Source organism: Aegilops tauschii, chromosome 1 (assembly GCF_002575655.3).
Source record: "Aegilops tauschii subsp. strangulata cultivar AL8/78 chromosome 1, Aet v6.0, whole genome shotgun sequence".
Lineage (NCBI taxonomy): Eukaryota > Viridiplantae > Streptophyta > Magnoliopsida > Poales > Poaceae > Aegilops > Aegilops tauschii.
The window spans coordinates 252,517,560-253,670,992 of record NC_053035.3 but is presented as its reverse complement, the minus strand read 5'-3'; the positions used below and the strand labels follow the sequence as shown (position 1 = coordinate 253,670,992).

The following is a 1,153,433-nucleotide window of genomic DNA, read 5'->3' as shown; positions in this document are numbered from 1 at the left end:
ATATCTATATCTATAACCCTATATATATATATAATATTTTATATTTTTTATATAGTGTGCGGATAACTTTAACTTTGAAAGATGGTCGTTGGATGAGGCCAATCCGATGGTGCAGAGCTGGCAAATTTAAGCACTACTGGCCGTTGGATATCATCTAGATTCCACCAGATTTTGCCACATGTACAATCTAGAAGACTCTATGGTTGAACTTAAGCATAATGCACAAACCTCAAAACACAAGAACTTCTTCCTTGTTCTAGAATCTTCCGTATCAGAATTGCCCAAATGTTTTTTCTACATGATTTGCCATTATTTGTTTTTACTTTATGCCTTACAACGCGCAATTCCATGAATCTTAAAATAGATTGGCTTTCTTATAAAAACTAGATGATTTCGAATGAAATAAACTATAAGAATTAAACGAACATCTACATCATGCATATATGACTCAAAGCTTACATGCTATAATGTGGTATTTATTCATAATTTGGTTGCCAAATCTCATGCGTGCAATGCACGTGTACCTTACTAGTCTAAATGGTGTTTGTGTGTGTTGTGCTTGTTAAACACATTCTACATAGTATATCATACATGGTCTAGATTCCAAACATCTAGCTAGAGCATACATGTACTATGATTTGAATTCAACATAAAATCTATACATATATTTGAATTTGAGATCGTATGTACATGTAGTTCGTATTTATATAGGAATTTACTTCTCCTATATTCATGTCATGTGTTGTGAAGATAACATTTAGATGGTTGTATAACTAACCCGAGTACAATCCCATTCAAACAGGGAAAATGTACTCAAATTTAGTCCATATGCTAGACAACACACATTGTTTTTTTATTGTTGAGGGAAGTGCAAATTGTTTTGGTACTGTACACGTTATGTTTGTTGTCCTGATATTTTTAGTTTTTTTGTTGTATTTGAATGCATTTCTAGTAATATAGTAAAACGGGACATAGCTCTCTCTAGTGATAAGGTGCGAATTGTTTTTTTTTGGTACACGTTAAGCTTGTTCTCCCGAAATTTCAAGCTAGTGTCTCTGTCTATCATGCTGTGAAACTCCCGCCTCTTCAACCTGCGCCTTGTTACCCCGAAATATTTAAGATATATCTTTGTCTCGTTGTGCTCCGACAACTCCCTCCATCTCAACCCGCGCCTTGCTATTCCAAAATTACAACGCGCGTGAAAACTCCCACCTCCTGTGAAATCCCGACACGCAAAATGCCCGTGATACCCCTGAACCGAAAGTACCGCCTAGCTCAAATCGATGGGGTTAATTTCGTAACTTACCCCACATTTTGGACAAGCGCGTCCCTAAGCCATGGTTCCCCACTCCCATCCCGTCGGCCCACCCATTCGTACACCAAGGCCGCGAAAACCCGCGAAGCCGCACACCCTCCTCCGTCCGCCACCTAGCCGGAGCCTCTTCCCCGACGACACCGTCCACAGCAACACCTCGACGTCCCTCATCCACCGTACCGGATGAGGATCCGTTGTCGATCTCGTCGTCCCGCCGGTTCAGCCACTCCGTCCTCCACCTCCAAGGAGCTGCCCCGATGTTCCCCTCGTCTTTCGCGCCACCTCCATTCGCACACCGCCGTCTTCACCTGCACCACCGGAAGAGCATCATCATCACCGTATCCTCGGATGAAGCTGAGGCCTAATCGGCGCCACCAAAGAGGTTGTACACTAATCGCCGCATTTTCTTCTTGATTCGATCTCACGGTGCTGCCGGCGCTTGGTCCCGAGCCTCCACGGCGCGGCCCCATCCATGGCGGCATCACCGGCACTTCCTCCATGGCGTCGCTCCCTCGGAAGCGATATCCACGTCAGTAGGAGCTGCTGCTGCTTTAGCTCTCGCTCGCGCTGCCACTCTGCTCTTGCTCTCGGTCCCCTGCTTGGTCTGCTCTTGCTATTGCTCTTGCTCTTGCTCGCGCTGCTGCTCTCGCTCTTGCTCTCGCTCTTGCTCTTGCTTGCGATGCTGCTCCGATTTAGCTACACTTCAGTCGACTGAATCGACTTTTGGGTCAGTTGATTTTCACGGGGGGGCTCGCCGGAGTTAAGGAAGAACCAGCCGCAGCGGGGAGGGGGGCTCGCCGGAGAGGTACCCCACTATCTATCTTAGGGTTCAGGGTGGGGGCACTGCTCGCCGGCAGTGGTGGGGCAGTGGCGATGGGATCGCCGGAGAAAAAGCTCGGCACGGGCGGGCCTAGAGGGATGGCCGGGGCGGCGGCGGACCGGCAGTCGGGAGTGGTTTTGGGGCGGGTGGGGCGGCGCACCGCCGGCCGCGGGCGGCGGCTGGTGGCTCAGGGTAGCCTCACCTGATGCTGCTACACGACCAGCTGCCCCGGCTCTCGCATGCGCTGATGCTGCTGCTGCTACTGCTTTTCTGCTACTAGCTAGTGCGTTCAGTTTCGACAACAAAATTCAGTTGCGATAGTAAAATTCAGTTTTGACAGCAAAATTCAGTTTCGATAGTTAAATTCAGTTTTGACAGTTAAGTTCAGAGATGAGCGGCTGATGTATTTTACTTCTAGCAGTTTGTGGTTATGTATTTTACGTCATCTATTGGAGATGCTATTACAATTCACTCAGTTTAACATTGTCTCTCTTGTCCTGCTTCATCCTCGGCATCGTACAACTCACCGGAGCTGCTCCAACGACGAAACCCTCCATCATAGCGGAGTAGTACCCCGGGCTCCATCTCCAGACGCCTAAGATCTTCTTCCCCTCCTCCGACAGCCAAGTCAGCCGGATCATCCTTACCGACCAACCCAATCACGCTGAGATCAACATGGCTTCGCCAAAGAGGTTGTACACTTGTTGCATCTCTTTTTTACTCTACATGTTATATATATTGTCCACTAAGCACACGCAGTAACGTGAAATACGGTTAGTTTCTCCTACTATATGACAAGCAGTGAGGTACCAGGCAACTTCTCGATGGGCATTTCTCGATGGGACTGGGAGTTGAGCTAGTAGGGCAGTGGCTTGGGTCCAAAGTAATAGAAGTATCACACAAACATTTTTTGAGTGTAGGCTTTTCCTTGCTCAAGCCTGCCTAATAGAATCGCCAGTGCTTGAAAGGAAAAGTGAAGGAAAAACATAGGAATTGGAAAGTTTCCTATGGTACTACTATTCATGAATTTGGTTCAAAGGAATGGAGCACAGGAAAACTGTAGGATTTGTTCCTTTCGTGTCTCCTTGAAAGAAAAACCATAGGAATTTTAATTTCCACTTGTCCTCCTTTTCGAATTCCTATTCATGAAGGACAAGACTAAGAGATAGTAGCATAATAGCATTATAATCGTACATTTTCTTGTGGTTTGACTTAATCTCACCTTGCTTCTTTGCATCCTGTGATCTTCCAATTCTTGTGAATCAAACACCCAGATAGGCATAAATCCTGTGTTTTTAAATTCTCTATTTTGCACGTGCATTCCTATCCTATTCCTATCTATTTCCTATCCCTGCATTGTTAGAATCCTCAAATTCAAACAAGCCCTTACACAATTACTTCTGTTACAGATATGTGCCAAAGAAAACCTTGTGTGGTTTGTCCTGCTCCTGCTGTGCTGTGTTCCACCCCAGCTCAGCTGCTCCAACGATGGAAGGGTTCACCACAGCAAGGATCCGCTCTCCAGACTGTCTTTCGCTGCCTCTGATCTTCTTCCCCGCCGCCGGCAGCCCGACAACTGCATTACCATCATCAACTGAGCAGATAACCTTGAGGACTACATGGGTCCACAAGAGAGGTCACACTCTTTCGTGTCTGCTTACGTTATGCATCGCTTAATATGATGACATGCTACTTTATCATTGTGTTCACCTATTAGACTCCGAGTCAGGTCCAAACTAATGTTGAAACTTGAGTTTTTAAATGGTTGTGGGGTATATATTGGGGCAGCAATCTGTACGATCTATCTACTATCTGATTAATCTCGGGTGTCTACTATGAGTTTCATGTTGGGTGCAAACAAACATTAAAGGAGCCATTATCTGTATTTTTTAACTAAAGCTATTATTTGCCTGCTATCATTGGTTTTGGGTCTATCCACAGTTTGCTACCATCACTCTGGATTTGTGCATGCACTCCTTACATAATCTCACTATGTTTTATTCCTATGCATGTCAGTTATTGTACACAATGGAACTGAACATGTAGAGCAAAAGAGACGAGCCTTGCATGGCAATAAAATTTCATGCAGACGTCCCTCCATGGTGGGCGCAAAGGCAGCCCCCCTCCACCCATTTCGTATCGTAATCAAGAGGAAGATAACTGTTCTGAGGGGGATTCAGAAGGAGAAGACCACTCCTATTTACCCCCTGAGGTCTACGCTCTAACTTGGCATGCTGATGTTGGTAATATCATGCATATGGTGCATTGCATTGCTTACTGGATACATCAAATATGTCATCTGCTTAGTTTAGACATGCTTTGTGTCAATGCCATCTGTTTAGTTTCTTTATCGTATATGTGAATCATGCAATGCCATCTTGTTTAGCCATGCATCATATATGTGAATTTTGCAATGCTGCCCTGGTTAGCCAGTCATCTTATATGTGAATTATATCATGCCACATTTTTATTACGTGTTACATTTGTCAACAATTTTAGTACATTCAATTACTCTTCCTGTGCATCAGCCATTCGGCACGGTCATGGAAAAATCTGAAGTGGAAACAAGGTCTTCAGAGCAGATAATGCTATCTAACGAAGCGCATGTCTTGCTGGTTACGGATAGCTCCTCAGAGGAGGATCCAGAGACAGATGACCAGTCCTATTTCCCCCCGAGGTGCATGCTCTATCTTGGCAGGGTTATGTTGCTCATATCGTGCGTATGGTTATCTTGCATTGCTATGTCATTTGCTTAGTTTAGACATGCCTTGTGTGAATGCCACCTATTTAGTGTCTAATTACCATATATGTGAATTATGCAATGCCATCTTGTTGCAAGACATTATATATGTGAATTATGCAATGTTATCTTGTTGCAAGGCATTATATATGTGAATTATGCAATGCCATGTTGTTTAGCCAAGCGTCATATATGTGAATTATATCATGCCATCCTTTTTTTGTATTTCTTGTTGCATTTGTCAACAATGTTTGTATATTCAACTGCTCTTCCTGTGCATCAGCCATTTGAGTTGGTGATGGAGAAATCTGGAGTGAAAACAAGGTCTTCACAGCAGACAATGCTACCTACTGAAGCAGATATCTTGCTGGTTACAGATAGCTCTTCGGAGGAGGAGTCAGGGGCAAATGACCAGTCCTATTATCCCCCTGAGGTGTATGCTCAAACTTGGCAGGGTTATATTACTCATATCATGCATATGTTGTATGGCAATGCTTAGTTTTTACATCATATGCACAATATTGAATGCCATCTCCTTAGTTGACACATCATATATGCGATTGCCCTCTGCTCACTTGCTTAGTATATAAATCATATATTTGAATTATATCATGCCAAGATGTTTACATAGACAGCATGCATTTGAATTATGGCATGCCAACCCATTTTCTAAAGACATAATATAGTTATATCATCTGATCTTGTTTACATAGTCATCATATTTTGAATTATGTCATTCTATCCTGTTTAGTTAGCCATCATAGATTTGAAATTGTGTCATGCTATCCTGTTTAATTAGCCATCATATATGTGAAATTATGTCCTGCTATTCTGTTTGGTTAGACAACATAAATGTGAATTATTTCATGCCCTGTTTTCTTCCCTACTATCCATTGCACATTTCTATCTTACAATGTCTGTACATTCAATTACTTTTCTTGTTTATCAGCCATTTCAATTGGAGGGGGTGATGGCAGTATCTGTGGGAGTAAAAACACGGTCTTCAGAAAAGATTGTGCTACCTGTCGATGCAAATAGAACCACGGTTGTACTTTCCCAAGAACCAGCCCCACCACACATATCTCAGACTCACGCGGATTGTACCCCTACCCAGTTGGACAGAGAACCAGCTACACCCCTTCTAACCCCAACCCCAGCAGATAGTAACCCAGTTCCAGTTGACACAGCACCGTCTCCACCACAGAGCACCCAAACACGAGCTGTTAGTAAGGCAACTGCAGTGCCCAAAGCACGAGGACCACCACTCCAAACCCCAAGTCAACTCTTAAAGCAGAAGAAGAATTGTTCTTAGGTCAGGTTCCGTAGCTATGGTTCATACTACTTTGCTCTTGCATCACTGTATTTACTCATACCAACTAATTTCAAATTGAAGGATGCAATTGAAACTCCAATGGCGCAACAGGTATGTTTTAAACCTGTTTCTTTAACGTGTTTGCTGTTGTAACTTGCTCTATGTTGATTTTAGTTTCAATTGAATAAACAGTTATGTTCTCATGCCATGCACATTACAAGTGTTGTTATTGCTGTGTAGTTTCCCACACTTATATTCTGTCTATGCTGCTTTGTCTTAAATAGATATGATTCAAACTGTATCTATCTTGATTTGCCAACATAAACGAGAATGATATAGACCATATAGTGACCATACTACATAGATATATGTTTGTTTCATGCCGTTATTCTGTCCACCTTACTACTGAGCTGCTTTACCAAAATGAGTTTCATATGCTACATTTGTAAACCTGTGATGTGTTTGTTTGCTTCTTTTTTAGAACGCGGATAAAACATTGGAGAAGAGTACCCCGTTATGCAATGGTAAAGGAAGTAATGCAGATAAGGTTCAAGATAGTGAGACATCCCTGTTGGTTTCCAAGAAAGCTGATAAAAACTATATTGAATACACTGAGACAACCCCAAAGTCCTGTCTTGATGTAGTGTTCGAGTTACTGGCTACTACTGGTGGCACCAGCTCTTCGAACTCGCTGCCTGAATCAGTTCAGTTTCTTGAGTCTCAACTTCGAGATGAAAGACATCGATCAGATGTTATGTGACAGGAAGCTGAAGGACTGAGGAAGTCCCTACAGAATTCAGATGCATACTTTCTGGTGCAACGGCAAGTGCTGGAGGATTTAAGCGCCAAACAAGAGAAAGTTAATAAGCTTGCTAAGCATCTTGCCAGCATTATGGGTACCCAGGATATTGTTTCTTGAGCTCATCTGAAGTGGTTTCAGTTCTGGACTTGTTTTGCTGCGGCGTTTATTTTGCACCGATCGCCAACTTTGACAACCAGTGTATATGATATGCTGCTTTGTTCCCTATATTTGCACTGGTGGCGAACTTTGATGCCCAGTGGATGTAATATGTGTAATAGCCATGATAGCCTAGCGTAAGTTGCTTGCTTATTTATTTCCTTGTTGTCTTGTTTATTTGTTTGCTTGTAGTCAGTGCAGTTCTTTTTTCCGCGGTTTGCTAATGGCCGCAATAACCTATTTTTTAAAACTAGGCCACAATAACCATGGGCTACATATTTACTGTAGTTACCATGGGCCTCTTATGGGTCATAGAAACAATGGTCCTTCTTAGGGCCGTAGAAAGAATGGGCCTTCTATGGGCTGTAGCATCAATGGGCCTTCTACGGGCCGTAGAATCAATGGGCCTTCTACGTGCCGTATGATCGATAGGCCAAACATGGGCCAATAACAGACCGCATTATGGGCCGTAAACGGGCTAGATTTGGAATCGTCCGTTCATGGGCCGACAATAACAGGCCATCATTAATCGGCCGTATTTGATGATGTTATGAAAACGGCCCAACGGAGTAACGGGCCGTAAACGGGCCGATTGTAACTGCAGACTGAATTTGGCCCACAGGCAGAAAAGGCCAATGATGGGCCGTAAGTAACCGAATGCTGGAAATGAGCCCAAAAATAAATGGGCCCTGAGAAGGCCAAAAGATAACATGGGTTGGAAATGGCCCAATGGAATAATGGGCCGTTAATGGGTATAAAGGGGTACACTGTTCATTGCGGGCCAGATTCACCATGGGCCGTTAATGGGCCAAGAGTTACAAATGGACTGGTATGGGCGGAAAGACATCATGGGCCGAAAGTTACAATGGGCTGAAATCATATTGGAAGGCCCAAATGAAGCTACTGGGCTTAATTCAGATAGGCCGTAACGGGCCATGAGTTAGCGGGTCGTAAATGGGCTATATACAAACAGGCCGTTAAGAAGCTTTCTGCGGGCCGACCCGTTACCTTTTGACCAAGTCAAACGAGCCAGCCGTTTCACCGGAATAGGCCTCTGTTGGGTCGTGCCACGTGTCGACATATCATAGGCGCCTCTTGTACAATGAATGGATGACATCTTTCCCAACGGTGAGCTAACACGTGTTTCCTCCGGCCAATGAGAATTTTACACGTGGAAAATCCTCATTGGTCCGGGCTATTAGCGGGTTATCGGATCCAAAACCGGACTCGATAGCTTAACGGCTTCCCGTTACGATGGATGCCACGTGTCGGCCACCCTTGACAAAAGCACTTCCATCACGCGTGATTTGTTGTCATGGAAGTGGACACTTCCGTGATGATAATTTTGGTAATGTCATGGAACACTTCTACGACAGCACAGGTATGACTATCTTGATTCTGTCATAAATTTGTCATGGATGTACATGCATGACAGAAAACGTGACCTACTGTGACAAAAACGTATCATCACGGAAGTGTTATTTTTTAGTGGAGTCAACATAAAAGGGATTCAAATATTTGAATTCGAGATGATGATACATGCAATTCATACTCGATCCAAAATTGATCTATCAAACATGCATACTCATATGAATTCACGCGCATCTATGTTATTTAATATGTAGATATTACTGATCCATACATTTTAGTAGAACATAATTTGGTTTAAATTTTTTGAATTCAACCTTATGATTTTGAGATCATTGTATTTTTAAATCATATTATATACATATAAAGGAGCAGAATTCTTTGTTGTGCTTTTGAAAGTATATATAAAAAAATGATGTATATAGAATTTTATTCCAATCAAAAATGGATCCTGCCCAAACAAAAATAGAATACAAACTGGATTCGAATTGAGTTGGCACGGTAAACGTGCACTCTTATTCTGCAAAAATTTGAATGAAGTAGGGAAAGTCGCAGTAACCGCCCGAAACCAAAATCTACGAGATGGAAATTACTGCCTATCCCTGACACGCAAAGCCTATCGGCTCAATTTCTATAGGTTTTGCTAGGGGTAGGTTTGTAATTTCACTCAAACGTGACATAACCGCCTCTCACTCGGATTCATACACGGTGGGCGCCAAAACACAGTGTCTCCTCGGCCGTAATCGACTCCCTGATTCATACACGGTGGGCGTCAAAAACAAACTCTCATCGGCAAATATTTCGTGTATGTGAGATTACCGTCCTATCCCCAACCGACCAATATTGCTGTGATGTAGGAAATTCTAAACAGGGGCTAAGTTTTTAAATTTCCTGGCATTTGAGACAAGCGCGCCCTGAAGACATGGTTCCCCCCTTCCTCTCTCCCTCCATTTCCCCATTCATACTCCGTGGGCGCCAAAACACCCTCTCCACCCCAGCCTCCTCCGTCCGCCACCCCATCCACCGCCGTCCTCCTCCACCATGCCGTAGCTGATACTCGACGCCGTCGTCCATTACAAGAGATCGACCTCTCTCATCCACGGCTTCGAACCAGGATCCTTGCATCCCGTCCTCTCGCTTCATCCCCGCCGTCGTCCACCTTGCCGGCGCCGCTCCTACGACCGTCTCGTCCACCGCGCCCTGCCGCCACTGTCTACCCTCCTAGATTTGCTTCCACGCCACCGAGAGCCATCGCTACTGCAACACTGTCAAATTCTCAGCAGATGCATACACGGCGCCGCACCAGAGGCGGTACTCTTTCGTGTCTGCTCAACTTATTTATCGGAGCAAGAAAATAGATCGCCACTGCTTTACTCTGATTTCTTGTCCATCACTTACTTGTTAGTTGAAAGCAAACATTGGTTGCGAAGTTGCCTTTGTCCGGTTTGCACCTTTAGATCTGCCATGGCACGCTCAGCACTATACTCGCAATGCTTATGGTTTTCCCCTTTTATATTCCACACTAGTTAAGTGACGGTAGACTAAATTTCAAAATTGGGCCAGTCGATTTTTGAGACCTCGCCGGAGTTCGCCGGTGTGAAGGAAGGGGCTCGGGTGGGGACGGTGGTTGTGGGGGCGGTGGTGGGGCCTCGCCGAACAAAGAAAACTCAACACGGGTGGGGGCGGTGGTGGGGGGTGGGGGTGGCGGAGGAACACAGGCGGTGGGGGTGGTTCAGGGGTGGGCGGGGGGGGGGGGGGGTCGGGGACGGTGGTTCGTCCGGCGGCCCGTGCAGTGTTTTGTATGGGAAGAATCAGAGACGAGGAAGAAGAAGGGTTAGGAGACGTAGGTTCTCCATCCAACCGCCTGAAATGGTCGACTGACCCAAATGACAAAAGTGACACGACTTGCATGTAGACATGCCTTTATATTCAGTACCATCATCGTACCTGCTTAGCACTGCTCCTGAATCCATCAAGCTAAACAACGTGCCACTCATAATTCCAAACTTGTTGATCAACTACAAATCTGATATGATGTTGATATTACTAAAACAGATAACGTTTAATTGGTCAGCTAATGTTCCTACTTTACTTTCGAAAAGCACGTGCACCACATATAGAGAGACAGCAGGGAGTTGCATTCTTAATGTGCTCTGGTTCATCATGTGTGGGCACCGCGCAACGAACATTTTATTATCCAAAATCTGCTTGCTCTTCTTTAGCATGTTCCTCTTATATTCTTCTTTAATAAGTACTCTCTCCGTTCCTAAATACAAGTCTTTGTATAGATTCCACCATGGACTAAAAATGGAGCAAAATGAGTGAATCTACATTCCAAAATGTATCTTTATACATCTATATTTGATTCATAGTGGAAATCTCTATAAAGACTTATATTTTGGAATGGAGGGAGTATGATAGTAGTACAGTATGTTCCTTGTAGTGAAGATGAGCAGGGACATTTGCAGTGTAGAGGTCTATACGGTCGGTTGTGATGGACACTTTGAACTCTTCAGGCCTCTTTGATTCGTAGGATTTTGTAAACATAGGAATAGATTTGTAGTAGCCTGCCCACTTGAATCCTATAAGATTAGCAAGGAAATGCGGGGAGCTGTGTCACCTTTGAGAGTTACACTGATATTAACAGTACCGCACCTTCAGTTGAAGAGAGCTGGTATCTGAAGCCTTTCTAGCCGTACCAGCAATACTAGCACATATATTCCAGCATCCACTTTGCTAATTTTACTCCTGATGCTTACGGTTTTCCCATTATATCTACACTATGATCTATGTAGCTGCTATGTGTCGCACTAGCAGCAGTCCACTCTTGAAGCTAAACAACACACCAATCATAAGTCCAAAACTTACTTCTTCAAATACGAATTGTGATATGATACTGATATTAGTTAACAGACACACATTTAATTGGTCAGGTAATGCTCCCACTTGATTTTCCAAATGCATGTGGCCACATATAGAGAGACTGCATGGAATTGCATTTCTTTGGGCGCTGTGATTCATCATGAGTGGGCAACCAACATTGTATGCAATGAAGCGGAACCTCAAGAATATGCTTCATCTTCTGTTCTTTAGCATGTTCCTCTTTTGTTATTCTATATTTAGTACGTACAGTATGTTCCTTGTCCGGAAGGGGAGCAGGGACATCTGCAGTCAACAGCTGATAGAGCTAGCATGTATGTGATCGATAGTCTTTCAATTAGTAGCGGCAATACAACATCGTATTTTCCAGCCAGTTCCACTTTCACGATTTATATATCGTGGTTATGGTGTACCCCTTTTATGTACACTACGATCTGCCTAGTTGCGGTGTGCTCTTGTTATCATGGTTTGGCAATAAACTCTCTATAGAGTATATTATGAACCTATCATCTGCCAACTATCCTTACTTCTGGAACCTATTTTTTTATGTACTTGTGCCAGATTATATTAATGCACACACCATATTACAACACACATGAGCTCTCTCATCAGAATCCAGTGATAGCACACAAGGGTTTACAGGGGCGCCCCTATATTAGAATATCCTCTGCATTACAAAGATAATCTCACTACTATTTATGTTTTCATGGTTCTCAGATATTATACATAATTACAGTGAATATCAGAATCCGCGCATCAGAAGAATATTGTGGAACACTGCAACAACTTACAAAATTGGCACCAAGGCATTGAGTGCCATTCTGGATGCAATCACACTCATATGCTCCCCACCTGTAGATTCTTGTTCAGAATATGATCCTAATGACTATTCTAACCTCGATGAGTCAAAGGCAGATGGCCTGTCCTGTTCACCCATCAAGGTGCATGTTCTAATTTGGCAAGGTTTTATTGGTTGCGCGTATCTTGCATATGTTGTCTTGCATTTCTTCTACTTTGTTGCACCGCCATCTGCTTAGTTTACTCATCATATATGTCAAGATGCCATGCCCATCCATTATCAATACATATTCCATCTGTCATCATACCATGTTTTTTCACTCAAATGTTGTTGCATCAGACATCAAAAAGGAAGAGGGTGATTGGCGAACCTGAAGGAGCACCAGCAAAGTCCTTGAAAAACATGGTGGTTCCGGAGAAATCAGACAGCACCCCACTTATATTAGCTATACAACTTGTGACACAAAACATAGGACCGGCTCCAGCAGACTGTACCCATACTTCACTGGCCACACCACTAGCCCCCCCCCCACACAGGACCTGCACTCCAGCAAAAGGTATGCCGATTTCAGTTGCCATAGCACCAGCCATACCACAGAAAAATCCCACTCCAGCAAAAAGTACAGCAAGTCCACCAGCCGAAGACCTATCCCAACTACAGAGACGGTGAATTCCTGCAGATTGGAACCCCATTCCATTAATTCCCAGTTTTAAAGACAATGATTTCAATGTTGTTAGGGACTACGTGCATATATTCCCATCATGGGAAGATTATAGTGAAGACAAATACCATTGTCACATCTTCTTGTCCCACTTATATGTAAGTGCTATTATTCATGGTGATTATTTTCCTGTTTTCTGCTGATTGAACACATCAATGATTTACATTACATTATTGTAAGTAGGCGAGGGTCAATCTAGATAGTCATGACGAGCAAAGCTTGCTTGCGCTTTTCAAGGAAGCATTGCAGCAGTATTAGTGTTACCTGAGGAAATCACACTTTGATCGCAAGTCTATAAACGAATTTCTGGTGAAGTCTCCTGTGCTACATTTAGAAGACATTGAATGGAAAAACCTTGTTATGCACTGGTCTCGTTCCTAGGATGAGGTACTGTCTAGGATATCACATGACAATTTGAACTTCTACTTTTTTGCATCTGCCTTACGGATCTTTTTTGCAGGAAATCAGCTCGAAGAAGAATTCCGGTTTGAAAAGAACAACAGGATATCTCAAATATGCTGCCCGCTGCTTTGCTCTTGTTAGTACATGTTGTCCTGTATTACTATACTTGCATTCATACCTGGTTCATTATGTGACAGCAGTATTCATGATAGCTTGCTTATCAATTGTTTGCTACAAATTATCTGATCTGTATGAATGGTTACATTAGTGTAGAATATATCCAATGCCAATGAATTTTTTTAGCTCTGCACTGTTCTTGTAAGTACCTGCTCTCCTTTATAAGTGTACTTATATCAATAGGTAGTTATTCATGTACCATCACTCTGCAGCTTATTCTCCTTTGCCCTCCATTTTCTATGCATCCGATCTATATTTACTCTTACCAAAAGGTTGGATAACACCGATGGTCCTGAAGAAGTTTTGCTCTGCATTGCTCTTGGTTGTACCTTTTGCCTGTATCGTTGTACTTACATTTATACCTACTTGGTTATGTAGCATCACTCTTCATCTTATCTTGAATATTCTCCATTTTTTCTTATATTATCACATCTATATTTACTCTTAACAGAATGTAGAATAAAGGCAATGCTTATGAAGAAGATTCTGTGGTAAACTTCTTGAACTGCCCCCCCCCCATCGGCATGGACAAGGGCTTTATAGAGCTTGTCTTCACCAATAATGTAAGTTTGTCCTTCTCAATCCTTCAAGCTTTGTTGTGTATATTTGGTTAGGCATGACTGCAACAGCTATTGATTTTTGGTGTTTGCATCAAATTGCATGTTTAAAGTTTATTATATAGTTCATAAACAAAAGTTTGTCCTTCTCAATTTAAGTTTTCAGTTGTACAACCAAGTTCCTTCTCCATACCATGTAATTAAACTATAAAGAGCAAGTGATCTTCTTTTGCACTGCATGTATGCTTCTGTTCTTGATCCGTAATCCAGTGGTGTGGTGAACCTACCCACTACAGCACAATGTCATATTCTGCAATGTCTTAAGTATGAACAATGTCATATCATTCTACTATTATTTAAACTGTCTCTTTTGCCAATCTGAAATGGGATAAATTGACAGAACAGTAACCATTGATACTTATGAGTTGTTGATCTGTAATCCAGTGGTGTCGTGAAGCTGCCAACTCCTTCACAATGTCATTTCCTGCCATGTCTTAACCTAAACAATACCATATTGTGTTAATGCTATTTTAAACTGTGTCACTTTATTCGTCAATAAGAAATGTGAGAATTGTCAGCACTGATACTTATATGTGCAAAACCTGTCATCTATCTGCTTGTTTATCTTTCAGAGTGAGGAGGATATATGTGTCAAACAAGCGCAGTCTCATCAGCCTGCTCAGCTGCTTGCGCTGCAGCTCCCGAGCAGGGCTAACCTTTCTTGAACTCCATCGAAGTGATGTCAGTTTTGTATATTATTTTGTCGGCGTGTTTATTTGCACTGGTGGTGATCTTTGATGCCCAGTGTATGTAATCTGCTGTCTGCTTGTGCTTTATTTTCATAGTGGTGAACTTTGATGCCCAGTGGATGTAGTATGCTCTAATTTCTTTATTGTATAGTCTAGGTTTTTTCTTATTCACGATGCTGTAGTTATTTTGCTGTATATATATATCTTGTCTTCGCAGTAAACCGTCCAAACCGTAAAATTACGGTACATAATCGGGTCGTCATGCAAATCACTACATAATCAGTGCGTTAACAGGCCTAAATGTAAACTGGCCCACTAGTAGATTTGGGCCTCTAATAGGCCGAGTAAACCGCCGACCCTATTTTCACAAGAAAACTCAATGGGCTTTTAGGAGGCTGAAAAGTAGGTTGGGCCTGAAACGTGCCGAATAGCTCACGGGCCGGCGGCAGGCTGAAATAGACCCCGGCCCATGATTGTGCCAATCACATCACGGGTCGTTAACATGCCAAAATTGTCTTGGTCCTTGTTTGGCCCAATCAGATTATCGACTATGAGCAGGCCGGAAGCAAACCGGGCCATAGTTAGGCCTATCTATATGACGGACTTTTAACATGCCGAAATAAATATAGGGACGAAATGTTAAATAGTCCTTTAACAGGCCGAAACTAATATCAGGCCGAATTACTAAATGGGCCTTTAGCAAGTGGGCCCAAAAGCATAGCGTCTAGTTGACGGGCCAAATCTGATATGGGCCATAATTTAGCCCAAAGCCTCTTAAAGGGCCGGATCTGATCTGGGCCGTAATTTGGCCCAGAAAGTGGTAGGCTTTTGACGGGCCGGATCTCATATGGGCCTTTAATGGGTCCAGAACGTGGTAGGCTATTAATTGACCGGATCAAATATGGGCCGGCATTTGGCCCAAAACATGGCAGCCTGTTAACGGGTCAGCCCATTAGTGTCCTCAAAATCTTGTGGGCCTTTAGCTGGGCCCGCCCATTATGGTCGGCGAAATCTCGTGGGCCTTTAGCTAGGCCAGACCATTATGGTCGGCGAAATCTCGTGGGCCTTTAGCTAGGCCGGCCCATTATGGTACACAAAATCCTGTGGGCCTTTAGTTGGGCCGACCCATTTAATCTTTATGGGCCACTTTTGGGTCAGTCCACGTGTCAACATATCATAGGCGCATCTCACCCATTGGATGAGTGACACCTATGCCAACGCGGAGCTGACACGTGGTTCCGTCGGCCAATGAAAATTTTACACATGGAAAATCGTCATTGGACGTGGCTGTTAGCGGGTTATCGGATCCAAAACCGGGCCCGATAGCTTAACGACGACCCATTACGGTGGATGCCACGTGTCGGTCACCCTTGACGAAAGCACTTCCATGACGCGACATTTATCGTCATGGAAGTGAACACTTTCGTGATGATAATTTTGGTAATGTCATGGAACACTTCTACGGCGGCACAGGTATGACTATCTTGATTCTGTCATAAAATCATCATGGATGTACATGCATGACAGAAAACGTGACCTACTGTGACAAACACGTATCATCACGGAAGTATTTTTTTTGTAGTGATGGTCCCCGCGCACGAGTTGGAGTCTTGTCGCGCCTGCGTAAATTTGTGTTTATCTGACCTTTTTCCTATGCGAACTGACAGGTTACCCACAAGGAACATGGTCAATTTAACTAGTCAACATGGTGCCATGCAGACTATTTGCCCTGTCAATAGAGTGCAATCCGATGCTAAACGGTGAGCAAGTGACCGTATAATCACCGCAAAACGTATATATTGACCGTAATGAGCGTATTCTGAAGTCCGGTGACCGTATTACGCTTTTCTCTCTGTACGCCCTCCAAAACTACATCTCTACACATTCTCGCATGTCACATCTAACAACTATGCAATACAACACTACTACTACACTCTAACACAATAAACCATATGTGTTTTTTGTTTTACTAGATATCATATTGTTACTTAATTATTCAGTTTGCATACATTAAAATTGCCTTTGAAATGTATGGCGAATATCATCTACCGCGCGGGAAAAATCCCGCCCTTTCCTGTTTAATCGGGTTTGTATCGATGGATCGTGCGAAATAGCAAAACTATAGTACTATAGTACTATATAGTACATGTAACAGTTCACTGGGCCGCCGTGTCGTGTACTCCTCCGTCGTAAGAGTCGAGCGCTCGCTTTTATAAATGTTCTAGTCCCTTTCGCCGACATGTGGGACATCAAGCTATGGGGTCCACGTGCCATACCGAAATACAGTGCAGAGCAGCAGGGGTGAAGCACCCCAGTCCTGGCACCAGCGTAGTAATGAGCAATGATGCGTCAAATCACAAAGTTGCACCTTTCCCGCAGTTAAGTTGCAGGGACGAAGTAATAATGCTAAAAAAGAAGTTGGAGGGACGAAGCAACCATCATTTCACTCGTTGCTGAATCCGCTTCTCCAACATCTTCTTCAAGTTAACCACGTGTTGCTTCTATCGTTGTTCTGCCTCATGTGGGACGCGAATCGGCTTGGTAAAGCACTGACACATGGGACCGCATGTTAGCAAACCACCAGGCCAACGTCCTCTAAAAATAAGAAACCTCCCCCGCCATCCGTGCGTCAAAATCACCTCCTTTTTACTAATCTTGAATCTATAATTTTGTATATGAATATAATTGATATTTGTATAGATAGCACACAGGAGCAAAACCAAGTGGTATAGTTAAGCGCATCCACAATGTGTAGCCAAATGTGAAAATAGCTTTTGGCATCGATAGGAACCATTGTGGACGGTGCTGCCAAAGCCAAAAAGATGGAACTGAAGCTCCCTGATTGATTGATGGAAGGAATAGAAAATTGCAACGTCTCTCCTCTTTCTCCCGTGCTTGGACACATGTACAGTATAGAGCACAGAGTCTACTCCCCTGTCCCATCTATCGCGAATCACAAAGTAGTGAGGCGTCAAATCACAAAGCAACCATCATTTCACTCTTTGCTGACTCCGCTTCTCCATCGTCTTCTTCGAGAAACCACCACACCGCACTAAGCTGGACGGACGACGCTATTGTGTACTAGTAGTACTAGTACATTTACGCGTCCTTTGGTTCAACAGACTTCCTGGATGCAAATAAGGCGGTTGTCTCGGCTTGCAGGCGGCACTTGCGAATGACTTACCGTTGTCTCCCTCAATGGTGTTCTCCGTCGAACGCACTTCGCCAAACCACAACGTTTGAGATATCGTCGATGTCACCGCCATGGGGAAGGAATTCAAATAGTTAATACCTCCATTTTTTGTACACAAGGCCAGTATATCAAAATTACAATTTGCAAAATGCCACTAACACTAATCAAGGCAAAATTGATGGGGTTTGCCTCGTACTAGCAACCAAGGACATTAACATACCCTTGCATGCATGCGGAAGTGAGAAGGTTGGTTTGCATGGCGCTGCATTAATCAAGCGATGAGGAGTGAGATGGTTAGCTCTTTGGGCTTTGAAGAAAAAAATATGCATTAATTAACACGTCAAACGAGGATTTGTATCGATTAATCCCGCGAAGGAAAACCCTGCCTTTCTTTTTTAACACTAGTACTCCTAGTACGTGCGTACTTGTATCCTGTTTGGGTCTAGGCCTTGCATTGCCATACTTCGCCACACATTTTTGCCAAGCTTGCCTAAACTTTTCCAAATGAAAAGGAGGTACACTTGCGCACGGCTGTCGCGGTCGCACCGCACCGTCACATAGTCGCTCCTGCGCGCCGTGGCCGCACCGCACCCTCATACAGTCGCTCCTGCACGCCGCAAACCCAACCAAGGGAACGCACCCTCATTGACACGTGCTACAGCATGTGAACAAACCAAACTCATCCATCCTACCATTGACACATAATTTTCGTTCATACAGTATGTTTATCCAACCGCATGTTGGGGAGGATCCGTACGGCCCGTGCGGTGGTCTGTTGGGGAAGAAGAAGAGGTGAGGAAGAAGGGTTAGGAGATGTAGGATATTCATCCAACCGCCTGAAATGGTAGACTGACCCAAATGATGAAAGTCAGGCGACTTGCATAACAATATATGTTTTTACACAACAAAAGATCTCTAAACACAACAACATAAATAAAAAATATCACTGCTCGCGGAACAAGACGACCTCATCATCTTTGGCTGCTGGCGCGAACCAGCCGTAGCTGCGGACGTGTGTCTCCGCACCGTGGTTGTCCTCGGCCTCCAGCTACTCATTCACGCGGAGCGTGCGGGCGCTCTGCACGGATGAGAGCACCGCCCGGTTCAAGTCCAGGACGTCCGGTTCCGCCTGCAGGAGGGCCTCGATGGCAGCGATATCCGCACGGTCCATGTCGAGTTGAGCCTGCGCCGCCCGGTTCAAGTCAAGGACAAACGGTTCCGCCTGTAGGAGGGCCTCGATGGCAGCGACATCCATGCGCTCCATGTCGAGTTGAGCCTCCGCCGCCCGGTTCAAGTCCAGGACGTCCGGTTCTGCCTACAGGAGGGCCTCGATGGCAGCGGCATCTGCGCGCTCCACGTCAAGTTGAGCCTCCGCCGCCCAGTTCACATCCACGACATCCGGTTCTGCCTACAGGAGAGCCTCGATGGCAGCAGCATGCGCGCACTCCACGTCGAGTTGAGCCTCTGCCTCCCGGTCCTCCTGCACCATGGGGGACCCAGACGCCGACACGAAGTCGACGTCCATCGTCTCATACCCATCGGGGGCCTTCTGCGCCGCGACCTCCGCCATGAACATTGGATCGGCTTCCTCCTCCTCGTAGCTTGGCTCCAGAGAACTCGGGGATTGGCCCGCCGCAAAGCGAGCTTGGGAACGGAGGTGTGTGGTGCCGACCGCCGCCGTGATTTCTGTGCGACGCTCCGGCGTCAACATCTTGTAGTACGTGATCTTGCGGCACACCATGGCTTTCCGGTGAACTAGCGGGTGCTTGATGCGGGCTAGGGGATGGAAAGGTGGGGGAATGGGCTAGAGAGGAGGTGTGGTTTTGGGGCAGTGGCTAGCGTAGGCCAAGCAGCGAAGGTTCTGGTGTGAATAGTGGTTCCGGTGACGACCGACCAATCGGTTTTGACTGTACATCGCTCTTGTCGCGTTCGCATTGCACCCCGGCACGCTGGACCCTCCATGTCGCTCACCGAATGGAACACGCTTCGTCTTGCATTTTCGCTCGCTTGTGGGACCGCAGTTGAGAGCAAACCGACGTCCCTCCCCCCCCCCCGCCCCCCGCGTCATTTATACTACCACTCCCTCCGTTTTATGCAGAGTAAATAAAAACAGAGGGAGTATACTACGGATGACGATCCCCTGACGTGGCCGAACCCATTGAGTAACTGACATGCGGGGCCTAGCAAGCATGGGGTCCGCCAGTAAGTGACCGAAAGGGAGGGTAAGGCAGGGATACCTATGTCAGAGGATCCACTTCCACTACTACTCCCTCCTTCCATCTACTATACAGGGCCTAATGCGTTTTTCGAGGCTAACTTTGACCAAATATTAGAGTAATGATATATGGCATGCAACTTACACAAAGCATACGGTCAAATTCGTATGTGAAAGGAGCTTCCAGTGATATAATTTTCACATTATACATCTCATGTACTATTAATCTTGTCAATAGTCAACGGCAGTTTTGAAAAACGCATTAGAGCATGGTTAATAATATAGCCAGCCGATGGCTATAAGGAACTGCCATGTCATGTATATCCATCATCTATATGCACTCATACAATAGTGTGCGCTATAAGGTTGGCTATTTCCCGCAAAAATATATACATAAGGTTGGCTATTGTATTAGTACTTTTTTCCATCTCCTCTCTATCTCTTTCTTCATATTTATTGTATTTACCTAGGAATGCGTATATAGCTAGGCTCTTGCATGAGAGCTCACTCCCCTTACTTTTTCACATCTCTCTCCTCCACATAGGCAAAAGTGCCATGTAAGTTGGCTCTTAGAATGGCTATTAGGTTGGGTCTAAGCATTTAATATTTGCATCAGCAAGGTATATGATTGGAAGAGAGTTGCATGCATACTATTTTTTTCTTGATCTATGTGTTATAGCCAGGCTGTAGAATAAGAGCCCGCTTCACTCTATCTCCTCTCTTCTCACTCCTCCAAGTAGGATTTTAATGACATGACAAGTCTTACAGCCTGCTGACTAGCCCTTATTAGACTTGCTCTTAGGCCCTATATAAATGGAAGGAGGGAGTACTATGAGCACTGCATACTCTACTACAGATGTTATCAGTACTCAACTAGTACTATTGGACATGGAGCTTAAAAAAGTTACTATTGGACTGGCTATACGTGGCGAAATCATGGTAGGAAGAGTGTAACATCCGAAATTTTCAATTTGGAATGTTATACATAGGTCATTCATGCATATCATATTTTATTGCATTTAGTTTTGTGATCCTCCAAATTCTAAGCAACTCAAGGACCTACGGATAGAGTTGGGGATATCACGTTTTTTATATTTGAATTTATCAAATATCAGAACAAGGACCACTTTGGTTTTAATTATTTTTCTCTTTGAAAATATTTCATATTAAAAATATAAGAGAGGAGATAATATGACTTCTCCAAAATGAAGGGAATATTGGAGGAAAATATTAAAATCAAATAAATATTTTTTTGCTATTTTATTTGAATTAGGAAAAATATGCATTTTTCAAAATTGCATTAGAGGCCCAAATAAATGTTCACTTTGTCCGAAATATTATTAGAGGACCGTGAAAATTTATTTCAGGATTTTTGGACTCCGTTTAGTATTTCTTTTATTTGTTTTTCCGCGTCAGGATTTAAAAAAAAGGTCAACCGACCTAACGGGCCGTAACCGACCCGGACTCCAGCCGGGGGCAGGCTTTATAAGCCGGCCACCCCGAGGCCCTAGCCCACCAAGCCGCCAGCCCGTGCCCCCGAACCATAACCCTAGCGCCGCCGCCTCGAAAACCGTGCCGCCGCCGCCTCCCCGTCGCGCCACCGCCGGAGCTGCCGCCCACCCGCCGGAATCGCCACCGCCACTCGCCAGAGGTAGAAACCACCGCCGCCGCCGTCTCGGTTTTTTCAGAAAAACAGATCGGTTTTTTTAGTAAACCCTAGATTCGTTTTTTTTTCGTTCGGCTTTTTTCAGTTTAGTTATTTAGCGGACGTTCGTTCGTACGTTCGTTTTAACGAACGTTGTTTGTCAGTTAGCCGCAGACAGCGAACGTTCGTTCGTTAGCCTGTTCGTCTCGTTTTATTTTTCCAGGGTTTTTAAATGATTATTTTTATCGCGATTTCTGCCCTAATCTTCGATCTAGTATATCTTTTTGCTCGTTTATCCAAATCAGGTGAAACGAGCGCCTAGATATTTTTCTTGAAACCCTCTTTCTGTTTAACCAACTTGAACAAGATTTTGGTGCTGTAAAATTTGATTTTAGTCCAGATTAGTAAACAGATCTTGTTTCTTTCGTAGTTTGAGTTTCGTCGCTCCGTTTGATTTGATTCTTTTTGGAAATCAAATCTTTTCAGTTGAGATTTCATATTCGATCTTCTTATTTGTGTTTTACCCGTGCACCTTTGTTTGAGTGCTTATGTATGCTATTGTTTGTTTGCGATAGAGTTCCCGGAGTGCGAAGCGTGCTACTACGAGTCACTAGGTTTTGCGGATCGTCAGCAAGGCAAGTAACACATTGATCATACCCCTTTATTACCGAGTTTTTATGCATTATATTCAACCCTCAACATTGCCTGAGTAGGATCTCTTAATATGTGGGTCTGGGAAGTAGATGATGAGGTAGAACCTATTACCTGTTTTATTATCAAACCCTTGGGAGTTACTTCTACGTTATGCTTATATTGCCATGCTATACTCGTAGACGTGGTTTGGGTTTGAGAGTATCCATGACAGATGTGAGTTTGTTAATTAATGGTTCAACTTAAGGTGGCAACTTTAATACACATCTGGGTGGATTGCTTGTGGGCACCTGGAGAATCCAGTGTTGTCCTAGGATATCCCGGAGTACTCGTGTGATCATCCTAAGGTCCGCCACCCAGGCTCAAAGGGATCATAAGATTATTCATGTTAGCAACTTCCGTGTGCAGCCACAAGCTATTATGGGCTCTAGCATAGTTGAGTATGTTGTATGACCTCTCTTAGTGGTGGGCTAACAGATGTAGAGGGAAAGTAGGTGTAACTGTCCACCCAGAGTAAAGAGTTAATGCTTCTGAAAGACTGTGTCTCGGTCATCCGTTTCTCAAACACCATGTAGTGCGAGAAATCCAACGGAGGAGATCGAGTCTTGTGGGGAAAAGTGCGCAAACCACTGCAGAGTGTACAAACTAATCATGGTTAGCCGTGTCCCCAGTTATGGACATCTTGAGTATCTGGTACTTGAATTATTGATTTGATCTCATCACTCTAATTTAATTTGTTGGGTTGCTAATTACTTTTAATTGGGATTGAGTTGGAGGAACCTTCTCAATGTTGTTCAACTACCATGACAGTTAAATAAAATATATTCCTTTGTTGTAGGGAAAAAATGGCTTTTCGCAAAAACATATTAACCGTAGAGCCTCCACCAGCCATATATATGCATGTAGTGATAGCTTTTATCATGTTCATTGTTCTATTGTGTTACTATGCCAGCATATTCCATGTGCTGACCCGTTTTCGGGATGCAACGTATCATGTTGCAGACTTTTCAGACAAAGAGTAAGGTGCGCTAGGTCGTTGTCGTGCACTCAGCTATGGCGTTGGAGTTGATGGACTCACTTTATCTTCCAAGCCTTCCGCTGTTATCTTATTTAGATGGCCTTAAGCCATATTTATTGTAATAAGTTCTCTTTGGAGACTATCGATGTAATAAGTGTGTGATTGCTACTCTGTTATAAATCCTTCGAGTACTGTGTGTGTCAGCATTACCAATCCAGGGATGACACTTATGCACAGAGACTTGACCGTCTGAGGTCGGGTCGCTACAAAGAGCATGCGCGAGAACAAGCACATTCACGTGGTTGAAAACAAATTGGAAACCATCTCTGTTTGAATACAAATCTAGGAGTACGTACGAATCTAACAATATCGATTGGGCGTTGTTGAATGTTGATACTTTTTTCTGTAAGTTTGATCAAAGTAGAGATACTTTGACTACACATAAAACTTATATGTAAACTAGAAAGGATCGGAGGGAGTATATTGTATGTTCAAAAGCGAAACGAACATTGAATACCCTTTATATATGATCTAGGCCCACATGCGAATGATACTCGGTGGAATGTTCAAATGAGGCATGCGGGAGGATGGACTCGACCGGAGGGCGGCATGATCGATGGAGAAGAGGGTTGGGGAGGAATGAGAAATAAGCAACACCACATGATATACTTGAACGGCTCAAATAAACAATAAGTTGTCTCGTTTTCCCTTCTATCTTGGTCAAGGAGTAAGACACTCCCTCTGTTTTTATTTACTCTGCATATTAGTTTTGACTGAAGTCGAACTTCATAAAATGTGACCAAATTTCTAGAAAACTAGCAAGATGCCCGTGCGTTGCACGGAACATCAAGATCTTGTGGGAGAAAAGGATGAACGAGGGAAGGCCTTATCTGCAAATGTGGCGAGGAGTGCGGGTAAATTGTCATAGTTTCCTTCCTATCCGTTAGATATAGATCGGACGGCCTATATTGCAGGATGGCAGGCACACCATCATCACCAACTCTGCTTTTTATCTACACTGGCAAGATGTCTGTGCGTTGCACGGAACATCAAGATGCATTTGTATGAGTATTTTATCTTGTGGGAGAAAAGGATGAATGAGGGAAGGCCTTATTTGCAAATGTGGAGAGGGGTGTGGGTATCTTTTTGCAGAATTGCCATAGTTTCCTTCCTATCCGTCAAATATAAATCGGATGGACTCTTATAAAAAACAGAGTTGGTGATGATGGTGTGCCTGCCATCCTGCAATATAGGCCGTCGGATTTATATCTGACGGATAGGAAGGAAACTATGGCAATTTTGCAAAAAGGTACCCACACACCTCTCCACATTTGCAAATAAGGCCTTCCCTCGTTCATCTTTTTCTCTCACAAGATAAACTAGTCATACAAATGCATCTTGATGTTACGTGCAACGCACGGGCATCTTGCTAGTAACAATAGAAATATGAACATTTACAATAGCAAATTTATATGATGTGAAAGTATATTCAATAATGAATCTAATGGTATTGATTTGTTATTGTATATGTTATTATTTCTGGCTATAAACTTTGTCAAAGTTTACAAAGTTTGACTTTGAGCAAATCTAAAATGCGGAGTAAATAAAAACAGAGGGAGTACGCAGGGACTACTATAGTTACTACTGCCGGAACATGGTAAGTTGGACCCCTAAATGCGGGCATGGACCGGGCACACCTCAATTATTATTTCAAACAGTCAGACACCTACATTTAGCACACCATCCGGCTACTTAATCAAGTGTTATGCTTCACTAAATGAAAAGGAAAAGGGTGGTACCGTACCCAAAACCACCACACTTGGGACTAGGGTAACAACTTGGTACTATACCACATTTGAACCAGAGCACAAAAACTACCTGTTCTACGCCTAATGCGCAGCGCGGTGCACTAACGCTGGAATATGGCCAGGAAAACAAGGAAATAGACATGTGGGGCACACCTGTCGGGACGACGTGGCGCAGACTAGTCCAATGGAGGAGCTGGCCCATGATCTCCTCGCCACCGGCAACCGTTCATGTAGTCCATGGGGGCCAGCAACGTGGCGCAGCTCCAGCACTACCTCTGGACACGGCGACCACGGTGAGTGACACGCTCATCGTCGCTAGACACGGTCGGTTTCAGTGTGCCGAGGGTGGCGTTAGCGCTGTGGCACGACCAGCAGATCAACACCCGGCTCGTCGAGGATGCACGGGGCGCCGAAGTGCGCACGCGCCGCGATGCGTCCGCGGAGTGGTGTAGCACGGCCAACTGCATCCCCAGGACCTGAGACCATGCCGGGTCGTCTTGCTTTTTCAATGACATGTGGGGTTGCATGTGAGCAAAGGGCATCTCCAACGTTGCCACGACCGCAGCTGACTACCCTGGCACACCAAAAACCCTCATCCCTCGCGCCGTCGCGCGGTTCGTTCCGAGCCGGCGCCAGCTGCCCGCATTCATTCTGTCCATCCGTATGCCATCGTTAAGAGGCTCAGTGCCCAAGGAACCAACTCCAGCGACTTAATGATGCACCCGAACGCTTGGCCTCACCGGAATGCGCTACTTAAAGCGGCAACGCCCAGCTAACCTCCACACCATAGCGCATCGTCTTGCTACCTGCCACCACATCCGCCATGACCACGAGCGCGAATGCTCTATGGGGGAGCTTGTCTTCGGGGATGAAGCTTGAGGTCGCCGCCCTCACTCAAGTCACCGCTCGCGATGCAATAGCGGCGTAGCCGGACGCGGATGCGACCGCATAAGCCGTGGCCACGCTGGCGGCCGATGACGGAAGCACCGTCAGCCACGCGTCCTACTTGCCGCCGTCCAACGTCCGGCACCACCGAGGTCGGGGACTCCTCCGAGGATGAGTAGGGCATGGGAGGCGGCAGGGCATGGTGTGCCAACTGGCCGGTCCGTCTCCCGTGTTCTACTCTTCCTCGCCGGAGACCGCACCTTCACTTCATGGGTCTTGAACCCCGCCCCCGTACAAGGAGATCGCAGATGGAGGACATCGGTCGCCGCCGTAGAATAGGCTTAGGGTCAGGTTTCTTTTATTTTTCTGTCCTATAAAAGTTCGAAATGTAATGAAAATCTGCCATGTTTGCATTAATCTCATCCGGTGTATATGAACTTTCACAACAATATAGTATATTGTAGGAGTACTTGCAAGATGCCCCCGCTTTGCACGGAACATCAAGATCTTGTGGGTGAAAAGGATGAATGAGGGAAGGCCTTATCTACAAATGTGGAGAGGAGTGTAGGCAAATTGTCATAGTTTCCTTCCTATCCGTTAGATATAGATCAGACGGCCTATATTGCAGGATGGCAGGCACACCATCATTACCAACTCAGCTTTTTATTGAACCGAGACAAAGCTAACATGTGAAGTAAATAAACACATAGGGTCTACATACACAATTTATCTTAGGCACTCCAATAGTACGTTAACTACACATTCACACATTTCACATCTTTCTACATCTACGAGAACCTACGAAAGGGTTAACGTAAATTGCCTCTCTCTCCTCCCTAATTTTCATGGTGGTGGGCCCCTCCCTCCCCCCAATCTACAATCAACAGCTCACATGTTCCACATTACGTTAATTATGTAACTAGGATTACGTAGGTGTAGCATTACTCATCCTAAAAAACCCAACTAAGCCAACCTCCCAGCATATCGCGCGGGAAAAGACCTGGCCTCGCCGTTTTAGTTGGGATTACCGGATTACTAGTAGTAGTATCAATGGATCGCGCGAAGCACCAAGTTTTTTTAGGGGGCGAAGCACCTAGTTTAAAAGGAAAAAAGGTGGCACACTCACATCACCCCTGTCACGGTCGCATTGCACCCCACACACGTTCGGTCCTGCACACGGCTCACGCAAACGGAACGCACTTCGGCTTGCCTCTTCACTGACATGTGGGACTGCACTTGGAGAAACCGACCATGCGCCAAACTCCCCCCGCCCACCACGCGAAATCCCCCCCCCCAAATCCGAAATTCAACCGCCCTTCGGCCAACTAGCCAATAATATTCCCCAAACCCCCCTCCCCCCGTCCCCCACCACTCCATTCGCTCCGCCAAAGCTGCCCTCCGTGCCGCACCGATACGTCGGTGCCGTGGTTCATCGAGGGGACGCACAGCGATCCTCTAGCTCCCAAAGTATGCTCTCCTAGACTGCCGTGCTCTAGCCGCGCCGCCACCGCTGGCGACGTTCTTGTGGAGGTGCACAGCGGTCAGCGCCGCTACCACTGGCGACGTTCGTGTGGAGACGCACGGCGGTCAGCTTCTCCCACGATACGCGCATTCTAGACTGAGGCCCTGTGCATGTCGGTGTAGGGCTGAATGTTAGCTGATAGATGTTGTTAATCTCACTATTTTCCGAAGTAGCTTACAGTCAATATGCTCTGCTTAAGAAGCTTCCTTGCCCTATTCTGCACTCAATCTTCTTAGCTGAGATGGCATGCCAAGCCTGATTAGTTGCTAAAATATCCTGCCATATATTTATTGTGACGTAGATTGCCATGCTCTAGTAGCCAATCTGTTAGATGAAATAGCTCTACACCATTTTAGACTCGATCTTTGTTGCTGCGATGGCCTTCGATAGTTCGATGGTTGTGTGCTCGACCTCATTGACTGCTGAAACAGCCTGCCATAATTTAGCACTCAAATCTGTTTGCTGAACTAGCTTTAAATATATTTCCTTACTTAGATCTGCTCGTCCAAATATCTTGCCATAGGTTTAGACATCGACCTAGGTATTTTTTTCTAGACTTCATAAAAAAGCATATATGTTTTTCTTGTAATATCTAGTAGAAGAACTAATTTGTATGTCTAACAGATGGACATGACTTGGATAACTTCTGCTCGAAGATTCTCCGCTGCATATGTCGAGGTGGTTGAAAACTTCATGAACTTTATGAGAGCTGAGTATGGTGGTCCAAAATCAGATGTGCTCTACCCGTGTAGCAGTTGTACGAATTCAGTTACAAGACCCCAGTCAACTGTGCAAAATCATATACGCTTGTATGGGATGTCGGTCACATATACTAGGTGGGTTCATCATGGTGAAGCTGTGAACGTCAATGTTACTGACTACGTGGAAGCAGCAGATCACAATCTTGATCTGCCTGATGCTCAGGTGGAAGAGGAGGAGGTGGTGGTGGTTGTCTGCGTCCTGGGAACGGGGGTGCCCAGACTTTCCTGCCTGCGGCCCAGGGCGTGGCTCATCCAGCGGCCTCGTACGGCCCATCTTCATCAACAACCACTCAAGACCCTCGCGAGGCGGACGACGCAAGACCTCCTCAGGGGCCGCCCCCTAGGCTGGCTCTCGAGGAGCGGAGATATCTATGCAAGGGGTACCTCGCGAGGTTCGCATGACATGAGCCATGACGACCAAGGCCAGGCGGGCGCCAGCGGGCGCAGAGTATTCATTGCCTCTTTGGTGCTAAAGGGGCAAGCGGAGGCGAGGAGTCCCGAGGCATCATGCAAAGGTTTCCATATTGGTGCATTGAGACCAAGACTAGCTGGACGGCAGGACAGAGGTCAACACGGAGCCCACGACGGGGTCACCACCAGAGTCTTTGGCAGGCGAAGACCACCTTTTGTCAGGATAACTTGTACTAGTTGTCCCCCTTCAAACTGGCCATTGTGGGATCCCTTCCCGCCTAATATTTGGGAAGAGGACCCGGGCCTCTATATATAGGACTAGCCACCACCATGGGAGGCATCTCATCTTGGACTGGATCCATTCCACCAAGGCCACCACACAAGCTCACCGAACTCAAGAACACCTCCCCTCAGGAGGCTGTTCTTCCCTTGTACTTGTTCATCCTCAGCCTGCAAGGCAATCCACTAGACCACACTGGAGTAGGGTACTACACCGCAATGGTGGCCCGAACCAGTATAAACCCCTGTGTCTCTTGTTCTTTGTGTTCGTCGAGTTAAGCCTTGAGATCGTTGCAAGAGCGAGCTAGAGAGAGAGAGAGAGAGAGATCTTCGTGCGCACCCCAGTGTTCGAACCTCAAGGGTTTGCCGGAACCCAGAATCCGACATTTGGCGTGCCAGGTAGGGGTGCACTGAAGCCTTTCTTCTGTCGATCCATGCTCCGCTGCTCCACCAGATCCATGGCGGACGCTTGCCGGGCCTGTACCAAGCGTCGGGCCACCCTCGCCGCTCGCGTCACTCAGACAACGCCCGTCGGCGGAACTCCCCGCCGTTCTCCATCACCCGCTGCCAACGCCGCCACCGGCCCGGCAGGGAACGAGTAGCAAGCTTCATCGCTACATCCTTCTGTGCGGCGGGGCGGACGCACCGCCACCCCGTCACTGACTCTGACCGGCTCATCGTCCCATGCCCGTCGCGCGCCCACGGACACGCGGGCTGTGTTGCTCATAGCGCGTGAGCTCCTGCGCTACCATCCGGTCGACGACCTCTACAACGACTGGCTCGACCGCATCACCGAGCTCGTCAGCGTCGCTGGGGGCTCTCCTGCACCCTCCCTTTCGTTACCTCGACCACCTCTAGCAGTGGGCGGCGTCGCCCACGGAGCGCATCCACCACCTCCGCATCAAGACGCTGCCCTCGCACCAAGACGCACGGCCCCGCGGCGTGACCCTCCACGCCGGGCACCCGCGCACGAAGAAGGAAGCTGCCAAGAAGTCCCTCGGCCGCAAGAAAACGTTCCTTCGCTCCCGGCACCACAGGGAAAAGATCGTGCACCGCCTACCGCGGTGGCGCGTGGACATCAAGACCAGGCTCCGCCTCCGCGACGGGCTACAGTGACCACAGCAGGTTGCCGCGCCTTCACTCCCGGGCTGCGCAATGTCGTCTGGCCCGGCAAGTTCAAGACGGACCTGCCTCCGCGCTACGACAGCACCCCCGACCCTGCTGAGTTCTTGCAGCTTTACGAGCTAAGCATCGAGGTAGCCCGCGGCGACGAAAAGGTTAAGGCGAACTGGTTTCCCATGGCCCTCAAAGATGGCGCGCGCTCGTGGCTCCTGAATCTGCCCGCGGGATCGATCCCCTCCTGGGGCGAGATGCGCGAGCGTTTCGTCGCCAACATCCAGGGCACTCGTGACCGCCCGCCGGCCACGGGTGACTTGCGACGCATCAAGCAGTCGCCAGGGGAAGCTCTACAAAAGTACATCCAGCGCTTCAATAGCGTTCACCTCAAGATCCCCAAGGTGACGGACGAAGCCATCATCTCTGCGTTCTCCGATGGCGTCTGCGACATCAAGATGAAGGAGGAGCTCTCCATCCACGAGGAGTTATGCTTGGCCCTGGAGATGTTCAACATGGCGACCAAGTGCGCAAGAGCTGAGGAAGGGCGCCTTTCCCTCCTCGAGCTCCCAGCTGCCGACCAGGAGGACAAGAAGGCCAAGGTCAAGGACGTTAAGCGCAAGGGGGCTGTCGTGCTTGCAGCGGAGCCAGAAACGAAGCGCGGCCGCGACCACCCCGAGTCATCCAAGGCCAACCGCCCGTTCTGCGTCGTCCACAACGTTCACAACCACAACACCAGTGACTGCCAGGAGCTCAGGGCCATCCGCGATGGGTGCTTCGGTCGACGCCCCAAGCGCAACGACCGGGGCTTCGGCCGAGGAGGAGGACGAAGTGGGGAACGCTGGGACGACCGCGACCCCCGCCAGGAGTGGCCCGACCGGCCTCGTGATGACCGCTGGCAGGACCAGCCTTGCGAGGGCGCCTGGAGAGACCAGCCTCGTGAGGATCACCCTCAGGGCAACGCCGAACTTCCTCCGCTGCCACCACCGCCAAGGAGGAACGACGACCATCATCAGGACGAGGGGACTGGGGGCTTCCAAGAGTCTCGCGCCATCGCCTGCATCTTGGGTGGCACTCAAGCCCCAGCCTTGCAGTGCATCTTCAAGCAGTTTGCCCGTGAGGTGAACGCTGCCCTTCCCAGGCTCGAGGCCACGCGCCCGCTCAGGTGGTCCAAGTGCGCCATCACCTTCAGCGCATCAGACCAGCTCAAGTGCGCGGCAACAGCCGGCGCCCTCCCGATGCTCTACTCACCCGTCATCAGCAACGTCCAAGTCACCAAGACCCTCATCGACGGAGGCGCAGGGCTCAATGTCCTGTCCGTCGAGATGTTCGACAGCCTTCAAGTGCCATACGATCAGCTGCAACCTACCAAGCCCTTCTCAGGAGTGACTGATGGCTCTACCACCCCGATAGGGCAGGTCCGCTTCCCTGTCACCTTCGGCTAGCGTGATAACTACCGCACCGAGTTCATCGACTTCGACGTCACCCACACCCGCCTGCCGTACAACGCCATCCTTGGGTATCCAGCCTTGGCCAAGTTCATGGCAGTAACCCACCACGGTTACAACGTCCTCAAGATGCCAGGGAGCGGCGGAATCATCATGGTTCCGTGTGAAGAAAGAGATGTTGTGTTCTCCCTCGAGCGCGCCTACCAAGCTGCAGCAGTCGAAGACCCCGACAACGAAGGCATCATGTACCCTCCTGAGGCCATCCCCAAGAAGAAGAAGCAGCTAATCCACCTAGCGCCTCAGGGAAGTGGTGTCTCCAGTGGCACCACCTCAGGATCTGCGCCCGCAGTCGGGGCGCCTCCCTCCCTCGCATAGGAAGGCGCGCCCGGCGCCGTCCTCAGGCTGGGCTCGGGGGCTCTATTCTGGAGGGCCTCAGACCTAGCCAATGTCACGAGGGAGGCGCTCGGGCACCACGTGGAGGCGTGCTTCGCTAGACGTTTCCCTCAAGGAGGCACAAGGCGTGGAGCGCCTAGTGCTCGGTAGTTCATCACCAAGGCGATCCAGGAGCTTCAAGAAGCAAGGACCATACGCGGCGACCGCCGCCCACCACCCAGCGCAGCCCCCCATCCTGGTGAGGACGGCGGGCTACGCGTCTGCGTCGACATTCTAGGGCTCAACAGGGCCGCATCTCAGGGACATTTCTGGCCTTCGTGTGTTGGACGGTGCGAGGGTCCACCTCACAGCTATGTTCGCATTCCATTCGGCTTGCCGAACGTGGCCATCACCTTCCAGCGCCACCTGCGGAGAATCCTGGCGGCTCAGGAGGCTAGACACCACGCCGTCCTGGAGGAGATCACGATGGTTCTCCAGGAGCCACCTGGGCCCGCGGAGCCCCTTGAGGCTCAGGACCCTGGCGGCTCGTGAGGAGCAACTCTTCACATGCATCTTCAGCTACTCCAACATCACTCCGGCTATGGTATCAGGTGACTCTTTCCAGCTCATTCAGTTGGGGGCGCCTCTCGGGCAGCATTATCCCCAAGTCACACGGGTCTGCCCCTGCGACGTGTATCCTTTTGCATCTTTAGCTTACTCTACTGGGAGCGGCCCTCGTGCTGCATCTTCCCCAGGCCGCTAGGGTCCGTCCCAGTGGCATGTATCATTCTTGCATCTATCTGAGCTAACCTGCCTCTTTGCTTGAGTTGTCTTATGATTGTCACCTGCTTATCCGGTACTTCGATACAGCACCCGCGACCGCCCTCGTTACCACGGGAGCCGCGCGCCGGTTGTCTTTCTTTAGGATTCCTCGCATGAGTAGGCTAGGCACCGCGTCTGTGCTCGGGTCCGTCCCTGCAGCGTAAATAAACCCAACGAGTGAGCTCTATCTGGCGGGCCGGCCCCGTTCACGTCACCTCCTGGGGTCGTTGGTGTTTGGCCTTCTCATGTGACCGCCTCAGGAAATTCATCCGGCGCAGGTTGCCTAACCATCTCGCATGACCACTGAAGCCATCAAGAACGAAGACCAGGCGCAACCCGCCTTGAGGTAGGGCCTCGTGAGTCCCGTGCTGGCTCACGGGTGCCCAGACACACCTAGTCTAGCCCTGTCGTGCAAGCCACGTGTCAGGGCAGGGCTGTACACGCCCCGGGGGCTCCACTCAGAGGGAGCCCTCACCCATGCACCAGTGGAAGCACCATGCTCCGCACTGGCATTCGACATGGTCGAGGAGCGGCTATGCCCATGCAAGTGCGGAAGCGCTACGCTCCGCGCTGGTGATAAACAACTCAGGGGCGGCCCCACGGCCGTACCAACCTCAGGGAGCCACCCGGCTCAGTGTCCAGCCTCACCGCAACGTTTTCCCCTCGGGAGAGTTGCGCGAGGGGGCTGGGCACGGGGGCTGCGCTCAGGCCTCACCTAGCGTATGCCGCCCTGCCAGGTCCCTCGGACCTGGTCGCCGCGCACCACTCCCGAGCAGGACCTCGACGAGGACAGGTATGAAGGTATGTTTGAGCGTCAAGGGGGACTCCTGAGCATCGCGACTCAGGAGCCTAACTGGCCACGTAGCCCCTCACCCCTTGGTCCCGTTCGGGCGATCCGGACGGCCCAACGGCGGCTGAGGTATGCACGGGGTCAGGCCCTGCCGACGTAGAACCCTAAGGCCTATTATTGCATCGCTTTTCCCGCAGGCCGTTTGCACGTCAAGGGGGACTCTTGAGCATCGCGACTCAGGAGCCTAACTGGCCACGTAGCCCCTCACCCCTTGATCCCGTCCTGGTGATCCGGATGGCCCAACGGCAGCTGAGGTATGTGATAACCCACAAGTATAGGGGATCGCAACAGTTTTCGAGGGTAGAGTATTCAACCCAAATTTATTGATTCGACACAAGGGGAGCCAAAGAATATTCTCAAGTATTTGCAGTTGAGTTGTCAATTCAACCACACCTAGATAACTTAGTATCTGCAGCAAAGTATTTAGTAGCAAAGTAGTATGGAAGTAACCGTAACAGTAGCAAAAGTAATATTTTTGGGTTTTGTAGTGATTGTAACAGTAGCAACGGAAAAGTAAATAAGCGGAGAACAATATGTGAAAAGCTCGTAGGCATTGGATCGGTGATGGAGAATTATGCCGGATGCGGTTCATCATGTAACAATCATAACATAGGGTGACACAGAACTAGCTCCAATTCATCAATGTAATGTAGGCATGTATTCTGATATAGTCATACGTGCTCATGGAAAAGAACTTGCATGACATCTTTTGTCCTACCCTCCCGTGGCAGCGGGGTCCTAGCGGAAACTAAGGGATATTAAGGCCTCCTTTTAATAGAGTACCGGAACAAAGCATTAACACATAGTGAATACATGAACTCCTCAAACTACGGTCATCACCGGGAGTGGTCCCGATTATTGTCACTTCGGGGTTGCCGGATCATAACACATAGTAGGTGACTATAGACTTGCAAGATAGGATCAAGAACTCACATATATTCATGAAAACATAATAGGTCCAGATCTGAAATCATGGCACTCGGGCCCTAGTGACAAGCATTAAGCATAGCAAAGTCATAGCAACATCAATCTTAGAACATAGTGGATACTAGGGATCAAACCCTAACAAAACTAACTCGATTACATGATAAATCTCATCCAACCCATCACCGTCCAGCAAGCCTACGATGGAATTACTCACGCACGGCGGTGAGCATCATGAAATTGGTGATGGAGGATGGTTGATGATGACGATGGCGACGGCGACGGATTCCCCTCTCCGGAGCCCCAAACGGACTCCAGATCAGCCCTCCCGAGAGGTTTTAGGGCTTGGCAGCGGCTCCGTATCGTAAAACGCGATGAATCCTTCTCTCTGATTTTTTTCTCCCCGAACACGAATATATGGAGTTGGAGTTGAGGTCGGTGGAGCGTCAGGGGGCTCATGAGGCAGGGGCGCGCACAGGGGGGGCAGGCACGCCCCCACCCTCGTGGACAGGTGGAGGCCCCCTGACATGGATTCTTCTTCCAGTATTTTTAATATTTTCCAAAAATATGTTCCGTGGAGTTTCAGGTCATTCCGAGAACTTTTGTTTCTGCACATAAATAACACCATGGCAATTCTGCTGAAAACAGCGTCAGTCCAGGTTAGTTCCATTCAAATCATGCAAGTTAGAGTCCAAACAAGGGCAAAAGTGTTTGGAAATGTAGATACGACAGAGACGTATCAACTCCCCCAAGCTTAAACCTTTGCTTGTCCTCAAGCAATTCAGTTGACAAACTGAAAGTGATAAAGAAAAACTTTTACAAACTCTGTTTGCTCTTGTTGTTGTAAATATGTAAAGCTAGCATTCAAGTTTTCAGCAAAGATTATAACTAACCACATTCACAATAACACTTAGGTCTCATGTTTACTCATGTCAATGACATAATCAACTAGCGAGCAATAATAATAAATCTCGAATGACAACACTTTCTCAAAACAATCATAACATGATATAACAAGATGGTATCTCGCTAGCCCTTTCTGAGACCGCAAAACATAAATGCAGAGCACCTTTAAAGATCAAGGACCGACTAGACATTGTAATTCATGGTAAAAGAGATCCAGTCATAGTCATACCCAATATAAATTAATAGTAATGGATGCAAATGACAGCAGTGCTCTCCAGCTAGTGCTTTTTAATAACAGGGTGATGACTCAACATGAAAGTAAATAGATAGGCCCTTCGCAGAGGGAAGCAGGGATTTGTAGAGGTGCCAGAGCTCGATTTTAAAGCAGAGATAAATAATATTTTGAGCGGCATACTTTCATTGTCAACATAACAACCAAGAGATGGCGATATCTTCCATGCTACACACATTATAGGCGGTTCCCAAACAGAATGGTAAAGTTTATACTCCCCCTCCACCAACAAGCATCAATCCATGGCTTGCTCGAAACAACGAGTGCCTCCAACTAGCAACAAGTCCAGGGGAGTTTTGTTTGCAATTATTTTGATTTAGTTTGCATAAAGCATGGGACTGGGCATCCCGGTGACCAGCCATTTTCTCATGAGTGAGGAGCAGAGTCCACTCCTCTTGAGAATAACCCGCCTAGCATGGAAGATAAGGACAGCCCTAGTTGATACATGAGCTATTCAAGCATACAAAACAGAATTTCATTTGAAGGTTTAGAGTTTGGCACATACAAATTTACTTGGAACGGCAGGTAGATACCGCATATAGGAAGGTATAGTGGACTCGTATGGAATAACTTTGGGGTAAGGGATTGGATGCACAAGCAGTATTCCCGCTTAGTACAAGTGAAGGCTAGCAAAAGACTGGGAAGCGACCAACTAGAGAGCGACAACAGTCATGGACATGCATTAAAGTTAATAAACATTGAGTGCAAGCATGAGTAGGATATAATCCACCATGAACATAAATATCGTGAAGGCTATGTTGATTTGTTTCAACTACATGCGTGAACATGTGCCAAGTCGAGTCACTTAAATCATTCAAAGGAGGATACCACCCCACTATACCACATCACAACCATTTTAATAGCATGTTGGCACGCAAGGTAAACCATTATAACTCATAGCTAATCAAGCATGGCACGAGCAACTATGATCTCTAATTGTCATTGCAAACATGTTTATTCATAGTAAGCTGAATCAGGAATGATGAACTAATCATATTTACAAAAACAAGAGAGGTCGAGTTCATACTAGCTTCTCTCATCTCAGTTAGTCCATCATATATCGTCATAATTGCCTTTCACTTGCACGACCGAACGAAGTGAATAATAATAGTGCACGTGCATTGGACTAAGCTGGAATCTGCGAGCATTCAATAAATAGGAGAAGACAAGGCAATATGGGCTCTTGGTTAAATCAACAACAATGCATATAAGAGCCACTTCAACAGTTTCATTATGGTCTTCTCCTATCGAACCCAAAAGAAAAGAAAAGAAATAAAACTATTTACACGGGAAAGCTCCCAACAAGCAAAAGAAGAACGGGAAATCTTTTTGTTTTTTTTAATTATTACTACTACAGCAAGAAAAGTAAACTAACTAAAAGCTACTGCTAATTTTTTTGGTTTTTCTTAAGGTTTTCAAACACACAAGAAAGCAGCGTAAAAAGAAAATAAACTAGCATGGATATTACAGTGAAAAACTATGAGCACCGACATCTAGCAATGAGTGTGTGAACATAAATGTAATGTCGGTGGGAAATACGTACTCCCCCAAGCTTCGGCTTTTGGCCTAAGTTGGTTTATTGCCACGGATGGCCTGGCAGATATCCATAGTTGTAACTGGGGTCGTACTGAGATGCAGCGGCTATTGCATCATGGGCTGCAGCTTGGAGGCGAGCTGCCCTCGTCCTCCTTTCGTACTCATTTGCCTCCTCCCTGGTTATAAAATGTCCCCCCTTTGCCTGAAAGTCAAAGAGAGTAGGGGCAGGGAGAACAATATTGACGGCGTGACGCCTGTCAAAGATTAGTCGGTACTGGAGAGGTGGTTCATTCCTCTCGACAACCTAATGGTGAACCATAGCATTAATGTCTAGATAAGTAGGAGGCAATTCAATATCATCATCACGTATGGTTACATCAAGAAAATCAGCTAAGTGGGTTGCATAAATTCCACCAAAGAAATCTCCATTAAATCTATTATGATGCAACCTACGTGCAACAATGGCTCCCAAATTATAAGATTTATCTCCTTACACAGCACTTCTAAGAATACTGAGGTCAGGGACACACATGTGACATGCTTCATCTTTACCATTTATGCACCTACCTATGAAGAGAGCAAAATAATGTATAGCAGGAAAATGAATGCTCCCTATGGCAGCTTGTGCTATGTCTCTAGATTCCCCCACAGTTTCCTAGCAAGGAAATCTCTAAATTCATATTTGCGAGGTTCACTAGCACAACCCCATTGTGGAAGTTTGCAAGCAGTAGTAAAATCCTCTAAGTCCATAGTATAAGATTTCTCATAAAGATCAAACAGGACAGTTTGAGAATTGCATGAAGATGAAAATTCAAACCTCCTCACAAAGGAACTAGTGAGATAGTGGTACTGACGGCATTTTTCTGCCTCGAAGCTCACAAGATCGGCGTTACGCAAATATGCGTTAAATTCGTCCTTAATTACTGCTCGATCCATGAAGTCCTCTGAAGGCCATTCACAAGGCCGCACTGGAGCGTTCCTTGGTGGCTCATCATCAGCATCACGCATTACAAGCATGGGTCCTTGTTTCCTTGAAGAACCACCTTGGTACATTTTCCTAAGCATATTTCTTCCTCTGAAAAAATTCTGAAATTTTTAGTAACTTCAAATAAAAGTGAACCAAGCTCAATAAAATTGATAGCAACTACTCCTACAAGTGCCTAAAGCCTATATCATGCATCAGAACTACTTGGAACCATATAAATTTGACATGTAAGCTCAAGAACATGGTCACCTAGGCAGCACAAATTTGCAATGAATAAAGCACTAGAACAAAAACTAATTGGACCAATGGAGGAGTCACATACCAAGGAACAATCCCCCCAAGTAGTTTTGTGAGAGGTGCTTTCAGCAAGGAGATCGAAAATCGCAGCAAAATGAGCTAGAACTCGTGCTTGAGCTGGATGGTGATTTTTATGGGAGGAAGAAGAAGTGTGTGGGTGCAGGAATAAGTGGAGGGGAGCCACCGTGGGCCCACGAGGCAGGGGCGCGCCCTGTAGAGGTGGGCGCGCCCTGGACCCTCGTGGCCAGGTGCTTGCTCCCCCTGTTGTGTTCTCGGTGCCAGATATTCTCAAATATTCCAGAAAAAATCATATTTCAATTTCGAGGCATTTGGAGAACTTTTATTTTCGGGGTATTTTTATATTGCACGGATAATTCAGAAAACAGACAGAAAAATACTATTTTTGCTTTATTTCAACTAAATAACAGAAAGTAGAGAGAGGGTACAGAAGGTTGTGCCTTATAATTTCATCCATCTCATGCTCATCAAAAGGAATCCACTAACAAGGTTGATCAAGTCTTGTTAACAAACTCATTCCGAATAACATGGAACCGGAGAAATTTCGAATAGCACTATGTTACCTCAACGGAAATATGCACATCCCCAATAATAAGAATATCATATCTCTTTTTGACAGTAGGAAGAGGAAATTCAAAACCTCCAAAAATAATTGATGGAATTTTTCGAGTAGAATTGATACTATGAACTTGAGGTTGTTTCCTCGAAAAGTGTACCGTATGCTCATTACCATTAACATGAAAAGTGACATTGCCTTTGATGCAATCAATAACAGCCCCTTCGGTATTCAAAAAGGGTCTTCCAAGAATAATAGACATACTATCGTCCTCGGGAATATCAAGAATAACAAAGTCCGTTAAAATAGTAACATTTGCAACCACAACAGGCACATTCTCACAAATACCGACAGGTATAGCAGTTGATTTATCGGCCATTTGCAAAGATATTACAGTAGGTGTCAACTTATTCAAATCAAGTCTACGATATAAAGAGAGAGGCATAACACTAACACCGGCTCCAGGATCACATAAAGCAGTTCTAACATAGTTTCCTTTAATGGAGCATGGTATAGTTGGTACTCCTGGATCTCCAAGTTTCTTTGGTATTCCACCCTTAAAAGTCTAATTAGCCAGCATGGTGGAAATTCCAGCTTCCGGTATCTTTCTTTTATTAGTAACAATTTCTTTCATATACTTAGCATAAGGATTCATTTTGAGAATATCAGTTAATCGCATACGCAAAAAGATAGGTCTAATCATTTCAGCAAAGCGCTCAAAATCCTCATCATCCTTTTTCTTTTATGGTTTGGGAGGAAAAGGCATGGGCTTCTGAACCCATGGTTCTCTTTCTTTACCATGTTTCCTAGCAACAAAGTCTCTCTTATCATAACGTTGATTCTTTGATTGTGGGTTATCAAGATCAACAGCAGGTTCAATTTCTATATCATTATCATTACTAGGTTGAGCATCATCATTAACATTTTCACTAGTTTCATGTTCATTTCCAGATTGTGTTTCAGCATCACAAATAGAAATATCATTGGGATTCTCAGGTGGTTCAGCAATAGGTTCACTAGAAGCATGCAAAGTCCTATCATTTTTCTTTTTCTTCCTTTTAGAAGGACTAGGTGCATCTATATTATTTCTCTGAGAATCTTGCTCAATTCTTTTAGGATGGCCTTTAGGATACAAAGGTTCCTGAGTCATCTTACCAGTTCTAGTAGCCACTCTAACAGCATAGTCATTATTCTTATTGTTCATTTCATTGAGCAAATCATTCTGAGCTTTAAGTACTTGTTCTACTTGAGTGGTAACCATAGAAGCATGTTTACTAATGATTTTAAGTTCACCTTTAACTCTAGACATATAATCACCCAAGTATTCAAGCGTATCGGAATTATATTTCAATTGTCTACCAATATAAGCATTCAAGTTTTCTTGTTTAACAATAAAATTGTCAAACTCATCTAAGCATTGTCTAGCAGACTTATAACGAGGAATATCACCTTCATCAAATCTATAGAGGGAATTTACCTTTACTACCTGTGTCGGGTTATCAAGACCATGAGTTTCTTCAATAGGTGAGGGATTAAGATCATATGTTTCTTCAACAGGCGGTAAATTAAGACCATGTATTTCTTCAATAGGAGGTAAATTCTTAACATCTTCAGCTTTTATACCTTTTTCTTTCATAGATTTCTTTACCTCTTGCATATCTTCAGGACTGAGAAATAGAACACCCCTCTTCTTCGGAGTTGGTTTAGGAATAGGTTCAGGAATTGGCTCAGGAGCTGGCTCAGGAAGTGTCCAATTATTTTCATTAGTCAACATATTATTCAATAGAATTTCAGCTTCATCCGGTGTTCTTTCCCTAAAAACAGAACCAGCACAACTATCCAGGTAATCTCTGGAAGCATCGGTTGGTCCATTATAAAAGATATCAAGTATTTCATTTTTCTTGAGAGGATGATCAGGCAAAGCATTATGTAACTGGAGAAGCCTCCGCCAAGCTTGTGGGAGACTCTTTTCTTCAATTTGCACAAAATTATATATATCCCTTAAAGCAGCTTGTTTCTTATGAGCAGGGAAATATTTAGCAGAGAAGTAATAAATCATATCCTGGGGACTACGCACACAACCAGGATCAAGAGAGTTGAACCATATTTTAGCATCACCCTTTAATGAGAACGGAAATATTTTAAGGATATAAAAGTAGCGAGTTCTCTCATCATTAGTGAACAGGGTGGCTATATCATTTAATTTATAAGATGTGCCACAACAGTTTCACATTCATAGCCATAAAAAGGATCAGATTCAACCAAAGTAATTATATCAGGATCAACAGAGAATTCATAATCCTTATCAGTAACACAGATAGGTGAAGTAGCAAAAGCAGGGTCCGGTTTCATTCTAGCATTAAGAGATTGCTGCTTCCATTTAGCTAATAACTTCTTAAGATCATATCTATCATTGCAAGCTAAAATAGCTCTAGCAGCTTGTGACACCCAAAATTTTTGTTTGGTTTTATCAAATTCTTTATTTGATTTGAAGGAGGTTATTTCAAATTTTTTTTTAAAAGGACTCTCCTTCTCAAAAAATTTCTTTTATGACAAGTATTTTGTTTGGGTTCATCCAAGACTTGATCTTTGGTCTTGGAGGTTTTTTTTTCATCTTGTGTTGACTCAACACAACTGTTTTTCATTGGGAAAGTTTTTGAAAATGTTTCCTTTATAAATAGCCCTATGGCTTATGGGGTAATCCTTCTCCTTTCAAAAATTTATCTCTTACCATAACCTAAGTTGAAAACCCCTCCCAAAAGTCATCTTCCCACTTTGTGTCAAGTCAAACTTCCAATCCAGCAAGTTTAACTTCCCCATGATTTTATCTCCATTTATTTTTAATCAAAAATCTTTTCTGTCTTCTATTTTGGCCCTTGGAGATTTACAAAGGAACCACTAGTTTTCCTTTGAGTTTTGCCTCCAAACAAGTTTCCCTGGCTAGTCCTTAGAACCCTCAACCAAGATCCATGAAGATCCACTGGTCTCCAGTTCAAGATTTTCAAAATGTGCTTGCTGCAAGTTTGGGCCATATTTGCAAAATTTGGTGAAATTCATTTGTTTTGTCCTCCTAAAAATCTGAGAAAATTCAGGCAGCCTCTAGATGCATCAAGAGGTCACCTCACCAAGTCCCAGCTCCAGAAAAATTTTCCTCGTGCCCAAATCATATCATCGAACACCTGGCGTACACTGTTACTGTCGAAGTTCAGAGTTCAGAAAATAGTTTCAGTAGCCGATGTCGTTTTCTTCAGAGACTCTCGTCGATCTCGCTAGTAACTGCAGTGGCACCTTGCGCCCTGTTCCTCCTTCTTATCCACCACGCTGCACAGTCGCCTGGATGCTTGCGGGCGTCGGCGGCAAGCTGGCCGAGGTGCATCGCCCCGTGCGAGGCAGCAGCAGCGCCCGCTGCGGCTGCTAGAGAGGCGCAGCGAGGGACGGTGCCGTCCAGCACCGCCCAAGCCACCAGAGGCCACCGCGTGGCCGTCCCCTCCTCTGTGCACGCTGCAGAGCTGTCGTCGTGAACTGGGAGGCATGGAGCGCGCTCCCTGCCGCCGTCGTACCCGTACGGCCGTTCGGTCGAGGGCCGGAGTATTACCCAAGTCCGACCGAGGTTTTTACCAAGAAACGGCGCCAGTGGACCACCACGATGATGCCAAATCACCTAAACCTCCTGCCCAACCTCTGCCTCGCCGTAATTGCTCGCCGGCATTATCCCGTTCACGGCCACCTCCTCGGATCGTCTATAAAAGGAGGTCCCGAGCTCGAACTCAAACACGCACCATCCCTCCACCCCACAAGAACCACGCCAAGCCACTGGGAAGGCCTCGAGGAGGTCTTCTTCCCCAACTCCGGCCGCCTCGACCCGCTTCGGGATCCGGCAAGATTCGCTCCAGTGCGTGCACCCCCGCCTCTCAACACATGCCAGTAGCCTCCTATTGCATCCACCTCTCTAACCCGCGCCCTAATTTGAAGTTTGCAGCACCCACCGGAGAGTTTCATCCTCGCCCGAACCACCGTCCGCCGGAGATAAGGTCGTCGTCGACGTGGTGCTCGCCGACGGCCAAGTCCACCACCCACCGACGCGGAAGGACACCCTGAACCTGTAGGTACCCTCCGATCCCCCTACCTCGCCGTGGATCAACGCCGGCGACCACCGCAGCCTTCGGGCGCCGGCGAGCTCTGTTCGAGTTTGAACCTGACGGGTGGGACCCCCCGTCAGCCTCTCTTTCTTTTCCTCGAACCATTTTTCTAAAGGCGCCTTCGGGCAAAGTGTGTTTTCCTTCTGGGCTGGCGTATTTCGTACCGAAGCGTTTTCTATTTTTTCAAACAAGCCCCTGGATCTTTTCTGTTTCATCACAGATTAGTCCTTGGACTAAAACCCTTATATCTTTTAAACAAAAGATGCTTTTTGATTGATTCTTTTTTTGTCAGTCTTATATTTTTGTCTAGTTTTTTATAGTATTTATTTGGAAAAAATTTGGAATAATTTTTATACACACAACGGTATTCACGTTAGTATATGGTTTCTTTATACCGTAGATACCGGAGGAGGTGACGGAGCCGCGAACTTCACCGAGCTAGACTCCGACTTCTCCGAACCGGGCAAGCATGTTTGAACCTTTGATATGATGAGTGTTTTGCATGTTTGCTTGAATAGTTTGTGCATGGCATATGGGCATCGGTGAGTGTTACGTTGCATGCAAGGCAACTACCCGTGTGCTTCGAAGTTTGATGTGATCTTTTGATGGGAGATGACCTGATCATGTGGTGACATGAGAGGTAGTAAGATGTTATTGTTGTAGCATGCCAGTCTTATGCCAACCGTTAAACTCCGACGTTAACGTGGACCGAGCCACGTTACCGTTCGTTCCCTTTTTTTGTGCTGCCACATGTTTTCTGCAAAGAATACGGCTTAGTAAGTTGCAAACCTCTTTCCTTGTACACACCAAACAGAGGGGCCGGGATGAGGGTTCCATGGCCCTGGATTAAAGCCAGTCATCCGGTCAGGGGGCATGGGTGTTTCCGGTTGGGACCGAGAGGGGGGCACCCCTTAGAGCGCGCGATATAAATTTGATCCCATGCTATGCGAGGTTGTAGCCTCCCCGTCTCAAGGTTTTTCTTGAACGTTGCCTAGGGTGATTCCTGGAAACGGAATGTGGAATGGGTGTGTACTGGTTAGATGTGTTTCTCCTAAAATACCGTAAACGGAACTAGTCCTTGTGGCTACCGAAATCCGTTGGCTGTGGTTAAAAGTACAAACTCTGCAGAGTCAAAACCTTCCGAGAAATTGTGTCCATGGTCAAGGACCTTGGTCAACATATCCATATCCATATCCATATCCACGTCAGTCCCTGTGTCAGTCTCAGTAAAAATCCCCGGTGAACAAGCTTGAGTGGTAACCCAGATTGAATGTTATTCCTGTGGATGGACTAACCATTTTATTATTTCACACCTGAGTATTTCCTTGAGATGATTTAAATTCATGAGCTACTGGAATATCGAGTTATGAAATATAAGCCCTTTATGTGATGTCTCTCAGACGTCCGACTGTGGCACTCTTGTTATTTACTTTTGATATAAGCCCTTTATGTGATGTCGCTCAGACGTTCGACTGTGGCACTCTTGTTATTTACTTGTGATATAAGCCCTTTATGTGATGTCGCTCAGACGTCCGACTGTGGCACGCACTGTCGTTTATATTCCAATATAAGCCCTTTATGTGGTGTCGCCCTGACGCCCGACTGCGGCATTGTTAATTTATTTGTACCCTTTCGAGGCGTCATTTCAGACACCCGATTGGCCTTCAGTATTACATTGGGATTTCGGGAGGACTACCGCCCGACTTCCTTTTTATTTCCCATGCAGTGCAAAATTTTATTATCTGAGTGCGCATTATTAATCTGCTCATGTGCATCATGTCTGCATTTGTTATATCTTATGTCCAAACTGTCTTGCGAGTACTTTCATAGTACTCACCTGGCTTGTTGATTTGGCCAGATGTTGACGAAGGCGATCTCATGGATGATGAGTTCGATAGCGAGTCCGACGCCTAGAGGAGTCCCAGTCAGTCCCGTGCGATCCTGGAATTGGTCACTTGTATTATATACGCTTCCGCTACCCACAATAAAAGTCCTCGAGCCTCACTCGGACGCTCGATGAGCTGTAAGATTTAGGAGTCCTGTCACCCACTTCACTGTGACATATCCACCACCACTTTTATTACGAGTCAGTAGTTATGCCACCATACCCCTTGTGTCATATCCGCCTTTATGTATAATATCGGCGTGCTTGTAATAAATTGTTGAGCAGCCTCCGCTCAACCTTGTATTATATTTAGTACTCCTGGATATTTCTGTAATCAAGAATTTGTCTACCAGTAAGAAGGATTCTTCTCTACTGGTCCGTTAAAGGGATCGGTTTCTCAATAAATGTTTTATTGGAAAACCGGTCGTGACGAACTTGGTATCAGAGCCAGGCTGACTGTAGGAAGCCACTAGGTGCAATCGCTAATCGGTTATTAGCGTTTTTAGTGTTTTTTCAGCATTTTGCAAATGTAGCTATTTTCTATTGGTCATCATAAATTTATGATTTGACTATTCGGAATTTTTGCCTACTTTTGTAGATGGCTGGCAACAACTGCGAGTCACGGGTGTTCGCCAATGTGGCTGAGGGGTTTGTCAAGCTTCTCGTCTCCATTACCAAGCTCACGATCGGGCCATCGACTCGTCTAGAGTTCACACTTTACCAGCACAAGCTCAGCGACGACGTGTCTATGCACCAGGCCATGGTGCAATTCAAGGGAGGACGTTCTGCGTCTCGCCACTTCCGTTTTGTGGGAAGGGCCATGCCTACGGAGAGGCATGCCATGCAGATGGCCGCCCGTGAGGCGATAGCTCGTCTTCGGGATGTTCTTCCTACGATGAAGACTCGTCGCTACCGCTACCTCCCATGCCATGTGCCATATACTTGTCACTATTCATTCGCTTGCCATAGGGGAGAGAGAGATGAAGCTATCGAGATGCTTGTTGAATATCTCAAAGCTCTTGAGGCGGCTTTCGACAACCTCGTGGACGACCTTGTGGTTGCCCGTATGGACTCAGTTCAGGGCTGTTCCGCCAACAGGAGGGAGCTTCTCCACATGGCACCGCCACTGACTTTCGTCTCGTCCTCAGCATCCTATGCACCTGCCATTTTAGCCACTGCTCGCCGTCTGCCTACCACTGAGGAGTTTGACCAAGTCATTGCTCCTACTCCAAGTAGAGCTGCACCACCGGCCGCACCCGCACCAGCTCCTCAACGCAGTACTTCACGCCTGGAGCCTATTAATGAGGAGGAGGTTGAGTCTCCTGCACCACTAGGTCTTACCCTCGGTAGGCCGAGGGAAGTTTTCACCATCTCCGACTGAGTGCGCCTAGCAGCCGTGCGATGTGCCAGCATGTATGATATGTTTATATGTACATAGGTTTGGTGAGAAGTAGTTTGTGTGCGCATCATGTAGGAACTCGGAGAAGTGCACTAGCCTAAATAACATGTCAGGATTGTGTACGCACATCCTGAGTGATGTATTGTATAATTACGACTCGCGTATAACATATGTACTGAGCAGTCCTTCTCCTTGCACAATCGAGTATTTTTCTTGAAAAATCTTGGGGTCTTTTAATTTTCGCCTTTGCAAAATTATTCCTTGTGCCACAGAGTTCTTCTCATGAGTTTTGCAAAAAAAATACCCCAGAGTGGAAAATGCCTCGTCCCTGGACTCGTTCCATGCCAAATCCACCGGAAGAAGTTTATGGAACCCAGACAAGCAACAACTTCACACTGGGGCAGTCTAGTCAGCAGGGCAGTGAAGCAGCATTTTCTCAAGTATGCCGCCTTTTCAAGCAAAGCCAGCAGCAGCATCAAGAAATGATGAATCAGGTTATCAATATGGGAAATCACCGCGAACCATACCAGCCGCATTCCAAGTTGTCTGAACTACAAAAGACACGTCCTCCAACGTTCGCTCACACTGACAGGCCGCTTGAGGCCGATGATTGGCTTCGTGACATCGAAAGGAAATTAATTATTGCACAATGCTTAGACCGTGAGAAGGTGCTTTATGCACCTCACTACCTCACTGGAGCAGCAGCAGCATGGTAGGAAAATTTTCTACACATGCACCCCAGTGAACATAACATCACCTAGGAAGAGTTTAAGGAAGGTTTTCGTGGGGCGCACATTCCCAGGAGCATTATAAAGATCAAGAAAAGGGAGTTTGATGACCTCAAGCAGAGAGGCATGATAGTGACTGAGTACAATAGTCAGTTTACTCAATTGTCTCGTTATGCCTACGATGAGCATATGACTGAGAATAAAAGGATGGAAAGATTTTTGGACGGTCTGGCGCCAGCACTTAAATGCCAACTGGTCGTACACACCTTTCTAGATTTCAAACCACTGGTTGACAAGGCTATTACATTTGAGAATGAGCGCCGCAGCCTGGAGGATATTCGCAAGCGCAAAAGGGACAAGACGACTCATGCTCGCAACAACCGGAGCAAGACTGATTTTCAGAGAAATGGAGCAAGCAGATCCACGACCAGCGTCCCAAGCCCAATCAAACACTTTCATGCAAGGGACAAGGACTTTATGTATCGCCCAGGTGTTACTTGCTATGCTTGCGGAGAGGAAGGACACTATGCCAAACAGTGCCCAAAGCCAAGGAACTCGGCCCCCAAGCCGAACAATGGTGGAAATAATCCAGCCCCCAGGCGTAACAACTTCAACCCCAACAACAATCACAAGAAGGGTCACTTGAACCATGTGACCAAGGAGGAAGCACAGAATGCTCCAGATATCGTGCTCGGTACGTTCCCTGTCAACACAATACCTGCCACGGTTTTGTTTGATTCTGGAGCTTCTCACTCGTTCATTTCGAAGAGTTTTGTTTTGCAACATGGTTTTCCGATACTTCCTTTGGAAAAGTCTATGATCATCAACTCCCCCGGGAATAAGCAGATCACTCAGAGTTACTGCCAAGGTGTGATTATTGAGTTTGAAAGACTAAAGTTTCAGGCGAATCTCATCGTGTTGGAAAATAAAGGACTGGATGTTATCCTAGGAATGGACTGGTTAACCACCAACAAGGGATTTATCGACTACTTCAATCGGACTATAATCCTCACTCACCATCACGGCAAGACAATAAAAGTTGCAGCTCAAGATAGACCAAAGTCACGGCAACCAAAGTTGAACAAGGTGGACATTTCAGAATTAAGAAAAGTTCCAGTGGTGTGTGAGTTTCCTGACGTATTTCCCGAAGAACTACCAGGCATGCCACTAGACCGGGAAATAGAGTTCAGCATTGAACTAGCACCTGGCACCACCCCCATTTACAAGAAACCTTATAGAATGGCACCCTCCTAGTTGGTAGATTTAAAGAAGCAAATAAAGGAATTACTGGACAAAGGATTTATACGAGCCAGCTCCTCACCTTGGGGTTCACCAGTATTATTTGCCAAGAAAAAGGATGGGACACTGAGGTTGTGTATAGACTATCGAGCACTCAACATGGTCACCATCAAAAATAAATATCCGATGCCACAGATAAATGATTTATTTGACCAGCTCGCACAAGCCAAGGTGTTCTCAAAAATTGATTTAAGATCGGGGTATCATCAATTAAAGGTACGGACAGAAGATATCCCTAAGACAGCATTCACCTCCAGATACGGATTATATGAGTTCACAGTAAAGCCGTTTGGACTGACGAACGCCCCCGCATATTTCGTCCACCTCATGAACAAAGTGTTTATGAAATTTATGGAAAAATTTGTTGTGGTGTTCATTGATGATATTCTGGTATACTCAAAGACACCAGAAGAACATGCTGAACATCTCAGAATTGTATTGGCAGAATTAAGGAAACATCAATTGTACGCCAAATTTAGCAAATGTGAATTTTGGTTAAGACAGGTTAGTTTTCTAGGCCATGTATTGACCCAAGAGGGTGTTACCGTAGACCCAGAAAAAGTCAAGGCCGTACTTGGCTGGAAACCACCAACCAACATAACAGATGTACGAAGTTTCCTAGGAATGGCTGGATATTACCGAAGGTTTATTGAGGGATTATCCACCGTGGCAAAACCAATGACACAGTTACTCAAGAAGGATAAGAAATTTGTATGGACTGAAGCGTGCGAGAAAAGCTTCCAAGAACTCAAAAGGAAATTAACAACAGCACCAGTTTTGGTTGTGCCGGACATACACAAAAGTTTTGAAGTGTATTGTGACGCATCCCGGAAGGGCCTCGGGTGCGTATTGATGCAGGACGGCAAAGTTGTCGCATATGCTTCCAGGCAACTACGGAAGCATGAAGAAAATTATCCTACTCATGACTTGGAGCTAGCAGCAGTCATCCATGCACTCAAAGAGTGGAGGCACTTTTTGCTGGGAAATTGTTGTGAAATATATACGGATCATAAAAGCCTTAAATATATTTTCACGCAACCAGAGCTCAATTTACGAAAACGACGCTGGATGGAATTAGTCAAGGACTATGATGTCGGCATTCACTACCATCCAGGGAAAGCAAATGTAGTGGCAGATGCTCTTAGTCGGAACCCCAGCTCGGGCAACGACAGTCCACAGAACTTGAGGCCTGAAATTCAGCAGGAGTTCGCCAAACTCAACATGGTGATAGTCGCCGAGGGCAATGTATCAAATCTGGAGATACAGCCCACCCTAATGGAACAAATTAAGAAGGCTCAGCATGGACATCCCAGCATCGAAGGTATAAAGAGAAAAATGAGCCTTGGCAAGGCTTCAGAGTTCGTCGTAGACAATGAGGGAGTATTATGGTACGGGGACAGACTTTGCGTACCAAACATTGAGGACCTCAAACAGCAAATCCTAACCGAAGGCCACACCACCCCATATTCAATCCACCCTGGAGGAACAAAAATGTATAAGGACATTCAGGAAAGATTTTGGTGGCACGGTATGAAAAGGGATATAGCCACATTCATTGCTTGTTGTGATTCATGTCAGCGCATTAAAGCCGAGCACCAAAAACCAGCAGGGCTGCTACAGCCAAACAGGATACCTGAGTGGAAATGGGACAAAATTGGAATGGATTTTACCGTCGGACTACCTCGATCACAACGCGGAAATGATGCCATATGGGTCATCACAGATAGGCTAACCAAGGTAGCACATTTCATTCCCGTGAAGACGACCTACTCCACTCAGAAGCTTGCTAAGCTTTATCTCTCCCATATAGTTTGTCTGCATGGAGTCCCAAAGACCATAATATCCGACGGGGGCACTCAATTCGTCTCTAGATTTTGGGATCAGTTACAACAAGCTCTGGGGACGCAACTAGCATTCAGTACAGCGTACCACCCCCATACTGATGGACAAACTGAACGCGTGAACCAAATCCTAGAAGACATGCTGAGAGCCTGTGTTCTCACCTATGGAACCAGTTGGGAGGAAAGCTTGCCATATGCCGAGTTCGCATACAACAACAGTTACCAAACCAGCCTACAAATGGCACCTTTTGAAGCATTGTATGGACGGAGATGTCGTACCCCATTAAACTGGTCAGAAATAGGTGACAGTCGTATCTTCGGCCCAGACATGCTCAAGGAAGCCGAGGAGAAAGTTAAACAAATCAGGGACCGACTTAAGACAGCTCAAAGCCGACAAAAGAGCTATTACGATCGAAAACATCGTAAGGTCAGCTTTGAACCCGGTGAATATGTATACCTACGAGTGTCTCCTATGAGGGGCCTGGAACTGTTCAAAATTAAAGGAAAGCTAGCCCCAAGATTTGTTGGACCCTTCTGTGTAGTTGCACGAAGAGGCACAGTAGCCTACCAGCTAGACCTACCCAAAGAGCTGTCAGACATCCACGACGTGTTCCACGTTTCACAGTTGAGGAGATGTGTAAGCAACCCGGAAAAGCATGTATCTCATGAGAGCATTGACATGCAACCAGACCTCACCTACAGAGAGCGGCCAATAAAAATATTAGAAGAGTCTGAAAGGAGGACCCGTCAGAAAACAATTAAATTTTTCAAGGTTCAGTGGAGCAATCACACCGAGGATAAAGCAACATGGGAAAGAGAGGCAGGCAGAATAGCCACACCTATTTGAGGATCAGCTGAAATCTCGGGGACGAGATTTTTCCTAAGGGGGTAGGTGTTGTGACACCCAAAATTTTTGTTTGGTTTTATCAAATTCTTTATTTGATTTGAAGGAGGTTATTTAAAATTTTCTTTAAAAGGACTCTCCTGCTCAAAAAATTTCTTTTATGACAAGTATTTTTTTTGGGTTCATCCAAGACTTGATCTTTGGTCTTGGAGTTTTTTTTATCTTGTGTTGACTCAACACAACTGTTTTTCATTGGGAAAGTTTTTGAAAATCTTTTCTTTATAAATAGCCCTATGGCTTATGGGGTAATCCTTCTCCTTTCAAAAATTTATCTCTTGCCATAACCTAAGTTGAAAACCCCTCCCAAAAGTCATCTTCCCACTTTGTGTCAAGTCAAACTTCCAATCCAGCAAGTTTAACTTCCCCATGATTTTATCTCCATTTATTTTTAATCAAAAATCTTTTCTGTCTTCTATTTTGGCCCTTGGAGATTTACAAAGGAACCACTAGTTTTCCTTTGAGTTTTGCCTCCAAACAAGTTTCCCTGGCTAGTCAGTGGTAGGCAGACGGCGAGCAGTGGCCAAAATGGCCGGTGCATAAGAGGCTGAAGACGAGACGAATGTCAGAGGCGGTGCCGTGTGGAGAAGCTCCTTCCTGCTGGCAGGACCGCCCCGGACTAAGTCCATGCGGGCAGCCACAAGATCGTCCACGAGGTTGTCGAAAGATTCTTCCAGAGCCTTGAGGTACTCCACAACCATCCCGATGGCTTCATCTCGCTCTCCCCTATGGCAGGCGAATGCATAGTGACATGTATAAGGCACATGGCATGGGAGGTAGCGGTAGCGACGAGTCTTCATCATAGGAAGGATGTCCCGAAGGCGAGCTATCGCCTCACGGGCAGCCATCTGCATGGCATGCCTCTCCGTAGGCATGGCCCTTCCCACAAAATGGAAGTGGCGAGACGCAGAACGTCCTCCCTTGAATTGCACCACGGCCTGGTGCATAGACACGTCGTCGCTGAGCTTGTGCTGGAAAAGCGTGAACTCCGGACGAGTCGCTGGCCTGATTGCGAGCTTGGTGATGGAGACGAGGAGTTTGACAAACCCCTCGGGCACGTTCGTGAATACCCGAGTCTCGCAATTGCTGCCAGCCATCTACAAAAGTAGGCAAAAATTCTGAGTAGTCAAGTCATAAATTTATGATGACCAACAGAAAATAGCTACAATGGCAAAATGCTGAAAAAGCACAAAAGACGCTAATAACCGATTAGCGATCGCACCTAGTGGCTTCCTACAGTTAGCCTGGCTCTGATACCAAGCTTGTCATGACCGGTTTTTCAATAAAAATATTTATTGAGAGACCAATCCCTTTTACGGACCAGTAAAGAAGAATTTCTTTTCACTGGTAGACAATATCTTGGTCACAGAAGAAAATACCAGGAGTACTGAATATAATACAAGGTTGAGCGGAGACTGCCCAACAATTTATTACAAGCGCGCCGATAAAACATAACGGCGGATAGGGTGGCATAACTACTAACTTACGATAGGAGGGTGGTGGAAATATCACCGCGATGTGGGTGATATGACTCCTGAAAACTAACAACTCTTCGAGCGTCGGAGTGAGGCTCGAGGAGACTTATTGCGGGTGGCGGAAGCGTATATAATACAAGTGACCAATATCCAGGATCGCACGGGACTGACTGGGATTCCTCTAGGCGTCGGACTCACTATCAAACTCTTCATCCATGAGATCGCCTTTGTCAACATCTGGCCAAATCAACAAGCCAGGTGAGTACTATGAAAGTACTCGCAAGACAGTTCGGACATAAGATATAACAAATGTAAACATGATGCATATGAACAGATTAATAAGTGCACTCAGACATAGAAATAATAATGCATGGGAAATAAAAGAGAACTCGGGCGGTAGTCCTCCCAAAATCCCAAAATAAATACTGGGTGCCAAACGAGGGTCTGAATGACTCCTCGAGAGGAAAATGCAAGTATAACAATGCCGCAGTCGGGCGTCAGGGCGACACCACATAAAGGGCTTATATTGAAAGTAAATGACAAGCATGCCACAGTCGGACGTCTGAGCGACATCACATAAAGGGCTTATATCGAAAGTAAATGATAAACATGCCACAGTCGGACGTCTGAGCGACATCACATAAAGGGCTTATATTGAAAGTAAACGATAAACATGCCACAGTCGGACGTCTGAGCGACATCACATAAAGGGCTTATATTGAAAGTAAACGATAAACATGCCACAGTCGGACGTCTGAGCGACATCACATAAAGGGCTTATATCCACAACTTAGTATCTCATGAATTTAAAACATAACAGGAGAATAATCGGGTATGAGATAAACAACAGGGTTAGTCCATCCACAGGAATAACGTTCAACCAAGTTTTACTGCTCAAGCTTATTTACCGGGAAAGAGTATACCATGAGGATTCGACACAGACATGGATATACTGATCACGTTACTTGACCATGGATACGATGACTCGGAAGGATTTGACTCTGCAGAGTTTGTACTTTAACCACAGCCAACGGATTTCAGTAGTCACGGGGACTAGTTCCGTTTACGGTGTTTTGGAAGAAACACATCTAACCAGTACACACCCATTCAACATTCCGAAGCCAGGAATCACCCTCGGCAACGTTCAAGAAAAACCTTGAGACGGGGAGGCTACAACCTCGCGTAGCATGGGATCAAATTTATATACGCGCGCTCTAAGGGGTGCCCCCCTCTCGGTCCCAACCGGAAACACCCATGCCCCCTGACTGGATGACTGGCTTTAATCCAGGGCCATGGAACCCTCATCCCAGCCCCTCTGTTTGGTGTGTACACGGAAAGAGGTTACCAACTTACTAAACCGCATTCTGGCAGAAAACATGTGGTAGCACGGAAGGGGAAAGAACGATAACGTGACTCCGTCCACGTTAACGTCGGAATTTATCGGATGACGTAAGGCTGGCATGCCACAACAGTACCACCTTACTGCCCTTCATGTCACCACATGACTAGGCCATCTCTCCTCAGAGATCATAGCAACTCGGAACACACGGGTAGTTGCCTTACATGCAACGAGATACTTACCGATGCTCTTATGCCATGCACAACCATTCAAGCAAACATGCAAAACACCTATCATATCAAAGGTTCAAACATGCTTGCCTGGTTCGGAGAAGTCGGAGTCTAGCTCGGCGAAGTTCGTGGCTCCGTCACCTCTTCCGGAACCTACGGTATAGCGAAAATGCATACTAACGTGAAAACCAACGCGTGCATAAAAGTTGTATCAAAAAATTTCCAAATAAATCCTGTAAAAAACTAGACAAAAATATAACACTGTCAGAAAAAAGAATCACTAAAAAATCACTTTTTATTAAACAGTTATAAGGGTTTTAGTCCAGGGACTAATCTGTAATGAAACAGAAAAGAAACAGGGACTTAACTGAGAAAACAGAAAACAGTTCGAATAGAAACGCGCCAGCCCATAGGGAAAACGTACTTTGCCCGAAGGCGCCAACAGAAAACGATTCGCGGGGAAAGAAAGAGAGGCTGACGTGGGGGGTCCACATGTCAGGTTTGAAAACCTCGCCGGCGCCCGAAGGCTGCGGTGGTCGCCGGCGTCGAACCACGGCGAGTCAGGGAGATCGGAGTGTACCAAGAGGTTCAGTGCGTCCTTCCGCGTCGGTGGGTGGTGGACTTGGTCGTCGGAGAGCACCACGTCGACGGCGACACTTTCTCCGGCGGACGGCGGCTCGGGCGATGGTGGGGAACTCCGGTGGTGTGCTGCAAACTCCGAATTGAACCGCGGGTCAGACGGAGGGATGCACTAGAGAGCTACTGGCAAGAGCTGGAGGTTAGGGATGCACGCACGGGAGCGAATCGGGTTGGATCCCGTGGCGGGTCGCGGCGGCCGGAGTTGAGGAAGGAGACTCCCTCGGGGCTCTTCCAGTGGCTAGGCGGGGTCTTGGTGGAGTGCAGAGGTGGTGTGGGTACTAGCTGGAGCTCGGGGCCTCTATTTATAGGCGATTCGAGAGGGTGGCCGTGAACGGAAAATCTCTGGCGAGCGATTACGGCGAGGCAGTGGCTTGGCAGAGGGTTTAGGTGGCCAGGCAGCATCAGTGGGAGTTACTGGTCCCGTTCCACTGCTAAACTCGGTCGGGCATGGCGTAATGGCGCCGGTCTTCGTCGGGGTCGCCGTACTGGCACGGCGGCGGCAGAGAGCGTGCTCCGCGCCTAGCGGTTCACGACGAGGGTGGCAGCACGCACGGGGGAGTGGAAAACCACGCGGCGGCCTCCGGTGGCTTGGGCGGCGCTGGACGGCGCCGTCTGCGCTGCGCCTCTCTCTGGCGGCCGCAAAGCCGCCGCTGGCGTCGGTCACGGGGCGGCGCACCTCCTCCTGCTCGTCGCCGACGCCCGCAAGCATCCAGGCGCTCGTGCGGTGCAGAGGACAAGGGGGAGGGGACAGGAAACAGGCGACGCCGGGGCACTGGTGAGGTCGACAACAGACACTGAAGAAACGACAGTGGTTCGGACACTGTTAACTGAATTTGACTGAACCTTATAGAAACAGTGTCCAGCAGGTGTTCGACGAAATGATATGGTATGAAGAAAAATTTTCCTGGAGCTGGGACTTGGTGAGGTGACCTCTCAATGCACCCAGAGGCTGCCTGATTTTTCTCAGATTTTTAGGAGAAGGATTTGAATGAATTTCATCAAATTTGGCAAATCTGGTCCAAAACTTGCAGCAGGTGTAGTTTGAAAAATTTGAACTGAAGACCAGTGGATCTTCATGGATCTTGGTTGAGGATTCAAAGGAATAGTAAGGGAAATTGGTTTGGGGGCAAAAATCAAAACAGAAAGGGTAGCTCCTTTGTAAATCTCCAAGAGCTAGAATAGAAGGCAGAAATTGTTTTTGATGAGAAATAAATGGAAAATAAATCTATGGAGAGGTTCAACTTGCTATAGTTGAGGTACATCATGATCCAAAGGTGGGGAAAGGTTTATGGAAGAGTATTTGCACATAGGTCATGGCAAGAGAGATTTGTTGAAAGTGGAAAAAGATCATTCCAAAAGCTATAGGGCTTTTCAAAGGAATTTTCAAAAGACATTTTTCCAAGAGAGAAGTATTTTGGTTTGAGTCCAAATAAAAAGAAAGAACCTCCAAGACCAAAATCAAGTCTTGGGTGAATCCAAATAAAACTCTTGCCATAAAGAAAATATTTTGAGAGGGAGGGTTCTTTTGAAGGAAAATTTAAATCACCTCCCTCAAGTCAAATAAAAATTTTGAAAAATCCAAATAAAATTTTGGGTGTCACAACACCTACCCCCTTAGGAAAAATCTCGTCCTCGAGATTTCAGCTGATCCTCGAATAGATATGGATACTCTGCTTGGAGAAAATCTTCCTTTTCCCATGTAGCCTCATCCTCAGTGTGGTTGCTCCACTGAACTTTGAAAAAATTTGTTGTTTTCTGACGGGTCCTCCTTTCAGACTCTTCCAAAATCTTTACTGGCCGCTCTCTGTAGGTGAGACCTGGTTGCACATCAATGCTCTCATGAGATACATGCTTCTCCGGGTTGTTCACACATTTTCTCAATTGTGAGACGTGGAACACGTCATGTACGTCTGACAGCTCCTTGGGTAGGTCTAGTTTGTAGGCCACCGTGCCTCTTCGTGCAACTATGCAGAATGGTCCAATAAACCTTGGGGCTAGCTTCCCCTTAATTTTGAACCGTTGCAGACCCCTCATAGGAGACACTCGGAGATATACGAAATCACCGGGTTCAAAGCTGACCTCACGATGTTTTTGATCGTAATAGCTCTTTTGTCGGCTTTGTGCTGTCTTGAGTCTGTCCCTGATTTGTTTAACTTTCTCCTCGGCCTCCTTGAGCATGTCTGGGCCGAAGATACGACTGTCACCTGTTTCTGACCAATTTAGTGGGGTACGACACCTCCGTCCGTACAATGCTTCAAAGGGTGCCATTTGTAAGCTGGCTTGGTAACTGTTGTTGTACACAAACTTGGCATACGGCAAACTTTCTTCCCAACTGGATCCATAGGTGAGTACACAGGCTCTCAGCATGTCCTCTAGGATTTGGTTCACATGTTCCGTTTGTCCATCGGTCTGAGGGTGGTACGCTGTACTGAAAGCTAGTTGCGTGCCCAGAGCTTGTTGCAGGTGATCCCAAAATTTGGAGACAAATTGTGTGCCTCGGTCGGATATTATAGTCTTTGGGACTCCATGCAGACAGACTATACGGGAGAGATAAAGCTTGGCTAGCCTTTGAGTGGAGTAAGTTGTCTTCACGGGGATGAAATGGGAAACCTTGGTTAGTCGGTCTGTGATGACCCATATGGCGTCATTTCCGCGTTGTGATCGAGGTAGTCCGACGATGAAGTCCATTCCTATCTCATCCCATTTCCACTCCGGTATCTTGTTTGGCTGGAGTAGCCCTGCTGGCTTTTGATGCTCGGCCTTGATGCGCTGACATGAATCGCAACAAGCAATAAATGCGGATATATCCCTTTTCATACCGTGCCACCAAAATCTTTCCTGAATGTCTTTGTACATTTTGGTTCCTCCAGGGTGGATCGAGTATGGAGCGGTGTGGCTTTCGGTTAGGATTTGTTGCTTGAGTCCCTCAATGTTAGGTACGCAAAGTCTGTCTCTGTACCATAATATTCCTTCACTGTCTGTGACGAACTCTGAAGCCTTACCAAAGTTCATTTTTTTCTTTATTCCTTCGATGCTGGGATGTCCCTGCTGAGCCTTCTTAATTTGTTCCACTAGGGTGGGTTGTATCTCTAGATTTGATACGGTGCCCTCAGAGACTAACACCATGTTGAGCCTAGCGAACTCTTGCTGAAACTCAGGCCTCAAGTTTTGTGGACCGTCGTTGTCTGGGCTGGGGTTCCGACTAAGGGCATCAGCCACTACATTTTCTTTCCCTGGATGGTAGTGAATGCCGACATCATAGTCCTTGACCAATTCCAACCAGCGTCATTGGCATAAATTTAGCTCCGGTTGTGTGAAAATATATTTAAGGCTCTTATGGTCCGTATATATTTCACAATGATTCCCCAACAGAAAATGCCTCCACTCCTTGAGTGCATGGATGACTGCTGCTAGCTCCAAGTCATGTGTTGGGTAATTTTCCTCATGTTTCCGCAGCTGCCTGGAGGCATACGCGACAACTTTGCCATCCTGCATTAGTACACATCCGAGGCCCTTTCGGGACGCGTCACAATATACTTCAAAACTCTTGTGTATATCTGGCACAGTTAGGACCGATGCGGTTGTTAGTTTCTTCTTGAGTTCCTGGAAGCTTTTCTCGCATGCTTCCGTCCATACAAATTTCTTGTCTTTCTTGAGCAACTGTGTTATTGGTTTTGCCACAGTGGAGAATCCTTCAATAAATCTTCTGTAATATCCGGCCATTCCCAGGAAACTCCGCACATCTGTCACGTTGGCGGGTGGCTTCCAGTCAAGTATGGCTTTGACTTTTTCTGGGTCTACGGCCACGCCTTCTTGGTTTAATATATGGCCTAGGAAACCAACTTGCCTTAGCCAAAAATTCACACTTGCTAAATTTGGCGTACAACTGATGTTTCCTTAATTCTCCCAAAACAATTCTGAGATGCTCAGCATGCTCTTCTGGTGTCCTTGAGTAAACCAGAATATCGTCAATGAACACCACAACAAATTTGTCCATGAATTTCATGAGCACTTTGTTCATGAGGTGGACGAAATATGCGGGGGCGTTTGTTAGTCCGAAAGGCATCACTGTGAACTCATATAATCCGTATCTGGAGGTAAATGTTGTCTTAGGGATATCTTCTGTCCGTACTTTCAATTGATGATATCCCGATCTCAAATCAATTTTTGAGAACACTTTGGCTTGTGCGAGCTGGTCAAACAAATCATTTATCCGTGGCATTGGATATTTGTTTTTGATGGTGACCATATTGAGAGCTCGATAGTCTATACATAGTCTCAGTGTCCCATCCTTTTTCTTGGCGAATAATACTGGCGAACCCCAAGGTGAGGAGCTGGCTCGAATAAAACCTTTGTCCAGTAATTCCTTTATCTGTTTCTTCAATTCTACCAATTCTGAGGGTGCCATTCTATAAGGTTTCTTATAGATGGGAGCGGTGCCAGGTGCTAGTTCAATGCTGAATTCTATCTCTCGGTCTGGTGGCGTGCCTGGTAGTTCTTCAGGAAATACGTCAGGAAACTCGCATACCACTGGAACTTTTCTCAGTTCTGAAATGTCCACTTTGTTCAATTTTGGTTGCTGTGACCGTGGTCTTTCTTGAGCTGTAACCTTAATTGTCTTGCCGTGATGATGAGTGAGAATCACGGTCCGATTGAAACAGTCAATAAATCCTTTGTTGGTGGTTAACCAGTCCATCCCTAGGATGACATCCAGTCCTTTGTTTTCCAACACGATAAGATTAGCTTGAAACTGTAGTCCTTCGAACTCAATGATCACTCCTTGGCAGTAACTCTGAGCGGTCTGCTTATTTCTGGGGGACTTGATGATCATAGATTTTTCCAAGGGAAGTATCGGAAAACCATGTTGCAAAACAAAACTCTTCGAAACGAACGAATGGGAAGCTCCAGAATCAAACAAAACCGTGGCAGGTACTGTGTTGACAGGGAACGTACCGAGCACGATGTCTGGGGCATTCTGCGCTTCTTCTCTGGTCACATGGTTCAGGTGACCCTTCCTGTGGTTGTTGTTGGGATTGAAATTGTAGCGCTTGGGGGCTGGATTATTCCCACCATTGTTCGGCTTGGGGGCCGAGTTCCTTGGCTTTGGGCACTGTTTAGCATAGTGCCCTTCTTCACCACAAGCATAGCATGTGACCACTGGATGGTATGTGAAGTCCTTGTCCCTGGAATGAAACTGTCTGGTTGGCCTTACAGCAGTAGTTGTGGATTTCCTTGCTTCAGTCCTCTGAACATCCGTCTTGCTTCGGTTGTTGCGAGCAAGGGTCGTCTTATCCCTCTTTCGCTTACGGATATCTTCCAGACTACGGTGCTCATTCTCCAAGGTGATGGCCTTGTCAACCAGAGTTTTAAAATCCGGGAAAGTGTGTACAACCAGTTGGCATCTTAGTGCCGGTGCCAGACCGTCCAAGAATTTTTCCATCCTCTTGTTCTCTGTCATGTGCTCGTCGTAGGCATAACGAGATAGCTGGGTAAACTGACCGTTGTATTCGGTCACTGACATGCCTCTTTGCTTGAGGTCATCAAATTCTCTCTTCTTGATTTTTATGATGCTCCGGGGGATGTGTGCCCCACGGAAGCCTTCCTTGAACTCTCCCCAGGTGATGTTGTGTTCACTGGGATGCATGTGTAGGAAGTTTTCCCACCATGCTGCAGCTGCTCCAGTAAGGTAGTGTGGTGCATAAAGCACCTTCTCATTATCTGAGCACTGAGCAATAATCAGCTTTCTCTCGATGTCACGAAGCCAGTCATCGACTTCCAGCGGCCTATCAGTGTGAGCAAGTGTTGGAGGGCGAGTCTTCTGTAACTCAGATAACTTGGAGTGGGGTTGGTACGGCTCACGGTGATTTCCCATATTGATGACGTGATTCATCATCTCTTGGTGCTGTTGCTGGCTTTGTTCGAAGAGACGGCATACTTGAGACAGGGCTGCTTCACTGTCCTGTTGACTGGACTGTCCCTGAGTGAAGTTGTTGCTAGTCTGTGTCCCATAAACTTCTTCTGGCTGATTGGGCATGGAACGAGTCCACGGACGAGACATTTTTCCAGTCTGGGGTATTATTTTGCAAAACTCATGAGAAGAATTGTGTGGCACAAGGAAAATCTTGCAAAGGTAAAAATTTAAAAGACCTCGAGATTTTTCAAGAAAGCATAAACGATTTCGCACGGAGAAGAACTGCTTAACACAAATTTTACACGCGAAAAGCAAACACATGATACAGCACTCAGGATGTGCGTACACATTCCTGACATGTTATTTAGACTATCACACTCCTCCGGAAAGCAGCGAACACACTACTACAAACTAGCGTACAGATATAACACATCATGCAAGCAGACATAACGCGCGGCTACTCGGCGCTCTCAGTCGGAGATGGTGACGATGTCCTTTCCCTTGCCGAGGGCAAGACTCAGCGGTGCAGGAGATTCAACCTCCACCTCCTCTCTAGCCGGCTCCTGGCGCGTAGCACTGCGCTGCGGTGATGGCGCGGGAGCGACAGGTGGTAGTGCGGGTGCGGCAGGCGGTGCAGCTCTGACTGGAGTAGGAGCGATGACTCGGTCGAACTCCTCAGTGGTAGGCAGACGGCGAGCAGTGGCCAAAATGGCCGGTGCATAAGAGGCTAAAGATGAGACGAATGTCAGAGGCGGTGCTGTGTGGAGAAGCTCCTTCCTGCTGGCAGGACCGCCCCGGACTAAGTCCATGCGGGCAGCCACAAGATCGTCCACGAGGTTGTCGAAAGATTCTTCCAGAGCCTTGAGGTACTCCACAACCATCTCGATGGCTTCATCTCGCTCTCCCCTATGGCAGGCGAATGCATAGTGACATGTATAAGGCACATGGCATGGGAGGTAGCGGTAGCGACGAGTCTTCATCATAGGAAGGATGTCCCGAAGGCGAGCTATCGCCTCACGGGCAGCCATCTGCATGGCATGCCTCTCCGTAGGCATGGCCCTTCCCACAAAATGGAAGTGGCGAGACGCAGAAGGTCCTCCCTTGAATTGCACCACGGCCTGGTGCATAGACACGTCATCGCTGAGCTTGTGCTGGAAAAGCGTGAACTCCGGACGAGTCGCTGGCCCGATTGCGAGCTTGGTGATGGAGACGAGGAGTTTGACAAACCCCTCGGGCACGTTCGTGAATACCCGAGTCTCGCAATTGCTGCCAGCCATCTACAAAAGTAGGCAAAAATTCTGAGTAGTCAAGTCATAAATTTCTGATGACCAACAGAAAATAGCTACAATTGCAAAATGCTGAAAAAGCACAAAAGACGCTAATAACCGATTAGCGATCCCACCTAGTGGCTTCCTACAGTCAGCCTGGCTCTGATACCAAGCTTGTCACGACCGGTTTTTCAATAAAAATATTTATTGAGAGACCAATCCCTTTTACGGACCAGTAAAGAAGAATTTCTTTTCACTGGTAGACAATATCTTGGTCACAGAAGAAAAATACCAGGAGTACTGAATATAATACAAGGTTGAGCGGAGACTGCCCAACAATTTATTACAAGCGCGCCGATAAAACATAACGGCGGATAGGGTGGCATAACTACTAACTTACGATAGGAGGGTGGTGGAAATATCACCGCGATGTGGGTGATATGACTCCTGAAAACTAACAACTCTTCGAGCGTCGGAGTGAGGCTCGAGGAGACTTATTGCGGGTGGCGGAAGCGTATATAATACAAGTGACCAATATCCAGGATCGCACGGGACTGACTGGGATTCCTCTAGGCGTCGGACTCACTATCAAACTCTTCATCCATGAGATCGCCTTCGTCAACATCTGGCCAAATCAACAAGCCAGGTGAGTACTATGAAAGTACTCGCAAGACAGTTCGGACATAAGATATAACAAATGTAAACATGATGCATATGAACAGATTAATAAGTGCAGTCAGACATAGAAATAATAATGCATGGGAAATAAAAGAGAAGTCGGGCGGTAGTCCTCCCAAAATAAATACTGGGTGCCAAACGAGGGTCTGAATGACTCCTCGAGAGGAAAATGCAAGTATAACAATGCCGCAGTCGGGCGTCAGGGCGACACCACATAAAGGGCTTATATTGAATGTAAATGACAAGCATGCCACAGTCGGACGTCTGAGCGACATCACATAAAGGGCTTATATCGAAAGTAAATGATAAACATGCCACAGTCGGACGTCTGAGCGACATCACATAAAGGGCTTATATTGAAAGTAAACGATAAACATGCCACAGTCGGACGTCTGAGCGACATCACATAAAGGGCTTATATTGAAAGTAAACGATAAACATGCCACAGTCGGATGTCTGAGCGACATCACATAAAGGGCTTATATCCACAACTTAGTATCTCATGAATTTAAAACATAACAGGAGAATAATCGGGTATGAGATAAACAATAGGGTTAGTCCATCCACAGGAATAACGTTCAACCAAGTTTTACTGCTCAAGCTTATTTACCGGGAAAGAGTATACCATGAGGATTCGACACAGACATGGACATACTGATCACGTTACTTGACCATGGATATGAGGACTCGGAAGGATTTGACTCTGCAGAGTTTGTACTTTAACCACAGCCAACGGATTTCAGTAGTCACGGGGACTAGTTCCGTTTACGGTGTTTTGGAAGAAACACATCTAACCAGTACACACCCATTCAACATTCCGAAGCCAGGAATCACCCTCGGCAACGTTCAAGAAAAACCTTGAGACGGGGAGGCTACAACCTCGCGTAGCATGGGATCAAATTTATATATGCGCGCTCTAAGGGGTGCCCCCCTCTCGGTCCCAACCGAAAACACCCATGCCCCCTGACCGGATGACTGGCTTTAATCCAGGGCCATGGAACCCTCATCCCGGCCCCTCTGTTTGGTGTGTACACGGAAAGAGGTTACCAACTTACTAAACCGCATTCTGGCAGAAAACATGTGGTAGCACGGAAGGGGAAAGAACGATAACGTGACTCCGTCCACGTTAACGTCGGAATTTATCGGATGACGTAAGGCTGGCATGCCACAATAGTACCACCTTACTGCCCTTCATGTCACCACATGACTAGGCCATCTCTCCACAGAGATCATAGCAACTCGGAACACACGGGTAGTTGCCTTACATGCAACGAGATACTTACCGATGCTCTTATGCCATGCACAACCATTCAAGCAAACATGCAAAACACCTATCATATCAAAGGTTCAAACATGCTTGCCTGGTTCGGAGAAGTCGGAGTCTAGCTCGGCGAAGTTCGCGGCTCCGTCACCTCTTCCGGAACCTACGGTATAGCGAAAATGCATACTAACATGAAAACCAACGCGTGCATAAAAGTTGTCTCAAAAATTTTCCAAATAAATCCTGTAAAAAACTAGACAAAAATATAAGACTGTCAGAAAAAGAATCACTCAAAAATCACTTTTTATTAAAAAGTTATAAGGGTTTTAGTCCAGGGACTAATATGTAATGAAACAGAAAAGAAACAGGGACTTAACTGAGAAAACAGAAAACGGTTCGAATAGAAACGCGCCAGCCCACAGGGAAAACGTACTTTGCCCGAAGGCGCCAACAGAAAACGATTCGCGGGGAAAGAAAGAGAGGCTGACGTGGGGGGTCCACATGTCAGGTTTGAAAACCTCGCCGGCGCCCGAAGGCTGCGGTGGTCGCCGGCGTCGAACCACGGTGAGTCAGGGAGATCGGAGTGTACCAAGAGGTTCAGTGCGTCCTTCCGCGTCGGTGGGTGGTGGACTTGGTCGTGGGAGAGCACCACGTCGACGGCGACACTTTCTCCGGCGGACGGCGGCTCGGGCGATGGTGGGGAACTCCGGTGGTGTGCTGCAAACTCCGAATTGAAGCGCGGGTCAGAAGGAGGGATGCACTAGAGAGCTACTGGCAAGAGCTGGGGGTTAGGGATACACGCACGGGAGCGAATTGGGCTGGATCCCGTGGCGGGTCGCGGCGGCCGGAGTTGAGGAAGGAGACTCCCTCGGGGCTCTTCCAGTGGCTAGGCGGGGTCTTGGTGGAGTGCCGAGATGGTGTGGGTACTAGCTGGAGCTCGGGGCCTCTATTTATAGGCGATTCGAGAGGGTGGCCGTGAACGGAAAATCTCCGGCGAGCGATTACGGCGAGGCAGTGGCTTGGCAGAGGGTTTAGGTGGCCAGGCAGCATCAGTGGGAGTTACTGGTCCCGTTCCACTGCTAAACTCGGTCGGGCATGGCGTAATGGCGCCGGTCTTCGTCGGGGTCGCCGTACTGGCACGGCGGCGGCAGAGAGCGCGCTCCGCGCCTAGCGGTTCATGACGAGGGTGGCAGCGTGCACGGGGGAGTGGAAGACCACGCGGCGGCCTCCGGTGGCTTGGGCGGCGCTGGACGGCGCCGTCTGCACTGCGCCTCTCTCTAGCGGCCGCAAAGCCGCCGCTGGCGTCGGTCACGGGGCGGCGCACCTCCTTCTGCTCGTCGCCGACGCCCGCAAGCATCCAGGTGCTCGTGCGGTGCAGAGGACAAGGGGGAGGGGACAGGAAACATAGAAACAGTGTCCAGCAGGTGTTCGACGAAATGATATGGTATGAAGAAAAATTATCCTGGAGCTCGGACTTGGTGAGGTGACCTCTCAATGCACCCAGAGGCTGCCTGATTTTTCTCAGATTTTTAGGAGAAGGATTTGAATGAATTTCATCAAATTTGGCAAATCTGGTCCAAACTTGTAGCAGGTGTAGTTTGAAAATTTTGAACTGAAGACCAGTGGATCTTCATGGATCTTGGTTGAGGATTCAAAGTACTAGTAAGGGAAATTGGTTTGGGGGCAAAAATCAAAACAGAAAGGGTAGCTCCTTTGTAAATCTCCAAGAGCTAGAATAGAAGGCAGAAATTGTTTTTGATGAGAAATAAATGGAAAATAAATCTATGGAGAGGTTCAACTTGCTGTAGTTGAGGTACATCATGATCCAAAGGTGGGGAAAGGTTTATGGAAGAGGATTTGCACATAGGTCATGGCAAGAGAGATTTGTTGAAAGTGGAAAAAGATCATTCCAAAAGCTATAGGGCTTTTCAAAGGAATTTTCAAAAGACATTTTTCCAAGAGAGAAGTATTTTGGTTTGAGTCCAAATAAAAAGAAAGAACCTCCAAGACCAAAATCAAGTCTTGGGCGAATCCAAATAAAACTCTTGCCATAAAGAAAATATTTTGAGAGGGAGGGTTCTTTTGAAGGAAAATTTAAATCACCTCCCTCAAGTCAAATAAATTTTTTGAAAAATCCAAATAAAATTTTCGGTGTCACAGTCGTTTTCTTCAGAGACTCTCGTTGATCTCGCCAGTAACTACAGTGGCACCTTGCGCCCTGTTCCTCCTTATCCACCGCGCCGCACGGTTGCCTGGATGCTTGCGGGCGTCGGCGGCAAGCTGGCCGAGGTGCATCGCCCCGTGCGCGGCGGCAGCAGCGCCCGCTGCGGCTGCCAGAGAGGCGCAGCGAGGGACGGCGCCGTCCAGCACCGCCCAAGCCACCAGAGGCCACCGCATGGCCGTCGCCTCCCCTGTGCACGCTGTAGAGCCGTCGTCGTGAACTAGGAGGCACGGAGCGCGCTCCCTGCCACCGTCGTGCCCGTACGGCCGTTCTGTCGAGGGCCGGAGTATTACCCAAGTCCGACCGAGGTTTTTACCAAGAAACGGCGCTAGTGGACCACCACGATGATGCCAAATCACCTAAACCTCCTGCCCTACCTCTGCCTCGGCATAATTGCTCACCGGCATTATCCCGTTCACGGCCACCTCCTCGGATCGTCTATAAAAGGAGGTCCCGAGCTCGAACTCGAACACGCACCATCCCTCCACCCCACAAGAACCACATCAAGCCACTGGGAAGGCCTCGAGGAGGTCTTCTTCCCCAACTCCGGCCGCCTCGACCCGCTTCGGGATCCGGCAAGATTCGCTCCAGTGCGTGCACCCCCGCCTCTCAACACATGCCAGTAGCCTCCTAGTGCATCCACCTCTCTAACCCGCGCCCTAATTTGAAGTTTGCAGCACCCACCGGAGAGTTTCATCCTCGCCCGAACCACCGTCCGCCGGAGATAAGGTCGCTGTCGACGTGGTGCTCGCCGACGGCCAAGTCCACCACCCACCGACGCGGAAGGACACCCTGAACCCGTAGGTACCCTCCGATCCCCCTACCTCGCCGTGGATCAACGCCGGCGACCACCGCAGCCTTCGGGCGCCGGCGAGCTCTGTTCGAGTTTGAACCTGACGGGTGGGACCCCCCGTCAGCCTCTCTTTCTTTTCCTCAAACCTTTTTCTAAAGGCGCCTTCGGGCAAACTGTGTTTTCCTTCTGGGCTGGCGTATTTTGTACCGAAGCGTTTTCTGTTTTTTCAAACAAGCCCCTGGATCTTTTTTGTTTCATCACAGATTAGTCCTTGGACTAAAACCCTTATATCTTTTAAACAAAAGATGCTTTTTGATTGATTCTTTTTTTGTCAGTCTTATATTTTTGTCTAGTTTTTTATAGTATTTATTTGGAAAAAATTTGGAATAAGTTTTATACACGCAACGGTATTCACGTTAGTATACGGTTTCTTTATACCGTAGATACCGGAGGAGGTGACGGAGCCGCGAACTTTGCCGAGCTAGACTCCGACTTCTCCGAACCAGGCAAGCATGTTTGAACCTTTGACATGACGAGTGTTTTGCATGTTTGCTTGAATAGTTTGTGCATGGCATATGGGCATCGGTGAGTGTTACGTTGCATGCAAGGCAACTACCCGTGTGCTTTTAAGTTTGATGTGATCTTTTGATGGGAGATGACCTGATCATGTGGTGACATGAGAGGTAGTAAGATGGTATTGTTGTAGCATGCCAGTCTTATGCCAACCGTTAAACTCCGACGTTAACGTGGACCGAGCCACGTTACCGTTCGTTCCCTTTTTTTTGTGCTGCCACATGTTTTCTGCAAAGAATACGGCTTAGTAAGTTGCAAACCTCTTTCCTTGTACACACCAAACAGAGGGGCCGAGATGAGGGTTCCATGGCCCTGGATTAAAGCCAGTCATCCGGTCAGGGGGCATGGGTGTTTCCGGTTGGGACCGAGAGGGGGGCACCCCTTAGAGCGCGCGATATAAATTTGATCCCATGCTACGCGAGGTTGTAGCCTCCCCGTCTCAAGGTTTTTCTTGAAAGTTGCCTAGGGTGATTCCTGGCAACGGAATGTGGAATGGGTGTGTACTGGTTAGATGTGTTTCTCCTAAAATACCGTAAACGGAACTAGTCCTTGTGGCTACCGAAATCCGTTGGCTGTGGTTAAAAGTACAAACTCTGCAGAGTCAAAACCTTTCGAGAAATTGTGTCCATGGTCAAGGACCTTGGTCAGCATATCCATATCCATATCCACGTCAGTCCCTGTGTCAGTCTCAGTAAAAATCCCCGGTGAACAAGCTTGAGTGGTAACCCAGATTGAATGTTATTCCTGTGGATGGACTAAGCATTTTATTATTTCACACCTGAGTATTTCCTTGAGATGATTTAAATTCATGAGCTACTGGAATATCGAGTTATGAAATATAAGCCCTTTATGTGATGTCGCTCAGACGTCCGACCGTGGCACTCTTGTTATTTACTTTTGATATAAGCCCTTTATGTGATGTCGCTCAGACGTCCGACTGTGGCACTCTTGTTATTTACTTTTGATATAAGCCCTTTATGTGATGTCGCTCAGATGTCCGACTGTGGCACTCTTGTTATTTACTTGTGATATAAGCCCTTTATGTGATGTCGCTCAGACGTCCGACTGTGGCACGCACTGCCGTTTATATTCCAATATAAGCCCTTTATGTGGTGTCGCCCTGACGCCCGACTGCGGCATTGTTAATTTATTTGTACCCTTTCGAGGCGTCATTTCAGACATCCGATTGGCCTTCAGTATTACATTGGGATTTCGAGAGGACTACCGCCCGACTTCCTTTTTATTTCCCATGCAGTGCAAAATTTTATTATCTGAGTGTGCATTATTAATCTGCTCATGTGCATCATGTCTGCATTTGTTATATCTTATGTCCAAACTGTCTTGCGAGTACTTTCATAGTACTCACCTGGCTTGTTGATTTGGCCAGATGTTGACGAAGGCGATCTCATGGATGATGAGTTCGATAGCGAGTCCGACGCTTAGAGGAGTCCCAGTCAGTCCCGTGCGATCCTGGAATTGGTCACTTGTATTATATACACTTCCGCTACCCACAATAAAAGTCCTCAAGCCTCACTCCGACGCTTGATGAGCTGTAAGATTTAGGAGTCCTGTCACCCACTTCACTGTGACATATCCACCACCACTTTTATTACGAGTCAGTAGTTATGCCACCATACCCCTTGTGTCATATCCGCCTTTATGTATAATATCGGCGTGCTTGTAATAAATTGTTGAGCAGCCTCCGCTCAACCTTGTATTATATTTAGTACTCCTGGATATTTCTGTAATCAAGAATTTGTCTACCAGTAAGAAGGATTCTTCTCTACTGGTCCGTTAAAGGGATCGGTTTCTCAATAAATGTTTTATTGGAAAACCGGTCGTGACACAGCTTCTTCATCCATATCATAGCCCTCGGGAACAACAGGCAATTCATATTTGTTAGGGGGAGAGTCTTCATCATCACTATCATCAATATTATCAGTTTCCATAATTTCATTCTCTCTATCCCTAGCAAGTTGTTCATCAAGAAATTCACCAAGTGGCACAGTAGTATCAAGCATAGAAGTAGTTTCATCATAAGTATCATGCATAGCAGAAGTGGCATCATCAATAACATGCGACATATCAGAATTAATAGCAGAAGCAGGTTTAGGTATCGCAAGCTTACTCAAAACAGAAGGTGAATCAAGTGCAGAGCTAGATGGCAGTTCCTTACCTCCCCTCGTAGTTGAGGGACAAATTGTTGTTTTCGCGACTTTCAAGTTCTTCATAGTGACTAGCAGATATAAATCCCAAGTGACTCAAAGAATAGAGCTATGCTCCCCGGCAACGGCACCAGAAAATAGTCTTGATAACCCACAAGTATAGGGGATCGCAACAGTTTTCGAGGGTAGAGTATTCAGCCCAAATTTATTGATTCGACACAAGGGGAGCCAAAGAATATTCTTGAGTATTTGCAGTTGAGTTGTCAATTCAACCACACCTGGATAACTTAGTATCTGCAGCAAAGTATTTAGTAGCAAAGTAGTATGGAAGTAACCGTAACAGTAGCAAAAGTAACATTTTTGGGTTTTGTAGTGATTGTAACAGTAGCAATGGAAAAGTAAATAAGCGCTCGTACGCATTGGATCGGTGATGGAGAATTATGCCGGATGCGGTTCATCATGTAACAATCATAACATAGGGTGACACAGAACTAGCTCCAATTCATCAATGTAATGTAGGCATGTATTCCGAATATAGTCATACGTGCTTATGGAAAAGAACTTGCATGACATCTTTTGTCCTACCCTCCCGTGGCAGCGGGGTCCTAGCGGAAACTAAGGGATATTAAGGCCTCCTTTTAATACAGTGCCGGAACAAAGCATTAACACATAGTGAATACATGAACTCCTCAAACTACGGTCATCACCGGGAGTGGTCCTGATTATTGTCACTTCGGGGTTGCCGGATCATAACACATAGTAGGTGACTATAGACTTGCAAGATAGGATCAAGAACTCACATATATTCATGAAAACATAATAGGTTCAGATCTGAAATCATGGCACTCGGGCCCTAGTGACAAGCATTAAGCATAGCAAAGTCATAGCAACATCAATCTCAGAACATAGTGGATACTAGGGATCAAACCCTAACAAAACTAATTCGATTACATGATAAATCTCATCCAACCCATCACCGTCCAGCAAGCCTACGATGGAATTACTCACACATGGCGGTGAGCATCATGAAATTGGTGATGGAGGATGGTTGATGATGACGATGACGATGGCGATGGCGACGGATTCCCCTCTCCGGAGCCCCGAACGGACTCCAGATCAGCCCTCCCAAGAGGTTTTAGGGCTTGGCGGCGGCTCCGTATCATAAAATGCGATGAATCCTTCTCTTTGATTTTTTTCTCCCCGAACACGAATATATGGAGTTGGAGTTGAGGTCGGTGGAGCGTCAGGGGGCCCATGAGGCAGGGGGCGCGCCCAGGGGGCAGGCGCGCCCCCACCCTCGTGGATAGGTGGAGGCCCCCTGACGTGGATTCTTCTTCCAGTATTTTTAATATTTTCCAAAAATATGTTCCGTGGAGTTTCAGGTCATTCCGAGAACTTTTATTTCTGCACATAAATAACACCATGGCAATTCTGCTGAAAACAGCATCAGTCCGGGTTAGTTCCATTCAAATCATGCAAGTTAGAGTCCAAAACAAGGGCAAAAGTGTTTGGAAAAGTAGATACGACGGAGACGTATCAGTATGCGCGGGGTCGGGCCCTGCCGACGTAGAACATCAAGCAAATGGGAAAGAAATTGTGGAACCTAAATAAATTATTACACAGCATATTGTCCTCCAAACATCAAGCAGAGTTTTAACGCCTCCACGAGGCACGTCTCATGTCACAGGGAAGTTTGCAGGAAAATAAAACGAGAAGGAGCGACGTCCTTCACCAGCAAGCCTTGTCTTCAGCCTTGGGTGCCGTCGTCAGGGAGTGCCTTCACGTTGGCAGCGTCACCGTCAGCCGCATCGTTGGCCTTGGTCACGGGATTGGCGGCGCCGTCGGTTGGAGGTGCAGCCTCGACGGCGAGGAACTTCTTCAGCAGGGCCTCCACCTGGCCCTCCACGGCTGCGGCAGCAGCTGCACAGTGCTCCTCCTCCATGGGCTTGAGCAGCTCGCCGAGATCAATGCCGGGGTTGCGAAGATGTAGATGGTTGAAGACGCACGTCAGAGCTGAAGGAGAAAGCACGCGGGCCTCCCCTCCGCCATGGGGCCGATCCCGTCGACGACACCCTTGAGCGCCATGACAAGATAAGGAAGCAACTAGGCGGGGCCTTCGTCGTCTGTCACCAGCGGCTTCTCCAAGCCCTTCTCGTAGAGTGCCCCAGCGCCTCGCGGGATCTCTCCTCAAGGGACTTGAAGGCCGTGCAGCCAGAACCTTCGCCTTAGCTTCCAGCTAGGTTTTCTCTGCCTCCACCTTCCGCTCTAGCTACTCCAGACGGTCGCGCTCTGCGGCCTGCGCCCTCGCCAACTGCTCCAACTAAGCGTCGCGGCCGGTGATGGCGTCCTCTTGGGCCTTCATCTTCTCCTCCTCCGCCTTGCGACTACGAGCCTCGGTCGCGCGCTCGTTGCGCATTGTCTCCAGCTCGGCCTCCATCGACCGGCAGCGCTCCTTGGCGGCTTCAGCGTCCTTCAGCGCCATCTTGCGGGCGGCTGTGGCTTGGTCGGTGAGGGAGTCCTGGACTAAGGGGTCCTCGGGCGTCTGGCCTATTATCCATGGGCCGGACTGATGGGCTGTGAAGACACGAAGGCCGAAGACTGTACCCGTGTCCGGATAGGACTCTCCTTGGCGTGGAAGGCAAGCTTGGCGATCAACTATGAAGATTCCTTTCTATTTAACCGGCTCTATGTAACCCTAGATCTCTCCGGTGTCCATATAAACCGGAGAGCTTAGTCCGGAGGGGAGATATTCATTACTATAGTCATACAGGCTAGACTTCTAGGGTTTTAGCCATTACGATCTCGTGGTAGATCAACTCTTGTAATACTCATATTCATCAAGATCAATCAAGCAGGAAGTAGGGTATTACCTCATAAGAGAGGGCCCGAACCTGGGTAAACATCGTGTCCCTTGTCTCATGTTACCATCGACCTTAGACGCACAGTTCGGGACCCCCTACCCGAGATCCGCCGGTTTTGACACCAACATATTGGTGCTTTCATTTAGAGTTCCACTGTGCCATCCTTAATAGGTCTGATGGCTCCTTCTATCATCCATAGTGACACTGTCCAAGGGGAAACCTTCCTTCCCGGACAGATCTTCGTGTTCGGTGGCTTCGTACGACGGGCCAACTCGCTTGGCCATCTGGAGCAGATCAATAGCTACGCCCCTGGCCATCAGGTCAGATTCGGAAGCTTGAACTACGTCGCGGACATCAGTGGAGACTTGATCTTCGACGGATTTGAGACCGCGGCGATCGCTCCCCCTCGCTCCGGTGAACATGACTTAAATATGTCATCAGACCACATTCAGGAGATGGTTCCTGTAACTACTATGGCATTAGATCTGGAGCAGATCGCGCCATCCGAGACCACAGAGTCCGCGGCGTTGGAGCCGCACACAAACTCAACACCTTGCAATATCTGTGTTAACGAAACTCCAGACTCGTTTCCGGCTATAAGCTCCGAACCACGTACGCCTGCGGACACCGAGCTTGATCGGTTGTCAATTTTCGAGTTCAGCACCGCAGACATCTTCCAACACTCGCCCTTGGGCAATGTGCTAAACTCATTAAAGAACATGTCCTTGGCGGGGGACTCACAGCCGAACTATGTCCGGTTCGAACTAGGGGCTGATGATGGAGAATTTTGCTTCCCACCCGCCACCCACTTCATAGCCACTGTCGAGGACTTAACCGACGTGCTTGATTATGGCTCCGAAGACATCGATGGAATGGACGACGATGCCGACAAGGAGCAAGGCCAAGACCCACCATTCACTGGACGTTGGACGGACACCTCTTCGTATGATGTGTACATGGTTGATACACCTAAAGAAGCTAACGACGATGATAAAGAAGATCCAGTTGAGAATAAACCTCCTGAGACACAGTCCAAGCGCCAGCGTACTCGGCGCCGTTCTAAGTTACGTCGCTCAAAAGACAACAACACTGGCACCAAAAAAAATAATACTCCGGACGACGCTGAAAACAATGAAGACCCTGTTGGAGTAACATCCGAACAGGAGGAACAAGAAAACGGACAAGCCAGCCCAGATGAACAGGCCATGCCCAACGACTCGGAGGACGGTAGTTATCGTCCACTCACCGAGGATGAGGAGAGCCTTGGCAACGAGGATTTCATCATGCCTGAGGCACCCCTCGAGCAGGAGCGCTTCAAGCGCCAGCTAATAGCCACTGCAAGAAGCCTGAAGAAGAAGCAGCAGCAGCTTCAAGCTGATCAAGACCTACTCATTGACAGATGGACTGATGTCCTGGCAGCCAAAGAATACGGCCTCAAGCGCCTAGCCAAGAGCTACCCGAAACGCAGATTGCTACCTCAGTTCGATGAGGAGGCTCCGGAGCCCATACCTCCCTCGCGCAAAGCGGAACGACCACCCCGCGGTCGGGATAAAGCGGCAACTCAGGCCGAACAGCAGCCCGCCCCACCGCCACGTAAAAACATAGACAAAACAGCTCGGGATTATACATACGACCTTCGGCAGGACTTAGACAGTAGCGCAGGACACACCAGATCAATCTACGGATCGCGAGGACGTTAATCGACGCGCGACGATGGCTACCTATTCGGACGTGGCAAACCTAGTCACGCCCAGGCCGATAACCGCAGACGGACTCCGTCGGAGTTACGTCGCGACGTGGCCCGATATAGAGGCGCCGCACACCCTCTTTGCTTCACTGATGAAGTAATGGATCATGAATTCCCTGAAGGGTTCAAACACGTCAATATTGAATCATATGACGGAACAACCGATCCTGCGGTATGGATCGAGGATTTTATTCTCCACATCCATATGGCCCGTGGGGACGACCTCCACGCCATCAAATACCTCCCACTAAAGCTAAAAGGGCCAGGTCGGCACTGGTTAAACAGCCTTCCTGAAAATTCTATCGACAGCTGGGAGGACTTGGAAGAAGCCTTCCTTGACAACTTCCAAGGCACATATGTCCGGCCACCAGACGCCGATGAGTTAAGTCACATAGTTCAACAACCTGGAGAGTGAGCCAGAAAATTCTGGACTAGGTTCCTAACCAAAAAGAACCAGATCGTCGACTGTCCGAATGCCGAAGCCCTAGCGGCCTTTAAGCATAGCATCCATAACGAATGGCTCGCCCGCCACCTCGGCCAAGAAAAGCCGAAGTCTATGGCAGCCCTCATGGCACTCATGACCCGCTCTTGCGCGGGTGAGGATAGTTGGCTGGCTTGCAGTAAAAACATAGCCAACGAGGCAGGCCCCTCCGAGGCCAAAAACAGCACCGGCAAGCTCCGGCGTAACAGACACAAACGCCGAAACAATGGCGATAACACTGATGACACTACAGTTAACGCCGGATTCAGTGGCTCCAAGTCCGGCCAGCGGAAGAAGCCGTATAAAAGGAACAGTGAGGGACCATCCAGCTTGGACCGCATACTCGATCGTCCGTGCTAGATACATGGCACCCCAGACAAACAAGCCAATCATACCACAAGAGATTGTTGGGTTTTTAAACAGGCCGGCAAGTTAAACGCCGAGAACAAGGAGAAGGGATCACAAAGTGAGGACGATGACGAAGAGCCCCGGCAGCTGAACACTGGGAGGCAGAAGAAGTTCCCCCTCAAGTCAAAACGGTGAACATGATATATGCCACACACATCCCCAAAAGGGAGCGCAAGCGCGCACTCAGGGACGTCTATGCGGTAGAGCTAGTCGCCCCAAAATTCAATCCATGGTCATCATTCCCGATCACCACTGATCGTCGAGACCATCCAACTAGTATCCGTCATGGCAGTTCGGCCGCACTGGTCCTTGACCCAATCATCGACGGATTTCACCTGACACGTGTCCTAATGGACGGCGGTAGCAGCCTCAACCTGCTCTATCAGGATATAGTGCGCAAAATGGGCATTAATCCCTCACGAATCAAGCCCACAAAGACTACCTTTAAAGGAGTCATACCAGGCATAGAGGCCCGTTGTACGGGCCCAATCACATTGGAGGTTGTCTTCGGTTCCCCGGACAACTTCCGAAGCGAAGAGCTAATCTTCGATATCGTCCCCTTCCGCAGTGGCTACCATGCACTGCTCGGATGAACCGCGTTTGCTAGATTCAACGCGGTGCCACACTATGCTTATCTCAAGCTCAAGATGCCCGGTCCACGCGGCGTCATAACAGTCAATGAAAACACGGAACGCTCCCTCCGTACAGAAGAGCACACCGCCGCCCTAGCAGCAGAGGTACAGAGCGGCCTTCTCAAGCAGAACCATAATCCGGCTGCCGAGCCCCTGGACATCATTAAGAGGGTCCAGACTATGCTGCAACAGGACAGCTCGGCTCGTCAAGAGCTCGATTAGCAATTTGGCCTCCGTCCCAGTCCCGATGAGGTAGTGGCATTCGTACCACGTGTACATAATTACGCACTCAAAATTCCATGGGCATCGACGGAGGCACAACTAGCTTGTGATCCACAGTTCGGCTAGAACGATCCCGGACTCACATATACCCTCACTATTTCCTTTTTCAGGTTTCTTTTATACAGGCCTCCTTTGACGGCCTGATTACTGGTCCTGTCAAAGGATAAGTACACCAGAATGGCACGGAGCACAGGCCTACAGGGGAAGCTCTAGAGGTCAATTCAACGATTACTCTACCTGTTTTCAGGACCCACACGCAGCTCGCCTTTGGTTGTGGCATGTTAAATAGCCGGTTGCTTATCGCACTAATTGTATCAATGCGCTTTGACGCATTAATCCAATTATAATGGAAATAGTTCATGGCCCAAGTTCAAGGGCCCCAGATATTACCTCTGCTCTCTTTCTGTTTTCCTTTTCCCATTGATTACTTATCTTCTAGCACCCGTACACTTTGGTACGTTTCATATTTGCCAGGGGCTCCCCATCGCCCCATAATACGGCAACAAAGTCCGAACACTTCTTGTAGATAAGTTCGGCACCCCGAATTTAGCATTATATGCATTGGCTCTGAATCATGTCTTTGGTCAATAGTTGGGTTGCCCGGCTTCTGTGCTTACTACCTTACGTTCCGCTACATCGGCTAGGGTAGTAAAGGGAGAACTACTGCGATTGTGCCCTGGTTTAGCCGGATGAGCACCTCAGTAGAGAAAGCCGAAAACTGGCTGTCATGATGCAGCGAGAGCCGGTCAGCTGTTCGGAGGTTGCAAATCATTGGAGATTTCTCCCGCATTATGCGAAGGATCGGTACTTCCCGATCAAGGCGCCTATAGCACCCTGGTTCGATACTAGGGGCTGCGCCAACATTTTTACTTGTCAAACTCCTATGGCTAAGTGAGGGCGTTAACGCCGCATAGTCTGATTGCCTGGTTCGTTGCGCTAAACAACTCCTTCAAGGACCATATAATCGGATCAAGATTGTTTAGATTCCATCCCGATCACCTCCGTACTACCTACGAGAGGGCAGAAGCCGACGACTGGCCAACCCTCAGATTTCATACAACACGACCGCACAGGAGGTAAAATTTTCAAAACATAAATTATATTACATAACAACTCGGTCTCATTATACAGGGCAGGGCCAATGCGAACACATTCATTCAAATATGATGTCTTGCGAACACTGTGTCGCTACAATGCGGGACCCCTCCAGCACATCCCCAAAATACCGCTCCAGTGTGCGGTACTCCTTGCCTTCGGGCGGCCCTTCGGTCACGAGCTTGAGGGCGTCCATCTTCGCACACCACACCTTCACTCACGCGAAAGCCATCCGCGCGCCCTCGATGCAGGCTGATCACTTGACGATGTCTAGCCGAGGACAAGCCTCCACCACCCGCTTCACGAGGCCGAAATAACTGTTGGGTATAGCTTCGGCTGGCCACAGCCGGATTATTAAATCCTTCATGGCCAGTTCAGCCACCCTGTGCTACTCGACTAGCTGTTTTAGCTGATCGGTAAAGCGCACCAGATGTTCTGGCGCAGCATACTCCAACCAGAACAGCTTCTCCGTGGAGCTCCCTTCTTTGGCTCGGAAGAACTCCGCAGCATCGGACACGCTGCATGGTAGATCCGCAAAGGCCCCTGGGGAACTCCGAATCCGGGTTAGTAAAAGGTACTTCCTCTCCGCATACTTGCTTTGCATGTTAAATGCCTTACCCGCCGCGATCTTCTTGGCCTCCTGGATCTCCTGGAGGGTGTCCTGGGCCTCATTCCGTGCGGCCTCCGCGCTCTAACGAGCCTTGGCGAGTTCGGTCTCTTGAACTGATGCATCGGGCTCCAAGGTCTCGCACTTCTTCACCGTGTCTTGGAGCTCCTGCTGGACCTCGCTGACCCGGGCCTTGAGCTTCTTACGGGCGACTTGCTGCTGGACAGCCTTCCCTTCGGCTTCGGCCAGGGCCTTTTTCAGAGCCTCGACCTCGGTCGGCGCTCCTACACATATTATGACACTCTCGTCAATACACACCACTTATTCTTCTCCTGGAGCTGAATCCTCACCTCGCCGAGCTTGTTCTCGGCCCGCTCAAGCCTCTTCTTTAGTTTAGAGACTTCGGCAGCATGCGAGGTCGCGGCCAACAGCGACGCCTATTCATACATATTAAGTTAGTCTCCTACAACAAGGGATTGATCCTCCGTCCGGTCTTTCTTTCTGAACACCGGACAGTGTCTCAGGGGCTACTGTCTGCATGGGGTGGTTCTCTTTTTACGTTGCTTACCTCAAAACCTGTCAACAGGTTGTTGTAGGCTTCGTTTAGTCCACTCTTGGCGGACTGAACTTTCTCGATCACTGTACCCATAAGGATACGGTGCTCGTCCACAATGGAGGCGCCTTGTAGTGCCTCCATCAGGTTATCCGGTGCCCCTGGTTGGACAGGGGCCACTGGTGGAATTGGCGTACCCCCCTCCTTCGAAGGAGGTTGCTCGCCGGATTCTGGAGCGGTACGGGTCTCCGGAATCGTATTCGGCTGAGGGCTGAACTGAATACGGCCCTCCTCGTCAGTCTCCAGGGGGATCTGCTCCCCCATGTGTCCGGCAGTGGAGGTCTTGCCTTGTGGCGCCTCCTGGACAGCGTCCTGGGCCCCTCCTTGGCTTGGAGCGGTCCTCCAAGACAGCACTTTGATGTCATCCTTGGGCTCGGGGGAGTGAGCGGTCGGCGGTGATGCACTGGCCATTTCCTCTGGATCCAATTAACCTCCAGATGAGGATCGCTAGATGCTGTCGTGGGCCGGACTGCAATAACACAATTAACCATGTCAAAATGATAAAGAGGAGAGGCCGGATGTACGGGTATGTATGAGTCATAGTACTTACGATGCGGCCCGGGACTTAGTGAGGGGGCGTCGCTCCGGACTGCTATCAACATCCCATGCAGCGTTAACCTGAAGGGTGCCCTTCCCCTTCTTGGGCGTTCCCACCTCCAGATTCATGGAGGCCGCCCTCTTCTTCTTTCCCTCCTCGGGGGGAGGGTTGTTCTCCTCCTCCTCCACCTCCTCCTCCTCGTCGTCATCTTCCTCAGGGACGGAGGAATGGGTCTCTTCGTCTTTGGACGTGGCCCTTGCGGCAGGGGCCTCTTTTGGCCCCCTTGGCCTTCTTCTCTGGCGCCTTATAGGGCGCAGGCACCAGCATCTTTGCTAAACACGGTATGACTGGTTCTTCGGGCAGCGGAGCCGGACACTGGATCCGCTTCGCCCTCTCCATCCAGTCCTGAAGAAGCAATGATAATAAAAGCTCAGATATCATCCTTGAAACAAGCAAGTAGGGGATGCGTCAAAAGTAACATACCTCGTTGGCGAGGTGGTTAATGTCGTGCCCACTGTCCAAATCTGTGGCCGGCGGTTTCTCATTGCCCTTAAAGAGCAACTTCCAGGCATCTTCGTGAGTGGTTCCGAAGAGCCTCTTCAGGGTTTGGTGCTTCTTCGGATTGAATTCCCATAAAGGGCGGCTTCGGCTCTGGCACAGGAGAATCCGGCGAACTAGCATCACCTGGATTACATCGACAAGTTTGACATTCTTGTCCACCATGCTTTGAACGCGCGTCTGCAGCACTATCAGTTCATCTAGCGAACACCAGTTCGGACTCTTCTCGACCCAGGAGGTGAGTCGCATGGGAGCGCCGGAGTTGAATTCGGCAGCTGCGGCCCAAGTGGCGCCGCGGGGTTTTGTGATGTAGAACCACTATTTCTGTCACTCCTTTACTGTATCCACAAAAGTGCCTTTTGGCCAGGAAACGTTGGCCAGCTTGCTCACCATGGCGCCCCCGCACTCCGCGTGCTGGCCGTCCACTACCTTCGGCTTCACATTGAAGACCTTAAGCCATAGCCCGAAGTGGGGTTGGATGCGAAGGAAGGCCTCACACACGACGATGAACGCCGAGATGTTGAGGAAGGAGTTCGGGGCCAGATCATGGAAATCTAGCCCGTAATAATACATCAATCCGCAGACGAAAGGGTGAAGTGGAAACCCTAGTCCACGAACGAAGTGAGGGAGGAAAACTACCCTCTCAGTAGGCTTCGGGGTAGGGACGACTTGCCCCTGGGCTGGAAGACGGTGGGCGATTTCCTTTGCCAAATACCCGGCCGCTCGAAGCTCGGTGATGTCTTTCTCCTTGACGGAGGAGACCATCCACTTGCCTTGACCTCCGGATCTGGACATGGTCGGATGCTTTCCGGAGATAGAGAAAGATGAAAACTTGGGCGCTGGAGCTCGAGGATGGAAGGGCAGAGAGAGAGAGAGGAGGCATGGGTGAAGAAAGGGAATCCTTATCCCCTTATAAAGGCCATGAATATCAAGCACCTCCCCGCTTGCCTTGAAACTCGCCTATTCCCAAGGGTCGTGTAAACGGCACGGTTGGGTTACCCATACCCGCATTGATGAGAATCCCGCGATAAGGGGACACGATCTCTGCTTAGACAAGACGTGCCAGTAGCAACTGCATCTCGAGACGTGGGACGGCAGACGAAAAACGGTTCGGAATAATGACTGGGCAGACGTGATGTCATGTTACACAAAAAAGTTGTCATCGGATTGGACTCATGGAATATTATACTCTTTGCGGTTGTGTGTACAAGTCCGGATACAATCGTTGCGTCCGAAGACTATCCTCGAGTTCGGAAGGGGGAACCCGCCTTGCAATGCCGAAGACAATCTGCGCGCCAGACTCCTCGTCATTGAAGCCAGGTTCAGGGGCTACTGAGGGAGTCCTGGACTAAGGGATCCTCGGGCGTCCGGCCTGTTATCCATGGGCCGGAGTGATGGGCTGCGAAGACACGAAGGCCGAAGACTGTACCCGTGTCCGGAGAGGACTCTCCTAGGCGTGGAAGGCAAGCTTGGCGATCAACTATGAAGATTCCTTTCTATTTAACCGGCTCTATGTAACCCAAGATCTCCCCGGTGTCTAAATAAACCGGAGAGCTTAGTCCGGAGGGGAGATATTCATTACCATAGTCATACAGGCTAGACTTCTAGGGTTTTAGCCATTACAATCTCGTGGTAGATCAACTCTTGTAATACTCATATTCATCAAGATCAATCAAGCAGGAAGTAGGGTATTACCTCCATAGAGAGGGCCCAAACCTTGGTAAACATCATGTCCCCTGTCTCCTATTAGCATCGACCTTAGACGCATAGTTCGGGACCCCTACCCGAGATCCGCCGGTTTTGACACCGACAGTCCGCGGCTCGCTTATCCTCCTCGGAAGCTGCCACGGCCTGGCCCAACGCCGCCCTGACAGACGCATCGGATTGCAGCCAAATTGAGATCAGCTCCTGGCGCCCTGCCACCAGGCGACGGTCGGCGCCTTGAAGGTCGCCCTGAAGCCGCGTCAGCATGGAAAGGACCTCCTCGAGGGCGTTGGGCGAAGCGGAAGGATCGCGAGCCAGCGGTGCGACCGAAAGAAGAGGCTGCGTCATGGCCAAGGCCTGCAAGCTTATGACGGCAGGAAGAGAAACAGGGAGCTTCTGAGCCTCGGTAACACCCACGGGCGAGCTGGACACGGGCGCCCCTGGAGCTGGCTTGGCCGAGGAGGCCTCCTTCTCCTGGCCTCAGGTCCGCTGGGCCTCGCGAGGACGACCGAGCAGGGGAAGTAGGGGCGCCTTCACCGCCCTTCTGCGCTGGAGGGGGTGCGGCCAGGCCAGCCTGCTGGGCTCTCGTGGATGCGGCCGCCCCCTCTCTCTTCTTCTTCGCCGACAGAGTCAGCCTGGCAGGGTAACAAGAAGAGAACATCAGGAAGCAGCAACAGAAGCAGGAGCAAGGACAAAGTCAGGATGAGGCACTTACTGGTCCACGGTGGCGTAGTCCCGCGGCCTCTTCAGGAGCATGGAGCCTAGGGGCCTCACAGCATGGGGCGCCGGCACGCGAGCCCAAGGAGCAGATGAGGCCACTGCAGCCGGCCCGGCGGTGTCACCAGGCAGCGTTAGGGCAGGAGCATCACCCCGGGAGACCAGCGCCGACCTGCTCTTCATCAGGACCGCCGCCGGAGACTTCTTCGAGGGGGTGACCTGGGACCTTCTGGTGACCCCAGCAGGGGGCAGGACCTCCCTCACCGGGCAGTCGCCGGCGTCTTCGTCATCTGGCAGGGCGCGAAGGAGATCGACCTTGCGCAGAGGGAGGTCTCCCCGGTCCACTCCGGGGTCGCCTCCGAGTCCTGCCCCTCCTCCCCGTCAGATTCATCGGAGGACACAACCACTGGAGCCGTCACCACCGGGGCCTCGGAGGGCGCCGGCAGCACGAGCCCACACCCATCAAAGACAGGCATAGCGGCGGCAACCTTCGCTCCATCGGAGCGGCGGTACAAGGGAACGAAGGTGTCCGGAGGATACCCCTGGTCATCCCCGACCAGGAGGCGAAGAGCCATGCCCAGTTCCTCGTCAGACAAGGCTTACGGACCAAAATGGAGGTCGTCATTCTCGTACCCGAGCTTCCACAAGGGGCGCGAGCGCGCCTAGAGCGGAGCCACGCGTTCAGGAACTCCTTGACGATCATGGCCCCCGCCAGCTTCGCCGCATTTGGGTCGTCAGGCTTCAGGTCGGCAGTCATCTTCTCCGGCACACGCTCCACCCGAGGGTCGGCGAGCTTCGCGCGGAACCATCCGTCTTGAGGCGTGGGCACCTCCGTCGGCAACACTAGTCGTGGGTGGGCGCACTTGGCGTCCATCAGGACCCACTTGCTCCTGAAGCTCTCGGCCTTCTTCCCGGCCTTCGAGATCACGTTGGTCTTGTTGGCCGCAACGAAGTTGGCGCACCCCAAGCAATGTCCTTCCTTGTTCCAGAGGTAGAAGAAGTGGCGCAACAGCGCCACGGACGGCATCACCCCAACGTATGCCTCACAATAGAAGGCGAAGATCGACAGGAGAAGGACGGAGTTGGGATGAAGATGGAGGGCATGCAGCTTGTAATGGCAGAGGACGGAGTAGAAGAAATCGGAGAAAGGGGGAACCAGCCTCGCGACAACGCTTCTCATAAAGAAGGGATAGAAGGTGTTGCCTGAGGCCTCCGGCTCGGTAGAGCCAGCTCGGAGCGCGGTCTTTCTCTTCTCATCGCTGCCCTCCGCCGTCATCAGGAGCGTGGCGGTGAGGTTCTTCTCTGAGATGCTAGGCGCGTCCAGAGCCGGCTCGTACCAGGAGGGCGGAGAGGAGGCCTTTGCCTTGCTGGGTGCCATCGATGGCGGGCTCGGAGGAGGATTGGTGCGGATCTGGAGGCTTCGGTAGCGAGGAGCAAGAAAGGAGATCTGGAGCAAGACGAAGAGGAGCAATTAAGGCAACACGGCGCGCGCCAGCCTTTTTGTCAGTCGGGCGGTTGCCGAGGCAGCGTGGGAAGCGTAGGCGCCCACGTCCTGTCCATTGCCATGCGTCAATCAAGGCCGCGGGCTATTGGGGCCCGCGGCGCTCCGCACTTGCCCCTTGGCTTCACCCCGAAGGCAAGTCCGACCACGCCATGGGCCCGGGGGCTACTGCCGGCGTCCTGGGAACGGGGGTACCCAGACTTGCCTGCCTGTGGCCCAGGGCGTGGCTCATCCGGCGGCCTGGTACAACCCATCTTCATCAACAACCACTCAAGACCCTCGCAAGGGGCCAAGCCTCGCGAGGCGGACGACGCAAGACCTCCTCAGGGGCCGCCCCCTAGGCTGGCTCCCGAGTAGCGGAGATATCTATGCAAGGGGTACCTCGCGAGGTTTGCATGACGTGAGCCATGACGACCAAGGCCAGGCGCGCGCCAGCGGGCGCAGAGTACTCGTTGCCTCTTTGGTGCTAAAGGGGCAAGCGCAGGCGAGGAGTCCCGAGGCATCAGGCAAAGTTTTCCATATTGGTGCAACGAGACCAAGACGAGCAGGACGGCAGGAAGGAGTTCACCACGGAGCCCACGACGGTGTCACTACCAGAGTCTTTGGCAGGCGGAGACCACCTTTTGTCAGGATAACTTGTACTAGTTGTCCCCCTTGAAACTGGTCGTTGTGGGATCCCTTCCCGCCTAATATTTGGGAAGAGGACCCAGGCCTCTATATATAGGACTAGCCACCACCGTGGGAGGCATCTCATCTTGGAATGGATCCATTCCACCAAGGTCACCACACAAGCTCACCAAGCTCAAGAACACCTCTCCTTAGGAGGCTGTTCTTCCCTTGTACTTGTTCATCCTCAGCCTACGAGGCAATCCACCACACCACACTGGAGTAGGGTATTACACCGCAACGGTGGCCCGAACCAGTATAAACCCCTATGTCTCTTGTTCTTTGGGTTCGTCGAGTTAAGCCTTGAGATCGTTGCGAGAGCGAGCTAGAGAGAGATCTTCGTGCGCACCCCAGTGTTCGAACCTCAAGGGTTTGCCGGAACCCAGAATCTGAATGTGGTGGCGGAGCCAGTGAGTTTGACCAACATTGAAACAATGCTATGAAATGCTCGTGCGTTTCATGAACTTTCACCTGCAGAAGAAAAACGGTGGGCCCGCATGTTGGAATAATGCAACGTGGCTGTCACCCGAGGAAATAAGTTGTTAGTATTCTCAGCTATGGTCACCTTTCTTCAGGTGAAGACATCTGAGCAGATGACCAACAAATCATTCGATGTGATGTTGGCTGCTTTCCGCAAATCTTTCCCAGATGCGTCTGAGCTGCCACACACCTACAGTAAAATGAAGAATTTCCTTCGTGCAGTTGGAATTGGATATGATATGATGCGTGTTTGTAAGAATAATTGTGTTCTGTTCCGAAAGGATTATGCCAACTTAAGTGAATGCACGAAATGAAAATCATCAAGATGGAAAGATGGCGATGCTGTGAAGAGGATTCCTCATAATGTTCTGAGACATTTTCCAATTATACCAAGATTGCAGAGGTTGTTTCATGATGTTGAAACAAGAGAGGATGTATTGTGGCATTCTAGGAACAGGAGTACAGAGATCAGAATGTAATGAGCCATCCATCTCATGGTAGTGAGTGGAAAAGCTTCACTCAAAAACACAAAAAGTTTCACTATAACAAAAAGACACATCCGTGACATTTTGGGCCGAACGATTTTTTTCTGTCATGCTTATGACACTTCTATGATGATAATTATGACAAAACCCGGTATCATCATAGATGTGGTGGGCTCCTACTTCTATGACAAAAAATCATGACAGAAAATGGGATTTTCGTCCTGGGCGGGCCGGAGACGCAGCTGCATGACATTCTTTGGGCCGCCCATGACGGAAAAAACCATGGTAGAAGCAAGGGCGAGGAAAATATCAGGGAGTTCCTGGTTACAGTGGGTGGTCGGGGGGCGAGCGATGCGCGTTTCTCTCGTACACGTACGCATGTGGCTACGAGGCGTTGGACTCTAACTGAACCCGAGTGAGGCGTTCGCCTACTGAACCCGAGCGATTGCACTACAGGCTACGCATTACTGAACTCGAGCGATCGATAGATGGCAGTTAACTGAACCCGATCGACTGATTCCTTTGCCACACTGCTGCTAACTGAAGCCGATCGATACTGCCTCTGGATGAACAGTGAGCGTTCTTGGGGGGGGGGGGGTAGATGAATAGTTCCCGGTGGGGGTGGGATGAACAGGACCCCGTGGTAGTAGAGGCCGTTGTCGCTGGATGAACAGGACCCCGATCGAGCCGGTTGGGGGTGGATGAACATGACCCCGTGGAGGGCTGGATGAACAGGCCCCCGTGGAGGGGTAGATGAACAGGCCCCCGTGGAGTGCTAGTTGAACAGTAGCCGGTGGAGGGCTGGATGAACAGTAGCCCATGGAGGGGTGGTTGAACAGGACCCCGTGGAGAGGGCTGGACTAACAGTAGCCGGTGGAGGAGCGGTGGAGGCTGGATGAATAGGAGACCGTGGATGAACAGTCGCAGGTGGAGGCTGGAGGAGGTCGAAGGTGGATGAACAGTAGCCCGTGGAGGCTAGAGGAGGTCGACGGTGGAGATGAACAGTATCCCGTGGAGTCCAGACCCCTCCCGATGAATAGGACCCCTGTTTCGATCGTAGTGCTCCAACACAAGTCCGTTTCCTCCGTTTTGCGGTACGCCACACCCCTCCCGATCAACAGGACCCCGTTTCGACCATAGGAGGTCCAAGAGAAGTCCGTCTCCCCCATTTTGCGGTACGCCAGACCCCTCCCGATGAATTTCGACCGTGGTCGGTTGCTACCTCTTGAGCACTGCGTTGGTTTTCCCTTGAAGAGGAAAGGGTGATGCAGTAAAGTAGCGTAAGTATTACCCTCGGTTTTTGAGAACCAAGGTATCAATCCAGTAGGAGACCACGCTCAAGTCCCACGCACCTACACAGACAAATAAGAACCTCGCAACCAACGCAATAAAGGGGTTGTCAATCCCTTCACGGTCACTTACGAGAATGAGATCTGATAGAGATGATAAGATAATATTTTTGGTATTTTTATGATAAAGAGAAAATAAAGATTGCAAAGTAAAATAAATGGCGATAGAGATAGCTTGTTGATGGGAGATTAATATGATGGAAAACAGACCCGGGGGCCATAGGTTTCACTAGTGGCTTCTCTCAAGAGCATAAGTACTATGGTGGGCAAACGAATTACTGTCGAGCAATTGATAGAATTGAGCATAGTTATGAGCATATCTAGGTATGATCATGTATATAGGCATCACGTCCGTGACAAGTAGACCGACTCCTGCCTGCATCTATTACTATTACTCCACACATCGACCGCTATCCAGCATGCATCTAGAGTATTAAGTTCATAAGAACGGAGTAACGCTTTAAGCAAGATGACATGATGTAGAGGGATAAACTCATGCAATATGATATAAACCCCATCTTTTTATCCTTGATGGAACAATACAATACGTGTCGTTTCCCCTGCTGTCACTGGGATTGAGCACCGCAAGATTGAACCCAAAGCTAAGCACTTCTCCCATTGCAAGAAAGATCAATCTAGTAGGCCAAACCAAACTGATAATTCGAAGAGACTTGCAAAGATAACCAATCATACATAAAAGAATTCAGAGGAGATTCAAATATTGTTCATAGATAAAATTGATCATAAACCCACAATTCATCGGATCTCGACAAACACACCGCAAAAGAAGACTACATCGAATAGATCTCCAAGAAGATCGAGGAGAACTTTGTATTGAGATTCAAAGAGAGAGAAGAAGCCATCTTGCTAATAACTAAGGACCCGAAGGTCTGAGGTAAACTACTCACACATCATCGGAGAGGCTATGGTGTTGATGTAGATGCCCTCCGTGATCGATGCCCCCCGGCGGAGCGCCGGAAAAGGCCCCAAGATGGGATCTCACAGGTACAGATAGTAGCGGCGGTGGAAATAGGGTTTTGGCTCCGTATCTGATGTCTCCAGGGTATATGAGTATATATAGGCGATAGAGGTCGGTCAGGAGAGCTACGAGGGGCCCACAAGGGTGGGGGCGCGCCCAGGGGGGCAGGCGCGCCTCCCTGCCTCGTGACCTCCTCGTTCGTTTCTTGACGTCCACTCCAAGTCCTCTGGATCACGTTTGTTCCAAAAGTCACGTCCCGAAGGTTTCATTCCGTTTGGACTCCGTTTGATATTCCTTTCCTTCGAAACACTGAAATAGGCAAAAAAAAACAGCAATTTGGGCTGGGCCTCCGGTTAATAGGTTAGTCCCAAAAATAATATAAAAGTATATAATAAAGCCCATTAAACATCCAAAACAGAATATATAATAGCATGGAACAATCAAAAATTATAGATACGTTGGAGACGTATCAAGCATCCCCAAGCTTAATTCCTGCTCGTCCTCGAGTAGGTAAATGATAAAAACAGAATTTTTGATGTGGAATGCTACTTAGCATAATTTTCAATGTAATTCTCTTATTTGTGGTATGAATATTCAGATCCAAAAGATTCAAGATAAAAGTTTAATATTGACATAAAAATAATAACACTTCAAGCATACGAACAAAGCAATCATGTCTTCTCAAAATAACATGGCCAAAGAAAGTTATCCCTACAAAATCATATAGTCTGGCTATGCTCTATCTTCACCACACAAGATATTTAAGTCATGCACAACCCAGATGACAAGCCAAGCAATTGTTTCATACTTTTGGTGTTCTCAAACTTTTTCAGTCTTCACGCAATACATGAGTGTGAGCCATGGATATAACACTATAGGTGGAATAGAATGGTGGTTGTGGAGAAGACAAAAAGGAGAAGATAGTCTCACATCAACTAGGCGTATCAACGGGCTATGGAGATGCCCATTAATAGATATCAATGTGAGTGAGTAGGGATTGCTATGCAACAGATGCACTAGATCTATAAGTGTATGAAAGCTCAATAATGGAAACTAAGTGGGTGTGCATCCAACTTGCTTGCTCACGAAGACCTAGGGCAATTTGAGGAAGCCCATCATTGGAATATACAAGCCAAGTTCTATAATGAAAAATTCCCACCAGTATATGAAAGTGATATCATAAGAGACTCTCTATCATGAAGATCATGGTGCTACTTTGAAGCACAAGTGTGGAAAAAAGGATAGTAGCATTGTCCCTTCTCTCTTTTCTCTCATTTTTTTGTTGTTGGGCCTTCTCTCTTTTTTTTCTCCCCCTTTTTTTCGTCCGGAGTCTCATCCCGACTTGTGGGGGAATCATAGTCTCCATCATCCTTTCCTCACTTGGGACAATGCTCTAATAGTGATGATCATCACACTTTTATTTACTTACAACTCAAGTATTACAACTCGATACTTAGAACAAAATATGACTCTATATGAATGCCTCCGGAGGTGTACCGGGATATGCAATGAATCAAGAGTGACATGTATGCAGATAATAAACGGTGGCTTTGCCACAAATACGATGTCAACTACATGATCACGCAAAGCAATATGACAATGATGGAGCATGTCATAGTAAACGGAATGGTGGTAAGTTGCATGGCAATATATCTCAGAATGGCTATGGAAATGCCATGATAGGTAGGTATGGTGGCTGTTTTGAGGAAGGTGTATGGTGGGTGTATGATACCGGCGAAAAGTGCGCGGTATTAGAGAGGCTAGCAATGGTGGAAGGATGAGAGTGCGTATAATCCATAGACTCAACATTAGTCATAAAGAACTCATATACTTGTTGCAAAAATCTATTAGTTATCAAAACAAAGTATTACACGCATGCTCCTAGGGGGATAGATTGGTAGGAAAAGACCATCGCTCGTCCCCGACCGCCACTCATAAGGAAGACAATCAATAAATAAATTATGTTCCGACTTCATCACATAACGGTTCACCATACGTGCATGCTACGGGAATCACAAACTTTAACACAAGTATTCCTCAAATTCATAACCACTCAACTAGCATGACTCTAATACCACCATCTTCATATCACAAAACAATTATCAAGCATCAAACTTTTCTTAGTATTCAACGCACTTATAAGAAAAAAATTTACTAATCCTGGATGCCTATCATATTAGGACTAATTTCACAATTAAAGCAAATTACCATGCTGTTTTGTAGGACTCTCAAAATAATATAAGTGAAGCATGAGAGATCAATAATTTCTATAAAACAAACCACCGCCGTGCTCTAAAAGATATAAGTGAAGCACTAGAGCAAAAACTATATAGCTCAAAAGATATAAGTGAAGCACATAGAGTATTCTAATAAATTCCGAAGCATGTGTGTCTCTCTCAAAAGTGTATTCAGCGAGGATGATTGTGGTAAAATAAAAAAGCAAAGACTCAAATCATACAAGACGCTCCAAGCAAAACACATATCATGTGGTGAATAAAAATATAGCATCAAGTAAAGTTACCGATGGACGAAGACGAAAGAGGGGATGTGAAAGTGTGTTATATCGACTAGAGGGGGGTGAATAGGCGATTTTTATGAATTCTTCACTAAGGAATTTCAGGGTGAGGAAATTCCTAGTGGAAAAGTACTCAGATGTAAACATAACAGAATATAGGCATGGTCATCATGATGAAATGAATACAAGCACAGAGTACAGAAAGCGTAAACACAGGATAAAACCGGATGAAGACAAACAGACTGAAGAAATTGAACTGAGGAAATTGAGAAAGTCTTCAGTCAAAGTCCTCAAACAGATATGAACAAGCACACAACAACTGTAATGAGGAAAAGAAAGAGTTGAGGAAATAGAACCAGTAGGCTTGGTGAAGACAATGATTTGGTAGACCAGTTCCAACTGTTGTGACAGTTGGACGTCTGGTTGGAGCGGCTAGGTATTTAAACCTGAAAACACACAGTCGTCACCGTATTCTCCTTGAGCTAAGGTAACACAAACCTCGCCCAATCACTCGTGGTAAGTCTTCAGGTGACTTCCAAACCTTCACAAACTCGGTCACTCGACGATTCACAATTTCCTCTTGGATGCTCAGACCATGACGCCTAACCGTCTGGAAGATGCACAGTCTTTAAAGGTAACAAGCGTCGGATCCACGCAGGATCTATCTCTTCAGTGATGCTCAATCACTTTGGGTTTGTAGGTGTTTGGGTTTGGGTTTCCTCACTTGATGACTTTTTCTCAAAGTCCTCGGAGGATGGGATGCTCTCAAATGACAAGTGTCAGTTTCTCTCGGAGCAGCCAACCAGCTAGTGGTTGTAGGGGGCGGCTATTTATAGCCTAGGGAGCAGCCCGACATGATAAGACATAAATTCCCTTCAATGATATGACCGTTAGGTGGGTAGATATTTTGGGACAGCTGGCGCGTAGAACAGCAACGGTCGGACATTTGAGGCTCAAATTCCTCAGGGCTATCATGTTCCTCACTGTGTAGGCAATCCACACTAGCGAATTCCTAACTCCTCAGTCAGAACAAATTCCTCAGTGACCAGAAGAACTTCGTCTCTGTCACTGAAGAATATGACTGAACTGTATGAGATTTCCAATGGCTTCACTCGAAGGGATTGGTAGGTGTAGGATTTTGAGTTGAGCATCACATGGAAATTTTTCCTTAGTATTTCCTCGACCCCCTTTAACAGTACGGTGTTTCCTATGACTCAAGAAAGAGAAAAAGAAACTACGAAAACAAAAGTCTTCACGCTTCATGTTCCTCAAATGAATACCAAGTCTTCAAGGTCACACCAATTTCTTCACTTTCAAAGTCTTCAGAAAGTCTTCAGAAATCCAAAGTCTTCAGTCGAAGAACTTCATTTTTAGGGGTCGACTTTCACTATAAATATCAAACTCCTCATAGACTTATAGACATGTGTACACTCACAAACGCATTAGTCCCTTAACCTATAAGTCTTCAATACACCAAAATCACTAAGGGGCACTAGATGAACTTACAATCTCCCCTTTTTGGTGATTGATGACAATATAGGTTAAGTTTTCAACGGGGATAAACATATGAAGTGTAAATACTGATATTGAGGAATTTGATTGCAAGATATAGAAGAACTCCCCCTGAAGATGTGCATAGTGAGGAATTTGCTTTTGAAGCAATGCACACTTGAAGAGTAGAATCATGGAGATCTCCCCCTATATCTTGCAATTCATACACGCATTTGACATATAATATGAAGAATTTGAAATGCATGATGAAATATGGTGGCTGATGTAATTCAGCATGCGTGCATTAACATATATGAGGAATAAGAATGCAGAAGAACACGTCAGAAGTATCAGACCACCATCGGGTTTAAGTTTACAACTCGATCCAACAAAGTCATGAAAAGAACGAGAGTTGTAACTTAGCAAAAAACGCCCATATAAGATAGACCCGCTTGAAGACTAACTCAAATTTCTCCCCCTTTGTCATCGAATGACCAAAAGGATCGAAAAATGAGGACTAACGCCCCTGAAGAATATCATGTTGATGGAGGAGCGCCAGTGTTGTTGGGGTCGGTTGTTGTAGTAGGGCCTGTCGCAGTGTCGTCCAAGTCTTCATGCTCGTCGGTTTCGCGTGATGAAGAATATGAGCTGGCCACCAAGGAAGGAACCTTGACCTTCTTGTATTTCTTCGGAGGAGGTGCAGACCAGTCAAAGTCCTCCTTGAGACCCATTTGCTTTAGATCTTCTTCACCATATAAATGAGATAAGATAGCCCAGGTGCGACCGAAGACTTCATGGAGGTAGTAATGGTTTTTCTTCACTGCATTATGTGTAGCAGTCATGTTGTGAAGAATAGAACTAAATTGATGCTTAACCCATTTGTGGTTTCGATCCACCTTCTGGTGAAGACTAAGAAGCAGCTCACGATCAATCATCACCCTGGGAGCTGTGGCTTGAGGATTTGGCTTGGATGCATTGGCAGCAGAATCATGAGTGGCAGAGTCATCATTGGTGGAATAAGATGCAGCTTTGCGAAACTGACCATCCAAAGGACGAACGCCTTCATCAATAACAGCGGGTGCCTTGCCCTTTTCATCAGCTGAGGAATATGTCCGCTTGAGGACTTCAATCGGGGGCAAGTAGCTGAGGTGATTATGAAAATCAGCCCTGTAGTTGAGTGAAGACCTTGTTCTGAGGAATCTCATAATCCAAGGAGCATAAGGCTTCAACTCAAACGGAGAGAGTGCAACATTGGCTAGAGTCCTCATGAAGAAATCATGATAATTAACAGGAATGCCATGCATGATGTTGAATAGTAGATTCTTCATGATGCCAACGACTTCTTCATCAGACGAGTCGTGACCTTTGATAGGACTCATTGTCTTTGTCAGAATGCGATAGACCGTTCTTGGCACATACAACAATTCCTTCACGAGGAATTTGGTCCTTGGGGCTTGACCGGGCTTCAGAGGCTTCATTAGCACATGCATATAGTGGGCAGTGAATTCAGGTTCCTGGTACAGGCAACGAGCACCTTCAAGGGGAGGACTGATTGGCAGGGCATGAAGTAATTCAGAGGCCGGTGCTTTGTAATGAGTGTTTTCGGTCATCCAGTCCAAGACCCAAGAGTTCATATCATCAGCATCTCCTGTGATGTGCAGCGTTGCGTAGAATTGAAGAATAAGTTCTTCATTCCAATCAACAATGTCAGAGCAAAAGTTGAGGAGGCATGCGTCATGAAGCACACTAAGGACAGGTGAGAAACATGGTAGTGATTCCATGTCCACGTGAGGAATATGCTCGTGGTCGAAGACTTATCCTTGTTGAAGAGCAGTGAAGAGTAGAAATTAGCCTCGCTGGCAGTCCAGAAGCGCTTCCTTCTAAGACGAGCAGAGTCATAAGGATTATAATCAATGAAGAACACGTGCTCGCCGAAGAAGTCATCAACCTTGATTTTCTGCTTCTTCGAGAAGGGATCCTTTGGCTTGGGCTGAGTATCGGTCAATTGCATCACCACCTCAGGAATCGCAATCTCAGGATCCACGGGCTGAGGAATTTCAGGTTCTTCTTCAGTGGCAGCCTGGGTCTTCAATTCTTCATTAACAATTTCTTCAGCACTAGTGGATGGAAACTCTTCATGGACAGACGGAGTGGCATGAGGTTCTTCATATCCCATTTGAACTTCAGTGTTGACAGGGGACTGGGGAATTTGTTGCAGAGGTGTGAACAGAGGAGAGTTGGGGTGCTGACTTTCCCAAAAGTCATCATTTAACACTGGTGTTGTACATCCACTGTCCACATCTTCATCTTCACTCTTTTCTTCAACGTCGGCCTCTTCAGCAGTGAACTGAGGCATGGGCGATGAGACTATTGGGGTTGAAGGGATTGCATCCGCTTCAATTTCTTCATCCAACTGCTCTGAAGAAGCAGCAGAAGGAATGTCATCATCAGATTCACTTGGAATCACATATTCTTCATCAAAAGGAACAAGGTCCTTTGATGGCATGGATGAAACAGGAATAGCATCAACTGGATTTGCAAAAGAGCTGGTCAATCGCTTCATCTTCTTCGGAGCTGAAGAATCTGATGAAGTTGATGTCTTCCTTTTCTTCACCATTGCATGCTCTGCAGCCTTCGTCTTCTTCACATCTGATGCAGATGGAAGGATCGGAGTTGGTGTAGGCGCAGGAGGAGCAGAGGAATTTGGTTCAATTACTTCAGGCACAACTGATGCAGTTGCCCTAACTTCTTCAGTTTCTTCAGGCGCAACACTAGTGGATGCCCTGGCAATTTCTTCAGCGGCTGGAATGCAGTCATCAGCCCTGGTACTCTGAGTTTCTTCAGCAGCCTGATTGTCATCAGCGGTGCTGGCATTTTCTTCAGTCGGCTGAGCAGATGCCTCAGCCTGAGGATTTTCTTGTTGCGTTGGGCTGCAACATTGGAAGTGAACTTTTCAGTCAAATTCACAAACCTGACTTTGGCTCCAAGCCAGTCAGCATAGTATACGTCAAATTCATCACTGAGTTTCTTGATCTCAGATTGAATATTGACCAGTTTATCAGTTGTCATAGAGACAACGTGTTTCTTCAGGAAGCGCTCGTTCTTGTACTGCGCTTTCTTGATTTGCCTGGCCTTTTCAAATTTCCATTTTTCTTCTTGAATGAAGGCAGTCAGCATATGACTTTGGCCAGGAGTCAGCTTGAAATCAGGCATAGGAGTGTTGGGGTCCTTGTGCCAGAGATCAATGTAATCAAGGATCAACTTTGGATCCAAAAGTAGAGGCACATTTGTGCCTTTGACTCTAGCGGCCTTGAGTTGCATGTCTCTGATGATTTTGACAAGTTCTTCATCATCAGCTTCATCTTCATCAGACGGCACTCGAAAGGCGACCTGCTTCTTGTGAGGACTCGGGCGAGAGCCTCGTCCAGTAGTGGCCTTTTTCTTTAGCAGAGAGGGGTCAGTTGATGAATTTGGTGCAGCTGAGGAACTAGCAGAAGCTCCTGAGGCAATAGAGATGCCTGTTGTCCTTTGGCACATGGAGAGATGCACAGGTGCTGAGGATTTGGTCGGAGCAGCTGAGGACTTTGGCGGAGGAGCTGGGGACTTTGGAGGAGCTGGAGCAGCTTGAGGAGTTGGCCATGAGGGCTTTGAAGAATCTGGCCGTGAGGGCATTGCTGAGGAACTTGGCCGTGAGGGCATTGAGGGTGAAGCACTTGGCTTATGAGCAGGCCTCTTAGTCATGGCCTTCTTTGGCTTGCTTGCAGAGGCCTCAGCAGTGGTAGCAGCAGCAGCAAAGTCTTCATTAAATTTCCTCACTGCTTCCTTAGCCATTTTGGCTAGCTTGGCCTGGCGCTTGGCCCATTCATCAGGATAATCCTCACCACGCTTGAGGCTGGTAGGATCAGCTTCTTGGCCAAGTGCCAACGGAGGTCTTGGGCATGGAGGATTTAGAGCGAATTTCTTCATATACTTGGGAGTAACATATCTGTACTCCCTCCATTCCCTTGCCCATCTCCTCTCTATCCTTTGAATGCGCACCTTGCGCTGATTTTTGTCCTACTTGCCAAACTTGGCCTCATCAGGAGTGCAATAGTCCTTGTATATGTCATCAGGGATCTCAAAAGCAGTATTGACCTCAGGCCTCTTTCCTCCCTTCTGTGGCTTCTTACCGTCAGCCATCTTCTTCAGATGAGGAATATGAACAACTGAATTTTCTGAAGATGTGTGCAACTTTTCTTCGAGGAATGCTGCAAATGAGTTAAGTTGATGAGAACCTAGTGATTCAGCAACGGACATGTGTACCTATGAACAGAGTATAGTTGCGAGGAATTTGGAGAGGTCATATGCGTTCTCAGAGGTTTTTCAAAAAGAACAAGTTTGGGGAATTTGACCAGATGAGTCTTAAAGAATTTCACTAAACGTACTTTGTCTTAGGTTCCAGAGTTGTACAGATCAAAAATCCACACAATTGAGGAATCTTGAAGAAAAATGTTGCTTAGAGAAACAGATCAAGAACAGATGACATGTGAGGTGTTTTAGTGTGTGAGGATTTGAAGAAAAAACACCTTTGAAGATTTTGTAGAAATCATTTGAATCAAAGAGGGTAGTAAAAGTAACTTTTAATTACCCTGGACGAAGAACACGACAAACTGGGAAGTGTAGAAGTGAAGTTCATCAGTTCAGATCTTCCACGCCCTAACTTGACTGAGGAAGACAGCTACGGCGGCGGCGGAGTGAAGAAATCCGCAGCCGGCGCGAGTACGACGGCGACGAGGTTGAGGCAGTGAAGCTCTTCCTCACCAGCGACGATGAAGTAGCGGCAGCGCTAGGGTTTGAGAAGCTCGAGCGGGAGAGAGAGATCGAGCGGAGTAAAAGTGAAGTGAGGAAGGGGAGGGGTATATATAGCCGCGGTGAAAAATTGTTCGCCCGAAGAAATTGGATGAACGTGCCCCTGACCCTTCTCATTTGCTTGACATGTGTCACCCACGTACTGAGAGGTGGCGATCATGTGAGATTGTGGGTGAATAGATAAGTATTATCGTGGGATGTGGAACGGTTTGAGCGGCAAAGCCGAAAATTTAGATAAGATAAGTTAAAAATTCCGTTCGCAAATTCTTCAGCTGACAAGGACACAGTGAAGATTTTGAACGAGTTTCAAATAGAATGCACATGAATAATTTGTGAATAGATTGGGTTGAGTTTAGCATAGAGGGGGAAGGGTCCGATCACATTCACTTAGCCGAAAAAGCAACTTGAAGAAATAGCAATAAGTGAATGTTGTAGAGGACATAAACTCACATATATATATATATAGCCAATGAAGAAAAACAACAGAAATAGTGAAGACAATGCAAAGTTGAAGAATTTGAACAACTGAGGAATTTCAAAAATGAATAAAAACTCAAATTGAAGATTTTTGGTGGTGGCGTGACCCACCGTATAAGAATGATGATTTCAGACACCGCGTACAATTGTCGTAGGGCTCTGAGAATCAAATTCTTCGTTAATTTCTTCACACTTAGAGTGTTAGTCTTCATTGATTGAAGACAAATGTTTCTTCGTGTGTTGCACATCTAAGTCATCAATTTGCATAAGTGTTAGGATGAGTGTCCTTTTCAAAGAACATTCGAAGATTCTAAGATATTTAGCTCGCACCGCAACTTGCTAAATCTCTTCTCATCCAAGGGCTTAGTGAAGATATCGGCTAGTTGTTCTTCAGTCTTTACATGCTCAATAGAAAATGTCGCCCTTCAACACATGATCACGAAGAAAATGATGACGAATCTGAATGTGCTTTGTCTTCGAGTGTTGAACTGGGTTACGAGCAATCTTGATGGCACTCTCATTGTCATAGTAGAGAGGCACATTCTTCACGTTGACGCCGTAGTCCTTGAGAGTTTGCTTCATCCACAGCAACTGAGCATAGCAAGAACCAGCAGCAATGTACTCAGCTTCAGCAGTAGACAGTGATATGCAGTTCTATTTCTTCGAGGACGAACAGACCAAAGATCGTCCGAGGAAATGGCATGTGCCAGATGTTGACTTGCGGTCCACACGATCACCAGCATAGTCAGAGTCTGAATATCCAATGAGATCAAAAACCGAGCCCTTGGGGTACCATAATCCAAGTGTTGGTGTGTGAGCTAGATATCGAAGAATATGCTTCACAGCCTTATGGTGTGATTCCTTCGGTGTAGCTTCAAATCGGGCACACATGCAAACACTAAGCATAATATCTGGCCTAGATGCACATAGGTACAATAAAGAACCAATCATGGAGCGGTATACCTTTTGAGAGAAGTCAATACCATTTTCATCAGTGCATAGATGGCCATTTGTGGGCATAGGAATTTTGACGCCTTTGCAATCTTGCATGCCGAATTTCCTCAGTACATCCTTGAGGTATTTCTCCTGAGATATGAATATGCAATTGCGTTGTTGACGAATTTGAAGACCTAAGAAGAATTTCAATTCTCCCATCATAGACATTTGATATTCTTCACTCATCATATAGGCAAATTCATCACTGTAACGTTGGTCAGTACAGCCAAAGATAATATCATCAACATATATTTGGCACACAAACAATTCACCATCATAAGATTTAGTGAAAAGACTTGGGTCAAGTGAACCAGGTTTGAAGCCTTTCTTCATGAGGAATTCCTTCAAAGTATCATACCACGCCCGAGGGGCCTGCTTGAGGCCATACAGGGCCTTATTGAGTCTGAAGACTTTGTCAGGATGCTTTGGATCTTCAAAACCTGGGGGTTGAGCAACATATACTTCTTCCTCAAGCTTACCATTGAGGAATGCACTTTTCACATCCATTTGATATAAAGTGATATCATGATGGTTAGCATAAGCAAGTAATATGCGAATAGCCTCATGTCTAGCAACAGGTGCAAAAGTTTCATCGAAATCAATTCCTTCAACCTGTATGTAGCCTTGAGCTACAAGTCGTGCCTTATTCCTCACCACAAGGCCATTTTCATCTTGCTTGTTGCGGTAGATCCACTTTGTGCCAATGATATTGTGCTTGCGAGGATCTGGACGTTTGACCAGTTCCTAGACGTTGTTGAGCTCGAACTCATGTAATTCTTCTTGCATAGCTTGAATCCACTCAGGCTCCAGAAATGCTTCATCTACCTTAGTGGGCTATGTGATAGAGACGAAAGCAAAGTGCCCACAAAAGTTAGACAAATGAGAAGCTCTTGAGCGTGTGAGAGGACCTGGAATGTTGATGTCGCTGATGATTTTCTCAATTTGCACTTTGTTTGCAACGCGAGGATGAGCTGGTTGTCATCGAGGAATTTGATCAGTATTTTCTTCAGCACTATTTTCTTCAGCACCATTTTCTTCAGGTGCATCAGCTCGACGTTCTTCACGATCTAGAATGAATTCTTCAGCAGATTCTTTGGTTGGAATGACATCCTCAGTAGCCTTGAACTTGATAGTTTCCTCAGGTGACTGTTCATCTATCACAGAAGGTAGGTGCTCTCTTTGTGAGCCATTAGTTTCATCGAACCGCACATCTACAGTTTCAACAACTTTGTGATGAACGTTGTTGAAGACTCTGTAGGTGTGCGAGTCCTTTCCATAACCAAGCATAAAACCTTCATGTGCTTTCGGTGCAATTTTTGAGTTGTGATGAGGATCTCTAATCCAACATTTAGCACCGAAGACTTTGAAATAACTCACATTGGGTTTCTTGTCAGTGAGCAGTTCATAAGCAGTCTTCTTGAAGAATTTGTGAAGATATACCCTGTTGATGATGTGGCAAGCAGTATCAATTGCCTCAATCCAGAAATGACGAGGCGTCTTGTATTCATCAAGCATAGTGCGAGCCATCTCAACAAGAGTCCTGTTCTTGCGCTCCACAATGTCATTCTGCTGAGGAGTATAAGGAGCAGATAACTCATGAGTAATACCAAGTTCATCAAGATAGTCATCAAGACCAGAGTTCTTGAACTCAGTTCCATTGTCACTTCTGATGTGCTTGATCTTCACATCAATGTTGGTTGAAGCCCTCGAGGAAAATCGTTTGAATACTTCCTGCACTTCATGTTTGTAAGTGACAATATGCACCCATGTGTAATGAGAGTAATCATCAACAATAACAAAGCCATATTGAGATGCATCATTTGTAACTGCAGAATAATGGTTAGGGCCAAAGAGATCCATATGAAGCAATTCAAATGGTTGAGTGGTAGTCATGATTGTCTTCGCTGGATGTTTGGCCTTGGTCATCTTTCCAGCTTCACAGGCTCCGCATAAGTGATCCTTGAGGAATTTGACATTCTCAATGCTAATGACATGCTTCTTCTTCGCGAGCGTGTGCAGATTCCTCATGCTAGCATGACCAAGTCATCGATGCCATAGCCAGCCTTCTGAATCTTTTGCAAGTAGGCATACGGCTGGTTGTGGTCCTGTAGAGAAATCAACAATATACAAGTCTCCTCTCCTAGAGCCTTCGAAGACTTTGGAATGGTCAGCTTCCATGATCACAACACAACGATACTTGCCAAAGACAACGACCATATCAAGATCACAAAGCATTGAGACAGACAAGAGGTTGTATCCTAAGGACTCGACAAGCATGACTTTGTCCATGTGTCGATCCTTTGATATCGCAACCTTACCTAGACCCAATACCTGACTTTTGGCTTTGTCAGCGAAGATGATATGCTTCAGATGCGATGGAGATAAGGGAGCATCCATCAAAAGATTCTTGTCACCAATCATGTGATTTGTACATCCACTATCGAGGACCCACTCATTGGCTTTGGGTTGATCATCCGGCAGATGAATTAGTGCAACTTACGAACTCATGTACTTCATCAGTGAAGAATATGACATCACAATTCATCAGATCAATTTCATCAAGTAATAGAACAGATAAAGCAATATGAGGACGTGAGAAATGAAAGTTCATTTCTTCATGATTAGCCTGCGTCCTTTCAGGCATTTTCAGGTCTCCAGCAAATTCTTCAGACGTTTAAGCACGTCTAGAGACCTGACCCTGCATAAGAGATTAGTTCTTTTTCTTCACCACCCACATCTGAAGGGGTGGCAAAGAGTTCATCACTCTGCGAGCTCCATAAGAGAAACGTGGCATAGAAGCCAGTCCACTTCGTTTCACATAAGAGGAGTTAGGATAAGCATATGAATAAGCAGAGAAATTCTTCGAGGACTTATGAACATAATGATTAGAAGAATAATGCTCATATGCATAGCCCTTAGCCCTTCCCTGTGAAACAGAGGTGTTAGCACGATGATGTTCATATGAGGACTTGGATCCTTTTGAGGAATTTGATCCACGTGAGGAATTTGGTCCATATGAAGAATTTGATCTGGGGTTCCTATTCTTCACAGGTGGTGTCATGAGGACATTCACCTGAAGACTTTCAAGGCACCTTTTGGGAACCCAGATTTTCTTCATAGGGGAACCGTTCCTGCAGTTAGTGCCAACATATCTAGCAAATAATTCACCATTCTGATTTTTGAACAGTTTATAGTTGGAGTCAAATGACTCATGAGAAGAACAAGGAGATTCACATGTAAAGCCAGATAAATTGGATGGATCAACTGGAGGTCCCTTTGCAGCAACCCATGAGGTTTTGGGGTACTGCTCAGGCTTCCAATATGTACCATCATCATTGAGTTTCCTCTCAAAGGCAATACCCTCTTTCCTAGGGTTCCTGTTGAGGATCTGCTTTTTAAGCACACCACAAAGAGTCTGATGCCCTTTGAGGCTTTTGTACATGCATGTCATGTATAATTCCTTCAGCCCTGCATCATCAGTGATACTAGCAATGTCCTTAGGTGAGGAATTAGTGATAGCAGAGACAGGTGAAGAATTTGTAGCATAAGAAGCATTTGAACATTCAGGTGAAGAATTAGCAGATTCACATTCAATGCACTTCAAACATGGAGGAACAAGTTCTTCCTGAGTAGCGCTGATTTGTTGAGCAAGTAATGAATCGCGCTCCTTCTGAAGATCTTCATAACTCACTCTTAGCTTTTCAAGATCTTGCTTTCTGTGAAGAAATTCATAAGAAAGCTTCTCATGATCAGATAAGAGAGTGTTATGATGACCTTGAAGGTTATCAAACTTAGACTGAAGAGTCTGAAGACTTTCAGCCAAAGCTTTCGGCTGATCCATTTCTTCACCCAACATATCATCGCTCTTATTTAGCATGTATTGAACTTTTTCCAAAGCTCTTTGTTGTTTAGTGGCAAGGGAAGCAAGTTTGACATAACTGGGTCCAAATTCATCACCAGATTCATCATCACTAGACTCGGATAGGTAGCATTCAGTTACCTTAGCACCATTTGCCATAAGGCATGGTGTAGGAGATGATGATTCTGGTTCGAATGTCATCACTTTGAGAGATTCCTTGAAGTCCTCAAACCAAGGATCATGACGGGTTCGATGACCTTCATAGACCTCAGAGAGACGGTCCCAGATAAGCTTTGCATGATCGAGATGCATGATGTTCCTGAACTGATTTTGAGATAGACACAAGCAGATGACGTCCTTCGCCGTGAGGTTGAGAAGAGTGTACTTGCGAATGTCATCAGCTTCCGCCATCTTGCACAGATCGGTAAGACCAATCTCAGTGACGGTCCACAGCTCATTGTTCATCGCCATGAGGCGCTTCTTCATCATGGCCTTCCACTTGGGATACTCGTGACCGTCAAAGATGGGGCATCACACGGTCTTCATTCATGTGGTCGACATAACTAAAAATCCAGGCATTTAAACCAAAATCACACAAAACAAGGGAGTACCTTGCTCTGATACCAATTAAAAGTGCGTTATATCGACTAGAGGGGGGTTAATAGGTGATTTTTATGAATTCTTCACTGAGGAATTTCAGGGTGAGGAAATTCCTAAGCGAAGAACTACTTGCAGCGAAAAAGTACTCAGATGTAAACATAATAAAATATAGGCATGGTCATCATGATGAAATGAAGACAAGCACAGAGTACAGAAAGCGTAAACACGGGATAAAATAGGATGAAGACAAACGGACTAAAGAAATTGAACTGGGGAAATTGAGAAAGTCTTCAGTCCAAATCCTCAAACAAATATGAACAAGCACACAACAATTGTACTGAGGAAATGAAAGAGTTGAGGAAATAGAACCAGTAGGCTTGGTGAAGACAATGATTTGGTAGACCAGTTCCAACAGTTGTGACAGTTGGACGTCTGGTTGGAGCGGCTAGGTATTTAAACCTGAGGACACACAGTCCCGGACACACAGTCCTCATCGTATTCTCCATGAGCTAAGGTCACACAGACCTCGCCCAATCACTCGTGGTAAGTCTTCAGGTGACTTCCAAACCTTCACAAACTCGGTCACTCGGCGATCCCCAATTTCCTCTTGGATGCTCAGACCATGACGCCTAACCGTCTGGAAGATGCACAGTCTTCAAAGGTAACAAGCGTCGGATCCACGCAGGATCAATATCTTCAGTGATGCTCAATCACTTTGGGTTTGTAGGTGTTTGGGTTTGGGTTTCCTCACTTGATGATTTTCGCTCAAAGTCCTCGGAGGATGGGATGCTCTCAAATGACAAGTGTCAGTTTCTCTCGGAGCAGCCAACCAGCTAGTGGTTGTAGAGGGCGGCTATTTATAGCCTAGGGAGCAGCCCGACATGATAAGACATAAATGCCCTTCAATGATATGACCGTTAGGTGGGTAGATATTTTGGGACAGTTGGCGCGTAGCACAGCAACGGTCGGATATTTGAGGCTCAAATTCCTCAGGGCTATCATGTTCCTCACTGTGTAGGTAATCTGCACTAGCGAATTCCTAACTCCTCAGTCAGAACAAATGACTCAGCGACCAGAATAACTTCGTCTCTGTCACTGAAGAATATGACTGAACTGTATGAGATTTCCAATGGCTTCACTCGAAGGGATTGGTAGGTGTTGGATTTTGAGTTGAGCATCACATGGAAATTTTTCCTTAGTATATCCCCGACCCCCTTTAACAGTACGGTGTTTCCTATGACTCAAGAAAGAGAAAAAGAAACTACAAAAACAAAAGTCTTCACGCTTTATGTTCCTCAAATGAATACCAAGTCTTCAACGTCACACCAATTTCTTCACTTTCAAAGTCTTCAGAAATCCAAAGTCTTCAGTCGAAGAACTTCATTTTTAGGGGTCGACTTTCACTGTAAATATCAAACTCCTCATAGACTTATAGACTTGTGTACACTCACAAACGCATTAGTCCCTTAACCTATAAGTCTTCAATACACCAAAATCACTAAGGGGCACTGGATGCACTTACAGGATGCCTTCTGGGGCATCCCCAAGCTTAGGCTTTTGGTTGTCCTTGGATATTACCTTGGGGTGCCTTGGGTATCCCCAATATTAGGCTCTTGCCAATCCTTGTTCCATAATCCATCAAATCTTTACCCAAAACTTGAAAACTTCACAACACAAAACTTAACAGAAAATCCCGTGAGCTCCGTTAGCGAAAGAAAACAAAACACCACTTCAAGGTACTCTATTGAACTCATTCTTTATTTATATTGGTGTTAAACCCACTGTATTACAACTTCTCTATGGTTTATAAACTCTTTTACTAGCCATAGATTCATCAAAATAAGCAAACAACACACGAAAAACAGAATCTGTCAAAAACAGAACAGTCTGTAGTAATCTGTATCTAACGCAAACTTCTGTAATTCCGAAAATTCTGAAAAAATAGGAAATCCTAAATAATTTGTTTATTGATCTACTTCAATTGGAATCAGTATTTTATCACGTTCTGGTGATTTTAAACAATTATTTTCATGAGCAGAAAGTTTCTGACTTTTTCAGCAAGATCAAATAACTATTATCCAAGAAGATCCTATAGGTTTCACTTGGCACAAACACTAATTAAAACACTAAAACAAATCTAACCAGAGGCTAGATCAAAGATTTATTCCTAAACAGGAGCAAAAAGCAAAAAACAAAAATAAAATTGGGTTGCCTCCCAACAAGCGCTATCGTTTAACGCCCTTAGCTAGGCATAAAAACAAGGATAGATCTAGGTATTGCCATCTTTGGTAGGCAATCCATAAGTGGCTCTCATAATAGATTCATAAGGCAATTTTATTTTCTTTCTAGGAAAGTGTTCCGTGCCTTTCCTTAATGGAAATTGGAATCTAATATTCCCTTCCTTCATATAAATAATTGCACCAATCGTTCTAAGGAAAGGTCTACCAAGAATAATAGGACATGAAGGATTGCAATCTATATCAAGAACAATAAAATCTACGGGCACATAATTCCTATTTGCAAAAATAAGAACGTCATTAATTCTTCCCATAGGTTTCTTGATAGTGGAATCCGCAAGATGCAAGTTTAAAGAACAATCATCAAATTCACGGAAACCGAGCAAATCACACAAAGTTTTTGGAATCGTGGAAACACTAGCACCCAAATCACACAAAGCATAGCATCCATGATCTTTAATTTTAATTTTAATAGTAGGTTCCCACTCATCATAAAGTTTTCTAGGAATAGAAACTTCTAACTCAAGCTTTTCTCCATAAGATTGCATTAAAGCATCAACGATATGTTTGGTAAAAACTTTATTTTGACTACAAGCATGAGGAGAATTTAGCATAGATTGCAACAAGGAAATACAATCTATTAAATAGCAATTGTCATAATTAAATTCCTTGAAATCCAAAATAGTGGGTTCAATGCTATCTAAAGTTTTGACCTCTTTAATCCACTTTTACCAATTTTTGCATCAAGATCTAAAAACTCCGAATTATTGGGACGCCTTTTAACTAAAGTTGACTCATCTCCAGTCCCATCATTATAAATATTCATATTGCAAAACAAAGATTTAATAGGAGATACATCAATCACTTTTAGATCTTCATCATTATTATCATGAAAACTAGAAGAACACGCTTTCACAAAGCAATCTTTCTTAGCACGCATCCTAGCGGTTCTTTCTTTGCACTCATCAATGGAAATTCTCATGGCTTTGAGGGACTCATTGATATCATGCTTAGGTGGAAAAGATCTAAGTTTGAAAGAATCAACATCAAGAGAAATTCTATCCACGTTCCTAGCCAACTCATCAACCTTAAGCAATTTTTCTTCAAGCAAAGCATTGAAATTCTTTTGTGAATTCATAAACTCTTTAACGCTAGTCTCAAAATGAGAGGGCAACTTATTAAAATTTCCATAAGAATTGTTCTAGGAATTACCATAATTATTAGAGGGATTACTGGGGAAAGGCCTAGGATTAAAGTTTCCTCTATACGCGTTTACCAAAATTATTTCTACTAAAAAAATTCACATCCATAGATTCATTATTATTCCCAATCAAAGTGGACAAAGGCATATCATTAGGATCATAAGAAACACTCTTATTAGCAAACAATTTCATAAGTTCATCCATCTTTCCACTCAAAACATTAATTTCTTCAATCGCATGAACCTTTTTACTAGTAGATCTTTCGGTGTGCCATTGAGAATAATTAACCATAATATTATCTAGGAGTTTAGTAGCTTCTCCTAAAGTGATTTCCATGAAAGTGCCTCCCGCGGTCGAATCTAAAAGATTTCTAGAAGCAAAATTCAATCCGGCATAAAATTTTTGTATAATCATCCATAAATTCAAACCATGAGTAGGGCAATTATGTATCATTAATTTCATTCTCTCCCAAGCTTGTGCAACATGTTCATGATCAAGTTGCTTAAAATTCATGATATCGTTTCTAAGAGAGATGATCTTAGTGGGAGGAAAATACTTAGAGATAAACGCATCTTTGCAGTTATTCCAAGAATCAATACTATTTTTAGGCAAAGGCGAAAACCAAGTTTTAGCATGATCTCTAAGCAAAAACGAAAATAGCTTCAATTTGACAATATCATTATCCACATCTTTCTTTTTTTGTATATCACACAAATCAACAAAGTTGTTTAGATGTGTAGCGGCATCTTCACTAGGAAGGCCAGAGAATTGATCTTTCATGACAAGATTCAACAAGGCAGCATTAATCTCACAAGATTCAACATCAGTAATAGGAGCAATCGGAGTGCTAAGAAAATTATTGTTGTTGGTATTGGAAAAGTCACACAATTTAGTATTATCTTGAGCCATCGTGAGAAGCAAGCAATCCAACACACAAGCACACAAGAAGCAAGCAAAAAAGGGCAAACTGAAAGAGAGGGCGAATGGAAAGAGAGGGCGAATAAAACGGCAAGGGTGAAGTGGGGGAGAGGAAAACGAGAGGCAAATGGCAAATAATGTAATACGAGGGATAAGAGTTTGTGATGGGTACTTGGTATGTCTTGACTTGTGCGTAGACTCCCCGGCAACGGCGCCAGAAATCCTTCTTGCTACCTCTTGAGCACTGCGTTGGTTTTCCCTTGAAGAGGAAAGGTGATGCAGTAAAGTAGCGTAAGTATTTCCCTTAGTTTTTGAGAACCAAGGCATCAATCCAGTAGGAGACCACGCTCAAGTCCCATGCACCTACACAAACAAATAAGAACCTCGCAACCAACGCGATAAAGGGGTTGTCAATCCCTTCACGGTCACTTACGAGAATGAGATCTGATAGAGATGATAAGATAATATTTTTGGTATTTTTATGATAAAGAGAAAATAAAGATTGCAAAGTAAAATAAACGGCGATAGAAATAACTTGTTGACGGGAGATTAATATGATGGAAAATAGACCCGGGGGCCATAAGTTTCACTAGTGGCTTCTCTCAAGAGCATAAGTATTACGGTGGGTAAACAAATTACTGTCGAGTAATTGATAGAATTGAGCATAGTTATGAGAATACCTAGGTATGATCATGTATATAGGCATCACGTCCGTGACAAGTAGACCGACTCCTGCCTGCATCTACTACTATTACTTCACACATCGACCGCTATCCAGCATGCATCTAGAGTATTAAGTTCATAAGAACGGAGTAACGCTTTAAGCAAGATGACATGATGTAGAGGGATAAACTCATGCAATATGATATAAACCCCATCTTTTTATCCTCGATGGCAACAATACAATACGTGTCGTTTCCCCTGCTGTTACTGGGATCGAGCACCGCAAGATTGAACCCAAAGCTAAGCACTTCTCCCATTGCAAGAAAGATCAATCTAGTAGGCCAAACCAAACTGATAATTCGAAGAGACTTGCAAAGATAACCAATCATACATAAAAGAATTCAGAGGAGATTCAAATATTGTTCATAGATAAACTTGATCATAAACCCACAATTCATCGGATCTCGACAAACACGCCGCAAAAGAAGATTACATCGAATAGATCTCCAAGAAGATCGCGGAGAACTTTGCATTGAGATCCAAAGAGAGAGAAGAAGCCATCTTGCTAATAACTAAGGACCTGAAGGTCTGAGGTAAACTACCCACACATCATCGGAGAGGCTATGGTGTTGATGTAGAAGCCCTCCGTGATCGATGCCCCCTCCGGCGGAGCGCCGAAAAAGGCCCCAAGATGGGATCTCACGGGTACAGAGAGTTGCGGCGGTGGAAATAGGGTTTTGGCTCCGTATCTGATGTTTCCAGGGTATATGAGTATATATAGGCGAAAGAGGTCGGTCAGGAGAGCTACGAGGGGCTCGTGAGGGTGGGGGGCGCGCCCAGGGGGGCAGGCGCGCCTCCCTCCCTCGTGGCCTCCTCATTAGTTTCTTGACGTCCACTCCAAGTCCTCTGGATCACGTTTGTTCCAAAAATCACGTTCCCGAAGGTTTCATTCCGTTTGGACTCCGTTTGATATCCCTTTCCTTCGAAACACTGAAATAGGCAAAAAAACAGCAATTTGGGCTGGGCCTCCAGTTAATTGGTTAGTCCCAAAAATAATATAAAATTATATAATAAAGCCCATTAAACATCCAAAACAGAATATATAATAGCATGGAACAATAAAAAATTATAGATACGTTGGAGACGTATCATCGGTCGAACACAAGGTCGTTTCCTCCGTTCTGAGGTATGCCGGGCCTCGTTTCGATCGGCTATCCCGTCCAAGACGGTTTGCTCTCGATGAACACGACGTATTCCGTTGCCTGCCGATGAACACGACGTTGTCTCTCCGTTCCGACCCAGCGGGTTTGCTGCCCGATGAACAGGACGCCGTTGCTGCCGTCCGTTGCCTCTCCATGTACACAAGCCCTGGCCGTCCGTATATATATATATATATATATATGCGCGTGTACGTGCTCGAGACCCTGCCCGTATGTACGTACGTGGCCGTACTTTTTGCCCTGTGGTTGTACGTACGTGTACAGGACTTAGACGGGACTGCGTGAACTGCTATGTCGGGTGCTCTACAACGACACGTGTTGCTACTTACTCGGCCACGGTTCATACTTGCAAAGAAACCGACCGACCAGTATGTACATATACGTTAGCCACCATAATGACAACGCTACGTACGCTTCGACCAGGTGGGTCCCGACTGTCAGGCACTTCCTTGCGTGCGAAGATGTAGCTGGTGGGTCCCAGCAGTTAGGGGGAAACATTTTTTACGCGAAATACGGTGGCCCGTCCGGTGGGTCCCTGCTGTCAGGTGGAGGAATCATTATTTTGCGAGTAATAAGGAGGAACTTCCTTGCTGCGGCCGTGGACCCAGCTGTCAGCCTCTCCACGTACAGTACTCTTCCGATGGAAGTTGTTCCTTAACCACCTTGACCACGCCGCGCCGAGAGCACCAAGGCGGTGGACGAGGGCGAAGCCTAGGAAGGGGACCATGAGGAGCCGGGGAAGACGTGACAGTGGAAGCCCACGTGGAGAGGAGTACGAGGGTTCACTGGTTCGGTTGCGGTGTGAGGCTGTCGTCACCGCAGAATAACAGGGGGTGTGGGTGAGTAGAGGGATGGCCTGGCCAGCGGTGGGAGTAGTAGGGGTGGTGAGGCCTCCGCGGCATCATAGCCGGCCACGGAAGGCAGGAGCCCGCGGCACGACCGGCGCTGGTTTGGGCGGATGGAGCAAGAAGACCAGAGGTTAAAGAAGCACTACGGCCGTTGGATGGACATCATACGGTCACTGGAGCTAGAACCGTTCATATTGACTAAGTTGACAAAGCCCTCCGTCCGTGTCAACTTAGTAGGCCCACAGTCAGCCTCCCATATGGTGGGTCCCAGCTAGCAGGGGGAGTATCCATTTTTTGTGCATAATAAGGAAGCACTTCCTTGTGTGCGAAGATATAGCCGGTGGGTCCGAGCTGTCAGCGGCGGGAACGTTTTTTTCGCGAAATACAGAGGCCCTTCCGGTGGGTCCCAGATGTCAGGTGGAGGAATCATTCATTATTTTGCACGTAATAAGAAGGCATTTCCTTGTGTGCGGCCGTGGACCCAGCTGTCAGCCTCTCCACGTATAGCCCACTTTCGATGGATGTCGTTCGTTGACCATGTTGACCACGCCGCGCCGAGAGCACCAGGGCAGTGGACGATGGCGAGGCCTACGAAGGGAACGACACGGAGCCGGGGAAGACACGGCAGTGGCTGCCCATGCGGTGGGGAGTACGAGGGTTGACTGGTTCGGCTGCCGTCGCCAGAAAATAACAGGAGGTGTGGGTGAGTAGAGGGATAGCCAGGGCAGGGATGCGAGTATGGTGGGGTCGTGAGGCCTGCCCGGCAGCACAACCGGCCACGAGAGGCGGGAGTAGGCGGTTCCGTCGGCGCTGGTTTGGGCGGCTGGAGCAGGAAGATCAGAGACTGAAGAAGCACGATTGTCGTTAGATTGACATCTAACGATCTGACGCTGGTAGAGTCGATTGTTGACTAAGTTACTTTTTTTGAGAAACCTTGTGTATGCATGAACTTAGTAGGCCCACAAGTCAGCCTCCAAATATGTGGCAGACAACATAGAGCCCATTTGCTATTTTTTTTAATAATTTGCAGCCCATTTGCTAATTCTGAAGTAATTTATTACAGCCCATTTTCTGCCCAGGACCACGGTCAAAAAGTTCGACCTTATTTTGCATACTTCGGTGGAGTACGAACTGTTGTAATCCCTGTAACGCCCACGATGCGGCTATATCTCTCACGTGTCGAGGCACGACTTAGAGGCATAACCGCATAGTGGTTTTGTCGCAAGAAGGGTCATCTTGACACAATCCCATGTAATGAACAAGAATGGGATAAAGAGTTGGCTTACAATCGCCACTTCACACAATACATAAATATATCTCATACATCATCCAAAATACAAACATGTAGACCGACTACGGTCAAAATCCAGATGAAAATAAGATAACCCCAAATGCTAGATCCCCGATCGTCCCAACTGGGCTCCACTACTGATCATCGGGAAAAGACACATAGTAACGACCACGTTCCTCGTCGAACTCCCACTTGAGATCGACGCCATCATCTGCACTGGCATCGTCGGCACCTGCAACTGTTTTGGTAGAATCTGTGAGTCACGAGGACTCAGCAATCTCACACCCGCAAGATCAAGACTATTTAAGCTTATAGGAAAGGAAGGTGTAATAAGGTGGAGCTGCAGCGGCAATAAGCATATATGGTGGCTAACATACGCAAGAGAGAGCGAGAAGAGAAACAACGGAGCGGTCGTCATCTAGCAATGACCAAGAAGTGATCCTGAACTCCTACTTACGTCAAACATAACTCAGACCGTGTTCACTTCCCGGGCTCCGCCGAGAAGAGACCATCACGGCTACACACGCAGTTGATGTATTTTAATTGGATCAAGTGACAAGTTCTCTACAACCGGACATTAACAAATTCCCATCTGCCTCATAACCGCGGGCACGGCTTTCGAAAGATAATACCCTGCAGGGGTGTCCCAACTTAGCCCATCATAAGCTCTCACGGTCAACGAAGGATAAACCTTCTCCCGGAAAGACCCGATCAGTCTCGGAGTCCCGGTTTACAAGACATTTCGACAATGGTAAAACAAGACCAGCAAAGCCGCCCGAATGTGCCGACAAATCCCGATAGGAGCTGCACATATCTCGTTCTCAGGGCACACCGGATAAGCGAAGCGTACAGGTACCAACATAACCCAAGTTGCCAAGGGACGGTCCCGCACGGTGCTCTAGTTTGGACCAGCACTCAGAGGAACACTGGCCCGGGGGTTAAAATAAGATGACCCTCGGGCTCGCGAAAACCCGGGGGGAAAAGGCTTAGGCGGCAAATGGTAAAACCAAAGTTGGGCCTTGCTGAAGGAGTTTTATTCAAGGCGAACTGTCAAGGGGGTCCCATAAATCACCCGACCGCGTAAGGAACGCAAACTCAAGGAACATAATCCCGATATAACAGTAACTAGGGCGGCAAGAGTGGAACAAAACACCAGGCATAAGGCCGAGCCTTCCACCCTTTACCAAAAATATATAGATGCATTAATTAAATAAGAGATATTGTGATATCCCAACATATCCATGTTCCGACATGGAACAAACTTCAACTTCACCTGCAACTAGCAATGCTATAAGAGGGGCTGAGCAAAAGCGGTAACATAGCCAAACAACGGTTTGCTAGGAAAGGATGGTTAGAGGCTGACATGGCAAAATGGGAGACATGATATAGCAAGTGATAGGTAGCGTAGCATGGCAATAGAGCGAACAACTAGCAAAGCAAAGATAGAAGTGATTTCGAGGGGTGGTCATCTTGTCTGCAAGGTTCTCAGAGTTGTCGAAAGCTTGATCCTCGTAAACGTACTCAACAGGTTCGTCGTTCACGAACTCGTCTCCTGGCTCTACCCAAGACAAGAACACAAACAAACGGAACCACAATCAACCACGAGAAAAGCACAAGCAACATGATGCAAAACATGTATGATATGCGAGATATGATATGCGATGCATATGCGTGCTCCGGAAGGAAAATGATGAACATGGCAGTAACTTGGCAAACCAAGCATGCCACTGGAAAGATGAGATGATTTTGGTCGAAATCGATATAAAGATCACCGGAAACGGATGCACGGTTTGCAAATGGCAAGCAAAACAAGAATGACGCGAATCTGCGATTAACAGCATGATAGCACTTAAAATGCAACAAGTAACAAAGCTACAACACTCCAACATAGCAACAAAGCATATGACAGTAATCTACAGGAGATGCTTGACAAAAGATGAACACTGAGCTACGGCTAGTTCACAACATATCAAGCTCAAACAAGCATGGCAAAAGTGCAAAAGATAACAGGTTCACAGACTTGGTGAAAAACTGGACATGGCAGAAAACAGCATCAGGTAGCAAATTTCAGAGCACGAAAACAACATGCTACAGGAACTTAACATGGCAAAACAAGGTATGGTAGTGTTCTACTAAATGCATATGACAAAAGTCCCTTACTGACCATAAGCCAAAAAGGACCAGAAGATATGATGGCAAGCATGTAAACATAGCAAGTTTCGTTATCAGGTTTCAGACTTGGCAGAAAACAGAGTATGGCAGAAATAATAATATGTAGGCCTTTTTGTGAGCTTGATGCACTCACTACAGAGCAACGCACTACAAACCAAGTACACCTACAGCAAGATGGCATGTTTATGAAGCTATCCATGGCAAGAACAAAAGCATAGCATCTATGGATCAACTACAATAAGCTTGGCAAAAATGAATATCATGTTAAGAATCTGCCAGAAATATTTTATAGCAAAAATAGAGTCAAGATTGAGTCATGCTATGGTACTCCATAATTGCAAATAAGGACAGGAATGGATTAATTACAACAATAGCTACAAAACATCCTTAGTGAACATCTCCAAAATATGCATGGATCTCTCTGTAGCACCAAGTTTACATGGCAACAAAATAACAGCAGACAAGGACTTGCAGAAATTACTGTCCCTGAAATCAGAAACATTACGGGGCCTAGTTTGCATGCTTGTTCTAGTCACCACAGAGATCACAAAAATACATGGCATACACCACTGGAAAGATGCAATGGCATACAACAAAACACATGTAGAGCTCATGCCCATAAGATGCACAGATTAAATGATACAAAAATGACAAATCTCCAAGTTCTGATAAGAACCAGCAGATAACAGCAACTAGCCCTCTTCCAACAGCGATTTGGGCATCAAGATGACCCCTAATGAGCATGGTGCAATTGAACAAAATGTAGAGCATCACGAGACGAACAATTTGACATATTACACACACAAATCTAAGCTACATGCAAGGAGTTATGTAGCTGTGAACAGAGGCATATGCTGTAGGAAAATCAGGACTTAGAGAAAATTAGAGGGCGCTCGGGGGAAAAGTCAACCGTACGGGCTCCGGATCTGGATCGAGCCTGGCGAGCTCGTGCTCGCCCTCGTCAGCGGCGATGGAGGGAAGGCGAGGCGGCGGCCAGAGGAGAGGGGGAGGGAGGCCGGAGGGGCGCGGTCGGCGGAGAGGAGGCCGGTCGCCGGCGAGCGGTGGCGCGGCGCCGGCGGGAAGGCGGTCGGCGGCGGTGAGCCGCGGCGGGGCGGCGCGGCGCCGGCGCGGAGGCGGAGGTCGGGCGGCTCGGGCGCGAGGAGGAGGGCGGCGGCGGGCGCGCGGGCCGCGCGGGCCAGCTGCTGGCCGGACGGGCCGCGGCGTACGGCGCGGGCGACGGCGACACGTGGCGGCGGCGGACTCGCGGGAATTTCGTCCGGTGCCGGGCGGACGTGTCCGGCGCGCGGAGGGACGAAGCTAGGGTTTGGACCGAGAATGGTATTTCGGGATGCCCACATATTTATAGGTAGAGGGAGCTAGGACGCTCCAAATAAGGTGCGGTTTTCGCCCACACGATCATGATCGAACGACCTAGAGCATGGAAGCAAGTTTGGTGGGTTTTGGGCTGGTTTTTGTGGGGGGTTTTGCTGGACACTCAAATGGACTTTGCGAATGTCCGGTTAACCGTTGGAGTACCAAACGACCTCCAAATGGAACGAAACTTGACCGGTAGTCTCCGGGTGGTATAATAAGGCCACTTGACAAGCCTCGGTCCATTCCGAGAAAGTTTGACACCCGCACACGACAGAAAACAAGAGGGGTGCACCGGAGGAGATAGGAGCGCCGGATTGCAAAACGGACAACGGGGAAAATGCTCGAATGCATGAGACGAACACGTATGCAAATGCAATGTGCATGATGACATGATATGAAATGCATGACATGAACAAAATGCAAAACGAAAAACAAAACCCGACCACGGAGGGAATATCATAACACAGCCGAAAGTGGCAAGAGTCGGAGTTACAAATATGGCAAGTTACATGCGGGGTGTTACAATCCCGAAATGATAAACATTTTTTAAGAACTTATTGATTGGCCAAAAAAATCGTTTTGTTTTTGTAAGCAAGCAAGACGTGGGACAATTGAGTTTGTTTAAGGGAAAACCAGTGGTAAAAAAATCAGCGCTGGGAGGGAAAACAAAAAAAATAAGGATGTAATGAAAAGGGAACTTTATGTATTTTCAATATAATGATACGTGTATATGAACAAGTAAAACTATAGGTAGAGATTAGAAAACAGAAATAGGACATGGCGTTTCAATAGGAAAATAGAACTGGGCTGTGTGTTTGATTCAGTAAAAAAACTGCCTGCGGATATTGTAAGACAAAATATAACTAACGCTGGTGGGCTAGAGGCCAGTAGATACTTGCTGGATCTTATTGCCCCATTATCGTCATGGGTTGGGCCTGTTAAAAACAAAACCAAGCCTGGGCAGTTTACAGCCCAGTTGAAACTTGCTCGACCTGAAAAAACAATATACCTGCTCAATAAACGAGAGAATTCTGCAAGTATAGACTGATAACTGGGATCCAGCAGGTATAATGTTCTTTCATCGTGATAATAAGTTCACGCACTTGTTTCGAAAAATTTGGAGAACTGGGAATTCGAACGGCAGGTGCTTATGCTACCCATCAAATAAAAATCAGGTGCCTGAAAAATCGTTTCGAAACAAATGATTCAATTTATATCCATGTCGACCCTCGGCATGATGGTTGGAAGCAAATACCAAGTTCATACCGAAAGATCGTTAACAACAATACCAACTAGCGGACGACAAGGTAGTATAAGTACCAATACTAAACTAACTTATAATCTTTTTAGTCCTGGGCCTAGTGTTCGTCTGGTAGAAAATCTTGCAGAGGACCAGCTCCCGCTCCTTCTCTTGCTCCATATCCCGGAGGTAGTACTGGTGCATCACCCAGTTGGTCCTCTGCTGGTCGAAGCTCTTGTTGGTGTGCAGCAGCAGGACCTTTTTGCTGCCCGTCTGCCGGCCGTTAACCATAACCGACAAGGTATGCCGGTCTTGTGCCACATCGCGTGAATGCCGCACTCCGACTGTATCTTGCGACGCGTACACGTTCCCCTTCCGAACGCCCTGGAATTGCGCTGGAAGAAATACTTACTTAGGTCACTCAGTGTGATACCTGCAGTATTGTTGAATACAAGTTTTAGTGTACGTAGTTGGCATTTTCATAACATCTTTGGCATGTTGCAGTCACTTGTTTCACTATTTATTAACTGTCAAATTGTAATTGCTTCACTAGGTCTACGCGTAAAAAGAAAAATAAAGCTATAAACAAAGAAATATGTTTGTGCAAGTAGACGGCCGATCGGCGTCTTACCTAGAAGTTTCTTAGGATGGGTGTAGCATATGCAGTGCTCGCTGCCGATGGTTGGTATGAACCAATCGATGAGTGGGTGAGATCTTGCGCTGTCAGCACTCACTTTGGCCTCAAGGTGCTCGATCAGCTCATGATCCGTGGGATCGAACTTGACGCCAGCCGGCAGCACCAGCCAATCCTTCTTGGAGTTGCATCGGTTAATTCTAATTATATGGTACTCAATATATGATCAATTGACTGTTTTAAGTGAATGATGAAAGATTTCGACAGATAAGTGGTAGTACTCCAAATCTAAAGTCCACAATACCCGAACACGCTGCCGGGGTTCTTGTGTCACCTCATGCGCAGCGTGTTGTCACGTCAATTCAATGCGAGGACATGATGAATAATTTGACCCACGTATACTAGTACTGCTACTATAGTACTTACTAGTCGTATTTAATGTCACATTTTAACCACAGGTTTAACTAACAAAATGTCAATTCATGTCACCAAAAATTATTTCACTGGAAACTATGTTCAAATACGAATAAAACGATATAATTTTTTATGACATGCATTAACATTTAGTTAGTGAAATTTCTGGTCAAAATTTGACATCAATTATGAAGGGGACCAATAAACCAGGAGGGAGGTAGTTGTACGAGTAGCGCAATATACGGTATAAAGGACTAGTATAAATTTAAAAATGAAGTATAAGAAGTTACAAGGCTGTGCGACAGACCTTGTAGGCTACATGAGTAATACAAAATATAGAGCATGATTGGTTTGCTGCCAACATTTGGCTAGCCAAATGCTGACATTGCCAAATATTGGCAATACCAACACTTGCCAACTATTGGCAACTTTCTATGAGATGGCAAGACGATTCGGTAACCAACCAAGTAGTAGCCAATATTTGACACAATGCCAAACATCGGCATGCCAATTTTTGACATCAAACCAATTATGCTCATAATTCTCATTAGACAACGCTTTCACCAACAAGTAACAGTTACTCTCACCCTCTTATAGGGGGCCGATCTGTTTCCGACGAAGACTGCCCGAACCCACCTCCGCCCATTACACGCTGCACCCGCACCTGCCCCTCCCGCCGACGCGCCTCACACCCCCCCACCTCCTGCCGCGCGCCTCCACCTTCTACCGCAGCCGCCGCCTCCACCTTTCGCCGCGGCTGACGCCCCCACCGCCCGCCGTGGCTGCCGCCCCCACCTCTCGCCGTAGCCGCCGCCCCAACCACCTGCCGGCCTCCTTCCGTCCCATCCGGCCGCCCTCCGTCCCGCGCCACCTTCTTTCCTTCCTAGGGCGCTGGTCCGGATGCCAGTCGTCGCTCCCGGATCCCGGCGGCCTCCCGGCTCCCACCTCGCCTTGCCCCTGCTCCTCAACTCCGGCGTCCTCCCTCCATCCTGCACCGCCCCTGGCCACCCTCCACTTCGCACCACCTCGCCACTAGCCTACCCTCCGTGCACTGCCCCTGTCCATCCTCGCGCCACCGCGGCTTCCAGGCCGTTCACCGCCGACACCACAATACGTTCACCGTTGACACACGAGGCCGTTCAACCACGCAATGGTGTGGTCTGGCCTTTCCCCTTCCTCTTTTTATGTAGCATTTTCTGAAAATATCACACTTTCAACTGAAAATAAAAAATGAGTCATGCAAGTTCAGATATAACTGCTTCAGGAGTTCAAAAATCTGAACAAACGAAAGCTCAAAACAAAGACAAAGAAATGTTTCCTTCATAAGTTAGTTTTTTCTTTGGTTAATTTCTTGTTATGGACAGTACAGTGTAAATTTTTGTGTAAAAGTTTAAACCACAAAATCTGAAAAAAGTCCATGCCTGTTGTTCAGGTATAAGCCACAAAAAAAAGTTCAGAAAATGTCGTACGAGCTATTCTATTTTCAGACATAAGTTCAGGTATATTATTTTTGAATCAGAATGATTCCAGAGTTTTGATTCAGAACTTGAACTATTGTAAAGATTGTAAATTGAACTTTTTGTTCTTCTAAGTATTGGCACTACAAAATACAGACACACTCAGTTCAATTAATTATTTTAGTTCCGTTCAATTTCTTGTTTTAGTTCAGGTCAATTATTGTTTTAAGATTCAGGTCGGTTCAATTCTTGTTTTAAGCTTCAGTTCAGTCCAAGCTTCGGCAAATGACGGCCGCGCCAAATCTGTAGTGGCAACAGGAGGGTCAAGTCGCTGTGGTTGGAGGACGGGGCCCTGCTGCAGCTCCGCATTAGATACAAGCGCCGCATTGAGCGGCTGCCCTCTACTGTGACAAACGAATAGCTACTGTGAACATCTGAAAATATGTAGATCTGAATTGCAATCAATACGAAAAGGTGTGTTCAACTCATTCTGAAACTTTTATATATAAAAAGCTCATCCTGAAACTAGAGATTTGTCTAGAGCCTTGAACATGTAGCCCATTCAAACGAAACTGCAAAAACTGTCCGAACATGCACTGTATTATAAAAGAATTGTTCATCAATGGATTCTGATAAATTCACTATTTTGCTTTCAGTGAGAAGTAACTCTACTAGGCGCAAGAACAAGAGACTAACTTGCATGAGTACTCTTTTGTTTCAGCCAATACTTCTTACTCTGAATTCTAAAAGAAAATCCCAGATTTCAATGATAAAACTTGACCGGAGGTGAAGCGGCGATCAAATAGAATATAAACAAGCTTTTGATTTTGTATGGGGACTGGCCGATTGCAGTTCACTGAGACGTTCGATGTGGACAGGGGAGGTGATTTTTCTCTCTCCAAATGATGATGTACTGATGTTTTGCTTTACTTAGCGCAAGTTCGTGACACATAGCTCAAGGGAAACTGTATTTCCCTGTTGTTTTCATTTTACTATCGTTGGCTTGTGTTTCTTAAAAAATGTTAGAAAGTTCGAGGATTATTGCTGAGAAATTTTTTAATGTATTCTATTTTTATGAGTTAGCATGTATTCTGGTGTTTTTGGGGGTCGGTAAGTTCACCGATCAAAATCTAAAAAGTTCATACTCAAGAGGCGAGTAAGTTTGATGGATTGTCTAAATTTTCTTTACTGGGAAAAAATCGGGAGTTAAAAAGAAACCATGTAGAAGTTTTTTTGATTTTTTCTCAACCGCTACTGTACTTTGCTGTTCGGCCAGTTCTTGTGTTAGTGATTCAAAATTAGCGCCCAAAGTAGGGCAAACCATGATGCATGGTGGAACAGGTTATGCTTTTGCTTTTCAATTATTTTTCCATGTCGACGATTCCACGTGTGCACCTTTGGGTTGTAGGTAGATGGGCTTAGTGGTGAGTGCCAACCTAAACATAGTTCTTGTGATGAAAAATGCCCTGCAATAGCATAAGATCCATTTCATCATAGCATTGGTGCTAGATACTTTTACACATAATTCATACTAAACTGTAAGTTATCTCTGAAGCACTCTGTGTAGGAAATTATCTCGTGAGTTGTGTGTAGCGTTTGTGCCTGGTGGGTGTTCATATAAATCCCTAGGTGGCCACTATTGGCAGTTTTGTGTGTTTCAAATTCTTTTCTAAACAAATTATTAGTATGACAAAGGAATTTTCTTCTTCTTATTTTGCTGCACAACCATGGAAGTTTAGAATACATTAGCACTCTGTGCGTCCAACAGAGGTGATTTTTTGTGCTCGATTAATGCAAGCCTTTTTTGTGCTACTTAGTAGTTTATGTAAATGCTAGTGAGATGAATAGCTATAGAAGTGGTTTGTGCTGATAATACAGGGCTCATATTTTTCTTAACGGATACTTATGCAGAACGCTCGAGCTACAGCAGCTCCCAGGCCGTTCACCGTCGGCACCATAGTCCGTTCACCGCCGACACCATAGGCCGTTCACCGACGCAACGATGAGGCCTGGCCATCGTCACCCACGACCGCGCACTCGCATCTCTCCAGCTTCAAGTAGTGTCCTCCTCTAGCTGCAGGACGCGTTCTCCTCCAGCTGCAGGACAATGCTATGGTGCACATTCAAGGCAGCAAGCACACCACAGGTCGCAGCGCCGCCGTCGACCACATGTGCGCATGCGTGCGATTGATGCGTGTGTGCCTTAGGTATGCATCTCAATGCCTCCGCCCTTCCTCTTTTCATGTAGCATATTCTGAAAATGTTGTTGCGTTGCCAGGTCTCCAATTAGTTCAACTACAAATAATTACATCCGTTCGACTACATATATTACACTAGTTCAACTGTGTGGGTTGCACCAATTGACCTAAGTTTTTACATATGTTATCACTTCAGAAAAACTGTAGATTTTGGTGATGCAAGCTTAGTTATTTTTTCTATTTCCTATAAGTACAAGTGATCAATTGCTATAAGTTGGCGGGTTGTTTACTCAGGCAGTTAAAAAAGTGGTCATTGTTGTCTTTTTTTAAAGATGTTCGAGTGATTCTTGTAAAAAATGCTGCCTATATTAAGACAAGAACTCCTTCCTCCATGGGCTGTCTCAGTTCAACTGGTTAAGCGTCTCAGTCCAACTATATTGACTATGCCCAGAACAGTAAAAACAGTACATTTTTTATACATGGTTAATATACATGGTTGGCAAGATGACTATAGTTTTTATAGCAAAAAACAGTACATTTTTTCAAGAAAAGTTTCTGTTTGAACTTCTCCGATTAATATAGATGAACTCGATTATCTTTTTAATATGCACTCACATGAGCTCGTTTGGATTTGTATGTATATTTGTAACACAATCAGTTGAGATCTCGAGAGACCGTAAGTTCAGTCAGCCTTGGCATCACGAGCGGGTTCAGTTCGATCTCGCACAGTGGGCAGGTCCCCGATGGTGTGTGCGTCAGGTCTACTCGCACGAGTGGACGTCAGATCACGCAAGTGGGCAGGTCCCCAATGGTAAGAACTAAGAACTTGTTCTATTCCTGCTGCTATCAAGCTGTTTGTTGATATGCTTACAAGAAATGAAATATCCTTTTTGATGTTTCTTTGTTGCCAAATAAAAAGCTAATATTTATGGACATGTGCAGTATAAACATTTGTTATGGAGTAGTACACATTTTAAAACTTTTATATAATTGCAAAAAAAAGGTATTCTCATTCCCAAAAACCTACAAAAAAACATCAACTTATATTGATAGTTTTGGTTCTAGTCCTTATGGCCTGGTTCTAGTAACTGTGTTGCCTGCGCGTTTTAGTTTTTTGTTATCTCTCCTGGATGCTTTTGAAGAGCTTCAATTGTTTTTAGTTCATCTTTTGAATTCTTTTCAGTACATCTACTTGTACCTAAGCAGGGGAAAGCTAGAAGAGAGGGGGTAGACATGGCGTCGGAGATGGTGCTCAGGAGGATCCATTCCATCTGCTGTCTCGCCGGCGACCACCGAGCGCAGCTGTTCGGCAGCAGGGAGGGGATCCATCATTCTGCAGCAACGCATATGAGCAAGCCGGTGCGGGCAGCGCAAGCAAGGTTTGCCCTTTACTTTACCCCCGAATTTCTCCTAGTAATGGACAGATGAGGTATCTCTTTGTGTCGCGGTAGTACGCACTGTTGATGGTGGCCTTCCTTTGTGGCACTACTACTTTGCCACCTAGAGTAGTACTGCTACTACTTATCATGTTGCTAAAACCTAGCAAAAGTACATGTATTTGATTAATGGTTCTGTAGGAAGAAAAATTTCACCAATATATAATCTCTAGGTTTAGTAAAGCTTTTTGTTTAGTAGCTGATACTGCTCAAGTTTATTTCTTGTTGTACATATGATGTCCAATTTCTTCTTTCAATTCGGTTCAATTTATAAATTTCATTCAGTTAAAAATTCTTATTGTAGTTGGAGTTCAGTTTCTTTTTTGAGTTCATTTCAGGCATGTGTTTGAACTTGCAACCTCACTGCCTTAAGCTACGATCTCAAATAGAATTGTACTAAATGCAGGTACTAGGTGGTGGCATTGCTTCACTTCTCTTGTTACATTCTCTTCGCCCAAATTCAGAGGATCAAGAAAATAAAATATCATTGTTTTGACATGCACTACTCAAAAGAAGGCATTTTTGTTGAAAAATTGTTTTGCTTGACATGTACTTGCCAACAATTATGTATAATAAATCATGGCATTGTGTGTAGAAAAAGATATATTGTGTGTTATGTTGTTGTATTGAGTTGCTATCTATTGCTAATTGTATGATGTTGCTATTGCTCTCCGTGTCATGTTATGCAAGTTGACACCGAGTACACGTTGGATGATATACTTATACAGTAAATAGCTAAAAACTGATTTCTTCCTGTTTTTATTTTTCGCCCTTGCCTGTTTGATGTTATGCCCACGTGAAAAACATTTGGAAGTTTAGCGAGGGAAAATACTTGTTAGATTCATTTAAAAAGTGTCGTATAGTTCAACTTTTATATATAATAAATTCATAATGAAATGTGGGAACAATTCAATATGTGTGTGTGTTAAAAACATAACAGTACATAGAAATTTGGTACGTACTCGTCGAAAAAAATCGCATCAGTTCGAGAGGCACGGAAAAGAAAATTTGGTGCCAATAAAGTTCGAGGGAAAAAACAACTTTAAAAGAAAACGTGAGAAGTTCACAAATTAATTCTGTGACATTGACGTCCAAGTTCTACAACTGATCCGTACAAACAAAAACGGTGGTCCGTTCTACAAAAGAAAAATGGTTTAAATAAAAATATTGATCAGTACAAGTTAAAACGGTGGTCCGTTCGGAATAAAAGAAATGACAGAAATTCAAAATGTAAAAGTTCAAGCAAAAGGAAACCCCATGCAATTCAAATGGTAAAAGTACAAGTCATAAAATAAGAGAAGTCTAGAACATCGTTGTAAAAAATGTTTAGTTCAAAATGAAAGAATAAAAAATATTTTCTTTTTGAAAAAAATTATCATTCAGTTCGATGATATAAACCATGCAAGTACAGGGCTGACGATACAATAACATTCAGTTCAACAATATAAACCATGCAAGTTCAGGGTTAGGATACAGTAAACCATTGAAAATTTACGAGAAAAATATTACCCAAAAAACAGAGCAAAGTCTAGTTAGTGAGAACACGCTTAGTACAAACCCATGCAAGCATCATTACAAGTACCTTTTTTGGAACCATTTAAAATTACTCTAAGAAAATAGCTCAGTACAAACATACACATATATCAGTACGACTACTCTGTTTTTCAGACGAGAAAACAGCAGGATCCGTCATGCCGTATTCAAGATTACTCTTAAACGGTTCCGAAGTAGAGAAAACGTCCAACGTGACTAAGTTTCGCATTTTCGATAGCTATCCAACGGTATATTATCTGCCCCATTTCGACAAACTTTTTAAAAAAACCGCGTTCAAAACCAATTTTAACCATATCTGAATTCGTATTTAAACCGTAAGGAATTAGAAAAAAATTATATACGCAAAAGTTGCGTATTTTCCATAGCTTTCCAACCCGTATCATTTGCGTCAATCCGACAAACCGTTTGCAAAAAACAGTGAAAAAATGTTTCACCTAGAATTTCACCGTTTTTCAAATTACTTTTAAATCATATAGAATTTGAAAAAAATAGTAGATATATGGAAGATGTGTATTTTCACAAGCTTTCCAAGGCCATCTCATTTGCTCAATTCCGACAAACCGTTTAAAAATTAAGTCCAAAATACGATTCGCGTTTTCGGTTTTGAAAAAAAAAGTTTTTTCAAAGCTGCTGTTAAATCATAATTTTTTGCGAAAAAAAATTATAAGATTGTAATGTGGATGTCAAGAGCTTTCCAACGATATATTACACGCCCCGTTTCGAAAAAAAATTGCAAAAAAATTTGAACTAAAGAAGACAATTTTTAACAGCAACAGAAAGCATCAGTTCAACCGCTCGAATTTCGTCAGTTCAACCGCTTGAATTCATCAGTTCAAGTAGGGTAACAGAATAATATTCTGTTACGCGTAACAGAATAGCCTAGATGTGTGTATATATATCAGTACGTTTGTAGAACCTGAGTTAGACAGCCTGAACTTCCGTCTGTAGGAACCCGACCTTCGGGCTATCTTCGCAACCGTGTCTCTCCGCGCGAATTATCCGGGTCAGTTGTGTTCTATATGATGTAAGTGTAATCTAGAAACTATTTTTAGCAACTAAATGCCCGTTTTAAATAGGAATCTCGCTCGTTGGCAGATTTTGCTCTCGGGTCGTGATGAACTTGCGTCTTTTGCAATTTTACTGACTGAGTTGTTCGACCTGAACTTCCCCCTGTGCTAGGTTGAACTTCCGCCAACATTGCCCAAATGGGGCTTGCCATATACCGTTGAAAAGCTATGGACACGAGTATCATGACCCAAGTTAAAATTTTGGCAAAATGTAAGCGGTTTAAGAGCAGTTTTGGAAACCATTTTTTCTTCAAACAAAAAACGTGAATCGTATTTTCAATCGCATCTCTGAACCGTTTATCGGAATGAGGCAAATAATATGGCATTGGAAAGCTGCTGCAAAACCGCTTCTTCCACATTTTAAAAGTTTTCTCTAATTCCCTATGGTTAAAGAGTAATTTGAAAAATCATAAAATTTCGCAAACCGAACAACCGAGTTCGTATTTTCGATGCCGTTTCTAAACAGTTAATCCAATTGAGACAAATAATATGGGTTTGGAAAGTTTATGAAAATGCCTTACTTTTTCATGTTGAAAGTCTTTTCTAATTTTGAATGGTTTAAGAGTAATTTAGAAAACGGCACAAGTTACACCGAGTTCGTATTTTTGAGCTATTTTTTTACCGTACCTCCGAATGCAACAAATGATATGTTGTTGGAAAGCTTGAGGACATGCAAAACTTTTTGGTATATATTGTTTCTCCCAATTACTTACGGTTTTAAGTCAATTTTGAAAATGCCTAAAAACATATTTTCGCCGTAATTTCTACAAACTTTATCGGAATGGGGCAAATAATATACCGCTGAAAAACTACGGAAAATGCGAAAGTTTTTCATGTTGATGGTTTTCTCTGATTCCCAGTCGATTTCAAGTAATTTCGAAAACGGCGAGATCATTCGTTCTGCCTTTATCGCGAAACAGATTCTTTGAAAATGCACCGCGTGAAGAACTTGAACTTCTCGCCATGTCTAATTGAACTTCACTCTGTTTTTTCATGTGCTTTTTTTGCTCGTAGCTCTCCATCTATTCACCGGAATTTAGCAAGTGATATACCAATGGAAAGCTGCTGTAAACACACAACTTCCCCGTGTTGATCATTTTCTCATGCTCGCGACAATTTTAAAAGTTTTTCATCTGAAATTCATTCAGTGTAGTTGGTGAACTTCCTGCTGTTTTCACGTTGAACTTCTGTGACATATTTTCGTTTGTAATTTTCTCATCCATTTCGTGAGTGTTACACAAATGATATTCTTTTTGTACAAACCTTTCTCACAATATTTTTTTAACTTTCTCCGACCAAGGACTTGAACTTACACAAATGATATTCCTGCCATTCTGAAGTAAATTAGAAAATGACGAGATCATGATTTCTGCCTTCATCGCGAATGGAAATGCACTACGTGAAGTAGTTCAACTTCTTGGGCATCTCTGTTTGAACTTCACTCTGTTTTTGACGTGCTGTTTTTTGCACTACGTGAAGTAGTTGAACTTCTGGGGCCTGTCTGTTTGAACTTCACTCTGTTTCACTTTATTGTATTTTCTTATATGAAATACACACCATGTAGTACATGAACTTCCGGTTGTTATCACTTCGAACTTCTCTCCGGTTCGGGAGAATTATTTTAAAACACAAAAAACAACAAATTTTTTATGTATTTTGGACATCTAAATACACGGTGAACCTCTCTCACAAGAATTTTTTGAACTTTTCCTCGCCGAGGACTTAAACTTCTAGCAACCATTTTTTTCGTTTATGAGTTGTTTTTAAAAGTGCAAAAAATGGCGTTGTGTTTTTTATTTTTTGAACACGTAAATCCTAGGTTTTAATAAACTCTGAACTTCTTTGTTATTTCAATTTGAACTTCACCTTTTTATTTTTTTCGTAAAGAATTGTATTCAATTTTTATACAGAAAACATCAAACATGGAAAAACAAGGTGAACCTCTCTCACAAGAATTTTTGAACTTGTCCGGACAGTGCACTTGAAATTCTTTCAACAAACCTTTTAAGCTTTTATTTTTCCATAGTTTTATTTTCACATGAAATGCGTTGCTTGCAGTACTTGAACTTCTCGTTGTTTTCACTATGAACTTCTTTCAATAGGTAAGGATTTTTTGAATACATCAAACCGTGTTTTAAATGGTATACATGAAAATCTTAAACCACTCATCGAAATGTGGCACATAATATACCCGGTGGAAAGCTTATAAATCGCAGCAAGTTTTTCATGTAGACATGGGTTACAAATTCGTTGTCGTTTGAGAGCGGTTTTTAAAATGGCAAAACAACGTTGTTTTTTGCTTTTTAAAACAACATGTAAATGAACGACATACGTCTCGTAAATATAATTTTTGAACCATGCAAGGTGGAGCACATGAACTTCTTTCAACAAACCTTTTAGGCTTTTAGTTTTGTATTCTTTTATTCTCTTCTGAAACGAAGTAGTTGAACTTCTCGCTATTTTCACCTTGAACTTCTGTATGTATTTTTGTTCAACCTCTCTCACAAGAATTTTTGAACTTTCTCGGGTAGAGCACTTGAACTTCTAGCAACAAATTTTTTAGCATTTTCTTTTTCATTCCTTTTTAATACAAAATTCACACCGTGTAGTACGTGAACTTCTAGCTCTTATCAATTTGAACTTCTCTCTGCTTCTCTTTAGTAACGTAAAAAATCCGAGTTTTTTATAGACATTGAACCGCTCTAACTTTTTTATTTGAACTTCTTTGTGTGTGTTTTTAGAAATGTGAAAATTAGAGTTTTGTTAGAAACATCGAACTTCTTCGTTACTTTGAATTGAACTTGTTGGTCTTATTCTTCAGTAACCGGAAAAATTTGAGTTTTTAAATGAATATCAAACTGCTCTGCTTTTAAAAATTGAACTTCTTTGTTATTTTTGAATTGAACTTATTGGTCTTATTCTTCAGTAACCGGAAAAATTTGAGTTTTCAAAGAAATATCAAACTGCTCAATTTTTTTAATTTGAACTTCTTGGTTTTATTTCTTTTACTAACGGAATAATTTCTAGGTTTGTAATAAACATCGAACCGCTCATCTATTTTTAATTTGAATTTCTTGATTTATTCATTAGTAGTGAAGAAAATCCTAGCTTCGCAACAAACATCGAACCTTTTAAAAAAAATTGAACTCCCCAAGGTTTCATCTATGAACTTCTTGGTTCTCATCCTCTTAACTCCAATTTTTTTTTGCAATCTCATGGGTTTATATTGTGTTGAAATATCTTTTATTCTTCTAGACTTACATCTATCGAGCAATAGAACTGTTTGAAAAATAATTGTACCTACCTTACTCATGGATGAAACTAATCTCTTTTGATTCGGAAAGGTGTGTAACACATAGCACGAATAGAGGCAATTCTTCTAATTATTTTAATTTGAGACAAACACAAATAGCTTCCACATATTACTTCTATTTATATTTTTTGGAATAGAGAAACAAAAACTAAATTTTACAATGAGAAGTTAATTATTATTATTTTTGCAGTGTGAAAAGTAGCATTTTTTAGTGAACTTTAGTGTTGTTTTATTTTCTGCCTTTTTAATACCAATTGGACTATGCAAGTTTCGCATGGTGAACTTCTGTCTTTTCATTTTTCAATAAACACAACGAATTGCTACACACAACATTTTAATATAAATACCCGAACAGTTGCTCATAGTCAGTTTTTTGGCTCAGACACTAACTTTCTTGCAGCCACATGTACGACTGAACTTCAGACAAGAAGTTGTTTAGAAACACTACATAAGTGGACATAGTACAACAGCACGGAAACAAGATTTCTGCTACCGGAGCAAATTCAAAGCAGCTGTGATCTAAACTTTTGTGTTCTAACTTAGTTGGGTTCACAACATGAACTTCATAAAAATCTATACAACATACATCACAGCACATAAGCAGCACACACAGTGCACGCATAAACGCGGGCATGCACGCACACAATAGTGCTTAGCATGTTCCCCATGCCACACTTAGGGCGCACTCATAGGGCGTTGATGACTGGCCGCAGAGGTCGCGAGGACACAGGGCAGCTGCGGCGGCAGACGGGAGGTCGCACACTATGCAGTGCCTTCATGGACAAGTTAGAAGCACTAGGGCAAGCGCTTAAGGACTCCGATGACCACACCTGTAGCAAAGAGGTAGAAGTTCAGTTTTAGGTACAAGTTTAAATTTCAGATTTTTCAAAGGCACTTGCATGAACATGCTGATGGCAAAAGCAAGCATATAGCAGGAGACTATAACCCGTAAAAACAAAAGCTAATACATGTTCAATAGTAGCCTGGAAGCACACACATACAACCATAATTAAACTTGGCATAGAGCTATAGTAGGACTTCACGATGGCCGATGTATAGCCATAGTAGAACTTGGCGTATAGCCATGGTTGAACTCTCGCCATCAGTGTATAGCATATCATTAAGGCTACAAAATAGAACATGAATCAGCTAGAAAAGAAGAGCACAACATCTGAACCTTCCATGGCCATGGGATACGAGCATTACCACACAATAGAAAATAGTACAATACCACTTACCTATTACAATTTTTTCAGTCTGGTAGTAACTAGCTCAAACGAATTTCAGGTCAATCTTTTTGGTTCAGGTTCAATTGACCACTTCTGAAAATGTCCAGGCTCTAAAATCCAACTCCGCAATTTTTCCAGTCTGGTAGTACTAGCTCGACCAAATAGTGCAATCCCGATCTTCTTAAGAATATGATGACCATTTTGAGGAGAGTGCGGTGTTGCATTTTTGTGTCATTATATTTTTGCAACTCAAGTAGACTTGTCCCTATTTGGTTGAGCCTGTACTATTTGGTCTCTTTGAATGACCTGAACTTCCGAACAAGAATACAGAAAAAATATATGCTATTTAAGCATATAGCAGGAGACTATAACTACTTGCTTCGGTTGAGCCCGTACTATTTAGGCATATAACAAGCATATAGCAGGAGACTACAGCAGCTCTTCTTCCGATGTTCAAATATGACGAGCTGAACTTTTTCACAACAGTAACTAGCTCAACCGAAGCAACTTATGATGACCTGAACTTCTAAAGAAGAATACACCAAAATGCAGAGTTTGATTTTTAGAGACGCAAGTTCTTCCAAATTGCATTAATCAAACACTAGCACCATATCAGACTCCACACACCCCTGCAGTTCAATCAGTCGAGGTAGCTAAGTTAAGTTAACAGAAGTTTTTACCTCACCAAGACATCCATGTGCAGGAGCATGTCGCAGAAAGCATGCCTGCCCAGGCTGGGGCCATTGCCGTAGGACAGTATAGTGGTGGGCGACACTGCTGGTTGACCCAGTGCAGGGAAGGTTTGGCCGGTCTACCCACGCTCACCGCCGCCCTAGCCTAATTGTTAAAACTGCATCCAAAATGAGCAGCTATATAGGAAATAAGCGCTACCTCACTCCAACCTTTAGACGAATAAAGAGAAATCTGAATGTTTTGTTTGTTAAACCTTCAGATCCATATAATAACAAACATGTACTGACCGCATGCTTTTTTCAAACAGAGCATATTGTATTTCTTTTAGGACACAAAGCATGAATGATTAGTGAATAAGCAATATAAAAGAGGAATTTTGCTAATTGCATATACGTCCATATCTGTATCATATAGAGATCAAAGATAGAGAGATGCTGCTTTTTCCCTTATATGATGGTTTGGTTCTCTTTTATCAGTACAACTAGAGTTCCTACTAGACATTAGCGCAAACACATTACTGACAGCCAAAGCATAAAATTGCTAGCATGTTATGGTCGCGCCCTGATTCGTGATGCATGGGAAGGGGAAGCAGTGGGGCGCCTGAGCTCCACCAGCCACGCACGGGGTGTCACAGGGGTGTCCACGACGGATTTAGGAGCTACAACATCAGTAGAAACCGAACTGTAGAGTGCAGAGGAGCCGACCTTCACTCCAGCGCTGAGGAGGTCACGAGCGTGATGGACGAGGCCGATGGATGACTGAAACTGTAAAGACTAAAGAGGCATCTTTAACAAAAATGTTGAGCAGACCTCCAACTTTTGTCCCTACAGTTTCTTCGGTTCTTCACCTTCCACTCATCCCTTTGCAAGCAACAAGCTACACCACCGTTTCCCTTGCTGGCTGCTGTAACAACATTCATTGTTAGTCTATTCATGGTCACTACAAGCAAAGATCACACCAGATATTCCCAATAGAAACATAAGTTTTATCCAAAGAAAAAAAGATTATTCTTTGCATTAATGAAGTTCATTTTTTTCACTTCTACTAAAACGTACAGAGTCTAAAAGATAGAACACATTCATCTCCGCAGTCCTCACGAGTAAAGTAAAAACAGGGTATGTACAAATGTTCATCCCAAATGAACACCGGTCATGAAATTTTCTGCACCATAAACATTGCAAAGCTCATTTCTTTTAACTGTTAAGAACTGATGATTTTGTTTTGTCAATGAACTCTTCTAACATATGTACTAGAACTTCTAAAAACTCAACATTATTTTGTAATGGATATAATGAACTCCTTAATTTCAGACATGAAAATTATAGAATTTTGTTTATAGGCAATCAAACTGACGTACAGAGGAGACGAGAAGGTTGACGAACAGAGACGACGTCGTTGCAGCCGAAGCCGGTGTAGGCGGTTGGCCTCGTCGAGACGACATCATTGCAGCCGAAGACGGTGTAGGCAGTTGGCCTCGTCGGCGACGCGCTGGAGGATGGGACTGTCGTCGCCTATAGTAGGAGATGAGGCCCGTGGAGGCACAGGCTGAGGAGGATCTTGCTCCATTTGGCGGTGGCCTGCCTCCCCTTTTGATGAGGGCGAATCTCTCAACCTGCTACTTTTCTTCAGTCTGGCTTGCTACTTCTTCATAGTACGACCTGCTATGGAGATCTCAACGCTGAGGAGGTAGCCAGCCTCGAACACAACTGCTGCGTCAGGATGGCCTCGATGCAGATAGACCGATGACACCAGGATGAAAAAAAGAAGGAGAGATAGATGCCCGCACAGACTGCTCGCACACTGTTTTGCACTCGCCCTGTTTGAACGTCTTCAGCTGATGGAATCGACCTTCCTGACGCTGCAGGGCTGGACTGGGCACCCTTGCGCCGGAAGTTGGGGCGCTGGAAATTGGGTGTGATAGACGACGCCGGAGTTAGGGGCGGCGGCGGCGCCAGAGGTTGGGCCAGGGATGGTGGCGCAGGGAGTTTGGGGCGGGCAAGGGGACGCCGGAGGTTGCGGCGGGAGAGATCTGGCGCCGGATGTTAGGGCGGCAGCGGCTGGCGCCGGATGTTGGCATGAACCACATGGCCGCATGTCGGGTTTGCAAAAGCCATCCATTGCATGGAAGCTTGATGCCTTTCACACACTAAAGATTATCTGGCAACAAGCTGTGTCGACGAATCTCTAGATATGGTGATTGATAAAACTCATGGTATGATGTGTAAACACAGTTCCCGCTGGCGAATGGAAGTTGCATAGCACGGTAATCATCGCCGGTGATATGATCGACGATTGGTTGGATGATCGGATAATTGAGCCCGAGGAACATGGAGTGGTTGTCGAGGCTGTAAACATGCCTCTAGTTGAATATGCCGGGCCCAACGGAGCTGGGATCTTTTTCGAACACGAAGCAACCATAGTCATCAATGTCACGAATGCCCCAGGCATTGTACTACATGTGGTATGATGTAATGGTTTGGTCAATTTGGTACGTGCAAATGAGTATCAAATGACCGCCGTCATCTGAACGAGCGATAAACCACCACCCATCGGCTGGTATGATATGAAGGCCAGCGCATGTGCGTCTGCTGCAACAATTCAAATTGGAGACCAAAAGGACAAAAATAAACAATCATGTTCAGAGTATGTGTGGAATTAAGATTATTATAACAGTGACACATATCATAGACAGAGAATTGCAATGCCGTGGTCATAATCATACACCAAGTTAAAAAATAAGCCAATGGCTTTCATATTCTAGCAATATATCATGGTTCAAATACCATGTAACAATGAGAGGAAAACAGCTATGACAGGGCCTACTCATATTCTACCATAGCACTTACTACTATTCTCATATCAACTCTAAGTAATAACATGCGTTGTTATAAAAATCTTGGAAATGAGAGTAACATATAGCAATCATGAGGTTATACTCATAATATCTATTCTAACAATCATTAGATGCCAATTGTTCTCATATCAACTCTAACAATAACATGTGTGGTCATAAAAATCTAAGAAATGAGAGGAACATATAGCAATGATGTGGTTATAGACATACTATCTATTCTAAATTTGTAACAATGAACAGGCAGTCGTATTCATAAGGTAAAGATGAGATGAGATAGAACAATTACACGACGATAGATTCCACCAGTATAGGCAGCCAATCTGTGCGTCGACCGCGTAAACGATGCCATCGTGCACTATAGCATCAGACAGAAATGTTGGCTGAAGAGGATTGACGATGAGCCATAACCATGTATGGCTACCGGATTCCAGACAGACTAATCCCATGTTGAACAAGGCAATGAGCTTGTAATCCATGTAGTTTTCTGATGGTGTGGGCACTTCGCAGATTACAACCTTCAGCAAACAGAGGTCGAGACAAAAGCTCGATGTGTCTCGTGCGTAGTAGGCAGGAGTATCCGGTGGGCCGCGAGGCTCGATGGCGGAGGTATCCAACGATGGAAGGGTGATCTCTCGCTGGGTCTAGATATCCACGAGACACCACGGACTACCGGATTGGTGGATGAGGACGATCCAGTTGGTCTTCATGCCCGCCCAGTAGTGGCCGCGCATGAAGGACAGGTGGACGGGTAGTGGTATCATGTCGAGGGGCACCACGGCAACCTCCGTAGGATCGTCAAGTCTATGTATGGGCCACCTGTGAGGATCGTGCATCAGCAAGCAGGGTGTCTTGAAAAGAGCCGGCCGGTTGCAGACGAGTAGATGGTACAAAGACACCGAGTATGCGGCCAGATGGACGGTGCTAAGCAGGTCCATACGATTACAGATCTGCTCCAAGAGAACATCGGGGAGGGAATTCCAATCGCGGCTCTGCGTGTCAGTCGGTTCTGCCATAGGGTTTTTCAGGGCGCTGAGTGATTGGGGTTTTCGGTGCCTGCGAGCCAGTAGGGAAGTGGATTCGGGCGGGCGAGCGAAGAAGATGGCGTGTGTGGCCGAGCAGTGAGCGGGGGGATATGGTACGCGCGAGCTAACAAGGAAGACGGCGTGGGCGGGTGAGCAGTGAGCGGGGGGAAATGGTGTGCGGCCGACGATGGGGAAGAGAGGAGGAAGAAGAGTGAAAGACGGGGAAGAAAGTGCATTAAATCTTAATTCTACTAGTACTACTACCAGGATATACCATCCTTCGGAGCATAAATAGTTACACCGATGACATGTGGGTCTACCTCAAGAGGGCCCATATGTCAGTTAATGGAGGAGAGAGGTGCGTAGGCGTATTTGCGTAAGCGTGCTCCACTGGCAAACATGATGGCAGTACTAGGTAAGGCTGATTTAGTAATACCAACACGCTGGTTCAGCTTATTAATTAAGTGTCCCATCTGCTGCAGCGTGTATTGTGACTTCACTGTGAAGACTAGTTGAATAGTTTTCTCTGACCGAGATGTGGAATAATGGATCGCAAAGACTTCCTATCTACAGTATCCCTTTGCCTGTACGCTCATCATGTCCAACAAGATGAAACATTGGCTAAGGCACCCGGCGCCAATAATGTAGGAGTACTAGTACTACCTCCTTTCCGGTTTATAGGGCTCAATTCAAAAATCTCATCAACCAAAGTAGATGATGAGTGGTGGAATAATTTTTGTAGTTTGCAAAAACACTCAATTAATGCACTCATTTTCCTCAAAAAATTATGTTTAGCAATGCATTAATTTTCTTTCAAACTTTGACCATCTACTCCCTCCATCCAGGTGAATAAGTTATCTTTGGTTGTGCACCGTGACCAAGTAGGAAAAAATAAGAGAACTTAATGTTTATTTGCTACTCCCTCCATTCCTAAATATAGTCTTTTTAGACATCCAAATGGAATACAACATACAGATGTATGTAGACATATTTTAGAGTGTAGATTCACTCATTTTGCTCCGTACGTAGTCACTTGTTGAAATCTCTAGAAAGACAAATGCTCCATATTTGGGAACAGAGGGAGGCTTTTACTCCGTATTTGGGAACAGAGGGAGTATCACCATGTTGAGGGAACAGAGGAAGCTTGAAATATGAACATGTCAATGGGAGGGAGTAAAAGCCTCATGCAGGCATGCATGCAACATGCAACACTCACACGTACACATGGACGCACGCAACACTCACGCACCCATGCGGCACACAGCACACGACGCAACACACATGCTCACGCTCAAGTGCTCAACCTACTCCCTACGTTCGTGAAAGACTGTACATTTAGAGATTTACACATTGACCTGGGAATAATTAACGTCCAAAAGTAACAGACTTATGTGTGCATGCGACCATTGAGAGAAGAATATTAAATGAAGGTTGTTGCATGCTGTAATTAAGGATAGACATGTAGCCTATAGCTAGAGCACAAGTTGGTGCATTAGTCAATCAATATCGATTTAGATTAAGGGCTTCTTTGATTCAAAGGATTCTCAAAGGAATTTTGGAGGATTCTAATCCTTAGGAATTTTTTTATCTTGGTTGTTTGATTCGTGGGATTGTAAACCATAGGAATTTTTCCATAGGATTCATTTGCACTAGATATCATAGGAAACATCCCATCCACTGAAACTGTTGGGGAACGTAGTAATTTCAAAAAAAATTCCTACGCACACGCAAGATCATGGTGATGCATAGCAACGAGAGGGGAGAGTGTTGTCCACGTACCCTCGTAGATCGACAGCGGAAGCGTTATCACAACGCGGTTGATGTAGTCGTACGTCTTCACAATCCGACCGATCAAGTACCGAACGCACGGCACCTCCGAGTTCTACACACGTTCAGCTCGATGACGTCCCTCGAACTCCGATCCAGCCGAGTGTTGCGGGAGAGTTTCGTCAGCACGACGGCGTGGTGACGATGATGATGTTCCACCGACGCAGGGCTTCGCCTAAGCTCCGCAACGGTATTGTCGAGGTGTAATTTGGTTGGGGGGGGGGCACCGTACATGGCTAAGAGATCTCAAGGATCAATTGTTGTGTCTATGGGGTGCCCCCTGCCCCCGTATATAAAGGAGCAAGGAGGAGGCAGCCGGCCAAGGGAAGAGGCGCGCCAAAGGGGGGAGTCCTACTCCCACCGGGAGTAGGACTCCTCCTTTCCTTGTGGGAGTAGGAGAAGGGAAGGGGGAAGGAGAAAGAAGGAAGGGGGTGCCCCCCCCCCTCCCTAGTCCAATTCGGACTAGCCCATGGGGAGGGGTGCGGCCACCCTTTGGGGTCTTTCTCTCCTTTCCCGTATGGCCCATTAAGGCCCAATACGAATTCCCGTAACTCTCCGGTACTCCGAAAAATACCCGAATCACTCGGAACCTTTCCGAAGTCCGAATATAGTCGTCCAATATATCGATCTTTACGTCTCGGCCATTTCGAGACTCCTCGTCATGTCCCCGATCTCATCCGGGACTCCGAACTCCTTCGGTACATCAAAACTCAATAAAACTGTCATCGTAACGTTAAGCGTGCGGACCCTTCGGGTTCGAGAACTATGTAGACATGACCGAGACACCTCTCCGGTCAATAACCAATAGCGGGACCTGGATGCCCATATTGGCTCCCACATATTCTACGAAGATCTTTATCGGTCAGACCGCATAACAACATACGTTGTTCCCTTTGTCATTGGTATGTTACTTGCCTGAGATTCGATCGTCGGTATCTCGATACCTAGTTCAATCTCGTTACCGGCAAGTCTCTTTACTCGTTCCATAATACATCATCCCGTAACTAACTCATTAGTCACAATGCTTGCAAGGCTTATAGTGATGTGCATTACCGAGTGGGCCCAGAGATACCTCTCCGACAATCGGAGTGACAAATCCTAATCTCGAAATACGCCAACCCAACAAGTACCTTTGGAGACACCTGTAGAGCACCTTTATAATCACCCAGTTACGTTGTGACGTTTGGTAGCACACAAAGTGTTCCTCCGGTAAACGGGAGTTGCATAATCTCATAGTCATAGGAACATGTATAAGTCATGAAGAAAGCAATAGCAACATACTAAACGATCGGGTGCTAAGCTAACGTAATGGGTCATGTCAATCACGTCATTCTCCTAATGAGGTGATCCCGTTAATCAAATGACAACTCATGTCTATGGCTAGGAAACATAACCATCTTTGATTAACGAGCTAGTCAAGTAGAGGCATACTAGTGACACTCTATTTGTCTATGTATTCACACATGTATTATGTTTCCAGTTAATACAATTCTAGCATGAATAATAAACATTTATCATGATATAAGGAAATATATAATACTTTATTATTGCCTCTAGGGCATATTTCCTTCACAAACCTCTTTGAAAGAATCCTGCATTTTTCTATGCACAATCAAACACTCGTACAATCCTGTAGGATTCAAGACGACATTCCACTCTAATCCCATGTTTTCCCTATTTCCACGTTTTGGAAATCCTACGAATCAAAGAGGCCCTAAAGGCTAAATGCATTGGAAGTGTAGATGTACACTCTTTGTTTTTTAGCCGATGTACACTATTTGTTGGAAGACCGTGGGAGTACACGTGCATGCACTCACATACACAGCCAGGGTGGTTCGCGTGCAAGGGTAGGACTCCTGTCGCGCCTGCGTAAAGTTTTGTTTAACTGATTTCTTTGCTCTGCCAACTGACAGGTGAGACCCAGAAACCAGGTGACAATTTAACCATTCAACAAAGTGCCGAGTCGACTATGTGGTCGGTCAGTAGGGTGCAATACGGTGCTCTACGATGAGCTAGTGATCGTATAATCACCGCAAAACTATATATAGTGACCGTAAAGAGCGTATTGTTACATACGTTGACCGCCAGTTTATTTTTCTCGTTTCAAATTAAGCCATATTAACCGGAAAGGGCGCAGTATAGACTAGTACTACTACTTCTTTGATGTGTCCCGTCAAATCGCCGAACGAGGAGAAGCTTGCTTACTACGCCTCTCCCTCGCCCATGCGCGCGGTGGCTCGCAGGACGAGGAGAGGGTTTTGACTACAGCGCCCTCTCCCTCTCCGTCTCGCTCGCCCTCGCCCTCGCCCTCGCGGTGGATGTGCAGCAGTTCAATCGGTGTCAGATTGCCAGAAGCATATTGTACTATAGTATCATCATTGTTGGACCTTCCGAAGAGGCGAAGAGCTAAGTGCAAGGTTCACACGAGTACGAACTGTTGAACCTCCCGAAGAGGTAAAGAGCCAAGCGCAAGGTTTTATAGGAGTTGTCGTCCTAGTAGGAGTATACTACTCCCTCCGTTCCTAAATATTTGTCTTTTTGAGATTTCAAATGGACTACCACATACGGATGTATATAGACATATTTTAGAGTGTAAATTCACTCATTTTGTTCTGTATGTAGTCACTTATTGAAATCTCTAAAAAGAAAAATACTTAGGAAGGGAGGGAGTAAAACTATAGCGAATGATGCTACTGTATGATGCCGCCACGTCACCTATATCCAAAGCTGTGCCACCTTTTTTTCTCAAAGAGCGTGTTGGAGCCCGTGCAATAACCACACAAGTTGCTGATAATCCCAATGGTGGAAGTGATAAGTATGGAGTGTCGAACCCACAAGGAGCTAAAGGTAAGATCAATATTCTCTCAAGTCCTATCTACCACTGATACGACTCTACGTACACCGAACGTTTGCTTCCAACTAGAAACGAGAAATAAAACTACGTTGTGGGTATGAAGAGGATAACTCATGATATCGGAGAGCTAAAACATAAAAGTAGGTGCTGCTATCATAAAGTTATAATATATTACTAAATATTATAAATAGCGAGTGTGGAATAATGATGGGTCGGTGTGCGGAATTATCCTAGGCAATTGTCAACAAGACCGGTAGTCGTCATTGCAATTTCATATGAGGGAGAGGCATAAGCTAACATACTTTCTCTTCTTGAATCATATGCACTTATGATTGGAACTCTAGCAAGCATCCGCAACTACTAAAGATCATTAAGGTAAAACCCAACCATAGCATTAACATATCAAGTCCCCTTATCCTATACGCAACAACCCCCTTACTCGGGTTTACGCTTCTGTCGCTCAAGCAACCCACTATATGCGAATCATGAACGTATTGCAACACCCTACAGCGGGAATCCTTCACGCTTGCGCGACACGGAGGGCACAATAGTACAGCACCAAAATAAAAACATACAATCATACCAATCCAGATCATCAATCAATCCATAGACAAAGGAAATCTACTCAAAACATCATAGGATGGTAACACATCATTGGATCATAATATGTGGCATAAAGCACCATGTTCAAGTAGGGATTACAGCGGGGTGCGGGAGAGTGAACCGCGTAAAATAGATTAGGATGGTGATGATGATGGTGATGTTGATGAAGACGATCACCGCGGCGATGATTCCCCTCCCGATGGCACTCCGGCGCCACCGAGAGAGAGGAGGAGAAGTTCTCCCCCTTATGCTTCCTCCTCCATGGCCTCCCCCCTGGATGGGGAGAGGTTCTCCCTCTGGTCCTTGGCCTTCATGGCGATGATGGACCCTCCGGGATCCTCCTCCATGGCCTCCGGTGATGATGGCCCCCTCCGGCAGGGTGCCAGAGAGGGCCTAGATTGATTTCTCGCAGCTACATAGGCTTGCGGCGGCGGAACTTCCGATCTAGGTTATTTTCTGGAGGTTTCTGTATTTATAGGCGAGGATGGCGTCGAGAACAAGTCAAGGGGCCCCACAGGGAGTCCACGAGCCAGGGGGAGCGCCCCAGGGGGGTGGGTGCGCCCTCCACCCTCGTGGGGCCCACGGGACTCCCCTCTGGTAACTCTTCGTTCCAGTATTTTTTATATTTTCCAGAAAAATTCTCCGTTGATTTTCATCGCATTCTGAGAACTTTTATTTCTGCACAAACACAACACCACGGTAGTTCTGCTGAAAACAGCGTTATTCCGGGTTAGTTCTAATCAAATCATACCAAAATCATATAAAACTATTGTAAACATGGCATGAATACTTCATAAATTATCGATGCGTTGGAGACGTATCAGCATCCCCAAGCTTAATTCATGCTCGTCCTCGAGTAGGTAAATGATAAAAGAAATAATTTATGAAGTGTGAATGCTAGCAAGTGCATAAGTTTGATCAATGATAGTTCCAATCACTTTTTCTAGCATCATTATATATCATAACAGTAGTTCAACTCATGAAACTTCTCATGATCAAGTAACAAGCTATTCACATGTTAAAGTATAGATCATAAACTTTCTTGAAAACTAACAAACCGTGCTCTTAGTCATCAAACAACTGCAATTCATCTTATTTTCGGGTAGGGTCTATGTAAGAGCTTTGATTCAGCAAACTCCACATACTCAATTATCATTTAATCTTTCACAATTGCTAACACTCATGTGATATTTATGGGTTCAAAGTTTTAGTCGGGCACAGAGAAAGATAGGGGCTTATAGTTTTGCCTCCCAACCTTTTACTTCAAGGGTAATGTCAACAATAATAATTTATGAAAACCTACATCCAAGTGGATATATATATCCGGATCGCTCCAACACAAAGTGTGTGCCAAAGGAAAAAGTGTAAAAAGGAAGGTGATGATCACCATGACTCTTGTATAAGGGTAGAAGATAAAAGTAAAAGATAGGCCCTTCGCAGAGGAAAGCAGAGGTTGTCATGCGCTTTTATGGTTGGATGCACAAAATCTTAATGCAAAAGAACGTCACTTTATATTGCCGCTTGTGATAAAGACCTTTATTATGCAGTCCGTCGCTTTTATTTCTTCCCTATCACAAGTTCGTATAAAGCTTATTTTCTTCGTACTAATAGATCATACATAGTTAAGGAGCAATTTTTTATTGCATGCACCGATGACAACCTACTTGAAGGATCTTACTCAATCCATAGGTAGGTATGGTGGACTCTCATGGCAAAACTGTTTTAAGAGATGTTTGGAAGCACAAGTAGTATTTCTACTTGATGCAAAAAATTTGGCTAGCATGAGAGGGAAAGACAAGCTCAACATGTTGGATGATCCAAGACAATATAATGTTTCGGATATAGGAAAACATAACCCATTAAGTTGTCTTCCTTGTCCAACATCAACCTTTTAGCATGTCATATTTAATGAGTGCTCACAATTACAAAATATGTCCAAGATAGTATATTTATATGTGAAATCTCTCTTCCTTGAATATTCTTTCATGAATTGTTGAAGTGACCAATTCTGCGTTTGCTAACTTTCAGTAAGTTTACTACCTATACTTATTTTGTGTGAAGTCATTACTCCCCAAGGTATAAGCATATGAAACATATATAAATTCAGATTTATGATATTCAATTCATTCAACCATTTACTCATAGGATATACGTGAAGCACATGAGTAAATGACAAACTACTCCAAAAGATATAAGTGAAGAACACTGAGTAGTCAAATAATTAACTAGACATGGGAGGATTCTTTTTAATTCAAGATTTCAGATCAAATGATTTTATTCAAACAGCAAGTAAAATTGAAAATACGCTCAAAGCAAAACACATATCATGTGACGAATAAAAATATAGCTCCGAGTAAGGTATACCGATAGTTTTGAAGACGAAAGAAGGGATGCCTTCTGGGGCATCCCCAAGCTTAGGCGCTTGAGTCTTCCTTGAATATTACCTTGGGGTGCCTTGGGCATCCCTAAGCTTAGGGTCTTTCCACTCCTTATTCTCCTCATATCGATATCTCACCCAAAGCTTGAAAACTTCAATCACACAAAACTTAACGGAACGTTCGTGAGATAGGTTAGTATGATAAAGAGTAAACCATTCACTTTGGTACTATCAAAGACAAGGTTCATAATTGTTCTCACACAATTCCTACTGTACCATACCATTTCTACAATTTATATTGAGAAATATAAGCCATAGAAACTACAAAACAAGCAAACTATGCAATGAAAACATAATCTGTCAGAAACAGAACAGTCTGTAATGATCTTAACAGCAAGCATACTTGTGCTACTCCAAAAATTATGAAATAAATTGGTGGAAGTAAGGAATTTGTCTATTAATCTTCTTCAAAAAGAATCAACGCAAAAGCACTTTTCTGTAAAAAAAATGACAGCTAATCTCGTGAGCGCAAAGTTTCTGTTTTTTACAGCAAGATCACATTAAATTTCACCCAAGTCTTTCCAAAGGTCTTACTTGGCACTTTATTGAAACAAAAGCTATAAAACATGATTACTACAGTAGCTTAATCATGTAAACACACAAAAACATTAAGGGTAAATATTAGGTTGTCTCCCAACAAGCGCTTTTTTTTAATGCCTTTTAGCTAGGCATGATGATTTCAATGATGCTCACATAAAAGAAAAGAATTGAAACATAAAGAGAGAATCATGAAGAATATGACTATCATATTTGAATATAACCCTCTTCCTATGCCTAGGGATTTTGTGAGCACATAATTTATAGGAACAAGAATCAAGTAGCATAGGAAGGCAAAACAAGTATAACTTCAAAACTTTAAGCACATAGAGAGAAAACTTGATATTATTGCAACTCCTACAAGCATATATTCCTCCCTCATAATAATTTTCAGTAGCATCATGAATGAATTCTAAAATATAAACATCACATAAAGCATTCTTTTCATGATCTACAAGCATAGAAATTTTTCTACTCTCCACATAAGCAAAATTCTTCTCATTCAAAATAGTGGGATCACTAATTCCTAAAGCTGACACTCTTCCAAACCCGCTTTAGATGATAGTATTATTCATACTCCAAAAGATATAAGTGAAGTTCATGGAGCATTCTACAATTAATATAGACTAACCGATATCCAAGCTCAAAATATATAAGTGAAACACACGAAGCATTCTATAAAACCATACTCAAAAGATTTAAGTGAAGCACAAAGAGCATTCTATAAGGTCATACTCAAAAGATATAAGTGAAGCACATGAATAATTCTATAAATAAATGAAGGTACATCTCATACTAGCATGGTTCTTAAATAAAAAAGAAAAACACAAAGGACACAAATCATGTGAACAAAACAAAAACCGAGGTATACCGATAATTGTTGAAGAAGAAAGATGGGATGCCAACCGGGGCATCCCCAAGCTTAGATGCTTGAGTGTCCTTGGAATATTTACTTGGGGTGCCTTGGGCATCCCCAAGCTTGAACTCTTGCCTCCCTTTATTCTTCTCATATTGATAGCTCATCGATCTTCGAACACTTCATCCACACAAAACTTTAACAAAAACTTTGTGAGATCCGTTAGTATAATAAAGCAAATCACTACCTTTAGGTACTGTTGCAAACTTATCCCGATTTCATATTAGAACTATATCTACTGTATTCCAACTTCACCATGGTTTATACCCCCCGATACTACCCATAGATTCATCAAAATAAGCGAACAACACATAGAAAACAGAATCTGTCAAAAACAGGACAGTCTGTAGTAATCTAGAAGTTTAGTAAACTTCTGTAACTCCAAATAATTCTAAAAAAATATGAAAATTTAAAATTTTTGTACACACGTAATGTGCAAAAACTTTCAGACCCATTTGACTTTCCAGTAAAAAATTCAAATTCACGCACTACAGCCAAAGTTTCTGTTTTTTTGACTACACATAGTAAACAAGCAATCTAATCATCCTAAAACCGAAGCTTGGCACATTATTTTTATAATACAATGGATATATACAAGGGGACAATTATTTTCAGAGAAGCTTCCATGAATTTTTTTACATTGTTTCCATGAGCATGAACACAAGTGCTCAAGGTCGACCCTCACTTCTTCAATGCATAATCTTCCAATCACTTGTCTTATTGAAAAACTTTTTAGGCATGAAAGGCAAGTTTTTTTTTTAATGTTTTTGTATGTTTCACCCACAACTAAACAGAAACAAAAAGTAAAAACAAAATCTACTTAGTGAAGAAAGCAAACAAGCACACACGAGAATATCAACCCCACACTATTGCTCCCCGGCAACGGCACCAGAAAAGAGCTTGATAATCCCCAAGTGCAGGGAATCATCGTAGCAATTCCCAATGGTGGAAGTGATAAGTATGGAGTGTCGAACCCACAAGGAGCTAAAGGTAAGATCAATATTCTCTCAAGTCCTATCTGCCACTGATACGACTCTACGTACACCGAACGTTTGCTTCCAACTAGAAACGAGAAATAAAACTATGTTGTGGGTATGAAGAGGATAACTTTGCATGATATCGGGGAGCTAAAACATAAAAGTAGGTGTTGTTATCATAAAGTTAGAATATATTACTAAATATTATAAATAGCAAGTGTGGAATAATGATGGGTCGGTGTGCGGAATTATCCTAGGCAATTGTTAACAAGACCGGTGGTCGTCATTGCAATTTCATATGAGGGAGAGGCATAAGCTAACATACTTTCTCTTCTTGGATCATATGCACTTATGATTGGAACTCTAGCAAGCATCTGCAACTACTAAAGATCATTAAGGTAAAACCCAACCATAGCATTAACATATCAAGTCCCCTTTATCTCATACGCAACAACCCCTTACTCGGGTTTACGCTTTTGTCACTCAAGCAACCCACTATAAGCGAATCATGAACGTATTGCAACACCCTACAACAGGAATCCCTCACGCTTGCGCGACACGGGGCACAATAGGACAACACCAATATAAAACATACAACTCATACCAATCTAGATCATCAATCAACCCATAGACAAAGGAAATCTACTCAAAACATCATAGGATGGCAACACATCATTGGATCATAATATGTGGCATAAAGCACCATGTTCAAGTAGGGATTACAGCGGGGTGCAGGAGAGTGGACCGCGTAAAATAGATGAGGATGGTGATGATGATGGTGATGTTGATGAAGACGATCACCACGGCGATGGTTCCCCTCCCGATGGCACTCCGGCGCCACCGAGAGAGAGGAGAAGTTCCCCCCTTGTGCTTCCTCCTCCATAGCCTCCCCCCTGGATGGGGAGAGGTTCTCCCTCTGGTCCTTGATCTTCATGGCGATGATGGCTCCTCTGGGATCCTCCTCCATGGCCTCCGGTGATGATGGCCCCCTCCGGCAGGGTGCCAGAGAGGGCCTAGATTGATTTCTCGTGGCTATAGAGGCTTGCGGTGGCGGAACTTCCGATCTAGGTTATTTTCTGGAGGTTTCTGTATTTATAGGAGAGGATGGCGTCGATAACAAGTCAGGAGGCCCCACAGGGAGTCCACGAGGTAGGGGGCATGCCCCAGGGGGTTGGGCGCGCCCTCCACCCTCGTGGGGCCCACGGGACTCCCCTCTTGTAACTCTTCGTTCCAGTATTTTTTATATTTTGCAGAAAAATTCTTCGTTGATTTTCATCGCATTCTGAGAACTTTTATTTCTGCGCAAAAACAACACCACGGTAGTTCTGCTGAAACAGCATCAGTCCGGATTAGTTCTAATCAAATCATACCAAAATCATATAAAACTATTGTAAACATGGCATGAATACTTCATAAATTATAGATACGTTGGACACGTATCAGTTGCACGTACACATAACACATTTACTAGTAATAAATTCTAAAGGACAAATGCCAGTATGCCACACAAGTTCATCTCCAATTCATGTGATAAATGTGTGCACGACTAGTCTACATATATTCATAGTGCTACTGTTCACAATTTACCATACTCCACTTACATGTTATAGGTGGGCTAACATGTCCTCCTCCAGGTTCTAGTCCCAGGTGTTCTTCATGGATGGCACGATCCATAGCAGTGGGCAACGGGAATCATTGTCGTAGCTTTTTAGTTCGGTTCTACACGATGGAGATTCATCCAAGCTGAAGCGGCATAAATCAGGGATAGCGTGTCCCAGCATGTCGTTCGTCCAGCGGTGCGCACTGAAGACACAACCATGCTTCATGAATGGCAGGCCTTCGGTGTTGTGCACGGAAGGTGGCATCCGCTTCACAATGGGGTACCTATCCCCAATGAAAAGCGAGTACTCTCCAAGAGTGTTCCTCGGCTCCCACGTAGCATCACGGGGGTCGAACTCGGCGCCGTTCATCTGGTACACGCGGCATCTCAGATCTGGACACATGGTGACGTACATAGTCAAGGTCCATGCATAATAATGTTGTGCTCAAATATGGCGGTCAGTAATACTATGCAGCAAATAGTACTACTCCGGTATAGAGGAAGTAAAATAACCGGCTTATTAGACTAGTCACAATGGGGAGTAACTTAGTGTAGTAACATGCATATGTTACTACCTCCACAGTGGGTAGCAACATATGTGTTGTGCCATGCATCACTTCATTTATTAGGTTGTAGACTCATCTTTTCTTGATATGTGTGATGTTACAGTAACTAGCTATGTTACCACATGCCTCTTTCTTCATTAATTACATGACACATCATCTATTTTGTCAAGATAAGTGTGATGTTACCACCTATGTTACTTCCACTGTGGGTAGTCTTATATATAGCCACTCTTGGCTACATGGATGAGATAGTAAGACATGGAAAAACAAAAATGGTGGCAGCTAGTGGGTTCAAGTCTTCAAGGGCCTAGCTAGCTATATGCGTCCTCCAAGGTAAAAAGTACTCCTACTAGTACTAGTAAGTAGTACAACAATGAAAGAGAAGGCGAGAGGGTTAAAAAATATAATACTAAATGGAATACCTGGGTAGATGGTGACGGTCCGATCGTGGTAGATTGTGTGACCATGTTGCACATCAGTGGTACCATGGGTAACGACTGCTAAGATAGTTGATCCCAATATGCCAAACTCAGCTACAAGGTTCCAGGTTAGACAGAATCGCGGATGCAAATGCACATCCAGGATCGGTGATCTTATATTAATCGGGGGATGACTGGTCCCTGCAAAATAATGGAGTACCGTTAGGGATGCAAATGATGGTTTATGCATTCCGTTTGTAATCTCACGTACCGTAGGATGGCAACCAGATGAAACAAGTCCCCTGGCTTGTCACCGCGAAGATGCTGCCTAGATGGCACACGGCGTCTTCGAACGTGTAGGGGTAGAAATCTGCCGTGGCCAACATGCGCCAGCCTCTGCCGTTACTGCCTCTTGCATTGATGGCAATCCTTATGTCGAACACCGCGATGAGATAGTAATCGTCGTAGCCGCGTCGCTTTGTCGGCGGGTCCGCAATTGCTATCTTCTTCAATCTCATGTAGGCATCATCATACGTATTCAAGCCCAGCCAGTCTGGAAGGCCGATCCCAATGGTGGAGAAGGGGTCTACGGGAACGGCCGCACTGCTGTGGATGTTGTGCAAAATGATGGTGGTATCCGGCCGGAGGTATGCAAGCCAATCTTCGTTGGCACCGACCCAGACTATATATAAGACGGTGGGCAGCGGAGAAATTACGGGATGGAAATGGAATAACTAAGTACTACATGATCAAACTACATGACTGACCTGCTCATCGGACAAAATCTGACTACCTCTCAACGTCGGCAACTCTAGCGGAGTCAACGTGCAACCATGGCCAGGGAGCGGTGGACTATTCGAAGGATTGTCCCATAGAAGAACCTTCTCCTCGAGGACGCATGGAAGACCAACAAGCATGGCCTTTTCCCAAGCCTGTTTAAGCACCGTCTTGAAAAATTTGGTGCAGGAAGCACTGAGTCTTGTGCCGGTGAGGACGTCGGGGCGGCGTGCGGTTTCTCCCAGAGGATCGTCATCCAAGGTTTCCCAGCCCCGACGAGGAGGAGAACCGCCTGGCAAATCCATGGGAGCAGCGACAAACTGCCTTCTCTTCGGGGGAGGGGAACTGGCGAGGAGGAGATAAGAGCGTAGTAACTGCAGCGCCTCGTCCCTTCCAACTGTAGCTCCTCGATCGTTCCTTAGCGAAGGGGTGAGGCTATTATTTACTATGTACTCGTACTGTAGGAGTACTAGTAGTACTACTTTCTCAACTAGTAGTGCGATGTACTGTACTTCTAGTATAGTGCACCAGTTTTGAACTCATGAATCTCAGGGCCAAGGATCTACAGTTGGAAGTGGAGGGTAGTACTGTTCTATAGAACCATCGTTGTACTATCAATGCAGGGAAAGTACACCTGCATAGTGGGTACTCTCGGTGCTCTATTCAAGCGCGTAGCTGGCCTACTCAGCCGCTCCTCTCACGCACACACTAGCAGCCTGTTTATCAGCGACGGTTACTGCGGGGGCAGAACATTTGAGTTATTTGATACAGCGAGACTAGGCTTTTCGCTTCCATTTGTGGAGGTATAATGGATCTCGTCGAACTTTGTTAGTAGTTCCTTCTTTATGAATGAGATGTGGCAAAGCTTTTGCCCCCTTTTCAAAAAAATCATGTCAAGAGGAATTTCTTTTATAGAGCCGATAATGGAGTGAAGTCCATGTGTGCAATGCCACAAGCTACAGAGTAGTAGAGTAGTAGCACTTTACATACAGAGCCATATTGCACAGTTCCCAATGTCGTGCCAGGCTTTTCCAGCTCCTCGGGCTTAATTGGGAGGCGCTAGTTTATATATGCTACTAGATGATGAGGAAGCTGCAAGCGAGGTGCGGCTAGGGCGAGCACTCGAGCCACGAAATGATGGGAAGGAAAACCCGTTCACGTGGCTGGGCTATCTAGTGCACCCAGATTGTGGTGCGACACGTCCATTCGACTTCACAATTCAAACTACCCGTGTACAATATTGGCTCGCAGCGAAGTTACTATTTAAAAAAAGGCCGCCGTGCGTTCGACCGGGATCGAACCCACAAAACGAGGTATACACTCCCGCGACCAGTAGTAGTACTCGTTGGAGTACAACGCAACCTAGAATCACCTTTTGTCGCTAGTAGTACATTGTTCCTTACAAGAAACCACTAATAATGCCAAGAAACTACTACCACTTGCATACGTGGCAGCGTTAAGATAAGACTACCTTATCAACCATTGTACTCCCTCCATCTAGGTGTATAAGTCACTTTACGAAAACCAAATAACCCCAAAACACTTAGGCACGGTTCATTAACTCCCACCTCGTTTCTTGTTTCTTGACATATCAACCAATAAGAGATGTGGGCGTGCATGTTTTCAATGACTCGAGACTACCAAACACGACATGCAGTGGTTAGTTTATTGCATGCAATGCTATTAATTAGCAAATAAACATTAAGTTCTCTTGTTTTTCCCTCCTTCTTGGTCACGGTGCACAAACAAAGATGACTTATTCACCTGGATGGAGGGAGTACATGCCCTTACCAACCAACCCTACCAAGAAACGACTACTCTACAAAGTGTTGTTATAGGCACGTTTCAACCCATGTTGCCCCTTAAGTCAACGCCTTCTATTCAACCGACAAGTTAGGCGTTATTACTTGTGGGACCTACATGTCAGTCTGCATAAAAATCCCCGAGTGACCAACTACGTACCTCCGGCCCGTCCACCTAGTCATCCTCGACCATGAGATGCAGCTACCGCCGCCGGCAGAAGGTGAGGTCAAAACCACCGGTGGTGCGGAGCCCATCTTGCGGCAGCCCGGATGCCAGCTCCGTCCGGCGCTCGCGGCCGCTAGCTAGCCAAGATAGCTCCGTCCAGCTGCTTGTCTGCAAGGTTTGTTAGCTAGGTTGGCACGGCGGTGCGGCGGCTTGCTTGCGCGCGCCGCGCTAAGGCCAGCCATCTGGCTCGAGCGAAGGCCAGCGCGGCGGCTTGCTCGCGCATGAGTCACGCTCGGGCCAACCTGCCAACCCATGCGGAGGCCAGCGCGGCGTCCAGCCCGTCCGGTGGAGCGGCAGCCAAATCTCTCATCACCGGTGCCACCGACGAACACGCATCAGTACTGTTTGAAGTAATGTTCAGGAAAAATAATGATTTGAGGGGGAATAACAGGATAGAAGGTCAAATGTGGGTCCCTCGTGTCAACGGTCAAACAAAATGTGTTGGTTTAAGCTGCCTCGTCAGCACGGACGTGTGGGCCAACCCTGTCATAAACGGGTTTAAACGAGCCTAATCGGCACTAGGTAGTAGTTTTTGGCGTGGATTAAGAAATTTTGGGTATGTTTTCGCTCTTTTTTGTACAATAGTTTCTTCCTAGGGCTGGTTGAAAGTGGTAGTTTTTGTTAAATACTCTACATATTGTAAGTAGGAGTGAAAGTTAAGCTTTGGAAGCCAATAAGCAAGGCTAGTTACATAGTGCCTAGGTGTACGTGATTGAAAGTAAATATCAACCATGAGTGACTAATATCTTGATGGAAAACTCGAAACTATGGAAATACTAGCATTTTTTTGCATGGTTCGAAATACTAGCGATGTTCACGTGCGTTGCAACGAATCATAATTAGAATAATACTTATTCACAAACTTGATACAAAACACTCTAATTTTGATATATATCACTAGAGATATATTATGTTTCAATCAGAAAATATTCCTTGGGCTGTTTTGGTGAGGTGAGGGAGGGGTGTGGTTGGTTTGAAGATACTAATTATGGGTTTTTCTGCAAATTGGTAGAGAAGTGGGATGTTGGTGAGAAAAGGCAACAACTTACCTCACACTTGTTAGATGAAGATATAATGGTCAGAAAAGACGGATGGCAGACACACCATCATCACCAACTTAGTCTTTTGTAGGAGTAATAGCTAGCAAGATGTCCGTGCATTGCACGGAACATCAAGATGCATTTTTTTTATAAAACACTTGTTGTGATTGACCCATGCGGGAGTAATCCTTGGCTAAAAACTAATGATATCTCGAGAAAGAGGAGATAAGGTGAAGTGGTGTGGGGCGTGATGGTGATTGGTGGTCGGGCTGAGCGGAGGCATGGGGATGGACGACGCCGGCAGCGGCCACCAGGCCAGTTTGTTCCAAAGGCTTCCTTTTTTAATTGCTCAACAATGAGGTTGTTGGAGATAAGGATGAACGAGGGAAGGCCTTGTCTGCAAATGTGGATAGAGGTGCGGGTATCTTTTAGTTTAATATCCATCCGTCAGATATATTGCAAGATGGCACGCATACCATCATCACCGACTTGGTTTTTTTATAAGAGAAGAAATATAAGTATAGAGATACAAACGTATTATCGATACTTGTTTCCGTAAACTAGGATCTACATTCTATTCAATGGCTCAGCATGTGGGGCCTTAGCACAATGACTTCTCGACTGTGTAGAACAAAGGTCTTCCCGTCGCCGATAAGGAGGAGGTGACGGCGGCGCGCTTTCGGCTTGCTCTAGTCCTAGTAGTCATAGTAGGTGGTCTACTCACGTGTAGATTTTTTTTCACATCTCGTGTTCGCCGTACTGCCACGACTGTTGATGAATAGACGTTAAGTTATTCATGGGGAAAACCTTGTTGAGCGTGTTTGCAAGAGAGAGACAATGTACGTGTGTGATATGTCTAGAGACTGAGGCAATGATAAGAGATTCTTTGTGTCTATGTGTGTGGAGGATAGAGAGAGACATGTTGATCAATTGCAGGTACAGTGGGGTTTCTACGCCCAAACTACGGATTTCATGTTCTCCACAGGGACTAGGAGACGACAACTATGCTCGACTAAAGCTAGGTGACAGAATACAGATGATGATTGCAAGGAAATATAAACCTAAACAAACCAAGATTGACAACAAAGAAAATGAAAAAAAAACAGCTGAGGGAGATAAAGATTTGAACTCGCTTTCTTTTTGGTATTTCAGATTACTACTGACAGCATAAACTAAAACAAGAGGGAAGTAACATGACAAGGACACATATATAACTATCATACATTTAACAGAGGGAAGAAACAATAATATGACAGGGACAGAAATATATCACAACACGAACATATATATTTATATCATAGGTACAAAGCTAACACGGATACCACAGATTGAACACTAGACACCAACAGGAATATAAAGCACAGGTACTAGGCTCACATCACACTAGCCAATTCACGCTGACAAATATCAGTACAACAATAATAGACACAAGGATTCAGACACTAGAAACTGAATATTGTATAGTTTTACACAAGTACATTGAAATTATAGCAGACCATAAAACACACGAAGGCACCAATAATGTGTGCAGAACAGTACACCATATTCATAATACTGATTTTAGAAATTCGTGAGAAGTAAAGAGAGAAAAGGGGAACAGCAACAGTTGGGGTCCTAGAAGAATACAGCAGCAAGAGGGGTTCAGAGCAGAGCTTCAGCGAGTGAGGAGCAGCAAGGGGGCGCTGGAGAGGAGCAGCAGCAGGTTGGAAATTAGAGTTGTAGCAGCAGCAGGGGCGTCAGGGAGAGAGAAGCAGCAGGTTGAGGCAACAGCAGCAAGGGGATGCAAGGAGAAAGAGCAGCAGGAACATTGAGAGAAGAAGAAGAAGAGCAACAGCAGGGTTAGGAGAAGAAGAGGAAGTGGAGACGAGGGGAGGGGCAGCGGAGAGGGAGAGAGCAGCAGCAGGTAGCGCGGGGAACCAGACGCCCGTCTGGTCGGGCGCGCCAGGCACGGCGACAAAGTGGAGCGCCCAAGGTGATGGCGGCGAAGACGGAGTGGTGGCTGGATGATGTGGTGCTGGTGAGTGAAGGTGCTGGTGGCGCGGGTGATGGTGGAGCAGCGAGGTCGCGGAGGCGCGCCGCCACAATGGCCTGGCCGCAGCGGCGGCCGGAGGTGGGAGAAGAAGTGGTGAGGGGGAGAGAGATGGAGATGCCAGGCTCGATGGGGATCGGCTGCCGCTAGGGATTTTGACCCCTCCTCTGATCTGCCACTTTGCAATTTTGGCCCTTCTCCTTTTCTTCTTTCTTCACAAGAAGATCCCTTTTTTTCTTTAACTTGTCCCCTGGATTCTTCTTTTCTTCATGCTCAGCTCCTTGACTCCATCACTTGATCACTTGTAGTAGAAGAATTTGGTGCCTTGTCGCACTTAAGTTCCCCCAGACTTAAATCTTTACTTGTCCTCAAGTAAAGGCATATGACGAGCAAGATAGTGAATAGTGAGCTGACTAGAGAATGCCAAGTGAAGTAGATCTCCAAACAATGCATGCTTTGGACTTAGCTAGTGAAAATCAATGGTTAAGAGTGCTACAGAGCAATAGGATACTAGTAGACTCAATTATTTTAAACCTTTACGATGATAAAAGTGGATCAACAAGTTCAAATGCTGCTTGTGCCAAAAGGTTCCTAAAGAGAGCATGATCCCGAAAACAAAAAGAGCTTAAACTTGTGATCAGATCACTTATTACCAGGAACACAACATTGTGACTGAACCACTTGTTGAATTTGAAGGAAGCAATGATAATATTTCATCGGTCTCACCAAAGGAACATACCACCGATCCCGAGAACATGGTATACACCTGGCTCGACCAATTGTTAGTTTTTTTTTGTTTGTCTCCCCAAAGGAACATACCACCGATCCCGAGAACATGGTATACACCTGGTTCGACAATTACATTTTTTTAAATATAATTAACTCCTATCCGATGCAACCAGATTTCACAAGCCACTGATCCAGGGAACATGACATGCTACTGTTAGGTAGATCAGATAATTATTTATTCATTATAAGATATAATTTTTTTGAACAAAAACAAGAATCATCACTCAACCATGTCTGGTTCACATGCTACCGATCCAGGGAACATAGCATGCTAGTCCATAGTGGTAAAGTGATTGCTCTGAATGGGAACACACTTGGCACAAATACATCATCTGAACATAGTGATCTAGGTGTATCAAGGTAAATGCAGAAAATGATTAAGTTTACTAGTGCACTAGGGATTTGAGCACTCAAAACTAATAGTTCTCACTAATTTCAGCAAAGCAATCATTGTATAGATCACTAGTTTACAAGGCATTCAGAAATCAGTTCACATATTCACATGAAGCACCATATGTCAAAGGTAAAATTCAGTGGGACAACATTTAAGAAATGGCTCAAGCAACCCAAATATCAAATGATTTCAGCATGTATCAATGGATGATATATTAAGATTGGGGTCATGAAACAGCTCACCGGGCTTTGATGTAGCACTCGCTCGACACTCTCTAAACTGCAGCTCTTCTCCTTTTGCTTCCACAAGCACGCTCCAGCTTCTCTCTTCCATATGTGTGCTCCTTGCTTCTCCTCGTCACCATGCCTTGAATCCACCGGGGTCCCAAGGGATGTCACCTCGAACCTGGTCAGCATGTAGTAAACAGTGCAGTAGCAAAAACCTGAAAGAACACTCCACAAAAGAGACAATGCAAGCGGTAGGGATAATACCCTCCAAGTCATCAATCGAGTATCCAATTACATAAGCATAGCTATAAAGCACATGTTCAGGATGGTAGAAATTAGCAAGGCCAACACTAACATGAGAATGATATTTATCATTAAGCTCAAGACTACCATGGGAATGATATGTTTCATTAAGCAAAGGACTAGCATAAGGAGAATAAGTGTCATCATAAAGGAGAGAAATGCCAATAACAGGGTATGTATGATCATGTCCAAGCAAACAGTTTTTCAAGTCTAGCTTAATTGATGGTATCATGCAATGCAAGTTAGAAGCAAAGAAATAATAAGGGAGCATGTCATCAAGAGGATTGGGTAAACCTGACACATCATGCTCATGTATGACAATAGGCCAATGAATCTCAGGTTCTTCATCTTCATCTACAGCAGCTTCTTGTACTTCTTCAGGATTAGTAGATGATGAGTCTTCAACATGATCACTTGGGAATTGCAGCTCTGGATCATCTTGTTCCTTGTCTTCAAGTATTTCTTCTTGGATCTGAAGTGTCTCTTCCACTGGACTCTCGCTATCTTGCTCAGCTGAATGTGACGGTGTTGAAACCTCACACACCTCTAGGGATATCCCAGCAACACTCAACTCAAGGAGGGACGAGATAGTACTGCCAGCGTTGATGTTCTTCTCAATCTTCCTTACTTCTTCCACTAGCTCTTTGCCACTCTTGATCTTCTTCATTTCCTCTAGTATCACCTTCCTAATAGGATCATCTTCCGCACTCCAAGTGAACTCGAGACTAAGCAATGTGAGCTTGTCTATGTCATCGAACTCATCTTGTGTGGGCACTTGCACATGAGATTGCACAACAGGTGCTGGAGTTGTTGGTTGACCAAATGGAGGACCATTTAACTCCATTGGACACATCTCCTGGTGCTGCGGTATATGAGTAGGAGGTGAATAAAACTGTTGTGGTGCATGGTTGTGGCTCTCCTCATTGTACCTAATTCCCTGCAATGGATAACTAGAGGCAAACGATGAGATCTCAGGGCTGTTGTTCCTATATGACATATTCTGGTTTTCAGGCCACCCATATGAGTAATTGTTTTGGTATGAGCTAGGCTGTGGGGCGAAGCTCATGCCATAATTATCGGGAGGGTGAGAGTAACCACGCTGACATTCAGCGGGTGAATGGCCCTGAAATCCACAAATATGGCATGTAGGAGCAACATAAGGATGACCTCTAGAATAAGGATCATAAGAGCTAGGCCTATCCTCAAAAACTACTTCTCGCTGCCGAGCTAAATCATCTAATCGATGGGAAATCTTACTTATCAGTTCTTGAATACTTTCCGTGCTATTTGTAGTGTTGCTCGCATAAGCATGATGATCTGAATAGTAAGCCATATCTGAGAAGATGCAATAACCTGCAGAATGACCAAGCAAAGAAAGAGAAAATAACTTGAACAAGGGTTAGGGGTTAGAGATATATCACATATATATAACACAAAGGGAAAAACAAGAAAAACCTAGTCTATAGCCTAACACGGTCGCACGACGCTAGTCCCCGGCAACGGCGCCAAAATGATCAATTGTAGGTACAGTGGGGTTTTTACGCCCAAACTACGGATGTTGTGTTCTCCACAGGGACTAGGCGACGACAACTATGCTCGACTAAAGCTAGGTGACAGAATACAGATGATGATTGCAAGGAAATATAAACCTAAACAAACCAAGATTGACGACAAAGAAAATGAAAAAAAACAGCAGAGGGAGATAAAGATTTGAACTCGCTTTCTTTTTGGTATTTCAGATTACTACTGACAGCATAAACTAAAACAAGAGGGAAGTAACATGACAAGGACACATATATAACTATCATACATTTAACAGAGGGAAGAAACAATAATATGACAGGGACAGAAATATATCACAACACGAACATATATATTTATATCACAGGTACAAAGCTAACACGGATACCACAAATTGAACACTAGACACCAACAGGAATATAAAGCACAGGTACCAGGCTCACATCACACTAGCCAATTCACGCGGACAAATATCAGTACAACAATAATAGACACAAGAATTCACACACTAGAAACTGAATATTGTATAGTTTAACACAAGTACATTGAAATTATAGCAGACCATAAAACACACGAAGGCACCAATAATGTGTGCAGAACAGTACACCATATTCATAATACTGATTTTAGAAATTCGTGAGAAGTAAAGAGAGAAAAGGGGTACAGCAATAGTTGGGATCCTAGAAGAATACAGCAGCAAGAGGGGTTCAGAGCAGAGCTTCAGCGAGTGAGGAGCAGCAAGGGGGCGCTGGAGAGGAGCAGCAGTAGGTTGGAAATTAGAGTTGTAGCAGCAGCAGGGGCGTCAGGGAGAGAGAAGCAGCAGGTTGAGGCAACCGCAGCAAGGGGGTGCAAGGAGAAGGAGCAGCAGGAGCGTTGAGAGAAGAAGAAGAAGAGCAACAGCAGGGTTAGGAGAAGAAGAAGAGAAGCAGAGGAAGTGGAGACGAGGGGAGGAGCAGCGGAGAGGGAGAGAGCAGCAGCAGGTGGCGCGGGGAACCAGACGCCCGTCTGGTCGGGCGCGCCAGGCGCGGCGACGAAGTGGAGCGCCCAAGGTGATGGCGGCGAAGACGGAGTGGTGGCTGGATGATGTGGTGCTGGTGAGTGAAGGTGCTGGTGGCGCGGGTGATGGTGGAGCAGCGAGGTCGCGGAGGCGCGCCGCCACGATGGCCTGGCCGCAGCGGCGGCCGGAGGTGGGAGAAGAAGTGGTGAGGGGGAGAGAGATGGAGATGCCAGGCTCGATGGGGATCGGCTGCTGCTAGGGATTTTGACCCCTCCTCTGATCTGCCACTTTGCAATTTTGTCCCTTCTCGTTTTCTTCTTTCTTCACAAGAAGATCCCTTTTTTTTTCTTTAACTTGTCCCCTGGATTCTTCTTTTCTTCATGCTCAGCTCCTTGACTCCATCACTTGATCACTTGTAGTAGAAGAATTTGGTGCCTTGTCGCACTTTTCTGCAAAATAAACAAATGACTAGTCAACAATCCTTTTATATGATTATCATTCAAATATTCAGTATTTCATAGCAAGAATTAACGTCAGAACTCAACAAATGGTATATTTGTATGCCAAAATTATATATATGAAATGTGCTTATCACATGTGCGTGGGACTTTGTGTTGTGTAACGTGGAGACACATGGACATAATCAGAAAGTGAGAGTGTGAGATACACACGCGGACATGGGAAGAGACGTGTGAGTTAGTGTTGGGAAACATAGTATTTCAAAAAAATTCCTACGATCACGCAAGATCTATCTAGGAAAGCATAGCAACGAGCGGGGAGAATGTGTCCACGTACCCTCATAGACCGAAAGCGTAAGCGTTTAGTAACGCAGTTGATGTAGTCGAACGTTTTCGCGATCCAACCGATCCAAGTACCGAACGCACGGCACCTCCGTGATCTGCACACGTTCAGCTCGGTGACTTCCCTCGTACTCTTGATCCAGCTGAGGTGGAGGGAGAGTTTCGTCAGCACGACGGCGTGTTCACAGCAATGATGAAGTTACCGACGTAGGGCTTCGCCTAAGCACTACGACAGTATGACCGAGGTGGAAATATGTGAAGGGGGCACCGCACACGGCTAAGAATCAACTTCTGTGTCTATGGGGTGCCACCTCCCCCGTATATAAAGGAGGGGAGGAGGGGGCCGGCCGGCCCTCATGGTGCCCCCCCCAAGGGGGGATTCCTACTCCTACTAGGAGTAGGTTTCCCCCCTTTCCTAGTCCTAATAGGAGGGGGAAGGAAGGGGAAGAGGAGAGTAAGGAAAGGGGGGCCGATCCCCTTCCCAATTCGGATTGGGGTTGGGGGGCGCGCCCCCATCTCTTGCCCGCCTCCTCTCTCTGCCACTAAAGCCCATGTAGGCCCGTTAAGCCCTTGGGGGGTTCCGGTAACCCCCCGTTACTCCGGTATATGCCCGAACTTATCCGAAACCATTCCGGTGTCCAAACATAACCTTCCAATATATCAATCTTCATGTCTCGACCATTTTGAGACTCCTCGTCATGTCCGTAGTCACATCCGGGACTCCGAACTACGTTCGGTACATCAAAACACATAAACTCGTAATACCGATCGTCATCGAACGTTAAGCGTGCGGACCCTACGTGTTCGAGAACTATGTAGACATGACCGAGACCCATCTCCGGCCAATAACCAATAGCGGAACCTGGATGCTCATATTGGTTCCTACATATTCTACGAAGATCTTTATCGGCCAAACCGCATAACAACATACGTTGTTCCCTTTGTCATTGGTATGTTACTTGCCCGAGATTCGATCGTCGGTATCATCATACCTAGTTCAATCTCGTTACCGGCAAGTCTCTTTACTTGTTCCGTAATGCATCATCCCATAACTAACTCATTAGTCACATTGCTTGCAAGGCTTATAGTGATGTGCATTACCGAGAGGGCCCAGAGATACCTCTGCGACAATCGGAGTGACAAATGCTAATCTTGATCTATGCCAACTCAACAAACACCATCGGAAACACCTGTAGAGCATCTTTATAATCACCCAGTTACGTTCTGACGTTTGATAGCACACTAAGTGTTCCTCCGGTATTCGGGAGTTGCATAATCTCATAGTCATAGGAACATGTATAAGTTATGAAGAAAGCAATAGCAATAAACTAAACGATCATAGTGCTAAGCTAACGGATGGGTCAAGTCAATCACATCATTCTCTAATGATGTGATCCCGTTCATCAAATGACAACTCATGTCTATGGCTAGGAAACTTAACCATCTTTGATAAACGAACTAGTCAAGTAGAGGCATACTAGTGACACTCTGTTTGTCTAGGTATTCACACATGTACTAAGTTTCCGGTTAATAAAATTCTAGCATGAATAATAAACATTTATCATGATATAAGGAAATATAAATAACAACTTTATTATTGCCTCTAGGGCATATTTCCTTCAGTCTCCCACTTGCACTAGAGTCAATAATCTAGTTCACATCGCCATGTGATTTAACATCAATAGTTCACATCTTTATGTGATTATCACCCAAAGTTCACGTCGCCATGTGACCAATACTCAAAAGGTTTACTAGAGTCAATAATCTAGTTCACATTGCTATGTGATTAACACCCAAGAGTAATAAGGTATGATCATGTTTTGCTTGTGAGAGAAATTTTAGTCTACGGGCTGCAACATTCAGGTCCGTAAGTATTTTGCAAATTTCTATGTCTACAATACTCTGCACGGAGCTAATCTAGCTAATTGCACCCACTTTCAATATGTATCTAGATCGAGACTTAGAGTCACCCAGATCGGTGTCAAAGCTTGCATCGACGTAACTCTTTACGACGAACTCTTTGTCACCTACATAACCAAGAAACATTTCCTTATTCCACTAAGGATAATTTTGACTGCTGTCCAGTGATCCACTCCTGGATCACTATTGTACCCTCTTGCCAAACTCATGGTGAGGTACACAATAGGTCTGGTACACAGCATAGCATACTTTATAGAACCTATGACTGAGGCATAGGGAATGACTTTTCATTCTCTTTCTATTTTCTGCTGTGGTTGGGTTTTGAGTCTTTACTGAACTTCACACCTTGCAACACAGGCAAGAACTCCTTCTTTGACTGTTCCATTTTGAACTACTTCAAAAACTTGTCAAGGTATGTACTCATTGAAAAAACTTATCAAGCGTCTTGATCTATATCTATAGATCTTGATGCTCAATATGTAAGGAACTTTACCGAGGTCTTTCTTTGAAAAACTCCTTTCAAAAACTCCTTTATGCTTTCCAGAAAATTCTACATCATTTCCGATCAACAATATGTCATTCACATATACTTATCAGAAAGGCTGTAGTGCTCCCACTCACTTTCTTGTAAATACAGGCTTCACCGCAAGTCTGTATAAAACTATATGCTTTGATCAACTTATCAAAGCGTATATTCCAACTCCGAGATGCTTGCACCAGTCCATAGATGGATCGCTGGAGCTTGCACACTTTGTTAGCATCTTTAGGATTGACAAAACCTTCTGGTTGCATCATATACAACTCTTCTTTAATAAATCCATTAAGGAATGTAGTTTTGATATCCATTTGCCAGATTTCATAAAATGCGGCAACTGCTAACATGATTCGGACAGACTTTTAAGCATCGATACGAATGAGAAAATCTCATCGTAGTCAACACCTTGAATTTGTCGAAAACCTTTTGCGACAATTCGAGCTTTGTAGATAGTAACACTACTATTAGCGTCCGTCTTCCTCTTGAAGATCCATTTATTCTGAATGGCTCACCGATCATCGGGCAAGTCAGTCAAAGTCCATACTTTGTTCTCATACATGGATCCCATCTCAGATTTCATGGCCTTAAGCCATTTCGCGGAATCTGGGCTCATCATCGCTTCCTCATAGTTCGTAGGTTCGTCATGGTCTAGTAACATGACTTCTAGAACAGGATTACCGTACCACTCTGGTGCGGAACTATTATGACCGGCCTGGCTTATGGCCGTAGAAGGCCTACCGGGCAATCTTAGCCCACAAGTTATCTTAGGATTAATTCGTATGCAAGTTATCTAGGTTATAAATATATGCTGTAAGACTCTTTTTCAGATTAAGCAATAAGAATATTATTATCCCTATTGCCCGGCTCCCAGAGGAGCCGGAACCCTAGCCGCCGCCGCCATCTTCCTCCGACGCGACGGCGCCCAGCCGCCAGCGCGCCCGATCATCGCCCCGTCCCGCTCCATCCTTCCCCTGCAACCTCCGGAGCAGGTCCGGTAGGACCCCTGGTTCTACCAATTTGGTATCCAGAGACTCCGTTGCAATCATGTCATCATCATCATCCACGCCGACGTTGCCCGGCGGCACCACCGCCCCGATGACCACCGCTCTGATGGCCCCCGCCCCGATGGCCACCGTCCCGATGACCTCGGCCGGGGCCCCCGTGCTGCCGGACTAGGCCACCACCACGGGCTCCACGCCGCCGACCCTAGTCACCTCTGCGCCGCCACCAGCCGCCGTCTTCACGCCGGAATAGATGACCAGCACGCTGTAGCAGCTCGTGACGGCCGTCCAAGGTCTCCACATGAACCAGCTCCATCAGTCCATGACAGGCGCGTACGGGCCTCCGCCGGCTGCGCTGATCCCCGCCTACAGCCAACCAGCACCGTGACCGTTCCCGAGCGCACACGCAGGTGGCGGCCTCCCACTGTTGCCGTTCTAGGTGGGGACCTCCAGCGGGCCACCACCAGCCGCCGCGGGCCTGTGGCCGCTGCCGCCGCCGCCATCGACGATGCCTCTCTGGCACCTGCAGCCGCTGCCGACCCCGTCACCCACCGCCCCGGTCTAGCCCCCGCCGCTGCCGCTGCACCCACCGGCGCCGCCCCTGCCCAGCTCGGGGGCACCCTCGCCGACCGGCCTCCCGATCCATCAGGTCCGGTTCCCGCCCTCCCCGTCGCCACTTCCAGCATGGGCGGCTGGGTCTTCGCCCTCGCCAGTCTACACCACGGCTCCAGAGCAGCCGACCCCATCTCTGCAGTTCGGCGGGCCGTCCGGCTCCGCGGGTCCCTACCCGGAGTACCCCTACTAGGCGCCACCCGCCTCGCTGCTCCGCACCTCCGAGCCAGCTCGACACGGCGTTCCGACCCAGGCACCACCGCGGTTCGCCAAGATCGACTTCACCAAATATGACGGCACGGAGGACCCCCTCAACTGGCTCAACCAGTGCGATGATAATCCCCAAGTGCAAGGAATCATCGTAGCAATTTCCAAAGGTGGAAGTGATAAGTATGGAGTGTCGAACCCACAAGGAGCTAAAGGTAAGATCAATATTCTCTCAAGCCCTATCTGCCACTGATACGACTCTACGTACACCGAACGTTTGCTTCCAACTAGCAACGAGAAATAAAACTACGTTGTGGGTATGAAGAGGATAACTTTGCATGATATCGGAGAGCTAACATATAAAAGTAGGTGCTGTTATCATAAAGTTAGAATATATTACTAAATATTATAAATAGCGAGTGTGGAATAATGGTGGATCGGTGTGCGGAATTGTCCTAGGCAATTGTTAACAAGACCGATAGTCGTCATTGCAATTTCATATGAGGGGGAGGCATAAGCTAACATACTTTCTCTACTTGGATCATATGCACTTATGATTGGAACTCTAGCAAGCATCCGCAACTACTAAAGATCATTAAGGTAAAACCCAACCATAGCATTAAAGCATCAAGTCCTCTTTATTCCCATACGCAACAACCCCCTTACTCGGGTTTGTGTTTCAGTCACTCACCAACCCACTATAAGCGAATCATGAACGTATTGCAACACCCTACAGCTAGAATCCCTCACGCTTGCGCGACATGGAGGGCACCATAGGACAGCACCAAAATAAAGCATACAACTCGTACCAATCTAGATCATCAATCAACCCAAGGACAAAAGATATCTACTCAAAACATCATAGGATGGCAACACATCATTGTATCATAATATGTGGCATAAAGCACCATGTTCAAGTAGGGATTACAGCGGGGTGCGGGAGAGTGGACCGCGTAAAAGAGATGAGGATGGTGATGATGGTGGTGATGTTGATGAAGACGATCACCGCGGCGATGATTCCCCTCCCGATGGCACTCCGGCGCCACCGGAAGAGAGGAGGAGAGGTTCTCCCCCTTGTGCTTCCTCCTCCATGGCCTGCCCCCTAGATGGGGAAAGGTTCTCCCTCTGGTCCTTGGCCTCCATGACGATGGTGGCCTCTCCGGGATACTCCTCCATGGCCACCGGTGATGATGGCCCCCTCCGGCAGGGTGCCGGAGAGGGCCTAGATTGATTTCTCGTGGCTATAGAGGCTTGCGGCGGTGGAACTTCCGATCTAGGTTTCTTTCTGGAAGTTTGGGTATATATAGAAGAGTTTTGCGTTGATTTCACGTCAGGGGGGTCTCCGGGCTGTCCTCGAGGCAGGGGGCGCGCCCCCACCCTCGTGGGCAGCCCGTGACTCTTCTGGCCTACTTCTGGTACTCCGTGGGCTTCTTCTGGTCCAAAAATGATCTCCGTCAAGTTGCACGTCAATTGGACTCCGTTTGGTTTTCCTTTTCTGCGATACTCTAAAACAAGGAGAAAACAGAAACTGGCACTGGGCTCTAGGTTAATAGGTTAATCCCGAAAATCATATAAAAGTGTATAATAAAGCCCATTAAACATCCAAGATAGGTAATATAACAACATGAATACTTCATAAATTATAGATACGTTGGAGACGTATCAGCATCCCCAAGCTTAATTCCTGCTCGTCCTCGAGTAGGTAAATGATAAAAGAAATAATTTATGAAGTGTGAATGCTAGCAAGTGCTTAAGTTTGATCAATGATAATTCCAATCACCTTTTCTAGCATCATTATATGTCATAACAATAGCTCATCTCATAAAACTTTTCATGATCAAGTAACAAGCTATTCACATGTCAAAGTATAGATCATAAACTTTCTTGAAACTAACAAACTATATTCTCAGTCATCAAACAATTGCAATTCATTTTATTTTCAGGAAGGGTCTATGTCAGAGCTTTGATTTAGCAAACTCCACATACTCAACTATCATTTAATCTTTCACAATTGCTAACACTCACACGATATTTATGGGTTCAAAGTTTTAATCAGACACAGAGAAAGATAGGGGCTTATAGATTCGCCTCCCAACCGTTTACCTCAAGGGTAATGTCAACACTAATAGTTCATGATGCCTTACATCCAATTGGATATATATATATATATATATATATATATATATATATATATATATATATATCAGAATCTTTCCAACACAATGTGCTTGCCAAAGGATAAAATGTAAAAAGGAAAGGTGAAAAATCACCATGACTCTTGCATAAGGGTAAGAGATAAAAGTAAAAGATAGGCCCTTCGCAGAGGGAAGCGGAGGTTGCCATGCGCTTTCAAGGTTGGATGCACAAAATCTTAATGCGAAAGAACGTCACTTTATATTGCCACTTGTGAGATGGACCTTTATTATGCAGTCCGTCGCTTTTATTTCTTCCACATCACAAGATCGTATAAAGCTTATTTCCTCCACACTAATCAATCATACATATTTAGAGAGCAATTTTTATTGCTTGCACCGATGACAACTTACTTGAAGGATCTTACTCAATCCATAGGTAGGTATGATGGACTCTCATGGCAAAACCGGGTTTAAGGGTATTTGGAAGCACTAGTAGTATCTCTACTTAGTGCGAAGAATTTGGCTAGCATGAGGGGGAAAGGCAAGCTCAACGTGTTGGGCGATCCATGACAATATACTTTATTTCAGATATAAGAAAACATAACCCATTACGTTGTCTTCCTTGTCCAACATCAACCTTTTAGCATGTCATATTTTAATGAGTGCTCACAATTACAAAAGATGTCCAAGATAGTATATTTATATGTGAAATCGCTCTTCCTTCAATATTCTTTCATGAATTGTTCAAGTGACCAATTCTACGTTTGCTAACTTACAATAAGTTTACTACCTATACTTATTATGTGTGAAGTCATTACTCCCCATGTTATAAGCATATGAAACATATATAAATTTAGGTTTATGACATTTAATTTATTCAACCATTTACTCATAGGATATACATGAAGCACATGAGTAAATGACAAACTACTCCAAAAGATATGAGTGAAGAACACTGAGTAGTCAAATAATTAACTAGCCATGGGAGGATCCTTTTTCATTCAATATTTCAGATCCAATGATTTTATTCAAACAACAAGTAAAATTGAAAATATGCTCCAAGCAAAACACATATCATGTGACGAATAAAAATATAGCTCCGAGTAAGGTATACCGATAGTTTTGAAGACGAAAGAGGGGATGCCTTCCGGGGCATCCCCAAGCTTAGGCGCTTGAGTCTTCCTTGAATATTACCTTGGGGTGCCTTGGGAATCCCCAAGCTTAGGGTCTTTCCACTCCTTATTCTCCTCATATCGATATCTCACCCAAAGCTTGAAAACTTCAATCACACAAAACTTAACAAAACTTCGTGAGATAGGTTAGTATGATAAAGAGTAAACCATTCACTTTGTTTCTGTCAAGGAAAAGTTTCATAATTGTTCTCACACAATTCCTACTGTAACATATTATTTCTACAATTTATATTGAGAAATATAAGTCATAGAAATTAGAAAACAAGCAAACTATGCAATGAAAACAGAATCTGTCAGAAACAGAACAGTCTGTAATGATCTGAACAATAACCATACTTCTGCTACTCCAAAAATTATGAAATAAATTGGTAGACGTGAGGAATTTGTATATTAACCTTCTGAAAAAATAATAAACTCAAAATCACTCTTATGTAAAAAATGACATCTATTCTCCTGAGCGCAAAGTTTCTGTTTTTTACAGAAACATCACATTAACTTTCACCCAAGTCTTCCCAATGGTCTTACTTGGCACTTTATTGAAACAAAAGCTATAAAACATGATTAATACAGTAGATTAATCATGTAAACACTCAAAAACAGTAAGGGTAAGTATTGGGTTGTCTCCCAACAAGCGCTTTTTTTTAATGCCTTTTAGCTAGGCATGATGATTTCAATGATGCTCACATAAAAGATAGGAATTGAAGCACAAGGAGAGCATCTTGAAGAATATGACTAGCACATTTAAATATAACCCACTTCCTATGACTAGGGATTTTGTGAGCACACAATTTATAAGAACAACAATCAACTAGCATAGGAAGGCAAAACAAGTATAACTTCAAAACTTTAAGCACATAGAGAGGAAACTTGATATTATTGCAACTCCTACAAGCATGTATTCCTCCCTCATAATAATTTTCAGTAGCATCATGGATAGCAACTTTGTTCTCAAACTCAATTGGAACCTCTTCCGAAATAGTGGAATCATTACTAGCTAAAGTTGACACTCTTCCAAATCCATTTTCATAAATATCACACTAAGATTCAACACCCTCTAAAATAGTGGGATCACTAATTCCTAAAGTTGACACTCTTCCAAACCACTTTAAATGATAGTATTATTCATACTACAAAAGATATAAGTGTAGTTCATGGAGCATTCTTTAATTAATATAGACTAACCAATATCCAAGCTCAAAATATATAAGTGAAGCACACGAAGCATTCTATAAAACCATACTCAAATGATTTAAGTGAAGCACAAAGAGAGATTCTATAAGATCATACTTAAAAGATGTAAGTGAAGCACATGAAGTATTCTATAAATTGATGAAGGGACATCTCACACTAGCATGGTTCTTAAAGAAAAAGAAAAACACAAAGGACACAAATCATGTGAACAAAACAAAAACCGAGGTATACCGATAATTGTTGAAGAAGAAAGATGGGATGCCAACCGGGGCATCCCCAAGCTTAGATGCTTGAGTATCCTTGGAATATTTACTTGGGGTGCCTTGGGCATCCCCAAGCTTGAACTCTTGCCTTTCTTTATTCTTCTCATATTGATAGCTCCTCGATCTTCGAACACTTCATCCACACAGAACTTAAACAAAAACTTGTGAGATCCGTTAGTATAACAAAGCAAATCACTACTATAAGTACTGTTGCAAACCAATTCATATTTTGTTTTTGCATTATGGCTACTGTAATATAACTTTTCCATGGCTTAATCCACTGATAGAAATTGATAGTTTCATCAAAACAGGCAAGCAATGCATCAAAAATAGAATCTGTCTTAAACAGGACAGTCTGTAGTAATCTGGAAGTTTAGCAAACTTCTGTAACTCCTAAAATTATGAAATAAATATGAAAATTTGAACAATTTGTACAGAAGTAATGTGCAAAAAGTTTCGGACCCATTTGACCTTCCAGTAAAAAAAATGTAAATTCATGCACTACAGCCAAAGTTCCTGTTTTTGTTCTGCACATACTAAACAAGCAATCTAATCATCCTAAAACCAAAGCTTGGCACATTATTTTTATAATACAATGAATATATACAAGGGGATAATTATTTACAGAGAAACTTCCATGAAAACATCTACATTGTTTCCGTGAGCATGAACACAAGTGCTCAAGGTCGACCCTCACTTCTTCAATGCATAACTTTCCAATCACTTCTCTTTTGAAAAACTTTTTAGGCATGAAAGGCAAGTAATTTTTTTGTATTGTCATTCTTTTAATTTTTTTTTATGTTTCACCCACAACTAAACAGAAACAAAAAGGAAGAACAAAATCTACTTAGTGAAGAAAGCAAACAAGCACACACGAGAATATCAACCCCACACTATTACTCCCCGACAACAGCGCAGAAAAGAGCTTGATAATCCCCAAGTGCAAGGAATCATCGTAGCAATTTCGAAAGGTGGAAGTGATAAGTATGGAGTGTCGAACCCACAAGGAGCTAAAGGTAAGATCAATATTCTCTCAAGCCCTACCTGCCACTGAAACGACTTTACGTACACCGAACGTTTGCTTCCAACTAGCAACGAGAAATAAAACTACGTTGTGGGTATGAAGAGGATAACTTTGCATGATATCGGAGAGCTAAAATATAAAAGTAGGTGCTGTTATCATAAAGTTAGAATATATTACCAAATATTATAAATAGCGAGTGTGGAATAATGGTGGATCGGTGTGCGAAGTTATCCTAGGCAATTTTTAACAAGACCGATAGTCGTCATTGCAATTTCATATGAGGGAGAGGCATAAGCTAACATACTTTCTCTACTTGGATCATATGCACTTATGATTGGAACTCTAGCAAGCATCCGCAACTACTAAAGATCATTAAGGTAAAACCCAACCATAGCATTAAAGCATCAAGTCCTCTTTATTCCCATATGCAACAACCCCCTTACTCGGGTTTGTGTTTCAGTCACTCACCAACCCACTATAAGCGAATCATGAACGTATTGCAACACCCTACAGCTGGAATCCCTCACGCTTGCGCGACACGGAGGGCACCATAGGACAGCTCCAAAATAAAACATACAACTCGTACCAATCTAGATCATCAATCAACCCAAGGACAAAAGATATCTACTCAAAACATCATAGGATGGCAACACATCATTGGATCTGTAACGCCCACGATGCGGCTATATCTCCCACGTGTCGAGGCACGACTTAGAGGCATAACCGCATTGTAGGTATTGTCGCAAGAAGGGTCATCTTCACACAATCCCATGTAATGAACAAGAATGGGATAACGAGAGTTGGCTTACAATCGCCACTTCACACAATACATAAATTAATTCATACATCATCCAAAATCAACACATAGACCGTCTACGGTCAAGTCCAAATGAAAAATAAGATAACCCCAAATACTAGATCCCCGATCGTCCCAACTGGGCTCCGCTACTGATCATCAGGAAACGAAACATAGTAACGACCACGTTCCTCGTTGAACTCCCACTTGAGCTCGGTTGCGTCACCTGCACTGGTATCGTCGGCACCTGCAACTGTTTTGGTAGAATCTGTGAGTCATGAGGACTCAGCAATCTCACACCCGCAAGATCAAGACTATTTAAGCTTAATAGGAAAGGATGGGGTAATGAGGTGGAGCTGCAGCAAGCACTAAGCATATGGTGGCTAACATACGCAAGTAAGAGCGAGAAGAGAAGCAACGCAATGGTCGCGAAGCTAGAAATGATCAAGAAGTGATCCTGAAACTACTTACGTTCATGCATAACTCAAACCGTGTTCACTTCCCGGACTCCGCCAAAAAGAGACCATCACGGCTACACACACGGTTGATGTATTTTAATTAAGTCAAGTGACAAGTTCTCTACAACCGGACATTAACAAATTCCCATCTGCCTCATAACCGCGGGCACGGCTTTCGAAAGATAATACCGTGCAGGGGTGTCCCAACTTAGCCCATTATAAGCTCTCACGGTCAACGAAGGATAAACCTTCTCCCGGGAAGACCCGATCAGTCTCGGAATCCCGGTTTACAAGACATTTCGACAATGGTAAAACAAGACCAGCAAAGCCGCCCGAATGTGCCGACAAATCCCGATAGGAGCTGCACATATCTCGTTCTCAGGGCACACCGGATGGGCAAGACGTCGGGTTGGCATAGACCCTGGTTGCCCAGGGGGCGGCGGACATCGCCCAGTTTGGGCTAGCACTCGAAGGAGCACTGGTCCGGGGGTTTAAATAAAGATGACCCTCGGGCTCGCGAAAACCCAAAGGAAAAAGGCTTAGGTAGGCAAATGTAAAACCAAGGTTGGGCCTTGCTGGAGGAGTTTTATTCAAGGCAAACTGTTAAGGGGGTCCCATAAATCACCCAACCGTGTAAGGAACGCAAAATCAAGGAACATAACACCGGTATGACGGAAACTAGGGCGGCAAGAGTGGAACAAAACACCAGGCATAAGGCCGAGCCTTCCACCCTTTACCAAATATATAGATGCGTTAATTAAATAAGAGATAATGTGATATCCCAAAATATCCATGTTCCAACATGGAACCAACTTCAACTTCACCTGCAACTAGCAACGCTATAAGAAGGGCTGAGCAAAAGCGGTAACTTAGCCAAATAACGGTTTGCTAGGAAAGGATGGTTAGAGGATTGACATGGCAATATGGGAGGCATGATATAGCAAGTGGTAGGTAGCGCAGCATAGCAATAGAACGAACAACTAGCAAAGCAAAGATAGAAGTGATTTCGAGGGTACGGTCATCTTGCCTGCAAGGTTCTCAGAGTTGTCGAAAGCTTGATCCTCGTAAGCGTACTCAATAGGTTCCTCGTTCACGAACTCGTCTCCCGGATCTACCCACAGCAATAACACAAGCAATGGAACCACAATCAATCACGGGAAATGCACAAGCAACATGATGCAATACATGCATGATATGCGAGATGTGATATGCGATGCATATGCGTGCTCCAGAAGAAAAAGGATGAACAAGGCATCAACTTGGCAAACCAAGTATGCCACTGGAAAGATGAGATGATTTCGGTCGAAATCGATATAAAGATCACTGGAAACGGATGCACGGTTTGCAAAAGGCGAGCAAAACAAGAATGACACGATTCTGCGATTAACAGCATGATAGCACTTAGAATACATCAAGTAACTATGCTACAGCACCTCAACATAGCAACAAATAATATGGCAGTGATCTACAGGAGATGCTTGACAAAAGATGAACACTGAGCTACGGCTAGATCACAATATAACAGGTTCAAACAAGCATGGCAAAAGTGCAAAAGATATCAGCTTCACAGACTTGGTGAAAATACTTAACATGGCTAAAACAACATCAGGTAACAATGTTCAGAGCAAGCAAAACACATGCTACAGGAACTTATCATAGCAAAACAAGGCATGGAATGAATCTACTAAAAGCATAGCACAAAAGTCCCTTACTGACCATGAGCCAAAAAGGATCAGAAGATATGATGACACCCATGTAAACATAGCAAGTTTCGATAACAGATTTCAGACTTAGCAGAAAACAGAGCATGGCATTAACAGAATTATGAAGGCATCTTTGTGAGCTCGATTCACTCATCACAAAGCAATGCATGACAAAACAAGCATACCTACAGCAATATGGCATGTTCATGAAGCTAACGATAGCAAGAGCAAGTTCATAGCATGTATGGATGAACTACAACAAACTTGGCAAAATGGAATATCATGTTAACATTCTGCCAGGAACATTTTATAGAAAAAGTAGAGCAAGATTGAGACATGCTAAGGCACTCCATAATTGCAAACAGGGGCATGAATGGATAGAGCCCAACTATATCTACAAAACATCCTTACTGAACATACTCAAAATAAGCATGGATCTCACTGGAGACACAAGGGTACATGGCATCAAAATAACAGCAGCAAAAGACTGCAAAAAATTTGAAGTCCCTGGAAACAGAAACATCACGAAGCCTAGTTTGCATGCTTGTGCTAGTCACCACATAGATCACAAAAATACATGGCATATACCTCTGTAAAGATGGCATCGCATAGATTGAAACACCTGTAGAGCTCATGCCCATAAGATGCACACATCAAATGCAACAAAAATAACAAAACATCAAGTTCTGATAAGTAACAGCAGTAAACATCATATAGCACTCTTGCACCAGAGATTTGGGAATCAAGATGAACTCAAACGAGCATGGCACAATGGAACAAAATGAAGAGCATCTCGTGATGAACATTTCGATATATCAAACGCATGAAAGGGAGCAGTATGCAATGAGATATGCCATGATGAACAAAGCAACATAAAGTGATATTTTCGGGACTTGGAGGATTTTCGGGGGTCAACCTCCTCAGATCTAGGATTCGCACGCGAACCGAGGCGGGGCCGGAGCTCTCGCCGGAGCTGGAGGAGGGAGGTCGCCGGAGGGACGGGGACGCCGGATCCGGGTGGCGCCGGCCCGGATCTGGTGGCGCGCGGCGGCGGCGGCGACCCGCGAGACGGCGCGGCGGCGGGGTCGGGGCGGAGGCGGCGGGGAGGCGTCGGGGCGTGGGGCGGCGACCCGGGCTGGGAGGTCCCCGCGCGGGCTCGCGGGCCGGCGGTGGAGGGACGCGGCGGCGTGCCACGTGGCGGAGTGCGATTGGCGCGGGGCGGCGGTGTGATCTGTCCGGCCGGACCGGACACGTCCGGCTGCGGAGAGGGGAAAGGGTTAGGGTTGATCTGCGCGAAAATTCCGGGAGGATCACTTATTTATAGGTAGAGGGAGCTAGGAGACTCCAAATGGAGTGCGGTTTTCGCCCACACGATCGTGATCGAATGACCGAGAGCATGGAGGGGGCTTAGATGGGTTATTGGGCTGTTTGGAGGTGTTTGGCTGCAACACACAAAAGGCCTTTGCGGTTACCCGGTTAACCGTTGGAGCATCAAACGACCTCCAAATGGAACGAAACTTGACAGGTGGTCTACCGGTGGTGTACCAAGGCCACTTGGCAAACCTCGGTCCATTCCGAGAGCGTTTAACACCCGCTCACGAAAAGAGACAAGAGGGGTGCGCCGGTGCATGTGGGAGTGTCGGATTGCAAAACGGACAACGGGGAAAATGCTCGGATGCATGAGACGAACACGTATGCAAATGAGATGCACATGATGACATGATATGAGATGCATGACATGAAAAAAATGCAAAACGAAAAACAAAACCCGACCACGAAGGGAATATCATAACACATAGCCGAAAATGGCAAGAGTTGGAGTTACAAATATGGAAAGTTACATCCGGGGTGTTACAGGATCATGATATGTGGCATAAAGCACCATGTTCAAGTAGGGATTACAGCGGGGTGCGGGAGAGTGGACCGCGTAAAAGAGATGAGGATGGTGATGATGGTGGTGATGTTGATGAAGACGATCACCGCGGCGATGATTCCCCTCCCGATGGCACTCCGGCGCCACCGAGAGAGAGGAGGAGAAGTTCTCCCCCTTGTGCTTCCTCCTCCATGGCCTCCCCCCTGGATGGGGAGAGGTTCTCCCTCTGGTCCTTGGCCTTCATGGCGATGGTGGCCTCTCCGGGATACTCCTCCATGGCCATCGGTGATGATGGCCCCCTCTGGGTGACGGAGAGGGCCTAGATTGATTTCTCATGGCTACAGAGGCTTGCGGCGGTGGAACTTCCGATCTAGGTTTCTTTCTGGAAGTTTGGGTATATATAGAAGAGTTTTGCGTTGATTTCATGTCAGGGGGTCTCCGGGCTGTCCACGAGGCAGGGGGCGCCCCCCAGGGGGTGGGAGCGCCCCCCACCCTCGTGGGCATCCCGGGACTCTTCTGGCCTACTTCTGGTACTCCGTGGGCTTCTTCTGGTCCAAAAATGATCTCCGTCAAGTTGCACGTCAATTGGACTCCATTTGGTTTTCCTTTTCTGCGATACTCTAAAACAAGGAGAAAACAGAAACTAGCACTGGGCTCTAGGTTAATAGGTTAGTCCCAAAAATCATATAGAAGTGTATAATAAAGCCCATTAAACATCCAAGATAGGTAATATAACAACATGAATACTTCATAAATTATATATATACGTTGGAGACGTATCATGCGACCAATTCTTTCGCGGGCAGCGCACCCTCGCCTCGGAGCGTACCTGGCTCGCCTCTTACCACCTCCGCGGTGCGACACAGACGTGGTATTACGCTCTCGAGCAGGACGAGGGCGCCACGCCCCCTTGGGAGCGCTTCCGCGAGCTCTGCCTCCTTCGCTTTGGACCTCCGGCTCGCGGGAGCCGCCTGGCGGAGCTCGGCCGCCTTCCCTTCACCTCTACGGTGCAGGACTTCGCCGACCGCTTCCAGGCCCTGGCATGCCATGCGTCGGGCATGACGGCACAGCAGCGAGCCGACCTCTTTGTCGGCGGGCTTCCGGATCACATTCGCGTGGACGTGGAGCTTCACGGCCCTCAGGATCTCCAGACGGCCATGTACTATGCCCGCGCCTTCGAGGCTCGCGCCCAGGCCATGCAGCCGGCCACCCCAGCCCGAGGAGGCCGCCAGGCCGCCCGACCATTCCCTGCGCCGGCCCGGCCACCTCCGGCCGCACCGGCGACTACTACCCCAGCCACGACGCGACCTTTCCGTCGTCTCTCTTCGGCGTAGCAGATGGAGCAGCGCTGCCAGGGCCTCTGCTTTAACTGTGATCAGCCCTATACGCCAAGCCATGTCTGCCCGCACCTCTTCTACTTGGAGACGGTCGACTTCACCGAGGAGGACGCCCTGGCCGACGGGGCCGATGCACTACCACCCCCAGCGGCGGCTGAGGGCGCACCCGCGACTGCCCCGGCGACGTCCCTCGTGGTCTCTCTCCACGCGCTCGCCGGCATCCGCGACGAGCGGACCATGCTCTTGCCGGTGATGATCCACGGCGAGCGCTTGCTGGCCTTGGTGCATACAGGCTCCACCCATAACTTCCTGCCCGAGGCTACCATGCGTCGCTTAGCGCTACAGCCGGCAAGCGGGGAGCAACTTCGGGTCACGGTGGCCAACGACGATCACCTCAGGTGTCATGGCCTCGCACGGGACGTTCCCATCACCATCGGCGATGAACACTTCTCCATCACCTGTGCGAGCATCGACTTGGGCTGCTTCAACTTCATCCTTGGCGTTGACTTCCTGCGGACTTTGGGTCCCATACTTTGGGACTTCGACGCGCTGACCATGACCTTCTGGAGGCTAGGCCGCCGCATCTGGTGGAACGGCGTTGGGTGCACCGCACCGGTGACACCGCAACTTCAGCTAGCCTCAGCTACCTCTGAGGCCGAGGACCCACTATTGGAGCACCTTCTGCAGCAGCACGACGACCTCTTCACTGAGCCGCAGGGCCTTCCGCCCGCCCGGGCATATGGTCACTGTATCCATCTCCTGCCGGGCTCTGAACTGGTGGCGGTGCGTCCTTACCACTATCCGCAGCTGCAGAAGGACGAGTTGGAGCGGCCACTTCGAGTTCTTGGTGATGCCCTTTGGCCTCTCCAATGCCCCGGCAACCTTCCAGGCTCTGATGAACGACGTCCTCCGGCCCTACTTACGTCGGTTTGTGCTCGTTTTCTTTGATGATATTCTTATCTACATCGCCTCGTGGGCAGAGCACCTCCAGCACGTCGCCATCGTCTTGAACGAGCTTCGGGCACACCATCTTCATCTTAAGCGCTCGAAGTGCTCGTTCGGGACACCTTCGGTCGCCTACCTCGGCCACGTCATCTCGGCCGACAGGATTGCTATGGATGCCGACAAGGTGGCGACCATCGCAGCCTGGCCAACGCCACACTCCCCGCGGGCTCTTCGCGGTTTTCTCGGCCTCGCGGGCTACTACCGGAAGTTTATCCGAGAGTTTGGCCTCATCGCAGCGCCCCTCACGCGTTTGTTGCACTGTGACGCCTTTGCATGGGACTACGAGGCGACGGCGGCATTCGAGGCCCTCAAGGGGGCCCTCACGACGGGCCCCATTCTTCAGATGCCGGACTTTGACTGCCTGTTCGTGGTGGACTGTGACGCCTCGGGCGCCAGGTTCGGCGCCGTGCTTCATCAGGGTGATGTCCCTCTCGCCTTCTTCAGCAGGCCTTTCGCTCCGCGCCATCTTAAGCTCGCGCCGTACGAGCGGGAGCTCATTGGCTTGGTGCAGGCAATGCGCCACTAGCGGCCCTATCTGTGGGGCCGGTCCTTCCGGATTCGCACGGACCACTACAGTCTCAAGTTCTTGCTGGACCAGAGGCTCTCGACCTGCCGCAGCACCAGTGGATCAGCAAGCTCTTCGGCTTCGACTTCTCAGTCGAGTATCGCTCGGGTCGTCTTAATACCGTGGTCGACGCCTTGTCGCGCCGCGACGCCGATCCCGACCCCGACCCCACCACCGTCGACTCCACGGGGGTGGTACTGTGCATCCGCTCTGGGCCGACCTTCAGCCTCTTCACCGACATTCGCCGAGCTACAGCAACCACGCTGACGCCCTCCTCCTTCAGCAACAGCTGGCGGCGGGAGAATTGGAGGAGCCGTGGCACTTCACCGACGGCCTGCTCCTCCATGGGCGCCGGGTCTTCGTACCGACGCATGATGATCTCCGCCACCAGGTGCTGCTGCTCGCCCACTCGGCAGGCCATGAGGGTGTGCAGAAAACTCTCCATCGTCTCCGCGCCGACTTCTACATCCCTGGGGATCGGGCCCTGGTCCGTGACTGGGTTCGGTCTTGTGAGACATGCCAGCGCAACAAGATGGAGACACTACGGACGGCTGGTCTGCTCCAGCCCTTGGAGGTGCCGTCTCAGGTCTGGGCGGATATCTCCATGGACTTCATCGAGGGCCTCCCCAAGGTGGGCGGCAAATCGGTCATTCTCACGGTGGTTGACCGCTTCTCCAAGTATGCTCACTTCATCGCGCTCGGTCATCCCTACACTGCTGCCTCCATGGCCCGCGCCTTCTTCGACGGGATCGTTCGTCTCCATGGGTTTCCCTCTTCGATCGTCAGTGATCGGGACCCGGTGTTCAGCGGTCATGTTTGGCGCGATCTCTTCCGGTTGGCGGGCATGAAACTCCTCCTGAGCACAACATTCCATCCTCAGACGAACGATCAGTCCGAGGTCGTCAACAAGGTGATTGCCATGTATTTGCGTTGTGTCACAGGTGATCGTCCTCGCGCTTGGGTCGATTGGCTCTCCTGGGCGGAGTACTGCTACAACACCTCCTACCACTCCGCCCTGCGCGCCACTCCTTTTGAGGTGGTCTATGGCCGGCCGCCACCGCCCATCCTTCCGGTGGATCCTACGACGGCTCGGACGGAGGTGGCCGATGAGCTTCTGCGGCACCGTGACGACATGTTGGCCGAAGTTCGGCAACGCCTTCTTTAGGCCCAGCAGCTGGCCAAACACTACTATGACGGCCACCATCGCGAGGCGGAGTACGCGGTGGGTGATTGGGTGTGGCTGCGTCTTCTTCACCGCTCTACGCAGTCACTGGACCCACGCGCGAAGCGCAAGCTGGGCCCTTGTTACGCGGGGCCCTTTGCTGTTTTGGAGCGCATCGGGAAGGTGGTGTACTGCCTTCCGCTTCCTACCGGAGCCCACATCCATGACGTCTTCCATGTGGGGCTGCTGAAGCCTTACCGTGGGGAGCCACCTGCGGCCACTCCAGCGCTCCCTCCGACCTTTGATGGACGCATCCTTCCGGGACCGGAGAAGGTCTTGAAGGCCCAGCTCCGTCGCGGGGTGTGGTACGTGCTGATTCAGTGGGCTGGACTTTCGGAGGACGAGGCCACTTGGGAGTAGCGTGATGAGTTCCGCCAACACTATCCATACTTTCAGCTCGAGGACAAGCTGTTTGCGCAGGCGGGGAGAGATGTTATGACCGGCCTGGCTTATTGCCGTAGAAGGCCCACCGGGCAATCTTAGCCCACAAGTTATCTTAGGATTAATTCGTATGCAAGTTATCTAGGTTATAAATATATGCTATAAGACTCTTTTTCAGATTAAGCAATAAGAATATTATTATCCCTATTGCCCGGCTCCCAGAGGAGCCGGAACCCTAGCTGCCTCTAACCCTAGCCGTCGCCGCCATCTTCCTCTGACGCGACGGCGCCCAGCCGCCGGCGCGCCCGATCATCGCCCCATCCCACTCCATCCTTCCCCTACAACCTTTGGAGCAGGTCCGGTAGGACCCCTGGTTCTACCAGGAACGTACTCTGGTTAACCTACGAGGTTCGGTAGTAACTTGATCTGAAGTTTCATGATCATCATCATTAACTTTCTCACTAATTGGTGTAGGCATCACTGGAACTGATTTCTCTGATGAACTACTTTCCAATTCGGGAGAAGGTACAATTACCTCATCAAGTTCTACTTTCCTCCCACTCACTTCTTTCAAGAGAAACTCCTTCTCTAGAAAGGATCCACTCTTAGCAACAAAGATCTTGCCTTCGGATCTGTGATAGAAGGTGTACCCAACAGTTTCTTTTTGGGTATCCTATGAAGACACACTTCCCCCATTTGGGTTTGAGCTTATCAGGCTGAAAATTTTTCACATACGCATGGCAACCCCAAACTTTAAGAAACAACAACTTAGGTTTCTTGCTAAACCACAGTTCATACAGTGTCGTCTCAACGGATTTAGATGGCTCCCTATTTAACATGAATGCAGCTATCTCTAATGCATAATACCAAAACGATAGTGGTAAATCGGTAAGAGACATCATAGATCGCACCATATCCAATAAAGTACGGTTATGATGTTCGGAGACACCATTACGCTGTGGTGTTCCCAGTGGCGTGAGTTGCGAAACTATTCCACATTTTTTTAAATGAAGCCCAAACTCGTAACTCAAATATTCACCTCCACGATCAGATCGTAGAAACTTTATTTTCTTGTTACGATGATTTTCCACTTCACTCTGAAATTCTTTGAACTTTTCAAATGTTTCAGACTTATGTTTCATCAAGTGGATATACCCATATCTGCTCAAATCATTTGTGAAGGTCAGAAAATAACGATACCCGCCGCGAGCTTCAACACTCATCGGACAACATACATTAGTATGTATTATTTTCGACAAGTTAGTTGCTCGCTCCATTGTTCCGGAGAACGGAGTCTTAGTCATCTTGCCCATGGGGCATGGTTTGCAAGCATCAAGTGATTCATAATCAAGTGATTCCAAAAGCCCATCAGCATGGAGTATCTTCATGCGCTTTACACCAATATGACCTAAATGGCATTGCCACAAATAAGTTGCACTATCATCATTAACTTTTCATCTTTTGGCTTCAATATAGTGAATATGTGTATCACTACGATCGGGATTCAATAAACCATTTACATTGAGTGTATGACCATAGAAGGTTTTATTCATGTAAATAGAACAACAATTATTCTTTTATAAATGAATAACCATATTGCAATAAACATGATTCAATCATATTCATGCTCAATGCAAACACCAAATAACATTTATTTTAGGTTCAACACTAATCTCGAAGGTAAAGGGAGTGTGCGATGGTGATCTTATCAACCTTGGAATCATTTCCAACACACGTCGTCACCTTGCCCTTAACTAGTCTCTATTTATTTTGCAACTCCTGTTTCGAGTTACTACTCTTAGCAACTGAACCAGTATCAAATACCGAGGGGTTGCTATAAACACTAGTAAAGTACACATCAATAACATGTATATCAAATATACCTTTGTTCACTTTTGCCATCCTTCTTATCCGCCAAGTATCTAGGGTAGTTCCACTTCCGGTGACCATTTCCTTTGCAGTAGAAGCACCCAGTTCCAGGCTTGGGTCTAGCTTTGGGCTTCTTCACGGGAGCAGCAACTTGCTTGCTATTATTCTTGAAGTTCCCTTTCTTTCTCTTGCCCTTTTAGTTGAAACTAGTGGTCTTGTCAACCATCAACATTTGATGCTTTTCTTGATTTCTACCTTCGTTGATTTCAGCATCATGAAGAGCTCGGGAATCGTTTTCGTCATCCCTTGCATATTATAGTTCATCACGAAGTTCCAGTAACTTGGCGATAGTGACTAGAGAACTCTGTCAATCACTATCTTATCTGGAAGATTAACTCCCACTTGATTCAAGCGATTGTAGTACTCAGACATTCTGAGCACATGCTCACTGGTTGAGCTATTCTCCTCCATCTTGTAGGCAAAGTACTGTTAGAGGTCTCATACCTCTTGACACGGGCATGAGTCTGAAATACTAATTTCAACTCTTGGAACATCTTATATGCTCCGTGGCATTAAAAAAAGTTTTTGAAGTCCCGGTTCTAAGCCGTAAAGCATGGTGCACTAAACTATCAAGTAGTTATCATACCGAGCTTGCCAAACGTTCATAACGTCTGCTTCTGCTCCTGCAATAGGTCTGTCACCTAGCGGTGCATCAAGGGCACAATTCTTCTGTGCAGCAATGAGGATAATCCTCAGATCACGGACCTAGTCTGCATCATTGCTACTATCATCTTTCAACATAGTTTTTCTCTAGGAACATATCAAAAATAAAACGGGGAGCTACATCGCGAGCTATTAATCTACAACATAGTTATGCAAATACTACCAGGACTAAGTTCATGATAAATTCAAGTTCAATTAATCATATTACTTATGAACTCCCATTTAGATAGACATCCCTCTAATCATCTAAGTCGTCACGTGATCCATATCAACTAAACCATGTCCGATCATCACGTGAGATGGAGTAGTTTCCAATGGTGAACATCACTATGTTGATCATATCTACTATATGATTGACGCTCGACCTTTCAGTCTCAGTGTTCCGAGGCCATATCTGCATATGCTAGGGTCGTCAAGTTTAACCCGAGTATTCTGCATGTGCAAAACTGGCTTGCACCCATTGTATGTGAACTTAGAGCTTATCACACCCGATCATCACGTGGTGTCTCGGCACGACGAACTGTCGCAACGGTGCATACTCAGGGAGAACACTTGTACCTTGAAATTTAGTGAGGGATCATCTTATAATGCTACCGCCGTACTAAGCAAAATAATATGCATAAAGGATAAACATCACATGCAATCAATATAAGTGATATGATATGGCCATCATCATCTTGTGCCTTTGATCTCCATCTCCAAAGCACCGTCATGATCACCATTGTCACCGGCTTCACACCTTGATCTCCATCGAAGCATCGTTGCTGTCTCGCCAACTATTGCTTCTACGACTATCGCTACCGCTTAGTGATAAAGTAAAGCGATTACATGGCGATTGCATTTCATACAATAAAGCGACAACCATATGGCTCCTGCCAGTTGCCGATAACTATTACAAAACATGATCATCTCATACAACAAAATAAATATATCATCACGTCTTGACCATATCACATCACAGAAAGCCCTGCAAAAACAAGTTAGACGTCCTGCACTTTGTTGTTGCAAGTTTTATGTGGCTGCTACGATCTTCTAGCAAGAACCGTTCTTACCTACACATCAAAACCACAATGATTTTTTGTCTATTTTGTTGTTTTAACTGTCAACAAGGACCGGGCGTAGTCACACTCGATTCAACTAAAGTTGGAGAAACAGACACCCACTAGCCACCTGTGTGCGAAGCACGTCGGTAGCACCAGTCTCACATAAGCGTAGCGTAATGTCGGTCTGAGCCGCTTCATCCAACAATACCGCTGAATCAAAGTATGACATGCTGGTAAGCAGTATGACTATTATCGCCCACAACTCTTTGTGTTCTACTCGTGCATATAACATCTACGCATAGACCTGGCTCGGATGCCGCTGTTGGGGAATGTAGTATTTCAAAAAAATTCCTACGATCACGCAAGATCTATCTAGGAGAGCATAGCAACGAGCGGGGAGAGTGTGTCCACGTACCCTCGTAGACCGAAAGCAGAAGCGTTTAGTAACGCGGTTGATGTAGTTGAACGTTTTCATGATCCAACCGATCCAAGTACCGAACGCACGGCACCTCCGCGATCTGCACACGTTCAGCTCGGTGATGTCCGTCGTACTCTTGATCCAGCTAAGGCCGAGGGAGAGTTTCGTCAGCACGACGGTGTGTTGACGGTGACCATGAAGTTACCGACGCAGGGCTTCGCCTAAGCACTACGACAATATGACCAAGGTGGAAATATGTGGAGGGGGGCACCGCACACGGCTAAGAATCAACTTGTGTGTCTATGGGGTGCCCCCTCCCCTGTATATAAAGGAGGGAAGGAGGGGGCCGGCCGACCCTCATGGTGCACCCCCAAGGGGGGATTCCTACTCCTACTTGGCATAGGTTTCCCCCCTTTGCAAGTCCTAATAGGAGGGGGAAGGAAGGGGAAGAGGAGAGGAAGGAAAGGGGGGACGGCCCCCTTCCCAATTCGGATTGGGCTTGGGGGGCACGCCCCCACCTCTTGGCCGCCTCCTCTCTCTCCCACTAAAGCCCATGTAAGCCCATTAAGCCCCCGGGGGGTTTCGGTAACCCCTTGGTACTCCGGTATATGCCCGAACTTATCCGAAACCATTCCGGTGTCCAAACATAACCTTCCAACATATCAATCTTCATGTCTCAACCATTTCGAGACTCCTCGTCATGTTCGTGATCACATCTGGGACTCTGAACTACCTTCGGTACATCAAAACACATAAACTCATAGTACCGATCGTCATCGAACGTTAAGTGTGCGGACCCTACGGGTTCAAGAACTATGTAGACATGACCGAGACTCATCTCCGGACAATAAACAATAGCGGTACCTGGATGCTCATATCGGTTCCTACATATTCTACGAAGATCTTTCTCGGTCAAACCGCATAACAACATACGTTGTTCCCTTTGTCATCGGTATGTTACTTGCCCGAGATTCGATCGTCGGTATCATCATACCTAGTTCAATCTCGTTACCGGCAAGTCTCTTTACTCGCTCCGTAGTGCATCATCCTATAACTAACTCATTAGTCAGATTGCTTGCAAGGCTTATAGTGATGTGCATTACCGAGAGGGCCCAGAGATACCTCTCCGACAATCGGAGTGACAAATCCTAATCTCGATCTATGCCAACTCAACATACACCATCGGAGACACCTGTAGAGCATCTTTATAATCACCCAGTTACGTTGTGACGTTTGATAGCACACTAAGTGTTCCTCCGGTATTCGGGAGTTGCATAATCTCATAGTCATAGGAACATGTATAAGTTATGAAGAAAGCAATAGCAATAAACTAAACGATCATGGTGCTAAGCTAACGGATGGGTCAAGTCAATCACATAATTATCTAATGATGTGATCCCGTTCATCAAATGACAACTCATGTCTATGTCTAGGAAACTTAACCATCTTTGATAAACGAGCTAGTCAAGTAGAGGCATACTAGTGACACCGTGTTTGTTTATGTATTCACATATGTACTAAGTTTCCGGTTAATACAATTCTAGCATGAATAATAAACATTTATCATGAGATAAGGAAATATAAATAACAACTTTATTATTGCCTCTAGGGCATATTTCCTTCAGTTAGAGAGATGGATAATTTTGGTGTGCATCTGAGCTAGAGAGAGGGGGGATATATACATACCTAGAGCTAGAGAGAATATGCAAGGGTGTGTGTCTTAAAAGAAGGATCCAGATAGATGGGTGTTTGTGTGTGTCTGTGTTTGTTTGTGCGCGTGTTTGTGTGCGAGAGGGAGTGTTTGTATGTGGAGTAGAGAGACCACTAATGATTTAAACCTAGTATAAGGGAAGGGGGAATGGTGTGACATGTGTGTCAAAGAGAGACAAAGGCATGTGTAGTAGCAGGATAGCATGGGTGCGGGTAGGGAGCAGACTATTTGGAAGAGACATCAAGTTTGTGTGGGAGAGGGGTGTGAGAGTGAGCGAGAGAGAGAGAGAGAGAGAGAGAGAGCTAGCGACGGAGAGAGAGAGAGTGAGTGAGAGGAAGAGAGGGGAAGAGAGGGGTCGTTTGTGTCCATAAGTGGCGTATAGATAGGGAGATAATGTTGATGTTGTTCGAAATTGGCCTATGTATGAAGACGCAAGGGAAGCGAGTCATCGTGCGTGTGATAAGGACTTCATGAGAGATCTAGAATTGATGGTGTAGAGAACAACGTGCGAGATTGAGAACGATGATACATTATGGAGCTATGGAAAGAGTCACGACATATATGTATACAGGGAAGGAGCTGGGGCGGGTCCGCATCTGGGAGAGATAGAAAGAGGAGAGTGGTGCACAAGGAGACAAAGTGTGCTTGTTTGCAGTGGGGGTGGTGTGTGAGGTGAGTGTGCGAGAACCACATAACTAGGGAGATAGACGTTTGGGGGCGACGTTTTGTGTTTATGGGAAAGATACACTCTACATAGTGCGTGTGCTTGGGAAAGAGAGATGCTGGGAGACCTAGAGAGTGGGGGAAGAGATGTGTGCATGCCCGAGAGACAAAGTGATAGAGTCCTATATTGGGGTCCAGACTTTAGAAGAGAGGGGGGGTGTTAATGTGCTCATGTGTTCGTGTCTGGGGGAGTGAACAACTTGTGTGTGTGTGTGGGGGGGGGGGTGGGGGGGTTGGCTTCAGATGAAGTGTGAGGTGTCTATATTTGAGGGACTTTAGCATAATTAAGATATATATGGTCAATAGTGTGTGCACTCATGGTTGATCAATTTGTTTCACAGTTTGGACTATGAGATAATGATACTTTTGAACATGCGTGATATACCTTGATGTACCAGAATTACAAACCTAATATTGGAATTTTGGAATTCTACTCCATCATTAGCTTTTGTAATTCATTTAAACGGAGGTACATTTTGTAAGCCAGGATTTCGTGATTTCAAGTTCATATATCAAACCTAGAGATATACAAATACGGGCATGTTCAAACTTTATAATCATCCACTTTATTCATACACATACACATTTTTGCTTTTGTCATCATATTTAGGATAAACACATTTGGAATTTCATTTGAATTGGACAGTATGATGGTATTTGCTTGTACTAGCTCAATGATCCATATTTGAATTGAATGGACAATCTAAGTTTCGAGTTGGAGACATTTATTTTCAAAACTTGCACTTTTTTTTTGCGTGCAAAACAAATAAATTCTCGGCGATGATATCATAGTCGGCCGTACAAGAGCAGAACACTTATAATTTCAGGCGCCAAAAGCTTTCAAACTTCCCGCTCGCATCAAAATATCTCACGCCCGAAAGTTTATCCCTGCGATATTCCTGTTTTACCCCTGCCACATGAACGGAAAAGGGCTGCTTTGGTAACTCCATTGTTTTCCCCTCTTTGCCCCCAACATTCATCCCCAGAGCCCCTCCCCTCCCCTTCCCCTCCCCGACCCCCCAACCACGGCAAGCCGCCGAATCTAGTCCTCCACCACAGCGGTGGACATCACACCCCGCCGGATCTACCTTTCGCATGTCGGAACCCCCAACTGCCAACTCACCACTTCACCGGAGCCGCTTCAGTGACTGGCTTGTCCACCGCTCCAGATCTCCTTGACCGCCATCATGGTCCACCGCACCGAATCTGCTTAACCGACACCCTCGTCCACCACAGTGTAGGCCCTTCACTGACTCCCTCATCCGCCCCATCGCTGGCCCTTCATACAAGCCCTCGTCCGCCGCAACAGATCCGCCTCACCGAAAGCACTGTACACCACGCCCGCCGAAGCCTTCGTCCACTGCACCGGACCCTCTCCACGGACACCATATTCAACTCCACCAGCCCTGCTTTACTGATGCCGCCGCCTTATCAGGTTATTTCGATTTGTACTCCTTCGATTTTCCTCTTCTCTATCGTGCAACTGTTCACTTACCACAGATGAGCTTTCTTGTATGTCGACAGGCACCGCAACCGTAGCACCAGAGCTGCTTCAACGACGGCGACGACCGGCCCAAACTCAACTGCAACACGAGCACCATCGACGATCCTTAGCTATCAAGTATGACAACGATACCCATACGCCGCCGAGAATCAGATACTATTATCCAACGGCCGGCGCCTACGTTCACTTTCTTAGCATAAGTACCGCACCTTTGAATTTCTTCAGGGCATCATTCAATTTTTCATGAGACACGTTATTCTGCTTGCACCTGTAGGGCCATACTTCTGGTAGTGAACATGTTACATGTGCTAAATTACATACCAGTGCACATATAGTTAATATGCTTTAGTTTTGTCCTATGTATTACTGTACTTACTAGATATCACTGCCTACTATTTTACTTCTTGCATGCTATATTTATGATAATGGTGTTGTTCTGATGCCACCTGTTGGTTCCATCAGACTGCTTCATGTTCTCTATGCTTAATTACACATCAACAAACTAGCATGTGGCTGCTTTTTGTTCGTTTTACCCTACATTTTGTGATGCTAGCTATTACATCACTGCTCCGAGCCTCTGTTCATTACTTTTTTGTGTGTTCTTGATCTTCCCAAGTTGCATGACTAATTTGATGCTTCTATTAATTATGGACTGCCAACCCCATCAAGCAAAATATTTGTTCTTTTGGGGCTGGCACCTCGAACAAGCATAAAAATAGAGTGAAGCAGATATATTGTCATGTAAGCACACACCCTTCTTTCATTAGTTTAGATGAACCATTGATGATCAATTCAAACCAGCGCATGCGATTAAATTAATTTTACCTAAATAGAGGGTGCAGAATAAACTACAACAACTAGATTTGCAACCACGGGATGCTGACGATATCTTCAAAGAACATTGCAACAGCAGCGAGGCTTCACACCAACATGGGGTAAGCCAGTGTGTTTTAGTACATGTGAAATGTAATGCGTCTGGGCTGCTTTCTTGGCTTGTGCCCTCAACCTGTAATCCTACAGAATTACAAATACTTCAGTTGTCTTCTTTGCTGTATTGCTTGATTCGAATGCTTGTTTGTTACTTGTTAGGCTATACCTGAGTTGGCCAATATGTCAGCAGTGCCTGCTGTACTATCGTAAAGAAATGCATGCCTAGTTCATTTGAGTCCTTAACTTTTCTTCTGAACTTCATCACAAGACTGTCTTCATAGTTTATATGAGGCCACACTGTTAAGTGCTTTCTCAGATTATTTCAACTTCTTAGATGCCTTGGCAACTTAAATATAGCGGTGGTACACTCCCTTTCAACTAGGGATGTCAACTGGGTCCCGTTTAATCCCGATTAAAGTCCACTAGTGGTATGATAGTTCAATTTTTTTTTGTTTTTTGAGTAAAATGAACTAGGGAGCTAGCAAAAACTAACTAGGTGGGAGTGGCGGATGTCGTTTATTTGGCACTTACATCCCTAGTTTCATCTTACCATTTTAATTTCTTTTCGGCTGATGCTGCTTCAAACCATTTAAATATAGCTTGCCATGCTCGGCAATAATTCATATGTCGTTTACCATCTAAGCTTACTGCCTAGATCATGCGATAACTATCGCTTACTTATGTCCAGTGGAAACCTTTCAGGATGCCGTTCACACTAGGACACAATGTACAACCCCAGAATCTATTTGTGGAAGTAGTGCGCCATCCATGTTACCAGATGGTAGCACTCCAAAGGGAACACCGCCAGAGAGCAGTCTGAGCACAGATATTATAGTTCTTGAGGCTCTACTAGAGGCAGAAGGAGATGGTGTGGCTGCCATGAATGAGGTAATCTTGATCTTGAGGCTGGAAATTATGCAATTAGCTGCATGCATTATGAAAGCAACCCAAGAATTGGAGGAAGTAAGAATGTTGGATTTGAAGACGGAGGAGGTCCTGCTGTTTCTGCTATCTGAAGCCTAGGGTAATCCCAGTTCTTCTTTAGATACCAGTTGAAATTTTCATTAGATTATTGTACTTGCATGTTGTGTCATGTCTCTGAATGGATTATGTTGTAAGAGCCCCTATGTTGTCCATGTGTTGTAATGATCCGGATTTTTTAGGCGAGGTAATCCTCAGTACTTGTATGATTGACATAAGGTGAACTGTTTTTCGTGTCAGCATATTGTATTGGATGAAATAACTGTTTGACCCAAAGTGTATCCAACCTACTGAATTCAAAGATCACGACATTTCTAAATCATAATCATATATAAAGGTGGAATAAATCTTTGTTGTGGTTTTGAAGAAATAAACTAAAAAAACATAGAATTATCTGTGGATATTCGTAATCGAATACAAATTGGATTTGAATTTAGTTGCCAGGGGCTAGGGCAAACATGAATGCTAATTCTCCCAAGTTTTGAACGAAGCGACCAAAAACCCACTATCATTTTTGGGCTGCCTGAAGCAAGTGTTTGCGAGATGGAAATTACTGCCTACCCCTGACACTTGACATCCTTATCGACCGGATTTACACTGCTATCGATAGGGGTAGACTAGTAACTTCAATCAGACGTGACACGACCGCCTCTGAGCCCATTCAGACACGGTGGGCACCAAACGTGGGCGGCAAAACACATTTGATTCAGGCTCGTCCGAAAGACATGTGTCTCTCCCTCCATTTCCCCATTCATACACGGTGGGCGGCAAAACAAACTCTCCTCATCCGAAATCGATGTAGGCAAATATTTTAAATAGGGGCAGATGTGTAACTTCCCTCAGACATGACACAACCGCCCTACCTGCCAGCCCTGTTCATACACCGTGGGCGCCTACCGTGGGCGGAAAACACTCTCTCCTCGCCGGAAATCGCTACCGGCAAAGATTTGGTAGATGCGAGATTACCGTCCTATCGCCAACCGACGTAATGTCCGAAATTTTAAACAGGGGATAAGTTTGTAACTTCCCCACATTTCAGACAAGCGCGTCCCAAAGTTTGAGATCCCCCCCTCCATTTCCTAATTGATACACCGTCGGTGCCACAACAACCTCCCCACTACGGACAGCCTCCTCCGTCCGCCACCCCATCCTCCACCTTGCCGGAGCCGCTACCCCTACCCCATCGTCCACTGCAAGAGATAGATGTCTCTCATCCACGGTGCCGGACCAGGATCCTTTCATCGCGTCCTCTTGCTTCATCGGCGCCATCGTCCACCTTGCCGTTGCCTTTCGTACGACCGCCTCGTCCACGGCAACATGATTTATCCCCCGACCCGGCAGTCTGCCGTCTAAAGTCTTCTTCCCCGCCGCTGACAGCCATCGCACCCGCAACACCCTCAACGTATTAGCAGGGGCCTACACGGCGTCGCAAGAGAGGTGGTACTCTTCCATATGTGCTTAAGTTACTGATCTCACCCGGAAAATAGATCGTAAATTTTTTACTGTACTTTTCTTGTCCGTACCAAATCGTAGTGGTTAGTTGAAAGCAAACATTGGTTGCGAAGTAGCTTTTTCCGGTTTGCACCTTCATATCCGCCATGGCACGGTCACTATACTCGTAAAGCTTATGGTTTCCCCCTTTATATTCACTACGATCATCGTAGGTGCTTCGTGTCGTGCTAGCACTACTCCTCAAGACCTCAACCCATCAAGCGAAACAACATGCCACTCATAATTCCAAAGCTTAGGTGTTGGAAATACGAATCTGATATGATGCTCATATCACTAAAACAGAGAACGTTTAATTGGTCACCTAATGTTCCGATATTCGTCTCGAAAAGCATATGCGCCACCCACTAGTCCAGCTAGTTCCACTTTCCTGATTTTACTCTTGATGCTTAGGGTTTTCCCCTTTTATCTACTCTACTATGATCTGCGTAGGTGCTTTCTGTCGTACTACCATTACTCCACCCATCAAGCTAAACAACACAACACTCAAAATTCCGAAGCTTACTTGTTCAAATATGATTGTGATATGATACTGATATTAGTTAACAGACACATTTAATTGGTTAGCTAAAGGTCCCACTTGAGTTTCCAAATGCATGTCGCGACATATAGAGAGACAGCAGAATTGCATTTCTTTGTCACTTGTTGACTGTACTTTCTTGTCCATACCAAATCTTAGTTGTTATTTCAAAGCAAACATTGGTTGCTAACTACCCTTTGCGCGGTTTGCAGCTTCAGATCTGCCATCCCACTGCCATGGTCAACACTATACTCATCATGCTTACGGTTTCCCCATTTTATGATGAGCACGATCAGCCTATGTGGTTCGTGTCGTCATAGCACTGCTCCACCCATCGAGCTAAACAAGCTTGGTTGTACAAATTCAAATATGATATTATGCTGATATTAGTAAAAATGAGAGATGTTAAATTGGTCAGCTAAATGTTCCTACTTTAGTTTCGAAATGCATGTGAGCCACATATGGAGAGACCGGAAGGAATAGTATTTCTCTATGCGCTCTGGTTCATCATGGGTGGGCAACCGACATTGTATAGAAAGACTTGTAATATCTTCAATTTGCTTGCTCTTCTTCTCTTCTTTAAGATGATCCTCTTCTCTTCTTTATTAAGTATGTTCCTTGTTGGGAAAAGTAGCAGAGACATTTGCGGTCGACTGGTCAGGTCGAGTTGTTCTCCCTTAGTATATTTTGAATTTGTTAGGTCAGATCGACTTGTCCTTCTTTACTATATGTTGAAGCTGTCATCTGTGAAGTATCATCACTTCTGGAGCGCTCATATTTTGAGTAGTAGGCCACATTATATTAATGCACACATCAAATATAGCATGCATGGCATCTCTTAGAAGAATTGCAGAGATAGCACAAAGGGGTTTACAGGGAGGCAATATTGGATTAGAATCACTTCTACATTACAAAGATAATCTCACTTGTTTTTATGTTTTCATGCATGTCGGGTATTGAACGTTATCAAAATGAATATGAGAATGGGCGCACGAGAGGAATATTGCGGAACAATCCACTGGCTAACAAACTTGGCATGCTGGAGGATGGCCTATCTTATTCACCCATCAAGGTGCTTGCACTAACTTGGCAAGATTGTATTGGTCGCACATATTTTGCATCTGACCTCTTGCATTACTTCTACTTTGTTACACCATATGCTTACTTTAAGCATCATATATGAGTATATGCCATGCCTATCCATTTTCTGTACCTATTCCATGTGTCGTCATACTATGTTTTTCCAGTCAAATATTGTTCTTTCGTAATAGATGTCCAAAAGGAAGAGGGTGAGTGCAGATCCTCAAGGAGTACAAACTAGGTATTTGGAAAAGGTAGTGATACCTGTTAAATCAGATAGATCAGCAACCATAGAAAACACAGGCCCAACTGTACCACACTTTACCCCTACTCCACTAGCCAAACCCCTATTAGAACTGCTGAGAGCCCAGCGTCAGGTACTGTCTATGATATCAATTCAAAATTTGAATTCCTAAATTTCTGCATGTGCCTTACCTTCTCTCTTGTATGAAAACTAATATCAGACGAATCTCCTTGCTCAAAGGATCATAGGATCTCACAACAATACTGGGCTCTGCATTGCTCTTGTCAGTACCTCCTGCCCTTTGTTAGCATACTCACACTCATTGTTGTTTGATTATGTAGCATCACTCTAAATGTTTGCTTCTTTATCCTCCCTTTGCTTGAAATTATAAGATCTACATTTACTCTTAGATAAATGTAGAATTAACACAATGGTTATGAAGTTTTGGATTGCTCATGTAAGTACCTGTTGTCATGTACTCCCTCTGTATCAAATTAATTTTTGATCAATTGGATGTATTTAGAACTTAATAGTGGTAGATACATCCATTTGAGCGACAAGTAATAACGGACGGTGGTGGTATTACTGTACTTGCATCGCGAGATAGTTGATTGTCTAGCATTACTCTGCATCTTATCTGCCCTGCCCTCCACTTTCTCCAAATTATCATATCTACATTTACTCTTACCAAAATGTTGAATAAAGCCAATGCCACTTCACACGTTGATGTCTGCATTCCTCTTGTCAGTACCTTTTGCCTTGTAATGATGTACTTAATTAATTGCTATTTGATTATGTATCATCAGTCTGCACCTGAGCTTCATTATCCTTTGTTTCTTCCAATACGATTTGATATATATTTACTCTTTGCAAAATGTAGAATAGTGATACGTCTCCGTCGTATCTACTTTTCCAAACACATTTGCCCTTGTTTTGGACTCTAACTTGCATGATTTGAATGGAACTAACCCGGACTGACGCTGTTTTCAGCAGAATTGCCATGGTGTTATTTATGTGCAGAAACAAAAGTTCTCGGAATGACCTGAAACTTCACGGAGATTATTTTTGGAAATATTAAAAAATACTGGCGAAAGAATCAAGGCCAGGGCACCCACAGCCTTTCCACGAGGGTGGGGGCGCGCCCCCTACCTCGTGGCCCCCCTGGAGCTCCACCGACCTCAACTCCAACTCCATATATTCGTGTTCGGGGAGAAAAAAATTAGAGAGAAGGATTCATCGCGTTTTACGATATGGAGCCGCCGCCAAGCCCTAATCTCTCTCGGGAGGGCTGATCTGGAGTCCGTTCGGGGCTCCAGAGAGGGGAATCCCTCGCCATCGTCATCATCAACCATCCTCCATCACCAATTTCATGATGCTCACCGCCGTGCGTGAGTAATTCCATCGTAGGCTTGCTGGACGGTGATGGGTTGGATGAGATTTATCATGTAATCGAGTTAGTTTTGTTAGGGTTTGATCCCTAGTATCCACTATGTTCTGAGATTGATGTTGCTATGACTTTGCTATGCTTAATGCTTGTCACTAGGGCCCGAGTGCCATGATTTCAGACCTGAACCTATTATGTTTTAATGAATATATGTGAGTCCTTGATCCTATCTTGCAAGTCTATAGTCACCTACTGTGTGTTATGATCCGGCAACCCCGAAGTGACAATAATTGGGACCACTCCCGGTGATGACCATAGTTTGAGGAGTTCATGTATTCACTATGTGTTAATGCTTTGGTCCGGTACTCTATTAAAAGGAGGCCTTAATATCCCTTAGTTTCCGCTAGGACCCCGCTGCCACGGGAGGGTAGGACAAAATATGTCATGCAAGTTCTTTTCCATAAGCACGTATGACTATATTTGGAATACATGCCTACATTACATTGATGAATTGGAGCTAGTTCTGTGTCACCCTATGTTATGATTGTTGCATGGTGAACCGCATCCGGCATAATTCTCCATCACCGATCCAATGCCTACGAGCTTTCCACATACTGTTCTTCGCTTATTTATTTTTCCGTTGCTACTATTACAATCACTACAAAACCCAAAAATATTACTTTTGCTACCGTTACTGTTACTTCCATACTACTTTGCTACTAAATACTTTGCTGCAGATACTAAGTTATCCAGGTGTGGTTGAATTGACAACTCAACTTCTAATACTTGAGAATATTCTTTGGCTCCCCTTGTGTCGAATCAACAAATTTGGGTTGAATACTCTACCCTCAAAAACTGTTTCGATCCCCTATACTTGTGGGTTATCAAGACTATTTTCTGGCGCTGTTGCCGGGGACCATAGCTCTATTCTTTGAGTCACTTGGGATTTATATCTGCTGGTCACTATGAAGAACTTGAAAGACGCGAAAACAAAAATTTATCCCTCAACTACGAGGGGAGGTAAGGAACTGCCATCTAGCTCTGCACTTGATTCAGCTTCTGTTTTGAGTAAGCTTGCGACACCTAAATCTGCTTCTGCTATTCATTCTGATATGTCACATGTTATTGATGATGCCACTTCTGCTATGCATGATACTTATGGTGAAACTACTTCTATGCTTGATACTACTATGCCACTTGGTGAATTTCTTGATGAACAACTTGTTAGGGCTAGAGAGAATGAAATTATTGAAACTGATAATATTGATGAAAGTGATGATGAAGACTCTCCCAATAAATATGAATTACCTGTTGTGCCTGAGGGCTGTGTTATGGATGAAGAAACTACTAGAGACTTTCTTGCTTGCAATGATAGAAGTGATCTTAAGAAATTATTAGCTAAGCTGAAACAAAAAACTCTGAATGCTAGAATGAAATATGATCCTGCTTATGCTACTTCACCTATCTTTGTTACTGATAAGGATTATGAATTCTCTATTGATCCTAATGTAATTACTTTGGTTGAATCTGATCCTTTCTATGGCTATGAATCTGAAACTGTTGTGGCACATCTTACTAAATTAAATGATATAGCCACCCTGTTCACTAATGATGAGAAATCTCGCTACTATTATATCCTTAAAATATTTCTGTTCTCATTAAAGGGTGATGCTAAGATATGGTTTAATTCTCTTGATCCTGGTTGTGTGCATAGTCCCCAGGACATGATTTATTACTTCTCTGCTAAATATTTCCCCGCTCATAAGAAACAAGCTGCTTTAAGGGAAATATATAATTTTGTGCAAATTGAAGAAGAGAGTCTCCCACAAGCTTGGGGGAGGCTTCTCCCATTACTTAATGCTTTGCCTGGTCATCCTCTCAAGAAAAATGAAATACTTGATATCTTTTATAATGGACTAACCGATGCTTCCAGAGACCACCTGGATAGTTGTGCTGGTTCTATTTTCAGGGAAAGAACACCAGATGAAGCTGAAATTCTATTGAATAATATGTTGACAAATGAAGATAATTGGAAACTTCCTGAACCAACTCCTAAGCCAACTCTGAAGAAAAGGGGTGTTCTATTTCTCAGTCCTGAAGATATGCAAGAGGCAAAGAAATCTATGAAAGAAAAGGGTATTAAAGCTGAAGATGTTAAGAATTTACCACCTATTGAAGAAATACATGGTCTTAATTTAACGCCTGTTGAAGAAATACATGGTCTTAATTCATTACCCATTGAAGAAACTCACGGTCTTGATAACCGACACAGGTAGTAAAGGTAAATTCTCTCTATAGATATGACAAAGCTGAAATCCCTCCTACTAAGTTTGCTAGCCAATGTTTGGATGAGTTTGATAACTTTATGGTTAAACAAGAAAACTTTAATGCTTATTTTGGTAGACAATTCAAACAAAATGCTTATATGACTGAACACTTGGGTGATTATATGTCTAGAGTTAAAGGTGAACTTAAACTCATTAGTAATAGTAAACATGCTTCTATGGTCACCACTCAAGTAGAACAAGTACTTAAAGCTCAAAATGATTTGCTCAATGAACTGAATAATAAGAATAATGACTATGCTGTTAGAGTGGCTACTAGAACTGGTAAGATGACTCAGGAACCTTTGTATCCTGAAGGCCATCCTAAGAGAATTGAGCAAGATTCTCAGAGAAATAATGTAGATGCGCCTAGTCCTTCTAAAAAGAAGAAAAAAATGATAGGACTTTGCATGCTTCTAGTGAACCTGTTGTTGACACACATGAGAATCCAACTGATATTTCTATTTCTGATGCTGAAACACAATCTGGTGAGGAACATGAACCTAGTGATAATGCTAATGATGATGTTCATGTTGATGCTCAACCTAGCAATGATAATGATGTAGAAATTGAACTTGCTGTTGATCTTGATAACCCACAATCAAAGAATCAACATTATGATAAGAGAGACTTTGTTGCTAGGAAACATGGTAAAGAAAGAGAACCATGGGTTCATAAACACATGCCTTTTCCTCCCAAACCATCCAAGAAAAAGGATGATAAGGATTTTGAGCGCTTTGCTGAAATGATTAGACCGATCTTCTTGCGTATGCGTTTGACTGATATGATCAAAGTGAATCCTTATGCTAAGTATACGAAAGAAATTGTTACTAATAAAAGAAAGATACCGGAAGCTGAAATTTCCACCATGCTTGCTAATTATACTTTTAAGGGTGGAATACCAAAGAAACTAGGAGATCCAGGAGTACTGCTTTATGTGATCTTGGAGCCGGTGTTAGTGTTATGCCTCTCTCTTTATATCGTAGACTTGATTTGAATAAGTTGACACCTACTGAAATATCTTTGCAAATGGCTGATAAATCAACTGCTATACCTGTCGGTATTTGTGAGGATGTGCCTGTTGTGGTTGCAAACGTTACTATTTTAACGGACTTTTTTATTCTTGATATTCCCGAGGATGATTGTATGTCTATTATTCTTGGAAGACCCTTTTTGAATACTGCAGGGGCTGTTATTGATTGCAACAAAGGCAATGTCACTTTTCATGTTAATGGCAATGAGCATACGGTACACTTTCCGAGGAAACAACCTCAAGTTCACAGTATCAACTCTATTGGAAAAATTCCATCTATTATTTTTGGAGGTTTTGAATTTCCTCTTCCTACTGTCAAAGAGAGATATGATATTCTTATTATTGGGGATGTGCATATCCCCGTTGAGGTAACATAGTGCTATTCAAAATTTCTCCGGTTTCATGTTATTCGAAATGAGTTTGTTAACAAGACCTGATCAACCTTGTTAGTGGATTCCTTTTGATGAGCATGAGATGGATGAAATTAGAAAGCAAAACCTTCTGTACCCTCCTTTACTATCTATTATTTAGAATGAATAAAGTAAAAATAGTATATATTTTTTTCTGCTTTCTGAATTATTCGTGCAATAAAAATACCCCGAAAATAAAAGTTCTCCAAATGCCCTGCCAATTTAATATGATTGTTTCTGAAATATTTGAGAACATTTGGCACTGAGAACACAGCAGGGGGAGCATGCACCTGGGCACGAGGGTCCAGGGCGCGCCCACCCCCTGGGCGCGCCCCCTACCTCGTGGGCCCATGGTGGCTCCCCTCCACTTATTCCTACACCCACACACTTCTTCTTCCTCCCCAAAAAAATCACCAACCAACTCAAGCACGAGTTCTAGCTCATTTTGGTGCGATTTTTGATCTCCTTGCTCAAAGCACCTCTCACAAAACTGCTTTGGGGGATTGTTCCTTGGTATGTGACTCCTCCATTGGTCCAATTAGTTTTTGTTCTAGTGCTTTATTCATTGCAAATTTGTGCTGCCTAGGTGACCATGTTCTTGAGCTTGCATGTCAAATTTATATGGTTCCAAGTAGTTCTAATGCATGATATAGGTTCTAGGAACTTGTGGGAGTAGTTGCTATCAATTTTGTTGAGTTTGGTTCATTTTTATTTTGAAGTTACTAAAAATTTTAGAAATTTTTCAGAGGAGGAAATATGTTTAGGAAAACGTACCAAGGTGGTTCTTCAAGGAAGCAAGGACCCAGGCTTTCAATGCGCGATGCTGACGATGAACCACCAAGGGACGCTCCAGTGCGGGCTTGTGAATGGCCTTCCGAGAACTTCATGGATCAAGCAGGAATTAAGGAAGAATTTAACGTATATGTGCATAACACCGATCTTGTGAGCTTGAGGCAGAAACGTGCCGTCAGTACCACTATCTCACTAGTTCCTTTGTGAGGAGGTTTGAATTTTCATCTTCACGCAATTCTCAAACTGTCCTGTTTGATCTTTATGAAAATTCTTATACTATGGACTTAGAGGATTTTACCACTGCTTGCAAACTTCTACAATGGGGTAGTGCTAGTGAACCTCGCAAATCTGAATTTAGAGATTTTCTTGCTAGTATAACTGTGGGGGAATCTAGAGACATAGCACAAGCTACCATAGGGAGCATTCATTTTCCTGCAATACATTATTTTGCTCTCTTCATAGGTAGGTGCATAAATGGTAAGGATGAAGCATGTCACATGTGTGTTCCTGACCTCAGTGTTCTCAGGAGTGCTGTGTTAGGGGATAAACATTATAATTTGGGAGCCATTGTTGCATGTAGGTTGCATAATAATAGATTTAATGGAGATTTCTTTGGTGGAATTTATGCAACCCGTTTAGCTAATTTTCTTGGTGTAACTGTACGTGAGGATGTATTGAGTTGCCTCCTACTTATTTAGATTACGAGGCTATGGTTCGTCATCATTTTGTTGAGAGGAACGATCAGTTCCTCCAGTACCGACTAATCTTCGACAGACGACGCACCTACCGCGTCGCTCTCCCCGCTTCTACTTTCTTTGACTTTCAGGCAAAGGGGAGATATTTCATAACCAGAGAGGAGGCGACCGAGTACGAGAGGAGGGCTGGGATAGCTCGCCTCTAAGCTGCAGCCCACAATGCAATGACTGCTGCATCTCAGTACGACCCCAACTACAACTTTGGATATCCGCCAGGCCATCCATGGCAATAGATCAACTTAGGCCAAAAGCCTAAGCTTGGGGGAGTACGTATTTCCCACCGACATTACATTTACATTCACGCACTCATTGCTAAATGCCGGTGCTCATACTTTTTCACTATAATATCCATGCTAGATTATTTTCCTTTTTATGCTTTCTTCTCGTGTGTTTGAAAAACCTTAAGAAAACCAAAAAAATTAGTAATAGCTTTTAGCTAGTTTATTTTCTTGCTATAGTAGTAATAATTAAAGAAAACCCAAAAAGATTTCCCGTTCTTCTTTTGCTTGTTGGGAGCTTTCCCGTGTAAATAGTTTCATTTCTTTTCTTTTCTTTGGGGGTCGATAGGAGAAGACCATGATGAAATTGTTGAAGTGGCTCTTATATGCATTATCGTTGATTTAACCAAGAGCCCATGTTGCCTTGTCTTCTCCTATTTATTGAATGCTCGCAGATTCCAGCTTAGTCCAATGCACGTGCACTATTATTATTATTCACATCGTTCGGTCGTGCAAGTGAAAGGCAATAATGACGATATATGATGGACTGATTGAGATGAGAGAAGCTCGTATGAACTCGACCTCTCTTGTTTTTGTAAATATGATTAGTTCGTCGTTCCTGATTCAGCCTATTATGAATGAACATGTTTGCAATAACAATTAGAGATTATAGTTGCTTATGCCATGCTTAATTAGCTAGGAGTTTATAATGGTTTACCTTGCGTGCCAACATGCTATTAAGATGGTTGTGATGTGGTATGATGGGGTGGTATCCTCCTTTGAATGATTTAAGTGACTCGACTCGGCACATGTTCACACATGTAGTTGAAACAAATCAACATAGCCTTCATGATATTTATGTTCATGGTGGATTATATCCTACTCATGCTTGCACTCAATGTTTATTAATTTTAATGCATGTTCATGACTGTTGTCGCTCTCTAGTTGGTCGCTTCCCAGTCTTTTGCTAGCCTTCACTTGTACTAAGCGGGAATACTGCTTGTGCATCCAATCCCTTAAACCCCAAAGTTATTCCATATGAGTCCACTATACCTTCCTATATGCGGTATCTACCTGCCGTTCCAAGTAAATTTGTATGTGCCAAACTCTAAACCTTCAAATGAAATTCTATTTTGTATGCTCGAATAGCTCATGTATCAACTAGGGCTGTCTGTATCTTCCATGCTAGGCGGGTTATTCTCAAGAGGAGTGGACTCCGCTCCTCACCCACGAGAAAATGGCTGGTCACCGGGATGCCCAGTCCCATGATTTATGCAAATCAAATCAAAATAATTGCAAACAAAACTCCCCCTGGGACTGTTGTTAGTTGGAAGCACTCGTTGTTTCGAGCAAGCCATGGATTGATGCTTGTTGGTGGAGGGAGAGTATAAATTTTACCATTCTGTTTGGGAACCGCCTATAATGTGTATAGCATGGAAGATATCGCCATCTCTTGGTTGTTATGTTGACAATGAAAGTATGCCGCTCAAAATATTATTTATCTCTGCTTTAAAACCGAGCTCTGGCACCTCTACAAATCCCTGCTTCCCTCTGCGAAGGGCCTATCTATTTACTTTTATGTTGAGTCATCACCCTCTTATTAAAAAGCACCAGCTGGAGAGCACTGCTGTCATTTGCATCCATTACTATTAATTTATATTGGGTATGACTGGATCTCTTTTACCATGAATTACAATGTTTAGTCAGTCCTTGATCTTTAAAGGTGCTCTGCATTTATGTTTTGCGGTCTCAGAAAGGGCTAGCGAGATACCATCTTGTTATATCATATCATGATTGTTTTGAGAAAGTGTTGTCATCCGAGATTTATTATTATTGCTCGCTAGTTGATTATGCCACTGATATGAGTAAACATGAGACCTAAATGTTATTGTGAATATGGTTAGTCATAATCTTTGCTGAAAACTTGAATGCTGGCTTTACATATTTACAACAACAAGAGCAAACAGAGTTTGTAAAAGTTTTTCTTTATCACTTTCAGTTTATCAACTGAATTACTTGAGGACAAGCAAAGGTTTAAGCTTGGGGAAGTTGATACGTCTCCGTCGTATCTACTTTTCCAAACACTTTTGCCCTTGTTTTGGACTCTAACTTGCATGATTTGAATGGAACTAACTCGGACTGACGCTGTTTTCAGCAGAATTGCCATGGTATTATTTATGTGTAGAAACAAAAGTTCTCGGAATGACCTGAAACTTGACGGAGATTATTTTTGGAAATAATAAAAAATACTGGCGAAAGAATCAAGGCCAGGAGGCCCACACCCTTTCCACGAGGGTGGGGGGAGTGCCTGCCCCCTGGGCGCGCCCCCTGCCTCGTGGGCCCCCTGGATGTCCACCGACCTCAACTCCAACTCCATATATTCGTGTTCGGGGAGAAAAAAAATTCAGAGAGAAGGATTCATCGCGTTTTACGATACGGAGCCATCGCCAAGCCCTAATCTCTCTTGGGAGGGCTAATCTGGAGTCCGTTCGGGGCTCCAGAGAGGGGAATCCGTCGCCATCGTCATCATCAACCATCCTCCATCACCAATTTCATGATGCTCACCGCCGTGCGTGAGTAATTCCATCGTAGGCTTGCTGGACGGTGATGGGTTGGATGAGATTTATCATGTAATCGAGTTAGTTTTGTTAGGGTTTGATCCCTAGTATCCACTATGTTCTAAGATTGATGTTGCTATGACTTTGCTATGCTTAATGCTTGTCACTAGGGCCCGAGTGCCATGATTTCAGATCTGGACCTATTATGTTTTCATGAATATATGTGAGTTCTTGATCCTATCTTGCAAGTCTATAGTCACCTACTATGTGTTATGATCCGGCAACCCCGAAGTGACAATAATCGGGACCACTCCCGGTGATGACCATAGTTTGAGGAGTTCATGTATTCACTATGTGTTAATGCTTTGGTCCGGTACTCTATTAAAAGGAGGCCTTAATATCCCTTAGTTTCCGCTAGGACCCCACTGCCACGGGAGGGTAGGACAAAAGATGTCATGCAAGTTCTTTTCCATAAGCACGTATGACTATATTTGGAATACATGCCTACATTACATTGATGAATTGGAGCTAGTTCCGTGTCACCCTATGTTATGATTGTTACATGATGAACTGCATCCGGCATAATTCTCCATCACCGATGCAATGCCTACGAGCTTTCCACATACTGTTCTTCGCTTATTTACTTTTCCGTTGCTACTGTTACAATCACTACAAAACCCAAAAATATTACTTTTGCTACCATTACCGTTAGTTCCATACTACTTTGCTACTAAATACTTTGCTGCAGATACTAAGTTATCCAGGTGTGGTTGAATTGACAACTCAACTGCTAATACTTGAGAATATTCTTTGGCTCACCTTGTGTCGAATCAACAAATTTGGGTTGAATACTCTACCCTCGAAAACTGTTGCAATCCCCTATACTTGTGAGTTATCAAATGGCAACGCTTATAAAGAATTTTCTTTGGGGAATTTATTGAATTATCCTTCCAACAACATGGAGAAGGGCCTTGTCCAGCCCGTGTTAACATGTAATGTAAGTTCATCCTTCTCAAGGTTTCAAACTTTGTTCTAGTATAGATTTGGATAGGCATCATTTCCTCCACTGTTGTTTACTTTGCTGTTTACATCTGATTGGATGTTTGCAATAACTACAAGTTTTAAATTGTAGTTGTAAAAACATGTTCCTTATGCAGAACAGATCCATTTATTTGCTTATATAATTGTGAAACCTGTTACGTGTCTCCTTGTTTCTCTTTGAGAGTCGTATCTCTTATGCCAGGCAGAACTTTAGGGAAGATAGTGAGCCAAACCATCTTGAGGACAGCGAGATGACCCCAAAGTCTTGTCTTGATGAAGACAGTGAGTTGAAGCTACTCACCAGCAGGTGTGAGACAACCTCTGTGCGGTTGCCGCCTCAATCAGTTCGACTTCTTCAGTCTCAACTTAAAGCAGAAAGGCTTGCTTCAGCTCAGCTCTGACTTGAAGTCAAAGATGCAATGAATATGTCAGAGGACTGCCTTGCGCACTATGGTGTCTTATACCTAGGTATGGAGCATCTATCTTTGACACAACTGAGGTCTCATCAGCTTGTTCGGCTGCTTGCGGGGCCCGTCCTGGCCAGGCCTAGTGCTTTCTGAAGTGCTCTCAGTTTTGTATATTCTTTTGTCGGTGCATTTATATGCACTGGTGGCGACCTTTGATGCCAAGTATATGTAATCTGCGGTCACGTTGCACTTTATTATCACCGGTAGCGAACTTTGATTCCCAGTGAATGTAATATGCCGTAATTTCTTTATTGTATAGTCTAGGTTTATTCTTTGGTCGGTATGCTGCAATTTAGGCCGGAAGGTTCAGTGGATCTCAGTTTTGTCGGTCTTTAGGCCAGCCCGTTACTCATATGGGCCAAAACATGGGCCTATAATCATCTTGGGTTAGTAGCAGGTCTAATCCTATAGTAGTTTCCCGCCTTTAACAACCCGAGTAAAGTTCTGGTCAGCTGGGCCAGAGAATACCATAGGCTTTTAACAGTCTAAAACCTAGATTGGGCTAGCGTTGAGTCGAAAAATTCACGGGCCAATACAGGTCGAAACTGCCTAAGGCCCATGTTGGGCCCAAATAGGACGAGCAGTTAATAGGCCAAAATATATCTCGGGCCTGTTTGGCCCAATAAAATTATGGGCTTTAAGCAGGCCGGTATCCACGCGGGCCATAGGGCCAAAAGTGTCATGGTCCATTATCAGATGGGTTGTAAGCAGGCCGGATTCAACGCGGGCTATAATTAGGCCCAACTGTTACACGGGCCATTAACATGCCGATAGGCCAGTTGGGCTGAAATTTATCCACGAAGACTACGTGCCGTTAAGAGGACTAAAGTTACTTCGGACAAGAAATAGCCCAGTTTCTGCATGGGCCGTTAAATGGCCTAAAGTTAAATAGGGACGACAACGTCCCAGATGCACCACGGGCTGCTAACAGGCCGAAACTATTATCGGGCCGAACTGGTAAACGAGTATTTAATAGGCTGAAATACAAACCTGTCTTAGAATGGGCCCAAAAGAATAGTGACCTCTTAACGGGCATGGTCCGATATGGGCCGTAATTTGGCCCAAAACACGGCAGGCTGTGAACGGGCCTGATCTGGTATGGGCCTCAATTTGACCCAAAACATGGTAGGCTGTTAACGGGCCAGCCCACTAGTGTCTGAAAAAACATGGTGGGCCTTTACCTACGCCAGCCTTTTCACTAGAATGCGCCTCTATTGGGCCGTGCCACGTGTCGACGTATCATACGCGCCTCCTGTCCAATGAGTGGATGACATCTGTCCCAACGGTGAGCCAACACGTGTTTCCTCCGGCCAATGAGAATTTTACACGTGGAAAATCCCCATTGGTCCAGGCTGTTAACGGGTTATCAGATCCAAAACCAGACAGGATAGCTTAACGGCAACCCGTTACGGTCGATGCCATGTGTCGGTCACCCTTGACGAAAGCACTTCTATGACGCGCGATTTATCGCCATGGAAGTGGACACTTCCGTGATGATAATTTTGTTAATGTCATGGAACACTTCTACGACAGCAGAGGTATCACTATCTTGATTCTGTCATAAAATCATCATGGATGTACATGCATGACAAAAAACGTGACCTACTGTGACAAACACGTATCATCACGGAAGTGTATTTTTTGTAGTGTTTGCTGCTGACCCGAGAAACATTAGACTTGGCTTAGCTTCAGATGGATTTAACCCATTTGGCCACCAGAGCGCCCCATATAGCATGTGGCCAGTGCTTGTTATCCCTTACAACATGCCTCCAAATGTCTGCACCAAAGAATCAAACTACATGATGGCCTTGCTCATCCCAGGTCCAAAAAGTCCTGGAAAGGATTTTGATTTATTCATGGAGCCTCTTGTGGAGGAACTTCAACAACTATGGAGGGGTGTTCTCACTCAAGACCTATATAGCAGGCCACCAGCTGATTTCTTTCCGCGTGCTATTATAATTTGGTGCATCCATGATTATCCGGCTTTGGGCACTTTGTCAGGGCGAACGACACATGGTTACAATGCATGTGTTCGCTGTGACAGGAATCCGTTGTCATACGCAATACTGAGCAAGATCTGTTACATTGGACATCACCGTTTCCTTGCCAAGGACAAGCCACATCCTACAAAATACCAAAGACATGTGTTCAATGGAAAGCATGAAAACCGTGATGTGCCAAAGAGGCTCACCGCCGATGAGTTGCAAGTGGAATTAGAGAAGGTCAGGCATATTACACCAGGAAACCATCCTGGTAATGGTAGATGGAAAAGGAAGCATGGCAGGGCAGAAGAGAGATTATTGTTTACCCGCAGGTCCACTTTGTGGGACTTGGAGTATTGGAAAGATCTGGATCTGCGTCATAATCTTGATGTGATGCACATCGAGAAAAATATATGTGACAGCATTATCGGCACACTTCTTAATATTGAAGGCAAGACGAAAGATACCTTAAAATCTAGGATTGATTTGACACACCTGGGTATCAGACAAGATTTGCAGGTGCAAGATGAAGGTAAACCACGGGATATGGCACCAGCTGTGTACGTCTTGGACAAGGTAAAAAGAAAAGAATTCTGCAAGGTCCTGTCACGTGTGAGATTCCCACATGGATTTGCTTCCAACCCTGAAAGGAGAGTCAGTGAAGATGGAAAGAAGGTACAAGGGTTGAAAACTCATGACTTCCACGTCCTACTTCAAAGGGTTTTACCTGTTATCCTTAGAGGATTGGGCCGCCCTGACTTATACAGAGCAGTTGCAGAGTTGGGACAATTCTTCAGGGAACTCTGTAGTAGAAATATCTGGGTAGATGCTTTGGAGCGTCTTAGAGACAAGATACCGACTATCCTATGCGACCTTGAGAAGATATATCACCCATCCTTCTTTGATGTGATGGTGCATTTGGCTGTTCATCTACCTGATGAGGCACTACTTAGACGTCCAGTACAGTATGGCTGGATGTACCCAATTGAAAGGCGGCTAGGCACTTTCAAGGGCTATGTTAGGAACAGATCTAGACCCAAGGGTTCCATTGCAGAGGCCTACATTGCTATAGAAGTGTTGCCATTTTGCTCAAAATACATTGAAAAGGCTGGTCAACTTAGCAAAGAGGTGGGTGAAGACAATCCCGGGCTCAATGTTTTCGATTATTCTGTTCGAGTTACAGGGAAGAGTCGACAAGAGGACAAGCCTAAAGATTTGGACAAAATGGTTTGGTTTATGTTGAATAACTGTCCTGAGATACTACCTTATATCAAGTAAGTGCTAAGTACTGCAGCTTATACATCATAATCTACTAAACTTGCATCACATTCTTATATATTTAGATGTTTGATGCGATCAATATGTTGTGCAACATCTACAAAAAAGAGTTACTGCCGCAAAATCCAAGAAACATTGACAAACTGGTTATGGCAGGATTTGCAAAATGGTTCAAGAGCCATGTAAGCTTTTGAATTGCACTATCATTTTTTTAATATATTGAGTACATAAGATGATCAGCTTGTCTATTTTCTAACCATAGATTAAGAAGTTGCGGGAGGATGCGTTGGCAGTTGATGATGCCCTTTACGCACTAGCAATGGGTCCTGATACTCGGCTAAGACATTATTAATCTTGCATTGTTGGAGATGTGCGCTACAACACCCTTGCACGTGAAGAAGGTAGGAAGACAAAAAATAGTGCCGTCATGAGCACAGATACGTACGACAGAGAGACAACTGAAATGTATGCTAACATAACAGACATTGTTCAGTTGTAGTATATCTCCAGTTTCGAGGATCATCGGTGTGTGGTTCTGTTGTGCTGTCATTGGTATAACCTATTTTCCAGGATCGCAAAACCCAGAGCTGATGATTATTTCAAATCCATCAATGTCAAGGCGGCATACCAGACCAACGAGCCTTTTATTTTGGCAAATCAAGCAACAAAAATAATTTTCTTGGAAGACACATTTGCACGTAGTGATGACTGGAGAGTATTGCAAAGGTTTGAGCAGAGGAATTCGCTTAATAAGGTTGCACAATTATATGTCTCCAACGTATCTAATTTTTTTGATTCTTCCATGCTATTATATTATCTGTTTTGGATGTTTAATGGGCTTTAATATACCTTTTTATATTAAATTTGGGACTAACCTATTAACCGAAGGCCCAGTGCAAATTGCTGTTTTTTTTGCCTATTTCAGTGTTTCACAGAAAAGGAATATCAAACGGAATGAAACCTTCGCGACGATCGTTTTTGGAACAAACGCAATCCAGGAGACTTGAAGTGGGCGTCAAGGAAGCAACAAGGCGGCCATGAGGCAGGGAGGCGCGCCCAGGGGGGTAGGCGCGCCCCCCACCCTCGTGGGCCCCTCGTAGCTCTACCGACCTATTTCTTTTGCCTATATATACTCGTATACCCTGAAAACATCCAGGGGAGCCACAAAACACTTTTTCCACCGCCGCAACCTTCTGTACCCATAAGATCCCATCTTGGGGCCTTTTCCGGCGCTCCGCCGGAGGGGGAATCGATCACGCAGGGCTTCTACATCAACACCATAGCCTCTCCGATGATGTGTGAGTAGTTTACCATAGACCTTCGGGTCCATAGTTATTCGCTAGATGGCTTTTTCTCTCTCTTTGGATCTCAATACAAATTTCTCCTCGATTCTCTTGGAGATCTATTCGATGTAATACTTTTTGCGGTGTGTTTGTCGAGATCCGATGAATTGCGGGTTTATGATCAAGATTATCTATGAACAATATTTGGTTCTTCTCTGAATTCTTATATGCATGATTTGATATCTTTGCAAGTCTCTTCGAATTATCAGTTTGGTTTGGCCTACTAGATTGATCTGTCTTGCAATGGGAGAAGTGCTTAGCTTTGGGTTCAATCTTGCGGTGTCCTTTCCTAGTGACAGCAGGGGCAGCAAGGCACGTATTGTATTATTTCCATCGAGGATAAAAAGATGGGGTTTATATCATATTGCTTGAGTTTATCCCTCTACATCATGTCATCTTGCCTAATGCATTACTCTGTTCTTATGAACTTAATACTCTAGATGCATGCTGGATAGCGGTCGATGTGTGCAGTAATAGTAGTGGATGCAGAATCGTTTCGGTCTACTTGTCACAGACGTGATGCCTATATACATGATCATGCCTAGATATTCTCATAACTATGATCTTTTCTATCAATTGCTCGACAGTAATTTGTTCACCCACCATAGAATTTGCTATCTTGAGAGAAGCCACTAGTGAAACCTATGGCCCCCGGGTCTATTTTCCATCATATTAATCTCCCGTCAACTAGCTATTTCTATCACCGTTTATTTTGCAATCTTTACTCTTCAATCTATACAACAAAAATACCAAAAATATTTATCTTATTATCTCTATCTGATCTCACTTTTGCAAGTGGCCGTGAAGGGATTGACACCCCCTTTATCGCGTTGGTTGCAAGGTTCTTAATTGTTTGTGCAGGTACTAGGGATTTGCGTGTAGTATCCTACTGGATTGATACCTTGGTTCTCAAAAACTAAGGGAAATACTTATGCTACTTTGCTGCATCACCCTTTCCTCTTCAAGGGAAAACCAACGCATGCTCAAGAGGTAGCAAGAAGGATTTCTGGCGCCGTTGCTGGGGAGATTTACGCCAAGTCAAGTCAAGATTTGATCTCCCGTCAACTTGCCAATTTTTGGCGCCGTTGCCGGGGAGATCTACGCACAAGTCAAGACATACCAAGTACCCATCACAAACTCTTATCCCTCGCATTACATTATTTGCCATTTGCCTCTCGTTTTCCTCTCCCCCACTTCACCCTTGCCGTTTTATTCGCCCTCTTCCGTTCGCTTCTTTTTGCTTGCTTCTTCTTTGCTTGCGTGTTGGATTGATTTCTTGTCAAGATGGCTCAAGACAATACTAAATTGTGTGACTTTTCCAATACCAACAACAACAATTTTATTAGTACTCCGATTGCTCCTATTACCGATGCTGAATCTTGTGAAATTAATGTTGCTTTGTTGAATCTTGTCATGAAAGATCAATTTTCTGGCCTTCCTAGTGAAGATGCCACTACCCATCTAAACAAATTCGTTGATTTGTGCGATATGCAAAAGAAGAAAGATGTGGACAATGATATAGTTAAATTGAAGCTATTTCTGTTTCGCTTAGAGATCGTGCTAAAACTTGGTTCTCTTCTTTGCCTAAAAATAATATTGATTCATGGAATAAGTGCAAAGATGCTTTTATATCTAAGTATTTTCCTCCCGCTAAAATCATCTCTCTTAGAAACAATATTATTAATTTTAGGCAACTTGATCATGAGCATATTGCACAAGCTTGGGAGAGGATGAAATTAATGATACATAATTTCCCTACACATGGTTTGAATTTATGGATGATTATACAAGAAATTTATGCCGGAATGAATTTTGCTTCTAGAAATCTTTTAGATTAGGCCGCGGGAGGCACTTTTATGGAAATCACTTTAGGAGAAGCTACTAAACTCCTAGATAACATTATGGTTAATTATTCTCAATGGCACACCGAAAGATCTACTAGTAAAAAGGTTCATGCAATTGAAGAGATTAATGTTTTGAGTGGAAAGATTGATGAACTTATGAAATTATTTGCTAATAAGAGTGTTTCTTCTGATCCCAATGACATGCCTTTGTCCACTTTGATTGATAATAATAATGAATCTATGGATGTGAATTTTGTTGGTAGGAATAATTTGGTAACAACGCGTGTAGAGGAAATTTTAATTCTAGGCCGTTCCCTAGTAATTCGTCTAATAATTATGGTAATTCCTACAACAACTCTTATGGAAATTTTAATAAGATGCCCTCTGATTTTGAGACTAGTGTTAAAGAATTTATGAATTCGCAAAAGAATTTCAATGCTTTGCTTGAAGAAAAATTGCTTAAGGTTGATGAGTTGGCTAGGAACGTGGATAGTATTTCCACGATTCCTAAAACTTTGTGTGATGTGTTAGGTTTCCATGAATTTGATGATTGTTCTTTAAACTTGCACCTTGCGGATTCCATCATTAAGAAACCTATGGGAAGGATTAATAATGTTTTTATTGTTGCAAATAGGAATTATGTGCCCGTAGATTTCATTGTTCTTGATATAGATTGCAATCCGACATGTCCTATTATTCTTGGTAGACCTTTCCTTAGAACGATTGGTGCAGTTATTGATATGAACGAAGGAAATATTAGATTCCAATTTCCATTAAGGAAAGGCATGGAACACTTTCTTAGGAAGAAAAAATTACCTTATGAATCTATTATGAGAGCCACTTATGGATTGCCTACCAAAGAATGCAATACATAGATGTATTCTTGATTTTATGCCTAGCTAGGGGCGTTAAACGATAGCGCTTGTTGGGAGGCAACCCAATTTTAATTTTGTTCCTTGCTTTTTGTTCCGGTTTAGTAATAAATATTTCATCTAGCCTCTGGTTAGATTTGGTTTTATGTTTTAATTAGTGTTTGTGCCAAGTAAAACCTATAGGATCTTCTTGGGTGATAATTATTTGATCTTGCTGAAAAAGTCAGAAACTTTCTGCTCACAAAAAAAATTGTTAAAAATCACCAGAACGTGATAAAATACTGATTCCTATTGCAGTATATCAATAAACAAATTATTTAGGTAGTACTATTTTTGCAGAAGTTTTTGAGTTACAGTAGTTTGCGTTTGATACAGATTACTACAGAGTGTTCTGTTTTTGACAGATTCTGTTTTTCGTGTGTTGTTTGCTTATTTTGATGAATCTATGGCTAGTATCGGGGGGTATGAACCATATAGAAGTTGGAATACAGTAGGTTTAACACCAATATAAACAAATAATGAGTTCATTACAGTACCTTAAAGTGGTGGTTTGTTTTATTTCGCTAACGAAGCTCATGAGATTTTCTGTTGAGTTTTGTGTTGTGAAGTTTTCAAGTTTTTGGGTAAAGATTTGATTGATTTTGGAACAAGGAGTGGAAAGAGCCTAAGCTTGGGGATGACCAAGGAACCCCAAGGTAAAATTCAAGGACAACCAAAAGCCTAAGCTTGGGGATACCCCGGAAGGCATCCCCTCTTCCGTCTTCGTCTATCGGTAACTTTACTCGATGCTATATTTTTATTCACCACATGACATGTGTTTTGCTTGGAGCGTCTTGTATGATTTGAGTATTTGCTTTTTAGTTTACCACAATCATCCTTTCTGGACACACCTGTTGGAGAGACACACATGAATCGTAATTTATTAGAATATTCTATGTGTTTTACTTATATCTTTTGAGCTAGATAATTTTGCTCTAGTGCTTCACTTATACCTTTATAGAGCACGGTGGTGGTTTTATTTTGTAGAAATTATTGATCTCTCATGCTTCACTTATATTATTTTGAGAGTCTTTTAGAACAGCATGGTAGTTTGCTTTGGCTATAAATTTAGTCCTAATATGATAGACATCCAAGATGGGTATAATAAAAACTTTCATATAGAGTGCATTAAATACTATGATAAATTTGATACTTGATAATGGTTTTGAGATATAAAGGTGGTAATGTTAGAGTCATGCTAGTTGGGTAATTGTGAAATTGAGAAATACTTGTGTTATGGTTGGCAAGTCCCGTAGCATGCACGTATGGTGAACGTTGTGTGACAAATTTGAAGCATGGGGTGTTCTTTGATTGCTTTCCTTATGAGTGGCGGTCGGGGACGAGCGATGGTCTTTTCCTACCAATCTATCCTCCTAGGGGCATGCCTACTAGTACTTTGCTTCGAGGCCTAATAAACTTTTGCAATAAGTATATGAGTTCTTTATGACTAATGTGAGTCCATGGATTATACGCACTCTTACCTTTCCGCAATTTGCTAGCCTCTACGGTACCGTGCATTTCCTTTTCTCACCTTGAGAGTTGGTGCAAACTTCGCCGGTGCATCCAAACCCTGTGATATGATACGCTCTATCACACATAATCGTCCTTACATCTTCCTCAAAACAGCCACCATAACTACATATTATGGCATTTCCATAGCCATTCCGAGATATATTGCCATGCAATTTACCACCATTCCATTTATTATGACACACTCCATCATTGTCATATTGCTTTGCATGATCATGTAGTTGATATCGTATTTGTGGCAAAGCCACCTTTATAATTCTTTCATACATGTCACTCTTGATTCATTGTATATCTCGGTACACTGCCGGAGGCATTCACATAGAGTCATATTTTGTTCTAAGTATCGAGTTGTAATTCTTGAGTTGTAAGTACATAGAAGTGTGATGATTTTCATTATTAGAGCATTATCCCATATGAGGAAAGGACGATGGAGACTATGAATCCCCCACAAGTCAGGATGAGACTCCGGACTACAAAAAAGGCCAAAGAAGCCCAACTAAAAAAAGAGGCCAAAGAATCCCAAATGAAAAGAAAAAAATGAGAGAAAAAGAGAGAAGGGACAATGTTACTATCCTTTTTCCACACTTGTGCTTCGAAATAGCACGATGATCTTCATGATAGAGAGTTTCTTATTTTGTCACTTTCATATACTAGTTGGAATTTCTCATTATAGAACTTGGCTTGTATATTCCAATGATGGGCTTCCTCAAAATGCCCTAGGTCTTCGTGAGCAAGCAAGTTGGATGCACACCCACTTATTTTCTTTTGATGAGCTTTCATACACTTATAGCTCTAGTGCATCCGTTGCATGGCAATCCCTACTCCTCGCATTGACATCAATTGATGGGCATCTCCATAGCCCGTGGATTAGCCGTGTCAATGTGAGACTTTCTCATTTTTTGTCTTCTCACATAACCCCTATCATCTTACTCTACTCCACCCATAGTGCTATATCCATGGCTTGCGCTCATGTATTGCCTGAGGGTTGAAAAGGCTGAAGTGCATTAAAAAGTATGAACCAATTGCTCGGCTTGTCATCGGGGTTGTGCATGATGGGAGCATTTTGTGTGACGAAAATGAAGCATGGCCAGACTATATGATTTTGTAGGGATAAGCTTTATTTGGCTATGTTATTTTGATAAGACATAATTGCTTGGTTAGTATCCTTGAAGTATTATTATTTTTATGTCAATACTAAACTTTTATCTTGAATCTTTTGGATATGAACATTCATGCCACAATAAATAGAATTACATTAAAAATTATATTAGGTAGCATTCCACATCAAAAATTCTGTTTTTAGCATTTACCTACTCGAGGACGAGCAGGAATTAAGCTTGGGGATGCTTGATATGTCTCCAATGTATCTATAATTTTTTATTGTTCCATGCTATTATATTATCTATTTTGGATGTTTCATGGGCTTTAATATACCTTTTTATATGGACTAACCTATTAACCGAAGGCCCAGTGCAAATTGCTGTTTTTTTTGCCTATTTTAGTGTTTCACAGAAAAGGAATATCAAACAGTATCCAAACGGAATGAAACCTTCGCGAGGATCGTTTTTGGAACAAACGCAATCTAGGAGACTTGGAGTGGACGTCAAGGAAGCAACGAGGCAGCCACGTGGCAGGGAGGCACGCCCAGGGGCGGTAGGCACGCCCCCACCCTCGTGGTCCCCTCGTAGCTCCACCGACCTATTTCTTTTGCCTATATATACTCTTATACCCTGAAAACATCCAGGGGAGCCACAAAATACTTTTTCCACCGCCGCAACCTTCTGTACCTGTAAGATCCCATCTTGGGGCCTTTTTCGGTGCTCCACCGGAGGGGGAATCGATCATGGAGGGCTTCTACATCAACACCATAGCCTCTCCGATGATCTGTGAGTAGTTTACCACAGACCTTCGGGTCCATAGTTATTAGCTAGATGGCTTCTTCTCTCTCTTTGGATCTCAATACAAAGTTCTCCTCGATTCTCTTGGAGATCTATTTGATGTAATACTTTTTGCGGTGTGTTTGTCGAGATCCGATGAATTGTGGTTTTATGATCAAGATTATCTATGAACAATATTTGGTTCTTCTCTGAATTCTTATATGCATGATTTGATATCTTTGCAAGTCTCTTTGAATTATCAGTTTGGTTTGGCCTACTAGATTGATCTTTCTTGCAATGCGAGAAGTGCTTAGCTTTGGGTTCAATCTTGCGGTGTCCTTTCCCAGTGACAGCAGGGGCAGCAAGGCACGTACTGTATTGTTGCCATCGAGGATAAAAAGATGGGGTTTATATCATATTGCTTGAGTTTATCCCTCTACATCATGTCATCTTGCCTAATGCGTTACTCTGTTCTTATGAACTTAATACTCTAGATGCATGCTGGATAGCGGTCGATGTGTGGAGTAATAGTAGTAGATGCAAAATCGTTTCGGTCTACTTGTCATGGACGTGATGCCTATAAACATGATCATTCCTAGATATTCTCATAACTATGCGCTTTTCTATCAATTGCTCGACAGTAATTTGTTCACCCACCGTAGAATTTTCTATCTTGAGAGAAGCCACTAGTGAAACCTATGCCCCCCGGGTCTATATATTTTCCATCATATTAATCTCCCGTCAACTAGCTATTTCTATCTCCGTTTATTTTGCAATCTTTACTCTTTAGTCTATACAACAAAAATACCAAAAATATTTATCTTATTATCTCTATCAGATGTCACTTTTGCAAGTGGCCGTGAAGGGATTGACAACCCCTTTATCGCGTTGGTTGCAAGGTTCTTAATTGTTTGTGCAGGTACTAGGGATTTGCGTGTAGTTTCCTACTGGATTGATACCTTGGTTCTGAAAAACTGAGGGAAATACTTACGCTACTTTGCTGCATCACCCTTTCCTCTTCAAGGGAAAACCAACGCATGCTCAAGAGGTAGCACATAACAAGATGATGCTTACACTACTCCTGATGTACAATATTCCACAAATGTTCCTAATATCTTTGAGAACCATCACATCAATGACGCTGGCGAAAAGATTGCCTGTCCTGCCATGGACATACAAGAGTTGATCTAGAAGAAGCCAATGTTCGAGGACATTGAGGATGAAGAAGAAGTTGACACTGTGGGGAATTACTGTCGGTGTACAAAAGTAGGTGTCCTTTTGGTACCCCTTTACTTGTGCGCGAGCAGTCGCAGCCGCCCCTACGGCCACGCTCGGCGGGGCAGAGGAAACAAGGACACAAGTCCACCAGAGCAGCGCTCCAACCAGGGGCGCAGAGGACGAGGCAACAAGATGGGCTTACCCCGGCAAGACCCTTGCCGGGGCGGCCTACGCAGCCCCGGCAAGAGCCTTGCCGGGGCAACTTGCCCAACACCAACGAGGCCGCCACCCTCGAGCCTGGAAGTTCCGACGCCATGAACTACATTGGAACCAAGGCTCGGGATGCGCCTCCATGGTGGCATGCAGATCTTTGTGAAGACAAAGGGCCTGCGAGGCCTAGATGGGAACCAGAAGACAAGACATCAACGGGGATCCTTGCCGAGGATGCCCGCGAGGCCCCAGCAAGGCTCCTGCCGAAGATACCCATGAGGCCGCGGCAAGACTCTTTGCCGAGGGCGCCCGCAAGGCCTGGCAAGACTCTTGCCAGGAATATCAGCAAGACCGTGGCGAGGCCTTGCCGCCCCGTCGCCGCCTCTGCTCAGTGGCCGACCCACCAACTAAGCAGGTACCCACGTGGCAGTACGTGGCTCCTAAGACAACTAGTCAAGCACCTATGTGGTGGCATGCAGATCTTCGTGAAGACCCTGCCACCACACCAGCTCAGCAGCCTGCCAGCCTACATGACGCTGCATGCCTCGTTGGCCTGGACGCGTGTCGGAGCAAGGCGAAGCGGCGACGAACGGGATGGGCTTCATTACCGTCCCCAATAAAGCAAGAGGACACCTAAGTAGCGCATTTAATGCGTTTTATCCTGTGATGTCAGGTGATAAGCTTGTACGCTGTACAACTTTCCACCTCCTGTGTGCCACTGTGGCAGCCCCTTTGACTATAAAAGGAGGCCCGTGGCGTACTGAGAGAGGATTCAGACTTTTTGGACCCTGCACGCTTTGTAGCTAGTCAAAGAACACAAGATAAACACAAACCAGCAGGAGTAGGGTATTACGCATCACTTGCGGCCCGAACCTGGATAATCCCCTCGCGTTGATCTTCTAATCCCGCTCTTTCCACAGCCCTGCGCCCGCCAACCGTAGCAGAAGGGATTCTTCGTGATCTCATAGGTGTCATTTCCACCGACATCTTTGGCACGCCGGGTAGGGGGCACAAGCTGTGAAAATCTGGTTTTGAAGCCGACGCATCGACTTCTTCATGGGGATGGCTCGAGAGGAGAAGGCGACGTCGGTCAGCTGCCCTCTGGTGCCGTCCGCAGCCGCAACAGCTATCCGTGTGGCCATGAAAAGCTAAGTCACGCAAAATTTTGTTTAATTTCATTTATATAAGCATGTCTTCCTCGAAAGATCTCATTCCTTGTATGGGAAACCTGCACGCAATGGGACCCTTCCGCTATTGGCAATGCCCTTGCTCTGTTTCGAGCCCGCTCAACAGTTCAAGCGGCCGCGCTGAGAACGGCAAGGTGGCCTACCCGCTATTAGCAACGCCCTTATCTCTGTCTCGAGTCTGCTCGATAGTTCAAGTGGCCATGCTGAGAACGGCAAGGTGGTTTGCCCGGCAGCAAGCGCCCCCCCGGCAGGGTGCTAAGGATCCGTCCTCAAAGCACCATGGCATGGGTTTATGTACCGGCAGCCTTATCCAACCAAGCGTAGGGTGCAAACATACAAAGAAAGATCTAATAGGAAGATAGCATGCTTGATCTTAAAGTACTGCAAAGTTATGTTACATCAAGTAATCGCTGCGGTTCTAACTTAAGATAAAATTGTGTTGGTCTTGAACTCGCAGCAGCAGCGAGAAACGGGGTGCCTAGTCCCGGCGCTGACCCTCCACCCTCTGGACTCCGTCGACGCAGTCGATGATTGGCTTGATACGCTCCTTGAGCGCCGCGAGGTCCGCTTCCTCCGACAAGCTCTCCAACGCGTCGACGAAGATGATGGTCGGGTTCCAGAACGCCACCTTGGTGAGCACCTTGGCCAGGGCACCCCAGCGGAGCCTCCGGGCCTTGTTGGCCAGATAAGTTGCCCGGTTGGAGCGGAGCTGTTCCAGGGCGTCGATGATGCACTCGAAGAACAAGGTCAGCCTGCCGTTGGTGCTTGTGTTCCTGTCCTCGGAGAGCCTGACGTCCGGCATGCCCATGACAACTAGCTGGGCGGTGAGCTTCCCTGCGACGTCAATGAGGCGGCCGATCCAGAGGTTCACCCCCTTTGCGTACTCCTCGTACTCGGCGGCACTGTCCCTCCGCAGTCGTTTCTCCTCCTCCAGGTCCTTGTTCAGGGTCTCCTCGCGAGCCCCGGCCTCCGAAAGCTTCCCCTCCAAGCCTTCCAGCTTTAGCTTTAGGTCATTGATGGAGTCGTTGGCCTTGGAGAGTAGCTCGGCCTTGCCGAGGACTGTGGCCTGCACGTCCGCCAAAGCGCCGTTGGCCGTGTCCTTCTCCTCCGTCAGCTCCAAGACCTCTTTATTTAGCCCATCCAGCTCCACCTCCAGCTCCTACACCTTGCCGGCATGGGCTAGAGTTTGAGCATCGAGTGCCTCTTTGTGCCTCTGCTCCAGCTCCTGGATACGCTGCGTGACGAGCTTCTCGACCTCCGCATCCTTGCCGCGGAGCGTGGCGCTGAACGCCTCCTCACGGGCAGCAAGCTCCTCCTCCTGGGAGTTCAGCAGAGCCTGGTGCTATTGCCGAGCGGCATCGTCCTTGGCGGCCTGCTCCTTCTCCACCTCCTGGGCCTTCGCGACGTCAGCCCACTTCAGGATGAGCTCCCGTTGGCACTCGGCCAGCTCGTCCTGGGCAGCCTTCAGTCCTTCCTGAGCCTCGAGTAACCAGGCCTGCGTCTGGGCGATGCGCTCCTCAAGATCCGCCTCCGCCTTGTCCACTGCCGCCAACCTGGATTTCGCCTTGTCCAGGCGGGCACGGTGGAGCGCCTAGAGTTTCTGAAAGTTGGCACCCATGGCCTGGAGAAGTTGCTCCTCTTGGGAACCGCCATCGCCGGGGCTCGGTTCGTCGACAACCTGTAGCCCGGCGGTGGCGAGCGCCTCGTCATCGAACACCTCCCCCTCGTCCGGTGCCCTGGTGCCCGCCGTCCCTGGGAGGTGGACAAACAGGCGGTCACCCACCTTCAAGTACCTGCCCAGGGCGGGGGCCGGAGGGGAGGAAGGTTGGTCATTGGCTACCGACTCCTCGGTGGCATCCCTGCCGGCCTCCCCAGCAGCGCCCTCGCCGGCCCCTTCGATAGTATCCCTGCCGGCCTCCTCGGCAGCGGCCTTGCCGGCCTCCCCAGTAGGCCCCTTGGCGGCCTCCTAAGCGGCGGTCTTGGCGGCCTCCTCGGCAGCAATCTTGTCGGCCTCGGCCTCGGCGTCCTTGGTGACCACCTAGATGACGGTGTCAATATCCTCCCGGTCCGCCGAGGAGGGGTCTAGATACGAAGAAGGGGAATGAGACGGGGCCAAGATCAAGGTTCATAAAGAAGAAGAAAGAACAGGGACGGGAAGCAAACAACTTACCCGCACCGGGCTGGGAAGAAGTGGCGCCCTCCCCGCCAGCATTCGTTGCTGATGCGGAACCACCGGCACCCAAGCTCGCCTCCTCCCCTCCATATGCGTAGGCTCGGTGGTGGATGTCCTTGCCGGAAATGCTCCTCTGGGCAGCGTAGTCGAGGGGGAGGCGTGTTGGGAGTGGCCCTCGGCGGCTCCTCCTGCTGCCGTTCTCCTCCTGCAAACCCGGCAAGGTCAACACAAGAATTCACACCCCCAATGCTCATCAGTGAAGGAGCGAGTGATGAACTCACGCTAGGGGCTGCGTCGGGGCTGCGTCGGGGGCTGCTGTCCGGGCTGCTCTCCACCAACACCGGCGTACGCGAAGTACCCGCCGGGGGCTTGTCGCCCATCGAGGCATTGGCCCTCTTCGCCACCCTCTAGGCCAGCGTCTTCGTGTCCCTGTGAAGATAACATCAAATCAAAGGAGGCTAACATAGGCGTAAGGTTAGGAGATGATGGGGGGCAAAATACTTACTCGTCCTCCACCTTCTCCTCAACTGGCTTCCTCTTCCTCTTCGGGCTAAAAGATCCGAGGTTGAATTCGGCCTCCAGGGTGCTGTCCGAGGGAGGGAGAGAAGGAGATGGGGTCCGGCGCCGCCTGGACATAAGCCTTCTGTGCAGCAATGAGGACAATCCTCAGTTCACGGACCCAGTCTGCATAATTGCTACTATCAACCTTCAACTAAATTTTCTCTAGGAACATATCTTAAACAGTAGATCTAAAGCGTAAGCTATGACATAATTTGCAAAGACCTTTTGACTATGTTCATGATAATTAAGTTCATCTGATTATTTAATGAACTCCCACTCAGATAGACATCCCTCTAGTCATCTAAGTGATACATGATCCGAGTCAAACTAGGCCGTGTCCGATCATCACGTGAGACGGACTAGTCATCATCGGTGAACATCTCCATGTTGATCGCATCTACTATACGACTCATGTTCGACCTTTCGATCTCTTGTGTTCCGAGGCCATGTCTGTACATGCTAGGCTCGTCAAGTCAACCTAAGTGTTTCGCATGTGTTCCGAGGCCATGTCTGTACATGCTAGGCTCGTCAACACCCGTTGTATTCGAACGTTAGAATCTATCACACCTGATCATCATGTGGTGCTTCGAAACAACGAACCTTCGCAACGGTGCACAGTTAGGGGGAACACGTCTCTTGAAATTTTAGTGAGGGATCATCTTATTTATGCTACCGTCATTCTAAGCAAATAAGATGTAAACATGATAAACATCACATGCAAATCATAAAGTGACGTGATATGGCCAATATCATCTTGCGCCTTAGATCTCCATCTTCGAGGCGCGGCATGATCACCTTCGTCACCGGCATGACACCATGATCTCCATCATCATGATCTCCATCATCGTGTCTTCATGAAGTTGTCTCGCCAACTATTACTTCTACTACTATGGCTAACAGTTAGCAATAAAGTAAAGTAATTACATGGCGTTTTCATTGACACGCAGGTCATACAATAAATTAAGACAACTCCTATGGCTCCTGCCGGTTGTCATACTCATCGACATGCAAGTCGTGATTCCTATTACAAGAACATGATCAATCTCATACATCACATATATCATTCATCACATCCTTTTGACATTATCACATCACATAACATACCCTGCAAAAACAAGTTAGACGTCCTCTAATTGTTGTTGCAAGTTTTTTACGTGGCTTGTATAGGTTTCTAGCAAGAACGTTTCTTACCTACGTAAAACCACAACGTGATATGCCAATTTCTATTTACCCTTCATAAGGACCCTTTTCATCGAATCCGTTCCGACTAAAGTGGGAGAGACAGACACCCGCTAGCCACCTTATGCAACTAGTGCATGTCAGTCGGTGGAACCGTCTCACGTAAGCGTACGTGTAAGGTCGGTCCGGGCCACTTCATCCCACAATGCCGCCGAAACAAGATAAGACTTGTAGCGGCAAGAAGAATTGGCAACATCTACGCCCACAACTGCTTTGTGTTCTACTCGTGCATAGAAACTACGCATAGACCTAGCTCATGATGCCACTGTTGGGGAACGTAGCAGAAATTCAAAATTTTCTACGCATCACCAAGATCAATCTATGGAGTAATCTAGCAACGAGGGGAAGGGGAGTGCATCTACATACCCTTGTAGATCGCGATGCGGAAGCGTTGCAAGAACGCGGATGAGGGAGTCGTACTCGTAGCGATTCAGATCGCGGTTGATTCCGATCTAAGCACCGAAGAACGGTGCCTCCGTGTTCAACACACGTGCAGCCCGGTGACGTCTCCCACGCCTTGATCCAGCAAGGAGAGAGGGAGAGGTTGGGGAAGACTCCATCCAGCAGCAGCATGACGGCGTGGTGGTGATGGAGGAGCGTGGCAATCCCGCAGGGCTTCGCCAAGCACCGCGGGAGAGGAGGAGGAGGGAGAGGGGTAGGGCTGCGCCGAAAGAGAGACGTTCTCATGTGTATGGCAGCCCCAAAACCCCAATATATATAGGGGAGGGGGAGGGCTGCGCCCCCATCTAGGGTTCCCCCCCCAAGGGGTGCGGCCAGCCCTAGATGTGGCTTGGGGGGCGGCCAAAGGGGGGAAAGAAGGGGGGCGCTCCACTAGATGGGCCTTAGGCCCATCTGTGCCTAGGGTTTCCCCCTTCCCCCTTTCCTGCGCCCTGGGCCTCTTGTGGGGGGCGCACCAGCCCACCTGGGGCTGGTCCCCTCCCACACTTGGCCCATGCAGCCCTCTGGGGCCGGTGGCCCCACTTGGTGGACCCCCGGGACCCTCCCGGTGGTCCCGGTACATTACCGATATCACCCGAAACTTTTCCGGTGACCAAAACAGGACTTCCCATATATAAATATTTACCTCCGGACCATTCCGAAACTCCTCGTGACGTCCGGGATCTCATCCGGTACTCCGAACAACATTCGGTAACCACGTACAAACTTTCCCTATAACCCTAGCGTCATTGAACCTTAAGTGTGTAGACCCTACGGGTTCGGGAACCATGCAGACATGACCGAGACATTCTCCGGTCAATAACCAACAGCGGGATCTAGATACCCATGTTGGCTCCCACATGTTCCACGATGATCTCATCGGATGAACCACGATGTCGGGGATTCAATCAATCCCGTATACAATTCCCTTTGTCTATCGGTATGTTACTTGCCCGAGATTCGATCGTCGGTATCCCTATACCTTGTTCAATCTCGTTACCGGCAAGTCTCTTTACTCGTTCCGTAACTCACATCATCCGGTGATCAACTCCTTGGTCACATTGTGCACATTATGATGATGTCCTACCGAGTGGGCCCAGAGATACCTCTCCGTTTACACGGAGTGACAAATCCCAGTCTCGATTCGTGCCAACCCAACAGACACTTTCGGAGATACCTGTAGTGCACCTTTATAGCCACCCAGTTACGTTGTGACGTTTGGTACACCCAAAGCATTCCTACGGTATCCGGGAGTTGCACAATCTCATGGTCTAAGGAACTAATACTTGACATTAGAAAAGCTCTCAGCAAACGAACTACACGATCTTGTGCTAGGCTTAGGATTGGGTCTCGTCCATCACATCATTCTCCTAATGATGTGATCCCGTTATCAACGACATCCAATGTCCATGGTCAGGAAACCGTAACCATCTATTGATCAACGAGCTAGTCAACTAGAGGCTTACTAGGGACATGGTGTTGTCTATGTATCCACACATGTATCTGAGTTTCCTATCAATACAATTCTAGCATGGATAATAAACGATTATCATGAACAAGGAAATATAATAATAACCAATTTATTATTGCCTCTAGGGCATATTTCCAACACGATGTAGTCCAGCTCTGCCTTGGTGGTGTCGCAGATGAGCAGCAGCTCGTCGCGGACATAGTTCTCCGACAAGGTGTCGAAAAACTCCTGCACCTTCTCGGCTGGTAGCTCGGCCCAGGCTGGGTCGAGGCCGTGCGCGTTGAAGTCTGGCATCATGGCGATGATAGCGGACTGGCGAGAGTTGTTGCTCAGCGGGACCACTCCCGCCGACAACCTGAACCGAGGCCCCTTGATGGCCTTGTCGGCCTTCACAGCCTTGCCGGTCCTCTCAGCCCTGCCGCCACCGTCCACATTGAGCTGAAAGAGCCTCTGGCAGAAATGGGCTTGCCCATCACCGTGAAGTTGTGCTTCAGGCCAGGGTGGAGCCTCATGATGTCGGTCGCGTTCCTGAAATCCCAGGTCGGCCTCCCCTTGTTGTGCAGCGGGGCGATTCGGCGACGGATGAAATCGGCCCCAATCATCTCAAGGGTGAGCCCGACCATGGTGAGGTGATGGATCCTAGTGGTGGCAACCGTGAGTTTCTTGTCGTTGGCGTCGAGGTCGCTCCAGTCCCTGCGGCGGGTTGGCGGGCTCTGACGAACTCGGCAGAACTCCTACCGATCCTTCTCCTCGATCCAGCACCACCGGCTCTGCCACTCCTCCCACCTCTCCTTCTGTGCGCCCTCCGGGTACGTGCCCTTCTCTTGGGTCCTTGGGATCCAGGTGATGCACCCAGAAATGGCGTCCCCAGGCTGGATGCGAGGATAGAAGTAGTGGCGGAAGAGCGCCGTGCTGGGGAGCACTCTGGCAAAGCCCTCACAGAGATGGGTGAAGAAGGCCATGCACACCGCGGCATTCGGCGTAAAGTCGAGGAGGTGAAAGCCGTAGGTGTGCATGATGTCGTTGAAGAAATCAGAGAAAGGGGGCAGAGCCCGCAAGAAAAGTAGTCGACGAAGAAAGGGTACCGGTTTGGGCCGGCCTTGGCGAAATCGGCGGGGACGATGCACGTGGTGGGGTGCCCCATCGTCGCCCTCCCCCACAGGGGCCTGAAGTAGTCCTTGAGGTGGACTGCATCGACTATCGAAGGGAAGTAGGCGTGCTGCATCCGAAGCGCCGCCAGCTCACTCTCCAGCGCCTCCCTCTCCCTGGCGACCTTGGCCGCTCCTTTGCCCTTGCTGGTTTTGGGTGCCATAGCGGCTGGGAGAGGGCGAAGAATCGAGAGCAATGGGGGCGCGGCGGCAGCGAGCAAAGGCGAGAGCTTCGAATCTTTCGCCCGAGGAAGAAGAGGGGAACGACGGTTCCGAGATTGGAAAAGGTGCAGAGGGTAAATGAGGAGCGCGCCTGTGGTTTTTCATTTTTGTGGGGAAGGCGCAGGCCGCCTCTTTACCATTTACCACGATGTGACGCACGCGTGCGGCTACCACCCCACGCACGACCCCCACGTCACGCATTCAACGCGGATCATGGGGAAGTGCAACTGGCGAGAGAAATTACCACAGTAAAACTCCGCCATGCGTGCCCACGCACCATTATTGGCCTGGCCCAACAACGCTTTGCGCTCATGTGTGGCCCAAGCCCGGGGCTCCTATCGGTGTACAAAACTAGGGGTGCTTTTGGTAACCCTTTACTTGTGCGCAAGCAGTCGCAGCCGCCCCTACGACCACGCTTGGCGGGGCAGAGGAAACAAGGACACAAGGCCACCAGAGCAGCGCTCCAACCAGGGGCGCAGAGGACGAGGCAACAAGATGGGCTTCCTCCGGCAAGACCCTTACCAGAGCGGCCTACGCAGCCCCGGCAAGAGCCTTGCCAGTGCAACTTGCCCAACACCAACGAGGCCGCCACCCTCGAGCCTGGAAGTTTCGACGCCATCAACCACATTGGAACCAAGGCTTGGGAGGCGCCTCCATGGTGGCATGCAGATCTTTGTGAAGACAACGGGCCTGCGAGGCCTAGATGGGAACCAAAAGACAAGACAAAAGCGGGCCACCTTGCCGAGGATGCCCACGAGGCCCCGACAAGGCTCCTGCTGAAGATACCCATGAGGCCTTGGCAAGACTCTTTGCCGAGGGCGCCCGCAAGGCCCCGACAAGACTCTTGCCGGGAATATCAGCAAGACCGTGGCAAGGCCTTCACGCCCCGTCGCCACCCCAGCTCAGTGGCCAACCCACCAACTAAGCAGGTACCCACGTGGCAGTACGTGGCTCCTAAGCCAACTAGTCAAGCACCTACGTGGTGGCATGCAGATCTTCGTGAAGACCCTGCCACCAGACCAGCTCAGCAGCCTGCCAGCCTACATGCCGCTGCATGCCTCGTTGGCCTGGACGCGTGTCGGAACAAGGCGAAGCGGCGACGGACGGGATGGGCTTTGTTACCGTACCCAATAAAGCAAGAGGACACCTAAGTAGCGCATTTAATGCGTTTTGTCCTGTGATGTCAAGCGATAAGCTTGTACGCTGTACAACTTTCCACCTGTGTGCCATTGTGGCAGCCCCTTTGACTCTAAAAGGAGGCCCGCGGCGTACTGAGAGAGGATTCATACTTTTTGGACCCTGCATGCTTTGTAGCTAGTCCAAGAACACCAGATAAACACAAACCAGCAAGAGTAGGGTATTACGCATCACTTGCGGCCCAAACCTAGATAATCCCCTCACGTTGATATTCTAATCCCGCTCTTTCCACAGCCCCGCGCCTGCCAACCGTAGCAGAAGGGATTCTTCGTGATCCCATAGGTGTCGTTTCCACCGACAATTACGATTCAGACCGATACACATGGCAAAGATGTTGACGCTGCTGCTGCGGATGATGATTAGATTGCTTTTGTCGTATTTGCCTGTCAGAAGACGTTTTTTAATCTACTATGTGAAATTGTGTTTGCTATGACAACTGAAACCTGATGAACGTGTTGTTTAGTATTTTGCTGTGAGAACATCACTTGTTATGTATGTTGATCTGTGTTTGGTGATTGGATGACGACTAAAACATGATGGCATTGTTGTTTAGTTGTACTCATATTTGGCTGCGAAACTTGAATTTGATAACATAGTTTGTTGTTGGCCTGCAATTTGCTGGACGTCTTCGAATGGGAACAAAGCTGACCCGACAGGGCATCTGCTAATTTATTTATTTATTACCAAAAGGGCCTCTGCTATTTGTTTATTTATGAGCAAAAGGGGATACCCCCCGATTTCCGTTAATAGAAATCATTAGATGTTCACAACACTACGCCTAGCCTGCTACACAGGTTTCATTCATTACTAGTTTCAGCAAAGTGCTCATGTCATAGCCACTAAATACATCACGAGTGCTACATACACTGCAAATAAAGAGACAATCATCCTACAGAGATCATCGATTTTGCCCATTATCTTCACAAGCTCTTTCATCTCCTCATTGCTGTCAAGGCCGTTCAACAGCTGTTGCTTGGCCATGATCAGAGGAACTGCATCTTTAACCTTCTGCTCTGCATCTTCCTCTTTTGTCGTTCCTTCAATTACTTGTACAACACCCCAACCTGCTGGTATTGGGATTCCTCGGCTAACCAAATAATCAGCGTAGTTGCATTCCCCCACATCAGCAACTTCCCAGCAATACAAATCACATGAATCTTCCCTTTTCTGCATGAATCAAATGGGAAGATCATCAACTAAATTTTAAAAAAATCAGCAACTGAAAGCAGCAGAACAACACTTAAACATATTATTACCCCATGATTCGGGCATTTGTAGAAGACTCGGCCAGGGTTGAGGATTGTGGTTGAGACACGACGGATGAATCTGCGTGATTTGCAGCAGTGGCACCACACCAACGACAGCGGGTTGCGATGAGCAACCGGCTGCGGTGCGTGTGCTGGCGGCGGTGTGATGAGACCTACAGGCGATGGTACGGGTGGCGACTTGGCGCATATCTAGTTGTTGCCTGCTAAAGAGCACGTGGACGAGCAGCCAGCGGACATTGTTGTTGTGGCCAGAGCTTCTGATGCTAGGCAGAGTAAGTAGAGAAGAGGAGAAGCGAACGTTGGATATGTCAGTTTCATTGCTTGCAGAGTAGCGTAGCACCATATATAGTCATAGTCTAGGTTTGGATTCGAACCAGCTACAGGAGCACGTCTCTTTTTTCTCTAAAACTCAACAACGTCTCTTTACATGTACACTAGCTTGTTCTGTACGCCTTCTCAAGTCTTTGATTTTCTTTCTCTTTTTTTTTGCGAGGAACGAAGGAGGACAAAATTGAGAGTTCCTGGGACTCGAACCCAAGACCTCTCGGTTGAAAACCAAGGGTGCTAGTCACTTATGTGGCGAACGTTCCCTGGGAGGAGGACGGCAGACGAACGCATTTTCCTCGCAGTTTTAGTTGTGACGCAAGATCGAATGGTCACAGTTTCGGGAATGTTATCAGGCGAACGAGCCCAGTTTTTCTTTTCTTCCTATATATAAAAAAGTATGCTACTTGGTGTCAGCTTAGTCAACAAATGATTGTGCCAACCTTGACCGTTGGATTCACATTCAACGTCTGTCGTGTTTCTTCAATCTCTTCTTCCTCCAGCCGCCAAAGCCAAACCAGCGCCGGCGGGACCGCCTGCTCCCGCCTCCCACGACTGGATGTGCTGCCGCGCACGCATCATGGCCACATCGCACCCTAAAACTCTGCGCATCTTCCCCGGCTCCTGTTCGTTCCTGTCCGAAGCCTCACAATCGTCCTCTGCATTGGTTCGCTCGCCGCGGTGCCGCCCTCCGGTGTTGTCAACAAGGTCAACAACCGAGAGGAATAAGGAGATGACTATACATGGTGAGGATGACAGTAGGTACCCAGCAGCGCGCGCTGTAATTTTGTTTTTTCAGGACGGAGAAGGGTATAAACTGGGTTGTTCGGGGGCTGTTGCCCGTCTAGCCCAGGCTTTTATTTCATATGTTTAGCACATGACCAGCCCAGTTTGTTTCTTTCCTTTCTGAAAATGGCTAGCCCAGCTATTTTGTTTTTTGCAGAATAACCAATGTAGCCCTACTTGCTTTTCTACGCCCTGCTGGGCCAAAAATCTTTCAAGACGAGGAGGGATGCATTTTGCCCAGAAAATGGGCTATAAGTAATAAGAAATGGGTTATAAGTAATATTAAATGGGCTATAAAATGAAAAAATACAGCAAACAGGCAATTAGTTCCAAAATACTTTTTTTCTTTCGGACTTTGATATTTTAAATTTCATTGTTTTTGTGCGGGTAAAATTTCATTGGATTTAAATTAAGGTATGTTTAGTTTTTAAATTAATTTGAACCTGGCTAGAAATTTCAGGCTGTATGCTGTTTGGGAAACATTTGGAGGCTGACTCGTGGGTCTACTAGGTTGACGTGTACGAAAGGCTTTGTCAACTTAGTCCACAAACGATTCTAGTAGCAGTGACCGTTGGATGTTAATCCAACGGCCGTGCCGCTTCTTCAATATCTGATCTTCTTGCTCCAGCCGCCCAAACCAGCGCCGGTGGGACTGCCTGCTCCCACCTCCCGTGGCCGGCTGTGCTGCCGCATAGGCCGCACCGCCCCACCCTACTCCATTGCTCGCCAGGCCATTCCTCTACTCACCCACACCTCATGTTATTTTCCAGCGACGGCAGCCGGACCAGTAAACCCTCATACTCCCCACCGCGTGGGCAACCACTACAGAGTCTTCCCCGGTTTTGTGTCGTTCCCTTCCTAGGCCTTGCCGTCGTCCACCGCCCTGGTGCTCTCGGCGCATCGTGGTCAACATGGTCAACGAACGACATCCATCGGACGTGGACTGTACGTGGAGAGGCTGACAGCTGGGTCCATGGCCGCACACAAGGAAATGCCTCCTTATTACGTGCAAAATAATGATTCCTCCACCTGACATCTGGGACCCACCGGAAGGGCCTCTGTATTTCGTGAAAAAAATGTTCCCCCCGCTGACAGGTCGGACCCACCAGCTATATCTTCGCACGCAAGGAAGTGCCTCCTTATTACGCAAAAAACGAATAGTCCCCCTGCTAGCTGGGACCCACCATAGTGGGAGGCTGACTTGTGGGCCTACTAAGTTGACTGGGATGGAGGGCTTTGTCAACTTAGTCAATATGAACGATTCTAGCTCCAGTGACCGTACGATGTCCATCCAACGGCCGTAGTGCTTCTTCAACCTCTGGACTTCTTGCTCCAGCCGCCCAAAGCAGCGACGGTTGTGCCACATGCTCCTGCCTCGTGTGGCCGGTTGTGCTGCCGCAGAGGCTTCACCGCCCCCTACTACTCCCACTGCTAGCCAGGCCATCCACTCACCCACACCCCCTGTTATTTTGCGGCGACGGCAGCCTCACACCGCAGCCGAACCAGTGAACCCTCGTACTCCTCTCCGCGTGGGCTTCCACTGTCGCGGTTTCCCCGGCTCCGCGCTGTTCCCTTCCTAGGCCTCGCCGTCGTCCACCGCCCTGGTGCTCTCGGCGCGGCGTGGTCAACGTGGTCAAGGAATGACTTCCATCGGAAGAGTACTGTACATGGAGAGGCTGACAACTGGGTCCACGGCCGCAGCAAGGAAGTGCCTCCTTATTACGTGGAAAATAATGATTTCTCCACCTGTAGCAGGGACCCACCAGACGGGCCACCGTATTTTGCGAAAAAATGATTCGCCCCCTGATTGCTAGGGCCCACTAGCTACATCTTCGCACGCAAGGAAGTGCATCCATATTACGGGAAAAAAATGATTCGCCCCCTGATTGCTGGAACCCACCAGCTACATCTTTGCATGCAAGGAAGTGCGTGACAGTCGGGACCCACCTGGTCGAAGTGTACGTAGCGTTGTCATTCTGGTCGCGAACGTGTACGTACATACGATCAGTCTGTCTGCAGGCTGCAGCGGTGAACCATGGCCATGTAAGGAAGGGCATGTGTCGTAGTATAGGCGCGCACGCATCATAGTAGAGGCGCGCATGTAGCACGTACACGTACGTACAACCAGGGTCATACGGGCGGGGTCTCAAACGCCTACTCGCGCATACGTACGGCCAGGTCTCATGTACAAGGCTGGGTCGGAACGGAGAAACTGCGTCGTCGTTGTGTTCATGGTTAGGCAACAGAATGCGCCGTGTTCATCGGGAGGCAATGGAATACGTCATGTTCATCGGGAGCCAACCGGCTTGGACAGAACAGCCGATCGAAACGAGGCATGGCATACCGCAGAAAGGAGGAAACAACCATGTGTTCGACGGGCCATGGTCGAAACAGGATCCTGTTCATCGAGAGGGGTCTGGCGTACCGCAAAACGGAGGAAACGGACTTCTCTTCGACCTCCTACGGTCAAAACGGGGTCCTGTTGATCGGGAGGGGTGTGGCGTACCGCAAAACGAAGGAAACGGACTTGTGTTGGAGCGCTACGGTCGAAATGGGGGTCATGTTCATCGGGAGGGGTGTGGCGTACCGCAAAACAGGGCTCCACAGGATACTGTTCATCTCCACCGTTGACATCCTCCAGCCTCCACAGGCTACTGTTCATCCACCATCGACCTCCTCCAGCCTCCACCAGCGACTGTTCATCCATGGGCTCCTGTTCATCCAGCCTCCACCGCTCCTCCACCGGCTACTATTCAACCAGCCCTCTCCACGGGGTCATATTCAACCACCCCTCCACGGGCTACTGTTCATCCAACCCTCCACCAGCTACTGTTCAACCAGCCCTCCACGGGTTTCTGTTCATCTAGCCCTCCACGGGGTCCTGTTCATCCACCCCCAACCAGCTCGATCGATCGGGGTCCTGTTCATCCAGCGCCAATGGCCTCTACTACCACGGGGTCCTGTTCATCCAACCCCCCACCGGGACCTGTTCATCCGAACCCCCCCAACAACGCTCACTGTTCATCCAGAGGCAGCATCGATCGGCTTCAGTTAGTAGCAGTAACGAAGGAATTTCTTGATCGGATTCAGTTAACAGCCATCGATCGATCGCCTGGGTTCAGTAACGCATAGCCTGCAGTGCAATCGCTCAGGTTCAGTAGGCGAACGCCTCGCTCGGGTTCAGTTAGAGCCCAACGCCTCGTACCCATGCGCGTACGTGTACGAGAGAAACACGCATCCCTCGGCCCCCGACCACCCACCGTAACTGGGAACTCCCCGATATTTTCCTCGCCCTCGCTTCTACCATGGTTTTTTCCGTCATGGACGGCCCAAAGAATGTCATGCCGCTGCATCTCCGGCCCTCCCAGGACGAAAAGCCCATTTTCTGTCATGGTTTTTTTCATAGAAGCAGGAGCCCACCACATCTATGATGATACTGGGTTTTGTCACAATTATCGTCATAAAAGTGTCATAAGCATGACAGAAAAAATTTCGTTTAGCCCAAAATGTCATGGATGTGTCTTTTTTTTGTAGTGACTCTACGACTCAAAGTATTTATTCAGAAGGCTCCGAAGAGTCATACATAGTAAGAATTACAATCATGGGTCACATGACCCAACATCCAGAGCATACAGGAAACGAAAGCATAAACATGTCTGGGAACAGACATCTACAAATGAAAAAGGCTGAGAAGCCTGACTATCTACAAGACCCTCCCAAGGGTACAAGATTGTAGCTGAGGTAACAAGCTAAACGTCGAAGTGTGACACCCAAGTTTTTATTTGGGTTTTTCAAAAGATTTCTATTTGACTTGAGGGGAGTGATTTAAATTTTTCCCTTTAAAAGAACTCTCCCTCTCATATATTTTTTTCTTATGGCAAAAGTTTTGTTTGGATTCACCCAAGATCTGCCTTTGGTCTTGGAAGTTCTTACTTTTAATTTGGACTCAAGACAAAATGTTTTTCATTTGGGAAAATAACTCCTGAAAATCTTTTTAAATTTTGCACTATGGCTTTTGGAAAGTCCTTTGCCACTTTCAACTATTCCTTCTTGCCATGGCATTAGTGCAAATCTTCTCCCCAAATCCTTCCTTCACCTTTGGATCTTGTTTTACACCTAATCCAGCAAGTTGAACCTCCCCATATGATTATTTCCATTCAAATTATATTCAAACAAATTTCTGTCTTCTATTCTACCACTTGGAGTTTTACAAAGGAACTCCATCTTCTGTTTTGACTTTTGCCACCAAACTTCTTTCCCCTCCTAGTCCTTTGAACCCACAACCTAGAACCATGAAGATCCACTGGTCTGCAGTTCAAAAATTTCAAACTACACCTGCTGCAAGTTTGGACCAGATTTGGCAAATTTGGTGAAATTCATTCAAAACCTTCCCCAAAAATTCCACGTAAATTCAGGCAGCCCCTGGGTGCTTTGAGTGATCATCTCACCAAGTTACAGCTCCAGAAAAATTTATCTCATAGCCAAAACCTTCTGTCGAACACCTGCAGTGCATGGTCATTGTCAAGTTCAGAAGTTTCAGAGAATCAGTTCAGTGCTCACTGTCGTTTTCTTCAGAGATGGATATCGATCTCGCCAGTGCCACCGCGTCGCCTTGCTCCTTGTCCTCGCCCCCTTGTTCCTGCACCGCACGAGTGCCTGGCACCTTGCGGGCGTCGGCGACGAGCAGCAGAAGGTGCGCCGCCCCGTGACCGACGCCGGCGGCGGCTTTGCGGGCGCCAGCGGGAGACACGGCGCCGACGACGCCACCCAGCGCCGCCCAAACCACCGGAGCTCGCCGCGTGGCCTTCCACTCCCCCGAACGCGCTGCCGCTCTCGTCATGAACCGCAGGGTGCGGAGCGCGCTCTCTGCCGCCATTGAGCCTGTGCGGTCACCTCACCGTGGACCGACGCCATTACGCCAAGACCGACCCCGTTTAGCTGCAAATCGAGTCCAGTAACATCCACTGATGCTGCCCGACCGCTCAAACCCCCTGCCAACCCACTGCTCCGCCGTAATCGCTCGCCGGAGATTCACCGTTCACGGCCACCCCGTCGATCTGCCTATAAATAGGGGCCCCGAGCTTCAACTCGAGCACCCACCATCCCTGCACTCCCCCTAGAGCACGCCTAGCCTCTGGAAGAGCCCCGAGGAGGTCTCCTTCCTCGGCTCCGGCCGCCGCGACCCGCCACGGGATCCAGCCCGATTCGCCCCCGTGTGTGCTCCTCCGCCTCCATTCTCTTGCCAGTAGCTTCACCATGCATCTCTCTTTCTGACCCGCACTTCAATTTGAAGCTTGTAGCCCTCCACCGGAGTTCCCCATCCTCACCCGAGCCGCCGCCCGCCGGAGAAAGTGTCGCCGTCGACGTGGTGCCCCCCGTTGGACGAGTCCACCACCCACCGACGCGGAAGAGGACGCTGAAGCTCTTGGTACCCTCCGTTTCTCCTAACTCGCCGTGGTTCGACGCCGGCGTCCACCGCAGTCTTCGGGCGCCGGCGAGCTTTTCAAACCTGACATGTGGACCCCGCATGTCATCCTCTGTTCTTTTATTCGCGAACCGTTTTCTCTTGGCGCCTTCGGGCAAAATACGTCTCCTCCTTTGCGCTTGCGCATTCCCAGTTGAAGCGTTTTCTGTTTTCTCAGTTAAAACCCTCGAACTTTTCTGTTTCATCACAGATAAGTCCCTGGACAGAAACCTTTATAACTTTTTAATAAAAGGGTATTTTTGAGTGATTCTTTTTCTGACAATCTTCAAATTTTGTCTAGTTTTTTATGGGATTTATTTGAAAAATATTTGGAAAAGTTTCGGTGTATGTGTTGGTTTTCACGATAGTACCCGTTTCGTGATTTGCCGTAGGTTCCGGGAGGGGTGACGGAGCCGCGAACTTCGCCGAGCTAGACTCTGACTTCTCCGAACCAGGCAAGCTTGTTTGAACATTTGATATGGCAGATGTTTTGCATGTTCACGTGAGAGTTTGTGTGTGGCATATGAGTGTTGGTAAAAACCTCGTTGCTTGTCCGGCAACGACCCGGTTGTCCCAAAGTTGCGATGACCTCTGTTGAGAGGTGGCCTAATCATGTGGTGACATGAAGGGCAGCAAGGTGGTACTGTTGTAGCATGCTAGCCTTGCGTCATCCGACTTTCTTTGACGTTAACGTGGTTGGAGCCACGTTATCGATCTTTTCCCGCATGTTCCAAAGTTGCGATGATCTCTGATGAGAGAAAGCCTAATCATGTGGTGACATGAAGGGCAGCAAGGTGGTACTGTTGTAGCATGCCAGCCTTGCGTCATCCGACTTTTCCGACGTTAACATGGTTGGAGCCGTGTTACCGTCCCTTCCCCTTTCCGTGCTACCACATGTCTCATTGCCAGGATGCGGTTTAGTAAGTTGGTAACCTCTTTCCGTGTACACACCAAACAGAGAGGCCGGGATGATGGTACCTTGGCCCAGGATTAAAGCCACTCATCCGGTCAGGGGGCATGGGTGTTTCCGGTTGGGACCGAGAGGGGGGGCACCCCCTTAGAGCGCGCGTATATAAATTTGATCCCATGCTACGCGAGGTTGTAGCCTCCCCGTCTCAAGGTTTTTCTTGAACGTCGCCGAGGGTGATCCCTGGCTTCGGATGGTTGAATTGGGTCTGTACTGGTTAGACGTGCTTCCAAAACACCGTAGACGGAACTAGTCCCCGTGACTACTGAAATCCGTTGGCTGTGGTTAAGTACAAACTCTGCAGAGTCAATTCTTTCCAAATCATCGTATCCATGATCAGTAGTGTAAACATTATATCCATATCTATCCGTGTGAAATTTTTTTCCCCGGTGAACAAGCTCAAGTGGTAAAATTTCAGATTTATTGTTATTCCAGTGGATGGACTAACTTTATTTTGTGTCTCATGCTTGTGATAATTTATGCCTCCGAACCGTTGTAATAATGAGATGTGATATAAGCCCTTTAGGTGACGTCGCGCAGACGTCCGACTGCGGCATGCACTGTCTTTACTTTCGATATAAGCCCTTTATGTGATGTCGCTCAGACGTCCGACTGCGGCATGCACTGTCTTTACTTTCGATATAAGCCCTTTATGTGATGTCGCTCAGACGTCCGACTGCAGCATGCACAGTCTTTACTTTATGTTATAAGCCCTTTATGTGGTGTCGCCCCGACGCCCGACTGTGGCATTATTATTCTGCATTTACCTCTCGAGGAGTCTTTCAGACACTCGTTTGGCACCCGCATTATTATTTCGCATTTTCCGCTCGAGGAGTCTTTCAGACACTCGTTTGGCACCAGTATTACTATTCTGCAGTTTCCGCTCGAGGTGTCATTCAGACCCTCGCTTGGCACCCAGTATTTAATTTCTCTATGTCTGATCGCACTGATTAACTTGTTCATATGTTTCATGTTTGCATTTGTTATATCTTATGTCCGAACTGTCTTGCGAGTACTTTCATAGTACTCACCTGGCTTGTTGATTTGGCCAGATGTTGACGAATGTGATCTCTTGGATGAAGAGTTTGATAGCGCGTCCGACGCCTAGAGGAGTCCCAGTCAGTCCTGCGCGATCCTGGATATTGGTCACTTATGTTGTCTACGCTTCCGCCACCCGCAATAAGTCTTCTCGAGCCTCACTCCGACGCTCGATGAGTTGTAGTGTTCTGGAATTATATCACTCGCTTTGCGATGATATTTCCACCACCATTATTATCGTGGGTTAGAAGTTTGCCACCCTACCCGCCGTAATGTTTTATCGGCGTGCCTGTAATAAATTGTTGGGCAGTCTCTGCTCAACCTTGTATTATATTTAGTACTCCTGGTATTTTTCTTCTGTGACCAAGATTATTGTCTACCAGTGAGAAGGAATTCTTCTTCGCTGGCCCGTAAAAGGGATTGGTCTCTCAATAATTATTTTATTGAAAAACCGGTCGTGACAAGCTTGGTATCAGAGCCAGGCTGACTGTAGGAAGCCACTAGGTGCGATCGCTAATCGGTTATTAGCGTCTTTTGTGCTTTTTCAGCATTTTGCAATTGTAGCTATTTTCTGTTGGTCATCATAAAATTTATGACATGACTACTCAGAATTTTTGCCTACTTTTGTAGATGGCTGGCAGCAGCTGTGAGAATCGAGTGTTCACCAACGTGCCCGAGGGGTTTGTCAAGCTCCTCGTCTCCATCACCAAGCTCGCGATCGGGCCAGCAGCTCGCCCGGAGTTCACACTCTATCAGCACAAGCTCAGTGACGACGTGTCTATGCACCAGGCCGTGGTGCAGTTCAAGGGAGGACGTTCTGCTGCTCGTCACTTCCGTTTTACGGGAAGGGCCATGCCTACGGAGAGGCATGCCATGCAGATGGCTGCCCGTGAGGCGATAGCTCGCCTTCGGGACATCCTTCCTACGATGAAGACTCGTCGCTACCGCTACCTCCCATGCCATGTGCCTTACACCAGCCACTATGCGTTCGCCTGCCATCGGGGAGAGCGAGATGAAGCCATCGAGATGGTTGTGGAGTATCTCAAGGCGCTGGAGGAGTCTTTCGACAACCTCGTAGATGATCTTGTGGCTGCCCGCATGGACTTAGTCCGGGGCGGTCCTGCCAGCAGGAAGGAGCTTCTCCACACAGCACCGCCTCTGACATTCATCTCGTCTTCAGCCTCATATGCACCGGCCGTTTTTGCCACTGCTCGCCGTCTGCCTACCACTGAGGAGTTCGACCGAGTCATCGCTCCTACTCCAGTCAGAGCCGCTCTGCCTGCCGCACGCGCTCTTCCACCAGTCGCCCCCGCACCATCACCGCCGCGCAGCGTCACACGCCAGGAGCCAGCTAGAGAGGAGGAGGTTGATTCTCCTGGACCGCTGAGTCTTGCCATCGGCAAGGGGAAGGAGATCTTCACCATCTTCGACTGAGAGCACCAAGTAGCCGCGTGTTATGCCTGCTTGTATGATGTGTTGTTTTTATCTGTACGCTAGTTTGTGTTGGTGTGTTTGCTGCCTTCCGGAGTAGAACGCTAGTTTTTAAATAACATGTCAGGATTGTGTACGCGCATCCTGAGTGCTGTATCTTGTGTTTGCTTCCGCATGTAAGATTTGTGTTAAGCACTGCTTCTCCATGAAAATCATTTGTGTTTCTTTGAAAACCTTGAAGCCTTTTTTTTATTGCCTTTGCAAGAGTTTTCCTGCGCTACACAGTTTTTCTCATGGGTTTTGCAAGTGATACCCCAGACTGGAAAAAATGTCTCGCCCATGGACTCGCTCCATGCCCAATCAGCCAGAAGAGGTTTACGGGACACAGACCAGCAACAATTTCACTCAGGGTCAGTCCAGCCAACAGGACAGCGAAGCGGCGCTATCTCAAGTATGCCGTCTCTTCGAGCAAAGCCAGCAACAGCACCAAGAGATGATGAACCATGTCATCAACATGGGAAACCACCGTGAACCCTATCAACCACATTCCAAGTTATCTGAGTTACAGAAGACTCGCCCCTCAACTTTTGCTCACACCGACAGGCCACTGGAAGCCGACGATTGGCTTCGTGAGATTGAAAGGAAACTGATTATCGCTCAGTGCTCAGATCATGAGAAGGTGCTTTATGCACCACACTACCTTACTGGAGCAGCCGCAGCATGGTGGGAAAACTTCCTACACATGCATCCCAGGGAACACAACATCACCTGGGAAGAATTCAAGGAAGGCTTCCGTGGGGCACACATTCCCAGGAGCATCCTAAAGATCAAGAAGAGAGAGTTTGATGACCTGAAGCAAAGAGGCATGTCCGTCACAGAATACAACGGCCAGTTTACCCAACTGTCTCGTTATGCCTACGACGAGCACATGACAGAAAACAAGAAGATGGAAAAATTCCTGGACGGCCTGGCACCAGCATTAAGATGCCAACTGATTGTACACACCTTTCCGGATTTTTAGACGCTGGTGGACAAGGCCTTCACCCTGGAGAATGAGCGCCGTAGTCTGGAAGATATCCGCAAGCGGAAGAGGGACAAGACGACTCTTGCCCGCAGCAACCGAGGCAAGACTGAGGTCCCAAGGACAGACACAAGGAGATCCACGACTACTGAGCCAAGACCCGTCGGACAATTTCATGCCAGAGACAAGGAGTTCACATACCGTCCAGGGGTCACCTGCTATGCTTGTGGTCAACAAGGGCATTATGCTAAACAGTGCCCGAAGCCAAGAGACACGGCACCCAAGCCGAACAATGGTGGGAACAATCCAGCCCCCAAGCGCAATAACTTCAACCCCAGCAACAACCACAGGAAGGGTCACCTGAACCACGTGACCAGGGAAGAAGCGCAGAATGCCCCAGACATCGTGCTCGGTACGTTCCCTGTCAACACAGTACCTGCCACGGTTTTGTTTGATTCTGGAGCTTCCCATTCGTTTGTTTCGAAGAGTTTTGTTTCACAACACGGTTTTCCGATACTTCCCTTGGAAAAATCTATGATCATCAAGTCCCCCGAAAATAAGCAAATTTCTCAGGGTTACTGCCAAGGAGTGGTCATTGAGTTCGAAGGACTGCAATTCCCCGCGAATCTCATCGTGTTGGAAAGTAAAGGACTGGATGTCATTTTAGGAATGGACTGGTTAACCACCAACAAAGGATTCATCGACTGTTTCAATCGGACAGTGATTCTCACTCACCATCACGGCAAGACAATAAGAGTTTCCGCTCAAGAAAGGCCGCGATCGCAGAAACCAAAACTGAACAAAATGGACCTTTGCAGAACTGAGAAAAGTTCCAGTGGTATGCGAGTTTCTTGATGTGTTCACAGAAGAACTACCAGGCATGCCACCAGACCGAGAGATCGAATTCAGCATCGAACTAGCACCTGGCACCGCTCCCATTTATAAGAAGCCGTATAGAATGGCACCCTCAGAATTGGTGGAGTTGAAGAAGCAGATAAAGGAATTGTTAGACAAAGGATTTATTCGAGCCATCTCCTCACCTTGGGGTTCGCCAGTGTTATTCGCCAAGAAGAAGGATGGGACTTTAAGGCTGTGCATAGACTATCGAGCCCTCAATATGGTCACCATCAAAAACAAATATCCGATGCCACGAATAAATGATTTGTTTGACCAGCTCGCACAGGCCAAGGTATTCTCAAAAATTGATTTGAGATCGGGATATCACCAACTGAAGGTACGGACGGAAAATATCCCCAAGACAGCTTTCACTTCCAGATATGGGTTATACGAGTTTACAGTAATGCCTTTTGGACTAACGAACGCCCCCGCATATTTCGTCCACCTCATGAACAAGGTGTTCATGAAATTCATGGACAAATTTGTGGTAGTGTTCATTGACGACATTCTGGTTTACTCAAGGACACCAGAAGAACATGCTGAGCACCTCAGAATTGTTTTGGGAGAATTGAGGAAACATCAGTTGTACGCCAAATTTAGCAAATGCGAATTTTGGCTAAGGCAAGTTGGTTTCTTGGGCCATATATTGAACCAAGAAGGCGTGGCCGTAGACCCAGAAAAAGTCAAGGCCATACTAGACTGGAAGCCACCCGCGAATGTTACAGATGTGCGGAGTTTCCTAGGAATGGCCGGATATTACAGGAGATTTATTGAAGGATTCTCCACTGTGGCAAAACCTATAACACAGTTACTCAAGAAGGACAAGAAATTTGTATGGACAGAAGCATGCGAGCAGAGCTTCCAAGAACTCAAGAAGAAGCTAACAACCGCACCAGTCTTAACTGTGCCAGACATACACAAGAGCTTTGAGGTGTATTGTGACGCGTCCCGAAAAGGTCTCGAATGTGTACTAATGCAGGATGGCAAAGTTGTCGCATATGCCTCCAGGCAACTGCGAAAACATGAGGAAAATTACCCAACACATGACCTGGAGCTAGCAGCAGTTATACATGCACTCAAGGAGTGGAGGCACTTTCTGTTGGGAAATCGCTGTGAAATATATACGGACCATAGAGCCTCAAATATATTTTCACACAGCCAGAGCTGAATTTACGCCAACGACGCTGGTTGGAACTGGTCAAGGACTATGACGTCGGTATTCACTACCACCCAGGGAAAGCAAATGTAGTGGCCGATGCCCTTAGTCGAAACCCCAGCCCAGACAGTGACGGTCAGCAAGGTTTGAGGCCTGAGTTTCAGCGAGAGTTCACTCGGCTCAACATGATGTTAGTCTCTGAGGGCACCATATCGAACCTGGAGATACAACCCACCCTAGTGGAACAAATCAAGAAGGCTCAACAGGGACATCCCAGTATCGAAGGCATAAAGAAGAAAATGAACCTTAGCAAGACTTCAGAATTCGTCACGGACAGTGAAGGGACATTATGGTACCGAGACAGACTTTGCGTACCTAACATTGAGGAACTCAAGCATCAGATCTTGACGGAGAGCCACACCGCTCCATACTCGATCCACCCTGGAGGAACCAAAATGTACAAGGACATCCAGGAAAGATTTTGGTGGCACGGTATGAAAAGAGATATAGCCACATTCATCGCTTGTTGCGATTCATGTCAGCGCATCAAGGCTGAGCACCAAAAGCCAGCAGGGCTACTTCAACCTAACAGGATACCGGAGTGGAAAGGGGATGAAATCGGAATGGACTTCATTGTCGGACTACCCCGATCACAGCGTGGAAATGACGCCATCTGGGTCATCACATACCGACTAACCAAGGTTGCTCACTTCATTCCCGTGAAGACTACCTACTCCACACAAAGACTGGCAAAACTCTATCTCTCCTGCATAGTCTGCTTGCATGGTGTCCCAAAGACTATAATATCAGACCGAGGCACCCAATTCGTCTCCAAATTTTGGGATCACCTACAACAAGCGCTGGGCACACAACTAGCTTTCAGTACAGCATACCACCCTCAGACCGATGGACAGATGGAACGTGTGAACCAGATCCTAGAAGATATGCTAAGAGCCTGTGTGCTCACCTATGGATCCAGTTGGGAAGAGAGTTTGCCATATGCCGAATTTGCTTACAACAACAGCTACCAAGCCAGTTTGCAAATGGCACCCTTTGAAGCGTTGTACGGACGAAGGTGTCGTACCCCATTGAATTGGTCAGAAACAGGTGACAGCCGTATCTTCGGCCCAGACATGCTCAAAGAGGCCGAGGAGAAAGTTAAACAAATCAGGGACAGACTCAAGACAGCACAGAGCCGCCAAAAGAGCTACTATGATCAGAAGCACCGTGAGGTCAGCTTTGAACCTGGCAATTCCGTATACCTCCGAGTATCTCCTATGAGGGGTCTGCAACGGTTCAAAATAAAGGGGAAGTTATCCCCAAGGTTATTGGACCATTTTGTGTAAAGGCACGAAGAGGCACGGTGGCCTACCAACTAGACCTCCCCAAGGAGCTGTCAGACGTCCATGATGTGTTCCACGTCTCACAGTTCAGAAAATGTGTGAGCAATCCAGAAAAACATGTACCTCATGAGGACATTGATATGCAACTAGATCTCACCTACAGAGAAAGGCTAGTAAAGAATTTAGAAGAGTCCGAACGGAGGACCCGTCAGAAAACGACAAAGTTTTTCAAGGTTCAGTGGAGCAACCACACTGAGGATGAAGCTACATGGGAAAGGGAAGATTTCCTCCGAGCAGAGCACCCATATCTATTTGAGGATCAGCAGAAATCTCGAGGACGAGATTTTTCCCTGGGGGGGTAGGTGTTGTGACACCCAAGTTTTTATTTGGGTTTTTCAAAAGATTTCTATTTGACTTGAGGGGAGTGATTTAAAATTTTCCCTTTAAAAGAACTCTCCCTCTCATATATTTTTCCTTATGGCAAAAGTTTTGTTTGGATTCACCCAAGATCTGCCTTTGGTCTTGGAAGTTCTTACTTTTCATTTGGACTCAAGACAAAATGTTTTTCATTTGGGAAAATAACTCCTGAAAATCTTTTTAAATTTTGCACTATGGCTTTTGGAAAGTCCTTTGCCACTTTCAACTATTCCTTCTTGCCATGGCATTAGTGCAAATCTTCTCCCCAAATCCTTCCTTCACCTTTGGATCTTGTTTTACACCTAATCCAGCAAGTTGAACCTCCCCATATGATTATTTCCATTCAAATTATATTCAAACAAATTTCTGTCTTCTATTCTACCACTTGGAGTTTTACAAAGGAACTCCATCTTCTGTTTTGACTTTTGCCACCAAACTTCTTTCCCCTCCTAGTCCTTTGAACCCTCAACCTAGAACCATGAAGATCCACTGGTCTTCAGTTCAAAAATTTCAAACTACACCTGCTGCAAGTTTGGACCAGATTTGGCAAATTTGGTGAAATTCATTCAAAACCTTCCCCAAAAATTCCAAGTAAATTCAGGCAGCCCCTGGGTGCTTTGAGTGATCATCTCACCAAGTTACAGCTCCAGAAAAATTTATCTCATAGCCAAAACCTTCTGTCGAACACCTGCAGTGCATGGTCATTGTCAAGTTCAGAAGTTTCAGAGAATCAGTTCAGTGCTCACTGTCGTTTTCTTCAGAGATGGACATCGATCTCGCCAGTGCCACCGCGTCGCCTCGCTCCTCGTCCTCGCCCCCATGTTCCTGCACCGCACGAGTGCCTGGCGCCTTGCGGACATCGGCGAGGAGCAGCAGAAGGTGCGCCGCCCCGTGACCGACGCCGGCGGCGGCTTTGCGGGCGCCAGCGGGAGACACGGCGCCGACGACGCCACCCAGCGCCGCCCAAACCACCGGAGCTCGCCGCGTGGCCTTCCACTCCCCCGAACGCGCTGCCGCTCTCGTTGTGAACCGCAGGGCGCGGAGCGTGCTCTCTGCCGCCGTTGAGCCCGTGCGGTCACCTCACCGTGGACCGACGCCATCACGCCAAGACCGACCCCGTTTAGCTGCAAATCGAGTCCAGTAACATCCACTGATGCTGCCCGACCACTCAAACCCCCTGCCAACCCACTGCTCCGCCGTAATCGCTCGCCGGAGATTCACCGTTCACGGCCACCCCGTCGATCTGCTTATAAATAGGGGCCCCGAGCTTCAACTCGAGCACCCACCATCCCTGCACTCCCCCTAGAGCACGCCTAGCCTCTGGAAGAGCCCCGAGGAGGTCTCCTTCCTCGGCTCCGGCCGCCGCGACCCGCCACGGGATCCAGCCCGATTCGCCCCCGTGTGTGCTCCTCCGCTTCCATTCTCTTGCCAGTAGCTTCACCATGCATCCCTCTTTCTGACCCGCACTTCAATTTGAAGCTTGCAGCCCTCCACCGGAGTTCCCCATCCTCACCCGAGCCGCCGCCCGCCGGAGAAAGTGTCGCCATCGATGTGGTGCCCCCCGTTGGACGAGTCCACCACCCACCGACGCGGAAGAGGACGCTGAAGCTCTTGTTACCCTCCGTTTCTCCTAACTCGCCGTGGTTCGACGCCGGCGTCCACCGCAGTCTTCGGGCGCCGGCGAGCTTTTCAAACCTGACATGTGGACCCCGCATGTTAGCCTCTGTTCTTTTATTCGCGAACCATTTTCTGTTGGCGCCTTTGGGCAAAATACATCTCCTCCTTTGCGCTTGCGCATTCCCAGCCGAAGCATTTTCCGTTTTGTCAGTTAAAAACCTGGAACTTTTCTGTTTCATTACAGATAAGTCCCTGGACAGAAACCTTTATAACTTTTTAATAAAAGTGTATTTTTGAGTGATTCTTTTTCTGACAATCTTCAAATTTTGTCTAGTTTTTTATGGGATTTATTTAAAAATATTTGGAAAAGTTTCTGTGTATGTGTTGGTTTTCACGATATTACCCGTTTCGTGATTTGCCGTAGGTTCCGGGAGGGGTGACGGAGCCGCGAACTTCGCCGAGCTAGACTCCGACTTCTCCGAACCAGGCAAGCTTGTTTGAACATTTGATATGGCAGATGTTTTGCGTGTTCACGTGAGAGTTTGTGTGTGGCATATGAGTGTTGGTAAAAACCTCGTTGCTTGTCCGGCAACGACCTGGTTGTCCCAAAGTTGCCATGACCTCTGTTGAGAGGTGGCCTAATCATGTGGTGACATGAAGGGCAGCAAGGTGGTACTGTTGTAGCATGCCAGCCTTACGTCATCCGACTTTCTTCGACGTTAACGTGGTTGGAGCCACGTTATCGATCTTTTTCCACATGTTCCAAAGTTGTGATGATCTATGATGAGAGAAAGCCTAATCATGTGGTGACATGAAGGGCAGCAAGGTGGTACTGTTGTAGCATGCCAGCCTTGCGTCATCCGACTTTTCCGACGTTAACATGGTTGGAGCCGTGTTACCGTCCCTTCCCCTTTCCGTGCTACCACATGTCTCATTGCCAGGATGCGGTTTAGTAAGTTGGTAACCTCTTTCCGTGTACACACCAAACAGAGAGGCCGGGATGATGGTACCTTGGCCCAGGATTAAAGCCAGTCATCCGGTCAGGGGGCATGGGTGTTTCCGGTTGGGACCGAGAGGGGGGGGGGCACCCCCTTAGACCGCGCGTATATAAATTTGATCCCATGCTACGCGAGGTTGTAGCCTCCCCGTCTCAAGGTTTTTCTTGAACGTCGCCGAGGGTGATCCCTGGCTTCGGATGGTTGAATTGGGTGTGTACTGGTTAGACGTGTTTCTTCCAAAACATCATAGACGGAACTAGTCCCCGTGACTACTGAAATCCGTTGGCTGTGGTTAAGTACAAACTCTGCAGAGTCAATTCTTTCCAAATCATCGTATCCATGATCAGTAGTGTAAACATTATATCCATATCTATCCGTGTGAAAAACTTGTCCCCGGTGAACAAGCTCAAGTGGTAAAATTTCAGATTTATTGTTATTCCAGTGGACGGACTAACTTTATTTTGTGTCTCATGCTTGTGATAATTTATGCCTCCGAACCGTTGTAATAATGAGATGTGATATAAGCCCTTTAGGTGATGTCGCGCAGACGTCCGACTGCGGCATGCACTGTCTTTACTTTCGATATAAGCCCTTTATGTGATGTCGCTCAGACATCCAACTGCGGCATGCACTATCTTTACTTTCGATATAAGCCCTTTATGTGATGTCGCTCAGACGTCCGACTGCGGCATGCACAGTCTTTACTTTCTGTTATAAGCCCTTTATGTGGTGTCGCCCCGACGCCCGACTGTGGCATTATTATTCTGCATTTACCTCTCGAGGAGTCTTTCAGACACTCGTTTGGCACCCGCATTATTATTTCGCATTTTCCGCTCGAGGAGTCTTTCAGACACTCGTTTGGCACCAGTATTACTATTTTGCAGTTTCCGCTCGAGGCGTCATTCAGACCCTCGCTTGGCACCCAGTATTTAATTTCTCTATGTCTGATCGCACTGATTAACTTGTTCATATGTTTCATGTTTGCATTTGTTATATCTTATGTCCGAACTGTCTTGCGAGTACTTTCATAGTACTCACCTGGCTTGTTGATTTGACCAGATGTTGATGAAGGTGATCTCTTGGATGAAGAGTTTGATAGCGCGTCCGACGCCTAGAGGAGTCCCAATCAGTCCTGCGCGATCCCGGATATTGGTCACTTATGTTGTCTACGCTTCCGCCACCCGCAATAAGTCTTCTCGAGCCTCACTCCGACGCTCGATGAGTTGTAGTGTTCTGGAATTATATCACTCGCTTTGCGATGATATTTCCACCACCATTATTATCGTGGGTTAGAAGTTTGCCACCCTACCCGCCGTAATGTTTTATCGGCATGCCTGTAATAAATTGTTGGGCAGTCTCTGCTCAACCTTGTATTATATTTAGTACTCCTGGTATTTTTCTTCTGTGACCAAGATTATTGTCTACCAGTGAGAAGGAATTCTTCTTCGCTGGTCCGTAAAAGGGATTGGTCTCTCAATAATTATTTTATTGAAAAACCGGCCGTGACACGAAGTCCACGCGGAACTACTAGTGAGACTGAAGTCTCTCTACAAAAACATAAATTAAGCAAACGTGAGTACAAATGTACCCAGCAAGACTTACATCAGAACTAGCTACATATGCATCAGTATCAACAAAGGGGTGGTGGAGTTTAACTGCAGCAAGCCAGCTTTGACTCAGTGGCTACCCTTTACTACGACTGCTGGTAACTCTTTTGAGGTGGCGCACACGAGTCCACATATTCACCATATCAATACACCACTATGGATCCGCTCTCGTATACCTACGAGAAGGCCATCCATAGCACTCACGCTTATCTTGTGCATTTTAGAGTATCCAGTTCCACTTGTCTATGAACTACATAAGCAACCCAGTAGTCCATTACCCCAGACGCAGCTATTCGAATAGATCATGTTAACCCTGCAGGGATGTACTTCTTCACACACGCTCCCGCCACTTACCGCCATGTACACGTGATGTATCTCGGCAACCTTCAAGTGGGAGCCTGGCGAGGGTGTCGGCCACGACCTGACTAACCACGCAAGACTCTAGTCCAAGTTTATCGCCTATTCAGGTTCCATCCGCAAGGGAGTCCTGCCGAGGTTTCCATCACGGCCCTAAACGATCTGAGCAGGGTTCCCAAGCCCACCATCTGGGTGCCACTTGGTACACCGTGCCACTACACCTAGTCTGTCCCAAGCCCATGTACCGGGTGCCACTTGGTAGACTACTAGCACTATACCTACAAACAACAGAAACTAGTTGCAACTCCTGTACAGAGATCAAGGCGATTAATAAGTCGAGAGGGGCACTTAAGCATTCCAATGCGTGGTAGTAACTGTCTTGGATCACAGACACATAACTCAGTTCCTAAGGACGGTCCCAATGAGACAACCCAGCATGTACTCCTACATGGCCTCTCATCGCTACCTTTACCAAATCGTGTTCACACACTTAGCTCTCAACAGTAGGACATGTTCACCACATTCTAATTCATCCCCGATGAATCAGACCTGACACAACTCTAAGCAATAGCAGGCATGACAAGCAAGCATGACTGAGTAGGAACATCATGGCTCAATCCACTCCTACTCATGCTAGTGGGTTTCAACTATTTACTGTGGCAAAGATAGGTCATGCAGAGGAAAGGGGTTCAGCTACCGTAGCATGTAACAGTTGAATCATTGTTGTCCTAATGCAGTAAAAGAGAGCAAGACCGAGAGAGTGGGATTGTATCGGAATGCTCAATGGGGGTTTGCTTGCCTGGCACTTCTGAAGATAGTATAATTCTTCATCGGTGTCATCGATCACAACGCCGGAATAACGTCCACTGAGAGGGAACAACACCGGCAAACAAAGAAGGAACACAATCAATGCAATGCAACAATATGATGCATGATCATGACATAGCAATATGCTGTGATTTGGGCTAATGCAGCTAGCAACAATTTAAATGCAGTTGGTTTGAATACAAGATTCAAATTCAAACTCCATATGTGATTATTCAAATGCCATATATTTATTTGACCTGGTCAGTAGGCATAAGTTGCTCAAACATGCATGGAAATGCCATAAACGGGTTCTTTGGATTTTTCTGATAATTTTTCATATATAAATTTTTCAGTTGGAGTTACGGTTGAGTTTCTATGGATTTTTGAAGTTTAAATCATTTTCTGGATTTTCCTGGTTTTTCAGAAATAAAACAAATCCAGAAAATAACTTACTACGTCAGCATGATGTCACTCTGATGTCAGCCGTCAACGGAGGCAGTCCTGGTCAAACCCGACCAGTGGGTCCCGCGGGTCAGTGTATTAACTAATTAACAGAGACTGTTAGCGCTAATTAGCAATTTAACTTAATTAAACTAGAGGCCGAGCCCGCATGTCAGTGACTTAGAGGGGAGTCAAACCTAGCCAACCGGGGTCAAACTCGCCGGAATTGACCCGCGGCTCGTCGCCGGTGAGGCGAGAGACGGTGGATGCGTTCGGGATTCGTCCTCCGGTGTCACGACCGGTTTTTCAATAAAATAATTATTGAGAGACCAATCCCTTTTACGGACCAGCGAGGAAGAATTCCTTCTCACTGGTAGACAATATCTTGGTCACAGAAGAAAAATACCAGGAGTACTAAATATAATACAGGGTTGAGCAGAGACTACCCAACAATTTATTACATGCACGCCGCTAAAACAATACGGCGGATAGGGTGGCAACTACTAACTCACGATAATAACGGTGGTGGAAATATCACCGTGAAGCGAGTGATATGATTCCAGAAGACTACAGCTCTTCGAGCGTCGGAGTGAGGCTCGAGGAGACTTATTGCGTGTGGCGGAAGCGTATACAATACAAGTGACAAATATCCGGGATCGCGCAGGACTGACTGGGACTCCTCTAGGCATCGGACGCGCTATCAAACTCTTCATCCAAGAGATCGCCTTCGTCAACATTTGGCCAAATCAACAAGCCAGGTGAGTACTATGAAAGTACTTGCAAGATAGTTCGGACATAAGATATAACAAATGTAAACATGAAGCACATGAACAAGTTAACCGGTGCGATCAGACATAGAGGTAATAAATACTGGGTGCCAAGCGAGGGTCTGAATGACGCCTCGAGCGGAAAATGCGGAATAATAATGCCACAGTCGGGCGTCGGGGCGACACCACATAAAGGGCTTATAACAGAAAATAAATACAGTGCATGCCACAGTCGGACGTCTGAGCGACATCACAAAAAGGGCTCATATTTAAAGTAAGGAACAAGAACACGCCACAGTCGGACGTCTGTGCGACGTCACATAAAGGGATTATATCACAACTCAATAATACAACAGTTCGGGAACATAAATTATCACAAGCATGAGACAAAAATAAAGTTAGTCCATCCACAGGAATAACAATAAATCTGGATTTATCACCTGAGATTGTTCACCGGGGACAAGTTTCTTCCACGCGGATAGATATGGATAAAATGTTTTCATTACTTGGTCATGGATACGATGATTTGGAAAGAATTGACTCTGCAGAGTTTGTACTTAACCACAGCCAATGGATTTCAGTAGTCACGGGGACTAGTTCCGTCTACGGTGTTTTGGAAGAAACACGTCTAACCAGTACACACCCAATTCAACCATCCGAAGCCAGGGATCACCCTCGTCAACGTTCAAGAAAAACCTTGAGACGGGGAGGCTACAACCTCGCGTAGCATGGGATCAAATTTCTATACGCGCGCTCTAAGGGGGTGCCCCCCCTCTCGGTCCCAACCGGAAACACCCATGCCCCCTGACCGGATGACTGGCTTTAATCCTGGGCCAAGGTACCATCATCCCGGCCTCTTTGTTTGGTGTGTACACGGAAAGAGGTTACCAACTTACTAAACCGCATCCTGGCAATGAGACATGTGGTAGCACGGAATGGGGAAAGAACGATAACGTGGCTCTAACCACATTAACGTCGGAGAAAGTCGGATGACGCAAGGCTGGTATGCTACAACAATACCACCTTGCTGCCCTTCATGTCACCACATGATTAGGCCACCTCTCATCAGAGGTCATCGCAACTTTGGAACATGCGGGAAAAGAATGATAACGTGGCTCCAACCACGTTAATGAAGAAAGTCGGATGACGCAAGGCTGGTATGCTACAACAGTACCACCTTGCTGCCCTTCATGTCACCACATGATTAGGCCACCTCTCATCAGAGGTCATCGCAACTTTGGAACAACCGGGTCGTTGCCTTACAAGCAACGAGGTATTTACCGACACTCATATGCCACGCACAAACTTTCACGCAAACATGCAAAACACCTGTCATATCAAATGTTCAAAACATGCTTGCCTGGTTCGGAGAAGTCGGAGTCTAGCTCGGCGAAGTTCGCGGCTCCGTCACCTCTTTCGGAACCTACGGCAATCACGAAACGGGTACTAACGTGAAAACCAAAGGGTGCACAGAAACTTTTCCAAATATTTTTCAAATAAATCCCATAAAACACTAGACAAAATTTGAGGATTGTCAGAAAAAGAATCACTCAAAAATTCCTTTTTATTAAAAAGTTATAAAGGTTTCTGTCCAGGGACTTATTTGTAATGAAACAGAAAAGTTCCAGGGTTTTAACTGAGAAAACAGAAAACGGTTCGATTGGGAATGCGCAAGCGCAAAGGAGAAAACGTATTTGCCCGAAGGCGTCAACAGAAAACGGTTCGAGGTGGAATAAAACAGAGGCTGACACGCGGGGTCCACATGTCAGGTTTGAAAAACTCGCCGGCGCCCGAAGACTGTGGTGGACGCCGGCGTCGAACCACGACGAGTTAGGAGAAACGGAGGGTACCAAGAGCTTCAGCGTCCTCTTCCGCGTCGGTGGGTGGTGGACTCGTCCAACGGGGAGCACCACGTTGACGGCGACACTTTCTCCGGCGGACGGCGGCTCGGGTGAGGATGGGGAACTCCGGTGGAGGACTGCAAGCTTCAAATTGAAGTGCGGGTCAGAAAGAGGGATGCATGGTGAAGCTACTGGTAAGAGAATGGAGGCGGAGGAGCACACACGGGGGCGAATCAGGCTGGATCCCGTGGCGGGTCGCGGCGGCCGGAGTCGAGGAAGGAAACCTCCTCGGGGCTCTTCCAGTGGCTAGGCGTGCTCTAGGGGGAGTGCAGGGCTGGTGGGTGCTCGAGTTGAAGCTCGGGGCCTCTATTTATAGGCGGATCGACGGGGTGGCCGTGAACGGAGAATCTCCGGTGAGCGATTACGGCGGAGCAGTGGATTGGCAGGGGGTTTGAGCGGCCAGGCAGCATCAGTGGAGGTTACTGGAGTCGTTTTACAGCTAAACGGAGATGGTCTTGGCGTAATGGCGTCGGTCCACGGTGTGGTGACCACACGGGCTCGATGGCGGCAGAGAGCGTGCTTCGCGCCCTGCGGTTCACGATGAGGGTGGTCAGCGCGTTCGGGGGAGTGGAAGGTCACGCGGCGAGCTCCGGTGGTTTGGGCGGCGCTGGGTGGCGTCGTCGGCGCCGTGTCTCCCGCTGGCGTCCGCAAAGCCGCCTCCGGCGTCGGTCACGGGGCGGCGCACCTTCTGCTGCTCGTCGCCGACGCCCGCAAGGCGCCAGGCGTTCGTGCGGTGCAGGAACAAGGGGGAGGGGACGAGGAGCAAGGCGACGCAGAGGCACTGGCGAGATCGACGTCCTTCTCTGAAGAAAACGATAGCAGGCCACTGACTGAATCTCTGAACTTTCTGAACTTGACATGACCATGCACTGCAGGTGTTCGACAGAGAGATTTTGCAATGAGATGAATTTTTCTGGAGCTGTAACTTGGTGAGATGACCACTCAATGCACCCAGAGGCTGCGTGATTTTACTTGGAATTTTTGGAGAAGGTTTTGAATGAATTTGACCAAATTTGACAAATCTGGTCCAAACTTGCAGTAAGTGTAGTTTGAAAATTTTGAACTGAAGACCAGTGGATCTTCATTGATCTTGGTTGAGGGTTCAAAGGACTAGGGAGGAGAGTTGGTTTGGGGGAAAAAATTAAAACAGAAAATTGAGTTCCTTTGTAAATCTCCAAGTAGCAGGATAGAAGACAGAAATTTGTTTGAATAAGATTCAAATGGAAATGATCACACGGGGAGGTCCAACTTGCTGGATTTGATGCAGATCATGATCCAAAGGTGAGGGAAGGGTTAGGAGAGAGGATTTGCACTAAGGCCATGGCAAGAAGGAATTGTTGAAAGTGGCAAAGGAGTTTTCCAAAAGCCATAGTGCATTTCCAAAAAGATTTTTAAAAGTTGTTTTCCCCAAAAGAAAAACATTTGGTCTTGAGTCCAAATGAAAAGCAAGAACCTCCAAGACCAAAGACAGATCTTGGGTGAATCCAAATAAAACTTTTGCCATAAAAAAATATTTGAGAGGGAGAGTTCTCTTAAAGGAAAAATTTTAATCACTCCCCTCAAGTCAAATAAAGATCTTTTGAAAAATCCAAATAAAAACTTGGGTGTCACAACACCTACCCCCTTAGGAAAAATCTCGTCCTCAAGATTTCTGCTGCTCCTCAAATAGATATGGATACTCTGCTCAGAGGAAATCTTCCCTTTCCCATGTGGCTTCATCCTCAGTGTGGTTGCTCCACTGAACCCTGAAAAATCTTGTCGTTTTCTGACGGGTCCTCCGTTCAGACTCTTCTAAAATCTTTACTGGCCTTTCTCTGTAGGTGAGATCTGGTTGTATATCAATGTCCTCATGAGGTACATGTTTCTCCGGGTTACTTACGCATTTCCTCAACTGCGAGACGTGGAATACGTCATGGACGTCTGACAGCTCCTTGGGTAGGTCTAGTTGGTAGGCCACCGTGCCTCTTCGTGCCTTTACACAGAATGGTCCAATAAATCTTGGGGCTAGCTTCCCCTTAATTTTGAACCATTGCAGACCCCTCATAGGAGATACTCGAAGGTATACAGAATCACCAGGTTCAAAGCTAACCTCACGATGCTTCTGATCATAGTAGCTCTTTTGTCGGCTCTGTGCTGTCTTGAGTCTGTCCCTGATTTGTTTAACTTTCTCCTCGGCCTCTTTAAGCATGTCTGGGCCGAAGATACGGCTGTCACCTGTTTCTGACCAATTCAGAGGGGTACGACACCTTCGTCCGTACAACGCTTCAAAGGGTGCCATTTGCAAGCTGGCTTGGTAACTGTTGTTGTAAGCAAATTCGGCATACGGCAAACTCTCTTCCCAACTGGATCCATAGGTGAGCACACAGGCTCGTAGCATATCCTCTAGGATTTGGTTTACACGTTCTGTTTGTCCATCAGTCTGAGGGTGGTATGCTGTACTGAAAGCTAGTTGCGTGCCCAGAGCTTGTTGTAGGTGATCCCAAAATTTGGAGACGAATTGGGTGCCTCGGTCTGATATTATAGTCTTTGGGACTCCGTGCAAGCAAACTATACGGGAGAGATAAAGTTTTGCCAGTCTTTGTGTGGAGTAGGTAGTCTTCACGGGAATGAAATGAGCAACCTTGGTTAGTCGGTCTGTGATGACCCATATGGCGTCATTTCCGTGTTGTGATCGGGGTAATCCGACAATGAAGTCCATTCCTATTTCATCCCATTTCCACTCCGGTATCCTGTTAGGCTGGAGTAGCCCTGCTGGCTTTTGGTGCTCGGTCTTGATGCGCTGACATGAATCGCAACAAGCAATGAATGTGGCTATATCTCTTTTCATACCGTGCCACCAAAATCTTTCCTGGATGTCCTTGTACATTTTGGTTCCTCCAGGATGGATCGAGTATGGGGCGGTGTGGCTTTCCGTCAAGATCTGTTGCTTGAGTTCCTCAATGTTAGGTACGCAAAGTCTGTCTCGGTACCATAATGTTCCTTCACTGTCTGTGACGAACTTTGAAGTCTTACTAAGATTCATTTTCTTCTTTATGCCTTCGATGCTGGGATGTCCCTGTTGAGCCTTCTTAATTTGTTCCACCAAGGTGGGTTGTATCTCCAGGTTCGATACGGTGCCCTCAGAGACTAACATCATGTTGAGCCTAGCGAACTCTCATTGAAACATAGGCCTCAAATTTTGCTGACCGTCACTGTCCGGGCTGGGGTTTCGACTAAGGGCATCGGCCACTACATTTGCTTTCCCTGGGTGGTAGTGAATACCGACGTCATAGTCCTTGACTAGTTCCAACCAGCGTCGTTGGCGTAAATTCAGCTCTGCCTGTGTGAAAATATATTTGAGGCTCTTATGGTCCATATATATTTCACAGCGATTTCCCAACAGAAAGTGCCTCCACTCCTTGAGTGCATGTATAACTGCTGCTAGCTCCAAGTCATGTGTTGGGTAATTTTCCTCATGTTTTCGCAGCTGCCTGGAGGCATATGCGACAACTTTGCCATCCTGCATTAGCACACATCCGAGACCTTTTCGGGACGCGTCACAATACACTTCAAAGCTCTTGTGTATGTCTGGCACAGTTAAGACCGGTGCGGTTGTCAGCTTCTTCTTGAGTTCTTGGAAGCTCTGCTCACATGCTTCCGTCCATACGAATTTCTTGTCCTTCTTGAGTAACTGTGTCATAGGTTTTGCCACAGTGGAGAATCCTTCAATAAATCTCCTGTAATATCCGGCCATTCCTAGGAAACTCCGCACATCTGTAACATTGGCGGGTGGCTTCCAGTCTAGTATGGCCTTGACTTTTTCTGGGTCTATGGCCACGCCTTCTTGGTTCAATATATGGCTCAAGAAACCAACTTGTCTTAGCCAAAATTCGCATTTGCTAAATTTGGCGTACAACTGATGTTTTCTCAATTCTCGCAAAACAATCCTGAGGTGCTCAGCATGCTCCTCTGGTGTTCTTGAGTAAACCAGAATATCGTCAATGAATACCACCACAAATTTGTCCATGTATTTCATGAACACTTTGTTCATGAGGTGGACGAAATATGCGGGGGCGTTTGTTAGTCCAAAAGGCATCACTGTAAACTCGTATAACCCATATCTGGAAGTGAATGCTGTCTTGGGGATATCTTCTGTCCGTACCTTCAGTTGATGGTATCCCGATCTCAAATCAATCTTTGAAAATACCTTGGCTTGTGCGAGCTGGTCAAACAAATCATTTATCCGTGGCATCGGATATTTGTTTTTGATGGTGACCATATTGAGGGCTCGATAGTCTATACACAGTCTCAGTGTCCCATCCTTCTTCTTGGCGAACAACACTGGCGAACCCCATGGTGAGGAGCTGGCTCGAATAAATCCTTTGTCCAACAACTCCTTTATCTGCTTCTTCAACTACACCAATTCTGAGGGTGCCATTCTATACGGCTTCTTATAGATGGGAGCGGTGCCAGGTGCTAGTTCAATGCTGAATTCTATCTCTCGGTCTGGTGGCATGCCTGGTAGTTCTTCAGGGAACACATCAGGAAACTCGCATACCACTGGAACTTTTCTCAGTTCTGCAATGTCCGTTTTGTTCAGTTTTGGTTGCTGTGATCGTGGCCTTTCTTGGGCGGAAACTCTTATCGTCTTGCCGTGACGGTGGGTGAGAATCACTGTCCGATTGAAACAGTCGATGAATCCTTTGTTGGTGGTCAACCAGTCCATCCCTAAAATGACATCCAGTCCTTTACTTTCCAACACGATGAGATTCGCGTGGAATTGTAGTCCTTCGAACTCAATGACCACTCCTTGGCAGTAACCCTGAGCGATTTGCTTATTCCCGGGGGACTTGATGATCATAGATTTTTCCAAGGGAAGTATTGGAAAACCATGTTGCGAAACAAAACTCTTCGAAACGAACGAATGGGAAGCTCCAGAATCAAACAAAACCGTGGCAGGTACTGTGTTGACAGGGAACGTACTGAGCACGATGTTTGGGGCATTCTGCGCTTCTTCCCTGGTCACATGGTTCAGGTGACCCTTCCTGTGGTTGTTGCTGGGGTTGAAGTTGTTGCGCTTGGGGGCTGGATTGTTTCCACCATTGTTCGGCTTGGGTGCCGAGTCTCTTGGCTTCGGGCACTGTTTAGCATAATGCCCTTGTTAACCACAAGCATAGCAGGTGACCCCTGGACGGTATGTGTACTCCTTATCCCTGGCATGAAATTGTCCGACGGGCCTTGGCTCAGTAGTCGTGGATCTCCTTGTGTCTGTCCTCGGGACCTCAGTCTTGCCTCGGTTGCTGCGAGCAAGAGTCGTCTTGTCCCTCTTTCGCTTGCGGATATCTTCCAGACTACGGCGCTCATTCTCCAGGGTGATGGCCTTGTCCACCAGCGTCTTAAAATCCGGAAAGGTGTGCACGATCAGTTGGCATCTTAACGCTGGTGCCAGGCCGTCCAGGAATTTTTCCATCTTCTTGCTTTCTGTCATGTGCTCGTCGTAGGCATAACGAGACAGTTGGGTAAACTGGCCGTTGTATTCTGTGACGGACATGCCTCTTTGCTTCAGGTCATCAAACTCTCTCTTCTTGATCTTTAGGATGCTCCTGGGGATGTGTGCCCCACGGAAGCCTTCCTTGAATCCTTCCCAGGTGATGTTGTGTTCCCTGGGATGCATGTGTAGGAAGTTTTCCCACCATGCTGCGGCTGCTCCAGTAAGGTAGTGTGGTGCATAAAGCACCTTCTCATGATCTGAGCACTGAGCAATAATCAGTTTCCTTTCAATCTCACGAAGCCAATCATCGGCTTCCAGCGGTCTATCGGTGTGAGCAAAAGTTGAGGGGCGAGTCTTCTGTAACTCAGATAACTTGGAATGTGGTTGATAGGGTTCACGGTGGTTTCCCATATTGATGACATGATTCATCATTTCTTGGTGCTGTTGCTGGCTTTGCTCGAAGAGACGACATACTTGAGACAGTGCTGCTTCGCTGTCTTGTTGGCTGGACTGACCCTGAGTGAAATTGTTGCTGGTCTGTGTCCCGTAAACCTCTTCTGGCTGATTGGGCATAGAGCGAGTCCATGGGTGAGACATTTTTCCAGTCTGGGGTATTATTTGCAAAACCCATGAGAAAACTGTGTAGCACAAGAAAAATCTTGCAAAGGCAACAATTAAAGAGGCTTCAAGGTTTTCAAAGAAACACAAATGATTTTTCACGGAGAAGAAGTGCTTAACATAAATCTTACATGCGAAAAGCAAACACATTACTCAGGATGCGTGTACACATCCTGACATGTTATTATAAAACTAGCGTACTACTCCGGAAGGCAGCAAACACACCAATACAAACTAGCGTACAGATAAAACAACACATCATACAAGCAGGTATAACACGCGGCTACTCGGTGCTCTCAGTCGGAGATGGTGAAGATCTCCTTCCCCTTGCCGATGGCAAGGCTCAGCGGTCCAGGAGAATCAACTTCCTCCTCCTCTCTAGCTGGCTCCTGGCGCGTGACGCTGCGCTGCAGTGATGGTGCGGGGGCGACTGGTGGTAGAGCGTGTGCGGCTGGCGGTGCGGCTCTGACTGGAGTAGGGGCGATGACTCGGTCGAACTCCTCAGTGGTAGGCAGACGGCGAGCAGTGGCCAAAACGGCCGGTGCATACGAGGCTGAAGACGAGACGAATGTCAGAGGCGGCGCCGTGTGGAGAAGCTCCTTCCTGCTGGCAGGACCGCCCCGGACTAAGTCCATGCGGGCAGCCACAAGATCATCTACGAGGTTGTCGAAAGACTCCTCTAGAGCCTTGAGATACTCCACAACCATCTCGATGGCTTCATCTCGTTCTCCCCGATGGTAGGCGAACGCATAGTGGCTGGTGTATGGCACATGGCATGGGAGGTAGCGGTAGCGACGAGTCTTCATCGTAGGAAGGATGTCCCGAAGGCGAGCTATCGCCTCACGGGCAGCCATCTGCATGGCATGCCTCTCCGTAGGCATGGCCCTTCCCACAAAACAGAAGTGTCGTGCAGCAGAATGTCCTCCCTTGAACTGCACCACAGCTTGGTGCATAGACACGTCGTCACTGAGCTTGTGCTGATAGAGTGTGAACTCCGGGCGAGCTGCTGGCCCGATCGCGAGCTTGGTGATGGAGACGAGGAGTTTGACAAACCCCTCGGGCACGTTGGTGAACACTCGATTCTCACAGCTGCTGCCAGCCATCTACAAAAGTAGGCAAAAATTCTGAGTAGTCATGTCATAAATTTATGATGACCAACAGAAAATAGCTACAATTGCAAAAAAATGCTGAAAAAGCACAAAAACGCTAATAACCGATTAGCGCTCGCACCTAGTGGCTTCCTACAGTCAGCCTGGCTCTGATACCAAGCTTGTCACGACCGGTTTTTCAATAAAATAATTATTGAGAGACCAATCCCTTTTACGGACCAGCGAGGAAGAATTCCTTCTCACTGGTAGACAATATCTTGGTCACAGAAGAAAAATACCAGGAGTACTAAATATAATACAAGGTTGAGCAGAGACTGCCCAACAATTTATTACATGCACGCCGCTAAAACAATACGGCGGATAGGGTGGCAACTACTAACTCACGATAATAACGGTGGTGGAAATATCACCGCGAAGCGAGTGATATGATTCCAGAAGACTACAACTCTTCGAGCGTCGGAGTGAGGCTCGAGGAGACTTATTGCGGGTGGCGGAAGCGTATACAATACAAGTGACCAATATCCGGGATCGCGCAGGACTGACTGGGACTCCTCTAGGCATCGGACGCGCTATCAAACTCTTCATCCAAGAAATCGCCTTCGTCAACATCGGGCCAAATCAACAAGCCAGGTGAGTACTATGAAAGTACTCGCAAGACAGCTCGGACATAAGATATAACAAATGTAAACACGAAGCACATGAACAAGTTAACCGGTGAGATCAGACATAGAGGTAATAAATACTGGGTGCCAAGCGAGGGTCTGAATGACGCCTCGAGCGGAAAATGCGGAATAATAATGCCACAGTCGGGCGTCGGGGCGACACCACATAAAGGGCTTATAACAGAAAATAAATACAGTGCATGCCACAGTCGGACGTCTGAGCGACATCACAAAAAGGGCTCATATTTAAAGTAAGGAACAAGAACACGCCACAGTCAGACGTCTGCGCGACGTCACATAAAGGGCTCATATCACAACTCAATAATACAACAGTTCGGGAACATAAATTATCACAAGCATGAGACAAAAATAAAGTTAGTCCATCCACAGGAATAACAATAAATCTGGATTTATCACCTGAGATTGTTCACCGGGGACAAGTTTCTTCCACGCGGATAGATATGGATAAAATGTTTTCATTACTTGGTCATGGATACGATGATTTGGAAAGAATTGACTCTGCAGAGTTTGTACTTAACCACAGCCAACGGATTTCAGTAGTCACGGGGACTAGTTCCGTCTACGGTGTTTTGGAAGAAACACGTCTAACCAGTACACACCCAATTCAACCATCCGAAGCCAGGGATCACCCTCGGCAACGTTCAAGAAAAACCTTGAGACGGGGAGGCTACAACCTCGCGTAGCATGGGATCAAATTTCTATACGCGCGCTCTAAGGGGGTGCCCCCCCTCTCGGTCCCAACCGGAAACACCCATGCCCCCTGACCGGATGACTGGCTTTAATCCTGGGCCAAGGTACCATCATCCCGGCCTCTCTGTTTGGTGTGTACACGGAAAGAGGTTACCAACTTACTAAACCGCATCCTGGCAATGAGACATGTGGTAGCACGGAATGGGGAAAGAACGATAACGTGGCTCTAACCACATTAACGTCGGAGAAAGTCGGATGACGCAAGGCTGGTATGCTACAACAGTACCACCTTGCTGCCCTTCATGTCACCACATGATTAGGCCACCTCTCATCAGAGGTCATCGCAACTTTGGAACATGCGGGAAAAGAATGATAAAGTGGCTCCAACCACGTTAACGTCGAAGAAAGTCGGATGACGCAAGGCTGGTATGCTACAACAGTACCACCTTGCTGCCCTTCATGTCACCACATGATTAGGCCACCTCTCATCAGAGGTCATCGCAACTTTGGAACAACCGGGTCGTTGCCTTACAAGCAACGAGGTATTTACCGACACTCATATGCCACGCACAAACTTTCACGCAAACATGCAAAACACCTGTCATATCAAATGTTCAAAACATGCTTGCCTGGTTCGGAGAAGTCGGAGTCTAGCTCGGCGAAGTTCGCGGCTCCGTCACCTCTTTCGGAACCTACGGCAATCACGAAACGGGTACTAACGTGAAAACCAAAGGGTGCACAGAAACTTTTCCAAATATTTTTCAAATAAATCCCATAAAAAACTAGACAAAAGTTGAGGATTGTCAGAAAAAGAATCACTCAAAAATTCCTTTTTATTAAAAAGTTATAAAGGTTTCTGTCCAGGGACTTATCTGTAATGAAACAGAAAAGTTCCAGGGTTTTAACTGAGAAAACAGAAAACGGTTCGATTGGGAATGCGCAAGCGCAAAGGAGAAAACGTATTTGCCCGAAGGCGTCAACAGAAAACGGTTCGAGGTGGAATAAAACAGAGGCTGACACGCGGGGTCCACATGTCAGGTTTGAAAAGCTCGCCGGCGCCCGAAGACTGCGGTGGACGCCGGCGTCGAACCACAACGAGTTAGGAGAAACGGAGGGTACCAAGAGCTTCAGCGTCCTCTTCCGCGTCGGTGGGTGGTGGACTCGTCCAACGGGGAGCACCACGTCGACGGCGACACTTTCTCCGGCGGACGGCGGCTCGGGTGAGGATGGGGAACTCCGGTGGAGGACTGCAAGCTTCAAATTGAAGTGCGGGTCAGAAAGAGGGATGCATGGTGAAGCTACTGGTAAGAGAATGGAGGCGGAGGAGCACACACGGGGGCGAATCGGGCTGGATCCCGTGGCTGGTCGCGGCGGCCGGAGTCGAGGAAGGAGACCTCCTCGGGGCTCTTCCAGTGGCTAGGCGTGCTCTAGGGGGAGTGCAGGGCTGGTGGGTGCTCGAGTTGAAGCTCGGGGCCTCTATTTATAGGCGGATCGACGGGGTGGCCGTGAACGGAGAATCTCCGGCGAGCGATTACGGCGGAGCAGTGGATTGGCAGGGGGTTTGAGCGGCCAGGCAGCATCAGTGGAGGTTACTGGAGTCGTTTTACAGCTAAACGGAGATGGTCTTGGCGTAATGGCGTCGGTCCACGGTGTGGTGACCGCACGGGCTCGACGGCGGCAGAGAGCGTGCTCCGCGCCCTGCGGTTCACGACAAGGGTGGTCAGCGCGTTCGGGGGAGTGGAAGGCCACGCGGCGAGCTCCGGTGGTGTTGGCGGCGCTGGGTGGCGTCGTCGGCGCCATGTCTCCCGCTGGCGTCCGCAAAGCCGCCGCCGGCGTCGGTCACGGGGCGGCGCACCTTCTGCTGCTCGTCGCCGACGCCCGCAAGGCGCCAGGTGTTCGTGCGGTGCAGGAACAAGGGGGAGGGGACGAGGAGCAAGGCGACGCAGAGGCACTGGCGAGATCGACGTCCTTCTCTGAAGAAAACGACAGCAGGCCACTGACTGAATCTCTGAACTTTCTAAACTTGAGATGACCATGCACTGCAGGTGTTCGACAGAGAGATTTTGCAATGAGATGAATTTTTCTGGAGCTGTAACTTGGTGAGATGACCACTCAATGCACCCAGAGGCTGCCTGATTTTACTTGGAATTTTTGGAGAAGGTTTTGAATGAATTTCACCAAATTTGACAAATCTGGTCCAAACTTGCAGTAAGTGTAGTTTGAAAATTTTGAACTGAAGACCAGTGGATCTTCATGGATCTTGGTTGAGGGTTCAAAGGACTAGGGAGGAGAGTTGGTTTGGGGGCAAAAATCAAAACAGAAAATGGAGTTCCTTTGTAAATCTCCATGTAGCAGGATAGAAGACAGAAATTTGTTTGAATAAGATTCAAATGGAAATGATCACATGGGGAGGTCCAACTTGCTGGATTTGATGCAGATCATGATCCAAAGGTGAGGGAAGGGTTAGGAGAGAGGATTTGCACTAAGGCCATGGCAAGAAGGAATTGTTGAATGTGGCAAAGGAGTTTTCCAAAAGCCATAGTGCATTTCCAAAAAGATTTTTAAAAGTTGTTTTCCCCAAAAGAAAAACATTTGGTCTTGAGTCCAAATGAAAAGCAAGAACCTCCAAGACCAAAGACAGATCTTGGGTGAATCCAAATAAAACTTTTGCCATAAAAAAATATTTGAGAGGGAGAGTTCTCTTAAAGGAAAAATTTAAATCACTCCCCTCAAGTCAAATAAAGATCTTTTGAAAAATCCAAATAAAAACTTGGGTGTCACATCCGGTGTCCAAAACGACGGCCAAGGCCATCTATGAAACGAGGAGACTTGTCCGCATTGAACTGTGCGAGCGGGAGGGGATGGGGTGGAGCGAGCTCATCAGACTCGAACTCGTGGCGGCGGCCAGCGTTTGGGTGAGTTCGGAATTGACGCGGCATGGCACGGAAAGAGCCAAGGGTGGGTGCGTTCGACTCCTGGGGGTGCACTGAGTGCAGTGGTGAGCTCATACATGTGGTTGCACGGCCGTAGCCACGACGGAGACATGGCCGGCGGTGAGGTGCTCTCGGCTCCGGTGCAAACGGCGGCTACATGACACAATCGATGCGGGGAGGACGGGGGTTAGGGAAGGAGCTCACAGCGGTTGCTACAGGGTCCACGGCGAGCTCGGGGAGGAGCTGGTGACGATGGGAGGTCGCGAGTGATCTCGGTGGCCGAACGAAGAGGGCGGCAGTGGTGGCGGCGTTGCAGCACGTCCGGGGCCTCGTGGCTCCTCGAGGAGGTCGGGGACGTCGAGACGAAGCGCTCAGGCACAGCGAGGGATCGAGGGGGAGGCGTGGACGCGGTGGCAGCGAACGGTGGCGGCAGTGGCACTCGGGCACGAGGTGGGGAGAGACGAGGAGGAGGGAAGAGAGGACGGGAGTGAGCGGGTTGGGTTTGGGGACGTGCATGGCGACGTCCTGGGGGTCGAGACACAGGCAAGCAGGGTGGAGGTGGGCGAGCGCATGCTCGTGCGCATCGGCCACATGCGCATTGTCGTCCTGGCGCGTTGGAGAAGATGACTGGCAGGGCCAGTGAGCTGGGCCGGCACAGTGCCAGGCCTGGTATGTGGCCCAGGTACTGTTCTCTCTCTTCTGTCTGTTTTCTCTTTTGTTTCTGTTTTCTAATATTTCAATATGTTTTGGGCTTTTAAACCAAACCAATTTTTATGCTTCTGAAAATTATTGTGGGAGCTAAATGGATTATTCCAAGGACCCACAAAATGTTTTCAGAATTATTGGAGCTATAATTTGATTTCTAGAAATTATAACCCAACTCAAGTACAATATGATTTAAATTCAAATGCCCAAAATAATTCCTTAAAATGTCATAAATTTTTGTTGGGCTCAAAACCTCTGCCAAAATATAACAAACATTATTTCAGGCCATTTGGAATCATTGAATGCATTTTCATGGGTTTTGCCCTTTATTTAATATTTTTTGAGGCTTGAAAATTCCTCAATTCAAATTTCAGTACTTTAGACATGATGCATGAATGCTCCTTGATGCAACTAACATAAGCATTATTCTAGGGTTGTGACAACTCACCCCCACTAAACAAGAATCTCGTCCCGAGATTCAAGAGGTGAGGTAAGAAAACAAAGGGGACACAAAACTTCACAATCTTCATGATCCAACTGCCCTTCTCGGAGATGTTGATTCATCACGTCATATTGATCTTGGCGTCTTTGCCTTCGAGAACTTCATCCAACACGATGACGACAGAAAGAAACTCTACTGGAAACGAGCTTCTTGAGATCGGGCAACTCAAGATCAACTCGTGGAGTGAGACGTAAGAACACCTGTTGAGTTGAGACTTAAAACACACATCAAAGGGATGGAAACATAACAGATGATGAAGGTTTAGTTTGGTAAGCAACAATTCCACGCTTGGTTAAGATCACGAAGGGGTTTTCGAAGTAGCGAGGAGTTAATTTCCCTTAATACCATAACGGGGCACCTTAGGGAAGGTAACTTGTAGAATTATTCCCTTAAGTGGTAAAAAGAATTACTTTTGATCCATAGATCATTGAAACTCTTCATACCAGCCTGAGGCAATTCACAATTGGTCGTTTGAAGGAATTCAAAAGAATGGCATACTCAGTTTGGAAAGGAAACTAGTGTTATAAGACAACTCGGCAAACTGAAGGCACATTCCAATTGATACCGAGGATATAACCTAGTGTCTGAGCGTGCTCTCAAGAACTTGAGCAATTCCATATTCATCAGGGTCTTACCAACATCCGTGCCGAGGATCTTGGCAACACATCATACTACCATGATGAATAGTGATGGACGATGCAGATGCCAAGGACGACAGGACTTTCTCAGATTTCACCTTAGCGTTGCGAAGGAAACGAAATCTGATCAACTGAGAGACATTTAACACTCCGCTTCTAATGTTCTCCTTGATGTACCAGCTTAACCCAATACCATTCGGTATCTGGAACCTCAAGTAAAGGTCTGACTTCAGGAGCTCAAGGAACCCATAAGGAACAACTTCTAGAACAAGTCATATGGAATCCTCATAGAGAAGATGGACAAATTTCTCATTCAAGATACTACAATAATAGATCTTCTGGCTAGGTGTGTCGGCCAAAACATCAACCTTTTCAGAACCTACATCATAGATCTTGGAAAAGTTCCAACCATCATATCTGCTTGAGATTCAGATCTGGTTGGTAACCGGATAGTTCAGACAGCATGTCTGGAAACAAAAGTGTGCAACACAAACCAACGAGAGATGACGTTGCGAGATTCTCGGGAAATGAACTATGGTAGCAAGCTCCAAAACATTAGCTGGGTTCCAAGATACATGTGAACACATTTTACAAGACAAGCGTGAGCACAAAGAATCCTTACCACAAAACACTACCGAGTTCTGGTTGGGAACCATCATCGAGGATAACGAAGTCCTTGCATAAGGCATGCTCTTAAGAAGGACTTCTTCTCCTTGAACAACTCAGTCAGTGGCTTGGTGTGCTAGGGAATACATATGGAATGGAGGTAATTAATCTACCAAACCATAGAATACATTCGCACATGCATAACTGACTTGGGATGTTTCCAAAGGAAGCAAAAACAAGATTTCTCAAATTCACGATGACAACTTCTATGACATTTAGGGCCGAAGCGAAAAAAAATTCTGTCATACTTATGACACTTCTATGACGATAATTGTGACAATACCCGGTATCATCATAGATGTGGTGGGCTCCTACTTCTATGACAAAAAATCATAACAGAAATGGGTTTTTCGTCCAGGGCGGGCCGGAGACGCATCTGCATGACATTCTTTGGGCCGTCCATGATGGAGAAAACCGTGTTAGAAGCGAGGGCGAGAAAAATATCGGGGGAGTTCCCGGTTACGGTGGGTGGTCGGGGACCGATCGATGCGCATTTCTCTCGTACGTACGCGCGTGTGTGCGAGGCATTGCGCTCTAACTGAACCTGAGCGAGGCGTTGGGCTCTAACTGAACCTGAGAGATTGCATTGTAGGCTACGCGTTATTGAACCCGAGCGATCGATTGATCCCTTGCTGTTAACTAAACCCAAGTGATTCCTTCGCTACTGCTGCTAACTGAAGCCGATCGAACACTGCTGCCTCCTTCCCTTGATGAACAGTGAGTGTTGTTGGGGGGGTTTGGATGAATAGCTCCCAGTGGGTGTTGGATGACCTGGAACCCGTGGTAGTAGAGTCCGTTGCCGCTGGATGAACAGTACCCCGATCGATCGAGGCAGTGGATGAATGCTACCTCTTTAGCACTGCATTGGTTTTCCCTTGAAGAGGAAAGGGTGATGCAGCAAAGTAGCGTAAGTATTTCCCTCCGTTTTTGAGAACCAAGGTATCAATCCAGTAGGAGGTTACACACAAGGCCTTGTACCTACACAAACAAATAAGAACCTTGCAACCAATGCGATAAAGGGGTTGTCAATCCCTTCACGGCCACTTACAAAAGTGAGAACTGATAGAGATAATAAGATAAATATTTTTGGTATTTTTGTTGTATAGATTGAAAGTAAAGATTGCGAAATAAAATAGATTGGAAACTTATATGATGGAAGATAGACCCGGGGGCCATAGGTTTCACTGGTGGCTTCTCTCAAGATAGCATATTCTATGGTGGGTGAACAAATTACTGTCGAGCAATTGATAGAAAAGCGCATAGTTATGAGAATATCTAGGCATGAGCATGTATATAGGCATCACGTCCGTGACAAGTAGACCGAAACGATTCTGCATATACTACTATTACTCCACACATCTACCGCTATCCAGCATGTATCTAGAGTATTAAGTTCATAAGAACAGAGTAACACATTAGGCAAGATGACATGATGTAGAGGGATAAACTCAAGCAATATGATATAAACCCCATCTTTTTATCCTCGACGGCAACAATACAATACGTGCCTTGCTTCCCCTGCTGTCACTGGGAAAGGATACCGCAAGATTGAACCCAAAGCTAAGCACTTCTCCCATTGCAAGAAAGATCAATCTAGTAGGCCAAACCAAACTGTTAATTCGAAGAGACTTGCAAAGATATGAAATCATGCATATAAGAATTCAGAGAAGAACCAAATATTGTTCACAAATCATCTTGATCATAAACCCACAATTCATCGGATTTCGACAAACACACCGCAAAAAGTATTACAGCGAATAGATCTCCAAGAGAATCAAGGAGAACTTTGTATTGAGATCCAAAGAGAGAGAAGAAGTCATCTAGCTAATAACTATGGACCAGAAGGTCTGTGGTAAACTACTCACACATCATCGGAGAGGCTATGGTGTTGATGTAGAAGCCCTCCATGATCGATTCCCCCTCCGGCGGAGCACCGGAAAAGGCCCCAAGATGGGATCTCACGGGTACAGAAGGTTGCGGCGGTGGAAATAGGGTTTTGTGGTGCTCCTGGATGTTTTTGGAGTATATGAGTATATATAGGCGAAAGAAGTCGGTCAGGGGAGCCACGAGGGTGGGGGGCGCGCCTACCCCTGGGCGCGCCTCCCTGCCTCATGGCCGCCTCGTTGCTTCCTTGACGTCCACTCCAAGTCTCCTGGATTGCGTTTGTTCCAAAATTAACTCTCGCGAGGTTTCATTCCGTTTGGACTCCGTTTGATATTCCTTTTCTGCGAAACACTGAAATAGGCAAAAAACAGCAATTTGCACTGGGCCTCCGGTTAGTAGGTTAGTCCCAAAAATAATATAAAAATGCATAATAAAGCCCATTAAACATCCAAAATAGATAATATAATAGCATGGAACAATAAAAAATTGTAGATACGTTGGAGACGTATCAAGCATCCCCAAGCTTAATTCCTGCTCGTCCGAGTAGGTAAATGATAAAACAGAATTTTTGATGTGGAATGCTACCTAGCATAATTCTCAATGTAATTTTCTTTATTGCGACATGAATGTTCAGATCCGAAAGATTCAAGATAAAAGTTTAATATTGACATAAAAATAATAATACTTCAAGCATACTAACAAAGCAATCATGTCTTCTCAAAATAACATGGCCAAAGAAAGTTATCCCTGCAAAATCATATAGTCTAGCTATGCTCTATCTTCATCACACAAAATATTTAAATCATGCACAACCCCGATGACAAGCCAAGCAATTGTTTCATACTTTTGATGTTCTCAAACTTTTTCAATCTTCACGCAATACATGAGCGTGAGCCATGGACATAGCACTATATGTCGAATAGAAGGGTGGTTGTGGAGAAGACAAAAAGAAGAAGATAGTCTCACGTCAACTAGGCATATCAACGGGCTATGGAGATGCCCATAAATAGATATCAATGTGAGTGAGTAGGGATTGCCATGCAACGGATGCACTAGAGCTATAAGTGTATGAAATCTCAACAAAAGAAACTAAGTGGGTGTGCATCCAACTCGCTTGCTCACGAAGACCTAGGGCAATTTGAGGAAGCCCATCATTGGAATATACAAGCCAAGTTCTGTAATGTAAAATTCCCACTAGTATATGAAAGTGATATCATAGGAGACTCTCTATCACGAAGATCATGGTGCTACTTTGAAGCACAAGTGTGGTAAAAGGATAGTAACATTGTCCCTTCTCTCTTTTTCTCTCATTTTTTTGTTTGGGCCTTTCTCTCTTTTTTTATGGCCTCTTTTCCTTTTTTTTATTTTTTTAGTCCGGAGTCTCATCCCGACTTGTGGGGGAATCATAGTCTCCATCATCCTTTCATCACTGGGACAATGCTCTAATAATGATGATCATCACACTTTTATTTACTTACAACTCAAAAATTACAACTCAATACTTAGAACAAAATATGACTCTATGTGAATGCCTCCGGTGGTGTACCGGGATATGCAATGAATCAAGAGTGACATGTATGAAATCATGAATGGTGGCTTTGCCACAAATACGATGTCAACTACATGATCATGCAAAGCAATATGACAATGATGAAGCGTGTCATAATAAACGGAACGGTGGTAAGTTGCATGGCAATATATCCCGGAATGGCTATGGAAATGCCATAATAGGTATGTATGGTGGCTGTTTTGAGGAAGGTATATGGTGGGTGTATGATACCAGCGAAAGGTGCGCGGTATTAGAGAGGCTAGCAATGGTGGAAGGGTGAGAGTGCGTATAATCCGTGGACTCAACATTAGTAATAAAGAACTCACATACTTATTGCAAAAATCTATTAGTTATCGAAATGAAGTACTATGCACATGCTCCTAGGGGGATATATTGGTAGGAAAAGACCATCGCTGGTCCCCGACCGCCACTCATAAGGAAGACAATCAACAAATAAATCATGCTCCGACTTCATCACATAACGGTTCACCATACGTGCATGCTACGGGAATCACAAACTTTAGAACAAGTATTTCTCAAATCCACAACTACTCAACTAGCATGACTCTAATATCACCATCTTCATATCTCAAAACAATTATCAAGTATCAAACTTCTCATAATATTCAATGCACTTTATATGATAGTTTTTATTATACCTACCTTGGATGCTCATCACTTTAGGACCAAGATTTTTAACCAAAGAAAATTACCATGCTGTTCCAAAGGACTCTCAAAATAATATAAGTGAAGCATGAGAGATCAATAATTTCTATAAAATAAAACCACCACCGTGCTCTAAAAGATATAAGCGAAGCACTAGAGCAAAATTATCTAGCTCAAAAGACATAAGTGAAGCACATAGAGTATTCTAATAAATTCCAATTCATGTGTGTCTCTCCAAAAGGTGTGTCCAGCACGGATGATTGTGGTAAACTAAAAAGCAAAGACTCAAATCATACAAGACGCTCCAAGCAAAACACATATCATGTGGTTAATAAAAATATAGCCTCAAGTAAAGTTACCGATAGACGAAGACGAAAGAGGGGATGCCTTCCGGGGCATCCCCAAGCTTAGGATTTTGGTTATCCTTGAATTTTACCTTGGGGTGCCTTGGGAATCCCCAAGCTTAGGCTCTTGCCACTCTTCGTTCCATAATCCATCAAATCTTTACCCAGAAACTTGAAAACTTCACAACACAAAACTCAACAGAAAATCTCATGAGCTCCGTTAGCGAAATAAAACAAACCACCACTTTAAGGTACTGTAATGAACTCATTCTTTATTTATGTTGGTGTTAAACCTACTGTATTCCAACTTCTCTATGGTTCATACCCCCCGATACTAGCCATAGATTCATCAAAATAAGAAAACAACACACGACAAACAGAATCTGTCAAAAACAGAACAGTCTGTAGTAATCTGTATCAAACGCAAACTTCTGTAACTCAAAAAAATCTACCAAAATAGGAGGACCTAGATAATTTTATTATTGATCTACTGCAATTGGAATCCGTATTGTATATCTTTCTGGTGATTTTTAACAATTGTTTTCGTGAGCAGGAAGTTTCTGACTTTTTCAGCAAGATCAAACAATTACTATCCAAGAAGATCCTATAGGTTTTACTTGCCACAAACACTAATTAAAACATAAAAACACATCTAACCAGAGGCTAGATGAAATATTTATTACTAAACAGGCACAAAAAGCAAAAAATAAAATTGGGTTGCCTCCCAACAAGCGCTATTGTTTAACGCCCCTAGCTAGGCATTGATAATTTTAATGATGCTCACATCAAAGACAACAATTAAAGCACAAAGAGAGCATCATTGAACACGTGATAAACACATCTAAGTCTAACATACTTCCTATGCATAGGCATTTTATAAGCAAACGAATTATCATAGCAAGCAAAAATTAGCATATGCAAGGAAGAAGAAAGAGACGATGGCAATCTCAACATGACGAGAGGTAATTTAGTAAGATAAAAATTTCTACAACCATATTTTCCTCTCTCATAATAATTACATGTAGGATCATAGGCAAATTCAACAAAATAGCTATCACATAACATATTCTCAACACGATTCACATGCATGCGAAGTTGACACTCTTCCAAAATAGTGGGATTATCATTAACTAAAGTCATGACCTCTCCAAACCCACTTTTATAAAAAATACCATAAGATTGAACATTCTCCAAATATGTGGGATCTAAAGTTGACACTCGTCCAAACCCACTTTCAATATTATTGCAAACACTATTATCAATCTCATATTCATCATGGGGCTTAAATAAATTTTCAAGATCATAAGAAGAAGCACCCCAATCATGATCATTGCAACAAGTAGTAGACGTAGCAAAACTAGCATCCCCAAGCTTAGGGTTTTGCATATTATTAGCACAATTGACATCAAGAGAATTTATAGTAAAATCATTGCAATCGTGCTTTTTATCGAAGGAACTATCAAGTATGGGTGCAATAGAAACGATCTCATGTTTAACATAAGGAACTATAGCAAATTCATCTTCATAAATATTGGCATCATGGCCACAAGAATAGCAAGCATCATGTTCATCAAGGGATATTTCAATCAAATTATCGGAATCATAATTATATATAGATTCATGCATATCATTATTTTCTTCAAAAGCAATGGTCATTATTTCAATAAATTCTTTGACATAGACATTATGAGCATAGTTTTCATAGCAATATTTAAGTATGTCAAAATTTTCAAATTCGTAGAGAGTAATATCATACTTTTCAATCAAAGAAGCAACTGCATAAGCACCCTTAAAAGCAACAAATTCTTCAATTTGTTCGATATCGTAGTAACTATAAACACCCTTTGCATAAGAAGATAGGATTTCATTATCACTAAACTCACATAGGTAGGGAAAGTGTTTTTTAGGGTTCTTAGAGCAACAAGTAAAATCATAAATTTCACAAAGATTCCAAGCATAACACAGCAATCTGTTTCTTTGATCCCATAAGAGTTTCCCTTTTCAGACAAACGGTGACGCACAAAATGAGCATGCTGATCTAAAGATATCCCATCAACTAGGATAGTTGGGGTTTCAGCATGAGCGCATAAGGATCGAAGATGATCCAAGTAGAACACTTTAAGTTGATCCATATCAATAGGTTTTTAGCAAGCAAATATGCAAGCAAATAGAAGGCACATGGAAACATAAACAAAAAGACATACAGGAAGAAGGCGAAGAAAAGGCAAAGGTTTTTGAAAATCGTTTTAGAAGTGGGGGAGGGGAAAACGAGAGGAAAATGGCAAATAATGTAATGCGAGGGATAAGAGTTTGTGATGGGTACTTGGTATGTCTTGACTTGTAAGCCTCCCCGACAACAGCGCTAGAAATCCTTCTTGCTACCTCTCGAGCACTGCGTTTGTTTTCCCTTGAAGAGGAAAGGGTGATGCAGCAAAGTAGCGTAAGTATTTCCCTCCGTTTTTGAAAACCAAGGTATCAATCCAGTAGGAGGTTACACGCAAGGCCTTGTACCTACACAAACAAATAAGAACCTTGCAACCAACGCGATAAAGGGGTTGTCAATCCCTTCACGGCCACTTGCAAAAGTGAGATCTGATAGAGATAATAAGATAAATATTTTTGGTATTTTTGTTGTATAGATTGAAAGTAAAGATTGCGAAATAAAATAGATTGGAAACTTATATGTTGGAAGATAGACCCGGGGGCCATAGGTTTCACTGGTGGCTTCTCTCAAGATAGCATATTCTACGGTGGGTGAACAAATTACTGTCGAGCAATTGATAGAAAAGTGCATAGTTATGAGAATATCTAGGCATGATCATGTATATAGGCATCACGTCCGTGACAAGTAGACCGAAACGATTCTGCATCTACTACTATTACTCCACACGTCGACCGCTATCCAGCATGCATCTAGAGTATTAAGTACATAAGAACAGAGTAACGCATTATGCAAGATGACATGATGTAGAGGGATTAACTCAAGCAATATGATATAAACCCCATCTTTTTATCCTCGATGGCATCAATACAATACATGTCGTTTCCCTTTCTGTCACTGGGACCGAGCAACTCAAGATTGAACCCAAATCTAAGCACTTCTCCCATTGCAAGAAAGATCAATCTAGTAGGCCAAACCAAACTGATAATTCGAAGGGACTTGCAAAGATAATTAATCATGCATAAAAGAATTCAGAGAAGAATCAAATATTGTTCAGAGATAATCTTGATCATAAACCCACAATTCATCGGATCTCGGCAAACACATGCAAAAAGAATTACATCAAATAGATCTCCAAGAGAATCAAGGAGAACTTTGTATTGAGATCCAAAGAGAGAGAAGAAGCCATCTAGCTAATAACTATGGACCCAAAGGTCTGAGATAAACTACTCACACATCATCGGAGAGGCTATGGTGTTGATGTAGAAGCCCTCCGTGATCGATTCCCCCTCCGGCGGAGCACCGAAAAAGGGCCCAAGATGGGATCTCACGGGTACAGAAGGTTGTGGCGGTGGAAATAGGGTTTCGTGGTGCTCCTGGATGTTTTTGGGGTATATGATTATATATAGGCGAAAGAAGTCGGTCAGGGGAGCCACGAGGGTGGGGGCGCGCCTACCCCCCTGGGCGTGCCTCCCTGCCTCGTGGCCGCCTCGTTGCTTCCTTGACGTCCACTCCAAGTCTCCTGGATTGTGTTTGTTCCAAAAATAACTCTCCCGAAGGTTTCATTCCATTTGGACTCCGTTTGATATTCCTTCTATGCGAAACACTGAAATAGCAAAAATAGCAATTTGCACTGGGCCTCCGGTTAGTAGGTTAGTCCGAAAAATAATATAAAAATGCTTAATAAAGCCCATTAAATGTCCAAAACAGATAATATAATAGCATGGAACAATAAAAAATTATAGATACGTTGGAGACGTATCAATGAACAAGACCCCGTGGAGGGCTGGATGAACATGACCCCGTGGAGGGCTGGTTGAACAGTAGCCGGTGGAGAGCTGGTTGAACAGTAGCCGGTGGAGGGCTGGATGAATAGTAGGCCATGGAGGGGTGGTTGAACAGGACCCCCGTGGAGAGGGCTTGTTGAATAGTAGCCGGTGGAGGATGGATGAACAGGAGCCCGTGGATGAACAGTCATAGGTGGAGGCTGGAGGAGGTCGACGGTGGATGAACAGTAGCCCGTGGAGGCTGCAGGAGGTCGATGGTGGAGATGAACAGTATCCCGTGGAGTCCCGTTTTGCGGTACGCCACACCCCTCCCGATGAACAGGACCCCCGTTTCGACCATAGCACTCCAACACAAGTCCGTTTCCTCCGTTTTGTGGTACGCCACACCCCTCCCGATCAACAGGACCCCGTTTCGACAGTAGGGGATCCGTTTCCTCCGTTTTGCGGTAGGCCAGACCCCTCCCGATGAACAGGATCCCGTTTCCACCATGGCCGGTCGAACACAAGGCCGTTTCCTCCGTTCTGCGGTATGCCAGGCCTCGTTTCCATCAGCTGTTCCGTCCAAGCCGGTTGGCTCCCGATGAATAGCACGCGTTCCGTTGCCTCCCGATGAACACGACGCATTCAGTTGCCTCCCCATGAACATGACGACGACGCAGTTTCTTCGTTCCGACCCAGCCATAGCCCTGGCCGTACGTATGCGCGAGTAGGCGTTTGAGACCCTGCCCGTATGTACGTACGTGGCCGTATTTACTTTCTTGCACCCTGGCCGCTATACGTACGTGTACATGCTACGTGCGCGCCTCTACTACCACACGTGCGCGCCTCTACTACCACACGTGCGCGCCTCTACATCAACCAGTATGTATGTACACATTCGCGACCAGAATGACAACGCTACGTACACTTCGACCGGGTGGGTCCCGACTGTCAGGCACTTCCTTGCGTGCGAAGATGTAGCTGGTGGATCCCAGCAGTCAGGGAGGCGAATCATTTTTTTGCCCATAATATGGACGCACTTTCTTGCGTGCGAAGATGTAGCTGGTGGGTCCCAGCAGTCAGGGGGAAACATTTTTTTCGTGAAATATGGTGGCCCGTCCGGTGGGTCCCCGCTGTCAGGTGGAGGAATCATTATTTTCCTCGTAATAAGGAGGCACTTCCTTGCTGCGGCCGTGGACCCAGCTGTCAGCCTCTCCACGTACAGTACTCTTCCTATGGAAGTCGTTCCTTGACCACATTGACCACGCCGCGCCAAGAGCACCAGGGCGGTGGACGATGGCAAGGCCTAGGAAGGGGACGACGCAGAGCCGGGGAAGACGCGGCAGTGGATGCCGACGCGGAGAGGAGTACGAGGGTTCACTGGTTCGGCTGCGGTGTGAGGCTGCCGTCACCGCAGGGTCTGGCTAGTAGTGGGAGTAGTAGGGGGCGGTGAGGCCTCCGCAGCAGCACAGCCGGCCACGGGAGGCAGGAGCAGGCGGCACGACCGGCGCTGCTTTGGGCGGCTGGAGTGAGAAGACCAGAGGTTGAAGAAGCACTACGGCCATTAGATGGACATCGTACGGTCACTGGAGCTAGAATCGTTCACATTGACTAAGTTGACAAAGCCCTCCGTCCCCGTCATCTTAGTAGGCCCACAAGTCAGCCTCCCACAATGGTGGGTCCCAGCTAGCAGGGGGAGTATTCATTTTTTTGTGCGTAACAAGGAGGCACTTCCTTATGTGCGAAGACATAGATGGTGGATCCGAGTTGACAGCAGGGGGGACATTTTTTTCAAGAAATGCAGAGGCCCTTCCGGTGGGTCCCAGCTGTCAGGTGGAGGAATCATTATTTTGCGCGTAATAAGGAGGCATTTCCTTGTGTGGACCCCTACCGTCAACCTCTTCCGATGGCTGTTGTTTGTTGACCATGTTGACCTCGCCGCGCCGAGAGCACAAACGCGGTGGACGAGGGCGTGGCCCAGGAAGGGAACGACCCAGAGCCGGCGACGCCACCGCAGCGGATGCCCACGCTGAGGGGTATACGAGCACTGACTGGTCGGCTGCGGGCTGAGGCTGACATCGCCGGAAAATAACAGGATGTGCGGGTGTGTAGAGGGATGGCCTGGCGGCAGCACAGCCAGGGAGCAGGCAGTCCCGCCGGCGCTGGTTTGGGTGGCTGGAGCAGGAAGATCAGAGAATGAAGAAGCACGGCGGCCGTTGGATGGACATCCAACAATCACTGCTTTGTGTCGACTAAGTTGACAAAGCCTTGTGTACGCGTCAAAAAAATATTAGGACAGCGTCATCGTCAACCTAGTAGGCCCAGAAGTCAGCCTCCAAATCTGTGGAAAACAACATACAACCCATTGGCCATTATTTTCAATAATTTACAGCCCATTTGCTAATTCTTAAGGATATTTGAAGCTCATATTCTTTTTATTAGCACTACAGACCATATATTCTGGGCATTGCTAAAAAATTCAACGAAATTTTTCATATTTTGGTGGGGTCCGAACTCTTTTAATCACGAAATTTCGAGTCGCGTTAAAAATAATTTTAAAAAACTTATATCAAAATAAAATTCAAAAAATAATTCTCCGCAAAAAATGAATGAAATTTAAAATCTTAACTAGCAAGATGCCCGTGCGTTGCACGGAACATGAAGATGCATTTGTATGAGTAGTTTATCTTGTGGGAGAAAATATGATCTTTTAATGCAATTGCCAGTTGGCTTTGGTTTTTATAAGAGTAGAGAGTAGAGAAATCCAGAAAAAAATGATATTTTAATGTAATTGCCGGTTGGCTTTGGTTTAAAAATTTACAGCCCATTTCTTACAACTTATAGCCCATTTTCTGGGGAAGCCCAGTTCTTACTACTTTACATTCCTCCCTCCTCGTCTTGAAAGATTTGCTTCCCAGCAGGGCTGAGAAAAGCAAGTAGGTCTCGGTTTTGGTGTTCTCCAAAAAAAAGAACTGGGCTAGCCATTTTCAAAAAGAAAAAAGATATTAACTGGGCTCATCATGTGCTTAAATAAAAGAGTAAGCGTGGGCTAGACGGGCCACAGCCCCCGCACAACACGCAGTTGAGCTCCATCTCTGAAACTAAAAAAACAACTGGGCGATCTGCTGGGTCCCTGGTGTTATCCGCTTGTTGTGTAATTTTAACAAATCCGCCGCCGTGCCGGCCTATGCATCACCGGTGTGAGATGAGACGTCGATGACTTGTCCTGCCGACATGCCGCCGTTGGTGGACTCCACGTCCCCCTTGCTAAAGTCGACCGCGTCCTCGTCCTCATCCTCCTCGTCGGCGCCGCCCTCAAGGTTGTAGTACTCGTAGTAGTGGCTGCGCTAGTTCTCGCGTTGGTAGTCCACCGCCGATTCCTCGACGGACAGACTCTTCTCTACCTCGACCTCGGCCACGCGCAACTCCTCCTCCCGGTGCTCCTCGATCTCCGCCGCCTTCTGCATCTCCAGCTCCTGCTCGGCGACCTCAGCAGGTGGTCCATGGCCACCGCCGCCTTTTCAGACGTGGGTTGCATGCTGGAGTCCGAGGTGGCCTGGAATATCTTGGCGTGTGCATCCTCGATCTTGGCGTGGATGGCCTCGACTCGGGCCAGGGCGACATCGGCAGCACGGACGGTAGCTCGAGCGCTCTCGGCGTTTGCACCCGCCATCGCAGCAGCAGCTGCAGCCGTCTCGGCTACTGCGGCTGCCCTGTCGGCTGTCGCAGACGCCCTCTCGGCGGAAGTGACCGCGCTCAATGCAGATGCGGTGGCACTCTTGGCGTAGGCGGTGGCGCTCTCGGCGCAGGCAGCGACGCTCGGGGGTGGGGATACGGCCATCGTACGGGCCTTCACGAAGCGTTTCCACGACGTCATCTTTGCAAGAAGGAGGTGCGGGAATGGGGATTGGGATTCGTGGATTCGGTGGTTGCCAGCACTGGAGCAGACGAGCCGACGAAGCTTAAGGAGGGAGACTTAAATAGACCCAGATATTTTCATCGCAAACGGTTCCTAGAAAACAACTGTGTGTGATGTTGCACATATTTTTTTATTAGCTGTGAAAGACGAATTTGGAGTAAAATGGCAACGGATGGTGTTTTAAATGAACGAGAAATTTTGTAGTACTAATACAACTATCATGTCAAATTTTGGAAAATTTCAGGGGTCATTTGACCTTTTAAGACATTTAAGTGATTTTCTAGCAGCGAGGAATTAGGAGGAAGTATTTTTTTGGCTTGTAATAACGTGGCACCTGCTTGCATAATGCAATGACCCTGGTGGGTCCCTACAATCAGCCTCTCCACGTACATTCATCTCCTGATTCCTCTTGGTTGTTGACCATGTTGACAACGCCAGACGGAGGCAGGCACAGCGAGCGAACCAAGGAGGAGAACGACGGCGAGGCCTCGGACGGGAAGGAACAACAACCATGGAAGATGCGGTAGTGTAGTGGCAGGTGGAGGGGAGTACGAGGGTAACAACATGCAACTCAAGCTTACAAACGGTACAAAAAGCCCAAGGATTAATTGTTCATCAAATTTTTAGACAAAACCCAGATTGAACATGGCAGTAACAACTAACCCAACCACTCTTTTTCGCGGTCACAAACAAATGGATCGGTCTGATCCATAAAATCAACATCATGTGCATAACAATTTATTGCACGATGACTACAACTTTTTGTAAATAGAAGCCGAGCATGTTTAGAAGCCCATTTGTCCACCTGAAACTTCTTTTTTTGCTCTTCAACGTGTCCGTCCGTGAGAAATCTCTTGCAGTAAACTTAAGCCTTAGGGACAATAGTAACCTCGCATTCAACAGGAAGAATGTGACAAAGCTTCTGTTTGCCTGGTTGGATGCATATCCTTCCATCGTTATTGTCCTCAAACGAATGTCATGAGAACTAAGAAAATCCTGGTTCTTATTACGCCACCGATTGGTTATACGTTTTTGTCCAAGTACTTCCAGTACCTAAGTAGACATGAAGAATTGAAAACAGTTAAGGTCTGAAAAAGAGTATGTCGAAAGAGCAACAACTGAATGGTTAATTCTAGTACAATTTATACAGTCTTTCAATGTGCATGAAATCATCATCTCCATATATAAATTCTCCAGAGACCGAAAGCATCGCAGCAAGCCAATAATTATGTTCAGATCATAACTATACATTCCGATATATAAGATCTTGACAGAATCCAACAACATTGATAGGCTATCCATGGACGAACTCTTCATTGAGCATATAACATAATATTAGTACACAAAGTGTACTCCAAGATGATATAAAACTTATGCGCACAAATGAAAAATGCAGCTTATGATTACAAATGTGTAAATGATAATATACGGTGCCTGAAAAAGTGAGGAGCCAAACACCAACTTCTTGTGATCATTAAACGGATCACGAATTACAACCAAGGTCTCCAGTTTGGGCGCAGAGACGACAGTTATTTCTGAAGGTTTATAACAATTATCAAGGAGCAACCTTTCAAGTGAAGGGGCATCTTCGATGATGAGCTGTTGTCCTTCAAAACAAATTCCAATGCTTTTAAGGTGAGGCGACTTTATTTGGAGACAACTGATAGGGATTTCTATTCCCAAAACAATCAGCAAGTGCTCCAGGGCAGGGCAACTCGAGTGGATGATGCTGTGCAGTGAGGCCTCCGACAGATAAACCACCACAAGCGAAAGTCTTTTTAGCAGTGGGAGTCGAAGCATTTGTACCATATCATCTGGTAGATGGCACCGGGCGAAGGTGGCGGTGTGGAGAGAGGAGGAAAACCGCGATATGGACAACGGTGGTGTGGGCACGAATTCTTGGTATGTTCGTGGTATGAAACTTTCGTGGTAATGGTAGAACTCAAACTGCTGGAGTTTTCCCAATTCAGGGGATGACAGCCAAGCGTCCACCGTGCCGGGTATGGACAATAGGTAGCGTGTCGGGATGCAGAGGCGTTGAACGGGGCCCTGCTGGTGAGAGCAGACGATGGCTCTAAGGAGATCAAATTCAGGAAGGACAGATATCGGACGACAGTTGAGATTGAGGGGCGCGGTGCGCCATAGAGGGCGCCACCGAGTTGAGAGGACTTGTGTGTGGCAACAATCCTTGGTGGAGAGAAGCGAGATGATCTCCTCAAGGATGACGTCCGGGAGATCGCTGATGTGGTCCACCGGAGATTCTATCGGTTCCTCAGATCCGGGTGGGGGGGGGGGCTCGTCGCTTCTCCCCGCGATGCCGGGTGCGGGATCTACAACTGGCGTTGCCGCTGGCAGGAGCCTCGTCTTCTTGGCGCTGGGGCCAGCCGACTCCATTTTCCTTGTGGGCGTCACGCCGAGCTCACGGGTTTGAGCAGAGTAGCCAGAGATGAGCCTAGTGGCAGTGCGAGTGGGGAAGAAGGAGGGCTGGGGTTTTCTGTAGGAGTGGAAGAACACGAGCAGGCGTTTTCTGTACGAGTGAGGAAGAAGGTGAGCGGTTTTTTTTGAAGAGTGAGGAAGATGGGGAGCGGGGGGAATTGGGGCGAGACGGAAGCGTAAGTGGAAGCGAGGAGGATTGAGGGTTTTCCTGGGATCGCCCCCTCTTCACTAAATATGGGCTTCTCCTCGCAAAACAACAAATGGGCTTTAAGATGGATAGGCTTTTGTATCCGCCCAGTCGGCTGCCCGTGTTTTGTACTGGAGGGCCTTGTGCTAGAGGCAGCCCGAGACACTCTCCAGCTTATTGCCCATTCGAAAGAAAAAAAGAGACGCCTCCAGCTTATGGCTACTCATTGGTAACCTTTTTCAACTTGGCATCCACCAAATTAGAGGATGCGGTACTGGATGTAGACACTCACACTGGTCGCGTAGCGCGGCAAAGTGAGGTGTCAAATAACAGGCCTACAATATACTTACTAGATTGTGAAGGTTCACAGGCTAGTGAACATTTACATTAAACTAAGCTTCAGAAGATACGGTATGCATACTAACATTCAGAAGAACAAAATTTCAGCATGTTTATGCATCTCAATGATTCACCATACTATAACCAATACAAAGCTGTGAGAAGGTGTGGAAATAAAGAAAATCGGTTGATGCTTCTCTGAGCAAAGGGCCTCCCTGCGCATGCATTAATTTCCTTAATTTCCTGGGCATGCTTGTTTCTTCTCAATGTTGCGAGCACTTTGAGCATGTTGGCAACTCCACAGCTAGCTAGCTGCCTCATCTTGCAATTGATGCTGACACATTTGCAGCAAATACATGAGGCAATAGAGATGACTCAACATGAGTCCATATTGTGAAGTTCCCCTGAAATTATCTTCATTGTCCTGAATCTGAAAAGATAGGGAAACAATAGCTATACTTAAACGGTGTTGCAAAATAGTAGCACATATCAATAGCTCGGCATCATAAATCATGATCATCTGGAAGAAGGGGATACTAACCTGCCTGAGGAAGATTATATATAATTTCACAAGTCCTTGGTTGATTTCCACCTTTGGCTGCACTACTTGTTTGCTACTCCACACATGATAGGATCGTTCCGCACTGCAATCAGCAAGTCATCGTACGAATAAGCTTATTTCATCTTGCGGTGGTGATTGTACCTAGTTACGAATGTAGGAATACCTGGAGCACCATTAGGTTAGCTGACAGCACGTAGATGCAGCCATACAAGTTTTGTGCGGTGCTACCAAAATTGAGGTTTGTATCCCTTCCCGTTATGAGAATTCTTCTTGAAGTTGGTAGAATGTGACAGCTTGTTCTTTGCATCAAACTTGCCTTTCCCCTGAGATTTGTTCTTGTTGTTTTGGGGCTGGTTGGGCTGGAAGTTCTTCTCGTGTACCATGTGGGCACTAGAAGCTCCCTCAGCGACCCAAGCACGTGTGTCTTTTTCTCTCTCCTTCTCTTCAAAATGAAGTGTGCTAATGATATCCGAAACGGAAAACTCATGTCTCTTGTTTTTCAGAGAAGTAGCAAAATCGTTCCACGAAGGTGGAAGCTTGGTGATGATGGTCCCATCAATAAATTTGTCCGGCAACACACACTTGAAGTACTCAAGTTCCTTAGCGAGTGACTGTATCTCATGAGTCTGCTGAACAACAGAGCGCTCATTAGTCATCTTGTAGTCACCGAATTGCTCCATGACGTAGAACTCGTTGCCAGCGCCAGAGGCCCCAAACGTGGCCTCGAGCGCAGCCCACATGTCTTTGCCGCTGTCAAACGACATATATGAATCCATAATGGAATCGTCAAGAACACTCAGCAGGGCGGCTTTGAAGAGGGTATCCATGTTCTCAAAAGCTTCCTGCTGTGTAGGATTAAGATCGCCCTCAGGCTTACCCTTAGTGGCGTCATAGCAGTACATGATCTGAAACCAATATACTGCTCTTGTGCGCCACCTTTTATATTGCACCCCCTTAAAAGTTGGCGGCTTCAAAATCGCAGCAAAACCACTCGGAGTAAATTGCCTATAATCAGGTTTTTGGATTGGATTGTTGAATATATGAGCAATTTACTATGAGATGTAATCCGAATCAATAGTAAATAGATCATGATGACAATTGCAAAGATCAAAGTAATGATGCAGACTAAACCAGGAGGACAGAATCACATACTGTACAGCGGGAGCAGAACCGCTGTGGTTCATGTTGTCACTCATGTCGTTGATGAAGAGGTTACCGAGGTCGGGGAAGAAGACTGCCGTTGAGGATGATGTCGCTGGCAGTAGTCACAGGAGTGTGCTCCCCAAAAACCTGATCGCCCCTCTCCTATACAGGATCACGAATGGCGGGGTTCGGAGGACTGCCGTCCCTTCTCGCGGTGCACACCGGAAGGAGGGATGGAGAAGAATTGTGTGGCGGCACTAAGATCTGGAATGGTGCGAAACCATATGATATAGCGGCAGCTAGGGTAGAGCCTGTCAGGTCGGTCATGCGAGTAAGACCAAGTACTGTATAATAGTAGGCCTTTGGCCCAAACCCCATGTCCAAGTCAAAAATAGCCCCACTATCCAAAAGAATCAGAAATGGCTGAGTAATTAAGGCGTCCATTAATTATTAATTAATGACTTAATAAATTTTCCGACTGACACCACACTTAGAGCATGGTTAATAGTAATAGCCAACATCCGGCTATATGAAGTTGACACATCATCTAGAACCAACCTAATACGTAGCCTGCTTACAATAGTTAGTCCCTTTAGTATAATACTGTATCATTAATAATGGCCCCACCTTTTGTCTCACAAACTATGTGTAGTCTGAAGTGCCGGTCGTGCAACGGGCGGTGCCCTCGGTCGGCGCGCCGCTTCAATGGCGGAAGTAGTGAGAGGTCCCGTCGCCCTGACTTGCCATCAATGTGGAGCAGCGGGCTCAGCTGGCGCCGGGCGGGAAGGTTTTGATTTTTGATTCAGTTGATGTGCTGCTACCGTCCAATATTCGCGTGTGGTTGTTTCTAGAATAAACAAGGAGGTAGTCCTACTTATGTTACTCCCACTATGGCTGGCCTTGCGCTTGGCTCTTCGCCTCTTCCGGAAGTCGAACAATAATGGTGGTACTACAGTAGTACTTTTGGCAATCTAACACCAAATGAACTGCTGCACATCCACCGCTTGTAAGCAAAAGTTTATCCTCATGCTGAGAGCCACCGCGCACGCGTTGGCGAGGGAGAAGGCGTAATAAGCAAGCTTCTCGTCGTTCTCCGAGTTGACAGGACACATCAATGTTATTTAGTAGTACGTACTCTCTCCAAAAAAGGGCTGACCATGTCATGGCTACCATCCCGTGCTCCGTATTTGAGTACATGCACTATTCACGTGCCATCGAGGAGAAAAATATTGCGTATAGGAGTAGGTGCCATCGAAGTGCCTGACTCAGTTACGCACTGCTTATCTGATTATCTCCATTTTCTTGCATGACACGTGCACCTTGATGCTAGATGTCTCGCGTGTTGGCAAAAGGATGAAAAAATCTCACGTAAAAAGATAGTGGAAGAACATAGATTCCCAACGACTGAGAAGGAGCAAGGAACCTTGCAGTGGAGCGTCTACAAGGAACCTTGCGCGTTTTTGTGACAGCCTGATTTTTGGCCCTTTCTTTTTCTTTTGTTTTTTTGAGGTTTCTGCTTGAGTTTTCTTTTTCCGTGGCTTTGTGGTCTGGAAACTAAAGAAGATGCCCTCTTCTTTGTTTCTAGAGTGGCTTGTCATTCCCAAACCCTTCCCTAGACCCTGTCATTTTCATCCTAGCCCAAATTCCAATATTCCTTTCATTAGGAATATTCCTTTTCTATTAAAGGAATAGCTCAAATTGCCCTAGGTTGTGAAGCAACCTTTATTTCCATCACTCCTAAAATTCCCAAATAATTCTCATAAATTGTTTGGGTCATATCTTTCTCAAATATGGCAAATATTTCAATTGTCATGTTTATCATCATGCTCAAATAATTCATTCCCTATTCTGCCCTAAATGGCACATTGTGAAACAAGTGCTATTTTCCTTTTCCTAATTGACCTCAAACTCCTTGGACACCTTTTCCTGTCCATATCATTGCCACAAGCCAAAATGAAACCTCATTTGCCTAGTAATTATTTAATTATGATTTTCCAAAGTTTCTATCCAGAAAGAAGCTTTGTGAAGGAGGTGCAAGCTAGGCATATCCAAATGAGTTGCCATTTTGCATGATCCCTCGTATCATCATATCATAGCCCTCCACCAAAGTAGAGCTCATGTCATGCCTCCATGAGAGCTCATCTTCAATTCTTTGATTCTGTCCAAAATTTAGTTTGTGAAGCAAGTATATTTTATGTTGCTCCATTATGGCTGCCAATTTTTCTAGGCCTTCTATTATCCATATAACCTACCTTCACACATTTTGGGCATGGTTCATCAAGCCATTATTCCTCTAGAATTTTTGCAAGTTTCTGTCCAGAGGAGATGTTTGTGAAGCAACTACCAGTTTGGTTTGGCCAATTGGTATGAGACTTTTTGAGCATCTTCAAGGACCAAATGACTCTGCCTTGCCCAATTTGAGCTCAATTTGACACTCCATGTGAGTGCACCTTCCTGATCAAGTTTCTAGACCATTTTGGTCAGTTGCAAAGCAACTACATTAAATTTTGATCCAAATCTTCTCAAAGTTATCAGGATGAAAGTCCTTCTTACCCTAAACCTCCCAGACAACTCCATTTCTCCCAATCACCTTCCTGTTGATCACCAGTGCTCACCCAAGTTTATTGCAGTAAACTTCAGAGGGTGATTACCATTTAACCATAGCAGTTTTCACCGAACTACCACCGTAGTCGAGACCTACCCTGGAAGGACTTACCACTAGACAACACGCTCCAGCTCATTTCCCCCGCTCCATGCCAGTGCACGCGGTGACCATGACAATGGCGTGCCTGTGCACGCGCTCTGTGTGCTGTGGCGTGTCCAGAGCACCGTTTGTGCTTTGGCACCGCCTCACTCTCGTTGTCTTACAACTCGTGAGCATGTCCAGTGGCTACATCTCGTTGTCGCCGTTCCCCTGGACCCCTCTACCCCTCCGTCTGCTTGCTCACCAACGCAAACCGCCGCGTGCCCACGGACGCACAGTGGCGTTTTGGCCCGGTTCGTCGCCGTCGCCTTCCTCCCCGTGCTCCATGGCTTCCTCTTCCCCGTGGGCTCCTCCCTGTGCCTCTCTGTCGCCTTTCATCGAGCCCATGCGTGAGCACACGCGTCCGCGGCGCCGGCCACGCGTCCGAGGCGACGACAGCTCGGCCTCCTCGCCCGAGGCTATATAAGCCCACCCCGAGGCCTCTCGACCTCACCATCGCCTTTGCCTCACTCCACTACGCCTCCGCAGCCACTTGCACGAGCTCGAGAGGCTCTCCTCGCCTCTGTTGACCGCCATGGCCGCCGCGGCCATTCGCCTAAATTGGCTCAATGCCGGGTCCTCCTCTCCCTCATTCCACCACCAGCAGTTCACCCGAAGCCCGACGCACCTTCCCCCGCACTCAACTCGTCGCCGGAGGCGCCCGTGCCCTCGCTCCCAAGAACGGCCGCCGCCCTTGTCTTCTGTCACCGCGGGGCGCCGCCGCTCTGTAGCCCTCCCCAACACCCACGGATGGGCTGGACGGCTGCGCCGCCCCTCCCCGAGCTCGCCGGCGCCCTCACTCCGGCGGGAGGTGGTCGGAGTTGGCCAGGCCGGTGCCGGCCTCGCTACTGCCTCGCCCCTCCTCTGTACTGCGGGCGCGCATAGGGGAGAAGAAGGAGAAGGCCAGGAGGAGACAGAAGAGGCCGCAGGCCTCGCGCGTCAGCCTTTCAGCCGTTAACCCCGCCCCTGCTGACTGGATTAAGTGGAGGCATAAACCCATGAGTGCGTTTTCGCTTCAGAATGCGTCTTTTCCTTCTCCTTCAGCCAAAGTACGCTTCCCTTATCTGAAAGCGTATTCTATATCTGTTTCAGCAAGGTATGCGTTTTCCCTAAAGCGAAGGCGTATTCTTTAAAGTACGCTTTCTGTTTTTCTGTCCAGGCCCAATTTGTTAAGATTTTTCTTACAGATTGGTCCCTGGCAGAAAAACAAATGTATCTTTTTAACCGTAGCTCCAAATCAGGTGATTCCAAAGCCCACGTCTTTGGTTCGTCGAGCCCTTCTGATGGAACCATTTTCACATGTTTTGACATTCTGAAAATGACCATTTTGCCCCTGCCCTTATTCAGCCCACTCCGAGAGAGTACGTTTTCTGGCGATTCTTTCCGCGAGCTTCTCGCACTTTCTCCGGTGTATTCTTCCACCCCAGGCAAGCCACACCCTCCATTTGCATGATTGTAATGCAGTGACATGGTTTCTTTGTTTAAACTTTTTTTAAATATTGTTCTAGCTACTTGTGATTTGTTCATGGCATTTCTCGGAGTATTGTTTTGATCTTCCTATTGCCATGATATTGCTTGGAGTTCTAGGACTTATATTTTGATGATTATGTGGATGTCATCTGCCTTTGGATTCTTAGTGGCTATTATGATTATTTCCATGATGGTATCTGTTATTATATCTTGGAGTATTACTTTGGATATCATTCTGCCTTTGGATTATTAGTGGTTAGTATGATTATTTTCATGATGCTAGTTGATGTTCTGTTGCTTGGAGTATTATTTTCGGAGATGATGTTTACATGGGGATCTTATCCGAATAGCTTTATTCTTGTTATTGGAGTAGTAGGATTATTGCTTTCGGATTCATCATGATAGTAGTGTTATGTTGTACTCGGAGTATTTTGGTATGATGATATTATGTTCAGATTATTTGTTGGATATTGCTATGGCTTGGATTATAGGTTGATAGATGATATCGGAGTATCAGTCATTACAGTTATATTTTTGGGATAAATTCCGTCATTAAGTTGGTCAGGTGCCACCGAACCAGGCTTTCTCCAGTGCAACCACATTTGCCTTTATGGGAAGGCCCTAATGCGATGCTATTGCCGTGCCTCTCGCTGGTGCCTCCAATGAGGCAGGGTTATGGGCGCGCTACCCTGATCAGGTAGGCGAACATAAGCCTTGTGTGCCCGTAGTTGGATTTTGCGCGTGTGTGTCCCTGTGTGGGACAATTTATGTTTTGGCCACGACGGTGGTCGTTGTGTCTTTGGTAGACATGGTGCCACCCAGGACTAGCCCAGTGGGGAGTGAGTCAGAGTGGCCAGGAGAGTGTCATGGCAGTAGATCGGTTTTGTCGGAACGCCGTTAGTCCACCCGAATGGGAGTGCGAGGCCATGGGTTCCGTGGTGTGGGTAAAGTGCGCTACCTCTGCAGAGTGTGTTTATTTAATCTATCGATAGCCACATCCTCGGTCATGGGCATGGGTTCGTACTAGGTTACACCGTTCGATCAACACTCACATGACGGAATAACTTATAGTGATTCATATGTTGATATTTTGAGCAGTACAGATTGGCAGGATGTTGATGATGATGTTGGAGACCAAGTGTTGGTCATGGTAGTGATCGCCGAAAAGATCACAGTTTGAGACCAAGTGTTGGTCATGGTAGTGATCGCCGGAAAGATCACCGTTTGGTTTTGATCACGACGTGATCGAGATGGTATATTGCTTGGCCGGTTAGCCAAGAGAGATATGGTTATGGAGATCTGAGATGGTGATTTATCAGTATTGTATCAGTTTCATACCATGCTTAGTAGTTGCTCATCATGGTAGTTGTTAATTAATTAACCTGTTAATGCTATGTTATTGTCTTGCCTTGATGTTTATGGTTGTTGTGAGCTTGCAAGTACATTCAATGTACTTACCTGGCGTGTCATGCCAGATTGCAGATGATGCCATGATTGCTTGCTTGCTTGTCGAGGTTTCCGTCCGTGCGAGCTAGATCGTGTCCCAGCCAGAGTTCCTGCGGAGTGGAGATTCACCACCTTCGTCGTTGTTCCGCTGCTAGAAGTATTCCGCTGCTATAGTTGTTTCGCTGCTAACATAGAGCAAGTGTAGTATCGCAGGCGTAGTGTCGCCGTGCTGATGTGCTTCTTTGTAACATCAGACCCTTGTATTATTATTCTTGTAATGAGAGCTGATTTCTTCTATGCTAAGCAGTGCCGTATTCCAGAGACTTCTCCTCGGTCTCTGGGCTGGAATACGGGGCTGTTCCGGTTTCTCTGAGCTGGGGTGCCACAGGCTTGGTATCAGAATAGGTCTGGCTGTAGGATGCACTAGCCCGCGCGAACGTTAGAAAGCGGTAGTATAGACCCAGTTGGTTTGTTGCACTTGATTGTTTTGTCGCATAACATGCATATAGATTATTATTTTGTCACTAATAGTTAATCTTGTGAGTGTAGGTGGCATCGTTTTCGATCCACCCCATGCACCCTCCTTCTTAGCATGTCTGCTCTTTGGTGTTCGCACTACTAGGAAAAGGGCTATAGCTAATATGGACATTAATGGCGCACCACACATGTGGTGCGCCGCTGCTATATAGTTGTGGCGCACCATGTGTAGGTACGCCATTAGTGTCCATATCACTAATGGCGCACCACACCCACGGTGCGCCACTACTAACAATTTTTTTTTGCAAAACTAGTAATGGCGCACTAGGGCATAGTGCGCCATTACTAGTTTTAACTAGTAATGGCGCACCACACACTCTGTGCGCCACTACTAACAATTTTTTTTACTTTTTTTCAAAACTAGTAATGGCGCACCAGGGTATAGTGCGCCATTACTAGTTCAAACTAGTAATGGCGCACCACAACCACGGTGCGCCACTACTAACAATTTTTTTCTTCCGCAAAACTAGTAATGGCGCACCACGTAGCAGGTGCGCCATTAGTAACCCTAGTTACTAATGGCGCATTGTTAGGTGGTGCGCCATTAATAACTTTCTTTGCACCCCCCGCCCCCCGTGGATCGCCTTTTCAGTTTTAGAAAAAAAATGATGGAAATGTCAGAAAAATAAAAGAAAATAAGTTTCCCATGTGATATGTGGTCTAGTTGTTGGGAAAATATATCAAATATGAATTTCGACTTTATTTGCAAAATCTCTGTGGAATTTAGTAAAATGGGCATAACTTTTGCACACGAACTCGGATTAAAAAGTTTTTTATATGAAAAATCATCTACTCGAAAAGCTACATCCGAATTCAACCAGGGGAACCCCGTTGAAGGTTTTCAGAATCCCCAAAAACCTAACAGAACGAAAGATACGGGGCTTTTAAGATCTAGAGGGGGAAAAATGAAAAAGTTTCAAACTTACTAGTGGCGCACCATTTGCTAGGTGCGCCACTAGTAGCAGAAAAAATTGGTTTCGAATTTTTTTCAAAATATGATACGTAATATGACCGGAAAGTTTGAAATATTTTTTCAAAATTTCATCACACTCATGAACATGAGCAAAGTCATAGACATTAACAAGGTTTAATAGGATTAATATGATAGATATATCAACAAGTGCCTGTTAAGTGAGCTGGTGTTGGGGTTGGATAGAACTGTGAAGTTAAGCGTGCTTGGGCTGGAGTAGTGTGAGGATGGTTGACCTTCCGGGAAGTTTGACCACGGAGTGCGATTTGACTTGAGATTAAGCATATTGACCCGAGATTAAGCCATACCAACCCGAGATTAAGAAAAAACGAAAAAAAATTGATTTTTTTTTGAAAAAAAATTTTCTGAAAAAAATTTGAAAAAAAATATTAGTAATGGCGCACCACATATCTGGTGCGCCATTACTAATAATTTTTTTTCAATTTTTTTCAGAAAATATTTTTTCAAAAAAAAATTCAAGTACTAATGGCGCACCCCTGGTGCGCCATTAGTATACCAGATAGTAGTGGCACACCACATAGTGCGCCATTATTATGTCCAACGGTGCGCCATTACTATCTGACTTAGTAATGGCGCACCTAGTGGTGTGATGATAGTGGCGCACCTATAGTGCGCCATTAATGGCCAAAATAGGTGCGCCACTAACAGACCTTTTCCTAGTAGTATCGGTGTCATCTCTGTCCCAGCAGAGTGATGCCCTGGTACCCAGATTTCCAGACACCATTTGCAGGAGTTATGCTCAGGTATCGCATATATTTTCCCGCCACCCACCCATATTATTTCGGTGATAGACTTGTTTCTATCCCGAATCATGCCATCCCTCTCATCCCTCTGGCAACCCTTACTGATCTTGGTTATCAGAAAAGGGCAATGCCAGTGAGCCTTGTTTTTCCACCGCTACCCTATCCAGTCATTCTATTCTTTGGACGTGTACGAATCCCTTTCGTACGTTTGATGATGATGTGGTCATGACTTTTGTGTCTCGCTACTTGATCGTCAAGTCCGTCCTCACCTGTGTATCCATCCAGATCCAGCCATTGTTCAGCCAGTGCTTGGTGTAGCTTCGGTTACGCCAACTCCTTCCACACATGGGTATAATTTTCGTGCACACCACCACAGCATCGGGGTTCTCCCTCAGGGGCAGAAGTAAGATGAAGCATCGGGGCTGCAGGAGTAGCAGGAAGTGAGACCCACTCGGCAGGAGTACTGAGAGGGTTCACGACTGGAATGACTGTGCTACTCGGGGGAGTAACCGGCGAAATAGGGGAGCTAGAGCTAACTGGGACATAAGGGGTAAATCCCAGTGAGGAGGGAGTAGTGGTGGATCTAGTAGTGACCAAGGTAGCGGCTAAAGCAGTACGGGCACGAGTCAGCTCTTGAGCCAGCTCGTGGATCATCAGATAGCTAGCAGTGATATAGTGAGCAAGATGGCTAGCAACACTATCAGACTCCGGGTTAACGAGAGGAAAACGGACACGGCCGTTGTCGTGCAGAGATGGGTAGTAATAGAATCCTGGGTGATGCTGCATTTGAACCTCGGTATAACGAAGCTCGACAAGGACATCGAATGCGGCAAACTTGACAGCCTGAGAAGCGATGGAGGCGTAATCGCTCCGAGAAGTGCAAGTGTAGGAGCCGGAATCAGAACTGGTGCGCAGAGTAACCATTGCGTGATACTCATACACTGAGTCTGCTAGACGCTCCCGATACACACGGTAGACTGGTTCGTCTCTGTGAGGGTACAGCCGACGCCACACGTTGCGGAGAAGGTGCGGTGACATGTACGGCATCAACTGCAATTGCCACGGATACGGCACCGGAGCCATCTACACTCACAACCATTAACAGGTTAGCATAAAAATAACAATCAAATGACTACAATGCAACAACCAGCTATAATTGCTACCGACACTCATATTTACTCGTGTCTAGCGTCCAGTTAGCACGTCGTAGTCTAGCGTGGCCTACAGTCAGCGCGGCTCTGGTACCAACCGTTGTGGCACCCCGGCTCAGAGCGACCGGTTTACCCTGCATTGCCAGCCCAGAGATCATGTCTTCTGGCAACACACAACATATTGGTACAGAAAGCAACCGCTTTATTGATGCTAGCGGAACAGAGTTCATATTACAACAGTGGTCGAGGCCAAGCGGCACACTCGGTGCGGCGGAACAATATGTACATTATTTAGTGAACATAAAGGGGCCTCGACTCGAACAACTACGTGGCAGCGGAATAACGTCGTAGCGGAAGCTCCATATCACAGGGACACTGATGTGGACACGATCTAGACTCGAACAGCGCTCCTTTCCAATGAGAGTTTCCTAAAATCTGGCATGACACGCCAGGTCAGTACATTGAATGTACTTGCAAGCTCACAACAAGCATAATCATAATGACAGACAATATCATGATATTTAACCAATTATTAATAATGCAACATTATATGTCAACATGCTGTGATCAGGCCCGAACGTCCCTCAGGACAGCTTACCAACTGTGATCATCTCTGGACCACAAACACACAACCATAGTGGTCTTTCTCAAGAACAACTCGTGATCCTTACGGCGATCACAACCACGACCATCATTTGGTCCCAAATACCTCGATGGCCTTTCTGCCATCCATTGACAATGCAAAGTTCATAGCTTAGTGTGCAATTTTTATTAAACGTTGACTCATGGTGGGACCTAGTACGAGGTGTCCATGACCGTGGACTCGGCTATCGATAGATTATACACTCTGCAGAGGTAGCACACTGTACCCACACCACGGAACCCATGGCCTCGCATTCCCATTCGGGTGGACCAACGGCATTCCGACAAAACCCCTCCATTGCCACAACACTCTCCCGGTCACTCTGACCCAAATCCCCAACGGGCTGGTCCTGGGTGGCCCCGTGTCTACCAAAGACACCCCGACCACCATCGTGGTCAAAACACTCCCACTCGGGGACTCGGTACCATAATCTCATCAACGAGCAGACAAGATTATGTGTGCTTACCGGGCCAGGGCAAGCACGACATAATCTTCCCTAGATGGAGGCATCGACCAGAGGCCGTGTCAATGGACCGAATCAAGGCCTCCCACAAGGCAAATGTGGTTGCACTGGAAAGAAACTCGATTCAACGGCACCATGACCCAGTCAACGGTATATTCAAGTTGAATTATATTCAGGATAAATCTTTAAACTAAAAATGACAAGTGTCATAGCATGCCATGAAATGCAAAACAACACATGCATCACATATTGATAAAAATGACCGACGTCATCCATATGCACACCAAGCATGAACGTCAACAACTCATATTACTCTACTTGCTCAAAATGACTCACAACTTAACCAAAATATTTTGCAACAAGTTTTATTAATTTCCTACGCAAGAAAGTAACTCCGATAAATCTTTCATATGCTTGATAAAAAATTATTATCAACAACTCTTAATTTTTTATCACTAAGTTGGGTTCAAACATTCTGTAAGACCAGTAATATGATTAAACAAGTATTTAACAGAATACTTTCTAACAAATTTTTATCAATTTAAGTATGCAAACACAAAGCTTTACATAATTACTAACATGCATAACAAAATAATTTCTAACATCACCTCAAATAAATTTTAACTTGCTTTACTAGTCTCAACTATTCTGTAAATCAAGCCTAACAACTGACCAATACTTAACAGAATATAAATAATTCAATAATTATTTACATGCATGGGTTTATCATTTCATTTAAGTGAGAAAATCACAAATATTGAAATGGCATCATCAAAATGTTGCTGTGGCTTGGCTTAGTACACATGAGGTTCACAAGCCTCCTGGTGATCCTCAAGACAAGCCTCACCTTATGAAAATAATTTTAAACACAAAAGAGAATATCAAGAACACTTCTGAAATTCACCAGAAATTCTAAACAGCTCAGAAAAAATCTTATCTTTGGTGAGCTGTTAGATTTCCTTTCAAAGAACACAATGCAAAAAGAATCATCTCATTTGGACTTATGGTTAAAAAGTTAAAATTGTTTGAAGCTCTCTGGAATATAAATGATTTTGAATAAAAAGAAACAGTTGGGGGGGGGGGGGTGACGTCGAAGGCGTAAAGCCCAGGGGCGCCACCACTCGTACCGCTTCGCGCGCGTACTGAGTGGCTGACTAGCGGGAGAGGGAGAGAGAAACAGAGACGGCCGCGGCTTCGCCGGAGCTCTCGTCGGCGACGAGGGCTCTTTGGCCAAAACGAGAGGGAGGGATGGCAAGAGGAGGTCAAGGCGCACCTGCCCGTACCCGTAGCGTGGCTAGGGGTGGTCGGACGGCGTCGGAATCTAGCTCGCGAGCGGAGGCAGAACGAGGAGGTCGTCGGAGTTGAGGAAGACGGCGAGCAGAGGCCGCTCCAGAGGCTCCAAGCGGGCGAGACGGCCTCATCGGAGAGAGGCGGAGGCCCTGGAGAGGTCGCCCAGGCCTGGGAGGGGCTGGAGCTACCGCGGCGACCAGAGGGGATCGCCGGCGAGCTCGAGCTCGGGGACGGTGGCCCGCGGCCTGCCCCGGCCGGGCTACGGCTTCCTACTCGACCGTGGAGTGTGTGTGAGTGCTGGATGGTGCTCGAGGAGGCTGGGGGTGGCTCTATTTATAGGCGAGCGGCGAGGGTGCTTCGGGCTCCGCCGGTGGACACCTGTCCACTGCGCCCGGCGACGAGCGGCGTCAGTGAGAGGGGGAGAAGGCGATAGAGGTCATGCGACCACTGTGGGCGAGCGGAGACGAGCACAGGATCAAGGGGGGTGACGACGAGCAAAGTGCGCCCGCACTGTTGGGCTGGCCGGACCTTGCCCGTGCTTGCTACGGCGAGCTCCGGCGTCGGCGAGTGCCAGGGTGGAGTTAATGGTGTCGAGACGATGATGGTGGTGAGCTTTGGCTAGGTTTGGCAGGCAGGGGAAGCGAGCACGCGCGAACAGAGCGCTCGGCGGTTCCTAGAGCGCGTCGACACGCATGCTTGGCATCGTCGACACGCGTGGTCGCTGCGTGAACTCTCTCCTCCGGCCAGCCTTCGTCCAAAAATCATGTCTGGCATGTTGTTTGTGGTAGTTTAGAGTGTTACCACGATTTGGTTTGGATCCAGGTGCAGTAGAGAAGATTTTACAAGTCTGGTAAGTTTCTGGACAATAACTTTGTGATGTTACTGTGGTCAAATGGCTGGGAGTTTGGGGCTGTGCTTTGGAGGCTAATAATAAGTTACTAAGGTAAAGATGCACAAGAAAGTTCAGGTCAAATGGAGCAAGTCAAATGGTAGTTGCTGTAGAAACCACAATTTCTGTCCAGAACAGAAAAGATTTTCTGTAGCAAAAATATTCCAAAAAGTGATGAAATATTTTTGCTCAGGGAGGTGCCCTAGGGTCTCTAGAATATTTGTGAATTATCTCAGAATTTTCTGAGCCATAAAAATTAGGGTTGCTTTCAAGCAAACAGATCTGGCTTAGGGTTTTTGAGAGAAATTGAATATTTTCATTTAAGAAAAATATTCCAAAGGTTATTTTGTGGTGGATCAGAAGTGAAGTGATGGTTTGGGAGAGAAGTGGACACTTGGGTGAAAGCCAAGGATGCCCAAGTGCTTAAGTCCAAATGAAAAGACTCAGAAACTCCAAGTTTGAAAAACTTTCTAATGAAATTTCAAGCAAATAAGAAAGGGCAAAAACCAGGCTGTCACAAACCTCCCCCACTTAGAATGAATCTCGTCCTCGAGATTCGGTTTCTTGGGAAAACCACTCTGGATACTGACTCTTAAGGAACTCTTCCTGCTACCAAGTTGCTTCTGACTCGGTGTGATGCTCCCACGGAACTTTGAAATTTTTTCTGAGTTTGCTGCGAGTGACCCTTTCCACTTGATCCAAAATTTTGGACGGTCTTTCTTCATAAGTTAAGTCCTTTGCCAATTCTATCTCAGCCATTGCAGTCCTTTTCTCAGGCGGGGATATGCATCGTCTCAATTGCGAAACATGGAACACATTGTGTATTTCTGACAACTCCGGGGGTAGTTCCAGTTGGTATGCAACTGTACCCACTCGAGACATAATTGGGAATGGACCAATGAATCTGGGTGCCAGCTTTCCGTGAATCTGAAATCGCTTAACTCCTTTCATAGGAGTGACTCGGAGGTACACATGTTCTCCGGGTTCAAAACTAACCTGCCGGTGCTTTGCATCATAATAACTCTTCTGACGGGATTTGGCCAATTGCAGTCGGTCCCTGATTTCCCTGACTTGTTTCTCGGCTTCCATCATGAGATCGGTTCCGAAGATATGGCTATCTCCAGCTTGAGACCAATTTAGAGGAGTGCGGCACTTACGACCATATAGAGCTTCATAGGGTGACATGTTTAGACTGGTCTGGAAACTGTTGTTATACGAGAACTCGGCGTATGGCAAGCAATCTTCCCAGTTCGCCCCGTTGGCTAGCACACAGGCTCGCAACATATCTTCGAGTATTTGATTTACTCGCTCTGTCTGATCGTCCGTCTGGGGGTGATAAGCAGTACTATATTTTAGTGCTATCCCCAAGCCTTGATGGAGGCGGGACCAGAAAGCGGAGGTAAACAAAGAACCTTGGTCGGAAGTGATAGCCCGGGGTACTCCATGCAGGCTGATGATTCTGGATACATACAGTTGCGCCAGTTCATTTGCTCTGTATCTGGTGCTGACCGGGATGAAATGAGCAACCTTGGTTAGGGTGTCCACTATAACCCAGATTGCGTCTTTGCCTCGCTGAGTCCTAGGCAATCCGGTGATGAAGTCCATGCAAATATCATCCCATTTCCATTGTGAAACTTTCAGTGGTTGGAGAAGTCCGGCTGGCTTCTGATGCTCTGCTTTCACCTTGTTGCATATGTCGCAACAAGCTACAAAATAGGCAATGTATTTCTTCATCCCATTCCACCAGAATATTTGTTTAAGGTCTTCATACATTTTCGTACTTCCCGAATGAATGGAATACGAGGATTCGTGTGCTTCTGACAAGATTTTCCTCTTCAAGTCCGGTGGATTTGGTACACAAATTCGTCCACGGAATCGGAGGGTACCGAAGTTGTCCTTGTAGAAATCTGGGGGCTGCCTTGCATGTTTTTGTAGCTTGGCGTCATCTGGCTGGGCCTTGCGGATTTCCATCTCAAGTGTGGGGGTAACTCCCAAAATATTAGTGAGGCCAGCATCCACGATGACCAAGTTGAACTGAGCGATCTCCTCCTGAAGTCCGGTAGGCAATGATTTTAACATGACATTTAAGCTGACGGGCTTTCGACTGAGCGCATCGGCAATGACGTTGGCCTTGCCTAGATGGTAATTTATTCCAAGGTCATAATCCTTGACCAACTCTAACCATCTTCGCTGACGGAGATTTAAATCTGGCTGAGTGAAGATGTACTTGAGGCTTTTGTGGTCGGTAAAAATTTGGCACCTTTTTCCAATGAGATAGTGTCTCCAAATTTTTAATGCATGAACCACCGCAGCCAATTCCAAATCATGAGTAGGATACTTTCCCTCATGTGGTCGTAGTTGTCGTGATGCATAGGCTACCACCTTGCCGTCTTGCATCAATACACAACCAATACCTTGTCTAGACGCATCACAGTACACATCGAAGCTGCGATAAATGTCTGGAAGAGTCAATACGGGTGCGGTTGTCAGACGCGTCTTTAGCTCATAAAAACTCTTCTCACAGTCCTTGGTCCACTCAAACTTTGTATCCTTTTTGAGCAGCTCCGTCATAGGTTTAGCAATTTTGGAAAACCCTTCAATGAAACGACGATAGTATCCAGCTAATCCAAGGAAACTCCGTATCTGTGTTACAGTCGTGGGCGGTACCCAATCGAGCACATCCTTTACTTTGCTCGGGTCCACGGCTATGCCTTCGGCGGATAGTACATGCCCGAGAAACCCAACTTGCTTGAGCCAAAATTCGCACTTACTGAACTTGGCGTATAGCTGATGGTTGCGGAGCCGTTGTAGCACTGCCCGGAGGTGATCCTTATGCTCTTCTTCACTCTTGGAGTAAATGAGGATGTCGTCGATAAAGACTACCACAAATTTGTCGAGGAAGTCCATGAACACCTTGTTCATCATATGCATGAAGAAGGCAGGGGCATTGGTGAGACCAAAGGACATCACAGTATATTTGTAAAGACCGTATCGTGTAGTGAATGCAGTCTTAGGAATATCTTCCCTTTTAATCTTGAGCTGATGATATCCGGTCCGTAAATTGATTTTTGAGAATACTTTAGCCCCACTGAGCTGATCGAATAGATCATCAATCCTTGGCATTGGGTATTTATTTTTGATGGTGACCTCATTCAGCTGGCGATAATCTATGCACATACGGAGACTGCCATCCTTTTTACCCACGAAGATTGCAGGTGACCCCCACGGTGAAGAGCTGGGACGAATATAACCTTTCCGGAGTAATTCATCAAGCTGTTTCTTTAGTTCCACTAATTCTGATGAGGGCATCCGGTAATACTTCTTGTATAATGGTGCGGTTCCGGGCACAAGATCTATGGCAAATTCCAGTTCCCGATCTGGTGGCATGCCTGGTAGTTCTTCTGGAAACACATCAGGGTACTCACTGACCACAGGAATAAATTCCAATTTGACCACAGCAGTGCACACTAGTTCTGGCTTGGGTATATGCTTGCGAGCATAGAATTTGGTGAGCTGCCCATTCAGACTGGTTAAATTGACTTCTCGGGTTGCGCAGTTTATACAAACTTGATATTTGGTCAGCCAATTCATTCCCAATATAATATCCAACTATTCAGACTCAATGATTATCAGAGATGTTGGAAAGTGGACCCCGTTGATATTGATCTCCAGATCGCGGCAGACTAGATTGCTCTTGATTATAGATCCCGGGGTTTGTACCAGCATATTTTTGCCCAAAATTGTGCAAGGAAAATTGTTTTGGGCGGCAAAACTCCGAGAAATAAAAGAATGGGAAGCCCGAGAGTCAAATAAAATTACTTCAGGTATGTCATTAACAGAAAACATACCAATAACGACTTCTGGCTTCTCTTGGGATTCATTGGCAGAGATATGATTCACGTGCCCAGTGAAGTTTTGCTGGGTTGTTGTCGTTAACAGCCTGCTTAGCGCATTCACTCTGTGGTTCTTGGGGCACTGTTTGGCATAATGTCCGGGCCGCCCGCAAGTGAAACAAGAATTATTGCGCTGCCGCTTCTCATGCATTGGATTGGCCACAACATTCTTGACTTGAGTGGTGGTCTTGTTAACATTCTGCTACCAATTTGGCCGGTATTCCACCTGAGTCTGCTGCCAGGTACGAGCCTTTTGCATAGGTTGCCCATCCTTCTTTGGCTCAAACTTGCGCTTGTTGTCGTTAACAGGCCTATTATCTAATATAAGTTTGTGTTCCCGTTCAGCGATGAATGCCTTGTCTACCAGAGTTTGGAAATCCGTGAAATCAAACATACTGAGAGCACACCGAAGTTGCGGATTTAAACCTCCAAGAAATCTGTCCATCTTCCTTTCTTCGGTGGCCACGTCATACAAAGAGTAACAGGCTAGATGATTGAATTTTTGCAGATACTCAGCCACAGATTGATTTCCTTGGACAAGCGTGAGAAATTCACACTGCTTGGCCTTCAGAACTCCAGTAGGAATGTGATATTTGCGGAACTTATCCTTGAATTTTTCCCAGGTGACTTCCTCATCAATCGACCACATGGCTTTTGTATTTTCCCACCATATGGCAGCTGCGCCTTCAAGGTAATGGGTTGCAAATAGGACTTTATCATTTCCTTCAGTACGGGCGATCTCAAGCTTTTTCTCCATGGTGCGCAACCAATCGTCTGCATCCAATGGGTCAACAACCTGACTGAAATTGGGTGGATTGGTCCTCTGAAAATCTGACAGCTTTGAGTGATGACCATTCTGATTTCCATTTTGTCCAACTATAGCTTGCACACTTCTCAATATTTCAATCAGATCATTGTTCCTTTTTTCTTCAAACATACGCAGAACTTGCTCGGTGGATGGAGGATCAGGCGGAGGAGGTGGTGGCTAAACGTACGGCTCGGGAGAATATCCTGCCTGTCGTGCGGAACGACGAATAGGAGTTCCCTCACGAACGTTGCTACTACCGCCTCCCCGCGTCATCCTATTGAGTATTTTTCCCAAGACAACGAAATCGAGATGAGGGACATCCAAGAATAAAATTGGGGAAAATCCAGCAACAATTCTCGAAAAAACAAAAGAGCGAAGAGAATACGGTGATTAAAGTCCCATCATAATTATACATAGACTCATACATGAAAATTAAACAACATGACTGGTTCCACTACTCTCATACATGAAGCATCATGACTCGTACAACTACATTCGTACACCATCTAGACGACTGCGAATACTCAAAGACACTACTGCTCTGCTGGTGCTGCGGTGTCCTCCCCTGAAGCGGTCTCAGATCCCGAACTGACCTGGTTAACGGAAACCTTCGTGTTAAAGGTAACACGACGACGCTGCCTCGAGGGCTCTCCCTCAGGGGTAGGGGTAAGATGAAGCATCGGGGCTGCAGGAGTAGCAGGAAGTGAGACCCACTCGGCAGGAGTACTGAGAGTGTTCACGGCTGGAACGACTGTGCTACTCGGGGGAGTAACCGGCGAAATAGGGGAGCTAGAGCTAACTGGGACATAAGGGGTAAATCCCAGTGAGGAGGGAGTAGTGGTGGATCTAGTAGTGACCAAGGTAGCGGCTAAAGCAGTACGGGCACGAGTCAGCTCTTGAGCCAGCTCGTGGATCATCAAATAGCTAGCAGTGATATAGCGAGCAAGATGGCTAGCAACACTATCAGACTCCGGGTTAACGAGAGGAAAACGGACACGACCGTTGTCGTGCAGAGATGGGTAGTAATAGAATCCTGGGTGATGCTGCATTTGAACCTCGGTATAACGAAGCTCGACAAGGACATCAAATGCGTCAAACTAGACAGCCTGAGAAGCGGTGGAGGCGTAACCGCTCCGAGAAGTGCGAGTGTAGGAGGCGGAATCGGAACTGGTGCACAGAGTAACCACTGCGTAATACTAATACACTGAGTCTGCTAGACGCTCCCGGTACACACGGTAGACTGGTTCGTCTCTGTGAGGGTACAACCGACGCCACACGTTGCGGAGAAGGTGCGGTGACGTGTATGGCATCAACTGCAACTGGCACGGATAGGGCACCGGATCCATCTACACTCACAACCATTAACAGGTTAGCATAAAAATAACAATCAAATGACTACAATGCAACAACCAGCTATAACTGCTACCGAGACTCATATTTACTCGTGGCTAGTGTCCAGTTAACACGTCGTAGTCTAGCGTGGCCTACAGTCAGCGTGGCTCTGGTACCAACCATTGTGGCACCCCGGCTCAGAGCGACCGGTTTACCCTGCATTGCCAGCCCAGAGATCATGCCTTCTGGCAACACACATCATATTGGTACAGAAAACAACCGCTTTATTGATGCTAGCGGAACAGAGTTCATATTACAACAGTGGTCGAGGCCAAGCGGCACACTCGATGCGGCGGAACAATATGTACATTATTTAGTGAACATAAAGGGGCCTCGACTCGAACAACTACGTGGCAGTGGAATAACGTCGTAGCGGAAGCTCCATATCACAGGGACACTGATGTGGACACGATCTAGACTCGAACAGCGCTCCTTTCCAACGAGACTTTCCTGAAATCTGGCATGACACGCCAGGTCAGTACATTGAATGTACTTGCAAGCTCACAACAAGCATAATCATAATGACAAACAATATCATGATATTTAACCAATTATTAATAATGCAACATTATATGTCAACATGCTGTGATCAAGCCCGAACGTCCCTCAAGACAGCTTACCAACTGTGATCATCTCTGGACCACAAACACACCACCATAGTGGTCTTTCTCAAGAACAACTCGTGATCCTTACGGCGATCACAGCCACGACCATCATTTGGTCCCAAATACCTCGATGGCCTTTCTGCCATCCATTGACAATGCAAAGTTCATAGCTTAGTGTGCAATTTTTATTAAACGTTGACTCATGGTGGGACCTAGTACGAGGTGTCCGTGACCGTGGACTCGGCTATCGATAGATTATAAACTCTGCAGAGGTAGCACACTGTACCCACACCATGGAACCCATGGCCTCGCATTCCCATTCGGGTGGACCAACGACATTCCGACAAAACCCCTCCATTGCCACAGCACTCTCCCGGCCACTCCGACCCAAATCCCCAACGGGCTGGTCCTGGGTGGCCCCGTGTCTACCAAAGACACCCCGACCACCATCGTGGTCAAAACACTCCCACTCGGGGACTCGGTACCATAATCTCATCAACGAGCACACAAGATTATGTGTGCTTACCGGGCCAGGGCAAGCACGACATAATCTTCCCTAGATAGAGGAAGTGACCAGAGGTCGTGTCAATGGACCGAATCAAGGCCTCCCACAAGGCAAATGTGGTTGCACTGGAAAGAAACTCGATTCAGCGGCACCATGACCCAGTCAACGGTATATTCAAGTTGAATTATATTCAGGATAAATCTTTAAACTAAAAATGACCGGTGTCATAGCATGCCATGAAATGCAAAACAGCACATGCATCACATATTGATAAAAATGACCGACGTCATCCATATGCACACCAAGCATGAATGTCAACAACTCATATTACTCTACTTGCTCAAAATGACTCACAACTTAACCAAAATATTTTGCAACAAGTTTTATTAATTTCCTACGCAAGAAAGTAACTCCGATAAATCTTTCATATGCTGGATCAAAAAAAATCATTATCAACAACTCTTAATTTTTTTATCACTAAGTTGGGTTCAAACATTTTGTAAGACCAGTAATATGATTAAACAAGTATTTAACAGAATACTTTCTAACAAATTTTTATCAATTTAAGAATGCAAACACAAATCTTTACATAATTACTAACATGCATAACAAAATAATTTCTAACATCACCTCAAATAAATTTTAACTTGCTTTACTAGTCTCAACTATTCTGTAAATCAAGCATAACAACTGACCGATACTTAACAGAATATAAATAATTCAATAATTATTTATATGCATGGGTTAATCATTTCATTTAAGTGAGAAAATCACAAATATTGAAATGGCATCATCAAAATGTTGCTGTGGCTTGCCTTAGTGCAGATGAGGTTCACAAGCCTCCTGGTGATCCTCAAGACAAGCCTCACCTTATGAAAATAATTTTAAACACAAAAGAGAATATCAAGAACACTTCTGAAATTCACCAGAAATTCTAAACAGCTCAGAAAAAATCTTATCTTTGGTGAGCTGTTAGATTTCCTTTCAAAGAACACAATGCAAAAAAGAATCATCTCATTTGGACTTATGGTTAAAAAGTTAAAATTGTTTGAAGCTCTCTGGAATATAAATGATTTTGAATAAAAAGAAACAGTTGGGGGGGGGGTGACGTCGAAGGCGTAAAGCCCAGGGGCGCCACCACTCGTACCGCTTCGCGCGCGTTCTGAGTGGCTGACTAGCGGGCCCCGCTAGTCAGGTGGGGGAAGAGGGAGAGAGAAACAGAGACGGCCGCGGCTTCGCCGGAGCTCTCGTCGGCGACGAGGGCTCTTTGGCCAAAACGAGAGGGAGGGATGGCAAGAGGAGGTCAAGGCGCACCTGCCCGTACCCGTAGCGTGGCTAGGGGTGGTCGGACGGCGTCGGAATCTAGCTCGCGAGCGGAGGCAGAACGAGGAGGTTGTCGGAGTTGAGGAACACGGTGAGCAGAGGCCGCTCCAGAGGCTCCAAGCGGGCGAGACGGCCTCACCGGAGAGAGGCGGAGGCCCTGGAGAGGTCGCCCAGGCCTGGGAGGGGCTGGAGCTGCCACGGCGACCAGAGGGGATCGCCGGCGAGCTCGAGCTCGGGGACAGCGGCCCGAGGCCTGCCCGGCCGGGCTACGGCTTCCTACTCGACCGTGGAGTGTGTGTGAGTGCTGGATGGTGCTTGAGGAGGCTGGGGGTGGCTCTATTTATAGGCGAGCGGCGAGGGTGCTTCGGGCTCCGCCGATGGACACCTGTCCACGGCGCCCGGCGACGAGCGGCGTCAGTGAGAGGGGGAGAAGGCGACGGAGGTCACGCGGCCACTGTGGGCGAGCGGAGACGAGCACAGGATCAAGGGGGGTGACGACGAGCACAGTGCTCCCGCACTGTTGGGCTGGCCGGACCTTGCCCGTGCTTGCTGCGGCGAGCTCCGACGTCGGCGAGTGCCAGGGTGGAGTTAATGGTGTCGAGACGATGATGGTGGCGAGCTTTGGCTAGGTTTGGCAGGCAGGGGAAGCGAGCACGCGCGAACAGAGCGCTCGGCGGTTCCCATAGTGCGTCGACACGCATGCCTGGCATCGTGGATACGCGTGGTCACCGCGTGAACTCTCTCCTCCGGCCAGCCTTCGTCCAAAAATCATGTCTGGCATGTTGTTCGTGGTAGTTTAGAGTGTTACCATGATTTGGTTTGGATCCAGGTGCAGTAGAGAAGATTTTACAAGTCTGGTAAGTTTCTGGACAGTAACTTTGTGATGTTACTATGGTCAAATGGCTGGGAGTTTGGGGCTGTGCTTTGGAGGCTAGTAATAAGTTACTAAGTTAAAGATGCACAAGAAAGTTCAGGTCAAATGGAGCAAGTAAAATGGTAGTTGCTGTAGAAACCACCATTTCTGTCCAGAACAAAAAAGATTTTCTGTAGCAAAAATATTCCAAAAAGTGATGAAATATTTTTGCTCAGGGAGGTGCCCTAGGGTCTCTAGAATATTTGTGAATTATCTCAGACATTTCTGAGCCATAAAAATTAGGGTTGCTTTGAAGCAAACAGACCTGGTTTAGGGTTTTTGAGAGAAAATGAAAATTTTTCATTTAAGAAAAATATTCCAAAGGTTATTTTGTGGTGGATCAGAAGTGAAGTGATGGTTTGGTAGAGAAGTGAACACTTGGGTGAAAGCCAAGGATGCCCAAGTGCTTAAGTCCAAATGAAAAGACTCAGAAACTCCAAGTTTGAAAAACTTCCAAATGAAATTTCCAGCAAATAAGAAAGGGCAAAAACCAGGCTGTCACAGATACCCGAGTTGGAAACGGTTTCCTTATGTCAGTATCTTCATACTTGTTCCCTGAGCAACCAAATCTCGAGGACGAGATTTCTTAAGGGGGTATGGTTTGTGACAGCCTGATTTTTGGCCCTTTCTTTTTCTTTTGTTTTTCTGAGGTTTTTGCTTGAGTTTTCTTTTTCTGTGGCTTTGTGGTCTGGAAACTGAAGAAGATGCCCTCTTCTTTGTTTCCAGAGTGGCTTGTCATTCCCAAACCCTTCCCTAGACCCTGTCATTTTCATCCTAGCCCAAATCCCAATATTCTTTTCATTAGGAATATTCCTTTTCTATTAAAGGAATACCTTTATTTCCATCACTCCTAAAATTCCCAAATAATTCTCATAAATTTTTTGGGTCATATCTTTCTCAAATATGGCAAGATATTTCAATTGTCATGTTTATCATCATGCTCAAATAATTCATTCCCTATTCTGCCCTAAATGGCACATTGTGAAGCAAGTGCTATTTTCCTTTTCCCAATTGACCTCAAACTCCTTGGACACCTTTTACTGTCCATATCATTGCCACATGCCAAAATGCAACCTCATTTGCCTAGTAATTATTTAATTATGATTTTCCAAAGTTTCTATCCAGAAAGAAGCATTGTGAACGAGGTGCAAGCTAGGCATATCCAAATGAGTTGCCATTTTGCATGATCCCTCATATCATCATATCATAGCCCTCCACCAAAGTAGAGCTCATGTCATGCCTCCATGAGAGCTCATCTTCAATTCTTTGATTCTATCCAAAATTTCAGTTTGTGAAGGAAATATATTTTATCTTTCTCCATTATGGCCGCTAATTTTTCTAGGCCTTCTATTATCCATATAACCTACCTCCACCCATTTTGGGCATGGTTCATCAAGCCATTATTCCTCTAGAATTTTGACAAGTTTCTGTCCAGAGGAGATGTTTGTGAAGCAAGTACCAGTTTGGCTTGGCCAATTGGTATGAGACTTTTTGAGCATCTTCATAGGACCAAATGACTCTGCCTTGCCCAATTTGAGCTCAATTTGACGCTCCATGTCAGTGCACCTTCCTGATCAAGTTTCTGGACCATTTTGGTCAGTTGCAAAGCAACTACATTAAATTTTGATCCAAATCTTCTCAAAGTTACCAGGATGAAAGTCCTTCTTACCCTAAACCTCCCAGACAACTCCATTTCTCCCAATCACCTTCCTGTTGATCACCAGTGCTCACCCAAGTTTATTGCAGTAAACTTCAGAGGGTGATTACAATTTAACCATAGCAGTTTTCACCGAACTACCACCGTAGTTGAGACCTACCCTGGAAGGACTTACCACTAGACAACACGCTCCAACTCATTTCCCCCGCTACATGCCAGTGCATGCGATGACCACGACAATGGCGTGCCTATGCACGCGCTCTGTGCGCTGTGGCGTGTCCAGAGCACCGTTTGTGCTTTGGCACCGCTCCCTCTCGTCGTCTTACAGCTCATGAGCATGTCCAGTGGCTGCATCTCGTCGTCGCCGTTCCTCTGGACCCCTCTGCCCCTCCGTCCGCTTGCTCACCGACGCAAACCGCCGCGTGCCCACGGACGCACAGTGGCGTTTTGGCTCGGTTCGTCGCCGTCTCCTTCCTCCCTGTGCTCCCTGGCCTCCTCTTCCCCGTGGGCTCGTCCCTGTGCCTCTCCGTCGCCTTCTGTCGAGCCCATGCGTGAGCACACGAGTCTGCAGCGCCGGCCACGCGTCCGTGGCGATGACAGCTCGACCTCCTCGCCCGCGGCTATATAAGCCCACCCCGAGGCCTCTCGACCTCACCATCGCCTTTGCCTCACTCCACTACCCCTCCCCAGCCACTCGCACGAGCTCGAGAGGCTCTCCTCGCCTCTGTTGACCGCCATGGCCGCCGCGGCCCTTCGCCTAAATTGGCTCAATGCTGAGCCCTCCTCTTCCTCATTCCACCACAAGCAGTTCACCCGAAGCCCGGCGCACCTTCCCCCACCCTCAACTCGTCGCCGGAGGCGCCCGTGCCCTCGCTCCCAAGAACGGACGCCGCCCCTGTCTTCTGTCACCGCGGGGCGCCGCCACTCTGTAGCCTTCCCAATGCCCAGGGACAGGCTGGACGGCCGCGCCACCCCTCCCCGAGCTCGCTGGTGCCCTCACTTCGACGGGAGGTGGTCGGAGTTGGCCGGGCCGGCGCCGGCCTCGCTGCTGCCTCGCCCCTCCTCTGTATTGCGGGCGCGCGTCGGGGGAGAAGAAGGAGAAGGCCAGGAGGAGAGAGAAGAGGCCACAGGCCCCGCGCGTTAGCCCCTCAGCCGTTAACACCACCCCTGCTGACTGGATTAAGTGGAGGCGTAAACCCATGAGTGCGTTTTCGCTTTCAGAAAGCGTCTTTTCCTTCTCCTTCAACCAAAGTACGCTACCCTTATCTGAAAGCGTATTCTATGTCTGTTTCAGCAAGGTATGCGTTTTCCCTAAAGCGAAGGCGTATTCTTTAAAGTATGCTTTCTATTTTTCTGTCCAGGCCCAATTTGTTAAGATTTTTCTTACAGATAGGTCCCTGGCAGAAAAACAAGTGTATCTTTTTAACCGTAGCTCCAAATCAGGTGATTCCAAAGCCCACGTCTTTGTTTTGTCGAGCCCGTTCTGATGGATCCAATTTCACCATGTTTGACATTCTGAAAATGACCATTTTTCCCCTGCCCTTATTCAGCCCACTCCGAGAGAGTACGTTTTCCGGTGATTCTTTCCGTGAGCTTCTCACACTTTCTCCCGGTGTATTCTTCCACCCCAGGCAAGCCACGCCCTCCATTTGCATGATTGCAATGCAGTGACATGGTTTATTTATTTAAACTTGTTTAAAATATTGTTCTAGCTACTTGTGATTTGTTCATGGCATTTCTCGGAGTATTGTTTTGATCTTGCTATTGCCATGATATTGCTTGGAGTTCTAGGACTTATATTTTGATGATTATGTGGATGTCATGTGCTTATGGATTCTTAGTGGCTATTATGATTATTTCCATGATGGTATCTATTATTATATTTTGGAGTATTACTTTGGATATCGTGCTGCCTTTGGATTATTAGTGGTTAGTATGATTATTTTCATGATGCTAGTTGATGTTCTGTTGCTTGGAGTATTATTTTCGGAGATGATGTTTACATGTGGATCTTAGCCGAATAGCTTTATTCTTGTTATTGGAGTAGTAGGATTATTGCTTTCGGATTCATCATGATAGTAGCGTTATGTTGTCCTCGGAGTATTTTGGAATGATGATATTATGTTCAGATTATTTGTTGGATATTGCTATGGCTTGGATTATAGGTTGATAGATGATATCGGAGTATCAGTCATTACATTTATATTTTTGGGGATAAATTCCATCATTAAGTTGGTCAGGTGCCACCGAACCGGGCTTTCTCTAGTGCAACCACATTTGCCTTTATGGGAAGGCCCTAATGCGATGCTATTGCCGTGCCTCTCGCCGGTGCCTCCAACGAGGGAAGGTTATGGGCGCGCTACCATGATCAGGTAGGCGGACATAAGCCTTGTGTGCCCGTAGTTGGATTTTGTGTGCGTGTGTCCCTGTGTGGGACAGTTTATGTTTTGGCCACGATGGTGGTTGTTGTGTCTTTGGTAGACAAGGGGCCACCCAGGACTAGCCCAGTGGGGAGTAAGTCAGAGTGGCCGGGAGAGTGTCATGGCAGTAGATCGGTTTTGTCGGAACGCCGTTGGTCCACCCGAATGGGAGTGCGAGGCCATGGGTTCCGTGGTGTGGGTAAAGTGTGCTACCTCTGCAGAGTGTGTTTATTTAATCTATCGATAGCCGTGTCCTTTGTCATGGGCATGGGTTCATACTAGGTCACACCGTTCGATCAACACTCACATGACGGAATGACTTATAGGTGATTTATATGTTGATATTTTGAGCAGTACATATTGGCAGGATATTGATGATGATGTTGGAGACCAAGTGTTGGTCATGGTAGTGATCGCTGAAAAGATCACAGTTTGAGACCAAGTGTTGGTCATGGTAGTGATCGCCGGAAAGATCACCGTTTGGTTTTGATCACGAGGTGATCGAGATTGTATATTGCTTGGCCGGTTAGCCAAGAGAGATATGGTTATGGAGATCTGACATGGTGATTTATCAGTATTGTATCAGTTTCATACCATGCTTAGTAGTTGCTTCATCATGGTAGTTGTTAATTAATTAACCAGTTAATGCTATGTTATTGTCTTGCCTTGATGTTTATGGTTATTGTGAGCTTGCAAGTACATTCATTGTACTGAGCTGGCATGTCATGCCAGATTGCAGATGATGCCATGATTGCTTGCTTGCTTGTCGAGGTTGCCGTCCGTGTGAGCTAGATCGTGTCCCAGCCAGAGTCCTTGCGGAGTGGAGATTCACCACCTTCGTCGTTGTTCCGCTGCTAGAAGTATTCCGCTGCTACGAGTTGTTTTGCTACTAACATAGAGCAAGTGTAGTATCACAGGCGTAGTGTCGCCGTGCTGATGTGCTTCTTTGTAACATCAGACCCTTGTATTATTATTCTTGTAATAAGAGCTGATTTGTTCTATGCTAAGCAGTGCTGTATTCCAGAGACTTCTCCTCGATCTCTAGGCTGGAATACGGGGCGTTCCGGTTTCTCTGAGCCGGGGTACCACAGTTTCCCCCTGTTTTTTACCGCCTGCCCGCCTATAAACAAATAAAAGAACATGAACTATTCGCTAACCACTAGAGACGATACATCAGGATGCTAAGTTGAAGATATTTTATTAGTTTATATTGATAACCACGCAAGAAGCCACGCATGTACAGGACGCATGCAGCCACGCATGTACACATGCCAAAGCAGTAACTCATGCCGATCCAACTCATGTAGAAACGCGCACAGCATGGAGCACACAACGCACGTACACAACAGATGCATGCACACACACTCGGCCGCAGAATGCACGTCAATAACACATGCATGCGCACACACTCGGCTGCATGGAGGCATGCGCCATCTGCAGTGACGTCCGGTTCGTCGTGCTACGGCGAAGCTCGCACACAACAGCGCCTACACATCTCTTACAGCACGTCCTTGCCGTCGTTGCTCAACGACTAGCCGGAGATGAAGACGACCGCAGCCTCGGCCTTAGAGCTAGCACCGATGGAAAAGCACGCCCGCTGCACACACACGAGCACGTACGGAGTGCCCACAACATGGTGCGTCCCCAGTCGCCTCTACTCCTTCTGCGCACGTTGTCTATGAAGGCGGCTGCATGCCTAATGATAATTTGGGTGAGATCTTCTAGGACTCAGATGATGATGAGGAGGGTGTCTCCAACAGCGTTGCTCGGCTCGCACCTCTTGCATCACAGTGGTCGAGCTTGGAGTCATTCATCTGGTACACGTGGCATCTCAGATCTGGACACAAGGTGACGTGCGCCGTCAAGGGGGTCAGGGCGGACGCGACCTCTCACTGCATCCGCCATTTGAAGCGGCGCGCAGGCCTAGGGCGCCGCCCGCTGCACTCCCAGCTGTACCAGCCTCCTCGTCGCTTTCAAAAACCTACATTTACTAGTATGTATACACGTGCAAGGCATGTCTTAATATAACAGAGTGATTTTGGTAAAAGGGAAAATAAGTAATATATGTGCTAATAGATTCAAAGAAAAAGAAGTTATAGTGATGTATAAATGCCGATATTAGTTCAGTATTGTAAAAGCGGGAAGTAGTATTCATGCCATAAAACTGTACGTTCATTTAAAAAGAACTGCACGTTGCTTCACTTTTTCCACGTGTTCTTTTATTTTTTGAGAAATATCCACATAATCCTACTAAACCATCTCGACTGGGCTCAATCAAACCATCTGGTGGTCATGTGGCAACACAGCCCATTAGAGCTAGTTATGAGCTAGTTATGCGTGTTTAACAGAGGGATTTGATGGAGGCGAGGAGGCGTGTTCAGCCGGGCGTGCAGCGGACGGCGCAGTACTATTCGATTTGAAAGGCACTACTAGTATACTATAAAAACAAAGAAGAGTAGTAGAGATAGAGATAAGAGTAGAGACTAGGGAGGAGCACCATCTACTGCTTCGTGGGCTACTCCCGCGCTCCATTCGGCGGCCGCAAGGTTCCTTACAACCACTCCCTCCTGCGCTCCATTCGGCGGGTGCTGTTGAAATTTGGGGAGCGCACTCTCATGACTGCTGGCAGCGACGACTTCTTCCCCGACCTCGGCAACCTCTTCCTCAACGACATGGGCGACAACCTCAACGCCAACGTGCTGCTCCCGTTGCATCGTATGTGTTTCTTTCCTTCCTGTTCGAAATCATGGTAGAATTCATGTTTCTAGTCTGTGTCCTAGATTCGATCTGTTCATCTACTATGCTAGTCCAGATGATTAGTGTAATCTCTGTTATAGCCGTCATGATTTATTTTGTGCTTATTCAGACTAAATCTCGTAGTAACTTGGTCATATATTCAACTGGCGCACCGTCCCCTACAGCCTCTCCGTTTCATGGACGGCCTGGTCGATGCCTCCAAGGAGCCCTTCGTCTACTGCTATGAGTGCTCGATGCCCTTTTGGGGCTCGCCAGCGGACCTTATGCATCGCCTCATGCAGGCATCCGGCTATCACTACTGGCCCGCGGCGAAGAACATCAAGTACGAGACGTGCTACCCGTTCACCGTGCCGGAGTCGCTAGAGGATCACCGCCGCCTGCTAGTCTCGGAGGATGACGGCAGCGTCTTCCTCTTGATCATGGGCACCGGCGAGGCTCGCGCAGGCCACCGCCCCGTCTCTGTAGTGTGTGTCAGGGGCGACATCGCTGACGCTGACACTGACACGAGGCCGATGTACGGGTGCGTGCTCACTATTACTACCCCTCGGAGGTACGTGGGCGGTGCACTAGCTATGTCAAGCTGACTAGGACTGTGCCGAGCTGGGACCTTCCCGCCGATGTGTACATGGAAGACGCATGGCATGATTTGACCCCCAACAATGTGCATGGGGACTCCAAGGAGGTTCACCTGGATATATGCATTACCAAGTTAAATGTTGATCATTAGTCTTCGCTCAATGTAATCCGCTGTCTAAGCATGTGTAGACTTCCATGCATGATCTTGGTCTATTGGAGTATCGCGCATGAATAAAAGTGTATCCATTTATGGTTTAGACTAGAATCTTCCATGTATGAATTTTTTACTACAGTACTGGTGAAAGACTTATGACGAACCATTTCTTACATCTCCTCTGCCCCCTTCCAAGTCATCCTTATTTAATCCCTCCATCTAGGTGTATAAGAGCATGGTTAATACTTAATAGTATAGCCAACTGTTGACTATAAGAAAGTCCCATTCATCTGTAGCCAACATGTATAACAATCGATACTCAAAAACTATTTCTTAAAGATCATTTCTTGCAAAGCACAATAAGTGTTATTTCTTCACAAGTTTTGGATGCAGGTTGAACAGTTGAATGCTTTTGTTTGCAAAAGATACTTTTTTATCTATTTCACCCAGATGTTTGTCACCTCTAGAGATGAAATAATATTCAAAGAACAGTTTTGCTATGTCTCAGTCGACTGAGACTTCATTATGTCTCAGTCGATGATATAGTCCTTTGATTTTGCATGGAGATTAGTACAAAAAATTTATTTTCAGTTTTTTATTTTTCTTCTTATACTATATCATTTGACTGAGACTTGGACTGAGACCTAACCACACCCTTCGAAGAAACCTATCGATACCCGTTACACATGAGATGACCCCCACATCCTTTGTCAAAATAAACAACTCCCCGATCAATGCATTTCACTGTTCCATGCAACGCACGGGCACCTTACTATAGATTAGTACGACCAAAAATTGAACTAACATTATATATAGTATGATAAATGCTGATGCATGTCACCTAAAATTATATCATTGAAAACTATGTTCAAATACTAATCCAACGATATAGTTTTTGTTGATATGCACTAACATTTTGTCAGTTAAATCTTCAGTCAAATTCAATGTGGGACTAATAAACCACGACCGATGTAGTACTAGTGTAGAGGGCGGCACTGCACGCGAGTCTCGCGACACTAAAGCCGTCATATCACAAAACCCAACCACTAATAAGTGGCCTGGTAAAATAAACGGACAAGCAAACATCACATCCCTCCGTCTTGATTATTCTAGAACACAGGTGAGGTAGCAGCGGTGTACTGTTCATGCGGATCTTACTGATATTGGCCGTTGGATTTAGAAGATCAACAGTTATGATTGATGTTCTTAGTCCTACTTAAAATTGGTACACTATATAGTATATATATAGTAGTATAGATATAGATATAGATATAGAAACCCGCGTGGAATGCGAGAAACCAACTCCGGCCACACACGTCCGTTCAGGAGCAGGACGTCGGCCAAGCTCCTCCTTCCACCATTTTGTCCACTCTTTCGGAGGCATTCGACGAGCAGGAAGAGCAGTTCTCCGGCATAAAAGCCGTCTGGGTGGCCCGCCGAGCCCGACAGCTCGCTTCTCCACCTACCTAGCCTAGCCCATCGGAGGTAGTTGCCGCACTAAGCCAGTGCGTGGTTGCGCAGCTGGCCTCTCCAATACAGCTCGAGGAAGAGTGCCGACTTGCTCCACGCCGGCTTGTTGGGGAGCACGGAGGCACGGGCATCGTCGCTGCCCTCGACGCCGCCACGTCGTACAGCGCCTCCAGTGTTTGCGACTGCACCATCCGCGTTGACGCGCGCGTAGCCACGACATGCAGGCAGAGAAAGAAGCTGCCACAGATGTCGACGAGGTGATGCGGCTATGCGGATGTGGACGAGGTGACGGGCAACACGTCCCCGCCCGCCGCCATCATCAAGGAAAATTAGAACACGGGAGGCTGCCGCCGATTGTATCCCATGAAGGCCACCACCGAGGCGACGTCGGCGAATACAGCTGGTGGCTTGCTCGATTCTTCTTCTGCCGGATGCTGGAGGAGGACAAAGAGATCGGGCGGCGACCATTTAGATTAGGTATTTTAATTCTACCAGGCTGGTTGTAATGGGGGTATTATAGGTAATATCATGCATGCCAACTACTCCCTCCGTTTCTAAATATAGGAGTATTATAAGAGCATGGTTAATAGTATAACCAGCTAATGGCTACATGACACTGCCACATCATCTATAGCCAACCTTGTAGCCTTCAAGTATAATACTTCCTCCGTCTAGGTGTCAACTTACAAAAACCAAATAATCCCAAAGTACTTAGGCGCGGTGCATTAACTTCTACCTCGTTTCTTGTTTCTTGACATATCAACCAAAGAGATGTGGGTATGCATGCTTTTAATGTCTTGAGACTAGCAAACACGAAACACGTCAGCCCAGTGTAGTTACATCATATTATATGTGGCAAACCCACGCTATCACCATATTTCTTGGCCTCCGTGCGACACCTAGCTCTAGTAATCCACCAGCCCGTATCGCTTCTCGCTCCTCGTCTCTCTCAAAGTGCGGCAGGCTGGCGTTTTTGCCGTCTATTGAGGTTGGTTAACTCATCACATGTCAGCGACATGCCAAGAGCATTCTAAAATTTTTACTGTACTCTATTGTTATGCCAAGAAGAGGAAGCGCTTTGACGGACGGACCAAACGAGAGAGGCGTGCCGTGCCGTGAGTGGGTCCAGTTTCTCATTTTGAACTTGTTTGGTGTAGTAGTAACACTTGGTTTTCACTATTGATAAGATTTTATATACTCCCTTCGTCTAGTGAATAAGTCATCTTAGATTGTGCACCGTGACCAAGGAAGAGGGGAAAACGAGAGAAATTAATAATTATTTGCTAATTAATAGCATTGCATGCAATGAACTAACCATTGCATGTCATGTTTGGTAGTCTAAGTCATTGAAAACATGCACGCCCCACATCTCTTATTGGTGGATATGTCAAGAAACAGGAAACATGGTGGGAGTTAATGCACCGCACCTAAGTATTTTGGGATTATTTGGTTTTCATAAGGTGACTTATACACCTAGACTGAGGGAGTAGGGCCTAATGTATTCTTCGAGGATGCCTTTGACTATTGATAAGATTTTATATAATTTGAAAATTATATCATTCGAAGATCCTTTCACGTTCCGTTTTCAAAAAGAAAAAAGATCCTTTCACGTACGAATTTGACTATATGCTTTGAGCAACTTGCATGTCCTATACTGCTCCTATTTGGATTCTCTAACTTAGCTAGAGGTTAGACTAACTCATGACTAACCCTGAACTAACTGTAGCCAAAGAGGTGTTTCAGTGACAGGGTTAGATTGACAATAAATGCACTTGATGGACAAAGAAAACTGATTTTTCAGTGGGCCCAAGGAGGTACTTACTGTGGGAAAGGTGAATTGATGGTTGCTTCGCCCGAGCAATTTATTACTCTGGGAATATGGGAGTACCAACGGATTCAAGGAATAGAGAAATGATGGTTGCTTCGTCCGAGCAACTTACTGTGGCGAAGGTGGGGCTCTGTGATTTGACTGCTCACTAGTCATTACTAATGCAGCACAACGACTAGGGTGAATCTTTCCCTGCAGTTGTGCACTCAATATTGCTGCACGACAGGTGGAGCCGGATGAAGGATGTCCCACATGTCGGCGAAACGAAGTTGAATTGTTTCTGGCATTGCTATCAATCCTTCAGCATTTGTTTATATGTACACATAATTTTAATGAAATTGTATTGTGATGATATGAAGGTTTCAACTTTGGTTCCCGCAGGAGAAAAAAAGGTTTCAACTTAGGATTCATGTGTCCTCTTGCCTCAAGATTATCTCGTTACAACATTCCATCAAATACTAATGAAACTACTCCCTCCATTTTTGTATATAAGGCCACTATCAAAATTACAATTTGCAACTATACAAGGCCACTAACACCAATTGAGATAAAATTGATGAAGTTTGCCTCGGACTAGCAACCAAGGACATTAATACCCCATGCATGCATGCGGGGGTGAGAAGGTTGGTTTGAATGCACCGAATTAATCAACCAACGAGGAGTGAGAGAGCTGCCTTGTTGTGCGTTGGAGAGAAAAATACACATTAATTAACACGTCAAGCGAGGAGAAAAGACTAGTTTGCAACATTGGCTTAAGTGGCCATTAAGTTCTACCTTGGTACCTATAATATTGGTTTGTGGCCTTGTATACAAAAATGGAGGGAGTACCATGGCTGCTAATGCATCTCAATGGTTTGCAGATCAGCGCCAATATTCACATCACAACTGAAGACAAAGTTGTGAGAAGGTGTACAAATAAAGAACAATATATAATTATTCGATGTTGTTCGTAGGCATGGGTCCATTTCATGGGCACAGTGTTCATTGCTTGGCACCTAGTTTCACCCAGTGTTGTAGCCAAAAAGGGGCTGTACGGAGGACACCACAATCCGATCATTTTGTACAGCTCCACTAAAATCGAGCTGACCATCCCTGTTTGCAAAGATACCCAGTAAGTGTGATTACAATAATAGTGGAACTAGATGATGAAAGATAACACACACAAATAGAAGCCGATCACCTCTGCGATCTCTCTTTAGGACTAACTACTTGTTGCAGAAGATTAGGCAGGAGTTGGATGAGGAGGATAGCAAAACCAATCTCCCTTTCTGCAGTCCCACAGAAATGTAAAAACGTTGCCCGTGTGACATTTTGGCAGAACTGCACAAAACACTCTTAAGAAAAAAAGTGATTTGTGCAGTTCACCAAAAGGTCGCAATAGCAACGAGGTGAAATGGCTAGCCCTGTTTGCAAAAAAGAGGTAGAAAGGAAACAATTACTGGCGAATAACACGAGTTCAAGACACATACGCCGACAAAAAGATGCATATTCCATGTAATAAGGGAAAGATAGCACCATGGTAGTTTATCAAAAATGGTTTGAGGACGAGATTGCAAGATGGAAAGTACGCCAGCCGAGATACGTTTTAAGCAAACAACTAAAGAAGATCCACATGGAGCAACGTGGGAAGATGGGCAGTGGAGCAAGGCCGGAGGAAGCTGTACCTGAGGGTCGTCGAGATGTTACTAGGAGGGCGCCGACGGCCGGGATCTGCCCATACTGCGGCAGCGAGCAAGTGGCGAAGGCCCTACCGCGCCTGAGCTTGGTCAGAGAGAACGGCGGGTACCACAGATCGGGACATGCTGCCTCAACGCCGTCAAACGGAGAAACGATGCACATCCTCCCTTTCCGCCGGCCGAATCACTGACCAACGGTGAGAGAGAGAGGCCACCGCCGCCTTGTGTGAGATGGTGTGACGAGACAAACCCCGGCAGGCAGGCTCCGTTGTATATAGTGGAGCGTATTTTTCCATTTTCCCCACGGCAATCGTTTTATATTCTGTACTACGCGCCATTGAGGAGGAATATATAACTTTATTTAATAAAAACGCGTCAAGTCGAACTTTGTTCCATCTAGGCGTGGTACCCGACCCTCTTTCGAGTAAACAACAGCTACACGCGTCAAATTATCATGTGGGCTGCCTTTTCGTACAGAACGAACTCCACCGTGTACCCGCGCGGGTGTGGCCGGTAACGAGACGTGAGTACGTGCGTCCTGCGTGCACCTCTTCTTTAGGTGCAGGTACGTATATGGGTGGGTGTGAGAGAGATGGTTTGTGCGAAACCGAGGCAATGTGTCGATGATATCTCAAACAAAAAATCGTAACATATGCAATGTGTGTGAAACATAGTCATGGATATATCATATATAGAGGGAGTGATCCACGAGAAGAGAGTGGAGGGATCATCGGCGTGAGATATCGATAGAATAAAAAACATGGATGAAGTGTGTGGCTGCGCGATTGATAAAGAGTACCATCGAATTTGTGTTTGCCCACGTCAAAGATACATGGAGGCTGGCCTACTGGAATTTGAGAGGGCAGAGGTGCAGTTTTTCTCTATGGCATGGATACCTACCTACAATGTTCGACTATCGGTGGGGGGAGGGGGCAGAGACCTAACTATAGTGAGGTAGATCGACTAGTATATGTGTGGAGAAGGAGAGAGACCTAGCTATGTATAGAGGGAGATCGATCGGCATCCATGGATATGTGTAGCAGAGGAATAAGGTTGGGAGAAAGATAAAGGTAGAGTGTCGGAGGGTTGGTGGTGGAGTGGCGTCTCACAAATGGTGGGAGAGGCCTGCTAGACAAACGGAGGGTACACGTGCAATATCAATAAGAGAGGGCGGGGATGTCTGTCTGTCTATGCACGTGCGTGTGACAGACGGGTCGGGAGGTATGCAAGGATTATGAGGGGATACGATATGGTTGTGGTAAGCATACGTAACTACGTAGGAAGATCAACTGTCGTGTGTCCGAGAAAGGGAGAGACATAACTAGTGAGGTAAGTCTATCGGTGCGTGGGGAAAAGAATTATAGTCAACCTAGCTATATGTAGGGAGATCAGTACGTATACATGCATGCATGTGTTAGAAGCAAATATGGTCCGGCGAGACAGACATGGGGAGAGGGGTGCGGCTAGGAGGTGGTGCGAGAGGCCTACTATGTCGAGGGGAGGAGTGTGCGACTATGAGATCGATGAAAAGAGGGGCGGGAGTGTGCACCTGCGTGGAACCGTATTGGACATAGGGGGCATGGACGGTGAGAAGAGAAGAGGGGAAGTATGTGTTTGTGGTAGGCACACTTGGCTAGAGAGGTATATCGACCAGTGTGTGCCGGAAAGAAGGAGCCGGGGGGCCTACACACACCGCGGGTGAACGACCTAAAGAGAAATAACGAACGTGCGCGATGGAGGGGACGCTGACGGAGGGTGAGAGGGGGGCGGGCGTGTGCATGCACGATTGAAAATTAGCGCTAGCTAGCTACAAAGAGAAGAGGATCGTGAAGGTGTTAAAGACGAACATAGATCATAATTCATTATAAAAAAGTGGATACGGATACTTGAACAAGATATCATAATGTAGAACATTGATTATAATTTGGGCTAATGTGTGGCTTTTGCAGCTCAGGGCTAAATACTTGTCATAATGTAGGGGGCGGGGCACTATACTTTGTGTGATAAACATAGTGTACGTATGGAACATGGTTTAGATTATGAATATATAGTTAGTACATCAAATGTACTATTATTTGGAATCAACATCTAGGGTATTCAAAAAATTGAATTCGAGTTCATATAGTACACATAGTTCATATCTATTTCTATAGTAATCATGTAGTGTGTTGTTAAGGTAATACACGAATGATGGTTGAAGTTGGCAACAATCATGATTGTAGATTCTTATTGAAATAGGGAAATGAATTCAAATTCAGTTCGAATTGCAGCGGTAGTATAGACATTTGGAATGCACTAAAATGTTGGCATGAGTAGGTTACATGCATTATACAGCCAGCGAAAAAATTTAATTGGACATAACATGGATCCATACTCCCTCCTTCCATCTATAGAGGGCCTAATGCGTTTTTAAGACCGCCTTTGACTATTGACAAGATTAATAGTACATGACATGCACAATGTGAAAATTATATCATTGAAAGCTCCTTTCACACACGAATTTAACGATTTGCTTTGTGTAAGTTGCATGTCATATATTATTGCTCTAATATTTGGTTGGTCAAATTTAGCCTCAAAAAACGCATTAGGCCCTATATAGATGGAAGGAGGGAGTAGCTTTGAATACCATTTGTATAGTAAAACAGGACAAGACTCTCTCTTTGTGTTGAGGGAAGTGCGAATTGATTTGGTACGTACAAGTACAATATTACACGTTAGGCTTGTCCCTAAAATTCAACCCGCGCCTTGTTATATCCCAAAAATTCAGATATCGTGCTCCCAAAACTAGCGCCTTCACAACCCGCGCCTTGCTATCATGAAATTACAACGCACGCGAAAACTCCCTCCAGCTGCCAAATCCCGACACGCGAAATCCCCCTTCTAACCCTGAGCCGAAAGGGCCGCTAGTTCAAATCGGTGGGGGTACTTTTGTAACACACCCTACATTTTGGACAAGCGCGTCCGTAAGTCATGGTTCCCCCTCCCATCGCCTCCTTTTCGCCATTCGAAATCTGGCCGCCATAACCTCTCCGCTCCAGCCGTGAAACCCCACCCTCCTCTGTCCGCCACCACAACGCTGCCTAGCCGGAGCCTCTTCCCCGACGACGTCGTCCACCGCAACAGCTCGACGCCCCTCATCTGCCTCCCCGGATGAGGATCCTTCGTCCATCCCGTTTCCCCGCCGGTTCAGCCGCCCCGTCCTCCACCTCCAAGGAGCTGCTCCGACGATCGCCTCGTCTATCGCAGCTTCTCCATCCCCACAACGTCGCCTTAACCTGCTCCACTGGAACCACATCATCCTCACCGACTCCTCGGACGAAGCCAAGGCCTACTCAGCACCAGCAAAGAGGTTGTACACTCATCGCATCGCACCTTCTCCTTAACTCGACCTCCCGGCGCCGACGGTGCTCCATCCCGCACCCCCATGGAGCGGGTACCTCAAAGCCGGCGCCGCGGGCGACATATCCACGACGGCTCTCCCCAGTGCGAGGCACCTTCGGTGGTGGCGTCCATACCAGCCGGATCTGCTGCTGCTCCGACTGTCGCTCGGTCGCTCGCACTACTGCTGCTCCGGCACTCGCTCGCTCCCTCACCCAGCTACTGCTGCTCCGGCTCTCGCTCGCTCGCTCGCGCTGCTGTCTGCTGCCTGGGCTCTCACTCGCTCGCTCGTGCTGCTGCTATGGCTCTCACTCGCTCGTGTTGCTGCTGCTGCTCCGGCTCTCGCTCACTCGCTCGCACTGTTGCTCTCCCCCTCGCTCGTTCTGCTGCTCTGCTCCGATTTAGCTACACTTCAGTCGACTGAATCGACTTTTGGGTCAGTCGATTTTCAAGGGGTGGTGGGTCTCGCCAGAGTTAAGGAAGAACCACCCGCGGCGAGGAGGGGGGCTCGCCGGAGAGGTACCCCACTATCTATCTTAGGGTTCTGGGTGGGGTGCTGCTCGCCGGTGGTGGGGGTGCGGTGGTGGGGCGGTGGCGTGGGGATCGCCAGAGAAAAAGCTTGGCGCGCGGGGGGGGGGGGGGGCTAGAGGGCTGGCCGGGGCGGCGGCGGACCGAAAGTGGGGAGTTGTTTCGGGGCGGCGAGGCGGCAGCAGACCGGCGGTGGGGAGTTGTTTCGGGGCGGCGAGGCGGCGGCGGACCGGCGGTGGGGAGTTGTTTCGGGGTGGCGAGGCAGCACGGGGTTCGGCCAGTGGTGGCTGGCGGCTCAGGAGGGTGTGGGTTGAAGATGAACTACAGGCCCTCCCTAAACTATCCCATGTGACGTGCCTCTCTACTACCATTGCGTTCAGTTTCGACAGTAACATTCAGATTTCATAGTAAATTTGAGTTTCGACAGTTAAGTTCAGATTCTACAGTTTTTACCTCATCTGTTGTAGTGAGGTGGTTTTTGGTGATGTAAATTTTACATCTATCACTTTTTGGTAATGCATTTTACATCATCTATTGGAGATGCTATTAGAATCCCACTTGAGATTAACGATGTTTGTCTTGTGCTGTTTCAGCCTTGACGTCTTACGGCTCACCGGAGCTGCTCCAAGGACGGAACGATCCATCACAATAGAGCAGTGCCTTGGACGCCGTCTACAGGTTCCTCAGATCTTCCTCCACACCTTCGACAGCCACCTCTGCCTCAACTTCTTCAGCGACCAACCAATGATGCTGAGGACGACACGGCTACGGCAAAGAGGTTGTACACTTGTAGCATCACTTATTACTCTACATTCATGTCGATCCATTAGGGCTATTGTGGTTCAACGGAAAAACATAGCAATAGGAAATTTTCCTATAGCACTCTACTATTCAATTATTCATGCATTTTGTTGAAAGGAATGTAGCAAAACATCCACCTGGACCTACTTTTCAAAATCCTATGCATGAAAGCAAGACCAAGTGCATTAGTGGCAGAATAACATTCTAACTGTACACGCTTTCATATGGTTTCACTTTATTTTGGACATGTTTCTTTGCATTCCTCTGCTCCTCCTTTTCCTGTGAACCAAACACCCAAGTTGACAGAAATCCTGTGTTCACAAATGCTCTGTTTCCCATGTGCATTCCTATCCTATTCTGGTGTTTTTCCTCCTATCCCTACGTTTTTAGAATCATGCAAGCCAAATGTGCCCTTACAGAATTACTTCAGTTACAGGTAGGTGTCGAAGAAAACTTTGTGTGGTTTGTCCTGCTCCTGCCGCGACGTCGTCCACCTCACCTGAGCTGCTCCATTGATAGAAGCATCCACCAAACTAGACATCACGACTCCTGACCGTCTTTCGCCACCTCAGATCTCCTTCCCTGCCACCGGTACCCACCGCAACAGCATCACCATCGTCAACTCAGCAGATGAACCTGAGGAGTACACGGGTCCACAAGAGAGGTCGCACACTTTTGTGTTTGCTTATGTTATGTATTGCTTAATATTACCTGCTACTTTATTGTCCTGTTCACCTCTTAGACTCCAAGTCAGGTCCAAATTGATGTTCAAACTTGAGTTCTAAATTAGTTGTGGGGCACATATCGAGGTAGCAATGAATAGTATCTCTGTCTAATATCTGGTTCACCTAGGGTATGCATATGTTGTTCATCTTGGGTGGGAAACAAATAGTAAAGCAATCATCATCTGTTTTTTATTAAATTAAAGCAATCATCAGCCTGCTATCATTTTTTTTGGATCCATCCACTGGTTGTTACCATTACTCTAGATTCCTGCATGCTCTCCTTACATAATCTCACTATATTTTTTTCTATGCATGTTAGATATTGTACACAATCATGCTGAACATGTAGAGAAAAAGAGAAGAGTTTTGCACGGCAATACAATGTCATGCAGACATCGCTCCATGGTGGGTTCAATGGCAAACCCTCCCCCCTCTCCAGATTGTAATCCAGAGGAAGATATCTGTTCTGAGGCGGATTTAGACGCAACTGACCACTCCTATTTACCCCCAAGGTGTTTGCTCTAACTTGGCATGATGATGTTAGTCATATCATGCATATGTTGCCTTGCAGTGCCTACTTTCGACATCATATATGTCATCTGCTTAGTTTAGACATGTTCTGTAATGCCACCTGCTTAGTTTCAATATCATATATTGGAATTATGCAGTCTCATGTCTTTTACCCAGCCATAATATATGTCAAATGTGCAATGCCATCCTGGTTAACCAGGCATCATATATTTGAATGATATCTAGCCCATACTTTTCTTCATTAAATTTCCATTTGTCGACAATGTTTGTATATTAAACTACTCTTCCCGTGAATCAGCCATTTGAGTGGGTGATGGAAAAATCTGGAGTGAAAACAAGGCCTTCAGAGCAGACAATGCTACCTATCGAAGCAGATCTCTTGCTGGGTCCCGATAGCTCCTCGGAGATGGATTCAGAGACAGATGACCAGTCCTATTCCCCCACCAAGGTGTATGCTCTAACTTGGCACGGTTCTACTGCTCATATCATGCATATGGTGTCTTGCATTGCATAGTTTAGACATCATATACACAATATTCAACACCATGTTCTTAGTTCAGACATCATATATGCGAATGCCCTCCGCTTAGCATATAAATCACATATGTGAATTAAATCATGCGATCCTGGTTACTTAGATAACATGTATGTGAATTATGTCATGCGATACTGTTTAGTTAGTCATCATATCTTTGAATTATGTTCTGCTATGCTATCCAGTTTAGATAGACATCATATATGTGAAATTATGTCATGCTATCCGTTTTAGTTAAACAATATACATGTTAATTATTTAATGCCCTCTTTTTTGCACACTATCTATTGCATCTGTCTCTCATACAATGTCTGTACATTCAATTATGTTTCCTGTTTATCAGCCATTTGAATTGAAGCGGGTGATGGCAGTATCTAGCGGAGTAAAAACACGGTCTTCAAATAAAATAGTGCTACCTCTTGGTGGGGATAGCACTCCGGTTGTACATGCACGAGAACCAGACCTACCACACATAACCCAGACTCTCGCAGATTTTACCCCTACTGCGATGGACAGAGAACCAGCTTCACCCAATCTAACCCCAACCCCAGCAGATAGTAACCCAGTTCCTGTTGACATAGCACCATCTCCACCATAGAGGTCCCAAACAAGAGCAGTTTGTAAGGAAGCTCCAGTGCCCAAAGCGCCAGTACTACCACGGTGAACCCCAACTCCACTAGTTAGTACACCTATTCCCGTGGAGAAAGCACAACCAGCCATTCATAGTTTAGCATCTATCGGATTTGATGTTGTTAAATCCTATGTGCGTATCTTCCCATCATGGAAATATTATACTGAAGATGAAGGAAAATGCCGGTTGCAGGTGTTTGTCCAGGAGTTATGTATAAGTAATGTTATTCATGGCAATTACTTTTCTTTGTCCCATGCATTCTACCTCCATGATGGTTATAATACAGCAAATTGAAGGACCGATTTGGAAACTCAGGATGAGGTAACCTGTGCTAATACCTCTGCTATCTTCAAGAATGCTTGGTGGCAGTATCGGAATTACCTGAAGAAAACGTACTTCACTAGCAAAGAAACTCATCAAATTCCCTAATGTTCTCCTCAGACACATTTACTAGACAATGACTGGGAACACCTTGTTCTTTACTGGTCCCGAACGAAGAATGTGGTAAGGTCTATGAGCTCATTTTATTTGAAGTACTATATGCTTACGTCTTACTGTACTCTGTTTATGTAGAACAAGTGCTTAAACCTGAAGAACAACGGTTCTCATTTAAGATTCCATTGCTATCGTGCATACTGCTTGCTCTTATATCACTGTATTTACTCATACAAACTTGTTTTTAAATTGAACTATCCAATGGAAACTCCAATGTCACAACAGGTATGTTTACGCATGTTTCTTTAACAGGTTTGCTCTTATAAATAGCTCTATTGATTTCAATTTCAATTGTGTATATAGTTGACTTCTCATATCATGCACATTACTAGCATCATAACAAGCCCAATAGTGTTGTTGTACATGTAGACCCGTGGTACCCATCTGAAATCTTAATGTGCCATTTAGTTTCCCACGCTTTGTATTATTTCAGTGCTACTTTCTCTTGAACTGATATAATTTGAACCGTGTCTCTATTTTGATTTGGCAAGACAATGCAGTGACCATAGGATATAGATATATGTTTGTTTGATGCTTTTATAATGTACTACTTGGCAATAGAAGACTTGGTAGTTTAATCTTGTCCACCTTACTAACGAACTGGTTCACCGAAATAAGTTTCATATACTAGTACATGCTAAACCTGTTATGTGTCTGCTTGTTTCTTCTTTTAGAATGCTGACAGAATATTGGGGATGAGTGCCTTATTAAGAAATGATAAAGGAAGTAATGCAGATAAGGTTCAGGATCGTGAGACATCCTTGTTGGTCTCCAACAAAGCTGATAAAACAACTAAGGAAAACTATCTTGAAGACAGTGAGGCAACCCCAGAGTCCTGTCTTGGTTTACTATCCGAGTTACTGGCCACTACCGCTTGCACAAGTTATTCAAACTCACTGTCTGAATCAGTTCGGTTTCTTGAGTCTCAACTACAAGCTGAAAGACATCGATCAGTTGTGCTGCGACAAGAAGCGGAAGGACTGCAGAAGTCCCTGGAGCATTCAGATGCATACTTTCTGGTGCAACAGCAAGCGTTGGAGGATTTTAGCTCCAAACAGGACAAAGCTAATAAGCTTGCTAAGCTTATTGCCAGCATGGTGGATACCCAGGATAACGTTTCTTGAGCTCTTCTGAAGTTGTTTCAGTTATGGACTTATTTTGCTGCTGCGTTTATTTGTACCGGTGGCCAATTTTGACGGCCAGTGTATGTAATATGCTGCTTTGTTCCCTATATTTGCACTGGTGGCGAACTTTGATGCCCAGTGGATGTAATATGTGTAATAGCTGTAATAGGCTAGCGTTAGTTGATTGCTTATTTATTTCCTTATTGTCTTGTTTAGTTGTTTGCTTGTAGTCACTGCAGTTCTTTTTCCGCGTTTTTTTAGCGGCCACAATAACCTAGTTTTGGTAACTAGGCCACAATAATCATGGCAACGCACGGACTGTTGTAACCATGGGCCTCCTGCAGGCCGTCGGATCCGTGGGCCTTCTACGAGTCGTAGGATCCATGGGCCTTTTACGGCCGTAGGATCCATGGACTTTCTACGGGCCGTATGATCCATGGGCCTTGTATGGGCCGTAGGATCCATGGGCCTTCTAAGGGGCGTTTAATGATTTCGCCAGCCATGGGCCGTACTATTCGTGGACCATAATGGGCCGTTAATAGGCCGTATTTGATAACGCTATGAAAACAGCCCAACGGGCTAACGGGCCACAAACGGGCCGAATGTAACCACGAGCTATATTTGGCCCATAGATGGAACATGCCAGTGATGGACCATATCTAACCGAATTCTAGAAATGAGCCCAAGAATAAATGGGCCCTTAGAAGGCCGAAAGTTAACACGGGCTGGAAACGGCCGACGGAATAATGGGCCGTTAATGGGTATAAAGCGATACATTGTTCATTATGGGCCAGTTTCATCTGGGGCCTTTAATGGGCCGAGAGTTACGAAGGGCCTCATATGGGCCGAAAGACATCATGGGCCATACATGGGCCGGAAGTTACAATGGGCTGGAATCATATTTGACGGCCCAGATGAAGCTATTGGGCTTAATTCCGATAGGCTGTAACGGGCCGGTAGTAAGCGGGTCGTAAATGGGCTATATACGAACAGGCCGTTAACATGATTTCCGTGGGCCAGCCCGTTACCTTTTGACCAAGTCAAACGGGCCGGCCTTTTCACCAGAATGGACCACGTGTCGACGTATCATAGGCTCCTCCTGTCCAATGAGTGGATGTCATCTGTCCGAACGTTGAGCCGACACGTGTTTCCTCCGGCCAATGAGAATTTTACACGTGGAAAATTCCCATTGGTCCGGGCTATTAACGAGTGTGGCACCCCGACTCAGAGAAACTGGAACGCCCCGTATTCCAGCCCATATATCGAGGAGAAGTCTCTGGAATATGGCACTGCTTAGCATAGAACAAATCAGCTCTTATTACAAGAATAATAATACAAGGGTCTGATGTTACAAAGAAGCACATCAGCACGGCGACACTACGCCGGCGATACTACACTTGCTCTATGTTAGCAGCGAAATAACTCGTAGCAGCGGAATACTTCTAGCAGTGGAACAACGACGAAGGTGGTGAATCTCCACTCCGCAGGGACTCTGGCTGGGACACGATCTAGCTCGCACGGACGGCAACCTCGACAAGCAAGCAAGCAATCATGGCATCATCTGCAATCTGGCATGACACGCCAGGTCAGTACATTGAATGTACTTGCAAGCTCACAACAACCATAAACATCAAGGCAAGACAATAACATAGCATTAACAGGTTAATTAATTAACAACTACCATGTTGAAGCAACTACTAAGCATGGTATGAAACTAATACAATACTGATAAATCACCATCTCAGATCTCCATAACCATATCTCTCTTGGCTAACCGGCCAAGCAATATACCATCTCGATCGCCTCGTGATCAAAACCAAACGGTGATCTTTCCAGCGATCACTACCATGACCAACACTTGGTCTCAAACTGTGATCTTTTCGGCGATCACTACCATGACCAACACTTGGTCTCCAACATCATCGTCAACATCCTGCCAATCTGTACTGCTCAAAATATCAACATATAAATCACCTATAAGTCATTCCGTCATGTGAGTGTTAATCGAACGGTGTGACCTAGTATGAACCCATGCCCATGACCGAGGACGCGGCTATCGATAGATTAAATAAACACACTCTGCAGAGGTAGCGCACTTTACCCACACCACGGAACCCATGGCCTCGCACTCCCATTCGGGTGGACCAACGACATTCTGACAAAACTGATCTACTGCCATGACACTCTCTCGGCCACTCCGACTCACTCCCCACTGGCCTAGTCCTGGGTGGCCCCGTGTCTACCAAAGACACAACGACCACCGTCGTGGCCAAAACATAAACTATCCCACACAGGGACACACGCGCGCAAAATCCAACTATGGGCACACAAGGCTTATGTCCGCCTACCTGATCAGGGTAGCGCGCCTATAACCTTCCCTCATTGGAGGCACCGGCGAGAGGCACATCAATAGCATCGCATTAGGGCCTTCCCATAAAGGCAAATGTGGTGGCACTGGAGAAAAGCCCGGTTCGGTGGCACCTGACCAACTTAATGACGGAATTTATCCCCAAAAATATAACTGTGATAACTGATACTCCGATATCATCTATCAACCTATAATCCAAGCCATAGCAATATCCAACAAATAATCTAAACATAATATCATCATACCAAAATACTCCGAGGACAACATAACACTACTATCATGATGAATCCAAAAGCAATAATCCTACTACTCCAATAACAAGAATAAAGCTATTAAGATCCACATGTAAACATCATCTCCAAAAATAATACTCCAAGCAATAGAACATCAACTAGCATCATGAAAATAATCATACTAACCACTAGTAATCCAAAGGCAGCATGATATCCAAAGTAATACTCCAAAATATAATAACAGATACCATCATGGAAATAATCATAATAGCCACTAAGAATCCAAAGGCACATGACATCCACACAATCATCAAAATATAAGTCCTAGAACTCCAAGCAATATCATGGCAATAGCAAGATCAAAACAATACTCTGAGAAATGCCATGAACAAATCACAAGTAGCTAGAACAATATTTAAAAAAGTTTAAATAAAGAAACCATGTCACTGCATTGCAATCATGCAAATGGAGGGCGTGGCTTGCCTGGGGTGGAAGAATACACCGGGAGAAAGTGCGAGAAGCTCGCGGAAAGAACCGCCGGAAAACGTACTCTCTCGGAGTGGGCTGAATAAGGGCAGGGGCAAAATGGTCATTTTCAGAATGTCAAAACATGGTGAAAATGGTTCCATCTGAACGGGCTTGATGAAATGAAGATGTGGGCTTTGGAATCACCTGATTTGGAGCTACGGTTAAAAAGATACACTTGTTTTTCTGCGAGGGACCTATCTGTAAGAAAAATCTTAACAAATTGGGCCTGAACAGAAAAACACAAAGCGTACTTTAAAGAATATGCCTTCGCTTTAGGGAAAACGCATACCTTGCTGAAACAGACATAGAATATGCTTTCAGATAAGGGAAGCGTACTTTGGCTGAAGGAGAAGGAAAAGATGCTTTCTGAAAGCGAAAACGCACTCATGGGTTTATGCCTCCACTTAATCCAGTCAGCAGGGGCGGGGTTAACGGCTGAGGGGCTGACGCGCGGGGCTCGCGGCCTCTTCTCTCTCCTCCTGGCCTTCTCCTTCTTCTCCGCCGACGCGCGCCCGCAGTACAGAGGAGGGGCGAGGCAGCAGCGAGGCCGGCGCCGGCCCGGCCAACTCCGACCACCTCCTGCCGGAGTGAGGGCACCGGCGAGCTCGGGGAGGGGCGGCGCGGCCGTCCAGCCCGTACGTGGGTGTTGGGGAGGGCTACAGAGCGGCGGCGCCCCACGGTGACAGAAGACAGGGGCGGCGACCGTTCTTGGAAGCGAGGGCATGGGCGCCTCCGGCGACGAGTTGAGGGCGGGGGAAGGTGCGCCGGGCGTCGGGTGAACTACTGGTGGTGGAATGAGGGAGAGGAGGGCTCGGCATTGAGCCAATTTAGGCGAATGGCCGCAGCGGCCATGGCGGTCAACAGAGGCGAGGAGAGCCTCTCGAGCTCGTGCGAGTGGCTGGGGAGGGGTCACTAGTAGAAAACCGGGCTTTGGTCACAGGGCAATATCCACATTAGTCCTGGTTCAGTCACGAACCGGGACTAATGCGAGCATTGGTCCCGGTTCGTGCGGCCAGGGACCTGCCGGGTCTCGTGGGGGCATTGGTCCCGGTTCGTCCGGCCCCTTTGGTCCCGGTTGGTGGGACAAACCGGGACCAATGGGCCACGCTCTTGGCCCACCACCCTTTAGTCCCGGTTCATACCACAAACCGGGACTAAAGGGCTGGTCCTAGTTGCGGCCAGTGTTTAGTCCCACCTCGCCAACCGAAGGGCGCTCACACCAGTTTATAAGCCCGTCCCTCTCTACCTTGTTGAGCTCCTCTCAATGCGAAAATCGATGCCCTTATACAGGGAATTTGACCTAAATTCACAATAAATTTCTTTGAATTTCATAGAAATTTATTATGAATTTAGGTTGAATTTTCTCTATAGGCGCATCTATGTTCATTTTTTAGTAAATAAAATAAATAAACCTTAATAAAATAAATAAAAATAAATAAACCTTAATAAATAAAACTATAGTAACTAAAATAAATAAACCGTAATAAATTAAATAAAAATAGCAGCAGTAAAATAGATAAAAATAGCAGCAGTAAAATAAATAAAAACAAAATAATTAAAGTAAAATACATAAGTAATTAGAAATAAAATAAATAAGTTTTTTGTTGTAAGTAGAAAGAAAACAAAACAAATAAAGCAAAAGAGAAAACAAAAAACAGAGAAAAAAAATTATGCCACCTACTTGGCCACCACGGCCTGAATACGACTTGAAACCCATCCATGGGCCAGGATTCAGGCCCGCAGAAGGCCCAGTAGGCCCCACAGGCAAAGAGAACGGTTAGGCCCAAAAGCCTGTAGTTGAGAGGAGCTCGAGAGGGTGGGCGCAGCAGCGCTTATAAACCACTCTCGAGCCCTCTCAACTAGCGAGGTGGGACTAAACTTTTGACGCGGGGCAGCACAAGGCCTTTGGTCCCGGTTGGTGCCACCAACCGGGACTAAAGGGGGCATTGGTCCCGGTTCGTGGCACCAACCGGGACCAAAGGCCTTTAGTCCCGGTTGGTGCCACGAACCAGGACCAATGAGTTCCCTATATATACCCCGTCGCCACAGGAGAGCACTCCACAGTGCTCTGTTTTTTCTGGCCGGCGAGGGGAGGGCATTTGGGTGCTCTAGCTCACCTCCTATGCACATGAGGTGTTCGATGAAATGTCTGAGCCACACTAGTTAATCTTTCTCCTCTCGAAACTCGACCTCCGAGCTCCATTTTCCCCGAGATTTGTCTAGGTTTAGCGGTCTGTCACGTCCCGTCCCCGTCTTCACCGCCGTCGATCGCCCGCGCCGATCTCGTCGCCAGCACCACCGTGGTGAGCCTCTTGTTCTTATCTTCTTTCTGAAAGGAAAAAAATTCTTACTTTAGATAGATACTTGTCTAATTTTGTTACTTTTATTATTCCTTCTTATTACATAGTGCGATGGTTTTGGTATCCGCCCCCGTCGGCCCTCGTCCTGTCTATGATTCGGATGTGGGATATATTATCTTTTTATAACTATTTGGTTCATTTATTGTTTATGACAAATATGCCGACCAACATGACATAGATTTTATTTATCTAGGAGGTGGTTGAACCGGAAATTCTAACCGACCCTATTGTCGAGAGGTTAAATTTAGTTGAAGAAGAAAACAATTACTTGAAGGAAAAAATAAAAAAAATTGAGGAGGAGAAGATGATATTGGAGTTGCATGTTGCGGATGTCGATGATCACAAGATCAAGATGGATGCAATGCGCTTGAAGATTAGAAAGATTAGAAAATATGCCATTCATACCGAGGCTTGGTATCATTATGCCGTTGGATCAATTGTTACCTTGGTTGCGATTATGATCGCATTTGTTTTCGCATTGAAATGTTTTACATAGTTTCAGTGTATGGTTTAATTAATTAGATGCTCTGGAGAGCTATATATATGTTGTTAGATGAGAACTATGTATGTACTTTGGTTTTAATGTGATGATGAACTTCTATTAATTTGGTCACTTAATTATCTATTCATGATGTTCTGTAATGGTTTTTGACACACTTAATTATATATAATGCATGCAGATGAACCGGCAATGGATGTACGGTGACAGAAACACCTCCGAGTACATTAAGGGCGTGCATGATTTTCTCGAAGTGGCTGAGGCAAACAAGCAGAATGGTTTTATGTGTTGTCCATGCCCTATATGTGGGAATACGAAGTCTTACTCTGACCGGAAAATCCTTCACACCAACCTGCTTTACAAGGGTTTCATGCCACACTATAATGTTTGGACGAGGCACGGAGAAATAGGGGTTATGATGGAAGACGGCGAAGAAGAAGAGGACGATGACAACTATGTGCCCCCTGAATACGGTGATGCTGCAACGGGGGAAGCTGCTGAAGATCAAGAGGAACCAGACGATGTGCCCAATGATGCTGCAAGGGGGGAAGCTGCTGAAGATCAAGAGGAACCAGTGCCCGATGATGATGATCTCCGCCGGGTCATTGTCGATGCAAGGACGCAATGCGAAAGTCAAAAGGAGAAGCTGAAGTTCGATCGCATGTTAGAGGATCACAAAAAAGGGTTGTACCCCAATTGCAAAGATGGCAACACAAAGCTCGGTACCGTACTGGAATTGCTGCAGTGGAAGGCAGAGAATGCTGTGCCTGACAAAGGATTTGAGAAGCTATTGAAAATATTGAAGAAGAAGCTTCCAAAGGATAACGAATTGCCCGACAGTACATACGCAGCAAAGAAGGTCGTATGCCCTCTAGGATTGGAGGTGCAGAAGATACATGCATGCCCTAATGACTGCATCCTCTACCGCGGTGCGTACAAGGATCTGAACGCATGCCTGGTATGCGGTGCAGTGCAGTATAAGATCAGACGAGAATGACCCTGGTGATGTTGATGGCCAGCCCCCCAGGAAGAGGGTTCCTGCGAAGGTGATGTGGTATGCTCCTATAATACCAAGGTTGAAACGTCTGTTCAGAAACGAAGAGCATGCCAAGTTGATGCGATGGCACAGTGAGGACCGTAAGAAAGACGGGAAGTTGAGAGCACCCGCTGACGGGTCGCAGTGGAGAAAAATTGAGAGAAAGTACTGGGCTGAGTTTGCAGCTGACCCAAGGAACGTATGGTTTGGTTTAAGCGTGGATGGCATTAATCCTTTCGGGGAGCAGAGCAGCAATCACAACACCTGGCCCGTGACTCTATGTATGTATAACCTTCCTCCTTGGATGTGCATGAAGTGGAAGTTCATTATGATGCCAGTTCTCATCCAAGGCCCTAAGCAACCCGGCAACGACATTGATGTGTACCTAAGGCCATTAGTTGAAAAACTTTTACAGCTCTGGAATGGAAATGGTGTACGTACGTGGGATGAGCACAAACATGAGGAATTTAACCTGCACGCGTTGCTGTTTGTAACCATCAACGATTGGCCCGCTCTGAGTAACCTTTCAGGACAGACAAACAAGGGATACCACGCATGCACGCACCGTTTTGATGACACTGAAAGTATAAACCTGCACAAATGCAGGAAGAATGTGTACATGGGCCATCGTCGATTTCTTCCGACCAACCATCAATGTCGAAAGAAAGGCAAGCATTTCAAAGGCGAGGCAGATCACCGGAAGAAGCCCGCCATGCGTACCGGTGATCACGTACTTGCTATGGTCAATGATTTACACGTAATCTTTGGAAAGGGTCCCGGTGGACTAGCTGTTCCGAATGACGCTGAGGGACACGCACCCATGTGGAAGAAGAAATCTATATTTTGGGACCTACCCTACTGGAAAGAGCTAGAGGTCCGCTCTTCAATCGACGTGATGCACGTGACGAAGAACCTTTGCGTGAACCTGCTAGGCTTCTTGGGCGTGTATGGGAAGACAAAAGATACACCAGAGGCACGGGAGGACCTGCAACGTTTGCACGAAAAAGACGGCATGCCTCCGAAGCAGTATGAAGGTCCTGCCAGCTACGCTCTTACGAAAGAAGAGAAAGAAATCTTCTTTGAATGCCTGCTCAGTATGAAGGTCCCGACTAGCTTCTCGTCGAATATAAAGGGAATAATAAATATGCCAGAGAAAAGTTCCAGAAACCTAAAGTCTCATGACTGCCACGTGATTATGACGGAACTGCTTCCGGTTGCATTGAGGGGGCTTCTACCGGAAAACGTCCGATTAGCCATTGTGAAGCTATGTGCATTCCTCAATGCAATCTCTCAGAAGGTGATCGATCCAGAAATCATACCAAGGCTAAGGAGTGATGTGGCGCAATGTCTTGTCAGTTTCGAGCTGGTGTTCCCACCATCCTTCTTCAATATCATGACGCACGTCCTAGTTCATCTAGTCGACGAGATTGTCATTCTGGGGCCCGTATTTCTACACAATATGTTCCCCTTTGAGAGGTTCATGGGAGTCCTAAAGAAATATGTCCGTAACCGCGCTAGGCCAGAAGGAAGCATCTCCATGGGCCATCAAACAGAGGATGTCATTGGGTTTTGTGTTGACTTCATTCCTGGCCTTAAGAAGATAGGTCTCCCTAAATCGCGGTATGAGGGGAGACTGACTGGAAAAGGCACGCTTGGAGGGGACTCAATTATATGCAGGGACGGATATTCTTGGTCTCAAGCACACTACACAGTTCTACAGAACTCTACCTTGGTGACCCCGTATGTCGATGAACACAAGAACAGCCTGCGCTCCAAACACCCGGAGCAGTGTGACGACTGGATTACATGTGAACACATCAGGACTTTCAGCAGTTGGTTGAAAACACGTCTCAGAGGTGACACCACTGTTTGTGATGAGTTGTACTCGTTGTCCAAGGGACCATCTTCGACTGTATTGACTTACAAAGGATACGAGATAAATGGGAATACATTTTACACGATCGCCCAAGATCAAAAGAGCACCAACCAAAACAGCGGTGTCCGCTTTGATGCAGCAACCGAGAGGGGAAAGGACACATATTATGGTTACATAATGGACATATGGGAACTTGACTACGGACATGATTTTATGGTCCCTTTGTTGAAGTGCAAATGGGTCAATCTGTCAGGAGGCAGGGTACAGGTAGACCCACAGTATGGAATGACAACAGTGGATCTGAACAATCTTGGGTACACTGGCGAACCGTTCGTCCTAGCCAATGATGTGGCATAGGTTATCTATGTGAAGGACATGTCTACCAGACCGAGAAAAAGAAAAGATAAGGAAGCGAATACATCATATGATGAGCCAAAGCGCCACATAGTTCTTTCAGGAAAAAGGGATATTGTGGGAGTGGAGGGCAAGACAGACATGTCTGAAGATTATGAAAAGTTTCATGAAATTCCTCCCTTCAAAGTCAAGGCTGACCCAAGCATCCTGATAAACGATGAAGATTATCCATGGTTACGGCGCAATAAGCAAATCACACAAGCGAAGAAAAAGTGAAGACTTTCTCCCGCAACTATTATGATGATACCATGCCAACTTTGTAACAGACGAGTATGTTACCATTGTCCTTTTTGTACACGAAGTGCATCTAGTTTTTGCCGTAACCCTCTCAACTTTCTTGCACATGCTATGTGGATGAAATGATGATACCATGCCATCTTTCAACCTTTTCAGAGTTCATTTGAAATGCTTTTCAATTTTAGGGTCTTATAGCTCAAAATAATTAGTAAATGCATGAAAAATAACAGGCCAAAAATTAAAAATTATGCCACCTACTGGGCCACCACGGCCTGAATACGATTAGAAACCCATCCATGGGCCAGGATTCAGGCCCGCAGAAGGCCCAGTAGGCCCACATGCATGTACAGAGAGGCTAGGCCCGTAAGCCTGCTTTAGAGAGGAGCTCGACAGCTCAGGCGCACCGCACCTTATAAAAAGGTGCGGCTCTCTCTCAGCTAGCGAGGTGGGACTAAACTCCCACCACCACGCCGCTGTGCAAGGCCATTGGTCCCGGTTGGCGGCACGAACCGGGACCAATTCCACCCTTTGGTCCCGGTTGGTGCCACGAACCGGTACTAATGAGGCTGTGGCCCCACGAGCACCTTTAGTACCGGTTCGTGGCACAAACCGGTAGTAGAGTTTCTTACTAAGCAGTTTTTTAGTCCCACCTCGCTAGCTGAGAGGCACTAGGAGCGGTTTATATGCCCTGAGTGCAGAGACGATGAAGAAGAGGCGCAATGCTCACCTTCACGTTGCTTAGCTTCAAGCCTTGAGGAATAAGGTAGACTGCATGGACCTATGTGCAGTGCAGTCTACACTATTCCGAAAGGCTTGAAGCTAATCAACGAGCATTGCGCCTCTTTTTTATTTTTAATAACTTATTACAACTCCGGACTTCTTGTGTTACGACAAAATAAAATAAACTTTAATAAAAAAAGAATTATCATAAAGAACTTTTTTTGATAGAAACTTTAATAGCAAAAAGAATTATCATAAAGTAAAATAAATAAGTAATTAGAAACAAAACAAAATAAATAAAGCAAAAAAGAAAACAAAAAAACTAAACAGCAAAAAGAATTTTCATAAAGAACTTTTTTTGATAGAAACTTTAATAGCAAAAAGAATTATCATAAAGTAAAATAAATAAATAATTAGAAACAAAATAAAATAAATAAGTTTTTGTTGTAAGTAGAAAGAAAACAAAATAAATAAAGCAAAAAAGAAAACAAAAAAACTAAATACAGCAAAAAAAATTGTTGGGGCCCTGCCCGCTGGGACTTCCAACCCTCAGGTTTGCAAATACAGGCCCAGAAGGGCTAGAAGGCTCAACGGGCAGCGCGCCAAAGTTAGGCCCAGAAGCCTGCTATAGAGAGGAGTTCGAGACAGCAGCCGCGCCGCGGCTTTTAAACTGGTGCGGGCGCCCCTCGGCTAGCGAGGTGGGACTAAACTTTTGGCCGCGATGCAGGCAGCAAGAGGCCTTTGGTCCCGGTTGGTGCCACCAACCGGGACTAAAGGGCTGCATTGGTACCGGTTCGTGGCACCAACCGGGACCAATGCCCCCCTTTAGTCCCGGTTGGTTCCACCAACCGGGACCAAAGGCCGCCGCTTCCCGCCCTTTGGGCTGCTGAAAAGAGGGCTTTGGTCCCGGTTGTTGGCACCAACCGGGACTAATGCCTACCTTTAGTCCCGGTTGGTGCCACGAACCGGGACTAAAGGCTTTGCTATATAAGCAAACACTTAGGAAATTTTTCAGAGTTCATCTGCAGTTTGCCCTGACGACGCCGACGCCGCCAGGCTGCCCCGACGCCGCCCGCCGCCCCCGCCGTCGCCGTTGCCCGTGCCCGTCGTCGCCGTCGCCGTTGCCCGCGCCCTCGCCGTCAGCCGCGCCCCTGCCCCGACGCGCGCCGCCCCGGCCCGTCCCCGTCGTCGCCGTCGCCCTGCCCCGCCCTTCGCCGCCGTCGCCCCCTACCCCGAGCGCGCACCCACTGCCCCGTCGCCATCCTCGCCGCAGACCCCGTGGTCCTCCTCACCTTGGTCCGGCCGGCGCCCTTTTTTCATATATATGCTTATTTTTTCATATATATGCTTGTTTTTTCATATATATGATGATATGTTCATGTATGAGTATATGTATGTATGTATGTATGTTCTCTGTGTATATATATGTTCATGTATATATGCAAAAGATAGATTTTTAGAAAAGTTAGGATTTTTTTCTGTTCATAGATTTTTTTGGTGATATTAATTATTGTAGAATATGCAAATGTTTGTATATTCATATGAACAATGCATTAGGCAAAACCTTTACTTTTTTCGAAATTTTCTATTTGAACATTTTTTTATGAATGAGAGGAAAAAGGAAAATAAGAAGAGGAAGAAAGGAGAAGAAGAGGAGAGGAAGAAGAGGAGAAAGAAATAAGAAGAGGAAAAAAGAAGAAAAAGAAGAGGAGAAGAAGAAAGGAATAGAAGAGAAGAAGAAAAAATAGAATTTTTTCTATTTTTTCTTCTTCTCTCCTCTATTCCTTTCTTCTTCTCCTCTTTTTTTCTTCTTTGTTTTCTTCGATCTTCTCCTCTATTCCTTTTCTTCTTCTCCTATTTTTATTTCTTCTTCGTTTTCTTATGTTTTATCACGTCTGTCGTCGTCGATATACCCCTCGCCCGATAACTTCAACACGAGGGGGGTCGATATACCCCCTCCCCGATAATATTATTTTTCCAGGTACGTATGTCGTCGTTGTCGATATAACCCCCTCACGATAACTTCAACACGTGGGGGGGGGTCGATATACCCCCTCCCCGATAAAATTATTTTCCCATGTATGTATGTCGTCGTTGTCGATATATATAACTCCCTCCCAGATAACTTCGACATGATGGACGGTCGATATTTATACCCCCTCTCGACCGTGATAACTCATACCATGGGCGCACCCCCCAGCCCTCTCGCTCGACCAAAACTCTCGAGGACACCCAAACCCTAGAAAAAAACAATGTTGGTCTCCTACCCCCTCCCGCCGCGCCCCTACCCTTGAAGCGTTGCCGAGGCCACCCCAAACCCGGAATAAGCTAGGTCTACGTTTGCACTAATATATCCACCTGCTGTCATGTTTGTGTAATAATTGCCATGTTGTAATATTTGTAAAAACAATGGAGCACGGACGAGACGAGCAAGCAGAAGAGGTGTTGGGGGACATAATCTTAGCCGGAGGTGATATATTGTCGTATCTTAACGACAATGATGGTCTGGAAGAACAGGGTGAAGAAGCAGGCTACGGTGATCGAAGAGTGGAGGAGGAAAGACATGATTATGATGGCTCCGGTGACCCAATGCTGGTGCAAGAAGGAGCCCGTGGTGACGGCTCCGGTGACCGAACAGAGTCCGGCCAGGTAAATATATTAGTTAAGCCTGTGCTGACTAGCTAATTGATGCATTCATTGTTTTGGTATGTACACATATTAATTAACACTCGTCTTTCTTATTTTTTCTAGCCCTCCGGATCGAGCACAACTGCGGTAAAGAGACGAGGCCGAAGAGAAAGTTGCGCTCGGATGAAAGGTTTGAGATCACAGCAATCGCGCGCGACGACCAACCGATTGAACCCATCCAGACAAAGGATGCATTTGGTGCTCAGTGCGGGGTTCTAGTTAGGGACAAGATCCCGATCAGCATCCAGCAATGGTATAAGCCTAAGAAGGAAGACCCTGAGGTGTCTTATGTCAATGATATGCAGAAAGATGATCTTTGGACTGAGCTGAAGGCAAATTTCACCCTACCACCAGAGGAGGATCCGGAGAAGCCAGTTAAAGAGCAATTAATCAAGTCTCATGCTCTTAAGAAGATGGCAGACCTATTCAGGAGGTGGAAGAATGAGCTGAAAACGTTTGTCGACAAAGAAGAGACACCAGAATTCATCGGCCGGTATGAGAAGATCAGAGATCACTGGCCCGCATTTGTGGCCCACAAGACATCGGAAAAGAGTAAGAAGATGTCAGTGACAAACAAGAAGAATGCTGCGAAGAAGAAGCTTCACCATCGCACGGGGTCAGGTGGCTACCTCAAAGCCCGACCTAAGTGGGCCAAGGCTGAGAATGATCTGCTTGAAAAAGGGATCGAACCACAGACAATGAACTGGACAGACCGTTGCCGGACTTGGTTCTTCGGGGCTGGCGGAACCTTGGATCCTGTATCAGGGAGGTGCGTTTGGACGAACGAGCTTTTGAGAATACCAGTCAAGAAGATTCAGCAATATATCGATGCAGCGCAGGAAGGGACGTTCGTTCCAAACAGAGAGAACGACGAGCTCACAATGGCCCCCGGGAATCCTGAGCACCCTGGATGGACACGAGGCACGCCAGGCTCCGTTCCGTGGAAGGCTGGTTTTCCGGACGCGAGCGGTTACAAAAGCCAGGAGAGGAGGAAAAAAGTGGAGCATATCCAAATTCAGAAGCTGCACGAAAGGGTTCAAGCGCTAGAGGAACGAGACGGCAATCGACATGCCGAAACTACCCCCGAAGCTACACCGCCATCTCAGCGGAGAAGCAGCGTGGCTTCCACCGAGCTGCTTCAGCTGGAGCATGTCTTGAAGGCTCCTGCTAGCTACCCCGTGGATGCTATCACGGAGTCTCAACATTGCCACCTTATGGCGGAATGGCAGAACTTGAAAGTCAAGGTGGTTGTTGGCTCTGTTTTACCTCCTGAACCCGGCGCAACCTACCACTGCCGGCCGATTCCAGAAGGATATGCTAGGGTGATGGTGGATGAAATAATGGAGGGATTTGAGGACCTCCAGGTTGACCACTCTACCGGTGAAGGGGAGACTCGGCTGGGTTCTGCTCTGAAGACTCCATGCCTATGGTGGAAGGAGCTCATCAAGCTTCCGAACTGGACGGCTCCGGCGAGTAAGGGCACTCTGCCTCCTCCTCCGCCTCCTCCTCCGGTGAGTGATCAGGGCACTCAGCCTCCTTCTCCGGCGCGTGGCGGCACTCCGCCTCCTCCTCCAGCGAGTGATCAGGGCACTCAGCCTCCTTCTCCGGCGCGTGGCGGCACTCCGCCTGCGCCGGCGCGCCAGATCAGCCAGCCTCCTCCTTCTCCGCCTTGTCAGCAAGGGCAGAAGAGACACGCCGCCGCTCCGGCTGCTCTGGCGCGTCGTAGTCCTTCTCCTCCGCCTCGTAAGCAAGGAAAGAAGACAGCCGCAGCCGCTCCGTCTGCTCTTCCAGCGTCTAGCAGTACAGCTGCCAGAGGCGGGAGGCAATATAGATTCGGTCCTTCTCTGAAGACTCCAGAGAAGTTACAATACGAGAGGACCGAGGAGGAAACCAGGAAGATCGTGCGAGCCGAAGTGACAAACTTCTTTGAAGGGGTGAAAGCAAAGAAACATCCACCTCCGGAGGAGAAGGTAGATCTGGTGAAACCAAAGCGCACTCTGGCTGCCCTGACAAAACCACCAAAGTCTCCGCCTAGAGGCAACTATGAGCGCATTCTTGCAAAGACATATGCCGAAGCGGAGCGATCGGGAAGTACTGTCAGTGATCAAAGGTTAAAAGAACGACGAGCTGGGAAAAAAATTGCCCAGCTCGGCGAACAAGCGAACCAATCGTGCCCCCCGCTCAAGGTGTCAAAAGACATCGTCGCTAATGATCCGAGGATGGTGGCCGGTTATAGCAATCTTGGAGATTACCTACCCGACGATGTACATTATGAAATCATGGAGGTCGACGAACACAAATACCATTACGGGAAGCCTCTCGTCAAAGATGAAAGATCTCTAACAACGAGGATGCGAAGACTACATGATTGGTACATGAAAACCTGTAGAGAGTCTGATGGGATGAATACTTTGACGCTGAGAGTTAAACCGGAGCATGACCTCGTTGGAATTGATCTGCTGAATGTTCCATTTGAGGATTTCTTCCAGTTTTACAATCAGAAGGCCCTCGATAAAACAACGATCACTTGCTACTGTCTGTAAGTAGTACTACTTCTATCATTAAGTCTCTCTATATAGGTCAGCTCTTTCATTGCATGTATTTATAATTATCCTCACTATATTATGGATATTGAAGATCGCCGAATTGAAGAAAAGACAAATCGGTGATATTGGGTTCATTAACACAAATCTCATAGATGCATATACGGTTGAAAAACATGCCAAAGAAGCCGAGGCCAACTTGCTACGATCGTTGGTATTAAATCAAAACAAAGATATAATACTCTTTCCTTACAACTTCAAGTGAGTGTTACTGTCTTGTGCATATTCGGTTTCCCTTATTAGTCCAGGTTATGGTAATGTAATTGATGACTTATGCATGCATGCGCAGCTTCCACTATATTCTCCTAGAGATTAAGCTTGAGCAGGGAGTAGTAACCGTCTTAGACTCGAGACGAAAAGATTCCCAGGACTATGCGAACATGACTCAAATGCTCGAGAAGTAAGTTAAATCGATCATTATCCACCATATCAGCAACTTTGTTCATTTCCTGATATCAAGTAATTATTTTCTTTGTCTGGCAGGGTTTGGAGAAAATTCACCACAAAATCTCCGGGACTGCCGAAGAAGCTGCAATTTAAACACCCGAAAGTAAGTACTATAGTAGCATGTTCCGCGCATCTCCTAGTGATTCAAGCGCTAGTTTCATCAATACCATTTAGCATGCTTGCTTATCAGTTTGATTGACCTCTATTTCTTGTAAAGTGGTTGTGGCAGGAAGCCGGGAATAATTAATGTGGATACTACGTTTGCGAGTCTATCCGCTACACGACCTGTGAGCGGGGCTACTCTGACGAACAATATGAAGTGCGTAAGCAATAATATTCACAATTTTATTTTATTACCATCATTTCTGTTGAGTTTCATTTATTCATATATATATGTATTGACCCCCTTCTTCAAATTAGATGTTTCGGAAGCGGGATGAACTCCTAGCACCAGATCATATGCGAGCAATTCAAGAGGAATTGGCGGCATTCTTCCTTGACCACGTGATCGCTGAAAACGGAGAATACTATGTGGACCCTGTGTTCTTACAATTTAATTAGGAGATTGTATTGTAAGAGATAATTATTGTATATATGTAGCCGGTAGTGTCGGATAGATATACGAGAACTTGTTGTTCGACCAATCTCTCGGAGAAGGAGAGGTGGTCGATATCACTTCTCTCTGTATGCATATGTTCATGACGATCTTCTGTTTCCTTCATTTGATTACTAGCTAGCGTGTCTAGTCCTCTCCATACGTATATAGTACGTAGCGTCGACCAAGCACGGAGACAAGAGAGGACACTTCTCTCTATTAATTAGCTAGCTAACACAATATATGAAACACCTAAATTAACCCCCCAACCCCCCCCCCTTTAAAAAAACAAAAACCCCAGCCCCTGAAATGCTGACGCGTGGATGCCTATTGGTCCCGGTTGGTGACACCAACCGGGACAAAACGCCCTGCCTATTGGTCCCGGTTGGTGGCACCAACCGGGACCAAAGGCCCCCCTGCCTGGGCTGGCAGCAGCGGCCACGTGGAGGACCTTCTGTTCCGGTTCGTGTAAGAACCAGGACTAAAGGGTTAGGGCTTTAGTAACGACCCTTTAGTCCCGGTTCGAAAACGGGGACAAAAGGCCCTTAGAAATCGGGGTAAAAGCCCCATTTCCTACTAGTGGTTAGTGGAGTGAGGCAAAGGCGATGGTGAGGTCAAGAGGCCTCGTGGTGGGCTTATATAGCCGCGGGCGAGGAGGCCGAGCTATTGTCGCTGCGGACGCGTGGCCGTCGCCGCGGACGTGTGTGCTCATGCATGGGCTCGACGGAAGGCGACGGAGAGGCACATGGAGGAGCCTACGGGGAAGAGGAGGCCAGGGAGCACAGGGAGGAAGGCGACGGCGACGAACCGAGCCAAAACGCCACTGTGCATCCGTGGGCACGCGGCGGTTTGCGTCGGTGAGCAAGCAGACGGAGGGGCAGAGGGGTCCAGGGGAACGGCGACGACGAGATGCAGCCACTGGACATGCTCACGAGTTGTAAGACGACGAGAGGGAGCGGTGCCAAAGCACAAACGGTGCTTTGGACACGCCACAGTGCACAGAGCGCGTGCACAGGCATGCCATTGTTGTGGTCACCGCGTGCACTGGCATGTAGCGGGGGAAATGAGCTGGAGCGTGTTGTCTAGTGGTAAGTCCTTCCAGGGTAGGTCTCAACTACGGTGGTAGTTCGGTGAAAACTGCTATGGTTAAATGGTAATCACCCTCTAAAGTTTACTGCAGTAAACTTGGGTGAGCACTGTGATCAACAGGAGGGTGATTGGGAGAAATGGAATTGTTTGGGAGGTTTAGAGTATGAAGAACTTTCATCCTGGTAACTTTGAGAAGATTTGGATCAAGATTTAATGTAGTTGCTTTGACACTGACCAAAATGGTCCAGAAACTTGATCAGGAAGGTGCACTCACATGGAGGGTCAAACTGAGCTCAAATTGGGCAAGGCAGAGTCATTTGGTCGTATGAAGATGCTCAAAAAGCCTCATACCAATTGGCCAACCCAAACTGGTACTTGCTTCACAAACATCTCCTCTGGACAGAAACTTGCAAAAATTCTAGAGGAATAATGGCTTGATGAACCATGCCCAAAATGGGTGGAGGTAGGTTATATGGATAATAGAAGGCCTAGACAAATTGGCAGCCATAATGGAGCAAGATAAAATATACTTGCTTCACAAACTTAAATTTTGGATAGAATCAAAGAATTGAAGATGAGCTCTCATGGAGGCATGACATGACCTCTACTTTGGTGGAGGGCTATGATATGATGATATGAGGGATCATGCAAAATGGAAACTCATTTGGATATGCCTATCTTGCACCTCCTTCACAAAGCTTCTTTCTGGATAGAAACTTTGGAAAATCATAATTAAATAATTACTATGCAAATGAGGTTGCATTTTGGCATGTGGCAATGATATGGACAGGAAAAGGTGTCCAAGGAGTTTGAGGTCAATTGGGAAAAGGAAAATAGCACTTGCTTCACAATGTGCCATTTAGGGCAGAATAGGGAATGGATTATTTGAGCATGATGATAAACGTGACAAATGAAATATTTTGCCATATTTGAGAAAGATATGACCCAAGCAATTTATGAGAATTATTTGGGAATTTTAGGAGTGATGGAAATAAAGGTTGCTTCACAACCTAGGGCAATCTGAGCTATTCCTTTAATGGAAAAGGAATATTCCCAATGAAAAGAATATTGGGATTTGGGCTAGGATGAACATGACAGGGTCTAGGGAAGGGTTTGGGAATGACAAGCCACTCTAGAAACAAAGAAGAGGGTACCTTCTTCAGTTTCCAGACCACAAAGCCACGGAAAAAGAAAACTCAAGCAAAAACCTCAGAAAAACAAAAGAAAAAGAAAGGGCCAAAAATCAGGCTGTCACAAACCGTACCCCCTTAAAGAAATCTCGTCCTCGAGATTTGGTTGCTCAGGGAACAAGTATGAAGATACTGACTTAAGAAAACCGTTTCCAACTCGGGTATCCTTTTTCTTATTTTTGTTCCCACTAAATTTTTATCTGATTGGCTCGGGGGTGGTTTGCTTTAATATATCCATATGCTTATACAGGCTCCAATTTATTTTTAGATCTGCGGACTTAGCTGACTGTGATTGATTCTCACGACTGAAATATATGTCGGTCTCACAAATCCAAGAGTGATTTCCGCTGGGTGTGTCATCCGGCACTGACAATCTTTCATGAATTGGTGATCAGATTTTTCTAGTGGACACCCAAGCTCTAACTCCTTGCATTGGGTTTCTCCACTAAATGCAAGTCCTTCGGGTTCCAAACAGTGAGTTGGTCATATCCGCTTTCCTGACAGATTCTGGCTTATCGCGGAAGTTTCTGAATCATCTTAACTGGTTCCACTGTCTTGAGTATCGGATCCGTACCAAATATTTGATTGTCGCCTGTCGTGGCTAGCATAAGAGTTTGACCTATATGATAATATCTGCAGACTTGACTGATGATGGTTCTGCACCACACGGGTCTTGCAACAATTTTTCATACCTGCATCACTGGTCTTGCTCCTTCATTATTGTTTTCTTGGAATGGATCCTTGGCTGAAAGAGCTGGGTCATATTGCTTTTTCGTATCACCATAGGTACTGTCGGTGCCATTTTTCGGCAATCGTAGCTTATCCTCATTTTTCTGACAGGGTGCCCCATTAAATGGCAGGATCAACACCCCTCAAGTTCTGACCGCAGGAAAATGATCATCTGAACCTTTGCAAGAAATCGGCAAATAAATCAGTAGCCACCAGAACGGTCCTTACAACTCAGATCTGGGACATTACTGAAATAACTCAACCATGGCTCAGAATGGCCGAAAAGTAGCTCAGAACATGAGACCGGGTTGATAAGAAGAAGGTGGCAGCTCCCTAAAATAGCCAAAAAGCAGCTATAGGGCTACTGTCACAAAAAGAAACTCAACAGCTGTACGAGACGGCCGAAAAGCAGCTCAGAACTCGTGACAGTCGTTGAAGAGAGAAATAAAAATCGGCATCCACCCCGGATAGCTAAAAACAGCTTAGATCACAGGCGTGGTGCCGTCATTGGAGAAAAAGGGGACAAGGGCTCATCAGGATCATTTTCCAGGTTCACAAGTACTTGTATTGAGCTCATTGATGTCGTCAATCCTCATAATCCTTTGTCACACTGCGGTGTATACTGGCTTTCTTCTCTTAACCATCCTCATGTGGTTGTCAGATCCTCATCTGAGTGACTTGTAAGATCTTGGTGGTATGCTCACCGCATATATATGAGAATCTGATTCCCGAGATAGACATGTATTCTGATTGATTCTTGCTTTTGACCAAAACGTTGCAGATCTGATTCTTGGAATTCACTGCCATATGCTGTCAATTCACAGCGTACTACCTTGTACCAATGTCTTACTGAGGAAGATTTGCTGGCTTGTGCTCGAAACTTTCATCGGACAGCTAGCTGAAGAAGACTGGGTATCATGCTTCAGAAGCTTACCCCCTTAAAGACCTTGCTGGGGAAAGACTCAGTACCTTATGTCGGAAGCTTTTGCAGTTGCTTACTGAAGAAGATAGATGAATCTTGCCTTGGAAGTTTCTCGGGTATCTTGCGAGGGATGATTGGGTTGCTTACACCAGAAGCTTCTTATTGTGATATGCGGACTGATTTCCACATATATAACCATCTTAATATTTTGTTATTGATTTCTTGTATGAAACGGGGTTTTGCAGGATTATCCTCCTTTCCGAGTACATGCCATGTTTTTGCTTGCTTCCAGGTACATCAGGTTCCAAAATCATCCTCAACGAAAAATTAAACTTGTATCTGAGCCATACCTTTGATAATATTATGTCAACCTTGCACACAATTTATCTTCTTGCTGATTTGATCATTTCTGCTATGAGGAGTGCACGCTGAGGGAGACTTGACACTCAGTAACATGATCAGATATCCCCCAATCTGAATGCAGTCGGCTGAGAATTCCATACTGTTGTGAGGAGTGCACGTTAATGCAAACTTTATACTGACATTCCATCCAGGATTTCTTTTGTATTCAGACGAGCTATTTCCAATTTCACTTCAGTCTGCTGACAATTCCATTTTGTTTAGCTGAGTTTCCAAATATATGCATTTCTTGCTAACTCTTCGGGTCCAGTGCCGGCTGACGAGCAACTTTAATAGGGGAAAATTTGTAACACTGAAGGCCCAAAGAAAGAAACAAAAGAAACGACTAAAACAAAAGCACACAAGCATACTACTAATATAATTAATCAAGCAATCATCACATATTACTGCTACTCACACCATAATATGCATGCACACCTAAGCATACAAATCACGCGGAAACTCCGGTATTCCGGTCTAATATGCTGTGGCGGTGTGCACGAAAATTATATCCATGTGTGGAAGGAGTTGGCGTAACCGAAGCTACACCAAGCACTGGCTGAATAGTGGCTGGATCTGGATGGATACACAGGTGAGGACACACTTGACGATCAAGTAGCGAGACACAAAAGTCACGACCACATCATCATCAAACGTACGAAAGGGATTCGTACACATCCAAAGAATAGAATGACTGGGTAGGGTAGCGGTGGAAAAACAAGGCTCGCTGGCATTGCCCTTTTCTGATAACCAGGATCAGTAAGGGTTGCCAGAGGGACGAGATGGATGGCATGATTCGGGATAGAAACAAGTCTATCACCGAAATAATATGGGTGGATGGCGGAAAAATATACGCGATACCTGAGCATAACTCCTGCAAATGGTGTGTGGAACTCTGGGTACCAGGGCATCACTCTGCTGGGACAGAGATGACGCTGAACACAATAGAGCAGACATGCCAAGAAGGAGGGTGCAGGCGGTGGACCGAAAACGATGCCACCTACACTCACAAGATCAACCGTTAGTGACAAAATAATAATCTATATGCATGCTATACGACAAACAAATGCAACAATCAAGTGCAACAAACCAACTGGGGTCTATACTACCGCTTACCAACGTTCGCGTGGGCTAGGGCATCCTACAGCCAGACATGCTCTGATACCAAGCTAGTGGCACCCAGGCTCAGAGAAACCGGAACGCCCCGTATTCCATCCCAGAGATCAAGGAGAAGTCTCTGGAATACGACACTGCTTAGCATAGAACAAATCAGCTCTTATTACAAGAATAATAATACAAGGGTCTGATGTTACAAAGAAGCACATCAGCACGACGACACTACGCCTGCGATACTACACTTGCTCTATGTTAGCAGCGAAACAACTCATAGCAGCGGAACAATGACGAAGGTGGTGAATCTCCACTCCGCAGGGACTCTGGCTGGGACGCGATCTAGCTCGCACGGACGGCAACCTCGACAAGCAAGCAAGCAATCATGGCATCATCTACAATCTGGCATGACACGCCAGGTCAGTACATTGAATGTACTTGCAAGCTCACCACAACCATAAACATCAAGGCAAGACAATAACATAGCATTAACAGGTTAATTAATTAACAACTACCATGATGAAGCAACTACTAAGCATGGTATGAAACTGATACAATACTGATAAATCACCATCTCAGATCTCCATAACCATATCTCTCTTGGCTAACCGGCCAAGCAATATACCATCTTGATCGCCTCGTGATCAAAACCAAACGGTGATCTTTCCGGCGATCACTACCATGACCAACACTTGGTCTCAAATTGTGATCTTTTCGGCGATCACTACCATGACCAACACTTGGTCTCCAACATCATCATCAACATCCTGCCAATCTGTACTTCTCAAAATATCAACATATAAATCACCTATAAGTCATTCCGTCATGTGAGTGTTGATCGAACGGTGTGACCTAGTACGAAACCATGCCCATGATCGAGGACGCGGCTATCGATAGATTAAATAAACACACTCTATAGAGGTAGCGCACTTTACCCACACCACGGAACCCATGGCCTCGCACTCCCATTCGGGTGGACCAACGGCGTTCCGACAAAACCGATCTACTGCCATGACACTCTCCCAGCCACTCTGACTCAGTCCCGACTAGGCTAGTCCTGGGTGGCCCAGTGTCTACCAAAGACACAACGACCACCGTCTTGGCCAAAACATAAACTGTCCCACACAGGGACACACGCGCGCAAAATCCAACTACGGGCACACAAGGCTTATGTCCGCCTACCTGATCAGGGTAGCGTGCCCATAACCTTCCCTCGTTGGAGGCACCAGCGAGAGGCACGACAATAGCATCGCATTAGGGCCTTCCCATAAAGGCAAATGTGGTTGCACTGGAGAAAGCCCGGTTCGGTGGCACCTGACCAACTTAATGACGGAATTTATCCCCAAAAATATAACTGTGATGACTGATACTCCGATATCATCTATCAACCTATAATCCAAGCCATAGCAATATCGAACAAATAATCTGAACATAATATCATCATACCAAAATACTCCGAGGACAACATAACACTACTCTCATGATGAATCCGAAAGCAATAATCCTACTACTCCAATAACAAGAATAAAGATATTCGGCTAAGATCCACATGTAAACATCATCTCCGAAAATAATACTCCAAGCAATAGAACATCAACTAGCATCATGAAAATAATCATACTAACCACTAATAATCTGAAGGCAGCATGATATATAATAACAGATACCATCATGGAAATAATCATAATAGCCACTAAGAATCCAAAGGCACATGACATCCACATAATCATCAAAATATAAGTCCTAGAACTCCAAGCAATATCATGGCAATAGCAACATCAAAACAATACTCTGAGAAATGCCATGAACAAATCACAAGTAGCTAGAACAATATTTTAAACAAGTCTAAATAAAGAAACCATGTCACTGCATTGCAATCATGCAAATGGAGGGCGTGGCTTGCCTAGGGTGGAAGAATACACCGGGAGAAAGTGCGAGAAGCTCGAGGAAAGAATCGCCGGAAAACGTACTCTCTCGGAGTGGGCTGAATAAGGGCAGGGGCAAAATGGTCATTTTCAGAATGTCAAAACATGGTGAAAATTGTTGCATCAGAACGGGCTCGACGAAACGAAGACGTGGGCTTTGGAATCACCTGATTTGGAGCTACGGTTAAAAAGATACACTTGTTTTCTGCCAGGGACCTATCTGTAAGAAAAATCTTAACAAATTGGGCCTGGACAGAAAACAGAAAGCGTACTTTAAAGAATACGCCTTCTCTTTAGGGAAAACACATACCTTGCTGAAACAGATATAGAATACGCTTTCAGATAAGGGAAGCGTACTTTGGCTGAAGGAGAAGGAAAAGACGCTTTCTGAAAGCGAAAACGCACTCATGGGTTTACGCATCCACTTAATCCAATCAGCAGGGGCGGGGTTAACGGCTGAGGGGCTGACGCGCGGGGCTCGCGGCCTCTTCTCTGTCCTCCTGGCCTTCTCCTTCTTCTCTGCCGGCGCGCGCCCGCAGTACAGAGGAGTGGCGAGGCAGCAGCGAGGCCGGCGCCGGCCCGGCCAACTCAGACCACCTCCCGCCGGAGTGAGGGCACCGGCGAGCTCGGGGAGGGGCGGCGCGGCCGTCCAACCCGTCCGTGGGCGTTGGGGAGGGCTACAGAGCGGCAGCGCCCCGCGGTGACAGAAGACAGGGGCGGCGGCCGTTCTTGGGAGTGAGGGCACGGGCGCCTCCGGCGACGAGTTGAGGGCGGGGGAAGGTGCGCCGGGCTTCGGGTGAACTGCTAGTGGTGGAATGAGGGAGAGGAGGGCTTGGCATTGAGCCAATTTAGGCGAATGGCCGCGGCGGCCATGGCGGTCAACAGAGGCGAGGAGAGCCTCTCGAGCTCGTGCGAGAGGCTGGGGAGGGGTAGTGGAGTGAGGCAAAGGCGATGGTGAGGTCGAGAGGCCTCGGGGTGGTCTTATATAGCCGCGGGCGAGGAGGCCGAGCTGTCGTTGCCGCGGACGCATGGCCGGTGCTGCGGACGCGTGTGCTCACGCATGGGCTCGACGGAAGGCATCAGAGAAGCACAGGGAGGAGCCCACGGGGAAGAGGAGGCCAGGGAGCACGAGGAGGAAGGCGACGACGACGAACCGAGCCAAAACGCCACTGTGCGTCCATGGGCACACGGCGGTTTGCGTCGGTGAGCAAGCGGACGGATGGGCAGAGGGGTCCAGGGGAACGGCGATGATGAGATGCAGCCACTGGACATGCTCACGAGCTGTAAGACGACGAGAGGGAGCGGTGCCAAAGCACAAACGGTGCTCTGGACACGCCACAGCGCACAGAGCGCGTGCATAGGCACGCCATTGTCGTGGTCACCGCGTGCACTGGCATGTAGCGGGGGAAATGAGCTGGAGCATGTTGTCTAGTGGTAAGTCCTTCCAGGATAGGTCTCAACTGCGGTGGTAGTTCACTGAAAACTGCTATGGTTAAATGGTAATCACGCTCTGAAGTTTACTGCAGTAAACTTGGGTGAGCACTGGTGATCAATAGGTAGATGATTGGGAGAAATGGAATTGTCTGGTAGGTTTATAGTAAGAAGGACTTATATCCTGGTAACTTTGAGAAGATTTGGATCAAGATTTAATGTAGTTGCCTTGCAACTGACCAAAATGGTCTAGAAACTTGATCAGGAAGGTGCACTCACATGGAGTGTCAAATTGAGCTCAAATTGGGCAAGGCAGAGTCATTCGGTCCTATGAAGATGCTCAAAAAGTCTCATACCAATTGGCCAACCCAAATTGGTACTTGCTTCACAAACATCTCCTCTGGACAGAAACTTGCAAAAATTCTAGAGGAATAATGGCTTGATGAACCATGCCCAAAATGGGTGGAGGTAGTTTATATGGATAATAGAAGGCCTAGAAAAATTGGCATCCATAATGGAGCAAGATAAAATATACTTGCTTCACAAACTGAAATTTTGGACAGAATCAAAGAATTGAAGATGAGCACTCATGGAGGCATGACATGAGCTCTACTTTGGTGGAGGGCTATGATATGATGATATGAGGGATCATGCAAAATGGAAACACATTTGGATATGCCTATCTTGCACCTCCTTCACAAAGCTTCTTTCTGGATAGAAACTTTGGAAAATCATAATTAAATAATTACTAGGCAAATGAGGTTGCATTTTGGCATGTGGCAATGATATGGACAGGAAAAGGTGTCCAAGGAGTTTGAGGTCAATTGGGAAAAGGAAAATAGCACTTGCTTCACAATGTGCCATTTAGGGCAGAATAGGGAATGGATTATTTGAGCATGATGATAAACATGACAAATGGAATATTTTGCCATATTTGAGAAAGATATGACCCAAACAATTTATGAGAATTATTTGGGAATCTTAGGAGTGATGAAAATAAAGGTTGCTTCACAACCTAGGGCAATTTGAGCTATTCCTTTAATAGAAAAGGAATATTCCCAATGAAAAGAATATTGGGATTTGGGCTAGGATGAAAATGACAGGGTCTAGGGAAGGGGTTGGGAGTGTCAAGCCACTCTAGAAACAAAGAAGAGGGCATCTTCTTCAGTTTCCAGACCACAAAGCCACGGAAAAATAAAACTCAAGCAAAAACCTCAGAAAAACAAAAGAAAAAGAAAGGGCCAAAACGGGTTATCGGATCCAAAACCGTACCCGATAGCTTAATGGCGTCCCGTTACGGTGGATGCCACGTGTCGGTCACCCTTGACGAAAGCACTTCTATGACACGCGATTTATTATCATGGAAGTGGACACTTCTATGATGATAATTTTGGTAATGTCATGGAACACTTCTACACAGCACAGGTAAGACTATCTTGATTCTGTCAGAAATTTGTCATGGATGTACACGCATCACAAAAAACGTGACCTATTGTGACAAACACGTATCATCATGGAAGTGTCTTTTTTTGTAGTGACGTGAACTTGGAGAAAGTCACTACTTATACCAAAGATATACCTCATGGGTTGGCACGAATATAATGCTTACAAAGTTTCCAACACTAGATGGATGTTCAACATGAATCATGGAGAAGATAAAATGTTGTTGATGGGCTCAACAACAATCATCAAGATTTCCATGAAGATGGAATTCCACAACTATGTGAACAAGGTAATAGTATTGGTCGGACCAACGGAATATAATGATGTGTGCTCGAGGAAAAGACCACGGGTAAGACAACGTTATGAAAATCGTTGGTCTTGGTTTTGATTTGACGATAGCCCACACTCAAATCAAAGTTGGACAAGACAATAGATCCAACAACTGATCACGAGGATCAATCGATGTAAATATCATGTTTCTTCAACACACACACACACAAAAGATATCCCTTTAAATGAAACAAGTTAGCCAAAGCTTTTATCTTCCAAGTCTCCAAGTTGTTGTTTAGCTTAACCAACTAGCTCTGGGGTATCCATTACAGATCCTTGTAGAAGGGGTGGTTTAGGGGAAAAGCAACTTGATCACAAGCACAACATAATGGTCACGAAACAACCTGATAATACTTCCAAGAAGATATTCAGAAAATGATGAACCACCGATATGTTACTAAGCTCGAGAACAATCTTGCTTTTCAGGGCAAGACGATATGAGCAAAAGAGCAAGGGATTGACAAAATCCTAACCCATTGATCAAAGAGTGCACTGGGAAATATGGACTGGGTACGTAGCACGATCAATCTCAGAATGATGATTCAGTAACCAGCACGCTAAGAATGAAATTATTGTCAGTTAACTACCAAGCAACGAGGTTGCTAGGGGTATTGATTTCAGACATCATGATTCACTTGTTAGTATTCCGTTTGCAATAGCACAGGAAACGAGTAATGAACGGTGATGGCGAGAGGTATCACTGCATCAAGAATTCATAAGAGGTAGTGCAATTCTCATGACATACTTGATATAAAGAAGGTAATACTCCATGGTAGAACAGAACAAAAGCCGGATTGGCATTTCGATCTGCGGAATACAACTGCTGTGACCCAATCCAAGAAATGGATGAGGTGCTGGAGTTTGTTTCTCCTCGTCATTTCGGAATAGAATGGCTTGACGGACCACAAGAATAATAGTCACCGATGAACACGAATGTACAACTACTCCTGACTATCAATTGATAGACGATGGTCGGAAAACAACTAAAGAGGGACAACTCAAAGGGACATATATCTTTTTGAGTTGTGGATGCATAGATTAGTGTATCGAAAAAGCTCAACATATTTCTTCCGGATAACCCATGCAGAAAGGATGGATTGGCAGATTCACAACATAGAATGGAGAACTCATCGAGAGTACTTTTATTGTGATCTTTTTGTTCAAAGAACTTCTGCCAAGAATGCTTCATGGAATTTGGAAGAATGATTTCACACATCATGATTCACTTGTTTGTATTCCATTTGCAATAACATGGGAACCGAGGAATGAATAGTGATGGCGAGAGGTATCACCGCATGAAGAATTCATAAGAGGTAGTGCAATTTTCAATTTCCATGGTAGAACAGAACAGAAGCCGGATTGGCATTTAGATCTACGCAATTCTCGAGAATGATGGCCAGAATCATCACACTGGGAACACAAAACAGGGCTAGATTACTAGGGGGTTTTCTATGATCTCCTAGTTTCCTGATAGTTTCACAAATATGTCGGGCCAACAGAGTACCTCAACGCAGCGATTAGTTTGGTTAATCTGGCCTAATAGGACTTGGGAAACAGGGAGGAAAGATTTGCAAATGTGTCAGATTATTTAGAAACCTAGGACAACTCGGACAGCATAACAGTTGTAAATGCTCAAAAGATTTTGAGACATCCTACAAAATGGTGGCATAACAACTGAACAACATCATATCAAGGTTCCAAAACCAACTATGAACATACGGAAGTAGTAGGAAGCGAACTGAGGCATGAATCCATCAATCCTATAAGTCTACGGATTAGTAACACGTGAACCTGATAGAAAGATGAGAAGCCTAGTTTCTTAACCCCGCAGAAAAGATGAGGGTGACTCAGATCAGACGGACACAAGGTAAAGGAGTGAAATGAGCCATACGTTCCCTTCCACAATCAATTACCTTATGTAACTAAAGCATTTCTAGACTTGACTTCGACCCGTTTGGCTTGGTAATCCTACAGGCAGTCAGGCTCTGATACCAAAGCTGTCAGGACCCCGATCCTAAGTCACACCGATCTAGCATGTAACACATCATATCACTTTGCGGCCTCACGCACGGTATCCCCACGGGTGCCACCTTACCTGGCCCGGGACCGTTTGCGCCTTTTGGCTCACGTATATGATAGTGTGACTAACATCCATATGACAGAGAACCTGGGCCAACATGATTAGTCGTAAACCCAAGGTGGCACTAACTTACAGGAACAGGCATACATGACCCAGTAATGCATGTGTCGGCCATCAATGTATGAACCCAAGTCGTAGCAAGCTACAAGGACTTAAAGGAAAAACGTGTGACATTTCCCCAAAGGGACAGACACAGGAGCAAAGAAGGACACATGATGATCATCCCATGTGTTCCGGAGTAGTAGCAAGCTACCATGGCTCACTGGAAGCACTAGGAGACATTTCCCCATAAGAGAGGCTACCAAGAATAAAAAACTAGATTGTCGGATCCCACACATACCAAGCATTTCAAAATCATACACACAATATGCTCGATATGTGCAAATACAACATGGCATCACAACAAAACTCTACGACTCAATGTATTTATTCAAAGGCTCCGAAGAGTCATACATAGTAAGAATTACAATCATGGGTCACATGACCCAACATCCAGAGCATACAGGCAACAGAAGCATCAGTACTGCAGGTTGCTGCTAACGCGACACTACGATTAGAGACCCTTTGATGAAATTGTGTGCGATGCCATAATCGCAAACGGTGGTGTAAAATAACTGTCAAAAAGGGTGCAAAATGTTTGCGATGGAGGATGCATCAAACACGGTTTAGATTTTAGTTGCATGTGCGATGCAGGGCATACGGTTCAGCTTAATTAATTGTTTGCGATGAGGAGGAACAAAAGAAACGGGCATCCAGATGAAGGTGTGTGCGATATACAGCATACGGTTCACTCGGATGAACTGTTTGTGATTAGGCACCACAAAAGAAACGGGCAGCCAGATGAAGTTGTGTGCGATATACGACATGCGGTTCACTCGGTGAACTGTTTGCGTTGAGACAAGAGAACAGAAACGGTTCAATATAACAAGAAGTGTGTGATACGCGGCAAACAGGTCTGTAATCAGAAATGTGTGCGAAGACTGATAATAACACAGACTATTGCTTCTAATAAGACGTATGTGATATGCTCTGTCTACACAACATCTATTGGCCATTGGGGGATGGGCGGTCATCCGGATATGGCATAAGCATGCGAATAGGCATCCTATCCGCAAGGACTAGCTATTCCACCAGTAGCTCATGTAAGAAAATTCTCAAGTTAAGTGTGCTCAGGCTGGAGCAACCATTAGATGGGTGACTGGATGGGAAGTTGTGTTGATGTTAAATTAACTGATAGGATGGGTCATATAAGTCAAATTAAATGACTGATACGACCCATCCCATGAGTTAATTTAACCTCAAGGTCCTTGTTTTTTATTTTATTTATTTTTTAACACATGTTAAAGAAGGTCTACCGCATTACTTTTTGACAATGTGCGATACGTGGCATACAGTTGATCCATCCGACCTGTTTGTGATGGAATAGGCCTTGTGTGTTGTGGGCAAACGCTTGCTAGTATTCAACCGTTTGGGATTGATGAATTCATCACCGACAGGTTCCCTAGTGTGGTCCGTGTTCATCTGATCATCATCTACTTCTTATGCTAGCTCGATGTTCGTTCTATGCTAAGTTTCCATTAATTGATGGCGTTTTATGAACACACCACCATTTCCCGCCATTTCCTCACCTGTTTCCCACCTCCCAGCGATATTGCGCATAGGGGCGCGCGACACACGGAGGCGACACGCGCAGCCTGTAGCACATCCACCTTATCCAAGCATGCCAACCCACCAAAGCGCCGCCTCTGCCATCAACCTCGTCGACAAGGAAAACAAGCAGGCGCCACGGCCCGTCGAGGCCGAGGCGCTCCCCGACAATGCGATGGACGACGCCGTGATGCGCGTCATCACCAGGGTTGAGCAGACCTTTGGAGCATTGCTCTTGAGCACCGTGGATCAAGATAGGCATGTCAGCACCGACAGGCTGCAGCTCACCGCACAACATGATCGATGGTGCGCCGCAGAGCAAGCTAGGCGCGTCCGCGCTGATAGGCTGCGGCTCGCCGCATAGCGAGACCGTTGGAGTGCCGCAGAGCGTGAGGCACGGCGCGCCGCACAGCAAGAGCGGATCCATCAGCGCTTGCCTGCTGTCGGCATGGCGCCGCAGCTGGCTACACGTCCCGTCAGTACCCCCATTCCTCGCCAGGAGTGGGCAGAGGCCCTCAGCGCCGTACTTGCACCAGAGGCCGGCCGTGCCGTACTTGGACCGGACACCCACCGCGCCGTTCGTGTGGGTGCCACCGTTCGCCTTGTCCGCGGCCCGCTGGATGCCAACGCGCTGGTTCATAGCCTCGATCGCCTCCTTGGCCCAGGTGTCCACCTGGGCGCAGTAGAGGAACATGGCCGTCGCATCCTCGAGTTGCTGATCTCCGATGAAATAGCCAATTGGAGCTCGAGATCACGCTCCAGATGTACCGCGAGCGTGTCGACCGATTGGACGAACGCCTGCACGAGTTCAGGCAGAGCCAAGAGCTACCGTAGACAAGGGCTGCTGGTCATGGTCTCATGGAGGCGTTTTATTTTGAAAAGTCGTTTCGACGTGGATAGCTATGTATTCACAACAATCATAGTATTGCTCTGTTTATTGCTCTGTTTCAATGTGTGTACTCTGTTTTCCCTTCTTATATGTTCTGTTTCAATGTGTGTATATACGCTTTCCATTCTGTATATGTGGATGATAACAGCTAGATTCAAATTAGTATACAAAAACAGATAGAAAATGTAATTCATAATATATATATATAAAAATTGTTCATTAGTTCATCACAATATATATATATATATATATATAAAATCATCACATATACGTGATGATACTTAACTATTAGGTACAATGCATAAAATTGAAAACGAACAATACTAAAACTAATAATCCCTCCTCAGGCCAGTATTCCGGCAGACCCTCTCCTGCAGCTCCCTGGTGCACGGCATCTTCCTAGTGCGGAGGCAGTACTCCGCCTCCTCCGCCTCGCAGCGCTGGATGTACCGATCTGCCTCTTGTTGGCGGACGTGCGCGACCGATCTTGCCATTTCATTGGGCGCCCACCAGAGCTCCTCGTCGGTGGCACGTTGGAGCTTATTGGCCCACCTCCACGCAGCGACGAGGCGCCCAGTGCCTATGTCCTTCCTCGCGAAGTACCTGTCTTTGTACACCTCCTCGGCACGACGACGCGCCCACCCCCAAAGCTCCGCCGCCTCCTTTTTCTAGGCCACATCACGGGCTTCACAGGCCGCCTGGTACCTGGCGTCCTCCTCCACCGTCTCCTTCTTGAACGCAAGTTGCCTGGCTTTCTTAGCCGGCGGCAGCGACTTCGACAGACAAAGATTGTACTGGCCCCAAAACCAATGCAAAGTTGGGGCGTCCTGCGCAACCTCGTCAGGCGGCCCGTAGGGGTCCTCGTCGCTGCTAATCGAGTTAGCATCCTTGGGGGGTGGCGACTCCTCATCGGTGCGTAGGCAGACCGGCGGCACCATGGCAGAGATTTCAGAGAGAGAGAGAGAGGGCGAGCGAGGGGAGGATGTATATGAGAATAAAGGCGGGACGATGTGAGCAAGGTAGTATTTATTGGCGGCCGGAATCTAGATCGACGGGGACAGTACACACGTCGGTTGCTGGAATTTATGAGTACTGTAGTTTGATTTACACACGATTCCCGAAACAAAATCCGTGTGTGTGCATAATAGCCAAAATCCGTGTGTGAACATAATAGCTGACGCTTTCCAATGCAGAACTGTGTCTGATTAATGATCCCCGCCACGCACCTACCAAACCTCGAGCCGCGAGATAGAGTGCCAATCGTGTGGGGGCCGGTTGTCTTGCCAGATCTTTACAATTTTGTTTTTGAACACTAGATATTTACATCGTCTGATGATTTTTTAACTCGCACACAAGTACCGAAAAATATGATTTTTCAAACCGTTATGGTTAGGTGTTGCATGTAGATGTAGTTCAAATTTTAATTACGGCCATTAAATGGTTAGAAAATCACTTAAATGACCCCTGAAATTTTCCAAATTTTCACATGACAGTTGTATAGTTGCGCGTTAAACATAGAAAAAAATTTGAACGCCGTAAGAAGAAGCTATCTCCCGTTCGTCATCAAACATGCATTGTTCCCTCTCGGAACCACGAACCTTCTAGTGAGTTGCTCCGGTTTGTGAGGGGTGTGTCTCCAAACTTTCGTCAAACAGGCCAATTTTTTTACCACATCATCTTAGTGGCATGACATTAAATCAAGCAAGGTTTCATGTTTTTCTGATCATTTTTTTGGGAATTAAAATGCCATGGCAATCCATGCATGTGCCCATGCCTTGAGACCAATATGTTTGAATATTCCTTCTAATTTACTGCACATGGAATTAACTCGCACACAAGTACACAAAAATATGATTTTTCAAACTGTTATGTTTAGGCGTTGCATGTAGATGTAGTTTAAAGTTGAATTACGGTCATTAACTGGCTAGAAAATCACTTAAATGTCTTTAAACGGTCAAATGACCTCTGAAATTTTCAAAAATTTCACATGACAGTTGTATTAGTGCACGTTAGACGTAGAAAAAATTGAAGGCTGTAAGAGGAAGCTATCTCCCATTCGTCATCAAACATGCTTTGTTCCCTCTCGGAACCACAAACCTTCTAGTGAGTTGCTTTGGTTTTGTGAGGGGTGTGTGTCCAAAATTTCGTCAAACAGGCCAATTTTTTTACCACATCATCTTGGTGGCATGACATTAAATCAACCAAGGTTTCATGTTTTTCTGATCATTTTTTAATTTTTTGGAATTAAAATGCCATGGCACTCCATGCATACGTCTACATGTGTCCATGTCGTGAAACCAATATGTTTGAAAAATCCTTCTAATTAACTGCACATAGAATTAACTCGCACACAAGTACACAAAAATATGATTTTTCAAACCGTTTTGGTTAGGCGTTGCATGTAGATGTAGTTCAAATTGGAATTGCGGTCATTAAATGGTTAGAAAATCACGTAAATGTCTTTAAAATGTCAAATGACCCCTGAAATTTTCCAAATTTTCACTTGACAGTTGTATTAGTGCATGTTAGGCGTAGAAAAAAATTTGAAGGCCGTAAGAGGAAGCTATCTTCCGTTCGTCATCAAACTTGCATTGTTCCCTCTCGGAACCACGAGCCTTCTAGTGAGTTGCTCCGGTTTGTGAGGGGTGTGTGTCCAAACTTCCATCAAACATGCCAATTTGTTTACCAAATCATCTTTTGGTGGCATGACATTACATCAACCAAGGTTTCATGTGTTTTTGATTTTATTTATTTTTTGGAATTAAAATGCCATGCCACTTCATGCTTAATTGTGTCATAACCGTTAGACCAATATGTTTGAAAATTCCTTCCAATGTACTGCACATGGAATTAAATCGCACACAAGTACACGAAAAATGAGTTTTCAAACCGTTATGGTTAGCTGTTGCATGTACATGTAGTTCAAATTTCAATTACAGTCATTAAATGGCTAGAAAATCACTTAAATGTCTTAAAAGGTCAAATGACCCCTGAAATTTTCCAAAATTTGACATGACAGTTGTATTAGTACTACAAAATTTCTCATTCATTTAAAACACCATCCGTTGCCACTTTACTCCAAATTTGTCTTTCACAGCTAATAAAAAATATCTACAACATCACACATAGTTGTTTTCTAGGAACCGTTTGCGATGAAAATATCTGGGTCTATTTAAGTCTCCCTCCTTAAGCTTCGCCGGCTCGTCTACTCTAGTGGCGGCAACCCCCGAATCCATTAATCCCGATCCCCATTCCCGCACCCCCTTCTTGCAAAGATGACACCATGGAAACGCTTCGTGAAGGCCCGTACGATGGCCGCCTCCCCCCCGAGCGCGGCCGCCTGCGCCGAGAGCGTGGCCGCCTACGCCGAGAGTGCCGCCGCATGCGCATTGAGCTCGGCCGCTTCCGCCAAGAGGGTGTCTGCAGCAGCCGACAGGGCAGCTGCAACAGCCGAGACGGCTCCAGCTGCTACTGCGATGGAGGTTGCAAACGCCGAGAGCATTCGAGCTGCCGTCCGTGCCGCCGATGTCGCCCTGGCCTGGGTCGAGGCCATCCATGCCAAGATCGAGGATGCACACACCAAGATATTCTAGGCCACCTCAGACTCCATCATGCAACCCACGTCTGAAAAGGCGGCAGTGGCCATGGAGCACCTGCTTCCTCATGAGGTCGCCGAGCGGGAGCTGGAGATGCAGGAGGCAGCGGAGATCGAGGAGCGCCTGGAGGAGGAGTTGTGCGTGGCCGAGGTCGAGGTAGAGAAGAGACTATCCGTAGAGGAATCGGCGGTGGAGTACCAACGCGAGCTCTAGCGCAGCCACTACTACGAGTACTGCAACCTTGAGGGTGGCGCCGAGGACGAGGACGCGGTCGACTTCAGCAGGGGGGACACAGAGTCCACCAACAGCGGCATGTCGCCAGGACAAGTCATTGACGTCTCATCTCACACCGGCGATGCATATGCCGGCGCGGCGGCGGATTTGTTAAAATTATGCGTACTTAAGCTTTGTTTTTAATGATGGTCTTTTGTTAGAGCAATGTTTAGGTCAACTAGCTCTGTTTAATTACTAAAATTGCTCGATTCAGTAAGTGTGGTTTTGTCTGCTGTACCCTCTTTTGTGTGCCCAAATTAGCAAGCGATGTTAAATTATACAATGACGTACCCGGGGAAATTTCCACCAAAATTTGAATTATCAAACTCATCCCATGCGCGTAAAGGAGAAGAATCATTTGCGATGCACACAATCGTTCGAAGTGAATGGTCCGGCAGCACCGCGCACAAAGTTTCTCTCCACATTTCCAAAATTTTGGCCTACTGCCAAAATATATACCCCCGCCCCCTTCCCCACCCCCTTTTCTCCCCGACCACAACTCACGTTTCCCTTGTTTCCTCCTTCATTCCTTCCTTGCTAAGCTATAGCCGCTTCCTCTCTCTCGTCGTCTCGCATCCTACCGCCAGGGTCGCCATGGTCTTCTTCAAAGACCTCTCCAGCGGTTCCTCCTCCTCCGATGACTCCTTCACCACCCGGGTATGCCTCTCTTCTCTCTCTCGGGCTATGGCTTGGAATGAAGGATTTTTACTTGGCGGTCGATTTGAGTCATTTCTTCCTCTTGTAGCTCCCTAGGACCATCAGTGGCAACGAATGGAGCGGGGTGGCTGAAGATCTATCTGCTCGTTGTCACCATCAATCTCCATGCATGAAGCTAGTTGCGTTTGATTCTGTGGACAGTGGGAGGAAGTTTCTGGCATGTGCAGAGAAGGTTAGACCCTCTTTCGTTGTTACAAATCATTTGTTAGATGTGATTCACACATTGTCACAGTTTCACAGTTTGTACCTAGTATCTCAAATTGTTGCCGTCTCATCAGCGGTGCCATTAGAAAATTATTTGGCACCGCTTCAGCAGTTTGTGCAGCCAACTTTGGTCCACACATCCGAGCAGCCAAGCAGTAGAATACTAAATCTTTAGGGCACGAAGGAACTGGGCATCGGAGCAACTACGTGCTCCGGAGTCCGGGTCCCTGATTTTTTTCCGCTGCATCAGCTCGCCAGTGCAGGGCAACGGTGCGAGATGTAGCAACAGTTGTCTCTACCCTAGTTTTGGCATACATAGTGGATGACCTTAGTGCTATTTGTTCTATGTTACTAAATTTGTGCATGTACACACCTGTTAGTATCAATTTGCTGTCATCCAAACACTGTCGCTATGCTATTGCAGTTATATTTACCTTCCTCATAAAATGTTCAATTTGTTATTTATTGTACATGAGTAAGAACTTGTAGCGTCGTTGTAGTTAATTATAGCTTCTGATGTTCTAGAATTTGGTTGTTGTCTCAGTACCAATTATTTCATTTGCACATTGATCTTTTTAGAAGATATGCCATAATTAACTGTTTCTTCAGTTTTTCAAAATAAGCATTGGTGATTTTCTATGTTGCTATAAACCCATTTCCCCTACAATTGTTTCTGATCTAGTTTTAAATATTATAGGATGAACAGAAGTGTTCTTACTTGGAGTGGGTTGATCAAGAGTGGCCTCAGTCTTTGAAGATGTGCCTAGCGAAGCTCTGGAGCATGTATGAGGAAGAGAACAGACGTAGGCTTAGAGAAACTGTTGTCAACGATGAAGAATATTTGAAGATGCGGGATAAAAAGTTGAAGGTGGAGAATGAGCTCAGATTTTTTTTAAATCAGACTTTGCTAAGATGGTGTTGGCGAAGGAGGAGGCACTTTCCCAGTTGGCCCGTGCAAAGCAGGTTCTTACTGAACTGAAAGGAGAGGTGGATAAGACGAGCATGGATGATCTAGATTAGGGAAATGAATATATTGTTCTTATGAAGTTCAAATAGCTATATGTTCTACCGTGTTGTTCTCATGTAGCTACCATACTGTGATGTTATAATATATTTATGTCCCTGATATGAAATTGGCAAACAGTTGTTCGATATGAAATGTGAATTTTCGTAGTAATGGAGTTATTAATTGTAAACTAATAAACCTGCTAAATGTGTCATGGACCTATGCAAACGGTTCTAGCTGTAAAAGCGCTTGTGATGGATAGCCCAATGCCACATAGTTTTCTTCATCATATCGTGTGTGATATAGTTGATAAAAGCAAACAATTAACCAAGGCAGACTGTGTGTGATAGTTACACCTTTCACACACGAGCCTACAAATAAAACTGTGCGGGTTGTACGTACGAACGGAAACGTTTTCCCTGGATTGACTGTGTGGGGTGTACATAAGAACATAAACGTATTCCTTGGATTGACTGTGTGTGATACACATACGAATGGAAATGTTTTTCTGGGATTCACCATGTGGGATGTACATACCTACGGAAATGATTGGGTTTTGATGCCTCACCCGATCGCACACGGCCCCAGCCTGTGTCCCAAGAGGGCCTATCCCCGACGATTTCTGGGTCATGTGGGAAGGACCCCCCTATCGCCCACAAACACTTGGCGACGGTTCCAAATGCCATCGTGGAAAGGGGTTAAAAACTGTTTGTTTAGCACCGACGCGCACCAGTGCATAAACATGGCTGGGTACAGACATCTCCAAATGAAAAAGGACTATCTACAAGACCCTCCCAAGGGTACAATATCGTAGCTGAGGTAACAAGCTAAACATCGAAGTCCATGCGAAAGTACTAGTGAGACTGAAGTCTCTCTACAAAAACATAAATTAATCAAACGTGAGTACAAATGTACCCAGCAAGACTTACATCAGAACTATCTACATATGCATCAGTATCAACAAAGGGGTGGTGGAGTTTAACTGCAGCAAGCCAGCTTTGACTCAATGGCTACCCTGTACTACGACTGCTGGTAACTCTTTTGAGGTGGCGCACACGAGTCCACATATTCACCATATCGATACACCACTATGGATACGCTCTCGTCTACCTACGAGAAGGCCATCCATAGCACTCACGCTTATCTTGCACATTTTAGAGTATCCACTTCCACTTGTCTATGAAATGCATAAGCAACCCAGTAGTCCATTACCCCGGACACGGCTATTCGAATAGATCATGTTAACCCTGTAGGGGTGTGCTTCTTCACACACGCTCCTGCCACTTACCGCCATGTACACGTCATGTATCTCGGCAACCTTCAAGCGGAAGCCTGGCGAGGGTGTCGGCCACGACCTGACTAAGCACGCAAGAATCTAGTCCAAGTTTATCGCCTATTCGGGTTCCATCCGCAAGGGAGTCCAGCCGAGGTTTCCATCACGACCCCAAACGATGTGAGTAGGGTTCCCAAGCCCACCATCCGGGTGCCACTTGGTACACCGTGCCACTGCACCTAGTCTACCCCAAGCCCACCTGTACCAGGTGCCACTTGGTAGACTACTAGCACTACCTACAAACAACAGAAACTAGTTGCAACTCCTGGACAGAGATCGAGGCGGTTAATAAGTCGAGAGGGGTACTTAAGCATTCCAATGCATGGTAGTAACAGTCTTGGATCACAGACATAGAACTCAGCTCCTGAGGACGGTCGCAATGAGACAACCCAGCATGTACTCCTACATGGCCTCTCATCGCTACCTTTACCAAATCGTGTTCACACACTTAGCTCTCAACAGTAGGACATGTTCACCACATTCCAATTCATCCTCGATGAGTCAGACCTAACACAACTCTAAGCAATAGTAGGCATGACAAGCAATCATGACTGAGTAGGAACATCATGGCTCAAACAACTCCTACTCATGCTAGTGAGTTTCAACTATTTCCTGTGGCAAAGATAGGTCATGCAGAGGAAAGGGGTTCAGTTACCGCAGCATGTAACAGTTGAATTTTTGTTGTCCTAATGCAGTAAAAGAGAGCAAGAGTGAGAGAGTGGGATTGTATCGGAATGCTCAATGGGGGTTTGCTTGCCTGGAACTTCTGAAGATAGTATAACTCTTCATTGGTGTCATCGATCACAATGCCGGAATAACGTCCATTGAGAGGGAACAACACCGACAAACAGAGAAGGAACACAATCAATGCAATGCAACAATATGATGCATGATCATGACAGGGCAATATGCTGTTATTTGGGCTAATGCAGCTAGCAACAATTTAAATGCAGTTGGTTTGAATACAAGATTCAAATTCAAACTCCATATGTGATTATTCAAATGCCATTTAATTGATTTGACCTGATGAGCAGGCATAAGTTTCTCAAACATGCATGGAAATGCCATAAACGGGTTCTTTGGATTTTTCTGATACTTTTTCACATATAAATTATTTCAGTTGGAGTTACCGTTGAGTTTCTATGAATTTTTGAAGTTCAAATCATTTTCTAGATTTTCCTGGATTTTTAGAAATAAAACAAATCCAGAAAATAACTTACTGCGTTAGCATGACGTCACTGTATGTCAGCGGTCAACGGAGGCGTTCCAGGTCAAACCTGACCAGTGGGTCCCACGTGTCAGTGTCTTAACTAATTAACAGAGACTGTTAGCACTAATTAGCAATTTAACTTAATTAAACTAGAGGCCGGGCCCGCACGTCAGTGACTCAGAGGGGAGTCAAACCCAGCCAACCGGGGTCAAACTCGCCGGAGTTGACCCGCGGCTCGTCGCCGGCGAGCCGAGAGACGGCGGATGCGTTCGGGATTCGTCCTCCGACGTCCAAAACGACGGCCAAGGCCATCTATGAAACGAGGAGACTCTTCCGCGTTGAACTGTCCGAGCGGGAGGGGCTAGGGTGGAGCACTTGCTGGACTCGAGCTCGTGGCGGTGACCGACACTTGGGTGAGCTCGGAATCGATGCGCCATTGCACAGAAAGATCCAAGGGTGGGTGCATTCGACTCCTAGGGGTGCACTGATTGCAATGGTGAGCTCGTATGTGTGTTTGCACGGCCATAGCCACGACGACGACATGGCTGGCGGTGAGGTGCTCTCGGCTCTGGTGAAAACGGCGGCTACACTACACAATCGATGCGGGGATGAGGGGGGTTAGGGCAGGAGCTCACATCGGTTGCTACGGGGGCCTCGGCGAGCTCGGGGAGGGGTTGGTGACGACGGGAGGTCTCCGGCGATCTCGGTGGCCGAACAAAGAGGGCAGCGGTGGTGGCGGCGTTGCAGCGCGTCCAGGGCCTCGTGGCTCATTGAAGAGGTTGGGGATGTTGAGACGGAGCTCTCAGGCACGGCGAGGGATCGAGGGGGAGGCAGTGGATGCGGTGGCGGCGAACGGTGGCGGCGGTGGCGCTCGGGCACGAGGTGGGGAGCGACAAGGAGGAGGGAAGAGAGGACGGGAGTGAGCGGGTTGGGTTCGGGGATGTGTGTGGCGATGTCCTAGGGGTCGAGACACATGCAGGCAGGGTGGAGGTGGCCGGGTGCGTGCTCACGCGCGTCGGCCACGCCCGCGTTGTCCTCTTGGCACGGTGGAGAAGATGACTGGCAGGGCCAATGGGCTGGGCCGGCACAGTGCCAGGCCAGGTAAGTGGCCCAGGTACTGTTCTCTCTCTTCTCTTTGTTTTCTCTTTTGTTTCTGATTTATAATATTTCAATATGTTTTGAATTTTGCTTTCAAGCCAAACCAATTTTTATGCTTCTGAAAATTATTGTGGGAGCTAAATGGATTATTCCAAGGACCGAGAAAATGTTTTCAGAATTATTGGAGCTATAATTTGATTTATAGAAATTATAACCCCAACCCAAGTACAATATGATTTAAATTCAAATGCCCAAAATAATTCCTTAAAATGTTCATAAATTTTGGTTGGGCTCAAAACCTATGCAAAAATATAACAAACATTATTTAAGGCCATTTGGAATCATTGAATGCATTTTTAGGGGTTTTTCCCTTTATTTAATATATTCTTAGGCTTGAAAATTCCTCAATTCAAATTTTAGAACTTCAGACATGATGCATGAATGCTCCTTGATGCAACTAACATAAGCATTATTCTAGGGCTGTGACAATTGTTCCTTACAAGAAACCACTAATAATGCCAAGAAACCACTAAGGCTAGTCATAGTGGGAGTAACTTAGCTAGTAACATAGCGCACTCCAAGAAAATTTTGCTTATGTGGCAAGTAGTTAATGAGAAGCAGTAACATAATATGTTACTGTAACATAGCGCTTCCCAATACAAGATGAGTCTACAAGCTAATAAATGAAGCCATCTATGACACTAGTACAATGTTAGTTTGCACTATGAAGGTAGTAACTTTTACTAGGGTCATATGCATGACACTAGTGTAAGTTACTCCCCACTATGACCAGCCTAATAATGCCAAGAAACTACTACCACTTGCATACGTGGCAGACTTAAGATAAGACTACCTTATCAACCATTGTACATGCCCTTACCAACCAGCCCTACCAAGAAACGACTACTCTACAAAGTGCCGTTATAGGCACGTTTCAACCCATGTCGCCCCTTAAGTCAACGCCTTCTATTCGACCGGCAAGTTAGGCGTTATGACTTGTGGGACATACATGTCAGTCTGGACAAAAATCTCCGAGTGACGTCCTACCTTTGGCCCATCCACCTAGTCATCCTTGGCCATGGGATCCAGCTACCACCGCCGGCAGAAGGCGAGGTCAAAATCGCCGGCGGTGCGGAGCCCAGATGCTAGCTCCGTCCGGCGCTCCCAGCCGCTAGCTAGCCAAGATAGCACACACCCTGCTGGATGCATCCCGCTGCTTGTCTACAAGGTTTGATAGCTAGGTTGGCACGGCGGTGCTGCGGCTTGCTCGCGCGCGCCGCGCTAAGGCCAGCCATCTGGCGAGAGCGAAGGCCAGCGCGGCGGCTTGCTCGCGCGTGAGTCACGCTTGGACCAGCCAGCCAAACCGTGCTGAGGCCAGCGCGGCGTCCGGCCCGTCCGACGGAGCAGCGGCCAACTCGCTCATCACCGGTGCCACCGACGAACACGCATCAGTACTTTTTGAAGTAATGTTCAGGAAAAATAAGGATTTGAGGAGGAATAACAGGATAGAAGGTCAGATGTGGGTCCCTCGTGTCAACGGTCAAACATAATGTGTTGGTTTAAGCTGCCTTGTCAGCACGGACGTGTGGGCCAACCCTATCATAAATGGGTTTAAACGTGCCTAATCGGTACTAGGTAGTAGTTTTTTGGCCCGGATTAAGAAATTTTGGGTGTATTTTTGCTATTTTTTGTACAATAGTTTCTTCCCAGGGCTAGTTGAAAGTGGTAGTTTTTTGCTAAGTACTCTACATACTATAAGTAGGAGTGAAACTTTAGCTTTGGAAGCCAATAAGCAAGGCTAGTTACATAGTGCCTATGTGTACGTGATTGAAACTAAATATCAACCATGAGTGACTAATATCTTGATGGAAAACTCGAAACTATGGAAATACTAGCATTTTTGCATGGTTGGAAATACTAGCAATGTTCACGTGCGTTGCAACGGATCATAATTAGAATAATACTTATTCACAAACTGGATAGAAAACACTCTAATTTTGATATACATATATCACTAGAGATGTATTATGTTTCAATCAGAATATATTCCTTGGGCTGTTTTGGTGAGGTGAGAGAGGGATGTGGTTGGTTTTAAGATACTAATTATGGGTTTTTCTACAAATTGGTAGAGAAGTGGGATGTTGGTGAGAAAAGACAACAACTTACCTCACAGTCGTTAGATGTAGATCTAATGGTCATAAATGACGGATGGCAGACACACCATAATCACCAACTACGTCTTCTGTAGGACTACTAGCAAGATGTCCGTGCATTGTACAAAACATCAAGATGCATTTTTTTTATAAAACACCTATTGTGATTGACCCATGCGGGAGTAATCCCATGTGTAAAAACTAATGATATCTCGAGAAAGAGGAGATAACACTGGTACAGCGACGTGCTATACAAACGGTTTTTAACCCCTTTCTGCGACGACATTTGGATCCGTCGCCAAGTGAGTGTGCGCGATAGGGGGTCCTTCCCACACGACCTAGAAACCGTCGGGGATAGGCGCTCCTGGGACACCAAATGTGCTCGTGTGCGATCGGGCGAGGCATCGAAACCCAATCATTTCTGTAGATATGTACATCCCACACGGTGCATCCCAGAAAAACATTTCCGTAGGTATGTATATCACACATAGTTCTTTGTGTGGAAATGTTTGCACAAGGTGGCCCAACACAAACAGTTCGCTGCTGGAAGCCATGTGTGATTGTTAATTGATAGAACACACCTACTTTCTAGAAACTGTGCGGGTTGTTTGAGTTCATCGCCCACAGTGCTGTCTGAGTAACCGTCTGCAATAGAAAACCCAAATAAGCAAGGTAATTAGCCTATTATTGATAATCCATGTATTAATCAAATTTATAATTCTTATAAAACACACCAGATATTTCATATCCGTATAACAGCAACCAGGATTTCATAATTGAATTACATCAGATAGCTTCGGCACTCAGTTATGCCATTACACGACAGCACCAAGTTTCACATGCAGCATCAAAAACCTTTGGAAAGTAGCATCATACACGGTAAATAGACAGATGAATCTCATCTGGGAAACCACAGCGGAAAATATTGAGCCTTCAGTGATGTTGAATGTGCTTGCAACTTTAGGCCAGTGGCTATGGATAATTGCCCGCCCAACCTTCGTCCTCTTCAGCAAGACTTCAATATTGTACCATGGGTGTTGAATGAATACCTTCCTCGCCTCTTGACCATGCAGGTGGTTTGAGAGGCAATCATCGGTGAACTGCTTTGAAAAGTACTGAAAACAAAGATATGCATAAATAGCTATTATAAATTTTGAAATGGCACAAGGGGTAAAAACAAGGTAAAAGAGTTAGTACCATCCTATAGTTGACTGATGTCTTGTTCATTGTGAAAATAAAGAACTTGCTGTTATTCGTCGCAAGTTTCTTCATCCTAACAATCTTTCTGAGTTTCTTGGCATGACTAATATTCATGGACATCTCATTTCCCCATATAGAAAATGGGTCGAAGGTCTAGGCCTCTGATAGCAGGACCTACATGTGCAAGCTAAAATTGTAAGAAACCTAAATATTAGAATGATTCCGGCAACTGCACAATAATGTGCTATTAGCCAAAGGACCATGCTTGAACAAACCTCGATGGTAAACCGCAGTGTCTCCCATTGTTTCCCTGCAACACACATAAGGAAAATCTTGATCAGGTTAACTGAGAGCTGCCATACTATCAGTAGAATATGTATTGAGTATAGCTAAATTTGATTGGTGTCACATGCATAACAATACAAAATTGTACCCACACCAAATGAAATCAAATTGCAGAACCGAACAAAATAGTTAAATGGACAGCAGACCAAATGAACCAAAATAGTTACTCAGCACGACATTGCTGAATAGAAACATGTACTAGAAGATAAGATAGTTACCAAAACAAAGAATGCTTGAGAACAATACTACGAAATGTAGCAATTGTTGGACCAAAGTGTTAACTGAACATTACATTTCAGAGGACCGAAATGTTAGCTGAACATCAGATTGCATATTAACATTACAGAGGACAAATCACTAGAAGGCACTGGCGGTGGCCTCAAGAAAACAACACAAACTGTATTCTAAAGTAGACAACCGCGTGGCAGTGTCGACGGTGGCCTCGAAGACGAGGTTCTCCTCCAAGATCTGGCGGTCGGCACGCATGGCAGCCATAGCGACCTCGTGCGTGCGTGCGGCCACATGCTACTGAGCTCCACATTATACTGTGTGCAGAATGGCTGCGGGCGGCGGTTAAGTGGAAGAGGAGGACAATGATTTTGGTGGAAGGTGTCACGCGGTCGGTTGGGGCATGTGGGACAGGAAAGGAGGAGGATGGTGTGGAAGGGGTGTGGATTACCTGACCATATCGACGAGGCCGCATAGCAAGAAGGGTCGGCGGCGAGGAGGCGGCGCTGCAAGAAGAAGGGCCGCCGGCGAGGAGGCTGAGCTGCCAGTAAGCAGCAGTGAAGGTTTGAACTTGGAAAGCAAGGAGGCCAGTGGAAATGTGGCTTTTGGTGGGAGGGAGGGGGTGGGGAGATAGATATTTCCGTGGTGGCAAAAAAATTGGCTCGGTGCCGCGAGAAACTGGCGCGCAAGTGTGATTCAAGCGGGGGCAATGGACTGTAGACGACGAAGCTTCCCGCGTAAGCTAGACAAGACGGTGCGCCAAGATATTTTATATCGCATCCCACACGATTCTTTCTAGTAAACTGTTTGTGGTATACCTGATTTTTTCATTATGTTTTGAAAGACAAAATGGTGTTACAGAGGGAAAGGATGGCCTTTGAATTACTAGAACATTTACGTACAGTGAACATGCAACTAGTACATGAGTTTCGTGTTTAAATTTGGAATTATTCTGGGTTCGTTTGGCATTTTTATGCATTAATTGAGTTTCTGGGCATTTAATGTGCATAATTCAAATTTTAACTACAAGCACATGCTCCAATGCACCAAGTTTGTTGAAAAACCACATGTGTGTCTTTGGGTGAATTTATAGGTCCGATGGAAGAAATCGGAATGAAATTCAAACATGTGGGCGTCGTGGCTCGGCCGGAAAGATTGAGAAACTTGGTTTTTAATTCCTATAAATCCAAAACACGCCTGAAAATCATGAAACTTGGCATGGTGTCATGACATGGCACCAACATGCTGTGGTAAATTTTTTGGCCGAATTGGGACAAGCTTTGGTGTAAGCTTCTTGCAAACCGGAGCTTCCCTCAAGAATGCTCGTGGTTCCGAGAGGGAATGTGTCACCTCCGTGTGCGAAACGACATACGTTGTACACTGCCTTCTCCCGCCTTAACTTTTTTACATGGGCAGATTAGACCAAATCAAAGTACCGTGCTAAAATTTCAGAATTATTCCGGGTTCATTTGGCCTTTTTATACATTAATTGAGTTTCTGCGCATTTAATGTGCATAATTCAAATTTGAACTACAAGCATGTGGCACCCCGATCCGCATGGAGCAGGGGGCCTTCGCACGTCAGCCCAGGATAACACCTGACGCACGACAGGTCCATGATACAGCATTCAAGGTACAAGAATATTCATCAAATACATGTGTATATGATTACATCATTGATGAATACAATGATGTGGCATAGACCTAAGGCTATTTAAATGGCAGCGGAAGTCGATTTAAATGGCGGCGGAAGTCTTGGTTTGGCAGCATATCGACTCTGGCTGGGCTCCACAACTCACAGGACTGGTAAGATTACGGCCTAGCACGATGGAACAAGCGAACAATTCGGGCACGACCTACAAAACTGGCATGACACGCCAGGTCAGTACATTGAATGTACTTGCAAGACAACCAAATACATAGCATCCAAACAAACAGAAGACAAAGCAAGAACCAAGCATATGCATCAGTCTACTTCAACACAACTTCTAAGCATGGCATGATATTAACTACAATCATAAATCAAACTAAGCATGAACAACATCATAGCATCTACTAGCATGGCATATCAAATTTACTTCTAACATAACAACAGCAAAGCATAGCATATCAAAACATGGCAAGGCATCATGAAACTATACTTAAAATAAACTACCAGTTACCTCCCTTGAAGACATGTTGTATTAACCTTATGCAACAATCACTTTGCCACGGCTCCTCGGAGCACACTCATGACTTACCGAGACCTCATCTCGGGGTCGTATCAACACATCATCGCGACTTCTCACAATTTTCCCATAGTCCAAGCCATCACATGATTTATCATGTCTTAGTTATCACACAAGTTAATAACAGATTTATCCTCCATTTCGACCGAGACCCGATAGTGTGACCTACTACGAACTTGTGCCCATGACCGAGGACGCGGCTATCGATAGATTGAATACACTCTGCAGAGGTAGCACACTTTACCCACACTACGGAACCCCTGCCTCGCACTCCCATACGTGCGGCCCACGACGTTCTGACAAAACCGAGCTACTGCCATGACACTCTCCCGGCCACTCCAACCAACACCCCCTTGGGGTTCAGTCCTGGGTGGCCCCGTGTCTACCAAAGACACCAACGGCCACCGTCATGGCAAAACGGTCCCAAACAGGGACAAGGTACCATAAAAACAAAAACGAGCACACAAGGTTATGTCCGCCTACCTGATCAGGGTAGCGCATGCCCATAACCTTCCCTCACGGGAGGCACCGGCGAGAGGCATGACAATAGACCCATCTAGGACCTCCCCATAAGGTAAATGTGGTTGCACTGGAGAAAGCTCGATTTGGGTGGCACTATGATATCCCAGTGGTGACGGAGGAGGTTTGTTATTAAGTCATATTATTAACTTATCCATCATCAATCATCATGCGAGCATTATTAACATGAATGCAACAACTAACAGGCAACTTACCAATGCAGTAACAAAACATCAAGCATTTCAAAAGAATAATGATAGCATGCAAAACATGGCAATACCAAGTACTAGCAAACTTATCAGTGCAACAAAATTATCATCACACCGATACTACTAACATGAAACTAAACTAGACAGAGGCATGATATTATTAGTAACAACATCAAACTAGCATGGCAACTTATTTAATGAAAACTCAAGCATGCACGGCAGATAACAAAATTATTTAGCACGACTGAAATAATAGCAGACGAAACAGACAGGAAACTACGGCAACTAAACACACACATGAGGTGCAAGCAAAGTCAACATGCAAGTTCGGGGCTCATGATAAGCGGTTGGCTTGCCTAGGGTCGACAAATACTTCGGGAAGAAGTATGAAACGATCGCGGAAAGAGTTGCCGGAAATAGTTCTCTCTCAGAGGGGGCTCTTTACGGGCAAGGGCAAAGTGGTCATTTTCACCATGTGGAAACATTATGAAAATGATACCAACGGAAAGAGCTCAACGAACAGAGAATGTGAGCGTTGGAATCACCTTAATCAGAGTTACGGTTGCAAAGTTGTGGCCGTTCGTTCGTTAGGCAGAAAAACAATAGAAAACTGTCCATGTCTCACCTTAACGGGTGAACGCTCACAAACTAGCTGGTTTGGCGGGCGGGCTGGGCTGAATTTGTATTTCCAGGGATACTATTTCGCGCAGGGAAAGCACCTTCCTAACCGCAGCCGCAGGAGAGTCCGTTTCTGTGAAAAGGAAAGCGTACTTTGGGGGTTACGCTTTCACTTATACCGGTCAACAGAGAGGCCAGGTCAGCGCTGAGTGGCTGACTCACGGGACCCACTGCGTCTTCTCTCCCTCACGCCTCGTTCTTCTTCTCCATCGCTACGCAAAGGCAGAGGGGGCCGCGGCTGCCGGCGCAGCCGACGACTGGTGGCACGGGAGGGTCGGGCAACGCGCGCAGGAGCTCCGCCACTCCACACCATGCCCTTGGGTGGACTCGGAGGGGCTCGGGGCGGCCTGCAGCGTCACCTCCAATGGAAGGCCGCTGCGGCTGAACCACTTCGGCGGGGAGGCACGCTGGCCGGCTCCTCCGCCAGAGATGAGGGCGGCGGTGGCTAAGCAGGATCTAGGGGGAAGTGGACGCCGAAACAAGGGAGGGGTACGGGCACGGGCAAGAATTGGCCGAGGAGGATCGGCGGCGGCTATGGCGACAGTGGTGGTTAGAGAGGAGCTCCTGGGACGAGAGGAGGGCTTGGGGAGGGGTTGTGGACTGCGAGGGGCTCGAGGACGCTACTTATAGCAGCGGGGGAGAGCTCTAGAGGGAGGGGCTAGGTGACACGCGACACAGCTACGTGTCCATGCGCCGACGACGCGCACGCGCGACCAAGGGTCAGGGGGAGTGGCGGGAAGGCGATGAGGGGGACGCGGACGAGTTCTAGGGGGGTCACGGAGACGAGGGACGCTCGCGGACGAGAGGGGTAAACTGATAGGAGCGAGGAAACGACAGCGCACACGGGAGCTCACTGTGTTCGGCGACGGCGACGGCTCAACGAGGAAGCAAAAGAAGGGGGAATGAGCTCCAGGGGAAGGCGACGACGCGGGGAGGCGGTTGGGCACTCTCGGACGAACCAAGTCCGGCCGGAGCGGTGCTGCTATAGCCAACAGTGGCGAGACCACCGTTTTGGGACGACTACACTCGTGGTCACCACGGACAAGGCGCACTCTGGCCTGCTACGCCGTACCAAACCATGTCAGCGGAGAAGTCCTTCGAAGGCTCATTAAAGATGAGGTGAAGGAACGGGCAGAAGTGTAGGGAGCAGAGGGACACGAGCTCGACAAGTTTGCTGTTGCAAACTTTGCCATGTTCTAGAGAGTAAACCAGAGAGGTTAAGTGGCAAACATGATGTCTAGGAGGTTTAGGGTAGCAAGGATTACGGTCCTGGGAATTATGAGGCCATTTGGACAAGTATTTAGCATAGTTGAAGTGCAACTACCAAATCTGGTCCAAAAAACAAATGAGGAAGAAGCACTCACTTGGAGTGTTGGATTGGGCTAAAATTCAGCAAACCTCTATGATTTGGTCCTATTCAGATGCTGCAAAAAGATCATACCAAATGGAGCAGCAAAATTGTTACTTGTTTCACAAGCATCACATCTGACCAGAAACTTTGGAAAAATCCAGGAAAATATTGGCCACATGAAATGAGCCAAAATTTGTGGGAGATAGGTTATATGGATAGGAGAAGGCTTGGAAATATTTTCATCCATAATGGAGCAAGATAAAATATACTTGCTTCACAAACTGAAAATATGGACAGAAAACAAGAATTGCTCCTGTGCTCTCATAGATCAATGAAATGAGCTGAATTTGTGTTGAGGCTAATGATTTGTAATACTTGAGAAGATGGAAAAGTTTCATCCTATTTGGAAACTCTATGAAGGTACTTCCTTCACCAAGTTGCATTCTGGTCAGAAACTTTGAAAAATTGCACAGGGAGCTAGGATGAATGGATTCAGCTCATCTTTGGTATCCACAGGTGATTTATCAATGTTAGTCACCCTGCCAAATTTCAGCTCAATAGGGATTAGGAATAAGGCACTTCCTTTGCAAAATTTCAGAGAAGGCAGAAACTTGCATTGGATCATGTGCCAAATTTCTGATCTGTGGAACATGAGACAAGAATGTAACTAGTGATTATATAGCAAGGACAAGCTCCACAATTTATGTGGGAATTTTCTCTGCTATAAAAATAGCAGTTCCTTTGGAAAATGGCAGAAATGCAATATTGGCTTAAAATAAGAAAAGGCAATTTTACTTATTTAATTATGGCCAATATATTTGCCAGAGCTTGTATTAGGCATAAATATCAACTCCACCAATTCACATGAATTTAGGAGATGACTAGCTATGCCTTTGGATTTTATTCCTCAGAAAGGCAAGAAAAGGAATAAATCATAATTCAAAAATATTGCATGGGACTTGGCAATATTTTTGCATATTCAAGGTTTACAAGGATAGGAGGGTCTCTGGGAACAGATGGGATGATCAACGACTCAAGGAAAATGATAGCTCCTTTGTAATCACAAAGGCCATATTCAGATTCCAAAAATTTGGAATTAGGGTTTGAGAGGGTTTGAGCTGATGCAAATGAGGTCTTGCCCACTGACAAAGACATGAGCAAGGTTTTGGAAAGGTTGGAAATGACAAGAAATCTCAGAGTCATCCAACAATCTAAGGAGAACGATTTTGAAAATGAGTGCCAGGAGAGAATAATAGCACAAAAATTGATAACCCAATTTTAGGGCTGTTACAACTCTTCCCCTCTTAAAAAGAATCGCGTCCTCGAGATTCCTAGGGTTACAACACACTTGCAAAGATAACTACTCCGGGGAAAAACCTCTATGTTAATTTTTAACCCTTTGGTCAGATTCAAACAAGTTGGGGGCACCGATAATTGGTACACCCGGGGAAGATAAGGGCAAAACAGGGTTATATCCACGGCTAGGGGCACTCAAGATCAAACTCTCGAAAAATCTGCTAGGTGCACCCCAGTGAATAGTGGATTCACCTGCTGATCCTCGTCATGAATGATCGGGTTCGGAACAACGCGCGGCTAGGTGCGGTGGCTCGAGGTGTGGAAGAAGATGGTGCACGGGGTGGTCCTCTGCCACGCTTGATCCTTTGTCACTTTGCGCCGGCGGAGTAATCGCATGCTGCGGTGGTGGCGACTTGCCTTCGTCACACAAGGCAAAGGCGAGGGTGGTGGTGGGCTCGATATGCAGGTGAGGTGGCTGCGCCAGCTCAAGAATCGCACGGGGTACGAAAAATTTTTGTGGATAGCTCCATGAAATGTAGGTGTAGAGGTAGAATCGGAGTTGAAATCTGTATCGGGGAGTTGTACTGGATTGAGTGAAATAAAGCTGGCAGCATTTCTCCGGAAACGAAATTGGAGCTAACGAAAAAGAATTAGGGACGAGAAATGGCCAGATGGAAATGCCTCTTCGAGGCTCTGGGTTTGGAAAATCTGGCACATGGGGTGTGCACAAATTGAGAGGGATATGCGACTTTGCATTCCCCCGAGTACTGTCCTAAATGTACTCGTGGGTGAACCGGGTATGCATGCAGTGTGCAATGCAGTCTAAACTAACAACACACAGATGCAATAAGCATGCAATGAAAAACACATCAGACAAATAGTACTAAGGTGTTTTAATGCTCGCGGGTATATGTAATCCTGGCATACATATACCTACACCAGCGCGCATTTTATTAAAGACTCGGGACGAGTCAATGTTGTTTTTTGTGTATGTGATCTACAGATTAAGATCTTGTTAGAAACACATTGCCAACACTGTCAAACATCTCTGTTTGATAGAGAGACAAACAAAAACAAGCACAAAAATCAAAAGCAAGAAAGCATACATAAACACATCACGGGTTACAAACAGTGCAAGCATACAACAAAGCACGAACGCTCTACGCGCTAAACGAAACTACTCACTCCGGGATACATAGTTCTGTCCTCATATCGGGGATGAACAGACTGACTGACCTACACGCAGAATCACCTCACTGCGTGATAGAGGTCATGCAGAGGACTAGCCTTGCTGGGGCTCTCCCGGAGGATGAAGACTGAGCCAATCTCCATCTTCATCATCAGACACTACTATGGGTTGGGGTTTGACTGCTAGGGGTGTGGCTGAAATTGATATAAGCAAATGCTGCTGGTGGATTCGGTAAAGAGCCTTGTCGAGGGTGACGATGTTTGGTCTAGGCCACAACACAGGCTGAGAGGGTAGTGCTGGTTCGGATGGCATGGGGTGAATGACTTGAGATGCGAATTTATGAGCCTCATGATAAGCTTCCTTGACAACTCGTACCGCATCATTGTCCAGGGTTCTAAATTCGGGAAGTATCTTGGAAATCATCATCCCCTGGGCAGTGATATATTGCACCAGGTGAGTGATTGCGGGGTCATCTCCTTGGATAGTGGGAGAAGGCTGAATTCCTACTTCTGCCACAATGGGGAAAAAGCAAAACTCTCGCCTTTGTGCTACCTGCGGAAATTTGGTTCGGAGGTATAGGATGGCCTCCAGAGCAGCGGCCTGAATAGCCAAATCAGTAGTGGGCATGGCTCTGCCCTGAAAAACCAAAGGCTGGCCATCTACTGCGGGACATGGGCCGATGTGCACTCGTGCATCATAGCGATGAAGGTGAGGAACGGGCGTCGACTGGAACACCAGGTAATCGGGGCTAGCATTATAGCCCAAGGGTTTGGTGAGCATCTCAGCAAGCAGGGGTGGAAAGCCAGGGTGGTTGACGGCAAAGGTGCTGGTGTAAAACTTGGGAGCTTTGAGGGCGTTAGCCATGGCTGGGGTGTTGCTAGCTAGGCTTCTCTGCAAGGACATGGCTGACTGAGGGGTGAGCGATACGGCTAGCGGAAAGGGGGCTTTTATAGGCGGCTATGCGGGACATGCCCGCACGGTGTGGCCCCTTTCCCTTAATGGCGAAGGGTAAGCGGTGCGGCCGACAAGAAAGGATATGGTTGCTATTCATTCCACGGATAACTAGGCGGGGACAGCGGGGTGAGGACGTGTCGGTCCCGACTGCGCCACCTGTTGATTAACAGTGGCCATGTTGGATGCCAGGGATGGGTCAAATCCCTTAGGGTCATTACGGGTTGATGGTAGCGGTGATCTAATGCTAGGATAACCTATGCCAGCCTAGCTGCTCTAATAGAATCTCCTGTGGCACCGCGATCCGCATGGAGCAGGGGGCCTTCGCACGTCAGCCCAGGATAACACCTGACGCACGACAGGTCCATGGTACAGCATTCCAGGTACAAGAATATTCATCAAATACATGTGTATATGATTACATCATTGATGAATACAATGATCTGGCATAGCCCTAAGGCTATTTAAATGGCAGCAGAAGTCTATTTAAATGGCGGCGGAAGTCTTGGTTTGGCAGCATATCGTCTCTGGCTGGGCTCCACAACTCACAGGACTGGCAAGATTATGGCCTAGCACAACGGAACAAGCGAACAATTCGGGCACGATCTACAAAACTGGCATGACACGCCAGGTCAGTACATTGAATGTACTTGCAAGACAACCAAATACATAGCATCCAAACAAACAGAAGACAAAGCAAGAACCAAGCATATGCAACAGTCTACTTCAACACAACTTCTAAGCATGGCATGATATTAACTAGAATCATAAATCAAACTAAGCATGAACAACATCATAGCATCTACTAGCATGACATATCAAATTTACTTCTAACATAACAACAGCAAATCATAGCATATCAAAACATGGCATGACATCATGAAACTATGCTTAAAATAAACTACCAGTTACCTCCCTTGAAGACATGTTGTATTAACCTTATGCAACAATCACTTACTCTGCCACGGCTCCTCGGAGCACACTCATGACTTACCGAGACCTCGTCTCGGGGTCGTATCAACACATCATCATGACTTCTCACGATTTTTCCCATAGTCCAAGTCATCACATGATTTGTCACGTCTTAGTTATCACACAAGTTATTAACAGAATTATCCTCCATTTCGACCGAGACCCGATAGTGTGACCTACTACGAACTTGTGCCCATGACCGAGGATGCGGCTATCGATAGATTGAATACACTCTGTAGAGGTAGCACACTTTAATTACCCACACTACGGAACCCCTGCCTCGCACTCCCATACGTGCGGACCACGGCGTTCCGACAAAACCGAGCTACTGCCATGACACTCTCCCGGCCACTCCAACAAACACCCCCTTGGGGTTTAGTCCAGGGTGGCCCCGTGTCTACCAAAGACACCAACGGCCACCGTTGTGGCAAAACGGTCCCAAACAGGGACAAGGTACCATAAAAACAAAAATGAGCACACAAGGTTATGTCCGCCTACCTGATCAGGGTAGCGCGTGCCCATAACCTTCCCTCGCGGGAGGCACCAGCGAGAGGCATGACAATAGACCCATCTAGGACCTCCCCATAAGGTAAATGTGGTTGCACTGGAGAAAGGTCGATTTGGGTGGCACTATGATATCCTAGTGATCACGGAGGAGGTTTGTTTTTAAGTCATATTATTAACTTCTCCATCATCAATCATCATGCAAGCATTACTAACATGAATGCAACAACTAACAGGCAACATACCGATGCAGTAACAAAACATCAAGCATTTCAAAAGAACAATGATAGCATGCGAAACATGGCAATACCAAGTACTAGCAAACTTATCAGTGCAACAGAATTATCATAACATCAATACTACTAACATGAAACTAAACTAGTCAGAGGCATGATATTATTAGTAACAACATCAAACTAGCATGGCAACTTATTTAATGAAAACTCAAGCATGCAAGGCATATAACAAAATTATTTAGCCCGACTGAAATAACAGCAAACGAAACAGACAGGAAACTACGGCAACAAAACACACACACGAGGTGCAAGCAAAGTCAACATGCAAGTTCGGGGCTCATGATAAGAGGTTGGCTTGCCTGGGGTCGACAAATACTTCGGGAAGAAGTGTGAAACGACCGCGGAAAGAGTTGCCAGAAAACGTTCTCTCTCGGAGGGGGCTGTTTACGGGCAAGGGCAAAGTGGTCATTTTCACCGTGTGAAAACATTATGAAAATAGTACCAACGGAAAGAGCTCGACAAACAGAGAACATGAGCGTTGGAATCACCTCAACCGGAGTTATGGTTGCAAAGTTGTGGCCGTTCGTTCGTTAGGCAAAAAAACAATAGAAAGCTGTCCATGTCTCACCTTAACGGGTGAACACTCACAAACTAGCTGGTTTGGCCGACGGGCTGGGCTGAAGGCGTATTTCCAGGGATACGCTTCCGCAAAGGGAAAGCACCTTCCTGACCGTGGCCGCAGGAGAGTCCATTTCTGGGAAAGGAAAGCGTACTTTGGGGGTTACGCTTTCACTTATACCGGTCAATAGAGAGGCCAGGTCAGCGCTGAGTGGCTGACTCACGGGACCCATTGCTATGCAGAGGCAGAGGGGGCCGCGGCTGCCAGAGCAGCCCAGGACTGGTGGCACGGGAGGGTCGGGCGACGCGCGCAGGAGCTCCGCCACTCCATGCCGTGCCCTTGGGTGGACTCGAAGGGGCTCGGGGCGGTCTGCAGTGTCACCTCCAGTGGAAGGCCGCGGCGGCCGAAGCACTTCGGCGGGGATGCGCGCTGGCCGGCTCCTCCGCCAGAGATGAGGGCGGCGGTGGCTACGCAGGATCCAGGGGGAAGTGGATGCCGAAACAAGGGAGGGGGAGGGGCACGGGCAAGAATTGGCCGAGGGGATCGGCGGTGGCTATGGCGATGGTGGTGGTCAGAGAGGAGCTCCGGGGATGAGAGGAGGGCTTGGGGAGGGGCTGTGGACTGCGAGGGGCCTGAGGATGCTACTTATAGCCGCGGGGGAGAGCTCTAGAGGGAGGGGGCGAGGTGACACGCGGCGCGGCTACGTGTCCGTGCGCTGGCGACGCGTACGAGCGGCCAAGGATCACAGGGAGCGGTGGGAAGGCGACGAGGGGGACGCGGACGAGTGCCAGGGGGGTCACGGAGACGAGGGACGCTCGCGGACGAGAGGGGGAAATGGACAGGAGCGAGGAAACGACGGCGCACGCGGGAGCTCACCGTGTTCAGCGGCGGCGACGGCTCAACGAGGAAGCAAACGAAGGGGGAATGAGCTCCAGGGGGAAGGCGGCGACGCGGGGAGGCGGCTGGGCACTCTTGGACGAACCAAGTCCGGTCGGAGCGGTGCTGCTGTAGCCAACAGTGGCGAGACCACCGTTTTGGGACGGCTACACTCGTGGTCACCATGGACAAGGCGCGCTCTGGCCTTCTACGCCGTGCCAAACCATGTCAGCGGAGAAGTCCTTCCAAGGCTCATTAAAGATGAGGTGATGGAACGGGCAGAAGTGTAGGGAGCAGAGCGACACGAGCTCGACAAGTATGCTGTTGCAAACTTGGCCATGTTCTAATGACTAAACCAAAGAGGTTAAGTGGCAAACTTGATGTCTAGGAGGTTTAGGGTAGCAAGGACTACGGTCCTAGGAATTATGAGGGCATTTGGATAAGTATTTAGCATAGTTGAAGTGCAACTGCCAAATCTGGTCCAAAAAACAAATGAGGAAGAAGCACTCACTAGGAGTGTTGGATTGGGCTAAAATTTGGCAAATCTCCATGATTTGGTCATATTCAGATGCTGCAAAAAGATCATACCAAATGGAGTTGCCAAATTGGTACTTGTTTCACAAGCATCACATCTGACCAGAAACTTTGGAAAAATCTAGGAAAATATTGGCGACATGAAATGAGCCAAAATTTGTGGGAGATAGGTTATATGGATAGGAGAAGGCTTGGAAATATTTTCAGCCATAATGGAGCAAGATAAAATATAATTGCTTCACAAACTGAAAATTTGGACAGAAAACAAGAATTGCTCCTGTGCTCTCATAGATCAATGAAATGAGCTGAATTTGGGTTGAGGCTAATGATTTGGAATACTTGAGAAGATGACAAAGTTTCATCCAATTTGGAAACTCTATGAAGGTACTTCCTTCACCAAGTTACATTCTGGTCAGAAACTTTGAAAAATTGCACACGGAGCTAGGATGAATGGATTCAACTCATCTTTGGTATCCATGGGTGATTTATCAATGTTAATCACCTGCCAAATTGTAGCTCAATAGGGACTAGGAATAAGGCGCTTCCTTTGCAAAATTTCAGAGACGGCAGAAACTTGCATGGGATCATGTGCCAAATTTTTGATCTGTGGAACATGAGACAAGAATGTAACTAGTGATTATATAGCAAGGACAAGCTCCATAATTTATGTGAGAATTTTCTCTGCTGTAAAAATAGTAGTTCCTTTGGAAAATGGCAGAAATGCAATATTGGCTTAAAATAAGAAAAGGCAATATATTTGCCAGAGCTTGGATTAGCAATAAATATCAACTCCACCAATTCACATGAATTTAGGAGATGACTAGCTATGCCTTTGGATTTTATTCCTCAGAAAGGCAAGGAATAAATCATAATTCAAAAATATTGCATGGGACTTGGCAATATTTTTGCATTTTCAAGGTTTACAAGGATAGGAGGGTCTCTAGGAACAGATGGTATGATCAACAGCTCAAGGAAAATTATAGCTCCTTTGTAATCACAAAGGCCATATTCAGATTCCAAAAATTTGGAATTAGGATTTGAGAGGGTTTGAGCTGATGCAAATGAGGTCTTGCCCACTGATAAAGACATGAGCAAGGTTTTGGAAAGGTTGGAAATGACAAGAAATCTCAGAGCCATCCAACAATCTAAGGAGAACGATTTTGAAAATGAGTGCCAGGAGAGAATAACAACACAAAAATTGATAACCCAATTTTGGGGCTGTTACAAAGCACATGCTCCAGTGCACCAAAGTTGGTTGAAAAATCACATGTGTGTCTTTGTGTGAATTTATAGGTCCCATGCAAGAAATGGGAATGAAATTCAAACATCTGGGCATCGTGGCTCGGCCGGAAAGATTGAGAAACTTGGTTTTTTAATTCCTGTAAATCCAAAAACATGCCTGAAAATCATGAAACTTGGCATGGTGTCATGACATGGCACCAACATGCTGCGGTAATTTTTTTGGCCGAATTGGGACAAGCTTTGGTGTAAGTTTCTTGCAAACCGGAGCTTCCCTCAAGAAGGCTCGTGGAGCCGAGAGGGAACGTGTCAACTCCGTGTGAGAAATGGCATACGTACACTACCTTCTTCTGCCTTAATTTTTTTACACAGGCAGACTAGACCAAATAGAAGTTATGCGCTAAATTTTGGAATTATTCTGGGTTCGTTTGGCCTTTTTTATACATTAATTGAGTTTTTGTGCATTTAATGTGCATAATTCAAATTTCAACTACAAGCACATGTTCTAGTGCACCAAAGTTGGTTGAAGAATCACATGTGTGTCTTTGGGTGAATTTATAGGTCCCATGCAAGAAATGGGAATGAAATTCAAACATCTAGGCTTCTGGCTCGGCCGAAAAGATTGAGAAACTTGGTTTTTTAATTCTTGTAAATCCAAAACACTCCTGAAAATCATGAAACTTGGCATGGTGTCATGACATGGCACCAACTTGCTGCGGTAAATTTTTTGGCCGAATTGGGACAAGCTTTGGTGTAAGCTTCTTGCAAACTGGAGCTTCCCTCCAGAAGGCTCGTGGTTCCGAGAGGGAACGTGTCACCTCCGTGTGCGAAACGACATACGTCGTACACTGCCTTCTCCCGCCTTAATTTTTTACATGGGCAGATTAGACCAAATCGAAGTACCGTGCTAAAATTTCGAATTATTCCAGGTTCATTTGGCCTTTTTATACATTAATTGAGTTTCTGCGCATTTAATGTGCATAATTCAAATTTGAACTACAAGCACATGCTCCAGTGCACCAAAGTTGGTTGAAAAATCACATGTGTGTATTTGGGTGAATTTATAGGTCCCATGCAAGAAATGGGAATGAAATTCAAAACTCTGGGCATCGTGGCTCGGCCGGAAAGATTGAGAAACTTGGTTTTTTAATTCCTGTAAATCCGAAACACGCCTGAAAATCATGAAACTTGGCATGGTGTCATGACATGGCACCAACATGCTGCGGTAATTTTTTTGGCCGAATTGGGACAAGCTTTGGTGTAAGCTTCTTGCAAACCGGAGCTTCCCTCAAGAAGGCTCGTGGATCTGAGAGGGAACGTGTCAACTCCGTGTGAGAAACGACGTACGTACACTGCCTTCTCCCGCCTTAATTTTTTTACACATGCAGATTAGACCAAATAGAAGTATCGTGCTAAATTTTGGAATTATTCCGGGTTCGTTTGGCCTTTTTATACATTAATTGAGTTTCTATGCATTTAATGTGCATAATTCAAATTTGAACTACAAGTACATGCTCTGGTGCACCAAAGTTGGAAAAATCACATGTGTGTCTTTGGGTGAATTTATAGGTTCCATGCAAGAAATGGGAATGGAATTCAAACATCTGGGCGTCGTGGCTCGGCCGGAAAGATTGAGAAACTTGGTTTTTTAATTCTTGTAAATCCAAAACACGCCTGAAAATCATGAAACTTGGCATGGTGTCATGACATGGCACCACCATGTTGCGGTAATTTTTTTGGCCGAATTGGGACAAGCTTTGGTGTAAGCGTCTTGCAAACCAGACCTTCCCTCAAGAAGGCTCGTGGTTCCGAGAGGGAACGTGACACCCTCATGTGCGAAACGACATACGTACACTGCCTTCTCCCGCCTTAATTTTTCTACACAGGCAAATTAGACCATATAGATGTATCGTGCTAAATTTTGGAATTATTCCGGGTTCGTTTGGCCTTTTTTATACATTAATTTATTTTCTGTGCATTTAATGTGCATAATTCAAATTTGAACTACAAGCACATGCTCCAGTGCACCAAAGTTGGTTGAAAAATCACATGTGTGGCCTTGGGTGAATGTCTAGGTCCCATGCAAGAAATGGGAATGAAATTCAAACATTTGGGCATCGTGGCTCGGCCAGAAAGATTGAGAAACTTCGTTTTTTAATTCCTGTAAATCCAAAACACGCCTAAAAATCATGAAACTTGGCATGGTGTCATGACATGGCACCAACATGTTGTGGTAATTTTTCTGTCCGATTTGCGAAGGCGCACACATTAACAATCAACAAAGTCATTTTGGAGCAAGTGTTGTCACGTTACAAATCGGAAACACAAGTATTATTGGAACCGTGGGCGTTCTACTTACCAATTATGTGCCGCCATGCGTTCGCTTTTCTATTGGCTAGGAGGTGTCGTGCGGGGTAGCTATTTGAGTACGGGAGGCGTGCGATCAGACCCCTGCGCGTGCTCATCGGGAGGAGAGCCCTTTGACCTCTACCCACCGCGCACCTCCCTCCCAACGTCTCCATTAATGGTGCCCGAGCCCCTGTTCTACAGCGTGGCTATATGTCTCACTGGACTCATATTTAAGAGAGAAAAATGAAAATCTGAAAAGAAAGTTTTGCACGGACTGGATAATAATTGTCTTACATATTTAGGAACGTAATTAAAATCCCCACAAAAAAAGGAACATAATTAAAAAAAGCCACATGCGACAACCCCCGAAATACACAAGGGCAAAAGAAGAAGGAAGAGAACGATCTGGCTCGCTGATCTCTACTTTCTTGATGCGTTGCTGCAGGCCACGGGAACTTGTCTCCGCAGCGAGCGACGATGAGCTCTTTCTTGTCCTCAAGATGTTGCTTGAGAGCATCCACGGATTCCCCCACCAGCCTTCTGCCCTCGATGCGCAACATGGCATTCTCGTCCATAAGTTTATTGATGATGACGCCGATCCTCTTCAATGAGGCAGTGGTCTCCTCCTGCTGCTCCGCACTTCCGACGATCTTCGCCCTCATTTAGTTGCCGGATGATGCCGGTAGCCTGTTCAAAAGAGGCTTTCATGTCTTCCTGCAACCTCGCCAAGCCAGAGATCTAATCCATCTGGCTATGGACGATCGCATGCATGTGCCTGTCAGAGTCCTCGCCTGCCCGTGAGACATTTTCCCAGGCCACCGCGGCGCGGGAGGACATCTCTGCTGCATTCGCGGCGCGGTGGGACATCTCTTTTGCTTCCGTGGTTCGGCCAGACCAGTCTGCTGCATCAACGGCGCGGCGGGACCTTCGTGCTGCTTCAGCTGCGCGGCGGGACCTATGTGCTGCTACGGCCGCGCAGGGGGACATGCCGGTTGCATTCGCGGTGAGGCGGGACATCTCTCGTGCTTCCGCTTACATGCTCGCACCTCCCTGGTGGCAATCTCTTGACCCAGAACTCACGCTGGCCATGGCTGACGCAAGGGAATGATTATGAATGACTTATTTGTTTTTGTGGATGAGGAGTTGAGCAGGAATGTGCAGTCATCTTGGAGTAGTAGTATTTATAACCGAGTACTAATACGCTCCTAAGTGGGAAATCGTTTAGGTTTTGATCGGTGTGAACAGGTTTGCAATTTGGAATGTGATGGGACGCAGGCTCAAAATTTACTGACGGTTATAAGTGCGGCACTATTCCCGGAAGGCATAACGTGGGCATGTACGCCTTCTCGGCCATGTGCGTGGCGTTTGCACCATAGGGTGCACCGCAATAGGCAATGTCAGCACACGTCTTGTTCCAACAACCGTGCGCGCTTGTTATTACCATCGCGCATGCTTCTTTTAATTAGAATGTGTGTGCTCATCTAGCACACACACGTTGATCTATCTAACTGTTTCAGTTTGTTGTGGCTAATCGCAAACAGTTCATCCGTGTGAAGTGTATGCCATCAATCACAGACACTTTGATTTGGCTGACCTGTTTATGTTCTGTTGCCTAATCACAAACAGTTAATCCTTCTGAAGCTTATGCCCTCAATCGCACACACCTTTATCTAGCTTCCCGTTTCTATTGTTCCTCCTCATCACAAACAGTTCATCCGAGTGAACCATATGCTATATATTGCACACGCCTTCATCTGGCTGCCCGTTTCTTTTGTTCCGCCTCATCGCAAACAGTTCATTGAACTGAACCATATGCCCTGCATCAGACACGCAACTAAAATCTGAACGGTGTTTGATGGCTCCGCCATCGCAAAGGTTTTGCACCTTTTTCGACGGTTATTTTACACCACCGTTTGCGATTATTACATCACACACAGTTCCATTGAAGGGTCTCTGATCGTAGTGTCGCGTTAGCAGCGTCCTGCAGTAGTGTAAGGTGAAGAGGAGTGGGGCGTGGTGGTGATTGCTGGTCAGCCAGAGCGGAGGCTTGGGGATGGACGACGCCGGTAGCGACCACCATGCCAGTTTGTTCCAAAGGATTCCTTTTTTAATTGCCCAAGAATGAGGTTGTTGGAGATAAGGATGAACGAGGGAAGGCCTTGTCTGCAAATGTGGAGAGAGGTGCAGGTATCTTTTAGTTTAATTTCTATCCATCAGATATAGATCGGACGGTCTATATTGCAAGATGGCACGCGTACCATCATCACCAACTCGGTTTTTTATAAGAGAAGAAATATAAGTATGGAGATACAAACGTATTATCGATACTTGTTTCCGTAAACTTGGATCTACATTCTATTCGCCGACTCAGCATGTGGGGCCTTAGCTTTTGGCTTGCTCTAGCCCTAGTAGTAATACTAGGTGGTCTACGCACATGTAGATTTATTCTTTTTCACGTCTCGTGTTCGCCGTACTGCCACGACTGTTGATGAATAGATGGTAAGTTATTCATGGGAAAACCTTTGTTGAGCATGTGTGCGAGAGAGAGACAGTGTGCGTGTGTGATATGTGTAGAGACTGAGGCAATGATAAGAGATTCTTTGTGTCTCTGTGTGTGGAGGATAGAGTGAGACATGTACATGGGGCTTTGTGTTGTGTAACGTGGAGACACATAGACATAATCAGAGGGTGAGTGTGTGAGATACACATGCAGACATGGGGTGAGATGGAGAATTTTGCGGTGCATCTGAGATAGAGAGAGGGGGGGTATATACATACCAAGAGATGGAGAGAATATGCAAGGATGTGTGTGTCTTAAAAGAAGGATCCAGATAGATGGGTGTTTGTGCGTGTATGTGTGTGTTTGTGCGCGTCTTTGTGTGTGAGAGGGGGTGTGTATGTGGAGTAGAGAGACCACTAATGATATAAACCTAGTATATGGAAGGGGGAATGGTGTGACATGTGTGTCAAAGAGAGACAAAGGCATGTGTAGTAGCGGGATAGCATTGGTGCAGGCGGGGAGCAGACTATTTGGAAGAGACATCCAGTGTGTGTGGGAGAGGGGTGTGAGAGCGAGAGAGAGAGCTAGCGACAGAGAGAGAGAGAGAGGGGAGGAGAGGGGGAGAGAGGGGTCGTTTGTGTGCAGAAGAGGCGTATAGATAGGGAGACAATGTTGATGTTGTCCAAAAGTGGCCTATGTACGGAGACGCAAGGGAAGCGAGTCATCGTGTGTGTGATAGGGACTTCATGAGAGATCTAGAATAGATGGTGTAGACAACAACATGCGAGATTGAGAATGATGATACATTAGGGAGCTATGGAAAGAGTCACGGAATATATGTATACAGGGAAGGAGCTGGGGCAGGTCCGCATGTCGGAGAGATAGAAAGAGGAGAGTGGTGCACAAGGAGACAAAGTGTGCTTGTTTGTAGTGGGGGTGGTGTGTGAGGTGAGTGTGCAAGAACCACATAACTAGGGAGATAGACGTTTTGGGGCGACGTTTTGTGTGTATGCAAAAGACACACTCTACATAGTGCGCTTGGGAATGAGAGATGCCGGGAGACCTAGAGAGTGGGGGAAGAGATGTGTGCATGCCCGAGAGACAAAGTGATAGAGACCTATATTGGGGTTTGGACTTTAGAAGAGAGGGGGTATTAATGTGCTCGTGTGTTCGTGTCCGGGGGAGAGAACGACTTGTGTGTGTGTGGGGGGGGGGGGGACGGGGCGGGGGGTTTGGCTTCAGATAAAGAGTGAGGTGTCTATATTTGAGGGACTTTAGCATAATTGAGATATACATGGTCAATAGTGTGTGCACTCAAGGTTGATCAATTTGTTTCACAGTTTGGACTATGAGATAACGATACTTTTGAACATGCGTGATATACCTTGAAGTACCAGAATTAAAAACCTAAGATTGGAATTTTGGAATTCGACTCCATCATTAGCTTTTGTAATTCATTTAAACGGAGGTACATTTTTTAAGTCGGGATTTCGTGATTTCAAATTCATATATCAAACCTAGAGATATACACATACGGGCATGTTCAAACTTTATAATCATCCAGTTTATTCGTACACAGACACATTTTTGCTTTTGTCATCATATTTAGGATAAACACATTTGGAATTTCATTTGAATTGGATCGTATGATGGTATTTGCTTGTACTAGCTCAATGATCCATATTTGAATTGATTGGATAATCTAAGTTTCGAGTTGGAGGCATTGATTTTCAAAACTTGCACTTTTTTTGCATGCAAAACAAATAAATTCTCGGCCATGATATCATAGTTGGCCGTACAAGAGCAGAACACTTAATTTTAGGCGCCAAAAGCTTTCGAACTTCCTGCTCACATCGAAATATCTCGCGCCCAAAAGGTTAGCCCTGTGATGTTCCTGTTTTACCCCTGCCACATGAACAAAAAAGGGCTGCTTTGGTAACTTCATTGTTTTCCCCTCTTTGCCCCCAACATTCATCCCCAAAGCCCCTCCCCTTCCCCTCCCCGACCCCCAACCACGCCAAGCCGCCAAATCTAGTCCTCCACTGCAGCGGAGGAGCTCACACCCTGTCGGATCTACCTTCCACACCTTGGAACCCCCAACTGCCAACTCACCACTTCAACGGAGCCGCTTCCGCGACTGGCTTGTCCACCGCTCCAGATCTCCTTGACCGCCATCATGGTCCACCACACCGGATCTTCTTAACCAGCACCCTTGTCCACCACAGTGTAGGCCCTTCACTGATTCCCTCGTCCACCCCATCGCTTGCCCTTCATACAAGCCCTCATCCGCCGCAACAGATCTGCCTCACCAAAAGCACTGTACACCGCGCCCGCCGGCGCCTTCGTCCACTACAACGGACCCGCTCCACGGACGCCATATTCAACTCCACCGGCCCTGCTTTACTGACGCTGTAGCCTGATCAGGTTATTTCAATTTGTACTCCTTCGGTTTTTCTCTTCTTTATCGTGGAACTGTTCACTTATCACAGATGAGCTTTCTTGTATGTCGACAGGCGCCGCAACCGAAGCACCGGAGCCGCTTCAGCAACGGCGACAGCCGGCCCAAACTCAACCGCAACATGAGCACCATCGACGATCCTTAGCTATCAAGTATGACAACGATATCAATACGCCGCCGAGACTCAAGTACTATTATCCAACGGCCGGTGCCTACGTTCACTTTGTTAGCATAAGCCGCACCTTTGAATTTCTTCAGGGCATCATTCAATTTTGCATGAGACGTGTTATTTTGCTTGCACCTATAGGGCCATACTTCTGGCAGTGAACATGTCACATGTGCTAAATTACAAACTAGTGCACATATAGTTACAATGCTTTAGTTTTGTCCTAAGTATTACTATACTTCCTAGATATCAGTGCCTACTATTTTACTTCTTGCATGCTATATTTATGTTAATGGTGTTGTTCTGATGCCACCTGTTGGTTCCATCAGACTGCTTCATGTTCTCTATGCTTAATTACACATCAGCAAACTAGCATGTGGTTCCACTGCTTTTTGTTTGTTTTACCGTACATTTTTTTATGCTTGCTATTACATCACTGCTCCGAGCCTCTGTTCAGTACTTTTTTATGCGTTCTTGATCTTCCCAAGTTGCATGACTAATTTAATGCCTCTATTAATTATGGAGCTGCCAACCCCATGAAGCAAAATATTTTTTCTTTTGGGGCTGGCACCTCGAACAAGCATAAAAAGAGAGTGAAGCACATATATTCTCTTGTACGCACACACCCTTCTTTCATTAGTTTAGATGAACCATTGATGATCAATTCGACCAATGCATGCGATTAAAATTAATTTTACCTAAATAGAGGGTGCAGAATAAACTACCACAACTATATTTGCAACCACGGGATGCTGACGATATCTTCAAAGAACATTGCAACAGCAGCGAGGCTTCACAGCAACATATGGTAAGCCAGTTTGTTTTAGTACATGTGAAATGTAATGTGTGTGGGCTGCTTTCTTGGCTTGTGCCATCAACCTATAATCCTACAGAATTACAAATAGTTTAGTTGTCTACTTTGCTGTATTGCTTGATTCGAATGCTTGTTTGTTACTTGTTAGGCTATACTTGAGTTGGCTTGTGCCTGCTGTACTATCGTAAAGAAATGCATGCCTAGTTCATTTGAGTCCTTAATTTTTCCTATGAACTTCATCACAAGACTGTCTTCGTAGTTTATATGAGGCCACACTGTTAAGTACTTCCTCAGATTATTTCAACTTCTTAGATGCCTTGGCAACTTAAATATAGCGGTGGTACACTCCCTTTCAACTAGGGATGTCAACTGGGTCCCGTTTAATCCTGATTAAAGTCCACTATTGGTATGATAGTTCAAAAGAGTTTTTGTTTTTTGAGGAAAATGAACTAGGGAGCTAGCAAAAACTAGCTAGATGGGATTGGCGGATGTCGTTTATTTGCCACTTACATCCCTAGTTTCATCTTACCATTTTAATTTCTTTTCGGCTGATGCTGCTTCGAACCATTTAAATATAGCTTGCCATGCTCGGCAGGAATTCGTATGTCGTTTTCCATGTATGCTTACTGCCTGGATCATGCAATAACTATCTCTTACTTATGTCCAGCGGAAACCTTTTAGGATGCCGTTCACACTAGGACACAATGTACAACCCCAGAATCTATTTGTGGAAGGAGTGCGCCATCCATGTTACCACATGGTAGCAGTTCAGAAGCAACACTGCCGGAGAGCAGTTTGAGCACAGATATTATAGTTCTTGAGGCTCTACTAGAGGCAGAAACAGATGGTGTGGTTGCCATGAATGAGGTAATCTTGATCTTGAGGCTAGAAATTATGCAATTAGCTGCACGCATTATGCAAGCAACCAAAGAATTGGAGGATGTAAGAATGTTGCATTTGAAGACGGAGGAGGTCCTGCTGTTTCTGCTATCTGAAGCCCAGCGTAATCCCAATTCTTCTTTAGATACCAGTTGAAATTGTCATTAGATTATTATACTTGCATGTTGTGTCATTTCTCTGAATGGATTATGTTGTAATACCCCCTGTGTTGTCCATCTGTTGTAATGATCCGATTTTTTTAGGCGAGGTAATCCTCAGTACTTGTATGATTGACATAAGGTGAACTGTTTTTCGTGTGAGCATATTGTATTGGATGAAATAACTATTTGACTCAAAGTGTATCTGTGGCACCCCGGCTCAGAGAAACCGGAACGCCCCGTATTCCAGCCCGAAGATCGAGGAGAAGTCTTCTGGAATACGGCACTTCTTAGCATAGAACAAACCAGCTCTCTATTGCAATCTATATGGGTACAAGGGGATTACATCGGCACGGCGACACTACGCCTGCCACGGTTACTCCATGCAAGCAGCAGAACAACACGATGCAGCGGAATGACTACTGGTAGCGGAAAAGAGACGACGGTGGTGAACTCCACTCCGCAGGGACTCTGGCTGGAATGCTTATCTTAGCACGCAAACAAGGGATCCACGACAAACAAGCAATTATATCCGGCATGTCCTGCAAACTGGCATGACACGCCAGGTCAGTACATTGAATGTACTTGCAAGCTCACATCAACCAAAGCAATCAAGACAAACAATGGCATGGCAATTATAGGTTAACAAGGATTAACATGATACTATCAGATCAATCATAGCATGAACAAGATGATACCGCTAGAACAGTACGAGCATGGCATAAACATATGAACATGATGAGACTAGCATCCAACATGATGAACTATCATGCACCTACTTACTCTATTCGGGTTACATCGTAACCACCACATGTATCACTTACCATCACAGACATCACACGATCATCTCAGGATCCAATCAAGCTTGGTATTAACAATACCGTAGTAATCATACATGACCACAAGGAGCTTGACCTTTACCCATGACTCTCGCATAACATCACAAATATCCAACAAGTTGGTATTCACGAAACCACAGTGATCCTCTCGCGATCACATAAATATCAACCAACTTCTTTCATCGTCGAACCAGGGTTTTTATTAAGCACATCATTATTATTACTGTTGACCCATAGTGTGACCGACATGAACTGGGCCCATATCCACGGGCGCGGCTATCGATAGATTAACACACACACACACACACACTTCAGAGGTAGCGCACTGTACCCACACAACGAAACCCATGGCCTCGCACTCCCATTCGGGTGGACCAACGGCATTCCGACAAATCCATCTATTGCCATGGCACTCTCCCGGCCACTCCGACCAACACCCCTTTTGGGTTCAGTCCTGGATGGCCCATGCCTACCAAAGGTCTTACGGCCACCGTCGTGGCAAAAACGGTCCCAAACGGGGACAAAGCGTGCAAACAACTCGGGCTCACAAGGCTTATGCCGTCCTACCTGGCCAAGGAAGCGCCTGCGCATAACCTTCCCTACATTGGAGGCACCGTCGAGAGGCATGACAATAGACCCGTTAGGGCCTTTCCCATACATAAGGCAAATGTGGTTGCACTGGTCAGCTCGATCTGGTGGCACCATGACTCAGCCAACAGTTGTTCAAGTTCAATTTAATCCGGTTAAACTTGAATGCAATATGCTAAGCCATGATAAAAATAACATGATGCAACTACAATGCATGAACTTGATATCAACATGAGCATGGGGGTGCAACATAATCAACGAGCATAACAACAACATTTAATCATTTAACCAGATGAGCATGGCATACAAACGAGCATGAATATCACAACTAAACACTACTCATAGCATGACATGAACACTAGCATCAATAGTAAATATCATGCAAACGATAAAACTACCATGCAAATATTTAACCAACTCGGCGCAAAATAACATGCATAACTATGGTATTCGGAACAGACGATAGTCATGCACCGAAGACCATCACCAACATGTATTATTACCAAGCATGGCCAATATTAAAGTACTACTAGCATGAAGAACATAATAACAGAGTGCAAGAAAAACAAAGCATGATGGTAAACACCGATCCATAAGCATAACCGAAATACCGACAATAGCAGCAAAGCAAACAAACAATTATTTAAGATTCAATTTGAAAACCAATGCTTCTGCATGGCTATCATGCAAATGGTGGTTGTGGCTTGCCTGGGTATGGAGAAGTCTCCGGGAAAAAGTGCGGAATGACCGCAGAAGGAATCGCCGGAAAGATTCACTCTCGGAGGGGGCTGATTGGGGAAAGGGCAAAATGGTCATTTTCAGAATGTTGAAACATAGTGAAAATGATGGGAACAGAATGGGCTCGAATAGACGAAGACATGAGCATTGGATTCACCTCGATCGGAGTTATGGATAAAAAGTTGTGAAGGGTTGAAGTCCAGGGACCAATCTGTAAAAATATTTCTACAAACAGGCCCCTGAGTGGATAAGGCAGAAACAGTTTTGAGAACATACGCATTCCAGAGGGGAAAGCGCATTCCTCACCTAAGCCGCAAGGAAATACGCTTTCGGAAAGAGAAAACGCATTCTCGTGAATGCGCTTCCACTTATCCACGTTAGCGTGGGCGGGGTCAACGCGGGGCCGGCTCCTGGCTCGCTTACAGGTGGGTCCCGCGGTGCTCTCTCTCTCCTCCCGCTGGTCTCCTTCTTCCTCTCGATAGAAGCATGGGAGAGGCAAGGCCGCGCGGCGCCGGCGATGGCCCGGGCAGCTCCGGCCGTCCCCGATGGAGCTGGGACCACCAGCGGGCGCGGAACGGAGTGCTGCTCCCTCTTGGAGCAGCAGGCGCTGGGAAGGCCTGGAGTGAAGGCGGCTCGCGGAGGCCGAGGGCAACGGCGGCGGCCAATCTTGGGACACGCGGCCATGAGAGTTCCGGCGCCGAACCGAGGGGTTGGGGAGATTCGCCGGGGTCTGGGTGGACTACCAGAGGTGGAAGGAGGGATGGGGAGGGCTCGACTTGAGTCAATTTAGGCCGAGGCCAATGCGGGCACGGCGGCCATGGGCAGAACCAGAGAGCTCCTCGAGCTCGGGCTAGAGGTGGGGAGGGCCTAGAGGAGTGCGGGGAGGCTGCTGGTGAGCTCAGAGTGCTCGGGGAAGGCCTTAAATAGGCGGGGCGAGGCGGTTCGATGAGCACGGCCGCGGTGACGCGTGTGCCGTCGCGCTAGCGCGAGCAGAGGCATGGGGAGGGCTCGGGAAGGCGATGAGGGAGAAGGAGACGAGCAGCAGAGCGTCACGGAGACAAGGCAGAGCTCGGGGACAAGGGAGGAAGAAGCCACTACGCCATTAATGCCTTGTCGGCACTGTGCGCTCGTGGATGCGCGACGTCTAGCTCCGGCGAGGAGGCTTGGAGAGGGGGCAAGAGGTCGAGGGAGACGTGGGAGGGAGGGGGAGTCAGGTCGGCACGCTCGGACGCGAGAAAACCGTCGAGGCAGAGCTGGCCGGCGCGTCCCGACGCCCAGAGCGCGGCCAACGCTGCCAGAGCGCGTGTACAGACCCGCAAACGACGCGGTCACCACTGCACCCGGCAAGGCGGGGCGCAAGAGGCAGGGAAACATTGTCTAGTGTTTAGTCCTTACATACTAGAGGCCGAGGGAGGTGATGGATCATGCATAAGTGCCAAGGAGAGATGTGAGTGGTCGCCTGAAGTTTGATGTATCAGTTTTGGCCGAGTACTGTTGATCAACAGGAACTTGATTGAGTCAAATGGAGTTGTCTGGGATGATTAGGATAGGAAGGACTACGGTCCTGGAAAGTTTTAGGGGAAATGGACCAAAATAAATCATAGTTGCTTCACAACTGAATATTTGGTCCAGACTCAAGATCATGATGGTGCACTCAAATGGAGAAGCCAATTGAGCTGAAATTTGGCAGGCCAGGATGATTTGGGTATATGAGAGTGCTGCAAAAATTTCATGCCATTTGGCCAAACCAAAATGGTACTTCCTTCATACAGCACTTCTGTTGACAGAATCTTAGGAAATTCCTAAGGTAAAATGGCTAAACCAAATATGCCCAAATTTGGTGGAGATAGGTTATATGGCTAGGAGAAGGTATAGAAACATTTACAGCCATAATGGAGCAAGATAAAATATACTTGCTTCACAAAACTGAAATTTTGGACAGAATCAAAGAATTGAAGATGTGCTCATATGGAGGCATTACATGAGCTCAAATTTGGTGGAGGGCTATGATTTGATGATATTGAGGACCATGCAAAATTGCAACTCATTTGGATATGCCTGGCTTATACGTCCTTCACAAAATTTCTTTCTGGACAGAAACTTTGGAAAATCATAATTAAATGACTACTAGGCAAATGAGGTTGCATTTTGGCATGTGGGAATGATATGGACATGAAAAGGTGTCCAAGGAGTTTGGGGTCAATTGGGCAAAGGTAGATGGCACTTGCTTCACAATCTGCCATCGATGTCAGAATAGGAAATGCATTATTTGAGCATGATGATAAACATGGCAAATGAAATATTTTGCCATATTTGAGGAAGATATGACCCAAGCAATTTATGAGAATTATTTGGGATTTTTAGGAGTGATGGAAATATAGGTTGCTTCACAACCTGGGGCAATTAGGGTTATTCCTTTAATAGAAAAGGAATATTCCCAATAAAAAGAATATTGGGATTTGGGCTAGGATGAAAATGGAAAGGTCTAGGGAAGGATTTTAGGTTGACAAGCCACTCTGGAAGCAAAGAAGAGGTCATCTTCTTCAGTTTCCAGACCACAAAGCCACGGAGAAAGAAAACTCAAGCAAAAATCTCAGAATAACAAAAGAAAAAGAAAGGGCCAAAAATCAGGGTGTGACAGTATCCAACTTACTGAATTCAAAGATCATGACATTTCTAAATCATAATCATATATAAAGGTGGAATGAATCTTTGTCGTGGTTTTAAAGAAATAAATAACAAAATGTAGAATTATCTATGGATATTCGTAATCGACTACAAATTGGATTTGAATTTAGTTGCCAGGGCCCAGGGTAAACGTGAATGCTAATTCTCCCAAGTTTTGAATGAAGCGGCTAAACACCCACAATCATTTATGGGCTGCCGGAAGCAAGTGTCTACCCCTAACACTTGACATCCTAATCGACCGGATTTACACTTCTGTCGATAGGGGTAGACTAGTAACTTCAATCAGACGTGACAAGACCTCCTCTGAGCCCATTCAGACATGGTGGGCGCCAAACGTGGGTGGCAAAGCACATTTGCTTCAAGCTCGTCCGAAAGACATGTGTCTCTCCCTCCATTTCCCCATTCATACACGGTGGGCGGCAAAACAAACTCTCCTCGTCAGAAATCGATGTACGCAAATATTTTAAATAGGGGTAGATGTGTAACTTCCCTCAGACGTGACACAACCGCCATACCTGTCAGCCCCATTCATACACCGTGGGCACCAACCATGGGCGGCAAAACACCCTCTCCTCGCCCTAAATCTCTACCGCCAAATATTTGGGAGATGCGAGATTACCATCCTATCCCCAACCGACGTGATGTCCAAAATTTTAAACGGGGTATAAGTTCGTAACTTTCCCACATTTCAGACAAGCGCATCCCGAAGTTTGAGACCGCCTCCCCCTGCATTTCCCCATTCATACATCATCAGGGCCACAACAACCTCCCCACTGTGGCTAGCCTCCTCCGTCCGCCACCCCATCCTCCACCTTGCCGAAGCCGCTACCCCTACCCCGTCGTCCACTTCAAGAGATGGACGTCTCTCATCCACGGCACCGGACCAAGATCCTTTCATCGCGTCCTCTCACTTCATCGGCGCCGTCGTCCACCTTGCCCTTGCCGCTCCTACGACCGTCTCATCCACGGCAATCCCCTGACCCGTCCGTCTGCCGCAAAAGTCTTCTTCGGCGCCGCCGATAGCCATCACACCCGTAGCACCCTCAACGTATCAGCAAGGGCCTACACGGCGTCGCAAGAGAGGTGGTACTCTTTCATATATGCTTAAGTTATTGATCTCACCTAGAAAATAGATCAGAAATTGTTTACAGTACTTTTCTTGTCCGTACCAAATCGTAGTGGCTAGTTGAAAGAAAACATTGGTTGCGAAGTAGCTTTGTCCGGTTTGCACCTTTAGATCCGCCATGGCACGGTCACTATACTCATAAAGCTTATGGTTCCCCCCTTTATATTTACTACCATCATCATAGGTGCTTCATGTCGTGCTAGCACTATTACTCAAGACCTCAACCCATCAAGCGAAACAACATGCCACTCATAATTCCAAAGCTTAGTTGTTGAAATACGACTCTGATATGATGCTCATATTACTAAAACAGAAAACGTTTAATTGGTCACCTAATGTTCCTATATTCGTTTCAAAAAGCATGTGCGCCACCCACTGGTCCAGCTAGTTCCACTTTCCTGTTTTTACTCTTGATACTTAGGGTTTTCCCCTTTTATCTACTCTACTATGATCTGCGTAGGTGCTTTCTGTCGTACTAGCATTACTCCACCCATCAAGCTAAACAACACAACACTCAAAATTCCAAATCTTAGTTGTTCAAATATGATTGTGATATGATACTGATATTTGTTAACAGACCCATTTAATTGGTTAGCTAAAGGTCCCACTTGAGTTTCCAAATGCATGTCGCGACATATAGACAGATAGCAGAATTGCATTTCTTTGTCACTTGTTGACTGTGCTATCTTGTCCATACAAAATCTTAGTTGTTATTTCAAAGCAAACATTGGTTGCTAACTACCTTTGCGTGGTTTGCAGCTTTAGATCTGCCATCCCACTGCCACGGTCAACATTATACTCATCATGCTTACGGTTTCCCCATTTTATGATGACCACGATCAGCCTACGTGGTTCATGTCATAATAGCACTGCTCCACCCATCGAGCTAAACAAGCTTAGGTGTACAAATTTGAATCTGATATTATACTGATATTAGTAAAACTGAGACATGTTTAATTGGTTAGCTAAATGTTCCTACTTTAGTTTCGAAATGCATGTGAGCCACATATGGAGAGACCAGAAGGAATAGTATTTCTCTGTGCGCTCTGGTTCATCATGGTTGGGCAACAGACATTGTATAGAAAGACTTGTAATATCTTCAATCTGCTTGCTCTTGTACTCTTCTTTAAGATGATCCTCTTCTCTTCTTTAATAAGTATGTTCCTTGTTGCAAAGAGTAGCAGAGACATTTGTGGTCGACTGGTCAGGTCGAGTTGTTCTCCCTTAGTACATTTTGAATCTGTCAGGTTAGGTTGCCTTGTTCCTATTTACTATATGTTGAAGCTGTCATCTGCGAAGTATCATCACTTCTGGAGCTCTCGTATTTTGAGTAGTAGGCCACATTATATTAATGCACACACCAAATTACAACATGCATGTCATCTCTCAGAAGAATTGCTGAGATATCACAAAAGGGTTTACAGGGAAGAAGTATTGGATTATAATTACTTCTGCATTACAAAGATAATCTCGCTTGTTTTTATGTTTTCATGCATGTCAGGTATTGAACATTATCAAAATGAATATGAGAATGGGCGCACGAGAGGAATATTGCGAACAATCCACTGGCTAACAAACTTGGCATGGTGGAGGATGGCCTATCTTATTCACCCATCAAGGTGCTTGCTCTAACTTGGCAAGGTTGTATTGGTCGCACATATTTTGCATATGACCTCTTGCATTACTTCTACTTTGTTACACCACCATGTGCTTAGTTTAAGCATCATATATGAGTGTATGCCATACCTATCCATTTTCTGTACCTATTCCATGTATCGTCATACTATGTTTTTCTAGTGAAATGTTGTTCTTTCGTAATAGATGTCCAAAAGGAAGAGGGTGAGTGTAGATCCACAAGGAGTACAAATTAGGTATTTGGAAACGGTAGTGATACCTGTTAAATCAGATAGATCAGCAGCCACAGAAAACACAGGCCCAACTGTACCACACTTTACCCCTACTCCACTGGCCAAACCCCTATTAGAATTGCTGAGAGCCCAGCGTCAGGTACTGTCTATGATGTCAATTCAAAATTTGAACTCCTAAATTTCTGCATGTGCCTTACCTTCTCTCCTGTATGAAAACTAATTTCAGATGAATCTCCTTGCTCAAAGGATCATAGGATCTCACAACAATACTGGGCACTGCATTGCTCTTGTCAGTACCTCTTGCCCTTTGTCAACATACTTACACTCATTGCTGTTTGATTATGTAGCATCACTGTAAATGTTTGCTTCTTTATCCTTCCTTTGCTTGAAATTATAAGATCTATATTTACTCTTAGATAAACGTAGAATTAACACAATGGTTATGAAGTTTTGGATTGCTCATGTAAGTACCTATTGTCATGTACTCCCTCTGTATCGAATCAATTGTTGATCAATTGGATGTATTTAGAACTTAATAGTGCTAGATACATCCATTTGAGCGACAAGTAATAACGGACGGTGGTGGTATTACTGTACTTGCATCGCGAGATAGTTGATTGTCTAGTATTACTCTGCATCTTATCTGCCCTGCCCTCCACTTTCTCCAAATTATCATATCTACATTTACTCTTACCAAAATGTTGAATAAGGCCAATGCCACTGCACACGTTGATGTCTGCATTCCTCTTGTTAGTACCTTTTGCCTTGTAACATTGTACTTAATTAATTGGTATTTGATTATGTATCATCAGTCTGCACCTAAGCTTCATTATCCTCTGTTTCATCCAATATTATTTGATCTATACTTACTCTTTGCAAAATGTAGAATAATGGCAACACTTATAAATAAGTTTGCTTGGGGAATTTATTGAATTATCCTTCCATCAACATGGAGAAGGGCTTTGTCCATCCCGTGTTAACATGTAATATAATTTCATCCTTCTCAAGCCTTCAAACTTTGCTAGTATAGATTTGGATAGGCATCATTTCCTCCACTGTTGTTTACTTTGCTGTTTACATCGGATTGGATGTTTGAAACAACTACCAGTTTTAAATTATAGTTGCAAAAACATGTTCCTTATGCATAATAGATCCATTTATTTGCTTATATAATTGTGAAACCTGTTACATGGCTCCTTGTTTCTCTTTCAGAGTCGTATCTCTTATGCCAGGCAGAACTTTAGGGAAGATAGTGAGCCAAACCATCTTGAAGAGAGCGAGATGACCTGAAGGTCCTGTCTTGATGAAGGCAGTGAGTTGAAGCTACTCACCAGCAGCTGTGAGACAACCTCTATGCAGTCGCTGCCTCAATCAGTTCAACTTCTTCAGTCTCAACTTAAAGCGGAAAGGCTTGCTTCAGCTCAGCTCCGGCTTGATGTCAATGATGCAATGAAGATCTCAGAGGACTGCCTTGCGCACTATGTTTCTATAAAGCTAGGGATGGAGCATCTAACATTTACACGGCTGACATCTCGTCAGCTTGTTCGGCTGCTTGCAGAGCCCGTCCTTGCCAGGCCTAATGCCTTCTGAAGCCCTCTCGGTTTTGTATATTCTTTTGTCGGCGTGTTTATATGCACTGGTGGCGACCTTTGATGCCCAGTGTATGTAATCCGCGGTCACATTGCGCTTTATTATCACCAGTAGTGAACTTTGATTTCCAGTGGATGTAATATGCCATAATTTATTTATTGTATAGTCTAGGTTTACTCTTGGTCGGTATGCTGTAATTTAGGCCGGAAGGTTCAGTGGATCTCAGTGTTGTCGGTCTTCAGGCCGGCCCGTTACTCATATGGGCCAAAACGTGGGCCTATAATCATCTTGGGCCATTAGTAGGTCTAAACCTATAGTAGGTTTTCGCATTTAACAAGCCGAGTAAAGTTCTAGCCAGCTGGGCCAGAGAATACCATGGGCTTTTAACAGGCTAAAACCTAGATTGGGCTAGCCTTGAGCCAAAAAATTCATGGGACAATACATGCCGAAACTGCCTAAGGCCCATGTTTGTCCCAAATAGGACGAGCCGTTAACAGGCCAAAATATATCTCAGGCCTGTTTGGCCCAATAATATTATGGGCTTTAAGCAGGCCGGTATCCACGCGGGCCATAGGCCCAAAAGTGTCACGGGCCATTATCAGGTGGGCTGTAAGCAGGCTGGATTCAACGTGGGCTGTAATTAGGCCCAACTGTTACATGGGCCATTAACAGGCCGATAGGCCAGTTGGGCTGAAATTTATGCACGAAGACTACGGGCCGTTAAGAGACCTAAAGTTACTTCGGACAAGAAATAGCCGAGTTTCTGCATGGGCCGTTAAATGGCCTAAAGTTAAACCAGGCCGACAACATCCCAGATGCACCACGGGTCACCAACAGGCCAAAACTATTATCGGGCCAAACTGGTAAACGGGCGTCTAACAGGCTGAAATACATACCTAGCATAGAATGTGCCCAAAAGAACAGTGGCCTGTTAACGGGCCTGATCTGATATGGGCCGTAATTTGGCCCAAAACACGGCAGGCTATGAACGGGCCTGATCTGATATGGGCCTCAATTTGACCCAAAGCATGGCAGGCTGTTAACAGGCTAGCCCACTAGTGTCTGAAAAAACATGGTGGGCCTTTAGCTGGGCCGGCCTTTTTACCTAAAATGGGCCACTGTTGGGCTGTGCCACATGTCGACATATCATAGCCATCTTCCGTCCATTATAGGAATGACATCTGTCCCAACGATGAGCTGACACGTGCATTATCCGACAAATGAGAATTTTACACGTGGAAAATCCCCATTGGTCGGGGCTGTTAACGGGTTATCAGATGCCACGTGTCGGTCACCCTTGAGGAAAGCACTTCTATGAAGCGTGATTTATTGTCATGGAAGTGGACACTTCCATCTTGGTAATTTTGGTAATGTCATGGAACACTTATTCGACAGCATAGGTATGACTATCTTGATACTGTCATAAAATCATCATGGATGTACATGCATGACAGAAAACATGACCTACTGTGACAAACACGTATCATCACGGAAGTGTATTTTTTGTAGTGTATGCAGAAGTTGTGGCAGTTTAGGCGTTATTGCATCCTCTGTTTTCTTTGTTGTGTTCCTGAAAGCCTCAAGTGGTAGTATGGCTCTCTAGAGCAGTGGTACCGCTTGGAAGCGGCAGTACCGTGGCCATGTGCCGCGCATAGTACCGCTTCTTCTAGGGATGCATTTTCTCATGTCGGGTTTCGTGGTAGTAGAGCGGTAGTACCTCTTATAAGCAGTAAGCGATACTACCTCTCCCCATGGCTGGTACTACCTCTACGGGTGGTACTACCTCTCCTCCCAAGCGGTACTACCTCTTCGGGCGGTACTACCTCTCCCTAGAGCGGAACTACCTCTCTGGCAGAACTATAGCTTGTGTTTTTCTCTCTCGTTGGGCTGTTTTGACCATGCTAAGCGGTAGTACCACTCCACCGCTTGTGCACGACCTGAGTGCGTAACGGTTGGATTTGGTGGTCTTATAAAAGGGGCTCTTCTTCCCCCTTGAACCTTATCTCTTTTGCTCGTGTTCTTCCCCCATTGTTGACCTTCTTCGAGCTTGCTTTCTCTCAACCCCTTTATGGATTCTTGCTAGTTTTGGGGGAAAAGTGAGAGGAGATCTAGATCCACATTTCCACCAATCACTTTCTCCTCTATCTGAGGGGAACCCCTTGGATCTAGATCTTGGAGTTCTTGGTGTTCTCCTTCTTGTTCCTCCTCTCTTTTTCCTCCATAGCTTTCATTACTTTGGTGGGATTTGAGAGTGAGGACTTGGGCACTCCGTGTGCCCTTTCCATTGCATTAGTTGCATCGGTTTGAGTTCTCCACGGTGATATGTGGAAGTTACAAGTTGTGAAGCTTATTACTCTTGGGTGCTTGGTACCTTAGAGCTTGTTCCTCTTGGGAGCTTGGGCTCCCTAGACGGTTGCTGGTGTTCAGAGCTCAATCATTGTGGTGTAAAGCTCCGGGCAAGCATCGGGGTCTCCAATTAGGTTGTGGAGCTCGCCCTGAGCAATTTGACGGGTACTAGTGACTGCCCCCAAGGGTTGCCAAAGTGTACGGGTTCTGTGACCGCCCCCAAGGGTTGCCATTTGTATGGGTTCGGTGATCGCCCTCAAGGGTCCCTTAGTGGAATCACGGCATCTTGCATTGTGCGAGGGCGTGAGGACATTACGGTGGCCCTAGTGGCTTCTTGGGGAGCATTGTGCCTCCACACCGCTCCAAACGGAGATTAGCATCCGCAAGGGTGTGAACTTCAGGATAAATCATCGTCTCCGCGTGCCTCGGTCATCTCTTACCCGAGCCCTTTACTTATGGACTTTACTTTGTGACAGCCATGCTGTTTCATGTTATATATCTTGCTATCACATAGTTGTTTATCTTTGTTAGCATAAGTTGTTGGTGCACACACGTGAGCCTAGTTGTTGTAGGTTTTGTGCTTGACAAATTAACCTCTAGGTTTATTCCGCATTTGTTCAAGCCTGAACTGTAATTATTTTAAAGCGCCTATTCACCCCCACTAGGCGACATCCTCAATCTTTCAATTGGTATCAGATCCTTGTCTCTCTTTGTTAGGATTAACTGCCTAGAGAGTAAATATGTCAATTAGGGGATTATGATTCTCTGACATTCTTAGTTTTGATTGCACAAATTTTGATGTTTGGGTTATTCGCATGCTTAATATCCTTAGGGTCATGAACCCAAATTTGGAGCAAAATGTAGATATGGGTTTTTCTCCTCAAAAGGATCCCCAAAGATTATCTTTAGAGGATGAGAAAAACTCTCATCTCAATGCTCAAGCTTCTAATGTGGTTTTCGATGCTTTGAGCAATGTAGTTATTTTTCAACACATGTCGTTTCGGGATGCTCATGAGTTGTGGAGAAAGCTTCAAGATAAATATGGCGTGTCCAAGTTTTGTGGGGATGATTGCTCTCCCTACACCTCCGGCCGTGTTATCTTCTCAACTTCTTCTACTTCACCTACATGTGGTTGGCCACAAGGTAATGACAAAGTGAGTAGTGTTGTTCACTGCAATGATGATAGTGGGCTTATTGTTGATAATCCTTCATCACTTTCTTATTGCAATTCTTCATCTTTGGACTTTACAACTTCGAGCACTCCAAATGTCTCACATGCTTGTGTTGATAGTCCTTGCATATCATGTAGAAATTGCTTGACTAAATCTCATGGTGATATGCTTTCTATATCTTGTTGCCATCATAAAAATGCATCTATTTCCTTGAATTGTTGCGCTAGCAATGTAGAGGAAACACAACACCCCATGGAACAAGATGTGGTCTTGAATGGTGCTTCAAGGGATCCTACATCATCATCTATTGCATTTTGCCTTATGGTGTCGGTGCCACAAACCATGGGTCCATTGCCCAGACTGTGCACAGGCATGGGAGCAAGATTACAGCACCAAGACCAGAGCAGAACACAACAGATCAGTTCTTTGAAGGGCCAACACTCAACTCAAGAGAACCAAGACTAACCAGGAGAGCAAGGTACCACTAAGGAAGAAACCACCCTTCCCGGGCAGGTGAACCTGGCAAGGACGTGGTTGATACGTCCATTTTGCATCATGTTTTCCTACTGTTATTTATGATGTTTTTATGCATAATAATGCTTTTTGGAGTAATTCTAATGCCTTTTATCTCATAATATGCAAGGTACACACAAAGAGGGAGGATTCCGGTAGCTCGAAATCTAGATCCGGAAAAGCTAGGTCAGGCCACCTATTCTGCACAACTCCAAACAAGCTGAAACTTCACGGAGATTTTTTATGGAATATATGAGGAATATTGGAGCCAATAAGTACCAGAGGGGCCCCACCAGGTGGGCACAACCCACCTAGGCGCGCCAGGGAGCCCAAGCGCGCCCAGGTGGGTTGTGCTCACGCAGGGCCACCTCCGGTGCCCATCTTCTGGTATATAAGTCAATTTGACCTTGAAAAAATAAGGGGAGGACTTTGGGGATGGAGCGCCGCCATCTCGAGGAGGAACTTGGGCAGGTGCACTTTTTCTCTCTAGTGGAGCGATTCTGCCGGGGGAACTTCCCTCCCGGAGGGGGAAATCATCGTCATCATCATCACCAACAACTCTCCCATCTTGGGGAGGGCAATCTCCATCAACATCTTCAACAACACCATCTCATCTCAAACCCTAGTTCATCTCTTGTGTTCAATCTTGTTACCAGAACTATAGATTGGTTCTTGTGGGTGACTAGTAGTGTTGATTACATCTTGTAGTTGATTACTATATGGTTTATTTGGTGGAAGATTATATGTTCAGATCCATTATGCTATTTAATACCCCTTTGATCTTGATCATGTTTATTACTTGTGAGTAGTTACTTTTGTTCTTGAGGTCATGGGAGAAATCATGTTGCAAGTAATCATCACTACTAGGGAAAACCCTAGTAGTAGCACGGGTTTTGAGGCTATCAGCAGCGCGGATGGCCGCGCTAATACTACGGCGCTAGAGCTAACTGTTAGTATACCCGCGCTACTACTATTGACTATATCAGCAGTGCTTTTCGGGAACGCTCTACTATTAATTAGCTGTAGCGCTTTCCTATCCCCCGCGTTATTGTTGTGTCTTTCATCATTTTCCCCCTACTTCCTACCATGTTTCTGTTTCAATAAATTGCAATTTCCAGATACTAGGTACTACTAGATATCAATTTCATAAAGCATTATAGGTACTAGGTAGTACTAGATAACAATTTCATACATAGTCAACATGCATACTGAAGCAGTACTAGGTGGTCTTACAGCCACACATGTATAGCAGTTCTACTAGGTATATGTAGTCATACAGCCACACACACACATGTAGTTCTAGATGATATCGACGACGATCATCATCCTCAAGCCTGGGCGGTGGGTGTTCCTAATAGTAATTAGGATGGCCTGTCCAACACGAAGATTCTTGCCAACGAGGAATCTCTTCCACCCAACCGAGCTTAAGTGTGTGCGACCATCCGTGTCCATGCGGTAAGTACAGGTGGTGACGGAGCCCCTCGCGGTAAGGCATAGTCCAGCTGAGCCTTCTTCATCAGGCTCGATACCACAACTCACAGATAGGCTCTTTGGCAATTTCTGAATAAGAAGAACATATCAATTAATAAATAGCCTCGCACATACTCTTGCAAATATATTTCTATTAAGTATAGATTTCTACACTATCAAAAGACACGGTACTGCACATTTGTACTAAGCATGAATTATACTAATAAGTATATATGTATTATCTACACTATGAATAGTTCCTTGGATTCTACACTAATAAGCATGTGATCGGACTCTACACTAAAGCATATCATCGACTAGATTCCACACAGCATATCATTGGACTCTACACTAAGCATATCATCGGATAATTTGCATTTGTAAGTATAACAATAAAGCATATATATATCATCAAATTACTATAGTTAGTATAACATACCATATCATGCCGATCGACCATGGAACTTGTCAGGCGGGTCACGAATGGCACCCCGAAAAAGTCATCACATGGCGGAATTTTGTCCCATAGGTTGCACACCTCCTCCTCTCTTAGCCTCATTCTTTGAGCTACGATGGCTTCATGAAGTGGGTCCTCATCATCTTCATCATCTTCCACCAAGTTGACATAAATGATAGCCAGCTTGGGTCTTTCTGCTCTGAGGAGAAGCTGATCAACTCACCACCAGTAAGACTCGTGCAGGCAAGGAAACGGGCCCATCCATCTCGTCCAATTTGCAACATATTGTGTCCTTTCTCGACCTCCATAGTGTAGGGGCCCCCAGGAGCCTCAAAGTCTGCAGTGTCTCATATCAGCTTGTTGAATTTCAACCTCACATTGCATGGGACGATCTGTGTACAAAAAGCAAAATGACACAATGCATTAATGCCGACACTAAAAACAAAATAGTTGTTACATTTCATAAAATTTCTTACCGCCGCATGACGAAAACTCGGCTGGAAGTAGATGCCGAACAGCTTGCCAGTTGCAAGGCTGCTGGCGCACCTTGACTTGCACAGTCGACATGGTGGTGGTGGTGGTCGCGCCATTTTCCTAAAGCAATATGAGCAAAGATGAACGATCCACTTCACAGGAAAGGAAAACAAGAACTTAGCATGGGATGATCATCAAGCTCAACATGCAAACCAACATAGCAAACTAGCATCGACTATTCTAAACCCTAGAAACTATCCTATATCAAAGTGTTATATATGACCAAAGGCTTATATCAACTAAAAACTATCAACTATGTCTAAATTTTTATTAATCAGTTAGTCATATCACCTAAAAACTATCAACTATCATCTCTCTCTGTCTCTCTCTCTAAATGTTGCATATCAACTAGCCTACTAAATCAACTAAATCAAAATGTTCTAAATCAACTGAATCAACTAGTCTACTAAATCAAGTAAATCATATCAACTAAATCAAAATGTTGCATAGGAACTAGCCTACTAAATCAAGATGTAGCGGGGAGGAGGGGTTGTGGATGGAGGAGGGAGGAGGGAGAAGGAGGGGCGAATGGAGAAGGGAGGAGGAAGGGGGACAGAGGAGGAAGGCGGAGCGAGGAGGGTCGGCCGGCGGTGAACGAAGGAGTGGAGGGAGGACGGAGGAGGAGGGGGCGGGGAGGAGGGCGGCCGGCGAAGAGGGGTAGGCAACGGCGGACGACGGGGGAGGACCGGCGCAAGGGGATTGAGGGGGGAGATCGAGTGAGTGTGAGTGTGAGTGGAGAGAGGAGAGTGAGGGGTGGCCGGTTGGGGAAGATAGAATGGCTTAGCAGTAGCACGCTATAGAGGAACCCACTACTGCTAAAAGACCTAGCAGTAGCGCCTTCCAGCCAAAGCGCGCTACTGCTATGTGTAAACATGTAAAAATATACATAAAAAATACATTGATCATCAATGATCTTTTTGTGTACAATCTGAATTGTGAATATGAGTCCTCACCGGTTTAGAAACAGGAGAAGACTCATATTGCGGCCACAAATTCTACACATAGAGTTCGATGAAGACCAAGTGGTTGTGATAGTTTGAGAAGTAACATATTTAAGGTGGTAAAAACCCTGTTCGTGGAGCGAGGTGGGACTAAATTTTGTAGTAAACTTAGCAGTACCAGTTATAGTGAGAATGCGCTACTGCTATGATCTGTAGCAGTAGCGCTCTTTGTATTAAGGCACTTATAGCAGTAGTGCGGCTTATGATAGGCGCGCTACTGCTACATCTATGTCAGTAGCGCGTTTCGTCGGCATGCGCTACTGGTACGTAGCAGTAGCGCCTTGTTTTAAAGCGTGCTGCTGGTAAGATTCTATGTATAGGCCGTTCACTAGTAGTGCATGTGAACTTGATATGTGTTCGATATTTTGATAGTATGTATGTTGTGATTCCCTTAGTGGTGTCATGTGAACGTCGACTACATGACACTTCATCATATTTGGGCCTAAGGGAAAGCATTGTGGAGTAGTTATTAGATGATGGGTTGCGAGAGTGACAGAAGCTTACACCCTAGTTTATGCACTATTCCGTAAGGGGCCGATTGGATCCAAAAGTTTAATGCTATGGTTAGGATTTATCTTCATACTTTTATTGTAGTTGCGGATGCTTGCGAGGGGGTTAATCATAATTATGAGGTTTGTTCAAGTAAGAACAACACCTAAGCACCGGTCCAACCACATATCAAATTATCTAAGTAGCGAACACGAATCGAATCAACATGATGAAAGTGACTAGATGAAATTCCCGTGTACCCTCAAGAACGCTTTGCTTACTATAAGAGACCGTTTTGGCATGTCCTTTGACTAAAAAGGATTGGGCTACCTTGATGCAATTTTGTTACTATTACCATTACTTGCTCGTTACAAAATATCTTCCTATCAAACTACTCTGTTACTTACAATTTCAGCACTTGCAGACACTACCTTGCTGAAAACCACTTGTCATTTCCTTCTGCTCCTCATTGGGTTCGACACTCTTACTTATCGGAAAGAGCTAAAATTGATCCCCTATACTTGTGGGTCATCAAGGCTATTTTTTGGCGCTGTTGCCGGGGAGTGAGGCGCCTTTGGTATGTGGAAATTGGTAAGGAAACATTTATATAGTGTTCAGAAATTTATTGTCACTTGTTACTATGGAAAACAATCCTTTGAGGGGTTTGTTTGGGGTATCTTGACCTAGACCGGAACCACAATCAGCTACCCTCAACCTACTGCACCTATTGAAAATATTGAATTTGAAATTGCTTCGGGTATGATAGAACAACTGCTAGTTAATCCTTATGCAGGAGATGGAACCGAACATCCTGATATGCACTTGATATATGTGGAACAAATTTGTGGATTGTTTAAGCTTGCAGGTTTACCCGGAGATGATGTTAAGAAGAAGGTTTTCCCTTTATCTTTGAAGGCAAAAGCATTGGCATGGTATAGGCTATGCAATGATACTATGTCGCGAAAAACCACGACCACCTATGGGACCAGAGGGCCCCTTGCTGGTTCAGCAGGGGGACGTCGCGTTGCACAAAGAGCACACGAGCGTGGGGCAGCACGGCAGAGATCACGCATGCAATTTTACCTAGGTTCGGGCCGCCGTGAGGCGTACAACCCTACTCCTTCTTTGGTGGATTGAAGGTGGAAGAGTGGTGGTGGAGCGTAGTACACTTGCCCGGTAAGGGCGGCAGTGGCTATGTGCGTATGGGCGTGTGTGTTATCCAACCTTCTAGCCCTTTCTACGGTTGCATGGGCCTCCTTTTATAGATTCAGGGGCTACCACAATGACAAAGTAGTCATTATGCACTAATAAGATAGCAAAAAGTTCTATCATACCTAACTCTGCAGGCTGACAGGGTGCATTAAATGCATCGCTTAACATCAGGTCATCGGTTGCCCGGCAAGCCTTGCCGAGCTATTTTTCCAGCTTCACACCTGCTCGCTTGACACGTCGCAGGACGGGTGTCGTTCTTGGGCATCTTCTGTAGAGAAAGGCTACCATGTGGCGAATGGCTGCCACTTGGTCACTTTGCGGCTTGACACCACACTGATTGACGACGCGGGTCATGGTGGAGTAGTTGGGTGAGGTTGTTTTAGCCTCATGAGTCCTGGCAAGCCCTGCCGGGACGTTTTGGGCGTTTTCTTCCGGGGGTGGCCCCGCCCTTGCTGAGCTCGCTTGCCCGGCAAGGGGGGATTTTCTCCTGGTGGCATCTTGCCTTTTTGGCTTGATCTTGGTCCTCTTGGTTTGTATGTTGGTCCTTCGAAGCTCTTGGTCTCTTGGACTCTTGCTTGGGTTGGTGTTGCGATCTTGGTCCCGTGCCTGTGCACAGTCTGGGCAATAGACCCAGGGTTTGTTGCACCGATAGAAGCCCCCGGGCCTGCCCCGAACGTGCTGCCGAGCGTCGTTGGGGTATGACCTAATAAGTGCACAGGCGGGGGCGCTGAAGAGGCTGGCCTCTTGAGGTTTTGTTTGCTTCTTTATTAATCTTGAGTCCAGGCCTATTTCCGGTTTCCCTGCGTGTCGTGTAAAGCCAATGGTGGTGGGGCCGCCCTTGTCATGGCCCATGAATGACTTCAACGCACGGGGCAGAAACTGCCAATTCACTCTTTCCACCATGCCCTTATCCCGAGCCATGTACGCCGCATGCATTGCGCGGGGTAGGTAACGGAGGCGCATGGCGCGGGAGAGTATTAAGGCGAGGGCCCGACCTGCTTGAATTGGTGGAGGAGGATGGTGGCCGCCCATTGAGGGAGTGGCTCCCCTTTCTAGCCTGCCTATAAAAGGAGGGGCGAAGGGATGGCAAAGTCATTCATCCTTGGGCTCCCCCATCCTTTGTTCTCTGCTTCCTGCTAGTTATGTCGGAGAGAAAAGCTTAGGGCGAGGCCCCGAGCTCCATTCCAAGGCTCATATCGCCGAATGTTGGTGCCTGGGGAGTGAGCCTGGTCCATGCTGTGAGGAATTCCTTGGCGTCTTCGGGGCTCACCCGGGAGGCAGGGCTGGAGACCATTGGTAATCCCAGCACTGCCCCTCCCGGAGTTCTTGGGGCTGATGGCGATGAGAGGTGCACCTTCCTGCCCGCCGAGGTGGGGAGTGGTGCGCCCCGAGCCCCCTGGCCGCCTTGGCTGCTCGCTGTCTCCCCGAAGAAGGTGCCGGACCGCGAGGCCGGCACTCCATAGGGATGGTGTTGATGAATATGAAGCCAGGGGAGAAGGAGAAGACGGGAGGCAGGCCGTCCAGTTGGAGTACAATAGCATCGATGCGTTCATCTCATACTGGCGGGCTGCTGCCCGTCTGTCTGGCTCTTCCCCCCTTTCCCCGGCGTCGTCATCACCATTTTCCCAGCTGCCGGGGAAAGGCTTTCCCCTCTGGTGCTTCCGCTTCCTCCAGTGGTCTTCCAGCCGGGCCGCGACGTCCTCGTGTGCTGGGGCTTGTGCTGGAGTCTTCCGACTAGTCCTGGAAGTGGTGACTAGGGGGCTCCTGTGGTGCTCCTTCCGCCCTCCTCCTTCGCAACCTTGCCACTCCCGATCTTGTCAGGCTGTGTTTGGCAGGCCCTGACAGGATCGGGGTGGTGTTGTGCCGGTGCGCATCCCGCCCTCTTCTCTTCCCACCGCACGACCTGGGACAAGAGGGACATGGAGAGGAGTTTACGGAGCACTTATCTTTTTTCCATCTTAAATTTGTAGGCATTTGCCAAATTTTAATTCAAATAATGTAATATCTTGAGTCCATGTTTGTGCTCTGTAATACTTGTACTTGCATTATCAGCATATTAATGAAAAAGATGAACCTTGCTGGGAACCCATGCATGTATATGTCCATGTAGAGGTCGGATGCCTCCATAGTGTAAATAAAGGAGTTTTTCCCAGCAGGTTACCCTGTTGGCACACTTTTGTTCGCCGGAGAACTGTGTCTACCAGGCCAAAAATAAAGGGACCAGCCCCCTGCCAACTTCCTTTTACCAAAGGCCACTGCGACCATCCTGACCAAAGCAACGTTCGAGTCAAGGATGGGAGCACCTAAGTCTCAAAAGAGTGGCGGGGTTTTTTCATGCACAAGTTATAGCTTTACAGAACACTAGTGGACAATAGGTAGAACTTATCTGTTTGGTTTGCTGGAGATCGCAATGTTGGTCCATCTTCCCAACTCCTTGTAGAGGCCAAGTTCACGGCAGGAACTTGCAGCTTCATGCAGATGGAAGTGATGCAAGATGCGATCCTATCTATATGCATATCAAATGCTCATGAAATGCTTATCCAATGCTCTTGGAATGCTCATGCATGCATGCAACTTGGTCGGGGGCCCCTAGCACATTGTTTATTTCTCTGCTGCCCAGGGTCATCACCTGGCTTTGTACAAGGGGTTACTTGCAACTGAGGCAAGGCCTGTACAAAAGGGTGGCTGCCTGGCAGGGCCCGACGGCCGCGCCTTACGGGTAGAACTTGCGGAGATACTCAATATTCCATGAGTTTTGCAATTGGATGCCATCTCCGGTCTCCAGACGAACTACGCCAGGTCTGGTGACTCGTACTACCCGGTAAGGGCCTTCCCACTTTGGCGTCAACTTGTTTGTACCCTTTGCGGACTGAACGCGCCTAAGGACAAGGTTGCCTTCCTCAAAACACCGGGCATGAACCCCACGGCTATGATAGCGACGCAGGGCCTGCTGATAGCGTGCAGCACGCGTAGCAGCCCGGAGACAGTTCTCCTCGAGTAGCACAACGTCGTCACGCCGGTGCTGACCTTTCGCTACTTCATCATATGCAAGCACTTGAGGTGAGCCGTAAATGAGTTCCGTGGGGATAACTGCTTCTGCTCCGTAGAACAGGGAGAAGGGAGTCAGCCCGGTAGCTCGATTTGGTGTCGTTCTGAGGGACCAGAGAACTACCGGCAGCTCATCGATCCACCGCCTGTCGTGCTTCCGTAGCGTATCAAAGGTTCTTGTCTTGAGTCATTGCAGCACTTCAGCGTTCGCCCTCTCAGCTTGCCCATTGCTCCTGGGATGTGCAACAGAGGCAAATGAGATCTTGCATCCGAGGGCATGAACATATTGCATGAAGGCGCGGCTCATGAACTGGGTTCCGTTGTCGGTAATAATCCTTATCAGAACTCCAAAACGGCATACCAATTCTTTCAAGAATTTCATAACTGACTGAGCAGTCACCTTTCTCAAGGCAGTCACTTTCGGCCACTTTGTAGACTTGTCGATGGCAACGAACAAGAATTCAAAGCCCCCGATTGCTCGGGGGAAAGGGTGGAGGATATCGAGCCCCCAGACCAAAAATGGGCATGATAAAGGGATTGTCTGAAGAGCTTGGGCAGGTAGGTGGATATTCTTGGAATGGAACCGGCAGGCTTCACACTTGGTGACTAGCTCGACCGCTTCTTGGAGGGCTGTGGGACAATAGAGTCCTTGCTGGAATGCTTTCCCAACCAGTGCCCTTGATCCAATGTGGGAGCCGGACATGCCTGTGTGTATCTCAGCCAGCAATTCCTTTCCTTCTTCCCGGCAGACACTCTTCAATTTCACACTGTTGGGCCTCCTTCTGTACTGAGTGTCATCGACAAACTGATACATACTGGCCCTCCGGGCCACTCTTTCAGCTTCGTCTTGGTCCCGGGGAAGCTCTCCGGTTTGGAGGAGGTGGACTATGTGCCTTGCCCAAGTTGGAGTCTGGGGCTCAGCAACGAGGACTAGCAGCACCTCCTCAGCTGCGGGGGCACGTTCCTTGTTCGCGGGGTCCATGGGCCCGGCTGGAGGGTGTGGTCCGGCAGGTGGCAAGGAGTTGTGTAACGCCCACGATGCGGCTATATCTCCCACGTGTCGAGGCACGACTTAGAGGCATAACCGTATTGTGGTTTTGTCGCAAGAAGGGTCATCTTCACACAATCCCATGTAATGAACAAGAATGGGATAACGAGAGTTGGCTTACAATCGCCAGTTCACACAATACATGAATTATATCAGACATCATCCAAAATCCACACATAGACCGACTACGGTCAAAATCCAAATGAAAATAAGATAAGCCCAAATGCTAGATCCCCGATCGTCCCAACTGGGCTCCACTACTGATCATCAGGAAAAGAAACATAGTAACGACCACGTTCCTCATCGAACTCCCACTTGAGCTCGGTTGCGTCATCTGCACTGGCATCGTCGGCACCTTCAACTGTTTTGGTAGAATCTATGAGTCATGAGGACTCAGCAATCTCACACCCGCGAGATCAAGACTATTTAAGCTTATAGGAAAGGATGGTGTAAAGGTGGAGCTGCAGCAGGCACTAAGCATATATAGTGGCTAACATACGTAAATGAGAGCGAGAAGAGAGGCAACGCAACAGTCGTGAAGCTAGAAATGATCAAGAAGTGATCCTGAAACTACTTACGTTCAAGCATAACTCAAACCGTGTTCACTTCCCGGACTCCGCCGAGAAGAGACCATCACGGCTACACACACGGTTGATGTATTTTAATTAAGTCAAGTGACAAGTTCTCTACAACCGGACATTAACAAATTCCCATCTGCCTCATAACCGCGGGCACGGCTTTCGAAAGACAATACCCTGCAGGGGTGTCCCAACTTAGCCCATTATAAGCTCTCACGGTCAACGAAGGATAAACCTTCTCCCAGGAAGACCCGATCAATCTCGGAATCCCGGTTTACAAGACATTTCGACAATGGTAAAACAAGACAAGCAAAGCCGCCCGAATGTGCCGACAAATCCTGATAGGAGCTGCACATATCTCATTCTCAAGGCACACCGGATAAGCGAAGCGTACAGGTACCAACATAACCCAAGTTGCCAAGGGACGGTCCCGCACGGTGCTCTAGTTTGGACCAGCACTCAGAGGAACACTGGCCCGGGGGTTTAAATAAAGATGACCCTCGGGCTCGCGAAAACCCGGGGGAAAAAGGCTTAGGTGGCAAATGGTAAAACCAAGGTTGGGCCTTGCTGGAGGAGTTTTATTCAAGGCGAACTGTCAAGGGGGTCCCATAAATCACCCAACCGCGTAAGGAACGCAAACTCAAGGAACATAATACCGGTATGACGGAAACTAGGGCGGCAAGAGTGGAACAAAACACCAGGCATAAGGCCGAGCCTTCCACCCTTTACCAAATATATAGATGCATTAATTAAATAAGAGATATTGTGATATTCCAAAATATCCATGTTTCAACATGGAACCAACTTCAACTTCACCTGCAACTAACAACGCTATAAGAAGGGCTGAGCAAAAGCGGTAACTTAGCCAAACAACGGTTTGCTAGGAAAGGATGGTTAGAGGCTTGACATGGCAAATATGGGAGGCATGATATAGCAAGTGGTAGGTAGCACAGCATGGCAATAGAGCGAATAACTAGCAAAGCAAAGATAGAAGTGATTTCAATGGTATGGTCATCTTGCCTGCAAGGTTCTCAAAGTAGTCAAAAGCTTGATCCTCGTAAGTGTACTCAATAGGTTCCTCGTTCATGAACTCGTCTCCTGGCTCTACCCAAAACAAGAACACAAGCAACGGAACCACAATCAATCACGGGAAATGCACAAGCAACATGATGCAAAACATGTATGATATGCGAGATGTGGTATGCGATGCATATGCGTGCTCCGGAAGAAAAATGATGAATAAGGCAGTAACCTCGCAAACCAAGGATGCCACTGGAAAGATGAGATGATTTTGGTCGAAATCGATATAAAGATCACCGGAAACGGATGCACGGTTTGCAAATGGCAAGCAAAACAAGAATGACACGATTCTGCGATTAACAGCATGATAGCACTTAGAATACATCAAGTAACTATGCTACCGCACTCCAACATAGCAACAAGGCACATGGCAGTAATCTACAGGAGATGACTAACAAAAGATGGACAGTGAGCTACGGCTAGATCACAACATAAAAGGTCCAAACAAGCATGGCAAAAGTGCAAAATATATCAGGTTCACAGACTTGGTGAAATTACTGGACATGGCATAAACAACATCAGGTAGCAATGTTCAGAGCAATCAATCAACATGCTACAGAACTTAACATAGCAAAACAAGGCATGGCATGAATCTACTAAATGCATATGATAAAAGTCCCTTACTGTCCATGAGCGAAAAAGTACCAGAAGATATGATGGCAACCATGTAAACATAGGAACTTTCGTTAACAGGTTTCAGACTTAGCAGAAAACCGAGCATGGCAGAAACAGTATTATGAAGGCATCTATGTGAGCTTGATGCACTCACCACAAAGCAATGCATGACAAAACAAGCATATCTACAGCAAGATGGCATGTTTATGAAGCTATCCATGGCAAGAGCAAATACATAGCATGAATGGGTCAACTACAACAACCTTTGCAAAATTGAATAACACGTAAACAATCTGCCAGAAATATTTTATAGCAAAAGTAGAGCAAGATTGAGACATTCTATAGCACTCCATAATTGAAAATAGGGGCATGGATGGATATAGCACAACTATATCTACAAAACATCCTTACTGAACATCACAAAAAGAAGAATGGATCTCTCTGTAGACAAATGGATACATAGCAACAAAATAACAACAATCACAGAGATCACAAACATCACGAAGCCTAGTTTGCATGCTTGTGCTAGTCACCACAGAGATCACAAAAATACACGGCATACACCTCTGTAAAGATGGCATGGCATACATCAAAACACATGTAGAGCTCATGCCCATAAGATGCACAGCTTAAATGCAACAAAAATAACAAATCCTCATGTTCTGATAAGTAACATCAGTTAACAGCATATAGCACTCTTGCACCAGAGATTTGGGCATCAAGATGGACTCAAATGAACATGGCACAATAGAAAAAAATGAAGAGCATCTCGAAACAAACATTTCGATATATTACATGCACGAAACGGAGCTATATGCGGAGAGATATGATGCGATGAACAGGGGCATATATCGTAAAAATCACAAGACTTGGAATATTTTCGGGGGGAGAAGTCAACCTTCGGGTTGACACGATCGGGATCTGGATCGGGGCGCGGCCGAGGTCGAGCTGTCGGAGTCCCTCGCCGGAGAAGAAGGGGCGACGACCGAAGAGGAGGGAGAGGAGCCGGCGGGGAGGAGGAAGACGACGAGGCGCGACGAGGAGGAGCGGAGCGCCGCGGGCGGAGGAGGGCGGCGGCGCCGGCGGGAGGCGGGGCGACGAGGCGGCGGCGAGGCGCAGGCGGAGGGTGGCGGCGCCGGGCGGGCGAGCGCGCGGGGCTCGGGCGCGGGGGCCGGCTGCGGGCTCGCCGGGCCGTGGGCGTACGGGCGGCGGGGAGGCTGACGGGGCGCACAGCGGTTGGCCGGGCGCGGCGGCGGGGATGCGTCCGGCCGGCGGCGGACGTGTCCGGCGGCGCGGGGGCGATTTTGCTAGGGTTAGTGTGGTTTTTGCCCGAGATTTTGGAGGGAGAGGTGTATTGATAGGTAGAGGGAGCTAGGAGACTCCAAATGGAGTGCGGTTTTCCCCCACACGATCGTGATCGAACGACCTAGAGCATGGAAGAGACTTAGAGGCGTTTTGGGCTGTTTGGAGGAGGGTTTTGCTGCAACACACAAAAGGACTTTGCGGTTACCCGGTTAACCGTTGGAGCGTCAAACGACCTCCAAATGGCACGAAACATGACAGGTGGTCTACCGGTGGTATACCAAGGCCACTTGACAAGACTCGGTCCAATCCGAGAAGGTTCAACACCTGCTCATGAAAAGAAACAAGAGGGGGGTGCGCCGGAGGAGGTGGGAGTGTCGGATTGCAAAACGGACAACGGGGAAAATGCTCGGATGCATGAGACGAACACGTATGCAAATGAGATGCACATGATGACATGATATGAGATACATGACATGAAAAAAATGCAAAACGAAAAACAAAACCCAACCACGGAGGGAATATCATAACACATAGCCGAAAATGGCAAGAGTTGGAGTTACAAATATGGAAAATTACATCCGGGGTGTTACAAGTTGTTGCCGGCAGGGTCTCTGCCAGGAGCGGATGGCTCTACCGGGAGAGGCTTACTGGAATCCAATTTTCTCCTTTTCCGGGCCATTGTTGTTGGGGATACGGAGGGCTAAGTAAGATGGAGAACAAAAGTCCCTAGTTCCACAGGAAGCTTCTGCGTAGCACACTTTGACAGATGGTCAGCTATGTTGTTTTCCGCATGGGGTACGTGCTCTGTTTGCATTCCGTCAAAGCGCTCCTCCAATCTCCTCACTTCCTCGACGTATGCCTCCATCAATGGGCTTTGGTAGTCCTTGTCGACTTGTCTCACCACAAGATGTGAATCTCCTCGAATGACCAACTTCTTAATTCCCAATTCTGCGGCAATCCTGAGCCCGACAAGGAGCCCTTCATACTGTGTTGTATTATTGGTTGCCTCTTCCCAAGCAAAATGCATCTGGACGACGTACTTCAAGTGCTCCCCGGAGGGGGTGACAAGAAGCACGCCAGCTCCTGCACCTTCCAGGGAAAAGGCACCATCGAAATACATAATCCATTCTTGGGGTGATTCCTTGTCGGGGATAACTGTCTCTGGCACTTACTCATCAGGGGATGGCGTCCATTCCGCAATAAACTCTGCCAATGCCCTGCTCTAGATTGTTGATGTGCTCTCAAATTTCAAACCAAACCTGGATAACTCCAAAGCCCACTCCACTATTCTCCCGATAGACACAGGGTTTCGGAGTATCCTTTGCAACGGGAAACAAGTGATAACCGTGATCTCATGGGCTTGGAAGTAGTGGCGCAGTTTCCTTGAGGCGATGATGCGACCAAAGATCAACTTTTGCATGCCAGAGTACCTCGATCTAGCCCCCTGTAATAAGGAGCCAACGAAGTACACTGGGCGCGGCACCACTTTCTTCCTTGCTGCATCCTTGGGGTTACTCTCGCTGCCATGCTCACTTCTATCATGATTTTTATCTGATTCTGCCAGTACTTGCTCACTTTCTGCTTCATCCACTATCCGCTGCACTACCAAGGCTGCACTAACCACTTGGTTGGATGCCGCTAAGTATAGCAGCTATGGTTCTTGTGGCTTGGGAGCAACCAAGGTGGGCACAGAGGACAAGTAGGCCTTCAACTCTCGCAAAGCCGAATCTGCCTCTGGAATCCACTTCATGGGCCCTGCCTTCTTAAAAAATTTGAATAACGGCAGGGCGCGCTCGGCAGACATGGAGAATGAATCTGGTTAGCACGGCAACACACCCTGTCAGACGCCTCACATCCTTAATTGTCCTTGGTGCTTGGGTCTGCTCGATAGCTTTAATCTTGTCGGGGTTGGCTTCAATCCCCCGATGGGACACAAAGAACCCAAGCAGTTTGCTGGAGGTAACGCCAAACACACACTTCTCCGAGTTGAGCTTCAAGTTGATCTTGCGTAGATTAGCAAATGTCTCCTCCAGATCCTGAATAAGGGTGGATCTATCCTTGGTCTTGACCACAACATCATCCATATAATCTTCGATGTTTCGGTGCAGCTATGGCTCGAAACCAATCTGGACTGCCCTTGCAAAAGTGGACCAGGCACTCTTTAATCCGAATGGCATGCGGACAAAATAGTACGTACCACATGGAGTGATGAACAATGTCTTCTCTTCATCTTCCTTGGACATGAAGATTTGGTGATACCAAGAATATGCGTTCAGAAAGGAGAGCAAATCACAGCCCGAAGTGGAATCCACAATCTGATCGATACACAGCAAGGGGAACGGATCCTTCGTGCCAGCTTTGTTGATCTGTGAAATCTATGCAAAGCCTCCACTTCCCATTAGCCTTACGGACTACCACTGGATTTGCCAAACACGTGGGGTGTAGCACTCCTCTTACCAAAACAGCTGCTTCAATTTTCTTGATCTCTTCCGCAATAAACTGCTGCCTCTCCAAGGCCTGCTTCCGAACTTTCTGCTTGGCGGATCGGGCGTGTAGGCAGACAGCAAGGTGGTGCTCGATTACCTCCCTGGGAACACTAGGGGTATCAGACGGTTGCCAAGCAAACACATCGATATTCGCCTGTAGGAAGGAAACGAGCGCGCTTTCCTATTTGTCAACAAGGGTGGTGCTGATAGTGAAAGTACCATCAACGCCAGCCAGCCCTACCGGGACCTTCTTCACTTGGGGTGAAGTGACCTTGGATTTCATGCTGTTGGAACTCTCCGGCAAGTCGTCAACAGGCGCAGCACACTCCGAAGAGACACGCTTCCCAGACGCCTTGCCAGCGTCCCTGCTACCCTTCTTCTTTCCTCTGTCCTCCTTGGCGGGAACTACTGCTACTACTGCCTCTGTCGTGACTGCGTCCCGGTACATCTTGTACACGCAAATGATAGCGTCCTTCTCGTCTGATGGGATGGTATGACTCCCACAGGCCTAGGCATCTTCAAGGTGTTGTAGGCATAGTGGGATGCCGCCATGAATTTAGCTAGGGCTGGGCGTCGAATGATCCCATTGTATGGCAGGGGGAGGTCAACCACATCAAACACAATCTTCTCGGTCCGGTAGTTCAGCTCTCCCCCAAACGTCACCGGCAGCGTGATCTTTCCCTTAGGATAGCTCCTACCAAGATTAACTCCTTGAACGTGCAGGTAACCTTTAACTCTTCCTTTGCTATATGAAGTTTGCTGATAACTGCCGGGGAGATCAGGTTCAACCCGGCCCCGCTGTCCACCAACATTTTTGTGATCTTGAGGTTGCGAATTGTTGGAGAGACCAACAACGGCAAACATCCTATCGCAGTGGTACGGTCATGATGATCCTCTTCGTCAAAAATGATGGGCGTGCGTGATCATTTGAGTGGTTTCCGGGCCCCTGGCGCTGGTTCCACGGCATTGACTTCTCGTGCCTATCGCTTGAGCTGGCGGTGAGAGGTGTGCAAAGATGCACCCCCGTCAATGCATAGGGCGTAAGTGGCCTTCTGAAACTCCTGCTCACTGGTTTCCTCTCCATCCCCTCCATAACTCTCATTATCACAGGCTTCCTTCTCTCAAACTCTGGCGGGCTTTCCTTTGCTCCTGAGGGGGTTGCCGGGGCGATTTACTTCACCGCCTCGGCCCTTACTGCCAGCAACATTCTGACCCTTTTCCTTGTCACGCTTCTCATACTCTGCTCTCTGTCTCTTGGCGAGCTGCTGAACCTGATAGCACTCTTGAAGGTCGTGGCCTTTGGTTCGATGAATCTTACAATACGGCCCAACACCTTTCCCAGCTTTCTCGATGGCCGCGGCCTCCTGGCACTCAGTGCTCATGGCAGCTTCCTTGCCGGGGACCTCAGCCTTAGCTTTCTTGCCGGTACTAAGTGCACCCGATCCTTGAATAGTCATCATTGCCTTATCCTTCTGCTTCTTATGGCGCTTCTTGCTCTTCTTCTGACTAGTAGATTCATCATCGCCCTCTGAATCGATGTTGGTGCAATCTTCTTCACCGGGCAGCTTTCTTTCCTCCTCCATTCGAGCACACTTATGAACCAAGGCGTAAAGCCCCTTTACAGTCTTGGGGAACCGCACGTTCATCTTGGAATGGATTCGGCGGTTGTGCACATTGGACTGGAAGGCAGCTATCACAGTTGCCGGGTGGATATTTGGGATGTTCCTATGGACCTTACTGAATCCCTGTAAATACTTACGGAGGGTCTCTCCTTCCTTCTATTGGAGAAGCTGGAAGTCACTGGGTCGGCCTGGCTCTTGATGACCGCTGGTGAAAGCACCAATGAACTCATGGCACAGGTCGGCCCACGACAAAATGGAGTTCTCCGGCAGGTGCATCAACCAAGACCTCACATTGGACTTGAGGGCCAAAGGGAAGTAGTTGGCAAACACCTTCTCATCTCTTCCCCCGGCAGCCTGAACAGCGATGGTGTAGATGCTTAGAAACTCTGCCGGGTTCAACCTCACATCGTACTTCTCGGGTATCTCTGTCTTGAACGTGCGAACGGACGGCCAACGGACTTGCCACAGCTCACGAGTAAAGGCAGGGCACCCAACCTCGAAAGGTAGGCACCCGCCAATACCGAGCGCAGGCTCGTCGACGTCGGAGCCATCGCGCCCATTGGTCTGGCGGTGGTCGTCGCGGCGTCTCCCGAAGGCGACGCACGCGTCTCCCCTTCTCCTATCCTCCGGGGTTCGCGCCAGCCTGGACGTGCTCGAGGGTCAGAAGAGGCCAGCGAGATGTAGTCAGGTTCTTGATTCTGCTGTGCTCGCGGTGGCTGCCGTGGCGGGGATTGCACCGTGGGGGTGGCCCCTTCCATACGGCCAGCAGCACGAGCCATTTTCGTCGCTTGGGGAGGCCGGGGCGGACCAGCTCGCTGCGAGCCCCCAGCCTCGGCGAAACTGAGCAGACTTTGGATGGTGGTACGCCATTCGTCCATCTACTCGGCTGCTGGCGGGAACCTCAGCAGCAGCTGATCCCGCGCCATGGCTTACGTGGTTGTGCTTGGCATGGGTGATGATGAAGTAGATCGCACCATCACTCGGCTCCTGACGGTGCCAGCGCCGGCAGCACCGCACCCCGGCTGTTGTGGAGCGGCCACCTGGATGGCGGGGTGGTGTGGCGAAGGCGCTCGAGGGCCAGCGGCTCCATCAGGCGTAGCGACTTGGTTGACCCGTCCTGGAGGAGGCGCACGTGTTGCGGTCACTCCCGTGGTGGGGGCGGCTGAAGGGCGGCGATTTACCCGGGAACGAGCGCCGTTGCTGCGGTTGTGGTCGTCGGCGAGAGGAGGGGCGCAGACGGAGTAACCCCTCACCCGTACCTTGTGGAGCATGGCCGTCGGGGTGCTGTAGATGTTGTTCTCCTCTGACGCCTCCTACTCCTGTTTCGGCCGCGGGGGAAGTGGTGACGGTGCCGCCTGCTCCGACCATGTCCCCAGCAGCGTCGACGTCCTCGCGTGCTTCCGCGTCCCTTACAGCATCAGAGGCCGCGAGCGGCAGAGCCTCTGAGGTGGATGGATGAGTCGAAACATCGGATTTCTTCTTGGGCGCCATGGTCGACGGCGCCGTCAAAGGTGAAGATGGTGATGAAGATGACGCGCTTCACACGCCTTCAGGTTCGCGCAAGCGATCCTCCTACCTAGCGCGCCAAAGATGTCACGGGAAACCACGGCCACCTATATATATGGGACTAGAGGGCTCCTTGCTGGTTTGGCAGGGGGACGTCGCGTTGCACAAAGAGCAGACGAGCATGGGGCAGCACGACAGAGATCACGCAGGCAATTTTACCCAGGTTCGGGCCACCGTGAGGCGTAAAACCCTACTCCTGCTTTGGTGGATTTATGGTGGAAGAGCGGTGGTGGAGCGTAGTACACTTGCCCGGCAAGGGCGGCAGTGGCGACGCGCGTATGGGCATGTGCGTAGCCAACCTTCTAACCCTTTCTATGGTTGCCATGGGCCTCCTTTTCTCTACTCCTAATGTGTCAGTTGGTAGTCTCCGTTCCGGGTTTATTTTCGTCCCACCATTTTCGTCCGGTTTTTTTGTCCTCTCCCCCACCCCACCCCACGCAGGCCAAAAAAACCCCACACCTGGCAGAAAAACGCTCCATCGATCCTATCCTTCATTGCCGACTCCTCTCGATCCCATCTTTACTCCAATACGATCAGCCGCGAGATCCGAGACGATCCGCCGCTGCCGAGGACCGATTGGAGCCGCCGCCGGCGCTGGCCAGCCTCCCCACCGATGTGCGCACCGGGTCGCCGCTCCCGCTCCCGCAGCCGAGCATAGCAGCAGCGGCGGAGCCCCAGCCGCCACCACTGTAACGCCCACGATGCGGCTATATCTCCCACGTGTCGAGGCACGACTTAGAGGCATAACCACATAGTGGTTTTGTCGCAAGAAGGGTCATCTTCACACAATCCCATGTAATGAATAAGACTGGGATAAAGAGTTGGCTTACAATCGCCACTTCACACAATACATAAATATCATTCATACATCATCCAAAATACAATCATATAGACCGAGTACAGTCAAAATCCAGATGAAAATAAGACAACCCCAAATGCTAGATCCCCGATCGTCCCAACTGGGCTCCACTACTGATCATCAGGAAAAGACACATAGTAACGGCCACGTTCCTCGTCGAACTCCCACTTGAGGTCGACGCCATCATCTGCACTGGCATCGTCGGCACCTGCAACTGGTGTTGGAAGTATCTGTGAGTCACGGGGACTCAGCAATCTCACACCCGCGAGATCAAGACTATTTAAGCTTATAGGACAAGGAGGTGCAAAGAGGTGGAGCTGCAGCGACAAAAGCATATATGGTGGCTAACTTGCGTAAATGAGAGCGGGAAGAGAAGCAAAGGAACGGACATCATCTAGCAATGACCAAGAAGAGGTCCTGAACGCCTACTTACGTCATACATAACACAGACCGTGTTCACTTCCCGGACTCCGCCGAGAAGAGACCATCACGGCTACACACGCACTTGGTGTGTTTTAATTGGGTCAAGTGACAAGTTATCTACAACCGGACATTAACAAATTCCCATCTGCCTCATAACCGCGGGCACGGCTTTCGAAAGATAATACCCTGCAGGGGTGTCCCAACTTAGCCCATCATAAGCTCTCACGGTCAACGAAGGATAAACCTTCTTCCGGAAAGACCCGATCAGTCTCGGAATCCCGGTTTACAAGACATCTCGACAATGGTAAAACAAGACCAGCAAAGCCTCCCGAGTGTGCCGACAAATCCCGATAGGAGCTGCACATATCTTGTTCTCAGGGCACACCGGATTGTCCAAGCTTCCGATAGGCCAGACCAAAGTTGCCCCTGGTGGCCACCGGCGACTGACAGTTTGGACCAATACTCAGAGGAGCACTGGCCCGGGGGTTTAAATAAAGATGACCCTCGGGCTCTAGAAAACCCGGGGGAAAAAGGTATAGGTCGCAAATGGTAAAACCAAGGTTGGGCCTTGCTGGAGGAGTTTTATTCAAGGCGAACTGTCAAGGGGGTCCCATAAATCACCCGACCGTGTAAGGAACGCAAACTCAAGGAACATAATCCCGGTATAACAGTATCTAGGGCGGCAAGAGTGGAACAAAACACCAGGCATAAGGCCGAGCCTTCCACCCTTTACCAAAATATATAGATGCATTAATTAAATAAGAGATATTGTGATATCCCAACATATCCATGTTCCGACATGGAACAAACTTCAACTTCACCTGCAACTAGCAACGCTATAAGAGGGGCTGAGCAAAAGCGGTAACATAGCCAAACAACGGTTTGCTAGGAAAGGATGGTTAGGGACTGACAAGGCTGAAATAGGAGACATGATATAGCAAGTGATAGGTAGCGAGCATGGCAATAGAGCGAACAACTAGCATAGCAAAGATAGAAGTGATTTCGAGCGGTGGTCATCTTGCCTGCAAGATTCTCAGAGTTGTCGAAAGCTTGATCCTCGTAAGCGTACTCGACAGGTTCCTCGTTCACGAACTCGTCTCCCGGCTCTACCCAAGACAAGAACACAAACAAACGGAACCACAATCAACAACGAGAAATGCACAAGCAACATGATGCAAGACATGTATGATATGCAAGATATGATATGCGATGCGTATGCGTGCTCCGGAAGGAAAATGATGAACATGGCAGTAACTTGGCAAACCAAGCATGCCACTGGAAAGATGAGATGATTTCGGTCGAAATCGATATAAAGATCACCGGAATCGGATGCACGGTTTGCAAATGGCAAGCAAAACAAGAATGACACTAATCTGCGATAAACAGCAAGATAGCACTTAAAATGCAACAAGTAGCAATGCTACAGCACCCCAACATAGAAACAAAGCACATGGCAGTAATCTACAGGAGATGCTTGACAAAAGATGAACACTGAGCTACGGCTAGTTCACAACCTATCAAGCTCAAACAAGCATGGCAAAAGTGCAAAAGATTACAGGTTCACAGACTTGGTGAAAAACTGGACATGGCAGAAATCAGCATCATGTAGCAATGTTCAGAGCATGAAATCAACATGCTACAAGACCTTAACATAGCAAAACAAGGCATGGTAGTGTTCTACTAAAAGCACATGACAAAAGTCCCTTAGTGACAATAAGCCAAAAAGGACCAGAAGATATGATGGCAAGCATGTAAACATAGCAAGTTTCGTTATCAGGTTTCAGACTTAGCAGAAAACAGAGCATGGCAGAAATATTAATATGTAGGCCTCTTTGTGAGCTTGATGCACTCACTACAGAGCAATTCATGACAAACCAAGCATAGCTACAGCAAGATGGCATGTTTATGAAGCTATCCATGGCAAGAACAATTGCATATCATGTATGGATAAACTACAATAAGCTTGGCAAAAATGCATGTCATGTTAAGAATCTGTCAGAAATATTTTATAGCAAAAGTAGAGCACGATTGAGTCATGCTATGGTACTCTAAAATTTCAAACAATTGCAGGAATGCATCCATCACAACTATATCTACAAAACATCCTTACTGAACATCTCCAAAATATGCATGGATCTCTCTGTAGCATCAAGTTTACATGGCAACAAAATTACAGCAGACAAGGACTTGCAGAAATCACCAAGTCTCTGAAATCAGAAATATTACGGGGCCTACTTTGCATGCTTGTTCTAGTCACCACAGAGATCACAAAAATACATGGACTATACCACTGGAAAGATGGCATGGCATACTTCAAAACACATGTAGAGCTCATGCTCAAAAGATGCACAGATTAAATGATACAAAAATGACAAATCTCCAAGTTCTGATAAGAACCAGAGATTAACAACAACTAGCCCTCTTCCAACGAAGATTTGGGCATCAAGATGACCTCTAATGAAAATGGTGCAATTGAACAAAATGAAGAGCATTACGAGCCGAACAATTTGACATATTACATGCGCGAATCGGAGCTACATGCACGAAGTTATCACATCTCGAACAGGAGCACATGCTGATGGAATTTTATGACTTAGGAAAAAAATCGAAGGCTAGGAAAGTCAACGGGGACGGGAGATGTACCAGATCCCGATCGGGCCGGCTCCTCGAGCTCGGCTCGCTCGCCGGTCGGGAGGGAAGAGGAGGCGGGCGCCGGCGGAGGAGAGGGTCGCCGGAGGTGGGGGTCGCCGGAGGGGCGGCGGTGAGGGACGCCGGAGGCGCGGGCCTCGGGCAGCGGGGCACGGCGCCGGGGGCGGAGATGGCGGCGGGGCACGGCCGTCGGCGGCGGGGATGGCGGCGGGGCACGGCCGTCGGTGGCGGCGCGCCGGCGCGCGTGACGAGGCGCTCGGGCCAGCGGCGGCGGCGGGCGAGCCCCGCGGGCCGGTTGCGGGCCGCGCGGGTCGGCGGCGGCGGCGGAGAGAGAGGCGGGTGAGGTGGCGCGCGCCGATTGGCTGCGGCCGGTGCGTCCGGCCGGCGGCGGACGTGTCCGGCGCGCCGCGAGGAAAGGGTTAGGGTTTCGTCTGCAAATGCGTTTTTCGGGATGCCCACTCATTTATAGGTAGAGGGAGCTAGGAGACTCCAAATGAGGTGCGGTTTTCGCCCACACGATCGTGATCGAACGACCTAGAGCATGGAAGAGAGTTTGGTGGGCTTTGGGCTGGTTTTGGAGGGGGTTTTTGCTGGACACTCAAATGGACATAGCGGAGGCCCGGTTAATCGTTGGAGTACCAAACGACCTCCGAATGGAACGAAACTTGACCGGTAGTCTTCGGGTGGTATATTAAGGCCACATGACAAGCCTCGGTCCATTTCGGGAAAGTTTGACACACGCACACGAAAGAAAACTAGAGGGGTGCACCGGAGGAGATAGGAGCGCCGGATTGGAAAACGGACAACGGGGAAAATGCTCGGATGCATGAGACGAACACGTATGCGAATGCAATGCACATGATGACATGATATGAAAATGCATGACATGACAAAATACAAAACGAAAGACAAAACCCAACAACGGAGGGAAAAACATATCACATAGCCGGAAATGGCAAGAGTCGGAGTTACAAATATGGCAAGTTACATGCGGGGTGTTACAACCACGTTCCTCCTGCTCTCCGGCAAGTCCGCCCAGGACCAGCAGCTCCTCGCCTCCGCTGCCGGCGAGCTCTCTCTGGCGGAGGAGGGCGGGGGCGAGCTCGCCGTCTCCCTCGCGCTCGACGCCAGCGGGGACGCGGGCTACGATGTGGCCGCCTACATGGGCGCGCTCCAGGCGCGGCGCTTCGGGAGGTGGATGCGTTGGTCGCCGCGGATGGCATCCACGCACGACCTCGTGATACAGTGAGTGCAAGACTTTGTTCTTTTGAGTCTCGCTCCATCAGAAAAAGTAATAAACGATGAATTTCCTCTTGAAATCGCTCAAATTGGGCTTACTCTTTGCTTCCCCTCTGTCTATAGGAACTTTGCCAAACTTCCGGTGGGCGTCGTGTGCGCCACATACATGCAGTTCAAAGGCAGAGGTGCGTCAAATATGTATGCCAATTGGTGCTTGTTTTTGTTGTCCCTTTTAGTGTGTATCTCTGATGATTTTTCAATCTCGGTGATCAATGTCTGTCACTTTGGTGGGGAGATGAATTGTGTTGTTCTGTTTGTTGTATGTTCAGTTGATGATTCGCTTGACATTCCACAAGGTACAGTATGTGTGATCCAACCACACATCGCATAGTTGAATTCCAAAGCAATTAGCTTGATTACCTGCAGTCCATCTAATTCTCATCTAATGTTGATTAGTTTAAGCGAGTCAACACATAGGACAGAAAGACCCTTTTATAGTTTTCTCAATGGGAGTGTACCGTGTGTGGGGGAATATCTCTGTTCCTTTGTATGGTTGTTTAACAATTTGTGAAATGCTTGTAGTATGATAATCTAGATAGTGGGGATATGTTACAGAAAGTGTTGTGCCTGGCCTCACATGTACATGAGTTTGTTTATCATTAAGTGCTCTCTTTCCCACTAAATTTCACATCTGCCATCTGAAAAAAACAAATCCACATTTACCTGATTTCAAGTTCTTATGGACCTTATGGTAAAGTATTTAAGTAATTTTAGTCGGATCAAAAGGCTCCAAGATTCTTTGTCTATCATTTCCTATTCAAAACTGACAACATAACTTTGTGAAGCCTTTCAGTTTGTCTTTGTTTCAGTTACTTTACCATTCGGTCTTGATGCCTGAACTATGTGAACATTGTCAACTTAGTAAAATGGTATGAACTTGTGTGCCATACACATAGCAGGTCGAAAAACTACCATTGTATTTGCATATACTGCTTGTGACACAATTTTCTGAAAACATGTTGGTGGTCATTGGTCAACAAAAGTTTTCAGCATTCGGCACGGTGTTAATATTCTTGAATTTATTGTGCTTCTAGAATCATAGATTTCCGAATAATTAGATGGTCAACTCTGCAATATAATATTCCCATAGTATTGAAATATTCTGTTCTGCAAATAGTCCTTTAGCAAATGGCGCTTACACTTAATATGGGATACTCTAAATCCATAAGAGCAGGCTATATCTGATATTTTCTCCATATAGAGTCGGCAGCGACTTGATTTATATTTCCGCTACTTGTCAATATGATGGCCCGTTGTAAATAAATGAGGCATGGCCATCACTTATACTTGGGAACTACTTTTCAGTGATAGCTGTATTGACTAAGGTACTATTTTTTCTTTCTTAAAGATTGCTTTCTTTAGTGGTGTGTGTTTTACTTTACAGTTTTGGTAAGATTCCGTTGGCAACACACTTTTTTTCTTGACAGGGAACTACGGCGGGCTTATACCTACTGAACTATATTCGAAACTATCAGAGTGTATAGCAGATTAGAGGAGATTACAGTAGCCTTAAAGGTAAAATGATCTGAACATTTTTTTCCACAATACACAGGTAGTACATAGTAATATCCCTCTTAATAATTCCTATATAAAAGTATGATCTAAACATTTTGTTGAGTTGTTTTTGCACCAGATTGTTGGCCATTAACGGTTATCCATGGCACTAAAACTACTTGATCTCAATACATTCACCTCACAACACTTGTTGGCGAAAACATGTGCTATAGCACCAAAGTAGTTGAGGTCAAATTAATGAGGTGATAGCTAAACTCCTTAAACTGGATATATTTGTGTTTTGTTTGCTTCAAGTATATAGACATATATTCCTTGATCAAAACTCATTGACACTGCTACCACTAATTTGCTTCAGGTCATCGACTTGAAGATTGATAAATATGGTTCTGTTATTATGCAGGAGTTGTGTGATCTGAGGAGAAACTATTCTCTTGCAAATCGGATAATTGTTGTAGGAATTAAAAGGCACACGATTGTACTATTGTTCTGGGATTTCGTTTCTTACGTTCCTCGACCCTAATGTCTACATGAGGTGTGAGTTCAACGGATACAGGAAATCACATTAGTAATAGAATGGTAGGAAGAATCGCGGTGATTCATACAAAAATTCACTTAATTTATCATATAACGAATCATATAATTTATCAGCTACCTCAACGGCTCACACTTTTGCAAGTCTTCATATTTTAGAAAATACAACTGAATTTGATAATTGGATCAAATGCAGTTATATGTCTTGTACTTGCTTTGGTTGAATCTGAAATTTTGTCAGAAACATAACGAACCACTTAGATATATAAAGCATTGATCTGTGCAGAACTGAGATATGTTGTGTTTTTACAATTCTTACGTTGCCTGATTGAATTTTCTTATCCCACATTTTTTTTCAGATGCCGCACCAAAGAAAATGCTCTCAGCCTTGGACGATCCATTCACTCGATTCTTGAAACCATTACCTTTCTAAAGCAAGACTAGCTAGCACCCAAGGTGCCCTGGCAGGTGTACGTTTATCCATTGGCTACCCGTTGGAGCATCACTTGCGGTGCTCTTTGTAATGTCACTTGGTGGGTTTTGTAGAAATGACTGTCTAGAGACGTTTTATCTTGATAATTGACAACATAAGAGTGCAAAATATTTGACAGCAGATTGCTTATGGTAAGACCTAGCTATTATCAATAATTTTAGTCCATTAAATGCGGTCTTAGTGAAAGGGTGTTCTTTTATCATGGTTGAAGGTTGCATGACTTCTGCTAGGTGTTTTGATACTTTTCGGTCTCTACTTTAATGTTGCGTACCTAATTTTTTAGTCGCCAGCAATCTTGCACTGATTCTTGCTAGGTGTCATCAAGGAAACTCAATAGATGGCTATTTCAGTGGAGATTATACCAGAGATGTTGTTTTGAAGTAAGCTCCTGCACACCATTCTTTTGTAGTTCTTTCAGAAGTAATGTTTCATTCTTTTACTTGAGACTAGAGTGGTTGATGCTCATTCACCTTAATTTAATACAGAGTATATGCCAGGAGAGAAAGATATACTTGAAACCCGATGAGGTCAATGATGTGGAGATTTTACCAGAGATGTTGTTTTCAAGTAAGATTTTGTGTGAGATTATACCGATCGCACCAGCACGCCACATTGTTGCAACACGGCAAAGGCAGCGAGGTAATTTTTCTTTTCGCACCGATGTAATTTTCCTTTTCTTTTAGCCCACTCCCAGGTCTCTTCCGTTCATATTCTAATCACGCATGGTGAGCGGCGGTTTCGACAGCGACTGGCTGGCTGCTGCTGGCTTATACATGTGGAAGGCAGTTGTTCACGGCAGACCAGTGAGCGGCGGCGGGTGGGCGCGACCACATGGTGGTTGGAAGGTAGGCTTCGCGGCGTTCAGCCTCGGCCACCATCGTACCACGATCTCGGCCCACCCGGAAAGTTGGATGAAGAGGTGGTGGACGGTGAGGACCAATCATTATAGCTGCTACTCCATTACATCCGCTCCTCGAAAAGCTCCCTGAGCCCGACCAACAATGGGATCTTCCTCTGAGGTTCACGCTACTCCTTGTCCAGACTGATCCCGGAGAGGAGAACAAGCCTCCGAGCACGTGCTCGTCAACTCCATGCCGGCCGCTCCAAGCGCCCCTGCTTCGTGTCTTCAAGGCAGGCGCCGAGATAGCCTTTGCAGCGAGCTGTGGTGTGTGGACTCTGCGGCGAGATGGGATCCAGAATCCTCTTCCGTGGTGAGATAACCCTGCCACCACTCATATGCCATTGCATATAAGTGAATCTGTTTTATAGAAATCAATCTTGCACGTTGGTTAGCTCCGTAATTTCTTTTATTCCGTAGCAGACTGAGTTGCTCACAACCTATTTGCTGGAACGCCAACGAGGAGTCATTTTTCCATCTCCACAAATATTCTTGGTCTCTTCAAATTAATTGCTTCTTAAGCCAACTACCATTTTTCAAGATTAGTTCGTTTATATAATATTTATTTTTGTACCAGTGTTGATCAAGTAGGTTATTATTGTGAGGAATCAACAGTAGGATGCACATGTATTTGTTTCTTGCCACTGGTTGCAAAAGCCTAAAAATGATATGTTTTATTCACCTCTTAACAGTAATACGAGTATTTTGTTTATTTCCTACTCCCTTTTAGTGTTTACTAATTAGTCACTCTTAAAGGTGAATGCATGTGTATAATAGGTGTGTCATGGCTGCATTTTGCGGCCCCTAACTACTGGAAAGTAATCTCCTTTGGATGATTTGTATTTTTTTCTGGAATTTGTACTTAGATAGCACATCCAAGTAAGGAAGGAGATTGAGGTTGGCACCTCCTGAAGGCATGGATGCTCTTCACCGAGAGAGGGAAGGGCATCTTTTTCTTGGGTTGCAGTTTCCACCTTGTTGTTGGGCGAGGTGAGTCATGATTTCTCTCCTCCCGCGTCATTTTTTAGAGAGAATGAACTATAATTTCCGTTTTGTGCTCATGAATTGCATACTTGGAGGTTTATTCGATTTAGAGATATCACACACACACACACACGCACGCACGCACGCGCACACGCACACACGCACCCACACACGCATGCGCACGCACGCACACACACACACTTATGATCTATAAGAGAAGCTGCGATTTTGGCAATAGATGCGCGACAAAGTAGTGGTTGGTGTTGGGTTTAATCAATTATCAAATGTTTTGCCAATAACAGAAAATTACCTTCCTTGTAAATTTATAGTCCTTCTGTTTCATGGTCCAGCTGATTCGTTGTTTGTCAGAGCTCTTGTGGATAATCAGACATGGGGTGCATGGCAAAATTAGGACAGACTGAAGGCAGCAAATTCCGCGTTGGTCGTGCACTTTGAGGAGAAGACATTGTCTTTGTATAAGTGCCCCTACAATCATCTCTTTACAGCAGAGATAAGGCCTTCAGGTAATTTGTGATGATCTTTTTAGCATTCTTAATTGATGACATTTCTGAAGGGAGATGATCCTCAGCATTTCATAGTTATTTTTTGTACTGTTGTAATCTCAAATTTCACATTCAAACTTAACTTGTTATCAAATAATTTTGGAACAAAATTTTACTTTTACCTGCCCTCCACAGAACCAAAGGTTCACGAGGACTTTTGTTGCTCTAATGCTTCTTCGATGACCATCTCGTCGTTCGCCCTTGCAGATAGATATGGCCGCATAAATCGCACCGATGGATCCAGTCCTTCGCTAGGTACAACCTACCCTGCACCAGCCTCAAGCACGTGAGACATTGTTACCTTGTGTTCTAACTGGTTACCACAATCAAATCCATTTTTGCCCAGTTAAATTAGTTAGCTCATTTTGTTGATAACCGAGTTGCATTGGTAATATATACTGAACTGTCTTTGGCATTCTGTTTTGCAATATATTCTAATTGTCAGGATTTTTGCTACATTTTTGGTGTAGATTTTAGGGACATTAATGTAGTGCTAATGCCTTCCATGCAGGTTATTCAGTCAACGCATATTCTGTCTTTTGGCATGTGTATGCTTGCTGTTGTGCTCATGTTGTAATCGTGACCTGTAATCAGTCCATGATCCTTGTGTGATCAGAAGTTGGGCATAACTGAATTGTTACTGAGAAGATGTGAATATTAACTTAGGGATCGGAGCTGAAGCTCTAGCCGATAGCACAGATACGAAGTATGTGCTCTGTCTTATGTTTGCAAGTATATTGATGTAACTTCACATCTTGAATGGAGTCACTCCTATGTGTACTGCCGCTGTAATTACACAACATGAATTTTCCGTTTTTGTGATCAGAAATTTTGCCAAGAAACTTGTTGGATTAACTACGATTTTGTCCTATTTACTACTAGCGTTTATTCTTATCTCTCAACATATTCTTGCCCCTATCTAGGACAGTCGGAAGAAGAGAGCTTCGACTGGGAAACAGCGTGTTGAAGCAATACCTCTTGTTGAACCACCCAAAACCAAAGAAGCCTCTTAGATTGCGAGAGGCTTGTTGTGTTTAGTAAGAAACTTGGCGTAAAATATCCAAAATATCAGGAACACTATGTATTGGGCAGACCTGAAATACTAATATAAGTGTATCCAATTTTTCCTACGATTCCCTTCCTCGCCCATGGACGTGGACCACGTCTTTGGCTTTGCAAGTCCAAGGCTCCAAGCTAGGCGTTATTTTTCATAAAGTTTCTATCGATTTCTAATCAAAATATTTCTATTAGCGTAACCCTACCTGGCGACCTCCATCAACCGGAGGTATTCCTGGAGTCAAGGCAAGCATGTTGACCAATTGACGTAAATGTGCAATGTAAATTTACCTCGGCGCTTTGTTTTTGAATGTGATGGCGTTGTCTGATACGTCTCCTTCGCACCATAAATTTACGTAGGATTAGATTAATGTTAAAAGGCCCGTAGCAACGCACGGGCATTGTACTAGTGTAGATTAAGGGGCTACCACAATGGCAAAGTACTCACTATGCACTGATAAGATAGAAAACAGTGCTATCATACCTAACTCCACAGGCTGACAGGGTGCATTAAATGCACCACTTAATGCCACGTCATTGGTTGCCCGGCAAGCCTTGCCGGGCTATTTTGCCTGCTTCACACCTGCTCGCTTGACACATCGCAGGACAGGTGTCGTTCTTGGGCATCTTCTGTAGAGAAAGGATGCCATGTGGCGAATGGCCGCCACTTAGTCACTTTGCGGCTTGACACCGCACTGATTGACAACGCGGGTCATGGTGGAGTAGTTGGGTGAGGTGGTTTTGCCCTCGTGAGTCCCGGCAAGCCCTGCCGGGACATTTTGGGCGTTTTCTTGCGGGGGCAGCCCCGCCCTTGCTGGCTCGCTAGCCCGGCAAGGGGGGCGTTTATCCTGGTCGCATCTTGCCTCTTTGGCTTTATCTTGGTCCTCTTGGTTTGCATGTTGGTCCTTCAAAGCTCTTGGTCTCTTGCACTATAGCTTGGGTTGGTGTTGCAATCTTGTTCCCGTGCATGTGCACAGTCTGGGCAACAGACCCAGGGTTTGTTGCACCGACATATTGGATCTTGGAGTTTGAATCGATTGAAATTGGAATATCACCAAAAAAATATCCTATGCATCTAGTTCATCGTGATCGGAATTATATATGTAATTTTTGGCCTCCTGAAGGAGAAAGCATCGCTCTAGCTTGGTGGAGGCTTAAGTCAATCTAATATTGATGCCCCAATCATGATCTCTCAAGAGAAATTATTATTCAGAATTTTTATGCTCGGCTTTCTCGTGATGATCAATCCATGCTCTATACTTCTTGTACTGGTTCTTTTATGAAGAAGACTATTGAATTCCGGTCGGATCTTTTGTAAAGAATTAAACGCAACTCTGAAGATTGGGAACTCGACGAAGGTAAAGAGTCAGGTATTAAGCTTAAGTAAGATTGTGTTAAATCTTTTATGAATACCGATGCTTTTCAAAAGTTTAGCCCTAAATATGGACTTGACTCTGAGATAGTAGCCTTAGTTTGTCAATCATTTGCTACTCATGTTAATATCCTACTCCAGCCTTGTGGTGGATTGGCCTCGAGGGGCTGTGGATGAACTAGTACAGTGGTAGAACATCCCCAGGAGGTGAGGTGTTCTTGAGCTCGATGAGCTGGTGAGCTGGTCAGGGTGGAATGGATCAGATCCCCTCTATGGTGGTGGCTAGGTCCTATTTATAGTGTCCTTGGTCCTCTTCCCAAATATAGGCGGGAAGGGATCCCACAACGACAAAATTCAAAGGGAGACAACTAGTACAAGTTATCCTGAGAAAAGTGGTCTTCGCCTGCAAAAGCCTCTGGTGGTGACGCCGCGGTGGGCTCCGCGATGACCTCCGTCCTGCCATCCTGGCGGTCTTGCTCTTGTTGCACCGATATGGAAACCTTTGCTTGATTCCTTGGGACCCCGCGCCTGTGCTTTTCCTCCTTAGCACCGAAGAGGAAACTGGTACACTGCGCTTGCTGGCGCTCGTCGGGCCTTGGTCGTCATGGCTCACGTCATGTGAACCTCGCGAGGTGTACCCAGCATAGATATCTCCGCTCCTCGTGAGCCAGCATGGTGATGCCGCCCCCAGGGAGGTCTTGGTGTCCTCCGCCTCGCGAGGGTCTTGAGTCGTTGTTGCTGAAGCTGGGCTGTGCCAGGCCATCGATTGAGCCATGCTGTGGGCCACAGGTAGGTAAGTCTGGGTACCCCCGGTCCCAAGACACTAACACTAGCCCCCGGGCCCAAGGCGCGCTCGAGCTTGGCTTCGAGGCAAAGCCAAAGGGCATGTGCGGAGCACCGCAGGCCCTAACCGCCTGCGGCCTTGGTCGACACGTGGTGATTGATTGGACGTGGGTGCCTCCGCTTCCCCACGCCGCCTCGGCAACCGTTCGACTTGACGAGACTTCACTGCATGCAAGGAAAACCATCATTGTGTGGGATCATGGAGGCCGGCGGTTGGCCTCCCTCAGCTATAAATGAAGAGAGGTGCGGAGCCCCCTTGCTCATCTCCATCTTCTTACCGCATGCTTCTTCTTCCTCCTCTCTGCCTCGCCGCCTTGCTGTAGTCCTTATGGCACCGACGAGGAAGTTCTCTGCTGCCGAGAAGCGGAAGGCCCCCAAGGAGGGACCTGACTCGCCACCTCCCAAGAGAGGGTGAGGCCGCCCCCGCAAGCACGCCGCGACCCCTGCGGTGGCTCCTCGAGGGTGCGGGCGCGCCTTGGCCGGCCGTATCGGTGTTTCTTCTAGTGGCGGGTGCCGCCAAGGGCGAGGAAGCCCCTGCGACGAGGGAGTACATGCCATGGTCGCCAGGCCTCCTCGGCCGCGCTTCCTCTCGGCCGAGGTGCTCCCGGAGTTCATCGTGTGGTCGGAGAGGCCAACCGGCACCTGGCTCCCGCTTCCCCGCTTCTTCGCAGGCGAGCTGCCGGTCGCGGGGCTTGACGGCCTCTGGCTGCAGGCTGATGGCTGTTGCAGTAAGGCCTCGTGGGCTGGGTCGAAGTTTCCACCGCCGGAAACGTGTCCCTGGCCCGCGGCTGGCAGGCGTTTGCCCGCGCGAGCGGCCTGAGCGGGAGGTGCACCCTCCACTTCAAGTTCGACAGCGTTACGACCCTCTTCGTGAGGGTGTTTGGGGAGGACGGGCGTCGCACAGGGTGCTACCCCGAAGACGACGGCGGCGACGATGAGCTTGGCCTTGACGACAGCTGCGACGATGTCAAGGGTGAGCTTGCCCTTGGCGACGGCCGTAGCTCGTTCAGCGGTGGTGGCTCCTCCAATGAGAGCACGAGCAGCGGCGGCTACAACCAGCCGCCATGTCGCCGGGCTCGCTTCGAGGAGTGTGGCGGATCATCTCGTTGCCGCACTCCGGTGAAGCGGGTGGAAGGCTCGGGCTGAGCCCGGAGGCCTTCAGAGCCCGGCCTCGGGAGCTGAAGTGGTCGCGCGGGCCACTTTTGTTTAGCCTTTCCTTTTCCCTGCATTTTGAAAAAAGTAGAGGGCCCTGCTGGGGCGTATAATGAACCAGGGTACTTATGCCATTATGCTATGCTTATTGTTCTGATGTATGCTGTTATGTTCATGTCGGGGTAGGTGCGGTGGGATAACTTAGCTTGATACACTCGTGGTAGTCTCGCGCCTCGTGATGGCGCGCCCTCCATCATCTCGTGAGGCCCCCTTGTTGCTGGCTTAGGAGACATCATTAGCTGCGGAATTGTTGGAAAATTTTGTTGGGTGTCCTGTTCTTCCTTGCGCGAGTCCTCAGGCGTGGGCTAGTCCTGTCTTAGTGCATCGCATCACGGTACGCGGGGGGGCACGGACTTAAGAAGATGTGCAAATCATAAGCTCGTTCGAGGGTGTCTCGTGAGGATAGAAAAAGCCATGGCCCTGGGGGACATGGCTGTGGCGAAGTATGTTCGCACCACGGGGCGGGCCCGACGTGCACGCACACACCTGCCTAGCCCCCGTGCGCGAGACGCGCGAGAAGGGTGACGGGCAACTGCTGCCCCTCCTGGGCCGAGACCAATGGCCAAGAGAACAGATGAGGGGGGAAATCCAACTTGGCAATCCAAAATGCAAGAAGTCCAAATTCCATTAAAAGAAAGGGGGGCAACCAACTACAGAAAGCAAGCACACGAACAGCTGTGTCCGGCACCTAGACTAGTCTTCTCACCAGCGGAGCTAAGTGCTGCCACTAGGACGTGGGAGGGAGCCCCCGAGGCCCGAGGGCGGCTCTCTGGAGACTCCGGGGCGTGTACAGCCCCACTCATTATTACGTGAGGGTGTCACGAGCGGATACCTTCATTGGCACTGGGCCTTGCTTCATGGGTAGAACTTCCGGAGGTGCTGCATGTTCCAGGCGTTCTGGATGGGGATCCCGTCCTGCATCTCCAGGCGCGCGGCGCCAGGCCTGGAGATGCGGGCAATCCTAAATGGGCCCTCCCACATGGGTGTGAGCTTATGCAGCCCTTCCCTGGAGAGCACCCGCCTCAAGACGAGATCAGCCACCTCAAGCGTCCTGGAGCGGACGCTGCGGCAGTGGTACCGCCACAGCGCCTGCTGGTACCTTGCTGCCCGGAGAGATGCTTGAGAGCGGCGTTCCTCCCCCAGCACGAGATCCGTCCCCCGCGTGGCGTCCTAGCGTGCCTCATCGAATGCCAAGACCCACGTGGAGCGATGCTTGACCTCGTGAGGGAGAACCGCTTCGGCTCCGTAGACGAGGAAGAACGGGGTCTCGCCCGTCGGCTTGGTGGCGGTAGTGCGGATGGACCACAGCACGGACTGGAGCTCATCAAGCCAGCCCCTACCGCAGGCCTCGAGCTTCTTCTTGAAGGTTCTTGTCTTGAGGCCTCTCCGGACCTCTGCGTTGGCGCGCTCAGCTTGGCCGTTGCTTCTGGGGTGTGCCACTGAGGCGTAGCATATCTGCGTTCCAAGGTTAGCACAATGCGTTTGGAAGAGGTTGCTAGTGAACTGCGAGCCGTTGTTAGTTATGATACGGTTAGGGACCCCGAAGCAGCTCAAGAGGCCATTGATGAACTTCACTGCCGAGCCGGCCGGGATAGTACGGACGGCTTCCACCTCCGCCCACTTGGTGAACTTGTCGATGGCGACGTAGAGGTAGCGGTAGCCCCCGGGCGCCCATGGGAATGGTCCCAAGATGTCCAGCCCCAGACCGCGACTGTCCATGTGAGAGGAATGGTCTGGAGACCCTGAGCAGGCTGGTGGATTTGCTTGGCATGGAACTGGCAGGCTTCATAGGATCTCACCAGCTCGGTCGCGTCATTGAGCGCCGTGGGCCAGTAGAACCCGTTGCGGAATGCCTTGCCCACCAAGGTGCGTGATGATGAGTGATGCCCATAGTCTCCGCCGTGTATGTCGGCTAACAGCTCGTACCCCTGTTCCCTGGAGATGGATCGCAAGGAAACATCGTTTGGTCGTTTTCGGTAGAGCTCACCGTCCTGAATGCAGTAGGCTGTGGCCTACCGGGCCATGCACTCCAGGTCTTCCTCCTTCTCCGGCAAGGTTCCCTGAAGCAGGTATGCCTTGAATTCTTTGTTCCAACACCCCTCCTGAGGCTCAAGCACGAGGAGAAGGCGTGCTCCCGAGGTCGGGCTGCAGGCGGGGGCTCCCGAGGTCGGTGCTGGGGGGAGCTCCTCATGGGGCAGTGTTGGCTCCACAGCCAGAGGGGCTGCCGAAGGCTTGAAGAGCCGCTCCTCGAAGACGTCGGGCCCCTGAGGATGGCGCTTGGATGCTCTCTTGGCGATATCGTCGGCTTCCTTGTCCGTGCCGTGAGGCACATGCTGCAGCTCCAGGCCCAAGAATTGCTTGTCAATTTTGTGTACCTCCGCCAGGTATTCCTCCATGTGTTCATCCTTCGGCTCGTACACCTTGTTGGAGAAATTGACAAGGAGGTGAGGTTCTCCCTTGATGGTGAGGGGCTTCACGCCCAACGCGGCCGCGGCCTTGAGGCCGGCAATCAAGCGTTCGTACTCCGCGATGTTGTTGGAGACCTTTTCGCCGTGTTGGAAGCAGAGCTGCACGGCGTAGTAGAGCTTGTCCCGAGTGGGCGAAATGAGCACGGGTCTAGCCCCCGCACCTTGTCGTGCGAAGGCGCCGTCGAAGTACATGACCCAGCAGTCTGGTGCCTCACTCCCCGGCGAGAGAGATCGATCTTTGCCCGCTTCTGACCCTGGAGCGTCGGTCCATTCCGCCACGAAGTCGGCGAGTGCAGCACCCTTGACGACCTTGGTGGTGCTGAACTCCAGCTAAAATTCCTGCAATTCGATGTTCCACTCGGTGACCCTACCTGCAACATTGGGGCTTCGGAGCACCCTCTCTAGTGGGTAAGCCGAGACGACCTTGATGGGGTGGCGTTGGAAGTAGTGGTGCAGCTTGCGCGAGGCGATGAGGAGCGCGAGCAAGAGCTTCTGTGGCATGGGGTAGCGCGCCCGCGTCCCGCAGTATCGTGCTGACGAAGTACACTGGGTGCTCGACGAGGGCGGAAGTGTTGGTGGAGTCCGAAACCTCCTGAGGCTGGGGGACCTCAGGAGCTTGGTCGCCTATTGGGGCAACTGCGGCATCGTGAGCGCCGTCTTGTAGAACCTGGTCATCTGTTGGTGCCGCCGAGGCTTCAGGGATGCCATCTTAGGGCTGCATCATCTCGACCGAGCACGCGGCGTCGTGTAGTAGGCCCTTGGTCTGGCGCTCCTCCCGGACGGCCACCAGCACTGTGCTGGCCGAGTGAGGCATAGCGGCCAGGTAAAGCACCAGGGGCTCGAGAGGACGCGACGCCACCATCACCGACGGGCTGGTGAGATATCTCTTGAGGCCTTGGACTACTGCGTCAGCCTCCGGAGTCCACTCGAACGGGCCCTTCTTTTTCATCAGCTTGAAGAACGGGAGGGCACGCTCCCCTAACTTGGAGATGAAGCGCCCCAGGGAGGTCACCCAGCCCACCAGCTTTTGCATCTCCTTGAGTGTCTGTGGCGGACTCATCCTTTCTATTGCCTCGACCTTCTCTGGGTTTGCCTCGATTCCCCTATGTGACACCAGAAAGCCCAACAACTTGCCGGAGGGGATGCCAAACACACATTTCTCCGGGTTGAGCCACAGGTCCACCTTGCGCGGACTAGCGAACATCCCTTCCAGGTCCTTGATGAGGGTGCTTGCCTCCCGAGACTTCACCACTATGTCGTCGACATTGGCCTCAGCGTTCCTCCTGAGCTATTGGCCTAGAGCGATGTGCATCAGTCGCTGGATGGTTGCTCCGGCATTACACAGCCCAAAAGCCATGCAGGTGTAGCAGTACACCCCGCAGGGGGTCAGGAAGGCCGTCTTCTAGACATCCTGCACCGCCATCTTGATTTGGTGATACCCTGAGAATGCGTCCAAAAAGCACAGCAGGTCACACTCGGCGGTGCAGTCGACGGTCTGGTCGATGCATGGTAGCGGGAAGGGGTCTTGAGGGCAAGCCTTGTTGAGGTTGGTGAAATCGACGTACATGTCTTCCTTCCCGCCTTTCTTGGGATGATGACCGGGTTTGCCAACCATTCTGGGTACCGCACTTCCCAAATGACACAAGCATCTTGCAGCTTGCGGGTTTCCTGGGCGATGAACAACTGCTTCTCTGTGGACTGCCGTCGCGCCCTCTGCTTCATTGGGCACACATTGGGACACAACCTCAGGTGATGCTCGATCACCCCTCTTGGGACTCCAACCAGGTCCTTGGGCTCCCATGCGAACACCTCCTTGTTCGCGCGCAAGAAATCGACCAGTGCCTTTTCTAGGTCTGGGGCGAGGTTGGTGAAAGTGGCTCCTGATGCCCCATTCTTGTCAACCGGCACCTGCTTTGTCTCTGCCCAATCTTGAGAGAACAACTGCTTCTTTTTTGCTGGCGCAGCCCCCGGGACCTCAGGGGCCCCTCCCGCTTCTGGCAACATGGCAGCCGCGGCCCTAAAGGCGAGTTTGAGAGCCGCTAGCGCCCCCTTGGTGTCTCCGGCCATGGTGAGGACGCCGCTGCTTCCAGGCATCTTCATGAGGTTGTAGACAGGGTGAGTTGCCGCCATGAACTTGGCCAAGGCTGGGTACCTGAGGATGGCATTGTACGGCAGACCGATGCGGGCGATGTCGAAGTCAATGAGATCGGTGCGGTAGTTGTTGCGGGTGCCAAAAGTGAAGGGGAGGCGGATCTGCCCCAGCGGGCTGGTGGAGCCGTCGACAACCCCGGAGAACGGCTTGGTGGGGCGGAGCTGGGCATATGACATGTGAAGCAAGCCGAAAGCTTCCACAGAGAGCACATTGAAGCCGGCCCCGCCGTCGCTGAGGGTCTTGGTAACCGCTACGTTGCAGATGGTGGGGGTGCAGAGCATGGGGAGCGCGCCTACGCCCGCGGTGGTTGCAGGATGGTCCCTTGAGTCAAAGGTGAGGTCGGCCTCGGGTGCCGCCCATCCCGGAGGAGCTCCCTGCTGCACGTATGCGGCACTCGCTTGGCGAAAGAACTGCTTGACATGGCGGTCCGAGGGAGGCACGTGTGAACCACCCAGGAGTGCTGCGACGGCGTGAGGCACTGGTGCTGCAAAGCGCGCGATGAGGAGGCCGCGCAACTCTTCCCAGGAGGGCCACCAAAGATCCTGGCAGGTTGAGAAGCCAGGCACGCAGCACGCCCGCGAGGGCCATGGGAAGCCTATTTTCCATGACCTTGTCGTCATCGCTTGCCGCCCAGACAGCCTCCTCATATGCCTGGAGGAAGCCTGTCAGGGCCGTGGCACCGTCGTATCGGGTTGGCAGGTCCGGCCTGAACTTGGGTGGCCACTGCACTCGTCGTAAGGGAAGGGTGAAGGCCCGGAGGCCCACGGCGCCTCCGTGCGCGCCCGTCGATCCATCTGGAGGGGCGACGCCCGCCATGAGAGCCGAATGAAGAGATGAAGCGGACGCAGAGACGGAGCGGGCGGAGAGGCAGAGGGGGCGGAGAGCTGGAGCGGGCGGAGAGGCCGAGCTTCGACGCACCCCTACCTCGCGCGCAAAATGTCGGATTCGGGGTTCTGCAGACCCTTTAGAGGTTCGAACTCTGGGGTGCATGCGAAGAACTCATCCTCCTCAGTCTGTCCGCTCAACGATTCTAAGGCCTAGCTCAACGAACCCAACGAACAAGGGACACATCAGTTTATCCTGGTTCGGGCCACCTTGCGGTGTAATACCCTACTCCAGCCTTGTGGTGGATTGGCCTCGAGGGGCTATGGATGAACTAGTACAGTGGTAGAACAGCCTCGGGAGGTGAGGTGTTCTTGAGCTCGATGAGCTGGTGAGCTGGTCAGGGTGGAATGAATCTAATCCCCTCTATGGTGGTGGCTAGGTCCTATTTATAGTGGCCTTGGTCCTCTTCCCAAATATAGGCGAGAAGAGATCCCACAACGGCCAAATTCGAAGGGAGACAACTAGTACAAGTTATCCTAACAACAGTGGTCTTCGCCTGCAAAAGCCTCTGGTGGTGACGCCACGGTGGGCTCCGTGATGACCTCGGCCGTGTCGTCCTGGCAGTCTTGATCTTGTTGCACCGATATGGAAACATTTGCTTGATTCCTCGGGACCCCACGCCTATGCTTTGCCTCCTTAGCACCGAAGAGGAAACTGGTACACCGCGCCCGCTGGCGCCCGCCTGTCCTTAGTCGTCATGGCTCACGTCATGTTAACCTCGCGAGGTGTACCCTGCATAGATATCTCCGCTCCTCGGGAGCCAGCCTGGTGAGGCCGCCCCCCAGTGAGGTCTTGGTGTTGTCCGCCTTGCGAGGGTCTTGGGTCGTTGTTGCTGAAGATGGGCCGTACCAGGCCATCGATGGAGCCACGCTATGGGCCGCAGGCAGGCAAGTCTAGGTACCCCCGTTCCCAGGACACCGACAGTCCTCCTCCACCTAAAGGTGATTCTGTGTTTGAATTAAAACAATTGCTAGACACTTTGAAGTATGCTTATGTTTATGCGAAGAAGATATATCCTATTATTATTAGTGCTAACCTTTCAGAACATGAAGAAGAAAGATTATTGAAAGTTCTAAGGAAGCACCGAGCTGCTATTGGATATACGCTTGATGATTTAAAGGGCATTAGTACCACTCTATGTCAGCACAAGATTAATATGGAACCTGATGCTAAACCCGTTGTTTATCACCAATGTCGGTTAAGTTCGAACATGAAGGAAGTGGTAAGAACGGAAATACTAAAACTTCTGGAAGTAGATATAATCTATCATCTAGCTGATAGTAGATGGGTAAGTCATGTTCATTGTGTCCCTAAGAAAGGAGGTATTACTGTTGTTCCTAATGATAAGAATGAACTTATTCCACAAAGAATTGTCACAGGCTATAGAATGTTAATTGATTTTAGAAAATTAAACAAAGCAACTATAAAAGATCATTATCCTCTGCCATTTATTGATCAAATGCTTGAAAGATTATCTAAGCACACACATTTTTCTTTCCTTGATGGATACTCAGGTTTTTCTCAAATACATGTTTCTCAACCTGATCAAGAAAAGACCACTTTTACTTGTCCCTTTGGAACTTATGCCTATAGACGTATGCCTTTTGGTTTATGCAATGCACCTACTACCTTTCAAACATGCATGACTGCTATATTCTCTGACTTATGTGAAAAGATTGTTGAGGTTTTCATGGATGAATTTTCCGTTTATGGGAAGTCTTTTGGTGATTGTTTAAGCAATCTTGATCGAGTTTTGCAGAGATGTGAACAGACAAATCTTGTCTTGAATTGGGAGAAGTGCCACTTTATGGTTAATAAAGGTACTGTCTTGGGTTATAAAATTTCTGAAAGAGGTATTGATGTGGACAATGCAAAGGTTGATGCAATTGAGAAAATGCCATGTCCTAAAGATATCAAAGGTATTCATAGTTTCCTAGGTCATGTTGGTTTTTATAGGAGATTTGTCAAATAATTTTCTAAAATCTCTACGCCTCTTAGAAATCATTTGCAAAAGGACATTCCTTTTGTTTTTGATGATGATTGTTTAGAAGCCTTCGAAACACTCAAGAAAGCCTTAATTTCTGCACCTATTGTTCAACCACCTGATTGGAACTTGCCTTTTGAAATTATGTGTGATGCTAGTGATTATGCTGTTGGTGATGTTCTAGGACAAAGATTTGATAAGAAACTAAATGTTATTCATTATGCTAGTAAAACTCTAGACAGTGCTCAAACAAATTATGCTACTACTAAAAAAGAATTTCTAGCAGCGGTGTTAGCTTGTGATAAATTTAGATCTTACATTGTTGATTCAAAAGTAATTGTTCACACCAATCATGCTGCTATTAAATATCATATGGAAAAGAAAAATGCTGAACCTAGACTTATTTGATGGGTTCTCTTGCTACAAGAATTTGATTTACATATCACTGATAAAAAAGGAGCAGAGAACCCTGTAGCTGATTGTAGCGCCAAAGATGCGATTCTATCCCAATCACATGATGAACTCATGATTGGGGCACAACCGCATTTCGAGCGCATAGCAAGGTGGATATCATTACAATATACCATGTACTTAATAGATGAGAATACAAGATAAAGGCTTACACTCGCCATAAGCTACAACATGAATACAATAGTTCATCAATACATAGCAATCATCATCCAAAACAGCAGTATCCGACTATGAACGAAATCAAATGAAAAAGAAGAACGACATCCACCCTGCTAATCCCAGGCTCCCCAACCCGGAACCTATCCCTTGATCGAAGAAGAAGAAAAACTCCAAAAGCAAGCAAGCATCGCTCTCATGTCAAAGCTTCGCATAACCTGCACCTGCAACTGTTGTTGTAGTAATCAGTGAGCCACGAGTACTTAGCAATCCCATTACCATGGGTATCAAGGCTAGCAAAGCTTAAAGGGTATGGAAGGGGTAAAGTGGTGAGGTTGTAGCAAGAGACTAAGCATTGTATGGTGGCTAACTTATGAGTACAAGAGTAAGATGAGAAACTACGCAACGGTCGTGAACTAGTAATGATGAAGAAGTGATCCTGAACTACTTACGTTCAAACATAACCCAACCGTGTTCTCTTCTCGAACGTACCCGAAAAGAGACAGTCATGGCTACGCACGCGGTTGGTGTATTTTAATTGAGTTTAGTTCAAGTCCACTACAACCGGATATTAACAAATTCCCATCTACCACATAACCACGGGCATGACTCTCAAAACTTTATACCCTGCAGGGGTGTCCGAACTTAGCCCATGACAAGCTCACGATCCGCGGAGACAATGCTCCATTGCGGGACCCTCCGATCAGACTCGGAATCCCGGGGCACAAGACATTTCGACAATGGTAAAACAAAACCAGCAAGACCTCCCGATGCATCGACCTAGCCTGATAGGAGTCACATGTATCTCGTTCTCAGGGTACACCGGATGGGCAAGACGTTAAGTTGGCTGAGACCCTGGTTGCCCTGGGGGCGCCGGACATCGACCGGTTTGGACCAACACTCATGAGGAGCATTAGCCCGGGGGTTGATTAAGAGAACTCGGGGCCGGCAGGTCCCTATGCAAGTTTTAGTTGTTATTAGGCAAATGGTAAAACCAATGTTGGGCCTTGCTAGAAGAGTTTTATTCAAAGTGAACTGTCAAGATGGGCCCATAAACCCTCACCGTGTTAGGGCGACAAGAGTGGAACAAAACACCAGGCACACGGCCTAGCCTTCCATCCTTTACCAAGTATATAGATGCATTAATTAAATAAAAGATATTGTGTTATCCCAAGATATCCATGATATTCATGTCCCAACATGGAACAACCTGCAACTAGCAACGCTATAAGAGGGGCTGAGCAAAGCGGTAACATAGCCAAACAACGGTTTGCTAGGTAGGGTAAAAAGGTTAGAGGCTATCATGGCAATTTGGGAGGCTTGAGAAACAAGTGGTAGGTAGCTTGACATAGCGATACCATCGAGGCAACTAGCATAGCAAAGATAGTAGTGAGATCCAAGATGATGGTCATCTTGCCTGAAATCCCGCTAGGAAGAAGAACGAATCCATGAAGAAGACGAACCAACGTAGTCGAACGGATCCTCACAATCGCAACGTAACTGGAACTATCAAGGAGAACCACAACCGGAAAGAAGCTAACGACATAGTAAACAAACAAGCATAAACATGGCACGATGCACAATCAAGTATGATGCATGTCTGGTTTAATGAGGCATGACATGGCAAAGTGCAACAAACAATACTACAAATTAAGTGGAGGTCAATATGCAATGAGTTGCATATTGACGAAACACCACATTCAAATATTTAGTTCACTCTCGTTTATGTACCCAACAGTATAAAATGTTGTTAAACATGGCAAGAGGTGAATCATATGTAAACTACACATTTAAGCAAGTTTAAATGAGGCCGGAAACATCAAACAATTATTCCGGAAAATCCCCATATGCATATTTCAAATTTGGTACTGTTCTGCCCTAAACCAAATTTTAGATTTGTTAAACATGCAAAGTATTGCCACCATTTAAACTATGCATTTTTCTACCCCATTTACATATAAAGATTATCAAATTCAGAGCTACGATTGTTTAGTTATTAAATAAATCATTTAGCATGCCATTTGAGCAAATTAAATGCAAACAAAATCTTAAAAATTTTAAACATAGATGAAAGTGGGATATTATGAAACTAGATGAAAATCTAAGCATTTTACATGTTTAAGACATTTTAATCCAATCCACGGTTGTGGAGCTATTAAATGCATGAACATGAGGGGCTTTTCTGTAAATATGTAAACTCTGCATAAATAGCTAAATTCGCAGGACCAAAAAAACCTAAACACGCCGAAACTGAAGCACACGGCTGGCGCAGGAAACAATAGTGCGCAGGGGGCACGGGATAGCGTGCGAGTGCTCACCAAAGGGGCCTTGGACCAGATCTGGTGCTGGGCTGGATGGAGGCACCGGATGGAGTCAACAGGGGCGGCGCTTGTCCTATCGCACGAAGCAGAGGAAGCGAGCGGGCGAAGCAGGGGACGGCGTCCAGCGATGGGGTTGACTGCTACCTCCGGCTCAAAGCAAGGACTGCAGGGGTCAACGAACGCAAGAAGCAGAGGCAGGACGTGAGGCGAGGACGAAGCAGGGCTTGCCGGCGGCGCGGCCGGATGCGGAGGTTCGCCTGCTGCGTGCGGGAGGCAGGAGGCGCGCGGTCAACACAGGGCGGCGTACGTTGCAGAGGAAGCAGGGAGCCATCGACGTCGTCTCCCTCACGGATGCTGGCGCGCGGCGGTGCAAACCTCGTCGGGCGCAGAGGACGGAGCTGGATCGAGGCAGAAGAAGGCCCAGGGCGGCCATGGCGCTGGTTCACTGTGACAAAAGAAACGAGACGAGGCGAATGGTCAGGGAAGAGCAGCGTGAGGAGGAAAGGAAAGAGAAGGTGGAGAGGGACGGCGCCGTGACCTGGACATCTCGCCGGCTCTGTATGAACAAGAAGACGGAGATCGGCCAGCTCGGAGAGGTCCGGCGGGGCAGCGCGTGGAGGAGGGCACGGGCATGGCTGAAGCCCCGGTGGCGACTCCGGCGAGGTAGGGGATGGCCGGAGGTTGGGGATGGACTGGTCCATCCGTTTCCCAGTCGGATCAGGCGAAGGCTTGAGGTCCAGGAGCCATGGCATCAGCGGGAGCTCCTGGGGTCATCCATGGCAGAGAGGGAGAGAGGTTAGAGAGGAAGAAACGCGGCAGGGTGAGAGAGAGGAGTACAGAGAGGATCGGAGGGACCTGGTCGGGGAGGTGGCCGAGAACGATGTCGAGCGCGGGAGGCCGACGCTGGGTTACTGTGGGAGCTCCTGGGCAGGGGCTCGAACGGATGCGAGCAGGGGATCGACCGAGGCGCGGCCAGTCGGGGAAGGAGGAGGCTGGCGCTCGGTGGTTGGCTGGGCGAGGGGATGGAGGAAGATTGGGCGAGGGGTTCCCGATGGAGAAGGTGGCGGTGCTAGGGTAGGATCCCTAGAAATTAGGTGCTTTGTCTAGATTAGGTTAGGGGGTCTATATATATCCATGTTAAACTGATCCTTCAAAATAAACACAATAACAAACTTGACAGGTTGTGCTCCGGGTTAAAAATTCTCGTAAGCCGACACCTGATCATCCTTTATTCGAATTGTCATTTCCTTCTTCTAGAAAATCCGAGTCAATAGGCCAGCTTCATACTTGCTAACGTTTGGTTTCTCACAAAGAAATATTGTGAAGAATAATTCATTTGACATAGCTTCCAATGCTTAAAAATATTAATCTTTGAAATACTCATCTGATCTTCAACCGCCTTGAAGATGTAAAACTTGCCGGTTTATCCAAAATTGCCGGCTTGTAAATATTGATGGCACTGGGTTATAATTGTTGCTAATCATCAAGCTTCAAAATATACCTACCTTATGTGCATATCACTTGTAGCCCCAAGTCTTAATACGGGAGCGTGGTAACAGCTTAAGACTTGCTTCAATATAAATGTCACAACCTTGAAGAAATCCAGGTTGTTCCTCTTAGTCACTAGTCATAAACTGAATATTCCACATATGTAGCCCCCAAGTGCGGGGTTGTCATGCTTGCAGCAACCTGGGACTTGTAATTGCCTTATGGTCATAAAAACTTCAACCAGTGTAGCCCCCAAGGGTCGGGTCATTATGCAATAATGAGCAGGGACTTTGTAGATATGATCATGTAGACTTGAGCAGCAACATGTAGCCCCCAAGGGCTGGCTCAACAAGACAATACTGAGATGGGACTTTATATATACTTTATTGAAAATAACATCATATGATGTAAACCCCACCATGAGGCTCGAACCAACGTCCAGAAGGTTAAGAGCTTTGTACTCTACCAACTGAGCAATGAAACCTTCAAAATAATGGATTAAGGCTTGTGTACCTTGAATTTTTGACACGAGCAATTGGTAGCCCCCAAGTGCCGGCTCATCATAATGTGATGAGTCGGGTCTTCAATAAAGCAAGTAAAAATGGCCTTAAATTAGCCCCCAAGTGTCATGGTGCATGCTTGCAGCGACATGTGACTTCCATATTTGATATAATCTTAATATGAATAATGTAGCCCCCAAGTGCTGGGTCGTAAGCCTGTAGTGACTCGGGACTATTCCTTCCATTGCAGAATAAATCATATCCATTAATAAAGTAATAGCCATTGCGCTGAAGCGACTTTGAAAACCACAGTCCTAATATTGGTTATTAACAACCATAATAAAAATCCAGCCATGTTGGCTATTCAGGATTTGAATAATATAATCCGGTTTGAAAACCAGTTCCTGCAAACAAACAAATCCCAAGTGCCCTGTGATATTTGTGCACACTGCCAGCTTATTATACCAGCACAATAAGGGTGATAACCCAAAAGATTGAGCGTACAAAGCTTTGTGCAATTTGACATATACCGCCAGCTTAATACGTTATATGCAGCAAGGGGTAATATCCCAAAACTTGGAGCATAACGCTTCCAAGTATATAAGATCATCATACACTGGCGACTTATAGTCCAAAGCCAGGCCGAGTTAATAAACATCGGGTAGTTTCATGTATGAACCATAAGGCATCACAACCCTCATCATTTTTAACCATGTATTAATATGTCACAGGAGAGGAACCTCAAAAAAAGTTCAAATCAAATAACAAAAAATCAAGGCTTTCATATGCGGCCAGGCCTAAAAATTCAAATGCTTTCAAGGGCCGCACAACCACTGAGTTAAACCTTCATACAAACCTTATAAGCCGGACCTCACATAACCAATCGTCGTTTTAACTTTGACAAGTTAAGGGTCTGTATAAGATTGACTTGTCCAAAGTACGGCGGGTCGTTCCAGGTTTACCTAGGCGGAGTGGCAAACTGAAAAAGGTAGGATAACCTGGGTTTTTAGGTGAATACACCTGGCTTCCAAGCATGGCTTTTAAGCCTATTACAGGGGTCATAAAAACTCTTGGCCGTTGAACAAAGAGCCCCCAAGTAACATTATATTCCAGGCATACCGGATCAACAAGGGTAATCATAGCTATGCTCGATGAGCAGGAAGCCCCCAAGTGATATATTTCTGAGCCGTGCTCATCGGGTACCTATGTTTGAGTTGTGCTGAGCAACAAACTCTCTTTGGTCCCTGTAACTCGGGCATCAAGCCTCCAAGTGATTTGTAATAAGGCGTGTAAGCCGGAGCAAGAGGGTAAGCACAGCTATGCTCATTGAGCAGGAAGCCCCCAAGTGACCAATAAGGTAAGACAATAAGGCAGGATACCGATGTTTTAACCGCGCATCATGGCAGCAAGCTCTCTTTGGCAACCTTTAATTTTTCTGAGAACTCGAACTTGCGAGGGATGGATTATTTTTGAACCGGATATTGAGAGCTTCAAAGCTTTATGGGAGAGAGATGTCTCTTGAGCCGGATTTTAAACCGGAATCTTCATTTTTGAGCCGGAAATTTTCTGACGGCCTTTAAATTTTCATCAACATGGAAGCAGCCTCTGGGACCGGGTTATCTTCCCCTTCAACGTCTTGGGGTTCTTGAATTCACTGAAACTTTACTGAGCCATGTCCATGTAGCCCCCGAGTCTTAAGACGACTCGAGGAGTTGTCTTGAGATTCTCCATATTTAACCGTGATATAAACCGGTATGAGTCATTCAACAGCTCAGTGATATAATAGTACCTATTGCACTAGAGAACTTATCCTGGATTGGAGAACTTGCAGGCCAGAGTAATTGCTCTTTTAAAGAAAGCAATATATAATATAAAAATATACTGGATGGATTTCACCTGATATGTCAGGCCAGTAATTATCCACCGCGGAGTTGATGATCAACATGGTGAAGCAAAAATCAATCACAGCCGAGTCGGCCACGGGAGCAAATAGATGAACCGGCCGTGGCGTTGTAAGCCAGCGCGGACAGGCGAGTCAATCGTAGGCGCATTCCCAGTGAGTCGATGTAGATCAAGTTGTACACGTGGGAGCTTGCGCACACTCGTTCAACAACAAGCGGGTGCGGACGCCAGTGCACGATGATGCTAACACACACTCCACAGGCATAGGACGACACCACCTTTAAATGAATCATTTGTCCTGCACAAAATATATCACGGACCAAAGTAATTGTTCTTTGACAAAAACAATATGTGTCAAGAAAATAAAATTAGATGAAATTCACCTGACATGTTTTAACATGTAATAACTTTTTAATACAACCGGTGGAGGCGGCTCACGGACGGTGGCTTGAAGCAAATGCAACCGACGGAGGCGACTCAGTACCGCACCGATGGGTCAATAGAACAGCTCTAAGGCAGACGACTTATCCAAACTCCGGCTTATCCATGGCAGAGTAAGGTGGCTCGAGGAAGCCCCAGGCGTGGCCGACCAAAACAACTCAATGGGGGTGTGACGATAGAGGTAACCCGGGGCGGCGATTCAGCAGTAGTAGAGGCCAAGAAGTCCCATGGCAGAAGCAGGGCCAGGGCAACCCAGAAGTGGTCGCAGCGGCGGCTCAACGCGAGAGCCTGCAGCGGCATGCGGTGCAAAGGCAAAGGCAGCGGGGCGGCTCGTTCCGCAGCTGTCGAAACCCAGCGAGGCAGCTGCAGCGACTTGGCAAGGTCAGAGGGCAGGCGTCCTGCTCAACGGTGCATTCCCACGAGGAAGACGTCTTAATGGAAGTGGCCGGTGGCTCACACGAGGCGACTCGGATGGTCGATGAGGTGAGACAGCAGTGGAGTTGAAGCAGCGGCTCAACAGAACAAGTGCGGCCGGGCACTGAAACAACTGAACGCGACCGAGCGCGGGGCAATTGGGCTCAAGGCCGGGTGATGCAGATGCCATGCAATATTGCTTTCTTTATTCTGATTCTTGTGGCTGACTTGACCACCATAGTAGCATAGTATTTTCCTTGGATCTTTTGTCCGATTCCAACAGCAGTTGTGAAACTGCAGGAGTCCATCATGGCTACCGCTGCGGACCGTCGCATGTCCAATGCTAGCACGGCCCGGGCGGCGCCATCTCCGTGGTCACTGAACGGCCGGCTTAACAAGGGACCGTGGAATCGGAGGTGACTGCTCTAGGCGGCTCTTGGCGGAGGGGGCGGGCCACGCGGGCCGCTTGGAGGCAAGGTGAACCACGGAGAGGTCGGTGGCTCAACACGACGGGGTCACAAGGCAGGACAGGTGACTCAACATGCACAGACGGCAGCAGGAAGCGTCCGTCGGCGCGAGGGACGGCGGCGGCGCATGCGAGCTAAGGCGGCCAGAGACCCGAGGCCGCACCCACGGCTACGTCCTGTCGGCGGCGACGGAGGCCCACTGGCCGACAGGTCGGCTCGATGCGGGGGCAGCCCAAAGGAGGCCAGCGGAGGCGACTCGGTGATTTGACATGACAGGCTGGCTCACAAGTGGAGGCGGCTCAAAAGTGGTGCTGGACGAAGAGGCAAGTCCGAAGAGGCGCTGGCTCGCGGGCAGCAGTTGCCGTTGGCCGCGGCTCGACACAAGTCCACGCGGGGCGGCTCTCCGGCGGTGGCTCGGTAGGCAGTGCGGGGCGGCTCTCCGACAGCGACTCGGACAGTCGTAGAGGCAGGGGCAGCCGCGGTCGGAGAAGACCGACCCGCCATGGGAGGGGGTGCAGCTTCGTAACGGAGTAACACGGAAGTGGAGCAACGAGGCGGCAGCGGCTCAATGCGGCAGAGGAGGCGGCAGCAGAGGGTAGCCTAAGGTCGCAGGAGTGACGCGGCTTGACGGACTGTAGCAAAGTAACAGAGGGACGGTCCGGCGACTCAGCAGGGGCCGTGGCGGCTTGAACCAATTGCAGCAGTAGTGGGTCGACTCGGAGGCGGCCGGCGGACTGTGGCCGCGCGCGCGACCACAACGGCAGAGTTTCTGTTCTGCCGGGTTGAGGCGACCGCAGTCATCATCGAGTAGGAGCTGTGGCAGCTTTACAGCGAGGTAAGCCGGCGAGGCGGCTCAGATCGCGGTCACGGCATCAGCGGCTCACTACGGGACCACAGGCCACAACAACAGACGGTGGCTCGACGGAGACCGGCAGCTCAACAGCTCGGCGGTGGCTTGACAGAGACCGGCGGCTCAACAACAGTGTGGCAGGGCCGTGTTCAAGATTCCTGGCGATTCAAGAAACGGCGTGTTCAAGGCAGGTTGCTGCAGCAGCGGAGGAGCGCCAACGGCTTAGGCGCAGCGAGGGGAGCCATGGGAGGCCAGAGCAGCGGAAGCCGCGGCCGTGGGGGCGGCAATTTGGAGCGGCTCAGTTGGGATGGCAGATCAAGGCGAATTTGCGACGGCGGGTCAGATGCAACGGGGCGGTTTGGAGGCCAGGCCGGTCATCTTGGACGGCAGCGACTTAGGTGTCGGGCGTCGCGTGGTCGAAGTTTGCGGCAAGGTTGTTGAAGTTGGCGATGGCGAGCATGGTCAGCAGGGGGCGGCTTGATGACGCACGAGGCTGCGGCGACTCTGCCTTAAGGGAGAACACTCGACGGCCAGGGCGACTCATAGTGGCGAAGGCATCAGGCGACTCAGGCGTGAACGACAAGTGATGCTATGGCAGCTACTTGGCAATGGCCGTGGTTCGGATGCCGTAGGCAACACAACATCGTCTCAACGCAGAACCTCAGCAGTAAAGGGGGGATGGCGCGATGAATCAGTGAGACGAAACCGAGTCCTCCTCCGGGTTGTTGTCTTCTCCTTTTTCTTGGTTCCCTTGATCCCGATTTGCAAGTAGTGTACCATGACTAGGCCAGGTCAAGCCCTCGGTTCCTTATGCTTCAATTTGTCTTGCTGTAGATCGGATTGGACCTATGATTTCTTTTTTCCATCAGTGGATATATGTAGGTAGACTCTATGGCGACTTGGCAGCCAGTACCGATTGGATCAAAATTGTCGAGATCGTCCATGGTGTTTTTACAATAATATTTTCTTGGTCACAACTGACGAGGTTTAGAGTTGATGCAAATCCTTTTGTGCTAAATCCTTCTTGAGTTGAAAAATTGCGAACTTCTCAATCCCAGGGAGAGATCCCTCCAAGAACTCATCAATACCGTGCGTGGCCCCACGGTGGGCGCCAACTGTCGTGGATTTGTCACGGCAGATGTCCTAGTGTGAGGACTTAGTCGTGAGGCCAACACATCTATGTGGTAGCTTGAGAGGGGTTGATCGGGATGAGAGATGCGAGGCGGATCAACCCTACATGCTGTTTGTGGCTAGGGTTTAGACAGCTTCGGGCCCCGGGAAACATCATCCGGTAACAACCCTACATGCTGTTTGTGGCTAGGTCTCATTATCATCACGAGGGAGTTGCCGTATCTCCGTCTCTCCTAGCTGTGTCTAGCCTTAAAGATTATTTTCTGTCCCTCTTGGGGTGCCCTGCCCCTCCTTATATAAGTTGAAGGGGCGGGTTACATGTAGAGTCCTAGTCGGATTAAGACTTAAACTATTCTGACTTCTCATCACGGGCTTCTCTCCATGGGCTTCTTAACGTATCGGGCTTATTAACCCCAGGCGACTCTGTCTGCCGGGTTATAACTGTCTGTCAGGTCGTAACCATCTGCCGGCTTACCACTGTCTGCCAGGTTGTAACCATCTGCCGGCTTGCCACTGTCTGCCAGGTCGTAACCATCTGCCGGGTCACCACTATGTGCCGGCTTACCACTGTCTGCCGGCTTACCATCTGCCAGGTCACCAATGAAACACCAAGTCCCAGCCGGGTCATATCTCCGGCCGGGTCATACTGCGGGGTATATCCCCGATAACTTTGAAACCATTCCGGTTAGAACGAGAGGCAAGACTTGATAAGATGAAAGGAACTTGAATGAGAACACAACACTCCGGTTAAATGGATATGCAAGGAAAAGAAAAGAACATGATCTTGGCAAAACGAGATGATGGGATGGAGAGAGCAACGTCACAATGCCTTCGGGACAAATGAAAGAGTGGAATTAAGAGAACAGAGCAGAGAAGAACAACTTCTACCACAATTGAATTTGAAAGAGCCTCCTTAAAAAGAAGGATAGAACGGAGTTGTTGGGAAATCAACAACGAAAGCACAAGCTTGTTGTGGGCTTATGGAAAACATCTCAAAATTATGAGACAACCGGCCACTAAAGGAGAACAATTGATTGGTTGAGATCACGAAAAGATGAAAAACTTCTTTCGCCGAGAGGATAGGAGAAAACTTGGATCATTGATAGACACCACAATTAGCAACATTCCTTAGGGAAGGCTTTAAGTGAAATCTATACCAAGATAACTCCAACAAAGAAATTGATGGATTTAAAATATCTCATTCTTGCTAACTTGTGAATCATGAAGCACGAACGGAAATTATCAAGAATGACATAACACCACCTCAAAAGATAAGGTAGAAAGAATTGCACTTTGGAATGCAAGATGAAGAATGCTTGAACTCCTCCAACAGGAATCTTGAAGAACACTTCGAGAATGAATTAAATCCTTAACGAACCACCATGTTGAGCCTTTGTGAGAACACCGGTAACAAAAGAATGATCAAACGAAAGGAAAGAGAAGTTGAAGACACAAGGTGAAGCTTTGCAATGATTTAGATGGAGCTTCGTGATGAGACATCGAAGAAAACTTGGAACTCCGGAAAAGAAAGGTGAGCAACTTGAATCAAGAATTGATATCATGAGCGAACTCTGGAAGAAAAGAATTTAATCATCTCGAGGAAACAAGATTAAGAATTATATGATGCTTAACCCTTCATCAACTTAACTTGATGACAAGCGACGGATAGGCATGCTACTTATTCTTGTTGCAAGGATTGAGGAGAGATATAGCACGAACTTTGGAAAATCTTGAATGACTCACCGACAGGATTTTGGGTAGAACGAAAGAATTGATACGATAACAAAGGAAAAGGAATCTTGAATGAACCACCGTAAGAATTGAAAACAAATGAAGAAAAGTGAATGAATCACCGGGAAGAATAAGAAAAAGAACGAAGATGCTTGAGTGAATTCAGATACAAGAGAACAAAGAGATCATGAACTGATTAGAGGATATTTGAACGATGCACTGGTAAGATTTGGAGAACGAGAGCCGAAAGCTGAGAATGAATAATTCTGAGATGATGGGCTCCGGAGAATCAAACTGAAAAGACTCCTGAATTGCTCCAGATGGGTGAAAAGAATTCTCACAATCGAAAACAATCATGAGAATGGCATGAAGCTAGAACCATGAATCTTCAATAGAATGGACCAAGATTTAGAGGAAATACCTCTTCGGTCTTCAATGCTGACAATGACGATGAGAAACACCACGAAGAATTATAGAGACACTTCGACAAAGAAGAATAGAAAGGTTGAACCAATGATGAAAATAATTTGAAAGTGATCTTGGAGAAGGCAATTGACTAATGCGAATTCATTCTTACGTCAAACTTTGAAAAGAATTTGCGAGTAGCTCCGGAAAAATAGAAGAGTCAGGTAAGATCCTGGGAAAAGAGCTGTGGGTTAGGGCCCACTCAAAGATACACCATTGAACAATTTTTTAAAAGAGAGATTGCACCAGTTGAATTAAATGGCTTGAATGAGGTAACAACCTCGAAATAACTTGAACGGATTGAGAATGGAAACGCGAATCTTCCGAGATATCTTCAACACTCCGGATATGAACTGGGAGAGGTGAATAAATAAGAGAGCCTTGCATAAGAAATTCACATGGGAAAATATGTGAAACAAAAGGAAGAGGTATGATCAACACCGAAGCTTGAAATTAATCCATCGGAGAAGAAAACGAGTGAAGAATGACAAACTTGAAGCTCCCTTAGCATCTTCATAAGAAACACCAGGTAAAAACATTAAAGGAAAAGAATGAAGAGACTTCACTCAATAAAATGGATACTTGATTAAGGATTCTGGCTCCATGAAGAAAAAGGGTGGGAGGGTGGGAAAATATAGACAACTAGGGACGAATGGAATGAACACCATTGAGAAGAACTAAGTATTGATCTTGCAAATGTTGAAGGGATTGGATTAACTTGAAGGGAAGACTCCGGTTGAGAAGAATTGACATGACAATCTCGATGATCAATAAGGATTAGTACTCCCATAGAAATATGAGAACACCGCTTAGGAAAAGGTATGGAATCAACACTTGATATTGAAGCAACTCGAATACCACAACTTAAAAAAAAACAAAGGATCGGCTTACGGAATAAGCCGGAAACAAATACATAAACCCTCATGCATTTGTTGGAAGGATATCCTAGGCAACTGCTTGAATTCCCACCTAAGAACTCCTGAAAGTTTCTGGTTATGCAATCTGGTGTTGGGGATATAGGGAGGCACAAATATCTCACACAACTTAGAAGCCCTACGCTCCAATTGTATCCATCCTTCAACACATAACCAAGAAAACCTCGGAAATCGTGTACCTCAGACCTTCGAAAACATCTGATATACTAGATGTGGCAATACATCCGATCGCTCTCCCCAGTACTGGGTGTCGTCAAACTACTCTCACCACAAAGAGTATAGAAGCTTTTTCGATGTCGGCGACCTCGGGTATTCTGGAACTGAAACGATAAGCACTGTGACAAAAACACCTTGGATGGTAGTTTTACTGTTATGTTATTGCATGGTATTTATTGTTGATGCTAGTGGTCATGTCATGCTATGAGTAGTGTGCGAGTTGTGATATTCATGCTCGTTAGTTTGCATGCTCATCTGGATAAATGGTTAAATGTTGTTGCTATGCTCGTTGATTGTGATGCACCCCCATGCTTATGTTTGATATCATGTTCATGCAATGTAGTTGCATCATGTTTTTTTTGTCATGGCTCAGCATATTGCATTCAAGTTTAACCGGATTAAATTGAACTTGAACAACTGTTGGCTGAGTCATGGTGCCACCATATCAAGCTGACCAGTGCAACCACGGTTACCTTGTGGGAAGGTCCTAGCTGGGTCTATTTTCATGCCTCTCGCCGGTGCCTCCAACGAGGGAAGGTTATGCGCGGGCGCTACCCTGATCAGGTAGGACAGCATAAGCCTTGTGTGCCCATTGTTGAGTATGGATCCTTGTCCCCGTTTGTGACCATTTTTCCACGACGGTGGTCGTTGGTGCCTTTGGTAGGCACGGGGCCACCCAGGACTTAGCCCAAAGGGGAGTTGGTCGGAGTGGCTGGGAGAGTGTCATGGCAGTAGGACGGTTTTGTCGGAACACTTTGGTCCAGCCGAATGGGAGTGCGAGGCCAGGGTTCCGTGGTGTGGGTACAGTGTGCTAACCTCTGCAGAGTGTGTGTGTTAAATCTATCGATAGCCGCGTCCTTGGATATGGGCCCAGTTCGTGTCGGTCACACTATGGGTCAACAGTAATAATAATAATGTGCTTAATAACAACTCTAGTTTGATGATGAAAGAAGTTGGTTGATATTTATGTGATCGAGCGAGGATCACTGTGGTATCATGAATACCAACTTGTTGGATATTTGTGATGTTATGCGAGAGTCAAGGGTAAAGGTCAAGCTCCTTGTGGTCATAAATGATTACAACGGTATTGTTAATACCAAGCTTGATTGGATCCTGAGATGATCGTGTGATGTCCGTGATGGTAAGTAATGCACGTGATGGTTATGATGTAACCCGAGCAGAGTAAGTTGGTGCATGATAGTTTCATCATGTTGCTTGCTAGTATTATCATGTTCATATGTTCATGCCATGCTCGTATTGCTCTAGCTGTATCATGTTGTACATGCCATGTTGTTCTGATAGTATCGTGTTCATCGTTGCTTAATAATCTGTAACTGCCATGCTAATTGTTTGTCTTGATTGCTTTGGTTGAAAGAGCTGGTTTGTTCTATGCTAAGAACTGTCGTATTCCAGAAGACTTCTCCTCGATCTCTGGGCTGGAATACGGGGCCTTTTGGTTTCTCTGAGCCGGGGTGCCACATTTATGCTTTATACTTCGATAGTGTGATGAATTGTTACTTATTCATGAGAAGTCTATGATAAAAGTTCTATGATAAAAGTTTTATGTTAATGTTTGCTTCTGTTATAATAATTCACACGATGCTTCTATGTCTGCATTTTGTTTTTATCGACACCTCTCCCTCTAAGCATGTGGACATGTTTTTCGATTTCGGTTTTCGCTTGAGGACAATCGATGTCTAAGCTTGGGGGAGTTGATACGTCCATTTTGCACATATAAGTATGAGTGCTGAAAATTCTTCACATTTCTTACTGACGAATAAAGTGACACCGTTTAAAATAGCATTAACTCAATATGGTATTGTTCAGGTCAAGACATGGCAGGAAATGACATTGTGAAGGAGTTGGTAGCTTCACGACACCACTGGATTACAGATCAAGAACTCATAAGTATCAATGGTTAGTGTGCTGTCAATTTATCCCTTTTCAGATTGGCAAATAAAGAGACGGTTTAAATAATAGTAGAATGATATGACATTGTTCATAGTTAAGACATTGCAGAATATGACATTGTGCTGTAGTGGGTAGGTTCACGACACCACTGGATTACGGATCAAGAACAGAAGCATACATGCAGTGCAAAAGAAGATCACTTGCTCTGTATAGTTTAATTTACATGGTATGAAGAAGGAACTTGGTTGTACAACTGAAAACTTAAACTGAGAAGGACAAACTTTTGTTTATGAACTACATAATAAACTTTAAACATGCAATTTGATGCAAACACCAAAAATAAACAGCTGTTGCAGTCATGCCTAACCAAATAAACACAACAAAGTTTGAAGGCTTGAGAACGACAAACTTACATTATTGGTGAAGACATGCTCTATAAAGCCCTTGTCCATGCTGATGGGGGGCAATTCAAGAAGTTTACCACAGAATATTCTTCATAAGCATTGCCTTTATTCTACATTTTGTTAAGAGTAAACATAGATGTGATAATATAAGAAAAAATGGAGAATATTTAAGATAAGATGAAGAGTGATGCTACATAACCAAGTAGCTATAAATGTAAGTACAGCGATATAGGCAAAAGGTACAGCCAAGAGCAATGCAGAGCTAAACTTCTTTAGTACCATCGGTGTTATCCAACCTTATGGTAAGAGTAAATATAGATCTGATGTGTAGAAAATGGAGGGCAAAGGAAAATAAGCTGCAGAGTGATGGTACATGTACAACTAGCTATCAATATAAGTACACTGATAAAGGACAGCAGGTACTTACAAGAACAATGCAGAGCTAAAAAAATTCATTGACATTGGATATATTCTACACTAATGTAACCATTCATACAGATCAGATAATTTGGAGCGAACAATTGATAAGCAAGCTGTCACATAATGAACTAGGTATGTATGCAAGTACAGTGATACAGGACAACAGGTACTAACAAGAGCAAAGCAGCGGGCAGTATATTTGTGATATCCTATCGTCTTTTTCAAACCGGAATTCTTCTTCGAGCAGATTTCCTGCAAAAAAGATCCGTAAGGCACATGCGGAAAAGTAGAAGTTCAAATTGTCATGTGATATCATAGACAGTACCTCATCCTGGGAACGAGACCAGTGCATAACAAGGTTTTTCCATTCAATGTCTTCTAAATTTAGCATAGGAGACTTCACCAGAAATTCGTTTATAGACTTGCCATCAAAGTGTGATTTCCTCAGGTAACATCGATACTGCTGCAATGCTTCCTTGAAAAGCGCAAGCAAGCTTTGCTCGTCATGACTATCCAGATTGACCCTCGCCTACTTACAACAATGTAATGTAAATCATTGATGTGTTCAATCAGTAGAAAACAGGAAAATAATCACCATGAATAATAGCACTTACACGTAAGTGGGACATGAAGATGTGAAAATGGTGTTTGTCTTCACTATAATTTTCGCATGATGGGAATATATGCACGTAGTCCCTAATAACATTGAAAGCATTGTCTTTTAAACTGGGAATAACTGGAATGGGGTTCCAATCTGCAGGAATTGTCCATCTCTGCAGTTGGGATAGGTCTTCGGCCGGTGGACTTGCTGTACTTTTTGCTGGAGTGGGATTTTTCTGTGGTACGGCTGGTGCTATGGCAACTGAAATCGGCATACCTTTTGCTGCAGTGCAGGTCCTATGTCGTGGGGCTAGTGGTGTGGCCAGTGAAGTATGGGTACAGTCTACTGGAGTCGGTCCTACGTTTTGTGTCACTGGTTGTAGAGCCAATATAAGTGGGGTGCTGTCTGATTTCTCCGGCACCACCACGTTTTTCAAGGACTTTGCTAGTGCTCCTTTAGGTTCAGCAATCGCCCTCTTCCTTTCTGATGTCTGATGCACAAGAACAACATTTGAGTGAAAAAACATGGTATGATGATGGATGGAATATGTATTGATAATGGATGGGCATGGCATCTTGACATATATGATGAGTAAACTAAGCAAATGGCGGTGCTACAAAGTAGAAGAAATGCAAGACAACTTATGCAAGATACGCACAATCAATAAAACCTTGCCAAATTAGAACAGGCACCATGATGGGTGAACAGGACAGACCATCTGCCTTTGACTCCTCGAGGTCAGAATAGTCATTAGGATCATATTCTGAACAAGAATCTACAGGTGGGGAGCGTATGAGTTTCATTGCATCCGGAATGGCACTCAATGCCTTGGTGCCAATTTTGTAAGTCGTTGGAGTGTTCCACAATATTCTTCTGATGCGCGGATTCTGATATTCACTGTGGTTACGTATAATATCTGAGAAGCATGAAAACATAAATAGTAGTGAGATTATCTTTGTAATGGAGAGGATATTCTAATATAGGGGTGCCCCTGTAAACCCTTGTGTGCTATCACTGGATTCTGATGAGAGAGCCCATGTGTGCTGTAATATGGTGCGTGCATTAATATAATCTGGCACAAGTACACAAAAATTAGGCTCCAGATGTAAGGATAGTTGGCAGATTATAGGTTCATAATATAATGTATAGAGAGTTTACTGCCAAACCATGATAACAAGAGCACAGAACAACTAGGCAGATCGTAGTTTACATAAAAGGGGTACACGATAACCAGGATATATAAATCGGGAAAGTGGAACTGGCTGGAAATTACGGTGTTGTATTGCCGCTACTAATTGAAAGCCTATCGATCACGTACAGGCCAGCTCTATCAGCTGTTGACTGCAGTTGTCCCTGCTCCCCTTCCTAACAAGGAACATACTGTACGTACTAAATACAGAATAACAAAAGAGTAACATGTTAAAGAACAGAAGAGGAAGCATATTCTTGAGGTTCCGCTTCATTGTATACAGTGTTGGTTGCCCACTCATGATGAATCACAGCACCCAAAGAAATGCAATTCCATGCTGTCTCTCTATATGTGGCCACATGCATTTGGAAAATCAAGTGGGAGCATTACTTGACCAATTAAATGTGTGTCTATTAACTAATATCAGTATCATACCACAATTCGTATTTCAAGAAGTAAGCTTTGGACTTATAATTGGTGTGTTGTTCAGCTTCAAGAGTGGACTGCTGCTAGTGCGACACAAAGCAGCTACACAGATCATAGTGTAGATATAACAGGAAAACCGTAAGCATCACAAGTAAAATCAGCAAAGTGGAACTTGCTGGAATATATGTGCTAGTATTGCGGGTACGGCTAGAAAGGCTTCGGATACCAGCTCTCTTCCACTGAAGGTGCGGTAGTGTTAATATCCGTGTAACTCTCAAAGGCGACACAGCTCCCCGCATTTCCTTGCTAATCTTATAGGATTCAAGTGGGCATGCCGCTACAATTCCTATTCCTATGTTTACAAAATCCTACGAATCAAAGAGGCCCGAAGAGTTCAAAGTGTCCATCACAACCGACCGTATAGACCTCTACACTGCAAATGTCCTTGCTCATCTTCACTACAAGGAACATACTGTACTACTATCATACTCCCTCTGTTCCAAAATATAAGTCTTTGTAGAGATTTCCACTATGGATCACATACAGATGTATACAGATACATTTTAGAGTGTAGATTCACTCATTTTGCTCCATATGTAGTTCATGGTGGAATCTATACAAAGACTTGTATTTACGAACGGAGAGAGTACTTATTAAAGAAGAACGGAAGAGGAACATGCTAAAGAAGAGCAAGCAGATTTTGGATAATAAAATGTTCGTTGCGCAGTGCCCACACATGATGAACCAGAGCGCATTAAGAATGCAACTCCCTGCTGTCTCTCTATATGTGGTGTACGTGCTTTTCGAATGTAAAGTAGGAATATTAGCTGACCAATTAAACGTTATCTGTTTTAGTAATATCAACATTATATCAGATTCGTATTTGAGCAACAAGTTTGGAATTATGAGTGGCACGTTGTTTAGCTTGATGGATTCAGGAGCAGTGCTAAGCAGGTACGATGATGGTACTAAATATAAAGGCATGACTGCATGCAAGTCGCGTGACTTGTCATTTGGGTCAGTCGACCATTTCAGGCGGTTGGATGAAGATCCTACGTCTCCGAACCCTTCTTCTTCCTCATCTCTGATTCTTCCCATACAGAACACCGCACGGGCCACCGACCGAACCACCGGCCCCAACCGCCTGTGTTCCTCCACCACCACCACCCCCCAGCCCCGCCCCCACCTGCGTCGAGTTTTCTTCATTCGGCGAGGCCCCACCACCGCCCTCCACAACCACCGTCCCCACCCTAGCCCCTTCCTTCGCACCGGTGAGCTCCGGCGAGCTCTCAAAAATCGACTGGCCCAATTTTGAAATTTAGTCTATTGTCATTTAACTAGTGTGGAATATAAAAGGGGAAAACCATAAGCATTGCGAGTATAGTGTTGAGCGTGCCATGGCGGATCTGAAGGTGCAAACCGGACAAAGGCAACTTCGCAACCAATGTTTGCTTTCAACTAACAAGTAAGTGATGGACAAGAAATCAGAGTAAAGCAGTGGCGATCTATTTTTCTTGCTGCGATAAATAAGTGGAGGAGATAAGAAAGAGTATCGCCTCTGGTGCGGCGCCGTGTATGCATCTGCTCAGAATTTGACGATGCTGCGGTAGTGATGGCTGTCGGCGGCGTGAAAACAGATCTAGGAGGGTAGACAGTGGCGGCGGGGCGCGGTGGACAAAACGGTCGTGGGAGCGGCGACGGCAAGGTGGACGACGGCGGGGATGAAGCGAGAGGACGGGATGCAAGGATCCCGATTTGAAGCCGTGGATGAGAGAGGTCGATCTCTTGTAATGGCCGACGGCATCGGGGTATCAGCTCTGGCATGGTGGAGGAGGACGGCGGTGGATGGGGTGGCGGACGGAGGAGGCTGGGGTGGAGAGGGTGTTTTGGCGCCCACGGAGTACGAATGGGGAAATGGAGGGAGAGAGGAAAGGGGGAACCATGTCTTCAGGCGTGCTTGTCTCAAATGCGATGAAATTGACAAACTTAGCCCCCGTTTAAAATTTCCTACATCACATCAATATTAGTCGGTTGGGGATAGGACGGTAATCTCGCATAAACCGAATATTTGCTGATGAGAGTTTGTTTTTGGCGCCCACCGTGTATGAATCGGGGAGGGAGTCGATTTCGGCCGAGGAGACACTGTGTTTTGGCGCCCACCGTGTATGAATCCAGGTGAGAGGCAGTTATGTCACGTTTGAGTGAAATTACAAACCTACCCCTATCGAAACCTATAGAAATCAAGCCGATAGGCTTTGCGTGGCAGGGATAGGCAGTAATTTCCATCTCGCTGATTTTGGTTTCGGGCGGTTACTGCCACTTTCCCCGCTTCGTTCAAATTTTTGCAGAGCAAGAGTGCATGTTTACCGTGCCAACTCAATTCGAATCCAGTTTGTATTCTATTTTTTTCGGGCAGGATCCATTTTCGATTGGAATAAAATTCTATATACATCATTTTATATATATATATACTTTCAAAAGCACAACAAATAATTTTGCTCCTTTATATGTATAATATGATTTACAAATACAATGATCTCAAAAGGTTGAATTCAAAAAATTTAAACCAAATTATGTTCTACTAAAATGTATGGATCAGTAATATGTACATATTAAATAACATAGATGCGCATGAATTCATATGAGTATGCATGTTTGATAGATCAAGTTTGGTTCGAGTATGAATTACATGTATCATCATCTCGAATTCAAATATTTGAATCCCTTTTATGTTGACTCCTTTCACGCCCATGTCTCTCGCATGCATGCTCCTTCATGCAGCTATCACTCTCTTTTCTCCAGCTCACCCGCACGCTCACTTCATGTTTCTCCTATCTTCAAAAACATGGTCTCTTGACGTCTCCCTTGAGAAGTTTCACACTCTCCCTATCGTTATACATTACACGGATTTCATTATCTCTCATGTCTCTACCGTTCTCTGGTATCATGATACGTCTCCAACGTATCTATAATTTTTGATTGCTCCATGCTATATTATCTACTGTTTTGGACATTATTGGGCTTTATTATTCACTTTTATATTATTTTTGGGACTAACCTATTAACCGGAGGCCCAGCCCAGAATTGCTGTTTTTTGCCTATTTCAGGGTTTCGCAGAAAGGGAATATCAAACCGAGTCCAAACGGAATGAAACCTTTGGGAACGTGATTTTTAGGAAGATTATGATCCGGGAGACTTGGACCCTACGTCAAGAAACAAAAGAGGAGGCCACGAGGTAGGGGGCGTGCCCACCCCCCAGGGCACGCCCTCCACCCTCGTGGGCCCCCTGTTGCTCCACCGACGTACTCCTTCCTCCTATATATACCTACGTACCCCCAAACGATCAGATACGGAGCCAAAACCCTAATTCCACCGCCGCAACCTTCTGTACCCATGAGGTCCCATCTTGGGGCCAGTTTCGGAGCTCCGCCGGAGGGGGCATCCATCACGGAGGGCTTCTACATCAACACCATAGCCTCTCCGATGAAGTGTGAGTAGTTTACCTCAGACCTTCGGGTCCATAGTTAGTAGCTAGATGGCTTCTTCTCTCTTTTTGGATCTCAATACAATGCTCTCCCCCTCTCTCGTGGAGATCTATTCGATGTAATCTTCTTTTTGCGGTGTGTTTGTTGAGACCGATGAATTGTGGGTTTATGATCAAGATTATCTATGAACAATATTTGAATCTTCTCTGAATTCTTTTATGTATGATTGGTTATCTTTGCAAGTCTCTTCGAATTATCAGTTTGGTTTGGCCTACTAGATTGATCTTTCTTGCATTGGGAGAAGTGCTTAGCTTTGGGTTCAATCTTGCGGTGTCCTTTCCCAGTGACAGTAGGGGCAGCAAGGCACATATTGTATTGTTGCCATCGAGGATAACAAGATGGGTTTTTTTTATCATATTGCATCAATTTATCCCTCTACATCATGTCATCTTGCTTAAGGCGTTACTCTGTTTTCATGAACTTAATACTCTAGATGCATGCTGGATAGCGGTCGATGAGTGGAGTAATAGTAGTAGATGCAGGCAGGAGTCGGTCTACTTGTCTCGGACGTGATGCCTATATGCATGATCATACCTAGATATTCTCATAACTATGCTCAATTCTGTCAATTGCTCAATAGTAATTCGTTCGCCCACCGTAAAATACTTATGCTCTTGAGAGAAGCCACTAGTGAAACCTATGGCCCCTGGGTCTATCTTCATCATATTAATCTTCCAACACTTAGTTATTTCCTTTGCTTTTATTTTACTTGGCATCTTTATCGCAAAAATACCAAAAATATTATCCTATCATATCTATCAGATCTCACTCTCGTAAGAGACCGTGAAGGGATTGACAACCCCTTATCGCGTTGGTTGCGAGGATTTATTTGTATTGTGCAGGTATGAGGGACTCGCGCGTAGCCTCCTATTGGATTGATACCTTGGTTCTCAAAAACTAAGGGAAATACTTACGCTACTTTGCTGCATCACCCTTTCCTCTTCAAGGGAAAACCAACGCAGTGCTCAAGAGGTAGCAAGACGGATTTCTGGCGCCGTTGCCGGGGAGGTCTACGCAAAAGTCAACATACCAAGTACCCATCACAATCCCTTATCTCCCGCATTACATTATTTGCCATTTGCCTCTCGTTTTCCTCTCCCCCACTTCACCCTTGCCGTTTTATTCGCCCTCTCTTTTCCTTTTGCCTTTTTCTCATTTGCTTGCCGTTATGGCTAGTCTTCTATCTTCTCCGTTGTCTCCCGAGAATGAAGTTCTTAATTTTAAGCAAAGGGAGGGAGAAAATCTAAAAGACGCTTGGTATAGAATTTGCAATGCTCAAAATAGATATACCAGGAAGCAATCTACTTCCGTTCTTCTCCGCAATTTTTATGTAGGTGCTAGTCCTTGGTATAGATATATCCTTGATACCATTACCGGAGGGAATTTCTTGGGTAGCCATACTTTTGATTCTTATAATGCAATGATAGATTTGTTTGGCTCACCCCCTCTTTTGGTTAATGGAACTATGTTAACTTTGGAGCATATAATGCAAAGACTTCAAATTATTGAAAATAAAGTTGCTACCGTAGAGTTAGAGTAAAATCTGGATAAAAAGATCCACAACCAAATTACCCAATATGGATCTAAGGTAGGAGTCACTTTGAAAAATATTAAGGAGAAGGAAGCCATAGTTAATGAGAGAATAAATCAAGATTCCACTAGAATCGATAAACTTGAGGGTATCATTACCAATTTGGGAACCGCTTTTTCTTCCGTAAAGAATACTCCAAGTCCTCCAACTAAAATTGCCAAGCTTATGTATGTTCCTAAAAATAAGGGTGAATCCTCTAGTAAGGAAACTGCGGATCTTAAATCTATAAGTATTCATCCCAATCTTTTTGCTATCATTAAAGAACCATTTGCTACGAATGAATTTTTCGATCTTGTGCCTAAAAGTTTGATAATTACTAAAAATAAAGAAATTTCTAAGGAAGATAGATGTCTCAGTGAAGAATTGCCTACCAAAGATGGCAATAACTAAGATTTATCCTTGCTTTTATGCCTAGCTAGGGGCGTTAAACGATAGCGCTTGTTGGGAGGCAACCCAATTTTATTTTAGTTTTTTTTGCTTTTGCTTCTGTTTAGGAATAAATCTTTGATCTAGCCTCTGGTTATATGTGTTTTTATGTTTTAATTAGTGTTTGTGCCAAGTTAAACCTATAGGATCTTCTTGGATGATAGTTATTTAATCTTGCAGAAATTTCCAGAAACTTTCTGTTCATGAAAAAAATTGTTAAAAATCACCAGAACGTGATAAAATACTGATTCCAATTGCTGCTGATCAATAAACAAATTGTCTAGGTCTTCCTATTTTGGCTGAGTTTTTGGAGTTCCAGAAGTTTGCGTTAGTTACAGATTACTACAGACTGTTCTGTTTTTGACAGATTCTGTTTTTCGTGTGTTGTTTGCTTATTTTGATGAATCTATGGCTAATAGAAGAATTTAGAAACCATAGAGAAGTTGGAATACATTAGGTTTAACACCAATATAAATAAATAATGAGTTAATTAAAGTACCTTGAAGTGGTCTTTTTTTTCGCTAACGGAGCTCACGAGATTTCTGTTTAGTTTTGTGTTGTGAAGTTTTCAAGTTTTGGGTGAAAGATTTTGATGGATTATGGAACAAGGAGTGGCAAGAGCCTAAGCTTGGGGATGCCCATGGCACCCCCAAGATAATCTAAGGACACCAAAAAGCCAAAGCTTGGGGATGCCCCGGAAGGCATCCCCTCTTTCGTCTACTTCCATCGGTAACTTTACTTGGAGCTATATTGTTATTCACCACATGATATGTGTTTTGCTTGGAGCGTCTTGTATGATTTGATTCTTTGCTTTTTAGTTTACCACAATCATCCTTGCTGTACACACCTTTTTAGATAGCCATACATGATTTGGATATTATTAGAATACTCTTTGTGCTTCACTTATATCTTTTGAGTTATATAGTTTTTCTCTAGTACTTCACTTATATCTTTTAGAGCACGGTGGTGGATTTGTTTTATAGAAACTATTGATCTCTCATGCTTCACTTATATTATTTTGAGAGTCTTAAATAGCATGGTAATTTGCTTAAATAATCCTAATATTCTAAGTATTCAAGAATAGTAAAAACTTTCTTATGAGTGTGTTGAATACTAAGAGAAGTTTGATGCTTGATGATTGTTTTGAGATATGGAGGTAATAATATCAAAGTCGTGCTAGTTGAGTAGTTGTGAATTTGAGAAATGCTTGTGTTTAAGTTTGCAAGTCCAATAGCATGCACGTATGGTAAACGTTAGGTAAAAAATTTGAAACATGAGGTGTTCTTTGATTGTCCTCCATATGAGTGGCGGTCGGGGATGAGCGATGGTCTTTTTCTACCAATCTATCCCCCTAGGAGCATGCGCGTAGTGCTTGGTTTTTGATGACTTGTGGATTTCTGCAATAAGTATGTGAGTTCTTTATGACTAATATTGAGTCCATGGATTATACGCACTCTCACCCTTCCATCATTGCTAGCCTTTTCGGTACCGTGCATTGCCCTTTTCTCACATTGAGAGTTGGTGCAAACTTCGCCGGTGCATCCAAACCCCGTGATATGATACGCTCTTTCACACATAAACCTCCTTATATCTTCCTCAAAACATCCACCATACCTACCTATTATGGCATTTCCATAGCCATTCCCAGATATATTGCCATGCAACTTTCCACCATTCCGTTTATCATGACACATTCATCATTGTCATATAGCTAGCATGATCATGTAGTTGACATAGTATTTGTGGCAAAGCCACCGTTCATAATTCTTTCATACATGTCACTCTTGGTTCATTGCATATCCCGGTATACCACCGGAGGCATTCATATAGAGTCATACTTTGTTCTAGTATTGATTTGTAATCATGTTGTAAATAAATAGAAGTGTGATGATCATCATTTTCTAGAGCATTGTCCCAAGTGAGGAATAAAAAAAAGAAAAAAAAGAGAGAAAGGCCATAAAAAAGAGAAGGCCCAAAAAAATGAGAGAAAAAGAGAGAAGGGACAATGCTACTATCCTTTGCCACACTTGTGCTTCAAAGTAGCACCATAATCTTCATGATAGGGAGTCTCTTGTTTTGTCACTTTCATATACTAGTGGGAATTTTTCATTATAGAACTTGGCTTGTATATTCCAACAATGGCCCTCCTCAAGTGCCCTAGGTCTTCGTGAGCAAGCAAGTTGGATGCACACCCGCTTAGTTTCTTTTGTTGAGCTTTCATACATTTATAGCTCTAGTGCATCCGTTGCATGGCAATCCCTACTCCTTGCATTAACATCAATCAATGGGCATCTCCATAGCTCATTGATTAGCCTCGTTGATGTGAGACTTTCTCCTTTTTTGTCCTCTCCACATAACCCCCTGTCACGACCGGTTTTTCAATAAAATATTTATTGAGAGACCAATCCATTTTACGGACCAGTAAAGAAGAATTCCTTCTCACTGGTTGACAATATCTTGGTCACAGAAGAAAAATACCAGGAGTACTGAATATAATACAAAGTTGAGCGGAGACTGCTCAACAATTTATTACATGCACACCATTAAGACATAATGGCGGATAGGGTGGCATAACTACTAGCTCACGATAGGAGTGGTGGTGGAAATATCACCGCGATGTGGGTGATAAGACTCTTGAAAAAAACTAACAACTCTTCGAGCGTCGGAGTGAGGCTCGAGGAGACTTATTGCGGGTGGCGGAAGCGTATATAATACAAGTGACCAATATCCAGGATCGCACGGGACTGACTGGGATTCCTCCAGGCGTCGGACTCACTATCAAACTCTTCATCCAAGAGATCGCCTTCGTCAACATCTGGCCAAATCAACAAGCCAGGTGAGTACTATGAAAGTACTCGCAAGACAGTTCGGACATAAGATATAACAAATGTAACATGATGCATATGAACAGATTAACAAGTACGCTCAGACATAGAGATAATAATGCATGGGAAATAAAAGAGAAGTCGGGCGGTAGTCCTCCCGAAATCCCAAAATAAATACTGGGTGCCAAACGAGGGTCTGAATGACTCCTCGAGAGGAAAATGCAGGAACAATAATGCCGCAGTCGGGCGTCGGGGCGACACCACATAAAGGGCTTACAATAGAAAATAAAAGGCAGTACGTGCCACAGTCGGACGTCTGAGCGACATCATATAAAGGGCTTATATTGAAAGTAAAAGACAAATATGGCACAGTCGGACGTCTGAGCGACATCACATAAAGGGCTTATATTGAAAGTAAAAGACAAACATGCCACAGTCGGACGTCTAAGCGACATCACATAAAGGGCTTATATCGAAAGTAAATAACAAACATGCCACAGTCGGACGTCTGAGCGACATCACATAAAGGGCTTCATAACTTAATATCTTAGTAGCTCAAGAATTTAAATCATAACAAAGGTATAATCAAGCATGAGATAAATAACAGGGGTTAGTCCATCCTTAGGAAAAATGTTTAACCAAGTTTACCACTCAAGTTTGGTTACCGGGGATAATACCACGAGGACTTGACGTAGATATGGATACACTGATCACGATACTTGACCATGGATACGATGACTCAGAAGGATTTGACTCTACAGAGTTTGTACTCTAACCACAGCCAACGGATTTCAGTAGTCACGGGGACTAGTTCCGTTTACGGTGTTTTGGAAGAAACACATCTAACCAGTACACACCCATTCAACATTCCGAAGCCTGGAATCACCCTAGGTAACGTTCAAGAAAAACCTTGAGACAGGGAGGCTACAACCTCGCGTAGCATGGGATCGAATTTCTATATGCGCGCTCTAAGGGGTGCCCCCCTCTCGGTCCCAACCGGAAACACCCATGCCCCCTGACCGGATGACTGGCTTTAATCCAGGGTCATGGAACCCTCATCCCGGCCCCTCTGTTTGGTGTGTACACGGAAAGAGGTTACCAACTTACTAAACCGCATTCTGGCAGAAAACATGTGGTAGCACGGAAGGGGGAAGAACGATAACGTGACTCCGTCCACGTTAACGTCGGAATTTATCGGATGACATAAGGCTGGCATGCTACAACAGTACCACCTTACTGCCCTTCATGTCACCACATGACTAGGCCATCTCTCATCAGAGATCACAGTAACTTTGGAACACACGGGTAGTTGCCTCACATGCAACGAGATACTCACCGATACTCATATGCCATGCACAACCTTTCACGCAAACATGCAAAACACCTATCATATCAAAGGTTCAAACATGCTTGCCTGGTTCGGAGAAGTCGGAGTCTAGCTTGGCGAAGTTCGCGGCTCCGTCACCTCTCCCGGAACCTACGGTATAGCGAAAATGCATACTAACGTGAAAACCAACGCGTGTATAAAAGTTGTCCCAAAAAAATTTCAAATAAATCCCATAAAAAACTAGACAAAATTATAAGACTGTCAGAAAAAGAATCACTCAAAATCACTTTTTATTAAAAAGTTATAAGGGTTTCTGTCCAGGGACTCATCTGTAATGAAACAGAAAAGTTCCAGGGGCTTAACTGAGAAAACAGAAAACGGTTCGAATAGAAACGCGCCAGCCCACAGAGAAAACGTACTCTGCCTGAAGGCGCCAACAGAAAACGCTTCGGGGGTGAAAGAAGAGAGGCTGACGTGGGGGGTCCACATGTCAGGTTTGAAAAACCTCGCCGGCGCCCGAAGGCTGCGGTGGTCGCCGGCGTCGAACCACGGCGAGTCAGGGAGATCGGAGTGTACCAAGAGTATCAGCGTGTCCTTCCGCGTCGGTGGGTGGTGGACTTGGGCGTCGGGGAGCACCACGTCGACGGCGACACATTCTCCGGCGGACGGCGGCTCGGGCGATGGTGGAGAACTCCGGTGGTGTGCTGCAAAGGGAGCGAATCGAGCTGGATCCCGTGGCGGGTCGCGGCGGCCGGAGTTGAGGAAGGAGACTCCCCCGGGGCTCTTCCAGTGGCTAGGCGGGGTCTTGGTGGAGTGCAGAGGTGGTGTGGGTACTAGCTGGAGCTCGGGGCCTCTATTTATAGGCGGCTCGAGGGGGTGGCCGTGAACGGAGAATCTCCGGCGAGCAATTACGGCGAGGCAGTGGATTGGCAGGGGGTTTAGGTGGCCAGGCAGCATCAGTGGGAGTTACTGGCCCCGTTCCACTGCTAAACTCGGTCGGGCATGGCGTAATGGCGCCGGTCTTCGTCGGGGTCGCCGTACTGGCACGGCGGCGGCTGAGAGCGCGCTCCCCGCCTAGCAGTTCACGACGAGGGTGGCAGCGCGCATGGGGGAGTGGAAGACCACGCGGCGGCCTCCGGTGGCTTGCGCGGCGCTAGACGGCGCCGTCTACGCTGCGCCTCTCTCTGGCGGCCGCAAAGCCGCCGCTGGCGTCGGTCACGGGGCGGCGCACCTCCTGCTGCTCGTCGCCGACGTCCGCAACCTTCCAAGCGCTCGTGCGGTGCAGAGGACAAGGGGGAGGGGACAGGAAACACGGCGACGCCGGGGCACTGGTGAGATTGGCAACGGACAGTGAAGAAACGACAGTGGTTCAGACACTGTTAACTGAATTTGACTGAACAAGACATTGACAGTGCTCTGAAGGTGTTCGATGAAATGATATGGTGTGAAGAAAATTTTTCCTAGAGCTGGGACTTGGTGAGGTGACCTCTCAATGCACCCAGAGGCTGCCTGATTTTTCTCAGAATTTTTGGAGAAGGATTTGAATGAATTTTATCAAATTTGGCAAATCTGGTCCAAACTTGCAGCAAGGATAGTTTGAAAAATTTGAACTGGAGACCAGTGGATCTTCATTGATCTCGGTTGAGGGTTCAAAGGACTATCTAGGGAAGTTGGTTTGGAGGCAAAAATCAAAACAGAAAGAGTAGCTCCTTTGAAAAACTCCAAGAGCTAGAATAGAAGGCAGAAATTGCTTTTGATAAGATATAAATAGAAATAAATATATGGAGAGGTCCAACTTGCTGTAGTTGAGGTACATCATGATCCAAAGGTGGGGAAAGGCTTATGGAAGAGGATTTTCACTAAGGTGATGGCAAGAGAGATTTGTTGAAAGTGGAAAAGGATCATTCCAAAAGCCATAGGGCATTTTTAAAGAAATTTTCAAAAGACATTTTTCCAAGAGATAAGTATTTTGGTTTGAGTCCAAATAAAAAGAAAGAATCTCCAAGACCAAAATCAAGTCTTGGGTGAAACCAAATAAAACTCTTGCCATAAAGAAAATATTTTGAAAGGGAGGGTTCTTTTGAAGAAAATTTTTAAATCACCTCCCTCAAGTCAAATAAATTTTTTGAAAAGGCCAAGTAAAATTTTGGGTGTCACAACACCTACCCCCTTAGGAAAAATCTCGTCCTCGAGATTTCAGTTGATCCTCGAATAGATATGGATACTCTGCCTGGAGAAAATCTTCCCTTTCCCAAGTAGCTTCATCCTCAGTGTGGTTGCTCCACTGAACTTTGAAAATTATTGTTGTTTTCTGACGGGTCCTCCTTTCAGACTCTTCCAAAATCTTTACTGGCCTCTCTCTGTAGGTGAGGTCTGGTTGTATATCAATGCTTTCATGAGGTACATGCTTCTCCGGGTTACTTACACATTTTCTCAATTGTGAGACATGCAACACGTCATGGACGTCTGACAGCTCCTTGGGTAAGTCTAGTTTGTAGGCCACTGTGCCTCTTCATGCCTCTATACAGAATGGTCCGATAAATCTCGGGGCTAGCTTCCCCTTAATTTTGAACCGTTGCAAGCCCCTCATAGGAAACACTCGTAGGTATACGGAATCACCGGGTTCAAAGCTGACCTCACGATGTTTTTGATCGTAGTAGCTCTTTTGTCGGCTTTGTGCTGTCTTGAGTCTGTCCCTGATCTGCTTAACTTTCTCCTCGGCCTCTTTAAGTATGTCTGGGCCGAAGATACGGCTGTCACCTGTTTCTGACCAATTCAGTGGGGTACGACACCTCCGTCCGTACAATGCTTCAAAGGGTGCCATTTGTAAGCTGGCTTGGTAACTGTTGTTGTAAGCAAACTCGGCACACGGCAAACTTTCTTCCCAACTGGATCCATAGGTGAGTACACATGCTCTCAGCATGTCCTCTAGGATTTGGTTCACACGTTCCGTTTGTCCATCAGTTTGAGGGTGGTACGCTGTACTGAAAGCTAGTTGCGTGCCCAGAGCTTGTTGCAGGTGATCCCAAAATTTGGAGACAAATTGGGTGCCTCGGTCGGATATTATAGTTTTTGGGACTCCATGCAAACAAATTATACGGGAGAGATAAAGCTTGGCCAGCCTTTGTGTGGAGTAGGTAGTCTTCACGGGAATGAAATGAGCAACCTTGGTTAGTCGGTCTGTGATGACCCATATGGCGTCATTTCCGCGTTGTGATCGAGGTAGTCCGACGATGAAGTCCATTCCTATTTCATTCCATTTCCACTCCGGTATCCTGTTTGGCTGGAGTAGCCCTGCTGGCTTTTGATGCTCGGCCTTGATGCGCTGACATGAATCGCAACAAGCAATAAATGTGGCTATATCCCTTTTCATACCGTGCCACCAAAATCTTTCCTGAATGTCTTTGTACATTTTGGTTCCTCCAGGATGGATCGAATATGGAGCGGTGTGGCTTTCGGTTAGGATTTGTTGCTTGAGTTCCTCAATGTTAGGTACGCAAAGTCTGTCTCCGTACCATAATATTCCTTCAGTGTCTGTGACGAACTCTGAAGTCTTACCAAAGTTCATTTTCTTCTTTATTCCTTCGATGCTGGGATGTCCCTATTGAGCCTCCTTAATTTGTTCCACTAGGGTGGGTTGTATCTCCAGATTTGATACGGTGCCCTCAGAGACTAACACCATGTTGAGCCTAGCGAACTCTTGCTGAAACTCAGGCCTCAAGTTTTGCGGACCGTCGTTGTCTGGGCTGGGGTTTCGACTAAGGGCATCAGCCACTACATTTGCTTTCCCTGGATAGTAGTGAATGCCGACATCATAGTCCTTGACCAATTCCAACCAGCGTCGTTGGCGTAAATTTAGCTCCGGTTGTGTGAAAATATATTTAAGGCTCTTATGGTCCGTATATATTTCACAACGATTTCCCAACAGAAAGTGCCTCCACTCCTTGAGTGCATGGATGACCGCTGCTAGCTCCAAGTCATGTGTTGGATAGTTTTCCTCATGCTTCCGTAGCTGCCTGGAAGCATATGCGACAACTTTGCCATCCTGGATCAGCACACATCCGAGGCCCTTTCGGGACGCGTCACAATATACTTCAAAACTCTTGTGTATGTCTGGCACGGTTAAGACCGGTGCGGTTGTTAGCTTCTTCTTAAGCTCTTGGAAGCTTCTCTCGCATGCTTCCGTCCATACAAACTTCTTGTCTTTCTTGAGCAACTGGGTCATTGGTTTTGCCACAGTGGAGAATCCTTCAATAAATCTTCTGTAATATCCGGCCATTCCCAGGAAACTCCGCACATCAGTAACGTTGGCGGGTGGCTTCAAGTCAAGTATGGCTTTGACTTTTTCTGGGTCTACGGCCACGCCTTCTTGGTTCAATATATGGCCTAGGAAACCAACTTGCCTTAGCCAAAATTCACACTTGCTAAATTTGGCGTACAACTGATGTTTCCTTAATTCTCCCAAGACAATTCTGAGATGCTCAGCATGCTCTTCTGGTGTCCTTGAATATACCAGAATATCGTCGATGAACACCACAACAAACTTGTCCATGAATTTCATGAACACTTTGTTCATGAGGTGGACGAAATATGCGGGGGCGTTCGTTAGTCCAAAAGGCATCACTGTGAACTCATATAATCCGTATCTGGAGGTAAATGCTGTCTTAGGGATATCTTCTGTCCGTACTTTCAATTGATGGTATCCCGATCTCAAATCAATTTTTGAGAAAACCTTGGCTTGTGCGAGCTGGTCAAACAAATCATTTATCCGTGGCATCGGATATTTGTTCTTGATGGTGACCATATTGAGAGCTCGATAGTCTATACACAGTCTCAGTGTCCCATCCTTTTTCTTAGCGAATAATACAGGCGAACCCCATGGTGAGGAGCTGGCTCGAATAAATCCTTTGTCCAATAGTTCCTTTATCTGCTTCTTCAACTCCACCAATTCCGAGGGTGCCATTCTATAAGGTTTCTTATAGATGGGAGCGGTGCCAGGTGCTAGTTCAATGCTGAACTCTATCTCTCAGTCTGGTGGCATGCCCGGTAGTTCTTCAGGAAATACGTCAGGAAACTCGCATACCACTGGAACTTTTCTCAGTTCTGAAATGTCCACTTTGTTCAGCTTTGGTTGCCGTGACCGTGGCCTTTCTTGAGCTGTAACCTTTATTGTCTTGCCGTGATGGTGAGTGAGTATCACGGTCCAATTGAAACAGTCAATGAATCCTTTGTTGGTGGTCAACCAGTCCATCCCTAAAATGACATCCAGTCCTTTATTTTCTAACACGATGAGATTTTCTTGGAATTTTAGTCCTTTGAACTCAATGATCACTCCTTGGCAGTAACTCTGAGCGATCTGCTTATTTCCGGGGGACTTGATGATCATAGATTTTTCCAAGGGAAGCATCGGAAAACCATGTTGCAAAACAAAATTCTTCGAAACGAACGAATGGGAAGCTCCAGAATCAAACAAAACCGTGGCAGGTACTGTGTTGACAGGGAACGTACCGAGCACGATGTCTGGGGCATTCTGCGCTTCTTCCCTGGTCACATGGTTCAGGTGACCCTTCCTATGGTTGTTGTTGGGATTGAAATTGTTGCGCTTGGGGGCTGGATTGTTTCCACCATTGTTTGGCTTGGGGGCCGAGTTCCTTGGTTTTGGGCACTGTTTAGCATAGTGCCCTTCTTCACCACAAGCATAGCATGTGACCCCTGGACGGTACGTGAATTCCTTGTCCCTGGCATGAAACTGTCTGACTGGCCTTAGATCAGTAGTCGTGGATTTCCTTGCTCCTGTCCTTGGAACCTCAGTCTTGCTTCGGTTGTTGCGAGCAAGAGTCGTCTTGTCCCTCTTTCGCTTACGGATATCTTCCAGACTACGGCGCTCATTCTCCAAGGTAATGGCCTTGTCAACCAGAGTCTTAAAATCTGGGAAAGTGTGTACAACTAGTTGGCATCTTAGTGCCGGTGCCAGGCCGTCCAGGAATTTTTCCATCTTCTTGTTCTCTGTCATGTGGTCGTCGTAGGCTTAACGAGATAGCTGGGAAAACTGACCGTTGTATTCTGTCACTGACCTGCCTCTTTGCTTGAGGTCGTCAAATTCTCTCTTCTTGATTTTTATGATGCTCCTGGGGATGTGTGCCCCACGAAAGCCTTCCTTGAATTCTTCCCAGGTGATGTTGTGTTCACTGGGATGCATGTGTAGGAAGTTTTCCCACCATGCTGCAGCTGCTCCAGTAAGGTAGTGTGGTGCATAAAGCACCTTCTCATGGTCTGAGCACTGAGCGATAATCAGCTTTCTCTCGATGTCACGAAGCCAATCATCGGCTTCCAGCGGCCTATCGGTGTGAGCAAACGTTGAAGGGCGAGTCTTCTGTAATTCAGACAACTTGGAATGTGGTTGATAGGGTTCACGGTGGTTTCCCATATTGATGACGTGATTCATCATCTCTTGGTGCTGTTGCTGGCTTTGTTCGAAGAGACGGCATACTTGAGACAGGGCTGCTTCGCTGTCCTGTTGACTGGACTGTCCCTGAGTGAAGTTGTTGCTAGTCTGTGTCCCATAAACTTCTTCTGGCTGATTGGGCATGGAACGAGTCCACGGACGAGACATTTTTCCAGTCTGGGGTATTATTTTGCAAAATTATATGAGAAGGACTGTGTGGCACAAGGAAAATCTTGCAAAGGCAAAAAATTTAAAAGACCTCAAGATTTTTCAAGAAAACATAAACGATTTCGCACGGAGAAGAACTGCTTAACACCAATCTTACACGCGAAAAGCAAACACACGATACAGCACTCAGGATGTGCGTACACAATCCTGACATGTTATCTAGACTAGCACACTCCTCCGGAATGCAGCGAACACACTAATGCAAACTAGCGTACAGATAAAACACAACATACAAGCAGACATAATGCGCGGCTACTCAGCGCTCTCAGTCGGAGATGGTGACGATGTCCTTTCCCTTGCCGAGGGCAAGACTCAGCGGTGCAGGAGATTCAACCTCCACCTCCTCTCTAGCAGGCTCCTGGCGCGTAACACTGTGCTGCGGTGATGGCGCGGGTGCGGCAGGCGGCAGTGCGGGTGTGGCAGGCGGTGCAGCTCTGACTGGAGTAGGAGCGATGACTCTGTCGAACTCCTCAGTGGTAGGCAGACGGCGAGCAGTGGCCAAAATGGCCGGTGCATAAGAGGTTGAAGACGAGACGAATGTCAGAGGCGGTGCCGTGTGGAGAAGCTCCTTCCTGCAGGCAGGACCGCCCCGAACTAAGTCCATCCGGGCAGCCACAAGATCGTCCATGAGGTTGTCGAAAGACTCCTCCAGAGCCTTGAGATACTCCACAACCATCTCGATGGCTTCATCTCGCTCTCCCCGATGGCAGGCGAATGCATAGTGACAAGTATATGGCACATGGCATGGGAGGTAGCGGTAGCGACGAGTCTTCATCATAGGAAGGATGTCCCGAAGGCGAGCTATCGCCTCCCGGGCAGCCATCTGCATGGCATGCCTCTCCGTAGGCATGGCCCTTCCCACAAAACGGAAGTGGCGAGATGCAGAACATCCTCCCTTGAATTGCACCACGGCTTGGTGCATAGACACGTCGTCGCTGAGCTTGTGCTGGTAAAGCGTGAACTCCGGACGAGTCGCTGGCCCGATCGCGAGCTTGGTGATGGAGACGAGGAGTTTGACAAACCCCTCGGGCACGTTCGTGAACACTCGAGTCTCGCAGTTGCTGCCAGCCATCTACAAAAGTAGGCAAAAATTCTGAGTAGTCATGTCATAAATTTATGATGACCAACAGAAAATAGCTACAATTGCAAAATGCTGAAAAAGCACAAAAGACGCTAATAACCGATTAGCGATCGCACCTAGTGGCTTCCTACAGTCAGCCTGGCTCTGATACCAAGCTTGTCACGACCGGTTTTTCAATAAAATATTTATTGAGAGACCAATCCATTTTACGGACCAGTAAAGAAGAATTCCTTCTCACTGGTAGACAATATCTTGGTCACAGAAGAAAAATACCAGGAGTACTGAATATAATACAAAGTTGAGCGGAGACTGCTCAACAATTTATTACATGCACACCATTAAGACATAATGGCGGATAGGGTGGCATAACTACTAGCTCACGATAGGAGTGGTGCTGGAAATATCACCGCGATGTGGGTGATAAGACTCCTGAAAAAAACTAACAACTCTTCGAGCGTCGGAGTGAGGCTCGAGGAGACTTATTGCGGGTGGCGGAAGCGTATATAATACAAGTGACCAATATCCAGGATCGCACAGGACTGACTGGGATTCCTCTAGGCGTCGGACTCACTATCAAACTCTTCATCCAAGAGATCGCCTTCGTCAACATCTGGCCAAATCAACAAGCCAGGTGAGTACTATGAAAGTACTCGCAAGACAGTTCGGACATAAGATATAACAAATGTAACATGATGCATATGAACAGATTAACAAGTACGCTCAGACATAGAGATAATAATGCACGGGAAATAAAAGAGAAGTCGGGCGGTAGTCCTCCCGAAATCCCAAAATAAATACTGGGTGCCAAACGAGGGTCTGAATGACTCCTCGAGAGGAAAATGCAGGAACAATAATGCCGCAGTTGGGCGTCGGGGCGACACCACATAAAGGGCTTATAATAGAAAATAAAAGGCAGTACGTGCCACAGTCGGATGTCTGAGCGACATCACATAAAGGGCTTATATTGAAAGTAAAAGACAAACATGCCACAGTCGGACGTCTGAGCGACATCACATAAAGGGCTTATATTGAAAGTAAAAGACAAACATGCCACAGTCGGACGTCTGAGCGACATCACATAAAGGGCTTATATTGAAAGTAAAAGACAAACATGCCACAGTCGGACGTCTGAGCGACATCACATAAAGGGCTTATATTGAAAGTAAAAGACAAACATGCCACAGTCGGACGTCTGAGCGACATCACATAAAGGGCTTATATCAAAAGTAAATAACAAACATGCCACAGTCGGACGTCTGAGCGACATCACATAAAGGGCTTCATAACTTAATATCGTAGTAGCTCAAGAATTTAAATCATAACAAAGGTATAATCAAGCATGAGATAAATAACAGGGGTTAGTCCATCCTTAGGAAAAATGTTTAACCAAGTTTACCACTCAAGTTTGGTTACCGGGGATAATACCACGAGGACTTGACTTAGATATGGATACACTGATCACGATACTTGACCATGGATACGATGACTCGGAAGGATTTGACTCTGCAGAGTTTGTACTTTAACCACAGCCAACGGATTTCAGTAGTCACGGGGACTAGTTCCGTTTACGGTATTTTGGAAGAAACACATGTAACCAGTACACACCCATTCAACATTCCGAAGCCAGGAATCACCCTTGGCAACGTTCAAGAAAAACCTTGAGACAGGGAGGCTACAACCTCGCGTAGCATGGGATCGAATTTCTATATGCGCGCTCTAAGGGGTGCCCCCCTCTCGGTCCCAACCGGAAACACCCATGCCCCCTGACCGGATGACTGGCTTTAATCTAGGGCCATGGAACCCTCATCCCGGCCCCTCTGTTTGGTGTGTACACGGAAAGTGGTTACCAACTTACTAAACCGCATTCTGGCAGAAAACATGTGGTAGCATGGAAGGGGGAAGAACGATAACGTCACTCCGTCCACGTTAACGTCGGAATTTATCGGATGACGTAAGGCTGGCATGGTACAACAGTACCACCTTACTGCCCTTCATGTCACCACATGACTAGGCCATCTCTCATCAGAGATCACAGTAACTTTGGAACACACGGGTAGTTGCCTCACATGCAACGAGATACTCACCGATACTCATATGCCATGCACAACCTTTCACGCAAACATGCAAAACACCTATCATATCAAAGGTTCAAACATGCTTGCCTGGTTCGCAGAAGTCGGAGTCTAGCTCGGCGAAGTTTGCGGCTCCGTCACCTCTCCCGGAACCTACGGTATAGCGAAAATGCATACTAACGTGAAAACCAATGCGTGCATAAAAGTTTTTCCAAATTTCTTTTCAAATAAATCCCATAAAAAACTAGACAAAATTATAAGACTTTCAGAAAAAGAATCACTCAAAAATCACTTTTTATTAAAAAGTTATAAGGGTTTCTGTCCAGGGACTCATCTGTAATGAAACAGAAAAGTTCCAGGGGCTTAACTGAGAAAACAGAAAACGGTTCGGATAGAAACACGCCAGCCCACAGAGAAAACCTACTCTGCCCGAAGGCGCCAACAGAAAACGCTTCGGGGGTGAAAGAAGAGAGGCTGACGTGGGGGGTCCACATGTCAGGTTTGAAAAACCTCGCCGGCGCCCGAAGGCTGCGGTGGTCGCCGGCATCGAACCATGGCGAGTGAGGGAGATTGGAGTGTACCAAGAGTATCAGCGTGTCCTTCCGCATCGGTGGGTGGTGGACTTGGGCGTCGGGGAGCACCACGTCGACGGCGACACTTTCTCCGGCGGACGGCGGCTCGGGCGATGGTGGAGAACTCCGGTGGTGTGCTGCAAAAGGAGCGAATCGAGCTGGATCCCGTGGTGGGTCGCGACGGCCGGAGTTGAGGAAGGAGACTCCCCCGGGGCTCTTCAAGTGGCTAGGTGGGGTCTTGGTGGAGTGCAGAGGTGGTGTGGGTACTAGCTGGAGCTCGGGGCCTCTATTTATAGGCGGCTCGAGGGGGTGGCCGTGAACGGAGAATCTCCAGCGAGCAATTACGGTGAGGCAGTGGATTGGCAGGGGTTTAGGTGGCCAGGCAGCATCAGTGGGAGTTACTGGTCCCGTTCCACTGCTAAACTCGGTCGGGCATGGCGTAATGGCGCCGGTCTTCGTCGGGGTCGTCGTACTGGCACGGCGGCGGCAGAGAGCACGCTCCGCGCCTAGCGGTTCACGACGAGGGTGGCAGCGCGCATGGGGGAGTGGAAGACCACGCGGCGGCCTCCGGTGGCTTGGGCGGCGCTGGACGGTGCCGTCTGCGCTGCGCCTCTCTCTGGCGGCCGCAAAGCCGCCGCAGGCGTCGGTCACGGGGCGGCGCACCTCCTGCTGCTCGTCGCCGACGTCCGCAACCTTCCAGGCGCTCGTGCGGTGCAGAGGACAAGGGGGAGGGGACAGGAAACACGGCGACGCCGGGGCATTGGTGAGATTGGCAATGGACACTGAAGAAACGACAGTGGTTTAGACACTGTTAACTGAATTTGACTGAACAAGACATTGACAGTGCTCTGAAGGTGTTCGATGAAATGATATGGTGTGAAGAAATTTTTTCCTGGAGCTGGGACTTGGTGAGGTGACCTCTCAATGCACCCAGAGGCTGCCTGATTTTTCTCAGAATTTTTGGAGAAGGATTTGAATGAATTTTATCAAATTTGGCAAATCTGGTCGAAACTTGCAGCAAGTATAGTTTGAAAAATTTGAACTGGAGACCAGTGGATCTTCATTGATCTAGGTTGAGGGTTCAAAGGACTATCTAGGGAAGTTGGTTTGGAGGCAAAAATCAAAATAGAAAGAGTAGCTCCGTTGAAAAACTCCAAGAGCTAGAATAGAAGGCAGAAATTGCTTTTGATAAGATATAAATAGAAATAAATATATGGAGGGGTCCAACTTGCTGTAGTTGAGGTACATCATGATCCAAAGGTGGGGAAAGGCTTATGGAAGAGGATTTTCACTAAGGTCATGGCAAGAGAGATTTGTTGAAAGTGGAAAAGGATCATTCCAAAAGCCATAGGGCATTTTTAAAGAAATTTTCAAAAGACATTTTTCCAAGAGAGAAGTATTTTGGTTTGAGTCCAAATAAAAAGAAAGAATCTCCAAGACCAAAATCAAGTCTTGGGTGAAACCAAATAAAACTCTTGCCATAAAGAAAATATTTTGAAAGGGAGGGTTCTTTTGAAGAAAAATTTTAAATCACCTCCCTCAAGTCAAATAATTTTTTTGAAAAGGCCAAGTAAAATTTTGGGTGTCACACCCCCATCATCATATTCTATTCCACACATAGTGCTATGTCCATGGCTCGCGCTCATATATTGCTTGGCTTGAGATTTCTAAAGTATGAAACAATTGCTTGGCTTGTCATCGGGGTTGTGCATGATGAGAGCATTCTTGTGTGATGAAAATGGAGCAAGACTAAACTATATGATTTTGTAGGGATGAACTTTCTTTGGCCATGTTATTTTGAGAAGACATAATTGCTTAGTTAGTATGCTTGAAGTATTATTATTTTTATGTCAATATGAACTTTTATCTTGAATCTTTCGAATCTGAATATTCATACCACAATTAAGAAGAATCACATTGAAATTATGCCAAGTAGCAATCCACATAAAAAATTATCTTTTTTATCATTTACCTACTCGAGGACGAGCAGGAATTAACGTTGGGGATGCTTGATACGTCTCCAATGTATCTATAATTTTTGATTGCTCCATGCTATATTATCTACTGTTTTGGACATTATTGGGCTTTATTATTCACTTTTATATTATTTTTGGGACTAACCTATTAACCGGAGGCCCAGCCCAAAATTGCTGTTTTTTGCCTATTTCAGAGTTTCGCAGAAAAGGAATATCAAATGGAGTCCAAACGGAATGAAACCTTCGGGAATGTGATTTTTAGGAAGATTATGATCCGGGAGACTTGGACCCTACGTCAAGAAACAAAAGAGGAGGCAACGAGGTAGGGGGGCGTGCCCACCCCCCCAAGGCGCGTCCTCCACCCTCGTGGGCCCCCTGTTGCTCCACCGACGTACTCTTTCCTCCTATATATACCTACGTACCACCAAACGATCAGATACGGAGCCAAAATCCTAATTCCACCGCCGCAACCTTCTGTACCCATGAGATCCCATCTTGGGGCCTGTTCCGGAGCTCCGCCGGAGGGGGCATCCATCCGATGAAGTCTGAGTAGTTTACCTCAGACTTTCGGGTCCATAGTTAGTAGCTAGATGGCTTGTTCTCTCTTTTTGGATCTCAATACAATGTTCTCTCCCTCTCTCTTGGAGATCTATTCGATGTAATCTTCTTTTTGCGGTGTGTTTGTTGAGATCGATGAATTGTGGATTTATGATCAAGATTATCTATGAACAATATTTGAATCTTCTCTGAATTCTTTTATGTATGATTGGTTATCTTTGCAAGTCTCTTCGAATTATCAGTTTGGTTTGGCCTACTAGATTGATCGTTCTTGCAATGGGAGAAGTGCTTAGCTTTGGGTTCAATCTCGCGGTGTCCTTTCCCAGTGACAGTTGGGGCAGCAAGGCACGTATTGTATTGTTGCCATCGAGGATAACAAGATGGGGTTTTTATCATATTGCATGAATTTATCCCTCTACATCATGTCATCTTGCTTAAGGCGTTACTCTGTTTTCATGAACTTAATACTCTAGATGCATGCTGGATAGTGGTCGATGAGTGGAGTAATAGTAGTAGATGCAGGCAGGAGTCGGTCTACTTGTCTCGGACGTGATGCCTATATACATGATCATACCTAGATATTCTCATAACTATGCTAAATTCTATCAATTGCTCAACAGTAATTCGTTCACCCACCGTAAAATACTTATGCTCTTGAGAGAAGCCACTAGTGAAACCTATGGCCCCCGGGTCTATCTTCATCATATTAATCTTCCAACACTTAGTTATTTCCTTTGATTTTTTACTTTGCTTTTATTTTACTTTGCATCTTTATTACAAAAATACCAAAAATATTATCCTATCATATCTGTCAGATCTCACTCTCGTAAGTGACCGTGAAGGGATTGAAACCCCTTATCGTGTTGGTTGCGAGAATTTATTTGTATTGTGCAGGTACGAGGGACTCGCACGTAGCCTCTTACTGGATTGATACCTTGGTTCTCAAAAACTGAGGGAAATACTTACGCTACTTTGCTGCATCAACCTTTCCTCTTCAAGGGAAAACCAACGCAGTGCTCAAGAGGTAGCATATCACTAGGTACCTAAGATTTCTTTTTCACCGCCACACACACAGTGTCACTCGTCTTTCACTTTGTCTTTCTCTCTATGGGGTTCTCTCACACACCCTATATGTCTCTAGGTATGACTCATACCACTAAAATTACTCTCTCCTGCAGACACAACATTTGTTGCGGTCTCCTTTCCGTCTCCATCCCAGTTATAAAACTGAAATTATTCATTTGTTTACCGATCAGACAAACTCCCCCTCACACACACACACACACAACTCCTGCTTCCACTCCCCTTCCTGACTACCGTCTCTCTCTCACACAAAACTCTCGCTTTCGCACCCCCGAGTCGTATTTCTCTCACAAACATTTATCGACTAGCCTCTAGATAGGTTTAGACACCCGCACACTCGTGCTTCCACTATCGCATACATGTCTCTCTCGCGCTCCTTGTATCTATGTAGAATTTTCTTCCCTTCTTGAGACACGCCCTCTCGACCGTGCACACACACACTATCGCCTCATTTTAAGCTGATACCTCTCGCACACACTCTCTTTGTGTCTTTTTCACACATGCACTCCATCCTCCTCCTCTCTCCCTCTCTCTCACACACACATGGGTGATGTCTACTACGCAAATTTCTTCTTGTAGACGTTGTTGGGCCTCCAAGTGCAGAGGTTTGTAGGATAGTAGCAAATTTCCCTCAAGTGGATGACCTAAGGTTTATCAATCTGTGGGAGGCGTAGGATGAAGATGGTCTCTCGCAAACAACCCTGCAACCAAATAACAAAGAGTCTCTTGTGTCCCCAACACGCCCAATACAATGGTAAATTGTATAGGTGCACTAGTTCAGCGAAGAGATGGTGATACAAGTGCAATATGGATGGTAGATATAGGTTTTTGTAATCTGAAAATATAAAAACAGCAAGGTAACTATTGATAAAAGCGAGCACAAACGGTATTGCAATGCGTTGAAACAAGGCCTAAGGTTCATACTTTCACTAGTGCAAGTTCTCTCGACAATAATAACATAATTGGATCATATAACTATCCCTCAACATGCAACAAAGAGTCACTCCAAAGTGACTAATAGCGGAGAACAAACAAAGAGATTATTGTAGGGTACGAAACCACCTCAAAGTTATTCTTTTTGATCGATCTATTCTAGAGTTCGTACTAGAATAACACCTTAAGACACAAATCAACCAAAACCCGATTGTCACCTAGATACTCCAATGTCACCTCAAGTATCCGTGGGTATGATTATACGATATGCATCACACAATCTCAGATTCATCTATTCAACCAACACATAGAACTTCAAAGAGTGCCCCAAAGTTTCTACCGGAGAGTCAAGATGAAAACGTGTGCCAACCCCTATGCATAAGTTCACAAGCTCAACCCGCAAGTTGACCACCAAAACATACATCAAGTAGATCACGTGAATATCCCATTGTAGATAAGCACATGGAAGACATACATCAAGTGTTCTCAAATCCTTAAAGACTCAATCCGATAAGATAACTTCAAAGGGAAAACTCAATCCATTACAAGAGATGAGGGGGAGAAACATCATAAGATCCAACTATAATAGCAAAGCTCGCGATACATCGAGATCGTGCCGAATCAAGAACACGAGAGAGAGAGAGAGATCAAACACATACCTACTGTTACATACCCTCAGCCTCGAGGGTGAACTACTCCCTCCTTGTCATGGAGAGCGCCGGGATGATGAAGATGGCCACCGGTGAGGGATCCCCGCTCCCGCAGGGTGCCGTAACAGGGTCCCAATTGGTTTTTGGTGGCTATAGAGGCTTGCAGCGGCGGAACTCCTGATCTAGGTTATTTTCTGGGAGTTTCTGTATTTATAGGAATTTTTGGTGTAGGTCTCACGTCGGGGGGGTCTCCGAGTTGTCCACGAGATAGGGCAGTGCACCCAAGGGGGTAGGGCGCGCCCCCACCCTCGTGGACGGCCCGGGACTCTTCTGGCCCAAGTCTTTCACTCCGGGGGCTTCTTTTGGTCCATAAAAAATCATCAACAATTGGCACATCAATTGGACTCCGTTTGGTATTCCTTTTCTGTAAAACTAAAAAACAAGGAAAAAACTGGCACTGGGCTCTAGGTTAATAGGTTAGTCCCGAAAATCATATAAAATAGCATATAAATGCATATAAAACATCCAAGATGGATAATATAATAACTTGGAACAATCAAAAATTATAGATACGTTGGAGACGTATCAATGGGCTTTTTGCAACAACTAGCAAGATGCCCATGCGTTGCACGGAACATCAAGATGCATTTGTATGAGTAGTTTATCTTGTGGGAGAAAAGGATGAATGAGGGAAAGCCTTATTTGCAAATGTGGAGAGGGGTCTGGGTATCTTTTTGCAAAATTGCCATAGTTTCCTTCCTAGCCGCCAGATATAAATTGGACGGCCTATATTGCAAGACGGCAGGCACACCATCATCACCAACTCTGTTTTTTATCTCCACTCTTATAAAAAGCATAGTCGGTGATGATGTTGTGCCTGTCATCCTGCAATATAGGCCATCAGATCTATATCTAACGGATAGGAAGGAAACTATGGAAATTTACCCGCACTCCTCTCCACATTTGCAGATAAGGCCTTCCCTCGTTCATCCTTTTCTCCCACAAGCTCTTGATGTTCCGTGCAACGCACGGGCATCTTGCTAGTAAGAGTAGAAATTAGACATATACCACTTCTCGAATCTTGAAACCAACAACATTCCTCCCTATCTCATGAAAACCGGCAAAGGAATATATTTTGAGTGAAACATAACATATTTTTAGTGATATACGTATTTCAAAACTCGACTCTTTTTTCTATCAAATTGGTGAATATATATTAATCAACTTTGATCGTGTGGCAACGCATCGTTCCACAATGTAGTCCCTATAGATTTTTTAAGAAGTCAAACTTTGCAAACTTTGACCAAGTTTGTAGAGAAAAATATTTATACTTACAATAGAAAAAATATATAATGCGAAACTACATCATATGATGAATCTAGTGATATGTGTTTCGCACTCTAGATGTAAATATTTTTCTCCACAAACTTGGTCAAAGTTTGTGAGGTTCGGCTTTTCAAAAAATCTATAGGCACTACATTATGGAACAGAGGGAGTAGTTATTACCACTGTATAATTTTTTGGACACCAGAAAAATGGTGGAATACATATACGTAGAGAAGAGGCGCACGCACACAGTCGGTCTCTCGTTGTCTCGCACACATGAGAGTTATGTAAAGGCAGCGTTAACAAATAAACCCTAAAACCCTAGGTGCACGATTGCTGCATGCACGGGCACGGACTACGTGGTGGAGCGCACCTTTGTAGGAATAGTCAGCTCGCGTGATAATTTGATCCGTTGGAGTTGATGCTCGGGGCCATAGGTGAACGACCTGGAGGCGGTGGCTCGCCAGTTGCCACAGATCGAGTAGCCACGCTTAAAATGTCATTATTTAGCAGGGTAAGAGTTCTGATATTCAATGGCGCGTTAGGGCATCAGTAGTGTGTAGATGCCACACCGCCTCTAAGGTGGGCCCTCCACCCCTACCTCTAACTATAATTAAAAGAAACGCAATGTATAGCTATGGCATGAAGCCTCTAAGATGGAGCCAATATATAACATAAAATATTTAATCTCTCCATCCTTCTCACCCAAATCTGAACAAATATATGGGCTACAGGGATTGTAAGTAAGGTCAGGGGATTATTTTATGCAAAGAAATGGCTTAGAGGCAGCCTCTTGTGTTAGAGGCGATGTTAGAGAATTTTCCTTAGAGGCTTGGTCCAGCAGTGTATAGCGACAACCTCTAAGGGCTTAGAGGCAGGTATAGAGGCAGCAGAATGATACATTGTGGATGCTCTTATAAGTACTAAGTAGTTTTTAGAATGATTGGTATGGAGCGAAAATGGAATTCATAACTACTACCTCCTTGGCATATGGTTGTATGGGTTTATGTTGCGAGATGTTGAACCTGGTAGTTCTAGGGCAAATACTATGGTTTAGATGTTGGTTTTCAGTAATAAAAATCAGAAGGGGGAAACCCTTCTTTGATAAAAAAACTACTACCTCTGTTCCAGTTTACTAGTCCCCATCGTAGTTTGGGTCAAAGTATGTCCATGACTTTTACTTGTAAAATGTGAATGGAAAACGAAATTTTTTTATACCCAAACAAAAAAGGACTGGAGGGAGTGATTGCTCTGACACGGACGCGACCTCTCATAGCGCAGGCATTGAACTGGCGCGCCGGCCAAGAGGGCCCCACTCGCTACAGGCCCGGCTGAACACGACTCCTCGCCGCATGCAACCGGCTTCAAACTGCCCCGCTTGCCTCCATTGAATCCGCGCGTGTGCCGGCAACACGTCCTTCCACAAGCTGGCCGGCATTTTAGAACACAAAACATGACCAAAATATAATTAATTACGCATGGTCTTGAGTTGTTGTGCTCGTAGTGGTAGCAGGAACTAGAGGTTTTTCTTTATTTATAAATCTCCTCACATTTTTTTTGGCTTTGAAGTGAATCATGGTTGTGGACATTATGTATGAATGTGCAGATATGTGTGAACATGAGTTTGATGTGGAAGTTGAACTTGGAATGTCAGGCTTGTGCGTGAACTATACCATGTCCAATGCTTCGTCTATTATTGTTTGGAAAGTAATTGCTGTTATTACATGACCCGAAAAAAATTATTTTGTGCCACATCAGTAGATGCACGGACATCACAACAAGCATGCTGACTGGATAAACATTTGAACCTGGCTATTATGAAGGAAATTTTGTATTGACAATAGTTTTAGATAGCAGGAGACGCCTAGCACTACCAAAAAAATACACTTCCATGATGCTACGTGTTTGTCACAGTAGGTCACGTTTTCTGTCATGCATGTACATCCATGACAAATTTATGACAGAATCAATATAGTCATACCTGTGCTGTCGTAGAAGTGTTCCATGACATTACCAAAATTATCATTAGGAAGTGTCCACTTCCATGACGATAAATCGCGCGTCACAGAAGTGCTTTCATCAAGGGTGACCGACACGTGGCATCCACCGTAACGAAACGTCGTTAAGCTATCGGGTTCGGTTTTGGATCCGATAACCCGTTAACAACCCCGACCAATGGGGATTTTCCACATGTAAAATCATCATTGGCTGGAGGAAACACGTGTCGGCTCACCGTTGGGACAGATGTCATCCACTCATTGGACCCAAAGCGCCTATGATACGCCGACACGTGGCACGGCCCAACAGAGGCCCATTCGTGTGAAAAGGCCGGCTCGTTTGACTTGGTCAAAAGGTGGCGGGCCGGCCCACGGCAAGCCTGTTAACGGCCTGTTCGCATATAGCCCATTTACAGCCCGCTATCCCAGGGCCCGTTTATGGCCTATCCGAATTAGGCCCAGTAGCGTCATCTGGGCCGTCCAATATAATTCCAGCCCGTATTAACTTCTGGCCCATGTATGGCCCATGACGTCTTTCGGCCCATATGAGGCCCTTAGTAACCCTCCGCCCCTTAACAGCCCGTGGTAAAACTGGCCCGTAAGGAACAGTGTATCACTTTATACCCATTAACGAGCCATTATTCCGTTGGGCCGTTTCCAGCCCATGATATCTTTCGGCCTTCTCAGGGCCCATTTATTCTTGGGCTCATTTCGAGCATTCGGTTACTTACGGCCTGTTACTGTCATTTTTTGCTTGTGGACCAAATTCAGCCCGTGGTTACAGTCGGCCCGTTTGCGCCCCGTTAATACATTGGGCCGTTTTCATGTCGAAAAAAACCCGTTGGGCTGTTTTCATAGAGTTATCAAATACGGCCAATAAACGGCCCGTTATTGTCCACGAATAGTACGACCCATGATTGGCTAAATGATGATACGCCCCGTAGAAGGCCCATGGATCCTACGGCCCGTAAAAGGCCCATGGATCGTACGGCCCGTAGAAGACCCATGGATACTACGGCCCGTATAGAAGGCAATGGATCCTACAGCCCGCAGAAGGCCCATGGATCATACGGCCCGCAGGAGGTGAGGGAGTCCTGGATTAGGGGGTCCTCGGACAGCCGGACTATATACTTTAGCCGGACTGTTGGACTATGAAGATACAAGATTGAAGACTTCGTCCCATGTCCGGATGGGACTCTCCTTGGCGTGGAAGGCAAGCTTGGCAATACGAATATGAAGATCTCCTCCCTTGTAACCGACTCTGTGTAACCCTAGCCCCCTCCGGTGTCTATATAAACCGGAGGGCTTAGTCCGTAGGACGAAGACAACAATCATACCATAGGCTAGCTTCTAGGGTTTAGCCTCTACGATCTCGTGGTAGATCAACTCTTCTAATACTCATATCATCAAGATCAATCATGCAGGAAGTAGGGTATTACCTCCATCGAGAGGGCCCGAACCTGGGTAAACATCGTGTCCCCCGCCTCCTGTTACCATACGCCTTAGACGCACAGTTCGGGACGGCCTACCCGAGATCCGCCGGTTTTGACACCGACATTGGTGCTTTCATTGAGAGTTCCATTGTGTCGTTGCGATAAAGGCTTGATGGCTCCGTCGATCATCGACAATGATGCGATTCAGGGTGAGGTTTTCCTCCCCGGATAGATCTTCATATTCGCCGGCTTCATACTGCGGGCCAACTCGCTTGGCCATCTGGAGCAGATCGAGAGCTACGCCTCTGGCCATCAGATCAGGTTTGGAAACATGAACTATACTGCCGACATCCGCGGAGACTTGATCTTCGACGGATTCGAGCCCACGTCAGGTGCGCCGCACAGTCACGACGAGCATGACTTAGCTCTACCGTCGGACAGTGTTCGGGAGATCACACCTGCAACTACTCCGGCCCTCAATCCGGAACCGATTGCGCCGTCCGAGGACGGGTGGACGGACCACGCCACGAAGGCCGCACACTCAGCGGCGATAGAACCGAGTGCCGACTTCACTTCCTATGAGACCCGTGTTGCCGGACACTTGGATTCGTCCCTGGCCACAGGCTCCGAGCCGCCTGCGTCCGTGCCTATCGAATCCGATTTGGCACCGATCATGGAGTTTACCTCCGCGGATATCTTTCAGCACTCGCCCTTTGGCGACGTGCTAAACTCGTTGAGGTCTCTCTCCTTGTCAGGAGACCATTGGCCGAACTATGTCCGGCTAGAATGGGATGCGGACGACGAAGAACTTCGCTCCCCACCCACCACCCACTTAGTAGCCACTGTCGATGATTTAACCGACATGCTCGATTTCGGCTCCGAAGACATCGACGGTATGGACGACGATGCAGGAGACGAACAGGAACCACTACCCACAGGGCGCTGGACTGCCACCTCATCATATGATATATTCATGGTGGACACCCCCAAAGAAGGCGATGGCGATAAGACATCGGAGGATAATACCTCCAAAAAGCAATCCAAGCACCGACGTCAGCGGCGCCATTCTAAGTCCCACCATAGCAAAAGCAGCGATACCGGCACAAGAGACAATAACGCTCCGGACAGTGCCGAAGACGACGACAATCCCCTCCAGCCAGACGTCGAGCAGGAGGATGAACAAGCTAGCCCTCCGGAACAGACAACAGACGGAGAATCGGAGGATGACAATTACATGCCTCTCTCCGAAGACGAGGTGAGCCTCGGTGACGAAGAACTTATCGTTCCTGAGCATCCCGTCGAGCGGAGCGCTTCAAGCGCCGGCTTATAGCCACAGCAAACAGCCTGAAGAAAAAGCAACAACAGCTTCGAGCTGATCAAGATCTGCTAGCGGATAGATGGACTAAAGTCCTTGCAGCCAAGGAATACGAACTCGAGCGCCCAACCAAGAGTTACCCAAAGCACAGGTTGCTACCCCAACTTGAGGACGAAGCATTACAACCTACATTACCAGCGTATGATGCGGCTGATCGGCCACTGATGAGGACATGTACCTAGGGTAGGGTCACAGGCCTGACCTAAATACCCTCCCCAAGGACATCACCCTAGAACCAGAAGCATTCGAAGAAGAATCATCATCCACTCGACCATGAAGCATTCTACTCGACAGACTTAAAGTCACTTGACCATGGAGACTATCACTCGACCGGCAGAAGATCTAAAGCCACTCCGTACTGCAACGGTCGGTCATTACGTCGTAGCTTTAATGGTCATTATGTCTCTTTATTACTAGCATTACCAGTAATGCCATGTCTTAATGTACCTTAAACCCTGTGTAATTGAGGGCCGGAGGGGTCTAGCAAACTATATAAGCCACCCCCCTCCTTAGTGACAAGGGTTTGCACCCCCTGTAACACACACGCATATAATCCAGTCGTCCGCCTCCGGGCTCCGAGACGTAGGGCTGTTACTTCCTCCGAGAAGGGCCTGAACTCGTAAAACTCATGCGTACAGCTTCTCCATAGCTAGGATCTTGCCTCTACATCCCTACCCCCCTATTCTACTGTCAGACTTAGAACCACGACAGTTGGCGCCCACCTTGGGGCAGGTATTTTAGCGACTTGTTGGAGAAGTTGCAATTTTTCCGATCCCCATCAGCATTGTTTCAGGCGGAGGATTGGCCGAGGGCCGTGAGATCCGTTTCGGCACGCTCGTGTTCATCGCCGACGACTCCGCTTGGCTCCAAGAAGCTCCACGCGATGTCGAGCCGCTCCCCGTCTGCGGGGCAACGCATTTTCGCGTGTGCGTCCGCGGCGTCCTCCTGCGGCAGCCGTCGACCCAGTATCGGTCGGCTCCGGTGGCGTCTTCACTCCCTGCTGCCCGCCGGCACGAGCATTCCGGTCGGTCGAGGCTCCAGCAATGGGTGAGGCACGCGGTGGCTCGCCAGTCGGCCACCCCCCAAGTCGCGGCAGTCGAGCCCGACGAAACTCTCTATGGCCTCTTCGACCTGTCGACTCGCTCCATTGAGACCGCATCCGAGTGCGACAGCAGTGACCCCGCGGCGGAAGTCCTGATGGTCAACGGACCGCGCAGTCCTCCTGGCTTCCCCCAGGACGACGGTGGTGATGGCGGAGGCGATCCGTCGCGCGCCCACGAGGAGTACCGCCCCGAGCCCCTCTCTTTGCAGCAGAGGGAAGAGCTTCGCCGCCGTAACATGGATGCACTTCACACTCCTATCGTTGGAGAAACCCCCGAGGCCCGGGCCTTGGAGGAGGTGCGCCTGGCCAACTTTGCTGAGCGCACTCGACCGGAGAATCTCCAGCACGCACTCGACGAGCGTGCTCGGCAGCGAGTTCCTGAATCCAGTCGACGACATTTTCCCGCTTCCAACCCAGGTATATCGAACTCCAATCCAGAATCTCATAGCTGCTGCCCGAATAGCAGAGTCAATTCAGCCTTCCCAGCGGAGGCTGGTAGGGGTTTGATGCAGATCCAGGCTTTGCTCCGGGCGGCGGGGGAGCAGAACACAGCAGTGTCACAGTCTCGGAATAGGATCCATAGCAGATTCGTGGTAGCAGACACAGTCCAGTCGGCTCACAGTCCAAGATCGCCCTTGAGGCGTGAGGGACGTGAAGACCGGCGAGATCAGTACATGAACCGTGAGCAGTATGATGACCGCCTTGACCACGAGGATCGTCGTCGAGTGCCCACGCCTCCCCCAAGGAGTGGGTCATACGTGCCTCGGCAGCACGATGACATACGTCCTCACAGTGGTGGGTGAAGGGTTCCAGTCGACCCCCGAGAGCCAGGCTTTGATGCGAGATCTATTCTCGTTCAATGTCTGGTTGACAGGAATAGAGCGCACAGAGAAGGCCACGACAGAGATTACCCAACTGGCAGCAGAGTGCATGTTTCAGGTCCCGATTGTTTCAGCAGAGCCATCAGGGCTGCAGTGATTCCTCCCAACTTCAGGTTGGCGACTGGAGTCAGCAAGTTCACTGGTGAGTCCAAGCCTGACACTTGGCTTAAGGACTACCAAGTGGCTATTCAGATTGGTGGCGGCAACGATGAAGTGGCCATGAAGCACCTTCCTTTGATGTTGGAAGGCTCGGCCATGGCGTGGTTGAATCAGTTAGCACCGGGCAGCATATATAGTTGGGAGGAACTCGCCCGAGTGTTTGTTAGGACCTTTGAAGGTACATGCAAACGGCCGGCAAGGTTAACAGAGTTGCAGTCCGGTGTGCAGAAACCGAATGAAACCTTGAGAGACTATATCCAGAGATGGATCACGTTGCACCACACGGTGGAGAATGTGTCTGATCACCAAGCAGTTTGTGCCTTCAAGGAAGGCGTCAAGTATCGAGAATTGAATCTGAAGTTCGGTCGGACCGGAGATATGTCTCTGAGTCGAATGATGGAAATTGCCACCAAGTATGCTAATGGTGAAGAGGAGGATCAGCTCCGGAGTGGCAAGCACAAAACGGTCGCACACGAAACCGGGGGAGGAAACTCCAGTCGGAAGCAGAAGTGCAACGCCGAGCCAGCTCCTCCCGAAGAAGCCTTAGCCATGACTCAAGGAAAGTTCAAGGGGAAGCCCAAAGGTCCATGGAACCCCAAAAAAGTAAAAGATCAAGATGGAAATGATGTGTTGGATTTACCATGCCACATTCACACTAAAAAAGATGAGGAGGGTAATCTCATTTACCCGAAACATACCACTCGACAATGTCGGCTCCTAATCCAGCAATTCCGAGAGAAACAGCCCAAAGAGAAGGAGAAAGAATCAGACAAGGTTGAGGATAAGGAAGAGGACGATGATGGTTACCCCCACGTCAATTCAACTCTGATGATTTTTGCTGATGTTGAGAGCAAAAGTCGACTGAAAGTCATCAACAGAGAAGTGAACATGGTTGCTCCGGCGACGCCCAGTTATTTGAAGTGGTCCCAGACTACCATTACATTCGACCAGTCTGATCACCCGACACACATAGCCACCCCTGGGACGCAAGCGTTGGTGGTCGACCCAGTCGTCGAAGGCACTCGGTTGACTAAGGTTCTGATGGATGGTGGCAGTGGCCTTAATATACTATATGCGGAGACCTTGAAGGGAATGGGCATTCCGATGTCCAGACTCAGTGAAAGCAATACGAGTTTCCATGGAGTTATTCCTGGCAAGAGGGCTGAGTCACTCGGCCAGATCGCCCTCGATGTGGTTTTCGGTGATTCCAACAATTGCCGCAAAGAAAAGTTGACGTTTGAATCATCGATTTCCAGAGTGCTTATCATGCTATTCTGGGCAGGCCGGCTTATGCACATTTCATGGCTCGACCATGTTATGTTTACCTCAAATTGAAGATGCCTGGCCCTAAAGGAGTGATCACTATCACTGGTAATCGGAAGAAGGCAGAAGAGTGCTTCCAGAAGGGCTCAAAGATCGCCGATGCGCAAATGGCAGTAGTGAAATTGCAGGAGTATCAAAAAAATGCAGATCCGAGTGATTTGTTGCGAGCTAAGAAGCCTGCCACGGATTCAGCATTTCAGTCGTCTGGTGAAACGAAGCCGATTCATATTCACCCGACCGATCCCAATGCTGCTCCGACTCACATTTCGACAACACTCGACTCCAAATAGGAAGAAGCGCTCATCCAGTTCCTCCGTGAGAACTGGGACATCTTTTCATGGAAACCTTCTGACATGCTGGGTGTTCCCAGGGGGCTGGCTGAGCACCGTTTGCGAGTCGACCCAAAAGTGAAACCAGTCAAAGAACATCTTCGACGGTCCGCCGTGCAGAAGAGAAAAGCAATCGGTGAAGAAGTGGCTCGGCTCCTAGCAGCTGAGTTTATCCGAGAGATTTACCACTCCGAGTGGTTAGCCAATGTTGTCATGGTCCCCAAGAAGGACGACTCACTCCGCATGTGCATTGAGTTCAAGCATATCAATCGGGCCTGCCCGAAATATCACTTTCCTCTCCCCTGCATCGATCAAATAGTCGACTCGACTGCAGGGTGTGAGCGCTTGTCATTTTTGGACGCTTATTCCGGGTATCATCAGATCCGACTGTATGCACCCGATGAAATAAAAACAGCTTTCATCACTCCATTTGGGTGCTTCTGTTATGTCACCATGCCGTTCGGCCTGAAGAATGCTGGAGCCACATTCATGAGGATGATTCAGAAGTGTTTACTCACTCAAATCAGTCGGAATGTGGAAGCATACATGGATGACATTGTGGTCAAGTCACGTAAAGGTTCCGACCTGTTGGCTGACCTTGCTGAAACTTTTGGCAACCTCAAAAGGTATGATATCAAGCTTAACCCATCAAAGTGCACATTCGGAGTTCCTGGCGGAAAATTACTCGGTTTCCTCGTTTTTCAGAACGGGGGATCGACGCTAACCTAGAGAAAGTTGGTGCCATTCTCCGAATGAAACGCCCTGTGCGTGTGCACGATGTCCAGAAGCTTACAGGTTGTTTGACCGCCTTAAGTCGATTCATTTCTCGCCTCGGTGAAAAGGCATTGCCTCTTTACCGACTGATGAAGAAATCTGATAAGTTCGAGTGGACTCCTGAAGCTGATGCAGCATTTGCAGGGCTCAAAGCCCTGCTTTCCACCCAGCCGGTGCTTGCTGCCCCAATCAGCAAAGAGCCTTTACTGCTTTACATTGCAGCCATTGGACAAGTCGTCAGTACAGTACTTATGGTCGAGCGGGAAGAAGAAGGAAAAGTCTATAAAGTTCACCGCCCAGTATATTATGTTTCTGAAGTTTTGACTCCATCAAAGCAAAGATATCCACATTATCAGAAGCTTGTTATGGGATTTAATATGACCACGAAGAAGGTTGCACATTAGTTCTCTGACCACTTCATTATAGTTGTCAGCGACGCTCCATTATCAGATATTCTGAACAACAGAGATGCAACTGGTCGAGTGGCAAAGTGGGCGATTGAACTCCTTCCCTTGGATATTAAGTTTGAGGCAAAGAAAGCTATCAAGTCCCTAGCAGATTTCCTCGCCGAGTGGATCGAATAGCAACTGCCGACTCAAGTCCACTCGGAGCACTGGACCATGTTCTTTGATGGTTCCAAGATGCTGAATGGTTCCGGTGCTGGGGAGGTACTGGTATCCCCCCGAGGAGACAAGCTCAGATATGTTCTCTAGATTCACTTTGATTCCTCCAATAACGAAGCGAAATATGAAGCACTCTTATATGGGTTACGTATGGCCATCTCACTCGGCGTCCGTCACCTCATGGTCTACGGAGACTCAGATTTGGTAGTTAATCAAGTGATGAAGGCGTGGGACGTCAGAAGCCCAGCTATGACTGGTTACTGCAATGCGGTGAGGAAGTTGGAAAATAAATTTGAGGGGTTAGAGCTCCATCATATACCCCGACTGAAAAACCAAGCAGCCGATGATTCGGCAAAGATAGGTTCCAAGAGGGAAGCCATTCCCAACAACGTGTTTTTGGAACACATTCATACACCTTCAGTTCAAGAAGATCCTTTCACTAAAGAGCCCCCGCAGCCTAAGAGTGCCAACGATCCGACTGAAGTCGAAGTCCCAGCCGTGGTCGACCTGATCATGGAGGTTTTGGTCATCACTCCTGAATGGACAGTGCCATACATTGCCTATTTAGGAAATAACTCCTAGAGGATGAAGAAGAGGCTCGACAGACCGTCCGTCGATCCAAAGCCTTTACTGTGATAAGACGACAACTGTTCAGGGAAAGCGTAACCGGAGTCAGCCAGAAATGCATAACACCTGAAGAAGGTCGAGTGATCCTCAAGGACATCCACTCGGGGACCTGTGGTCACCATGCGTCCTCTCGGACCATTGTGGCCAAAGCATACCGAGCCGGATTTTATTGGCCACGAGCAAATGAAATGGCAAAAGATATAGTCGACAAATGTGAAGGTTGCCAGTTTTACTCCAATATGTCCCACAAGCCTGTGTCAGCCCTGAAGACTATTTCACTCGTCTGGCCCTTTGCTGTTTGGGGATTGGATATGGTTGGACCCCTGAGGACTGGTAGGAGTGGCTTCACTCATGTGCTTGTAGCAGTCGACAAGTTTACCAAATGGATTGAAGCCAAGCCTATCAAGAATCTTGAAGCCGGTACTGCCGTCAGCTTCATCAGAGAATTGGCATTCAGATATGGAGTTCCACACAACATCATCACTGACAACGGGTCAAACCTCGATTCTGATGAGTTCAGAGCCTCCTGTGCTTCCCAAGGCACACGAGTTGACTATGCTTCAGTCGCTCACCCCCAGTCGAATGGACAAGCAAAAAGAGCAAATGGCTTGATTCTCAAAGGACTGAAACCCCGACTGATGCGTGATCTCAAGCATGCAGCAGGCGCCTGGGTCGATGAGCTTCCATCAGTTCTTTGGGGATTGAGGACAACTCCCAATCAATCGACTCGCCGAACTCCATTCTTCTTGGTTTATGGAGCTGAAGCTGTTCTACCGAGTGAGTTGATTCACAATGCACCTAGAGTCGAGCTCTTCTCTGAAGATGAAGCAGAACAGGCCCGGCAGGACGCAGTTGATCTCCTAGAGGAGGAAAGAGAGATGGCCTTAATCCGGTCGACCATTTATCAGCAAAACTTGCGTCGATTCCACGCCAGAAATGTGAGGGGCCGAGCCTTTCAAGAGGGAGACTTGGTTCTTCGAGTGGATCAGCAGAAACCACACAAGCTCGCCCCTGCTTGGGAAGGTCCCTTCATTGTCACCAGAGTTCTCCACAATGGAGCATACCATCTTTACAATGTCGAGCATCAAAAAGACGAGCCACGGGCTTGGAACGTGGAGCTGCTCCGCCCCTTTTATACTTAAGTACTCATTCGGATGAGATGTAATAAGGAATACCTTTGTAGTTTGTTCAATCAAACACAAGACCTTTATAGTCTTCCTAAATGGTTGTTGTTACTTTTGTTTGTGTCTGAAATCCCCCAGTGGGTGACTTTACCGCGAATCTGTTTCGCCTAAAGTTTGAAAAATCCTACCGAGTGGTGAGCAAGCCTGTCACTTGGGGGCTTAGCTGCAGTCCAGTACTCGCCTAAGTTTGGAAAATCCTACTGAGTGGTGAGCAAGCCTCTCACTCGGGGGCTTAGCTGCAGTCCAGTACTCGCCTAAGTTTGAAAAATCCTACCGAGTGGTGAGCAAGCCTCTCACTCGGGGGCTTAGCTGCAGTCCAGTACTCGCCTAAGTTTGAAAAATCCTACCGAGTGGTGAGCAAGCCTCTCACTCGGGGGCTTAGCCACGAATCCGTTTCGCCTAATTTGGTAAAATCCTACCGAGTGGTGAGCAAGCCTCTCACTCAGGGGCTTAGCTGCAGTCCAGTACTCGCGTAAGTTTGAAAAATCCTACCGAGTGGTGAGCAAGCCTCTCACTCGGGGGCTTAGCTACAGTCCAATACTCGCCTAAGTTTGAAAAGTCCTACCGTGTGGTGAGCAACCCTCCCACTCGGGGGCTTAGGTGCAGTCTAGTACTCGCCTAAGTTTGAAAAATCCTACCGAGTGGTGAGCAACCCTCCCACTCGGGGGCTTAGCTGCAGTCCAGTACTCGCCTAAGTTTGAAAAATCCTACCGAGTGGTGAGCAACCCTCCCACTCGGGCGCTTAGCTGCAGTCCAGTACTCGCCTAAGTTTGAAAAATCCTACCGAGTGATGAGCAACCCTCCCACTCGGGGGCTTAGCTGCAGTCCAGTACTCGCCTAAGTTTGAAAAATCCTACCGAGTGGTGAGCAACCCTCCCACTCGGGGGCTTAGCTGCAGTCAAGTACTCGCCTAAGTTCAAAAAATCCTACCGAGTGGTGAGCAACCCTCCCACTCGGGGGCTTAGCTGCAGTCCAGTAATCGCCTAAGTTTGAAAAATCCTACCGAGTGGTGAGCAACCCTCCCGTCGGGGGCTTAGCTGCAGTCCAGTACTTGCCTAGGTTTGAAAAATCCTACCGAGTGGTGAGCAACCCTCCCACTCGGGGGCTTAGCTGCAGCCTAGTACTCGCCTAAGTTCAAAGTCCACCCCTATCCGCAAGGACGACGAGGTACAGGTCGACTGTAACCTTCTCCTTCGGAGCTGCGCCACAAGTACAATGTGCGCTCCATCCCTATCCGCAAGGACGACGAGGTACAGGTCGACTGTAACCTTCTCCTTCGGAGCTGCGCCACAAGTACAATGTGCGCTCCATCCCTATCCGCAAGGACGACGAGGTGCAGGTCGACTGCAACCTTCTCCTTCGGAGCTGCGCCACAAGTACAATGTGCGCTCCATCCCTATCCGCAAGGACGATGAGGTACAGGTCGACTGTAACCTTTTCCTTCGGAGCTGCGCCACAAGTACAATGTGCGCTCCCTCCCTATCCGCAAGGACGACGAGGTGCAGGTCGACTGCGACCTTCTCCTTCGGAGCTGCGCCACAAGTACAACGTGTGCCCCATCCTCATCTGCAAGGACGGCGTGGTGCAGGTCGACTGCAACCTTCTCCTCGGAGTAGCGCCATAAGTACAATAGCTGCATCTCAAGTACAAAGATTATTCCAATTGAAGAGCAAATTCCACTCGAAGGCAAACACAAGCATATTCATACCAAGTTCAGATAAATCCCAAAGTTTCGGACGAGGATCAAAAGTATTCGAGCATCAAGCCCTAAGATGTTTAACGATTACACAATCACTCGGCATTCCGAGGCAAATAAAGGTGGAGCATAATGTTTCTCGGTCACGAGTCAGGAGAAGGACTGGCTGGGTCGCAGAAACTGTCGAGGTCTATGATGTCTGCAATGTGAGTGACGGCGTCAAGGAAAGTGTCCATGAAGGATTGGAAGGTGTGCCTCTTTGTGTTAGCAACCTTGAGCTCCGCCAGCTTGTCTTCTTTGACGTCTTTGCAGTGCACTCGGACCAAGGACAATGCGACATCAGCGCCACAACGAGCAGATGACTTCTTCCACTCTTGCACTCGGTCAGGTATTTGATTCAGTCGAGCCATCAGAGACTCGAGGTCTTGAGACAGTTCCGCCTGAGGCCAGAGTTCTGTATCAACCCGAGTCATCGCTGCTTTCAGGCGAGCAAGATAAGCAATCGCCTTGTCCATGCGAGATTCCAACTGCAACACATTCATCGCAACATCATCCTAGACTGGACAGTTTATGGGATCGAGACCCGTCTCGACCCGCCTAGTTTCCGCTTCAAAGTCTTGGCAAAGCTCTACACAGTTGAGTAAATGGTGAGTCGACGATATAATCAAGCTTGACAGTCGACCGAAATAAGTCAGTCAATCATTAGTACCTTCAAGTTTTAGGACCAGCTTTGCAGCAAGCTGGCCCAGATAAGACTCCAACTCGCCCTTCTTGGCCTTGAGGCCCCCAAGCTCGTCAGTCAGCCTCTCCTTGTCTTTCTTCAGTCGCTCGACCTCCCGATTGGCGTCAGAAACAACAGTCTTCAGTTTGGTGTTCTCCTCTTCTAACTTGCCGACTGAAGCAAGCTTCTTGTCAGCAAGCGCCGTTTTCTCTCGCGCTTCCTTCTGTGCAGCAGCAAGATCCAGATCCTTCTTCTCCAAAGCATGCTTCATTTTCTCTAAAGAAATAACATTCTTCAGACGGGCTTGGAGTTGACGGTTTTCACTACATACATCTGCTTGAGTGTAGTCACTCGGTTCGAAAAATGGAAAGGAAAAGTGCCAGCAGTGAGATAGACAGTTGACGATTGGTTACCTCCCATGGGAGCTACTTCATCACGAGCAGCCTTGAGATTCTTCTTGGCTAATTCTAGATCAAGGTTGAGGCTGATTTGCTGCTTGTTCATTGTAGAAAGCTGAGCCCCAAGATCACAAGATTTCTGCAGTCTAAGCCATATCAGTTGACTGAGATAAAAAGACATCACAGTGATATCTACTCTAAGACTACCACCGAATCAAACATTCAACAGCAGTCTCGGGGACTACACCCAGTGGGTGCACTTAGCGTGCCCCCACTGGTTTGAATAAACACTCGACATGGTCTGCCCAGCGCGAGAGTAAAAAAAAGCAGTTCTCAGACCATAGTCGACTGCCCGCAGTCAACCATGGTCTCGAGGACTACACCAAGTGGGTGCACTTAGCATGCCCCCACTGATTCCGGTTCCACTCGACCTGGCCCGCCCAGGCCGAGTGAGAAATTTCAGATTCTCAGACCACAGTCGACTACCCACAGTCAACTATGGTCTCGGGGACTACACCCAGTGGGTGCACTCAGCGTGCCCCCACTCGTTCAAAGACTCAATCGACTCAATCCAAGTCGACTCAAATAGAATTGTGCAACTTTAAAACAGTCACACCCCAGTGGGTGATCGGATGAGAAATAAGATTAGTCGGAAATCAACTAACCTGGACATTGGTCTGCAGAGCAGCGCCGGCGTTGAAGGCCACCTGACTGGCCTCGTGCACCACTTTCATCTGCCCATCACAAGATTCAACTGAAGAAGAGCTTCCTTGGCGGCACTCGGTGGGTCGTCTGGAGTTTGATACGCAGTGAAAAGTGATGATGGCAGAGCAGTCGAAACAGCCGCTGGGTCTGACGCGTGGAGTTGTAATGGAGCAACAGGGGTCTGAGCAGCTGATCCTGATGGGCAATCAGTCAACAGCGGGATAGTGAAAGTGACATTGGTGCGAGCCGGATCTGTCGATCGCTTGACCGTCGTCCCAGGCATCAGTGTCGACTGAGGAACCTGAACCTCAGGCGCTTTCTCGCTCAGTCCCTTGTCCCTCCTCCTCCTTTCCCTCAGGGGCACTTCTTCTTCATCGTCCGGGAGCACAAACAATCCAGTCGTCCAAATAAATTCGAGTCAGGCAGACTTACTGGCTTTGGAGGTAGCTGCGTCGTCGGATTCCTCGTCGTCTGGGGTCTTGTCGATATCCATATCAGTCGCAGCCAAGGCAGGGCTGTAAAGGTTTATCATCCACTCGGTCAGTACAATAGAATCGGTCAGAACAAGAAAATACGGGGAGAACATTTACCCAGAAGCAACAGGAACGTTGATCTTGATTCTAGGCAAGGTCTTCCGAGTCTTCTGCACTACAACCTTGGACTGCTTTGGAGATTTTTCAGTTGGTGCCGGAGAGGATGTCCGAGGACGCTTTGACGACTGCCCGGTCTGAACGGTCGCCTTGTCACGGGCGCTCGCCGGGTCATGAGTAAGTTTGGATCGCCTTTCCCTACGGGGAGGAGAGTCGATCTCTTCTTCGTCACTCGGGTCGTCACTCTCCTTGTCCCCCTCTCCGCCGGAGTGCCACTCACCGCTTTCACCTTCGCTTGCCTCCCCCTCCGGGTCCTGCTCCTACTCTCCGTTGGGCATCGAATACATTTCAGTAAAGGCCTAGAAGAAAACAAGCAAGACAAAGTCAGTCGGTGAAGCATAAACAGTTACATGTTAAATCAAGATGACACTCGGTGATTCAGAATCGTACCTTGTCTGGTTCGTAGGATTGGTCGAGTGGAGGGATTCTCCTGGCTCCTCTGGGGTTATCCTTGTTGCCAGTGATAGACTTCAACCATTTCTCCACCGTATCCTCGTCGAATTCTTCTGGGTGCACCCGAGTGGAATCGTCAAAGCCCGAGTACATCCACATCGGGTGATCGCGGGCTTGAAGTGGCTGAATGCGTCGTCTAAGGAAGACTTCCAGCAGATCCATTCCAGTTACACCCTCACGGATGAGATAGATCACTCGCTCAACCAGCACTTTCACCTCCGCTTTCTCCCCTGGATTCACTTTCAAGGCGGAGGGCTTCTCTACATGAGCCATAGAAAAAGGAGGAAGTCCGGTCGACTGACCTGGAGTCGGCTGGTGTTTGCAGTAAAACCAGGTCGACTGCCATCCTCGTACTGACTCAGGAAGAGTTATGGCTGGGAAAGAACTTTTACCCCTCATCTGAATCCCAAGAGCCCCACACATCTGGATCACCCGAGTCCTCTCGTCACTCGGGTTAGCCTTTTTGACCGACTGGGAGCGACACGTGAAAATGTGCTTGAAGAGACCACAGTGTGGTCAACAACCCAAGAAGTTTTCGCATAGAGACACAAAAGCAGCAAAATATATGATGGTGTTGGGGGAAAAGTGATGAAGTTGTGCTCCAAAGAAATTCAAGAAATCCCGGAAAAAAGGATGCGGAGGCAGAGAAAATCCACGGTCGATGTGAGTGGCAAGGAGGACGCACTCACCCTCCCGTGGGCGAGGTTCGGTCTCATCCTCCGGGAGCCGCGCCGACCCATGAGGAATCAGCCCCTCCTCCGCCAGATCATCGAGGTCATCCTAACTGATCGTCGACCGGATCCAGTCGCCCTGGATCCAGCCGCGCGGCAAACCGGACCGTGACGAGGATCCGCCCCGGTTGGACTTTCTTCCCTTCACCTTCGCCGTCGCCTTCTTCACGCGCTCCAGAGCCACCGTCTTTTTTTCCCCATCATCACGGACGAAGATCGAGCGGGACGGTGGCGCTGGAGGAGGAGCAGGCGCAGTGGGGAAATCTGAGAAGAGAGAAGAAGAATGAGGACGCACTGTTCAAAAACCCCGGTCCGACGCCTTATATGGGGTTGCTTCCGAGTGACTGACCTGTAGGCCCGGGCAATCTTATCAAATCCCGCAACAGTCGCGCGTGCGATACGTGGCAAAAAAGGCGGCGCGGGAATCGAGGCGGCCTTGCCTTATTCAGCCCGATTACTGCGGCCTCCTCCGCCCCGCGCGCTTCCCGAAATTCGAATCCCGCGAGATCCGCGGGCAACAGAACAACGTGTCAGATGGAAGATCTCCTGCACATTAGCACTCGGACCTCTTCCAGCAAAAGTTCACTCGACAAAACCAGGAATGGATCAAGGCGACTAAAAAAGAAGTTGGTGTCACCACCTCGGTTCGTTGATCCAAAACAAGACACACCCGAAGCGTGAAAAATGAGTCGGAAGTATTTTCAACTCCTTCTCCACTCAAACCCTGATCCATTCGGGGACTAATGATGAGGACATGTACCTAGGGTAGGGTCATAGGCCTGACCTAAATACCCTCCCCAAGGACATCACCCTAGAACCAGAAGCATTCGAAGAAGAATCATCATCCACTCGACCATGAAGCATTCTACTCGACAAACTTACAGTCACTCGACCATGGAGACTATCACTCGACCGGCAGAAGATCTAAAGCCACTCCGTACTGCAACGGTCGGTCATTACGTTGTAGCTTTAATGGTCATTATGTCTCTTTATTACTAGCGTTACCAGTAACGCCTTGTCTTAATGTACCTTAAACCCTGTGTAATTGAGGGCCGGAGGGGTCTAGCAAACTCTATATAAGCCACCCCCCTCCTCAGTGACAAGGGTTCGCACCCCCTGTAACACACACGCGTATAATCCAGTCGACCGCCTCCGGGCTCCGAGACGTAGGGCTGTTACTTCCTCCGAGAAGGGCCTGAACTCGTAAAACTCGTGCGTACAGCTTCTCCATAGCTAGGATCTTGCCTCTACATCCCTACCCCCCTATTCTACTGTCAGACTTAGAACCACGACAGCCACCTCGTGGCCGACATAGAGGGGCATATCAGCCCGAAGTCCAGCCCGCACCCCGTCACCAGACAAACAAAAACACCAAGGCTCGGGGCAACACGCGAGACCTGCGAGACGTATTGGAAAACCAAGCAGGACATACAAGATTGATCTATGGATCACGGGGTCGCGCCCCAACGCGTGACGATGATCGTCACGCCGGATACACTAAAAGCAAATCCGGCCAGGCCGAATACAGCAGACAAGACTCGTATGAACTACGTCGTGACATAGCCCAGCACAGAGGCGCCGCACACCCCCTATCCTTCACTGATGAAGTAATGGATCATGAATTCCCAGAAGGATTCAAACCCGTGAACATTGAGTCATACGGTGGCACAACAGACCCCGCGGTATGGATCGAGGATTTCCTCCTCCACATCCACATGGCCCGCGGTGATGATCTAGATGCCATCATGTACCTCCCACTAAAACTCAAAGGACCAGCTCGGCATTGGCTGAATAGCCAGCCAGCAAACTCCATTGGCAGTTGGGAGAATTTGGAGGATGCATTCCTTGACAACTTCCAGGGCACTTATGTGCGACCACCAGATGCTGATGACTTGAGCCACATAACCCAACAGCCTAGGGAATCTGCCAGGAAATTCTGGACTAGGTTCCTAACTAAAAAGAACCAAATCGTCGACTGTCCGGATGCCGAGGCCTTAGCGGCATTTAAACATAACATCCGGAACGAGTGGCTCGCCCGACACCTCGGCCAAGAGAAGCCGAAGTCCATGGTAGCCCTCACGACACTCATGACCCGCTTTTGCGCGGGCGAGGACAGCTGGCTGGCTTGCAGCAACAACACATCAAAGAATCCTGGCACTTCAGACGCCAAAGATTCTAACGGCAGACCACATCACAACAGACACAAGCGCCGTAACAACGGCGATAATGCCAAAGACACGTCAGTCAACGCCGGATTTAGTGGCTCTAAATCCGGTCAGCGAAAAAAGCCGTTCAAAAGAAGCAATCCAGGCCCGTCCAGTTTGGACCGCATAAATGATCGCTCGTGTCAAATTCATGGCACCCCCGATAAGCCAGCCAATCACACCAACAGAGAATGCTGGGTGTTCAAGCAGGCCGACAAGTTGAATGCCGAAAACAAGGACAAGGGGCTGCATAGCGACGAGGAGGAGGAGCCTCGGCCGCCGAACACAGGAGGACAGAAGAGGTTCCCTCCACAAGTGAAAACGGTGAACATGATATACGCAACCCACATTCCCAAGAGGGAACGGAAGCGTGCACTAAGGGACATTTATGCGATGGAGCCAGTCGCCCAAAGTTCAACCCATGGTCCTCTTGTCCAATCACCTTCGATCGCAGGGACCACCCCACTAGTATCCGTCATGGTGGATCTGCCGCATTGGTCCTTGACCCCATCATTGACGGATTTCACCTCACTCGAGTCCTTATGGATGGTGGCAGCAGCCTGAACCTGCTCTATCAGGATACAGTGCGCAAAATGGGCATAGACCCCTCGAGGATCAAACCCATCAAAACCACCTTTAAAGGTGTAATCCCAGGTGTAGAGGCCTGTTGCACGGGCTCAATCACACTGGAAGTGGTCTTCGGGTCTCCGGACAACTTTCGAAGCGAGGAGTTAATCTTCGATATCGTCCCCTTTCGCTGCGGCTATCACGCACTGCTCGGACGAACCGCATTTGCTAGATTCAATGTGGTACCGCATTATGCATACCTCAAACTTAAAATGCCAGGACCACGTGGGGTTATAACAGTTAATGGAAACACAGAGCGCTCGCTCCACACGGAGGAGCACACTGCGGCCCTCGCAGCAGAAGCGCAAAGCAGCCTTATTAGGCAAACCGCCAATTCGGCAAAAAGACCCCGGACACCTTCAAGCGAGTTCGGAGTACCCCGCAGGAGGATCGGCAGGCACGTTTTGGGCTCGACTAGAAATTCAGCCTCCGTCCTAGTCCCAGTCAAGTGGCGAAATTTGCGCCGCGTACATAACTACGCATTCAAGATACCATGGGCATAGGCGGAGGCACCACTACGACATGTCCCACAATGCGGCTCAACCGCCCCAGGGGCTGTATAACTTTATCATTTTCTCTCTTTCAGGACCTTACTCTTTGGAAGCCCTTCCCGGCAGTCTAATTGTTGGACTCATCGTGGTAAGGAAATACCAAGTAAGCAAGACGGTCTGACGTACAAGGGAATCCCCAGGTGGTCTCTGATAACGATCAAAATACCTGTTATACGTACCCGTACGCAGCCTGCCCTTGGATAGGACATGTCAAATGGTCCTATTTTTTACTTATTGCACTACTTGTATCCGTACGCTTTGACGTATTATTTAATAACAATGCATAGCGTTAGCCTATTATTGCATTCCCCTTTCTTTTTCTTTCTTTTCCTTGTCTGCTTATTTACGACAAATTGCACCCGTACATTCTGGTACGACCAGTGCGCCAGGGGCTTCAGTATAACCCATAACATGGCGTGAGAAGGCCGAACACTTTCGACAGTGCGGAACCCCGAACTTATAGAATTATATGCATCAGCTCCGAATCATGTCTTGGGTCAATAGTTGGGTTTGCCCGGCTCCCATGTTTTGGTACCTTACGTTCCGCAATATCGGCAAAGGTAGCACTGGGAGAACTACTGCGATTGTGTCCCGGTTCTTCCGGACGAGCACCTCAGTAGAGAAAGCCGAAAACTGACTCTTATGATGAGGCGAGAGCTGGTCGCTGTTCGAGAGGTCGAAAGTCCTTAAAGACTTTTTCCGCTTCGGGCGAGGACTCGGCCTTGCCCGACTTAGGCGTATATAGCACCCCAAATTCGGCCTTCCGAATACTAGGGGCTTCGCCAAAATTTAAAATTGTAGACTTCTATGGCTAAGTGAGAGTGATAAAGCTTTATAGTCCGATTGCCTGGTTCGTTGTGCTAAGCACCTCCTTCGAAGGACCCAAAATTGGGATAAAGAGTGCTCAGGTTTATCCCGGACACCTCAGTACTAGTTACATGGGGGCAGAAGCCGACGACTGGCCAACTCTCAGATTTTATAAACGGCCGCACAGAAGGTAATATTTTAAATTAACAAGCATTGCATAGCGCAAATGAACTCGTTTCATATTACATGAACACATGAGTACATTCATTCAAATATCACATCCTTAGCACATTCCTCCGCCACAAGGCGATCACCCTTCAGGACACTGTCATAATACTTTTCAGGGTGGCGATGCTCCTTGCCCTCCGGCGGCCCCTCCTTCACCAGCTTTTCGGCTTCCAACTTCCCCAGTGCACCTTCGCCCGGGCAAAAGCCCTGCGCGCACCCTCGATGCAGACGGACCGCTTTATGACTTCAAACCATGGGCAGGCATTGACAAGCCGCCTCACCAGACCGAAGTAGCTATCAGGCAGGGGCTCGCCAGGCCACATCCGGACTATAAGACCCTTCATGGCCGGTTCGACCGCCTTGTGAAGCTCGACCAGTTGCTTCAGCTGGTCGCTCAAGGGCATTGGGTGTTCGGTCCCAGTATACTGAGACCAGAACAACTCCTCCGTCGAGCTCCCCTCCTCAGCCCGGTAGAACTCCGCGGCATCCGACACACTGTGGGGTAGATCTGCGAACGCTCCTGGAGAGCTCCGAACTCGGGTAAGTAAAAAGAAAGTTTCCTTCACATGCTTGCTTTGCATAATGAATGCCTTACCCGCCGCTATCTTATTAACCGCCTCAATTTCCCGAAGGGCCTTTTGGGCTTTGTCCTTGGCATGTTGTGCGCTTTCGAGGGCCTTCGCAAGCTCGGACCCTTGCGTCTTAGAGTCAAGCTCCAAGGACTCGTGTTTCTTGACGAGAGCCTGGAGCTCTTGCTGCACCTCGCCTACTCGGGCTTCTTGCTTCTCTCGCTCGATGCGCTCATTGGCCGCTTTGTCTTCAGCCTCGGATAGCGCCTTCTGCAGGGCCGCCACTTCGGTCGTCGCCCCTAGCAAAATTCATGATGATCCTATTATTCTAAAACCAAAATTTTCTTTATAATATATAGACGGGGTATCACTTACCTTTGTTCTCTTCGAGCCGCCTTTTGGTAAGGCCGAGCTCTTCCTTGGACCGCTCAAGGTCCCGCTTCAGTGCGGCGACCTCCGCAGTACGTGATGCAGCGGCCAGCAGTGAAGCCTGCATATGCACATAGACATATTCCGATTAGACTCCTGCAGTTATTATTTGAACCTCTATTGGGCCTTTCTTCGCAAACGCCAAACAGAGCATCAGGGGCTACTGTCTATGCGGTAACATTCTCTTATAATCTAGTTACTTACCTCAAAGCCTGTTAGGAGGCTGGCACAGGCTTCGGTCAGTCCGCTCTTGGCGGACTGAACCTTCTTGACTACCACACTCATAATAGTGCGGTGCTCTTCGTCAATGGAAGCGCCTCGAAGCACTTCCAGCAAGTTGTCCGATGCCTCTGGATGAACAGAGGCCATCGGCATAGACGGCTTGCCCCCCTTAGTGAGGGGTTGCCTAACAGAATCTGGAAACACTGGAGGTTCCGGCGCCGTATTCGGCTTGGGGCTAGACTTGCTGCCCCCGGTGTTAGGGCCCAGAGGAATCTTGCCCCTCGTGCGCCCGGTGCCTGGAATGTCGCCTTGAGGCGCCTCCGGAACTGTCTCCCCTTGGTTCAGTCCCCTTTGAGACAACACCTCGGCGTCATCCGTAGGGCGGGGGGAGGAGGCGGTCAGCAGTGAATCGCTGTTCATATCCGACGGGCCCAAAGAATCATCCGACGAAGATACGTCGATGTGGGCTTGGGACGGGCTTCATAATCATGCGCGGCGTGATAAGAAACAGTACAATAAGACATACCAAGAATTATTATGGTATCCAGATACTCACAACTTCGCCAGGGGCTTGTCCCTGGGTAACCACTCCTCGTCGCTAAAAGCGGCCGTCGTGGAGCAGTCCGGGAGGAGGGTCCTTCCCTTCTTGGACCCTTCGGCCTCCCCTGATGGGGCGGCCTTCCTTTTCTTGTCCCCCCGGCTGGGGGGGAGAACTTTCGTCTTTCTCCTCCTCATTTTCGTGGGAGGAGTGCGCCTCGGTGCTTTCGGACGATGAGTCTGATATAACCTTGCGCCGGAGACTCTTCCTGGTCCCCGTGGCCTTCTTCTTGGCCTTCTTTGCCGGCACCTCATAAGGCGCCGGAACCAGCATCTCCGTTAGGAGAGCATCTGCTGGATCTTCGGGCAGGGGGGCTGGACAATCGATCTGCTCCGCTGTCGCTACCCAGTCCTGTTAAATGGCGTGGAGGCTTAGATCCCGCGCGTTGTTAAATTGGGGAAAATGAACATCTTATGAGATATAAAAGACTTACCGGATTGGCAGGGCGCTTTGCGCTGAGTCCGCGGTCCTCGGTAAGGGGAGGAGGTACCTCGGCGCCCTTGAACAGCACCTTCCAGACGTCCTTGTGCGTTGTGTCGAAGAGCTCTCGCAGCGTCGGGTGCTCGGCCGGGTCGAACTCCCACAAATTGAATGCCCGTCCTTGACACGGGAGGATTCGGTGGAAGAGCATGACTTGGACCACGTTGACGAGCTTGATTTTCTTGCTCATCATGTTTTTGATGCAGGTCACCTAGTTGGTGTCGCGCGGCTCGGTGATGTAGAACCACCCCGACTGCCACCCCTTTATGGTCTCCACATAGGAGCCTTCGAGCCAGGTGACGTTGGGCATTTTTCCCACCATGGCGCCTCCGCACTCCGCTTGCTGGCCGACCACCACCTTCGGTTTAACGTTGAAGGTCTTCAGCCACAGACCGAAGTGGGGCTTGATGTGGAGGAAGGCCTCGCACACGACGATAAACGCCGAGATGTCGAGGATGAAATTGGGGGCCAAATCGTGAAAATCCAGCCCGTAGTAGAACATGAGCCTGCGGACAAACGGGTGGAAGGGAAATCCCAGTCCGTGGACGAAGTGGGTAAGAAATACCACCCTCTCATGGGGTTCTGGAGTAGGGATGATCTGCCCCGCATCTGGCAGCCGGTGTGCGATATCCGCGGCCAGATATCCGGCTCCCTGTAGCTTTGTGACGTCCTCTTCCGTAACGGAGGGGACCATCCACTTGCCTCCCGCTCCGGACATGCTTGTAGTGGTTTGAGGAGAAAATGCGAACTTGGGTGCTGGAGCTCGAGTGCGCAAGAATGGATGAGCAAGGAGGAAGAGGGCGTGGGTGAAAGAGATGAATCCTTGTCCCTTTATAAGGGCGGAAGAAACTATACGCCTCCACACCTGCCTGGTAAATTCGCTTATTCCCCAAGCGCCGTAATTGATGGCGCGGTTGGGTTACCCACACCTGTATTGATGAGAATCCCGTGATAAGGGGACACGACCTCTGCTTCGACAAGACATGCCAAGAGAACCGCCTCAAAATATGTGCAGTAACTGGTTGAGAAAAACGGTTCGAATAATGACCGGGCTATGGTGTGATGTCATGCTGTGGGATGTGTCAGCAGATTAGATTTGTGGAAATATTATTCTCTCTACGGTGGTATGTGGAATTTGTTTTGCCGAGCCGGACACTATCATTGTGTTCAAAATCTTCCATGGAGTATTCGGAGGAGGAACCCGCCTTGCAATGTCGAAGACAATCTGCGCGCCAGACTCATCGTCATTGAAGCCTGGTTCAGGGGCTACAGAGGGATTCCTGGATTAGGGGGTCCTCGGACAGCCAGACTATATACTTTAGCCGGACTATTGGACTATGAAGATACAAGATTGAAGACTTCGTCCCGTGTCCGGATGGGACTCTCCTTGGCGTGGAAGGCAAGCTTGGCAATACGGATATGTAGATCTCCTCCCTTGTAACCGACTATGTGTAACCCTAGCCCCCTCCGGTGTCTATATAAACCGGAGGGCTTAGTCCATAGGATGAAGACAACAATCATACCATAGGCTAGCTTCTAGGGTTTAGCCTCTATGATCTCGTGGTAGATCAACTCTTGTAATACTCATATCATCAAGATCAATCAAGCAGGAAGTAGGGTATTACCTCCATCGAGAGGGCCCGAACCTGGGTAAACATCGTGTCCCCCGCCTCATGTTACCATCCGCCTTAGACACACAGTTCGGGACCCCCTACCTGAGATCCGCCGGTTTTGACACCGACAGGAGGCCCATGGTTACAAGAGTCCGTGTGTTGCCATGATTATTTTGGCCTAGTTTCCAAAAATAGGTTATTGTGGCCACTAGAAAAACACAGAAAAAGAACTGCAGTGACTACAAGCAAACATCTAAACAAGACAATAAGGAAATAAATAAGCAAGCAATTAACGCTAGCCTATTACCGCTATTACACATATTACATCCACTGGGCATCAAAGTTCGCCACCAGTGCAAATATAGGGAACAAAGCAGCAAATTACATACACTGGCCGTCAAAATTGGCCACCAGTGCAAATAAACGCGACAACAAAACAAGAGCATAACTGAAACAACTTCATAAGAGCTCAAGAAACATGGTATCCACCATGCTGGCAATAAGCTTAGCAAGCTTATTAGCTTTGTCCTGTTTGGCGCTAAAATCCTCCAACGCTTGCTGTTGCACCAGAAAGTATGCATCTGAATGCTCCAGGGACTTCCGCAGTCCTTCCGCTTCTTGTCGCAGCACAGCTGATTGATGTCTTTCAGCATGTAGTTGAGACTCAAGAAACCGAACTGATTTAGACAGTGAGTTGAATAGCTTGTGCAAGCGGTAGTGGCCAGTAACTCCAACACTAAACCAAGATAGGACTTTGGGGTTGTCTCACTGTCTTCGAGATAGTGTTCCTTAGCTGTTTTATCAGCTTTGTTGGAGACCAACAAGGATGTGTCACTATCCTGAACCTTATCTGCATTACTTCCTTTACCGTTGCTTAATAAGGCACTCTTCCCCAATATTCTGTCAGCATTCTAAAAGAAGAAACAAGCAGACACATAGCAGTTTAGCATGTACTAGTATATGAAACTCATTTTGGAGAACCAGTTCATTAGTAAGGTGGACAAGATTAAACTACCAAGGCTTCTATTGCCAAGTACTAGTACATAATAAAAGCATCAAACAAACATATGTCTATGTCCCTTGGTCACTGCATTGTATTGCCAAATCAAAATAGAGACACGGTTCAAATCATATCAGTTCAAGACAAAGCAGCAGTGAAAGAATACAAAGCGTGGGAAACTACACGGCACAACAAGATTTCAGATGGGTACCACGGGTCTACATGTAGAACAACACTATTGGCTCTATTGTGATGCTAGTAATGTGCATGATGTGAGAAGTCAACTGTATACACAATTGAAATTGAAATCAACAGAGCTATTGATAAGAGCAAGCCTGTTAAAGAAACATGCGTGAACATACCTGCTGTGCCATTGAAGTTTCGATTGGGTCCTTCAATTTAAAAATAAGTTTGTATGAGTAAATACAGTGATACAAGAGCAAAGCAGTATGCACGATAGCAATCATAGTTAAAAAAGGCGCGCCTAAGCGAGCACTTAAGCGCGCCTAGGCTCTAGGCGTTGGCGAAACGCATTGCGCATAACTATGCTTAATATGTGCATAACTGCGCATAAGCATGCGCTTTGGTCAGTAAAGCGCAAGGCGGTGGCAAAACACACAATTAATGCCTAGCGCTTTTTTGAACTATGATAGCAAAGGAATCTTAAATTAGAACAGTTGTTCTTCAGGTTTAGGCACTTGTTCTACATGAACAGAGTACAGTAAGACGCAAGAATATAGTACTTAAAATATAAAATGAGCTCATAGACCTTACCACATTCTTGGTTCGGGACCAGTACAGAACAAGGTGTTCCCAGTCATCGTCCAGTAAATGTGTCTCAGGAGAACGTAAGGGGATTTGATGAGTTTCTTTGCTGGTGAAGTACGTTTTCTTCAGCTAATTCCGATACTGCCACCAAGCATTATTGAAGATAGCAGAGGTATTAGCACAGGTTACCTCATCCTAAATTTCCAAATCGGTCCTTCTCTATAGAGAAAAATGGGAAAATTTGTTGTATTATAACCATCATAGAGGTAGGATGTATGGGACAAAGCAAAGTAATTGCCATGAATAACATTACTTACACATAACTCCTGGACAAACACCTGCAACTGGCATTTTCCTTCATCTTCAGTATAATATTTCCAAGATGGAAGATACGCACATATGATTTAACAACATCAAATGCGATAGATGCTAAACTACGACTAGCTGGTTGTGCTTCCTCCACAGGAATAAGCGTACTAACTGGTGGAGTTGGGGTTCACCGTGGTAGTACTGGCCCTTTGGGCAATGGAGTTGCCTTACTAATTGCTCTTGTTTGGGAGCTCTGTGGTGGAGATGGTGCTGTGTCAACAGGAACTGGGTTACTATCTGGTGGGGTTGGGGTTAGATTGGGTGAAGCTGGTTCTCTGTCCATCGCAGTAGGAGTACAATCTGCGAGAGTTTGGGTTATGTGTGGTAGGGCAGGTTCTCGTGCATGTACAACCAGGGTGCTATCTCCACCAAGAGGTAGCACTGTTTTATTTGAAGACCGTGTTTTTAGTCCGCTAGATGCTGGCATCACCCGCTCCAATTCAAATGGCTGATAAACAGGAAACATAGTTGAATGTATAGACATTGTATGAGAGACAGATGCAATAGATAGTGTGGAAAAAAGAGGGCATGAAATAGTTGACATGTATATTGTTTAACTAAAACGGATAGCATGACATAATTTCACATATATGATGTCTATCTAAACTAGATAGCATAGCATAACATAATTCAAAGATATGATGAATAACTAAATAGGATCGCATGACATAATTCACCTACATGTTATCTAAGTAATCAGGATCGCATCATTTAATTCACATATGTGATTTATATGCTAAACAGAGGGCATTAGATATGATGTCTGAACTAAGAACATGGTGTTGAATATTGTGTATATGATGTCTAATCTATGCAATGCAAGACACCATATGCATGATATGAGCAGTATAACTGTGCCAAGTTAGAGCATACACCTCGGTGGGGGAATAGGACCGATCGTATGTCTCTGAATCCATCTCTGAGGAGCTATCGGGACCCAATAAGAGATCTGCTTCGACAGGTAGCACTGTCTGCGCTGAAGGCCTTCGTTGGAGCAGCCCCGGTGAGCCGTAAGACGTCAAGGCTGAAGCAGCACAAGATAGACATCGTCAATCTCAAGTGGCATTCTAATAGCATCTCCAATAGATGATGTAAAATAGATGCAAAATTTACATCACCAAAAACCACCTGACTACAATAGATGAGGTAAAAACTATTGACTCTGAACTTAAGTGTCGAAACTGAAATTTACTTTGGAATCTGAATGTTATTGTCGAAACTGAACGCAATGGTAGCAGAGAGGCACTTGACATGTAGTTTAGGGAGGGCCTGCAGTTCATCTTCAACCTGCACCCCCCTGAGCCACCAGGCACCACCGGCCGAACCGCCGGCCCCAGCACCGCCTCGCCGCCCCGAAACAACTACCCACTGCCGGTCCGCCGCCGCCCCGGCCAACCCTATAGGCCCCGCCCCCACCCTAAACCCTAAGATAGATAGTGGGGTACCTCTCCGGCGAGCCCCCATCCCCGCTGCGGGTGGTTCTTCCTTAACTTCGGCGAGCCCCCCACCCCCTGAAAATCGACTGACCCAAAAGTCGATTCAGTCGACTGAAGTGTAGCTAAATCAGAGCAGAGCAGCAGCACGAGCAAGGGGGAGAGCAGCAGCAGCAGCGCGAGCGAGCGAGAGCCGGAGCAGCAGCAGCTGGGCGAGCGAGTGATCGAGCGAGAGCCGGAGCAGCAGCAGCAGCGCGAGCGAGCGATCGACAGCCGGAGCACCAGCAGCAGATCCGGCTGGTATGGCCGCCGCCGCCGAAGGGGCTCGCACTGGGGGAGAGCCGTCGTGGAGATGTCGCCCGCGGCGCCGGCTTCAAGGAAGCCGCTCCATGGGGGTGCGAGATGGAGCTCCGTCGGCGCCTGGAGGTCGAGCTAAGGAGAAGGTGCGATGCGATGAGTGTACAACCTCTTTGGTGGCGCTGAGTAGGCCTCGGCTTCGTCCGAGGAGTCAGTGAGGATGCTGCAGTTCTGGCGGAGCAGGTTAAGGCGGCGTTGTGGGGATGGAGCAGCCGCGATAGACGAGGCGATCATTGGAGCAGCTCCTTGGAGGTGGAGGACGGGGCGGCTGAACCGACGGGACGACGAGATGGACGACAGATCCTCATCCGGGGAGGTGGACGAGGGACGTCGAGCTGTTGCAGTGGACGGCGTCGTCGGGGAAGAGGCTCCAGCTGGGCAGCGGTGAGGTGGCGGACGGAGGAGGGTGGGGTTTTGCGGCTGGAGCGGAGAGGTTATGGCGGCCTGGGATTTCGAATGGCAAAATGGAGGCGATGGGAGGGGGTGAACCATGACTTAGGGACGCGCTTGTCCAAAATGTAGGGTGTGTTACAAAAGTACCCCGCACCTATTTGAACTAGCGGCCCTTTTGGCTCAGGGTTAGAAGGGGGATTTCGCGTGTCGGGATTTGGCAGCTGGAGGGAGTTTTCGCGTGCGTTGTAATTTCGGGATAGCAAGGCGCGGGTTGTGAAGGCGCCAGTTTTGGGAGCACGATATCTGAATTTTCGGGATATAACAAGGCGCGGGTTGAATTTTAGGGACAAGCCTAACGTGTAATATTGTACTTGTACGTACCAAATCAATTCGCACTTCCCTCAACCAAAAAGAAAACAAAAAAATAAAACTATTCACACCACACAAAGAGAGTGTCTTGCCCCGTTTTACAATAAAAATGCTATTTAAAGCTACTCATACCAACAATTTAGTGCAATTAAATACTATTCGGTAGTATGAATCCATGTTATGTCCAATTAAATTTTTTCGCTTGCTGTATAATGCATGTAACCTACTCATACCAACATTTTAGTGCATTCCAAATGTCTATACTTGTCGGGACCCCAATTCTAAGTCACACCGATCTAGCATGTAACACCTCATATCACTTTGCAGCCTCACGCACGGTACTCCCACGGGTGTCGCCTTACCATGGCCCGGGACCGTTTGCGCCTTTTGGCTCACGTATATGACAATGTCGCTAGCATCCATATGACAGAGAACCCGGGCCGACATGGCTAGTCGTGAACCCAAAGCGGCACTAACGTATGGGGACAGGCATACATGAATCAACATTGAACGTGTCGGTCAGCAGCGTGTGAATCCGGGCTGTGGCACTGGGCTAACAGGACTCCGGGAACCCGGGCTGTAGCAGGCTAGGCAGGACTCCGGATGTCACCGCGTGACATTTCCCCGAAGGGACAGACACAGGAACGATGTGAAACACATGCCGGCCAGTCAAGTGTCCAGAGCAGTAGTGCTGGGCTAGCAGGACTCCGGTGAACCGGGCTGTAGCGGACTACTATGGCTCAAGGAGGCACTAGACTACATTTCCCCATAAGAGAGGCTGCCAAGGATAAACCACTAGATTGTCGGATCCCACACATAGCAATACACGTTACACGTACGCATAACATGCAAGTATGTGCTGTACAACATGGCATCACAACATAACGCGAACTCATATAGATAAAAGGCCCAGAAGAGCCACATAGCATTAAGTACAAACAGGGGTCACATGACCCATCATTCAGAGCATACAAGCAACGGAAGCATTACATGTCTGAGTACAGACAACCACAAAAGAAAAAGGCTGAGAAGCCTGACTATCTACAAGACCCTCCCAAGGGTGCAAGATCGTAGCTGAGGTACAAGCTACTCGTCGAAGTCCAAGCGGAGCTACTAGTAAGACCGAAGTCTCCGCTGCAAAAACATAAATAAAGCAACATGAGTACAAAGGTACTCAGCAAGACTTACATCAGATCCTATCTTACATGCATTTGTATCAAGAAGGTAGTGTGGGGTTTAGTTGCAGCAAGCCAGCTTTGACTCAGTGGCTATCATGTTCTATGACTACGAGAAACTTCTTTGAGGTAAGAAGGCGCACACGAGTCCACTAATCACCACCTCAATACACCACTATGGATTCATTCCCGTCTCACTACGAGAAGCCATCCATAGCACTCACACTTATCTTGAGCATTTTAAAGTATCCACTTCAAGTTGTCTATGTACCACGTAAGCATCCAAGAAGTCCATAACCGAGGACACGGCTATTCGAATAGATCATGATAACCCTGCAGGGGTGTACTGCGTCACACACGCTCTCGCCACTTACCGCCATGTACACGTCACGTACCTCGGCAACCTTCAAGCGGAAGCCTGGCGAGGGTGTCGGCCACGACCTGACTAACCACGCAAGACTCTAGTCCAGGTTTATCGCCTATTCGGGTTCCATCCGCAAGGAGATCCGGCCGGGGTGTCGCTCACGGCCCCAAACGATGTGTGCAGGGTTCCCGAGCCCACCATCCGGGTGCCACTCGGTACACCGGGCCACGTGTGCCTAGTCTGTCCCAAGCCCACCCTGCCGGGTGCCACTCGGTAGAAAAATAGCACTACCTACAAACACCAGAAACTGGTTGCAACTCCTGGACAGAGACCAAGTTGGTTAATAAGTCGAGAGGGGTCGAGTTACCGGAACCCAATGTGTGGTAGTAGCTGGTCATTGGACAACATACACAGAACTCAGTGCTTAAGGACGGTTCCAATGAGACAACCCACCATGTACTCCTACATGGCCTCTCACCGCTACCTTTACCAAATCGTGTTCACACGCTTAACTCTCGGCACCAGAACATATCGTAACACTCCAATTCATTCCCAATGAACCAGACCTGACACAACTCTAAGCAATAGCAAGCAAGGCATGGTAGGAACACAACATGGCTCAAACAACTCCTACACATGCTAGTGGGTTTCAACTATTTACTGTGGCAATGACAGGTCATGCAGAGGAATGGGTTCAACTACCGCAGCATAAAGTAGCAGTTGAATCGTTGTTGTCCTAATGCAGTAAAAGAGAGCAAGAGCGAGAGAGTAGGTTTGTATCGGAATGAACAAGGGGGTTTGCTTGCCTGGTAGATCAACAGGGTGGCACTGCTCCTCAGACAGGTACTCTGGAACACTCTCCGGAGCAGGACCTATCGAGAAGGAACGGTGTCGACAATCAAAACACAATCATATGCAACAATATGATGCATGAACATGGCATGAATATGTGATGTATTTTGAGCCAATGCATTTAGCACTCAACTTGGAAGAGATCCATTTGAACCAAGGGTTCAAATGCAACTCTAATTTTAAGTCCTTATATATGCCATTTATATGTTTTCACTTATGCAGTAGGTATAAGTTGGTTTGTCATGCATGAAACTAGTACAGATGGATAGATTGCATTTTTCTGATAATTTTTCATATATAAATTATTTAAATCTGAGCTACGGTTGAATTTCTATGAATTTTAGAAGTTTTACTAATTTTCTGGAATTTCCTGATTTAATTTAAATCCAGAAAAAGGGTTTATTGCGTCAGCACTGCGTCATCATGACGTCAGCGGGTTAGCGGCGCTGACCAAGTCAAATCTGACGTGTGGGGTCCACACGTCAGTGACACACGTTTTAAACGGAGGGTTTAATTTGTTCTAATTATAGGATTAGGCGCAGGGGCCACTGTCAGTGTCACAGGGGGGTAATTAGTGCGGTTTGACCCGGGTTGACCGGCGGTTAGTCGCCGGCGAGGCCGAGCGCGGCGGAGCTCGTCGGGTTCGTCGCTCCGGCGACCATTTGGGCCGCGGAGGCCACCTACGCGAAGCCCAGGCTCGCGCGCATCCAGTGGGACACGCGGAAGACCGTGGGGTGGTCGGAGCTCGCCGGAGGGAAGCTCGCGGCGGCGGCCGGAGTACGGCCAAGGGCGGGCGCAGCGCTGCGGTGCACGGGGGCGGCGGCTGAGAGCACCGGGGCATAGCCCGGGCTCGTCTGCATCCAGCGGAGGCGACGGGAGGACGCAGGGTGGCCGGAGCTCGCCGGAGCAAAGCTCGCGGCGGCGGCCGGAGCTCGGGCTCGAGCGGTTGCGGCTACAGAGCACGGGGAGGCAGGAGAGGAGGAGGAACCGACGCGGGGCTCACAGCGGATCGGCGGGCGTCGTCGGAGAGCTCGGGGACGCACTGGAGACGGTGGGGCCGCGAAGACGATCTCCGGCGGCCGGAGTTGAGGGCGACGGCGATGGAGGCGCTCCAGGGCGTTCCGGCTTGCGTAGCTCAGCGGAGGGGTTCACCGCGAGGAGGCGGAGCTCTGGGACACGACGGAGGTGCGAGGGGATGGCGGGGAGCGCGGGGCAGCGAACGGCGGCGACCGGCGCATTCGGGCGTCGCGGGAGAGAGCGGGAGAGAGGCGCAGGAGAGAGGGAGTGAGGCCTGGAGGGTCGTGGCGTCGTCCAGGCGACCAAGGCGTCGAGGGAGGGGAGGGCAGGCAGGCAGCTGCCGTGGCGCGCATGCGCGCGGCATGCGGCGACCACGCGCCATGTCCCTCTGGCGCGAGGAGGGGGACGGCTGGCGCTGGCCAGTCAGCTGGGCTGGCCTGCTGGGCCGGGCCAGGCCGCACAGTGCCGGGCCGCAGGTAAGCTCCCTTTTCCTATTTCTTTTTCTTTTCTAATTTTCTGACATTTGTTTGGTTTAATAAAAATACTAAACCATTTTATTTACTTATGCCAATTTTTATAGGGGCTAGTGGTATTATTCCAGAACTCCTCAACAAATGGCATAATTTTTGGACAATATTTTATATATATAACAATATATATCCAAAGCAAATAATTACTGCCTTAATTCCAAATGCCCAACAGAAATATTTATGATCTCCTAAAAATATTGGTTTGGTTTTTATCTCTGTCCAATATTTTCAGAGAGCAACATGAACATTTTCTTGGACCCTTTTGGAGCAATTTTTATTTGGGTCATTTCCGGAAATGATTCTGAGGGTTTCACAGATCCCCACTTCAATTTAAAATGAAATTTAAACATGATGCACACATGACTAGCTAGTCTAGGTCATACCAGAACTAGGGACGTGACAACTCGCCCCCACTTGCAAGAATCTCGTCCCGAGATTCAGGGGTCGATGGAAAGAAGGTGGGGTACTCCAGTCGAAGACGATCTTCTCGCTCCCAAGTAGCTTCTCTCTCGGAATGATGAGACCACTGAACCTTGAGAAACTTGATGTTCTGACGTCGGGTGACACGCTCTGCTTGATCAAGAATGCGAATAGGGTACTCTCGGTATGTGAGGTTATCTTGGAGATCAAGCGTTTCGTGGTCCACTCCGCGGATGGGATCCGAGAAGCAACGCCTGAGTTGAGAGACGTGGAAGGCATCATGGACTCGAGAAAGATGTGGGGGTAGTTCCAACTGGTAGGCAACCTCTCCTCGTTTAGCGAGAATGCGAAAAGGACCAATGTAACGAGGAGCCAACTTGCCCTTGATACCGAATCGATGGGTACCCTTTAGAGGAGTAACCCGAAGGTAAGCCTTGTCGCCAACTTCATAAGCCACTTCCTTATGACGACGGTCATACTGGCTCTTTTGACGAGACTGGGCTGTTTTCAAATTCTCACGAATGATGCGAACTTGCTCTTCTGCTTCCTGGATCATGTCCGGTCCAAAGAATTGTCTTTCACCGGTTTCTGACCAGTTCAAAGGTGTTCGACATCTTCGTCCATACAGAATCTCGAAAGGAGCTTTCTTAAGACTGGATTGATAGCTATTGTTATAAGCAAACTCGGCGAAAGGTAGGCATTTCTCCCAATCCATACCGAATGAGATAACGCAAGCTCTAAGCATGTCTTCGAGAATTTGGTTGACCCTTTCTACCTGACCACTTGATTGAGGGTGGAAAGCGGTACTGAAGGAAAGATGGGTGCCCATGGCAGTTTGGAAACTCTCCCAGAAATGAGAAGTGAAGAGACTACCACGGTCTGAATTGATCTCTAGTGGAACACCATGAAGTGACACTATTCGGGAAATATATAAGTCAGCGAGCTGACTAGCAGTGATACTCTCTCGAACAGGTAGGAAGTGAGCCACTTTGGAAAGACGATCAATGACTACGAAGATAGCGTTATTCCCTTTCTTGGTCCTGGGAAAGCCGGTGATGAAGTCCATACCAACTTTATCCCATTTCCACTCAGGAATGGCTAAAGGTTGAAGGGTGCCAGCAGGTCTTTGATGCTCTGCCTTAACGCGACGACAAACGTCACAGTTAGCAATGAACTCAGCAATTTCTCTCTTCATCCTAGTCCACCAGAACCTCTGGCGTAGGTCCTGATACATCTTAGTACTACCGGGATGAATCGTGAGAGGAGATTCATGCGCCTCCTTAAGGATCAATTTCCGAAGATGTTGCTTCTTGGGAACCACCAGACGATTCTCAAAGAGAACAGCACCTCGATCATCTATAGAGAAACTACCAGCAATACAATTGGCAATGTTTCTCTTGATCCGGGTAATCCCCGTATCATGCTTCTGGGCTTCTATGATATGATCCACAAGGGTAGGCTTCGCCACCAAGGTAGAAAGGAATCCTTGAGGAGCAATGTGAAGGTTAAGCTTACAGAATTCCTCATGGAGAAGTGGTTGGCCCTGCTGCAACATAAGATTGTTGCAATAGGACTTACGACTTAGCGCATCAGCCATGACATTGCCCTTGCCTGGGGTGTAGGTAATCCCTAAGTCGTAATCTGAGATCAACTCCAACCAACGTCTTTGCCTAAGGTTCAAATCTGGTTGGGTGAAAATATACTTGAGACTCTGGTGATCGGTGTAAATCTCGCAACGTTTACCAAGAAGGTAATGTCGCCATGTCTTAAGAGCGTAGACTACGGCTGCGAGCTCTAGATCATGTGTAGGATAATTCTCCTCATGTGGATGCAACTGTCGAGATGCATAGGCAATCACATGACGATCCTGCATAAGAATGCAGCCTAGTCCCTGTCGCGAGGCGTCGCAGTAGATGACAAATTCTTTAGTGAAATCCGGTGGCACCAGTATGGGAGCAGAAGTCAGGCGTCTTTTCAGTTCCTGAAAACTGTATTCACACTGTGGGGTCCACTCAAACTTTTTATCTTTCTTGAGAAGTTCCGTGAGGGGTTTGGCTACTTTGGAGAAGTTTTCAACGAAGCGGCGACAATAACTGGCTAGACCAAGGAAACTCCTAACTTGTTTAACTGTTTCAGGTGGAGTCCAATCAAGAACGGCCTGAACTCTCTCAGGATTGACAGCAATGCCCTTACCAGAGATCACGTGGCCTAGGTAGGTCACTTCTGGCAACCAAAATTCGCACTTGGAGAACTTGGCATAAAGGCGGTGCTCTCTGAGTTTTTCTAACACAAGTCTAAGATGTTCGGCATGCTCTTCCTCGTTCTTCGAGTAGATAAGGATATCATCGAGGTAAACCACGACGAACTTATCTAAGTACTCCATGAAGATCGAGTTCATCAAGTGGGAGAAGGTAGCTGGAGCATTGGTCAGACCAAAAGACATGACGGTGTACTCGTACTGGCCATAACAAGTGACAAAAGCCGTCTTAGGAATGTCCCCGTTTCTAATCTTGATTTGGTGGTAGCCTAACCTCAAATCCATCTTGGAAAAGACTGAGGATCCAGCGAGTTGATCATACAGGTCGTTGATCCTGGGGAGCGGATACTTGTTCTTTATCGTGATCAAATTAACGGGACGATAATCTACAACCATCCGGTCCGTACCATCCTTCTTCTTGACGAAGAGGACGGGGCAAGCCCAGGGAGAAGAGCTAGGACGGATGAAACCCTTTTGCAAGGACTCATCAAGTTGCTTCTTAAGCTCAGCTAGTTCTAAAGGTGCCATCTTGTAAGGTCTCCTAGAAATTGGGGCGGTTCCTGGGATAAGATCTATGACGAACTCTACATCCCTGTCAGGTGGAATACCTGGCAGTTCTTCTGGAAAGACATCCGGAAAGTCACGGACTACCGGGATATCTTCAAGGTCTGGAAGAGGACTGGCATTAAGAGAATAGAGTTGGCGCTCTGCAACTCTGGTGGAGACAGTGACTAACTTGCCAGATGGGTGTCTGAGTTGAACAGACCTGGTGTAACAATCAATCTTGGCATGATGAGCTGTCATCCAGTCCATACCCAAGATGATGTTAATATCTGTAGACTTGAGGGCTATAAGTGAGGCAAGAAATACAAGTCTGTCAACAAGGATTTCATTACCATGGCTTATTCTGGTAGTTTGCCATCTAGACCCTGGGGTTTGGATTTCAAGTGGAGTTGGCATATCACAAAACGACATGTCGTGCAAACGGGCATAGCCTTCAGAGATGAAGGAGTGAGATGCTCCAGTATCGAATAGAACCGAAGCTGGATGGCAATTGACAAGGAGTGTACCAAGAACGACATCCGGATCATCATGAGCGTCTTTAGCTGAGGCGTGATGCACACGTCCACGCTCAGTGGGAGCTGACTTGACATTGATCATCTTGCGTGATGGCTTACCACTGCCAACAGACTTCTCAGACAGGGGTGGGGCATAGTTAGTTTGAGAGCAGTCACGTGCATAGTGTCCTGGTTTCCCGCATGTGAAGCAAGTCCCTGAAGTTGGATGTGGACCTGCATTGACAAGCGGTCTACCAATAGGCCTAGGTGGAGCATACTGCTGAACTGGGTGAGGCGGCACATAAGATAGCCTCGGTGCATATCCAGGTGGAAGAGCGGAGTTCGGAACCCAAATCCGACGCTTATGAGAACTAGAACCAGAGGAAGAAACCAAATCACGGGTGTGCTTACGGGACTCCTCGTAGGTGAGCTGAGTTGTCTCCGCATTAATGGCCTTGTTCACAAGAGCCTGGAAAGTATTGCAATGGTGCAAGTGGAGATCACGACGCAACTTGGGGTTGAGACCCTTCCGGAACCTAGCCTGCTTCTTAGCGTCCGTGGACACTTCTTCTGTAGCATAGCGGGCGAGGTTCTCAAACTCTCTACTGTAAGTATCAACAGCCATCTTACCCTGGGTGAGACTACAGAACTCTTCTCTCTTGCGGTCAATGAGAGCCTGAGGAATGTGATGCTCGCGAAAAGCCGCAGTGAAAACTCTCCAGGTCGGTATCTGGCTAGCTGGAAGCATAGCCTCATAGTTCTGCCACCAGAGACTAGCAGGACCTTCCAGGTGATATGCAGCATAAGTGACCTTGTCACCTTCAGCTACGTTCGCAGAACGCAGCTTGAGTGTGATACTACGGAGCCAGTCATCTGCATCGAGTGGTTCAATGGAATGATGGAAGGTAGGTGGTTTCAAACCAATGAAATCATAGATGGTCGCTGACTCTTTGCACTGGGGTGCGGTGTTCTCCTCGATACGTGCTAACAAGCGGTTAGACTCATTCTTGTTCCTCTCCATCTCTAACATAAACTCTGCCAACGAAGGCTGGTCGGAAGGATCCTCCTCATCCCTACCACCTCCGTGGTTCAGGCAACGAGCAACAGAACTTCGGTTAACTGACGACATCCTGAGAAGCGGAACCAAGGACGAGGTCAACAACAACTATAGGATGCAACATGTAGCATAAGAAAATTTAGTATCTCTCAAACTCCTAGGACAAATCTGGCAGCATAACGGCAGTAAAATGCTCAAAATGAGACATTCTGCAAAGGACGGGGTAGCACCATACTCAACATCGTCACTCAAGGTTCTGAGATATTACTAAACAGGCTACCCTGGGGGTACTCAAACTGGGATATGACTCTGATCAACCAACCCTAAGAGACTACGGAGTAGTAACACGTGATCCTGATAGACGGAAGAGAAAGTCTAGTTCCTTAACCCCGTAGGAAAGATAGGATGACTCAGATCAGAAGGCATGAGGTAAAGGAGTAAAAAGAGCCTTACGTTCCCTTCCACAATCAATTCCCTTACATAACTAAAGAATTCCTAGACTCAACTTCGACCAGGTTGGCTTGGAAATCCTACAGGCAACCTGGCTCTGATACCAAAGCTGTCGGGACCCCAATTCTAAGTCACACCGATCTAGCATGTAACACCTCATATCACTTTGCAGCCTCACGCACGGTACTCCCACGGGTGTCGCCTTACCATGGCCCGGGACCGTTTGCGCCTTTTGGCTCACGTATATGACAATGTCGCTAGCATCCATATGACAGAGAACCCGGGCCGACATGGCTAGTCGTGAACCCAAAGCGGCACTAACGTATGGGGACAGGCATACATGAATCAACATTGAACGTGTCGGTCAGCAGCGTGTGAATCCGGGCTGTGGCACTGGGCTAACAGGACTCCGGGAACCCGGGCTGTAGCAGGCTAGGCAGGACTCCGGATGTCACCGCGTGACATTTCCCCGAAGGGACAGACACAGGAACGATGTGAAACACATGCCGGCCAGTCAAGTGTCCAGAGCAGTAGTGCTGGGCTAGCAGGACTCCGGTGAACCGGGCTGTAGCGGACTACTATGGCTCAAGGAGGCACTAGACTACATTTCCCCATAAGAGAGGCTGCCAAGGATAAACCACTAGATTGTCGGATCCCACACATAGCAATACACGTTACACGTACGCATAACATGCAAGTATGTGCTGTACAACATGGCATCACAACATAACGCGAACTCATATAGATAAAAGGCCCAGAAGAGCCACATAGCATTAAGTACAAACAGGGGTCACATGACCCATCATTCAGAGCATACAAGCAACGGAAGCATTACATGTCTGAGTACAGACAACCACAAAAGAAAAAGGCTGAGAAGCCTGACTATCTACAAGACCCTCCCAAGGGTGCAAGATCGTAGCTGAGGTACAAGCTACTCGTCGAAGTCCAAGCGGAGCTACTAGTAAGACCGAAGTCTCCGCTGCAAAAACATAAATAAAGCAACATGAGTACAAAGGTACTCAGCAAGACTTACATCAGATCCTATCTTACATGCATTTGTATCAAGAAGGTAGTGTGGGGTTTAGTTGCAGCAAGCCAGCTTTGACTCAGTGGCTATCCTGTTCTATGACTACGATAAACTTCTTTGAGGTAAGAAGGCGCACACGAGTCCACTAATCACCACCTCAATACACCACTATGGATTCATTCCCGTCTCACTACGAGAAGCCATCCATAGCACTCACACTTATCTTGAGCATTTTAAAGTATCCACTTCAAGTTGTCTATGTACCACGTAAGCATCCAAGAAGTCCATAACCGAGGACACGGCTATTCGAATAGATCATGATAACCCTGCAGGGGTGTACTGCGTCACACACGCTCTCGCCACTTACCGCCATGTACACGTCACGTACCTCGGCAACCTTCAAGCGGAAGCCTGGCGAGGGTGTCGGCCACGACCTGACTAACCACGCAAGACTCTAGTCCAGGTTTATCGCCTATTCGGGTTCCATCCGCAAGGAGATCCGGCCGGGGTGTCGCTCACGGCCCCAAACGATGTGTGCAGGGTTCCCGAGCCCACCATCCGGGTGCCACTCGGTACACCGGGCCACGTGTGCCTAGTCTGTCCCAAGCCCACCCTGCCGGGTGCCACTCGGTAGAAAAATAGCACTACCTACAAACACCAGAAACTGGTTGCAACTCCTGGACAGAGACCAAGTTGGTTAATAAGTCGAGAGGGGTCGAGTTACCGGAACCCAATGTGTGGTAGTAGCTGGTCATTGGACAACATACACAGAACTCAGTGCTTAAGGACGGTTCCAATGAGACAACCCACCATGTACTCCTACATGGCCTCTCACCGCTACCTTTACCAAATCGTGTTCACACGCTTAACTCTTGGCACCAGAACATATCGTAACACTCCAATTCATTCCCAATGAACCAGACCTGACACAACTCTAAGCAATAGCAAGCAAGGCATGGTAGGAACACAACATGGCTCAAACAACTCCTACACATGCTAGTGGGTTTCAACTATTTACTGTGGCAATGACAGGTCATGCAGAGGAATGGGTTCAACTACCGCAGCATAAAGTAGCAGTTGAATCGTTGTTGTCCTAATGCAGTAAAAGAGAGCAAGAGCGAGAGAGTAGGTTTGTATCGGAATGAACAAGGGGGTTTGCTTGCCTGGTAGATCAACAGGGTGGCACTGCTCCTCAGACAGGTACTCTGGAACACTCTCCGGAGCAGGACCTATCGAGAAGGAACGGTGTCGACAATCAAAACACAATCATATGCAACAATATGATGCATGAACATGGCATGAATATGTGATGTATTTTGAGCCAATGCATTTAGCACTCAACTTGGAAGAGATCCATTTGAACCAAGGGTTCAAATGCAACTCTAATTTTAAGTCCTTATATATGCCATTTATATGTTTTCACTTATGCAGTAGGTATAAGTTGGTTTGTCATGCATGAAACTAGTACAGATGGATAGATTGCATTTTTCTGATAATTTTTCATATATAAATTATTTAAATCTGAGCTACGGTTGAATTTCTATGAATTTTAGAAGTTTTACTAATTTTCTGGAATTTCCTGATTTAATTTAAATCCAGAAAAAGGGTTTATTGCGTCAGCACTGCGTCATCATGACGTCAGCGGGTTAGCGGCGCTGACCAAGTCAAATCTGACGTGTGGGGTCCACACGTCAGTGACACGTTTTAAACGGAGGGTTTAATTTGTTCTAATTATAGGATTAGGCGCAGGGGCCACTGTCAGTGTCACAGGGGGGGTAATTAGTGCGGTTTGACCCGGGTTGACCGGCGGTTAGTCGCCGGCGAGGCCGAGCGCGGCGGAGCTCGTCGGGTTCGTCGCTCCGGCGACCATTTGGGCCGCGGAGGCCACCTACGCGAAGCCCAGGCTCGCGCGCATCCAGTGGGACACGCGGAAGACCGTGGGGTGGTCGGAGCTCGCCGGAGGGAAGCTCGCGGCGGCGGCCGAAGTACGGCCAAGGGCGGGCGCAGCGCTGCGGTGCACGGGGGCGGCGGCTGAGAGCACCGGGGCATAGCCCGGGCTCGTCTGCATCCAGCGGAGGCGACGGGAGGACGCAGGGTGGCCGGAGCTCGCCGGAGCAAAGCTCGCGGCGGCGGCCGGAGCTCGGGCTCGAGCGGTTGCGGCTACAGAGCACGGGGAGGCAGGAGAGGAGGAGGAACCGACGCGGGGCTCACAGCGGATCGGCGGGCGTCGTCGGAGAGCTCGGGGACGCACTGGAGACGGTGGGGCCGCGAAGACGATCTCCGGCGGCCGGAGTTGAGGGCGACGGCGATGGAGGCGCTCCAGGGCGTTCCGGCTTGCGTGGCTCAGCGGAGGGGTTCAGCGCGAGGAGGCGGAGCTCTGGGACACGACGGAGGTGCGAGGGGATGGCGGGGAGCGCGGGGCAGCGAACGGCGGCGACCGGCGCGTTCGGGCGTCGCGGGAGAGAGCGGGAGAGAGGCGCAGGAGAGAGGGAGTGAGGCCTGGAGGGTCGTGGCGTCGTCCAGGCGACCAAGGCGTCGAGGGAGGGGAGGGCAGGCAGGCAGCTGCCGTGGCGCGCATGCGCGCGGCATGCGGCGACCACGCGCCATGTCCCTCTGGCGCGAGGAGGGGGACGGCTGGCGCTGGCCAGTCAGCTGGGCTGGCCTGCTGGGCCGGGCCAGGCCGCACAGTGCCGGGCCGCAGGTAAGCTCCCTTTTCCTATTTCTTTTTCTTTTCTAATTTTCTGACATTTGTTTGGTTTAATAAAAATACTAAACCATTTTATTTACTTATGCCAATTTTTATAGGGGCTAGTGGTATTATTCCAGAACTCCTCAACAAATGGCATAATTTTTGGACAATATTTTATATATATAACAATATATATCCAAAGCAAATAATTACTGCCTTAATTCCAAATGCCCAACAGAAATATTTATGATCTCCTAAAAATATTGGTTTGGTTTTTATCTCTGTCCAATATTTTCAGAGAGCAACATGAACATTTTCTTGGACCCTTTTGGAGCAATTTTTATTTGGGTCATTTCCGGAAATGATTCTGAGGGTTTCACAGATCCCCACTTCAATTTAAAATGAAATTTAAACATGATGCACACATGACTAGCTAGTCTAGGTCATACCAGAACTAGGGACGTGACAACTCGCCCCCACTTGCAAGAATCTCGTCCCGAGATTCAGGGGTCGATGGAAAGAAGGTGGGGTACTCCAGTCGAAGACGATCTTCTCGCTCCCAAGTAGCTTCTCTCTCGGAATGATGAGACCACTGAACCTTGAGAAACTTGATGTTCTGACGTCGGGTGACACGCTCTGCTTGATCAAGAATGCGAATAGGGTACTCTCGGTATGTGAGGTTATCTTGGAGATCAAGCGTTTCGTGGTCCACTCTGCGGATGGGATCCGAGAAGCAACGCCTGAGTTGAGAGACGTGGAAGGCATCATGGACTCGAGAAAGATGTGGGGGTAGTTCCAACTGGTAGGCAACCTCTCCTCGTTTAGCGAGAATGCGAAAAGGACCAATGTAACGAGGAGCCAACTTGCCCTTGATACCGAATCGATGGGTACCCTTTAGAGGAGTAACCCGAAGGTAAGCCTTGTCGCCAACTTCATAAGCCACTTCCTTATGACGACGGTCATACTGGCTCTTTTGACGAGACTGGGCTGTTTTCAAATTCTCACGAATGATGCGAACTTGCTCTTCTGCTTCCTGGATCATGTCCGGTCCAAAGAATTGTCTTTCACCGGTTTCTGACCAGTTCAAAGGTGTTCGACATCTTCGTCCATACAGAATCTCGAAAGGAGCTTTCTTAAGACTGGATTGATAGCTATTGTTATAAGCAAACTCGGCGAAAGGTAGGCATTTCTCCCAATCCATACCGAATGAGATAACGCAAGCTCTAAGCATGTCTTCGAGAATTTGGTTGACCCTTTCTACCTGACCACTTGATTGAGGGTGGAAAGCGGTACTGAAGGAAAGATGGGTGCCCATGGCAGTTTGGAAACTCTCCCAGAAATGAGAAGTGAAGAGACTACCACGGTCTGAATTGATCTCTAGTGGAACACCATGAAGTGACACTATTCGGGAAATATATAAGTCAGCGAGCTGACTAGCAGTGATACTCTCTCGAACAGGTAGGAAGTGAGCCACTTTGGAAAGACGATCAATGACTACGAAGATAGCGTTATTCCCTTTCTTGGTCCTGGGAAAGCCGGTGATGAAGTCCATACCAACTTTATCCCATTTCCACTCAGGAATGGCTAAAGGTTGAAGGGTGCCAGCAGGTCTTTGATGCTCTGCCTTAACGCGATGACAAACGTCACAGTTAGCAATGAACTCAGCAATTTCTCTCTTCATCCTAGTCCACCAGAACCTCTGGCGTAGGTCCTGATACATCTTAGTACTACCGGGATGAATCGTGAGAGGAGATTCATGCGCCTCCTTAAGGATCAATTTCCGAAGATGTTGCTTCTTGGGAACCACCAGACGATTCTCAAAGAGAACAGCACCTCGATCATCTATAGAGAAACTACCAGCAATACCATTGGCAATGTTTCTCTTGATCCGGGTAATCCCCGGATCATGCTTCTAGGCTTCTATGATATGATCCACAAGGGTAGGCTTCGCCACCAAGGTAGAAAGGAATCCTTGAGGAGCAATGTGAAGGTTAAGCTTACAGAATTCCTCATGGAGAAGTGGTTGGCCCTGCTGCAACATAAGATTGTTGCAATAGGACTTACGACTTAGCGCATCAGCCATGACATTGCCCTTGCCTGGGGTGTAGGTAATCCCTAAGTCGTAATCTGAGATCAACTCCAACCAACGTCTTTGCCTAAGGTTCAAATCTGGTTGGGTGAAAATATACTTGAGACTCTGGTGATCGGTGTAAATCTCGCAACGTTTACCAAGAAGGTAATGTCGCCATGTCTTAAGAGCGTAGACTACGGCTGCGAGCTCTAGATCATGTGTAGGATAATTCTCCTCATGTGGATGCAACTGTCGAGATGCATAGGCAATCACATGACGATCCTGCATAAGAATGCAGCCTAGTCCCTGTCGCGAGGCGTCGCAGTAGATGACAAAGTCTTTAGTGAAATCCGGTGGCACCAGTATGGGAGCAGAAGTCAGGCGTCTTTTCAGTTCCTAAAAACTGTATTCACACTGTGGGGTCCACTCAAACTTTTTATCTTTCTTGAGAAGTTCCGTGAGGGGTTTGGCTACTTTGGAGAAGTTTTCAACGAAGCGGCGACAATAACTGGCTAGACCAAGGAAACTCCTAACTTGTTTAACTGTTTCAGGTGGAGTCCAATCAAGAACGGCCTGAACTCTCTCAGGATTGACAGCAATGCCCTTACCAGAGATCACGTGGCCTAGGTAGGTCACTTCTGGCAACCAAAATTCGCACTTGGAGAACTTGGCATAAAGGCGGTGCTCTCTGAGTTTTTCTAACACAAGTCTAAGATGTTCGGCATGCTCTTCCTCGTTCTTCGAGTAGATAAGGATATCATCGAGGTAAACCACGACGAACTTATCTAAGTACTCCATGAAGATCGAGTTCATCAAGCGGGAGAAGGTAGCTGGAGCATTGGTCAGACCAAAAGACATGACGGTGTACTCGTACTGGCCATAACGAGTGACAAAAGCCGTCTTAGGAATGTCCCCGTTTCTAATCTTGATTTGGTGGTAGCCTAACCTCAAATCCATCTTGGAAAAGACTGAGGATCCAGCGAGTTGATCATACAGGTCGTTGATCCTGGGGAGCGGATACTTGTTCTTTATCGTGATCAAATTAACGGGACGATAATCTACAACCATCCGGTCCGTACCATCCTTCTTCTTGACGAAGAGGACGGGGCAAGCCCAGGGAGAAGAGCTAGGACGGATGAAACCCTTTTGCAAGGACTCATCAAGTTGCTTCTTAAGCTCAGCTAGTTCTAAAGGTGCCATCTTGTAAGGTCTCCTAGAAATTGGGGCGGTTCCTGGGATAAGATCTATGACGAACTCTACATCCCTGTCAGGTGGAATACCTGGCAGTTCTTCTGGAAAGACATCCGGAAAGTCACGGACTACCGGGATATCTTCAAGGTCTGGAAGAGGACTGGCATTAAGAGAATAGAGTTGGCGCTCTGCAACTCTGGTGGAGACAGTGACTAACTTGCCAGATGGGTGTGTGAGTTGAACAGACCTGGTGTAACAATCAATCTTGGCATGATGAGCTGTCATCCAGTCCATACCCAAGATGATGTTAATATCTGTAGACTTGAGGGCTATAAGTGAGGCAAGAAATACAAGTCTGTCAACAAGGATTTCATTACCATGGCTTATTCTGGTAGTTTGCCATCTAGACCCTGGGGTTTGGATTTCAAGTGGAGTTGGCATATCACAAAACGACATGTCGTGCAAACGGGCATAGCCTTCAGAGATGAAGGAGTGAGATGCTCCAGTATCGAGTAGAACCGAAGCTGGATGGCAATTGACAAGGAGTGTACCAAGAACGACATCCGGATCATCATGAGCGTCTTTAGCTGAGGCGTGATGCACACGTCCACGCTCAGTGGGAGCTGACTTGACATTGATCATCTTGCGTGATGGCTTACCACTGCCAACAGACTTCTCAGACAGGGGTGGGGCATAGTTAGTTTGAGAGCAGTCACGTGCATAGTGTCCTGGCTTCCCGCATGTGAAGCAAGTCCCTGAAGTTGGATGTGGACCTGCATTGACAAGCGGTCTACCAATAGGCCTGGGTGGAGTATACTGCTGAACTGGGTGAGGCGGCACATAAGATAGCCTCGGTGCATATCCAGGTGGAAGAGCGGAGTTCGGAACCCAAATCCGACGCTTATGAGAACTAGAACCAGAGGAAGAAACCAAATCACGGGTGTGCTTACGGGACTCCTCGTAGGTGAGCTGAGCTGTCTCCGCATTAATGGCCTTGTTCACAAGAGCCTGGAAAGTATTGCAATGGTGCAAGTGGAGATCACGACGCAACTTGGGGTTGAGACCCTTCCGGAACCTAGCCTGCTTCTTAGCGTCCGTGGACACTTCTTCTGTAGCATAGCGGGCGAGGTTCTCAAACTCTCTACTGTAAGTATCAACAGCCATCTTACCCTGGGTGAGACTACAGAACTCTTCTCTCTTGCAGTCAATGAGAGCCTGAGGAATGTGATGCTCGCGAAAAGCCGCAGTGAAAACTCTCCAGGTCGGTATCTGGCTAGCTGGAAGCATAGCCTCATAGTTCTGCCACCAGAGACTAGCAGGACCTTCCAGGTGATATGCAGCATAAGTGACCTTGTCACCTTCAGCTACGTTCGCAGAACGCAGCTTGAGTGTGATACTACGGAGCCAGTCATCTGCATCGAGTGGTTCAATGGAATGATGGAAGGTAGGTGGTTTCAAACCAATGAAATCATAGATGGTCGCTGACTCTTTGCACTGGGGTGCGGTGTTCTCCTCGATACGTGCTAACAAGCGGTTAGACTCATTCTTGTTCCTCTCCATCTCTAACATAAACTCTGCCAACGAAGGCTGGTCGGAAGGATCCTCCTCATCCCTACCACCTCCGTGGTTCAGGCAACGAGCAACAGAACTTCGGTTAACTGACGACATCCTGAGAAGCGGAACCAAGGACGAGGTCAACAACAACTATAGGATGCAACATGTAGCATAAGAAAATTTAGTATCTCTCAAACTCCTAGGACAAATCTGGCAGCATAACGGCAGTAAAATGCTCAAAATGAGACATTCTGCAAAGGACGGGGTAGCACCATACTCAACATCGTCACTCAAGGTTCTGAGATATTACTAAACAGGCTACCCTGGGGGTACTCAAACTGGGATATGACTCTGATCAACCAACCCTAAGAGACTACGGAGTAGTAACACGTGATCCTGATAGACGGAAGAGAAAGTCTAGTTCCTTAACCCCGTAGGAAAGATAGGATGACTCAGATCAGAAGGCATGAGGTAAAGGAGTAAAAAGAGCCTTACGTTCCCTTCCACAATCAATTCCCTTACATAACTAAAGAATTCCTAGACTCAACTTCGACCAGGTTGGCTTGGAAATCCTACAGGCAACCTGGCTCTGATACCAAAGCTGTCGGGACCCCAATTCTAAGTCACACCGATCTAGCATGTAACACCTCATATCACTTTGCAGCCTCACGCACGGTACTCCCACGGGTGTCGCCTTACCATGGCCCGGGACCGTTTGCGCCTTTTGGCTCACGTATATGACAATGTCGCTAGCATCCATATGACAGAGAACCCGGGCCGACATGGCTAGTCGTGAACCCAAAGCGGCACTAACGTATGGGGACAGGCATACATGAATCAACATTGAACGTGTCGGTCAACAGCGTGTGAATCCGGGCTGTGGCACTGGGCTAACAGGACTCCGGGAATCCGGGCTGTAGCAGGCTAGGCAGGACTCCGGATGTCACCGCGTGACATTTCCCCGAAGGGACAGACACAGGAACGATGTGAAACACATGCCGGCCAGTCAAGTGTCCAGAGCAGTAGTGCTGGGCTAGCAGGACTCCGGTGAACCGGGCTGTAGCGGACTACTATGGCTCAAGGAGGCACTAGACTACATTTCCCCATAAGAGAGGCTGCCAAGGATAAACCACTAGATTGTCGGATCCCACACATAGCAATACACGTTACACGTACGCATAACATGCAAGTATGTGTTGTACAACATGGCATCACAACATAACGCGAACTCATATAGATAAAAGGCCCAGAAGAGCCACATAGCATTAAGTACAAACAGGGGTCACATGACCCATCATTCAGAGCATACAAGCAACGGAAGCATTACATGTCTGAGTACAGACAACCACAAAAGAAAAAGGCTGAGAAGCCTGACTATCTACAAGACCCTCCCAAGGGTGCAAGATCGTAGCTGAGGTACAAGCTACTCGTCGAAGTCCAAGCGGAGCTACTAGTAAGACCGAAGTCTCCGCTGCAAAAACATAAATAAAGCAACATGAGTACAAAGGTACTCAGCAAGACTTACATCAGATCCTATCTTACATGCATTTGTATCAAGAAGGTAGTGTGGGGTTTAGTTGCAGCAAGCCAGCTTTGACTCAGTGGCTATCCTGTTCTATGACTACGAGAAACTTCTTTGAGGTAAGAAGGCGCACACGAGTCCACTAATCACCACCTCAATACACCACTATGGATTCATTCGCGTCTCACTACGAGAAGCCATCCATAGCACTCACACTTATCTTGAGCATTTTAAAGTATCCACTTCAAGTTGTCTATGTACCACGTAAGCATCCAAGAAGTCCATAACCGAGGACACGGCTATTCGAATAGATCATGATAACCCTGCAGGGGTGTACTGCGTCACACACGCTCTCGCCACTTACCGCCATGTACACGTCACGTACCTCGGCAACCTTCAAGCGGAAGCCTGGCGAGGGTGTCGGCCACGACCTGACTAACCACGCAAGACTCTAGTCCAGGTTTATCGCCTATTCGGGTTCCATCCGCAAGGAGATCCGGCCGGGGTGTCGCTCACGGCCCCAAACGATGTGTGCAGGGTTCCCGAGCCCACCATCCGGGTGCCACTCGGTACACCGGGCCACGTGTGCCTAGTCTGTCCCAAGCCCACCCTGCCGGGTGCCACTCGGTAGAAAAATAGCACTACCTACAAACACCAGAAACTGGTTGCAACTCCTGGACAGAGACCAAGTTGGTTAATAAGTCGAGAGGGGTCGAGTTACCGGAACCCAATGTGTGGTAGTAGCTGGTCATTGGACAACATACACAGAACTCAGTGCTTAAGGACGGTTCCAATGAGACAACCCACCATGTACTCCTACATGGCCTCTCACCGCTACCTTTACCAAATCGTGTTCACACGCTTAACTCTCGGCACCAGAACATATCGTAACACTCCAATTCATTCCCAATGAACCAGACCTGACACAACTCTAAGCAATAGCAAGCAAGGCATGGTAGGAACACAACATGGCTCAAACAACTCCTACACATGCTAGTGGGTTTCAACTATTTACTGTGGCAATGACAGGTCATGCAGAGGAATGGGTTCAACTACCGCAGCATAAAGTAGCAGTTGAATCGTTGTTGTCCTAATGCAGTAAAAGAGAGCAAGAGCGAGAGAGTAGGTTTGTATCGGAATGAACAAGGGGGTTTGCTTGCCTGGTAGATCAACAGGGTGGCACTGCTCCTCAGACAGGTACTCTGGAACACTCTCCGGAGTAGGACCTATCGAGAAGGAACGGTGTCGACAATCAAAACACAATCATATGCAACAATATGATGCATGAACATGGCATGAATATGTGATGTATTTTGAGCCAATGCATTTAGCACTCAACTTGGAAGAGATCCATTTGAACCAAGGGTTCAAATGCAACTCTAATTTTAAGTCCTTATATATGCCATTTATATGTTTTCACTTATGCAGTAGGTATAAGTTGGTTTGTCATGCATGAAACTAGTACAGATGGATAGATTGCATTTTTCTGATAATTTTTCATATATAAATTATTTAAATCTGAGCTACGGTTGAATTTCTATGAATTTTAGAAGTTTTACTAATTTTCTGGAATTTCCTGATTTAATTTAAATCCAGAAAAAGGGTTTATTGCGTCAGCACTGCGTCATCATGACGTCAGCGGGTTAGCGGCGCTGACCAAGTCAAATCTGACGTGTGGGGTCCACACGTCAGTGACACGTTTTAAACGGAGGGTTTAATTTGTTCTAATTATAGGATTAGGCGCAGGGGCCACTGTCAGTGTCACAGGGGGGGTAATTAGTGCGGTTTGACCCGGGTTGACCGGCGGTTAGTCGCCGGCGAGGCCGAGCGCGGCGGAGCTCGTCGGGTTCGTCGCTCCGGCGACCATTTGGGCCGCGGAGGCCACCTACGCGAAGCCCAGGCTCGCGCGCATCCAGTGGGACACGCGGAAGACCGTGGGGTGGTCGGAGCTCGCCGGAGGGAAGCTCGCGGCGGCGGCCGGAGTACGGCCAAGGGCGGGCGCAGCGCTGCGGTGCACGGGGGCGGCGGCTGAGAGCACCGGGGCATAGCCCGGGCTCGTCTGCATCCAGCGGAGGCGACGGGAGGACGCAGGGTGGCCGGAGCTCGCCGGAGCAAAGCTCGCGGCGGCGGCCGGAGCTCGGGCTCGAGCGGTTGCGGCTACAGAGCACGGGGAGGCAGGAGAGGAGGAGGAACCGACGCGGGGCTCACAGCGGATCGGCGGGCGTCGTCGGAGAGCTCGGGGACGCACTGGAGACGGTGGGGCCGCGAAGACGATCTCCGGCGGCCGGAGTTGAGGGCGACGGCGATGGAGGCGCTCCAGGGCGTTCCGGCTTGCGTGGCTCAGCGGAGGGGTTCACCGCGAGGAGGCGGAGCTCTGGGACACGACGGAGGTGCGAGGGGATGGCGGGGAGCGCGGGGCAGCGAACGGCGGCGACCGGCGCATTCGGGCGTCGCGGGAGAGAGCGGGAGAGAGGCGCGGGAGAGAGGGAGTGAGGCCTGGAGGGTCGTGGCGTCGTCCAGGCGACCAAGGCGTCGAGGGAGGGGAGGGCAGGCAGGCAGCTGCCGTGGCGCGCATGCGCGCGGCATGCGGCGACCACGCGCCATGTCCCTCTGGCGCGAGGAGGGGGACGGCTGGCGCTGGCCAGTCAGCTGGGCTGGCCTGCTGGGCCGGGCCAGGCCGCACAGTGCCGGGCCGCAGGTAAGCTCCCTTTTCCTATTTCTTTTTCTTTTCTAATTTTCTGACATTTGTTTGGTTTAATAAAAATACTAAACCATTTTATTTACTTATGCCAATTTTTATAGGGGCTAGTGGTATTATTCCAGAACTCCTCAACAAATGGCATAATTTTTGGACAATATTTTATATATATAACAATATATATCCAAAGCAAATAATTACTGCCTTAATTCCAAATGCCCAACAGAAATATTTATGATCTCCTAAAAATATTGGTTTGGTTTTTATCTCTGTCCAATATTTTCAGAGAGCAACATGAACATTTTCTTGGACCCTTTTGGAGCAATTTTTATTTGGGTCATTTCCGGAAATGATTCTGAGGGTTTCACAGATCCCCACTTCAATTTAAAATGAAATTTAAACATGATGCACACATGACTAGCTAGCCTAGGTCATACCAGAACTAGGGACGTGACAACTCGCCCCCACTTGCAAGAATCTCGTCCCGAGATTCAGGGGTCGATGGAAAGAAGGTGGGGTACTCCAGTCGAAGACGATCTTCTCGCTCCCAAGTAGCTTCTCTCTCGGAATGATGAGACCACTGAACCTTGAGAAACTTGATGTTCTGACGTCGGGTGACACGCTCTGCTTGATCAAGAATGCGAATAGGGTACTCTCGGTATGTGAGGTTATCTTGGAGATCAAGCGTTTCGTGGTCCACTCCGCGGATGGGATCCGAGAAGCAACGCCTGAGTTGAGAGACGTGGAAGGCATCATGGACTCGAGAAAGATGTGGGGGTAGTTCCAACTGGTAGGCAACCTCTCCTCGTTTAGCGAGAATGCGAAAAGGACCAATGTAACGAGGAGCCAACTTGCCCTTGATACCGAATCGATGGGTACCCTTTAGAGGAGTAACCCGAAGGTAAGCCTTGTCGCCAACTTCATAAGCCACTTCCTTATGACGACGGTCATACTGGCTCTTTTGACGAGACTGGGCTGTTTTCAAATTCTCACGAATGATGCGAACTTGCTCTTCTGCTTCCTGGATCATGTCCGGTCCAAAGAATTGTCTTTCACCGGTTTCTGACCAGTTCAAAGGTGTTCGACATCTTCGTCCATACAGAATCTCGAAAGGAGCTTTCTTAAGACTGGATTGATAGCTATTGTTATAAGCAAACTCGGCGAAAGGTAGGCATTTCTCCCAATCCATACCGAATGAGATAACGCAAGCTCTAAGCATGTCTTCGAGAATTTGGTTGACCCTTTCTACCTGACCACTTGATTGAGGGTGGAAAGCGGTACTGAAGGAAAGATGGGTGCCCATGGCAGTTTGGAAACTCTCCCAGAAATGAGAAGTGAAGAGACTACCACGGTCTGAATTGATCTCTAGTGGAACACCATGAAGTGACACTATTCGGGAAATATATAAGTCAGCGAGCTGACTAGCAGTGATACTCTCTCGAACAGGTAGGAAGTGAGCCACTTTGGAAAGACGATCAATGACTACGAAGATAGCGTTATTCCCTTTCTTGGTCCTGGGAAAGCCGGTGATGAAGTCCATACCAACTTTATCCCATTTCCACTCAGGAATGGCTAAAGGTTGAAGGGTGCCAGCAGGTCTTTGATGCTCTGCCTTAACGCGACGACAAACGTCACAGTTAGCAATGAACTCAACAATTTCTCTCTTCATCCTAGTCCACCAGAACCTCTGGCGTAGGTCCTGATACATCTTAGTACTACCGGGATGAATCGTGAGAGGAGATTCATGCGCCTCCTTAAGGATCAATTTCCGAAGATGTTGCTTCTTGGGAACCACCAGACGATTCTCAAAGAGAACAGCACCTCGATCATCTATAGAGAAACTACCAGCAATACCATTGGCAATGTTTCTCTTGATCCGGGTAATCCCCGTATCATGCTTCTGGGCTTCTATGATATGATCCACAAGGGTAGGCTTCGCCACCAAGGTAGAAAGGAATCCTTGAGGAGCAATGTGAAGGTTAAGCTTACCGAATTCCTCATGGAGAAGTGGTTGGCCCTGCTGCAACATAAGATTGTTGCAATAGGACTTACGACTTAGCGCATCAGCCATGACATTGCCCTTGCCTGGGGTGTAGGTAATCCCTAAGTCGTAATCTGAGATCAACTCCAACCAACGTCTTTGCCTAAGGTTCAAATCTGGTTGGGTGAAAATATACTTGAGACTCTGGTGATCGGTGTAAATCTCGCAACGTTTACCAAGAAGGTAATGTCGCCATGTCTTAAGAGCGTAGACTACGGCTGCGAGCTCTAGATCATGTGTAGGATAATTCTCCTCATGTGGATGCAACTGTCGAGATGCATAGGCAATCACATGACGATCCTGCATAAGAATGCAGCCTAGTCCCTGTCGCGAGGCGTCGCAGTAGATGACAAAGTCTTTAGTGAAATCCGGTGGCACCAGTATGGGAGCAGAAGTCAGGCGTCTTTTCAGTTCCTGAAAACTGTATTCACACTGTGGGGTCCACTCAAACTTTTTATCTTTCTTGAGAAGTTCCGTGAGGGGTTTGGCTACTTTGGAGAAGTTTTCAACGAAGCGGCGACAATAACTGGCTAGACCAAGGAAACTCCTAACTTGTTTAACTGTTTCAGGTGGAGTCCAATCAAGAACGGCCTGAACTCTCTCAGGATTGACAGCAATGCCCTTACCAGAGATCACGTGGCCTAGGTAGGTCACTTCTGGCAACCAAAATTCGCACTTGGAGAACTTGGCATAAAGGCGGTGCTCTCTGAGTTTTTCTAACACAAGTCTAAGATGTTCGGCATGCTCTTCCTCGTTCTTCGAGTAGATAAGGATATCATCGAGGTAAACCACGACGAACTTATCTAAGTACTCCATGAAGATCGAGTTCATCAAGCGGGAGAAGGTAGCTGGAGCATTGGTCAGACCAAAAGACATGACGGTGTACTCGTACTGGCCATAACGAGTGACAAAAGCCGTCTTAGGAATGTCCCCGTTTCTAATCTTGATTTGGTGGTAGCCTAACCTCAAATCCATCTTGGAAAAGACTGAGGATCCAGCGAGTTGATCATACAGGTCGTTGATCCTGGGGAGCGGATACTTGTTCTTTATCGTGATCAAATTAACGGGACGATAATCTACAACCATCCGGTCCGTACCATCCTTCTTCTTGACGAAGAGGACGGGGCAAGCCCAGGGAGAAGAGCTAGGATGGATGAAACCCTTTTGCAAGGACTCATCAAGTTGCTTCTTAAGCTCAGCTAGTTCTAAAGGTGCCATCTTGTAAGGTCTCCTAGAAATTGGGGCGGTTCCTGGGATAAGATCTATGACGAACTCTACATCCCTGTCAGGTGGAATACCTGGCAGTTCTTCTGGAAAGACATCTGGAAAGTCACGGACTACCGGGATATCTTCAAGGTCTGGAAGAGGACTGGCATTAAGAGAATAGAGTTGGCGCTCTGCAACTCTGGTGGAGACAGTGACTAACTTGCCAGATGGGTGTGTGAGTTGAACAGACCTGGTGTAACAATCAATCTTGGCATGATGAGCTGTCATCCAGTCCATACCCAAGATGATGTTAATATCTGTAGACTTGAGGGCTATAAGTGAGGCAAGAAATACAAGTCTGTCAACAAGGATTTCATTACCATGGCTTATTCTGGTAGTTTGCCATCTAGACCCTGGGGTTTGGATTTCAAGTGGAGTTGGCATATCACAAAACGACATGTCGTGCAAACGGGCATAGCCTTCAGAGATGAAGGAGTGAGATGCTCCAGTATCGAATAGAACCGAAGCTGGATGGCAATTGACAAGGAGTGTACCAAGAACGACATCCGGATCATCATGAGCGTCTTTAGCTGAGGCGTGATGCACACGTCCACGCTCAGTGGGAGCTGACTTGACATTGATCATCTTGCGTGATGGCTTACCACTGCCAACAGACTTCTCAGACAGGGGTGGGGCATAGTTAGTTTGAGAGCAGTCACGTGCATAGTGTCCTGGTTTCCCGCATGTGAAGCAAGTCCCTGAAGTTGGATGTGGACCTGCATTGACAAGCGGTCTACCAATAGGCCTAGGTGGAGCATACTGCTGAACTGGGTGAGGCGGCACATAAGATAGCCTCGGTGCATATCCAGGTGGAAGAGCGGAGTTCGGAACCCAAATCCGACGCTTATGAGAACTAGAACCAGAGGAAGAAACCAAATCACGGGTGTGCTTACGGGACTCCTCGTAGGTGAGCTGAGTTGTCTCCGCATTAATGGCCTTGTTCACAAGAGCCTGGAAAGTATTGCAATGGTGCAAGTGGAGATCACGACGCAACTTGGGGTTGAGACCCTTCCGGAACCTAGCCTGCTTCTTAGCGTCCGTGGACACTTCTTCTGTAGCATAGCGGGCGAGGTTCTCAAACTCTCTACTGTAAGTATCAACAGCCATCTTACCCTGGGTGAGACTACAGAACTCTTCTCTCTTGCGGTCAATGAGAGCCTGAGGAATGTGATGCTCGCGAAAAGCCGCAGTGAAAACTCTCCAGGTCGGTATCTGGCTAGCTGGAAGCATAGCCTCATAGTTCTGCCACCAGAGACTAGCAGGACCTTCCAGGTGATATGCAGCATAAGTGACCTTGTCACCTTCAGCTACGTTCGCAGAACGCAGCTTGAGTGTGATACTACGGAGCCAGTCATCTGCATCGAGTGGTTCAATGGAATGATGGAAGGTAGGTGGTTTCAAACCAATGAAATCATAGATGGTCGCTGACTCTTTGCACTGGGGTGCGGTGTTCTCCTCGATACGTGCTAACAAGCGGTTAGACTCATTCTTGTTCCTCTCCATCTCTAACATAAACTCTGCCAACGAAGGCTGGTCGGAAGGATCCTCCTCATCCCTACCACCTCCGTGGTTCAGGCAACGAGCAACAGAACTTCGGTTAACTGACGACATCCTGAGAAGCGGAACCAAGGACGAGGTCAACAACAACTATAGGATGCAACATGTAGCATAAGAAAATTTAGTATCTCTCAAACTCCTAGGACAAATCTGGCAGCATAACGGCAGTAAAATGCTCAAAATGAGACATTCTGCAAAGGACGGGGTAGCACCATACTCAACATCGTCACTCAAGGTTCTGAGATATTACTAAACAGGCTACCCTGGGGGTACTCAAACTGGGATATGACTCTGATCAACCAACCCTAAGAGACTACGGAGTAGTAACACGTGATCCTGATAGACGGAAGAGAAAGTCTAGTTCCTTAACCCCGTAGGAAAGATAGGATGACTCAGATCAGAAGGCATGAGGTAAAGGAGTAAAAAGAGCCTTACGTTCCCTTCCACAATCAATTCCCTTACATAACTAAAGAATTCCTAGACTCAACTTCGACCAGGTTGGCTTGGAAATCCTACAGGCAACCTGGCTCTGATACCAAAGCTGTCGGGACCCCAATTCTAAGTCACACCGATCTAGCATGTAACACCTCATATCACTTTGCAGCCTCACGCACGGTACTCCCACGGGTGTCGCCTTACCATGGCCCGGGACCGTTTGCGCCTTTTGGCTCACGTATATGACAATGTCGCTAGCATCCATATGACAGAGAACCCGGGCCGACATGGCTAGTCGTGAACCCAAAGCGGCACTAACGTATGGGGACAGGCATACATGAATCAACATTGAACGTGTCGGTCAGCAGCGTGTGAATCCGGGCTGTGGCACTGGGCTAACAGGACTCCGGGAACCCGGGCTGTAGCAGGCTAGGCAGGACTCCGGATGTCACCGCGTGACATTTCCCCGAAGGGACAGACACAGGAACGATGTGAAACACATGCCGGCCAGTCAAGTGTCCAGAGCAGTAGTGCTGGGCTAGCAGGACTCCGGTGAACCGGGCTGTAGCGGACTACTATGGCTCAAGGAGGCACTAGACTACATTTCCCCATAAGAGAGGCTGCCAAGGATAAACCACTAGATTGTCGGATCCCACACATAGCAATACACGTTACACGTACGCATAACATGCAAGTATGTGCTGTACAACATGGCATCACAACATAACGCGAACTCATATAGATAAAAGGCCCAGAAGAGCCACATAGCATTAAGTACAAACAGGGGTCACATGACCCATCATTCAGAGCATACAAGCAACGGAAGCATTACATGTCTGAGTACAGACAACCACAAAAGAAAAAGGCTGAGAAGCCTGACTATCTACAAGACCCTCCCAAGGGTGCAAGATCGTAGCTGAGGTACAAGCTACTCGTCGAAGTCCAAGCGGAGCTACTAGTAAGACCGAAGTCTCCGCTGCAAAAACATAAATAAAGCAACATGAGTACAAAGGTACTCAGCAAGACTTACATCAGATCCTATCTTACATGCATTTGTATCAAGAAGGTAGTGTGGGGTTTAGTTGCAGCAAGCCAGCTTTGACTCAGTGGCTATCCTGTTCTATGACTACGAGAAACTTCTTTGAGGTAAGAAGGCGCACACGAGTCCACTAATCACCACCTCAATACACCACTATGGATTCATTCCCGTCTCACTACGAGAAGCCATCCATAGCACTCACACTTATCTTGAGCATTTTAAAGTATCCACTTCAAGTTGTCTATGTACCACGTAAGCATCCAAGAAGTCCATAACCGAGGACACGGCTATTCGAATAGATCATGATAACCCTGCAGGGGTGTACTGCGTCACACACGCTCTCGCCACTTACCGCCATGTACACGTCACGTACCTCGGCAACCTTCAAGCGGAAGCCTGGCGAGGGTGTCGGCCACGACCTGACTAACCACGCAAGACTCTAGTCCAGGTTTATCGCCTATTCGGGTTCCATCCGCAAGGAGATCCGGCCGGGGTGTCGCTCACGGCCCCAAACGATGTGTGCAGGGTTCCCGAGCCCACCATCCGGGTGCCACTCGGTACACCGGGCCACGTGTGCCTAGTCTGTCCCAAGCCCACCCTGCCGGGTGCCACTCGGTAGAAAAATAGCACTACCTACAAACACCAGAAACTGGTTGCAACTCCTGGACAGAGACCAAGTTGGTTAATAAGTCGAGAGGGGTCGAGTTACCGGAACCCAATGTGTGGTAGTAGCTGGTCATTGGACAACATACACAGAACTCAGTGCTTAAGGACGGTTCCAATGAGACAACCCACCATGTACTCCTACATGGCCTCTCACCGCTACCTTTACCAAATCGTGTTCACACGCTTAACTCTCGGCACCAGAACATATCGTAACACTCCAATTCATTCCCAATGAACCAGACCTGACACAACTCTAAGCAATAGCAAGCAAGGCATGGTAGGAACACAACATGGCTCAAACAACTCCTACACATGCTAGTGGGTTTCAACTATTTACTGTGGCAATGACAGGTCATGCAGAGGAATGGGTTCAACTACCGCAGCATAAAGTAGCAGTTGAATCGTTGTTGTCCTAATGCAGTAAAAGAGAGCAAGAGCGAGAGAGTAGGTTTGTATCGGAATGAACAAGGGGGTTTGCTTGCCTGGTAGATCAATAGGGTGGCACTGCTCCTCAGACAGGTACTCTGGAACACTCTCCGGAGCAGGACCTATCGAGAAGGAACGGTGTCGACAATCAAAACACAATCATATGCAACAATATGATGCATGAACATGGCATGAATATGTGATGTATTTTGAGCCAATGCATTTAGCAGTCAACTTGGAAGAGATCCATTTGAACCAAGGGTTCAAATGCAACTCTAATTTTAAGTCCTTATATATGCCATTTATATGTTTTCACTTATGCAGTAGGTATAAGTTGGTTTGTCATGCATGAAACTAGTACAGATGGATAGATTGCATTTTTCTGATAATTTTTCATATATAAATTATTTAAATCTGAGCTACGGTTGAATTTCTATGAATTTTAGAAGTTTTACTAATTTTCTGGAATTTCCTGATTTAATTTAAATCCAGAAAAAGGGTTTATTGCGTCAGCACTGCGTCATCATGACGTCAGCGGGTTAGCGGCGCTGACCAAGTCAAATCTGACGTGTGGGGTCCACACGTCAGTGACACACGTTTTAAACGGAGGGTTTAATTTGTTCTAATTATAGGATTAGGCGCAGGGGCCACTGTCAGTGTCACAGGGGGGGTAATTAGTGCGGTTTGACCCGGGTTGACCGGCGGTTAGTCGCCGGCGAGGCCGAGCGCGGCGGAGCTCGTCGGGTTCGTCGCTCCGGCGACCATTTGGGCCGCGGAGGCCACCTACGCGAAGCCCAGGCTCGCGCGCATCCAGTGGGACACGCGGAAGACCGTGGGGTGGTCGGAGCTCGCCGGAGGGAAGCTCGCGGCGGCGGCCGGAGTACGGCCAAGGGCGGGCGCAGCGCTGCGGTGCACGGGGGCGGCGGCTGAGAGCACCGGGGCATAGCCCGGGCTCGTCTGCATCCAGCGGAGGCGACGGGAGGACGCAGGGTGGCCGGAGCTCGCCGGAGCAAAGCTCGCGGCGGCGGCCGGAGCTCGGGCTCGAGCGGTTGCGGCTACAGAGCACGGGGAGGCAGGAGAGGAGGAGGAACCGACGCGGGGCTCACAGCGGATCGGCGGGCGTCGTCGGAGAGCTCGGGGACGCACTGGAGACGGTGGGGCCGCGAAGACGATCTCCGGCGGCCGGAGTTGAGGGCGACGGCGATGGAGGCGCTCCAGGGCGTTCCGGCTTGCGTGGCTCAGCGGAGGGGTTCAGCGCGAGGAGGCGGAGCTCTGGGACACGACGGAGGTGCGAGGGGATGGCGGGGAGCGCGGGGCAGCGAACGGCGGCGACCGGCGCGTTCGGGCGTCGCGGGAGAGAGCGGGAGAGAGGCGCGGGAGAGAGGGAGTGAGGCCTGGAGGGTCGTGGCGTCGTCCAGGCGACCAAGGCGTCGAGGGAGGGGAGGGCAGGCAGGCAGCTGCCGTGGCGCGCATGCGCGCGGCATGCGGCGACCACGCGCCATGTCCCTCTGGCGCGAGGAGGGGGACGGCTGGCGCTGGCCAGTCAGCTGGGCTGGCCTGCTGGGCCGGGCCAGGCCGCACAGTGCCGGGCCGCAGGTAAGCTCCCTTTTCCTATTTCTTTTTCTTTTCTAATTTTCTGACATTTGTTTGGTTTAATAAAAATACTAAACCATTTTATTTACTTATGCCAATTTTTATAGGGGCTAGTGGTATTATTCCAGAACTCCTCAACAAATGGCATAATTTTTGGACAATATTTTATATATATAACAATATATATCCAAAGCAAATAATTACTGCCTTAATTCCAAATGCCCAACAGAAATATTTATGATCTCCTAAAAATATTGGTTTGGTTTTTATCTCTGTCCAATATTTTCAGAGAGCAACATGAACATTTTCTTGGACCCTTTTGGAGCAATTTTTATTTGGGTCATTTCCGGAAATGATTCTGAGGGTTTCACAGATCCCCACTTCAATTTAAAATGAAATTTAAACATGATGCACACATGACTAGCTAGTCTAGGTCATACCAGAACTAGGGACGTGACAACTCGCCCCCACTTGCAAGAATCTCGTCCCGAGATTCAGGGGTCGATGGAAAGAAGGTGGGGTACTCCAGTCGAAGACGATCTTCTCGCTCCCAAGTAGCTTCTCTCTCGGAATGATGAGACCACTGAACCTTGAGAAACTTGATGTTCTGACGTCGGGTGACACGCTCTGCTTGATCAAGAATGCGAATAGGGTACTCTCGGTATGTGAGGTTATCTTGGAGATCAAGCGTTTCGTGGTCCACTCCGCGGATGGGATCCGAGAAGCAACGCCTGAGTTGAGAGACGTGGAAGGCATCATGGACTCGAGAAAGATGTGGGGGTAGTTCCAACTGGTAGGCAACCTCTCCTCGTTTAGCGAGAATGCGAAAAGGACCAATGTAACGAGGAGCCAACTTGCCCTTGATACCGAATCGATGGGTACCCTTTAGAGGAGTAACCCGAAGGTAAGCCTTGTCGCCAACTTCATAAGCCACTTCCTTATGACGACGGTCATACTGGCTCTTTTGACGAGACTGGGCTGTTTTCAAATTCTCACGAATGATGCGAACTTGCTCTTCTGCTTCCTGGATCATGTCCGGTCCAAAGAATTGTCTTTCACCGGTTTCTGACCAGTTCAAAGGTGTTCGACATCTTCGTCCATACAGAATCTCGAAAGGAGCTTTCTTAAGACTGGATTGATAGCTATTGTTATAAGCAAACTCGGCGAAAGGTAGGCATTTCTCCCAATCCATACCGAATGAGATAACGCAAGCTCTAAGCATGTCTTCGAGAATTTGGTTGACCCTTTCTACCTGACCACTTGATTGAGGGTGGAAAGCGGTACTGAAGGAAAGATGGGTGCCCATGGCAGTTTGGAAACTCTCCCAGAAATGAGAAGTGAAGAGACTACCACGGTCTGAATTGATCTCTAGTGGAACACCATGAAGTGACACTATTCGGGAAATATATAAGTCAGCGAGCTGACTAGCAGTGATACTCTCTCGAACAGGTAGGAAGTGAGCCACTTTGGAAAGACGATCAATGACTACGAAGATAGCGTTATTCCCTTTCTTGGTCTTGGGAAAGCCGGTGATGAAGTCCATACCAACTTTATCCCATTTCCACTCAGGAATGGCTAAAGGTTGAAGGGTGCCAGCAGGTCTTTGATGCTCTGCCTTAACGCGATGACAAACGTCACAGTTAGCAATGAACTCAGCAATTTCTCTCTTCATCCTAGTCCACCAGAACCTCTGGCGTAGGTCCTGATACATCTTAGTACTACCGGGATGAATCGTGAGAGGAGATTCATGCGCCTCCTTAAGGATCATTTCCGAAGATGTTGCTTCTTGGGAACCACCAGACGATTCTCAAAGAGAACAGCACCTCGATCATCTATAGAGAAACTACCAGCAATACCATTGGCAATGTTTCTCTTGATCCGGGTAATCCCCGTATCATGCTTCTGGGCTTCTATGATATGATCCACAAGGGTAGGCTTCGCCACCAAGGTAGAAAGGAATCCTTGAGGAGCAATGTGAAGGTTAAGCTTACAGAATTCCTCATGGAGAAGTGGTTGGCCCTGCTGCAACATAAGATTGTTGCAATAGGACTTACGACTTAGCGCATCAGCCATGACATTGCCCTTGCCTGGGGTGTAGGTAATCCCTAAGTCGTAATCTGAGATCAACTCCAACCAACGTCTTTGCCTAAGGTTCAAATCTGGTTTTGTGAAAATATACTTGAGACTCTGGTGATCGGTGTAAATCTCGCAACGTTTACCAAGAAGGTAATGTCGCCATGTCTTAAGAGCGTAGACTACGGCTGCGAGCTCTAGATCATGTGTAGGATAATTCTCCTCATGTGGATGCAACTGTCGAGATGCATAGGCAATCACATGACGATCCTGCATAAGAATGCAGCCTAGTCCCTGTCGCGAGGCGTCGCAGTAGATGACAAAGTCTTTAGTGAAATCCGGTGGCACCAGTATGGGAGCAGAAGTCAGGCGTCTTTTCAGTTCCTAAAAACTGTATTCACACTGTGGGGTCCACTCAAACTTTTTATCTTTCTTGAGAAGTTCCGTGAGGGGTTTGGCTACTTTGGAGAAGTTTTCAACGAAGCGGCGACAATAACTGGCTAGACCAAGGAAACTCCTAACTTGTTTAACTGTTTCAGGTGGAGTCCAATCAAGAACGGCCTGAACTCTCTCAGGATTGACAGCAATGCCCTTACCAGAGATCACGTGGCCTAGGTAGGTCACTTCTGGCAACCAAAATTCGCACTTGGAGAACTTGGCATAAAGGCGGTGCTCTCTGAGTTTTTCTAACACAAGTCTAAGATGTTCGGCATGCTCTTCCTCGTTCTTCGAGTAGATAAGGATATCATCGAGGTAAACCACGACGAACTTATCTAAGTACTCCATGAAGATCGAGTTCATCAAGCGGGAGAAGGTAGCTGGAGCATTGGTCAGACCAAAAGACATGACGGTGTACTCGTACTGGCCATAACGAGTGACAAAAGCCGTCTTAGGAATGTCCCCGTTTCTAATCTTGATTTGGTGGTAGCCTAACCTCAAATCCATCTTGGAAAAGACTGAGGATCCAGCGAGTTGATCATACAGGTCGTTGATCCTGGGGAGCGGATACTTGTTCTTTATCGTGATCAAATTAACGGGACGATAATCTACAACCATCCGGTCCGTACCATCCTTCTTCTTGACGAAGAGGACGGGGCAAGCCCAGGGAGAAGAGCTAGGACGGATGAAACCCTTTTGCAAGGACTCATCAAGTTGCTTCTTAAGCTCAGCTAGTTCTAAAGGTGCCATCTTGTAAGGTCTCCTAGAAATTGGGGCGGTTCCTGGGATAAGATCTATGACGAACTCTACATCCCTGTCAGGTGGAATACCTGGCAGTTCTTCTGGAAAGACATCCGGAAAGTCACGGACTACCGGGATATCTTCAAGGTCTGGAAGAGGACTGGCATTAAGAGAATAGAGTTGGCGCTCTGCAACTCTGGTGGAGACAGTGACTAACTTGCCAGATGGGTGTGTGAGTTGAACAGACCTGGTGTAACAATCAATCTTGGCATGATGAGCTGTCATCCAGTCCATACCCAAGATGATGTTAATATCTGTAGACTTGAGGGCTATAAGTGAGGCAAGAAATACAAGTCTGTCAACAAGGATTTCATTACCATGGCTTATTCTGGTAGATTGCCATCTAGACCCTGGGGTTTGGATTTCAAGTGGAGTTGGCATATCACAAAACGACATGTCGTGCAAACGGGCATAGCCTTCAGAGATGAAGGAGTGAGATGCTCCAGTATCGAATAGAACCGAAGCTGGATGGCAATTGACAAGGAGTGTACCAAGAACGACATCCGGATCATCATGAGCGTCTTTAGCTGAGGCGTGATGCACACGTCCACGCTCAGTGGGAGCTGACTTGACATTGATCATCTTGCGTGATGGCTTACCACTGCCAACAGACTTCTCAGACAGGGGTGGGGCATAGTTAGTTTGAGAGCAGTCACGTGCATAGTGTCCTGGCTTCCCGCATGTGAAGCAAGTCCCTGAAGTTGGATGTGGACCTGCATTGACAAGCGGTCTACCAATAGGCCTGGGTGGAGCATACTGCTGAACTGGGTGAGGCGGCACATAAGATAGCCTCGGTGCATATCCAGGTGGAAGAGCGGAGTTCGGAACCCAAATCCGACGCTTATGAGAACTAGAACCAGAGGAAGAAACCAAATCACGGGTGTGCTTACGGGACTCCTCGTAGGTGAGCTGAGCTGTCTCCGCATTAATGGCCTTGTTCACAAGAGCCTGGAAAGTATTGCAATGGTGCAAGTGGAGATCACGACGCAACTTGGGGTTGAGACCCTTCCGGAACCTAGCCTGCTTCTTAGCGTCCGTGGACACTTCTTCTGTAGCATAGCGGGCGAGGTTCTCAAACTCTCTACTGTAAGTATCAACAGCCATCTTACCCTGGGTGAGACTACAGAACTCTTCTCTCTTGCGGTCAATGACAGCCTGAGGAATGTGATGCTCGCGAAAAGCCGCAGTGAAAACTCTCCAGGTCGGTATCTGGCTAGCTGGAAGCATAGCCTCATAGTTCTGCCACCAGAGACTAGCAGGACCTTCCAGGTGATATGCAGCATAAGTGACCTTGTCACCTTCAGCTACGTTCGCAGAACGCAGCTTGAGTGTGATACTACGGAGCCAGTCATCTGCATCGAGTGGTTCAATGGAATGATGGAAGGTAGGTGGTTTCAAACCAATGAAATCATAGATGGTCGCTGACTCTTTGCACTGGGGTGCGGTGTTCTCCTCGATACGTGCTAACAAGCGGTTAGACTCATTCTTGTTCCTCTCCATCTCTAACATAAACTCTGCCAACGAAGGCTGGTCGGAAGGATCCTCCTCATCCCTACCACCTCCGTGGTTCAGGCAACGAGCAACAGAACTTCGGTTAACTGACGACATCCTGAGAAGCGGAACCAAGGACGAGGTCAACAACAACTATAGGATGCAACATGTAGCATAAGAAAATTTAGTATCTCTCAAACTCCTAGGACAAATCTGGCAGCATAACGGCAGTAAAATGCTCAAAATGAGACATTCTGCAAAGGACGGGGTAGCACCATACTCAACATCGTCACTCAAGGTTCTGAGATATTACTAAACAGGCTACCCTGGGGGTACTCAAACTGGGATATGACTCTGATCAACCAACCCTAAGAGACTACGGAGTAGTAACACGTGATCCTGATAGACGGAAGAGAAAGTCTAGTTCCTTAACCCCGTAGGAAAGATAGGATGACTCAGATCAGAAGGCATGAGGTAAAGGAGTAAAAAGAGCCTTACGTTCCCTTCCACAATCAATTCCCTTAAATAACTAAAGAATTCCTAGACTCAACTTCGACCAGGTTGGCTTGGAAATCCTACAGGCAACCTGGCTCTGATACCAAAGCTGTCGGGACCCCAATTCTAAGTCACACCGATCTAGCATGTAACACCTCATATCACTTTGCAGCCTCACGCACGGTACTCCCACGGGTGTTGCCTTACCATGGCCCGGGACCGTTTGCGCCTTTTGGCTCACGTATATGACAATGTCGCTAGCATCCATATGACAGAGAACCCGGGCCGACATGGCTAGTCGTGAACCCAAAGCGGCACTAACGTATGGGGACAGGCATACATGAATCAACATTGAACGTGTCGGTCAGCAGCGTGTGAATCCGGGCTGTGGCACTGGGCTAACAGGACTCCGGGAACCCGGGCTGTAGCAGGCTAGGCAGGACTCCGGATGTCACCGCGTGACATTTCCCCGAAGGGACAGACACAGGAACGATGTGAAACACATGCCGGCCAGTCAAGTGTCCAGAGCAGTAGTGCTGGGCTAGCAGGACTCCGGTGAACCGGGCTGTAGCGGACTACTATGGCTCAAGGAGGCACTAGACTACATTTCCCCATAAGAGAGGCTGCCAAGGATAAACCACTAGATTGTCGGATCCCACACATAGCAATACACGTTACACGTACGCATAACATACAAGTATGTGTTGTACAACATGGCATCACAACATAACGCGAACTCATATAGATAAAAGGCCCAGAAGAGCCACATAGCATTAAGTACAAACAGGGGTCACATGACCCATCATTCAGAGCATACAAGCAACGGAAGCATTACATGTCTGAGTACAGACAACCACAAAAGAAAAAGGCTGAGAAGCCTGACTATCTACAAGACCCTCCCAAGGGTGCAAGATCGTAGCTGAGGTACAAGCTACTCGTCGAAGTCCAAGCGGAGCTACTAGTAAGACCGAAGTCTCCGCTGCAAAAACATAAATAAAGCAACATGAGTACAAAGGTACTCAGCAAGACTTACATCAGATCCTATCTTACATGCATTTGTATCAAGAAGGTAGTGTGGGGTTTAGTTGCAGCAAGCCAGCTTTGACTCAGTGGCTATCCTGTTCTATGACTACGAGAAACTTCTTTGAGGTAAGAAGGCGCACACGAGTCCACTAATCACCACCTCAATACACCACTATGGATTCATTCCCGTCTCACTACGAGAAGCCATCCATAGCACTCACACTTATCTTGAGCATTTTAAAGTATCCACTTCAAGTTGTCTATGTACCACGTAAGCATCCAAGAAGTCCATAACCGAGGACACGGCTATTCGAATAGATCATGATAACCCTGCAGGGGTGTACTGCGTCACACACGCTCTCGCCACTTACCGCCATGTACACGTCACGTACCTCGGCAACCTTCAAGCGGAAGCCTGGCGAGGGTGTCGGCCACGACCTGACTAACCACGCAAGACTCTAGTCCAGGTTTATCGCCTATTCGGGTTCCATCCGCAAGGAGATCCGGCCGGGGTGTCGCTCACGGCCCCAAACGATGTGTGCAGGGTTCCCGAGCCCACCATCCGGGTGCCACTCGGTACACCGGGCCACGTGTGCCTAGTCTGTCCCAAGCCCACCCTGCCGGGTGCCACTCGGTAGAAAAATAGCACTACCTACAAACACCAGAAACTGGTTGCAACTCCTGGACAGAGACCAAGTTGGTTAATAAGTCGAGAGGGGTCGAGTTACCGGAACCCAATGTGTGGTAGTAGCTGGTCATTGGACAAGAACTCAGTGCTTAAGGACGGTTCCAATGAGACAACCCACCATGTACTCCTACATGGCCTCTCACCGCTACCTTTACCAAATCGTGTTCACACGCTTAACTCTCGGCACCAGAACATATCGTAACACTCCAATTCATTCCCAATGAACCAGACCTGACACAACTCTAAGCAATAGCAAGCAAGGCATGGTAGGAACACAACATGGCTCAAACAACTCCTACACATGCTAGTGGGTTTCAACTATTTACTGTGGCAATGACAGGTCATGCAGAGGAATGGGTTCAACTACCGCAGCATAAAGTAGCAGTTGAATCGTTGTTGTCCTAATGCAGTAAAAGAGAGCAAGAGCGAGAGAGTAGGTTTGTATCGGAATGAACAAGGGGGTTTGCTTGCCTGGTAGATCAACAGGGTGGCACTGCTCCTCAGACAGGTACTCTGGAACACTCTCCGGAGCAGGACCTATCGAGAAGGAACGGTGTCGACAATCAAAACACAATCATATGCAACAATATGATGCATGAACATGGCATGAATATGTGATGTATTTTGAGCCAATGCATTTAGCAGTCAACTTGGAAGAGATCCATTTGAACCAAGGGTTCAAATGCAACTCTAATTTTAAGTCCTTATATATGCCATTTATATGTTTTCACTTATGCAGTAGGTATAAGTTGGTTTGTCATGCATGAAACTAGTACAGATGGATAGATTGCATTTTTCTGATAATTTTTCATATATAAATTATTTAAATCTGAGCTACGGTTGAATTTCTATGAATTTTAGAAGTTTTACTAATTTTCTGGAATTTCCTGATTTAATTTAAATCCAGAAAAAGGGTTTATTGCGTCAGCACTGCGTCATCATGACGTCAGCGGGTTAGCGGCGCTGACCAAGTCAAATCTGACGTGTGGGGTCCACACGTCAGTGACACACGTTTTAAACGGAGGGTTTAATTTGTTCTAATTATAGGATTAGGCGCAGGGGCCACTGTCAGTGTCACAGGGGGGTAATTAGTGCGGTTTGACCCGGGTTGACCGGCGGTTAGTCGCCGGCGAGGCCGAGCGCGGCGGAGCTCGTCGGGTTCGTCGCTCCGGCGACCATTTGGGCCGCGGAGGCCACCTACGCGAAGCCCAGGCTCGCGCGCATCCAGTGGGACACGCGGAAGACCGTGGGGTGGTCGGAGCTCGCCGGAGGGAAGCTCGCGGCGGCGGCCGGAGTACGGCCAAGGGCGGGCGCAGCGCTGCGGTCCACGGGGGCGGCGGCTGAGAGCACCGGGGCATAGCCCGGGCTCGTCTGCATCCAGCGGAGGCGACGGGAGGACGCAGGGTGGCCGGAGCTCGCCGGAGCAAAGCTCGCGGCGGCGGCCGGAGCTCGGGCTCGAGCGGTTGCGGCTACAGAGCACGGGGAGGCAGGAGAGGAGGAGGAACCGACGCGGGGCTCACAGCGGATCGGCGGGCGTCGTCGGAGAGCTCGGGGACGCACTGGAGACGGTGGGGCCGCGAAGACGATCTCCGGCGGCCGGAGTTGAGGGCGACGGCGATGGAGGCGCTCCAGGGCGTTCCGGCTTGCGTGGCTCAGCGGAGGGGTTCAGCGCGAGGAGGCGGAGCTCTGGGACACGACGGAGGTGCGAGGGGATGGCGGGGAGCGCGGGGCAGCGAACGGCGGCGACCGGCGCGTTCGGGCGTCGCGGGAGAGAGCGGGAGAGAGGCGCAGGAGAGAGGGAGTGAGGCCTGGAGGGTCGTGGCGTCGTCCAGGCGACCAAGGCGTCGAGGGAGGGGAGGGCAGGCAGGCAGCTGCCGTGGCGCGCATGCGCGCGGCATGCGGCGACCACGCGCCATGTCCCTCTGGCGCGAGGAGGGGGACGGCTGGCGCTGGCCAGTCAGCTGGGCTGGCCTGCTGGGCCGGGCCAGGCCGCACAGTGCCGGGCCGCAGGTAAGCTCCCTTTTCCTATTTCTTTTTCTTTTCTAATTTTCTGACATTTGTTTGGTTTAATAAAAATACTAAACCATTTTATTTACTTATGCCAATTTTTATAGGGGCTAGTGGTATTATTCCAGAACTCCTCAACAAATGGCATAATTTTTGGACAATATTTTATATATATAACAATATATATCCAAAGCAAATAATTACTGCCTTAATTCCAAATGCCCAACAGAAATATTTATGATCTCCTAAAAATATTGGTTTGGTTTTTATCTCTGTCCAATATTTTCAGAGAGCAACATGAACATTTTCTTGGACCCTTTTGGAGCAATTTTTATTTGGGTCATTTCCGGAAATGATTCTGAGGGTTTCACAGATCCCCACTTCAATTTAAAATGAAATTTAAACATGATGCACACATGACTAGCTAGTCTAGGTCATACCAGAACTAGGGACGTGACAATACTACCGCTGCAATTCGAACTGAATTTGAATTCGTTTCTCTATTTCAATAAAAAATCTACAATCACGATTGTTGCCAACTTCAACCATCATTCGTGTATTACCTTAATAACACACCACATGATTACTATTGAGATAGATATGAACTATGTGTACTACATGAACTCGAATTCTATTTTTTGAATACACTTGATGTTGATTCCAAATAATAGTACATTTGATGTACTAACTATATATTCATAATCTAAACCATGTTCCATACGTGTACACCGTGTTTATCACACATAGTATAGTGCCCCGCCCCCTACATTATGACAAGTATTTAGACCTGAGCTGCAAAAGCCACACCCCAATTATGATCAATGTTCTATATGTTATACGTAGTACTAGCAAGATGCCCATGCGTTCCACAGAACAACAACATGATCAAGGGGAGGCCTAATTTGCAAATATGGAGAGGGGTGTGGGTATCTTTTTTCCAAATTGCCATAGTTTCCTTCCTATCCGTCAGATATAAATCGGACGACCTATATTGCAGGATGGCACCATCATCAACAACTCCGTTTTTTTATAAGAGTAGAGATAAAATATATTATATGTAGTATAACATGTTCATAACCACACCATGTGTATCACCGTTATATATATTCACACATGCGTCGGTTTAAAACACTATGATAAATTCTTCAAATATCCGAATTCGCTTTTTATAATGAAGTATGATCTCTATTCGTCTTTTACACCCACACAATCCTCTTATCTTTGTAGCTAGCTAGCGCTAACTTTCTCTCGTGCATGCAGACGCCCGCATCCCTCTAACTCGCCCTCAACATTCTCTAGATCCATCGCGCAAATTCGTCTTTCACTTTAGGTCGTTCACCCACGGTGTGTGTAGGCCCCCCATCTCCTTTACCGCACACATCGATCGATATGCCTCTCTAGCCAGGTGTGCCTAGCACGAAACACAAGCTTCCCCTCTTCTCTTATCACCATCCATGCCTCACTCCCACCACTCTTTTCATCGATTTCGTACTCGCACACTTCTCCCCTCGATATAGTATGACTCTCGCCCCACCTCCTAGATGCATCCCTCTCTCTCTATCCTTCTCCCCGTGCCTCATTTGCTTCTAACACACACATGCATGTATACCGATCGATCTCCCAACATATACCTAGGTCGACTTTAACTATTCCCCCCATCGATCGACGTACCTCACAAGTTATGTCTCTCCTTTCTCTGACAAAGGATGATTGATCTTCCTATGTAGTTATGTCTGCTTACCACATCCATATCGCCCCCGATCATTCGTGCATGCCTCCTGACCCGTCTCTCACACGCACGTGCACAGACGGGCAGCCATCCCCTCTCTTATTGATATTTGCAGGCGTGCCCTCCGGTTGTCTAGCAAGCCTATCCCACCATTTGTTAGAAGCAACTCCACTACCACCCCCTCCAACACTCTATCTCTGTGTCTCTCCCAACCTTATTCCTCTCCTACACATATGCATGGATGACGACCGATCTCCCTTAATACATGAGGTAGATCGATCTCCCTTAATACATGAGGTAGGCCTCTCTCCTCCTCCACACATATACCAGCCATTGTACCTCTATAGTTAATTAGGCCTCCCTCCCCCCCCACCACACACCGATAGTCGAGCGCTGTAGGTAGGTATCCATGCCATAGAGACAAACTGCACATGCCCCCTCTCACGTTCCAGTAGGCCAGCCACTCTATATCTTTGACGTGGGCACACACAAATTCGATGGCACCCTTTATCGATCGCGCGCGTGCACACACACACATCATCCCTCTCTTCGATTCTATGGACACCTCAAGCCGATGATACCTCCACTCTTTTCTCGTGGATCACCCCCTCTATATATATGATATATCCAGGACTCTATTTCACACACATTTCATATGTTACATTTTTTGATTGACCCCACCCTCCCCCCCCCAAAAAAAGCTCTCACGAACCCACACACTATATCTCTCTACGTTTGTATCTCTCTCACACAACCCCACGTAGGTGGTGTATGTATACAAGAAGAGAATAGGTGCACGTACTCACTCTTCGTGCCCAGCCACACCCGCGCGGGTACACGGTGGAGCTCATTTCTGTACGAAATGGCAGCCATGTGCTAATTTGAACGCGTGTAGCGGTTGTTTACCTACGGAGGTCGTGTACCACGCGTGCACGAAACAAAGTTCGACTTGATGCGTTGGCGCGTTATTTTTAAATAAAGTTATATTGCTCAATGGCACGTACACAAAATATAAAACGATTTTTATGGAGAAAAAGGTAGTCCGCTCCACTATATACAATGGAGCCTGCCTGCCTGGTTTGTCTCTCTTCAGAGTATCTCACACAAGGCTGCGGTGGCCTCTCTCTCTCACCGTTGGTCACTAATCCGTCCGCATCCCGTCCGCCGGCGGAAAGGGAGGACGTGCATCGCTTCTCCATTCGACGGCGCCGAGGCAGCACGTCCCGATCCGCGGCACACGCCGTTCTCTCTAACCAAGCTCCGGCGTGGTAGGGACTATGCCACCTGCTCGCTGCTGCAGTATGGGCAGATTCCACCCGCCGCCGCTCACCTAGTTACATCCCGACGACCTCCAGGTATCCCCTCCGGCCTTGCTCCACTGCCCGTCTTCCCTCGTCGCTGCATGTGGATCTTCCATAGTTCTTTTCCCAAAATGTAGCTCGTCTGGCGTACTTTCCATATTGCAATCTCGTCCTCACACCATTTTAGACAAACACAACCGTGTTGTTATCTTCCCTTAGGACAAGGAATATGCTTCTTTTTTGTCGTCGCATGTGTCATCAACTATTATTGGCCAGTAATTGTTTCCTTTCTACCTCTTTTTTGCAAACAGGGCTATCCATTTCACCTCGTAGCTATTGCGACCTTTTGGTGAACTACACAAATCACTTTTTTCTTAAGAGTATTTTGTGCAGTTCTGCCAAAATGTCACACGGCCAACGTCTCTACATTTCATTGCGACTGCACAAAGGGAGATTGGTTTTGCTCTATCCTCCTCATCCAACTCCGAGCCTAATCTTCTCCAACTAGTTAGTCTTTAGAGAGATTGCAAAGGTGACCGGCTTCTATTTGTGTGTTTATTGTTTCATCAGCAGTCCTCTATTATCGTAATCACACTTAATATCTTTGGAACAAGGATGCTCAGCTCTATTTTAGTGGAACTGCACAAAATGATCGGAATGTTGCATGCTCCAGACAGCTACTTTTTTTCCCAACATGCCTTGTTGATTTAGACAGAGCTGGGGGGACGTTGCTGCCAATGAAAGCATGGATCAATTTTAATTTAACACCTTCTCACAACTTTGTCTTAAGTTGTGATGTAAATATTAGCTCTGATTAGCAAGGAAGTTAGTTTTTTATTGTTTCTGAAAGAGCATCGATGGCAAGACACACGAAACAAAAGCTGAAAGATCACACCATTGTATAATTTCATGTCGCTGGAAAATTATTTGCATAATACATCAATTATGTAAACAAATACTGGAAGCTTGATAGCATTGCCAGAAGCCTCTTCGGCATCCGGATCCATGTGCCATGCACAAAATTATACTCCTTCGTTCCTAAATATTTGTATTTTTACAAATTTCAAATGGGCATATTTTAGAGTGTAGATTCACTCATTTTGCTTCGTATGTGTACTCCCTCCATTCCTAAACATTTGTCTTTCTAGAGATTTCAACAAGTGACTACATACGGAGCCAAATGAGTGAATCTACACTCTAAAATATGTCTATATACATCCGTATGTAGTAGTCCATTTGGATCTCTAAAGGGACAAATATTTGAGTAGTCACTCGTTGAAATCTCTAGAAAGACAAATACTCCGGAGTATGTTTAAGAACTGAGGGGTAGTGCACAGCCGCATGGGAGACTCAGACCGGTCGTTGCGTCATAAGCCCCACCTTTCCCACTGTAAGTTGCTCGGAAGAAGCAGCCATCAATACGCTCTTCTTTGAATCCGCTCATACTACTCCATCCGTCACTGTTTATAGAGCGCGCTTCAGAAAAAGAGAAAATCTCTGGGACCAAGGTGACTACCGGTCGGCCTGAAAAATAGCATTGGTAGTTATAGCACGGCGTCTATTACTAGAGGAAATAATGCGTACACACATGCATGCAGTGCTTCCACCCCGGGTAGACACATGCATGCACGTACTCCACTCCGTAGTACTACATCGAGAAAAAATTGCGGTTACCACACCCTAATTAATAGAGCATTAAACCAAACGCGTCTAAAGTCTCTCTGGTGGTGGAAATGCATTGAGGGAAATACATCATAATGAAGCGCGCCCTGTAAACTGTGACGGAGGGAGGAGTAGTATGAAGGTGCAAAACCAAGTATGCGTATGGCCAGTCGGTCAACGCACCTCGTCTTGGCATATCACTGACATGTGGGACCGGAGTGTGAGCAAACTGATCTCAATTGACGGCAAAATGGCCAACCCACCGTTCCTTGAGAGAGACGAGGAGCGAGAACACACAGACGGGCTCGCACGGAGGCCAAGATATATTCGAGCATGGTTGATCGATATCAACATTACATGTTGGGCTGCCATTTTCCGCCCTTCTCCGGAATAAATGTGTACTTTATCAACGATTAAGAAAAAATAAGAGTATAGAGGCTCCACCATGCGGTTATAGTAGTAGTACTACTCGTACTACTAAACCTTGCGCTTGGCTCTTCGCCTCTTCGTGAAGTCGAACAATGATGGTACTCCGCATGTTCGGTACTACAGTGTATGCCTCTGGCAATCTGACACTGAATGAACTGATGCATGTCCACCGCTTGTGCGAGGTACGTTGCATTAGTCAAAAGGCGTAAGCGAGCTTCACCTTGTCCTGCAAGCTTCTCCTCGTTTTGCGAGTTGACGGGACACACCAACTAGTGCTAGTCCATACTCCCTCCTTTCCGGTTAATATGGCTTAATCTTTTTGCGGGTAAATGAGAGAGCTTTATTCATATATAAGCATTCTTAGGACGATCAACCAAGACACTGGTCACTAGGAAGCGAGGTACCCCTCAAAAAAACAAGTAGGAAGCGAGGTGTTTCATCAAGCCAGCTCTCGGCCACATTCAAAGTGCAGCAAGCACGGTTCGCACAAAGATGCGTCGCAAGGTTTGCTGACCTGTTTACATGCTGAATAACAAAAAAGAGAGGAAATATTACCGAGTGCTCCTATTTGTAACAGGATATGAGCCAGAATTAAGCGAGAATTGTGGCGAGTGTTCCATGCAAGCAACTTCCATTATCACATGCGAGAACCCTCGAAGAGAACCAAATGTGTTGAAGATTGCTTTATCGCATTTTAAAAATATAATAAGAGTGCAGACGCTCCTCCATCCAGTTCCTAGTACTAGTATAGTACTTCTATAGACTATAGTAGTAGTACTAGTAAACTTTGCGCTTGGCTGTTCGCCTCTTCGGGAAGTGCAACAATAATAGTACTAGTACAGTGTATGCTTCTGGCAATCTGACACCGAATTAACTGTTGCACGTCCACCACATGAGCGAAGGACAGCTTGCATTAGTCAAAAGTTTCTCCTTGTCTTGCGAGCCACCGCGCGCAAGCTTCTCCCGTCCTGCAAGCTTGTCCTCGTTCGGCAAGTTGACAGGACACAGCAAAGTAATGCTAGTCCATACTGCCTCCTCTCCGGTTAATATGGCTTAATTTCAAACGAGATAAATACACTGTCTCTGTCACTGTATATTTGTAAAAATACTGTCATGGACTTCATAATACGCTCATTGCGCTCAATATATACATTTTCCGGTGTTTATACGGTCACTAGCTCACCCTGGCTGAGTATGTGTGTGCATGCACGTGTAGGTTGAGCACTTGAGCGTGACCGTGTGTGTTCCGTCGTGCTCGGACATGCATGCATTAGGGCGTCGCGCGCGTTTTTGCGTCCATGTGTACATGTGACTGTTGCATACACGTAGGGGGAGTACGTTTAGGGGCCACTAAAAGAGCAGTCAAATCACACAGTAAGTTAGTCGGAAGAAGCAACCATCATTTCACTCTTCAATGACACGTACGCAATATAAAATGGTTGATATGGAGAGAAAAAGAAAACCACTATATATATACTAGCAGGAGCCTAAGCTACAAGCCTGCTTGCTTGGGTTGCTCACTTCACAAGCATCGAACGACGGTGGCCACACCGCTGGTCACATATCCGGCCTGATCCCGCAGCTGGGGGAAGGGAACAATGTTCTGCGTAGACGCGCTGCCTCGACATCGGTGAGGGAGAAAATCCACAGTTGGTGCGTCCCAATCGGGGGTCACCGCGGTATGGGCCGATGCCGCGTCCCAACCGCCCTTCTAGCTACAGCCCGATGTCCCAGGTAGTCCATCTTCCTTTTGGAGCTGGCCTGCTCCACTGCCGCAGCTCCCCATGTAGCTCCATCTCCATGTCGATCTTTCTCTACTTCTACCGGCTTCTACTTGTGATGAGTTTATGTCTCATGAAATTGTGCCAGTACTAGTATTCTAATGACACTTCTTAAATATCTTTGCCATCAGGGATGCTCAGCTCGGTTTTAGTGGAACTGCACAAAAGCATCGTATGATCCGAGGGTGGCAGCCGTCTTTCCTTTGACAGGTTCTACCTGGCCAGGAAATTAAATCCTGTTTAGGGTTTAGGGTTTGAGTCATAGTGACCCCATCAGTAGTTTTTCTTTCGTACACGCTCTCACAACTTTTGTCTTTAGTTGTGAAGTAAATATTGGCTATGATCTGTGAATCATTGAGATGCATCAGCATGCGTGTTAGTTTTCCTTTGTATTTGATGGAATGTTGTAAAGGGGCAACCTTGGAGTAGGAATGAAAATAGAGTGGAAAGTTTCCGTTTTTCCGAAGAAAAATTGGAAACGGAGAGAAACCAACGTTTCGTTTAGTTGGATCGCGCCATCGAGCAAAACCAATGTTTAAATCACGTCTGTCGCGTTCGTGTCTCACCCTCCTCCACGGCTCGACCCCACACGGTCACTCGGCATGCCACTCACCGCAAACCGAGTATACGATAACTTCCCCGCCTGCTTGTCAATGGATCGCGCCATGGAGTACTAGTACTGCTGGAAGAGATTGACGAGTTGGGAAGGACAGCTAGCTATAGCACAGACTCCCAAGAACTTTTTACATGCATGTTGTGGCCGGATATTGCGACCTTTGAACGCAGAGCAGTCGCGTGCACCAAGAAGCGGCGCGGGCGACGCTCTCTCGGCCGGCGTGCCGCTTCAATGCCGGCGCCAGTGAATGCGGCACTGACCGATTCAGGCGGGAAGCACGCGCGGGTGATGAAGAGGGTTCGGGTTGGTCAGGAGCGGCCGTGGCAGTGGTCCGGACGCCCGCAAACAAGAGATGTTGTACGTTAATATTGCCGCGTATATAATTAACAACGTAAATAATGTGCCAGTTGGACAAATATGATTAGAGATGGAATTTTACGTAAACACGGATATGCATGTCTATGTCTATGTGTGTGTGCGCGATGACTCTCACGACCTGGAAGCGGTGGCGTGTTTTTGATCGAGTTTTCTTTCTTGGTACGTTAAAAAATTGTCCGCCAGTTTTCGTTTCTTTTTTCCGGGAACGCGCGTATTCTATTTAAAACCACTGCTATGGCGAGATTGTTTTACTCCATTATAGCCTCTTGTTTGATAGAGTTTCTCGTGTCTCGCTTTCTCACCCTCTCCATATCAAAACAAGATGACAGTGTCTACACTATCTCTCTCCTCACCGGTGGTCACAGATCCGACCGAATCCCGTCCGCTGCAGGAGGTGAGGAGGTGCAGCATTTACGTTGTAGCCGTCGGCGATGGAGGAAGCCGATGCACACCGTCCTCTCGGAGCCGGCGCTGGTGCGGACGCAGGTCCTCCGCGCCCTTGTTCGCTGCCGTCGTGTGGGCAGATCCCGCCTGCCCGCCTAAGCGACATCTCGCCCACCTGAGGTATAACTTCTTGTACTGGTCCAGCTCCCCAGGTTGCTGCATGCGGGTTTTCTTCTATGCGACTACTCCCCAGCTCCCCATGTATAGTAGCTAGGGTTCGTCGGCTGGTCCAACATCACCTACTATTATATAGGAAATGGCATCGAAAAGTTGTCCTGATATATGCCTCGGTGGAGGTATACATTTTGTTCTGACAAAAAGTACATGGTGGTTGTGCGGTCATTGTCCATATGCTCCTATTGCTGCTGCTAATCTAATACTATCACTGGTTAAATGAAGAAATGCTTCTTTTTCTCGGGTATCCTGGTTTAGTTCCCATCAAGATAATCATGATGCTTCTGTTTGTTGGTGTACTTTTCATAATTCTTATTGACAATTGAGATGTCGTTGTTAATCTTGTAAAATAAAGTAACAACACTATATCCCTTTTTATATTTTTGGAAACAGCGATGCGTATCTCCATACCCAGGGATGTCTTCCACATTTTTAGTGGAACTGCACAAAATTGGATGGCCATTGTTGTTCCGCCTCACTGTCCTCTGCCACGTGGTTCTTCCTTCCTCGAGCTTGACTACTGAGAAGAAACAGACCACAGTGAGGATTTGTCGAACATCATAGGTTCCTCACCCAAACTTGATGCCAAATGGATGATGCATCACCACGATGACCTATCGATGCTCATGGTTGCGCCTCATGGTTGCGTCGGCTGGTGAAGCTGATCGGTTTTCAATGAAAAACAAGTTGTCTTCCATCAGTGCTCTTTGCTTGTTACCCACAAAGATGATATCCTTCGTCAGTTCACCTTGGTTGCGTTGGAGACGCAGTCGTCTTTCACGTTGGTGCAATTTTATCACACAATTGGCTATGAACCAAATGTTTCCTCGAAGAAGGGTCGACGTTGGTACTAAGAGCATAAGTTTTGTATTGAATTCTAAGCCTTCTCACAACTTTGTCTCCAGCTCCCCTGTAATTTTATTTGTCCAGCTATTAACTTTGATTAAAAAATGGTGTGGACTAAAAACCCGGATGGATGTAGTAGCCCTCCATTTTTATTTACTCTGCATATTACATACTCTCAAACCTTTCAGATAATTGAAATTAAAATTCTTTATTTGTACACACTCTCAGACGTTTCTGATAATTTGGCGCATGTGTGGTAGTTCACTTAAGGGAGGGTAGTGTACCACACGTGAAGGACAGGAAGTGCGACCAGGACGCGTGGATCGTTAGTTCATCGGAAGTACTCCCTCCGTTCCTAAATATTTGTCTTTCAAGTGGTTTGCAATGGACTACCACCTACGGATGTATATAGACATTTTTTACAGTGTAGATTCACTCATTTTGCTCCGTATGTAGTCATTTGTTGAAATCTCTAGAAAGACAAATATTTAGGAACAGAGGGAGTAGTAGTTTTCTTCATTGGTACGTTAAATAAAGAGTTTCGTTTCGTACTTACACAATTTAAAATGATTGTTATGGAGAGAATAAGAAAACCACTCCACTATATATTAGTCATATACACGAGTACTATATGGACGCAGCTTCATTGACTTTAGTGCACCTGCCTTTGGGTTTATGACAGGTGGGCCCAAAATGTGGCTGGCCCACCTCTCATACAGCCAAAAGCAGGTGCAGTTAAGGCACCGGAGCTCAGTCCGTACTACAGTATATATATAAGCTGGAGCCTCAGCGCTTGTTCGCTAGGGTTTGCACTCTCCACACTCTCGCCACACTACATATATATATACACATGCTGGAGGCTCAGCGTTCCTTTGCTAGGGTTTGCTATATTCACTGTCTCCCACCCTCTTCACCAGATCTAAACAAGACTGCGTTGTGGCCTCTATCTCTCGCACCCCCTCACAGACAGCTGGGGAAGGAGGCGTCCGGATCACGTTGCACCGGGAAGGGGAGGAGGTGCAGCGTTCACTCTACCGCCTTCGGCGAGGGAGGCAATCCACTGTCAGCTACGCTTTTCTCTTTCACCCAGCGCCTGTGCGGGAGGGCCACCGACCCCTTCTTCCATGCTGCCGTACGTAGTGTGGGCAGATCCGACCTCCCGCCGCACGCCTTGCCACATCCCGATGACCCTAAGGTATAAGTTTCTTTGAAACCGTCATTGGTCTAGCTGCATGCTGATCTTTTTCGATTCTGTAGCCGAATCTAGGTCTTGGTTCAAAGAGGAAAGAAGGGTGCGGTGGGGTGGAGCATGAATCTAGGACGTGGTTCAATGACGACAGGACGGAGGGAAAGTAGTATAGACTAGCTATCCAGCCGCTTTCTTGGTCGAAAAGGGAAAAAGGGGGTAACAAGTACACACATCTGTAAGGAACTCAACTCTTTGTTGAAAAGGGAAAGAAACTGGGGGTCGGGTAGTTTGCAGGACTAGATTTGCTGCCCTCACATCGAAAAAGTTTCAAAGAGAACAAATATGGGACCAACGCAGATATGCTACTTGGCTACATACTCTGCATCACCCATTTATACGTGTGGACGCACATGGTGCTGGCATGTCCCATGTCCCATCCACATGATCGTGCAGTGTGTTTTGAGATGTTGTGCTACTTGTATTGGTACTGTTTTAACTAAATGTTGAATTGAAGCTATTGTATTTTAAGCAATGCCACTCTCAGAATTAACTACTGAACTATTTTAAGAGAATTTCTCTGTTAATATGAATCAATGCAACCGTTTTAGAAATGCTACTGTCCTATACTTTGTTTTCCATCAACTTAAGGTAGATGCTTCTTTTTGCGGCCGCATGTTTCATCCTCCTTATTGGTAGTAATTGTTTCCTTTTTTGCCGCTGTTAAATCAGGGATATCTATTTAACTTGTTGCTATAGCAAACTTAAATGTCTCACCGGCGACTTTACTTGATTTCAGAGTAACTGCACAAAACGAGATTGGATTTCCTATTCGTGTTGGCAGACTCGTACGTGATCTTGTGTGCGTCATGACAGGTTGGTACTTGCCTTCATCCACATGATCGTGCAGTGTGTTTTGAGATGTTGTGCTACTTGTATTGGTACTGTTTTAAATAAATGTTGAATTGAAGCTATCGTATTGCTGTCTTTTCCCATTAAGTAGCGAACAAAAATGGGACCAACCCAGACATTATGCTTGTTGCTTTGTTACAACAAACTCTGCATCACCCCCTTTATAAGTAGATAAAAGCACATGTTGTTGTTGCGCCCACTCTCCCCTAGAACTGTTTATGCTTTTTGTTAATCTAATGCCGCTGGTAAAATTAAGCAATGCCACTCTCAGAATTAACTACTGAATCTTATTTCAAAACTGCAACACTTGTTAGGGATTGGCGGGATTACCATTTTTGTGGCCGCATGCTTCATCCTCCTTTATTGGCTAGTAATTGATTCCTTTTTTGCCTCTGTTAAAACAGGGATATCTATTCAACTTGTTGCTATTGCAACATTTTGCTTCGCTTAATTTTGGTGGAACTGCACAAAATGATACCGGATTTCCATATATGTGTTGAGATCTCTTTTAGATCCACCTCAGGCGTTGTTTCAAATCTTGGTCTTGAAAGGTCAATACCAACTTTTCTCAGAATTAACTACTAAATCTTAGTTCAAAACTGCAACACTTGTTAGGGATCGGCGGGAGTACCATTTCTGTTAGGGATCGGCCGGAGTACATGTTTAAGAAATGTATTGTTCAGATAATGTCTCTGTTATTATATATCAGTTACAGTGTTTTACAAATGGTACTATCCTGCTTTGTAGTTCTTTCTACATGTTTAACCAAGGTATTGTTAAGATAATGTCTTTGTTAAAATGAATCAGTTGCATTTTTTTAGGACTGATACTTTTCTGCTTTGTCGTTCTTTATACATGTTGAAACAAGGCATTGTTAAGATAATGTCTCAGTTAATATGAATGAATCACACTGATTGAGAATTGCTACTCTCCTGCTTTGTTTCCCATTAAGATAAGGTAGATCAGTAGATGTTTTTCTTCTGGGAGTACAAGTCATCAACCGTTATTTCTCAGTAATTGTTTCCCTTATACCTTTTGTTGCTTACAGGGATATCAAAATTAAAGCTCGGTTTTATTCCGACTTTGATTTTAGTTGAACTGCACAAAAGGAGCCAATGTGTCTAAGGAAAACTGCTGCATTAGTGGGTCCAGTTGGTCTTACCACTTTGCAGAAAGAAGCAGTCACTGTTTGCGCTAAATTACACAAGGAATGATTGAGAAGCTTTACAGAGTATTAGTAGATGCTGGTGACATGACTAGTCCGTAGACATGGCTGATTTACTTGTGGTTCGGAGGAACACTAGGCAAACAAGTACCAAGAAGCCAGGACAGGACTCCAAGTCTGTCAATGTGACTCTAAGGAACAATGATGGGGCATCTGGGTATGGTAATCTATTTACCGTACTTTCAGTTTGTTAGTCCACCGATTGGTGGGTTGACACTGGGGCCAATATTCATGTGTGTGCTGATGTGTCTTTGTTTTCTGGCAGCATATAAATACGAAATCCACAGGGATGCTCAGATTGATTTTTGTGGAACTGCACAAAATGTTCAGATGGTTCGTGTCCTCCATAATAATACTTCATCATGCACAATACATCGAATGGTTCTCTAATCATTCGTCTCACCTTGAGCTACCGGACTATCAGATGACAAACTGATGACAAACCCTGCCCATTCCACAATCATAGGCATTACATATTTTAAATGGGAAAAGCTTGTCAAAGTTGACATTAGTTTAATATATTGGAATTGGAAAACCTTGTCAATTTTTGCTGATTGATGTTAGCTAGAAGACATGCATTTGATATTTTTGAGTGGGACGCCCTTTGCTGTGAGCAACATCGATCGTTTCTTCCTATTCCTATCTTCAGTTCAGAAGTAAATATTTACTCTACTGAGATGCATAGCACATGAATGTTGACTTATGTAAGATATTTTAAGAGTTTGTTCTGAATATTGTCTACGTAATGCCAGGCCTTGTGTTTGATTGCAATGTCGAGCTTGGAATGTTGTGGCATGCGGCATCACGAGCTGTTCACCGTGCCTCCTGAGAATAATGCTTCGCATTGTTTTGCATGTCAATCTAATGCCAGTGATTTGCTTGTTAGGAAGATCATCCACTTCTATTGTTTCCGTGCTTAAGAAGTTCATCGTCTTATCTTTCAATCATAGCCTATACGACAAGTTGGGTAGGTTAGTCGTGAAACCATATGATCTTCCGACCAACTCATCATCTTAGACTGTGATTGGATTGTTGTTTTCCAACCAAAACCGCTTGTAAAACTGACGTTTGTAAATAAAAGCAGATGGTCTCGGGCGAAGTGCTTGGTTGTTTGATTTCGACTAGTAAAATATACACTGGTCTCTCAAATTACACGTGTAACCCACCGGTTTTACTTACAGACCTCGGGCCCTCGGTTTCATTACGCCTGTATTTTACGCGTTGTTTCCGATGACAAGTAAATTACAGTTGTATCTTAATACAGTTGTGAAATAAACCAGAGCTCCCAAGCGCGGCCTAACGGTTTCATGCCGTCTTAGTCTCTCGAAGGTGCTCATAGGTGTCCGATGATCCTGGCTTCCTGAATGAGCAGCGGGCGCTGTATCAGACCATCCGTAGGGCCCGCGAGGCCCTCTCAGTCGTCCTTCGAGTTGTTGCGCTCGCCGTGGCGCCGAGCATTGTTAACATGGTCAATGAACATGAGGATTCGGGAGATGACTTTATTTTGACTGGTTGACAGTAGGGACCCACTAGGGCCATAGCCATACGTACGCAAGTGCCTCCTTATTATGTACAACTATATATTTTTTGCTTCCTCCTGGTTTCCTGACATCACGGTCCCACACCATTGTCAACCTATGTAGTCAATAAACGAGAGAATTGCGCAAGGTGCGGCCGACAGCTGGGACCAAGCAGCTCGAGCAGTATTTGTGTTTTTGAGGCGTGAGCACTGCAAAGTTTTTCTTGGCGATGTTTTCGTTGTTGTTTAGAGGAGAGCAGGGTATTAACTGGGCGGGCTGTGGCCCGTCTAGCCCAGGACAGATATCTAGCCCAGATATTAATTTTTTTCAAGATGAAAATGGCTAGCCCAGCTATACATTTTTTTGAGGAATACCCAGGCAAGGTCAACTTGTTATTCTCCGCCCCGCTGGGCTACAAATCTTTCCTAGGAGGGATGCATTAGGCTTAACAGGAAAATGGGCTTTAAAAATAATAAATGGGATGCAATTATAAAAACTGGGCAGTAACTATAAAAAATGCACCAAGCATGGAATTAGTTTATAAAATATTATTTATCGATTTTGAAAATCTTAATTTTTAATTGTTGCGCGCGCAATGTTTCGTTAGATTTTTGCGTAATACAAATTTATATTTAATCTGACTAGAAATTTCGGGATAAAAATATTTCGGATCCCATCAAAATGTGGATAATTTTATTGAATTCTGTCTTGAACGGTTGGTCAAAATTATTAATCATTGTCCTAGCTTGAAAATGGGCTGTACTTTTAACAAATTGTAAATGGGCTATAGTAAATTCCATTAGAATTCAAAAATGGGCTATACATTCTTACAAATTGCAAATGGGCTATAAGTTCTCTCCCACACACTTGTGGGCCTACTAAGTTGACGCGTCCCCTAAAAAAAGAAGTTGACGCGTATGCAAGGCTTTGTCAACTTATTATAGTCAACACACGGTTCTAGCAGCAGTGGCCGTTGGATGTCCATCCAACGGATGCCGTGCTTCTTCTTCAATCTCGGATATTCTAGCTCCACCCGCCCAAAAAATGATTCCTCCCCCTGACATCTGGGGCGCACCATTTCGGAAGCTGACCTATGGGCCTACTAAGTTGACGCGTACCAAGGGCTTTGTCAACTTAGTCAATATAAACGATTCTAGCTGCAGTGACCGTACGATGTCCATCCAACGGCCGTAGTGCTTCTTCAACCTCTGGTCTTCTTGCTCCACCTGCCCAAAGGAGCGTCGGTCGTGCCGCGTGCTCCTGCCTCCCGTGGCCGGCTGTGATGCCGCGGAGGCCTCACCGCCCCTACTAATCCCACCGCTGGCCAGGCCATCCCTCTACTCACCCACACCCCCTGTTATTCCGCGGCGACGGCAGCCTCACACCGCAGCCGAACCAGTGAACGCTTGTACTCCTCTCTGCGCGGGCTTCCACTGCCGCGTCTTCCCCGGCTCCGCGTCGTCCCCTTCCTAGGCCTCACCGTCGTCCACCGCCCTGGTGCTCTCGGCGCGGTGTGGTCAACGTGGGCAAGGAACGGCTTCCATCGGACGTGGACTGTATGTGGACAGGCTGATAGCTGGGTCCACGACGGCAGCAAGGAAGTGGCTCCTTATTACGCGGAAAATAATGATTCCTCCACCTGTCAGCAAGGACCCACCGGACGGGCCACCGTATTTCGTGAAAAAAACATTTGCCCCTGACGGCTGGGACACACCGGACGGGCCACCGTATTGCGCGAAAAAATGTTCCCCCCGCTGTCAGCTCGGACCCACCGGCAGTGCCTCCTTATTACGCACAAAAAATGAATAATCCCCCTACTGGTTGGGACCCACCTTGGTGGGAGACTAACTTGTGGGCCTACTAAGTTGACGGGGATGGAGTGCTTTGTCAACTTAGTCAATATGAACGATTCTAGCTCCAGTGACCGTACGATGTCCATCCAACAGCCATAGTGCTTCTTCAATCTCTGGTCTTGTTGCTCCAGCCGCCCAAAGCAGTGCCGGTCATGCCGAATGCTCCTACCTCCCGTGGCCGGCTGTGCTGCCGCGGAGGCCTCACCGCGCCCTACTATTCCCACCGCTGGCCAGGCCCCGCAGCAACGGCAGTCTCACACCGCAGCCGAACTAGTGAACCCTCGTACTCCTCTCTGCGCGGGCTTCCACTACCACGTCTTCCCCGGCTCCGCGTCGTCCCCTTCCTAGGCCTCGCCGTCGTCCACCGCCCTGGTGCTCTCAGTGCGGAGTGGTCAACATGGTCAAGGAACGACTTCCATCGGAAGAGTACTGTCGTGGAGAGGCTGACAGCTGGGTCCACGACCGCAGCAAGGAAGTGCCTCCTTATTACACGCAAAATAATTATTCCTCCACCTGACAATGGGGACCCACTGGACGGGCCACCGTATTTTGTGAAAAAAACATTTCCCCTTGACTGCTGGGATCCACCAGCTACATCTTCGCACGCAAGGAAGTGCCTGACAGTCGGGACCCACCTGGTCGAAGCGTACGTAGCGTTGTCATTCTGGTCGCGAACGTGTACGTACATACTGGTCGATGTAGAGGCGCGCACATGTCGTAGTAGAGGCGTGCACGTAGCATGTACACGTACGTACAACGGCCAGGGTGCAAGAAAGTAAATACGGCCACGTACGTACATACGGGCAGGGTCTCGAACGCCTACTCGCGCGTACGTACGGCCAGGGCTCGTGTACATGGCTGGGTCGGAACGGAGAAACAGCGTCGTCGTCGTGTTCATGGGGAGCCAACCTGCTGGGTCGGAACGGAATGCGTCGTCGTGTTCATCGGGAGGGCTTGGATGGAACAGCCGATGGAAACGAGGCCTGGCGTACCACGGAACAGAGGAAACGGCCTTGTGTTCGACCGGCCACGTTCAAAACGGGATCCTGTTCATCGGGAGGAGTCTGGCGTACCGCAAAACGGAGGAAACGGACCTGCTATGGTCGAAAGGGGGTCCTATTGATCGGGAGGGGTGTGGCGTACCGCAAAACGGAGGAAACAGACTTGTGTTGGAGCGCTATGGTCGAAACAGGGGTCCTGTTCATCGGGAGGGGTGTGGCGTACCACAAAACGGGACTCCACGGGATACTGTTCATCTCCATCGTCGACCCCCTCCAGCCTCCACGGGCTACTGTTCATCCACCGTCGACCTCCTCTAGCCTCCACCTGCGACTGTTCATCCACGGGCTCCTGTTCATCCACGGGCTCCTGTTCATCCAGCCTCCACCGCGCGCTACTCCACCGGCTACTGTTCAACCAGCCCTCTCCACAGGCTCCTGTTCAACCACCCCTCCACGAGCTACTGTTCATCCAGCCCTCCACTATCTACTGTTCATCCTACCCTCCACAGGGTGGTCCTGTTCATCCTGCCCTCCACGGGGTCCTGCTCATCCAGCCCCAACCGGCTCGAATGATCGGGGTCCTATTCATCCACCCCCACCGAGAACTGTTCATCCAAACCCCCCAGCAACGCTCACTGTTCATCCAGAGGCAACGCCACGGGGTCCTGTTCACCCACCCCCACCGGGAACTGTTCATCCAAACCCCCTAGCAACGCTCACTATTCATCTAGAGGCAGCATCGATCGGCTCCAGTTAGCAGTAGTAGCGAAGGAATCGCTCGATCGGGTTCAGTTAACAGCCATCAATCGATCGCTCGGGTTCAGTAATGCGTAGCCTGCAGTGCAATCGCTCGGGTTCAGTTAGAGCCCAACGCCTCGCTCGGGTTCAGTTAGAGCCCAACGCCTCGCACACACGCGTGTACGTACGAGAGAAATGTGCATCACTCGGCCCCCGACCACCCACCGTAACCGGGGACTCCCCTATATTTTCCGCGCCCTCGCTTCTACCATGGTTTTTTCCATCATGGATGGCCCAAAGAATGTCATGCAGCTGCGTCTCCGGCCCGCCCAGGACAAAAAGCCCATTTTCTGTCATATTTTTTGTCATAGAAGTAGGACCCCACCACATCTATGATGATACCGTGTTTTGTCACAATTATTGTCATAGAAGTGTCATAAGTATGACAGAAAAGATTTTCGTTCAGCCAAAAATGTCACGGATGTGTCTTTTTTTTGTAGTGTAGCCTCCTCTGCCTCTGCTAGTTATTTCTGGCTTCTTCCATCTCTTCTTTGCCTTGGGTGAAGAGGGCATCTGATTGCTCTTTTCGCTTCTTCAGGAACTCAGCTACATTCTCAAGGGCTGCTGCACGCTTTCTTTCAGCCTTTACTAGAGCCACGAGGACACAACCATCATCTAGGAATTTGCACCTTGTGTCTAATCCAGCATCATTAGGGAACTGGCACCTTGTGTGCAATCCAGCCTCATTTTGGAAACATGATCTCGAGGTTGACCATACTTCCCTCCTCGCAGGAACTGCATCCTGACACGAAGTTACTTCTTTTTTAGATCAATACTCAGAGCAACCCAGATCCATTTAGTAGAAGTCAGATAAACATGACTCGCAGAAGTGAATTCAAAAGGAAAAATATAAAAACAGACTACAAGGTGAGAACACCCACTTCCTACATCAAGCTAAAAACGAAAGCATTAGGACGATTAAGACTCTTCTTATTACACATCAAAGAACACGAGGATAAGAGAAACAGAAACTACAACATATACACATCGAAGAACACGAGGCTAAATGAAAGTAATTGAAAGGGTGTTACTTACCAAAGCTCGTTTTACAGGTTCGGTCCAGCTCCTCTTTAACTTTCCACGCTCCTTCAAGATGTCGCCAATATCCCGTGTTTGGTCTTCATTGCTCCTCTGCATGTTTGCACTCATGGTTTTAAAATCTCAGCATGGCAAGAAAAATATACTACTAGTAATACTCACGCATCTTGTGGGCAACATTAAAGCACTCGTCTGCCATGTTAGACCATCTCCAACAGAAGCGCAATGCGCGGCGCTTTTAAAAAGCGTTCACAATGTTGAGATCGAGAAGTAGAGATAGAGAATAGAGACTAGAGAGTAGAGGATAGTTCTCAGCATAGATATAGCATAGATAGATAAAAAAATAGATAGTTCAACTACTCCTCGTCGTCTGACTCCTCCTCGGTGATGTCCTCCTCCGACGTCTCAATGTAGGTGTGAAGATACCGATCGTCGCGAGATTCCCAGGGCGACGCTGCTCCTAGCCTCATGTTGAATTGAGCGTCCGCTTTTCGCGTACGCTTGTCCTCGAGATTGGCGGCTCGCTCCGCCCTCCTCTTCTCCCTCTCCGCCCTCCTTTGCGCGTAGAACTCGCGCTCGTTGCTGATGTCCTGCGGGAAGCGTTGGCGCCACAGCGCCATGGCTTCCTCGTCCGTCTCGGTGATGCCGAGACAGTGCTCCCGCCTCCGGTTGTCACGACGATCCTCGTCGGTGATAAGCAGCGGAAGAGGCACGAGCTCCTGCGCCCGCTCCCGCGTCGGCACGTTGGGGAAGTTCAATGTTCTATGAGGCCACCGGAGGCTCCACGCCACCGCGTCTTACGCGCGGGCGGCCTCGTTGGCGGTGTCAAAATTGCCGAGGCTGAGGCGCATCCCACTGAACCGGATCTCGGCGGAGAAGCCGCCGGAGGGGCACGCGCGGACACCGTGGTATCCCCAAGTTTCCCGGTGACACGGCGGCATGGTGGCGCGGCGGTGGCGAGGCGAGAAAGAGCGGGAAGAGAGCGGTGGCAAGGCATAGAGCAGGGAGAGGGCGGTGGCAAGGCACCGAACGGTGGGAGGGCGTTTGATTTTATAAAGCGCGCCGGACGCCGCGCGCCAAAACTAGAGCGCGCCCGGCCAATTTTTCCCGCGCGCGCGATCCTTTTCCGACGTCCCTACTATCTCTACTCTCTTCTCTACTGTTATATTTATTTTATATTTAATATTTATCTCTACTTCTCTACTCTCTACTCTTTTTTTCTTTTAAAAAACTGAGTTGGTGATGATGGTGTGCCTGCCATCCTGCAATATAGGCCGTCCGATTTATATCCGACGGATAGGAAGGAAACTATGGAAATTTTGCAGAAAGATACCCACACCCCTCTCTAGATTTGCAAATAAGGCCTTCCCTCGTTCATCCATTTCTCCCACAAGATAAACTACTCATACAAATGCATCTTGATGCGTGCAATGAATGGGCATCTTGCTAGTTCTAAAAAACTTTTCATCATTTGCCACACTACTGGTTGCAGATGAAGAACCTGCAAGCACCGCGCGATACAGGAGCGACGCACAATTACAACCTCATATTCTGTTCGACAATAGAGGCTATAACCAATTACTTTTAGGGGAACAATAGCAACCAGGAAATTTGAAGGGTAGGTATGAACAAAATTGGAACTGCACATGTACTGCTAAGTGATTCAATACACACATTACCAATCGAGGAGGAGAACGATGGTCGCAGCAGCCTCTGTGCATCATGGATGGCAACATGAGTCAGTTCATTTTCCATGACGGTGGTGCTTCTGCACTTGGCATTGGCTTCCGGGAAGCAGATCCAAGACCGTGGAAGACGGTGTCGGGGAAGAGGCTCCGTGTACGACGATGATGGTGGACCGGCTCCAGTGCGGCGTACGAGGTCGTCGATGAGGCAGATCATCCTGCTTCCAAATGGCCCAACATTCTCTAGTGCAGTGTGGTCGCCGTCTTCAATCTCCTCGATGCCCTCTTTGAAGATTGAGGTGTTGTGCATGCTGGGGTGCAGAGAAGCACAAGCGAGAGTGGTCTCCATATAACCTTGGATGGGGATGAATTGTGTGCTCGGGGGAGGGTGTGTGTGTGTGCGGTATGTGTGTGTGTGTGTGTGTGTGTCTGATATTGAGAGAAATAAAACCTATGGAGAGAAATGTATGTGTATGTGACGAAAAGCTACATGCTAAATAGGATTTTCACAAAGAGATTGTGCGTGCGAGATAGAGAGCGATGTGCGGGCCTTGAGGTGGGTAGGGGCCGGGTGAGCGTGTCAAAATGTGTGCGCTGATGCATGTGTTACATGCGATAGTGCGAGGGACGGACGAATCGAGAGAGATGGTTGTTGTGTTATGGATGCTCCCCCCATCTCTCTCTCTCTCTCACACACGCGCAAGTAAAATAGAAGACCGTTCTCTGATGTATACACAACGTATCGGCATCTGTCTATGTCTCACTCATGCATGATCGTTTGCACATTCACACCTCTCTATGTCTCTATCACACGCACGTCGTCTCCACATTGCCATTCCGCCACAACACACAAATGGACACATACACACGTTCTCTCTCAGTCACACACAAAATCAGTATTAAAAAAACTAGGGCGCACCAAAAACGTCCAAATCCAAATAAACACAAACTGGAGCTAAATTCAAATATATGGAAATATTGTAGCGTCAAGAACTTTTCCAGGAAAAAAAGTTGAGTAATATTTGGGGATTGTTTTCACACACACAAAAAGGTTCGGTGGATGTCCTTCGAGCGCGACACGGTGACGCACCATTCGATCGACCGCGCGGCCGCGGTTCATGCACTTGCACAGGATTCCGTATCGTGGCTGTGGTAACTAATATAAGCGCTGCCTTAGTCTAATGTTTAGTACGGTTTTCTTTTAAGTTTGACCAACCCTATATAAAACTAAACTAAGCTCCCGTATACGCACTCATCAATATGCCGCCGCCGCCGTTGCGCATGCCGGCGCCCGCCTGCTCCAGCCAACAATTTCTCGCTCATCACCGTCGTGTCGCCGCCATCCTTGTGCCAAGAAGCCGAAGGCTCGCCCGCTCACGTCGTCTGCAGTCCCTCCTCGCGATGTCGTCGCGCTGCCAAGCACGCGAGCAGCTGGTGGAGCCGCGTCTATGCACGCAGCGTACGAGGAGGAGGATGAGTGCGTGCTCTAGCATGCCGGCGAGGAGGAACTAGCGTGTCATTGTTGTCTCTGCCCGCGCGGAGGAGGCACGCATGGTGGCTGTCGCGGCGGAAGCTGGTCGCGCCCGCGCCGAGCCCGCAAACCGGGTGCGGACGCGGAATCTACCTTTGAGACCTTGAATGCCACGTGGCTCCTGCAATCGGAAGGAGCAATTTGGGTTGGTTGACTCTTGTGAGCCATTGGATGCAACATGGATGGCAAGAAGGGCGTCTTCAACCTCCGAAACTGATGCACTGTTCATCTTCTCAGCCCGCCACACGCCTAACCGCCTGCCGCCACCGCCCCTCCCTCCCTTGAACCGCCTGCCACCGCCATGCTCCCCCACTCCCGTCATCCGTTTAACCCCGGGCACGATCCATTTTTTCCGGCGAACTGCATTCCACACCCAACACTCATAAGATAGATCATGGGCACCCTGCCACCCAATATAGATACTGGGGTAGCTTCTCTGCCGTCTTCTTCCTTCGCTCCGTCGAACTTCTTTCACAAATCGACTGACCCAAATTATACTACTAGTACGAACATATTAAGTACAGTAGGAACACGAAGATACGAGCAGTAGTACCAACTGCAAGAAGAACAGTAGTAAGACATAACACTAGTACTACTGTATGTAGTAAAGAGTTCAAATAACGAGAAAGAACATAAAGTTCAAATAACGAGAAAGAACATAAACATAGTTCTGCTGAGGGCTCAGCACAACACACCCCTGAAATAGAACTAAGCAACTAGTCCACTTGACACTGCAGTAGAACCAGCATGAGCGACGGCACTGCCACCTTACTCGGAGTCCGAGTCCGAGTCCACGTCCACGTCCTCGACTTCGTCCTCGTCCCTCTTCCTCTTCGCTGACGCTTCTTTGCTTGAACCGGACACTGGGCTCTGGTTCTTCATCCAACCCTTGTAGATATTTAAACAAAGGTAGGCATCCATTGCCGCGTAGAGGATGTGATCTTCATCTAATGTCTTCGACTCCCATGCATGATGAAACTCGTGGTGAGGTTTCTTCAGTTTAGCGTACGCAGGATCAATCATGGCTGCTGCCAGGGTCAGCATTGAAGGTTGAGAGGAGGACACCAGGCTTGCCTTCTGGAGATCGAAGGGCTGGCCTACAACGAGGCCTATCCGACCCAGCACATCCCTGTCGTTTCTAAAGACTACAGTAACGAATTTCACTCTTTCGTCCTTGAGGAAGTTCTTAAAATCCTGGCACTCAACGTCGGCATGGCATATGTGGTAGACGAAGCACACGTTATGTACGCAAACCTGGATCATGGCGGGCTTCTTCTTCTCTGCCTCCTTTAGAATCTTCTCTCTTTCCAGGACTGTGGTGTACTCAACATCTAGCCCAGTGACCCACTCATCCTTTGAACTATTGAACATGCGTAGGAAGCGAGCAAGGCATGCTTTCACCGTCGCGGATCCACGTGTGTAGATGACGATGAACTCATCGCCGGTGATGGCTCTAACATGGTACTCAGCGGCGACCATGGAGATTTGGGAGGCCATGGATTTTGGAGGAGGGTTAGGAGAAGTTGAACTGGTTTAATGTGAAAGGACAGAACGACGGGGAGCGAACTGTTGTAAGGTAGTAGTAGAAGACGGGGACGAGTAGGGCGTGCAAACGGCGTGGGGTTGTTGGCTTGCCCGGTTGATAAACGGATGCAACCTGCAAGCCCCCAAAGAGTTCTCGAGTACTATGCGGGAACCACTAGATGTCATGTCTACTAGACACATATCGTAGGCCTGATGGTATAGCTTCTGCCTGTTCACACGCCATGCCGGCGCATGGATGTAACTTCACTTAATTTAGTCAACCGTCGCGCCTCCCACGACCTTCGCCTCCTTCGCGCGGTTGCGCCCTTTGAGACTTCGACCGGCTATAAATGAGCAATTTTTTTGCCTTGGCCGCATGCATCGTACTCCCTCTGGTCCTTTTTACTTTCGTCAACCGTTTGCAAAGTGCTTTTTTTTACCAGTGAAAACAGCAGGAGAGCCTCCTACTGTTGTTTTTTCTTCTTTATTTATTTAAATGTTAACCAATGGTTAACATTTATAGAAAAAATCTGTTTTACATGGCTTTAATAAGAACACAGCAGACACTAAACTAGCCTATGTAAAACAAATATTACAAAGACAAAGAGTTGCTAAAGCCTTCTAGAAAGGTTAATTTTTGAGGGTTGATCCTGTAACCCAAGATCACAAAATCTTCCTTGAGTTTCCTCAGCCACTCAACATGCGTGGCCGCCTCTCCATCAAATATCACTTTGTTACGTTGCTTCCAAATATTCCAGGAGGTCAATATGGTTTTCTCTTTGAACAACGGTCCCTGCCATCTTGCCTTAGCTCTTTCGTACTTGTGTTGCATGTCCGGATGATTATCCCAATCGATGCCCACAACATCCCAACACTTTGCAGCAAAAGGACACTCATAAAATAGATGTGAATTTGTTTCAAGTACCTCCATGTTGCACATTGGGCAGTTGTGATCTTCTCCAATATTAAAATGCCTTCTCAGCAGCAAATCCCTTGTGTTGACCCTATCATGCAACATCAACCACGCAAAAACTTTATGTCTCATGATACATTTTGTTTTCCAGACCGAGGTGATGCATTGTGGATCCAATATATTCCTGAACATGAAGTTGTAAAACTTCTTTGGCTTAAAATCAGTATCACCCCAGCAAAGAATCCATTCATCAGTCCCCATAGCTTCCAAGTTGACTCTTTCCATGATCTCTTGTAAATCATCCAGCTCTGCTGTGGCTTCCATTGAAAAAGGAAGCATGAAGTTGTCTTCGTGCTCATTAAAGTTGTAGTACTGCGCCAATGAGATGTCTTCATTGTTAGCAAACGAAAACAGATGTTCATGGGAGTCCATCAATGGTCTTTCGTTGATCCAAACATCTTTCCAAAGCAGGATCGTATCCCCCGCGGCCGGTATATAGGAGGTAATGCCACAATATATATCCATCAGAGAGAAAACATCACACCACCAAAAAGAACCACAAGGTGGTTTTGCATGGGGAGGTGTATCATCATAGTGGGCATTCCAAACTAGCATTACCCAAGGGACATCCTATTTGTGGATAAATTTATGAAGGTACTTGAGCAGTAGAGCATTGTTTTGGATTTCTAGGTTTAAGATCCCAGGACCCCCTTTTTCTTTGGGCGACAAACCATATCCCAAGCAGCCAAGGAGTGGGTTTTAGCGTCTCTGTCCACTTCTTTTCTCCATAGACAGTGCCTTCTTGCTCTATCAAAGATCTAAATCAAGTTGAGTGGAAGTTTTAGAACACACACAGCAAAAGATAACAATGATGAGAGCGCAGAGTTAATCAGTTGTACTCGTTCTCCGTAAGATAACCAGATAGCGGTTCCTGTCAACCTTCTCTCAATTTTGTTGACCAGAGGCATTAACTCTCTAACAGTGGGTCTTATTGTACCAAGCGGCAAACCTAGATAGGTGAATGGCATCTCCCCAACTTGACACCCAATAGCATTAGCTAGATCCAAAGTTTTCTGAGCATTCACATTAATTGGCATTAATTAAGACTTAGCGTAGTTAATTTTGAAACCAGTTGCCCGGGCATAGGAATCAAGAATCGCTTTAATTGTCTGCAGTTCATAATGATTTGCTGGGAGTATGATTAATGTGTCATCGGCATATTGCACCACTGGGTAGTCTTCTGAAGCAGGTTGATTAATTGGAAGTGAGATCAAACCATCCAACCATGCTTTATTAATAAAGACTGCAATAAATCTGCCGCGAGCACAAATAATAAGGGGGATATTGGGTCACCCTGTCTCACACCGCGCTTACACTTGAATTTTGTGCCAGGTATACTGTTTAGTAGAATTGATGAAGATCCTGACTACAACAACATTTTAATCCACATACACCACCTGTCGTCAACACCCTTGCACTCAAGCATTTTCAAAATGAAAGAATGTTCCATTGTGTCGAAGGCCTTCTCGAAATCTAGTTTTAGGATTACAATTTCCTTGCCCGATTGCTTACATTGATGCAAATATTCGAAGGCCCAACCGAGACAGTCTTGAATTGTCCTAGTTTTAATGAATCCATACTGATTTCGATGCACCACCTTTAGAATCTAGCGTTGAAGCCTTTCAGAGAGAATCTTTGTTATAACTTTAAGCACACAATTTAAGAAAGAGATTGGTCTATAATCATTGACCGATTCAGGTGCCAGCTTCTTTGGTATTAGTGTGATTAAAGATGTGTTCAAACATTTCAAATTGATTGTCCCCTTCCAGAAGTCCTCACACAGAGCATAAAATCCACTTTAATTATATCCCAACATACCTTAAGAAAAAGCCATTGAAACCGTCAGGTCCTGGTGCACGGTCAACCGGAATGATTTTGATCACATTGTCAATTTCCTCTTTTGTAAATGGAATTGAAAGTTCTTCCAGACCTTGACATTTACGAATTAAGTTGGCGAGCTCAAAATCATAGACAAGCTGCGATGACACCCCCATTATCTTCTTAAAGCAATCATAAAATGCTGCTGCCTTTTCATCATGATTTTCTACCAAGCGGCCATCAGATAACACTAGATTTGTGATGGCATTCCTCCGCAATCTTTCAGTTGCACGTGCTTGAAAATATTTAGTATTTTCTTCACCTTGAATAGCCCACCGAAACGTGCAACGTTTTTTCCAATACTCACTTTGATATTTGAGGAAACGTAATAGATGTGCTTTTAATTTTTTTTCTAAAATTGGCTTCAGGAATGGACAACTGCCTCAAATCTTCAAGGTTGTCCAATTGGAGCAGAATTCTATTACAATTTTTAACTTAGAGATTGATTGACTCCATTTTTTAAGGCATACCTAAGCCTCTTTAATTTTGTAGAGATTCTTGTAGCACTGGAGGAAGCCTTAATGGGAGCATGCCAAGATGATTTCACAACCTCCAAAAATCCAGGGTGGGAGGGACAAAAGTTTTCAAACCTGAAAAGCTTAGATCTTGGGATCAAAGTTTCCACAGTAAGAATACAAGGCACATGATCCGAGATTGGACGGGCAAGAGGTTTTGCAATTGTATTGGGGAATTTTAAGATCCATTCTGGAGAAGAAAAAAACCAGTCTAATTGCTCAATTAAAGGAGTTTCTTGCATGTTACTCCAAGTGTACCTCCTTCCTTTGATTGGAATTTCAAGCAATCCAAGATGACTGGTAATCTCATTAAATTTGATCACATCATCCACATTTCCACCTGGAAGGTTTCTGTTTTCCAAAGAGCGCATGAAGTTGAAGTCACCCATGAAAAGCCAAAGATCTTCAGTTTCTATGTTTAAACTATACATCCAGTCAGTGAACATTGCCCTCTCAGGTCCCTCACATGGCCCATAAATGTTAGAGAGGAACCAACTTTCATTTGTTTGAACCGAGGTCATTTTGATAGTTATTGCAAATGGAAATTGATGAATTATTTGGCCCACAAATTGGCTGCTACACCAAATAATAACTAAACCACCTAAAGCACCATCAGATGGAATAAACTCAAATTTATCAAATCTCCTCGGGCAACATTTTCTAATAAAGGACTGATCAAACTCAAGCTTCTTAGTTTCCTGTAAGCATACAATCGAGCAGTTGGACTCATCAATCTTATTGCGAAGTGCATCACACTTAGTACTAGCATTTAAACCTTGAATATTCTAGCACAAAATATTCCACATAACAGTTGCCATTAAGTTTTGCAACAAGCTAGATAAAGCAAATAAATAAGTTCAGGAGACTTCTAATAAATTCCACAACTCAGCAGAAATAAACAGTGAAATAAAAGGCCTAGGCCTCATCCTTCTCCTTTCCCTTGAGAGGCGCAAGAAGCTTCTCATTGGTGAGCTCCTCCTGTGGGATGGCACACTGAGTTGTTCCCAAATATTGCAGAGTTTCAATTGTATTTGGAGGAGGGACTTGATTGGAGGCCGAAGTATGCTCAGTGTTCTTGCTTTGCTGCAGCTCCAAGATGTCTGGAGTCTTCCTTGGTTTGACATGTGAGGGTTTGTGTTTAGCATCTGCCAGAGAAGGTGGCCTAAAGCCCTGGTACCTAGTTGCGCGCACACTGCACCTGACTTCAGATACATCCAGCGGCGTAATCATTCTGCGCTTTCTCTTATTAGTAGCCGCATCCATCTCCATCATCTCAGGCTGTGAGTCAAGAAGTGGAAAATTGATTTCCAGACTGTTATCCTCCACAATCATTCGGTCTGCACCCACTAGCTGACAAGCTCTGTTCATTTGTGCATCCACAAAGTCACACCAGATGGACCAAGTCTCTTGAGGAAAGCAAATGACATTGGTGCCCGGAGCAAAAGGTGAAAATGGGAAGTACGAGAAGCAGGCCCCGCCCACAAGATCCACTAGCATACTCTGTAAACCTTCAGCAAACTTATACCAAGCAATAGTCTCGTTTTCTTTGTCAGAAACCCAACAGAGTCGAGGGGGGTGAAGACAGTGCAATAAAAGCATATCATGAAAGAAAGCCAATTCCCCTCTTCTTCAGGAACTTCCACAACCACCTCATGGGCATTCATCCGCTGAAAAGAAAGATCTCCTGTAGGGCTACCCTGAACAAATCCGTCTGCCACATCTTCGACCATTGCAACATGTTCATTCCAAACTCGTAGCCCATCATCAAAACCAGAATCAGCAGTTTGAATCCCATCCATCATAGAGGGACCATCATAACCAGTGTAATTCCTGTAACTAAATCCTTGATACAGTGGAGGAACTGGAGGAAGCACCGGCCATTCGCCCCAGCCCTGCTGCGGTGGAGGGGGGTGGAGCGGCCTCCCAGGCATTGGCAGCGTCCTGGAGCTGGCAAACTTGCGCATCATGCTGCTGCTGCAGCATTGCATTCAGAAAAGGGAGATGCTCCGGATGTGGGGAGGCACCCAAAGGCGGCGCCTCCTCATCACCCACAAGGCCCAGACTAGGATTCCTGCCGTTGAGCACATAAACTGGGACAGTCCAAGATGTGCCTAGTCCACTGATATCAATAAATCTCTTAACCACCAAGCTAAAAGGCACCAGAGCAAGTTCATTAATCAGAACACGAACCAGCACACGAGACTTTCGGTGACCAGGGCGGTGCCAATACATACATCTACCAAAACATGACACTGCCTTAATGATGTAATGCTCTGTTTGATAGTTCAGAGGAAAACCAAGCAACATGACCCATGCATCTCTTTCGATGACTGGCCTATGCATGTTTGGACCTTCATCATGGCGCAGCAAATAAAAGTTGGAGGGCTCATCTAAAGGTTGCTCCCCTCTACTGATCATCGTATCTCTAACAACACTATCATTGAAACGAATCAGACCCACGCAGAAAGGATAGATCTCACCCTCAATAGTAGGCGCACCATGATCATCTCGAAGAACTCTTCAGACCTCTGCAAGAACAGCTTCCCGTTGCAGATCTCCAGGGGGTGGCACCACCATCACAAGCACATGTTGCAAGTGATCCAGAGGCGGGTCATCAACTATCACCATGTTGCGCTGCAGCCTGCCCTCCTGACCCTGCTGGATGTCCATCTCCCTCGGCACAAACTGATAGGGCGGCACTGGCAGATTCGCCATTGGAGGCGCTAGGTTTGGAGTGGAGGAAAGCTCGAGGTTAGGGGTGGTGGTGAGCTCAGGAGCGCAAGGTGACAGGCGGAACAGAGCAGAAACCGTGGCCTCGGGAATCTGGAGGGCGGAGATAGGTTGGTAAGGAGGCGAAACGTCCGGGGTATTCTCGGTACAACTGACAAAAGATTTTGCCAAATCCCTCCCATTTCGCTTGGCAATCCAAATTTGCTTCTTATCCCTTGTTAGTTGGGCCAGATTTGTCGGCGTTCTGGGAATGGGGGTCCCCAGACTTGCTTGCCTGCGCCCACGGCGTGGCTATGCGAGCAGGCCTGTGCGGCCCATCTTCATCAACAAAGCATTCAAGACCCTCTCGAGGGGCCAAGCCTTGTGAGGCGGACGATGCAAGACCTCCTCAGGAGCGGCCTCACCAGGCTGCCTCGCGAGGAGCGAAGATATCAAGGTGGGGCAAACCTCGCGAGGCTCTCGTGACGTGAGCCATGACGATCGGCACCAGGCGGGCGCCAGCGCACGCAGCGTCCTTGTTTCCTCTTTGGTGCTAAGGAAGCGAGCGCAGGCGCGGAGTACCGAGGCATCAGGCAAAGGTTTCCATATCAGTGCAATGAGACCGAAGACCAGCAGGACGGCAAGACGGAGGTCACCATGGAGCCCAAGACGACGTCACCACCAGAGCCTTTTGCAGGCGAAGACCACTTTTGTCAGGATAGCTTGTACTGGTTGTGCCCTTTCAAATTAGCCCGCCATTGTTGGCTCCCTTCCCGCTCAATATTTGGGGAGGGGACCAGGGCCTATATAAGTAGAACTAGCCACCACAGTAGAGGCATCTGATTCAGAGGTAACTCACCCACACAAGTTAGTCGAGCACAAGAACACCTCAACCTCAGGAGGTTGTTCTTCCCCTTATACTGTTCATCATCAGCCCAAGAGGCAATCCACCACCACACACTGGAGTAGGGTATTACACCACAACGGTGGCCCAAACCAGTATAAATCTCGTGTCTTTCTGTGTTGCGAGTTCATCAAGTTCGTCTGCGAGATCTTAGCAAGCTAGGGCGTAGATCGGTAGGAGGGAAAGAACTTCGCGCGCACCCCAGAGTTCGAACCTTAAGGGTTTTGCCGGAACCCCACATCCGACATTTGGCGCACTAGGTAGGGGTGCGCCGGAGCCTCTTCCCCGCCGATCGATCCACCGACGCCCCGCGCCCCGATGTCCAGCAATCCGAGGCCAGACTCCAACCGTTGGGCAGCTTGGCCAGCACGAGCGGTGTCACCTGCCCATGAAGACCTCGACCCCGCGCTCCAGGCGGCGCGAGCGCCGCCCAACGCTGCAGGGCGCGGGCGGCGCGGCCAGGCGTCGTCCACCCTCACTCCATGGCAAGTGCGAGCCGCTGCAAGGGCAGCAAGCCACGCCGCTGCAACAGCGCCACACACACGGCGGGAGCAGGCGAACATGCGGGCAGCGCTCACTGTGGCGCGAGAGCTGCTGCGATGCCGGCTGAGGGAAAGTGGCCGGGATGCACTGCTGGAACGTGTCGCTGAGCTGCTCGATGCGGCAGCTTCGGGAGCGCCACCCTTCTGCTATCAGCTTCCTCCCCAGGACACTACGGGGTCTCACGGCGGGCCTCGCCGCAACCACACGCCGTCAGGAGTGCCTGGGGGCTTTGTCAACACCAGCACGGCCGGCGGCGCTGGGGGCTCCACCGCCCCTATGCCGCCCGCGACAAGCATGGGCACAAGCATCCCCTCCCATGGTCCCAGTGGGATGCCGCGCTACCATCCTAAGGACGCCGCGCTGGGCCAGGCAACATGGAGTGTGGGGCACTACGGTGAGGTGTTTGGGGTAACGGCCCCGGAATCCTACGTGCCCCGCATGATGGACCAGGAGTACGCACCAGAGGACGACCCCGGCTTGTTCCTCGGAGAAGATTGGGAAGAAGGGATGCCAGAAGTTGAAACCTTCCAGGAAACGACGGAGAACCGCGACGACCGCGCCAGCAACAACACCTACATGGTACCACTAATCTCTCAGGAGCAGGCTTACACTAACCATGGGCTGCAAGTGAATCAGGTCACGGTGCCGTTCGACGACCCCGACATGGCAGCATCCCTCCCGCCGGGGGAAGCACCGTAGGGGCCATGCGGAGGGAGCCAAGAGCAAGGCCGCTCCCCACGTCGCGCGAAGCCAAGCAACGCCCGGAGGTAGGCCCTCTGCCGGGGAGGTGCTGGCGAGCCTTCCCCCGGCAGAGGACCCGTGGTCGCCGAGGGCACCGCTGGCGTCCCCTTTCCCCCCTTTGTGTCGTCCAGGTTGCCGGTCGGCTCAAAGGTGGTCGAGGGTGGCTCAAGGCGGGGCCCTCGCCTAGCGATATGAGGCAAAGCCGGTTCCTGTGAAGAAGGCCCAGTGCCTGTAAAGCTCGCCGCCCGTGACACTCTCACGTAATAATGAGTGGGGCTGTACACGCCCCGGAGTCTTAGGGGTGCCGGCCTCAGGCCCTGGGGCTCCCTCCCACGCCTAGTGGCAGCACTTAGCTCCGCGCTGGTGAGAAGACTTGAAGACCCAAAGACTAGACTAGGCGTCGGACGCGGCCATTTGCTTTGGATCACTTCTTCTGTAGCCTTGCTTTTTGGATTTGGATTTAAGTTGAAGTCAAGCTTTTGTTTATGCGTGCGGGGAGGGGGGGTGTATTTTCTCGTTCAAGCGATTTCTCGCCATGTGGTTCTTGCCTTGTTCTGGAGCTCACGCTCGCCGCCTCCCCCTCGCGGGCCCCACACGAGCGGGGTTGGGCACAGCGCGCGCGCCACGCGGGCCGATTGGCGGAGGAACCTCGCGAGGCCCTCTCAAGCGGGTCAGCAGACCCTTCCGGAGCCCCGTGGCGTCTCTCGACCTCACAACCCGATCCAGGGCACACTCCAGCTAAGGTAAGCCGCAGCGGCAAAACTTCCGCCGGACTCATGACCGACCAAAACGCACCCTCGGTTCGGCATAAAGGAGTAGAAATCGTGATTTGCTTACATGAGGGGCTTCCCCTCCCAAAATGCTCTCACAATCTTTAGCCGCCATGCTCGAGTCTTTGAGTACAGGATGAAACGACAAGAGAACACGAGATCAGCCAGACATGTCGCTCGCTACATCGCCCTCGGATGCGTCACTAGCATCGTCGTTGTCTTCGCCGTCACCGTCGCCTCCTTCGGCGATGCCTTCGCCGCCTTCGGCGACACTTCCGTCGTCGTCATCAACCACGTCACCTTCGTCCGCGACAACCACCACCGCGTCGTCATCGGAGGCGAAGGCTCTGACCAGCGCATCCACGTTGTCCTCCACCCACCGCGCCAGGTCGCCTCGGACGGCCTGTGGCACGGGGGCAATGGCGGCATCGAAGTCGAAGTCGGGAAAGGTGTTCCGGAGATGGCTGAAGATGCGGGAGAACGCGCGCCCGAGCAGGTCCCGACTCCTCTCTTCCACGAGCTGGCGGGCCCTGTCTGACCGGGCTTCCAGGCGCGTCACCACGTAGGTGAAGAAGGTCAGGTGGCTGGCATAGTCATTCGAGTGGGGGGGTGCATTCTCGTCGCAGATGAAGCCCAGGGCGGTGTTAGCCCTGTTCCGGAGGTCCTGAAGCATGGGGGCGTGCTCGCGCTCCAGCGTATGCCGTTGAAGCACTTCCTCCCTGTTCTGCCGCCCGACGGCCTCGGCATCATCAACCCGTTTCTAAAGCAAAAGAAGCTCGGCGCGGGCGGAGGCCAAGTCCGCTTGTGCCGTGACCAAGGCAGCAGCCGCGGCCTCCCCACGTCTCTCCGCCTCGTCTAACCTGGGCCTGAGAGCGGCGGTCCTGGCCGCCACCTAAGTTCCTGCAAGCTTCAGCTTCAGGTCGTACCAATCTTCATGATCCGCGCGAACCCGGGCCACATGGCGATCGACTTCCTCCTGGACCTTGGCCTCACGAGCCCCGACGGCATCCTCTGCTTGAGCAACTTGACGCTCCCTCGTCTCCAGTTGCTCGAGCTCAAGGCTGCGTTCCACGGCTTCCAGAGCCAGCGCCTCCTCACGCTTCCGGACCTCCTCTTCCTCAGCAGGCGTCCCCCTCAGCGACGCAAGGGCGGCTCTGCGCGCCTCCACCTGCTGCTCGAGGGACGCACTCCAGGCCTGGAGCTCCCATGCACGCTTCTCCACAGCCTCGCGAGCCTCCTCCAAGGCTCGGGAGCAAGCTTTGGAGGAAACCTTGAGGGCCGCCTCGGCCTTCGCATTGTCAAGATCGCGCTGGTAGCAGCCCAGGTTAACGGCCACCCCAAGCTTACGCCACTCCTCCGCCAGCTGGAGACCTTCCGCCTCAAGACGCAAGTCGACACCCGCGAGTTCTTCACCAAGACGGCTCATCGCGCCCATCGCCTCCTGGAAGAGCTCATGGCGAACGACGCTTCGCCCGCGCTCGGACTCGAACGCACGGCTCACCTCATCCTCCACCCCGGGGACTGCAGGCGGGACATCAAGCGACGCACAACCTCTCGGCAGGGGGCTGGGGGCTGGAGCCGCCCCAGGCGCCAGCCAGTCCTTGCAGGGGGCCCTAGCCAGTCGGGGCCCGCCGCTTGAGGAGGAGCTGAAGGCCTAGCCTAACCAGCTGCTGTCCATAACTAGAGGACGAGATCGGGGAACGCCCGCCAGGCCCCAAGCCACATCGTGCAGGAAGGGCAACGAGGTCGCAGACTCGAGGCTCCATGAAGGCGAGCGCACCCCCTCGGCCGGCCCGGCTCCGGGCGCGGCATGCAGGCTCGGGGCGCACAAGGCCAACGCGGGTGCCGAGGAAGGCGAGGATTGCTTCACGAGGGACCCAACGGTCCTGGAAGAAGGGGTCCTGAAGAGCTAGTGTCAGGAAGGAAAGCAGCAATCAAAAAATCGCAAGGTGCAGTACTTACTCGTCGACAGCGAAGTACTTTCGCCACTTCAACGGCCTGAAGATGCTGTTGTCGCTCGGGGATCATTTCCTCTTGCGGAGCTCCTCGAAGTCCACGCAAAGCCGGCCGAAGCGCTGGACATGGCGGCCAGTGCGAGGCGGGGCCGAAGAAGAGCTTGGAGGGACAACTTCAGGGGTGCCCAGCTGCGGTGAACAGTCGGGCGCCGTCTCGCCACGACCTCCCGAGGCTTCCGGGGTTTTGACCTCGGGAACCGCATGCTGCGTCGCCTCGGTAACCAACGCCCCAGGGGAGGGATCGCGAGCTCCCAAGGATGACGCCCCAGGATCATCACGCGGCATGTGCTCCTCAGCGCTTGGGCCACCGGTCTCCGTCGGAGCTCGCCCTCCTGCACCCTCACTTGGGGCGAGCTCTGCACCGGCGGGGTTCTCGCAGGGGACCACCAGGCCGATCGGGCGCAACCCCCACTCATCAAAGGAGGGCATGCTCGCGGCAAATTCGGCTTTGTTCTCACAGCAGTACAGCAGATAGCTCTTCCTGGGCATGTCGTCCGGCAAAGGGACGCCCGCCAGGACCGTAAGCACCATTTGCCGCGTCATAAGAGGAAGCCCCTCCTCCTGAAACCTCATATGGTCCTGACTGCTGAGCAAGGCCCACATCGGGCAGGAATGGCGCCGAAGCGGAGCGACTCGGCACTTGACGAACTCCTTCACCACCATAGGCGCTATCACGCCGCGGTCCTTCAACCTCCTTAGCCTGAGCCAGATGGGGGCGAGACGGGGGATCGCTAGCCTCTGGTCACCCCAACTGAAGTTAGGAACAGCGGGGCCTGGTGGAGGACGGAGCAGAGGGGTGAGCACGCCAGCGTCAACAAACACCCATCGTGTCCGAAACTCGCTCATGGATGGAGGAAGCTCAAAGTCGATCCCCGCGCCCGCTGTCGCGGCCACGGCTTGGAAGCTCACACACCCCGAGCTCTGCCGAGGGTGAGTCAGATGTAATGAGAAGAAATGGCAAAGGAGGGCCACAGAAGGGGCGATGCCAACCATGGCTTCGCACACAAAGGCGAAGACGGCGCGAAGAGTCACGGATTGAGGGTCAGATGCAACATGTGGATCCGATAATGCTCGAGCAACGCGTTGAAGAAGGTGGAGAAGGGGGGAATCAGGCCAGCCCAAAGGGCATCTATGAAGATTGGGACCTCAGTGGCTGCCCGAGCAATGCGGGAACGAGACGCGGGCCAAGCCACCGTCTCACCCCACTCGTTGAAACTGGAAGCGAGCATGGAGCGCACCTGGTCCATAGCCTCGTCGTTGAGCACCCGGGGACGCCCGAGCGCAGGCTCGAAGGACGGAGGTGCACTTGGCAAAGACAGAGGTTTCTTCCCCTTGTCAGCCTGTTTTGGCGCCATGGCGATGAAGCAGGTGGAGCGCATGTCGGATTGGAAGGGAGGAGCAGAGTCTTGAGGAAGCAGAGAGATTGGGGGAGCCACGCGTGGGCGAAGGAAGAATAACTGTGTAGGATGCGGGGCCGCATAGCCAGGCGGATTCAAAGGCAGCATGGGGAAGCGGAGACGCCCACATCCAATCAACCACCACGCATCGACCAAGGCCGCAAGCTTTTGGGGCCCGCGGTGCTCCGTACTTGACCTTTGGCTTCACCTCAAAGCCAAGCGCGAGCGCACCTTGGGCCCGGGGGCTAATGGCCGCGTTCTGGGAACGGGGGTCCCCAGACTTGCCTGCCTACGGCCCACGACGTGGCTATGCGAGCAGGCCTGTGCGGCCCATCTTCATCAACAAAGCATTCAAGACCCTCGCGAGGGGCCAAGCCTCGCGAGGTGGACGACGCAAGACCTCCTCAGGAGTGGCCTCACCAGGCTGGCTCGCGAGGAGCGGAGATATCAAGGCGGGGCAAACCTCGCGAGGCTCTCGTGCTGTGAGACTTGACGATCGGCCCCAGGCGGGCGCTAGGCGGGCGCCAGTGCGCGCAGCGTCCTTGTTTCCTCTTTGGTGCTAAGGAAGCGAGCGCAGGCGCGGAGTACCGAGGCATCAGGCAAAGGTTTCCATATCAGTGCAACGAGACCGAAGACCAGCACGACGGCAAGACGGAGGTCACCATGGAGCCCAAGACGGCGTCACCACCAGAGCCTTTTGCAGGCGAAGACCACTTTTGCCAGGTTAGCTTGTACTGGCTATCCCCTTTCAAATTAGCCCGCCGTTGTTGGCTCCCTTCCCGCTCAATATTTGGGGAGAGGACCAGGGCCTATATAAGCAGAACTAGACACCACAGTAGAGGCATCTGATTCAGAGGCATCTCACCCACACAAGTTAGTCGAGCACAAGAATAGCTCAACCTCAGGAGGTTGTTCTTCCCCTTGTACTGTTCATCATCAGCCCAAGAGGCAATCCACCACCACACATTGGAGTAGGCTATTACACCACAACGGTGGCCCAAACCAGTATAAATCTCGTGTCTTTCTGTGTTGCGAGTTCATCAAGTTCGTCCGTGAGATCTTAGCAAGCTAGGGAGTAGATCGGTAGGAGGGAAAGAACTTCGCGCGCACCCCAGAGTTTGAACCTTAAGGGTTTTGCCGGAACCCCACATCTGACAAGATTCCTAGATTTTCTGCGCCAAATATTTTTTTCCTAATGAAAATCGGAGATCCAACAGAACGGCCTTCTCCGAAATCCCGGCTTTCCTTACCCAAGCCACAAGTTTCAAAGAACGTGTACGTGCCAGGCAGTCCCACTGGACGTGCCCTTTCACACCACAAATGTAACAATATCTATTGCCAACAGAGCACGAGGAAGAACGATGGCCCTTGGTCCGGCATTTTGTGCGCCATGATAAATTTTCCATGTGTGATGCCTCAGCATTTTCCTTAGAGGGCTGATTATTAAACATATTCGTATCAATACAATGCTTGGCTAAATGACCTCATCTCCCACATAACATACAAATATGAAGCTTGTTATATATATATAAACTCTTTAGTAGGTAGAGAAGAGATGTCAAGTACCGATTGAACGATTTCATTGGAATAACCAGCTTGCCATAAATCCAGAATTTCCTCAAGCTTTGCTTCTGTGATTAGATTCCAAGATAAAGTTGTAAAAGTGCCTCCAGAGAAATGTTTGCCAATAACTTGCAGATCCTCTTGATTGATAGTCGCTTGAAGGCTGCCAAAAACCAGCTTATCTGAGAAGTCGTTCGACACTAGAGCTGCATTGGAATAGTGATTTTGTCTCAAATCATGATTTTCCAAACCCTGATCATGCATAGAAACCCTGTTGTCATCAGTATTAACGAGATTGAATTTGGCCAATTCAGCTCTAGATGAATCATCTCCTTGTGCATTCTTACGTAAAAACCCTAAAGGACTTCTGATAGCCATAAGCGATCGAGCAGAAACCTCCGGAATCACTTCATCAAGATGCCAATCAGATCCATTCCAAGAATAATCCACAGATAATTTGAACAAGCGGAAATGACAGACAAAATTTGGCCAGACACGATCCTTCAAACCATAAATGAAATGACCAACACGATTGGAGGCCACCGAAAACCGAAAGGATCGATCACCCAATTGTTTGACGTTGAAACCCTTGGCCGAACCTCCAATACAACATTGTAAAACCACTCCAACAACCTCTTCATAAAGAGGGAAGGAGGCCGAAGAGAAACAAACCACCAAGAAAAATTCCTTGGTTCCCGAAGAACTCTCAAAATGCACTATAGATCTAAACTTGTCACGTACCTTCTGTGGGCAAAATCCCAATGAATGAGACTGGCCATTGGATCTCACAATGGAAAATCTAGATGGAGGGGGAAGGTGTGAGTCACCATGGGTGGTGGGGAGGAGGTGGGAGCAGCCATGGGGGAGGAGGGAGGAGGTGGGAGTCACCATGGCTCTCCTCTAGTGGGCACCACTTTGTATTACCTTTTTTCCGTTTACAAAGTGTTTGACCAAATTTATACTAAAAATATCAATATGTACAATACTGATTATAATGAGTATAAGAACTACGTTTCATAATGAGTATAAAAATATTGATTTGACATTGTGAATGTTGACACATTTTTCTATAAATTTGGTCAAAGTACTCAACTAATGTTGTCGTTCTTCACAAAAAATGTGTTTACCGATGCATTATCGCATTGCACGCATGCATGAACACTAGTTATCGCATTGCATGCATTCATGAACACTAGTTACTACTACCTCCCTTCTACTTTAAAGGGCTCGATTAAAAATTTCACCTACTCTTACCAAGACAAGATAGAGGCGGTGGAATAGTTTTTGTAGTATGCAAAAGTACTCAACTAATGCTGTCGTTCTTCACAAAAAAATGTGTTTACCAATGCATTACCGCATTGCATGCATGCATGAACACTAGTTACTCTAACCCCACTCGCTTCTTTAATTCTTTGCCACATCAGCATGTTTGCTATTCCCATGTGCATGATACCAGCTAAGGTACCACCATTATGGCCAGCCTTAATCATCGCATGCAATAATTTAGTGCACCTTGAAATATGAACATGTGTGGGGCGTGTATGTTTTTAATAAATTGAGATTATACCTAGCCCGGCGTGCAAGATGACTTATTATGCACCGTTCCCCATACCTGCAGGAAGCCCGTTTGTCTCCAAATATTTTTCTCTCCATGTGTAAAAACAATATGCCTGCTTGACTCTCCTTCTCCCTCCGGCGGTCCCACCACTCCACCCCGCGTGGAAGAAATCTGCATGCATGACTCTCCACCCCCCCAAAAAATCTGCATGCATGACTCTCCACCCCCCAAGGATAAGTTGAACTGGTGTAGGGGATGTTTGGTTCCCAACCACAGTTTGCCAAGCCAAAATTTGGTAGCCACAATTTAGTTGGCATGTGTTTGATTTTTGCCACACTTTCGCTTGCCACACTTTATTGCCCCTATGGCCCACTTGTCATAGAGACAATTTTTTGACAACTTTTGCTAAAGTTTGGCGTCCAATTTCTCAGCCACACTTGTGTGGCTTGCCATACTTGTGTGGCTAGCCACACTTTGGCTTGGCCACACTAGTCTCCAACCAAACAGTAATGTGACAGGACGGGACGACTGGGAGCGAATTGTTGTAAGGTAGAAGACGGGGACGACCGGATGAGTAGGGCGTGCGAACGGTGTGGGGTTGTTGGCTTGCATGGTGGATAAACGGCTGCATGCCCCCAAAGAGTTCTCGAGTACTATGCGGGACCCAATAGATGTCATGTCTTCTAGACCCATATCGTAGGCCTGACGGTATAGCTTCTGCGCGTTCGCATGCCATGCCGACGCGTGGATGTAACTTCACTTAATTCTGTCAACCGTCACGCCTCCCACGACCTTCGCCTCCCTCGCGCGGTATCGCCATTTGAGACTTTGGACGGCTATAAATGAGCAATTTTTTTCCTATTCCGCATGCATGATACTCCCTCTAGTCCTTTTTATTCTGCGTAAGATTTGTTTCAAGTCAAAGTTTGCAAAGTTTTTGACCAAATTTCTACTAAAAATATCAATATCTACAATACCAAATATATATTTTATGAAACTATGTTTTATAATGAGTATAAAAATATTGATTTGACATTGTGAATGTTGATACATTTTTCTATAAGTTTGGTCAAAGTAGAGGTACATTGACTTCAGACAAAACTTATATGCAGAATGCAGACTAGTTCCTCCGTCCAGGTGCGTGCCATGTCCCATCTAGTCATCACAAAAAGGTTAGCTATTAGAGTACTACTACCTCCCTTCTAGTTTAAAGGGCTCGATTCAAAATTTTCACCTACTCTTACCAAGACAAGATAGAGGCGGTGGAATAGTTTTTGTAGTGGTTTCTAGAGTCTGGACTCCATCTTCTGGAACCTTCGCCGCCACCGGTAAGAATGCAAGGAGATGAACCAGAAAGGAAATGAGGCTGGAATGAGTAGTTCCGTATTTTATACAGTGGCAAAGTTGGGTAAATATCTGCTATACCTCCGGTGGCAAGGCCATGTCTCTATGCACACACATCTCATCCGATGGTTCCAAGTAGATCGAACAGCTCACGTTGTCAAGAGGCAGACACACCATCACCACCAACTGAGATTTTTATAGGAGTATAAATAAAATAAATAAAAATATAGAGTAGAAAATAGAGATGAGAGTCGAGATAGAGAGTAGAGATAGAGAGTAGCACTGCAAAAAAAATACACTTCCGTGATGATACGTGTTTGTCACAGTAGGTCACGTTTTCTGTCATGCATGTACATCCATGACAATTTAATGACAGAATCAAGATAGTCATACCTGTGCTGTCATAGAAGTGTTCCATGACATTACCAAAATTATCATCACGGAAGTGTCCACTTCCATGACGATAAATCACGCGTCATAGAAGTGCTTTCGTCAAGGGTGACCGACACGTGGCATCCACCGTAACGGAACACCGTTAAGCTATCGGTTCTAGTTTTGGATCCGATAACCCATTAACAGCCCTGACCAATGGGGATTTTCCATGTGTAAAATCATCATTGGCTGGAGGAAACACGTGTCGGCTCACCGTTGGGACAGATGTCATCCACTGATTGGACCCGAAGCGCCTATGATACGTCGACACGTGGCACGGCCCAACAGAGGCCCATTCCTATGAAAAGGCCGGCCCGTTTGACTTGGTCAAAAGGTGGCGGGCCGGCCCACGGCAAGCTTGTTAACGGCATGTTTGCATATTGCCCATTTATAGCCCGCTAACCCAGGGCTAGTTTACGGCCTATCCGAATTAGGCCCGGTATCGTCATCTGGGCCGTCCAATATAATTCCATCCTGTTTTAACTTCCGGCCCATGTATGGCCCATGACGTCTTTCGGCCCATATGAGTCCCTTAGTAACTCTCAGTCCATTAACGGCCCGTGGTAAAGCTGGCCCGTAATGAACAGTGTATCACTTTATACCCATTAACGACACGCGGTGAAACTGGCCCGTAATGAATAGTGTATCTGTTTATACCCATTAACGGTCCATTATTCCGTTGGGCCGTTTACAGCCCATGTTATCTTTCGGCCTTCTCAGGGCCCATTTATTCTTGGGCTCATTTCCAGCATTCGTTTACTTATGGCCCGTTACTGTCATTTTCTGCTTGTGGGCCAAATTCAGCCCGTGGTTACAGTCGGCCCGTTAATACGTTGGGCCGTTTTCATAGCGTCATCAAATACGACCGATTAACGACGACCCGTTATGGCCGGCTCATGAACGGACGATTTCAACTCTAGCCCATTTACGGCCATAATGTGGTCTGTTATTGGCCCATGTTAGGCCAACCGATCATACGGCCCGTAGAAGGCCCATTTATGATACGGCCCGTAGAAGGCCCATTGTGTCTACGGCCCGCATAAGGCCCATTGTTTCTACGCCGCAGAAGGCCCATTGTTTCTACGGCCCTTAGAAGGCGCATTGTTTCTACGGCCCGTAGGAGGCCCATGTTAACTACAGTAAATATGTAGCCCATGGTTATTGTGGCCTAGTTTTAAAAAATAGGTTATTGCGGCCACTAGCAAACCACGGAAAAAGAACTGCACTGACTACAAGAAAACAAATAAACAAGACAATAAGGAAATAAATAAGCAAGCAACTTACACTAGGCTATCACGGCTATTACACATATTACATCCACTAGGCATCAAAGTTCGCCACCAGTGCAAATATAGGGAACAAAGCAGCATATAAACACCGCAGCAAAACAAGACCAGAGCTGAAACCACTTCAGAAGAGCTCAAGAAACAATATCCTGGGTACCCATAATGCTGGCAAGATGCTTAGCAAGCTTATTAACTTTCTCTTGTTTGGCGCTTAAATCCTCCAGCACTTGCTGTTGCACCAGAAAGTATGCATCTGAATTCTGTAGGGACTTCCTCAGTCCTTCGGCTTCCTGTCGCATAACATCTGATCGATGTCTTTCAACTTGAAGTTGAGACTTAAGAAGCCGAACTGATTCAGGCAGCGAGTTCGTAGAGCTGGTGCCAGCAGTAGTAGCCAGTAACTCGAACACTACATCAAGACAGGACTTTGGGGTTGTCTCAGTGTCTTCAATATAGTTTTTATCAGCTTTCTTGGAGACCAACAGGGATGTCTCACTATCTTGAACCTTATCTGCATTACTTCCTTTACCATTGCATAACAGGGTACTCTTCTCCAATATTTTATCCGCGTTCTAAAAGAGAAACAAACAAACACATCACAGGTTTACAATGTAGTATATGAAACTCATTTTGGTAAACCAGTTCAGTAGTAAGGTGGACAGGATAACCGCATGAAACAAACATATATCTATGTAGTATGGTCACTGTATGGTCTATATCATTCTAGTTTATGTTGCCAAATCAAGATAGATACAGTTCGAATCATATCTATTTAAGACAAAGCAACATAGACAGAATATAAGTGTGGGAAACTACACAGCAATAACAACACTTGTAATGTGCATGGCATGAGAACATAACTGTTTATTCAATTGAAACTGAAATCAACATAGAGCAAGTTACAACAGCAAACACGTTAAAGAAACAGGTTTAAAACATACCTGTTGCGCCATTGGAGTTTCAATTGCATCCTTCAAATTTGAAATTAGTTGGTATGAGTAAGTACAGTGATGCAAGAGCAAAGTAGTATGAACCATAGCTACGGAACCTGACCCGAGAAAAATTCTTCTTCTGCTTTAAGCGTTGACTTGGGGTTCGGAGTGGTGGTCCTCGTGCTTTGGGCACTACAGTTTCCTTACTAACTGCTCGTGTTTGGGTGCTCTGTGGTGGAGATGATGCTATGTCAACGGGAACTGGGTTACTATCTGCTGGGGTTGGGGTTTGAAGGGGTGTAGCTGGTTCTCTGTCCAATTGTATGGATACAATCTGCGTGAGTCTGGGTTATGTGTGTTGGGGCTGGTTCTTGGGCAAGTACAACCGTGGTTCTATCTCCATCGACAGGTAGCACGATATTTTCTGAAGACCGTGTTTTTACTCCCACAGATACTGCCATCACCCCCTCCAATTGAAATGGCTGATAAACAAGAAAAGTAATTGAATGTACAGACATTGTAAGATAGGGTGCAATGGATAGTAGGGAAGAAAACAGGGCATGCAATAATTCACATTTATGTTGTCTAACAAAACAGAATAGCAGGACATAATTTCACATATATGATGGCTAATTAAACAGGATAGCATGACACAATTTCACATGTATGATGGCTAACTAAACAGGATAGAATGACATACTTCAAAATATGATGACTATGTAAACAGGATGACATGATATAACTATACGATGTGTCTATTAAAGTGGTTGACATGGCATAAATCACAAACATGCCATCGATGGAAACATGATGGCATGATAAAATTCATGGATAGAATGACATAATTCAAAATATGATGACTATGTGAACAGGATGAGATGATATAACTATATTATGTCTTTAGAAAATGGGTTGGCATGCCATAATTCAGATACATGCTGTCTATGTAAACATCATGGCATGGTATAATTCAAATATATGATTTATATACTAAGGAAGTGAGCAGAGGGCAATCGCATATATGATGTGTCAACTAAGGAGATGGCATTCAATATCGTGTATATGATGTAAGAACTAAGCAGTGCAATACAACATATGCATGATATGAGTAATATAACCCTGCCAAGTTTGAGCATACACCTCAGGGGGATAATATGACTGGTCATCTGCCTCTGAATCCTCCTCTGAAGAGCTATCTGTAACCAGCATGATATCTTCTTCAGCAGGTAGCATTGTCTGCCCTGAAGACCTTGTTTTCACTCCAGATTTCTCCATCACCAATTCAAATGGCTAATGCACAGGAAGAGCAGTTGAATATACAAACATTGTCGACAAAAGCAATGAGAAGTACAAAAAAAGGACGGCATGATATAATTCACATATATGACGCTTGGCTAAACAGCATGGCATTGCATAATTCACATATATAATGCCTTGCAACAAGATAGCATTGCATAATTCACATATATAATGTCTTGCAACAAGATGGCATTGCATAATTCACATATATGGCAATTAGACACTAAACAGGTGGCATTCACACAAATCATGTCTAAACTAAGCAAATGACATAGCAATGCAAGATACCATACGCACGATATGAGCAACATAACCCTGCCAAGTTAGAGCATGCACCTCGGGGGGAAATAGGACTGGTCATCTGTCTCTGAATCCTCCTCTGAGGAGCTATCTGTAACAAGCAAGACATGCGCTTCATCAGATAGCATTGTCTGCTCTGAAGACCTTGTTTCCACTCCAGATATTTCCATGACCGTGCCGAATGGCTGATGCACAGGAAGAGTAATTGAATGTACTAAAATTGTTGACAAATTTAACACGTAATAAAAAAATGATGTCATGATCATATAAGATGACTAGCTAACCACGGTGGCATTGCCAAATTCACATATATGATGCCTGGCTAAACAAGATGGCATTGCATGATTCACATATACAATAAAGAAACTAAACAGATGGCATTGACACAAAGCATGTCTAAACTAAGCAGATGCCATCTTTGATGTATATAGTAAGGCACCATATGCATGATATTACCGACATCAGCATGCCAAGTTAGAGCGAAGACCTCATGGGGTAAATAGGAGTGGTCTTCTGCTTCTGAATCCCCCTCAGAACAGTTATCTTCCTCTTGATTACGATCCGAAATGGTTGGAGGGGGGCTGCCATTGCGCCCACCATGGAGCGACGTCTGCATGAAATTTTATTGCCACGCAAGGCTCGTCTCTTTTGCTCTACATGTTCAGTTCCATTGTGTACAATAACTGACATGCATAGGAATAAAACATAGTGAGATTATGTAAGGAGTGCATGTACAAATCTAGAGTGATGGTAGCAAACTGTAGATATACCCAAAACCAATGATAGCAGGCAGATAATATCTTTAGTTAAAAAAATATAGATAATGGCTCCTTTAATGTTTGTTTGCACCCAACATGAAACTCATAGTAGACACCCGAGATTAACCAGATAGTAGACAGATAGTACTAATTGCTGCCCCAATATGTACCCCACAACCATTTAAAAACTCATGTTTCAGCATAAGTTTGGACCTGACTCAGAGTCTAATAGGTGAACACGACGATAAGTAGCATGTCATCATATTAAGCGATGCATAACGTTAGCAGACACGGAAGAGTGCGACCTCTCTTGCGGACCCGTGTAGTCCTCAAGGTCATCTGCTCAGTTGATGATGGTAATGCAGTTGTCGTGGCTGCCGGCGGCGGGGAAGAGGATCTAAGGCGGCGAAAGACAGTCTGCAGAGCGGATCCCTGCTGTGGTGAACCCTTCCATCGTTGGAGCAGCTGGGCTGGGGTGGAACACAGCACCGCAGGAGCAGGACAAACCACACAAGGTTTTCTTTGACACATATCTGTAACAGAAGTAATTGTGTAAGGGCTTGTTTCAATTTGAGGATTCTAACAATGCAGGGATACGAAATAGACAGGAATAGGATAGGAATGCACATGCAAAATAGAGAATTTAAAAACACAGGATTTCTGCCAATCTGGGTGTTTGGTTCACAAGAATTGGAAGATCACAGGATGCAAAGAAGCATGGTGAGATTAAGTCAAACCACAAGAAAATGTACGGTTATAATGCTATTATGCTACTGTCTCTTAGTCTTGTGCTTCATGAATAGGAATTTCAAAAGGAGGACAAGTGGAAATTAAAATTCCTACAGTTTTTCTTTCAAGGAGACACTAAAGGAACAAATCCTACAGTTTTCCTTTGCTCCATTCCTTTGCACCAAATTCATAAGTAGTACCATACGAAACTTTCCAATTCCTATGTTTTTCATTCACTTTTCCTTTCAAGCACTGGCGATTCTAGTAGGCAGGCTTGAGCAAGGAAAATCCTAAACTAAGAAAATGTTTTTGTGCTACTTCTATTACTTTGGACCCAGGCCAATGCCCTACTAGATCAACTCCCAGGGCCATCGACAAATGCACAGCTCAAACACGCAGAGATAAATAATGATGGCGTTCAAGAGAGTCCATCACGGATAGCCAAGTTGCCTAGTACCTCACTGCTTGTCATATAGTAGGATAAAATAATCGTATTTCCCGTTACTCCGTGTGCTCAGTGGACAATATATATATAACATGTAGAGTAAAAAAGATATGCAACAAGTGTACAACCTCTTTGGCGAAGCCATGTCGATCTTAGTGTGATTGGGTTGGCCGGTGAGGATGCTCTGGCTGACTTGGCTGTCGGAGGAGGGGAAGAAGATCTTAGGCGTCTGGAGATGGAGCCCGAGGTACTGCTCCGCTGTGATGGAGGGTTTCGTCGTTGGAGCAGCTCCAGTGAGTTGTACGACGCCGAGGCAGAAGCAGGACAAGAGAGACAACGTTAACCTGAGTGGAATTCTAATAGCATCTCCAATAGATGACGTAAAATACATAACCACAAAGTGCTAGATGTAAAATACATCAGCCGCTCATCTCTGAACTTAACTGTCGAAACTGAATTTAACTATCGAAACTGAACTTGACTGTCGAAACTGAATTTTGCTATTGAAACTGAATTTTACTGTCGAAACTGAACGCACTAGAGGCGAGGCTACATGTTAGTCGACTGACTTTTTCATCTCTGGTCAGTTGATTTTGCAGCCATTGGATACGAAATCAAGGGCCTGAGGTTCATCTTCAACCTCCACCCCCTGAGCCGCCAGCCACCACCGGCCAAACAGCCGCCCGCGGCCGGCGGTGCGCCGCCCCGCCTGCCTCGAAAACAATCCCCACCGCCAGTCTGCTGCCGCCCCGGCCATCCCTCTAGCCCCCCCCCCCCATGCCGAGATTTTTCTCTGGCGATCCCCACGCCACTGCCACACCACCGTCGGCGACAACCGGCCCCACCCTGAACGCTAAGATAGATAGTGGGGTACCTCTCGGTGAACCCCCCGCCCTGCCGCGGCTGTTCTTCCTTAACTCCGGCGAGCCCCCCACCCCCTGAAAATCGACTGACCCAAAAGTCGATTCAGTCGACTAAAGTGTAGCTAAATCGGAGCAGCATCGCAAGCAAGAGCAAGAGCGAGAGCAGCAGCGCGAGCAAGAGCAAGAGCAAGAGCAGACAAGGCAGGGGACCAAGAGCAAGACCAAAGCAGCAGCGCGAGCGAGAGCTAAAGCAGCAGCAGCTCCTACGGATGTGGACGTCGCAGCCGAGGGAGCGACGCCATGGAGGAAGTGGCCGGCGACGTCGCCGTGGATGGAGTGCGCCGTGTCGGCTCGGGACCGAGCGCCGGCTGTACCGTGAGATCGAATCAAGAAGAAAATGTGGCGATTAGTGTACAACCTCTTTGGTGGCGCCGATTAGGCCGCAACTTCATCCGAGGAAACGGTTATGATGATGCTCTTCCGGTGGTGCAGGTGAAGACGATGGTGTGGGAATGGAGGTGACGCGAAAGACGAGGGGAACGTCGGGGCAGCTCCTTGGAGGTGGAGGACGGGGTGGCTGAACCGGTGGGACGACCAGATCGACGACGGATCCTCATCCGGTACGATGGATGAGGTACGTCGAGGTGTTGCTGTGGACGACGTCGTCGGGGAAGAGGCTCTGGCTGGGTGGCAGACGGAGGAGGGTGTGGGGCTTTGCAGGTTTTCCCGGCCTCGGTGTACGAATGGGTGGGCGGATGGGATGGTAGTGGGGAACCATGTCTTAGGAACGCGCTTGTATGAAATGTGGGGTAAGTTATGAAAGTACCCCCACCAATTTGAGGCAGTTCTTTCGGTTCAGGGGTATCACGGGCATTTCGCGTGTCGGGATTTCACAGGAGGTGGGAGTTTTCGAGCGCGTGGTAATTTTGGAATAGCAAGGCGCGGGTTGAGATGGAGGGAGTTGTCGGAGCACAACGAGACAAAGATTTATCTTAAATATTATGGGGTAACAAGGCGCGGGTTGTAGAGGCGGGAGTTTCGCAACACGATAGACAGAGACGCTAGCTTGAAATTTCGGCATAACAAGGCACGGCTTGAAATTTCGGGAGAACAAGCTTAACGTGTGCAAAAAAACACAATTTAGACTAGTATGATATACTACGTACAATGTGTTTAACACGCACAACACACACAGACACTATTTAGACTAGTGAGGTACATGTGCATTGCACGCATGAGATTTGGCAACCAAATTATGAATAAATACCACACTATAGCATGTAAGCTTTGAGTCATATATGCATGATGTAGATGTTCATTTAATTTTTATAGTTCATTTCATTCAAAATCATCTAGTTTTTATAAGAAAGCTAATCTATTTTAAGATTCATTGAATTGTGCGTTGTAAGGCATAAAGTAAAAACAAATCATGTAGAAAAACATTTGGGAAATTATGATATGGAAGATTCTAGAACAAAGAAGAAGTGCTTGTGTTTTGAGGTTTGTGCATTATGCTTAAGTTCAACCATAGAGTTTCTAGATTGTACATGTGGCAAAATCTGGTGGAATCTAGATGATATCTAACGGCCAGTAGTGCTTAAATTTGCCAGCTCTGCACCATCGGATTGGCCTCATCCAACGACCATCTTTCAAAGTTAAAGTTATCCACACACTATATAAAAAATATATAATATTATATATATAGGGTTATAGATATAGATATGTGATGCGAAAGCCACCCATCATCTCCAATTAGAATAGTGTGTCCATGCACGGATGCAATGTGGCCAAACGATGTCTGCCATCGGTATCTCAAATTCAAACCAGTCTGACCTTGTTCAATGTGTACACATTACCACATGCTCGTTTCCAAACCACACCGCGCAGATCTCCGTTATATTCATGCATGCATGGGTTTCAAACATCATGATCTCTTATTCAAATATTTGAATTCAACTTTACATTGATTATGACCTCACCTAGTCTTTTACACCCACACATTGGTCTTCTCTTTATAATTGTACCACTAACTTTTTCTCGTGCATGCATGCACACACACTACCAGTCGGCATTATCCATCGCACACATGCAATCTTTTTCTTCAGGTCGGTCTCCCATGAAGGCGCACACACACACATCCCCTCTCCATCATATCGGGCATTCTCTATCTCTCACGTGCATGCGCAACGATCGATGTTCATCTATGCGTGTGTGTATATAGCTAGATCTTTCATTGTTTTCCGCACAAACTGATCAATCTATATATCTAGTGAGGTCTCACCCTCTTTCCCACGTCCACATCGATCAATCTATACCTCTCCATATAGGATTACATATATAGCTAATACACCCACATTAATTATATATCCAACGCCCCCTCTCATCATCCATGCCTTCCACTTCATCTCTCAGACGCGCGCACAATGGCGAAGACAGGGGCAGCAAGGGCCCTGCCCCCCCTAACATCACTATATATCGAGGCTAATATGAATGTGATCGTTAGACAATTGCTGGTAAAAATGGTTTAAGTTGATGAATTGGACCTCCTCGTAAAGGATTAGCAATGCTTGGCCCCCTAGCTCATGGGACATTTTTCATGGCTCCGCCACTGCGCGCAACAGCGCAAGTTCTCGCCCCCTCTCTCTAAATATCAATCTCACAGTTGTGCACTCCTTCATAGTCTCCCTCCACTCGGCCCCTCGCACGACCTTCTAGCCCCCCACCGGATTTTCCACATCTACAATCTAGCAGACTCCATGGTTGAACTTAAGCATAATGCACAAATCTCAAAACAAAAGTGGTTCTCCTTTGTTCTAGAATCTTCCGTATCATAACTGCCCAAACTTTTTTTCTAGTTGAATTGCCATTATTTGTTTTTACTTTATGCTTTACAACGCACAATTCAATGAATCATAAAATAGATTTAGGGCTTCTTTGATTCAAAGGATTCTCAAAGGAATTTTGGAGGATTCTAATCCATAGGAATTTTTCCTATCTTGGTTGTTTGATTCGTAGGATTGTAAACCATAGGAATTTTTGCATATGATTCATTTGCACTAGATATCATAGGAAACATTCCATCCACTAAAACCTCTTTGAAAGAATTCTGCATTTTTTCTATGCACAATCAAACACTCGTACAATCCTGTAGGATTCAAGACGACATTCCACTCTAATCCCATGTTCTTCCTATTCCCGCATTTTGGAAATCCTACGAATCAAAGAGGCCCTAGGTTTTTTATAAAAACTAATTGATTTTGAATGAGATGAACTATAAGAATTAAATGAAGGTCTACATCAGGCATATATGACTCAGGGGTTACATGCTATAGTGTGGTGTTTATTCATAATTTGGTTGCAAAATCTGACGCGTGCAATGCACGTGTACCTTACTAGTACTTCGAGTATGTGCAAAACACAATGGCACGCTACATAGTGTCTCTCTTACAGTTCATGAAGCCACGTGGCACATGTGGAGGCGTTGTCGCGACATCCTTGTGTGGATTGATCACAGTGACGTGCTGCTGGTTCTAGAAGAATGTACTCGTCCTCCCTGAGCCACAATGGCGGTACATGCACGAAGTGAATATGTGCATGCACGCCACGCACACACTCATTTCCTCGCATGCACATGCGGGTACACGGGCAGACGCAATTTTGTATCAAGATCCACCACATGTGATAATTTGACGCGTGTAAAGTCCTTCACTTCATTGATGGTCAATTAATACAGCGCATGCAAATTGAGTGGACGTGAGGGCAGAAGAAAGACATTACTACTCCACTGCGCGCATGCGAGTAGTTAAATCATGGGTTGCTAGTAGTACTTCCATTGGTCTCCTTCGTATTTTGTGCCAATTTTTGACAGTAACATAGAGGGTGCTTGGATACGTTTTAGTCCCATGACTAAAAGTAGTGGGACTAAAACTTGCTAGCCTCATCCTTGCTTGGATCCAAATACTAAAGAGACAAAAATCAAGTTAATGAGCATTTATTATCCTCCAAACCCTCCAATCCAGAACTTGCCTGTGTTAAAGGAGAGGAGTTAAATGAGGAGAGAGAGGACTAATCCTCATTTTAGTAGGGGTACCCCTGACTAGTTTTAGCCCCTCTTTAATTAATCAGGAGTGCTTGGAAATTTAGCCTCCTAAAGAGACTATTTTTAGTCAGACTAAAATAAGTCCCTTGGATCCAAGCACCCTCATAATATTTACGCATCTGAGCAGTGTACGTAGTCTACTTGAAATTTATGTTCCACTAAACTCATCGAGAGCCGTTTCGGGCCTCGAAACCAAAACCCATCAATTTATCTTTACCTTGTTCCCATCACATTCGAAAGTACTAGTGCTACAATTAAGTGCAAGCCTGCTCACACCTACTAGTACGTACCAAACCTGAACGTGTTCCTACTATGCAGGTATTTCTACTAGTGCTAGTACTTAGGTTATAAAAAGGGGAACTACCTAACCGAAAATTACTCTACCTTTCCTCCTCATAAGTGCTCCTTCTTCGTCCGTCCTTGCCATGTCCGGTGCGCAGAGCTCTAGGTCAAGAACTACTCATAACAAGGGAGCGGCAACCAAGGCTGCGGAAAAAAAAGAGAGGGCTCGCCGCCACGCAGAGACCTCGAAAGATCTCTCACGGGCTGGCGATGGCTCCCAGGAGCGCCCTAGCCGCGGAGGCGAACATGTCGAGCTGGCGGCGCTGGAGTCATTATCCCTCGACTGCATGCCCGATCAACTCAATAAGCACCTCAATAAGCAGAAGCACTTCATCCACGGCTTGGTGGAGGTGCTGAAGGAGAGCCTCGACGACATGCCCGCCGAGCTCAATAAGCAGGGGGAGTTGATAGCCGGCTTGGTGATGCTGCCGAAAAAGAGCATTGCCTCAGAGAAGAAGGCGACCGGCGAAATCCTGCAACTCCAGGAGGACAAGGCAAAGCTCTGCCACGAGCTCGACCTGCTGAAGGTGAAGAACGCCGGCTGGAAGAAGCTGCATGAGAGTAGTAGTTCCTCGATGAAGATGCCGCAGGCCCTCGTCATGGAACAGAAGGAGGAGTTGGCGAAGCTCCGCATCGAGCACCCGGCTGCTATCAAGGTACGTAATGCGGTCGTGGAACAGATGATGAAGGCTCGCGTCGAGAAATCCCGCGTCATGGACATAATGAAGAAGATGGCGAAGGAGACGCGCAAAGAGATGGAGGTCGTGGAGGCGATGAAGAAGCAGTTACGACTCCGCGGCGAATTAGATCATTTGGGGTGATAATCTTCCTTCTTCTTTTGCTCCTGTGTTTCTTCTTTTGCTTTGGGTGTTTCACCGCACATGTCATGTTCTCTGCGAGGCATGAATAGAACAATGCTAACAATGAGATGACTAGCAAATTACTACCTCCGTCCTGGTTTATTGGTCCCCATTGTATATTGTGTCAAATATTGACTATAGATTGAACTAACAAAACGTTCGTGCATGTTACCAAAAATTATATCATTGAAAACTATATTGAAATACGAATCCAACGCTATAATTTTTGTTGACATGCATTAACATTTTGTTAGCTAAATATTTGGTCAAAATTTGGCACGAACTACAAAGGTGACCTATAAACTAGGATGGAGGTAGTAGATCATTTTTTATCGCCATATGGCACTGGGCTGCCGTGTTTCGTGCTCCTCCGCCGTAGTACTACTCCAGTTGAAAACTTGAGTATACCGCACGGTACTTTGCTCCTCCTCAGGTCGTTGGCACATTTATACGAGCAGTCAAATCACAAGTCCCCGTCTTCCAGCAGTAATGAGTCGTCAAATCACAAAGGCCCTCGCCTCTCGTGAAAAGGACCAAGCTAGACTGCCCCGCCCTCTAGACTTTTAAAAGATGTATACATTTGTATAGTAGTAGTATCGATGGATTGCGCCATGGAGCAGAACTAACAAGATGAAATTAAAGAAAAAATGTGGTACATATAGAGAGCGCTCGTCGCCAAATTATGCATATACTATATGACACTACCCACTATGAAGGTACTAGTAACATAGACTAGTAACTAGTTATGTTACTATCCACTATGACCAGCCAAAGTCGAGGCGCGGATACCAACGAGGGCCTGGTTGTGTCTATACTTGGACAACTCACCCGACTGCATGCGCACCAGGCAGATGAAGCTCGTGTCGTGTTGGTGCCATGTGCGGCCTGCACATTAACCACCTCGCGCCTCCATCTTAACCTCCGCGTTTTAAACTTCTCAATCCCAAGGCCAAGGTGCAACGTGAAACCTATGATAGAGCAAATCGGATGGTTGAAAACACTACAATTCGTAGCTATAGATGCGTGTGTGAGAGAGGATGAGTGCGTGCGTGCACCTCTTCTCAGAGTACAAGTGTATGTGGGTGGCATCGACCTAGGGAGCGGTCATGGTGCGTGCGAGAAGTCCCGAGAGATAGGTATAATGCGTCTGAAAAAAATACTAGTCTATAGCTCGCCACGAGGCTATTCCTGTCGAACGCCAAGCGTAAGATATGTATCTGACGGTGCCAGTTTTTGCACGTACACATCAATAGAAAAAGAACTAGTACCATGGCATATGCTACACCACGGCCGAGAAAACGTGCCGACATTACGCCATCCGGGAATAGTGCCGCACTTCAAAACTAGAACCGTCAATAAATTTTGAGCGTGTCTCGTCACATTCCAAATTACTACAACTACCACGCTATATTTAATTGCAAACCTGTTTACACCGATCACAACCTAAATGGTTTCCCACTTAGGAGCGTATTAATAGTACTCGGTTATAAATACTACTATGCTAAGATGACCGCACATTCCTCCTCAACTCCTCATCCACAAAAAACAATCAAGTCAATCAAGCCATGGCCAGCGTGAGTTCTGGGTCGAGAGATTTCCACCAGGGAGAGGTGAGCATGGAAGAGGAAGCACAAGAGATGTCCCGCCTCACCGCGAAAGCAGCCGACATGTCCAGCCGCGGAGCAGTAGCAGCATAGAGGTCCCGCCGCGCCGTCAAAGCAGCACAGAGGTCCCGCCGCGCCGTTGATGTAGCAGACTGGTCCGACCACGCCGCGGAAGCAGCAGAGATTCCCGCCGCGCTGCCGAAGCAGCACGGAGGTCCCGCCGCGCCGCGGCGGCCTGGGAAAATTTTTCGCGGGTAGGCGAGGACTCTTACAGGCGCATGCATGCGATGGTCCATAGCCAGATGGATCAGATCTCCGGCTGGGCGTGGTTGCAGGACGAGGCTACCGGTGTCATCCGGCAACTAGGGGAGGGCAATGCGAAGCTCCGGGGCGAGTCTGACCTGTTGAGGGCGAAGATCGCTGGAAAGGCGAAGCTGGAGGAGGAGACCGCTGCCTTGTTGCAGATGACGGGCGTCATCATCAAGAAACATATGGACAAGAATGCCATGCTCCGCATCGAGCGCAACAGGCTGGTGGAGGAATCCATGGATGCTACCAAGGAGCATATTAAGGACATGAAACTGATGAAAGAGATCATCGCCCGCCGCGAGAACTAGTCTCCGCGACCTGCAGCGCATAAAGAAAGTAGAGATCAACAAGCCAGATCGTTGTATGCGTCTTCCTTCTTCTTTTGCCCTTGTGTATTTCGGGCGTAGCCGCATGTGGCTTTTTTAATTATCTTCCTAATTATGTAAGACATGTGGCTTCCTTATATATATTCATCAGTCTTGCTATAAGTCGCAGTAGATGCTATATAGGTCCGTCGGATCTTACATCAAGATCCGTGCAAAATTTTCTTTTCAGATTTTCTTTTTTCCCTCTTAAATCTCAGTCGAGTGAGACATTGCCACACCATTAAACAGAGGCTCGGGCGCCATTAATGGAGACCTTGGGAGAGAGGTGGACGGCAGATGAAGGTCAAAGGGCTCTCCTCCCGATAAGCACGCGCAGGGGTCTGATCGCACGCCTCCCGTACTCAAATACCTACCCTGCACGATGCCTCCTAGCTAATAAAAAAAGGGGACGCGTGGCGGCACGTAAATGATAAATAGAACGCCCACGGTCTCAATAATAGTTGTGTTTCCGATTGTAACATGACATCACTTGTTCCAAAATGACTTTGTTGATTGTTAATGTGTGCACCTTCGCAAATCGGACAGCAAAATTACCACAACATGTTGGTGCCATGTCATGACACCAAGCCAAGTTTCATGATTTTCATGCGTGTTTCGGATTTACAGGAATTAAAAAACCAAGATTCTCAATGTTTCCAGCCGAGCCATGACGCCCAGATGTTTGAATTTCATTCCCATTTCTGGCATGGGACCTAGAAATTTACCCGAGGACACACATGTGATTTTTCAACCAGCTTTGGTGCACTAGAGCATGTGCTTGTATTTAAAATTTGAATTATGCACACAAAGCTGACACGTTCCCTCTCAGAACCACGAGCCTTCTTGAGCGAAGCGCCGGTTTGCAAGAAACTTATACCAAAACTTGTTCCTATTCTGCAATTTTTTTACCACAGCATGGTAGTACCATGACATGACACCATGCCAAGTTTCATGATTTTTAGGCGTGTTTTGGATTTACAAGAATTTTAAGACCAAGCTTCTCAATGTTCTCGGCCGAACCACGATGCCCAGATGTTTGAATTTCATTCCCATTTCTTGCATGGGACCTATAAATTCACCCAAGGACACACATGTGATTTTTCAATCAACTTTGGTGCATGGGAGCATGTGCTTGTAGTTCAAATTTGAATTATGCACATTAAATGACCAGAAACTCAATTAATGTATAAAAAAGGCCAAACAAACCCGGAATAATTCCAAAATTTAACAGGGCACTCATATAGTTCTATGTTGCCTCTGTAAAGAAAATCTGGGGGGAGGCAGCGTATATTGTTTCGCACACAAAGGTATAAAGAAATAAAGAATTTAGCATACCTATTTAATTCTTGGGTTCTTATTATTTATGCCACTAGTTGTGTATCACTACTCAGTTTTGCCATTAGAAGTTACAACTAGTCAAAAAATGCCATCGATCAGTGAGATGCCTACTCAAAAATGCAATTAGATATCTAAAAAATGCCATCGTTAAGTTAGATGTTTGCTCAAAAATGCCATTAGACATTGTTATTTTCACGTCAAACCCGTTGACCATGTTACATGACAAAAATAAGCCGATTCTCACAATGATAAGTTAATGGTGTCCATCACAACACACCCCTCAAATAAAACTAAGCACCCTGGAATTCTTTGACAAAACTAAGCACCCTGAAATTCTTTGACAACTAAACTGCTGGCTATATGATGTTGGCCATATATATTGTGCATATATAATGTGAAGAAACGAGTGGTAGTACTATACCAATTAGAAGATTAAATGTACGAAATATAATGAGAAGAAACATAACATAGTTCTGCTGGGGGCTCAGCACAACACACCCCTCAAATTAAACTAAGCACACCTGGAATTATACTATGCAACTAATCCGGCAGACAATGCGTTAGAACCACCATGAGCAACAACACTGCCACCTTACTCGGAGTCCTTGTCCACGTCCTCGACTTCGTCCTTCTCCCTCTTCCTCTTGGCTGATACTTCTTTGCTTGAACCGCACACTTGGCTCTTGCTCTTCATCCAACCCTTGTAGATATTGAAACAAAGGTAGCCATGCATTGCAGCGTAGTGGATGTGGTCTATATCTAGTACATTCCACTGCCATGCATGACGATGAAACGTGTATGGAGGTTTCTCTAGTTTACCGTACGAAGGATGAACCATGGCTCCTACCAGGGTCAGCATTGAAGGCTACAGTAACGAATTTGACTAGGCCGCCCTTGAGGAAGTTCTTAAATTCCTCGCACTCAACGTCGGCATGGCATATGTGGTAAACCAAGCATAAGTCATGCACGCAAACCTGGATCACTGCGGGCTTCTTCTTCTCTTCCTCCTTTAGATCCTTCTCTTGTCCCAGGACTGTGGTGTACTCAACATCTATGTAGCGACCCACATATCATTTGAGTTTTCGATCATGCGACTGAAGCGAGCAAGGAATCCTTTCACCGTCGCGGAAGAACGGGTGTAGATGACGTCAAACTCATCGCCTGTGATGGTTCTAACCTTGTACTCACCACCGATCATGGAGATTTGGGACGCCATGAATTTGGGAGGACGGTTAGGATTAGTGGAACTGCTGTAATGTGAAAGGATGGGACGACTAGGAGCGAACTGCCGTAATGTGAAAGGATGGGACGACTAGGAGCGAACTGCCGTAATGTTAAAGGACGTCCGGGGACGAGTAGGAGCGAACTGCCAGCGGTTTTTCGATTGTAAAAATGCTAAGTGGGGCATGCGAACGGCAGGGTAGTGGCTTGCCTGCTGGATAAATGGATTCATGCACAGTGCTATGGGGGCCCAATTTGATGCCATGTCTACTCGACGCCCAATTAAATGGCTTTCGATGTCATGTCAAGCGTCGAAAAAATTACAGGTGATACGAAGCTTTCCATTCTCCCATGGTACGGGCTTCCGAGAGCCCTTGGATCTGAGATCATGTCAAGCGTCGGGAAAATTACAGGTGATACGAAGCTTTCCATTCTCCCATGACACGGGCTTCCGAGAGCCCTTGGATCTGAGATCGAACGGTTGCATAGCGTGATTCTAGACCTATGGGTGAATATCCTATCCTGAAGGGTTATTCTGCAAATTTTGAGCAACTTAGCAGGCGACCGTTCGATCTCAGATCCAAGGGCTGCCAGTAGCCCGTATCATGGTCGTGCCGCCTACCACGAACGTCGCCTCGCTCGCGCGGTCGCGCCCTTGGAGATTTAACACGGTGCGTTAGTCTATCTGATGTTGGCATGTCATACATAGTCATCACTTAGTCACTCGTACTACAACAAGGTTAGCTATAAGGTTGGCTATAAGAGTATATTTTTACTTCTCTCTATCTCTTTCTTCGTAGTATTTATTGCATTTTGCCAAGGAGTGACTTCTTTCAATGAAATGGTGCTTAAATGAGGTGCTAAGGGCATTAAATGGCCTAGCAATCAAGTCCCCAATGCATAGGTGCTTAGTTTTTTGTTGCTAAGTTTGCTTCATTTAATTAACTATAGACTCTAAATTGTCTTTTCACCTAGGTACAGGCGCTTAGCACCATTTCTTCCTTGGGTCACCAAACTAGTCTCTCTCTTCTTAATTAACTTGCGACATCAGACTTTTTTTCTTGTCCTGCTAAATTTCCCATTAAGATAAGTTGCTTCTTTTTGTTAGAGATACAACTGTCCTGGTCCGCTGTCGGTGTCAAAACCGGCGGATCTCGGGTAGGGGGTCCCGAACAGTGTGTCTAAGGCGCATGGTAACAGGAGGCGGGGGACACGATGTTTACCCAGGTTCAGGCCCTCTCGATGGAGGTAATAGCCTACTTCCTGCTTGATTGATCTTGATGATATGAGTATTACAAGAGTTGATCTACCACGAGATCGTAGAGGCTAAACCCTAGAAGCTAGCCTATGGTATGATTGTTGTTGTCCTACGGACTAAACCCTCCGGTTTATATAGACACCGGAGGGGGCTAGGGTTCCACAGAGTCGGTTACAAGGGAGGAGATCTACATATCCGTACTGCCAAGCTTGCCTTCCACGCCAAGGAGAGTCCCATCCGGACACGGGACGAAGTCTTCAATCTTGTATCTTCATAGTCCAACAGTCCGGCTAAAGTATATATTCCAGCTATCCGAGGACCCCCTAATCCAGGACTCCCTCAGTAGCCCCTGAACCAGGCTTCAATGACGATGAGTCCGGCGCGCAGATTGTCTTCGGCATTGCAAGGCGGGTTCCTCCACCAAATACCCCATAGAAGATTTCGAACACAAGGATAGTGTTCGGCTCTGCAAAACAAATTCCACATACCACCGTAGAGAGAATAATATTTCCACAAATCTAATCCGCTGACACATTCTGCAGCATGCCATCACACTATGGCCCGGTCATTATTCGAACCATTTTTCTCAACCAGCCACTTCACATATTGTGAGGCGGTTTTCTTGGCACGTCTTGTCGAAGCAGAGATCGTGTCCCCTTATCACGGGATTCTCATCAATACGGGTGTGGGTAACCCAACCACGCCATCAATTACTGCGCTTGGGGAATAAGCGGTTTTACCAGGCAAGTGGGGAGGCGCAGAATCCCTGCTGCCTTTATAAGGGGGTAAGGGCTCCCTTTCGCACCCACGCTTTCTTCTTTCCTGATCTATTCCCCTCCGCCCAAGCTCCAGCGCCCGAGCGTTCATCTTCTCTGCCCACAAAAGCCTTCCGGAAATGTCCGGATCCGGAGCAGGAGGCAAATGGATGGCTTCTACTATCCAGGAGAAGGATATAAAAAAGCTTCGGGAGGCCGGGTATCTGGCCAAGAGAATCAGCCATCGTCTTCCGACGGCGGGACAGATCGTCCCCATTCCGAAACCCCACGAGAGGGTTGTATTCCTCCCTCAGTTTGTCCGCGGGCTAGGGTTTCCCCTCCACCCGTTTGTTCGTGGCATCATTTATTATTATGGGATGAATCTTCACGATCTTTCCCCCAATTCCTTCCTCAACATCTCGTCATTCATCGTCGTGAGCGAGGCTTTTCTCCGCATCTCGCCACATTTCGGCTTATGGCTGAAGATTTTTAATGTGAAGCCCAAGGTAGTGGGCGGTGAGCACGCCGAGTGCAGGGGTGCTATGGTGAGCAAGATGCCCAGCGTCATATGGCCAATAGGCACCTTTAACGATTCGATCAAGGAGTGGCAACAGCAGTGGTTTTACATCACCGAGCCGCGCGGCACGGAATGGGCCGCTACTCCCGCGTTTCGATCAGGTGCCCCCCTGCGGCTTACATCCTGGGTCAAGAAGGGCCTGAACTGGTCCTCGTCCAACGAATTGTCTGTGCTCCAGATGCGCGTTAAAGATATGGGAGACAAGAACACTGAACTTGTCAATGTGGCCCAGGTGATGTTAGTTCGCCGGATCCTGCCTTGTCAACACCGGGCTTGCAATCTATGGGAATTCGATCCGGCCAAGCACCAAACCTTGCGAGAGCTTTTTGGCTCCTCGCACAAGGATATCTGGAAGGTGCTTTTCAAGTCCAGCAAATCATGGCTGGACTCCGCCGAGGACCGCGGGTACCAACTGTCCCGCCCTGCAAGTTCGGTAAGTCATCAAACTTTTTATCCGCGCAACCCAAAGGAAGCGCTCAACATGTTTTATACAAATCTCCCAGGGCTGGATGAAGAAGGCGGAGCGGATCCATTGTCCGGCCCCGCTGCCCGAAGAACCGGCCGTCCCACTTCTGACGAAGATGCTGGTCTCGGCGCCTTACAAGGTGTCGAAGAAGACGGTCGAGAAGGAGGCCAAAAAGACCCGGGGCGGCCTTCGTCGCCGCGGCACTTCGGACACAATATCCTAAGGCTCTGATGCCCGTTCCGCCTCTAAAGAGGACGAGGAGGAGGAGGAACATGAATCCCCTGTGGGGGGAAGAAAGAAGAGGACGGCCTCCGTACACTTGGAGGCCGAGCCGCCCAAAAGGGAAAAGGCTCCTCTTCCGGAGAAGTCCACTGCCGCCGCCGACAGCGGCCCGGCATGGAATCCCAGTGCCCAGCCCCTGGTGAACTCGTAAGTATATCAAATCTGAGTACGTTTATGCGTCCAGACTCATCATGGTATAGTATTTTAACCTAAGCCATATTGTTTGTAGTCCGGCGAGGTCCCGTACCAAACAATCCTCATCAGAGGATTCGCTGAGCTCGGATGCTATGGAGAGCGGGACACCCCCAAAGGCCCCTTCCTCCAAGCAGGTGCATAGCACCAAGGCTTCGTCCTTGAAGGACCCCGGCCAAGGAGGAGAGGAAAAGACCGTGAAGGCGGCGCCTGGAAGTCAAAATTCAGGGGCCGAACACATGGGGGAGAAAATTCCCACGGGAGCTGCGGGGGCCATCTAGAATTCGGCTCCCAGCCAGGTGCAGTTCCGGAGACCAATACGGCTCCAGAATCCGGAAGGTGGCCTCTCCCTGCTGGAGGGGGCATACCGGCAAACTCTGTCCATCCAGAGGTGTCGGATGCTTTGTTGGTGGCGCTGAAGAGGGCCTCCATCGTCGATGGACGTCGTGCCCTTATGGGTGCGGTGATTGAGAAGATTCAGTCTGCTGAGAGCGGACTGAATGGAGCCTGTATCAGCCTTATAAAAGGTTTTGAGGTATGTTTTTTGAAGAGTGTCATAGTATGGATAGTAGCCCCTGATACACTGTTCGGTGAAAGAAGAAACCGGACAGAGGATCAAATATATGTTCGCAGGAAGACTCATTGAATGACATTTATTTCTCTTCTGTTATAAGCAGGCGTCTGTAGCGGCTGCTGCCTCCCATACTGCGGAAATCTCCGGACTGAATCAAAGTCTGGAGCGGGCCAAAGAAGAACTTGGCCAGTTGAAAATGTAGTTGGGAGATAAACAGGGTATGCGCAAGTCTTGTTCGCGTTTAGTGTGATCAAATTTCCAGTGTTATACAATATGTTCCCTGATTTTCTCTAGGGATGATGACCAAAGTCGAGGCTCTTAAGAAGGCTGTGGCCAAGGCCGAGGAAAAGGCAGCCGCAGAGCGGGTTCTTCGTGAGAAGCACGAGACCAGGGTTATTGAAGCTGAGCGGGAGCTTCAAGAGGACGGGAAGAAATGCGAGACCTTGGAGCAGAGTTTAACGGAGAAAGAATCCGAACTCACCAAGGCTCATCAGGCCACGAGCGATGCCCGAGGGAAACCCGAAGCGCCCTGTAGGAGGTCCAAGAGGCGAGGAAGATCACGGCGGGTAAGGCTTTTGCCATGTAAAGCAAGTATTTGAGCAGAAAATTATTTTGCTAAGTTTGAATTCGGATGTCTCTAGGGGTATTTGCGGAGCTGCCCCGCAGCATATCGGATGCCGCCCAATTCTACCGAGCCGAAGGAAGGGATACTGCGCGTAAGCTCTTCTAGTCGCAGTATTTGGCACCGACTTATCCGATGCCCTTTGCCGATCAACTGAAACACCTGACCGAACTGCAGAAGGCGGCGGAACTAGCCATGAAGGATTTGATTATCCAACTATGGCCTGTTGAGCCGATCCCAACTAGCTACTTCTGGCTCGTGAAGTGGCTTGTGAGTGCCTGTCCTCGACTTGACGTCATCAAGCGGTCGGTCTGTATAGAGGGTGCACGAATGGCCTTCGCCAGTGCAAAGGTGCACTGGGGGAAGATGGATGCTGAAAAGCTGATGACCGAAGGACCGCCGGAGGGGAAGGAGCACCGCAAGACCGAGTTATATTATGAGAGTGTCCTGAAAGGATCCTACCTTGCCGCAGAGCTATGCACCAAGGACTTTATATTTCCATGAATGAAAATCATGTTGTCCTTTGTAATGTTTAAACAAGGTCAATTATATTATTTACTGCATGTTATATAAAAGTTTACCCTCCTGTGCGGCCGTTTTATATGTTAAACCTGAGAGTTGGCCAGTCATCGGCTTCTGCCCCCATGTAAGAAGTACAGGGGTGTTCGGGATAAACCTGAGCACTCTTTATCCTAGTTTTGGGTCATTCGAAGGAGGTGCTCACCACAACGAACCAGGCAATCGGACTATAGGGCTTTATCACTCTCACGTAGCCATAGGAGCTTTAGTATGGTGGGCGCAGCCCCTGGTGTTCGGAATACCGTACTAGGGGCTCTATAAGCACCTGATCGGAGAAAAAACCGATCCATCGCACGCTGCATTGGTTATGGCATTATGCGGGAGAAATCCTTAAAGATTTTATGACCTCTCGAACAGCTGACCAGCTCTCACCGTATCATGACAGTCAGTTTTCGGCTTTCTCTACTGAGGTGCTCGTCCGGAAGAACCGGGACACAATCGCAGTAGTTCTCCCAGTGCTACCTTAGCCGATATAGCGGAACGTAAGGTACCAAAACATGGGAGCCGGGCAAACCCAACTATTGACCCAAGACATGATTCGGAGCTGATGCATATAATGTTATGCGTTCGGGGTGCCGAACTTCCACGAAGGTGTTCAGACTTTATTGCCGTGTTATGGGTAAAGCGAAGCCCCTGGCATATTTTAAGGCATATCGCTGTGTACGGATGCCACTTTGACAAAATAATTTCAATAAGAAATAACAGCAGGTAAGCGTCATATAAATCCACATGTTGTATTTGAATAGTACGTCTATGCGTATGAGTACAGGTAATGTGATAAAAAAGGAATATGATTTGCGAAACCTGCTGAGACCAGGGGGGAAGAAGCTGAGTGCAGATCCGTAATATAGCCGGATGGTCATTGCGGGGAATGTCTAAGGATTCCCTTGCGCGTTCGAGCTGCCTCCGCATCGCCCGTCCTAGTCAGCACAAAGGTGAACCTGCGAAGGAAATGTAAGAAATGTTTGCGTGCCGGAGAGCGGTTTAGCCGCTGAGTGCGGCCTGTCCTGGCCTACGCCGGAGTGTTTATTTGAGCTTTGGACGAGCCGGGCTATCCTTCCATGAAGTAGTTTGGAGTCCCTTGACAGTGTCCGGGAGCTTGGACGTCGACTCGAGGTTCGGCTGCAAGCTGCTGCTAGTTGCTTCTGCTGTTGAGGCAGTGGTGTACTTGTTGGTACCGAGGGAAGGTTCGGCCATGCCATTAACCGTGATGACGTCGCGTGGACCGGGCATCTTGAGCTTACGGTAGGCATAATGTGGCACCGCGTTGAATCGAGCGAACGCGGTTCGTCTGAGTAGTGCCTGATAATCACTGCGGAAAGGGACGATTTCGAAGATTAACTCTTCGGTACTGTAATTTTCTGGTGATCCGAAGACTACCTCAAGGGTAATGGAGCCTGTACAGCTGGCTTCCGCACCTGGTATAATGCCTCTGAAAGTGGCTGTAGTGGGTTTCATCACCGAATGATCGATGCCCATCTTGCGCACTGTGTCCTGGTAAAGAAGATTTAGGCTGCTGCCTCCGTCCATAAGGACTCGTGTGAGGTGGAACCCGTTGATTATTGGGTCAAGGACTAGTGCGGCTGGATTGCCCGGATTAGCGTTAGCCGGACGATCCATGCGGTTGAAGGTGACCGGCCCTAGTTTATATTATGGCACGACTAGTTCCATCAAGTCGGCATCCCTAAGGGTGTATATCCGGTCCGAGTTGGGAATTTGGGTGGTGTTTACCACATTCACCGATTGAATATGTGGGGGAAATTTCTTTTGCCCTCCTGTGTTCGGTGATCTGGGCTCTTCATCGCCATCATCGCTTTGAGACCCCCCTTCTTCGTTTTTGGCGCCTCCCCTGCCGGCTTGTTTGAAGACCCAACATTCTCTGTTGGTATGGGTGGCTGGCGTTCTTGGGGTGCCATGAATTTGGCATTGGCGATCGAGTATGCGGTCCAAACTGGATGGACCCGAATTGTTATTTTTGAGTAGCGCTTTCTGCTGACCGGACGTTGAGCCCCTGAACCCAGCATTAACTGCCGTGTCTTCGGCATTTTCACCATATTTGCGACGCTTGTGTTTGTTGCGTCGTGGTTTGCCGTTGCTATCCCTGGCCTCTAATGAGCCAGGTTTGCTTGTTGTGTTGTTACTACGAGCCAACCAGCTATCTTCGCCCGCACAAAAGTGGGTCATAAGTGTTGTGAGGGCTGCCATGGATTTTGGCTTCTCTTGACCGAGGTGCCGGGCGAGCCACTCGTCGAATGTTATGCTTAAATGCCGCTAAGGCCTCTGCATCCGGACAGTCAACAATTTGGTTCTTCTTAGTTAGGAACCGGGTCCAGAATTTCCTGGCCGATTCCCCTGGCTGCTGAGTTGTATGACTTCAGCATCCGGCGGTCGCACATAAGTGCCCTGGAAATTGTCCAGGAATGCATCTGCCAGGTTCTCCCAACTTCCAATAGAGTTTGCTGGCAAGCTATTCAGCCAATGCCGAGCCGGTCCTTTGAGTTTTAGCGGGAGGTACTTGATGGCATGTAAATCGTCCCTACGGGCCATGTGAATGTGGAGGAAGAAATATTCTATCCATACCGCGGGGTCTGTGGTACCGTCATATGATTCAATGTTCACGGGTTTAAACCCTTCTAGGAATTCATGATCCATTACTTCATCGGTGAAGCATAGGGGGTGTGCGGCGCCTCTGTGCCGGGATCACGCAGTTCATACGAGTCTTGTCTGCTATATTCAGCCCGGCCGGACATGCTTTTAGTATATCCGGCGTGACGGTCATCGTCCCGCATTGGGGCGCGCCCCCGAGATCCATAGATCGATTTTGCATGTTTTGCTTTGTTTTCCAATACGTCTCGCAGGTCCTACGTGTTGCCCCGGGCCTTGGTATTTTTTTTTGAATGGCGGCGGGGTGCGGGCTAGACTTCGGGCTGATATGCCTCTCTGTCTCGGCCACGAGGTGGCCGATCCGCCGCATCATACGCTGATGATGTAGGTTTCAATGCTTCCTCCTCGAGTTGGGGTAGCAACCTGCGCTTTGGGTAACTCTTGGTTGGGCGCTCGAGTTCGTATTCCTCGGCCGCCAGGACTTCAGTCCATCTATCCGCTACCAGATCTTGGTCAGCTCGAAGCTGTTGTTGCTTTTTCTTCAGGCTATTTGTTGTGGCTATAAGCCGGCGCTTGAGCGCTCCTGCTCGACGGGATCCTCAGGCACGATAAATTCTTCGTCGCCGAGGCTCACCTCGTTTTCGGAGAGGGGCATGTAATTGTCATCCTTTGATTCTCCGTCTGCTGCCTGTTCCGGAGGGCTAGCTTGTTCATCCTTCCGCTCGAGGTCTGGCTGGAGGGGATTATCGTTGTCTTCGGCACTATCCAGGGCGTTATTGTCTCTTGTGCCGGTATCGCTACTTTTGCTGTGGCGAGACTTAGAGCGGCGCCGCTGACGTCGGTGCTTGGATTGCTTCTTGGAGGGATTACCTCCGTTCTCTTATCGCCATCCCCTTCTATGGGGGTGTCCACCATGTATATATCATATGATGAGGTGGCAGTCCAGCGCCTTGTGGGCGGTGGTTCTTGTTCGTCTCCTGCATCGTCGTCCATACCGTCGATGTCTTCGGAGCCGAAGTCGAGCATGTCGGTTAAATCGTCAATAGTGGCTACTAAGTGGGTGGTGGGTGGGGAGCGAATTTCTTCATCGTCTGCATCCCATTCTAGCCGGACATAGTTCGGCCAAGGGTCTCCTGACAGGGAGAGTGACCTTAACGAGTTTAGCACGTCGCCAAAGGGCGAGTGTTGGAAGATATCCGCGGAGGTAAACATCATGATCGGTGCCCAATCGGATTCTATAGGCACGGACGCAGGCGGCTCGGATCCCATGGCCGGGGACGAATCCAATGGTTCGGCAACACGGGTCTCGTGGGAGGTGAAGTCAGTATTCGGCTCTATCGCCGCTGAGTGTGCGGCCTCCGTGGTGGGGTCTATCCACCCGTCCTCAGATGGCGCAATTTGTTCCGGATTGAGGGCCGGAGTAGTTGCAGGTGTGATCTCTCGAACACTGCCCGACGGTAGAGTTAAGTCATGCTCGTCGTGATTGTGCGGCGCACCTGACATGGGCTCGAATCCGTCGAAGATCAAGTCTTCGCGGATGTCGGCAGTATAGTTCAAGTTTCCAAACCTGACCTGATGGCCAGGGGCTTCGCTCTCGATCTGCTCCAGATGGCCAAGCGAGTTGGCCCGCAGTACGAAGCCGCCGAATACGAAGATCTGTCCGGGGAGGAAAACCTCACCCTGGATCGCATCGTTGCCGATGATCGAAGAAGCCATCAAGCCTTACGGTGACGGCAGAATGGAACTCTATATGAAAGCAGCAATGTCGGTGTCAAAACCGGCGGATCTCGGGTAGGGGGTCCCGAACTGTGCGTCTAAGGCGGATGGTAATAGGAGGCGGAGGACACGATGTTTACCCAGGTTTGGGCCCTCTCGATGGAGGTAATACCCTACTTCCTGCTTGGTAGATCTTGATGATATGAGTATTACAAGAGTTGATCTACCACGAGATCGTAGAGGCTAAACCCTAGAAGCTAGCCTATGGTATGATTGTTGTTGTCCTACGGACTAAACCCTCTGGTTTATATAGACACCGGAGGGGGCTAGGGTTACACAGAGTCGGTTACAAGGGAGGAGATCTACATATCCGTACTGCCAAGCTTGCCTTCCACGCCAAGGAGAGTCCCATCCGGACACGGGACAGAGTCTTCAATCTTGTATCTTCATAGTCCAACAGTCCGGCTAAAGTATATAGTCCGGCTATCCGAGGACCCCCTAATCCAGGACTCCCTCATCCGCCTACTCTCCCGTGCCCAAATACCGACTCTGTAGCAGCTGTTAATGTAATGTTGCTGGTAAAATGAAGCAATGGCACCATTAAAGTAATGTCGTATTTAACGGTTGTCACAGTTAATCCTAATGCCCACACTAATATCTAGCAATGCTGCTAGAAATTGCTACTGTCCTTGTACGATTGCCATTCTGATAAGGAACATGCTTTTTTCATTTGATGCATGTTTCATCACTTGTTAGTCACCCTCCTTTCCATCTTTTTTGTGCAAACAGAGATATACATTTCACGCTTGATCTTAGTTGAACTGCACAAATGACATCCAAATTATAGTTGAACATTCCAGGAGCTTCACGAGCAACCTTGATGTTACTCAATTTTATTGCAACTAATGAAGAAGAAGCTCTGTGGGTTTCATTTTCTGATGGAAACGGAACCGGGGCTGGAGCCCTTTTATAAAAAAAAAAGAAGAAGCTGCTAGCTCATGGGACATTGCGTCATTTTAGGTGAACTGCACCAAAAGGTCCCATGAATTGAATCATCCATGTTGGTGACTGGTGTCATCCCTTCTACGATGGCGTTGACTGCAGATATGGTTCCCATCACGAGGTATGTTCCTTTTTGGTCTGACCATTTGCCAAAGATCCTGCATGTTGATCCTGCTCTTGTGCTACTGTCTTGGCACTGCCATGATAAAGCAGTAATGTTATTATTTTGCACCTTAATCGAGTGGCACTATTAATTTGAGGCAATGTTTTGGCACCGCTAGTGCCACTGTTTTTTTATATATTGAAAGAGGGTGTTCCCTCTGATTTCATTAAAGAAACCCAACCATAGAGAACCATTATCCAACAACATCTTTGTGTAAATGGGCAGTTATGCAACTACTACTAGAAAGGACTGAGTACTAGCAGGAGACAAGTTCGCCACATAAGCTAGGCAGGTAGGGGGACGCAGCACCAGCTCGACCAAGTTTGGATTACAACCCAAATGCTACCACAGAAACATCAAGGCGAAGATAGGGACTGAAAGAGCTAGCTTCATCATCCCAGTCTAAGCACCCCCGGCCTTCATCCTTGCGACGCACGGTACACCTCGTTTGCCACCTGCTCGACCCTAGTGTCACTGATAAAATGAAGTAATAATACAGTTCAAATAGAGCGAGTGTCCTCTCTATCATTTCATTTCCAATGTAGATAAAGAAAGTGCTTCTCTTTGTTAATGTATGTTTCATCAACTAGTCCCATTGTTAATGTTTAAGCGTTTCTGCAAACTGGGGTGCTTAATTTTAGTTGATCTGCACAAAAATAGAGATTTGAATGTCTCAAAGCGCCTCCTTGTACTACCGCTGTACACTGATGTTCATCACTGGCAGAAGGTGTATCGGGGAGACTTGGGACGATTTCCAGTATGAGGCGTGGCGTACCGTATGAGGCGTCGCAGGGCCCATCTCACCCTCGCAGCATGGCATACTATGATACTATCGCCATATTTTCTTCTATTTATGTTGCGTGTTTAATCAACTAGTGCCACTATAATGTAATCACACTTTTTCATTATCTGTGCAAACAGGGTTATTTAGCTGCATTTTGGTGGAACTGCACAAATGTACGGATGGAACCGGCATATATGCAGAGTGCGAGGTGTGCCAAGTAAAAATTACCGACACCAACCATGCTCCATGCATGCATTGGCATCCACCACCACCAGTGGGATGTGTGGCGCTCTCTGTGGACGGATCTTTCTCGGCCGCAAATCCTCTAACCAAATACTAGTAGCTTATATTGGCAGTTTTCTAGGGAGTACTCTTTTCTGAAAGAAGCACCAATCTATTTTTCTTTATTTGTACACAGTGTCACAACTTTGACCCAAAGGTCCAGAGATATGTAAGGGTGATTGGCGTAGTACTCGGAGACTGATTGTAAGCATGATTTTCATTACCTGTCACACTGATTGTAAGCATGAGCAGGTGGAAGATTAGGTTAGTGCGAAGCTTACCTTAAACCCTACCGCCGCTGTTGAAACGAGGCGAGCGTCGAGGGTACCGTGGAGAACGGCGGGGAAGCGACATCGCGCCATCCGGCCTCCTCTTGCGGTGGGAGAACGAATACTCCTGTGTCTCCGGCTGGCTCTGCACCCTCACGAACGGCACACCGTACTCGATCGATTCGTTATCCTCTGGGTGCTCGACCTTCGACCTGTACGCCCACCACCTCCGCCCGACTTTCGCCTCGGGCGAATCTGTCTGCTCCATCGCCCAGAGGAGATACTCTATGAACTCGAAGGACTGCGGCGTGACTGCCGCCAAGGAGTACATGTACATCGCCGCCCTCATCGCCGCCGTCTCGCTCTTTCGCATACATTCCCACATGGCCCTCACCGTCCTCGAAATCTCCCACTCATTGTCAAACCAAGTAAGGATCTCCTTCAACCTGGCTAACTTTGCCAGGTCGCCGCCGGCGATCTACCTTATTCGCTGCTGCATCCTCTCCATAAATGTCCTTCTGAGTGGTCCGGTGCTAGCTTTGGAAGATGGGAGGAGAGACGGTGGTCTTGCAATATAAAAGAGGGAGAGGCGAGACGGTGGTTTTGGAATGGAAATGATGGAGAGGAGAGGAGGTGGCTTTGCAATGGAGAAGAGGGAGAGGCGAGACGGTGGTTTTTGAATGGAGATGATTGGGAGGAGAGGAGGTGGTTTTGCAATGGAGAAGAGGGAGAGGCGAGACGGTGGTTTTTGAATGGAGATTATGGAGAGGAGAGGAGGTGGTTTTGCAATGGAGAAGAGGGAGAGGAGCGTGCGGTAGCGATTTAGGATTGGACGAGAGGGCCGACGCGCTGTGACTGGATCAAAATCAAAATCAATTTACCCTTCAATTAAGAAAGCGATCCCACATTAACTAGTCTCCCTTTTATTCTGGGTCATAATTGACCATGATTTTCACAAATAAAATATATGTTATACATTGCAAAAATAATATAATTTGAAAGTACATTCAGATACGAACCAAAAGATACAATTTTTGGTGACATGCATTCACATTTTGCTTGTCAAATACAGTACGTGGTCAAACTTTGACCCAAAATACGCAAAACAAAAAAATACTTCCAAGACCAGCGCCGCTCTTCCGCTCTTCTCCTCTTAAACCACCGTCGCTCCTCTCCTGTTCCAATCTAAATCCAGCGCCGCTCCTCTCCTCTTCCATTTCAAAACCACCGCCCCTCCTCTCTTGTTCCAATCCAAAACCAGCGTCGCTCCTCTCCCGTTCTAATCCAAAACCAGCGCTGCTCCTCTCCTCTTCCACTCAAAAACCACCACTGGTGAGTGAAGGTGCTGTGGAGAAGTAGATCGATGGTGGAGTACAACCGATACGTGAGGATCGCAGACGGCGACCCTGTGAAGCTAGCTAGGATGTTGGAGATACAGTCTTGGTTTGACAACAAGGACCAACTAGCGGCGACAGCAACATCCATGACCAAATATCTGCAACAGAGCGAAAAGGCGGCGATACTCTCGGAGGGAGTCGTGCGGGAGTACATAGAGCTGCTCCTCTGGGCCATGGAGCAAACAGATTCACCGAATCCGATCGTGAGGGAGCGCTGGCGGGAGTATCAATCCCAGATGGAGCATCCACTAGAGATTGAAGTATCGAGCATCTACAAGGTGCCGTTTGTGAGGGTGTCGTGCCTGAGCGAGCCGGCGGAGTCTTTGTCGAATAGGAGGGACTGCCCCCCCCCTCGGCCCAATAGTCGGGCAGGTTGTGAATTGTCAGGAGGAGCTTAGGGTTGTCAGTATTTGCAGGTTGTGAATTGTGTTTTGTGTTGTGTATTTTGAGAGTACTTTCAGATATGAATGTCTTTTGAATTCCAGATTTGCAGTATTGAGCATATTAAGTATTTTATGAATTCAAGAGATCTATTTTTAGCACTTAAAAAAATGTAGTTTCATAGGAGTATAAAAGTGCAGACAATGTGATTCTCAGATAAGAAACTGCAAGTTCAGTTTCAGATAAGAAACTGCAACTTTCAGAGGCGGAGCATCTATATTAACACGACCTTTTAAAATAGTGTTAACATCATGTTGGATGTTTTATTCATGGTCAAAACTGGAACTACCAGCCAGTTAACATCATGCTGGTCAACATTCATGCATAGCACATATTCATATGATGCACAGTCAAAAAGATATGCTATTTTCAAAATGCCCACACAATGTTGAGTGTGCGAAAAACAGAGAAAATGAGGGACGAAGGTTTGGCAAGTGTTGGACGTGGTGTGCGTAGATGACAATTGGGACCCACATGTCAATAAAGGCAGAGGCAAATTTTTTGGAGATATTTTCTCTGCACAGGTGGAATCGAACCCGGGCGGAACAACTGTCGGGTAGTGTCACTCGGCCACTAGGCTAGTTCAGTTGTTTCGTTACTAATAAGGCACTTCCTCAGGTGGTCGGATCTCCTCCTGCGCCTTTGTGTGCTCGCCGCGACGCTGCTGTCTGCCGTTGTGAACATGCTGAACAAACGATAGGAATCTGGAGAGGACTGTACGTGGAGAGGCGGACAGCCGGGACCCACCAGGTCTATGGCCGTACGCAAGCAAGTGCCTCATCGAAAAAATACTTCCTCCAAATGCTATACTAACATTGGGGCCCACGGGTTTGTCAACATAGTTACATTTTTTTAGGTGCTTCAACGTAGTTACTATAGGAGATAAATTCACAATGAAGCCGGGGAGCTGGCAGGTATCATTTATTATCACTGGGGCAGCAAGTATCAGTTGGGTTTTGAGCTTCCCCGTCTAGGCTTTCTTTTTTAACATGCGCTGCCCACGACCTCGGATGGGAGGTCCATAGGCCTGTTTGTATTTTCTTGAGGGCCGTCATGTATCGACCGGCCTATGGACCTCCCATCCGAGGTTTTATTTTCCTGAAACATCGGCAGCCCAATTTATGTGTTTTTGAAGAAAACACAGAGGTCTGTTCTATTTTTCTATATAAGAATAGGAACACCTGGTCCAACTTATGTTTCCCTTCTAACTATATTATATATATTTAAATTATTTTATATGTTATTATATATTATTGTTATTGTCATCATATATTTAACATATACTTACATATGTAAGAAATCAATATCCCACACTTATTAACTTATAAAAATAATTTCTTAACAATAAAATCCTCGATTTTCTTGGCAACGAAAATCCTGGTGATTGTGTACAAAAGCTTGGTAAGATTTAAGGACCAATCTAATAATACATCACTTATTATTTAAATAAATAAATAAATATATATGTATATATATATATAATAAAATGCTCAGCCCCTGTTTATTTTTGGATAACATTGTTGCGCCCACCCCAGCATTACAATTAGAATCAGCCCAGCAAAATCGTATATTTCGAGGAAGTGCAAATGGCATGTAATTTTTTAGGAAAAACATAAATGGGCCGCATGGACGCTACATTATTTGTTCACCCAGCCCAGCTAATGGACTGTAATTCAAAAAAACGATCAAATTGACTGTAAATTCTACCCCGCAAAAAAAAGATTGTAAATTCTGAAAAAATGGGATGAATATGTGCCACATTTTTGGAGGCTGAAATGTGGGCCAATAGGTCGAAGCCAATGCAAGTCATTGTCAACTTAGTCAACAAATGATTCTAACATCGTTAGACCTTGGATTTACATCCAACGACCGGCATCCATCTTTAATCTCTCGTCTTCTTCCTCCAGCGCCGCTGGGGCCACCTGCTCCCGCCTCCTGCTGCTAGCAGCTCTGCTTAGCACGCTTAGCTGTGAAGCGCTACTCCACCATTGGCCAGGCCATCCCTCCATCCCTCCACCCCTCCTGTTCTTCTCCACCGACTGCCGAACCACACCGCACCAAAACCACTTAACCCTCATACACCTCTCCGTCTGCGACTCTACTCCCGCGTCTTCCCATCTCCGGCTCGTTGCTGTCCGGGGCCTTGCCGTCATCCACCACCTTGGATGCACTCAACGCGGAGTGGTCAACGAACAACACCATCGGAAGTAGACTATGCGTGGAGAGGCTGACAGCTGGGTCCATGGCCGCACGCAAGGAAATGCCTCCTTATTACGTGCAAAATAATGAGTCCTCCACCTGATAGCTGGGACCCATCGGAAGGGCCTCTGTATTTTGTGAAAAAAATGTTCCCACCACTGACAGGTCGGACCCACCAGCTATATCTTCGCACGCAAGGAAGTGCCTCCTTATTACGCACAAAAAAATGAATACCCCCTGCTAGCTGGGACCCACAATAGTGGGAGGCTAACTTGTGGGCCAGCTAAGTTGACGGGGACGGAGGGCTTTGTCAACTTAGTTAATATGAACGATTCTAGCTCTAGTGACCATACGATGTCCATCCAACGGCCGTATTGCTTCTTCAACCTCTGGTCTTCTTGCTCCAGCCGCCCAAACCAGCGCCGGTCGTGCCTCGTGCACCTGCGTCCCGTGGCCGGCTGCGATGCCGCGAAGGCCTCACCGCCCTCTACTACTCCCACCACTGGCCAGGCCATCCCTCTACTCACCCACACCCCCTGTTATTCTGCGGCGGACGGCAACCTCACACCGCAGCGAACCAGTGAACCCTCATACTCCTCTACGCGTGGGCATCCACTGCCGCGTCTTCCCCGGCTCTGCGTCGTCCCCTTTTTAGGCCTCATCATCGTCCACCGCCCTGGTGCTCTCGGCGCGTCGTGGTCAATGTGGTCAAGGAACGACTTCCATCGGAAGAGTACTGTACGTGGAGAGGCTGACAGCTGGGTCCACGGCGCCCACAAGGAAGTGCCTCCTTATTACGCGCAAAATAATGATTCCTCCACCTGACATCAGGGACCCACCGGACGGGCCACCGTATTTCGCAAAAAAACATTTCCCCCTGACTGCTGGGACCCACCAGCTACATCTTCGCACGCAAGGAAGTGCGTCCGGGCAAAAAAAATGATTCGCCCCCTAACTGCTGGGACCCACCAGCTACATCTTCAGACACAAGGAAGTGCGTGACAGTCGGGACCCACCTGGACGAAGCGTACGTAGCGTTGTCATTCTGGTTGCGAGCGTGTACATACATACCGGTCGATGTAGAGGTGCGCACGTAGCACGTACACGTACGTACAGCGGCCAGTGTGCAAGAAAGAAAATACGGCCACGTATGTACATACGGGCGGGGTCTCGAACGCCTACTCGCGCATACGTACGGCCAGGACTCGTGTACATGGCTGGGTCAGAACGGAGAAACTGCGTCGTCGTCGTGTTCAGGGGGAGGCAACAGAATGCGTCGTGTTCATCGGGAGGCAACGGAACGCGTGGGAGCCAACCGGCTTGGACGGAACAGCCGATGGAAATGATGCCCGGCGTACCGCAGAACGGAGGAAACGGCCTTGTGTTCGACCGGACACGTTCGAAACGGGATCCTGTTCATCGGGAGGGGTATGGCATACCACAAAACGGAGGAAACGGACCTCCTACGGTCGAAACGGGGGTCCTGTTGATCGGGAGGGCTGTGGCATATCGCAAAACGGAGGAAACAGACTTATGTTGGAGCGCTACGGTCGAAACGGGGGTCCTGTTAATCGGGAGGGGCGTGGCGTACCGCAAAACGAGACTCCACAGGATACTGTTCATCACCACCGTCGACCCTCTCCAGCCTCCACGGGCTACTGTTCATCCACTGTCGACCTCCTCCAGCCTCCACCTGCGACTGTTCATCCACGGGCTCCTGTTCATCGAGCCTCCACCGCGCGCTACTCCACCGGCTACTGTTCAACCAGCCCTTTCCACGGGCTCCTGTTCAACCACCCCTCCACGGGCTCCTGTTCATCCACCCCTCCACGGGCTACTGTTCATCCAGCCCTCCACGGGGTGGTCCTGTTCATCCAGCCCTCCACGAGGTCATGTTCATCCAGCCCCAACCAGCTCGATCGATCGGGGTCCTGTTCATCCAGAGGCAACATCACAGGGTCCTGTTCATCCACCCCATCAAGAAATGTTCATCCAAACCCCCCAGCAATGCTCACTGTTCATCCAGAGGCAGCATCGATCGGCTTCAGTTAGCAGCAGTAGCGAAGGAATCGCTCGATCGGGTTCAGTTAACAGCCATCGATCGATCGCTCGGGTTCAGTAACGCGTAGCCTGTAGTGCAATCGCTCGGGTTCAGTTAGAGCCCAACGTCTGGCACCCACGCGTGTGCATGTACGAGAGAAACGCGCGTCGCTCGGCCCCGACCACCCACCGTAACCGGGAACACCCCGATATTTTCCTCGCCCTTGCTTCTACCACGGTTTTTTCCGTCATGGACGGCCCCAAGAATGTCCTGCAGCTGCGCCTCCGGCCCGCCCAGGATGAAAAGCCCATTTTCAGTCATGATTTTTTGTCATAGAAGTAGGAGCCCACCACCTGTATGATGATACCGGGTTTTGTCACAATTATCGTCATAGAAGTTTCATAAGTATGAAAGAATTTTTTTTCGTTCGGCCTAAAATGTCACGGATGTGTCTTTTTTTGTAGTGTAGAGATTAGTCAATATTCTCTTTAGGCTACTCATAGTAGAAAGTATCAGATACTTGTATCATGTGCATGATACTAGTGTATGATATGGGACTACCTTTATAGTGCCATGTACTCCTATGACACAAAGTAGCATAGTATTTAACATGATACGGTATCTACCTATGTTACTCTAGTAGCGAGGGATACTAGGAGTAGTAGCTAGGGATCGAGTGTGCGAGATGAACCGGAGAAATTTAATGCAGAGGGATGAAATGCAAAAAAGACGGAGGGATGTGATGGTTGCTTGTCTGTTTATTTTACCAAGCCACTTATTACTGGGAGTGGTTGGGTTTTGTGATATGATGGCTTTACTGTTGGATTCGTATTTGAACATAGTTTTCAATGATATAATTATTTGTGACATGCATGAACATTTTGTTAGTTCAATCTATGGTCAAAATTTGACACGAAATACAATGGGGACCAATAAACCAGGACGAAGGCAGTACCATCTAGTAAGATACCACATTACCACCACTATGGCCAACCTTAATCATCGCATTTAATAATTTAGTACACCTTGAAATTTGAACGCCTGCTTGACTTTCCTTCTCCCTCTAGCAGTCCCACCACTCACCCCGCGTGGAAAAAATCTGCATGCATGACTCTCCTCCCCCCGCGCTCGTCCAATCCGTTGTGACCAGCAATATTTCCACCCCTTCCCTCCCCCGTAATTTACTCCAACAAATATGCCCACGTAGCTGTTACGTCAATCACGCAACACATCTTACGCGACGCTGCTCCAGTTACTTAACTGCAGGTGCATTGGGTCACTGACAAATGGGCCCAACAGGGGTCTGGCCCACATGTCAGTGACGCAACTGGACCTGCAGTTAAGTCAGTGCAGCTCAGTCCACATCTTACGTAGGTGTGCCATTGCTCGCTATAAATACTGCGCCTCCCACGACATTCGGAACAACACTCACGTTGATCGCTATCTCCTCCCCCTCCCTCTCATGTTGACCACCATGGCATCGCCCCTCCCAAGCCCCAGACGCCCCTCACTGCACCGCGCGGACGGTCACGCATCACCGTTCCATTCCTCGCCGCCACTAGTCGAGGAGGACGCGTCGGTGTTCCACTCCTCGCTGCGACGCATCGAGGTGGACGCGTCGGTGTTCCCAATCTTGCCAGCACGCACGTTGCAGGACGCGTCGGCTCCCTGCTACGAGGAGAACGCCGCGCCGCCTGCCGAGCCCCCCAGCCTTGAGGAGCTTTGGAAAGAAATGGATGTCACCTTGTGGGAGGCTTTGCCTCTGGTAGAGTGCGCAAAATAGAGGCGGAGAAGAAGGCCGAGGAAGAGAAGCGTGCCGCGGGACAAGCTGCCTAGCAGGCCTATGTCGCGTCCGAGAGAGTCAGCCAATTGGCTCTTTGGCAGAAGGCTCGTGCGAGGGCCGTGAGGGTGGCAGAGGACGCCCATGCCAAAGCCCTGAGTGCACTCGGGCCCAAGCGCCTCATCTACGCATGGCGGTACATGGACCGGGTGCACGCTTCCAGCAAGGAGGAGTACCTATTGGCGCCGGATCACCACACCGGTGAGATCGCGCTCGCCCGCCGGCAAGCCGCCAATCAGCACCTCGCGAGTTGCGAGGCTGAGGAAGAGGCGTTGTGTCGGCGCGCTGGGAAACGGCCGCGCACCAGGGCACTCGTGGCGCGCCGCAAGCGCTCCTATGAGCGACGTGGCTTTTAGTAGGAGTATAATTTAGTTTCGTAAGGCGATCTCATTAGTTTTGGGACACAAATGATAAATCCCGAACGTTCAGGAATTATTAGCGTCCTTAATTAAGTATGTAAAAGGGAAAGTTTGGAAACCTTGTGTATCCGTACGCATTGTGTAAGTACGTGCATATAGCACAAACTTTACTATATACTATCGCACTACATGTCTCTCTTTATATATGCTGGCAGACTGTGCTACTCCCTCCGTCCAGGTGAATAAGTCATCTTTGGTTGTGCACCATGACCAAGAAGGAGGGAAGACTTATACACCTTGACAGAGGGAGTACTACTATTACTTATGTACGTGCAAATGCATGTTTTAACATTACGATGCAGTTTTTGTAAAAGTAGAAAAACAACACTAGTCAAGCTTGTGAAACGATTCAATGCAAAACAAATGTAAAAATGCTTGTTTGATTCTTTACTTTTAGCTTCCTTCTCTATGGTTATTTCTCTGTCATACTTTGTATGGAGTATCTCACTTCTCGGAAAGGCATGCAAATTCCCAAACCGCTTCCTACACCCTGTGTCGAATTTTTGGCCTAACAGGTTGTGCTGTGCAATTGGAATTCCAACTTGAGTACTACTACTAGTACGAGTACCAGGGGCCAGTTCTTTTAGGCTTCTAGATTAGTAATCCCATAACTACTACCTCCGTCCTGGTTTATTGGTTCCCATTGTAATCTGTGTCAAATTTTGATCATAAATTTAACTAACGAAATGTTAGTCATGTCACATGCACTAACATTTTATCACTTAAATCTTTGGTAAAAATTTAGCACAAATTACAATGGTGACGAATAAACCAGGACGGAGGTATTAGTAGTAGTTTAGAAGCCCAAATAAATTAGTGAGGCGCCTTAATGTTACTCTCCACTGTGACTAGTCTTATGGGAAAAGTTGGGGAAGTGACTAGTCTTAGAGCAAGTATAATAAGTCCTACTCAGCAGGCTACAAGACATGCCATGTCATAAAAATCCTACATGGAAGAGAGAGAAGTGAGGATAGTGAGCAGAGCCGGCTCTTCACTAGTCGCTCACCTATACGCACATTACGAGGAGCAATAGCTGGCTTGCAGCCCAGGCTGTTGTCTGTAAACCAGCCCTTTGCCATTCCTCCCAATCCCAGCATGCAAAATTAATACTTAAATCCAACCCAACAGCCAACCTATAGCTGTCCTATTATATGGTGTTGGCTGTATGAAGACTATAGATGACACGAACTTGACTATAGAGCCGGCTGTTGCCTCTCCTATTAACCATGGTACTAAAAGAACTGGCCCTAGGAGTAGTAGCTAGGGATACTAGGAGTAGTAGCTAGGGATCGAGTGTGCGAGATGAACTAGAGAAAGTAAACGCAGAGAGATGAAATGCGAAAAAGACGGAGGGATGTGATGGTTGCTTGTCCGTTTATTTTACCAGGCCACTTATTACTGGGAGTGGTTGGGTTTTGTGATATGACGGCTTCACTGCCGCGCCACGAGCGGGTTGAGACTCCCGTGCAGCGCCGCCCTCTACACTAGTAGTACATCGGTCGTGGTTTATCCCCCATTGAATTTGACTGAATATTTAACTGACAAAATGTTAGTGCATGTCAACAAAAACAAATATCGTTGGATTCGTATTTGAACATAGTTTTCAATGATATAATTTTAGGTGACATGCATCAGCATTTATCGTACTATATATAATGTTAGTTCAATTTTTGGTCGTACTAATCTATAGTAAGGTGCCCGTGCGTTGCACAGAAGAGTGAAATGCATTGATCGGGGAGTTGTTTATTTTGATAAAGGATGTTGGGTCATCTCATGTGTAACGGGTATCGATAGGTTTCTTCGGATATTATTTCATCTCTAGAGCTCACAAACATCCGGGTGAAATAGATAAAAAGTATCTTTTGCAAACAAAAGTGTTTAACTGGTCAACCTGCATCCAAAACTTGTGAAGAAATAACAGTTATTGTGCTTTGCAAGAAATGATCTTCAAGAATTAGTTTTTGAGTATCCATTGTTATACATGTTGGCTACAGATGACATGGCACTTTCTTATAGTCAATAGTTGGCTATACTATTTAATTATTAACCATTCCCTTATACACCTAGACGGAGGGATTAAATCAGGATGACTTGGAAGGGGGCAGAGGAGATGTAAGAAATGGTTCATCATAAGTCTTTCACTAGTACTATAGTAAAAATTCATACATGGAAGATTCTAGACTAAACCACAAATGGATACGCTTTTATCCATGCGCGATACTCCAATAGAGCAAGATCATGCATGGAAGTCTCCACATGCTTAGACAACGGATTACATTGAGCGAAAACTAATGATCAACATTTAACTTTGTAATGCAGATGTCCAGGTGAACCTCCTTGGAGTCCCCGTGCACATTGTTGGGGGTCAAATCATACCATGCGTCTTCCATGTCCACATCGGCGGGAAGGTCCCAGCTCAGCAGAGTCCAAGTCAACTTGACGTCGCCAGTGTCGTCATCCATGTACCTCCGAGGGGTAGTAATAGTGAGTACGCACCCGTACATCGGCGTCGTGTCAGTGTCAGCGTCAGTGGCGTCGCCCCTGACACACACTACAGAGACGGGGTGGCGGCCTGCGCGGGCCTCGCCGGTGCCCACGATCAAGAGGAAGACGCTGCCTTCCTCCTCCGAGACTAGCAGGCGGCGGTGATCCTCCAGCGACTCCAGCACGGTGAACGGGTAGCACGTCTCGTACTTGATGTTCTCCGCCAAGGGCCAGTAGTGATCGCCGCACGCCTGCATGAGGTGATGCACGATGTCCGCCGGCGAGCCCCAAAATGACATCGGGCACTCATAGCAGTAGACGAAGGGCGCCTTGGAGGCATCGACCAGGCCATCCATGAAACGGGAGTCACTGTGGGGGACGTTCTGCCAGTTGAATATATGAGCAAGTTACTACGAGATTTAGTCCGAATAAGCAAAAAATAAATCATGACGGCTATAACAGAGATTAAACTAATCATGTGGACTAGCATATTAGATGAACAGATCGAATCTAGGACACAGACTAGAAAGATGAATTCGACCATGATTTCGAACAGGAAGGACAGAAACACATACGGTGCAACGGGAGCCGCACCGTTGGCGTTGAGGTTGTCGCCCATGTCGTCGATGAAGAGGTTGTCGAGGTCGGGGAAGAAGTCGTCATTGCCAGCAGTCGCGAGAGTGCGCTCCCCTAATTTCAACAGCGCCCGCCGAATGGAGCGCAGGAGGGAGTGGCTGTAGGGGACATTGCGGCCGCTGAATGGAGCACAGGAGTAGCCCACGAAGCAGTAGATGGTGCTCCTCCCTAGTCTCTATTCTAATCTCTATCTCTACTACTCTTCTTTATTTTTTATAATATACTAGTTGTAGTTGTCAAATCGAATAGTATTGCACCGTCCGCTGCACGCCCGGCTGAACACGCCTCCTCACCTCCATCAAACCCCTCTGTTAAACCCGCATGCAAACCGAGAATAATAGAGTCACGTCCAATCCATTTGAGTTAATTGCGTGTATGATTCCCTCTCTATAAAAAGTTAATTGCATCCTTAATCTTGTATTCTATGTACTATGTGGGTTCCACTGTCAGTATAGTGTACATGACTTGCAGGCTGGCTACAGATTCATACAGAAAGTTAAAAAGAAACAAATCCATCCTTAATCTTGTATTCTAAGTACTCTGTGGGTTCCACTGCCAGTACAGTAGCGATAGAAGTATATATTAAAAAAATATAAAAAGCTAAAATTTAGGACAGAATTCGAACTCAGGTCATCGCGCTGCGAGCATCCGGCCCGGACCAGTACACTAGGTGTTGGTTGCGGAGAATGCAAGAGATAAACCTTTATAACAATGAGCCCGTCCGTTGCAATGGATCCAAAGTAGAATAATACATATTCACAAATTTGAAAGAAAACAGTTTACTTTTGATATACATATCACTAAAAATATCTTATGCTTCACTCCAAATATATTCTTTGGGCTGTTTTGATGAAGGGAGGAATGTGGTTGGTTTCAATATACTAAGGGGTTTTGTGTAAACTGGAGCAGAGAAGTGGGAATTGTTTTAAAAGGCCACAACTTACATCACAGCCGTTAGATGCAGATCTAATGGTTAGAAATGGCGCATGGCAAACACACCATCATCACCAACTGAGTCTTTTATAGGAGTAGGAGTAGAGAAAAAACCGAGTTGGTGATGATGGTGTGCCTGCCATCTTATAATATAGACTATCCGATCTATATCTGACGGATAGAAACCAAACTATGACAATTTCACAAAAGATACCCGCACCTCTCTCCACATTACAGATAAGGCCTTGCCACGTTCATCCTTATCTCCCACAACCTCATTGCTGAGCAATTGAAAAAGGAAGTCTCTGGAACAATCTAGCATGGTGGCCGCTGTCGGCGCCGTAATTCCAAACACCACGTAGACACGGTCTTTGACCATTTTACAACTATGTTAGTATCATTGTTAGTGGTCAGCCGGTGCAAGTTATAGCCCCGGGTGTTTTAACCTTTTTTTAGTAATGATATCTGGCGATTGTTCGCCACGAGCTCAATCCTGGCAAATCCCACGTAACCGTCAGATTTCCATCCGACGGTGGCCTGTTTTTAAGCCATAGTAACTGCGTCGCGGGCGTCTCGGGCGTAACCGTCAGATACACATACTGTAACTGCGTCGCGGGCGTTTGCAACTGCCATGTCTCCCAGCGAACGTTTGCTGGGGATTGGAGTTAGCACCGATGGCGGTTCGTAGTCGTTCCACGCTCGGGCATTGAACTTTGTAACTATTTTTAAATTAGAATATACTACTCCTCCAGTCCTACTCCACTACTACTCTACTCAAGCAAGTTAGGGCATAGTTGTAGGTACTGTAGGGAGTACCAGTACTGTGATCACTCAAGCAAGTTGTCTGGCATCGATATGACCCTATGCTGCTGGTTTGTGTCTCGTAAGTCAAGCGGCATGCTATAGTCATCATCACCTGTCCACTTCCCGCAACACATATTCGCTTCTCCATCTTTGTCCGCACATAATCTCGTCCAATCTTCCATCCCCACTAAGGCGCCTCCCCCCCTCATCCGAAACCCAAGCACTAACAATGGCAGAACCGAGCAGCGTCCGCCAAAGATTGGCTGGAATTCGCTCCCCACAAAGGTAATCAAGCTCATTGTTTCGCGTGTGGACAATCTCAGTACCATGCCGCTCGCCGCGTGCTCGTCGGGGCTGTACCGCTTACTCAGAGCCCTCAGGCCGGAGCCTTTTAAGCCAGCTCCTTGCTTGCTGATGCCGCCTGATCTTTAGAAACGGCGTGTCACGCAGCATAACGATCCTAGGGTGGCGAGCATCAACCCCCTTGACCGCGATCGGATCCCTGTCACCCTCATCTACATTGACGGTATGTACTGGGTCGGCATGAACACGTCTTGGATGGTGCTCGTCGACGGTCGCGGCAGCTGGATGCTCATGGAGGCCTACACCCGGCGAGTGATACCCCTTCCTTCGATTAACATTGCACTGCTTTGGCACTGCGGCCCAGAATACTCGGAATCTTACAGTAGCCAACATGATACCAAGTTTGATTTGCTCAAGGTTGTAATCTACCAAGTGCCCACAAGATCTGCGAATTATAAAGACTTCAGGCTAATTGCGTTCTTCAACCGCGGTCTCGCCTATCTGATAGGTCACTGCGGTAACTGGATAAATCTGCACGTCCATCGCAGGATCATACATCCTCCATGGTTCTCTGATGCCTTTGAACACAAGGGCTTCATTTACGCTGTCGACTCCTTCTATGGCTAGACGTATTGCTGGCCTACTCCAGTCATCGCTACAAATGGCTGTTACAGCAGTATGTTGCTTTCCTATGATATCATGATGGCTTGCTTATATTACTGTCAACATTTACTGAAAAAATATTCATGCTCATAACATGCTGTTCTTAAGATTGACTACATTAAGAGCCCTTTTTTATTTGACTCCAACTTGATATGATGGTGTAGGCCGCCTGGTGTCCCTACCCTTCCTAATCCCAGAACCTTTCAAAGAAAAGCGGCATGGCAGTTGCAGGTGGTTCCTGGCTCGATCAGACGACGGCGAACGATTAATGATCGTTCGCACGTACCGGACGTGTTGTTTCGCGGAATACAATCACAGTCACTGCAAGGTCTTTGAGTAGGATCCCAACTTCTCTGGGCCTTCAGGAATTTTTGACTGGAGGCTGGTAAGTAGCCTTGGTACATGCTCTCTTTTTCTCGGACTGAATTATCCGATTAACCAGGAGATAACCGATGGCAAGGATCATGATGGCAGCACGGTTTCGTTCATCAGGCAAAACTGTGTGTACACAGCGTACAATGCGTCTCTGCATGCACCATACCCTGATATGTGCCGCCACGCTCTGCAACCCAAAGTAGGAGAGAGGGTCGCAAGTATTAGACTTCGACCTGCTGGCTGGAGTTTCCCCCATCCGGCACCCATCTGGTTCAAGCCGTCAGCCAATCTCCACAGCTTAATAAATAGTAACGTCTAACTGAGCCAGTTAGTTAGATGCGTACACTTGGTGTAGTAGGATCTTTATTTAGTTTGATGCATACACTTGTTATTTTTTGGTAGCCCTTTTGTAATGATGGCTGATGTTTGGTTTGGAAGAGAGAGCTGCGTCTTTACTCTTCTGGCCTGCTTACTGCTTCTGTTGCACCCCCAGCCCTGGTTGCTGCTGCTGCTGTTTTCAATGTACAATCAGTAGTATTCGTCTGTTGGTTGAATAAATGTGTTGTTAGAACGACAAACACAATGTTTTGGAAGTCGTTGCATGGTTCGATCCTTTAGTGCCCCGTACCGTACGTAGCGCATACTATTTTTGGTACGGAACACATTTTCTACTTGTTGATAACATGCAGCCCACTGATGAAGGCCCAATAGAGGAGCCCATAATTATCTGGAAGGGAGGCTCTCACATGAATCCGGCCCAGGTACATGCTCATGGTCCCCTAAACATAAATAAGTAAATAAATAAATAAATAAAGTTAAATGCTCATGCACCAGTTCTTTAAATTCACGATTTAATAGGAGGATATTATTTCCTATGATAGTGTCGTTACATTCAATCGATATTATTCTTTGGCAAAGATAGCGACCAGTTTTCTTTCTCACACCATTTTCTTCCTGCAACCAGGAGACCCATGCAAATCGTAGTCAACATCGTAAATAGTTCCGGTCCATTTTTATTTTTCAATAAGAATGTCCAACCCAGCCCAGCACATTGGCGACATCACTTTATCCTTCGCCTTGGTGCGCTCGCCGCGGCGCCGCCGTCCGGCCCTATCAACATAGTGAATCGGGAGAGGACTGTTGTTGTGAGTATGATAGTGCGGACCCACCAGGTCCACTCCCGAACACAAGCAAGCGCCTCTTTTACTACTCAGATGCACCCCTCATTTTTTACTCTAATCCACCCTAGTGATATCTGGGACCCATATCATTTTCAACGTATAGTCAATTAATGACAGAATTGCACAACTTTTTTTGAGTAGTAATTCAGAGGAGCAGGCTATAAACTAGGTTGTGTGGTCTCTGTGGCCCGTCTAACAACATGTCGAGCCCAATAGTTTTTTCTGTGGGAAAATAGGTAGCCCAGTATTTCTTTTTGAAGAATACCCAAGCTAGGCCTATTTGTTTTCTCCGAGTTACTGGGCTGCAAATCTTTCAAGACGAGGAGGGATGCATTCCGGCCTGGCCAAAGAGTATGTTCAGTGTCTGTTAAAAGTAATATCAAAGGGGTTGAAAATTCCAAAAAAAATATAGCAAATGGGAAATTAGTTTCCTTTTTTGTTTTTGTTCTTCACTGATATTTTATATTTCATTGGATTTAACATGACATAGTACTAATTTATTTTTAAATTTGTTTCAGTATGGCTACTAATTTTTGGATTAAGAATATTTTGTTCCCCAGCAAAAATTTGCAAATTTTCAAAATTTCGCACATATTTAGTTCAATTTTTAAACCTGGTTCTGACCAGAAAATGGGCAGCACTTCTAAAAATGGAAAATGGGCTGTAATAAATTCCATATGAATTAGAAAATGAGTAAAAATATAAAAATAATAGCAAATGGGCTGTACACGCCACAGATTTCGAGGCTGACTTGTTTACGCAAGGCTTTGTCAGTCAATACACGAATCTAGTAGCAGTGACCGTTGGATGTCCATCCAACGGCCGTCGTGCTTCTTCAATCTCCGATCTTCCTACTCTAGCCTCCTAAACTAGCGCCGGCGGGATAGCCTGCTCCCACCTCTTGTGGCCTGCTGTGAAGCCGCGCAGGCTTCACCGGCCCACCCTACTCCCTCCGTGTGCGTGGCGGCACGCAATCAACCGCCTCCTTATTACGCAAAAAAATGATTCCTCCCACTGACATCTGGGGCGCACCAGTTGGGAGGCTGACCTGTGGGCCTACTAAGTTGACGCGTACGTAGGGCTTGTCAAGTTAGTCAACAAATGATTCTAGCAGCAGTGACCGTGGGATTTGAATCGAACAGTCCTATCGCTTCTTCAATCGCTGTTCTTCTTGCACCAGCCGCCCAAACCAGCGCCGACGAGACCGCCTGCTCCTGCCTCCCGTGGCCAGCTGTGCTTCCGCGGGAGCCTCACCGCCCCTACTACTCCCACCGCTGGCCAGGCCCTGTGGCGATGGCAGCCGAACACCACAGCCGAACCAGTGAACCCTCGTACTCCTCTCTGCGTGGGCATCCATTGCCGCGTCTTCCCCGGCTCCGCGTCGTCCCCTTCCTAGGCATCGCCGTCTTCCACCGACCTGGTGCTCTCGGCGTGGCGTGGCCAACGTGATCAAGGAACGACTTCCATCGGAAGAGTACTGTACGTGGAGAGGCTGACAGCTGGGTCCACGGCCGCAGCAAGGAAGTGCCTCCTTATTACGCGGAAAATAATGATTCCTCCACCTGACATCAGGGACCCACCGGACGGGCCACCGTATTTCGCGAAAAAACATTTCCCCCCGACTGTTGGGACCCACCAGCTACATCTTCGCACGCAAGGAAGTGCATCCATATTACGAGAAAAAAATGATTCACCCCCTGACTGCTGGGACCCACCAGATACATCTTCGCACGCAAGGAAGTGCCTGACAGTCGGGACCCACCTGGTCGAAGCGTACGTAGCGTTGTCATTCTGGTCGCGAATGTGTACGTACATACTGGTCGATCGGTCTGTCAGCAGGCTGCAGCGATGAACCGTGGCCGTGCAGGGAAGGGCACGTGTGGTAGTAGAGGCGCGCATGAGTGGTAGTAGAGGCGCGCACGTACCATGTACATGTACGTAAAGCGGCCAGGGTGCAAGAAAGTAAATACGGCCACGTACGTACATACGGGCGGGGTCTCGAACGCCTACTCACGTATACGTACATCCAGGGCTCGTGTACATGGCTGTGGCTGGGTTGGAACGGAGAAACTGCATCGTCTCGTGTTCACGGGGAGGCAACGGATTGCGTCGTGTTCATCGGGAGGCAACGGAACGCGTTCTGTTCATCGGGAGCCAACCGGCTTGGACGGAACAGGCGATGGAAACGAGGCCTGGCATACCGCAGAACGGAGGAAACGGCCTTGTGTTCGACCGGCCACGATGGAAACGGGATCCTGTTCATTGGTAGGGGTATGGTGTATCGCAAAATGGAGGAAACGGACCTCATACGGTCGAAACGGGGTGCTGTTGATTGGGAGGGGTGTCGCGTACCGCAAAACAGAGGAAACGGACTTGTGTTGGAGCGCTACGGTCGAAACGGGGGGTCCTGTTCATCGGGAGGGGTGTGGCGTACCGCAAAACGAGACTCCACGGGATACTGTTCATCTCCACCGTCGACCTCCTCCAGCCTCCACAGGCTACTGTTCATCCACCGTTGACCTCCTCCAGGCTCCACCTATGACTGTTCATCCACGGGCTCCTGTTCATCCAGCCTCCACCGCGCGCTCCTCCACCGGCTACTATTCAACCAGCCCTCTCCACGGGGGTCCTGTTGAACCACCCCTCCACGGGCTACTATTCATCCAGCCCTCCATCGGCTACTGTTCAACCAGCCCTCCACGGGGTCCTATTCATCCAGCCCTCCACGTGGTCCTGTTCATCCACCGGCTCGATTGATCGGGGTACTGTTCATCCAGCGGCAACGGCCTCTACTACCACGGTTTCCTATTCATCCAACCCCCACCGGGAACTGTTCATCCAACCCCCCAACAACGCTCACTGTTCATCCAGAGGCAGCATCGATCGGCTTCAGTTAGCAGCAGTAGCGAAGGAATCACTCGGCTTCAGTTAACAGCAAGGGATCGATCGATCGCTTGGATTCAGTAATGCGTAGCCTGCAGTGCAATCGCTCGGGTTCAGTTAGAGCCCAACGCCTCGCTCGGGTTCAGTTAGAGTGCAACGCCTCGCACACACGCGCGTACGTACGAGAGAAATTCACATCGCTCGGCCCCCGACCACCCCCGTAGCCGAGAACTCCCCCGATATTTTCCTCGCCGTCGCTTCTACGACGGTTTTTTCTGTCATGGACGGCCCAAAGAATGTCATGCAGCTGCGTCTCCGGCCCTCCCAGGACGAAAAACCCATTTTCTGTCATGATCTTTTGTCATAGAAGTAGGACCCCACCACATCTATGATGATACCGGGTTTTGTCACAATTATCGTCATATAAGTGTCATAACTATGATAGATTGTTTTTCATTCGGCCCTAAATGTCACGGATGTGTCTTTTTTTTGTAGTGGTAGTTACTTTTGTTCATGAGGTCACGAGAGAAATCATGTTGCAAGTAATCATGTGAACTTGATATGTGTTCGATATTTTGATAGTATGTATGTTGTGATTCCCTTAGTGGTGTCATGTGAACGTCGACTACATGACACTTCCCCATATTTGGTCCTAAGGGAATGCATTGTGGAGTAGTTATTAGATGATGGGTTACGAGAGTGACAGAAGTTTAAACCCTATTATGCGCTATTACGTAAGGGACCGATTGGATCCAAAAGTTTAATGCTATGGTTAGGATTTATCGTTAATACTTTTCTCGTAGTTGCGGATGCTAGCGAGGGGGTTAATCATAAGTAGGAGGTTTGTTCAAGTAAGAACATCACCTAAGCACCGGTCCACCCACATATCAAATTATCAAAGTAGCGAACATGAATCGAATCAACATGATGAAAAGTGACTAAATGATGTTCCCGCGTACCCTCAAGAACGCTTTGCTTACTATAAGAGACCGTTTTGGCCTATCCTTTGCCTCAAAAGGATTGGGCTACCTTGGTGCAATTTTGTTACTATTACCATTACTTGCTCTTTACAAAAATCTTGTAGTCAAACTACTCTGTTACTTACAATTTCAGCACTTGCAGACATTACCTTGCTGAAAATCACTTGTCATTTCCTTCTGCTCCTCGTTGGGTTCGACACTCTTACTTCTCGAAAAGAGCTACAATTGATCCCCTATACTTGTGGGTGTAGGATCGAAAGTATGTCTAGAGGGGGGTGATTAGACTACTTGACCAAATAAAAATCTAGCCTTTTCCCAATTTTAACTCATGGCAGATTTTATCAACTTATCATAAGTCAAGCAATCAACCTAAGAGTGTAGCAGCGGAATGTAAATCATTGCATATGAAGGTAAAGGGGAGGTGTTTGGAGGGAGCAAACGCAATGTAGACACAAAGATTTTTGCATGGTTCTAATAGGTGGTGCTATCGTACATCCACGTTGATGGAGACTTCAACCCACGAAGGGTAATGGTTGCGCGAGTCCACGTAGGGCTCCACCCACGAAAGGTCCACGAAGAAGCAACCTTGTCTATCCCGCCATGGCCATCACCCACAAAGGACTTGCCTCACTTGGGTAGTTCTTCACGAAGTAGGCGATCTCCTTGCCCTTACAAACTCCTTGGTTCAACTCCACAATCTTGACGGAGGCTCCCAAGTGACACTAACCAATCTAGGAGACACCACTCTCCAAAAGGTAATAGATGGTGTGTTGATGATGAACTCCTTGCTCTTGTGCTTCAAATGATAGTCTCGCCAACACTCAACTCTCTCTCACAGATTTGGATATGGTGGAAATATGATTTGAGTGGAAAGCAACTTGGGGAAGGCTAGAGATCAAGATTCTTGTGGTTGGATTGGAATATCTTGGTCTCAACACATGAGTAGGTGGTTCTCTCTCAGAAAATGAATGCTAGAAGTGTAGGCATGTTCTGATGGCTCTCTCCATGAATGGAGGATGGGTGGAGGGGTATATATAGCCTCCACACAAAATCTAACCGTTACACACAATTTACCAAACTCGGTGGGACCGAATACTCAAATTCGGTCAGACCGATTTAGTTCAAAATGTGAACGTTAGGATTTTCGGTGGGACCGACATGTCAACTCGGTGGTACCGATTTCATTAGGGTTAGGGCATAACATAATCTCGGTGAGACCGATCACATGAACTCGGTGAGACCGATTTCTGTAATAGGCAAACAAAGAGTTGGTCAGGCAAACTCGGTGGGACCGATCGCTCATTTCGGTTAGACCAAAACGTTACGAAAAGGAAACAGAGAGTTTGCATTGCAAACTCGGCGGGTCCGATCGCTCATCTCGGCTAGACCGAAATGTTACAAAGGGAAACAGAGAGTTTGCAATCCCATCTTGGTGAGACCGAGATCCCTATCAGTGAGACTGAACTGATTAGGATTTCTGGCTATGGCTATGTCAAATGAACTCAGTGGCGCCGGATAGATAAAATCGGTGGGGTCGAGTTTGACTTTTGGTTTCGGACATATGTGGATATGAGAAAGTGGTTGAGGGCTTTTGGGGCATATCACTAAGCATTTTGAGCAAGCAAGCCATTAAGCAACACCTCATCCCCTTTTAATAGTATTGGCTTTTCTTATGGACTCAATGTGATCTTGGATCACTAAAACGAAAATGTAGATTCTTGAGCTTGAGCCAATATTTGTCCTTAGCATTTTGAGGGGTCCACATCTCTAGTCCATGCCATGCCAAAGATTGAACTTTCTGAAATGATCATCTTGAAAGAGTATTAGTTCAATGAGCTATATGTGGTTAATAATTACCAAAACCACCAAGGGATAAGTTGCACTTTCAATCTCCCCCTTTTTGGTAATTGACGACAACATATAAATCAGAGCTTCGACAAATGGTAATAAGAATGAAATATATCGTTGCTTTGAGAAGTATGTGATAAGCAAGAGCTCCCCCTAAATTTGTGCATTATTCAAAATTTGCTTTGAATGCAAATGCACAATCGATTAGGATCATGGGTTACTCTTCCATGTCACATACATATTGGTGGGGCACTCAAAATGATAGAATATGAAATGCACTCATCACCAAGGCAAAGTGAATGATCATACATGAGAGATAAATAATATCACCATCCAAGCACAAGCATTAAAGTATGATATGATCAAACACATGACCATACAAGTATTTCACACACACAACCATAAAGTATCATCCAGGCAAGCAAACAAATAAGTATCAAACAAGTAGCAAAGGAGATAGCAAAAATAAGCAAATATCTCTCTCCCTCGAACCCTATAATCTATACACTTTCTCCCCCTTTGGCAACAAGTTACCAAAAAGCTTGAAAATGCATAGTGCTATGCGGCTCTCTAGGCTTGATCTTCGGGAGGTGGCGTGGAGAGGACTCCTAGGACGAATGCATCTGTTGAGGTTGTTGGAGCTGGTGGAGTTGCAATCGGAGGGGAAACTGAAGCTGTGGATGCAGGTGCTGACGTAGTAGCTCTTGTGTCTATCACAGGCACTGCTGCAGATCTCTGTGCCCTAGGCACTCTCTGAAGAGCGTCAGTGGTAGCTTTCCCTTTCCTTTCTTCAGCTTCTTCCTGGAGCTACTCAACAGCTGTTTGCATTTCTGTCACCTTCAAGTCAAGATCATAGAACTTCGTCTCAACAATCCTCTCAAGACTCTCTTGATTCTGAGTCAGGGTGGCCAATCCTTTGTCAATCCTCAAAGTGGCTTGAATAAGATATCCAAGTTGATCTTTCTTTGAATTGAGGAAAACTTGTGAAGCCTCTTCAGCACTTGGCATCTTTGCTGCCTTCTCAGCTTTTGCTTTCTCCCTCTTCTCTTGAGCCTCTACTGATGTGGGATCGTCAGCATCCATGACAACTGTATTGTAACTCCCAAGATGCGGCTATATCTCCCACGTGTCGAGGCAGAACTTAGAGGCATAACTGCATTCTGGTATTGTCGCAAGAAGGGTCATCTTCACACAATCCCATGTAAAAGAACAAGGAAGTAAATAGTTGGCTTACAATCGCCATGTCACACAATGATCAAATAATTCATATGTTAATCAGAGTACACACAAGTCCGACTATGGATGGATCCAAATGAAAAGAAGACAACCCCAAATGCCAGATCCCGACCTCCTCCCTACTGGGCACCACTACTGACATCCGGCAAGGAAACATAGTAACGGACAAGGTCTTCGTCGAACTCCCACTTGAGCTAGATTGCATCACCTGCACTAGTATCATCGGCACCTGCAACTGTTTTGGTAGTATCTGTGAGTCACGAGGACTCAGCAATCTCAAAACCCGCGAGATCAAGACTATTTAAGCTTATAGGTAGGATGTGGTTATGAGGTGGAGTTGCAGCAACCACAAAGCAAATATGGTGGCTAACATACGAGTACAAGAGTAAGAAGAGAAACTACGCAACGGTCGTAAACTAGAAGTGATCAAGAAGTGATCCTGAACTACTTACGTTCAAGCTTAACCCCACCGTGTTCTCTTCTCGAACCTCGTCGAAAAGAGACCCTCACGGTTACACACGCGTTTGGTGTATTTTAATTAAGTCAAGTGTCAAGTTCTCTACAACCGGATATCAACAAATTCCCATCTGCCACATAACCGCGAGCACGGCTCTCGAAAGTTTAAATCCTGCAGGGGTGTCCCAACTTATCCCATGACAAGCTCACGATCCGCGGAGACAATCCTCCATCGCGGGACCGTCCGATCAAGCTCGGAATCCCGGTGCACAAGATATTTCGACAATGGTAAAACTAGTCCAGCAAGACCTCCTGACGTGCCGACACCCTGATAGTAGCCGTGCGTATCTCGTCTCAGGCCACAATTGGATTGTCCAATCTTCCGGTAGGCCAATCCAGAGTTGCCCCTGGCGGCCACCGGCAGTTGACAGGTTTGGACCAACACTCATGAGGAGCACTGGCCCGCAGGGGGGGGGGGTTGATTAAGTCCACGGGGTCCGGAAAGTCCCGATGCAAGTTTTCATTGTTATTAGGCAAATTGTAAAACCAATGTTGGGCCTTGCTGGAGGAGTTTTATTCAAAGCAAACTATCAAGAGGGGCCCATAAACCCTCACCATGTTAGGGACGCAAAATCAAGGAACGTAACACCGGTATGACGGAAACTAGGGCGGCAAGAGTGGAACAAAACACCAAGCAAAAGGCCAAGCCTTCCACCCTTTACCAAGTATATAGGTGCATTAATTAAATAAGAGACATTGTGATATCCCGACATATCCATGTTCTGACATGGAACAACCTACAAGGCACCTGCAACTAGCAACGCTATAAGAGGGGCTGAGCAAAAGCGGTAACATAGCCAAACAATGGTCTACTAGGAAGGCGGGTTAGAGGCTTGACAAGGCAATATGGGAGGCATGATAAATAAGTGATAGGTAGCGCGACATAGCGATAGAACGAACAACTAGCAAGCAAAGATAGAAGTGATATCGAGGGTAATGATCATCTTGCCTGCAAAGTTCTTAGAGTTGTCAAAAGCTTGCTCCTCGTCAACGTACTCGACAGGATCCTCGTTCATGAACTCGTCTCACGGCTTTACCCAAAGCAAGAACACAAGCAACGGAATAACAATCAATCATGGTGCAAAGCATAAGCAACATGATGCAAGACATGCCATGTGATGCAAGGTATGATGTGCAATTCATATGGGTACTCCGGAAGGGAAAAGATGATCATGGCATCGACTTGGCAAACCAAGCATGCCACTGGAAAGGTTGGGATATTTTTGTCAAAATCGATATAAAGATCAGCGGAAACGGGTGCACGGTTTGCAAATGACGAGCAAAACAAGAACAATGCAAAACTGCGCTTAATAGCACCATAGCACTTATGATGCATCATGCAAATATTCTACAACACTCCAACAAAAAAAACACATGACAGTGCAGTACATGTGATGCTCTAAAAATCATGAGCATTGAGCTCCTGCTAGAACTCAATAGAACAAGTCTAAAACAACATGGCAAAAATGCAAATGACAACCAGTTTACACACTTGGCAGTTTTTCATTGATCTTGACAGAAACAACATCAGGTAGCAATGTTTAGGGCTAGCAAACTACATGCCAAAGGAACATATTATGGCAAACGAAGGCATGGCATGCTAGTACTAAAGGCAATGAACAAAACTCCCTTAATGAACTTGAGCCAAAGATGCATAGAAAAGATGGTAGCATCAATGCAAACATGGCAACTGATATGAACAGGTTTCAGCCTTGAGAGGAAAAACATACATGGCAGAAACAGATTCATGAATGAAAGTTTGCAAGGTTGTTTGACTCACCACAAAGCATTTCATGGCATAAAAAGACAAATTAGCAAGTTATGATAGTTCCCAGCAAATAACATAATTTAGCACATTTGCAACGAAGATTAGGGCATCAACATGGACAATAACATGCATGCAAATGACACTAGCATGTAGAGCATCACGAGATAAACATTTCAGTATATCGTGCACGTGAAACGGAGCTACGAGCACAGAGTTATGACATGGAAAAGGGGCACATGTGAGATAGATATTCGGGGACTTAGACAAAAAAATAACCTCCAGACCTAGGGTTTTGCACGCGAACCGAGGTCCGCCGGAGATGGGCGTGGTGGTGGCTAGAGATGAGGGAGAGGTCCGCCCAGGTCGGGGACGGGGCGCTTCAGCGCGGATCCGGCCGGATCCGGCGCACCGGCGAGGTGTGGAGGCGGCGGCGCGGCCGGGCGGCGGCACGGCCGGGCGGCGACGAGCGATGGCGGACGATAGAGCAGCGGGTCGCCGGCGGACGCGCGGGGTGGCGTGCAGCAGCGGGTGGCCCTGGCTGGCGGAGTGGGTGGAGGAGAGAGGCGCGGGCGGCGGACGGCAAGCGGCGGCGCAATGCGGGCCGGGAGGGCCTGGCTCGGGCCCGCGCGGGCCGGCGGCAGATGTGGGCGGCGCGGACACGTGGCATCTTCCGGTTCGCTGGGGCGCGGCGGCTGGAGGCGTCCGGCGGCGCGGGGAGCGGATAGGCTAGGGTTTTATTTGGATTTTTGGGGGAGTGGGTCTATTTATAGGTAGAGGGATCTAGGAGAGTCCAAATGAGGTGCGGTTTTCGCCCACACGATCGTGATCCAACGATGGATAGCATGGAGGGGGTTTAGATGGGCTAGTGGGCTGTTTTGGGGGGGGGGTGTTGGGCTGCAAAGAAAGAGGGGTTTTGGCGGTTACACGGTTAACCGTTTGGGCATCAAACGACCTGCAAATGGAACGAAATTTAACAGACGGCCTACTGGTGGTGTACCAAGTGTCGTGGAATTGTCACGGCAGATGTCCTCGTGCAAGGACTTAGTCGTGGAGCCATCGCAACTAGAAAGCTTGAAGGCGTTAAATGGGACAAAGGACACGAGGATTATACTGGTTCAGCCCCTTACGGTGAAGGTAAAAGCCTACTCCAGTTGAGGTTGGATTACTTAGGGTTTCGATCACCAGGGAGCTAAAACCACCCTGCCTGGTTATCGATCTGATGCTACTTGTCCTGAACCGCCGCCGGGTCGTCCCTTTATATAGAGAGGTTAACGCCCAGCGGCTCTCAGAGTCCCGGCCGGCTTATAACAGTGTCCGGCTCGGACTCTTTAACTATTCTTGCCTTACACTATAAGTCATGCCATAACGGCGGTTTATCACTACGGGCCTTAAGCCGCCTCCGGGCCTTAAGCCCATTACTGAACCGCCATCCTCAAGCTTGATACTGGGCTTCACGTGATGATCATTATGACATAACCCGACCCCTCCTGGGCGGGTGACTCTAGTAGTTATATCCTCAACATTAGGCCCTAGATTGATTTGAACTGGTTCATGTCAATCTTCGATACCTTTAAGAGAAAATCTTCCGGCTTCTGTTTGTGCGAAGGTTATAACCCGCCGTGACGTCATCTTCTGGATTCTTGGTAACCCGCCATGACGTCATCTTCCATTAAATTCATTTTTTATTCCATCATATCCCAACGGATCTTAACTTAATGACCGTCCCGAGAATCGAGGCGTTTCTCCGGCTGGATAATCATGTCTTCAGCCTCCTCGTTTCTCGCGCCCATTTATCAGCCGTCCCTTATAAATAGGCCCGGCCCATAAGCCTTCGTCACTCTTCTCGATCCATCGTCTTCCTCCTCTGACGCCCCAGAGCCCGAGCTCCGCCGCCGCCGCCGCGCCCCTCGCCTTCCTCTGCCTCGGCCGCTGCATCACCCTGAGCCGGTCCAGAGAAACGGCGGCGACCTCCGCTGCTCATCGGCACCAGTAAGTCTTTGCTACCCCGTACAGTAGATTCGCATTAGGGTTCCGTGTTTCTTCCCTGTGTTCTTCATAGTTCATCGCGATTCCTTCACAGTTCTTCCAATACGGTCCCCTTTTGATCCGAAAACGACACAGAATTCCTGCGGTAGTAGTTTCTCACCCATTTTCAATGTTAGCAGATCCCTTTGCTTGCAAAAAGTCCTCATTTAGAACTTATGAACTTCTCTGTACCAGTTTTTAGGTCTAGAAATTTTTCTTTTCTTGACAATCGTTTGATCCAAAATAATAATTGCAATCTGTGAAACTTGTTTGTGCAACACTTAGGCAGAAAACTGCATCTGTTAGCCATGGTGGCTCATAACGCCGGCTTAAAAGAGGCCATGCTTTGTGAAGTTTCCGGATCATTCATAACATAGTTAAATAGCTTAACTTGCTCATAATATCCACGGCGGCTTAAATAACCTGACACAGTTAGCCATATATCATTAGGCCCCTTCATAAACCGCCATCTTGAATACTGTACTGAAATCTTCCTCCGGCTTAAATTTGAACCGGAAATTTTCTTTTGTCATAGGTTTCCATCTTTCACAATGCCGCCCAAGGCTCCCAAGGCGCCCATTATGTGCAACTGGGTGAGATCTAACGTTACTGATAACACCTTAGATGACTTCGTGAAAACGGGTTACCTGCCTAAGAAGGAGGTCACGTCCTATCGTGCTCCTGACCCGTCCGAAGAGAGACCTCAACCAAAAGACGGAGAGGTTGTTATATTTGCTGATCACATGAGCCGGGGTTTTGCACCTCCTGGCTCAAAATTCTTCAGAGATGTTCTGCACTTTTTCGATCTGCGACCTCAAGACATTGGACCCAATTCCATGTCGAACATTTGTAACTTCCAAGTGTTCTGTGAGGTGTACCTTGGAGAAGAGCCCAGCTTGCTACTGTTTAGGGAGTTATTTTATCTGAACCGCCAGAATGAATGTGCCAACGGGCCTAGCTTGGAACTCGGTGGAATCTCAATCCAATGACGGAGAGATTGTCTCTTCCCTAATGTTGAGCCGCCAAGCCACCCGAAGGACTGGAACCAGACATGGTTCTACTGCCAAGATACTTCTCCGGCTGATGAGAACCCTCTGCCCGGCTTTCGCGCCCTGTGTCTGGAGTCAAATCATCCCCTGCCAGACATATTATCTCAACCTGAACGTCAATCACTTATTTCCACCATCAAAAAAATCAAAGCTCTTCTAGGAAACGGCCTAAACGGCGTTGATCTGGTCCGTGTCTGGATTGCTTGGCGGGTGATTCCTTCAAGCCGCCGCCCCGGCTTAATGTGTGATTACACGGGCCAGAAAGATGATCCTCTTCGGCACAGCCCCGACGACTTACCTGAGGACGTCATTGACAATATGACCAAGTCACTTCTGAACGAGAGCCTGGCAGATTGCGGGAGGACAGGCTTAAGCCTCTTCTGCAAGGCTAACCCGGCCCCGGCGGTAAGCTATTGACCTGAACACCTCACTTTCCATTTTAACAATTTTCGTCTTAAATTCAAGAAACCTTTGTTGTATTTTACAGGCTAATGATAAATTCTGGAAGGTCAGGTATGACCATGAAGCTGCTAAGAAAGCCAGGAAGGTTAAAAAAGCCGCCAGGAGAGCCGCTCCCCGCAAGAAGGGGAGTAAGCCTAGCGCCTCGGACCTGCTTCACCTGGAAGACACATCCGAGTCAGAGGTAGCCCTTGATTCTTTAGGCTCCTTTTTTAACCATCGTATTGACACTGATTATCAGCAGGAGGATACCGGAGCGAGTAACCCGGTGATTGAAGAGGTAACTATACTTTCCTCCGACTCAGAGCCCTTGCCAAGACTGAAATTCCGAAGAGTAACCCGGAAAGTAAGGTTTTCACGTCCTTTAGCTTATCAAGATCCTCAATTTCTTTTGAAGCGACAGATTCATGAGAGTCGGAGGCAAGGATGCAGACCTCTCCTCTGGCTTACCCGAAGCATCAAGGAAGCGCCGGACCGAGGTTTTCTCCGACTTATATCCTTTTCATCCTTTGGCGGGCGTCACTCGTCAACCACTCAATTCTTCTGATTCAAACTATCAGGGAACTTCACCTTCCTCCGGCGACTCCATGCAGTCTAGCTTGCCGGCCTTCAAAACCGCACCCGGGTAATGATAATCAGCTTCTTTTGTGCTTATCTTACTCATGTTTTTGCACTAACCCTTTGACTTTCAGTGTACAAGTAAAGCCCAGCAAGAGGGCGAAGAAAAGTAAGCCGGCCGAAGAGCCGGTCCTGACTGAACCTGATGCCTCTGCCCCTGAGCCGCCATCTGCACCAGCTCCGGAAACCACCACTGCCCCATCTGATGAGCAAGTTATGGAGGGTTATGATAACCCGGAGATCCCCAGCCCAGCTCATCCAGATGACCCGGACGTGGTGATTACCCGGACCGAATTTGTTGAACCGGGAAGACCCATCGTGCTGGCTAGGTGCTCTGCCAAGGAGGAACTTCTGGAACGCCACAGAGCCAGGCTGGACATCACTGACTATGCCAAGCTGAGCATTGGAGATATTGTCGCTGGCTATATTGGTCAAGTGCACAACAGCCGGGACCTGGAAATTGACATGGTGAAGCAAATACAGCAAAAGTCTGAGGTACGACGCTCTTGCTTACTCCATAGTCATCCTTACCATGCCAGCCCCCAAGTCTATTACTTATGATGAAATATGTTCTAGACTTAATACTGGCTTAGTAATCACTGCAAGAAAACACCGGCTTATCTGGTACCACTCAAGGGCCGGCTTAAACAGCATAGTTGACCCAGTTCTTTCCTTACTTTAATCAAGTAGTTGAGCAACTTTACACATTAGCCCCCAACTGCCAAGTACCTTTGCCTGCAAAGTGCTTGGGACTTATTTTCATGAACCGACACTGTAAATAGAGCTTTTCAGCATACATTAGCCCCCAAGTGCCAAGTGTCTTTGCTTGCAAAGTGCTTGGGACTTAATGTTGCATTATAATTACCCGGACTGTAACCCGGAATTTGTACAGGCCGCCTGTAAGAAATTTGAGTCGGAGATCTCTGATCTAAAGAACCGCCTGAAGACTCAGGAAAGTGAAACCCGAAAGGCCAACTCCAAATTCGAAGTCAGCATATCTGCACAAGAGAAACTGAAGAAAAAATTTGAAGCAGAAAGAAAAGCCTGGGCGGATGAGAAAACTGCCTTGCTTAGCCGGGCCGAACGAGCGGAAGCCGCTCTTACTGAAAGAACCGCCGAACTTTCCGGCTTAAAACGCCATGTATCTCAGATGGTCTCTGCAATCTTCGGTAAGTTACTCTGTAAGTTTCTAACTAATTTACATCGCTCATTTCCCATAAGTATCACCATTGCCATCAGCTCACCTGACTTTGTCATGCAGGCCCCAGGAGCGCCAATCTTAATCAAAATGTGCTGACCAAATTGAAGGCGGTTTATACTTTGGTAGAGCAACTTTACACCGGGTCACAGCGTGCCTTAGCCGTTGTGGCTCTGTCAAGTGAGGTTCCCACTCACCTGGCAGATGTACTCAAGCAGCTTGCCGTACTTCCTCAACGCTTTCAAGAGTTGAGACGGGCTTCTGCAAGAGCCGGAGCTATAGCCGCTCTGAGCCGGGCCAAGGCGTTTCTACCGGAGCTAGACCCGGCCGACATCGCTCTTGGATACCCCAGTTTGAAGGAAGACGACACCCCCTTTGACCAGAAAGACTTCGCCGCCTGCGTGAAGAGCGTGCGCCCGGTGGCCACCTTGATTGGTAATGATACAGACCTTACCAAGTATCAACTGGGCTATGACGCGGAGAATCAGAGGATCCCAACACCACGCTATGAAGCAGTCAGCCTGATTCCTCCGACTCGTAAGCATACCTTCGCCCCTGAAGTTGACCCGGCCGGGTTAATCGATGATGAGGCTCAATTTGAAGCCTTGAGTGGCATTGACTGGAAATCATCAACCTTCCAGGTCATGGACACAGCTGGAGGAGCGGAGAGGGATGACCCGGAAACCTCAGGCCAACAACACCCTTGATCTCGCAGGCGGCTCATATGATGTCTTAAAAAACGATGCCTCACCTTTCAGACTCGGGGAGTCATGTAATAGAGTAGGATGAACACTTAATTTTGTCGTGCCATCGTGCACGTGTGTAGTGTTTAACTCCATTTAAACCGCTCCTTTATATTCTTCTGGGTTATGTTTGATCCTCTACTTTCCTTAAGTTTAAATAGCTGTCTTTAATTGCCCTGCATAGAAAACAAGTCATAGTCTCTAGGCGGCTTACCGCACGGAGAGTCATATAACCCGGAATATGAATCAAAGTCATAATAAACCAGCTCTCAATTATATCTTCAGGATACCATAATAGCATACCTGCGAGCCTTCGAATACGCTTCCGGTTTATGTAACCCAAATAATGAAGGTTGAGAACTCCGGCTCACCAGCACTTATAACACTTATTATGTGTCATCGACATTATTAATCAAGGTTAAGCCGGTGGAATGAGAACCACCCTTGAATGCTTTTGATATGATCAAAAGAACTTGTTTGCAACAAAAAGATGTCAAAATTTTGGAGGCTTCTGATTCGAATATGACCAGAGAACCGTCCCAAAGGGGTTAAGCTAAGATTCGAATACGATCATATAACCCCTAGTGGCTTTGGCGTTGCCGATCAAGAGGGTACCGACAGCTATGTTCTCTTTTGTTCGAATACGACCTATGTTTGAACAGGAAGCCCCCAAATGACCTAGAGAGTTGTTTAACGACGCTGATTCGAATACGATCCACGTTGGTTCCCAAAGGGGGTTAATCTATGATTCCAATATGATCAAGAAAAAACTCCCCAATGAGCTCGGTAATATGCCAATCAAGTGGGTATCGACAGCTATGTTCTCTTTGGTTCAAATACGACCTATGTTTGAACAGGAAGCCCCCAAGTGATCATGTTTTTAACGGCTAGATTCGAATACGATCATAAGCCGGATCAACCTCCAAGTGACCATGTAATATTACAATGAAAATAACAATGATACATTTACCTTTGGAGGAAAAAAGGACAGAGGTCCTGCTTTATTATTTATCACAATATATACATGACTATAGAAATATGTACATTATGAGAGCCGGTGGCTCAAGTGTAATACGGCCGAAGCTGAGCTATGTTCCACGGCCGGCGGGTCTCCTCCTCCGACTTACGTGAATCTTTGTGCTCCCGAACATCGATAAGGTAGTATGACCCGTTGTGCAAGTTCTTGCTGACCACAAAGGGCCCGTCCCAAGGCGGGGATAACTTGTGTGCGTCCGTTTGATCCTGGATGAGCCGGAGCACCAGATCACCTTCCTGAAAGACCCTGGACTTAACCCGGCGGCTATGATAGCAGCGCAGGTCTTGTTGGTAAATCACCGAGCGAGCTGCTGCTATGTCACGTTGTTCCTCCAACAAGTCAAGAGCATCTTGACGCGCCTGCTCATTATCCGCCTCGACATAAGCCGCCACTCGAGGCGAGTCATGACGGATGTCGCTAGGGAGGACCGCTTCCGCTCCATAAACCATGAAAAAAGGCGTGTAACCCGTAGACCTGTTAGGAGTAGTATTGATGCTCCATAACACGGAGGGTAACTCCTCCACCCAACAACCTGGCGTTCATTGCAAAGGGACCAAAAGCCGGGGCTTGATGCCCTTCAAGATTTCCTGATTGGCTCTCTCTACTTGACCATTGGATTGAGGGTGAGCCATTGATGAAACATCAAGCCGAACATGCTCTCGTTGACAAAACTCCTCCATGGCGCCTTTAGACAGATTGGTACCATTGTCAGTTATAATGCTGTGTGGAAAACCAAAGCGAAATATCACCTTTTTCATGAACTGAACCGCCGTGGCTGCGTCACACTTACTAATGGGCTCTGCCTCCACCCACTTTGTGAACTTGTCAACCGCCACCAAGAGGTGGGTCTTCTTATCTTTGGACCTTCTGAAAGGCCCAACCATATCAAGCCCCCAGACTGCAAACGGCCAAGTGATTGGAATCATCCTCAACTCTTGAGCCAGCACGTGAGCACGTCTTGAGAACTTCTGACAACCGTCACATTTACTGACTAAGTCCTTCGCGTCAGCATGAGCCGTCAGCCAATAAAAACCATGACGAAAAGCCTTGGCCACAAGGGATTTTGAACCGGCATGATGGCCACAATCCCCCTCGTGAATCTCACGTAAAATTGCTTGACCTTCCTCAGAGGAAACACAACGCTGAAAAGTTCCAGTGACACTGCGATGATGCAACTCACCATTGATAATTATCATTGACTTAGACCGCCGGGTTATTTGTCTGGCCAAAGTTTCATCCTCAGGCAATTCTCCCCGGGTCATGTAAGCCAAGTATGGCACTGTCCAATCTGGGATAACGTGGAGAGCCGCTATCAACTGTGCTTCTGGGTCAGGAACAGCCAAGTCTTCCTCCATAGGTAACTTGACAGAAGGGATATGCAGAATATCCAAGAAAGTATTAGGCGGCACCGGCTTTCGCTGAGAGCCCAGCCGGCTTAAAGCATCAGCCGCCTCGTTCTTTCTGTGATCGATGTGCTCTACTTGGTAACCCTGAAAGTGTCCAGCAATGGCATCAACTTCGCGGCGATAAGCCGCCATAAGGGGATCCTTGGAATCCCACTTGCCTGATACTTGTTGGGCCACTAAATCTGAGTCGCCAAAGCACCTTACCCGGCTTAAGCTCATCTCCTTAGCCATCCGAAGACCATGGAGCAAGGCCTCGTACTCAGCTGCATTGTTAGTATAGGGAAACATCAACCGTAGTACATAACGAAACTTGTCACCTCGAGGGGAAGCTAACACAACTCCAGCCCCCGAGCCCTCCAATTGCCTGGACCCGTCAAAGTGAATAGTCCAGTATGTATTATCCGGTTTCTCTTCAGGCACCTGCAGCTCTGTCCAATCGTTGATGAAATCCACCAATGCTTGAGATTTGATAGCAGTGCGTGGCACATATTTTAGACCATGAGGCCCAAGCTCTATAGCCCACTTAGCAACTCTTCCTGTGGCTTCTCTATTTTGGATGATATCTCCTAGGGGAGCAGAACTGACCACAGTGATAGGATGGCCCTGGAAATAATGCTTAAGCTTCCGGCTTGCCATGAACACCCCATAAACAAGCTTCTGCCAATGTGTATACCGTTGTTTGGACTCAATGAGTACTTCGCTGACGTGGTAAACCGGCCGCTGAACCGGATGCTCCTTACCTGCTTCCTTTCGCTCCACCACCACAGCTACACTAACGGCTCGTGTGTTAGCGGCGACATACAGCAATAAAGGCTCCTTGTTGACAGGAGCAGCAAGGACTGGCGGCTCAGCTAGTTGTTTTTTCAAATCCTCAAAAGCAGCATTAGCAGCATCATTCCAGAAAAGTCATCTGTTTTCCTCATCATCTGGTATAGTGGCATGGCCTTTTCACCCAACCGGCTTATGAACCGACTCAAAGCAGCGATGTGACCCGCCAGACGCTGGACGTCATTTATGCACGCCGGCTTAGCCAGGGAGGTGATTGCCTTGATCTTCTCCGGGTTAGCCTCAATGCCTCTGTGAGAAACCAGAAAACCCAAGAGCTTGCCTGCAGGAACACCGAAGACACACTTGGCCGGGTTAAGCATCATCTTGTAGACCCGGAGATTATCAAAGGTCTCTCTCAGATCATCTATCAAGGTCTCCTTCTGTCTGGATTTGACCACGATATCATCCACATAGGCATGAACGTTGCGCCCAATCTGATTATGAAGACAATTCTGCACGCAACGCTGGTAAGTCACCTGTGCACTCTTGAGCCCAAAAGGCATAGACACATAACAGAAGGATCCAAAAGGAGTAATGAATGCTGTCTTCTCTTGGTCCTTAACAGCCATTTTGATCTGATGGTAACCAGAATACGCATCCAAAAAACTCAAACGCTCACAACCCGCCGTAGCATCAATAATTTGATCAATACGAGGGAGAGCAAAAGGATCAGCCGGACAAGCCTTGTTTAAATCCGTATAATCCACGCACATACGCCAGGTGCCATTCTTCTTGAGCACGAGCACCGGGTTAGCTAACCATTATGGATGAAAGACTTCAACGATAAACCCGGCCGCCAAGAGCCGGGCTACTTCCTCACCGATGGCTTTCCGCCTCTCCTCATTAAACCGCCGGAGGAATTGTCTGACTGGCTTAAATTTCGGGTCAATATTGAGAGTGTGCTCAGCGAGTTCTCTTGGTACACCGGCATGTCAGAAGGTTTCCATGCAAAGATGTCCCTATTCTCACGGATGAACTCGATGAGCGCGCCTTCCTATTTCGGACCTAGATTGGCATTGATGCTGAACTGCTGAGATGAGTCACCTAGAACAAAGTCAACAAGTTTAGTCTCATCAGCTGACTTAAATGTCATTACCGGCTCATGCTCCGTGGTTGGCTTTTTCAAAGACGTCATATCTGCCGGGTCAACATTATCCTTGTAAAACTTCAACTCCTCTGTTGCACAGACAGATTCAGCGTAAGCAGCGTCACCTTCCTCACACTCCAAGGCTATATTTCGGCTGCCATGAACCGTAATGGTCCCATTGTGACCCGGCATCTTGAGCTGCAAATACACGTAACACGGCCGTGCCATGAACTTGGCGTAAGCCGGCCGCCCAAATAAAGCATGGTACGGGCTTCTTATTTTGATGACCTCAAAGGTTAGTTTTTCCGCCCTGTAGTTGTACTCATCTCCGAAGGCTACTTTTAGCTCGATCTTACCGACTGGATACGCCGACTTACCGGGCACCACCCCATGGAAAACAGTGTTGGACTGGATGAGGTTTTTATCAGTTAATCCCATACGACGGAAGGTCTCATAATAGAGGATGTTGATGCTGCTGCCTCCGTCCATGAGCACTTTAGTGAATTTATACCCCCCAACCTGAGGAGCCACCATAAGGCCAGGTGACCAGGATAATCAACCCGGGGAGGATGATCTTCCCTACTCCATACAATAGGCTGCTCAGACCATCTTAAATAGCGTGGAACCGCCGGCTCAGCAGCATTTACAGCCCTCTTATAAAGCTTCTGGTCTCGCTTGCACAGACTGGTAGTGAACACATGATACTGTCCCCCATTGAGCTGCTTTGGATTGGTCTGGTATCCCCCCTGCTGCTGCTGTTGATTACCCTGGCCAGATTGCTGATTAAAACTCCCTTGAAAATTCTGAGAATTGGAATTTGAGCCGCCGCCCGGGCCATGAAAGCCGCCGGCGCCTGAGCCGCCGCCCTGCCCATTGTTGCCATTAAAAGTGTTGTAATTTTTGAAGGCTTTCATGATTGCGCAGTGTTTCCATAGATGAGTGGCCGGCTTCTCCATAGAGCCATGCCTTCGACAGGGTTCATTCAACAACTGCTCAAGCATCGGGCCTGACCGGCCGGCTCGGGGAGGTGGTCTTCCCTTGCGACGGTGGTTGTTACCCTGCGCATTGGCGTTGGCCACAAACTCCATACTGCCATCAGCCTTACGTTTGTTACCACCCTGGTTCGCCAGGTTATGCTGAGGGCCCTTGCCATTGCTGTTCTTTTTTCCCTTCCATGTCCTTTCATCATCCGACGCAGGATCCTTGGTACTATCGGAATCGGCGTACTTGACCAGAGCCGCCATCAGCGTACCCATATCATTGCAATCGCGCTTGAGCCGCCCGAGCTTCATCTTCAGGGGCGCAAAACGACAATTTTGCTCCAACATTAAAACTTCAGAGCCGGCATCCATCTTATCAGACGAATGTATTATCTCTTTGACCCGGCGAACCCAATGGGTTGTAGACTCACCCTCCTGTTGCCTGCAGTTAGTCAAATCCACAATTGACATAGACTGCCTACATGTATCTTTGAAATTTTGGATGAACCGGGCATTTAGCTCTGCCCATGACCCGATAGAATTAGGTGGCAGTCCTTTCAACCAAGTGCGGGCTGTCCCATCCAACATCATGGTGAAGTAGTTGGCCATTGCCGCTTCGCTGACCTCTAGCAACTCCATTGCCATCTCGTAGCTTCGATCCACGCTCCGGGTTGTAAGTCAGCCGTATAATTAGGTACCTTCCTAGGTCCTTTGAAATCCTTGGGCAGACGTTCATTACGGAGAGCCGGCACCAGACAAGGGACACCTCCGGTCCTTGTAGGCATACCCGCCTCGATAGAAGCCGTCGGATAAACCGGGAGGGGCTGGTAAGCCGTCAACTGAGGTGCCTGCTCTGCCTCTTGTCGTGCTCTGTCTTGGTCTACAGCGTTAAAGGCTCCATTATGAGCCGGGCCGTGGCCAGCCGGCAAGTCGCGGCGTCGGACGTTGCTTGAGCCAGTCGCTGAGACCATGTGTCTGCTATAACTTGGGCTCTGGCCTGGACGAGGGGTTGAATGAATCATGTCCCGACTATATGAATATGCCTCCTGTTGCGCCAGAGCCGTCTGAAGAAGTTCTCTGACCCGGCGGGTTTCGACCGCCGTTGGAGAGTCGCCCTCGATTGGGGGAGCAGCCACTCGCGCCGCTGCGGCGACCATGTTTTCCAACGGGTTGGCATAATGACCCGGTGGTATTGGCACGTACTGAGGCGGGGTGGTGTTCACACGGGGAGGCCCCATCACTTGCGGCTGAACTGGCGTTCCAGCCTCGGGCGCCGTGATCTCCGGCGGGTTACTGGGCCCTGTACTAGGCGTGTTGAAGAGGTTCCGAGGATCGTAAACCGGAGGGAGTCGAGATTGAGCCTTCTGATGCCTCCTCATGATCTCATTGGATGCGTTCTGATCCATCGTGAGCCGGAAAGACTGCGCCTGAATCAGCTGAGTCTGGGCGTCGAGAGCCGCCCGCTCTGCAGCCATCCTGATCCCTTCCGCTGCCAGATCTTTCTTGGCTCTTGCTATATCCAGTTTTAACTGTGCCACCTCCGCATCATGTTGAGCCTGATCCGCTGGGACGATCGTAGCAGTTAACAGGGCCGTCATCTTATCTGTGAGATCCATTAGCACCTGAGCCGGCGAGTGCGCAGGGCCCCCTGCCCCAGCGGCGGGGTTTTGAACAGGTTGTGCGCCGGCCATGAAGACTCCAACCGGGCTGGGCGGCTCAAATGGGTCCGGAATACTATCACCATCGGAACAACCCCTGAGCCTGCCATCTTGAAGTTGGTATAACGAGTCGGTCTCATCTGTAGACGACTCGCCGTCAGAGTGAGCGGCCGTCTCATCGGCAGATCCAGATCCTTCAGAGTGTCCTCCATGGACGCATCCCACGAAAGCACGCTTCAAGGCCGGCAGAGTCTGGGCAGGTCTCGCACGTTGAGCTGTCCTGATGAGGTCGGCGCAGAGGTCCGGCTCGGGGCCCGGCTTGCCAATCTTGCCAATGAAATCGTGGATTCCGCCGAAGGGGACCCGGTACCCGTACTCGATTGAGCCGGCATCGGGGCCCCAGTTTGCATCGTCGATGTAGAGCTTGCCGCGACGACTCTTGGTCATCCGGCCCACAGTGTATCCCTTGAGCCCTTCGAAGCTGCCCTTCAAGAACTCAAATCCACCGTGCGCTAGCCCCACGGTGGGCGCCAACTGTCGTGGAATTGTCACCGCAGATGTCCTCGTGCAAGGACTTAGTCGTGGAGCCATCGCAACTAGAAAGCTTGAAGGGGTTAAATGGGACAAAGGACACGAGGATTATACTGGTTCGGCCCCTTACGGTGAAGGTAAAAGCCTACTCCAGTTGAGGTTGGATTACTTAGGGTTTCGATCACCATGGAGCTAAAACCACCCTACCTGGTGATCGATCTGATGCTACTTGTCCTGAACCGCCGCCGGGTCGTCCCTTTATATAGAGAGGTTAACACCCAGCGGCTCTCAAAGTCCCGGCCGGCTTATAACAGTGTCTGGCTCGGACTCTTTAACTATTCTTGCCTTACACTATAAGTCATGCCATAACGGCTGTTTATCACTACGGGCCTTAAGCCGCCTCCGGGCCTTAAGCCCATTACTGAACCGCCATCCTCAAGCTTGATACTGGGCTTCACGTGATGATCATTATGACGTAACCCGGACCCTCCTTGGCGGGTGACTCTAGTAGTTATATCCTTAACACCAAGGCCACTCGAAAAATCTCGCCCCATTTGAAGAACGCTTTTCTCCCGCTCACGAAACGAGATCTGAGAGGTGCAACGGGTGCATGTGTGAGTGTTGGATTCCGAAACGGACAACGGGGAAAAAGACCGGATGCATGAGATGAACACGAATGCAAATGAGATGCACATGATGACATGAGATGAAATGCATGACATGAATAAAATACAAAACAAGAACAAAACCCAACCTAGGAGGATATAACATATAACATAGCCAGAAATGGCAGAAACAGATTCATGATAGCAAATTTGCAACCTTGTTCCACTCACCACACAACATTTCATGGCATAACAAAGCAATTAACAGTAATAAGACACATTTATGAAGCTAAACATGGCTATAGCATGGTCATAGGGTACATGTATCACTAGCAAAACACATGGCAAAAATGCACTTCCTGTTAATAGACTGACAGCAACAATATTTAGCAAAAGCAAAGCATGGTACCCCATAATTACTAACAAAGGCATGAATGGGTAGATCGTAACCATATCTTCAAAATACTCTTAATGAACATCATCAAAATATGCATAGATTAACTTGTGGCAACAAGTCAACATAGCAACCTAATGTATCAGGAAAAGACTTAGCAGAAAACTTTAGCTGAAATCAGCAACATCAAGTGACCTACTTTGCATGCTTGTGCTAGTCACCACAGGACACATAAAAATACAAGGCTTGCACCACTGTAAACATGGCATGAATATCATCCTAAAACATGTAGACATGATGCTCAAAGGACAAACACACAAAATGCTATGAAAAAGACAAATCAGCATGTTATGATAGTTCCTAACAGATAACATCATTTAGCACTTTGGCAACAAAGATTAGGGCATTAACATGGACAGTAACATGCATGGAAATGACACTTGTATGTAGAGTAACAAGATAAACATTTCGGTATATCGTGCACACGAAACGGAGCTACGAGCACGGAGTTATGACATGGCAAAGGGGCACACATGAGGTTGATATTCGGGGACTCAGACGAAAAAATAACCTCCCGATCTAGGGTTTTGCACGCGAACTGAGGTCGACCGGAGATGGGCATGGTGGTGGCCGGAGATGGGGAGAGGGCCGCCCGGGTCGGGTACGGGGCGCTCCGGCGCGGATCCAGCCGGATCCGGCGCACCGGCGAGGTGTGGAGGCGGCGGCGCGGCCGGGCAGCGGAGCAGCGGGTCGCCGGCGGGCGCGCGGGATGGCGTGCACGAGCGGGCGGCATTGGCTGGCGGCGCGGGTGGCGGAGAGAGGCGTGGGCGGCGGAAGGCAAGCGGCGGCGTGACACGGGCCGGCAGGGCCTGGCTCGGGCCTGCGCGGGCCGGCTGCAGAGGTGGGCGGCGCGGACATGTGGCATCTTCCGGTTCGCTGGGGCGCGGCGGCTGGACACGTCCGGCGGTGCGGGGAGCGGAGTGGCTAGGGTTTGATCCGGATTTTCGGGGGAGAGGGTCTATTTATAGGTAGAGGGAGCTAGGAGAGTCCAAATGAGGTGCAGTTTTCGCCCACACGATCGTGATCCAACGATGGATAGCATCGAGGGGGTTTAGATGGGCTAGTGGGCTGTTTTAGGGGGTGTTGGGCTGCAAAGAAAGAGGGGTTTTGGCGGTTACACGGTTAACCGTTGGGGCATCAAACGACCTCCAAATGGAACGGGATTTGACAGACGGCCTATCGGTGGTGTACCAAGGCCACTCGACAAATCTCGGCCCATTCGGAGAACGTTTCTCTCCCGCTCGCGAAACGAGATCTAAGAGGTGCAACGGGTGCATGTGTGAGTGTCGGATTTCGAAACGGACAACGGGGAAAATGACCGGATGCATGAGATGAACACGAATGCAAATGAGATGCACATGATGACATGAGATAAAATGCATGACATGAACAAAATGGAAAACGAGAACAAAACCCATCCTAGGAGGATAGAACATATAACATAGCCGGAAATGGCAGAAATAGATTCATGATAGCAAATTTGCAAGCTTGTTCCACTCACCACAAAGCATTTCATGGCATAGCAAAGCAACTAACAGTAATAAGACACATTTACGAAGCTAAACATGGCTATAGCATGGTCATAGGGTACATGTATCACTAGCAAAACACATGGCAAAAATGCACTTCCTGTTAACAGACTGATAGCAACAATATTTAGCAAAAGGAAAGCATGGTACCCCATAATTACTAACAAAGGCATGAATGGGAAGATCATAACCATATCTTCAAAACACTCTTAATGAACTTCATCAAAATATGCATAGATTAACTTGTGGCAACAAGTCAACATAGCAACCTAATGTATTAGGAAAAGACTTAGCAGAAAAACTTAGCGGAAATCAGCAACATCAAGTGACCTACTTTGCATGCTTGTGCTAGTCACCACGGGGCACATAAAAAATACAAGGCTTGCACCACTCTAAGATAGCATGAGGATGCTCCTAAAACATGTAGACATGATGCTCAAAGGACAAACACACAAAATGCTATGAAAAAGACAAATCAGCAAGTTATGATAGTTCCTAGCAGATAACATCATTTAGCATGGACAGATATTAGGGCATCAACATGGACAGAAACATGCATGCAAATGACACTAGCATGTAGAGCATCATGAGATGAACATTTCGGTATATCGTGCACGCGAAACGGAGCTACAATCATGGAGTTATTACATGGCAAAGGGGCACACATGAGATAGATGTTCGGGGACTTAGACGAAAAAATAACCTCCGGATCTAGGGTTTTGCACGCGACCGAGGTCGACCGGAGATGGGCGTGGTGGTGGACGGAGATGGGGAGAGGGCCACCGGGGTCGGGGACGGGGTGCTCCGGCGCGGATCCAGCCGGATCCGGCGCACCGGCGAGGTGTGGAGGCGGCGGCGCGGCCGGGCAGCGGAGCAGCGGGTCACCGGCGGGCGCGCGGGGTGGCGTGCACGAGCGGGCGGCGTTGGCTGGCGGCGCGGGTGGCGGAGAGAGGCGTGGGCGGCGGACGGCAAGCGGTGGCGCGACACGGGCCGGGAGGGCCTGGCTCGGTCCCGCGCGGGCCAGCTGCAGAGGTGGGCGGCGCGGACACGTGGCATCTTCCGGTTCGCTAGGGCGCGGCGGCTGGACGCGTCCGGCGGCGCGGGCAGCGGAGTGGCTAGGGTTTGATCCGGATTTTCGGGGGAGAGGGTCTATTTATAGGTAGAGGGAGCTAGGAGAGTCCAAATGAGGTGCAGTTTTCGCCCACACGATCGTGATCCAACGACGGATAGAATGGAAGGGGTTTAGATGGGCTAGTGGGCTGTTTTGGGGGGTGTTGGGCTGCAAAGAAAGAGCGGTTTTGGCGGTTACACGGTTAACTGTTGGGGCATCAAACGACCTCCAAATGGAACGAGATTTGAAAGACGGCCTATCGTTGCTGTACCAAGGCCACTCGACAAATCTCGGCCCATTCGGAGAACGTTCCTCTCCCGCTCGTGAAACGAGATCTGAGAGGTGCAACGGGTGCATGTGTGAGTGTCGGATTTCGAAACGGACAACGGGGAAAATGACCGGATGCATGAGATGAACACGAATACAAATGAGATGCACATGATGACATGAGATGAAATGCATGACCTGAACAAAATAAAAAACGAGAACAGAACCCATCCTAGGAGGATATAACATATAACATAGCCGGAAATGGCAGAAATAGATTCATGATAGCAACTTCGCAAGCTTGTTCCACTCACCACAAAGCATTTCATGGCATAGCAAAGAAACTAACAGTAATAAGACACATTTATGAACCTAAACATGGCTATAGCATGGTCATAGGGTACATGTATCACTAGCAAAACACATGGCAAAAATGCACTTCCTGTTAACAGACTGATAGCAACAATATTTAGCAAAAGGAAAGCATGGTACCCCATAAATACTAACAAAGGCATGAATGGGTAGATCATAACCATATATTCAAAACACTCTTAATGAACTTCATCAAAATATGCATAGATTAACTTGTGGCAACAAGTCAACATAGCAACCTAATGTATCAGGAAAAGACTTAGCAGAAAAACTTAGCTGAAATCAGCAACATCAAGTGACCTACTTTGCATGCTTGTGCTAGTCACCACAGGGAACATAAAAATACAAGGCTTGCACCACTCTAAAGATGGCATGAGGTTGCTCCTAAAACATGTAGACATCACGCTCAAAGGACAAACACACAAAATGCTATGAAAAAGACAAATCAGCAAGTTATGATAGTTCCCAGCAGATAACATCATTTAGCACTTTTGCAGCGAAGATTAGGGCATCAACATGGACAGAAACATGCATGAAAATGACACTAGCATGTACAACATCATGAGATGAACATTTAGGTATATGGTGCACGCGAAACGGAGCTATGATCACGGCGTTATTACATGGCAAAGGGGCACACATGAGATAGATATTCGAGGACTTAGACGAAAAAATAACCTCCGGATCTAGTGTTTTGCACGCGAACCGAGGTCGGCCTGAGATGGGCGTCGTCGTGGCCGGAGATGCGGGAGAGAGCCTCCGGGGTCGGGGACGGGGCGCTCCGGCACGAATCCAGCCGGATCGGGCGCACCGGCGAGGTGTGGAGGTGGCAGCGCAGCCGGGCGGCGACGAGCGACCGCGGGCGGCGGAGCAGCGGGTCGCCGACGGGCGTGCGGGGTGGCGTGCAGCGGCTGGCGGCGCGGGTGGCGGAGAGAGGCGTGGGCGGCGGACGGCAAGCGGTAGCGCGATGCGGTCCGGGAGGGCCTGGCTCGGGCCCGTGCGGGCCGACTGCAGAGGTGGGCGGCGCGGACACGTGGCATCTTCCGGTTCGCTGGGCGCGGCGGCTGGACGCGTCTGGCGGCGCGGGGGAGCAGAATTGCTAGGGTTTGATTTGGATTTTCGGGGGAGAGGGTCTATTTATAGGTAGAGGGAGCTAGGAGAGTCCAAATGAGGTGCGGTTTTCGCCCACACGATCGTTATCCAATGACGGATAGCATGGAGGGGGTTTAGATGGGCTAGTGGGCTGTTTTGGGGGGGTGTTGGGCTGCAAAGAGAGAGGGGTTTTGGCGGTTACACGGTTAACTTTTGGGGCATCAAACGACCTCCAAATGGAACGAAATTTGACAAACAGCCTACCGGTGGTGTACCAAGGCCACTCGAAAAATCTCGGTCCATTCGAAGAACGTTTTTCTCCCGCTCATGAAACGAGATCTGAGAGGTGCAACGAGTGCATGTGTGAGTGTCGGATTCCGAAACGGACAACGGGGAAAAAGACCGAATGCATGAGATGAACACGAATGCAAATGAGATGCACATGATGACATGAGATGAAATGCATGACATGAACAAAATGGAAAATGAGAACAAAACCCAACCTAGGAGGATATAACATATGACATAGCCGGAAATGGCAGAAACAGATTCATGATAGCAACTTTGCAAGGTTGTTCCACTCACCACAAAGCTTTTCATGGCATAACAAAGCAACTAACAGTAATAAGACACATTTATGAAGCTAAACATGGCTATAGCATGGTCATAGGGTACATGTATCACTAGCAAAACACATGGCAAAAATGCACTTCCTGTTAACAGACTGACGGGCAACAATATTTAGCAAAAGGAAAGCATGGTACCCCATAATTACTAACAAAGGCATGAATGGGTAGATCATAACCATATATTCAAAACACTCTTAATGAACTCCATCAAAATATGCATAGATTAACAAGCCAACATAGCAACCTAATGTATCAGGAAAAGACTTAGCACAAAAACTTTGCTGAAATTAGCAACATCAAGTGACCTATTTGCATGCTTGTGCTAGTCACCACACGACACATAAAAATACAAGGCTTGCACCACAGTAAAGATGGCATTAAGATGATCCTAAAACATGTAGACATGATGCTCAAAGGACAAACACACAAAATGCTATGAAAAAGACAAATCAGCATGTTATGATACTTCCTAACAGATAACATCATTTAGCACTTTTGCAACAAAGATTAGGGCATTAACATGGAAAGTAACATGCATGCAAATGACACTAGCATGTAGAGCATCACGAGATGAACATTTCGGTATATCGTGCACGCGAAACGGATGTACGCGCACGGAGTTATGACATGGCAAAGGGGCACACATGAGATAGATATTCGGGGACTTAAACAAAGAAAAGCTCTGGATCTAGGGTTTTGCACGTGAACCGTGGTTGGCCGGAGATGGGCGTGGTGGTGGCCGGAGATGCGGGAGACGGCCGCCAGGGTCGGGGACGGTGCGCTCCGACGCGGATTCGGCTGGATCTGGCGCACCGGCGAGGTGTGGAGGCGGCGTTGTGGCCGGGCGGCGACGAGCGACGGAGGGCAGCGGAGCAGCGGGTCAACGGCGGGCCGGCGTGTAGCATCGTGCGGCTCTGGCGGGCGGCTCGGGTGGCGAAGAGAGGCGCTGGCGGCGAACCGCAAGCGGCAGCGCGACGCGGGCCGGGAGGGCCTGGCTCAGGCCCACGCAGGCCGGCGGCGGAGGTGGGCGGCGTGGACACGTGGCGGCTTCCGGATCGCTGGGGCGCGGCGGCTGGACGCGTCCGGCCGTCGGCGGACATGTCCGGCGGCGCGGGGAGCGGAGTGGCTAGGGTTTGATCCGGATTTTCGGGGGAGAGGGTCTATTTATAGGTAGAGGGAGCTAGGAGAGTCCAAATGAGGTGCGGTTTTCGCCCACACGATCGCAATCTAATGACGGATAGCATGGAGGGGGTTTAGATGGGCTAGTGGGCTGTTTTGGAGGGGTGTTGGGCTGCAAAGAGAGAGGGGTCTCGGCGGTTAACCGTTGGGGCATTGAACGACCTCTAAATGGAACGAAATTTGACAGGCGGCCTACCGATGGTGTACGAAGGCTACTCGACAAATCTTGGCCCATTCCGAGAAAAAATTTCTCCCGCTCATGATACGAGATCTGAGAGGTGCAACAGGTGCTTGTGTGAGTGTCGGATTTCGAAATGGACAACGGGGAAAAAGATCGGATGCATGAGATGAACACGAATGCAAATGAGATGCACATGATGACATGAGATGAAAATGCATGACATGAACGAAATGCAAAATGAGAACAAAACCCAACCACGGAGGATATAACATATAACATAGCCCGAAATGGCAAGAGTTGGAGTTACAATTATGGAATGTTACACCCGGGACGTTACATGTATTGTCCTCAAAGTTAGGCCTCAAGGGAAGGTGTTCTTTATCCAACAAGTATGTACCTGTGCCCATCTTGGAGTTGATGAACATCTGGATGTGTGGAGCTTACCCACATGATCTCTTCTGGTTTGTAGTTGTCCTCTTGATTGTCTCAACAATCAAACTCATTACCTTAAACTTCTGGGGCACATCAAACAACTGAAGCAAATTGATGGAGTGGCCTCTGATCATCCTGTGTTCTCCTGATTTGGACAACAAGGTGTGCCTCAAGATGGTTTTAATTGTGGACAGTCCAGACAACAAATAATATACAGAGCCTAGCTTATGTTTCTCCAAGGCTTTGTCAGGAATTTCCCTGTACATGTTGGCCATGGAGTTGTGGTCTTTCTTTCTCTTGGCATAGACATCTATGTCATCCTCAAGCTCTGCAGGGGCATTGATCAGGTTGGCCCACTCAGCAACTGTTGATTGGTACCTTGTACCTTCAGACATCCATACAATCCTTCCATCTGGATAGAAATGAGCTCTAGAATAGAATTGCATAATGAGCTCATCATTCCACTTGGTCAGTTTCTGACCCACAAAAGTGTCTACTCCATTGAGTCTGAAACTTTCATGCACTCCTGGGAAGTGGACTTCATTGTTGTCGATGTATTTCCAATTACCCACTTCATGTCACACACTATGGGCTTCTTATCCAACAGAATTATCTCATAGAAGTCCTGTTTCTCCTTGGTGTGAAATCTATAGTCCATAGCAGTGCTTCTCCTCACAGCATAAGGGTCTGATTGTCTCCACAATCTGAGACCTGCATCCTTTCTGACTTTCATGTTTTCTGCCACTGGATGATTCTCATCATGGTCAGGGATCTTCGGTTTTAGCTTCCCGAGCACTTGGGATTCATCATCTTCATCTTCTATTTCAGGCACTGGGTCCTTGTTCTTCTCAGCAGCTGGTATATTTCTTGTGCTCCTCTTTGGTGTAGTAGCTTTGGGGCAGTCTTGGGCTTTGAAGGAGCAGCCCTAGACTTGATGGCATCCCCCATCAGCTTCTGTGCTTTAGGTGCTGGTGCAGCATCCTCTTCTTCCTCTTTTATTGAATCATCATTGTGGGCTTGCCAATAACTTTGGCCATAGTTTTCTTGACCCTTTCCTTCCTCTTCTTTCCCTCACCGGAAGCCTCTCCTTCAGTTGATTTGGAGGTTTGAAGAGTTGAGGCTCTGGCCTTGGACATGGGCACTCTCTTTCCAGGAGCTTTCTTGTGCATACCAGGCTTTGTTGAAGCAGATGTGCCAAATTCCTTCTTGACAACCTTCTTCTTGGAGATGACCTCCTCCTCAGCAGCAACATAGTCTTCATCCTCTGAATCAGAATTTCTCTTTCCCCTCTGCCTAGTAGTAGCCTTAGGCAGGTTCCTAGGAGTACTTCTGCTGCCTTCATGATAACTACTAGAGGGACTAGTGCCCTCACTCAGATTTACCTGCTCCTCAGACTTGTTCTGGCTATCACTCTGATCTGACATGTCTGACTCTGCAAACTAAAAGCTGACCCTATGAATACTTATAGATGAGATATAGTGGATGAGCATCACAAAGTGCAGAGATTTTGCAAGACAAATGAGTAAAAAAACTTAGTTTCAGTTTTCCATGGAAAGCATTTCGGAGTCTAAACTAGTGGAATCGGTCAGACCGATACACAGTTCGGTGACTCCGAGATTGCTAAGGTTTCACTGAGAGTTGAATGCTAAGGTTTCACTGAGAGATGAACTCGGTCACACCGATTTGCAAGTTTCGGCCAGACCGAAAGTTAGTACTGCAATGGCCTAAGCAAAATTGGTGAGACCAATTTCCACAACTCGGTCGGTCCGAGATGACTTTGGCGAAAACCTAACTACTCCCTCCGTTCCTAAATATAAGTCCTTTTAGAGATTCCACTACAAACTACATACAAATGTATATAGACATATTTTAGATTGTAGGTTCACTCATTTTGCTCCGTATGTAGTCTATAGTGGAATTTCTAGAAAGACTTATATTTAGGAACGGAGGAAGTAAATTTTAAAATCAAAACTAATCTAAAGGAAGTTTTTGCTGGATAGGATAATCTCATAGGTGGTAAGAAACATGGCATTGACTTTGTGTTAAGAATCGGAGGTAAGGATTGCACAAAGCATTGAACTCATACCCTAACTTGGCGATGAGCTCGCTACAGCGACAACAGCGGTGAAGATTTTTGTTGAGGGCAATGGAGACCAGCGGTGGGAGGTCGCTGGTGATGAGAGGACAATCCGGAGACCCGACTCGGTAGAGCAGGACACGCGCGGGCGAAAATGTTTCAGAGAAATTTCCAAAATTTGACCCGTCGTTATATATATCCTGACCTCGTCGGTGTGACCGAGTGGAACAACTCGATGGCACCGAGATGTAGATTCGAAAGCGGTTACTGCAACTCAGTGTGACCGAACGGTTCTAATCGGTTGCACTAAGATTGAAAACCTAGATCAACTCAGTGAACTCGGTATGACCGAAAAAAATGAATCGGTGACCGAAATGCATAGAGAGGTTTTGGAGGTTTAAGTCTATGACGAATCGGTGACTCCGAGTGCTCCTCACCCAGAGGGTTCAAATCTGACTTCATCAAACTTTGTGATGTAGCATGAATAGAGTTTGAGATGAGAAAATCATAGATAGCTAGAGGAAGTTCTTAGGCATTCTTGTCCATCCATTTGGCAAAAGAAGAAGAGCCAAACAATCAAAGCAACAAATGGATGTCCTCGAATGGGAAAGATATGCAATCAACATGCTCACACAATAAAATTGCAAAATAAATATGTGGCAAAGCATGCACAAACAATCTAGCATCTATCAAGCAATTGGCGATGACTAGGTCATCTATATATGAGTATATTGACTTAGGAATCAAATAAGAACATTTGATCATAGGTCATACTCATCGTTTAAGCGCAAGTGGGGTTACCACTTTTACATAAAGCATTGTGGTGTTCACATCATTAGAGTTGGTTTAGCTCAATTCTTAGAGTGAAGCTCCCCCTAGATGTGATATCCCCCTAAGAGGGATGAACTAACCTTGGTTTTTGTCGATGATGACTTCATGTAGATGTTGAAGATGTGGATGCTCAATGTTGATGTAGATCATTTGGATCAATCCATTGGAGTGAGTTGCACTTTCGATACCTACACGGGTTAGTCCCACAAGGAACAAACAAGGATATCCATAGACATAGAGTGAAGTACACACAAGATGATGTCCATGAAAGCATTACGTTACCTTGTCCCTTGTCTTACCAACAAGAGGGTTTGTGACTGCTTAAACTAGTGCAAGATGTGGAAGTTGTTTGCACTTGTTTCCGCCAAAATGATATGAGTGAAGTATGTTGGCAGAGTCACCCTCGAGAACTCTCTAGTTCTTCTTCTTTGGGATCCACATCAACTTGATGGGAATCCTTGAAGTTGTAGTCATACTTGATGAAGTAGAACTTGCTGTAGTCTTGGGAACCCACTTGACCAAGGCCTTGGGAGCTTCTTCAAATGCATCAATCTCCTCTTGAAGCTTGTCCTTGCCTTTTTGCTTTTGGTCTTGTGGTGGAAGATCATCTTGAGCTTGTGTTCCCTTGAAAGAGGTAGGATCATACTTCTCTTGTTGAGGAACAAACTTCGTCTTGGGGTATTGATCTTCTTCCCACTCAACTCCATTGGCATTGAACTTTCGTTCAAAACCAACACCTTGATTCTTCTGGTGCCTTCCTTGCTTGCGTACAATTTCCTCAAATTGCTTACTTCCGGCAAGGCTCTTGTAAACACCTTTCTCTATAATTCCCTTCAATAAGCTATTTTTCTTGCTCAAGTGTAACTTGGCTAAGAGAATCATTAGTGGAATCAACAGAAGTACTAGAAGTAACAACATTGGATTTAACATGATTATTGTTACTACTAGAAGAAGAATCTTTGTTTCTCTTGGTACTAGATTTTACTTGTGGCATGTAAGTAGACAAGAGTAGATGCTTGGGAATGTAAGAAGAACTTTTCTTACGAAGATCATCATTGATTGCTTTTAAGAACCCATGCTCTTGCTCTAGATTGAGTTTTTCAGAGCGTAGCTTCTCATGAGTCTTTAAAAGCTCTCGATAATCTTCCAAGGTAGTTTCATGAGCTAACTTAAGAGTTTTTAGTTCTTTAGTTGGATGCTCAATCTCCTTCTTATCATCGTCATTCGTTTTATCTTGATTAGCACGATTAATAGCAAGTTAATCATAGTTTTAATCACTAGAGTTGTCAACATGTAAATCATCATCACCTAGCAACTCATCTTCATCACTATTGAAATCAACATACTCGGGTGTGATACCTTTGGGCCTTTAGCCATGAAGCATCTTCCAATTCCTTCATTTGGTGATTCAAATATGTCATAGGAGTTGGTTGAGACAAGTGCTAGACCGGCAACACCTTCATCTTGAGTATATTCTGAGTCAGAGTGATAGCTTCTCTCGGAGTGATGGTCGGAGTCGGAGCCAGATACCCATTCACCAACGTGAGCTTGGTGTCTTCTTTTTGTGTAGCTCCTTGACGACTTGTCCTTCCTTTCCGAATCTTTGCTTCTGCGAGAGTTTCTTCGTTCATAAAGATCATCTCTACTTCTTCTCTCTCTTGGAGGTGATTCTTCTCTTCTACTTCTCCTTTTAGGTGAGTCTTCTCTTCTTTTGTAGGGAGACGTACACTCATTGGAGTAGTGTTCGGGTCTTCCACAATTGTAGCCATTACGCTCACAACTAGAAGATCTTTTATCATTGTAGGACCTTGACTTGGAACTTCTTTCCTTGCTTCTACTCTTGTAGAACTTGTTGAAGTTCTTCACCATTAGGCTCAATTCCTCATTGAAGGCTTGTTTCTCACTTGATGATGTAGGAGCGTCACATGAGGCTTTGTAAGCACCACTTGACTTGTTGTGAAGCTCTTCTTTATCCTCGAGTGACATCTCATGAGCAACAATTCTACCAATGACTTTGGTTGGCTTGAGATCTTTGTAGTTGGGCATCATTTGGATCAATGTGCACACAGTATCATATTTTCCATCCAAGGCTCTTAGGATCTTCTTGATGATGAATCTGTCGGTCATCTCTTCACTTCCTAAGCCGGCAATCTCATTTTGTGATGAGAGCAAGCCTAGAGTACATTTCAGCGACACCTTCACCATCCTTCATTTTGAACTTGTCAAGCTGACTTTGAAGCACATCCAATTTGGAGTCTTGTAAGCCAATACACACAATAGCCCAAACGGCGGGGTTATGTCCAAGAATATGCATTTTCATCTTATGCTTCCAACTAGCAAAATTAGTACCATTAAAGTAAGGACCTCTACGGTGATAATTTCGCTCGCTAGACGCCATACTCTCATTGGTTGTGAAACCAAGGCTATGATCACCAAAGTTATGGAAATCAAGGCAAATGGAGACCAAAGCTCTGATACCACTTGTAGGATCGAAAGTATGTCTAGAGGGGGTGATTAGGCAACTTGACTAAGTAAAAATCTAGCCTTTTCCAAATTTTAAGTCCTGGCAGATTTTATCAACTCATCATAAGTAAAGCAATCAACCTACACATGCAAATCTAAGAGTATAGCAGCGGAATGTAAATCATTGCATATGAAGGTAAAGGGGAGGAGTTTGGAGGGAGCAAACGCAATGTAAACACGGAGATTTTTGGCATGGTTCCGATAGGTGGTGCTATCGTACATCCACGTTGATGGAGGCTGGGTAATGGTTGCGCGAGTCCATGGAGGGCTCCACCCACGAAGGGTCCACGAAGAAGAAACCTTGTCTATCCCACCATGGCCATCACCCACGAAGGACTTGCCTCACTTGGGTAGATCTTCACGAAGTACGCGATCTCCATGCCCTTGCAAACTCCTTGGTTCATCTCCACAATCTTGACCGAGGCTCCCAAGTGACACCTAACCAATCTAGGAGACACCACTCTCCAAAAGGTAATAGATGGTGTGTTGATGACGAACTCCTTGCTCTTGTGCTTCAAATGATAGTCTCCCCAACACTCAACTCTCTCTCACACAGATTTAGATATGGTGGAAAGATGATTTGAGTGGAAAGCAACTTGGGGAAGGCTAGAGATCAAGATTCTTGTGGTTGGATTGGAATATCTTGGTCTCAACACATGAGTAGGTGGTTCTCTCTAATAAATGAATGCTGGAAGTGTAAGCACGTTCTGATGGCTCTCTCCATGAATGGAGGATGGGTGGAGGGGTATATATAGCCTCCACACAAAATGTAACCATTACACACAATTTACCAAACTCGGTGTGACCGAATACTCAAACTCGGTCAGACAGATTTAGTTCAAAATGTGAACGTTAGGATTTTCGGTGGGACCTACATGTCAACTCGGTGGGACCGATTTCATTAGGGTTAGGGCATAACATAATCTCGGTGAGACCGATCACACGAACTCGGTGAGACCGATTTCTGTAATAGGCAAACAGAGAGTTGGTCAGGCCAACTCGGTGGGACCGATCGCTCATTTCGGTTAGACCGAAATGTTACGAAAAGGAAATAGAGAGTTTGCATTGCGAACTCGGTGGGACCTATCACTCATCTCGGTTAGACCGAAACATTACGAAGGGAATTAGAGAGTTTGCAATCCCATCTTGGTGAGATCGAGATCCCTATCAGTGAGACCGAACTGATTAGGGTTTCTGGCTATGGCTATGTCAAATGAACTCGGTGGCGCCGGATAGATCAAATTGGTGGGGCTGAGTTTGACTTTTGGTTTGGGACATATGTGGATATGAGAAAGTGGTTGAGGGCTTTTGGAGCATATCACTAAGCATTTTGAGCAAGCAAGCCATTAAGCAACACCTCATCCCCTTTTAATAGTATTGGCTTTTCCTATGGACTGAACGTGATCTTGGATCACTAAAATGAAAACGTAGAGTCTTGAGCTTGAGCCAATATGTGTCCTTTGCAATTTGAGGGGTCCACATCTCTAGTCCATGCCATGCCAAACATTGAACCTTCGGAAATGATCATTTTGAAAGAGTATTAGTTCAATGAGCTATATGTTGTTAATAATTACCAAAACCACCCAGGGATTAGTTGCACTTTCAGTGGGTCATCAGGGGTCGCCCCCGGAAGCAAGCCTCCAGGTCATCACGACAGGCCTACTGGGACTCACGGGGGCGGACGCTACTGCAAGATGGTCCAAACGCGACACTACGATAAGAGACCCTTCAACGAAACTGTGTGTGATGCCATAATCGCAATTGGTGGTGTAAAAAACCGTAAAAAGGTGCAAAACGTTTGCGATGACGGATGCATCAAACACGGTTCTGATTTTAATTGTGTGTGTGATGCAAGGCATATGGTTTAGTTCAATGAACTGTTTGCGATGAGGCGGAACAAAAGAAATGGGCAACCTGATGAAGGCGTGTGCGATATACAGCATACGGTTCACGCGAATGAACTGTTTCTGATGAGGAGGAACAAAAGAAACAGGCAGCCAGATGAAGGTGTGTGCGATATACAGCATACGATTCACTAGGATGAACTGTGTGTGATTAGGCAACACAATGGAAACGGTTCAACTGAACAAGATGTGTGTGATAGTCGGCAAACAGGTCCATAATCAGAAATGTGTGCGAAGACCAATAATAACGGAGACGATTGCTGCTAACAAGCCATGTGATTTGCTCTGTCTACAGAAGAATAACATGTATGTATATATATAACTGAAATAAACATCCAATTACATAAGTGACTATATAGATCATTCGCACACACCTCAATAAACAATCGCACGCATTCTAAAGAAGAATAACGGAGACGATTGCTGCTAACAAGCCATGTGATTTGCTCTGTCTACAGAAGAATAACATGTATGTATATATATAACTGAAATAAACATCCAATTACATAAGTGACTATATAGATCATTCGCACACACCTCAATAAACAATCGCACGCATTCTAAAGTAGGAGAAACAATCGTCTAGTCATCTACTTCTTGTGATGCTCCCACCACTGCTATGTGGCTCAATCCCTTGTCTGGGACAGGAAGAAGACATTTCCTCATGTCAACGATCCGCCTGTACATCTTGTCGGGGAAATACCCCGTGGCGTAACCTGGCCGGACTTGGCGACTCACTAATGACCTGCCCTGACTGGACGACTCACTAAGTGACCCGCCCGAGCCTGGCGACTCATGGGTGACCCAACGAGCGGGTCAGAGGAACGACAAGACCCGGTGGCCCAGAAGGCGGTTCATGGAAGGCCGGCTCATGTTATGGTGGGCTGGTTTATGAGGAAAGCACGACGAATATTCTCCTACAAAGGAAGCAGGACTAGGACTCCACATGTAATAGAGTAATCCTAATCCAACTAGGACTAGTCATGTAAACCGCCCCTTCAACATATATAAGGAGGGAAGAGCTCCCCAAGAGGGAGAGGGAAGAAGAAACAATCTTTAGGCTAGACATAACTAGGAGAGCCGGTTTACGGCGACTCCCTCATGATGATAATGAGACCTAGCTACAAACAGCATGTAGGGTTATTACCGGATGATGTTTCCCGGGGCCCGAAGCTGTCTAAATCCTTGTCTTGTGTGTTGATCCGCCACGAGTCTCTCATCCCGATCAACCCCTCTCAAGCTACCACATAGATGCGTTGGCCTCACCACTAAGTCCTCACACTAGGACATCTGCCGTGACAATTCCACGACAATTGGCGCCCACCATGGGGCTTGCGCACGATGGTGTTGAGTTCTTGAAGGGAATTCTTCATGGATCGAGAAGATCACGTTTTGGTTAAAAAAAGCCGGCACAATCGATAACCCGTCGTTCGAAAACCTTTGGAAGAGTGACAATTGCATCGTCCTCTGTGAGCTAGCAGTATGAAGTTGGAATTCAAGAAGAGCTTGAGTTGTGGTGTTTATGTGCGTCTACAGCAGCTGTTCCACGATCTGTCGAGCCGCTGATTTATCGAGTTGCAGAGATGACGCCGGGACCAAGGAGGACCAATTCCCAATGAATAAACCAGCGAACTCGCCGAGTTGACAAGACCGGCAGGCAGTCTAATCCGAAACTAGATCAATTTCAGGGGCGCTGCTAGAAGTACGGACCGACAGGATTCTCCATCATGTGAAAATTTCCAAGGCAGCAGTCATTTGTTTGTCGAGGTGGCCGCTGTCGAACCGTGAGCCACTACCTTCAAATTGCAGCTAGCAAAATCAAGTCCCGTGATGGACTTGTACATCAACTACCGAAATCAAGTCAGCTTCCATGAAAAGCTGTAATAAACAAACGAGACTACAAAATCCATATTGGAACGATTCACAGGCAGTATAGATTATTGATACAAGATCAATACGATCAAAATCTCAACGCCCGAGGTCTACAATTGGAATATATATATTGGCCGACGGCCACCGGAAAAATGACATAGGTAACGCCATTAGTACGGCTACAAATTCTACTAAGATCAGATCAAGCGATGGATTTTACATGGTCGGACGGAGGGTCAAACTAGTTACAACCGAAACATGGACGGGGGTTGGATTCAGAGACAGCGGTTGTGGCCTCGTTCCGAGCCGCCCTCGCGTTGAGTCGCCAGCTTCCACCACCAGGCTTCCGCAGCCGAGCCACCTCTGCCAGTCATTGCTCCGTTTTCTAAACCGCTATTTTCACCGGCCTCCGAGCCGCCCTCACATCGTCTTCAAACCGGCCCTGCGTTGCCAAGAAGCTGCTTGGCGCCGCCCTTGCATCGAGCCACCTCCATACTCAAGTCACCCTGGCTCTGCGGCACCGTCTCCGCTGCCAGGTCGCCTCGGCTCGTCCCCAACCTCCAATTCGGCAAGTCTGGGCCACCATGAGCTGAGTCGGGCTGGGACCTGGTTTTTGCTTCGTGCCACTTCCATTCACTGACATGCCGTAGCTTGCCTCCTCTGATCGCGCGCCTGGCCCCGTCCCCGCCTTGAATTGTTCCACTGAGCTGCACCTCCCTGTCTCCTTTGTTCTAGTGAGCCGCTGCCGGCCTCCGAGCCACCCCGCGACCCGGCCTCAAAGCGATACTGGAGTATGGATGGCTCAGGGCAGTATTTTCCGTATATTTCTATAAAGGACAAGTGGCTTCGAGGATAAGTCAATTTTTTCCAAGCGTGAAGATCCAAGCGAGTGCAAGGTGCTAGCAGAGCTAGTACCAATTGATGAACGGACAAATATGCATATAAACGTTGCACGTCAAAGCATTTGCAACCGGAACAGAGAGAAAGAAAAGCTCTGTAGACTCGCCGAGCAGAAACAATGAGGTGCTATTTTTCTAGCTCTTGTTTGGTATAATTATATATCATTATAATGATTTATTCGAGGTGTGCTATTATGTACGCAGGTTGATTAACTCAGGGCCGAAGTATGATCTGGTCCTTGCGCGTTGGAGGCCATGTTTACATCCGTGCCAAGTGACGCTGTGCAACGGAGACGTGCAGGCCGACGCCCTCATATTTTCAGGCTACATCAGTGCCGCGGCCGTCTCCCGCGACCGCACTGGCTTACAACGCCGCAGACGTCTCTCGCGACCGCGCCGTCTTCAAACATTGCGGTTGACTTCTACATCTATATCAACATGTGCAATTGAGTCGGCGTCTGTGCCTACGGCCGGTTTACCCACGTCCGTGTCGTTTCCAACGCTGTGGCTGACTCTCTCATCCGCATCGACTCATAATGTCGCGGCCGACTCCCCGTCCGCGCCGGCTTACAGCGCCGTGGCCGACTCAACTGTCCGTACCTGCGGCCGACTCGCCCGCGTCTGTGCTGTCTCTGACTCGGAAAAATCATAGTATGTTATTAGCCTCCGCCTGCACCGGAAATTCAATGGATAGGCGTGCAAGTCACCACCACTGTGGTGTGTTTAAATTCAACAACCAGCTAGGATGAACTGCTGGCCAGATTACTGACACAAATCATACAGGATCATTTATAACCCGCCATGGACGACCCCAACCTTCCGTGGACTCACATCGCGTTATCAACGCTAAGGGTATACAATTAGTGTTGCGAAGATCATCAACTCGCCACTTTGCCTCCATCTTCAACATATTACAGTGTTTTGCTGTTCAGCTATATGCAGGTTTACTTCATGGTCAAATATGGAGAATCTCAAGACAACTCCTCGAGTCGTCTTAAGACTCGGGGGCTACAATGACGTGACTCGGCAGAATTGGCCGGTTTCAGTGAATTCAAGAACTCTGGGTCATTGGAGGGAAGATAACCCGGTCCCAGAGACTATTGCTATATTTATGAAAATTTAAAGGCTGTCAGACAATCTCCGGCTCAAAATGAAGAATTCCTGTTCAAAGTCCGGTTCAAGGGAAATATGTCTTCCACAAAGTTTTGAAGCTCTCAATATCTGGTTTAAAATTCTGGGTCAAAAAGAATAATAAATCTTCATCAACAATTATGGTCACTTGGGGGCTCTGGTCGTATCCGAACCATAGCTTATACCCTCTTGATTGGCGTAAGTCCACCAGGATAATCACTTGGGGGCTCTGGTCGTATCCGAACCATAGCTTATACCCTCTTGATTGGCGTAAGGCCACCAGATAATCACTTGGGTGCTCTGGTCATATCCGAACCATAGCTTATACCCTCTTGATTGGCGTAAGGCCACCAGGATAATCACATGGGGGCTCTGGTCGTATCCGAACCATAGCTTATACCCTCTTGATTGGCGTAAGGCCACCAGGATGATCACTTGGGGGCTTTGGTCGTATCCGAGCCAAAGCTTATACCCTCTTGATCCGCGTAAGGCCACCAGTGTGATCACTTGGGGGCTTTGGTCGTATCCGAACCATAGCTTAAACCCTCTTGATCGGCGCAATGCCACAATTATGACTACATGGGGGCTTTTTTGATCATATTAGAATCAGAGCTGTTTTTCATCCCTCTTGGTCCGACTCATAGCCTTGTTTTTTTGCATGACTTTATTCATTGTCTTTTATTGACTTTTCCTTTCTTGGATTCATATGTTTAAAGATGAGTTGGGTCTAGCAGCCTTGTCTCTCCCTTTTGAAGATATCTGGAGTTTATTAACCCAGCCCGGCTTTCTTATGTCAAGTTGCCGGTTTATGATGATTATCTGTTTAGAATTCCGGTTCTAAGCATTGGGAGGATCCCTCTTACTGCATTGGTTGATAAACCGGCAGTGCAAAACAAATGAAGTCGTGCTTGGCGATCTCAATATTTGGGGTATAACCCTTACTGCATCACAGAGGATAAGTCAGCAGTATTAAAACAGATATCACAAGTATGCTATCATATTTGAGTAAGTATTTGGTTTTTTCAAAACACCCTGGTTATGGACTTCTATGGTCACCAGCGGACTTATACTGGGCATCATGATCCGGCCTGCGGTAAACCGCCAGAGCACATATGATTTGTTTGTGTGCAGGAACTGGTTTTCAAACCGGGTTATTCAAATCTTTAATAGCCAACATGGCTGGATTTTTATTATGGTTATTAGTAACCAATATTATGATTGAGGTTTTCAAAGTCGCTTCAGCGCAATGGCTATTATTTTGTCAATGGATATGATTTATTCTACAATGAAAGGAATAGTCCCGAGTCGCTACAGGCTTACGACCCGGCACTTGGGGGCTACATTATTCAAATTGAGATTACATCAAATATACAAGTCCCATGTCGCTGCTAGCATGCACCATGGCACTTGGGGGATAATGCAAAGTTATTTTTTGCTCACTTTATTGAAGACCTGACTCATCACATTGTAATGAGCCGGCCCTTGGGGGCTGCCAATTGCTCCTGCCATAAATTCAAGGTACACAAGTTTTAATCCATTATATTGAAGGATCCATTGCTCAGTTGGTAGAGCACAAGGCTCTTAACCTTGTGGACGTGGGTTCAAGCCCTATGGTGGGAGTTACATCATATGATGTTCTTTTCACTGAAGTTCTAGCTCCGTATTATCTTACTAAGCCGGCCGTTGGGGGCTACACATTGTTGTTCAAATTTATATGATCATATCTACAAAAGTCCCTGCTCATTATTGCATAATAACCCGGCCCTTGGGGACTACACTGGTTGAAGTTTTTATGAGTATAAGGCAATTACAAGTCCCAGGTTGCTGCAAGCATAACAACCCGGCACTTGGGGGCTACATATGTGGAATATTCAGTTTTGACTAAGTGACTCAGATGAACAATCTGGATTTCTTCAAGGTTGCAACATTTATATTGAAACAAGTCTTAAGCTATCACTATGTTCTCCTCTTAAGACTTGGGGGCTACAGGTAATATGCATATAAAGGAGGAACATTTTCAAATTCTCAATTTTGGGAAAATCGGGAAGATTAATTGTGTGACGCGGTGTTGGAAACAATCATGACCCGGTGTCTATAACAGTCATATCCCGGAATCATCAATATTTAGAAACCAGGAAATTTGGATAAACTGGCAAGTTTTACATCTTCAAGACGGCTGAAGATCAGATGAGTATTTCAAAGACCAATATTTTTGTTAAGCATTGGGAGCTGAGCCAAATGAATTATTCTTCACAATATTTCTGTGAGAAACCAACGTCAGCAAGTTGAGTATGAAGCTGGTCTATTTGACCCGGATTTTCTAGAAGGAAATGACAAGGACTTAAGGAAAATCAGGTGTCGGCTTACAAGAATATTTAGCCCAGAGGACAACCTGCCAAATTTGTTCTTGTGTTTATGTTGCAGATCAGTTTAACATGGATAAATCCAAATTAAACTGGGGGCTAATGTCAGGGATATACCACGTGGCGTAACCCGGCCGGAAGTATAACCCGGCCGGACTTGGCGACTCACTATTGACCTGCCCTGACTGGACGACTCACTAAGTGACCCGCCCGAGCCTGGCGACTCATGGGTGACCCGGCGAGCGGGTCAGAGGAACGACAAGACCCGGTGGCCCAGAAGGCGGTTCATGGAAGGCCGGCTCATGTTATGGTGGGCCGGTTTATGAGGAAAGCACAAGGAATATTCTCCTACAAAGGAAGCAGGACTAGGACTCCACTTGTAATAGAGTAATCCTAATCCAACTAGGACTAGTCATGTAAACCGCCCCTTCAACATATATAAGGAGGGGAAGGGCTCCCCAAGAGGGAGAGGGAAAAAGAACTAGGAGATCCAATTTACGGCGACTCCCTCATGATGATAATGGGACCTAGCCACAAACAGCATGTAGGGTTATTACCGGATGATGTTTCCCGGGGCTCGAAGCTGTCTAAATCCTTGTCTTGTGTGTTGATCCGCCTCGCATCTCTCATCCCGATCAACCCCTCTCAAGCTACCCCATAGATGCGTTGGCCTCATGACTAAGTCCTCACACTAGGACATCTGCCGTGACAATTCCATGACACATCTCGTAGCTTGTGTACGCGTCCTTGGCCGTGTACTTGACGTGTTCTTCATCTAGTCTCCCATGCCAAACACTGTGCCAGGCGTTCTTGTCCTTCTTGCTCTCTTCCTTCATCTTCGTGTAGTAGGGTCGATGATGGCTAAGGCAAGGTCAACCAGGGAGTTCAATTTGTTGTTGTCGCTCCCCCAGACCTTGTAGAGGTGCTGGATGTTGACAAGATTCGGGCATTTCAAGCCCGAAACCGTGAGCGCTTTTAGGTCGTTGGTGGTGTCCACCGTAGCGAAACTGTAGTTGGAGCTGTTGATAAACTTGGAGAAATGCTCGCAAAGCCTTGTGGCTAGGTGGTAGTGGTAGACGAGGACGTCATGTCGCACGCACAACTGGTCGACGACAACCTTTTGATCATGCCCGGCACGACCCATGGTGTACTCGAGGTCGAAGCCGACCACTTGGTACTTGTCCTCGGCAAGCAACTGCTCAATAGTTCGGATGGAGCTCTCCACCGAGACCGGATCGTTCGTGTACACCACCGAGAGAGCCTTCCCCCTCACGTGGGTGCCACGACGTGTTGCGTGGTGAACTGCCCGCCGTTGTCGTCGTCGGCCGCTGGGAGCGCCATTGGAACCACGGGGAGCGCCATTGGAACCGCTGTATGTCCTCTCTGTATGCGTCCTCATGGGTGTGCTTACTGTGTCGTGTGAGATGAGAAATGAAGGTAAATGGCCACAGGAATAAAAGGGGGCCGGGCGGCATGGATTCTCGGCGCGTCCGCATGGCAGTTTTTGCAGCGGGTAACTGCATTATCGCGCCGTGCCCAGCGCAACCGCATGCACACGAACGTGCTTGATCATGCGCTGGCCCCAAAAACTGGCAGCGAGCATGGAGGGACGAGGGCAGAGCACCCGGAGGGACGCGAGAGCAGAGTGCGCACGGCGGGACGCGAGCAGAGCGTGCCGCGGCCGCCTCAATCGCAAGCAACCACATGCATAGAGCCGTTGAACATGCAGGAAATGGTCGCCCACAAGCCGGCGGACAGTTGCGTCGCTGCGTAGAGAGCGGCCGTGTGCTACTACCTCCGTCTTGGTCTATAATCCCCTTTATATTCGGTGCCATACTTTGCCATTAAATTTAACCAACAAAATGTTAATGCATGTTATAAAAATTATGTAATTGGAAACTATGTTCAAATAAGAATCCAACTATATAATCTTTGGCGACATGCATTTGTATTTTATTAGTTAAATCCTACTTATAAACCAGGACGGGGTATAGTAGGTAATTGAACCGCAAACGTTTTTTTGTATTAACCGTATGTGTACGTGGCCTTTCGTCCTCCTCTCGCACGTCTTGTCACCCCGCTACCGCAGATGGCTTACAACACAAGCTTGCGCAGCGCGCGGGGGTGTTCTTTTGGCCAAACGGTGGCGCCAATGGATCGTCGGTGAGCCCGTTCCAACGCAACCTCCCAGGTTCCCGCGCGAGCTTCCTGCCGAACTCGATGAAATCCCCCAAAATTCCAATGCTTACCGGCCTGCTATATAAACCCTCACGGCCGGCGAGTCCTGAGTCGCATTTTCCCCTCCCTCCCTGTAGCTTATCTCGTCTGCTTCTCCCACAATCGCCAATGGCACCGGTCCGTCATCATCGCTCAGCCACTCCGCTATCATCAGAGGACAGCTCCAGCTGGGAGGCTACACCGCGGTGGCGGCACAGTCCCCGGTGTTGTGTAGTGCGTGTGGCGTCCCTGTTGGGTGTGCGCGGAACACCCAACACACGCTCCGCCGCCGCTGCTCGGCGGCAGCTATTGCCGGCCGCCGTTGCCGCCACACCACCGTCAAAAGCTAGGCCCATAGCTCGCTGCACCGCCGCGGCCCAAAGACGGGAGGTGGCCGTCATGGCCGCCACACCACTACCGGCCACCGTGTCCATCACCCGCTCCGCCACCACAGCCCGAAGGCGGGAGGTGGTGGTCGTGGCCGTCACCCCATCGTCGGCCGCCGTGGCCGCCAGCCCACCGTTGACCACCGTGGTCATCACCCGCTCTGCCACTCCCACCAGAAGGCGGGAGGCGGAGGCGGATGCCCGCATGTGCGTCAGCGACCTTGCGTGCTACACCGAATTCCTGCGGGAGGAGGAGGAGCGCCCCGTCAAGCATGCAAAGAGCCTTACCGCCGCCGTGGCCGCGGCACACGCCACCTCAGAGGCGAGGAATCTGGAGATCCATGACGAGAACCACTGCTTCGAGAGGGGTCGTCTGGAGCGGCAGAGGGTGTTTGAGGTGAGTGGCGCTGAAGCTGCGGCAGCGGCAGGCACCGTATTGCGGTTGCCCAACTTGTCGGTAGGCTCCTCCTCCTCTGCCTCTTACTGAGCGCCCTCGGCAGAGGAGAGGTAGCTGGAAGTTGCACAAAGCCCCTCCGTAGTATAGTAGTAGTATTTAGGGGCTATTTTGTTCAGTTCATCTGACTATAGATGTGGTGGAACTGTACAACGTACTTAAAATTAGCTAGTATATATAGTTGAACGAGCTATTTCAGTACATGGTTGGCAACAATTGGGGAAAAGTTTGGTCAGTTCAGCTGTCGAGTTGAAATTGTTGTATAAATTAAGAATGACTACTTAATCTATGAATGAAATCTATGCTTAACTACTGAATTTTAGTTACAAAAATTAGATACTGTTAGTGATTTTTAGCTTCATATTTTGACAAATCGTAGTGTTACAAGGTTGACAAATGGCAATGTTAATAGATCAACAAATGTCAATCTTTCCAGTTTGACAAATGGCAACATACCCAAATTGTTTGTAAGTGGTTGCACACGGGTCATCCAAAAGAACCGTTTGCGTTGAAGAGCTGCACAAATCCTGCTCTCACTTTGCATATGGGTGTTCTATCTAAAACGTTTGCGATCATGTGCGGCACAAATCCCGCTTGGCACACTTTCCCTTGGCTTCCTAGAGAAACTGTTGGTTTGCATACGGATGTTCTAACTAAAACATTTACGATGAGGGTTTTATATTTGAAAACCATTAACATTTTTTTCAAAAGAAAATCATTTGATAAGTCTGTACATTAAGAGAGAAAAACACAAGTTCGCTCAAACCATACCTTTCATTCAGGAATACTGGGAATTTATATTCATATGATCGAGATACAGTATTAAACCCAAGAAAAAAACTATTTCCAGCGGCGGCGGAGGCGGCGTGCCGCGCCGTCGTTGTCGTTGTCATACTTTGGGACGCCGTTGTTGAAGTCTTCAATGCAGCACATAATGTTCTCCACTTGTAAATCAAACAACATGTCATCGCGCGATCGATGGGCGGGCCTAGCGTTCGACGGCAGCGTCCCATGCCACTGAGGGGGGTGCGTGCACGGGCACGGGCGCGGCGGGTGTAGCCAAACGCACGGGGACCGGCACCGCAGTGGGTGGAGGGGCGTGCATGGGCACGGGAGCGGGCACGGGCGCTGGCGCTGGCATGTACACGAGCTTGCGCGGGTCCGCGGAGACCTCGCTGACGCCCGCGGCTTCCAGCTCTGCGACAGTGCTCAGCGACCAGCCCATCAATGCTACGGGGATGGTCGCTGGCGCGGGCGCGGGGATGGGAGCTGGGACAGTAGCGGGGGCAGCAACCGCCGTGGCCAGCTCATTCTAGGCCATGTCCATGATGCCCCATTCCTCCTTATTTTCTATCTCCTCCGGCTCGAAGTCGACTTCACCAAACTTGAAGACTAGTGGCAGATGATCCTTCTACGCCATGGCGTTGGTGGAGGTTTGTGGGAGGGAGGGGAATGGGAGGTGAACAGTAAGGCCGCCCGTATTAAGCAGCGGCTCGGGTGCCATTAATGGAGAGGAAGGCGGGCGGCCATGGAAGTCAAAGGGCTCGCTTCCTTGTGAGCTTGCGTAGCATACAACTCGCACGCTTCCCGGTGAGCCTGCACATTGGAGGCCAGCTTGCACGCCTCTCGGTCAGCCTGCACACCGGACAGCGCTCGCACACCTCCCGTTCAGATAAGGTCAAGCAGCTGGCTGCGCGGCACCTCCTATAGCCATTAAAACGAAGACACGTGGCTTCACATGAATGGTTAACAGAACGCACACGATTTGAATAATACAAATCTTTGAGATATTAAGTGGCAGTTATTTTGTCAAAATGCCGTTGATGGCTGTTATTTGAGTGCGCCGTCTCTCAAAATGGACACGAAAAATACCACGGCATGTCGGGTGCCATTCCATGATAACATGCCAAGTTTCATGAATTTCAGATGATATTTGGATTTACTCAAATTTAAAAACAAAGTATCTCAACGTTTTGCCGGCAATCAACGGTGCCCTGGTGTTTGAAATTCATTCCCATTTCCCGCATTGGACCTAAGCATGCACCCAAGGACAAAGAGTTGATTTTTCAACCAATTTATATGCACTGGAGCACGTGCATGTAGTTCAAATTTGAATTATGCATATAAATGCATTGAAAACTCAGTTAATGCATAAAAATGTCCAAACGAACCCCGAAAAATCACAAAATTGACACAACACTCCCGTTGTTCTATGTTGACACAAGAAAGTTTTTGAAAGAAATAAGAGGCAATGGATATAGTTTCGTCCCCAAATGTGGGACGTTCCCTATCGAAACCATCATGCTTGTAGGCAGAAGCACTGGTTTGTGAGAAGCATATACCCAAATCTGCCCCAAATGGGACAAAATTTTTACCACGGCATGTTGATGCCGCTCCATGATAGCATGACAAGTTTCATGAATTTCAGACGAGTTTTGGATTTACTATAATTTAAAAACAAGGTAACTCAATGTTTGCGGCCGAGTGACGGTGGCAGGGTGTTTGACATTCATTCCCATTTCTTGCATGGGACCTAAGCATGCAACCAAGGACACATATTTGAATTTTCAACCAATTTATATGCATTAGAGTATGTGCATGTAGTTCAACTTTGAATTATGCACATAAATGCATTAAAAACTCAATTAATGCATAAAAATGTCCAAACGAACCCCAAAAATCAAAAAAATTGACACAACATTCCTATTGTTCTATGTTGATAATACGAAAAAATTGAAATCGAGAAGAGGCAATGGATATCGTTTCGTCCAGAAGGTGAAACGTTCCCTACCGAAACCACCAGGCTTGTTGTGAGAAGCATATACCCAAACCTGCCCCAAATGGGACAAAAATTTTACCACAACATGTTGATATCGCTCCATGATAGCATGCCAAGTTTCATGAATTTCAGATGAGTTTTGGATTTACTAGAATTTAAAAAAAGGTATCTCAATGTTTGCGCCCGAGTGACGGTAGCTGGGTGTTTGACATTCATTCCCATTTCTTGCATGGGACCTAAGCATGCGACCAAGGACACAGATTTGAATCTTCAACCAATTTATATGCATTAGAGCATGTGCATGTAGTTCAAATTTGAATTATGCACATAAATGCATTGAAAACAAAATTAATGCATAAAAATGTCCAATCAAACCCCGAAAAATCCCAAAAATTGACACAACACTCCTGTTGTTCTATGTTGACACTAGGAAAAAAATTGAAATCGAGAAGAGGCAATGGATATCGTTTCGTCTACAAAGGTGAAACGTTCCCTACCGAAACCATCAGGCTTGTTGTGAGAAGCTCTGGTTTGTGAGAAGCATATCCCCAAACCTGCCCCAAATGGGACAAAAAATTACCACGGCATGTTGATGCCGCTCCATTATAGCATGCCAAGTTTCATGAATTTCAGACGAACTTTGGATTTACTAGAATTTAAAAACCAGGTATCTCAATGTTTGCGGCCGAGTGACGGTGGCAGGGTGTTTGAAATTCATTCCCATTTCTTGCATGGGACCTAAGCATGCAACCAAGAATACATATTTGAATTTTCAACCAATTTATATCCATTAGAGTATGTGCATGTAGTTAAAATTTGAATTATGCACATGAATGCATTGAAAACTCAGTTAATGCATAAAAATGTAAAACCAAACCCCGAAAAATCAAAAAAATTGACACAACACTCCTGTTGTTCAACGTTGACATGAGAAAAAAAATTGAAAGCAATAAGAGGCAATGGATATTGTTTCGTCCCCAAAGGTGGGACTTTCCCAACCGAAACCATCATGCTGGTTGTGAGAAGCTCTGGTTTGTGAGAAGCATATCCCCAAACCTGCCCCAAATGGGACAAAAAATTACCACGGCATGTTGATGCCGCTCCATGATAGCATACCAAGTTTCATGAATTTCAGACGAGTTTTGGATTTAATAGAATTTAAGAACCAGGTATCTCAATATTTGCAGCTGAGTGACGGTGGCAGGGTGTTTGAAATTCATTCCCATTTCTTGCATGGGACCAAAACATGCACCAAGAACACATGTTTGAATTTTCACCCAATTTATATGCATTAGAGCATGTGCATGTAGTTCAAATTTGAATTATGCACGTGAATGCATTGAAAACTCAGTTAATGCATAAAAATGTCCAAACGAACCCAAAAATCACAAAAATTGAGACAACACTCCTGTTGTTCTACGTCGACATGAGAATTTTTTTAAAGAAATAATAGGAATGGATATCGTTTCGTCCCCAAAGGTGGGACGTTCCCTACCGAAACCATCATGCTTGCTGTCGGAAGCTCTGGTTTGTGAGAACCATATACCCAAACCTGCCCCAAATGCGACAAATTTTTTACCACGGCATGTTGATGCCGCTCCATGATAGCATGCCAACTTTCATGAATTTCAGACGAGCTTTGGATTTACTAGAATTTAAAAACCAGGTATCTCAATGTTTGCGGTCGAGTGATAGTGGCAAGGTGTTTGACATTCATTCCCATTTCTTGCATGGGACCTAAGCATGCAACCAAGGACACAGATTTGAATTTTCAACCAATTTTTATGCATTAGAACATGTGCATGTAGTCCAAATTTGAATTATGCACATAAATGCATTGAAAACTCAATTAATGCATAAAAATGTCCAAACAAACCCCAAAAAATCCAAAAAATTGACACAACACTCCTGTTGTTCTATGCTGACACTAGGAAAATAATTGAAATTGAGAATAGGCAATGGATATCGTTTCGTTCGGAAAGGTGAAACGTTGCCTACCGAAACCATCAGGCTTGTTGTGAGAAGCTCTGGTTTGTGAGAAGCATATCCCCAAACCTGCCCCAAATGGCACAGAAAATTAACCACGGCATGTTGATGCCGCTCCATGACAGCATGCCAAGTTTCATGAATTTCAGACGAGCTTTGGATTTACTAGAATTTAATGTGTAAAATGTCAAACGAACCCTGAATAATTGCAATTCTTTTACGACACACATATAGTTGCATGTTCACTGTAGATAAAAGGTCTAGCAATTGAAACACCGTCCATTGCCGCTGTGACCCCATTATGTAATTCAAATGAAGATGAAAAATCAAGTAGATCCCACGCAGTTTATTATCACCAACCGTGTGAGATGCAACACAAGGTATCATGGAGCACCGTTAGTGTATAGTACGCCTATGGCTTATGCGAGAAGGTGCGTCGACTACAGTCCATAGCCGGTGTCTCAAGCACACTAGCTCACTCCCCAAATATCATTTCACTGGTCAATCATCGCTGGTGAAAGATGGGCACGTGGACCCGCGTCATGAGGGCAACTTCGGTGGCCCACTCCGGCGAGAGCGCGACCGCAGCCGCCTTGTGCGTGCTAACAAGGTGCATGAGTTCGGCCGCAAACTATGACCGGGCGTCCAAGGCAGCCCAAACGGCCGCTATCGCTTCTCAGGTGGCGGCAGCAACATCTGCCTCGGGGATAGTAACTGGCGAGAGCACCACAACAGTTGTCCGTTTTGCGGCGGCGGCCTTAGCCCTCATGGAGGCTGCCCACGACCATGTCGAGGCCGCCTACGCCCAGCTCATTGCGGTCACCGCAAAAATCAAAGGAAGCTTCTCCAACAATGGTCGGCAGCCCACGGCCGAAGAGTTGGCAATCGCCGAGGGCGTTCGAGCAGCCGTCCGTTCCTCTGACGCATACCTTGCGACAACGGAGCCCGTCCAAGCCCAGATCGCGACCGCCCACGCCCAGCTCATGGCGGCCTTTTCCAAAGAGATGGCGGACACGTATGGCGAGATGCTTGCCGGGTATGGTGCGATGGATGCCATGGAGCCCCTTCCCCAGGAGACCGTCGGGCGCGAGCTCGACATGGAGGCGGCGGCGGAGATCGACGAGCACCAGCCATAGTAGTACTCTTTGTTTTGTTTAATTAAGAGCGGCGGTCATTAATTTGTTAGAGTAATGTTTAGGTCAGCTAGCTTTGTTTAATTGCTGAACTTGCTCGATTAAGAAGTGTGGGTGTGCTGTAGTCTCCGTTGTGTACCCAAATTATGCAATGACGTGGATGACCACTGTAACCACGGAAATTCGAACCAAACTTTTTGACGTTCAAACTCATCACACATGGGTTAACCTATCTGAATCATTTGTGATGTTCACATATCGTACATAGTTCTGAATAAGGGACCGTGTCTGATGACACTTTGCGCGTCAGTTTTTTCGCTGAAGCGATTCCAAATTTTCAGCTGCCGCGGAAATATCTACCTCCCCGCCCCCCTACCAAAAGCCACATTTCCCCTATTTCCGCCTTCCTTTCCAAGTTGAAACCTTCACTCCTTGCTTGCAGCGCCGCCTCCTCGCCGGCGACCCTCCTTCACGCTGCTCGGCGTCGTCTATCCAGGCAGGTAATCCACACCCGACCCCCATCCTTCTCCTCCTTCCACATCCCACATGCCCCGACCGTCGACGCGACACCTTCCACCCAAATAACTGACCCCTCCAGCAAATAAACGTCGCCCTAAGCCATGGTGCACGCAGTATAGCCAGGATCTCAAGGAGCATTTGGCAGCGGAGAAGCAAATCGCGGCCGCACGCGCGGATGAGGTCGCGATGGCTGCCATTCGTGCCGACCCCCGGATTTTGGAGGAGCACCTTTCCATTTGCTAGCTACGCGCAGTTAAGCATGCTCGGTTTACCCGTTGCTTGTGTTGCTCCTGCCTTTCCTTCACAAATTGTAGTGAATTGTGCTATCTAATTTTACCATGCAACCCGTTGCTCTAGTGTATATGTTCTATATGTCGTGCAGTGTGGTGCTCACTTATTAACTGTTTTGTTAATTAGTTGTCGTCTTCAGTTACCTATTTGGTTCAATTCTACAAATGTGATGTTCAATTTTCCAGGCTGCAATTTTGTATTGTCTTCCATGTGAGAAATAAATCGAATTTATCTTTACAAAATACATGAGAAATGAATACAATTGCTATATTTCCAAGTTGTCGAGCATGCTTGGTTTGGTTATACATTGTGCAATGTGGTGCTCAGTTAATGTCTGGTTCATTTGTGTAGTGGTGTTTAGTTAACTGTTTGGTTCAATTCTGCAATGCAATGTTCAATAATTGTGGGTGCATTCTCTTATTGTATACCATGTGAGGAATAAATTGAATTTGGCTGTAGTAAATACATGAGAAACAAATAAAATTTCTATATTTCCAAGTTGTTAAGCATGCTTCGTTTGGTTAACTGTCTGATCTTCTATTAGGAGTATGTTATATTGTGCAATGTGGTGCTTAGTTAATGTTTGGTTCATTTGTTGTGGTGTTTAGTCAAATGTTTTTTTCATTTCTGTGCCCCTGGTTCCTTAGTTCTACTCATTCATCCCCATGATCTTAACTTTTGCTCACTTTTCCCCACTCCCTTGGCTGAAACCCTCAGAACTGGTCACGGCAGACGCTGCCGTCGGGTCAATGGCTTGACTGTTAACTCTGACGAGTGGGGCAGCGTAGGGCCGAGTCCACATTTTGATCGTTACGTGCTAACCAGTGGGGCCTCGAAATTGACACTCACTTACTACTGTAGGATGCTGCTAACGTGACACTACGATCAGAGACCCTTCGACGAAACTGTGTGCGATGCCATAATCGCAAACGGTGGTGTAAAAAACCATCAAAAAGGTGCAAAACGTTTGCGATGGCGGAGCCATCAAACACGGTTCATATTTTAGTTGCGTGTGCGATGCAGGGCATACGGTTCAGTTCAATTAACTGTTTGCGATGAGGAGGAACAAAAGAAACGGGCAGCCAGATGGCGGTGTGTGTGCGATATACAGCATATGGTTTACTCGGATGAACTGTTTGTGATTAGGCAACACAAAAGAAACAATCAGCCAGATCAAGGTGTGCGCGATATATGGCATGCGGTTCACTCGGATGAACTGTTTGCGTTGAGACATGAGAACAGAAACGGTTCAACTTAACAAGATGTGTGTGATACGCGGCAAACAGGTCTGTAATCAGAAATGTGTGTGAATACCGATAATAACACAAACGATTGCTGCTAATAAGACGTGTGTGTTGTGCGATGGGATTGCATACAGAACAACAACATATATATATACACACACTTATAAGGACATGCTTGCATAACCAAATTAAACATCCACTTACATAGGTGGCTACTACAACCATGGCATTTGCACACACCAAAGTAAACTATTACATGCATAATTTCATAGGTGGCTACTACACACATGACATTTCCACACACCAATAAAGTAAACTATATATTACATGCATGATTAACTAGCATAAACAATCATCTGATCCTCATCTACTTCTTGTGACGCTTATTTGCTTGTAGCTCGATCCGGGCTCGTCGATTTGGGTAACGAGGCACTTCCTCATGTCAACGATCCGCCTGTGCATCTCGTAGCATGTGTACACGCTCTTGGCTGCGAACCTGAGGTGAGGTACATCAAGTTGCCGCATCCAGGCCCTGTGCCAGGATAGGGGGCTTATTTTCTGGGCATACTGCTTCATCTTTTCGTAGTAGGGGTCGATGATGGCCGAGGTGAGTTCGAACAAGGAGTCCTTCTTCGTGCTGCCCCAGACCCTGTAGTGGTCACAAATTTCGACAAGGTTCTTGCAGGCGAAGCCCGTAACACTGTGCGCATTTACATCGTCTTTGGTTTCCACCATGGCGAACTTGTAGTCAATGCTATTGAAAAACCTGTTGAAACAGTCGCAAGGCTTTGTGGCCATGCAGTAGTGGTAAATGAGGACATGATGACGCACGCACAACTGGGCGACGGCAACCTTCTGATCTATGCCAGGACGACCGGCGGTGTACTGGAGGTCGATGCCGACCACCTTGTACTTGTCTCCAGCAACCAACTGCTCAACGCTATTAATGTAGTCATCCACCACGGCCGGGTCGATGGTGTACACCACCGAGAGATCCGTCTCCCTCGCGTGGGTCTCCACTCTATGCTCGCCGAACTCCATTGGAGCGCCGCTGGACATCCCCTCTCTATGTGTCGTCGTGGATGTGCTTGTTGTGTTGTGGGGCGCGATCGAAAGGTTGAAGAGACTAAGGTTATAATGGCCGCGAGAATTAAAGGGGAAGCCGGACGGCCAGGAATATCGGCAGGCCCTGATGGCAGTTCTAATTTGCAGCGTGTAACTCCATCGTGCCACACATAACTGCATCACATGTGCGCGGCGCAACCGCATGCATATGGGCCCACGACATGATCATGTGCACGCCCAACCGCTGGCAAAGCGCGCGCGGAGGGACGCAAGCAGAGCGCTCCGCGGTCGCCTCAACGGCATATAGCAGTTGAACGTGCAAGGAAAAGATGTCCACAAGCCGAGCGCGCCGACGAACGCGAGCAGAGCACGCCAACGGACGCGACAGAGCGCGCCGCGGCGCCTAACAGCGAGCACAGCATGCTGCAGCGCCTAACGGCGAGCAGAGCTTGCCGAGGGACGCGAGCAGAGGACGGCAAAGGGATACGTGGCAAATAAGATGAACTGTGCGAGCGATGTCGGAGACATCAAGCACGAATCAGATTAGAGTTGCATGTGCGATACGTGGCATACAGTTGATCCATCCGAGCTGTTTGTGATGGAATAAGCCCTGTGTGTTGCGGGCAAACGCTTGCTGGTATATAACCTTAAATTTAACAAAAAAACTGTTAATGCATGTTACAAAAATTGTATAGTTGTAACTATGTTCAAATAGGACTCAAACGATATAATCTTTGGGGACATGCATTCGTATTTTATTAGTTAGATCCTACTTATAAACCAGGACGGGGGTATAGTAGGTAATTAAATCGCAAACGTTTTTTTATTAACTGTATGTGTACGTGTCCTCTCGTCCTCCTCTCGCACGTCTTGTCATCCCGCTGCCGCAGACGGCTTACAGCACAAGCTTGCGCAACGTGCGGGGGCGTTCTTTTGGCCAAACGGTGGCGCCAATGAATCGTCGGTCAGCCTGTTCCCGCGCAAGCTTCCCGTTCGACTTGGTGAAATCCCCCAAAATCCCAATGCTTACCGGTCTGCTATAAAAACCCTCACGGCCGGCGAGTCCTCCGTCGCATTTTCCCCTCCCTCCATGTAGCTTATCTCGTCTGCTTCTCCCACAGTCGCCAATGGCACCAGTCCGTCGTCGTCGCTCAGCCACTCCGCCGTCATTAGAGGACAGCTCCAGCTGGCAGGCTACACCGCGGCGGCGGCGCAGACCCCGGCGTAGTGTAGTGCATGTGGCGTCCCTGTTGGGTGTGCGCGGAACACCCACCACACACTCCGCCGCCACTGCCCGTCGGCAGCTGTTGCCGGCCGCCGTTGCCGCCACTCCACCATTGAAAGCCAGGGCCATCTCCCGCTCCGCCACCGCGGCCCGAAGGCGGGTGGTGGCTGTCGTGGCCACCACCCCACTGCCGGCCACCGTGGCCATCACTCGCTCCGCTACCACGGCTCGAAGGCGGGAGGTCGTGGTCATGGCCGCCAGCCCACCGTCGACCATCGGGATTATCACCCGCTCCGCCGCTGCGGCCCAAAGGCGGGAGGTGGAGGCCCGTACGTGCGTCAGCGACCTTGCGTGCTACATCGAGTTCTTGCAGGAGGAGGAGGAGCACCATTTTGAGCATGCAAAGAGCCTTACCGCAGCCGTCGCCGCAGTACACATCGACGCAGAGGCGAGGAATCAGGAGATCTACAAGCAGTCCGGCCGCTTCGAGAGGGATCGTCTGGAGCGGCAATGGGCGTTCGAGCTGGCGAGCGTCGCTGAACGTGCAGCAGCGGCAGGCACCGTAGTGCATTTGTCCAGCTCCTGGGTAGCCTCCTCCTCCTCCTCTGCCTCTTACTGAGCGGGTGAGCGTGCTCGGTAGAGGAGAGACTGCCGGAAGTAGCACAAAGCCCCTGCATAGTAGTAGTAGTATTTAGGGGGTATTTTGTTCAGTTCATGTGACTATAGATGTGTGGTCGAACTATACAACATACTTAAAATTAGCTAGTAGATATAGTTGAACTAGCTATTTTAGTACGTGGTTGGCAACAATTGGGGAGAAGTTTGCTCGGTTCAGGTGTCGAGTTGAACTGTTTGTATAAATTAAGAACGACTGCTTAATCTATGAATGAAATCTATGCTTAATTACTGAATTTTAGTTGCAAAAATTAGATAATGCTAATGATTTCTAGCTGCATATTTTGACAAATCACAGTGTTACAAGGATTGACAAATGGCAACGTTAACAGATCAACAAATGTATATCTTTCCAATTTGAAAAATGGCAACATACCCAATATGACAGATGCAAATCTTACCAAATTGTTTGTACGTGGTTGCACACGGGTCATCCAAAACAACCGTTTGCGTTGAAGGGACGCACAAATCCTACGCTGCTCTCACTTTGCATACGGGTGTTCTATCTAAAACGTTTGCGATCAAGAGCTGCACAAATCCTGCTCGGCACATTTTCCCTTGGCTTCCTGGGGAAGCTGTCGGTTTGCATACGGGTGTTCTAACTAAAACTTTTGCGATGAGTGTTTTATTTTTATAAACCGAATTAAACTGGGGAAACTGAATTAAAGCTGGGGAAGCTGACAATTTTTTTACCACGGCATGTTGATGCCGCTCCATGATAGCATGCCAAGTTTCATGAATTTCACACGAGTTTTGGATTTACTAGAATTTAAAAACCAGGTATCTCAATGTTTGCGGCCGAGTGACGGTGGCAGGGTGTTTGAAATTCATTCCCATTTCTTGCATTGGACCTAAGCATGCACCCAAGGACACATATTTGATTTTTCAACCAGTTTATACACACTGGAAAATAAGCATGTAGTTCAAATTTGAATTATGCACATAAAATGCCTGGAAAACCCAGTTAAGGTATAAAAATGTCCAAACGAACCCTGAAAAATTCCAAAATTGAACACAATACTCTTGTTGTTCTATGTTGACACTCGAATTTTTTTGAAAGCAATAAGAGGCAACGGATATCGTTTCGTCCCCAAAGGTGGCACGTTCCCTACCGAAACCATCACGCTTGTTGTGAGAAGCTCTGGTTTGTGAGAAGCTTATAACCAAACCTACCCCAAATGAGACAAAAAATTTACCACAGCATGTTGACGCCGCTCCATAAACGCATGCCAAGTTTCATGAATTTCAGACGAGTTTTGGATTTACTAGAATTTAAAAACTAGGTAGCTCAATGTTTGCGGCCAAGTGACGGTGATAGGGTGTTTGAAATTCATTCCCATTTCTTGCATGGGACCTAAGCAAGCAAACAAGGACACATATTTGATTTTTCAACTAGTTTATATGCACTGGACAATGTGCATGTAGTTCAAATTTGAAGTATGCACATAAAATGCCTAGAAAACCCAGTTAATGTATAAAAATGTCCAAACGAACCCCAAAAATTCCAAAATTGAACACAACACTCCTGTTGTTCTATGTTGACACTCTAAATTTTTTGAAAGCAATAAGAGGCAACATATCGTTTTGACCCCAAAGGTGGCACGTTCCCTATCGAAACCACCACGCTTGTTCTGAGAAGCTCTGGTTTGTGAGAAGCTTATACCCAAACCTGCCCCAAATGGGACAAAAATTTACCACGGCATGTTGATGCCGCTCCATGATAGCATCCAAGTTTCATGAATTTCAGACGAGTTTTGGATTTACTAGAATTTAAAAACCAGGCATCTCAATGTTTGCGGCAGAGTGACGGTGGCAGGGTGTTTGAAATTCATTCCCATTTCTTGCATGGGACCTAAGCATGCAACCAAGGACACATATTTTAGTTTTCAACAAGTTTATATGCACTGGAGAATGTGCATGTAGTTCAAATTTGAAGTATGCACATAAAATGCCTGGAAAACCCAGTTAATGTATAAAAATATCCAAACAAACCCCGAAAAATTCCAAAATTGAACACAACACTCCTGTTGTTCTATGTGACACTCTGAAAATTTTGAAAGCAATAAGAGGCAACGTATCGTTTTGTCCCCAAAGGTGGCACGCTCCCTACCGAAACCATCACGCTTGTTGTGAGAAGCTCTGGTTTGTGAGAAGCTTATACCCAGACCTGCCCCAAATGGGACAAAAAAATTACCATGGCATGTTGATGCCGCTCCATGGTAGCATGCCAAGTTTCATGAATTTCGGACGAGTTTTGGATTTACTACAATTTAAAAACTAGGTATCTCAATGTTTGCGGCCTAGTGACGGTGACAGGTTGTTTGAAATTCATCCCATTTCTTGCATGGGACATAAGCAAGCGACCAAGGACACATATTTGATTTTTCAACCAGTTTATATGCACTTGAGAATGTGCATGTAGTTCAAATTTGAATTATGCGCATAATATGCCTGGAAACCCAGTTAATGTATAAAAATGTCCAAACGAACCCCCAAAAATTCCAAAATCAAACACAACACTCCTGTTATTCTATGTTGACACTCTAAAATTTTTGAAAGCAATAAGAGGTAATGGATATCGTTTCGTCCCCAACGGTGGCATGTTCCCTACCAAAACCATCATGCTTGTTGTGAGAAGCTCTGGTGTGTGAGAAGCTTATACCTAAACCTGCCCCAAATGGGACAAAAATTTTACCACAGCATGTTGATGCCGCTCCATGATAGCATGCCAAGTTTCATGAATTTCAAACGAGTTTTGGATTTACTAGAATTTAAAAACGAGGTATCTCAATGTTTGCGGCCGAGTGACGGTGGCAGGGTGTGTGAGATTCATTCCCATTTCTTGCATGGGACCTAAGCATGCAACCAAGGACACATATTTGATTTTTCAACCAGTTTATATGCACTGGAGCATGTGCATGTAGTTCAAATTTGAATTGTGCGCATAAAATGCCTGGAAAACCCAGTTAATGTATACAAATATCCAAATGAACCCCGAAAAATTCCAAAATTGAACACAACACTCCTGTTGTCCTATGTTGACACTCGAAAAGTTTTGAAAGCAATAAGAGGCAACAGATATCGTTTCGTCCCCAAAGGTGGCACGTTCCCTACCGAACCCATCACGCTTGTTGTGAGAAGCTCTGGTTTGTGAGAAGCTTATACCCAAACCTGCCCCAAATGGGAAAATTTTCTTACCAAGGCATGTTGATGCCGCTCCATGATAGCATGCCAACATTCCTGAATTTCAAACGGCTTTTGGGTTTACTAGAATTTAAAAACTAGGTATCTCAATGTTTCCGGCCAAGTGATGGTGGCAGGGTGTGTGACATTCATTCCCATTTCTTGCATGTGACCTAAGCATGCAACCAAGGACACATATTTGATTTTTTAACCTGTTCACATGCACTGGAGCATGTGCATGTTGTTGAAATTAAAATTATGCACCTAAAGTGCCTACAAAAGCAAGTTAATATATAAAAACATCCAAACGAACCCTGAATAATTCCAATTTTTTGACGACACACCTATAGTTGCATGTTCACTTCAGATAAAAATTCTAACAATTCAAACACCATCCTTTGTAGCTGTGACCCCATTACGTAATTCAAATCAAGACGATAAATCAAGTAGATCGCACACAGCTTATTATCACCAACCGTGTGAGATGCAACACAAAATATCTTGGAGCACCGTCGATGTATAGTACGCCTATGGCTTACGAGAGAAGGTGCGTCGGCTGCTGTACACAGCCTCCTCATCGGCGACCCTCCTTCACATATCGTACACAATTCTGAATAAGGGACCATGTCTGATGACACTTTGCGCGCCAGTTTTTTCGCTGAAGCGATTCCAAATTTTCGGCTTCCGCGGAAATATCTACCTCCCCGCCCCCTCCCCCTTACCAAAAGACACATTTCCCCTGTTCCCACCTTCCTTTCCAAGTTGAAACCTTCACTCCTTTCTGGCGGCGCCGCCTCCTCGCCGGGGACCCTCCTTCACGCTGCTCGGCCTCGCCTATCCAAGCAGGTAATCCACACGCGACCCCCATCCTATTCCTCCTTCCACATCCCACATGCCCCGATCACCGACGCGAGCGCGGCACCTTCCACCCAAATCACCGACCCCTCCACCAAATAAGTGCCGCCCTAAACCTTGGTACATGCAGTATAGCCAGGATCTCAAGGAGCATTTGGCAGTAGAGAAGCAAATCGCGGCCGCACGCGCGGATGAGGTCGCGATGGCTGCCATTCGTGCCGACCCCCAGATCTTGAAGGAGCACCTTTCCATTTGCTAGCTACACCGGTTAAGCATGCTCGATTTACTCGTTGCGTGTGCTGCTCCTGCCTTTCCTTCACAAATTTTAGTGAATTGTGCTATCTAATTTTACATGCAATCTGTTGCGCTAGTGTATATGTTCTATATGTCGTGCAGTGTGGTGCTCACTTATTAACCGTTTTGTTAATTAGTTGTCGTCTTCAATTAACTGTTTGGTTCAATTCTGCAAATGTGATGTTCAATTCTTCAGGCTGCAATTTTGTATTGTCTTCTATGTGAGAAATAAATTAAATTTATCTTTACAAAATACATGAGAAACAAATACAATTGCTATATTTCCAAGTTGTCAAGCATACTTGGTTTGGTTATACGTTGTGCAATGTGGTGCTCAGTTAAAGTTTGGTTCATTTGTGTTGTGGTGTTTTGTTAACTGTTTGGTTCAATTCTGCAATGCAATGTTCAATAGTTGTGGGTCCATTCTTTTATATTGTATACCATGTGAGGAATAAATTGAATTTTTAGCTATACTGTATGTATTTCCGCATTTGAGTGCTCGCCGGTAGCACACGACCTCATTTTGCCGAGTGTGTGTGCCTGGAGGGCATATCCCCTATGGTTTCTGGGTCGTGTGGGAAGGACCCCCCCTATCGCCCACACTCACTTGGCGACTGTTCCAAATGCCTTCGTGGAAAGGGGTTAAAACCGTTTGTTTAGCAGCTCGTTGTACTAGTGATTGTAGGTTCCCCTCATTGTAACCTGATTCAGATCGAGTCACTTCCGCACCGCCGCCGTGCCGCCTCTGCCGCCGTCGTGCCGCCTCCGCCGCTATCGTGCCGCCTCCGCCGCATCTACCCTCTCTCCCCATCTAGGATTAGGAATCCATGTCGGGGGAGCACCCCGTCCGGTCCATCGACCGTGGAGATGATTGGGTCGAATTAGAGGTGGATAATTCATGGATTGCACCTGGGTAAGCATCGTTTTGCTCTCAAATTGATTAGTAGATCCATAAATTAGGCTGTATTTAACCACTGTTAGCGTGAATCAGTACAATTTGTCTGAAAATTTTCGGCCTAACTGCGCCCTTTACTTATTTCAATCGAATTGGGTTGATCCTGCACTTGCGTTTCGGTTGGCGGTTAGAATGGAAACTAGCGAGCTGCGTGGAACTAAACCGTGCCTGATTTCTAGGTTTTTCTATCCTAAAGTGGTAGAAATCAGTGTTTCGTTCAGAGATTTCCGCGAGGCACTCTGTTGTGAGTATCCGTGGAGCCCTGCCGATGCTGTTGAACTGAGATATTTCGACAGTACCGAGCAGAGATTTGTCCCATTAACTTGTGATGAGCATCTGGGATTGCTATTTAGTTTCAATGCTGACAGTTGTTTCGGTAAAATCCATATCGGTGTGCTTCAAGCACGCAAACAATGTATCCCGAAGGGAAAGGGTGTTCAGACATCATCTGTCTCTGCTAATAGCGAGCGTCCTCGCACTCATTGTAGGTCAAGACCAAGTAAACCTAGTGGTTCTGAAAGCCACAACATGTCGGCTGCCGGTAATTCTGCCACTTCTCCTCTCCCTTCTGCACCTGATGTAGAAGTAGATGTAGAGGCTGACGAGGAAGTGCCTCGACATGATTATGAGGATGAGATTCTATTCCCTGAACTAGTAGATACAGTTAGTCAACAGGCAGTGGAAGATGAATATGCAAAGGAGCCTAGCAGTCGTGCTAGATTTGATGACACTGACGATGAAGAGAGGGAGGAGAACATCGACTCCTTAGTTTTACAAGAATATGATCGTGAGGACATGCCAACAATTGAGTGGAACAGGGAGAAAATCCTGAGCTTACTCCAGGAACCGTATTCGAATCTATGGTGGACTGTCGTAATGCAGTGACTACATATTGCATTCTCACTGAAAACTCCTATGAGGTTGATAGGAGTGAGCCAAGAAGATTCACTGTTCGTTGCACATATGATAGGTGTAGGTGGAGGTTGCATGCATAAGCTATGCTAAAGAGCAAATTGATTCAGGTATTACAACTGAATCTTTTTATCAGATGATTTATCCATTTTATATTTAGATCATGTGTACTGTTTCTTAATTGTATTTCTCCATCATTTTTCATTTTGTATCGGATAAAAAGCAACCCACACGGGCACACTTGCCCACCTGGAGGGGGAGGGGGAAGGACAAATCTAAGCTTGCAAAGGTTAGGTTGGTGGCAGATGCAATCTTGGATTGGGTGAGGGAAACACCAACAATTGGTCCAACAACACTCCATGGGAAGCTATTTGAGAAGTACAAGATTAATATATCTTACATGAAGATTTTCTATGCTAAGGAAAGGGCTCTTGATAAGATTAATGGTCCATGGAATGAGAGTTTTCAGTTGCTTTACACCTTCAAAGCTGAAGTGGAGACGGCTAGTCCAGGGAGTGTTGTAGAGATTGACAAGCATACAGTTAAGTACAAAATAAAAGGGAAGGCACTGGAGAAGGAGTGCTTTAGGAGGGCTTTTGTTTGTTTCAAGGCTTGCTGGCAGGGGTTTCTGAATGGTTGTAGGCCCTATTTGGTTGTCGATGCAACTGCTTTGAATGGAAGATGGAGAGGCCAGCTAGCAGCAGCTTCTAAAGTTGATGGACACAACTAGCTATTCCCAGTTGCATTTGGTTTGTTGGAGGTAGGGTCCGAGGAGAGATGGGTCTGGTTTCTGCAGCAGTTGCGCAACATTATAGGCACACCCTCAGGTTTAGTTATACGCACAGATGCTAGCAAGGCTTTAGAAACTGCAGTAGAAGTTGTATTCCCTGGAGTGGAATATAGGGAATGTATGCGACACCTAGCACAGAATTTTAAAAAGAAATTCTGAGGCAAAGTTTATGATGAGAACCTATGGCCAGCATCATACACATGCAGCTTGAGGAAGCATGAGCACCATTTGAGAGTGTTGTATGCTCACAATCTTTTGGTGAAGGAGTACATGGATGAAAATCATGGAAAGTTGTGGTCAATAAGCAAATTCAATGAAATCTGCAAAGTAGACTATGTGACCAATAACCTCGCCGAGTGTTTCAATGCAAAGTTCAAGTCAGTGAAAGGGATTTTGTTGTGGCAAGCATTTGATAAGATCAAGCAGATGATCATGATAAAGATGGCTCTTTGTAAAAGAATTGTAGAAACACAATTTGTATGCCATCTTATGCTCCCATCTCTGATTAAGGCATTGCATGCCAAGGCAAGAGGACTAAGGATGAAACGCATTCGACCGTCGACATACGAGGCTGAGGTGACATACACAGATAGTATAAATAGGGATGGAGATATCCAGTGAACCTTGCAACTAATGAATGCAGTTGTAGGCAATGGCAGATCCGCGGGAAGCCGTGCATACATGCCCAACATCTCATGACCGTTATTGGAGGTGAAGATGGTGAAGTTGACCAGTATTGCTCTGAATATTTCTCTATTGCCCAATTTAGGGCTGCTTATGCTAAAAATGTGCATGCACTCTTGGGAAAAGACCAATGGAACATAGTAGACCCAGGTTTCAAACTCTGTTCTCCTGTACTGACTAGACCACTAGGAAGACCAAGGAAAAACATGATAAGAGCTGGTGAAGAGGGCCGCATAAAAAAACAATGTAAGTGCAAAAGATGTGGTATCCTAGGGCATATTGCTAGGCGTTGTACCAATCCAGTTGATGCATCATTTGGAGAAGAGGAACAATAGGCAGCAGCAAATGCAGAGGAGAATGCACCAAAAACTGTTGAAACATGTCATGGGCTGCCCATGTTAAACAACAAAACCTAGGCCATGGACCTGGTGGGCCCAGGACTGTCCGCCTCTCGACGAACAGTTGTCTCCCGATTCCTCTTGTTTTGCTGACCATGTTGGTAACAACAAACGGTGGCTCCGCGGCTACAGCACAAAGGCGGAGGATGACGTCGAGACCTCGGATGTAGCGACCCGACCCGAATGGATCAAGTCTCTGTGCTTAACTGTCATCCCTGGATCGGTATGCTGACACACACAGTACTCGAGGATTTATAACAGAGGTAAATCACATGTATAAAGTAACGTAAATACCATTACCTCAATCCAAATAGCGGAAGTAACAAGGTTGTGGATTCCCATCAACACCAACGGCAAAGTTGAGTGTAGAAATCGTAACCCTAACGTATCTCTTACTCGTCGTAAGATATCCTACAACATGAAACGTTGCAGCCCGAAAGCGGGTCAGTACATTGAATGTACTGGCAAATTCACACCATAGAGAAATGATGAACAAAGGATATCACTACATGCATATATGGCTGGTGGAAAGCTCTATGGTTATAATGTTTTTGCGAAAAGCCAATTTTTCCCTACTTCAAAGGAATAAATTTTATTTAACTATCATGGTGGTTGTGAAACATTGAGAAGGTACCTCCAACTCAATCCCAATTAAGTGTCATCATTAACCCAGCAAAATTAATTAAAAGTATCACGGTGATGAGATTCAAATGATAATCCAGGTACTAGATACTCAAGTTGTCCATAACCGGGGACACGGCTAATCATGATCAGTTTGTACACTCTGCAGAGGTTTGTGCACTTTTCCCCACAAGACTCGATCGCCTCCGCTTGATTCTCGCACTGCATGATGTTTGAGAAACGGATGACCGAGACACGGTCTTTCAGAAACAGTCACTCTCTACTCTGGATGGACCGGTACACCTACTTTCCCCTACATCTGCTAGTCCACCTCTTCAAGAGATCCTGTAACCTACTCAGCTATGCTAGAGCCCATAATAGCTTGCGGCTGCACACGGAAGTTTCTAGCATGAATAATCTTATGATCCCTTTGAGCCTGGGTGGCGGACCTTATACATACAGACAACACTGGGTTCTCCAGGTGCCTCAATCCACCCAGATGTGAGTTTTAGTTGCCACCTTAAGTTGAACCATTAATAACATCTCACATCTGTCATGAATATCACTCAAACCCAAATCCTCGTCTACGAGCATAGCATGGCAATAATAAAAGCAACGTAGAAGTAACTCCCCAGGGTTTGATAAAGTAAAACAGGTAATAGGTACTACCTCAACTACTTCCCAGTTCCCACAGTTTAATTAGATCCTAATCATGCAAGTGTTTGAGGGAAACAGATCTAATGCAATAAAAACTGGGTATGAACGGGGTATGATCAAAGTGTGAACTTGCCTGCAATGTTGATGAAGATGATTCGCACTCAAAACTCTTGATAAATCTACTCGTCACACTCCGGTCAATCTATCGAGAGCAAGCAATAGTAACCACACATAAGCAATCACTCAAAAGATCAGCAAGAACGAAAAAGACGATTCGGGAAACATCAAAACCAAGCAAATAACTCTTGCAACATAAAACAATTTCTAACAGTACCAAAATTATGTGAATTTGGCCTTATCAGAAAGTTTAGGTCAAGAGCTTCACTTTGCAAAAAGAATCAACTCAAACGGAGTTACGGAACTTAAGTTATGAACAAAAGAAGTTTGAATACAAATCTTTTTGAATTCAAATTTTAAAACTTTCAAAAACATGTTTAAGTTGTTTAACTGGATAGAGGAGATCATAACGAAGACGTGGGCGTTGGTTTCGTTGGATTTGGACAAACGGGTGAAAAGTTATGATCGTTTGAAAACCAGGGGCTCATCTGTAAGTAAAAACATCACAAACGGGTCCCTGGCAGAAAACTAAAATAAAAGGAAAAGTCTAAATAGCGAACGCTCGCTAACTAGTTCTAAACAGAGAACGTCCACTAATTAACCTATCTAAATATAAAACCGGCTTTTAAAAGAAAAACCGCAGAAAACCAATAAAAATAACAATAAACCGGACCGGGGGGTTATAACGGGTCGGCGGTTCGGCTGAGAAAAACCGGCAGCGGCTCCGGTGAGGCAGCAGACTCCGGCGAGGCGGGGCAGTGGCGACGGCGAGCTCCGGCGCGGCGGGGTGGTGCGGCAGGCGGCGCGGTGGCGAGGAGCGGCGCGGGGTGGAGCAGCTGCGGCGGCGCGGCAGCGGCAGAAGTGCGGCGGCGCGGCAGATCTCGCCGGCGGCGGCGGCTATGCGGGAGCGGCGGCGGCGGGGCAGAGAGAGAGAGGGGGGGCCCGGGGCGGCGCTATTTAAGGGGGGAAGGGGCGGCGCGGTGGCGTGGAGGAGGGGGCGACGGGCGCCGTGGGGGCGGCGGACTCCGGCGAGTCCCGCTGGGGCACGCGAGAGGAAGGCGGCGGCGCGCTGGCAGGGCTGGGTCGTGGCCTGTTGGGCCGGCCCAGTTCGGAGGGGAGGATTTTTTTATAACATTTCTCAGACAAAGAAATATAATAAAAACGAAATAAATAAAAATATTATATAGGCATATAATATATCAAAATTTTCAGAAAAAGATTTCCTACAACGTGAACATTTTTGTAAATTCAAATAAAATCCACACAAATTTTAATAAATCAAACAGTGCTGCTGCCTTATCAAAATCCAATAAAAATCATTTTAAAAATACCAAAATGATTTAAAATTTATTTTTCTCCAATTTTCTGATGTAGGGAATCATTTTACCCTAATTTCTGTATATTTTATTTTTGGAGAAAAATAATTTGAATAAAACTCAAATAACTCCAATATTGGAAAATAACTTCAATGGGACTTTGAATAAATCCTTTGAAACTCCCAACTCATATTTCATTTGTTTTGAAGAAGTCATTTTATCTTCTCTCGTGAAAATCATTGAGTTGCATAAAGTTTCAAAATTGGAAAATATTCTCAAATGAAATTCAAATATTTTCAACACCCCTTTTCATTTAAATATATGGAAGAAGTCATGTCATCTTCTCTCCAGGGTTTTGTGATGAAAAGAATTTGAATTCATGGATATCATAAAAGAAAAATGAAAGTTTTGGGAAAGTCCTTTTATTCCCTCTCATTTAACTTTCAAAAGATTTCGAATTCCACTCACTTTCAGTCAATCAATCAAACAATCAATCCAATCTATCTGTTTATTATAACATTCCAAAATTTAGAATTTTGGGATGTTACAAACCTACCACCCTTAAAATGAATCTCGTCCTCGAGATTCGGAGAGGCTAGCAAGAAAATGGTTAGGGTTTAGGGGTCTTCTCAAAATCCATCGATCATCACCGGGGTCTGGGGTGCTACCACCCTTAGAACCATTGTTACTGTTCCATCAAAACTCATATACACCATCCATCTTTGAGAGTGTCAGTCTTCTCAGATTCTCGGAAAAATTCCTTCTCTGGCTCTTTGGGTAGCGACATAACCTTTTCCTCAATTTTGTGTCCATTCCATCTTGGTAAGGTTATTTCGAGACTGGGTCTTCACAGCTGACGGGTCTGGCGCCAAAACTAAACAACTACCGATATCTCATGGTGGTCAACAATTTACGGTTTCTCCTGCAGGAAAATGGGTCTGGGTTGATCCTCACCGTATAACCTACGATTGGCAACAACTGCCGTGTACAAGGGGGAAAATACTTACACCATTCTAAGGTTCAAACAAGGTTTGGTCGTCGTCTCTCTACTATAGGTAAGTCACTCAGATTTACCATCCCGTATAGCAAAGCGAATAATAAGAGTAAGTCGGTATGGTGATCAATCCATCCCGCACCCAAATCATTACCTTGTATATGGTTTAGCGAATCTCGCATTCTAACACTCGGTCATCCTCGCAAGCATTGCAGAATTTCTCTTGTCGACGAACCAAGTTCGGATAAATCCATGGATTCTGCAAGCCAAACAGACATCTATCGTTCCTTCACAACTCTCAGGTTTTGCGTAACTCCTATAAGATCGTCTGTCGATAAAATCATAACTTCTTCCAGGGTCTTCCCTTCAACAAGAGTGTGCTTGCTTCTTGGCAGGTCCTGGGGCCTGCGGGTTATGGCCCATCTCATCACTTGTAGTTCCTTGAACTTATCATCGAGCAACTGATCATTAATCCAACATCCAACTTCCTGGTATCCTTAAATCCATCCAATTGTACTGTCTTCCTTCCTTCTATTCGCACCACTAGGACATGATAACTCAGACTCATCATGGAATTTCCATTGGTACATATTTCCAACATCATACCTCCTTTATATCCAATAGTAATTCATCTCTTCATCCTCGGGGGATATCCCACATACCGAGATAAAAAAACTTATACTTATGAAGTCCATACTCCACTTCGTGGAACATCATTATCCTTTCCAGGGTCAAGCGTCCTTACAGGGAAATATTGGCCATCTCTGCATGGCACTTCTTCAACTGGGAAACGTGAAACACATCATGAACTCATGACAGTCCTTCGGGTGACTCCAACTTGTTGGCCACTTCTCCCATACGCTCCAAAACTCGGTATGGTCCTACAAATCTCGGGGCTAACTTTCCCTTAACTCCAAATAGTTTACCTCCTCGCAGAGGGAACACACGAAGACATGCTCCGTCTCCAATTTCATAGACTACCTTCTTTACATCCAATAATACTCCATGCCCTCATATTCTTGGGGTATCCAACATATCAAGATAAAACTCATACTTATTTTGTTCGAAATCCACTTCGTGGAATATCATTACCTTTTCCAAGGGTAAAGTTTCCTCACAGGGTACTACCACCCTTAAAATGCACAATCTTCCATAGACCATATTTCTCATATCCTCGAAAATGGTCAAAATCTTTCTTCATAGAGTAACAACTCATAGAATCCAAATCAATACCAATGATGCTAACTTTATTGATTCTCCAATTATTACAATCTCCTGCATTCCATTACATGCCTCAATCCGACACCTCACTAATAAAAGAAATGTCCATACTACTACTACTATATTTCTCGTTGCAATCAACTATTTGTCACAAGTCTCCGTCTCCTTGGGGCATTCTCTGGCAAAGTGCCCTGCTTCATCACAACGGAAACATATTACTTCTAACATATCTCGAGGTTTCCTTGTGATTATATAGCCTCCTGGGGTCCTCATCTTCCCTTTTGGGCAATCACTGAAGTAGTGTCCTGAATTTTTGCACCTGAAACATGTGATATGACTCAAGTCTCTCTTTGTAGAAATTGGGTTGTTCCTGGGATCCAATCTATTTCTCTTCCTGGACTTTTCCGTTCCAATCAGGGCTTCTATTTCCTGTGGGTCATACTCTACTTCCTCTGTCGGGAGTTCTACTAAATCCCCATTCAGACAATTTTGGGAGATGTGTCCTTCTTCTCCACATGAATAGCATGACTTGGTGCAGTGTTTAATTGGTTCTTCTTTGGGTGTGTCCTCCACCTCTTCCTTCATCACAGATTCCTCTAAAATTTCCATGAGGGCTCTTTTCATTGCTTCTTTCTTCGGCTGGATAGTCCTTTGTACCATGGGGTAGATGTGACACTGAGCAGGGTAGTGGGTAGTCCCTTCACACAAGAAACAAGTGATCTGCCGAGTTGGGCATTCTTCAGCTGGGTGACTTCCTTCACAATTAGGGCATTCATCCTTGTGTTCCTTATGGTTGTGTCCTATTTCTCCACAAGGCTTGTATGCACAAGGTTTCTTCATATCCTTTCCATAAGGCTTCAATTTCTGGGACACAAGACGAGATCTTTGTAGAGTCCACTTAAATTCTTTCCAAGTGGTTACTCCTTGCCATCCATTGATGGTTTGGTACATCCTCCACCAAGTAGCAGCACCTCTTTCAAAACATTGAAGAGCATGCCGGGTCATATCCTTTCCGACTATAGGGTTATTCTTCATGTGATCCTCCATGTTCTGAATCCATCGGTTTGTCTCCAATTGACTCATCGGTCCAGAAAATACAAGCTCATCTCCATTCATCCTCTGTTGGGTCCATGGGTTTGGGGTGAGATAAGAGAGGTAGAGAGGGATACACACAATGCAAACAATAGTTTTTGAAAAGAAAGATTTTATTGTGGCTGTCGGAAAAACAACAAACAAATGACAGCTCACAAACATCGCATCTAACGTAGGTATAGCAGGGGTTTGGTCTTCTAAAGGTCAATAAGTCTTCAATGTCATCAAACTCTCCAAGTCTTGTTCATGCCTCCAATGGCTTCCTCCGATCATGCTTGTCCTTCTCAAGTTCTTTTGCCAAATAATCTCTGTTGACGCGAAGTCTCTCATTACGTCCTTTAATATTTCTGGAGTTGCGCTCCAACTTCTGGGTCTCAACATCCTTGACATGAACCCTGATCCTACTGTCCTTCAGTTCCTGACGAGTCTCCGTTATCTCGAGGTTTTGCTTTCCCAGCTTGGCTACTTTCAGTTTCTGGGTTCTGAGTCCTTCACGAAATGCTTACTTGTCGAATACTGCTTCCTCAAGGTTCATCTTAACTTCCTGATGTAATACTCCCGATCCTGGTGATACACCGGTCTAAAATTAAAACTTCATCTTGCTGAGAGGTGATCCATCAACTTTCTACCATCCAATCCTTCCATGCTTCTGCATGCTTAACTCCGCACGGTGACAATATCATAAGCGGGTGATAACCTCATGGGTATCCGTGTTTCTGCTCTTGTCATTTCCGTGAGCTATCTCTCCATAGTTGACATCTCCTGTCTTTGGGTTTTCCTTCAAAACTTTGGATTCTTATGCTCCATGTTCCGGTCTTTCTCCGATACACCTTGATCTCGGGTATTGATGGCTTCCATAGTCTGCCATGTTCCATAAGGGTAACCTTCCTAGGTCATACACATCTGGCAATTCTTCAGAGCCTTCAAATTCTCCCAGTCTTCAGAGTCCTTAACCGTTGTAGTTTCCATTATCATAATGCACGGTAAAAATCCTCTTCATTCCGAATAATCTTAGTTGTCCGATATCTTGTACTTCTTGGAGTGGTCTCATCAGTCGAATCTTCGTGTGGTCAAAAGGGGAAAAGGATATGGTCTCACTAAAGGGAATATTTGAATAAGCTCAGAAGAGAAGAGAGGTAAAAGATCTTTTTGAAAAGGAAAGTTTTAGAGAAAATCCTTCCTATGGGCTTGCCAGTTTCTAGGGTCACGTCCTACAGTCAACATGTGCTCTGATACCATCTTGTAGCGACCCGACCCGAATGGATCAAGTCTTTGTGCTTAAGTGTCATCCCTGGATCGGTATGCTGACACACACAATACTCGAGGATTTATAACAGAGGTAAATCACATGTATAAAGTAACGTAAATACCATTACCTCAATCCAAATAGCGGAAGTAACAAGGTTGTGGATTCCCATCAACACCAACGGCAAAGTTGAGTGTAGAAATCGTAACCCTAACGTATCTCTTACTCGTCGTAAGATATCCTGCAACATGAAACGTTGCAGCCCGAAAGCGGGTCAGTACATTCAATGTACTGGCAAATTCACACCATAGAGAAATGATGAACAAAGGCTATCACTACATGCATATATGGCTGGTGGAAAGCTCTATGGTTATAATGTTTTTGTGAAAAGCCAATTTTTCCCTACTTCAAAGGAATAAATTTTATTTAACTATCATGGTGGTTGTGAAACATTGAGAAGGTACCTCCAACTCAATCCCAATTAAGTGTCATCATTAACCCAGCAAAATTAATTAAAAGTATCACGGTGATGAGATTCAAATGATAATCCAGGTACTAGATACTCAAGTTGTCCATAACCGGGGACACGGCTAATCATGATCAGTTTGTACACTCTGCAGAGGTTTGTGCACTTTTCCCCACAAGACTCGATCGCCTCCGCTTGATTCTCGCACTGCATGATGTTTGAGAAACGGATGACCGAGACACGGTCTTTCAGAAACAGTCACTCTCTACTCTGGATGGACCGGTACACCTACTTTCCCCTACATCTGCTAGTCCACCTCTTCAAGAGATCCTGTAACCTACTCAGCTATGCTAGAGCCCATAATAGCTTGCGGCTGCACACGGAAGTTTCTAGCATGAATAATCTTATGATCCCTTTGAGCCTGGGTGGCGGACCTTATACATACAGACAACACTGGGTTCTCCAGGTGCCTCAATCCACCCAGATGTGAGTTTTAGTTGCCACCTTAAGTTGAACCATTAATAACATCTCACATCTGTCATGAATATCACTCAAACCCAAATCCTCGTCTACGAGCATAGCATGGCAATAATAAAAGCAACGTAGAAGTAACTCCCCAGGGTTTGATAAAGTAAAACAGGTAATAGGTACTACCTCAACTACTTCCCAGTTCCCACAATTTAATTAGATCCTAATCATGCAAGTGTTTGAGGGAAACAGATCTAATGCAATAAAAACTGGGTATGAACGGGGTATGATCAAAGTGTGAACTTGCCTACAATGTTGATGAAGATGATTCGCACTCAAAACTCTTGATAAATCTACTCGTCACACTCCGGTCAATCTATCGAGAGCAAGCAATAGTAACCACACATAAGCAATCACTCAAAAGATCAGCAAGAACGAAAAAGACGATTCGGGAAACATCAAAACCAAGCAAATAACTCTTGCAACATAAAACAATTTCTAACAGTACCAAAATTATGTGAATTTGGCCTTATCAGAAAGTTTAGGTCGAGAGCTTCACTTTGCAAAAAGAATCAACTCAAACGGAGTTACGGAACTTAAGTTATGAACAAAAGAAGTTTGAATACAAATCTTTTTGAATTCAAATTTTAAAACTTTCAAAAACATGTTTAAGTTGTTTAACTGGATAGAGGAGATCATAACGAAGACGTGGGCGTTGGTTTCGTTGGATTTGGACAAACGGGTGAAAAGTTATGATCGTTTGAAAACCAGGGGCTCATCTGTAAGTAAAAACATCACAAACGGGTCCCTGGCAGAAAACTAAAATAAAAGGAAAAGTCTAAATAGCGAACGCTCGCTAACTAGTTCTAAACAGAGAACGTCCACTAATTAACCTATCTAAATATAAAACCGGCTTTTAAAAGAAAAACCGCAGAAAACCTAAAAAAATAACAATAAACCGGACCGGGGGGTTATACCGGGTCGGCGGTTCGGCTGAGAAAAACCGGCAGCGGCTCCGGCGAGGCGGCGGACTCCGGCGAGGCGGGGCAGTGGCGACGGCGAGCTCCGGCGCGGCGGGGTGGTGCGGCAGGCGGCGCGGTGGCGAGGAGCGGCGCGGGGTGGAGCAGCTGCGGCGGCGCGGCAGCGGCAGAAGTGCGGCGGCGCGGCAGATCTCGCCGGCGGCGGCGGCTATGCGGGAGCGGCGGCGGCGGGGCAGAGAGAGAGAGAGGGGGCCCGGGGCGGCGCTATTTAAGGGGGGGACGGGGCGGCGCGGTGGCGTGGAGGAGGGGGCGACGGGCGCCGTGGGGGCGGCGAACTCCGGCGAGTCCCGCTGGGGCACGCGAGAGGAAGGCGGCGGCGCGCTGGCTGGGCTGGGCCGTGGCCTGTTGGGCCGGCCCAGTTCGGAGGGGAGGATTTTTTTTAACATTTCTCAGACAAAGAAATATAATAAAAACGAAATAAATAAAAATATTATATAGGCATATAATATATCAAAATTTTCAGAAAAAGATTTCCTACAGCGTGAACATTTTTGTAAATTCAAATAAAATCCACACAAATTTTAATAAATCAAACAGTGCTGCTGCCTTATCAAAATCCAATAAAAATCATTTTAAAAATACCAAAATGATTTAAAATTTATTTTTCTCCAATTTTCTGATGTAGGGAATCATTTTACCCTAATTTCTGTATATTTTATTTTTGGAGAAAAATAATTTGAATAAAACTCAAATAACTCCAATATTGGAAAATAACTTCAATGGGACTTTGAATAAATCCTTTGAAACTCCCAACTCATATTTCATTTGTTTTGAAGAAGTCATTTTATCTTCTCTCGTGAAAATCATTGAGTTGCATAAAGTTTCAAAATTGGAAAATATTCTCAAATGAAATTCAAATATTTTCAACACCCCTTTTCATTTAAATATATGGAAGAAGTCATGTCATCTTCTCTCCAGGGTTTTGTGATGAAAAGAATTTGAATTCATGGAGATCATAAAAGAAAAATGAAAGTTTTGGGAAAGTCCTTTTATTCCCTCTCATTTAACTTTCAAAAGATTTCGAATTCCACTCACTTTCAGTCAATCAATCAAACAATCAATCCAATCTATCTGTTTATTATAACATTCCAAAATTTAGAATTTTGGGATGTTACATCGGACCGAACGAACCAGAGCGGGGGAAGACGCAGGCGGAGGGGAGTACGAGGGTTTACTTGTTCGGGTGCAGGGTGGGCCGGTGGAGCTGCCACCGCCGGACAATGTGTGGTAGTAGAGGGATGGCCTGGCCAATGCCACAGGCTATGATGGCCAGCCGCTGTATAGGAAGAGGACGAAAGATTGAACAAAATAAAGAAATACAAATGGATAGGTGGTTGGTCCCATATGTCTGTGTACTAGACCTGCTGGGTCCACCTGAGGAGGGGAATATGTTGGGAGGAAGGAGATTCAAAGCACGGCAGCAGAGTGAACTTGTTTTTTTAATGGACAAGTGAACTAGTTACATACATAAGCAAATAGCCACTAAAAAAAGCAAACAGATTAATGGGTTCTAATATTTCGGACAAAACCGATAATTACGACACATAGGCTAATGCATGAAACACTCAGATGATAAAGGTGCTTATAAACAGATAAAGTACAACATCTAGACCTTCTTGGCACGCTTGATCATGATGCTGTGGCTGTCCGTGTACTCTTCTGTTACGGGAAGCAGAAACGCCCTCATGTCCAAGATCTGCATGTACATGTCATAGCATGCGTATGCGTCCTTTGCCGCGTAGGTTATGTAGGCTAGATTCAGAGGTACCTCCCACGTGTTTAGGTCCTTGGTATCGTTGTCTTCTTTCATGTTGGCGTATCAGGGGTCGATGATGGTCTCGGCGTGGTCAACCACGGAGTCCTTCTCCTGCCCGTTGTTGATGATCTTGTATTGCTTCTGGATGTCGACAAGCTTGTTGCACCAGATGGCCGAATCGTCTCGTTCTTCCTTCTCTCCACCGTAGCAAAGGTGCAGTCGGCGCTGCCGATGAAACGGGCGAATGCTCCAGAACCTCTGATGGCCCTACAGAAGTGGTAGATGAGAACCTTGTCCTGCACACATACCTGGGCGACGGCGATCCGCTGGTCCCTGTTAGGAGACGAATGGATGGGCACAAGGTCTAGTCCTGCAACCTTGTGCTTTCTCGTCCTGTAGGTACTGCTTGAACTCGGCGAGGCAGAGCTTCACCGAGTCCGGATCGTTGGTGTACATCACATTCAACTTGGTGCAGCCATAGGACTGAACGGCGAACTCAAAGGGGAACTCCTTGCTGAAGTCCATATCAAGCAGGCTCACCCCTAGGATCGCCATTGGAGTCTCTTCAAGTGAACGAGTGGGTAGGCAGCGGCAGCAGTTCGTTTTTCAGCTCTTGGGGAACTGGATTCAACAGTAAACTAAGTGTGTACAGGGGACAACAGTTACTACCCCTCCCTCGTCCGATGCACACTCGGCAGAAGATGCACCGTCGGCGCATTCAAACGCCTCCATTAAGAAACCTACTCCGGCCACACGTCGGTTCACTAGCTGGTCTGTATTGGTACTGTAATAATAGGAGTTAGTGGTCACTTTACTTCAATTTAATTAGCTTTAATAGAAATTTATACTTAAAACAAGCAATGCATTGGCTCGTTCTATCAGTGCCACAGGATCAACATGCACAACAATTAGAATTATTATTCTCAGGACGCACACGATGAGCACATTTGTCGCACTTTCACACAGATAATACTACCAAGTTTGAACTGTTTGTTATGGTTGTTGTCCTCTGCATCATCATGCCGTGTTTCCCAGCTTGCAAGATTCAGAACCAACAAATAAGATCCAAATAATAAGTACAACAAAGATGCCTACACATCTCATTGATTCCCAGCTTGCAAAATTCAGAACCAACAAATAAGATCCAAATAATAAGTACAACAAAGATACCTACACATCTCATTGATTCCCAGCTTGCAAGATTCAGAACCAACAAATAAGATTCAAATAATAAGTACAACAAAGATGCATACACATCTCATTGATTCCCAGCTTGCAAGATTCAGAACAAACCCATTAGAGCCTTTTGATAAAGTGAATATCGGATTAAATCCATCTTGGCTAGCCGTATCATACAACTGAAGAACTTGGCGAATGCTCTTGACCGTCACCACATCTGTAGTTGAGTATTCCTTTTTGCAAAGCACAAACAAGAAGAGCATCATTTCACTTTAATAGAGGCACTCCTTAAACTCAACTTGCAGCTCCACTCGGATGAGGCCTGCCTGGAGTTCCATGATTCAATTCATGCGCCTTTTCTGCAGTTTTCACCTGAAATGAAGCAAAGATTGCATCATTCAGCTAGCAAGAAGTACTTGCTCTCGTGAGGTGGCAGATTCTTCTTTAGTAGTTGCACTAAAATTGAGGAACATTAAGGTTGGTTGTTCGGCTCATGTAAGGTGCAACTATAATTTCCTTATCCTTTTGTGCAGTTCCACTAAAATAAAGTGCCATTGTGGTGACAGTGACGACTCATCTTGCAAAGGCTAATAAAATGTTGCACGAGATTACCAGCAGAACTTGACGGAGATTTTGGAAACTCCAATCAACATTTTGTGCAGTTCCACCAAAATTGAGAGATGTTGCCCACGTGACATTTTAGTTGAACTGCACAAGACACTCATTCCAAAAAAAGTGTTTTGTGCAGTTCACCAAAAGGTCACAATAGCAACAAGGTGAAATGGATATCCCTATCTGCAAAAAAGATAGAAAGTAAACAGTTGCTAGTCAATAAGAATATATGAAACATACACAAAATGAAAAGTGGACGCATCAGCACAATGTACCTACAAGGAGGCATAAAGTGGTGATGCCGAGTTTGTTCATGCTATGTGAGGGCAGCAAATCTAATCCTCGAGACCTTTTACTATGTGAGGGCAGCAAACCTAATCCTGTAGACCTTTTACTATGTGAGGGCAGCAAATCTAATCCTGGAGACCTTTTACTATGTGAGGGCAGCAAATCTAATCCTAGAGACCTTTTACTATGTGAGGGCAGCAAATCTAATCCTGAGACCTTTTACTATGTGAGGGCAGCAATTCTAATCCTGGAGACCTTTTACTATGTGAGGGCAAAAAATCTAATCCTGGACATACTCTGTTGACTTGTCCACCAGCCGCCACTTTCTATCCTTTTTTCGACCAATAATAGATCTGTTCCTTATCCAGTTTGTACTGCGTTTTCCCATTATTTCCCTTTTCAACCAAGAGACCGGTTGGGTATCCGGTCTCTACTAATTTCACCATATTATTTCCTCTTTGAATCAAGTCCTAGATTCATGCTACAACTTTCCCCCCTTTCTTCGTTGTTTGAACAAAGTCCTAGATTCGAATGCATGAACTAGCTTTACCTCTAATAATACTAAAAATTTAGGTGGCTTTCGAAGAGCTGATGGGAGTAGAAGAAGATGCACATGCAGACACGTGGGGAGCTGGGGCAGTATAGCAAGGCCGCTTTCGAAGAACTTATACCTGAGGGTCGTCGGGGTGTCGGCGGCGGCAGGTCGGATCTGCGCACAATACGGCAGGAGGAAGAAGGGTCGGAGGACCTCCCTAGCCAGCGCTATGTCAGAGAGAACGGCACGGGCAGAGGATCGGGCCCCTCCAGCAGCTGTGGGTTTCCTCCCTCGCTGGCGATGACCGCGGGAACGATGCACCTAGTCCTATACACACACCAGCAGAAGGGATCCAGACGGATCTGTGACCAGCGGTGAGCAGAGAGAAAATGTTGCTACCGTTGTCTTGTTTATTTCTGGAGGGGATGAGAGAATGAAGAGAGCAACCCTAGTAAAGCAAGCGCTCATGCCCCTGCATACATATATAGTGGAGTGATTATCTTTTTCTCTCCACAACAAGCATTTCAATTTGTGTACGTGGCATTAAAGAAAACAAACTCTCTATTTAAGGTGACTAACTGTACTACTCCTACTTATTACTAGTAGTAGTAGTATTGTTCACTTGTGCTCCCCGACCCTCCATTCATTGAACAACCCCACGGGTGAATAAACATACAGTACTACTACCTCCGCCCTGGTTTATAGGTCACCTTTGTAGTTCGTGCCAAATTTTGACCAAATATTTAGCTAACAAAATGTTAATGCATGTCAACAAAAATTATATCGTTGGATTCATATTTCAATATAGTTTTCAATGATATAATTTTTGGTAACATGCACGAACATTTTGTTAGTTCAATCTATAGTCAAATTTGACACAATATACAATGGGAACCAATAGACCAGAATGGAGGTAGTAGTATTTATATAGAACGAACAAGCTCGAACTATTTTCGCGTAGTTAAAAGTTGAGGGCGGGGGTTTTCTCGGGCAGTACGCGCGGCAGTTTTCACGTAGGCGGTTTGACAGGGAGGCGAGGAGGGTGAGGGAGTAGCGGATTCAACTTACTTACTGCTGGAAAGGTCGGGCTGTGCGATTTGACGGTGCGTTACTGCTGGAAAGACTTGGGATATGACTACTCAGTATAGTCATGAATTACTGGCGGTATGACCGGGGTGATGCCCCCCTTCCGTTCCACACTGTAATCTGGTGCATGACACATATTATGTCGACCCGGATGCTGCTGGCTGTCCCACATGTCGGCGAAGTAGTACGTAGTAGTAAGAAGGAGCAAAGAATCATGCAGTATAAGTCTTTCTAGAGATTCCAACAAGTGACTAGACTACATCGTGTAAAGTACTCCCTCCCTTCCGGTTTATAGGGCTCAAATCTCAAATCTCATCAACCAAGGCATTTTGCGATTGGAGGAATGTATCTCGTACTTTACAAAACTACCCTAATAAAACTCATGCATTAATTGCGTAGTTCTCTTGTTTTCCTCTCTGCCTTGGTCGCGGTGCACAATATTGAGCACTATCCACCAAATCACAGCGAGGTGCTACAGTCGAAACTCACCGGTCACCCCGGTGTGGCCGTCATGACCCGTCATATCACAAAACCCACACCTTTACCAGCAGTGGTAAAGTGGCCTCGAAGTTGGACTGGACAAAGCAACCATCATTTCACTGGAACGCTCGTTGAAGCCCTTTCTCCCCTTTCTTGAAGAAAACCTCACTCAAGGCTACTCACTTCTGCCATTTTTCTTCTGTACCGACGAAGGAAAGGTGGGCGAATCAGTGATGCTGCTATATTTTCATTCCAAGAATCTTCTTTTTGCGAAGCACCGACCGATTCTCACAGCCTATTCTTTTCCCGTTTTCATTGCGGTTGTGGTTTCCTTTCGATTGCCTTTTGTTTGTCAGTTCATTTATGGATCCTGGAGCACTAGGAAAAGAGTTGCCGACGGACAACCCACTAGAGACAGCGATCTCCAGGAAGCGAGCACCGACCAACGAGTTGACCATGTTGGCGGGGCAACCCATGGAGACGAAGAACTCCAAGAAACAAGCACTGGCCAAAGATTTGACGACGTTGTGATACGTCTCCAACGTATCTATAATTTTTTATTGTTCCATGCTATTATATTATCAACCTTGGATGTTTTATATGCATTTATATGCTATTTTATATGATTTTTGGGACTAACCTATGAACCTATAGCCCAGTGCAAGTTTCGGTTTTTTCCTTGTTTTTGAGTATCGCGGGAAAGGAAAACCAAACGGAGTCCAATTGAGCTGAAATTTGACGGAGATCATTTTTGGACCAGAAGAAGCCCACGGAGTACTGGAAGTGGGCCAGAAGAGTCCCGAGGCCACCACAAGGGTGGGGGCGTGCCCTACCCCCCTGGGCGCGCCCCCCTGCCTCGTGGCTGCCTCGGGGACACCCCTGACTTGTTCCCGACTCCAACACCTCTTATATAACCCCAAACTTCCAGAAAGAAACCTAGATCGGGAGTTCCGCCGCCGCAAGCCTCTATAGCCATCAAAAACCAATCGGGACCCTGTTCCGGCACCCTGCCGGAGGGGGGACCCTCACCGGTGGCCATCTTCATCATCCCGGGGCTCTCCATGACAAGGAGGGAGTAGTTCACCCTCGGGGCTGAGGGTATGTACCAATAGCTATGTGTTTGATCTCTCTCTCTCGTGTTCTTGAGGTGATACGATCGTGATGTATCGTGAGCTTTGCTATTATAGTTGGATCTTATGATGTTTCTCCCCCTCTAGTCTCTTGTAATGGATTGAGTTTTCCCTTTGAAGCTCTTGTCGGATTGAGTCTTTAAGGATTTGACAACATTTGATGTATGTCTTGCCATGCGTATCTGTGGTGACAATGGGATATCATGTGATCCACTTGATGTATGTTTTGGTGATCAACTTGCGGGTTCCGCCCATGAACCTATGCATAGGGGTTGGCACACGTTTTCGTCTTGACTCTCCGGTAGAAACTTTGGGGCACTCTTTGAAGTTCTTTGTGTTGGTTGAATAGATGAATCTAAGATTGTGTGTTGCATATCTTATAATCATACCCACGGATACTTGAGGTGACATTGGAGTATCTAGGTGACATTAGGGTTTTGGTTGATTTGTGTCTTAAGGTGTTATTCTAGTACGAACTCTTGAATAGATCGATACAAAAGAATAAATTTGAGGTGGTTGCGTACCCTACCATAATGTCTTCGTTTGTTCTCCTCTAGTGGTGACTTTGGATTGACTCTTTGTTGTATGTTGAGGGATAGTTATATGATCCAGTTATGTTATTATTGTTGAGAGAACTTGCACTAGTGAAAGTATGAACCCTAGGCCTTGTTTCCTAGCATTGCAATACCGTTTACACTCACTTTTATCATTAGTCACCTTGCTGTTTTTATATTTTCATATTACAAAAACCTATATCTACCATCCATATTGCACTTGTATCACCATCTCTTCGCCGAACTAGTGCACCTATACAATTTACCATTGTATCGGGTGTGTTGGGGACACAAGAGACTCTTTGCTATTTGGTTGCAGGGTTGTTTGAGGGAGACCATCTTCATCCTACGCTTCCCACGGATTGATAAACCTTAGGTCATCCACTTGAGGGAAATTTGCTACTGTCCTACAAACCTCTGCACTTGGAGGCCCAACAACGTCTACAAGAATAAGGTTGTGTAGTAGACATCAAGCTATTTTCTGGCGTCGTTGCCGGGGAGGTGAGTGCTTGAAGGTATATCTGCCGTTAGGCAAGTGCCCTCTTTGCCGTCAGCCAGCCTTTGCCGTCCGCCTTTTTGCCTCTTTGCCGTCTGCTAGCGGACGGCAAAGAGGTGGGCCGTTAAGATTTTTTCAAACGAGCGGGGGGTGGGGGCCACCACACTCTTTGCCGTATGCTGGCGGACGGCAAAGAGGCGGTTGATGGCAAAGAGCTTCTTTGCCGTCAGCCTTTTCTTTGCCGTCCGCTTACGTGTAGCTGATGGCAAAGAGCTTCTTTGCCGTCAGCTAGCAGACGGCAAAGAGCTGGCAGATGGCAAATTAGCTGATTCCAGTAGTGCCATAAGTTGTTTGCTCACAAAATCCCAATGCATAGGAAGTGTGTTAGACTTAAATGTGCTAGTCATATTCTTCATGATGCTCTCTTTATGTTTCAATTCTTATCTTTTTTGTGAGCATCATTGAAATCATCATGCCTAGCTAGGGGCGTTAAATGATAGCACTTGTTGGGAGGCAACCCAATTTTATTTTAGTTCTTTGCTTTTTTGCTTCTATTTAGTATTAAATAATCCATGTAGATTCTGTTTAGATGTGGTTTTTTGTTTTAATTAGTGTTTGTGCCAAGTAAGACCTATAGGATCTTCTTGGATGATAGTTATTTGATCTTGCTGAGAATTCTAGAAACTTTCTGTTCACGAAAACAATTGTTGAAAATCACCAGAACGTGATAAAATACTGATTCCATTTGCAGCAGATCAATAAACAAATTATCTAGGTCGTACTATTTTGGTAGAAGTTTTGGAGTCCCAAAAGTATACGTTTGATACAGATTACTACAGACTGTTCTGTTTTTGACAGATTCTGTTTTCTATGTGTTGTTTGCTTATTTTAATGAACCTATGGCTAGTAAAAGAGTTTATAAACCATAGAGAAGTTGGAATACAGTAGGTTTAACACCAATACAAATAAAGAATGAGTTCATTACAGTACCTTTATGTGGTGTTTTGTTTTCTTTCGCTAACGGAGCTCATGAGTTTTCTGTTAAGTTTTGTGTTGTGAAGTTTTCAAGTTTTGGGTAAAGATTTGATGGACTATGGAATAAGGAGTGGCAAGAGTCTAAGCTTGGGGATGCCCCGAATGGCATCCCCTCTTTCGTCTTCGTTCATCGGTAACTTTACTTGGAGCTATATTTTTATTCACCACATGATATGTGTTTTGCTTGGAGTGTCATTTTGTTTTCTTTTGTTTTTCTTGCTGTTTGAATAAAATACCAAGATCTGAAATTCTTAAATGTTAGAGAGTCTTCACATTGTTGCATAATTATTCGACTACTCATTGATTTTCACTTATATCTTTCGGAGTAGTTTGTTGTTGCTCTAGTGCTTCACTTATATCTTTTAGAGCTCGGCGGTGGATTTATTTTGTAGAAATAGATGAACTCTCATGCTTCACTTATTTTATTTTGAGAGTCCTAAACAACATGGTAATTTTCTTTGGTTATGAAACTAGTCCTAATATGATGGGCATCCAAGAGGGATATAATAAAAACTTTCATATAAAGTGCATTGAATACTATGAGAAGTTTGATTCTTTATGATTGTTTTGAGATATGAAGATGGTGATATTAGAGTCATGCTAGTTGAGTAGTTGTTTTTTTGACAGAAAGACTATAAGGGAACCCCCTACAGTATGATTGGTGCAACAACCCCAAATTGCAAGTACCATGCCTTGAACCTGGGTGGGTGGGAAGGCATCAGCCCCTTCCCACCACTAGGCTATGCCTTAGTATGTTAGTTGAGTAGTTGTGAAATTGAGAAATACTTGTGTTGAAGTTTGCAAGTCTTGTAGCATGCACGTATGGTAAACGTTATGTAACAAATTTGAAACATGAGGTGTTCTTTGATTGTCTTCCTTATGAGTGGCGGTCGGGGATGAGCGATGGTCTTTTCCTACCAATCTATCCCCCTAGGAGCATGCGTGTAGTTCTTGGTTTTTGATGACTTGTAGATTTTTGCAATAAGTATGTGAGTTCTTTATGACTAATGTTGAGTCCATGGATTATACGCACTCTCAACCTTCCACCATTGCTAGCCTCTTCGGTACCGTGCATTTCCCTTTCTCACCTTGAGAGTTGGTGCAAACTTCGCTGGTGCATCCAAGCCCCGTGATATGATACGCTCTATCACACATAAACCTCCTTATATCTTCCTCAAAACAGCCACCATACCTACCTATTATGGCATTTCCATAGCCATTCCAATATATATTGCCATGCAACTTTCCACCGTTCCGTTTATTATGGCACGCATCATCGTCATATTGCCTTGCATGATCATGTAGTTGACATCGTATTTGTGGCAAAGCCACCATGCATAATTTTCATACATGTCACTCTTGATTCATTGCCCATCCCAGTACACCGCCGGAGGCTCTCATATAGTCATATTTTGTTCTAGTATCGAGTTGTAATCATTGAGTTGTAAATAAATAGAAGTGTGATGATCATCATTAATAGAGCATTGTCCCAAAAAAAGAGAGAAAGGCCCAAAAAAGGGAGGGCCCAAAAACAAAAAGAGGAAATAAAAAGGGACAATGCTACTATCCTTTTTTCCCACACTTGTGCTTCAAAGTAGCACCATGATCTTCATGATAGAGAGTCTCTTGTTTTGTCACTTTCATATACTAGTGGGAATTTTTTCATTATAGAACATGGCTTGTATATTCCAACGATGGGCTTCCTCAAATGCCCTAGGTCTTCGTGAGCAAGCAAGTTGGATGCACACCCACTTAGTTTCTTTTGTTGAGCTTTCATACATTTATAGCTCTAGTGCATCTGTTGCATGGCAATCCCTACTCCTTGCATTGACATCAATTGACGGGCATCTCCCTAGCCCATTGATTAGCCGCGTTAATGTGAGACTTTCTCCTTTTTTGTCTTCTCCACACAACCCCCATTATCATATTCTATTCCACCCATAGTGCTATATCCATGGCTCACGCTCATGTATTGCGTGAAGGTTGAAAAAGTTTGAGATTACTAAAGTATGAAACAATTGCTTGGCTTGTCATCGGGGTTGTGCATGATGAGAGCATTCTTGTGTGACGAAAATGGAGCATGACCAAACTATATGATTTTGTAGGGATGAACTTTCTTTGGCCATGCTATTTTGAGCATACATGATTGCTTAGCTAGTATGCTTGAAGTATTATTGCTTTTATGTCAATATTAAAATTTTGTCTTGAATCTTATGGATCTGAATATTATTGCCACAATAAAGAAGATTACATTGATAAATATGTTAGGTAGCATTCCACATCAAAAATTCTATTTTTATCATTTACCTACTCGGGGACGAGCAGGAATTAAGCTTGGGGATGCTTGATACGTCTCCAACATATCTATAATTTTTGATTGTTCCATGCTATTATATTATCAACCTTGGATGTTTTATACGCATTTATATGCTATTTTATATGATTTTTGGGACTAACCTATTAACCTAGAGCCCAGTGCCAGTTTCTGTTTTTTCCTTGTTTTTGAGTATCGCGGGAAAGGAAAACCAAACGGAGTCCAATTGAGCTGAAATTTGACGGAGATCATTTTTGTACCAGAAGAAGCCCATGGAGTACCGGAAGTGGGCCAGAAGAGTCCCGAGGCCACCACAAGGGTGGGGGGCACGCCCCCTGCCTCGTGGCTGCCACGGGGACCCCCTGACTTGTTCCTAACTCCAACACCTCTTATATAACCCATAACTTCCAGAAAGAAACCTAGATCGGGAGTTCCGCCGCCGCAAGCCTCTGTAGCCACCAAAAACCAATCGGGACCCTGTTCGGCACCCTGCCGGAGGGGGGGAACCCTCACCGGTGGCCATCTTCATCATCCCGGCGCTCTCCATGACGAGGAGGGAGTAGTTCACCCTCGGGGCCGAGGGTATGTACCAGTAGCTATGTGTTTGATCTCTCTCTCTCGTGTTCTTGAGGTGATACGATCTTGATGTATCGCGAGCTTTGCTATTATAGTTGGATCTCTCCCCCTCTACTCTCTTGTAATGGATTGAGTTTTCCCTTTGAAGTTATCTTGTCGGATTGAGTCTTTAAGGATTTGAGAACACTTGATGTATGTCTTGTCGTGCGTATCTGTGGTGACAATGGTATATCACGTGATCCACTTGATGTATGTCTTGGTGATCAACTTGCGGGTTCCGCCCATGAACCTATGCATAGGGGTTGGCACACGTTTTCGTCTTGACTCTCCGGTAGAAACTTTGGGGCACTCTTTGAAGTTCTTTGTGTTGGTTGAATAGATGAATCTGGGATTGTGTGATGCATATCGTATAATCATACCCATGGATACTTGAGGTGACATTGGAGTATCTAGGTGACATTAGGGTTTTGGTTGATTTGTGTCTTAAGGTGTTATTCTAGTATGAACTCTTGAATAGATCGATCCGAAAGAATAACTTTGAGGTGGTTTCGTACCCTACCATAATCTCTTCTTTTGTTCTCCGCTATTAGTGACTTTGGAGTGACTCTTTGTTGCATGTCGAGGGATAGTTATACGATCCCGTTATGTTATTATTGTTGAGAGAACTTGCACTAGTGAATGTATGAACCCTGGGCCTTGTTTCCTAGCATTGCAATACCGTTTACGCTCACTTTTATCATTAGTCACCTTGCTGTTTTTATATTTTCATATTACAAAAACCTACATCTACCATCCATATGCACTTGTATCACCATCTCTTCGCCGAACTAGTGCACCTATACCATTTACCATTGTATCGGGTGTGTTGGGGACACAAGAGACTCTTTGCTATTTGGTTGCAGGGTTGTTTGAGAGAGACCATCTTCATCCTATGCCTCCCATGGATTGATAAACCTTAGGTCATCCACTTGAGGGAAATTTGCTACTGTCCTACAAACTTCTGCACTTGGAGGCCCAACAACGTCTACAAGAAGAAGGTTGTGTAGTAGACATCACGTTGGCGGACGAACTCCTCAAAGAAAGTTGGAAGAACAGCAAGGGCCCCACCGTGCCTACCACAGAAACTCTGATGGCCACCTATGCGAGGCTCAAGGCCGAGTTTGAGGAGATAGTCGCCGTTGAGAAGCAGTATTCCCCTGGCAAGGTGATGGCCCCCATCGAGGACGAGGAGATGGCCCCCGAAGGGATGGGATCCCCCGGTGAGCTGCACAAGGTAAAAAATAATGGCTTATTACCATAGTTGTGGTTTTTTGATTATTTGCAATGTGCTTGCTAATATGTTAGGGTTGTGCAGGTGCCGATGGAGGTCCTTGATGATTCCGATGCCGTGGCCCGTCCTGCGGACAACGCCCCAGAGATCGTTTTCGATGTCGCGGTCAGTCCTGTAGGCATCGCCTCGGAGATCGATTCCGATGCCGCTGTCCATCCTGTGGACATCGCCCCAAAGATCGATTCCGATGTCACGGTCAGTCCTTTGGACATCGCCCAGCGATCGATTCCCATGCCGCTGTCCGTGCTGTGGTCATTGCCCGAGAGATCGATGGCAAGAAATAGTTGGTCGCGCTAATCCTTTAGGGTAGTTTGCATTGCCCTGTGTTTAATTACCAGAACGATGCGTGTTATCAAACCATCTTAGGGATAGTGCACTGTCTTGTGTGGGCGGTACTTGCTACTTTTGTTTGATGGTGAATCATGGGAACCCTCTCCGAGTTATGGAAACAGATGTATCCTCACCGGCTTTTGATGTAATATATGGCATGCTTAGATGTAAGTTTGAACTGTTTATCATTTCAACAGGGCTTATTTGATGATTCTTGGTGTTAGTAGGCTAGCTACTGTGCGAGCTATAGTACTTGCAAAACACTCACCGAAGTGAAATGTTGGGGCTGATGAGCTCGTGGTACGCTTATACTGATCCGTCGTCGATCGGCCAACAGCCCAAACTCCTAAAATTGTAGGCTTAGCGATCGATCAGACAATAGTCGACACGGATACATTCATGCCTCATTTGGTTCATAGGGTAGGAAAATCGTAGCAAAAGTGCAGAGATGTACAACACAAAATCATAGCAGTACAGAGACATCCCTCCGTTCCAAAATAGATGAGTCAACTTTGTACTGCTAACTTTTAAACGGAGGGAGTACAAATCCTAGGCGGGCTAGTTTGGCCTAGTGGGTTTTAGTGATATGACGTGGTACAGTGTCGTCCAGTCTTCGCGTGTGGTAGCAGTACTGCGGGTAGAGTAAGTTTTCGTGAAGAAGAGGAATTCAACGAAATCATGATGGTTCCTTCGTCCGACTAACTTACAGTGGGAACGGTTGAGCCTGCGCTACGACCGGGGTGGGCCAGGATAATTTTGTGCATGGCAGGTGGACCAGGATGGTCGACGTCCCACATTTTGGCGAATGGAAGTATTCTTTCCGATATAGTGGACGAACAACGAGTATTCATTGTTTATTTTTGATGAAACCTATTTTCTCCACTGTTACAACGAAGGAGTGTGAAACACGGCAGCCCAGTGAACTTGGCATGTGCACCACTCCCTCCTTCCTCATGTAATACTACCATAGTGTTGACTATAAGGTTGGCTATGAGGTTACAACTTTTTCTCACTTTCTCTCTATCTATTTCCTATCAAATGTTTTTACCTTTCTTGTTTTAGACACAATTGTTTTTATGCCTCTTTTTTTAGAATTAGTTTTTTTATACCTAGGAGCACGTGTAGAGACGGGCTCCTGCAGATCCCACTCCTTGACTTTGTCAATGCCTCTCTCTCCTCCACATAAGCGGGCTTAGGGCATGTACAATGGTTTTATTGTAGGGATGCCACATAGGATAAATGATGATGTGGAGGAAAGAGAAATCATAAGAAAAGGCTTGTCTTCTCTTATTTAAGAGAAGACAAGAGATGATCTCTTAGCACAATATGTTTCACCATGTTTTTAGGAATAACTAGTTATTGAAGATAAGGCTCAGAGATGATCCATTGTACACATGTTTTTTTGTCATCTCTAAATTACATGCAAGACTTATGATAAAACTATCTTATCAACCATTGTACATGCCCTTTATAGCCCAGAATTTTACTGGTACTACTTGCTATGAATGCTGGCAGCTAGCGTCTGAGGGGCGAGCACGCGCGGGGAGGTGGTGGGGTGGGGGAGCGGTTCTGGTGGGCCAGGGCGGTAAGAAGCGGGCTTGGAAGCGGTGCGGACTCCCGCATGGCCCACCTCACATTATCACCACATATTTCTTGGAGTCCGTGCACGGCGGGCGGGCGATCTCTTCTCCCTCCCCCGTCTCTCTCCTCTCAGCCGACGCCCGCCGAGCGATTAGATTTTGGCTATCGACGGTTTATTCAATTGCAGTCCCACATGTCAGTGAAAATGCAAGACAACGCGTGTCACCTCTGGTGAGCGGCGTGCAAGCCGGACTGTCGGGGGTGCGACGTGAACGCGACACGAACGAGTTGTAAGTGTGCCACCTTTTCGTTTTGAACTTGCAAAGCTTAACATTTTCGTGCGGTCGATTGATAGAAATCCAGAACAAAATGACGAGGGCGGTGCTTTCCCGCGCGTTAGGCGGGCTAGTTTGAGTGATATGACATGCTATAGTGCCATCCACTTGCTCCATTTTTATGTAAGAAAGAGTCTACACTCTTACATGGGAGGAGTGCGAAACACAACGGATCTGATTTTGATCGAGGGATAATTGTTCCCTACGAAATAATGGAGCACTGTTAGCGAGCATGATAGTTAGGGCATCTCCAGCGCTGGCCCTCAAATTTACACCGGCATCTGTCCGAGGACACTGATGGATGCCATCCAATGCTGCCCACATACCTTTAGACAACTATATGAACTAACCGGACGAAATTCGTGCAAACAAAGCAAATTTCAATTTGACCAGATGAAATTCATTACATTTCAAGAACTTTTCCTATAAACTGGACGAAATTCATTACATATTTCGCACAAACCGTACTAAAACCTACTGTAAACCTAATCTAAAAGATCGCTAGGCCACGACCACCATGTCCGGACATGAATCCAAGAAAGCCGGCCATTGCCTTTGCCTCCTCCTTATCCGCCTGGATAACCTCCTCCTCCGGAGCACAAGGTTATGAAGATTTCTGCCTCCACGTCGCCGTCAAGCGGCTAATCGGCCGCCAATTTTTATCCCACCAAGCTTGGCGTCGACTGAGTGGAGGAGCGGTGGCCTTCCTGGGACCAGAGCGGTGGCGACCTACCGTGTACTACTCTTCCTCGCTGCCGGCTGCACCCGCGCACGCGCGCCGGCGTCGTGGTCGTGGCGGCGGAGGGTGGCCAGGTGGGAGCCGGCGATCTCCTTCATCTGCTCCTGTGAGAGTACGTCCAAGAGAGCTTTGGAGCGCGCCCGGAGCGGAGCCACCGATGCCCTTTGTCTGCTCCTGCGACAGTATGTCCAAGAGAGCTTTGGAGTGCCCGGAGGCCATGGTTGGAGTGGTGCCAACAGAAGGAAGGGACCGGAGGAGAATGAGTGTGGGTCTTTGGCTATGGCTAGGAGCTGGGGCTCAAGTTAATATAGCGGGCGAATGGCAATGAGCCGCGGCAGACGGATGGACGGCTGGCACCGGAGTAGGTTCGTCGGCAGCGGCGTCATTAATGTTGGCTGCGGACGGAAGGATGGCCGTGGTGTCATTAACGCGGAGCAGTCTCTTGCACCGAGATGCCGCGCGGGTGGCACTCTCTCGGCCGTCGCGCTGCTGCAATGCCGGCGCCAGTGAGAGGTCGCGTCGGGCGTGAATGCGGACGCTGCTTCAGTGACTTGACCGCAGGTGCGTTGTCTCACTGACATGTGGGCCCAACAGGCATCTGGCCCGCATGTCAGTGACAAACCAACTGCACCTGCAGATAAGGCCGGTGAATGCGGCATTGACGTTGTGGAGAGACGGTGATCGTTTCAGGCGGGAAGCGCGCGCTAGCGATGGAAGGTGTTTCGGTAGGCCAGGGCGGTCAGACGCTGGCGTGGTGGTAAAATGTGAACTCATGGATGACGAGCCTTTGAAGTGTATGCGGCACGTATTGGCAACCAGGCGTCCATGCAACCGCTCTTGTCGCCAGCTAGCCTTCGACGACCACCATTAGACACCACACAACCATGCATAACTTACGAATAATGGACGAATCGATCAGACACACACTCGTGTGCAGTGGCACTATGATCGGTTGCTCACGATAGTACATACTCTGCACCATAGTACCCTCTCTAGCTAGGCTGTTTTATAGATTGTCGTTGTGATGGACGATATACATGAGCAAGGCGCCGAGTCACGAGTATCACCGTTGGTGTTGAGCCAGGTGAATACATGCTCGGTGTTCGCGGAGGCCTCCAGCAAACGTCTAAACAGTAATGTCACATACGCATAATTTTGGTTTTTATTTCTTTCTCTACTGATAGGTAGGCCCGCATAGATAGATAGATAAAGAATAGGGGCTGATGAGGCGCATGCGGAATATTTGACTAGTCAACCAGACAAATATGGAGCTATACGCTGAGCCAGTGACCGTATAATCACCATATCTCATATACAATGATCAAATTGAGCTATCAAGACAAGTTCAATGACTGCCAATGCATTTTACTCGGTAATAAATGACCAGGACTGAAGGGGAATCCAAATTTCCTTCGTCTTCTATCCTTGAGCTCTTGACAAATCAATGCACTTTACGGTTGTCCGGCCACTCCACCCCAGAGCTGTCACCAAGCGTCGTTCATGCCACCGCACCGCACACTAACCGGTAAGGAAGCGATGGCATCCCGCCGCGCCGAGTTCCTCGCCGCCCACGATCACACACAGAATGGTAGGGAAGCGGTGGCATCCCGCCGTGCCGAGTTCATCGCCGCTCGTGACCTCACACCTATGTGGGCGGAATTTGAAGCTGCCAAGGCCGAATGGGCGGTAGAGCAAGAGGCGGCCAAAGCCGCACAGAGGGAGCGGAAAAGTCAGAAAGCACTCAAGAAAAGAGAGGCCCGCCACCACAAGAAAGAAGAGGACGCACGCGCTGCTGCGGAGAGGTCGGCGGAGATCCAAGCACGGTGGGGTGTCGCCGACAAAGCCGGGAAGAAGAACGACGGCGTCTAGCCAGCATGTGAGAAGTAGTAGTACTCGTAGTTAGTGTGTGTGTCTGTGTCACCCGTACGTTTGTTTAATTAATTACGAGCATGTACCAGTACTACTAGTTACTACTGTAGTTTTTAGAGCAAATTACCAGTACATTAGCCTAGACTCAATGGAAAAAATCCTATCCTATGCATCAAATGGCATCTCTTTCTCTATAGGAATTGAGATGCATGTCATCTCACTTCCTATGATTTTCATATTCCTATAAAATTACTATCCTATGAAGCAAAGGAGGGCTCTGCTGGAGTAACTACTGTAGCTAGCAGTACTGCTGGTACAGTAGTTTTCTTCAAGAAGCGGAATTCAACGAAGTCATGATGGTTCCTTCGTCCGAGCAACTTCACAGTGGGTAAGGTTCGGCCTGTGATTTGACGGCTCATTAGTAATTACTGCGGCACGACGACCGGGGTGACTCTCCTTTGGAGTTCTGCGGGCATGGCAAGTGGACAAGTATGGTCAACGTCCCACATGTCGGCGAGCGGAAGTATTCTTTCTGATATCGAGGAGCAAGGAAACCACGTGGTATAGTATCACTGGTAATTTATATTTATTTTTTATTTCTGATGAATGCTGGATGTCCCACAAGTTAGCGAAAGGAGTGGGACATGAACAGCGTGGTAGAGCGTCTCCACTTCTGGGTCGGAGACCACACATAGTAGTACTACTGTACTAGTGGTATGAACGATACAAAGTGCGACCCGAAGAGAAAGACATGTCTAGTTGGAAGGTCTTGGGGCATACACGTAAACATATATAAAACCTAATATGTGCCTCCAATTAATATAGTAGTAGTAGAGTACTTAGTCACGTACTCCATAATATCACCGGGCATTGCACGTACAACATTTAGTGGTAGTAAGAGACAAATGCCTATATGCCACACATGTTCATACTATTTGTGCCTTTCTACTTCACTTACTGTGCTGCATTACACAGGTTCGCACATCCACTCCTGGGTACATGTCCGTCTCGTAGTTCCAGTCCCACGTGTTCTTCATATAGATGGAACGATCCTTGCATGACATGTGCACCTTGGTGCTAGATGTGTCGCGTGTTGGCAAAAGGATGAACAAAGCTCACGTAAAAAATAGAGTGGAAGAACATAGATTCCCGACGACCGAGAAGGACCAAGGAACCTCGTGGTGGAGCGTCTGCACTCATAATATTTTATATTATTCAGCGATATAAAATCAACCAATCATCTCCACAGTGGACTGGAATAGTACGAAACACGGCAACCCAGTGTAGTTACATCATACTAGTACATGGCAAACCCACGCTATGACCATATTTCTTGGCTTCCATGCAACACCTATCTCTAGTAATCCAGCAGCCCGTATCGCTTCTCCCTCCTCGTCTCTCTCAAAGTGCGGCGGGCTGGCGTTTTTGCCGTCTATTGAGGTCGGTTAACTCATCACATGTTAGCGACATGCCAAGATCATTCTAAAAAAATTCCTTTCACGTTCTGTTTTCAAAAAGAAAAAAAATCCTTTCACGTACGAATTTGACTGTATGCTTTGAGCAACTTGCATGTCCTATGGACATCCTCGACACAGAGCAGTCGCATGCACCGTGAAGCGGCGCTCTCTCGGCTGTCGTGTCGCTTCAAAGCCGGTGCCAGTGAGAGGTCGCCTCCGCTCTGGCCGGGCATTAATGCGGCACTGACGCTCCAGGGCGACGCTGACCGTTTCATGCAGGAAGCGCGCGCTGGCAAGGGAGTATAGGTTTTGAACCGTTTCAGGTGTAGTACTGGTAGTTTGCAAAACTACTCAATTATTGCACTCAGTTTCCTAAGAAATTGTGGTAAAAACGTTACTCCACAGCCCACTTCCCTTCCCCTTCCTCTTCCACCGCCCGCGCACGTCCGCGGGAAGCGACCGGTCAACCCTTATATAGGAGTGCTAGCACAACTAAAATTTCCAGATTAAAGCGCCGCTCCGGCGGGAGTATGGCGTATGGTGTTACCTTCGGCCGGGCCATGGCTACCGGGCGACGGCGACCAGAGAAGAGGCGGCGGGTGGGGAATCAATGTAGCTACTGTTTGGGTTCGCCGTCCGGCTTAAATTAATGCGCAGCATCATGTGTACCCACGGGTGCACAAATTGTAACATACATGTCTTCTTAAGTGGGCGTCACGTAACTGGTGTGTGTGTGTGTGTGAGATTCTGAGAGACAGAGTGCATGTGTGCGACTCTACTCTTCGGACATCTACTCAACCTTTTGCATCGGGATATAAGTATAATGGTATTTCTTTAGCTAGTGATTTACGTGGCCATGTTAACGTGGTTGTGTAAAAAAATGTCACTTCCTGCTCGTGATTTGCGTTATATAATTACAAGCAAGATGCTCGTGCATTGCACGGAACATCAATATGCATTTTTTTACAAAACACCTGTTGTGATTTACCCATGCAGGAGTTAGCCCATGTGTAAAAACTAATGATATTTCGAGAATTTTATCGGAAAACTGGTATCTCGAGAATGTCATCGAAAAAATGAAAGATGAGAGATAAGGTGAGGAGGAGTGGAGCGTGGTGGTGGCTGATGGTCGGAATGGGCGCAGGCATGGGGATGGACGGCGCTGGTAGGCGGCAGCGGCCACCATGCTAAATTGTTCCAGAGACTTTCTTTTTTAATTGCTCAGCAATGAGGTTGTGGGAGATAAGGATGTGGAGAGAGGTGCGGGTATCTTTTGTAAAATTATCATCGTTATCTTTCTATCCATCAGATATAGATCAGACGGTCTATATTACAAGATGGTAGGCACACCATCATCGCCAACTCGGTTTTTTATAAGGGTACAGATGATAAGTTTGCTAACTACTAAAGTAAAGTGGAATTTGTCCATGTTATACAAGTAAATTAAGGTGATTGTTTATCATACGGGTAAGGGCAGATGAAGGGTGGTAGGAACAAATGCTCCACCTAGAGCATGTGTGTGTGAGATGGAGCCTCAGTGTGTGTGTGAGAGAGAGAGAGAGAGATGGAGTCTTAGTGTGTGTGTGTGCGTGTGTGTGTGTGTGATGGAGTCTTAGTGTGTGTGTGTGTGGGTGGATGGGTGGGTGGGTGCGTGCGTGCGTGCGTGTGTGTGTGTGTGTGTGTGTTTGTGTGTGTGTGTGTGGGTGTGTGTGTGTCGCGGGGTCCTCGGTGGCGGATGTAATTTAAGTGTGCATGGCTTCATCATAGAGAGGTGATGTGTATGGCAGAGGCCACCAACGATGGGGTGAGAGAGATAAAATGCCCGTAGAGAGGGAAGAGAAGGTGTCTGCACATGAGAGTAGTCGACATCGAGAGAACGTGTTTGTTCGAGGGACACCGAGGAAGACTACTATATATCGATGGTGCATGTACGCGAGAATTAAACGAAGGGATGGTCTTATTAGTTTCGGGGATATAGGGGAAGAGTGAGAGGGGGGTAGCTAGAAGGAGATTGTTAAGTGTGAGTGTGTGTTTTACCCATCCAGGCGGAAGTTATGTGCACACAAGAAGAGAACGATTTGATGTGGCGTTAGGGTTGAGGGTAATTAACTACGTATGGAGACATAGAGACCTTGAACGTGCATGTGTGACACGTATACATGTATACGTGGGATGTGTGTGTGTGTGCGCGCGCATGATCGAGATAAAAGAAAGAAGACATAAGTCATAAGATCAACTACATGGGAGAGACGGATCAGTATGACAATATGCATGCATGTAAGAATGCAGGGAAGAAGGCCCGACAATTGAGCATGTGTTTTTGTCTTTAAGAGATAGTGGCGTGGGCTGGAGCATGCATCTATGGCGAGCAGAGGGAGTGAGGCACAACGATTGTGCAAAAGGGATCAACATATAAATGAAAGAAGGTTGATGGAGAAACAGATAAATAAAAAGATAAAGATGCTAGCTAGTGTGCGTTAGAGATAGGAGTCGAGTGGATCAGAGGGCTGAGTTATGTGTGTGGGTGTGAGAGAGATGAAGAAAGGGTGCATGTGACTCACATACAAACAAATATCGGAGAGAAATGAGATCCCGAGAGACGGAGTTTTGTGTCTGCGAGAGAGAAAGATATTTCACAACGAGAGTGATAGCTAGAGAGACATATGAGGGAACGCAAGATATCTCTAGGGAGAGAGAGTGTGTGTGAGCGACATACAAGAGAACAGTGGAGAAATATGAGACCCTGGGAGACAGAGTTTGTGTTTGTGAGTAAGAAAGAGATATTTAAGAGGAAGAGTCATAGGTTCTCATACCTAAGGAGAGAAAGACATCTCTGCATGAGGGGTATGCGAGTGGCACACAGGGGAATAGTAGAGAGAAATGAGACCCCGGGAGACAATGTTTTGTGTTTGTGAGAGAGAAGGAGATTCCACATGGAGAATCATAGTCAGAGACACATAGCAGGGAGCGAGATATACTTAGAGAGAGATAGACTGATGAAGGTCGAGGGAGAGAGTACCGTCAGTGTGTTACGAAGATAAAAGATCATTGTCGACATACAGGTAGCACGAGAGATACCCAAGAGACGATGAACGCGTATAGGTCTAGAGACATAGTCCTATATAAGCATGAGTGATAGTTATATGAGATGAATATCTGGATTAAATGGGATTCAAATATTTAAACTGGAGATCACGACATCGATAATATGATAACGTAAATTGGTGTATCAAACATGCATATTCATTTGAATTTGGGGACACGTGTAATGTTATATAGTTTATGAATATTGGTGATCCATAGATTCTTTAATTAGAAACAATGCATGGCTTATATGCAATTAATGTCTAAACGGGATTACACTATATGTTGCGTGTGTGAAACACATTATACATGTTTGAGAAGTAAAAAATCCACATGAAACACACATTAATTGGAGACAGTTAGCGAGGAATGCATACATTGTATTTCAACATAAAGTGGTTTCAAGTATTTGAAAATCCAAGTTGATGGATACAACCTTATGAATCTGAGATCATGCCATTTGTAAACCATATTTATGTATAAAGGGTGTTGTGCTTTTGAAAGTATATATAAAAAATGATGTATATAGAATTTTATTCCAATAAAAAATGGATCCCGCCCGGAAAAAATAGAATACAAACAGGATTCGAATTGAGCTGGCACGGTAAACGTGCACTCTGCAAAATTTGAACGAAGCGGGGAAAGTCGCAGCAACCGCCCTAAACCAAAATCTGCGAGATGGAAATTACTACTGCCTATCCCTGCCACACAAAGCCTATCTGCTCGATTTCTATAGGTTTCGATAGGGGTAGGTTTGTAATTTCACTCAAACATGACATAACCGCATCTCACCCGGATTCATACACGGTGGGCGTCAAAACACAGTGTGTCCTCGGCCGAAATCGACTCCCTCCCCGATTCATACACGGTGGGCGCCAAAAACAAACTCTCGTCGGCAAATATTCGTGTATGCGAGATTACCGTCCTATCCCCAATCGACTAATATTGCTGTGATGTAGGAAATTTGAAACGGGGGCTAAGTTTGTAAATTTCCTCGCATTTGAGACAAGCGCGCCCTGAAGACATGGTTCCCCCTTCCTCTCTACCTCCATTTCCCCATTCGTACTCTGTGGGCGCCAAAACACCCACTCCACCCCAGCCTCCTCTGTCCGCCACCCCATCCACCACCGTCCTCCTCCACCATGCCGGAGTTGATACCCCGCCGCCGCCGTCCATTACGAGAGATCGGCCTCTCTCATCCACGGCTTCGGACTGGGATCCTTGCATCCCATCCTCTCGCTTCATCCCCACCGCCGTCCACCTTGCCGGTGCCGCTCCTACGACCATCTCGTCCACCGCGCCCCGCCGCCACCGTCTACCCTCCTAGATCTGCTTCCGCGCCACCGACAGCCATCGCTACCGTAGCACCGTCAAATTCTCAGCAGATGCATACACGGCGCCGCACCAGAGGAGGTACTCTTTCGTATCTACTCAACTTATTTATCGCAGCAACAAAATAGATCGCCACTTCTTTACTCTGATTTCTTGTCCATTACTTACTTGCTAGTTGAAAGCAAACATTGGTTGCGAAGTTGCCTTTGTCCGGTTTGCACCTTGAGATCCGCCATGGCACACTCAACACTATACTCCCAATGCTTATGGTTTTCCCCTTTTATATTCCACACTAGTTAAATCACAGTAGACTAAATTTCAAAATTGGGTCAGTCAATTTTCCAGAGCTCGCCGGAGTTCGCCGGTGCGAACGAAGGGGCTCGGGTGGGGACGGTGGTTGTGGGGGGGGGGCGGTGGTGGCGCCTCGCCGAATGAAGAAAACTCGACGCGGGTGGGGGCGGGGGTGGGGGTGGTGGAGGAACATAGGCGGTGGGAGCCGGTGGTCCGACCGGCGGCCCGTGCGGTGTTCTGTATGGGAAGAATCAGAGACTAGGAAGAAGAAGTATTGAGGATATAGACCTTAGAGTCAGCCGCCAGAAGGGGCCGGGTTACTCATAATGGTCATCGCCAGAAGCCCGGCGACAAGCTTGAAGACGGTGGGCCAAAGATGGGCTTAAGACCCGGATATGGCTTAAGGCCCGTAGTTACAACCATCATTATGGTAGAACTTGTAGTGTAAGGAAAGAATAGTTGAGAGTCCGAGCCGGACACTCTTATGAGCTGGCCGGGACTCTGAGAGCTGCTGGGCGTCAGCCTCCCTATACAAAGGGATGACCCGGCAGCAGTTTAGGGACAAGAAAAGATCTCATCGAGAGCCGGGCATAGCAGTTAAGCTCCCTGGTCATCGAAACCCTAATCAATACCACCTCAACTAGACGTAGGCTTTTACCTTCACCGTAAGGGGCCGAACCAGTATAAACCCTCGTGTTCCTTGCCCCGTTAACCCCTTCAAGCTTCCTAGCGGTGATGGCTCCACGACTAAGTCCTAGCTTGAGGACATCTGCCGTGACAATTCCACGACAGTTGGCGCCCACCGTGGGGCCACCGCACGGTGGATTTGAGTTCTTGAAGGGCGGCTTCGAAGGGCTCAAGGGATACGCTGTGGGCCGGATGACCAAGAGTCGTCGCGGCAAGCTCTACATCGACGATGCAAACTGGGGCCCCGACGCCTGCTCAATTGAGTACGGGTACCGGGTCCCCTTCGGCGGAATTCATGTTTTCATTGGCAAGATTGGTGAGCCGGGCCCTGAGCCGGATCTCTGCGCCAATCTCATCGATACGGCTCAGCGTGCACGACCCGCCCGAGCCCTGCCTGCCTGTGACACCCAAGTTTTTATTGGATTTTTCAAAAGGTTTTATTTGACTTGAAGGGAGTGATTTAAAATTTTTCTTCAAGAGAACTCTCCCTCTCATATATTTTCTTTATGGCAAAAATTTTATTTGGATTCACCAAAGATCTGCCTTTGACCTTGGAGGTTCTTGCTTTCTTTTGGACTCAAGACAAAATGGTTTTTCATTTGGGAAAATAACTTTTGTAAATCTTTTGGATTATGCACTATGGCTTTTGAAAAGTCTTTTGCCACTTTCAACAATTCGTCTTTGCCATGGCCCAAGTGCAAATGATCTATCCTAACTCATCCCTCACCTTTGGATCATGATTTGCATCAAATCCAGCAAGTTGAACCTCCCCATGTATTTATTTCCATTCAAATTTCATTCAAATATTTTCTGCCTTCTATTCTACCTCTTGGAGTTTTGCAAAGGAACTCCATTTTCTGTTTGGACTTTTACCACCAAACTTCTTTCCCCTCCTAGTCCTTTGAACCCTCAACCTAGAACCATGAAGATCGACTGGTCTCCAGTTCAAAATTTTCAAACTACATCAGCTGCAAGTTTGGACCAGATTTGCCAAATTTGGTGAAATTCATTCAAAACTTTCTCCAAAAATTCCAGGTAAATTCATGCAGCCCCTGGGTGCTTTGAGTGATCATCTCACCAAGTTACAGCTCCAGCAAAATTCATCTCTTTACCAAAACCTACTGTCGAACACCTGCAGTGCATGGTCATGTCAAATTCAGATAAATTCAGAGATTCAGTTCAGTGGCTACCGTCGTTTTCTTCAGAGCATGACATCGATATCGCCAGTGCCACCGCGTCGCCTTGCTCCTCGTCCCCGCCCTCTTGTTCCTGCACCGCACGAGTGCCTGGCATCTTGCGGGCGTCGGCGACGAGCAGCAGAAGGTGCGCCGCCCCGTGACCGACGCCGGCGGCGGCTTTGCGGACGCCAGCGGGAGACACGGCGCCGCCGACTCCACCCAGCGCGGCCCAAACCACCGGAGCCCGCCGCGTGGCCTTCCACTCCCCCGAATGCGCTGCCGCTCTCGTCGTGAACCCCAGGGCACGGAGCGCGCTCTCTGCCGCCGTTGAGCTCGTGCGGTCACCTCACCGTGGACAGACGCCGTTACGCCAAGACCAACCACGTTCAACTGCAAATCGAGTCCAGTAACATCCACTGATGCTTCTCGACCGCTCAAACCCCCTGCCAACCCACTGCTCCGCCGTAATCACTCGCCGGAGGTTCTCTGTTCACGGCCACCCCGTCGAGCTGCCTATAAATAGGGGCCCCGAGCTTCAACTCGAGCACCCACCAGCCCTACACTTCCCCTAGAGCACGCCCAGCCACTGGAAGAGCCGCGAGGGGGTCTCCTTCCTCGACTCCGGCCGCCGCGATCCGCCACGGGGTCCAGCCCGATTCGCCCCCGTGTGTGCTCCGCAACCCCCATTCTCTTGCCAGTAGCTTCTCCTTGCATCACCCGTTCTGACCCGCGCCTCAATTCGTACTTTGCAGCCCTCCACTGGAGTTCCCCAACCTCACCCGAACCGCCGTCCGCTGGAGATAGTGTCGCCGTCGACGTGGTGCTCCCCGTTGGACGAGTCCACCACCCACCGACGCGGAAGAAGACACTGAAGCTCTTGGTACCCTCCGTTTCTCCTAACTCGCCGTGGTTCGACACCGGCGTCCACCGCCGTCTTCGGGCGCCGGCGAGCTTTCAAACCTGACATGCGGGCCCCGCGTGTCAGCCTCTGTTTTATTTCCCCAAACCGTTTCCTGTTGGCGCCTTCGGGAAAAATACGTTTTCTCCTTGCGCTTGCGCATTCCCAGCCGAACCGTTTTCTGTTTTCTCAGTTAAAACCCTGGAACTTTTCTGTTTCATTACAGAAAGGTCCCTGGACAGAAACCTTTATAACTTTTTAATAAAAAGGTATTTTTGAGTGATTCTTTTTCTGACATCCTTAAAAAAAATTCTACTTTTTTTATGGGATTTATTTGAAAAATATTTGGCAAAGTTTCTGTGCATGTGTTGGTTTTCACGTTAGTACCCCGTTTCGTGATTGCCGTAGGTTCCGGGAGAGGGGACGGAGCCGCGAACTTCGCCGAGCTAGACTCCGACTTCTCCGAACCAGGCAAGCATGTTTGAACATTTGATATGGCAGATGTTTTGCATGTTCATGTGAAAGTTTGTGTGTGGCATGTGAGTATCGATAAATACCTCGTTGCTTGTAAGGCAACGACCCGGTTGTTCCGAAGTTGCGATGACCTCTGATGAGAGGTGGCCTAATCATGTGGTGACATGAAGGGCAGCAAGGTGGTACTGTTGTAGCATGCCAGCCTTGCGTCATCCGACTTTCTTCGACGTTAACGTGGTTGTAGCCACGTTATCGATCTTTTCCCGCATGTTCCAAAGTTGCGATGACCTCTGATGAGAGGTGGCCTAATCATGTGGTGACATGAAGGGCAGCAAGGTGGTACTGTTGTAGCATGCCAGCCTTGTGTCATCCGACTTTTCCGACGTTAACATGGTTGGAGCCGTGTTATCGTCCCTTCCCCTTTCTGTGCTACCACATGTCTCATTGCCAGGATACGGTTTAGTAAGTTGGCAACCTCTTTCCGTGTACACACCAAACAGAGAGGCCGGGATGATGGTACCTTGGCCCAGGATTAAAGCCAGTCATTCGGTCAGGGGGCATGGGTGTTTCCGGTTGGGACCGAGGGGGGGCACACCCATATAGCGCGCGTATAGAAATTTGATCCCATGCTACGCGAGGTTGTAGCCTCCCCGACTCAGGGTTTTTCCTGAATGTTGCCGAGGGTGATCCCTGGCTCCGGATGGTTAAATTGGGTGTGTACTGGTTAGATGTGTTCCTTCCAGAACACCGTAGACAGAACTAGTCCCCGTGACTACTGAAATCCGTTGGCTGTGGTTAAGTACAAACTCTGCAGAGTCAATTCTTTCCAAATCATCATATCCATGATCAGTAATGTAGACTTTACATCCAAATCTATCCATGTGAAAATCTTGCCCCGGTGAACAAGCTCAAGCGGTAAAATCTCAGACTTATTGTTATTCGAGTGGATGGACTAACTTTATTTTGTGTCTCATGCTTGTGATAATTTATGTCTCCGAGCTATTGTATTAATGAGTTGTGATATAAGCCCTTTATGTGACGTCGCGCAGACGTCCGACTGTGGCGTGTACTCGTTTCTCACTTTCGATATAAGCCCTTTATGTGATGTCGCTCAGACGTCCGACTGCGGCATGCTCTGTCTTTACTTTCTGTTATAAGCCCTTTATGTGGTGTCGCCCCGACGCCCGACTGCGGCATTGTATTCCGCATTTTCCGCTCGAGGAGTCTTTCAGACACTCGTTTGGCACCTGTATTATTATTCCGCATTTTCCTCTCGAGGAGTCTTTCAGACACTCGTTTGGCACCAGTATTACTATTCTGCAGTTTCCGCTCGAGGCGTCATTCAGACCCTCGCTTGGCACCCAGTATTTATTATCTCTATGTCTGATCGCACTGGTTAACTTTTTCATGTGCTTCATGTTTGCGTTTGTTATACCTTATGTCCGAACTTTCTTGCGAGTACTTTCATAGTACTCACCTGGCTTGTTGATTTGGCCAGATGTTGACGAAGGCGATCTCTTGGATGAAGAGTTTGATAGCGCGTCCGACGCCTAGAGGAGTCCCAGTCAGTCCTGCGCGATCCCGGATATTGGTCACTTGTATCGTTTACGCTTCCGCCACCCGCAATAAGTCTTCTCGAGCCTCACTCCGACGCTCGAAGAGCTGTAGTCTTCTGGAGTCATATCACTCGCCCCGCGGTGATATCTCCACCACCGTTTTTATCGTGAGTTAGTAGTTTGCCACCCTATCCGCCGTATTGTTTTATCGGCGTGCATGTAATAAATTGTTGGGCAGTCCCTGCTCAACCTTGTATTATATTTAGTACTCCTGGTATTTTTTCTTCTGTGACCAATGTTTTGTCTATCAGTGAGAAGGAATTCTTCCTCACTGGTCCGTATAAGGGATTGGTTTCTCAATAATTATTTTTATTGAAAAACCGGTCGTGACAAGCTTGGTACCAGAGCCAGGCTGACTGTAGGAAGCCACTAGGTGCGACCGCTAATCGGTTATTAGCGTCTTTAGAGCTTCTTCAGCATTTTGCAATTGTAGCTATTTTCTGTTGGTCATCATGAAATTTATGACATGACTACTCAGAATTTTTGCCTACTTTTGTAGATGGCTGGCAGCAGCTGTGAGAATCGAGTGTTCACCAACATGCCCGAGGGGTTTGTCAAGCTCCTCGTCTCCATCACCAAGCTCGCGATCGGGCCAGCAGCTCGCCCGGAGTTCACCCTCTATCAGCACAAGCTCAGTGACGACGTGTCTATGCACCAAGCCGTGGTGCAGTTCAGGGGAGGACGATCTGCTGCTCGCCATTTCCGTTTTACGGGAAGGGCCATGCCTACGGAGAGGCATGCCATGCAGATGGCTGCCCGTGAGGCGATAGCTCGCCTTCGGGACATCCTTCCTACGATGAAGACTCGTCGCTACCGCTACCTCCCATGCCATGTGCCATACACCAGCCACTATGCGTTTGCCTGCCATCGGGGAGAAAGAGACGAAGCCATCGAGATGGTTGTGGAGTATCTCAAGGCTCTGGAGGAGTCTTTCGACAACCTCGTAGATGATCTTGTGGCGGCTCGCATGGACTTAGTCCGGGGCGGTCCTGCCAGCAGGAAGGAGCTTCTCCACACGGCGCCGCCTCTGACGTTCGTCTCGTCTTCAGCCTCGTATGCACCGGCCATTTTGGCCACTGCTCGCCGTCTGCCTACCACTGAGGAGTTCGACCGAGTCATCGCTCCTACTCCAGTCAGAGCCGCACCGCCTGCCGCACGCGCTCTACCACCAGTCGCCCCCGCACCATCACCGCAGCGCAGCGTCGCACGCCAGGAACCAGCTAGAGAGGAGGAGGTTGATTCTCCTGGACCGCTGAGCCTTGCCATCGGCAAGGCGAAGGAGATCTTCACCATCTCCGACTGAGAGCACCGAGTAGCCGCGTGTTATGCCTGCTTGTATGATGTGTTGTTTTTATCTGTACGCTAGTTTGTATTGGTGTGTTTGCTGCCTTCCGGAGTAGTACGCTAGCTTTTAATAACATGTCAGGATTGTGTACGCACAACCTGAGTGCTGTATCTTGTATTTGCTTTCGCATGTAAGATTTGTGTTAAGCACTTCTTCTCCGTGAAAATCATTTGTGTTTCTTGAAAACCTTGAAGCCTTTTTGATTATTGCCTTTGCAAGGGTTTTCCTGCGCTACACGGTTTTTCTCATGGGTTTTGAAATGATACCCCAGACTGGAAAAATGTCTCGCCCTTGGACTCGCTCTATGCCCAATCAGCTAGAAGAGGTTTACGGAACACAGACCAGCAACAATTTCACTCAGGGTCAGTCCAGCCAACAGGACAGCGAAGCGGCACTGTCTCAAGTATGCCGTCTCTTCGAGCAGAGTCAGCAACAACACCAAGAGATGATGAACCATGTCATCAACATGGGAAATCACCGTGAACACTATCAACCACATTCCAAGTTATCCGAGTTGCAGAAGACTCGCCCCTCAACTTTTGCTCACACTGATAGGCCGCTGGAAGCCGATGATTGGCTTCGTGAGATTGAAAGGAAACTGATTATTGCTCAATGCTCAGATCATGAGAAAGTGCTTTATGCACCACGCTACCTTACTGGAGCAGCCGCAGCATGGTGGGAGAACTTCCTACACATGCATCCCAGGGAACACAACATCACCTGGGAAGAGTTCAAGGAAGGTTTCCGTGGGGCACACATCCCCAGGAGCATTCTAAAGATCAAGAAGAGAGAGTTTGATGACCTGAAACAAAGAGGCATGTCAGTGACAGAGTACAGTGGTCAGTTCACCCAGCTGTCTCGTTATGCCTACGACGAGCACATGACAGAAAACGAGAAGATGGAAAAATTCCTGGACGGCCTGGCACCAGCATTAAGATGCCAACTGATTGTACACACCTTTCCGGATTTTAAGACGCTGGTGGACAAGGCCATCACCCTGGAGAATGAGCGCCGTAGTCTGGAAGATATCCGCAAGCGGAAGAGGGACAAGACGACTCTTGCCCGCAGCAACCGAGGCAAGACTGAGGTCCCAAGGACAGATACGAGGAGATCCATGACTACTGAGCCAAGACCCGTCGGACAATTTCATGCCAGAGACAAGGAGTTCACATACCGTCCAGGGGTCACCTGCTATGCTTGTGGTCAACAAGGGCATTATGCTAAACAGTGCCCGAAGCCAAGAGACTCGGCACCCAAGCCGAAAAATGGTGGGAACAATCCAGCCCCCAAGCGCAACAACTTCAATCCCAGCATAAACCACAGGAAGGGTCACTTGAACCATGTGACCAGGGAAGAAGCGCAGAATGCCCCAGACATCGTGCTCGGTACATTCCCTGTCAACACAGTACCTGCCACGGTTTTGTTTGATTCTGGAGCTTCCCATTCGTTCGTTTCGAAGAGTTTTGTTTCGCAACATGGTTTTCCGATACTCCCCTTGGAAAAATCTATGATCATCAAGTCCCCCGGAAACAAGCAAATTGCTCAGGGTTACTGCCAAGGAGTGGTCATTGAGTTCGAAGGACTACCATTCCACGCGAATCTCATCGTGTTGGAAAGTAAAGGATTGGATGTCATTTTAGGAATGGACTGGTTAAGCACCAACAAAGGATTCATCGACTGTTTCAATCGGACAGTGATTCTCACTCACCATCACGGCAAGACAATAAGAGTTTCCGCTCAAGAAAGGCCACGATCACAGAAACCAAAACTGAACAAGATGGACATCGCAGAATTAAGAAAAGTGCCAGTGGTATGCGAGTTCCCTGATGTGTTCCCGGAAGAACTGCCAGGTATGCCACCAGACCGAGAAATCGAATTCAGCATTGAATTAGCACCTGGCACCGCTCCCATTTATAAGAAGCCGTATAGAATGGCACCCTCAGAATTGGTGGAGTTGAAGAAGCAGATAAAGGAATTATTGGACAAACGATTTATACGAGCCAGCTCCTCACCATGGGGTTCGCCCGTATTGTTCGCCAAGAAGAAGGATGGGACACTGAGACTATGCATAGACTATCGAGCCCTCAATATGGTCACCATCAAAAACAAATACCCGATGCCGCGGATAAATGATTTGTTTGACCAGCTCGCACAAGCTAAAGTATTTTCAAAGATTGATTTGAGATCAGGATACCATCAACTGAAGGTACGAACAGAGGATATCCCCAAGACAGCATTCACTTCCAGATATGGGTTATACGAGTTCACAGTGATGCCTTTTGGTCTAACAAACGCCCCCGCATTTTTTGTCCACCTCATGAACAAAGTATTCATGAAATTCATGGACAAATTTGTGGTGGTATTCATTGACGAAATTCTGGTTTACTCAAGGACACCAGAAGAACATGCTGAACACCTCAGAATTGTTTTGGGAGAATTGAGGAAACATCACTTGTACGCCAAATTTAGCAAATGCGAATTTTGGCTAAGACAAGTTGGTTTCTTGGGCCATATTTTGAACCAAGAAGGCGTGGCCGTGGACCCAGAAAAAGTCAAGGCCATACTAGACTGGAAGCCACCCGCGAATGTTACAGATGTGCGGAGTTTCCTAGGAATGGCCGGGTATTACAGGAGGTTTATTGAAGGATTCTCCACTGTGGCAAAACCTATAACACAGTTACTCAAGAAGGACAAGAAATTCGTATGGACGGAAGCATGTGAGCAGAGCTTCCAAGAACTCAAGAAGAAGCTAACAACCGCACCAGTCTTCACCGTACCAGACATACACAAGAGCTTTGAGGTGTATTGTGACGCGTCCCGAAAAGGTCTCGGATGTGTGCTAATGCAGGATGCCAAAGTTGTCGCATATGCCTCCAGACAGCTGCGAAAACATGAGGAAAATTACCCAACACATGACTTGGAACTAGCAGCAGTTATACATGCACTCAAGGAGTGGAGGCACTTTCTGTTGGGAAATCGCTGTGAAATATATACGGACCATAAGAGCCTCAAATATATCTTCACACAGCCAGAGCTGAATTTACGCCAACGACGCTGGTTGGAACTGGTCAAAGACTATGACGTCGGCATCCACTACCACCCAGGAAAGGCAAATGTAGTGGCCGATGCCCTTAGTCGAAACCCCAGCCCGGACAGTGACGGTCAGCAAAACTTGTGGCCTGAGATTCAGCGAGAGTTCACTCGGCTCAACATGATGTTAGTCTCCGAGGGCACCGTATCGAACTTGGAGATACAACCCACCCTAGTGGAACAAATCAAGAAGGCTCAACAGGGACATCCCAGTATCGAAGGCATAAAGAAGAAAATGAACCGTAGTAAGACTTCAGAATTCGTCACGGACAGTGAAGAAACATTATGGTACCGGGACAGACTTTGCGTACCTAACATTGAGGAACTCAAGCAACAGATCTTGACGGAGAGCCACACCGCTCCATACTCGATACATCCTGGAGGAACCAAAATGTACAAGGACATTCAGGAAAGATTTTGGTGGCACGGTATGAAAAGGGATATAGCCACATTCGTTGCTTGTTGCGATTCATGTCAGCGCATCAAGGCCGAGCATCAAAAGCCAGCAGGGCTACTCCAGCCTAACAGGATACCGGAGCGGAAATGGGACGAAATCGGAATGGACTTCATTGTCGGATTACCCCGATCACAGCGTGGAAATGACGCCATCTGGGTCATCACAGACCGACTAACCAAGGTTGCTCACTTCATTCCTGTGAAGACTACCTACTCCACACAAAGACTGGCAAAACTCTATCTCTCCCGTATAGTTTGCTTACACGGAGTCCCAAAGACTATAATATCTGACCGAGGCACCCAGTTCGTCTCCAAATTTTGGGATCACCAACAACAAGCTCTGGGCACGCAACTAGCTTTCAGTACAGCATACCACCCTCAGACAGATGGACAAACAGAACGTGTAAACCAAATCCTAGAGGATATGCTAAGAGCCTGTGTGCTCACCTATGGATCCAGTTGGGAAGAGAGTTTGCCGTATGCCGAATTTGCGTACAACAACAGTTACCAAACCAGTTTGCAAATGGCACCCTTTGAAGCATTGTACGGACGGAGGTGTCGTACCCCATTGAATTGGTCAGAAACAGGTGACAGCCGTATCTTCGGCCCAGATATGCTTAAGGAGGCCGAGGAAAAAGTTAAACAAATCAGGGATAGACTCAAGACAGCACAGAGCCGACAAAAGAGCTACTATGATCAGAAGCATCGTGAGGTCAGCTTTGAACCTGGTGATTCCGTATACCTCCGAGTATCTCCTATGAGGGGTCTGCAACGGTTCAAAATTAAGGGGAAGCTAGCCCCAAGATTTATTGGACCATTTTGTGTGAAGGCACGAAGAGGCACGGTAGCCTACCAGCTAGACCTACCCAAGGAGCTGTCAGACGTCCATGACGTATTCCACGTCTCGCAGTTGAGGAAATGTGTGAGTAACCCGGAGAAACATGTACCTCATGAGGACATTGATATGCAACCAGATCTCACCTACAGAGAAAGGCCAGTAAAGATTTTAGAGGAGTCTGAACGGAGGACCCGTCAGAAAACGACAAAAATTTTCAGGGTCTAGTGGAGCAACCACACCGAGGATGAAGCCACATGGGAAAGGGAGGATTTCCTTCGAGCAGAGTATCCATATCTATTTGAGGATCAGCAGAAATCTCGAGGACAAGATTTTTCCTAAGGGGGTAGGTGTTGTGACACCCAAGTTTTTATTGGATTTTTCAAAAGGTTTTATTTGACTTGAAGGGAGTGATTTAAAAATTTTCTTCAAGAGAACTCTCCCTCTCATATATTTTCTTTATGGCAAAAATTTTATTTGGATTCACCCAAGATCTGCCTTTGACCTTGGAGGTTCTTGCTTTCTTTTGGACTCAAGACAAAATGGTTTTTCATTTGGGAAAATAACTTTTGTAAATCTTTTGGATTATGCACTATGGCTTTTGAAAAGTCTTTTGCCACTTTCAACAATTCGTCTTTGCCATGGCCCAAGTGCAAATGATCTATCCTAACTCATCCCTCACCTTTGGATCATGATTTGCATCAAATCCAGCAAGTTGAACCTCCCCATGTATTTATTTCCATTCAAATTTCATTCAAATATTTTCTGCCTTCTATTCTACCTCTTGGAGTTTTGCAAAGGAACTCCATTTTCTGTTTGGACTTTTACCACCAAACTTCTTTCCCCTCCTAGTCCTTTGAACCCTCAACCTAGAACCATGAAGATCCACTGGTCTCCAGTTCAAAATTTTCAAACTACATCAGCTGCAAGTTTGGACCAGATTTGCCAAATTTGGTGAAATTCATTCAAAACTTCCTCCAAAAATTCCACGTAAATTCATGCAGCCCCTGGGTGCTTTGAGTGATCATCTCACCAAGTTACAGCTCCAGCAAAATTCATCTCTTTACCAAAACCTACTGTCGAACACCTGCAGTGCATGGTCATGTCAAATTCAGATAAATTCAGAGATTCAGTTCAGTGGCTACCGTCGTTTTCTTCAGAGCATGACATCGATCTCGCCAGTGCCACCGCGTCGCCTTGCTCCTCGTCCCCGCCCTCTTGTTCCTGCACCGCACGAGTGCCTGGCATCTTGCGGGCGTCGGCGACGAGCAGCAGAAGGTGCGCCGCCCCGTGACCGATGCCGGCGGCGGCTTTGCGGACGCCAGCGGGAGACACGGGGCCGCCGACTCCACCCAGCGCGGCCCAAACCACCGGAGCCCGCCGCGTGGCCTTCCACTCCCCCGAATGCGCTGCCGCTCTCGTCGTGAACCCCAGGGCGCGGAGCGCGCTCTCTGCCGCCGTTGAGCTCGTGCGGTCACCTCACCGTGGACAGACGCCGTTACGCCAAGACCAACCACGTTCAGCTGCAAATCGAGTCCAGTAACATCCACTGATGCTTCTCGACCGCTCAAACCCCCTGCCAACCCACTGCTCCGCCGTAATCACTCGCCGGAGGTTCTCCGTTCACGGCCACCCCGTCGAGCTGCCTATAAATAGGGGCCCCGAGCTTCAACTCGAGCACCCACCAGCCCTACACTTCCCCTAGAGCACGCCCAGCCACTGGAAGAGCCGCGAGGGGGTCTCCTTCCTCGACTCCGCCCGCCGCGAGCCGCCACGGGGTCCAGCCCGATTCGCCCCCGTGTGTGCTCCGCAACCCCCATTCTCTTGCCAGTAGCTTCTCCTTGCATCACCCGTTCTGACCCGCGCCTCAATTCGTACTTTGCAGCCCTCCACTGGAGTTCCCCAACCTCACCCGAACCGCCGTCCGCTGGAGATAGTGTCGCCGTCGACGTGGTGCTCCCCGTTGGACGAGTCCACCACCCACCGACGCGGAAGAAGACACTGAAGCTCTTGGTACCCTCCGTTTCTCCTAACTCGCCGTGGTTCGACACCGGCGTCCACCGCCGTCTTCGGGCGCCGGCGAGCTTTCAAACCTGACATGCGGGCCCCGCGTGTCAGCCTCTGTTTTATTTCCCCAAACCGTTTCCTGTTGGCGCCTTCGGGAAAAATACGTTTTCTCCTTGCGCTTGCGCATTCCCAGCCGAACCGTTTTCTGTTTTCTCAGTTAAAACCCTGGAACTTTTCTGTTTCATTACAGAAAGGTCCCTGGACAGAAACCTTTATAACTTTTTAATAAAAAGGTATTTTTGAGTGATTCTTTTTCTGACATCCTTAAAAAAATTTCTACTTTTTTTATGGGATTTATTTGAAAAATATTTGGCAAAGTTTCTCTGCATGTGTTGGTTTTCACGTTAGTATCCCGTTTCGTGATTGCCGTAGGTTCCGGGAGAGGGGACGGAGCCGCGAACTTCGCCGAACTAGACTCCGACTTCTCCGAACCAGGCAAGCATGTTTGAACATTTGATATGGCAGATGTTTTGCATGTTCATGTGAAAGTTTGTGTGTGGCATGTGAGTATCGATAAATACCTCGTTGCTTGTAAGGCAACGACCCGGTTGTTCCGAAGTTGCGATGACCTCTGATGAGAGGTGGCCTAATCATGTGGTGACATGAAGGGCAGCAAGGTGGTACTGTTGTAGCATGCCAGCCTTGCGTCATCCGACTTTCTTCGACGTTAACGTGGTTGGAGCCACGTTATCGATCTTTTCCCGCATGTTCCAAAGTTGCGATGACCTCTGATGAGAGGTGGCCTAATCATGTGGTGACATGAAGGGCAGCAAGGTGGTACTGTTGTAGCATGCCAGCCTTGTGTCATCCGACTTTTCCGACGTTAACATGGTTGGAGCCGTGTTATCGTCCCTTCCCCTTTCCGTGCTACCACATGTCTCATTGCCAGGATACGGTTTAGTAAGTTGGCAACCTCTTTCCGTGTACACACCAAACAGAGAGGCCGGGATGATGGTACCTTGGCCCAGGATTAAAGCCAGTCATTCGGTCAGGGGGCATGGGTGTTTCCGGTTGGGACCGAGGGGGGGCACACCCATATAGCGCGCGTATAGAAATTTGATCCCATGCTACGCGAGGTTGTAGCCTCCCCGACTCAGGGTTTTTCCTGAATGTTGCCGAGGGTGATCCCTGGCTCCAGATGGTTAAATTGGGTGTGTACTGGTTAGATGTGTTCCTTCCGGAACACCGTAGACGGAACTAGTCCCCGTGACTACTGAAATCCGTTGGCTGTGGTTAAGTACAAACTCTGCAGAGTCAATTCTTTCCAAATCATCATATCCATGATCAGTAATGTAGACTTTACATCCAAATCTATCCGTGTGAAAATCTTGCCCCGGTGAACAAGCTCAAGCGGTAAAATCTCAGACTTATTGAATTAATGAGTGGATGGACTAACTTTATTTTGTGTCTCATGCTTGTGATAATTTATGTCTCCGAGCTATTGTATTAATGAGTTGTGATATAAGCCCTTTATGTGACGTCGCGCAGACGTCCGACTGTGGCGTGTACTCGTTTCTCACTTTCGATATAAGCCCTTTATGTGATGTCGCTCAGACGTCCGACTGCGGCATGCTCTGTCTTTACTTTCTGTTATAAGCCCTTTATGTGGTGTCGCCCCGACGCCCGACTGCGGCATTGTATTCCGCATTTTCCGCTCGAGGAGTCTTTCAGACACTCGTTTGGCACCTGTATTATTATTCCGCATTTTCCTCTCGAGGAGTCTTTCAGACACTCGTTTGGCACCAGTATTACTATTCTGCAGTTTCCGCTCGAGGCGTCATTCAGACCCTCGCTTGGCACCCAGTATTTATTATCTCTATGTCTGATCGCACTGGTTAACTTTTTCATGTGCTTCATGTTTGCGTTTGTTATACCTTATGTCCGAACTTTCTTGCGAGTACTTTCATAGTACTCACCTGGCTTGTTGATTTGGCCAGATGTTGACGAAGGCGATCTCTTGGATGAAGAGTTTGATAGCGCGTCCGACGCCTAGAGGAGTCCCAGTCAGTCCTGCGCGATCCCGGATATTGGTCACTTGTATCGTTTACGCTTCCGCCACCCGCAATAAGTCTTCTCGAGCCTCACTCCGACGCTCGAAGAGCTGTAGTCTTCTGGAGTCATATCACTCGCCCCGCAGTGATATCTCCACCACCGTTTTTATCGTGAGTTAGTAGTTTGCCACCCTATCCGCCGTATTGTTTTATCGGCGTGCATGTAATAAATTGTTGGGCAGTCCCTGCTCAACCTTGTATTATATTTAGTACTCCTGGTATTTTTTCTTCTGTGACCAATGTTTTGTCTATCAGTGAGAAGGAATTCTTCCTCACTGGTCCGTATAAGGGATTGGTTTCTCAATAATTATTTTTATTGAAAAACCGGTCGTGACACTGCCTTAAAGCATGATTTTGTGGGATGTATCCATGGAGGACTCCCTGATGGATCTGGATCTGGTGATGAGACGGCCGCCGGCTCTGACGGCGAGTCGTCCACAGATGAGTCAAACTCGTTGTATCAACTTCAAGATGGCAGGCTCATGGGTTGTTCCGATGGCGACAGTATTCCGGACCCGTTTGAGCCGCCAAGCCGGGTTGGAATCTTCATGGCCGGTGCGCAGCCTGTTCAGAACCCTGCTGCTGGAGCGGGAAACCCGGTGCCCTCGCCGGCTCAGGTGCTGATGGATCTCACGGACAAGATGACGGCCCTGTTGACCGCCGCGGTTGACCCGGCGGATCAAGCTCGGCATGATGCGGAGGTGGTGCAGTTAAAGCTAGATCTAGTGAAAGCTAAGGAGGATCTGGCAGCGGAAGGGATCAGGATGGCTGCGGAGAGGGCGGCTCTCGACGCCCAAACTCAGTTGATCCAGGCGCAGTCCTTCCGGCTCATGATGGATCAGAACGCGTCCAATGAGGTCATGAGAAGGAGGCATCAAAAGGCCCAATCTCGACTCCCTCCGGTTTACGATCCTCGAAACCTCTTCAACATGCCAGGTGCAGGGTCTAGTAACCCGCCGGGGATCATGGTGCCCGGGTCTGGGAACCCTATTCAGCCGCAAGTGATGGGGCCTCCCCGGGTGAGCCCTGCCCCGCCTCAGTATGTGCCAATACCACCGGGTCATTATGCTAACCCGCTGGAAAACATGGTAGCCATAGCAGCGCGGCTGGCGGCCCTCCCAATTGACGGCGACTCTCCGACGGCTATTGAAACCCGCCGGGTCAGGGAACTCCTTCAGACAGCACTGGCGCAGCAAGAGGCGTACTCCTACAGCCGGGACAGGATCCACTCGACCCCTCGTCCAGGCCGGAGCCCGAGTTACAGCAGACACATGGTCTCAGCGACTGGCTCAAGTAACGTTCGACGCCATGACGCGCCCCCTGGCCATGGCCCGGCTCATAACGGAGCCTTTCACGCAGCAGAACAAGACAGAGCGCGGCAAGAGGTGGAGCAGGTGCCTCAGTTGACGGCTTACCAGACTCCCCCGGCTTATCCGACGACTTCCGTCGACGAGGGTATCCCTACCAGGACTGGAGGAGTCCCTTGTCTAGTGCCGACTCTCCGCAATGAGCATCTACCAAAGGACTTCAAAGGCCCTGGGAAGGTGCCTAATTACATGGCTGACTTACAACCCGCAGCCTGGATCGAAAGTTACGAGATGGCCATGGAACTGCTGGAGGTCAGTGAAGCGGCAATGGCCAAGTACTTCACCATGATGTTAGATGGGACTGCCCGCACTTGGTTGAAAGGGCTACCACCAAATTCCATCGGGTCTTGGGCTGAGCTGAAAGCCCGGTTCATCCAAAACTTCAAGGATACCTGTAGGCAGTCTATGTCAATTGTGGATTTGACCAACTGTAAGCAGCAGGAGGGTGAGTCTATGACACATTGGGTTCGCTGGGTTAAGGAGATAATACATTCCTCTGATAAGATGGATGCCGGCTCTGCAGTCTTAATGTTGGAACAGAATTTTCGTTTTGTGCCCCTGAAGATGAAACTCGGGCGGCTTAAGCGCGATTGCAATGATATGGGTACACTGATGGCGGCTCTCGTCAAATACGCCGATTCTGATGGTACCAAGGACCCCGCTTCAGATGATGAAAGGACAGGGAAGGGAAAGAAGAACGGCAATGGCAAGGGTCCTCAGCATAACCCGGGGAACCAAGGAGGTGGCAAGCGTAAGGCCGATGGCAGCCTAGAGTTCGTAGCCAACGCCAGCTCACAGGGTAATAACCAGCGACGCAAGGGGAGGCCCCCTCCCCGAGCCGGCGGGTCAGGCCCGACGCTGGAGCAGCTGTTGAATGAGCCTTGTCCAAGGCATGGCTCTAGAGAGAAGCCAGCTACTCATCTATGGAAGGATTGTGCAATCATGAAGGCCTTTAAGAATTCCAACGCCTTTAACGGCAACAACGGCCCGGGCGGTGGCTCAGGCGCCGGCGGCTTTCATGGCCCGGGCGGCGGCTCAAATTCTAATCCTCAAAACGGTCAAGGGGGCTTTAATCAGCAGTCTGGCCACGGTCATCAACAGCAGCAGGGGGTTATCAGACTAATCCAAGGCAGCTTAGCGGTGGACAGTATCATGTGTTTACCACCAGTCTGTGTAAGCGAGATCAGAAGCTTCATAAGAGGGCTGTGAATGCAAATGAGCCGGCAGTTCCACGCTACTTGCGGTGGTCTGAGCAGCCTATAGTGTGGAGTAGGGAGGATCACCCTCCCCGGGTGGATAATCCCGGTCACTTGGCTTTGGTGGTGGCTCCTCAGGTGGGAGGATATAAGTTCACTAAGGTGCTCATGGATGGAGGCAGTAGCATCGACATCCTCTATTATGAGACGTTCCGTCGTATGGGGTTGATTGATAAGAACCTCAGCCAGTCAAACACTATTTTCCATGGTGTGGTACCTGGTAAGTCGGCTTATCCAGTCGGCAAGATCGAGTTGGAAGTGGCCTTTGGAGATGAGCACAATTACAGGGTGGAAAAATTGACCTTTGAGGTGGTCAAGATAAGAAGTCTGTACCATGCCATATTTGGGCGGCCGGCTTACGCCAAGTTCATGGCATGACCGTGTTACGTGTATTTACAGCTCAAGATGCTGGGTCATAATGGGACCATTACGGTTCACGGCAGTCGGAAGGTGGCCTTGGAGTGTGAGGAAGGCGATGCAGCTTATGCAGAGTCTGTTTGCGCAACAGAGGAGTTGAAGTTTTACAAAGACAACGTTGACCCAACAGATATGACTTCTCTGAAAAAGCCGACTACGGAGCATGAGCCGGCAATGAAATTTAAGTCGGCTGATGAGACTAAACTTGTTGATTTCGTTCCAGGTGATTCATCTCAGCAGTTTAGCATCAGTGCCAACCTGGATCCAAAATAGGAAAGCGCGCTCATCGAGTTCATCCGTGAGAATAGGGACATTTTGGCATGGAAACCTTCTGACATGCCAGGTGTACCTAGAGAACTCGCTGAGCACACTCTCAATGTTGATCCGAAGTTTAAGCCGGTCAGGCAATTCCTTCGGCGGTTTAATGAAGAAAGGCGGAAAGCCATTGGTGAAGAGGTGGCCCGGCTCTTGGCGGCCGGGTTTATTGTTGAAGTTTTTCACCCAGAGTGGTTGGCTAACCCGGTGCTCGTACTCAAGAAGAACGGCACTTGGCAGATGTGTGTGGACTACACGGACTTAAACAAGGCGTGTCCGGCTGATCCTTTTGCTCTTCCCCGTATTGATCAAATTATTGATGCTACGGCAGGTTGTGAGCGCTTAAGTTTCTTGGATGCTTATTCTGGATATCATCAGATTAAAATGGCAGTTAAGGACCAGGAGAAGACGGCGTTCATCACTCCCTTTGGAGCCTTCTGCTATGTGTCCATGCCCTTTGGACTCAAGAGTGCACAGGCGACTTATCAGCGTTGCGTGCAGAACTGTCTTCATAACCAGATTGGACGCAATGTTCATGCTTATGTGGACGATATTGTGGTTAAATCCAGGAAGGAGGAAACCTTGATAGATGATCTGAGGGAAACCTTTGATAATCTCCGGGTCTACAAGATGATGCTTAACCCGGCCAAGTGTGTTTTTGGTGTTCCTGCAGGCAAGCTCTTGGGTTTCTTGGTTTCTAACAGAGGCATTGAAGCTAACCCGGAGAAGATCAAGGCCATCACCTCCCTGGCTAAGCCGGCGTGTATAAACGACGTCCAGCGCCTGGCGGGTCATATTGCTGCTCTAAGCCGTTTGGGTGAGAAAGCCATGCCATTATATCAGCTGATGAAGAAAACTGAGGACTTTGTCTGGAATGATGCAGCTAATACTGCTTTTGAGGATTTGAAGAGACAGCTGGCAGAGCCCCCAGTCCTTGCTGCTCCGGTTGATAAGGAGCCTTTATTACTGTATGTGGCGGCTAACACACGAGCCGTCAGTGTGGCTGTGGTGGTGGAGCGCAAGGAGGAGGGTAAGGAGCATCCGGTTCAGCGGCCGGTTTATTATGTCAGCGAAGTTCTCATCGAGTCCAAACAGTGGTATCCACATTGGCAGAAGCTTGTTTATGGTGTGTTCATGGCGAGCCGGAAACTTAAACATTATTTCCAGGGTCATCCCATCACTGTGGTCAGCTCTGCCCCTCTTGGTGATATCATTCAAAACAGAGAGGCCACAGGGAGAGTGGCTAAGTGGGCTATAGAGCTCGGACCTCATGGTCTGAAATACGTGCCACGCACTGCTGTTAAATCTCAGTCCTTGGTGGATTTCATCAATGATTGGACAGAGTCACAAGTGCCCGAGCAAAAGCCGGATAACACATACTGGACTATTCATTTCGATGGGTCCAGGCAATTGGAGGGCTCGGGGGCTGGAGTCGTGTTGGCTTCCCCTCAGGGTGATAAGTTCCATTATGTGCTACAATTGACGTTTCCTTGTACCAACAACGCAGCTGAATACGAGGCCTTGCTCCACGGTCTTCGGATGGCTAAGGAGATGAGCTTGAGCCGAGTACGGTGCTTCGGCGACTCAGACTTGGTGGCTCAACAAGTATCAGGAAAGTGGGACTCCAAGGACCCTCTCATGGCGGCTTATCGCCGCGAAGTTGATGCCATTGCTGGGCACTTTCAGGGTTACCAAGTGGAGCACATCGATCGTAGGAAGAACGAGGCGGCTGATGCTTTAAGCCGGCTGGGCTCTTAGCGAAAACCGGTGCCGCCTAATACTTTCCTCGACGTCCTGTATAACTCTTCCGTTAAGTTGCCTACAGAGGAAGACTTGGCTGTCCCTGACCCGGAGGCACGACTGGTGGCGGCTCTCCACATCATCCCGGACTGGACAGTGCCCTATCTGGCTTACATGACCCGGGGAGATTTGCCTGAGGATGAAACTTTGGCCAGACAAATAACCCGACGGTCTAAGTCAATGGTTGTTATCAATGGTGAGTTGCATCGCCGCAGTGTTACGGGAGCGTTCCAGCGTTGTGTCTCCCCTGAGGAAGGTCAAGAGATCTTGCGTGAGATTCATGAAGGGGATTGTGGCCATCACGCCGGCTCAAAGTCTCTTGTGGCCAAGGCTTTTCGTCATGGTTTTTATTGGCTGACGGCTCATGCTGATGCGGAGGATTTGGTCAGTAAATGTGATGGTTGCCAAAGGTTCTCGCGACGGGCTCATGTGCCGGCTCAGGAGCTGAGAATGATCCCGATTACTTGGCCCTTTGCGGTCTGGGGGCTTGATATGGTTGGGCCTTTTAAAAGGTCCAAGGATAAGAAGACTCACCTCTTGGTGGCAGTTGACAAATTTACCAAGTGGGTTGAAGCGGAGCCAGTTAGCAAGTGTGATGCAGCCACGGCAGTTCAGTTTATGAAAAAGGTGATCTTTCGCTTTGGCTTTCCACACAGCATTATAACTGACAATGGTACCAATTTATCCAAAGGCGCCATGGAGGAGTTTTGTCAACGAGAGCATATTAGACTTGATGTTTCATCAGTGGCTCACCCTCAGTCCAATGGTCAAGCTGAGAGGGCTAATCAGGAGATTCTGAAAGGCATCAAACCCTGGCTTTTGGTCCCTTTACAACGGACGCCGGGTTGTTGGGTGGAGGAGTTACCCTCCGTGTTGTGGAGCATCAACACTACTCCTAACAGGTCTACAGGTTTCACACCTTTCTTCATGGTTTATGGAGCGGAAGTAGTCCTCCCCAGTGACATCCGTCATGATTCGCCTCGAGTGGCGGCTTATGTTGAGGCGGATAATGAACAGGTGCGCCAAGATGCTCTTGACTTGTTGGACGAACAGCGTGATGTGGCAGCAGCTCGCTCAGCGATTTACCAACAAGACCTGCGCCGTTATCATAGTCGCCGGGTTAAATCCCGGGTCTTCCAGGAAGGCGATCTGGTGCTCCGGCTCATCCAAGATCAAATAGATGCGCACAAGCTATCCCCGCCTTGGGAAGGGCCCTTTGTGGTCAGCAAGAATTTGCACAATGGGTCATATTACCTCATTGACATTCGGGAGCACAAAGATTCACGTAAGTCAGAGGAAGAGACCCGTCGGCCGTGGAATATAGCACAGCTTCGGCCTTACTACACTTGAGCCACTGGCTCTCATAATGTACACTTTTCTCTAAGCCATGTATATATTATGATAAGCAATAAAGCAGGACCTCTGTCCTTTTTTCTCCTCCAAAAGTGAATGTGTTGTTTTCATTACAAGATCACATGATAACTTGAAGGAGGATCCGGCTTATGATCGCATTTGAATCTAGCCGTAGGCAATAAGGTCACTTGGGGGCTTCCTGTTCAAACATAGGTTGTATTCGAACCAAAGAGAACATAGCTGTCGATACCCATTTGATTGGCAAAGTGCCGAGCTCATTGAGGAGTTTTCTTTGATCATATCTGAATCATCGTTCAACCCCCTTTGGGAACCGATGTGGATCGTATTCGAATCAGCGTCGTTAAACAATTCTTAAGGTCATTTGGGGGCTTCCTGTTCAAACATGGGTCGTATTCGAACCAAAGAGAACATAGCTGTCGGTACCCTCTTGATTGGCATCGCCACACCCACTGGGGCTATATGATCGCATTCGAATCCTAGCATAACCCCTTTAGGACGGGTCTCTGGTCGTATTCGAACCGGAAGCTCCTAAGTTCTTCTGGTTTATAGCGAGTTCTTCTGATTATTTCAAGTGTGCACGGCGGGTCTCACTTTGTCGGCTTAACTTTGATTTATAGTACTAGTCGAATACAATCGGTGTTATTAAGACTGGTAAACCGGAATTGAGGTACCAACCTTATTACCTGGGTTATATAAGCCGGAAGTGTGCTTGCAGGCCGATAAGTGTGTTATTACGGCTATATCAAGGACATAATTGAGGACCAGTCTTTTTTGATTTATATTCCGGGTTATATGTCTAAAACTATGATTCTCAGTGCGGTAAGCCGCCTAGAGACTTGTGATTTGTCATTCTATGCAGGATAGTGAAAGGCGACTATTTGAGCATAAGGAAAATGAATGATCGATTATGACCCGGGGAAATATAAATGAGACAACTTCAATGGATTTCAGCATTCAACGCGTGCACGATGGCACGGCAAAGTTAAAGTGTTGGTCCTACTCTATTACAAGACTCATCGAGTCCAAAAGGGTGAAGCATTGTTTAATAAGCCGCCTGCATAGTTACGATGCGTGCTTGGTTGAAGTCTCCGGCTCATCCCTCTCCTCTCCTCCGGCTGTTCCCAAGACCTGGAAAGTGGACGACTTCTAGTCAATGCCGCTCAGAGCTTCAAATTGAGCTTCCTCGTCAATTAACCCAGCCGGGTCAATCTCCGGGGCGAAGGTGTGCTTACGAGCTGGCGGGACTAAGCTGATAGCTTCATAACGCGGAGTGGGGATCCTCTGATTTTCTGCATTGTAACCCGGCTGGTACTTGGTCAGATCTGTGTCGTTTCCAATGAGGGTGGCCACCGGGCGCAAGATCTTCACGCAAGGTGCAAAGTACCTTTGGTCGAAGGGTGTGCCATCTTCCTTCAAACTGGGATAGCCAAGGGCAATGTCCGCCCGGTCTAACTCTGGAAGGAATGCCTTGGCCCGGCTCAGAGCGGCGATAGCTCCGGCTCTTGCAGAGGCCCGCCGCAGCTCTTGGACACGTTGGGGAAGAACGGCAAGCCGGCGAAGAACTTCCGCCAGATGAGTCGGCACCTCATTGGATAGGGCCACCACAGCCAAGGCGCGCTGCGACCCGGTGTAGAGTTGCTCCACCAGGGTGTACACGGCCTTCAACTTGGTCACCACACTTTGGTTGAGGTTGGAGCTTCTGGGACCTGTGTAACAGAGTAAGATAAGCCGCCGACAATGATGGGTTATGAGACATAAAAATTATAAACTGGACAGAAGCTGGTGGAATGACTTACCGAAGATTGCGGCAACCATCTGGGACACCTGGCGCTTTAAGCTGGAGAGTTCGGTGGTCTTCTCTGACAGAGCCTTCTTCGCCTGTTCGGCCCTGTTCACCAGAGTAGCCTTCTCTTCGGCCCAGGCTTTCCGTTCGGCGTCAAAGTCCGTCTTCAGCTTTTCTTGCGCAGCAATACTGGACACAAATTTGGCATTGGCCTTCCGGGTCTCAGTTTCTTGCGTATTTAGGCGGGTCTTCAGATCGGAGATGTCAGCTTCAAGCTTCTTGCAAGCAGCCTGCATAATTTCCGGGTTATAGGATGAACAGTTATTATGAAAATTTTAAAGTCCCAAGCACTTTCCAAGCAAAGACACTTGGCACTTGGGGGCTAATGCATATCGAACGTTTCTATCTACAAGTTGCCGGTTCAAGTGAGTAAGCCGGAACTTAAGTCTACAACATATTCTATCATAAGTCGTAGACTTGGGGGCTAGAGCATGGTAAGAATAGCAAGATGACTATACAGTAAGCAAGAAGAAAGAAGAGTGGTACCTCAAACTTCTGCTGAATCTGGTTCACTGTCACGACCGGATTTTGGGATATAAATTCCCATAAAAACGGCCTGTGTGCTCACCAGCCCCAGGATTACTGTTAGCTGATGAGGCACCAACTTGATACAAGAATATCCAAGCAAGCACAAAAATATGTAGTACAAGACCATTTAGGCCTAGGAGTACAACAATCGGTTTCTAATGGTTGAGGGCGGAAGCGGTTGGGTACATCTGCGTCTATGGGACTCCATTTCCCACAAGAACAGCTGACCAGGATAACGCCTATCTTCGTGAGGCTGCAAACGTCAACACGTAGGCTCCGAGGTTGTCACCGCGTGGCTCGCCTCCGAGCGAGAAATCTGGACAAGACAATAGCCAGGGACAAGCCAGTGAGTACGTTTGAATGTACTCGCAAACATTAGGAACACGGGTATAATATATCAAACATGCTCCGAGTTAAGCTAGATAAAACACACATCTGCCACGAAATATATGAAAGGTCATGATGCACACATATGGTTAAAATATACCAAAATAAAATACTGGGTGCCAAGCGAGTGTCTGAATGACTCCTCGAGCGGAAAATGCAGAAATAATAATACTGGTGCCAAACGAGTGTCTGAATGACTCCTCGAGCGGAAAATGCAGAAATAAAAATAATGCCGCAGTCGGGCGTCTGAGCGACACCACATAAAGGGCTTATAAGAAAAATAATTACAGTGAATATCCAGGAGGTAGGACCATCCCAGGGATACTCAATAATATACATAATATAAATGGTTAGTACAAAATATAATAAAGATCACAATCCATACGTGTCATAGTCATAAACAAAATTTAGTACAGTCGTTTCTCCATCCGAAAAATCGATAATTTAGTCAGGCCGTATCTCCATCCGAATACCGTTACAGAGTTCTAGATGAATCGTTCTCCATCCGAACACCGTTACAAGACTCAACTCAGACTGTGGTTTCTACTCAAGAACATGACTATCTGACAGGATGTATCCTCTGCAGAGGGAGTACCATTTTCCACGAGTAACGGGTTTACTTAGTCCCTCTGGACTAATTCCGTCTACGGTCTTTTGATTGAAAACACGCCCGACCTGCACACACCAGCTTAACTCACCAGTGCCTGGAATCACCCACGACACCTGCCAAGCAAAACTCTAAGTGGGGAGGCTACAACCTCGACGTAGCATGGGATCACAAAATTTATACCGCGCGCAAACTGGGGGAAGCTATCCCCTTCGGCTACAACCGAAACACCCATGCCCCCGGACCGAATGACAGGCTTTAATCCGTGGCCACGGGACCTTCATCACGGCCTCTCTGTACGGTGTGTGCTTTGGACAGGGGTTGACAACCTACTGAACCATACCCTGTCGCTGTAGGGACAAGTGGTGGTACCGACAAAGAAGAAAGCTACTGATCAAGACTTGGTCTACCACCGACTCAGGTGGTCCAGGCACCCACCAAACACATCACCACTAGTGAAATAAATCATCACTCCTCGAGCCTCACCAAGCTATGCCGGGCATACTCGTCTCGACGAGGGATTAGGGACGAGCTCGTGTCTACCCAAGACCACGACTCTCCCGGCTTCCTACCGGTGTGCAAGAGAAACTCACGAGGATGACCCAAATCACTAGTGTATCCACCTGCTGACCACAAAACAACTCCAAAGTGCACTTATGCACGAGACTATATCGGCACATAAACTATCACACACTCCAAGTCAAAAGGTGTTGTGATCACATCCAAACACCACAACAGAATATTATGCCAGAGTTCAGAAATGCTTGCCTTCAAAAGTATGCAAAGGATGCACTTATTGGAAGCTTTCCTTTCCCTCCAAAAATCCTATTTTGCAAAATACACAAATACAAATATTTCAAACACAGTACCAAAACTTGTCTCAAATATTTTTGAAATAAATATTAAAATAAACTAGATGAAATTTGAGAGAGGTAGGAAAAAGAATCAACTCATTTGGAGTTTTATTTTAAAAGTTATAGCCAGTCAAAGTTTGGTCAACTCTGTTTTTAAAATAAAACCAGAAAAAGGAAAACGCTTCGAGGGAAATACGCTTACGCAGCAGGGAAAACGCATTCGGGGTTTTGCGCCTTCACTTAACCAGAGAGAGGGCGAACGTGCGGGTCACTGACAGTGGGTCCAGAGGGCCCACTAGTCAGGTTTGACTGGTCTCCCTCTCCCTCCTTTCACTGTGCCCGAACGGTGGCGAGGCTCCGGCGATCGCCGGCGATGAACGGCGGCTCCTCGAGGGCATCCAAGGGCGGGGATGGAACGGCCGGACCGAGGCGGTCCTCTGGGTGGTCGTTGGGTCGGCGGAGGTGGAAGGAATCGCCGGCGGCGAGCTCCGCGGTGGAGGAAAGCTACGGTGGTGAAGTGACTTTCGTGCTCTGGTGGTCTCCGATCGAGCTTGGGCAGCTGGGCAGCTCCGCAAGGCTACGGGGAGGATCTTTGTGGCGCTGGATTGGCGAATGGGTGGCCGGTTGCGATGAATCGCGTCGGGGCTTAGCGGCGGCCGAGCTGGCCGGAGTTGGGGAGGGCGGTCCTCTCCGGTCAATCTACTGCTAGGGGAGCTCTCCGGGGTGGTTCTGAGGTCGCGTGAGTGCTCGGAGGGGCTCGGGGACCCTTTATATAGCGTGGCGAGGCTGGACCGTGGCGGTAGAAGATAGGATCGCCGGCGACAGCCGTTGCTGTAGTTGCAGGGCATCTTGGCGGCGACGAACGCGTTCCGACGAGTGGGAGGATAAGCACGACCTGTGCTCTGAGGCAGCTGTCGTGCGCTAGTGGCTTGGGCGGCGCCGTCCGCGGCGGAATCCGCTGCCGACGCCGGCGTGCCGCCAAGGGCGCGGCCAGCGGTGCAGCAGGATGCCAGAGGGATCGTGGAGCAGGGGGGCGGCTAGTGCGCGGCTCAGCGATGCAGAGGGAGCCAGGGTCGGGTCGCGTCGAGCGCGGCAGTGCGGCGTGTCGGCGTAGTGCGCGCGCGTGCAAAACGTGCGCTCTGGGCGCGCCCAGAGCACGCACGGCACCTGCTCGACGAAATGCCAGCGCGCTCTAGAGCTCGAGGGTGGAGCTGGCACTGCACAGGATGGAGGTAGGGGTAGCAAGGCATTCAGTGGACAAGGTGGATAGGTCAGGGGTTCAAGTCCACCATGCAAACCAGATAGCTTGCCAAAAATGACTGTGCACACCAGGTGTTCGACAGAATGCTAGATGCACTTAGGCAACTCTTGGAGTGGCCAAAATCTCCAGATCAGTGTCTCTCTAGATGCAGGAGATGATGGCAAGGTTAGTTTGGCAAAGACAGAAAGTTGATAGTGCATGTTTTGCTAAACACCAGTTTTGGACAGAAAGAAAAAGGGTTTAGAACATGCACTTCAAAACCTCAAATGAGCCCAATCTCCTGGACTTAAGAGTTTGGTAGGGAGGGCTACAAGTAGGAGAAAGCTCAGGGTTATTAGGGCAAAGAAAAACAGGTTGCAGTACAAATCACCAAATTGGACCAGAATGCAAAAGAGGCTGATCCACTCAAATTTTCCAAGGGACATCACTGGGTTTTTGCTTGAAGATGAATGGTATGCATCCACTGACATCTCCAAACACTTGGAAGAATTTTCAGAAGAATATTTAAATGGGTTGCAGTGCAAAAGTGCCTACTGGACCAGATTGGAAAAGTTGGTGTAGAGCTCAAAATCTCCAATGGCCAAGAGGTATTTCTGCATGAAAGTGATGTGGAAACATCACATGACATCTCCAAATTTTGGTGGAAATTTTGAAAGCATTTATCAAATGGTTGCAGTGCAAAGCAGGCTCCAAATGCAAAAGAAATCATTTTAAAGGAATAAAGCTTTGAGTAAAATAAGCCTTGCAAATTTGGATCCACTGATGAGGAATTGTTTTATAAAAGAGAGTAAACAAATCCAACAATACCTTTGAAGGTTTTTCCTACTTGAGGTAAAAATCCAGGGTCACAAAAGGTAAAACTTGACAATAATGGAAAAGTTTTATTCCCTGGCAACATTTTAATAAGAAAAACAAGGCCAAAATTTTGGGGTGTCACAACACTACCCCCCTTAAGAAAAATCTCATCCTCGAGATTTGTTAAAGGCTGTTTTGAACAAGAATTGTATTGAAATAAAAATCTATTTTTATCAAAGAAATCCTTCAACTGCACAAAACAAAACGGCTACAGTGAGAGGGCAATAAGTGATGTAAAACCACAGTGTGGCACACTGGTGTAGTGTGGAAAAATCCACGGTTAGGGAAAAACGAGACGTTTCTATGGGGATACAGTAATTTAGAATAAATTCTAAATTACTAATATACGTTGGTCGCACCCGAGAGCACAGTGCTCTCTCTGGCTGACAGGTGGGCCCAGGGCCCACTGTCGGCCTCTTCTCCTTCCTCTGGCCCTCTCTTCTCTTTCGCGCGTTTTCCCGCGCTTCCTCCACCGGCGATGCCTAGCTCGTAGGGCATCGAGGCCGTACCGTGGTAGTGCGCGGCGTGCTAGCTGCCGGTGCAGCGTGCACTCACCTCGCGGGCCAGGGCGCTGTCGGCACTGCTCGCGGGCTCGCCTCCGAACACCGGCGGCCGAGCGACGGGTGGCGCTGGTGGACCTCGCCCACCGTACACAGATCTCGCGCTATAAAACGGTCGCGGTGCTCCTCTCTTCTTCCTCACACCCGGCCTCGCTCCTACTCCTCCTTCCTTCTTCTCCATAGCTGCTGGCAGGAGCTCGAGCCGAGGCTCTAATGGCGGAGGCAATGCCGGACTGGTATGTGGTCCTGGTGTGTGGGGGCTTGGCGGTGCTGCTGGGGTTCTCCGTGCTCCTGTGCGCGATGATCCTGGACGATCGTCGTGATGCTGCTGCTCGAGTGTTAGCTCTTCGCGGTGGCGGCGATCATGTGGATTAGACGCGGCATCGGGGCTGACTGCTGTCGGAGTGCCGGGGCAGCTTGCGCTCGAATGAACACTCACAAGTCTCTCTCACTGAGACTGTGGTGTCCTCGAGTGTGGTTAGGTAGGCGCAAAAAGGTGCTCAGAGATTTGTAACAGTGCTCATGGTCGAGTGGTGGCTGAGAGTTTGCTGTAACGATGATGCGCGAATAATAATAATAAAAATCTATGCCGGGAAAAAGCACATATATGCAGCAATAACTCAGGGAAAAGAGATCTTCTCGAAAAACATGTTGCGAGAGAAGAAATAATTTAAAACGAAACTAACAGCGGCAACACCGCTCACAAAACAGGAATTAAAGAAAAATTGGATCCGTTGCATAAAGGTTTTTACGAACATGCTGCAACACATAAATACAAGTACTGGGACAATAAATACATCGGAGGCGTTTACAAAGAAAAGGGTAAAGCGACAGGGTCCTGAGAAAATGCTTCTGGCACCGGGGTACACTCCTCTTCTATCGGGGGAAGCGGGTTAACCAGTCGATGAATGCGCCCTTCTTGGTCAAGCCTCAGTGGTCTGCCAATAGCGATCCGAGGATTTAAATCAGCGAGGCTCTGGAGATAACCCATTACTCGCTGAGTTAAACGCTCCTGGGCAATGACGTACTGGGCAAGGTTGGCCAGTACTGGATCCCTCTCGATGCGCCCACCGGGAAAAGATGCAACTTCTCCGGGTGCTGCACGGCTCGGAAAATAATAGTACCCTCGCTCACTGGCATAGGGCACTGCGAATCGAAGGTGGGTGAGCGCCTCGTACGCAGCAGCTTCTATGGCCATCTGCGGAGTCGGCATGGATTTCCCCATGAAGGAGACTTCCGTTGGGTCTTGGTTTGGGTAGGCGGGAGGTATGTGCACCATTGCCCAATATTTCGAGGTGGAAGGAGTGATCCTCGATTTGAGCAGCTCGTACTGGGGTGGACGGGTGGCGCTCATAGTACTGCAGGTAAAGTCCCACAATAATTTGACAAAGCTACCCGGGGTTGCGTCTGGGGTTCTCAGATAAATGCTGGGGGTCGACATGGCAAGGGGCGGCTGTGGGTGCTGCGCACAAAGGTGAGGGGTGCTCGGCAAGGTCACGAAGTGGCCTTTAAATAGCACCGGGGCTGGGATATCTACCGGGGTGAAAGGTAACTGGCTGACGATCCTGCACCCGGGTCAAAGCCACAGATACACATATCACATAAAGGTGACGCATTACGGTGGGCGTTGACGGGATTGGTCTAGGTAGCTGCGTCAGAAAAAAAATAAAAAATGCAACTGTACGCCAACGTACACATGCATAGCTACTACTCCAAAAACAAGGGCGCTCAAACAGACAGCATGCAACAACAGCGATACAAGGCCACACATTACAAAGCATAGAAAACTAAGGCTCGATACAACTTTGAGCGACTTAGTCTACTTCGTTAATGTCTAAGTGGGCTGGCCTTGCGGACGCCGATGCTTCTCCACGGCTCTCACCGTCAGGATTTTCTGGTTGAGGCTGAGGTGCTGCAGGGTCGGGGAGATGGTGATGACCACCCCGGGGGTTGTTGGCCCAAATCCCGTTGGAATGGGTTTCCAAAAGGCGAAGAAGCGCTTCTGGGGTCACCAAAGTGCTCTGGTTGATGGCTGGCGCAGGCCTCAAGGGATCGATCGGGTGTCCGAACAGCACGACTGGGTTGTCGGTGTCGGGCTCCGCTTCTCTTCTCGCCGGGGCTCGACGAACCAGCTCTCCACGAGCTGCGATCAGATCGAGGGTGACCTGATCGAACAGTTGCTCTAGTGCGCTTACATAGCGCACCAGATGCAACAGCGCAGGATCCGTCTTGTGGTCTCCGTCGGCAACTTGGGGCGGCCTACCATACCCGTCGCGACTGGGGTAGTAGTAGAATGAGCGACAGTTAACTCTGGGCGACAAGTGCCGGAGTTGAACTATAGCTTCGCGGGCTGCTAGTTGGATGGCTTGTGGCTCAAAGGAAGTTGTCCTTCCAGTGAACCTGTAGGGGCGTCCTGGCGACAGACCCCTACCGTAGATGTGCACAGTGGCCCAATACTGACGGCTTTCACCGTACATGGGTCCCTGGTACACAACATACTCAGGAGGCTCTTCTAACGCGTAGGCACGGCGGGTGAGGTTTGCGAGCACGGTCACAAAACCTCCAAGGTTGGTTGCTGTGGTCTCGTTGTGAACAATGGGGCCAGGCATCGTGGCTGGGTTTGGGGGGAAAGAGGTTGTGCTGTGCCGAGGCTAGCGTGCCCTTTTTATAGGAAAAGGGGACGGAGTCTTCCTCCGCACGCTGGCGATAGAGACGGGTTGGGTGTCGGTCACTGGCGCGTGAGCGATGGGCTAGGCTGATAGGTTGGGCACCGTCCGCCGAAAAAGGGCGTCGGGTCACTATGGGGCTACCTTACGCGGGAAGCTTGACCGGGGGTTAGGCCAAGGTCTGATGGTTTGGTTAACCTAAGTTTATTGACCTGGCTAAGATAGGATTAGCCAATGGTCAGCCTGGCTCTGATACCAAGTCTGTCACGACCGGATTTTGGGATATAAATTCCCAGAAAAACAGCCTGTGTGCTCACCAGCCCCAGGATTACTGTTAGCTGATGAGGCACCAACTTGATACAAGAATATCCAAGCAAGCACAAAAATATGTAGTACAAGACAATTTAGGCCTAGGAGTACAACAATCGGTTTCTAATGGTTGAGGGCAAAAGCGGTTGGGTACATCTGCGTCTATGGGACTCCATTTCCCACAAGAACAGCTGACCAGGATAACGCCTATCTTCACGAGGCTGCAAACGTCAACACGTAGGCTCCGAGGTTGTCACCGCGTGGCTCGCCTCCGAGCGAGAAATCTAGCCAAGACAATAGCCAGGGACAAGCCAGTGAGTACGTTTGAATGTACTCACAAACATTAGGAACACGGGTATAATATATCAAACATGCTCCGAGTTAAGCTAGATAAAACACACATCTGCCACGAAATATATGAAAGGTCATGATGCACACATATGGTTAAAATATACCAAAATAAAATACTGGGTGCCAAGCGAGTGTCTGAATGACTCCTCGAGCGGAAAATGCAGAAATAATAATACTGGTGCCAAACGAGTGTCTGAATGACTCCTCGAGCGGAAAATGCAGAAATAAAAATAATGCCGCAGTCGGGCGTCTGAGCGACACCACATAAAGGGCTTATAAGAAAAATAATTACAGTGAATATCCAGGAGGTAGGACCATCCCAGGGATACTCAATAATATACATAATATAAATGGTTAGTCCAAAATATAATAAAGATCACAATCCATACGTGTCATAGTCATAAACAAAATTTAGTACAGTCGTTTCTCCATCCGAAAAATAGATAATTTATTCAGGCCGTATCTCCATCCGAATACCGTTACAGAGTTCTAGATGAATCGTTCTCCATCCGAACACCGTTACAAGACTCAACTCAGACTGTGGTTTCTACTCAAGAACATGACTATCTGATAGGATGTATCCTCTGCAGAGGGAGTACCATTTTCCACGAGTAACGGGTTTACTTAGTCCCTCTGGACTAATTCCGTCTACGGTCTTTTGATTGAAAACACGCCCGACCTGCACACACCAGCTTAACTCACCAGTGCCTGGAATCACCCACGACACCTGCCAAGCAAAACTCTAAGTGGGGAGGCTACAACCTCGACGTAGCATGGGATCACAAAATTTATACCGCGCGCAAACTGGGGGAAGCTATCCCCTTCGGCTACAACCGAAACACCCATGCCCCCGGACCGAATGACAGGCTTTAATCCGTGGCCACGGGACCTTCATCACGGCCTCTCTGTACGATGTGTGCTTTGGACAGGGGTTGACAACCTACTGAACCATACCCTGTCCCTGTAGGGACAAGTGGTGGTACCGACAAAGAAGGAAGCTATTGATCAAGACTTGGTCTACCACCGACTCAGGTGGTCCAGGCACCCACCAAACACATCACCACTAGTGAAATAAATCATCACTCCTCGAGCCTCACCAAGCTATGCCGGGCATACTCGTCTCGACGAGGGATTAGGGACGAGCTCGTGTCTACCCAAGACCACGACTCTCCCGGCTTCCTACCGGTGTGCAAGAGAAACTCACGAGGATGACCCAAATCACTAGTGTATCCACCTGCTGACCACAAAAACTCCAAAGTGCACTTATGCACGAGACTATATCGGCACATAAACTATCACACACTCCAAGTCAAAAGGTGTTGTGATCACATCCAAACACCACAACAGAATATTATGCCAGAGTTCAGAAATGCTTGCCTTCAAAAGTATGCAAAGGATGCCCTTATTGGAAGCTTTCCTTTCCCTCCAAAAATCCTATTTTGCAAAATACACAAATACAAATATTTCAAACACAGTACCAAGACTTGTCTCAAATATTTTTGAAATAAATCTTAAAATAAACTAGATGAAATTTGAGAGAGGTAGGAAAAAGAATCAACTCATTTGGAGTTTTATTTTAAAAGTTATAGCCAGTCAAAGTTTAGTCAACTCTATTTTTAAAATAAAACCAGAAAAAGGAAAACGCTTCGAGGGAAATACGCTTACGCAGGAGGGAAAACGCATTCGGGTTTTTGCGCCTTCACTTAACCAGAGAGAGGGCGGACGTGCGGGTCACTGACAGTGGGTCTAGAGGGCCCACTAGTCGGGTTTAACTGGTCTCCCTCTCCCTCCTTTCTCTGTGACCGAACGGTGGCGAGGCTCCGGCGATCGCCGACGACGAACGGCGGCTCCTCGAGGGCATCCAAGGGCGGGGATGGAACGGTCGGACCGAGGCGGTCCTCTGGGTGGTCGTTGGGTCGGCGGAGGTGGAAGGAATCGCCGGCGGCGAGCTCCGCGGCGGAGGAAAGCTACGGTGGTGAAGTGACTTTCGTGCTCTGGTGGTCTCCGATCGAGCTTGGGCAGCTGGGCAGCTCCGCAAGGCTACGGGGAGGATCTTTGTGGCGCTGGATTGGCGAATGGGTGGCCGGTTGCGACGAATCGCGCCGGGGGTTAGCGGCGGCCGAGCTGGCCGGAGTTGGGGAGGGCGGTCCTCTCCGGTCAATCTACTGCTAGGGGAGCTCTACGGGGTGGTTCTGAGGTCGCGTGAGTGCTCGGAGGGGCTCGGGGACCCTTTATATAGCGTGGCGAGGCTGGACCGTGGCGGTAGAAGATAGGATCGCCGGCGACAGCCGTTGCTGTAGTTGCAGGGCATCTTGGCGGCGACGAACGCGTTCCGACGAGTGGGAGGATAAGCACGACCTGTGCTCTGAGGCAGCTGTCGTGCGCTGGTGGCTTGGGCGGCGCCGTCCGCGGCGGAATCCGCTGCCGACGCCGGCGTGCCGCCAAGGGCGCGGCCAGCGGTGCAGCAGGACGCCAGAGGGATCGTGGAGCAGGGGGGCGGCTAGTGCGCGGCTCAGCGATGCAGAGGGAGCCAGGGTCGGGTCGCGTCGAGCGCGCAGTGCGGCGTGTCGGCGTAGTGCGCGCGCGTGCAAAATGTGCGCTCTGGGCGTGCCCAGAGCACGCACGACACCTGCTCGACGAAATGCCAGCGCGCTCTAGAGCTCGAGGGTGGAGCTGGCACTGCACAGGATGGAGGTAGGGGTAGCAAGGCATTCAGTGCACAAGGTGCATAGGTCAGGGGTTCAAGTCCACCATGCAAACCAGATAGCTTGCCAAAAATGACTGTGCACACCAGGTGTTCGACAGAATGCCAGATGCACTTAGGCAACTCTTGGAGTGGCCAAAATCTCCAGATCAGTGTCTCTCTAGATGCAGGAGATGATGGCAAGGTTAGTTTGGCAAAGACAGAAAGTTGATAGTGCAAGTTTTGCAAAACACCAGTTTTGGACAGAAAGAAAAAGGGTTTAGAACATGCACTTCAAAACCTCCAATGAGCCCAATCTCCTGGACTTAAGAGTTTGGTAGGGAGGGCTACAAGTAGGAGAAAGCTCAGGGTTATTAGGGCAAAGAAAAACAGGTTGCAGTACAAATCACCAAATTGGACCAGAATGCAAAAGAGGCTGATCCACTCAAATTTTCCAAGGGACATCACTGGGTTTTTGCTTGAAGATGAATGGTATGCATCCACTGACATCTCCAAACACTTGGAAGAATTTTCAGAAGAATATTTAAATGGGTTGCAGTGCAAAAGTGCCTACTGGACCAGATTGGAAAAGTTGGTGTAGAGCTCAAAATCTCCAATGGCCAAGAGGTATTTCTGCATGAAAGTGATGTGGAAACATCACATGACATCTCCAAATTTTGGTGGAAATTTTGAAAGCATTTATCAAATGGTTGCAGTGCAAAGCAGGCTCCAAATGCAAAAGAAATCATTTTAAAGGAATAAAGCTTTGAGTAAAATAAGCCTTGCAAATTTGGATCCACTGATGAGGAATTGTTTTATAAAAGAGAGTAAACAAATCCAACAATACCTTTGAAGGTTTTTCCTACTTGAGGTAAAAATCCAGGGTCACAAAAGGTAAAACTTGACAATAATGGAAAAGTTTTATTCCCTGGCAACATTTTAATAAATAAAACAAGGCCAAAATTTTGGGGTGTCACATTCACCATGCCGATCTCTACATCCCGGCTCTTGTGCACTTGGCTGACATAACCGGAGACGATCTCTCCGATGTTCAGATTGGCGTAGTCGGTGAGGTCCAGATTAACCCGACGGTGCTGTAGCAACTCCTCCTTGGCGGAGCACCTGGCCAGCGCAGTAGGCCTCCCCGGCTCAACAAATTCCGTCCGGGTGATTACCACGTCCGGGTCATTGACCGGCTGAGCCGAGCTGGAGGTCTCCGGGTTAGCAGAAGCCTTTGCAGTTGCCTTGTCGGTTGGAGCGGTGGCTTCGGGAGCGGAGGCAGCTGGCGGTTCTTGAGCTGCTACCTCCGGTTCAGGCAAGTCCGGCTCTCCGACCGGCTTGTTCTTCTTCGCCCTCTTGGTGAACTTTGCCTGGGCACTGAAAGGACAAAAAGGTTAGTACAAAGGTATGAGCAAAGGTAAGCACAACAAAGAGATGATCATTGTTACCCGGGTACGGTCTTGAAGGCCGGCAGGCTTGATTGCATCGAGTCACCAGAGGAGGGTGAGGTTTCCTGATAGTTTGAATCAGAAGAATTGAGCGGTTGACGTATAACACCTGCCAAAGGATGAAAAGGGTACAAGTTGGAGATAACCTCGGTTCAGTGTTTCCTCGATGCGTCGGGTAAGCCGGAAGATAGGTCAGCATCCTTATTGGTCCGGGTGTGCCGCCGGCTCTCATGAGTCTGTCGCTTCAAAAGAAATTGAGGATCTTGATAAGCTAAAGGATGTGAAAATCTTACTTTCCGGGTTACCCTTCGGACTTTCAGCCTTGGCAAGGGCTCCGAGTCGGAGGAAAGTAACATTACCTCTTCAACCACCGCGTTACTTGCTCCGGTGTCATCCTGTTGATGAACAATGTTGATAAGGTGGACAGAAATAAATAACAAATACAACAAGAGCTTACAGGTTCAGGGGTTACCTCTGACTCGGAGCAGTCGCTTAGTTGCAGCAGCTCTGAAGCAGTAGGCCTACTTCCCTTCTTGCGGGGAGCGGCTCTCTTGGCGGCTTTGTTCGCCTTCCTGGCCTTCTTGGCCGCTTCATGGTCATATTTGACCTTCCAGAATTTGTCATCAGCCTGAAAAATATAATGATGATTTCTTAAAGATTCAGATGAAAGTTATCTACAGAAGAAGATAAGATGTTTAGATCAGCGGCTTACTGCTGGGGCTGGGTTGGTCTTGCAGAAGGGGGCTAACCCGGTCCTCCCGCAGTCTGCCAAGCTCTCGTTCAAGAGAGCCTTGGTCATGTCCTCAGCAATGTTTTCAGGGAGATCGTTGCGGCTGTGTCGCAGGGGATCATCTTTCCGGCCCGTGTACTCACACATTAAGCTGGGGCGGCAGCTCAAGGGGATCACCCGCCACGAGATCCAGACCCGGACCAGGTCAATTCCGTTGAGACCATTGCCCAGGAGAGCCTTGATCTTGTTGATGGTGGGGAGCAGAGGTTGGCGCTCCGCCTGAGTTAACTTGTCAGACAGAGGGTGAGTTGGTTCCAGACGTGAAGGGCAAAAGCTGGGCAGCGGGCTCTCGTGAGCCGGCGACGTGTCTTGGCAATAGAACCACGTCTGGTTCCAGTCCTTTGGGTGACTCGGCGGCTCGGCGTAAGGGAAAAGGCAGTCTCTCCATCGCTGAATGGAGATTCCGCCAAGTTCCAAACTTGGCCCGTTGGCGCACTCGTTCTGGCGGTTCAGGTAGAAGAGCTCTCTGAAGAGTAGCAGGCTGGGCTCTTCTCCAAGATAAACCTCGCAGAACACTTGGAAATTGCATATGTTGGACACCGAGTTGGGTCCTATATCTTGTGGCCGCAGGTCAAAGAAATTCAGTACATCCCTGAAGAACTTTGAGCCGGGCGGTGCGAAGCCCCGGCTCATGTGATCCGCAAAAATCACCACCTCCCCGTCCTTTGGCTGTGGTCTCTCCTCTGACGGGTCAGGGGCACGGTAGGACATGACGTCCTTCTTAGGCAGGTAACCCGACTTTACAAAATCCGCTAAGGTCTCATCGGTGACATTGGACCTCATCCAGTTGCAAGTGATGGATGCTTTAGGAGCTTTGGGAGGCATGGTGAAAGTCGGCAGCCTATGATAAAAGGAAACGTCTGGTTTAATTATAAGCCGGAGGAAATCTACAGTTCAATGTTAAAGTGGCGGCTTATGTTGGGGACTAATGACATATATCTAGGTGCATCGGGTTATTTAAGCTGCCCGAGGTATTGAGAGTAATTCGATTGTCTACGGCCTTATCACAGATGAGCCGGAAAATTCTATGGCGCATGGCCTCCTTTGAGCCAGAAGGTTCTACGGCGCGTGGCTTCTTTAAACCGAAAATGTAAACCGCCAAGACTCAACAGGTGCAGTTTTTTTACTAAGTGTGGTGAAAACAGGTTTCACACATTGCATTAAATAATTTGGATCAAAACGGTCGGCTAAAAGGAAAGTTTCTAGACCTAAAAACAGACGCAAGGGAAGTTCTTGGGCTCGAACGGAGCCTTTATGCAGTAAAAAGAGGTCTACTTGCATTTGAAATGGGTGCTAAACAGCTACCGTAGTGATTCTATACAAGGCTGAGATCAAAAAAGGGCAGTAAAAATAAAAACTACCAAGAACTCGTGGGCGACGGCGAAGAACACGGAAGAACGGTAGGAGCTTAACGTAGATCTGTTCTACGAGGAGGAAGGAGCTTACAGATGCAGATGTGCTGCGAGAGTTCACCGCGTTTCTCTGGACGTTTCAGGGTGATGCAGCGGCCAAGGTTGATGAAGACGCGGAGCTCTGTTGCGGCGGCGGCGGTGGCGGAGCTCGAGCAGCACGGGAGCAGCGAGAGGAATAGGATGACTGAAGGGGGAGAATGGAAGGACCCTAGGGTCGGACTACTTATAAGGGCAAGCTCATAAGTGAGCGCGAGAAACGAGGAGACCACGGCGTGGTTATCTCCCCATAAAACGCCTCGATTTTCGGGATGGTAGTAAAGATAAGATCCGTTGCGGATCTGGTGGAATAAAAAATGGACTTAATGGAAGATGACGTCACGGCGGATTACCCGGAGTCCAGAGGATGACGTCACGCCGGGTTATGGCCTTCACACAATTGTAAGCCGGAGATTTTCTGTCGAAAGAATTGAAGATTGACATGAGCCGGTTCAAATCAATCTGGGGCCTAATGTTGAGGATATAGACCTTAGAGTCACCCGCCAGAAGGGGCCGGGTTACTCATAATGGTCATCGCCAGAAGCCCGGCGACAAGCTTGAAGATGGTGGGCCAAAGATGGGCTTAAGACCCGGATATGGCTTAAGGCCCGTAGTTACAACCATCATTATGGTAGAACTTGTAGTGTAAGGCAAGAATAGTTGAGAGTTCGAGCCGGACACTCTTATGAGCCGGCCGGGACTCTAAGAGCTGCTGGGCGTCAGCCTCCCTATATAAAGGGACGACCCGGCAGCAGTTTAGGGACAAGAAAAGATCTCATCGAGAGCCGGGCATAGCAGTTAAGCTCCCTGGTCATCGAAACCCTAATCAATACCACCTCAACTGGACGTAGGCTTTTACCTTCACCGTAAGGGGCCGAACCAGTATAAACCCTCGTGTTCCTTGCCCCGTTAACCCCTTCAAGCTTCCTAGCGGCGATGGCTCCACGACTAAGTCCTAGCTTGAGGACATCTGCCGTGACAATTCCACGACAAGAAGGGTTGGGAGACATAGGATCTTCATCCAACCGCCTGAAATTGTCAACTGACCCAAATGACAAAAGTCACGCGACTTGCATGCAGACATGCCTTTATATTCAGTACCATCATCGTACCTGCTTAGCACTGCTCCTGAATCCATCAAGCTAAACAATGTGCCACTCATAATTCCAAACTTGTTGCTCAAGTACGAATCTGATATGATGCTGATATTACTAAAACAGATAACATTTAATTAGTCAGCTAATGTTCCTATTTTACTTTTGAAAAGCACGTGCAACACATATAGAGAGACAGTAGGGAGTTGCTTTCTTAATGCGCTCTGGTTCATCATGTGTGGGCACTACGCAACGAATATTTTATTATCCAAAATCTGCTTGCTCTTCTTTAGCATGTTCCTCTTCCGTTCTTCTTTAATAAGTACTCTCTCCGTTCCTAAATACAAGTCTTTGTATAGATTCCACCATGGACTACATATGGAGCAAAATGAGTGAATCTACACTCTAAAATGTATCTGGATACATCTGTATGTGATCCATAGTGGAAATCTCTACCAAGACTTATATTTTGGAAGAAAGGGAGTATGATAGTAGTACAATATGTTCCTTGTAGTGAAGATGAGCAGGGACATTTGCAGTGTAGAGGTCTATACGGCCGGTTGTGATGGACACTTTGAACTCTTCAGGCCTCTTTGATTCGTAGGATTTTGTAACGCCCACGATGCGCCTATATCTCCCACGTGTCGAGGCACGACTTAGAGGCAGAACTGCATTGTGTTTTTGTCGCAAGAAGGGTCATCTTCACACAATCCCATGTAATGAACAAGAATGGGATAAAGAGTTGGCTTACAATCGCCACTTCACACAATACATAAATATAATTCGTACATGATCCAAAATACACACATAGACCGACTACGGTCAAAATCCAAATGAAAATGAGATAACCCCAAATGCTAGATCCCCGATCGTCCCAACTGGGCTCCACTACTGATCATCAGGAAAAGACACATAGTAACGACCACGTTCCTCGTCGAACTCCCACTTGAGGTCGATCCCGTCATCTGCACTGGCAGCGTCGGCACCTGCAACTGTTTTGGTAGAATCTGTGAGTCATGGGGACTCAGCAATCTCACACCCGCGAGATCAAGACTATTTAAGCTTATAGGAAAGGATGGTGTAATGAGGTGGAGCTGCAGCAGGCACTAAGCATATATAGTGGCTAACATACGCAAAAGAGAGCGAGAAGAGAAGCAACAGAACGGTCGTCATCTAGCAATGACCAAGAAGTGATCCTGAGCTCCTACTTACGTCATTCATAACTCAAACCGTGTTCACTTCCCGGACTCCGCCGAGAAGAGACCATCACGGCTACACACGCAGTTGATGTATTTTAATTAAGTCAAGTGACAAGTTCTCTACAACCGGACATTAAAAAATTCCCATCTGCCTCATAACTGCGGGCACGGCATTCGAAAGATAATACCCTACAGGGTGTCCCAACTTAGCCCATCATAAGCTCTCACGGTCAACGAAGGATAAACCTTCTCCCGGAAAGACCTGATCAATCTCGGAATCCCGGTTTACAAAACATTTCGACAATGGTAAAACAAGACCAGCAAAGCCGCCCGATGCGCTGACAAATCCCGATAGGAGCTGCACATATCTCGTTCTCAGGGTACACCGGATAAGTCAAGCTATGAGTAAAACCAGTCCTCGAGTGTCCCCGTGGTGGCCCCACAGGCTGCTCGGTTCGGGCCAACACTCGAAGGAGCACTGGCCCGGGGGGGTTAAAATAAAGATGACCCTCGGGCTCGCGAAAACCCGGGGGAAAAGGCTTAGGTGGCAAATGGTAAAACCAAGGTTGGGCCTTGCTGGAGGAGTTTTATTCAAGGCGAACTGTCAAGGGGGTCCCATAAATCACCCAACCGTGTAAGGAACGCAAACTCAAGGAACATAATACCGGTATGACGGAAACTAGGGCGGCAAGAGTGGAACAAAACACCAGGCATAAGGCCGAGCCTTCCACCCTTTACCAAATATATAGATGCATTAATTAAATAAGAGATATTGTGATATCTCAAAATATCCATGTTCCAACAAGGAACCAGCTTCAACTTCACCTGCAACTAGCAACGCTATAAGAAGGGCTGAGCAAAAGCGGTAACTTAGCCAAACAACGGTTTGCTAGGAAAGGATGGTTAGAGGTTGTCATGGAAAAAATATGGGAGGCATGATATAGCAAGTGGTAGGTATCGCAGCATGGCAATAGAGCGAACAACTAGCAAAGCAAAGATAGAAGTGATTTCGAGGGTATGGTCATCTTGCCTGCAAGGTTCTCAGAGTTGTCGAAAGCTTGATCCTCGTAAGCGTACTCAACAGGTTCCTCGTTCACGAACTCGTCTCCCGACTCTACCCAAGACAAGAACACCAGCAGTGGAACCACAATCAATCATGGGAAATGCACAAGCAACATGATGCAATACATGAATGATATGCAAGATATGATATGCGATGCATATGCGTGCTCCAGAAGGAAAATGATGAACAAGGCAGTAACTTGGAAAACCAAGCATGCCATTGAAAATATGATATGATTTCGGTCGAAATCGATATAAAGATCACCGGAAACGGATGCACGGTTTGCAAATGGCAAGCAAAACAAGAATGACACGAATCTGCAACTAACAGAATGATAGCACTTAGAATGCATCAAGAAACTATGCTACATCACTCCAACATAGCAACAAAAGATATGGCAGTAATCTACAGTAGATTCTTGACGAAAGATGAACACTGAGCTACGGCTAGATCACACCACCGCAGGTTCAAACAAGCATGGCAAAAGTGCAAAAGATAACAGGTTCACAGACTTTGTGAAATTACTGGACATGACTGAAACCGCATCAGGTAGCAATGTTCAGAGCACGAAAACAACATGCTACAGGAACTTAACATGGCAAAACAAGGCATGGCAGTATTCTACTAAATGCATATGACAAAAGTCCCTTACTGAGAATAAGACAAAAAGGACCATAAGATATGATGGCAACCATGTAAACATAGCAAGTTTCGTTAACAGGTTCCAGATTTAGCAGAAAACAGAGCATGGCAGAAACAATAATATGAAGGCATCTTGGTGAGCTTTATGCACTCACTACAAAGCAATGCATGACAAAACAAGCATACCTACAGCAAGATGGCATGTTTATGAAGCATCCATGGCAAGAACAAAAGCATAGCATGTATGAAACAACTACAACAAGCTTGGCAAAATTGAATATCATGTTAACAATCTTCCAGAATTATTTTATAGAAAAAGTAGAGCAAGATTGAGTAATGCTATGGCACTCCATAATTGCAAACAAGGGCAGGAATGGATCAATTACAACAATATCTACAAAACATCCTTAGTGAACATCTCCAAAATATGCATGGATCTCTCTGTAGCATCAAGTTTACATGGCACCAAAATAACAGCAGACAAAGACAAGAGAAATTACAAAGTCCCTGAAATCAGAAACATTACGAAGCCTAGTTTGCATGCTTGTGCTAGTCACCACAGAGATCAAAAAATACATGGCATACACCCCTAGAAAGATGGCATGGCATACAACAAAACACATGTAGAGCTCATGCCCATAATATGCACAGATTAAATGCAACAAAAATAACAAAACTCCAAGTTCTGATAAGTAACAGAAGATAACAGCAAGTAGCACTCTTCCACCAGAGATTTGGGCATCCAGATGGACTCTAATGAACATGGTGCAATATAACAAAATGAATAGCATCATGAGACGAATATTTCGATATATTACACGCATGAAACAGAGCTATATGCAGAGAGTTACGATGTGTTGAACAGGGGCATGCACCGTGAAATAAAATGACTTGAGAGAAATATTGAGAGGGAGAGGAGTCAACCTCCCGTTGACTGGATCGGGATCTCGGGCTCGGGCTCGAGGTCGCCGGCCGGAGCTCGCTCGCGGTGAGGGAGGAGGGCGAGGGCAGCGCTCGGGGCCGGGGGAGAGGAGGCGGCGAGGAGGAAGGAGGACGGCGGCGAGGGCGGCGGCGCTCGAAGGAGGAGGCGCCGGCGGCGAGGCGCGCGGGAACGGCGGTGAGGCGGCGGCAGAGGCGCGGGGGCGCTGGAGGATGACGGCGGGCAGCGCGCGGGCGGGGCACCGTGGGCTCGGGGGCTGGAGACGGGCTCGCGGGCCGCGGCGGCGGGCCGTGGCGGGCTGCCACGTGGCGGCCCCTGGTTGGTCGCCGGCGGCGGCGGATAAACGTCCGGCGCCGGGCGGACGTGTCCGGCGCGCGGAGGGAGATGGCTAGGGTTTGGACTGCGGGAGGATTTCGGGAAAGACACTAATTTATAGGTAGAGGGAGCTAGGAGAGTCCAAATGAGGTGCGGTTTTCGCCCACACGATCATGATCGAACGACCTAGAGCATGGAAGAGAGTTTGGTGGGTTTTGGGCTGTTTAGAGAGGGGTTTTTTCTGCACACCCAAACGGACTTTGCGGTTACCCGGTTAACCGTTGGAGTACCAAACGACCTCCAAATGGAACGAAACTTGACCGGTGGTCTACCGGTGGTATACCAAGGCCACTTGACAAGTCTCGGTCCATTCCAAGAATGTTAAACACCCGCTCACGAAAGAAAACAAGAGGGGTGCGCCGGAGGAGGTGGGAGTGCCGGATTGCAAAATGGATAACGGGGAAAATGCTCGGATGCATGAGACGAACACGTATGCAAATGCAATGCACATGGCATAATATGAGATGCATGACATGAACAAAATGCAAAACGACAAACAAAACCCGACCACGAAGGGAATATCATAACACATAGCCAAAAATGGCAAGAGTTGGAGTTACAAATATGGAAAGTTACATCCGGGGTGTTACAGATTTTGTAAACATGGGAATAGGATTTGTAGTGGCCTGCCCACTTGAATCCTATAAGAATAGCAAGGAAATGCGGGGAGCTGTGTCGCCTTTGAGAGTTACACTGATATTGACAGTACCGCACCTTCAGTTGAAGAGAGCTGGTATCCGAAGCCTTTCTAGTCGTACCGGCAATACTAGCACATATATTCCAGCAAGTTCCACTTTGCTTATTTTACTCTGATGCTTACGGTTTTCCCGTTATATCTACACTATGATCCGTGTAGCTGCTTTGTGTCGCACTAGCAGCAGTCCACTCTTGAAGCTAAACACTGCAATGAATTACAAAATTGGCACCAAGGCATTGAGTGCCATTCTGGATGCAATGAAACTCATACGCTCCCCACCTGTTGACTCTTGTTCAGAATATGATCCTAATGACTCTTGTTCAAAATTACCACATGTAGAGAGACAACATGGAATTGCATTTCTTTGGGCGCTGTGATTCATCATGAGTGGGCAACCAACATTGTATGCAATTAAGTTGAACCTCAAGAATATGCTTCCTCTTCTGTTCTTTAACATGTTCCTCTTTTGTTATTCTGTATTTAGTACATATAGTATGTTCCTTGTCAGGAAGGGGAGCAGGGACATCTGCAGTCAACAGCTGATAGAGCTGGCCTGTACGTGATCGATAGGCTTTCAATTACTAGCGGCAATACAACACCGTATTTTCAAGCTAGTTCCACTTTCCCGATTTATATATCGTGGTTATGGTGTAGCCCTTTTATGTACACTATGATCTGCCTAGTTGCTGTGTGCTCTTGTTATCATGGTTTGTCTATAAACTCTCTATACAGTATATTTTGAACCTATCATCTGCCAACTATCCTTACTTCTGGAGCCTATTTTTTTGTGTACTTGTGCCAGATTATATAAATGCACGCACCATATTACAGCACACATGAGCTCTCTCATCAGAATCCAGTGATAGCACACAAGTGTTTACAGGGGTGCCCCTATATTAGAATATCCTCTACATTACAAAGATAATCTCACAACTATTTATGTTTTCATGGTTCTCAGATATTATACGTAATTACTGTGAATATCAGAACCCGTGCATCAGAAGAATATTGTGGAACACTGCAATGACTTACAAAATTGGCACCAAGGCATTGAGTGCCATTCTAGATGCAATGAAACTCATACGCTCCCCACCTGTAGATTCTTGTTCAGAATATGATCCTAATGACTATTCTAACCTCGAGGAGTAAAAGGCAGATGACCTGTCATGTTCACCCATCAAGGTGCATGTTCTTATTTGGCAAGGTTTTATTGATTGCGTGTATCTTGCATATGTTGTCTTGCATTTCTTCTACTTTGTTGCACCGCCATCTGCTTAGTTTACTCATCATATATGTCGAGATGCCATGCCCATCCATTATCAATACATATTCCATCTGTCATCGTAAAATGTTTTTCCACTCAAATGTTGTTCTTGTGCATCAGACATCAAAAAGGAAGAGGGTGATTGCCGAACCAAAAGGAGCACCAGCAAAGTCCTTGAAAAACGTGCTTGTGCCGAAGAAATCAGACATCACCCCACTTATATTAGCTGTAAAACCAGTGATACAAAACGTAGGACCGACTCAAGCAGACTATACCCATACTCCACTGGCCACACCACTAGCCCCACCACACATGACCTACACTCCAGCAAAAGGTATGCCGATTTCAGTTGCCATAGCACCAGCCGTACCACAGAAAAATCACACTCCAGCAAAAAGTATAGCAAGTCCACCGGCCAAATACCTATCCCAACTGCAGAGATGGCCAATTCCTGCAGATTGGAACCCCATTCCAGTTATTCCGAGTTTAAAAGACAATGCTTTCAATGTTGTTAGGGACTACGTGCATATATTCCCATCATTGGAAGATTATAGTGAAGACAAACACCATTTTCACATCTTCCTGTCCCACTTACGTGTAAGTGCTATTATTCATGGTGATTATTTTCCTGTTTTCTGCTGACTGAACACATCAATGATTTACATTACATTGTTGTAAGTAGGCGAGGGTCAATCTGGATAGTCATGACGAGCAAAGCTTGCTTGCGCTTTTCATGGAAGCATTGCAGCAGTATTGGTGTTACCTGAGGAAATCACACTTTGATGGCAAGTCTATAAACGAATTTCTGGTGAAGTCTCCTGTGCTAAATTTAGAAGACATTGAATGGAGAAACCTTGTTATGCACTGGTCTCGTTCCGAGGATGAGGTACTGTCTATGATATCGCACCACAATTTGAACTTCTACTTTTCTGCATGTGCCTTACGGATCTTTTTTGCAGGAAATCTACTCGAAAAAGAATTCCAGTTTGAAAAGAACGACAGGATATCGCAAATATGCTGCCCGCTGCTTTGCTCTTGTTAGTACTTGTTGTCTTGTATCACTGTACTTGCATACATACCTGGTTCATTATGTGACAGCAGTATGCATGATAGCTTGCTTAACAATTGTTCGCCCCCAAATTATTTGATCTGTATGAATGGTTACATTAGTGTAGAATATATCCAATGCTAATGAAATTTTTTAGCTCTGCATTGTTCTTGTAAGTACCTGCTGTCCTTTATCAGTGTACTTATATTGACAGGTAGTTGTTCATGTACCATCACTCTGCAGCTTATTTTCCTTTGCCCTCCATTTTCTACACATAAGATCTATATTTACTCTTACCATAAGGTTGGATGACACCGATGGTACTGAAGAAGTTTAGCTCTGTATTGCTCTTGGTTGTACCTTTTGCCTGTATAGCTGTAATTACATTTATAGCTACTTGGTTATGTACCATCACTCTTCATCTTATCTTAAATATTCTCCATTTTTTCTTATATTGTCACATCTATATTTACTCTTAACAAAATGTAGAATAAAGGCAATGCTTATCAAGAAGATTATGTGGTAAACTTCTTGAATTGCCCCCCCCATCTACATGGACAAGGGCTTTATAGAGCCTGCCTTCACCAATAATTTAAGTTTGTCCTTCTCAAGCCTTCAAACTTTGTTGTGTATATTTGGTTAGGCATGACTGCAACAGCTGTTTATTTTTGGTGTTTGCATCAAGTTGCATGTTTAAAGTTTATTATGTACTCCAGTTCATAAACAAAAGTTGTCCTTCTCAATTTAAGTTTTCAGTTGTACAACCAAGTTCCTTCTTCATACCATGTAAATTAAACTATACAGAGCAAGTGATATTATTTTGCCAATCTGAAATGGGATAAATTGACAGCATACTAACCATTGATACTTATGAGTTCTTGATCTGTAATCCAGTGGTGTCGTGAAGCTGCCAACTCCTTCACAATGTCATTTCCTGCCATGTCTTGACCTGAACAATACCATATTGTGTTAATGCTATTTTAAATTGTGTCACTTTATTCATCAGTAAGAAATGTGATGAATTGTCAGCACTGATACTTATGTGTGCAAAACATGTCATCTGTCTGTTTGTTTATCTTCAGAGTGAGGAGGATATAAGTGTCAAACAAGTGCAGTCTCACCAGCTTGCTCAGCTGCTTGCGCTGCAGCTCCCGAGCAGGGCTAACCTTTCTTGAACTCTATTGAAGTGCTGTCAGTTTTGTATATTATTTTGTCGACGTGTTTAGTTGCACTGGTGGCGATCTTTGATGCCCGGTGTATGTAATCTGCTGTCTGCTTGTGCTTTATTATCATAGTGGTGAACTTTGATGCCGAGTGGATGTAATATGCCGTAATTTCTTTATTGTATAGTCTAGGTTTTTTCTTATTCACGATGCTGGAGTTATTTTACTGTATATATATATATATATCATGTCTTCGCAGTAAACCGGCCAAACCGTAAAATTACGGTACATAATCGGGCCGTCATGCAAATCACCATGTATGATCCGCATCATGGGCCCCGTCATCTTGGTCCGTTAACAGACCTAAATGTAAACTGGCCCACTAGTAGATTCGAGCCTTTAATAGGCCGAGTAAACCGCCGGCCCTATTTTCCCAAGAAAACTCAATGGGCCTTTAGGAGGCTGAAAACTAGGTTGGGCCTGAAACGTGCCGAACAGCTCATGGGCCGGCAACAGGCCGAAATAGACCCCGGCCCATGATTGTGCCAATCAAATCATGGGCTTATAAAAGGCCAAAATTGTCTTGGTCCTTGTTTGGCCCAATCAGATTATCGGCTGCGAGCAGGCCGGATGCAAGCCGGGCCGTTGTTAGGCCCAACTATATGACGGGCTTTTAACAGGCCAAAATTAATATAGGGCTGAAATGTTAAACGGGCCTTAACAGGCCGAAACTAATATCAGGCCGAATTACTAAATGGGCCTTTAGCAAGTGGGCCCAAAAGCATAGCGTCCAGTTGACGGGCCGAATCTGATATGGGCCATAATTTAGCCCAAAGCCTCTTAAAGGGTCGGACCTGATCTGGGCCGTAATTTGGCCCAGAACCTGGTAGGCTTTTAACGGGCTGAATGTCATATGGACCACTATTAGGCCCGGAATGTGGCAGGCCATTAATGGACCGGATCAAATATGGGCCGGCATTTGGCCCAAAACATGGCAGCCAGTTAATGGGTCGGCCTACTAGGGTCCTCAAAATCTTGTGGGCCTACAGCTGGGCCGGCCCATTAATGTCGGCGAAATCTCGTGGGCCTTTAGCTGGGCCGGCCCATTATGGTCCACAAAAATCTTGTGGGCCTTCACCTGGGCTGGCCCATTATGGCCCGCAAAAATCTTCTGGGCCTTTACCTGGGCCGGCCCATTATGGCCCGCAAAATCTTGTGGGCCTTTAGCTGGGCCAGCCCATTATGGTCCGCAAAATCTCGTGGGCCATTAGCTAGGCCGGCCCATTATGGTCGGGAAAATCTTGTGAGCCTTTAGTTGGACCGGCCCATTTAAACTTTATGGGCCACTTTTTGGCCGGTCCACGTGTCAACATATCATAGGCACATCTCGCCCATTGGATGAGTGACACCTGTGCCAACGCGGAGCTGACACGTGTTTCCTCCAGCCAATGATGATTTTACACGTGGAAAATCCCCATTGGTCCAGGCTGTTAACGGGTTATCGGATCCAAAACCGGACCCGATAGCTTAACGGCGTTCCGTTACGGTGGACGCCACGTGTCAGTCACCCTTGACGAAAGCACTTCTGTGACGCGTGATTTATCGTCATGGAAGTGGACACTTCCGTGATGATAATTTTGGTAATGTCATGGAACACTTCTACGACAGCACAGGTATGACTATCTTGATTCTATCATAAATTTGTCATGGATGTACATGCATGACAGAAAACGTGACCTACTGTGACAAACACGTATCATCATGGAAGTGTATATTTTTTGTAGTGCAAGGCTGCGTGGGGAAGCGGGGATGCCCATGTCTCGTCAATTGCCACGCGTCAATCAAGGTTGTAGGCGGTTGGGGCCCGCGGCGCTCCACACTTGTCCCTTGGCTTCGCCTCGAAGGCAAGTCCGAGCATGCCTTGGGCCCGGGGGCTACTGTTGGTATTCTGGGAATGGGGGTCCCCAGACTTGCCTGCCTGCGGCCCATGGAGTGGCTCCAACAGCGGCCCTGTACGGCCCATCTTCACCAGCAAACACTCAAGACCCTCGCGAGGGGCCAAGCCTCGCGAGGCGGACGACACAAGACCTCCTCAGGGGCAGCTCCCTAGGCTGGCTCGTGAGGGGCAGAGAGACCAAGGCAAGGGGCACCTCGCGAGGTTCCCGTGACGTGAGCCATGACGACCAAGGTCAGGTGGGCGCCAGGCGGGCGCCAGCGAGCGCAGGGTACTCATTTCCTCTTTGGTGCTAAAGGAGCAGGCACAGGCGAGGAGTCCCGAGGCATCAGGCAAAGGTTTCCATATCGGTGCAAAGAGACCATGACCAGCAGGACGGCAGGACGGAGGTCATCGCGGAGCCCATGACGTCGTCACCGCCAGAGCCTTTGGCAGGTGAAGACCACCTTTTGTCAGGATAGCTTGTACTAGTTGTCCCCCTTCAAATTGGTCGTTGTGGGATTCCTTCCCGCCTAACATTTGGGAAGAGGACCCCTATAAATAGGAATAGCCACCACCGTAGAAAGGACAACTCATCTTGGATTGGATCCATTCCATCCTCACACGCACAAGCTCACCGAGCTCAAGAATGCCTCTCCTCAGGAGGTAGTTCTTCCCTTGTACCTGTTCATACTCAGCCTATAAGGAAATCCACCACACCACACTGGAGTAGGGTATTACACCACATCGGTGGCTCGAACCAGTATAAACTCTCATGTCCCTTGTTCTTCGGGTTCGAAGAGCTGAGCTTTGAGATTGCGGTGAGAACGTGAGCTAGGGGAGATAGATCTTCATGCACACCCCAGAGTTCGAACCATAAGGGTTTTGCTGGAACCCGTGATCCGACAGATAATATTTAAGATAAGATGAAGAGTGATGCTACATAACCAAGTAGCTATAAATGTAAGAACAGCGATACAGGCAAAAGGTACAGCCAAGAGCAATGAAGAGCTAAACTTCTTCAGTACCATCGGTGTTATCCAACCTTATGATAAGAGTAAATATAGATCTGATGTGTAGAAAATGGAGGGCAAAGGAAAATAAGCTGCAGAGTGATGGTACACGAACAACTAGCTGTCAATATAAGTACACTGATAAAGGACAGCAGGTACTTACAAGAACAAGGCAGAGCTAAAAAATCATTGGCATTGGATATATTCTACACTAATGTAATCATTCATACAGATCAGATAATTTGGAGCGAACAATTTATAAGACAGCTATCATGCATAGTGCTGTCATATAATGAACCAGGTATGAATGCAAGTACAGTGATACAGGACAACGGGTACTAGCAAGATCAAAGCAGCGGGCATCATATTTGCGATATCCTGTCGTCCTTTTCAAACTGAAATTATTTTTCGAGCAGATTTCCTGCAAAAGAGATCCGTAAGGCACATGCGGAAAAGTAGAAGTTCAAATTGTCATGTGATATCATAGACAGTACCTCATCCTGGGAACGAGACCAGTGCATAACAAGGTTTTCCATTCAATGTCTTCTAAATTTAGCACAGGAGACTTCACGGATATTTGTTTATAGACTTGCCATCAAAGTGTGATTTCCTCAGGTAACACCGATACTGCTGCAATGCTTCCTTGAAAAGTGCAAGCAAGCTTTGCTCGTCATGACTATCCAGATTGACCCTCGCCTACTTACAACAATGTAATGTAAATCATTGATGTGTTCAATCAGCAGAAAACAGGAAAATTATCACCATGAATAATAGCACTTACACGTAAGTGGGACAGGAAGATGTGAAAATGGTGTTTGTCTTCACTGTAATCTTCCCATGATGGGAATATATGCACATAGTCCCTAACAACATTGAAAGCATTGTCTTTTAAACTAGGAATAACTGGAATGGGCTTTGTGCCCAAGATGCAATTCTATCCCAATCACGTGATGAATTCATGATTGGGGCACAATCGCATTTCGAGCGCATAAAAATGTTCAGAATACAAGATAAAGGCTTACACTCGCCACAAGCTACAACGTGAATACAACAGTTCATCAATACATGGCAATCATCGTACAGAAGAGCGGGATCTGACTATGGATGGAATCAAACAAACAAGAAGAATGACATCCACCCTGCTAATCCCAGGCTCCCCGACCCGGAACCTATCCCTTGATTGAAGAAGAACTCCAAAAAGCAATCAAGCATCGCTCTCACGTCGGGTCATCGCATTACTTGTACCTGCAACTGTTGTTGTAGTAAACTATGAGCCACGAGGACTCGGCAATCCCATTACCATGGGTATCAAGACTAGCAAAGCTTAATAGGTAGGAAAGCGTAAGTGGTGAGGTTGCAGCAAGCGGCTAAGCAATGTATAGTGGCTAACTTACGAGTACAAGAATGAGATGAGAAACTACGCAACTGTCGCAAACTAGTAATGATCAAGAAGTGATCGTGAACTACTTACGGTCAAACATAACCCCACCGTGTTCTATTCTTGACTCACTCGAAAAGAGACTGCCACGGTTACGCACGTGGTTGGTGTATTTTATATTGAGTTTAGTTCAAGTCCACTACAATCGAATATTAACAAATTCCCATCTGCCACATAACCGTGGGCACGACTCTCGAAAGTTTAAACCCTGCTGGGATGTCCCAGCTTAGCCCATGACAAGCTCACGATCCGCGGAGACAATCCTCCATCGCGGGACCCTCCGATCAGACTCGGAATGCCAGTGCACAAGACATTTTGACAATGGTAAAACAAGTCCAGCAAGACCTCCCGACGTGCCGACACCCTGATAGTAGCCGCGTGTATCTCGTCTCAGGCCACGACGGATGAGCGACGCGTACAGGTCCAAAATAACCCAGGTTGCCCTGGGGCGGCCCCGCACAGTGCTCTAGTTTGGACCAACACTCATGATGAGCATTGGCCTGGGGGTTGATTAAGAATCCTTGGGTGCTAGCCGGTCCCTATGCAAGTTTTAGTTGTTATTAGGCAAATGGTAAAACCAATGTTGGGCCTTGCTGGAAGAGTTTTATTCAAAGCGAACTGTCAAGAGGGGCCAATAAACTCTCATCATGTTAGGGACGCAAAATCAAGGAACATAACACCGGTATGACGGAAACTAGGGCGGAAAGAGTGGAACAAAACACCAGACAAAAGGCCGAGCATTCCACCCTTTACCAAGTATATAAATGCATTAATTAAATAAAAGATATTGTGATATCCCATGATATCCATGTCTCAACATGGAACAACCTGCACCTGCACCTGCAACTAGCAACGCTATAAGAGGGGTTGAGCAAAGCGGTAACATAGCCAAACAATGGTTTGCTAGGATGGTGAAAAAGGTTAGGGGCTATCATGGCAATTTGGGAGGCTTGATAAACAAGTGGTAGGTTGCGCGACATAGTGATAGCATCGAGACAACTAGCATAGCAAAGATAGTAGTAAGATCCAAGGTGAATGTCATCTTGCCTGAAATCCCGCAAGGAAGAATACCGAATCCATGAAGAAGACGAACCAACGTAGTCGAACGGATCCTCACAATCACAACGTAACCGGAACTATCAAGGAGAAGCGCAACCGGAAAGAAGCAAACATCATGATAAACAACCATCACATAAACATGGCATGATGCACAGTCAAGTATGATGCATGTCCAATTTAATAAGCATGGCATGGCAAAGTGCAACAAACAATACTACAAATTAAGTGGAGCTCAATATGCAATGAGTTGCATATTGATGAAACACCACATGACTTATTTAGTTGTCTCTCGGTTGTGTACCCATCAATATTAAATGTTGTTTAACATGGCAAGAGGTGAGGCATAAGTAAACTACACATTCACTACTCGAATAAGGATCTGTGCCGTTAGCCTGATCTTTGTCGTCCGCTAACTGACGGCAAAGAAGGTCTTCGCCCTCAGCTAGAAAGCAGCTGACGGCAAAGATAGAGCTGATGGCAAAGACCATGTTTACCGTCAGCCCTCTCTTTGTCGTCCGCTAGCTGACGGCATAGCATCTTTGCTGTCGGCTAGCAGACAGCAAAGAACCGTGCCCTAACTAAAATCCAATGACCTAACGGACACTTTCTTTGCCGTCCGCTAGCAGTCGGCAAAGAAAGTGACCAAACTAATGTCTGTTAGCTAGTCTCTTTGCCGGCCATTAGCAGACGGCAAAGAACCGTGCCCCAACAAAAATTCAACGACGCCCGCGCGCGCCCCATCTCTCTGTCCCCTCTCTCTCTCCGCCCGTTCCCGAGCCGCCGCCGCCCCGCGCCACCCTGCCCCCGAGCTACCGCTGCCCCGCGCCACCTCACCCCCATGGCGCCGCCACCCCTCCCCCGCCCCGCGCCATCCCCGTCGCCGCGCCGCCCTGGCCAGCCCCCGTGCCCGAGCCGCCACCGCCCCACGCCACCCTAGTCGCCGTGGCGCCCCCTCCTCCATCGCGGTGGCCTCGGCGCCCCTCTCCTCCACCACCACGGACACCCCGGCGCCCCCTCCTCCAACCCGGCGGCCCTAGCGCCCCCTCCTCCACCCGGCCGCCCCGGCGCCCCTCTCCTCCACTCCGGTGAGACCTCTTGTATTTTTTTCTGTTTTTGTTTCTGTATTTTAAGATTAGTTTAGGTTTACTTTAGTTTTGGTTTAGTTTAGGTTAACCTTAGTTTAGGTTTAGAGCAGATAGCCTTATATTGCAGTGCAAGAATTGATTACCATAGCTCATCCAAACTTTAGTTTAGGTTTGTATTGAATGTTCAGTCAATCGTGGAGCATGATTTGCTACTTACAGTTCATTCCTTGCAGCTTTATCTCAATTATTATGTAGTGTGGTACAACTTCATGATATTTTCCTTTGTGTCACCACATTTATATATACGAAATTTGTTCTCGTTTAGCTTTGCATTCGATTATGATAATTCTGCCCACATTTATATATATACAAAAACAACACATAATAAAGCATTTTTAAAATATTGAAATAATTAAGCATGAACTTGTTGAATTAATCAGCAACACTCGAATTAGTTTAATATGAGAAAACAACAAGGCATGCATATTGCTTACGGAATCTATCATAAGAGATAAACTATACCCGTCTTTTCCTTTTCTTTTTTGCGGAGAGGCAGACTATACATTCAGCAAGCCGAAGGAAAGTCTAGCGTGTCTTTCTCACAAGCATAGGCATGAAAGCATAATCTCAATCTAAACAAGGGGCCACTTTCTCACTAGCACACCACAAGGAACTGCTTAGTTACTATGCTCTTTTTTTCAACATTTTTAGTTTTCTTTCTTGTCTAAAGTAATTGGTCTCTTTTGTAGCTTATCAGAGATGGGGGCAGGCCGCCACCGCAGGCTCCACTCTGCCACACCGGAGTACGAGTTGGATGCTTTCGAGTTCTTCAGTATCATACTTGGGAATTCCTCCAGGAGGCAGATATATAAAAGGAGAGATCTCCCCTTCACCCATCTCATTATGATAACTCTGTTGTTTGCTACATCACTCCTTGTCCCAAACTGCAGATGCTACTTGACATTTTTATGCAGATGTTGGATGGCCATCGGCCAAAGAATGTGAAGCTGCGACAAGCCGGCAGCAGGCTTTGCAGGCATTGGGACGTGGAGGTGGTGAACAGGTACAGCCACATGTACCTTTCTCGTGGCTGGGAGCAGTTCTACCGTGCCTACGACCTGCGGCATGGGTACTTCCTTCTCTTCAGGTATGACGGCGATGCCATGCTCACCGTGAAGGTGTTCAACATGACGATGTGTCGCATGCGCTACCAGGACAACGATGATGCCAGTACGTTATGCCTCTTCTTCCTCTACATTTGGCTTTGTCTCACGTCGATTGTTAACAACCATTGTTGCATTTGGTCAGGCAATGGGAGCAGCAGCAGCGACTCTGGCTACAGCCAAAGCAGCAGCGACTCTAGCTGCAGCAAAAGCAGCAGCGAGGATGACCCAGAATGGAGTGGGGAAGAAGAGGAGCAGAGTGGGGATGAGGAGGTGTTGGCTGACGATGGGCAAGAGATGGTGGTGGCTGAGGATGACCTAGCGATGGTGGTGGCTGACGATGGGCAGGAGCTGGTGGTGGCTCACGATGGGCAAGAGATGGTGGTGGCTGAGGATGACCTAGCAATGGTGCTGCCTGAAGATGGCATCGCGATGGTGGTGGTGCCTGACAATGACCTCGCGATGGTGGTGGCGCCGGCGATCCCACAGCCGGGCGACATGACCATGCCAGTTGTGGTAGAAGACTACATCCCACTGCCTCCACTACCTCGCTGCTCTAGGCGCATCAGGATGATGAAGGAAGGAGAAGAAGGAGGAGTGAACTATGTCAGGTATGTCAGATCTCCAAAATGATCTATACTTAGCTTTGTTTCCTCCGAAATGACCTAAGTTAGCTCTAATATGCTAAGTTAACTCTAATATGCTTCGTTACCTAGGTTTGCTCAATAATGACATACACTTGGCTTACTTGTGTAAACAATGTCATATTTATGCTTAGTTAACTCAAAAATGGCATAATTAGTTAAGTTAGCTCCAAAATGACCCATTTAACCTAGGTTAGCTCCAATATGATCTATTTTACCTAGGTTAGCTCCAAAATGACCAAGTTTACCTAGGTTAGCTCCAATATGATCCATTTTAGCTAGGTTAGCTCCAAAATGATCCATTTTACCTACATTAGCTCAAAAATGGCATAATTACTTATGTTAGCACAAAATTGACCTATACTTACCTTATTTTCCTCCAAATTGACATAATAAGCTTAGTTAGCTAAAAAAATGGCATAATTACCTATGTAAGCTCTAAAATTACACAAATAACGAATAAGAAGAAGAAAAACAAGGAAGATGAGAAGAAGAAAGAATAGAAGAAGAAAGAGAAGAAAAAGAAAGAATAAAAGAAGAAGAATTAGAAGGAAAAGGGTAAAAACCTTCTTCTTCTTCTAGTCTTCTTCTTCTTGTTTTTCTTCTACAAAATGACCTAAGTTAGCTCTAATATGCTTAGTTACCTAGGTTAGCTCAATAAAGACCTATACTTAGCTACTTTATATCAAAAATGGCATAATTACCTAGGTTAGCTCCATTCTACCTAAGTATGCTTACTTCTTCTTCTAGTCTTATTCTTCTTCTTCATTTTCTTCTTCTTCTTCTAGTCTTCTTCTTCTAACTTTCTTGTTTCCCATTTTGCAGATTTCATTTACTTCACGGAAGCTTGCATGGATGGAGTGCTTCTTTTCCCTTTCTGCTTTTATTTTGTATCGATGAACTTGCATGGATGGAACTTGTTATATGGATGGATGGATAGGTGTTGGATGAACAATGTGAAACTATTGTAATATGTATGGATGGAACTATGTGTTGGTTATGTATGTATATATGATGAAACTTGTGTCTTGGATATGTCTGTTGTGAAATTTGTGTGTTGAAATTGAATGAATTTAAGAAAAAACAGAAAGAAAAAAACAGGGGCTATATAGGCTCTTTGTTGTCCGCTGGCGGACGACAAAGAGCTTTGCCATCAGCCAGCAGACGGCAAAGCTGCCACGTGGCAGCTACCTGTGCAACCTGGGGGCTGGCCTATTTGGTTATTTTGCCGTCTGCTGGCGGACGACAAAGATGCAATGGTCTTTGTCATCCTCCAGCACAAGGCAAAGCGCATCGTGATTGCTCTCTGACTATAGCGCCAGAAAAGCTCCTGTCTGCTAGGACTACGTTGGTATTTCCCCAAAGAGGAAGGGATGATTCAGCACAGCGACGGTAGGTATTTCCCTTAGTGAAGAAACCAAGGTTATCAAACCAGTAGGAGAACCAAGCAACACAACATAAACAGCACCTGCACACAAATAACAACACCTCGCAACCCGACGTGTTAAAGGGGTTGTCAATCCCTTTCGGGTAACGATGCCAGAAAATTGTAGTAGATTGAAATAATAGATCGCAAATAAAATAAAGTGCAGCAAAGTATTTTTGTATTTTTGGTTTAACAAATATGAATAAAAATGCAAAGCAAAAGTAGATCGCAAGCAAATATATGAGGAAGAAGACCCGGGGGCCATAGGTTTCACTAGTGGCTTCTCTCGAGAAAGATAGCAAACGATGGGTAAACGAATTACGGTTGGGCAATTGATAGAACCTCAAATAATTATGACGATATCCAGCCAATGACCATTACATAGGCATCACATCCAAGATTAGTAGACCGACTCTTGCCTGCATCTACTACTATTACTCCACACATCGACCGCTATCCAACATGCATCTAGTGTATTAAGTTCATGGAAAAATAGAGTAATGCAATAAGAACGATGACATGATGTAGACAAGATCCGTTTATGTATTGCGTAGATATAGATCCCATCTTTTTATCCCTAGTAGCAACGATACATACGTGTCGGTTACCTTTCTGTCACTAGGATCAAGCACCGTAAGATCGAACCCACTACCGGGCACCACTTCTTGTTGCAAGATAAATAGATCAAGTTGGCCAAACAAAACCCAAATATCGGAGAAGAAATACGAGGTTATAAGAGATCATGCATATAAGAGATCAAAGAAACTCAAATAACTTTCATGGATATAGAAAGGTATGACTGATCATAAACTCAAAGTTCATCCCAACAAACACACCGCAAAAAGAGTTACATCATATGGATCTCCAAGAGACCATTGTATTGAGAATTCAGCGAGAGAGAGAAATCCATCCAGCTACTAACTACGGACCCGAAGGTCTACAAAGAACTACTCACGCATCATTGGAGAGGCACCAATGGAGGTGGTGAACCCCATCCGAGATGGTGTCTAGATTGGATCAGGTGGTTCTGGACTCTGCGGCAGCTGGATGAATATTTCTTCGACACCCCTGGGGTTTTGGGAATATTTGGGTATTTATAGAGCAAAGAGGCGGTCCGGGGGGCACCCAAGGTGGGCACAACCCACCAGGGCGCGCCTGGGCCTCCTGGTGCGCCCTGGTGGGTTATCCCCTCCTCGGGACTCCCCCAGGTGCTACCAGGGCCCAACATGTTCCTTCTGGTCCATAAAAAATCTCCGTAAAGTTTTGTGGCATTTGGACTACGTCTGATATTGATTTTCTGCGATGTAAAAAACACGGAAAAAACAGGAACTGGCACTTGGCACTATGTCAATAGGTTAGTACCAAACAATGACATAAAGTGACTATAAAATGATTATAAAACATCAAAGATTGATAATATAACAGCATGCAGCAATCAAAAATTATAGATACGTTGGAGACGTATCAGCATCCCCAAGCTTAACTCCTACTTGTCCTCGAGTAGGTAAGTGATAAAAACAGAATTTTTTATGTGGAGCATTGCCTATCATGTCATATCATATTCTTTTCTTTATAGCATGGACAATTGGACTTTTTATGTGATTCAAAGCAATGTCTAGTTTTGACAAGATGATTTAGATACTCAAGCATATCAACAAGCAACCATGTCTTTCAAAATAGCTAAGTTATCCCTACAAAATCATATAGTCTTGTCATGCTCTGTCTTCTTAACACAAAGTATTTATCATGCACAACCCCGATGACAAGCCAAGCAATTGGTTCATACTTTTTAACGCGCTTCAGCTTTTTCAACTCTTATGAAATACATGAGCGCAAGCCATGGATATAGCACTATGGGTGGAATGGAGTATGATGATAGGGGTAAATATAGAGAAGACAAAAAGGTAAGAAAGTCTCACATCGATGCGGCTAACCAACGGGCTATGGAGATGTAATGCCCCGGATTCGACGCGCCAGGTGTCTTCTAGTTATTCGCCTTCGTTGCCATGTCATTTGCTTGCGTGTTGCATTTTGCCATGTCATCATCTGCATTGCATCCTCATGTTTTCAAAACCTGCATCCGGTCTTTTTCCCCGTTGTCCGTTTCGCGTTCCGACACTCCCACACGTGCCCGTCGCCCCTCTCAGACCTTGTTTCGTGAGCGGCAGAAAAACGTTCTCGGAATGGGCCAAGATTTTCCGAGTGGCCTTGGTATATCACCGGTAGACCGCCCGTCAAATTTCGTTCCATTTGGAGATCGTTTGATGCCCCAACGGTTAACCGCGTAGCTCGAAACCCCTCTCTCTTTGCAGCCCAGCACCCCTTTACCATAGCCCATGAGCCCATCCAAACCCTCTCCATTCTCTCGTTCGTTCGATCACGATCGCGTGGCCGAAAACCGCTCCCCATTTGGACTCTCCTATCTCCCTCTACCTATAAATTAGTCCCCTCCCCCGATTTTGCGGATGAAACCCTAGTCTTCTTCCACCTCCTGCCGCCGGACATGTCCATTCCGAGCCGAACGTGTCCGCGCCACCACCCCCGTCGAATCCGCTGCCGCCACGTCACCCTCTCTCTCTCCCCCGCCGCCGCAGCCCATCGGGCCCAGATCCGGCCCACCCCCGGGCCGAACCCGGGCCCCGAGCGCCCCGAGCGCGCCGCCGCCCGCGCCATCGCCGGACTTCGCCGGAGCCACCGCCTCCTCGTGCCGCCCTGCCGCCCGTTCGCCGGCGCCGCCTCGCCGCTGCCACCGCCCGTCGGCGCCGCCCTGCACCACCAGATCCGCGCCGCCGCTGCCCGTTTGCGCCGCCCCGCTCACCCCGCTCCACCACCGCGCCGCGCCGCCGCAACCCGCCGGCGTCCGCGCCGCGCCCCGCCGCTCGCCGACCTCGCCGGCGAACGGCACGACCCCGCCGGCCTCCTCTTCGCCACCTCGCGCCCTGGCCTCCTCCTTGCCGGATCCGCTCGATCCCCGCCGATCCCCTGCCTCGCCGCTGGAGCATCGCCGGAGTTCGTCGCCAGAGTTCGCCCCCGGATCGGGATCAGATCCATCCATCCCCGATCCAAACGCCGCCCCCGCTCCTCCCCGTCCATTTTTTCGCGAGGTGAAAATCTGTTGTCCCTAAAATCATACATTCTGGTGCACTATTCATCATGCCATAACTTTGTGTGTACTGCTCCGTTTTGTGCGTGTAATATGTCAAACTGTTCATCATGAGACGCTCTTCATTTTGTTTCATTGTGGCATGCTTGTTGGAGTTCACCTTGATGCCCTAATCATTGTTGCAATAGTGCTATGTGATGTTAACTGCTCAAACTTGTTATAACTTGGTGATTTGTCTTTTTAGTTGCATTTGGTGTGTTCATCTTTTGCGCATGATGTCTACATGTTTGAGGAGCATATTCATGCCATCGTTACAGTGGTGCAAGCCTTGTATTTTTTATGCCCTGTAGTGAGTGCATCTAGCTTGTGAAGTAGGCTACTTGCTGTTAATGTTCTGTCAATGCTGAAACTGTTATATCATGTTGCTATCTTTGTTTGATGCTACCAAGTAATCCATGTATAATCTGGAGATGTTCACTAAGGATGTTTTTCTCTACATGTGATTCTCTATCAATCCATGCTTTTGATTGCATTTATAGCCTGCTGTAGCTTGTTGTAATCTTGCTCTCAAATTGCTAAATATTGTTGCTGTCAGCCTATTAACATTAAGTCCAGTTTTGCCATGTGTTTTTCTAGTGGTCCATGCACGCTATGAACTTGCTATTGCCATGCTTAGCTTCATGAACATGTATTCTTACTGTTGGTTACCTTTTCATGACATTTAATGCTATATAGTGAGCTGTACAAGCTCACCAACATGCCTACTTATCGTTGTTCCTGCCATGTGTGGTTATTTTCACTCTGAATCTGCCTTATCATTTGCCATGTTTGCATGGGTGCTACCATCTTTTCTGTTGATCTTTGGAATAAGTTCAGTAAAGGAATATTGTTCTTTGTCTTTAGTATTAGAATGCCATTCATTTGGTTGCCTTGATAAGTTCCTTTAGCATGCTGTTTGATAGCTCTAAACATTGCAACCTGATGTTATTTCTGCAATCTTGCCATGTCCTTTTGAGCATGTTCTATTGATTTCTGGAGATAGCTCAGTGTTCATGTTTTGTAATTCTTTACATGTACATCACGTCCATGCCATTTGTTTTCATGTTAAGGTGATGTAGCATATTGTTTTGATGCTTGCAAGTTGCCTAGTTGTTGTTTTGGACAGCTTGTTCTTTAAACTTGTATTGTGTGTATGTGTTGAACCGTTGCTCCGTTTTGAGTGTGCTCTACATGAAACTTGCTTAGTTTTGCATGTAGTTTCATGTTACCTTATTGCTTCCATGTTTGGAGTGTGTTTGCTTGACGTTTGAATGCATTTTGCATCAATGCCATGTTTAACTTGTTTTGCTCATATCTTCTAGGCCGTAGCTTCAAATTAAATGAACTTTATATGTAACTTGACTAGAATTTTGTGTAGATCATCTTGGTGCATCTTAACTTGCTGTTTAACAACTTGAACATAAGGTTTATTCAGATATGGACCAATTTCAAAATTTGCATATGAGGACTTACCGGAATTGTTATATGTTGTTCCCGGCCTCATTTAAACTTGCTTTGATTTGTTGCTCTTGTATGCATCATCTCTTGCCATGAGTAGCTTCATGTAGCCTTGTCATGCATCATACTTGGTTGAGCATCATGTCATGTTCATGTGTTACCATGTTGTTTGCTTCTTTCCGGTTGTGCTCCTTCTCGATAGTTCCTGTTTCGTTGCAATCGTGAGGATTCGTTCGTCTATGATTGGTTCGTCTACGTGGCTTCATCTTCTTCATGGAATCGTTCTTCTTCCTAGCGGGATTTCAGGCAAGATGACCGTCACCTTGGATCTCATTACTATCTTTGTTATGCTAGTTGCCTCGATGCTAGTGCTATGCCGCGTTACCTACCACTTGCTTATCAAGCCTACCAAATTGCCATGAACCTCTAACCTTTGTCACCCTTCCTAGCAAACTGTTGTTTGGCTATGTTACCGCATTTGCTCAGCCCCTCTTCTAGCGTTGCTAGTTGCAGGTGAAGATGAAGATTGCTCCATGTTGGATTATGTTTATGTTGGGATATCACAATATGCCTTATTTTATTAATGCATCTATATACTTGGTAAAGGGTGGAAGGCTCGGCCTTATGCCTGGTGTTTTGTTCCACTTTTGCCGCCCTAGTTTCCGTCATATCGGTATTATGTTTCCGGATTTTGCGTCCCTAACGCGGTTGGGTGTTATGGGAACCCCTTGATAGTTCGCCTTGAATAAAACTCCTCCAGCAAGGCCCAACATTGGTTTTACCATTTGCCTAACAACCTACTACCTTTCTCTTGGGAGTAATTAACCCGAGGGTCATCTTTACTTTAGCCCCCCCACCCCCGGGCCAATGCTTCTCTAAGTGTTGGTCCGAACTAGAGCACCGTGCAGGACCGTCCCTTGGCAACTTGGGTTACGTTGGTACCTGTACGCTAAGCTCATCCGGTGTGCCCAGAGAACGAGATATGTGCAGCTCCTATCGGGATTTGTCGGCACAGTCGGGTGGTCTTGCTGGACTTGTTTTACTATTGTCGAAATGTCTTGTAACTGGGATTCCGAGACTGATCGGGTCTTCCCGGGAGAAGGAATATCCTTCCTTGATCGTGAGAGCTTATCATGGGCTAAGTTGGGACACCCCTGCAGGGTTTGAACTTTCGAAAGCCGTGCCCGCGGTTATGTGGCAGATGGGAATTTGTTAATATCCGGTTGTAGTAAACTTGAAGTGAACTCTTCTAAAATACACCAACCGCGTGCATAACCATGATTGTCTCTTTTCGGGGTTGTTCGAGAGGAGAACACGGTTTTTGGGTTATGTTTGACGTAAGTGGGAGTTCAGGATCACTTCTTGATCATTACTAGTTGATGACCGTTTGCGTTGCTTCTCTTCTCACTCTTATTTGCGTAAGTTAGCCACCATACATGCTTAGTCGCTGCTGCAACCTCACCACTTTACCCCTTCCTTACCCATTAAGCTTTGCTAGTCTTGATACCCATGGTAATGGGATTGCTGAGTCCTCGTGGCTCACAGATTACTACAACATCAGTTGCAGGTACAGGTTATGCGATGATCATGACGCGAGAGCGATGTATATGTGTGTTAGAGTTCTTCTTCTTCTTCGTCGATCTGAGGTTAGGTTCCTGGTCGGCAGCCTGGGCTAGCAGGGTGGATGTCGTTTGAGTTCCTGTTTGTGTTTCATCCGTAGTCGGATGTTGATCTTGTGTTTGATGTAATGATGTATTCTTGCGGCATTTGTATGCCTTGTATGTATACCCATCTATTATGTAATGTTGATGTAATGATATCCACCTTGCAAAAGCGTCTTCAAGATGCGCTTCTATCCTTGGTGGGACCTTCGAGTTCCTTTAGGATAGGGTCACATCTTGGGCGTAACAGGAGATGCCCATCAATCAATATCAACGTGAGGAGTAGGGATTGCCATGCAACGAATGCACTAAGAGCTATAAGTGCATGAAAGCTCAATATGAAAACTAAGTGGGTGTGCATCTAATCCTATAATGTAAATTTTCCACTAGTATATGAAAGTGACAACGTAGGAGACTCTCCATATGAAAAACATGGTGCTACTTTGAAGCACAAGTGGGGTAAAGGATACTAGCAATGCCCCTTCTCTCTTTGTTTATTATTATTTTTTATTTTTTTTCTTCTTTTTTATTTTTCTTTTTTTCTTCTCTATTTTATATTTTTATATTTTTTTCTCTCATTGTCCGGAGTCTCATCCCGACTTGTGGGGGAATCATAGTCTCCATCATCCTTTCCTCACTGGGGCACTGCTCTAAGAATGAATAATGATGATCATCACACTTCTATTTACTTATAACTCAAAAGAAACAAAAATTACAACTCGATACCTATGACATGTATGGCTCTATATGAATGCCTCTGCCAATGATCTAGCGTAACATGTATGAAAAATGATGAACGATGGCTGAGCCACAAACACTATGTCAGCTATATGATCATGCAAAGCAATATGACAGTGAACGCTCAAGTCATCAAACGGAAGCGGTGGAAGTTGCATGGCAATATATCTCGGAATGGCCATGGAAAAGCCATAATAGGTAGGTATGGTGGCTGTTTTTAGGAAGATATAATGAGGCTTATGTGTGATAGAGCGTATCATATCACGGGGTTTGGATGCACCTGCGAAGTTTGCACCACGTCTCAATGTGAGAAAGGGCAATGCACGGTACCATATAGGCTAGCAAATTGCGAAAAGGTAAGAGTGTGTATAATCCATGGACTTACATTAGTCATAAAGAACTCATATACTTATTGCAAAAGTTTATTAGCCCTCGAAGCAAAGTACTACTACGCATGCCCCTAGGGGGATAGATTGGTAGGAAAAGACCATCGCTCGTCCCCGACCGCCACTCATAAGGAAGACAATCAAAAATAAATCATGCTCCAACATCATAGCATAACGAGAGACTACACGTGCATGCTTCGGGAATCACAAACCTTCATGCCAATATTCCTACTAGAGCATAATTACTCATCAACATAACTCACATATCACATCATCATATCTCAAAACTATTACTAAGAATCAAGTTTATTTTGTCCAATGATCTTCATGACATTTTTCTTTTCTTTATCCTTCTTGGATATCTATCACTTTGGGACTAATTTTCATGTGTGGCTTTTCATAAGCTCAAACAAATATAAGTGAAGATCGTGAGCATAACATTTCTTTCTCTCAAAATAATTTAAGTGAAGCAAGAGAGAATTTCTTCAAAATTTTACTAACTCTCAAATAAATCTAAGTTAAGCAAGAGAGCTTTCTTCAAAAATACTAAGCACACCGTGCTCAAAAAGATATAAGTGAAGCACTAGAGCAAGTCCTAGCACGACAGCATGGAGGAGGAACTTCATCCATGATGTTACTCTGCCGTCCCACAGATTCAAGTCTAGTCTAAAACCTTTGCTGCTGCACTGGATCAATTCTTTGCCCTAGTCGGCTCCATGTATTTATGTATATTTACCTGTAAATATGTACATAGGTAAATGGGTAAGTAGTTACCCCCTAGTTTATTTTCTAGAACCTTCTGTATTTTGGTGGTTGAGCTTTAATAAAATACTGTGGGGCTGTTGCCTCATAGTTTCCAGTCAAAAAAAAGATTTAAGTGAAGCATAGAGAGCAATTCCAACAAGTCATGACATAATTTTGGATCTCTGAAATAGGTGTGTCCACCAAGGATTGATGACTTAAAACACAAAATAAAACAAGCAAAGAAACATATCATACAAGACGCTCCAAGCAAAACACATATCATGTGACGAATAAAAATATAGTCTTGAGTAAAATACAGGTAGTTGTTGGAAGAAAGCGGGATGCCACTCAGGGGCATCCCCAAGCTTAGTTGGTTGCTCATTCTTGGATTATAGCTTGGGATGCCGAGGCATCCCCAAGCTTAGGCTCTTCCATCCTTCCTTCATCCATCGTAAGATAACCCAAAACTTGAAAACTTCAATCACACAAAACTCAACAAAACCTTCATGAGATCCGTTAGTATAAGAATAATAAACCACTACTATAAGTACTGTATCAAACCAATTCATAATTTGCTTTTGTATTATATATACTGTATTCCAACTTTTCTATGGCAAAAACTCATCAAAGAAAACCATAGAGCCATCAAAATAAGCACACAACACAAAGAAAACAGAATCTGTCAAAACAGAATAGTCTGTAGCAATCTGACTATTTCGAATACTTCTGTAACTCCAAAAATTCTGAAAAATTAGGACGACTTGAGATATTTTTATGTTGATCTACTTCAAGTGGAATGGCTATTTTATCGCTCTCTGGTAAAAACGAAAATTAATTTTGTGAGCGTAAAAGTTTCTATTTTTTCAGCAAGATCAAACAACTATCACCCAAGAAGATCCTAAAGGCTTTACTTGGCACAAACACTAATTAAAACATAAAAAACACAATCATAACAGTAGCATAATTGTGCTAACACACAAGAACAGAAAGCAAAAAACAAAAATAAATTTTATTCATTGGGTTGCCTGCCAACAAACGCTATAGTTTTATGCCCTTAGCTAGGCATAAAGCAAGGATCTAAGTTTTGTCGTCTTTGGTTCGAGATCCATAAGATGCCCTCATGATTGATGCATAAGGTGGCTTAATTCTAGTTCTAGGAAAGTGTTCCATACCCTCCCTTCAAGGAAATTGGAACATAATATTGCCTTCTTTCATATCAATCACGACACCGATAGTGCGTAAAAACGGTCTACCAAGAATAATTGGACAAGACAGATTGCAATCAATATCAAGAACAATAAAATCTATGGGCACATAATTCCAATTTGCAAGAATAAGAACATCATTAATTCTTCCCATAGGCTTTTTAATAGTAGAATCTGCCAAGTGCAAATTTAAAGAGCATGATTCAAGATCGGTAAGACCAAGCACATCACATAAAGATTTCGGAATTGTAGAAACACTAGCACCCAAGTCACACAAAGCAAAACACTCATAATTTTTAATCTCGACTTTGATAGTAGGTTCCCGTTCATCCTGCAATTTGCTAGGAATTGAAACTTCTAATTCCAATTTTTCTTCAAGAGCTTTCATCATATCATCAACAATATGTTCAGTAAAAGCTTTATTTTGTTCATAAGCATGGGGTGAATTTATCATGGATTGCAACAAAGAAATACAATCAATCAAAGAGCAACTATCATAATTAAAGTCTTTGTAATCCAAAAGAGTGGGTACATCACCAGGTAAAGTTTTGACCTCTTCAAACCAACTTTCATCAATTTTTTCAACAAGATTTTCACCCTCCGAAATATTTGGATGCCTTCTACCTAAAGTTTACTCTTCTCAAGTAACCTTTTCATCAATATTAACTTTACTAAACAAGGAATCAATAGAAGAAACACCAATCATTTTAAGATCTTCATCACTTTTGCGAAAGAAATCCCTAGAAAACGCTTTTTCCAAAAATTCTCTTTTAGCTCTAAGCATAGTGGTTCATTTCTTACTTTCATCCATAGAAACATAAAGAGCTTTAGTTGATTCATCAAAGGCACAAAAAATTTCATATTGAGATTTTCCACATCATGAGCAATTCTATCAACACTTCTAGACAAATCATCAGTCTTACTCAATTTTTCTTCTATGGAAGTGTTGAAAACTTTTTTAGTGTTGATAATTTTTTTAATATTATTCTCAAGATCAGAGGTGTTCCTATTATTATTATAAGATTGATTTCCATAGGAATTACCATAATTATTAGAGGAATTACTAGGAAAAAGGCCTAGGATTAAAATTACCTCTATAAGCATTGTTGTTGAAATTATTTCGGGAGATAAAATTCACATCTATTAGCATCACTATTTTGCTCAATCAAAGTAGACAAAGGCATATCATTAAGATCAATAGGAGCACTTCTACTAGCAACCAATTTCACAACAGCATCAACTTTTTCACTCAAAGAAGAAATTTCTTCAACCGAATTAACTTTTTTAATAGTAGGAGCCCTTTCGGTATGCCATTGCGAATAATTTGCCATAATATTATCAAGCAATTCAGTGGCTTCGCCCAAAGTAATTTACATAAAAGTACCACCCGCGGCGGAATCTAAAAGATTACGAGAAACAAAATTCAACCCCGCATAAAAATTTGTATGATCATCCAAAGATTTAACCCATGAGTTGGGTAATTCCTTAGCATCATTTGAATCCTTTCCCAAGATTGTGCAACATGTTCAAGTTGCTTGAAATTCATGATCTGGGTTCTCAGGGAAATAATTTTTGTGGGCGGAAAATACTTTGTGATAAAAGCATCTTTGCACTTATTCCAAGAATCGATACTATTGCGAGGCAAACAAGAGAACCAAATTTTTACAGAATCACACAAAGAAAACAGCAATAATTTCATCTTGACCACATCATTGTCCACATATTTTTTCTTTTGCATATCGCATAATTCCATGAAGGTATTAAGATGGGACACGGCATCCTCATTAGGAGTACCGGAAAATTGCTCTTTCATAACAAGATTCAGCAAAGCAGTATTATTATCACAAGTCTCCGCACTAGTGGCGGCAGGAGCAAGCGGAGTGCCGATAAAATCATTGTTGTTGGTATTTGAGTAATCACATAACTTGGTGTTCTCTTGAGTCATGATGACCACACAACAAGATTGCACTCAAAAATAGATCCGACAAGAAAACGGCGAACGGAAAAAGAGAGGTGAATAAAACGACAAATTTTTCTGAAGTGGGGGAGAGGAAAATGGCAAATAATGTAAATTGCGAGGAGATGAGATTTGTGATTAGGAACCTGGTTATGAAGAAGATCCTCCCCGGCAACGGCGCCAGAAATTCCTTTTGATTGCTCTCTGACTATAGCGCCAGAAAAGCTCCTGTCTGCTATGACTACGTCAGTATTTCCCCAAAGAGGAAGGGATGATGCAGCACAGTGACGGTAGGTATTTCCCTTAGTGAAGAAACCAAGGTTATCGAACCAGTAGGCGAACCAAGCAACACAACGTAAACAGCACCTACACACAAATAAAAACACCTCACAACCTGACGTGTTAAAGGGGTTGTCAATCCCTTTCGGGTAACAATCCCAGAAAATTGTAGTAGATTGAAATAATAGATCACAAATAAAATGAAGTGCAGCAAAGTATTTTTGTATATTTGGTTTAATAAATCTGAATAAAAATGCAAAGGAAAAGTAGATCGCAAGCAAATATATGAGGAAGAAGACCCGGGGGGCGTAGGTTTCACTAGTGGCTTCTCTCGAGAAAGATAGCAAGCGGTGGGTGTCGGTGTATAAAAGTAGGGGTCCTATTTGTACCCCTTTACTTGTGTGCGGGCAGTTGCAGCCCCACCTGCAGCCATGCTTGGCGGGGCAGAGTAAGCAAAGACACAAGACGGACAGAGCAACACCAAGACAAAAACACAAAAAGCAGAGGGCGAGGTGAACTCCCCCGGCAAGGCCCTTGCCGGGGCGGCCTCCACAGCCCCGGCAAAAACCTTGCCGGGGCAACTTGCTCAATACCAGCAGAGCTGCCACCCTTGAGCCTAAGAGTTCCAACGCCATCACCCACATTCGAACCAAGGCTCGGGAGGCACCTCCATGGTGGCATGCAGATCTTTGTGAAGACCAGAAGCATACAAGACTAGATGATAACCAGAAGGCGATGATCCTCGGCAAGATCCTTGCCGAAGATACCCACGAGACCCCCGGCAAGACCCTTGCTAGGGACGACCACGATGTTGCGGCAAGACCCTTGCCGGGGCCCTGGCAAGACTCTTGCCGAAGACATCCGCGGGGCCGTAGCCCGGCCCGCACCTGCCAAAGCTCCACCGCCGTTCCAACACAGCAGCCAGCCCGCCAACAAGGCAGGCACCTGCGTGGCGACGTGTAGCTTCCAGGCCAACTCAGCAAGCACCCTGCGTGGTGGCATGCAGATCTTTGTGAAGACTCTGCCACCGCGCCAACCCAGCAGCCAGCCAGTGTGGCACTACACGCCTCATCAGCTCGGACGCGTGTTGAAGCAAGGCGAGGCGGCGACAGCTGGGACGAGCTTCCTTGTCGTCCCTGATAAAGCAAGAAGGACACGTCGACAGCGCATTAAATGCGTTTTTCCGACAGTGCCAAGAGATAGGCTCAACTACTGTAGCTTTCCACCTCCTGTGTGCCACTATGGCAGCCCCTTTGTCTATAAAAGGAGGCCCGCGGCATACTGGGAGAGGATTTGGACTTTTTGGACCCTACACGCTTTGTAGCTAGTCCAAGAACACCAGATAAACATAAGCCAGTAGGAGCAGGGTATTACGCATCACTTGCGGCCCGAACTTGGATAATCCTCCCGCGTCGATCTTCTAACCCCGCTCTTCCCACAGCCCCGCGCTCGCCAACCATAGCAAAAGGGATCTTCGTGGTCCCATAGGTATCGTTTCCCCCAACATCCTTGGCGCGCCAGGTAGGGGGCGCAAGCGGTGGAAATCCGGTTTTGAAGCCGACGCTTCGACTTCATCATCACGATGGCCCCCAAGAAGAAGGGATGATGGCGATTGGATTGCCCGGAGCAGGCCCATCTGCACCAGTGCGGGCACGCTATGGGGTGGCCACGGATGGCGCCGGAAGCACTGCCCATGAGCATCCACGACACTCTGGCACCCGGAGCCGGGCGAGCAACGTCGTGCAGGCCAAAGATAACGGGCCACACGCCGCCGGGTCCGGGGGTGGTGCCGTGCTACCCACGGGCAGCGCGGCAACCTCTACGGCGCCCCAGCTGGCACCCGCGCCGCGGCGTTCCCAGGCCACGCGCGATCAGCAACACCGTGATGTCGGAGCCCCAGGACAACGCCGCGGAAATATCCCTGTGCGCCACTCGCAGTATGCACCAGGCTGGCGAGCGTGCTCGGACGCCGGCGTTAGCGGCGTGCGACCGCAAGATTGCGACAGAGCCCCTTCTGACTTGGTTAGAAGCCGGAGCGCGTCACGGTCTACGTAGCTATCGTTGCCGCCCACGCCAGCGGAAGCGCTGGCGCGCGTGCAACTGCTCCTCGACTTCCCCCTGCTACGGAGAAGCTCGACGAGTGGAGGGACACCATTTGAAGCCTTGTCAGCTTTGCCAACAAGGATGAGCCGCTCCTAGTGGGACCCTCATGCCGGCGTTCTGTCGAGCTGGTGCATGCTGGCGGTGGGGGGACCAGAGATGCCGCGACTACGGTGCAATCCCCTCCCCCACGGCCGCGACAGCAGCCACCGGCCCGTCGGGCCGGCGTGTGTGACAACATTTCCATGGTGTCGTCCGACCCGTGAACCCACTACGATGAACGTAGAGTTCTTCGAGAGCGAGCTCAGGAAGACGCTCAGACTACCATCGAGCGGCGGTGGGAAGCGCGCCATCAGTCAGATCGGCGTGCGAGGCCTGCTATGGACCACCCAGTGCCGGGGGCCCCTGGTGGCCTGCCTTACGAGGTGGGCTGTCCGGCCTTTACCCGAGAGCTGCGGCAGTTCCAGCCGCCCTCCCACCGCATGTTCAAGCCTGATGTTGGGGAGAAGTACAACGGCAAGACTCACCCGTTGGAGTTCCTCAGCATCTACACCATCGCGATGCAAGCCGCCGGGGCTCGCGACGATAAGGTGCTCGCCAACTCCTTTTCGTTGGCACTTAAGCCCAACGTCATGTCATGGTTGATGCACCTGCAGGTGGATTGCATCTCTTCCTGGTCGGACCTATGCCACGAGTTTGTTGGCGCCTTTACCGGAGTCCACCAAGCTCCTGGCCCGGCAAGTGACTTGCATGTTATCCCCCAGAAGGATGGTGAGTCCCTGCGTAAGTACCTACAGAGATTCAGCCGTGTGCAGTACACCATCCCAGATGTTCATCCCGCCGCTGACATCAGTGCATTCCACCAGAACATACGCAACCGCAAGATGTGTGAAGAGCTGGCGATGAACCAGGTCAAGGACGTGGCCGAACTTTATGTTCTGGCTGATAGGTGTGCTCGGGCTGAAGAGGGATGGAAGTACCCCGGCGAGGATGCCGGCGCGGAAACCGACTCCACTGATGAAGACGTCGCCGCCCCGACGAAGAAGGGTCGGCGCCGCAACAGGAAGCGTAAGGGCAAGACTGTACTTGCTGTTGAGGGATCCAGCGACCCCGGCGCCGCCAAGAAGGCCAAGGCTGACGACCCCGGCAAGGAGATTCCCGGGTGCGCCGCCTGCCAGGCCTTGGTGTCGGTGTACAAAAGTAGGGGCTCTCCTTTTGACCCCTTTACTTGTGCACGGGCAGTCGGAGCCGCGTGCGCGGCCACACTTAGCAGAGCAGAGAAGGGAAGCCAGAGCACAGGACGACCAAGGCAACGCCAAGACCAAAGACGCAAAGAGCAAGAGGGCGAGGTGGACTCCCCCGGCAAGACCCTTGCCGGGGCGGCCTCCACAGCCCCGGCAAGAGCCTTGCCGGGGCAACTTGCCTGCCGCCAACAGAGCGCGCCACCCTTGAGCCCAAGGGTTCCAACACCGTCAATCACATTGGGACCAAGGCTCGGGAGGCACCTCCGTGGTGGCCACCAGATCTTTGTGAAGATCATTAATACACAAGATCAGATGAGAACCAGAAGACGACGATCCTCGGCGAGGTCCTCGCCAAGGAAATCCACGAGATCCTCGGCAAGCGCCTTGCCAGGGATGACCGCGGCACCACGGCAACACCCTTGCCGGGCCCCTGGCAAGACCCTTGCTGAGGGCATCAGCGGGGCCGCAGCCAGGCCCGCGCCTACCAAGAATCCACCGCCGTCCCCGTGCAGCTGCTAGCTCAACCAGCTGGGCAGGCACCTGCGTGGCGACGAGCGCCCTCTACGCCGACCCAGCAAGCACCTGCGTGGTGGCATGCAAATCTTCCTGAAGACTCCGCCGCTGCGCTAGCACAGCAGCCAATCAACATGGCGCCACGATGCCTCGTCAGCTCGGACGCGTGTCGAAGCCAGGCGAGGCGGCTACAGCTGGGACGAGCTTCCTTGCCGTCCCCGATAAAGCGAGAGGGACACGTCGGCAGCGCATTAAATGCATTTGTCCGACGGTGCCAGAGGATAGACTCATCCAGTGTACACCTTTCCACCTCCTATGTGCCACTGTGGCAACCCCTTTTGTCTATAAAAGGAGGCCCGAGGCATCCAGGAGGAGGATTCGGATCTTTTGGGCAAGTTACACCCCGTAGCTAGCTCAGGAACCCAAGAACACTCAGATACATACACCAAAGCAGGACTAGGGTATTACACATCTCCGTGGCCTGAACCTGGGTAAACGATCGGTCTGCTTCCTGTCAGACCCGCTCTTTGCACAACCCCGCGTCCGCTAACCGTAGAAGGGATCCCAGTGATTCCATAGGTGTCGATTTCCCCCGACATCTTTGGCGCGCCAGGTAGGGGGCGCAGTTGTGAAAATCCGGTCTCGCAATTAGCCTAGTAGTTCTTCACCGCCATGGCTCCCAAGAAGAAGGCGATCACGGCGATCAGTTCATCCGGAGCCGGACGGCCCGTACCGGTGCGGGCGAGCAGTGGGGCGGTCGCGGACAGAAGCCGAGGCGCGGCCCGCGAACACCCACATCGCTCTGGCAGTCAGAGCCTGGCGAGCGGTGTCGTGCGTGCGCGAGACGACAGGCCGCACGCCACCAAATCAAAAGACGAAGCCGGCCCCCCCGCAGGCCGCGCGGGATCCTCCAAGGGCGGCGCGGCGACCTCCAAGTCGCCTATGCTGGCGCCCACGACGCGCTCTTCCCAGGGTGTGCGCGACGAGCAGCGCCACAACGCTGGGGACCCCGGGCGCCGCCGTGGGAAGAGTCCCGTGCATCACTCACGGGACGGAGGAGGCCAACATGCCCGCCGAAGCGCGGGCAAAAATGGCGTGGAGCCGCAGGGCCGTGATGGAGCTCCTTCTAACATGGCTAGGAGTCAGAGCACGTCACGGTCCATGCAGCTTTCGCTGCCGCCCACGCCGGCAGAAGCTTTGGCGCGCGTGCATTTGCTCGTCGACTTCCCTCCTGCTTTGGAAAAGCTCGACGAGTGGAGAGCACCATCTGGAGCCTCGTCGGCATCGCCAACAAAGATGAGCCATGGCCAGCGGGGCCCTCAGGCCGGCGCTCCGTCGAACCACCGCACGCCAGCGGTGGAGGGGCCGGGGGTGCTGCGGCCACAGTGCACTCTCCTCCTCCACGCCAGCCACCACGAGTGTCGATCCGTCATGATGACGCTTGTGATAATATTTTCATAGCGTCGTCCGACCCACGGACCCACCGCGACCAGCGCCAAGTTCTTTGGGAGCGAGCCCATGAAGACGCTCGAACCACCATCGAGCGCCGGCGCGATACACGCCACCAGTCAGATAGGCGGGCGGGGCCCGCTATGGACCACCCAGCATCGGGAGGCTCCGGCGGCCTACCTTACGAGGTGGGTTGCCCAGCCTTTACCCGTGAGCTACGGCAGTTCCAGTGGCCGTCCCACCGCACGTTCAAGCCCGACGTCGGCGAGAAGTACAATGGCAAGACCCACCCGTCAGAGTTGCTCAACATCTACACCATCGCGATGCAAGCCGCTGGAGCTCGCTACGACAAGGTGCTTGCCAATTACTTCCCGTTGGCCCTGCAACCCAATGTCATGTCCTGGTTGATGCACTTGTCAGCGGATTCCATTTCTTCTTGGTCGGATCTGTGTCATGAGTTCGTTGGTGCCTTCACTGGAGGCCACCAAGCTCATGGCCAGGCGAGCGATTTGCACATCATTCCCCAGAAGGATGGTGAGAACCTGTGCAAGTACATACAGAGGTTCAGCCGAGTACAATACAACATCCCAGATGTTCATCCCGCCGCCATGATCAGCGCATTCCATCAGCATGTGCGCAACCTCAAGATGCGTGAAGAGCTGGCAATGAACAAGGTCAAGGATGTGGCCGAACTTCATGTTCTAGCCGATAGACGCGCCTGAGCTGAAGAGGGCAGGAAGTACCCCGGCGAGGACGCCGGCGTGGAAACCGATTCTACGGACGAAGACACCGCCGCCCCGACGAAGAACGGCCGGCGCCGCAATAGGAAACGCAAGGGCAAGGCCGCGCTTGTCGTCGAGGGATCCGACGACACCGGTGTCGGGGGTTGGGTGTGACATATGCCAATGGATGGCTTATCATGGTGGGAGCGAGTAGAACGTCGCCGGTGCCTGTAAGCGGGATGAGGCGTAGACACGAACGCCGGCGCACTTTACCCAGGTTCGGGGCTCTCCCAGGAGATAACACCCCTAGTCCTGCTCTGCGGGGTCTCCGCATGATCACTAAGGCACTAGTGAGTACAATGGTGCTCCTCGAGCTGTTTGCTAGAGGTGGAAGAAAGCAAGGCTAGCTTCCTCCTCTCTCTATGGATCGGTCTAGTTCTAACAGATTGGAAACCCTTTGCATGGGTGCCCTGGGGGGTTTATATAGGCCTACCCCCCAAGGGTACAATAGTAATCCGGCCGGGCGTAGGACCTGGCTGTCAGTCTCTCTGGCTGCCGGCTTCTCCGCCGACTGCTGGGGCCTGCCGCCTGGGGGGCCCTGCCGACTGGTCTGGTACGGGGCCGACAGGCCGCTTCCGCCGCTCACGGGTCTGGTCAGCTGCTGATCACTGTAGCCGTCATGCTAATGATGCAGGCTCAGTCAGGGGAGCGTGGCTACAGCCCCGCCACCTGGCGGGCGATTACTGTAGCCACTCCGCGTCTTGTCTAGTTAATGACGCGTGGGTCCCGAGGAAGGGGCGGGCCGACTGCTGGGGGCCGACCTTCCTCGGATCCGACTGGTGAGGCTCTAGCCGTCTTCCGGGCTCTCACTGATCGGTGGGGCCCGTCGTCCTTGGGTCGTACCGAGAGGCCATCGTGGGAGCAGGGCTCCGCCTGCTTGTGGTGACGTCAGGGGTGGAGTGGCAACAGTGCCGCGCTGGGCGGAGATCTCCGCCGGTACGGTGCACTGTGGCCACACACGTCCCTGGATTTGGGAGGCATGGGCTATACTGTAGCCACTCCCTGTCTTTCTTGATGGGGGCGCAGGCTTCGTGGGCGCCACGGGCCGACTGCTAGGGGCCGGCTTCTCTGGAAGCCGCCCACTAGGAGTCGGTTTTTCTAGATGCCGGCTTCTGGAACTCGGCCGTCTACGGGCAGCCGGCTATTCCTCCATCCGGCCACGGAAGGCGGCACTTCGTCCTGGTGCATTGAGGGGTGCAGCCAGCCCCAATGTCTTGAAAGGTTCTGGGTCTCGGGTTAGCCTACCCGTGGCCCATTACTCCGACAGTAGTCCCCGAAGGTGGTGAGGTGCCGCGGCTGAGCAGCCTAGGAGCCTCAGCAGTTTCTTTCTCCGAGTGCTCGAGGTGGAGCTTCGTCCGACTTCTGCCGAGCCGACTGGCGGGAGTCGGCCTCTTTCAGCCTGACTTATTGTGACACCCAAAAATTTCATCTGGCTTTTTCAAACTTTTATCTTGATTTGAGGGAGGTTGTTTAAATTTTTCTTCTAAAGAACTCTCCCTCTCAAAAAAATTTCTTTTATGATAAGTATTTTGTTTGGATTCACCCAAGACTTGATTTTTGGTCTTGGAGGTTTTTCCATCTTATGTGGACTCAACACAAATGTTTCTCATTTGGGGAAAGTTTTTGAAAATCTTTTAAAGTAGCCTATGGCATTTGGAGTGATCCTTTTCCCTTTCAAAAATCTCCTCTTGCCATGACATGAGTGGAAATTCCCTCCCAAAAGCCATCTCCCATCTTTGTGTCAAGATATACTTCAAATCCAGCAAGTGAACCTCCCCATAATTTTTCTTCCATTTATTTCTTATCAAAAATAATTTCTGCCCTCTACTTTGGATCTTGGAGATTTACAAAGGAACTACATTTTCTCCTTTGAATTTTGCCTCCAAACCATTCTCCCTGGCTAGTCCTTAGAGCCCTCAACCAAGATCCATGATGATCCACTGGTCTCCAGTTCAAAAATTTCAAATTGGGCCTGCTGCAAGTTTGGACCATATTTGCCAAATTTGATGAAATTCAATTGTTTTCTCCTCCTAAAAATCTGTGAAAATTCAGGTAGCCTCTGGATGCATTGAGAGGTCACCTCACCAAGTCCCAGCTCTAGAAAAAAATTCTTCATGCCAAATCATTTCGTCGAACACCTAAAGGGCACTGTTACTGTCAATGTTCAGAAATTCAGAGATACAGTTTCAGTGAGCACTGTCGTTTTCTTCAGAACCCATTCTCGATCTCGCCAGTAGCCGCGGTGGCGCCGTGCGCCCTGTGCTTCCTTCTTATCCCTGCGCCGCACGATCGCCTGGAGGTTTGCGGGCGTCGGCGACGAGCAAGAGGAGGTGCGCCACCCCGTGAGCGACGGCAGCAGCGCTCTTTGCGGCCGCCAGAGAGGCGCAGCGTTGGACGGCGCCGTCCAGCGCCGCCCAAGCCACCAGAAGCCACCGCGTGGCCATCCACTCACCCGTGCACGCTGCAGTCCGTCGTCGTGAACTGGTAGGCGCGGAGCGCGCTCCCTGCCGGCGCCGTGCCCGTACGGCCATCCCGTCAAGGACCGGCGCATTACGCCTAGCCCGACCAACGTTTAGCGGGGGAACGGCACCAGTGATCCTCCCTGATGGTGCCTAGCCGCTTAAACTCCCTGCCCAACCTCTGCCTCGCCGTAATTGCTCGCCGGAGCTATCCCGTTCACGGCCACCCCCTCGGATCGCCTATAAAAGGAGGTCCCGAGCTTGAACTCGAACCCGCACCACCTCTACACACCACCAATACCACGCCAAGCCACTGGAAGAGCCCCGGGGGAGCCTTCTTCCCCAACTCCGGCCGCCTCGACCCGCCACGGGATCCAGCGCGATTCACTCCCGTGCGTGCACCCCTACCCCTCAGCTCTTGCCAGTAACCTCATAGTACACTCACTCTTCTGACCCGCGCATCAATTTGGAGCTTGCAGCACCCACCGGAGTACTCCACCATCGCCCGAACCACCGTCCGCCGGAGAAAGTGTTGCCGTCGACGTGGTGCTCTCCGACGGCCAAGTCCACCACCCACCGACGCGGAAGATCACCCTGAACCTATTGGTACCCTCCGATCTCTCTGCCTCGCCGTGGTTCAACGCCGGCGACCATCGCAGCCTTCGGGCGCCGGCGAGCTCCGTTGGGAGTTTTAAACCTGACGGGTGGGACCCCCCCCCCCCCCCGTCAGCCTCTTTCTTTTTCCCCTTCGAACCGTTTTCTGAAAGCGCCTTCGGGCAAAATGTGTTTTCTCCTTGGGCTGGCACATTTCATACCGAACCGTTTTCTGTTTTCTCAAACAAGTCCCTGGATCTTTTCTGTTTCATCACAGATCAGTCCCTGGACTAAAACCCTTATATCTTTTTAATAAAAGATGATTTTTGATTGATTCCTTTTCTGTCAGTCTTGTATTTTTGTCTAGTTTTTTATAGTATTTATTTGAAAAATTCTTGGAACAATTTTTATACACGCGACGATTTCACGTTAGTGTACGGTTTCGTTATACCGTAGGTTTCGGAGGAGGCGACGGAGCCGCAAACTTCGCCGAGCTAGACTCCGACTTCTCCGAACCAGGCAAGCATGTTTGAACCTTTGATATGATAGGTGTTTAGCATGTTTGCTTGAATGGTTTGTGCGTGGTATGTGAGCATCGGTGAGTATTACGTTGCAATGCAAGGCAACCAACCGTGTGTTTCAAAGTTATTGTGATCTTTGATGAGAGATGACTTGACCATGTGGTGACATGAAAGGTAGTAAGATGGTATTGTTGTAGCATGCCAGTCTTACGTCATCCGATAAACTCAAACGTTAACGTGGACTGAGTCACGTTACCGTTCTTCCCCTTTCGTGCTGCCACATGTTTTCTGCAAAGAATACGGTTCAGTAAGTTGTTAACCTCTTTCCTTGTACACACCAAATAGAGGGGCCGGGATGAGGGTTCCATGGCCTTGGATTAAAGCCAGTCATCCGGTCAGGGGGCATGGGTGTTTCCGGTTGGGACCGAGAGGGGGGCACCCCTTAGAGCGCGCGGTATAAATTTGATCCCATGCTACGCGAGGTTGTAGCCTCCCCGTCTCAAAGTTTTTCTTGAACGTTGCCGAGGGTGATTCCTGGCATCGGAATGTTGAATGGGTGTGTACTGGATAGATGTGTTTCTCCTAAAACACCGTAAACGGAACTAGTCCCTTGTGACTACTGAAATCCGTTGGTTGTGGTTAAATAGTACAAACTCTGCAGAGTCAAATCCCTCCGAGTCATCGTGTCCATGGTCAAGGACCATGGCCAATATATCCATATCTATGTCAGTCTCCGTGGTAAATCCCCGATGAGCAAGCTTGAGTGGTATACCCGTTTAAAATTGTTATTCCTGTGGATGGACTAACCTTTTATTTATCTCGTATCTGAATATTCCCTTGCAATGATTTAAATTCATGAGCTACTGAAATATTAAGTTATGAAATATAAGCCCTTTATGTGATGTCGCTTAGACGTCCGACTGTGGCACTCTTGTCTTTTACTATCAATATAAGCCCTTTATGTGATGTCGCTTAGACGTCCGACTGTGGCACTCTTGTCATTTACTTTCAATATAAGCCCTTTATGTGATGTCGCTCAGACGTCCGACTGTGGCACGCCCGTTATTTACTTTTGATATAAGCCCTTTACGTGATGTCGCTCAGATGTCCGACTGTGGCACGCACTGTCAGTTATATTCCATTATAAGCCCTTTATGTGGTGTCGCCTTGATGCCCGACTGCGGCATTGTTATTTCATTTGTATCCTTTCGAGGAGTCATTCAGACACTCGATTGGCCTTCAGTACTACATTGTGATTTCGGAAGGACTACCGCCCGACTTCCCTTTTATTTTCCCATGCATTGCTATCTCATTCTCTGAGTGCGCTTTGTTAATCTGTTCATATGCATCATGTTTACATTTGTTATATCTTATGTCCGAACTGTCTTGCGAGTACTTTCATAGTACTCACCTGGCTTGTTGATTTGGCCAGATGTTGACGAAGGCGATCTCATGGATGAAGAGTTTGATAGTGAGTCCGACGCCTAGAGGAATCCCAGTCAGTCCCATGCGATCCTGGATATTGGTCACTTGTATTATATACGCTTCCGCCACCCACAATAAGAATCCTCGAGCCTCACTCCGACGCTCGAAGAGCTGTTAGATTCAGGAGTCTTGTCACCCACTTCACTATGATATATCCACCACCGCTTTTATTGTGAGTCAGTAGTTATGCCACCCTATCCGCCTTTATGTATTATCGGCGTGCTTGTAATAAATTGTTGAGCAGTCTCCGCTCAACCTTGTATTATATTTAGTACTCCTGGTTTTCCTTCTGTGATCAAGAAATTGTCTACCAGTGAGGAGGATTCTTCTCCACTGGTCCGTAAAAGGGATCGGTTTCTCAATAAATATTTTTGTCGGAAAACCGGTCGTGACACTTATCCAAACTTCGAACGCGTCGACGGGAACCAAGTGGCGTGCTAGCTAAGCCTCCAGGCCGCCGCCCGTTGTGGGCATGTCATGTGGCGCCGAGCGGCCGGGCCAGTCTGCCAATCCACACTCGCGATGGGACACGCCTGCTGGCAGGGCCTGCCACTACCACGCCTCGGAACGCGAGCAGATCCGCTGCGGACGAGGTGGGCGGTTGAGTTCCCCGCGGAGTTACTGCGCGTAGTAACTCGTGCGATAAACGTGGGGGCGTGGGGTCGTGGGCACAGTAAATCCACGATCACCCCCTCGGCTTCGCAGCCCGTAGGCCTATAAGTAGGGGGAGGGGGAGCGGCGGAGCACGCGCGTCCCTCCTCCCCATTCTTTCCTCCTTCTTCTTCCTCTTGCCGTAGCGCCTCCAAGCCACGCTGAGCACTGTGGTGGTTTATCTCCGATGAGCTCATCCTCCAATCCCACGCCCCCCATGGCGCGCTCCGGAGCATGGGACAGCTCCGAAGTTCACGACGACCACATTGACTTCCTCCGCCAGACGCGGCGGCTGCCCGGCAAAGATTACGTGAAGGTCCGCCTCGCGCCGAAAAGGGAGATCTCGCCGGCGCCGGAGGAGGGAGAGCTGGTCATCTTCCGCTCGCACTGTCTGCGCGGCCTCGGCCTGCCGGCGAGCAGCTTCTTCCGGTCCTTCCTCGAGTTTTACGGCCTTCAGCCGCACCACCTCACCCCGAACACGGTGGTGCTGCTGTCCGCCTTCGTCACTTTGTGCGAAGGCTTCCTCGGCGTCCTCCCCACCATCGAGCTTTGGGGGAGCTCTTCTACATCAAGCTCGGCACCCTCGTCGCGGGTGTGCCGGCTCAATGGGGCGTGTTTATCGCGGTGCGGAGGCCGATGGCCGAAAATCCGTTTCCTCCCATCACGCTGATCAAGTCGGTGAAGATGTGGCAGCGGTCGTACTTCTATGTGAACAGCGTCTTCCCAGAGGGCGACCGGGTCAACTTGCCGGCTTACGAAGCCGGCCCGCCGGCTGGGAGGCGGCCCAACTGGTCGTACCGGGCCAAGACGATGTCGCCTTCTGGAGCCGCCGCCATCGCGCGGCTCCGAGTGCTGACACAGTCGGAGGGCCTGACCGGGCCCGACTTGCTGTCCGCCTTTCTGGCGCGTCGAGTGCTCCCGCTCCAGGGCCGCCCTCACATGATCTGCTAGATGAGCGGGCATCAGGACCCAAGTCGGCTGTGCACCAAGGAGATGCCTCACGCCGAGGTAGCTCACATGGTGATCTATCTTGCGAACTGTGAGCTCACGGAGGAGTGGCGGTTTGGCAAGGAGCCGTATTCACGCGCCAATCCCCTGCCTATGGTAAGTTATCTTTCTCTTTCTCTGTCCTTTTTGTTGCCGAGTTCGGCCTGTCCAACCTGACCAATCGGCCTTTGAACAGAGCCCCCTCCTCCAGCCGGCAGCCGGCGCCGCGGGGCCGGAGCGCCGATTCCTCCCAGACCGAGCGGAGAGCGACGTTGATGACCCCGACTTGGGGGCGGCGGCCTTGGAGGACGCCGCCGAGGGAGGAGGCGGCGAAGCAGGCGGCTCGAGGCTCGGAGCCAGCCTCGAGGATTGGCCCGACGATGAGGCGGGGGAAGTCGCCCCGCTCTCCCAGCCAGGGGCCGGCCAGCCGGGCGCGAGCTCGTCTGCTGCGCCGGATGCCCAAGGCGGCGCGAAGAAACATAGGGCCGCGCCGAGCTTGTTCGGCAGCCGGTCGAAGAAGTCCAAGGGCTCGGCCGCGGCGACCAAGCGGGATGAAGCGGCCGCGAAGGCCATCCATTTCCGCAAGGCGGTGAAGGAGTCGTAGCTGGTTTCTGCGTAAGTACTGCCTTCCTCTTGCGCCTTCATTTTTTCCCTTGTTGATTCTGTCTGAGTTAATTTACTTTGTTTCCCTTGGTCTAGGGCTCCGCTCTCTCTCGAAATTGGCCGCCACCTCCATCGTGGGGTCGGCGGAGACCTCCACCACCACTCGGCGGATCGATCCGGCCGCCGACCTCCGGGAGGCGAGGGAGCGGAACGTGCAGGAAGCGCGCGAGGAGCAGGAAGCCGCCCGCCTGGAGAAGGCGGAGGCCGTCGCCCTAAAGAAACTGGCGGAGGCCGAGGCAGCCGACGTGGCGAAGAAGCAGGCCGAGGAGGCCGCGCACCGCCAGTCGGCGATACTCATCACTCCCCTGAACTCTGCGCCGCCACCATCGGAGTTTCTGGTGCAGACTGGGGAAGCCGGCGACGAGCAGCCGGTCATGGAGAGGGACGGCGGCGACGTCGCCATGCCGGACGTGATCGTGCCTCCACCGTCGCCGTCTGGGAGCGTGCAAGGTGAGCAGCCGGCGGACCCGCCGGTGCCGCCAGCTGGAAACAAGGTGGTGACGGGCCCGACTCTTGAGGTCGGCACACCGACGCGCCGGTGACTTGCAAAGGCGGCTTCGGCGCCACGCCCGCTGGAGATCGGCGCCGCAAGCTCCTCGATCCCGGACACTGAGGCGACCAGCGCCGCGCCCACTGGGTGGGTGCGGGGTGGCCGGACGGGCCCTCTGAACAAGGCGATCCTGGATGTTCAAGCCTAACTCCGCGCCGAAGCCGACGCTATCAAGCACTGCAACAAGGCGTATCTGGAATCGCGAGAGGCCATCCGGGTACGCTTCTTGCTTCTTTGTTTTTAACTCTTGTATTGCTTCGTGGGGGCGCGTCAGCGCACCCACTGGCTGTAGTCCCCGAGTTCCGGGCCGGCTGCTGAGCAGGGGGCTCGGAACTTTAATTAGCAGGCTCTGAGTGCTGATATCCTTGCTGCAGGATTATCATAACCTTCGTGCTGCCGCCTTCAACTCCAAGGTCTAGGAGTTGGATCAACGTGATGTCGACTTGTCGGAGAGCCAGAGTAAGTCTTCTTATTTTTCTGCGGGGGCGCGCTGGCGCACCAGCGGGCTATAGTCCCCGAGATTCGGGCCGACTGCTGAGCAGTCAGGCCGGATCTCCCTGGCAACTATTCTTCTTTCTGTTGATTTTGATGACTCCTTTCTCCGCGGGGGCGCGCTGACGCACCCGCGGGCTTTAGTCCCCGAGATTCAGGCCGACTGCTGAGCAGTCGGGCCGGATCTCCCCGGCGACTCTACCTTTTCTCTGTTGGCAACTGACACCTTTCCCTTCTTCTTTTCTTCTGCAGAGGCCAACGCCGCCTTGCAGCAGCAACTGGGCGAAGCCAACACTGCACTGCGCGCTAAGGAGGAGGAGTGCAGCAAGCTGGCTGAAGAGCGCGACCGGCTTGTTGCGCAACTGGTGGAATAGGCGGAGCTTCTCAAGAAGGCCCAGAAGGAGGCGGAGGACAAGGAGACCGGCCTCCTTGCTGAGTTCGCGGCCGAACGCTCCGCCTGGACCGACAAGGAGGCAATGCTGACCTCTGGCTTTCACGAGATCTTAGACATAGTCGATGGTGAGCTTCCCTCTTTTTCCTTCTTTGAGCTGCTGACAGTTGGTCGAGCCGGCTTCTTGTCACTAACTTTGGCTCTTTGCTTTCTGTCTTGGCAAACTTCTTCCCTGGTCACTCGGACGCCGCCAATCAGGCCATTGAAGATGATCGCGAAGGACGGAGGGTGGAAGGCGCACAGATCGCCGCCGACGCCCCCCGAACCCTTAGCGAGCAGCTCCTGAGCATCGAGGCCCGTCTTCTGCCGGCTCACCGGATGTTGCGCCGTCTTCAGCGTGTCGGCACCCAGGCGATCGCCCCCCTGTGGCCGGACATGCCCGCACCGCGCACTCCCAGTCGGACTGCCGACTGGCTGGAGGTGGCGGCCGGCCGTCTTGAGGCCTGGAAAGGCTCCTCGGCCTAGGCTGGAGCGCGCGGGGCCTTGGAATTCATCAAGGCGTGGTACCCTGGGCTAAATCTAGCCCAGCTGGCCACGTTTCGGCTTGAGGCTCAGGCGGAGTTGGCGGTCGTGGAAGATGACCTCGTCAAGCATGCAGCGTCAATCGCTGAGTACACCGACACCAACGTCTTCATCCCGGAGCGGGTTGAGAACGGCGCCGAGGCGCCACCAGAATGGTTCGGGCTGAACCCGGAGGACGGCGAGGACTCGGCCGAGGTGATCGACTCCAGCAGCGAGGAAGAAGGCGAGGTGGAGAAGGAAGGCGAAGAGGAGGTACCAGAGGTCGGAGCGGATGGCCAGCCTCAGCTCGACCGCGCCTCCAGCAACGAGCCACGCCTAAGCGAGCCAGCTACCACTGGAGGCGACCAAGCGGAGACTGACCCGCCGGCCGCTCCACCAACCGGCGCCACCGACTCCTCCGATCCATCGAACCCGTCTGCCGCTCCCTAGGCCGCCAGTTTATCTTTTGCTTTACCTGCCATCAGTCTCGACGAATTTGTTAATTTTGCACAATTCCACCCGCGGGGTGTATCTCAAACTTTCGTTGAATATCGGCCAAGGGCCTTTGCTATGTAAAATATTTTTCCGAGTTCTATCTTTGCTTGCTTGCTGCTCTTTGGCTTCTTTCCTTTGCCGCCTTCCCTTGGTTGCCGTCTTGCCAGCCGAACAGCCGCTCTGCGGTCTGTGGCTGGGTCAAGTACTTAGCTACTTCCGGGGAGGCAAGTACTTAGCCGTTTTAGAGTTCTTTAGCAAGTTAAGTAGAAGCCGGCCGGCCGGCTGCTCAACAGCCGGTCAAAGAGGCGGGAAGCTGGCTTGAAATATGCGCATGCTTTGGGTCCTTAGCCATTTTTCATGTGGGCACCCTTTCTGCCTTACCCCTGCCCACCAGACAGTCGCTCTGCGAGCTGCGGCTTCTGGCAGGAGACGGCTTAAGTGCCAACACATTGCTTGTCCGGCTGCAGGAAGCATTTCATAGTGCAAGGCGGCAAGTCCCCGGGCCGACCAGTCGGACCCAGTGCCAAGCGGCATAAAGAAAATGACACATTCATAGGCATAATTCTTATCATATATATATAAGAGGGCAGTCCCCGAGCTCTTCTCGGGGGACCCGAAGTCTTCATACTTTAATACAAAAGGTAGCGTGGTACATACTGCATCAACTATAAAATCTTCGGAGGAGATTTGCATTCCATGGCCGCTCTGTCTCCTTGCCGGAGTCGTCCCTCTTGCGCGCTCGAGGCTTCTGAGCATCGATCAGGTAGTAGGAGTCGTTGCCCAATACTTTGCTGATGATGAAGGGGCCTTCCCAAGGCGCTGAGAGCTTGTGTTGGCCGGCTGTTCGCTGGATCAGCCAGAGCACAAGGTCTCCCTCTTGGAAAGATCTCGGCTTGACCTTCCGGTTGTAGTATCGGCGCAGGCTCTGCTGGTAGATGCTGGACCGGCTGAGTGCCAACAGCCGGCCCTCTTCCAGCAGATCGACGTCGTCTTGACGTGCTTCTTCTGCCTCCTCTTCGGTGTACATGGTGACTCGAGGGAGTCGAATTCTATGTCCGTTGGGATGACGGCTTCGGCACCGTAGACGAGGAAGAAAGGCGTGAAGCCGGTCGACTTGTTTGGAGTTGTGCGCAGGCTCCAGAGGACGGCCAGCAGCTCATCGAGCCAATAGCCGGCCGAGCGCTCCAAAGGCTCGACCAGTCGGGGCTTGATGCCAGACAAGATGAGGCCGTTTGCTCGCTCTACTTGGCCGTTTGATTGCGGATGGGCAACGGACGCTAAGTCCAGTTGGATGCCCTGCGTCGTGCAAAAACGGGCCAAGGCACCTTTGGCAAAGTTTGTGCCATTGTCGGTGATGATGCTGTGTGGTATGCCATACCGGATGGTGATGTCGGAGATGAAAGTCACAGCAGTCGGACCATTGAGCTTCTTGATTGGTTTTGCTTCTATCCACTTGGTGAACTTGTCCACCGCGACAAGCAGATGAGTCATGCCACCTCGCGCTGTTTTGAATGGTCCCACCATGTCCAAGCCCCAGACAGCAAAGGGCCAGGAAATGGTAATAGTCTTGAGTGCATAAGCCGGCTGATGTGGCTTGGACCGGAACTTCTGGCACCCTTTGCATTTCTGGACCAAGTCTTTGGCGTCTTCTAGAGCAGTCGGCCAGAAAAAACCATGGCGGAAAGCTTTGGCGACAAGTGCTCTTGAAGCCGCGTGGTGACCACACTCGCCTTGATGGATGTCTTTGAGGATTGCTTGGCCTTGCTCCGGCTCCACGCAGCGCTGGTAGACACCAGTGACACTGCGCCTCACAAGCTCTCTGTTGACTATGGTGTATGCTGCTGCCCGGCATTGCACTTGCCGGGCCGAGATTTCGTCCGTCGGCAGCTCTTGTTTACCAGGAAGTTGAGGATGGGCTGGGCCCATGAAGGTGCTGCAATTTCTTCGACTGCTGGGACTGCAACTTGCACGAGGGCGGTTGGGCCGGGGGGCGGCGGGTTGGAGTTGGCTGCCGCTTGCTGGGTTGATGAAGTCCCCGGGCCGACTGCTGCAGTCCTCGGGTCGGGCTCTGAAGTCCCCGGGCTGACCGCTGCAGTCCTCGGGCCGGGTTCTGAAGTCCCCGGGCCGAGTGCGACTGCCGCGGCCCCCGGGCCACCTGCCGGGATTCCCGTGCTGACTGCTGGAGCTCTCAAGTCGGATCTGACTGCTTCAGGAGGAGCCGGCACGAAGATGGAATCCGACTCTGGCGATGGCTTGACAGATGGCTTGAGGAGGCGTTGTAAGGCGACGCCGGTTGGTATTGCTTGATGGCTGGAGCCGATTCGTGCCAAGGCATCTGCTTGCTCATTGTTATTTCTTGGCACATGGAGAAATTCGCACCCTTCAAAGTATCCACTGAGTTGCTGTACGAGGAAGCGGTAGCTCGCCATGTTTGCATCTTTGGCGTCCCAGTCGCCCGACGACTGCTGGACCACCAAGTCAGAGTCGCCATAACACAAGATGCCCGTGAATGAGTGCCTCGTATTCAGTGACGTTATTGGAGGCGGCAAAATGGATTTGCAGCACATATCTGAGCTTGTCGCCTTTGGGAGAGGTGACGACGATGCCGGCTCCCAAACTGGTACGCATCTTGGAACCATCAAAGTGCATCCGCCAATGGGTGGAGTCCGGCGCTAGTGGCAGGTACTGGGTCTCGGCCCAGTCGACGAGGAAGTCGGCCAGTGCTTGTGACTTGATGGCGGTGCGAGGCTGGTAGTAGATGGTGTAGGGGGCCAACTCTATGGCCCATTTGGCCACTCGGCCTGAGGCATCCCGGCTTCCAATGATCTCAGCAAGCGGAGCAGTGCAGACAACAATGATTGGGTGCTCTTGAAAATACGGCTTCAATTCCTTGGCGGCAAAGTGCACGCCGTAGCACATCTTCTGATAGTGGGGGTAGTTTTGCTTGGAGGCTGACAACACTTCACTCAGGTAATACACTGGTCTCTGGACTGGTAGTGCCTTGCCTTCCTCCTTGCGTTCTACCACTATGACTGTGCGGACCACTCGGCTGGTGGCGGCGATGTAGAGGAGCATGGGCTCCTTAGGAGTCGGAGCCGCCAGGACAGGTGGAGTGGTCAACATCTTCTTGAGCTGGAGAAAAGCTTCATCTGCCTTGTCGTTCCACTCGAAAAAAGTTGTCTTCTTCATGAGCTGGTACAGGGGAGAGCCTTCTCTCCCAACCGACTGATGAAGCGGCTGATGGACGCTAAGCAGCCGGTGAACTTTTGTACGTCGAGCAGTCGGGTGGGCACTTCCATCCTCTCGATGGCCTTGATCTTCACAGGGTTGCACTCTATGCCACGCTCTGAGACCAGGAAGCCCAGAAGCTGGTCGGTTGGTACTCTGAAGACGCATTTCTCCGGGTTGAGCTTGATTTGAAATCGGCGCAAGTTCTCAAAGGTCTCCTTGAGGTCTTCTAGCAGCGTTCCACGCTTCTTTGTCTTCACCACAACATCATCCACATAAACGTGGGTGTTCCTGCCGAGTTGCTTGAGGAGGCACTTCTGCATGCAACGTTGAAACGTGGCGCCGACATTCCTCAAGCCGAACGTCATGGTCAAGTAGCAGAAGGCTCCGAATGGTGTGATGAAGGCGGTCTTCAGCCTGTCGGCCGGGTTCAGCTTGATCTGGTGATACCCTGAGTATGCGTCCAAAAACTCAACAGCTCGCATCCGGCTGTGGAGTCTATCACTTGGTCAATTCTCGGCAAAGCAAATGGGTCTTTGGGGCAGGCTTTGTTGAGGCTGGTGTAATCAATACACATGTGCCACTGCTTGTTTTTCTTCAGCACAAGGACTGGGTTGGCCAGCCACTCTGGAAAGAACACTTCCATGATGAAGCCGGCTGCCAGCAGCCGGGCTATCTCTTCTCCAAAGACTCTTCTCTTCTGACAGGCGGCGCAATGGCTGCCTAACTGGCTTGGCATCAGACCGGACATGTAACTTGTGCTCGGCGAAATCCGTCGGAACACCCGGCATGTCTTTAGGTGACCATGCGAAGATGTCCCGATTCTCACGAAGGAAATCGACGAGCTCACCTTCCTATTTGCTGTCAAGGTTTGCACCTATGACAGCATACCTCTCCGGGTGCTCTGGGTCCAAGGGTATCTTCTTTGTCTCTTTGTCCGGCTTGAACGAGCCCTCGACTTCCGACTCCTTGGGGTTGGGTGACATTTCCGGCTGCTTGCCTGCCATCGCCACAACTCGGTCAAGGAGCCGCTTCTCGGCCACGATCACAAGGGACTCGGCCAGCCGGCTGCTATCTGCTGCGCAAGCGGACGACTTCTTGTAATCCCCTGCTATGGTCAGAATTCCCTTGGAACTCGGCATCTTCATCTTGAGGTAAGCATAGTGGGGGACCGCCATGAACTTTGCCAGGGCAGGCCGGCCAAGTAGTGCATGGTACGGGCTCTCAAGGTCCACCACCTCAAACCATACTGGCTCTCGGCGGAAGTGATCTTTGTCTCCAAAGAGGACATCTATCTGGGTGTTGCCGATTGGTGAGCAGGAAAGGCCAGGAACTATGCCATGGAATACAGTCCGGCTGGGCTGAAGCTGCCTTTGTTTGATTCCTAACTTCTCCATGGTATCCTTGTACAGGATGTTGATGCTGCTGCCGCCATCTATCAGAACTCGGGAAAAGTGAGCAGCTCGCCTATCTGTGGAAAAGGTGGCATCCAGAACCAAGGGGTAGGAGCCGGGATTGGGCATTACTTCCGGGAGGTCGGCTCTGCTCCAGTTGATGGGCTTCTCAGACCAGTGCATGAACTCGGGGGTCTCTGATGCCACCGCATTCACTTCTTGCTGTCGTTGCCATCTACTGTGCTTATCGTCGGCCACGCTGGTGAACACGACATAAGCTCCGTGCTCTTCAGGATACTCGTCTTGTATGGCTCCGACTGGTCGAATTGCCGGCTGCTGGGGGGAGGAGGAGGCGGCCGCCCAGCAGGCGGAGGAGGCAGAAGGCCGTCTCCCTTGGCGATCCTGGTGAGCCAATGGCACTTCCGAGTGGTGTGGTTCGACGTCTTCGCACCACTGTGGAACTTGCAAGGTGCGTCAAGAGTCTGCTCGTGTGAGAAAGCAGGCAACCAATTGGGCTTGCCACCCTTCTGGCGCTTGGATTGAGGCTCCCTTCTGGCTGCTGGTCTTCGACTGTCGCCACCTGCCGGCTTGTGGAAGCTGGCTGCATGGCCTTCCGCTTGTTGTCGCTTGGTTGCTGGCACCGACTATTGTCGCCAGCCGGGGTCCGAGGAGCTTGAGGGGCCACTTTGCCAGATGCATCAACTTGGATCTCTGCTTTCATGGAGGAGTCGGCCGTGGCGTATTTATCTGCTATGATCAGCAGCTCATCGAGGGTCGCCGGCTCGTCACAGAGAAGCCTGTGCTTGAGAAGGGTGCCCTCTCGGCACCCAGCGGTGAAGTACTCGATGGCCTGCACCTCGTGCACGCCCTCGCAAGAGTTGCGGAGCTCGGCCCAGCACGTGAGATAGTCACGAGTCGACTCGTTGGGGCCTTGGACACACAAGGAGAGCTAGCGGGGCTTGGGCGGCCGCTTGTAAGTGCTGGTGAAGTTCCGGACGAAGGCTTCGGTGAAGTCAACCCAACTATTGATGCTGCAAGGCTTCAGGTTGTTCAGCCATGTCCGGGCCGTGCCCTGGAGCATGAGCGGAACGTACTTCGCGGCAACTCGCTTGTTGCCATTTGCGATGCTGACGGCCGTGGAGTAGTCGACCAGCCAGTCCTCAGGCTTCACGGAGCCGGTGTATTTAGGCGTGTCTCTTGGGAGCGTGAACCCTTTGGGGAAGGGCTCATCTCGAATGCGGGGGCCAAAACAGGGCAGACCCAGCTCATCCTCTTCTTCTAGCGCCAGGGATCGGTGGAGACGGTCGATCCGGTGGCGGGCATCGTTCTCTCCGACTCCTTCTCGGCGGCCAAGGCGGTCGCCAAGTGTCGGGTGTTCAACAGGCGGCGGGGAGACACGCCTTTCCCTGCGAGGGGGAGGAGGCGGACAGTCGTCCCATCGTTCCACTGCTCTTGGGCGGCCGTCTTGGTCGCGCTCGATGGTGAGGCGAGTCCGGCTGCGGCTGGCAGCCGGCTCCTTGTCTCTTCTTCCGCGGACGCCACCAGTCGGCGTCCGGGATGTCGCGCCTTGATCTCGGTGGGGAGGCAGATCGTCATTTTGCCAGTGGGGCGCCTCAGTACGGCAGCCAGTCTCGTGCTGCTCTGCAGCCGCGTCGAGGAGTCGCTGGACGCGCTCCGCCATCTAGCGACGCTCTTCGCCCTTGAACTTGTCCAGCTCTTCTACTGCCGCCTGGGCAGCTCGGATATTTTCCGCGGGCGTGGCGTAGACGGGGCGATCTACCCCGAGCAGGCTGGCGATGGCCACGCCGCGTTGCTGGACCGTGCCGATGCGGCTAGGCCCACAACACGGTCCATCTCGCGCTGGTAGGCCTCCGATAGGCTTCCCATGTTGGCCAGCTTCTTGGCGCCCTCAACGAGCTGGACGTGGCGCGCTTCCAGCATCTCGGTGTCGGCGTCTTCGGGAATGGGCGTCGTCAAGTCTTGCAGTGCCGCATCGAGTGGGTAATGAGCACCACCGCGAGAGTGCTCGTCGTGGCCGATGACAAGCACCTCCGTGATGTCGCTTCCGCCAGGGGTTGGGTGCGACATATGCCAATGGATGGCTTATCATGGTGGGAGCAAGTAGAACGTCGTCGGTGCCTGGAAGCGGGATGAGGCGTTGACACGAACGCCGGCGCACTTTACCCAGGTTCGGGGCTCTCCTAGGAGATAACACCCCTAGTCCTGCTCTGCAGGGTCTCCGCATGATCACTAAGGCACTAGTGAGTACAATGGTGCTCCTCGAGCTGTTTGCTAGAGGTGGAAGAAAGCAAGGCTAGCTCCCTCCTCTCTCTATGGATCGGTCTAGTTCTAACAGGTTGGGAACCCTTTGCATGGGTGCCCTGGGGGGGTTTATATAGGCCTACCCCCCAGGGGTACAATAGTAATCCGGCCGGGTGTAGGACCTGGCTGTCAGTCTCTCTGGCTGCCGGCTTCTCCGCCGACTGCTGGGGCCCGCCGCCTGGTGGGCCCCGCCGACTGGTCTGGTACGGGGCTGACAGGCCGCCTCCGCCGCTCACGGGTCTGGTCGGCTGCTGATCACTGTAGCCGTCATGCTAATGACGCAGGCTCGGTCAGGGGAGCGTGGCTACAGCCCCGCCGCCTGGCGGGCGATTACTGTAGCCACTCCGCGTCTTGTCTGGTTAATGGCGCGTGGGTCCTGAGGAAGGGGTGGGCCGACTGCTGGGGGCCGACCTCCCTCGGATCCAACTGGTGAGGCTCTAGCCATCTTCCGGGCTCTCGCTCATCGGTGGGGCCCGTCGTCCTTGGGTCGTACCGACAGGCCACCGTGGGAGCAGGGCTCCGCCTGCTTGTGGTGACGTCAGGGGTGGAGTGGCAACAGTGCCGCGCCGGGCGGAGATCTCCGCCGGTACGGTGCACTGTGGCCACACCCGTCCCTGGATTTGGGAGGGATGGGCTATACTGTAGCCACTCCCTGTCTTTCTTGATGGGGGCGCAGGCTTCGTGGGCCCCACGGGCCGACTACTAGGGGCCGGCTTATCTGGAAGCCACCCACTAGGAGTCGGTTTGTCTAGATGCCGGCTTCTGGAACTCGGCAGTCTACGGGCAGCTGGCTATTCCTCAAGCCGGCCACCGGAAGGCGGCACTTCGTCTTGGTGCCTTGAGGGGCGCAGCCAGCCCCGATGTCTTGAAAGGTTCTGGGTTTCGGGTTAGCCTACCCTTGGCCCATTACTCCGACAACCGGCGCTGCCAAGAAGGCCAAGGCAGATGACCCCGGCAAGGAGATTGCCGGGTGCGGTGCCTGCCGGGCCTTGGCGGCTGCCGGCAAGCCAGGAGGCTCCGACAAGCAGTATTGCAAGATCCACCGCACCAAGGGCCATGACCTCCAGAACTGCCGACAAGTCGAGCTGCTTGCTGAAAGGCAAAAGGCCGAGTATCAGAGGCGGGACAAGGAGAAGTGTCAGGATGGTGCCGAAGGATCCGGCAAGAAGCGTGGCGGTCAAGGAGGCCGCCACAGCAAGGATAACCAGCAAGAGAGGCCTGCTCGGGGCCACGACAAGAAGCAGGAAGACGATGATCATGACGAGGACGATGAGTCCGGTGAGCATGAGTTCCAGAAAGCTACAGAGGCCATGTGTGTCGATGGTGGCGCCTCGCTGCGCACCTCTCACCGCCAGCTCAAGCAGTGGGCGCGTGAGATCACGGCAGCAGAGCCGTCATTCGATGCTCAGAAGCCACTGAAGTGGTCCAGCACGCCCATCATCTTTGACACTGAGGACCACCCTGATCGCACGACTGCGGTCGGGTGTTTGTCATTGTTGGTTTCACCAACGATACGCAACCTCAAGGTGACAAAGATGCTAGTTGACGGCGGGGCCGGTCCGAACTTGATCTCGCCCGTTGTGATCAAAAGGCTGCAAATTCCTGATGGAGACCTCGAGCAGACCGGCACGTTTCAAGGGGTCAATACGGGAAGGAGTCAGCCGAAGGGTAAGGTCACACTACCCGTGACATTTGGAGGCGAGTTGAACTACAGGATGGAGAGGATTGTCTTCGATGTAGCCGAGATCCCCTTTCCCTACAATGGGATCCTCGGCCGCCCAGCACTAGCCAAGTTCATGGCAGCGTCGCATTATGCCTACAACACGCTGAAGATGCGTGGGCCGTTGACCATCATCACCGTCCCCTTCGACAAGAAAGATCCGTTGATCTACGCCGACCAACTCTACCGGGAAGCGGTGGCGGCGACTGCTGCCAAGGCACTTGCTCCTGCCGCTGAAGCCCCGAGAGGGAAGAAGACCGGCAAGACCTCTCGCACCCACAATAGAAAGCGCACCTCTTCGGAGTGTTGTGCTCCCGTCGAGGACGTGCCAGAGAGCTCCACCGGCAAGAGCAAGAAATCCAGAGCTGCACCACCAGAGACCAAGAAGGTGCCCATCAAGGAGGATGGCACGGGAGGGGCTTTCACAATAAGCTCCACCCTCGACAGCAAATAGGAAAGCGCGCTCGTCACTTTCATGCGGGCGAATGTCGATGTGTTTGCATGGCAAGCATCCGACATCCCCGGCGTTCCCAGGGAAGTGCTTGAGCACCATCTTGCTATTTGTCCCCATGCGCGACCCGTCAAGCAGAAGGTCAGGAAGCAAGCTTTGGAATGGCAGGAGTTCATCACAGAGGAGATCAGGAAGTTGGAAGCGGCAGGCTTGGTGAGAGGAGTGCTCCATCCAACGTGGTTGGGCAATCTGGTGGTCGTGTGCAAGGCAAATGGGAAGTGGAGGTTGTGTATTGACTGCACAGATATCAATAAGGCTTGTCCTAAGGACCCCTTCCCGTTGCCGCGTATTGACCAGATTGTTAACTCCACGGCCGGCTGTGATCTGTTATCATTCCTTGACGCCTACTCAGGATACCACCAGATCTTCATGACAAGAGAAGACAACATTCATCACCCCATGTGGTACGTATTGTTTTTTACGGATGCCTTTCGGGTTGAAGAGTGCTGGCTCAACGTTTGCAAGGGCAGTCCAAATTGGTTTTGAGCCCCAGCTACATAGAAATATGGAAGCTTATATGGATGACATAGTGGTGAAAACCAAGGACAAGGCAACACTTGTACAAGATATAGAGGAGACGTTTGCAAATCTGCGCAAGATCAACCTCAAGTTGAACCCTGAGAAGTGTGTCTTCGGCATTCCGTCCGGCAAACTTCTCGGGTTCTTTGTGTCACAGCATGGGATCGAGACGAATCTAGACAAGATCAAGGCTATTGAGCAGATTGAGGCGCCCAAGCGGATCAAGGATGTGCGTCGACTCACTGGCTGCGTTGCCTCCATGAGCGGATTCATCTCCAAGTCTGTTGAGCGTGCCCTTCCCTTTTTCAAAATCTTGAAAAAGGCGGGCCCAATGGAATGAACTCTAGAGGCCAAAGCAGCACTACAGGATTTGAAGAAATACCTCTCCTCTACACCAATACTAGTTGCGCCCAAACCACAAGAGCCATTGCTGCTGTATCTAGCAGCAACGAATCAAGTGGTTAGCGCCGCGCTAGTGGCACAGAGGGAGTTTGATGAAGAGGCAGCGGCAACGGCCATACTAGGGGATGGCGAGCCAGAGCTCCCCCTCGCAGGACCTGGCGCCGGCAAGGCAAGGCCCCCGGCAGAGTCTGACACCATCGGGACAGGGCCTGTGCAACCAAATGAAGTGGCGCAGAAGAAGAAGATGATGCAGCACCCGGTTTACTTTGTCAGCTCCCTCTTGCAGGGGGCTAGGACAAGGTACTCCGGTGTGCAGAAATTGCTCTTCGGCCTCCTTATGGCCTCGAGGAAGCTGCGTCATTACTTCCAAGCACACGAAATCACCGTTGTCACCCGCCTCCCGTTGCAACGGATGTTGCATAACCCAGACGCAACCGGGAGGATCTTGGAGTGGGCCTTCGAACTGTCGAGCTTTGGTTTGAAATTTGAAAGTACTTCGAAAATCCAGAACAGAGTCTTGGCGGAGTTCATTGTGGAATGGACCTCAACGCCCAACGAAGAGATCCAGGAGACCACTCTCCCCAGCAAGGAAGCAAGTTGCAACTGGATCATGTACTTTGACGGGGCTTTCTTGCTGCAAGGCGTCGGTGCTGGTGTGCTGCTTGTCGCACCCACCGAAGAGCACCTCAAGTATGTAATCCAGATGCACTTTCTCAGGGAGATGTCCACAAACAACACTGCTGAATACGAGGGGTTGCTTGCCGGTCTCAGGATCGCGGCAGACCTTGGGATTAAGAAGCTCATCGTCAGGGGTGATTCACAGCTTGTCGTCAGGCAAGTCAACAAAGATTATCAGAGCCCGTTGATGGAGGCCTACGTAGATGAAGTGAGGAAGCTGGAAGAGCGCTTTGACGGTATACAAGCGGAGCATGTTCCCCGAGTGGAGAATGACATCGCCGATTACCTGTGGAAGCGCACTGCATTCAAGCTACCTGTGGAACCAGGTACTTTTGTGCTTCAGTTAACCATCCATTGACCCATCAACAGAGCAGAACAAGAGGACGAAATCAGGCCCCGGCAAGTACTTCCCCGCCGAGCCCCCTGGGGCCGCTGGCAAGGATGTTGCCGTGGATACTGAGCCTACCGAGGGGCAACTGACTCCGGCAGGGCGTCAAGCCCTGGCCATAGGGACGGCCGCTCCCATGGCAGAAGAAATGCCTTTAGTCCTTGCCGTCGAGCCCCAGGCTCCGGCATGGGCACAACATACCGTCCGATTCCTCCACACAGGGGAACTCCCTGAGGAGCAGGAAGAAGCGGAGAAAGTAGGCCGTCGGTCTGCCATGTATCAGTTCGTCGATGACGTCCTGTACAGAAAAAGACCGAACGGTGTGAAATTGAAGTGCATCCCATGGGAGGAAGGACTGGAGTTGTTGGCAGAGATACACGGAGGCATGTGTGGTTCGCACATAGGCTCGAGAGCTCTTGCCGGCAAGGCATTCCGGCAAGGCTTCTTCTGGCCCACTGCCCTCCAGGATGCAATGGCGCTAGTAACCAAATGTGAAGCGTGACAGTTCCATTCAACGAAGCTTCATCAACCAGCTCAAGCCCTTCAAACGATCCCTCTCCCTGGCCATTTTCGGTCTGGGGGCTCGACATACTGGGCCCTTTCCCCCGCGCTGTCGGGGGCTTTGAGTACTTGTACGTTGCAAACGACAAGTTCACAAAGTGGCCGGAGGTGGAAGCAGTGAGAAAGGTGACAACACAGTCAGCCGTCAAGTTCTTCAAGGAGCTAGTCTGCCGTTTTGGTGTGCCAAACAGAGTCATCACCGACAACGGCACACAGTTCACAAGCCACACCTTCATGCAATACACCCAAGACCTCGACAGCAAGGTCTATTTCGCTTCCGTGGCACACCCACGGAGCAACGGCCAGGCGAAGAGGGCAAATGCTGAAGTACTACGAGGCCTGAGGACCAAGACTTTTGACAGGCTGCACCAGAGCGGAAGGCGCTGGATTGATGAGTTGCCGGCGATTCTTTGGTCAATCAGATCGACGCCAAATCGAGCCACCGGCCAGACACCCTTTGCCCTGGTATACGGGACAGAAGCAGTTCTCCCCACGGAACTCACATATGGGTCACCTCGAGTGGTCGCTTATGATGAGCTTGAGCAAGAGCAATTGCGGCAAGATGACGCAACGCTCCTCGAGGAAGATCGTCTTCGGGCGGCTGTGAGAGCAGCGCTCTACCAGCAAGCCTTGCGCCGCTACCATAGCCGCAAGGTTCATGCCCGAAGCTTTGAGGAAGGTGACATTGTTCTTCGGCGCGTTCAATCGGCCAAGAATTCCAACAAGTTGACACCAAAGTGGGAAGGCCCTTATCAGGTAATACGAGACACCAGGCCCAGCGCAGTCCACTTGGAGACCGAAGATGCTATTCCAGTGAGCAACTCCTGGAACATTGAACATCTTCGCAAGTTTTACCCATAAGGCGCGGTTGCAGGGCCCCCTGGCAAACCACCTTTTGTACAAGCCTTGCCGGCAAGGCATGTAACCCTCTGTACAAAGCCAGGCGTAGACCCTGAGCATAAATAAATGAAGCGATGGCGCCCTAAGTTTTAGCATGCATGCTAGGTTAAGCCTCTCCCTCGGTTAGGGTTGATAGTGCTTAGCGGCGACTAACCCCTAGCATAGAGGTCGAGTGTGTCCTCTTTGGTTCGCAGGGTACATGGACGTTTCTGCTGAGCTGTTTCGAAGAAAGAGAATGAGCCGGCGCTCCGGCCTCGGCAAGCCAAGGTTGTCGGGGGGCTGCAGACACAAGAATCCAACCACAGCGAGCCAAGGCTGCCGAGGGCTGTGGATCCAGATAAGTCTTTTATCCCCTATTATGCATTTCCGTATGAAGTTGGGACGTATGAAACCTCGTTTTATTCCTAGGCCACCGTGCTCCCCTTTTCCTATACCCAAGTCCCTGGATCGGAACTGGATCGTAGTCGCGGTGGCAAGGAAGTAAACGAAGGTCCTAACTCGACTTCGCCCCTGCCTCCACCAAGAGCGTGAGAAATGGTCGACTGAAGTAAGGGGATAGCAAGGCCTGTAGCCGGGCGACAATGTTTATCTTAAAAATAACAAGGATTCGTTCCTTGGCATGGGCCTTGCTCACGCACAAAGAACCCGGCAAGCACCCTTTTTCATTAAAAACATCCCATACAGGTACAGTTCATACGGTAAAAAACATGAGCAGGGGGATTACGAGTCTTAAAATTAACAAGTGTCCGCGGGCTTACAAACTAAAAAGAGATAAGATGCCCGTAATCCCTTTCTTGTCCCTCTCCTCAGAAGGTGGAACAAGATAGCAGGAAGGCAAAAAGAACGCCTAGGTGAGGTACGAGCAGAAGAAGACACCAAGAGAACATACCGGTGCCGGGAGAGGAGCCGAAAGATGAGGCAGCGGGCCGACAATACGCGACGAACGCGTCGGTGCCCGCGTACTCCGACTTGACGGCCGCTGCCCACCTTCTTCATCTTCTCCGGCCCTCCTACGCCAGCCGCCCAAGGAGGCGACGGGGAACGCGCCGATGGAGAGCTTGATGAGGAAGGCCCTCGGCAGGGCGCGTGGCCGAGGGAGGGGCGACGCGGTCAGTCGGAGTCGAGGTCGGCGTCCCCCCGCTCGACGCCCTCCTCGTCGCTGTTGCTGTCCTCCTTGTCACTCTCGCTCGAGGAGGATTCTTCGTCATCGGAGGAGCTCTCCACGCAGCACTTCAGGTGAGTTCCAAGGTCCCCAAAGACCTTGAAGGAGAGCAGGCCGTTCTCCACTAATTTGAAGTAGAGAACGAGCCCCGCCGCCAGGCTGTGGACGCGAGCAAAAGTCTTCCATCCGCGTCGAAGGTACATCACGTGAGGAGTGGGAAAGTCGACGTCGACCCGCGTGCCACCGTTCCCACAACCCTTCATGTGCAGCCTCAGGGTCTAGGGCGGATCGAGCTCCATCTCCCGGGCAAATGGAGCAGGGAGACGAAGGCGACGGCGCGGTGGTCGTTGCAGCCTGATGAAGAACTCACGAGGCTGGTCCCCGACATGGACCTCCATTAGGGGAGGCATCGCCGGCGGAGGCAGGGCCGGTGCGCCGCCCCGTCCCCCTCTTCCCCGAGTGCCACGGCGGCCTCGGCCTCGCCCCCACCCCCTTCCTCTCGTGGCTGGCTCCGCCGCTGCGAGCTCTTGGGAATGCAGGACGCGCTGTCGAGCAGAGACCCTCGCTGCCACCGTCGAAGGGCCGGCGCCTCCTCTTGCCATGGCAGATGGAAGAAAGAAGCCGAAGTGAATGGAGGTGGATGATGAAAGGATGTGGGATGCCATCCCCCTCCCCCTTCTTATAAATGGGCGGGGTCGGGGCTCGGTCGCCCCACTCGACCAATCCGGTCATCAGGGGCGCAGGGAATCGAGACCGACCCGCTGCCCCAATCAGCGACGGCCCGGTTTCTCGCCTCCACCGCCTGCCACCTGCATGTGGGACATGTGGCGAGCAAGCAGAATCGAGGGGACGGGTGAGGCGACTGTTCCCCACCCCGTGACCATGGGGCGCGGACGCCTTGAAGACCACGACCCGAGTCCACTCAGTAAATGAGATGCGCCTCTGCATCTCCCTCTTTTTATGGGGAAGGCGTGAGCCGCCTCTTTACCATGATGTGACGCATGCGTGCGGGAACCACCCCACACATGACCCCCACATCACGCACGACCCTCCATGTCGCGCGTTCAACGTGGGTCGTGGGGAAGCGCAGCGGACGAAAAAGTTACTACGGTAAAAAAATCCGCCCCACCTGCCCGCGCACCATTCTGGGCCTAGCCCAACAACACGTCACCCTTATGTGTGGCCCAGGCCCGGGGGCTCCTGTCGGTGTACAAAAGTAGGGGCTCTCCTTTTGACCCCTTTACTTGTGCATGGGCAGTCGGAGCCGCTCGCGCGACCACACTTAGCAGAGCAGAAAAGGGAAGCAAGAGCACAAAACGACCAAGGCAACGGCAAGACCAGCGACACAAAGAGCAAGAGGGCAAGGTGGACTCCCCCGGCAAGACCCTTGCCAGGGCGGCCTCCACAGCCCCGTCAAGAGCCTTGCCGGGGCAACTTGCCTAACGCCAACAGAGCGCGCCACCGTTGAGCCCAAGGGTTCCAACACCGTCAATCACATTGGGACCAAGGCTCGGGAGGCACCTCCGTGGTGGCATGCAGATCTTTGTGAAGATCATTAATACACAAGATCAGATGAGAACCAGAAGACGACGATCCTCGGCGTGGTCCTCGCCAAGGAAATCCACGAGACCCCGGCAAGCACCTTGCCAGGGACGACCGCGGCGCCACAACAAGACCCTTGCCGGGCCCCCGGCAAGACCCTTGCCAAGGGCATCAGCGGAGCCGCAGCCAGGCCCGCGCCTGCCAAGACTCCACCGCCGTCCCCGTGTAGCTGCTAGCTCAACCAGCTGGGCAGGCACCTGCGTGGCGACGAGCGGCCTCTACGCCGACCCAGCAAGCACCTGCGTGGTGGCATGCAGATCTTCCTGAAGACTCTGCCGCCGCGCCAGCACAGCAGCCAGCCAACGTGGCGCCATGATGCCTCGTCAGCTCGGACGCGTGTCGAAGCCAGGCGAGGCGGCTACAGCTGGGACGAGCTTCCTTGCCGTCCCCGATAAAGCGAGAGGGGCACGTTGGCAGCGCATTAAATGCGTTTGTCCGACGGTGCCAGAGGATAGACTCATCCACTTTACACCTTTCCACCTCCTGTGTGCCACTGTGGCAACCCCTTTTGTCTATAAAAGGAGGCCCGAGGCGTCCAGGAGGAGGATTCAGATCTTTTGGGCATGTTACACCCCGTAGCTAGCTCAAGAACCCAAGAACACTCAAATACATACACCAAAGCAGGATTAGGGTATTACGCATCTCCGCGGCCCGAACCTGGGTAAATGATCTGTGTGCTTCCTGTCAGACCCGCTCTTTGAACAACCCCGCACCCGCCAACCGTAGAAGGGATCCCAGTGATTCCATAGGTGTTGATTTCCCCCGACACTTGGCGGCCGCCGACAAGCCAGGAGGCTCCAAAAAGCAGTACTGCAAGATCCACCGCACCAAGGGCCATGACCTCCAGAACTGCCGATAGGTTGAGCTGCTTGCCGAGAAGCAAAAAGCTGAGTATGAAAGGCAGGACAAGGAGAAGGGTCAGGATGGTGCTGAGGGGTCTGGCAAGAAGCATGGCGGCCAAGGAGGACGTCGCGGCAAAGATAATCAACAAGAGAGGCCCGCTCGGGGCCGCGATAAGAAGGAGGAAGATGATGATCACGATGAGGACGACGAGTCCGGTGAGCATGAATTTCAGAAAGCTACAGAGGCCATGTGCATCGACGATGGCGCCTTGCTGCATGCCTCTCACCGCCAACTGAAGTAGTGGGCGCGTGAGGTCGCTGCAGCAGAGTCGTCATTCGATGCCCAGAAGCCACTGAAGTGGTCCCGCACACCCATCATTTTCGACACCGAGGATCACCCTGACCGCACAACTGCGGTCGCGTGTTTGCCGTTGTTGGTCTCGCCAACAATACGCAACCTCAATGTGACGAAAGTGCTGGTTGATGGTGGGGCCGGTCTAAATTTGATCTCGCCCGCTGTGATCAAGAAGCTGTAGATTCCTGATGGAGACCTCGAAGAGATGGGCACGTTTCAAGGGGTCAACCCAGGAAGGAGCCAGCCTAAAGGTAAAATCACGCTGCTCGTTACATTTGGGGGCGAGCTGAACTATAGGACGGAGAAGATCGTCTTCGATGTCGCCGAGATCCCCTTTCCATACAATGGGATCCTTGGCCGCCCAGCGCTGGCCAAGTTCATGGCGGCGTCCCACTACGCCTACAACACGTTGAAGATGCCGAGACCGCTGACCATCATCATCGTCCTCTCCGACAAGAAAGATGCGCTCATCTGCGCCGATCAACTCTACCGAGAGGAAGTTGTAGCAACTGTCGCGAAGACACTTGCTCCTGACGCTGAAGCTCCAGGGAGGAAGAAGGCCGGCAAGACCTCTTCCGGCGAGACCTCTTGCACCCACTCCGGTAAGCACACCTATTCAGAGTGCTGCCCTCCCATTGAGGACGTGCCAGAGAGCTCCACCGACAAGAGCAAGAAGTCCAAGGCTGCACCACCAGAAACCAAGAAGGTGTCCGTCAAGGAGGACGGCACGGGCGGGGCTTTCACCATAAGCACCACCCTCGACAGCAAATAGGAAAGCGCGCTCGTCGCCTTCCTGCGGGTGAATGTCGATGTGTTTGCATGGAAAGCATCCGACATCCCCGGCGTTCCCAGGGAGGTGATTAAGCACCATCTTGTTGTCTGTCCTCATGCGCGGCCCGTCAAGCAGAAGGTCAGGAAGCAAGCTTTGGAGCAACAAGAGTTCATCATAGAAGAGATCAGAAACTTGGAGGCGGCAGGCCTGGTTAGAGGAGTACTCCACCCCACGTGGTTGGCCAATCCGGTGGTGGTGCGTAAGGCAAGTGGGAAGTGGAGACATTGTATTGACTACACGGATATCAATAAAGCTTGTCCAAAGGATCCTTTCCCCTGCCACGCATCGACCAGATTGTAGACTCCACTGTCGGGTGTGACCTGCTGTCATTCCTCGACGCCTATTCAGGATACCACCAGATCTTCATGGTGAAAGAAGACAAAGAGAAGATCGCGTTCATGACCCCATGTGGTACGTACTATTTTGTACATATGCCTTTCGGGTTGAAGAGCGCCGGTTCGACTTTTGCCTGAGCGGTCCAAATTGGTTTTGAGCCCCAGCTGCATAGAAATATGGAATCCTATATGGATGATATAGTGGTCAAAACCAAGGACAGGGCCACGCTCATACAAGACCTAGAAGAAACATTTGCAAATATGCGCAAGATCAACCTCAAGCTCAACCAAGAGAAGTGTGTGTTCGATGTCCCGTCCAGCAAACTCCTTGGGTTCTTTGTGTCTCAGCGCGGAATCGAAGCAAACCCCGACAAGATCAAGGCGACCGAGCAGATTGAAGCACCAAAGCGGGTCAAAGACGTCCGTAGGCCCGCCGGCTGCATTGCTGCCCTGAGTAGGTTCATCTCCAAATCTGCTGAATGCGCCCTCCCCTTTTTCAAAATTTTGAAAAAGGCGGGTCCAGTAAAATGGACTCCGGAGGCAGAGGCTGCACTGCAAGATTTGAAGAGGTACCTTTCCTCCACGCCAATACTAGTCACGCCCAAACCACAAGAGCCGTTTTTGCTATACTTGGCAGCAATGAATCAAGTGGTCAGTGCCACGCTGGTGGCGCAGAGGGAACTTGAGGAAGAGGCAGCAGTAGCAGCGGAGCCATCGGGTGGCGGGCCAGGGCCCTCCCCGGCAAAGTCTGACGCCGGCAGGACGGGACCCCCGGCAAGACCCGATCCCGGCAAGACGGAGTCTGAGCAGATGAGAAGAGTAGGACAGAAGAAGAAGATGGTGCAGCACCCAGTTTATTTTGTCGGTTCCCTCGTGCAGGGGGCTAGGTCAAGATATTCTGGTATGCAGAAGCTACTTTTTGGCCTCCTCATGGCCTCGAGAAAGCTGCGCCACTATTTCCAAGCACATGAGATCACCGTCGTCACGCGCCTCCCATTGCAACGAATCTTGCACAACCCAGATGCAACTGGGAGGATTGTGGAGTGGGTGTTGGAGCTGTCGAGCTTTGGCCTCAAGTTTGAAAGTACTTCAACAATCAAGAGCCGAGCCCTGGTAGAGTTCATAGCAGAATGGACCGCAATTCCCGACGAGGAGATTCAAGAGACCACCCTTCCCGGCGAGGAGACGAGCAGTGAGTGGATTATGTACTTTGATGGAGCTTTTCTCACTCCAGGGTGCTGGTGCCGGCGTATTACTCGTCGCACCCAACAGAGAGCGCCTCAAGTACGTAATCCAGATGCACTTTCCTCGGGAAAAATCAACAAACAATACGGCGGAGTACGAGGGGTTGTTGGCCGGACTCAGAATCGCAGCAGACCTCGGAATCAGAAATCTCATCGTCAGAGGTGATTCGCAACTCGTCGCCAAGCAAGTGAACAAGGACTACCAGAGCCCGTTGATGGAGGCCTATGTGGATGAAGTGAGGAAGTTGGAAGAGCGCTTTGACGGATTGCAAGCAGAGCATGTTCCTCGAGCGGAGAACGGCATTGCTGACGACCTGTCAAAGCGCGCTGCCCTCAAGTTGCCTGTGGAACCAGGTACCTTTGTGCTTCAATTAACTCAGCCATCCGTTGAACCATCAGCAGGACAGAACAAACGAAGGAAGGCGAGCCCTGGCAAGTACTTTCCCACTGAGCTCCCAGGAGCCACCGGCAAGGACGTTGCCAGGAGTCCCAAGCTTGCCGGAGAGCAGCAACCCTCGGCAGGGCCTCACGCCCTGGCCATAGAAGCAGCTAACCTTACGGCCGAAGATGAGCCTTTAGTCCTTGCCATAGAGCCCCAGGCTCCGGCATGGGTGAGGGAGTCCTGGATTAGGGGGTCCTCGGACAGCCGGACTATGTACTTTAGCCGGACTCTTGGACTATGAAGATACAAGATTGAAGACTTCGTCCCGTGTCCGGATGGGACTCTCCTTGGCGTGGAAGGCAAGCTTGGCAATACGGATATGTAGATTTCCTCCCTTGTAACCGACTCTGTGTAACCCTAGCCCCCTCCAGTGTCTATATAAACCGGAGGGTTTAGTCCGTAGGACAACAACAATCATACCATAGGCTAGCTTCTAGGGTTTAGCCTCTACGATCTCGTGGTAGATCAACTCTTGTAATACTCATATCATCAAGATCAATCAAGCAGGAAGTAGGGTATTACCTCCATCGAGAGGGCCCGAACCTGGGTAAACATCGTGTCCCCCGCCTCCTGTTACCATCCGCCTTAGACGCACAGCTCGGGACCCCCTACCCGAGATCCGCCGGTTTTGACACCGACATTGATGCTTTCATTGAGAGTTCCAGTGTGCAGTCGCGATAAAGGCTTGATGGCTCCTTCGATCATCGGCAACGATGCGACCCAGGGTGAGGTTTTCCTCCCCGGACAGATTTTCGTATTCGGCGGCTTCGTACTGTGGGCCAACTCGCCTGGCCATCTGGAGCAGATCGAGAGCTACGCCCCTGGCCGTCAGGTCAGGTTTGGAAATTTGAACTACACTGCCGACATCCACGGAGACTTGATCTTTGACGGATTCGAGCCCATGTCAGGTGCGCCGCACAGTCACGACGAGCACGACTTAGCTCTGCCGTCGGACGGTGTTCGGGAGATCACACCTGTGGCTACTCTGGCCCTAGATCCGGAGTTGATTGCGCCATCCGAGGACGGGTGGATGGACCCCGCCTTGGAGGCCACACACTCAGTGGCGATAGAGCCGAATACTGACTTCACCTCCTATGAGACCTGTGTCGCCGGATCCTCGGATTCATCCCCGGCCACAGGCCCCGAACTGCCTGCGTCCATGCCTATCAAATCTGATTGGGCGCCGATCATGGAGTTTACCTCTGCGGATATCTTTCAGCACTCGCCCTTTGGCGATGTGCTAAATTCATTAAAGTCTCTCTCCTTGTCAGGAGGCCCTTGGCCGAACTATGTCCAGCTCGAGTGGGAGGCGGACGACGAAAAAATTCGTTCCCCACCCACCACCCACTTAATAGCCACTGTCGATGACTTAACCGACATGCTCGATTTCAACTCCGAAGACATCGACGGTATGGACGACGATGCAGGAGAAGAACAGGAACCACCGCCCACAGGGCGCTGGACAACCACTTCATCACACGATATATATATATGGTGGATACACCCAAAGAAAACAATGACAAGGAACGGAAGGATGCAGCGAGGGATAGTTCCCTCGAGAAGCAACCAAAGCGACGGCGTAGGCGCCGCTCCAAATCTCGCCTCGGCAAAAACAGCGATAACAGCGCAAGAAAAAATAATACCCCGGTCGACTCCAGAGGAAACAACGACCACACGGACCCAGCAACAGAGTAGGATGAACCAGCGGACAGCGAACATAGTACGGAGCCGCTGTCCGATCACGGTGACGCCGAGGATAAAGCTCATCAACCTCTCTCCGGAGAGGAAAACAGTCCGGACGACGATGCACACATCATCCCGGAAAAGCACTTGGAACAAGAGAACCTCCATAGAAGGCTTATTGCCACCGCGAGGAGTCTGAAGAAGCAGAAGCAAAGGCTTAAAGACGCGCAGAATACGCTCAACAGTAGATGGAACAAAGTGCTCGACACTAAAGAAAAGTATGGTGGCAGTCGCCGCACAAAGAGCTATCCAAAGCGCAAGCTGTTACCTGAATTCGATGATGAGGCCTTAGAGCCTACACAGCCAAAAAATAAAACGGTCGACCGGTTGGATCGACCACCTCGTGGCCGCGATAGGGCGGCTAACGAGGCCGCACATAAGTCAGCACACGATTCACGTGAGGACTTGCATCAAAAAGCCGGCATGACCAGATCCATCTACGGATCTAGGAAGCGTGCTCCAGCGCAGAATCAAGACACATCCAAATACAGGGGTGCCGCGCACCCCCTATGCTTCACCAATGATGTGCTGGGTCACGAATTTCCAGAGGGATTCAAACCCGTGAACGTAGAGGCGTACGACGGGACGACAGACCTTGGGGTCTGGATTGCGGACTTCATCCTCCATATCCCTATGGCTCGCAGAGACGATCTCCATGCCATCAAATACTTGCCCCTCGAGTTGAAAGGACCAGCTCAGCACTGGCTAAAGAGCCTCCCCGAAAATTCAATTGGAAGTTGGGAGGAGCTTGAGGATGCTTTTAGGGCTAACTTCCAAGGGACCTATGTCCGACCTCCGGATGCAGACGATTTAAGTCATATAATTCAACAGCCCGGAGAGTCAGCCCGAAAGCTTTGGAATAGATTTCTCACTAAGAAGAATCAAATCGTCGACTACCCGGACGCCGAAGCCTTAGCAGCTTTCAAACACAGTGTCCGAGACGAATGGCTCGCCAGACACCTCGGCCAAGAAAAACCGAGGACAATGGCATCCCTAACAAGCCTCATGACCCGCTTTTGCGCGGGCGAAGATAGCTGGCTGGCCCGTAGTAGCACCAGGGACCCAGGCACATCTGAAGTCAGGGATGGCAATGGAAAACCATGGCGCAGTAAAAGCAAGCGTCGAAATAATGAAGACAGCCCAGACAACACGGCGGTAAACGCCGGATTTAGGGGCTCTCGACCCGGTCAACGGAAAAAGCCTTTCAAAGGCAACAGAGATGGACCGCCAGCCTAAACAAGATTCTAGACAAATTATGTCAGATTCATGGCACCTCCGATAAACCTGCAAATCACACCCACAGAGAATGCTGGGTCTTCAAGCAGGGCGGCAAGCTAAACGCCGAACACAAGGGGAGGGAGACACGAAGTGAAGACGAGGATGAGCCTCGCCAGCAAAACACTGGGGGATAGAAATAATTCCCACCAGAGGTCAAAATAGTGAACGTGATTCACGTAACAAAAAGGAGGAGCAAACATGCACTCCGAGACATATGCGCGGTAGAGCCCTTCACCCCTAAGTTCAACCCTTGGTCGGCTTGCCCGATCACTTTTGATCGTAGGGATCACCCGACTCGTATCCGGCACGGAGGATTGGCTGCCTTGGTGCTAGACCCAATAATCGACGGATACCATCTCACCCAAGTCCTCATGGACGGCGGCAGTAGCCTTAATCTGATATATCAGGACACAGTCCGCAAAATGGGGATAGACCCGACAAGAATCAGCAAAAGCAATACTACCTTTAAAGGAGTAATACCAGGCCCAGAGGCCTGCTGTACGGCCTCTCTAGTACTAGAGGTTGTATTCAGTTCTCCCGACAACTTCCGAAGTGAAAAGTTAACCTTCGACATCGCTCCATTCCGAAGCGGCTATCAAGAAATACACGGAAGAACAGCCTTCGCTCGTTTTAATGTAGTACCGCATTATGCTTCTCTTAAGCTTAAGATGCCTGGTCCACGTGGCATCATCATAGTTAGCGGAAACGCTGAGTGTTCCTTACGCGCAGAAGAACGTGTGTCGGCTTTAGCAACCGAACACTAAACGGCCTCTCCAACCAGAATAAATGGTCGGTTGTCAAGACCGCGGACACGGCTAGATGAGTCTGGCGCACCACTAGCTGTAACAGCTTAGATAAACCTGAGATTGGTTTGATTGATATAACCCCATAGGCGGTACTAGGGGCTTCCCGCATGTAAAAAGGACCACAGTTTGGCTTGACCTCATTTAGATTGAATTTTAATGAGAATAATTAGTTTTTCACACGAAGACTTTCATCTAAGTTTTTCTCTTTTACAGATGACAATCGTGCTACACCCTTCCAGGATACGGCACAACAGAGACACAGGCGCAGACATGCAGCAGGGCCCCGCTCAAAGGTTTCTTTTTAGATTAAGACCCTGTGTAAACCTTTCTTACTGTCTCTTGTTGCTTGACACCCCCCCGGATACCTAACACAACCGTGAGGGATGCTGGCGTTGTTGGCATTTCGCCACGTCAGACTAATGCACGTACCTGGAAATTTAGGGTCCATTATCAAGGGCGTTACTCAGCCCGGTACATCTTGTAAAGACCAAACACCTTAGGGAGTGTTCGGCGTCGCGAGTTTGGCCTTATATGCACCAGCTCCGAATCATGTCTTGGGTCAAATGTTGGGTTTGCCCGGCTCCGGCGTTTTGCTACCTTACGTTCCGCTCTATCGGCTAAGGTGGCACCGGGAGAACTACTGCGATTGTGCCCTGGTTCATCCGGATGAGCACCTCAGTAGAGAAAGCCGAAAACTGACTGTCATGATAAGGCGCGAGACTGGTCAACCACTCGATGACTTAGCGGAATCTTCGGGATTCCTCCGCATTAACGAAGGGCCGGTTTTCCCGGTCATGTACGTACACGCCCCGTACTCGGATGAGCGCGGAAGTACCAGGGGCTATATAGTAGCCCCACTATCAAACTCCTATGGTTAAGTGAAAGTGTTAAAGCAATATAGTCCGATTGCCTCGTTTGCCGCGCTACCACCTCCTTAATGGACCAAGACGTTGGATCAAGTGTGAACACGCGCTTTTGCGAACACCCCCGCATTATATGCGTGGGGGCTGAAGCCGACGACTGCAAACTTTCAGGTTATATATATATACATAAACGGCCGCACGGAGGCATCATAATACTTTCAGGAAAAAGTATAAACACAGCCTTTATAATTCAAATAGCACTGTTTTTACAATCGGGATACATGTCACTCGAACATGACACTCTTCGAGCACTGAGCCTCTATTAAACGAGCACCTTCTAGGACTTCTTCAAAATAGTGCTCGGCCGAAACCTGGCCTACGGCCGGATTCTGGGTTGCAATAGCGGTGGCCTCCATCTTTGCCCAGTATGTCTTGACATGGGCAAGAGCCATCCGTGCACCCTCTATGCACGCCGACCTCTTTACAGCGTCGATATGCGGCACAGCACCAAGGAATCATTGCACTAGACCAAAATAACTATTCGGCCTTGGTCCTTCCGGCCATAGATGATCCACGACATACCTCATGGCAAGTCCGGACAACCTATGGAGCTCGGCCCACTCGGCCATTTGCTCATTTAACAGTAGCGGACGCGCTGGAGCATTGAACTGCGACCAGAACAACTTTTCCACTTCGTGATCTTTTTTATCTTTGAAAAACTTGGTCGCATCTGCAGCACTCGCTGCCAAATCCAAGTACGCGTCCGCAGAACTCCATAATTGATCCAGAAGGGCATACTTAGGATCTCCGAACTTCGTCCGCAACAAAAAGGGCTTCCCAGCCGTGAAATCTCTGGCTTGACATAGCTCCTCCTTCGCCGCTCTAATTTTAGAGCGGGTTTCCTTGGCTGCTACCACGGCTTTCTCCAGGTCCACCGTCTTCGTTTGAATTTCCCTTTCAAGAAGCTCATAACGGTCGGCGGCATCTTTTAACTCAACAGCCATCTTGGATATTTTCTCTTTGCTCCGGCAATGCGCAGCCTGTTCGGCTCTTAACTCTTCGACCGCCTTTAGGGCGGCCACATCACTCCTCCTGGCTTGATCCTTGGCTCGGGCAAGTTCCGTCCGAAGGGTCTCCACGGCGGCAGCTCCATCTGCAGTCACAGCATATTATAGATACTAGCATCATGCTCCTCTTAATATATGTTGATCACCGGAGAATACATACCCTGTGCCTCGTTAAGCCGCCTGTTTACAAGCACCATGTCGGCATCCGCCGCATCAAGCTGCCGCTTCAGTTTGGCAAACTCACCAGTCCGGCTAGCCACCGGACCCTCAGCCGCCTGCACATGAAAGCGGCATGATCATTACCTGGGACTATGATCCTCTGTTTGCCGCCTTTTTCGACAGCAACCAGAGTCTCAGGGGCTACTATCTGCATAGGGCACACCTAGCGTGTGCGGTACCATAAAAAATATGCATATTACTTTCCGTACCTCAAAGCCTCTCAGCAGGCTCATAAAAGCTTCATGCAACCCGCTTTCGGCGGATGAAATCCTCTCAACCACCGTACCCATTAATGTACGTTGCGCTTATGAGATAGCCGCTTGCTCCAGAAGATTCATCAGTGCTTCTGGTCGTGCACCGGACAGTTCCAGACTCTTTCTGTTGCTCCGCTTAGGAGCCGAATACTCCGGACTTTGGGAGGCCGAAGGGTCACCTTCTGGCCTTGGTGGATCAGGAGAAATCCTTCGTGACGACACCTCTGGGTTGTCTGCCTCATGAGGCGGGGAGGCATGGGGAGGCGTTTCGCTCTCCATCATCTCCGTAAGAAGATCCCCCGAAGACGAACTCTGTCGAGAAGGGCTACGATCCGAACTACAAGATATACGTCTCGGTTATTGTCCTCGGAAATAAAGTAGGATATATTTACTATAAAGTACTTTTGTTTACTTACAGCTCGGTGGAGGGCTGGTCCATTTGCGGGCACTATGCGGTAAGGATTCCCTCCGGGGTAGGGCCCCCTGACAAAGGTTTCTTCCCTCGTTTGGAGACCATTGTTTCCAAGTCTTCAGAGGCGGTCCGCTTTCTTCCCTGCGGAGTGGGAATTTTAGATTCTTCTCCCCGGTTATCCTCCTTCGCGGAGGCACTAGTTCCCCCGGTTTGGATGAATAATGAGTGAGGCCCACTTTCGGCTTCTTTATTCCTCCCTTTATCTTCCCCTGATGGCACTTGATAAGGCGCAAGCTCAAGCATCCTGGCTAGTACAGGATCCGGTGAGCCTTCGGGAAGGGGGGCCGAACACCTGATCATCTTCGCCTTTTTTTATCCAGTCCTGGTCAAAGACCGACCTTTCAGAATGATGTTGTGATAAATAAAGAGACAGCATGTTCGGCCGAAGAGTTACTTACTTGGGTGTCTGGACGATTGCAGTTTAGGCCCGCATCCTCGATGGTGTCTGGACACTTTATTCGTGATCCGAAGAACAACCTGTACATCTCTTCGAGCGTCATGCCGAAGAATTGCTGAATGGTTCGCGGTCCTTCCGGGTTGAACTCCCACATACGGAGAGATCAACGTTGGCATGGCAGGACCCGACGAACTAGCATGACTTGCATTACCTTGACAAGGCTGACATCTCTCTTGAGGAGATCCCGAATGCGACTCTGCAATGTCGGCACGTCATTAGCCGGCCCCCAGTCCAGCCCCTTGTTGACCCATGATGCCAGTTGTGGCGGGGGGCCTGAACGGAAGGCAGGGGCAGCTACCCACTTAGTACTTCAGGGAGCCGTGATGTAAAACCACTCCCGCTGCCATAAGTTGGACATCTCGGAGAAGGATCCCTTTGGCCATGGAGCATCGACGCCTTTGCTTATTATGGCGCCTCCGCACTCTGCGTGTCGCCCATTGATCATCTTCGGCTTCACATTGAAGGTCTTGAGCCATAAGCCGAAGTGTGGGGCGATGCGGAGGAAGGCCTCGCACACGACGATAAACGACGAGATGTGAAGGATGGAATCCGGAGCTAGATCATGGAAATTGAGCTTGTAATAGAACATAAGCCCTCTAACAAAGGGATCAAGACTAAAGCCTAGCCCTCGGAGGAAGTGGGAAACAAATACGACGCTCTCGTTAGGTTCGGGAGTGGGGATGACCTGCCCTTGAGCAGGCAGCCTGTGCGAGATTTCGGCGGTCAGATACCTGGCTTCTCTTAGCTTCTTGATGTCCTCCTCTGCGACAGAGGAGGCCACCCACCGGCCTTGAAGGTTGGATCCGGACATGATTGAAGGTCCGAAGTGCCTAGCCTCTGCCTTGGGTGCTGGAATTCGAGGTGGGAGAGGGGAAAGATCGAGCGCAAGAAGAAAAGGACAGGCCTTCACCCCTTTATAAAGAGGGTGAATATCAAGCGCCCTCCGCACGACCGTCTGGAACTTGCCTAAAATCGAGGAGTTGTACCAGCGGGCATGATTGGGTTACCCACACCCGTATTGATGAGAATCCCGTGATAAGGGGACATGATCTCTGCTTCGACAAGACGTGCCAAGAAAACTGCCTCGCAATATGTGCAGTGGCTGGTTGAGAAAAATGGTTCGAATAATGACCGGGTTGTGGTGTGATGTCATGCTGCAGAATGTGTCAGTAGATTAGATTTGTGGAAATATTATTCTCTCTACGGTGGTATGTGGAATTTGTTTTGCAGAGCCGGACACTATCCTTGTGTTTGAAATCTTCTATGGAGTATTCGGAGGAGGAACCCGCCTTGCAATGCCGAAGACAATCTGCGCGCCAGACTCATCATCATTGAAGCCTGGTTCAGGGGCTACTGAGGGAGTCCTGGATTAGGGGGTCCTCGGCTAGCCGGACTATGTACTTTAGCCGGGCTGTTGGACTATGAAGATACAAGATTGAAGACTTCGTCCCGTGTCCGGATGGGACTCTCCTTGGCGTGGAAGGCAAGCTTGGCAATACGGATATGTAGATCTCCTCCCTTGTAACCGACTGTGTGTAACCCTAGCCCCCTCCGGTGTCTATATAAACCGGAGGGTTTAGTCCGTACGACAACAACAATCATACCATAGGCCAGCTTCTAGGGTTTAGCCTCTACGATCTCGTGGTAGATCAACTCTTGTAATACTCATATCATCAAGATCAATCAAGCAGGAAGTAGGGTATTACCTCCATCGAGAGGGCCCGAACCTGGGTAAACATCGTGTCCCCCGCCTCCTGTTACCATCTGCCTTAGACGCACAGTTCGGGACCCCCTACCCGAGATCCGCCGGTTTTGACACCGACAATGGGCGCAGCCCATTGTCCGTTTCCTCCAAACAGGAGAGCTCCCCGAGGAGTAGGAAGAAGCAGAGAAAGTAGCCGTCGGTCTAGCATGTACCAGTTTGTCGATGATGCCCTCTATAGAAGAAGACCGGACGGTGTGAAATTGAAGTGCATTCCTCGGGAGGACGGACTGAGGCTGTTGGCAGAGATACATGGAGGCATGTGTGGATCCCACATAGGGTCAAGGGCTCTTGCCGGCAAAGCATTCCGGCAAGGTTTCTTCTAGCCCGCCGCCCTCCAGGATGCAACTGCACTAGTAACCAAGTGTGAAGTGTGCCAGTTCCATTAAAAGAAGCTTCATCAACCAGCCCAAGCTCTTCAGACAATCCCTCTATCCTGGCCATTTTCGGTCTGGGGGCTTGACATACTGGGGCCCTTTCCCCGTGCCGTCGGGGGCTTTGAGTACTTGTACGTCGCGATCGACAAGTTCACAAAGTGGCCGGAAGTGGAACCAGTGAGAAAGGTAATAGCACAGTCAGCCGTCAAGTTCTTCAAGGGACTAGTTTTCCGTTTCAGTGTGCCGAACAAAGTCATCACCGACAACAGCACGCAGTTCACGAGCCGCGCCTTCATGCAGTACATTCAAGACCTCGACAGCAAGGTCTGTTTCGCTTCTGTTGCCCATCCCAGAAGTAACGGCCAAGCTGAGAGGGCAAATGCGGAAGTGCTGCGAGGCCTCAAGACCTGAACTTTTGACAAGCTGCACAAGTGCGGAAGGCGCTGGATTGATGAGTTGCCAACGGTTCTTTGGTCAATTAGAACGACACCAAATCGAGCCACTGGCCAGACACCCTTTGCCCTAGTATACAGGGCAGAAGCAGTTCTCCCCACTGAACTCATATATGGGTCACCTCGAGTGCTCGCTTATGATGAGCTTGAGCAAGAGTAGTTGCACCAAGATGATGCGACGCTCCTTGAGGAAGATCGTCTTCGGGCAGCTGTGCGGGCCGCCCGCTACCAGCAACTCTTGTGCCGCTATCATAGCCACAAGGTTCACGCCCGAAGCATGAGGAAGGCGACCTTGTTCTTCGGCGGATCCAATCCACCAAGAATTCAAACAAGTTGACGCCGAAGTGGGAAGGCCTTTATCGGGTAATACGAGTCACCAGGCCTGGCGCAGTCCGCCTGGAGACCGAAGATGGCATTCTGGTGAGCAACTCCTGGAATATCGAACATCTTCGCAAGTTTTACCCCTAAGGTGCGGTTGCCGGGAGCCCCGGCAACCCCCGTTTTGTACTAGCCTTGCCGGCAAGGCATGTAACCCTATATACGGAGCCAGGCGCAGACCCTTTGCGCAGTCAGGGAAAAGGAATCCCTTAGTATGTATAGTTTCCTGTCGATTTCCATGTTTATGTGTATACGTATATGCATGCTTGTCCAGGGTACTGTACTACTTTTTGATTCCAGTAAATGTTAGTGAACCACCAAGGTTCCGTGCTTTTGCCCTCTCTTCTTTCCAGCCACGGCAAGGACGCACGATCCCGCCAAGGACTCGGCTCCGGCAAGAAGTTGAGAACACCACCCGGCATAGCGATCCCCAGCAAACCAAACAGATAAAGTTCACCTCTTGCCCATTCGTATTCGTAACATGTGACTTGTGCATTAGAAAACCTCGCCACTCTTCTTTAAGGACTCGAGGGCTCCCATTTCCGACCCGAATGCTGCTTCAGTCAGAGTGGTCGTGGTGACCCTTGTCAAAAAGAGGTGGACGGGGGGCTGGGCCCTTTGTCTGTAACCCGGCAGATGTGATTCTCTGGCAGGCGCAAGGGACGCCGGCGAGGTGGCTTGCCGGAAGGACTCATTTATTTACACTAAGGAGGCATTTCGCCTCCGCACGAACGTACACGTGCACGAGTTCCCGGCAGGGCTAGACTTTTTCATTAATATGTTGATGCGAGTACAAAGGTTACAGGACACAAGCATGGGCTCGAGAGATTACATTATCTAGAAATTAAGATTTGGCAAGTGCCTACAATTTAAAAAGAAAGATAGGTGCCCCGTGATCTCCGTTCTTGCTCCTTTCCTCCCAGGTGCGGCAGGTGAAGGCAAAAAGGAAGCGGCGGGGAACGCGTCGATGGAGAGCTTGACGAGGAAGACCCTCGATAGGGCGAGGAGCTGAGGGAGGAGGGCGGCGCGGTCAGTCGGAGTTGGCGTCCTCCTGCTTGACGCCCTCGTCGTTGCTGTCCCTGTCCTCCTCGTCACTCCCGCTCGAGGAGGAGGTTTCACCGTCGGAGGAGCTCTCCACGCAACACCTTAGGCGAGCTCCCAAGAGACTGAAGACCTTGACGGAGAGCAGGCCGTTCTCCATCAATTTGAATTGGAGGACGATCCCCTCCGACAAGCTATGGACACGAGTGAAGGTCTTCCATCCATAGCGGAGATACATAACATGAGGGGCGGGGAAGTCGACGTCGACCCGCATGCTGCCATTCCCACAACCCCTCACATGCAGCCTCAAGGCCTGAGTCGGGTCAAGCTCCATCTCCCGAGCGAACGGAGTGGCGAGACGAAGATGGCCGCGCACCGGCCCGTGCAGCCTGACCTAGAACTCGCGGGGTTGGTCTCCAACATGGCCTTCCATTAGGGGAGGGGCCGCTAGCGGAGGCGAAGCCGGTGCGCCGCCCCGTCCTCCTCTTCCCCGAGTGCCACGGCGGCCTCGGCCTCGCCCCCTCCCTCTTCCTCTCGCGGCCGGCTCCACCGCCACGAGCTCTTGGGAAGGAAGGGCACGTTGTCGACCGAAGACCCTCGTCGTCGCCATCGAAGCACCAGCGCGCCCTCTCGCCATGACGGAAGGAAGAAAGGAGTCAAGGTGGAGGGAGATGAACGTTGAAGGATTGAAGGACGCCGTCCCCCTCCCCTTCTTCTTATAAAGGGGCGGGGTCGAGGCTCGGCCGCCCCACTCAACCAATCCGGTCGCCAAGGGGCGCAGGGAATCGGGACCAACCGGCTGCTCCAATCAGCGACGACCCGGTTTCTCGCCTTGATATTATGGCCCGTGCCCTCCACGTCCACCACCTACCCTCCTCGGGGCATGGAGGACACGTGGCAAGCAAACCGGAATCAAGAAGACAACTGAAGTGACCGTATTCTACCCCATGACCGTGGAGCGCGGGCACCTTGAAGGCCGTGACCTAAGTCCACTTAGTAAATGAGTCGTGCCCCTGCGTTTTCCTCCCTTTTTCGGAAGGCATGGGCCGCCTCTTTACCATTTACCACGATGTGACGCATGCGTGCAGAAACCGCCCCACACATGACCCCCACGTCACGCACGACCCCCCACATCGCGCATTCAACGCGGGTCATGGGGAAGCGCAACTGGCGAGGGAGTTACTGCGATAAAACTCCGCCGCCCGCGCGCCCGCGCACCGTTCTTGGCCTGGCCCAGTAACGCTCCGCGCTTATATGTGGCCCAGGCCCGGGGGCTCCTGTCGGTGTACAAAAGTAGGGGTCCTATTTGTACCCCTTTACTTGTGGGCGGGCAGTTGCAGCCCCACCTGCGGCCACGCTTGGTGGGGCAAACGAAGCAAAGACACAAGACGGACAGAGCAACACCAAGATAGAAACAGAAAAAGCAGAGGGCGAGGTGAACTCCCCCGGCAAGGCCCTTGCCGGGGCGGCCTCCACAGCCCCGGCAAGAACCTTGCCGAGGAAACTTGCTCAACACCAGCAGAGCTTCCACCCTTGAGCCTAAGAGTTCCAACGCCATCACCCACATTGGAACCAAGGCTCGGGAGGCACCTCCATGGTGGCAAGCAGATCTTTGCGAAGACCAGAAGCATACAAGACTAGATGATAACCAGAAGGCAATGATCCTCGGCAAGATCCTTGCCGAAGATACCCACGAGACCCCCGGGAAGACCCTTGCCGGGGACGACCACGATGCCGCGGCAAGACCCTTGCCAGGGCCCCGGCAAGACTCTTGCCGAAGACATCCGCGGGGCCGCAGCCTGGCCCGCACCTGCCAAAGCTCCACCGCCGTTCCAACACAGCAGCCAGCCCACCAACAAGGCAGGCACCTGCGTGGCGACATGAAGCTTCCAGGCCAACTTAGCAAGCACCTGTGTGGTGGCATGCAGATCTTCGTGAAGACTCAGCCACCGTGCCAACCCAACAGCCAGCCAGCGTGGCACTACACGCCTCATCAGCTCGGACGCGTGTCGAAGCAAGGCGAGGCGGCGACAGCTGGGACGAGCTTCCTTGCCGTCCCTGATAAAGCAAGAAGGACACGTCGGCAGCGCATTAAATGTGTTTGTCCGACGGTGCCAGGAGATAGGCTCAACTACTGTATAGCTTTCCACCTCCTGTGTGCCACTGTGGCAGCCCCTTTGTCTATAAAAGGAGGCCCGCTGCATACTGGGAGAGGTTTCGGACTTTTTGGACCCTGCACGCTTTGTAGCTAGTCCAAGAACACCAGATAAACATAAGCCATCAGGAGTAGGGTATTACGCATCACTTGCGGCCCGAACCAGGATAATCCTCCCGCGTCGATCTTCTAATCCCGCTCTTCCCACAGCCCCGCGCCCGCCAACCGTAGCAAAAGGGATTCTTCGTGGTCCCATAGGAGTCGTTTCCCCCAACAGTGGGTAAACGAATTACTGTTGGGCAATTGATAGAACCTCAAATAATTATGACGATATCCAGGCAATGATCATTACATAGGCATCACGTCCAAGATTAGTAGACCGACTCCGGCCTGCATCTACTACTACTACTCCACACACCGACCGCTATCCAGCATGCTAATACGTCTCCAACGTATCTATAATTTATGAAGTATTCATGCTATTATATTATCTGTTTTGGATGTTTATGGGCTTTACTAAACACTTTTATATTATTTTTGGGACTAACCTATTGACCCAGAGCCCAGTGCCAGTTTCTGTTTTTTCCCTTGTTTCAGTGTTTCGCAGAAAAGGAATATCAAATGGAGTCCAAACGGGATGAAACCTTTGGGAGCGTGATTTTTGGAACGAACGTGATCCAGGAGACTTGGACTTGAAGTCAAGGAAGCTTCGAGGTGGCCATGAGGAAGGGAGGCGCGCCTGCCCCCTGGGCGCGCCCCCACCCTCGTGGGCCCCTCGTGGCTCCCCTGACCGACTTCTTTCGCCTATATATATCCATATACCCTAAAAACATCGAGGAACACAATAGATCGGGAGTTCCGCCGCCGCAAGCCTCTGTAGCCAACAAAAACCAATCGAGACCCTGTTCCGGCACCCTGCCGGAGGGGGGATCCCTCACCGGTGGCCATCTTCATCATCTCGGCGCTCTCCATGACGAGGAGTGAGTAGTTCACCCTCGGGGCTGAGGGTATGTACCAGTAGCTATGTGTTTGATCTCTCTCTCTCGTGTTCTTAATTTGGCACGATCTTGGTGTATCGCGAGCTTTGCTATTATAGTTGGATCTTATGATGTTTCTCCCCCTCTACTCTCTTGTAATGGATTGAGTTTTCCCTTTGAAGTTATCTTATAGGATTGAGTCTTTAAGGATTTGAGAACACTTGATGTATGTCTTGCATGTGCTTATCTGTGGTGACAATGGGATATCACGTGATTCACTTGGTGTATGTTTGGTGATCAACTTGCGGGTTCCGTGACCTCGTGAACTTATGCATATGCGTTGGCACATGTTTTTCGTCTTGACTCTTCGGTAGAAACTTTGGGCACTCTTTGAAGTTCTTTGTGTTGGTTGAATAGATGAATCTGAGATTGTGTGATGCATATCGTATAATCATACCCACGGATACTTGAGGTGACATTGGAGTATCTAGGTCATATTAGGGTTTTGGTTGATATGTGTCTTAAGGTCTTACTCTAGTACGAACTCTTTAATAGATCGATCTGAAAGAATAACTTTGAGGTGGTTTCGTACCCTACAATAATCTCTTCGTTTGTTCTCCGCTATTAGTGACTTTGGAGTGACTCTTTGTTGCATGTTGAGGGATAATTATATGATCCAATTATGTTATTATTGTTGAGAGAACTTGCACTAGTGAAAGTATGAACCCTAGGCCTTGTTTCAACGCATTGCAATACCGTTTGTGCTCACTTTTATCATTAGCTACCTTGCTGTTTTTATATTTTCAGATTACAAAAACCTATATCTACCATCCATATTGCACTTGTATCACCATCTCTTTACCGAACTAGTTCACCTATTCAATTTACCATTGTATTGGGTGTGTTGGGGACACAAGAGACTCTTTGTTATTTGGTTGCAGGGTTGTTTGAGAGAGACCATCTTCAACCTACGCCTCTCACGGATTAATAAACCTTAGGTCATCCACTTGAGGGAAATTTGCTACTGTCCTACAAACCTCTGCACTTGGAGGCCCAATAACGTCTACAAGAAGAAGGTTGCCTAGTAGACATCAAGCTCTTTTCTGGCGTCGTTGCCGGGGAGGTGAGTGCTTGAAGGTATATCTTTAGATCTTGTAATCAAATCTTTTAGTTTCTTGTTTTATCACTAGTTTAGTCTATAAAAGAAAACTACAAAAAAATGGAATTAAGGGTGCCTCATATGCTTCATCCTTTTAATGTCTTCCGTGAAAATAAGGATTCCGATAATTGTGCTCAATTGCTAGAGGAAGAATGCATTAAAATGTTTGGCACTAAATATTTGAATGATGAGCATGATTGCAATGTTGTTAGTATGAATTCTTTGAATACCCATGATGCTAATGATATGCAAAGCCACAAGCTTGGGGATTCTATGTTTGATGAAGATGATATGTTTAGTCCCCCAAGTTTTGATGAGAAAATTTATTATGATGAAAGCATGCCTCCTATTTATGATGATTATTGTGATGAAACGTATGCTATAAAGAACAAAGATAACCATGAAACTTGTCATCATGATTTTAATTTTCAATTGGATTATGCTTCACATGATAGTTATTTTGTTGAGTTTTCTCCCACTACTATTCATGAGAACAAATTTGCTTATGTGGAGAGTAGTAAAATTTCTATGCAAGTAGATCATGAAAAGAATGCTTTATGTGCTGGTTATATGGTTGAATTCATTCATGATGCTACTGAAAATTATTATGAGGGAGGAACATATGCTTGTAGGAATTGCAATATATCAAGTTTCCTCTCTATGTGCTTAAAGTTTTAAAGTTATGCTTGTTTTGCCTTCCTATGCTAGTTGATTATTGTTCCCATAAGTTGTTTGCTCACAAAATCCCTATGCATAGGAAGTGGGTTAGATTTAAATTTGCTAGTCATATTCTTCATGATGCTCTCTTTATGTTTCAGTTCTTATCTTTTAGGTGAGCATCATTGAAATCATCATGCCTAGCTAGGGGCGTTAAACGTTAGCGCTTGTTAGGAGGCAACCCAATTTTATTTTTGTTCTTTGCCTTTTGCTCCTGTTTAGTAATTTAATTCATCTAGCCTCTGGTTAGATGTGGTTTTGTGTTTTAATTAGTGTTTGTGCCAAGTAAAACCTATAGGATCTTCTTGGATGATAGTTATTTGATCTTGCTGAAAATTCCAGAAACTTTCTGTTCACGAAAACAATTGTTAAAAATCACCAGAACGTGATAAAATACTGATTCCAATTGCAGCAGATCAATAAACAAATTATTTAGGTCTTCCTATTTTGGTAGATTTTTATGAGTTCCAGAAGTTTGCGTTAGTTACAGATTACTACAGACTGTTCTGTTTTTGACAGATTCTGTTTTTCGTGTGTTGTTTGCTTATTTTGATGAGTCTATGGTTAGTAAAATAGTTTATAAACCATAGAGAAGTTGGAATACAGTAGGTTTAACACCAATATAAATAAAGAATGAGTTCAATACAGTACCTTGAAGTGCTGTTTTGTTTTTCTTTCGCTAACGGAGCTCACGAGTTTTCTGTTGAGTTTTGTGTTGTGAAGTTTTCAAGTTTTGGGTAAAGATTCGATGGACTACGGAATAAGGAGTGGCAAGAGCCTAAGCTTGGGGATTCCCAAGGCACCCCAAGGTAATATCCAAGGACAACGAAGAGCCTAAGCTTGGGGATGCCCCAGATGGCATCCCCTCTTTCGTCTTCGTTCATCGGTAACTTTACTTGGAGCTATATTTTTATTCACCACATGATATGTGTTCTGCTTGGAGCGTCATTTTATTTTCTTTTGTTTTGCTTGATGTTTGAATAAAATACCAAGATCTGAAATTCTTAAATGAGAGAGAGTCTTCACATAGCTACATAAATATTTAACTACTCATTGATCTTCCCTTATATCTTTTTGGAGTAGTTTGTCATTTACTCGTGTGCTTCACTTATATCCTATGAGTAAATGGTTGAATGATTTGAATGTCATAAATCTGAAATTATATATGTTTCATATGCTTATCCCATGGGGAGTAATGACTTCACATATAAGAAGTAGAGGTGGTAAATTTTTTGAAGGTTAGCAAACATTGTATTGGTCACTTGAACAATTCATGAAAGAATATTGAAGGAAGAGAGATTTCACATATAAATATACTATCTTGGACATCTTCTATGATTGTGAGCCCCATTAATTATTTTCAAACCTGAGCAAATTAGTTGAAGTTGGACAAGGAAGACAACATAATGAGTTAGGCTTGGGTATATTTGTATAGAAGTTATATTGTTATGGATCCTCTAACATGTGGTGCTTGCTATTTAGAATCCTTTGCTAGCCAAAATATCTGTACTAAGCGGGAATACTGCTTGTGCATCCAAATTCCTTGAACCAAGTTTCTTCCGTGAGTGTCCACCATATCTACCTATATGCGGTATTTACCTGCCGTTCCAAGTAAATTTGCATGTGCCAAACTCTAAACCTTCAAACAATAATCTGTTTTGTATGCCCGAATCGCTCATGTAGCGACTAGGCGCTGTCAGTATCTTCCATGCTAAGTGGGTTATTCTCACGATGAGTGGACTCCGCTCATCACTCACGAGAAAATGGCTGGTAACTGGGATGCCCAGTCCTATGATCAAAAGATCAAAAACAAATTCGCAAATAATTTAAACAAAACTCCCCCAGGAATGTTGATAGTTGGACGGCACCCATTGTTTCGGACAAGCCGTGGAGAGTGTGAATGTTGGTGGAGGGGGAGTAAAAAATTTACCTTTCTGCGTGGGAACCGCCTATAATGTATGTAGTATGGAAGATATTGCGAACTCTTGGTCGTTATGTTGACAATGAAAGCATACCTCTCAAAATTATTTTCATCTCTGTTTTTGCTTCGAGCTCTGGCACCTCTGCAAACCCCTGCTTCCCTCTGCGAAGGGCGTATCTTTTACTTTTATGCAAGAGTCAGTAGTATTCCTTCTCATTCCAACCTACTCTTTAGTTGGCAAGCATCATGTGATGGAAAGATCTAAGCATATATGGCCATTCAAATATATTTGAGCATGAATTATTATTGCTGACATTACCCTTGAGGTAAAAGGTTGGGAGGCGAAATATTAAGCCCCTATCTTTCTCTGTGTTCGATAAATACTATTTGTTCTAAAAATATGCTTTGAGTGGTAGCAATCTTGGAAGACTATATGATAGTTGAGTATGTGGGATTTGCTAAATCAAAGCTCTGACATAGACTCTTCCTGGAAATAAGATGAATTGTAATTCTTTGATGACTAATAACACAGTTTGTTAGTTTTCAAGAAAGTTTATGATCTATGCTTTAACATGTGAATAGTTTGTTACTTGATCATGAGAAGTTTTATGAGTTGAGCTACTATTATGACATATAATGATGCTAGAAAAGATGATTGAAATTATCACTGATCAAACTTGTGCACCTGCTAGCATTCACACTTCATTAATTATTTCTTTTATCATTTACCTACTTGGGGATGAGTAGGAATTAAGCTTGGGGATGCTGATACGTCTCCAATGTATCTATAATTTATGAAGTATTCATCCTATTATATTATCTGTTTTGGATGTTTATGGGCTTTACTAAACACTTTTATATTATTTTTGGGACTAACCTATTGACCCAGAGCCCAGTGCCAGTTTCTGTTTTTTCCCTTGATTCAGTGTTTTGCAGAAAAGGAATATCAAACGGAGTACAAACGGAATGAAACCTTCGGGACCGTGATTTTTGGAACGAACATGATCCAGGAGACTTGGAGTTGAAGTCAAGGAAGCTTCGAGGTGGCCACGAGGCAGGGAGACACGCCTGCCCCCCTGGGCGCGCCCCCCACCCTCGTGGGCCCCTCGTGGCTCCCCTGACCGACTTCTTTCGCCTATATATATCCATATACCCTAAAAACATCGAGGAACACAATAGATCGGGAGTTTCGCCGCCGCAAGCCTCTGTAGCCACCAAAAACCAATCGGGACCCTATTCCGGCACCCTGCCGGAGGGGGGATCCCTCACCGGGGCCATCTTCATCATCCCGGCGCTCTCCATGACGAGGAGGGAGTAGTTCACCCTCGGGGCTGAGGGTATGTACCAGTAGCTATGTGTTTGATCTCTCTCTCTCGTGTTCTTGATTTGGCACGATCTTGATGTATCGCGAGCTTTGCTATTATAGTTGGATCTTATGATGTTTCTCCCCCTCTACTCTCTTGTAATGGATTGAGTTTTCCCTTTGAAGTTATCTTATCGGATTGAGTCTTTAAGGATTTGAGAACACTTGATGTATGTCTTGCATGTGCTTATCTGTGGTGACAATGGGATATCACGTGATTCACTTGATGTATGTTTTGGTGATCAACTTGCGGGTTCCGTGACCTCGTGAACTTATGCATAGGGGTTGGCACACGTTTTTCGTCTTGACTCTCCGATAGAAACTTTGGGGCACTCTTTGAAGTTCTTTGTGTTGGTTGAATAAATGAATCTGAGATTGTGTGATGCATATCGTATAATCATACCCACGGTTACTTGAGGTGACATTGGAGTATCTAGGTGACATTAGGGTTTTGGTTGATATGTGTCTTAAGGTGTTATTCTAGTACGAACTCTTTAATAGATCGATCTGAAAGAATAACTTTGAGGTGGTTTCGTACCCTACAATAATCTCTTCGTTTGTTCTCCGCTATTAGTGACTTTGGAGTGACCCTTTGTTGCATGTTGAGGGATAAGTATATGATCCAATTATGTTATTATTGTTGAGAGAACTTGCACTAGTGAAAGTATGAACCCTAGGCCTTGTTTCAACGCATTGCAATACCGTTTGTGCTCACTTTTATCATTAGCTACCTTGCTGTTTTTATATTTTCAGATTACAAAAACCTATATCTACCATCCACATATTGCACTTGTATCACCATCTCTTCGCCAAACTAGTGCACCTATACAATTTACCATTGTATTGGGTGTGTTGGGGACACAAGAGACTCTTTGTTATTTGGTTGCAGGGTTGTTTGAGAGAGGCCATCTTCAACCTACGCCTCCCATGGATTGATAAACCTTAGGTCATCCACTTGAGGGAAATTTGCTACTGTCCTACAAACCTCTGCACTTGGAGGCCCAACAACGTCTAAAAGAAGAAGGTTGCATAGTAGACATCACATGCATCTAGTGTATTAAGTTCATAGAAAAACGGAGTAATGCAATAAGAACGATGACATGATGTAGACAAGATCCGTTTATCTATTGCATAGATATAGATCCCATATTTTTATCCTTGGTGGCAACGATACATACGTGTCGGTTCCCTTTCTGTCACTAGGATCACGCACCGTAAGATCGAACCCACTACCGGGCACCTCTTCTAGTTGCAAGATAAATAGATCAAGTTGGCCAAACAAAACCCAAATATCAAAGAAGAAATACGAGGCTATAAGTGATCATGCATATATGAGATCAAAGAAACTCAAATAACTTTCATGGATATAAAAATATACGACTGGTCATAAACTCAAAGTTCATGAGATCCCAACAAACACACCGCAAAAAGAGTTACATCATATGGATCTCCAAGAGACCATTGTATTAAGAATTCAGCGAGAGAGAGAGAAAGCCATCTAGCTACTAACTACTAACCCGAAGGTCTACAAAGAACTACTCACGCATCATCGAAGAGGCACCAATTGTCGTGGGAGTAAGTCTGACAGCAGAATAGGGGGTACGTAGGAGCAGGCAAGATCCTAGCTATGATGAGGTTGTGCATGCAAGATTTATGAGTTCAGGCCCTTTGCGGAGGAAGTAACAGCCCTATGTCTCGGTGCCCGGAGGCTTGGCCGATTGGATTATGCATGAAGTTACAAGGGGTGCGAACCCTTGTGCCAGTGGAGGGGGTGGCTTATATAGAGTGCGCCAGGACCCCAGCCAGCCCACGTTACAAGGGGTTTAATGTACATTAAGGTGAGACGTTACTGGTAACGCCAGCAATAAAGACATATAAATGATCATTAAGACTACGGAGTGAACTCCTGACCGTTGCCATCCTGAGTGACTTTTGATCTTCTGTACACCGAGTGGTTTCTGGCATGGTCGAATGGTTATATCCTAGTCGAATGGAATTGGGTTATCCGAGTGGAATTGTTGGTCCAGTGGGTTGCACTCTGAGGTGATTTCAGTCGGTAGATGCTGCTGTACTTTGCATGCCTTTGACTCTAGGGCAGAGTCCTTGGGAGGGGTGTCTAGGTCAGGCCTATTACCCTACCCTAGGTACATATCATCGTCATTAGCCCCCGAATGGATCGAGGTCCGAGTGGAGAAGAGGTTGAAGATGGTTCTGACCCGACTTTTATGCTTCGGAGGCATTTTTACCTGGGTCGGTGAACTATGTTGAAACTCCAACTTCGTCTACAGTCGCCTTGATCCATTCAGAGTATGTCGAGTGAACTTATACTGATATGCTTTCAGTGTTGGAGTGGTATGAAATATTTGGCGCGATTGGTTGCGCTGCCGTTCCCGGATCTCACGGGATTCGAAATTTGGAGAAGCGCGCGGGACGGAGAGCACTGTAGTAAGCGAACAGATTAGGCAGGGGTGCCTCGATTCTTGTGCCACCTTTTTCGCCACGTACCGAGCGTAGAACTGATGCGGGATTTGACAGGATCGCTTGGGCCCACAAGTCAGCCACTCGGAAGCGGGCCTATATAAGGCGTCGGGGCCGATGTATTTTGCACAGTGCACCTCATTCGCCTTCTTCCTCCTCTGCTTCTCCACCGCGCTTGCCTCCGCCCTCGATGCCGCCTCCCCGTCCGTGCGAAGTCTGCTGCAATGGGAAAGGACAAGACGGCAGCTCTGGAGAGCGTGAAGAAGGCGATTGGGAAGGCGAAGGGCAAGAAGACGAGTCGGGGGGTCGTCGTCGAGGTCCGGCCTGCAGCCCGGCTGGATCCAGGGCAACTGGATTCGGTCCATGATCCAGAAGGAAGACCTGGATGATCTGGTCGAAGGGGGCTTGATTGCCCACGGATCTTGGAGGCTGCCGGGAAATGAGACTGAGCCGTGGCCGGAGGAGGGTGAGTGCGTCCTCCTTGCGACTCATGTTGACCGTGGTTTCTCTCTGCCCCTCATCCTTTTTTCCGGGGTTTCCTGAACTTTTTCGGAGCCCAACTTCATCACTTTTCCCCCAACACCATCACATATCTCGTTGCGTTTGTTTCCATGTGCGAGAATTTTCTAGGCTGTCGACCGCATTGGGGTCTGTTCCAACACATCTTTACCTGCCGCTCCTAGTCTGTAAAAAAGGCTAATCCGAGTGATGAGAGGACGCGCGTGATTCAGATGTGTGGAGGTCTAGGGATTCAGACGAGGGGTAGGAGTACTTTTCCAGCCATGATTCTTCCCGATTCAGTTAGAGGGTGGCAGTCGACCTGGTTTTATTGTAAGGACCAACCGACTCCTGGCCAGTCGACTGGCCTTCCTCCCTTCTCCATGATCGAGTCCAACAGCCCTCTTCCTTGAAAGTGACTCCAGCAGAGAAAGCCGAGGTGAACATGTTAGTCAAACGGGTAGTCCAACTAGTCCGTGACAGCGTGACTGGCATGGATTTGCTTGAGGTGTTTCTCAGTCGACGCATCCAGCCACTCCAGGCCCGCGATCATCCTACGTGGATGTACTCGGGTATTGAAGACACCACTCGGATCCACCTGGAGGAAGTTATCGAGGAGACAGTGGTTGCAGGGCATCACTGGAAACAAAGACAACCCCAGGGGGTCCAGGAGGGTTCCACCACTCGACGCCGCCAATGAACCAGACAAGGTCTGATCTTTATTGCCGAGTGTCTTCTTGCTCTGATTTATAATTATCCTTGAACCTGACTGATGCTTGTGCACTCCTTTTCCTTGCAGATCTATACCGAGATGTACTCCATGCCGAATGGAGAGCAGGTCCAGGAGGGAGAGGCAAGCGGAGGCGAGAGCGCTGACTATAGATCTGAAGACGATCATGACGATGACGATGAAGACTCGAGCAGTGGTGAGGAAGTCGAATCACCACCTCTTTCTGAACGACGCTCCAAGCAGACGCACAACCCAGCAGGTGGGCGCGGCAAAGCGGTCGCGTCGAGTGCGCAGGTGTTGAAGCGCACTCGGACATCCACTCCCGAGTCGACAGAGAAGGCCCCGAAGCAGCCCAAGGTGGTGCCCACAAAGACTCGGAAGGCCTTGCCAAAGATCAAAGTGGACGTCCCCGTTGCCTCTGCGTAAGTATCTTACTTTATCTCTTTGCTTTTGCGTCATTTGAAAACTTCTATACTTCAGTCGATTCATTCTCCTCCTTGACCGAGTGAATTCTGAAACTTTCAGCGCCGCTTCCTCTGTAATCTCCATGGACATTTACAAGGATGATGAGGAGACCGAGGACGCAGCCACTTCCAAAGTAGGTATGACTTCCACAATCTTGCTTTTATTTTGTTGCTTGGACGATCGGTCGACCAAACTCTCACGGTCGAGTCTTTTACAGCACCGCAAAATGTCATTGAGCTTCCGGACGACGATGAACATATGCCCCAGCGGCCTATGGGGAGGAAGGGCGGGACCTCAGGCAGGAGGGTACCAGCCAGCAAGGCACCTCAGACGACGACAGTGCTAGAACCAGCGACCCAGCAGTCCCCAGACCTCAATCGAGCTTCTGTTACTTTTGTCGATCCTGTGTCAACTGAACGTCCTTCGGTGTCGACTATCCAAGTCCCTGCTTCGTCCGTGCAACTCCATGCCTCAGATCCCCAGGTTGCTGTGATTGTTCCACCAACTCCGCTTTTCGTCACCCTTCATGTCCCGGAGGACCAAGTGAGCGCTACCAAGGAAGCTATACGCCAGGCAGGTCTTATGATGGAGCAGATGAAGGTGGTGCGTGAGGCCAGTCAGGCTGCATATGATGCCAGCTCAGCACTCGAGACCAACGTCTAGGTTAACTAATTTCTGACTGATCTTTTAGCTTCTCGCTTGTTCTGTTAGGATATGCTACCCGAAAAACCTTTAATATGCATATATTGTCAGTCTACACCTTGCATGTGTACACCCAGTGGGTGTTTCAATTTTTGCTGAGTAGTTTTTTCACTTGAGTCGACTAGGTCGCGTCGATTGTATCTTTGAACTAGTGGGGGCACGCAGAGTGCACCCACTGGGTGTAGTCCCCAAGACCGCCGTCGAACGTGTATTCGGCGGGGGTCTTGATAAAAATGTCTCTTTACAGTTCTTCCACTCGGTCTAGACAGGTCTTGTCGAGTGGAATTTGAACTAGTGGGGGCACGCAGAGTACACCCACTGGGTGTAGTCCCCGAGACCGCCGTCGAATGTGTGATTCGGCGGGGGGTCTTGATAAAAATGTCTCTTTACAATTCTTCCACTCGGTCTAGACAGGTCTTGTCGAGTGGAACCTGGACCAGTGGGGACCAATGGGCGCACGCGTCATCCAATCCGTCGGCGACGGTGAAAACCGTCACTCGGCCAATGCCTCGACCACCTCCCCTCCTCGGAGTGGGTGGGGGCTCGGGGTAAAAGAACCCACGACGCCAAAGGCATCATGGGAGTGCACCCACTGGGTGTATGATACGTCTCCAATGTATCTACAATTTTTTATTGTTCCATGCTATTATATTATCTGTTTTGGATGTTTGATGGGCTTTAATATACTCTTTTATATTATTTTTGGGACTAACCTATTAACCGAAGGCCCAGTGCAAATTGTTGTTTTTTTGCCTATTTCAGTGTTTAACAGAAAAGGAATACCAAACGGAATGAAACCTTCGTGAGGATCTTTCTTGGAACGAAAGCAATCCAGAAGACTTGGAGTTGAAGTTTGGAGCACCGCGAGGTGGCCACGAGGCAGGAGGGCACGCCCAGGGGGGTAGGCACGCCTCGTGGGCCCCATGGAGCTCCACCGACCAACTTCTTTCACCTATATATACTCTTGTACCCTGAAAACATCCAGGGGTGTTGGAGATATGCCCTAGAGGCAATCATGTGATGATGACATTTCCATATGTATTCATGAGTCCTTTGTATTGTCCTTGAACATCATCAATGATATGTATCAATAAGTATGTGACTTGTTTGTGGAACCATGTATTGTATGATGATTGTTCTAATGGTCCCAAGTTGATAAGGTTGTGCGGACACATATCCTAGACTAGTATATGACTCGGTTGATGACTATGTTTCACAAGTCATGTGCATGGAGATGCTAAACCGATAGTATGGGCTCGGGGATGGAGATCACTGAGCCGGACAGACCCACTTTGAGACGCAGCGAGATATAGTCATCTGTTAGTCTCAAGTGCAATGTCTATGCCATGTCCTAGACCTGAGGTCCTCGCATGTTCTCGGGATGAGGATCGACTCACTTAGGGTCTATCAAACGCTACTCCGTAACTGGGTAGTTATAAAGGTAGCTTTCGGGTGAGTCGTGAGACATGCCGCGAGACATGGTTGACCAGGATGGGATTTGCCCCTCCTATTTGGAGAGATATTCTCTGGGCCCTCTCGAGTGATCAGATTCGGAAAGCATGGCCATGCGACTTGGGTTAAGTGTTAACCCAGTTCGGGAATCTGTATCATGGTTACAAGAAGAGAGGTCGAGCTATCACAAGGGTGACAATTACTCGCCTTGAGCTCGACAACAAATATCGTGAGGAAAAAGGAATGTTGCATATGCCACATTGTTGAGGTTCATCAAACAAATTTACGCCCACATGGGAGTTGGCACGTTTTGCTAGGAGCCGCTACCAACTATCGACTCTGGTCATGTCCATGTGTACATGAACCTATAGGGTCGCACACTTAAGGGGTTGCAGCCCATTCGGATTGGATCCGACTGGAAAATGGATGTGGACTCCTAGTGGGCTCAAGTGTTGAGCCCACCTCGGAGGTCTATATAAAGGGGAGTGGGCACACCACTTAGGGTTGATCCAATTGAACCCTGGTTAGCCACCGCCACTCCCCACGCCCATGCCGCGCGACTGGACCTAGCAGTCCGCCGCTCGACGCTGCTTCCCGTACGTGTGGATACCTTGGAGGCATCGCATCTGCGGTGCTTGGACGAACCGTTCGAGGGAACCGCGAGGTGCCGTTCGCGGGAGATCACCGTTCACGGGTCTTCGCTGTTCGCGGGAGATCGGCTACACGCATCACCAACTCTACTTCCGCTGTTGTGACTGCGCGTCTAGTGGTAAACCCGATCCCGTGATCTATTTCCAGCAGCATGATCTTGGGTGCGTGGTAGAAAATTTTATTTGGCGCTAGCGTAGCGTACCGCGTGTTCCAACAGTGGTATCAGAGCCTCCGCTGTGTGGTGATAGATTCGATGATATGCATATGAGGTATGTAGATCGGTTCAGGTGCGGGTCGATGAGATCGGTCGCGCATGTCAGTGTTGAAGGTTGGTTTCGTGATCTTGTTTCCGTGATCGTGATGCAGAGGTCGTGACATGACTTACCCCTACCGGTCGGGTGTCCGCCATTGGGGTAGATAGTGGAACATAAATACGGATGCAGCATGCGAAGATCAATGAGATTGATCGAATCGGAACATAGACCAACACCTTGGAAATGTGATTTCCGCGGTGCTGAAATCTGTTGGAGCGGTCTCGGTAAAACGGGTGTAACTTTTGCATACGAACTCCGATTTTGCTCCACGACCTGTCAAATTGAAGCTAACGAAAAGCTGGATTAGCGACGAAATGTTGGAACAGGATTTCGGCGCTTCTAGCTAGGCCAAAATCCGCTTGGAAAATAGAGTTTCACGAGGTTTTATCTTCGGCGGTAGAACGTCTGACTCGTTTTTGCAGGGAATGACTGTGATTTGGTATAGCCCATGTATGTTGCTTGTATATTATTGTTTCATGACCTGCGTGTCATGAGTGCGGCAACCGGTAGGAGCCATATGGTTGTCCCATTATTGTATTAATGGCCTGCGTGTCAACATGAGAAGCCATGTAATCTAATTTACTTTCAGTAGCTATTAGTTTTTAATAGCATAGTATCTTATGTAACACTTGGCGGTTGACACCATGGCGTGGAGATGGAGATCACCACGAGGACAACCATGCATGGGCAGACCGCGCACGTGGAGATGGAGATCACCACGCGCTGTGAAAAGGGGCTATACCATATCACACATACATAAACTGCCTATGAAAGTGTATCCCTTTTATGCACCCTTCTTTTTGCATGGTAGATGTTTTAAGTAGGGTGATCCCTCAAAGAATGTCAAGTACAAATGCCTCCCCAATTGCTGCACCTTCACATGTCAAGTATATTTAGTGGCGGGCCTATGAAATTAGGGTGCCACTAGATCTCCTTGAAGTGATGGGTTTGTGTCGGACACTTACACGCGAAGCATTGGTTCACTTGTCGTGGCTATCAAAACAGTGTTGGGCTACGAGGCATAGGAGTTGGATAGGCATGAGATGTCCCCAATAACAAGAGTCGTATGGAGATACGATTAGCAAGAGTTGCTTACCAAGTGATCTTGTCCTCTAGCGGTGATGCAAAAGCTCACTAGTTGACATGTTGATCTTGGATCTTGAATCACTAAGTATCAACCGAGGGATGTTGATTTTAGTGGGAGTAATGATCTTATTAAAATGTTTAATATGAATTACTCTTCATGAATACATGTCTTAGTGTTTTGCATATTTCTGTTGTAGATCAATGGCACCACCTGCTCAAGTTACCCCTTTTGCGTTGAAATCAATCATGGAAAAAGATAAATTGAATGGAACAAACTTTACCACCTGGTATAGAAACCTGAGAATTGTTCTTAGGCATGAGAAAAAGGAACAAGTTCTAGAGAATCCGCTTCCAGAGGAACCTGCCGATAATGCTAGTGCCACAGCTAGAAATGCCTACCAGAAATTCGTTGATGAATCAAACGAGATCAGTTGTCTCATGCTGGCTTCTATGGAGCCCGATCTGCAGCAGCAGTTTGAAAATATTGAGGCTTTCGATATGATCGAGAACCTTAAGAGCATGTTTCAAATGCAGGCTAGGACCGAAAGGTTCAACGTCTGGCGATCCTTGATGGATTGTAAGCTGAAAGAGGGTGATCCACTGAGCCCGCATGTGATCAAGATGATCGGGTACATGCAAGCTCTAGATAGGCTGGGCTTCCCACTTGGGGATGAGTTGTCCACAGATACAATTCTGGGTTCTCTTCCAGACAGCTATGGGTCGTTCATCTCGAACTACCATATGCATGGGATGGAAAACAAGCTCACTGAATTGCATGGGATGCTCAAAGTGGCAGAGCAGGATATCAAGAAAGGTACACATCATCAAGTGTTGATGGTGCAGAACTCGGCTAAGTTCAAGAAGAGCTGGTCCAAGAAAAAGGCTAAGGCAAAGGGCAAAGAGAAGGAGGCAACTCCAACTGCAGCCGCTGTGCCTAAGTCAGGGACGGCTTCGGGGAGTATTTGCTTTCATTGCAAGGAACCCGGACACTGGAAAAGGAACTGCAGCAAGTGGCTTGCCGAGAAGGGCAAGAAGACTGGAAGTATGACTTCTTCTTCAGGTACACTTGTTGTATATGTTATAGACATTTATCTTGCTGATGTTTCTAGTAGCTCTTGGGTATATGATACCGGATCGGTTGTTCACATATGCAACTCGATGTAGGGGCTAAGCAGAACTAGGAATGTCGCAAGAGGAGAAGTTGACATTCGCGTCGGGAATAAAGCAAGAGTTGCTGCATTGGCCGTCGGCACTATGCAACTTTATTTACCTTCAGGATTTGTAATGGAACTTGATAATAGTTATTATGTTCCTCCTTTGAGTCGAAACATTATTTCTGCCTCATGTTTGATGAGACAAGGTTATGAATTTAGTATTAAGGACAATGGTTGTTCAATTTACTTGAATAATATGTTTCATGGCTTTGCACCCGTTGTGAATGGGTTATTTATCCTAGATCTTGAAGGTGAATCAGTTTATAACATAAATGTCAAGAGGCATAAGCCTAATGAGATAAATCCGACTTACATTTGGCATTGTCGACTAGGACACATTATTCAAAAGCGCATGAAGAAGCTCCATGAGGATGGAATCCTAACTTCGTTTGATTTTGAATCATTCGAGACATGCGAGTCTTGCCTACTCGGCAAGATGACTAAGACTCCTTTTGCAAAGAGTTGCGAGAGGGCGTCCGAGATGTTGGACCTTATACATAGTTATGTATGTGGACCAATGAGCACGACAGCCAGAGGTGGTTTCCAATACTTCGTGACTTTTACTGGCGACTTGAGTAGATATGGATATGTCTACTTGATGAGGCACAAGTCAGAAACTTTTGAAAAGTTCAAGGAGTTTCAGAACGAAGTGGAAAATCAACTCGGCAAGAAAATCAAACTTCTACGATCTGATCGTGGCGGTGAGTATATGAGCCAGGAGTTTGATGATCATCTTAAGAGTCGTGGAATAGTTCCACAACTGACTCCCCCGGGTACGCCACAGAGAAATGGTGTGTCAGAACGAAGGAATCGGACTCTGTTGGACATGGTCCGATCAATGATGAGTCAGTCGGATTTACCCTTGTCATTTTGGGGATATGCTCTAGAAACTGCAGCTTTCACACTAAACAGGGTACCATCTAAGTCCGTAGATAAGACACCATATGAGATATGGACTGCAAACAGTCACAGTTTGTCTTTTCTGAAAATTTGGGGATGTGAAGCATATGTCAAGCGACTCCAGTCGGACAAGCTCACACCCAAATCGGACAAGTGCATATTCGTGGGATATCCAAGGGAAACCTTGGGGTAATACTTCTACAACCGTGAGGAGGGCAAAGTGTTTGTCACTCGACATGGAGTTTTCCTTGAGAAAGAGTTTCTTAATCAGAAGGCTAGTGGGAGGACGGTCCGACTCGAAGAAATTCGAGAACCACACGGGGACGTTCCGGTAGGTGATTCTGTCACAACGGAATTAGTCAGGGAACCCATTGTGGAGTCGACGTCGGTTCCACGGAGGTCGGAAAGGTTACGCAATTTGCATGACTGCAATGTGTTGTTCTTGGAGAATAACGAGCCGACTACGTATGCGGAAGCAATGGAGAGCCCTAATTCCGAGTTATGGCTTGAGGCCATGAGATCCGAATTAAAGTCCATGGATGACAATCAAGTTTGGAACTTGGTTGATCTGCCAGATGGCGTTCGAGCCATTGAGTGCAAGTGGATCTTTAAGAAGAAAACTGATATGGACGGAAATGTCACAGTCCATAAGGCTCGACTTGTTGCTAAAGGTTATCGACAAGTTCAACGAGTTGACTACGATGAGACTTACTCACCGGTAGCGATGCCTAAATCAATTCGGATCATTCTTGCTATAGCAGCATATTTCGACTATGAAATATGGCAGATGGATGTCAAAACGGCTTTCCTTAATGGAAATTTAACCGAGGATGTGTATATGACACAACCCGAGGGTTTTGTCGATCCAAAGAAGTCTAGCATCGTATGCAAGCTTCAGAGATCCATTTATGGATTAAGGCAAGCATCTCGGAATTGGAACATTCGTTTTAATGAAGCTGTCAAAGAGTTTGGCTTCATCAAGAATGACTGTGATCATTGTGTATTCAAGAAGGTCAGTGGGAGCTCAGTTGCATTTCTGATCTTATATGTGGATGACATATTATTGATTGGAAATGATGTTCAAATGCTTGAATCTGTCAAGGACTCATTGAAAAATAGTTTTTCTATGATGGACTTGGGAGAAGCAGCTTACATTTTGGGAATCAAGATATATAGAGATAGATCGAGAAGGCTTATTAGATTAAGCCAGAGTGCGTATATTGACAAGGTGTTGAAGCGGTTCAACATGCAAGATGCCAAGAAAGGTTTCTTGCCCATGTCACATGGCATTAGTCTTAGCAAGACTCAGAGTCCTACGACTCCTGATGAGCGAAGACGCATGGATGGGATTCCGTATGCTTCGGCTGTTGGGTCCATCATGTATGCTATGGTATGTACTCGTCCCGATGTTAGTTTTGCTCTTAGCGTGGTGGGCAGATACCAGGCTGATCCAGGTGAGAGTCACTGGACAGCGGTTAAGAATATCCTTAAGTACTTGAGAAGGACTAAGGATATGTTCCTGGTTTATGGAGGTGAGGATGAGCTCGTTGTAAAGATTTACACCGATGCTAGTTTCCAAACAGATAGGGATGATAGTCGATCGCAATCTGGGTTTGTGTTCATTCTGAACGGAGGAGCAGTGAGCTGGAGGAGCTCCAAGCAAGATATGGTAGGTGATTCTACAACAGAGGCTGAGTACATTGCGGCTTCTCAAGCTGCAAAAGAGGGTGTTTGGGTGAAGAATTTCATTTATGATCTTGGTGTGGTTGAGGGCGCGCCTAAGCCATTGGTCCTCTATTGTGATAATAGTGGTGCCATTGCGCAAGTCAAGGAACCACGAAACCATCATAAAACCCAGCACATACTCAGGCGTTTTAACCTTATTCGCGACATTGTCGAAAGAGGTGATGTAAACATATGCAAGGTACACACAGATGCAAATGTTGCTGGTCCATTGATGAAGCCTCTCCCACGGCCGAAGCATGAGGCGCACATGAGCTCCATGGGCATACGATGCCTAAATGATTGACTCTAGTGCAAGTGGGAGACTATTGGAGATATGCCCTAGAGGCAATCATGTGATGATGACATTTCCATATGTATTCATGAGTCCTTTGTATTGTCCTTGAACATCATCAATGATATGTATCAATAAGTATGTGACTTGTTTGTGGAACTATGTATTGTATGATGATTGTTCTAATGGTCCCTAGTTGATAAGGTTGTGCGGACACATATCCTTGACTATTATACGACTCAGTTGATGACTATGTTTCACAAGTCATGTGCATGGAGATGCTAAACCGATAGTATGGGCTCGGGGATGGAGATCACCGAGCCGGACAGACCCACTTTGAGACGCGGCGAGATATAGTCATCTATTAGTCTCAAGTGCAATGTCTATGCCATGTCCTAGACCTGAGGTCCTCGCATGTTCTCGGGATGAGGATCGACTCACTTAAGGTCTATCAAACGCTACTCCGTAACTGGGTAGTTATAAAGGTAGCTTTCGGGTGAGTCGTGAGACATGCCGCGAGACATGGTTGACCAAGATGGGATTTGCCCCTCCTATTTGGAGAGATATTCTCTGGGCCCTCTCGAGTGATCAGATTCGGAAAGCATGGCCATGCGACTTGGGTTAAGTGTTAACCCAGTTCGGAAATCTGTATCATGGTTTCGAGAAGAGAGGTCGAGCTATCACAAGGGTGACAAGTACTCGCCTTGAGCTCGACAACAAATATCATGAGGCAAAAGGAATGTTGCATATGCCACATTGTTGAGGCTCGTCAAACGACTTTACGCCCACATGGGAGTTGGCACGTTCTGCTAGGGGCCGCTACCAACTATCGACTCTGGTCGTGTCCATGTGTAGGTGAACCTATAGGGTCGCACACTTAAGGGGCTGCAGCCCATTTGGATTGGATCCGAGTGGAAAATGGATGTGGACTCCTAGTGGGCTCAAGTGTTGAGCCCACCTCAGAGGCCTATATGAAGGGGAGTGGGCACACCACTTAGGTTTGATCCAATTGAACCCTGGTTAGCCACCCCCACTCCCCACGCCCATGGCGCACGACCGGACCTAGCAGTCCGCCGCTCGACGCTGCTCCCCGTACGTGTGGATACCTTGGAGGCATCGCATCTGCGGTGCTTGGATGAACCGTTCGAGGGAACCGCGAGGTGCCGTTCGCGGGAGACCACCGTTCACGGGTCTTCGCTGTTCACGGGAGATCGACTACACGCATCACCAACTCTACTTCCGCTGCGGTGACTGCGCGTCTAGTGGTAAACTCGATCCCGTGATCTATTTCCAGCAGCATGATCTTGGGTGCGCGGTAGAAAATTTTATTTCGCGCTAGCGTAGCGTACCGCGTGTTCTAACAAGGGGAGCCACGAAACCACTTTTCCACCGCCGCAACCTTTTGTACCCGTGAGATCCCATCTTGGGGCCTTTTCCGGCGCTTCGCCGGAGGGGGAATCGATCACGGAGGGCTTCTACATCAACACCATAGCCTATCCGATGATGTGTGAGTAGTTTACCACAGACCTTCGGGTCCATAGTTAGTAGCTAGATGGATTCTTCTCTCTTTTTGGATCTCAATACCAAGTTCTCCTCAATCTTCTTGGAGTCTATTCGATGTAATACTTTTTGCGGTGTGTTTGTCGAGATCCGATGTATTGTGGGTTTATGATCAAAATTATCTATGAACAATATTTGATTCTTCTCTGAACTCTTATATGCATGATTTGATATCTTTTCAAGTCTCTTCGAATTATCGGTTTACTTTGGCCTACTAGATTGATCTTTCTTGCAATGGGAGAAGTGCTTAGCTTTGGGTTCAATCTTGCGGTGTCCTTTCCCAGTGACAAGAGGGGCGGCAAGGCACGTATTGTATTGTTGCCATCGAGGATAAAAAGATGGGGTTTATATCATATTGCTTGAGTTCATCCCTCTACATCATGTCATCTTGCCTAATGTGTTACTCTGTTCTTATGAACTTAACACTCTAGATGCATGCTGGATAGCAGTCGATGTGTGGAGTAATAGTAGTAGATGCAGAATCGTTTTGGTCTACTTGACACGGACGTGATGCATATGTTCATGATCATGCCTAGATATTCTCATAACTATGCGCTTTTCTATCAATTGCTCGACAGTAATTTGTTCACCCACCATAGAATTTGCTATCTTGAGAGAAGCCACTAGTGAAACCTACGGCCCCCGGGTCTATTTTACATCATATTAATCTCCCATCAACTAGCTATTTCTATCACCGTTTATTTTGCAATCTTTACTCTTCAATCTATACAACAAAAATACCAAAAATATTTATCTTATTATCTCTATCTGATCTCACTTTTGCAAGTGGCCATGAAGGGATTGACAACCCCTTTATCGCGTTGGTTGCAAGGTTCTTAATTGTTTGTGCAGGTACTAGGGACTTGCGTGTAGTATCCTACTGGATTGATACCTTGGTTCTCAAAAACTGAGGGAAATACTTACGCTACTTTGCTGCATCACCCTTTCCTCTTCAAGGGAAAACCAACGCATGCTCAAGAGGTAGCAAGAAGGATTTCTGGCGCCGTTGCCGGGGAGATCTATGCACAAGTCAAGACATGCCAAGTACCCATCACAAACTCTTATCTCTCGCATTACGTTATTTGCCATTTGCCTCTCGTTTTCCTCTCCCCCACTTCATCGATATCTCATTGCCCCATACGCAGAAAGGGTCAAAACGCGGATCTTTACCAATGACATATGTACCTAAAAGCACCAAGTTAATATTAGAAGCTAAACAACAATGGCACAATGATGTAGTACAACACTCTTTTATAATATGTCTATATACATCCGTATGTGGTAGTCCATTTGAAATCTCTAAAAAGATAAATATTTAGGAATGGAGGGAGTATCTTATAACATCCAATATACTCACATATTAGATGAATTAACATCTAATATTATGGGCCGGAAGGAGTTCAGTTCGTTCTTAAAAATTATCTGTTGCTATATCCACGGGTTACAGTTAGTTTGAGCTAGTTCGGGCTCAAATAGCCCTAAAGTATGTCTAAACATGAGGGCTAGTTTGAGCTAGTTGCATCTATAACCCACCCAAAAAAACTAGTATCCAACCCAAGAGGTGCTAATTGGAGCTAGTTCTCCTAGTGCATTTATTGTCAATCTAACCCTGACATCCAAACAACTCTTTGGATGGAGTTAGTTCAGGGTTAGTAATGAACTAGAAACTAACTCTAACATCTAGCTAAGTTGAGTATCCAAACAGGGTTGTGTTGTTGCTGCTGCTCTTCTACGTATATCTAGACATCATTATAACATTAATGTAACACTCTTCCTTGTTGCTATGTAGCCTAGGATTGCATATTTAGACATTAAGTACAGTGCATGTTGCTATGTAGCCTCGGATATATTACATATGGCCCTATGATACATCTCCAACGTATCTATAATTTTTGATGGTTCCATGCTATTATATTATCTGTTTTGGATGTTTAATGGGCTTTATTATGCATTTTTATATTATTTTTGGGACTAACCTATTAACCGAAGGCCCAGTGCAAATTGTTGTTTTTTTGCCTATTTCGGTGTTTCGCAGAAAAGGAATATCAAACGGAATGAAACCTTCGGGAGAGTTATTTTTGGAACAAACGCAATCCAAGGGACTTGGAGTGGATGTCAAGGAAGCAACGAGTCGGCCACGAGATAGGGAGGCGCGCCCAGGGGGTAGGCGTGCCCCCACCCTCGTGGGCCCCTCGTGGCTCCACCGACCTACTTCTTTCGCCTATATATACTCATATACCCTGAAAACATCCGAGAGCACCAGGAACCCTATTTCCACCGCCGCAACCTTCTGTACCCGTGAGATCCCATCTTGGGGCCTTTTCCGGCGCTCCGTCGGAGGGGGAATCGATCACGAAGGGCTTCTACATCAACACCATAGCCTCTCCGATGATGTGTGAGTAGTTTACCACTGACCTTCGGGTCCATAGTTATTAGCTAGATGGCTTCTTCTCTCTCTTTGGATCTCAATACAAAGTTCTCCTCGATCTTCTTAGAGATCTATTCGATGTAATTCTTTTTGCGGTGTGTTTGTCGAGATCCGATGAATTGTGGGTTTATGATCAAGATTATCTATGAACAATATTTGATTCTTCTCTGAATTATTTTATGCATGATTTAAATATCTTTGCAAGTCTCTTCGAATTATCAGTTTGGTTTGGCCTACTAGATTGATCTTTCTTGCAATGAGAGAAGTGCTTAGCTTTGGGTTCAATCTTGTGGTGTCCTTTCCCAGTGACAGCAGGGGCAGCAAGGCACGTATTGTATTGTTGCCATCGAGGATAGAAAGATGGGGTTTATATCATATTGCTTGAGTTTATCCCTCTACATTATGTCATCTTGCCTAATGTGTTACTCTGTTCTTATGAACTTAATACTCTAGATGCATGATGGATAGCGGTCGATGTGTGGAGTAATAGTAGTAGATGCAGAATCATTTCGGTCTACTTGTCGCGGACGTGATGCCTATATACATGATCATGCCTAGATATTCTCATAACTATGCGCTTTTCTATCAATTGCTCCACAGTAATTTGTTCACCCACCGTAGATCACGCTATCTCGAGAGAAGCCACTATTGAAACCTATGGCCCCTGGGTCTATCTTCCACCATATTATTATCCTGTCAATTTACTATTTCTGCCTTTGTTTATTTTGCAATCTTTACTTTCCAATCTATATCATAAAAATACCAAAAATACTTATCTTATTATCTCTATCAGATCTCACTTTTGCAAGTGGCCGTGAAGGGATTGACAACCCCTTAATGCCGTTGGTTGCATGGTTCTTATTTGTTTGTGCAGGTATAAGGCGACTTGCGTGTAACCTCCTACTGGATTGATACCTTGGTTCTCAAAAACTGAGGGAAATACTTACGCTACTTTGCTGCATCACCCTTTCCTCTTCAAGGGAAAACCAACGCATGCTCAAGAGGTAGCAAGAAAGATTTCTGGCGCCGTTGCCGGGTTGGCTTATGCCAAGTCAAGTCAAGATTTGATCTCCCAGCAGCTAGCCGTTTCTGGCGCAGTTGCCAAGTCAAGTCAAGACATACCAAGTACCCATCACAAACTCTTATCCCTCGCATTACATTATTCACCATTTGCCTCTTGTTTTCCTCTCCCCCACTTCACCTTTGCCATTTTATTCGCCCTCTTTTTTTCGTCCGCCCGTTTCTTTTCGCTTGCTTCTTGTGTGCTTGTGTGTTGGATCGATTGTCACGATGGCTCAAGACAACACTAAATTGTGTGACTTTTCCAATACCAACAATAATGATTTTCTTAGCACTCTGATTGCTCCTATTACCAATGCTGAATCTTGTGAAATTAATGCTGCTTTGTTGAATCTTGTCATGAAAGATCAATTCTCTAGCCTTCCTAGTGAAGATGCCACTACACATCTAAACAACTTCGTTGATTTGTGTGATATGCAAAAGAAGAAAGATGTGGACAATGATATGGTTAAATTGAAGCTATTTCCGTTTTCGCTTAGAGATCGTGCTAAAACTTGGTTTTCGTCTTTGCCTAAAAATAGTATTGATTCATGGAATAAGTGCAAAGATGCTTTTATCTCTAAGTATTTTCCTCCCGCTAAGACCATCTCTCTTAGAAACGATATTATGAATTTTAAGCAACTTGATCATGAACATGTTGCACAAGCTTGGGAGAGGATGAAATTAATGATACGAAATTGCCCTACACATGGTTTGAATTTATGGATGATTATACAAAAAAAATTATGCCAGATTGAACTTTGCTTCTAGAAATCTTTTAGATTCGACCGCGGAAGGCACTTTTATGGAAATCACTTTAGGAGAAGCTACTAAACTCCTAGATAATATTATGGTTAATTATTCTCAATGGCGCACCGAAAGATCCACTAGTAAAAAGGTTCATGCAATAGAAGAGATTAATGTTTTAAGTGGAAAGATGGATGAACTTATGAAGTTGTTTGCTAATAAGAGTGTTTCTTCCGATCCTAATGATATGCCTTTGTCTACTTTGATTGAGAATAATAATGAATCTATGGATGTGAATTTTGTTGGTAGGAACAATTTTGGTAACAATGCGTATAGAGGAAACTTTAATCCTAGGCCGTTTCCTAGTAATTCCTCTAATGATTATGGTAATTCCTACAACAACTCTTATGGAAATTTTAATAAGATGCCCTCTCATTTTGAGACTAGTGTTAAATAATATATGGTTTCGCAAAAGAATTTCAATGCTTTGCTTGAAGAAAAATTGCCTAAGATTGATGAGTTGGCTAGGAACGTGGATAGAATTTCTCTTGATGTTGATTCTTTGAAACTTAGATCTATTCCACCTAAGCATGATATCAATGAGTCTCTCAAAGCCATGAGAATTTCCATTGATGAGTGCAAAGAAAGAACCGCTAGGATGCGTGCTAAAAAAGATTGATTTGTGAAAGCATGTTCTTCTAGTTTTCATGATAATAAGGATGAAGATCTAAAAGTGATTGATGTGTCCCCTATTAAATCTTTGTTTTGCAATATGAATTTTGATAATGATGGGACTGGAGAAGAGTCAACTTTAGTTAAGAGGCGTCCCAATGATTCAGAGTTTTTAGATCTTGATGCAAAAATTGGTAAAAGTGGGATTGAAGAGGTCAAAACTTTACATAGCAATGAACCCACTATTTTGGATTTCAAGGAATTTAATTATAATAATTGATCGTTGATAGATTGTATTTCCTTGTTGCAATCCGTGCTAAATTCTCCTCATGCTTATGATCAAAATAAAGCTTTTACTAAACATATCGTTGATGCTTTAATGCAATTCTATGAAGAAAAGCTTGAATTAGAAGTTTCTATCCCTAGAAAACTTTATGATGAGTGGGAACCTACTATTAAAATTAAGATTAAAAATCATGAATGCTATGCTTTATGTGATTTGGGTGCTAGTGTTTCCACGATTCCCAAAACTTTGTGTGATGTGTTAGGTTTCTGTGAATTTGATGATTGTTCTCTAAATTTGCACCTTGCGGATTCTACCATTAAGAAACCTATGGGTAGGATTAATGATGTTCTTATTGTTGCAAATATGAATTATGTGCCCATAGATTTTATTGTTCTTGATATAGATTGCAATCCTACATGTCCTATTATTCTTGGTAGACCTTTCCTTAGAACGATCGGTGCAATTATTGATATGAAAGAAGGAAATATTAGATTCCAATTTCCATTAAGGAAAGGCATGGAACACTTTCCTAGGAATAAAATTAAATTACCTTATGAATCTATTATGAGAGCCACTTATGGATTGCATACCAAAGATGACAATACCTAGATCTATTCTTTTTTTATGCCTAGCAAGGGGCGTTAAACGATAGCGCTTGTTGGGAGGCAACCCAATTTTATTTTTGTTCCTTGCCTTTAGTTCCTGTTTAGTAATAAATAATTCATCTAGCCTCTGGTTAGGTTTGGTTTTATGTTTTAATTAGTGTTATGCCAAGTAAAACCTATAGGATCTTCTTGGATGATAATTATTTGATCTCGCTGAAAAAAGACAGAAACTTTCTGCTCACGAAAACAATTGTTAAAAATCACTAGAGAGTGATAAAATACTGATTCCAATTGCAGTAGATCAATAAAAAATTATCTAGGTCGTCCTATTTTTGCAGAATTTGTTTTAGTTACAAAAGTATGCGTTTGATACAGATTACTACAGACTGTTCTGTTTTTGACAGATTCTGTTTTTCGTGTGTTGTTTGCTTATTTTAATGAATCTATGGCTAGTATCGAGGGGTATGAACCATCCAGAAGTTGGAATAGAGTAGGTTTAACACCAATATAAATAAAGAATGAGTTCATTAAAGTACCTTATAGTGGTGGTTTGTTTTCTTACACTAACGGAGCTCATGAGATTTTCTGTTTAAGTTTTGTGTTGTGAAGTTTTCAAGTTTTTGGGTAAATATTTGATGGATTTTGGAATAAGGAGTGGCAAGAGCCTAAGCTTGCGGATGCCCAAGGCACCCCAAGGTAAAATTCAAGGACAACCAAAAGCCTAAGCTTGGGGATGCCCCGGAAGGCATCCCCTCTTTCATCTTCGTCTATCGGTAACTTTACTTGAGGCTATATTTTTATTCACCACATGATATGTGTTTTGCTTGGAGCGTCTTGTATGATTTGGGTCTTTGATTTTTAGTTTACCACAATCATCCTTGCTGTACACACCTTTTGGGAGAGACACACATGAATCGGAATTTATTAGAATACTCTATGTGCTTCACTTATATCTTTTGAGCTAGATAATTTTGCTCTAGTGCTTCGCTTATATCTTTTTAGAGCACGGTGGTGGTTTTATTTTATAGAAATTATTGATCTCTCATGCTTCACTTATATTATTTTGAGAGTCTTTTAGAACAGCATGGTAATTTGCTTTGGCTATAAAATTAGTCCTAATATGATAGGCATCCAAGATGGGTATAATAAAAACTTCCATATAAGTGCATTGAATACTATGAGAAGTTTGATACTTGATGATTGTTTTGAGATATGAAGATGGTAATATTAGAGTTGTGCTAGTTGAGTAATTTTGAATTTGATAAGTAGTTGTGTTGGAGTTTGCAAGTCCCGTAGCATGCACGTATGGTAACTGTTGTGTAACAAATTTGAAGCATGAGTTGTTTCTTTGATTGTCCTCCTTACGAGTGGCGGTCGGGGACAAGCGATGGTCTTTTCCTACCAATCTATCCCCCTAGGAGCATGCATGTAGTGCTTGGTTTTGATGACTTGTAGATTTTTGCAATAAGTATGTGAGTTCATTATGACTAATGTTGAGTCCATGGATTATACGCACTCTCACCTTTCCATCATTGCTAGACTCTTCGGTAACGTGCATTGCCCTTTCTCACCTTGAGAGTTGGTGCAAACTTCGCCGGTACATCCAAACCCCGTGATATGATACGCTCTATCACACATAAACCTCCTTATATCTTCCTCAAAACAGCCACCATACCTACCTATTATGGCATTTCGATAGCCATTCCGAGATATATTGCCATGCAACTTTCCACCATTTCGTTTATTATGACACACCACATCATTGTCATATTGCTTTGCATGATCATGTAGTTGCAATCGTATTTTTGGCAAGGCCACCATGCATAATTTTTCATACATGTCACTCTTGATTCATTGCCCATCCCGGTACACCGCCGGAGGCACTCATATAGAGTCATATTTTGTTCTAGTATCGAGTTGTAATCCTTGAGTTGTAGATGAATAGAAGTGTGATGATCATCATTATTAGAGCATTGTCCCGTGTGAGGAAACAAAAAAAGAGAAAGGCCAAATAAAAAAAGGAAAGCCAAATAAAAAAGAAAAAACAAGAAAGGCCAAATAAAAAAAGGAAGGCCCAAAAAAATGAGAGAAAAAGAGAGAAGGGACAATGCTACTATCCTTTTTTCCACACTTGTGCTTCGAAATAGCACCATGATCTTCATGATAGAGATTATCTTATTTTGCCACTTTCATATACTAGTGGGAATTTTTCATTATAGAACTTGGCTTGTATATTCCAACAATGGGCTTCCTCAAATGCCCTAGGTCTTCGTGAGCAAGCAAGTTGGATGCACACCCACTTAGTTTCTTTTGTTGAGCTTTCATACATTTATAGCTCTAGTGCATCCGTTGCATGGCAATCCCTACTCCTCGCATTGACATCAATTGATGGGCATCTCCATAGCCCGTTGATTAGCCGCATCGATGTGAGACTTTCTCCTTATTTGTCTTCTCCACACAACCTCCATCACCATATTCTATTCCACCCATAGTGCTATATCCATGGCCACGCTCATGTATTGCGTGAAAGCTGAAAAAGTTTGAGGATACTAAAGTATGAAACAATTGCTTGGCTTGTCATCGGGGTTGTGAGTGCTTTGAGCATTTTGTGTGACGAAGATGGAGCATGGCCAAACTATATGATTTTGTAGGGAAGAGGTTTCTTTGGCTATGTTACTTTGAGAAGACATAATTGCTTAGTTAGTATGCTTGAAGTATTATTATTTTTATGTCAATATTAAACTTTTATCTTGAATCTTTCGGATCTGAACATTCATGCCACAATAAAGAAAATTACATTGAGAATTATGCTAGGTAGCGTTCCACATCAAAAATTCTATTTTTATCATTTACCTACTCGAGGACGAGCAGGAATTAAGCTTGGGGATGCTTGATACGTCTCCAACGTATCTATAATTTTTTTATTGTTCCATGCTATTATATTATCTGTTTTGGATGTTTAATGGGCTTTAATATACTCTTTTATATTATTTTTGGGACCAACCTATTAACCGAAGGCCCAGTGCAAATTGTTGTTTTTTCGTGCCTATTTCAGTGTTTTACAGAAAAGGAATACCAAACGGAATGAAACCTTCGCGAGGATCTTTCTTGGAACGAAAGCAATCCAGAAGACTTGGAGCACCGCGAGGCGGCCACGAGGCCGGAGGGCGCACCCAGGGGGTAGGCGCGCCCCCACCCTCGTGGGCCCCACGAAGCTCCACCGACCTACTTCTTTCGCCTATATATACTCTTGTACCCTGAAAACATCCAAGGGAGCCACGAAACCACTTTTCCACCACCGCAACCTTCTGTACCCGTGAGATCCCATCTTGGGGCCTTTTCCGGCGCTCCGCCGGAGGGGGAATCGATCACGGAGGGCTTCTACATCAACACCATAGCCTCTCCGATGATGTGTGAGTACCACGGACCTTCGGGTCCATAGTTATTAGCTAGATGGCTTCTTCTCTCTTTTTGGATCTCAATACCAAGTTCGCCTTGATCTTCTTGGAGATCTATTCGATGTAATACTTTTTGTGGTGTGTTTGTCGAGATCCGATGAATTGTGGGTCTCTGATCAAGATTATCTATGAACAATATTTGATTCTTCTCTGAATTCTTATATGCATGATTTGATATCTTTGCAAGTCTCTTCAAATTATCGGTTTAGTTTGGCCTACTAGATTGATCTTTCTTGCAATGGGAGAAGTGCTTAGCTTTGGGTTCAATCTTGCGCTGTCCTTTCCCAGTGACAGCAGGGGCAGCAAGGCACGTATTGTATGTTGCCATCGAGGATAAAAAGATGGGGTTTATAACATATTGCTTGAGTTTATCCCTCTACATCATGTCATCTTGCCTAATGTGTTACTTTGTTCTTATGAACTTAATACTCTAGATGCATGCTGGATAGCGGTCGATGTGTGGAGTAATAGTAGTAGATGCAGAATTGTTTCGGTCTACTTGACACGGACGTGATGCCTATGTTCATGATCATGCCTAGATATTCTCATAACTATGCGCTTTTCTATGAATTGCTCGGCAGTAATTTGTTCACCCACTGTAATATATGCTATCATGAGAGAAGCCACTAGTGAAACCTATGGCCCCGGGTCTATTTTACATCATATTACTTTTCCATCAACTAGCTATTTCTGTCACCGTTTATTTTCCAATCTTTATTTTCCAATCTATACAACAAAAATACCACAAATACTATCTTATTATCTTTATCAGATCTCACTTCTGCAAGTGGCCATGAAGGGATTGACAACCCCTTTATCACGTTGGTTGCAAGGTTCTTGATTGTTTGTGCAGGTACTAGGCAATTTGCGTGTAGTCTCCTACTGGATTGATACCTTGGTTCTCAAAAACTAAGGGAAATACTTACGCTACTTTGCTGCATCACATTTTCCTCTTCAAGGGAAAACCAACGCATGCTCAATAGGTAGCATTGTAGTCCCCGAGACCGCAGTCGACTGCGGGCAGTCGGCTGTGGTCTGAGAATAACTATTGCTCTTTCCTTTTTTTCTCTCGACTGGACAGACCAAGTCGATTGAAAGGTCGAACCAGTGGGGGCACGCCAAGTGCACCCATTGGGTGTAGTCCCCGAGACTACTGTTGAATGTATGATTCGACAGTAGTCTGAGAACTCTTCTTGTCGTAACGAACTTAACTTGTACTTTATCGCTCAGAAGCAATTAAAACTTTGTTCATGTCGACTGATTGTCCACTGACTGCAGAGATCTTGTGAGCTCGGGGCTCGGTTTGCTGACTTGGAGCAGAAACATATTCAACTCAACCTTGATCTGGAACTGGCAAAGCAAAATCTGCAGAAGGCTAAGGATGAAGCAACTGCTATGGGAGGTAACAACTTGTCGACTGTTTGTTTTGTCCGCTTTACTTTCTGCCTTTTGAACCGAGTGACTCCACTCGAAAAGATGTGCGTAGTGAAAATAGACAACTCCAAGCTCGACTGAAGAATGTTATTTCTTTAGAGAAAATGAAGCAGGCGCTAGAGCAGAAGGACCTTGATCTTGCCGCAGCTAAAAAACGGCACGGGAAAGAACTGAACTTGCCGACAAGAAGCTGGCTTCAGTAGGAAAGATAGAAGAAGAGAACGCCAAACTGAAGACTACCATTAGCGAAGCCAACAAAGAAGTCGTGCAGCTAAAGAAGGACAAGGTGGCTCTGACCGACAAAGTTGGAGACCTTACTCAGAAGAGGGGTGAGCTGGAGGTTTATCTGGGAGGACTCGCCAAGAAGCTGTTCCTCATGCTTGAAGGTACTTCCTCTTGTCCGACTGATTTGCCACTATCGACTCTTTATATAGCTGTCGACTCATTATTTATGTGTGCGTGCAGAATTCTATCAAAACTTCAAGGAAGAGACTAGGAGGATTGAGACGAGCTTGGACCCTATCAACTCCCCTGTTAAGGATGAAGCTGCCATGAACGTGCTCCGACTGGAATCTCGCCTTGCTAGTGCCATGGACTATCTCGCATGATTGAAGGTGGCGGTGTCGCGGATCGACACGGGGCTCTAGCCAAGGGAAAAATTCCAAAATGACCTCGAGTCTCTGATGACTCGACTCAACGAGATTCCCGGTCGAGTGCGGGAGTGGAAGAAGTCATCTGCTCGATGTGGTGCTGATGTGGCTCTGTCTCTGGTTCGCGTTCACTGCAAAGAAGCCAAGGAAGAGAAGCTAGCAATGCTCAAAATTGCCAATACTAAGAAGCTTCACTTCGAGTCTTTCATGGAGACCTTCCTTGAAGCAGCCACTCGCATGGCAGATGGAATCCACCTCGACGAGTTCATCGAGCCTGCCAGCCCTCCCCCTGCGGAGTAAACAAACTTTATGCTCTGATTAAATTTTCCTCAGAATGCCGAGTGATTTTGTAACCGTAAAACTCCTTCGGGCCGGATGCCCGAGCACTATTATCTACGGTTCTGAACCTTGCGAGACTTATCTAAACTTGGTTTCTCTTTGAATATGTTTGTCATCATTTTTGCTACTTTTGAATTTCTTGACTCCGAGTGGAACTTGATTCTTCACTCGGAACTGCCATTGGCTTTGTGATGCAGCTCTGACGAAAGGGTTGTGGGTACGAGCATTAGGTACTGCACACGACCTATACCTCATCGTCCTTGCGGATCAGGATGGAGCTCACGTTATACTTGTGACGTAGCTCCATCGAGTGGGTCATGGACAAGAGCACTAGGTGATGTGCACGACCTGCACCTCGTCGTCCTTGTGGATCGGGGTGGAGCGCACATTGTACTTGTGACGCAGCTTCGTCGAGTGGGTCAAGGACAAGAGCACTAGGTGATGTGCACGGCCTGCACCTCTCGTCCTTGCGGATCGGGATGGAGCGCACGTTGTACTTGTGACGCAACTCCTAGGAATAGTTTTTAACATAGGCGAGTACAGGACTACAGCTAAGCCTCCGAGTGAGAGGGTTGCTCTTCACTCGGTAGGATTTTTAAAACTTAGGCGAGTACGGGACTGCAGCTAAGCCTCCGACTGAGAGGGTTGCTCTTCACTCGGTAGGATTTTTAAAACTTAGGCGAGTACGGGACTGCAGCTAAGCCCCCGAGTGAGAGGGTTGCTCTCCACTCGGTAGGATTTTTAAAACTTAGGCAAGTACAGGACTGCAGCAAAGCCCCTGAGTGAGAGGGTTGCCCTTCACTCGATAGGATTTTTAAAACTTAGGCAAGTACGGGACTGCAGCTAAGCCCCCGAGTGAGAGGGTTGCCCTTCACTCGGTAGGATTTTTAAAACTTAGGCGAGTACGGGACTGCGGCTAAGCCTCCAGTGAGAGGGTTGCTCTTCACTCGGTAGGATTTTTAAAACTTAGGCGAGTACGGGACTGCAGCTAAGCCTCCGAGTGAGAGGGTTGCTCTTCACTCGGTAGGATTTTTAAAACTTAGGCGAGTAGAAGACTGCAGCTAAGCCTTCGAGGGAGAGGGTTGCTCTTCACTCGGTATGATTTTTAAAACTTAGGCGAGTACGGGACTACAGCTAAGCCTCCGAGTGAGAGGGTTGCTCTTCACACGGTAGGATTTTTAAAACTTAGGCGAGTACGGGACTGCAGCTAAGCCTCCGAGTGAGAAAGCTCCACTTCACTCAGTAGGATTTTTAAAACTTAGGCAAGTACAGGACTACGGCTAAGCTCCCGAGTGAGAGGGCTGCCCTTCACTCGGTAGGATTTTTAAAACTTAGGCGAGTACAGGACTGCAGCTAAGCCCCCGAGTGAGAGGGTTGCCCTTCACTCGGTAGGATTTTTAAAACTTAGGCGAGTACGGGACTGCAGCCAAGCCCCCGAGTGAGAGGGTTGCTCTCCACTCGATAGGATTTTTAAAACTTAGGTGAATCAGGTTCGCGACTAAGCCTCCGAGTGGGAGAATTGCTCTCCACTTGGAGTAGTTTTTGAAACTTAGGCGAATCAGGTTCGCAGCTAAGCCACCCACTGGGGTTTTTTGAATACATGCATATGTAACAGTAATCATTTAGGAGACGGTAAAACTGCATCTTTAATATACAAACTAAAAGGTACTTCTTATTACATTTCATCAATCTGAGTGCTTAAGTATAAAAATGGTGGAGCAGCTCCGCATTCCAAGCGCGTGGCTCATCTTTCTTTTGTTCCACATTGTAGAGGTGATACGCTCCATTGTGGAGCACTTTGGTGATGATAAAGGGACCTTCCCAAGCAGGAGCAAGCTTGTGAGGCCGTTGCTGATCCACTTGGAGCACAAGGTCTCCTTCCTGAAATGCTCGACCTCTCACGCTTCTGGCATGGAATCGACGGAGGTCTTGCTGTTAAATGGTCGACCAAATCAAGGCCATCTCTCTTTCTTCTTCCAGAAGGTCAACGGCATCTTGTTGAGCTTGTTCTGCTTCAGCTTCTGAGAAAAGTTCTACTCGGGGCACGTTGTGAAGCAAATCACTTGGCAGCACGGCTTCAGCCCCATATATCATGAAGAAGGGAGTCCGAACAGTCGACCGATTTGGCGTCGTTCTCAATCCCCAAAGGACCGATGGTAACTCGTCTACCCAAGCACCTACCGCATGCTTGAGGTCACGCATCAACCGGGGTTTCAGCCCTTGGAGGATCAAACCATTTGCTCTCTCTGCCTGCCCATTCAACTACGGATGCGTGACAGACGCGTAGTCGACCCAAGTTCCATGGGAGGCGCAGAATGCTCTGAACTCATCAGAATCAAAGTTGGAGCCATTATCTATGATAGTACTGTGAGGGACTCCATATCTGAATGTCAGCTCTCTGATGAAGCTGATGGCAGTGCTTGAATCGAGATTCTTGATAGGCTTGGCTTCGATCCATTTAGTGAACTTGTCGACTGCTACAAGCAAATGAGTGAAACCACTTCTGCCGGTCCTCAAGGGTCCAACCAGATCCAATCCCCAAACATCAAACAGACAGACGAGTGGAATGGTCTTCAAGGCCGATGCCGGCTTGTGGGACATGTTGGAGTAGAAATGACAGCCCTCACACTTGTCGACTATTTCTTTTGCCATTTCATTTGCTCGCGGCTAGTAAAAACACGCTCGGTATGCTTTGGCCATGATGGTCCGAGAGGACGCATGATGACCACAGGTCCCTGAGTAGATATCATCTAGCGTGATGCAGCGCTGAGCAACTCCAGTAACACTCTCTCTGTAAAGCTGTCCACCTATCACGGTAAAGGCTTTGGATCGACGGACAATCTGACGGGCCTCATCTTCATCCTCCGGAAGCTCCTTCCTAAGCAGATATGCAATATATGGCACTGTCCAGTCAGGAGTGACGACCAAAACCTCCATGATCTAGTCGACCACGGCTGGGATTTCGACTTCAGTCAGATCAGTAGAACTTTTTGGTTGCGGGGGCTCTTCTCTGAAAGGATCTTCTTGAACTGGCGGGGTGTGAAGATGCTCCAAGAACACATTGCTGGGAATGGGCTCCCGCTTGGAACCTATCTTCGCCAAGTCATCAGCTGCTTGATTCTTGAGTCGGGGTATGTGGTGGAGCTCTAACCCTTCAAACCTCTTTTCCAACTTTCCCACTTCATTGCAATAGCCAGTCATAGCTGGGCTCCTGATATCCCACTCCTTCATCACTTGATTGACCACTAAATCTGAGTCACCGTAAACCATTAGGCGACGGACACCAAGTGAAATGGCCATGCGCAACCCGTACAGAAGTGCTTCATATTCAGCTTCATTGTTGGAGGAATCAAAGTGAATCTGGAGAACATAACTGAGTTTGTCGCCTCGCGGGGATACCAGGACTACCCCAGCACCAGAACCATTCAGCATCTTGGACCCATCGAAGAACATAGTCCAATGTTCCGAGTGAATCTGAGTCTGTTGCTGCTGCTCAATCCACTCGGCGAGGAAATCATCTATTGCTTGGGACTTGATTGCTTTCTTTGCCTCAAACTTGATATCCAATGGAAGGAGTTCAATCGCCCACTTCGCCACTCGACCAGTTGCATCTCTGTTGTTCAGAATTTCTGATAATGGAGCATCACTGACGACTGAAACCGAGTGATCTGAGAAGTAGTGTGCAACTTTCTTTGTAGTCAAATAAATTCCATAAACAAGCTTTTGATAATGCGGATATCTCTGCTTGGACGGAGTCAAGACTTCAGAAATATAGTACACTGGGCACTGAACTTTGTAGGCTTTTCCTTCTTCTTCCCGCTCGACCGCTTGGATGAACTCAGCTGCTAGAAGTCGAGCCACCTCCTCACCAATTGCCTTCCTCTTCTCCACGGCGGACCGACAGAGATGCTCTTTGACAGGTTTTGCTTTCGGGTCGACTCGCAAACGGTGCTCAGCCAGTCCCCTGGGTACACCCGGCATGTCAGAAGGCTTCCATGCAAAGATGTCCTAGTTCTCACGGAGGAACTAGATGAGCACTTCTTCCTATTTGCTATCAAGTGTTGTTGAAATATGAGTCGGAGCAGCATTGGGATCGATCGGGTGAATGTGAACTTGCTTTGTTTCACCGGATGACTGAAATGCAGACTCTGAAGCAAGCTTCTTGGCACGTAACAAATCACTCGGATCTGCGTTCTTCTAATATTCTTGCATTTCCACTGCTGCCATCTGTTCATCGGCAATCTTTGAGCCCTTCTCGAGGCACTCTTCAGCTCTCTGCCAATTACCAGTGATTGTGATGACGCCCTTGGGACCAGGCATCTTCAGCTTGAGGTACACGTAACACGGTCGAGCCATGAAATGGTCATACGCAGGTCTGCCCAGAATAGCATGATAAGCACTGTGAAAATCCACAACTTCAAATGTCAACTTTTCTTTGCGGTAATTCTTTGAATCACCGAAAACCACGTCAAGAGTGATCTGGCCGAGTGAATCGGCTTTCTTCCCAGGGATGACTCCATGGAATCGCATATTGCTTTCACTGAGCTTGGACATCGGAACGCCCATCTCTCGGAGAGTCTCAGCATACAAAATGTTCAGGCCACTGCCACCATCCATCAAAACTTTGGTTAGTCGAGTGCCCCCAACGACTGGGTCGACCACCAACACTTGCCGCCCTGGGATTGCAACGTGCGCTAGATGGTCAGACTGGTCGAATGTAATGGGAGTCTTCGACCACTTTAGATATGTTGTCATTGCCGGGGCAACCATGTTTACTTCTTTGTTGATGACCTTCAGTCGACTTTTGCTCTCAATGTCAGCAAAAATCACCAAAGTGGCATTGACATTGGGGTAACCACCATCTTCCTCTTTGTCTTCATCCTTATCAGATTCCTTTTCTTTCTCACTAGGCTGGCCCTCTCGAAATTGCTGGATAAGGAATCGACACTGTCGAGTGGTGTGCTTGGGATAAATCAGGTTCCCCTCTTCATCCTTCTTGGTGTGTATATGACACGGCAAATCTAGCACATCATTTCCTGCTTGATCTTTCACCTTCTTGGGGATCCATGGCCCCTTAGGCTTTCCCTAGAATTTTCCTTGGGTCACAACTGCGGCCTCTCCAGGGCCTGCTGGCTCGGCTTTGCGCTTCTGTTTCCAACTGGAATTGCCTCCTCCGGTGTCCTGGGCGACTAGTTTGCTCTTGCCACTGTGGAGTCGGTCATCTTCCTCGCCGTTAGCGTACCGAGTGGCTATTTCCATCATTTGGGTCAGGGTCATATCTCATGTTCGGCCGAATTTCAGGTGAAGCTCTCTGTACCGAACACCCTCCTTAAAGACACAAACTGCTTGATGTTTGAGACACATTTTCCACTGTGTGATGCAAAGTGGTCCACCTCTGGATGTAATCCCTCAAGGTTTCATTTAGTTTTTGTACACAATGTTGCAACTCAGCCAGCCCTGCAGGACGTTTGCAAGTGCCTTCAAATGTTCTGACAAACACTCGGGCCAACTCTTCCCAACTGAATATACTGCCAGGAGCCAACTGATTCAACCAAGCTCTAGATGAACCTTCCAATATCAGGGGAAGATGTTTCATGGCTACCTCATCATTACCACCACCAATCTGCACAGCCACTCGGTAATCTTCCACTCAAGTGTCAGGCTTCGACTCACCGGTGAACTTGCTCAATCCCGTTGCCAACCTGAAGTTGGGAGGGATCTCAGCAGCTCTGATAGCTCTACTGAAGCGCTCAGGTCCGGAGACATGTACTTTGCTGCCAGTTGGACGATCTCTGTCCAGCCCTTCTCTGTGTGCTCGGTTTCTGTCGACCAGACCTTGTACAAGAATTGACCTTGCATCAAATCCGGGCTCTCTTGGGTCGACTGGAACCCTCCGCTCATCACTATACAGGCGCCTTTCATCATACTGCCGGGGCGCGTATGATCCGCCCCTTGGAGGGGGCGTAGGCACTCGACGGCGGTCATCACGGCCGAGTCGGTGCTCATACTGCTCATGATTCTGACCCAGATACTGCTCCTTGAAATGTCTCCATCGTATCTACTTCTCCAAACACTTTTGCCCTTGTTTTGGACTCTAACTTGCATGATTTGAATGGAACTAACCCGGACTGACGCTGTTTTCAGCAGAATTGCCATGGTGTTATTTTTGTGCAGAAATAAAAGTTCTCGGAATGACTTGAAAATCCACAGAGAATATTTTTGGAATTAATAGAAAATACTGGCGAAAGAATCAAGGCCAGGGAGCCCACACCCTGTCCACGAGGGTGGGAGGCGCACCTACCCCCCTGGGCGCGCCCCCCTGCCTCGTGGGCCCCCTGGTGCTCCACCGACCTCAACTCCAACTCTATATATTCACGTTCGAGAGAAAAAAATTAGAGAGAAGGATTCATCGCGTTTTATGATACAGAGCCTTCGCCAAGCCCTAAACTCTCTCGGGAGGGCTGATCTAAAGTCCGTTCGGGGCTCCGAAGAGGGGAATCCGTCGTCGTCGTCGTCATCAATGTTCCTCCATCACCAATTTCATGATGCTTACCGCCGTGCGTGAGTGATTCCATCGTAGGCTTGCTGGACGGTGATGGGTTGGATGAGATTTATCATGTAATCGAGTTAGTTTTGTTAGGGTTTGATCCCTAGTATCCACTATGTTCTGAGATTGATGTTGCTATGACTTTGCTATGCTTAATGCTTATCACTAGGGCCCGAGTGCCATGCATTCAGATCTGAACCTATTATGTTTTCATGAATATATGTGAGTTCTTGATCCTATCTTGCAAGTCATTAGTCACCTACTATGTGTTATGATCCGGCAACCCCGAAGTGACAATAATCGGGACCACTCCCGGTGATGACCGTAGTTTGAGGAGTTCATGTATTCACTATGTGTTAATGCTTTGGTCCGGTACTCTATTAAAAGGAGCCTTAATATCCCTTAGTTTCCAATAGGACCCCGCTGCCACGGGAGGGTAGGACAAAAGATGTCATGCAAGTTCTTTTCCATAAGCATGTATGACTATATTCGGAATACATGCCTACATTACATTGATGAACTGGAGCTAGTTCTGTGTCGCCCTATATTATAACTGTTACATGAATAATCGCATCCAACATAATTATCCATCACTGATCCAATGCCTACTAGCTTTTCACATATTGCTCTCTGCTTAGTTACTTATCCGTTGCCACTGTTACAATCACTACAATACTGCTACTGTTACTTTTGCCACTGTTACCGTTACTTCCATACTACTTTGCTACTAAATACTTTGCTGCAGATATTAAGTTATCCAGGTGTGGTTGAATTGACAACTCAGCTGCTAGGACTTGCGAATATTCTTTGGCTCCCCTTGTGTCGAATCAATAAATTTGGGTTGCATACTCTACCCTCGAAAACTGCTTCGATCCCCTATACTTGTGGGTTATCACTCCTTGCGGTGCTAACGTCCCTCACGCCACAGAGGCGATCTTGGGCTGTGAGCCGACTGGACTGTATCCACCACCACAGACCTGTTGTGGATCCTGTTACGAGACTGAGAAACTGTTCTGTTCTGCTCATTTGTTGCCCGGAGCAGTGCTCGGATCTGCATAAGGCCTCTACCAGCCTCTGATTGGGACGGCTGAATTGACTCTGCTATACGGGCTGCGGCTGTAAGATTCTGAATCAGAGTGCGCTATACCTGAGGTTCGGGTGGGAACAATTGTCGCTGACGTCGACTGGATTCGGGGATCTGTCGTCGAGCGCACTCGTCGAGTGAATGCTGAAGGTTCTCCAGCCGTGTGCGCGCAGCCAAAGTGGCCAAGCGCGAAAGTGAACTCCTGACCGTTGTCATCCTAAGTGACTTTAGATCTTCTGTACTCCGAGTGGTTTCTGGCCTGGTCGAATGGTTATATCCTAGTCAAATGGAATTGGGTTATCCGAGTGGAATTGTTGGTCGAGTGGGTTGCACTCTGAGGTGATTTCAGTCGGTAGATGCTGCTGTACTTTGCATGCCTTTGACTCTAGGGCACAGTCCTTGGGAGGGGTGTCTAGGTCAGGCCTATTACCCTACCCTAGGTACATATCATCGTCACCAATGGAGGTGGTGAACCCCATCCGAGATGGTGTCTAGATTGGATCTGGTGGTTCTGGACTCTGCGGCGGCTGGATGAATATTTCGTCGACTCCCCTAGGGTTTTGGGAATATTTGGGTATTTATAGAGCAAAGAGGCGGTCCGAGGGGCACCCGAGGTGGGCACAACCCACCAGGGCGTGCCTGGGCCTCCTGGAAGCAGAACAAGCTCAGCAAGATGTTGTTGACCTTCTGGAAGAAGAAAGAGAGATGGCCTTGATCCGGTCGACCATTTAGCAGCAAGACCTCCGTCGATTCCATGCCAGAAGCGTGAGAGGTCGAGCATTTCAGGAAGGAGACCTTGTGCTCCGAGTGGATCAGCAACGGCCTCATAAGCTTGCTCCTGCTTGGGAAGGTCCCTTCATTATCACCAAAGTGCTCCACAACGGAGCGTATCACCTCTACAATGTGGAACAGAAGAAAGATGAGCCACGTGCTTGGAATGCGGAGCTACTCCGCCATTTTTATACTTAAGCATTCAGATTGATGAAATGTAATAAGAAGTACCTTTCAGTTTGTTTATCAAAGACGCAGTTTTACCGTCTCCTAAATGATTGCTATTACATATGCATGTATTCAAGAAAACCCAGTGGGTGGCTTAGCTGCGAACCTGATTCACCTAAGTTTCAAAAACTACTCCGAGTGGAGAGCAATTCTCCCACTCGGAGGCTTAGTCGCGAACCTGATTCGCCTACATTTTAAAAATCCAATCGAGTGGAGAGCAACCCTCTCACTCGGGGGCATAGCTGCAGTCCCGTACTCGCCTAAGTTTTAAAAATCCTACCGAGTGAAGGGCAACCCTCTCACTCAGGGGCTTAGCTGCAGTCCTGTACTCGCCTAAGTTTTAAAAATCCTACCGAGTGAAGGGCAACCCTCTCACTCGGGAGCTTAGCCGTAGCCCTGTACATGCCTAAGTTTTAAAAATCCTACTGAGTGAAGAGCAGCTTTCTCACTCAGAGGCTTAGCTGCAGTCCCGTACTCGCCTATGTTTTAAAAATCCTATCGAGTGAAGAGCAACCCTCTCACTCGGAGGCTTAGCTGTAGTCCCGTACTCGCCTATGTTTTAAAAATCCTACCAAGTGAAGAGCAACCCTCTCACTCGGAGGCTTAGCTGCAGTCTTGTACTCGCCTAAGTTTTAAAAATCCTACCGAGTGAAGAGCAACCCTCTCACTCGGAGGCTTAACTGCAGTCCCGTACTCGCCTAAGTTTTAAAAATCCTACCGAGTGAAGAGCAACCCTCTCACTCGGAGGCTTAGCTGCAGTCCCGTACTCGCCTAAGTTTTAAAAATCCTACCGAGTGAAGGGCAACCCTCTCACTCGGGGGCTTAGCTGCAGTCCCGTACTCGCCTAAGTTTTAAAAATCCTACCGAGTGAAGGGCAACCCTCTCACTCAGGGGCTTTGATGCAGTCCTGTACTTGCCTAAGTTTTAAAAATCCTACCGAGTGGAGAGCAACCCTCTCACTCGGGGGCTTAGCTGCTGTCCCGTACTCGCCTAAGTTTTAAAAATCCTACCGAGTGAAGTGAAACCCTCTCACTCGGAGGCTTAGCTGCAGTCCTGTACTCGCCTAAGTTTTAAAAATCCTACCGAGTGAAGGGCAACCCGAGAATATTTTTGGAATTAATAGAAAATACTGGCGAAAGAATCAAGGCCAGGGAGCCCACACCCTGTCCACGAGGGTGGGAGGCGCACCTACCCCCCTGGGCGCGCCCCCCTGCCTCGTGGGCCCCCTGGTGCTCCACCGACCTCAACTCCAACTCTATATATTCACGTTCGAGAGAAAAAAATTAGAGAGAAGGATTCATCGCGTTTTATGATACAGAGCCTTCGCCAAGCCCTAAACTCTCTCGGGAGGGCTGATCTACCGAGTGAAGTTTTAAAAATCCTACAAGACTGCAGCTAAGCCTCCGAGTGAGAGGGTTGCTCTTCACTTGGTAGGATTTTTAAAACATAGGCGAGTACGGGACTACAGCTAAGCCTCCGAGTGAGAGGGTTGCTCTTCACTCGATAGGATTTTTAAAACATAGGCGAGTACGGGACTGCAGCTAAGCCTCTGAGTGAGAAAGCTGCTCTTCACTCAGTAGGATTTTTAAAACTTAGGCATGTACAGGGCTACGGCTAAGCTCCCGAGTGAGAGGGTTGCCCTTCACTCGGTAGGATTTTTAAAACTTAGGCGAGTACAGGACTGCAGCTAAGCCCCTGAGTGAGAGGGTTGCCCTTCACTCGGTAGGATTTTTAAAACTTAGGCGAGTACGGGACTGCAGCTATGCCCCCGAGTGAGAGGGTTGCTCTCCACTCGATTGGATTTTTAAAACGTAGGCGAATCAGGTTCGCGACTAAGCCTCCGAGTGGGAGAATTGCTCTCCACTCGGAGTAGTTTTTGAAACTTAGGTGAATCAGGTTCGCAGCTAAGCCACCCACTGGGTTTTCTTGAATACATGCATATGTAATAGCAATCATTTAGGAGACGGTAAAACTGCGTCTTTGATAAACAAACTGAAAGGTACTTCTTATTACATTTCATCAATCTGAATGCTTAAGTATAAAAATGGCGGAGTAGCTCCGCATTCCAAGCACGTGGCTCATCTTTCTTCTGTTCCACATTGTAGAGGTGATACGCTCCGTTGTGGAGCACTTTGGTGATAATGAAGGGACCTTCCCAAGCAGGAGCAAGCTTATGAGGCCGTTGCTGATCCACTCGGAGCACAAGGTCTCCTTCCTGAAATGCTCGACCTCTCACGCTTCTGGCATGGAATCGACGGAGGTCTTGCTGCTAAATGGTCGACCGGATCAAGGCCATCTCTCTTTCTTCTTCCAGAAGGTCAACAACATCTTGCTGAGCTTGTTCTGCTTCAGCTTCTGAGAAAAGTTCTACTCGGGGCGCGTTGTGAAGCAAATCACTCGGCAGCACGGCTTCAGCCCCATATATCAGAAAGAAGGGAGTCCGACCAGTTGACCGATTTGGCGTCGTTCTCAATCCCCAAAGGACCGATGGTAACTCGTCTACCCAAGCACCTGCCGCATGCTTGAGGTCACGCATCAACCGGGGTTTCAGCCCTTGGAGGATCAAACCATTTGCTCTCTCTGCCTGCCCATTCGACTACGGATGCGTGACAGACGCGTAGTCGACCCAAGTTCCATGGGAGACGCAGAATGCTCTGAACTCATCAGAATCAAAGTTGGAGCCATTATATGTGATAGTACTGTGAGGGACTTCATATCTGAATGTCATCTCTCTGATGAAGCTGATGGCAGTGCTTGAATCGAGATTCTTGATAGGCTTGGCTTCGATCCATTTAGTGAACTTGTCGACTGCTACAAGCAGACGAGTGAAACCACTTCTGTCGGTCCTCAGGGGTCCAACCATATCCAATCCCCAAACATCAAACGGCCAGATGAGTGGAATGGTCTTCAAGGCCGACGCCGGCTTGTGGGACATGTTGGAGTAGAACTGACAGCCCTCACACTTGTCGATAATTTCTTTTGCCATTTCATTTGCTCGCGGCTAGTAAAAACATGCTCAGTATGCTTTGGCCATGATGGTCCGAGAGGACGCATGATGACCACAGGTCCCCGAGTAGATATCATCTAGTGTGATGCAGCGCTGAGCAACTCCAGTAACACTCTCTCTGTAAAGCTGTCCACCTATCACGGTAAAGGCTTTGGATCGACGGACAATCTGACGGGCCTCATCTTCATCCTCTGGAATCTCCTTCCTGAGCAGATATGGAATATATTGCACTGTCCAGTCGGGAGTGACGACCAAAACCTCCATGATTAGGTCGACCACGGCTGGGATTTTGACTTCAGTCGGATCAGTAGAACTTTTTGGTTGCGGGGGCTCTTCTGTGAAAGGATCTTCTTGAACTGACGGGGTGTGAAGATGCTCCAAGAACACATTGCTGGGAATGGGCTCCCGCTTGGAACCTATCTTCGCCAAGTCATCAACTGCTTGAGTGGACTCCTGAAGCTGACGCAGGAGTCCACTCGAACTTGTTAGATTTCTTCAGGAGTCCACTCGAACTTGTCAGCTTCAGGAGTCCACTCGAACTTGACGAGAAATAAATCAGCTCAATGCAGCGAAACAACCAGTAAGCTTTTGAACATCATGCACACGCACGGGGCGTCTCATTCGGAGAATGGCACCAACTTTCTCTGGGTTTGTATCGATCCCTCGTTCGGAAACGAGGAAACCGAGTAACTTTCCACCTGGGACTCCGAATGTGCACTTCGACGGATTAAGCTTGATATCATATCTTCTCAGATTGGCAAAGGTTTCGGCGAGGTCAGTCAGTAGGTCGGAACCTTTACGTGACTTGACCACGATGTCATCCATCTATGCTTCCACATTCCGACTGATTTGAGTGAGCAGGCACTTCTGAATCATGCGCATGAATGTGGCACCAGCATTCTTGAGACCAAAGGGCATGGTAACATAGCAAAAGCACCCGAATGGGGTGATAAAAGCTGTTTTTATTTCGTCGGGTCCATACAGTCGGATCTGATGGTACCCGGAATAAGCGTCCAAAAAGGACAAACGCTCGCATCCCGCAGTCGAGTCGACAATTTGATCTATGCGGGGCAGAAGGAAATGATCTTTCGGGCAGGCCCGATTAATATGCTTGAAGTCAATGCACATGCGAAGTGAATCGTCTTTCTTGGGGACCATGACAACATTGGCGAGCCACTCGGAGTGGTATATCTCGCGGATGAACTCAGCTGCTAGAAGTCGAGCCACCTCCTCACCAATTGCCTTCCTCTTCTCCACGGCGGACCGACGGAGATGCTCTTTGACAGGTTTGCTTTCATGTCGACTCGCAAACGGTGCTCAGCCAGTCCCCTGGGTACACCCGGCATGTCAGAAGGCTTCCATGCAAAGATGTCCCAGTTCTCACGGAGGAACTAGATGAGCGCTTCTTCCTATTTGCTATCAAGTGTTGTTGAAATATGAGTCGGAGCAACATTGGGATCGGTCGGGTGAATGTGAACTTGCTTTGTTTCACCGATGACTGAAATGCAGACTCTGAAGCAGGCTTCTTGGCACGTAACAAATCACTCCGATCTGCGTTCTTCTGATATTCTTGCATTTCCACTGCTGCCATATGTTCATCGGCAATCTTTGAGCCCTTCTGGAGGCACTCTTCAGCTCTCTGCCGATTACTAGTGATTGTGATCACGCCCTTGGGACCAGGCATCTTCAGCTTGAGGTACACGTAACACGGTCGAGCCATGAAACGGGCATACGCAGGTCTGCCAGAATAGCATGATAAGCACTGTGAAAATCCACAACTTCAAATGTCAACTTTTCTTTGCGGTAATTCTTTGAATCACCGAAAACCACGTCAAGAGTGATCATGCCGAGTGAATCGGCTTTCTTCCCAGGGATGACTCCGTGGAATCGCATATTTCTTTCACTGAGCTTGGACATCGGAACGCCCATCTCTCGGAGAGTCTCAGCATACAAAATGTTCAGGCCACTGCCACCATCCATCAAAACTTTGGTCAGTCGAGTGCCCCCAACGACTGGGTCGACCACCAACACTTGCCGCCCTGGGGTTGCAACGTGCGCTGGATGGTCAGACTGGTCGAATGTAATGGGAGTCTTCGACCACTTCAGATATGTTGTCATGGCCGGGGCAACCATGTTTACTTCTTTGTTGATGACCTTCAGTCGACTTTTGCTCTCAACGTCAGCAAAAATCACCAAAGTGGCATTGACATTGGGGTAACCACCATCTTCCTCTTTGTCTTCATCCTTATCAGATTCCTTTTCTTTCTCACTAGGCTGGCCCTCTCGGAATTGCTGGATAAGGAATCGACACTGTCGAGTGGTGTGCTTGGGATAAATCAGGTTCCCCTCTTCATCCTTCTTGGTGTGTATATGACACGGCAAATCTAGCACATCATTTCCTGCTTGATCTTTCACCTTCTTGGGGATCCATGGCCCCTTAGGCTTTCCCTTGAATTTTCCTTGGGTCACAACTGCGGCCTCTCCAGGGCCTGCTGGCTCGGCTTTGCGCGTCTGTTTCCAACTGGAATTACCTCCTCCGGTGTCCTGGGCGACTAGTTTGCTCTTGCCACTGTGGAGTCGGTCCTCTTCCTCGCCGTTAGTGTACCAAGTGGCTATTTCCATCATTCGGGGCAGGGTCATATCTCCTGTTCGGCCGAATTTCAGGTGAAGCTCTCTGTACCGAGCACCCTCCTTGAAGGCGCAAACTGCTTGATGTTGAGACACATTTTCCACTGTGTGATGCAAAGTGGTCCACCTCTGGATGTAATCCCTCAAGGTTTCATTCAGTTTTTGTACACAATGCTGCAACTCAGCCAGCCCTGCAGGACGTTTGCAAGTGCCTTCAAATGTTCTGACAAACACTCGGGCCAACTCTTCCCAACTGAATATACTGCCAGGAGCCAACTGATTCAACCAAGCTCTAGATGAACCTTCCAATATCAGGGGAAGATGTTTCATGGCTACCTCATCATTACCACCACCAATCTGCACAGCCACTCGGTAATCTTCCACTCAAGTGTCAGGCTTCGACTCACCGGTGAACTTGCTCAATCCCGTTGCCAACCTGAAGTTGGGAGGGATCTCAGCAGCTCTGATAGCTCTACTGAAGCGCTCAGGTCCAGAGACATGTACTTTGCTGCCAGTTGGACGATCTCTGTCCAGCCCTTCTCTGTGTGCTCGGTTTCTGTCGACCAGACCTTGTACAAGAATTGACCTTGCATCAAATCCGGGCTCTCTTGGGTCGACTGGAACCCTCCGCTCATCACTATACAGGCGCCTTTCATCATACTGCCGGGGCGCGTATGATCCGCCCCTTGGAGGGGGCGTAGGCACTCGACGGCGGTCATCACGGCCGAGTCGGTGCTCATACTGCTCATGATTCTGACCCAGATACTGCTCCTTGAAACGTCTCCATCGTATCTACTTCTCCAAACACTTTTGCCCTTGTTTTGGACTCTAACTTGCATGATTTGAATGGAACTAACCCGGACTGACGATGTTTTCAGCAGAATTGCCATGGTGTTATTTTTGTGCAGAAATAAAAGTTCTCGGAATGACTTGAAAATCCACAGAGAATATTTTTGGAATTTATAAAAAATACTGGCGAAGGAATCAAGGCCAGGGGGCCCACACCCTGTCCACGAGGGTGGGAGGCGCGCCTACCCCCCTGGGCGCGCCCCCTGCCTCGTGGGCCCCCTGATGCTCCACCGACCTCAACTCCAACTCTATATATTCACGTTCGGGGAGAAAAAATCAGAGGGAAGGATTCATCGCGTTTTACGATACAGAGCCACCGCCAAGCCCTAAACTCTCTCGGGAGGGCTGATCTAGAGTCCGTTCGGGGCTCCGGAGAGGGGAATCCGTCGCCGTCGTCATCATCAACTTTCCTCCATCACCAATTTCATGATGATCACCGCCGTGCGTGAGTAATTCCATCGTAGGCTTGCTGGACGGTGATGGGTTGGATGAGATTTATCATGTAATCGAGTTAGTTTTGTTAGGGTTTGATCCGTAGTATCAAGTATGTTCTGAGATTGATGTTGCTATGACTTTGCTATGCTTAATGCTTGTCAGTAGGGCCCGAGTGCCATGAATTCAGATCTGAACCTATTATGTTTTCATGAATATATGTGAGTTCTTGATCCTATCTTGCAAGTCATTAGTCACCTACTATGTGTTATGATCCGGCAACCCCGAAGTGACAATAATCGGGACCACTCCCGGTGATGACCGTAGTTTGAGGAGTTCATGTATTCACTATGTGTTAATGCTTTGGTCCGGTACTCTATTAAAAGGAGGCCTTAATATCCCTTAGTTTCCAATAGGACCCCGCTGCCACGGGAGGGTAGGACAAAAGATGTCATGCAAGTTCTTTTCCATAAGCACGTATGACTATATTCGGAATACATGCCTACATTACATTGATGAACTAGAGCTAGTTCTGTGTCGCCCTATGTTATAACTGTTACATGAATAATCGCATCCGATATAATTATCCATCACTGATCCAATGCCTACGAGGTTTTCACATATTGCTCTCTGCTTAGTTACTTATCTGTTGCCACTATTACAATCACTACAATACTGCTACTGTTACTTTTGCCACTGTTACCATTACTTCCATACTACTTTGCTACTAAATACTTTGCTGCAGATATTAAGTTATCCAAGTGTGGTCGAATTGACAACTCAGCTGCTAGTACTTGCGAATATTCTTTGGCTCCCCTTGTGTTGAATTAATAAATTTGGGTTGAATACTCTACCCTCGAAAACTGTTGCGATCCCCTATACTTGTGGGTTATCACTCCTTGCGGTGCCCATGTCCCTCACGCCGCAGAGGCGATCTTGGGCTGTGAGCCGACTGGACTGTATCCACCACCACAGACCTGCTGTGGATCCTGTTACGAGACTGAGAAATTGTTCTGTTCTGCTCATCTGTTGCCCGGAGCAGTGCTCGGATCTGCATAAGGCCTCTACCAGCCTCTGATTGGGACGGTGAATCGACTCTGCTATACGGGCTGCAGCTGTAAGATTCTGAATCGGAGTGTGCTATACCTAAGGTTCGGGTGGTAACAATTGTCGCTGACGTCGACTGGATTCGGGGATCTGTCATCGAGCGCGCTCATTGAGTGAATGTTGAAGGTTCTCCAGCCGTGTGCGCGCAGCCAAAGTGGCCAAGCGCGAAAGTGAACTCCTGACCGTTGCCATCCTAAGTGACTTTAGATCTTCTATACTCCGAGTGGTTTCTGGCATGGTCGAATGATTATATCCTAGTCGAATGGAATTGGGTTATCCGAGTGGAATTGTTGGTCGAGTGGGTTGCACTCTGAGGTGATTTCAGTCGGTAGATGCTGCTGTACTTTGCATGCCTTTGACTCTAGGGCACAGTCCTTGGGAGGGGTGTCTAGGTCAGGCCTATTACCCTACCCTAGGTACATATCATCGTCACCAATGGAGGTGGTGAACCCCATCCGAGATGGTGTCTAGATTGGATCTGGTGGTTCTGGACTCTGCGGCGGCTGGATGAATATTTCGTCGACTCCCCTAGGGTTTTGGGAATATTTGGGTATTTATAGAGCAAAGAGGCGGTCCGAGGGGCACCCGAGGTGGGCACAACCCACCAGGGCGTGCCTGGGCCTCCTGGCGCGCCCTGGTGGGTTGTCCCCTCCTCGGGACTCCCCCCAGGTGCTACCAGGGCCCAACATGTTCCTTCTGGTCCATAAAAAATCTCCATAAAGTTTCATGGCATTTGGACTCCGTCTGATATTGATTTTCTGCGATGTAAAAAACACGGAAAAAACAGGAACTGGCACTTGGCACTATGTCAATAGGTTAGTACCAAAAAATGATATAAAATGATTATAAAACATCCAAGATTGATAATATAACAGCATGGAGCAATCAAAAATTATAGATATGTTGGAGACGTATCAGCATCCCCAAGCTTAACTTCTACTTGTCCTCGATTAGGTAAGTGTTAAAAATAGAATTTTTGATGTGGAGTGCTGCCTATCATGTCATATCATATTCTTTTCTTTATAGCATGGACAATTGGACTTTTTATGTGATTCAAAGCAATAGTCTAGTTTTGACATGATGATTTAGATACTCAAGCATATCAACAAGCAACCATGTCTTTCAAAATATCAATGCTAAAATAAGTTATCCCTACAAAATCATATAGTCTTGTCATGCTCTGTCTTCTTAACGCAAAGTATTTATCATGCACAACCCTGATGACAAGCCGAGCAATTGGTTCGTACTTTTTAACGCGCTTCAGCTTTTTCAATTCTTACGCAATACATGAGTGCAAGCCATGGATATAACACTACGGGTGGAATAGAGTATGATGATAGGGGTAAATATAGAGAAGAAAAAAAGGTAAGAAAGTCTCACATCAATGCGGCTAACTAACGGGCTATGGAGATGCCCATCAATCGATATCAACGTGAGGAGTAGGGATTTCCTTGCAACGAATGCACTAAGAGCTATAAGTGTATGAAAGCTCAATATGAAAACTAAGTGGGTGTGCATCTAATCCTGTAATGAAAAATTCCCACTAGTATATGAAAGTGACAACATAGGAGACTCTCCATATGAAAAATATGGTGCTACTTTGAAGCACAAGTGTGGTAAAGGATACTAGCAATGCCCCTTCTCTCTTTGTTTATTATTATTTTTTCTTTTTTTCAACTTTTTTTCCTTTTTTTCTTTTTTTTTTCTTCTCTTTTTTTCTTTTTATATATAGTTTTTTCTCTCATTGTCCGGAGTCTCATCCGGACTTGTGGGGGAATCATAGTCTCCATCATCCTTTCCTCACTGGGGCACTGCTCTAAGAATGAATAATGATGATCATCACACTTCTATTTACTTATAACTCAAAAGAAACAAAAATTACAACTCGATACCTATGACAAGTATGACTCTATATGAATGCCTCTGGCAATGATCAAGCGTAACATGTATGAAAAATGATGAACGGTGCCTAAGCCACAAACACTATGTCAGTTATATGATCATGCAAAGCAATATGACAATGAATGCTCAAGTCATCAAACGGAAGTGGTGGAAGTTGCATGGCAATATATCTCGGAATGGCCATGGAAAAGCCATAATAGGTAGGTATGGTGGCTGTTCTGAGGAAGATATAATGAGGCTTATGTGTGATAGAGCGTATCATATCATGGGGTTTGGATGCACCTGCGAAGTTTGCACCACGTCTCAATGTGAGAAAGGGCAATGCACGGTACCGTAGAGGCTAGCAAATTGTGAAAGTGTAAGAGTGCGTATAATCACATTAGTCATAAAGAACTCATATACTTATTGCAAAAGATTATTAGCCCTCGAAGCAAAGTACTACTACGCATGCCCCTAGGGGGATAGATTGGTAGGAAAAGACCATCGCTCGTCCCCAACCGCCACTCATAAGGAAGACAATCAAAAATAAATCATGCTCCAACATCATAGCATAACGAGAGACTATACGTGCAGGCTTCGGGAATCAAAAACCTTAACACCAATATCCTACTAGAGCATAATTACTCATCAACACAAGTCACATATCACATCATCATATCTCAAAACTATTACTAAGAATCACGTTTATTTTGTCCAATGATCTTCATGACATTTTTCTTTTCTTTATCCTTCTTGGATATCTATCACGTTGGTACTAATTTTCATGTGTGGCTTTTCATAAGCTCAAACAAATATAAGTGAAGATCGTGAGCATAATATTTCTTCCTCTCAAAATAATTTAAGTGAAGCAAGAGAGAATTTCTTCAAAATTTTACTAACTCTCAAATCAATCTAAGTGAAGCAAGAGAGCATTTCTTCAAAAATACTAAGCACACCATGCTCAAAAAGATATAAGTGAAGCACTAGAGCAAGTCCTAGCTCATAAAAGATTTAAGTGAAGCATAGAGAGCAATTCTAACAAGTCATGACATAATTTTGGCTCTCTCAAATAGGTGTGTCCAGTAAGAATTGATGGCTTAAAACACAAAATAAAACAAGCAAAGACACATATCATACAAGACGCTCCAAGCAAAACACATATCATGTGACGAATAAAAATATAGTCTCGAGTCAAATACCGATAGTTGTTGGAAGAAAGCGGGGATGCCACTCGGGGGCATCACCAAGCTTAGTTGGTTGCTCGTTCTTGGATTATAGCTTGGGATGCCAGGGCATCCCCAAGCTTAGGCTCTTCCATCCTTCCTTCATCCATCGTAAGATAACCCAAAACTTGAAAACTTCAATCACACAAAACTCAACAAAACCTTCGTGAGATCCGTTAGTATAAGAATAATAAACCACTACTATAAGTACTGTAACAAACCAATTCATAATTTGTTTTTGTATTATATCTACTATATTCCAACTTTTCTATGGCAAAAACTCATCAAAGAAAACCATAGAGCCATCAAAATAAGCACACAACACAAAGAAAACAGAATCTGTCAAAACAGAACAGTCTGTAGCAATCTGACTATTTCGAATACTTCTGTAACTCCAAAAATTCTGAAAAATTAGGATGACCTGAGAAATTTGTATATTGATCTACTTCAAGTGGAATGGGTATTTTAGCGCTCTCTGGTAAAAAACAAACATTAATTTCGTCAGCGTAAAATTCTCTGTTTTTTCAGCAAGATCAAACAACTATGACCCATGAAGATCCTAAAGGCTTTACTTGGCACCAACACTAATTAAAACAAAAAAACACAATCATAACAGTAGCGTAATTGTGCTAACACACAAGAACAAAAAGCAAAAATAAATTTTATTCATTGGGTTGCCTCCCAACAAGCGCTATAGTTTTACGCCCTTAGCTAGGCATAAAGCAAGGATCTAAGTTTTGTCATCTTTGGTTCGAGATCCATAAGATGCACTCATGATTGATTCATAAGGTGGCTTAATTCTAGTTCTAGGAAAGTGTTCCATACCCTTCCTCAAAGGAAATTGGAATTTAATATTGCCTTCTTTCATATCAATCACGGCACCTATAGTGCGTAAAAATGGTCTACCAAGAATAATTGGACAAGACGGATTGCAATCAATATCAAGAACGATAAAATCTATGGGCACATAATTCCTATTTGCCAGAATAAGAACATCATTAATTCTTCCCGTAGGCTTTTTAATAGTAGAATCCGCCAAGTGCAAATTTAAAGAGCATGATTCAAGATCGATAAGACCAAGCACATCACATAAAGATTTCAGAATTGTAGAAACACTAGCACCCAAGTCACACAAAGAAAAACACTCATAATTTTTAATCTTGACTTTGGTAGTAGGTTCCCATTCATCATGCAATTTTCTAGGAATTGAAACTTCTAATTCCAATTTTTGTTCCAGAGCTTTCATCATAGCATCAACAATATGTTTAGTAAAAGCTTTATTTTGTTCATAAGCATGGGGTGAATTTATCATAGATTGCAACAAAGAAATACAATCAATCAAAGAGCAACTATCATAATTAAAGTCTTTGTAATCCAAAAGAGTGGGTACATCACTAGCTAAAGTTTTGACCTCTTCAAACCCACTTTCATCAATTTTTTCAACAAGATTTTTACCCTCCGAAATATTGGGACGCCTTTGACCTAAAGTTGACTCTTCTCCAGTCCCTTTTTCATCAATATTAACTTTACTAAACAAGGAATCAATAGAAGAAACACCAATCATTTTAAGATCTTCATCACTTTTGCGAAAGAAATCACTAGAAAACGCTTTTTCCAAAAATTCTCTTTTATCCATAGAAACGTAAAGAGCTTTAATTGATTCATCAACCTTAGGCACAAAAAATTTCATGTTGAGATTTTCCACATCATGAGCAAGTCTATCAACACTTCTAGACAAATCATCAATCTTACTCAATTTTTCTTCTATGGAAGTGTTGAAAACTTTTTGAGTGTTGATAAATTCTTTAATATTATTCTCAAGATCAGAGGTGTTCCTATTATTATTATAAGATTGATTTCCATGTTGTTAAAATTATCTCTATAAGCATTGTTGTTGAAATTATTTCGAGAGATAAAATTCACATCTATGGCATCACTATTTTGCTCAATCAAAGTAGACAAAGGCATATCATTAAGATCAATAGGAGCACTTATACTAGCAAGCAATTTCACAAGAGCATCAACTTTTTCACTCAAAGAAGAAATTTCTTCAACCAAATTAACTTTTTTTACTAGTAGGAGCCCTTTCGGTATGCCATTGCGAATAATTTGCCATAATATTATCAAGCAATTTGGTGGCTTCACCCAAAGTAATTTCCATAAAAGTATCACCCGCGGCGGAATCTAAAATATTACGAGAAACGAAATTCAACCCCGCATAAAAATTTTGTATGATCATCCAAAGATTTAACCCATGAGTTGGGCAATTCCTTAGCATCATTTTCATCCTTTCCCAAGATTGTGCAACATGTTCATGTTCAAATTGCTTTAAATTCATGATCTGGGTTCTAAGGGAAATAATTTTTGCGGGCAGAAAATACTTAGTGATAAAAGCATCTTTGCACTTATTCCAAGAATAGATACTATTGCGAGGCAAAGAAGAGAACCAAATTTTTGCAGATTCATGCAAAGAAAACAGAAATAATTTCATCTTGACCACATCATTGTCCACATTTTTTTTTGCATATCGCATAATTCCACAAAGGTATTAAGATGGGACGCGGCATCCTCATTAGGAGTACCAGAAAATTGCTCTTTCATAACAAGATTCAGCAAAGCAGTATTAATATCACAAGTATCCGCGCTAGCGGCGGGAGGAGCAAGCGGAGTGCCGATAAAATCATTGTTATTGGTATTTAAGAAATCACATAATTTGGAGTTCTCTTGAGTCATGATGACCACACAACAAGATTGCACTCAAAAACAGATCCGGCAAGAAAACGGCGAACGGAAAAAGAGAGGCGAATAAAATAGCAAATTTTGTGAAGTGGGGGGGGAGGAAAATGAGAGGCAAATGGCAAATAATGTAAATTGCGAGGAGATGAGATTTGTGATTAGGAACCTGGTTATGAAGAAGATCCTCCCCGGCAACGACGCCAGAAGTTCCTTTTGATTGCTCTCTGACTATAGCGCCAGAAAAGCTCATGTCTGCTAGGACTACGTCGGTATTTCCCCAAAGAGGAAGGAATGATGCAGCACAGCGATGGTAGGTATTTTCCTCATTGAAGAAAACCAAGGTTATCGAACTAGTAGGAGAACCAAGCAACACAACATAAACAACACATGCACATAAATAACAACACCTCGCAACCCGACGTGTTAAAGGGGTTGTCAATCCCTTTTGGGTAACGATGCCAGAAAATTATAGTAGATTGAAATAATAGATCATAAATAAAATAAAGTGCAGCAAAGTATTTTTGTATTTTTGGTTTAATAAATCTGAATAAAAATGCAAAGGAAAAGTAGATCGCAAGCAAATATATGAGTAAGAAGGCCCGGGGGCCGTAGGTTTCACTAGTGGCTTCTCTCGAGAAAGATAGCAAATGGTGGGTAAACGAATTACAGTTGGGCAATTGATAGAACCTCAAATAATTATGACGATATCCAGGCAATGATCATTACATAGGCATCACGTCCAAGATTAGTAGACCGACTCCTGCTTGCATCTACTACTATTACTCCACACATCGACCGCTATCCAGCATGCATCTAGTGTATTAAGTTCATGAAGAAACGGAGTAATGCAATAAGAACGATGATATAATGTAGACAAGATCCATTTATCTATTGCGTAGATATAAATCCCATCTTTTTATCCTTAGTAGCAACAATACATACGTGTCGGTTCCCTTTCTATCACTAGGATCAAGCACCGTAAGATCGAACCCACTACCAGGCACCTCTTCCCGTTGGAAGATAAATAGATCAAGTAAACCCAAATATCGGAGAAAAAAATATGAGGCTATAAGATATCATGCATATAAGAGGTCAAAGAAACTCAAATAACTTTCATGGATATAAAAAGATATAACTGATCATAAACTCAAAGTTCATCAGATCCCAACAAACACACTGCAAAAATTACTTACATCATATGGATCTCCAAAAGACCATTGTATTGAGAATTCAGCGAGAGTGAGAAAGCCATCTACCTACTAACTACGAACCCGAAGGTCTACAAAGAACTACTCACGCATCATCGGAGAGGCACCAATGGAGGTGGTGAACCCCATCCGAGATGGTGTCTAGATTGGATCTGGTGTTTCTGGACTCTGCGGCGGCTAGATGAATATTTCGTCGACTCCCCTAGGGTTTTGGGAATATTTGGATATTTATAGAGCAAAGAGGCGGTCCGAGGGGCACCCGAGGTGGGCACAACCCACCAGGGGGCGCCTGGGCCTCCTGGCGCGCCCTGGTGGGTTGTCCCCTCCTCGGGACTCCCCCCAGGTGCTACCAGGGCCCAACATGTTCCTTCTAGTCCATAAAAAAATGTCTGTAAAGTTTTGTGGCATTTGGACTCCGTCTGATATTGATTTTCTGCGATTTAAAAAACACGAAAAAAACAGGAACTGACACTTGGCACTATGTCAATAGGTTAGTACCAAAAAATGACTATAAAATGATTATAAGACATCCAAGATTGATAATATAACAGCTGGAGCAATAAAAAATTATAGATATGTTGGAGACGTATCACACCGTTAACCCGCTAACGGCCCTAAGCTGCCACGTGTGCCGTCCAGGACCTTTGTCGTCCGCTGGCGGACGACAAAGACCATTTCATCTTTGCTGTCGGCCAGCAGACGATAAAGAGCTCTTCGTCGTAGCCTATTCAGCCGGACCTGTTGCCGTCTGCAAAGGCCTTTGCCGTCCACCAGGCATGGCGGACGGCAAAGTGCCTGATTCTTGTAGTGATTTTAGGCAATTTAAATGAGGCCGGAAATAACAAACAACAATTCCGGAAAATGCCCATATGCAAATTTTGAATTTAATGCAAACAACAATTTTAAACATTTTGAATGTTGTAATCATGATGCGGATGACATATACAAGTTCTATGCAATTTTATGAAAATATTGACATGAGCATGTTATGAAGCATTTGTCACCATGGCGGAAAGAAAGGGGTGTCACGGCAATGACAACGGAAATGGTGGCACGACAACATTTCGATGATACGACAACTTGTCGAGATGTCGGTGCAAACAAAAGTGTGGATGTGCGGAACAAGCTAGAGATGGTGGGGTGATTCCGGGTTGCGGGTTCTCGCGGGTCGACGGCATGGCAAACGATGAGGAACATGCAAGCGATACATCGTGTGCGGTGAGCAACAGATACATGCAACCATCTCATACACACATCATATGCATACGGTCTACGGGTGGTCGTCTCGGCGTTATACCTTCGAAGCATGCATTTTCAGGGCGGAACGAGTTCAATGCGGTGTAGATGGAAGTAGACGTTCTCGTGATGGTAGTGGAAGTAGTGGTACACGTCTCGGAGAGGGACTTGACGCATCCGATGTTTTCAGGGGCGACGATAGCTGTACACGTGTCGAGGTACTTGGCGTTCTTCGCGATTCCAGAGACGTGGTGGAGATACTTGACGCATCACCATGTAGTCGAACTTGAGGGTCGTCGACGTCGTGGTACTTGGGGTCTCTGGACTTGCCGATCTCGGTTCTTGTGACGGCAGTGGTACAAGGTCGTCGTGGAACTTGCGTTCCGGTCATGTAGTCGTACTAGGCATACGTGGTCTTCGAGGGACTTGCGTGTCCAAAACGTAGCAAAACAAAGGTCCCGGTTGCGGTCGTGTATTTGGACTTGGTGGACTTCCGATTCTCGCGGGGATCTTATCAGTGCTGGGACTTGGAGCTGCGGTCTTGGCACGCAGCGAACAACAACGCGTGCATGACAACAGAAAAGGAAGCAGGGTTGGCCGGTGGTGTGGGACGACGCCGGGGTCATGGTGGTCTAGCAAGGAGCCACCCAACGGCCTCGAGGTGCTGTAGATGGCCGACCATGGCAAGCAGGAGGCGGGCCGCTCGGCTGGAAGATGTAGAGGCGCCGGAGGTGACGAGCTCCTGGTCGAGCAGAGGGCTCGGGCGACGAGGTGTTGAAGGTCGGCGGGAGACGAGGGCGACGACAGAGCCGTGTCGGGCGCGGGATCGCTCGGGGGAGGCTGGAGTTGGGGCGACAGCTGCGGGGCGAAGCAGAGATGGAGCTAGGCGGGTTGGAGCTTGAGGCGCGGGCGAGGCAGCGATGCCATGGACGAAGGAAGCAGGAGCTCGGGCACGATGCAGGCGGCTGCGCAGATGACGTGGGGACGGCCGGGTGAGAGGCGAGGCAGAGCAGCGGGTCCTGGTGGCCGGCGTCGTCGGATCTCGCGGATGGTGGCGAAGGTGGCAGCTCATGGAGGAGGCCGAGCGCTGTGGGCGCGCGACGATGGTGGCGATGCCGTTGGCGGCGGCATGGGTCGCCGGCAGGAAGAGGCGGTGCAGCGGGGGCGACGGGGATGGCCGGAGGAGATGGGCTCGCCGGCCAGAATGACGGCACGGCGGCAGAGGAAGGGGTGGCCGGAGGCGCGGCCAGTCGTCAGGCAGCGGCGCGCTGGAGGAGCCCGCAGGGCTGCAGGAGATCGGGCGAGGCACAGGCGCGATGATCTGCTCCTCTCTGCGTGTGGCGGCGCAGGAGGAGGACGAAGAGGAGAGGGTGGAGATGGGGATCAGGCAGGGGAGAGGGTTAGGGTTAGATGGGGGGCGGGTGGGCCTTGGCTGGACCTTGGGCCAGACGGCTTGAGGCTGCAGCTGGGCTCTCTTCTCTCCCCGCTTAATTCTTCTCTCTATTTCAAAGAAACAAAAACTTGGAAGAAATGCCGAGAGAGATTGGAGTGAAGTTTGGGCATGAAGTTAATTTTCTTAGACTCAAAAAAATGAGCTTGATCCAAGAAAAATGGGAATGAACATGTGGGTGAAGTTTGAATCAAACTCATTTGAATTTAATTCAAATGAGTGTGAGAAGGAAGTGGGTATTTGGTAGGTCCAAAAAATGTTGAGAATTTAGGTGGAGCTTAGGAAAAAGACAAAAGAATTATGGGCAAAGTTTGGGGACCAAACTTGAAATAGTATAGGCAAGGAATTTAAATGTAAATGTGTTCATGGGTGATTCCAAATTAATGAATATTTGTAATAGCTCCCTAACTACTGGGAGGATATGTTCTAAAGAGAAATCACCATGTGCATTTCCCTCGATTTTAAATGGATCGAAGATCCATACAATTTATTTATGAGAAAACATTTAAGTTGATAATGGTGACATGATGCAATGCAAAATATGCAATGATGAATGCAACAAGCAAAACAAATCACATGACGAAACTTGGAATGCATGGAAGGCATCTAGAGCGTCGGTCTCGGGTCGTTACAACTCTCCTCCACTTACAAGAGATCTCGCCCCGAGATCTAAGGATGGCACCGGAGAGAAGCGGAAGAGGAAGAGGTAAAACAAAGTTGCTTCTTTGACAAATGAGTGTAACCAGGAACCTTGAGAGGTTGAAACTTTAAGAAATGACATGACGGAGATAATGAAATTGAAAACACTCCGTTAGACAAGAGTAACAAGGAATACGGCGAGAACAAAGAGGCTGAAGGGATAAAGATAGGCTTTGAAACCATTCTGGTTAAACGAAATAGAGAAGGAATAAGAACGAAAGAACTCAGAGAACACTCCGGTTGAAAAGAGAGGCAAGACTTGATAAGGTGAGAAGAGCTTGCAGAGATGACACAACACTCCGGCTAAATGGATAAGCAAGGAAAAGAAAAGAACATGATCTTGGCAAAACGAGATGATGGGATGATACTTGACAAGAGCAACAGTGCAAAGCCTCCGGAACAAGTGAAAGAATGGAATGAAAAGAACAGAGAAGAAAATAGTTCTTCCGCCATAAGTAAACTTGAAGAGCAACTTTGCTAGGAAGACTCAAACGGAGTTGTTGAACGAACCAACAACCAAATGAATAAGCTTGTTGTGGGCTTATGGAAAACATCTCAAAATTATGAGGAGACAACCGGCCACTAACGGAAACAGTTAATTGGATTTAGATCAACAAGCAGATGAAAACTCCTTTTACCAAGAGAATAGGAGAAAACTTGAATCATCGATAGACACCACAATTAGCCATATTCCTTAGGAAAGGCTTTAAGTGAAATCTATACCAAGATAACTCCGACAAGGAAATTGATGGATTTAAAACACCTCATTCTTGCTAACTTGTGAATCATGAAACAGGAACGGAAATTGTCAAGAATGATGTATCACCATCTCAAAAGATAGGGTAGAAAGAATAGCACTTTGGAATGCAAGAAGAACAATGCTTGAACTCCTCCAACAAGAATCTTGAAGAACACTTCGAGGACGAAAGAGATCTTTGATGAACCACCATGTAGTGCCTTCGTGAGAACTCTGGTAATAAGAGAATGATCTTGAAAAGAACGAGATGAAGCCTTGCAATGATTTAGATGGAACTTCGTGACAAGATAATCGAGAGAGCTTGGAACTCTGAAAAGAAAAGACGAACAATTTGGGATCAAGAAATTGATATTATGGACGAACTCCTGAAGAAGGAATTAAATCATCTTGATGAAACAAGAATAAGAATTACGTTATGCTTATCCTCCACCAATTAAATTGATGAGAAGCAATGGATTGCATACTACTTATTCGCGTTGGAAAAGATTAAGGGGAGATATAGTGCAAAATTTGGAAAGGTCTTCCTGAACCACCGGTAGGATTGGAAAGAATGAATGGATAGATATGATAACAACGCAAGAGGGATCTTGAAAGAACCACCGCAAGAATATGAAAATGAACGAAGATAGAGTACGGATCACCGGGACAAATTAGAAAATGAACGAAGATACTTGAGGGAATTTGGTATAGGAGAACAAAGAGATCACGAGCTGACTAGAGAATACTTAAGCGATGCACCGGTCGGATTTGGAGAACAATAGCTGAAAGCTGAGAATGAATAATTCTGAGATGATGGGCTCCGGAGAATTCAAACTGAAAAGACTCTTGAATTGCTCCGGATGGGTGAAAAGAATTCTCACAATCGAAAACAATTATGAGAGGATGGCATAAAGCTAGAACCATGAATCTTCAAGAGAACGGAGCAAGATTTAGAGAAAGATCTTCTTCGGTCTTCAAAAGGTGAGAATGACGATGAGAACCACCACTAAAATTGTTGAGACACTCCAGAAATGAAGAATAGAAAGGTTGAACCAACGATGAAAAGAATTTGAAAGATCTTAGAGAAAGACATGACTGATGATAATCCATTCTTACGTCCAACTTTAAAAGAATTTGAGAATAGCTCCGGAAAAATTAGAAGAGTCAGGTAAGATCCTGGGAAAAGACCTGTGGGTTAGGGCCCAATCAAAAGAAACACTGTTGAAATGATTACTTGAAAGGGAGATTGCACCGGTTGAATTAAATGGCTTGAATGAGATAACATCCTCGAAAGAACTTGAACGAATGCAGAGTGGAAACATGAATCTTCAGAGATATTTTCAGCACTCCGGAACAATTGAATAGCAAGCGTGGAATGATTATGAGGTGCACCGGCATGGGAAAGCATTTGGAACGAGGAAAAGGACATGATCAACACCAAAAGCTTGAATTGAATCCACGAGAGAAGAAAAGAGAACGAAGAATGATGCACTTATAGCTCCTGAGCATCTTCACGAGGAATCACCGGGTAAGAGCATTGAAGGAAAATAATGAAGAGGCTTCTCACAAATAAAAGGTGCATGATTCAGAAATCTGAATCCTTGAAGAAAAAGGGTGGGATGGTGGAAAAAATAAAGGCAATTTGGGACGAACGAAATGGCCACCATTGAGAAAACTGAGGATTGATCTTGCGAATGTTGGAATGATTGGATCCACTTGAAGAGAAGCACGCAGATTGGAAAAGAATTGACATGACAATCTTGATGATCAAGGATTATGTCAGGACCCCGATCCTAAGTCACACCGATCTAGCATGTAACACATCATATCACTTTGCGGCCTCACGCACGGTATTCCCACGGGTGTGTGACGCCCCAAGACGGGCGCTCCAGAAGTCTTCCAGCTATTTTGTTGTCGCCGTGTGTTTTATTTTTGTTTGTTGCATTCATCATGACATCATGCGCATTGCATCCGCATGTTTTCATAAAACTCGTGGTCGTTCGTAGTTGCCGCTTCTCCTTGTCTCCGTGGCATGTCGTCAGACCGTTTGTCTTCCTTAACCATTCCCAGTCCAACCACACACTTGACCTCGTTCGCCTAACCCCTCTTTGCACAGTGAAACTTCCTCGAACCCGAACCGGATTTTCGTTACCGTTGGGTCCGGATCATCCCCAAACATCTGTTGGGGATCGTTGCAGAAATTAAAAAATTTCTACGCATCACCAAGATCAATCTATGGAGTAACTAGCAACGAGAGAGAGGAGAGTGCATCTTCATATCGTTGAAGATCGCGAGACGGAAGCGTTGCTAGAACGCAGTTGGAGGAGTCGTACACGTAGCGATTCAGATCGCGACAGAATCCAATCCAAGCACCGAACAACGGTGCCTCCGCGTTCAACACATGTGCAGCCCGGTGACGTCTCCCGCACCTTGATCCAGCAAGGAGGAGGGAGAGGTTGAGGAAGAGGGCTCCAACAGCAGCACGACGGCGTGGCGGTGATGGAGTGGCAGTTCTCCGGCAGGGCTTCGCCAAGCTCACGCGGAGGAGGAGAGGTGTAGGGGAGGGGAGGGGTTGCGCCTTGGATGTGGTGCTACAGCCCTCCCTGCACCCCTCTATTTATAGGGAGAAGGGGGAAGGGGGCCGGGCCCTCTGGATGAGATCTAGAGGGGGGGCGGCGGCCAAGGGGGAGGGGGCTTGCCCCCCAAGCAAGGGGGGCGCCCCCTTTAGGGTTCCCCCCCAACCCTAGGCGCATGGGCCCTAGGGGGGATGGTGCCCAGCCCACTTAGGGCTGGTTCCCTTCCACCTACAGCCCATAAGGCCCTCCATGGAAGGTGGACCCTCCCGGTGGACCCCCGGAACCCCTCCGGTGGTCCCGGTACAATACCGGTATACCCCCGAATATTTCCGGTGACCGTATGATGACTTCCCATATATAAATCTTCACCTCCGGACCATTCCGGAACTCCTCGTGACGTCCGGGATCTCATCCGGGACTCCGAACAACATTCGGTAATCACATACAAATCTTCCTTATAACCCTAGCGTCATCGAACCTTAAGTGTGTAGACCCTACGGGTTCGGGAATCATGCAGACATGACCGAGACCGCTCTCTAGCCAATAACCAACAGCGGGTTCTGGATACCCATGTTGGCTCCCACACGTTCCACGATGATCTCATCGGATGAACCATGATGTCGAGGATTCAAGCAATCCCGTATACAATTCCCTTTGTCAATCGGTACGTTACTTGCCCGAGATTCGATCGTCGGTATCCCAATACCTCGTTCAATCTCGTTACCGGCAAGTCACTTTACTCGTTCCATAATGCATGATCCTGTGACCAACTACTTGGTCACATCGAGCTCATTATGATGATGCATTACCGAGTGGGCCCAGAGAGACCTCTCCGTCATACGGAGTGACAAATCCCAGTCTCGATCCGTGCCAACCCAACAGACACTTTCAGAGATACCTGTAGTGCACCTTTATAGTCACCCAGTTACGTTGTGACGTTTGGTATACCCAAAGCATTCCTATGGTATCCGGGAGTTGCACGATCTCATGGTCTAAGGAAAAGATACTTGACATTAGAAAAGCTTTAGCAAACGAACTACACGATCTAGTGCTATGCTTAGGATTGGGTCTTGTCCATCACATCATTCTCCTAATGATGTGATCCCGTTATCAATGACATCCAATGTCCATGGTCAGGAAACCGTAACCATCTATTGATCAACGAGCTAGTCAAGTAGAGGCTCACTAGGGACATGTTATGGTCTATGTGTTCACACATGTATTACGATTTCCGGATAACACAATTATAGCATGAACAATTGATAATTATCATGAACAAGGAAATATAATAACAACCATTTTATTATTGCCTCTAGGGCATATTTCCAACAGTCTCCCACTTGCACTAGAGTCAATAATCTAGTTACATTGTGATGAATCGTACACCCATAGAGTTCTGGTGTTGATCATGTTTCGCCCGTGGAAGAGGTTTAGTTAACGGATCTGCGACATTCAAATCCGTATGCACTTTACAAATATCTATGTCTCCATTTTGAACATTTTCACGAATGGAGTTGAAGCGACGCTTGATGTGCCTGGTCTTCTTGTGAAACCTGAGCTCCTTGGCTAGGGCAATAGCTCCAGTGTTGTCACAGAAGAGAGTCATCGGCCCCGATGCATTGGGAATAACTCCTAGGTCGGCAATGAACTCCTTCATCCAGATTGCTTCATGTGCTGCCTCCGAGGCTGCCATGTACTCCGCTTCACATGTAGATCCCGCCACGACGCTTTGCTTGCAACTGCACCAGCTGACTGCCCCACCATTCAAAATATACACGTATCTGGTTTGTGACTTAGAGTCATCCAGATCTGTGTCGAAGCTAGCATCGACGTAACCCTTTACGACGAGCTCTTCTTCACCTCCATAAACGAGAAACATATCCTTAGTCCTTTTCAGGTACTTCAGGATGTTCTTGACCGTTGTCCAGTGTCCCATGCCGGGATTACTTTGGTACCTTCCTACCAAACTTACGCCAAGGTTTACATCAGGTCTGGTACACAGCATGGCATACATAATAGACCCTATGGCTGAGGCATAGGGGACGACACTCATCTTTTCTCTATCTTCTGCCGTGGTCGGGCATTGAGCCGTGCTCAATCTCACACCTTGCAATACAGGCAAGAACCCCTTCTTGGACTGATCCATATTGAACTTCTTCAATATCTTGTCAAGGTATGTGCTTTGTGAAAGACCTATGAGGCGTCTCGATCTATCTCTATAGATCTTGATGCCTAATATGTAAGTAGCTTCTCCAAGGTTCTTCATTGAAAAACACTTATTCAAGTAGGTCTTTATGCTTTCCAAGAATTCTATATCATTTCCCATCAATAGTATGTCATCCACATATAATATGAGAAATGCTACATAGCTCCCACTCACTTTCTTGTAAACACAGGCTTCTCCATAAGTCTGTGTAAACCCAAACGCTTTGATCATCTCATCAAAGGGAATGTTCCAACTCCGAGATGCCTGCACCAGCCCATAGATTGAGCGCTGGAGCTTGCATACTTTGTCAGCATTCTTAGGATCGACAAAACCTTCCGGCTGCATCATATACAATTCTTCCTTAAGGAAGCCATTAAGGAATGCCGTTTTGACGTCCATTTGCCATATTTCATAATCGTAGAATGCGGCAATTGCTAACATGATTCGGACGGACTTCAGCTTCGCTACGGGTGAAGGTCTCATCGTAGTCAACTCCTTGAATTTGTCGATAACTCTTAGCGACAAGTCGAGCTTTATAGATGGTAACATTTCCATCCGCGTCCGTCTTCTTCTTAAAGATCCATTTATTCTCTATCGCTCGCCGATCATCGGGCAAGTCTGTCAAAGTCCATACTTTGTTTTCATACATGGATCCTATCTCGGATTGCATGGCTTCAAGCCATTTGTTGGAATCTGGGCCCGCCATTGCTTCTTCATAGTTTGAAGGTCCACCGTTGTCCAACAACATGATTTCCAGGACAGGGTTGCTGTACCACTCTGGTGCGGAACGTGTCCTTGTGGACCTACGAAGTTCAGTGGTAACTTGATCATGATCGTCATCATTAACTTCCTCTCTAGTCGGTGCAGGCACCACAGAAACATTTTCTTGTGCCGCGCTACTTTCTGGTTCGAGAGGGGTCATCTCATCAAGTTCCACTTTCCTCCCACTTACTTCTTTCAAGAGAAACTCTTTCTCCAGAAAGGACCCGTTCTTGGCAATGAAGATCTTGCCTTCGGATCTGAGGTAGAAGGTATACCCAATGGTTTCCTTAGGGTATCCTATGAAGACGCATTTTTCTGACTTGGGTTCGAGCTTTTCAGGTTGAAGTTTCTTGACATAAGCATCGCATCCCCAAACTTTAAGAAACGACAGCTTAGGTTTCTTTCCAAACCATAATTCATACGGTGTCGTCTCAACGGATTTCGACGGAGCCCTATTTAAAGTGAATGCGGCAGTCTCTAAAGCATAACCCCAAAATGACAGTGGTAGATCGGTAAGAGACATCATAGATCGCACCATATCCAATAGAGTGCGATTACGACGTTCGGACACACCATTACGCTGAGGTGTTCCGGGCGGCATGAGTTGTGAAACAATTCCACATTTCCTTAAGTGTGTGCCAAATTCGTGACTCAAATATTCCCCTCCACGATCTGATCGTAAGAACTTTATTTTCCTGTCACGTTGATTCTCAACCTCACTCTGAAATTCCTTGAACTTTTCAAAGGTCTCAGACTTGTGTTTCATTAAGTAGACATACCCATATCTACTCAAGTCATCAGTGAGGGTGAGGACATAACGATAGCCACCGCGAGCCTCAACGCTCATTGGACCGCACACATCAGTATGTATGATTTCCAGTAGGTTGGTTGCTCGCTCCAATGTTCCGGAGAACGTCGTCTTGGTCATTTTGCCCATGGGGCATGGTTCGCACGTGTCAAATGATTCATAATCAAGAGACTCCAAAAGTCCATCTGCATGGAGTTTCTTCATGCGTTTGACACCAATGTGACCAAGGCGGCAGTGCCACAAGTATGTGGGACTATCATTATCAACCTTACATTTCTTGGCATTCACACTATGAATATGTGTAACATCGCGTTCGAGATTCATTAAGAATAAACCATTGACCAGCGGGGCATGACCATAAAACATATCTCTCATATAAATAGAACAACCATTATTCTCGGATTTAAATGAGTAGCCATCTTGCATCAAACGAGATCCAGATACAATGTTCATGCTCAAAGCTGGCACTAAATAACAATTATTGAGGTTTAAAACTAATCCCGTAGGTAAATGTAGAGGTAGCATGCCGACGGCGATCACATCGACCTTGGAACCATTCCCGACGCGCATCGTCACCTCGTCCTTCGCCAGTCTCCGCTTATTCCGCAGCTCCTGCTTTGAGTTACAAATATGAGCAACCGCACCGGTATCAAATACCCAGGAGCTACTACGAGCGCTGGTTAGGTACACATCAATAACATGTATATCACATATACCTTTGGTATTGCCGGCCTTCTTATCTGCTAAGTACTTGGGGCAGTTTCGCTTCCAGTGACCATTTCCCTTGCAATAAAAGCACTCAGTCTCAGGCTTGGGTCCATTCTTTGTCTTCTTCCCGGTAGCTTGCTTACCGGGCGCGGCAACTCCCTTGCCGTCTTTCTTGAAGTTCTTCTTACCCTTGCCTTTCTTGAACTTAGTGGTTTTATTCACCATCAACACTTGATGTTCCTTTTTGATCTCCACCTCCGCTGATTTCAGCATTGAATATACCTCAGGAATGGTCTTCTCCATCCCCTACATATTGAAGTTCATCACAAAGCTCTTGTATCTAGGTGGGAGCAACTGAAGGATTCTGTCAACGACCGCATCATCCAGGAGATTAACTCCCGGCTGAGATAAGCGGTTGTGCAACCCAGACATTTTGAGTATGTGTTCGCTGACGGAACTATTCTCCTCCATCTTACAACTGTAGAACTTGTCGGAGACTTCATATCTCTCGACCCGGGCATGAGCTTGGAAAACCATTTTCAGCTCTTGGAACATCTCATATGCTCCGTGCTGCTCGAAACGCTTTTGGAGCCCCGGTTCTAAGCTGTAAAGCATACCGCACTGAACCAGGGAGTAATCATCAACACGTGTTTGCCAAGCGTTCATAACGTCTTGGTTTGCTGGGACGGGTGCTTCACCTAGCGGTGCTTCAAGGACATATGCTTTCTTGGCAGCTATGAGGATGATCCTCAAGTTCCGGACCCAGTCCGTATAGTTGCTACCATCGTCTTTCAGCTTGGTTTTCTCTAGGAACGCGTTGAAGTTGAGGTTGACATTAGCATGGGCCATTTGATCTACAAGACATATTGCAAAGATTTTAGACTAAGTTCATGATAATTAAGTTCATCTAATCAAATTATTAATGAACTCCCACTCAGACAGACATCCCTCTAGTCATCTAAGTGATACATGATCCGAGTCAACTAGGCCGTGTCCGATCATCACGTGAGACGGACTAGTCATCATCGGTGAACATCTTCATGTTGATCGTATCTTCTATATGACTCATGTTTGACCTTTCGGTCTTCCGGGTTCCGAGGCCATGTCTGTACATGCTAGGCTCATCAAGTCAACCTAAGTGTATTGCGTGTGTAAATCTGGCTTACACCCGTTGTATGCGAACGTTAGGACCTATCACACCCGATCATCACGTGGTGCTTCGGAACAACGGACTTTAGCAACGGTGCACAGTTAGGGGGAACACAATTCTTGAAATTTTAGCGAGGGATCATCTTATTTAGGCTACCATCGTTCTAAGCAAATAAGATGTAAAACATGATAAACATCACATGCAATCAAATAGTGACATGATATGGCCAATATCATTTTGCTCCTTTTGATCTCCATCTTCGGGGCGCCATGATCATCATCGTCACCGGCATGACACCATGATCTCCATCATCATGATCTCCATCATCGTGTCTTCATGAAGTTGTCTCGCCAACTATTACTTCTACTACTATGGCTAACGGTTAGCAATAAAGTAAAGTAATTACATGATGTTTTAGTTGACACGCAGGTCATAAATAAATTAAGACAACTCCTATGGCTCCTGCCGGTTGTCATACTCATCGACATGCAAGTCGTGATTCCTATTACAAGAACATGATCAATCTCATACATCACATATTTCATTCATCACATTCTTCTAGCCATATCACATCACATGACACATGCTGCAAAAACAAGTTAGACGTCCTCTAATTGTTGTTGCAATTTTTTTTACGTGGCTGCTATAGGTTTCTAGCAAGAACGTTTCTTACCTTCGCCAAAACCACAACGTGACATGCCAATTTCTATTTACCCTTCATAAGGACCCTTTTCATCGAATCCGATCCGACTAAAGTGGGAGAGACATAAACCCGCTAGCCACCTTATGCAACTAGTGCATGTCAGTCGGTGGAACCTGTCTCACGTAAGCGTACGTGTAAGGTCGGTCCCAGCCGCTTCATCCCAGGATGCCGCCGAATCAAGATAAGACTAGTAACGGCAAGTAAATTGACAAAATCGACGCCCACAACAACTTGTGTTCTACTCATGCATAGAAACTACGCATAGACCTAGCTCTGATACCACTGTTGGGGATTGTTGCAGAAATTAAAAAATTTCTACGCATCACCAAGATCAATCTATGGAGTAACTAGCAACGAGAGAGAGGAGAGTGCATCTTCATACCGTTGAAGATCGTGAGACGAAAGCGTTGCAAGAACGCAGTTGGAGGAGTCGTACACGTGGCGATTCAGATCGCGGCAGAATCCGATCCAAGCACCGAACAACGGTGCCTCCGCGTTCAACACACGTGCAGCCCGGTGACGTCTCCCGCACCTTGATCTAGCAAGGAGGAGGGAGAGGTTGAGGAAGAGGGCTCCAACAGCAGCACGACGGCGTGGCGGTGATGGAGTGGCAGTTCTCCGGCAGGGCTTCGCCAAGCTCACGCGGAGGAGGAGAGGTGTTGGGGAGGGGAGGGGCTGCGCCTTGGATGTGGTGCTGCAGCCCTCCCTGCACCCCTCTATTTATAGGGAGAAGGGGGAAGGGGGCCGGCCCCTCGAGATTAGATCTAGAGGGGGGACGGCGGCCAAGGGGAGGGGGCTTGCGCCCCAAGCAAGGGGGCACCCCCTTTAGGGTTCCCCCCAACCCTAGGCGCATGGGCCCTAGGGGGGATGGCGCCCAGCCCACTTAGGGCTGGTTCCCTTCCACCTATAGCCCATAAGGCCCTCCGGGGCAGGTGGACCCTCCCGGTGGACCCCCGGAACCCCTCCGGTGGTCCCGGTACAATACCGGTATACCCCCGAATATTTCCGGTGACCGTATGATGACTTCCCATATATAAATATTCACCTCTGGACCATTCCGGAACTCCTCGTGACGTCCGGGATCTCATCCGGGACTCCGAACAACATTCGGTAATCACATACAAATCTTCCTTATAACCCTAGCGTCATCGAACCTTAAGTGTGTAGACCCTACGGGTTCGGGAATCATGCAGACATGACCGAGACTGCTCTCTAGCCAACCACCAACAGCGGGATCTGGATACCCATGTTGGCTCCCACACGTTCCACGATGATCTCATCAGATGAACCACGATGTCGAGGATTCAAGCAATCCCGTATACAATTCCCTTTGTCAATCGGTACGTTACTGAAGGAAATATGCCCTAGAGGCAATAATAAAGTTATTATTTATTTCCTTATATCATGATAAATGTTTATTATTCATGCTAGAATTGTATTAACCGGAAACATAATACATGTGTGAATACATAGACAAACAGAGTGTCACTAGTATGCCTCTACTTGACTAGCTCGTTAATCAAAGATGGTTATGTTTCCTAGCCATAGACATAAGTTGTCATTTGATTAACGAGATCACCTCATTAGGAGAATGACGTGATTGACTTGACCCATTCCGTTAGCTTAGCACTCGATCGTTTAGTATGTTGCTATTGCTTTCTTCATGACTTATACATGTTCCTATGACTATGAGATTATGCAACTCCCATTTATCGGAGGAACACTTTGTGTGCTACCAAACGTCACAACGTAAATGGGTGATTATAAAGGTGCTCTACAGGTGTCTCCAAAGGTACTTGTTGGGTTGGCGTATTTCGAGATTAGGATTTGTCACTCCGATTGTCGGAGAGGTATCTCTGGGCCCACTCGGTAATGCACATCACTATAAGCCTTGCAAGCATTGTGACTAATAAGTTAGTTGCAGGATGATGTGTTACGGAACGAGTAAAGAGACTTGCCGGTAACGAGATTGAACTAGGTATCGAGATACCGACGATCGAATCTCGGGCAAGTAACATACCGATGACAAAGGGAACAATGTATGTTGTTATGCGGTCTGACCGATAAAGATCTTCGTAGAATATGTGGGAGCCAATATGGGCATCCAGCTCCCGCTATTGGTTATTGACCGGAGACGTGTCTCGGTCATGTCTACATAGTTCTCGAACCCGTAGGGTCCGCACGCTTAAAGTTACGATGACAGTTTTATTATGATTTTATGTATGTTGATGTGCCGAAGGAGTTCGGAATCCCGGATGAGATCGGGGACATGACGAGGAGTCTCGAAATGGTCGAGACGTAAAGATCGATATATTGGACAACTATATTCAGACTTCGGAAAGGTTCCGAGTGATTCGGGTATTTTTCGGAGTACCGGAGAGTTACGGGAATACGTATTGGGCCTTATTGGGCCATACGGGAAAGAAGGAAAAGGGCCTCAAGGGTGGCCGCACCCCTCCCCTTGGTCTGGTCCGAATTGGACTAGGGAAGGGGGGCGCCCCCTTCCTTCCTTCTCTTTTTCCCTTCCTCTTTTCCTATTCCTTATGGGAGGTGGAATCCTACTAGGACTCCCCAGTCCTAGTAGGACTCCACACTTGGTGCGCCCCCTCCTAGGGCCGGCCTCCTCCTCCCTTGCTCCTTTATATACGGGGGTAGGGGGGCACCCCAGATACACAACAATTGATCCTTGAGATCTCTTAGCCGTGTGCGGTGCCCCCCTCCACCATATTACACCTCGATAATACCGTTGCGGAGCTTAGGCGAAGCCCTGCGTCGGTGGAACATCATCATCGTCACCACGCCGTCGTGCTGACGAAACTCTCCCTCAACACTCGGCTGGATCGGAGTTCGAGGGACGTCATCGAGCTGAACGTGCGTAGAACTCGGAGGTGCCGTACGTTCGGTACTTGATCGGTCGGATCGTGAAGACGTACGACTACATCAACCGCGTTGTGATAACGCTTCCGCTGTCGGTCTACGAGGGTACGTGGACAACACTCTCCCCTCTCGTTGCTATGCATCACCATGATCTTGCGTGTGCGTAGGAATTTTTTTGAAATTACTACGTTCCCCAACAGTTACTTGCCCGAGATTCGATCATCGGTATCCCAATACCTCGTTCAATCTCGTTACCGGCAAGTCACTTTACTCGTTCTGTAATGCATGATCCCGTGACCAACTACTTGGTCACATCGAGCTCATTATGATGATGCATTACCGAGTGGGCCCAGAGATACCTCTCCGTCATACGGAGTGACAAATCCCAGTCTCGATCCGTGCCAACCCAACAGACACTTTCGGAGATACCTGTAGTGCACCTTTATAGTCACCCAGTTACGTTGTCACGTTTGGTATACCCAACGCATTCCTACGGTATCCGGGAGTTGCACGATATCATGGTCTAAGGAAATGATACTTGACATTAGAAAAGCTTTAGCAAACGAACTACACGATCTAGTGCTATGCTTAGGATTGGGTCTTGTCCATCACATCATTCTCCTAATGATGTGATCCCGTTATCAATGACATCCAATGTCCATGGTCAGGAAACCGTAACCATCTATTGATCAACGAGCTAGTCAACTAGAGGCTCACTAGGGACATGTTATGGTCTATGTGTTCACACATGTATTACGATTTCCGGATAACACAATTATAGCATGAACAATAGATAATTATCATGAAGAAGGAAATATAATAATAACCATTTTATTATTGCCTCTAGGGCATATTTCCAACAACACCTATAAAACATCTCCGCTTTCTTATTTTGAGTCCCTAGCCTATCTATTCTCGACCGCCCGATTACGATCGGACGGACCGAATACCCCCTAACCTAGTCCCACCTGCTATATAAATAGCCTAACCCTAGTCCTAAACTGTCCCATCCACCTATTCCCTGCCACCGCCGCCCACTCACCATCCCACCTCGGGACCTCCTCCCGATCCAAATTCTCTCCGACCCTCTCCCTTGATTTCCGCCGCCACCCAACCAGTGCACTCCTTCCAAATCCATCGATCCCCTCCTCTGCTCGCTTGTCCCCGAGCACCTCGATCCACCAGCGCTGCCTCGCCCGAGTACCAGACGCAACCAGCGACAACCACCACCGAACCAGCAGGCCCTGCGCCTCATCCTTTTCCTTCCCCTTGTCCTCCCGTTCTTCCTCCCTTTCTCCTTTCTCTTTTCTCTCTCCCTCTCACATCTCTCTCTTCCAGGTACCCAGGAGCTACTCCCGCACCCCATGGCCTCTGCCGCGCCGGAGCTTGCCGCCGCCGGTGACAGCAGCAGCAGCCCCGACCTCCCATGCCGTCTTCCTCTCACTTCCCTGTCTTTCTTCCTCACCTCATATCTCTCCCTCTCTGTCTGTTCGTACAGGATGAGCAGGAGCTCGCCACTACGTCCCACCGCCTGGACCCGGCCTGGAGTCGCCGCCCTCGGCCGTTTCCTCGCCGTCTCCAGCAACCACGCGACCTCCCCTGACCTAAGGTCATCGTCCTCGACCGGGCCAAGTCCCTCTCGCACCGCGTCCCATCTTCCTCCTCATCGCGCCCAATCCAGGCGGATCGACCTCGCTCGCCTTCACTGCCTCGCGCTCGTCTGCGTCGCCCCAAGTCCGCCGGCAGCCGCGCCGCCCGACTCCCTCACCCGGATGCACCCCTGCATCTCGCCGGCGTGCCCTGTCGCCGCCGTCTTCATCGGTTCCTGACAAGGAGTGCGTTCCTCCTGTTCGTCTCGAGCGCCAAGGGCCTGCCCGGCCTTGCGTTGACCTCCTCAGCCCCTGCTACGGCCCAGATTCGCTGGCCCATCGCTCTGCTTCCCCTTCGGCCTGTTGGCCCAATGTGAGCAGTCGCCTCCTGTGCACTATCGGGCCAGCCAGATTCGGCCCGTGTTGTTTTTTTTCCTGAATGAATTTGTCTATTATCCAGAGACTGCCAGTTTTACAGAAACCCCTTGCACCTCATGCATTTAATATCTCACAAACCATGCATCGGATAAAAATAATTTCTATTTGTAAAATGCTTAGAATTTTTCTAGTTTCATAATATCCAACTTTGATCCATGTTTAAAATGTTTAAACTTGATGTTTGTTTAATTTTGCGTAAATGCCATGTTAAAATGATTTATTTCAAACGAAATAACCGTAGCTCCGAATTTAATAAACTTTATATGTAATTGGTGTGGAAAATGCATAGATTAACAAGATGCACTTTACTTTGCTGTTTAATAACTCTAAAATTGTGTATAGGGCAGAACAGTACCAAATCCAAAATATGCATATGAGGATTTTTCAGAATTTTTGTTTGTTGTTTCCGGCCTCATTTAAATTGCCTAGATAGGTAGTTTTATTATGCTTCACCCCTTGCCATGTTTAATAATATTTATTATTGTTGGGTACATAAACGAGAGAGAACTAAATAATTGATGTGGTGTTTCACCAATATGCAACTCGTTGCATATTGAGCTCCACTTAATTTGTAGTATTGTTTGTGCACTTTGCCATGCCATGCCTCATTAAACTGGACACGCATCATACTTGAATGTGCATCATGCCATGTTTATGTGTTGTGTGTTTACCATGTTGTTTGCTTCTTTCCGGTGTTGCTCCTTCTTGCTAGTTCCGGTAACGTTGCGATTGTGAGGATCCGTTCGATTACGTGGGTTTGTCTTCTTTCTTGGACTCGTTCTTCTTCCTTGCGAGATCTCAGGCAAGATGACCATTACCCTCGATATCACTTCTATCTTTGCTTGCTATTTGTTCGTTTTATCGCTATGTCGCGCTACCTACCACTTGTTCATTATGCCTCATATTGCCATGTCAAGCCTCTAACCCACCTTCCTAGCAAACCATTGTTTGGCTATGTTACCGCTTTTGCTCAGCCCCTCTTATAGCGTTGTTAGTTGCAGGTGAAGTTGAAGATTGCTCCATGTTGGAATATCATATTATCTCTTATTTAATTAATGCATCTATACACTTGGTAAAGGGTGGAAGGCTCGGCCTTATGCCTGGTGTTTTGTTCCACTCTTGCCGCCCTAGTTTCCGTCATACCGGTGTTATGTTCCTTGATTTTGCGTTCCTTACGCGGTTGGGGTTATGGGACCCCCTTGACAGTTCGCTTTGAATAAAACTCCTCCAGCAAGGCCCAACATTGGTTATCCATTTGCCTAACAACCTATAACCTTCCCTTGGGGTCTGCAGCCCCGAGGGTCATCTTTATTTTTAACCCCCCGGGCCAGTGCTCCTTTGAGTGTTGGTCCGAACCGAGGAGCCTGCGGGGCCACCTCGGGGGAACTTGAGGGTTGGTTTTACTCGTAGCTTGTCTCATCCAGTGTGCCCTGAGAACGAGATATGTGCAGCTCCTATCGGGATTTGTCGGCACATTCGGGTGGTCTTGCTGCTCTTGTTTTACCATTGTCGAAATGTCTTGTAACCGGGATTCCGAGTCTGATCGGGTTGTTCCGGGAGAAGGAATATCCTTCATTGATCATGAGAGCTTGTGATGGGCTAAGTTGGGACACCCCTACAGGGTATAAACTTTCGAGAGCCGTTCCCGCGGTTATGTGGCAGATGGGAATTTGTTAATGTCTGGTTGTAGAGAACTTGACACTTGACTTAATTAAAATGTATCAACTGCATGTGTAGCCATGATGGTCTCTTTTCGGGGAGCCCGGGAAGTGAACACGGTTTGGGTTATATATGAACGTAAGTAGTTTCAGGATCACTTCTTGATCACTTCTAGCTTCACGACCGTTGCGTAGTTTCTCATCTTACTCTTGTACTCGTATGTTAGCCACCATATCTGCTTAGCGCTTGCTGCAACTCCACCTCATTACCTCATCCTACCCATAAGCTTAAATAGTCTTGATCTCGCAGGTTTTGAGATTGATGAGTCCTCATGACTCACAGATACTGCCAAAACAGTTGCAGGTGCCGATGATTCCAGTGCATGTGATGCAACCGAGCTCAGGTGGGAGTTCGACGAGGACCTTGGCCGTTACTATGTTTCGTTTCCTGTTGATCAGTAGTGGAGCCTAGTTGGGGCGATCAGGGATCTAGCATTTGGGGTTATCTTCTTTTCATTTGGTTGTCCGTAGGCGGACTATGTGTGTACTCTGTATGATGTATGAATTACTTGATCATTGTGTGAAGTGGCGATTGTAAGCCAACTCTATTTATTCCTTTCTTGTTCAGTACATGGGATTGTGTGAAGATGACCCTTCTTGCGACAAAACCACGATGCGGTTATGCCTCTAAGTCGTGCCTCGACACGTGGGAGATATAGCCGCATCGTGGGCGTTACAAGTTGGTAATCAGAGCCATCCCCGACTTAGGAGCCCCCTGCTTGATCGAATCGCTGGCGTTGTTGAGTCTAGAACAAAAAAGTTTTGAGTCTTAGGGTTATATATATCAGAGAGTAGGATTCTTTTTACTCCTCTACCCCTTCGTTGCTCTGGTGAGGTCTCCTTACGTAGATGTTTTGTCTTTCCTCTCCTCAAATTTCACTAAAAAAATTTAGGATCACACGGGTATCTTGGGATTGTTCCGATATTCTTGTGACGAGAACATCGTTGTTGGTGCCTCCTGACATTTAGGGGTTGTGGCAATGTCCCAGGGAGTAGAGCTCCGAGGTGTTGTCGTCACAATTTTATCATTGCAGTTCTGGAATACCTGAGTTTCGCCGACATCGAAAATCTCTTTTATGTAGTTAGTGGTGAGATAACCTCGACGCCACCCAGTACTGGAGCGGGAGTTCGGGAGTATTGCCATAGCTCGTATAACGGATGCTTTTTGAAGGTTGAGGTACACGATTTCCGGAGTTTTCTTGGTTATGTGTTGACGGATGGATATAGCTGGATGTAGGGATTGTTAGTTTGGGTGAGATATATTGCTTCCCCTGTATCCCCAACACCAGATTGTATAACCAGAAAGTTTCGGGAGTTTATAGGTGGGAATTCAAGTAGCTCCTAGAATATCTTTCCGACAAATGCATGATATGGGATTGGGTAAATCTCTATCATATGTTTGTTTCCGGCTAATTTTCCAAGCCAAATCCTTGTTTTGTTTTGGTTTGTGGTATTCGAGTTGCTTCATTGTCAAATGTGGATTCCATATCTTCCCTAAGCGGTTTTCTCATATTTCTATGGGAGTACTAATCCTTTTATTCATGCCGAATGGTCATGCCAATTCTTTTCCAACCGACGTGCTTCTCTTCAAGTGCATCCAATCATTCCAACATTCGCAAGATCAATTCTAAGCTTTTTCTCAACGGTGTTCGTTTCATTCGACCCAAGTTGCCTTTGTTTTCCCGCCCTCCCACCCTTTTATTCAAGGACCCAGATTTCTTAATCAAGTATCCTTTTTATTGATCGGAAATCTCTCCATTCTTTTCCGTCAATGTCCTTATCCGGTGATTCTCAGGAAGATACTAACGGAGCTTCAAGTTTATCATTCTTCGTTCTCTTTTCTTCTCCGATGGATTCAATTCAAGCTTTCAGTGTTGATCGTATTCCTTTCCTCGTTTCAAATGCTTTCTCATGTCGGTGCATCTCTTAATCATCCACCTCTTGCTATTCATGTTATCTGGAGTGCTGAAGATATCCCAGAAGATTCATGTTTCCATTCTTATTCCTTCCAAGCTATTTCGAGGTTGTTACCTCATTCAAGACGTTCAAATCAACCGGTGCATTATCTCTTCCTAAGCAATCGTTCAACGGTGTATCTTTTGAGTGGGCGCTAACCCACATGTCTTTTTCCAGGATCTTACCTAACTCTTCTAATTGTTCCGGAGTTATTCTCAAATTCATTTCAAAGTTTGACGTAAGAATGAATTATCATCAGTCAAATGTCTTTCTCCAAGATCTTTCAAACTCTTCTCATCATTGGTTCAACCTTTCTAATTTTCATTCCGAAGTGCCTCAACAACTCATGGTGGTGTTTCTCATCGTCATTCTCAACATAGAAGACCGAGGAAGAGATTTCTCCTAAAATCTTGGTCCATTCTCTTGAAGATTCATGGTTCTAGCTTCATGCCATCCTCATAATTGTTTTGGATTGTGACAATTCTTTTCTTACCATTTGGAGCAATTCAAGAGTCTTTTTAGATTGATTCTCCGTAGCCCATCATCTCAGAATTATTCATTCTCAGCTCTCAGCTCATGATCTCTTCGTTCTCATATATCTATATTTCCCAAAGTATCTTCGTTTGTTTTCTAATCCTTACCGGTGATTCATTCTCTTTCCTCATCATTTTCAATTTTATAACGGTGCATTCAAGGTTCCTCTTCCTTTATCATCACATTATTCATTCATTCTTTCTAAAACATACCGGTGGTTCGCTGAAGACATTATTCAAGTTTGCGCTATATCTCTCTTAATCCTTCTCAACAAGAATAAGTAGTATGCCAAATCTGTAGCTTGTCATCAATTTAAATTGGTGAAGTATAAGCATAACATAATCCTTATTCTTGCACCTCAAGGTGATTTAATTCATTATTCCAAAGTTTATTCATGATGAAGTAATTCTCGATTCTAGTGTTTCATCATTTCCTTTTCCGGAGTTCCAAGTTTTCTCGATTATATCATCGCGAAGCTCCATCTAAATCATTGCAAGGCTTCACCTTGTGTTTTCAACTTTTCTTCCTTTTTATCATCCTTTTATTACCTGAGTTCTTCATGGAGGCTCTACATGATGGTTCGTCAAGGATTCCTTTCATTCTTCAATTGTTCTTCTAGATTTCTCTCGAAGTTATGATCCGCCAAGCTATACTCAAACTTAAACATGGTGCTCAACACATGTTTTGTTTTGAGGAGTTCAAGTATTCTTCATCTTCAATTCCGAAGTGCAATTCTTTCTACCTTATTTTTGAGGTGGTGTTATGCCATTCTTGAAAATTTCCCTTTGTGTTTCAAGGTTCACAAAGTTGTTAAGAATGAGATATTTAAACCCATCATTTTCTCTTCGTTCAGAAGATCCTTTGCAATCCATCGATCTCTTCGTTTGAGTTATCTTGTGTCATATTTCACCTAAAGCCTTCCCTAAGGAGTGTTCTATTGTGGTGCTTATCAATGGTCCAAGTTATCTCTCTATCATCTTGATGGAAGAAGTTTTTTTCATCTCGTTGGCGTTATCAATTATATTATTTGTTTCTGTAGTGGCAGATTTTCGCCTCAATTTTGAGAAGTTTTCCATAAGCCCACTACAAGTTTATTCGTTTTGTTGTTGGTTTTCCAACAACTCCGTTATAACCTTCTTGGAAGGGTGCTTTCCAAGCTCATTTGTGGCAGAAGTTGTCATTTCCTCCTCCATTCTCTTATTCCAATGATCTATCTTCTATTCTTTCCTTCCGGAGGCATTGTGATGTTTCTCTCTTCACTCATCATCTCGAATCGCGAGGACCGTGTTCTTTTCGTGCTTATCCATTTAACCGGAGTGTCATGTCCTCTTTTCAAGTTCTTCCCATTTTGTCAAGTTTTGCTTCTCTTTTCTACCGGAGTGCTGCCTGCATGCTTTCGTTCTCATTCCTTGCTTATTCTGTTTCAACCGGAGGGGTTACATGTCCTTCCTTGTCGCTGGAGCTCTTCATTCATGTCTTTGCAACCCCAAGGTTTTCGCAATGTTCCTTGTTCCTCTTTTCTAACGGAGTGTTTTCAACTTCGTTTATCTCCGTTGTATTCTTTTCTAAAAATTGTTTAACCTCTGAAGGTTCATTGGTTTCACTCGTTTGTACAAGAAGCAACTTGTTTTTACATCTTCCTCTTCCGTTTCTCCCCGATGCCATGCATCCTTAGATCTCGGGTCGAGATCTCTTGTAAGTGGAGGAGAGTTGTGACGCCCCAAGACCGGCGCTCCAGAAGTCTTCCAGCTATTTTTTTGTCGCCGTGTGTTTTATTTTTCTTTGATGCATTCATCATGACATCATACGCATTGCATCCGCATGTTTTCATAAAACTCGTGGTCGTTCGTAGTTGCCGCTTCTCCTTGTCTCGGTGGCATGTCGTCAGACCGTTTGTCTTCCTTAACCATTCTCATTCCAACCACACAATTGACCTCGTTCGCCTAACCCCTCTTTGCACATTGCATCGACCCCTCACCCGTGTCCGAAACTTCCTCGAACCCGAACCGGATTTTCGTTACCGTTGGGTCCGGATCATCCCCAAACATCTAAAAAACATCTCCGCTTTCTTATTTTTAGTCCCTAGCCTATTTATTCTGGACCGTCCGATTACGATCGGACGGACCGAATACCCCCTAACCTAATCCCACCTGCTATATAAACAGCCTAACCCTCGTCCTAACCTGTCCCATCCACCTATTCCCTGCCGCCGCCGCTCACTCACCATCCCACCTCGGGATCTCCTCCCGATCTAAATTCTCTCTGACCCTCTCCCTTGATTTCCGCAGCCACCCAACCAGTGCACTCCTTCCAAATCCATCGATCCCCTCCTCTGCTCGCTCGTCCCCGAGCACCTCGATCCACCAGTGCCGCCTTGCCCGAGTACCAGACGCCACCGGCAACAACCACAACCGAACCAGCAGGCTCTGCGCCTCATCCTCTTCCTTCCCCTTGTCCTCCCGTTCTTCCTCCCTTTCTCCTTTCTCTTTTCTCTCTCCCTCTCACATCGCTCTCTTCCAGGTACCCAGGAGCTACTCCCGCGCCCCATGGCCTCTGCCGCGTCGGAGCTTGCCGCCGCCGGCGACAGCAGCAGCCCCGACCTCCCCTGCCGTCTTCCTCTCTCTTCCCTATCTTTCTTCCTCACCTCATATCTCTCCCTCTCTGTCTATTCATACAGGATGAGCAGGAGCTCACCGCTGCTTCCCACCGCCCGGACCCGGCCTGGAGTTGCCGCCCTCGGCCGTTTCCTCGCCGTCTCCGGCAACCACGCGACCTCCCCTGACCTGACGCCATCATCCTCGCCCTCACCAAGTCCCTCTCGCACCGCGTCACGTCTTCCTCCTCGTCGCGCCCGATCCAGGAGGATCGACCTTGCTCGCCTCCACTGCCTCGCGCTCGTCTGTGTCGCCCCAAGTCCGCCGGCAGCCGCGCCGCCCGACTCCCTCACCCGGATCCACCCCCGCATCTCGCCGGCATGCCCTGTCGCTGTAGTCTTCATCGGTTCCTAACGAGGAGTGCGCTCCTCCTGTTCATCTCGAGCGCCAAGGGCCTGCCCGGCCTTGCATTGACATCCTCGGCCCCCGCTACGGCCCAGATCCGCCGGCCCACCGCTATGCTTCCCCTTCGGCCTGTTGGCCCAATGTGAGCAGTCGCCTCCTGTGCACTATCGGGCCAGCCAGATACGGCCCGTGTTGTTTTTTTCCTAAACGAATTTGTCTATTATCCAGAGACTGCCAGTTTTGCGTAAATGCCATTTTAAAATGATTTATTTCATAAGTAAATAAACGTAGCTCCAAATTTAATAAACTTTATATGTAATTGGGGTGGAATAATGCATAGATTAACATGATGCACTTTACTTTGCTGTTTAAAAACTCTAAAATTGTGTATAGGGCAGAACAGGACCAATTCCAAAATATGCATATGAGGATTTTCCGGAATTGTTGTTTGTTGTTTCTGGCCTCATTTAAATTGCCTAGATAGGTAGTTTTATTATGCTTCACCCGTTGCCATGTTTAATAATATTTAATATTGTTGGGTACATAAACGAGAGAGAACTAAATAATTGATGTGGTGTTTAATCAATATGCAACTCGTTGCATATTGAGCTCCACTTAATTTGTAGTATTGTTTGTGCACTTTGCCATGCCATGCCTCATTAAACCGGACATGAATCATACTTGAATGTGCATCATGCCATGTTTATGTGTTGTGTGTTTACCATGTTGTTTGCTTCTTTTCGGTGTTGCTCCTTCTTGATAGTTCCGGTAACGTTGCGATTGTGAGGATCCGTTCGATTACGTGGGTTTGTCTTCTTCTTGGACTCATTCTTCTTCCTTGCGAGATCTCAGGCAAGATGACCATTACCCTCGATATCACTTCTATCTTTGCTTGCTAGTTGATCGTTCTATCTCTATGTCACGCTACCTACCACTTGTTCATCATGCCTCCCATATTGCCATGTCAAGCCTCCAACCCACCTTCCTAGCAAACCGTTGTTTGGCTATGTTACCGATTTTGCTCAGCCCCTCTTATAGCGTTGTTAGTTGCAGGTGAAGTTGAAGATTGCTCCATGTTGGAACTTGTTTATGTTGAAATATCATATTATCTCTTATTTAATTAATGCATCTATACACTTGGTAAAGGGTGGAAGGCTCGGCCTTATGCCTGATGTTTTATTCCACTCTTGCCGCCCTAGTTTCCGTCATACCGGTGTTATGTTCCTTGATTTTGCGTTCCTTACGCGGTTGGGGTTATGGGACCCCCTTGACAGTTCGCTTTGAATAAAACTCCTTCAGCAAGGCCCAACATTGGTTATCCATTTGCCTAACAACCTATAAACTTCCCTTGGGGTCTGCAACCCCGAGGGTCATCTTTATTTTAACCCCCGGGCCAGTGCTCCTCTGAGTGTTGGTCCGAACCGAGTAGCCCGCGGGGCCACCTCGGGGAAACTTGAGGGCTGGTTTTACTCGTAGCTTGTCTCATCTGGTGTTCCCTAAGAACGAGATATGTGCAGCTCCTTTCGGGATTTGTCGGCACATTCGGGTGGTCTTGCTGGTCTTGTTTTACCATTGTCGAAATGTCTTGTAACCGGGATTTCGAGTCTGATCAGGTTGTTCCGGGAGAAGGAATATCCTTCGTTGATCGTGAGAGCTTGTGATGGGCTAAGTTGGGACACCCCTACAGGGTATAAACTTTCGAGAGCCGTGCTCGCGGTTATGTGGCAGATGGGAATTTCTTAATGTCCGGTTGTAGAGAACTTGACACTTGACTTAATTAAAATGTATCAACTGCGTGTGTAGTCGTGATGGTCTCTTTTCGGCGGAGCCCGGGAAGTGAACACGTTTTGGGTTATGTATGAACGTAAGTAGTTTCAGGATCACTTCTTGATCACTTCTAGCTTCACGACCGTTGCGTAGTTTCTCATCTTACTCTTGTACTAATATGTTAGCCACCCTATCTGGTTAGCGTTTGCTGCAACTCCACCTCATTACCTCATCCTACCCATAAGCTTAAATAGTCTTGATCACGCGGGTTTTGAGATTGCTGAGTCCTCGTGACTCACATATGCTACCAAAATAGTTGCAGGTGCCGATGATACCAGTGCGTGTGATGCAACCGAGCTCAGGTGGGAGTTCGACGAGGACCTTGGCTGTTACTATGTTTCATTTCCTGTTGATCAGTAGTGGAGCCCAGTTGGGGCGATCGGGGATCTAGCATTTGGGTTTATCTTCTTTTTATTTGGTTGTTCGTAGGCGGACTATGTGTGTACTCTGTATGATGTATGAATTACTTGATCATTGTGTGAAGTGGCGATTGTAAGACAACTCTATTTATCCCTTTCTTGTTCATTACATGGGATTGTGTGAAGATGACCCTTCTTGCGACAAAACCACACTGCGGTTATGCCTCTAAGTCGTGCCTCGACATGTGGGAGATATAGCCGCATCGTGGGCATTACAGGGTGCCACCTTACCTGGCCCGGGACCGTTTGGGCTTTTGGCTCATGTATATGATAGTGTCGCTAGCATCCATATGATAGAGAACCCAGGCCGACATGACTAGTCGTAAACCCAAGGTGGCACTAACTTACAGGGACAGGCATACATGACCCAGCAATGAACGTGTCGGTCATCAACGTATGAACCCAAGTCGTAGCAAGCTACAAGGACTTAAAGGAACAACGCGTGACATTTCCCCGAAGGGACAGACACAGGAACGAAGAAGGACACATGTCGGCTAGCCTATGTGTTCCGGAGCAGTAGCAAGCTACCATGGCTCAGTGGAAGCACTAGGAGACATTTCCCCATAAGAGAGGCTACCAAGAATAAACAACTAGGTTGTCAGGTCCCACACATACCAAGCATTTCAAAATCATACACACAATGTGCTCGATATGTGCAAATACAACATGTCATCACAACAAAACTCTACGACTCAAAGTATTTATTCAATATGCTCCGAGGAGTCAGATATTACAAACATGGGTCACATGACCCAACATACAGAGCATACAGGCAACGGAAGCATAACATGTCTGAGTACAGACAACTACAAATGGAAAAGGCTGACAAGCCTGACTATCTACACGACCCTCCCAAGGGTACAACATCGTAGCTGAGGTAACAAGCTAAACGTCGAAGTCCACGTGGAACTACTAGTGAGACTGAAGTCTCTCTGCAAAAACATAAATTAAGCAAACGTGAGTACAAATGTACTCAGCCAGACTTACATCAGAACTAGCTACATATGCATCAGCGTCAACAAAGGGGATGGTGGAGTTTAACTACAGCAAGCCAGCTTTGACTCAGTGGCTATCCTGAACTACGTCTGCAAGTAACTCTTTTGGGGTGGCGCACATGAGTCCACACATTCACCAAATCAATACACCACTATGGATCTGCTCCCGTCTCCCTACGAGAACGCCATCCATAGCACTCATGCTTATCTTGCGCATTTTAGAGTATTCACTTTCACTTGTCTATGAACTATATAGGCAGCCAAGTAGTCCTTTACCGCGGACGCGGCTATTCGAATAGATGATGTTAACCCTGCAGGGGTTTACTTCTTCACACACGCTCTCACCACTTACCGCCATGTACACGTCATGTATCTCGACAACCTTCAAGCGGAAGCCTGGTGAGGGTGTCGGCCACGACCTGACTAACCACACAAGTCCCTAGTCCAGGTTTATCGCCTATTCAGGTTCCATCCGTAGGGAGTCCGGCCGAGGTTTCCACTACGGCCCCGAACAATGTGTGCAGGGTTCCCGAGGCACCAAACGGGCGTCCCGGTACACCATGCCACGTGCCTACTGCATCACAGCCCACCCCTTGGGTCAGCACTGCGCACAGCCTCCAGCATACTACAAACACCAGAAACTACTTGCAACTCCTGGACAGAGGACAGGGGCGGTTAATAAGTCGAGAGTGTCCATTGGTTTCGGGCCCAACGCGTGGTAGTAGCTGATCTTAAATTACATACACAGATCTCAGTTCCTAAGGACGATTCCAGTGAAACAACCCACCATGTACTCCTACATGGCCTCTCATCGATACCTTTACCAAATCGTGTCCACACACTTAGCTCACACATAGTAGGACATGTTCATCACCATTCCAATTCATCCCCGATGAATCGGACCTGACTCAACTCTAAGCAGTAGCAGGCATGACAAACAAGCATGAATGAGTAGGAACATCAGGGCTCAACAACTCCTACTCATGCTAGTGGGTTTCATCTATTTACTGTGGCAATGACAGGTCATGCAGAGGAAAGGGGTTCAACTACCGCAACATGTAACAGTTGAATCGTTGTTGTCCTAATGCAGTAATGGAGAGCAGGAGCGAGAGAGTGGGATTGTATTGGAATGAACAAGGGGATTTTGCTTGCCTGACACTTCTGAATATAGTATAGCTCTTCATCGGTGTCATCGAACTCATCATCGGAACTACGTCCACTGAGAGGGGACAAATACCGGCAAACGGAAAAGGAACACAATCAATGCAATGCAACAATATGATGCATGAGTGTGACATGGCAATATGTTGTGATTTGAGCTAATGCAAATTGCTACCATGTTAGTTGAAGTTCATTTGAATCAAAGATTCAAATTCAAACTTCAAAAGAAGCATTTAAAATGCCCTTTATTTGATTTGACCTGATCAGTAGCTAGAGTTGTTCAAACATGCATGGAAATGCCATAATGAGATTCCTTGAATTTTTGATGATTTTTCATATGTAAATCTTTTCAATACGAGCTATAGATTATTTTCTATGATTTTTAGAAGTTTAGGACATTTTCTAAAAATAAATAAATCATTTAGATTTATTTAAAATCAAGAAAACATTTATGATGTCATCACTGCGTCACGGTGATGTCAGCCAGTCAACAGGCCCAATCCATGTCAAACCTGACCTGTGGGTCCCACTGGTCAGTCTCACAGTGCTGGCTCGAGTCACAGACAGGTGGGACCGGTCAATGGCCACGTCAGCAAAGTCAATGCTGACGTGTGGGTCCCACTGGTTATAAACTAATGTAAACATAAAATTAAATTAAGCTAAACATGCACAGGGCCCACATGGCAGTGGCACTAGGGGTGTTTAGCGGGGTCATTAGTGCTAACTAAATCGGCGCCACGTCAGCAGTTGACGCCGGCGACCAAAAGCATGGCGGAGTTGCTCGGGACGGTGCTATAGGCGGTGTTTTGCAGCGCGGTTTGGATCTACGGCGCTTTGGCATCCGCGCACATCTAGTGCAGCAACCGGGAGGAGCTAGGGTGGTCCGAAACATCGATTGCAACAACGGCGGGCGGTGGCTGGCGTTCGGGCGTTCGCGGGATCGGTGTTGTGGTGTGCGAATGAGTGCAGTGAGGCGCTAGCGAGGCTATATGCGTGGCAGTGAGCATGTTGGATGCACGCCCGGGACCAAATGGTCACCCGAGCGTCATCAGCGACGAGCATAGGCGGCAGCACGTTCGGTCACAGGCGAGACGGCGGCTACGGCGTGCAAACAAGATGTAGGAGAGGGGGGTTCCGGTGAGGAGCTCACGGCGGTTGCAGCACGCGTCTCAGCGGGCTCGGGGAAGGTCGGAGCTGTGTGGGGTGTCGAGGTGGATCTCCGGCGACCGACGGTGAAGGTGACGAAGAGGGCGACGTTGCGTTGCTCCCGGGCTCGTGCTTGTCGGTGAGAAGACGCAGCGGTGGGCGGCGGAGCTTATAGCAAGGGACAGAGGGCGAGGAGGTGGCTCTGGGTGTGGCAACGGCGAGCGGTGCCGACGGTGGCGCTCGACTGCGGGAGAGAGAGCAAGACAGAGAAGGGATAAGGGCGAGGGAGAGAGCGAGCGGTCCAGGGGTGTCGTGGCATCGTCCAGAGGCATCTGGGCGAGCAGGCAGAGAGGAGGTGGCTGGCGTGTGGTCGCGCATGCCGGGCACGCGCCCTTTGTCCTCCTCGCAAGAGGAGGAAGACGACAGGGGAGGTGGAGATGGGCTGGGCCGGCTTCAGCAGCAGGCCGCACAGGTAGGCGCCAGGTAGGTTTTCTCTCTCTGGTTTTTCTATTTATTTATGTTTTCTATTGTCTGCAATTGGTTTTGATTTAAATACCAAATCATTTCACAAACTTCTGAAAATTATTATGTGGCCTGTTAAAAAGTATTCAAGGCCACTTAGAAACTTCTAGAGTTATTGGAGTTATATTTAATATATAACAAATATAAATCCAATGCAAATAATTACTGAGTTGACTCAAATGTCCAAAATAAATATTTCTATGATTCCAAAAATATTGGTTTGAGTTTTACTTCTTGCCATTATTTTCAGAGATTAACAGGAACATTTTCTTGGGCTCATTTGAAGAAATTTTTTACTTGCTCAATTTTTAAAGATTTCTGAGGGTGTGGAAATCTTCCTCATTTCAAATTTCTTCAATTTAAACATGATGCAATAACCAAGCTTGTCCAAGAGCAGGGTAAAGCAAGGGATGTGACACCTCACCCCCACTAAACAAGAATCTTGTCCCGAGATTCAAGACGTGAGGTAAGAAGACAGAGGGACACAAGCTAACACAATCTTCATGATCCAATTGCCCTTCTCGAAGATGTTGATTCATTGATTCAAATTGATCTTGATGTCTTTGCTATCGAGATCTTCATCCAACATGATGATGACAGAAGGAAACTCTACAGAAAATGATCTCCTCGAAGATCGAGCACTCAACATCAACTCATGGTGTGAGACGTAGGAACATCTCTTGAGTTGAGACATCAAACACACATCAGGTGCAATGGGAAGAAGTAGATGACAAGGGTTCAATTGGGTAGGAAAAAATTCCATGCTTAGATAAGATAGTGAACGGTTTTAAAGTAGCGGGGAGTTAATTGCCCTTCATACCATAACGGGGCACCATAGAGGAGGTGACTCATAGAATTATTCCCTAAAGTGCCAAAATGAATTACTTTTGATCCATAGATCATGAAACTCTTCATACCAGATTGAGGCAATTCACAATGGATCGTTTGAAGGAGTTCGAAAGAATGACATACTTGGACTAGGATGGACGATGTGGACTACCTTGTTGAAGACAACATAATGGATGATTTTAGTTATCATCGGAAATGGATGGGACCCATGGTAAGTCCACTTTTGAAGATGATCCTAGACATCAATTACTAAGAAGGCAGACCATAATAAAATGGCACAAAGACGAGTGCAAACTGAGAACAAAATGCAAATGCTGGAAATGATTCTAGTAACTGGGGATAACTCAACAGTTGAAAGTGATTCCACTGTTTGAATGATTATAGCATAATAGAAGAAACTTAGAGCAAATCCCAATTAATGTCGACGATAAAACCTAGTGCTTGCGTGTGCTCTTAAGAACTTGAGCATTTCCATAATCATCAGGGTTTACAGCATCTATGACAAGATCTTGGTGACACCTCGTACTACCATGATGAATACCGGTGGAGGATGCAGATACAAAGGAAGATAACACCTTCTCAGATTTCACCTTAGCGAGGCCAAGGAAACAAAATCTGGATGATCGACCGAGAGATATTTAGCACTTCGCTTCTAATGTTCTCCTTGATGTGCTAGCGTAACCCATTTATAGATATGGTTTGGTATCTAGAACATCAAGTAATAGTTCGGACTTCGGGAGCACAAGAATCCATAAGGAACAACTACTGGGGTAAAACCTACGAAATCCTTATGGGGAGGTGGCCAACTTCCTCAATCAAGACACTACAATAATAGGTCTTCCGGCTGGGTGTGTTGGCCACGACTTCCACCTTACCGATTTAGAAAGACAAACATTATAATTCCTCGGAAATGGTCCAACCATCATATCTGCCTGAGATTCAGATCTGGTTGGTGTCAGGATATTCCAGACTCACCAAGTCTAGAAAGAAAAATGTAAGTTCGCAACACAAATCGATGAGATGGTGTTGCGAGATTCTCGGGGAATGAACTACGATAGCAAGCTCCAAAACATGAGCTGGTTCTGCTACACACATGTGAACACACTGTCCAAGACAAACATGACCACATGGTTGTCTTATAATAGAACACTACCGAGTTCAGATTGGGAACCATCATTGAAATAACGAAGTCTTGTGCATGTCCGTCTGGGCCCTTCGGGAATAGCATTTGAACTTCTTATCCTTGAACAAATCAATCAGTGGCTTTGTGTGCTAGGGATACATATAGAATGAAGGTTGCGAGTCTCCAAACCACAGATTACTTCGCACATGTGCATGAATGACTTGGGATGATTCTAGAGGAAGCAAAATTAACTTTCTTGAATTCACGGCGGCAACTTTCACCAAATGCACGTGAATCAGAGGTAGTCACTTCTTTCATCCAAACATATTCTTCATGAATGAAACACGAAGAATGCTTACATAAGTTTCCAACACTAGCTTGATGTCCGACAAAATCATGGAGAAGATAAGGATGTTCTCGATGGGCTCAACAACAATTTATCGAGATTTCCATAAAATGGAATTCCATGACTATGTGAACATGGTGATAGCATTGGTCAGACCAAAAGATGTAATGGTGTATGCTCGAGGGATCAATCATGAGTAAGACAACATTACGAACATCGTTGGTTCTGATTTGATTTGACGATAGCCCATACTCAAATCAAAGTTTTAACAAGACAATAGGCCCAACAACTGATCACGAGGACCATTTGATGAAGATATCATCTTACTTCAACACACACACACACACACACACACACACACACACACACAAGATATCCCTTTGAAATGAACTAAGTCAGATAAAGTTGTTATCTTCCAACTCTCCAAGGTATTGTTTAGCTTATCCAACTAGTTCAGGAGTATCCAACATAGATCCTTGGAGAAAGGGTGGTTTATAGAAAACCCAACTTGATCACCAACTCAACATAGCGGTCAGGTGATAACCTGGTAATGCTTTCGAGAAGATATTCGGAAAATCACAAACCACCAATATGTTATTAAGGTCGAGAACAATCTTGCTGTTCAGGGCAAGACGATATGATCAAAAGATTGAGGGATTGACACAATCCTAACTCATTGATCGAAGAGTACACCAGAAGTAAGGACGAGGTAGCACGATCAATTGTAGTATGGTGATTCAATAACCAACACGCTAAGGATGAGAATATTGTCCTTTAACTATCAAGCAACGGGGTTGCTAGGAGTGTTGAATTCACACATCATAGTTCACTTGTCGGCATTCCGGTTGCAACAAAACGGGGACCGAGGAATGAATAATGATGGCGGGAAGTATCACTGCGTTAAGAATTCATAAGGGGTGGTGCAATTCTCATGACAATCCTGACATAAAGGGGGTAATACTCCAGGAAAGAATAAAACAAAAGATGGATTGGCATTTTGATCTATGGAATACAACTGCTTTGACCCGATCCTGGATATGGATGAGGTACTGGAGTTTGTTTCTCCTAGTCATTCTGAAATAGAACGGCTTGACGAACCAGAGGAATAATAGGCACCGATGAACACGAATGCACGACATACTCTTGACTATCAACTGATAGACGAAGGTCAGAAAACAACTAAAGAGGGACAACTCAAAGGAACATACGATTTTCTGAGTTGCGGGTGCATAGATTAGCATGTCGAACGAGTTCAACATATTTCTTCCGGATAACCCATGCAGAAAGGTAGAACTGGCAGAGTCACAACATAGAATCGAGAACTCATCAAGAGCACTCTGGTTGTGATCTTTCGGTTTAGCGAGTGTCGGCGTTCTGGGAACGGGGGTCCCCAGACTTGCCTGCCTGCGGCCCGTGGCGTGGCTCCTCTAGCGGGCCCGTATGGACCATCTTAACCAGCAAGCATTCAAGACCCTCGCGAGGGGCCAAGCCTCACGAGGCGGACGACAGAAGACCTCCACGGGAGCGGCCTCACCAGGCTGGCTCGCGAGGGGCGGAGAGATCAAGGCAAGGAGGAACCTCGCGAGGATCCCACGACGTCAGCCATGACGACCAAGGCCAGGCGGGCGCCAGCGATCGCATCATCCTTGTTTCCTCTTCGGTGCTAAGGAGGCAAGCGCAGGCGAGGAGTACCGAGGCATCAAACAAAGGTTTCCATACCGGTGCAACGAGACTGAGATCAGCAGGACAGAAGGACGGAGGTCACCGTGGAGCCCAAGACAACGTCATCACCAGAGCCTTTGGCAGGCGAAGACCACCTTTAGTCAGGATAGCTTGTACTAGCTGTCCCCTTTCAAATTGGCCGTTGTGGCATCTCTTCCCACTCAATATTTGGGAAGAGGACCAGGGCCTCTATAAATAGGACTAGCCACCACAGTAGGAGGCAATGGATTCAGGTCATCCTCTACCACACAAGCCACTCACCAAGCACAAGAACACCTCTCCTCAGGAGGCTGTTCTTCCCTTGTACTGTTCATCCTCAGCCCGAGAGGCAACCCACCACCACCACACTAGAGTAGGGTATTATACCACAATGGTGGCCCGAACCAGTATAAACCTTGTGTCCCTTGTGTTGTGAGTTCGTCGAGCTAGCCTTTAAGATCGCGGAGAGGATGAGGGCGTGATTAGTTAGGAAGAGATCTTCGCGTGCACCCCAGTGTTCGAACCTCAAGGGTTTTGCCGGAACCCGAAATCCGACATTTGGCGCGCCAGGTAGGGGTGCGCCGGAGCTTTCCTTCTGCCAGTTGATCCGCCATCACTCCGCGGTTCTGATGTCCGTCGACTCAAGGACCAACGCCGACTGCTGGGCAGCTTGGCCAGCCCGGGCGGTTCCGTCTGCCCAAGAAGACCTCAACCCCGCACCCCAGGAAGCGCGCGCACCGCCAAGCGCTGCAGGGCATGGGCGGCGCGGTCACACGCCGTCCACCCTTACTCCACGACAAGCGCGAGCAGCCGCAAGGGCCTCAAGCCACGCCGCAGCCACGGCGCCGCACACCCGACGGGAGCAAGCAAACATGAGGGTCGCGCTCACGGTGGCTCGGGAGCTGCTGCGATGCCGGTTAATGGAGAGCGGCCGGGATGCGTTGCTGGAGCGCGTCGCCGAGCTCCTGGACGCCGCGGCCTCAGGGGCACCGCCCTTCTGCTCCTTGCTTACACCTCAGGCCGCGGCCGGATCGCACGGCGGGCCTCGCCACGCCCACGTGCCCCCTGGCGCGCCCCTCGGCTTCATCGACACCGGCGCGACCAACGGCACCGGACGTCCAATCGCACCCGCGCCACCTTCGATGAGCGCGGGCACGAGCGTTGCCACCTACGGCCCCGACGGGATGCCACCCTACCATCCTCAGGGCGATGCACTGGGCCGGGCAACATGGAGCGTGGGGCACTAAGCCGAGGTCTTCGAGGCGACGGCCTCGGAGGCCTACGTGCCCCGCATGGTGGACCAGGAGTACGCGCTGGAAGACGACCCTGGCTCGTTCCTCGAGCCAGGCTGGGAGGAGGAGGCGCTAGAAGCTGTTACCTTCCAGGAGCCTCCCGGAAGCCTCACCAACCGCGCCGGCGACAACAGCTACAGGGTACCACTAATTTCTCAGGAGCAAGCTTACGCTAACCATGGGTCGCAGGAGGATCAGGTCATAGCAGCGGATGGCGGCCCCAGCTCGATGGCCTCCCTTCCGCCAGGAGGAGCGCACTGGGGGCTGCAGGAGAGGGGCCGGGAGCAAGGCCCCTCCCCGCGCCGCACGGAGCAAGGCATTCCCCGGAGGTAGGCCCTCTGCCAGGGAGGTGCTGGAGAGCCTACCCCCGGTAGAGGACCCGTCGTCGCCGAGGGCGCTGCTGGCGTCCCCTTTGCCCCTTGGTGTCGTCCTGGTTTCCGGACGCCCCCAATGGTGGTCGAGGGTGGCGCAAGGCGGGGCCCTCGTCTGGCGATATTAAGTAAGGCTCGCGCCTGTGAAGGTCTCCGCCCGTGACACTCTCACGTAATAATGAGTGGGGCTGTACACGCCCCAAAGTCTCAGGAGTGCCGCCCTCGGGCCTTGGGGGCTCCCTCCCACGTCCTAGTGGCAGCACTTAGCTCCGCGCTGGTGAGAAGACAAGAAGACTAGACTAGGCACCAGACGCGGCCATTTGCTTTTGATCTCTTTTCTGTAGCCCTGCCTTCTGGATTTGGATTTAAGTTGAAGTTGAATTTTCATTGGTGAGTGCAGGGGGTGCTTTTTCTCATTCACGCGATTTCTTGCAATCTGGTTCTTGCCTTAATTCAGAGTTCGCGCCTGCTGCCTCCCCCTCGTGAGCCCCCCGCGAGCGGGGCTGGGCATAGCGCACGCCCGCCACACGCATGTCATGCCACGGCTGGCGCTTGCTTCTCGCGAGGCCCTCTCGGATGGATCGGCAGGCTCCTCAGGAGCTCCTCAGAAACTCACGACCCCACGAGCCAGTTCGGGACTTGTCCTGGCTAAGGTAAACCACAACAGCAAACTCACCATAGGACTCGTAGGTTCATGAAGACACATATTCAACTTGGCCTAAAAGAATAGAGGCAGTAATATGTTTACATGAGGGGCTTCCCCTCCCAAAATGCTCCTACAACCTCGAGGGCCGCGCCCGAGCTTTTGCATGCAGGATAAACAGCAGGGAAACACGGGAATCAATCGGACATGTCGCTCGCCGCGTCCCCCGGGTCGCCTTCAGACGCGTCGCTGGCATCGCTGTCACCGTCGCTGGCATCACCGTCACCTTCGCTGGCGCCGCCTCACCGTCGTCGACCACGTCGCCTTCATCCGCCGCGACCACCACCGCGTCGTCCTCGGAAGCGAAGGCCCTGACCAGCGTGTCCACATTGTCTTCCACCCACCGCGCCAGGTCACCCCAGATGGCCTCCGGTACTGGGCAATGGCGGCGTCAAAGTCAAAGTTGGGGCTGGTGTTCTGGAGATGGCTGAAGATGCGGGAGAACGCGCGCCCGAGCAGGCCGCGGCTCCTCTCTTCATCAAGCTAGCGAGCCCTCTCGGAACGATTCTCCAGATGCGTCACCACGTCGGTGAAGAAGCAGAGGTGACTGGCGTAGTCGTCGACGCGGGGATGAGGGGCATTTTCATCACAGATGTGGCCCAGCGCAATATTGGCCCTGTTCCTGAGGCCCTAGAGCATGGGGGCGTGCACGCGCTCCAGCGTCCGCCGCTGAAGCACTTCCTCCCTGTTCTGCCACGTGATGGACTCAGCATTGGCGAACCGCTACTGAAGAGGAAGCAACTCGGCGCGGGCGGAGACCAGCTCAGCCTGCGCCGAGACCAGGGCGGCTGCGGCGGCCTCCTCGCGCCGCTCCGCCTCAGTTAACCTAGACTTGAGGGCAGCAGTCCTGCCTGCAGCCTCAGCTTCTACGAGCTTCAACTTCAGGTCGTGCCTACGCTCAAGATCCGCGCGAGCCTCGGCCACCCGGCGATCGACCTCCTCCTGGGCCCTGGCCTCGCGCGCACCGATGGCATACTCCGCTTGGACGACTTGACGCTCCCTCGTCTCCAGCCGCTCAAGCTCAAGGCTACGCTCCACGGCTTCCAGCGCTAGCGCTTCCTCATGCTTCCGGATCTCTTCCTCTTCGGCAGGCGTCCCCCTCATCGATGCAAGGGCGGCTTTCCGTGCCTCCACCTGCTGCTCCAAGGAGGCGCTCCAGGCTTGGAGCTCCCACGCGCGTTTCTCTGCAATCTCGCGACGACGGTCAGCCTCTCGGGCCTCTTCCACGGCTCGGGAGCAGGCTTCACGTGAGGCCGCAAGAGACACCTCGGCCTTCGCATTGTCAAGCTCGCGCTGGTGGCGCCCGAGGTTGATGGCCACCTTCAGCTTATGCCGCTCCTCCACCAGCCGAAGACCCTCGGCCACAAGGCGCGCGTCCACGTCCACGAGTTCTTCACCAAGCCGGTTCATCGCGCCCATCGCCTCCTGAAAGAGCTCGTGGCGGACGACACTCCGTTCGTGCGCCGATTTGAGCATGCTGCCGACTCCGTCCTCCCCCCCAGGGGTCGCAGATGGGGCCCGAAGCGGCTCGCCCCCTTCCAGCAGGGGGCTGGGGGCTGGCGCCCACCCAGTTGCTGGCCAGGCCCCGCAAGGGGCTCGGATGAGTGGAGGCCCGCTACTTGAAGAGGAACACAAGACCGAAGCCATCCAGCCGCCATCCACGACCAGAGGAGGAACCCTTGGCACGCTTGCTGTACTCCAAGCGAGGCCGCGAAGGAGAGACGGCGAGGGCACAGGCTCAGGGCGCCTTCTTGACAGGCTTGCTTCTCCGGCTGACCCCGCGCCGGGGGCAGCGTGTGGGCTTGGGGCGCTCAAGTCCAGCGGGGGAGACGAGGCGAGAGGAAGTTGCTTCTCAGGAGATTCCGCAGCCTTGGTAGAAGGAATCCTGAAGAGCCGCCGTTAGGAAGGGAAGCAGCACTCGAGGAATTACAAAGATAAGGTACTTACTCATCAATGGCGAAGTACTTCCTCCGCTTCAACGGCCCGAAGGTGCCACTGCTACAACTTGGGGATCCCTTCCTCTTGCGGAGCTCCTCAAAGTCCACACGAAGCCGACCGAAGCGTTGGACGCGGCGGCCAACACAAGGCGCAACCGGAGAAGCGCCCGAAGAGACGACCTCAGGAGCGCCAAGCTGGGGAGAGCTGTCGGGCTCCGCCTCGCGACGACCTGCCGAGGTCTCAGGAGCTTCGGCCTCAGGAGTCACGGACTGCATCGCCCCCTCAACTGCCGCCCCAGGGCAAGAATCACAGGTTCCCGAGGATGACGCCTCGGGAGCCCCAGGCGGCATCGACACCTTGGCACCCGCGCCTCCGACCTCCAGCGGTGCTTGCCTCCCTGCGTCCACCCTTGGGGCAAGCTCAGTGCCCGTGACGAGGAGGGGAACCACGATGACAGGGTTCTCACGGGGCCCCACAAGACCGACTGGACGCAGCCCCCATTCGTCGAAGGAGGGCATTTGCGTGGCGAACTCCACCCTGTTCGAGCAGCACTACAGGAGGCAACCCTCCCGTGGCATATCGCCTGGCGAGGGGTCGCCTGCCAAGACTTCGAGCACCGTTCTTTGCGCCTCAACTGGGAGCCCTGACTCCTGAAGCCTCATTCGGTCCTGATCGCCAGTCAGGGTCCACATCGGCTGGAAATGGCACTGGAGTGGAGCAATGCAGCGTCGGAGGAACTCCTTCATCACCTGGGGCGCGGTCACGCCGAGGTCCTTCAACCTCCTCAACCAGAGCCAGACAAAGGAAAGGCGAGGGCTCGTGAGCTTCTCGTGGCACCAGCCGGAGTTGGGGACGGCGGGCGACGACGGAGGCAAGAGCAGGGGGCTGAGCACTCCTACATCCACATATACCCACCGTGTCCGAAACCCGCTCGCAGATGGCGGAAGCTCAAAATCAACCCCCGAGCCGGCCGTCGCCGCCACAGCCTGGAAGCTCAAGCACCCCGAGCACTTCAAGGGGTCGGTCAGGTGCAGCGAGAAGAAATGGCACAGAAGGGCCACAGAAGGGGCAATGCCCACCATGGCCTCATAAACAAAGGCGAAGACGACTAGAAGGGCAACGGATTGAGGATCAAGGTGCAGCATATGGATCTGATAATGGGAAAGCACGGCGTTGAAGAATGCGGAAAAAGGAGGAACCAGGCCAGCCACAGGGCGTCCACGAAGAACTTAACCTCAGTAGCTGTCCTATCAACGGAAGATCGGGACGCAGGCTAGGACGACGTCTCTCCCCATTCTTTGAAGCTGGTAGCGAGCTCCGGGTGGACCTTGCCAATGGCCTCCTGATTGAGCACCAGCGATCGACCAATGGCGGGCTCGATGGCCGGAGGTGGACTGGCCGAAGACAGAGGCTTCTTCCCCTTATCCGCTTGTTTTGGCGCCATGGCGATGGAGGTGGCAGAGCTCAGGTCGGATTGGAAGGAGGAGCAGAGTTTCGGGGAGGCGAAGGAGTTGGAGGAGTGCGTCGCTGGTGATGGAGGAATAGTTGTGTAGGTTACGGTGGCCGCCTAGCCAGGCCGATTCCAAGGCTGCGTGGGGAAGCGGGGCCGCCCACGTCCAATCAACCACCACGCATCAACCGAGGCCGCAGGCTGTTAGGGCCCGCGGCGCTCCGCCCTTGCCCTTTGGCTTCGCCTCGAAGCCAAGTCCGAGCACGCCTTGGGCCCGGGGGCTACTGTCGGTGTTCTGGGAACGGGGGTCCCCAGACTTGCCTGCCTGCGGCCCACGACGTAGCTCCTCTAGCGGACCCGTACGGCCCATCTTCACCAGCAAGCATTCAAGACCCTCGCGAGGGGCCCAGCCTCGCGAGGTGGACGACACAAGACCTCCTCGGGAGCGGCCTCACCAGGCTGGCTCGCAAGGGGCGGAGAGATCAAGGCAAGGAGGAACCTCGCGAGGATCCCACGACGTCAGCCATGACAACCAAGGCCAGGCGGGCGCCAGGCGGGTGCCAACGATCGCAGCGTCCTCGTTTCCTCTTCGGTGCTAAGGAGGCAAGCGCAGGCGAGGAGTACCGAGGCATCAGGCAAAGGTTTCCATATTGGTGCAACGAGACCGAGACCAGCAGGACGGAAGGACGGAGGTCACCGTGGAGCCCAAGACGGCGTCATCACCGGAGCCTTTGGCAAGCGAAGACCACCTTTAGTCAGGATAGCTTGTACTAGCTGTCCCCTTTCAAATTGGCCGTTGTGGCATCCCTTCCCGCTCAATATTTTGCAAGAGGACCAGGGCCTCTATAAATAGGACTAGCCACCACAGTAGGAGGCAACAGATTCAGGTCATCCTCTACCACACAAGCCACTCACCAAGCACAAGAACACCTCTCCTCAGGAGGCTGTTCTTCCCTTGTACTGTTCATCCTCAGCCCGAGAGGCAATCCACCACCACCACACTGGAGTAGGGTATTACACCACAATGGTGGCCCAAAACAGTATAAACCTTGTGTCCCTTGTGTTGTGAGTTCGTCGAGCTAGCCTTTGAGATCGCGGAGAGGATGAGGGCGTGATTAGTTAGGAAGAGATCTTCGCGCGCACCCCAGTGTTCGAACCTCAAGGGTTTTGCCGGAACCCGAAATCCGACAGCGAGGAACTTCTGCCATAAGTAGTTCATGGTATTGGAAGAACGATATACCACGGACCTCGAGGACTATCGCAAGGGTTACTAATATCCTAAAGGAACTAGCAAACACTATCAACATGAAGTAAGTAGGGTGAATCTCGGGTTCAAGAACCCAGGAATGGAATACCTACTAACTAATAACATCACGGGATGCTTTAGAGAATGATGGCCAGAATCATCACACTGGGAACACAAAACATGGCTAGATTACTAGGTGATTCCCTAAGACACCTAGGGTCATAACAATAGTTCCAATATATATGTCGAGGAAATAGAGTACCTCAACATACTGGTTAGTGTGGTTAATCGGGCCCAAATGGACATCGGGAACATGGAGGAATGATTTGCAAATGCTTAGACTATTTAGAAACCTGGGATGACTTGGACAGCATAACGGCTGTAAATGCTCAAAAAGATTTGAGACATCCTGCAAAATGATGGCATAACCACTCAACCTCATCATATCAAGGTTCCGGGAACAACTGTTAACACACGGAGGTAGTAGATACTGAACTGAGACTTGAATTCAACAATCTTATAAGTCTATGGATTAGTAACACGTGATCCTGATAGAAAAATGAGAAGTCTAGTTTCTTAACCCCGTAGAAAAGAAAAGGATGACTCAGATCAGAAGGCCATAAGGTAAAGGAGTAAAAAGAGCCTTACGTTCCCTTCCCCAATCAATTCCCTTATATAACTAAAGGATTTCTAGACACGACTTCGACCAGTTTGGCTTGGTAACCCTACATGCAGTCAGGCTCTGATACCAAAGCTGTCACGACCCCGATCCTAAGTCACACCGATCTAGCATGTAACACATCATATCACTTTGCGGCCTCACGCACGGTATTCCCATGGGTGCAACCTTACCTGGCCCGAGACCGTTTGCGCCTTTTGGCTCGCGTATATGATAGTGTCGCTAGCATCCATATGACAGAGAACCCGGGCTGACATGACTAGTCGTAAACCCAAGGTGGAACTAACTTACAGGGACAGGCATACATGACCCAGCAACGAACGTGTCGGTCATCAACGTATGAACCCAAGTCGTAGCAAGCTACAAGGACTTAAAGGAACAATGCGTGACATTTCCTCGAAGGGACAGACACATGAATGAAGAAGGACACATGCCGGCCAGCCTAAGTGTTCCGGAGCAGTAGCAAGATACCATGGCTCAGTGGAAGCACTAGGAGACATTTCCCCATAAGAGAGGCTACCATGGCTCAAAGTATTTATTCAATAGGCTCCGAGAAGTCAGATATTACAAACATGGGTCACATGACCCAACATACAGAGCATACAGGCAACAGAAGCATAACATGTCCGAGTACAAACAACTACAAATGGAAAAGGCTGAGAAGCCTGACTGTCTACATGACCCTCCCAATGGTACAAGATCGTAGCTGAGGTAACAAGCTAAACGTCGAAGTCCACGCGGAACTACTAGTGAGACTGAAGTCTCCGTGAGTACAAATGTACCCAGCAAGACGTACATTAGAACTAGCTACATATGCATTAGTATCAACAAAGGGGATGGTGGAGTTTAATTGCAGCAAGCCAGCTTTGACTCGGTGGCTATCCTGAACTACGTCTGCAAGTAACTCTTTTGGGGTGGCGCACACGAGTCCACATATTCACCAAATATTTACACCACTATGGATCCGCTCCCGTCTCCCTACGAGAACGCCATCCATAGCACTCATGCTTATCTTGCGCATTTTAGAGTATTCACTTTCACTTGTCTATGAACTGCATAGGCAGCCAAGTAGTCCTTTACCGCGGACGCGGCTATTCGAATAGATGATGTTAACCCTGCAGGGGTGTACTTCTTCACACACGCTCTCACCACTTACCGCCATGTACATGTCATGTATCTCGACAACCTTCAAGCGGAAGCCTGGCGAGGGTGTCGGCCACGACCTGACTAACCACACAAGTCCCTAGTCCAGGTTTATCGCCTATTCAGGTTCCATCCGCTAGGAGTCCGGCCGAGGTTTTCACTACGGCCCCGAACAATGTGTGTAGGGTTCCCGAGGCACCAAACGAGCGTCCCGGTACACCATGCCACGTGCCTACCGCATCACAGCCCACCCCTCGGGTCAGCGCTGCGCTTGGCCTCCAGCATACTACAAACACCAGAAACCACTTGCAACTCCTGGACAAAGGACCTGGGCGGTTAATAAGTCGAGAGGGTCCATTGGTTTCGGACCCAACGCGTGGTAGTAGCTGATCTTAAATTACATACACAGATCTCAGTTCCTAAGGACGGTTCCAATGAAACAACCCACCATGTACTCCTACATGGCCTCTCATCGATACCTTTACCAAATCGTGTTCACACACTTAGCTCACACACAGTAGGACATGTTCATCACCATTCCAATTCATCCCCGATGAATCGGACTTGACTCAACTCTAAGCAGTAGCTGGCATGACAAACAAGCATGAATGAGTAGGCACATCAGGGCTCAAACAACTCCTACTCATGCTAGTGGGTTTCATATATTTACTATGGCAATGACAGGTCATGCAAAGGAAAGGGGTTCAACTATCGCAACATGTAACAATTGTATCGTTGTTGTCCTAATGCAGTAACAGAGAGCAGGAGCGAGAGAGTGGGATTGTATAGGAATGAACAAGGGGATTTTGCTTGCCTGGCACTTTTGAAGATAGTATAGCTCTTCATTGGTGTCATCTAACTCATCATCGGAACTACGTCCACTGAGAGGGGACAAATACCGGCAAACAGAAAAGGAACACAATCAATGCAATGCAACAATATGATGCATGAATGTGACATGGCAATATGCTGTTATTTGAGCTAATGCAAATTGCTACCATGTTAGTTGAAGTTCATTTGAATCAAAGATTCAAATTCAAACTTCAAAAGAAGCATTTAAAATGCAATTATTTGATTTGACCTGATCAGTGGGTAGAGTTGTTCAAACATGCATGGAAATGCCATAAACTGATTCCTTGAATTTTTTTGATAATTTTTCATATATAAATCTTTTCAATCTGAACTATAGATTATTTTCTATGATTTTTAGAAGTTTAGGACATTTTCTAAAAATAAATAAATCATTTAGATTTATTTAGAATCCAGAAAACATTTATGATGTCATCACTGCGTCACGGTGACGTCAGCCAGTCAATAGGGTCGGTCGAGGTCAAACCTGACATGTGGGTCCCACTAGTTAGTCTCACAGTGCTGGCTCGAGTCACAGACAGGTGGGACTGGTCAACGGCCATGTCAGCAAAGTCAATGCTGACGTGTGGGTCCCACTTGGTTATGAACTAATCTAAACAGAAAATTAAATTAAGCTAAACAGGCACAGCGCCCACATAGCAGTGGCACTAGGGGTGTTTAGCGGGGTCATTAGTGCTAACTAAACTGGCGCCACGTCAGCAGTTGACGCTGGCGACCAAAAGCACGGCGGTGGCACGCCGGAGTTGCTCGGGACGACGCTATAGGCGGTGTTTTGCGGCGCGGTTTGGATCTACAGCGATCTGGCATCCACGCGCATCTAGTGGAGCAACCGGGAGGAGCTGGGGTGGTCCGAAACGTCGACTGCAACAACGGCGAGCGGCGGCCGGCGGTCGGGCGCTCGCGGGATCCGTGTTGCGGTGTGCAAATGAGCGCAGCGAGGCCCTAGCGAGGCTCTATGCGTGGCGTGAGCATGTTGGATGCACGCCCGGGACCAAATGGTCACCGGAGCGTCATCGGCGATGAGCACAGGCGGCGGCGCATTCGGTCACAGGCGAGACAGCGGCTACGGCGTGCAAACAAGACGGAAGAGAGGGGGTTCGGGTGAGGAGCTCACGGCGGTTGCAGCACGCGTCTCAGCAGGCTCGGGGAAGGTCGGAGCTGTGCGGGGCGTCGAGGTGGATCTCCGGCGACCGACGGCGAAGGTGACAAAGAGGGCGATGCTGCGTTGCTCCCGGGCTCGTGCTCGTCGGTGGGAAGATGCAGCGGTGGACGGCGGAACTTATAGCCACGGATAGAGGGCGAGGAGGCGGCTCTGGGCGCGGCAACGGCGAGCGGCGGCGACTGTGGCGCTCGACTGCGGGAGAGAGAGCGAGACAGAGAAGGGGATGAGGGCGAGGGTAGAGCGAGCGGTCTAGGGGTGTCGTGGCATCGTCTAGAGGCATCTGGGAGAGCAGGCAGAGAGGAGGTGGCTGGCGTGTGGTCGCGCGTGCCAGGCACGCGCCCTTCGTCCTCTTGGCAAGAGGAGGAAGACGACATGGGAGGTGGAGATGGGCTGGGCAGGCCTCACAGGTAGGTGCCAGGTAGGTTTTCTCTTTCTTTGGTTTTTCTATTTACTAGCAAAAGAGCCCGTGCGTTGCAACGGGAGAGAAAACATAACACACGCTCTTAACCCAACAATTATCACTCAAGACCATAATACATCCATTTTCTTTATTTTAGCGAGGCATCATATTTGTGTTGCCATTTATCCACCTTCTCACCCTCGCCGGCGATGGCCTCGGTGTTCACACAAAACAAAACAAAATAAAACATGTTTGAATATGGTTAACCGTAAGGCGTCTCTCTCTTTTCCTCTCTCCCTCTCTCGCTTTCTCTCACTCTCACGATGAGAAATCTGTTGTTTCCCCTGCGATGTTTTTCAGAGGTATGCATGTGTAGTTATTGATGTTTTCTTTTCCCTATATGGTTATAGTGGGGTGTTTATTTGCAATCCGGATCGTCGCCGGTGCGAAAAAAAGGATCGTGCGCTATAAATTATAAGTTTGCTTCTGAAACAATATTTTAAAAATATTTAATGGGTAAAATTAACATCATATTTATATTCCACAGATTTTCTAATCAAATTTCATATATAACATGTTAAAATCGGAGTTACGATTTAAAAGATACGTATAATTTAGAAAATCATTTGTTTGACTTAAGTATTTTCCAAAATATTATTTAAAAATACTTAACAGGTAAAAATAATCTCTTATTCATATTATACGTATTTTTCTAATCAAATTTCATATATAATATGTCAAAATCGGAGTTACGGTTTAAAAGATATGAATGATTTGGAAAAGCATTTGTTTGACTTAAATATGATCCGCGGATGAATTACCTAAAAGATCAGGGTGGTTTTCGAAAAATGTAAAATAACGATCCAGGTGTGACTTAAAACAGGACTGCGGGTTGAATTCTCTGAAATAGAGAGACTTTTCTGAAAAATGCCATGACGGACGAGAAGAAAACCCAATTTACTTGCGTTGCAACGGGTATAAACAAAAACATGTATGTGGTGAATTTTGATTGAGCAAAACAGTATAAAAAATACTCAAAAGTACCAAATGCGATTTTTCAAATAAAAACCCTGAAAGTCTAAGCCTCTCCTATGGCAAAATCACATGGACTTACATTTTTTCTTGCGTACCAGTGATCTTTCCTTGCTCGTCATGTTTTCATGCCTCCTATTTCCTTTAACTCCACTATAATAATGAAGTGACAGTTCCTATAAATCCAAATTGCATATCTCTTCAGGCTTTATTTGTGCTTGTTTCCCCTCTTTGGAGAGTTTTTGTTTCATCTTCTCAACTGAAGACCATGTGAATCACATCAGAATTCTGCCAGCAACCACCAGTACGACCTGTCCCAGCCAAGTAAACTTATACAACATGTACTTGCACGATCCAACCCTTGTGATCAAGTTAAGTAGGGTTTTCTTTACTTTGCTTGCCGGGGCTTCCAATAGTTCGTTTTTTTAACTTGATCTTCCATATCATTAACAAACCTCTCAACCTGTTTGTCTTTGTCTTATTTTTCAGATTTGTTTTGGTGGTTGCAACAACATCACTACTCATTTACCAAAATTGGAGCCTGCTTCTTTGAGCATCGCATTGTTCTCATCTTCTCCTTAACGATGGTGTGCAGCTGCCTACTTGGATCTAGCCAATTAAGCTCAAAAGTTGATTCTTTCTCTTCATTAGGCCCAGCAAAGTTAGGAAGGAACCCGACTACAGTCTATATCACGTGCTCGACAAATCAGCAGGGAACTCACCTAGCGATGCCAACCTGAGCCTCTGAATCTCCCGCTCCTTCTGGTCACACATAGAAGGCAAGTAAATAAGCACGATAAGGGAAGCATCGTCTTGGCGAGTGGGGCCCCGCGGTGACCTCTCTTGTATGCTGCTGAGCAGGCACTTGCCCCTAGATCATGGCATGTGGCGGCGGCAGCGACAACTGCGTGTACTGCGGCATCAAGGGTGGGATCGCTCCCCAGTGTCTGATGATCGGCATGCCTAGCATGCGCCTCTGTGTCCATCGTCTCCAATGGTCCTGCCCCTTTGTTGGCTCATGCGCCACTGCAGTCGGTGTTGACTTGCTTTTGTCGTTATGCTCCTCCAAGGTGGCGCCCTTCTTGGAAGAGACGTAAGTGGCTGCTGCCACGCCTGCACGGTGACCGGACTTGAGCCTGGGTCGTGCTTGCGTTGCTTGCGACAGAGCTTGGGAGACGATGTGGGCCCTGATGCACCAGAATTTTGTCGTCGTTGTTCTCAGGCACCGCCAGCTCAGGGGCAAGTACGCCTTCAAATTCGAATCTAGCGTGACCATAAAAGAGGAATATGCTAGAAATTCCCGTTAATCTGAAACATCTGACCGTTTATTAGATTGGAATATGCAATGTTGAACTGGAATTTAAATGTTTTGGTTGCAAGTGAACTCGGTACCACTCTTGTTGTTAGATATTTGTGATGTGAGCAAAACCATTGTACTACATATATAAATTGAATCAATACAGTTTATTTTACAAAAACACACAATACAGTAATTTAGGATATAGATCAGAGGTTTCTATAGAATCGAAGCATTTAAAAGGAACATTATTTCACTCATGCTGCCATAACAATTTGACAATGAGAATCTTGTAAGAACTACATTTTCAGCGATACAATCCGTAAATTATCAATTACTAAGACCCTAGCTAGAACCCAATAATGATTTATAACAAGGATGGTCTAGCAAGAGCAAGATCAACACCATCTCTGAATTTCGTCAAGCATGTGATGTACAGCAACCGACAATGGTGGAGCAAAGTGGGTTGTACCTGAATAGTGCCCGACCGAAGCGACTCAGTCTGAGATTTCGTAGCCACATCCATGGCAAGCGTGCACGACCTCACCATGAGCGAGAGAGGGCACCAAATCTATTCTGGCTCAAATAGGATGAAGATGTTAGTGGTAGCAGAAGCATATGCCCCAGCGAGAGAGGGCCGTTGCTTAGACAGCTCTGTACATGCAAATACAATACAAAAAATTGTTGGAATTGTCAGCTGAATAGCAAATTCAGTTAGAATTTCATGTCAACATAAAACCCCAATTTAATGAGATCAAGAAATCTTCTTTTTACAAAAATAATAAACACAAGCGCTAGAACAATAGTTGTACCTAAATAAAGTTTATAGATGCACATGAATAGACCCACACGAACAGAGCCAAACGAAGGGTCGAGTCAGTAAGCTCACCATGATCCCGAGATAATTGCTATCCATCTGGAGGCGACTCCATCATTGCTATGGAGTAGAGCTGCAGAACCGCAGAACAACATCTCTCCTCATGGAAACCGGGGTGAGAAGAACACGTAGAGGAGCATCATATCAGGTCACATAAGGCGCGATGTCAGGCACACTGGCAGCCGGCAATGCCATGGAGAAGAAACATAGCAGAAGCAGCTAAGCGAGGATGCAGCTTGGACCAATTGAATTGATGGCCATTAGATGGGTCGGTGAAAGAGAATTGGGTGGCGCTTGGCTAGGGTCTTTCTTTGCAATGTTCTTCTTCTTTGGGATTGCACTCCATCGCCACACTTCCTCGTGGTCTTCCCCATCCCGCCAGACACCCCCTGCTTCTTCTCACGCTGTCCCGCAGTCTGGTGTCACTCGATGGCCTCACTGCTCGGTAGCTACTTCACTGTAACAATGGGAACCAATCTTGTTTAGAGAGAAGATTCTGTGTGTGAAAACTACAAAACGCATGAATCATCATTAAAACGAATAGCAGTACATCATAACCAAGTGAAGAAATAAATAAGAAGTGAAAGGAACTTGCAGAAATCAATTGCTTATGCAAGGATAATCTGCAAAATATGTTTGTCAAGACAAATCTAAAAACCAAACTGCTTGTGTGACTTTAATACGAATTGAATTGCTGAACCAAATACGTTTGTCGAGACAAATCTGAAAACCAAACTGCTTGTGTGACCTTAATACGAATTAAATTGCTGAACCTCAATATAGTGGAAAAGATATTAATAACCTACAGGGTAAGACTTTCAATCCTACTATTTGCTAGCATGCATAACAATGTGACTCCCAGCATAAACCAACAACGCGAAAAAATTAGAGCTGGAAGACATGAATTCCTAATACAAAGAACATGATGATGAAAAACTAATTCAAGCTGAACAGAATCGAATCCTACAGCTTATCCATCTTATGAGGAAAGGATTCCTGCTTCCAAAATCTAATTGTCTCTGCAAATTCAGATGACACAAATTTAGATGACCATTATAAGAATAATTAATATATCTCGCCATGAGTGTCCAGATCTTATTGGAGCTGCTGTGTCTAGGCATAAAAAAGGGCAACACCTAACTTCAACTTCTTTATACGATGAAAGAAAATTTGATATACACTTGTCAAACAATAGGAGCCGGCCTACCCATGTGTCTTGAGACTCCACATGATGTAAACTAATTAGCAACCCATTATTTTAGTAACCCAATTAACTCCCACCATCATACTATTTTTTGAATCATATGGAAGGAGAGTTAGTCTCATACTCCCTCCGTTCCTAAATATAAGTCTTTTTAGAGATTCCACAATATGGACTACATACGGAGCAAAATGAGTGAATCTATACTCTAAACTATGTCTATATACATCCGTATGTAGTTCATTTTGAAATTGCTAAAAAGACTTATATTTAGGAACGGAGGGAGTATGTGGGAGTTTTGATAGTTCTTTAGATCGGAGTAGGCTAGTAGATCCGGTGAACCTACCTTCTCCGGCAGTGGATGAACTCGAGCCGGAGGCCATCGTGGTGCTGGGGCGCACGGCGATGGCGGAGAGTGGGCGAGGTGGTGGAGCTTCCCGTGAGCACCGCGCTAACCCTAGATCGGTAGGGATTGTAGGTGGGGATTGTGGCAACGATTAACCTCGTTCCGAGCGCCCCGGCCCTCATCTCTGTTTATATAGTGCGGGTCACAGGGGCCCACCAACCATGGTTTGGTTGGGCGCCCCCGATCAGGGCGCGAGTCAAGGGCCCGTTCGACCCGTTGGGCTCGAACGGGAGAGAGATCAACCTAACATTCTCCCCCTTGATCTCAACTTTACTGTTAACTTTATACTTTCTAGTTTATCTGTTTCATCACATATTGGTACATAGAGCATGTTTCATCGTCACGGCTTAATTGCCGTTAGAATCATACAGCTACAATATACTTTATGTTCAGAAACAAATTCTGTTCCTTTTGGGCCTATCCAGGAATCATAAGGCTTTCCCTTAAACCCATGCCGGCTAAGTGTTCCTTGAACACATTGGGTGGTAAGCCTTTCGTTAGCGGATCCGCAAGCATATCTTTTGTCCTTATATGCTCGAGACTTATAGTTTGATCCTGGATTTTATCTTTCACAACATAATACCTTATCTCTATTGTTTTGGCAGCATTACTCGACTTGTTGTTGTGAGCGTAAAATACTGCGGGCTAGTTGTCACAGTACATCTTTAGTGGTTTGTGAATACAATCTACCACTTTCAAGTCGGGTACAAATTTCTTTAGCCATATCGCCTGCCCCGTGGCTTCGAAGCATGCTATGAATTCTGCATACATCGTGGATGATGCAACTATCGACTGTTTGGAGCTTTTCCACGAAATAGCTCCCCCAGCGAGGGTGAATATGTATCCTGACGTGGATTTTCTATCATCTCTGTCCCCCGCAAAATCTGCGTCTGAATACCCTTTTTTCTCTAGGGAATCACTTCTCCTGTATATTAGCATGTAGTCCTTCGTGCCTTGCGCATAACGCAATGCTTTCTTTACCATCTTCCAGTGCTCTAGGCCTGGATTCTCTTGATATCTACCGAGTACCCCGGTGATAAAAGCTAAGTCAGGGCGAGTGCACACTTGTGCATACTGTAAGCTGCCAACTGCCGAAGCATATGGTACTGCTTTCATTTGATCGATCTCATACTGGTTCTTGGGACATTGAAATTTCCCAAAACTATCGCCCTTAACTATTGGAGCAGGTGTGGCTTTACTCGCATGCATATTATACTTTTTAAGAACCTTTTCTAAATATACTTGCTGAGATAGTCCTAAGACTCCATTGTTCCTATCTCGGTGAATTTCTATGCCCAAAACATATGATGCTTCACCAAGATCTGTTATGTCAAAATTTGAGGATAAGTATTTCTTTGTTTCTTGTAGTAGACTAACATCACTACTAGCAAGCAGGATATCATCCACATACAAGATTAGGAAAATATATTTCCCACTTTTAAACATTGCATAAATGCAATTATCCTCAATATTTTCTTTAAATCCAAAACTTTTAATCGTTTGATTAAACTTTAGATACCACTGCCGAGAGGCTTGTCTTAATCCATAAATGGACTTCTTCAGGCGGCATCCCATATTTTCCTTGCCTTCCATGATAAAACCCTTGGGTTGTTTCATGTAGACCTTTTCTTTTAAATCACCATTGAAATGCCGTCTTAACATCCATTTGATGTAACTCTAAATCAAAATGAGCAACTAATGCCATTATGATTCTGAAGGAATCCTTACATGAGACTGGAGAAAATGTCTCATTGTAATCTATCCCTTCTCTTTGTGTAAATCCTTTTGCCACGAGTCGTGCTTTATACTTTTCTATATTCCCTTTAGAGTCATACTTAATTTTGTAGACCCATTTACAGCCTACTGTTTTGGCTCCTTTGGGAATTTCCTCTAAGTCCCAAACATCTTTGGAACTCATTGATTTCATCTCGTCTTCCATTGCCTTCATCCACTTCGATGAATGAGGGCTTCTCATGGCTTCTTCATATGAGGTGGGATCTTTTTCCATATGAACCATTTCTGTGTTATAAACTTTAAAGTCAGTAGAAATAGCTGACTTTCTTGGTCTTGTAGACCTTCTAAGGGCCTCAGTTTCTGGCACATTTTGTGCCTCAACTTCTGGCACTTCTTCTAAATTTTGCTGTTGCACCTCCCTTTCATGCTCAACAACGGGTTCAGTCGGCTCCTGACGGACAGGTTCCGGGTCTTCCCCCATAGCTGTCATGGGTGGAGTTGCAACTGGTAGTGAGAAAAATGGCTCCTGAATCATTGGATTAGGTGCATGCACCCTCTTCTCCTCAAGATCAATTTTCCGAGCTACCAAGCTCCCCCTCATCATTTCGTCCTCTAAGAAGACTGCATGTCTTGTTTCTACAAACTTTGTATATCTGTCAGGGCAGTAGAAACGAAAACCTTTTGATCTGTCTGGATAGCCAATGAAGTGGCAACTTACTATTTTGGGATCTAACTTTGCAATGTTTGGATTTAAACATTTTGGCCTCAGCAGGGCACCCCCACACCTTGAAGTGTTGTAGGGAGGGAACCCGTCCTGTCCATAGCTTGCACAGTGTTTTGGGCACCGACTTGCTTGGTACTCTATCGAGAATGTGAATGGTGGTTTTAAGCGCCTCCATCCATAATCCCAATGGCAAGTTGGAATAACTCATCATGCTGCGCACCATATCCATAAGTGTACGGTTGCGCCTTTCAGCTACTCCATTCTTTTCTCTTAGAGTGGGATACATTAAAAGCACATGAGTTATCATATTTTTCTCTTGCCATAATTTCTCCCGCCATACGGGATTTTTGACATAATATTATGTCAGCTTTACCCCGTTACGCAGGTATTTTCCCAGACTTTTTCCGCCATGCAGGTTTTATCATAATCATCTTTTCCCGCCATGCGGGTAATTCCCTGTAAGGGAACATAAATGCCAGAATTGGCTCTTTTGACTGCATATTCAATCATCAAATTTAGGAATAAATCTGAATGCTCTTTGACACACATGCTTGATCCGACGTTGGTCAAATTAAACACGCATATTACTTTTTTCATCTCAAATCATGTTGACTGAAAAAACTTCTTCATAGAGAGTACATGAAAGACATTCATCAACCAAGACTTTGAATGATCTATCTCTTTTCTTTTTATGCCATTCTTTAGAGAGAACATACTCCCTCACGTTATGACTTTTCTTGGTCATCTTTTGGGTCACAAGTACCCAGCCATTCGCTTTCACGAATGAAATCATGCAAAACTTTTAGTCTGAGAAAACTTAACCAATAATCAACAATGATGGGCATAAAAAATAACCCTACGTTGGTCTGGTTAAAAGAAATGCACATTAAACTTTTGAAACTTTCTTTTATATTCTAAATCACCATTGTGACAGAATTAGAATAAACATCATCCTTATACATTAATTCCATATCACCGTTGGGCGGAAATGGAGATAATGCATATAACTTATAAACAATGTGATGATAGTATTTCTATTAAATAACTTTGCTAAGAATTAATCATCATCATCAACTTTATTGCAGCGGGAACAAGAAATATACATTTCTCTAGTTCAAGTGCATTTCTTGATCTTTATCCGTTCTCTAAAAATTGACCACTTTGATACTAAATTTATCAGAGATTTAAACTTTGAACATAAGACTCGTAGAATTATAGCATTGTTATCATCAACGTTGGTCGGAAAATAACAATACCACATTTTAACTTTAAAACAAATATCTTTCTTTTGTCATAGTGGAAACTATCTGCATCTTATTTCACCCACAGGGGAAAAACATTGCTAAGAACATTTCTTCCAATTAAATTTTCCCGTTGGTTCCAATTTAATTGGAGGATAAAACTTTTACTTTGCAACGGAAGCTTTACAATATTCTATTAAAAAAACAATCTGTACTCTTTTACTCTCTAAGCAATTTTAACCAGTTGGTTAAAAAATGCATTACAGAAGCAACAATTTAATCTTTTACTTTAATTCTATTCACTTTTAAAAGAGCACTTTTATTTTAAATAATAAAACATGATCATGTTATTAACAACGTTGGTCATAAAAATAACATAATCATATTCATTTTAATAATTACTTTAACATGCTCTTAAAAACATAATTCTATCTAAACTTTTATTTTCTTTGTAAAAGAGCACTATTAATTATTTACGCAGCGGAAAATCATGAATAAAAATTCACGAACTTTTACTCTTTACAGAAACTTTTCTTTGATCAAATAAAAATCATGAACTTTTTAATTTTCTTTATAAAATTCATGAACATTTCTTTTTCTGAAAATTTTCATTCTCATAAAAATTTTCTGTTTACTTTGCTATTTACTAAACAAAAATTTTCGTTGGAAAAAATTTGCATAGAAAACACTATTTGAAATTTGCCCAAAACTGGACAAATAACAAAATAAACAGAAAACAAAAAGGAAACGAGCGGCACATCCACGGCCTGCCCTCTCGCCCGGCCCATGGCCTGCTCGCGCGCTGTGCGCGCCTGTCCTGGCCGAAGCCGGCCCAGCCTCTCAAGGCTTGTTCGACTCGCGCGCGCGGCTGCCGGCCCAGCAGCTCAGCTGGCCAGCGCTTTCGGCCCAAAAAGCCCAGCTTTGCAACGACGGCTTAGGGTTTGAATCTCAGCCGTCCGTGACGATCCGACGGTCACGCGAGCGTTGTGGGCGAACAAAAACGGCCGAACGGCAGGGGTGAGGGGAAACCCTATCCTTTTCCTCCCCTCGCGCGCCGCTCGTCTCTGTCCCGCAGCGGGGAGTTCGGGCTGCGCTGGCCGCCGGCGACGGCGACGAACCACCGCGCCGGCCAGCGTCTTTCCCCTTCCCCTTCTTTCTTCCGCGCCCACCGACGTGCTACCGCTTCCTCCTCTCATCGCTCGCTCTGTCCGCGGCGGATCGACTTCTGTGCCGGCGAGCCGGCGACGGCGTCGGACGCGACCGCGCCGCGCCACTCTTTCCCTTCTTTTCTCTAGTCCGCCGAGCCACGAAGAGTGAGAGAGCGCGAGCCGAGCCCACCTCTGCTCCCCCTTGGACGACGACGGCGGAGCATGCGCCGTTGCCTTCCCCTTCGCCGGCCGCGCGTTCGCCTCGCGGTGAGCGCGTTGCCGTCGAACGGGTTGGCCGCAGTGCTCTTTGCCCCTTTCGGGGTAGGTTCTTCGTCCGATGCCTCAGCTTGCCGATGCGCGGCCGGATCGAGAGGAACAGGCGCGTCCCTGATGGCGGCGCTCTTTGCCGGCGGGCTCAAGGCCCTCTCCGGTGAAATTTTTTATTTGCTTTTCTCTGCCCTGCTAGGGTTCTTTGGGGAGGGATCTTTTTTCTTTCTCTGTTTTGCCTTTGTACCGAAAATCAACTAGCCCGATCTGGCTGATACCATTGATAGTTGATCTCTCTCCCGTTCGAGCCCAACGGGTCGAACGGGCCCTTGACTCGCGCCCTGATCGGGGGCGCCCAACCAAACCATGGTTGGTGGGCCCCTGTGACCCGCACTATATAAACAGAGGTGGGGGCCGGGGCGCTCGGAACGAGGTTAATCGTTGCCACAATCCCCACCTACAATCCCTACCGATCTAGGGTTAGCGCGGTGCTCACGGGAAGCTCCACCACCTCGCCCACTCTCCGCCATCGCCGTGCGCCCCAGCACCACGATGGCCTCCGGCTCGAGTTCATCCACTGCCGGAGAAGGTAGGTTCACCGGATCTACTAGCCTACTCCGATCTAAAGAACTATCAAGTTTATCTCAAGGATCTGTGACTGAAACTGGCTCGGACAAACACACAAACACCTTGTGTGCAAAAAATAACTGAGAACATCCACAAACACGTGTGCTTCTGAAGTTGAGGTGGAGGGCAGTGTAGAGGGGGCGGAGTGGTCGCGGGCAAGTGCAGCGATGACCGGCTGGCGGTGGCTCTGGTCGAGCAGCGAGCACGAGCCCTCCCGGGCGGCGTACAGCGAGGAGGTCGGGCATGCGAAGGAAAGGAGGAGATGAAGCAGACTGGTGGTGCAGGAAGCTTCGAACACCTCCGCCGGGCATCGGCCGGCGGCCGGCGCGGCGCCGGACCGGCTGGCGGTGGCTCTGGTCAAGCGGCGAGCGCGAGCCCTCCCGGGTGCGAGGAGCTCGGGCGCGCGACGGAAAGGAGGAGATGAGGCATACCGGTGGTGTAGTGTGCTCCGATCACCGGCATCGGCCATCGGCCGGCGCGGCACCGAACGTCGCGCAGGTCGTCCGCCTCCTAGCGCCTGGGATCGGGAGGAGAGGGAGAGAGGAGAGCCCGTGGTCGTGTCTGTTCCTGGGGTTTTTACAAAACCTGGACGAAACATTTTCTCACATTAGAAAAAGACTGCGGGTTCAATAAAAAAAGTCCGTGACGGGTAACCTGATGGAAGCAATTTGTGCTTTATTAGTAGGTAAAGAAATAAAGATAAAGATTTATGTTTTGTATTTTCTGCAATTGGTTTTGATTTGATTTAAATACCAGATCATTTCATAAACTTCTGAAAATTATTATGTGGCCTGTTAAAAAGTATTCAAGGCCACTTACAAACTTTCAGAGTTATTGGAGTTCTATTTAATATATAACAAATATAAATCCAATGCAAATAATTATTGAATTGACTCAAATGTCCAAAATAAATATTTCTATGATTCCAAAAATATCGGTTTGAGTTTTACTTCTTGCCATTATTTTCAGAGATTAACAGGAACATTTTCTTGGGCTTATTTGAAGAAATTTTTAACTTGCTCAATTTTTAAAGATTTCTGAGGCTGTGGAAATATTCCTCATTTCAAATTTCTTCAATTTAAACATGATGCAACAACCAAGCTTGTCCAAGGGCAGGGTAAAGCTAGGGATGTGACAGATTAGCACTCCGATAGAAAAGTATGGAATCAACAATTCACATTGAAGCAACTCGAATACCACAGCTCAAAACAAAACAAAGGATTGGCTTGCAGAATAGCCAGAACAAACATATGATAGACCCCATATCGTATCATGTGTCTGTTGGAAAGATATCCTACGTGATAATTGAATTCCCACCTAAGAACTCCTGAAACTTTATGGTTATGCAATCTTGTGTTGGGGATACAGGGAGGCACAAATATCTCACACAACTAACAAATCCTACACTCCAACTGTATCCATCCGTCAACACATAACCAAGAAAAACCTCAGAAATCATGTACCTCAGACCTTCGAAAACATCCGATATACTAGATGTGGCGATACATCTGATCACTCTCCCCAGTACTGGGTGTCGTCAAACTACTCTCACCACAAAGAGTATAGGAGCGTTTTCGATGTCAGCATCCTCTGGTATTCGAAACTGAAACGATAAGCACTGTGACAAAAACACCTTGGAGCTCAACTCCCCGGGACACTGCCACAACCCCTAAATGACAGGAGGCAACAAGACAAAATTCCCATCACAATGATATCGCAACGATCCAACAATACCCGAATTCCTACTCTCTGATATAGCTAGACTCAAAATAGTTTTTTTCTAGACTCAACAACGTCAGCGGTTCGATCAATCAAGGGGGCTCCTGCGTTCGGTGAGGCTCTTATACCAACTTCTAGCGCCCAAGATGCGGTTCTATCACAATCACGTGATGAATTCATGATTGGGGCATAATCGCATTTTGAGCGCATAGCAAGGTGGATATCATTACAACATACCATGTACTGAACAGATGAGAATACAAGATAAAGGCTTACACTCGCCACAAGCTACAACATGAATACAACAGTTCATCAATACATAGCAATCATCATAAAGAAGAGTAGGATTCGACTACGGATGGAATCAAACGAACAAGAAGAACGACATCCACCCTGCTAATCCCAGGCTCCCCGACCCGGAACCTATCTCTTGATTGAAGAAGGACTCCAAAAAGCAATCAAGCATCGCTCTCACGTCGGGTCATCGCATTACCTGTACCTGCAACTATTGTTGTAGTAAACTGTGAGACACGAGGACTCAGCAATCCCATTACCATGGGTATCAAGACTAGCAAAGCTTAATGGGTAGGAAAGGGTAAGTGGTGAGGTTGCAGCAAGCGGCTAAGCAATGTATAGTGGCTAACTTACGAGTACAACAATAAGATAAGAAACTACGCAACGGCCGCAAACTAGTAATGATCAAGAAGTGATCCTGGACTACTTACGGTCAAACATAACCCCACTGTGTTCTCTTCTCGACTCATTGGAAAAGAGACCGTCACAGTTATGCACGCGGTTGGTGTATTTTATATTGAGTTTAGTTCAAGTCCACTACAACCGGATATTAACAAATTCCCACCTGCCACATAACCGCGGGCACAACTCTCAAAAGTTTAAACCTTGCAGGGGTGTCCCAACTTAGCCCATGACAAGCTCACGATCCACGGAGAGAATCCTCCATCGCGGGACCCTCCGATCAGACTCAGAAGCCCGGTGCACAAGACATTTCGACAATGGTAAAACAAGTCCAGCAAGACCTCCGGACGTGTCGACACCCTGATAGTAGCCGCGCGTATCTCGTCTCAGGCCACGATAAATGAGCGATGCGTACATGTGCCAAAATAACCCAGGTTGCCCTGGGGCGGCCCCGCACAGTGCTCTAGTTTGGACCAACACTCATGAGGAGCATTGGCCCGGGGGTTGATTAAGAATCCTCGGGTGCTAGCCGGTCCCTATGCAAGTTTTAGTTGTTATTAGACAAATGGTAAAACCAACGTTGGGCCTTGCTGGAAGAGTTTTATTCAAAGCAAACTGTCAAGAGGGGCCCATAAACCCTCATCGTGTTAGGGACGCAAAATCAAGGAACATAACACCGGTATGACGGAAACTAGGGCGGCAAGAGTGGAACAAAACACCAGGCAAAAGGCCGAGCCTTCCACCCTTTACCAAGTATATATATATGCACTAATTAAATAAAAGATATTGTGATATCCCATGATATCCATGTCTCAACATGGAACAACCTGCAACTGCACCTGCAACTAGCAATGCTATAAGAGGGGCTGAGCAAAGCGGTAACATAGCCAAACAACGATTTGCTAGGATGATGAAAAAGGTTAGGGGCTATCATGGCAATTTGGGAGGCTTGATAAACAAGTGGTAGGTAGCGCGACATAGCGATAGCATCGAGACAACTAGCATAGCAAAGATAGTAGTGATATCCAAGGTGACGATCATCTTGCCTGAAATCCCACTAGGAAGAAGACCGAATCATGAAGAAAACGAACCAACGTAGTCGAACGGATCCTCACAATCGCAACGTAACCGGAACTATCAAGGAGAAGCGCATCCGGAAAGAAGCAAACATCATGGTAAACAACCATCACATAAACACAGCATGATGCACAATCAAGTATGATGCATGTCAGATTTAATAAGCATGGCATGGCAAAAGTGCAACAAACAATACTACAAATTAAGTGGAGCTCAATATGCAACGAGTTGCATTATGACAAAACACCACATGACTTATTTAGTTCTCTCTTGGTTGTTTACCCATCAATATTAAATGTTGTTTAACATGGCAAGAGGTGAGGCATAAGTAAACTACACATTTTAGGCAATTTAAATGAGGCCAGAAATAACAAACAACAATTCTGGAAAATCCCCATATGCAAAATTTGAATTTAATGCAAACAACAATTTTAAACATTTTGAATGTTGTTATCATGATGCGGATGACATATGCAAGTTTTATGCAATTTTATGAAAATATTGACATGAGGATGTTATGAAGCATTTATCACCATGGAAACGGCAGCGGAAATGGTGCCACTTCAACATTTCGATGACCCGACAACTCATCGAGATGTCGGTGCAAACGAAAGTGTGGATGTGCGGAACAAGCTAGAGATGGTGGAGTGATCCCGGGTACTGGGTTCCCACGGGTCGACGGCATGGCAAACGATGAGGAACATGCAAGCGATACATCATGCGCGTGAGCAACAAATACATGCAACCATCTCATAAATCATATGCATATGGTCCACGGGTGGTCGTCTCGGCGTTATACCTTCGAAGCGTGCATTTTCAGGGCAGAACGAGTTCAATGCCGTGTAGATGGAAGTAGACGTTCTCTTGATGGTAATGGAAGTAGTGGTACACGTCTCGGAGAGGGACTTGATGCATTTGATGTTTCCGGGGGCGACGGTAATTGAACACGGGTCGAGGTACTTGGCGTTCTTCGCGAGTCCGGAGACGTGGTGGAGGTACTTGATGCATCACCATGTAGTCGAACTTGAGGGTCGTCGATGTCGTGGTACTTGGGGTCTGTGGACTTGCCGATCTCGGTTTTTGTGACGGCAGTGGAACAAGGTCGTCGTGGAACTTGCGTTCTGGTCATGTAGTCGTACTAGGCATAGGTGGTCTTCGAGGGACTTGGCGTGTCCAAAACGTAGCAAAACAAAGATCCCGGTTGCGGTCGTGTATTTGAACTTGGTGGACATCCGATTCTCGCGGGGATCTTGTCAGTGCTGGGGACTTGGAGCTGCGGTCTTGGCATGCAGTGAACAACAACGCGTGCATGACAACAGAAAATGAAGCAGGGTTGGCCGGTGGTGCGGTACGACGCCGGGGTCGTGGTGGTCTAGCAAGGAGCCACCCAACGGCCTCGAGGTGCTATAGATGGCCGACCATGGCAAGCAGGAGGCGGGCCGCTTGGCTGGAAGATGTAGAGGTGCCGGAGGTGACGTGCTCCTGGTCGAGCAGAGGGCTCGGGCGATGAGGTGTTGAAGGTCGGCGGGAGACGAGGGAGACGACAGAGCCGTGTAGGGCGCGGGATCACGCGGGGAGGCTGGAGTTGGGGCGGCAGCTGCGGGGCGAAGCAGAGATGGAGCCAGGCGGGTCAGAGCTTGAGGCGTGGGCGAGGCAGCGACGCCATGGATGAAGGAAGCAGGAGCTCGGGCATGATGCAGGCGGCTGCGTAGATGACATGGGGACGGCCGGGTGAGAGGCGAGGCAGAGCAGCGGATCCTGGTGGCCGACGTCGCCGGATCTCGCGGATGGTGGCAAAGGTGGCAGCTCACGGAGGAGGCCGAGCACTGTGGGCGCGCGTGATGGTGGCGATGCCGTTGGCGGCGGCATGGGTCGCCGGCTGGAAGAGGCGGTGCAGCGGGGGCAACGGGGATGGCCGGAGGAGATGAGCTCGCCGGCCAGAATGACGACACGACGGCAGAGGAAGGGGTGGCCGGAGGCGCGACCGGTCGTCGGGCAGCGGCGCGCTGGAGGAGCCCGCAGGGCTGCAGGAGATCGGGCGAGGCACATGCGCGATGATCTGCTCCTCTCTGCGTGTGGCGGCGCAGGAGCAGGACGAAGAGGAGAGGGTGGAGATTTTTTTGAACCGGGCATTAACCCCTTTCCATTGCAATGAACGAAAATACAACAGTTCCAGACACAAGTTCAAGGAGGAGGGAAAGGGGAAAAGCGAGTTCAAGCACTGCCAGGAAACCCACCACATTCGACCGACATCGTGACGAATGCCATGAGGCGAAAACCTGAACAGCACAAATTTAAGAGGTCTAACTAGCTATTACAGAACCGCCACTCGGGGCCAAACTGATACCAACAAGTCAAAAAGACATCCTACTGAACCGACTAAGCCAGAGAACTCCGAGCTTCGAAACGCAGCACCAGAAGCTTCACTCTCCGGTGATGGGTTGCCTGGCAGCATCACATAGCTTCATCATTTGCATGGTACCCGCCCTGATCTGCTCTGCGCCTGTGCGTAGCTTCTTAGCGTCCTCCCCTTGCTGCAGACCTGTCCAGTAAAGCAAGAAAGAACACATGGAATAAAACAATTTCAAAAGGAGTTTTAATCATCTTCTTCTGAAAAGTGGCTCGATTACGAGCCAGCCAGATAGCCCAACAGGCAGCTGCCAGGCCCACCGTATAAAACCTATCCCCCCAGGGAGAAAAGTATGGCACCATGCATAAAACTGCCAGTAACTATTGGGACATCGATCAGTACCCAACACGATCCCAATCGATCTCCACAGGCATCTAGCCACAGGGCAGGTGAAAAAAAGATGCTGCGAACTGATGAGGACATGGCTACCACAGTTACACCCATATCCCCTGTTGTTTTACCTCTTGGAACAATTGCTACAACCCGCATATGCCAGTTAAATTATCAGGTACTTTCGTTTCTTGGTAATGTTTGTAGTGTTCATGAGAATATGATGCTGCCTAACTTAGATACATTTGTGTTGCTTGCAATTGAAGGGCCTAGCACAGGCAAGAAGGATGAACACTGGAGCATGATCAAGTACGGAGATGACGGTGCGTGTGAAGAGAACAAGAACGGAGGTTATAGTGGAGATTTCCGGACTTTGAAGCCACCATGATGACAAACAAGAAGATGGACGAAATATACAAGATGGCCTTTCATAAATTTCGTCCATAGCTTATTATTGGTGTTGCGCCACCTTATTTTGGGCCAGGCCCATGTAATCTATTTTTAGAGTCCGTTTTGTAGGGGAAACGACTTAGGAGGTGTTTTAGTCCCACCTTGCCAAGGATGGACGACACCCCCTCTCTTTTCCCTATAAATAATAGCCCTTAAGGCACCGTTTAGACTTGGGTTTTATTTAGTTAAAAGTTAGCCATCGTTGCAACTTCGTGTACTTCGTTTGTGTCCAACGACCAGACCAAGACCGCTTATGAAACCCCACTTTCATCAATACTTCATATATACTCGCAATATTCAGATTGCTTTATCATATTATTGCTTGTTCTTCGATTGCATGCAGGAATAGACCTTCGTGGTCAGGCTGATCGTGCTTCCATCATCGTCAGTAACCTCTCGGAGTTGGTTTAGCGATTGATAAGGCGAAACGTCGTGCACGTTTGTAGTTGGATCGTCAAAGTCGACTCCACCAAATCGATAGTTATCATCTCATCGAAAGATCGGGACACCCTCGCCTCTATCAAGTGGTATCAGTTTTCAGGTTGCTCGGTGAGATTTTCCAGTTTTTCATAGTTAGATTGCATCTGTTCTTCATACCTATAGTCCAAGAAAAAACCACAAAAAAAGTTAGATTAGTTCATCATATCCTAGACAGTCTGAGCCTTTTCGCCATTGCCACTTAGTTTTTGCATTGTTGAATTTTCGGTTGCATCGTGTGTCGAGTTGCTGGTTTTAGTGTCTAGTCTTTTAGAGTTTCGAGTTCTAGTCACGTTTTGTTCACGCCACATCCGTATACACCATCATCCACTTCATTGTCATATTCCGCTGCCACTTATTTTGTTCGTCGCCGTCACCACCATTCATCCATTGTTGTCACAAGTCACGATCTTTTTGATGTGTTTGGCAATCATCTCTTCACCGTTCATTGCGGCCTGATCCATCTTGGAGAGAAAAAAAAACAAATTTGTGAAAAAGAGAGAAGAAGTCCAAGTTCGGTTTGGTCTGATCCGTACTAGTACATCTGTTCCATAAAATCAGCACCACGTTGTTTGTTTGGAAAGACTAGTTGCCAGGTTGGGATTTGAAGAGAGAATAAGAATAAAAAAATTCCCGATCGGTTGTGCATGCATATTTGGAAGTTGAGATCGCAGTAGAAAAAGAGAAATAACAAAAAAGGAAGGAGGGAGTCGAGTACGCTTTGGAGAGAGAGCAGCTCGTCCTTTGCACGTGGGTTGATCCCAAAAAAAGTGAAAGAAATACTTGGGAAGAAAGAAAGAAAGAGGAAAAGGTGACATGGTGTGCTTTAGTTGGAAGGTTTGGATTGGTGCATAAAAAAAAGCAGAAAAAGTTCAAGTGTGGTGCGTCCAAAGGAGAAGGGCATTAAATCTGATTGCTTCGTTTTCCCAAAAATCTGCTGTTATTCGCCACAACAGGAAACTAGTCTGTTTGGAAAGTTTGACGGACGGAAAAGAAACATACTACTCCCACCTTAGTTTGGAAAGAAGTAGAGGAGGAAAGAGATCCCTTTTATTGTTTGGAAAGAAGTAGACAATTTAGGGAGCGAGATCAGATCTGGTGGGATTTGGGGAGTGATCCTCCCACCTTAGTTGTTTGGATTTGGAAGGAAATCAAAGCGATTGAAAAAAGGCAATTCTGACCGGCCAAGAAAAAAAAACAGAATAAGGAAAGAAGTAAAGTAAAAGGAAAGTGCCAATCCGATTGGTTGGTGGCTGATTTTGTGTCCTTGTGTGGCACGTTTGTTGCTAAAAAAAGAGAGAGCAGATTGCATTACGGGAGGGGTGGAGATTGCAGCAAGGAAAGAAAAGAGAGGTGTCCAGATTCGTTTGTTTCTCTTGAAAAAAAAACAATCGGTTGGTGGTTTCCAATTTCTGGCAGTTTTCTTGGCGAAAACAAAAGAACAAAAGGAGGACGTGGTATTACTTGGAAAGTTTCCTGGTTTGTTAAGCAAGAGAAAAGAATCGCCAAAAAAAAGGACAGGAAAATCCAGAGTTGATCTGTTTTCAAGGTTGGAAGGACATTTGTGTTTGTTGCCTACGTAAGTTGGTTCAGATCTTTTCGTTTTGAAAAAAAAACAGTGTTCCTTGTGATGTGGACTACTACTCCTAGTACGTAGTAGTACTTTGGCTGTTGTAAAAAAAAGAAAAAAAAGAGGTTGCTTCACTTGGTTGGATTTCTTTAGAGAATTGATAAAAGAAAAAGTGAAAGGAGGTTCGTACCACGTGTCTTGTTGCTGTAAAAAAGAAAGAGTGTGGTTGAAAGAACAATACAGGTGGTGTTCGCCGTCTGTGTCTTAGGCTCGCGTCTCTAGTACAGTCTAGTTTAGGACCAGCACTCGGCCTATTTTCAGCTTGCATTCATTAACGTGGTTGTAGCATATTTTTCCCACATATATAAAGCCAACCCAGCTCCACATATTTCTACATCGTGCATACATACGTTCACCTGACAATCGCATTACCCAACTCTTGGAGTTATTTGACACCGCTGGTTGCCGGTCACCACCTGCTGCATGGTAAGAACTTGTAAGACTTTGATTTGCTATACTGTGAGCGTTTTATCATCATTTCCCAGTAGTTCATAAGAACATTATTTTTGGATTTTATTTCTTGTTTCTACTAATCATGACAGGATCTAGAGTCAATTCATGGGGTTTGTCAATCGTGGGAGACGTGCCATCACCTATGCAAATACCACAACCGTCACAAGAGGTGCACAAACATCCAAATGCACATGATCAGGTTACTGTTTCTATACCACCATTTAATGGCCGTTTTAGACCTGCTTTATATATTGAATGAGAGTTTGACATAAATAATACAGTTGCTTCCAATAATTTTGATGAACGTAAAAAAGTTAAGGTTGCGGTTGGTTCTTTCACTGGTTATGCTATAGTTTGGTGGAGTAAATATTGTCGGTTACACCCTAATGATATACCTACTACTTGGGATGATTTGAAACTTGCCATGCGACATACATTTGTCCCTGCTTATTATACTCGTGACATGATTAAAAAGTTGCAACATTTAAAACAAGGTAGTGACACTATAACGAAATATTATGATGATTTACAAACTACCTTGTTGCATTCCTCTTTAGAAGAAACTGGAGATGATTTTATGGATAGATTTTGGGGAGGATTAAACCGTGACATTCAGGAGATACTAATTCATGAACAGTGTTATCCTATGGATCGTTTGTTTCGTCTTGCTTGCAAAGATGAACATGAGATAACAAGATGTGTTGCCCAGAAGACAAACAAGCGGAAGGTGCAAATCCCAAGAGTTGCGACGGTTGTTCCTTCCACCACTGCGCCTACTATGACAACAACATCCATTGTTGTGAGCACTACATCACCTCCACCACGTGACCTGTCGTCACCTAGAGTGCCTACATCATCTGAGTTAACCATAATAGGTAATGACAAAGGTATTAATCTTCCACCTCCACATGAGTATGATGAATGCCTTGTTAATTTAAATGCACCATGCGATGAGCTACACACTACTTTGATCACACCGGCTATGTTAGAGGACTATGTTGATGATTTGACTTTGCCATGTGATCAAACAATTTTGAGTGAACCCATTGAATTAACTACTGATGCGAGAGAACCACGTGAATCAGGGAATAAATCAGATTTGGATCAAGTATGTTTGAAAGTAATTGTGCCAGTGTTTAATCATTTTGATATGACCTCTAATCTTGGTAATGGTTCGTCAAGTTTGGGATGGTTTAATGATGAGCATTGTCAATCTTTTGATATGAATAAGAGCCTCACTTATATGCACAAACCGAGTTGCAATATTTTCATGCTTTTGACTTCTTGTGATAATTTTTTGGCTATATATGTCACGAGTTTTGAAGGGTGCTCTTATATAACTGTGTCACATGTGCCACAACTGAGATCGGTAAAAATGGATGACATATACATATACAATGTGTACACCTTGTCTCTTTTGTTAGCTACATTTCAGATTAAGCAACGCCGAGGACAGCTTTGTTTTCAAGAAGGGGAGGATGATGAGGACATGGCTACCACAGTTACACCCATATCCCCTGTTGTTTTACCTCTTGGAACAATTGCTACAACCCGCATATGCCAGTTAAATTATCAGGTACTTTCGTTTCTTGGTAATGTTTGTAGTGTTCATGAGAATATGATGTTGCCTAACTTAGATACATTTGTGTTGCTTGCAATTGAAGGGCCTAGCACAGGCAAGAAGGATGAACATTGGAGCATGATCAAGTACGGAGATGACGGTGCGTGCGAAGAGAACAAGAACGGAGGTTCTAGTGGAGATTTCCGGACTTTGAAGCCACCATGATGACAAACAAGAAGATGGACGAAATATACAAGATGGCCTTTCATAAATTTCGTCCATAGCTTATTATTGGTGTTGCGCCACCTTATTTTGGGCCAGGCCCATGTAATCTATTTTTAGAGTCCGTTTTGTAGGGGAAACGACTTAGGAGGTGTTTTAGTCCCACCTTGCCAAGGGTGGAAGAAACCCCCTCTCTTTTCCCTATAAATATAGCCCTTAAGGCACCGTTTAGACTTGGGTTTTATTTAGTTAAAAGTTAGCCATCGTTGCAACTTCGTGTACTTCGTTTGTGTCCGACGACCAGGCCAAGACCGCTTACGAAACCCCACTTTCATCAATACTTCATATATACTCGCAATATTCAGATTGCTTTATCACATTCTTGCTTGTTCTTCGATTGCTTGCAGGAATAGACCTTCGTGGTCAGGCTGATTGTGCTTTCAGCATCGTCAGTAACCTCTCGGAGTTGGTTTAGCGATTGCTAAGGCGAAACGTCGTGCACGTTTGTAGTCGGATCGTCAAAGTCGACTCCACCAAATCGATAGTTATCATCTCATCGAAAGATCGGGACACCCTCGCCTCTCTCACGAACTCTCAACCTCATTGCAGAAGGAACAACAAGGGTTACCAGGCCATTTTCTAGTGCGCATTACCTGTCGAGTAAGCACAGCGTCTTGCGACAATTGCCAAAGGAAGATTTTGATTTTGAGAGGTATCTTGGCTCTCCAAATCCATCTGTAATGGCACCCACTAATAGACCTCTCCAGCCATCTGTACACCGATTTAGTCAAAAATTTGCCACTTTGATTAAGCCCCCAGGAAACCCGTCACTATCACTAGTCAGCGTTAAACTACCGACCATGGCACGAATCATCTTCCATTGGTCAGATAGCTCAGCATTAAGCCCTCGTCTGAAAAAATTGTTAGTGTCCACATCATGCACTTTATTCACCGTGCATTCAGGGTCATTGCATATCAAGAAAAAATGTGGGAATTTCTCCCGAAACGGGGGAAGCCCATTGATGGGATCCACCCACACCCGGGCAATATTTCCAGACTCAATATTAACTTTTCTCCCCACCATATAATCCTCTTTCACCTTTAAGAGGGCTTTCCAGCATGGTGAATCAGAGAATCTGACTTTAACCTCAGCAACAGTTTTGTTTACAAGGTATCTAGCTCGCACAATATCCTGCCATAATCCACTTTGGGTCTCCAATTTCCACCACCATTTCACCATTAAGCTAATATTTTGCTTTCTAAGGTCTTTAACCCCCAGACCTCCTTTGTCTTTGGATCTACAGATCCTGTTCCACCTGACAAGGTGATATCTTTTTTTCTTATTACACCCTTGCCAGAAAAATCTACGTCTATGTTTATCCAGCTTTTCAATGAATGTTTTATTCATGAGCCACATAGACATGTGAAAAATGGATAGCTGAGTAAGGACCGAGTCAAGTAATGTTAGCCTACCTCCCATGGATGCGGCATTGCCGATCCAGGCTTCGAACCTCTTTAGGTATTTAACCACAATGAACTCCCAATCAGAGTTGCGTAAGTTTGTGTAACTCACAGGCATCCCTAGGTACTTAATAGGGAAGCTCCCAATATCACAATTAAACAACTCAGCATATTCTTTAACAACAGAGTCATCCCCACCCACAGTAAGAATTTCACTTTTTTGGAAATTCACCTTAAGGCCAGACATCATTTCAAAAATATAAAGAAGCAACTTCAGGTTGACCGCTTTTTCTATGTCATGTCCCAAGCAGATTATAGTGTCATCCGCATATTGTAACACCGCAACCCCATCCTGAATCCGATCGGAAGCTAATCCCGTGATCAGTTTGTTTTTCTGGGCATTTTTAATCATTTTGGTCAGGCACTCCACAGCAAGGTTAAACAAGAATGGAGAGTGTGGGTCACCCTGCCGCACCCCCTTAGCACTGTGGAAGTAGGGGCCCACACAGTTGTTTAGTTTGATGCTAACTGTGCCATTATAAAGAATTTGTTTAACCCAGCTGCACCAGGTTTCATTAAAACCACGCAGCTTATGGCATTCTAGGAGAAAATCCCAGTTAACTTTGTCATATGCTTTTTCAAAGTCAAGTTTCAACACTATGCCCACCCTCTTTTTAACATGAGTATAGTTTAGGATTTCATGCAAAGATAACACACCATCCATAATATTTCTCCCTTTAACAAACGCATTCTGAGTAGGACTGATCAACTTATCAGCATACACCTCCACCCTACGGTCCATTACCTTTGTAAAGAGCTTATATGGGCATCTCAGGAGACAAATTGGTCTGGACTGTTGGATTTTGTCCGCTCCAGATACTTTGGGCAGTAAAGTGATCACCCCATTATTAAGACTTTGTACATCAAGCGTCCCATTATGAAAGTGCCTAAACAGGGACATGATATCATCCTTCACTATCTCCCAGCATATCTGATAAAATTCAACTGGTATATTATCTGGCCCAGGTGCTCTATTGGTGGCCATGGAGAAGAGAGCTTCTCTAACTTCAGTTTCAGTGAACTCCCGACACAATTCTCTATTATCGTCCTCATTCAACTTTTTGTCATCAGACCAAGTATCAGGGTCCAAATGAAATTGATTGCCCCGAGCTGGGCCGAAAAGTTCTTTATAGAAATTAGTTGCATGGGCAATCAGGTTATCTGTGCCCTCTATCTCCACCTCACTAGCTTTAAGAGAGTATAGTATTTCTGCGTTTATGCCCATTAGCAATCTTGTGAAAATAGTCCGTATTAAGATCACCCTTAAGCAACCATCGCTCATGTGATTGTTGAAGCCAGTAAATCTCTTCATTCACCAAAATCTCATGGAGCTCGAAGCTAATATCAATTTTCCTACTGTACAACTCCGGGGTAAGGGGCCCATCCTCCTGAAGTTCTTCCAGTATGGCTAATTCTAGCCTAAGCTCCTCTTTCAATCTCTTATTATGGACGAACTTGTCCGAACCCCACCCCTTAAAATAGGTTTTGAATCTCTTCAGCTTAATATTCAGGACATCAATGGGGTCTTTAGAGAAGACACCTCGAGCCCAAATTTTACTAACTAAAGGCAGGAAGCGCTCGTCCTTGATCCAAGAGAGATCAAAACAAAATTCACGGGGTTTGGGAGCCTCACGTCCCTCTTCCCCAGTACTAAGCAGCAAGGGATTATGATCCGAAATATCTCGAACCAACTTCCTAATAGAGACCAGGGGAAACAAGTCCTCCCACTCCTCAGACATCAAGACACGGTCCAACTTTTCCAACGTAGGGTGTGTTTGATTGTTCGTCCAAGTATACTTGCCCCCACTAATATGAATCTCTCTAAGAGCTAGGGTGTTGATAATAGAATTAAACAGGTCCGTGGATTTATGGCTAGTCATCTTTTTATTTTTCTCACCAGGGTGCCTGAGAATGTTAAAATCCCCGCCAACAATATAAGGGATCTGCATGCCATTACACATATTAGCAAGCTCCAGCAAGAATTCTTCTTTATGTTCTTCATGTGCAGAGCCATAAACTACCAACAACCCCCAATTAGTTTTTTCTTCTTATCAAAGACAACCACCTGCAGGATGTACTTGCCTTTGTTACAGGTGACCACCTCCAAAGTGTCTTGCCTAAGTCCACACATGATACCTCCAGACTTGCCCTCAGAAGGAACCCAGATCCATTTGAATAGGTTAAAGGGGTCAATTCTCCTCAAGCATTTAGAGGAGAAATCTTTTTTCATGGTCTCTTGTAGACCCAGGAAATCTAGGGAATGGTCACTAATAAGATCAGAGAGGCAGGTGGCCATCCCTTTCTTGCCCACCCCTCTGCAGTTCCAGATGAGCCCTCTCATCTGGAACGTTTTTTTTATTAATTTTGGTCTTAGTAGCCCTACTAGGAGGCGCAGCAGGGCTACAACTCACCACCCCTGTATCCGAAACTTTTTTCTGGCTTCTAGTCATAGGTCTAGAAAGCTTGACAGTAGGTTTCTTAGGTGTTTTCTTTTTGGGTTTACCAGATGCATCTTATCATGGACGACCTCATCCTGGTCCAGCCAGGTAAGGTTCACAGGAGCCATCTTCCCCATCCCATTAGTCACAAAAATGTCATCCTCACAACTCTGATCTAAATTAACAGTGTTCTCTTTCTCTTCTAAAATCTTTCTAACTTGCTCAAGATCTCTCAGCACGTCAATACAAGCAAAGTCATTATCAGGAATAGCAACTCCCATATCAGATATCCTACTAATTAATTCAGCATCAGATAAGACGGCAAAAGAATTCTTATGAGCATTATGAGAGTTACCTTCCAAGTTTTTCTTGCTTGCTAACTTCTCAGCTTTTGCCATCACATGTTCCTGCATCCCCCGAACATTACGCTTGCTGAGTCTGGGCAAATCTTCAAGAGCTAGTAGAGGAGTGAGAATCATTTCATCACTGCAATCAGAGGGAGGGAGTTGTACCACATAGTCCTTCGAGATCTTCATCTCAGGATCCACCTCACCTTCCAGTTCCATGACCTGAGAAGAGTGCATTACAACCTCTGCATATGATAAAATGGACTGAGTAACAGGAACTGTAGTCACCTGCACGTTTTGCATTGAGGTGCCATGCTCAACAGGAGCATGCCCCACAGTAGTGGTCGCAGGAACCAGCCAGCCAGAGGTATCCTGTTGTTCTTTTTGTCCAAATTCCTCATGGTCCCCGACCATGGATTCAATTAGCAGAGAGTTGTCATCACTCTCAGAAGATGACGACTCCTCATTCTCCTGTGGTAGCATACGACAGGTTTTGCCACCACGGAATGAGGTGCGAAGCTTTTCAAAGACATAAGCATCAAGCTGTCCATCAGCCAGATCATGATCAGTCCGCTTGCGTTTTGGTGTTTGATCAGTTCTGTTCACATTATCAACCTGTACAGTAGCCTCATTGTCTTCCTCCACAGGATTTCTCACCAGCACCTCTTCCACCTCATAGGTGAATTTGTAAAAACGTCCCCCCAACATTCCCTTAGCTGAGGCAGGAAGCTGATCTACAAATCTACAACCAATTTTAGCTCTAACTAAGGTTGGACGGTTTAACGTAGCCAAGTCAACTTCCAGAGTGACTCCAACCAGACCACCAACGTAAGCAACAATTTTATCATTACGTTTGTTTAGAGGAATTTTCCCAATCCTAACCCAAGCTACTTCAAGTAGCCCCTCAGCATCCACATCTTCAGACCAGGGGGAGAACTTAACACTCACACCACATTTTTTGAGCTTAATGAATTCTACAAACAGCGCACGATCCACCTCCCTTGGGTTAGGCATTCTCATGACAAATTTCTGCGGGGCAAAGAACCTAGAAGAGCAGCGCCAACCCTGCCCCACATACACACTCAGCTCATGTTCAATATCCTTAGTCGGAGCAGAGTCCTCTATGATAGTAACAATGATATTGTAAATTCGCTCTCTAGGCTGTCTCTCAATATTTGTATCAGGGACGAAATGAAACCCTTGCCCCTTAGATTGAAAAGCACACATAACAGGAAGACACTCCCACGGGATGAATTCTTTGTAGATAATATACAAATGCCCATTTTTCTTGCATCGCTCGCAGACCGCTTGAGGGCAACTCACAGTAAAGTGGCCAGCCAGATGATAGATCTGACAAACACCAAGGTGAGGAACGATGTTACCAGCAATTGCAGGGGGAGCACCAACTCGGGGAGGCATGTTCTTGTCGGCGATTTGGTCCATCTTGTCGTCGTTCAGGCGAGTAGGAGCGGCATGTGCACCCCTGGGAGAAGCCTCTCCCCTGGGGTCAGTCATGCCATGCTCAACATCCCCCCAGTGATCACGACGGGGGGATCGAGCCTGCCCACCGCCGCCTCATCCCACTTTTCGAAGCCCGAATCGCCGGATCCAGACGCCTTCGTCGAGGAAGACTCACCCGCGCCCGTCCCCGTCTTGCGCTTCCACACGTTGGAGTCGCGGCCGCGGCCACGGCCGCCGCCGCGGTCGAAACGACCAGCCCCACGGCCATGACGACCCACGCCAAAGCCATCCCCTCTCATCACGCGTTGGTTGGAGTGGATTGGCTTGGGGTTTGGAGGATGAGATGTGGAACCAGCTACTTGGGCAAACGATCTACGATCACCATGGATCTTCCCCTCCCACCAAGAAAAAGTTTGAGGAACCCTAGATCTGCTCTCACGCGGCGCGTCCCATTAATGGGAGAGGCACTCGTCGAGATCCAAAATGGGGGAAGGGGGCTCGGGCGTAAGATTTATACCAGCGGCGCCATCCGGAACCCTAGCCTCGCGCGATCCATGGCGGTTGGATCCCCCCTCTACCACGTGGCGGACATCAGCCGCATGGTGGCCCGGTCCACGCCCCACAGGCCTGCCCCATCGGTCAGGGGCGGTGGCCGTGGCCGTGCAACGCGCCGCACAATCTCCACGTTACCGTGCACCACATCGATCGTATCAGCCGTCCGAGGCGGTGAATCGCACCGAAAATTGGTCGCCGCGGCGATCATCAGAGCCCTGTCATGAACCCTAGCAAAGTGGCATGGGAAGGAGACAAACCCGCCTATGTCGATTGAATCCCCTTCGCGAAGAAATCTCGCATCCACCGTGACGCCTTTCTCGTCGAGCAGCACGATCTGAAGCGCGTTCTTCCTGAGCCAGATCACCCCATCGGCGAAGGAGATCCGGCGCGCGGTCGCTAGGTCCACCGCAAAGAGCACCGACCACCGCTCGTTTTGGACGCCTGTATGCGTCCAGTAGCGATGACTTCGCTGAAGATTTCCTCCCTGGCGGAGTGAGATGGCCCGGCCCATGTACGCGCATCCACTGCTTGTTCTTTTTCAGCCGCTTTCTGCTGCTCTGGTTTTTCCCCTTGTCTTCTAGTTTTGTGTTTCTGGTTTTTTCTTTCTCTATTTCAGATTTGTTTTTTCTTATGATTTCTTTCTTCTGGTTTTATTTCTGTTTTTTGTGTGCATAATACAAAGAGTTCACCGTGTCTTACAAAAATGTTCATCGTATATATAAGGAAATGTTCACTGTATATTAACAAAATGTTCAGCGCATTTTAAAAATTGTTCAGCATATGTGACAAAATTGTTCTATTGTTATTTAAAAAAGTGTTCAGCATATATCACAATAATTTTCAATGTGTATTAAAGAATTGTTCAGCGTATATTTAAAATTGTTCATCATATATATAAGAAATTCCACCCGCAAAAAAATAAGAAATTTCAACAATTTTTCTGAATTTAAAATCAGTTTTTGAAAAATTGTTTGTGTATTAAGGTATGTTATTTTGAAATTTGTTCACGATAAGAAAATTTTGTTGACGTTTTTTTTCCAAGAGATGTTGTTTTCCTTAAAAAAAGGACCTGCCGCTCTACCTACGAGTTTAAGGCCTAGTGCTTCCGTTCTATCAAACCTTGGTGTGCTAGTTGACTGGCGAGGAACGCTGCTCCCAGGCGGGACGTCGGGAGTTCGAATCCACGTTTTTTGCTGCTATTTTTCGTAACATGTTTTAATTTGCTTGACACCTGCCAATGGGCCGGCCTGTTACACTGCGCCCTTCAGCGAAAGCTCTTCTACTGAACGCACGCGTGCGTCCAATAGGAGCTCCCCGGGCAGGGGAGAGGGTTAGGGTTAGATAGGGGGGCGGGTGGGCCTTGGCTGGACCTTGGGCCAGCCGGCCTGAGGCTGCAGCTGGGCCCTCTTCTCTCCCCGCTTAATTCTTCTCTCTATTTCAAAGAAACAAAAACTTGGAAGAAATGCCGAGAGAGATTGTAGTGGAGTTTGGGCATGAAGTTAATTTTCTTAGACTCACAAAAATGAGCTTGATCCAATAAAAATGGGAAAGAACACGTGGGTGAAGTTTGAATCAAATGAGTGTGAGAAGGAAGCGGATATTTGGTAGGTCCAAAAAATGTTGAGAATTTAGGTGGAGCTTAGGAAAAAGAAAAAAAAGAATTATGGGCAAAGTTTGGGGACCAAACTTGAAATAGTATAGGCAAGGAATTTAAATGTAAATGTGTTCATGGGTGATTCCAAATTAATGGAATATTTGTAATAGCTCCCTAACTATTGGGAGGATATGTTATAAAGAGAAATCACCATGTGCATTTCCCTTGATTTAAATGGATCGAAGATCCATACAATTTATTTACGAGAAAACATTTAAGTTGGTAATGGTGACATGATGCAATGCAAAATATGCAATGATGAATGCTACAAGCAAAACAAATCGCATGACGAAACTCGGAATACATGGAAGGCATCTGGAGCGTCGGTCTCGGGTCGTTACATGGGGTTCTAATCTGCAGGAATTGGCCGTCTCTGCAGTTGGGATAGGTCTTCGGCCGGTGGACTTGCTGTACTTTTTGCTGGAGTGGGATTTTTCTGTGGTACGGCTGGTGCTATGGCAACTAAAATCGGCATACCTTTTGCTGGAGTGCAGGTCCTGTGTGGTGGGCTAGTGGTGTGGCCAGTGAAGTATGGGTACAGTCTGCTGGAGTCGGTCATATGTTTTGTGTCACTGATTGTAGAGCCAATATATGTGGGGTGCTATCTGATTTCTCCAGCACCAACACACTTTTCAAGGACTTTGCTAGTGCTCCTTCAGGTTTGGCAATCACCCTCTTCCTTTTTGATGTCTAATGCACAAGAACATCATTTGAGTGAAAAAACATGGTATGATGACAGATGGAATATGTATTGATAATGGATGGGCATGACATCTTGAAATATATGATGAGTAAACTAAGCAGATGGCGGTGTAACAAAGTAGATGAAATGCAAGACACCTTATGCAAGATACGCGCAATCAATAAAACCTTGCCAAATTAGAACATGCACCTTGATTGGTGAACATGACAGGCCATCTGCCTTTGACTCCTCGAGGTCAGAATAGTCATTAGGATCATATTCTGAACAAGAATCTACACGTGGGGAGCGTATGAGTTTCATTGCATCCAGAATGGCACTTAATGACTTGGTGCCAATTTTGTAAGTCGTTGCAGTGTTCCACAATATTCTTCTGATGCGCAGATTCTGATATTCACTGTGATTACATATAATATCTGAGAAGCATGAAAACATAAACAGTAGTGAGATTATCTTTGTAATGCAGAGGATATTCTAATATAGGGGAGCTCTGTAAACCCTTGTGTGCTATCACTGGATTCTGATGAGAGAGCCCATGTGTGTTGTAATATGGTGCGTGCATTAATATAATCTGGCACAAGTACACAAAAAATAGGCTCTAGAAGTAAGGATAATTGGCAGATGATAGTTTCATAATATACTCTATAGAGAGTTTATTGCCAAACCATGATAACAAGAGCACACAACAACTAGGCATATTGTAGTGTACATAAAAGGGGTACACCATAACCAGGATATATAAATCGGGAAAGTGGAACTGGCAGGAAAATACGGTGTTGTATTACCGCTACTAATTGAAAGCCTATCGATCACGTACATGCCAACTCTATCAGTTGTTGACTGCAGATGTCCATGCTCCCCTTCCTGACAAGGAACATACTGTACGTACTAAATACAGAATAACAAAAGAGGAACATGTTAAAGAACGGAAGAGGAAGCATATTCTTGAGGTTCCGCTTCTTTGCATACAGTGTTGGTTGCCCACTCATGATGAATCACAGTGCCCAAAGAAATGCAATTCCATGTTGTCTCTCTGTATGTGGCCACATGCATTTGGAAAATCAAGTGGGAGCATTACCTGACCAATTAAATGTGTGTCTGTTAACTAATATCAGTATCATATCACAATTCGTATTTGAAGAAGTAAGCTTTGGACTTATGATTGGTGTGTCGTTTAGCTTCAAGAGTGGACTGCTGCTAGTGCGACACAAATCAGCTACATAGATCATAGTGTAGAGATAACGGGAAAACCGTAAGCATCACAAGTAAAATCAGCAAAGTGGAACTTGCTGGAAAATATAGGCTACTATTGCCGGTACGGCTAGAAAGGCTTCGGATACCAACTCTCTTCAACTGAAGGTGCGGTACTGTTAATATCAGTGTAACTCTCAAAGGCGACACAGCTCCCCGCATTTCCTTGCTAATCTTATAGGATTCAAGTGGACAGGCCACTACAATTTCTATTCCTATGTTTACAAAATCCTACGAATCAAAGAGGCCCGAAGAGTTGAAAGTGTCCATCACAACCGACCGTATAGACCTCTACACTGGAAATGTCCCTGCTCCTCTTCACTACAAGGAACATACTGTACTACTATCATACTCCCTCCATTCCAAAATATAAGTCTTTGTAGAGATTTCCACTATGGATCACATACCGATGTATACAGATACATTTTAGAGTGTAGATTCACTCATTTTGCTCCATATGTAGTCCACTGTGGAATCTATACAAAGACTTGTATTAGGAACGGAGAGAGTACTTATTAAAGAAGAACGGAAGAGGAACATGCTAAAGAAGAGCAACCATATTTTGGATAATAAAATGTTCGTTGCGCAGTGCCCACACATGATGAACCAGAGCGCATTAAGAATGCAACTCCCTGATGTCTCTCTATATGTGGTGCACGTGCTTTTCGAAAGTAGAAGTAGGAACATTAGCTGACCAATTAAACGTTATCTGTTTTAGTAACATCAGCATCATATTAGATTCGTATTTGAGCAACAAGTTTGGAATTATGAGTGGCACGTTGTTTATCTTGATGGATTCAGGAGCAGTGCTAAGCAGCTACGATGATGGTACTGAATATAATGGAATGTCTGCATGCAAGTCGCTTGAGTTTTGTCATTTGGGTCAGTCGACCATTTCAGGCAGTTGGATGAAGATCCTACGTCTCCTAACCCTTCTTCTTCCTCGTCTCTGATTCTTCCCATACAGAAAATTGTAAGGATCGAGAAGAAGTGTCTAGAGGGGGGGGGGTGAATAGACCCTTAGCAAAGAAAAATAGCAGTTTTTAATTTCTTTAAGTTAAGGTGGAGTTTTGGCACAAGTTTAAACATTCACAATACATTTCAAGCAAGCATGGCAAGAGTATATGAGCAGCGGAAAGTAAAGCATGCAAGTTGCAAGAAAGTAAAGGGATGGGATTGGAGTGTGCAAAACGCAATTGGAGACATGACGATTTTTGGTGTGGTTCAGATAGGTGGTGCTATCATACATCCACGTTGATGGAGACTTCAACCCACGAAGGGTAACGGTTGCACGAGTCCACGGAGGGCTCCACCCACGAAGGCTCCATGAAGAAGCAACCTTGTCTATCCCACCATGGCCGTCGCCCATGAAGGACTTGCCTCACTTGGGTAGATCTTCACGAAGTAGGCGATCTCCTTGCCCTTACAAACTCCTTGGTTCAACTCCACAATCTTGACGGAGGCTCCCAAGTGACACCTAACCAATCTAGGAGACACCGCTCTCCAAAAGGTAATAGATGGTGTGTTGATGATGAACTCTTTGCTCTTGTGCTTCAAATGATAGTCTCCCCAACACTCAACTCTCTCTCACAGATTTGGATTTGGTGGAAAGATGATTTGAGTGGAAAGCAACTTGGGGAAGGCTAGAGATCAAGATTCTTGTGGTTGGAATGGAATATCTTGGTCTCAACACATGAGTAGGTGGTTCTCTCTCAGAAAATGTATGCTGGAAGTGTAGGCACGTTCTGATGGCTCTCTCCACGAATGAAGAGTAGGTGGAGGGGTATATATAGCCTCCACACAAAATCTAGTCGTTACACACAATTTACCAAACTTGGTGGGACTGAATCATGAAACTCGGTCGGACCGATTTAGTTCAAAATGTGAACATTAGGATTTTCGGTGGGACCGATATGATCAACTCGGTGGGACTGATGTGCTAGGGTTAGGGTAAAACCTCAACTCGGTTCGGCCGATTACAAAACTCGGTGGGACCGATTTTGGTAATAAGCAAAACAGAGAGTTGGTCAAGCAGACTCGGTGGGCCCAATTGCATATCTCGATGGGATCAAAATTATTGCAACAGGTAACAGAGAGTTTGCAAGCCCATCTCGGTGAGACCGAGATCCCATCGGTGAGATCGAACTGATTAGGGTTTCTGGCAGTGGCTATGTCAAGTGAACTCGGTGGCGCCGGATAGATCAAATCGGTTGGGCCGAGTTTGACTTTTGGTTTGGGACATATGTGGAAATGAGAAAGTGGTTGAGGGCCTTTGGAGCAAATCACTAAGCACTTTGAGCAAGCAAGCCATTAAGCAACACCTCATCCCCTTTTAATAGTATTGGCTTTTCCTATGGACTCAATGTGATCTTGGATCACTAAAATGAAAATGTAGAGTCTTGAGCTTGAGCCAATCTTTGTTCTTAGCATCTTGAAAGGGTTCCACATTCTCTTGTCCACGCCACTACACTGTTGAACTCATCTGAAATATACTAGATAAAGGTATTAGTCCAACAAGAGATATGTTGACATTAATTACCAAAACCACCCAGGGAGCACTTGTGCTTTCAATCTCCCCCTTTTTGGTAATTGATGACAACATACATCAAAGCTTTAGATAAAGATATGAAGAATAACAAGTAAAGCTTTGGAAAGACATGTAACATGCATAGGCTCCCCCTACATGTATGCATCCATGTAAATATGGAATATTAGAGCATGTGAATGCATAAGCATGACATAGCAAGCAATGAGTTACATGTATCTTGGCTATGCATCAGAGCAAATGGTGTAGATACTGGAAATATACCTTCATGTTCATGAGTCCTTCTTGCAAACAATATGTACATTAGCAAGAGATCATCATGCACATGAGTGTGATGCATATACTTACCTTGTGGTCTTGAGCTGGATTTGAAAGAGATAAACATGAGTAAACAAGGTTAGATAACACAGAAACATCTACTGAACAGAGCAAGCAGGAAACCACAAGAGTACCAAGATTGGGATGACATGTAGAGAGTGAGTACTGAGTACTCCTATTAGATATAGACATGTCCCCAAAGGTAAAGATATGCAATGAATTCAAAGATTTCATTCCTTTAGAAGTCTTTCTCCCCCTGAATTTTGTATTGGATAATGGGAGAATATAGGGAAAAGAAAACCAGAGCAAAACAAATCAGAGCACAATAATCATCAGACAAACTAACATGTCTTTCCCCTCTTAAAGACATGTGACTTCTCTCCTCTTGAATACCAAGCATCTGGGGTCTCTCTCCCTTTGATGTGATTAAGCACTCTCCCCCTTTGATATGATTAAGCTTTGATGTGATCTCTCTCTCCCCCTTTGACATCAATTTTCAAGAAGGGATCTTCTGGAGTGTGAGTCGAATAGGTTTGGTCCTTGAGTCACATGACAAAGCAACATATAAAATGTGATGCAGGTAGAGGACAAGAATCATTGAGTGGAGCTGGAACAAATATGCAGGATGCAAATGGCAAAGTGTGTTCTCAGCATTGAAATCAGTAGCACCGAGTTATTTGCTTCGGTGGCACCGAAATGGTTCGGTTTGACCAAAATAGACAAACCGGTGTGTCCGAGTTCAACACAGAGAGAACATTTGTCATCTCAGCTCACTAGGCAGATAAGATCTCACAAAGATTTGCAAGGAATTAACTGGAAGATTTACAATGAATTGGATGTAGGGAATGCAGAAACGAATAGAGAAATTAAAGAAATCTAGATGAAGTTTTTTTTGATTAAAGAAGGGGAACAAATATGCAAGAGACAAATGCAAGAACACAGAGAAACACTAGAGAACTTCATCTAGAGTTGGTCGGCGACAAAGTCACCTATGTTAGAGTATATTGACTGAGGAGTCAAGTGAGAGCACTTGATCGTAGGTCATACTCATCGTTTAAGCTCAAAATGGGGTTACCATTTTTCGTTTAAGAATTTTGATGTATTCACATCTTGTTGAGCCGCTTTGACCCATGACTTGGGGTAAAGCTTCTCTAAGATGGAATAACATACCTTGGGTGGTGGTGTTGATCTTGATCATGTAGTTGAACTTGTGTGGGATGCTCAAGGTTGATGTAGCTCATCAATGAGTTGGGAGCACCACTTGTAGTTTGAGTTCATCTACCTACATTGGTTAGTTTTGCAAGGAAAAGCACTTGTGTATCCAAAATGACAATCATGAAATTTGATACCAAATGAAATTTGATATAAAGATTTTGTCAAAGGATATGTTGAAAGAGATTCATGCTTCCTTGTCTTCAACCACCATATTGTAGAGAGTTTGTGATGTAGAGATTGCTCAATATGTGAGTGATTTGCAATCTCGTAGATTTAGATTCATCCAAGTACCTACAAGGGTTAGATAGCATGCAAGGGTACAAGTATATCCAAGACATATGATCATCATCATAAGAGAAATATCAAGGATTAGTCAAAGGCTCATGCCTTGCATGTATCCAAATGGAGTTTCTACTCCAAGTTTGAAGCATCAATGATGTTCAATTCACCTCTCAAATTGCAAAATACTTTCTCATCAAGCGATTTGGTGAAAATATCCGCCAATTGCTTATCGGTACGAACATGCTTAAGATCAATGTCCCCTTTGGCAACATGATCTTGAATGAAATGATGACGAACTTCAATATGCTTAGTTCGAGAATGTTGCACGGGATTGTGAGCAATCTTAATAGCACTTTTTGTCACAAAGCAATGGAACATGTTTCACATAGATCGCATAATATTTAAGAGTTTGGGTCATCCAAAGTAATTGAGCACAGCATGAACCGACGGCAATGTATTCCGCTTCGGTGGTGGATAAGGATACCGAGTTTTGTTTCTTGGAGGAACAAGACACAAGAGATATACCAAGAAGTTGACAAGTACCCGAAGCGGACTTTCTATCAACCTTGTCACCGGCATAACCGCAGTCAGAATAGCCACCAAGATCAAACGAAGCCCTCTTAGGATACCAAATGCCAAAATTTGGTGTATGAATTAAGTATCTCACTATATCCTTTTCACATCCTTAAGATGACATTCTTTGGGGGCCGCTTGATATTGTGCACACATGCACACACTTAGCATAATATCGGGACAGGAGGCACATAGATATAACAATGAACCAATCATAGAGTGGTAAACCTTTTGGTCAACCGGTTCGCCATCCTTAGTCAAGTCAAGATGTCCACTAGTAGGCATGGGTGTATTCGTACCTTTGCATTCTTGCATGTTGAACTTCTTGAATAAGTCCTTGGTATACTTTGTTTGAGAAACAAAGGTACCCTCCTTAGTTTGCTTGATTTGCAAACCAAGAAAGAACTTGAGTCACTCATCATAGACATCTCAAACTTCTCCGACATTAGCTTTCCAAACTTTTCACTAAAATGAGGGTTAGTCGAACCAAATATGATATCATCAACATAAATTTGGCACACAAATAGTTCACCATTAACCCTTTTAGTAAAAGAGTAGAATCTATCTTTCCAATCTCAAAGCCTTTTTCAATAAGGAACTTGGTAAAGCATTTATACCATGCTCTAGGAGCTTGTTTAAGACAATAAAGAGCTTTGTGAAGTTTGTAAACACGATCGGGTTTCTTAGGATTAACAAAGCCGGGAGGTTGTTTAACATAAACTTCCTCCTCAATTTCACCATTTAGAAAAGCACTTTTAATGTCCATTTGGTACAAGGTAATATCATGGTGATTAGCATAGGCAAGTAAGATGCGGATGGACTCAAGTCTAGCAACGGGGGCATATGTCTCACCATAGTCCATACCTTTGACTTGAGTGTAGCCTTGGGCGACGAGACGTGCTTTGTTGCGAACGACTTGTCCATCTTCGTCTTTCTTGTTGCGAAACACCCATTTGGTACCGATGATGTTGTGGTTGTTGTTGGGCTTCTCGACCAATGTCCACACTTGGTTCCTCTCAAAGTTGTGAGCTCTTCATGCATGGCATTTATCCAATCTGGATCTTCCAATGCTTCTTCAACCATCATAGGTTCAATGCTAGAGATGAATGAATAATGTTCACAAAATTTTTCCAAATGAGTTTTAGATCGAGTGATTCTCCCGGTTTGGATATCGTTGAAGATTTGTTCAACGGGATGGTCTCTTGTGACTCTTGCTCTAACTCGTGAGAGCTTTTGTTTGGGTCGAGGTGGAACATCTTCTTCATCATCTTGTTCTTCCTCTTGGCCTTCTTCGTTGTTGACGTTGTCGTTCTCTTGTCATGGTGGAGAAGGAGGTTGATGAGGTTCATCTTGGTCTACTTCCTCATTCTGTTCATCTTGGTGTGTCCCACTTGTGGATGCTTCCATGTCAACTCTTGGTTCACCTTGTCATGAGGTAGAAGCTTCCACTTGGACGGACGAGGTACTCTCCTTCACCTCCGTTGGACGAATCTTGCCAATAGAAAAGTCTTGGATTGCTTTTGAAGGGTCTTTGTCTCCTACATCAATTGGCAATTTCTCTACTTGCGAGCCATTAGATTCATCAAACTTCACATCTACCGGCTCTTCAACCTTTCGGGTGAAATTGTTGTAGACACGGTAAGTGTGAGAGTTTGAGCCATAACCAAGTAGGAAACCCTCATGAGATTTAGGAGCAAATTTAGAACGACGATGCTTATCAAGAATATAGCACTTTGAGCCGAATACCCGAAAGTATCCAACTTGGGGTTTGTTACCGGTGAGAAGCTCGTATGCCGTCTTGCCGAGTAGCTTGTGAACATACAAGTGATTTGTTGCATGACAAGCTGTCTCAACCGCTTCCGCCCAAAAGTGTTTTGCCGTCTTGTACTCATCAAGCATCGTTCTTGCCATCTCGATAAGAGTCCGATTCTTCCTCTGAACAACTCCATTTTGTTGAGGTGTGTATGTAGCCGAGAACTCGTGTGAAATCCCTTCGTCATCAAGAAAGGTATCCACATTTGTGTTCTTGAACTCCGTTCCGTTGTCGCTGCGAACCTTCTTGATCTTCAGCTCAAATTGATTTTGGGCCTTCCTAGCAAAGTTCTTGAAGATCTTTTGGAGCTGCGATTTATCATCAAGAAAGAACACCCACATAAATCTTGAAAAATCATCTACTATGACTAGACCAAATGAGTTTCCACCGAGACTTTTATAGGCATTGGGACCAGAAAGATCCATATGAAGTAGCTTGAGCGATCTTCTCGTGGTCATGATGTTCTTCACGGGGTGGCTTCCTCCAACTTGTTTTCCTGCTTGAAAAGCACTACATTTCTATCCTTGTCAAATATAACATCTTTTACTCCAAGGATATGATCACCTTTAATAAGCTTATCAAGATTTCGCATGCCCACATGACCTAATCTTCTATGCCACAACCAACCTTTAGAAGATTTAGCAATTAAGCAAGTTCTAGGTTGAGCCTTTTTAGTGAAATCAACGATGTAAAGATCACCTCTACGTATACCGGTAAAGACCATTTTATGATTATCTCTATGAAACACTTGGTGTAGCGACCCGATCCCAATGGACCATAGTCTCTGTGCTTAAGTGTCATCCCTGGATCGGTATTGCTGACACACACAGTACTCGAGGATTTATAACAGAGTCCAGTCACACACTTATTACATCGAGTGTCTCATAAAGAGTACATATTACAATAATATGGCTGAAGGCCATCTAAATAACTTGCGAAAGCATCGAAGATAAATGAATCCATCCAACTCCATGGCAAAACTGAGTGCATGACAACGACCTATCGCACCTTACTCTTCGTCTGAAAATTCTGCAACATGATAGGTTGCAGCCGTGTAGGTCAGCACATGGAATATGCTGGCAAGATCACACTACAGAGAAAATGATGTAATAATAACTATCACTACATGCATATTTGGCTGGTGGAGGCTCTAAGTTTAACGTTTGCAGAAAGCTAATTTTTCCCTACAACAAAAGGAATAGATTTTATTTAACTACCAAGTTTATGTCATTATTGAGAAGGTTCCTCCAACTCAATCCCAAAATAATATTAATAACCCAACAAATTCATTATTTAAAGTGATGAGATCGATCAATAATTCAAATACCAGATACTCAAGATGTCCATAACTGGAGACACGGCTAACCATGATTAGTTTATACACTCTGCAGAGGTTTGCGCACTTTTCCGCACAAGACTCGACCACATCCATGATCGGATGATCGGGACATAGTCTTTCTGAAGCATTAACTCGTTACTTTGGGTAGACAGTACCGTCCTACTTTCCCCTACATCTGCTAGCCTACCACTGAAAGAGGTCACACAACTTACTCAACTATGCCAGAGCCCATAATCGCTTGTGGCTGCACACGGAAGTTTCTGAGCATGAATAATATTATGATCCCTTTGAGCCTGGGTGGCATTCCATAGGATGATCACACGGGTACTCCGGGATATCCTAGGACAACACTGGATTGCTCCAGGTGCCCGCAACCAATCCACCCAGATGTGTATTAAAGTAGCCACCTTAAGTTTGCCTTAGTAAAAATCTCTCACAACTTGCATGATTCTCACATACCAATCCCGGTCTACGAGAATGGCTAAGCAATAAAAGCATAACATATAATCCCGGGGTTGATAAAAAGACAATAGGTTCCTACCTCATCAACTACTTAACCACAACCACATGTTCACAATCCTACTCATGCAATGTTTGAGGGTTGAGACTAATGCATAAAAAACTGGGTAATAAAGGGATATGATCAAAGTGTAACTTGCCTTGCTGATGATCGGAAAACCCTAGAGATTCGTAGTAGCAAGCTTCGCACTCCGGGTACTCTATTGTACACAAAGCATACATAAGCCCTCAAGCATAAGATGCAAAGGTAAACCAAATAAAAAGATCTAAACTGAAAGTACAAGTGAAGAGCTTCGATTTGCAAAAAGAATCATTCAAATCGGAGATATGAAACTCAAGTTATGATCAAAAGAAGTTCAAGTTCAAATCTGATTGAAACCAAATTTTAAACTTCCAAAGAACATGTTCAAGTTGATTATCTGAACAGAGGAGATCGTAACGAAGAATTTGGCGTTAGTTTCGTTGGATTTGGGTAAACGAGCAAAAAGTTGTGATCGTTTAAAGATCAGGGACTAATCTGCGAAGAAAATAATTATGGATAGGTCCCTAGCCGAAAATAAACAGAAAATGAAAAATCTAACGAACGAACGTTCGCTACAAAAACCTAACGAACGAAACCGTTAGCTACCGAAACCTAACGGACGAACGTCCGCTAAATAGATTAACCTAAAAAATAAAACCGGGGTTTTTTTTAAAATAAACCGAGAAAAACCGGATCGGGTAGCGGTTTTATACCGGTTCGGTGGTTTTGGCGAGAAAACCGGCAGCGGCGGCGACGAACTCCGGCGACGGCGGGACGACGCGGGGCAGCGGCGGGGCGATGCGGCACGGGGCGGCGGGGCGATGCGGCGACAGGCGGCGCGACGAACTGTGGCGGCGGGAGGCGGCGACAACTTGACGGGAGAGGGGCCGGGGGCGGCACCTTATAAAGGGGCCCCGGGGGGTCCGACTTGGAGCAGGGGGCGGCCGCGGCGGCGTGGCGGCGTCGGACTCCAGCGAGAGTCCGGCTCGAGGACGACGGGCGAGGCGGCGCGGCTGCTGGGCCGGCTGGGCTTCAGCCCAGTCAGTCCGAGAAGATTTTTTTAATAATACCGTGAATAAAATATCCAAATAAAATAAAATAAAAATCCTAAAATTCCAGAAACAGTTTTCACCATCCCCTCCTAATATTTGGGACAACGTGAACATTTTTCTGGACTAAATGCAATTTTTGTAAAATGCAACTTTTTCCCTAATTTAATAAAATTCAACCAAATAAAATTGCAAATAAAAATCAAATAAATAAAATTTTATTCAAAATTAAATTTCCAATATTTCCGAGCTGTTTTGAAGAAGTCATATTATCCTCCCTCATTATTTTATTTAATTGAAATAATTGGACAAATAATTTCGAATAGAATAACTTTTATCCAATTTACCAATTTTGAAAATTCAAAATTGGATTTTTGTGAAACCTCCAACTCTCTCAATTGGTCCTTGAGTTGCTTAAGGTTTCTAGGATCAAAAGTCCAAATAAAACAAATTAAAAAATGCACAAATTATGGATGTATATGATGACCTAATGATTAACATCCAAATTGAAAATTGGGATGTTACAAACCTACCCCCCTTAAGATGAATCTCGCCCTCGAGATTCGGGTTGGCTAGCAAAAAGGTGTGGGTGGTCTTTCCGGAGGTCTTCTTCTTGCTCCCAGGTGGCTTCTTCCTCAGTATGGTGGCCCCACCGAACTTTGCAGAACTTGATGAACTTGTTGCGTGTAACTCGGTTGGCGAACTCGAGAACTTGACGGGTTTCTTCTCTTGATTTAGGTCACTCTCCAACTGAATTGCTTCCAGGGGCACTGTATCTCTCGGAGGAATATCGGCCATGTTTGCATGGCACTTCTTCAACTAGGAAATGTGAAACACATCATGAAATCCTGACAAACCTTCGGGTAATTCCAACTTGTAGGCAGCTTCACCCATACATTCGAAAACTCGGTATGGTCCTACAAATCGTGGTGCTAACTTTCCTTTGACTCCAAATCATTTAACTCCTCGAAGTGGTGACACACAAAGATATGCTCGGTCTCCGATTTCGTAAGCTACCTCCTTGCGTTTAGTATCGGCATAACTCTTCTGCCTGGATTGAGCTACCTTGAGTCTATCACGAATCAACTTGACCTTCTCTTCAGACTCTCTGATTATATCTGGCCCGAACAATTATCGGTCTCCAACTTCATCCCACATCAATGGTGTCCTACACCTCCTTCCATACAAGGCTTCGAAAGGGGCCATCTTCAAACTAGCTTGGTAGCTGTTGTTGTACGAGAACTCTGCGTAAGGCAAATTATCATCCCAACTAGATCCATAATCTAGCGCACAAGCTCTCAACATGTCCTCCAGAATCTGGTTGACTCTCTCGGTCTGTCCATCTGTCTGTGGATGAAAGGCTGTACTGAACTCTTGCCTGGTACCCAAAGTCTGGTGTAACTAATTCCAAAACTTTGAGGTAAACTGTGTTCCTCTATCTGATACGATGGTCCCCGGAACTCCATGCTGACATACAATCCTGGTCATATATATCTTGGCCAACTTCGCACTTGTATAAGTGGTTTTCACGGGGATAAAGTGAGCTACTTTGGTCAAGCAATCAACTACTACCCGGATGGAGTCATATCCTGATCGTGTCCTGGGTAATCTGGCGATCAAATCCATGCCAAGCTTATCCCACTTCCATTCGGGTATCGGCAAAGGATGAAGTAATCCTGCTGGCTTCTGATGCTCTGCCTTAACTCTCTAACATACATCACATACTGCTACGTACTCGGCAATATCCTTCTTCATACCTATCCGCCAGAAATGTTCCTTCAAATCTAAATACATCTTGGTGTTGCCTGGATGAATCGAGTATGGTGAGTCATGAGCTTCCTGAAGAATTAACTTCCTGATCTCTGGATCATTTGGCACATACATCCTCAAACCATAAAGTTTCGTATTCATCCTCACGAAAACCTTTGGCCTTCCCTTTACTCATCTTTTCCTTTATCTCCGCAATCTCCTTATCAGTCTTCTGAGCTTCTCGAATCTTTCCCAATAACGTGGACTGAACTTCCAACGCTGCAACAAAACCTCTCAGAACTATCTCCATTCGAAGTTCTCTGAGATCGTCGGCTAACTCCTGAGGTAATCCTCCAGTTATGAGGGTATTAGCATAACTCTTGCGTCTCAACGCATCTGCTACAACATTGGCCTTTCCTGGATGATAATGCAGTTTCATGTCATAATCCTTTATGAGCTCCAACCATCTCCTCTAGCTGAGGTTCAACTCCTTCTGTGTGAAGATGTACTTCAAACTCTTATGATCCGTGTATACATCACAATGGTGTCCAATAAGAAAATGTCTCCAGGTCTTGAGCGCATGCACTACGGCTGCTAACTCCAAATCATGCATGGCATAATTCAACTCATGAGGTCGAAGCTGCCGTGAGGCATATGAAACAACTCTTCCTTCTTGTATAAGAACACCTCCAAGTCCCTGACGAGAAGCGTTGCAATATACATGGAAATCCTTGCGTATATTTGGGAGAATTAGCACTGGGGCTGTAACCAAACGTTTCTTCAACTCCTGAAAACTGGCCTCACACTCTTTGGTCCATTTGAACTTGGTGTCCTTCTTCAATAACTTCGTCATGGGCTTTGCAATCTTGGAAAAATTCTCAATGAATCTTCGATAATATCCTGCGAGTCCGAGGAAACTGCGTATCTCTCCAACTCAGGTGGGTGCCAACCAATCTGTGACAGACTGAACCTTTGAAGGGTCTACTTCTATACCTTCTCCAGATATAACATGTCCGAGAATCCGACTTCCTTCAACCAAAACTCACATTTGTTGAACTTGGCATATAGCTGATGTTCTCTGAGCTTCTCGAGAACCAAGTGCAAATGTTCCTGGTGTTCTTCTTCATTCTTCGAGTACACCAATATATCATCAATGAACACCACAACAAACTTATCCAAGAACTCGATGAACACCTTATTCATCATACTCATAAAGTAGGCAGGGGCCTTAGTCAAACCAAAAGACATGACCGTGTACTCATATAGCTTATACCTTGTGGTAAAAGCTGTCTTGGGTATATCCTGTTCTCGGATCTTTAGCTGGTGATATCCTGATCGTAGATCGATCTTGGAGAATACTTTAGCTCCCTGCAGCTGGTCAAACAAATCATTGATCATCGGTAGAGGGTATTTGTTCTTGATCGTCACCTCATTCAATGCACGATAATCAACAACCATTCTCAAGGATCCATCCTTCTTCTCAACTAGGAGCACTAGGGCTCCCCACGGTGATGAACTTGGTCGAATCTAACCTTTCTCCAATAACTCCTTAATCTACTTCTGTCACACCCCTAGAATAATTGCCTGCAATAGTTGCATATGCATCCATGCATCATGTTTAAATTTCTTGGAATTTGAAATGGGGATTGTTTCAAACCCTAGCATCAAAGGAATTCAAATAGGTTCAACTAAAATATTTCCAGCGAACCCAAAATGGCTTTCAAAAATGTTCACCATTTGTGGAAAATGCTGGAAACAGCAAGCGGAGGTGATGCACAATTTTCCTAGCCATGTTGGATTTTGCATTAATTCATATGCTATTTTGAATTGGAGCAAATAAATGCTATAAATAGTTTTATTGCTTCAATAATTCTGATATTCTGCGAGGGGCTCTAGAATAATCCAAATAGTCCCTACAAAATTTATTAGAAGAAAATAAAATGATTTAGTGCCTAAAACTAAATCAAAACAAATGGCAGAAAACAGAAAACATAAATAATAAAAAGAGGGGAACTACCTGGACTTACCTGGCCGACGAAGTGGACAGCCAGCCCACGAGGCCCAGGCGCCAGTCACCCCTAAGCTCATGCCAGTAGGTAGGAGGGCGTGTGGCCGCGGCGCGCGCGCACGCGCTCGGCCAGCTCCTGCTTGCCGCTGCTGCTGGAGGCCGCCACGAGCACCACACAAACCCCCCGACCTCTCTCACTTTCCCCCAGTGCTCATCCCATCCTCTGCCGCTCTCTATATCCCGAGATCAAACGCCCCCGTCGCCGCCGCTCGCTGTTGTTGCGCCCACCGCCAAGGCCTCGCCTCTCCGACATGTCCAAGAGCTTCGGCGCGCCTCCCTCATCCTCTCCGTCGAGCCACGCACCTCCGAACGGCCTCCATCGTCGCCACCATGGTCTTCTTCACTGCCGGCCGCCGTGGATCTCCACCGCCCACTCGTCTCCTCCAGGGCCTCCCCCGAGCCGCCGACCTGCTCTTCGACCTCACCGTGAGCCCCTGCTCCAAATCCCTCTTCCTCCCCTCACGTTTGTGCACTCTAGCCCCATCCCCCCCGCGCCCGAGAGCTTCTGCCACCGGCCATGTCGCCGCCGCCGCTTTAGCCACCGCAGCTCGCTCCCAAGCGCGTCACCATATTTCTTGCACCACGAGGGTGCCGAAGAACCCCTCTGTTTCCCTCCCTGATCCCTACAGCCCCGCGCCCTCGAGGTCGAGCTCCGGCGAGCTCCGGCCACCCCACCTCCTCTCACCTGCCCCCTAGATGCGGGAGAGCACGGGCTACGCCCCGGTGCTCTCTGCCGCTGCTCCCGTGGGCCGTACTGCGGACAACCGCCGCGACGAGAGGTCGCCAGCGACGAGCCGCCGTCGTACCACCGACCGGTGGGTCCCGCCAGTCATGTGATTAGCTTAGGCTAAACACCGTTTAACCAAACCCCCTGACACTGACAGATGGGTCCTGGCGGCCCTTAATTGTTATTTAGGCTAACTAACCCTCTGTTTAACCTAGTGTTGCTGACATGTGGGCCCTGCATGTTAGGTTTGACCCCAGTCAGCACAGTTGACCTGCCGACCTCATCTTGATGTAATGCTGACGCAGTAAAGTTTTTCTGTGATTTTAAATAAATCAGAAATGATTTATTAATTCCAGAAAATAGGCAAAACTTCTAAAAATCATAGGAAATCAACTTTAACTCCAAATGAAATAATTTATATATGAAAAATTATCAAAAAATGCAATCTATCCATCTGTACCATTTTCATGCATGACAAACTAAGTTATACCTGCTGTATAAGTGAAAATATGATAATGGCATTTAAATAACCACATGTGGAGTTTGAATTTGAATCTTGGATTCAAACCAACTTCATTTAAATTGTTGCTAGTTGCATTAGCTCAAAACACAACATATTGCCATGTCATGATCATGCATCATATTGTTGCATTGCATTGATTGTGTTCCTTCTCTATTGCCGGTATTTGTTCCCCCTCAGTAGACGTTGTTTCGGATGTTGTGATCGATGACACTGATGAAGACACAATACTATCTTCAGAAGTGCCAGGCAAGCAAAACCCCCTTGTTCATTCCGATACAATCCCACTCTCTCGCTCCTGCTCTCTTTTACTGCACTAGGACAACAACGATTCAACTGTTACATGCTGCGGTAGTTGAACCCCTTTCCTTTGCATGACCTGTCATTGCCACAGTAAATAGATGACACCCACTAGCAAGAGCAGGAGTTGTTTGAGCCCTGATGTGCCTACTCATTCATGCTTGTTTGTCATGCCTGCTACTGCTTAGACTTGAGTCAGGTCCGATTCATCGGGGATGAATTGGAATGTGGTGAACATGTCCTACTGTTGAGAGCTATGTGTGTGAACACGATTGGGTAAAGGTAGCGGTGAGAGGCCATGTAGGAGTACATGGTGGGTTGTCTCATTGAAGCCGTCCTCAGGAACTGATTTCTGTGTTTGTGATCCATGAACAACTACTACCACACGTTGGGCCCTGTAATATGACCCCGCTTGACTTATTAACCCCGCTGTCCTCTGTCCAGGACTTGCAAGTAGTTTTTGGTGTTTGTAGTATACTGGAGGCCGTGCGCAGCACTTACCCGAGGGGTGGGCTGTGATGCGGTAGGCACGTGGCACGGTGTACCGGGACGCCCGTTTGGTGCCTCGGGAACCCTGCACACATCATTCGGGGCCATATGTGGAAACCTTGGCCAGACTCCTTTCGGATCAAACCTGAATAGGCGATAAACCTGGACTAGGGACTTGTGTGGTTAGTTAGGTCATGGTCTACACCCACGTCGGCTTTCGCTTGAAGTCTGCCGAGCACATGTCGTGTGCAGACGCTAAGTGGTGGAAACATGTGTGAAGAAGTACACCCCTGCAGGGTTACAAATGATCTATTCGAATAGCCGCGTCCGCGGTAAAGGACCTCTGGGTTGACTATACACTTCATAGACAAGTGAAATTGGATACTCTAAAATGTGCAAGATAAGCGTGAGTGCTATGGATGGCCTTCTCGTAGGGAGACGGGAGCGGATCCATAGTGGTGTATTGATATGGTGAATATGTGGACTCGTGTGCGCCACCTCAAAAGAGTTACTTGTAGTCGTAGTTTAGGATAGCCACCGAGTCAAAGCTGGCTTGCTGCAGTTAAACTCCACCACCCCCTTTGTTGATACCAATGCATATGTAGCTAGATCTGATGTAAGTCTTGCTGGGTACATTTGTACTCACGTTTTCTTAATTTATGTTTTTGCAGAGAGACTTCAGTCTTGCTAGTAGTTTCGCGTGGACTTTGACGTTTAGCTTGTTACCTCAGCTACGATCTTGTGCCCTCGGCAGGATCTTGTAGATAGTCAGGCTTCCCAGCCTTTTGATTTGTAGTTGTCTGTACTCAGGCAAGTTAAGCTTCCGCATGTGCTTATTGCTTGTATGACTTGAATGCTGGGTCATCAGACCCATGTTTGTAATATCTGGCTCCTCGGAGCCTAATGAATAAATACTTTGAGTCGTAGAGTCTAGTTGTGATGCCATGTTGTATTTGCACATATCGAGCATATTGTGTGTATGTTATTGAAATGCTTGGTATGTGTGGGATCCGACAACCTAGTTGTTTATCCTTGTTAGCCTCTCTTACCGGGAAATGTCTCCTAGTGCTTCCACTGAGCCATGGTAGCTTGCTACTGCTCCAGAACACTTAGGCTGGCCGGCATGTGTCCTTCTTCGTTCCTGTGTCTGTCCCTTCGGGGAAATGTCACGCGGTGTCTACCGGAGTCCTATTAGCCTGCTACAGCCCGGATTCTCTGGAGTCCTATTAGCCCAGCTGCTACAGCCCGGATTCACTCGCTGATGACCGACACGTTCGTTGCTGGGTCATGTATGCCTGTCCATGTAAGTTAGTGCCACTTTGGGTTTACGACTAGTCATGTCGGCCCGGGTTCTCTATCATATGGATGCTAGCGACACTATCATATGCGTGAGCCAAAAGGCGCAAACGGTCCCAGGCCAGGTAAGGTGGCACCCATGGGAATACCGTGCGTGAGGCCGCAAAGTGATATGATGTGTTACATGCTAGATCGGTGTGACTTAGGATCGGGCGGGGTCTTGACAGCTTTGGTATCAGAGCCTAATTTCCTGTAGGATTACCAAGCCAAACTGGTCGAAGTTGAGTCTAGACATGCTTTAGTTATATAAGGGATTTGATTGTGGATGGGAACGTAAGGCTCTTTTCACTCCTTTAACTTTTGCCCTTCTGATCTGAGTCACCCTCTTCTCTTCTACGGGGATTAAGAACTAGGCTTCTCATCTTTCTATCAGGATCGCGTGTTACTAATCCGTAGACTTATAGGATTGATGGATTCAAGTCTCAGTTCAGTTTCTATTACTTCCGTATGTTCATAGCTGGCCTCAGAAGCTTGATGTTGTGATGATGAGTGGTTATGCCACCATTTTGCAGGATGTCTCACTTCTTTTGATTACAACCGTTATGCTGTCCGTGTCATCCCAGGTTTCGAAATAGTCTGATGCATTTGCAACTCCCTTCTTTCCGTTCCCGATGTTTCTTTGGGCCAGTTTAACCACACTAATCGGTGAGTTGAGGTACTTTGTTGCCTCGACATATATGTTGGAGCTATTATTATGACCCTAGGTGTCTTAGAGGACCACCTAGTAATCTAGCCATGTTTTGTGTTCCCGGTGTGATGATTCTGGCCGTTATTCTTGAAAGCATCCCGTGATGCCATTTAGTTAGTAGGCATTCTATTCCTGGGTTTTGAAACCGAGATTCACCCAACTCATTCATGTTGGTAGTGTTTGCTAGTTCCGTAGGATATTAGTAACCTTTGCGATAGTCCTCGAGGTCCATGGTATATCCTTCTTCCAAATACCATGAACTACTTATGGTAGAAGTTCTTTTGAACCAAAAGATCACAACCAGAGTACTCCTGATGAGTTCTCCATTCTACATTGTGAATCTGCCAGTTCTACTTTTCTGCATGGGTTATCCGGAAGAAATATGTTGAACTCATTCGACATACTAGTCTATGCATCCACAACTCAGAAAATTGTATGTTCCTTGAGTTGTCCCTCTTTAGTTGTATCTTGGCCTTCACCTATCAGTTGATAGTCAAGAGCGTGTGTGCATTCATGTTCATCGGTGCCTTTTACTCTTGTGGTCCGTCAAGCCATTCCATTCCGGAATGACTAGGAGAAACAAACTTCGGTAACTCATCCATATCTAGGATTGGGTCAAAGCAGTTGTATTCCGCAGATTAAGAATGCCAATCCAGCTTTTGTTCTGTTCTACCTCGGAGTATTACACCCTTTATGTCAGGATTGTCATGAGAATTGCACCATCTCCCATGAATTCTTAACGCATTGATACATCTTGCTATCGTTTTTCATTCCTCGGTCCCGTGTTGTCGCAACCGGAATGCCGACAAGTGAACCATGATGTGTGAAATCAATACTCCTAGCAACCATGTTGCATGGTAGTTAATGGACATTAATACATTCTTAGCGTGTTGGTTATCGGATCACTATTGTAGGATTGATCGTGCTACCTTGTCCTTATTTCTGGTGCACTCTTCGATCTTTGAGCTAGGATTGAATCCCTTGCTCTTCTGATCATGTCGTCCTGCCTTGAAAAGCAAGATTGTTCTCGAGCTTAGAGACATATCGGTGGTTCGTGATTTTCCGGATATCTTCACGGAAGTATCACCAGGTCGTCCCCTGACCGATATGTTGAGTTCGTGATCAAGTTGGTTTTCCAATAAACCACTCTTTCTCCAAGAATCTGTGTTGGATACCCTTGAGCTAGTTGGTTAAGCCAAACAACAACTTGGAGAGTTGGAAGATAAAAGCTTGGCTGACTTAGTTCATGTTAAGGGATATCTTTGTGTGTGTGTGTGTGTGTGTTGAAGAAAGATGATATCTTCATCGATTGGTCCCCGTGATCAGTTATTGGATCTATTGTCTTGTCCAAACTTTGATTTGAGTGTGGGCTATCCTCAAATCAAATCAGAACCAACGATGTTCGTAATGTTGTCTTACTCGTGGTTTATCCCTCGGGCATACACCATTACATCCTTTGGTCTGACCAATGGCATCACCGTGTTCACTTAATTGTGGAATTCCATCTATATGGGAGCCTGGCTGGTTTGTTGTTGAGCCCATTGACAACATTTTCATCTTGTCCATGATTCATGTTGAACATGTAACGCCCACGATGCGGCTATATCTCCCACGTGTCGAGGCACGACTTAGAGGCATAACCGCATAGTGGTTTTGTCGCAAGAAGGGTCATCTTCACACAATCCCATGTAATGAACAAGAATGGGATAAAGAGTTGGCTTACAATCGCCACTTCACACAATACATAAATATCATCATACACTATCCAAAATACAAGCATATAGACCGACTACGGTCAAAATCCAGATGAAAATAAGACAACCCCAAATGCTAGATCCTCGATCGTCCCAACTGGGCACCACTACTGATCATCAGGAAAAGACACATAGTAACGACCACGTTCCTCGTCGAACTCCCACTTGAGATCGACGCCATCATCTGCACTGGCATCGTCGGCACCTGCAACTGTTTTGGTAGAATATGTGAGTCACGAGGACTCAGCAATCTCACACCCGCGAGATCAAGACTATTTAAGCTTATAGGAAAGGGAGGTGTAATGAGGTGGAGCTGCAGCGGCTAAAGCATATATGGTGGCTAACTTGCGCAAAAGAGAGCGAGAAGAGAAGCAACGGAACGGACGTCATCTAGCAATGACCAAGAAGTGATCCTGAACACCTACTTACGTCATACATAACACAGACCGTGTTCACTTCCCGGACTCCGCCGAGAAGAGACCATCACGGCTACACACGCAGTGGATGTATTTTAATTGGGTCAAGTGACAAGTTATCTACAACCGGACATTAACAAATTCCCATCTGCCTCATAACCGCGGGCACGGCTTTCGAAAGATAATACCCTGCAGGGGTGTCCCAACTTAGCCCATCATAAGCTCTCACGGTCAACGAAGGATAAACCTTCTCCCGGAAAGACCCGATCAGTCTCGGAATCCCGGTTTACAAGACATCTCGACAATGGTAAAACAAGACCAGCAAAGCCGTCCGAATGTGCCGACAAATCCCGATAGGAGCTGCACATATCTCGTTCTCAGGGCACACCGGATTTTCCAAGCTTCCGATAGGCTAGCCCAGAGTTGCCCCTGGTGGCCACCGGCGACTGACAGTTTGGACCAATACTCAGAGGAGCACTGGCCCGGGGGTTTAAAATAAAGATGACCCTCGAGCTCGCGAAAACTCGGGGGAAAAGGCTTAGGCGGCAAATGGTAAAACCAAAGTTGGGCCTTGCTGGAGGAGTTTTATTCAAGGCGAACTGTCAAGGGGGTCCCATAAATCACCCGACCGCGTAAGGAACGCAAACTCAAGGAATATAATCCCGGTATAACAGTAACTAGGGCGGCGAGAGTGGAACAAAACACCAGGCATAAGGCCGAGCCTTCCACCCTTTACCAAATATATAGATGCATTAATTAAATAAGAGATATTGTGATATCCCAACATATGCATGTTCCGACATGGAACAAACTTCAACTTCACCTGCAACTAGCAACGCTATAAGAGGGGCTGAGCAAAAGCGGTAACTTAGCCACACAATGGTTTGCTAGGAAAGGATGGTTAGGGGCTGACATGGCTAAAATGGGAGACACGATATAGCAAGTGATAGGTAGCGGAGCATGGCAATAGAGCGAACAACTAGCATAGAAAAGATAGAAGTGATTTCGAGGGGTGGTCATCTTGCCTGCAAGGTTCTCAGAGTTGTCGAAAGCTTGATCCTCGTAAGCGTACTCGACAGGTTCCTTGTTCACGAACTCGTCTCCCGGCTCTACCCAAGACAAGAACACAAACAAACGGAACCACAATCAACAACGAGAAATGCACAAGCAACATGATGCAAAACATGTATGATATGCAAGATAAGATATGCGATGCATATGCGTGCTCCGGAAGGAAAATGATGAACATGGCAGTAACTTGGCAAACCAAGCATGCCACTGGAAATATGAGGTGATTTCGGTCGAAATCGATATAAAGATCACTGGAATCGGTTGCACGGTTTGCAAATGGCAAGCAAAACAAGAATGACACGAATCTGCGATAAACAGCATGATAGCACTTAAAATACAACAAGTAACAATGCTACAGCATCCCAACATAGCAACAAAGAACATGACAGTAATCTACAGGAGATGCTTGACAAAAGATGAGCACTGAGCTACGGCTAGTTCACAACATATCAAGCCCAAACAAGCATGGAAAAAGTGCAAAAGATTACAGGTTCACAGACGGTGAAAAACTGGACATGGCAGTAAACAGCATCAGGTAGCAATGTTCGGAGCACATAATCAACATGCTACAAGAACTTAACATAGCAAAGCAAGGCATGGAAGTGTTCTACTAAATGCACATGACAAAAGTCCCTTAATGACCATAAGCCAAAAAGGACCAGAAGATATGATGGCAAGCATGTAAACATAGCAAGTTTCGTCATCAGGTTTCAGACTTGGCAGAAAAACAGAGCATGGCAGAAATAATAATATGAAGGCCTCTTTGTGAGCTTGATGCACTCACTACAGAGCAATTCATGACAAAACAAGCATACCTACAGCAATATGGCATGTTTATGAAGCTATCCATGGCAAGAACAAAAGCATAGAATGTATGGATCAACTATAATAAGCTTGGCAATATTGCATGTCATGTTAAAAATCTGCCAGAAATATTTTATAGCAAAAGTAGAGCAAGATTGAGTCATGCTATGGCACTCCATAATTTTAAAAAATTACAGGAATGGATCAATTACAACTATAGCTACAAAACATCCTTACTGAACATCTCCAAAATATGCATGGATCTCTCTGTAGCATCAAGTTTACATGGCAACTAAATTACAGCAGATGAGGACTTGGAGAAATCACTAAGTCCCTGAAATCAGAAATATTACGGGGCCTATTTTGCATGCTTGTGCTTGTCACCACAGAGATCACAAAAATACATGGACTACACCACTGGAAAGATGACATGGCATACTTCGAAACACATGTAGAGCTCATGCTCAAAAGATGCACAGAATAAATGATACAAAAATGACAAATCTCCAAGTTCTGTCAAGAACCAGAGAATAACAGCAACTAGCCCTCTTCCAACAGAGATTTGGGCATCAAGATAACCTCTAATGAACATGGTGCAATTGAGCAAAATGAAGAGCATCACGAGGCGAACAATTTGAAATATTACACGCACGAGTCGGAGCTACATGCAAGGAGTTATGGCATCGGGAACCGAGGCACACATGCTGATAAAATTCGAGGACTTGGAAAAAATAGAGGGCGAGGAAAGTCAACGGGGCTTCACCAGATCCGATCGAGGTCGGGCGAGCTCGTGCTCGTCGTTGCCGGCGAGGAAGGAGGAGATGGAGCGGCGCCGGCGGAGGGGAGGATGGCCGGAGGGCGGCGGTCCCGACGGGTGGCGGCGCCGGCGGGCGGCGGCGGGGGGCGGCTCGGCGGCGGCGGGCGCTGGCTGGGAGGAGGCGCTCGGGCCCGGCGCGGGGATGGGCGGGCCGGCCTTGGGCCTCGCGGGCCCGCGGCGGCGGAGGACAGGTGTCGCGGCACGATTCGCCGGGCGGAGCGGGCGGACGTTGTCCGGCGGCGCGAGATGGAAGACGCTAGGGTTAGACTGCGATTCGTTTTTCGGGATGCCCACATATAAATAGGTAGAGGGAGCTAGGAGGCTCCAAATGAGGTGCGGTTTTCGCCCACACGATTATGATCGAACGACCTAGAGCATGGAAGAGAGTTTGGTGGGTTTTGGGCTGATTTTGGAGGGGTTTTTTGCTGGACACTCAAATGGACTTGCGGATGCCCGGTTAACCGTTGGAGTACCAAACGACCTCCGAATGGAACGAAACTTGACCGGTAGTCTCCGGGTGGTATATTAAGACCACTTGACAAGCCTCGGTCCATTCCGAGAAAGTTTGACACACGCACACGAAAGAAAACAAGAGGGGTGCACCGGAGGAGATAGGAGCGCCGGATTGGAAAACGGACAACGGGGAAAATGCTCGGATGCATGAGACGAACACGTATGCGAATGCAATGCACATGATGACATGATATGAAAATGCATGACATGACAAAATACAAAACGAAAGACAAAACCCGACAACGGAGGGAAAAACATATCACATAGCCGGAAATGGCAAGAGTCGGAGTTACAAATATGGCAAGTTACATACGGGGTGTTACAGAACATCTAAGTTAGCATTGGAAACTTTTGAAAGCATTTTTTTCTTCGTGCTAGCTCATGAAGTTTATGTTTTGATGGAAGAAGTGACTTCCTCTAATTCACGTGCATATGATGCAAGTTGCTGCCGTGAATTTGCGAAAGTTTGTTTCGCTTCCTCTGGAATCATCCCAAGTCAGTCATGCATACGTGCGAAGTATTCTGTGGTCTGGAGACTTGCAACCTTCATTCTATATGAATCCCTAGCACACCAAGCCACTGATTGATTTGTTCAAGGAAAAGAAGTTCTTAAGTGCTAATCCTTAAGGACCCAAAGGTACATGTGCAGGACTTCGCTCTCCGCAATGATGGTTCCCAATCAGAACTCGGTAGTGTTTCGTTGTAAGACTACTATGTGGTCATGCTTGTCTTGGACAACGTGTTCACATGTATGTAGCAGAAATAGCTCATGTTTTGGAGCTTGCTATCGTAGTTCACTCCCCGAGAATCTCGCAACGCCATGTCGTCGATTTGTGTTGCAAACTTTCATTTTTCTTTCTAGTCTTGATGAGTCTGGAATATCCTGACACCAACCAGATCTGAATCTCAGGCAGATGTGATGATTGGAACATATTCCAAGAATTATAATATTGGTCTCTCTGTAACCGGTAAAGTGGGTCGTGGCCAACACACCTAGCCGGAAGACCTATTATTGTAGTATCTTGATTGAGGAAGTTGGCCACCTCCCCATAAGGATTTCGTAGGATTTACTCCAGTAGTTGTTCCTTATGGATTCTTGTGCTCCCGAAGTCTGATTTTTTACTTGATGTTCTAGATGCCAAACCATATCCATAAATGGGTTATGCTAGCACATCAAGGAGAACATTAGAAGCGGAGTGGTAAATGTCTCTCGGTCGATCATCCAGATTTTGTTTCCTTGGCCTCGCCAAGGTGAAATCTGAGAAGGTGTTATCTCCCTTTGCATCTGCATCCTCCACCGATATTCATCATGGTAGTACGAGGTGTCACCAACATCTTGGCACAAATGTTTGCAAACCTTGATGGATATGGAAATGCTCAAGTTCCTGAGAGCACCCTCAGTCACTGGGTTATATCTTCGGCATCATCTGGAATGTGTTGTCCGCTTGCTGAGTTGTCTTGTAACTCTAGTTTCCTTTCCAAACTAAATATGCCATTTCTCCGAACTCCTTTAGACAATTGATTGTGATTTGCCTTAGTCTGTTATAGAGAGTTTCAATGATCTCTGTATCAAAAGTAATTCTTTTGCCACTTAAGGGAGTAATTCTACGAGTCTCCTCCTCCAAGGTGTCCCGTTATGGGATCATGGCAATTAACTCCTCGCTACTCTGACCCCGTCCACCATCTTCTTAAGCGTGGAATCGTTGCCTACTAAATTGAACCCCCACCATCTTTTCTCCCATCCTTCCCGATGTGTGTTCAGACGCGTTAGTTCAAGAGGTGTTCCATGTATCATTCCGTGAGTTGATTGTCAGTTGCTCGATCTTCGAGAAGATCGATTCTTCTAGAGTTTCCCTTCCTTCTTGATTTCATGTTGGATGGAGTTCTCAGAGCAAGACGTGGGGACAAAGATGATGACCGAATCAACGTTCTTATGAAGTGCAACTTGGATTGTGAAGATTGTGGAACCTAGTATCCCCTCAGTCTTTTTACCTCGCGTCTTGAATCTCGGGACGAGATTCTTGTTTAGTGGGGGTGAGTTGTCACACCCCTAGAATAATTGCCTGCAATAGTTGCATGTGCATCCATGCATCATGTTTAAATTTCTTGGAATTTGAAATGGGGATTGTTTCAAACCCTAGCATCAAAGGAATTCAAATAGGTTCAACTAAAATATTTCCAGTGAACCCAAAATGGCTTTAAAAAATGTTCATATTTGTGGAAAATGATGGAAACAGCAACCGGAGGTGATGCACAATTTTCCTAGCCATGTTGGATTTTGAATTAATTCATATGCTATTTTGAATTGGAGCAAATAAATGCTATAAATAGTTTTATTGCTTCAATAATTCTGATATTCTGTGAGGGGCTCTAGAATAATCCAAATAGTCCCTAGAAAATTTATCAAAAGAAAATAAAATGATTTAGTGCCTAAAACTAAATCAAAACAAATGGCAGAAAACAGAAAAAAGAAATAACAAAAAGAGGGGAACTACCTGGACTTACCTGGCCGGCCCAGTGGACAGCCAGCCCACGAGGCCCAGGCGCCAGTCACCCCTAACCTCCTGCCAGTAGGCAGGAGTGCGTGTGGCCACGGCATGCGCGCACGCGCTCGGCCAGCTCATGCTTGCCGCTGCTGCTGGAGGCCGCCGAGCGCCATGCAAACCCCCCGGCCTCTCTCACTTTCCCCAGTGCTCATCCCGTGTAACGCCCATGATGCGGCTATATCTCCCACGTGTTGAGAAATGACTTAGAGGCATAACCGCATTATGGTTTTGTCGCAAGAAGGGTCATCTTCACATGATCCCATGTAATGAACAAGAATGGGATAACGAGAGTTGGCTTACAATCGCCACTTCACACAATACATAAATATAATTCGTACATCATCCAAAATCCACATATAGACCGACTACGGTCAAAACCAAATGAAAATAAGATAACCACAAATGCTAGATCCCCGATCGTCCCAACTGGGCTCCACTACTGATCATCAGGAAAAGAAACATAGTAACGATCACGGTCCTCACCGAACTCCCACTTGAGGTCGGTTGCATCATCTGCACTGGCATCGTCGGCACCTGCAACTGTTTTGGTAGAATCTGTGAGTCACGAGCACTCAGCAATCTCACACCCGCGAGATCAAGACTATTTAAGCTTATAGGAAAGGATGGTGTAATGAGGTGGAGCTGCAGCAGGCACTAAGCATATATGGTGGCTAACATACGCAAATGAGAGCGAGAAGAGAAACAACGCGACGGTCGCGAAGCTAGAAATGATCAAGAAGTGATCCTGAAACTACTTACGTTCATGCACAACACAAACCGTGTTCACTTCCCGGACTCCGCCGAGAAGAGACCATCACGGCTACTCACACGGTTCATGTATTTTAATTGGGTCAAGTGACAAGTTCTCTACAATCGGACATTAACAAATTCCCATCTGCCTCATAACCGCAGACACGACTTTCGAAAGATAATACCCTGCAGGGGTGTCCCAACTTAGCCCATTATAAGCTCTCACGGTCAACGAAGGATAAACCTTCTCCCAGGAAGACCCGATCAGTCTCGGAATCCCGGTTTACAAGACATTTCGACAATGGTAAAACAAGACCAGCAAAGCCACCCGAATGTGCCGACAAATCCCGATAGGAGCTGCACATATCTCGTTCTCAGGGCACACCGGATGGGCAAGACATCGGGTTGGCATAGACCCTGGTTGCCCAGGGGGCGCCGGACATCGCCCAGTTTGGGCCAGCACTCGAAGGAGCACTGGTCCGGGGGTTTAAATAAAGATGACCCTCGGGCTCGCAAAAACCCAAGGGAAAAAGGCTTAGGTGGCAAATGGTAAAACCAAGGTTGGGCCTTGCTGGAGGAGTTTTATTCAAGGCGAACTGTCAAGGGGGTCCCATAAATCACCCAACCGCGTAAGGAACGCAAACTCAAGGAACATAATACCGGTATGACGGAAACTAAGGCGGCAAGAGTGGAAAAAAACACCAGGCATAAGGCCGAGCCTTCCACCCTTTACCAAATATATAGATGCATTAATATAATAAGAGATATTGTGATATTCCAAAATATCCATGTTCCAACATGGAACCAACTTCAACTTCACCTGCAACTAACAATGCTATAAGAAGGGCTGAGCAAAAGCGGTAACTTAGCCAAACAACGGTTTGCTAGGAAAGGATGTTAGAGGCTTGACATGGCAATATGGGAGGCATGATATAGCAAGTGGTAGGTAGCGCAGCATGGCAATAGAACGAATAACTAGCAAAGCAAAGATAGATGTGAATTCGAGGGTATGGTCATCTTGCCTGGAAGGTTCTCAGAGTTGTCGAAAGCTTGATCCTCGTAAGCGTACTCAACAGGTTCCTCGCTCACGAACTCGTCTCCTGGCTCTACCCAAAACAAGAATACAAGCAACGGAACCACAATCAATCACGGGAAATGCACAAGCAACATGATGCAAAACATGTATGATATGCGAGATGTGGTATGTGATGCATATGCGTGCTAAGGAAGAAAATGATGAACAAGGCAGTAACTTGGCAAACCAAGCATGCCACTGGAAAGATGAGATGATTTTAGTTGAAATCGATATAAAGATCACCGGAAACGGATGCACGGTTTGCAAATGGCAAGCAAAACAAGAATGACACGATTCTGCGATTAACAACATGATAGCACTTAGAATACAACAAGTAACTATGCAGCACTCCAACATAGCACCAAAGCATATGGCAGTAATCTACAGGAGATGCTTGACAAAAGATGAGCACTGAGCTATGGATATATCACAACATAACAGGCTCAAACAAGCATGGCAAAATGCAAAAGATATCAGGTTCACAGACTTGGTGAAATTACTGGACATGGCATAAACAGCATCAGGTAGCAATGTTCAGAACATGAAATCAACATGCTACAGGAACTTAACATACCAAAACAAGGCATGGCATGAATCTACTAAATGCATAGAACAAAAGTCCCTTACTGACCATAAGCCAAAAAGGATCAGAAGATATGGTGGCAACCATGTAAACATAGAAAGTTTCGTTAACAGGTTCCAGACTTGGCAGAAAACAGAGCATGACAGAGACAGACATTATGAGGGCATCTTGGTGAGCTTGATTCACTCACCACAAGGCAATGCATGACCAAACAAGCATACCTACAGCAAATACATAGCATGAAAGGATCCACTACAACAACCTTGGCAAAAATTGAATATCATGTTAAGAATCTGCCAGGAATATTTTATAGCAAAAGTAGAGCAATATTGAGTCATACTAGGACACTCCATAATTGCAAATAGGGGCATGGATGGAAATAGCACAACTATATCTACAAAACATCCTTACTGAACATCTCCGAAATAAGCATGGATCTCTCTGTGGCCACATGGATACATAGCAACAAAATAACAGCAGTCACAGACTTGGTAAAATTACCAAGTCCCTGAAATCAGAAACATCACGAAGCCTAGTTTGCATGCTTGTGCTAGTCACCACAAAGATCACAAAAATACATGGCATACACCTCTGTAAAGATAGCATGGCATACATCAAAACACATGTAGAGCTCATGCCCATAACATGCACACATCAAAAGCAACAAAAATAACAAATCCTCAAGTTCTGATAAGTAACAGCAGGTAACAGCAATTAGCACTCTTTCATCAGAGATTTGGGCATCAAGATGGACATGAATGAACATGGCACAATGGAACAAAATGAAGAGCATCTCATAGCGAACATTTTGATATATTACACGCACGAAACGGAGCTATATGCAGAGAGTTATGATGCAATGAACCAGAGCATGTATTGTGAAAACTTTAGGACTTAGAGAAAATCGGGGAGGGGAAGAAGGTCAACCCTCTCGGTCGGGTCCAGATCGGATCGGGCTCGAGCTCGTTGCTCGCCGGCGGTGGAGGCGACGGCCGGCGTGGAAGAGGGAGGAGGCGCCGGAGAGCTCGGGCGAGACGGGGCCGGAGCGGAGGACGACAGCGGCGGGGGTCGGCGACGCCGGGCGGAGCGGCGCGGGCACCGAGGCGGCGGCGTGGTGCCGGTGGCGGGGCGCGGGAGGACGACGGCGGTTGGCGGCGACGGGATCCGGCGGCGGCGCGGGGAGCCGTGGGAGGAGCGGCGGGCGTGCGGGCGCTGCGGGCGAGGCACGGGCCGCGCGGGCGGCGTACGGGGCCGGCGGGCCGGCGGCGCGGGGCCACGTGGCAGGCTGGGAGTGGCCGGGCACGGCGGCGGGTTTTGTCCGGCGCCGGGCGGACACGTCCGGCGGCGCGGAGGAGCGGCTAGGGTTTCGGGGATCCGGAATTTCGGAGGGGGGAGGTGTTTTATAGGTAGAGGGAGCTAGGAGACTCCAAATGGAGCACGGTTTTCGCCCACACGATCATGATCGAACGACCTAGAGCATGGAAGTGACTTAGAGGGGTTTTGGGCTGTTTTGGAGGGGTGTTGGGCTGCAACACAAAAGGACTTTGCGGTTACCCGGTTAACCGTTGGAGTACCAAACGACCTCCAAATGGAACGAAACTTGACAGGTGGTCTACCGGTGGTATACCAAGGCCACTTGACAAACCTCGGTCCATTCCGAGAACATTCAACACCCACTCACGAAAAGAAACAAGAGGGGTGCGCCGGAGGAGGTGGGAGTGCCGGATTGCAAAACGGACAACGGGGAAAATGCTCGCATGCAAGAGACGAACACGTATGCAAATGAGATGCACATGATGATATGATATGAGATGCATGACATGAACAAAATGCAAAACGAAAATAAACAAAACCCGACCACGAAGGGAATATCATAACGCATAGCCGAAAATGGCAAGAGTTGGAGTTACAAATATGGAAAGTTACATCCGGGGTGTTACAACACTCCACCACTACGAGAGGATCTCGTCTCGAGATCTAGGACTGAAAGAACTCCCGATATTCGGAACGGAGATGGTCCTCGCGTTCCCAGGTGGCTTCTCGGTCGGAATGGTGCGACCACTTCACTTTCAGGAATTTGATTGACTTGTTGCGAGTCTTGCGCTCAGTTTCTTCAAGAATAGCAACGGGGTGCTCATGATAAGACAGATCTTCTTGGAGGTCAATCTCTTCGAAGTTGATGGTGCGCTCAGGAGTCTTGAAGCACTTGCAAAGCTGTGACACGTGGAACACATCGTGCACGTTCGTGAAGTTGGAGGGAAGCTCAAGTTGATAAGCGAGGTCGCCTCTTTTGCCAATGATCTTGAAAGGACCCACGTATCTAGGGGCAAGCTTCCCTTTGATACCGAAGCGATGAGTGCCTTTCATTGGAGAGACGCGGAGGTAGACATGGTCTCCGATCTCGAAAGCCAAATCACGGTGCTTACTATCATAGTAATTCTTCTGGCGCGATTGCGCCGCTTTGAGATTTTCACGGATGACTTTACACATTTCTTCAGCCTCTGTGATTAAGTCGTTGCCAAGAAGTTGGCGTTCACCAGTCTCTGACCAATTGAGAGGAGTACGACACTTTCTGCCATAGAGGATTTCGAATGGGGCCTTGCCCGAACTTGCTTGGAAGCTGTTGTTGTAGGAGAATTCGGCATATGGAAGACAATCTTCCCATTTCATGCCAAATGAAATGACACAAGCCCTGAGCATATCTTCAAGGATTTGATTGACTCGCTTGACTTGGCCACTAGTTTGAGGATGGAAAGCTGTGCTGAAGCGAATGTTGGTGCCCATGGCCTTCTGGAAGGAGTCCCAGAACTTAGAAGTGAAGATGCTTCCACGATCTGAAGAAATCAATTGTGGAATGCCGTGCAAAGAGACAATCCTGGAGGTGTATAGCTCTGCCAACTGAGCTGCTGTGATAGATTCTTTGATTGGAAGGAAATGAGCCACTTTAGAAAGCTTGTCAATGACAACGAAGATAGCATCATTTCCGCGCTTGGACTTTGGAAATCCAGTCACGAAGTCCATTTCGATATGATCAAACTTCCATTCTGGGATAGCAAGAGGTTGGAGGAGACCAGCTGGTCATTGGTGTTCTGCTTTCACCCTTCGACAGACATCACATTCATTCACGAATTGAGCGATTTCTCGCTTCATTCGAGTCCACCAATACGACTGCTTGAGGTCATGGTACATCTTCATACTTCCAGGATGAATGGAAAGAAGAGAATTGTGCGCCTCGTTCATTATGACTTTCTTAGATCACCTTTAGGAACCACAATCCGGTCCTCAAAGAATAAAGTGTCTCTGTCATCAACACGATAGCACTTGTATTTGGAAAGGCCCTTGTCGATACCATGTTTCACCTTATTCACCATGGTATCCAGGAGTTGTGCTTCACGAATTTGATCTTCCAAAGTAGGAGAGACTATGAGGTTGGCAAGAAAGCCTTGAGGAACAACTTGGAGATTCAGCTTGCGGAAAGCTTCACAAAGATCCGGTTGGAATGGCTTGAGAATTAAACTGTTGCAATAAGCCTTCCTGCTCAAAGCATCTGCAATGACATTGGCTTTGCCTGGAGTATATTCAATACTCGAATTGTACTCTTGAATCATTTCGACCCAACGAGTCTGCCTGAGGTTGAGGTTGGGCTGAGTGAAGATGTACTTGAGACTCTTGTGATCGGTGAATATGTCCACTTGTCTTCCCAACAAGAGATGTCTCCATGTTATTAATGCATGGACAACTGCCGCCAACTCAAGATCGTGAGTGGGGTAGTTCTTTTCGTTGGGCTTCAACTGACGAGAGGTATAGGCCACAACTTTCTTCTCTTGCATTAACACAGCACCGAGACCTTGAAGAGAAGAATCACAGAAAACTTCAAATGGCTTGGATTCGTCAGGAGGAGTTAAGACAGGAGCTGTGACGAGTTTCTCTTTGAGAGTGTTGAAAGCAACGTCACACTCAGGAGACCAGACATACTTCACATGCTTCTGGAGGAGGTTGGAAAGGGGCTTTGCAATCTTAGAGAAATTCTCAACGAATCTTCGGCAATAGCTTGCAAGACCAAGAAAACTGCGGAGCTGCTTGACATTCTGAGGAGGTTCCCAATTCACAATTGCGGACACCTTCTCGGGATTAACAGCGATGCCCTTGGCAGAGATGATATGACCAAGGTAAAGAACTTCATCGAGCCAAAACTCACATTTGGAAAACTTCGCATAAAATTGATACTCTCTGAGCTTGTCGAGCACCAATCGCAAATGTTTGGCATGATCCTTCTTATTCTTGGAGAAGACCAATATATCATCGAGATACACCAGGACGAATTCATTGGTATAGGGGTTGAAGATGAAATTCATCATCCGAGAGAATGTTGGAGGAGCATTGACAAGGCCGAAAGACATGACAGTATATTCATAAGAACCAAAGCTTATTCTGAATGCTGTCTTGGGAATATCCTCTTCACGAATGCGAATCTGATGATAACCCATTCGAAGGTCAAGCTTGGAGAACACTTTAGCACCTTTAAGTTGCTCGAATAGCTCATTGATGCTGGGAAGTGGATACTTGTTCTTGATTGTCTTCTTGTTCAATGGACGGTAGTCGACACAAAGTCGTTCCGTGCCATCCTTCTTCTAGACAAAAAGAACACCACAACCCCATGGAGATGAACTCGGTCTGATCAAACCCAAACGCTCTTGTTCATCGAGCTGTTTCTTCAATTCCTTCATCTCCTTGGGTCCAAGATTGTATGGACGCTTGCAAACGGGTTCGGTGCCAGGCTCAAGATCAATAACAAACTCAACTGGCCGGTGATGAGGCATACCCGGAAGCTCTTCTGGAAAGACATCTTGGTACTCACAAACGACTGGAATCTGAGAAATAGCATTCAATTCGCCCTTCTCATTGGGAGAAAATAACCGAATGGTTTCATCATGAGCGGCATAAATGATAACATCCTCAGACGAGTGTGTCAATTGAATTTCCCTGGCAGCACAATCAAGTTGAGCCTTGTGCTTAGAAAGCCAGTCCATCCCGAGAATTAGATCAATATCCGAGTCACCAAGAACCATTGGAGAAGATAAAAATTTATAGTTGCCGATCTTGATAGAAACATCCGGAGCCATCATTTTGGTACTCATGAATAAGCCCGGAGAGGAAACCGCTATCGGCTTAGACAGATCGACAGTATGCAAATTGTTCATGGATGCAAAAGGTCTTGATATGAAAGAAATAGATGCACCAGTATCAAATAAGACTTTTGCAGGAATATCATTAACTGAGAGATTACCCATTATCACATCAGTAGATCCCTCCGCTTGAGCTGCATTCATCATGTTCACCTTTGCAGACTTGGGATTATGCTTGACCACTACATTGCTGGAAGATCTCACAGGAGGAGGAGGCGGAAGGCGCCTTTGGTTGAAGCATTTGTTAGCATAGTGACCTTTCTGCTGACACTTGTTGCAAGTCACCTCTGAGAGTGGACGATGATAAGGAGCATTCGACTTTGGAGCTTGATTCTGAGACTTGTTCTGATAGCCAGGGTTGGAAGAGTGGGAAGATCCATGGCCACCTTTGTTCTTCTGCTGGTAAGGCTGACGAAACGGAGGAGGAGGAGGCAACCAGAACTTCTGTTGCTTAGCAGCCACTAGTGAGGAAGAAGAAGACTGAACTGCGTCTCTGATTCTCTTCTTAGAAGCCTCACACTTGAGCTGAGCAGCCTCTTGCTTCAGTGCCATGTTATAGAATTGATCAAATTGAGTAGGGTCAACAAGAACGAGAGCTAACTACAGATCCTCTCTAAGGCCACCTCTGAAATGATAGATCATGCTCTTTTCATCAGGAACGTCTTGTTTAGCGAAGCGAGCAAGTTTCTGAAACTGGATGTTGAATTGATACACAGACATGCTGCCTTGCTTGAGATTGCGGAACTCCTCACGCTTGCTCTCAACAACACTTTGTGGAATGTGGTGAGCTTTGAAGTCCCGACAGAAGTCAGTCCAAGTGATCACACGACCTCCTCTGGAATCTTTGTATTCTTCATACCAATCAGCAGCTTGGTCCTTGAGCTGAAAAGAAGCGAACTTGACATAGTCCTCAGGCCTGACATTGCTACATTCAAAATGCTTGTTGATGTCCACGAGCCAATCATCGGCATCTGTGGCCTCGGCACAGTAGCTGAAAGACTTGGGCTGATTTGCGAGGAACTAGTTGAGGGTAGCGAAGTGAGGCCGATTGTTGCCTTGGCCTTGATTTCCTTGATTGCCTTGCCCTTGGGTGTGTTCTTGCAAGAGCTGCAGAATCATCTGAGCATTGGCGTTGGTGGCTGCCATGATAGCTTGCCATGCCTCCGGAGGCGGAGGTGGTGGCGGAGGGTTTGCCTGACTCCCTTCATTGCGTTCCGGATTCTGACGCGTTGGCGGAGCCATCCTGAAGAGGGTGACATCCATTAGCATCTTGATAGACAGATAGGCAAATAGACAAGTTGAATCAACGGATAGAAATTGCAACATATAGTCTTCCCAATAAACATTCGAACGAGGATGAACGAATGAATTCCATAGTAAATCATCACACTTCCATTAAGTTGAGAAGCCACTTAGAAAAAGGTATGGAATCAACATTTGACTTCGAAGCAACTCGAATACCACAATTCAAAACAAAACAAAGTATTGGCTTGCAGAATAAGCCGGAACAAACATATGATAGAGATTTCGTCCGAAGTTTTTGTGGTGGGGCCCACACGGGCTCGATCGTACAGCACCATCATGTACAAGGCAGTGCACATGACATACGAAGCGTCCCCGAGTCGGCATAGCCAAGGACTCTTTAAGACACTACGAGACCACTGTAAAACCAACCGTGGAAAGGCGGACCACTAGACGTCGAACCCCAATCTCATATCATGCGTCTGTCGGAAAGATATCCTAGGAGCTACTTGAATTCCCACTTATAAACTCCTGAAACTTTCTGGTTATGCAATCTGGTGTTGTTGATACAGGGGACACAAAATATATCACCCAAACTAGCAATCCCTAGATCCAGCTGTATCCATCCGTCAACACATAACCAAGAAACCTTCGGAAATCATGTACCTCAACCTTCGAAAAGCATCCGTTATACGAGTTATGGCAATACTCCCGAACTCCCGCCCCAGTACTGGGTGGCGTCGAGGTGATCTCACCAACAACTGCATAAAAGAGATTTCGATGTCGGCGAAACTCAGGTATTCCAGAACTGCAACGATAAAATTGTGACGACAACACCTCGGAGCTCAACTCCCCGGGACACTGCCACAACCCCTAAATGTCAGGAGGCACCAAGAACAATGTTCTCGTGACAAAACCATCGGAACGATTCTAAGATACCCGCGTGATCCTAAATTTTTTTAGTGAAATTTGAGGAGAGAAGAGTCAAAACTTCTACGTCAGGAGGCCTCACCAGAGCGACGCAGGGACTGAGGAGTAAAAAGAATCCTACTCTCCGATATATATAATCCTAAGACTCAAAACATTTTTGTTCTAGACTCAACAACGCCAGCGATTCGATCAAGCAGGGGGCTCCTAAGTCGGGGATGGCTCTGATTACCAACTTGTAACGCCCACGATGCGGCTATATCTCCCACGTGTCGAGGCACGACTTAGAGGCATAACCGCATTGTGGTTTTGTCGCAAGAAGGGTCATCTTCACACGATCCCATGTAATGAACAAGAATGGGATAACGAGAGTTGGCTTATAATCGCCACTTCACACAATACATAAATATAATTCATACATCATCCAAAATCCACACATAGACCGACTACGGTCAAAACCAAATGAAAATAAGATAACCCCAAATGCTAGATCCCCGATCATCCCAACTGGGCTCCACTACTGATCATCAGGAAAAGAAACATAGTAATGACCACGTTCCTCATCGAACTCCCACTTGAGGTCGGTTGCATCATCTACACTGGCATCGTCGGCACCTGCAACTGTTTAGGTAGAATCTGTGAGTCACAAGGACTCAGCAATCTCACACCCGCGAGATCAAGACTATTTAAGCTTATAGGAAAGGATGGTGTAAAGAGGTGGAGCTGCAGCAGACACTAAGCATATATGGTGGCTAACATACGCAAATGAGAGCGAGAAGAGAAACAACGCAACGGTCGCGAAGCTAGAAATGATCAAGAAGTGATCCTGAAACTACTTACGTTCATGCACAACACAAACCGTGTTCACTTCCCGGACTCCGCCGAGAAGAGACCATCATGGCTACTCACACGGTTGATGTGTTTTAATTGGGTCAAGTGACAAGTTCTCTACAATCGGACATTAACAAATTCCCATCTGCCTCATAACCGCGGGCACGGCTTTTGAAAGAGAATACCCTGCAGGGGTGTCCCAACTTAGCCCATTATAAGCTCTCACGGTCAACAAAGGATAAACCTTCTCCCAGGAAGACCCGATCAGTCTTGGAATCTAGGTTTACAAGACATTTCGACAATGGTAAAACAAGACCAGCAAAGCCACCCGAATGTGCCGACAGATCCCGATAGGAGCTGCACATATCTCGTTCTCAGGGCACACCGGATGGGCAAGACGTCGGGTTGGCATAGACCCTGGTTGCCCAGGGGCGCCGGACATCGCCCAGTTTGGGCCAGCACTCGAAGGAGCACTGGTCCGGGGGTTTAAATAAAGATGACCCTCGGGCTCGCGAAAACCCAAGGGAAAAAGGCTTAGGTGGCAAATGGTAAAACCAAGGTTGGGCCTTGGTGGAGGAGTTTCATAGGTAGAGGGAGCTAGGAGACTCCAAATGGAGCGCGGTTTTCGCCCACACGATCGTGATCGAACGACCTAGAGCATGGAAGTGACTTAGAGGGGTTTTGGGCTGTTTTGGAGGGGTGTTGGGCTGCAACACAAAAGAACTTTGCGGTTACCCGGTTAACCGTTGGAGTACCAAACGACCTCCAAATGGAACGAAACTTGACAGGTGGTCTACCGGTGGTATACCAAGGCCACTTGACAAACCTCGGTCCATTCCGAGAACGTTCAACACCCGCTCACGAAAAGAAACAAGAGGGGTGCGCCGGAGGAGGTGGGAGTGCCGGATTGCAAAACGGACAACGGGGAAAATGCTCGCATGCAAGAGACGAACACGTATGCAAATGAGATGCACATGATGACATGATATGAGATGCATCACATGAACAAAATGCAAAACGAAAAAAAACAAAACCTGACCACAAAGGGAATATCATAACACATAGCCGAAAATGGCAAGAGTTGGAGTTACAAATATGGAAATTTACATCCGGGGTGTTACATCCCGTCCTCTGCCACTCTCTATCTCCCGAGACTGAACGCCCCCGTCGCCGCCGCTCGCTGTTGCTGCGCCCACCGCCACGGCCTCGCCTCTCCGACGTGTCTAAGAGCTTCAGCGTGCCTCCCTCGTCCTCTCCGTCAACCCACGCACCTCCGGACGGCCTCCATCATCGCCACCATCGTCTTCTTCACCGCCGGCCGCCATGGATCTCCACCACTCGCTGGTCGCCTGCAGGGCCTCCCCCGAGCCACCGACCTGCTCGTCGACCTCACTGTGAGCCCCTGCTTCAAACATCTCTTCCTCCCCTCACGTTTGTGCACTCTAGCCCCATCCCCCCTGCGCCCGAGAGCTTCTGCCACCGGCCATGTCGCCGCCGCCGCTTTAGCCACCGCAGCTCGCTCCCAAGCGCGTCACCATATTCCTTGCACCACGAGGGTGCCGAAGAGCCCCTCGGTTTCCCTCCCCGAGCCCTACAGCCCCGCGCCGCTTGAGGCCGAGCTCCGGCCGCCGCCACGAGCTCTGCTCCAGCGAGCTCTAGCCACCCCACCTCCTCGCACCTGCCCCTAGATGCGGGAGAGCACGAGCTATGCCCCGGTGCTCTCAGCCGCCGCTCCCGTGGGCCGTACTGCGGACAACCGCCGCGACCAGAGGTCGCCGGCGACGAGCCGCCATCGTACCACCGACCAGTGGGTCCCATAAGTCAGGTGATTAGCTTAGGCTAATCACCGTTTAACCAAACCTCCCTGACACTGACAGATGGGCCTCGGCGGCCGCTAATTGTTATTTAGGCTAACTAACCCTTTGTTTAACATAGTGTCACTGATATGTGGGCCCTGCATGTCAGGTTTGACCCCAGTCAGCGCAGTTGACCTGCTGACCTCAGCCTGACTTAACGCTGACGCAGTAAAGTTTTTCTGTGATTTTAGATAAATCAGAAATGATTTAATAATTCCAGAAAATAGCCAAAACTTTTAAAAATCATAGGAAATCAAGCGTAACTCCAAATGAAATAATTTATATATGAAAAATTATCAGAAAAATGCAATCTATCCATCTGTATCGTTTTCATGCATGACAAACAAAGTTATACCTGATGTATAAGTGAAAAGATGATAATGGCATTTAAATAACCACATGTGGAGTTTGAATTTGAATCTTGGATTCAAACCAACTTCATTTAAATTGTTGCTAGTTGCATTAGCTCAAAACACAGCATATTGCCATGTCATGATCATGCATCATATTGTTGCATTGCATTGATTGTGTTCCTTCTCTGTTGCCGGTATTTGTTCCCCCTCAGTAGACATTGTTTCAGACGTTGTGATCGATGACACTGATGAACACACAATACTATCTTCAGAAGTGCCAGGCAAGCAAAAACCCCTTGTTCTCTGATACAATCCCACTCTCTCGCTCCTGCTCTCTTGTACTGCATCAGGACAACAACGATTCTACTATTACATGCTGTGGTAGGTGAACCCCTTTCCTTTGCATGACCTGTCATTGCCACAGTAAATAGATGAAACCCACTAGCATGAGTAGGAGTTGTTTGAGCCCTGATGTGCCTACTCATTCATGCTTGTTTGTCATGCCTGCTACTGCTTAGAGTTGAGTCAGGTCCGATTCATCGGGGATGAACTGGAATGTGGTGAACATGTCCTACTGTTGAGAGCTATGTGTGTGAACGTGATTTGTTAAAGGTAGCATTGAGAGGCCATATGGTGGGTTGTCTCATTGAAGCCATCCTCAGGAACTGAGTTCTGTGTTTGTGATCCATGAACAACTACTACCACACGTTGGGCCCTGAAATATGACCCCGCTCGACTTATTAACCCCCTGTCCTCTGTCCAGGAGTTGCATGTAGTTTCTGGTGTTTGTAGTATGCTGGAGGCCGTGCGCAGCGCTGACCCGAGTGGTGGGCTATGATGCCGTAGGCACGTGGCACGGTGTATCGGGACGCCCGTTTGGTGCCTCGGGAACCCTGCACACATCGTTCGGGGCCGTATGTGGAAACCTCGGCCGGACTCCCTTCGGATCGAACCTGAATAGGCGATAAACCTGGACTAGGGACTTGTGTGGTTAGTCAGGTCATGGTCTACACCCACGTCGGCTTTCGCTTGAAGTCTGCCGAGCACATGTCGTGTGCTGACGCTAAGTGGTGGAAACATGTGTGAAGAAGTACACCCCTGCAGGGTTACAAATGATCTATTCGAATAGCCGCGTCCGCGGTAAAGGACCTCTGGGTTGCCTATACAGTTCATAGACAAGTGAAAGTGGATACTCTAAAATGCGCAAGATAAGCGTGAGTGCTATGGATGGCCTTCTCGTAGGGAGATGGGAGCGGATCCATAGTGGTGTATTGATATGGTGAATATGTGAACTCGTGTGCGCCACCTCAAAAGAGTTACTTGTAGTCGTAGTTTAGGATAGCCCCCGAGTCAAAGCTGGCTTGCTGCAGTTAAACTCCACCACCCCCTTTGTTGATACCGATGCATATGTAGCTACATCTGATGTAAGTCTTGCTGGGTACATTTGTACTCACGTTTGCTTAATTTATGTTTTGCAGAGAGACTTCAGTCTCGCTAGTAGTTCCGCGTGGACTTCGACATTTAGCTTGTTACCTCAGCTACGATCTTGTGCCCTCGGCAGGCTCTTGTAGATAGTCAGGCTTCCCAGCCTTTTCATTTGTAGTTGTCTGTACTCAGACAACTTATGCTTCCGCATGTGCTTATTGCTTGTATGACTTGAATATGCTGGGTCATCAGACCCATGTTTGTAATATCTGGCTCCTCGGAGCCTAATGAATAAATACATTGAGTCATAGAGTCTTATTATGATGCCATGTTGTATTTGCACATATCGAGCATATTGTGTGTATGTTATTGAAATGCTTGGTATGTGTGGGATCCGACAACCTAGTTGTTTATCATTGGTAGCCTCTCTTACCGGGAAATGTCTCCTAGTGCTTCCACTGAGCCATGGTAGCTTGCTACTGCTCCAGAACACTTAGGCTGGCCGGCATGTGTCCTTCTTCGTTCCTGTGTCTGTCCCTTCGGGGAAATGTCACGCGGTGTCTACTGGAGTCCTATTAGCCTGCTACAGCCTGGATTCTCCGGAGTCCTGTTAGCCCAGTTGCTATAGCCCGGATTCACTCGCTGATGACCAACACGTTCGTTGCTGGGTCATGTATGCCTATCCATGTAAGTTAGTGCCACTTTGGGTTTACGACTAGTCATGTCGGCCCAGGTTCTCTGTCATATGGATGCTAGCGACACTATCATATACGTGAGCCAACAGGCGCAAACGGTCCCGGGTCAGGTAAGGTGGCACCCGTGGGAATACCGTGCGTGAGGCCGCAAAGTGATACGATGTGTTACATGCTAGATCGGTGTGACTAAGAATCGGGGTCCTGACAGCTTTGGTATCAGAGCCTGACTGCCTGTAGGATTACCAAGCCAAACTGGTCGAAGTTGAGTCTAGAAATGCTTTAGTTATATAAGGGATTTGATTGTGGATGTGAACGTAAGGCTGTTTTTACTCCTTTACCTTATGCCCTTCTGATCTGAGTCACCCTCTTCTCTTCTATGGGGATTAAGAACTAGGCTTCTCATCTTTCTATCAGGATGACGTGTTACTAATCCGCAGACTTATAGGATTGATGGATTCAAGTCTCAGTTCAGTTTCTATTACTTCCTTATGTTCATAGCTGGCCTCAGAACCTTGATGTTGTGATGATGAGTGGTTATGCCACCATTTTGCAGGATGTCTCAATTCTTTTGAGCATTTACCGTCGTTATGCTGTCCAAGTCATCCCAGGTTTCGAAATAGTCTGATGCATTTGCAACTCCCTTCTTTCCGTTCCTGATGTTTCTTTGGGCCAGTTTAACCACACTAATCGGTGAGTTGAGGTACTTTGTTGCGTCGACTTATATGTTGGAGCTATTATTATGACCCTAGGTGTCTTAGAGGACCACCTAGTAATCTAGCCATGTTTTGTGTTCCCGGTGTGATGATTCTGGCCGTTATTCTTGAAAGCATCCCATGATGCCATTTAGTTAGTAGGCATTCTATTCCTGGGTTTTGAACCCGAGATTCACCCTACTCATTCATGTTGGTAGTGTTTGAAAGTTCCTTAGGATATTAGTAACCTTTGCGATAGTCCTCGAGATCCATGGTATATCCTTCTTCCAAATACCATGATCTACTTATGGCAGAAGTTCATTTGAACCAAAAGATCACAACCAGAGTACTCTTGATGAGTTCTCCATTATACATTGTGAATCTGCCAGTTCTACTTTTCTGCATGGGTTATCCAGAAGAAATATGTTGAACTCATTCGACATGCTAGTCTATGCAAACACAACTCAGAAAATTGTATGTTCCTTGAGTTGTCCCTCTTTAGTTGTATCTCGGCCTTCACCTATCAGTTGATAGTCAAGAGCGTGTGTGCATTCATGTTCATCGGTGCCTTTTACACTTGTGGTCCGTCAAGCCATTCCATTCCGGAATGACTGGGAGAAACAAACTCCGGTACCTCATCCATATCTAGGATTGGGTCAAAGCAGTTGTATTCCGCAGATTAAGAATGCCAATCCAGCTTTGTTCTGTTATCTCGGAGTATTACCCCCTTTATGTCAGGATTGTCATGAGAATTGCAGCATCTCTCATGAATTCTTGACGCAGTGATACTTCTTGCCATCATTTTTCATTCCCCGGTCCCGTGTTGTCGCAACTGGAATGCCGACAAGTGAACCATGATGTGTGAAATCAATACTCCTAGCAACCATGTTGCTTGGTAGTTAATGGACATTAATATTATGCTTAGCGTGTTGGTTATCAAATCACTATTCTAGGATTGATCATGCTACCTTGTCCTTATTTCTGGTGCACTCTTCGATCTTTGAGCTAGGATTGAATCCCTTGCTCTTCTGATCATGCCATCTTGCCTTGAAAAGCAAGATTGTTCTCGAGCTTAGAGACATATCGGTGGTTCCTGATTTTCCGGATATCTTCACGGAAGTATCACCAGGTCGTCCCCTGACCGATATGTTGAGTTTGTGATCAAGTTGGTTTTCCAATAAACCACTCTTTCCCCAAGAATCTATGTTGGATACCCCTGAGCTAGTTGGTTAAGCCAAACAACAACTTGGAGAGTTGGAAGATATAAGCTTGTCTGACTTAGTTCATGTGAAGGGATATCTTTTGTGTGTGTGTGTGTGTTGAAGAAACATGATATCTTCATTGATTGGTCCTCGTGATCAGTTATTGGATCTATTGTCTTGTCCAAACTTTGATTTGAGGGTGGGCTATCCTCAAATCAAATCAGAACCAACAATGTTCATAATGTTGTCTTACTCGTGGTTGATCCCTCGGGCATACGCCATTACATCCTTTGGTCTGACCAATGCTATCACCGTGTTCACTTAATTGTGGAATTCCATCTATATGGAAGCCTGTATGGTTTGTTGTTGAGCCCATTGACAACATTTTCATCTTGTCCATGATTCATGTTGAACATCTAAGTTAGCGTTGGAAACTTTTGAAAGCATTTTTTTCTTCGTGCTAGCTCATGAAGTTTATGTTTTGATGGAAGAAGTGACTTCCTCTAATTCACGTGCATATGATGCAAGTTGCTGCCGTGATTTTGAGAACATTTTTTTCGCTTCCTCTGGAATCATCCCAAGTCAGTCATGCATACGTCCGAAGTATTCTGTGGTCTGGAGACTTGCAACCTTCATTCTATATGAATCCCTAGCACACCAAGCCACTGATTGATTTGTTCAAGGAAAAGAAGTTCTTAAGTGCTAATCCTTAAGGACCCAAAGGTACATGTGCAGGACTTCGCTCTCCGCAATGATGGTTCCCAATCAGAAATCGGTAGTGTTTCGTTGTAAGACTACATGTGGTCATTGTCAGTGTCAAAACCGGCGGATCTCGGGTAGGGGGCCCCAAACTGTACGTCTAAGGTCGATGGTAACAGGAGACAGGGGACACAATGTTTACCCAGGTTCGGGCCCTCTCTATGGAGGTAATACCCTACTTCGTGCTTGATTGATCTTGATGAATATGATTATTACAAGAGTTGATCTACCACGAGATCATAATGGCTAAACCCTAAAAGTCTAGCCTGTATGACTATGGTAATGAATATATCTTCCAGACTAAGCTCTCCGGTTTATATAGACACCGGAGAGATCTAGGGTTACATAAGGTCGGTTACATAGAAAGGAATCTACATGTTTGATCGCCAAGCTAGCCTTCCACGCCAAGGAGAGTCCCATCCGGACACGGGTGCAGTATTCGGTCTTCGTATTTTCACAACCAATCAGTTCGGCCCATGGCTAACAGGCCGGACGCCCGAGGACCCCTTAGTCCAGGACTCCCTCAGTAGCCCCTGAACCTGGCTTCAATGACGAGGAGTCCGACATGCAAATTTGTCTTCGACATTTCAAGGCGGGTTCCCTTTCCGAACTCCAAGATAGTCTTCGGACGCAATGATTGTATCTGGACCTGTACACACAACCGCAGAGAGTATAATATCCTACGAGTCCAATCCGCTGACAACTTTTTTGGTACCATGACATCACGCCTGCCCGATCATTATTTCGAACCATTTTTCATCTGCCGCTCCACGCTTCGAGACGCGGTTGCTATTGGCACGTCTTGTCGAAGCAGAGATCGTGTCCCCTTATCTCGGGACTCTCATCAATATGGGTATGGGTAACCCAACCGTGCCATTTACACAGCCCTTGGGAATAGGCGAGTTTTAAGGCGAGTGGGGAGGCGCTTGATATTCATGGCCTTTATAAGGGGATAATGATTCCCTTTCTTCACCCACGCCTTCTCTCTCTCTCTACCCTTCTATCCTCGAGCTCCAGCACCCAAGTCCTCATCTTTCTCTATCTCTGGAAAGCATCCGACTATGTCCGTATCCGGAGGTCAAGGCAAGTGGATGGTCTCCTCCATCAAGGAGAAAGACATTGCCGAGCTTCGGGCGGCCGGGTACTTGGCGAAGGAAATCGCCCACCGTCTTCCAGCCCAGGGGCAAGTCGTCCCCACCCCGAAGCCTACTGAGAGGGTAGTTTTCCTCCCTCACTTCGTCCGTGGACTAGGGTTTCCACTTCACCCTTTCGTCCGCGGACTGATGTATTATTACGGGCTATATTTCCATGATCTAGCCCCGAACTCCTTCCTCAACATCTCGGCGTTCATCGTCGTGTGTGAGGCCTTCCTCCGCATCCAACCCCACTTCAGGCCGTGGCTTAAGATCTTCAATGTGAAGTCAAAGGTGGTGGATGGACAGCACGTGGAGTGCGGGGGTGCCATGGTGAGCAAGCTGACCAACGTCTCCTAGCCAAAAGGCACTTTCATGGAGACGGTAAAGGAATGACAGAAACAGTGGTTCTATATCACAGAACCCCGCGGCGCCACCTGGGCCGCAGCTGCCGAATTCAACTCCGGCGCTCCCATGCGACTTACCTCGTGGGTCGAGAAGAGCCCGAACTGGTGTTCGCCAGATGAGCTGATAGCCCTGCAGACGCGCGTTCAAAGCATGGTGGACAAAGATGTCAAACTTGTCGATGTACTCCAGGTGATGGTAGTTCGCCGGATTCTCCCGTGCCAAAGCCGAAGCCGCCCTCTATGGGAGTTCAATCCAAAGAAGCACCATACCCTGAAGAGGCTCTTCGAAACCACTCACGAAGACACCTGGAAGTTGCTCTTTAAGGGCGACGAGAAACTGCCAGCTACAGATTCGGACCGCGGGCACGACATTAATCACCTCGCCAATGAGGTATGTTATTTTTAACGCATCCCCTACTTGCTTGTTTCAAGGATGATATCTAAGCTTTTGTTATCATTACTTCTTCAGGACTGGATGGAGGGGGCGAAGCGGATCCAGTGTCTGGCTCCGCTGCCTGAAGAACCAGTCATCCCGTGTTTAGCGAAGATGCTGGTGCCGGCGCCCTATAAGGCGCCGGAGAAGAAGGCCAAGAAAAAGGTCAAGGGGGACAAAAGTGGCCCCCGTTGCAAGGGTACTTCGGACGTGACATCCGAAGACGAAGAGACCCATTCGTCCGTCCCTGAGGACGATGACGACGGCGAGGAGGAGGAGAACAACCCCCCTGAGGAGGGAAAGAAGAAGAGGGCGGCCTCCACGAATCTGGAGGTGGGGACGCCCAAGAAGAGGAAGGGCTCCCTTGCAGTCAACACCGCGTGGGACGTCGACAGCAGTCCGGAGTGATGCCCCCACACTAAGCCCCAGGCCGCATCGTAATTTTTATGACTCACGCGTACCCGTGTATCCGGCCCCTCCTCTTTATTGACATGGTTAATTATGTTATTACAGTCCGGCCCACGACAGCTTCCAGCGATCCTCATCCGGAGGTTCGTTGGATTCAAAGGAAATGGCCAGCGTGTCACTGCCGACCGCTCACTCCCCTGAGGCCAAGGGTGATGCGGAGGTGCTGTCTCGAAGGACTTTCCCGGGCCGGGAGAGGTCCAGGAGGCGCCAGAAGGCGAAACCTCCGTCGCTGGGCACCAGGGGGAGCCAATCCCCCTGGAGACTGGCGATGAGGGCCATATTCAGTTCGGCCCTTAGCCGAACATGATTCTGGAGACCGTTGCGGCTCCAGAGTCCGGAGTGCAACCTCCTTCGAAAGAGGGGGGGGTGCACCAATTCCATCGGTGACCCCTGTCCAAGCAGGGGCACCGGACAATCGGATGGAAGCGCTACGAGGCGCCTCCATTGTGGACGAGCACCGTATCCTTATGGGTACGGTGATTGAGAAGGTTCAGTCCGCCAAGAGAGGACTAAACAAAGCCTGCAGCAGCCTGTTGACAGGTTTTGAGGTAAGCAGCATAGAAAGATAAAAACCCCAATGTAGCCAGTAGCCCTTGAGACACTGTCCGGTGTTCGGAAAGAAAGGCCGGACAGAGGATCAATATTGTAGGAGACTAACTTAATATGTATGAATAAGCAGGCATCGCTATTGGCCGCGACCTCACATACTGCCAAAGTCTTTGAACTGAAGCAGAGCCTGGAGCGGGCCGAGGCAGAGCTCGGCGAGGTGAGGAGGCAGCTCCAAGAGAAGCAAGGTATGTAATGACTTGCCATGTATTCGGAAAGAATAAATTGTGTGTATTGACCGAATTGTCATGATATGTATAGGAGCCGCGACCGAGGTCGAGGCCCTAAAAAAGGCCATGGCCGAAGCCGAGGGGAAGGCTGTCAAGGAGCAGGCCGCCCGTAAGAAGCTCAAGGCCCGGGTCAACAAGGTCCAGCAAGAGCTCCAGGATGCGGTGAAGAAGTGCGAGACCTTGGAGCGCGATGCATCGGTTCAAGAGACCGAACTCGCCAAGGCTCGTCAAAGCACAGAGGCGGCCCGGACCGAAGCCCAGCGCGCCCTACAGGAGATCCAGGAGGCCAGGAAGATTGCGCGGGTAGGGCATTTAACATGCAAAGCAAGTATGCGGAGAAGAAGTATATTTTACTAACCCGGATTCAGAGTTCTCCAGGGGCCTTTGTGGATCTGCCATGCAGTGTATCCGACGCTGCGGAGTTCTTCCGGGCCGAAGAAGGGAGCTCCATGGAGAAGCTGTTCTGGTCCCAATATCTTGCACCAGAACATCCGGTGCCTTTCATCGATCAGCTAAAACAGCTGGCCGAGCTGCACAGGATGGCCGAACTGGCCATGAAGGATTTAATAATCCGGCAGTGGCCAGCCGAAGCTATACCCGGCAGCTGCTTCGGCCTTGTGAAGCGGCTGGTGAGTGCCTGTCCTCGGCTGTACGTCGTCAAGCGATCAGCCTGCATCGAGGGCGCGCGGATGGCCTTCGCGCGAGTAAAGGTGTGGTGGGCGAAGATGGACGCCATCAAGCTCGTGACCGAAGGGCCGCCCGAAGGCAAGGAGTACCTCACATCTGAGCGGTATTTTGGGGACGTTCTGGAGGGGTCCCGCATTGTAGCGACACAGTGTTCGCAAGACATCATATTTCAATGAATGTGTTCGAATTGGCCCTGCCTTGTATAATGAGACAGAGTGGCTATGTAATATAATTTATGTTTCGAAATTTTTACCTCCTGTGTGGCCGTGTTGTATGAAATCCGAGGGTTGGCCAGTCGTCGGCTTCTGCCCCCACGTAGGTAGTACGGAGGTGTTCGGGATGGAATCTAAACAATCTTGATCCAATTATATGGTCCTTGAAGGAGTTGTTTAGCGCAACGAACCAGGCAATCAGACTATGTGGCTTTAACGCCCTCACTTAGCAATAGGAGTTTGACAAATAACAATGTTGGCGCAGCCCCTAGTATTGAACTAGAGTGCTATAAGCGCTTGATCAGGAAGTGCCGATCCTTCGCGTAACGCGGAAGAAATCTCCAACGATTTACAACCTCCAAACAGATGACCAACTCTCGCCGCATCGTGACAGTCAGCTTTTGGCTTTCTCTACTGAGGTGGTCATCCGGATAAACCAGGGCACAATCGCAGTAGTTCTCCCTTTTCTACCTTAGTCGATGTAGCGGAACGTAAGGTAGTAAGCACAGGAGCCGGGCAACCCAACTATTGACCAAAGACATGATTCGGAGTTGATGCATATAATGCTAAATTCGGGGTGCCGAACTTATCTATAAGAAGTGTTCGGACTTTGTTGCCGTATTGTGAGGCTCTGGGTGCTAGAAAATAAGTTATCAATGGAAAAAGGAGAACAGAAAGAGAGCAGAGATAATATCTGGGGCCTTTAAACTTGGGCCACAATCTGTTTCCATTATAATTGGATTAATGCGTCAAAGAACATTGATACAAATAGTGCGATAAGCAACTGGCTATTTAACATGCCGCAACCAAAGGCGAGCTGCGTGTGGGTCCTGACAATAGGTAGAGTGATCATTGAATTGACCTCTAGAACTTCCCCTACACGTCTGTGCTTCTTGCCATCCTGGTGTATTGGTCCTTTGACAGGACCAGTAATCAGGCCATCAAAGAAGGCCTATGTAAGAGAAACCTGAAAAAGGAAAAAAGGAAATAGTAAAAGTATATGTGCATCTGGGATCGGTCGAGCCGAACTGTGGATCACAGGCTAGCTGTGCCTCCATCGATGCCCATAGAATTTCGAGTGCGTAATTATGTACGCGTGGTACGAATGCCACTACTTGATCGGGACTAGGATGGAGGCCAAATTGCTAATCGAGCTCTTGACGAGCCGAGCTGTCCTGCTGCAGCATAGTCCGGACCCTCTTAACGATGTCCAGGGGCTCGGTAGCCGGATTACGGTTCTGCTTGAGAAGGCCGCTCTGTACTTCTGCTGCTAGGGCGGCGGTGTGCTCTTCTGTACGGAGGGAGCGTTCCGTGTCTCCGTTGACCGTTATGACGCCATGCGGACCAGGCATCTTGAGCTTAAGATACACATAGTGCGGTACTGCGTTGAACCGAGCAAATGCGGTCCGTCCGAGCAGTGCGTGATAACCGCCGCGGAATGGGACGATGTCGAAGATCAACTGTTCGCTTCGGAAATTGTCAGGGGATCCCAAGACAACCTCTAGTGTGATTGAGCTCGTACAGCGGGCCTCTACACCTGGTATGACTCCGTTGAAGGTAGTCTTTGTTGGCTTGATCCTTGATGGATTAATGCCCATTTTGTGCACTGTGTCTTGATAGAGCAGATTGAGGCTGCTACCACCGTCCATGAGGACTCTTGTCAGGTGAAATCCATTAATGATTGGGTCGAGGATCAGTGCAGCTGAGCCACCGTGACGGATACTAGTCGGATGATCCCGACGATCAAAGGTGATCGGAAATGACGACCATGGATTGAATTTTGGGGCGACTGGCTCTATCGCGTAGACGTCCCTAAGTGCGTGCTTGCGCTCCCGTTTGGGGATGTGTGTAGCATATATCATATTCACCATTTTGACTTGGGGGGAAACTTCTTATGTCCCCCTGTGTCCGGCTGCCGGGGCTCATCGTCATCGTCCTCACTTTGCGATCCCTTTTCCTTGCTCTCGGTGTTTAACTTGCCGGCCTGTTTAAAAACCCAACAATCCCTGTTGGTTTGATTAGCTGGTTTGTCTGGGGTGCCATGTATCTAGCACGGATGATCGAGTATGCAGTGCAAGCTGGATGGTCCCTGATTGTTCCTTTTATACGGCTTCTTCCGCTGACCAGACTTGGAGCCACTAAATCCGGCGTGAACTGTAGTGTCATCGGTATTATCGCCATTGCTTCAGCGTTTGTGTCTGTTGCGTCGGAGCTTGCTGTTTTTGACCTCGGAGGGGCCTGCCTCGCTGGCTGTGTTTTTGCTGCGAGCCAGCTAACTATCCTCACTCGCGCAAAAGCGGGTCATGAGTGCCATGAGGGCTGCCATAGATTTCGGCTTTTCTTGGCCGAGGTGGCGGGCGAGCCATTCATCGCGGATGCTATGTTTAAAGGCTGCTAGGGCTTCGGCATCCGGACAGTCAATGATCTGGTTCTTTTTAGTTAGGAACCTAGTCTAGAATTTCCTGGCTGACTCTCCGGGCTGTTGGACTATGTGACTTAAGTCATCGGCGTCTGGTGGCCGGACATACGTACCTTGGAAGTTGTCAAGGAATGCTTCTTCCAAGTCCTCCTAGCTGCCGATAGAATTTTCGAGCAGGCTGTTTAGCCAGTGCCGAGCTGGCCCTTTGAGCTTTAGTGGGAGGTATTTGATAGCGTGGAGGTCATCTCCGCGGGCCATGTGGATGTGGAGAATAAAATCCTCAATCCATACCGCGGGATCAGTTGTCCCATCGTATGATTCGATATTCACGGGTTTGAAACCTTTGGGAAATTCATGATCCATTACTTCATCAATGAAGCAAAGAGGGTGCGCGGCGCCTCTATATCGGGCCGTGTCGCGGCGTAGCTCCGATGGATTCCGTCTACAGTTGTCGGCCCGGGCGTGACTAGGTTTGTCATGTCCAAATAGGTAGCCATCTTCGTGCGTCGAGGAATGTCCTCGCGATCCGTAGATCGATCTGGTGTATCCTGCTCTGCTGTCCAGGTCCTGCCGAAGGTCGTATGTATAACCCCGAGCTGTTTTGTCTCTGTTTTTATGTGGCGGTAGGGTGGGCTGCTGTTCGGCCTGAGTTGCCGCTTTATCCCGACCGTGTGGTGGTCGGTCCGCCGCACTGTCTCGACCGCGTGGTGGTCCGTCGGCCGCATTGCGCGGGGGAGGTATGGGCTCCGGCGCCACCTCATCGAACTGAGGGAGCAATTTGCATTCTGGGTAACTCTTGGCTGGACGCTTGAGGCCGTATTCTTCGGCTGCCAGGACATCATTCCATCTGTCAGTGAGCAGGTCTTTGTCAGCCTGCAGCTATTGCTGCTTCTTCTTCAGGCTCCTTGCGGTGGCTATTAGCTGGCGCTTGAAGCGCCCCTGCTCGAGGGGTTCCTCAGGCACGATGAAATCTTTGTTGCCGAGGCTTTCCTCCTCCTCGTAGAGCGGATGATAACTGCCGTCCTCTGAGTCGTTGGGCATGGCCTGTTTGTCGGGACTGACTTGCCCGTTTTCTTGTTCCTCCTGTTCGGATGTTACCTCAACAGGGTCTTCATTGTTTTCGGCATCGTCCGGAGTATTATTTTCTCCAGTGCCAGTGTTACTTTCTTTTGAACGACATGACTTAGAGCAGCGCCGAGGACGCCGGCGCTTGGGGTGTGTCTCAGGAGGTTTATTCTCAACTGGATTTTCTTTGTCGTTGTCGTTAGCTTCTTTAGGTGTATCCACCATGTATACGTCGTATGAAGAAGTGGCCCTCCAACGTCCTGTGAATGGCGGGTCTAGGCCTTGCTCCCCGTCGGCATCGTCGTCCATACCGTCGATGTCTTCGGATCCATAATCAAGCATGTCGGTTAAGTCCTCGACAGTGGCTATGAAGTGGGTGGCGGGTGGGAAGCGAAATTCCCAATCATCAGCCCCTATTTCGAACCGGACATAGTTCGGCTGTGAGTCTCCTGCCAAGGACAGGCTCTTTAATGAGTATAGCACATCGCCCAAGGGCGAGTGCTGGAAGACGTATGCGGCGCTAAACTCGAAGATCAATAGCCGATCAAGCTCGGCTTCCGCGGGTGCACATGGTTCGGAATTTATAGCCGGAGACGAGTCTGTAGTCCCATTGACACAGATATTGCATGAGGTTGAGTCTGTGTGCGGCTCCAACGCCACGGAATCTGTGCCCTCGGATCACACAATCTGCTCCGGATCTAGGGCCAGAGCAGTTACAGGAACCATCTCCTGGATGTAGTCCGATGACAGATTTAACTCATGTTCTACGGGGTGACGAGGGGGAGCGATCGCCGCGGTCTCAAATCCGGCGAAGATCAAGTCTCCACGGATGTCCGCGACGTAGTTCAAGCTTCCAAATCCGACCTGGTGGCTAGGGGCGTAGCTATCGATCTGCTCCATATGGCCAAGTGAGTTGGCCCGCAGTGCGAAGCCGCTGAATACGAAGATCTGTCCGGGGAGGAAGGTCTCTCCCGGGACGGCATCGTTGTTGACGATTGAAGGGGCCATCAAACCTTTTGGGGACGGCACAGTGGAACTCTCAATGAAAGCACCAATGTCGGTGTCATTACTGGCGGATCTCGGGTAGGGGGTCCCGAACTGTACGTCTAAGGTCGATGGTAACAGGAGACAGGGGACACAATGTTTACCCAGGTTCGGGCCCTCTATATGGAGGTAATACCCACTTCCTACTTGATTGATCTTGATGAATATGAGTATTACAAGAGTTGATCTACCACGAGATCGTAATGGCTAAACCCTAAAAGTCTAGCCTAAATGACTATGGTACCGAATATATCTTCCGGACTAAGCTCTCCAGTTTATATAGACACCGAAGAAATCTAGGGTTACATAAGGTCGGTTACATAGAAAGGAATCTACATGTTTGATCGCCAAGCTTGCCTTCCACACCAAGGAGAGTCCCATCCGGACACGGGTGCAGTCTTCGGTCTTCGTATCTTCACAGCCCATCAGTCCGGCCCATGGCCAACAGGCCGGACACCCGAGGACCCCTTAGTCCAGGACTCCCTCAGTCATGCTTGTCTTGGACCACGTGTTCACATGTATGTAGCAGAACCAGCTCATGTTTTGAAGCTTGCTGTAGTAGTTCACTCCCCGAGAATATCGCAACGCCATCTCGTTGATTTGTATTGCAAACTTTCATTTTTCTTTCTAGACTTGATGAGTCTGGAATATCCTGACACCAACCAGATCTGAATCTCAGGCAGATGTGATGATTGGAACATAGTCCAAGAATTATAATATTGGTCTCTCTATAACCGGTAAAGTGGATGTCGTGGCCAACACACCCAGCCGGAAGACCTACTATTGTAGTATCTTGATTGAGGAAGTTGGCCACCTCCCCATAAGGATTTCGTAGGATTTACTCCAGTAGTTGTTCCTTATGGATTCTTGTGCTCCCGAAGCCCGACCTTTTACTTGATGTTCTAGATACCAAACCATATCTATAAATGGGTTACGCTAGCACACCAAGGAGAACATTAGAAGCAGAGTGCTAAATGTCTCTCGGTCGATCATCTAGATTTTGTTTCCTTGGCCTCGCTAAGGTGAAATCTGAGAAGGTGTTATCTACCTTTGCATCTGCATCCTCCACCGACATTCATCATGGTAGTACGAGGTGTCACCAACATCTTGGCACAGATGTTGGCAAACCTTGATGGATATGGAAATGCTCAAGTTCTTGAGAGCACACTCAGTCACTGGGTTATATCTTCGACATCATCTGGAATGTGTTCTCCGCTTGCTGAGTTGTCTTGTAACTCTAGTTTCCTTTCCAAACTGAGTATGCCATTTCTCCGAATTCCTTCAGACAATTGATTGTGATCTGCCTTAGGCTGGTATAGAGAGTTTCAATGATCTCTGTATCAAAAGTAATTCTTTTGCCACTTAAGGGAGTAATTCTACGAGTCACCTCCCCCAAGGTGTCCTGTTATGGGATCATGGCAATTAACTCCTTGCTACTCTGACCCTGTCCACCATCTTCTTAAGCGTGGAATCGTTGCCTACTAAATTGAACCCCCGCCATCTTTTCTCCCATCCTTCCCGATGTGTGTTCGGACGCGTCAGTTCAAGAGGTGTTCCATGTATCATTCCGTGAGTTGATCGTCAGTTGCTCGATCTTCGAGAAGATCGATTCTTCTAGAGTTTCCCTTCCTTCTTGTTGTCATGTTGGATGGAGTTCTCAGAGCAAGACGTGGGGAAAAAAATGATGACTGAATCAACGTTCTTATGAAGTGCAACCTGGATCATGAAGATTGTGGAACCTAGTATCCCCTCAGTCTTCATACCTCGCGTCTTGAATCTCGGGACGAGATTCTTGTTTAGTGGGGGTGAGTTGTCACACCCCTAGAATAATTGCCTGCAATAGTTGCATATGCATCCATACATCATGTTTAAATTTCTTGGAATTTAAATGGGGATTGTTTCAAACCCTAGCATCAAAGGAATTCAAATAGATTCAACTAAAATATTTCCAGTGAACCCAAAATGACTTTAAAAAATGTTCATCATTTGTGTAAAATGCTGGAAACAGCAACCAGAGGTGATGCACAATTTTCCTAGCCATGTTGGATTTTGAATTAATTCATATGCTATTTTGAGTTGGAGCAAATAAATGGTATAAATAGTTTCATTGCTTCAATAATTCTGATATTCTGTGAGGGGATCTAGAATAATCCAAATAGTCCATACAAAATTTATTAGAAGAAAATAAAATGATTTAGTGCCTAAAACTAAATCAAAACAAATGGCAGAAAACAGAAAACGGAAATAATGAAAAGAGGGGAACTTCCTGGACTTACCTGGACGGCCCAGTGGACAGCCAGCCCACGAGGCCCAGGCACCAGTAACCCCTAACCTCCTGCCAGTAGGCAGGAGGGCGTGTGGCCACGGCGCGAGCGCATGCGCTCGGCCAACTCCTGCTTGCCGCTGCTGCTAGAGGCCGCCACGAGCGCCACGCAAAACCCCCGGCCTCTCTCACATTACCCTAGTGCTCATCCCGTCCTCTGCCGCTCTCTATCTCCCGAGACCGAACGCCCCCGTCACCGCCGCTCACTGTTGCTGCGCCCACTGATACGTCTCCAACGTACCTATAATTTTTTATTGTTCCATGCTATATTATATTCTGTTTTGGACATTATTGGGCTTTATTATACACTTTTATATTATTTTTGGGACTAAGCTATTAACCGGAGGCCCAACCCAGAATTGCTGTTTTTTGTCTATTTCAGAGTTTCGCAGAAAAAGAATATCAAACGGAGTCCAAACGGAATGAAACCTTCGGGAACGTGATTTTCGGAACGAACGTTATCCAGAGGACTTGACCCTACGTCAAGACATCAACCAGGAGGGCACGAGGTAGAGGGGCGCGCCGACCCCCCAGGCGCGCCCTCCACCCTCGTGGGCCCCATGTTGCTCCACCGACGTACTCCTTCCTCCTATATATACCTACATACCCCCAAACTACCAGACACGGAGCAAAAAACCTAATTCCACCGCCGCAATCTTCTGTACCCGTGAGATCCCATCTTGGGGCCTTTTCCGGAGCTCCGTCGGAGGGGCATCGATCACGGAGGGCTTCTACATCAATACCATAGCCTCTCCGATGATATGTGAGTAGTTTACCTCAGACCTTCGGGTCCATAGTTATTAGCTAGATGGCTTCTTCTCTCTTTTTGGATCTCAATACAATGTTCTCCCCCTCTCTCATGGAGATCTATTCGATGTAATCTTCTTTTGCGGTGTGTTTGTTGAGACCGATGAATTGTGGGTTTATGATCAAGTTTATCTATGAACAATATTTGAATCTTCTCTGAAATTTTTTATGTATGATTGGTTATCTTTGCAAGTCTCTTCGAATTATCAGTTTGGTTTGGCCTACTAGATTGATCTTTCTTGCAATGGGAGAAGTGCTTAGCTTTGGGTTCAATCTTGCGGTGTCCTTTCCCAGTGACAGTAGGGGCAACAAGGCACGTATTGTATTGTTGCCATCGAGGATAACAAGATGGGGTTTATATCATATTGCATGAGTTTATCCCTCTACATCATGTCATCTTGCTTAAAGCGTTACTCTGTTCTTATGAACTTAATACTCTAGATACATGCTGGATAGCGGTCGATGTGTGAAGTAATAGCAGTAGATGCAGGCAGGAGTCGGTCTACTTGTCTTGGACGTGATCCTATATACATGATCATACCTAGATATTCTCATAACAATGCTCAATTCTGTCAATTGCTCAACAGTAATTTGTTCACCCACCGTAATACTTATGCTCTTGAGAGAAGCCACTAGTGAAACCTATGGCCCCCGGGTCTATTTTCCATCATATTAATCTCCTGACAACAAGCTATTTCTGGCGCCATTTTTATTTTGCTTTCTTTACTTTGCATCTTTATCATAAAAATACCAAAAATATTATCTTATCATATCTATCAGATCTCACTCTCGTAAGTGACCGTGTAGGGATTGACAACCCCTTATCGCGTTGGTTGCGAGGATTTATTTGTTTGTGTAGGTGCGAGGGACTCGTGCGTGGCCTCCTACTGGATTGATACCTTGGTTCTCAAAAACTGAGGGAAATACTTACGCTGCTTTACTGCATCACCCTGTCCTCTTCAAGGGAAAACCAATGCAGTGCTCAAGAGGTAGCAAGAAGGATTTCTGGCGCCGTTGCCGGGGAGTCTACGCAAAAGTCAACATACCAAGTACCCATCACAAATCCTTATCTCCCGCATTACATTATTTGCCATTTGCCTCTCTTTTTCCTCTCCCCCACTTCATCCTTGCTGTTTTATTCGCCCTCTCTTTTCTGTCCGCCTTCCTCTCTCTTTTTGCCCCTTGCACTTTCTGCCGTTATGTCTGAAATTGGGGAAATTATTGTCGATATGGACAATAATAATATCATGGAAAATGCTGATGCTCCTGCTGAAGAACCCCTTATCTTACATACGAAAAAATTCCGAATTGGTAGTGGTAATATTATTGGAAAAGGAGTTATCCAAGATTTCTTTACTTGTGTCGGTGCTTTGCCTTCTATGGGTAGTTCTATTCTTCATAGAACTAGTAGTCTTGCGGACGCTATCGCCATGCTTGTAGTTGAACTTGAAAGACAATTTATGCACATGCATCCTTGCATACAAAGGATTTTCCTAGAATTTTCTAATATTGAGCATTCTTCTGTTAAGCGTGCCGCTACTATCTTTTTGGCTCATGAGTTCAGATTTATAATAAAAGAGGCCAAAGAAATCTTTGCGCATTATAGGGTGGATGCTGGCCGTCCTCCCATAGAAACTATTTTATTTGATCAAGAGAAAATAATGCGTTTTCAATCTCTAGACTATGTTGCTTTTAATGAAAACCTTAGAAAAAAGGTTCCTACCAATATTCTAGTTGACAGAATTTCTGAACTTTATAATGATTTTGCTATTCGAAATAATGAGCTAGGATATTCTCTCGAATATAGGCTCACAAAGTTCTATCAAAAGAATGCTTATAATGATGAATTGGTTGTGCAATACGAAGGGCCAAAGGAGGAACCTATACCTCCTAAAGCTGATCTTGGTGATTTTTCCCCATTAAATTTAGCCCTTTTGATTACTTTTGCTTGCCACAAAGAAAACTTGCTGCCGAACGTAGAGAGTATGAAATGAGTTTTAATGATCTATCTTATTATTATGGCAGTACCTAGATCTATCCTTGCTTTTATGCCTAGCTAGGGGCGTTAAACGATAGCGCTTGTTGGGAGGCAACCCACTTTTATTTTTAGTTTTTTTTGCTTTTGCTTCTGTTTAGGAATAAATATTTGTTCTAGCCTCTGGTTATATTTGTTTTTATTTTTTAATTAGTGTTTGTGCCAAGTTTAACCTATAGGATCTTCTTGGATGACAGTTATTTGATCTTGCTGAAAATTCCAGAAACTTTCTGTTCACGAAAATAATTGTTAAAAATCACCAGAACGTGATAAAATATTGATTCCAATTGCTGCTGATCAATAAAGAAATTTTCTAGGTCATCCTAGTTTTGCTGAATTTTTGGAGTTCCAGAAGTTTGCGTTAGTTACAGATTACTACAGACTGTTCTGTTTTTCGTGTGTTGTTTGCTTATTTTGATAAATCTATGGCTAGTAAAATAGTTTATAAACCATAGAGAAGTTGGAATACAGTAGGTTTAACACCAATACAAATAAAGAATGAGTTCTTTACAGTACCTTGAAGTGGTGTTTTCTTTTCTTTCGCTAACGGAGCTCATGAGATTTTCTGTTAAGTTTTGTGTTCTGAAGTTTTCAAGTTTTGGGTAAAGATTTGATGGATTATGGAACAAGGAGTGGCAAGAGCCAAATCTTGGGGATGCCCAAGGCACCCCAAGGTAAATCTAAGGACACCAAAAAGCCAAATCTTGGGGATGCCCCGGAAGGCATCCCCTCTTTCGTCTTCGTCCATCGGTAACTTTACCTGGAGCTATATTTTTATTCACCACATGATATGTGTTTTGCTTGGAGCGTCTTGTATGATTTGAGTCTTTGCTTTTTGTTTGCCACAATCATCCTTTCTGTACACACCTTTTGAGAGAGACACACATGATTCGGAATCTATTAGAATACTCTATGTGCTTCACTTATATCTTTTGAGCAATATAGTTTTTGCTCTAGTGCTTCACTTATATCTTTTAGAGCACGGTGGTGGTTTTGTTTTATATAAACTATTGTTCTCTCATGCTTCACTTAGATTATTTTGAGAGTCCTACAAAACAGCATGGTAATTTGCTTAATTTGAGAAATTAGTCCTAAAGTGATAGGCATCCAAGATTAGTAAAAACTTTCTTATAAGTGCGTTGAATACTAAGAAAAGTTTGATGCTTGATAATTGTTTTGAGATATGAAGATGGTGATATTAGAGTCATGCTAGTTGAGTAGTTGTGAATTTGAGAAATACTTGTGTTAAAGTTTGTGATTCCCGTAGCATGCACGTATGGTGAACCGTTATGTGATGAAGTCGGAGCATGATTTATTTATTGATTGTCTTCCTTATGAGTGGCAGTCGGGGACAAGCGATGGTCTTCTCCTACCAATCTATCCCCCTAGGAGCATGCGCGTAATACTTTGTTTCAATAACTAATAGATTTTTGCAATAAGTATGTGAGTTCTTTATGACTAATTTTGAGTCCATGGATTATACGCACTCTCACCCTTCCACCATTGGTAGCCTCTCTAATACCGCGCACTTTTTGCCGGTATCATACACCCACCATTACCTTCCTCAAAACAGCCACCATACCTACCTATCATGGCATTTCCATAGCCATTCCGAGATATATTGCCATGCAACTTACCACCGTTCCGTTTACTATGACATGCTCCATCATTGTCATATTGCTTTGCATGATCATGTAGGTGACATCGTATTTGTGGCAAAGCCACCGTTCATAATTCTCATACATGTCACTCTTGATTCATTGCATATCCTGGTACTCCGCCGGAGGCATTCACATAGAGTCATATTTTGTTCTAAGTATTGAGTTGTAATACTTGAGTTGTAAGTAAATAAAAGCGTGATGATCATCATTATTAGAGCATTGTCCCAAGTGAGGAAAGGATGATGGAGACTATGATTCCCCCACAAGTCAGGATGAGACTCCGGACGGAAATGAAAAAAAAGAAAAAAAGAGGCCATGAAAAAAGAGAAAAGGCCAAAAGAAAAAAATGAGAGAAAAAGAGAGAAGGGACAATGTTACTATCCTTTTACCACACTTGTGCTTCAAAGTAGCACCATGTTCTTCATATAGAGAGTCTCTTGAGTTGTCACTTTCATATACTAGTGGGAATTTTACATTATAGAACTTGGCTTGTATATTCCAATGATGGGCTTCCTCAAAAATGCCCTAGGTCTTCATGAGCAAGCAAGTTGGATGCACACCCACTTAGTTTCTTTTGTTGAGCTTTCATACACTTATAGCTCTAGTGCATCCATTGCATGGCAATCCCTACTCACTCACATTGATATCTATTAATGGGAATCTCCATAGCCCGTTGATACGCCTAGTTGATGTGAGATTATCTTCTCCTTTTTTGTCTTCTCCACAACCACCTTTCTATTTTACCTATAGTGCTATATCCATGGCTCACGCTCATGTATTGCGTGAAGATTGAAAAGTTTGAGAACATCAAAAGTATGAAACAATTGCTTGGTTTATCATCGGGGTTGTGCATGATTTAAATACTTTGTGTGGTGAAGATAGAGCATAGCCATACTATATGATTTTGTAGGGATAACTTTCTTTGGCCATGTTATTTTGAGAAGACATGATTGCTTTATTAGTATGCTTGAAGTATTATTATTTTCATGTCAATATTAAACTTTTATCTTGAATCTTTCGGATCTGAATATTCATACCACAATAGAGAAATTACATTGAGAATTATGCTAAGAAGCATTCCACACCAAAAATTCTGTTTTTATCATTTACCTACTCGAGGACGAGCAGGAATTAAGCTTGGGGATGCTTGATACGTCTCCAACGTATCTATAATTTTTGATTGTTCCATGCTATTATATATTCTATTTTGGATGTTTAATGGGCTTATTTATACATTTTTATATTATTTTTGGGACTAACCTATTAACTGGAGGCCCAGCCCGAATTGCTGTTTTTTTGTGCCTATTTCAGTGTTTCGCAGAAAAGGAATATCAAATGGAGTCCAAACGGAATGAAACCTTCGGGAGAGTTATTTTTGGAACAAACGTGATCCAGAGGACTTGGAGTGGACGTCAAGAAATCACCGAGGAGGCCACGAGGCAGGGGCGTGCCTACCCCCTGGGCGCGCCCTCCACCCTCATGGGCCCCTCGTGGCTCCACCGACCTACTTCTTCCTCCTATATATACCTACGTACCCCCAAACCATCGGAGAGCACCACGAAAACCTAATTCCACCGCTGCAACCTTCTGTACCCATGAGATCCCATCTTGGAGCCTTTTCCGGCGCTCCGCCGGAATGGGCATTGATCACGGAGGGCTTCTACATCAACACCATAGCCTCTCCGATGATGTGTGAGTAGTTTACCTCAGACCTTCGGGTGCATAGTTATTAGCTAGATGGCTTCTTCTCTCTCTTTGGATCTCAATACAAAGTTCTCCTCGATTCTCTTGGAGATCTATTTGATGTAACTCTTCTTTTTGCGGTGTGTTTGTCGAGATCCGATGAATTGTGGGTTTATGATCAAGATTATCTATGAACAATATTTGAATCTCCTCTGAATTCTTTTATGTATGATTGGTTATCTTTGCAAGTCTCTTCGAATTATCAGTTTGGTTTGGCCTACTAGATTGATCTTTCTTGCAATGGGAGAAGTGCTTAGCTTTGGGTTCAATCTTGCGGTGTCCTTTCCCAGTGACAGCAGGGGCAGCAAGGCACATATTGTATTGTTGCCATCGAGGATAAAAAGATGGGGTTTATATCATATTGCATGAGTTTATCCCTATACATCATGTCATCTTGCTTAAAGCATTACTCCGTTCTTATGAACTTAATACTCTAGATGCATGCTGGATAGCAGTCGATGTGTGGAGTAATAGTAGTAGATGTAGAATCGTTTTGGTCTACTTGTCACGGACGTGATGCCTATATACATGATCATACCTAGATATTCTCATAACTATGCTCAATTCTATCAATTGCTCGACAGTAATTCTTTTACCCACCATAATACTTATGTTATCTTGAGAGAAGCCACTAGTGAAACCTATGCCCCCCGGGTCTATTTTCCATCATATTAATCTCCCGACAACAAGCTATTTCTATCGCCGTTTATTTTTGCTTTCTTTACTTTTAGTCTTTATCATAAAAATACCAAAAATATTATCTTATCATCTCTATCAGATCTCACTCTCGTAAGTGACCGTGAAGGGATTGACAACCCCTTTATCGTGTTGGTTGTGAGGTTCTTATTTGTTTGTCTAGGTGCGTGGGACTTGAGCGTGGCCTCCTACAGGATTGATACCTTGGTTCTCAAAAACTGAGGGAAATACTTACGCTACTTTACTGCATCACCCTTTCCTCTTCAAGGGAAAACCAACGCAGTGCTCAAGAGGTAGCAACTGGTCGCTAAAGGGCACCAGATGTTCTGGTCCAAGATATTGAGACCAGAATAGCTTCTCCGTAGTCATCCCTTCCTCGGCTCGATAGAACTCGGCAGCATCTGATATGCTGCGCGGCAGATCCGTGAACGCCCCTGGAAAACCCAAATTCGGGTAAGTACAAGGACCGTTCCCTTTGCATACTTGCTTTGCATAGTGAAAGCCTTACCCGCCGCAATCTTCTTGGCCGCCTGAATTTCATGGAGGACGCTCTGGGTTTTGGCTCGGGCGTCTTGTGCGCTCTGGTGGGCCTTCGCAAGTTCGGACTCTTGCGCCTTAGAATAAAGCTCCAAGGACTCATACTTTTCAACGACGTCCTGGAGCTCTTGCTGGACCTCGCTAACCTGGGCCTCAAGCTTCTCGCACGCGGCGTGTTCCTTGGCCGCTTTGTCCTCGGCCTCGGCTAACGCCTTCTTGCGGGCCGCCACCTCGGTCGTGGCCCCTAATAGAGTTCATGACACTTTAGTCAGCACAAAACATACATCCTTTTTAAATATATACGCAGGTTGCTGCATACCTTGACCGTCCGCCAGCTGCTTCTTCATGTGGCCGAGCTCTTCCTCGGCCCGCTCCAGGTCCTGCTTCAATCCGGAGACCTCCGCAGTATGAGCGGCAGCAGCCAGCAGCGACGCCTGCTTATTCACACACACATATTATGTTAGGCTCCTGGAAAATTATTTTGACCCTCTGTTCGGCTTTTTCTTTCCGAACACCGAACAGAGTATCAGGGGCTACTGTCTACACTGTGATATTCTTTTTACAATTGCATTACTTACCTCAAAGCCTGTTAGAAGGCTAGCGCAGGCCTCGGTCAGTCCGCTTTTGGCGGACTGAACCTTTTCGATCACCGTACCCATAAGGACATGGTGCTCATCCACAATGGAGGCGCCTCGCAGCGCTTCCAGCAGATTACCCGGTGCCTCTGGTTGGACAGAGGTCACAGGCGGAACAGACACACCTCCTCCTTTCGGGGAAGGCCGTTCGTTGGACTCCGGAGCCGTGTAGGTCTCCGGAATGGTATCCGACTGAGGGCCAAATGGAATTTGGCCCCCATCACCAGTCCCCATGGGGGCTTTTTCCCCCATGTGTCTGGTCGCCGTGGAGTCATCCTGGGGTGCCACCCTGACAATCTCCGGACCCCCCCGGTCTGGAAAGGTCCTTTGGGACACCACCTCGTCATCACCGTTGGGCGAGACAGAGTGAGCGGGCGGCGAAGACATGCTAGCCATCTCCTTTGAGTCTAGCGAGCCCTCTGTCGAGGATCGTGGGGAGCCATCGCGGGCCGGACTGCAATGGCATAATTTAAACATACTACAAACCAGAAAGGCCAGACATTTGGGTGTGCATACGGATTCTAGTACTTACGATGCGGCCCGAGGCTTGGTCCGGGGAGGTCGCTCCGGACTGCTATCGGCATCCCATGCGGAGTTATCCGCGAGGGAGCCTTTCCCCCTCTTGGGCGCCTGCGCCTCCAGATTTGAGGGGCCCGCTCTCTTCTTCCTCCCCGCCCTCAGGGGGGAGTCGTTTTCTTCCTCCTCCTCATCATCGTCCTCGGCGGACGAAGGTGAGTATCGTCTTCGGACGTCACGTCCGAAGCGCCTTTTCGGCGAGGGCCCCTCCTGGCCCCCTTCGCCGTTTTCTTGGCCTTCTTCTCTGGCACATCATAAGGTGCTAGAAACAGCATCTTCGTCAGTAATGCGAATTCTTGGTCTTCGGGTAGCGGAGCCGGGCAGTTAATCCGCCCTGCTACCTCGATCCAGGCCTAAAAACACTGATAGGAAGGCTTAGACTCTTTCCTCAAAATATGCTAGTAAAGGGTACACCCTGAAAACATGAAAAACTTACCGCATTAGCCTGGCGTTTTGAGCTAAGCACGCGATCTTCAGTCGTGGGCGGTGGCGTCTCGCCGGCCTTGAAGAGCACTTTCCAGATGTCTTCGTGCATCGTGCCGAAGAGCTCTAGTAGAGTCTAGTGCTTGGCCGGATCGTACTCCCACAAATAGCAAGTCCGGCGTTGGCACGGAAGGATCCGACGAATGAGCATGACCTGGATCACGTTGACAAGCTTAATTTTCCTGGTTATCATGTTCTGGACACACGTCTAGAGCCCAGTCAGCTTGTTCGAGGAACCCCAGGTTAGGTCCCTCTCTTGCCAGGAGGTGAGCCGCATCGGAATTCCAGATCAGAATTCGGGGGCCGCTACCCAGTCGGTGTCGCGCGGCTCGGTGATGTAGAACCACCCCGATTGCCACACCTTCACCGTCTCTGCAAACAAGCCTTCGGGGCAGGTGACATTGGGCATCTTGCCGACCATGGCGCCTCCGCACTCTGCTTGTTGGCCGCTCACCACCTTCGGCTTCACATTGAAAGTCTTCAGCCATAGGCTGAAGTGAGGAGGGATGCGGAGAAAGTCCTCGCAAACAATAATGAATGCCGAGATATTGAGGATAAAGTTGGGGGCTAGATCATGGAAGTCCAGCACGTAGTAAAACATCAGTCCACGGACGAACGGGTGGAGAGGGAATCCCAGCCCGCGGGCGAAATGCGTGAGAAACACAACCCTTTCATTGGGCTCTGGGGTAGGGACGATCTGTCCCTTGGCCGAGAGTCGGTGAACGATCTCCTTGGCCAGGTATCCGGCCTCCCGAAGCTCCTTGATGTCCTTCTTCTTAACAGAGGAGACCATCCACTTGTCTCCAGCTCCGGATCCGGACATGATTGGAGTGATTTTTTCGGACGGGGAAAGCTAGAACTTGGGCGCTGGAGCTCGAGGATGGGAGGGCAGAGAAAGAAGGAGAGCGTGGGTGAAGAAAGGGAATCCATATCCCCTTATAAAGACCGTGAATATCAAGCGTCTCCCCACTCACCCTAAAAGCTCGCCTGTTCCCAAGGCCTTTGTAAACGACACGGTTGGGTTACCCACACCCGTATTGATGAGAATCCCGTAATAAGGGGACACGATCTCTGCTTTGACAAGCCGTGCCGATGGCAACCACGTCTCGAAACGTGGAGCGGCAGACAAAAAACGGTTCGAAATTATGACCGGACAGACGTGATGTCATGTTACAAAGAGTTGTCAGCGGATTGGACTCGTGTAAAATTATATTCTCCCTACGGTTGTGTGCGGTGTATGTGTCGCAGGTCCGGACACGTTTAATACGTCCGAAGACTATCTTGGAATCCGCCTTGCAATGCCGAAGACAATCTGCGCGCCGGACTCTTCGTCATGAAGCCAGGTTCAGGGGCTAGTGAGGGAGTCCTGGACTAAGGGGTCCTCGGGCGTCCGGCCTATTATCCATGGGCCAGACTGATGGGCTGTGAAGACATGAAGGCCGAAGACTGTAACCGTGTCCGGATAGGACTCTCCTTGGCGTGGAAGGCAAGCTTGGAGATCAACTATGAAGATTCCTTTCTATGTAACCGACTCTATGTAACCCTAGATCTCCCCGGTGTCTATATAAACCGGAGAGTTTAGTCCGGATGGGGATATTCATTACCATAGTCATACAGGCTAGACTTCTAGGGTTTTAGCCATTACGATCTCGCAGTAGATCAACTCTTGTAATACTCATATTCATCAAGATCAATCAAGCAGGAAGTAGGGTATTACCTCCATAGAGAGGGCCCGAACCTGGGTAAACATCGTGTCCCCTGTCTCCTGTTACCATCGACCTTAGACGCACAGTTCGGGACCCACTACCCGAGATCCGCCGGTTTTGACACGGACAGTCGTCTCCCCTGGCAAGATCTTCATGACCCACGGATGGGGCAAGGTCGCCCGCGCCTGCCGTGCGGAGGGGGCCCTCGCCATCCATTTCGAGTATGATGGCACCTCCACGTTGTTCTTCAAGGTCTTCGACGAGGAAGGCCGCCGCCTGGAGTGCTGCCCTGGAGGAAACAGTCAGCATGGCGAGGCGGCGGGTGCAGGGCCTGTCGTTGGTCCTGCCGCCAGCTCCTCCGGCAGCAGCGACGACTCCTGGGAGTCAAGCGGCTCTCCCGAGCCTAGCGAGTCTCCGGAGTCGAGCGACGACAACTACGTGCCCCGAGCTCTCCCCGTGCCCGGAACGCGGCAGCGACCTCCGCCTGGCATCGACGGTGATCTAGATGGGGTTAGCGTCGGCCTCACGTGGCCCACTGTTGATGATGACGTCGACGGCGGTGCCCGTAGTCAAGGCTTCTTGAGGCTGTTCTCCTTTTGTTCCCTGTGAGGAATCAAAGCGAACCCCGTGGGGGTATGTAAAAAACCTGTAATGCTTTTGCTCTGGCATGAGATTGTGGCTGCGTGTCTCGCTCTGGCATTACTCCCCCTTTTCATTCTCACGGTAGCTTTATGCCAGGACCCCGATCCTAAGTCACACCGATCTAGCATGTAACACATCATATACCTTTGCGGCCTCACGCACGGTATTCCCACGGGTGCCACCTTACCTGGCCCGGGACCGTTTGCGCCTTTTGGCTCACGTATATGATAGTGCCACTAGCATCCATATGAAAAAGAACCCGGGCCGACATGACTAGTTGTAAACCCAAGGTGGCGCTAACTTACAGGGACAAGCATACATGACCCAGCAACGAACGTGTCGATCATCAACGTATGAACCCAAGTCGTAGCAAGCTACAAGGACTTAAAGGAACAACGCATGACATTTCCCCAAAGGGACAGACACAGGAACGAAGAAGGACACATGCCGGCTAGCCTAAGTGTTCCGGAGCAGTAGCAAGCTACCAAGGCTCAGTGGAAGCACTAGGAGACATTTCCCGGTAAGAGAGGCTACCAAGAATAAACAACTAGGTTGTCGGATCCCACACATACCAAGCATTTCAAATCATACACACAATGTGCTCGATATGTGCAAATACAACATGGCATCACGACATAACTCTACGACTCAAAGTATTTATTCAATAGGCTCCGAGGAGCCAAGTATTACAAACACGGGTCTGATGACCCAACATACAGAGCATACAGGCAACGGAAGCATAACATGTCTGGGTATAGACAACTATAAATGAAAAGGGCTGAGAAGCCTGACTATCTACAAGACCCTCCAAAGGTACAAGCTCGTAGCTGAGGTTACAAGCTAAACGTCGAAGTCCACGTGGAACTACTAGTGAGACTGAAGTCTCTCTGCAAAAACATAAATTAAGCAAACATGAGTACAAATGTACCCAGCAAGACTTACATCAGAACTATCTACATATGCTTTAGTATCAACAAAGGGGGTGGTGGAGTTTAACTGCAGCAAGCCAGCTTTGACTCGGTGGCTATCCTAAACTACGATTGCAAGTAACTCTTTTGAGGTGGCGCATACGAGTCCACATATTCACCATATCAATACACCACTACGGATCCGTTCCCATCTCCCTACGAGAATGCCATCCATAGAACTCACGCTTATCTTGTGCATTTTAGAGTATCCACTTTCACTTGTCTATGAACTGTATAGGCAACCCAGAGGTCCTTTACCGCGGACGCGGCTATTCGAATAGATGATGTTAACCCTGCAGGGGTGTACTTCTTCACACAAGGTCTCGCCACTTACCGCCATGTACACGTTATGTATGTCGGCAAGCTTCAAGTGGAAGCCTGGCGGGGGTGTCGGCCACGACCTGACTAAGCACACAAGTCCCTAGTTTAGGTTTATCGCCTATTCAGGTTCCATCCGCAGGGAGTCCGGCCGAGGTTTCTACACACGGCCCCGAACGATGTGTGCAGGGTTCCCGAGGCACCAAACGGCGTCCCGGTACACCGTGCCACGTGCCTACCGCATCACAGCCCACCCCTCGGGTCAGCATTGCACACGGCCTCCAGCATACTACAAACACCAGAAACTACTTGCAACTCCCGGACAGAGGACAGGGGTGGTTAATAAGTCGAGAGGATCCATTAGTTTCGGGCCCAACGCGTGGTAGTAGCTGTTCATGGATCACAAACATAGAACTCAGTTCCCGAGGACGGTTTCAATGAGACAACCCACCATGTACTCCTACATGGCCTCTCACCGCTACCTTTACCAAATCGTGTTCACAAACTCAGCTCACACACAGTAGGACATGTTCGTCACCATTCCAATTCATCCCCGGTGAATCAGACCTGACTCAACTCTAAGCAGTAGCAGGCATGACAAACAAGCATGAATGAGTAGGCACATCAGGGCTCAAACAACTCATACTCATGCTAGTGGGATTCATCTATTTACTTTGGCAATGACAGGCCATGCAGAGGAAAGGGGTTCAACTACCACATCATGTAACAGTTGAATCATTGTTGTCCTAATGTAGTAACAGAGAGCAAGAGCGAGAGAGTAGGATTTTATACGTATGAACAAGGGGATTTTGCTTGCCTGGAGCTTTTGAAGATAGTATAGCTCTTCATCGGTGTCATCGAACTCATCATCGGAACTACGTCCACTGAGAGGGGACAAATACCAGCAAATAGAAAAGGAACACAATCAATGCAATGCAACAATTTTGATGCATGAATGTGACATGGCAATATGCTGTGATTTGAGCTAATGCAAATTGCTACCATGTTAGTTGAAGTTCATTTGAATCAAAGATTCAAATTCAAACTTCAAAAGAAGCATTTAAAATGCAATTATTTGATTTTACCTGATCTGTAGGTAGAGTTGTTCAAACATGCATGGAAATGCCATAAACTGATTCCTTGAAGTTTTCTGATAATTTTTCATATATAAATCTTTTCAGTCTGAACTATAGATTATTTTCTATGATTTTTAGAAGTTTAGGACATTTTCTGAAAATAAATAAATCATTTAGATTTATTTAAAATCCAGAAAACATTTATGATGTGATCACTGCATCACGGTGACGTCAGCCAGTCAACAGGGCCGGTCCAGGTCAAACCTGACCTATGGGTCCCACTGGTCAGTCTCACAGTGCTGGCTCGAGTCACAGACAGGTGGGACTGGTCAACGGCCATGTCAGCAAAGTCAATGCTGACGTGTGGGTCCCACTGGGTTATGAACTAATCTAAACACAAAATTAAATTAAGCTAAATAGGCACAGGGCCCACATGGCAGTGGCACTAGGGGTGTTTACCGGGGTCATTAGTGCTAACTAAACCGACGCCACGTCAGTAGTTGACGCTGGCGACCAAAAGCAAGGCGGTGGCACGCCGGAGTTGTTCGCGACGTCGCTATAGGCGGTGTTGACCTAATGCACTAAAAGAGAGCAGCAGCGAGAAAGTGGGATTGTATCGGAATGAACAAGGGGGTTTTGCTTTCCTGACACTTCTGAAGATAGTATAGCTCTTCATCGGTGTCATCAAACTCATCGCCGGAACACGTCTATCGAGAGGGAACAACCACCGGGAACAGAGAAGGAACACAATCAATGCAATACACAATATGATGCATGATCATGACATGTCAATATGCTGTCATTTGAGCTAATGCAACTAGCAACATGTTAAATGGAATTGGTTTGAATCCAAGATTCAAATTCAAACTCCATATGTGGATATTCAAATGCCATTTATATGATTGGTCCTAAACAACAGCTATAAGTTGTTCTAACATGCATGAAAATGGTACAGATGGATAGGTTGTATTTTTTGATCATTTTTCATATATAAATCTTTTCATTTGGAGTTACGGATTAATTTCTATGATTTTTTGAAGTTTACACTATTTTCTGGAATTTTCTGAATTATTTTAAATCCAGAAAATGTTTAACTGCGTCAGCGTTGTGCAAGCATGACGTCAGCGAGTCAACTAAGGCTGACCAGGTCAAACCTAACTAGTGGGTCCCATTGGTCAGTGACACAGTGCTGGTTAGGGTCACTGACAGGTGGGACCGGTCAACGGCCACGTCAGCAAAGTCAATGCTGACGCGTGGGTCTAGTCGAATTAGATTAGTTCTAACTATTTTTGTTAGCTCGTTATAATTAAACCGGTGGGGCCTGTCTGTCAATGTCACTAGGGGTTAATTAGCGTGACTGTTAGCGGCTAAAGACGTTGCCATGTCAGCTCGCCAGAGGCTAACCGGCGACGACCACGGCCGGCGGTGGAGGTGCACCGTGCGCTCGCTACGGAGCACCATTCGATGCGCGGTTTGCTCCTACGGGTTCCTGGGATTGAGGCGCATCCAAAGCAATAAGCGGCAGCAGCTGGGGTGGCCGGAGCTGATAGCGGCGAGCTCTTTTGCAGCCGCCGGAGTTTGGGCATGCGTGGCCGCGTGGTTCCAGTGCACGGGGAAGCTAGCTAGCGGCTGCGTTGGACTCGTCGTTGCTCCAAGAGCACGCCGGAGGCACAAGCTTGAGCGGAGGTGCGCGGTGGCTGCGGGAGCAACGACCATGGCGGACGGCGGTACTCGGGTACGGCGGCTAGCACGGCTAGAAGACAGGAACGAGCTCAGGGAGGAGGGGGAAAAGCGACGGAGCTCACAACGAGTGCAGGGGATGCCGAAGCGGGCTCGGGGAAGGCCTGGAGCAGGCGGGGCGTCGGCAGTAATCTCCGGCATCCGAGAAGGGAACGACGACGAGCCACTCATCTTAGGGCAGATCTGCTTGGTTCCTTCGGCTGGGCAGACGAAAACAACGACGACGGAGCCACTAGACACACTGGATGGACAAGGGAGGCCCGGTGGCCGTGGTGAACGGTGTCGGCAGTGACGAGCTCCGCTCGCTGGTGCTCGGGCGAGAGGGCAGATGAGGGAGAGACACGGGAGAGAGGGGAGAGTGGCTAGGGGGTAGCGTGTCCTGTCCAGCGCCGTATAGGGTGAAGGGGAGGCAGCCAGGCAGGGTGGAGGTGGCCGGCGTGCGGCGACCACGTGCCGGGCACGCGCGCTCATCCTCCTGGAAAGGAGGAAGACGACAGGAGGGGGTGGTCAGGTGGGCTGGGCTGCCAGGTAAGGTCTAGGTGGGTTTCTCTCTCTCTGCTTTCTATCTTTTATTTCTCTTTTCTATTTCTCTGTATTTTGTTTTGATTTGATTTAAAACATCAAATCATTTGTTAAACTTTCTGTAAATTGTTATGTGCGCTCAGAAACTAGTCCAAGGTCACAGGCAACTTACATAAATATTTGAACTTTATTTCTTATATAACAGAAATAAATCCAACTCAAATATGTCATTGATTTAATTCAAAGGCCCAAAAGAAATATTTCTGTGATTCCAAAAATATTGGTTTGAATTTTACCTCTTACCAATATTTTCACAGAGTAACAGTAACATTTCCTTGGAGTCATTTGATGAGAATTAAATGTTGATTATTTTTGAACTGATTTTTGAGGGTTTCAGCAAACCTCAATTCAACTTTTAGAAATTTTAGACATGATGCATGAGTGCAGATGCAACTATTTCACTCAGGTATTCTAGGGCTGTGACAACTCACCCCCACTAAACAAGAATCTCATCCCGAGATTCAAGACGTGAGGTAAGAAAACAGAGGGGACACAAACTATCACAATCTCCGCGATCCAACTGTCCTTCTCGAAGATGTTAATCCATTGCATCACATTGGTCTTGACATCTTTGAATTTGAGATCTTCACCCAACACGAGAAGGGCAAAAGAGCGAAACAACTCTACAAGGATGGATCATCTTAATGATCACAAGATTAACTCACAGAATGAGACATAGAAACATCTCTTGAGCTGAGAGACAAAACACACCTCGAGAAGGACAGAAGAAGCAAATTGACGAGGGTTCCAAAGTAGTGAGGGAATAGATGACCATGATTTCATAACGGAGCACCTTGGAGAGGTGACTCGTAGAACTATTCCCTTAGGTGGCAAAAAGAATTACTTTTGATTCAGGGATCATTGAAACTATCAATACCAGCCTAAGGCAATTCACCAGCAATCGTTTGGAGAAGTACGATGGAATGGCATACTTATACTAGAATGAACGATGTGGACTACCTTGTCAACGCAATGGATAAATTTGATTCTCATTGTCAATGGATGGGACCCATGGTAGACTGACACAATGACTGGTGCAAGCTGGGAACAAAATGCAAATACTGGGAATGATTCTAGTAACTGGGGAAAAACTCAACAGACGAGAGTGATTCCACTGTTTGAATGGTTATAGCATAATCGAGGAAGCTGAGAGAAAATCCGAATTAATGCCGACGATGAAGCCTAGTGCTTGCGCGTGCTCTCAAGAACTTGAGCATTTCCATATTCATCAAGGTTTTACCAGTATCCATGTCAAGGATCCTGGCAACACAACATACTACCATGATGAATAGTGATGGACGATGCAGATGCAAAGGAAGATAACACCTTCTCAGATTTCACCTTAGCGAGGCCAAGGAAACAAAATCTGGATGATCGACTGAGAGACATTTAGCACTATGCTTCTAATGTTCTCCTTGATGTGCTTGCGTAACCCATTTATAGATATGGTTTGGTATCTAGAACATCAAGTAAAAGGTCGGACTTCGGGAGCACAAGAATCCATAAGAAACAACTACTAAAGTAAATCCTACGAAATCCTTATGGGGAGGTGGCCAATTTTCTCAATCAAGATACTACAATAATGGGTTTTTTGGCTGGGTGTGTTGGCCACGTCATCCACTTTACCGGGTTACAGAGAGGCCAATATTATAGTTCTTGGGAAATGTTCCAACCATCACATCTTCCTGAGATTCAGATGTGGTTGGTGTCAGGATAATCCAGACTCATCGAGTCTGGAAAGAAAAATGAAAGTTTGCAACACAAATCAACGAGATGGCGTTGCGAGATTCTCGGGAAATGGACTATGGTAGAAGCTCCAAAACATGAGCTGGTTCTGCTACACACATGTGAACACGCTTTTCCAGACAAGCATGATCACATGGTAGTCTTACAACAAAACACTACCGAGTTCAGGAGGGGAACCATCAATGAGGATAGCGAAGTCCTAACATAAGTCATGATTCTTAAGAAGGAACTTCTTCTCCTTGAACAAATCAATTAGTGGCTTGGTGTGCTAGGGATGCACATAGAATGAAGGTAGCTAGTCTCACAAACCAATGTATACTTCGCACGTGCAAAACTGACTTGGGATGATTCCAGAGGAAGCAACATTTACTTTCTTGAATTCACAGCGACAACTTGCATCAAATGCATATGAATTAGAGGAAGTCACTCCTTTCAGCCGAACATATGCTTCATGAACGGAACATGAAGATAATGCTTATAAAAGTTTCCAATACTAGGCGGATGTTCAACACGAATCATGGAGAAGATAAAAATGTTGCTGATGGGCTCAACAACAATTCATCCAGGTTTCCATATAAGTGGAATTCCACAATTATGTGAACAAGGTGAAAGCATCGGTCAAACCCAAAAGATATAATGGTGTATGCTCGAGGAAACAACCACGGGTAAGATTGTCGGATCATGGGTTCCAGCAAAACCCTTGAGGTTCGAACACTGGGGTGCGCACGAAGATCTCTCCCTCATTGATCACGCCCTCACACACTTCGCGGTCTCTAAGCTAGGCTCGGAGAACTCGCAACACAAGAGACACAAGATTTATACTGGTTCAGGCCACCGTTGTGGTGTAATACCCTACTCCAGTGTGGTGGTGGTGGATTGCGTCTTGGGCTGAGGATGAACAGTACAAGGGAAGAACAGCCTCCTGAGGTTGAGGTGTTCCTGTGCTTGGTGGATGTGAGGATGAACTGGATGAGTTCCAGACTAGTTGCCTCCTATGGTGGTGGCTTATCCTATTTATAGAGGCCCTGGTCCTCTTCCCAAATATTGAGAGGGAAGGGATGCCACAACGGCCAATTTGAAAGGGGACAGCTAGTACAAGCTATCCTGACTAAAGGTGGTCCTCGCCTGCCAAAGGCTCTGGTGGTGATGCCATCTTGGGCTCCACCGTGACCTCCGTCCTACTGTCCTGCTAGTCTTGGTCTCGTTGCACCGATATGGAAAGTTTGCTTGATGCCTCGGTACTCCACGCCTGCGCTTGCCTCCGTAGCACCAAAGAGGAAACGAGGACGATGTGGTCGCTGGCGCCCGCCTGGCCTTGGTCGTCACGGCTCACGTCACTGGAACCTCGCGAGGTTTCACTTGCCTTGATCTCTCCGCCCCTCACGAGCCAACCTGGTGAGGTCGCTCCCGAGGAGGTCTTGTGTCATCCGCCTCGCGAGGTTTGGCCCCTCGCGAGGGTCTTGAGTGCTTGCTGCTGAATGATACGTCTCCAACGTATCTATAGTTTTGATTGTTCCATGCTATTATATATTCTGTTTTGTATGTTTATGGGCCTTATTAAACACTTTTATATTATTTTTGGGACTAACCTATTAACCCAGAGCCCAGTGCCAGTGCCAGTTCCTGTTTTTTCCTTGTTTCAGTGTTTCACAAAAAAGGGATATCAAACGGAGTCCAAACGGAATGAAACCTTCGGGAGAGTTATTTTTTGAACGGAAGCAATCCAGGGAACTTGGAGTACACGTCAGGGAATCAACGAGGAGAGCACGAGGCAGGGGGGCGCGCCCACCCCCCTGGGCGCACCCTCCACCCTCGTGGCTCCCCTGACCGATTTCTTTCGCCTATATATATGCATATATCCTAAAACCATCGGGGAACAGAATAGATTGGGAGTTCCGCCGCCGCAAGCCTCTGTAGCCACCAAAAATCAATCGGGACCCTGTTCCGGCACCCTGCCGGAGGGGGGGTCCCTCACCGGTGGCCATCTTCATCATCCCGGTGGTTTCCATGACGAGGAGGGAGTAGGTCACCCTCGGGGCTGAGGGTATGTACCAGTAACTATGTGTTTGATCTCTCTCTCTCTCTCTCTCTCTCTCTCTCTCTCTCGTGTTCTTGAGGTGGTACGATCTTGATGTATCGCGAGCTTTGCTATTATAGTTGGATCTTATGATGTTTCTCCCCCTCTACTCTCTTGTAATGGATTTAGTTTTCCCTTTGAAATTATCTTATCGGATTGAGTCTTTAAGGATTTGAGAACACTTGATGTATGTCTTGCCGTGCTTATCTGTGGTGACAATGGGATATTCACGTGATCTACTTGATGTATGTTTTGGTGATCAACTTGCAGGTTCAATGAACTTATGCATAGGGGTTGGCACACGTTTTCGTCTTGACTCTCCGGTCGAAACTTTGGGGCACTCTTTGAAGTACTTTGTGTTGGTTGAATAGATGAATCTGAGGTTGTGTGATGCATATCGTATAATCATACCCACGGATACTTGAGGTGACATTAGAGTATCTAGGTGACATTAGGGTTTTGGTTGATTTGTGTCTTAAGGTGTTATTCTAGTACGAATTCTATGATAGATCGAACGAAAAGAATAGCTTCATGTTATTTTACTACAGACTCTTGAATAGATCGATCGGAAAGAATAACTTTGAGGTGGTTTCGTACCCTACCATAATCTCTTCGTTTGTTCTCCGCTATTAGTGACTTTGGAGTGACTCTTTGTTGCATGTTGAGGGATAGTTATATGATCCAATTATGTTATTATTGTTGAGAGAACTTGCACTAGTGAAAGTATGAACCCTAGGCCTTCTTTCCTAGCATTGCAATACCGTTTGTGCTTAGTTTTATCATTAGTTACCTTGCTGTTTTTATATTTGCAGATTACAAAAACCTATATCTACCATCCATATTGCACTCGTATCATCATCTCTTCGCCGAACTAGTGCACCTATACAATTTACCATTGTATTGGGTGTGTTGGGGACACAAGAGACTCTTTGTTATTTGGTTGCAGGGTTGCTTGAGAGAGACCATCTTCATCCTACACCTCCCACGGATTGATAAACCTTAGGTCATCCACTTGAGGGAAATTTGCTACTGTCCTACAAACCTCTGCACTTGGAGGCCCAACAACGTCTACAAGAAGAAGGTTGTGTAGTAGACATCAAGCTCTTTTATGGCGCCGTTGTCGGGGAGGTTAGTGCTTGAAGGTATATCTTTAGATCTTGCAATCGAATCTTTTTGTTTCTTGTTTTAGCACTAGTTTAGTTTATAAAAGAAAACTACAAAAAAATGGAATTGAGTTTACCTCATATGCTTCATGTTTTTAATATCCTTCGTGAGTACGATGGGAAGGAAAATTGTGCTAAAGTGTTAGAAGAAGAATGCATTAAAATGTTTGGCACTAAATCTTTCAATGATGAGCATGATTGCAATGTTGTTAGTATGAACTCCTTGAATATCCATAGTACTAATGATGATTGCACTAGTTATGATGAAAATGTCTCCTATAAACATGTCAATTTTTGTGGAGTGCATTGGGTTTGCAAGTACACACCAAATAGGGAAGATAGATATTGCAAGAGGCATAAGCATTTACAAACTAAATGGTTGCAAGAAAGGCTAAATGTTAGTGCTGAAAATTTAAAATTTCTTAGCCATACTTGTGAACTTTGCAATGAACATGGTCATTTAAATATAAAATGCAAATTGTTTCATGATCGAATCATGTCCAAAAATTGTGATGACTTGATTTCCCTTGCACATCATAATGAACTTAGTTTGCTTTTGGGTTATGAGGAAATGAAACGTCAAACTAAGATTATTCCAGAATATAAGCTCGAGAAATTCCTCGATATTGATCTAGAAGAAATTTATATGTATTGGGCGGTGAATTGCATTGAAAATCCTTATATTGCCAATTACATAAAGAAAAGGAAACAAATAGAAGATGAAGAGAATACTAACGAAAGGGAAGAGACTTCCCAATATTCTCCTATTATTTCTTATGATGAATCAGGGAACGAGGAGGAGCTTTCTATTCAACCAATCTCATTAATAAGGAGCTCAAAAGAGAGGGTTAAACCCACACATGATGTGAAGAAGAAAAAGAAAAGATGGAGAAGTAAAGGTAGAAAGGTATCTCTCCCAAATGATGTTGCTCCTATTTCTCATTGTGATGATGATAATTGCTATACTATTGGTGCTATCCATACTATTAATAATGAGAGTGATTATGCTTATGATATGAAAAGGCCCAAGCTTGGGGATGCTATGTTTGATGAAGATGATGCTTTTGAGCATATATTTTCTACAATTAATGTTTGTCCCAAGCTTGGAGATGCTACGTTTAATGAAGATGATATTTTTAGTCTTCCAAGTTTTGATATGCAAATTTAAAATGATGATAGCATGCCTCCTACTTATGATGATTATATTGATGAAAGTGGGTTTGGAAGAGTGTCAACTTTAGGAAGTAATGATCCCACTATTTTGGAGGGTGTTGAATCATATTGTTACAATTATGAAAGTGGATTTGGAGAGGTCATGACTTTATTTAGTAATGATTCCACTATCTTGGAAGAGGTTTCAATCGATTATGATGAGAACAAAGTTCCTACTTATGATGATTATTGTGATGAAACTTATGCTATAAAAAGTAGTGATGATTATATTTATAAAACTTGTCATGATTATGATTACCCTTTTTCTGAACATTACTCTTTTAATGTGGAAACAATTTATAGTATTCGAGTCTCTTATGATACTCCCACTATTCCGAATGAGAAGAAATTTGCTTATGTGGAGAGTAATAAAATTTCTACACTTGTAGATCATGAAAAGAATGCTTTAGGTTCTGGTTATATTGTTGAATTCATTCATGATGCTACTGAAAATTATTATGATGGAGGAACATATGCTTGTAGGAATTGCAATAATATCAAGTTTCCTCTCTATGTGCTGAAAATCTTGAAGTTATGCTTGTTTTGCCTTCCTATGCTAGTTGATTATTGTTCCAATAAGTTGTTTGATCACAAAATCCCTATGCATAGGAAGTGGGTTAGACTTAAATGTTCTAGTCATATTCTTCATGATGCTCTCTTTATGTTTCAATTCTTATCTTTTATGTGAGCATCATTGAAATCATCATGCCTAGCTAGGGGCGTTAAACGTTAGCGCTTGTTGGGAGGCAACCCAATTTTATTTTAGTTTTTTTCTTTTTGCTTCTGTTTAGTATTAAATAATCCATCTAGCTTTTTTTAGATGTGGTTTTGTGTTTTAATTAGTGTTTGTGCCAAGTAAGACCTATAGGATCTTCTTGGATGATAGTTATTTGATCTTGCTCAAAATTCCAAAAACTTTCTGTTCACAAAAACAATTGTTAAACATTACCAGAACGTGATAAAATATTGATTCCAATTGCAGCAGATCAATTAAAAACTTGTCTAGGTCGTCCTTTTTTTGTAGATTTTTTGGAGTTCCAGAAGTTTGCGTTAGTTACAGATTACTACAGACTATTCTGTTTTTGACAGATTCTGTTTTTGTGTGTTGTTTGCTTATTTTGATGAGTCTATGGCTAGTAGAAGAGTTTATAAATCATAGAGAAGTTGGAATACAGTAAGTTTAAAACCAATATAAATAAATAATTAGTTCATTACAGTACCTTGAAGTGGTGTTTTGTTTTCTTTCGCTAACGGAGCTTACGAGTTTTCTGTTAAGTTTTGTGTTGTGAAGTTTTCAAGTTTTGGGTAAAGATTCGATGGACTATGGAATAAGGAGTGGCAAGAGCCTAAGCTTGGGTATTCCCAATGCACCCCAAGGTAATATTCAAGGATAACCAAGAGCCTAAGCTTGGGGATGCCTCGGATGGCATCCCCTCTTTCGTCTTCGTTCATCGGTAACTTTACTTGGAGCTATATTTTTATTCACCACATGATATGTGTTTTGCTTGGAGCGTCATTTTATTTTCTTTTGTTTTGCTTGCTGTTTGAATAAAATACCAAGATCTGAAATTCTTAAATGTTAGAGAGTCTTCACATAGTTACATAATTATTCGACTACTCATTGATCTTCACTTATATCTTTCGGAGTAGTTTGTCATTTGCTCTAGTGCTTCACTTATATCTTTTTAGAGCACGGCGGTGGATTTATTTTGTAGAAATAGATGAACTCTCATGCTTCACTTATATTATTTTGAGAGTCCTAAACAGCATGGTAATTTTCTTTGGTTATGAAACTAGTCCTAATATGATGGGCATCCAAGAGGGATATAATAAAAACTTTCATATAAAGTGCACTGAATACTAAGAGAAGTTTGATTCTTTATGATTGTTTTGAGATATGAAGATGGTGATATTAGAGTCATGCTAGTTGAGTAGTTGTGAATTTGAGAAATACTTGTGTCGAAGCTTGCAAGTCCCGTAGCATGCACGTATGGTAAACGTTATGTAACAAATTTGAAACATGAGGTGTTCTTTGATTGTCATCCTTATGAGTGGCGGTCGGGGACGAGCGATGGTCTTTTCCTACCAATCTATCCCCCTAGGAGCATGCGCGTAGTGCTTGGTTTTTGATGACTTGTAGATTTTTGCAATAAGTATGTGAGTTCTTTATGACTAATGTTGAGTCCATGGATTATACGCACTCTCACCTTTCCATCATTGCTAGCCTCTTCGGTACCGTGCATTGCCCTTTCTCACCTTAAGAGTTGGTGCAAACTTCGCCGGTGCATCCAAACCCCGTGATATGATACGCTCTATCACACACAAACCTCCTTATATCTTCCTCAAAACAGCCACCATACCTACCTATTATGGCATTTCCATAGCCGTTCCGAGATATATTGCCATGCAACTTTCCACCGCTCCGTTTATTACGACATGCATCATCATTGTCATATTGCCTTGCATGATTATGTAGTTGACATCATATTTGTGGCAAAGCCACCATTCATAATTCTTTCATACATGTCACTCATGAGTCATTGCCCATCCCGGTACACCACCGGAGGCATTCATATAGAGTCATACTTTGTTCTAGTATCGAGTTGTAATCATTGAGTTGTAAATAAATAGAAGTGTGATGATCATCATTAATAGAGCATTGTCCCAAAAAAAGGAAAGGCCAATAAAAAAAGAGAAAGGCCAAATAAAAAAAAGGAGGCAAAAAAATAAATAAAAAGGGACAATGCTACTATCCTTTTTCCACACTTGTGCTTCAAAGTAGCACCATGATCTTCATGATAGAGAGTCTCTTGCGTTGTCACTTTCATATACTAGTGGGAATTTTTCATTATAGAACTTGGCTTGTATATTCCAATGATGAGCTTCCTCAAATGCCCTAGGTCTTTGTGAGCAAGCAAGTTGGATGCACACCCACTTAGTTTCTTTTGTCGAGCTTTCATGCATTTATAGCTCTAGTGCATCCGTTGCATGGCAATCCCTACTCCTTGCATTAACATCGATCGATGGGCATCTCCATAGCCCGTTGATTAGCCGCGTTGATGTGAGACTTTCTCCTTTTTTGTCTTCTCCACATAACCCCCATCATTATATTCTATTCCACCCATAGTGCTATATCCATGGCTCACGCTCATGTATTGCGTGAAGGTTGAAAAAGCTTGAGATTACTAAAGTATGAAATAATTGCTTGGCTTGTCATTGGGGTTGTGCATGATGAGAGCATTCTTGTGTGACGAAAATGGAGCATGACCAAACTATATGATTTTGTAGGGATGAACTTTCTTTGGCCATGCTATTTTGAGAAGACATGATTGCTTAGTTAGTATGCTTGAAGTATTATTATTTTTATGTCAATATTAAACTTTTGTCTTGAATCTTATGGATCTGATTATTCTTGCCATAATAAATAAGATTACATTGAGAAATATGCTAGGTAGCATTCCACATCAAACATTCTGTTCTTATCATTTACCTACTCGAGGACGAGCAGGAATTAAGCTTGGGGATGCTGATACGTCTCCAACGTATCTATAATTTTTGATTGTTCCATTCTATTATATATTCTGTTTTGGATGTTTATGGGACTTATTAAACACTTTTATATTATTTTTGGGACTAACTGATTAACCCAGAGCCCAGTGCCAGTTCCTGTTTTTTCCTTGTTTGAGTGTTCCGCAGAAAAGGGATATCAAACGGAGTCCAAATGGAATGAAACCTTCGGGAGAGTTATTTTTGGAACGGAAGCAATCCAGGGAAGTTGGAGTACATGTCAGGGAATCAACGAGGAGAGCACGAGGCAGGGGGGCGCGCCGACCCAATGGGCGCGCCCTCCACCCTCATGGGCCCCTCGTGGCTCCCCTGACCGACTTCTTTCGCCTATATATATATATATATATATATATATATATATATCCATATATCCTAAAACCATCGGGGAACAGAATAGATCGGGAGTTCCACCGCCGCAAGCCTCTGTAGCCACAAAAAACCAATCGGGACCCTGTTCCGGCACCCTGCCGGAGGGGGGATCCCTCACCGGTGGCCATCTTCATCATCCCGGCGCTTTCCATGACGAGGAGGGAGTAGTTCACCCTCGGGGCTGAGGGTATGTACCAGTAGCTATGTGTTTGATCTCTCTCTCTCTCTCTCTCTCTCTCTCTCTCTCGTGTTCTTGAGGTGGTACGATCTTGATGTATCGCGAGCTTTGCTATTATAGTTGGATCTTATGATGTTTCTCCCCCTCTACTCTCTTGTAATGGATTGAGTTTTCCCTTTGAAGTTGTCTTATCGGATTGAGTCTTTAAGGATTTGAGAACACTTGATGTATGTCTTGTTGTGCTTATCTGTGGTGACAATGGGATATTCACGTGATCTACTTGATGTATGTTTTGGTGATCAACTTGCGGGTTCAATAAACTTATGCATAGGGGTTGGCACACGTTTTCGTCTTGACTCACCGGTCGAAACTTTGGGGCACTCTTTGAAGTACTTTGTGTTGGTTGAATAGATGAATCTGAGATTGTGTGATGCATATCTTATAATCATACCCACGGATACTTGAGGTGACATTGGAGTATCTAGGTGACATCAAGGTTTTGGTTGATTTGTGTCTTAAGGTGTTATTCTAGTACGAACTCTATGATAGATCGAACGAAAAGAATAGCTTCATGTTATTTTACTACAGACTCTTAAATAGATCGATCAGAAAGAATAACTTTGAAGTGGTTTCGTACCCTACCATAATCTCTTTGTTTGTTCTCCGCTATTAGTGACTTTGGAGTGACTCTTTGTTGCATGTTGAGGGATATTTATATGATCCAATTATGTTATTATTGTTGAGAGAACTTGCACTAGTGAAAGTATGAACCCTAGGCCTTGTTTCCTAGCATTGCAATACCGTTTGTGCTCAGTTTTATCATTAGTTACCTTGCTGTTTTTATATTTGCAGATTACAAAAACCTATATCTACCATCCATATTGCACTCGTATCACCATCTCTTCGCCGAACTAGTGCACCTATACAATTTACCATTGTATTGGGTGTGTTGGGGACATAGGAGACTCTTTGTTATTTGGTTGTAGGGTTGCTTGAGAGAGACCATCTTCATCGTACGCCTCCCACGGATTGATAAACCTTAGGTCATCCACTTGAGGGAGATTTGCTACTGTCCTACAAACCTCTGCACTTGGAGGCCCAACAACGTCTACCAGAAGAAGGTTGTGTAGTAGACATCAGTGAAGATAGGCCATACGGGCCCGCTCACAGCGCCACGCCGTGGGCCGCAGGTAGGCAAGTCTGGGGACCCCCGTTCCCAGAACGCCGACAGAAGCCCCCGGGCCCAAGGCACGCTCGGGCTTGGCTTCAAGGCGAAGCCAAAGGGCAAGTGCGGAGCACCGCGGCCCCCCACAGCCTGCGGCCTTGGCCGACGTGTGGCTGTTGATTGGACGTGGGCGTCTCCGCTTCCCCACGCAGCCTTGGGATCCGCCTGGCTAGGCGGCCACCGTAACTTACACAGTTATTCCTCCATCTCCAGCGGCATACTCCCCCAATACCTCTGCTTCCCCGAAACTCTGCTCCTCTTTCCAATCTGACCTGAGCTCTGACCATTCCATCCCCATGGCGCCGAAACGAGCGGATAAGGGGAAGAAACCTTTGTTTTCGGCCAATGCGCCTCCGGCCATCGAGCCAGCAGTTGGTCGATCGCCGGTGTTCAATCAAGAGGCCTTGTGCAAGGTCCGCCCGGCGCTCGCCACCAGCTTCAATGAATGGGGAGAGACGTCGGCCTGGCTTGCGTCCCGATATTCCTTTGATAGGACAACTACTGAGGTTAAGTTCTTTGTTGACACCCTGTGGGCTAGCCTGGTTCCTCCTTTTTACGCCTTCTTCAACGTCGTGCTGTCCCATTATCAGATCCACATGCTACACCTTGATCCTCAATCCGTCGCCCTTCTTGCTGTCTTTGCCTTTGTTTGTGAGGCCATGGTGGGCATTGCCCCTTCCGTGGCCCTCCCGCGTCATTTCTTCTTGCTGCACCTGACCGACCCTCGCAGTGCTCAGGGTGCCTGAGCTTCTAGGCCGTGGCGGAGACGGCCGGCTCGGGCATTGATTTTGATCTTCCGCCGTCCGCGGGCGGGTTTCGGACACGATGGGTGTATGTGGATGTAGGGGTGCTCAGCCCCCTGCTCTCGCCACCATCGTCGCCCGCCGTCCCCAACTCCGGCTGGGGCCACGAGAGGCTCGCGAGCCCTCGCCTTTCCTTCGTCTGGTACCGGCTGAAGAGGTTGAAGAGCCTCGGCGTGGCTGCGCCCCAGGTGATGAAGGAGTTCCTCCGACGACGCATTGCTCCACTTCGGTGCCATTCCCAACCGATGTGGACCCTGACTGGCGATCAGGACCGAATGAGGCTTCAGGAGTCGGGGCTCCAAGTTGAGGCGCGAAGAACGATGCTCGAAGTCTTGGCGGGCGACCCCTCGCCAAGCGACATGCCACGGGAGGCACTACAAAAAAATACACTTCCGTGATGATACATGTTTGTCACAGTAGGTCACGTTTTCTGTCATGCATGTACATCCATGACAAATTTATAATAGAATCAAGATAGTCATACCTGTGCTGTCGTAGAAGTATTCCATCACATTACCAAAATTATCATCACGGAAGTGTCCACTTCCATGACGATAAATCGCGCGTCACAGACGTGCTTTCGTCAAGGGTGACCGACACGTGGCATCCACCGTAACGGAACGCCGTTAAGCTATCGGGTCTGGTTTTGGATCCAATAACCCGTTAACAGCCGGGACCAATGGGAAATTTCCACGTGTAAAATTTTGATTGGCCAGAGGGAACACCTGTCAGCTCGTCAGTGGGCCAGATGTCGCCCGTCCAATCAAGGAGACGTGCCTACGATACGTCGACACATGGCTGGGCCCAACAGAGGCCCATATAGGTTAAAAAGGCTGGCCCAGTCAAAGGCCCATAGTACTTACTCAGGTACTAGTGGGCCAGCCCAATAACGGCCTCCTTAATAAAGGCCCATTTACGGCCTGAAGCCAGATCTGGCCCGTTAATTGTCCGCCGAATATTTGGGCCCATTTACGGCCCGAAGCCAGATCTGGCCGTTAATTGTTCGCCGAATATTTGGGCCCAATTACATCCCAGTGACTTTCGGCCTATTAGAGGCCCGATGTAGACATGGGCCCATTTCAGCCCGGTGTGACTTTCGGCCTGGGAATGGCCCGTGCTGCCCATGGGCCATATATGGTCCGACGGGACATCGGGCCCACTAACGGCCCGTGATAAAGGTGGCAACAGTTAAGCCCAACGTGACTTTGGGCCTGTTAAAGGCCTGTCGCATAATTCAGCCCGTTGATGTCTGTACTAAGCTTTCGGCCTCTTAAAGGACCGTGATATCAGTGGGCCAACTAAGGCCCGAGATATGTTTTGGCTTGGTAACTGCCCGTGATATAACTGGGCCCAAAAAGGCCCGGTCTACATTTCAGCCTGCTGAAGGCCCGTCGACGACTAGTGAAAATTGAGGCCCAACATGCATTTCGGCCTGCTAAAGGCCCATGGTTTCATATGGGCCGTAACAGGCCAGTACAATATTCAGCCTGTTAATGGCCCAACGCTACCTGGGCCAAACTAAGCGCTGGTTCCACAAAAGGCCCAACTAAAATATAAGCCAGTGTAAGTTGTGGGCCTCGCGCAAAGTGTGAAGGCCCCAATCTTTCGGGCCCAAGAAAGATGCAGGCCGGCCCAATTGTGGCCCGCTAAAAACCAGGCCCGTTAGAGGCGAATGTTTCGGCCCGGTCGACTACATCTGATTTTTTTCAGATAGCGAATGATGGCAGTAACTAGTAGGAATTAAGAACAAACCTTCTCTATACAATAAAGAAATTACGGCATAGTAACTAAGAATAAACCTACACTATACAAAAAAGGATTTATGGTATATTACATCCACTGGGCATCGAAGTTCGCTACCAGTGATCATAAAGCGCAACGAAGAAGCAGATTACAAAAACTGGGCACCATTGCAGCATAACAAAATAATACTGAACTGAGACCACTTCCAAGATAGTTCAAGAAAGGTTAGCCTTGCGCGGGAACTGCTGCACAAGCTGCTGAGCAAGGCTGTGAGACCGGCCTAGCATGTCAGTCATAGCTTCCAGGTGTAGTTGTTTAGCGATGAGGTTCTCATTGGTGTTCTCCGCAATCTTTCTTAGAGATAGGACTTCAAGTTGAAGTTGAGTTGCAGAATGCCTTTCTGCTAGAACTTGGGACTGAAGAAGTCGAACTGATTCGGACAACGAATTCTGTGAGCTTGTCTGACTGCTAGTCTCAAGTAACTTGAAGACCGCATCAAGACAAGACTTTGGGGTTGTCTCGCTATCTTCAAGATGTTTTGCCTTCTTTGCTGCAATATATGTTGGGTTTGTCTCACAGCCTTTAGCAGACTTGTGCATGCCATCAGGCATATCACCCTGAAACAAAGCAGAGAGATGACAGGTTTTGCACGTGTATAAACAAAGATGATAACTGTGCTGTCAATTCCATCCAATTTCAAATTAGAAAATAAAGAGTAAGTTCAAAATATCAATCGCATAATTTGGCATTGTTCATAATGCGGGGAGCTTCACCACATTACTGGATTACCATGTCAACATAACAAGCATAGATGAAGGGCAAAGAAAATCATTGTATCTATTTTGGTTAATGTGCATGGCATGTTGTTCATATCATCAGCCACATCAGTAAGATAAAACAGGAGATGACAAGGTGCAAACGTGGGCTGCTTCACCACACACTGGATTATAGATCCACAAAAACAAGCATACATATAGGGAGTATTGAGTAATGTGCATGGTATGAATAAGGAATTTAATTTTACAAGTAAAACTTAGAACTTACGGTTCTTGCGAACATGCATTTTGGTAGAAACAACAAACTAAACAGCAGTAAATGATAGGGAGTATGAGCAAATTAAACAGCAGTTGAGGATAAAGGCTTTAGAAGGACTGACTTACATTAACAGTTAACACCGGCTTTATAATGCCCTTCTCCATGTCAAGGGAAGGATAACTCAAGAATTTCAGCACATAATCTTCTTCATAAGCATTGCCTGTACTCTACATTTTGTAGAGAGTAATTATAGATATGATAATACTGGAAGGGATAGAGGATAATGAAGATAATATGCAGATTGATGCTACATAATCAACTACCAATACCTAGAAGTACAAGCGTTACAGGACAAAATGTACTGACAGAGCAATGGGCTACACTTCTGCACTGACATTGTCTGTGTATTCTACTTTTTGGTAAGATTAAATATAGATGTGATCTTTTTTAGTAAATGGTGGGCGAGGGAGATAAGATGCAGAATGCTACACAATGAACCAATCCCTCTTCCCATAATACAAGAGTGTTTTGAATACTGGTGTACTGTACAAAACGTTCTTATATTATGGGACGGAGGGAGTAGCTGTTAATGTAAGTACAGTGATAGACGACGTTCAGTCCTTACAAGAGGACCCCAGAGCTAAACCTCTTCAAAAGCATTGGGTTGATTCTAAATTTATGTAAGAGTCCATACGGATCTTATAATGTCCACCAAATGGACGATAACGAGGCTAACATGTGAAGTGATGTTACATAATCAAACGGCTATGAAAGTAAGTATGGTCATACAGGGCAAGAGGTACTCACAAGAGAAATGCAGTGTGCAGTATAGTTGCGAGATTCTGTGGTCCCTTGAGAATGAATGTTCTTCTGCTAACAGTTTTCGTACAAGTGAGAAGTTAAGGCAAATGCAGAAATGTAGTTCAAATTGTGATGTGATATCATAGAGAGTACCTTACGCTGCAGCCGAGACCAATGTGCAACAAGATTATTCCAGTCATCATCGGATAAATGTAGCACCGGAGACTTTACAAAAATTTCATTTAGAGGCTTGCCATCGAAGTGCGCTTGCCTCAGGTAGGAACGATACTTCATCAACGAGTGCTTGAAAAGCGCAACCAGCCCTTGCTCGTCTTCACAATCCAGTTTGGTCCTCGCCTATTTAAAAGAATGAAATCTTGTGTCTTCTGTCAGCAGAAACATATGCAGTAATGACCATGAATAACATTATTACATTACTTACGCGTAAGTTGCGGAAGAAGACTGGAAATTGTTCTGTGTCTGCGGTATAATCTTTCCATGAAGGAAAGATGCGCACAAAGTTCCTGACAACAATATAAGCTTTGTCTTCTAAACTGGGAAGAAATGGAACAAGGGTCCTATTTGCTGCAATTGGGCTCTCTCTGGTTCGAAAAGGGATTTGGCAACTAGATTTGGTGTACTCTTTGCTGGAATGGGGGTTTTGCGTCATAGAGCTGGTGCTATGTCAACCGGCATACTCATAATGTTTGCTGTAGTTGGGGTCTACTGAGTTGGGGCATCAGAAATGACCAGTGTAGTAGGGCTAGAGTCTGCTAGAGTTGGGGTGTTCTGTGGGTCAGGTGATATTGCAACTACACCTAATGGGCTATTTGATTTATCAGGTGCCACTACCTTTTCCAAATACTTTGCTTGTGCTCCTCCACGATCAGCAATCGCCCTCTTCCTTTTGAATGTCTGATACACAAGAACATCATTTGAATGGATAAATATGGTATGATGACAGATGGAATATGTACTAAAAATGGATAGGCAGGGTGTATTCACATACACGATGTGTAAACTAAGCTAATGGCAGTTCAATAAAGTAGAAGGAATGCAAATCATCAGTTGCAAGATATGTGCGACCAATATAACCTTGGAAAGTTAGAGCAAGCACCTTGATGGGTGAATAAGATAGGGCATCTTCCTCTGACTCCTCCACCAGGGAGCTACATTGACTTAGGTCTCCTCTAGCCCAGAATCACTGTTAGGATCATATTTTGAGCATGAATCTGTAGGTGCAGAGTGTTTGCATTGCATTGCATCCAGACTTGATTTCAGTCCCTTAATGCCAAAATTTGACAGCCATGGCATTGTTCTGCTTTATTCTTTTCATGCGCGCAAGCTCATAATCATTATGATGCTGTTCAGAATCTGAGATTCATGAAAACATAAAAAGTAGTCAGATTATCTATGGAATGCATTGCGGATTCAACTCGAAGAGTGTCTCCCTATAAACCTCTACATATGCAAAGTTCACTCCCCAACCGTGCTGACCAGACCACACACAGAAATACAAACCCCTTATGTCTCTATAACAGGCAGACACACATTTCAAAACTGAAGTAGGAACATTAGAATCATATGAAATTCGTATTCGAACAAATAAACTAAGGAATTATGAGTGGCATAATGTTTAGCTTCAAGGGTGGAGTGTTGGTAGTGCGACACAAAGCAAGGAGGAAGATTGTATTCCATGTAAAAGATCGAAGCCTATGTAAAAGCTGGAAATGACACTTTCTTTCTATACAATGCAGTGTTCATTGCCCACACATGATGGAAGAGATCACATAGAGAAATACTATTCACTCATGTCTACGGTTCCAGTATTTAGAAACAGGGTGGTCCACCCTAAAAGAATATTGACAACAAATATGACAAGGCAAGCATAGATGTAGTGAATCAATCATTTACTTGTGAGCTTACTAGGACAAGTATGCAGAATTGTAACTGCAGTAAGAGACCGTCCAAAATCTGAATCAAGAAGTTTGTCTAGCACTTATTGTTTGCAACTAATCGACGTGAATAATTCGATATTTTATCGAATGAGTAAGAAAGACAAGTAAAATTGTCAACAAACCTGGCTTGCAGTAGTAATCTGGGTCAATGTCACTACGACCAACAATCCAAAATGACTAGTGTCTGTTCCTAGGGCCAGAATTTTGAAAACCCTGTGAACTTTACAGGTACTAAAGATTACCGAAATACATCTGAACCATTAAGTGTAGGTAGCACTGAGCACACAACAAACCCTAATGACAGTCCTGCCTAATGAGTAATGAATCAATTAGAAAATGGGTGATGAGGAGTGGCTGCTGAGTGTTGAGGACGTATCTCAGGATAAATCGGGTTGGCTTAGTGGGTGCTGCACGCCTGAGCCCTGAACGGACTGGGAAGGTAGGCATGGCGGCGCACCCGGGCAGCAGTGACGCTATTGGGCGAGCGGCTCCTGACCTCCTGTTAGTCCGGCGTCTCCTCCTAGAGTCATGCCATCCGGGGACGGCAAGTCGCCAGCGAGGCAGGCGGCTGGGGGCGAGTAGAGATCGGAAGCGCGCAGCAGAACAGAGGGGAATCAGGGCCTGGGACGACCCAAAATCCCAGGGTGGGCCGGCCCACCGTGGGCACCCTGTAGAGATACACACCCGAGCGGCGAACATGCATTTTCGAAACTAATTTAGCAACATTTAGCTGACCAATTAAACGACTCTGTTTTAATAATATCAGATTCGTATTTGAACAACTAAGCTTGTTTAGCTTGATGGGTGGAGCAGTGCTATTATGACACGAAGCACGTATTCTGATCGTATAGTGATCAAAAAAGGGGGAAACTCTAAGCATAATTTTTTTAGCAAAAGAGGGTTTCCCCTCCGATTTCTATTAAAGAAACCACCACGGAAACAACATGATCAATTAAACTGTATTATGACTGTGCCATGGAAGATTTGAAGCTGCAAACCGGAGAAATGATATTTAGCAGCCATTGTTTGCTTCGAACTAAGAACTAAATTCTAAGAGTTGAAAAGAAAGTAGAGTAACCAAGTTAAGATCTATTTTCTGGTTGAGATAAAAAAGTTGAGGAGATATGAAGTACCACCTCTCTTGCGGCGCCGTGTAGGCATCGGGGGTGCGATGGCTGTCGGTGGTGTTGAAGCAGATCTGCGACGGTAGATGGGTGCATCAGGGGATAACTCCCATGGAAGAGAAGGTTGTGTGAGCGGCCCCGGCAAAGAGGACGACGACGCCGATGAAGCGAGAGGACGTGATGCAAGGCTCTTGGTCCGTCGCCGTGGATGAGAAACGTCCATCTCTAGCAGTGGATGACGCGGTCTTGGTAGGCGCTCCGGCATGGTGGAGGACGGTGGCGATGGATGTGGTGGAGGACGGCGACGATGGATGGGGTGGAGGACGGCAGGGATGGATGGGGTGGCGGACGGAGGCTGGTGTGGGGATGGTGTTCTAGCGCGGACTGTGTATGAATGGGAAAATGGAGGGAGAGGTACGGGGAACCATGTTTTTGGGACGCGCCTATCTGAAATATGGGAAAGTTACAAACTTAGCCCCCGTTTAAAATTTGGACGTCTCGTCGGTTGGGGATACGACGGTAATCTCGCATCTCGCCAATATTTGCCCAGAGCGATTTCAGGCGAGGAGAGGGTGGTTGGCGCCCATGGTTGGCGCCCACGGTGTATGAACGGGGCTGACAGGTAGGGCGGTTGTGTCATGTCTGAGTGAAGTTACAAACCTGCCCCTATTGAAAATATTTGCCTACATCGATTTCGGCCGAGTCGAGTTTGTTTTGCCGCCCATAGTGTATGGATGGGGAAATGGAGGGAGAAACAGAGGTCTTTCGGACGAGCTTGAATCAAATGTGTTTTGCCGCCCATGTTTGGCGCCCACCGTGTCGGAATGGGCTCAGAGGCGGTCGTGTCACGTCTAATTGAAGTTACTAACCTACCCCTATTTAGAGCAGTGGAAATCGGGCCGATGGATTGTCCGTGTAATGGGTAGACAGTAATTTCCATCTCCCAAACACTTGGCTTCGGGCAGCCGACGTGGGAGTGAGACATTTTGCCGCTTCTTTCGAATTTTGGGACAATAAGCATCCACGTTTACCCTGGCAACTAAATTCGAATACATTTTGTATTCCTATACGAATCTTTATAAATCATTCTATGTGTTTTTATATATCTTCAAAAGGACGACAAAGATGTATTCCACTGTCATATTTGAATATGGTTTACAAATGCCGATACTCAAATTTAGAAGCTAGAATCCAGTTTAAGGTGAATTCAAACATTTGGAACACTTCATGTCCAACTCAAATGCCACACGTAGCACAATGTGTACCCCCATTTAGATATGTACACAAGCGATGTATCATGATTCAAATACCGAGTCAATCAACCAAGAATTTACAGAACTAACAGACATATAAACACTTATAGAGTATATGGATCAATAATACCAACTAACAAACATAAGCCAGGCTGCTGTACTTTTTTTGCTACAACAACATCCTTTTTTTAGCCAAGCTACCACAACATCTTTGCCCTTTCCGATGCGTGCCATTTATGGTCCATCTATACTACTATTATTGCTGAATGCACATTCAGCCCGATTGGCATATTTGTAGGTCTGGCACAACAATCAAAATGAAATGTCTCCAAGTCTTATCAATTAATACAGACTTGTGCTCAAATAAATTACAAACCAAAAACCAAAAAACAAAAAACAATTATTACATGATCTCTAAAACAAATGGTTTGATTGATTACATGAACAAACAACACAAAGGTTATTCAATGATGGAAAGAACATTTCACCTATGATTTACCAAGTGGGAATTTAATTTCCTTTTTTCCTTCAGGACCTTAACAATGTGGTCAGTCTCAGCTTGCTTCATTTTGAAATCCACCAAATATTTAATGGTTGTCTTGAGTACTGCTAATGATTGTGTTGTTTGCTTCCTCAGCATGTCAACTTCATCGCTAAGTGTAGAAGCAAAATCTCTTTCTACCACTAGTTTAGCCTCTAGAGCATCAACAGTTGGCAATTCATAATGCACGATTGGGCCGGTGCCACTGTTGTGGGATGATACAACGTCCATGGGGACCTCGCTCTTTGATCTTGGCACTAAAAAAAATACACTTCCGTGATGATACGTGTTTGTCACAGTAGGTTGCATTTTCTGTCATGCATGTACATCCATGACGATTTTATGACAGAATCAAGATAGTCATACATGTGCTATCGTAGAAGTGTTCCATGACATTACCAAAATTATCATCACGGAAGTGTCCACTTCCATGACGATAAATCCCGCGTCACAGAAGTGCTTTCGTCAAGGGTGACCGACACGTGGCATCCACCGTAACGGAACGCCGTTAAGCTATCGGGTCGGGTTTTGGATCCGATAACCCGTTAACAGCCCCGACCAATGGGGATTTTCCACGTGTAAAATCATCATTGGCTGGAGGAAACACGTGTCAGCTCATCGTTGGGACAGATGTCATCCACTCATTGGACAGAAGGCGCCTATGATACGTTGACACGTGGCACGGCCCAACAGAGGCCCATTCATGTGAAAAGGCCGGCCCGTTTGACTTGGTCAAAAGGTGGCGGGCCGGCCCATGCAAAGCCTGTTAACGGCCTGTTCGCATATAGCCCATTTACAACCCGCTAACCCAAGGCCCGTTACGCCCTATCCGAATTAGCCTAGTAGCGTCATCTGGGCCACCCAATATGATTCCAGCCCGTTTTCACTTCTGGCCCATGTATGGCCCATGACGTCTTTCAGCCCATATGAGGCCCTATGGAACTCTTGGCCTATTAACGGCCCGTGGTGAAACTGGCCCGTAATGAACAGTGTATCACTTTACACCCATTAACGGCCCGTGGTGAAACTGGCCCGTAATGAACAGTGTATCACTTTATACCCATTAACGGCCCGTTATTTCGTTGGGCCGTTTCCAACCCATGTTATCTTTCGGCCTTCTCAGAGCCCATTTATTCTTGGGCTCATTTCCAGCATTCGTTTACTTACGGCCCGTTATTGTCATTTTCTGCTTGTGGGCCAAATTCAGCCCGTGGTTACAGTCGGCCCGTTTGTGGTCCGTTAATATGTTGGGCCGTTTTCATAGCGTCATCAAATACGACCTATTAATGATGGCCTGTTATGGTCGGCCCATGAACGGACGATTCCAACTCTAGCCCATTTACGGCCATAATGCGGCCTGTTATTGGCCCATCTTTGGCCAATCGATCATACTGCCCGTATAAGGCCCATTGATGATACGGCCCGTAGAAGGCCCATTGTTTCTACGGCCCATAGAAGGCCGATTGTTTCTAGGGCCCGTAGAAGGCCCACTTTTTCTACGGCCCGTAGAAGGCCCACTGTTTCTACGGCCCGTAGGAGGCCCAGTGTCACTACAGTAAATATTAGCCCATGGTTATTGTGGCCTAGTTTTAAAAAATAGGTTATTGCAGCTACTAGCAAACCGCGGAAAAAGAACTGCAATGACTACAAGCAAACAAATAAACAAGACAACAAGGAAATAAATAAGCAAGCAACTTATGCTAGGCTATCACGGCTATCACACATATTACATCCACTGGGCATCAAAGTTCGCCACCAGTGAAAATAAACGCGCCGACAAAAGAATATACAAAACTGAGAGCACTTCAGAAGGCACTAGGCCTGGCCACGTCGGGCCCCCCAAACAGCTGAAGAAGCTGAGTAGATCTCAGTTGTGTCAACGATAGATGCATCAACACTAGATTTAAGGCATGATGGTGCGCACGGCAGTCCTCTGACATCTTCATTGCATCTTTGACTTCAAGTCGGAGCTGAGCTGAAGCAAGCCTTTCCGCTTTAAGCTGAGACTGAAGAAGTCGAACTGATTGAGGCAGCGACTGCACAGGTTGTCTCACACCTGCTGGTGAGTAGCTTCAACTCACTGTCTTCATCAAGACAGGACCTTGGGGTCATCTCGCTGTCCTCAAGATGGTTTGGCTCACTATCTTCCCTAAAGTTCTGCCTGGCGTACGAGATACGAGTCTGAAAGAGAAACAAGGAGACACGTAAGAGGTTTCACAATTATATAAGAAAATAAATGGATCTGTTCTGCATAAGGAACATGATTTTACAACTACAATTTGAAACTGGTAGTTGTTGCAAACATCCAATCAGATGTAAACAGCAAAGCAAACAGCAGTGGAGGAAATGATGCCTATCCAAATCTATACTAGAACAAAGTTTGAAGGCTTGAGAAGGATGAACTTACATTACATGTTAACACGGGCTGGACAAAGCCCTTCTCCATGTTGATGGAAGGATAATTCAATAAATTCCCCAAAGAAAATTCTTTATAAGCGTTGCCATTATTATACATTTTGCAAAGAGTAAATATAGATCAAGTATATTGGAAGAAACAAAGGATAATGAAGCTCAGGTGCAGACTGATGATACATAATCAAATAGCAATTAATTAAGTACAACGTTACAAGGCAAAAGGGAGAGAGGTACTGACAAGAGGAATGCAGAGCCCATTATTGTTTTGAGATCGTATGATCCTTTGAGCAAGGAGATTCATCTGAAATTAGTTTTCATACAAGAGAGAAGGTAAGGCACAAGCAGAAATTTAGGAGTTCAAATTTTGAATTGATATCATAGACAGTACCTGACGCTGGGCTCCCAGCAGTTCTAATAGGGGTTTGGCCACTAGAGTAGGGGTAAAGTGTGGTACAGTTGGGCCTGTGTTTTCTGTGGCTGCTCTATCTGATTTAACAGGTATCACTACCTTTTCCAAATACCTAGTTTGTACTCCTTGAGGATCTGCACTCACCCTCTTCCTTTTGGACATCTATTACGAAAGAACAACATTTGACTGGAAAAACATAGTGTGACGACACATGGAATAGGTACAGAAAATGGATAGATATGGCATATACTCATATATGATGCTTAAACTAAGCAGATGGTGTAACAAAGTAGAAGTAATGCAAGAGGTCAGATGCAAAATATGTGCGACCAATACAACTTTGCAAAGTTAGAGCAAGCACCTTGATGGGTGAATAAGATAGGCCATCCTCCACCATGCCAAGTTTGTTAGCCAGTGGATCGTTCCTAATATTCCTCTCGTGCGCCCATTCTCAAATTCATTTTGATAATGTTCAATATCTGACATGCATGAAAACATAAAAACAAGTGAGATTTTCTTTGTAATGCAGAAGTGATTCTAATCCAATACTGCCTCCCTGTAAACCCCTTTGTGCTATCTCTGCAATTCTTTTAAAATATGCCATGCATGCTGTAATTTGTTGTGTGCATTAATATAATGTGGCGTACTACTCAAAATATGAGAGCTCCAGAAGTGATGACACTTCGCAGATGATAGCTTCAACATATAGTAAAGAAGAACAAGTCGACCTAACCTGACAGATTCAAAATATACTAAGGGAGAACAACTCGACCTGACCAGTCGACCGCAAGAGAAGAGTATCATCTTAAAGAAGAGCAGAAGAGCAAGCAGATTGAAGATATTACAAGTCTTTCAATACAATGTCGGTTGGCCACCCATGATGAACCAGAGCGCACAGACAAATACTATTCTTTCCGGTCTCTCCATATGTGGCTCACATGCATTTCGAAACTAAAGTAGGAACATTTAGCTAACCAATTAAACATCTCTCAGTTTTACTAATATCAGCAATAATATCAGATATGAATTTGTACAACTAAGCTTGTTTAGCTCGATGGGTGGAGCAGTGCTATTACGATACGAACCACGTAGGCTGATTGTGGTCATCATAAAATGGGGAAAACATAAGCATGATGAGTACAGTGTTGACCGTGGCAGTGGGATGGCAGATCTGAAGTTGCAAACCGCGCAAAGGGTAGTTAGCAACCGATGTTTTCTTTGAAATAACAACTAAAATTTGGTATGGACAAGAAAGTACAGTCAACAAGTGACAAAGAAATGCAATTATGCTGTCTCTCTATATGTCGCGACATGCATTTGGAAACTCAAGTGGGACCTTTAGCTAACCAATTAAATGTGTCGGTTAACTAATATCAGTATCATATCACAATCATATTTGTACAACTAAGCTTTCGAATTCTGAGTGTTGTGTTGTTTAGCTTAAAGGGTGGAGTAATGCTAGTACGACAGAAAGCACATACACAGATCATAGTAGAGTAGATAAAAGGGGAAGACCCTAAGCATCAAGAGAAAAATCAGGAAAGTGGAACTAGCTGGACCAGTGGGTGGCGCACATGCTTTTAGAAACGAATATAGGAACATTAGCCAATTAAATGTTCTCTGTTTTAGCGATATGAGCATCATATCAGATTCGTATTTCAACACGTAAGCTTTGGGTTGAGGTCTTGAGGAGTAGTGCTAGCACGACACGAAGCACCTATGATGATGGTAGTGAATATAAAGGGGGGAAACCATAAGCTTTACGAGTATAGTGCCCGTGCCATGGCGGATCTAAAGGTGCAAACCGGACAAAGCTACTTCGCAACCAATGTTTGCTTTCAACTAGCCACTACGATTTGGTACGGACAAGAAAAGTACAGTAAACAAATTACGATATATTTTCTGGGAGAGATCAATAACTTAAGCACATATGGAAGAGTACCACCTCTCTTGCGACGCCGTGTAGGCCTGTGCCGATACGTTGAGGGTGCTGCGGGTGCGATGGCTGTCGGCGGCGGGGAAGAAGACTTTAGACGGCAGACGGCCGAGTCGGGGGATATATCCTGTTGCCGTGGACGAGGCGGTCGTAGGAGCAGCAATGGCAAGGTGGACGATGGCGCTGATGAAGCGAGAGGAGGAGATGAAAGGATCCTGGTCCAGCGTCGTGGATGAGAGACGTCCATCTCTTGCAGTGGACGGCGGGGTAGGGGTAGCGGCTCCGGCAAGGTGGAGGATGGGGTGGCGGACGGAGGAGGCTGGCCGCAGTGCGGAGGTTGTCGTGCCGCCGACGGTGTATGAATGGGGAAATGGAGGGGAGGGGGGATCTCAAACTTTGGGACGCGCTTCTCTGAAATGGGGGAAAGTTACGAACTTATCCCCCGTTTAAAATTTCGGACATCGCGTCGGTTCGGGATAGGACGGTAATCTCGCATCTCCCAAATATTTTCCGGTAACTATTTCGGGCGAGGAGAGGGTGTTTTGCCGCCCACGGTTGGCGCCCACGGTGTATGAACGGGCCTGACGGGTAGGGCGGTTGTGTCACGTCTGATGGAAGTTACACATCTGCCCCTATTTAAAATATTAGCCTACATCGATTTCGGACGAGGAGAGTTTGTTTTGCCGCCCATCGTGTATGAATGGGGAAATGGAGGAAGAGACACATGTCTTTCGGACGAGCTTGAATCAAATGTGTTTTGCCGCCCACCGTGTCTGAATGGGCTCAGAGGCCGTCGTGTCACGTCTGATTGAAGTTACTAGTCTACCCCTATCGATAGCAGTGTAAATCCGGTCGATAAGGATGTCAAGTGTCAGGGGTAGACAGTAATTTCCATGTCGCAAACACTTGCTTCGGGCAGCCCACAGATTATAGTGGGTGTTTAGCCGCTTCGTTCAAAACTTGGGAGAATTAGCATTCACGTTTGCCCTGGGACCTGGCAAACTAAATTCAAATCCAATTTGTATTCGATTACGAATATCCACAGATAATTATACGTTTTGTTATTTATTTCTTCAAAACCACAACAAAGATTTATTCCACCTGTATATATGATTATGATTTAGAAATGCCGTGATCTTCGAATTCAGTAGGTTGGATACACTCTGAGTCAAACAGTTATTTCATCCAATACAATATGCTCACACGAAAAATAGTTCACCTTATGTCAATCATAGAAGTACTGAGGATTACCTCACCTAAAAAATTCGGATCATTACAACACATGGACAACATCGGGGGTCTTGCAACATAATCCATTCAGAGACATGACACAACATGCAAGTACAATAATCTAATGACAATTTCAACTGGTATCTAAAGAAGAACCGGGATTACCTTGGGCTTCAGATAGCAGAAACAGCAGGACCGCCTCCATCTTCAAATGCAACATTCTTACTTCCTCCAATTCTTGGGTTGCTTGCATAATGCGTTCCGCTAATTCCATAATTTCCAGCCTCAAGATAAAGATTACCTCATTCATGGCAGCCACACCATCTCTTTCTGCCTCTAGTATAGCCTCAAGCACCATAATATCTGTGCTCAAACTGCTCTCCGGCGGTGTTGCCTCTGAACTGCTACCATCTGGTAACATGGATGGCGCACTTCTTCCACAAATAGATTCTGGGGTTGTACATTGTGTCCTAGTGTGAACGGCATCCTGAAAGGTTTCTGCTGGACATCAGTAAGAGATAGTTATCGTATGATCCAGGCAGTAAGCTTACATGGTAAACGACAGACGAATTATTGCCGAGCATGGCAAACTATATTTAAATGGTTCGAAGCAGCATCAGCCGAAAAGAAATTAAAATGGTAAGATGAAACTAGGGATGTAAGTGGCAAATAAACGACATCCGCCAGTCCCATCTAGTTAGTTTTTGCTACCTCCCTAGTTCATTTTCCTCAAAAAACAAAAACTCTTTTGAACTATCATACCACTAGTGGACTTTAATCGGGATTAAACGGGACCCAGTTGACATCCCTCGTTGAAAGGGAGTGTACAACCGCTATATTTAAGTTGCCAAGGCATCTAAGCAGTTGAAATAATCTGAGAAAGCACTTAACAGTGTGGCCTCATATAAACTACGAAGACAGTCTTGTGATGAAGTTGAGAGGAAAGTTAAGGACTCAAATGAAATAGGCATGCATTTCTTTATGATAGTACATCAGGCACTGCTGACATATTGGCCAACTCAGGTATAGCGTAACAACAAATAAGCATTCGAATCAAGCAATACAGCAAAGCAGACAACTGAACTATTTGTAATTCGGTAGGATTACACGTTGAGGGCACAAGCCAAGAAAGCAGCCCACTCGCATTACATTTCACATGTACTAAAACACACAGGCTTACCATATGTTGCTGTGAATCCTAGCTCCTATTGCAATGTTCTTTGACGATATCGTCAGCATCCCGTGGTTGCAAATCTAGTTGTTGTAGTTTATTCTGCACCATCTATTTAGGTAAAATTAATTTTAATCGCATGCATTGGTCCAAATTGATCATCAATGGTTCATCTAAACTAATGAAAGAAGGGTGTGTGGATACACGACAATATATCTGCTTCCCTCTATTTTTATGCTTGTTCGAGGTGCCAGCCCCAAAAGAACAAATATTTTGCTTGATGGGGTTGGCAGCTCCATAATTAATAGAAGCATCAAATTAGTCATGCAACTTGGGAAGATCAAGAACACACAAACAAGTAATGAACAGAGGCTTGGAGCAGTGATGTAATAGCTAGCATCAGAAAATGTAGGGTAAAACGAACAAAAAGCAGCGGAACCACATGCTAGTTTGCTGATGTGTAATTAAGCATAGAGAACATTAAGCAGTCTGATGGAACCAACAGGTGGCATCAGAACAAAACTAAAGCATATTAACTATATGTGCACTGGTATGTAATTTAGCACATGTAACATGTTCACTGCCAGAAGTATGGCCCTACAGGTGCAAGTAGAATAACGCGTCTCATGAAAAACTGAATGATGCCCTGAAGAAATTCAAAGGTGCGGTGCTTGTGCTAGGAAAGTGAACGTAGGCGCCGGCCGTTGGATAATAGTACCTGATTCTCGGCGGCGTATGGGTATCGTTGTCATACTTGATAGCTAAGGATCGTCGATGGTGCTCGTGTTGCGGTTGAGTTTGGGTCGGCTGTCGCCATCGCTGAAGCGGCTCCGGTGCTACGGTTGCGGCGCCTGTCGACATACAAGAAAGCACATCTGTGGTAAGTGAACAGTTGCACGATAAAGAGAAAAACCGAACGAGTACAAATCAAAATAACCTGATGAGGCTGCGGCGTCGGTAAAGCAGGGCCGGTGGAGTTGAATATGGCGTCCGTGGAGCAGGTCCGGTGCAGTGGACGAAGGTTTCGGCGGGCGCATTGTACAGTGCTTTCGGTGAGGCGGATCTGTTGCGGCGGACAAGGGCTTGTATGAAGGGCCAGCGAAGGGGCGGACGAGGGAGTCAGTGAAGGGCGTACGCTGTGGTGGACGAGGGCGCCGGTTAAGCAGATCCGGTGCGGTGGACCATGATGGCAGTCAAGGAGATCTGGAGCGGTGGACAAGCCAGTCGCTGAAGCGGCTCCGGTGAAGTGGTGAGTTCGCAGTTGGGGGTTCCAAGGTGCGGAAGGTAGATCCGGCGGGGTGTTAGGTCCACCGCTGCGGCGGAGGACTAGATTCGGCGGCTTGCCATGGTTGGGGGGGGGTCGGGGAGGGGAAAGGGAGGGGCTCTGGGGAAGAATGTTGGGGGCAAAGAGGGGAAAACAATGGAGTTACCAAACCAGCCCTTTTCCGTTCATGTGGTAGGGGTAAAACAGGAATATCACAGGGCTAAACTTTCGGGCGCGTGATATTTCGATGTGAGCGGGAAGTTTGAAAGCTTTTGGCGCCTAAAATTATAAGTATTCTGCTCTCGTACGGCCGACTATGATATCATGGCCGACAATTTGTTTGTTTTGCACGCCAAAAAATGTGCAAGTTTTGAAAATCAATATCTCCAACTCGAAACTTAGATTGTCCATTCAATTCAAATATGGATCATTGAGCTACTACAAGCAAATACCATCATACGGTCCAATTCAAATGAAATTCCAAATGTGTTTATCCTAAATATGATGACAAAAGCAAAAATGTGTATGTGTATGAATAAAGTGGATGATTATAAAGTTTGAACATGCCCGTATGTGTATATCTCTAGGTTTGATATATGAATTTGAAATCACGAAATCCCGGCTTAAAAAATGTACCTCCGTTTAAATGAATTACAAAAGCTAATGATGAGTCGAATTCCAAAATTCCAATCTTAGGTTTGTAATTATGTTACATCAAGGTATATCACGCATGTTCAAAAGTATCGTTATCTCATAGTACAAACTGTGAAACAAATTGATCAACCATGAGTGCACAATATCTCAATTACGCTAAAGTCTCTCAAATATAGACACCTCACTCTTTATCTGAAGTCAACCCCCCACCACCACACACACACACACACATAGAGAAGTCGTTCTCTCCCCCAAACACCAACACACGAGCACATTAACACCCCTCTCTCTTGTAAAGTCCGGACCCCAACATAGGTCTCTATCACTTTGTCTCTCGGGCATGCACACATCTCTTCCCTCACTCTCTAGGTCTCCCACTATCTCTCTTACCCAAGCACACGCACTATGTAGAGTGTATATTTCCCATACACACAAAACGTCGCCCCCAAACGTCTATCTCCCTAGTCATGTGGTTCTCGCGCACTCACCTCACACACCACCCCCACTGCAAACAAGCACACTTTGTCTCCTTGTGCATCACTCTCCTCTTTCTATCTCTCCCACATGCGGACCCGCCCCAGCTCCTTCCCTGTATACATATATGTCGTGACTCTTTGCAAAGCTCCCTAATGTATAATCGTTCTCGATTTCGCACATTGTTCTCTACACCATCTATTCTAGATCTCTCATGAAGTCCCTATCACACACACGATGACTCGCTTCCCTTGCGTCTCCGTTCATAGGCTAATTTCGGACAACATCAACATTGTCTCCCTATCTATACGCCATTTATGGATACAAACGACCCCTCTCGCCCCCTATCTTCCTCTCTCTCTCTCTCTCTCCTTCACTAGCTCTCTCTTTCTCTCGCTCTCACACCCTCTCCCACACACACTCGATGTCTCTTCCAAATAGTCTGCTCCCCCCGCCCGCACCCGTGCTATCTCGCTACTACACATGTCACACCATTCCCCCTTCCCTTATATTAGGTTTACATCATCGGCGGTCTCTCTACTCCACATACACTCTCTCCCTCTCACACACAAACACGTGCACAAACACGCACAGACACGCACAAACACCCATTTATCTGGATCCTCATCTCTCCTCATGTCCGCATGTGTATGTCACACACTCACTCTCTAATTATGTATATGTGTCTCCACGTTACACAACACAAAGCCCCATGTACATGTCTCTCTCTATCCTCCACACACATAGACACAAAGAATCTGTTATCATTGCCTCAATCTCTAACATATCACATACGCACACTGCCTCTCTCTCTCTCTCTCGCAAACACGCTCAACAAGGGTTTCCCCGTGAATAACTTACCGTCTATTCATCAAAAGTCGTGGCAGTACGGCGAACACAAGACGTGAAAAAGAATAAATCTACACGTGCTTAGACCACCTAGTATGACTACTAGGACTAGAGCAAGCCAAAAAGCGCGCCGCCATCACCCCCTCCTTGTCGGTGACGGGAAAATCTTTGTTTTACACAGTCGAGAAGTCATTGTGCTAAGGCCCCACATGCCGAGGCGTTGAATAAAATGTAGATGCTAGTTTACGGAAGCAAGTATCGATAATGCGTTTGTATCTCCATACTTATATTTCTTCTCTTATAAAAAACCGAGTTGGTGATGATGGTACTTGTGCCATCTTGCAATATAGACCGTCCGATCTATATCTGACGGATGGAAATTAAACTAAAAGATACCCGCACCCCTCTCCACGTTTGCAGACAAGGCCTTCCCTCGTTCATCCTTATCTCCAACAAACCTCATTGTTGAGCAATTAAGAAAGAAAGCCTCTGGAACAAACTGGCCTGGTGGCCCCTGCCGGCGTCATCAATCCCCATGCCTCCGCTCGGTCCGACCACCAACCACCACCACACCCCACTCCTCTTCACCTTATCTCATATTTGTCGAGATATCATTAGTTTTTACACATGGGATTACTCCCGCAAGGGTCAATCACAACAAGTGTTTTATAAAAAAATGCATCTTGATGTTCCGTGCAATGCACGGATCTTGCTAGTACTCCTACACAAGACTAAGTTGGTGATGCTGGTGTGTCTGCCATCCGTCGTTTCTGACCATTAGATCTACATCTAACGATTGTGAGGTAAGTTGTTGCCTTTTCTCGCCAACATCCCACTTGTCTACCAATTTGCAGAAAAACCCATAATTAGTATCTTAAAACCAACCACATCCCTCCCTGACCTCAACAAAACAGCCCAAGGAATATATTCTAATTGAAACATAATATATCTCTAGTGACATATGTATATCAAAATTAGATTGTTTTGTACCAAGTTTGTGAATAAGTATTATTCTAATTATGATTCGTTGCAACGGACATGAACATTTCTAGTATTTCCAACCATGCATTTTTCTTCCTAGTATTCCATAGTTTCGAGTTTTCCATCAAGATATTAGTCACTCATGGTTGATATTTACTTTCAATCATGTACACATATGCACTATGTAACTAGCCTTGCTTATTGGCTTCCAAAGCTTAACTTTCACTCCTACTTACAATATGTAGAGTATTTAACAAAAAACTACCACTTTCAACCAGCCCTAGGAAGAATCTATTGTATAAAAAATAGCAAAAACATACCCAAATTTCTTAATCCACGCCAAAAACTACCTAGTACTCCTACCGATTAGGTTCGTTTAAACCCATTTATGACAGGGTTGGCCCACATGTCCGTGCTGAGAGGCAGCTTAAACCAACACATTTTGTTTGACCGTTGACACGAGGGACCCACATCTGACCTTCTATCCTGTTATTCCCCCTCAAATCATTATTTTTCCTGAACATTACTTCAAACAGTACTGATGCATGTTCGTCGGTGGCGCCGGTGATGAGCGAGTTGGCCGCCGCTCCGCCGGACGGGCCGGACGCCGCACTGGCCTCTGCACGGGTTGGCAGGCTGGCCCGAGTGTGACTCACGAGCGAGCAAGCCGCCACGCTGGCCTTCGCTCGAGCCAGATGGCTGGCCTTAGCGCGGCGCACGCGAGCAAGCCGCCATGCTGCTGTGCCAATCTAGCTATTAAACCTTGCAGACAAGCAGCTGGACGGAGCTATCTTGGCTAGCTAGCAGCCGCGAGCGTCGGACGGAGCTAGCATCCGGGCTGCCGCAACATGGGCTCCGCACCGCCAGTGGTTTTGACCTCGCCTTCTGCCGGCGGCGGTAGCTGCGTCCCATGGCCGAGGATGACTAGGTGGACGGGCCGGAGGTAGGAGGTCACTCGAGGATTTTTGTTGGTAAGAGCATGTACAATGGTTGATAAGGTAGTCATATCTTAAGTCTGCCACGTATGCAAGTGGTAGTAGTTTCTTGGCATTTTAGTGGTTTCTTGCATTATTAGAGCAAGTACAATAGAGCTGAGTCAACGGGCTATAAGAAATAAACTAGTATATTTCTGCTTAGTTGGAGGAAAGAGAAGAGGAGAGAGAGAAGGTAAGCGGGCTCTTCGTGAAGAGCCAGCTCTAGCACATGCTCCTAGGCACTTTGTGAGAATGAGAAGTGGGCCACATAATAAAAAAGTAGTACACTCTTTTGATCTATTATTGTACATGTTGGCTATAAGATGGGCTGTAGATGACATGGCACTGGTTTATAGCGAGCAGCTGGCTATACTATTAACCATTAGGGGTTTCCAGTAAGGAACAATGTACGTACTACTAGCGACAAAAGGCGATTCTAGGTTGCGTTGTACTCCAACGAGTACTACTAGTGGTCGCGGGAGTGTATACCTCGTTTTCTGGGTTCGATCCCGGCCGAACGCACGGCGGCCTTTAAAAAAAATAGTACTACTACACTTCGCTGCGAGCCAATATTTTACACGGGTAGTTTGAGTTTTGAAGTCAAACGGACATGCGGCTCCACAATCTGGGTGCACTAGACAGCCTAGCCACGTGAACGGGTTTTCCTTCCCAGCATCTCGTGGCTCGCGTGCTCGCCCTAGCCGCACCTCGCTTGCAGCTTCCAGCTAGTAGCATATTTAAACTAGCGCCTCCCAATTAAGTCGGAGGAGCCGGAAAAGCCTGGCGGGGCATTGGGAACTGTGCAATATGGCTCTGTACGTAAAGTGCTCTACTACTACTCTGTAGCTTGTGGCGTTGCACGCATGGACTTCACTCCATTATCAGCTCTACTATAAAAGAAATTCCTCTTGACGTGTTTTTTTTGAAACGGAGGCAAAAGCTTTGCTTCATCTCATTCATAAAGAAGGAACTACTAACAAAGTTCGACGAGATCCATTACACCTCCACAAATGGAAGCGAAAAGCCTAGTCTCGCTGTATCAAATAACTCAAATGTTCTGCCCCCGCAGTAATCATCGCTGATAAACATGCTGCTAGTGTGTGCGTGAGAGGAGCGGCTGAGTAGGCCAGCTACGTGAGAGGAGCGGCTGAATAGAGCACCGAGAGTACCCACTAGGCCACTACGCAGGTGTACTTCCCCTGCATTGATAGTACAGCGATGGTTCTAGAGAACAGTAGTACCCTCCACTTCCAACTGTAGCTCCTTGGCCCTGAGATTCAAGAGTTCAAAACTGGTGCACTATACTAGACTAGACTAGAAGTACAGTACATCGCACTACTAGTTGAGAAAAGTAGTACTAGTACTGCTACAGTACGAGTACGTACTCCTCCGTCACATAATGTAAGACGTTTTTTGACACTAGTTGGCGTGTACAAAAAATGGCAAAAACATACCCAAAATTTCTTGATCCACGCCAAAAACTACTACCTAGTGCCAAAAATTTCTTACTAGTGCTATTATTTACAGTATAATGCAATCCCATAACGGTCCATAATGCTAGTACTAGTAGTAAATAATAGCCTCACCCCTTCGCTGAGGAACGATCTACAGTTGGAAGGGACGAGGCCCTGCGGTTACTACGCTCTTATCTCCTCCTCGCCAGTTCCCCTCCCCCCGAAGAGAAGGCAGTTCGTCGCTGCACCCATGGATTCGCCAGGCGGTTCTCCTCCTCGTCGGGGCTGGGAGACCTTGGACGACGATCCTCTGGGAGAAATCGCACGCCACTCTGACGTCCTCACTGCCGCAAGACTCGGTGCTTCATGCACCAACTTTTTCAAGACGCTGCTTAAACAGGCTTGGGAAAAGGCCATGCTTGTTGGTCTTCCATGCGTCCTCGAGGAGAAGGTTCTTCTATGGGACAATCCGTCGAACAGTCCACCGCTCCCTGGCCATGGTTGCACGTTGACTCCGCTAGAGTTGCCGACGTTGAGAGGTAGTCGGATTTTGTCCGATGAGCAGGTCAGTAATGGAGTTTGATCATGTAGTACTTAGTTATTCCATTTCCATCCCGTAATTTCTCCGCTGCCCACCGTCTTATATATAGGTCTGGGTCGGTGCCAACGAAGATTGGCTTGCATACCTCCGGCCGGATACCACCATCATTTTGCACAACATCCACAGCAGTGCGGCCGTTCTGGTAGACCCCTTCTCCACCATTGGGATCGGCCTTCCGGACTGGCTGGGCTTGACTACGTATGATGATGCCTACATGAGATTGAAGAAGATAGCAATTGCGGACCCGCCCACAAAGCGACGCGGCTACGACGATTACTATCTCATCGCGGTGTTCGAGATAAGGATTGCCATCAATGCAAGAGGCAGTAACGGCAGAGGCTGGCGCATGTTGGCGGCGGCAGATTTGTACCCCTACACGTTCGAAGACGCCGTGCGCCATCTAGGCCGCATCTTCGCGGTGACAAGCCAGGGGACTTGTTTCATCTGGTTGCCATCCTACGGTACGGGACATTACAAACGGAATGCACAAACCATCATTTGCATCCCTAACGGTACTCCATTATTTTGTAGGGACCAGTCATCCCCCGATCAAAAATAAGATCGCCGATCCTGGATGTGCATTTGCATCCGCGATTCGGTCTAACCTGGAACCTTGTAGCTGACTTTGGCATATTGGGATTAACTACCTTAGCAGTCGTTACCCATGGTACCAAACATGGTCACACAATCTACCACGATCGGACCGTCACCATCTACCTAGGTATTCCATTTTTAACCCTCTCACCTTCTCTTTCATTGTTGTACTAGTAGTATACTTTGTAGTACTAGTAGGAGTACTTTTTACCTTGGAGGACGCGTATAGCTAGCTAGGCCCTTGAAGACTTGAACCCACTAGCTGCCACCATTTTTGTTTTTCCATGTCTTACTATCTCATCCATGTAGCCAAGAGTGGCTATATATAATAAGCCGGTTATTTTACTTCCTCTATACCAGAGTAGTACTATTTTCTGCACAGTATTACTGACCGCCATATTTGAGCACAACATTATTATGCATGGACCTTGACTATGTACGTCACCATGTGTCCAGATCTGGGATGCCGCGTGTACCAGATGAACGGTGCCGAGTTCGACCCCCGTGATGCTACGTGGGTGCCGAGGAACACTCTTGGAGAGTACTCGCTTTTCATCGGGGACAGCTACCCCATTGTGAAGCGGATGCCACCTTCCGTGCACGACACAGAAGGCCTGCCGTTCATGAAGCATGGTTGTGTCTTCAGTGCACACCACCGGATGAACGTCATGCTGGGACACGCTATTCCAGATTTATGCCGCTTCAGCTTGTATGAGTCTCCATCGTGTGGAACCGGACTAGAAAGCTGGGACAATGATTCCCGTTGCCCACCGCTATGGATCGTGCCATCCATGAAGAACACCTGGTACTGGAACCTGGAGGAGGACATGTAGCCCATTTATAACGTGTAAGTGGAGTACGGTAATTGTGAACGGTAGCGCTGTGAATATATGTAGACTAGTCATGCACAAATTTATCACATGAATTGGAGATGAACTTGTGTGGCATACTGGCATTTGTCCTTTATAATTTATTACTAGTAAATGTGATGTGTGTACGTGCAACTTGTGTGGTTGTTGCACGGGCTCCAACACGCTCTTTGAGAAAAAAAGGTGGCACAGCTTTGGATATACGTGACGTGGCGGCATCATACAGTAGCATCGTTCTCTATAGTTGTAGTACACTCCTACTAGGACGACAACTCCTATAAAACCTTGCGCTTGGCTCTTTGCCTCTTCGGGAGGTTCAACAGTTCGTACTCGTGTGAACCTTGCACTTGGCTCTTCGCCTCTTCGGAAGGTCCAACAATGATGATACTACAGTACAATATGCTTCTGGCAATCTAACACCGATTGAACTGTTGCACGTCCACCGCGAGGGCGAGGGAGAGGGAGAGGGCGCTGTAGTCAAAACCCTCTCCTTGTCCTGCGAATCACCGCGCGCGTGGGCGAGGGAGAGGCGTAGTAAGCAAGCTTCTCCGCGTTCGGCGAGTTGACGGGACACATCAAAGCAGTACTAGTACCAGTAGTAGTAGTCCATACTGCATCCTTTCCGATTAATATGGCTTAATTTGAAACGAGAAAAATACACTGGCGGTCAACGTATGTAACAATACGCTCTTTATGGTCACTACATATAGTTTTGCGGCAATTATACGATCACTAGCTCATCGTAGAGCACCGTATTGCACCCTACTGACCAGCCACATAGTCGACGTGGCACTTTGTTGACTGGTTAAATTGTCACCTGGTTTCTGGGTCCCACCTGTCAGTTTGCAGAGCAAAGAAATCAGTTAAACAAAACTTTACGCAGGCGCGACATGAGTCCAACCCTTGCGCGCGAACCGCCCTGGTTGTGTATGTGAGTGCATGCACGTGTCCTCCCTCGGTCTTCCAACAAAGAGTGTACACCGGCTATAAAACAAAGAGTGTAGTACATGATGTACATCTACACTTCAAATGCATTTAGCCTTTATTCTAAATCGATATTGATTGACTAATGCACCAACTTGTGCTGTAGGTATAGGCTACATGTCTATCCTTAATTACAGCATGCAACAGCCTTCATTTAATCTTCTTATCTCAATGGTCGCATCCACACATAAGTCTGCTACTTTTGGGCGTTAATTATGCCCTAGTCAATGTGTAAATCTCTAAATGTACAGTCTTTCCCGGACGTAGGGAGTAGGTTGAGCACTTGAGCGTGAGCGTGTGTGTTGCGTTGTGTGCTGTGTGCCGCATGGGTGCGTGAGTGTTGCGTGCGTCCATGTGTACGTGTGAGTGTTGCATGTTGCATGCATGCATGCATGCATGGGGCTTACTCCCTCCCATTGACATGTTCATATTTCAAGCTTCCTCTGTTCCCTCCATATGGTGATACTCCCTCTGTTCCCAAATAGTATGGAGTAAAAGCCTCCCTCTGTTCCCAAATACGGAGTATTTGTCTTTCTACAGATTTCAACAAGTGACTAGGTACGGAGCAAAATGAGTGAAGTGAGCGTAGAGGCATAGGGATACTTTAGAAAGGAAGTCCTCGCGATCCATTATTCCCCATCTCGGTCAGAGAGAACTATTCAACTAGTCTTCACAGTGAAGTGACAATACACGCTGCAACAGATGGGACACGTAATTAATAAGCTGAACCAGCGTGTTGGTGTTACTAAATCAGCCTTACCCAGTACTGCCATCATGTTTGCCAGTAGAGCACGCTTCCACAAATACGCCTACGCACCTCTGTCCTCCATTAACTGACATATGGGCCCTGTTGTGGTAGACCCACATGTCATCGGTGTAACTATTTACACTCCGAAGGACGGTATATCCTGGTAGTAGTACTAGTAGAATTGAGATTGAATGCACTTTCTTCCCCGTCTTCCACTCTTCTTCCTCCTCTCTTCTTCTTCCTCCTCTCTTCTTCTTCCTCCTCCTCTCTTCTTCTTCCTCCTCTCTTCCCCATCGTCTGCCGCACACCATTTACCCCCGCTCACTGCTCGCCTGCCCGCGCCATCTGCCTTGGTAGCTCACGCGTACCATATCCCCCCGCTCACTGCTCGGCCACACGAGGAGAAGCTTCTTCGCTCGCCCGCCCGAATCCACTTCCCCGCTGGCTCGCAGGCACCAAAAACCCCAATGGCAGAACCGACTGACACGCAGAGCCGCGATTGGAATTCCCTCCCCGATGTTCTCTTGGAGCAGATCTGTAGTCGTATGGACCTACTCAGCACCGTCCATCTGGCCGCATGCTCGGTGTTTTTGTACCGTCTACTCGTTTGCAACCGGCCGGCTCTTTTCAAGACACCCTGCTTGCTGATGCCCGATCCTTGCAGGTGGCCTAGACACCGACTTGACGATCCTACGGAGGTTGTCGTGGTTCCTCTCGACATGCTACCACTACCCATCCACCTGTCCTTCATGCGCGGCCACTACTGGGCGGGCATGAAGGCCAACTGGATCGTCCTCATCCACCACACCGGTAGTCCGTGGCGTCTCGTGGATATCCACACCCAGCGAGAGATCACCCTTCCATCATTGGATACCGCCGCCATCGAGCCTCGCGGCCCGTCGGACACTCCTGCCTACTACGCACGAGACGCGTCAAGCTTTTTGCTCGACCTCTGTTTGCAGAAAGTTGTAATCTGCGAAGTGCCCACACCATCAGAAGACTACATGGATTACAAGCTCATTGCCTTGTTCAACATGGGATTAGTCTATCTGGAATCCAGTCGCCATACATGGTTATGGCTCATCATCAATCCTGTTGAGGCAACATTTCTGTCTGATGCTATAGTGCACGATGGCATCGTTTACGCGGTCGACGCACAGATTGGCTACCTATACTGGTGGAATCTATCATCGTGTAATTGTTCTATCTCATCTCATCTTTACCTTATGAATACGACTGCCTATTCATTTGTTACAAATTTAGAATGCATAGCATGTCTATAAGCACATCTTGCTATATGTTCCTCTCATTTCCTAGATTTTTATGACCACACATGTTATTGTTAGAGTTGATATGAGAACAATTGGCATCCAATGATTGTTAGAATACATATTATGAGCATAACATCATGATTGCTATATGTTACTCTCGTTTACAAGATTTTTATAACAACGCATGTTATTGCTTAGAGTTGATATGAGAACAGTAGTAGTAAGTGCTATGGTAGAATATGAGTAGGTGCTATCATAGCTGTTTTCCTCTCATTGTTACATGATGTTTGAACCATGACATATTGCTAGAATATGAAAGCCATTGGCTTATTTTTTTTAACTTGGGGTATCATTATGACCACAGCATTGCAATTCTCTGTCTATGATATGTGTCACTGTTATAATAATCTTAATTCCACACATACTCTGAACATGATTGTTTATTTTTGTCCTTTTGGTCTCCAATTTGAATTGTTGCAGCAGACACAAATGCGCTGGCCTTCATGATTCCAGGACCTGGAATCATACCAGCTGATGGGTGGTGGTTTATCGCTCGTCTAGCTGACGGCGGTCATTTGATGCTCATTCGCACGTACCAAATTGACCAAACCATTACATCAAACCACATGCAGTACAATGCGTGGGGCGTTCGTGACATTGATGGCTATGGCTGTTATGTGTTCGAGAAAGATCCCAGCTCCGTTGGGCCAGGCATATTCAACTGGAGGCGGGTTTACAGCCTCAGCTACCACTCCTTGTTCCTCGGGCTCAATTATCCGATCATCCAACCAATCATCGATCATATCACCGGCGATGATTACTGTGCTATGCAACTTCCATTCGCGAGGGGGGGCTGTGTTTACACATCATACCGTGGGTTTCATGAATCACCATATCCTGAGATTCGTCGACACAGCTTGTTTCCAGATAACCTTCAGTGTGTGAAAGGCATCAAGCTTCCATGCGATGGATGGCTTTTGCAAACCCGACATGCGGCGATGTGGTTCATGCCAACAACAAATATGCACAACTTGATTCGTGTTGATATCTAGACTGAGCCATGTATTCTGCTGCTGTAGTACGACCCTCTTTTGTTGGATATTATGTACTGTTGTTAGTTTGAAGCACTCCTCTGGTTTGAAGGATAGATACCTTCCTGGGATCAAGTGCATCCTAACTCACCTGCGTAGGATGTACTGATAATGACGATGGAGATGCTGTGCAGAAGCCATATATATATATATATATATATATATATATATATATATATCAGTTAGGCTTCAAGTGCGTACTTGTTAGTTAAACCTATGTATAAATTGTGACACTAAATACGACTAGTAAGTAGTAAAGTAGCAGTACTAGTATACGTTGGTCAAATTACTCATCATGTCCACACATTGAATTGACGTGACAACACGCTGCGCGTGAGGTGACACAAGAATCCCGGCGGCGTGTTCGGGTATTCTGGACTTCAGATTTGGAGTACCACTTATCTGTCGAAATCTTTCATCATTCACTTAAAACAGTTGATTGATCATACATTGAGTACCATATAACTGGAATTACCGATGCAAGTCGAAGAAGGATTGACCAGTGCTGCCGGCTGGCATCAAGTTCGATCCCACAGATCAGGAGCTGATCGAGCACCTCGAGGCCAAAGTGAGTGCTGACAGCGCGAGATTTCAGTCTCTCATCGATTTCTTCATACCAACCATCGACAGCGAGCACGACATTTGCTACACCCAACCTGAGAAACTTCCAGGTAAGACACCGATCGGCCGTCTACTTGCACAAACATATTCCTTTGTTTATAGCTCTATTTTTCTTTTTAGACGCAGACCCGGTGAAGCAATTACAATTTGACAGTTAATAAAAAGTGAAACAAGTGACTGCAACATGCCAAAGATGTTATGAAAATGCCAACTAGGTACACTAAAACATGTATTTCACAATACTGCAGGTATCACACTGAGTGGCCTAAGGAAGCATTTCTTCTAGCGCAATTCCAGGGCGTTCAAAAGGGGCACGTGGACGCGTCACAAGATACAGTCGGAGTGCGGCATGCACGCGATGTGGCACAAGACCGGCAATACCTTGCCGGTGATGGTCAACGGCCGACAAGACGGGCAGCAAAAAAGGTTCTGGTGCTGCACACCAACAAGAACTTCGACCAGCAGAGGACCAACTGGGTGATGCACCAGTACCACCTCGGGGACCTGGAGCAAGAGAAGGAGCGGGAGCTGGTCCTCTGCAAGATTTTCTACCAGACGAACACTAGGGCTAGGAGGAAAAAGATTATAAGTTAGTTTGGTATTGGTAGTTGTACTACCTTGTCGTCCGCAAGTTGGTATTGTTGTTAACGAGCTTTTGGTATGAACTTGCATTTGCTTCCAACCATCATGCCGAGGGTCGACGTGGATATAATGATGAATCATTTGTTTCGAAACGAATTTTCAGGCACCTGATTTTTATTTGATGGGTAGCATAAGCACCCGCCGTTCGAAATCCCAGTTCTCCAATTTTTTTGAGACAAGTGCATGCACTTATTATCACGATAAAAAAACAATATCCATGCTGCATCCCAGTTATCAATCTGTGCTTGCAGAATTCTCTCGTTTATTGAGCACGTATATTGTTTTTTCAGGTCGAGCAAGTTTCAACTGGGCTGTAGACTGCCCAGGGTTGGTTTTGTTTTTAACAGGCCCAGCCCATGACGACAACGAGGCACAAAGATCCAGCAGGTATCTACTGGCCTCTGGCCCGCGAGCGTTAGTTATATTTTGTCTTACAACATCCGCAGGCAGTTTTTTACTGAATCAAACACACAGCCCAGTTCTATTTTCCTCTTGAAACGCATGTCCTACATCCATTTTCTAATCTCTACCTATAGTTTTACTAGTTCATATACATGTATCATTATATTGAAAACACATAAAATTCCCTTTTCATATTTACATCCTTATTTTTGTTGTTTTTTCCCACCCAACGCTGATTTTTTACCACTGGTTTTCCCTTAAACCAACTCAATTGTCCCACGTCTTATTTGCTTACAAAAACAAAACGATTTTTTTGGCAAATCAATAAGTTCTTAAAAAAATGTTTATCATTTCGGGGTTACAACAGTTCGGACTCCACCGAAATATGCAAAATAAGGATGAACTTTTTGACCGTGGTCCTGGGCAGAAAATGGGCTGTAATAAATTACTTAAGAACTAGCAAATGGGCTGCAAATTATAAAAAATAGCAATAGCGTCAGACCGTTAGATGTCAATCTAACGGCAATCGTGCTTCTTCAGTCTGTGATCTTCCTGCCCCAGCCGCCCAATCCAGCGCCGTCGGAACCGCCTGATCCCGCCTCCTGTGGCCGGCAGTGCTGCCGGGCAGGCCTCACGGCCCCATCATACTCGCATCCCTGGCCTGTCTATCCCTCTACTCACCCACACCTCCTGTTATTTTCCGGCGACGGCAGCGGAACCAGTCAACCCTCGTACTCTCCACTGCGTGGGCAGCCACTGCCGTGTCTTCCCCGGCTCCGTGTTGTTCCCTTCGTAGGCCTCGCCGTCGTCCACCGCCCTGGTGCTCTCGGCGCGGCGTGGTCAATGATGTCCATCCAACGGCCGTAGTGCTTCTTCAACCTCTGGTCTTCTTGCCCCAGCCGCCCAAAGCAACGCCGGTCGTGCCGCATGCTCCTGCCTCCCGTGGCCGGCTGTGCTGCCGCGGAGGCCTCACTGTCCCCATACTACTCCCACCGCTGGCCAGGCTATCCCTCCACTCACCCACTCCCCCTGTTATTCAGCGGCGACATCAGCCTCACACCGCAGCCGAACCAGTGAACCCTCGTACTCCTCTCCGCGTGGGCTTCCACTGCCGCGTCTTCCCCGGCTCCGCGTCGTCCCCTTCCTAGGCCTCGCCGTCGTCCACCGCCGTGGTGCTCTCGGTGCGGCATGGTCAATGTGGTCAACAACCGACTTCCATCAGAAGAGTACTGTACGTGGAGAGGCTGACAGCTGGGTCCACGGCAGCCGCAAGGAAGTGCCTCCTTATTACGCGCAAAATAATTATTCCTCCACCTGACAGCAGGGACCCACCGGACGGGCCACCAGTATTTCGCGGAAAAAACGTTTCCCCCTAACTGCTGGGACCCACCGGACGGGCCACCGTATTTCACAAAAAAAAACGTTTGCCCCTGACTGCTGGGACCAACCGGACGGACCACCGTATTTTGCGAAAAAAACGTTCCCCCCGCTGTCAGCTCGGACCCACCAGAAGTGCCTCCTTATTACGCACAGAAAAATGAACACTCCCCTTGCTAGCTGGGACCCACCATGGTGGGAGGCTGACTCTTGGGCCTACTAAGTTGACGGGGACGGAGGGCTTTGTCAACTTTCAATATGAACGATTCTAGCTCCAGTGACTGTACGATGTCCATCCAACGGCCGTAGTGCTTCTTCAACCTCTGGTCTTCTTGCTCCAGCCGCCCAAAGCAGCGCCGGTCGTGCCGCATGCTCCTGCCTCCCGTGGCTGGCTGTGCTGCCGCGGAGGCCTCACCGCCCCCTACTATTCCCACCGCTGGCCAGGCCCTGCGGCGACGGCAGCCTCACACCGCAGCCGAACCAGTGAACCCTCATACTCCTCTCCGCGCGGACTTCCACTGCCGCGTCTTCCCCGGCTCCGCGTCGTCCCCTTCCTAGGCCTCGCCGTCGTCCACCGCCATGGTGCTCTCCGCGCGGCGTGGTCAACGTGGTCAAGGAACGACTTCCATCGGAAGAGTACTGTACGTGGAGAGGCTGACAGCTGGGTCCACGGCCACAGCCCAGTTTTTTTGTGATTTGCCATGTAAGTCGCTTTGTGAGGCCTGTTGGGCTGCAAATCTTTCAAGACGAGGAGAGCTTTCATTTGGCTGGCCGAAAATGGCCCATCAGTAATGAGAAATGGGCTGTACATTTTTAAAACACATCAAACCGACAATTAGTTTCAAATATCTTTTTTTATTTCAAGATATTAAATTACATTAATTTGTATGCATGGAGAATTTGTTGGATTTTATATTGATATACATTGATTTTTAAAATCAGTTTGAATGTGAGTCGAAATTTCGGGATTAAAAACAGTTCGGACCGCACCGAAATATGCAAAATTTCGTATAATTTTTAACCGTGGCCACAATATGGGCTGTAATGCTAACAAAAAGAATATGGGCTCCAAAAAACCCTTAATAATTAGCAAATGGGCTGTAAATTATTAGAAATAATGGCAGATGGGCTGTATGCTGTTTTCCACAGATTTGAGGCTTTCCTAAAAAAAAGGTTGACGCACAAGCAGTGACTGTTGGATGGCCATCCAACGGCCGTCGTGCTTCTTCAATCTCTGCTCTTCCTGCTCCAGCCGCTCAAACAAGCGCCGGCGGGACTGCCTGCTCCCTCCTCCCCGCGGCCGGCTCTGCTGCCGCGCAGGCCTCACCGCCCCACCGTACTCCCATCGCTGGCCTAGCCATCCCGAAACTCACCCACACCTGCTGTTATTCTCCGGCGACGGCAGACGAACCAGTAAACCCTCGTACAGTCGTACTCTGCTCCGCGTGGGAAACAACTGCCGAGTCTTCCCTGCCTCCGTGTCGTTCCCTTCCTAGGCCTCGCCGCCGTCTACCGCCCTGGTGCTCTCGGCGCGGCCTGGTCAACGTGGTCAACGACCGACATGCATCTGAAGTGGACTGTACGTGGAGAGGCCGACAGCTGGGTCCACGTCCGCATGCAAGGAAATGCCTCCTTATTACGCACAAAATAATGATTCCTCCACCTGACATCAGGGACCCACCGAAAGGGCCTCTGTATTTCACGAAAAAACGTTACCGCCGCTGACAGCTCAGACCCACCAGCTATATCTTCGCACGCAAGGAAGTGCCTCCTTATTACGCACAAAAAAATGAATACTCCCCCTGTTAGCTGGGGCCCAGTATAGTGGCAGGCTGACTTGTGGGCCTACTAAGTTGACGAGGACGGAGGGCTTTGTCAACTTAGTCAATATGCATGATTCTAGCTCCAGTGACCGTGTGATGTCCATCCAACGACCGTAGTGCTTCTTCAACCTCTGGTCTTCTTGCTCCAGCCGCCCAAACCAGCGCCGGTTGTGCCTCGTGCTCCTGCCTCCCATGGCCGACTGCGATGCGGTGGAGGCCTCACCACCCCCTACTACTCCCACCGCTGGCTAGGCCATCCCTCCACTCACCCACACCCCCTGTTATTCTGCGGCGACGGCAGCCTCACACCGCAGCGAACCAGTGAACCCTCGTACTCCTCTCTGCGTGGGCATCCACTTCCACGTCTTCCCCGGCTCCGCGTCGTCCCCTTCCTAGGCCTCGCCGTCGTCCATCGCCCTGGTGCTCTCGGCGCGGCGTGGTCAACATGGTCAAGGAATGGCTTCCATCGGACATGGACTGTACGTGGAGAGGCTGACAGCTAGGTCCACGGTCGCAGCAAGGAAGTGCCTCCTTATTACGTGCAAAATAATTATTCCTCCACCTGACAGCGGGGGGCCACCGGACGGGCCACCGTATTTCGCGAAAAAAACGTTTCCTCCCTGACTGCTGGGACCCACCAGCTACACCTTCGCACGCAAGGAAGTGCGTCCGGGCAAAAAAAAGAAAATGATTCGCCCCCCTGACTGCTGGGACCCACCAGCTACATTTTCACACGCAAGGAAGTGCCTGACAGTCGGGACCCACCTGGTCGAAGCGTACGTAGCGTTGTCATTCTGGTCGCGAACGTGTACGTACATATATACTGGTCGATGTAGAGGCGCGCACGTGTCGTAGTAGAGGCGCGTACGTGTCGTAGTAGAGGCGCACACGTAGCATGTACACGTACGTACAGCGGCCAGGGTGCAAAAAAGAAAATACGGCCACGTATGTGTACATACGGGCGGGGTCTCGAACGCCTACTCGCGCATACGTACAGCCAGGGCTCGTGTACATGGCTGGGTCGGAACAGAGAAACAGCGTCGTCGTCGTGTTCATGGGGAGGCAATGGAATGCGTCGTGTTCATGGGGAGGCAACGGAATGTGTCGTGTTCACGGGGAGACAACAGAATGCGTCGTGTTCATCGGGAGGCAACAGAACGCGTGGGAACCAACTGGCTGGGTCGGAACAGAATGCGTGGTCGTGTTCATCGGGAGGGCTTGGACGGAACAGGCGATGGAAAACGAGGCCTGGCGTACCGCAGAACGGAGGAAACGGACCTCCTACGGTCGAAACGGGGGTCCTGTTGATCGGGAGGGGTGTGGCGTACCGCAAAACGGAGGAGACGGACCTCCTACGGTCGAAACGGGGGTCCTGTTGATCAGGAGGGGTGTGGCGTACCGCAAAACGGACGAAACGGACCTCCTACGGTCGAAACGGGGGTCCTGTTCATCGGGAGGGGTGTGGCGTACCACAAAACGAGACTCCACGGGATACTGTTCATCTCCACCGTCGACCTTCTCCAGCCTCCACGGGCTACCGTCGACCTCCTCCAGCCTCCACGGGCTCCTGTTCATCCAGCCTCCACCGCGCGCTACTCCACCGGCTACTGTTCAACAACCCTCCACCGTCTACTGTTCATCCAGCCCTCCACACCACAGGGTCCTGTTCAACCACCCCTCCACGGGCACCCCTCCACCGTCTACTGTTCATCCAGCCCTCCACACCACGGGGTCCTGTTCAACCACCCCTCCACGGGCACCCCTCCACCGTGTACTGTTCACCCAGCCCTCCACCACACCTCGGGGTCCTGTTCATCCAGAGGCAACGCCACCGCTCACTGTTCATCCAAACCCCCCCGCAACGCTCACTGTTCATCCCAGAGGCAGCATCGATCGGCTTTAGTTAGCAGCAGTAGCGAAGGAATCGCTCGATCGGGTTCAGTTAACAGCCATCGATCGATCGCTCGGGTTCAGTAACGCTTAGCCTGCAGTGCAATCGCTCGGGTTCAGTTAGAGCCCAACGCCTCGCTTGGGTTCAGTTAGAGCCAACGCCTCGCACACACGCGCGTACGTGTACGAGAGAAACGCGCATCGCTCGGCCCCCGACCTCCCACCGTAACCGGGAACTCCCCGAAATTTTCCTCGCCCTCGCTTCTACCGCGGTTTTTTCCGTCATGGACGGCCCAAAGAATGTCATGCAGCTGCGTCTCCGGCCCGCCCAGGACGAAAAGCCCATTTTCTGTCATGATTTTTTGCCATAGAAGTAGGAGCCCACCACATCTATGATGATACCTTGTTTTGTCACAATTATCGTCATAGAAGTGTCATATGTATGACAGAAAAAAATTTGTTCGGCCCAAAATGTCATGGATGTGTCTTTTTTTTGTAGTGTGGGCTAACCTGTTTTGCCATTAAAGTTCCGATTGGATTCAGAAAAGTTGAAGTTAGCAAAACATCTCAACTGGGAGTTATAACAACAAACTAGTTAAACAAACAAGGAATTAAAGCGTTTCAATTGGATGCTGAAAAGTAGTTATTAACATCATTGTAACCCGTTGTTGCAGCAGCAAAGTAGTTAAACAAACAAGTAGCTATTTAAGTTCAGGCAAACAGGTAATTCTTAACAGTAAGTATCAAACACATAGATAGGCGCAGTCTATAATAGGATGAACAGGCTGTGGTATTATGTGATCAGCAGCATACTAAATTAAGCCAAGCAACGTAATTGAACAATTTTGCAATAAGTGGCTAACTAAAATTCTGAGAAGCAGGCAACTGAACTTACGCTAGTTCTTTGTACAGGCACACTGCAACTTCTTTTTCTCTTACAAGGTTGTACGAAGGAGTCCATGGCATCAATTGCTTGAATACGCAGTCCCAAGACTTCTTTCTTCCCTCACTGCATTGGTAAGTCGATTGGTTAATCTGGTAAGATGGTGCATCCTTGATATGTTATATGAGGACGTGTAGTCAGGCTAGTTGTAGCCACACACATCACACTAGCTTTTACTGTATATTTCATGCGATTACTTTTGGCATATCGAGATCTAAGCAATCTACAATAGGATGAAAAGACTGTCATCCTTCACATTATTGGCGAACTCAGTTGATAGAAACAAGCAATTCAACCATTCTGTGGGTAAATCAAAAGCGCCACTAGAATATTTTCACTACCCCAATCATACACGCAAAAAGGGGCGACGCCACCGTAGGGGTTGGTATGGGCGGCCGCCTCGGGTGGCTGGAAAGTTTGCACCTAGTTTGAGTCGTCCAGGTTGGCCCATGCTAGTTTTGTTCGTCCCAACGCACGAGCAGGCAATGTCAAAAATGATGAAAAATGTTTCAATTTGGATGGGCCAATAACATAAGTGCAAGGCAGGCCCTATAGCAGGCTCGCGGCCCAAACGAGCGCCTCCCATATCGATCGACAGCTGGAAAAATCCCAATTCATCCGCTCTAGCCTCCAGTCTGGTTCGCTCCTAACCTAGCCGCCGCTAGACATACCGACACAGCACTTCCTCGCGCCCTCGTTGGACGGCGGTCGCCGGGCTTCAAGCGAATGGAAGGACAAGCAGATGAATATCCAACCCTGGGTGTAGCCTGCGTGGGAGGCAGCGGCGGCAACATGGGCATGGCATCGAGCTTGCGCAAACGGACAGTCGCAACTTGCAAGAGTAGCATGCGCAACGAGCAGGTACATCACATCCTTGATTATATCTAATTCAACTCTTCAATTTCTGGCCAATAGTTAAACCTGACGGTGTTGTAAAACTGCTTGTATGTAGGGAATCTATGAGAAAATGAAACCAATTTCTACTTATTTTATAACTCCCCCAATCAATACTGAACTGACTGAATCTGATGTATCTAATCAAGTTTCCGGTCCAAACATCCAAGCTCATGTTGTTCCTGAGCTTGGAGTGTCTAATGAACAGACTGCTAATGAAAGATTTGATGCAAATGCTCCTGGTGATGAACATATAGTGTCTAATGAGGGATCTAATGCAAGCATTTTGCAAGCTCCCATTGAAGGATTTAGTGTCTAATGATGATCTGCTATGTTGAGAGAGACATAGAGATTTGCAGGCATTGATGACAAGCAAATTATAGTACATTTTCATGGCTCGAGGAAACGTCGAGGCCATCTACCAGAAATTCCCCGTATCATGACAACGTAGCATAAATACTTTTCTAATCTGTTTTTTGAAACTATGGGCGTACTTGTGCAGGATAGATATATTGATATGCAGTTTGCGCACTGGTTATAGGTGCAATTACACTTCGATATTTTCAGCCAGAGAACGAATAATTCAAGCAGGTACAGACCATGTTTGTAGTCCTTGTACACCATGTTGCATTTTGTGTTTTTTGGTGCTTGCATCATTTAGTGTTTATAATCTGAACTGCTTTGGATCATTAGCTGTTTTTTCAAAGTGCATGTAGCTTCACATTTCTCAAGTTATGTTGATTTCCGGAGTGCAAGTGCCTTCGAATTTTTTAAGTTAAATGTTCGCCCCTGGTAACGTGAATTCATGGATCCGCCACTGCACACAAATCATACACGAATGCCAGTATGAATTAAATGAAATGCAGGGACTTATGCTAGCTCATTGTACAGGCTCACTACAGCTCTGCTTGCGCTTGGGATGTTCCATGGACAAGTCCATGTTACCACTTTCTTGGATGTGCAGGCCTTGTGCTCCTTGCATCCCCCTCTGCATTTTTGACACGCCGAATGGTTGATCAAATAAGAGGAATCGACCTTGCTGTTGTACCGGAGGACAGATACTTACAAGGTTATACGGGTGTGCAGGATGTGTACCAGATCCCGTAGCACCGTCATGCTTCGCTAAAAATGGATTTACTTGTTTCAAATGATATCTCCATAAGAAATAAGAGTTAAAGTCAGAGTTGGATAGGCGTGTAAGATAAGAGAGCAGTGAAAGGATATCCAAACATCATCGGAACAGTGCACAAGGGAGTGATGTGTGGATACCTAGTTCGGGCCGGCGTTTGGGCATGATCACCTAGCTAGAGTGCGGGTCACTTCAGAGCCGTTGAGGGTGATGCGCTGGCGTTGGCTGGCCACGCACGGATGCAAATCTTGAGTGGCAGTGGAGCGATACGATGCGGTGGACGAGATCGTTGGTGAAGCCCCAGCAGCCTCGGGGGACGGAGGCGCGACGATGTGCTCGGTGAAGTAGCCCCGGTGTGCTGGGATACGGCGTCGGTAAAGCGCCCCTGATGCGGTGGAAGTCGGTGTCTGTGAGGCACGTCGGTTGCGGCGGCCGACATTGTCGGTGGACCACCCGGTGCGGTGGACGAGGGCGTAGATGAGGTAGCTCCGGTGCAGTGGTGAAGCGCGACCGTCGTCTTCGTCGTCATTGTCCGGCACAGAGGTGGGGAAAGAGATGAGACGAGGGGCGATTCGAACTTTGCTTGGGTTGGCGCCGAATTAGGGATTTGAGCAATCTGGGTGCGGAAGGGGACGGTGGAGAAGGGACATTTTGCAGGGCCGGAATTGGGGCCGCCAGATATTTCAATCCGAAACATGGAAGCGCGAACTTATTTTGTCGTCATCCTTTTTGGGGGGGGGAGGGGGGAGGGAGGGAGGGAGGGGGTGGGTGTCTGGGTGCTAAGCGTCCGTCCGACACACGCGACCACCACGACATGACCCTGGTCTGCCTGGTGTGCCAACATTTGAGAATGCAAACGAATCTTCTTTCATTTGCAAATGAATCTGTATGTATTACCATGCCCGTGTTTTCCTTGCAATAATTAGTCATTCGAAACGAGATGCTATAAATTAATTAATAAGGAGTTATTTGAAAAAAATGGAAACTATATCCACGCTAACATGGATTAGAGTGTGTGTCACATAATTAGTTATTTGAACTAGAGTGTGTGTCACATAGCGATCTCCATTTCTAACGTGGAGTTCACATTTCACTGCATCCACGCTACTTTTTTAATACAAATTCATATGTATATGATGAACACCATGGTAGTGAGAAAACTTTTGGATGGATTCAAACATATGACCTACAAAATAGCACAACAAATCGAGTCAATGTCAACTTTTCGAAACCTAGTATGGCACGAATTCGAAATAATTACCCATATGCATGGTCCTCAGTTCAAATCATACAATGTACATCGAATTGAAACATCGATAATAAGTCTCGTACTATCTACATTCAAATGTTGTTTTTAGCCCCCCCCCCTGCACACATGCTACTACTTCATGTATCAGTCAATCTTCCTCTCCTAACCACCTTAGGAAGCTATCAGTTTCCAACACACATTCATTCTTTCTCTCCATGTTTCGATCTCTAACTCTCTCAACTACACAACCCCCATTTTCCACTCTGTTACCAAATGTATTTACCTCACGCACCCGCCATTGCACCCCATGCCGAGCTCTCTCTCTCCCCCTCTCTCTCTCACCCTCTCGCACTAAATACATGCATTACCTATCTAGCCCCCCAACCTCTCATGCGCACGCACGCACGTTGTCTATCTAGGTCACTCCCTCGAGACTGTCTCACTCTTTCTTCCGCACGGCGGGCCACACTCGCTCAATCTTGCTCTCTTTATCTGAGTCTCGTTTAACCTCATTTTCTGTCACACACAAATGATATATCTCCCTGTTCAGGCCTCGATTGACACACTCTATACTCGCAGATTGTCTATCTAGGTCAGTCCATCCAAGCCGCCCCCACTCTTCGACCTCATGGCGAGCCACGCTCGCTCAATCTCTCTCTCCCACTCTCTCTCTCTCTCTCTCTCTCTCTCTCTCTCTCTCTTTGTATGTCTCGATTGACCTCGCTCTTTCTCGGAAAAAAACGATATATCACCATGTTTGAAACCAATTCGACCTATTCACATTGTATACTCTCTCACACACATTGTCTATCTAGGTCACTCTCTCCAACCCGTCTCACTCTTTCGTTCGCACGATGACCCTATGTGATCGATTGACCTTGCTTCCACCCCCCACACAAAATATATCTAACGTCTGTGACTGGATCATCTCTCAAGCTCTATATTACAGCCCTTACCCTTGCCAAAAGCTCAATCGGACAATATCTCTCTAGAGCATATATATCTGTTCAATGAATGTCGGACCACACTCTGTCTCTCTATCTATATGTCTCTCGATTGACCTCGCTTTCTCACGCCGTATCTTCCACATATTGAAGCTACATCTCCATCCCTCGCAAAGCCAGAGCTATTTACATTGCGAGGGGCATTCCAACCTTGGATTAATTTGTGTAGGCATTTATTCCGATCGGTTTAGATTATATTTTCGTAGCATTCGGCCCACAACTACTCCAAACACCGTTGCAACCCCCGCAACTCCCCTAGTTGATTTCCCTCTGGCTCGGTCATCGCTCTCTCGCACGTCCTTTCTCGCCTTCAACGTCGCAACATGGTATTATTGCAAAAAATCTGTTGTTCTCTTTAATTATTATAAATAAGCTAAAAAACTACACACCGATACTTGGAATGGAACAAATTTAGACCCACAAATTAAAGTGCTACAAACTACACACCGAGGGCCCCACATGTCATGAAAGAAATTTGGACCCATATACAAATTAAAAAATAAAGGACGAGGATCGAACATGCGACCACGGCCTTCAAGCCGCACGTCAATAGGCAACATACGTAGAACAGCAATGTTTGTTGTACCTCCCTTTGTTCACATAATGTTTTTATATTACCACAACCTATTTAATGGATAACATGTAATATTATTTTTAGTACTATTCGCCTTCACTTACTGGTGGGTTCCATGTGTGCTCTCTCTCTCTCCTCCCCTTATGCGTTTAGACGCACGGGCAAACACGAAGAACTCGCGGGCGATGTTACCGTTGACCATATCTGGACGCGTTCACAAGTTACGGCACTAGTTTCACGTGCTAGCAGCACTAGTCAGTGTGTACGTGCAATGCACGTTAATTTGGAAGTATATTAAGTGCATGCGGATATTAAGTAGGATATTATTTGCGTGTTATTATGTGATTAGCACTATTTTTGGCATGAAATTAACTGCACGCTAAACGTGTTGAGTGCTCGACATTGAAGTAGTCTAGGTCGTTGGATGACAAGGAATACATGTGGCTTGACGATGTTTTATATTTAATTTGATACGGCTCTAGCAGAACATTCAATCGATCAAACCATAGATTTTGTTCAGTCTGACTCCGACTACAAATTATACGACGAATGATATAAAATAAACAGAATGATAAACGTTTGGATTTTAAGCATGGCAATCCGAACATTTTTCATGGCAAATTTAGATTACGCGGCGACGGCGGCGTCTGGCGGTGGGAAGCGACTCCTCTGCCGTGCTCTGTGTGTCGTCGGGCCACTGACCGACGGCGACGGCGGCGCCTTGCGCCGTTGTTGGCGTACTCCTGGACGTTGGCCTGGCTTCAAGGAAGGCCAAAATGTTCTGGACTTCGGAGCGAGTCAACTGGCGGGAGGAGGCGACTTGTGTTGGTGCAAGGAAGCGGTCGACGACGGCCATCCATGCCGCCGAGGGGGGCACTGGCACCCGCACGAGGACATGTGCTGTCAACGGCGCAGCGGAGACATTCATGTGCACGGGCACCGGCACGGGCGCACACGTCAGTGCACACGCACGCGCATGCGCTGGCAGGTGCACGGGCACCGGCATGGTGTGCGCGTCAGTGCACGTGCAGGCGCATGCGCTGGCAGGTGCACGGGCGCGTGAAAGTCAGCGGGGACCTCGTGGAACCCCGTGGCATCAAGCTCGGCGACAATGTGCGGCTCCCAGCCCATCAATACCATGGGGATAGGCGCTGGCACAGTCGGGGTGACGGGAGCCGGAACGGGAGCGGGGACAGGCGCGGCGTCTTCCCGCAAGGCTAGTTCAAGCTCGTCCCAAAGCGCCTTATGTTCTTGAGACTCCGGCTGGGTGTCTTCCTCAGGAAACTGGAAGACTAAGGGCAGACCATCGTGATGCGGCATGGCGTACGTTTAGGCCAGGCTGGTTGGAGGTAGACGACAGGAGAATCGGAGAGGAAGAGAGAAGATTGTAGCGATACCGGGTAGTGCGGGGTTGATTTTAAACTGCGGCGCCGGCGACATTAAGTGGGAGCAGTTGGGACGAAGGTGGGTGGCGGAGCCTGGTCAAAGGGCTCGCCTCCCGGTGAGCCTGCACAACGGTCTGCTCGCACGCCTCCCTGTCAGCCGGCGCAGCGGTCTGCTCGCACGCCTCCCGTCAACTCACACGCTTGCTCGGACGGCACCTGCTGATGAGAAGCGAGACTCGTGGCGGCACGTAAACGCCCACGGTTTCAATGTTTCAATAGTGAAAGCATTCCCCTTAACGTGACAGGTCTTTGTTCCAAAATACCTTGGCTCTTCATTTGTGCAACTTGTCATAAGCAGCTTGTCTCAAATTGAAGAAAAAAATTACGAAGTAATATTTGTGCCATATCACGTGACCAAGAATTTATGGTCACTTTTGGGTTGTCTGAAATTTAAGATTCAGGATTCGAAACAATATCATAACCTGCATCATGCAATAAATTTTCAAGCCATACATCTGTCCTGTTGTATTTCTTAAGAAAGGATTTGGTTAAACATTTTGCTTAGTTAGACTTCAGACAAGTTATATATGCAGAGTAAAAGGATCATCCCTCCGTACCAGTGCATTGCCTGATATATTAACTCAAGTACTAGGCACGAACAAATGGGCTCAATTCTGTGCTCCCTCCGTCTAGGTGTGTAAGTCATCTTACGAAAATCAAATAATCCCAAAACACTTAGGTGCAATACATTAACTCTCATCTCATTTCTTGTTTCGTGACATATCAACCAATAAGAGATGTCGGCCATGCATGCTTTAAATGACTTGAGACTAGCAAACTCGACATGTAGTGGTTAGTTCATTGCATGCAATATTATTAATTAGCCAGAAAACATTATGTTCTCTTGTTTTCCCCTCCACCTTGGTCGCGGTGCGCAACCTAAGATGACTTACACACCTAGACGGAGGGAGCGGCAATCGAGGGAATTGAACCGTGCTCGGCACGGTAGGTAACGTTGTCTAGTTCCTAAAGCATCCCTCCGTTGTTCATCGGTAGTCATTATGGACCGGGGACATGAGTAGTAGTAGTAGTACTAGGCAATGCAGTTGAAGGGTGGCCTTGGCGAGCGGCGACCGAGGGAATTGAACCGTGCTCGGCATGGTAGGTAACGTTGTCTAGTTACTAAAGCATCCCTCCGTTGTTCATCAGTAGTCATTATAGACCGGGGAGATGAGGGGAATTTCCTAGGGCTAGAATTCTGGCCGCCAGATATTTCGACACGAAACACGGAGGCTCGACTTGTTGGGGTTGCCTAATGTGCGTACCATGCATGCCACCAGAAGGACACGAGCCCGGTTTTTTATTTTTTATTTTTTTAGGATCAACACGAGCCAAGGTCTGGCTGGTACGCCGTTGGGTCCTACCATTCAACAATACGATAGGAACCTTTTAAATTGCCGAATGAATCTATGTGTATTACAATGCCCGTATTTTCCTTGCAAATACCAATCTCAACATGGTAATTGATTTATGACGAGTTGTTGAATTAGAGTGAGTTTGTGATATAGTGATCTCAACGTGGATTTCACATTTCATGGTATCCCTAGTAAGTTTTTCAGTGCAAATTCAAATTTAAAAGATGAACAATATGGAGGTGAGAAAACATTGTATGTATCAAGCATATGACCACACACACACACACACACACACACACAGACACCCACACACGAACACAACAACAATCCAATAAGTATAGTGCATCTATTTTTTCAAACCATGCATGTATGACACAAATTCAAAAATACTCCTTCTGTTCCTAAATATTAGTCTTTTCAAGATTTCAACAAGTGACTACATACGAAGCAAAATGAGTGAATCTACACTCTAAAATATGTCTATATACATCCTTATGTTCCAGTCCATTTGAAATCTCTAAAAAGACTAATATTTAGGAACGAAGGGAGTAAAATGTAAGACATGCATGGTCCTCAATTCAATATTTAAAATGAACATGAAACTGAAACATGAATATTAATTCTAGTACTACAGTACATGCAAATGTTGTGTTTAATTAGGCAGAGCTATGATTGTCGGGGGTCAACCCCTCGACCTTAGATAAAATTGTGAGGCTCTGTTTAGGGTTGTTTAGATTATATTTGTCCCCACCCTCCCAACCACCGATTGGTTGTGCACCCCCACCCCTGCTCCACCGGAGAATATCATGTGCCCCCATACCTTAGATGCTATATGCCGATACGAGTTGCTTGGAGCTTGTAGATCTGAGATATAGCAGCTCACATGATGTCTTAATATTTTTACAAGAACCTTGATGAGTTTGAGAATTGCACACAATTTGTACAAAAACTACTCGGATGCCCTTGGATCCCATATCCAACGACCTCGAAGCTCGTATCACCATAGCATCAAAGATGAAGGAGGACGTCATATTCTCCTGTATGTAAGTATATCGTGTACTACCACACCTTAGATGCTTTGGTGATACAAGCTCTTCGGAGCCGTTGGATTTGTGACCCAACACCTCCTCGGTGGTTCGAATGGTTTTTTGCAAAAAAGCCCCCAAAGAGTTCGGCCATTGCTTACAAGCACAAAGACTTCTCAGATGCCATTGGATCTCAGATCAAACGACCTCGAAGCTCGTATCACCGTAGCATCCAAGCTGCGAGAGCACCTTATGCTTTCTGGCACGGGAGAAGATGAGGTGCTCCTGCACCGTAGATTCTATGTTGATACGAGTTCACGGAGATCTAACGGCCCATAGTAGGAGGTTTGAATGTTTTTGTAATATACGGCTGAGAGAGTTTGGGAATTGCGCAGAAAGTACAAGTACTACGCATGTGCCATCTGATCACTGATCATACGACCTAGATGCTCATATCACCGTAGCGGGTAATTAAGCTATGGGGAGCACCTAATATGAGCAACGGGGAGCCGTTGGATCCATGATGCAGCGGCACACACGAGGCCTGAATGTTTTATTTGCAAAAAAACCTTTGGAGAGTTTGGAAATTGTGCGTAATTACAAAGACTACTCCCAAGCCATTGGATCTCACTTCCAACGGTGTAAAAACTCATATCACCATAGCATCTAAGCTGCGGGGTGGATGTGATATTCTATGCCGCTGTCATTTTTGTTCGTAAACTTGCAAAATACGTGTAACTCGTGCCGTTACTTTTCTAACCGTGCAAAGTGTTTGTTCAAAAAAAATCATCCTACACTGAAATATCGGAACAACACACGGGGGTCCCACTTGTCATTAATCAAATTTGGACCTAAAACTAACAAATCTGAAAGACGAGATTCGAACTGGCAAACTAGACTACAAAGCGTAAGTTGATAGCCTGAAACAACAACGGTTGTTGGCTCTGTCCCATAACTTGATTTTATACAGTATTACGTTGAGTAGAGTAGAGAGAGTGCCTCGTCAACACGTGCATGACCGTTGACTCACTTACTGGTGGGTCCCAGGTCTGCGATCTCTCTCTTCTCTCCATCGTCTAACCTTTGCACGGGCACACACGAAGAGCGGCGCTAGCTTGCCGTGGTGTTATTACAACTAAAAAAAGCTTGGAAAATAGAAGAATTGCCTAGAACAAGAGACATTGTGGCTGGTCGAGGCGGAGCTAACCACACCTATCCTCCGTGCCACGTTAGCATGATGAAGCTGTGTGGCTAGTGGGGTGTTTTCGACCAACTGGCTGGGTCCCGAGGTCGAACCATAGGTACTACGTCTAATACAGTATATTTTTACACGCACATTTTTCCTCCGTGCCGAGACATGGCACACCCTACCGCGCGGTTTCGGGGTCCTCCCGGGTGGTGCACGCTTATATTCTTCCTGACGTGGGACGCCCTACCGCGCGTTTTCGCCGAAGCAAGTAAATGAGTTGTCAAATCATGAAAGACCACCTTTCCCACTGAGTACATTAGTGAAGCACGGTGGCTAGCTAGTTGGGCTAGTTCGACCGATTAGCTAGGCCGCCGCCACATTTGTTTTTTCACCCCTTTTTATCTACTTGCCGGCAGGTAAATTTAAATATCCACCGCGGCGTTTCTCTGGTGTTTGGGTGCGGTAGGATTTTTAATTTTTTAATTGATGGGAGCAGGCGCGGCAGGATTTTTAGGTTTTTTGATTGACGAGAGCAGGCGCGGCAGCAATTAGTCAGGATGACTCCGCCTGTAAAACCCACTACTCCCTGATGTGAGAAGTCGTCGACTGGTGTTTTACCATGGTGAAAACCAAAAGATTCCCCGCTCCTCGGCTGGCTCCCTCCGCCTGCCTGTAGATTGCATTGCCTTTCATCCGTTTCGCCCCCTGCATCACCAACGTCATGCGCCTCGAGAAGCGAGGGACTTCGGTGGTGTTTAGGCGCCCTCTGCATGGGCATGTCCATGTCTCGGTGCAACATGACTGTTGGATCAAACTCAGACAGTGCAGATCAGTCACTGTAGCACAAAGTGTGTGGGTGTGTTTGGTTGCATTCTCATCTCAATATAGTTGTTTCCTCTTCGTGTATTTGTGTTAACCTACTAGTGTGGACTCATGCACCCTTCATGCACTCTGCCAAACACCCAAAAGTGGGTCGAGAAGGGAACTTTTGCTCCCATCCTGTGCACCCTTCATACACCCTGCCTAACACTATTCGTGCTTCATATGGTTCATGTTTCGTGGAGTACTGTAGCACCGTACTCTCCATGCACTGTAGACCTAGTTCTGTTAACATTGATCTCACCGTTCATTCTCGACCAGATAGTCGAAAAAGCGGTACTATGTTACTACATTACTGTTCATATAGTTGACATGCGCACAACATCATTTGTTGTCGTCATACCTTACTACACTAGCAACAAGATTATGTAGTACTGACATATGAACCACTGCACATGCCTAGTAGTAGGAGCATTGTGTATGTTCAAGTGGCTACTGTGTTTCGCACTCCTCTGTCGTAGGAGTGGAAACGCTTGTTGTAATCATTTTTTTCTTCAGAAAAACAGTGGACACGCTCTACCGTGCGGATCCTCCTCCAGCCATGCACTAAATTACTCACTTTCGCCGACGTGTGGGAGAGCCAGCATCGGGGTCCACCAGCCATGCACTAAATTACTCCGTAGTAGAGTGACGGTAGACTACCCCGATCGAAGCGCCGCAGTAATGCCCAATGAGCCGTCAAATCACAAAACCCCCTCCTTTCCAGCAGTAAGTTGGACGGACGAAGCAACCATCATTTCACTCTTCTCTATCAGCTTCCTCTCTACCCAACTCACTTCTCCCTCAGCTTGTTCCTCATTTCTTCAAGAAAACCCTGACCTGCTTCTGCCATTGTTCTTCTCTCCCAAAGAAGGAAAGGTGAGCGCATCAGTGGTGCTGATTCTGGCCAAGGCCCGGTCTTGCAACCCCGAGACTTATCCTATAACTCCCTCTCTATTCTTCTTTTGGGTTTGTGATTATGGTTTCTTTTCTTTTATTTCTATTTGACAGTTTCTTGATGGACGCTGGAGCACCGGCCGAAGTGATGTCTATGGCTCTGGCCAAAATCATCGAGGCTCATGGTACGAAGAAGCACAAGCACCCCGCCGAGACTACCGCAGACAAGCTCAAAGCCATCGCCCTGTCCAAGCCCCCCTCTCCGGGATCCCTCATTAGGCAAGTCTAGGTAATATCTCCTATTGACGATCTTTTTCTCGATCTTGATCGTGTTTTTTCATCTAAGACGCAGTACTAGTACTAGTAGTACAACTTTCTAGGTGATCTTGCATGTGATTTTTGTGTGCCAAATGACGGTTCTAAATTCCTCTTTTGACCAAAACATGGGAGAGGTTGACACTGATTTCTTATAGATTACTTTCAACTACTCCCTCTATCCCAAATTTCTTGTCTTAGATTTGTCTAGATACGGATGTATCTAATACTAAAATGTGACTTGACACATCCGTATCTAGACAAATCTAAGACAAGAATTTTGGGACAGAGGGAGTACTTTATGAACATCAATGCTATCTTTGAAGAGGGTATATTTGCCTCAATAACTTGTGTTATGGATATTGCAAGTAATCCCTCTGCTCTCATGCCTTTGAAGACATGTTCTAGTGTCTTTGTTCACTCATTTCTGTGGTATATGTAGTCATATATGGAGTATAATATCGAAAATCATCTTATATTTGTGAACGGAGGTAGTAATAAAATATGGTTTCTGTTTGAATTAGAACCAGGTCCGCGGTGGAGATGAAGTTCTCAAAGTCATGCCGTGTGAACTAGAAGACCTGAGGTTGAGTTCTACTGCTAAACTATCCAGCTGCTGTGTCCTTGTCGCCACGTGTCCTGAACTAGTGTTTTCCTGTAGCATTGTTGTCAGGTGTGTTCTCGAGGTTGTACTTGACCACAACAATTTCCTGGTTGTGCCTTTGATTACGAAGGGTGTGGTTCTTGTAAATCTTCCCAACAAATCTGATGCGGCCTATCTTCATCATCATGTTTATGAGTGGAAAGACCACTCTGTTATATTCTCCAAGGTTGACGAGATGGTGATGGTGCATGTAGACATCTCTCACGAAGTCCATGGCCTAGTCAGTTATGCGGGGTTCATCTCGTAGGTCTATGGCAAGAAATAGTCTGCAAAGTTTAATTAGTGCAACTTTGCTTGTCTATAGTAAGTACTATTGTTCAGTACTTGATTTGTGTTTGTGAACCCTGTATTGTTTATTAGTACTGCCGCTTTTGGTGTGTGGTCAGTCCTGAGAACGGTATATGTTAATGTCTGTCCACTCAATTCAGTCTGTATATTTTGAAGTATCCAGATCATCTTTTTTGTGAGGATGGTTGATCAGTTATGGTTACACTCCAATATCTGTATGCATTGAAGGGTTTATCGCACCCACCATGATTTCCAGTCCCATGATGTTCGGTCCATACGATTTGTCACGACCTTTGGACTGTCCTGCTTGTGGGAGTAGGTGGGGCCCCTGCATGCCACCCGTAGTTGGACGATCAATCTTCTGTTTAGTACTTCAACATAGTGATTTCCTGGTAAGGATTCCCTCGTATCACATCAAGTAAATCTTATTGATTTACTATCTAAATCTTATTGATTTAATGTCATGTTTTCTTTCTTTTCCTGCAATTTTACAATGCAGGTTTTGCCATGTGTCATTCATCACAGAATAAACCGTTTGGTTTGCTCTACGTTGGCTATTTTTGCAGGTTTCACTTCTTATGTCGTGTCAGTAACGAAGGCACTGTCCATCACTTATATTACTGGAAAAAATTGGATCAGTCTGTTGTCTGAGTACAAGCTGAATCCCTATGATGAACTGCAGTTTGGTTTAACAAAAACGCCATAATTAGTCCTTCTCGCGTTTAAAAGAAATGAAGAAAAAAACTGGATCACGGTCACGAAGCCTAGTCAAGTTAGAAAGCTGATCATAGCAGACCAGACACGATCGCCGCTGTGTCGCACATCGGTACCACCTTCAGCAACGGATCAAGCACCGGGAGTTGCTCTAGCATTGACAGCGGCAGCAGCTCAGTCTGATCCAGCTGAGGATTGGGAACCAACCGCGTCAGCGGATCAGGCTGATCTACTGGAGGATCGGGCATCGACACTGGCACCTGCTCCGACACCGGCACCAGCTCTACAAGGAGCACCATCTTCGGCACCTGCACCAACACTTGCACTTGCATCTGCTCTGGCCCGTGCAGCGGCAGCCGAATGAGCTGTAGCACCGGCAACAGACTGGGCTGCAGTTCGCACTTCATATACCAAAGTCCTTACAAAAACCAACATGTCCACCTTCTTGGTAAGCATTGGCCGCCCAAGTGTTTCGTTCTTTTTTCTTTCCTTATTGTTTCGCATGATTCACTGTGTTGATCTAACTGTTTGGGTATGTCTTCTTTTTGCAAACAGAGAATTCCTAGAGCAACGAGGGAGTCGTTCAACAATCCGGGCGACAGCGACCATGTTTCTCTTACCATGCGCGGCCTTGGTGTGAATGAACCTGCTCAATGTACCGTAAGTACAAAGGATGGTCGCATGATGATTGATGCTAAAGGATGGTCAAGGTTCAAATCTAAATCATATCTTGCGGTAGGTGATGATCTCAAAATCGAACTTTCTCGGCAAGGAGAGCTGGTCCAAATCAACTTTGAAATTCTTCAGTAGCAGCACGCGACTGCCGAACAGATCTATCCTCCGAGAGATTTTGATGTAATAATCTCGCATGGTGAAACAAGTGTCATGTGTGTATAAGTAATATGACATTATTATTTATCACATGGTATAGCGTTGATAGAATTGCAACTCTCATTGTTGCTTAGGAACTGTCGTTCGATTTCATTCCAACAGCTGCCGTGCTTTATTCAATTTTGTGTATTCGCCTTGCGACAGCATATAAAACCAGCGCCGTACCGATCACTTGCAATATGAAAAGCGCTGAGGTAGAACACATGGGCCCCCAAACATGCAGGGTGGGCCTGCGGCCGAAAGTCCAGAACCGTGAGCCTGTCTGAGTATTATATTCTCAGCTGAACCCCCATAATGCCCGTGCGTTGCACGTAACATCAAGATGCATTTGTATGAGTATTTTATCTTGTGAGAGAAAAGGATGAACGAGGGAAGGCCTTATTTGCAAATGTGGAGAGGTGTGTGGGTACATTTTTGCAAAATTGCCATAGTTTCCTTCCTATCTGTCAGATATAAATTGGACGGCCTATATTGCAGGATGGCAGGCACACCATCATCACCAACTCGTCTATACTATGTTAAAAACAACTCTGTTTTTTATAATTATATATGTTATATATATTCCCCTTGATTTTTCTTATGTATTAAGTTGTGATATAAAATATTTGTATATTTCTTTACAGAGGGAGTATCTCTCTGTCAAAAATATATTTATGTGTAACTAGTTACTCCTGTCTTTCTACTTCCTTTCGCTGATATGTGGGGCATCCGGCAACGGGGTCCACCTGCCTTATGCACAAATTAGAGTGCACAACTACACGGTAGACACACCCCGGTCATAGCGCCGCAGTAATGCCCAATGAGCCGTCAAATCACAACCCCCCTTTCCAGCTTTAGCAGTAAGCTAGACGGACGAAGCGGCAATATTTCACTGGGCCTGAATCCCCTTCTCCCTCGTCTGCTTGTTCAGAGAAAACCCCCTCTCGGCAATTGCATAGGGTTTTCTCATGGAGAACCAGGTACGAATTCTTCATCCATCCCCGATAAATCCAAGTCCCTTGGTCGCGGGTAATCCTAGGATAGCAGCCGCCGCCGTTGATGCATTTTTCTTCCTACTGAATCTAGTGTGTTTCATTTGCAGTGCCCAAAGTGCGAGGACCCTACAAGTTTCTGCGCCCTCGGCGAGACACCACACTTGTTCCTTCTCATCCTAACACAGGATTTTAAAACGTGCACAGTATGTTCCTAGAATCCTCTTTTCTATCCGGGAGGGTGGGTTTTTTTTTAACATGCTGTCGACTAATTTGGAAATTTGGATTGCTATATTTGGATAAAAGGTACTACCAGTACGATGGTCAACACTGACGTGAAGGAGGAAGTTATTTCTAAATTTGGATAGGGAATACATTGTGTTCTCTTATTATTTTTCTTCCAGTGCATTATTTGCTCTGCCAGAACACATGTACTCAAAATGCTCGGCCTTGCCATAACTGAATACACCAGTTGAATGGTCACAATGAAGACAAGCCATGGATATAAGTTCCGAGTTGGGTTCATGAACCTAGATGATCGCTGCTTTTTTTATGGCCGAACTTGGATAAACTTTCTCAAGTGTTACAGACTGAAAGTTGGCGCATGAATGTTGATGGAAATAGCAGAACCTGGTCTCATCTTCACTGCGATCTTCCACCCCGACGTCGTTCCAATTGTTCATCCATGTTACTTTTGTATCTGGTTCTTGCTTGTTGCCTCGATTACTTCTTAATCAACCTATTCTGTCTAACTAATCACAATTTATCTTTAGAAGTAGCAACGAATCTCTCATGAAGTGTCACAGCCCAAGAATTCTACTTCGTAATTAGTTGCATTAGTGAGTGGCATCCATGCATCATGTTTAAATTTCCTTTTAAAATTGAATTGGGGAAAGTGGAAAGCCTCAGAAAATATTTCAAACAAAATGATCAACCAAAATATATTAAAATGTTCCAAAGGAAATGTTCATTTTTAGCTTTGGAAAATATTGGCAAGAATAAAATTCAAACCAATATTTTTGGAGGTTCAGAAGTATTTTGCTTGGGCCTTTGAATTAATCCATATATTATTTGAGTTGGATTAATATTCCTAATAATTAGTCTATAAATCCAATAATTCTAAAAAATGGTGAGTGGCTCTGAATATATTATATCTAGCCACATGATAATTTTCAGAAGCTAAGAAAATGATTTGATGTTTTAATCAATTTAAACAAATGTCAGAAATTAGAAAACAAAAACAGGAAAAAGAGAGAGAAGATTACCTGGCCCAGCCACCTGGCATGGTACAGTTGGCCCAGCCCACCAGGGGCGAAGAGGTCATCTTCAACCTCTGCCAGTAGGCAGAGGGAGAGACCGGGCACGACACTGGCCGTGCTACCTCCTGCCTGCCTCGCTCTACTCCTCCCCAACCCTTCTGATCGTGCCACAGAGACGCCCACGCCCCCTGGATCCTTCCCACCTCTCCGTGCTCACTTTCCCCTCCTCTGTCTCTCTCCCTGCTCTCCCTCGAACGCACCTGAGAACGCCGGCAAGCACCACTGCGGCCACCGTCCACCCCTCGCCTTGCCGAAGCATCCAGAAGGACCGACGTCGTCTCCTTCATCGTCTACACCAGTCTGTTCGACCGGGGGAGCCCTGCAGCGTCGTCCTCGAGCTCGTCTTCAACCTCCGGAAGCCGACAACCTCACCTTCGATTCGCCGCCGTCCGTGCTTCCCCGGCCTCCCCGAGATTCTTTTCAGCACCCCTGTGAGCTCCTGGTCCTTCCCATATGCTCGCCCCCTTTGTTCCCATTCTCTATCTTCCATCCCCGTGCACCCGAGCTCCGGCCGCCGCGATGGCCGGTGAGCCTTGTGCTCGCGAGCTCCTCTGCTCAAACCCGCCGCTCGGTTGTGTTGCTGGAGCCCCCAAGAGTCCATAGAACCCCTTTGGCCATCCGCTAGCGCTCCGTAGCCTCGTCCCGCCCGATGTCCGAACACCGGCCGCCGCGCTTGCCGCCGCCGTCGTTTTAGGTCACCTACGGCAACACCACCTGCACCAAACGACGCGGACGGGTTCCAGCTCCGCGTAGCACCCTTCCGCGTATCAAACCATGGCTGGAGCAGCGTTTCGGCAGCACTCTGCCGCGTTTAACATTTTGACCAGGGATTTGACTCCCCCTGAGTCAGTGACATGTGGGGCCAGCCCCTGACTAACACTAGATTATGTTTTTAGTTAGCACTAATTAACACCGTTAATTACTTAGGACACTGACATGCAGGACCCACTGGTCAGATTTGACCAGGAAGGGTTCTGTTGACTCGCTGACGTCATGGTGACGCACTGATGGCGCATTAATCATTTTCCTGGTTAATTTCTAATTCTAAATGATTTATTATTTCAGAAAATGTTATAAACTTCTAAAATTCATAGAAGTTCAACCGTAACTCCAAATGAAATAATTTATACATGAAAAATTATCAGAAAAATCCAATCTATCCATTTATGCTACTCTCTCGCAAGAAAACCCCCTTGTTCATTCCGATATAATCCCACTCTCTCGCCCCTACTCTCTTTTACTTCATTAGGACAACATCGATTCAACTGTTACATGTTGCGGTAGTTGAACCCCTTTCCTCTGCATGACCTGTCATTGCCACAGTAAATAGATGAAACCCACTAGCATGAGTAGGAGTGGTTTGATCCCTGATGTGCCTACTCATTCATGCTTGTTTGTCATGCCTGCTATTGCTTAGAGTTGTGTCAAGTCTGATTCATCGGGGATGAATTGGAAAGTTGTGAACATGTCCTACTATTGAGAGCTAAGTGTGTGAGGGAGTCCTGGACTAAGGGGTCCTCGGGCGTCCGGCCTGTTAGCCATGGGCCGGACTGATGGGCTGTGAAGATACAAAGACCGAAGACTCTCCCCCGTGTCCGGATGGGACTCTCCTTGGCGTGGAAGGCAAGCTCGGCGATCGATTATGAAGATTCCTTTTTCTGTAGCCGACCTCATGTAACCCTAGATCTCCCCGGTGTCTATATAAACCGGAGAGCTTAGTCCGGATAAGATTCACGAGATATTCATTACCATATTCATACAGGCTAGACTCCTAGGGTTTAGTTATTACGATCTCGCGGTAGATCAGCTCTTGTAATACTCATATTCATCAAGATCAATCAAGCAGGAAGTAGGGTATTACCTCCATAGAGAGGGCCCGAACCTGGGTAAACAATGTGTCCCCTGTCTCCTGTTACCATCGACCTTAGACGCATAGTTCGGGACCCCCTACCCGAGATCCGCTGGTTTTGACACCGACATTGGTGCTTTCATTGAGAGTTCCACTGTGCCGTCCTCAAGAGGTTTGATGGCTCCTCCTATCGTCCACAGCAACGCTGTCCAAGGGGAAACCTTCCTCCCCGGACAGATCTTCGTGTTCGGCGGCTTCTCCCTGCGGGCCAATTCGCTTGGACATCTGGAGCAGATCGATAGCTACGCCCCTGGCCACCAGGTCAGATTCGAAAGCTTGAACTACGTCACGGACATCCGTGGAGACTTGATCTTCGCCATATTCGAGATCGCGACGGCCGCTCCCTGTCACTCCGATGCACATGACCTAAATCTGTCATCGGACCACACTCAGGAGATTGCTCCGTAACTGCTCTGGCCTTAGATCCGGAGCAGATCGCGCCATCTAAGGATGGGAAGCTCAAACCCACCACGGAGGCCACGGATCCCGCGGCGTTGGAGCTGCACACAGACTTAAACTCGTGGGATATCCGCGTTACCGGAACTCCGGACTCGTCTCCGACTATAAATTCCGAACCACATACATCTGCGGACGCCGAGCTCGATCGGTTATTGATCTTTGAATTCAACGCCGCAGACATCTTCCAACACTCTCCCTTGGGCGATGTGCTAAGCTCATTAAAGAGCCTGTCCTTGGCGGAGGACTCACAGCCGAACTATGTCTGGTTCGAACTAGGGGCTGATGACGGGGACTTTTGCTTCCCACCCGCCACCCACTTCATAGCCACTGTCGAGGATCTAACCGACATGCTCGAGTATGGCTCCGAAGACGTCGACGGTATGGACGACGATGCTAATGAGGAGCAAGGCCAAAACACGCCATTTACTGGATGTTGGACGGCCACTTCTTCGTATGATGTGTACATGGTGGATACACCCAAAGCGACGATGACAAAGAAAATCCAGTTGAGAATAAACCTCCTGGGACACACCCCAAGCGCCGGCATCCTCGGCGCTGCTCTAAGTGTCAGGACCCCGATTCCAAGTCACATCGATCTAGCCAGTAACACCTCATATCACTTTGCGGCCTCACGCACGGTATTCCCACGGGTGTCGCCTTACCATGGCCCGGGACCGTTTGCGCCTTTTGGCTCACGTATATGATAGTGTCACTAGCATCCATATGACAGAGAACCCGGGCCGACATGACTAGTCGTGAACCCAAAGTGGCACTAACTTACGGGGACATGCATACATGAGTCAATATCGAGCATGTCGGTCAGCAGCGTGCGAATCCGGGCTGTAGCACTGGGCTAACAGGACTCCGGTGAACCGGGCTGTAGCAGGCTAGGCAGGACTCCGGATGTCACCGCGTGACATTTCCCTGAAGGGACAGACACAGGAACGAAGTGAATCACATGCCGGCCAGTCAAGTGTTCCAGAGGAGTAGTGCTGGGCTAGCAGGACTCCGGTGAACCGGGCTGTAGCGGACTACTATGGCTCATGGAAGCACAAGACTACATTTCCCCATAAGAGAGGCTACCAAGGATAAACAACTAGGTTGTCGGATCCCACACATACCAAGCATTTCAATCATACACACAATATGCTCGATATGTGCAAATACAACATGGCATCACAACAAGACTCTACGACTCAGAGTATTTATTCATTAGGCTCCGAAGAGCCAGATATTACAAACATGGGTCTCTCGACCCAGCATTCAGAGCATACAAGTCAAACACATGCGGAAGCTTAACATGTCTGAGTACAGACAACTATAAATGAAAAAAAGGCTGAGAAGCCTGACTATCTACTAGATCCTGCCGAGGGCACAAGATCGTAGCTGAGGTATCAAGCTAAACGTCAAAGTCCACACGAAACTACTAGCGAGACTGACGTCTCTCTGCAAAACATAGAATAGGCAAACGTGAGTACAAATGTACCCAGCAAGACTTACATCAGAACTAGCTACATATGCATCGGTATCAACAAAGGGGGTAGTGGAGTTTAACTGCAGCAAGCCAGCTTTGACTCAGTGGCTATCCTGAACTACGACTGCAAGCAACTCTTTTGAGGTGGCGCACACGAGTCCACATATTCACCATATCAATACACCACTATGGATCCGCTCCCGTCTCCCTACGAGAACGCCATCCATAGCACTCACGCTTATCTTGCGCATTTTAGAGTATCCACTTTCACTTGTCTATGAACTGTTATAGGCAATCCAGAAGTCCTTTACCGCTGACACGGCTATTCGAATAGATCATATTAACCCTGCAGGGGTGTACTTTGTCACACACGCTCTCGCCACTTACCACCATGTACACGTCGTGTACCTCGGCAACCTTCAAGCGGAAGCCTGGTGAGGGAGTCGGCCACGACCTGACTAACCACACAAGTCTCTCGTCCAGGTTTATCGCCTATTCGGGTTCCATCCACAAGGAGATCCGGCCGGGATGTCGCTCACGGCCCCAAACGATGTGTGCAGGGTTCCCAAGCCCACCTCGACGGATGGATCTACGCTTGGTACACCGTGCCACGGTGCCTAGTCTGTCCCAAGCCCACCTGTACCGGGTACCACTTGGTAGACTACTAACACTACCTACAAACACCAGAAACTAGTTGCAACTCCTGGACAGAGATCAAGTTGATTAATAAGTCGACAGGGGCACTTAAGCATTCCAATGTTTGGTAGTAACTGTTCATGGATCACAAACACAGAACTCAGTTCCTGAGGACGGCTGCAATGAGATAACCCACCATGTACTCCTACATGGCCTCTCACCGCTACCTTTACCAAATCGTGTTCACACACTTAGCTCTCAACAGTAGGACATGTTCACCACATTCCAATTCATTCCCGATGAATCAGACCTGACTCAACTCTAAGCAATAGCAGGCATGACAAACAAGCATGAATGAGTAGGCACATCAGGGCTCAAACAACTCCTACTCATGCTAGAGGGTTTCATCTATTTACTGTGGCAATGACAGGTCATGCAGAGGAAAGGGGTTCAACTACGGCAGCATGTAACAGTTGAATCGCTGTTGTCCTAATGCAGTAAAAGAGAGTAGGAGCGAGAGAGTGGGATTGTATCAGAATGAACAAGGGGGTTTTGCTTGCCTGGCACTTCTGAAGATAGCATTGAGTCTTCATTAGTGTCAACGATCACAACGTCGGAACAGCGTCTACCGAGGGGAACAAATACCGGCAACAGAGAAGGAAAACACAATCAATGCAATGCAAAATATGATGCATGATCATGACATGTCAATATGCTGTGTTTTGAGCTAATGCAACTAGAACAGATTGAGATGAGTCCATTTGAACCAAAGATTCAAATGCAAACCCATTTTATAAAGTCATATAAGTGCATTATCTTGTTTCATCTAAACAGCAAGGTTAGGTTGCTCTAACATGCATGAAAAAGGTACAGATGGATAGATTGGATTTTTCTGATCATTTTTCATATATAAATTATTTCATTTGGAGTTACGGTTGAATTTCTATGAATTTTAGAAGTTTAGAATATTTTCTGGAATTTCCTGTATAAGAATAATTCCAGTAATTAAATTACTGCGTCAGCGTTGCGTCATGCTGACGTCAGCAAGTCAACAGCGGCTGGTCCAGGTCAAACCTGACCAGTGGGACCTACGTGGCAGTGTCAACACTAGTTAACAGGGTTAATTAGCGTTAAGTTAATCCTAACTAAACTGCCAGTGGGGCCCGGACCCACTAGTCAGTGAGTCAGAGGGCTAATTAAGTTTAATTATAAACTTAACCCAATGTTAGTAGTGATGGGGCCCACATGGCAATTACCCAGGGGGGTCAACCCTGGTTAACTCGGGTCAAACCCGCCGGCGTTTAGCCGCCGACGCTAATCCGAGGACGCCGGAGTTGCCCTCCCGGCCATTTCCGGCGACGGGAGGTCGCGTGGCTGGATCCCACGGACGCAGCGCATCGGGGCGCATCAGTTGGTGGTGGCAGAGGTCGCTGGGGTGGCTGGAATTAGCAACGGCGACGAGCTTTGGCGGCGGCCGAAGCACGGCTTGCATGGGCGCGAGGCTGCGAGGCACTAGCGGGCCATCTAAGGGGCTTGCTGGCCTCCTAGGAGACGCAGGAACACGCCTACGTGCTCGGGTGCGACAGACGCGAGCTCAAACGGCGGCAGCGATAGCCGCGGCGACAGGGAGCTCACGAGCACGGCGGGTACGGCGACTAAAGGACATAAACGACAGCGGGGAGAGGGGGTAACAACAGCGGTGCTCACAACGGTCACGAAGAATGCCTCGCCGGGCTCTGGGAAGTCGTGACAGCGACGAATGGCGGTGGCGATCTCGGGCATCCGAGGATGAAGACGACGGTGATGGTGGCTTCACAGGCCGTCCGAGCTCGCACGGCTCGGTGTAGAAGAAGAGGGCGTCTCGTCGGAGCTTTCTAGCACGGCGGAAGGATGAGAGGGGCTCGGTGGCCACAGTGAACGGCGACGATGGCGCTCGGCGGTGCTGCGGGGAAGAGCAGAGGAGGGGGGAAAGCACAGGGGAGAGTGAGAGGGGCCTGGGGGGGGGTTGCGTGGCGCCGTCCAGGGTGTCCAGGCGGTCGGCGGCAAGCAGGAGGTGGCCGAGACGCGTGGCCGCGCCCAATGGGCACACGCATGGCGTCCTTCTGTCCCAAGGAAGGGGACGACTGGCATCGGCAGGTGGTCGGCTGGGCCAGCCGGCTTGCTGGGCTGCCAGGTGAGCGTCAGGTAGGGCCCAGGTAAAACCCTTTTCCCCTTTTGTTTCTGTTTTCTATTTCTGACATTTGTTCTAATTTGGTTTTTGAACCAAATCAATTTATTTTCTTCTGAAAATTATTGTAGGAACTAGTTGGATTGTTCCAAAGCCCCACACTAAAAATCAGAATTATTGGACATATATTAAATATATAACTATTATAAATCCAATGCAAATAGTTATTCAATTAATTTCAAATGCCCAAAATAAATATTTCTAAGACTCCAAAAATATTGGTTTGAATTTTAGCTCTTGCCAATATTTTCAGGGATTAGCAGGAACATTTTGTTGGGCTCATTTGAAAATATTTTAATGTTGATCATTTTTTAAAATATTTCTGAGGCTTGAGAATTCCCTCAATTCAATTTCCTTGAATTTAAGATGATGCATGGATGCATATGCAATGACAAGCAAAGGCCAAAGCTAGGGCTGTGACACTAAGTCACGTCGTTCAAAAGACAGCAATACTGGCACCGGAGAAAATAATACTCCGGACGATGCCGAAAACAATGAAGACCCTGTTGAGGCAACATGCGAACAGGAGGAACAAGAAAACGGGCTGGTCAGCCCCGACGAACAGGCCATGCCCAATGACTCTGAGGATGGTAGTTATCATCCACTCTCCGAGGATGAGGAGAGCCTCGACAACGAGGATTTCATCATGCCTGAGGAATCCCTCGAGCAGGAGCGCTTCAAGCGCCAGCTAATAGCCACTGCAAGGAGCCTAAAGAAGAAAAAGCAGCAGCTTCAAGCTGACGAAGAACTGCCCATTGACAGATGGACTGATGTCCTGGCAGCCGAAGAATACGGCCTCAAGCGCCCAGCCAAGAGTTAGCAGAAACGCAGACTGCTACCTCAGTTCGACGAGGAAGCGCCGAAGCCCATACCTCCCTTGCGCAATGCGGCCGACCGACCACCACGCGGTCGGGACAGTGCGGCGGACCGACCACCACGCGGTCGGGATAAAGCGGCAACTCAGGCCGAATAGCAGCCTGTCCTGCCGCCACGTAAAAACAGAGACAAAACAGCTCGGGGTTATACATACGACCTTCGGCAGGACCTGGACAGCAGAGCAGGATACACCAGATCGATCTACGGATCGCGGGGACGTTCCTCAACTCGCGACGATGGCTACCTATTCAGACGTGACAAACCTAGTCACGCCCGGGCCGATAACCGCAGACGGACTCCATCGGCGCTACGTTGCGATGCGGCCCGATATAGAGGCGCCGTGCACCCTCTTTGCTTCACTGATGAAGTAATGGATCATGAATTCCCCGAAGGGTTCAAACCTGTCAATATTGAATCATACGACAGAACAACCGATCCCGCGGTATGGAACGGGGATTTTATTCTCCACATCCACATGGCCCGCGGAGATGACCTCCATGCTATCAAATACCTCCCACTAAAACTCAAAGGGCCAGCTCGGCACTGGTTAAACAGTCTTCCTGAAAATTCTATTGGCAGCTGGGAGGACATGGAGGAAGCCTGCCTGGACAACTTCCAAGGTACATATGTCCCGCCACCAGACACCGATGACTTAAGTCACATAGTTCAACAGCCTGGGGAGTCAGCCAGGAAATTCTGGACCAGGTTCCTAATTAAAAAGAACCAGATGGTCGACTGTCCAGATGCCGAAGCCCTAGCGGCCTTTAAACATAGCATCCGTGACGAATGGCTCACCCGCCACCTCGGCCAGGAAAAGCCGAAATCTATGGCAGCCCTCACGGCACTCATGACCAGCTTGTGTGCGGGTGAGGATAGCTGGCTGGCTCGTAGTAAAAATACGGCTAGCAACGCAGGCCCCTCTGAGGCCAAAAACAGCAACGGCAATCTCCGACGCAGCAGACACAAACGCCGAAGCAATGGCGACAACACCGATGACACTGCTGTCAACGCCGGATTCAACGGCTCCAAGTTTGGTCAGCAGAAAAAGCCGTATAAAAGAAACAATCAGGGACCATCCAGCTTGGACCGCATACTCGACCGTCCATGCCAAATCCATGGCACCCAGACAAAGCAGCCAACCATACCAAGAGAGAGTGCTGGGTCTTTAAGCAAGCCAGCAAGTCAAATGCCGAGAACAAGGAAAAGGGATCCCAGAGCGAGGACGATGACGAGGAGCCCCTGCAGCCAAACTTAGGGGGAAAGAAGAAGTTTCCCCCTCAGGTCAAAACGGTTAACATGATATATGCTACACACATCCCCAAGAGGGAGCGCAAGCGCGCATTCAGGGACGTCTATGCGATAGAGGCAGTCGCCCCAAAATTCAATCCATGGTCATCATGCCCGATCACTTCTGATCGTCGGGATCATCCGACCAGTATCCGGCATGGCGGATCAACCGCACTAGTCCTAGACCCAATCATTGATGGATTCCACCTGACGCGAGTCGTCATGGACGGTGGCAGCAACCTCAATCTGCTCTATAAGGATACAGTGCGCAAAATGGGCATTAACCCATCACGGATCAAGCCCACAATGACTACCTTTAAAGGAGTCATACCAGGCATAGAGGCCCGCAGTATGGGCTCAATTACACTGGAGGTCATCTTCAGATCACCGGACAACTTCCGAAGCGAGGAGTTAATCTTCGACATTGTCCCCTTTCGCAATGGCTATCACGCACTGCTTGGACGAACCGCATTTGCTCGATTCAATGCGGTACCTCATTACGTTTATCTCAAGCTCAAGATGCCCGGACCACGTGGCGTAATAACAGTCAATGGAAATACGGAACGCTCCCTCTGTACAGCGCGGCCTTTTCCAGCAGAACCTTAATTCGGCGGCCGAGCCCCCGGACACCATTAAGAGAGTTCGGACTATTCTGCAGCAAGACAGCCCAGCTCGTCAAGAGCTTAACTAGCAATTTGGCCTCTGTCCCAGTCCCGATCAAATGGCGGCATTCGTACCGCACGTACATAACTACGCACTCAAAATTCCATGGGCATCGACGGAGGCATAGCTAGCTCATGATCCACAGTGCGGCTCGGCCGACCCTGGATCTGCACACCTTCACTCTTTCTTTTTCATTTCAGGTTTTTCTCTTCTCAAGGATTTTTCTGATAACCTGATCATCGGACTGATCACGGGAAGGATACACCAAGGAGGCAAGGAGCTTTGACGTCCAAGGGAATCCCCAGGTGGTCTCTGCTAATGATTGCTATACCTATTTTACATACCCGCATGCAGCTCGCTCTTGGTCATGGCATGTTAAATAGCCTTACTTGCTTATCGCATTACTTGGACAAGTACGCCTCGACGTACTAATCAAATTACAACGGAAAATAATTGGCAGCTTCAGCTTATTACTTGATTTTTCCTTGCCTTTGTATTTATTACTCATCGCACCCGTACACTCTGGTACGTATTACTTTGCCAGGGGCTTCATCACGCCCCGCAATACGACAATAAAGTCCGAACACTTTTACAGTACAGTTCGGCACCCCGAACTTATAGCATTATATGCATCGGCTCCGAATCATGTCTTTGGTCAATAGTTGGGTGGCCCGGCTCCTGTGCTTACTACCTTACGTTCCGCTATATCAGCTAGGGTAGTAAAGGGAGAACTACTACGATTGTGCCCCGGTTCTTCCGGACGAGCACCTCAGTAGAGAAAGCCGAAAACTGACTGTCATGATGCGGCGAGAGCTGGCCAGCTGTTCGAGAGGTTTCAAATCCTTAGCGATTTTTTCCGCTTTATGCGAGGAATCGATTTTTATCCGATCAGGTGTGTATAGCACCCCTAGTTCGGCCTTCCGAATACTAGGGGCTTCGCCAAAATTCTCATTGTCAAACTCCTATGGCTAAGTGAGGGTGATAAAAGCCGTATAGTCTGATTGCCTTGTTCGTTGTGCTAAACACCTCCTTTAAGGACCAGAAGGTGGAGTAAAGAGTGTTTAGATTTATCCCGAACACCCCCGTACTATCTACGTGGGGGCAGAAGCCGACGCCTGGCCATCCCTCAGATTTCCTAAACGGCCGCACAAGAGGTAAAATTTTAAAGTCACAAGCATTATATTACATAACGACCTTGTTTCATATTACAGGACAGGATAACATGAAAGTTTTCATGGTAATATAACATCCTTCGCACATTGCTCCGCCACAAGGCGGGATCCCTCTAGGACACTATCAAAATATAGCTCGGGTCGGCGGTGCTCCTTGCCCTCAGGCGGCCCCTCAGTCATCAGCTTCTTGGCATCCATCTTCGCCCAGTGCATCTTGGCGCGGGCAAAGGCCATCCGGGCACCTTCAATGCAGACCGACCGCTTCACGACTTCAAGCCGCGGGCAGGCACTCACAAGCCGCTTCACAAGTCCGAAGTAGCTGCTGGGCATGGGCTCGGCAGGCCATGGCCGGACTATTAGGTCCTTCATGGCTAGCTCGGCCTCCTTGTGCAGCTCGACCAGCTATTTTAGCTGGTCGCTAAAGGGCACCGGATGTTCTGGTCCAAGGTATTGAGACCAGAACAGCTTCTCCGTAGAACTCCCTTCTTCGGCTTGATAGAACTCGGCAGTATCTGATATGCTGTGCGGTAGATCCATCAACGCCCCTGGAGAGCTCGAAATTCGGGTAAGTAAAAGGAACGTTTCCTTCGCGGGCTTGCTTTGCATAATGAGAGCCTTGCCCACCGCAATCTTCTTGGCCGCCTGGACTTCCTGGAGGGCGCTCTAGACTTCGGCTCGGGCATCTTGTGCGCTCTGGCGGGCCATCACAAGTTCGGACTCTAGCATCTTAGAATCACGCTCCAAGGACTCGTACTTCTTGACGGCATCCTGGAGCTCTTGCTGGACCATGCTGACCCGGGCCTCGTGCTTCTCGCGCGCGGCGCGTTCCTTGGCCGCTTTGTCCTCGGCCTCGGCTAACACCCTCTTGAGGGCTGCCACCTTGGTCGTGGCCCCTAATAAAGTTCATGACACTTTAGTCAGCACGAACCATTCATCCTTCCTAAATATACACGCAGGTTACTGCATACGTTGGCTGTCCTCCAGCTGCTTTTTCACGAGGCCGAGCTCTTCCTCGGCCTGCTCCAGGTTCTACTTCAGTCCAGAGACCTCCGCAGTATGAGCGGTAGCAGCCAGCAGCGACGCCTGCTTATTCACATAGACATCTTATGTTAGACTCCTGCGAAAATTATTTTGATCCTCTGTTCGGCTTTTTTCTTTCCGAACACCAAACAGAGCATTAGGGGCTACTGTGTACACTATGATATTCTTCCTACAATTACATTGCATACCTCAAAGCCTGTTAGAAGGCTAGCGCAGGCTTCGGTCAGTCTGCTTTTGGCAAACTGAACCTTCTCGATCACCGTACCCATAAGGGTACGGTGTTCATCCACAATGGAAGCACCTCGCAGCGCTTCCAGCAGATTATCCGGTGCCTCTGATTGGACAAAGGTCACCAGCGGAACAGGCACACCTCCTCCTTTCGGGGAAGGCTGCTCGCTTGACTCCGGAGCCGTGTAGGTGTCCGGAATGGTATTCGGCTGGGGGCGAATTAAACTTGGCCCCCATCACCAGTCCCCATGGGGGCTTTTTCCCCCATGTGTCCGGCGGCCGAGGAGTCATCCTTTGGTGCCACCTCGACAGCCTCCGGAGCCTCTCCCTGACCTGGGAAGGTCCTTTGGGACACCACCTCTTCATCACCCTTGGCCGGGGGAGAGTGAGCGGGTGCCGGTGACACGCTGGCCATCTCCTTTGAATGTAGCGAACCTCCTGTTGAGGATCACGGGGAGCTGTCACGGGCCGGAGTGCAATGGCATAATTTATACATATTACAAAGCGGAAAGGCTAGACATTTGGATGTGCATAGGGTTTTTGGTACTTACGATGCGGCCCGAGGCTTGGTCCCGGGGGGGTCGCTCCGGACTGCTATCGACATCGCACGCAGAGTTATCCGCGAGAGAGCCCTTCCCCCTCTTGGGTGCCTTCGCCTCCAGATTTGTGGAGGCCGCCCTTTTCTTCCTTCCCCCCTAAGGGGGAGTCGCTTTCGTCCTCCTCCTCCTCGTCGTCTTCGGCGGCCGAAGAGTGAGTCTCGTCTTCGGACGTCACGTCCGAAGCGCCTTTTCAGCGAGGGCCACTCCTGGCCCCCTTGGCCGCTTTCTTGGCTTTCTTCTCCGGCACCTCATAAGGCGTCGGAAACAGCATCTTCGTCAGAAGTGGGGTTTCTTGGTCTTCGGGTAGCGGAGCTAGACTGTTAATCCGCCCCGCTATCTCGATCCAGGCCTAAAAAAATTGACAGGAATGCTTAGACTCCTTCCTCAAAATATGCCAGTAAAGGGTATACCTTGAAAACATGAAAAAACTCACCAAATTAGCATGGCGTTTTAAGCTAAGCCCGCGATCCTCGGTCGTGGGCGGTGATGTCTCACCGGCCTTGAATAGCACTTTCCAGATGTCTTCATGCGTCGTGCCGAAGAGCTCTAGTAGCGTCTGGTGCTTGGCCGGATCGAACTCCCACAAATAGCATGTTCGTCGTTGGCACGGAAGGATCCGGCGAATGAGCATAACCTGGATCACGTTGACAAGCTTGATTCTCTTGGTTATCATGTTCTGGACGCACGTCTGGAGCCCAGCCAGCTCGTTCGAGGAACCCCAGGTTAGGCCCCTCTCTTGCCAGGAGGTGAGCCGCATCGAAACTCCGGATCGGAATTCGGGGGCCGCCGCCCAGTTGGTGTCGCGCAGCTGGTGATGTAGAACCACTCCGACTGCCACCCCTTCATCGTCTCCGCAAAGGAGCCTTCGGGCCAGGTGATATTGGGCATCTTGCCCACCATGGCGCCTCCGCACTCTACTTGTTGGCTGCTCACCACCTTCGGCTTCACAGTGAAGGTCTTCAGCCATAGGCCGAAGTGAGGTGGGATGCGGAGAAAGGCCTCGCACACGACAATAAATGCTGAGATGTTGAGGATAAAGTTGGGGGCTAGATCATGGAAGTCCAGCCCGTAGTAAAACATCAGTCCGCAGACAAACGGGTGGAGAGGGAATCCCAGCCCGCGGATGAAATGTGTGAGAAACACAACCCTCTCATGGGGCTCTGGGGTAGGGACGATCTGTCCTTTGGTCGGAGTCGGTGAATGATCTCCTTGGCCACGTATCTGGCCTCCCGGAGCTCCTTGATGTCCTTCTTCTCAACGGAGGAGGCCATCCACTTGCCTCCAGCTCCGGGTCCGGACATGATTGGAGTTCTTTCTTGGACGGGGAAAGCTCGAACTTGGGCGCTGGAGCTCAAGGATGGAAGGGCAGAGAGAAAGAGAGGGCGTGGGTGAAGAAAGGGAATCCTTATCCCCTTATAAAGGCCATGAATATCAAGCGCCTCCCCACTCGCCTTAAAACTCGCCTATTCCCAAGGGCTGTGTAAACGGCACGGTTGGGTTGCCCACGCCCGTATTGATGAGAATCCCGCAACAAGGGGACACGATCTCTGCTTTGGCAAGACGTGCTAATGGCAACCGCATCTCGAAACATGGAGCAGGAGACGAAAGACGGTTCGAAATAATGACCGGGCAGACGTGATGTCATGTTACAAAAAGTTGTCAGCCGATTGGACTCGTGGAATACTATACTCTCGGCGGTTGTGAGCACAGGTCTGGATACAATCATTACGTCTGAAGACTATCTTGGAGTTAGGAAAGGGGAACCTGCCTTGCAATGCCGAAGACAAATCTGTGCATCGGACTCCTCGTCATTGAAGCCAGGTTCAGGGGCTACTGAGGGAGTCCTGGACTAATGGGTCCTCAGGCGTCCGGCCTGTTAGCCATGGGCCGGACTAATGGGCTATGAAGATACGAAGACTGAAGACTCTCCCCCGTGTCCGGATGGGACTCTCCTTGGCGTGGAAGGCAAGCTTGGCGATCGATTATGAAGATTCCTTTTTCTATAACCGACCTCATGTAAGCCTAGATCTCTCCGGTGTCTATATAAACCGGAGAGCTTGGTCCGGAGGAGATTCACGATATATTCATTACCAGAATCATACAGGCTAGACTCCTAGGGTTTAGTCATTACGATCTCGCGGTAGATCAACTCTTGTAATACTCATATTCATCAAGATCAATCAAGCAGGAAGTAGGGTATTACCTCCATGGAGAGGGCCCGAACCTGGATAAACATTGTGTCCCCTGTCTCCTGTTACCATCGACCTTAGATGCACAGTTTGGGACCCCCTACCTGAGATCCGCCGGTTTTGACACCGACAGTGTGTGAACACGACTTCGTAAAGGTAGCGGTGAGAGGCCATGTAGGAGTACATGGTGGGTTGTCTCATTGAAACCGTCCTCAGGAACTGAGTTCTGTGTTTGTGATCCATGAATAGTTACTACCACACATTGGGTTCCGGTAACTCAACCCCTCTCGGCTTATTAACCGCCTCGATCTCTGTCCAGGAGTTGCAACTAGTTTCTGGTGTTTGTAGGTTGTGTTAGTAGTCTACCAAGTGGCACCCAATACAGGTGGGCTTGGGACAGACTAGGCACCATGGCACGGTGTACCAAGCGTAGATCCATCCGTCGAGGTGGGCTTGGGAACCCTGCACACATCGTTTGGGGCCGTGAACGACACCCCGGGCCGGATCTCCTTGCGGATGGAACCCGAATAGGCGATAAACCTAGACTAGAGACTTGTGTGGTTAGTCAGGTCGTGCCCGACTCCCTCGCTAGGCTTCCGCTTGAAGGTTGTCGAGATACACGACATGTACATGGTGGTAAGTGGCGAGAGCGTGTGTGAATAAGTACACCCCTGCAGGGTTAACATCATCTATTTGAATAGCCGTGTCCGCGGTAAAGGACTTCTGGGTTGCCTGTACACTTCATAGACAAGTGAAAGTGGATAAAATGCGCAAGATAAGCGTGTGTGCTATGGATGGCATTCTCGTAGGAAGACGGGAGCAGATCCATAGTGGGGTATTGATATAGTGAATATGTGGACTCGTGTGCGCCACCTCAAAAGAGTTACTTGCAGTCATAGTTCAGGATAGCCAGCGAGTCAAAGCTGGCTTGCTGCAGTCAAACTCCACCACCCCTTTGTTGATACTGATGCATATGTAGATAGTTCTGATGTAAGTCTTGCTGGGTACATTTGTACTCATATTTGCTTAATTTATGTTTTTGCAGAGAGACGTCAGTCTCACTAGTAGTTCCGCGTGGACTTCGACGCTTAGCTTGTTACCTCAGCTACGATCTTGTACCCTTGGGAGGGTCTTGTAGATAGTGAGGCTTCTCAGCCTTCTTCATTTGTAGTTGTGTGTACTCAGACAATGTTAAGCTTCTGCATGTGCTTGTTGCTTGTATGCTCTATATGTTGGTTCATGAGACCCATGTTTGTAATACTTGACTCTTCGGAGCCTTATGAATAAATACTTTGAGTCATAGAGTTTTGTTGTGATGCCATGTTGTATTTACACATATCGAGCATATTGTGTGTATGATTGAAATGCTTGGTATGTGTGGGATCCGAGAACCTAGTTGTCTATCCTTGGTAGCCTCTCTTATGGGGAAATGTAGTCTAGTGCTTCCACTGAGCCATGGTAGTCTGCTACAGCCCGGTTTACCGGAGTCCTGTTACCCCAGTTACTACTGCTCCGGAACACTTAGACTGGCCGGCATGTGTCCTTCTTCAATCCTGTGTCTGTCCCTTCGGGGAAATGTCACGCGGTGTCTTTTGGAGTCCTGTTAGCCTGCTACAGCCCGGATTCCCGGAGTCCTGCTAGCCCTGTTGCTACAGCCCGAATTCACTCGCTGATGACCGACACGTTCGTTGCTGGGTCATGTATGCCTGTGCCTGTAAGTTAGTGCCACATTGGGTTCACGACTAGTCATGTCGGCCCGGGTTCTCTGTCATATGGATGCTAGCGGCACTATCATATGCGTGAGCCAAAAGGCGCAAACGGTCCTGGGCCAGGTAAGGTGGCACTCGTGGGAATACCGTGCGTGAGGCCGAAAGTGATATGATGTGTTACATGCTAGATCAATGTGGCTTAGGATCGGGGTCCTGACAGCTTTGGTATCAGAGCCTGAGTGCCTGTAGGATTACCAAGCCAAACTGGTCGAAGTCGAGTCTAGAAATGCTTTAGTTATATAGGGGAATTGATTGTGGAAGGGAACGTAAGGCTCTTTTTACTCCTTTACCTTATGCCCTTCTGATCCGAGTCACCCTCATCTTTCCTACGGGGTTAAGGAACTAGGCTTTATCTTCATCTATCAGGATCACATGTTACTAGTCCGTAGACTTATAGGATTGATTGTTTCAAGCCTCATTTCAGTTTCTAGTACTTCCATGTGTTAATAGTTGATCTCAGAACCTTGATATTGTGATGTTGAGTGGTTATGCCACCATTTTTTGCAGGATGTCTCAAATCATTTTGAGCATTTACAGCCGTTATGCTGTCCGAGTCATCCCAGGTTTCTAAATAGTCTGACGCATTTGTAAATCCTTTCATTCCGTTCCTGATGCTCCTTTGGGTCAGATTAACCACACCAATCAGTGAGTTGAGGTACTCCATTGCCTCGGTATATAGGTTGGAGCTATTATTATGACCATAGGCATCCTAGAGAACCACCAAGTAATCTAGTAATGCTTTATAATCCTAGTGTGATGATTCTGGCCACCATTCTCGAAAGCATCCCCTGATGCCTTTTAGTTAGTAGGCATTCTATTCCTGGGTTCTTGAACCCGAGATTCACTCTACTCATTCCTGTTGATAGTGTTTGCTAATTCCTTAGGACATTAGTAATCCTTGCAATAGTCCTCGAGGTCCGTGGTAAATCTTTCTTCGAATACCATGAACCAATATGGCAGAAGTTCCTTTAAACCAAAAGATCACAATTAGAGTACTCTTGAGGAGTTCTCCATTCATAATTGTGACTTTGCCAGTTCTACCTTTCTGCATGGGTTATCCGGAATAAATATGTTGAACTCATTCGACATGCTAATCTATGCATCCACAACTCAGAAAGATATATGTTCCTTCGAGTTGTCCCCCTTTAGTTGTATTCTGACCTTAGCCTATCAGTTGATAGTCAAGAGTATGTGTGCATTCGTGTTCATCGATGCCATTTACTCTTGTGGTTCGTCAAGCCATTCTATTTTAGAATGACTAGGAGAAATAAACTACAGAACCTCATCCATGTCTAGGATTGGGTCAAAACAGGTGTACCCCACAGACCAAAGGTCAATCCAGCTTTTGTTCTGTTCTACCCTGGAGAATTACCGTCTTATGTCAATAATGTCATGGGAATTGCACACCATCTCTTATGAATTCTTGATATAGTGATACTCCTCGCCATCATTATTCATTCCTCGGGTCCCGTGTTATTGTATCCGGAATGCCGACTAGTGAATCGTGATGTGTGAAATCAATACTCCTAGCAACTGTATTGCTTGGTAGTTAAAGGATGATAACTTCATTCTTAGCATGTTGGTTACTGAATCACCACTCTAAGATTATCCGTGCTACCTAGTCCATATTCCTGGTGCACTCTTCGATCAATGAGTTAGGATTTTATCAATCCTTCGCCTGTTTGATCACATCAACTTGCCTCAGAAGCAAGATTATTTTCGAGCCTAGTAGTATATCGGTGGTTCGTGATTTTATGGATATCTTCCTGGAAGTATCATCAGGTTGTCCCCTGATCGTTATGCTGAGATCGTGATCAAGTTGGTTTCTTATAAACCACCCCTTCTCCAAGAATCTGTGTTGGATACCCCTGAGCTAGTTGGTTAAGCTAAACAACAACTTGGAGAGTTGGAAGATAAAAGCTTGCCTAACTTAGTTCATTTAAAGGGATGTCTTTGTGTTGTGTGTGTTGAAGAAAGATGATATTTTCATCGATTGTTCCTTGTGATCAGTTGTTGGACCTATTGTGTTATGAAAATTTGATTTGAGTATGGGCTATCACCAAATCAAATCAGCACCAATGATGTTCGTAATGTTGTCTTACTCGTGGTTGATCCCTCGAGCATACATCTTTACATCTTTTGGTCTGTCCAATGCTATCATCTTGTTAACATAACCATGTAACCCCATCTTATGCAAATCTTGATGAATTGTTGTTGAGCCCATCAGCTGCATTTTATCACCTCCATGATTCATGTTGAACATTAAAGCTAGCATTGGAAACTTATAAAAGCATTATTTTCATGTCCCGATCATGAAGCATATATTGGATGAAAGAAGTGACTTTCTCTGATTCACGTGCATTTGGTGTAAGTTGCCGCCGTGAGTTCGAGAAAGATTGTTTTTGTTTCCTCTGGTACCATCCCATGTCAGTCATGCATGCGCGAAGTATGCTATGGTTTGACAGGCTCGCTACCTCCATTCCATATGTATCTCCTAGTACACCAAGCCACTGATTGACTTGTTAAAGGATAAGAAGTTCATCGATAAGTGCATAAGGACTTCGATATCCTCGATGATGGTTCCCTACCAGAACTCGGTAGTGTTTTGCCGTAAGACTACTATGTGGTCATGCTTGTCTGGGACAGCGTGTTCACATGCGAGTAGCAGAACCCGCTCAAGTTTTGGAGCTTGCTATCGTAGTTCATCTCCCGAGAATCTTGCAACGTCATCTCGTCGATTTGTGTTGCAACCTTTCTCATCAGACATGCTGAGTCTGAAGTATCTTGTCACCAATCGGATCTGAATCTCAGGCAGATATGATGGTTGGAACATTCCCAAAAATTGCATTTTGTTCCCAGCTTGCACCGCCATTGTGCCAATTTCTTGTTGCCTAAGATCGTCTTCGAAAGTGGTCCTACCATGGGTCCCATCCATTTCTGGTGATAAGCAAATTCATCCATTATGTTGTCTTCAACAAGGTAGTCCACATCATCCATCCTAGTAAGAGTATGTCATTCTCTCGAACTCCTTCAAATGATCGATTGTGTTTTGCCATAGGCTGGTATGAAGAGTTTCAATGATCTATGGATCAAAAGCAATTATTTTTCCACTTAAGGGAATAATTCTACGAGTCACCTCTCCCAAGGTGCCCCGTTATGGGATCATGGTATTTGTTTCCTCGCTACTTTGAAACCCTCGTCAAATTGTTTCTTTCGTCCCTCCTGATCCATGTTCTGCCTCTCAGCTCCAAAGATGTTTCTACGTCTCATTCCGTGAGTTGATCTTGTGATCATTGAGATGATCCTAAGTTGCTCGAACCTCAAGAAGATCAATTCTTCTAAATTCTCCCTTCCCTCTCGTTGTCATGTTGGATGAAGTTCTCCGCAAGACGTCGAGATCAAGATGATGCAATGAATCAACATCTTCGAGAAGGACAGTTGGATCTTGGAGGTTGTGTTAGCTTTGTGTCCCCTCTGTTTTCTTACCTCACGTCTTGGATCTCGGGACGAGATTCTTGTTTAGTGGGGGTGAGTTGTCACAACCCTAGCATTCTGCTTCGTGATTAGTTGCATCAGTGAGTGGCATCCATGCATCATGTTTAAATTTCCTTTTAAAATTGAATTGGGGAAAGTGGAAAGCCTCAGAAAATATTTCAAACAAAATGATCAACCAAAATATATTCAAATGTTCCCAAGGAAATGTTCCTTTTTAGCTTTGGAAAATATTGGCAAGAATAAAATTCAAACCAATATTTTTGGAGGTTCAGAAGTATTTTGCTTGGGCCTTTGAATTAATCCATATATTATTTGAGTTGGATTAATATTCCTAATAATTAGTCCATAAATCCAATAATTCTAAAAAATGGTGAGTGGCTCTGAATATATTATATCTAGCCACATGATAATTTTCAGAAGCTAAGAAAATGATTTGATGTTTTAATCAAATTAAAACAAATGTCAGAAATTAGAAAACAAAAACAGGAAAAAGAGAGAGAAGCTTACCTGGCCCAGCCACCTGGCTTGGTACAGTTGGCCCAGCCCACCAGGGGCGAAGAGGCCATCTTCAACCTCTGCCAGTAGGCAGAGGGAGAGACCGGGCACGACACTGGTCGTGCCACCTCCTGCCTGCCTCGCTGTACTCCTCCCCGACCCTTCTGATCGTGCCACGGAGACACCCACGCCCCCTAGATCCTTCCCACCTCTCCGTGCTCACTTTCCCCTGCTCTGTCTCTCTCCCTGCTCTCCCTCGAATGCACCCGAGAACGCCGACAAGCACCACCGCGGCCATCGTCCACCCCTCGCCTTGTCGAAGCATCCAGAAGGACCGACGTCGTCTCCTTCATCATCTACACCAGTCTTTTCGACCGCAGGAGCCCTACAACGTCGTCCTTGAGCACGTCTTCAACCTCCGGACGCCGACAACCTCAGCTTCGATTCGCCGCCGTTCGTGCTTCCCCGGCCTCCCCAAGCTTCTTTTCAGCACCCCTGTGAGCTCCTGGTCCTTCCCCTATGCTCACCCCGTTTGTTCCCATTCTCTATCTTCCATCCCCGTGCACCCGAGCTCCGGCCGCCGCCATGGCCGGCGAGCCTTGCGCTCGCGAGCTTCTCTGCTCAAACCCGCCACTCGGTTGTGTTGCTGGAGCCCCCTGGAGTCCATAGAACCCCTTTGGCCAGCCGCTAGGGTTCCGTAGCCTCATCCCGCTCGATGTCCGAACACCGGTCACCGCGCTTTCCATCGCCGCCGTCGTTTTAGGTCACCTACGGCAACACCACCTGCACCAAACGACGCGGACGGGTTCTAGCTCCGCGTAGCACCCTTCCGCGTATCAAACCATGGCGGGAGCCGCGTTTCTGCAGCACTTCGCCGCGTCTGCCGTCGCCGGCGTCAAGCCGCCGGCGCGTTTGACCTTTTGACCAGGGGTTTGACTCCCCCTGAGTCAGTGACATGCGGGGCCAGCCCCTGACTAACCCTAGATTATGTTTTTAGTTAGCACTAATTAACACTGTCAATTAGTTAGGACACTAACATGCATGACCCACTAGTCAGATTTGACCAGGAAGGATTCTGTTGACTCGCTGACGTCATGGTGACACACTAATGACGCATTAATCATTTTCCTGGTTTATTTCTAATTCTAAATGATTTATTATTTCAGAAAATGTTATAAACTTCTAAAATTCATAGAAATTCAACCGTAACTCCAAATGAAATAATTTATATATGAAAAATTATTAGAAAAATCCAATCTATCCATTTATGCTACTTTCATGCATGTTCAACCAACTTATACCCACTGTATAAGTGAAAACATGATAATGGCATTTTAAATACTTCTTATGGAGTTTGCATATTAACCCTTGGTTCATATGGACTTCATTTAAATTGTTGCTAGATGCATTAGTACAAATCACAGCATATTGCCATGTCATGATCATGCATCATATTGTCGCATTGCATTGATTGTGTTCTTTCTCTGTTGCTGGTGTTGTCCCCTCTCAGTAGATGTGGTTTCGACGATGAGATCGATGACACCGATGAAGAGCTCTACTATCTTCAAAAGTGTTAGGCAAGCAAAACCCCCTTGTTCATTCCGATATAATCCCACTCTCCCGCTCCTGCTCTCTTTTACTGCATTAGGACAACATCGATTCAACTGTTACATGCTGCGGTAATTGAACCCCTTTCCTCTGCATGACCTGTCATTGCCACAGTAAATAAATGAAACCCACTAGCATGAGTAGGGGTTGTTTGAGCCCTGATGTGCTTACTCATTCATGCTTGTTTGTCATGCCTGCTTGCTTAGAGTTGTGTCAGGTCTGATTCATCGGGGATGAATTGGAAAGTTGTGAACATGTCCTACTGTTGAGAGCTAAGTGTGTGAACATGATTTGGTAAAGGTCGCGGTGAGAGGCCATTTAGGAGTACATGGTGGGTTGTCTCATTCAAACCGTCCTCGGGAACCGAGTTCTGTGTTTGTGATCCATGAATAGTTACTACCACACATTGGGTTCCGGTAACTCGACCCCTCTCGGCTTATTAACCACCTCGATCTCTGTCCAGGAGTTGCAATTAGTTTCTGGTGTTTGTAGGTTGTGTTAGTACTCTACCAAGTGGCACCCGGTACAGGTGGGCTTGGGACAGACTAGGCACCATGGCACGGTGTACCAAGCGTAGATCCATCCGTCGAGGTGGGCTTGGGAATGCTGCACACATCGTT

General features: G+C 47.2%; 1 protein-coding gene and 3 long non-coding RNA genes across 12 annotated transcripts; 3 read left to right on the top strand and 1 right to left on the bottom strand.

The window, feature by feature from the left end:
- Positions 1-117,377: 117,377 nt before the first annotated feature.
- Positions 117,378-122,509, top strand: LOC109732697 (uncharacterized). Of its 7 annotated transcripts, none has more exons than XR_002225441.4 (6): positions 117,378-118,683; positions 118,931-119,092; positions 120,121-120,416; positions 121,066-121,218; positions 121,614-121,786; positions 122,250-122,509. It is a non-coding gene; the product is annotated as an uncharacterized lncRNA (long non-coding RNA). The 7 variants fall into 7 exon arrangements; XR_002225442.4 differs by having other exon boundaries at positions 117,382-118,683; positions 118,866-119,092; XR_012180861.1 differs by having other exon boundaries at positions 117,395-117,905; positions 118,475-119,092.
- A 5,585-nt stretch (positions 122,510-128,094) lies between these two features.
- Positions 128,095-131,959, bottom strand: LOC120976080 (uncharacterized). Its single transcript, XR_005771378.3, has 3 exons — positions 131,057-131,959; positions 129,687-130,602; positions 128,095-128,607 (listed from the first exon to the last, which is right to left on the bottom strand). It is a non-coding gene; the product is annotated as an uncharacterized lncRNA (long non-coding RNA).
- A 41,505-nt stretch (positions 131,960-173,464) lies between these two features.
- Positions 173,465-174,995, top strand: LOC141028178 (uncharacterized). The gene is made up of 2 exons (XM_073506056.1): positions 173,465-174,247; positions 174,354-174,995. The coding sequence occupies exons 1-2, from the start codon at positions 173,465-173,467 to the stop codon at positions 174,993-174,995; spliced, it is 1,425 nt and encodes a 474-aa protein (XP_073362157.1).
- Positions 174,996-426,223: 251,228 nt separating this feature from the next.
- On the top strand, positions 426,224-432,357 carry LOC109732696 (uncharacterized). 3 transcript variants are annotated; one of them, XR_012180856.1, is made up of 15 exons: positions 426,224-426,461; positions 426,579-426,640; positions 427,717-427,840; positions 427,943-428,030; positions 428,149-428,272; positions 428,386-428,562; positions 428,921-429,185; positions 429,369-429,434; positions 429,540-429,693; positions 429,800-429,899; positions 430,096-430,265; positions 430,819-430,942; positions 431,306-431,460; positions 431,707-431,785; positions 432,011-432,357. It is a non-coding gene; the product is annotated as an uncharacterized lncRNA (long non-coding RNA). The 3 variants fall into 3 exon arrangements; XR_012180858.1 differs by lacking the exon at positions 432,011-432,357 and having other exon boundaries at positions 428,431-428,606; positions 428,921-429,029; positions 431,707-431,955; XR_012180857.1 differs by lacking the exon at positions 432,011-432,357 and having other exon boundaries at positions 428,386-428,606; positions 428,921-429,029; positions 431,707-431,955.
- The last annotated feature ends 721,076 nt before the right edge of the window (positions 432,358-1,153,433 follow it).

Excerpts from the sequence above, each read along its gene's own strand:
- LOC141028178 (XM_073506056.1), top strand. The coding sequence starts at position 173,465 with ATGGAGCAGCGCTGCCAGGGCCTCTGCTTTAACTGTGATCAGCCCTAT. Across the intron at positions 174,248-174,353 it reads CGGGCTCTGAACTGGTGGCG|GCTCTGATGAACGACGTCCT; the intron begins GTGCGTCCTTAC and ends GCAACCTTCCAG.